Here is a 1153433-nt window from a genome sequence, read left to right on the forward strand (position 1 = left end):
GAAACTCCCTGATTGGATGTGGTTAGAATGTTTCCAATGCGCCTTTGTCATGTGCTCAGTATCAAAATGTCTAGGTATAGTAAAGATAATAGAATATTAGCTGATACATGGAAAACATTGTGTTATGTAAGTAATTTAACAACTATTCCAATTTATAAATCTACAAATCAATTTTTATGGCTAAACTCTAAGATTCAAATAGGCGGAGAAAAGGTCGCCTGGAAGCATTGGATGAAAGCAGGAATACGTTTATTGGATGATGTTATCTCTAATGGTAAACTGCTTGAGTTTTCACAATTGCAACATAAATATGGCATTAATAAATCAGAAAGTTTTAGATGGTTGCAATTCAAGCAGGCCATTGAGGCGGGGTTCCCTGAATGGAAAAATTTTGATGATCAATATAGTATGGAGTTCCTATGCTTTCAGGAGGACTTCCTGGGTCACCAGGCTGCCCAATGGTATAAATTGTTAACTGGACTGATTAAAAAGAAACCAAACATTGGTTTGAGAGACATTTGGAGCATAGAGATCAAACATCAAATTTCTGTGTTTAAATGGACACAAATTTGGACTTGGAGGATGAGATGTACAATATCAGCATCTATGGTTTTTTCTGTTACATAGAGTATTATGGACCCCTGTTCGGTTACAAAAATTGGATAGCTCTAAGTCTAATAAATGTTGGCACTGTCATCTTGAAGCAGGGACTTTAGATCATTTGTTATTCTATTGTCCATAAGTTATAGCTTTTTGGAAATCAATTTGGGACCAAATTAATTGTTTATTAGATAATCCAGTGGTATTGTCATATGATACTGTCCTGTTTGGTATGGCAATGAGAGCAAAAAGTTAGATTTCTGCAAATAATAACAAATTATTACTTATAATGACTGGGGTTGCCATTCAACAAATTACTTATAATTGGAAGAACTGGAGCAGATTAAATTATAATTTTTGGTGGAATTCTCTATGTCATATATATAGAATGGAAAGATTTATTGCAATACAGAAAGGATGTTTTAAGAAATTTCAAGATGTGTGGGAGCCCTTAACAAAATATTGTACTGATTAGAGGACATTTTTTTTCCTTGAATTTACAAGTTCAATTGTGAGGGGGGGGGAAGAAGGGTAATTTATTATTACAAATTGTACAAGGTATTTGATTATTTGATAAGAAAGGGTGGGAAGGGTGGGAGATAAGAACACATTATTTTTACCATTGATGATTATTAAGTGATATATTTATTGTTAATTTGTTTAAATATATTGTCACACTTATTATAAGTTTGAAAATGAATAAAGATTAAAAAAAAAAAAATGTCCATGCGCGAAACATCCAAATCCAGTCCATTTGGACATGGATGCTGCCAACATTGTAATGGAGTGGCCACACAGACATTCCAACAGAGCAGCAGGGCACTGTTGTGAACTTAACTTATGGGTGTTGTGTACATCTCACCATAAGTCACTTATAATTTATGGTTAGTCCTCCAAACCTCCCCCAAAACCACTATACCTACCTGTCTACCACCCCAATAAAACTTATGGCTGCAGTTGGCACCTCTATAGCAGGGTTATGGTGAGATCACACTTTCCACCATAAATGTAGTGGTTAGAGTGGCTTATGGGCCTGGGTCCTCCTCTATGGCTCACTAGCCCACTCACCAGGTTACTTAAGACACCTGTGTGATGCTGTACTAGGATTTCTCATACCAGATGCTGCTATTCTAGAGACAGGTATGTACTGTTTCATTCAGATTTTTTGGGAGTGTGACAGGATTAGTGATCATTGGGAGAGTGTGTGTGTGTGTGTGGGGGGGGGGGGGGGGTCATAATTTAAACTCTCCAGTAATCATCTGGTCAGTTTGGGTACCTTTTTGCACTTAGATGCTTCTAACACAGATCTAGCCTCAGATGCCTAAATTCCATCCAGGATGTCTTGGGAAACATTTGATTATCACTGCAAGACATTCAAGTTTATGACCACCCAAAGCCTGCCCAGAACATGCCTCCAACATGCCCCCCTTTAGTCTTGGATGCTCAAAAAAAGTTTTAAAAAAACACTATAATATATATATATATATATTTATAATCTTTATTCATTTTCAAACTTACAATAAGTGTGACAATCTGTCCAAACAAATTAACAATAAATATATCACTTAATAATCATCAATGGTATAAATGTTAATAGTAATATACATATATATATATCTTCATTCTGAAGCCATAAATAAGTGCAACATATAATACAATCATATTACACTATAAAAACACTTAAATACAGTAAAATTATAATCTTTGAAAAATAGATGTATCACCCCCCCCCCCATAATTATATCCAAAAAGTACACTCAAATTAAGAAATTAAAAAAATATGTTCCAACCCACCCTGGACGTGTATGACCAAAGAGCAAAATCCTCAATCACTCTTTGCAAAATTTTGTCAATGGGAGAAAAAGTTTTAAAAATCGGCACTTGGACATCCTGGTGATTAGGACATACAAGTACCAGTTTATGCCATATTTTGGGCATCTTTTTTTTTTTTTTTTAAGATGCCCCTAACAGAGTGTTCTTTTAATATGTTAGTTTGACAACTTAGAGAAGTACATGATAAAATATTGTAACAACTGTATTTTACACCCTAGATGGGCCCAAAAAGTCTGGCCAGAGATGTCATGTGATTGCGTAAGGTCTGCTAGTTTACAGGGAATGGTATACATTTTATGTGGGAATCTACAAAAATCAGCAATGGATGTAACTAGAACATGTGATGGGGCAACTGATTCCTAGAAGTTTGAAGTTGTACTTATTGAACATAAGTGATGAACGGAGATGGAGCTTACTGAGCAAGACCAGATTATTCCCAAAACTTGCTTTATTGGTAAAACGAGCATATTAATGGCCTGGATACAACCAGAACCCCCCCATCCTTAATTTATATAAAGATATTCCACACATGAGTTATGGAAAGAGCGACCGACAGCTATAGGAATGGGAGGGAAGGCAACCAAAATTATTTTAGCTCTATGGGAATCCTTTTTAGGCCCAAGGTTTCATAGCACTCTCCTTAACAAATTGAAAGTTTAATTTAGGATTGAATAGAAATAGTGAGGCTACAGGTAAAACATGGTTTTATTTTGGGGTGGAAATAACGGTGAGGGATTAAGGAGAATGACTCCTCCCATGCAATGCCCTGCAAGCACTTTTTGAGATTCCATAAGTGCCTTTGAACTGGTGTAAAGCCTAATAGGGATATTTTCCCAATACTGTACTCATTTAGATTTTCATCCAAAGAAAACCCTTATGAAATTGCTGCAAGGTATGGATTTCCATATATAAATAATAGCTTTCTGAAAGCGGTATGTAAATGTGCATGTGATATTCATGTGCAAATTGTATTTTTACCCATAGATATGTTTCTAAAATAGCTGAATGTATTTACTGCAGATAATTATGGCATCAATCTCACCACAGAAATCTTCAGTGTTTTCTTTTGGGTTACAGTTCAAACATTTTTTGAAAATCTTTTAACAAACTAGCCCCCCCCCCCCTTTTACATAACTGCAATAGTGATTTTTAGTGCAGGCCTGCACGCTGAATGCTCTGCGCTGCTCCCGACACTCATAGGAACTCTATGAGCGTTGGGAGCAGCGCAGAGCATTCAGCGCACCGGCCTGCACAAAGAAATGCTATCGTGGTTTTCTAAAAGGAGGGGAAATTTTCTAATGTATATAATGGATAATTATAAAATAAATATAATATTATGGATGATTTGGTACTCACTGGTAAATTTTCTAACAATGGACTCTCTCTGCAGGTGTAGCCAGCCTTACAATTTTGGAGGGGCCTAGAGGTAGACTGGGGGTGCAATATATTCCTTTCTCTGTTCTCCCTTCCCTTGTTCAGGCATGCTAGGCTTACCTTTGCTAGGGGGGATGCTAAGCCCCGCTAGCCAAATAAATGGACTGCCACCGTTTCCCACTGCTTGTTTCTGAACAGCAAGCTGGGTGGAACTTCTTGTGCATCCCTAGTTCTTAACCACATAACCTGAACTACTTAAAGGTAGGACTGACTTTTATGTGGCCTAATTTGAGCAGTTTTCTTATGCGGGTAAGGGCTGAATATTGGCACTTAACATCAACTCCGCCCCTGAAATGCCAACAAGCGAACCCAGTTGCTAACCGTAAATATTCAGTAGCACTAACTGGTTGTGTCGCTGAATATTCACAGCTAACCACAGTGAAGCGATTTAAATGGCCAGGCACCTCTCTGGGCCATTTAATTTGCTTTGAAAATTGGGTGGAATGGCTCTTTATAGAATTACTTCTTAACTGATCAGGGGGTAATTCAGAGCCTTTCCTGGGTTCCCCTCAAATGCTGCTCCTGTACATGTCTTCATGCGAGTCATGTAAAATGACACTCCTTCATGCCCCCACACATACTTTCATTTCTATAACCCCTTGGGTAGCTATAAAAGCCTTTCTACTCAAGCAAAAAGGCCTTTCTGCAGAAAATGTTCTTTATAAAATCATTCCCCCAGCGTGCATTCTATTTGAAAAGCTCATCTGTTTTATAGAGCTAATGATACCCTTTAAAGAAGTTTGATGCTGCTGTTCATAAGTAAGGACACAGAACTTTTTACGATAGTGTTCAAGCTTTAGATTTCATTATTCCATTTGAGCATGCGGTTTGAAGCAGATCACTCCAGCAGAAAGGTATTTTGTCAGAAACCACAAAGTGATATTGGCTACATAGTGATAGTCTGTGATATTTCAGGATAATCAGCAGCCAGAATACAGCCCATGTGGCGAATATCATGAGACCTCAGCTGGAAAGCTGTCAAAGTCTGCAGAGAAATCAGGTGGGAAACGATGGGAAAAGCTAACCGAATGCTAGGAGTTATTAGAAAATGGATGGTAAATAGGACCAAGAATACTATAATACTTCTGCATCACTCCAGGATGTGACCTCTCCTTGAAAATTGTGTTCAGTTCTGGATGCTGTTTCTCAAAGATATGGAGGGGCATGCTCAGTAGGTTGTCTAAATCTGAAACATCCCCAAAAATCCAGTAGTCACGACTATCTTCAAGACAGGAATGCGTCTATCTTTTTTGTTTTGAAAATGACCATGTCTTAGACTTAGATGATTTTGTGCTCAGTGCATCTGTCTTTTAAAACAACTTCAGAACTAAATCAAATTCTCAATGTGGATTAATTTTTACTTCCCAAACTCTTTAAACCCTTTAAATAAATTACTTGCTCTTATGCCATATCTATAAAATGGAAAGATTTATTGCATTACAAAGGGGATATTTCAAGAAATTTCAGGATGTGTGGAAACCATTAACAAAATATTGCATGGATTAGTTGAAAATGTTTCCCTTAAATGTATCAATTAATTTGGGTAAGGTGAGGGATATTTTATTAATATGTATTTATATGATTATGGAATATATGGTAGGGAGGGGTGGGGAGGGGGAGGGATAAGAATTTATGTAATGTAAAATGATAGAATGTTAATGATATATTTATTGTTCATGTGATTGAATATATATATACATTTAATGTAAGTTTGAAAATGAATAAAGAATTTAAAAAAAAAATAAAAATAAATAAATTACTTGCAGGTGCCACTGCCTGTCTAGCAAGCGTGGGAAATTGCGCTGAAAATTGGCATTTCTGAACCCTCCCAAAGCACCCAGCCTCCTCTAAGGCTTGTTTACTATACACAATATTAACCACAGGCTACAATGAGTAAAATGGTCCATAGAGTGCACAAAAATTCCTCTGTACCTGCCTTGAGCGCTTGGCAAGGCAGATAAATAGACAGATACATCTAGAAGCGTGTAGTTACTAAAGAGGGAAAAATCTGTCTATTTGGGTAGATTTTCTTTCAAGTGGCCTGGGTAAGAGTTCTCAATACTGCTATTGAGACTGATCTGTTTTCTGTAAATGGATATAGCGATGACTTTCAGGGAATCTTCATAAGCTTTAAATTCCCAAAGGAGAGCTGCTAATGATAAGCAAAGGAGTGACAGGGAGAGAGTTCTATTCTTAGGTGCTTATAAATTATGAACGGATATTCAGCGTGGTGCTTTGCTCAATGATATTTTTAAACAGCGGCCATGTTAGATATTCGGCACTGGGTCAAGATTGCATCCAGTGCGGAATATCTGGAGAGAGAGAGGCGAGCTGATTGCAAGGTCTTAGACAGTGCTCACCAGCCTTTGAACTTCTCTGCCCTGCTCTTTCTGGGTTTAGCTGACGTTTTCCTCACTTGCGCTCTTTTTCTCTGAGTCTGTTTGTTGTGACCAGTGTCAGTTCTCCTTGTCTCTTTGCTATCTTGCTCTGTCTCTGTTATTTGTTAGTGCCCTTCTGGTTGAGCTGCTGCCTCTACACCCAGAGGTTGGGAGATCAATTCCTGGGTATGGCTGGGTCCCAATGGTCTCATATCTGTAAAGGTCCTGGTTCTAAATAGGGTTACCTGACATGTCCTCCTTTTGAGGACATATCCGGGGGTCCGGACAGCTTTTCAAAACTCAGCACTTTGTCACATAGTGCAACTCAGAAATACTAGATTAGATTAGATTAGTTATACCGGCACCTACCTCGGACAACTAGAAACACCTAAGTCCGCTTAGGCACCGCTAGACATGATTCTATAAAGGATGCCTAACGGTTGATTGACAACTGTGTGAATTAGTGTCTAAAAGTTAGCGTAGTAAATGCACTGTTTATATGCATTGAAAGCAGTGCATGCACATAGATCTCGTGCATATTCATTGGGGAAATCCTGAAAACCTGACTGGATTCGGCCCTCAAGGAGGGACTTTGGGGACCCCTGGTTTATAGAGTCTGGCCCTAACCATTTTTGTCTGTGGTCAGTGTCTCTTTTTGCTTGTGCATTCCTGTAATGATGCCAAAGGTTGTGGTAAGAGTGGCTAGAGTAGCTGGTTTTAAGAAAGGTTTGGACAAGTTCCTGGAGGAAAAGTCCATAGGCTGTTATTGAGAAAGACATGGGGGAAGCCACTGCTTGCCCTGGATCGGTATCATGGAATATTACTGCTCCTTGGGTTTTGGCCAGGTACTAGTGACCTGGATTGGCCACCGTGAGAACGGGCTACTGGGCTTGATGGACCATTGGTTTTACCCAGTAAGGCTATTCTTATGTTCTTATGATGCTATTTTTTTTTTAATTCCCTGTTTTAATATATATGCTTTTTTAAATTGATTGTAAACTGGTAGGCATTATGATAGGCGGTATAGCAAATAAATAATACATTTGAAACTTGTTAATATTCAACAGCATTGTCTGGTTGAAAGCCACTGAATATTAGCTGTTGAGCCAGCCAGTGTGATTTAATTGGGAAGGAGCCTTTCCCCTGCCTAGTTAAATCGTTTTGAGTAACAGCCCTTATAATATTCAACTCAGTCGGATCAACCTTCTACGTTGTGCTGTCTGTATCTCATTCATGATTATTCCATGCTGAATTATTATCAACCTTGTAAAGACAAATACAAATTAAATCAAATTAATGGTAGAAATCTAAACAGATGCTGTTGAACACACTGACACTGGTTTTGAATGCTTTGTTTTTTGAGGGGAGGGGGGGGGTTAACCTGGGCTACAAAGTCATTGACTGATTTATTATGGTTCAGGACCTTAGGGCTCTGTCTTTTCCTGTTTGATTTACATATTGCCTTGGAAAGATGTGGTGTTTATCTTCCCATTCCCTATGATTTGTGAGGCTCATGTAGCCTCCAGTGCACCAAGAGACTGCAAAGATTCCTTGTACTCTTTGTATTATTCATGCTAAGGAATAAATGCATAGGCGAAGAGTTACTGACCACATTCTCTGGTATTCCAGTGACAGTCTTTCTCTTTCTTCCTCCAGCTTTATAAATAAGGATTCACATTTATAATGTGCTTTTGGGAATGAGGCTGTATCAACTGTTAGTTTTAACATAAGCAAACCTCTTACATAATGCCACAGAGGGATGCTTATAGATTATATGTTTTGCTCTCTCTATTGGTTCCTGAGAATCCCATCTTTTAAAATGATCGTGTACTTCTTATTTGCCTAGATAACTTTACTCTTTTTCCTTGATGAATTAAATACTTTTCCAGCTTTTACCTTAAATTTTTCTTCTATCTTTAATCTACTTTCCCAAAGGAGGAGAGGCTTATGAGATTGCCACATATATATTAATGTGCATGTTAGTGTGTGACACTGTGGGCGCTCAAAAATGAGGGCCAGGAAAGAACGGCAGTAAGCAACCTAAATATCACCATGGTAAAATAAGTAAAGCTGTATTAGGGCAGATGCTCAAGGCCCGGCCCAGGCAAGAGGCAGGAGCTTGCTTTCACTCTCACAGCCAGCAGAAGGGGTAAGGAGTGTGTTTGAGAGGAAGGGTGGGCGGATGCTGCTTTCAGCACGGGGGTGCAATGCGGTTCTCGTGGGGGGGGGCAGGGGGCGTTCGCGGGGGGGGGGGGTTTGCGATGCCGGTTCGGGGGGTACGATGCCGGTTAGAGCGGGGGAGAGGGGGGATGGAGCAGCACCGGTAGACTCGGGTGGGGGGGGGGTTTGGTGGAACAAATCAAAGCGAGTTTCCATTCATTCCTATGGGGAAACTCGCTTTGATATACGAGTAACTTGATTTACGAGCATGCTTCTGGAACGAATTATGCTCGTAAACCAAGGTTCCACTGTACTGCTCAATGAAATCAAATGAAGCCACGACTGCGTTCTTAAGTACGAGTCGTACTTAAGTTGGGCATCTGTAACTCAGGGATTGCCTATATAAAAGTACAAATATTGTTGCAAACTCAGTTCCCAGATAGGCCTTCATTAAAAGTGGACAGAAGAATGTACATTGTGGAACAGCCCCATGAATTCTAACCTGCAAACATGGAAGGCAATTTTCAAGCTGCCACAGATAATGTTTCGAAAATTGCCTTCCCCGTGATTAAAAAGTCATGACACTAACAATTATGTTATTATTTGTAAATGCATATTGAACTCAACAAGCAATGAGGTCTTTTTACTAAGCCGTAGTAAGCTTGCCACAGCATACAATAGCTTACTGAAGGAGACGCTCAGGTTTCCTCTGGTAAGTTCCAAGTCCATGCTTGCAAATGCACATTAAAAAATATTTTTACATTTTTGTTGAAGGGAGCTTATCAAGGGGGGGCATAGAGTGGTTAAAGCAGGATTGCTGCTTGATCCCTTAACACCTACCAATTTATTTATTCAATTTTCTATACTGTTCTCTCAAGGGAGCTCAGAATGGTTTATTCTGGCACTCAAGCTTTCTTCTCTGTCTGTACTGGTGGACTCACAATCTACCTAATGTACTTGGGGTATTGGGGGGATTACTTAACTTACCCAGGGTCACAAGGAGCAGCATGAGTTTGAAGCCACGACCACAGGGTGCTGAGGCTGTAGCTTTAACCACTGCGCCACACTTTTGGCACGAGCTCATGTGGTAATTTTCATTAATGGTTATGTGCTAATGGCAACATTAGTGCGTGGCCATTAATATGAAAAATGGGAAATCAGTGTTTTTTTACAGGTGCAATAAAAAAGGCCTTAGCGCATGGCAAAACCCACATAAGGGCATGCTAAGGCTAGTTATTGCTTCAGTTTAGTAAAAGGACACCATGTCCCCCTTTTACGAAGCTGCGTTAGGCTTTTTTATTATCACCGGTCGCGGCGGTATTATCTCCGACGCTTGTTGGAATTCTATGAGCATCGGAGCTAATACCCCCGTGGCCGGTGCTAAAAAAAAAAGCATAATGTAGCTTCATGAAAGGAGGCCCTCACCTCCTCACCACTGCTGCTGGTTTCCCGTATGCTCCTGACGCTGACAGTACAAGTTCTCCCCACTTCCATCATCTGCCCCCTTCTCTCTCTCCCTCTACCCCAGGCAATTCACTGAGGGGGCAGGATAACGCAATGGAATTGCCTGGGGTGGAGAGAGAGAGAGAAGGGGCAGATGATGGAAGTGTGGAGGAGAGAGAGAGAAAGAGAGAGAGAGAGAGAGAGAGAAGGGGCAGATGATAGAAGTAGGGAGAAGGGGGCAGATGATGGAAGTGGGGAAAAGAGAGAGAGAAGGGGCAGAAGATGGAAGTGGGGAGAAGGGAGCAGATGATGGAATTGGGGGGACGGGAGAGAAAGAGAAGGGGGCAGTTAATGGAAGTGGGGCTGGAGAAAGGGGCAGATGATGGAAGTAGGGAGAAAGGAGAGAGAGAGAGAAGGGGCAGATGATGGAAGTGGGGAGAACTTTTGCTGTCAGTGTCAGGTGCATATGGGAAAGCAGCAGCAGCAGTGAGGAGATGAAGGGTCCTCACCTCCTCACCACTGTTGCTGCTTTCCCACATGCTGGATGGACGAGAAAGAAGATAGTGTTAATGAGATAGTGGAGGAGTGAAGAAAAAAGGGTGGCAAGCTTTGAGTAGACACAGTGAAAACAGGGAAACTGAGGGCTGAATAGTAAGAAAGAATTTAATTTAGACGGAGGCAGAAAATAGAGAAGGAAGACCAGAGAAGATAAGGAAAGGGAAGAGAGAGGAGAAAGAGATGCCAAAGAACGGGGAAGGAAACAGAGATATCAGATCTAAGTAGAGGAAATGAGAAGAGAGAGAGAGATTCTAAAAACCACAGGGAGGGAGGGAGGGAAGGAGAGATGGAAGGAGAGAGATACCAGACCATGAGGGGAACAGAGGGAAGATGATGGATGCCAGACCAAGGGGAGAGAGTGGGCAGGAGGAGAGATGGCAGAGGGAGGCAGACATTTTCTTGAAGGGGCAGACAATGGATGGAAGGAAGACAAGAAGATGAGGAAAGCAGAAACCACATAACAAAGGTAGAAAAAGATTATATATTTTTATTTTTTTGCTTTAGGATAAAAGTAGTATTATATCTATGTTGATAAATGTTTAGAAATAGAAATGCTGATCCTTTTATTGGACTAATTTTAATACATTTTTGATTACCTTTCAGAGACCAAATTCTTCCTCAGGTCATGACAGGATACTGTAACAACAGTATACTTTATTGACCTAAGGAAAGAGGTTTTGACCTCTGAAAGCTAATTTAAAAATGTATTAGTTCAATAAAATGGTATTATCTTTTTTTTCCATTTTTTGTTTTATTTTTATTTATTAATTTGCAAAGTGATTTGTTTTTTCTCTTTTTTCAAATTTACATCTGCTATCTTTAAATTTTGTTCAGTATTGGGGGATATGCACCACTGCTTCTTCACCCCCTAAACTGTACTGTTCCTTCAGTTTGTAGCACAAGCCAGCATGCTGAATGCTCTGCACTGTTCCAATGGTCATAAAATTCCTATGATCATCAGAACAGCACAGAACATTCAGCACGCCAGCCAGCGCAAAAAAACCTCTTCCGTTCTTTTGTAAAAAGGAGGGGAGGGGTTTAGTTTGTGATTACTTATTCCATACTGGGTGAGGGTAGTTCTGTGTCCTGTGTCCTTGTTTGGTGAGATGCAACAGGCATGGATCCTGGGAGCGCCTGATTTGAATCTCCTTATTGTCTGCCGATCTTCTTTTGTTCCACGTAGGATTTTTTTTGGTGGACCGCTTGCCTTGTTTTGTTACAAATTAACATACATGGAGTGGAACGTACCAGAGGAGTTACAGATTTGGTTGTTTATACATACATATGGATTAAAGTTGGATGACATATAGTGAGGCAGTTGAGAGGAGTTGCAAACTTTGTTATTAATATATACTTATGTTTCGGATAGTATTACTACTTTACAATGCACATGAACACTTTTTTATATCTATGGAAAGGGTTCTGAGTTAAAGTCCTGGGCAAGTAGGTGGGAAGGGAAGGAAGGGGGGATTTGTTCAGAGATGTTTGGGGCTTACATAAAACAAAAATTGTACACTGGCACTGGTATGGTAATCTTTGTTTGTTTTAAATTTTATGATAAAAGAAATACAAGTGAAAATAAAGAAGTAAATAAGAAAACAGGTAAATAAATGGGGGTGGGGCATAGGTGGGGAATGGGTAGGGCGGGGTTAGGGGGCCCAGTGTACTTGTGTGCCTAGGGGCCCTCGAAGAATTAATCCTGCCTTGGGCCTATGTTTCCTCTGCCCTTGGGTCATTCCTGCTGCTCTGCTGATGGAGTTCCAAGATTATGGGTGGTCTCATAATAGGATGGGACCACATACTCTACTTACGAAGTACTGCAACAACAGCTCATCCCGTAATCTAGATATTCTGCAACTGTTCTATTCAAAATATTTGAACAACTTCAGACAGGAAGTTACTATTTGCCATAATTCAGACTAAGACAAATAAAATGTCTGATGAAATTAGGATTTTTTTTATGATATGAAAGTTCTTCGGGGTAAATAATTGTTTTGGATAAGCCAAGCTGCTCTTCTTACACATGAAAGCCACAATAATATTTTATTGCTGATATTATTTTATTTCTGTCAACTTATTGTGGGGGAAAAAAATACACTATACATTTCTTTTGTTTACTGCTTTCTTGGAAACTAGTGAGTTGCAACACAGTACTATATACTGTACAATTAAAAACTAGAAAGGCGCCCAGGACTCTGAAAAGATTTATCTGAAAGTAGCATTTATTTGTGAAGAATCATAATATGTGGCTCTTTTAGTAGATGTCTGTAAGAAGGAAGTAATGAAACAAGTCAGTTTCTGTCCATAAAAACGTCTGAACTATAATAAATAGATTAGAGACACATTTCACAGCAAAGCAGAGGAGGTTTTCAAGGACATCTCAAGTAATGTAATGTAATGTAATTTATTTCTTATATACCGCTACATCCGTTAGGTTCTAAGCGGTTTACAGAAAATATACATTAAGATTAGAAATAAGAAAGGTACTTGAAAAATTCCCTTACTGTCCCGAAGGCTCACAATCTAACTAAAGTACCTGGAGGGTAATAGAGAAGTGAAAAGTAGAGTTAGAGGAAAAATAAAAATAAAATAAACATTTTAACAAGACAGCATTGATCTAAATACTTTGGAAGGTAGAAGAGAGGAGAGAAAGGAATAGAAGCAGAAGGGGGAGCCGTTGAACAGTAGAATTCTGGAGAAATTTAAATGATAGAAATAGAACAAAACAAAGACAAAAGGCAAAACAATAGATAAGATTAAAGATAAATCATAAAGATAAAGTACAATTTTAGGAGGCCAGAGTGTAGTTAGGAGCAAACACTATGGGCTCCTTCTACTAAGGTGGTGCTAGCGTTTTTAGCGCACGCAGGATATTACCGCGTGCTACACTGCACGCTACGCGGCTAGAACTAACGCCAGCTCAGTGCACGTCTAGCGCATGGCAATGTAGTGCGCGTTATTCCACACGTTAATGCCCTAATGCAGCTTAGTAAAAGGAGCCCTATGGGGCTCATAATTTTTTAAATTTTTTTTTTTTAAACCTTTCAAAAGTGGCCTAAATCGGTACTTAGATGATCAAAAAGACAGATCTAGGGGGCTGCTAAAAAGTTCTCAGCCCAACTAGGAAGAGAATGATGTGGAGCCTTGAAACTTACAGGTTATGCCACACTTTTCTTGGCGCTTTTCATTTCATGTCATATCATTGAAATGAAAAGTGTCAAGAAAAGTATGGAATAACTTTTTTTTTGTGAATCTTTATTCATTTTAAAGCCCAAAATAAGTGCAACATATTATACAGTCATTTACACTTTAACAGCACTTAACTCAGAATTAAATTCTTATGACAAATGCATATATCATCACCCCCCCCCCCCTTCTACATATCCAAAAATTTGCATTCAAAATTAAATCTTTCCACCCACCCTGGGCGTGTATTATCAAAAGGGAAAAATCAACAATCACTCATTACAGAATTTTGTCAATGGCTCCCAAATATCCATAAACTAGTATGGAATAACTTGAAAGTTTCATGGCTCCACATCATTCTGTTTTTGGATGGGCTGAGAACTTTTCAGCGGCCCCTCATGCAATGTGAACTAGAGAGTTGCGCGGGGACAGAAATCCCACCCATCCCCGCCTGTCCCCGCCAGGATCCTCTCCGTCCCCACCCATCCCCGCAAGGAATTACGTCCATCCCCGCCCATCTCCATAAAAAGCAGCAATTACTTCTGAAAGGATCATCAATTCCACAGTTTTGTTTTACGCTGCTGTTTTCCTTGTGGAATCTCTTTGGTGGAACCCTTTTTTTTGTTTTCTGTTCAGGTAATTAACTTATAAACCCCCTCTTTTACTAAGGCTGACGTGTCCATTATATTATATGGACGAACCCTGCTTCCAAAGCCTTCCATCCCCTTGGGAGTTCCGTTGGCCAGAGGGGGGTCCCCGTGGGAGTCCCGTGGGTTAGAGGCGATTCCCGCAGGACCCCCATGGGACCCTGCGATCCCCGATCCCGTGCAGACCTCTAATGTGAACACAATACATGTTACAACATCTTAATACAGGTTGAGCCAAAAGCACTTAGGTATACAGTATTTATTCATTATTCCTTTTTATTTTACAGGTGTCATGAATAACTTTCATGTGAAATTTTTGTATCAGTTACATTGTTTCACATTTACTTGATTTTTGTTCTCCCTTGAAAAGAGGAGGCTGAGAGGGGACATGATCGAAACATTCAAGATAACGAAGGGAATAGACTTAGGGCTCCTTTTACAAAGCAGTGCTAGGGCCTTAACACGCGGAATAGCACACGCTAAATTGCCGTGCACGCTAGCCGCTACCGCCTCCTTTTGAGCAGGCGGTAGATTTTCAGCTAGTGTGCACTATAGCGTGCGCTAATCCGGTGCGTGCGCTAAAACCGCTAGCATGGCTTTGTAAAAGGAGCTCTTAGTAGATAAAGACAGGTTATTCACCCTCTCCAAGGTAGAGAGAACGAGAGGGCACTCTCTAAAGTTAAAAGGGGATAAATCCCTGCACAAATGTAAGGACGTTCTTCTTCACCCAGAGAGTGGTAGAAAACTGGAACGCTCTTCTGGAGGATGTTATAGGGGAAAACACCTTCCAGGGATTCAAGACAAAGTTAGACAAGTTCCTGCTGAACCAGAACATACACAGGTAAGGCTAGTCTCAGTTAGAGCACTGGTCTTTGACCTAAGGGCTGCCGCGGGAGTGGACTGCTGGACATGATGGACCACTGGTCTGGCCCAGCAGCAACAATTCTTACATTCTTATAATACTGTATTATACCTATTCAATACCTGTAAAATGAAAAGAAATAATGAATAAATACTGTGAGGGAAATTCTAATTTAATTGGGAACACTATGTGAAACAGCAAGCAACACCCAGCGGAACCTAAACAAAAGGCGCCAGAATTGCATAACCGGAGGTGCCTACCGGTACCTAATGCCACTATAAGCTTAGCACTATAAGCTGGCACTGTCATCTTGAAATAGGGACACTGGATCATTTGTTATTCTATTGTCCTTTGATACTCAACTTTTGGAAATCTATATGGGGACATATTAATTTGATTCTGGAGATTGCGGTTCCGGTGTTGTATGAAGCGGTAATCTGTGGGACATTGTTATTTCCTACACCTCCAATAGATAGACATAAAAGCAGATTACTTGGTATAATGACTGGGGTAGCCATGCAAATGGTCACTAAAAATTGGAAGAATTCTGACAGATTAAATTTCACTTTTTGCTGGAATTCATTATGCTTGTGTTATAAATACGAGAAAATGAATTCTGAACAAATGGGTAATAATAAGTTGTTTAAACTGACGTGGGGTCCATTGACCAATTTTAATTAAATAGTTTATTCCCCTATTACCGGTTTGATTTGCACATCCAGGGAAGGGGGGTGGGTGGGAGGGAGAGGGATATTATATTAGGACTTGTTTATTAATTACATGTATGTACTGTTGTATGGCTTTATTGAATAAATTTGAATTAGGGTGGGTGGGAGGGGGGAGAAAATGGTTTCTCATGTATTTATTGATGGATGTAAGTGCTGTTTTTCAAATTACTTGTATGTATTCCTTTATGCACTGTGTTTAGACTGAAAAATTAATAAAGATATATATAAGCTTGGCTAACACCAGAGGTGGCATTAAGCGTCTTAAAGCACCTATATAGGTGTGATTCACAGCAAAGATAGGCGCCGGAAATGTAGGACCTTGAAAACCGTAGCCTACATTTCCAGGGCCTAGCTTTCCCGGAGATGTGATTCTCTAAACAGCATCAATCAATTATCACAGCTCTGAGTATAGAAATACATAATTAATACTGATACTCAGAGCTGTGATAATTGTTTGATACTATTTATATCATCATAGAATATTTAACTCCCTAGATATTGAGTTGACATTCTCTAAACAGCGTCATCATGTGACTGACATGTGATTGGCGCCTACTTTTTAGGCGGCTGCTTATATTGGCGCCATTTAGAGAATCGGGAGCCTATATGTATACCTACTTTTGGCCTACCCTAAAGAATGTATTGGGCATAAGCAGAGCTCGATCATATAGACAATTAAGTTAGAATAACAGGAGCTTGGAAGAGATAAGGGGACTAACTTAAGGAAAGATTGCACATCAAATCAGAAAAGGTGCATGCAAAGATCTTGGCTAGGGAAGGATTGGATAAATAATTACTGCCATACTATGTGTAGCTGGTGTGGGCCCTTGTGTGTGACTAGCTAGTTAGTTGCTAACCTCACAATTTACACAAAACCACAAATCAAGGTAAAATACAAAAACCACAAAAACTTTGTTTTCATTCATCTAAGATTATACGTTTTCTTGGCCATTCGTACCCATCTGAGTCTCCCATTGTGCTTTATTTACTGCTATTTTGCTTCCTGTGCTGTCTCTGTTCTAGTTTTCAACAGCAAAATTTTTCTACTTACTGGCCTGATGAATAGCTATCCATCTTTGGCTGCTCTCCAGTAATGAAATGATAAATGAATTCCTAGGTCTTCATCCAAGGCATGGTTCAGCCATAATAGGCGCTCTTTGGCAAAAATTAATTCACTGTCTTGTGCAAATAAATTAAATTGCATTTTATGCTTAAAAAAATAGTATGCAGCTGGGAAAATACAAAAGAAGTCCGTTCAGTTTTGGACTGGTTTTCAGGCATTTAATACTTTATCATCATCATTATTAAAAGTATGACTGGCTCGCTATTTCTTTTTGGACATGCAAAATCACTCTGCTGACTTTGTTAACTTCTATGGTAGAAGAAGCCCAGTGCTGCTCGTGTCACGCCATCATTGCAAAGTATTTTCACTAACACTACTCAATGCTCATTGAGTCACAGATAATTGCATAAACAACTTTTAGAACAATTTTAATATTATTACATTTCTCAAGGCCTCGGAAGTGACTTGTTTCACATGAGCACATAGCCTGTGATTCACCTAAATCATCACGATCTTGAAATAAAAAAATAATTTCTTTCAATGAAGTAAGTAGCCATCTGTACCAAAAATGTAGTTGATATATGTTGGGGAGCAGTCCACTTATCCAAAGTTTCCTTTATAAAGTGTTTCAAACTAGAGAATGACACAGGGACAAATATCCCCGTTCCATCTCTCTGAGTTCTATCCCTGTCCCTGCCCCATCTCTGCATGCAGTGGTGTACCTAGGGTATGTGATACCTGGTGCCAATCATTTTTTAACACCCTCCCTATAAAAAATATTTTTAGTACCCCCCCTCTTGGTACACCACTGCCTGAGGAAAGGGATTTTGGTCTCCAAACGTTAGTAAAAAATATATTAAAATTAGTCCAATAAAAAGATTACCATATTTCCATTTTCTATTTATAAATGTTTATCAATATAGCTACAATACTACTTTATTCTAAAGCAACAATTAAAAAAAAATAATTTTTTCTACTTTTTGTCATCTTTGGTTTCTGCTTTCCTCATCTTCTCTTCATTATCCATTCCATCCAGTGTCCACCCTCTTTCTTTTTCTTTGTCCCTTCCATGTTTCTCTTTCTGTCTCTACTCCCTCCCCTATGCTCTGACATCTCTTTCTTCTCCTTTCCTTCCCTCCTTCACACCCCAACTTACCACATTGTTTGGCATCTGCTTCCCTTCCCCTATGCCCTGGCATCTCTCTCCTCTTCTTCCCTTCCATCTTTCCCTTCCCCTCCATACTCTTGCATCTCCTCTCTGTCCTTTCCCTCCCTCCCTCCTTTCTCTCTGGTCTAGCATTTCTGATTCTTTCACTTCTCTCCCCTCCATGCCCCGGCATCTCTTCCTCCCCCTCCATGGTTTGGCATATCCTTTCCGTCTTTCCTTTCTCTTCCTCCCTTTTTTTCTCCATAGTCTGGCATCTCTCTTTCCTCTCCTCATCCTTCTCTGGTCTTCCTCATCGTTCTCTCCCTCCCTCCCTCTCTCTAATCAGGTACAGTATTTCTCTCCCCTTCCCCACCCCTCCTTCCCTCTCTTTGTCACCCCCCCCAAAAAAAAAGCAGCACAACATTCAGAATTTGCTGCTCTTGCTGGCATTGGGCTTCCATCGTTGCTGGGTCCCACCTACTTCCTCTTTCCACATAGGCGAGATCCAGCAGAGCAGCAAATTATGAATGTTTCTGCTGCCTGAAGAAGTTCCCAGAGTCGGATCATGATGCTGGCCTTCACTCAAAGCACCCTCTGATAGGCTGTACCTGGGGCAGATTGCCCCTCCCCCCCCAGTGTGCCACTGCCATGGGAGTGGGCTAAGGGATCTGGTCAATCGGAGTCTTAGGCCATTCTCAGTGCATCCCAAAATGCTCTGAGAAAGAGGCCTAAAATTCCAGTTGGGCCTCAAAGCTCCAAAGGGATCCTCATGTATGGAACTGGATCCACATTTTACAGGAGTCCCAATTATTCTTGTTGGCCCCAAACAAATCAGAAAAAGGGAAGGGGAAAAAAAATCTCCTTATTGAAGAAAAGACTCCTCAACAGAGAAAAAGTTCCCAATCCAAAAAAAGGTAAATAATGTAAAGTAAACACAAAGGTCACTACACTAACCTCAAAATATGCCATACAAATTACAAAAGATCCACATATGAGCAAAAACAAAATAGAAAAAGAGAACTTATCTATATCTCCACTTGCTTATTCATCTCATATTTCTGTGTGTCTGCATTTTAAATGATGATTATAATCCACAATGGCTTTTCAGATGCGCTATTCCTTTCATCAGCGTTCAGAACATCTCTCCTCGACAAAGGGCCTTGTTTCGCAATTATCTGCTTCAGGAGAAGAATCAAAATGAGGCCGATGAGAACAATGGGGACTCCTGTTAAAGGTGGATCCAGTTCCATTTATGAGGATTCCTTTGGAGCTTTGAGGCCCTCTTTGATAAATGAGTGTTTTTTGAGGGATCGTTAACTTCAAAATAATAGTAAAGTCATGTCCTCAGATAATACATGCTCAAGGATCTTAAAGTCCTAGTGGCATCCAGACACTCAAGAACTATGTTTAGGAAAATGGACAGGTGAATATTCTTAGTGCTCTGGGATATGACCAGAACAGAAGGCATATTTTTTTTCTTGATTCCTGCTCTATTGTTTGTCTTAGATCTACTTTTTTGATTTCAGAAAAAGATAGTGAGGTAGAAACAATATACTGTAGTGGTATTTATTAATTATGAAACATCTAACTCTTGATGTCTCATTTGATTGCTCTGTTCTTGAAGTTTTTTTTTGTTCCTGCCTCTTTTATCTTCCACAACATTTTTCTCTCATCTATATCTACTAATTGTGTTCTTTGATTATGTTAATGCATCATGATATAGATGTTGCAACGTAACGTTAGATAACTCTGTTTGTACCTGCATTTCAATCAAATTTCTGAAACCATGAGCTATAAAAGGTCAAATTAGTAAGACATAAGGGGTGATGCCTCTCAAAATCAGATGTTAATGAATACATACATGGACCTACTTATCAGGCACATCAGCTTGCATGACTGCAGTGCACTACTGTTTGTCAGTTTGAGTTCTTGCTTTCTGAAAAGGCGCACAAAAACTGCCGTGACATTCTCTAATTGGGTTCCTTCTTCCCTCTCCCACTTGGCCTCTTCTCTGCTGTTCTTATACAGACTGATTCTAGGGCAAATGTTTTCCTTAATAATGCCATCAGGGACCCTTTTACTAAAGCTTAGCACATGTTAACAAAATTAGCATGCCCTAAATTCTAAGGTATGCAGTATATTGAGCTTCTTAGCAATTACCTTCAGATTTATACATGGATCCCAAAAATGGGGTGCTGATCCATGATGTGCACCCAACTAACCCCCCTCCCCCTGTTTATGAAGCCATGTTAGGCTTTTTTTCGCCAGCTGCGGCGGTATTAGCTTCCATGCTCATAGAATTCCTATGAGCGTTGGAGCTAATGCCACCACAGCCGGCAATAAAAAAAAGCCTAACACAGCTCTGGCATTTAATTTCTGGGTTTGCAGAGCTGGCAAAAGCACAGCCATGGTTCATAGCCAGTGGCGTGCAAACCTCCATTATAGCGAAAACGAAACTTTTTCTGATTTTTTCAGGAAAAGTTCAGTTTTCTCTATAATGTGGGGAGTTTCACCCCCCACATCCCCCCGCAATGGCAGTGCAAACACTAACCAATAAAGTGGGGGGGTTGCCACCCCAAACCCCCAGTCGGAGCTCTTTAAAAATTATTTTTTCCCCCGCGCTCTTCTGTCTTGCGGTGAATTGTCGGCGCTAGATTGTCGGCTTGCTGACGTCTGGCGCACGATTATCCTGTCACCGCACAAGCCGTATACCATAAGAGTGATATATTCAGCACTTAACTGGCTATGGGTTAATGCATAAATAGTGGCTTAGCGAGGAAGGTTGGCACCTGGGGCGGTGGCACCCAGCATCGCCATGTGGTGCTGCCGTTCACTCTTCTCCATCGCTCAGGTGCCCCCACTCTTCTACACCGCTTGGGGGCTCCCCGCCCCCTGCGTACCTCTTGAAATGTTCACCTGTGTGTGCAGCATCTTCCATCTGCTGCTCATGCCAGCCGTGGCTCCCTTCTGGCATCACATCCTGGTCCTGCAGGAAGTGACATCAGAAGGGAGCCAAGACAGCTAGCGGAAGATGTGGCTCGCTCTGGTGAACATTTAAAGAGATGCGCAGGGGGCAGAGAGGAGGAGAGGCACCGGTGCCCCCGAGCGAAGATGGCGCCTGGCGAAGATGACACTCTCCACCCCCCCTTACCATGCCTCTGTGCATAAAAATAGGACAAACTTTTATGTGGTCCTATCTATGCAGTTATCTTGATTGGTTAAGTGCTAAATATTAGGAGTTGCATAACTGGTCAAGTGTTGACTTCAACCCCAAAACGCTTCCAAAATAGGCAGTCTTAAGCTGGGCACTAGCCAGAAATTTTCGGCTGCTCTAAGTGGTTAGCACTGAACAAGCAATTTAATGAGCCAGGAGTAGTTTCTGGCTGCAGTGACATAGTAAAGGGGATGGGGGGGGGGGGAGCGACCTGCCCTAGGCATGGTCTTCCTAAGGGTGCAGCACCCCTCCTCCTCTCCACTCCCCCACTCATCTCCTTGCACACACGCACTCCCCTTGCCTTACCCCATGCCATTTTTACTTCCCCGGCTTGAGGTTGCTGCCCATGTCAGCATCGGCGCTTTCTCTGACGTCACTTCCGGGACCCACGCCCAGGAAGTGACATCAAAGGGTGAGCCGACACCGATATGGGCATGCTGCTCATGCTGGAGAAGTTAAAAAAGTACAGGGAAAGGTAAGGGGGCGCATGCTACCGCCCCCACCCTGGACGACACTCACCCTTACTACGTCACTGTCTGGCTAGTTTAATCATTTTGAATATCAACCCCTATGAGTATATGATGCAATACTTAGAACCTAGAGCTTTTAAATCCCAGCTTTTAAATATTGTGTAGTATATTTTATTAGTACAGTAAAACCTTGGTTTGTGAGAATAATTCATTCCAGAAGCAAATTTCCTCAGACGATTCGTTCCACAAACCAAAAACTTTAATACAAAATACTACACGTACTCATATTGCAAGACGTTGCTCATTTAGAACAGTAACTACACTCTTGTAGTGTCAGAGAGAGAAGAACCATCGGCTCAGTTGTGATATGTGTATAATGTATGTACTTGTATTGCAAGACCTTGCTTGTTTATCAAGTTAAAATTTAATAAAATGTTTTGCTTGTCTTACAAAACACTTGCAAACCAAGTTACTTACAAGCCAAGGTTTTACTGTACCTTGTATTTCCTTATCCATTGCCATATGGTGGCAAAGTTGATTTGCAATGAATAAGGAATCCTTGTGGGAATGACTTAATCTAATCTAATCTAATATTCGGTTTATATACCGAGTCATCTCCCAATGAAGCTCGACTTGGTTCACATATAATTAAGACTAGAGTACATGGAGAAAGAAGCATGAGAGAAGTAAGAACTATAGTATTGGGAGAGTGAGGAAGCACTTCTGCCTGGGAGAGAGGAGAGACCCGGTGACTTTGCAGCTTTTTTCATCTTGTCAGCTGTTCCTGACTTCCCCATGCTGATTTCAAGGGGCTGGGCTACATCAGAGTTAAGAACTTGCCACTTCCTGTGGCACGGCCGCAGGGCGTGAACAAAGGGGCATGCCCTAAGGGGCACACTCCTTAGGAGCCCCTTTGGAGTCCTGTTGGAGTTCCATTGCAGTAGAGAAAACGGTCTGAGAAATTTGCCTATTTTTTGCTCCTGTTGTGAGTATGGGGAAGTGTAAGGTAAAGCCTAAATTATTACCAACTAGTACTCCAACTCTCCCAGGCCCTATTGAGAGACATTTAGTTTTGGCATCTAAGCCTACTCCTTCCTCTCCTATCAAAGGAAATGTATCGGGTGCTTCATTAAGTTCTGGGGAAAGAATTTCCCCGGGTCCACCGGGAAGGGGTAAAACGCAGACCTCACGGACCTGACGGACCTTGCGGATCTAAAACCACACGTCCTTAAAAATCTGAGGTCCGTGTCCGTGCCACTTGTAGTTTCTGTCTCTGATAGACCTCTATGAGATTTTAGCGCTGACGGATCCGTCTCAGCATAGGAAGGGAAAAGTATTAGAATCCGTCAGCGCTAAAATCTCATAGAGGTCTGTCAGAGAATGAGGCTCGTGTTTTACCCCTTCTCCAAGAAAGGCAGAGCAGAGAAGTACATCAAGCAATTCAGAGGAAGGAAAGCAGCCGAGACTCTGCCTCATGCCTATGATCTTCAAACTGAACCCCGGCAGCCCCAGCAAAGTTTGGAGACTTCTTTTCCATAATGCACGTCCCAAACCTATGTTCCTGCTCTCTTTGTCTTTCCGAAAACCTATACATAAGAAGGCTTCTGCTCTGCCACTCCAGCACTAGTCTCTGGCTCTGACAGACCTCTATGAGATTTTAGCGCTGACGGATCCTAATACTTTTCCCTCCCTATGCTGAGACAGATCCGTCAGAGCTAAAATATCATAGAGGAATGTCAGAGACAGAAACTACAAGTGGCACGGACACGGACCTCAGATTTTTAAGGACGTGCGGTTTTAGATCCGCGAGGTCTGTCAGGTCCGTGAGGACCGTGTTTTACCCCTTCCCGGGTCCACCTGTTTCCTGTTTTAAGAGGAGACTTGTCCTAATGGTAGTCTTCCTTTAGGAGAAAGCATAGCTTCAGACCTATTGGTACAACAACCATAGATAAAATCATCATTAGAGTGTAATAAAATCCAAACAGTTGAGTTTCCTATTGAGAACTTGTTTAATGAGGAAATTCCTCAGAATATACCTTTAAAAGATATATGGACAGTGGTTAAAAAGTCTGAAGCTTTACTAAAGGGTCCAGTACAAAAGCTTTGTGTTTTTTCAGATCAAGTAGTGTCTAAATTGGAAAAAAACAGATGAAAAAATAATTCAGTTGGAAGGAGCAGTTAAAAAATTAGAATATCAGATGGGTACTCTACAACAAACTAGTACCTCTGCAATTAAGGGTAGTCTTTGGTTGCATACACAGTGTGAGATTATGGAAAATCATATGAGAGCTTCTAATCTGAGAATTTTAAATTTCCCAAAATGCTCATTGTTCTCTCCTGAGATACTATTAGAAAATATTTTAAAGAGGTTCTACAATTGGGCAATGCTGAAACTATTATGTTGAATAGATGTTTCTATCTCTCAATGAGAGGATCGGTTAACCAAGAGGATGGTACATCTGATGAATCTAACCAGAGGAAAGATCCATTGGAAAATTTAACATTATTTCTTGAAACAAGTTACAATGATATTTCAGATCGTGCCACCCTCTTGGTTACCTTTGCCTCAGAGAATTGTAAAAGTATGGTGTTGAAAAATAATTTCTTGAGAAAAGATTTCCTCTTTTGTGGGCAGCAACAGCAAATGTTTCCAGACGTTTGTAGAGCTACCCAGTTTAGGCGAAAACAATTTCTTCAATACAAATCTCATGTATTATCATTGGGAGCAACTTTTTTTCTTAAAATTTCCTGCTAAATGTATGATTACTTATTTAAATATGTCATATGCCTTTTTTGAACCTGATCAGTTGGAAAGATTCCTGATAGATAGGGAAACGCGTGTTCAAACTAAAACTTAAAATAGAGATATACAGGCTTTTTTCCCCCCTTTTATTTATTGGTTATGTATGTTTAAGAATGACCTTTTTCTCTTCCTTGATGAGGACTCATATTGCTTTAGAATACTGTATGTATTATAATTGTTATATTTGATTAAATAAATAATAATAAAAAAAAAGAACTATAGTATTATCATTTTGTTGAGACTGTGGTTAAACCATTTAAAGATTGCAAGAACAACAAAGTTTTCAGGGTCTTATGAAATAATTGCAGCTGGCCTATAAGCCTAATGGAGTCAGGGAGTTCATTCTAGATCTCTACAAACTTTAAAACAAAAGATTGACTAAGCTTCCCAGCAGATTTAGTTCCCTTTAAAGAAGGGAAGGATAGCTTATATCTTTGAGTATTTCTCAGATGGCAAAGTCTAAAGGCATTCCAACATAAGGGGACTAAAAAGTCAAATATTCCAGAGAGAAGCTTAAAGATTATGCATGCACATTTGAACTGGATCCTAAAGCGAAGTGGGAGCCAGTGAAGCTTTCTCAACAGAGGGGATACGTGATCATACTTTCATTTCCCAAAGATGAGCTTAGCTGCAGTATTCTGTATTAACTGAAGTCGTTTTAAACTGCCCTGCTTAATACCCAGATAAACTGAGTTACAGTAATCTAACTATGCAAGCACAGTGGACTGTACCAACACTGAAAAATGTTCTTGATCTAACCTTCCTCAACATACGCAGACTACAGAAACACTTTTTTTGTCAAAGAGGTTATCTGTTCATGAAATGAAAGTGATGAGTCCAAGATTGTTTATTGTTTATTGAGTTATTTGATTAAACGCTTTATCGATTCTACAAAGCGTTGTACAGAGTAAAAAATTTTTCCTTTAGACAAACAATATTACAATTAATACATACTTTCTAAAAACTACAAGGCGAACAATAATACATGCAAAGTTATTGTGGACGAACGAACAAAAGACACACAAGGTGAAGAGGGAGGAAATACAATAGCTATAGTAAATGGAAGAAACATTAATGGCAAGTACAAAAGGGCAGGGAGTTAAAAAAAAAAAAAATTTAAATAAGACATCAGTTAAAATTAACTTTGAAATAAAATAAAACTTCAGTTAAAAGCATCCTTAAAAAGGAAGCATTTTAAGTTGCTTTTGAATGTTTTTAAATTATTTTCCACCCACACGATGACACCCAGGACTCTAGATGAAAAATCTATGTGTAGTGAAACGCCTGTGTTCAGTGTTACAGAGGAAGGGAGTTTTTCTAATCTTGGCCTAACCCAAAGCAATTTAGTTTTAGCAGCATTCAATTTCATTTGAATAGACAATGCCCACAGTTGAATTTTAGAAATGCAGCAGTCTATACAAGAGACCAGGTTGCTAAGATCAGGGTCCACTTCTAATAAGAAAAAAAATGTCATCTGCGTAAGTAAATATAGGGCTCCTTTTATGAAGGTGCGGTAGCATTTTTAGCACTAGCGTCTGCTCAAGAGGAGGCGATAGCTGCTAGTGCGCGCAGCATTTTAGCATGCGCTATTCTGCGCATTAAGGCCCTAACTCGCCTTTGTAAAAGGAGCCCATAGACTCTACTGATGAAAGGCAAAAGTTTTTCAGAGAAGTCATATATACATTAAACATAATTGGTGACAGCGGGGAGTCTTGTGGTACCCCGCAGCTGTATTTCCATGAAGAGGATGTCTTGCCCTCCAAATAAACCTCATAAGATCGCAATGAAAGGAATTTACTAAACCAATTCAGTACCACTTGGTTTAAACTTTAAATCAATATCTGATAACATACGAATCAGGATGTCAAGATGGACGACATCAAACGCAGCTGACAGATCAAATTGCAACAATACTGCGCATTTATTTTGTGTCTGTAAATCTTGAATTTTTGAAATTACTTTGAAATGGTAACAAAAATAGAAAATTTCTTCAAGTAGTTGGAAAGTTGGCTGGAAATAATTGACTCCATCATTTTGACTCCATCATTTGCGATCGGGTGGTAATGAGAAGGAACAGTAGGGTCCAGATCAGCGCTTTGGATCACACTGTAGTTCAGCCATGAGCAATCACTGAAGAAACCCGAGCTGTACTTTTACCATGGCTGGACTAAGTGGAGACAAAATTACTGAGGAGGAAAGGTTCCGTGCACCTGAAATCTCAGACACTGTGTCGTATACACAGATATAGTAGTACAAACCTGCATTCCCATTTCACATCAGTGGGTTCAAAATATTGTATATTCCACTTGGATTTCAAGCCCACTTACATTCTACTTGAAGCTCAGATGGAATGTATTTCATGTCCATCTGCAAAAAAAAATGCTTAATTGGGATTGTGCAATAGGCTAATATTTTAGGCACAGTGTAACAAACCCACTGCCTGCAGCGGTTTTGTTCCTAGGAAATGTGTAAGAAGAGCTGACTAGGTCAGTGCCCTGGAACTTGCAGGTGATGATTATCTCTGGAATAGCCAGCATGAGACAGGGAAAGTCTTGCAGGAAAGCTTGCACACTTATATAGAGCCTTGAAATCCTGGCAGGAGATTTTCCCCTGAAATGCTTGCTGTTCCTTTAAAAATCTGACTCCTGGCAGATGTAGCAGTTCTCTAGAGCAGTGTTTTTCAACCTTTTTTGGGCAAAGGCACACTTGTTTCATGAAAAAAATCACGAGGCACACCACCATTAGAAAATGTTAAAAAATTTAACTCTGTGCCTATATTGACTATATATAAAGTAATTCTCTTGAATAGGAATCAAATAAACACAAAGAAAGTATTTTATAATGCTGCCACCGCCAACAACACCGTTGGCGGCGGTGGCACTCAAATGGCTAAAGAGCCGCAGTTTGCCGGCCTAGGGACAACACTGGAGGGTGGCCAGCTGTGCACCCCCTTGGGACGTAAACCCGGGGTGGGGCAGACCGCCCCCCCCCCCACCCTGGTACGCCACTATCTGTACCTCACTCCCTCCCTATGACCAAAAATTCTCCTTTCTTCTATTCCCCATGTACACAACCATCTCTTTCCCTCCCTTCCTCTCTCCAAAGTCCATGCCTTCTGTGTCCAAACACTCATTCCCTCCCTTCCTCTCTCCCAAGTCCATTTCTTCTGTGTCCAAAAACGCATTCCCTCCCCCACCTCAGCATCTCTTTCCCTCCCTTCCTCTCTCCCAAGTCCATTTCTTCTGTGTCCAAAAACGCATTCCCTCCCCCACCTCAGCATCTCTTTCCCTCCCTTCCTCTCTCCCAAGTCCATTTCTTCTGTGTCCAAAAACGCATTCCCTCCCCCACCTCAGCATCTCTTTCCCTCCCTTCCTCTCTCCCAAGTCCATGCCTTCTGTGTCCAAAAACCCATTCCCTCCCCCACCTCAGCATCTCTTTCCCTCCCTTCCTCTCTCCCAAGTTCATGCCTTGTGTCCAAAACGCACTCCCTCCCCCCTTTTGTGTTCCGTGTTTGCCTCCCAGCCCATCTTTGCAACTTTCTCAGCAAAACGAAGCTCAAGCCGCAAGGCTTGTCTTCTGCTTCCTGCCTGCCCTGCCGCGCACAAATAGCCGAACGGAAGTATTCTCCGACGTCAGCACTGACGTCGGAGGGCAGGCTTTGCTTAAGCCCTCCCTCCGACGTCAGCGCTGACATCGGGGAACGCTTGCGATCGGCTATATGTTAGCTGCAGGGCAGGCAGGAACAGAAGACGAGCCTCGCGGCTCGAGATGTATTGAACTCCGCGGGTCCCCCGTCCAGCTCTCTCCTGTCCACGTGGGGCGGACCGCCCCTCTCCCTAGACTGGTGGTACTGCCCTGATGGCGGCCCTGACCGTACGGCACACCAGGCAACATCTCGCGGCACACTAGTGTGCCGCGGAACAGCGGTTGAAAAACGCTGCTCTAGAGCAGTGGTTCCCAACCCTGTCCTGGAGGACCACCAGTCAGTCGGGTTTTTGGAATAGCGCTAATGAATATGCATGGGGCAGATTTGCATGCCTGTCACCTCCATTATATGCAAATCTATCTCATGCATAAGTCTCATTTGACTAGTGAGAACCTGCAAGCCCTCATGGTACAGCACTGAGTATCTAAAGGTCATAAGGTTGAGGAGGTACAGTGGCGTATTATTAATAATGTGAAACAAGGGTGGGAGGGTGGTAACGTGGAAAGAATTTTGAATGAAAAGGAACAACGGTTTATTTACCAATTTGATACTGTTGAGCTGAGGGGCCTGAATGCAGAAATAGAATGGGTGTCGCTGATAGGTTAGTTCGTATCCAATGGGAAGCAGGGGAAGTCAGAGGAGTATTTAAAGTACGAGAAAATGCTGCCACCATCTTGCTCTTTAAACATTTTGTGGGTTGGATGACAGAAACGGCCGCGGTGAGTTAATTTTAAAGTGTTAAATGTTAGGATGTTATTGTAGAGTATTTAGAGGGAAGGGCATGTGATAAAAGGTATTTGAATGTTTTTTCCCTCTGTTTTGGAAAAACACGATGGAGGTCAACCTCTCCCGGGTTATATCAGCTTTTAAGATAAGTAGCTTGAAATGAGCATTTAAAATAACTGATATATGAAATAGAAGGGTATTAAAAGGTATATTAAAAGATAAATAATAACAAAAAAATTATAAAAAAAATTTATAAAATAGCATCCGAAGGCCAATGATGAAGGTCCACATAATTCTTCACGCTATAAAGCTATAACAGTGGTGGAGTGGTGGGGCTGAGGACGAAAGATATATACAAAAGTGCATTCCATTGGGGATCTTTTAGGCATTTTAGGTGTGATTGTTTAAAGCTCCAGATATAACGAGGATAAAAGATTACATCGTTAATCTGGAGAACTGAATATCAAGGCATAATTCATCCAGCAGTGATCAGTGTTTAAAAAATGGTAGTCACCATCAGCTGAATATTTCCCTCCAGTGCCTCAGCTCTGCTCAGATGCAAGCACAAAGTGCATTTCTGATCTGAGGAATTGTTTCTCTATAATTAGATGAAAAAAGAGTTAGCGGCAGCCCTCTGTACAAATTACAGTACTATCCAGTGAATGCAGAAAAAAACCGTATTATAAGCAGTGCTTCATTGTACAGGTATTGAGGTGTATTGAATTTGTTCTATTTAAGAGACTTTGCCATGGTAACTGGCTTCTTGACAAAGTCACTTATGTCAGAGTGGAATCAAAACAAGCAGCAACTGAACGGTAGGCAGCTGGATTAAGTGTATGGGTGCCAGGCTTCCCTCTGTCACTAGAAGAACAGAAACTACGTCATTAACATCATCCAGTCACATGATATGTTGGGATGAGGTACAGAGGAATTAAAACCAGGGAGAAGAGATCATGCCTTCCTTTACAGCTTTTAGAGGAATGTTTCAGAGATTTCATATAATTTTATATATTTATTGCTAAAATCTGTTTACTAAAGGAATTCAATACAAAATATTGCAAAATAACAGTCCCCCTTCTTTACAAAGCCTTGCTAGCATTTTTAGCGCTGACTGAGGTGATAAGAACCCGACGCTCTTAGGAATTCTATGAGCATCGGAGTTCTTATCGCCACAGCCGGTGCTAAAAAGGCTAATGTGGCTTTGTAACGGAGGGGGAGTATAAAGACTCGGACCAAACGCAAAGCCTGTATCTGAGCTTCCATATTTCCAAATACTGTTTCATTTCATATATTTATAATCTTCTTACTGTTATTTACAGTATATACAGAGGAAATAAAAAAGGAATTGAAAACTTACTTATTTTTAAGAGCTTTTTTCTAGAGCGAAATGTGAAATAATCCTTTTTGAAATGCATTTGTGATCACTGACCCCCCCTTACCACCATACAAATCAGAATAAAAACATTCATACCTGCTTCCAGAACATCAGCATCTGGCATAGGAAACCTAGTAGAGCTTAAGTAGTCTGGGAGGTAGGCTAGTGAACCATCGAGAGGAGGACCCTGACCCATAAGCCACTCTAACCATTGCATTGCATTGCATTGTGGTGCATTGTGGTGCATTGCATTGCATTGCATTGTGGTGAAAAATGTTAGCCCCCCATAACCCCCCAAACCCTACTGTACTGCTATATAGGTGCCACCTGCAGCCATAAGGGTTATTGGAGTGGTAGACAAGTGGGTATAGAAGGTTTTGGGGTTGTTTTGGAGGACTCACCATGACCTGCAAGACAGTTGTGGTGAGATGTTTATGTGTCATCCTTTTTGTGAAGTTCTCAGCATTGTCCTGTAAGGTGCCCCACTACTCTGTTGCCATGTCTGTGTGGCCAGTCCATCACTTTCCTGACCCCTCCCACATTCAAAAGATCTTTTTCTAGGCATTTTGGAATTGGATGATTTTTTTGACGAGAAAGTGGTATAAAGATAGACAACTTAGCAGTCTGGACGATCAAACTGCTGGACATAGAAGTACACGATTCTTGAAAAAAAATATTTTGGACGTATTTTTCGAGAATGGATTTTAGACACTGCCGACTTTGGACAACTAGTGCCTTAGGCCCAAAACAGACTTAGATGGGTATTTTTTTATTATGTCACTCCACATGTGATAGGACAGCTCTTCTTGTGACTTTTGCACTAGAATATGACAGGGATTTTATTCTTTGATCTTATTTCAAACATAAGCATAAACAATATCTAGGTTCAGTAATTCATATTTTTCCTGATATTTCACAAGTGTCCCAAAAAAGAAAGAAGGAGTTCTTGGCTCTTAAACCATGAGTTCTTTTTCTTGGTGCCACTTATACAGTATATTGATATAAATTACTAGTCTTATAGCCCGTTACATTAACGGGTGCTAGAATATATGTGTGTGTGTCTCTCTTTATTTCTTTCTCTCTCTCTCTCTCCTTAGCCGCTTTATTTCTTTCTGTCTTTCTTTTTCCTTGGCTGTCCATCACCACCCCTTGCCTGCTCCCCCTGTCCATTCTCCCTTCCTTTTACCTCCCCTGTGTCCACCACCACCCCTTCACAGGTCTCCTTATGCAGCAGCAGCCCTTCTCCCTTTGTTTTACCTCCCCCCTGTCCAACAGCACCTTCCTTCTCCCCCTTTCCAACATTAGGCCTCCGTTCCTTTTTCTTCACCCCCTCCGTCCATCAGCACCTCTTTCCTTCTCCCCCTGTCCAGCAGTAGGCGTCCCTTCCTTTTTCTCCCCCCTCCTCCTTCTTATCCCTATGATACACTTACCTTGCTCTGCCCCTGATCAGAGGTTCCCGACAGCCGCCCAGATGCACCCATTTGAAAAGTTCCCTCTGCGGCATCCCGCACCCTTCCTGACGCGACTCCCGCTGTCTTTCTTTCTGTCTGTCTCTGTCCCTGGCCCCCTTCGTTCTGTCCTGCTCCTTGCCTTAGTATATTTTTAAGTTGAAAGATACGGCGGCGGCGGCTCCTCTCAAGATCCCTGACTGCATTGGACTTCTGACGCAGGTGGGGATCTTGAGAGGAGCCGCTGCCTCGTCTTTCAACTTAAAAATATAGTAAGGCAAGGAGCAGGGCAGAGCGAAGAACATTGATTCCCATAAGATCATCCGCCTCGGGGGAGACAGACGCCGCGTCCGACATCAGCCTCGGGGGAGGAGAGAGGACTTAAGGCAAGGAGCAGGGCAGATTAAAAAACAGCACGGGCTGATGGTTCATAGACAAAGCGCTAAAAACAGTAATTTAGAGCGGCGCGGTGGTGCGCGCTGCGCTCAATTGTCTGGGCGCGCCTTTGTCCTGGCGCGATTTTGACCTGACACCCGGGCCGACAGCCGCCGTGTCCGACATCCGTCTCGGGGGAGGAGAGAGAGTGTTTCGGGCGCATGCCACTCCTATCTGAGATGCTGTATATCTCACAGAAAACAGACCCATGCGATGGAACTGTGCATGCGCGGCCTAGCATTTTATTATATTAGATAGTGGTGAAAATTTCTTGGTTTTTGAACCAAAGCAACTGATTTATTTATTGTGGCTAGAGAAAGTGTTAGAGTTATTGTAAATTCTGAGATCGTTGTGCCTATCATAAATTAGCATGAGTCAGCTAACAATTATTTGCAGTTGGCGCTACTACTCTGCAATATAATTTTCTTATGGTTTTCTATTCTATGATCCAAGTTAGGCACACCCAAAGCCCACCCAAAACTCATCCATAACACACCTTCCAACTTGCCCACTAAAATGCTAAACATACAGTGGCTTAGAAGTCTCACTAGACATCCGGAAAGTCGGTTTAGAAAATTGGTACTTGGATGTTTAGGGTCAGCAAAACGTCCAAGTGCCGACTTAGGTGGTGTTGTGGACGTTTGAGGTTTTGATTATGCCCCTAATGTTTAGCGGTGGATTTTGGGCAGATTTTGGGCACTCATTTAGGCTAAGACAACCCTGGATTAAATGAGAGTATGCCTAAGATTTCAATGTCTGTCAGTGCTTAAGACCACTTGGGTACCATTAGGTGTGATTCTATAAATAGCGCTCAGCAGATGATGGACATTTGCGCTCAACGACACCTAAGAGCTAGGCGCTGCTTATAGAATCAGAGCTTTAATGCACACTAATTTGTTAGCATGCTCTAAATCTCTCTGCATACCTTAGTAAAAGGACCCCCAATTCTTGCATGCACTCTTCTGAGCAAGTGCATCTTCTTTCCATACAGTGCACACTACCATAGCACTTGATAGCACTCAAACTCGCGGATCCTATAAATGGTGTGCAAATTTCAGCATGCAAAATTGTGTGCTATTCTGAGATGCATGCGTAAATTGGCTAATGAGCCAAAGGGCGCCAATAATTGGGGCTAATCAGCAATAATTTGGATTTGGGGACGCTTCTTGCTACATACGATTCTACAAAGATCCACATGCAAATCTTCTCATGTGCAACTCAGAAGAGTGTGTGGCCATGGGAGGGGCATGGTCGGATCATAGGCATTCACTAAAGATGCAGGCGGTATTACTGAATGCCAGGGATCTGCGCTTAAATTACACACCGGGATTTACACCAGATTTCAGTTGGTATAAATTCTTGTTTTTATATTTAAGACAGGTGATTTATGGGGTGACACCTTGGTCCTAAAACAGATGCTGAAACAGTATATACCTCCCAGAAACCTGAGATCACAATCCACTGTGAGGTTCTCGATTGAAGTGCTAAGTGAGACTTGTTATTAAAAAAATGCGAACGACAGCAGTTTCTGTTGTGGGTCCACATTGATGGAACGCATTGCCAGGGTCTTTGCGATTGTGCAGAGAGAAAGTGTCTTTTCGAAAGCAGCTGAAAACTTATTTATTCGTTAAAGCTTTTTATTAGTTTTGATGAAGAATGTATTTTATAGTTTGTATTGTGCAAACTTTTTATTAGTGTTATGCCAGTTTTTATTGAGAATTTGGAAGAACAGGACATATTGGATATAAAATGAGGCTCTCTTAATATGAGTATTAAACCTTAATTGCGAATTGCAAAGTAAGAAGTGATGCCAGTGAAAATATTTGATAAAAAAACGATGAGGAGGCTGGTTACAACAATCTCAAAATGAAAGGATTTTGAATTTTAAGAGGTAGCCACTGAGATCTTTAGTGATAATAACTAAGCTGATATATGAGTATTATTTGCGTGAAAGTTGGTTATTGAAAAGGTGAAATTCTATAGAGACTTAGATATTTCACCTGACAAGTATATACGAGTATAGCCATGAATGGAGAGATGCCGACGAGTTCACATGCACACTTGGGTACCATTAGGTGTGCACAGTTTACAGAGCTTTGCAAGTACAAAACTGTCCCCTGAGGAAGGCGATGGTATCGCCGAAACTCGGATCCTAGTCGGGACCTCGTTGTTTGTTTTTGGAACTTTACTTGTTATGGAACTTTGATACAAACTGTAAATAAAGGCTCAGGGTCCACAGGTTGGATGTGACATCTCCAGTACCTCTCTTTGTCGATTTTGCTTTGCCTCGAGGCCTGGTACTTTCTTTACCCTTTCCCTATAACATTAGCCCATGGCCAGAAATGCAACAAATGGAAAAAAGCCTTTTTGATGGCCACACTAGAAATGGGCTTAGCGTTTGGAAGAGGCCCATGTAAGAATGAGTTATGGCCATCTATTAGGGCAGCTTAGTAAAAGAGACCCACAGCCAAGACCTGAGACCTTCTCTAAAAGCCATTTTCCTTATAGGGACCAGGAAATCCTTGATGACTGCGGTATGCAAGAGGCAAGTCTCATGACAACCGTTGCCATTGTTTATTTCTAAAAAGCACAAATTCGCCTTCTTCTGAAACCATAACAAGAATATTGCAAGAGCCACAGAGAGAGCTGGCAGTTATTTATTGAATTGTAGACAATATAGAGACTGCATTGGTTTACAAGTTAAAAAAAAGAACAATTTTATATATATACCTTATACTGTATGTATGTGTATATATATACTGTATATACCTTATACTGTATGTATGTGTATATATATATATATATATACACATTGTACAGCAAATTCTCCTGCCATCTGCCCGACAAATGCTGCTTAAAGATTGTGATTGAGCTCTGCTGTTGTATTAATGGTTTTAGAAGGGAATGTGGGAGATAACCTGCTGCTACACATTACATTCTCAGAAATGCTCACAAGTTCTTACACAAAGTGCCTACAGGCAGGATGTGCCAGCTGGTACCAAAATTCATTCACACTATGTACAAATTCAAAATTTCAACACTGAGCAGGGAATCCAAAATTAAAATATATATATATATATATATATATAAAATAATAAGAAGAATTAAAATGATCGTGTTGAGTAAAGCTCCCAGTTTGGGAGATATATTGGAGGGGGGGGAGGAACAATAAAACCAGCTTGCACTTTTCTTGAAGAGAAATGGGAGTATGAAATGGAAAGAGACTTGCAGTTACTATACAATAGTGTCTTGATACAGATCATTTCTTGTATAAGATAGCAATTGATTTCCCAGTGCCTTCGCTGTCCATGCAGAACAGCACCTAGCTGAATATGCTCCTGCACTAGGCTACAATAAGGGCTCCTTTTATGAAGCCGCATTAGCGGCTTTATCGCACGCACATTTTTAGTGCGCGCTAACCGAAAAACTACCGCCTGCTCAAGAGGAGGCGGTAGCGGCTAGCGCGGCCGGCAAATTAGCACGCACTATTACGCACGTTAAACCGCTAACGCGGCTTCGTAAAAGGAGCCCTAAATGATGAATAAAAGAGATAGGATGGAGAATGACATTTTCAGCGCTCAGAGAGTTGAAACGGTCAACCTAATTATAATAATGCATAAGAGCTGAGGTGCGCATGTAAATGTACCTGTTCCAGTTTATATATATATATACACATATACTCACATTTTATGTGTACATGCATATATATATATATATAGTATATGCATGTACACATATAAATAATGCGCGTGCACACATACACGTATACTGTATATACATAAGGTGACCATACGTCCCATTTTGAACGGGACAGTTCCGTTTTCGGATCCCCTGTCCCGTTGTCCCTACACAAAGCTTCGGGACACCAAAATGTCCCGTTTTCAGGGACAGCATCCCAAAGTTGTGCGCGGGGACAACGGGACAGGCGAACGCTTCCTGTCCCTCCCTGCCGCACCAAAAAAAAAAAAAGTCTCCCTCCAGGCCCGATTTAAACTTCCCCCGGTCCACCGCCGCTGCTCCTCTGCTTACCTCCCTGCCACTAATCGCACCCGGAAGCCTTCTTCCTGATGTCAATTCTGACGTTGGAGAAGACGTTCTGGGCCAGCCAATCGCTGCCTGGCTGGCTCGGAACATCCTCTCCGACGTCAGAATTGACGTCGGGAAGAAGGCTTCTGGGCGCGTCAGGGAGATAACCAGAGGAGCAGCAGCGGTGGACCGGGGGAAGTTTAAATCGGGCCTGAAGTGAGACTTTTTTTTCCGCGGTAAGGGGAGGGGAAAGAGATAGGCAGGCAGGCAGGCTGGCTGGCTGGCTCTGGGGGAGGTAAGCAGGCAGAATGGCTGACTTTGGAGAGCCAGGCAGGCTGACTTTGGGGGAGGCAGGCAGGCTCTGGGGGAGGTAGGCAGGCAGGCTGGCTCTGGGGGAAGTAGGCAGGGAGACTGGCTCTGGGGGAGGTAGGCCGGCAGGCTTTTTGGGAGGGGGTGGGACAAAGGCTGGAAGGCAGTGATGGGACATAGGAAGGAGGGATGAAGGAAAGAGAGAAAAAGACAGAGAAGGGGGGGGGGGTTTGTAAGTAGAAAAAAAGACTAGAGAGATAAAGGCCTGGACCAAAGGGAAAAGACAGGAGGCAGAAGCAGGACTTTGGGAGGTGCAGACAGAGGGGGAGAGCCCCTGAGGAAGAGCAGAGAGAGGCAAGATCATAACAGAGGAGGGAGAGAGAGAGAGGGAGACCTGGAACAAAGGTACAAAGGAGAACTGACACTGGATCTGGGGGCACTAAGGACATAGAAAGGGGCACTAAGGACATAGGAAGGAGGCACTGGGGACACTAAGGACATAGGAACGCACTGGGGGCACTAAGGACATATGAAGGAAGGAGGGAGGGAATAGAAAGGGACAATTGTTGGGCCTGAGTGCAGAAAGAATGAAAGATAGGATGCACAGTCAGAAGGAAACGCAACCAGAGACTCATGAAATCACCAGACAGCAAAGGTAGGAAAAATGATTTTATTTTCAATTTAGTGATCAAAATGTGTCAGTTTTGAGAATTTATATCTGCTGTCTATATTTTGCACTATATTTCTCTATTTTTCTATAGTTACTGAGGTGACAGTTGAAATCCCCCCAAATATAAATGATAATTAACATTTTTTCTGCGTATAGGGTTCTTTGTGTTTTATTAAATTTTATGGTTACCATTACTGAAATAATAAGATACTGTGTGTACATGAAAAATGAATGGAAGAAATTGGAGGCGGGGCTAGGGTGGGATTGGGACGGGGCTAGGTCAGGATTGGGGGGCGGGACTGAATATTAATAGATATCCCGTTTTGATGAAAAATATAAATGGTCACGTTATATATACCAAATAATATAAACCAAATACTTTCCACTTAATCTAATATGTTAATGAAAGGTCAATTATACTAACAAGAGATAGCCTCAGTAATGGAGCCTACGCGTAGCCAAAATCAATGACTGGGGTATTCAGCGTAGTTATACTTGCTCCTTATTCTCCAATCATTGGCCTCACTCTTGTGACTATACTTAATTCAAACACATAAATTTGCTAAAAGTTATTTATTTAAATTATCACTTTTTTTCTTATCTTTTCAATTTTATAACTTATTCTTATTAAAACTTTTTATTACACTCATACTACCCCTTTCATTATACTCACATTCTAATTCTTTCACTACACTCTTATTTAACCCCTTTCATAACAATCTATCTCTTATGAGCCTACTTACTTTCCGTTTTATCTATTAATAGTTATTATAGAGACAAGGCATTCATTCACACTTGTCTTGAGTCAGCATTTATATTGCATAACAGCCTTTTTCTCATAAACCTGCTTGCTTTCAGTTATATCTATTGATAGTTATTTTAAACAAGGCATTCATCCAAACTTATCTTGAGTCAGCACTTGTATTTCAAGACAGCCAACGTGGCCAACGTTTCGTGGGCGTAAACTCGAACCCACTGCCTCAGGGCCAGATAATTTAGGAAACAAGTCGCTGAAAAAAGTACAAGAAAGTTCATTTAGAAAAACGTAATGCATTCAGATTTATTGTGCACGATAAGTTCACTTACTTGCTGCTCAGTATTCAATTGAAAGCGGTCTCAGTTCAACAAAATGGCGACAGCCTCGATTTAAAGACCTGGTTGTGTACTGACGTCAGTCAGAGTATCACAGATTTAGCCTGCTATGTTTGCTCACTGTGTGATTCTTGGCTGTTTCCTGCTCTGAAATCGGCAGCAGAGCTTTTGGCTTTTATCAATGAATCCCTGCACTAGTGAAATCTGATACTCTGACTGACGTCAGTACACAACCAGGTCTTTAAATCGAGGCTGTCGCCATTTTGTTGAACTGAGACCGCTTTCAATTGAATACTGAGCAGCAAGTAAGTGAACTTATCGTGCACAATAAATCTGAATGCATTACGTTTTTCTAAATGAACTTTCTTGTACTTTTTTCAGCGACTTGTTTCCTAAATTATCTGGCCCTGAGGCAGTGGGTTCGAGTTTACGCCCACGAAACGTTGGCCACGTTGGCTGTCTTGAAATACAAGTGCTGACTCAAGATAAGTTTGGATGAATGCCTTGTTTAAAATAACTATCAATAGATATAACTGAAAGCAAGCAGGTTTATGAGAAAAAGGCTGTTATGCAATATAAATGCTGACTCAAGACAAGTGTGAATGAATGCCTTGTCTCTATAATAACTATTAATAGATAAAACGGAAAGTAAGTAGGCTCATAAGAGATAGATTGTTATGAAAGGGGTTAAATAAGAGTGTAGTGAAAGAATTAGAATGTGAGTATAATGAAAGGGGTAGTATGAGTGTAATAAAAAGTTTTAATAAGAATAAGTTATAAAATTGAAAAGATAAGAAAAAAAGTGATAATTTAAATAAATAACTTTTAGCAAATTTATGTGTTTAAATTAAGTATAGTCACAAGAGTGAGGCCAATGATTGGAGAATAAGGAGCAAGTATAACTACGCTGAATACCCCAGTCATTGATTTTGGCTACGCGTAGGCTCCATTACTGAGGCTATCTCTTGTTAGTATAATTGACCTTTCATTAACATATTAGATTAAGTGGAAAGTATTTGGTTTATATTATTTGGTATAGGTTTTTCCACTGGGGAATTTTTGTATTTAGCACGTTATATATACACCATATATATATATATATAATGCACATATATGAGAGGGTGCTGAAACGTTCTCAGCCCAACCAAGAAGAAAATGACATGGATAGGGTTCAATCTGTGATATAAAACAATGTCAAAACATAGAATTTTATTTCTGCAAATTGGCACTTAACGAAATAAGATAACACTCTTTTCAGCTACATTGGCAAAATAATGCTCGGAATTTAGGAAGTTGGTTGGTTGGGCTGAGAACTTTTCAGCACCTCTTCTTATATATGTGTGTTTAAAAGTGCTTTTAAATAGCGTTTTATAGGATACTAATCTTTAAGCCCGTTACATTAACGGGTGCTAGAAAGCAGCCCCCTTTCCCTCTCCCCCTCCAGTTTCTCCCTAACTGTCTCTCCGTAGCCCCCCTTCTGTCTTCCCCCCCTAAGCAAAATGATCTGCCTCCCAGCACACCCCTCCCCCCGAAGCAGCCCCCTTTCCCTCTACCCCTCCAATTCCTCCCTGACAGTGTCTCCGTGGTCCCTCTTCTGTCTCCCCTCCCAAGCAAAGCTGTCTGCCTCCCAGCACACCCCTCCCCCAAAACAGACCCCTTTCCCTCTGGCCCTCCAGTTCCTCCCTGACTGTGTCTCTGTGGCCCCCCCTTCTGTCTCCCCCCCAAGCAAAGCTGTCTGCCTCCAAGCACAGCCCTTCTCCAAAGCAGGCCCCTTTCCCTCTCCAGCTCCAGTTCCTCTCCGTGGCCCCCCTTCTGTCTCCCCCCCCAAGCAAAGTTGTGTGCCTCCAAGCACACCCTTACCTCAAAGCAGGCCCCTTTCCCTCTTCCTCTTCCTTCTTCCCAGTTCCTCCCTGTCTCTTTGTGGCTCACGCGATTTTCTCTTCTCGCGGTCTGGCCAGCTCCCCTAGTCCCTTGCCGCTGCCGCCACCCCCTTCCCTTCCCGCGGTCGACAAAACTCTTGCCTCCAGCAGCCGCTGCAGCACTGTAAACACGCTGCTTCGCGGCCTCTACTGCCCCGATTTGCTCTTCCGTGTCCTTGATGACGTCATCAGAGAAACGGAAGAGCAAATGAAGGCAGTAGAGGCCACGAAACAGCGTGTTTACAGTGCTGCGGCGGCTGCTGGAGGCAAGAGTTTTGTCGACCACGGGAAGGGAATGGGGTGGTGGCGGCGGCAAAGGACTAAGGTAGCCGGCCAGACCGCGAGAAGGGTGGGCTGAGAGGAATCCGGGACCGTTGCAGAGGCTCGTTGCACAGTGTAAATACAGTTGCTCAGTGTGAGGCTTCCTTCGCTCTTCCGGGTCTGCATTATGACTCCTCAACGCGCCATCTAGCGCATGCGCAGTCGTGCGGCCACATCCCGACAGAAAAGGGATCAGGGAACACGTTTCGCTACTGCGCATGCGCGGGCTAGCATTTTATTATTTAAGATGGGCCATTCTGAATATATGCATACATCTTATATATAAAACTAGTATTTTAGCCCGTTACATTAACGGGTGCTAGAATATATGTCTGTCTGTTTTTCTTTATTTCTGTCTCTCCCTCCCACTGTCTTTCTTTCTGTCTGTCTCTCTCCCTGGCCCCCTTTGTCTGTCTGTCTTTCTGTGTCTCTCCCTGCCCCTGTGTCTTTCTTCTTTTCTTTCTGTCTCCCTTCCTCCCACTGTCTGTCTTTCTTTCTATCTGTTTGTCTCTCTCCCTGCCTCCTATGCAGCAGCATTTCTCTCCCCCCACTTCCCTGTGCAGCAGCCACAGCAGCATCCCCTCCCTTTCCATTTCCCTCCCCCCACACTACTTCCCTGTGCAGCAGCAGCGTTTCCCCCTACCCCCCCTTTCCCTTCCCGCGGTCTGGCCGGCTCCCTTAGTTCCTTTCCACCCCCCCTTCCCTTCCCACGGTCCCAACAAACCTGCGACTCCAGCAGCGTCTGCAGCACTCTACACACGCTGCTTCGGGGCCTTCTACTGCCCTGATTTGCTCTGCCGCATCTCTGATGATGTCATCAGGGACGTGCCATAGTAAATCAGGGCAGTAGAAGGCCCCGAAGCAGCGTGTGTAGAGTGCTGCAGGCTGCTGGAGTCGGGACCGCAGGAAAGGAAGGGGGGGACGGGAAGGGACTAAGTGAGCCGGTCGGATCGCGGGAAGGGAAGGGGGGGCGGGAAGGGACTAAGTGAGCCGGTTGGATCGTGGGAAGGGAAGGGGGGGTGGCAAGGGATTAAGTGAGCCTGAAGCCGAGCCGTGAGTGGGGGACGTTTCTGCAGTGGCGCGAGGTGGAGAGCAGGGAGGCTTGTCTGGCACGCATGCGCACTCCTACCACCACAGCCCGACAGATCAGAGATGAGGGAAGCATGTGGTAAGAGTGCGCATGCGCGCTTAGCATTTTATTATTATAGATTATATATTCACTATGGCCCATATCCTATAAACGGTGCCTTAACTTACACTACCAGTGTCTAAGTTAAGTGCAAAACGTCATTTAAAAGCACTTTAACACACTTTTCAAGGCGCCTAAAAAAATAGTGCAGGAATCATGCCTACAGAGGTGCTTTTCGGCATCTAACGCCACTGTAATAATAATAATAATAATAATTTTATTTGTTATATACCGCCAAAGCCATGGTAGTTCGAGGCGGTTTACAGTAAGAAGAGCTGGACAATCAGCGACATAGTTACATTATAGAATCAATGAATGCAAGTACAATAAGAAGAGCTGTACAGTCAGCGTCATAGTTACAATGTAGAAGCAATAGACATGGCTAACGCCGGAAGTGGTATTAGACATCGTAAAACATCTCCATAGGTGTGATTCACATAAAAGGTAGCAGTCGGAAATATAGGCCTTGAAAACCCTGGCCTATATTTCCAGCGCCTACCTTTCCCGCAGGTGCAATTCAGTAAACGGCACCGTCGCGTGATTGACATGTGATTGGCAACCTCTTTTAAGGTGGCTGCCGACAAGGATGCCGTTTATAGAATCCTGGCCTATGTATGTGTGTGTGTGTGTGTGTGTTGTATATAAGTGTCATTATCCAAGAAAAGGGACCAAGTCTTAGAAATTGAGTTATTCTGCTGCCTAAGTAATCAAGAAGATGCTGATTTAAATGCAACAAACCACATCTTTCTATCATTTCATTTGCCCGAGATCGGAGAATGACACGGGGACAAATTTTTCCCCCCATCCCCGCGGGAGCTCATTTTCCCATCCCATCCCTGTCCCAGTCCCTGCCCCATTCCTGTAAGCTCCGTCCTCGTCTGCACAAGCCTCAAACACTTTAAAATCATAAGGGTTCGAGGCTTGTGCGGTTAAGGCAGAGCTTACGGGAATGGGGCAGGGACAGGGACAAAACTCATAAGAACATAAGAACATAAGCAGTGCCTCCGCCGGGTCAGACCATAGGTCCATCCTGCCCAGCAGTCCGCTCCCGCGGCGGCCCAAACAGGTCACAACCTGTCTGAATCACTAGAAGGGGCCCCCTTGCCACCTTGGTTTCCCATTGAGTCCTATCTTCCCATCGAAGTCCTAACCCTTCGGTCTTGCACATGCACGAGCTGGTTGGGTTTCTATACTTATTACCTGGTTAGCTTTCTATACCTATGTTACATCCCAGCACCTCTCTCAGTATCCCACGATCCCTTTATCCTTCAGGAATCTGTCCAATCCCTGTTTGAATCCCTGTACCGTACTCTGCCTGATCACTTCCTCCGGTAGCGCATTCCAGGTGTCCACGACCCTTTGTGTGAAAAAAATCTTCCTTGCATTTGTTTTGAACCTATCTCCCTTCAGTTTCTCCGAATGCCCCCTCGTACCTGTTTTCCCTTTCAGCCTGAAGAATCTGTCCCTATCCACCCTCTCTATGCCCCTCATGATCCTGAAGGTCTCTATGATATCTCCCCTGAGCCTCCTCTTTTCCAGAGAGAAGAGCCCCAGCCTATCCAACCTCTCGGCGTATGGGCAGTGTTCCAGCCCTCTTACCAGTTTTGTTGCTCTCCTTTGTACTCTCTCAAGTACCGCCATGTCCTTCTTGAGGTACGGCGACCAATATTGAACGCAGTATTCCAGATGTGGACGCACCATCGCTCGATACAATGGCATGATGACTTCCCGCGTCCTGTTTGTTATGCCCCTCTTTATGATGCCCAGCATCCTGTTGGCTTTTTTCGAGGCTGCTGCGTCATGGGGACAGGGACGGGGAAATTGAGATCTTGCGGGGACGGGGACAAATTTGTCCCTGTTTCATTCTCTACCAGAGATATACCGTTTCAATTAACAAATTGTTGTACCTGATAAATAGAACCCAACTGACGGTTGTTGCCTCATTTCTCAAGTAAGCATGTGCCTTTTCTTAGATTGTGACGCATATACTGCATATTGTTCTGTAGCATTGTCCAGAAGCTTTGATTGAGCCTGATTGTCTTATTTGCTGTGTACTGTACAAGCCTTAGTTAATGTTGCAAGCATAATGGACATATCTATAATATATTTTACAAGATGCACTCCTTCACCCTGATCATTTCTCATACCACAAGCTGTGTGACATTAACAGCATTTCTCATGGCTTTATGCAGGTTGTCTATACTCCTGAGAGACTATAGGCAATCCCTGTTGCAAGACCAAATTTTGGTGACTATAGGCAAGACCAGACAGTAGATCCCAGAGAGCATAGGGGAGGAGGAATATCAGATCCCCACAAATTGGAGAGCCAGAAGAGCGGAGGAAGGCTGCAGTGCCATCGTGGCACCCCTTTGAAGCAGCGCATGCACAAGGCCCTAAAGTAGCAGGAGCAATCTCCTCTTTGGCCTGGGTATTTGACGCCTTCCAAATGTAGCATCCTAGGCAGTTGCCTATATTGACTATGCTTAAATTCAGACCTGTTTATGTGCACTATGTAGCTACTTAGAAGATTTGGCTATTTTTTGTGATATGTGTATGCTGAACAATGTACTATATATGGCAGAATGGGCTTGGATGCCTTTGCATATTTGGAAAAAAAAACGTGATTTTGTGAGTTTGAGACACTCACAGTTGCCTTTTTATTGTTTTAACTCTTAGACTTCTTTTACAGGTTTATATTTGCACTTGTTTGCCCGAAAGCTGATGCAGTCATATTTCCCTAAGAAAAATCTGATACCATGCTGGAGGTAGCATAAACTGGTACTGCGACAGAAATCAAATGCTCGTGGGTCAACTATAGAGGGGCGGCATAAAAGAAGAGTTGAGAGATGGCAGGATGCAGATGACCTATCCTTCGCTTGAGAGTAGGGACATGGGGAGGAGGAAGATGAAAACAAAAGGCGAATCAAAGTTACAGATGAGATGAGTTAGAGCTAGTGGATCCCAACTCCCCAGAGATTCATCAGGTCAGTGCCAACATGGAATTAGTAGACAGGTGGAGGGTAATTTTATAAATGAGCACCTAGTTTAAGGTAGCCAAAAGGTGCCAATTTGAAGCCTATTTTATATATAAATACAGTATGACATAACATAAATCTTCATTTATATACTGCAAAAGCCTTTCGGTTCGAAACAGTTTACAGGAAAATAGCTGAGGGGAGTCAGCAAAAGTACAACAATCGAGAGGGAAATGAAAAATTGTATAGAACACATGGAGGGAGGTTAAGCAAGGTTTTATAAGGAGGGAGATAAATAATAAATAATAATGATTATAGTCATAGAGCAACAATTTGAATAGAGCATTTGTCAATTTAAGCTTGGTATTCTTGTTTGGGAAAGATGTACGTTTTTAGGAGCTTCCTGTAATGCATGTAAGAGGTAGATGCTCTGACCAGTTGACTCCATTCAGGGTCTTTGGAGGCTGCTTGGTAGGGTAGGAGTCTGTTGAGGAATATCTTGTGGGAGCAACCTTTAATTGAAGGGAAGGTAAAGAATGATTGAGGTTCGAGTGAATCGTCCGGGTTTGGAAAATGAGAATTGATTAGTGAGATAGTAAGGCAGTAGACTATAGAGAGCTATATAGAAGGGACATCTGAGTTTGAAAAGTACATAGGTGCTTTTCATTATAAAATACTGTACTAGCATGTCGAGAAACAAGCCTTGTTGTAAGGCACCCTCAATTTCAACTGCCCTGGTGTAAATGCCCATGTCTAAATAATAGCAAGAACATGTATAAATTATAACATTTTATAATTTACATTATGCTCTGCACAAACTTGACCAATTTGCACATCCACAGTAAAGGTAAGCGCTGTGCAAACAAGATGGTTATATTTAACGAGTCATTTACATGCATACGTCCCCATTTACACATGTAAATGATTAAAGCAACGCCACTTATGCTCATTCCTACAGTCTGAAACTAGGCATTCCTTGTAAAGTTGGCCCCATAGAGATTAATTTTGTAGCACGGAACTTAGGTTGATAGAGCAGCACCTCTGTGCTTTTTATAAAATGCTACAGCAAATCTTCATGAAATAATGCCTAGATTGTGGCGTTATCATTTACACCTGATTGGGAATAGACCTAAGTGTTAGTGTCATGTACACGCCCTTTTGCATTTTATAAAATATCCCCCTAATTCTATAAACTTGCGAACACAATTTTACACATAGTACGCAAAGCTGTGCATGCAAGTTATAGAATAGTGTCGGCTGCACATATAACAACATTACTAGCTGCAAATTGGCATTAACTGTCAATTACAGTACTATCAAGCCGCATTTTGAGTTAATTTGCACTCAAAAACAAGCTCATCCATCACCTTGATTAGCAATTCTATTCTATCTACTTTAGTTTCACCGTTGTTACAATTACCCGTACATAACCGTAAAGAACTTTAAATAAATAGCTCTCATATTTAATTTTTTGTTGGTTTTGCAATTTTATAAGTTCAATATAATGTGCCGTGAAAAGCATTTACTCCATTTAGTGGGCTGGAGACACTGAGCTAGCAGAAGTGCTTTTGGCTAAAGTTAGACATGCAAATGCAGACTTACACATAAGAACATAAGAAGTTGCCTCCGCTGGGTCAGACCAGAGGTCCATCGCGCCCAGCAGTCCGCACCCGCGGCGGCCCATCAGGCCCATGACCTGTAAGGTGATCCTTTTCTAAGCCCTTTAATCCCTCTTATCTTTCTATCTATACTCTTTCTCTAACCTATCTCTACCTCTATCTGTATCCCTCAATCCCCCTATCCTTCAGGAATTTATCCAATCCTTCTTTGAACCCCCCGTAGTGTACTCTGTTCTATCACAACCTCCGGAAGCGCATTCCAGGTGTCCACCACCCTCTGAGTAAAAAAGAACTTCCTAGCATTGGTTCTAAAATTGTCCCCTTTCAGTTTCTCCGAGTGCCCCCTTGTGCTTGTGGTTCCCAATAGTCTGAAGAATCTGTCCCTTTCTACCTTCTCTATGCCTTTCATGATCTTGAAAGTCTCTATCATGTCTCCTCTGAGTCTTTGCTTTTCATGCTACTAGTCTCTAAAGGCAATTCTGCACACCATTGCAAATAAGGAAATCTCATTTGTTTATTTATTCAATTTTCTATACCGTTCTCCCAAGGGAGCTCAAAACGGTTTACATTAATTTATTCAGGTACTCAAGCATTTTTCCCTGTCTGTCCTGGCAGGCCTACAATCTACCTACCGTACCAGGGGCAATGGGAGGATTAAGTGACTTGCCCAGAGTCACAAGGAGCAGCGTGGGTTTGAACCTACAACCCCAGGGTGCTGAGGCTGTAGCTTTAACCACTGCGCCACACACTTCCAACATCTAACTTTAGGCAATCTATAGAGTATTTGTCTTTTAACCCCCGGCTTCTGTATATGGCAAGTAAAGTTGTGCATGAAAATTTGGCCATACGGCCAAATCGCACATATAGCTTATGAATAAACATATATTACATGCACTGTTATAGAATATGCCCAATCTAGACAGATTTTAGGTGCAGGCATTTATATTAGAGTTTCATTGGTGTAAATGGCTATGCCTAAATTTTACTCATGGGGCTAGACGCTCATGTATTCTATAAACTGTAGGCAGGTTTATAGAGTAGCATTGTGTGGTTTTTCCCACACTGATATTTATGGTGCTATATATAGAATCTCATCCTAAGGAGGAAATTCTATAACAAGCTCATAATTGAACAAAAAAAAGTAATTGAGTGATAGGCACATATCACATAGCGCTTGGTGGCATCTAACTCCAAAATAGGCGTGTTTCAGGGAAGGACAGGCGTCGCTAGGCGTGATTCTCTAAAAGACATAGGTGCCTATAATGTAGACCTTTAAAACCCTGGCCTACATTACAGGCATCTAAGTTTTAAGTTAGGCGCGATTCTGTAATGGGTATCACGCATGCATGTGACATCACTGTGTCTACATCTGTGCACTTCCGGATGCCTTCCAGCTGTGGCAGCAAGTTTAATGTGCGACGGCATCAAAAGGTTTGCGGGTCACTGCTTTATACGCAGGTGTCAGCTTGAACTGCTCGTGTTTTTACATGACCTAATTTTATTAGAGGTCTTTTACATGTGCAAATAACATTTGTGTTTAATATACCGACCATCAGCATGTATCTGGCCGGTTTACAATGCTAAAAAAAATAAAAGATAAAATAATAATTATATATATATATGAGGGAGACGTGAACACTAAAATGACGATAAACAAGAACTTACATGAATTTGAGGGTAATAAGGGGAAGGAAGGGGCAAAAAGTACATTATTAAAACGAAATTTAAAAGAAAGGGAGGGTGGGGATAAGACATCAGGGATAGGGTCGCTTCGTAAAAGCGGTTGAGATGATTTTACTGGTTTGGGGGAAGGTTGCTTAAATTTATGTACCAATTGTATGCAGAAAGATACATGGTGTCTGGGGAAAAAAATGGGATCCCCCAACACTCTTTTCAAATAATCCAAAAACATCTTACTGCAGAAGAACTCTCTTCCTGAAATCCAAGACATTTCTGAATACTTTAGTTTTCAACAGGATGGAGCTCTAACGCATCAAGCGTGCAAAACAGTTGAGCTCTTAATGGATTCCCGGAATTCACTGAACCAGCAGCTCAGTAGTGTTGAAGAGTCTGTGAATGTGTTAAGGTTGAAAGAGGACACTTTGAACACAAATTATGAATGTAAAAGAGGCTTGGATAATTTCCTAAAAGAGAAATCCATAGGCCATTATTGAGATGGCTTGGGGAAATCCACTGCTTATTTCTAGGATAAGCAGCATAAAATCTGTTTTTCTCATTGGGATCTTGCCAGGTAACTGTGACCTGGGTTTGCCACTGTGGGAAACAGGATGCTGGGCTTGATGGACCTTCGGTCTGTCCCAGTATGTCAATTCTTATGTTCTCCCCATTATGTTAATGCGTTTTCAAAGGTCATACTAAATGTTTAACCAATTGCAAAGTATTTTGAAACTATGTAAGGGGGGTCCTTTTTTGTTCCAGACACCATGTATGTAATACTGCCATCCATGTAAGGTAAGTATACACTTACATGTGTAAATGGCAGCATCCAGCCTAATTAGATTACTGTAATTACACACTTAAATTGCATAGTGTACAACTGTAAAAAGGGGTGTTCACAGGGGAGAAACATGGGCAGTTCATAGGTGGGGCCAAAATTTGCATGGGCATCCTCATTTTGACACGCTGATGCTGGGTTGAGCTAGAATTCTATAAGGACACGTGTAGAAGGGTCTTTATAGAAGTCGCACTATCTGTGTTTTAGGTTGCCTAAATGGAGGCACATGGTTATAGAGTTGCCTTCAAATTGTAAGTGCAAAATGGAGTTTATAAAATTATCCTCATACTCCTGGATTCTTTATATAGAACCTGAGATGTGTGTGCAAATTAATTGAATGATGAGCTCTGAACCAACAATAACTGGCTGCTAATAACCAATTATTCAGGCGAATTATCACTCATTGGAATTTCCATGTGCATCTGGCTGTGCTCTGTTTTATCAAAGAAGGTATCTAATTCCCATAGCCCGTATCTGAAAAGGGGGTGTGGCCATAAGAGGAGCATTCCAAAATGTTTCAGAATACAGATCAGTGTGCCCATCTTGAGCGCCAGCATTTACAGCAGGTTTTAGCAGGAGTAAGTCTGGCACCGGAAATCCAATACTTGTTTTCAAGTTTCAAGTTTTTATTAAAATTTGATAAATCGCCTATTTAATTTCTAAGCAATGCAGCAAGAATTGCCATGGTATCTCTACAAAAACCAATTGCGGAGGGTGGGGTAAGTTTTCCCAACTTTTATAGGTACCATCAAGCCTATATTATGTGTAGGGTATGTACTGGATCCTCCCTGAGCTCATGGAAAATCTCCCAGACTGGTTATGGTTGGAATGGCAATTCATGTCACCATTGAGGTTGAGTCATATGTTAAATATTAAGATGCCTAGATTATATAAGGATAATAGAATCCTAGTAGATATGTGGAAAACCTTAAAATGTGTAAATAATTTAACACCTATTTCGGCTCATAAATCAACTCATCAGACCCTATGGCTGAACTCCAAGTTTCAAATTGGTGGATTTAAGGTCATCTGGAAGTATTGGATGAAGGCGGGTATACGTACTTTGGATGATGTTATTTCAGATGTTAAGCTGCTTAATTTTTCAAAATTGCAACACAAATTCAGTCTTAATAAATCACAAAATTATAGATGGTTGCAGTTGAAGCAGGCCATTCAGGTTAGGTTCCCTGAATGGAAAAATCTTATTAATCAGTATAGTTTGCCGCTATTATGCTTTCAGGTGGACTTCCTGGGACATCAGGCCGCTCAGTGGTATAAATTAATATCTGGATTTTTAAATTAGAAACCAAAAACTGGTCTTCGGGACATTTGGAGCATTGAGATCAAGCATCAAATTACTGCATCTCAATGGCCACGTATTGGGGCTTGGAGGATGTCTGCATCTATGAAAAAAACTTGATTTTTTTTCTGTTACAAAGAGCATTTTGGACCCCGGTTCATTTATAGAAGTTAGATTGCTCTAAATCTAATAGATGCTGGCACTGTCATCTTGAAGCTGGGATATTAGATCACTTGTTATTCTATTGTCCATTAATACTTGCTTTTTGGAAATCAATATGGGGCCAAATAAATAGTTTGTTAGATAATCCAGTGGCATTATCCTATGACACCGTATTGTTTGGCATGTCAATGAGGGCTAAAAGCCAAATATCCTCTAATAATAATAAGCTTCTACTCATTATGACAGGGGTTGCCATACAACAGATTACGAATAATTGAAAAAAATTGGGATAGGCTGAATTATAGCTTTTGGTGGAATTCTTTGTGTCACATATTTAAAATGAAAAGGATAATTGCCATGCAGCAGTGAAATTTTAAGAAATTTCAGGTTATTTGGGAGCCATTAACAAGATACTGTAAAGATTGAAATTACTGCATAGAATAAATATTAAGTTTTCCCTTTTGCTCATACACGTCCAGAGTGGAGTGGGGGGTGGGTGGGAATATTTTATGATTTCTTATGCTTAGGAATAATTGCTGGGTATAAGGGAGGGGGGATATTTGATGCAAGTTAGAATTTGATGATATATTAAGTGATGTTAAAGTGCAAAATGATTGTATTATATGTTACACTTATTGTGAATTTTAAAAATGAATAAAGATTACAAAATAAATAAATAAATAAATTTCTAAGCAATGTATATATTATAAGCACTTAACTTTTTAAAAAAGGAGAATATGATACATGAGGAGAATGGTAAAAAATAAACTTAAAGGTGCAGCTGCAAAGGTCAAAAATATACATCAGGCATAGATATTGTTTAAAAATTCCATTCTGGAAGCCCAGAATAGATATATTCCATATATTAAAAAAGGAGGAAAGAAGACCATACAGCAGCCAGCATGGTTAATGAGTGAGGTGAAGGAAGCTATTACAGCTACAAGAGAATCCTTCAGAAAGTGGAAGAAGAATCTGACTGAAAATAACTGTAAACAACACAAGGAATGTTAAATCAAATGCAAGGCACTAATAAGGAAGGCGAAGAGAGACCTCGAAAAGAAGATTGCGCTGGAAGAAAAAACACACAGCAAAAATTTTTTAGGTATATTAAAAGCAAGAAGATGGGAAGAGAATCAGTTGGGCCACTAGACGACCAAGGTATAAAAGGGGCTCTCAGGGAAGACAAGGACAAAGCAGAAAGATTAAATTAATTATTTGCCTCGGTCTTCACTGAGGAAGATGTGGGGGAGATACTGGTGCCAGAAATTATATTTAACTCTGATGAAATATTGAAAATCATACAAATCTCTGTAACACTGGATGATGTAACGGGTCAGTCTGACAAACTGAACAGTAGCAAATCGCCTGGATTGGATGGAAAAATGAACTTGCAGAGCTATTGTTAGTAATTTGTAATTTTTCTTTAAAGCCAGCAAAGTACTGAAAGACTTGAGGGTGGCCAACACGATGATGATTTATAAAAAGTGTTCCAGAGATGTCCAGGAAATTATAGACTGGTGAGACTGATGTCGGTGCCGGGCAAAATGATAGAGTCTATTATAAAGAATAAAATGATATTGTGTATTTGGATTTTCAAAAGGCATTTGACAAAGTACCTCATGAAAGACTTCTGAGGAAATTAGAAAGTCATGGGATAGGAGGTATTGTCCTTTTATGGATTGAGACCTGGTAAAAAGACAGAAAACAGAGAGTGGGTTTAAATGGTCAATATTCTCAATGGAGAAGGGTAAATGGAGTGGGGTTCCCCAGGGGTCTGTGCTGGGACTGCTGCTTTTTAACATATTTATCAATGATCAAGAGATGGGAATAACTAGTGAGATAATTAAATTTGCTGATGACACAAAATTGTTTAAAGTTAAATCGTAAGAGGATTGTGAAAAATTGCAAGAGGATCTTTTGAGAGTGGACGACTGGGTGTCAAAATGGCAGATGACGTTTAATGTGAGCAAATGCAAAGTGATGTATGTGGGAAAGAGAAACCCAAACTATAGCTATGTGATGCTGGGTTCAGTGTTAGGAGTCATTGCCCAGGAAAAGGAACTAGGTGTCATTGTTAAGGATATGTTGAAACTCTCAGTACAATGTGCGTCTGCTGCTAAGAAAGCAAATAGAATGTTAGGAATTATCAGGAAAGGAATGGAAAACAAAGATGAAAATGTTATAATGTGCTTGTATCACTCTAAGGTACGGCCGCATCTCGAATATTGTATGCAGTTCTGGTCACCATATCTCAAAAAAGATAGAGCATAATTAGAAAAGGTACAAAGAAGGGCGACAAAAATGATAAAAGGGATGGGATGACTTCCCTATGAGGCTAAAGTGGCTAGGGTTCTTCAGCTTGGAGAAGAGATGGCTCAGGGGTGATATGATAGAGATCTATAAAATGATGACTGGAGTGGAAAGGGTAGATGTGAATCACTAGTTCACTCTTTCCAAAAATACGAGGACTAGGGGACATGTGATGAAGCTACTAAGTAGTAGATTTAAAACAAACTGGAGAAAATATTTCTTCACACAACATGTAAACTCTGGAATTCATTGTTGGAGAATGAGGTGAAATGAGTTAGCTTAGTGGGGTTTAAAAAAGGTTTAGATTGTAAAGATTAATTTGAATTTGTTTCCCTTATATTTATCAACTTAAGGTATAGGGAGGGGGGGGGGAAGTTTATTATTATATGTTTTATATGATAATGAAATATATGGGAGGGAGGAAAGGGGAAGGGATAAGAATTTATGAAATATATCAATGATTGTTTGTAAGTGATGTATTTATTGTTAATATGAATGAATATATTTAACACTTAATGTATTTTTGAAAATGAATAAAGAATTAATTTAAAAAAAAAAAGTTTAGATAATTTCCTAAAAGAGAAGTCCATAGGCCATTATTGAGATGGCTTGGGGAAATCCATTGCTTATTCCCAAGATAAGCATCATAGAATCATGGGATTTAGCTAGGTATTTGGGACCTGGGTTGGCCACTGTTGGAAAAAGGATACTGGGCTTGATGGACTGTCCGAGTATGGCAATTCTTATGTTGTTATGCTCTTACCCAAAGTTTGGGCATGGGAAATGACGCTAAGCGTGATTCTATAAAGAGCATGTGCTTTTTAAAAAATCACGCTTAGCATAGATCTTTTCTGGCATCCATTTTTGAGTGCAGTTTGCAGAATTTCCCCTATACAGTATGTTCAGCAAAGAGAAAGTAAGAGATAAATAAAGAAGTAGAACATATAGACCACTTTTCTGGCACCCGAGTACATTTTTCAGAATTTTCCCTATACTTTCTAGCAAGGAGAATGTAAGAGATTAAATAAATCAGAAGGGCATATCTCAAAAAGGAGGTCTCTATGTTAGAGTAATATATTATTTGATACATAAGTCCTTGTGATAAATTTGTACAATAAAAAAGCTTTTTTTTTTTGGGGGGGAGGGTGGTTGGTTGGACAGCAGCCCTACTTGCTGTGTGTTGTACTTTTTATGATGGACCAAGTTTATCATGAATGATTTTCCTTTATCTGGCTTTATTTATTTAACTTTATTTCATAACATGATTTGACATAAGTAACATTTTGTGGCAATTTCTCTGTCTTCATAATTATAGATAACTGTAGATTTAATTTGATATAAACAAAAGTCACTTTGAGAAGTTTCTAAGATGACTGATTTTGATGGTCAGTTCTTCATTACAGGATAGATAAAGAGTTTTACCATTTCAAGTTATATGGGATGATATAGATGACTGAATCCAGTCTTTGAGACCTTTTCCCCTATGCACAAATAAATGAAATTTGAACAATTTCTAGAATGTTTTACAGCTCAGGACAGTGGCATAGCCACAAGGGGGGGGGGGCTGGGTCCCCCACTTGAAGCTCAAGATCCCTCCAGACTTGCAAATAACCTGCCAAGCTTATCTCCTCATGCTGCTGCAGTAACCTGAAAGCTGGCAGGGTTCCTCCAGCTGCAAACTATGGGATTCCTCAAGCATGCTCAGTTCTTGAGCAAGGAGTCTTGGCATTGGTAGCATGGGGTTCTTGGGACCTGGGTTGGCCATTGTGGGAAACAGGATACTGGATTTGATGGACCTTCAGCCTGTCTTAATATGTCAATTATTATGCTATGTTCTTACTTTTCAATTAAACCTCATTAACTGCGCCAATTAGGCTTGTTATCTAATTAATTCCCATACCTACTCATGAAGGCATCAGCAATCTAGGCACCTACCGGTAGGCACCATTTATAGAATCTGGATCTAAATGTTAAGACACCTATAGAAATATAATGGGTGTCTTTTTAATTTAGCACATTCTGAATAGGAGTAAGAGCTGTCATATTAACTCTAGGCAAGTACCACAAGCTGACAACCTTAGCGCAAGACCTTTCATAAAATATATTACATCCCTACAAAAATGCTTAAATTCATTTGGGCTTAATATGCAATAAAATCCTGCATTACCATGCATTAAGTTCAGACCCTAGTGCATTTTACTATAAGGGCCCCTAATTGAATAGATATTTTGGTTGAATACCCTGAGAAATAGAAGAGTGTTGTTCCTTTCACACAGTCACTTATGACGAGGCTTTGGAGCAACAAGGATGTTCCTTCATGGGGAGGTTGTGGGTTCAAACCCACATTGCTCCTTGTGACTCTGGGCAAGTCACTTAATCCTCCCATTACTCCAGGTACATTAGATAGATTGTGAGCCCGCCAGGACAGACAGGGAAAAATGCTTGAGTACCTGAATAAATTCATGTACACTGTTCTGAGTTCCCCTAGTACAACGGTATAGAAAATTAAATAAATAATTATAGCTCCTCAGAAAACATTAAATTACTTCAGGATAAATACTGAATTAATAATGTGTCAAGATGAAAGAAACAAAACATGGGATTTTATTCCTTGAGATTTACAGCGGGGTATTTAATGATGAAGATCAACCTGTTCATTTAAACCCTGAAATGAAATAAATATGTATATTCAGTACCATGATATATTTAGTCAGTGGCACTGTATATACAAGAGTTCTTCAAAAAGTTTCTGCACTTTCATATTTTCGCAGGAAATGGTTGGGGCAGAATTGTGGGTGTGTTGTAGCATGTCATGTGACTAGTCAGCCAGGCAACAGGGTAACTATGTAGAAAAGTGACTTAATTTGCTTTTCAGATATTTAATAAGTGTGTTTAAACAAATAAAAGTGCAGAAACCTTTTGAAGATCCCTCATATATACTAAGGTTTGATTCAAAAGTCATGGCAAATATTTTTTTCTCTAAAAAAATGTATGAACATTGGAAATCTACTCTATATGTTTGAAAGTGTATAACATGTACTTCCTAATGTTTCCACCAGATGAGAGATGAGTGCCGCTCTTTCTGTTAGGGGAGAAGCAAAAAACATGACATTTGAAATCATAGTTTTATTAACAAATAAGTAATAAATGTTAGCTGTTTCACTAAACCAAGCACACAATCAGCTTGAGAGTGAGTATGTTTAACGTTTAACATCCTTCAAAGCGTTGTCATACAGGATTATAGCATTGTGCAACAGTTCTGGATGTTTCTCCTATACTGCACAATGCAGATGGTACTACAGAAATGACTTGTAATACTGAGCATTCACAGTGTGTCCTTCATAAACTGGATGACACACACGATAACCTGGGAGACTATGAGAGTGGTTTGAAAAGTTTTGTAAAAAAAAAAGCAAGTTAACAATGTAGTCTCCATTGAGAGCTATAAGAACATAAGAATAGCCTACTGGATCAGACCAAGCCCAGTAGCCAGTTCTCACGGTGGCCAATCCAGGTCACTAGTACCTGGTCAAAACCCAAGGAGTAGCAATATTCCATGCTACTGATTCAGGGCAAGCAGTGGCTTCCCCCATGTTTTTCTCAATAACAGACTATGGACTTTTCCTCCAGGAACTTGTCCAAACCTTTCTTAAAACCAGCTATGGTAACCACTCTTACCACAACCTCTGGCAATGCGTTCCAGAGTTTAACTATTCTCTGAGTGAAAAAGATTTCCTCCTATTGGTTTTAAAAGTATTTTCCTGTAACTTCATCGAGTGTCCCCTCGTCTTTGTAATTTTTGATGGAGTGAAAAATCGATCCACTTGTATCCGTTCTACTCCACTCAGGATTTTGTAGACTTCAATCATATCTGCCCTCAGCCGTCTCTTTTCCAAGTTGAAGAGCCCTAACCATTTTAATCTTTCCTAATATGAGAGGAGTTCCATTCCCTTTACCATCTTGGTCGCTCTTCTTTGAACCTTTTTTAGCGCCACTATATCTTTCTTGAGATAAGGAGACCAGAATTGAACACAATACTCCAAATGAGGTCGCACCATGGATCGATTCAGGGGCATTATGACATTCTTAGTCTTGTTAACCATCCCTTTTTTAATAATTCCCAGCATCCTGTTTGCTTTTTTGGCCACTGTCGCACATAGTCTCCAGCAATTTTTCCTATAATATTAAAAAAAAACTGGAAACTCGCTGGACTAAGAGTAAAAACCCTCGCTGGAGACTATGTTGTTCTATTATGGCATATAGTGAACAACAAAGTACAAGTACAAACTGTTTAACTGTTAACATCCTTCAAAGTACGAGGGTGGTTTGAAAAGTTTGGTTAAAAAAGAAAAAGCATAGGGGGGTCTTTTACTAAGGCACACTAGCCGATTTAGAGAGCACTAAATGCTAACACGCCCATTATATTCTATGGACGTGTTAGGATTTAGCACACGCTAAATCGGCTACCATGCCTTAGTAAAAGACTCCAATAGTTTCTAGCGAGGGCTATACACTTTGGGCTCCTTTTACGAAGGTACGCTAGCGTTTTTAACGCACGCACCAGATTAGCACGCGCTATAGCATGGGCTAGCCGAAAAACTACCTGCTTAAGAGGAGGCGGTAGCGGCTAGTGCGCATGGCATTTTAGCGCGCGCTATTCTGCGCGTTAAGGCCCTAATGCGCCTTCGGAAAAGGAGCCCTTAATCCAGTAAATGTACCTGGGGCAATGAGGGGATTAAGTGACTTTCCCAGGGTCACAAGGAGCAGCAAGGGATTTGAACCCACAGCCTCATGGTGCTGAGGCTGTAGCTCTAACCTCTGCATCACACACTCTCATGTTCTAGTAGGCTTTCCCAAAGCAGATGCTGCTGAGGCTGTGGGTTCAAATCCCTCACTGCTCCTTGTGACCCTGGGAAAGTCACTTAATCCCCTCATTGCCCCAGGTACACTAGATAAGAGTTTGAACCCACCAGGACAGATAGGGAAATATGATAAAGTACCTGAATGTAAAACCACTTAGGATATAAGTGGTATATAAATAATAAAATAAATTTCAAATGTCATGTTTTTTTGCTTCTCCCTCTACCAGAAAGTGCTGCACTCATCTCTCATCTGGTGGAAACATTAAGAAGTACATTTCACACACTTTCAAATGCATAGATTTCCAGTGTTGGAGCATTTTCAAGAAAAAAAAAAAGTTGCCATGACTTATGAATCAACACACACATTTATATATGCCACTGACTGCTATTGACACTAGTCATATAACTCCTAATTCTATAAACTTGATTGCACAACTTTGCAACTAGTTCACAAAATTGCATGTGCAACTTGTAGAGTAGCAAATAACTTAAACCACCCCCCCCCCAATGGCCTGGAGCACTAAATACTCCAACGCTTATAGAATCTTTATGAGCGTCAGAGCAGCCGCAGTAGAAATCTCTACCACAGCATAGTAAATGAGGGTCTTAATTGTTTAGGTGGGCACTAATTAGCTTTAACTGCCATTAATGATCCTTAAGTGGCACCAGTTATGTGTGTAACTGCATCTAGGCATTATTCTATAAGTTTAAGGGCCGATATTCAGACCATGGGAGTTAGCTGGGCTGACTCCTGTGGTTGATGCTGAGTCTGGATATTCAATGCCAGGCTGTTTCCAGTAACCAACATTGAATATCTGGTTTGATTTTGGACATCATAAACTTAGGAAAGAGAATGGGACTTCATGCACTACCTTTCTGTGGTTAATCAAAGCAGTTAACATATTACATACAGGTACTTATGTATTTTGTACCTGTGGCAAAGGAGGGTTGAATGACTTGGCTCAGGGTCACAAGAAGCTGTGGTGGGATTTGAATCCAGTTTCCCTGGCTCTCACTAACCAGCCACTGCCACTAACTACTAGGCAACTCCCCTCATAAGTTGGCATTCATGTGCTATCACACCCTATAAATGGCAGGTTTAAATGTTAATGCTAAATGCTAGTAAAGTATTTATGTCTGTAACTTACAGTATTCTATAAACTTTCATGGAAATATTTTTTTCACTTAAAGAATAGTTAAGCTCTGGAACGGGTTGCCAGGGGGTGTAGTAACATCGGTTATCACAGCTGGGTTTAAAAAAGGTTTGAACAAGTTCCTGAAGGAAACAGTCTGTAGTTGAAACAGACATGCGGGGGTGGCGGGGGGGGGGGAAGGGGGGGATGTTACTGCTTGCCCTGGGATCGGTAGCATGAAATGTTGCTACTATTGGGTACTTATGACCTGAATTAGCCATTGTGGAAACAGGATACTGTACATATGTAGAATAGAAACTTAGTGCAGTTAAGTGCATAACTGATGCTTACCCATTTCCGGTGCTTAACTTCTTTTTGGCACCATAAGTTACAAATTAATTGGCACCTAACTGGTGGCACATTTCATAGTGGGCCTCTTTTATGAAGCCATTTAGCGTGGGCTGCTGTGGTAACTGCCCTGAAGCCCATAGGGATTTTAAGGGCTTAGGGGCTGTTGCTGTACTGCAGCAGCTAGGGTGACTTTATAAAAGGGAGGGGGGGGAGGGGAGTTGAATAAGGAGGATTGGGGCTAATCTATGGATAGAGAAGTTACTTAACCAGCCACCACTGAACATATGACTCCATTCGCATCTCGGCCCATTAGCTCATTGCTAATGTTGCTCACCAGACTTTCAATGACTTCTATAATTTTATCAATATGATTCCATTCTAATGCACTGAATTTTACTGAATTATTTTGTTAAAGTTATGCACTTTTTTTTACCTCTATAGTTATGCAGTCAAAATATATTTTCTTAATGTTTCCTAGGAGTGGTTGACTAGTTAAAAGGTACCTTAATAAATAACTTATGCAGTGTTTGTAGGCAAAATTGGAAATAAAATATTTATGGACATACAAAACACACAAAAAAGCTTAACTTATTAAATAACATAAAACATAAAAACTTAATAATAAAAAAACACAGTTTTCTGCCTGGCTTGGCTCGTAATGTACAATAAATTAAAATGTTTCTTCATTGCCCCCTCTCACAAAAGCAGCCAAAAGTTTACAAATAACAGAAGATGATTTCTCTGCATACAGACTAGGAAGCAAAATAACCTGGAACTGAAATAAGAGGTTCTAGAATCTTTGCAAAAATGTAATTTCTGTGTTGATCAGTTTGCCTTTGTGCATTCTCCTACTGTTTTCATCCATGACAGTGGGCCAGGAATGATGCTCAACTCAGGACTAATTACACATGCCTGTAACACCGGACACCGTCAACAGCACGCAGGACAATTGCGGCCCGACAATTCCACTCCGTCAAATGCACGCACTGACAAGTGCACGCATGAAGGGAGCGGGGTTTGGGGTGAAATTTTAAGTATAGTAAGGGGGGGGGTGTTGCGGCAATCTTAGTGTCGGCATCCTTCCCCAAACTAGAGCGCAATTGTAGTTTCCCCCCTTCCCCCCGAGAGTGGAAGAGCCGGACTTTAGGAGAAAAGCAGGAGTGAAGCACACCCTCCCTCAACAGGAGTGCAAACAGTTCTTAGTGTAGTGGGGGGTTCCTTCCCATACCCCTCCTCAGAGTGGAAACGAGAACGGTAAGAGCGGCAGTGCGTATTAGTCCGCGCAAATGTCAGGGCGTGATTGTCGGCGCACCAATGGCTGGCGCGCTTTTGACAGGTCACCGTTATTTCCTGTGATGGAACCAAACCTAAGATGCAACTTTCAGATCTATTCATTAAAGTTTGCTAGTGGTTAACATGCAATCACATGTGTTACTTAATGCTAGCAAAGCGGTCTCCAAAAGATTTGCTGAAATGTTCCTCAAGTCCTGCAGATTCGTTAAATTCAATGCTGTCCACTCAGAGAGTGCATTAACCCCCCCTCCCCCATCCCCTTCCTTTACAAAGCCTTACAGCAACGACCTTGAAGCTCTTTAAATCCCTATGGACTTCAGGGCAGTTATTTCAGCGGCCTATGCTACATGGCTTTGTAAAAGAGGCCCTAAATGTCTGAAAAAAGACCTTGGTGAAACTATGAATGAAATCTATACACAGGCTGCACCGCTGAGGTCTTAAAGCGGGCTTGAATTGAAAATACCTAAGGTTGCTCGTGTTTTCTGATAGTGAAAAAAGGATTGCCATAGGCCAGGCGTGGATGAAGGTTGGCGTAGGGCAGGTGTAGGACCTGCACCATATGTACATATGGTTGTAGTATAGGTCGAAAGTCAGGATTCATATTTAGATGTATGAGTGCTGCTGTGGTATGACAAAGCTAGAGAAACCATGAAGCACTTCTGTTCAGAGAATTGTGGAAACCACATCAAAGTTTTGCTAAGAAACAGAAGAATGCATGAAGGAAACAGAATTTTCATTGATGTACGGACTTCAACCGATTCACAACCATTACAAAATCACTCAAACCACTTGTAAACCGTCTTCATGGTCGCTGCTGCACCACCATAAACTAATTTTAAAAATTTTTTAGTGTTTCTTTAGCACTTATTTTGCAGTTTGAAACAAAATGTCATGTTATTTAAGATCCATGATTTACAACACACTTTAAAACACACCTTATCTCAACTGGAGCTCACAAGCGACTGACTGCACCGAACAAGCTGAAACTTGTCCCACACTGTTACTAAGGTTTGACGCACTGCTTCCTGTATTGAAAATCCCTGCCTTTCAGTTGGATGGCGCTTGGCGGCAGCATTCACCATATTTTTGGATCACACCTCGTATTTACGTACTAGTGTAGGCTTAAATGTGTAAGCTTGAACAGGAGTAGGGGTCCAACTGATTATTCACAATTGGAAAAACCATGATAGAATTAATTTTACTTTTTGGTGGGTAACTTTGTGTACCACGTACAAATATGAAAGGATGTTGGCAGAGCGTTTAGGGACTAACAAGTCCTTTAATGATGTATGGAGTCCATTGACTAATTTTATTGCATTATAATTAGGGTTATGTTTCTTTCTTTCTTTTCTCATTAGATTCCTTGCACTTGAAAGGGAGGGTAGATGGGTGGGGGGTGGGAAATGTATTTTAAGGAATTAAATATTTCATTAAAATACTGAAATCATAGCATATGTATTAATATTTTAATAATTCAGATAAGAAGAGGTGATAATGATTTTTTAATAGTAATAATTGTGTTTTTTGTAAAGTCTTTTTGATTTAACATTTATTTGTATGACGCTATCAAAGTTTTAAAAAACCAATAAAGATTTACAAAAAAAAAAAATGTGTAAGCTTGAATTCTTTTGGTGGCCCACATTGCGGCCCTTTGCATGAAAAAGGTTGGAGACCACTGTGCTAGCATAATCTGGTGTCGTGTAGCTAACATTTAGGGCCTGGATTTACGTCAGCCATAGAACTGACAAAAACTCCTAATAAGTGGCAGGGATGCGTATAATTTACAGGATTCTGTGCATTATCTGCATAAGTGGGAGACATGCTTTTGCCACATCCATGCTCCAGCCATGTATAAGCCCCCCACCTTGTAAATACATGTTATCCCCCAGATTCTATAAAGGGCACACAACATAATTGGTTGACATGCCTTAAACATCAATTATTGTTATTAATGGGCACCAATTAGAGGTTCTGCCTAGGCACATTTCTATAGGGCTGGATGCCCAAATTCCATAACGTGGAACTGAAAAGGGGGCATTGCCATGGGAGGGGCATGGATAGGGCAGGGGTGTTCAGATAATTATGGGCACAGTGTTACAGAATTCTGGGGATATGCACAGTGGTGTAGAGAGGGTAGGAGGCACCCCGGGCGGTGGCATTCCCTGCGCCCTCCTCTGCCCCTGATCCTTCCACGTCACTCTCATGCCCTCCGTTCCCACCCCGTACCTCTTAAAATCTTCGCCAGCGTGAGCAGCTTCTCAAGCCTTCTGCTCGCATTGGCTTTCCCTCTGATGTCACTTCTTGGCCCTGCGACCCGGACGTGAATTCAGAGGAAGCCAAGCCAGCATGAGCAGCAGACTAGAGTAGTTGCTCGTGCTAGCAAAGATTTTAAAGAGGTTCGGGAGGCAGGGAAGGGAGGGCATGAGCATGACATGGAGGTGGAAAGGTGCCGGCACCCCCACCAAGATGGCGCCTGGGTGTGTCCACTCTTACTATATCCCTGGATACGCGCCCAGCTTGCATGCCAGAATTTGCATCAGGTTTCAGCAGGCATAGGTCCTCGGGCCCAAAGTTGGGTGCTAGAATTGGTGCTCTGTGCGATTCTGTAAAGAGCGCTCATCCCAGAACACCCTTTACAGAATAGCTCTGAACGCTGATTTTTCCTGGCACTTAATTTTCAGCACCATTTACTGCATCTGCCCCTATGTACATTAAGTGGGCATTTACAGAGCAGCACTTAGAACATTTGCATTGAGGTATGCTTGTGCACACGTACGTGCTTACATATAGGCCATTGGAGGTGAGGAGTGGCCTAGTGGTAGAGCTGTGGCCTCAGCACCCTGAGGTTGTGGGATCAAATCCCAGTGCTGTTCCCTGTGACCCTTGGCAAGTCACTTAATCCTCCATTGCCCAAGTACAAAAATAAATACCTGTATATGTAAACCGCTTTGAATGTGTAACCACAAAAAAGCAGTATACAATTCCTGTTCCCTTCCCTTGTTCTAAGCAATTAGACACATAATTTGCACATAAATGTGAGCAGCTAAGTTAGAGAATTGCCCTCGTAGTGGCCAATTAGGCTTTTCCAAGCATCTACTTTTTAAACTTTTCCTATTCAGGGATCTAAATGAAAATATTGTTCCAAGCCCAGATCAGCTCTTCTCTAGACAGATTTACCCTTTCTTGCCTGTTTGTCTGTCAGAATTAGATTGTAAGTTTCTTACAGTACTGTGTGCGTCTAATAGCGCTATAGAAATGATTAGTACTAGCAATCATCCGCGGGAGTCAACTTTTTAAAACTATTGGGGGTGGTAAACCCAGTGAAAATGACCTCTACATGGGCACAGTGAGGAATTTGTTCAATATTGGGAGTGCTGAAGCACCCAAATACCCACAGAACTGGTTCCTATGCATCTACCTAGATATATAGCTCTTTTTGCATTTTAGTGGACTTTTTCTCAGACCATGAGTAAATCAAATCAGTCTCAGCTTTTCCTGCATAACACCTATTATTTTTTATGGGAGGAAAATACATCTTTTAAAAATTAGTTTTCCCCACTGAAAATCGACCTGGGCCATACATAGAAATATGATGGCAGATAAAGGCCAAATGGCCCATCCAGTCTGCCCATTCACTATCTCCTCCACTCCCTAAGAGATCCCATCTGCCTGTTCCACGCTTTCTTGAATTTGGACACAGTTTATGTCTCCATCTCCTCTACCGGGAGAATATTCCCCACATCTACCACCCTTTCAGTAATAAAAAAGTATTTTTTTAGATTTCTCCTGAGCCTATCATCTTTTAACTTCATCCTATGCCCTCTCATTCCAGAGCTTCCTTTCAAATGAAGGAGATTTGCCTCATGTGTATTTATGCCATGTTGGTGTTTAAACATCTCTATCATATCTCGCCTCTCTTGCCTTTCAAGACAACTGGCCATTTTAGTAGCCTTCCTCTGGACTGACTACATCCTGTTTATATCTTTTTGAAGGTGCAGTTTCCAATCTTTTTGATGTGCACACCCGTTCTCAACCCGCAAAAGGTTCGGGGACTTCTAGTCCATCCGAGTCATTCTTTGCCCTCATCCAAGCCTTTGTTTACCATTCTCTCTCTGCCTTTCCCCTCATTGTTCATCCCCATCAGGCTCTCTTAAATCTCCACAAAGATCTCTCTTTCTAACCCCCCCCCCCCAGCTCATCCCCCACTAGGTTCTTTCAGTTCCCCCCCCCCTAAACTTATTGCTGCTGCTACACTACTGAAATCTCAGTCTTTGTGGGCCCTTCTGCTTCCAGTCCATATGAACTATTGCTGCTTCTGGCACTGCCCGTCCCAGCCCACTATTGCTCCTGGGCCTTCCTTGGGCCACTACTGTTTCTGTACTGCTCTTGCTGGACAAGATTTACAGCAGGGAATAATGATTTCACAGTTTTTATAAGAGATAGGTGTGTGACCATTGTCCTGCAAATTCTCTCTATTCATGGATAGGAGAGCTGTGAATGAAGAATGTATAATACATAAAATTACATACATGAGAAATTACTTTCAAACATCTGGACACATGCTGACTTTGCTTACCAGCAGTTTCTTATGCTCTGCAGTTTGCTAAGGCATTGGTGGTTTGTTTTCTAACTGTAAGAAGTGTTTATTTATGTTTGCAAGTGTGTGCAAGTGTTGTACTTTTTCCATTGATACCTAAAGAGCTAAGATGGATAAGTGTTTCACAGAGTACATAAATGAGCCAATATGGAGAAAGAAGCATGGGCAGACACTTTTGGCTTCATTTTCTTAGATTGCACTGACATCATAACCTAAACAGGCGCAATGAAGTTTCCTGGCCTTTTCAGTGGGAGACCAAAATCACTGAAGCAACTTTACATGCTGAAAAAAAGGAAACTGAGGCTCACACATAGAGTAAATAATTCATTTCACAGTCTCAAACAACGTAGGCCTAAAATGCCTTCTTATACGTTCATTTTAACTCTACTTGCCCTCATAGCTCCATGTAGCAAATATTTGTATTTGTTGGGCTGCTCTAACAACAGTCTGCCTCTGTGTTCTTTCTGTCTTTGACCCCATTATGTTTGCAAAATTATCGCTGATTGGAAAAAGGTTGTGGTGTAAGTATATGTGTGAGGATGAAGGGAAACTGGGATTGTGGGGGATGGGGGAGTAGGAAACGAGTATGTAGATACTATTGAACAACTACATGTTAAGATAAAAGTTTCTTCAGCCACTACAGTGATTACTAAAGATGCTTAGCTTCAGTGTTTCACCCTGAATTAACTCTGTACATGAAAAAGCCCATCTCCAACCTGTGGTACAAAAAGAAAGATGGGTTATATCATCATTATTTCACTGGAATCACAATATTCATATTTATATGAGAGGGTGAAGAGCTGAGCTTATTATATATTTTGCAGCAGATGCAATGCTGGCAGCACTTCCCACTGTGTGCAAGAATAGGGGAATGAACCAGGCTAGAGTATAGCCAGAGCACAATTTGCTCCCCCCCCCCACCCCAAGAAATGTTACCCGTGGAATGTGCTATTATTTCAGGTTGCCAGGAGGGAGGGGGGGATTGTAAGTGAAAGCTGGCACCTGATTCCATGATTCCCACATTAACAGACTGCAATACTGCTTATTCCGGCTTGCTTTTTCTCGAATTGAAACATGCTTCCCGTATCAAACGGTCTTCTGTTTTCATCCCACAAGCTGAGCAAAAAGTAGAACCGAAACTGAAATCCATAGAAATTCCACTGTATGTACAGACATCACAAAGTTTGAGTCAGATTATTTTTTTCCCTTTTTTCATCCACATCAAAGGCAGGAAAACAAGAAGGCATTGTTAGATGTGGTAGACAGACATATGTCTGCTGATAACAGATCAGGTTTTAAGGCCTTTTTCTATGCAAAGTTATAATAATGCCAGATTGATTCTAAAGAAAAGAATAAGTGCCACAGACAGATGGAGAAACAGAAAAAAATAAATAAATAAGAGAAACAGAAGAGGGCCAAAAGGACCGACATGCAGAGAAAAAGAGTTATCAGGGCAGAGAGAAGAGTGAGAGAAAAATGGGTAAAGAAAATTTGACTTGGTAATGCCTAAAACTCAATAGTGTGTGTATGGATGGAAAAGTGAATGTTGCTTGTCGTTAGATAGCTTTCCCACATATGGTGTGATTAACACTGTTAAGAGATAAGGACACAGTTCATGAAGTTCAGCATCAAGTTGAACACATTCATTCCTGCAGCATGGAACTCTTGAGCCTCTATCCCAGAATATCCAGGTAGACTGGAGATGCCTTTGCTAAGTTCTGTAGAAGGCTATGGATTTCTTTGATGTTCAGCCTCATGTGAGGCTCCCTCTGCCAACAACCCAACATCAGGTCATATACTTCCTTTGGGCAGGTACGAGGCCGCTGCAACACTCGGCCCTGAGTTATGCATTCGATTACCTGTTTGAAAAGCAAAGGACAAGTGTCAATCCAGGGACATGGGAATCTGGTCAATGAGTAAACCTGGAAAACAATGAAGGATGAAACTTATCCCCCGATTTACAAAACCATAGTGTGATTTTTAGCATTGGCTGTAGTGGTAACAGCTCTGACGCTCATAGAATTCATATGAGCATTGGAGGTTTACTTGAATTTAATAACCTTTGGAAACAAATTGGTTGGCAAGGATCAGCCTAGAATTGCATTTTAGAAAGGATGTACAAGCCAGATTTGACACATCCAGGCTGGGAAGTGTCAAGTTCTGCTAGTAATGTGGACCAGGGTCTTTCGACACAGAGACTGTTCTAAAATACATACTAGAATAGACATTTATGCACCAGTTGCATGTGCTGGGACTGATGGTGATAATTGTATTATGCAGAATAAGGGCGGGGGGTGGGGCCCATAACTAATATGTATCAGATACAATTATAGTTAAAACTTTTAAAGACACCAATATTATATGAAAGATGTAGCTGAATAATAGAAATCCTTCAGAAACTTGTGACACAGCAAAGACAGCAAGCAAAGTACATATTTTCCTTAATAGAACAAAATATGCTGATTTAATGTCTGGAACAAGATGGAGCCATAACATAACAGGGCTCTGAAAATAAGCTAAAAGTCAAACTAACATATTTGACGCTTGAACAGCTAGGATAAATCATGTGACTATAACCATGTGGTTGCAGCCTACAGGAATGTATTGTTTCTGTAAACTATCCTGCAATAGAAGAGAACATGTCTGCACGTGACCTCAATAAGCATGTTGTCCACTTCCTTCTGTTGCTGACAGAGGTGAGACCAATAGCATGTGATGAGTTAAGTCATTGTTGCTAAGGAAAAATACTAACAAAGTAAAATTAACAGAAAATCATGTGATTTCAAAAGAACCAATAGATTATTGTTGAAGTATGCAATTTGTAAATAGATTGTAATTGGAAGATGTACCAACTACGTATGTTTATTAATAATAATAATTTATTTTTTTGTACACCGCTATACCAAAAGTTCAAAGCGGTTCACAACAGAGTACAAAATACATACAATGAATTAATTCCTTATCCCAATAAAATGGCCAGTCACCTGTATTTGAGAAGCCTTTCTGACATCCCATTATTCTGGAGGATGCAGAAATGCTTCTTAAAGCTTTGACTATTAACTACACTATTAACTACACTGTATGGATTTCTTTGATTTCTTCTGAGATAGAATTAAGAACTGAGGAATATATTTAGGAACCGAGAGGCAGGTATATAACCTATCCACATAGTTATTTCAGCCAAACAGGACCACTAGGGGGTCAATAACCAAAATGATTTAACCAGTCAGAAATGGCTCCAGACCAGTTAAATTGGCTGTTTGGGACTAACCACTGATTTTCAGCAGCACTTGACTGATTAGTGCAACTGAAAATAACCGGTGAGCACCCAAGCTGAAACCAGCTATTTTGGGGGCATTCCAGGGGCAGAGTTATCACTTAGCCAGTTAAGTGTCAATATATTCAGCACTTAACTGGTCAAGGTAACCAACCACATAGGAGATAGGAATGCATAAAAGTCAGTCCTATCTTATCAAGAGCTTCATAGATAGTTAAGTGCTGAATATCGAACTTAACCGACTATGCATTAGCTAGCTCCGGAAACCCAGAAATTCAATGCTGGTTCCCATACATGGCTCAGCATTGAATTTTAGGGTTTAACACAGACAGCGGTCATCAAAATGCTGATTGCTGTTGGATGAATATTGGGTTCATTGATTTTAGAAGGATAAATGTCTAAAACATTAATGGAGTCAGCATGGCAACAAAACAGGTATGTTCTGAAAGATCAACATATGCATGTACGTGGTGGAACTTAAATTTTTCTGTCAGCCATTTTAGAAACTTAGACATTTATTTCTCCCAAAGCTGTCACACATTCTGATATCCCTTGCTAGTTTTGCCACTGGGGCAATACCAACTACTGGGGGATTAAGGGGTTGGCTTCCCTTCTAGAGGAGTGCTGCTCAATTAGAGCTCTTTTCCGAGATCTAGGCAACATGGGTATCAGGTGTCAATACTAAAATTGATCCGTTATGACAAAGAAGTCAGCTCCTGAGACACATTACAGCAAAATATAATGCTATGTTAAGCAAGACTAAAAGCAGAGTGTTTAAGACACTAATTTGAGATTGGAAGTTGGTGATTTTGGACATTTACACAATGGGTGTTTTGAGACCCTGCACTGGATAAAAAGGATTTTGAGGTTCTACTCAAAATTTGCCCAGATCATAGCTCCTTGCTTATGCACATTTTCCAGTTTTTGAGGTGTATATCCTGGCTTTGTAAAATCAGGATTTAGTCTTTTATGCAATATAAATGTCTAAAATATTGCAATGTATATTGTCTAAAACACAGAGTTTCTAAAATAAGTACTAATCGAAACAAGGATACCAATACAAGATGATCCCAGATCACAACTGCTCTGCTCAGTAGATTACAAAATCATCTGGCTAGGGAGGAGGCAGCTCAAACACAGATCCCCCTGGAGAGTGAAATCATAGCTTTGGCAGGTGGTGGTGCTTGACATCAGATGCTACTGCCAGGACAACTTTAATAGCAGAGAACGCCAGAGAATTGGTGAAGGAGGCAGCTCATTCATGGACCCCTCCTAGAGAGTGAAATCGGAGCTTTGGTGGGCAGTAGTGCTTGACATCAGATGCCACCACTGGGACAACTTTAAATTCAGATAGTGCCAGAGAACTGATAGAGAAAGCAGCTCATTCACAGACCCCCATCCCTGGAGAGGAAGATTGGAGTTTTGGCGGGTTGTGGCAGTTGACATAATATGCCACCCCCAGGACAACTTTAAAAGCAGAGAGTGCTTGAGGCACACAGTCTTGGGGTAATTGGCCATGGGGCATACCCTAAGGGATGTACCATAAGGGCATGCCAAGCCCCTTGGGAGCACTTTAGGAGCTCAGAAGGAGATAGAAGGAGCCAGAATTCTGGTTGGACATTTGTCCTAAGGTATTATTTTATTTTATTTCTTTTATAAGGGCCAAACGAAAGAGGAAGATACAAGTACGTCAAAACTAACAGGTCCTATGGAGAAGCCTACAACAACTCCAGGTGAACTGTCTGTATCTGGTGCCTTCTTGAATGAAGGTGGAAGATCTGCTCCTTCCCCTCTTTTTACTCCTGCCGGGTCAATAGAGGCATCTTTCCAAGATGGTTTTGGCCCTATGAGCAAGATATTACACACACATGCTGTTTGTCCTAACCTGCCAAAAACAATTTATCAATATATCTGTCTAAAACAATTGATCAAGATATCAAGAAATATACTATTACAAAACATTGTGATTTTTCTCAGCAGACAATTGACCAATCTTGTGATATAGACTCTAAAATTGATATGAAACAACAAACTGTTACAGATTTCTTCTACTACAATAAACTTATCAGTCGGCTTCATCCATTTTTATTAAAGACAGATTGTTGATCCATAGACCTATAAATTTCAAGAAAATCGTATTCGGTCAAGAACTTACATATTCTTAATTTTCCTATGTTATTTTTTGCTTCCTGAAATTTTGTATCATTGATATTTAAAAGATATATTACAATTAAATAAATTTGATGACTTGGTTATTTCTGAATGTTGATATGCTTTTGTTTCTCAATCTGGGGCAGTCATGGAGGGGGCAGAAGGGGTTGCCAATTTAGAACCAATTAAATTGAGGAGAATATTATTACAAGGGCAACTCTTCAAGTAACCTTCCTGACTGAACAGGAAAAAATGAAGTATTTCTGGAGAAAAGATGTTCAGTTCTGTGGTCAGCTGCGTCGGGAAGAGTTTCTGAAGTTGAAGGACAGGGTAACCTAGTTAGGAGGAGTTTTCTTCATTCAGTTCCCCTGTAAATGTATGACAACACCGAATTCCATGAATGAAAGGGTCTGACTACCAGAAAATCCCCAGCAATAGATATTGGACTCCTTTTTGTTTGTTTGGAGGAGTTTTGTTTTCACTAACCTGATAGTGGATGATGACTCTTATTTGTAGAGCATCAATTAAACAAAATACTTGAATCCTAAAGCCACAAGGGTGGTATCAGGGAGATGGTGTGCAGCTGCAATGAAACTGTGATTTAAACCCTGCTTGGAGGATTACAAAGCGATTTTAAAAATGCGAACTAAGGATTTTAACTCCACTGAATGAACTACGACAAGTGCTGAAGGAGGATTGGGAGTTAAGGTAGACCGGTAATTGCATATAGCTAAACTAAATGCCCATTCTTGCAGGTTGGGGAGCTAAGAGATGGACAATGTCTTATAAAGCACAAGACTGATTGAACTAACCAGTTGCAGTCACAGTAATACTCTTTTTAAGTTAAATTCTGTCTTAAGGAGGACTGACATCCAGCCAAAAGGGACAGAAAGAGAAAGATCAGAAAGAAGAGGGAATTTAATCTACTGGAGAGAACACAACAGATGTTAGAGTCTCTATGGGTCTAAATTCCGGGAACAAATGGACTGAAAACAAAGATCGGCATCTACTACTGACCCCCAGGGCAGTCTGAAAAAATTGATGGAGAAATGACAGACAAGATTAAACGCAACTGCAAGGGAGGCAATGCAGTTATCATGGGTGACTTCAACTATCCGGGGATAGACTGGAACCTAGGCACCTCCAGCTGTGCTAGGGAGACCAAGTTCCTGGATGCTGTAGGCAATTGCTTCCTGGAACAACTTGTCAAGGAAAATACTAGAGGAAATGCAATTCTGTACTTAATTCTAAATGGACTGCGAGGACTGGCACAAGGTGTAGAAGTAGAAGGGATGCTGGGAAACAACCATCACAACATGATCCACTTCGACCTGGCTGCAGGGGCAAAACATCGGTCCAGAACGATGGCCACGGCACTAAACTTCCGAAAAGGGAATTACGAAGGGATGAGACTCATGGTGGGGAAGAAGGTTAAGAAGAAGATAAGCACTGTAAAAACGCTAGAGCAAGCTTGGCCCCTTTTTTAATGACACAGTTACCGAGACGCAAAATCTATACATACCGCGTATCAACAAGGGATCCAAGAGGAAAAAGAACAAGGAACCGGCGTGGCTCACTGTAGAAGTGAAGGAAGTGATCAGAGACAAGAAAACTTTGTTTAAGGAATGGAAAATGTCAAGAACGGACAAAAACTGGAATAAGCACAAACAACATCAACGCAGGTGCCATTAGGCAGTAAAAGGGGCCACAAGAGACTACAAGGAAAAAATAGCCAAGGAGGCGAAATACTTCAACCCGTGCTTTCAATATATTAAGGGGAAACAGCCCGCGAAGGAAGTGGTGGGACCGTTGGATGACCATGGAATAAAGTGAGTGCTAAAGGAGGACAAAGCAGTCGCCGACAAACTGAACACATTTTTTGCATCTGTATTTAGCAAAGAGGATATACACAGCATACAGGAACCAATCAGGCTATATGCTGGAAACTGACAGGGTTGACGGTCAGTCTAGAAGAGGTATGTAGGCAGATTGATAGGCTTAAGAGTGATAAATCCCTGGGACCGGATGGCATCCATCTGAGGGTTATCAAGAAATTGCTTCAACTAATAGCCAATCTGTTAATCAAATCGGGAAAGATTCCGGAAGACTGGAAGGTGCCGAATGTTACGCCGATCTTCATAAAAGGTTTGAGGGAAGATCCAGGAAACTACAGACCAGTGAATCTGACCTTGGTACTGGGAAAGATGGTAGAGGCGCTGATAAAGGACTGCATCATTGATCACCTTGACAGACATGATATGATGAGGACCAGCCAGCATGGTTTTAGCAAAGGCAGATCTTGTTTGACGAACTTGTTGCACTTCTTTGAGGGAGTAAACAGGCAGATAGACAAGGGTGACCCAGTTGACATTGTATATCTGGATTTTCAGAAGGCGTTCGACAAGGTTCAACATGAACGACTACTTCGGAAAATTGCAAGCCCTGGAATCGAGGGTGAAATGCTCACGTAGATTAAAAACTGGCTGGAGCATAGGAAACAGAGAATGGGGGTAAATAGACAATACTCGGACTGGAAGAGCATCACCAGTGGGGTGCCGCAGGGCTCAGTGCTTGGACCCGTGCTCATCAACATCTTTATAAATGATCTGGACATTGGTACGATGAGTGAGGTGATTAAATTTGCGGATGATACGAAGTTATTCAGAGTAGTGAAGACACAGGGGATTGCAAAGATCAGCAACGTGACATAATCAAGCTTGAAAAATGGGCATCGACATGGCAAATGAGGTTCAACATGGATAAGTGTAAAGTGATGCATGTCAGTAACAAAAATCTCATGCACGAATACAGGATGTCCAGGACGGTACTTGGAGAGACCTCCCAGGAAAGAGATTTGGGAGTTCTGATCGACAAGTCAATGAAGCCGTCCGCGCAATGTGTGGAGGCGGCGAAAAGGGCAAACAGAATGCTAGGAATGATTAAGAAGGGGATCACGAACAGATCAGAGAAGGTTATCAATGCTACTGTACCGGGCCATGGTGCGCCCTCACCTGGAGTATTGCATCCAGCACTGGTCACCATACATGAAGAAGGACACGGTACTAATCAAAAGAGTCCAGAGAAGAGCGACTAAAATGGTTAAGGGGCTGGAGGAGTGGCCGTACAGTGAGAGATTGAAGAAACTGGGCCTCTTCTCCCTTGAAAAGGGGAGACAGAGGGGACATGATTGAAACATTCAAAATACTAAAGGGAATAGATTTAGCAGATAAAGACAGATTGTTCACCCTCTCCAAGGTAGGGAGAACGAGAGGGCACTCTCTAAAGTTGAAAGGGGATAGATTCTGTACAAATGTAAGGAAGGTCTTCACCCAGAGTGGTAGAAAACTGGAATGCTCTTCCGGAGTCTGTTATAGGGGAAAACACCCTCCAGGGATTCAAGACAAAGTTGGACAAGTTCCTGCTGAGGCTGGACTCATTTAGAGCACTGGTCTTTGACCTGGGGGCCACCACGTGAGCGGACTGCTGGGCACGATGGATCACTAGTCTGACCCAGCAGTGGCAATTCGTATGTTATTATGTAAGGCTGTATCTTTTAGATCGTGGGGAGGCGTGACACTAATTACAGTATCATTACCAATAGGAACATTACCATTCATTAGACTTAGAAGTAACCAAGAGTATGGCTTCTTTCAGCCATTTGATTGCTAGGTACACATTCACCAAATGAAATTTGACATGGTAAAGCTCAGTTGCAGTTAGTGCTATGCATTAATACCTGCCACAAAAATATATCACAGACACTCCATGCTTTAATGAATGTGTGTTTGTACAAACCTCATTATTGGACAGTTGATACCAAGGCTGCTTGCCATAGGTGAAGATCTCCCATAATACAACCCCCAGACTCCAGACATCACTTTCTGTGGTAAATTTCCTGTACATGATACTCTCAGGAGGCATCCAACGAATAGGTAGCATGGTGTGTCCACCAACCTGAAAATTTTAAAACAGTAAGGCTTCTGTTATTAGATATTCATAAATTTAGCTGTTCATTTATCATTTAATAAAGGGTTCCTCAAGGGTACAAAAACTGGTATGTATCCATGTTTAAGCACCCAAGGTACTATTTATAAATAATTTTTTTCAAGTGTCATCAAGCATACATTTTTGTCACTTAGCAGTTGTCATTACAGAAAAAAGTACAAAATATTTGAGAACAGGGATAAGCCAGGGAAGAAGAGGTGGAATACTAGGGGAACTGGTGTTTTTGTGGTGTTTATCCAATAAACATATATTTTAATGTGGGGTTTTTTTTTGTGGGCGTGTTATATTAGAAACAGCACCCCAAAGTTACTGGGGTGCTCCATAACATCTTAAGTGGGGTTAAAGTAATAAAGTTTGCTTAAGAGGTACAATCTCCAATGGGACTGATAGCTAGGCTTCAGAGTAGGTTCAGAACTAATTGTAGTGTTCAGTAATTTTTGACCAATGAGTTGTGAACCGACACAGGCTTCTGTGATCAGGGCTGGATTAACACTTTATGGAAGAACAGGAGGACCATGTATGCACATGTAAGCTCGAATGGAGCTTAATGGCTAGAGCTGGAGTGCTGCCAAGTTATTTCCATGGGAATGTAGTTGAAATGTTTGTTTTCAAATTATAATTTGAGGCGGCATGAATCTGAAATGCAATAAATATACCCTTGCAGCATTCCTAGTTAAATGGGTAATGCAAAAAAAAAAAAAAAAATTGGAATCACTGGAAGAATGTGATAACCATATAAATGCAACAAACTGGATTGCTGTAGCTAAGTATTATTGAGATGGGCCATGATATGCCCTCAAAGGGCAATTCTATAGAGTGTGTAAATTTAGGCACCAAATTGTGTGGACTTATGTATGTGAATGATGTCACAACTTTAGGAAAGCAATAAAAACATACCTCTTCACCTAACCCCTGCTCTTGACTGATGGACTACAAAGAAATGTACATTGGTATCCAACCTATAAACTGTTATCAATTAGGATAAAACTTGTACTTGAAAACCTGCACTGTAGAATAACCAGGGTTAATTATAACAAGTAAACCGTGTATTAGTATTAGACCCTAAATATGTGACTCTAACTAGAAAAAACTTGTATTGGAAACATGTACTGAAATTATGGCTAATCTAGTGTAAATTGTAACCTGTTAACTATACAGTATACCGTGTATGTTAAACCTGTAACCCATTCTGGGCTCTTTGAGGACAACGGGATAGAAATCAAAATAATAAATAAATAAATAAATATGTGCTAGGTTAGTGTCTCCAACCTTTTTTATGTAAAAGAGCCACAGTCTGAATATGAGAAAGTTCTGAGGGCCACCAAAAGATTTCCAGCTTACACATACTACTAATTTTGTAAACCGCCTTGACCTACTTGTTTGAAGGAGGGGAGAGGAAGTGCCTTTTTCATTTTTAGCTTTGGCCTTAACCAGTGGCATACCTAGCATATGTGACACCCGGGGCCCATCATTTTTTGACACCCCCATCTATATGAAAAATATCATTTTTAGTAACAATCCACATATTGCACAAGAGTGTACCTAGGAAATGGCAGCAACTTAAACACTGCAGGGAGCACTAGAACACCAACACATACATTGTAAAACTAATCAAGCCAGATCCCACACAGTCTATTGATCCTGTAGTCAGTGCCATCTGAAAACTATGTCCTTTTCATACACACAGAACAGAGATACACCCTAGCCTAATATGGAATAATCACAAACTAAAAATAGAAATATGTAGACAAAAGTTAAACTGAACCGCCAAGAAACCAGACTCTGCATACAATGCAACATCATAACACCACAAAAACAGTAACCCATGTCCTCTAATACTGTGCAAAATATAAAGACAGTAGATGTAAATTTGAAAAACTGATACATAACAATCACTACTTTACAAATTAATAAATAATGAGAAATAAGAAAATACCATTTTATTGGACTAATCCATTTTTCAATTAGCTTTCAGAGGCCAAATCTTTCTTCAGAACAGTACTGTTATGGTATCTTGTCCTGACCTGAGGAAAAGGGTTTAGTCCAAAAAATTGCCTTATTTCCATTTCCTATTTATAAAATTTTATCAATACAGTTACAATACTACTTGATTCTAAGTAAAGCAACAAAAAAATCTTTCTACCTTTTGTCGTTTCTGCTTTAATCTTCTCTTTGCTCTCTTCTTTCTATACAGCGTTTGTTCTCTCTCCCTTCCATGCAAGATCTGCCCTCTCTTTGCCCCTTCCACCCAGCTTCTGCCCTCTCTCTCTACCCCTTCCATCTACTGTCCACCCTCTCTCTGCCCCTTGCATCCACTGTCCACCCTCTCTCTGCCCCTTGCATCCACTGTCCACCCTTTCTGTTCCATATGGCATCTTCCCTCTTTCTATGTCCCTTCAATAAACTATATATCCTGGGCCCTTTCTCTCCTTTGTACATGATTCATTTTGTCTTCACTCCCTCCCCTATGCTCTCCCATCTCTCTCTTCTCATTTCCTTTCTTCCTTCCCACTCCATCCCATGGTCTGGCATCTCTATCTCCTTCCCTTCTCATCCCCATGCCCTGGCATCTCTCTCCTATCTCTCCCTCTGACACCTCCTCTCCTTTCTTTCCCTCTGGTCTGGCATTTTGTCTCCCTTAGTTTCCCTTCCTTCCCCCCATGCCCTGACAACTCTCTCCTCTCCTTCCCTCTCCCCCTCCCACTCCATTATCTAGCATCTCTTCTCCTTCCTTTCACCTGGTCTGGCATCTACCTCCTCCCCCTCCCCCCTGACATCTCTCCCCCTCTCAATGGTATGGTAAGTCCTTTCTTTTCTTCCCATGGTCTTGGCATTTCTTTCCTCTCCCTTCCCTGGTGTTCCTTATCCCCTCTTTCTCCCCAATTGGGTTCTGCAGCAGCAGCACTTTTCTTCCCCTCCCCCCTCCCCAATTGGGTGCAGCAGCAGCAGCACTTCTCTTCCCCTCTCCAATTGGGTGCAGCAGCAGGACATTTCTCTTCCCCCTCCCCCCCAAAAAAATTGGGTGCAGCAGAACATTTCTCTTCCCCCTCCCCTCCCCCATTGGGTGCAGCAGCATATCTCTTCCCTCTTCCCCCTTGGGTGCAGCAGCAGCACTTCTCTTTCCCCTCCCCAATTGGGTGCAGCAGCAATATCTCTCTTCCCCCCTCCCCAGGTGCAGCAGCAGCAGCAGCATTTCTCTTCCCATCTCTCCCATCGGCAGAGTCACAAGCTTCCCTTCATTGCTGACCTCTTCCTGCTCTTCCTTGCTTCGGGCCTTCCTCGTTTCCGGGTCCTGCCTTTGCGGAAACAGAAAGTAGGCAGGACCTGGCAGCCAGGAAGGCCCGTAAAAAGGAAAAGCAGCAAGACAAGTTTTAACTTCCCTCCATCACTGACCTGTCTCCCTTAGCTTCCCTCCGTCGCTGAACTTAGCCCTAGCGAACTCATGCTCCGGGGCTCGAACGTGTGCGTGCTTTCTCTTCTCCTCCCCCCTGGAACGTAACTTCCGGTTTCGGAGGGAAGAGAAGGGAAGCTGGCACGCACACCTTAAAGCCCCGAAGCATGAGTTCGCTATGGGCTAAGGTAGGAAATCGCCAAGCCGGTAAGAGGTAGGGGTTGGTTTTTTTAAAAAAATGTTGAGCAGTGGCAGGATTCGTGATAGAAGGCAGCCGGGCGATCATCTAAGTTTAGCCGGGTGCAGTGCCCGGCTAAAAGGCCCTAGAGCAGTGGTAGGCAAACTCATTAGTCAAAAGAGCCAAAATCATCAGTACAATGATTAAGATTTTTTTTGAGAGCCATACCCTGTGCCCGCTTGCGCTACGACAGATACGTCAACCCGACTGACACCCCGCTCATCCGCATGTAGTCGAAATCGATTTGTGGAAGAGCCTAGAGAATGACAGGGGGAAAAATTTGTCTCCGTCCCCGTAAGTTCGGTCCCCATCCTCGCAAACCACCTGATTCCATCCACACAAGCCTTGAATTCTTTTATATTGAACTTATTATATTAAACAATATTCTGTACAATTGTCAATTTATAAATCAGCATCTTCTCCCCACTCTCACAAAACAAAACATGATTTTACAAAAATAATTCTGTGCACAGTCAAGCCTGCAAGGTTTACTAGATGTCTTTCAGCAGCTCCCCTCCCTCCCCCTTACCTTCGTGCCCAAGCCAAAATAATTTACCAACAATAAAATTTTAAAAACACAAAGCACACTGTACGCAGAGAAATGTTAATTATCATTTATATTCCGCGGGTTTTCAAAGAAGTCAAGGCAGATGACTTTATGCAATGTCACCTCAGTAACAACTATACAAAAATAGACAAATTTACCCCCTCCCTTTTTACTAAACCGCAATAGCGTTTTTTAGCACAGGGAGCTGCGCTGAATGCCCCACGCTGCTCTCGATGCTCATAGGCTCCCTGCGCTAAAAACTGCTATTGCGGTTTAGTAAAAGGGGGCCATAGTGCAAAATATAGACAGCATATATAAATTCTCAAAACGGACACATTTTGATCACTAAATTGAAAATAAAATCATTTTTCCTACCTTTGTTTGGTAATTTCATCAGTATCTGGTTGCACTTTATTCTTCTGACTGTGCATCCAATATTTCTTCCCTTCTTTCAGCCTCCTGTATGCTTCCTCTCCTCCAGACCTCATTCCCTCCCCCCAACTTTCATTGTTTCACCCTGTCCCCTTCTTTCTCTCTCTCTCCGTGCCCCATTTCTTTCTTTCTTTGTTTCACCCTGCCCCCTTCTTTCTTTCTCTCTCCATGCCCCCTTTCTTTCTGTATGTCTGTCTTTCTCTCTCTCTCCGTGCCCCATTTCTTTCTTTCACCCTGCCCCCTTCTTTATTTCTCTCTCTATGCCCCCTTTCTTTCTTTATGTCTGTCTTTCTCTCTCTCTCTCTCTCTCCATGCCCCCTTTCTTTCTTTGTTTCACCCTGACCCCTTTCTTTCTTTCTGGCTCCCTGCCCTCCCCCATGCCACTGCCATTGGGAAACATGCTGCCACTGCCGCCATGGGGAACAGGCCGGTGCCGAGTTCTCCCTGCTTTTCTTCCCCTCGGGGCCGACCAACTCTCGCCACCTGATGTCAATTCTGACGTTGGAGAGGACGTTCCGGGCCAGCCAGGCAGTGATTGGCTGGCCAAGAACATCCTCTCCAACGTCAGAATTGATGTCAGGTGGCGAGAGTTGGTTGGCCACGTGGGGAAGAGAAGCAGGGCAATCTCAGAACATGGCGCCGGCCTGTTCCCCGATGGCGGTGATGGCTTGGGAGAGGGCAGTGAGAAGGGAAGGGAAGCAGGTTGGGCATCCTGCTGTAGACGAGCCACAAGCCACAGTTTGCCGACCACTGCCCTAGGGAGAACACTGGAGGGTGGCCAGCTGTGCACCCCCTTGGGGCATGCACCCGGGGCGGACCACCCCCCTGCCCCCCCCCTTCGTACGCCACTGGCCTTAACTGATCAACACATTTCGGCTGCTGATTCAGTTTCAGTCAATACTGAGAATCTTGGTTTCAGTTTGCCTCTATTCTATTTAGATGCCTGGAGGAGATCTATAGAGTCCCTATTCTATAAATAAAGTAGACATCTACTTTCCATTATGGAATACTAGCATAATAAGGTATATATACATGTATACAACTAGCACAAGCACTTACTTCAGTCATAAAAATGGTGTAAGTTCCTGGATGTAAATGCCACTGCAGCTTATAGAATTCTATAGTTACGTACATAAGTGTGAGTCTTAGACACAGAAACAAAAGAATACATAATGGCAGATAAAGGCCAAATGACCCATTCCAGTCTACCCATCTGCTGTATCCACTATCTCAATCTCTCCTTAAGAGATCCTACTTGCCTGTCCCACGCTTTCTTGAATTCAGACACAGTCTTTCTCTCCACCACCTCTACCGGGGACATGCATCTACTCTTAACTTCATCCTATGCTCTCTCATTCCAGAGCTTTCTTTCAAATGAAAGAGACTCACTTAATGTTCATTTATGCCATGTAAGTACTTAAACTCTATCATATCAGCCCCTCCTGCCTTTCCTCCAAACTATACATATTGAGATCTTTAAGTCTGTCCCCATATGCTTTATGATGAAGATCACTGACCATTGTGGTAACCTTCCTCTGAATGACTCCATCTGTAAAATATGTGCTCTAACACGTACACAGATTTACAGAATAGTGCTTAAGCAGAATTTTGGCATATACAGACATGTACACACAGACATGCATACATGCCTTTATTCTAAAAATTTATGCCCGATAATCAGTAAATAAATGTTAGGATCTATTTGATGGAATTACCCCCATGGTCTCATTTTCTCCATTTCTCTACTTCTGTGTGGAGTCTTCGTACCATTACCAAAGTCATGCAGTACTATTGCTTCTGTTACAGAACACCTACCGCCACCTACAATCAGGACGCCGTTTTGAGAATGAGATCCTTAATGTTCTATGGTAGGCTGCCTGTTTAGCAAAGCTGCAATTAACAAAAGTAAAGGGTAACAGAGCTGTGAAACTACACCTCTGTGCTGCATCTATTTCCTGCTTTCCTGACGATCACTTACCCAGAGGCTGAAAACTTTACTCACTTAGTAACAAACATACAGTCAAAGGGTAAACACCATTACAGGATGATTAATTGTCATAAGTCATTGGCCTTATTAAATATTAAAGAAGAGCTCTTAGAGTTACTCATCATGTTTATAATTGCCTTGTTTCAGCAGTTTCTTCCTGTTGCTCTTTTAAAAATTTTATGAATATAGAGTCCAAGCCATATCAGTGACCTTAACCATGGTTTAATAAGACCCACAACCTCAAAAAAACCCTTGGGATGTTAGTACATCTTCTTCATGATAGCTGCAATGTAAAAATAATCACCAGGAAGACATTGGCAGACATATTTCTTTCTTTCTGCCTCAGCCATGATGCCATCGGAGATATAGTAGTGACACTCTACTTGTCAACATACCTTTGTTATTTTCTATAATCAGCCTTATTGTGAGCCAGATTCTACACATGTCATCTAAAGGTTTAGCGCTGACTAGTGTGGTGCTAAAATTGATTCTATACAAGTTATGCGCACTGTATAGAATTGCATCGCTAGTCATCCCAACATTTAGGTGAACTCTATTTATGTCACAGTTTTCTTGACCCAAATGCCTGCGCTTAAGTTGTACGTGCTAGAACTGCCCGATTCTGGGAAAATTTTTTCAATTTGATTTGATCTGGCCTGTTGAAGCAATTTTTTAGTTTGTTTCGATTCGCTTTCAATGACACAGCTTTTTAAGTTTAAAGTTGAATCAGTTTTTATTGTAAAATTAAACAAGCCAGATTAATACAGATATATCCTGCACAGTCAATGCTAACATAAAACCATGTCCTTTTCATGCACACACCCTCGTCCAGTATGGAATAAGTAATTGCAAACTAGAAACAGAAATATGTGAACAAAAGTTAAACTGAACCACCAAGAAGCCAGACTTTGCATACAATGCAACACCACAGAAACAGTGACACATGACCTCTACTACTGTGCAAAATATAAAGATAGCAGATGTAAATTTGAAAAAACTGACAAGTAACAATCACCACTTTACAAATTAACATATAGAAATAAAACAAAAAAATGGAAAATAAGAAAATACCAATATCAGATTGTACATTGAAGATGGGCATACACATGGCCAGATCTTGGTGGAGCATGGGAGGGGCGCACACACATGTAAACGATAAGATACTATAATTTAAATGCATTTTTTCAGCAATTTAGGCATAAATACTTATAACCAGTTATATGACCGCCATAAGTGCATGTGCCTATAATGTACACCAATATATAACCCTCCTTTATAGAACTGGTTCCCTTAAGGACTGCAGTTCTGTAACTGTGAACCTATATACTGTATAGGTTCCTGATAGCAGCCTATACTTTACTATAAAGGAAAATAGGTGCATGTGCGCTTGCACTTAGGTACATGCAGTTATACCAACCAAAGAGCTGGTGTAAATGCCAGAGATCCATACAGTACATAACTTATAGTATTCTATAAATTATACACATATATTTGTACCCACCCAGACTCCACCGGTGTATACCTGCCTTCTGTTACACACTATGCACGATATTTACTTATTTACAGAACAGCGCTGAAGGAGCATTATGGTATTTAAACACTTATGTTCACACATGTGCACTTATTCTATAGTCATTTATATGTGTGATTGGTGTACAATTTATGGGATTATCTCTTTAGGGTTGTTCTAGAATTGTCTTTGTGGGATCTAGCTAGGTACCTGCGACCTGGGCTGGCCACTGTTGGAAACAGGATACTGGGTTTGATGGACCTTCAGTCTGTCTCAGTATGGCAATTCTTAAATTCTTATTTATTTATTTTTAAAATTTCAATACCGTTTTATTCCAAAACGATTTACAATAAAGTTACATATATAAAATACTGAAACAGGTCAGAACAAACAAAAGCAAAAGCAGAAAGATTCAATCCTTACAATAGGTCAAATGCTCAAAGAAATGCATCAACAAATAATTGTGTTTTCAGCAGTTTCTTGAATGAACTCCTATTACCACATTTCCGAATTTGGTCAATAAGGCCATTCCACAGTTTTACTCCTGCACATGAAAAGGTCAATACAGTTGTCGGAGATATGGGGTAATATGCTCATATCTTGGCGTTCCAGTTATCAATCTGGCCATGGCATTCTGGATCACCTGCAATGCCCTGTACCTGGTTTTAGCTATTCCCAGGTACAGGGTATTGCAGTAGTCTAGCTGCGACAAAATCATTGCTTGTACAACAGCACGAAAGTAAACTGGTGACAGCATTGGTTGTAAACGATACTTGCACTGTCTTTTACCACTTGACAACTCATTGTAAGTCGTGGTTCCAATTTGACTCCCTCACCAACAATACCTCTTCTATCACTTTTAATGTTTTGGGCCAATTGACCTGGTCAGATTTACCCACAAACATTACCTCTGACTTTTCTATGTTAAATCTCAAGCCTTGCTTTTCCCTCCATCCAGTAATATCACTCATATAATTACTCATCAATTTCTCTAACCCATCCCCCCATACACACACTGGGAAGAAGATGATATTATCCGCATATATGCGATATTCAACCCCTAAAGATTTGAATAACTGACCAATTGTGGCCATATAAATATTGAATAGTAACGATGAAAGCGGCAATCCCTGGGAGACTCCGCTTCTCACCAGAAATTTTCTCGAGATCTTATTCCCATTTCTTACTTAAAAAGCGATCTATCAAATATGAATTAAGCCATTTGAGGACTGTACCACCCACCCCGAGATCTTTCAATCTTAGCAACAATTTCTGAAGGTTGTTTCAAAAGCTCCTGTTATATCTAAAGATGTTGTTTCAAAAGCTCCTGATATATCTAAAGATATTAAACAGAAAGTTACATGTTGATCCAATCCCATTCGTAAGGTGTCTATTAATGATGTCAATAATAGCTCTAGACTATGAGATTTCTGAAAACCAAATTGGTTACAATCCAAGCACCCAGTTTCCTGCACAAAATCGTCTAACTGAGGTAAAACAAATTTCTCCAAAATTATACCTATAAAAGGCACTATCGAAATCGGTCTAAAATTTTTCATAATACTCATATCCAGACCTTTCTGTTTAAGGGCTGGTCTTACAGTAGATTGTTTACAATCTTTTGGGAAGATTCCCTCTCCCAATGATTTATTAACTATTCCAGTAATTTCAGGAGACACCATCTCTGCTATCTGTCTCATGATAGATGACGAACATGGATCTTGAATAGCACTTGTTTGTGTACAGCAGGCAGTTGTATGTTTTCAACAAAAGGCGTGTTTTGAGATAGGCTGGGGGTGGCAAAATTCAGCCGCTGAGTGAATAATATGCATTTATTTAAAGATGCATAAATTGCAGGCCTAAATGTAAATGGTGCCACTAGCCTAACTTTGAATAGTATTCTTGTCCATTTAAAGCTGAACAGTCTGTACACTACTGAACATTTACCTCAGTATATTAACGTACACATTGGCTCTCAGTCTTGTTTCATCCACTGCCTTAATGCTGCTTAATGGTCATTAACGCAATGGCCTGAATATAGCTCATTGCTAATTCATAGCTCAGTAGTGCACTGTGACTAACGCACTAAAGAGTCATACTATCAGTAAAACCACTAACTAGCTTCTATTAGACTGCATCTTTAGAAATTCAACAAATATAGACTAAATAAACACAAGAGACTTGCGGGCAATAATTAATATCATCCTATGAGTTCAGCTTCATAAATGAACAGCAGCTTGATCCTCTGGGTCTCATATTTAACCACAAACCTCCATGCCTGCCCTATGCAGTTAATGGGATTTTATAGTGTGTTAGCAATTGCTTTTCCTCATATGGGCAGTACAGTGAACTTACACGGGGTTAGACAATACCACCTAACTTCATTTTACTGAGGTGCAGTTATCTTTTAAGAAAGTTTTTAAAGAGAAATGACAAGACTATATTTTTACATGCCAACCTTTGCAAAATTCAGAATTAATGAGCTACTTTGCATGATATAAAGGTCCATTTATGAAGGGACATCTGAGGCCAACTTTGGATGCTTCCTACAAAATGTCCAAAGTCAGACACACAGAAACAGCCATTTTCAAAAACTGAATCGTTAAGACATCCCCCCCAATTTTTTTTTTTTTTTTAAATCATCTACTTAGACATCTTGGCCACCGGGATGTCTAAACCACTAAAACATCAAAAATTATACCCCATTTTTTGACCCCCAAAAATATCCAAGCTGGAAATATCCAAATAGTCTGCATTTGGACATAGGAGGGGCCAACCTTGAAATGGACTCGTCTCACAGACATGCCAACAGAGCAGTGGGGCATCTTATAGGGCACTGCTGTAAACGTCACATAAAGGGTGTCACATGTATATCTCACCATAACCTTCTTATAATGTAGGGTGAGCCCACCAAAGCTCCCCCCAAACCTACTATATCCATCTGTCTACCTTGATAACCTTTATGGCTACAGCTGGCATATATATGACAGTAGAGTTTTGGTGGGTTATGATGGCCTCACACTTTCCACCATAAATGTACTGGTTAGAGTAGCTTATGGGTCTGGGTCTTCCTCTCTAGAGTTCACTAGCCCACTCACTAGGCTACTTAAGACACTTGCGTGTTGCTCTACTAGGCTTTCCCACACCAGGTGCTGCTGCTCTAAAGATAGGTATGAACTATTTCATTCGGATTTTTGTGGGGTGGGAGGGGGTTTGTGACCACTGGGGGAGTGTGTGTATGTGTGGTCATTACTTAATCCCTCCAGTGGTCATTTAGTCTGTTTGGATACATTTTGAGCATTTAGACACTTCTAAAACAGGTCTAGGCTAAAACATCTAAGTTCCATCTAGGACGTCATGTAAAAAGTTCAGTTATAGGTGTAGGACATCCATGTCTAAGCTTGCCCATAGCCTGCCTCTCTACACACCCCTTTGAACTCTGGAATCACAGTGGGCCAAGCGTACTGCTAGACGTCCAGAAAACCGATTTCAGTTATCGGCACTTGGACATCATGGCGATTAGAACATCCAAGTGCTGACTTAGACTTGTTTTGTACATTTTAATTTTTTGATTATGCCCCTAATAGTATCATAGTAGCTCAATATGAATTTTAGTAAAATGTTGTATCTAGAGGACTATGGGGCCGTTTTACTAAATTGCAGTAAAAGTTTGCACTTATCACACCTTAACTGCAAAAACTGAGATGTCGTACATGAAGTGATTGCAGGGGGTATGCCCGGTATTTAACACACAGGCATATTACTCATTGCATAGGCCCACATTTTATGCCTCAGCAGATAGAGGGGATACCCCAGGTACAGATGCAGGCCCTAGTACCCACAGTATGTGGCATGGCAGCAGTTAAAAAATAGGCACAGAATATGCATATTCTTGGAACTTTCAGGTAGGTACACTGTCATAAAATTACTCCCATTCTGTCGACACCAGCAATAAATGTGCTAATCAATTTTAAAAAATTAAGTATTTTTATTCCAGTGTTAGAGGGATTATTGATAACTATGCATTGTAGAGAACTTTCATCCATCTCAATGTAGTCTGGTTTTTTAGCACATCCCACATAAATCAATGATTTGGCTTGACTCTATTTTGACTCAAATGTATCTCCATTTTAGTTATCCTTTCTTATGGTAATTGGCTGCTTTTGTGAGATCATTGTTCATAATAAGCATCATTTCAGGACAGGCAAAAGTAGCTGTGTCTTACTGGCAACAGGATCAATGTTAGTCTGACCTCACTGATGAGTAAATGAATGAAATCACCACTAGGGGAAAGTGTCATTTGGTAGTTGGAATCTAAGAGATAAGATCTGAGATAATAATAATAATAATAATAATAATAATTTATTTCTTATATACCGCTATACCATGAAGTTCAAAGCGGTTTACAATAAAGATACATTTTGTCAGTACATGAGATACAAGGTGAGAGAGACATGCGGTCAGAGCTTGAGATACAAGATGCAAGAAACATACAGTCAGTGATTAGGATACCAGGTGAGGAACATGCAGTCTGTTCTTGAGATACCAGGTGAAGAACATACAGTTTGTGCTTGAGATGTGAGGTGAAAGACTTTTGATCTGGAATTCAATTACAGTTGAAAGAGAATATAAGTTAGTCTAAAATCTTGAGATAACCCGGTTTTACAAGTGGAAGGTCACATCAAACACACCATTCTACATAGATGGCTGAGAACCATGCTGAGCAGCTAAGGGATCTTAAGATTAGAAATAATTTGGGTTATAGGCAACAGAAAATGCTCATTCATGGAATTCATTTCAAGGAAAGGAGGGTTGCCAGTGAAGGATCAGTCATGGGTGCAGTTCTGTAGTACAGCAGAGGGGCTAAGTAGCTCAGGTACTAAGATTTAGAACAGACAGGAAATTCCAGATGAATTAGAAATATTGAGGCTTTATCTAAAACAGTGTCAGGAATGGTCATGTCTTTGGCAATTAATGCTTACTGCAAGTTCTGCAGAATTTTGCATTTGAAGTAAAGAAACGCACAGACTTCCCTTCATACTAATCTACATGCCTAACATCTGAAGTTTCATTCTGTTATTAGCCTCATTGGGAGCCATGTATTAAACTCGCAATACTGTTAGTTCATTAGCTTACAGCTGATCTCCTCATGGTCCTCATGCCCTTCGGTTCCTATTTCCATCGACTGAGAGTGATGATGCACTTGATCATTGGGTGGAACAAATTAAGTTGAGTAAGCAACTGGTACTCTTCCAATGTCACTGTGTGACACTTAGAGCACTGTCAAGCTAAAAATATGCCAACAGGACTTCATATTATAACAGAACCCAAAATGATCACAGAAGGCTGATCTAATAAAATGGAATGCATTTTTCAGTAACTGTTCCTTGAACCTGATGACCTTGCTCATACACTATTCAAAACAAATAGCTGATTCCCTAAAGGAGCAACAGGCCCAAAATGAAAAATTCTATAAGGATCACGATCAAGTTTCAAGTTTTATTTAAAATTTGATTAAACGCTTATATATATATTTCTAAGCGATATACATTGATTAAAATGGGGGACATGTAAAAATATAGAAAACTACCCCCCCTCCAAAAAAAAGTACTTATCTGGACATCCACTAACTCCCTCTTCTATGAAACCATGCTAGTGGTTTTTAGCGTAGAGAGCCGTGCTGAATGGCCCATGCTGCTTCCAATGCTCATTGAGTTCCTATGAGGATCGGGAGCAGTGTGGGCCATTCAGCGCGGCTCTTCATGCTAGAAACTGTTAGCGCGGTTTCGTAGAAGAGGGGATAAAACTAGACTAACTGGAGACAAGTTGGAAAAGAGGGAAGAACTACAATTTTATAGGAGAGGAGACATTTAAGGGATGAACCAAAGAAGGGATCAATAAAGATGAGGAAAGTGAAAGTTAAGAAACTCTGATGGTTAGGAAAGTAAGCTGAGTGTTACTAATGCCCTAATCATAGCTTTCAAATGTATCTTATCAAAGATACAATAAGCTGATTCCCTAAAGGAACAACTGACCCAGAATGATGATTTCTATAGGGATCATGATCTATCTTATAATGGTCTTATTAAAGATTATAATAAGAATTTTAATGAGTTAAAAATTTTTTTAATGAATTTTAATGTGTTTCAAAACAGAAAGACATTAAACAAATGCATAAAGTGGCACTTGAACGTTTTAATCACCACAACATCTAAATGCTGATTTATGAAACTGACTTTTTAGACATCTTGCAGGTCATATTTCCTCCAGTATGTCTAAAACTTAAGAGGACATGTTAAAGGTGTGTTTTGGATGGGATTAGGATGGCCTTAGGACTTGGAAGTCTTGCAGGGATAATGAAACCTTTTTGAAGACGTCCAGAGCATCATTAGACATTTGAGTTAGACCTGTTTTAAAAGCACATAAGGGCCATGTTCTATTGGTCACTCTCTCCTCAAAAATGGATTTCCTGTCTTATTAACCCTCTTTCTTCCTCCCCTCTTAAAGTCAATCAATTTGTACCTTTGCTTAATCTTTGTAAACCGCATAGAACTTCACGGTATTGCGGTATATAAGCTGTTATTATTATTATTATAAAGGACCCAAACTGACCAGATGATGACTGGAGTGATGAAAATATGGCCCAAACATACTCCCCCAGTGGTCACTGACCTTCTCCCACCCCCCCACCCCCAAGATGTGAAAGAAACAGTACATACAAGCTTCTATGACTGCTGCAAATATTATGAGAAATCCCAGTACAGCAGCAAGCCGGTGTCTGGAGTAGCCTGGTGGGCAGTATAGTGAACCATAGAGAAGGGGATCCAGGCACATATCCCACCCTACCCACTACATTTATGTAGAAAGTGAGACCACCAAAACCCACCCAAAACCTACTGTACTGCCATATAGGTGAAACCTGCAGCCATTAGGGCTATTGAGGTGGTAGACAGGTAGGTATAGTAGATTTGGGGGGAGTTTTGGAGGGCTCATCATACACTAAGGGGGTCATGGTGAAATGTGTACCTGGTACCCTTTATGTGAACTTCTCAGCAGTACCTCTGTTGGCATGTTTGTATGACCAGTCCATTAAAATGCTGGCTCCTTCCACATCAAAATTTGCTTGTTTTGGATGTTTTGCATTTGGGCATTTTGATTTTTGAAAATTACCAAAATAGACAGACATCCTAAGGGCCAGAACGTCTAAATGAGTCATTTAAAAAAACAGACATCTTTCGGTTTCAAAAATGGTCATTTTCCTGACCTGACTTAGGACATCTAAATCTGACTTTGGGTGTGTCCCAATCGGAAATGCCCCTCTATGTTTGAAAACTTTATGAGGGATAAAATGGATTATTTAAAGGGATCAACTGACTACCGGTCTAACTCCAGTCTTTTCACAAAAAAAAAAAAGAAAAAAGATTAGTAAAGGTAATTATTAATAGTTAATCTATCAAATAGGGTTTTAACAAATACATAAGAGAAGGTTTCAAACAAAGCTTTTGTCTTTCATTCCTACAGATAAATTCAATAACTTTCAAGCACAAAATGATATTTTTAAAATAACTTAAAAGCAACAAATCATGCATCTGGTTTGATTCTGTGGTGATAAATGATTCAATGTGAGTATCCCTTGATTAAATGGCACTTTGAGCTGTGAGTGCAAATTTGGGCTTACGCCCAGTTTGTGCAAAAAAAAACTTTAAATGAATAACAAGCCAATTAGCATTAATAATTGACTTAAGCAATTTAGTATTAATTGGTTTTCATTTAAATTTATGTGCATGCATTTAAGCCCACAATCCATGCCTCAAATTTATGTATGGCGTCAAAAAGGGGGCACAGAAATAGGTGAATTCTTCAAAGTATGTGCATAATTATAGAATAAGTGGCATCTGCGTCTAACTTTTAGATGCGTGGTTTTGTGCCATATTTTTGTTGGTGTGAACGGTTCCACCTAAAATTAGACATGACTCTCAGTCATAAGTGCTATTCTATAAACAGTACCTAACTTTAAGCACCATTTATACAACAGTTTTTAGGCGGGGGTTTTCAGCACCAATTTTGTAGATGCAATATACAGAATTCAGTCCAAACCAGGCATTTCCTAACCGGTTAGGTTAGGGGCAGGCTGGAGGCATACCATGGATGAAGCACCTATTTAGCCAGTTAGCAGCTATTTTTAGTCTGCTAACTGGCTAAGGAACATCATAAAATTACAAATACAGTAATCTTTAACACATGAAAAAATGTATATTCTTGTACTGATGATGTTAGTTTAGTGAATGAGTCCAGTTGCTTGCATAGCATCCATCCACAGAATCTATGCTATGAACAAAATATCTGTGGAAATGGGTTCTTATCCTCAGTGGCATAGTAAGGGGTAGGGATACGGGTAGACCACCCTGTGCGCTCTCTTGGTGAGGGCACCGGCAGCTCTCCGCCCCCTTTTCCATGTTCGCACCCTCCCTTCCTCCACCTTTAAACATTCGCCAGCATGAGCAACTTTCTAAGCCTGCTCCTCGCGCTGGCCTGGCTCCCCTCTGAAATCACTTCTACGCTACGGGGTCCAGAAGTGACATTAGAGGGAAAGCCAACGCTGGCGCGAGCAGCAGGCAAGAGAAGGGAGGAAAGTGAGGGCACGAGTGTGGTGTGGGGCGCAGGGAAGGAGCCAGGGTGTGTGGAAAGAACAGGGGGGCGGAGAGGAGGGCGAGGGGACACTACCTACCCTCTCTATGCTACTGCTTACCCTACACTTAGGGCTTCTTTTACTAAGGTGCGCTAGCATTTTTAGCGCATGCACAAGATCAGCGTGCGCTAGCTGAAAAATTACTGCCTGCTTAAAAGGAGGTGGTAGCGGCTAGCGCCTGGGGCATTTTAGCGCGTGCTAAAACCACTAGCATGCCTTTGTAAAAGGAGCCCTTACAGCAGAACTCAAGTTTCAAGTTTTATTAAGGTTTGTTATCTATGCAATATCATATACTTCAATGCGTATAACATTTTTTTAAAAAAGGAGGACAAAACAAAATGTTTTTATACAATTGAATACAAATTATATCCGTTCCAATACATAACTGGTACAGAATGCAAGGGGGATGAACTACAATCAGTGGTGTACCAAGGTGGGGCGGGGGGGCGGTCCGCCCCGGGTGTAAGCCCCAAGGGGGTGCACAGCTGGCCACCCACCGGGGAATAGGCTGCCGCCGGGGAAAGGCTTCCACTGCCGTCACGGGAGCAAGCCGGCTGATTTCTCCCTGCAGGGCCGACCAACTCTCGCCGCCTGACATCAATTCTGATGTCGGAGAGGACGTTCTGGGCCAGCCAATCGCTGCCTGGCTGGCCCGGAACGTCCTTGCTGACGTTAGAATTGATGTCGGGCGGCGAGAGTTGGTCAGCCCCGCAGGGAAGAGAAGCAGGGCGAACTCGGAGCCAGCCTGTTCCCGATGGTGGCAGTGGCAGCCTATTCCCCAGCGGCAATGGCAACATTTTCCCAATGGCGGTGGCATGGGGGAGGGGAGGGAGAAAGAAAGAAACTGGGGGGGGGGAACAGGGAGCCAGAAAGAAAGGGGGCAGGGTGAAACAAAGAAAAAGAAAAAAATGGGGCACGGAGAGAGAGAGAGAGAGAAAGACAAACAGAGATAAAGAAAGGGGGCATGGAGAGAGAAAGAAAGAAGGGGGCAGGGTGACAGAAAGAAAGAAATGGGGTACAGAGAGAGAGAGAGACAGAGAAAGAAAGGGGGCATGGAGAGAGAAAGAAAGAAGGGGCAGGGTGACAGAAAGAAAGAAATGGGGCATGGAGAGAGAGAAAAAGATAGACATATAGACAGAAAGGGTGTATGGAGAGAGAGAAAAAGAAAGAAGGGGGCAGGGTGAAACAAAGAAAAAGTTTGGGAAGGGAATGAGGTCTGGAGGAGAGGAAGCATACAGGAGGCTGAAAGAAGGGAAGAAATATTGGATGCACAGTCAGAAGAATAAAGTGCAACCAGAGACTGATGAAATTACCGAAGGTAGGAAAAATGATTTTATTTTCAATTTAGTGATCAAAATGTGTCCGTTTTGACAATTTATATATGCTGTCTATATTTTGCACAATGGCCCCTTTTACTAAACCACAATAGCGGTTTTTAGCGCAGGGAGCCTATGAGCATCGAGAGCAGTGCAGGGCATTCAGTGCAGCGTCCTGTACTAAAAACCGCTATCACGGTTTAGTATAAGGGGAGGGGGTATATTTATCTATTTTTGTATAGTTGTTACGAGGTGACATTGCATAAAGTCATCTGCCTTGACCTCTTTGAAAACCTGCGGAATATAAATGAAAATATTAATATTTTCTCTGCGTACAATGTGCTTTGTGTTTTTAAAATTTTATTGTTGGTAGATCATTTTGACTTGGCCACGAAGATAAGGGGGAGGGAGGGAGGGGAGCTGCTGAAAGACATCTAGTAATCCTTGCAGGCTTGACTGTGCAGGGAATTATTTTTGTAAAATCATGTTTTGTTATGTGACTGGCATTATTTAGACTTTAATTTCTATGAATGAATAGAATGAAAATGATATAAAATTACTTGTTTGTTTTTATGTGTGTGCTGAAGGAAAGTGGAGACAGAGTGGGCTGAGGACGCTGAAGGGAAATGGGGAAGAGAGAGTGGGGAGAAGACACTGATTTATAAATTGACAATATTGTTTCTTTTTATACTTTAATATAATAAGTTCAATATAAAACAATTCAAGGCTCGTGTGGCTAGAATCAGGTGGTTTGTCGGGATGGGGACCGAGCTTAGTCCAATAAAATGGTATTTTCTTATTTCTCATTTGTTTTATTTTTATTTGTTAATTTGTAAAGTGGTGATTGTTATGTATCAGTTTTTTCAAATTTACATCTACTGTCTTTATATTTTGCACAGTATTAGAGGACATGTATTACTGTTTTTGTGGTGTTGCATTGTATGCAGAGTCTGGTTCCTTGGTGGTTCAGTTTAACTTTTGGGACTACATATTTCTATTTTTAGTTTGTGATTATTCCATATTGGGAGAGGGTGTATCTGTCTGTGTGAATGAAAGGGACATGGCTTTCTGATAGCATCAACTATACAGGATCAATTGACTGTGCAGGATCTGGCTTGTTTAGTTTTACAATGTATGTGTTGGTGTTCTAGTGCTCACTGCAGTGTTTAAGATGCTGCCTTTTCCTAGGTACACTCTTGTTGTGCGATATGTGGATTGTTACTAAAAATCATATTTTTCATATAGATGGGGGGGTGTCATAAAATGATGGGCCCCGGGTGTCACATATGCTAGGTACGCCACTGACTACAATCTTTAAAGAAAGAGAAGAAACATTTAGGGAAGAACACATATGGTGGGAACACATTAAAAAAAAGAAAAAGAAAAAAAAGGAGATATAAAGGCAGAAATAATCTTAGGAAAAAAAAGGATAAATTTGCGACCTACTCATAGGTCTGATTAAGGTCTAAAAGGTTTAGTGATTGGTAAGTTATGTTGTCTATGTTTCAAATGCGTCCTTATACAGGAAACTTTTTAGGGAATGCTTGAATTTTTCTATAGAAGGTTCATTGCGTAAGTATAATGGCAAATTGTTCCAAAGCTGGGGTGCTATAACCGAGAAAATGGTAGATCTCTTGATCTCCATTACTTTTAAAGAAGGAATAGTCAGTAAATGTTGTGTTGATCTAAGTGCCCTAAATGGAGAATACGGTATCAAGAGACGATCCAGAAATATCGGAGCATGTGATTGTTGAATTTTAAAAGTTAACAGTATAATTTTAAAAGTTATTCTATGTGTGATTGGTAACCAATGTGCGGCTTGTAGAAGTGGTGTAACGTGATCATATTTTTATTGCATAATTTTTATTGCTGTATTTTGTATTATCTGTAGTCTTCTTCTTTCTTTTTGGGTTATGCCATGGTATAAAGTGTTGCAATAATCAAGCCTAGACATGATTAATGAGTGTATTAGAATGTTAAGAGCTACAGGTTTTAAAACTTTAGATAAGGATCTAATGCAACGTAACTTATAAAAACAATTTTTTTTTTTAAGTTAAATGTTTTTTATTAGTTTTATTAATAAACAGTAGTACAAATATTTGCCAGAGTCTGTATAATATAATGAACCAAAAACAAATTTTTAACCACTGAACTAATCTGGTCATGATAAGAGAGTTCCTGATCTAATGTTATTCCCAATATTTTTGTTGTAGTTACTATTTGGAGAGGGATGCTATCTAGGACAGTGTTCTTCAACCACAGGTCCATGGACCGGTGCCAGTCCACAGAAATTTCCTGCCGGTCCACAGGGCCAGCATTTGCATCAGGCCCAAAACAGTGTTCTTCAACCGTTGGTCTACGGTGCAATCGATGCGACATTATCTTCGAGCCAGCTCCCTCTTCCTCATTGATTCAGTGCACAAAGCCACGGGCAGTGGCTCCTACGTGTGTCTTGTGCCTGAACAGGAAGCTTTCTCTCCGACGTTGCAATGTCAGAGGGAAGGCTTCCAGATGAGGCATAGGACGTGCAAGGAGCCCTGCCCATAGCTTTGTGCACTGCATCAGTGAGGAAGAGGGAGCCGGCCTGAAAATGACACCGGGGGCAGCATAAAATGGCCAAGCAGGAACAGGCCAGAAGGTAAGGCATTGCATGGAGGGAGGGAGACAACAAAGGTAGGGGGTAATGATTTTATTTTTTAATTTAGTGATCGAATTATGTCAATTTTGAGAATTTACATCTGCTGTCAGTGTGCTTTGTGTAGTTTAATGTTGTGGTTAGCCATTATGTGTTGTTAATAAGATTATATTGTGTAACTGTGAAAAATGAATGGAAAAAATAGTGTTACAATTAGTACTATTATGGGGGCAGGGTCTGGGGTGGAGATTGGGTAGAGATGGGCGGGGTCTGGCCCACGACAGCCCAGTGTTCTTCAACCGCCAGTCCATGGACTGATGCCGGTCCACAGAATAATTCTTTTATTCCTGCCGGTCCATAGGTGTAAAAAGGTTGAAAAACACTGATCTAGGAGTATCTGTGATGAAAATGTAAGATCATTTTTCCATGGGAAAAACATTAGAGGATTTTGTTGCGTTCAGGGCCAACATATTATCCTTAAGCCATTGGCTTATTTGTTTTAACTTGTTATTTATAGTTGTTATCTCATTGGGGTCTGCTGAATTTAAAGGGTACAGGAGTTGGATGTCATCTGCATATGCAAAAGAGGAGAATCCAATAGACTGAATGAGGGTTAAGAGGGGTGATAAAAAGATATTAAATAAAAGTGGGGAAAGAATTGAACCTTGCGGAATCCCGTAGGAATTGGTGAAGTTGTTCGATGATGAATTATTAAAGATAACTTTAGCTGTCCAATCTTGAAACTCAGCTGAGACATGACAGAAAATACTCATGAAGCCACGCTTCCCAGTCCATATTTAACAGCACTGGTGACTGCACTGAAGATACAAACACAGAGAAAAATAAAAATAAGAGTTTCTTCCCATTACTTCCCTCTTGCTAACAATTAGTAATGTGCTTCATTTTCACAGATTAATTTACAGCTTTTTGTGATACGTTGTGTACTTTCTGAATGCCACACAAGGATAAGAAGGTTAAAAGAAAGTTCCAGCAAGTATGCGCTGGACCTGTGAACTGCTTCTTTTCCCCTCTTATTAAGTGGATTAATGTTGGCATAATGGCTGTCTGACACTGAACAATTTCTAATTCTTGATAAAAGCAAAAATCCCATCTTTTCTCTTGGCTACTGGGATGCTATACAATGCTGGCTGCTCATGCACAAGCCTACTGCAAATGTGGCTGTGGCATGGCATACTAATTGACAGGTTTTAATGACTCGTTTTGCTCTCTCTCTCTCTCTGTTTCTGATTCTGAGTTGCTTGGTCATAGCAGAGGAGCTCTGCTGCCATGGAAACTGCATGTGCGAAGCCCAACAGATCATCCTTCTCAGCACATTCCACTAGTGAATCGCAAAAGGAATCGGTGGGAAGATGGGGAGGGAGAAGGCAGAAGCGGGGAGTAAAAAACAAGCGATGGTAGAGGCTACAGTATACCAAGTGACAGTACCTGTCAAACTTTTTTTTTTTTTTGTATATCTTTATTAGTTTTTCAGTCTAAAAACAGTGCATAAAGGAATACATACCAGTAATTCGAAAAACAGCACTTACGTCAATCAATAAATATGAGAAACCACCCATCCTAATTCTAATGTATTCAATAAATCATACAACAGTACATACATGTAATTAATACACAAATCCAAATATAATATCCCTCTCCCTCCCACCCATCCCTCCTTCCCTAGATGTGCAAATCAAACCGGTAACAGGGGAATAAACCATTTCATTAAAATTAATAAAATTGATCAATGGACCCCAACGTCAGTTTAAACAACTTATTATTACCCATTTGTTCAGAATTCATTTTCTCACATGTATAACACAATCATAATGAATTCCACCAAAAAGTGAAATTTAATCTTCCAATTTTTAGTGACCATTTGCATGGCTACCCCAGTCATTATACCAAGTAATCTGCTTTTATGTCTATCTAGCGGAGGTGAAGTGCCTATCAAACTAATTTTGAGAAGGGGCTGGGTTTCGGGGTGGGCCGAGTGTCACTTTCCTAGCATCCCAGTGTCTGCAGATGGAAATTTTTGATAAAGAAAATGCTTTTGAGCTGGTGAAAGAGGGAGTCAGAACCTGAAGACTCCAAAGATGCTGTATCTTAGACACAAATGCCTCACTTTTGTCCTTTCCTTTTACCCTGTACTGGAAACAGCACCAGAAAATGGCTTCATTATGACCTAGGAATATACAAATTGGTATTTTCTGCATCCTTATTTATCTATTTGAGATTGCTAGAGATCTAGAGTGAACAGCCCATTTCTATGCTTGTTTTATTTATTTATTTTTTTTAACCTGTTAATCGTTCTTCCCATTCCATTTTCTTTGTTGGTTTTCTGAGCAGGACCACCTTTGACAGGGGTGTCACAATGCAATCCTAGAGACTACCCTTAATGAATGTTTGTGAGCGATTATCTGCATGCCTTGCCTCCATTGTATGCAAATATATCTCATCCATGTTTATTATGGGTATCCTGGAAACCACATTGGTTTCCGATCCTGTAGGATTGCAGTGCGACACCACAATTTATGATTTACCGTCAAACAATGTGACTCATTGCTTCACGCATTGCTTTACTTATTGTGTGTATGCAGCCATTATGTATTGAAAATTAGGATGCTTTATTCACTATGGAAAAAAGAAACATTTTTGTCAGCAATTCTAATACTCAGAATAGGAGCAGGTTCAGCACTTACCAGAAAGTACTAGAAGAGACCTGGAGTTTTTTGGTGACTGGTTTGGAGACTAAGAGGAAGATTCTCAAAACTCACAGGTAAAATCTGGTGAGCTGATGTAGTGCCCATAGTAGGAGTGACGTTTATTTTACGGGCGATTCTCAGCAGAGCAATCGCTAAGCACAGCTCCTTCCTCCTGTCAAAGCTGCTCTCCTTGCCCCAATCAACTGATACGTAGGTCTCCCAAAGTCCTACTGGCTCAGCCGATTAACTGTCAGGGAGAGCAACAGAAAGAAGAGACACCCCCTCGCCTGCCACTGCCAGGACCCTCCCAACACACTGGCCCAAGATCGGCAGGAGAGATGTGTAGGGCAGGATTAACCAATAGGCCAAGTAGGCACGTGCCTAGGGCTCGAAATGGTCAGGGGGGGCCCGATCAAGGAGGGCATCAACATTGTTTTTCCAAACGGCGATGGGCCCCTCCAGCATTGATCGGCAACGCGGGCCCCTCCCCGATCGGCAACGTGGGCTCCCCCATCGACGGAAAGTAAGACAAGCAAGCAATATGAGTAAGAAAGGCAACGGGAACTGTAATTGTGCAAGCGGTGCTGCTTGCCAAAAGCTTCCCTCTGATGCAGCTTCCTGTTTCCGCCTGAGCGCATGGTGGGGTGGGGCGGGGCAGGGGGGGCCTAGTGTACTTGTGTGCCTAGGGGTCCTCGACGAATTAATCCTGCCCTGGGGATATCCACTCCCTCCTGCCGCTATCACAAGGCCCCAACAGCCCCCTTACGACACGACCTGCAGGAAGGATGCCTATTCCCTCTCACCATGGAGTGCCCTGCCCCCCAACACCCCCATTCATTGTACTAAATTTGCATGGCAGAGTCAGAGACTGCTAGGAAGCTTAGAAAAAGCCGTTCTGATAATCGGCCAATATTATACTGGCACACTACTCTAGTTGAAACTAGTTTAGCAACCGTGTTAAGGGCATGGTATATTTTGAGAATCCTCCCCTAGGGTGTTCATTTTCAAAGCATTTGGATGTCTTAAAATGCCTAAAAAAAAAAAAATTCCCATCTGCTAAAAACATCCAAATCTTGATATTGGAAAGTCTGAATTTTGACATTTCACACTGCAGTTCGTCTAAATAGCAAGGGAGCGTGTTTTTAGCAGGGCTAGGGAGGGCCCACAAGAGCCCAACAGGAATTTTTTAATGGGAAGAAATGTCAAACTGACCCAGTAGCGTAGCGAGGATGAACGGCACCCATGTCGATGGCGCCTCTTTCTCGCCTCCTCCTGCCATATATGTACCTTTTTAATTTCGGCGCAAACAGCCACAAACTTGTTGCTCATGTCAGCTTCGGCACTCTCTCTGATATCCCTTTTGAGGTGCGGGTCCCGGAAGTGACATCAGAGAGAATGCCGAAGCCGATGCAGGCAGAAGGTTCATGGCTGCTAACGCCAAAGTTAAAAAGGTACGGGGAGAAGGAAGAGGCACGCGCGTGTGGCAGGGGAAGGGGGGGGTGGAGAGGAGGAAGGGTGCCTGCACCCCGAGGAAGACTGCGCCAGGGGCGGACTGCACCCCCTTTACTACCCCACTGAGCTGACCACTGGAGAGATTAAGGCATGACTCCTCGGTCATCCCCAGTGATTGTTGCCCCCTCCATCTTCCTTGAAGGTAAAACTAGGGAAGAAAACTGGGCTATATGTCAGCTGCAGATATTATGGCCATTCTAAGCAAAGCAGTAAGCAGATCAGGGCAGTAGCCTAATGCAGAATTTCCCAACTCGGTCCTGGAGTACCCCCTTGCCAGTCTGATTTTCAGGATATCCACAATGAATATACATGAAAGATTTGAAGGCAGTGTACGTAAATCAATCTCATGCATATTCATTATGGATATACAGAAAACATGACTAGAAAGGGGGTACTCCAAGGCCAACCTGGGAAATGTTGTCCTAGTGGTTAGTACAGTGGACTACAAACCAAGGGACCCAGGCTCAAATCCCACATTAACTTTTTTTTTTTTTTTTTTAATAATTCTGCGTCTTTCAGAAACATAAAAATATCTATTGTTCATAAATATATAACCTGCAAGCCTGAAGATTATTGGAAGTGGTGTACATTCAGGTACAGTAGGCATTTTTTAGGACGAGGCATTTTTTTAGGACGCCTCCTTCCGTGTGTGTTGCGTGTTTGCAGGGGCCAGTGCGGGTGCTTCGGTCTCCTCTTTCTCTGCTTCGGTGTTGGGCTGGGCAGAGCAAAGATTGTTCCTCTCTGGGCTGGGCAGCCTGTGCCGGCCTTAGCTGGTGGTCTAGCGGTCTTTCAGGGCAGGAGCAATCTTCCTACGCTCCTGCCCCATGCAGATCGCAAATAGGAAATGGCTGCCGTGAGCTCCTGTAGTCTCTTGAGACTACGACGGGAACTCACAGCAGCCATTTCCTATTGGCGATCTGCATGGGGCAGGAGTGTAGGAAGATTGCTCCTGCCCCGAAAGCCCGCTAGACCACCAGGTAAGGCCGGGATGCCGGAGGGAAGGTCCAAAATGAAGATTTCTCCCCCCCCCCAAAAAAAAATCACAAATAACCGAATCTGCGGATGCTGAAACCGCGGATTCGGAGGGGGAAGTGTACTCCTTTATTCTGCAGGGATATCGCATACTGTATATGGCTATATTTTTGAAAAGGATGCCAGATAGATGTTCATGTCCATGCTATTTTTTTTTAATCATTCAAATGTTGGACATTTCATTTTGGAAAATGGTTATTTGTTTTGGATATTGTCAGTGAAAAAATGTCCATCTCACAGCTATAATTGAACAAGATATCTAGTGATATTTTTCAGTTTGATTATAGCTGTTAGATGGCTGGTATTTAGGACACTTTTTTTAACAGATAGTGGGTTTTTTTTGTTTTTTTTTTTAATGCTCCGCTAATTTATAAAGCCATACACAAACTAGTGTATGGAGGGAAGAAAGAATTCTGACATTCTATCCTATGGCATCCATATATTAATAAATGAGAGAGGAAAAGGTAGAGGAGGAAGACTCTTATGAAAATGCTTTTCAGAAACTCCTATTTACTGATGTGTCTTCATTTCTTGAAGGATTATACAGTACATACACTGGCTGAAACCTTACTTTGCCTCTCTTTCAAGTAATAATCTGCCCAGCCATTCTTATATGCAGTGGTCCACTAAAAATATTAACAGTATATACTTTAAAGTCATGTGTTTTGTTTAACTTTATATTTTAGTTTCAATTGTCTTTTATTTGTGAAATGATTAAATTTGGGACCAAATTAATTGTTTATTAGAAAATCCAGTGGCATTGTCATATGATACTGTATTATTTGGTATGTCAATGAGAGCAAAGAGTCAGATATCATCAAATAATAACAAGCTACTACTCATAATGACTGGGGTTGCCGTTCAACAAATTACTTATAACTGGAAGAACTGGAGTAGACTAAATTAAAATTTTTTGGTGGAATTCATTATGCCATATGTATAAAATGGAAAGAGTAATAGCAACACAGCGAGGATATATTAGGAAATTTCAAGATGTGTGGGAGCCATTAAAATTTTGTAATGATTAGATGTTACTTTTCCCTTAATTCTTAAAAGTTCATTTTTCAGGGAGGTGGGGGGGGGGGGCGGTTTTAAGTATAACATTCTATATAAAGTAATTTAATTACTTGTTATGAAGGGGTGGGAAGGGAGGGAGATAAGATTTTATGATTGGTATTATTGCTGAATATTAAGTGATATTCTCAATGTGCAAATGTGTTTATGTATTATTGTATGTTTAAAAAATGAATAAAGATTTACAAAAAAAAAAAAAAAGATTAAATTTCATTAGAGCATCATCAGTCTCCAAGCCATAGACCAGTGTCTCTCAAACTGTGTGCCGTGGCACAGTGGTGTGCCCCAAAGAGATTCTGGGTGTGCCACAAGAAATTCCAGAATTTTACTTTATTTTTAAAAATTCCCTTCAATAGAACAGATGGCATGTTCCAAGTTTTATAATGCAACACCCCCCCCCCCCCCCCCCGCATCCCAGGACTCTGACCCAGTCTAAAAGGAACTCCATCACTCCAAATACGCCACCGATTTCCAACTACCGTATTTTCGCGGATATAACGCGCGCGTTATACGTGATTTTACGTACCGCGCATACCCCTCGCGCGTTATATGCCTGAGCGCGGTATACAAAAGTTTTTAAACATAGTTCCCACCCCGCCCGACGCCTGATTCACCCCCCCAGCAGGACCGCTCGCACCCCCACCCCGAACGACCGCTCGCACGCGCTCCCACCCGCACCCGCATCCACGATCGGAGCAAGAGGGAGCCCAAGCCCTCTTGCCCGGCCGGCTCCCCGACGTCCGATACATCCCCCCCCCCGGCAGGACCACTCGCACCCTCACCCCGAAGGACCGCCGACTCCCCAACAATATCGGGCCAGGAGGGAGCCCAAACCCTCCTGGCCACGGCGACCCCCTAACCCCACCCCGCACTACATTACGGGCAGGAGGGATCCCAGGCCCTCCTGCCCTCGACGCAAACCCCCTCCCCCCAACGACCGCCCCCCCCAAGAACCTCCGCCCGTCCCCCAGCCGACCCGCGACCCCCCTGGCCGACCCCCACGACACCCCCACCCGCCTTCCCCGTACTTTGTGTAGTTGGGCCAGAAGGGAGCCCAAACCCTCCTGGCCACGGCGACCCCCTAACCCCACCCCGCACTACATTACGGGCAGGAGGGATCCCAGGCCCTCCTGCCCTCGACGCAAACCCCCCTCCCTCCAACGACCGCCCCCCCCCAAGAACCTCCGACCGACCCGCGACCCCCCTGGCCGACCCCCCCACCCCCCTTCCCCGTACCTTTGGAAGTTGGCCGGACAGACGGGAGCCAAACCCGCCTGTCCGGCAGGCAGCCAACGAAGGAATGAGGCCGGATTGGCCCATCCGTCCTAAAGCTCCGCCTACTGGTGGGGCCTAAGGCGCGTGGGCCAATCAGAATAGGCCCTGGAGCCTTAGGTCCCACCTGGGGGCGCGGCCTGAGGCACATGGGCCAAACCCGACCATGTGTCTCAGGCCGCGCCCCCAGGTGGGACCTAAGGCTCCAGGGCCTATTCTGATTGGCCCACGCGCCTTAGGCCCCACCAGTAGGCGGAGCTTTAGGACGGATGGGCCAATCCGGCCTCATTCCTTCGTTGGCTGCCTGCCGGACAGGCGGGTTTGGCTCCCGTCTGTCCGGCCAACTTCCAAAGGTACGGGGAAGGGGGGTGGGGGGGTCGGCCAGGGGGGTCGCGGGTCGGTCGGAGGTTCTTGGGGGGGGGCGGTCGTTGGAGGGAGGGGGGTTTGCGTCGAGGGCAGGAGGGCCTGGGATCCCTCCTGCCCGTAATGTAGTGCGGGGTGGGGTTAGGGGGTCGCCGTGGCCAGGAGGGTTTGGGCTCCCTTCTGGCCCAACTACACAAAGTACTAGGAAGGCGGGTGGGGGTGTCGTGGGGGTCGGCCAGGGGGGTCGCGGGTCGGCTGGGGGACGGGCGGAGGTTCTTGGGGGGGGGCGGTCGTTGGGGGGAGGGGGTTTGCGTCGAGGGCAGGAGGGCCTGGGATCCCTCCTGCCCGTAATGTAGTGCGGGGTGGGGTTAGGGGGTCGCCGTGGCCAGGAGGATTTGGGCTCCCTCCTGGCCCAATATTGTCGGGGAGTCGGCGGTCCTTCGGGGTGGGGGTGCGAGTGGTCCTGCCGAGGGGGGAGAAGAATCGGACGTCGAGGGGGGGCATCAGGCTTTCAGGATGGGGACAGGACTTCAAGGGGGGACAGGCAGATCTTCAAGGGGGACAGGCAGACCTTCAAGGGGGACAGGACTTCAAGGGGGGACAGGCAGACCTTCAAGGGGGGACAGGCAGACCTTCAAGGGGGGACAGGACTTCAAGGGGGACAGGCACGGAGAGGCGGGGCAGTGCACCGAAAGTCAGGGCGGGTGAACGGTGAGTCGGGGCAACCAGAGGAGAGTCGGGGCAGTGCACCGAAAGTCAGGGTGAGTCGGGGCAACCAGATGAGAGTCGGGGAGGGCGAAAGGAGAGTCGGGGTGGCCAGAGGAGAGTCGGGGAGAGCGAAAGGAGAGTCGGGGTGGCCAGAGGAGAGTCGGGCAGCATGCGCGTTATATGCCTGAGCGCGGTATAGAAAAGTTTTTGTACATATCATCGTGATTTCTGCGCGCTATACCCCTGTGCGCGTTTTACAATGGTGCGCGTTATATCCGCGAAAATACGGTAGTTGCACTCTGTTTGTGTAATCGCTCCCAAAGCACCATTTGAGACATACTAGCCCGCCATTGTTGGACTGTAGGGCACGCATCTTCCACCCAATATTGCAGGATAAGCTTTTTTGTAAGCCCTAGGGTCACCAATACAAAACGTCAACAGGGCTCTGCAACACCAACCTCAGTCAGTGACACCCAGCAGCAAAGTCTTATAGGACCACTCTACAGATTGACCCAGGATACCCTCCACCGTCTGAAGCACCTGGGAGTAGTTCATACTCCTGTCTTGCACTGCCTACTGTTGTCTAGTTGTACTGCCTTTTGATTCTTTGTGGATGGTTTCTGTGTCTTTCTTCTGTGCAATATTTCTCCAATAAAAATATATATATATAGAAAAGAATAGATGGCACGTATGTCATGTACACAAGTGTCTGTCAATGTTATGAGCATCTGTGTGTGTAAAGATACAACCGCCCAGACAAGCATCATTCTGTGACGTGATTGGTCCCTGAAAACTAACGGCAAACAATTTTATTTTTTATTTTTTATGCAGTAGTTATCCTAATTTGAGCAACAAAGCAATCAAGGCTTTGTTACCATTTGGATCTTATTTTCTTTGTAATTTTCAGCTCTGACAGAAATTAAATCTAAAAAAAGTTGAATGGCTGCAGATGGTGGATAATGAAATGCATGTTTGCTTGTCAACTATCAAACCACATTTTAAGTTGATTTGCACTCTAAAACAAGCACATCCATTGCATTGATTAGCAATTCTATTCTATCTACTTTAGTTTCACTATTGTTACAATTACTCATACATAGCTTAAAGAATTTTAAATTAATTCTTTGTTGGTGTTGCTGGGGGGATGCCACTAGAAAATGTCACTAGACACCAGGGTTTAAGTTTTAGGTATGTTGTCAAGTACATAAGGCTTTACATGGTAATGCTCCAAAACAATTAACTTCTTTTTTATGAGTTCCAGCTAATTTTATTACTACAAGTAGTAACTGTAGTTTTAAACTTCAGTTTCCAACAGTTTTTAGAATAATTAGGAAGAATCAACTGTTACAATAAGATATCTAGATTTATATGTTATTTTTCGTAAAGCTTTAAAGATCTACTTTTTTGATAAATGTTATTCTTGATATTTTAACTCTGTGTAATAATTTTTAAGTATATGTGATCCCCTTAATGTAGGGTTTTTCTTGTTGTAATCCACTTTGAATCTGAGTTTAAAAAGAGCAGAATATAAGATTACTGATTAGATTAGATTTTTATTTTTTTAATTGGGTACAGGGGATCTGGACAGGGAGTAGGAAGGAGGCCACTAGACCACTCGGGACTTTCTTGTTTTTGTTGGGATTGAGATTGGGAGACAGAGAATCAAATTGGATAGATGAGATGGTTCACTGGTCTACCAGGTACTTTAAAAAACAAACAAACAAACAAAAAAAACCAAAACAAAAAAACAATTGTTGGGGTTTGGGGGACTCGCATCAGATCAGATTGGGGAGAGGGAGAAAGTGAGGCAGCTGGAAAGCTGGGATGCAGATTACTGCTGTGATTTTAATGCAGCAATAATTTGCATGCTCACTGATTATAGCATGACATGGTATTTCTTTAGCTGTAATTTTGTAGTAGAATGTAGGCTCTACCATAAAGTTTCCTGTATGCCCCTAAGCCTCTGAACAGCTTAATAAAGTTATTAGGTGACAAAGGGGTAATTTTACAATAGGGCATCTTAAAAAATTGTAAAGAAGACACCTATTTATTTAACAATTTATTTTTTATTTTATTTTTTTAATTTAATAATTAACAATATCAAATGATACCGATTCTGATTTCAAATATTTTTATTGAGTTTTCAATAACAGAACAATACGGAAAAAGCACCCCAAAAGGGGAAACAAATGAGAAAAAAAAAAAGCAGCAAATAACAAATGAACTACAAGGTTCAACTGAACCAATCAGAATTCCAAGAGGATTACGTACAATCACTGCTTCATGGAGCAACTAGTCAAGGAACCGACACGAGGGGGTGCTACTCTTGACCTAATCCTTAACGGATTAGGGGGGCCTGCAAGAGGGGTAGAAGTGGGAGGAATACTAGGCAACAGTGATCACAACGTGATCAGATTCACATTAGAAAGGGGGTCACCCATAGTTGGGAGGACCGCATCAACTGTGCTCAACTTCAGGAAAGGGAACTATGTTGCTATGAGGAAAATGGTGGGGAGGAAGCTCAGGAATGGCATTAAGATGGAGACTGCAGGGAGCGCCTGGACCCTTCTCAGGGACACACTGCAGGAAGCGCAAAAACTGTACATCCCCAGTTTCAGGAAAGGCCGCAAGAACAAGCGGCCAAAGGACCCGGTTTGGATGACACCTGAAGTAAAGAGGGCAATCAGTGACAAGAAAATGTCCTTCCGGAAATGAAAGAGGGACCCAACGGAGGAAAATCACCAGGAGCACAGGAAATGCCAAAAGGAATGCCACCGAGAGGTTAGAAAAGCAAAAGGGAAATATGAGCAGGGGCTGGCCAGGGAGGCGAAAAACTTCAAGGCATTCTTCAGTTACGTAAAGGGGAAGCAACCAGTGAGAGAGGAGGTGGGGCCATTGGATGATGGGGATAGGAAGGGAGTGATTAAGGAGGATAAAGAGGTAGCTGAGAGGTTGAACACGTTCTTCTCGTCGGTCTTCACGAGCGAGGACACGTCCAACATACCGGACTCAGAGGATCTCATGAGTGGGGAGCAGGCCGAAAAATTGGGGCATATAGAGGTAAGTCGGGAGGATGTCCTCAAACAGATTGACAGGTTGAAAAGCGGCAAATCTCCGGGACCGGACGGGATCCACCCAAGGGTTCTAAAGGAACTAAGACAGGAAATAGCGGGCGCAATCCAGCATGTTTGCAACCTATCCTTGACAACTGGAGAGGTACCAGAGGACTGGAAACTGGCGAATGTCACACCTATCTTTAAGAAGGGATCGAGAGGTGACCCTGGGAACTACAGGCCGGTGAGCCTGACTTCAGTTATAGGGAAGATGGTGGAAGCAATAATCAAGGACAGCATTTGCGAGCACATCGAGAAAAATGGCCTACTGCGGACAAGCCAGCACGGATTCTGTAAGGGAAGGTCGTGCCTGACAAACCTTCTGTACTTCTTTGAGGGAATAAGCAGTCAGGTGGACAAAAGGATTTTCAAAAGGCCTTTGACAAGGTGCCACATGAAAGGCTGCTTAGGAAGCTGTGGAACCATGGGGTGGGCGGGGATGTACATAGATGGATCAAGCACTGGCTATCAGGTAGACTACAGAGGGTCGGAGTAAAAGGCCAATATTCTGACTGGCGGGGAGTCACGAGCGGTGTGCCGCAGGGATCGGTGCTGGGGCCGCTACTCTTCAACATATTTATCAATGATCTGGAAACGGAGGCAAAGTGTGAGGTTATAAAATTTGCAGACGATACCAAACTCTGCGCCAGAGTTAGGACCAGGGAGGAGTGTGAGGAACTGCAAAGGGACCTCGATAAACTGGAGGACTGGGGAAACAAATGGCAAATGAGCTTTAACGTAGATAAATGCAAGGTCATGCACATAGGGAAAAAGAACCCGTTGTTCGAGTATAAAATGGGGGGGGGGGGGATTGCTGGGAGACACCGGACTTGAGAGAGACTTGGGTGTGCTAGTGGATCCATCCATGAAACCATCCGCACAGTGTGCAGCAGCCTCGAAGAAAGCCAACATCAAGAGGGGCATAACAACCAGGACGCGGGAAGTCATCATGCCGCTGTATCGAGCGATGGTGCGCCCACATCTGGAATACTGCGTTCAATATTGGTCGCCGCACCTCAAGAAGGACATGGCAATTCTTGAGAGAGTCCAAAGGAGGGCAACGAAACTGGTAAGAGGGCTGGAAAACTGCCCATATGCCGAGAGGCTGGATAAACTGGGGCTCTTCTCTCTAGAAAAGAGGAGGCTCAGGGGGGATATGATAGAGACCTTCAAAATACTTAGGGGCATAGAGAGGGTGGACAGGGACAGGTTCTTCAGACTAAAAGGGATGACAGGTACGAGGGGGCACTCAGAGAAACTGAAGTGGGATAGGTTCAAATCAAATGCAAGGAAGTTTTTCTTCACCCAAAGGGTCGTGGACGTATGGAATGTGCTCCCGGAGGAAGTGATCCGGCAGAGTACAGTACAGGGATTCAAACAGGGATTGGACGGATTCCTGAGGGAAAAGGGGATCGTGGGGTATTGAGGGAGGTGCTGGGGTGTTGCATAAGTATAGACAGCTCTCCAGGCCGTGCAGGTGCAAGGCCGGAGGGTTAGGACTTTGAGGGGAAGATAGGACTTCGATGACAAACCTAGGGGGCAAAGGGGGCCCCTTCTGGTGATTAAGGCAGGCGACCTGTTGGGCCGCCGCGGGGGCGGACTGCTGGGCGGGATGGACCTGTGGTCTGACCCGGCAGAGCCACTGCTTATGTTCTTATGTTCTTATGTTATCTCATTGAGAAACATATTGAAAGACCAAAGAGTCCAGAAGGACCATCATAAAACCTGAGGAGGAGGCAAAGAAGAAAGGAAGAGGAAAGAGAAAAGGAGGAAAAAGAGAAAGAGAGACAAGAAGAAGAGTGAAAGAATGAAGAATGTGGGACGGACATCCCAAACCCCAAGCGGGGAAGAAAAGAGGGAATATCAAATGATACCAAGGAAAAGCACAGTTACTTACCGTAACAGGTGTTATCCAGGGACAGCAGGCAGATATTCTTAACGTATGGGTGACGTCACCGACGGAGCCCTGGTACAGACACTTTTAACTAGAAAGTTCTAGTTGACCGCACCGCGCATGCGCGGGTGCCTTCCCGCTCGACGGAGGAGAGCGTGGTCCCCAGTTAAGATAAGCCAGCTAAGAAGCCAACCCGGGGAGGAGGGCGGGTCCTAAGAATATCTGCCTGCTGTCCCTGGATAACACCTGTTACGGTAAGTAACTGTGCTTTATCCCAGGACAAGCAGGCAGCATATTCTTAACGTATGGGTGACCTCCAAGCTAACAGAGGGGGAGGAGGGATGGTTGGCCATTAGGAAAATAAATTTTGTAACACAGATTGGCCGAAGAGTCCATCCCGTCTGGAGAAGGCATCCAGACAGTAGTGAGTAGTGAACGTGTGAACTGAGAGATTCATGGGGTAGTTGGGGTTTGTCAAACCCCGGGATAGGGATGACCCTGTAGAGACTATCCAGTTTTCTAGGGGCCCCCGGTACCGAGAGAGGATTCTCCCAATTCTTGTAGAAAGTTTCCCGTAAGATGTCGTGGACGGGTAACTTTAGGAATTCTTTGGGGGGTTGCTCGAAGTCTAGGGCATCTAAGAAAGCCTGTGACTTCTTAGAGTCAGATTCTAATGGGATAGAGAGAGCCGCTGACATTTCCCGAAGAAATTTGGTGAACGAGGATTGTTCAGGCTTGGAACCGGTATCGATTGTGGAGGGCTCCTCGTCGGTTGAAGAAGCCTCATCGTCGGTACCGGGTTGGGATTCTTCCCAGAGGTCCGGGTCCCTGACGTCGGTGCGTAAAGGACGGGACGGTGGTGTGGATGGTTCTGCGTGGCGAGTCTTAGAGAGAGATTTGCTAGAACGAATGGAGACGGTTCCGGGGGAAGAGGAGCGGTGCCGGTCTCGGTCGGCTTGGCGACGGTCCCGATGTCGGAGAGGATCGGCATCAGAGTGTAGTTGCACGAGAGGGTTGATGGGTTCCGCCGCGAGCACCGGCATGGACGTGTTTAATGGTACCGATGGAGTCGACTCCGGTGGTATGGTGCGAGGCTCGGGCCGGTCCGGTACCGGAAGGAGCGGGGCCAATATTGTTGGCAACAGGTGCTGTAGTTGTTGCTGTAGCTGCTCCTGTAATTGAGTTTGGAGTATGGCCGCAATGCGGTCGTCCAGAGGAGGCACCGGTACCGCTTTTTTCTTTTTCGGTACCATAGGTGCTGCTCTACGCCCCGGCGATGAGGAGGCCGATGACGAGGCACTCACCGAAATCGGGGCGGAGCGTTTACGGGGTCGGCTGGATGCCGGGAGGACCGGTGTCGCCGCCGTGGCAGGAGGGCGCTCAAGGGAAGTGGAAGGCTTCTTAGCCGGCTTACCTGACGCCATCGACCCCGAGGAAGGATCAGGCGGTGTGGAGGTAGTCGGTGCCGACTTTAGCGGCGCCGTCGATGGTGTGGCAGACTCCATGGCAGATCCGGTGCCAAAAAGGATGTTCTGCTGGATCTGCCTATTCTTTAACGTACGTTTTTTAAGAGTAGCACAGCGGGTGCAGGTGTCAGCCCGATGCTCTGGACCCAGGCACTGTAAGCACCAATTGTGCGGGTCAGTGAGAGAGATCGGGCGTGCACACCGCTGGCACTTCTTAAAACCCGGCTGAGGGGGCATGAATGGAAACACGGCCTCCGCAAAATCAAACTCGGAGGCCTGTATGTTGGCAACAGGCCCCGCCGGGGCCGGCCAGAAAAATAAAGGAAAAGACAAATTAAAGAATTTTTATTTTTTTTTTTTAGACGAAAAAGAAACCCGAAGGGAAAAAAGCAAAAAAGGAAGAAAATTACGCGAGCGGGAAGGCAAAGTAGAAAATTTCAACAGCCGTTGAAAGCACATGCGTCTTCTTCGCTCTGCCGAAACGAAGAAACTGGGGACCACGCTCTCCTCCGTCGAGCGGGAAGGCACCCGCGCATGCGCGGTGCGGTCAACTAGAACTTTCTAGTTAAAAGTGTCCGTACCGGGACTCCGTCGGTGACGTCACCCATACGTTAAGAATATGCTGCCTGCTTGTCCTGGGATAAAAAAGGTATTTAACAAATTTATATACCGTATGAAACTATGCGGCTTACACGTTGCATACATATATATCAGTGGTTCCCAAACCTGTCCTGGGGGCAGTCAGGTTTTCAAGATATCCCTAATGAATATGCATGAGAGAGATTTGCATATAATGGAAGTGACAGGTATTCATTAGGGATATCTTGAAAACCTGACTGGCTGGGGGTCCCCCAGGACAGGTTTGGGGACCACTGATATATATTATTCTGCTCACCCTTTAATCACTACACATATGGCACCAACAATAGACAGACACAATTTTTCCCATTCCTCCCTACCCCCCACCCCCCCATGGTAGATGACACAATACCAATACAGACATTCTCAAATCAGGGTTTCAACATTTAAAACACAGAAAGACGTTGAATATTAAGTTCATAAGGGAAATTTATAAAGGATATCCAACTCAGAATACGGATGCCCAAGTCTGTATGTCACATATGGACCTCATTTATTTTAGGACAGAATCTGCCAACATACAGCTTGTTCTAGAACACATGAGAAATGGATGTCTACATGCTGGCTACATCCAGAATGAAAATCCATGTTACAAATTCAGTGTCCAAAATATGAATTGGGCTAAACAAGGGACATGAATGTCTTTGTGGCAGCAGAGAAACATCCAAATCAGTGGCGTAGCTAAGGAGGATGGTGCCCGGGGCGGTGGTGCCTGGCATCGCCATGCTGTGCACCCCCTGCTCTTCCCCACTGCTTGGGTGCCGACTCCCCCACCCCACCCTGTCCCAAATACATCTTGAAACATTCACTAGCATGAGCAGCATCTTCCACCTGCTGCTCGTGCCAGCCTCGGCTGCCTTCTGACCTCACCTCCTGGATCAACGACCAGGAAGTGACATCAGAAGTGAGCTGAAACTGGTGCGATCAGCAGGTGGCAGATACTGCTCATGCTGTTGAACATTTAAAAGGTACTCAGGGTAGGGTTATCAGATGTCTAGATTTCCCCAGACATGTCCTCTTTTTGAGGACATGTCTGGGGATCCGGATGGCTTTTCAAAACCCGGCACTTTGTCTGGGTTTTGAAAAGCCTCCTCAAATTGCATCGGGCAAGGAGGAAGTCACACGTGACATCTGCGCATGTGCGGACTTCCTCCTTGTCTGATGCGATTTGCGGACAAAAGCGGGCAGTGGGGAATGGCGGACAAGAGCAGGCAGGCGGGGCGGGGCTAGGGTGGAAGTCTATACCCTCAATCTGTATTCTCCAATGTCATGTACCATCCTGGAAATGTCCAGTTCTCTTCTTATGTAATCCGCTTTGAACCGCAATGTACAAGCGGAATAAAAATCACTAATGTAATGTAATGTAATGTAATGATTAGGGTGGGATGGGCAGAACTGGGCAGGCCCCGGGGGGGCGGGTTTAGGGGCCTGGATTTTCTGATTGGAAAATCTGGCAATCCTAACTCGGGAAGGGGGTGGGGTGGCAGAGAGGTACCAGCGCCGGTGCCCTCATGAAGATGGTGCTCAGGGCAGTCTGGCCCCCCTACTATGCCACAGGTCCATATTTTAAAATAACCATATAGACTTCCATGTGAAGGAACAGCCTAATGGTTAGGGCAGCTGAAGCAAGTCATGGGGCACCAGTTCAAATTCCACTATAGCTGTTTGAAATGGGTTTTCTTTTTAATTAAGTGTGAGCCATATAGGAATAGGATAATATGTACTCTGACTTCCTTTACTCCATTCATTAGAAAACTGCTCAATTGGAGCATTTTTCTTTATCTTGTAAGTGCCATGTACCAGGTCTATGGGCAACCATCCTTTTGAACATGGTTTTCTGCAATCAGAGTTGGTCATTTATCTTTTAGCCCTTCCACCGTCCCACCCAAAACATGCTCAGATCCCCCCCTTAACATATGGACACACAGACGTTTTAGACATCCATATCCAGGCTTTATAAAATCTGGATTTGGACTTCCATGTAATATGGGCATTTACAATGCCAGATTTGAGATGTCCAAAACATGAATAGAATTTCTAAAATAAGCATCATAGGATCCTAGGTATTACACACGCAAAATATCTGACCCATTAAAAAAAAAAAGAATAAAGTCCCCCACCGCTGATGAAGGCCTTCTCCAACGATCCCTAACAAACGCAGAACCCCTGAGCTAGGCACCTCCTAGCCAATGTCCCCCCAAGCCCCCCCCTGCACCATGCCCCTCCCTATGCCAAGTACCCAAGAGACACTGCCTCCGTACGCCCCCCAAAATGGCAGGAGAGATGCCCACTTCCTTCTGTCACCGGATGCCTCCCCACCCCTACCCCTGAACCTCCCCTGTACCTTTTTAAAATGTTGGAAGAAGAAAGCTCCTGCTTTGGGCCCGCCTGTCTAAATGCCTTCCTGGTGCATGAAGTGATGCACAAGGAAGGGTCAAAGGCCCTGATTGGTTCAGATGCCTAAGGCCCCTCAGGTCTTAGGCACCTCTCTCTGTATCGAATTTTGTTTTTGAAAATCATCTAGTTGGACGTCTTGGCCACCAGGACATCTAACTTTATTCTCCATTTTCAACCACAATACCATCCAAGTTGAAAACATCCAAATGAAGCCCATTTGGATGTGGGAAGGACCAGCTTTCTAATAGACTGGCCACAGATATGCCAACAGAACATTGAGGTACATTAGAAGGCACTGCTGTGAACTTCACATAAACAGTGCTAGAATTACATCTCACCATAATCCCCTTATAAAGTATGTGAGCCCTCCAAATCTCCCCCAAAACCTACTATACCCACTTGTCCACCACTCCAATAGCCCTTATGGCTGCAGGTGACAACTATATGGCAATATAGTAGGGTTTGGATGGATTCACGCTTTCCACCATAAAGAGTGGCTGATGGGCCTGGCTCCTCCTGCCTATGGTTCACTAGCCCACCCACCTGATTACTTAAGACATTTGTATGATGTTCTACTAGGCTTTCCCATACCAAGTGCTGCTGCTCTAGAACCAGGTACGTACTGTTTCATTCAAATTTTGGGAGGGTGGGAGTGGATCAGTGACAATTGGAGGTGTGGGGCTCATTACTTAATCCCTCCAGTGGTCAACTGGTCAGTTTGGGTACCCTTTGGGCTCTTAGATGCTTCTGAAAGTGTCTAAGTTCCATCTAGGACGTACTGGGAAAGGTTTGATTATAGCTGCAGGACATCTAAGTCTAACCCCACCCACAGACCACCCATTCTCTGCCCATGGCATGCCTACCAACATGCCAATTTCTACTCTGGATGCTAGTAGGTAAGAAGTCCTACTAGACATCCTGAAAGTCAGTTTTAAAAATGCCTACTTGGATGTTTTGACTAGTAAGATGTCCAAGTGCCTATTTATGTTGTTTTTTTTGGACATCTCTCTTTTTTGTTCTTGAGCCCTATAGTCTTTATTAATTGTTCATCCCTCTGATGTCATGATCAAAGGATGGATACTCACATTTAATAAATGTTAAAAGCAAGAAAGAAGGGAATGAATAAAAGACAACAAAAAGGTTAGGTGAAGGCAATAAATTATTAACTGCTTGCTTGTGAAATTTTGGACTGGTAAAAATACTTTTTCTCCCTCAGCTTTGCTTGTCAAAGGGTGGCTAGTCAAACTTATCTTTTAATAGCAATGTAGTAATTACTGTATTTAACTTGTCAGTGCCCAGTCATCCAAAATTCCCCCTTCACAGAAAGCTTGTTTCACAAAGGACAGGAGAGAACCTCCATGTAATTATATCATCTTCAGACCAACCAATTAAGCTGATTGCAGCACATTTAACTTTGGCAAGGCAATGCGATTCAACTGAACCTACCGTATTTTCACATAGATAACGCGCACCCGTGTAAAACGCGCACACGGGTATAACGCGCGAAAAACACAAATTTATGTACAGAAATTTTTATATACCGCGCACACCCATATACCGCGCATGCTGCCCGACTCTCCTTTCGCCCGCCCCGACTCTCCTTTCCCCCTTGAAGTCCTGTCCCTACCCTGAAAGCCCGATTCACCCCCCCGCAGGACCGCTCACACCCCCACCCCGAAGGAGCGCTCGCACTCCCACCCCGAAGGACCGCTCGCACCCCCACCCGAAGGACCGCTCGCACCCCCACAGCCTCCCCCCTCCCCCATGGAGAAGCTGTCTACCTTGTTTCCGGATGCCAGCGAGCCCAGCTGTTTCCTCTGCCGCCATCTCTGAGCCATCTCCATCCCCCATCTCTGAGCCCTGCTGCACTGCTTTTTCTTCCGGCGGTCCCGCCCTTTCTCTGACGTCAGAGGAAGGGCGGGACCGCCTGAAGAGGAAGTAGCGCAGCACAGGGCTCTGAGAAGGGGCAGGACCGCCGGCAGAGGAAGCAGCTGGGCTGGCATCTGGAAACAAGGTAGACAGCTTCTCTATGGGGGAGGGAGGGAGGCTGTGGGGGTACGAGCAGTCCTTCGGGGTGGGAGTGCGAGCGCTCCTTCTGGGTGATGAATCGGGCGTCGTGGGGGGGGGAAACTATGTAAAAAAAATTTTGTACAACGCGCTCACGCGTATAACGCGCAAGGGTATGCGCGGTTTGTAAAAACCACGTATAACGCGCGCGTTATATGCGAGAAAATACGGTAATTCTCTCATCTCCTTTTCCTTACAAGCTTGTAGTTATTCTGGAAAATATTTTCGTAAAGAGGATGAGATTTATTATAGCCAAGTTTAAGAAGAGAGGCCAGCAGATCCCTGTGTAAATCGGATCTGGGAAACTAAAGTTATGATTCAGTGAAAATTGAACATTGAAGTCAATCGCAATTCTTTCCCATGCTACATCTCAATGATGACCAGGGTGACTGTCATCCTAAAGAAAGTGGAAAAGTCGTCTGACCTCTGGAGCACAAGACAGTTACTTTCCAAGGACAAAAGATTTGCTTTTGTGCCTTACAATCACTTCTTGGATTGAATTATGGACTACAAGAGAACACTGAAAAAGAGGAAGGCAAGCAACAATAGGAGCTAACAGTGCTTGTAAATATTAGTATGCTAGTCATTTACATACATAAGTGCCCATTTACATGTGCAAATGACTATTTATAAAATACTGACCAGTGTAAATATATGCACATTGCTCACACAACATGTACTTTGACAGTGGCCATGTGCATGGGTGGAATTTTGGGCAGATTGTACATCTGTATGTGCACATTCTTGATAAACTCTAGATGTGAGGATTTATACCAGCCTTAGGGTTGGCATAAGTCAGTGCACTCCAAACTTTTTCATGAAAAGGGCAATGCAAATATGAGAAAATTCTGAGGGCAGCCAAAAGATTTCAAGCTTACACATTTCAGCCTATACTACTTAAATAAATCCATCCTTGAAAATTCTGTTTTCATCATGCACTCTTCTGTGCTTTAGCAAAACTTTGGCATGGTTTCCACATCTCTGAACACAACCGTTTCATGGTTTCCTTAACTTTGTCACACCACTGCAGTACCGATGTGTCTAAATATGAATCCTGACCTTTGACCTGTCCTACTACCTTATGTACATATGGTGCAGGCATAGTAGGTCCTACACCTGCCCAACTCCAACATTCAGCCTATAGAAATCCTCTTTTTATATATTTAATGCATAATCTGAGTAGGCAAGATTGAATTTAACAAATTTGCAGGACTCAGGGAACATTTCAGCCAACAGTTTGAGAGCTACAGTAAAGGACTTCTGGAGCCATTTATTAGAGACCATTGGTGTAAGTGATCACAGCTTAAATCCAGGTATGTTTTGGCCAATAATGCTGTTTTTTAATAAAGGAAAATAGGACTCACAAGGCTCTGAACCCAGTTCCCTTCTCTACCAGGCTCTGCAGCCAGCCCTCCTTCCTGCCAGGCTCTGAACCAAGCCCCCCCCCCTTCCTACCAGGCTCTGCACCATGTCCAAGCTTCCTGCCCTGTACCATCTTCCCCCTCTGGTGGTCTAGTGGTAGTTCAGGACAGGAGGGTTCCCTCTTGTCTCCCGCCATCTCCCTCCTTCTGTCCCTCCGATCTCATGGCCAGCAGCCAGTGGCATGCAGGAGCGAGCTTCTCAAGCTCCTGCCCGGTCCTGCCATTCAAGGAGCGGCACAGGGCTGGGCGGGAGCTCGAGAAGCTCGCTCCTGCGTGCTGCTGGCCGTGAGATTGGAGGGTGAGGAGGGGCACAGTGCAAAGCAGAAGCGTGGAAAGTTCGCTCCTGCCCATACACCACTGGCCCACTAGGGATAGAAACATAGAAACTGACGGCAGAAAAGGGCCACGGCCCATCTAGTCTGCCCACACTAATGACCCACCTACGTGTAGAGATCCCACATGCCAATCCCATTTTTTCTTAAAAATCTGGCACGCTGCTGGCCTCAATTACCTGCACTGGAAGACTATTCCAGCAACCAACCACCCTTTCGGTGAAGAAATATTTTCTGGTGTCACCATGAAATTTCCCACCCCTGAGTTTCAAAGGATGCCCTCTTGTTGCCGTGGGACCTTTAAGAAAAAAAGATATCTTCTTCCACCTCGATACGTCCCGTGACATATTTGAACATCTCGATCATGTCTTATGCGGGGGGAGGTGGGGTGTAAAAAAAACTGTTAGTATCGGCCGGAGGGGGTGTAAAAAAAACTGTTAGTATCGGCCAGGAAGGGAGAGATCCCTCCTGTCTCAGCTTACCAGAGGCCTGCATCAAGTCTGGGAGGGAGTCAGGTCATCACCTGAATATAGGATGAGACCCCATTTTTGGACCATTTTTTTGGCCCCAAAATCTCGTCCTATATTTGAGTATATAGGGTAGGTTAATTGGTGTCGTATTTGACCACACCATTGAAACCTAATTTTTTATAAAACCACATTAAGTTGCATGCTTATATTTGCATGGTGCCTACTGTGTGCTTAAATCGAGATGCCTACCTGAAAAGTAGGCATGGTTAGGGATGGAGAGCAGGGCAGGATTAATTCGTTGAGGGCCCCTAGGCACACAAGTACACTGGGCCCCCTGCCCCACCCCACCCCACCATGTGCCTAGGCGGAAACAGGAAGTTGCGTCAGAGGGAAACTTTGGGCAAGCAGCACCGCTTGCACAATTACAGTTCCCGTTGCCTTTCTTACCAGCGTTGCTTGCTTGTCTTACTTTCCATCGATTGGGGGGGGGGCGCATTGCCGATTGATACTGGAGGGGCCCATCACTGTTTGGAAAAAACAATGTTGATGCCCTCCTTCATCAGGCCCCCCCCTGACCATTTCGGGCCCTAGGCACGTGCCTACTTGGCCTATTGGTTAATCCTGCCCTGGTAGAGAGTTGGTGTGGTATGACAGGCCTGTATTAGATGATGGTAAATTAGGCCAGTAAAACTCTGGCCTAGCATACTGGCACCTAAGCCTACTTAGGCATCGCTAGGTGTGATTAGAATTAATTTCCAGGTACTTTAGTTAGATTGTGAGCCTTCGGGACAGTAAGGGAATTTTTTAAGTACCTTCTTACTTCTCATTTATAATCTTAATGTATATTTTCTTCAAACCGCTTAGAACCTAACGGATGTAGCGGTATATAAGAAATAAATTACATTACATTACATTACCCTAAGGCTATGCAAACTTTTGAACAGGACTATTTTATTATTTACTTTATTGCTATGATTTATTTAATGATTGTGCTGTTCTGAGATATATAATGGTCTAATCTGAAACACATTAAAAATAAAAGAAAAGTGTTTTGTCTGATCACTCATAATTTCCACATCTTAAACAAATTCTGCCAGGGGTATGTAAACTTATGATCACAACTGTAAATAAGAGTAATTAGGATTATTATTAGGATTTTATATACCGCCTATCAAGGTTATCTAAGCGGTTTTTACAATCAGGTACTCAAGCATTTTCCCTATCTGTCCCGGTGGGCTCACAATCTATCTAACGTACCTGGGGCTAGGGAGGACTGAGTGACTTGCCCAGGGTCACAAGGAGCAGCGCGGGGTTTGAACCCACAACCCCAGGGTGCTGAGGCTGTAGATCCAACCACTGTGCCACACACTCCGTAATTAAGACATGGAATCCTATGATTCACACCCCAGAATACAAAACACTCTGCTACATGATTTTCTTGTGTCCTTCACAATTCTATTCTGGGCAGCCACTGTTGACTTACCTAACTCTCAGGTTTTTAGGACAATATTACTCCATAGCACATACTGTAGTGCCAGAACAATCTCCAAATACACTCAAATATTAATCCTGAAAGTCCTGTTGACATGCTTGAGATGTAAACATCTTTGGTCCAGGAAGCAACTTCACACAACCCCACTTTTTAAAGTATTCCATAATCTAAGAAAGGGTTCAGAAGATTTTAATATAATGAGAAAAAGAAGTAGAGTTTGTGATAGCATGAGCAAGTGTAGGGTGAGAAGTCTTCACAAACACAGCCAAACTACAGTTTAAAACTAAACAACAATCTCCAGTTGTGTGGTTCAAAAGGAAAAACACTCAACAATGGAACCAAGTCCTCTTTGTTAACAAACTAGCATATCATCAGGACTTATATTGATAATTGTCTTCAATATATGTAAACTTATTTGCAACTAAGCTCTCAGATGCCTGCGCTGATGAATCATAAAATTTTGTAAAATTTTTAAATCAGCTGTTGCAGGAAAGGGGTATCTTTCATTGAGCTTTTTGCATACAATTTTTAAAGTGCTAAATGCTTTGTGCAAAATTTAAAGTAACAGGAACCAGCACTTATCTTTTGTTGCTGCTTATTTGCCGGTATCACTGCTGCTTAAATGTGTAGCTCTTATCTGTCCCAACGGGACCCGTTTCGCCTTCTTAGTGGCTTCTTCAGGGGTCTACGTTTAGGTGAACAGCTTAGCTTCCGTTATAAAGATCAATGAAAGATATCCCTTTCCTGCAACAGCTGATTTAAAAATTTTAGGATTCATCAGCGCAGGCATCTGAGAGCTTAGTTGCAAATAAATTTACATATATTGAAGACAATTATCAATATAAGTCCTGATGATGTGCTAGTTTGTCAAAAGGAAAAACATACAGAAGCCTCTACCTTGCAGGGGCTGTTAGCTCAGGAGTAATCATAAAATAGGGTTGGAGTTCAAGAGCAAACAAAATAGAGGGCTCCTTTTACTAAGGTGCACTAGTGTTTTTTGCGCGTGCAGGAAATTACCGCGCGCTACACTTCTATACAGGTGTCTATTTTGTAACTGGGGCAATAGAGGATTAAGTGACTTGCCAAGAGTCACAAGAAGCAGCCCTGAGATTTGATCCCACAACCTCTGGGTGCGACAAGACAGCAGAAATAATAGACAACCAAATATAAATGTTATTATGTCAAGGGCCAAATATGTCCAAAAATGTTGGCCAATAATATTCTTGTAGCTCAGGAAATGTGTCTAATTCGACCTAACTGAACTATGTAGCTACTACAAATTTGATCAAGACAAAATTACAGCTTAATATTTCTATCCTATGGACGAGTAGGAACGACAAAGCATATTGTTGAATTAATGTTTGCCTTAATTCTTTCAATTTATTTGTTGCAAAACAATCTTCCCAGATATGAGGATAATTTTAAAATCATTTCCATACATAAGACAGGGTTTTATGCACAGAGGAGGGACATAAACAATTGCCCAATACGTGGTGCATCATTTTAGAAAGGACATACAAACCAGAATCGAGAATTCAGGTTGGAATATCTACAATTTCAAAAGTATTTCATTTATTTATTATTCCGGTGATCCTTTTCTAAGACATAGGCAGGACTAAACATCTATGCATTGGCTATGGCCCCCTTTTTATCAAGCCACGCTAGAACATTTTAGCACTGGCCAGCGAGGTAAATGCTCTGACGCTCATTCAATTCCTATGAGTGTTGGAGCACTTACCTCAATGGCCTGTGTTAAAACGCTTTACCACAGCTTGATAAAAAGGAGGGGCCCCTATGTTTGGTAGGAGATCCCGTTTTAGAAATAAACACATCTATACATTGGCCTCACTCATCCTACCACATAGACCAGTGTCTCTCAAACTGTGTGCCATGGCACAGAGGTGTGCCCTGAAGAAATTCTGTGTGTGCCAAGAGAGATTCCATAATTTTACTTTATTTAAAAAAAATTATCTTCTTAATTATACACTAAAATAGATTACATGTATGTGGCGTACGCAAGAGTCTGTCAACGTTATGAGTATCTATGTGCATAAGGATACAACCGCCCAGACAAGCATCATTCTTTGACGTGATTGGTCTTTGAAAACTAATAGCAAGTAATTTTAGTTTTATTTTTTTTTTGCAGTAGCTATCCTAATTTGAACAGCAAAGCAATCAAAACTTTGTTACTGTTTGAATCTTGTTATCTTTACGAATTTGAATTTTCAGCTCTGACAGAAATTAAATCGAGAAAAAAAAAAAAAAAAAGAACTGCAGATGGTGGATGATAAAATATGTATTTGCTTGTCAGTGATCGAGCTGCGTTTTGAGTTAATTTGCACTCAAATACAAGCATATCCATCACATTGATTAGCAATTCTAGTCTATCTTTTTTCACCATTGTTTCAATTAACCACACATAGCTTTAAAAACTTTAAATAAATAACTCTAAAATTTAATTTTTTTGTTGGTTTTGCAATTTTATCATTTCAATTATAATGTGCCGTGAAAAACATTTGCTCTGTTTAGTGTGCCAGAACTATAAAAAGTTTGAGAGACACTGACATAGAAATTCAGGAATGGCACTTCAGTGCCAGTGTGGGAATTTGTTAAAATGCGAAAAAAAACCATACCCTCGGTGGCAATATCCAATCCTCCTTCCTCAGCAGATCTGCCATGATCATCCTTCCCCAATCTTTCCCATGATCAGAACAATTTATATGGAAGGTTGAACCCATGAGATATTACCGCAAAACTACTGCTAGGGAACAGAAGCATCATTTTGATGCCCAGAGCCAGACAGGACAGGAGTGGAGGAGGAGTGGAGGAGGAGTGGAGGAGGTCTATTCCCTCTTTGTTCCACTACATCATTAAGAATGAGGTCCAGAGGTAGGGGTGAGGAGCACTTGGGTTTGGGCATATGGGAGAAACTTTGCATCAAGGGAAGGGCTTTGATCAGGGAATGGGAGGAGTTAGGGGGAATGTGGTAGGAGTATAGTAGTATATACCGATGAGGGAGGATAAGAAAGGGGAGTCTGATGGGAGAGGTGGGGGCTATAATAGTCAACCACAGTGCTTTAAGGCACCCTAGAACTCCACAGGAGCAGATAAAAATCATGTATGTATCTTTCCTTTCTGAAATGGGGAATACAAGCTTATGTTTTGGTTTTGCCCTGGGCCTGTTCTAGTGCCATATAATGTTCTACTAACTCACTTTGTTATTCAAAACAATATCATATCAATCAATCAAGTAACTGAAGTTATTTAGTGAACACTCAGACCCACAGCTGAGGTCTCAGTGAAAAATTCACGGAGCAGCTGTTAAAGAGACCATCATCGTTGTTCACAGTCTCACCCTCCATACAACAGCTAAATAACTGCACAAAGATGGTAAAACAAAACCAACTTAGCTTTGAATGGAGTGGGTAATCGATATAGCTGCTCCGGTTTCCTTTTTATTCAAGTGACTGCATTCATTACAGTTGCCGACCCCCCTACCCAGGTTTCGCCAACTGGCTTCTTCAGGAGGGGTACTATGAATGTAAAACAACCACATTAACACTAAAACACTTCAGTTATCACTACTGTAATTTTACACAATAATCACAATTAACTGCCACACCATTCACACTCAGACCTACCGGCATAACGCACTCCACACTACTCACAGACACTAGAGCTTTTGACGACGAATTTCCATCAGCAGGCCCACCTTATATACTCCTCCCTTTCAATTACGTCATACTGACATCACTACAATCTAACCAATTAAACCTGCTCCTTCTATAAATGGAACCATTCGATTTCGTTATTTAACCCTTTTGGGGTCAAAGTGTGCCACTGGAAGATGAATTTTTGTTCCAAATATAGTAGACACTGAGTCACATCCCCTGTTTGTTTATGTGTCCTAGCTATAACTGTATATTTAACATCTTCAATTGAATGCTGCTGTTCAAGCCAATGGTTCACAAGAGGAGCCGACACTCGATTACATCTAATATTACTTAGATGTCGGCTCCTCTTGTGAACCAATGGCTTGAACAGCAGCATTCAATTGAAGATGTTAAATATACAGTTATAGCTAGGACACATAAACAAACAGGGGATGTGACTCAGTGTCTACTATATTTGGAACAAAAATTCATCTTCCAGTGGCACACTTTGACCCCAAAAGGGTTAAATAACGAAATCGAATGGTTCCATTTATAGAAGGAGCAGGTTTAATTGGTTAGATTGTAGTGATGTCAGTATGACGTAATTGAAAGGGAGGAGTATATAAGGTGGGCCTGCTGATGGAAATTCGTCGTCAAAAGCTCTAGTGTCTGTGAGTAGTGTGGAGTGCGTTATGCCGGTAGGTCTGAGTGTGAATGGTGTGGCAGTTAATTGTGATTATTGTGTAAAATTACAGTAGTGATAACTGAAGTGTTTTAGTGTTAATGTGGTTGTTTTACATTCATAGTACCCCTCCTGAAGAAGCCAGTTGGCGAAACCTGGGTAGGGGGGTCGGCAACTGTAATGAATGCAGTCACTTGAATAAAAAGGAAACCGGAGCAGCTATATCGATTACCCACTCCATTCAAAGCTAAGTTGGTTTTGTTTTACCATCTTTGTGCAGTTATTTAGCTGTTGTATGGAGGGTGAGACTGTGAACAACGATGATGGTCTCTTTAACAGCTGCTCCGTGAATTTTTCACTGAGACCTCAGCTGTGGGTCTGAGTGTTCACTAAATAACTTCAGTTACTTGATTGATTGATATGATATTGTTTTGAATAACAAAGTGAGTTAGTAGAACATATTTAAGCATATCACTTTGGATAATTAAATTCCCTTGAGGTATAAGCTAGTGCCATATAAACCATGCCCCCTTCCCTTATGCAGGTATTGATGATTTAGCCATTTAAATCCTGGCTTCCTAAAATTGGGTTTTAACATGTATTTTGGCTAAACATTTTTGTGCTGGGATTTAAATGCCTAAATTAGGGTCATAGTGAATATATGTGTAAATAATGTGGAACAAGGGCAAAAGCTTTGACAAAAAAAAGCCATTGAAAACATGGTCTAAGTCACAAAAACCCACCTAAAGTCACCAGATAAGCACTGCAGACACAAACTACAGACCCCCACACACTACCCCAGTGATCACCGACACCCCCCAATCCCATAAAAATCATAATCATACCTTTAAAATTCAGCCTCCAGACCATCAACACCTGGCCGCCTGGCATAGGAAAGCCTAGTCGACCTGCACAGAGGCGGCTTAAGTCATCTTGGGGGTGGGTTAGGGACCCATGAAGAGGAGGACCCATGCCCATAAGCCCCTGTAATCACTGCATTGATATTGAAACATGTGCACTCCCCTATACACTCCCCAAACCCTTTTGAACTGGTATATAAGTGGCTCCTGCAGCCATAAGGGCTACTGGGGTGGAATATAAGTGGGTCTAGGGCAGTGTTTTTCAACCGCTGTTCCGCGGCACACTAGTGTGCCGCGAGATGTTGCCTGGTGTGCCGTACGGTGCAGACACTGATTAGGCCTCAGGCCGGGTCCCGCACGCGCTCCCATGAGACTCCCCCGGTCCCCGCTGCTGTTCAGTTTCGATCTTCTGCTCTGACGCAACCGGAAACAGGAAGTTGCAGCAGAGCAGAAGATTGAACACTGAGCAGCCGCGCATGCGCGGCTCTTTGGGAAAGCGTGCATGTCGCCGAAAAACAAAACCTACAAACTAAGGTGAGGCGAAGGGAGAGAGCTGGCTAAACAGTAGGATCGATTGGGCAGGCGAGTGGTGGCTGCGGGGACCGTGCGATCGCTCGTGTTCCCGGCTAAAATTGGAAGGAGGGAGTGAAAGGGAAAAGGATTCTGGGCCAAGGGGATGAAGACGGAAAGAAAAACCCACAGCAGGAAAGAAAGGGAAGGACAGGCAGGTGAGCCAGATGCTAGAAGCAGGGGGGGGTGGGGGAAGAAAGAGGGAAAAAAGCTAGATGGGGTTGAAAAGAAGAGACACACTGGTATGGAAGAGGAAGATAGGGGAAATCTGGACACAGGAAGGTAACAGAAAGAGGGGAAATTATGTGCATGGGGCATAGGGACAGAGACATAAAGGGGACATGCCATGGGGATGGTATATGGACACAAGGGGGGGGCAATGACAGATACATAGGGGAGATATTAGAAATGGAGAAAATAGGAGCACAGAAGCGAGATGGTTTGTGGGGATGGGACAGGGACCGAGCTCGCAGGCTCCAGTGGCTTGCACAAATTACATTGTAACGTGCCATGAAAATAAGAGGGAGGAAGGTAGATAGATAAGCCACGTGAGAGGAGCTGAAGGGTAGTAGAAAGGAACAGATGGTAAAGGAGGGAGGGAAGGGTGGTGGTGGAAAGGAATAGGACAGACATTGAAGGAGGGTGGAGAGGAACAGACCCCGAAGGGAAATGTGGAAGACAGAGTGGGAAGAAGACAGATACCAGACTATGGGGGAGCGGAGGGAAGAAGATGGGTGCTAGACCAGTTGGGGGGGGGGGTGAAGGGAGAGGCACAGTAACAGCAAATGGAAGACGTAGAGAGAAGACACACAGTGGATGGAAGGAATTGAATGAGAAGATGTGGAAAGCAGAAACCAGACAACAAAGGTAGAAAAAAAAATTATATTTATTTATTTATTTTTTGCTTTAGGATAAAATAGTATATTAGTTGTGTTGATAAAAATTTATAAACAAAGCCCTGCCAGCTGAATATCTCTTTCTCTAGTTCAGCAGCAGGAACTTTGATTTATAAGAAAGGAATAAGCTAAATATTACAGTACTAAGGCTTATATGGATGCAGCGGGGACGGTGACGGGGCGGTGAATGGGATGGCAGTGGCGGTGACGGGGCGGTGAAAGGGATGGCGGTGATGGTGACGGGGCGGTGAAGGGAACGGCTGTTGACGAAGAGCTACGTGTGTGTCTTTCTTCGATTCCAGCCAGAATATCAGCTTTGTGTTCAGCCAAACAGGCCCAGGTTTCGCACTGAATAAAGTATTTTATAATTTCTCACTATTCTGTTTACTTAATATTTCATAATAAAGTAATTATAAAATACTTTCTTTGTGTTTATTTGATTCCTATTCAAGAGAATTACTTTATATATAGTCAATATAGGCACAGAGTTAAATTTTTTAACATTTTCTAATGGTGGTGTGCCTCGTGATTTTTTTCATGAAACAAGTGTGCCTTTGCCCAAAAAAGGTTGAAAAATACTGGTCTAGGGGATGCTGGAGGTTGTTTGGGGGGCTCACCATGACCTATAAGGGAGCTGTAGTGAGGAGAAGACATGGCACCCTTTTTGTGAAGTTCACAGCAGTGCCCTGAAAGGTACCCCCCTATTTAGGTGCCATGTCTGGGTGTTCAGTCCATCACTTTGCAGACCTCTCCCACGTCCAACAGGGCTTGTTCTAGGCTTTTTTGACTTGGACGAAAAGTTGGACGAAAATGTGGCATAAAGATGGACAATTTAGCGGCTTGGATGATCAGATCGGCAGAACGTATAGTTAGACAATTTTTGAAAGGAAAAAAAATTTGAATGTATTTTTCGAAAATGTGTCCTATGCTGTTTTTTTACTTTGGACGACTTGCTACTTAGACGAAAACGGACTTAGACGTTCCTTTTGATTATGCCGCTCCACTTTTTTTTTTTTTTTTAAACGGACTAAAATGGCTACCACACCACCTTGATTATACAAATCATTGAAACTGTTCTGTGGACTGGGTTATGATGGGAAGTACCAACACAAATATTACATGTGGGAGGGATATTTTTTTTTCTCTGAAAACTGATGCAAAGTCTGTGGGTAAAAAGCATCAATAGCTGCACATGCGTGAATGATTTGAAAACTGTTCACTGTTTCTGTTACTCTAGGCTCTGCTTTGATCTTGTCCTGTGGCGTGGGGGAGACCAGGGGTGTTCTGCAACTGGTGATATGGCTATCTCTGTAAAGAAAGATGCCGCTAACCCAATAATTAGCATTGTTGGAGGCTCTGGAGAGACTCTGAGATGTAATCGTGGTCAGACACACAGTCAGAACTGCAAGGACAACAGAAGACGAAGGAGGAGAATGAAAACGGGAGTGCTTAAAATGGAAACAAGCACTAAGTCAAGCAATATGGCATACTCAAATGAGTCATCTGCCTGTTTAAAGATCTTCCAGCATTACATTTATGTTTTCTCTTGTGACGTACTGAACGATGCAGACACAGATTTCCAGTTGCTATGCACGGAGTAAACCTTAACTGCTCTTGCCCTCAAACGTTTTCTTCATATGTTTTATTTAATTATAATCTTTTTTTTTCTATCTTTTCCGTTGTCTGGCTATGTTAGGAGTCACTGTCCAGGAAAAGGATCTAGGGAGAAGATTCTCAAAGCTTTAATGTGGTCACTAAACCGGTTCCAGTATTTTAGCTGCGGATGATCAAAATGGCTTACTGTAGTCTTTTCCGAGCTTCCTAGCAGTCTCCGATTCTGCCATGCAAATGTATTATAATGAGGTCATTAATATTTAAATGAGCACTCCGGGCAATTCTCTATTATTGCCTAGTGATTCCCTAACCTCGCTGTCCTAAATTTCTGAGCAAAATTTTCCGGCAGTACCCGAGTACTGATTGGCTCAGGCATTGACAGAAAAGTAAGGCTTGACAGCTCAGACGTGCCAGAACATTTTGCAGTTCTAACTGTGTGTCTGACCACAATTACATCCATTAGCAAGCAATCCGCAGTAGCAGCAGAAGGACCTGCATTCAGCTCTAATTCCCTGAGAGACTCAGATATCAAATCAACTAAGTTTGCAGGTTAAAAAATCTCCTCACCACAGGATCCTCCCCAAGATCAGGAAGACCTTCTGGATCCTGGTCCTGGAAATTCTTGAGATCCTCTGCCTCAACAAGTCCGTGCCTTGGACTCTGACTTTGACTGCCCCCCCCCAACCAGGCCGAAACCAACGGCCGGAGACCACCACCGGACCAGCGCCGAAGCAAATAGGCAGAGGGATGAAGTCGACTCCAATCCCGATTACACATCCACAGAGCCACAAAGCATGTGCCCACCCACTAGCGAACGAACCTGGGGTGAGTTAGCTCTCAAGGGACAGATCCCTGAACCACAGAACAAAGGAGCAGGCTGCCCAGGGGAGCGTGCATCAGGCAGTCGAACCCCCTGGAAGCAGACTTCACAAAGGTTTGTGATCTCCCGCAGCCCAAGACGTCCCACACAGGAAACAATGAAGCACTGTGGCAAATGCTGCACAACCCCCCCCCCAAAAAAAAAAACCCACCCCATGAAAAAAATACGATATTAAAGAAAAATAAACATGAGCAGAAAAGACATGCTCCATTTGTCTGGCTTACAGGTTAAAACCGATTCTCTGGGAGGCAGTGCTGAAGACTCTGAATAGTTATGTCTCCCTATAAGCCTGTCTGGCGAGAATAGGTTCTAAACTGGCTTGTCCAGGAATAGAGTGGGATTATATGTTAAGGTGGTTCTGACATTGGGAGGGAGTATCCAGCAGGGGGAGTGGTAGTGTCCTGTAGTCTTCCTCACACAGGGGGTATAGTTTGGGTGTAGCAGAGGCAGATTTTATCAAATATGGAAGCACACATGAATACTTGCACAGTTTTCAAATGTACACCTTTTAAAGAGCAGATGTAAATTTCTGTCCTGATCTACCTATGACCTGCCTATTTCTGCACCCCCATTTTTGACTTGCATGTAAAATTTAGCACAGATCTCACACCTAAATTTACACATGTAACCTGTAATTGATTCTAATTAGCACTGATAATTGCTTCTTAAAATGCCAATTATCGGTGCTAATTAGCTTATTCAATTAAATCTCATACACCATTTGGGAACATGACCAAAATTGTATGCAGAAGTTTTGGCGCTTGTTATGGAATTAGGGGTGAATGTTTCTCTTCCCACGAAACAGAGGAATGGTTGTCTTGTCTCATGATGGCGTACTACATCGTCACTTCCTGAATTTGTCATAAAGGAAGCTTTGATTTCTGGTTCAGAACATGCATGTTCGTATATTACCAATGACATCTAATAAAGGTTGGCACCTTTGAGCCTTCATACTTAAAACAGTTTGGGAAGCCTGAATGCTGTGGTAATTCTCATCTGCCATAGAAAGCTAGTTTCCATGCCAATGCAGGCTCTCAGAGTTGCGCCTTTTATTGTGAATGCAGGATATAATTAGCTCTTCTGAAGCTGAGTGCAGGTTGTATAGCCTTGGCTTATCCTGATGCAGGATTACAAGCAGCTGCAATCGGGCCCTGATGCTCAAAACTAACCAGGCTTGCAACATTTCATTTAGACTGGTTAGTTTAGCCAGTTTAGATTGCGCATTATCATGTGTCTAATGTACAAAAAGTTTTGGCACTGCTTTTACCATTCACGGAAGCAGCGACCAAATATTATATTCAAACCAGCTTGTTAGTATTAAAATGTGTTTTAGATGAGACCAATATATTATGAACTAGTCTTTAAGCCCGTTACATTAACGGGTGCTAGAGTGGATATCTGTCTGTCTGGGGTTTTTTTTTTTTCTTTTTCTCTCTCCTTGGATGCTGCCTGTCTGTCTGTCATTTTTTCTGTCTGTGTCTCTCCCTATGTCCTTAGTGCCCTCAGTGCCTCCTTCCTATGTCCTTAGTGCCCCTTCCTATGTCCTTAGTGCTCCTAGTGCCTCATTCTCATGTCCTTAATACCCCTTCCTATGTCCTTAGTGCCCCCAGTACCTCCTTCTTGTGTCCATAATGCCCACAGTGCCTCCTTCCCATTTCCTTAATGCCCCCAGTGCCTCCGTACTATGTCCTTAGTGCCCCAGTGCCTCCGTACTGTGTCCTTAGTGCCCCCCAGTGCCTCCTTTCTATATCATTAGTGCCCCTAGTGCCTCCTTCCCGTGTCCCCATCACTATCTTCCAGACTTTGTGCACCCCCTCCATGCCAGCCTGTCTGCCTGCCACCCATCCTCCTGAGGCGCATATTTCCATTAAAAAAAACCACCCCCCTAAGCCTCCTTCCCATCCCTCTGAACAGCATATTTCCATTTAAATCCCCCCACCCCACCCCCCAAGCCAGCCTGCCTGCCTCCTTCCCATCAGAGCAGCCTATTTCAATTTAATCCCCCCCACCCCGAAGCCAGCCTTCCTGCCTCCTTCCCATGTTTCCATTTAACTCCTCCCCAAAACTCCCGTTGACTCTCCCAGCCGACTCTCCCACCGCTAGACAGCCGACAAACCTCCCGGCTCCAGCAGCATCTGAGGCACAGTAAACACGTTGCTTCGGGCCTTCTACTGCCCTAATTTCCTCTGCTGCGTCACTGGACTCAGGGAACACGGGGTAAGAGTGCGCATGCGACCTTAGCATTTTATTATTATAGATATTCCCTTAATCCACTCTCCAAAATATTGTGAATGTACCGCTGTAACCCATTCTGGACTCCTGGGGAGGATGGGTTATAAAACTAACTAACTAAATAGCAAATTCTCTCTGAATATTTATTTATTCAATTTTTTATACCGTTCTCCCAGCAGAGCTGAGAATGGTTCACATGAGTTTATTCAGGTACTCAAGCATTTTTCCCTGTCTGTCCTGGTGGGCTCACAATCTATCTAATGTACCTGAGGCATTGGGGGAATTAAGTGACTTGCCCAGGGTCACAAGGAGCAGCATGGGTTTGAACCCACAACCCCAGGGTGCTGAGGCTGTAGCTTTAACCACTTCGCCACAAGTTAACACAGAGGAAAAATCCTTCGGGACCTATTTCCATTCCCAGCCCATCCCCATGAGCTTTGTCCCTGTCCTGAAGATGAGGCCAGAGCTTGCAGGGATGGGACAGGGACAGAACTCATGGTGACAGGACAGGGACAAATCTACCTCCGAGGCTCAGAGAAACTGTATAGCAAAACCCCCTGCCCTAATGACTACAACCGAACAACAGCTCTGAACAGGCTTTAGAGTCAGTAGTGTGCAGAGGAGTCCCCTGGGAGTAGAGGGAGGGACTGGGGCAGCTGATCTTTGCTAATCTCAGGGGTCCCCCAATGATCTCTAGTTCCTGATGTGGGAGGTTTTTTTTAAATTCTATATTTTTACATGTTTGCTGTTTGACTTTCTGCCCAGAGACCATAGCGGTTTCTTTTTGACTAGGCATTTGTACAACAGGTACACCTATTGCACAGCTTTTGTGGGCATAACTAGACAAATTCCTTCCTCTTTAACTTCCAATGTTCAACAATAACAGCGCACAAATAATTTGCATTGTTGTCAGCGTTGAGCATTGTGTGATAATATTGGTTTGGGGTGTTCGGGCCAGTGTTCTAAGCATCTAGGTCTCAGTGTGGAAGCAAGCCATTTGCGGTGACTGCAGCTCTCCCTTCCACCCTTCTGCCTCTCCCAAATCAAATACCAAAGCACAGGCCAAATGCACATAAACCTATACTTAGTCATGTAACTAAGGTCGCCAACTGGTTTTATCTCATTCACTTTATAAGGGAGCCAGAACTACAAGTCCATGCATGCAGTGGGGTAAAACCAGGACTGGAATACCCTGTAGCCTGCTGGAAACCTTACATGTAAGGATCTAACTTATGTCTCTCACCTCACGACACTAGCAGTTGCTTTGTCATAATCTATGACAGCCTTTGCAGCCTTTGGTTATGTCAAAATAATATAAACCACATAGAATGGCATGAAGGTTTACTGTGTAGACATCAATTTGTTTGGCTATTAGTCATTTTGGCATGTCTACTCAGTCAACAGAAGGCAGGCCATTTTCTTTAGCACTTGTCTTCTTGATTACCAGAGGCGGCGTGTAACACCATTGCAGGGCAGTAGACAGATTTCAACCTAGTCAGACCCTCTATTTCCTGAATGCTGCATTTTTTAGATACCTGTCACCATGACTACTAGCAGAGGCTTCATTGTAAAGTAGCCATGGTGCTAAGAGCCAGTCAGATGGTCGAGCTGAAAGAATTGTTTCTAACATTTGTTTTTATAAATATGTAATTTTTAACCCTGTCACAAAGACCTGTGCCAGTTTGGCATTTTGGAGAGACAAAAAACAGGAGGGGGGTGGGTTAAAGGGCTCCACAGTAAAGTGCTGTTTAATAGGAGCAGTTTGCTAAAGCCTAAACATGCTTGGTAGAAGGCATAAATCCTGAAGCTAATCTGTAAGGACATCTGCTGCCCTATGGAAATTAAGAACTATCAAAAAATATTTTGATGCTACATCTTTTAGATTGTCGGTGCAGTCTTCTATTGTATCTAAACTTGATTACTGCAATATAATATATCTGGGAGCTAACAAAAAAAACAAACCCTGAAAAGGCTAACAATAATTCAAAACATGGCAGTTTGTCTGATTTATAGGCTGAAAAAAATATGATCATATTAGCCCATATTATCAGCAGCTACACTGGTTGCCTTTTGAATCCAGGGTGCTATTTAAATTTGCTTGTACAGTAGTACCTTGGATTAAGAGCATAATCCGTTCCAGGAGCATGCTCGTAATCCAAAATGTTCGTTTATCAAAGCAAGTTTCCCCATAGGAAATAATGGAAACTCGCTTTGATATGTTCCCACCCCCCACCCCCACAACCGGCATCGCTCCCCCCCCCCGCTCGCAAAGGCCCCCTCGCTCCAACCGGCACCCCCTCCACCCCACCCGAACAACTTAAACTTACCCCCCCCCCCAATCTGGCACTGGCACGCAGGCACAGATCGTGCCGGTGCCTAGATCTTCCGGCTTCTGCCTGCCTTGAGCATGCATCTGCGCATGCTCAAGGACTTCTAATTCTCCCTCTCGCCGAGAATCTCGGCGAGAGGGAGAATTAGAAGTCCTTGAGCATGCGCAGATGCATGTTCAAGGCAGGCAGAAGCCGAAAGATCTTCTAGGCACCGGCATGATCTGTGCCTGCGTGCCGGAGGGGGCGGGAGGTAAGTTTAAGTTGTGCGGGCGGGGGGGGGCCGGTTCGCCCAGGGGGGGGGGTGCCGGTTGGAGCGAGGGGGCCTTTGCGAGCGGGGGAAAGCGATGACGGTTATCGGGGGAGGGAGGGCTCGCAAATCAAGTCAACACTCGGTTTGCGAGTCAAAAGTTTCCTGAGTGTTTTGCTCATCTTGCAAAACACTCACAAACCGGGTTACTCGCAAACCGAGGTTTGACTGTATTTGCTTGAAAACATTGTCCAGCTTGGCTCCAGCTTACCCATCTTCACGGTTTGAACGATATGGGATAAAGAAAAGTCTGCTCGAAAAATCAATTTCTTTGTCTATCCTACACTAAAACATTGCCGCTATAAAAGATTTCTTGATAACACGTTTGCATTTTGGGCAGGCAAATTGAACAATTGGTTAAGTACAATAATTTCCCAGATTCAGTCTTATTACACTTTTTGAAAATCAATGAAAACGCATCTTTTTGAAAAATTTGTACATTAAACGTCAATTATATTCTGTAAGAATGTATTGTCACTGAACTGTTCAGTTTCTCTTGGATGTGAACCGCCTAGAACTAAATGGTATGGCGGAATATAGGAATAAAGTTTAGTATTATTATCAGTGTTTATTCCCCTTCTAAATGAGGAATAAATGTGCATCTTCTAGGCACTTCCTAATCCAACCCCAAACATACCCTCCCCCTTGCCATTTGCAAGCACTTGGATTTTTGATTTGCATATCCTAACTTTGCAAAACAGGAAACTAGACATTTATGCTAAATGAACATTTAAGTACCCGTTTATGAACATCTCATACTCAAATAGCCCTTCCAAAATGACCACCGTTATTTGTTGTGTTGTGAAAAAATTTCTCCTTTGTTTTACAAAGAAGGGGGTTTTGGATTGAGTCTACAATTGAGTCCCACATGGCAAATGCGATGCAGCCCATTCAATTCCTATTGGCTATGTCACATTTGCCGTGCTGGTACGCGCTACCACAGCTTTGTGAAAGGGGCCCAAAGCTAATTAATACAGAAGTAAAGGTTAGATTCTGAATGATCATCCATAAAACTACCAACTGTGTTTTGATTTTTTTTCCTCTGTCTTATCTATGAATTATTTATCTGGAATATTGCCTTTACTTCTGCATATGATTAACTGCAAACAGTAGCAAACTTAAAACTAGACATACAATGGGGTTTCCTCAGATTGCATCTATAGAAAAAAATGCCCAGTATATCTGGCCCTTATTTGGAAAGGTTGAAACCAAGAAATGCCCTCCAGTTTGAAAGGTTCACACACCCTTCTTCTGTTCCCCAATGCCACACTCATGCCCTACCTTCCCACCCCCATACCTTTTTAAATCTTTGCCAGTGCGAGCAGCTTCTCCAGCCTACTGCCGCGCTGGTATTAGCTTTCCCACCGATGTCACTTCCTGGCTCCGTGACCCAGAAGTGATTTCAGAGGGAGTGCAAGCAGCAGGCAAAGATTTTAAAGAAGTATGGGGGGGGGAGGGTGGCGGCAAAGGAGGGTGCGAGTGTGGCCTGGGGGTGGGAGGCAGAGAGGTGCCAGCACCTCCACAAAGGTGGTGCCCGGGGTGCTCAGTTCCCTGCCCCTCCCCTTACTATGGCACTGCATAATACTACAGAGAAAAATCTGAATCAACAACACGCCTTGGCATTTATTTGACACGCAGGAAAATAAAAGGAAAGATGTCACCATGAGCAAAATAGTGGTATAAATGATTGAAATGCATTCTGTAGTACCACTCACCCTATAGTAATCTGTGCTGTACACATCTCTTGACATCCCAAAATCCCCGATCTTCACCAGCAAATTCTCCCCCACCAAACAGTTTCTGGTGGCCAGATCACGGTGGACGAAATGCTGGGATGCCAGGTATACCATCCCAGCTGCAATCTGCTGGGCGATGTGTAGCATCTGGGACTGGGTCAGCTCTGCAGGGCGGTTGCCTTCTGCCATCAGTACCGCATCTGGTCCATGCGCTCTGCATTTAACAGAAAATTAGGTAAAGCAGGGAGCAGTCCATCACCAGTTGACAGATAAAAGGGATATGATTTTGACAAGGGTTCCCCTTCCTTATCCTCTCTCTCCTTTGATATTACTGCTGCAGGAAAAGTTACGGAGAAACAATTAGAGGATTGAAAGACAACAGCAAAAATCACTTATGTCAGCTTTTCAAAGTGTATTTTAATGATGTAAGCGAGAGATCAAGGACTCATGTTTTATCATTTTCAGGACCTACCCTAAGGCGATGTCACTTAAAAAGAAACTAACAGCTGTGCTGAATTGTGCAGTGGTTTTGCGATAGGAGCAATTGCCCAGTGTCAGGCCTGCACAATTGTAATGTGCAATACTGACATAAATCCAGTTTGGGGGGAATGGACAGAGCCAACAGAGTGACAGATGATTAAAAAGACTTCTGTCAGCAACTGCAATCCTAACCCCAAGTTTAGTCTGAATGCTTACCAGAACATAAGAACATAAGTAGTCGCCTCCGCCGGGGCAGACCAGAGGTCCATCCCGCCCAGCGGTCCGCTCACGCGGCGGCCCATCAGGCATATTGCCTGAGCAGCGGTCCCTGACTAATTTTATACCTACCTCTACACTTATCTCTAAACCTTCCACTACTCTTATCTGTACCCCTCAATCCCTTTGTCCTCCAGGAACCTATCCAGGTCTTCCTTGAAACCCTGTACTGTGCTATTTCCTATCACGGCCTCCGGAAGGGTGTTCCATGTGTCCACCACCCTCTGTGTGAAAAAGAATTTCCTTGCATTTGTTCTAAACCTGTCCCCCTTCAATTTCATCGAGTGACCCCTTGTTCTTGTGGTTTCTTTCAAATTGAAAAATCTGTCCTTGTCAACCTTTTCGATGCCCCTCAGGATCTTGAAGGTCTCTATCATATCTCCTCTGAGTCTCCGCTTTTCCAGGGAGAACAGCCCCAGCTTCTTCAGTCTGTCAGTGTATGTAAAGTTTTCCATACCCTTAATCAGTTTAGTTGCTCTTCTCTGGACTCTCTCAAGCATTGCCATGTCCTTTTTGAGGTACGGTGACCAGTACTGTACACAGCATTCCAGATGCGGGCGCACCATAGCCCGGTACAGTGGCAGGATGACTTCCTTCGTTCTGGTCGAGATACCCTTCTTAATGATACCTAACATTTGGTTTGCTTTCCTCGAGGCTGTGGTGCATTGTGCCGACGCCTTCAATGTTGTGTCTACCATCACTCCCAGGTCTCTTTCCAGCTTACTGACCCCTAGCATTGATCCCCCCATTTTGTAAGTGAACATCGGGTTCCTTCTCCCTATATGCATGACCTTGCATTTCCCCACGTTGAAGCTCATTTGCCACTTTTTCGCCCATTCTTCCAGTGTCGTAAGATCCCTTTGGAGATCCTCGCAATCTGCCGTGGTTTCAACCTTGCTGAATAGTTTGGTGTCATCTGCGAATTTGATGTCCTCACATTTTGTTCCCGCCTCCAGGTCGTCAATAAATATGTTAAACATGGAGTAGAGGAGTAACCTCATGGGTAGTATCATGACCTCCTAACCTGAGGAACTGCTCTCTGTGACCCTGGACAAGACACTTAATCCTTCATTACCCCAAGTGCAAAATAAGTATTCGTACATAATAATATTTAAACTGCTTTGATTATAACTATAGAAAGGCAATATATATCAGCTCCCGTACTCTTCCTCAAAGATAGAGGTTGAGTTGAGATTACTACTACTACTATTAATTATTTCTAGACCCTACCAGACTAGGGTTACCATAGGCTCAGAAAAAGGAGGACAAATTGAGACATCCGGGTTTTAATTCCATTGCTTTCACCGGAAGTAAAACCCAGATGTCTCAATCCATCCTCCTTTTTCTGGAGCCATATGGTAACCTTAAACCAGATGTATACAATGCTGTACAGAGCCACAAAGGAGACAGTCCCTGCTCAAAAGAGCTTTCAGTCTACAGTATTTATCATACTATAACAAATTCACTGAACCAGTTAAAAATGGACAAATTCCTTAACACTGGGAATTTTGTCATTTTTCTCTCAAAAAGTTTGTATTATCACTGGCAATTAACCCGGAATACCCTATAAAGGGCAAATACCATCACAAACTATAATGAGCAATCTGCTCGTTTTATTTTCCTCATAATGTTGGGGTTTGTTTTTATATGCAAATCAAACCATATAATCCAGTGGTTTCCAACCCTGTCCTGGAGGACCACCAGGCCAATCGGGTTTTCAGGCTAGCCCTAATGAATAAGCATGAGAGAGATTTGCATAAAATGGAAGTGACAAGCATGCAAATCTGCTCCATGCATATTCATTAGGGCTAGCCTGAAAACCTGAATGGCCTGGGGGGTCCTCCAGGACAGGGTTGGGAACCACTGATTATAATCAGTCTAGCTCAGGGGTTCTCAACCCAGTCCTCAGGACACACCTAGCCAGTCAGGTTTTCAGGATACCCACAATGAATATGCAGGAGATAGATTTGCATACAATGGTGGTAGTTCATAGAAAATTATCTCATGCATAGTTACTTCCTACCTTTTTTTTTTTTTTTAAAGCTACATACAAGGGTTCTTCAAAAAGTTTACACACTTTCATGTTCTTGCGGGAAATGGTTAGGGTGGGAGAAGTGGTAAGATGGCATATCATAGAATATCATGTGACTAGTCAGTGGGGTAGTGAGCGTGACAGTCGCCTGAGGCAGCGGTGCTTCTCCCCCTGTCACCCACCACTCGCAGCAGGGAGTGGAGTGGAGGGGTGGAGAGGAGGAGGCATGTGCATGACTTCATCGCACGGCATCGGCGCATGCGCAGACTTCCTCCCTGCCCGATAAGAACAAGCGGCAGGGGGTGGGGCTAGAGTGGGACGGGGGGGGGCGGGATTAGGGCGTTACAGGGCAGGGATGGGCAGAACTGGGCGCCTGGAGGGCGGGTGTAGAGGTCTGGCAACCCTAGCCCTGCCTAAAGTAGGAGAGACTCTGGCCAACTTGTTGAGCGGACTGGATGAACAGTGAGGGTCCTTGTCATCAAATCATACTATCTGTGTAGTCAGCCCATGCTAACAGGCTATCTCATATTGCATTAAAGCATTCTTTTTTTTTTTTTTTGCTACTTCAGCTTGTCTGCGGTGTTCTTTGCTCACATGTTTAAAGACAATAGACTGTTTTCAGTCCAATTCTTTATATGCGAGTTTGCAAACCATTGGACCCCTGAGGAAGGCGTGTTCGCCGAAACACAGACCGTGTAGGGTCCAGTTGGATTTTTATGAAAGTATTTTTTATCATTGTACTTTAATTGAATTTTCACGGTTTTATATGTTAATTGAATTTTCATGGTTTTATAAGTCAGTGTTTAATAAATTATCTCCAGAACATCTGTATCCACAGTTTTTATTTTTATCGGTGGATTGTTTTCACTGTGGATCATTGGGTCTCCCCATTTTTTTTTGTTGTCCTCCAAAAATGCCACATTAGATTTGGGCTTAACATGTGGGGATAGTTCCCCATTAGGGTGCATGGAGCTTAGATTTTACTGTACTTTACTAAAAGAGCCCCTAAATTAGGTTTTATCTAGCAGTATCCAAATCCAGGCTAAAAGCCCACTTTTTTGAAGCTGCTTTCAACTCTTAACTCCCACTCACTGTCAGTTACCTTTACCCATCGTATCATTTCTTCTGCTAGAAACTCCCCAACCCTGAGATGTCCTCTCTGTCTGTCCAAATTAAATTGTAAGCTCTGCTGAGCAGGGACCGTCTATTGAATGTTAAATGTTCACCGCTGCATATGCCTTTCAGCGCTTTAGAAATTATAAATAGTAGTAGTATTTTAAGCATATGTGAAATAACTGACTGGAAAAACAGAATCTCCATAAACATAAATGAAAACAACAAAGTGCTTAAAACAATCACTTCGCCTGTCACTAGGGTTTTTATATCACTGTTTATGAGAAGTTAGTTTCTACTGAAATAAGGTAAATACAAAGGGCAGTAGAATGACCAATGAAATCTGAGTTTAATCAACATGGGACTGATATTCAACAAGAGAAGCTCCTGTCCACTTAAACTCTACTCGGCAGGCTATCCCTAGATATTCAGTGGCACTGAACTGCCCAATGCCACTGAATATCCCCTCTGAGTGCAACAGCCATGTGTGCCAGGTGAAGCCATCTTCAGCATCATTGCCCACATAGCTAAGCAGGCAGACAGGACTTATTCATGAGTAGCTGTGCTTTCACTATATTGTAGAAATGTTCGCCTTTCTTCTGTTTATACTCCTTATTTCCCCAATTTGTCTGATTTCGGAATTACAGCAGTTTCCACCTTAGCATTATGTGTCCCAAATGATTTTACCTTACTGAATCACGAAATCAACTTGAACTTTCCAGATCGTGTTCAGTTTCTGAAATATAGACAGATGCTGTAACAAGCATTAGCTTATCATGACTTGTGAAATGCTAGATAAATGTTCCTTGGTTGTCCTTGGGTGGCACTGCAGGCTAAGGAATGCAGGCATGTCACAGACCATGTAGAACTAATTTCTCATTCACAACTCCACCAATTATGAAAAAATCTGAGAAACGAGAAGGAACAAAAGCTCAGGATGGGTGCAAGGACCTCATTGTTGCACATGAAGAATTAAACTGTTGCAAAAATTATTTTGCCAGTTTGGTTCAAGATGACATGCATGCAGGAAGATTTCACTATGCTTAAAAGATGCAAGGATTGATTCCTGCTGCCATTGAGGTTCTCTTTGATGCATATAAGAAACAAGACAAAGCAGAACGTTTGCATTTAAGCATCCATGGGGGGAATAAAGGCTTAAACTATGAAGGAATAAATCAAGTGTAAAAATAAGAGGAATGTCCCATGCTTTCTTTTGCCCCTTCCAATCATTCCCTTAAGGCAGGGCTACTCAGTTCTGATCCTCAAGGTCCACAGGCAGGCTAGGTTTTCAGTATATCCATAATGAATATGCATGGAAGAGATCTGGCAAGATTCAAAAAAAAAATAAAATAAAATAAAATAAAAATAGATTTTATGCTGCTTATCCTAAGATTAAGCAGTGGATTTTCTCAAGTCCATCTTAACGATGGCTTATGGACTTTTATTTTAGGAAATTATCCAAACCTTTTTTAAACCTTGCTTAGCCAACTGCTTTCAACTTATTCTTTGGCAACAAATTCCAGAGTTTAATGACACGTTGAGTGAAGAAATATTTTCTTCCGTTTGTTTTACATTTAAAACTTTGTAGCTTCATTGTATGCCATCTAGTCCTGGTAAGTTTGGAAAGAGTAAACAAGTAATTCACGTCTACCCATTCCATTCCACCCAGCATTTTATGACCTCTGCCATATCCCCTGAGCGGTCTCTTCTTGAGTGAGTAAGTTTATTTGTAAGTCCACTGATGTGACATCAATTCAGTCTTTGACACATGTGAAAACACAAGCAATACAGATGAAAAAAAACCTGCATCTGATGAACTGGTGGAGTTGAACTTTCTTCTCTTATACATTTTCATTGGTGCTTGTGTTCACTTGGTTTTCAAGCTTTGAGCAGCCAATGAAAAGCTGCCTCCATTTCACCCTGTCCAAGGTCATGCCCTTCCAACTATTGAGTTTTAATTGCCTAAAGGTATTCTTTAATCTATCGTGTATTCTATCAGAGTGATCTTTGCCCATTTTTCAGTTAATGTAAATTTGGGAATTCTGGTGGCTTTCAACCTGTTGACTGAACTTTCACCTCATCCTCTCCACATGGGAAATCTAGCACTTTTTGAGGATTCTGTTGGAGATCCTATCTTATTAACAAAACAAGGTGGGATGTTCCAATAGGGGTGTTTATTACCAGTAACAAAAACATTCAGCGATTCAATGCTGCATATGTTTCGGTACTCAGGGTACCTTCCTCAGGAGTCTTGAAATTTGTTGTTTAAGAACCAAACGGTTATGGTTTTGTTGGTTTTTTAAAAAAAATTATTTATAAAGTTTTTCAACTACAATTGTGCAACAAATGATTCACAAATATGGATACTTAAAAACAAGCACAATGGAACGGATATGTTTTAAAGGTACGTTTTGAAAAAAAAAAAAAAAAAAAAACAACCCACAACAAACATTACCTCTCTTAAAAAGAAAAATTAGACTGGCTCTCAGTAAACCAGTGCAGTTAAATTCTCTGGTTCACTGTTGCAGAGGGCTTCACCAAGTCTGATCCTTAGCAGGAAATCAAAATGTACCTTTAAAATACAACTATTTGGTTCTTAATAAAACATATTTCAAGACTCCCGAGGAAGGTACCCTGAATACCGAAACACATGCAGCATTGAGTCGCTGAATGTTTTTATGTTACTGGTAATAAACACCCCTACTGGAACATCTCAACCTTCCCACCTTGTTTTGTTAATAAGATAGGATCTCCAACAGAAGAATCTTCAAAAAGTGTTAATTTCCCATGTGGAGAGGATGAGGTGAAAGTTCAGTCAACAGGTTGAAGAAGAAGGACATGGGTTCAGTCAACAGGTTGAAGAAGAAGGACATGGTACTACTCGAAAGGGTCCAGAGAAGAGCGACTAAAATGGTTAAGGGGCTGGAGGAGTTGCCGTGCAGTGAGAGATTAGAGAAACTGGGCCTCTTCTCCCTTGAAAAGAGGACACTGAGAGGGGACCTGATCAAAACATTCAAAATACTGAAGGGAATAGACTTAGCAGATGAAGACAGATTGTTCACCCTCTCCAAGGTAGGGAGAACGAGAGGGCACTCTCTAAAGTTGAAAAGGGATAGATTCCATACAAACGTAAGGAAGTTCTTCTTCACCCAGAGTGGTAGAAAACTGGAATGCTCTTCCAGAGGCTGTTATAGGGGAAAAAACCCTCCAGGGACTCAAGACCAAGTTGGACAAGTCCCTGCTAAACTGGAACGTACGCAGGTGAGGCTGGACTCATTTAGAGCCCTGTTCTTTGACCTGGGGGCTGCCGCATGAGCGGACTGCTGGGCATGATGGACCACTGGTCTTATCCAGCAGTGGCAATTCTTATATTCTTATGTAAGGTATCCTGAATACCGAAACACATGCAGCATTGAGTCGCTGAATGTTTTTATGCTACTGACAATAAAGGCCCCTACTGGAACATCCTTTTTATATCTTTTTGAAGGTGCAGCCTCTAGAATTGTACACAATATTCTAAATGAGGTCTCACCAAAGTCTTAAACAGGGGAATCAATACCTCCCTTTTCCTACTGGCCATACTTCACCCTATGCTTTCGCCGTCACCTTTTCAACCTGTTTGGCCACTTTAAGATTATCACATACAATCACACCCAAGTCCTACTCTTCTGTCATGCACATAAGTTCTTCACCCCCTAAACTGTACCGTTCCCTCGGGTTTTTGCAGCCCAAATGCATGACCTTGCATTTCTTAGCATTAAATTTAGCTGCCAAATTTCAGTTTCTTGATCATATGTCTCTTTAGCTATACTGTAAATGACAATATTATTAAGACTTAGCCAAAAGGAAAGATTTATAAACTATAAAGAGTTTTACCTCATGCAAAATTGTCATTTCTTTAATAAAATCCTCTGAATCCAAAACACTGTGGGGTTGGTCTATGTCACAAAGATAGACCTAACACCTCCGAATCCAAAACACTGCAGCCAGTAACGGAAGTTGCAAGACAGTACGTGGCACTCATTTCACAGTAAGTTTATACTTCTACTATTTTCCTGTTTAAATTCCCTTGCTGGGTGTTTTTAAAAAAATTTGTGTTTTAAATTCACTGCACCTTAGCCAGTGGGACTTTATACTGTTGCAGCCTAAATTTTGGAGGCTTTTTGTGTAATGTGAATCTTATGTTTCAGTTTTCACACATTTTCATATTCCTGTAGAGCTACGGTTTTTTTTCAATTATTTTACATTTGGCAGCGATATAACGTAGTGTCGGCCTTTGATTTTAATCATCTACACTTTAGGATTTTTTCCACATGTATGTTTATTTCGTTTACATTTTTATTTCATCGAGTCAGTGTTTGGACCAGAACAGTGCACTCAGAGATTTAGCCCATTGCTTTATACTCATATGGCTATTTTCTCCATTGTGAGCAATTATACTGGTCTATTATCATGCTAGTGACATTAAAATTAGATGTGAAGAATATGCAATATGTAAATAGCTGCCATCGTGTTTGGGTGTATTCTTCTTTCTTTTGGTTTGAAGACTCTTTCTCTTTTTTGGTTGGAGACATCTCACAATCGGGCGATCACAGATACATTTATATGTTTTTATGTCTCAGATTAATTGTTTAGATACCCATATGATTATCTGATTCTTTGTTTGAAGTCTTTTTATGCTCATATTTTTAGGATCTACTGTCTTTTGATTTGTATAGAGATTTATACATACATATACATTTTTGATACATTTGTTATATTTATGTAACTTTGATTGCACATTGGTGGTATATTAATGGTTTTTTAATGTTTTCCTTTTGTGTTGTATTATTATGTTTTAAGGACCCCTGAGGAAAGGGTTGCACTATGGAAATTAAAGACCATCAAAAAATACTTTGACCCATTATCATTCAGACTACTGGTGCAGTCACTGGTACTATCTACAATGGACTACTGCAATATCATTTATGTGGGTATACCGAAAAAAAAGTGAGAAAACGAAGAATTGTTCAGAACACAGCTGTCCGCTTGATATTTGGACTGGAAAAAAAGCGACTATATTAACCCCTACTACAGACTGCTGCACTGACTGCCAGTAGAGGCACGAATAATATTCAAGTTATCTTGTGTATGTTTCAAGCTGGTTTGGGGACTAGCTCCTACATACCTACTACCCCATTTTGTACTATATAGTCACATAAGACTAACTAGAAACTGCAACCTATTTGAATACCCAAGCATTACTGGCTGTAAATACAAAATCTTTCTGGATAGGACTTTAACGTACCAAGCATGCAAACATCAAGATTGGCTAGACAACTACATTAATGGAGCTAGACTGACCTACGACACTTTTCAGGAAAGTCATTAAAACTGAATTATTTGATAGATTTATCACCTAAAAAGTATCCACACCAAACATCAAAACCAATTCTATTACTACTAATATGGCCACCCTTGCATATAATGTTATAAATTTAATCAACTGTACATTGTAATTCGCTGTATATTGTAGTCTAAGTATTTTTAAGAATCTGCATATTATAACTCTCTGCTTTTCTGCAAATTGTAATTCGCTGATTGTCCAGCTCTCTTCAATGTGAACTTAGAAGTCTCAGGACTATGGCGGTATAGAAGAGTAAAGTTATTATTAAAGCCAAAACATAGCCCGTGTAGGGTCTGGTCATTGTCCATGCAGTACCATTTCTATATTGTTGTGATTGATTTTAATTGTTTTACATACCAATAAATTTTGTGATTTTAAACTCTTAGAAAGTTTCTTTTCTTCGGCATTTCTTTAATAAGACATTAACTATTTTTTATGAGGCCCTCCAAGTACCTACAAATCCAAAATGTGGCCCTGCAAAGGGTTTGAGTTTGAAACCATCGTTCTAGAGCTAATAAATTACTTTGGAACACTTATAGCTAAAGTTAGTCTATATGAATTAAATCCACATATAGCCTTATGGGCCATACAGACTATTTTAAATTTAATTCTCTTTTTTGCTGGCAATTAATGCAACTTCATCAGCAAAGGACTAGCTCTCTCATATCTATTCAAACAATAAATCATTGTTAAACTGCCTACCTCAGGAATTTGTTGAGATCACCATGTTTCATGTATTCAAATACCATGATGAGTGGATCCCCTTCTACACAAACTCCATAGAACTTTACAATGTGTTCATGTTGCAGGTTGGTCAGTAACTCTGCCTCTCGGTGGAAATCTTTGCGAGCATTGTCACTTGCATCCTTCAGCGTCTGCGAACAGAGAAGATAAATATTTTATGGAGAGCCACAGCTCTTTTATAGCTGAAATATTTCTCAAATATGTACTGTATAATAGAAAGTATCAGACTTGACTTAATTTTAAAAATATTTTCTCATCTGCCGTTCCTAATATCAGCCCTGTTTAAGGCAGTATAAGAAAGACCCCATAGAGAATTCATAGAGTATGTGATTTCATTTGTGACCACATAGTCCAAACCAACTTAAAACTGAAGTTTAAGATATTGGAGGGTAAGTGACATTCAAGATTGCAGAATACAGGAAATAGGTGATATGGGAGCTGAACTAGGGCCTCAGGGTCTGGAGATATGTTCTTCAACCCCAAAACATTTGTAGGGATGTATTCACTAACCTGCATTTGGAGATAATTTTATAAAGCCATTTTCAGGTGTACAGTATATATGACAATATAGACAGAACTTAATTTTTTTTCCACCATTAAATTTTATTGAATTTTTAAAAGTAAACAAACAGAGAAAGAAAATCATACAAGCATATTGCAAAAATCAGTAACAGAAAGTAATACATGAAATTACAGCACAGAATAACAGGAATATGTAGAATATAATATTTCTGTTATGAAAATTTAATCTACAGGGATAGTAGATTGTAAATATAAGTGTAAAGGAAACAAAGACGGGAAACTGACAGGGTTGATGGTCAGTCTAGAAGAGGTATGCCGGCAGATTGATAGGCTTAAAAATAATAAATCCCCAGGACCGGATGGCATCCATCTGAGGGTAATCAAGGAACTGAAAAGGATTACACTTTTCCCTCCATATTTGCGGTTTCAGCATTCGCGATTTTGATTATTCACGGTTTTTAGCTTGCTGGCTTCTCCCACCAAATTACATCAGCTTGCATAGAGAAATCACCAATTCCAAGCATTTACAGAGAAAATCACCGATTCCCAGCAGTTTCTTCACTGTGTTTTGCCTCTCCTTCAGGAACAGGTCAGGTCTCCCACCATGTTATTCGCGGTTTCACCATATTCACATTGGTTTTTAATAGAAAACAGTGAATAGCATATGAAAAAGTTATTTGCGGTTTTTCTGTATTCATGATTCTGTTAATCCCCTATCACAGCGAATATGGAAGGGGAAGTGTATAGCTGAACTGCTTCAACTGATAGCCAATCTGTCAATCAAATTGGGAAGGGTTCTGGAAGATTGGAAGGTGTCGAATGTTGCACCGATCTTCAAGAAAGGTTCGAAGGGTGATCCGGGAAACTATAGAGCGTTGAGTCTGACCTCAGTACCGGGAAAGATGATAGAGGCGCTGATAAAGAACAGCATCATTGAGTACCTTGGCGGACACAATCTGATGAGGACCAGCCAGCATGGCTTCAGCAAAGGAAGATCTTGCTTGACGAAGTTGCTGCACTTCTTCGAGGGAGTAAACAGCGGGATAGACAAGGGTGACCCTGTCAACATTGTATATCTGGATTGTCAGAAGGCTTTCGACAAGGTTAGAAACATAGAAATATAGAAATAGACGGCAGATAAGGGCCACGGCCCATCCAGTCTGCCCAACCTAATGACCCTCCCCTACCTTTACTCTGTGAATAGATCCTACGTGTCGATCCCTTTTGCCCTTAAAATCAGGCACACTGCTGGCCTCAATCACCTGAAGTGGAAGACTATTCCAACGATCAACCACCCTTTCAGTGATAAAGAATTTCCTGGTGTTACCGTGCAGTTTCCCGCCCCTGATTTTCCACGGATGCCCTCTTGTTGCCGTGGGACCCTTGAAAAAGAAGATATCTTCCTTCGCCTTGATGTGGCCCGTGAGATACTTGAATGTCTCGATCATGACTCCCCTCTCTCTGCGCTCCTCGAGCGAGTATAGCTGTAATTTATCTAGCCGTTCTTCGTACGGGAGATCCTTGAGTCCCGAGACCATCCGGGTTGCCATTCTCTGGACCGACTCCAATCTCAGCACATCCTTGCAATAATGCGGCCTCAAGAATTGCACACAGTATTCCAGGTGGGGCCTCATCATGGATCTATACAATGGCATAATGACTTCAGGTTTACGGCTGACGAAACCCCTGCGTATGCAACCTATGATTTGTCTTTCCTTGGATGAAGCTTGCTCCACTTGATTGGCATAGGTTCCGCATGAACGACTACTTCAAAAAATTGCGAGCCATGAAATTGAGGGTGAAATACTCATGTGGATTAAAAATTGGCTGGTGGATAGAAAACAGAGAGTGGGAGTAAATGGACAATACTCAGACTGGAAAAGCATCACCAGTGGAGTGCCGCAGGGTTCGATGCTTAGACCCTTGCTCTTCAATATATTTATAAACGATCTGGAAATTAGTACGACGAGTGAGGTGATTAAATTTGCAGACAATACAAAGTTATTCAGAGTAGTGAAGACACAGGAGGATTGCAAACATCTGCAATGTGACAAACACGCTCGAGAAATGGGTCGCGACATGGTAGATGAGGTTCAACGTGGATAAGTGTAAGGTGATGCATGTCGGTAACAAAAATCTTATACATGAATACAGGATGTCCGGTGCAGTACTTGGAGAGACCCCCCAGGAAAGAGACTTGGGAGTACTGGTCGGCAAGTCAATGAAGCTGTCCACGCAATGCGTGGCATCGGCAAAAGGGCGAACAGAATGTTAGGAACGATTAAGAAGGAGATCATGAATAGATCGGAGAAGGTTATCATGCCACTGTACCAGGCCATGGTACACCCCCACCTGGAATACTGCGCCCAGCACTGGTTGACGTACATGAAGAAGGACACAGTACTACTTGAAAGGGTCCAGAGAAGATCGATTAAAATGGTTAAGGGGCTGGAGGAGTTGCTGTACAGTGAGAGATTAGAAAAACGGGCCTCTTCTACCTTGAAAAGAGGAGACCAAGAGGGGACATGATCGAAACATTCAAGATAATGAAGGGAATAGACTTAGTAGATAAAGACAGGTTGTTCACCCTCTCCAAGGTTGAGAGAACGAGAGGGCACTCTCTAAAGTCAAAAGGGGATAAATTCCATACAAACGTAAGGAAGTTCTTCTTCACCCACAGAGTGGTAGAAAACTGGAACGCTCTTCCAGAGGCTGTTATAGGGGAAAACACCCTCTAGGGATTCAAGACAATGTTACACTAGTTCCTGCTGAACCAGAACGTACGCAGGTAAGGCTAGACTCAGGGCACTGGTCTTTGACCTAAGGGCCGCCGCGTGAGCGGACTGCTGGGCAGTGGCAATTCTTATGTTTTTATGTTGGAGGTCAGCCAGGGCTGGGGTTTGGCATGCCTTATAGTTGAAGACAGCTTCTTTGACAGACTTGTATAACATAGTAGTTGAAGGGAAGGATGAGACAAGGAATAGAGTTTGTTTGTGTCCCGGATCCTGCCAGTGGCTCCCAGGCCCACTGGTGTACTACTGCTAAGTTTTTCACTTTGTGCCAAAAGGAACCAAACCACACAGAGTTTCAAAAGCAAAGCCAATGTTTCCTTTAATTGGAAATAATAATTCAATTCACAGTCATGTCAGATGGCATAATCGAGAAAATATAACAAAACAGTTGGAATGTCTCCGGGCTAAGCAAAGTTCATAAACAGGACCCGGCATTCAAGCTTTGGCACTTCTTATAAAAACTTTACAAAATCAGAAAAATAAAAAAAAAACCCTCACATTCAAAACCAGAGTTTTTCCCTGTGCGGCGCTGAAGGAGCGACCCCGTCCTAGACCTACAGGTCAGGCTGTTTCCCAGCAAGAAACGTAATGCTGAATAAAGAAATTTTCCCCCCCACTCCTGGAGGTCTTATTGCTACAGTCTCTTACGAACAGTCCAGCAAAATAAGCTGCCTTGAAGAAAACCAGTTTGGGTTTAAAACATACCCAAAAGAAAAAAAACAGCATAATTCTCACAGTCTTTTTACTTTGGAAAGTCCAGTTCAGGTTTTTTAACCACTTCCCTGGGTCACACAATTTCCCAACACAGGAAAAATAGAAAGAACACAAAAGGCAAAAATAACTTTCCCAATACTGCTGGTCTTCTCCCTTAAAAACTCCGGCTCACATAATTGAGAGGCAAACATTCAAAACCCCAGCTTCTCTTACTGTCCCACAGAATGCAGGAAGCTTCTGGTTTTCCTTATACCGTTCATTCAGCTGAGTCCGTTTCAGCCGGCATTACTCAGGTGCCCTGGGCTCAGGTTTCAGCTCAGAGAGAATTACACACTGTCAGCAAGCAGAGCAGCAAACTTCCTCAATGATAACTTTGAAACTCTGACCTGCTTTACACGCTGTGCTACTATGCATGGCTTCTAGCAAAGGCAATTCCTCAGCAGGGAAATCTCCATCCTTGCTACTCGGCTCTCTCTCAGCTGTTCCTACTTTGCTGGAGGATAAGGGCTCACAGGTGTCAGGCCTCTCCCCCTAATTACTAACAGTGAGCACAGCCAAGGCTTCCTAGCTTGAAGCCCAGGTAATTTTCTGTCTCTTCTTAAAGGGACAGGATTAAAAGGTGCAGCACAAGTTTATTCAACTTCCCCAGCTGCACTGTTCTAGGCTTAGGAATAGACACAAGGGAAACTTAAAGACACCATCCCTCTCTAACCCCGGTTCCTCCCTGCTCTTTCTTCCTGGCACAGGGCACAAACTAGAGGCTCTTGGGAAGTGTAGTTTTCTGTACTGCAATGTTTCTGGTTTAAACCTAGGTTCTGTGGAGGGACTAGGGACTTGCCAGGTGCTTGGCACAGGCTTTCTATCACCCTGCCCGGGCTCCCTGCCATACACAGGAAGGCAGTTGAAGCAGAGTCTTCATGGCAGATCCAGGTCTCAGTGCCAGCAGGTGGAGAGTTTGAGAGATAAAGAGGTCATGAATGAAGGTAAGCTTGTTGGAGACAGTGTGGGCATTCCAGAGAGCGCATGAGAAAGGCAGAGAGGAAAGGGGGATGGGAGGAACAGAAATAAGATCGGTGACACTGCAGTGTGACCCACAATGCCTCAGTTTAGTGTCGTCATCTTAACTCCAGGATTGAATCTTTTATTAAAGTATTGTTGCCAGTCCGACGATAATTGTCTCAGAACTCAGAATTTTAATTCAGAGCTTGTAAATATTTATAATTTCTCATTATTTTTCTTATTCCTCCATACTCTAATGAACCTTTTCTGAGTATTGGTCAGGATCCGCTGCTAAAATGTTTGTCTGCCATTTTCAAATTACAGTACTACTGACGGCATAGTTCAGCAAGGCCATTTAAAGATCTACATTAATGCATCTTTTTCAAGTGAAAAAATTTCAGACTACTCAAATCCACATTTAACAAGACGGTTTGTTGGGGGAAACCAAGGAGATGAAATTCATATGCTTTTGCACCATTATGCAATTCCTAACTTCTGAAAAGGGTTTGGAATGTCATGCTTGATAAATATTGATTGAGCTTGACGATGTCCTTGGCATGTAATTATTGCAATATAGAATGTTAGTCCAGCATTAATGCATATTCTTGTCCATTAATTGTGAAGAAATCGATGCCAACTCTATTTGATGGCCATTAGGTCTATGGGATGCTTTATCCTAAACGTCTGGCAAGTATTACAAGTTTTTCCACCTTTCTTGATATTTACATTCATATGCAGCTAACAAAACACTTACATCCCTCACCATCCTTTTCATATCACATCCTTTATGCTATTTGTTTATCATTAGTTCTAAACAACAAAATAACTTCTTGTGATGTCTAACACTAGTTATTACCACTATTTATTTATGTTTCCATAGCATTACCCTGAACCACCCATGAAAATGGTAAGGTGGGGGTGGGGATGGGTAAGGAGGGGGTGCCAAGGTCTACAGGGGGACCCTGAGCTAGTGGGCCCTGAGCATCGGGCTGCAGTTTTGTGGTCCGATGCTCCCAGGTGGTAAAATAACCCCACATTCCATGTTAGTATATTTGCATAGTAATGAGATACAAAATATGTATTTACATATTTTGCATCTAAGAACATAAGAACATAAGAAGTTGCCTCCGCTGAGGCAGACCAGAGGTCCAACTCGCCCAGCGGTCCGCTCCCGCGGCGGCCCATCAGGCCCATTGCCTGAGCAATGGTCCCAGACTATCCCTATAACCTACCGCTACTCTTATCTGTACCCCTCAATTCCTTTATCCTCTAGGAACCTATCCAAACCTTCTTTGAAGCCTTGTAATGTGCTCCGGCCTATCACAGCCTCCGGAAGCGCGTTCCATGTGTCCACCACCCTCTGGGTGAAAAAGAACTTTCTGGCATTTGTTTTAAACCTGTCTCCTTTTAATTTTTCCGAGTGCCCCCTTGTACTTGTGGTTCCCCATAATCTGAAAAATCTGTCCCTGTCTACTTTTTCTATACCCTTCAGGATCTTGAAGGTTTCTATCATGTCTCCTCTAAGTCTCCGCTTTTCCAGGGAGAACAGCCCCAGCTTTTTCAGTCTGTCAGTATATGAGAGGTTTTCCATACCTCTTATCAGTTTAGTTGCTCTTCTCTGGACTCCCTCAAGTACCGCCATGTCCTTTTTGAGGTACGGCGACCAATACTGGACACAGTACTCCAGATGCGGTCGCACCATTGCACGATACAGTGGCAGGATGACCTCCTTTGTCCTGGTCGTGATACCCTTCTTAATGATATCCAACATTTTGTTTGCTTTTCTTGAGGCTGTGGCGCACTGTGCTGACGCCTTCAAAGACGTGTCCACCATCACTCCCAGGTCTCTTTCAAGGTTACTTACCCCTAGCAGTGATCCTCCCATTTTGTAGCTGAACATCGGGTTCTTTTTCCCTACATGCATGACCTTGCATTTCCCTACGTTAAAGTTCATTTGCCATTTTTTGGCCCATTCTTCTAGCGTCGTTAGGTCCCTTTGCAGATCTTCGCAGTCTTCCATGGTTTCAACCCTGCGGTAGAGTTTGGTGTCATCCGCAAATTTAATAACTTCGCAATTTGTTCCCGCCTCCAGGTCATTAATAAATATATTGAACAGGAGCGGTCCCAGCACCGACCCCTGCGGAACTCCGCTCGTGACCCCATGCCAGTCTGAGTAATGGCCCTTCACTCCAACCCTCTGTTTTCTGTCTGCCAGCCAGTTTTTGATCCATCGGTGGACCTCCCCTTGCACCCCGTGTCTCCACAGCTTTTTAAGCAGTCTTTCGTGCGGTACCTTGTCAAAGGCTTTTTGAAAGTCAAGGTAAATGATGTCAATGGATTCCCCTTTATCCACCTGTCTGTTTACCCCCTCAAAGAAGTACAATAAGTTTGTGAGGCATGACCCACCCTTGCAGAAACCGTACTGGCTCGACTTTAGCTGTCCATTGTTTTCTATGTGTTCACAGATACTGTCCTTAATCAGTGCTTCCATCATTTTTCCCGGGACCGAGGTCAAGCTCACCGGCCTGTAGTTCCCCGGGTCCCCCCTTGAACCCTTCTTGAAGATGGGTGTGACATTTGCAATTTTCAAATCCTCCGGGATCTCTCCAGTTTTTAAGGATAGGTTACATATTTGGCGAAGTGGCTCTGCTATTACGTTCCTTAGTTCCTTGAGTACCCTTGGGTGAATGCCGTCCGGACCTGGCGATTTGTCGCTCTTTAGTCTGTCTATCTGCCTGAGGACATCCCCTTGGCTTACCTCTAGTTGGACCAGTTTTTCATCCCGATCCCCATTTACGATGTCCTCCGGTTCCGGAATATTGGATGTGTCCTCCCTCGTGAAGACTGACGTGAAGAACTTATTTAACCTGTGTGCTATCTCTTTTTCCTCTTTTACCACTCCTTTTTTGTCTCCATCATCCAATGGCCCCACTTCTTCCCTTGCCGGTTGCTTCCCCTTCACATATCTGAAGAACGATTTGAAGTTTCTTGCTTCCCCCGCCAGTCTCTCCTCATATTCTCTTTTAGCTTTTCTAACCACACGGTGACACTCCCTTTGGTGTTCTTTGTGCTCCTTTTGGTTGTCCTTTGTTTGGTCCTTTTTCCATTTTTTGAACGATGCTTTCTTGTCACTTATCGCCTTTTTCACCGCAGTTGTTATCCACGCTTGGTTTTTTGTTCGGTTTTTTTTGCACCCCTTCCTGAATCTGGGGATGTACAGGTTCTGTGCCTCTTGCACCGTGCCCTTGAGTAGGGACCAGGCTTTTTCTAAAGACTCCATCTTCCTTGCGCTACCGTTGAGTTTCTTTCCCACCAATTTCCTCATGCCATCATAATTCCCTTTTTTGAAGTTGAATGCTGTCGCTGTGGATCTTTTCACCTTTGATGGTCCAATTTCCAGCTTGCACTGGATCATGTTGTGATCGCTGTTTCCTAGGGGTTCTAGCACCGCCACCTCCTTTGCAGGTCCCCCTAGCCCATTGAGGATTAGGTCGAGAGTTGCATCCCCCCGTGTTGGTTCCGTGACCAGCTGTTCCATGAAACAGTCCCTCGTGGTTTCCAGGAATTTGGTCTCCCTTGTGCAGTTTGAGTGTCTAATACTCCAGTCTATCCCAGGGTAGTTGAAGTCTCCCATCACCATCACGCTTCCGCTTTTGCATATCTGCCTCAGCTCAGCCTCCAGGTCCTGGTCGAGTGCTTCCGGTTGTCCAGGTGGGCGATAGTACAGGCCCAATTTTATGTCTGCTCCAGCTCCTCCAGGTAGCTTAATCCATAGTGATTCCAAGTCGTCCGCCCTTACTGTTGTTTCTATCCTGGTTGAAGGTATGGAGTCCTTTATATAAAGCGCTATTCCTCCACCCTTCTTGTGTGTCCTGTCCCTCCTGTAGAGTTTGTACCCTGGTATGGCCACATCCTATTTGTTGTCATCAGTCCACCACGTTTCTGTGACTCCTATTATGTCCAGGTCCTTTGTACTGGCTATGACTTCTAGTTCTCCCATTTTGGCTCTTAGGCTCCTAGCATTAGTGTATAGGCAATTTAAGTCCTGGTTGTTTGCCTTTTCCGCTGGTTTTCCTCGTGGTTTGGCGCCCCTGCCAACCTCCTCATGGGTTGCCAGCCCCCGAGCTTTGTTGTGTTCATCCCCATCCTGCGGTGTGTCTATGTTGTCCTCAGCTTGCTCCCCCATGTTTGGATGACCCTCTGGCTCCTGTTGCTCTCTCTTAATTCTGCTTGCTAGGTTCGTTTGTGCATTGGCTCCCTGCATTGCGTCCTTGTGTCCTTTTCCCAAAAGTTCCCTCTCAGTCCCGAGCCCTCTTTTACAAATTTCTGGTTCAGTATCCTTGTTTGATACTTTGGTCCGATGTGTCGAGGTCAGGTCGACTGTCGGCTTTCCCCTTCTCCTCAGTTTAAAGCCAAGTCTATGCTGCTCTGGACGTTGCGTGCCAGCAACCTCGTCCCAGCCGTGTTCAGGTGCAGTCCGTCCCTCCTGTAGAGCTTGTTCTTCCCCCAAAAAGTTGTCCAGTTCCGTACAAAGTGGAAACCCTCCTCTTCGCACCATCTCCTCAGCCAACCGTTTACTGCTTGCAGCTCGGTCTGTCTCTTAGCATCTGCCCTCGGTACTGGCAGGATCTCTGAGAAGGCTATCCTCCTTGTCCTCAGCTTCAGTTTCCTCCCCAGGATCCTGAACTGCTCAGTTAGTGTAGTCCTGTTGTAGCTCCTCCTGCTGATGTCGTTGGTTCCAACGTGGATTATCACCGCTGTCTCCTCTGTTTCAGCTCCGTCCAGGATTCTCTCTATTCTGTCAATGACGTCCTTCGTTCTCGCCCCTGGGAGACATGTCACTAGTCGGTCCTCTCTCCCTCCTGCTATGTGACTGTCCACTTCTCTCAGGATTGAGTCTCCCACTACAATTGCAGACTTCCCCTTCCTTGGTTGTCTCTCTGGTCTCAGGTCCGTGTCGCGATCCGCTAGATTTTCCTCTGGGTTCTGTTGGGTCACTATCTCCTCTGTCTGTCCAGCTCCTCCGCAAGGTCCTACTCTCATGGCGTCTGATGGATTCTGTCCAATTGTTGGTTCCACTCCGATGTGCTGTTTGTCCTGAGCCGCCACCATCCTGCAGGCCTCCTCGATGAATTTCTCGAGCTCTCTTACTTGCTCCGTGACGTGACTCTCTCCGGTGGTATCCTCCGTTGTCCAGCACGGTTCCTCTAAGGTGCACAGTCCTTCCAGCTCCTGGACCCTGGCCTGCAGTCTCCCGACCTCCTTCCTCAGGCTATCCAGTTCCTGACATCGACCGCATATGTACGCCTGCCTCCCGGAGGGGAGGTAGTCATACATATGACACTCGATGCAGTACACTGGGTAGCTCCGCTGGGTTCCTGCAGCCTCCATTTCTTTTTCCCTGCTCCTTTGGTTCCTCGGTGTGTATGAGTGGTGTCCGGCGTGCAGCTAGCTGAAAGGGTAGAGAGAGAAGAGAGTAATGAGAGAGAAAAAAAGATTTTTGCTGCTGCTGCTGCTGTCTGAGCTCCTTCTCAAGGCTCCTTCGCAAAGGCGCTCTCGCTAAGGCGAGCGCCTTTGCCGCTCGCCTTCGCCGTGCGCCGAACGGCTGGGCGCCGTTGGCTCCCTTCTTCTTATAGGGGGAGCCCGGGCCCGATGTAACCTCTGATGCGGGTGGGGGTGGGCGGAGCTAACTCTCGCCGCGACCCCGGTCTAACAGCCTGCTCTGGCTGCTTCCTCCTGCCTTCCCCTCTGCCTCTCCGCTCCTGTAAGGAAGAAAGAACAGAACAAAAAACGCTGCCGAGGTTTGCCTCGTGCCCTGGCTCCCTTCTTCTTATAGGGGGAGCCCGGGCCCGATGTAACCTCTGACGCGGGTGGGGGTGGGCGGAGCTAACTCTCGCCGCGACCCCGGTCTAACAGCCTGCTCTGGCTGCTTCCTCCTGCCTTCCCCTCTGCCTCTCCGCTCCTGTAAGGAAGAAAGAACAGAACAAAAAACGCTGCCGAGGTTTGCCTCGTGCCCTGGCTCCCTTCTTCTTCTTAACTAATTTCTTAACTAATTTCTTCTTCTTAATCTAATTTCTACTTAACCCATGGTGAGTTATTTATTGCCACGGTATCTTAGGTCAGGCATTGTCAGGGCCTTTTAAGTAGCATTAAGGCTCAATTAACCTGACTTAAGGCCCTAATACTGCTTGATGAATTCCCCCCTTAATTTCTATTACTCAGAACAAGTTCTTTTCTTCTTATCTGTTATATTGTTTTACCTCGGAAATATACTTGATGCCTTCTCTTTGTTTTAATGTTATTGAGAAAAATCACATGGGAATAATGCCAGCCTCTCAAAAACAGATGCAAGTCTTGGGGATGTTCAGGGGGAGTTTGACATGAGCATAAAGACATGTGTGCGTACAAATCCACTTGCATTTTTAATAGTAGATGTACGTCTCAACATATTTCTGAAAGTTCATGGAGGATTTTGCCTCTTTATGGCATGGTCAGTTTTTTTTTTCTTTTTTTGCAGCTCCCTTTTATAGTGCACAAGGAGATCAGCTGTCATGTCCTCCTTAGATAAACAATATACAGTAAAACCTTGGATTGCAAGTAACTTGGTTTGCAAGTGTTTTGCAAGACAAACAAAACTTTTTATTAAATTTTAACTTGATATACAAGCAAGGTCTTGCAATACAAGTACATACAGTATACACACATCACAGCTGAGCCAATGGTTCTTCTCTCTCTGACGCTGCAGGAGTGTAGTGACTGTTCTAAATGAGCGAGCTCTTGCAATAAAAGTGCGTATAGTATTTTGTATTAAAGTTTCTGGGTTGTGGAACGAATCGTCTGAGTTTTCATTATTTCCTATGGGGAAATTCACTTTGACATACAAGTGCTTTGGATTACAAGCATGCTTCTGGAACAAATTATGCTCGCAAACCAAGGTTTAACTGTAGTTTTAAAACTGGAGGTAGTAGATCACATCAAACCACCCGATACAAAAAACTCATATTGAGCTTACCTACTGTCCTATACTTCAGATCATATTTAGTGCCACCATATTTAATGTCTTTCTCAGGCGTTTTTAAATATGTATTTATGCTATAATTTATACTCATACTCATGTGGCTTTCCTTTTGATCTGAGTCATATACCCATACTTACGCTGCTGTTTTTATAGGTTCAGTCTTGCTCCATGACCCTTTTAGCTTTTATGTATACTTATGTTTCTTGATATTTTTAATCAAGTTGTTTTTTTTTAATAATATTGATTTAGTCTGTTCTAGTAGATATTTATGCCTATATTATACTGCATTTGGCTTATATTCATGTAAGGTGTATACACTTTTTCCAGACCGACCACCACACCCCTGAGGCAGGCCTCCGTCTGGAGGCTGAAACATGGACCATGTCGGGTCATCAATTGGGTTATCAACTACTAAGGACATTATATTCATGTACCTGCGAAATATGACTTTATATTCATGTACTTTTACATGTGTTTTATTTTAAGTCTATATGAATAAAAATTGTTTGTTTCAAGTTTGCCGTGTTCTATCCCACTCCCCACATGTATTCTTCTGACCAGATATAATAAACCAGAGGGTAGGAAAAAACCTCAGTAATATACATGAGTCATATAGAAAAATCACAAGATCTTTCCAAACTCCCTATTTCAGTCATTGCCATAAAAACCTCCCTCAGGTCATTATTTTCTTTAAATTTAATACTTGTATATCTCTCACCAGAAGCCTACCAAGGGAGGGGTGGGGGAGGGTCCGCCCCGGGTGCACGCCCTAAGAGGGTGCACAGCCGGCCACCCTCCCTATTCTGCCGCTGCTGCTGCTTTCCTTAACCAGCAGTAGTGACAGTAAACCTGTAAACAGGGGTGTCCGGCGATTGTTCAGCTTCTGGACGGTTCCCCTACTCAAAGCAGCGAGCGGTCGGCTCCTCACGCGATCTGCGGCTGCGTCGGAAGCATTCCCTCTGATGTCACGATGTCAGAGAGAAGGCTTCCAACTCAGCCGCGGATCGCGTGAGGGGTAAATGCCCATGGCTTTGAGCAGGGGAACTGGCCAGAAATGCTGGGCAGGGAACAGAAATGTTGCTGCTGCACAGGGAAGAGAGGGGGTTGAAATGTTGCTGTGGCACAGAGAAGGGGGGCATAGAAATTCTGCAATGGCAAGGGGGAGGTAGAAATGCTGCACAGGCAAGGGGGGTAGAAATGCTGCACAGGCAAAGGGGGGGGTGGAGAAATGCTGCTGCTGCTGTATCCAATTGGGGAAAGAGCGGGAAGAAGGGAGAAGGAAGACCAGGGAGAGGAACCAGAGATGCCAAGTCCATGGGAGGGAGGGAAAGGAAAGGAGATACCAGACCATGGAGGGGGAGGAAGAGATGCCATGGCATGGGGGGAGTGAAGGGAAGGAGATAGAGATACCAGACCATGGTGTGGAATGGGAAGGAAGGAAGGAAAGGAGAAGAGAAAGTGAGAGATGCCAAAGCATAGGGGAGGGGGTGGAAACAGAAAAATGGAGAGGGGGTGAAGCTGAAATGAATCATGTGCAAAGGAGAGAAGGGACACAGGATATACAGCTTATTGAAGGGCCTAAGGAGGGCCTATTCTGATTGTCCCAGGCGCCTCAGGTCCCACCTGTGGGTGGGGTTTCTTCCGCCTGGGCCAATCCGGCCCCATTCTGCACCCGACTGGTCTGCCGGATGGGCGGGCTTGGCCCCCGTTCGTCTGGTCAACGTACAGGTACGGGGAAGGGGTGGGGGTGGGGGGGGTTGTGGAGTCGGCCAAGGGAGTTGCGGGTCGGCGGGGTGGGGTCCGATCAGGGGTTCTGGGGGGGGGAACGGTCATTGGGGGAAGGGGGTTGTGTCGAGGGCAGGAGGGCCTGGGATCCCTCCTGCCCGTATTGTAATGGGGGTGGGGGGTAGGGGGTCGCCGGGGCCAGGGGAGCTTGGGCTCCCTCCTGGCCCAATCCAGTAGGGGGGTTGCCGGGGCCAGGAGAGCTTGGGCTCTCTCCTGGCCCGTTGAATCGTAGGGGGGGGGTCGCTGGGGCCAGGAGAGCTTGGGCTCTCTCCTGGCCCGTTGAATTGGAGGGGGGTCGCCGGGGCCAGGAGGGCTTGGGCTGCTTCCTGGCCAGATCAAGTCGGGGGGGCACGAACGCCGGGCCAAGAGGGCTTGGGCTCCCTCTTGGCCCGATATCATCGGGGGTGCTGCGGCTGCCGCGGGGCAAGAGGGCTTGGGCTCCCTCTTGCCCTGATGTTATATGTGTGTGGGGGGGGGTGATGCATCGCGGCAGGAGAGATGCCTCATCTCCCCTACCGCGATGCCATCACTCCTCAACCCGAGCTACCGCGACCTGCGGCAGGAGAGATAGGGCATCTCTCCTGCCGCAGGTCACGGCAGTTCGGGTAGAGTAATGATGGCATCGCGGTAGGGGAGATGAGGCATCTCTCCTGCCGCGATGCTTGTGGTGGGTAGGTTGCCAGGCCGCTGAACTGATGGCGCCAGCGACCATCAGCTCAGTGGCCCCTTTTTCGGCACTTAGACCTGGTTTGACTTCGTCTAAGTCAAAAAGGTCTAAGTGCCGACTAGGCAACCTGTAAATGTTTGGTTATACCTGTTGTACACCTAGGTGTAGGTCGGCCCACCTCCCGCCCACTGCCCGCTCTTTCTCCTCCTCTAAACACACCTCTTTTCACTCTGTGCGTCTAGAGGCAGGGAAAAGGCCTAAGCTGTTTTTAGATACGTCTAAAAACCAGCTTTGGTTATTGGTACTTGGATGATCAGGCTTTTGGATCGTCCAAGTAGCCATTTAGGACACTTTTTAGACTTTTTTTTTTATTATGAACCCCATATTGTTTAAATTTAAAGAAAATAATGACCAGAGAGGTTTTTATGCCAATGACTGAAATAGAGAGTTTGGAAGGATCTTGTGATTTTTCTATATGACTTCTGTATATTACCGAAGCTTTTTCTACCCTCTGGTTTATTATATATGGTAATTACAATAGGCTAATGCCAGATCAAGCATATCTCTGAAAAAAACTCTATTAGAGACTATGGATCTCAAGTGCCCGCAGCTATTTGCCATTAGAAGTAGTCAACTGAATGGAAACAAGAAAACCTCACATGGCCACCTTGAGTCTTCATAAATAGCAAGAACAAGTCTGTCTCAGCTTTAAGTATTTGTTAAATTAAAGAATTTTAGTATGTATAATATATACTTTTTTTTCTCCTTTATTCTTATAGTATTTGCAACTGCAAAATATCAATTTCCTGAAGAAGCTCTCTTTGCATCTTGAGAGTGAAACGGAGAACTTCTGTCGTATCACTTCGTGAGGGCTGGGTAGAAAATCATACCCGAGCTAAGTATTATATATAAATACTATATGCAAGAGGCCCTAATAAGGGCACAAGTATATATATATAAGCTAATTGAGTTAAAGCTCTTAAAGGCAATTATATTTAAGGAACAATAGGATCTTTATATAAAACAAAAATTTAAAAATTTAAACTCAAAAGGAGACATTTTGGACCGATGATAGCCCGCATACAGGTTATTAGCCTAGACTGGTTCTAACGTCAAATAGCTGCGGGCACTTAAGATTCATAGTCTCTAATAGAGTTTTTTTTCAGAGATATGCTTGATCTGGCATTAGCCTATTATTGGTGTGTCATACATGGAAAAATTGGATTTATAGTTATTATATATGGTGACACTAAATATGATTTAGTAGGTAAGTTCTATATGAGCTTTTTGTATTGGGTGTATCCTCTTTATGCTCATGGACCTATTCACAGACACATATCTCGTATCAGGATTTACACCAGTCCCAAAACACGACCAAACATTTATCTTTTTAAGAAAAATGCAGTGCTTGTTAGTCACCATGAATTAGTAATGGAAAACTCTAGATCACATTACCTTTACTGCCACCAGGATCTTGTCCTGCTCAGGACAGAGGTTATAGCACTCAGCCAAAAAGACTTTGCCAAAGGCCCCTTCTCCAAGCTCTCTCTTCAGAACAATGTTATGGCGTTTGATGTGCTGAACAACTGTAAATAAATGAAAAGGGTTGTCAAGAAGGACAGTTCTTTGGAAGAATCTATTTTACTGCATAACACCATGCACCAAGAGCCACTATGGCGTTTACATAAGTTTAATAAACTTTTTGATTATATCGCATTATCGCATATTCAATGCAATGTACAAATTAAAAAAGGGAATGACAAAACAATGTGTATCGGGGAGTTAAAAAAGAAAAAAAAAAACACAACCAACATGGACAAATAGACAGTTTCAGAAACATAAGGGCTGTGGGAAGAACTACAATAAGTAAAGAAAATGAGAACATATAAGGGATTAACAGTAGGTTTAGACATATCTAATTTAATGGCCTTGCGTCTTTTATGTTTCAAATGCAGATACACTGGGGCCTATGATATGTTACGTGTATCAGTAGCTAGTGCAAATGTGTCTGTGCTGTTTGCCAATCTATTTAATACAGGCCCAGGTTTGCCTTCTGCATTAAATACAGGGCAGACATTGGACATGCCCTGCATTTACTTCACTGGCTTTGCATTTTCCATACTTTAAGGGCTCCTTTTACTAAGATGCGCGCTAACCCCGTGATACACGGAAAATACTAACACAAGCTCTATGGAGGCGTTAGCGTCTAGCGTGCTTGGCATTATAGCACACGCTAAGCGCGAGCTAAAACCGTTAGCGCACCTTAGTAAAAGGAGCCCTTAGTTTTGTAATTAAGGCGCAGTAAGTGTAAAAACCTACTGCACTTTATCAAAAGGGCCCCCTAATTCCCTGCAATCTGTCTCCTCTCTGCTGCTACTTCGCCTAAAGCCTCATCCCTCCTTCCAAGGTTACTGGCTTTCTTCAGGAGCATTAAGCACTATTTTGCTTATGTATTTTTTTTTTTACTTTATTTTTATTCAAATTTTTCCATCATAACATCAAGTATACAAACTTGAAAAGGATTTGGAAATAATAATAAGGTAAATGTGATTGAATTAACATCAAACAATAAATAAATTAATTATTTAGTCCACAATTTTTGGATCCAAGAACAAAGAAAATTAAAATAAAGTAAAACAAATACTTAACCTATTTAGACAGAACCAGGGAAATAGTTAACCCCCAGACAGCCGGTTTGCTACATTGTGGGTGGTACAATTGAACCAATAGTGACTCCACTTCCTTCTCTGACTGTAATAAACTCACATAATTGTTTTGGATCAAAAAATAAGAAATTCTTCTCCTCTAAAGAAATACAACATTTTGCAGGAACTTTTATAACTATTTTATTTTATAAGTCCCTCCTTCTCCTGGGAAGCCTCTGAGTTGCTGCAGGTAGGGAGTAGAAGAAAGGACATGTGGGGAAGAGAGTATACGACGTGGAGTGGAAAGAGAAGAGGGGGCATGAAAGAGGAGAGCTTGAGAGAGAAGCTATGAGAGGAGGAAGATGGACAAAGACATTATGGTAGGGGGAGGGGGGAGTGCCAGAGGGTAACTACAGGGGAGTGCAGGAAATCACAAAGAAGGGATAGGCAAATTCAGGGCAGAGATGAATCATAGGAGAAGTAGGGGAGTGAGTCAGAAGAAGTAATGTTGAAGGGACAGAAGGCAGAGAAAGAATGGAGAAGGAGAGAGGGGAGGAGGTAGACAGAGATGGGTCATAAAGGAGGGAGTGGTGAATGGTAGACAGAGAATGAAGATGAAAGGGGAGAGCTGGAGAAGAGCCACATATGAGAGAAGGGAATTTAAAAAGAGGTAGGGAAAAGGAGCAGAGGAGCAGAGGATAGACATGGGAATGGAGAGCATGGGGCAGCGGGAGCCATAGGAGAGAGGGAAGAATGACAGAGAAGGAACAAAGGGGAGGGATAGGGTATGAGGAAGGAGAGGCTGCGTAAGAAAAACAGAACAGGGTTACGAGAAAAAGGAGGACAAAGGACTGGGATGAGCTAAGGGCAGAGTGCTGAGCAGGAATGAGAGGACAGTGAAAGTTGGGATGAATTGTTCTAGAAAAAAATCTTCCACCTAGACTAGCAAACAGTAAAGCACAGTTTAGGTACTGTAACTAAAGAAAGCTATGCTATTTCAATAATACCTGAGCTGAATCATCAGATTGTGTTTTGTGCCATAAGCTGTGTTTGTTCTATTGCTACGTATTCTGTGTTTTAATATGAGATTTTCTATTTTGACTATTCTGATATTTTGTATACAAATCTGCTTTGGACTTAGTACAGGCAGACTAAAAATGAATACATGGAACAGAACTGAACAGAATAATAGGTGTGATGGTGATAAAAGAAAGGTACAAATGTCCCATGTTTTAAACAAGTGTTGACTGAACCGCCATTCTACTCTCTGCATCCAAGGTCACAGCTGCTAATCAATCTCTTTAATGTTTAATGATGCAGCAATTGTTCTCTCAAAAAAGCAGGTTACAAAATGAAGCCATTTAAAATGTTTCATTATATGCTTCTTGTTTTTGTAAGTTGATTTAGTGCAAACATGGCATACAAACTTCAATAAACACATTTCTATTTTCCCCTTCGTATGAAGAGCCAAAATAGGATTAACTTCAGAGCCTGCCTGGATTCTGATAATTATTTTTTTATATTGATACTGTTGTGTTATTTGTTTTGGTTGGATCCCTGTTTCACTGAGAAGCAGAGTTCATATGTGTATGAAATTTCTATACCATTCTTTTCCTTTGCAATAATTATGGGCCTTTTCCCTAAGCTGTGGCAAAATCAATGTTTAGCATGTGCTAAAGTGGGACTTTTCAGTGTGCTATGTCCAGATTCACCACAGCATTATAGTAGGGATTTTTTTCAATTTGTTGTTTGAAGGTTCCATGCTAATTTTTCCATTAGCATGAGGGCCCTGCAAAAAAAAAAAAAAAAAAAAGTAATAATGTGGGAGCACTAACCACTTCCTATTAGGAGGCAGTAAGGGCACGATTCTATAAATGACACCTAAAGTTAGGCACATAGATTGGCGTGCCTAGCCAATCTAGGTGCCTAAATTGTTTAAAAGGCTTACTCGGCACCGAGAATTGGCAATTAAAATGTAATTGACATTGAATTGCACTTAATTGGATGGTAGGTAGAAAGTAAGTGTGACTGGGGGAAGATTGTGGACGCGTTTTTCATGTAGGCACCTGTTTCAGACTTAGGCACCTAATTTAGGCGCACTCATCTAGGCCCAGAAAACCCTGGCATAAATAGGGTGCGCCTCAGGTTAGGATACCTACCGATGTCTAGGCTCACTTTAGGCACAACTAAGCGCAATTCTATAAAGTGCACCTAACTTTTATAGAATTGCGCTTAGTTCCGCACTACTTGGCATCTAGCCTTTAGGCTGCATTTATGGAATTTCCCTGTAAGCGCTTCCGATTTACCGAATTTTCACGCATATAACGCGCGCGTTATACGTGTTTTTACAAACCGTGCATACCCTTGCGCGGTATACGCATGAGCGCATTGTACAAAATTTTTTTTACATAGTTCCCCCCCCGACGTCCGATTCACCCCCGCAGGACCGCTCTCACGCACCCGCACCCCCACCCCGAAGGACCGCCGACTCCCCGACACGATCGGGGCAAGAGGGAGCTCAAGCCCTCTTGCCCCAGCCAACCGCGGCACCCCCGACACGATCGTGGCAAGAGGGAGCTCAAGCCCTCTTGCCACCCCAACTCCCCGACACGATCAGGGCAAAAAGGAGCCCAAGCCCTCTTGCCCCGCCGATTCCCCAACTCCCCGACAATATCGGGCCAGGAGGGAGCCCAAGTCCTCCTGGCCCTGGCGACCCCCCCCCCCTAGTTGTTCGGGCCAGGAGGGAGCCCATATCCTCCTGGCCACGGCGACCCCCTACCCCCACCCCGCACTACATTATGGGCAGGAGGGATCCCAGGCCCTCCTGCCCTCGACGCAAACCCCCCTCCACCCGTCGACCGCCCCCCCAAGAACCTCCGACCTCCCCCCCAGCCGACCCGTGACCCCCCTGGCCGACCCCCACGACACCCCCACCCCCCTTCCCCGTACCTTTCTGTAGTTGGCCGGACAGACAGGATCCAAACCCGCCTGTCTGGCAGGCAGCCAACGACGGAATGAGGCCGGATTGGCCCATCCGTCCCAAAGCTCCGCCTACTGGTGGGGCCTAAGGCGCCTGGGCCAATCAGAATAGGCCTGGGAGCCTTAGGTCCCTCCTGGGGGCGGGGCCTGAGGCACATGGGCCCAACCCGACCATGTGCCTCAGGCCCCGCCCCCAGGAGGGACCTAAGGCTCCCGGGCCTATTCTGATTGGCCCAGGCGCCTTAGGCCCCACCAGTAGGCGGAGCTTTGGGACGGATGGGCCAATCCGGCCTCATTCCGTCGTTGGCTGCCTGCTGGACAGGCGGGTTTGGCTCCCGTCTGTCCGGCCAACTACAAAAAGGTACGGGGAAGGGGGGTGGGGGTGTCATGGGGGTCGGCCAGGGGGTCGCGGGTCGGCTGGGGGGGCGGTCGGAGGTTCTTGGGGGGGGCAGTCGATGGGTGGAGGGGGGTTTGCGTCGAGGGCAGGAGGGCCTGGGATCCCTCCTGCCCGTAATGTAGTGCGGGGTGGGGGTAGGGGGTCGCCGTGGCCAGGAGGATATGAGCTCCCTCCTGGCCCGAACAACTAAGGGGGGGGGGGTCGCCAGGGCCAGGAGGACTTGGGCTCCCTCCTGGCCCGATATTGTCGGTGAGTTGGGGAGTCGGCGGGGCAAGAGGGCTTGGGCTCCCTTTTGCCCCGATCGTGTCGGGGAGTCGGGGGGGCAAGAGGGCTTGAGCTCCCTCTTGCCCCGATCGTGTCGGGGGTGCCGCGGTTGGCTGGGGCAAGAGGGCTTGAGCTCCCTCTTGCCCCGATCGTGTCGGGGAGTCGGCGGTGAACGGACACGTATCAGAACTTTAGTAAGTGTCCTTAGGCATATGTTGTTTAAAGATGCAAAGGTAGGCCCTGTTTATCTTTCCCTTCCTTGAAGAGAATACAAGGACAGGTAATGTTTAAACAGAGATAATGTGAAGTGAATTCAATTGTTTTGTTAAGCCGTATTTACAGACAGCTTTAGTTAAGAAGCTCTGCTGGTCAAGGCTTTTTCTTACCTTTTGGACTTCAATCTCTAGATAGGAAAAATGCTGATGTGTTTAAAGTTTCATGTGACCTTACGTCACATGCTGACACATGCTGGCAAACCTGATTCGTATAAATATGTGAAACTCATAATAAAAGACGGACATATTTGAAAGATGGTTTCTGGTCTTTAAGATGTGTCCCCAGGTACCTGACTTACATATGACAGAGACAGAGAAAGTATGGGGCAGGAATTGGGACCTGAATCCTTTTCAGTTGGGGGCTTGTCCGCGATGGGCAGATGATATCACCGGTATTTTGTGAGTATTTCTGAATTTTTTCTGTTCTTTAATACTCACTGGGTAGTGGTGACCTGTACCCAACCCTTTATTTTAAGTTCAAGCTTTGGGTTCTCTTATGGAGTTTTTTTGGGAAAAATCTCGGGGTACTTTTGGTAAGCGCCCCTCATATATATAAGCAGCTGCCATTCTTTCGGAAAGAATGAAATTATTTATAGAACCCCCCTGCCCACTCTGTCATTTGTAAGGTTAAAACTTTTATAGAGTATAAGATTTTATTGTCTCTTATTACTGTACCTCGCTTATAAGGTAAGATAAGCGAATATTTTTGCATTGTTATATTGGCTTTGTAATGAGTAATAAAGGCACTTACTCCTAGACAAATGAGACTTGTACGGCTGTGTGTGTGTATGACATTTTTCCTTCAGCTCCCATCTTTCTGTGTCACCAATGTTTACTACTGAGGTAGGACAGGCTGTTATGTGGAATGAATTGAATGCGCTGTTTGAATCAGTCTAAGATCTTTCCCTTGTAGTTAAAAAAAGAAAAAAGAAAAAGAAAAAATTCCGTTTTAGAGGTTTTCTTTCTTGTGCAGAGCAAAGCTAATCTGTTCTTTGCTTTCATTATCAGGGTCTGTGCATGAATGTTTTTGTCCCTTCCCCCAGACTTCTCTGTTTGGGCTTCCACTGACCCCCTATAGTGCTTCTTTGAAGTTACTCATTCTTGGTTTTATAAAGCAGTAAGGTGAGATTCCACTGCTTGTCTCTTGACTTTTCTCCGGCATTATCAAAACCACCATCTCTTCTTATAATACGCCCATCGCTCTTGTTGCCAAAGCTGATGGCATTCCCTGTTTCGTCCTAGATTTAGGGCTGTTAATGTTTTGGTAATTCTCATTGCCCTTATGTTTCTTCCACCATTCCATCGGCAGCCAATGATTTTTTTCTGTCATTTTCCTAAAGAATGTTTTATTTTAGTCCCTGTTGGTGAAGCTTTTCAGCTCTTTTTTCTGCCTTCACCTTTAAGCAACAGTATACCTAGTGTGGAATGTCCTTCGGGCTATTCTACAAGTCATGCACTGCCCCTCATGGTCCTATTCTCATTTTGTACAACTTTTTGTGTTCCATAATTCAGGAGACCTGTCAGGCTGATAGTTTGTACCTTTTATAATGGTTGTCTGTGTGTGGTCACAAGGTGTCACGAAATAAACTGCACTGGTGTAAATCTGAAGTGAAATACCTGGGTTTTGTCCTGTCTCATGGTCAAAGGAAAATCTGCACTTTCTGCATTGCTGCTATTCTGGGTCTGCCCCGCCCAGCTACCAAGAAAGACATGTTTACTTTTCTTGCTATGATTGGTCACTGCCGCCAATGGATCTCTGCTTGTTCCTTCTATGACCAGATTTTGAGACAGACCCTGGTTTCTGAAATGACTGCTCTTATCAGATGGACTTATGAAATGTTGGACATTTAAGATGTGCTTTGGTTTCTAGCTTAAGTTTGGGTTTTCCTGCTTATGCCCACATGTTTTATCTCTTTGTTTGGGACTATTGTAACACCATGAAGGGAGAACATGGCGGTAAGTTACGCTCTGTTGCCTTTTTTTTATAGTCACTCCTGTTCAAGAAAGCCCTGGCTGCTTGTGCTATGGTGGTAGAGATGGTTACTTCTCTGACCCTAGGTCACCTCATTACCCTTCACACTCTTCACGATGTTCAAGCCCTTCTTTTAAATGGGCTTTTGGGTCTCACGGGTGAACAGGATTCTCTTCCTCTCTTTTTTCACAGCTTCCTCTGAATTTGATGCCTGGCGTTTGGCAGGTGCCCAAAGCCGCCCTTTTGGACGGACTTTGGTGCAAAGAGGGGAAACCCTGGATACCAGCTGCTAGCTCTCCCTTATTCATTGCCCAATATCATGGTATTGGTTATCGTAGTGCTCGCTCGACATTTTAACTTCTTGCTAGTGATATTTTCATTCTTGACCTTTTGCTCCTTGATACAGATATATATAGCTCAATAATTACAGCTGGCACGGTTGTGAATTGAAAATAAATTGGAAAATACAATTCCTTTCTATTGTTTTAGCTGAAATTAGGATGTTGCTAATTTAAAATGTTTTTTCCGGATTTATACATAGCCATCCCAGATCCATTTTGGCACAGATATTTCTAATGTTTTCCACGGGTCCTCTTTATCACTGCAGAGATAGAGACGCTCCAAAGAGACATTAGCTTTATGCCTTTTTTCAAATATGAGATGGTTATGATATACATTATTTGTTGTTTTGGTTTTTTTATATCAATGTGTTTATTTGCAGAGTTAAATTCAGCCCTGCACACTTGACAGATGGAGAAATAGCTCCACGTTTAAAAACTTTATGTTTTGTCTGTGTCATGTCTACTTGTTTTAGTTTAGTGGGTACCCCAGGATACATAATATTGGCCATTTCTAGAGCTCTTTTTCCACTTCTTACTAGCCTAACTGCGCAATGTTCTTTTACTTATAGCTTTTATATTCTGAATATAGTTTAGTTAAGGGTTATATGTTTAAGAAAAAAGTTTTACTTTATACAGCGTTTATTTCGTGGTGTTCCCTACATATGATCCATTCAATATACATTTCTGAATACATTCAGTACATCAGTATGGTCTCTCTGAGGTGCATAATAGTTATATGCAGCACACAAAAACATATCTTTTTGGATTGTTCAATTAAGAACCTTAAGTAAGTGAGTATTGTCTCTCTTTTGCCATGGCTATGCTAAGTGAATAAATTGGTATTGTGCATGTTGCCACATTCAGTACAGGCAACATGGTTTCTCTTGTTTTCTATCTCTTATTTGGATTACATTGGAGTACAGCTGCTGAATGATATTTGGAATGCTTTTCAAGCATTTCTTTTCAAGTATCTCTTTCTGTATGCACAGACATCTGGCTGCTCTCCCTTTGAGATTCTCACGGGATGACCTTTCCCCGCCCCATGGGTAGATTTTCCTTTGATACAGGAGGTATACGTCCAAAAGCTAATTGAAATATTAGGGCTTGTTCAAAGAAACGTGTCTTGCACTTCTCCTTTCTCTCCACAGATTCCTACCCATTTTTTCCAGCCTGGTGATTATCCAGCAGCTTTCCAAGGATCGGAAGCAGACAGATTTCCCCTTTGGCCTTCCCACTACTGTGATCGCTGTGACCAGGCCCGCTGCACTCACTGAGGAGTTTCCTGTTTGGATCCACACAAGTCGCTTGAAGAGGGTTAACCTAAAACCCTAGAAGCAAGTCTTCCCTGCGCAGATTTCACCTCCTCCAGTGGAACAACATGATGATCTCATTGCAGCATTCTACCAACTTTATCATTCTCTTACTGGCACCGCTGCTGCTAGTTTTTCTCCCTGTATGGATCATTTCTAACTGGGTCTACATGGATGATGTGTTCTAGGTCCACGACACTTTCTGCCCATACCCATCTGTAAATGACACTCCTGCTGTAAACAGCACCCCCGACACCTCTTTGCGAACACGACGTCAAGCTGGACTACTCCCTCGCAAAGGCTGTCCTTCAATTGGAATCCAGAAAAGACCGATAGTATGCTACCCTTTGGTATAATTCCAGCAGTGTGCAAGTTGCCACCTTCTCCTTTGAGTATTGTGACATTGTGGACTGTTCATCAATTGATATCCCAAGGCTGTGCCATTGGTCCTCAGAGATTCCTAAAACTAAGGACATATATATATATGTTACTAACTCACGTTGGGGGGTTAAGTGTGCATTCTGGGGAGTGGTAGGGTGGAATATTAATACTGACTGGGCTTATAAACTAGAAAATACTCTGAAAAACAGTGGACCAAAATGGTAAATCACTGCTTACTTGTATGACCCTTCATAAGGTTGGACACTGTTATAGGAAAAGTGTTCCTGCACAAATTATTAAGCTTTCTCTTACTATTCACAACCCTAGACCTACTGATGAAGGTATGTACATTATGAACATGTGGTTTAAGGGTGGGTCTAGCTATCATCAGTTTTCTTACGGGATCTATCTACCTCCACTCATCCTCTCCCGCCATTTTGTGGGGGCCCCAAAAAATACTAACCCACTGGCCCCTACATTCAATAAACTTACTGACATGATGGCTATTGCCAATCCCACTTTTGAAGATATTGTGGCTGTTGAGGTAGGGTTTTCAGAACGTAACCTTTGGTTAGAATGGATGAAATTCACTGCTGATCAACATAATAAGAGTAATTGATACATATGTGCTCAAGCTAGACCCCATCTAGGAACCGTACCTCTGGACCTCCCTCCTGGTATCCAACCATGCCTTTCTGGGTTATTTACCAGTATCTCCTCTAATTTTACCTATCCTCTTTGTGCACTGCAGTGTTCTAAATACCCTTTGTTGCCAGGACAGCAAAAGCTTGATATTGCCGTTACCATCTATAAGGGCAATTACACATGTCATGTTTCTAATCTGACACAGGATAGTTTTGTAGGTAATTTACCCCCAGGTTATTGTTCTGTCTTGGCTCATAGGTATGCCCCATTGTTGCTGCATCAGATTTGATATTTACTGGCTTTATGGAGACTTTTGGCTCCCTGTTAAGCTACCCAGCCAGTGGATAGGCCAGTGCACTTTAGTTAAGGTTACCATGCTCCTGCATATCTTTCTGAAAGGCATCCTTCCTATTCACATGGTTTTTCCTCTTTTCTGTCTTGATATAAATCTGATCACATGTATACATAGATGCTATAGGGGTCCCAAGAGGGGTCCCAGATGAATTTAAGGCCCGAGCTCAGGTTAAGGCTGGGTTTGAGTTCCTTATTCCCTTTATTACTATTAATAAGAATGTTGATCGGATTAGTTAAAATTATTATAATCAGCAACGCTTTGTGAACTATTCTAGGGACGCCTTGCAAGGTATTACTGATCAATTAGGCTCCACTTCTCAGATGGTTCTCAAAATCATATGGCCCTAGATATGATTCTAGCTGAGAATTCTGTTAAATTCTCCTCAGTATTTTATGCTGTTGTACTTTTCTTTCTGACAATATAGGTCCTCCTATGGACATTCAGAAATTAGCAGACCTCTTTGCTGAGTTCAAATGTAACTCTTATTTATCTAATTTTTGGGATCAGCACTTTAGTTGAATGCATAATCTCTTATTATTTGCACTCTTGTCTTGACTGCTCATGTACTGTGTTATTCGTATTACAGCTCCTAAAAAGACCCCTCCTTGAGAGACATACCTAGAGTAACCTCATTCAGCTATGCAGACGATATAACCATACTCCTTCCCTTTGACTCACAAGACCCCACTACAACAGATAACCTGGTAAAAACCCTAGAAATAGTGGAAAACTGGATGACAGAACACAAACTGAAGCTCAATCCAGACAAAACTAAATTTCTACTGCTTGAAAAAGACAAAACCCCTTCGATAACAGAACTAGAAATAAAAACCCCCAAATATCCTATACAGACCACTCTCAAACTCCTTGGAGTAACAGTAGATAGATGTTGCACTCTTCAGGTGCAAATCAACAAAATCACACAAAAAGCATTCTTTACCATGCGCAACCTTCGCAAAATTAGAAAATTCTTCGGCAAAGAACAATACAGACTCATAGTTCAATCCCTAGTCCTAAGTCTACTGGACTATTGCAATATCCTCTACCTTCCTTGTCCCACCTACCTAATAAAACAACTACAGACTGTCCAGAACACTGCCCTCAGACTGATCTATTCCCTTCGAAAATTTGACCACATCACCAACGCCTTCCTAGATTCACACTGGCTTCCAATACAAGCCCGCATCCAATTTAAGCTATATTGCATAATATTCAAAACATTAAACGGAACGGCACCCTCCCACTTAAACAACCGCCTAAATAGGAACCTCTATTCCAGACAAAGGAGAACCCAGTCCCCTTTCTCCTACCCCCCTTATAAAGGAACTAAGCGCAAAAAGATGTACGACAACCTACTAGCAACACATGCAGCTAAATTGGACCCCTCCATCACCAACCTACTGACAGCTTCAACTGACCTCAAAGCTTTTCGAAAAGAAATCAAAACCATACTATTCAAGAAATACATTCTAATTTCCTAACCCCACTCCTCTCCCCTCTCTCCCCTTCTTAGGATCCTCCCTTCAACATGTGATTTAGACCTAACGCCTTTAACTGTATTCCTCTTCCTGAAAACGTCCAGCTATCGTTTAGATGTATTAGGCCCTACGTCGTTAATTGTATTCCTATTCCTGGAAATGTCCAGTTATCTTTTTGTTGTAATCCGCTTAGAACTGCAAGGTACAGGCGGAATAGAAGTCATTAATGTAATGTAATGTAATGTAATGTAATCACTCCCTTCCAGCTCATGCTGTGTATTTGTGACGTCATTTACATGACGTAAGAGGGGAATTGAACGGACACTTATCAGAACTTTAGTAAGTGTCCTTAGGCATATGTTGTTTAAAGATGCAAAGGTAGGCCCTGTTTATCTTTCCCTTCCTTGAAGAGAATACAAGGACAGGTAATGTTTAAACAGAGATAATGTGAAGTGAATTCAATTGTTTTGTTAAGCCGTATTTACAGACAGCTTTAGTTAAGAAGCTCTGCTGGTCAAGGCTTTTTCTTACCTTTTGGACTTCAATCTCTAGATAGGAAAAATGCTGATGTGTTTAAAGTTTCATGTGACCTTACGTCACATGCTGACACATGCTGGCAAACCTGATTCGTATAAATATGTGAAACTCATAATAAAAGACGGACATATTTGAAAGATGGTTTCTGGTCTTTAAGATGTGTCCCCAGGTACCTGACTTACATATGACAGAGACAGAGAAAGTATGGGGCAGGAATTGGGACCTGAATCCTTTTCAGGCGGGGCAAGAGGGGAAGCAGCAGGACACCGGTAGGAGCTTCTACATGATGGGGGGATCGGGAGGCTGTGGGGATGCGAGCGGTCCTTCAGGGTGGGGGTGCGTGTGAGCAGTCCTTCGGGGTGGGGTGCGAGCGGTCCTGCGTGGGGGGGGAATGAATCGGACATCGGGGGGGGGCATCAGGCTTTTAGGGTGGGGACAGGACTTCAAGGGGGAGAGGAGAGTCGGGGCGGGCGAAAGAAGAGTCGGGGTGGCCAGAGGAGAGTCGGGGCGGGCGACTGGAGAGTCGGGCAGCAAGCGCGGTATACGGGTGTGCGCGGTATACAAAAATTTCTGTACATAAATTTGTGTTTTCCGCGCGCTATACCCGTGTGCGCGTTTTACACGGGTGCGCGTTATCTACGTGAAAATACGGTAAGTCTGTGTTATCTAGTTACCCTCAGCTTCAATACAGTATATGATGAATGATGCCCAGATTTACACGCCCAAATGTGTGTAGCCACCCAAAACGTGTCATACAAATTAACTAACGAGCCTAATGACCAGTTATTGAAGTTAATTATCACTCATTAAAACTGGTATGCGTATCTGGCTACAGGCTATTCTACAAAGCATAGCACCTAACTCTACTAGTAGGTAACTCAAAAGGGACGTTACAAAAAAAGTTGCCTGCCTAACTTGGCTGTCAGCTTTTACACCCTGTTTCAGCAGGTATAAATCTGGTGCCTAAAGTTTTGTATGGGAATCGGCACCAAGTGCAATTCTATAAAGGGTGCACATGCTTTATAAAATCATTCTTAGCGCTGATTTTTTTTGTCATCGCTGAATTCTGAGCGCTGTTTATAGAATTCCCTCCTTAGCACAAATCAGAACATGCTAGCTGGATAATGCTTCCAAACCCACTCCCCATCCAGGACATGTTCCCTCCCAAAAATTTGAAAAAAAAAAAAAAATAGCATGCAAATAATATACTCTGACAAGCAAATTACCATAAAATGCTTTGCACTGTTTTATAGTAAGCTTTTTCCCCCATTTTTAAGCGTGCATTAGCACTTAACACGGTTTAGTAAAAGGACCCTATGCTTGCAGTAGTGCTGAATATTCCTTGGATGAACATAGAAAATGACTTAGCCTCCACAGCAAGTGATATTCTGTCATTTACAAATTTTAGACAAGGTAGACAGGTGACCGCAAAAGGATGCTGGGGTGCAAAAGGGAGTAGAATGGCCTGCAGAATTTTGGATTCTACCACCTCTCTTGGAAGGGCGTTCCAAACATCCACCACAATCATAGAAACAGCTTTTGTATATCTGGATTGTTAGGGAGCAGAGAAGACAAAGATCCTAACCCCTTTATTAAATCATTTCTATTGTAACCAACCTAGATTGATAGGAGAGTGTGGCTAGTAAGTGTTCTAAATAAATAAAACATTTAAATATTATCCTCTGAGGGATTATGAAATGGAACTCACCAACCACATACCCACTGCTGCTTTGGTTCCCAACTCAAGTGACAGCCACATGAATATGCATGAGATAGCTTTGCAGACAATGGAGGCAGTGCATACAGATCTGTTTCATACATATTCATTGGCTTGGTATGTCCCCGGGACTGGCTGAGAATACAGAGGGCAACCATTTGAATCACCAGCCTTTTTTCTGTGCACTGCATTATCAACATGCAATCACAATTTCAAGCAAAGTATGGGCCAAAACAAAAGATTACTGATAGTGATTGACTGAATAAAAAATGGCGAGATTTAATAAGCTTTGTTTCTCAGTCACAAAACCGGAAAAAAATCTCTGAACAAATCAGACCCAAAGCCATTGCCAGGAAAGGAAATGCTTTAAGGGAGCAGCTAAAAATCCTTTTCACTGTTCAGTTCTCAAATGTGTGCTAATGAAAGCTGCCTCGACTAACAAATGCAAGACCTGTCAGGAAGCCAACCAATTTGGAACATTGTTATCCTATAGAAACCAGAAATCTCTATTAATGCATTTGCATGTATTACTGTATTAGCCAATTAACATGGGGCTTAGGCCAGTAATGCAAGATAGCCTTGATGTGAAAAAAATCAGTTGCAATATGGGAAAAGATGAACTGTGTTTCATGTAAACCAGTGGTCTCAAACTCAAACCCTTTGCAGGCCACATTTTGGATTTGTAGGTTCTTGGAGGGCCTCAGAAAAAAATAGTTAATGTCTTATTAATGAAATGACAATTTTGCGTGAGGTAAAACTCTTTATAGTTTATATAAATATTTCCTTTTGGCTAAGTCTTAATAATAATATTGTAATTTATAGCCAAAGAGACATATGATCAAGAAACTGTTTTATTTTACTTTTGTGATTATGATAAACATACTGAGGGCCTCAAAATAGTACCTGGTAGGCCGCATGTGGCCCCCGGGCCACGAGTTTGAGACCACTGAGTAAACACATTCAGATTACAGTAGCTCATTATTATGAAAATGGGTTAACACAGTGCATATTGTTGCATAAAAGTTAACTAAGGCTGAGATATAGTTTACTTTTCTAACCCAGGAACTCAGACTTGCTGACGCGAATCAGTATTGCTCAGGACCCCCATAAGTGGATGGTAATTAAAATCAATCAGATACCCACCAGTTTCCTTTCTTGTAAACTTCTAAATCCCGAGTGGGCCAGTGGTATGGATCAAGCTCCTTCCCCCGACCCCTATCTATTGACAGAATAACAAGTAACTGCACCTTCCTTTTAAGACATTCTCCCTTTTCAGCTAAACAATCTGTTTCTACTACTACCTCCAACTCAAAATACTTGCTTTCTGCTCCTTGTCATCACGTGAGAGACAAAAGGGATCCTTATCTGCTCCTGCCCTGAGGATATTCTAAGGCAGTGGCCTCAAACTTGCGGCCCGCCAGGTACTATTTTGAGGCCTTCGGTATTATAAAGAATGATCCTTTATAGAAAACTTGTGTCATAAGTGTCCGGCGGTTGTGTCCAGCGGTTGCGTTCTGGAACATTGCCTGCCTCACTGCTGTAAACTCACTTAAGCGCTTTAATGCTCAGGTTTATATTTGTAATTTGTCTATTTAATGTTCAAATTTCCCCTCCCCTACAAAAATTTATTTTAACCTTTCATTTTTAGCTTTGTAAACTGGCCAGGTGCACGTCAATGGTCGGTATATTAAAATGAATTAAATTTGAAACTTGTACGCGATTGTCCTCTCCACTCCATTTCACAATCGTGTACAGACGCAGGAAAGCGCTTGCATGAGGTTACAGCAGTGAGGTGAGCAACGTTCCAGAATGTAAGATAACCATTGGAGGCAGTGCAGCTTGTGCGTGTGTCCGGTGCTGGAGGAGGTGAGAGCTGAAGGTGATTGCGGACTAAGGCGCTGATTCTGTATAGGACACCCGGGAGAGGTGTCCTATACAGAATTGGGCCTACACTAAACCCCGATTCTGTAACCGGCGTCCATGTTACAGACGCCGATTAGAGAATCGGGTTAGATTAGACATGGCCGCTACATTTATCGCGGCAAGGGATATGTATAGCGGCCGCCTGTCCGATCACTGGCAGGAGGATGCCCAACTCCTCCTGCCGGACCTCCGGACCTCCCCTCCCTCCCAAACTCATAATCGCCGGCAGAAGGATGCCCAACTCCTCCTGCCGAAAGCCAGACCCCCTCTGGACCCCCCCATGCTAACGACCCCCCCCCAACTAACCTCCCTCCCCCAACTAACCTTTAAATGTTGGTCGGCTGGACGGGTCTTGCTGCCGTCCAGCCGACAGACCCGCCTCGTGGAAATGAGACGGGCCCCCTTCCCGGCCCATCCCCGCTAAATCTAAGGCCTGATTGGCCCAGGCTAGGCACCTTAGGCGTCTTGTGGGCCTCCCTAGGCTCCTGGAGGCGCCTTCAATATAGGCGGTCTGCCTGGGGAGCATTTTTTTAAAAAACATACATCCCGATTGGTTGATTAGACAGCTGTAGGATGCCTACACCTGCCTAAAATCGGGATGGCACTTTTCAGAATTAGGGCCTAAGTGCCTAAAAAGTACTCAAACTGAACAGATGATCACTAGAGAGATTAAGTTAAGGATCCCCCCCCCCACACACACACACACTCCCCAGTGGCCAATGACCCCCCCTCCCAACCAGCATCACACAGAAGCTTGATGAGTGGGCTAGTGAGCCACAGAGAGAAGGACCCAGGCCCTTAAGCCACTCTAACCTCTACATTTATGGTGGAAAGTGTGACCCCACCAAAATCCTAATATGTTGCCATATAGGTGCCACCTGCAGCCATAAGAGCTATTGGGATGGTAGACAGGTGGGTTTTTTGAACGGATCACCATACATTAGAAGGAGAGATGAGATGGTGAGATGAACTTCTGGCACCCTTTATGTGAAATTCACAGCAGTGCCCTCTAAGGTGCCGCACTGCTCTATTGGCATATCTATGTGGCCAGTCCATTACAATGTTGGCCCCTCCCATGTCCAAATGGTCTGGATTTGGATGTTTTGAACTTGGACGGTTTTGAAGTATAAAAGGGCGAATAAAGTTGAACTTCCTGGCAGCCAAGATGTCTAAGCAGGCAATTTAAAAAACAAAACAAAACACCATTTCGATGTCTTGCAGTGTTGCCAGTTTCGAAAATGGAAATTTCTTCACCTCTGATTTTGGATGTCTTGCGGAAAATGTCCACAGTTAGACTAAGGGCTCTTTTACTAAGCTGTGATAGTGGTTTTAGCGCACGTTGAATTGCCGTGCATGTTAAACACTAACGCCAGCATTGAGCTGGCATTAATTCTAGCCGCATAGCGCGGGTTTAGCGTGCACAGCAATTCAGCGCGTGCTAAAAATGCTATCGCAGCTTAGTAAAAGGAGTCCTAAGATGTCCTATTGATAAAGTCCCTCCATATAACATTTTTGTTCCTAAGCAGTAAGTGTAATTTCCTAATTGCTCATGCCTAAAAAGGATAGAAAATGTCTGTTATTTCCATAAAACTTTGCTTTTGTGACTAGGATAGTCAAATATTGCAATTTACCTATTTAAAACATACAAACTGAATTTTCATCTTTTCATTCTCATAAAGTCATAAAAAGCAACATATGAATTAAAATTAACATGTGTTTGTATTGAAGTTATACGAAGATGACCACAGAAGATTTTGAAGTGAGTAGTTTTCAAGATTTACAATTATATATTAAGTCACTTTCAAGAATTAGCTCCCAGATGAAGACTCCCATCGTGTTCTTATTATATTGTCCTTGGTAGCGGTGTTTGAAATCCAGTATATCCTGGTGGAAGCGCTCACCTTGCTCCTCTGAGTATGCTCCCATGTTCTCCTTGAATGTCTCAAGATGAGCATCAAGGACACGGACTTTGAGAAACATCCTACTGCCCATGAATTGTAATTCTTCACCAGATTCTCAACCAACTCCATGTAGTTTTCGGCCTTGTCATTACCTAGGAAGCCCTATGACCCCATGGATGTCTGCATGGACCGCCGAGAGCTAATTTTTTAGCTCCTGGAACCAGCTGCGCATTTCCTAGTGGAAGCTCGGCAACATGGTCTCGGGCCATTTTGGCCACAGATTTAGACAGCCTACTCGAAAGCGCCAACGAGAAAGCTTTAATGTCAGTTTGTTTTTTTCTCGTCGCCATCATTGGTCTCCCTGCAGAATCCCTGTGGGACAGAAGTTCGTTTTGAAACACGGGAGCTCGGAGGCGCAATTAAAACAGCAAAAACAGAACTTCCGGCGGAAACATGGAGCTGTAGACCGCGAGTAGCTACAGCTCCGCACCACCCGACCGCGGCTCGGCAAATTCGCCGCATTTTGATCTTCGGACTCGGTCCCCCCACGGAGGTGGTGTGTTCCCAGGAGGTGTGCGAGCAGATTGCACGGGTCGGCGCGCTGAAATGGCCACGAAGACGGTCCGTAAGGAGCGGGAGAGATGCAAGCCGCCTGACTCCAAAATGGCGGACCACGTGGCTCCCCCGTCGCCGGAGGCTCCTAACTCCTCCTGGGTGTCGGCGGTGTCTGCGGAGGTCCAGGCGGCGCTTGAAAGTTCCCTAGGAGACAAGCTGCAGCGCATACTAGACAAGTTGGACAGTTTAGATCAGCGTTTTGCTTCCCTTTCCTCTGAGGTGAAAGAGACCCAGCAAAGAGTGAGTGCTACCGAGGATACTGTCCAGCAGCTTACTCAGGAGCAGTCTGCTCAGGCTGCCTCTATGGCTGCATTGAGAGCCAAGGTGGATGACCTCGAGAACCGGTCCCGCAGGAATAACCTCCGTTTTGTGGGTTTGCCAGAGTCGGTGCGAGATGTGGAGCTGGGAGCGCTGTTGGAACGCTGGCTGCCGGAGACCTTATCTTTATCTTCCTCCTCGGGACCCCTGCGGGTGGAGAGGGCGCATCGTTTGGGGCAGCGGCGAGAGAATGCTGACCGGCCACGAGTGGTTATCTGCCGTATCCTGAATTATCATCATAAGATGGAGATTTTGCGTGCGTTGCGGCAGGGCAAGAAACTCTTGTATGACAACAGGCCCGTTCTTTGCTTTCAGGACTACTCAGCGGAAGTCTCTCAGGCACGGCGCCGGTTTTCACCTTTGTGCACCCTTCTCATCCAACGCCACATTGCCTTTTCTCTGCAGTATCCGGCTCGCTTGCGGTTGACCCACCTGGGAAGGGTACATCACTTTGACACGCTGGAGGCAGCGCAGCAGTTCCTGACGGAGATGATGCCAGAAGAACAGGCGCAGAGAGCTGTCGGGGATTGAGGAACCTTATCTTCGGTGGACTGTCCTATAGTTTATGTATGGACTGGTGGCCTGTTTTTCCTTTCTTTTCTTTTAACGCTTTGTATGCTTGGAACCTATGGGTCCCTCTAAGTATGGATGAGGCTGGGGGGAGTGTGGTTGGAGGGGAGACTGACCCGTTGGTCCTGCTGGTGTCCGGCGATGGGGTCTCTTGGTTTGTGTGTTTCTTCGTTTCTTTTTTTTTTTTTTTTTTTTTTTCAGATCCCGGAGGTTTCCCAGTGGTGTTTGGCCTGTTCAATATTGTGCTGTATCCATTGGGGTCTTTGCTGGAAGAGTGTGACCGCAGGTGGGAGATGTGGTGGTAGGGAGCGGGGAGGGGTGGGGTGTGTTTGAGTGCTCGGGGTAGCTTTGGTTCCTGGGGTTGCATTTTGGTCTTTTTATGGCGGGGGTCTGAGGCCCGGGGGCTCTTGGTCAGTGATCCCGTGGGAGGGTGGTCAAGGTTTTCTGGAAGTGATGCCCTTTTTGGGGTGTCTGGGATGTGAGTTGGGTGAGGGTTGGTTGTGGCAGGGGGAGGGAGGGGAGGGGAGGGGAGGGGTTGGGGGGTGGGGGGAGGTTGAGCAGGGTTTTGGGGATTCAGTGGTTGGGGTAATTGTAGATTCTAATGGGAGTGGGGTGGGGGGGCTGTTTGATCTGGGTCTGGATTGGCGGCGGGGGTATGGCTCGCATTTTGGGGCAGGCGGCTGCTTGATACTGGAGAAGTGGTGGCTGGGACGCTTCTCTGGTGCATTACTGGTTTCTTCTCTATGTTCTCTTTTTCCACTAAGTGGGCAACTCTGGAATATACTTTAACTTCTTGGAACGTGGGGGGGATTCATTCCCCTATTAAACGCTCAAAAATTTTGCAGCGTTTGAATCGCTCTAAAACCTCCATAGCCTTTTTACAGGAGACACGTTTATCCTCAGTGGAACATGCTAAGCTCTGTACCTGGTGGGTGGGATCCCATTTGGAGGCGCCCGCAGTGGGGGGAAAGGGAGGTGTTATTATTTTGATCCGAAAGGGTCTTCGTCTTCAAACCCAGAGAGTGCTCCGTGATCCGCGTGGGCGTTACATCGTTGCCTTAGTGTTACTGGATAATAGGCCCCTTTTGTTATGTAATATCTATGCTCCTAACAATCCATCGGGCAGGTTCTTTCGGGGGCTTCGCAATCAGCTTTTGCAGTTTGGTGATGTTCCCATGCTGGTGGGCGGGGATTTTAACGAGGTGCCGGATCCTAAGTTAGATCGCTCTGCTTCTTCGGGCAGAGAGACCTCTAAACTTTTCACTGGGGCCCAGCTCTTGGAATCTACCCTGGGGGTGTTGGATGTGTGGCGGGTGCTCCATCCATTGGAGAGGGATTACTCCCACATATCCAGGGCGCACGGGACGCTTTCTCGAATTGATTTTATTCTTATTTCCCGCGACCTGCTTCCCCGGGTGTTGGGGGTGGATCTGGGGCCCATTGAAGTTTCTGACCATGCATGGGTGGGATTGCGGTGGACCTGGGGCGACTCTGCATGCCCTAGAGGGCCCTGGCGGTTTCCGTGCTATTTGTTTAGGGAGGCTCGGTTTCAGGAATACCTGGTGAAGCGTTGGCACGATTTCCACCACAATAATCAGCAGCATCGCGAGGAGCCCATTCTCTATTGGGAGACGGCTAAGGCTGTATTAAGGGGGGATATCATTGCTTATGTGGCCCGAGAGTCGAAGCTTAGGTTCAGGACGGTTTTGGCTTTGGAACGAAAGGCGACTGCGCTGAGGAGGCAGTACAGCGGGGCACCCTCCTTTCTGCTTCGTACGCAGCTTTTGGAGGTCCAGCAGGAATTGAACGAATTGTTGCACCTCCGGGCTCTGCGGACGCGGGCGTACTTTAAGTTTCGATTATTTCGGTTTGCGAATAAGAGTAGCAGACTGTTGGCCCGCATGGCGCGCCCGCGGGGCGGACTGGAGGGTGTCTCCGCACTTCGGGACTCCTGTGGGTTGCTGCATCATCGGCCGGTGGAGATTTGTGAGTTGATGCGGGAGTTTTTTGCTGAGGTGTATGCGGATCCTGGCTCAGAGATTTTGGATGGGCAACTTTATCTAGATAGCCTCGATTTGCCCTGTATCTCTCGGCGAGATGCTGCCGCTTTGGATCTTCCCATTGCAGTTGAGGAGGTTGAATGGGCGATAGGGGTCAGTCCGTTGGGAAAGGCGCCGGGCCCGGATGGGTACAGGAGTGAGTTCTACAAATTGTTGGTGACGGAGATAGCGCCTGTGTTGGCTGAAGTTTATAATCTGAGTGTTGCTAAGGGCTTTTTACCACGATACGTGAATTTGGCGACTATTATAGTTCTCCCGAAACCCGGCAAGGATCCTCTTTTACCTGAATCGTACCGTCCTATTTCACTGTTAAACTACGAGGCGAAGCTTTTAGCTAAAATTCTAGCTACCCGCCTGGCGCGCGTCCTGCCCTCAGTGATCTCGGACTCGCAGGTGGGGTTTGTGCGGGATCGCCCTGTAGCTAAGAATATCCGGCGTATCTTGTTGGCTCTGGAAAGAGCGGGACAGGGGGGTGGCCCCTCCATGCTTATTAGTTTTGACGCTGAGAAGGCTTTTGACAAGGTGCGGTGGGGTTACCTTTTCGCGGTACTTCGGACGTACGGTTTGGGCCCTTTCTTTTATGGGGCCATACAGGCGTTATACAGTGATCCAGCTGCGCGGATTTCGGTCAATGGGACTCTCTCAGGCTTTTTTGATATTCATCGGGGGACTCGCCAGGGCTGCCCCCTGTCGCCGTTATTGTTCGTGCTTTCTTTGGATCCATTACTCCGGGAGATTCAGGCTAATGTGGATATTAGGGGAATGGTATTGGGAGATTCCCATTTTAAACTTGCAGCGTTTGCGGATGATCTCTTGGTCTTTTTAACGGACCCGCAGCGTTCCTTGCCCATATTGCTGGAGAGTTTGCGGGAATACGGGGATTTCTCCGGCTTCGTTCTGAACTTTGCAAAATCTGAGGCTTTGGCCTCCTCAACCCATCTTCAGCGGTTTTGGGGGGATCGCTTTCCGTTGCGCTGGGCCAATTCCTCGTTTCGGTACTTGGGGATCCGGCTGACTTTGGAGGTAGCCCACTTGTATCGCCTTAACATAGATAAACTCCTTGTCGACACTAAATTGTTACTGGCCAAATGGCAGGCGCTGCCGCTGTCTTTGTTGGGTAGAATTCATTTATTTCGTATGGTTGTGTTCCCGAGGTGGCTTTACGTTCTCCAGACTCTTCCTCTTTCCTTGTTACAGAGGGATATTCGATCCCTCTACTCCATGTTGTCCCGGTTTTGTTGGGGAGGGCGGAGACCTAAAATGAAATGGTCCTTGTTGGTGGGGCCCGCTTCTAGGGGTGGTATGGGGGTGCCGGACATCAGGGTTTATAACCAGGCTTGTTTGCTACGTCATGTGGGTGATTGGGTGATGGGCACCTCGTTTTATACGGATCTTTCACTGGAGAGGGATCATTTCTATCCTCTTCATCTGTTGTATCTCCTTCATGCCCCATTGTCCAAACTGCCGAGATCTTGCAAGTGTAGCCTTCTGTTCCGATCTTTGTGGACAGTGTGGCATCAACTCCTTGGGTTCTGGAATCAGGATTCCCATACTAGTACCCTGTTGCCATTGGTGGGGAACCTGGCTTTTCCTCCGGGGGTTGGCCCCTCAGTTTTTGGTCGCTGGAGGGCTCGGGGGGTGGAGCAGTTGAGGCATGTTCTGCAGGATGATGGGTCTCTCCTCTCATGTGCTGAGTTAGTGGGACGGGGGGTTCCCGAGCTTGGTCTCCCCTTTGCCTATTGTCAACTTAGCCATTACGTGGCGTCTCTCCCGGGGAGTTCCCTGCAAGGGGATTTTGGGACCCAGCTTAGTGCTTTTTTGACTGCTGACTCTGATACTAGGGTCTCTATCTCTTTTTTTCACAGTCAGATAATGGCTCTTCGCCCACCGAGGGTTTTTCCTGGTGTTTTGGCTGCCTGGCAGCGGGACCTGGGCAGGGATTTGGGGGACCATTTCTTGTTGAACGTCCTGAAACGTACTTCGGGTTTAATACATAGTGCGGACTTACGAGAATGTCATTATCGCACTGTCTTGCGGGCCTATGCTTCCCAAAGTCAGGCTTACTATATGGGGTGTGTTGGTACTCAATTTTGCACCCGCTGCTCGGGGGAGGTTAACACTTATTTTCATGGTATTTGGAGCTGCGAGGGGACTCAGGCTTTTTGGAAGGCGCTGGCCTCCTTTTTGCAGGGCTTGTTGAAAACACCTGTGCCTGTCTCCGTGAATTCTATGTTGTTTGCCCAATTCTCTTTCCTGTCTATGTATACTTCTTCTGACAAATTGTTTCTCAGTAAATGTTTTATTTTGGGGAAGAAATGTATTTTATGTTGTTGGCTTTCTCTTGAGCCCCCCTCCTTTTGGCACTGGAGGAATCGGCTTCACGAACTTATGGGCTGGGAGGCCCGTTTGGCCTGTTCTTCTCGTCGCCGGAGCAGAGACTTTGTTCAAACTTGGACTCCATATTTGAACATTTTGTCCCCTGAAAGTCGTAGCCGCGTATTGAATAGGCTCCATTTGTGAGTCCGTTCCTCTCAACACCATTGCTGTACCCTACTTGAGAGTTGTATGTTCATTGGAGGGGTGGGGTGGGATGGGGGGAGCTGGAGGGGGGGTTTCTTCTGTGAGGGGGGGTGGTGTTCACTCGCGGGGGACATCAGAGTCCAGTCCTCCGCGGCTGTTGTTGGGTGACATTGTATACCATGTTTTACTATTGCAGTTGTGCTTTCTGTTGTTTTGCATAATAAAACAGATTTGAACATAAAACAGCAAAAACAGCTTCGGGGGCAGCGGAGCTATCCCTCTAGGCTGCCATGAGCCACAATGACATCACTTCCTCTGCTTTAGTTCTTTAATATACATCTAAAGACACTAAAACAAAACTGTAACCTCTATCAAACCCAGTATGAACAGTGTCTAACAGAGATTCTGTAATTCTGTGTCATGATCATCCCTGAAACCAAATTGGAACATCCATAATCTGATTTTCAGTCAGAAATTCAGTTAACTGAAGAACACTCTTCTCAACAATCTTTGCCAATAAAGGTAGATTGAAGATGGGATGGTAATTATTCACATTTGACATATCCAGAGTTGGACTTTATAATAAGCAAGTAAGCACTGCTTTTGTTAATGCTTGCGGCATATATTCATTTTCAAAGATCTTATTCAAAATCTCACAAATCACATTCAGAGCGACATCCTTTAAACTCTTGACCAATGAAGGATGACGCACATCAAGTGGACAATATGAATTACTCCTACTTTGAAATAAGAAAGATGTTTGTCCATAATTCAAAACACTAAACCCATACCATGTATCACACGTGTCGGGTATCAATTATGTGTCAGAAGAAGAAAATGAGGATATAAAATAAATTGGAGTAAATCGGAGGTTCTTCCGCTAAACATACACTGTTCAAAAGGATTATTTGACACATTCCCTTTTCTTTGGAAAGAAGAGGGTTTAAAATATTTAGGTATTTGGATTCAAAAAACGTTGGAAGAGACGATGAAAGTAAATGAAAAATCCTTATTGCTAAAGGTCTAAGAAATGTGTGAGCAATGGAACCTACTACATCTGTCTTGGTGGGGGAGAGTCCAAACGGTTAAGATGATGATTTTGCCTGTGGTTTGTTACCAAATGGGTATATTGCCAGTTTATTTTCAGTGGTCCTTTTACAAGAAGTTGAATAGCATTCTTACCAAATTTGTTTGGCTAGGTAAAACTGCTAGAATTGCTTTAGTATCTTTACAAAAAACAATTACAGTGGGTGAGGTAAACTTCCCAAACTTTCATAGGTATCATCAGGCCTATATACTGCATCAGGGTATGCATTGGGTCTTTCCTGAGCTCATGGAACATCTTCCTGATTGGCTGTACTTAGGGCTCCTTTTAGAAAGCCACATTAGCGGCTTTATCGCAAGTACCTTTTTAGCGCGCGCTAACCCACGTGCTAGCCGAAAAACTACAGCCTGCTCAAGAGGAGGCGGTAGCAGCTGGCGTGGCCAGCAAATTAGCGTGTGCTATTACGCGCATTAAACCGCTAACGCGGCTTCGTAAAAGGAGCCCTTAGAGTGGCAACTTATGTCCCTATTACGATTGTCTCATGTGTTGAGTATCAAGTTACCTAGTTATGTTAAGGACAATAGTATTATATTTGACACTTGGAAAACCTTGAAATTCATTAACAATTTAACAGAAACTCCAGTAGAGAAATCTATGTGTCTATCCTTATGGCTAAACTCAAAGATTCAAATTGGCGAGTTTAAGATCGCCTGGAAGCACTGGATGCAGGCAGGTACACTAGAAGATGGTATATCAAATGGGAAAATGCTTGATTTTTCACGACTGCAATAATCTTTTGGTATTTCAGTCTCAAATTTATATGTGGTTGCAGTTGAAGCAAAGCCATTCAGAAAGGGTTCCCTAATTGGCAAAATTAAAAAAATCATTATAGCATGCAGGTCCTGTGCTTCCAGACAGATTTGCTAGGACATCAGGCCGCCCGTTGGTATAAAATAATATCTGAATTCCTGAATAAAAAGCCATTTGGAGCACTGAGATAAAGCAGCATATTTCTGCTTCTCAATGGCCATGAATTTGGACTTGGAGGATGAGATGTACAGCATGAACACCTATGAGACAAACATGTTTTTTTTTTGTTACATAGAAGTTTCTGGACCCCTGTTCATTTACAAAAATTAGATAGTTCTAACTCTATTAGATGCTGCCACTGTCATCTTAATGTAGGGGCACTGGATCATCTGCTGTTCTATTGTCCTTTGATACTTAACTTTTGGAAGTCAATATGGGGACAGATTAATACCATACTGGAGGCATCAATTCCATTGACGTATGAGGTAGTCATATGTGGAACATTATTGCATATTAAGCTCCCCATGGACTGCTATAAATGCTGGCTTTTCCTTATTATGACCGGGATAGCCATGCAAATGATTATTCGCAATTGGAAGAATTGGAATCACCTTAGTTTTCCTTTTTGGTGGGCAAGCTTATGTTTAACTTATAAATATGAGAAAATGAATGCTGACATGCTGGGGCATAATAAGATATTCAAATTAGTTTGGGGTCCATTGATGACTTTTGTAGATTTGGTATAGTTGTCCTTTATCTTTATTTTCTGTTGTTTTTTCACCCACACATCCAGGGGGTGGGGGGGGGGAGTGGGAGGGAGGGGTATATCTTTTGTTTTGGTATTATTCCTGATGGTAATGATGGATGGGGGAGGGAAATTTTATCTTTTGTATAGATACTGATTGATTATAAATGCTTGGTTGATTATCATTATTTGTATATAAATTGTACTGCACTTTTTGTTGGCATTAAAAACGAAATAAAGTTAAAAAGAAGAAGAAAATGAGATGCAATTTTCTCAACTTTCTGGACTAAACCCATAGCCAAATCTTGCACAGGCAACAAACTCTCAGCACTCTTATTTAAGATATAATGAAAGGTAAATTTGGCCACAGTCTTAAACTCCTTCATTTGAGATGGAGATTCCTCAATTCTCTTACTATAAAACTCTTTTTGTTTTGTCTCTAAATCTTTAAAACAATAAGATTGCTGACACTCTTTATAAGCATCCAAATTTGTTTGATAGAGCGTTCTATGCCACTCTCTTTCAGCCCTCCTAACTACTCACTTGCGTATTCTCAAATCAATGTGCAAAATTATTTCTAAACAGGGTCACAGATTTATTTGGAGCTATATTATCTAAAGAAGTTGCCAAGGCCTCATTATAAATTTCAATTGCTTCATCAGAGGTCTTGCCAGAAAACTCAAGATTCTTATTTCTAAGGATAGTTTCCAAAGCACCTATCTCAAACTGGGAATGTCTTTCAATCACCAGAACTCCCTTTCTATTACTGAGATCAATAAAACAACTCCAACTGAACAACATAAAAAAATGATCTCTCCAGGGTAAAAAAATCTATTCTAACAACAGAAATAGTAGTAGTAGCCGCGTCCACAAAAATTGGATCCAAAGTTCTACCTAACACTTAGGTGGGCTGATTCACAATCTGACTCCAACCTAACGTGGCTAAAACATCTAAAAAGTCCATCACATAAGAATGTCTTGTAGATTATTTCTCTAACTGAAAAGTATTGTCTTATGTACAGCTGTGTAAGGAACACAACCAGCTGCCATTAAGGACTCCAGTCTGATTAGCAGAGAAGAGGGAAGCGTAGCCCTTACCATTAGCCTAGAGGCATATGCAGGAAAGGGGGACAGAAAACCCTAGCCATTAACCTTGTGTCTGAATTAAGGGAGGACATGGGGTAGGGTTGCCAGATTTTCTCTTATAAAAAGAGGACACTTGGCCCCACCCTGTTCTTCCCTAGCCCTGCGCTGCATCCAGCTCCACTCCATTCTGTCCCCAGTCCTACCTCCGCATTAACCTCCACAAGCCTGGGGCCACATCTGGAGAGCCTCTGCACATGCACAGATGTTGACGCAATGACATCACTTGCATGTATGCAAATGTGGCAAACTTAGACATCAAGCAAGACCGTAAGCTTTTAAAACATTTATTTATGTACTTACTCATTTGGCCAACATCTTTGTTGTCAGTATTCTATAACGATGTATACGTACATTTTTCAGCAGATCTGAAAAGGGGGTGTAGCCATGGGAGGAGCATGAGGGTCAGGGGCATTCCTAGAATTTGCATGCAGTGCTGCCAAATACAACAAGCATGATGATTTAGGCCAAGTTTCAATTGGTTATAAATCCTTGTGCCCAAAATTGGGTGTGGATCCCGGCACTAAATACTATTCTATAAATGGCTCCCAAAATTGAGCACCATTTATAGAATTCCGCTTAGGAGGGAAGTTCTACAAATATTGCCTTAACTTAGGCACCGGTAAGCGCTCTACCGGTACTTAAGTTAATAGGGAAATGCTATTTGAAATGACAAATAACTTTAAATTTAAAGCGCCTGCCGGTATATAAAGAAAAGGTGCTGGAATTGCACCTCCGGAGGTGCCCACCAGTGTCCAATGCTACTATGTGCATGGCTGACACCGGAAGTGGCATTAGGTGCCAAAAAGCAGCAATATAGATGTGATTTACAATAAGGATGGGCGCCAACAATGTAGGCCTGGAAAACCCTGGCCTACATTTCCAGTGCCTAACTTTCCCAGAGGTGCAATTCTCTATACAGTGCCATCGCGAGACTGACATGCGATCGATGGCCACTTTTAAGGTGGCCGCCAATATCGGCGCCGTATAGAGATTCTGGGCTTCAGTACTTATTTTTTTGGTGCCCAAATTTGGGTGACGTTTATAGAGTGCTGCTTCCATGCGCTATTGCAGTCGCTTTACTGCCACTTAAATGTACCTGCGAAAGTGCCAGTATTTTGTATATTTAGGCATGCAAGTGACACCTAAAATGTAAGCCACCTGTTTTAGAATGTTTACAAGAATTCACCTCTCATACACATCCTGGGGGGGTGGGTGTAAGGGAAGGGAATAGAACTGGAATTGATTCAAGGATTTTATGAATAATTTCATGAAGGTTTCATTATATTTGTTTATTAGCTGGGAGGGTGGGGGAAATTTCATTATGCAATAATATTTGTAAGTTTTGTTGCAAATATGTGAATCATTTATTGCGCATTTGTAGTTTGAAAAATCAATAAAGAATTAAAAAAAGAAAAAATATAATTCACCTCCCAGCAGCGATTCCACACATTCATGGAGCATTTTCAAGGATAGCCCCCAAAAACAGCAAATCCATAAAACATGTCTTGTGGCAGCACTGATCAAATATTAATAAAGCCAATTAATGAAGTAGCAAGCAATGAAGTGCAAATCATTGCAAATATGCATTATCCTTCTCCAGTGGGCAGGAAGGGAAGGTGTATTAATTGTGGTGAAGACCTGAGAGTGAAGAAGAGGCACATGGCCAAAATGAAGAAGAGGCTTGGCTGAAATTAATGGGCAAGCACCATAAGAACAAATTAGAATGCTCAAATTAACCTTTGGCTAAGCACAGAAATATTTCATGGGTCTCAAATTGCTTTTGTCCTTTGCAAACTTCAGTTGATATTATCTGAACATTAGAAAAAAGTACTGCCTTGTTGACTGTAATGAAGAGATATAGTCAGAAATTTGGTTTTAAGGCCTTTTTTGCTCAATGCAAAGGACAAACACATGTTGACTGATTTTTAACAGGAGTGACCAGTGTTTAGTCATAACACTGGCTGCCACACTTAGTGAAACTAGATACTCAGGGCTAGATGCACAAAACACAGTTATTAAGACCGTGTGAATCACTGTTGGCTGATTTTTTTGGCTGACTCTAGAACAGCAAGTGATGCACCAACAAACCTCCATGCAACAGCTGAGTGGCAGGGAAAGCCTCTCAGCTGTTGGGGCTTATTTCTTTTTTTAATGGCATAGATGTGAGAGTGTTATACATGCACAATATCTGTCCCATAGCAAAAAAAATGTTGTGCTGTCCCCCCCCCCAACGATGATGGCCCTTCCCAAAGACCCCTCCATGAACCAACATGGGAGACCCATTCCAGAGGCAGGTACCAATGGAGGCCCCCCTGCACCATGGCCCCCCATGAACCATCCCCACCCCTCCCGCCCCCATATTGCAGGAGGGTTGCCTACTCCCTCCAGCCATTGTATTCTTCCACCCAAACCTCCCCCCACCTCCGAACCCTCCCCATATCTTTGTGAGAAGTTGAGAGCAGGAGGGATACTCTTTCCTTCCTGCTCGAGTCCCACCAGTCGAAAATGGCAGGCCTTTCCCTTCCCAGTGCATCTTATGATGCACAAGGAGGAGCCTAAGGCTCAGATGCCAAAGGCCCCTCCTAAGGGGCCAATCAGGTCCTTAGGCTTCTCTCTCTGTATCCTGGGAGCGGCCTTAGGCAACTGAGTCAATCAGGGCCTTAGGCTCCTCTCCATGAATCATAAACATAGGACTAATGTTAGGAAATTATTTTTCATAGAGAGGGTGGTGGATGTCTGGAATACCCTCCTGAAGGAGGTGGTGAAGAGGAAAATGGTGATGGACTTCAAACAAGCATAGGATAAACACAGAGGATCTCTAATTAGAAAACAAATGGTATAAATTAAGGAAGTAAGGCTGGTATTGGACAAACTTATACAGTTTGTGTCCCATATATGGTGATTTGGTGTAGGATGGGCTAGGGAGGGCATCAATGGGAACTCCACTAACTTGGAACATGAGGCTGTTACTGGCTAGACTTTACAGTAGATATCCTGCAAACAATGGGATGGTTGGATAGGCTAGAGTGAGCTTAGATGGCAACTTCAGCAGTTGGAACCTAGGACAATACCAGATGGACTTTAGTCTATGACCCAGAAATATCAAATGAAAGAAAAGTTAATTTAATCATGTATTTTTAATGAGAATATTTAATGGACAGACTGAATAGACCGTAGGTCTTTATCTGTTGTCATTTACTATGATACTATGTTAGGATGTTATAAACCAGATGAGGAACTGACTCAGTGGTGATTGCTGAGAGTTATAGTAAGCAAAGTCCACTCTGGAGAAGGCAAAAGGATGAGTGGGAGTTTTGGGGGCTCAGAAGCAGCACCACTTATTTTCAATGTCTTTATGGCTAATATAGGAACACACTGCCACAAAAGAGTAAATGGAATATAATTTTATGTGGCAGTGTGCTCCTGGTGTTTCGGCCAATTGTGCTACTGCTTATTCAAAGATATCTTGGGCGGTGCTTGTTACACTATCTTGTATATTTATGAAAAGTTCCATTGAAATTAACTTTGACTCCTGAGGTGGGCGTTTTGCACCAAAACTCAGTTCTACATCAAGTAGTTTTTTAGTGGATGCATAATAAACATTACCCATGTACTGGAATCAGAGTGGTCCCCCTGCCCCACACACACAATTTTTTTTTTTACTAGCACTAGTATTCCATAAAAAAATTAGGCACCTATTTGAATAGGCCTAAAATAGACCCCATAACCACTGTCTAGAGTAGATATCCCATTATAAAATGACACTCAAACATGTCTTCTCTACCATGGCTGACCCTACCATAAACATAGAGGAAGAAATACAAATCAAAACCTGAAACGTTGATAATTGAACTTTATCAAGAACAGAAAGTTAATAGCATGCTGCCTGTCCATTTCATTATTTTTCTGAAGTTGCAAGCATTTCTTTGAGCCAAATAACTTACTTGTTGGTTTTAACAAACCTGCAAGATAGGAATCTTCAGTTTTATGACTATAAACCCTGCCACACCCATGTTCTTCAAATAAAACCTTCTTTCAAGTTGACACCCGATTCTTAATACTTTCATAACCAGACACAAAAATCAGTTATCATCTTTCACTCCTCCACCACCTTCACTAATCTGTTCATTCCATCTTTTTCATGTCCCACTTTTTAGAAAAGAATTCAAATCCCCAAGTACACATTAAACAGACACCGGTGCTCATATAAATATAATTTTTTACTTCTTACATTACTCAGTGATGAAAGCATTTATTTGAGTCATAATGAGTATAAAAGTAAGTATATGAACTGATGCACTAATGCTTAATGACCATGTAAAGCCATTCAGTACATCTGCTAAAAAGCAATGTCACTAGGTTTTAAACCAATAATCAGAAGGGATGGTAAATATGACTGAATATTATCATGCCTCTGTATTGCTCCATGGTGCGACCTTACCTTATTGTGCACAATTTTGGCCACTGTGTCTCAAAAAAGATAGTAAGATTAGAAAAGGTTCAAAGAAGAGTGACCAAGATGATAAAGGGGATGGAACTCCTCTCGAATGAGAAAAGACTAAAGAAGTTGGGGCTCTTCAGCTTGGAAAAGAGACAGTTAAGGGGAGATATGATCGAAGTCTACAAAATCCTGCATGGTGTAGAACAAGTACAAGTGGATTGATTTTTTACTCCATCAAAAATTACAAAGACTAGGAGACACTCGATGAAGATACAGGAAGATACTTTTTTTTTTTTTAATAAATTCTTTATTCATTTTTAAAACTTTTAATAAGTGCAATATAAGATAAAAACATTTTATACTTTAAGATCACTTAATATTCTAACAGAAACAAAATCAAATCAAATATCCCAGCCCCCAAATACCCAAACAATTAACTTCAATTATAAGAAAACAAAAATCATCCCCATCCTCCCCCATCCTGGATGTGTATATTCAAAGGGAATAAGTGATATTCATTCTTTACAGCAATTAGTTAATAGCTCCCAAACATCTTCAAATTTCTTAAAATGCCCCTGTTGAATAGCTAAAGCATGTTCCATTCTGAAGATATGGCATAAAGAATTCCACCAAAAACTGTAACTTAGCCGATCCCAAGTTTTCCAATTTTTTGTAATGTGCTGTATGGCAACCCCTGTCATGATAAGTACTAATTTATTATTATTATTAGATGAAATTTGGCTCTTCGCTCTCATTGATTTGCCAAATAATACCGTATCATACGATAGTGCCACAGGATTTTCCAATAAATTATTTACTTGAATGATGGATTCCCAAAAACTATGTATCAATGGACAATAGAATAGTAAATGATCTAATGTCCCAGCTTCAAGATGACAATGCCAATTACAAAGACTAGGAGACACTTGATGAAGATACAGGGAGATACTTTTAAAACCAATAGGAGGAAATAATTTTTTCACTCAGAGAATAGTTAAGCGCTGGAACACTTTGCCAGAGAATGTGGTCAAAGTGGTTAAAGTAGATGAGTTTAAAAAAGGTTTGAACAAGTTCCTGGAGGAAAAATCCATAGTCTGCTATTGAGGCAGATATGGGGAAGCCTGGGATCGGTAGCAAAGAATGTTGCTACTATTTAGGTTTTTGCCAGGTACTTGTGATCAGGATTGGCCACTGTGGAAATAAGATACTGAGCTAGATGGGCCATTGGTCTGACCGTATGACTCTTCTTCTGTTCTTATATTCTTATGTAACAGAGGCGGGGAAGAGATATGAGAGCAGAAAAAATACTAGGATTTACTTAGCCTCTGGTTGTCAGGGAATGAGACATGCCTCCAGAAGATCACATTGACCCAGCACAGGGTATATTCTCTTTGCAAATGATACATAAGAACATCAATGTAGACACGGTGCAGTATACTCCTGGAATTTGTTGCCTGGAACCTCTGGTCTTTCTGCTGCTCTTTGGTTCCTGCTCTACGCTCAGCTCTTCAATCTATCTCCTTAGTTCTTGCTCTATGCCTGGACTGGCACTTGTGCTTCCCTGGTTGTCTTGGTCATCCAAGCATCCAAGTATGTTTCTTGACAATTTATACCAACCAAAAATTAGATGATCAGCAGGAATGGAACTGGTAAATTAGGAAACCTAAGGTTTTAAAGGACTTAGCAGAAGTCATTCAACCCATGCAGGCTCAGATCTATAGCTTCAAGAAGATTCATTGTGAGGACCTAACTCAGAACAAGAAGAATGGCTGTTCCTGTCGTTCTATCTACCTGCAAAGTTTCAAATGACACCACTGCACGCCCTTCAAAAAAATAGCAATACTAGAAAGGAACTACTTGATTGTTTTCAACAGTGTAAATTCTGGTTCAGATTTCTCTCACTCTGGCTATGGGGCTCATGTTCAAAAAAACCTAGATGTCCAAAAGATGGTATAAACTGGCACTTGGTCATCTTCCTAGTCAAAAAGTCCAAATGGGCATTTTCAAAACTGACATTTTATACGTCTCTCTGGTTGCTTTGTCTCCAGTGCATCTAAATCTTAAGGAAGCCTGTTAGAGGTGTGTTTGGGGCGGGATTAGGACTAGCTTAGCACTTGGACATTTTACAGTGATAATCATTTTACAAAATGTCCAGGGCACAATTTGGACATTCTAGGCTAGACCTGTTTTTAAAACGAATAAGGGCCAAAAAGTACCCAAACTGACCAGATGACCACTGGAGGGATGAAAATATGGCCCCCAAACACTCACTGACCCCCTCCTACCCCCTTAATATCTGCATGGAATAATACATATCTGTCTCTATGACAGCTGTAGATACTATGGCCAGTCCTAGTAGAACTGCAAACAGGTCTCTGGAATAGCCTGGTGGGCAGTGCAGTTTTGAAGTTGAAGGGCATGACCATGGGTATTTGGAGATGTGTTTCCTTCTGGGACTGGAACATCCTGTTCAAGACATATGGAGGAAGCTTAGCTGACATGTACCCAGGCGTCATGTTGTGTATGGACTTGTATGCTAGTATCAAGCCCTTGAAGACACAGCATTTGGCTATGGGTAGCCAGTGGGCCAATGATAGACCCTGGGAGACGGAGTCCTGCGTGCGCATGTTCTTTAGGAGTATGATTGCTGCATTTTGTACATGCTGAAGACATTGTATATTCTTTGCAGTCAGTTTGATGAATAGTGTGTTGAAGTAGTCAATGTGGAAGAGAATGAAGGCATAGAGGAATTGGGTAAAGTCAGGTTCTGAGAAGTAGTTCCTTATTTTGCCAACTTGCCGGAGACAGTAGAAAGAGGGAGAGACTACTTGAGAAATATGGATGGAGAGAGATAGGTTTGAGTCGAGGAGTATCCCTAAGCTGCATGCTTGGTCTTTTGCAGTTTTGGTACTTGATTTCCAGAGAAGAGAGGAATGGGTGTAGGTGCAGTGCTCTTTGTGGATCCGAAGGAGTTCTGTTTTTGAGGTATTTAGTTGTAGTTTGTTGATGGACATCCAGTTTTTGATTTATGAGAGGCAACTAAGAAGTTTTGTGATCTGGGAGTCGTGTGTTTTTCCCCAAGTGGGAGATATAGTTGGATATTATTAGTGAAGGAGTGAATCTAGATTTGGAATTTGTGGGTTATGTGTAGGTCTAATGTTTGTACAGGTCTAATGTAGAGATTAAATAGTAGATGGGATAGTAGGGCCCTTTGAGGAACACCATATTTGACTGGTTTTGGTTTTGATAGGACATTGTATTGTTGAGTAGTATGCTTTGTGATCTATTACTTAGGAAGAAAGTGAACCAGCATAGCATTACATCTTGGATTCAAATTTCAGAGAATTGTGTAATGAGGAGACCATGGTCAATGGTGTCAAAGGCTATACTGAGATCCAGGAGCACCAGTAGGACATCATTTCCTTTATACATATGTTTCCAGCAGTTATCAATGATGTCGAGGAGGACTATTTCAGTTCTATGGAATTTTCTGAATCCCGTTTGGAAGGTGAATAGGGCTCCTTGATTGTCAATGAAAGAGTGTAGTTGGTTGAGTACAGTTTTTTCCACAATCTTGAAGATAAAGGATAGGTTGAAGACAGGCCTAAAGTTGTTGGGCATGCTAGGATCCGGTGTTGATTTTTTAAAGACTGGTCTGATGATTGCTGATTTTCAGTTTGTGGACACTGAGCTTGATTGTAGGGAGGTGTTGATAAGAGGAAGCATGGAGTTTACATAGGTGTCTTTCACTAGGAAGAGCAGTGGGCAGGTATCTAGGATGGAGTCTGAAGGGTGAATACAGTCTAGTATCTTGGTGAGGTCATCATGTGAGACAGTTTTAAAGTAGGTTAGGTTTACAGTTGCAGATTTAAGAATCCTGTCTGGGTTGTCCAGAATTGGTGAAGAAAGTGTGATGGAGTTGAGTTGAGATCATATTTTGTCTACTTTGTTAGTGAAGACGTCAGAGTATGTTTCGCTGTTGAGTTTGGTGTTATGGCTTTGGTTGTCTCCTTGCGGTGCTGAGAATATCTTTTTTTTGTCAGTTTAAAAAGGTTTTTTAATCTATAGGGGGTCTTCAGTAGCTGTTGGGAGTAGTTTAACTTTTTTGCATCCAGGGTGACTTGTTTGTATTCTTTGTGTAGCGTTTTCCAGTTGGATTTGTCACCATTAAGCTTGGCTTTCCACTTTCCTTAGTTCTCTTTTCTTGGTTCTTAAACTGTCAGTGAACCAGTGGGAGGAGAGTTTGTGGTAATACCCTTCTAAGCTAGATGTTGGAAAAGTGAGAATTCATGCAGAACTGGGGAATTTAATTTAAATTAACATTTATTTTCTGCTTTACTCTAATAATAGTTCCAGGCAGATTAAAAATAATAAAATATCTAATAAAAATTCAAAATTTTTTAATGCCATTCTACCAGATTCAATAGAGTCCTCTATAAACTTCACAAATTCTTTCCAGTTTAATATACACCCCTGAAACAGTGAAGTTTTTGATCTTTTCTAAATTTCTTTCTCTTTACTTCCTTGGCAGCTTATTCCATAATACCAGTAATTTAGTCTTCAGTGTTTTATCCCTTATGCTCTGCAAAATACATTCTGCAATTTGAACAAAATTTATCCTTCAGAATCTAACCTTCTGTTAGAATAATATACTTCATCCATTTTCCGTAAATATGGTGGTGCTAAACCATGTACTATTTTAAAGGCCATTGCTGGAGACTTATCCTGGCCTATAATGGTAATCAGTGAAGCTGTCTTAAAAATGATGCTCTCTCCCACTTCAAACCTCCATATATAAGTATGCAGCTTTGGAGGGATCCTGAAACACATAGAGGGCCATTTTTGAAACGGACGTCTAAATCCAACTTGAACATTTCCCGCAAGACATCCAAAGTTGAGGGTGGAGAAAAACGCTCATTTTCAAAACCACTGGACGTCTAAATTTCTTTTGCAAGAATCGTTTATTTGACTGTCTTTGCCACCAGGACCTCCAACCTTAGGATGCCTAACTATTCCCCATTTTTGATCACAGAAATATCCAAGTTGAAAACGTTCAAATCTAGACCATTTGGACATGGGAGAGGGCAGCACTGTAATGGACTGGCCAATAGACATGCCAATAGAGAAGTGGGGTTACCTTAGAGGGCACTGCTGTGAACGTCACATAAATGGTGCAATGTGTACATCTCACCATGAACACCTTATAATTTATAAACACCTTATAATTTGGAGGTCAGCCCTCCAAAGCTCCTTCAAAACCTACTATACCCATCTGTTTATCACCCTAATAACCCTTATAGTTACAGGTGACACCTATATGGCGGTATAGTATGATTTTGGTGGGCTCACACTTTCTACCATAAATGTACTGGTTAGTGGGGCTTATAGGCCTGGGGCCTCCTTTCTATGGCACATTAGTCCATTCACTAAGCTACTTAAGACACCTGTGTGATGCTGTACTAACCTTTCCCATACCAGATGCTGCTGCTTTAGAGACAGATATGTACTATTCCATTCATATTTTGGGGGGGTGGGCAGGAGTTAGTGACCACTGGGGGAATGTGGAGGGTTATAATGTAATCCCTCCAGTGGTCATCTGGTCAGTTTGGGTACCTTTTTATCATTTAGATGCTTTGAAAAGAGGTCTTGCTCAGAACGTTTAAGTTCCATCCAGAGTGTCTTGGGAAATGTTTGATTATAGGTGCAGAACCCGAAAACAACAACGAAGGAGACCAGATGGTGCTCAATCCTTTTTATTATAAAACAGACTCGACACGATCGTGTTTTGGCCCAAGAAGGCCTGCCTGAGGAATCTTGGTTTTGAATGATAAAACCAAAGATATATTAATCCAAATGTCCAAGTATTGCAATAAAAACACTAAAAAAGACCAAAGGAATGACCAGAAACAATTGTGGTGTCTTTGGTCTTTTTTAGTATTTTTATTGCAATACTTGGACATTTGGATTAATACGTCTTTGGTTTAATCATTCAACACCAAGACTCCCAAGGCAGGCCTTCTTGGGCCGAAACACGATCGTGTCGAGTCTGTTTTATAATTAAAAAGATTGAGCACCATCTGGTCTCCATTGTTGTTTTCGTGCCCCTCACTGTTGTGAAAGCAGTTTCTCCTGTTTGTCTTTTTGATTATAGATGCAGACCATCCAAGTAATAATAATAATAGTTTATTTTTATATACCACCAAACCATCAGTTCTTGGCATTCACAATAATAATGCACTGGGCATTGGAAATACAAAGTCAAAAGGCATTGATTAAGAATATTCAGTGCTCAAGTATACTCCACTAATACAATTTAGAGAGCCCACTCTCAACGGAAGAAAAAGCCTCAGGTTTTCTTTAGGTAGGGCATAAAAGCTCAAACCTCCTCCACCAACATCATCGACTAAAAAACTTCCGGAGAGAATGTGCCAATTACCACATCTACTCTAGCTGCAGGACTGAACTCGCTATTGCTTCCAATTGTGAGGAAACTAGTGTTATTTCAATGATAGCTAACGTTTCACGGTCAAAGACCGTTTCTTCAGGGCTTAAGGTATTCCACCTTTCTCCACCACCACACTGTGAAAATAAATCATAAATACTATCTGTATCGACTTTACTTACTCCAATATAAATCTTACAGGGTCTTTAAAACGAGTACTCACTGAGCTGCTTGTTCTACTTATTCAGCGTCCTGTCAATGTGGTAAATACTCCTTAATTTATCGAGAGCACCGCCTATCAAATCACACCACATCTCTTACGTGGGGGACGTTGGCTGCTCTTCTCTGATTGGCTGGTTCAGCCCCGACCATCAGGGACTGGTTAACTCGTAGAGCGCGGCGACTTTAACAATCTGCAACAGTCTGTATAACTACATGAAGGTGTTTAAATAAACATAGAAACATAGAAACATAGAAGATGACGGCAGAAAAGGGCTATAGCCCATCAAGTCTGCCCACCCTACTGTCCCTTCCTCTTAAGTCTATACCTAGTGACTATTTATTCAGATTGACTCTCTTAGGGATCCCCTATAGGCATCCCATTTATTTTTAAAGTCCCATTTATTCTTAAAGTCCAACACGATGCAGGTCTCGATCATCCCATCAAGTCTGCTGACCCATCCTCTTAAGTTTATACCTAGCGACTGATGTTCCAGTTCGACCCTCATAGGGATCCCACATAGGTATCCCATTTATTCTTAAAGTCCAGCACGCTGCTGGCCTCGATCACCTGCGCTGGAAGCTCATTCCAACGGTCAACCACTCTTTCTGTGAAGAAGTACTTCCTGATGTCGCCATGAAATTTCCCGCCCCTGAGTTTGAGCTTAATAATACCAGTCAATTCCCGTGTTTAGACCCCCAGGCATTATCGATCCAAGTTCATAGATCCATCGCTGCTCTTTCTGTTGGAGGCATAATCGCCGATTCCCTCCCTGAACATCATCTACAACGTGCTCTAATACATAACATTGCAGCGCAAAAAAATCATGTTGATGTTCCAAGCATGCTGTACTACTGGGGCATGTATGTCAGCTCTATTTAAAGCGCTACTGTGTTCATTTAAGCAAATCCTTAACTGCCTACTCGTCTGGCCTACATAAACTTTAGAACAGGGGCATATTATACAGTATACCACAAATGTTGTGCATGTTGTTGCATATTTCAGCGGATATCTTTTGCCATTTAAAGGGTTAACAAACTCCGTTGATGTCACTATAATGGCACAATTCATGCAAGCACCGCAGGCTGTATGTAATGGTTGAACTAAAGTCTCTTTGGTCTTAAGTACAGCTGGACTTAACTGTTCTTTGAAGTTTGCTCCCCATGTATAGGCTATACGAAGATTATGATCTTTAAATGTATTAGAGGCCAATGTTTACGCAGGATTCTATCTAATTGTTGAGATCTCTTATCATATCTGACAGTACATGCCATTGTCTTTTCTGTTGTTACCGGTGCTTTCTCACATAACATTAGATCTCTGTTAGCATATACCCTGATCATGTCATAAACAGAGCCTACAAGAGGGTGTTATATGCGTGCCTGACTGGAGAAAAGAGGGTAGAAAGGGCGCGCGCATCCGACCAGAGAAAAGAGGGTAGAAAGGAAGGCGAGAGAAGGCTGGCAAAGACCAGGTCATCCTATTTGCACCCAGGTTGAGGGGGATCCTGGCCTTGGCGAGGTATGGGGTGTCACTTTTCGATCAGACTCTCCTGATGGTCCGGCGATCTGTCTCCTCCTCTAAAGATGTTGCCATTAATGGGTAAGCACATGTTAAGGATCGGAAAGGATTTGCAGAGATACCGTTGCTGCCCTTGCGCGGCTATCATGTTTCCTCTGGCCAAGTCGGCGCTCGCGCTCACAGCTCGTAGTGTTCAACGGATTGCATCAAGACAGTGCCACCACCAAAATGAACATGACTTCCATGCTAAATATGGCAACCTGATCCTTGTTTCTGGGGCAGTATTCTGTACTTCAATCTGGGCATATGTTATAACACAGACTGGAATTACTTGGAATTTGTCCCCTGTTGGCAGAGTTACACCAAAGGAATGGAAGGATCAGTAAATTCATCTCTTCTGGTGCTGGAGCAATTTTGCACTGTCTTGTCTGTTAAAATCAAACTTGACTATGCTGTTTAGATAAAGGCATTACTTCCTTAGCACCATGCCATAGTTGTTAATATGAATGTGTAATAAATATTTTAACATCTTTAAAAAAAAAAAAAAAAAAAAAGGATTTGCAGAGGGGAGCCAGGAAGCTATATTCGGATTCCAAAGCAGTGTTCAAATTCCGGGGCAAAAATGAAGAAAAAAAAGTTCGGATTCCAAGTTGTTCGAGTTCTGGGGCATTCGAATTCTGAGGTACCACTGTACATTGATCAAAAAATTAATCAAGCAACTTGTGGAACCCTAAATCATTCACTAAACTAATTTTCACTTTCAGCAAAATATTAATCAATTATAAAATCTGTAAACACATCACATGCAGATAAGTAAATGAGTAGATGAGTAAATAGGAGGAAAGGCAAACATTTACTAGCAGGAAAACACACATTGAAGATGATGCTGAACTTAAAAGATAGTATGACACTAAAAGGGGACATCTATGTGTGGCAACATAATATTTCCACATGAATGTTTGCCTTTGGTATATGACAAATATGCAAAACAGGTTTCCCACACAACTATAATTAACTAAACAAGAGGAAAAAGACCTCCGATGCCTCGCCACGTAGAATATGGATTTGCAAAGTGGTCAAAAGCAGGACAGGATCTCTATCATCAGTCAAAAAACCTCTTGTAGCTGATTGAAAGGACTATTTGAAACTCGTGTATTATACACTTAGATAACAACATTTAAATTGCTGTTTGTTGTTATCTAAGTGTATAATACACGAGTTTCAAATTTGTTTATGACTAAATTTGAATCAGATTGGATAAAAAACTCTCCATTTACAGAACATATTTATTTATGGCGAAGATTCATTGATGATATTCTCATGCTATGGAAGGGACCAATACATCTTTTTGAAAGTTTCTTTAAATGGCTTAATTCCTGTGAACTACTTTTTGATCGTCCAAGTAGCCATTTAGGATACTTTTTAGGCGTTTTTTGTTTTTTTTTTATTATGAACCCCATAGGTTTTAGTCTATTTAATAGTGCATTTGAAATAATTGCAGTATTAATATTTGATCTTTCATAGTCAAAAGAGAGTCAATCCAAACACCCAAATCTTTCAACCTCTTTTGTATAGGAAGCATCAGAGTCTATCTCAACAACTTTGGGCCAGGAAGGATCCTCAACTCTTTCTACCAACATGAATTCAGTTTTTGCAATATTCAAAATTAACCTATGCTGCATCATCCAATCATTAATTGTATGCAGGAATTTTACCAATTTACTTTCTAGTTCATTTTGCCAATCATCCATTGGTACAAAAAATTTGAACATCATCTGCATATAGACGGTAGCTAATACCCAATTTATAAGAAACATCAAAATTGTCATTGGGAGCACTTTTATGCTTTGAGTCATTCTTTTAACCATTCTACATGACTTCAGATGTAGGAGTAGAATTTTATATATGGCAGGAATTATTGGTCTGCTGCAGATACACCATAATTTTAAAGATTTTTTGATGACTAAGTTTTATTTATTCATATTATCCATCCTCTGGATTCTCCAAGTGTCACACAAATTTTCACAAGCAAAATTGCACACTATCCTGAGATGTGTATACAACTACCGCAGTCTAGAGCAGTGGTTCCCAACCCTGTCCTGGAGGAACACCAGGCCAATTGGGTTTTCAGGCTAGCCCTAATGAATATGCATGAAGCAAATTTGCATGTCTATCACTTCCATCATATGCAAATCTCTCTCATGCATATTCATTAGGGCTAGCCTGAAAACCCGATTGGCCTGGTGTTCCGGACAGGGTTGGGAATCACTGGTCTAGAGTGCTAATTGCTCCAACACTATGGGCTCCTTTTACAAAGGTGCGTTAGGGCCTTAACGCATGGAATACCATGCGCTAAATTGCCATGTGCGCTAGCCGCTACTGCCTCCTTATAAGCAGCCGGTAATTTTTCAGCTAGCACGCGCTAATCTTGTGCATGCGCTAAAAACATTAACGCACCTTTGTAAAAGGAGCCCTATGTGTAGGAGCAGTGTTGGAGCATTTAGCGCTCTGGGCCACAGTAGTACTAAGTCACTTACTGTGACTTAGTAAGAAGGGGGTGAAGGATAAATTGGTTAATGAGCCAATTAGGACCAATAATATTTGGCAACATTTTGGATTTGCGCTTGTGCATCTTGCTAGGTGCTATCCTATAAAGATCTGCGTGCAAACCTTATAGCATGCACTCAAAAGGGGCTGTGGCCAAGGGAGGGATATGGGTGGGTTAGGATAGTCACTAAAGATGCATGCAGAGTTACGGAATAGCAGGGATCTGTGCTTAAACTATGTGCCAGGATTTACAGCGGGTTTCAGTTGGTTTCATATAACCGAAAGCTACTCAGTCAGATTAAATATCTATCATACAGAAAGCAGAAAAAGCACACTTAGAAGAGGTTCAAAGTTTAATTATGCAAAATGTGTTTTTATGAAAAATTTCAACAATGGTTCCATCAGTCCTGAACAAATGATCCTTGATTATCAGTTGTAATGAATCCAGGATCATTTTTTCCATACTGGTGGAAGCTGTTGTCTGTCACCAGTTGGCTGTATGCCCCTAACACAACCATATTGGTGAAAGGTGTCCATGTTGGGCACTATTTCCTGGAAGCATTAAAAACCATTTTTCTTCATATGGTCTGCTTCTTGATAATATTGGAGAGATATCCTGGATACAGACATAGCATACTCAAAATACATTTTGCAAGCAATCTGTGAGGCCAAAGACAGATTTAAAAAAAAAAAAAAAAAGAGAGAGAGAAGAGAGAGAGAGAATGATTCTATTATACTTACAGGTGTCAGGCTTAAGATGGCTATTTGTGATTCCAAAGTACTGGGGGTTTTCTATAACTGGAATTTTTGTCATTCCAATGATCACAGCATCTGGGCCTCCTTCAGAAGAAGAGGGTGTGTTGCTTCCATTGGATATGTGATGGAGAGGGCTTGCTGAATCATCATCGTTGCTGATAACAGAAGAAGGGCCTGAAAAAATAAAAGCAGAAAAGAGTTTCTATCTTGTTCTACAGCTTTGTTTTTTTAATAGTTTTTTCCCCCCTCCCTCCTGTTTGTTCTGCGTCCCAGTCACTTTCTAATGGAGTAAAATGTTGAAAACCAGCCCTGGGATTGAGTGAATTTATACAAATTACCATCCAGGTATAAACTCACATCTGAACAGTATTCCAAGGCTTGTTTTCTTAAGGGGAAAGGTTAGGTCAATCACAATCTCATCTGTCTCCCCAATTCCTTTGATTCTCAAATTCACATTAAAATTCTAAAGCAGAATCACTCCTCTGATGGAAAGATAGTTGGTAATTTTATTTCTATCTCTTAAATTATAACATGCCTACCGAGTAATAATCATATTAATAGTACTTCTCGTTTTTATACCTTCAGGAAAGAAAACATAGTAAAGGTGCTAAAATATGGCAATTCTATAAGCCGATGCCTACATTTTGGTCCTGACAGCGCACCAATTTATAGAATATTAACATTTACCTGCGTAACTGGCACCAGTAATTTACAGTTATGCAAGTAAGTGTTGGTCGGGCTTTCAGAATTTCCCCAATGAATATGCATGAGATTTATTTGCATGCCTTGTCTCCATTGTATGCAAATAGATCTCATGAATATTTATTGGGGAAATCCTGAAAAGCCAGCCCTTAAGGACAGAGTTTGCCCACTGTTGTGTGAGGCACTAATCTATAAAGAGTGCAGATAACTCACTTACCATGCAACTGTTGGGGGTGAGGGCATAAAAGTGGGTGGAGCATGGCATGCAATGAGCATGCCATTAAGTGATCTATGCAACTTAAAGAATATAAGTTGTATACATTGCATTAAACACGTATGTTATGTTCTATATAATCTTATATCCCACTAAATCCTTGCCAAGTGGAGTTCGAGGCAGGTTATAATCAGCATGATCACTATATAAAGGTAAACATACAGTGCAAAATCAAAAACAGTCTAAATTTTTATCAGACTTTTAAAATAGCAGGCTACAAACAGTATTTTCATTACACAAAGATAAATATACAGTGCAGAGTCAAGATCAAACTGAAGCTCTGACAAAGACTTTTTGAAAAAGCCATGTTTTCAACTTTTTGCAAAACAAAGCATACATAGGAGTAATATGAATCTCTACAGGAAGTGGATTTCAGATTTGTGTAGCTTGATAACACTCATTTTGGTGCCTCATATGTTAGACCTGTTTCTGAGTATATTTGACCTGCTGATTCCAAACACGTCACAGGTTTTCTCCTTTTAATCCTAGTTTTTGAAATACAGAACACTCTTCATTCTGTTCGCCCATTAAAACATCAGGATATTTTAATGTAGTGTTTAAATTAATATCTTTTCAGCATGAAGGAAACAAATTAAAAATTAAAAGAAAAGTGTACAGAATGAAAATCTTCTTATTTCATACCAATAGTACAAGTTTATGATACACACTTTACAGTCATTTGACACACATGAAGCTCCTTTTGTAAGACTTCTGAGAGTGGGATCTGTCAGGATAATCCTGCATAAGATTCCAACATTAGTCTGCCATCATGTGTGCATCCCATGTTCCTTGGTATCTGGCTTCCATTCTTTTGGTGTCTTGGTGAAATCTTTCACCTTGCTCTTCGTTTAAGTCACCAAGGTTCTCTGGAAAGCGATCTAAGTGACTATGCAGATAATGGACTTTAACACTCATGTTACAGCCCAAGCCTGTTGAAATGAAAGAGCATATCCTCTACTAATTGTGTAGTTGGCTGCCTTCATGTTGCCAAGAAAGTTTTTCACAAGAACAAATGAAGACCAGGCAAATGATTCAATTTCATTCATTGATGCTATGAAATGTGAGTCATTTATAAGCTATATGATCTGTGGACCATCGAAAATTCCTGCCTTCAGTTTTTCCAGGGTAAGTCCAGATAACATATGTGCTATCACGTATTCAAAGCACGAGCCGTCTTTATTCAAAGTCTTTACAAATTGTTTCATCAGGCCTGGCTTTATGTGTAGTGGTGGCAGTATGATTCTATCTCATGCTACCAAAGGTTCATTGATTACATTTTGTCCTCCAACCACCATATATTCTATCGGAGACCAATCTTATTTTGCCCAATGTTCATGTTTGGTTCTACTATCCCAAAGGCATATCTACTATCCCTTAACTATCCCTTACTATGCCTTAACCATTTCTAAGAAATTAGAGCAGATGCGGTCTATCTAATGCAATTTTCTGAATCAGCGCCCCAAATAACCCCAGGAACAGGTCAAAAACCCAAGGCAGCAACATTTTTTTTGTTGGCCTGTGTAATTGAATGATTTGCAGTGAGTCAACTTGTATTTTACATCTTTTAGAGCTGGAGAAGATAAAGTCAAATGATCAGAGTTATGATGTTCTACAGATCTGCCTAACAGTTCAGGTGTGCCCACGTATGCCTGCCATTGACACCCATATGGCTCTGAACTAATATTCTATAAGGGCTTAGGTGCACTCTTAAGGTATTATAGAACTGCCCCTTTGTGGCACCTAAAATGAGAAACTAATTTATAGAATTGGCACCTAAGTCATTGCTTTATGATACCACCTTGCTTGCACCATATAGAAAACACTTGCCTTGTACCTTTGCAAATGGTTTACAACATTGCTAAATTATCCTTAACAGAATTAAACTAATACATTTCTTCTATGAAGTCAACATAAATGGAAAATGCTAGATCTCATTTTTTGCCCTGCACCACGTAGGAGCCCTTACGATTGTTCCACCATTTACTGTTTTTATTCAGTTGTTATCCATCAGGTTTTCTTGCATTGATACATCACACATTAGGACCCCAGAGGAAGGAGTGTTTCTTCGAAACACAGACCGTGTCGGGTCCTTCCTTATCTGTCCTTTTGGATACAAACTGTTTTATGATTTTATTTTTATGTTTGTCCAAAAAAGACTTGGCGTCATGTACACCATCACTGCAGTTTTTACTTTTGTTCTTTGAAATACTAGATCTAAAGCATTTTTTTGTTTAGGTCCTAGTTTATGGAATCAATTAGTGAATTATTTACAATTAGAATCCAACTTCATGTGTCACAACCCAGCCTTAAGGCTAGGCTTGTGCCAGGTCAAGCTCCTCCAACTCCAGGCCTTACCCTGAAAAGGGCTAACCAGAGTGATAGGCTAAGCTCAGACAAACAGATAGGGTCTGAGTTCCCATTGAACCACCAGGTTACAGAACCCTGGGGAGGGGAAGATGAGAGGGAGAACAGCCTGAAGCAGCGGGAGGTGCCTTACACAAAAGGACAGCCTAAGAGTCAGGCTCAGAGCTCAGCTAATGAACCACTGCTGGGGCCAATTAAGGCTAAACAGAAAATTCAGCAGAAGCAGCAGGTTGTTCCTCCCCCTCACAGGTTAGGGCGTGTCCAGCTCAGGGCTTTAGAGGCTGTGCTTAGGAAGAACAAGGCAGTCTACCCTGGGTCAGCCCAGGAAGGAGGCTCGCAGGACTGGGCTCCTGAATCATCTCAGAATCAGGACATTGAGATGGCAGATGTTACCACTGTCCCTGAGACCAACCAGCCAGCCAACCAGGACACCATAGAACTCATGGATACTTCCCTAGAACCAGAAGAAAGCTACATGGATCAAAGCTAAGTTGGATTTCTTTGCTGTTTTTGTTTGCTTTTGAATTTGGTTCTCTTTTGGGGCTGTCTGGAGGCACAAGGCCAGTGCGAGCAGCGTGAACAGTGCTAGGTTCACGGCTGCAGGTGTGCCTTATTGCCTGAGTCAGGAAGAAAGTGTTTTTTGTTTTTTTTTCTTGAACATTTTGACTTTTGCCTTTTTCTCTGTTTGGATGTGACTTTGTGACCGTCCGGGTGAAAGGGATAGTAGTGGGGAGAATCCACTGAAGATCCTCAGGGCGGGATTGTGGGGCCAATTTTTGGCAAGCTTTAAATAAAGTGGATTCAGCTACTCCCCTCCCCCACCAACTGCTTGTGAAGTTGGCTGGGTAGGCCTGCTAAAGGCCAGGCCTAGGCAGCACATTCCAACAGTGTTTAAAAAACATTGGGAATAACCAGTATAAAGGCTGGGTGTTCCGGTAGCCGTATCGTGCCCTTTTTGACTGTGAGACTGACAGGGCAGGCTACAATTGAAGCATTTTGCACTTACCTGCAAGCAAGGTGTGGGCTGTATTTTTGTAAGCCCAAGTTTTATGTTTATGTTTGTTTTTGAATTCGCAGCCCAAATTGTAGCAATTTGCTATTTGGGGGAAATAAAGTTGGACTCAATTTTGTTAAAGCTTTATTGTTCCTGACATTTGTTTTCTTCATACAATTAAGAACCAGCAGGACCTTCAACTTCCTTTGAAGGCACGACAAGGTCGGTCTTTACTGAGCCCTGACCGGTGGCCATTTGCAAAACCCGGCACCGACAGGCTCACAATTGGTATCAGGAGTGGGATAGAGCGCCTCCTGCTGGACATTTTGGGAACTTTGGTTTTTTGAAAAAAAAAAAAAAGTGTTGGACTTTTTGGATTTTTTTTTTTGGTTGTTGTTTTAGTTTGTTTTGTTGGTTCCTGTCTTGGAGCAGTTGGTTTCCAGACTCTTCCGTCAGTGGTGGCTGAGGGAGGTGTATTTAGCTGAGGAGGATATCCTGTCGGCTGGGCGGAAGCAGAGTGAACACGAGACCAGAGGGACCGGGACTTACCTGCGCTGGACCTGATCTGGAAGGTGGCCGATAAGGACCAGACCCGAGTTCCAGAGGAGCAAGCCATGCGGAGAACGACTGGAGGCCAAGGAGGCCTAACACCCAAAGGTGCAGACTCACCAGTACTGTTGGTAAGAGTACCTAAGCTAAAGGGCTGGTGAGGGGGAACTGCAGTATTGGTTGGGCTGCCCTGTGGTGCCACACTTGGTTTTCTTTTGTGTTTGTTTGGTTCCAGACCCCGTGAGGATGGACCAGGAGCAGCTATTGAGGTTCCTCGCAGAGGAGCGGCAGAAGCAAGGCGAGAACCTGCAGGCTGTTCTAAAAGCAAACCAGGACTTATGGGACCGCAGCCAGAAACAGGCCAGACAACAGCATGACGAACTGGTCATGGCGATGGGTGAGCAGACCAAGCTGCTAACTCAGCTACTACAGCACTCATCTACAAGTGCAGCTGGTGGGCCACCGGGACAGGTAGCGGGAACATATCTGGACCTTGCCGGGTCAGGGAAGGATACCTCCTTACAGTACCCCTGAAGAAAGTAAGGAACAGGCCCGGGGGGATAAGAGTATGGGATCCCAAAGTCAGATCCACAAAACAGGGTGGCCCAAGCACAGGGAGACCTTATACAAGGAGGCTCTCCGATGCTACCGGTGTGGGAAATCGGGTCATACCCAGAGGTTTTGTGGGGTAAGAAAGGATTTGGTGGTGACCCAAGGGACAAACATTAATATCACCAAGGATTACCAAGTGTTAGTCTCTGTAGCAGGGAGTGAAGTTTCCGCCCTGGTAGACACGGGGGCCGAGCAATCGGTGGCTTCGTGTCAGCTATGGACCCAGCTGGGAAAGGCCCAAAGCTTGGGGAGTAGGGTGGAGAAGGTCCCCATTACGTGCATTCATGGGGAGTCCAGGGAGTATCCGCTCTGGCCCGTGACAATAGAGCATAAAGGGGAAAGGACACGTATTCGGGTAGCGGTCGTGACTCTACCCCTTACCCCTTAATACTGGGAAGGGAATGGCTAGGCCAGACTCAGGCAAGGTCCCCGGAAGGAATTGAAAACCCAGGGAAAAGGGGGAAATGTGTGTTGGGAGATAAGGTGGAAGGGAAAAGGACTGCCCCTGCAGGGAGGTGGCGTCGATTCAGGGGGCCGAGGCCAAAGGGATGGTGTCCTTCTATTCGCTGGGCCCCTCTTTCGGATAAGGCCTTGGCACCGACCCGAGCCTATGCTAGGGCAGCGGGGTTCGATCTTTATGCTGCCCAAGCTCAAACTATCCCAACTAGAGGCAGGGCCTTGGTAATGACAGACATCTAAGTGTCACCCCCGCCAGGTTCCTATGTAAGGATAGCCCCGCAGTCAGGGTTAGCCCTGGAGCACTCATTGGATGTGGCTGCAGGGGTAATTGACCCTGACTTTAGAGGGAATCTGGCGGTACTATTAGTTAACCATGGGGATACAGACTACAGGGTTCAGGTGGGGGACCGTATCGCCCAAATGGTGTGTGAAAGGATTTGGCACGCCAAGTTGGAACGACGCGAACAGCTCCCTGACACCAAGAGGGGGCAGAAGGGGTTTGAGTCCACAGGAAATAGTGCCCAAGTATCTCTACCTGCCCCTGAATCCTTAGGTACCGATAAGGGGAGTCCTGAGGAAGCAACCCTGTCCGCACTGTGCGCAGAAATATTAACCCTGAGAGCAGAATTAGGAACAGTACAACAAAAGTGGGAAACGAACCTGAAGTCCCAGGCGGAAGCCAGTTTCCTATCTTGGAAGGATCCACTGGACCGGGCTAATGAGAAGTCCAGGGAGGAGATCATAGCGCAGTGCCAATGGGAATCAGAGGGTCTTAGGCAGCTGCTAGACCAGATGAATGCCCAGTTAAAGCAAGTTAAAGGGCAGGTTGAGAAAAGCCAAGCCCAACAGCAAGCAGTCCAACACAGTGTGGGTGAAATAAAAACATTATGTGGGGAATTAGCAAATAACCATGGGCGAACAAAGAGTTGGGCTGAACAACAGCAAGCTCAGGGGGAGCAACTGGAGCATCACGCCCAACATTTTGAACGGGTTGTAGGAACATTTAAAGAAATGGAACAAGGGATGAATGACATACAACAGCAAGTCACTCAAATGAAAAAGGAGGAACTAGGGGGAATAACCAATGTTATATCAGCCCTAGCGAAATGAGTGGATGGGTTGGAAAGGTTAGAGAACAATGATAGGGTAACCTCAGAGACAAGATATGAGACCCCTATATTACAGTGGCCCGATGATTTCATGGACCCTGACCCACCACCCATGAATCAGGGGAAAAAGGTTAATAAATCTCGTAGGCGTTATTGATCGCCCAGGCAAACTTAGCACGAATGTGGATAGTCTCTCCAGAATGCAAGAGGGTAGTAAAACAACTCTAAAGGTTAGGGCGGCCATCCTTTAAAGGTGAGGGTATGTCACAACCCCAGCCTTAAGGCTAGGCTTGTGCCAGGTCAAGCTCCTCCAACTCCAGGCCTTACCCTGAAAAGGGCTAACCAGAGTGATAGGCTAAGCTCAGACAAACAGATAGGGTCTGAGTTCCCATTGAACCACCAGGTTACAGAACCCTGGGGAGGGGAAGATGAGAGGGAGAACAGCCTGGAGCAGCGGGAGGTGCCTTACACAAAAGGACAGCCTAAGAGTCAGGCTCAGAGCTCAGCTAATGAACCACTGCTGGGGCCAATTAAGGCTAAACAGAAAACTCAGCAGAAGCAGCAGGTTGTTCCTCCCCCTCACAGGTTAGGGCGTGTCCAGCTCAGGGCTTTAGAGGCTGTGCTTAGGAAGAACAAGGCAGTCTACCCTGGGTCAGCCCAGGAAGGAGGTTCGCAGGACTGGGCTCCTGAATCATCTCAGAATCAGGACATTGAGATGGCAGATGTTACCACTGTCCCTGAGACCAACCAGCCAGCCAGCCAGGACACCATAGAACTCATGGATACTTCCCTAGAACCAGAAGAAAGCTACATGGATCAAAGCTAAGTTGGATTTCTTTGCTGTTTTTGTTTGCTTTTGATTTGGTTCTCTTTTGGGGCTGTCTAGAGGCACAAGGCCAGTGCGAGCAGCGTGAGCAACGGCTGCAGGTGTGCCTTATTGCCTGAGTCAGGGAAGAAAGTGTTTTTTGTTTTTTTTTCTTGAACATTTTGACTTTTGCCTTTTTCTCTGTTTGGATGTGACTTTGTGACCGTCCGGGTGAAAGGGATAGTAGTGGGGAGAATCCACTGAAGATCCTCAGGGCGGGATTGTGGGGCCAATTTTTGGCAAGCTTTAAATAAAGTGGATTCAGCTACTCCCCTCCCCCACCAACTGCCTGTGAAGTTGGCTGGGTAGGCCTGCTAAAGGCCAGGCCTAGGCAGCACATTCCAACAGTGTTTAAAAAACATTGGGAATAACCAGTATAAAGGCTGGGTGTTCCGGTAGCCGTATCGTGCCCTTTTTGACTGTGAGACTGACAGGGCAAGGCTACAATTGAAGCATTTTGCACTTACCTGCAAGCAAGGTGTGGGCTGTATTTTTGTAAGCCCAAGTTTTATGTTTATGTTTGTTTTTGAATTCACAGCACAAATTGTGGCAATTTGCTATTTGGGGAAAATAAAGTTGGACTCAATTTTGTTAAAGCTTTATTGTTCCTGACATTTGTTTTCTTCATACAATTAAGAACCAGCAGGACCTTCAACTTCCTTTGAAGGCACGACAAGGTCGGTCTTTACTGAGCCCTGACCGGTGGCCATTTGCAAAACCCGGCACCGACAGGCTCACACATGACATTCAAAAGATACTTACAAGTTATTTTTTCCCCAAGCTTTTGGCAAAGAGATCCTATCTGCCAACGATCGTATTTATTAATTCGTAATATCTTGACAGTGAGATTCACCAGAAACAATTAGATACTCTGTATGTGTGGATCATGTCTTTCCTTTTATTTTATGGAGTCCCTTTCTTGTTTTAATTGTTTATAATTTTGTTAACCGTTTGGAAGTATTGAAAAGTGGAGCAGTATATTACATTTTAATAACACATAAAACATTACTGAATGAAAGAAAGCCTTGGTGAATCAGATCTACAGCAAGGATGGTATGAGAGAACAAGAATGCTTCCATACATCCTTTTGGTGAAAGCAACCAAAGACCTTCCTGGAATTCTTTGGCAGGCAGATATTCCTCTATCTGGGAATTCAGCAAAGACCTGATATCCCAAAGGCATATCTACCAGATCTATTCAAAAACTTAAATTATATTTTTCTATGCTGAAAGGCGTTATCTATACTGGCAAATCAGGGAAGTCTCCATTTCAAAATAATTGAGCTCTGGAATAATTTTCCTGTTCAGCTGCATGATCTGGGCTCTCTCCAATTATTTCGAAAACATCTGAAAACGTGGCTTTCTTCAAAATTGTAAATTCTGCTTCTCTCTATATTACCCTTAATTCTTATTGTATTTATTTCTTTTTAATTTTTTGTAAACCGTGCCGAGCTCTATTTTCATAGAGAAGATGCGGTATATAAGCCTAAGGTTTAGTTTAGTTTAGTTTAACATAAAGGTATCAGGGAAGTGATTTTATAAATGCACATATTGTAAGAAGTACACACATATTTTGAAAAAAGCAAATGTACATGAGTATTTTCGCTTGGAATTATTCCCTAGGAAAGCTATGCACTTGCTTTTATACCTGCACTGTTTTTCTGGGTTAAAATATACACATAAATGGAAAACTTTCCCTGGTCACATCCTCGGGAACGTCTCTTCAAACAATAGGTAAGCTCACACACTGTCATCCACCAGACAACCCTGTTACCCTAAAACCGAGTCCTGAGATATCCCAGAGAAGGGCTGTAAAGCCAAATACACCTAGGAAAGGCCGCTATCCTTGCAAGCATGAAGACCTTTTTCCCTTTAGCTCTCATACGCACATAAGGAGGGAGGGGAAGTCATTGAGCCAGGAAGAGAAATATCCTAGTACAAACAGAAGCCTTACACCCAGTGGCCACAGAAGGAGCCTAAAGCACAGAGGGTGTTCCCTCAGCCTAGAAGTGCAGGACGGGGCAGAAACACACTAAACAAATGGGCAGATTTGTTAGAGAGAAGAGCGGAGAAGCACTCAGACTTCAAGGGGCTAAGAGGTACACTGCTAGAGAACATGGAAAAAATGGAATGCTGTTTCCCAGAGAATCTGAACTAGAGATTGAAAAGGGGAAAAAATTTGTCCCTGTCACCGCCCTGTCTCCGCAACCACCGTCCCTGTCCCGACCCCGTCCCCGCGACCACGGTCCCTGTCCCTGCCCCATCCCAACAGCATCCATACAAGCCTTAGTACTGCAATATTTAGCTTATGCCTCCTTATAAATCAAAGTTCTGGCTGCTGAGCTAGAGAAAGAGATATTCAGCTGGCAGGGCTTTGTTTATAAATTTTTATCAACACAACTAATATACTACTTTATCCTAAAGCAAAAAAAAGAAAAGAAATAGATTTTTTTTTTTTCTACATTTGTAGTCTGGTTTCTGCTTTCCTCATCTTCTCATTCAATTCCTTCCATCCACTGTTTGTCTTCTCCCTGCGTCTTCCATTTGCTCTGTTACTATGCCTCTCCTTTCACCCCCTTCCCCAATTGGTCTGGCACCCATCTTCTTCCCTCCGCTCCCCCCATATTCTGGCATCTCTATCTTATTCCCTTCCAGCGTCTTTTCCCTACTCTCTGTTCCCCATTTCCCTTCAGCGTCTTCTCCCCACTCTCTGTTCCCCATTTCCCTTCAGCGTCTTCTCCCACTCTCTCTTCCCCATTTCCTTTCAGCGTCTGTTCATCTCCACCCCTCTTCAGCGTCTCTTCCTTTCCTTTCCACCACCGCCCTTCCCTCTTGCCACCTCCCCTTCAGCGTCTGTTCCTTTCCACCACCCTTCAGCACCCAAGCATCTCCCTCCCTCCCCCTGACCTTCGCGGCACATTTTAAGTTTATAGAGTAACTTGTTCAAGCCTCCAGAGCATGCCTGAAGTTGCTGTTATGACTTCTTCTTTTAAAATATCTGGTTCTTCAGCTTCAGTTTCCAGTTCAATTTCCCCAGTGCTATCCTCATTGCCTTGTTTGTATAAATTTTCCATATATATATATGTATATATATTGGTGTCTTTAAGCATCCTCAGTCGAGGTTGGAATTTCTGCCGCAATCAAGTTTCAAGTTTATTAAAAAATTTATTATACCCCCTAATCAGGCTTCTAGTCAAGTTAACAAACTTGTACAAAAGGAAAAAAGGGGTCGAACTACAATATTATAGGAAAGAGACACTGAAGGAAAGAACAAGAGGTAGGGAAAAGACCAAAAGAAGGGAAGTCGAATTGTCCTTAGAAGGACAGTTGCTATTAAACAGCATTTTTAAAAGAGTAGTTACTACTCGGAGGCGTCTTTAAATAAGAAGGTTTTTAATTTGGATTTAAACTGGTTTAAATTTGTTTCCTCTCTTATGTAATTGGGTATAGAGTTCCAGAGGGAGGGTGCAGTGACCAAAAAGATGTTTAAGTGCACGGTATTAATATTTATCAAAGAGGGGATATTGAGAAGATGTTGTATAGCAGAGCAGAGTGATCTGAGGGGGGCATAGGGTATAAGTCTGTTATGAATTCCGGTTGATTACAAGTTCTAGTTTTGAATGTAAGTAGAAGAATTTTATATGTCTTCATCTTCTGAACTGGGACAGACCAAAGGTCCATTAAACCTAGTATCCTGTTTCAAACAGTGGCCATTCCAAGACACAAGTACCTGTCAAGACCCTAAAGTATAAAACAGATTTTATGCCTCTTATCCTAGGAATAAGCAGTGGATTTCCCCAAGTGCATCTTAATAATGGACTTTTAGGAAATTATCCAAACTTTTATTACACCCTGCTAAGCTAACTGCTTTCACCACATTCTCCAACAATGATTGAGTGAAGAAATATTTTCTATGGGCTGTTTTAAATCTACTATTTAGTAGCTCCATTGCATGCTCCCTAGTCCTAATATTTTTGGAAAGAGTAAACAAGTGATTCAAATCTACCCATTCCACTCCACTCAGTTTTTTTTATAGATCTCTATCATATCTCCCCTGAGCCGTATGTTCTCCAGACTGAAGAGTCCTAGCTGCAACACTTTCAGCTTTCTCATATATTCCTTTATGTGTTCCTCTTTAAGATAAGAACATAAGAATTGCCATACTGGTCTCTCTGGGATGCGGCCCTGTTGGAGGTTAGCTCTTTATAATACTCTTCTTTTTCACTCTCGATCACTCGGTTGGGGGGAGGTGGTGGGGGGTTCTGGAGGGGGGGTTGAGTGGGGGAGTGTGTGTGTATGTGGCTGGTTGCATGGCTGGGTCACTTGGGGAGATATACCTCTCCTATGCTAAAAAGTGGAACTTATTGAACGGTCTGTTTCTTCTTTGCCCAATGATCTTGGTCTGATGTCATTGTTTGCTCTGGGGATTGGTATGTGAGGGGAACGGTGTGGGCTTTGGCCCCCCTCTCCTTAGCATGCAAGGGTTTTTCCTTTGTTCTTGTGTCTCCAATTGTTACCAGTGTATTGCTTGATTGCCTGTACTGTCAGTTCAATAATTTTTCTGTTCAATAAAAATATTTCAAACAAAAAAACCAAAACACATCATCTGCCATTTTGACGTCCAGTCTCCCAGTCTCACAAGGTCCTCTTGCAATTTTTCACAATCCTCTTATGATTTAACAACTTTGTGTCATCAGCAAATTTACCCCTCCTTTTACAAAAGCACAGAAGAGGTTTTTAGTGCTGGCCGGTGCGCTGAATGCTCTGTGCTGCTATGACGGTCATAGGAACTCTATGACTGTTGGAGAAGCGCAGAGCATTCATTGTGCCAGCCAGCATTAAAACCTTCTTCCACAGTATTTTAAAAGGGGGGGAGGTAATTATCTCACTAGTTGTTCCTATCTCTAGATCAGGGGTAGGGAACTCCGGTCCTCGAGAGCGTATTCCAGTCGAGTTTTCAGGATTTCCCCAATGAATATGCATGAGATCTATTTGCATGCACTGCTTTCAATGCATATTCATTGGGGAAATCCTGAAAACCCGATTGGAATACGGCTCTCGAGGACCAGAGTTCCTTACCCCTGCTCTTGACCAGTGGTTCCCAACCCTGTCCTGGAGGAACACCAGGCCAATTGGGTTTTCAGGCTAGCCCTAATGAATATGCATGAAGCAAATTTGCATGCCTATCACTTCCATCATATGCAAATCTCTCTCATGCATATTCATTAGGGCTAGCCTGAAAACCCGATTGGCCTGGTGTTCCTCCAGGACAGGGTTGGGAATCACTGCTCTAGATCATTGATAAATAGGTAAAAAAGTTGCAGTCCTAGCACAGACCCCTGACTACCCTTCTCCATTGAGAATATTCACCATTTAACTCTATTCTCTGTTTTCTATCTTTTAACCACTTCTTAATCCATAACAGGAGGATTACCTGTTATCCCATGACTTTCTTATTTCCTCAGAAGTCTTTCATGGGGTATTTATTTTGCACTTACTATGCTGCTTTTATTTGTTATGATAGAGCAAAGCAGTGTACATTCTAAAATTAAAAATTCAGAAAACAACTACAAATTAAAATTGGAAAGAGTCATCCCTACAAAGGATAAACAAACAATCAATCTACAATTCTAAAAAGGTAAGGGGCATAAAACATAAGAGTTCATCGCTTTGAAATTTGAAGAGATCTATTAAACTTGAGTACAGTTGACATGACTGCCAGATCCTGAGAAGTCCAGACATTAGTCACTGAAGGTTTGTTGAAAGAGCCATATTTTTATAGAAGTTTTAAACTTTTTTAATGAAAGCTCACTATGAATTACCAATGGTAATGAATTCCAAAGAACAGAAGCCATTATGAAAAAAAGCACTATGACGGGTTGGTTCAAGTCAAGTAGAATAATGGGCAGACAAGACTAATTGATGATCATTAATAGACTGGAGTGTACAGTATAGTGTGTAGGGAATGGTTAAGCGATGGTACTTTGTCAAATGCCTTTTCAAAATCCAGATAGACAGTATCGACCAGCTCATCTTTATCCACATGTTTGTTAAAACATAATAGATTGGTGAGACAAAATTTCCCTTGACTAAATCCATATTGGCTATGTCTCATTTATCCACCCATGTACTGTATATGCTCTGTAATTTTGTTCTTTATAACGGTATCTACCATTTTGCCCCTGCACCAACATCAGACTCACTAGTCTGTAATTTCCAGGATAACCTCTAAAATCCTTTTTAAAAATTGGTGATAACGTTGGCCACCCTCCTATAAAGGAGCGTTATGTGAGAACATTACTTTGGGAAATACGCCTTTTGGGGGTTTTGTTTTGTTTTTAATACCTGTATTATTTGCAGACCAGAAGAATCCTTTTTGTTTGATTGCTCTTTTTTAATATAGAGACATTTTGAAATAATGCGCCCCCATCTGGCACTCCCACATCGAATTGTTTGTGGTAGATGACTGATGTTCTCACTAAGCTGAGTGCATGTGGATGCACACACAGATCATGAACCTTGGGCACACAGCAGAAAGTAGCACAGAGAAGTTGAAATGCTCACATCTGCATCATCTTAGCAAATGAGCAATTATTTAGCTTAAGTTTACATTCAGCTAAGCTAGCTGTTTGAGAAGGTGCTATCATAATCACAAATTGTTAAACTTTAATTATGTCAGTGTTGTCAGCAACATTCCCTCTCAGCTGTACGATGTGTTAAATAGCCCTGATGTGAGGATTTGTTAGGGAGGGAGGTTGTGTCACAACTTTACAGCCCTAAGTTTTCAATCATGAGTCTGAAATTCCTTCTTTTGTTGTGTTTCTAAATTCATGACACTGAATAATAATATTATAAATAATAATAATACATAATATCAATATATTGCTGTTGAGGTGATAATTTTCCCAAATTTTACAGGCCAGGGTACATATGGGGAACTCTGTCACTTTCCCCACAGGAAATCCTTACCACACAGGCCCTGATGCCTTAACCCAGTGATTCCCAACCCCGTCCTGGAGGAACACCAGGCCAATTGGGTTTTCAGGCTAGCCCTAATGAATATGCATGAGAGAGATTTGCATATGATGGAAGTGATAGGCATGCAAATTTGCTTCATGCATATTCATTAGGGCTAGCCTGAAAACCCAAATGGCCTGGTATTCCTCCAGGACGGGGTTGGGAACCACTGCCTTAACCTATCCCCATCACTTCCCCCCTCCCCCCCACCACCCAATAACCTCAAAATACAAGGTCTGTAAACAACAAAGATACTATACTAAATGTCCTTCTCACAGACAATAACTGGGACATCTTAATAACTGAAACCTGGCTCAAAGACAATGAAGGAACTGCTCTGGGTATGCTGTGCTCTCCAGGATACCAAGCAATAGCTTGCTCATACACTGACACTAGACGTGGAGGTGTAGCTGCCATCATTAAGTCTAACCTCGATCTAAGACTGATATATGCCGTCACACTAGATGCGCTAGAGTGCCTCACCTTCTCGGTGAGTCTCAACAGAGACTTATCCTTCGCGTTGATATACAGAGCATCGCACTCTCCAATGACTGTCTTAGATGGTCTATTATCCATCCTTAGCAAACTGGTCATCACATACAACCAAATCATCATACTTGGAAACTCCAACTTCACAAACTACCCACATGAGATCAGAGCCTTGGCAAACTTCATCACTTCACTATCGGACCTAGGCTTTCAACAAATGGCCCCCTTGCTGACTCACTCTGTGGGCCACATCCTAGGCCTAATCTTTATTCAAAAAGACACTTCACCCACCACACAAACCCCAGCCTGTACCGCCAAACCAGTACCCTGGTCTAATCACCTTTTGATCATATTCAACCACAGCTACACAACAAAGCTATCTCCCGTTGAATATTGATGGTTATCCAGTTTAGTGCTATTTAGCTGGCCAGGAGACAATCCCGGCTGGCTACATAGCACTGAAAATTGGACAGAATATTCATTACCTGGGTAAAAGGGCTGTCCATTTATACCACAAAACTATACATATCATTTTACACAGGTCTGAAATGGACCAGCAATTCCAAGGTACTCAAACAATCTTTCACAGCACAGAGAAGATTCAATTTGCAAGAATATGTAGTGGTGAATGCCTTGGGTCCCCCTTTCCCCTCTTTTTCTGCCGGTGTAGGTGAAAATAGCATGCAATTAATGTACAAAAGGCACCCACAGGCATCTGCCCCCTATTGGAACAGAAGGAGAACAAAATGTTTGTGATGGAATTTATAGAACTCTGGATTATTATGCCCCCTGCTGTGAACATAAGAACATAAGAACTGCCATCTCCGGATCAGACCCATGGTCCATCGAGTCCGGCGATCCGCACACGCGGAGGCCCAGTCAGGTATACACCTGATGTAGTTTTAGTCACCCATATCCCTCTATGCCTCTCATAAGGAGATGTGCATCTAATTTGCCTTTGAATCCCAGCACAGTGGATTCTTTAATAACCTCCTTTGGGAGAGCATTCCAGGCGTCTACCATTCGCTGCGTAAAACAGAACTTCCTGACATTTGTCCTGGACTTGTCCCCCCTTAGCTTCAAACCATGTCCTCTTGTCCGTGTCGCGTTGGACAATGTAAATAATTTATTTTCCTGCTCTATTTTATCGATGCCTTTCAGCATTTTGAACGTCTCGATCATGTCCCCTCGCAGCCTTCTCTTCTCAAGGGAGAACAGTCCCAGTTTCTTGAGTCGTTCCTCATATTCCAAGTTCTCCATACCTCTTATTAACTTCGTTGCTCGTCTCTGCACCCTCTCCAACAGTTTTATATCCTTCTTTAGGTTGGGAGACCAATGTTGGACACAGTATTCCAAGTGTGGTCTGACCATTGCTCTATAAAGCGGTATTATGACTTTCTCCGATCTACTCGTGATTCCTTTCTTTATCATGCCTAACATTCTGTTTGCTTTCTTTGCCGCTACCGCGCATTGTGCCGACGGCTTCAGAGTCCTATCTATCAGTACACCCAGGTCCTTTTCTTGTTCGCTCTTACCCAGAGTTGCGCCTGACATTCTATACTCGTATTCCTTATTCTTACTACCTAAATGCATTACTTTGCATTTCTCCACGTTGAACTTCATCTGCCATTGATCTGCCCATTTCTCTAACAGATACAAGTTGCTCTGGAGTTCCTCGCTATCCTCCTGCGATCTGATTGCCCGGCATAGCTTTGTGTCGTCTGCAAACTTAATGATCTCACTGGATTTTCCTTCTTCCAGGTCATTGATATAAATATTAAATAGGATCGGCCCAAGTACTGAGCCCTGGGGCACACCACTAGTCACTTTCTCCCAGTCTGAGAACTTTCCATTTATGCCCACTCTCTGCTTTCTGTTTTCCAACCATTTGCCTATCCACCTTTGTATATCTCCCTCTATTCCATGGCTTTGTAGTTTCCTGAGAAGCCTTTCATGTGGAACTTTGTCGAATGCTTTTTGGAAGTCCAAATATATTATGTCCACCGGCATTCCACTATCAATTTGCTTGTTCACGGTCTCGAAAAATTGAAGTAAATTCGTTAAACATGATTTCCCTTTCCTGAACCCATGTTGACTGGGTTTCATCAAGTCGTGTGTATCTAGGTGCCGGACTATGCTATCCTTGATCAGTGCTTCAACCATCTTTCCAGGGACAGACGTAAGACTCACAGGTCTGTAGTTGCCCGGTTCCCCTCTCGATCCTTTTTTGAAAATTGGCGTGACATTCGCTATCTTCCAGTCCTCTGGTATCTGTCCAGTTCTGATTGTCAGATTGGCAAGTTTCTGCAATAGCTCTCCGATTTCAACCTTCAATTCCTTTAAAACTCTCGGGTGAATTCCATCCGGTCCAGGGGATTTGTCACTTTTAAGTTTGTCAATCTGGTAGTATATCTGGTCCAACTCCACTTCAACTGTGGTGAGGCTGTCTTCTATTACTCCACTAAACACTTTCACTGCTTCTGGTATTTTAGCGGTATCCTCCTCCGTAAAGAGAGCTGAAGGAAATGAAATCTCAGCTTTGATCAGCTCTCAGTGATCATTAATTCCAAACAAGGTTGTTCCACTGTTATCAACTACAGAAGTGAAGACTTTGCCATTGAGCTTGAGCAGTGAATTGAGCACCGCCAGAGAGCAGAATGTTTAAGCTTCATCTTTTGGGAGGATTCAGGCTTCATTTCTGAAAAAGTCTGTGGCTGGAATCACTTGTTGGATAGCCAAATCAACAAACATTTGGATATAGCTGCTGAACATTCAACTACCTCTCCCTCCCCTCCCCGCCCCCCCCCCTTTTTATCAAGCTGCGCTAGAAGTTTTTAGTGCGGGCTGGTGAGGTAAGTGCTCTGACACTCATAAGAATTTTATGAGCATCAGAGCATTTACGGCATCGGCTCATGCTGAAAACCTTTAACGCAGCTTGATAAAAGAGACCCTAAGTTTGCTCTTTTGGAGCAGAAAGTGGAAGCTTTGGATTTAAGGCTGCCGAAAGTGGAATTGACGGATATAGCATTAATTAAATTAGTATGACTGTACATGGGAAGTTGGAGGTTTTAGAAAATGTTTCTCAAAGTAAAAATGTGTGCTTTATAAATTTTCCATAACTCTTCTCTACCAGGCCGGGTCTTCCAGCGCACATGGGAACCATTTTGGACAACGATGACCCCACTGGCCAGAAGCCGCTTGTTGAACTGTTGAATTTCTGAATCTTGTTTGTATTCATTTTGCCTAATTTCCATGATCTTTATATGCTTTTCTGGATTGGTTGTATTTAGAAGGAGGACCCTGGGGGGGGGGGGGTTCTTTATTTTGGGGAGGGTTGTGTTGGGTGGGGTTTCTTGGGTAACTTGTTCTATGCTGCTGGGTTTTGTTATCAAAAATTTTGAGCGTGCCTATCCATGGTTTGTTTCGTGTTTGTTGGTTTTGTTATGCTCAATAAAATATATTTGACTATAAATTTTCCATAACTGAATGGTTCGCCCTTAAGGAAGCATTAGTTAAATATATAGTTGAGGTTTTAAAACTGCAAAATTAAAGGCAACATAGCTGGGATAGTTAGGGAAAATACTTGAGTACCTGATTTAAAAAAACAAAACAAACAAACTGTACACTGCCCTAAACTTCTCCAAGACAGGGCACTGGTCTTTGACCTACGGGCAGCCGCAGGAGTGGACTGCTGGACCACCAGCCTGAACCAGCAACCAGAAATTTCTTATGTACCAACAAACAATATGTTTTGCATTAAATAAATAAATTGTATTATATCCCAACACCTGCCCCTGTGGGGCTAATCGGATTTTCAGGATTTCCCCAATGAATATTCATGAGATCTATTTGCATGCACTGCTTTCAATGCATATTCACTGGGGAAATCCTGAAAACCTGATTGGATTCCGGCCCTCGAGGACCGGAGTTGCCCATCAATTAAGAGATTCAGCGCTCTTGATTGATAATTTGAATGCTTCTAGCTTGAGAAGAGACTCCACTAATTTAGCTACATTAAATGTTCTAGAATCAGACTGGGATCATATTTTGAAGCAGGTGGAGGATGGGTAGAACTTGGCAGGCCTGGGAGGGGCAGGGGGAGGGGGGGGCTTGGGGTCTGGATTATACTAGAGTAAAATCTGGCAAACCTAGGAGTAAATAATAATGATTTTTTTTTAAATTTCCTTCCAAGAGCTGGGCTTTTGCTGAGTGTCCATCAATGCCTGCAAGGCTTAGATTGTATTTTATAAATGATGACTGCTTCAATTGTTGGTGAATTATTATTATTATTTATTTTTTTATTTTTTAAAAGGAAAGAAGTGCACTAAGCACAAGATGACAGAATAGATAAACTCAAATTACAACTTTGTGAAAGTCCCTTAATACATGTGAATTACCCACTACCTAGAACCCATGAATTCTATAGAAGGTGCTCAGAATTACACTTGCAAATTTGTGTGCGCAATTTAATTGAATTACGAGACAATTAGTGCTGATAATTGGGCCCCTAACATAGAAACAGAGAATAATGACGGCAGATAACGACCATATGGTCTAACAGTCAATTACTGGTGCTAATTAGGATTCATTTAAATTTACCCATGCATCTTAGGCATGGGATCCACATGTAAATGTTACGCATGGCTCCAAAAGGGAGGCACAGCCATGGGAGGTGTCATGCAAAGCAGTCCTGCAATTTACACACCAAACATCTGTGCCTAATTTAGGTGCAAGGATTTACACCAGGGTTCGGTTGGTGTAAATCCTTGTGGTTAAGTTAGTCGTAGACCTTGGCACTAAGCACTATCCTACAAACGGCGCCCGATTTAAAGTGCCATTTATATAACAGTGCTTAGCATTTATTAACACTGGTCAACACTCATTTTGGTGCCTCAAATGCCTGTTTCTTTTTGAGGCATGGATGTTAACACATATGCATTTTGTTATCACTGTCATGGATTCTGTCATTCATGCCTTTGGTTGTATGTATATTCTAAAATGCTAATAAAGATGATTGAACTTAAAAAAAAAAAAAATTTAGATCAATTTCCAATATTACACACAAGAATCCCCTTTACAAGAAAAACAGATTGCAAATACAGGACTTATAAATTCAGCCCTATTACTAGACATCATATATGAAGAAAAATAAAACATCTTCCTCAGACCACTAAATTTGTGGAGGAGATACCATAGAGTGAAAGAAGACTCAAAAGAAGAAATAGAAAATAAAAGGAAACAGGCTCAGCAGCTAATTCCCTAATTTAAACAACTGTTCTTTACTGATCTTTCTCCAGTCTTAGGGTTTTCAAATCCAAAAATGACCTTAGCTGATCTGGAGTAAAGAAAATATATTTAACACTTAGGAACTTTACTAAACACTTGCAGGGATAAGCAAGTAGAAAAGTTGCCCCCAGAGCTAAGGTTTCATTTCGCATTGCAAGGAATAATTTCCTCTGCTCCTGTCTAGGTCTGGTGACGTCCGGGAACAACCACACTTTTTTTTTTACCATAAAACAAGGATTGAGAATTACGGAAGAATAATTTCATGACAGCATTCAAGTTTTGTTCGAATACAAAGGATATTAATAAGGTAGCTCTTTCCATATTTTCAGAGAGTGTGGATTCAAGCAGGTCGGTAACATTTAAGGGTGTCTCTGCGTCTAATTGCATCTGAGGCATAGTTCCCGCATTCTTGTTTGCTGGCAAATAATATATGGTTGGCGTACTTAAAGAAGGACATGGTACTACTCGAAAGGGTCCAGAGAAGAGCGACTAAAATGGTTAAGGGGCTGGAGGAGTTGCCGTACAGCGAGAGATTAGAGAAACTAGGCCTCTTCTCTCTTGAAAAGAGGAGACTGAGAGGGGACATGATCGAAACATTCAAGATAATAAAGGGAATAGACTTAGTAGATAAAGACAGGTTGTTCACCCAAGGTAGAGAGAACGAAAGGGCACTTTCTAAAGTTAAAAGGGAATAGATTCCATACAAACGTAAGGAAGTTCTTCACCCAGAGAGTGGTAGAAAACTGGAACGCTCTTCTAGAGGCTGTTGTAGGGGAAAACACCCTCCAGGGATTCAAGACAAAGTTAGACAAGTTCCTACTGAACCAGAAAGTACGCAGGTAAGGCTAGACTCAGTTAGGGCACTGGTCTTTGATCTACGGGCCGCCGCGGGAGCAGACTGCTCAGCTCGATGAACCACTTGTCTGACCCAGCAGTGGCAATTCTTATGTTCTTATGTAGGAATATGTTGAGAAAAAGGATAATGAAGGATAAAAAAGTAGGCTTACAGATTTAAGTAATTTCTGCCCAGTAGCGGCTTTACCAGTGGTGGCTAAGATAATGGAAAAGGTGGTCTATTCCCAACTGAATCGGTTTTTTGCAAGATCATCATATCTTGGATGACCATCAATATGCGTTTAGAAAATGCCATATTCAATGTACGAACCGTCTTTATTCAAAGCCTTTACAAATTGTTCCATCAGGCCTAGCTTTATATGTAGTGGTGGCAGTATGATTCTATCTCATCTACCAAAGGTTCATTGATTACATTTTGTTCTCTAATCACTATATATTGCCTCAGAGGCCAATCTTTTTTGCCCAATGTTCATGTTTGGCTCTAATATACCAAAAACAACCACACTCTCAAAATGTTTGCAGCACAGTAAACACAAACACCACGTAAATGCTAAGGAGTGATCCACAAATAGTTTCCCAAGAGTCTACATAGAAACAAAATAGGGATTTGCAAGCATTAACTAAATGGCTTAATATTGTGAAAATTATCACGAGGTAGGAAAAAGCCTCATATCCCCTCCTCCAACCCAACAATATGTTAAAATTGTAGATAAATAGGAGGCTTTGTAGGGGTTGATATAATCACTGGCATAAAAAACCTCCTCTATAATCTTTCACTATATAAAAGCCTTATGCAATGCAGTGGAATCCCTAAGTTGTGTGTGTTGGGCATTTACGTGGTGTGTGTGTTTACTGTGCTGCAAACATTTTGAGAGTGTGGTTGTTTTTGATTTTCTAATTTTGTCTCATATAGGCTTGTGTGTGTTGGTCTAATATAGAGAATGACACGGGGAAAAAATCTGTCCCCGTCACCGGCCCACCATCCTCTGCACCGCCCCGTCACCGCCGATCCCTTCACCGCCCCGTCACCGTCACCGCCATCCCTTTTACCGCCCCGTCACCGCCACTGCCATCCCATTCACCTCCCCGTCACCGTCCCCGCTGCATCCATATAAGCCTTTTTCCTTTCACTCCCTCCTTCCAATTTGAGCCGGGAACACTAGCGATCGCACGGTCCCCGCGGCCACTACCTGCCTGCCCGGTCGATCCTGGTGTTTGGCCGGCTCTCTCCCTTCTCCTCACCTTGGTTTGTGGGTTTTCTTTTTCGGCAACCTGCGCGCTTTCCCAGGGAGCCGCACACGCGCGGCTGCTCAGTGTTCGATCTTCTGCTCTGCTGCAACTTCCTGTTTCCGGTTGCGTCAGAGCAGAAGATCGAGGCTGAGCAGCGGCGGGTGTGCGCGGCTCTCTGGTAGCGTGCGGGTCGCCGAGGAGGAGGATCTGCGGACTGGGGTGAGGAGAGGGGAGAGAGCTGGCTGGACACTGGAATCGATTGGGCGGGCGGGTGTGAGCTGCGGGGACCGCGCGATCCTTCATGCCTCACTGCGGGGGACAAGACCATTCACCGCCCCGCGGGCGGTGAATGGCCTTGTCCCCGTCGCCGCAGCGACTGCTAGTTTTCTTCCCCGTTTTCGGCGGGTGACCCGCGGCTAAAATGCGGTGGCCGCGGGTAAACCGCCACCGTGTCATTCTCTAGTCTAATATACCAAAGGCATAAAAAGCAAAGATACTCTGTGTAGCTAAGAAACTAGAGCTGAAGTGGTCTATCCGATGCAATTTTCTGACTCAGCGCCCCAAATAACTGCAGAAACAGGTCAAAAATCCCAAGACACCAAGAAAAACTTTTTTGTTGTTGTTGGCTTGTGTCATTTTTCAGGCTGATTTTTCAGCACCATTTACAGAATTTGGCCCAAAGTATTTGAATGCATGCTTATTTGACAAAAGGCTTTACATAGCATTGACTGCTCCAGTTTCCTTCTCACGCTGACTAAATCCCATTACCACAATGAGATTGCAGCAGGAGCCTACTGTACAGGAGAATGAACAACTTCCTATTACACAAGAACAATTTTCAAGAATGCAGTTAGGAAACGGCTGATTTCTGCTGGCAGCAAGCTGCAGGTCATCCTTTCATGAATCATTTAGAAAGTGGAGGCATCAAAAAGTAATTTCTTAGGGAGAGTATAAGTATGGCTTCACCCTGATTAAATGGGGTCACCTAATTACTTGGCAAAGGTAGAATGAACTGAAGCATCTAATTCCCCTAAGTTTAGAAAACCAATTTGTGATATCATGTATAAGTGCTGGCCTTTACACATGATATTACATACAAGTGTATATCTCTAATGCATGTACATGTAGATTGCAAGGGGGTATGGCATGGATGTGATGAGAGTGGTGCGTAGACAGGATTAAAATCTATATGTGTTCCCTATTTCACAAAGGGACTACATTTGTATGTAGGACAATTTGCACATCAAGATTATACACCTAAGAATATGAGAATTGCCACACTGGGATAGACCGAAGGTCCATCAAGCCCAATCAATATCCTGTTTCCAGCCAATCCAGGTCACAAGTAAGTGGCAAGATTCCAAAGGGTAAAACAGATTTTATGCTGCTTATCCTAGGAATAAGCAGTGGACTTTTAGGAAATTATTGAAACCTTTTTTAAACCCTGCTAAGCTAACTGCTTTCAACACATTCTCTGAATTTAATTACACACCGAGTGAAGAAATATTTACTCTGGTTTCAAATCTACTACATAGTAGTTTCATTGAAACCCCCCTAGTCCTAGTATTTTTGGAAAGAGTAAATAAGCAATTCATGTCGACCCGTTGTATTCCACTCAGTTTTTTATAGACCTCTGTCATATCTTCCCTGAGCCATCTCATTCTTAAGCTGTAGAGCCCTAGTCACTTTAACCTTTCCTCACAGGGAAGCCATTCCATCATTTTTAATCATTTTTATTGCCCTTCTCTGTACCTTTTCTAATTCTGCTATATCTTTTTTGAGATGAGGTGACCAAAATTGCACACAGTATTCCAGATGCAGCTTCACCATGGAGCGATACAAGGGCATCATAATATTCTGATCCTTGTTTTCCATTCCTTTCTTGATAATTCGCCTTTTTAGAAAGAAAAGCGTGGAATAACTTGTAAGTTTCATGGCTCCACAACATTTTCTTCTTGGTTGGGCTGAGAACTTTTCAGCGGCCGCTCATATTGTGATGTCATAATGTCTCATTCCACCAATGCCTAAAAGCTACCCTCATCGGTGATGTCACAATGGCTTGGTTTCACTATACCTGTGCTCATTTACTAGGTGCATTTGCCTCATTGAAACGAAAAGTGTCAAGAAAATTGTGGAATAACTTGTAAGTTTCATGGCTCCACATCGTTCTGTTCTTGGTTGGGCTGAAAAGTTTTCAGCATCCCCTCATAAACATACCTTATTCAGGCAACTACCCTAGGCTCACTTTATTCACGAGCCTTCCTTGAGGAATAGCAGCACCTTGTAATAACATTTGCTCAAATTGCTTTCTTTTTTAGACAAAAATCAAAACAATGTAAAATAAAAATTAAAAATTAAAAAATTCAGAAATGGAACACCTTAACATATAGGCGAGGAGACATTCACTCAGAAAGGTTCTCATCCATCTTCAACAGCAACCACAATAATCAGCAATCATGCTACAGGCAAAAGTAGTCCTCCTGACTCATGCATATGAAAAATCAGAGAAGGCCATAAAGAAAAGGTATTGGTTAGGAGAAACGTGGCAGAGGATAGTAGCAAAATTGCACTGTAATCTTCTGACAATTTTTATAGACACAACTAGGTTATAAAGTTCACTATTACCATTTTTGCCAAGTCGTGTCTCACTTTGTCAGCCATGCTATGTTCTGTCATTCTAATGCACCATGCTATGTCTCACCATACCATCATTTTATGTATAACCATGCTCTGTTAATTATGTTTGCCATCTCTGTCAGACAATGGTTGCCTTGCTATTTTATACCATACGATGTAAGGCCGGCTCTGAACACAGATCATTGCTAAAGTTTATCTCATGCATTAGGTACCACACATTTGAGTCAATCAAACTAGGACCCCCTGAGGAAGGCTGACTACTTGCCGAAACATGGACTGTGTAGGGGCCGAGTCTCACTTTTTGTGAGCATGTACCATCAGTGACACAATCTATACCTAATTTATCCAGAGGTTAATTTTATTTTGGTTTTAAACTGTTTGTTTTGAATAAATTATTTTTCCTGGACCTCCAGAGACTTAAGAGGGGCATAATCAAAAGGGACGTCTAAGTCCGTTTACGTCCATCTCGCAAGTCGTCCAAAGTAAAAAACAGCTTAAGACACATTATCGAAAGATATGTCCAACTTTTTTTTTGTTTCAAAAATCGTCTAATTATACGTCCTACTGATCTGATCATCCAAGTCACTAAATCGTCTATCTTTATACCACATTTCCGTCTAACTTTCTGTCCAAGTCCAAAACACCTAGAACAAGCCCTGTTGGATGTGGGAGGAGTCTGCAAAGTGATGGACTGCACACCTAGACATGCCACCTAAATAGTGGGGTATCTTACAGGGCACTGCTGTGAACTTCACAAAAAGGGTTCCATGTCTTCTCCTCCCTACAGCAATCTTATAGGTCATGATGAGCCCCCCAAACCATCTCCAGAATCCCCTAGACCCACTTATCTACCACCCCAATAGCCCTTATGGCTGCAGGAGCTACTTATATGCCAGTGAAAAGGGTTTTGGGGGTATATAGGGCAGTGCACATGTTTAAGTATCAATGCAGTGATTACAGGGGCTTATGGGCATGGGTCCTCCTCTCCATGGGTCCCTAACCCACCCCCAAGATGACTTAAGCCGCCTCTGTGCTGGACGACTAGGCTTTCCTATGCCAGGCAGCCAGGTGATGATTGTCTGGAGGCTGAATTTTAAAGTTATTATTAAAATTTTATGGGGGTGGGGGGTTGGTGATCTCTGGGGTAATGTGTGGGGGTCTGTTTTATGTGTTTGCAGTGCTTATCTGGTGACTTTAGGTGTTTTTTTTGTGACTTAGACCATGTAAAACATAGTCTAAGTCACAAAAAAACACCTAAAGTCACAACGTCCAAGTTCCGTCTAGACTCTGTTGTAAAACTTTCGGTTATAAATGCTGTATGACTAAGTCTAAGCCGGCTCACGTCCCGCTCAACTCCCGCCCTCGACATGCCACCCAAAACGCCCCGTTTAGCTTTGGTTGTTCAGCGGCACTATGAAGGCCTAGGTCGATTAGAAATACGTCCAAAACCCGTTTTTATTATCGCATTTGGACGTTTTTGAGAAATGTTCATCCAAGTGCCGACTTAGGCCAGTTTTTGGACGGTTTTCTCTTTTCGATTATGAGCCCCTTACTATTCCTCTTTATGCTTTCGTACTACGATTTTGTCTGTGGAACACTGGTCCTTTTTCTTCATTTGTGGTTGCTCTTCTTGCAGGGATTATAACTACAGCCTCAGCACCCTATGGTTGTGGGTTCGGGCCCACGTTGTCCCCCGTGACCCTGAGCGGGCCACATGGTCCCCCATTGCCCCAGGTACACTAGATAGATTATGAAACCAATGGGACAAATAGGGAAAAAAATGCTTGAGTATCTGAATGTAAATGTAAACAGTTCTGAACTCCCCTGGGCGAACGGTATAGAAAACTGAATACATAAATAAATGAATTGAAAGAGGTCTTAAAAGTGAAGCATCACATAAAATGGACCAAAACAGGGCTTCCTAAATCTGTTCTGGGGATCCCACAGCCAGCTGAGTTTTTAGGAAGCCCACAATGAATGTTCATGAGATTAATCTGCCTACACTGGATCTTCCATGCATGTAGATTTTAAGTTGTGTACATTCATTGTAGATATCCTGAAAATCTGTTGTTTATGGAGCCCCCCCCCCAGGTATGGGAAGCCCTATAGTAGCAGGCACAGTACAGTTTTACTGACAACCCTAATGGACATCAACACCATTTTCTCTGTTTCTTCCTTTCTCAGGATTTATTGTCTCCTGGAAAGTCGGATTGGCTAAAATGCAGCTGCTCTAAGACTGACATCATTCCACATATTTGTTTTAGCAAGGTTTCATTTTCAGTACACTCCAGGCTTCTGGATGTTTGATGGCATTCCTGCTGCAGAAAATTTGGCCTGCACCTTTGCCTCTGTGACATTTACTCCCTTAATACTTCTAGCTCATAAACACATTGCCATTTCTCTCTCTTTTTTTTTTTTCTTTTTTCCATGAGAAGCCCCTTCACCCTTGTTTAAAAATGTAGTAATGGCAGGAGAAATTAAATTGTCACCTTATTACTTATTAATAGTTCATATACATAAAACGCAACTGCCAGGAAAAAAAACCCAACTGCACAATAACTTCATTCATCAAGACTCTTTGCCATTTAGGAGCAGTGCCATTGTGTTTCTGCTCTCTGTTAGTTCGGAATTGTGTGCCAAGCATAACATCTCATTTGGAAACTGATGCTCGACAGGCACCAAGACTAATAACCAGATCTCTCTACACTAGGGAAGGTTACACATATCTCTTTGACACACTAAACTGTAAAACATGCTGAGAGTAAGTCTATATGTGCTCCAAAAGTACTAAGATATGATTATTGTTAGAAGACTAAAGGCAATTCATTTACCATGTAGATTCAATATGTTATTTTCTGACATTTCTGAGGCTAGAAGTTGTCTTTGGTTCAAACGATGCTCAGGCATCTATACTTTGGGGATCAGAGAAGAAGGAATCAAGCAGATTATGGGTTATATCATGAAATGGACACATGCTTATTCTGAAGCCAATACGCGTTTTCAGGGAAGAGTGTATTATCTTTTTGTCAAGGGTTCTGGGCAATGTTGTGGAAATCTCAGATGAAACAGGGTGCCAGATGGTGTAAGTTTCAATGACAGTTTATTAGTTTAGGCACCAGTCCATTGAGTTAACGGACATTTCCAAAAACAACAACAAAAGAAAAAGGCACTTGGAAGGTGAATAACATCTAGGAACTAGCAACCATTGGTTAGACTGTCTAAGCACTTACCCTCAAATTTTGTAAATGGCACCATAGGTTGCGTGCACAAATCAGTATGCACAGCCAATTTATATGTGCAGCTTAATTATTTAAAAAAACAATTGGTGCAGATAATTGGCAATTAACACCTAATAATTGATGCTAACAGGCACAAATTAGAAGTTCTATGCACAGCTTGGTAGGCACATTCTATAAAGTGGTGCATGTCATTTTTAGTGCATGAATCTCAAAAGGGGGCGTGGCCAGGGGAGGAGCATGGGTGGTTCGTGGACCTTCCTAAAAGATAGTTAGATTGTTTTAGGATACACCCGATCTATGCACAACTTAGTCACAGACAGACATATAGTCCTGGTTTTTCTTGGCCTAAATGGGTATGCTTAAATATTATGCTGTGTATGGTTACTAAGTGTGATTCTCATATATAGTGGGATCCTTTTATAGAATCACACTAAAATTGAAAGGGGATAGATTCCGTACGAACATAAGGAAGTTCTTCTTCACCCAGAGGGTGGTAGAAAAATGGAACGCTCTTCCAGAGTCTGTCATTGGAGAAAACACTCTCCAGGGATTCAAGACAAAGTTAGACAAGTTCCTGCTGAACAAGAACGTACGCAGGTAGGGATAGTCTCAGTTAGGGCGCTAGTCTTTGACCAGAGGGTCGCTGTGTGAGCGGACTGCTGGGCATGATGGACCACTGGTCTGACCCAGCAGCGGCAATTCTTATGTTCTTAAGTGCCATTCTTAAAAGTGCTAATTTTATTTTGGCGCAATATCTAAAATTTGGCCCTTAGTGCATAAATGTTTTTTTATTCCAGCCCTTTTTCAAGGTTTCAAGGTTTCAAGGTTTATTAAATATTTGATGAATCGCTATATCTTTATACAAAGCAATGTACATAATAATAAAATAAGTTAAGTTAAAATACATGCAGTATATATATAAACATTAGCAGTAAGACAAGACAAACAAAAATTGGAAGGGAAGAGGAGTTAAAGTTGCATCTGTTATATTGAGAAACACATTTAAGGAAAAAACATTGAGGAGCAAGGGGATTCTTAAAACAAAAATTCATATAATAAAATAATTTTTATATATTATGTGCCATTTATATATTATGTGCCATAATAAAATAATTTTTATATATTATGTGCCATTCAACTGATCCAAACACCATTTGATATAGTTCTTTCTAGGAACACAAAAGTTAGAATCTGTCTTTGATCATTTACTTTTGGCGTGAACAACAAAAAAAACTCATATCATGCAATGGGCAAAAATTGAAGAACAGGGAAATCAAATCTGTAAAACAATAGAAACAAATAATTTCCATATGCAGAAGTATTTTGCAGTTTAGATCTTCTACGAACTCTTCCTTTGAACTATCCCCATTCAATATTTAGCCGGTGGAGGTGAGCGAAGATGAACAGGAATGCTATAAAACTTTATTGGCTCAAAAGGACCCGACACGTATATGTTTCAGCCGGCTGGCCTGCATCAGGGATTAATCATGATTTTTAAAACCTTGTTTACATTATATCGTTCTGTGGTGTGTATAAACATTGCTATATACATTTTGTTGTATATGTCTTGTTTATGTTTATAGACCCCTGATGCAGGCTAGCCAGCCGAAACACGTACGTGTCGGGTCCTTTTGAATCAATAAAGCTTTATAGCACCCTTGGTCATCTTTGTTGTGTTTTGCTTTAGCCATATTATATCTCCCATATTATATCTCTGATGATCTTTTCTGTTCCAATACTTTTTTCTTATTATATAACATACTATATTGTCTCCTGGAGATGAACTCAAGACTAACTACTGAATCCCTGCTTCACAGAGAGAGTAGCAGGAAGACCTCCAATTCTTACACCAAGAATTCAACCTTTACATGTTCTTTTTTTATTTTTTCTAGACATTCTAAACTATATTGACATAAATTATTTAATGTTGGTATGCTCTTTCATGTGTGATTAAATCATTAGTGAGACTCAAAGCTTGCTCACCTGTTTCCACAGGCTGCTGAGCTAGTCAACGCAGCTTAACATGTCCAATCAGCTTTTATAACAAAGACCTGAGTGTTGAAAAAGCCTTGGGATATCAGGTATCCTCAGTTAGTATACTGTATGTAATGCCTGGAACAGGCCCGTCAGTTTAAAATGTAAAGTTTTGATTGCTTGTATCCTATTCCTCTATGGCCATCTGGTACTTAAATGCCTCTTTAGGCTTTCACAATGAACTAAAGATGAACATTAATATTCACTGAACTGTGCCAAACAATGACACCATATCCACAAAGATATTAGTGGTTAAATTGTATAAGAGATAAACTTAGCAAGACTAAAAATATATGACAACCTTGCTTATACTGGATTGTACTTGCTAAGAATATCAGCTTCAATGGAAGTCTCCTTAATGCTACAAGGGATCACTGAAAAGTTCTCAGCCCAATCAAGAAGAGAATAGGGAGCCATGAAACTTACAAGTTATTCCACACTTTTCTTGACTCTTTTCATTTCATTTCACATCATTGAAATGAAAAGTGTCAAGGAAAGTGTGGAATAACTTGTAAGTTTCATGGCTCCCCATCATTCTTTTCTTAGTTGGGCTGAGAACTTTTCAGCAGTCCCTCATATATTATCTATTAAGGATTCTCATATATCTGTACAAATTGTCTAGATTTTGCCCTTGCCATTTTATAATAAGTTGTTGTACTGACTATGTGTGTATACATGATTATGTATGCTTACTTTGTAAACCGCTTAGGTCTTAGGCAGTGTAGAAATTTTTAAAATAAAAAGAAAATAAAAAAGTTATATTCCGGTACAGTAGGTGCTTTTGTGTCCCAGGAAGGTTTAAAATCTAAGACCTAGCTTACTAAATGATGCAACTGTCTTATTACAGGACCCTTTTACTAAAAACACATGAGCATCGTTAGCATGAGCTAATGAAGTTCTGGAAATCTAACCCTCAGTTTGTACTTGATGCAATGGAGGATGAAGTGACTTGACTAAGGTTGCAAAAAAAGCTTCAGTAGGATTTAAACTCTGGATTTCCTGGTCCTCAGTCCATTGCCCTAACCACTAGGATATTTCCTCCCACAATTCCTTCTCACATGATTGCACTGATTGTACAATTTAGTTTGAGATTCATTAACATTGAAAAAGATATATTAATTAAGGGCAGTTCTATAACCTAAACACACATCTATGAGTGTGTAATGCATGTAAAGGTACATGTATGTATGCATTTAAGCATTTCAGCCCAGATTCTCTAACTGGTGCCAATGTTTTAGGCACCGGTAGGCAACCACAATCAGTTAAAAACACCATTCAAGCAACATTTTTAACTGAGTTTCAAGGTACCTACCAGTGCCTAAAATTTGGCACTGGAATTGTGTCTACTTAGGTGCTTTAGGCCACCTAACACCACTATGGGCATGGCTAATGCCAGAAGTGGTGTTAAGTAGCCTAAAGCGCCAACTTAGGCAAGATTCACGGCAAAGATAGGCACTGGAAATGTAGGCCTGGAACACCCTACATTTATGGCACTATCTTTTGTGGAGGCGCGATTCTCTATAGGGTTCTGTCACATGATTGACATGCGATCGGTGGCTGCTTTTTAGGTGGTTGCCAATATCAGCACAACATAGAGAATCCGGGCCTTCATTTACATAGGGTCTGATATTCAGCTAGAAGAGATCATAGCAGCACCCACAAACTAGGGATACCCCTTTACTCTTCTCCACCACTCGAGTGCCCTCCCCGCCGCCATGCTGCCGCCATCGCATACCTCATGAAAATGTCAGCGATATGAGTAGCGTTTTTAACATGCTAGAATACTAGCACCTAACTTTTAGGCATGATCACTTATGCCATGTTAAAGGCTGGTGTAAATACACATGACTAGCTGTTGGCAGCTAAGCACATGGCCCCTGGTATTCTAAAAGTTGTGTGCATAACTCCTAGGCTTGCCCATGACCTGCCCATGCGCCTCTCCTGGCCATACTCCCTAGAAGCTTTGCATTACAGAAAATGAGCACACAGTTTCTAGAACAGCAGCTAAGGTCAGTGAGTTTGTCAACCCCTGGTGGTGAAAGATGATACTACAGCTTGTGCATTAAGTATTCATTTTGTCATGGGGTTTTAGGGTTTCACAGTTAAAATTGTACCAGTCAGCATGTTGCCCCCTTCCCCTGTACCCTTTTAATTTTCCAGGCATGAGCAACAGCATGAACTTGCCTGCATCGTGTCAGCTATCCCTCTGACGTCAATTCCTAGGCTCGGGGCCGGAAGTGACATCAGAGAGAGGCTACACTGATGAGGGCAGCAAATTCGTAATGCTGCTCACGCAGGGAAAATTAAAGAGGTACGAGGGAAGAGATGGGGCACACGCGTGTGATGGTGGTGGGGGGTTGGGAAGGAGCGGGGGGGATCAGAGAAAAGAACGGGTTCTGCACCCCTTACAAAGACCGTGCCTGGGGTGCACCACCCCTTCTGCGGGTACTACACCACTGCATACTGGTAACCTGGAGGCATATAGGATAATGTAGTGGTATAGTTGGGTACAGTACTTTTTTTTCAATTCCTGGAGTGCTCATCATACAAAGTAAGGGGGTTATAATATGATGTATACCCAGAAATTTTCATGTGATATTGACAGCAGCACCTTCTAGGCCAGTGTTTTTCAACCTTTTCAAGCCAAGTACCCCCAAAGCCTAACAAATACCAACTGAGTACCCCGGCCAAACTCCACCACAGACCCGTCAAAACTTTGCCCTGACTACACCCCATAATAATAATACTAATTGTAATGCAATTTCTTCCATCCATTTTTCATATACACACAATATAATCTTATTAATACATAATGGTAACCACAATTAGTTTTTTTTAAAAAGCACACTGTACGCAGAGAAAATGTTAATTATCATTTATATTCAGGTTCTTTTTCAAAGATGTCAGGCAGATGACTTTAAAATATGCTATGTCACCTTAGTAACGACTATAGAAAAATAGACAAATATAGTGCAAAATATAGACAGCAGATATAAATTCTCAAAACGGACACATTACTAAATTGAAAATAAAATCATTTTTCCTACCTTTGTTGTCTGGTGATGTCATGAGTCTCTGGTTGCACTTCCTTCTGACTGTGCATCCAATATTTCTTTCCTTCTTTCTTTTCCAACATTTCTTTCACAATTCAGCCCCATCCCCTTTGGGTCCAGGTCTCTCCCTCTTTTCCCTCTGCTTACACCCTCCCCAGATCCAGTGTAAGTTCCCCTTTATACCTACCACCACCTTTGTTCCAGGTCCCCCTCTCTCTCCCTCCTCTGTTATGATAATACATCTCTCTGTTCTTCCTCAGGATCTCTCCCCCTCTGTCTGCACTTCCCATAGTCCAGCATCTGCCTCCTATCTTTCCCCTTTGATCCAGGCCTTTCTCTTTCTCACACTCTCCTTCCTATGTCCCCCTTCAATGCCTTCCAGCCTTTGTCCCACCCCCCTCCCCCAAAGCAAGCCAGCCTGCCTGTCTGCCTTCCTCTTTCCCTGCCATGCCGAAGCCTGGCCTACTCACCACCGATTCTTCCCCCCCCCCCCGGTCCGCCACCGCTTGCCACCTGCTGCTGCAGTAAATCCAGTAAGGGAAGGGCAGGGCCAGGCGCGTGCAACAATTGCATGCTGCCAGCCCACAAGCCTTCCCCCGAAGTCAATTCTGACGTCGGAAAGAAGGTCTGGGTTAGCCAAGCAGTGATTGGCTGGCCCGGACCTTCTCTCTGACGTCAGAATTGATGTGCTTGGGAGACTTGTAGGCTGGCGGCATGCAATCGCTGCACACGCCTGGCCCTTCCCTTCTTGCAGTTGCAGTGGCAGGTGGGCAGGGGGGCGGTGTTCAGCCCATGTACCCCCAACGAGCGGCCCACGTACACCGCACATTGAGAAATCCTGTTCTAGGCTATCCCACTGCTTTTTTAGGATGTCTGTGGGACCAGTCTAGTAAGACTACTGGACCTAGAAATCCCAATGATGTATCTTTGTGTGTTTTCCCTTAGATGGTTTGTTTTCTGAAAATGACCTTTAAGGAAAGTCGCACTGAGTTCAAAAACATCTAAAATAGGGCAATTTTTGAACCAAAAAGATACAATATTTTCCTGATTAAAAAAATGACAATGTTTTGTGCTGGATTTTTGGATGTTTTGGGGGTTTGTTTGTTGTTTTTTTGCAAAATATCCAAAATTGGATTTGGCATTATTGAAAATGCCCTTCTGTAACTGCCATTGCTGCATATAAGATCAGATCACATCAGCAATCATAAGTACGGCTGGGTTTTTATATTTCACTGCAGTTCTCTTACTTGATAGGCTTATGAAGCATGCTATTATTACAAATTAACCCATGCATGCAAAGCACATTCAGAATTAAATATTAATATTATTTATTCCTCCGAATGGAAAAATAATCCATGAAAATGTAATTTCTTTATTTTTGTTATGGGTAAATAATTAATCAAATGCTTGAGTACCTGAATAAATTAATGTAAACCGTTCTGAGCTCCCTTGGGAGAACGGTATAGAAAATTGAATAAATAAATAAATTACTATTCTATCTAAGTGAGATAGAGAAAGTTCACTTAACCAGACAGTACTGCTGAATAGAGCACCATTGTATATAACAGCAGCTAAAGACCTTCATGGCCCATATAGTCTGCCCAATAGGGAGGTCGGAGCCACACCTGCCCCCCCATACAGGTTACAATCCATTATGATCAAATACTGGCTCCACAAAAGAGCAGTCACACAGTCATGGAAGAGTAGTTTTATAATTTTGGTTGCAGCATAATTACTGTCATTGCCAATACTTGATAAACCAGCAATTCAACAACATGGCAAAATGACAACATATTACTCACTATCAACCTTAAGGTGTCTCCTCTCCCCCCTGAAATGAATTCATATAGTATCAAAGCACAAACCACTCCTGCAGTGTTCGGTTACTGCCAGGGCGGAGCTTGGGTGAAGCCAGTGGTATAGTAAGTGTGGGGGTGCCAGCAACCATCCATCTCTCTACCCTGCCTCCCACACACACTACCATGCGCCCTTTCCCTTCCCCCATATTTCTTTAACGTTTCCGGCACGAGCAGCAACCCCAACCTGCTGCTCAGGCCAGTGTCAGCTCTTTCTCTGACATCACTTCCTGGACCCGTGCCTAGGATGTGACATCATAGGGAGAGCCGACGCTAACGCGAGCAGCAGGTTGAGGTTGCTGCTCGTGAAAGGAACATTAAAGAGCTGCAGGGAAAGGGAAGGGCCGCGCGTGGTAGGAGAGGGCAGGGAAGGAGTGGATGGGGGGAGGGGTGCCTCTGCCCCGGGTGCCTCTCACCCTCGCTATGCCACCGGGTGAAGCAAGTGCTTAATTGCTTAGATCACTAACTAGTTAAGTGTTTATCCAGCAAAAAGGCTGTCCTAAACTTAGCCACCAAGCTAATCATGCACAGATCTCAATATCAGATAGCATTAGCTTGCTGCTGTAACTGCATATTTAGGGCTCCTTTTATCAAGCCACGCTAGTGGGGTTAATGCGCGCATCACACAGTAACCCCCGTGCTGGCTAAAAACTACTGCCTGCTCAAGAGGAGGCGGTAGCGGTTAGCACGGCCGGCGGTTTAGCGCGCAGTATTACGTGCTTTAAACCGCTAGCGAGGCTTGATAAAAGGAGCCCTTAGTGATGGAGCCCACGCATGGCACATCATTATTGTTGCTGATTTCCAGGTCTCGCTGCGCCTGGGTATGGCACATCATTGAATATCCAGGCTCTGTTCAGCCCATGGCTGTGCAGCGCCTTGGAAACCTGCTAACCACTGCAGGCTGAATTTTCTTTGAGAACTGTGTGCACAAACCGCGCAACATCTCTCCAGGAAATGGTGCTGTTCTGGCTTTGGTTAGGGTTAGGGAGAGGCAATGAAGTCCTCCATTCTCACTTTCTAAGAATACAGGTAGGCGAGAGTGGCGCTGGTGAAATCCTGCAGAAATCAGGTGGCACACATGTTGGATTCGGTGGCTGACCTAGTCCAGCCTGCTTCCTCCAAGCAGGATCTGCTGTACCTCTATCATCAGCAAAAGAAAAGTGGGAAAGGGACTGTACACATCGACCCTGGGCTATGATCAAGTTTATTAGCTACAGTCAATTATTACAATATAAAATAACCAAATTATCTTGTGGTTTTTTGAAGGCCCGACAAGATCCGTGCTTCGTCTCCAGAGAGGAAGCCTGCCTCAAAGGGCATGGATGGTCATCCAGTAGATGGCACAAAAGCACTTATACATCTAAATCTCACGTCGTGAATAATTCCCTAGAAAGCTCTGAATAAAAACTGTATCCTGTGACAAACCCGTAGCCAGCTTTGTCCCTGTAGTGGATAAAAGCAGAGCAAGGTCCCTGGTCAGGAGAGCTGACCAGTTTAAAAGTAAGGATATTGAATTGGCTGACTACCCCTCAGATAGTGAGGTAGAGCAGGAGGGGTTTAAACCTAAGAATATACAGCAGAGAATGCCATATCAGAATAAGTTCATCAGAAAGCCTGATAGGACTTTTACTGAGAAATGGAGACCTAGTCCTGCAAAATATGCACATTATCAGCCTAGGAGAAACCAGAGTTATTTCCCTAGGGATTTCCTGCCCAACCCCCCTGCTCCTAGGAGAGGGGGTGGGGCTATGACACACGCAAAAGCAGAGCCCTGAATCACAGAGGAGAGAGCAGGAACGGAGGGGAAGCTGAGGAACCAAGGCAAAGGCACGACCAGCAGCAGTGCAAACAGGCAGATGAGGAGAGAAGTCTACCTCCTCAACCCCACAGTAGTGAGGACATGGAGATGTCAGAGGACTTCCCAAGCCTGACCCCAGCTGCTGCTGAGAAAGCTGAGGCAATGGATACCACAGAGCTGCCTCTGGAAGCTGACTATAACCCAGAGGGAATAGAGGTTAGTCCATAAGAGGAAGTGAAGCAAAGCTGTGCTTGCGTACAGGCTCTCTGTAACCTGAGCCCAGCTGGCCTTGATTAGGGAGAGAAGGAAAACCTCTCGGTTTCACTTTGGGACTGCCCGGAGGTCAGTGTTTGCTTAAAGAACTGTATTGTTGATAGTGTGAAGCCTCTGTGATAAAGCCTCAGTAAAGCTCACAGCTTATCTGATACCCTGCTGTGCTCCGTCGGCTGGGAAGCTCAGCTGATGCTAATGAGCCTAGGAGTCTGCTCTGAAAACTAGGCACGTTACCCTGCAAGATTAGCTGGGAAGCTTGGAACTTTATTTCTAAGGTTTGGAAGTTTATTTTCATGGCATTTCTGTTTATTTGAACCCCGGTGAAGAGGACTATTTTTAAAGCAGAGAAAGTCCAGGGAAATGCAATTGTATGCCATACTTGAACTTCAATTGTATAATAGCACTACTTTCACTTTACACCAAGGTTAATTAATCGATATAACCCAAGTCAAAGGGAGACGCAAGCCTAAGTCAACCCTTAGTACCCTGGAATATTGGTAAACTTTTACCCCGATCCTCAGCGGCACCACTTGGAGCTCAAACCAATCTCATTGCTCCAAGCTTTACGTGTCAAATCGTCACTGGATCGTTTATGATGTAACGATGTTACATCATCCAGAAAGAGGTTTTTGGTTGATGTTTTCTTTTTGTGGGAAGGACCTGAAGTAGAGCTTTTGGAATTTTTTGAGTGGATCAATACTAGAAATCCTAATCTCCACTTCACCCCTTCTTTTAGTAAATCTCAAATTGATTTTTTGGACATTCGGATCATTAAGGAAGAAGATCGTTTAATGACCCAACTTTTTCGAAAATCTGTGGCCCGTAATTCTTTGTTACATTTTTCCAGCCACCACCCCTTTCATTTGAAATTTAATCTCCCAGTGAGTCAATTCTTGAGGGCTCGCAGAATATCCTCTGATGATAGTGATTTCAAAAAAGCTGCTGTAGAGTTAGCTAGTCGTTTTAAGGCTAGGTGGTACCCCTCAAAATCTATAAAACAAGCCTTTACAAGAGCGAAATATGCGAACCGAGACTTACTGTTAGCAGAAAGGGAGTATGAAGATGATACCGATAGATTAATATGTGTACTCCCGTACTCTACAGCAGCTAAGGAATTGATATCCCTTATCAAAAAATACTAGCATATCGTGCAGGTTCACCCCATATTCTCTGAAATCCCCATGTTCTCCTTTAGGAAGGGGAAGACTATAGGACAGGTCCTTATTCAGCAAAAATTGGGTAACTATAGGGTACAAACACAAGGCACTCATACGGAGTGTGGACACTGCCAATGGTGTTCCACCACGATTTCGGGAGCTTCTTGGAAGGACCCCCATACTGGTAAATTAATAAAATCTAATAGAGACACAAACTGTCAGTCGGCTAATGTAATATACGTGATAATATGCCCGTGCAACCTTGTTTATGGGGCCGCACGTCTAGGCCCGTGCACATAAGGTTGAACGAGCATAAGTCGCGCGTTAAGACCAAGAATACACAAGCTCCAATGGTGGAACATTTTTTGGATAGCCAGCATACTATAGAACAGATACGTTGGCGGGTAATTGAAAGCCTCGATGTGGGAAATGATGGGGGGGGAAACTGTGAAGAATGGCTTAATTACAAGGAACAGAGATGGATTTATGTTCTTGACACAGTATTACCTTACGGTTTGAATGGGGAATTAGAATGGGGCACGCTAATCTAGCCGTAGTTCTGGGTGGTTGTTAGGCTCTGTAAATAAGTTGCTCCTGTAGCTTTAAATCCGGCAAGGAGTCCCGTGACGCTGTTGGCCACGTCATCACGTGGGTACAGTTGTCCTGGGTTCTGCTCTATAAATTTTCTGTAAAAAAGCCGCCGCCATTGCTCTTGATATAGTGGTCAGAGTTTGGCGGCATTTATGTTGAGGTAAGGCACTTTTAGTTGTTTTAGGTTCCACGAAGATAGGTGGCCTTGACTGCTATTTTTAGAACTTGATTAATTCTGGCTATTGTTCTTACGGACATAATTAATTTTAACTTTATGTTCAATAGGGGTTCCTTGATAAAGCTTGAATGCGAAACATGTCGGTGTTAATCCCCTGCCAAAGACCACAGAATTAAGCTAAGTGACACGCTTAAAAATTATTTTTAAAATGTGAATATTGTTAAAGTACATAATAGTTAAAGAAAAAAAGAAAAAAATCTATGAAAAACTACATCATAAACGATCCAGTGACGATTTGACACGTAAAGCTTGGAGCAATGAGATTGGTTTGAGCTCCAAGTGGTGCCGCTGAGGATCGGGGTAAAAGTTTACCAATATTCCAGGGTACTAAGGGTTGACTTAGGCTTGCGTCTCCCTTTGACTTGGGTTATACTTGAACTTCAAGCCATTCTGATAATTCTGACAACTATATGCTGTTTTTGTTTTATGCTTAATTTTTGCATTCCATGAGGGTGGCTGAAAGAATTCAGACCCCCTGTTCAATAAAGCCTAAGTATGTGAATTTGAACAAACCTGAATCATGTCTCCTTTTTGGCAAATTATCTCAGTGTAGCCTGGCAGACTAGGCAGGTGCCTAGGTCTGTTTTATCTGAAAAGCCTTCCTCTTTCCTGGGGAAGCCACGCCGACAGGTCAGGATTCGGCACAGCTAAGCCACCTACCGGTCAGAGCAGGGGATAGCTGTGTGACAATCTGTAAACAGTGTATCGCTCGAGTGCTATGTGGCTTCAACAACTGAAACTGCGCAGGGTTGATGTGTACAGTCCCTTTCCCACTTTCCTTTTGCTGTATATTGACTGTGGGTTGATTTGCTTTGTTCTGTGCACTAAACTAAACCTTATATATATATACCGCATCTTCTCTATAACAGTTTACAAGAAATTAGAAAGGAGAACAGATACAATATGAATTTGGAATAGTATGGAGAGGAGCGGAATTTACAACTTTGAAAATAGCCAAGTTTTCAGATGTTTTTGAAATGGTTGGAAAGAGCCCAGATCGCGCAGTTGAATAGGAAAATCATTCCACAGCTCAGTAATTTTGAAAAGTAGAGACTTCCCTAACTTGTACCTCTATCATCCCAAGAAGTGTTTGGTTAACCTGCTCTTAGCAACCTCCAGTGACAAACATTCTGAAATCTCTATAACTCTAATCACCTATGCCAGGCTTATTATACTGAGAACTGAGACTTTTAACTTACAAATGTGCTGCAGGCATTTAGAGCTTCAGTCTGATTCATCAGTGCTTCCCCTCACAATGATGCCCTAGTCTGTGCTACAGATACAGTACTCTCCCCTCATCCCGCAGGAATGCATAATACAAGAAAATTACGACATAATGGTAGTGTAATCCAATTACTTAGAATAAGAGGGTTCTAAAATACAATGAAAAGTAATAGAATTAAAAATTATTCAGCATTGTAGTTTCCTTGCAAGACTCTGAATTGAATTAATATGGCTGCAATAAGGAGAAAAAAAAATTTATGATATAAACAATCCCAGATAAGTCTATACATAGTTGAAAAAACAATTCTGTACATACAGTAGTGGATGGTTGACTCAGTGCTTTATGGAGTCAAAAACCTTTCTTGCCTACTTACAAAGGTGCAGTAACCCCCACTAAGCAAATGAAGATCACATTATCTTTGCCATGGGTTAACATGCCTGTGTTTGTGAATCAACCCTATTAGATATAATGGGCCTGTGCTAATTAATATGCACATTAACCTCCATCAGAGTTAGCACAACTAACATTAACTTAAATCTAGGTTATGGTGGTTTTGTTAATAGGTCTGCTTATGCAGTAAATATACGGGATGAATGTTACATTCAATTTGAATCATCAAATAAATGATGGTCATGGATGAGATTTTGCATGTAAATTTAGGGGAATATTGTAAAGCAATGCTTGTCCTTGCACTCACTTTCAAATCCTGCCAGTGCTTTCTCATTATCATAGTCTAAGAGGCCAATATCCAGACCATGGGAAGCAGCCTGGCTTTTTCTCATGGTCAGCGGCAAACCTGGAAATTCAATGCCAGGGCCATATCCAGCCACTGGCTTTGAATTTCCAACCTATGTTAAGCCACGGTAGACACAGCCAGCCAAGTCAATATTCATCAGCTGATCAGCTAAGTCATAGTGGCCAAAGATAGACCTGCTATTTAGGCAGGTCTATCTGGCCGCTAGACTTAGGCAGTCAGCCAATGAATATTGGTGCTGACTGGCTACGTTGCGTGACATAGCTGGTGACTGGTTTGGCCACTGACCGGAATATTCAGCAGAAGGTAGTGAAGTTGCCTACCTGTAATGGGGGTTCTTCATAGACAGCAGGGGAATGCCTCTTTGAATTTCTAGGTGCCACCTCTCTTGCATACTTCACATGGAAGCCAGCTTTTCTAATACCAATTGAATCGGCAAAATGAGTCAGTGAACTCCAAGCACTGGTAACCTACTATCCATAGGCAAAATTCTTCCCTAATCGTGTCCAACTAAGTACATACCCAAAATTCCACCTCCGCATACCTCACCAGCGGGATAATGCCTCCATGCCCTGGACTGCAGAAGAGGAAACTTCAGCCCTACGACAGAAGAGCGGGACTTGGGTATAATTGTATGTGATGATCTTAAGGTGGCCAAACAGATTGAAAAGGTGACAGCGAAAGCAAGAAGGATGCTAGGTTACATATGAAGAGATATGGCCAGTAGGAAAAAGGAGGTATTGATACCCCTGTATAAGACTTTGGTGAGAACTCATTTAGAATATTGTGTACAATTCTGGAGACCACATCTTCAAAAAGATATAAAAAGGATGGAATTGGTCCAGAGGAAGGCTACTAAAATGGTGCATGGTCTTCATCATAAGGTGTATAAGGACAGACTTATAGATCTCAATATGTACACTTTAGAGGAAAAGCGGGAGAGGGGAAATATGATAGAGACATTTAAATACCTATGTGGTGTAAATGCGCATAAGCCGAGTCTCTTTCAATTGAAAGGAAGCTCTTGAATGAGAGGGCATAGGATGAAGTTAAGAGGTGATAGGCTCAGGAGTAATCAAAGGAAATACTTTTTTACAGAAAGGGTAGCAGATGCATGGAACAGTCTTCCAGAAGAAATTATGAAGACAGAGACTGTGTCTGAATTCAAGATGGCAAGGGATAGGCATGTGGGATCTCTCAAAGAGAGAAAGAGATAATGGTTACTGCGGATGGACAGACTAGATGGGCCATTTGGCCTTTTTCTGCCATCATGTTTCTATGTTTCAATACGAATCAGCTTTTCATCACCTACAACCTGGCGCCAAGGTGAACCAACCTCTAAACGGATCATCTCCATGTGGATTTTCACGTTGCACTGAATTCTGTTATACTAAAGTAGGTCAACTGCATCCTGGGAAAATCAGTATACACACAACAGCTTCTTCAGTGGCTAACTTCCGCTCAGTCCTGATTCAAGACATCTGCAAAGTTGCAATCTAATCCTCAGTTCACACTTTTAATAAGCACAGCACAGGGCATTTGTTTTAGACAATCCATCTTATACAACCTATGTACTCCATGATTTATCACCACCACCTTTCTACAGTCAATAGCTAGGGATTCACCAACAAGTTTGCCTGCATATCCCCTGCTTGTCTCTGAAGAAAGCAAAGTTGCTTACTTATAACGGGGGTTCTCCGTAGACAGCAGGGGAATACAGCCACACTTGTGCTCCCACCATCTCCACTACAATATAAATATTTTTCGGCTGGAGTCAGAACTGATAAGCAAGGGGAGGAGTCTTAGAAGGCGGGTGTCCCTGCACTTGCCCGTATAAGCTCACTGTAGCTAGGGGAGAGCACCGACACACAGAATCAGTCTAAGGACTTCACCAACAAGTGTGCCTTCATATCCCCTGCTTGCAGAGAACCCCTGTTATCTCCTGCTGAATATTGGCAGTTAGCCGGCTTAGCACTATTTAGCCATCTGGGAATCCTTTCCAGACAGCTAAATAGCTCTGAATATCGGGTGGTATGACATTTAGCTCAGATGTGGTTGTGCACACTTGCACAACTCTAATTCTCACATTCCCATAATTTGTCACACCTATTAGTCTTGTGAAACATTTTTTAAAGTTTAGTTCTTTATTGCTATAGACTGTGTACGTTTATCGGCGGTAAAAGTTCTGATGCTCATAGGAATTCTATGAATATCGGAGCTTTTACTGCTGTTGTCGGTGATAAAAAACCCTAAAGGGCTTCATAAAGGGGAGGGGGGTTAGTCTCATAACTTTAAATAAATTTCTTATCCATTAAAGTTAGATAGCAGCCCTTCCTCTGGATTTTACCCTCTATCTTTCTTAATTTAAAAATGACCTTTTATTCAATAAGGTTTCAAAAGTTTAGGAATCAGTCGTGTTTCCCATAATAAGTTTGCAGTCTAAAGGACCTGCTTCTCTTAAACGTGTGCGGATTTTTTGCTAATCATTGATGTTCCCTCAAAGATTATAATATTTCCATTTTTATAATAGCTGTATATGGGGATAGATTAATGTGGTTCCCCTATTAGTCTACCACAGGGGTATCCAACCTCGGCCCTCGCTAGGTCGGATTTCCCACATGAATATATGTGAGATCTATTTGCATACAAAGGAAGCAGTCCATGCAAATAGAACTCACACAAATTCTTTGGAGAAATCCTAAAAAGCCAACTACAATGCGGACCCCGAGGACTGACATTGGACAACTCTGGTCTACCAGATACTGTATATACTAAACCAATTGTGATTAATGCTGGGATCTTGAGCCCTTATTTCATTTTTCTCTGTAGGCATCTTATGCCTTGGCAGCAACCTGGCAGCTTGATCTATTGTGCAATCATAAAGTCAAGTTTCAAGTTTATTAAAATTTGATATACCGCCTTTAAAAATTGTCAGAGTGGTGTACATTACATTGAAAAATATAAAATTGGGAAAATATTATTTATACTTTAGACAAATACATGACAGACCGAGACATAAGGGAAGAGAGGTAGAACTACAATTGTTTATAGGAGAGAAGGAGAAAAAAGGATAGCACAATTGGGAAGGGAAACTATGCTCTTCCTTAATTATTATTTTAGGCAGTAATCAGTGATTTGGGCTGGATGGGAAGTCATGTTATATGCGTCCTTGAACAGGTGGAGAGGCATAATTGAAAGGGACGTCTAAGTCCATTTTCGTCTAAGTCGCAAGTTGTCCAAAGTAAAAAACAGCCTAGGACACATTTTCGAAAAATACGTCCAAATTTTTTTTTGTTTTGAAAATCGTCTAACTATATGTCCTGCCGATCTGATCGTCCAAGTCGCTAAATCATCCATCTTTATGCCACATTTCCGTCCAACTTTTCATCCAAGTCAAAAATGCCTAGAACAAGCCTAGAACACGCCCGATCCGGGCAGGTCCGATGAATTCCCTAAACTCAAATATGCAGATGGGGGGGCCATCGGAGGAACGCCCCCATCTGCCGGCACGGATCGCAAGTCTGCGATCCCAACGCATGTGCAGACCATCTGTAGAGGGTCTGAGCATGCGTCTAGAACCAACTTTTTTTTTTTTAACTTTTACGCGCGCCGACTCTCCTGCTCTCCCCTTCCAAGCCCTGCTCTTGCCGCCTTCCCTGCAGTGCGAGCCCACAGGTTTAAAGCGAGGCTGCACTGCGGCGTGCAGCCCCACTTTAAACCCGCGGGCTCGCACTACAGGGAAGGCTGCAGAGCCAGGGCGAGCAGAGAGGACATGTCAGGCAGGCATTTGGGGCAGGCAGATCAGGGCAGCGGGTGGCGTTCAGGGCAGGCAGATCGGGGCTGCAGGAGATTGGTGCTGACAGGGCAGAGAGCAGGGCTTCAATAGAGCAGGAGTGTTGGGTTGTGCATGTGACACTGGGCATGCAGCATTATAGAATAGCGCAGAGACAGATATGCACATAAGTCCAATCAATGCCAAATAACATCAATAATTGTTAACAGCTCGTTAATTAATTTGTGTATGCATCTGCTTTGAGTGCCCAAATTTGAAAAGTTCTCTGTCCAACCAACCAACTTCCTAAATTCTGGGCGTTATTTTGCCACTGTAGCTGAAAAGAGTGCTATCTTATTTCATTAAGTGCCATATTGCAGAAACAAAATTCTCTGTTTTGACATTGTTTCAGATTGATTGAATCATATCCACTGGGCTAAGAACTTCTCAGCACCCCCTTGAACATAGAATCCAGGGGCTACCGTACAACTTTGCTTACATCATGCATTTAGGCATGATCTAATTTTATTGGAATCCTTTTACACACCTAAGAGTTTTACATTATTTACCCACTACTGGTGTTGAAGAGCTATAGTGGAGGAGTAGCCCAATGGCTAGTGTAGTGGCTTGAGAACCAGGAGAACTGAATTTAATTCCCCCTGCAGCTCTTTGTGACTCTGGGCAAGTCACTTAACCCTTCATTAATCCATGTACAAAATAAGTATATAGTATGTATACTGTATACAGTATGTTCTCTTAGGTTTCTGCAGCTGGTGTCATGATTGTTGTAGTTGTCCGGGTCTTGCTGTGTCTGGACAGGTAGAACTGATGTTTCAACCATCAAGGTCTGGCTTTCTTAAGGGTATGATGAAAGCCACAGCATGATGACTGAAACATTGGTTCTACCTACCCAGATGTGCCGAGACCCAATCAACCACAACAATCATGTATATAGTATGTAAACTGTTTTGATTATAACCACAGAAAGGTGGCATATCAAAACCCATCCTTTTTCCCTTTCACTAGTACAGTGTCTCTCAAACTTTTTTTTAGCTCCGGCACACTAAATGGAGCAAATGTTCTTTTATGGCACATTATAATGGAAATAATAAAATTGCAAAACCAACAAAAAATTAAATTTGAGAGTTATTTATTTAAAGTTCTTTAAGCTACGTATAGGCAATTGCAACAATGGTGAAACCAAAGTAGATAGAATAGAATTGCTAATCAATGCGATGGATGTGCTTGTTTTGGAGTGCAAATTAACTCAAAATGTGGCTTGATAGTCAACAAGGAAACACACATTTCATCATCCACCATCTGCAGTTCTCGTTTCTTGATTTAATTTCTATCAGAGCTGAAAATTCAAGTTTGCAAAGATAAGAAAATCCAAACGGTAACAAAGCCTTGTTGCTTAAGTTAGGATAACTACTGCATAAAAACTGCATAAAAACTAAAATTACTTGCCGTTAGTTTTCAAGGACCAATCACATCAAAGAATGGTGCTTGTCTGGGTGGTTGTATCCTTACGCACACAGATGCTCATAACATTGACAGACTCTTGAGTACACAACATACATGTCATCTATTCTAGTGTATACTTATGAAAGGAATTTTTCAAAATAAAGTAAAATTCTGGAATCTCTCGTGGCACACTCTAAATCTCTTTGGAACACACCACTGTGCTATGGCACACAGTTTGAGAGACACTGCTCTAGTATATTCAATGCACTACTTGGGTGTGCTTTGTGTTTGTCTAGCATGCTTCTTTTGTTGCAGGAGATTCTACGATATGCCACTGAACTGCCATTAATTATCATGCAATCATTTAAGAAAAAGTATTTTTGATGTTGAACTCTTTTAAGCTGTGTTTATTCTATTGGTACAAACTTGGCAAAAGAATAAAATGGTTTTGCTGCAAAGTTATTCTGTTCAGTTCTGCTACTCTCTGACACAGTCATAAAAGGTTAGACATGCACGACAAATGATGGGCAGAGAGCTTCCCAGTGTGTGACAAGCACAGGCAGACTAGCAGTAATGTAGATGCTTTGACTTGTGCTGGCTGTTGATGAATGTGTTGGCCATCGTTATTGGCAGGAAAATGAAACACGGATGTGATATTGAAGGGTAGCGGTAGAGCGCTGTCTTTAATCAAATCCAGGAACATTTGTCAGGAACGGCAAGAGATAGATCCTGAAGGAGAAAGAAAACAGTAGACGTTGGGAGAAAAAAAGGTTTAGCAGCTTTACGATGGCTATTAAAACTGATGTTTCATAATGGTAGATTCATATATCCAGGCAGAAGAATTCCTTCTTGAATAAAATCATAAAAGATAAAACCACAGATTTTTTTTTTCACTGTATGAGGAGGTGTTGAAAAGTTTTCAGTCCAACCAAGAAGGGAATGATGTGGAGCCATGAAACATACAAGTTATTCCATATATTCACCTCTAAGTTTAACACACTTTGCACATCATGTCTGAAGTTTCTGTAAAAACAAAAAAAATAACTGTAGATGCAGATGTTCTGGAATTGATTTATTGTATGCTGTCATATAAAACCATAAAAATACAATGATAAAAAGTACAATGATAAAAATCCAAATGGACCCTACAAGGTCCGTGTTTTGGCGAACACGCCTTCCTCAGGGGTCCAATGGTTGCAAACACACATATAAAGAATTGGACTGAAAACAGTCTATTATATTTAAACATGTGAGCAAAGAACACTGTAGACAAACTAAAGTAGCATTAAAAACGCTATGGGTGGATTGTTTTCACTGTGGATTATTGGATCTTCTTTCTTTGTTGTGAAGTTTCTGTAACCCTTCCAAAAATACTCTGATGTCTAGTCACTGAAATACTGCTCTGCTGCTGCAATCACCTCTGAATCACTCAAATGTTGTCATTCTTTCAAACTCTTTATAAGGTTTGGAAACAAAAATAGTCAAAAGAGCAAGATCTGTGTGAGTAGGGTGGATGGTCTATGCACTGAATCCTCAGCTGCGTCAAAACATTCATCATTTTGCCAGCCTTGTGAGCAGGTGCATTGTCTTGTAAAAAGAGAACTCCTTTCCGCAGTCTCCCTCTCCTTGTTTCTTTCAATGCCTCCTTTAATCGGCACAGCAAGTTACAGTAGTATTCTGCATTAACTGCTTGGCCCCTTGGAAGATAGTCATTATAAAACCTTCCTGGTCCCAAAACACTATGACTTTTCCTGCTGATTTTTGGGTCTTGAATTTCCTTGGCCTTGGAGAACCTGAGTGCCGCCATTGCATGGAATGTTGTTTTGTCTCAGGATCATAGTGGTGTAACCATGTTTCACCAACAGTAACAAGACATTTCAAAAAGTTAGCCCCAGCTCACTGAAAATGCTGCAAAATCAACTTTGAAGTGTCCACTTGATGTTGTTTGGAAAGTAACATAGGTTATTGAACCTGCTTTTGCATGTGGCCCTTACAACCCAAAACCCCTTACTGAGTAGATTACAAGAGCTGTGGAATCTGTGCAATGAATATAGAGACATGGTGTTCCCAAATAGTTCACAGTAATCAAGCAATTACTATACACTATAAAATCTTAAAGAATGTCCTTGGGATCTCAGCAATGTGCCTCCGCTGCAATCCAAATTTCATTGCCGCTAAGAGGGGAGAACATCAATTCTTCACTGATCTCCTATCTTCATACACTTTTTAATTTTTAAATTCCTTGTATTTACTATTTAAACATTTATGTAACTTGATTCATTGACATAATCCCATTAATGTTAATTCAAAACATAATAACTTAGCTTTAAACTTCTGTTGGCAAGGGGGTTCACTCCATCGACATGACTCATGTTTTGCGTAAGCTGTCTCAAGGTAAACACCCTCTTATACCAGCGTCACCGCCACTCTCCCATTTCATTCAATTCTTTGAAACGGGAGAGTGGTGGTGACATAGAAATTTTGGGTGTAGAGAGGTAAATTTGTGCATCATCAGCATAGAGATGGTACTGGAAGCCGTGGGAGTAGATTAGAGCGCCAAGAGAGGAAGTATAGATGGAAAAAAAAGAAGAGGTCCCAGGACAGAGCCCAGAGGTACACCGACCAATAGCGAAACAGCAATGGAGAAGGATTCTCCAGAGCATTTGCTACAAGTGTGACGGGAGAGATAGGAAAAAACCCATGAAATAACAGTCTTTAAATCCAAGCAAGGAGAGTGTATTGGTGAGTATGTGGTGATCTACAGCAGTGGTTCCCAACCCTGTCCTGGAGGACCACCAGGCCAATCAGGTTTTCAGGCTAGCCCTAATGAATATGCATGGAGCAGATTTGTATGCCTGTCACTTCCATTATATGCAAATTTCTCTCATGCATATTCATTAGGGCTAGCCTGAAAACCCGATTGACCTGGTGATCCTCCAGGACAGGGTTGGGAACCACTGATCTACAGTGTCAAAGGCTGTAGATAGATCAAGGAGGATGAGGACAGGCATACCAAGTTCCTGGATTTGGCCAGGAGCAGGTCATTGGAGACTTTAGCAAGGCCGGTTTCCTTAGAATAGAGTGATTGAAAGCCTGAATGAAGCGTTTTAGTCTTGGGAACATTAAACCCCCCCACCCAAAAAAAAAAAAAAAACAACCTCCTTGTACAACAGAGAAATCCTATGTTGTTTGGGAAGTGAAGCATTTGAGTGATCGATACACTCATTCTGTCAGAATCTCTACTATGTGAGGAGAGTGCTCGTTACTCATTAAGGGCTAAGAGTGATGTGCAGTCTTCAGAATCACCAGTTAAGCTTAGGTGACTGAAGAGGTCTCAGCACAAATGTTAGAGGCCCTTGGGTCTGGAGGACTACATCATCTGGAGGAGGGATGCTTTCTATGCAGCAGGGGGAACTCTAATGTATGGAATGCTCTGTGCTAAATGCTCTCTTGTTTGGATGGTCCTGTTTTTCTTATTTCATTGGATGTGCAGCTTCCACCCGTGGGTGCTGGCTCATGAAATAGCTTCTGGCTCCACCTAATATTCTACAAACTTGGTATGCCTGCGATCCAGGCATACCAAGTTCCACCACATATTGTGATCCACTGCGTCTAGTGATTTCCTATTTGATAATATCAATTTTATCGCTATTAATATAAGTATATGCATGAGATCATTTGTGGTTTTATCTACCATGTATGAAGACCAGTAGGTACCAGCAATGACAGAAGAATACGACCATGGAATGTTCATATTTAATATAGAATAGATGTCAGCCCAGACCTTTGATCAAAATAGTTGAAGCAATGGGCAGTCAAAAATCATATGATGAAGTGTGCCACGTGAAGAACCACAGGACCAACAATTGTCATTTGTATTGGAGCTGAGTTTAGATTATTTACTAGAGGTCCAATATGCTCTATGAAGAAGGAAAAATGAAGTTTGAAGAAAGGAGGCTGCTTTGCACACTGAGGATGTACGAACCCATAATGCTTGCCAATCCTCTTCTGTAAGATCAGTTTGTCATTCAGCATTCCAGCAAGACTCCACTTCCTGAGGCCTCATAGATTTTTTCTCTCTCAATATCTTATACCATTGGGATGCTTCTTTCTTTGTAAAAGCAATGGACTTACAAAGTAGAAGAATATCAGGCGTTTTGTTAGATAAGAGTTTAGATAATAACAGACCTTGTATGGCGTGCTTAAGTTGTAGCCATTGGTAATGTTGAGTAGAAGACAGACCCGTATGTGTACACAGAGTAGCAAACGGGATCCATCCAGTATTGTCATATAACTGATTTATACGCCATATGCCAAACTTGTGCCAATGCTTCCAGTCAATTACAGCGTTTTGGATTTTGATCAAGTCATTGTTCCATATTGGAGAATGAAACGTATTCAATAAAGGACACTCTAATGATGTTTCAATCTGTTTGAAGACCCTGATCATAGACAACAGAATGTGATCATCATGAAGGCCGGTTTTGCACAGTTTCAAAAATGGTAAACAGGACAAAGTGTAAGGACGGAACTGATTCTTTTCAAAGGCGATCCAATTGTTTTTGTTAGTGAAGGAATCATCCCAGAGAATCCAACGAGATCCATATCTCAATTGAAAAGCGCAGTGATAATCAAAAAAGTCAGGAAAGTTAACACCCTCATCAGTTTTACAACATTTTAATTTCTTGAGTGCGATTCTGGAAGTACTATTATTCCATAGATATTGAGATAAGATTGTGTCTATTTTTTTATAGAAGGAAGGATGTAATAACACAGAAAACATGCTCAGAGTATACATAATCTTGGGGGTTAAGATCATTTTGATCGCTTTGAGACGTCCCCACCAAGATAACCTCAGAGGGGACCATTTGCCAACCTGATCCTTCAGGGTTTGCATGATGTGGTCAGAGCAAAATTCCATAGTTGATTCAAGGGTGGTACCAAAATTAAAACTGAGATACTTGAGTTTATTACTAATCCATTGAAAATTATGATGTTCAATCCCCTTCTTGTGAACCAATACATTTAAAGGCATAAGTTCAGTTTTATTTGCTTTGAGTTTGTAACCAGAAATATTGGAATAGTCCTTTATGGTAGTTAACAAGGCAGACAACAAATCCGGTGTGGTGTATATGAGTACGTCATCTGCGTATGCAGAAAACTTCACCTTGTGTCATCGCATGTAGTGCCCTTGATATCTACATTGTTCCAAATAGAATGTAAAAATGGCTCTAGCGCTAAATTGAAGAGTAATGGAGACAGTGGACATCCTTGACTCGTGCTGCGACTGGGATGGAATGAATCAGAGGTTGTGCCATTGATCCTGACATTGGTAGTAGGAGACGTGTATAAAACTCTAATCATGTTGATGGCATAGTATGTTTCCAGGAAACCCACTTAACCATGGAAGAATCAGCCACGCTCCAAACAAAATGGTCTTTGCCAGTAATTGCCTCACCCGCTGTACACAAAAAGAATGGGACGTTTCTACTCATATGGAAAAGTGATAACATCAAATTAATATCTCAAACCACTGATTTGGAAGGCCGTTGGACTGTAGTTAAATTAGTGGTAAATCAGATGACAATTTCTATAGTTAACATCTATGCTCCAAACCAAGATAAACCGGAATTCTTTAATGATTTCTTAGAAGTCCTACTGAAAGATAATTCTCAAGCTCACATATTAGTGGATGACTTCAATCTAGTTTTGGACCCAACTCTTGACAAGTTTCAAGTTTATTAGGATTTTATATACTGCCTATCAAGGTTATCTAAGTGGTTTTTACAATCAGGTACACAAGTATTTTTCCCTATCTGTCCCGGTGGGCTCACAATCTATCTAATGTACCTGGGGCTACAGAGGACTGAGTGACTTGCCCAGGGTCACAAGGAGCAGCGCAGGGTTTGAACCCACAACCCCAGGGTGCTGAGGCTGTAGATCCAACCACTGACAGGAAAAACAGAGGTTCCTCATAAGCCTACTAAAGCCTGGAAGAGTTTACATAATCTGATCACACAACTAAAGCTGGTTGATGCTTGGAGATTGATGCACGGAACTGAGGGACAGTATTCTTTCTACTCTGCCCCTCACAACTCCTATTCCAGATTGGACTTCTTTTTGGTGAGCAATAATCTGGTTAATAGTCTATCTCATTCCAAGATACATGAAATATCGGTTTCGGATCATGCAGCCATTGAACTCTCCTTTGATGGGTCCCTGCTGACTAAAAGAGGAACGACATGGAGATTCAACAACTCATTGTTACAAGACACGTCCTTTGTGGAGATGATGCGCAAAGCAATAATTGATTATTTTTCTTTTAATAAACCCGAAGACTCAGGCTGGTCGACTCTGTGGGATGCTTTCAAAGCTTATATAAGAGGAATTATTATTTCCTATCAATCTCGTCAGAAGAAAGAATTGAGTAAACAACTCCTAGACAAAGAGAAAGTTATAAAAGACCTGGAGACATGTCATCAGACTAATCCTGCTGATATGGCAATTTTGATGAAATTACATAACGCAAGATTGGAATATAATCTACTGCTTAGTAGGAGAGCGGGTAATGCCATCTTTATGCAGAAGGCTGCATACTACTGTGATAACAACAAAGCAGGTAGCGTCTTGGCAAGATTTTTGAAAGTACAGGATGAGAGACTTATGATATCCTCCATCACTACGCCTGAAGGGCATGTAACTATGGACCTGAAGGAAATTTCTCATTCCTTTCAACGTTTTTATGAACATCTCTACACAACGGAAATCTCTACTTCAGATACTTCGAAATTTTTATCTGACATACCACATCCCCGTCTATCTGAAGAAGATAATGACACAATGTCCTCAGCCATTGTGAAAGAAGACATCAGCCTGGTTCTACGAAAGATGGCTAAGAGGAAAGCACTAGGATCTGACGGATTTACGTCAGAATTTTATCATGTGTTTCAGGACCTCTTGATACCGCGCCTCTTGTCTCTATATAACTATTTCATTCAATCGGGTCAAGTTCAGGGGACATTCACAGAGGCTAGTATCATTGTTCTACCTAAACCTGGCAAATATCCTCTTCACATATCAAATTATCGACCATTATCCCTTATCAATGTGGATGCAAAAACTTACGCCAAAATTATAGCTGACCATCTCCAATCTATTCTTCCTAAACTGATAGGGATAGAACAAAATGGCTTCATGGCGGGCCGTTTGTCTAGTGATAATGCACGTATGTTCACTAACATTATTCATCAAGCTAATAACTTAGATTCTCCTCTGCTGGCGCTGGTCTTGGATGTTGAAAAAGTGTTTGATTGTGTCGAATGGCAATACTTGTTTGCTACTTTAACATGGTTTGGATTCATCAACTCCTCCATCAACAGGAAGTCTATCTTGAAAAAATGGGAACACATAAGTCCCTATTATCAAAAACTTCACTGGATGCCCCTGGAAGCACGAGCTTTGTTTAAATTTTTTTGTCTTTGTTATAAATCAATATTTGGTCTGGTCCCTATGTACTTCTCAATTTAATCTGGATAGTTCTATTAGGCTCACATGTAGAATTCATATGTTCACCTATCCTACAATACAGGCCTGCCGCTACAAAAGATTCCTGGACAGAACTCTTGCCTTCCAGGCAGGTAAATGGAACGATTAGCCGGGTAACATTATTATGCATTCATCATCCTACTTCAGCTTTAGAAAATCAGTAAAAACAAATTTGTTTAATCGATTTGTAACCTAAGAATCTTATAGTTTTTCACTTCTTCCATTCTGTAAGCTTGTATTCGATGACTTTGTATTGTGACCATTTTGCTGATTGTCCAGTACCTCTTGTTGTAAACCGCCTCGAACTATCATGGCTTTGGCGGTATATAAGAATAAAATTATTATTATTATTATTATTATTATACCACATTTCGATCAAAATTTTGTCCAAGTCCCAAACACCCAGAACAAGACCATTTGGACATGGGAGAGACCAGCATAATCATGGATTGGCCACATAGACATCTCAACAAAGCAGTGGGGCACCTTAGATGGCACTGCTGCGAACTTCACATAAAGGGTGTCAGATGTATATTTCACCAGAACTCCCTTATAAATTTTGGCGCACCCCCCAAAACCCACTATACTCACCTGTCTACAACCCCAATAGCCCTTAAGGCTGCAGGTGGCACCTATATGGCAGTAGAGTAGGGTTTTGGGGGGCTTGGTGGGTTCACATTTTCCATCATGAATGTAGTGGATAGTGTGACTTATGGGACTTGCTATTCCTTTCTATAATTCACTAGCTCACCCACCAGGCTACTTAAGACACCAGTGTGGAGCTCTACTAGGCTTTCCTATACCAGGTACTGATGTTCTGGAGACAGGTATGTACGTTTTTATTCTGATCTTTGTGGGTGTGAGGGGGTCAATGAGCATTGGGGAAGTGTGGGTGTCACTCCTTGATGCATGCAGTAGTCACCTGGACGGTTTGGGCACCTTTGTGGCACTTGGACCCTTCTAAAACGGGTTTAGTTCCAAACATATTAATTTTGTCCAAGATGTTTTGCAAAATGTTTGATTATCACTGCAAGACGTCCATGTCTAACCCACCCTCGAGACTGGCCAAAGCCCGCCCATAACACGCCTCCATTATGCTCATCTTGTGCTCTGAACGTCCAGAGACTGGAACACCTCACTAGACTTACAGAAAGATGGTGTTGATTTTCAGCACTTGGACGGCCTGGCGATTAGGACATCCAACTGCTGATTTAGAATGCTTTTTGAACTTATATGTTATTGGATTATAGGCCCCTTTCTTTTAAAAATTTATACTAAATCTTCCACAGGTACAAAAATGCACACATATTTTGTACCTATTATACCCATGTCAGGAATAAGGTGGTGAAAACATGGAAGCAATTCTACAATTTAGTAAGAGAAAGAGGCAGGCACAACTTGAGTGCAACATGCCAGTTGTGAGACAGAATTATATAGAAGCCTTATATAACTATAGTATAATATCAAACTGCACAAGTCAAGTTGTAACTATTTGTAGGTTAAAAGAAGAGAGATTAAGATGATAAAGGGGCTGGAACTCCTCTCGTATGAGGAAAGACTAAAAAAGTTAGGGCTATTCAGCTTGGAAAAGAGACAGCTGAGGGGAAATATGATTGAAGTCTACAAAATCCTGAGTGGAGTAGAATGGGTACAAGTGGATTGATTTTTCACTCCATCAAAAATTACAAAGACTAGGGGACACTCGAAGTTACAGGGAAATACTTTTAAAACCAATAGGAGGAAATATTTTTTTTACTCAGAGAATAGTTAAGCTCTGGAGGTTTTGGTAAGAGCAGATAGCATAGCTGGTTTTAAGAAAGATTTTGACATTTTCCTGGAGGAAAAGTCCATAGTCTGTTATTGAGAAAGACATGGACGAAGCCATTGCTTGCCATGGATCAGTAGCATGGAATGTTGCTACTCTTTGGGAATTGGCCAGGTACTAGTGACCCGGATTGGACACCATGAGAACAGTCTACTGGGCCGTATTTTTTTACCCCAAAATGTTGGTTTATATTTTAGTATATTTGGTAATTTCTAGGTTTTTTCCCCTATTCTTTGAAAAACTCTAGATGAATTGATCCTCAGATTGCCTTATATAACTTTCTCTTCACAGACTTCTTAATGGCTTCCTCCTTATTGGCAGAAATTGTAGAGCACTACCTTGAATTAATAAACTAAATAAATAAATAACAATAAATAGCACATAGAGAATGAGCGACTATACTATTTGAACTTGAATAAGTTCAAATAAAATAGTTGCTCATTCTCTATGTGCTACACTACACTAGGGTTACTATATTTAAGGATGGGGAAACCTGGACGCATGGTCCCACTCTGTTTCACCCCATACTTGCCTTGTTCTATCTCCAACCCACCCCATTCTGCCTCCAGCCTCGCCGCCAAATATTTTAATCTCTCTTTTGCTGACCTCCAGGCTGTCTGGAGGGCCTCTAGCATCCAAGGAATGCTTGTTGAAGGCCCTCTAGAAGCGGCCGGAACTCAGGACTTTCCAAAACCCAGACAAACTTGTAACCCTACACTACACAGATGTTAGCAGGTTTTATGTAACATCTGAGTTCCAAACACAGCTATTTCTGCCAGTCTAAAACAACTATAATCCATAAAACATTTTCCAATCCTCCTAGAACTGCAAAGGAGAGCAATGTAGAGAACTCTTGCGAGCTTTCACGTGAAAATATTCTTTTACACTCGTATGGCACACACTTTTTCATTCTGAGCGGAAATGAGGTTGACGCCTACTAACCGTCTGTTGTTCATTATAAATCTTAGTAAAAGCTCCTGGGTGAAACATCATTCCGAGTCTGATTATGTTCTTTTGTATATTATGTCAGTGCTGGAAAGTCCTAAGGACCCTTCTAGAAATATTTTTGGATGTATATTTTGAAAGCCTTACCAAAAAAAATGTTTTTGCTGTCAAACCAATGAAATGTCCTAACAAAATTCTCAAGACCAAGCTGTGAAATTCAGTAACTCCTGTGAACAGGAACCAGGAGGGCCATTTGCAGTGAGTTAATGAACTTAGAGAAATGATAAAGATGATAGATTCCTCTTCGGATCACATACTTGACTTTTAAACTATACATAAACACTGGAATTGCTTTCAGAAGAATGTAACAGTTACTTGTTATTTAATTACCCAGCAGCATTTTAAGAAGAGGTCAGCTGGGAATTATTTACCAGTTCCTCACGGAAAGTGATTCTCTGATTGGGTTTGTTGGCAAAAAACCAAATGTAATTAGATTTTGAAATGTTTTTTTTTTTCCAGATTAGAGCAATGCACACACAATTCTTCTATTAAGCAGCAAAAATGTTGTTAATTGTCTGCCACAGAGCATTGATAAATTCTGTATGCAGACCCAAAGGCAAGCAGTTTTTATGTCAATTGTGACTTTTTTTTAAAAAAATTGTATTTCAGCTCTGCTCTGGGGTGAATTTTATAACTGGGCACCTCTATTTAGGTGCCTGGTGTAATATGATTTGATTCTATAAAGGAACCTATGTGCCTAGGTTCCATTATAGAATACTAGCATTACTATCAATGCACCTAAAATTTAGGTGGCCACAGTTATGCCAGCATTGGTGTGGTGTAATTATTTGCCGCCTACATCAAGTTGGCAAAACAGCTGCGCTCCAAATCAGTGAAACCCCAGAATTCATCTAGCCAACAGCTCAGTAGCATCAAAGACACCATGAATGTGTCAAGACTGAAGGAGGACACTGTGAACACAAATTATGAACCAACTAAGAAAAGAATCCCATCATGCCAATATATTTTCACAGGCCATATTAAATGTATAAACAATTGCAAAGCACTTTGAAACCATGCAAGAGGTCCCATTTTTTTCTGGTTCTGTATTATTTGCTGGATGGTGTCTGTCTGTGCAGTAAGTTCAGCAGAGATGTGTATAACTTAGGGCTCCTTTTACTAAGGTGCGTTAGGGCATTAACGTGCGGAGTAGCGCGCATTGAGCTGGCATCAGTTCTAGCCACGTAGCGTGAGGTTAACGCATGCTAATCTGCTGTGTGCGCTAAAAACGCTACCGCAGCTTAGTTAAAGGAGCCCTTACTGGATTCTGTAAGTTATAGGGTAGATTCTGTTTATGAGCGTACTGGGTCAGACCAATGGTCCTTCTAGCCCAGTATTCTGTTTTCACAGTGGCCAATCCAGGTCACAAGTACCTGGCAGAAACCCAAAGAGTAGCAACATTTCATGCCACAAATTCCAGGACAAGCAGTGACATCCCCCAAGTCTATTTCAATAGCTGACAATGGACTTTTCCTCCAGGAACTTTTCCAAACCTTTTTTAAATCCAGATATGCTTACTGTTACCATATCCTCTGACGAGTCCCTGAGCTTAACTATTCATTGAGCCAAAAAAAAAAAAAAAGTTCCTCCTATTTGTTTTAAAGATATTTCCATGTAACTGCACTGTGTCCTCCTAGTCTTTGTAATTTTTGAGATTAAAAAAATTGAGTCACTATTGCCTATTCTTCGCCACTCAGGATTTTGTAGACCTCAATCATCTCAACTCACAGCCATCTTTTTTCCAAAATTTGGCATGCACTGATCCCAGATCTGTTTATTACTAATACTACTACTATATAGTATTTCTATAGTGCTACCAAATGCACACAGTGCTGTACATTTGTTTAAGATTTTTGTTCTTGTAAACTTCAATAAAACTTGTTTGAACTTAAAAAAAAACCCCAAAAACCCACACACATGAGACAGTCCTGCTCGAAAGAGCTTACAATCTAATGACAGACAGGGCCGGATTAACCAATAGGCCCAGTAGGCACATGCCTAGTGCCCGAAATAGTCAGAGGGGCCCGCTGAAGGACAACTTACCATGCCATTTTTTTCAGACGGCAACGGGCCCCCTCTCTTCCCTCCCTGCAAGGTAACGGGTCCCCCCACAGCAATGGGCCCCCACCCGACGACGTCAGCCTGCCCCCGGCGTCAACAGACGGCAATGCAGCCAATACAGCTCCAAGAAGGTCCCGCGATGACTGCGTCTGCCGGTCCATCCCCCTCCGACGTCATTTACTTCTTCCGGCAGACGCAGTCATCGCTTTTATATACGTATTGAAAGGGTACAGAGTTAATATCCTGGGTAAGTAGGTGGGAAGGGAAGCAAGGGGGATTTGTTCAAAGATGTTTGGGGGTTGCATAGAAGAAAAACTGTGCACTGGTATGCTAATCTTTGTTTGTTTTGAATTTAAAAACAAGAAATATAAGTGGAAATAAAAAAGTAAATAAGAAAACAGATAAAGGGGGCGGGGTGTGGGTGGGGCATGGGTGGGGCAAACCCAGGGGGGCCCAGTGTACTTGTGTGCCTAGGGGCCCTCGAAGAATTAATCCTGCCCTGATGACAGACAAATAGGACAGAAAGGAATTACAAAGGGAATGATGAGGCGGATAGGGGAGGGGACTATAGAGGGAATGAGAAATAGATATGGCTGCTTTACAAGTGGGTTGGGTTAGGATTTAAAACAGTTTCAAAAAGTGGGCTGTAATTAGGCACAGTCAATAACTAGTGTTAATAAGCTACGCATTTAATTGGCAGCAATTAGGAGTTATGTGCAGATCTGTCCTATGTCCAAGTCTACAGCATGTGACTGCTTTCTACCGTGAGTTGCATTGGCTTCCAGTGGAGGCACGTGTTTTGTTTAAGCTGGGTTGTCTTTGTTACAAAGTTGCCTACGGTATTACTCCAAGCTATATGACTGATAGATTTCTCATAGTATTCCATAAACATAGGAGAGAATCACATGCATTGTTTAATTTTCCGTCTGCTCAAGGTTGTAAGAGCAAGAAATCCTTGGAACATACACTAGCATTTCAGGCTGCTTTCTATGACAGGGGATTTAGGCCACTGTCGCTTAGTGCTTGCTCTTACAAGCACTTTAGAACTCAATTGAAAACTCATCTTTTTTCAAAATATTTAGCGAACTACTTTAAATCATCCTTAGGCTATGTTATTTTTAATCTTTTGTTCACCGCATTGAACTTGCGGTTATGCGGTTTATAAGTACGATGTTATGTTATGTTAGCATGGAACTCCAAGGGGGGCATAGCCATGGGAAGCGGCTTTCCCAGAGATTATGCACAATATTACAAAATACCTGCATTGGCATGCCCGCCATCAGATGGGTGCAAACATTTACGCCGGCCTTTGGCAGGAATAAATGCTTTCGCCCAATGTTATGTGTGAAATGAGCACTAAGCTAGTAGTCTACAAAGGTCATTTTGTGCAGAGTGCCCTTTACAGAATATCATCTTAATGTTGGTGCCTATATTTGGCCTTTGTGCATAAGTGGGAGTCCTGCCTATTTCCTACCTATGCTCCATCCTTTTCTACATATCCCCTTGAATCTATATTTGGGCATGAGCAAGAGATGTGCATAAAGCCTAATTGATTAATGAACCTTCCAGAATTCCTGAACAGCGTCTTAATCCCATATACTCCTACTACAGCACTTAGGCTAACTTGCCCGATCGGGCCCGATCTGGGTCCGATCCGGGAAGGTCCGATGAATTCAGGAATAAAAATATGTAGATGGGGGCGATTGGAGGAACGCCCCCATCTGCCTGCACAGATCGCTCTTTAGCGATCCCAGCGCATGCTCAGACCATCTGTAGATGGTCTGCGCATGCCCATCTGAGACGCAACCTTTTTTTTTTTTAAACTTAAAACTTTTTAAACTTAAAACTTTAGTTTTTAGGCCTGTGAGCCCGTGGTTTTAACCCGCTTCAAACCCGTGGGTTAAAACCACGGGCTCACTGGGCGGGGAAGGGCAGGAGAGCTTCGGGTAATGGCAGGAGAACGGCGATGAGGCAGAAGAGATTCGGGGAAGATCGAGGCAGAGCAGGGCGGCATGAGGGCGAGCAGCAGAGATAAGAAGCAGAGCAGAGCAGGGCAGCATTCGGGGCGAGCAGGCAGGAGAGAAAGCAGGGCAGAGAGCGGGGCTTCCAGTCGGAAAGACATTTTCGACTGGTCCCCAGCAGTCGCTTCTTCAGGTAATCGGCCAGCCCAGTTGGATCGGAAATTTGGTGTAGTGAATCGGGTCGCTGTCCAATTTGCATGCGTTTCACCTCATTTGCAAGTGGATCGCAGGACAGGTAAGTGAATCAGGCCGGATGGAAATTTGATAGTAAAGGGGTCGCTAACCAATCGGTACACGATCGGTTTGATTTGTAAATCTAGCCCTTAGATCACACACCTAACACCTCCTAACCATACCACCGATCCATCTCCTCAGCACAACCCAATCAACAGTCTTCTCAGTCACAGCTCCCACACTCTGGAATGCGATGCCCACAGAATTACGGGAAGAAACAGAATTTGAATGTTTCAAAGAAAAATTAAAAACATTTTTATTCAAAGATGCCTTTAAACTTTAACATGTTCACTTTTTTCTCTTCCTCAGTTCACAGACAGGATCCCCCTTCCAATGTACTACCCTTAAATGGCTCTCTATCCTATTTAACATATACTTCCTACCCCTTATCCCGCTCGTTACAGTACGTCTGTTTGTTATAGTCTGTTACCCAAATTTATAGTTTTAAACATGTAGACCACTTAGAAGCTCGATAAGCGGTATATCAAATTTTAATGAAACTGGTTAGAATCTCAGTGTTTTTGCTTTTTGAACTTATATTCAATTAGAATAAGTTTCTGAGGAAAGATGTTATCCGAAACTGAGTCTAGTTGAACCTTATGGATTACAGCTTCAATCAGCAAATAGAATTTGAGCGTTTGGATTAATCCTGTATTCTGTTGAGAGCGGGGTGGACTTTGGACCCCCATGAAGCTAAGTTTTTTTTTTGTCTCTTTACTGTATTATAGGACTGTGCAGTCTTTGATGTTTTATACACTGAGCTAGTGCTGTCACAATTAATTTATGGTGCAGTGAATTTTCACTTATTTATTTAGGCACTTTTATCTCACAGGGTTGACGCTATGATGGTGAGATGTGTGGTAACACACAGATTGTAGTATTGAACGTACCTGCGTTCGTTTGACTAAACAATCCTGCACTGAGGTCTCTCTTCACTTTCAAAATTTTTTTTAATGTTTGGTGTATTATTTACATTGATTGGGTAGCACTGTTCAGTTTATTCAACAGTCAAATTATAGAACTATTGTTTCCAGCTGTTATTTTTGTTCTATATTAACTCGGGTTTTGTAAACACTAACAATCAATTATTGACATTAATTGACACTAATTAGGGGTTGCACACACATCTGGATGTTTGTTATTCTATAAGCTTGGATGTCCAAATACCAACATGTGCAACCCAAAAGGCAGCATTGGTCAAGAGAGGGACACGGGCGGGTCAGGGGCATTCTCAAAAGATGCATGCAGTGTTACTAGGGATCTGTGCTCAATTTGCATGCTGGAATTTATACCAGGTTTCAGCTGACATAAGGCCTAATGCCCACAGTCAAGCGCAGGAATCCCTGCTAGGTGTTATTCTATAAAGGGATCTCCATCAAAATGGATCGCTATAAAAGCTGGTTTTTCTTAATAATGACGGGAATAGCCATCCAGATGATAACACGCAACAGGAAGAGTTATGATAGACTTAATTATACTTTATGATGGACAAACCTATGTTCTAGCTACAAATATGAAAGAATGAATGCTGAAATTTTAGGATATAGTAGTGCATTTGAAAGGGTGTGGAACCCATTGACATCATTTATTGAGTCACAATAGTTGTCGTGTACCTTTTCTTTTTATCTGTCCTCCTTACACATCCAGGGTGGGAGGGAGGGAGATGGAAAAACATTATAATTATTATTCATTATATCTATTTATTGAAATTATACATGTGGTTTTATTTTCATTCGTTAAGGGGAGGAGGGGAAAAATGTTTGTTGTTCAAATATTTGCATATTTAAAGTGCTTTTGTTTGATTCGTTTATGTTTAAATTCACTGCATTGCACTGTTAATAATTGAAAACTAATAAAGATTTACAAAAAAAAATAAAATAAAGGGATCTCATTCCACAGAGAACCCTTTATAGAATCGGAGTGGGACGATTCAGCGTGGCTAGTTAAGCGTGGCTGTTTCATCGCCGCCAGTTCATCTTGGGCAGTTTAGCATGGCCAGTTTATTGTGGGACATTCCAAATCTGAACTTTCACCACCACCATTTCATTACGGGATGTTTAATTGCGGCAAGGAAGACTGTTGCCTTTAAAATCATGTATAATAACCCATTTCGACTCATCAGCCTGTCTACTCCCTGTCTACTGTTTCCTCAACTTTCCGAGTAAGACTTTACTCCGCTTTGCCCAGGAAGGCGGCTTGTTTCTTGTGTGTATGAAAAAATTTCTCTTTGATTTTTTCATGTGGGGAGGGCATCGCCTCCCCTCCCCCCGCAGGTAGTAAGACTTTTCTACGCTTGCAACAGGGAGAGAAAGATACAGGCCTGGAGAAATGATTGCGGCATCGTACAACTTGAATGTTTAATGGGGGGGGGGGGAGCGCCCCCCTTTCACTGGCAGTGAGAATTTTCTATGCTTGTAACACAGAGGGTATGGTTATTAGATTAACTCTGGGAGTTAATATGCTTATTTACCCAGGAGAGCAGACAAGCAAAGAGGGAGCCAACAAAAACTGACATAGAAAGAAGTGATATCCTGCATGCAGACGAACTTCTATAACTGACATCTGGAATATATCCTTAGCAATGTAGCCTAAAAAAAAACTAGGCAGACTGGATAGGCTAAATGGTCTTTATCTGATATCATTAAGTATGGTGCTAAGGTGCTTATTTTAGAAGCCCCGTTGATGTTTTAGACATCTGAACATTGGCATTTACAAACTCATATGCTGATTTTGTAAAACCAGGATATGGACATATGAAATGGGAAAAGGACATAGTCTGGGCACATTTGGGGCAGGACTTGGGCAGGCTTAAGAGAAAGGGCTCCTTTTATCAAAGGGGGTTAGCGCGTCGGACATTTCATCATGCATTAACCCCCGCGGCACACCAAAAAACTAATGCCTCGTCAATGGAGGCGTTAGCGATTAGCGCGGCAGGTGGTTGAACGCGCGGTATTCCGTGCGTTAATCGCCTACCGCAGCTTGATAAACGGAGTCCAAAGAGTTCTGGGCATAATGAACTGAGGACCCCTGATAATGGCACATGCTAAAACATGGCCGTGTCAGGGCATATCAAGAAATTTGTTCCAGTAGTGTGGCTCTGGTAATATTTTTATCTCCTTTTGGCTTAGAGAATTACACGGGGACAAATTTTTCCCTGTCCCCACAGGAACTCAATTTCCCCATCCCATCCCCGTGGGTTTTGTCGCTGTCCCTGTCCCATTCCTGTAAGCTCTGCCTTAACCGCACAAGCCTCAAATACTTACGATTTTAAAGTGTTTGAGGCTTGTGTGGATGAGGACAGAGCTTGATGGAATAGGGCAGGGCCAGGAAAAGAACTCGCCGGGACGGGACAGGAAAATGAGCTCCTGCGGGGGAAGGGAAAAATTTGTCCCCGTGCCATTCTCTATTTTGGCTGTCTCAATCTTTCTTCCCTAGCGTTCTGTGTTTTATAATTTGTTTGTTTGTCTTTTTCTCTTTTGTGCAGACTTTATGGATGAATGCAGCTTAGTAAGATTGTGATGGACTAGCACTTGTGGCCTTCTGATTGTTTGGTGTTACAGTCACTCATTTTCTTGATTAGCAGGCTCCCTCTCTTCACAAATCATGTTTTAGGTCTAGATTCCACACATCTGTGTACTTTCTTCTTGGCATTCTTTCACATCATGACTGCATGTTCTTTGCCTTTGTGACAGTTTAAAGGCATTTTGAAGAGCTTCCTTTTTAAAGATGCTTTTAATTTATAAGCTTATTCAACGATTACCATTAAATATTTTTCCCCCCCCCATATCTACCTTACCTGTTCTTACCATTTTTGTTCTCTTTTATACATATAATTGTAGTTCTGCCCTTTCTTCCCTCATGTATCTGTTAGTTTGTATGACAGTATCTGTTATTTTGTATGATAGTATGTCAAATCTATGTAATCTTTTATAATTAATCTGATGTGCTCACCTTTTTGATCTGTAAATCGCTTAGCAAATTAAATTAAGCGATTCAATATGTTAAAAATAAACTTGAAACTTCTCCGACAGTCCGTTCCTTCTGTGCTATAGCATTTGTGCACCTGCATTTCCTCAAGTGTGTGTTAAGGCATTCTGACCTAGAGAGCCTGGGATCGATAGCATGGAATGTTGCTAGTGTCTGGGGTTCTGCCGGAGGCTTGTAACCTGAATTGGCCACTGTAAAAATAGGATACTGGGCTAGATGGACAATTGGTTTGATCCAATATGGCTATTCTTGTGTTCTTATGAAGGATGGGAGTTGTGCAGTAGTACATACAGGCATTATGGTCCTCAACTAGCTAGGGGTACAGTCAACGTGTCATTCTCTAGCTCAGGGGTGTCCAACCTGCGGCCCCGTGAAGTATTTTGTGCGGCCTCGGTCGAGGGCGATGCAGTGTTTTCCTCTGCTGCCTCCGGGTGTTTACTGTTTTGCCGGCTCCCTCCTATGTTTTGCTGCAGCATTTGCACGTTTGGGCGGCCCCTGAAAATTTTTTTCGGCCAATGTGGCCCAGGGAAGCCAAAAGGTTGGACACCCCTGCTCTAGCTCGTTCCTCAAATTAATTTTTAGATCCCTAGCCTGTTGTCTCCCCCTTTAAGATTATTTATTTATTTAATTTGTTTTCTATCCCGTTTTCCCCAAAGAGCTCAGAACGGGTGGCTTTGCAGAAGAGGCCCTAAGAGACCAAAAACATATACAGTAAAACCTTGGATTGCAAGTAACTTGGTTTGCAAGTGTTTTGCAAGACAAGCAAAACATTTTATTAAATTTTAACTTGATATACAAGCAATGTCTTGCAATACAAGTACATACAGTATTAACAGATCACAACTGAGCCGATGGTTCTTCTCTCTCTGATGCTGCAGAAGTCTCGAGACTACAATGGAAACTCATGGCAGCCATTTTGATGATGGCTCTGCATGGGGCAGGAGCGTAGGAAGATCGTTCCTGCACTGCGTCACCACTAGACCACCAGGTAAGGTCGGGGACGCAGGAGGGAGGCAGGGGTGGGTCAAAACCGACTCATAAAATTATTTGTGATTTTTCCCTATTCGCGGGCCGGCTCTGCACCTAACCCCCATGAATACGGAGGGAGAAGTGTACATTGTCTTCTATTCTTAACTGAGGCACAGCTCCTAGTGTGATATAAGGTAATCAGGACAATATCCAAATAATATCACATATAAAATAGAGAAATATTTGTGCAAAATTTTTCCCTCCATAGGTAGCCAATACATAGTATGTTGAGATGTGGAGGAACACTTTTAATATGATGTCCAAATTCGAGTTTGGACGTTTTATGAAACATACACAAAAATTCAGTAATGAAGATGACCATTTTCGAAACAGAAAAGCATGCTTTCTTGTTTTCCTTATACTGTATATATATACTGAAATTTGTCAACATAATAAAATATATATATAAAATCATATAAGAAAAAATTATCCAAAAATTAGTTTACTTCACAATCTGTTAAATAATACACAACACATAAATCTTAAAACAGAAAAGACTAAACACCAAAGGACTGTAAGAACTGCTTCAGGAGTGGAGGGAGGGCAGGAGGGGGATTATCAGGAGTGACTGACTGCTGCTTTGGAAATGGAGGGAGGGAGGGAGGGAGATTTGTGGCTGCCGCATTGCTTCGGATGCTGGAGGGAGGGAAATTTGTGGTTGTTGCTGATGCCTCTTGGGCTGGAGGGGGGGAGGGGGTTGTTGGGTCAGGAGCACCACTTCGGACATTGTCTGAGGAGCACAGGAGACCTTTTTTTTGCCGACAATTTTTTTGCCGACAAATTTTGAATGAGAATGCCGGTTATTTAAATACCGGTTAACTGAGATTCAACTGAAATCCAATTTTTAGAAAATTTCTTTTTCCAAATGTTTGTTTATATTTATTCAAAATTTCCCCACTCAGCTGTTTGTTGAAAATTGATCTGATACAGTTTTGCTGAATAGATCATTTGTTAATCCATCTATAAAACAGTGAACAGTCTTAAGAAAGGGGAAGGACTGAGTGGAATCTTCTCCCCTCAGTTCTGCCTTCTCCATTGCACTGGGTACTACATATGACTTCAGATTGTTGTAAGGTAACAAAAGTGTGCCAGAGTCATAGCGACAGTCGCATTAAATGAGAAACCAATCAATTAGATGCATGAAATTTGTGTCAGCCAATCAAATCACACACAAACACACACACTGCAAACATATGCACTTTAGATCAGGTTCAGGATCAGTCTAGCACCAAGGAATGAATGATTACGGGGAAAGTGAAAACAGCATTAAACTGTACACACAAGACTGATGAGTAGCCCCTAGAAAGAATTACAGAGATAAGAAATAAATTACATAGAGCTGGCTGTCTGATTTTATCACATGTACAGTAGGCTGAAAAAAATAGAATGTAATGAAGCCACAGAAGCTTGTCCGTACTCTGTTTAGCATGGATATGCTTAACTCAGGACTAAACAAACTAATCTCAAGCCCTGCCACCAAGCTCTGTAGTTGTTGATATGAACATAAGAATAGCCTTACAAGATCAGACCAGCGGTCCCTCTAGCCCAGTATCCCATCTTCACAGAGGCCAATCCAAGTCACAAATACCTGGCAAAAACCCAAATAGTAGCAGTGTTCCATGCTACCGATCCAGGGTAAGCAGAGGCTTCTCCCATGTCTATTTCAACAGCAGTTTATGGACTTTTCCTTCAGGAACTTGTCCAAACCTTTTTTTAAAACTAGCTACATTAACCGCTCTTACCACGTCCTCTGGCAACGCATTCCAGAGCTTAACTATTCTCTGAGTGAAAAAATATAACATAACATAAATTTTTATTTATATACCACAAAAGCCTTTCGGTTCTATGTGGTTTACAAAAGAGATGGGCTGATCATTGTCAGTGAGCTACAATAGATAGAATATTAGCATCAACGAATTAACAATAGTTTCACATCAGTATGCTGCTTTGAAGGGATTACAAGAATTTTGAGAACAGATGGGTTTTTAATAGCTTTCTAAAATGCATTTATGATGTTGATATTCTAAAAATATTTCCTCCTATTGGTTTTAAAAGTATTACTCTGTAACTTTATCGAGTGTCCCCCTAATTTTTGCAAATTTTGATGCAGTAAACAATCGATCCACTTGTATCCATTCTACACCATGCAGGATTTTGTAGACTTTGATCATATCTCCCCTCAGTCGTCTCTCCTCCAAGCTGAAGAGCCCTCTTTAGTCTTTCCTCATACGAGAAGAGTCCCATCCCCTTTATCATCTTGGTCGCTCTTCTTTGAACCTTTTCTAGTGCTGCAATATCTTTTTTGAGGTAAGGAGACCAGAACTGAATGCAATAGTCAAGATGAGGTTGCCCCAGGAAGCGATACAGAGGCATTATAACATTCTTAGTCTTGTTTACCATCCCTTTTCTAATAATTCCTAGCATCTTGTTTGCTTTCTTGGCTGCCGCCATGCACTGATGGTTAAGTTAAGCAAAATATTGGTGGGACCATGACCACTGTGGCTCACCCCATCCTGCTGCCTATGACTTCACTTCTAATAGAAGTCAAACATTCTGAAAAAACACAATGGATGAGGCTGATCTTAATTTTTTGACATCTCCAGACTGAAAAGTGGGAAGAAGACAATGGTGGCACTGTTCACTCTAAACTGAGGCGGTCTTCCAACTGCATTGCTGCCAGTGGAGGTTGGTGCTTAAATATTGGGTTTTCAATCATGAAGGACAAGCAGGTTCCCTGATGTCCTGCAGAGCTTTACTGGCCCTCACTATTGAAAATGTGAGAATGAAACAGCACCCCCCACTGGTGGGACTGTAGAAGGGGGACTCATGCTCAGCTTTGACAGAACAGTGAATGGTGAAAAAGTAATTAGCCCTTGAGAAGCCACTTGTGTACTTCAAAGCCTTATTATTAAGGCACGGCATGATGGGCTGTCGTTTAATAAATCATACTTATCTGCAAAATATTTAACATCAAGGCTTTAGAATATGTCATTTTACCAATGGGACGTCCTGTTTCATTTAGAAGTGTACAGTATTTTCAACAGTACTTGCAGCACCACTGAAAATCTGCCTATGCTTCATGTACAGATCTATTCAAGGTTGTCAGAATGCACATTAAGCCACAGAAAGAACACAATGAGATAGAAAATACTATAGTGGGGTTGGGAAGAGGGAACAGGTGGAACAATTAAGTGGTAGAGTTGAGGATAAAAAGGGAAGGGAAAAAGTGAGAATGGTGAAGCTGTGGACAAGAGAGAGAGTGCTGAGGATGGGGAGAGCAGGAGGAAAGGGACTGTTAAGAGACAAGCTTTTAGGAAGATAAGAGGAGGGAGGCTGGTAGGAATGAATTTAGAATGAGGGACGAAAAGAGAGTGGTGGAGATGTGTAGTTTTGTGTAAAATATAGCAGCTGAAACTTAATGATAAAACAATCAAGGGCCGTACATTTGGGCTGCAAAACTCTAAGGGAGTGGTACAGTATAAAGGATAAAGCTCTTCTGTGCATAAGAGTGGATCTAAAGGTGATCACATCTGATGATAAAAAGGCCAAACAGGTATGAATAATGACAACAAAAGCTAGAAGGATGCCAGAGTGCATAAAGAGAATAATGGCCAGGGATAAAAAGAGGTGATAATACTTCTGTACAAGTCTCTGGTGAGACTTCATTTGGAACATTGAGTTCATTTCTGGACATCACACCTTCAAAAGATTAACAGGATGAAGTCAGTCCAAAGGGCAGCTACTAAAATGCTCAGTGGCCATCATCATGCAAAGATCTCATTATATTTACTTTGGAAGAAAGCTGGGAAAAGGGAGATATGATGGAACAATTTGAATATAATAGGATGCTATAGAATGAGGAGTCTTAGGATAAAGGTGAAAGAGTACTCAAGAGTAATCTAAAGAAATACTTTCTTATAGAAAGGGTGGTAGATGAACAGCCTTTTGATTGAGGTGGTAGAGATGAGGATGATATTTGAAGTAGAGAATGACATGGAGATGGGTACCTGCAGGGCAGGGATGGGGACAAGGCTTCAGGGATGGGGTGGGGATGGGGACAGAGCCCAGGGGGACGGAGTGGGGACAATGACAGATACAGAGTCTGCAGTGACAGGCACAAACTTTGTCTTTGTGTCATTCTCTAAAAATTTGAGACTAGTATGTGTATCAATATGTAAAAACTTAACTCATCTTAGACAATTGGCAACTGAATTCAATGATTTTTTTTTTTTAATAATTCTTTATTCATTTTCACGAATTACATTAAGTGTTAATATTTTCATTCACAGTAACAATAAATACATCACTTATAAACAATCATTGGTATATTACGTAGATTCTTATCCCTATCCCTCTCCCATCCCTCCCAACCATATACTCCATTATTGAATGACATATGTAATAATAAAATACCCCCCTCCCTACCTCATAAACTGATAAACATAAGGGAAATAATTTTACTTAATCCTGAGAATATTTTGTTAATGGTTTCCACACATCCTGAAATTTCTTAAAATATCCCTTTTGTAACGCAGTAAATCTTTCCATTTTATAGATATGGCATAAAGAGTTCCACCAAAAGTTATAATTTAATCTCCTCCAGTCTTTCTAATTATATGTGATTTGTTGAATGGCAACCCCTGTCATTATTAGTAATAATTTATTGTTATTCGCAGAAATCTGACTTTTTGCTCTCATATCCATACCAAATATCACAGTATCATAAGATAATGCCACTGGGTTCTCTAATAAATTATTAATTTGGTCCCAAATTGATTTCCAAAAATTCATAATATATGGGCAATGAAACAATAAATGATCTAAAGTTCCTGCTTCTAAATGACAATGCCAACATCTATTAGACAAAGAACTATCTAATTTTTGTAACCTAACAGGGGTCCATAACGCTCTATGCAACAGAAAAAACCAAGTTTGTCTCATAGATGCTGACACCGTACATTTCATCCTCCAAGACCAAATTCGTGGCCATTGAGATGCAGTAATTTCATGCTTAATCTCAATGCTCCAAATATCTCTTAAACCAGTTTTTAATTTCTTCTTAGTAAATCCATTTAATAATTTATACCACTGGGCGGCCTGGTGACCTAAGAAGTCTGTCTGAAAACAAAGAAACTCCATACTATAATGATTATTAAGGTTTTTCCAATCAGGGAACCCCGCCTGAATGGCATGCTTCAGTTGCATCCATCTAAAATTTTCTGATTTATTAAGTCCAAACTTATGTTGCAACTGAAAATTCAAGCATAGCACCATTAGAAATAACATCATCCAATATACGTATTCCTGCTATCATCCAATGCTTCCAGACTAGTCTTTCTCCGCCAATTTGAATCCTGGAGTTTACCCATATAGATTGATTTGTAGATTTGTAAATTGGAATAGTTGTTAAATTGCTTACATATCGTAAAGTTTTCCAAGTATCTGCTAGTATTCTATTGTCCTTACTATAGCTAGGCATTTTGATACTGAGAACATGGGACAGTCGCAATGGAGACATGAGTTGCCATTCTATCCAAAACCAATCTGGGAGTTTTTCCATGAGTTCTAGGAGGATCCAATACATACCATGACGCAAAATATAGGCTTGATGGTACCTATAAAAGTTTGGAAAATTTGCCCCTCCCTCTGAAATTGATCTTTGTAAAGATACCAAAGCTATTCTAGGAGTTTTACCCAGCCAAATAAATTTTAACAGAATGCTATTTAACTTGTTATAAAAGAACCCTTGAAAATATACCGGCAACATACCCATCTGATAACAAACCACAGGCAAAATCATCATCTTAATAGTTTGGACTCTCCCCCACCATGAAAGGTGTAATGGATTACATTACTCACACATTTCCATAACCTTCTGCAATAACAATTTTTCATTTATTTTCATAGTTTCGTCCAATGTATTTTTAATCCAAATGCCTAAATATTTTATTCCATCTTCCTTCCAGAGAAAAGGAAATGAATCAAACAAACCTTTTGTACAATGTACATTGAGTGGAAGAACTTCTGATTTAGACCAATTTATCTTATAACCTGAAAATTTCCCCAAATTCTCAATTAATTCAAGTAAGCAAGGAATGGTTATCTCAGGATTTCTCAAATAGAGCAATATATCATCCGCATAAGTTGAAATCTTATATTCCCGATCTTTATGAAGAATACCCTGTATCTCTTCTGTCTGTTGAATGGCTAATAACAAGGGTTCCAATACAATGTCAAAAAGCAGAGGAGATAAGGGACAGCCTTGTCTAACTCCCCTCTGCAACTTGAAAACTTCTGAAAAATTATTATTAATATATAATTTAGCAACAGGAGAGCTATACAAAGTTTGAACCATTTGAACAAATCCTGATCCAATACCAAACCACTCCATCGCTTGATACATAAAGGTCCATTCAACACGATCAAAAGCCTTCTCTGCATCTAAAGATACAGAGAAAACTGGGTCTTTTAAGGCTTTGGACAAAGTCAACATATGCAATGCAAGCCTAGTGTTGTTAGAAGAATGTCTTTGAGCAACGAATCCTGTTTGATGTATACCAATAATAAAAGGGAGAACTTTAGCTAAACGAACAGCCAAAATCTTAGCTAAAATTTTCCCATCAACATTAATTAAAGAAATAGGCCTGTAATTTGAAACCAGTGTGGGATCTTTATTTGGCTTTGGCAAAACAATAGTTAATGATTCAGCCATGGTACCCGTAATATATCCTTTAGTAAGTTGGGTCTGATATAAATTTAATAAATATGGTAACAGGGTAATTTGAAATGATTTATAAAACTCTACAGTAAAACCATCTCCACCTGGAGCGGATCCAACTCTAAGGGACTTCAATGCTGTTTGCAATTTGTTTATTAATATTGGCTTTTCTAAACTTTGTTTTATATGCTCAGGAATTTTCGGTCCCGTAATTGACTAAAAATTTTAAACTATCCCTTTCCTTATCTAAATAAGGCTCAGAAGAATACAGGTTTTTGTAAAAACTTAAAAATTGTTTTAAAATCGGTCCAGTTTGAGAATAACTATTTCCCTTTTCGTCTTTTATCATCGCTATTTTTGTTTTTCTTTTTTTAGCTGAATTCAATGATTAAAAAAAGCTGCAGAAGCTGCTTTTGGATTTCAATGAACTACTGTTAAATGACATCATTGTGTCTTGTCTGCCATCTGCAATATCCTTCCATCATGTGCCCAGCTGCTCAAGCATCTTACTGCTACTGCAACAGATTCATCCATCATTGCTGGCATCAAGGAACATTTCTAACATTTAATAGACCCATATTTTCCTGTTCATTTACCTCATGGTTTAGGTTCTCTTCTACACCCATTTCTGAAAGACAACCTAATTACCTTCCCAGATGATGTTAAAACATAGGCAACTGAATTACTGAATCTTTGGGAAGTTTGTACCAACACCAGATATAAATGGAAGCTCTATATGTGATTTATAAACAGTTGTACAGAATATTGTCCCTTTTTATATTTTAATGCAAAAATGTAAATGTTCGAAGCTTGTGCAAAAGAAGATAGAATCCACAGGATGGGACGGGGATGTGCACAGAGCTTGTGGGGATGGGGTGGGGATGGAGATGGAGCCTGAGGGAACAGGGTGGAGATGGAGACAGTGCCAGTGGTGACAGGGTGGGGATGGGAACAGAGCTTGGGGGGACAGGGCGGGGATGGAGACAAACTTTGTCTCTGTGTCATTTTCGAATTGAAGTTTTAAAAAAGCATAGAACAAATACAGAGGATCTCTGAAGGAGAAGAAGAGCTTTTGGTAATCAGGTCTTCATCTGCAATCATTTTCTATGCATCTGTGTAGCTGCTAATGTAGCTTAGTAAATAGGTCCCTTAGTATTTGTTCATACATTCATTTGTTGCTCTTGTTAGGTGCCGACTAGTGTTCGAATCCTAGCAATTTGATGAATTTCAGATCTAAAAAGAAATCGATTTTGTGCTAGTCTGGTAAGGTACTCTAGCGTCATTCCCATAATTTTTTTTCAATGTGTCCAGCCATCTGACTGCAAATTGCCCTCTTCACCTGGTTCCTTTGATCTTCCCAAACATGATATCCTTCTCCAATGATCTTTCTCTTCTGATGGTGTGATCAAAATATGAGAGTCATAATTTCTTCATTTGGGCTTTGAGTGACATAGCTGGTTTGATCTCTTCCAGAATTGATTTGTTAGTTCTTCTGGAGGTCCACAACATACATAAAATCTTCCCGCACCAAAGTCCAAACGAGTCAATCTTCTTTCTGTCTTGTTTCTGTAGTGACTAGTTTTTACATCTGTAATTGACCACTGGGAAAATGAGTGTGTGGACAAGTCTGATCTTTGGAGTGTTATTTCCTTGCCTTCGAATACTTTGTCGAGAGCCTTCATTGAAGAGTGACCAAGTGCTATTCTGTTGAGTATTTCTTCCCTGCTAGTTGCTTCTTTGTCTTGTTTATGTTCAGTTCTAATCCCATGTTATAACTTTTGGCTTTAACTTTTCTCAGTAGAAACATTCATTTGTAAAAGAAACTATTAGCCTATGAATGAAGTATGGAAGTACTCAAAGCTTAGGCTGGCATGCAGAAGAGAGTTAAAACAACAGTATGACAATTCATTTGACACATAAAATCATTGTGACACCCTCTCCTTTTCTGTTTTTTTTCTTTTAATTAAATTTTTAATGAGTCACTAACTTTTAGGTTCTTGAAAACTGCTTGTATATAATTACAAGACTATGAATCTAAACAAAGCGTCAATACCATGGTGCTGCCTCAACAGGTAGTAAGTACACTGATATGTAGAAATTTTAAATATAGACACTGATAATTAAAAAGAAGGATCAAGGAATAAGATTTGACCTGCGCAGTAGAGGAATGGGATTTTAATGTATTTTAATTTTGGCATTTTGAAAGCAAGGCCCCAATCACTGCTAAGGATATGTGGAGCGGCATAATATAAAAAAAAAGTCTAAGTCTGTTTTGGGCCTAAGTCGCTAGTTCCCAAAGTCGGAAACGTCTAAAGTTCATTCTCGAAAAATACGCCCAAAATATATATTTTTTGAGAATTGTCTACTTATATGTCCAGCCGTTTGATCATCCAGACTGCTAAGTCTATCTTTATACCCCATTCTCGTCCACAAAATCATCCAAGTCAAAAACACCTAGAACAAGACCTTTTGGATGTGGGAGGGACCAGCAAAGTTATGGACTGGACACCCTTACATGGCAACAGAGTAGTGGGGCACCTTACAGGGCACTGCTGAGAACTTCACAAATAGGGTGCCACATAAACATCTCACCACAACTCCCTTGTAGGGTATGGTGAGCCCCCCAAAAACCTACTATACCTACCTACCATCTCAATAGCCCTTATGGCTGCAGGTGTACATGTTTAACAATGAATGCAGTGGTTAGAGTGGCTTATGGGCCTGGGTCCTCCTCTCTATAGTTCAATAGCCAACACCCCCCCTCTCGCCCCCCCCACCGACTACATAAGCTACCTGTGTGTAGCTCTACTAGACTTTCCTATGCCAGGTGCTGATGTTCTGGAGGCAGGTATGTACTTTTTTATTCTGATATTTATAGTGGGGTAGTGTGTGTGTGTGTGTGTGTGGGGGGGGCTTTAATTTGTCCCTGCAGTGGTTATCTGGTCACCTTTGATACTTTCTGTGCATTTATATCTGTTTTTAGATCGCTTAAATCACAACGATAAGTTCCATCTAGGATGTCTCGTTAAACTTTTGATTATCACTGCAGAATGACTAAGTCTAGATCGGCCCATATCCCACCTACCTCCCGCCCTAACCACTCCTTCAAAAACACCCCTTTTCACCCCGGGTGTACAGCAGCACTGAAAAGGCCTAAGCTGTTTTTAGATATATCTAAAACCTGTTTTGATTATTGGTACTTGGACAACCTGTCTTTTTGATCATCCAAGTGCCGATTCAGGCGGGTTTTTAGATGTACTTCTGTTTGTATTATGTACCTCATATCTTTTACTACAAAGTGTAAAAAGAAAAAGAAAGAACTATAATCTTAAAAACAAAGGAAAACTTAGAATAAGACTAAAAGATAAACATAAGAATGAAGATGTAGACAAACTGATATTTCAAAGAACCCAGAAGACTTGAAGTGATTCAAGATGGAATCATAGAAACATGATGGCCTATCCAGTCTGCTCATCCTACTTGCCTATCCCACACTTTCTTGAATTCAGACACAGTCTCTGTCTCCACCACCTCTTCCGGGAGACTTCTATGAATTAGAAAAGGATGAAGTGATAGATCCCTTGTGTTTTCAGTTTCTGTTGCAGATTTCATGGAATAAAATCTCCACATGCTAAAATGGAAAGGAAGACTTTGCTCTATACTCCCTCCCCTCAAATCAGCTTTCTTCCCATATTTCATCTCCTTTCTATTACCCCACTTCAGTTGCTCATGTATTTATCTATTCATTTACCATAAGTTGATTAATCATGCTTCTCCATAAATCAAAGTATGTGAGATTAATCATTAAGCATAAAAGGTTTTATCCAGTATTTATCTAAGTCAGATGTATCTGTTGAGCAGGGACTTAGAAAAAAAAAAACTCCTGCCCCTGCCTGGGTCAAAACTATTTTCAGGGCCACACAGGCTTTCTGGAGAGGAGCCTTATGGTGACAGCTTACAATAGGGATCTCAAAGTTCCTCCTTGAGGGCCACAATCCAGTCAGGATTTCAGGATTTCCCCAATGAATATGCATGAGATCTTTGTGCATGCACTGCTTTCAATGCATATTCATTGGGGAAATCCTGAAAACCCGACTGGATTGCGGCCCTCAAGGAGGGACTTTGAGATCCATGGTTTACAATGTGCCAATTGATGTGGATTTAGGTAGGATCCTCCCTTCCCATTCTCCCCCGTGATGATTTTTAAAATGACAAAATAGACGCTGTTGAAAAAGCAAACTGAATGTTATGATTATTGAAATGGGTTTGTAACTGGTTACTGATAAATGTATTATAAATTTACAGTGGTTATATAATGGTATGTGTTGTGCATTAATACATTGTTTTAAAAAAGCCTGTTCTCTGTCCTAAATTATCTGTATATTGCCACTATTCAGATAAGTTCTGGCATTGACTGCCTTATTTGATAGTGGTGCTGAATATCTTGGAAAGGTTTTGACCACAGCTGAATTCTAAGTTACCCAGATAAATTATTTCGATAGCAGACTGAATATTGCCACTATTTGGATCAGTTCTGGAACCAGCCTGGCTCCACCCACCACATAGTGTATAGCACATCTGTAAAGATATTCAGAGGAACTGTCTGAATAGTACCTCTGAATATTTACTGAAATGTTTTCAATAATTTAGTATCACACTATTTTGGAAACTGAGATACGCTACCCCACTCTTTATGTGCACCAGCATGATCATATAATGATATCCAGAATTGCTACATAATTAAGTTATAAATACTGAAAAAGTTGCATTAAAGCAGTGGCCTAGCCATGGGTGGGCCTAGTTGGGTAGGGGCTCATCCACTCTGTGTTTAGACCCACCCTGCAGCTGTGCACCCTAGTTAGCTGAAGATTTTGTTGCACTTCCCATGGCTTTTTCTGGTATCTCTCTTTTTCTCTTACCATCCATGGTCCTGAATTTTCTCTCCCTTCCTTCCTTGCCTCCCCCCCCAACACCAACAATCCAGCATCTCCCACTGTTTCTCAACTCCATCCTCTCGGTATACCTTTAATTTTTAATTTTTATTTTTTTGCTTCTGGATGTCACCGGCAGCAGAAACGATGTAGACTTCCTTATGATGCAACTTCCTGTTTCCGCTTAGGTGGGACTGCATCAGAGAGCTCTGGGGTCAGCCATAGTATGTTTAAATTGCTGTTTTAAAAGGTGCACTGAGGGTGGGAGGGGGGTATTGAGAGATTGTGGATCATTGGAGGGGTAGGCAGTAGTGCTGCCCGATTCAGGAAAAAAAATTTCGATTCGATTCGATTCAGCCTACTGAATTGGTTTTTCAATTCGATTCGATTCGATTTTCCTATCCAATTGGGTGTTTTTTTTTGGGTTTTTTTTTTTTCAAACATCCTGGTGGGTTTATTTTATAGCCTCTTCACCCCCCTTTACCTTCTCCTAACCACACTGGCGCTGTGGTGTAAACAAAATAAACAAACAAAAAAGACTTTTCCTCTATCTCTTAAATCCTAGCCCACGTTTGAGCTGTTTCCTCTGCTGCTGTCCCGCCCCTCCTCTGACGTCAGAGGCAGGATCGTGGCGGAGGAAACAGCTCAAAGCACTGTAGTGCAAAGAAGCTGTAACCGCAATCTTCGGCTGCAGGCTGAAGCTGTAAGGTAAACGGTTCGGGGAGGCCAGGGGGAACACGAAGGCCTTCCCGGGGGGGGGGGGGGTGCGCAGTCTCTCAGGGGAGGGCAGTCCTTCAGGAAGGCCAGGTTGGAAGCTGGACGCAGCACTTCCCGACTGACCCTCCCTCCTCACCCTCTAAAACAGGTGCGGCAGCGTCCAGCCAGCAAGAGCATCGCTGCTGCTCCTGCTTTAGGGAGCGAGGGGAGAGGGTCCAAATCGGGAAGCCGATTTTTTTAAAATTTAAATCGATTTGAATCGATTCACCTGAAGTGAATCGGTGAACCGATTCGAATTGTGAATCGGGCAGCACTAGTAGGCAGTGGCGTACCTAGCATATGTGACACCCGGGGCCCATCATTTTTTGACACCCCCTCATCTATATCAAAAATATGATTTTTAATAACAATCCACATATCGCACAATAAGAGTGTACCTAGGAAAAGGCAGCATCTTAAACACTGCAGTGAGCACTAGAACACCAGCACATACATTGTAAAACTAAACAAGCCAGATCCCGCACAGTCAATTGATCCTGTAGTCAATGCCAACTGAAAACTATGTCCTTTTCATACATACAGAACAGAGATATACCCTCGCCCAATATGGAATAATCATAAACTAAAAATGGAAATATGTAGATAAATGTTAAACTGAACTGCCAAGAAACCAGATTCTGCATACAATGCAACAGCACAACACCACAAAAACAGTGACACATGTCCCCTAATACTGTGCAAAATATAAAGACAGTAGATGTAAATCTGAAAAAACTGATATATAACAATCACTACTTTACAAATTAATAAATAATGAGAAATAAGAAAATACCATTTTATTGGACTAATCCATTTTTCAATTAGCTTTCAGAGGCCAAATCTTTCTTCAGAACAGTACAGTACAGTATGCTGTTATGTTATCCTGTCCTGAGGAAAGGGGTTTAGTCCAAAAAATTGCCTCATTTCCTCTCTCCCTTCTATGCAACATCTGCCCTCTCTTTGCCCCTTCCATCCAGCTTCTGCCCTCTCTCTCTCTCTACCCATTCCATCTACTACTCATCCTCTCTCTCTTCCATATGGCATATTCCCTCTTTCTATGTCCCTTCAATAAATTGTATATCTGGGGTCCCTTCTCTCCTTTGCACATGATTCATTTCAGCTTCATCCCCCTCTCCATTTTTATGTCTCCACCCCTCCCCTATGCTTTGGCATCTCTCTCTTTCTCTTCTCCTTTCCTTCCTTCCCACTCCACACCATGGTGTGGTATCTCTATCTCCTTCCCATCCCTCATGCCATGGCATCTCTTCCTCCCCCTCCAAGATCTGGTATCTCCTTTCCTTTTTTCCTTTCCCTCCCTCCCATGGACTTGGCATCTCTGGTTCCTCTCCCTTATCTTCCTTCTCCCTCCTTCCCTCTCTCTCCCCAATTGGGTGCTGCAGCAGCAGCATTTCTCTCCCCCCTTCCCTGTGCAGCAGCAGCATTTCTCCCCCTTTCCTGTGCAGCAGCAGCATTTCTTCCCCCCTTGCCTGTGCAGCATCTCTTCCCCCCTTGCCATCTCCCTCCCCCCTTCCCTGCCCAGCATTCCTACCCTCCCCCCTTCCCTGCCCACCATGTCTGGCCGGTTCCCCTGCTGAAAGTCGCGGGCGTCTACACCTCACCGATCCGCGGCTGTGTTGTAAGCCTTCTCTCTGATGTTGTGACATCAGAGAGAACGCTTCTGACGCAGGCACGGACGCCCGCAGCTTTCAGCAACGCCGGTGAGCACCTGCAGACATCCCTGTTTACTGCCGCTGCTGCTGGTTAAGGAAAGGCATCAGCAGCAGAATAGGGAGGGTGGCTGGCTGTGCACCCCCTTGAGGCGTGCACTCGGGGTGGACCGCCCCCCTCTAGGGGTAGGGAGGGGGTAAGGGCAGAGATAATTTTATTTCATGCCCACCCACTTTGGGATCACTGCACACAAAATTGGCCATCTGGCTACACCACTGCATTATAGCTATATATAAATTAATTGACTTGAAATAAAGTCAGTGAATGATACACAAGGATTAATATTTCTTACCTTGGTACCACCAACTATTTGCATTATACTTCATGTAAGCATGAGGCGATTGTAAACTGAGGCCTTCAAGCAACTTTTCTACTGAAGTGAGTAGAGTTATCAGCTGGCAAGGATATCATGTTTTGGTTGTTAAAAAGGATCTATCATGTCCTAAAAGCTAGGTGAATAAATTGTAATTGGACAGCAGAAACATGTTTTATAAATTTAGCAATATATTGAGTGAAAGACTTAAAATCCTCAGCTTTTGAGTGTACCCAACTTATAGCCTGCAGAAAAAGCATATTGACCATCACCCTCTCCCCATTTCAGTTCAGAAGCAGACAGTTTAATGTCACACAAAGTTCCCACAACTGGGTAGGAAACATGAGCCCAGATGTGGAGGACTTGGCAGTTGATAATGATTTACCAGGTAAGAGGACACTCTTAACTAATAATTCAGGTTGCTAGTGCTCAGGAACTGAGAGATGTTTTGTAACTTGTATGTAGACCAGGGGTTCTCAATCCAGCCCTCGGGACACACCTAGCCAGTCAAAGTTTCAGGAAATCTGCAATGAATATACATGAGATTGATTTGCATAGAATGTAGGTAGGGCATGCAATTTATGTCATGCATAGTCATTGTGGATATCCTGAAAACCTGACTGACTGTGTCTCATGGAATGGGTTGAGAACCCCTGCAGTAGACTGATGAGCCATTATTTTGACGGTTGATGCCTTTTATATAAATTGGCAATTCTGTTGTTTTATGACATGTTAGTTTGGTTTTGTTATTTTTAATTGTGTATGTTTGGTTGTAATCCGCCTTGTTTAAAGGCGGGACATAAATAATAAACAATAAACTATTAATTGAAATGTTTAGAATACACTTTAATAGCACTAACTTAGAAGTTCAGTTAAGCAGGCCACTCATGCAGTGGCATAATAAGGGGGTGGGGGGAGGGGGAAGGAGGTGAACCGCCCTGGGTGCCAGCATCTCTCCTCCCCCCCAAGTACCTATTTAAATGTTCATCAACGAGAGCAGCATCTTACAGTTGCTGCCCGCGCTGGCCTCGGCTCCTTTCTGACATCAATTCCCGGTCGCGGGATCAAGACATGACATCAGAAGGCTGGCGCGAGCAGCAGGTGGAAGAAGTGGTACGTTGGGGTGGGGAGTGGGGTGGAAAGGAGGAGAGCTCAAGTTGTGGGGAAGAGTAGAGGAAGCGCACAGCCCGGTGATGCAGGTCACTACTGTCCCAGGTGCCAGCCTCTCTCGCTACGCCTCTACACCCGTGGTCAATTCCCAGATCTTGCAGAGCTAAGCAAATGTGGCACAAAATTTCTGCCTGTTACATGCTGCAAAGAATGTTAAAATCCATATCCTATTCTACACTCGATATTTTTTATAATGCCTTAATGGAGTAGATTTTCAGCCAGTGACGGCGAGTGGGGTTTTTTTTTTGTTTGCCTTGCCAGCATTATTCCTGAATGTTCAATGCCGGGCCATGTCCAGGCACTAGCACTGAATATCCAGGTTTATGTAGCTGGCTCTCTCTTATGCAGTTAAGTCCAATATTCAGCACTCAACTGCCTACACAACACCGCATAAACCCTTCCTTTTACTAAGCCACAGTCGAGGTTTCTACTGCGGCCTGGGACACTAACCCCCTCTTCTACGACACTGCGGTGAGCCGCATTGCACCCAATGTTCATAGGAACTCAATGAGCGTTGTGCTCAAAAACGCTAGCACGGTTTCGTAGAAGAAGGGATTAATGCTCTGATGCTCATAGGAATTCTATGAGTGTTCAAGTTCAATTTATTTGATATACCGCAAATATAAAACCAAGAGACAAATCTGAGCGGTTTACAATAAAAAAATTACAATTTTAAAAAAGAAATAAAAAAAAAATAGGGTAAAAACAAAACAATCAACAACAAAAAAAAGTCAAAATGTGAATAAAAACTATTGAGAACATGGGGAAAGAAGGAATCAGCGGATTACAATAAAAATAAAAAGGTAGGGGAGAGGGATGAACAATGTGGTGAGGGAGGAAATAAAGAATTAAATTCAATTCTGTGTGTTGGAGCACTATTGGCGCATTTAGCACTCTGGGCCATGGTAGAAACCTTTAATGTGGCTTAGTAAAAGGGGATTACTAAGGTTTTCTCTGATAGACACAGAAAGGGCAAAAATCCTTAATGAATCAGGTTGACTATAGTTCTTTATACAATAAAGATTTTCTATAGACACAGAATGGGAAATTAAAGTCCTCTTTGAGTAAAGGCTGGGTAGTTGGTTGTTAAGGTTACTTTGCTTACAAAAGGACACAGAATTAGTCCATTGAGTTGACTAACTTTAAATTTATGCTCTATGGCCTGATATTTATACTTGGCTCCCATCTTCTGCAAGGCTGCTTAGAAAAGAGAGATATTAATGAAATACCAAATTGTAGTACACATTTGTATTCACTATACTCACCATAAATATAATTTTTGGATAAATGCTGCTCTGGGTTGCTATGGTAACATGGTCCAGTGTCGAGAAGAGAATGATTCAGACATATCATTGTACAGTTGGCTAGGAATGAGTTAAAATAAATGGATCTATATCACTCCTAAGGTCCAGTGCCAAGAAAGTAATTGCAGACATTCTTATCAATACATTATAGAGTGTGACAGTTTCACTTGTATATAAAATTAATTGAAAATCTATTAGATCCTTGCCTCCTTCTGAGAAATTAATATAGCGCTTGAGATTTCAGTCAGTGTATTGCCTGAGCAACAGAGATTGCAGTGAGATTAAGATGTTAAGTAGTTTATCTCTGAGGGCTCTGTTCAGTGAGGATGTTCCCTCTAAGGCATAAGTATAATTGAAATGGCCTGTTGTACTGAAATGTTTTTCCCATTACGTGACTATGGGAAGAATGCATAGGCCGCAAAAAGTCCTTAGGTCCCCAGTTTCTGCTTACTGTACATATGTAATCTGAATAGATCTCCTCATCAGCCTGGAGACACAGGTACACTTTAAAGTAAAATCAGTCACTCAGCTGGAGTTGAAATCTATGATTTGAAAGCTAAATATGAACTCACCCCAGAAAATTATTTTGTTAACTGGTTTATCCATTCATGGCTATAATTGGTAAGTAATATCTCAAAAGACTCAACCCCTTCGGACATAAATTTTTTTTTCTAAAACAAAAACGTTGCCAGTCCACCTTTGTACGTAACAAGGTATCTTTGTAGTGTTTTCTTTAGTAGTTGAAACCCAATAGCACCAAGATCAGGATTACTGAAAGTGTTACTTGATTGACTGGTATGAATCCCTTCTGGGCTTAATAAAATGTATTTAATATGTTAGATAAGAAATAGTTATAAAATTGGGTAGTAAACACTGACTAAACCAATAAAAAATAATAAAAATATTTACTTTCAGCTAGCTACTAGTGCACCATTATATATTAGCATTAAAAAAAAAAGAAATTCAAAACTCCAGGGTGTAAGTGTGTGTACATCATCACACTTACTATCCTGATTGGAGTCTCAGTACTATCACAGGTTTCAGCCTGAAAAAAGGAACAGTGGAAAAAAAACCCTCCCTCAATTTTAACACTGCACTTTAAGGGAGAAAGCCATTGTTCCCCAAACAACAGGCATGAAAGAATTACAACACTCTTCTCCTGCCTGTCTTGTCAGCTCACAACCTAAGGATTATCTTTGACTCCTCTCTCTCCTTCTCCATTCAGATCCAACAAACTGCTAAAGCCTGTTACTTCTTCCTCTATAATATTACCAAAATCTGACCTCTCCTTTCCGAGCACACTATCAAAACCCTTACTCACCCTCTCATCACTTCTTGCTTAGAATACAACTTGCTTCTCTTAGGTCTTCGGTTCAACCATCTCTCTCCCGTTCAATCCGTGCAAATTTTTGCCACATGACTTATATTCCACGAAGCTGCCATGCTCATATTACCTCTCCTCAAGTCACTTCACTGGCTACCCATCCAATTCCGAATACAGTTCAAACTCTTCTTACTGACCTACAAGTGCATTCAATATCTCGCCACACTTCTCTCCCCCTATGCTCTCCTCCATGAACTTCATTCATTGGACAAGTCCCTCTTATCCGTACCTTTCTCCTCCACTGCCGTCCCTTCTATCTTGCTGCCTGAGTCATTACGTCAGGTGCCGTCTCTGGCGGTATTCAAATCCAAGCTAAAAGCCCACTTTTCGATATAACCTTCAACTCCTGACCCCCCACTCACCATAAAATTGCCTGTCATTCTCTCTGCAAGAAACTCCCCAATTGCTATGTCCTGTCTCTATGTCCAATTAGATTGTAAGCTCTTCTGAGTAGGGACTGTCTATTGCTTGTTGAATGTACAGAACTGTGTATGCTTTTCAGCGCTATAGAAATGATAAATAGTAGTAGTAGGAAAAGGTTGCTCTAATGTTTCTTGCAATGTTTTAAATTCTTTCATCCTTGTTTTGGGGTAACAATGGGTTTTCTCTCCTATAGTGCAGTAATAAAGACAAGGGAGGGTTTTTTTTCCTACTATTCCTTTTTTATTTCAGGCTGAACCCTATGATAACACTGAGACTCAAATAAGGATGGTAAGTGTGGAGTTTTGAGGATTCTGATATATAGAAGGGCATTTTCAATATGATGTACAAATCTGAGTTTTGAAGTTGCAAACGTAACTATTTTCGAAACAGAAAAATGTCTATTTTTTGTTCCGAAAATGGCCATTTCTAAGATGTTCTTATCCTCAGTACATTTATCTTTTAGAACCATTAAAAAAAAGCACAAAACAAGCCACTGGGATAAGAACATAAAGACAGTTATACTGGGTCCATTTTTATTAGACTGGCCACACAGAAACAGCAGCAGAGTAGTGAGGCACCTTAAAGGCACTGCAGTGAACTTCACATAAAAAGGCCCAGTAACACATCTCATCAATAACCCCCTTATAGTATAGTGTAAGTTGAGCCCTCTAAACTCACCCAAAACTTACTGGATCCAACTGTACACCACACCAATAACCCTTATACTTGCAGGTGTCACCTATACAGTATATAGGTACTGTGAGATCTGGTTGGATGTGAGATGTGTGGTGCATGGTTAGAGCTACAGCCTCAGCACCCTGAGGTTGTAGGTTCAAACCCTGCACTGTTCCCTGTGACCATGGGTTAGTCACTTAATCCTCTACTACTCCAGGTACATTAGATAAACTGTGAGCCAACCAGCACAAATAGGGAAAATGCTTGAAGTACACTTTGAGTGTGGTTGTAAAACTACAAAAAGGCAGTATACAAGTCCTTTTTCCCCTTGGAAAGCTCACATACTCCACAATAACTGTAGTACCATACTTAGAGTGGGATATAGGCCTGAGTTGCCAGATTTTCCAATCAGAAAATCTGGACCCCTAGACCCGCCCCCGTACCTGCCCAGTTTCACCCATCCCCGTCCTTTAATGTCCTAATCCAGCCACCCCCCTCCAGTCCCACCCTAGCTCCCGCTGCCTGCTCTTGTCGGGCAAGAAGGAAATCTGCAGATATTGCGTGCGCATGATGACACTGCGTGGCATCCGCACATGTGCGGATTTCCTCCCTGCCCGATGTGATTTGAGGTTTTTCAAAACCCAGACAAAGTGCCGGGTTTTGAAAAGCCGTCTGGGAACCCTCGACATGTCCTCAAAAGGAGGACATGTCTGCGGAAATCCAGATGTCTAGTAACCCTGCCTGAGTCCCCATCTTTATAATTCACTACACTGCCCACTAGGCTACTCTAGGAACCTGCTTGCCACTCTAATACTGGCAGGTTTGTACTGTTTCATTCACATCTTGGGGGAGCAGGTCAGTGACCACTGGGGGAGTGTGTGGTCAGTCTGGGCACCTTTATGGCACATACTTATTGTTAAAACAGGTCTAGCCCCAAATTGTGCCCTGGACATTTAGGAAAATGTTTGATTATTGCAGAGAAATGTCCGAATCATAAGCCCACCCTAGTCCTGCCCAAACCCGCTTCTGACTTATGCCCTTGAGCTTTAGATGCACTGCAGACAACCACCATAGAAATCCATCTAGAAAATGGCTTTCAAAAATAGCAAATTGGAAGGGTTTGGTGAGAAATAAAAAGACCATCTGCCCCTTTATACCACTTTTTGGATGTTTTTCTTTTTTGAAAATGAGCACCATAGGAGCTAGCTGAAAGTAAATATTTTTAATGCTTTATTTTTTAATTGGTTTACTCCCCCCTCTTTTACAACACTGTTCTAGCGTTTTTAGCGCTGGCCGCAGCGGTAACAGCTTTGACGCTCATAGAATTCCTATAAGCGTCGGAGCTGTTACTGCCATGGCCAGTGCCAAAAACCGCACTACGGTTCTGTAAAAAAAGGGGGTTAATGCGCAAGAGCAGGGCTACTCAACTCTGGTCCTCAAGGTCCACAGGTAGGCCAGATTTTCAGGATATCCACAATGAATGTGCATGAGAGAGATTTGCATACCAATGAGGCATTGCTTGCAAATCTCTCTCACGCATATTCACTGTGAATAGCCTGAAAACCTGACCTGCCTGTGGACCTTGAGGTCAAGAATTGAGCAGCCCTGTGCTAGAGTCATGGTTGGACTGGCAAAAGATGACATATCTCTAATCATATAAGCCTTTCTTATATACAGATACAGTATTTTTGAACTAAAGCTGAATGAGTGTTTTTATTTTATACTGTACTTGTGACTTTAGATTGAGAAGGGTTTATATGTGGACCAGATATGTAGAATACAGTATAAAGGAGCTAATGATTCAAGAACTCTTTCCTGTACTCATCACATTATATCCTCTAAGTTTTGAAACAGCAGAGTACCTTTTATGTGATAAAGAGTATTTAGAAGGCTTACATATTTTAAAATACATTCATCTACAAAATGTTTGTTTGATTCAGCTATTCTGTCGCTCTAAACTAGGGGTTTTCAACACAGTCTTCAGGACACAACTAGCCAGTGGTGTAGTGAGGGAAGTGGCGCCTGGGGCGCTGGCGCCCCGCATCGCTGCGCCATGCTTTCCCCCTCCCCCCTCCAACCCCCCGTTCCACGCTGCATGAGTGCCCTCCCAACTCTTCTCCACTCCCCACCTTCTACTTGCTGCTCACGCCGACATAGGCTCCCTTCTGATGTCACATCCTGGTCCTGTGACCAGGAAGTCATGTCACAAGGGAGCTGACACCGGCATGAGAGGCAAGTCCAAGATGCTGCTTGAGCAGGCAAACATTTAAAAAGGTATGCAGGGGTGGAGAGGTGCTGGCGCCCCCCCCCATGAAGACAGTGCCCGGGGTGGACTGCCCCACCCCTTTACTATGCCACTGCCCCTAGCCAGTCAGGTTTTCATGATACCCACAGTGAATAGGCATGAAATAAATTTGCATGCCCTACCTGTACTGTATGCAAATCTATCTCATGCATATTCATTGTGGGTATCCTGGAAGCCTGACTGACCAGGTGCGTCCCAAGGACCGGGTTGAGAACCCCTGGTCTAAACTATTACCAACCACAGAAAAGTGCATAAAAGTACAAGATGGGTAGAACAAATCAGCAGCATTTGGAAACTAGTTAGACCAAGAACACCCATCTTTGTGACTAGCAAATGGTGACTAATATTGAAAAGCTCTTTGGCAATTATACAACAGTTCATCTGAAATATCATTTCCAGTCATTTCACAGTACAAGGATATGTACAAAGAAAATTTTCTGTTCAATTCATGCTTGGATCGTGTACATTAGTTTTGCTTTCTGGATCATTCCTTTCATTCCTTTTATTTCCTTCTATTTAAGTCCATTGGGGAATCCAATTTTGCACTCTTAACAGTAGAGTTTTCCATTTACTTTCAATAAAACTTGCTTTAAATATGCTGATAACCATCTTCCAGTGAGACAATAGCATTACGAGACATCAAGGCTGGCATTACATAGCACAAACAGTGGATTAAAGATTGCAAGGTACCAGAAGAGGGGCAACATAGCACAGTGGCATAGCTAGGATATGTGACACCTTGGGCCAATCATTTTTTAACACCCCTCACATATAAAAATATATTTTTAGTAATTTTATGTATTTATTTCGTTTTATATCCTGTCCTACCCAGAGAGCTCAGAACGGGTTACAGTTTAACATTCACAGTGTTACAATTGAACATTACATAGGGTTACAACCTCTCCAACCCCCATGCCCGTGCTGTGGTGTAAACAAAAAAAGACTTTTCCTCTCTCTGTTATGTCCTAGCTCATGCGTGCTATCTAACACCAGCTCTGGCATTATACACATTTCAAATCTGACATATTGTAATCACAAAACAGAAAATACAATTATTTTCTCTACCTTTCCTTGTCTGGTCATTTTATTATTGAAATCATGTTGATCCCAGGCTCTGATTTCTGTTTGTCTTTTGTTAACTCACTCACCAGGGTCTCCAGCTCATTTGATGTTCTCTTCTTTCTCCGTTCTCATCATCCATCTTCCATCTCTGCACCTTCCCTCCCACTGCCATATCCAACATTTCTTTCTCACTCTCTACCATCTCTCTTCTCTCTCTCCCTGCCTTGTGCCCTGGGTCAAACCTCTCAATTCCCCTCCATGCGGCATCTCTCCCTTCCTCTCCTCCATTATCAAGGGTAGAAATTAAGGAGGGGACTCTTGATCCTCTCTCCTCCTTGCCTCATCCCTCTAATCTCCTCTCCTGCCATTACTACCACACACAAAAACAACTTTAAATGACTTCTTCACACACCACACAAAACACAGACCTTTACCAAAATATAAAACTGGGAACCCCAAGAAATTAAACTCAGCAAGAAAAAGAAAACCAGATATGCACTTTTTGTACTGAACACACAAGGGTCCTGGGTCCAGAATCTCCTAAAACTAGCTACCTCCCTTGCTGGTGGGGATCCCAAAGTGCTACCAGTTGAAGACCATCTCATTTGGTCTGGCAGCCAGAAATTTCCATGCTTTGCAGCTGGCAGCAGTGTCTCTGACCTGCCACCAGCTGCAGAGCTTGGAGAGTTCTGGCTAATGGACTGAAGGAAGAGGTCTTCAGCTGCCAGGGCTTTGGAATACCCCATCTCCTTAGTTATTTATATTTTTCATTTGGGCATGGGGAAGGGCAGAGAGAAAATTTGGTGGTCATCCACTTTTGGGCTCAGGGCCACTGCCCACCCTCCCTCCTCCCCCTTTACCCTATCAGCTGTCTGCTAAACCACTGAACACAAAACAAAGATCTGTGCTAACATATCCCAAAGCTAACATATTCCGGCTAATAAATTTAAAATAAAACACTTTTTCTACCCAGTGGCATGGCGAGGGTGAGTAGTGCCTGAGGTGGTGGTACCCCTACTCCACTTGCTTCTCTGCCCCCACTCCTTCCCTGCCACGTTTGCCCCCCTCTCTTTCCCCGTACCTTTTTAAATTTTCCAGGCGCCAACAACAGCACAAACTTGCTGCCTGTGCCGTGTTGGCTATCTCTCTGATGTTACTGACTAGGGGAGGGCCCGGAAGGGACATCAGAGAGAGGCAATACTGACGTATGCAGGAAGTTCATAATGCTGCTTGGGCAGGGAAAATTAAAGAGGCATGAGGGAAGTGGAATGAAGGGAGGGGCTGCACAGAGGGGGGTGGGAAGGAAAGAGGGGGTGGAGAGGACGGATGCCTGTGCCCCTTACAAAGACTGCACTTGGGGCAGACTGCCCCCCCCCATGCACCCCTTACTACACTACTTTCTTATTTCTAATCTTAATGTATATTTTCTGTAAACCGCTTAGAACCTAACGGATGTAGCGGTATATAAGAAATAAATTACATTACATTACTACTGTTTCTACCTTTGTTGTCTGGACATTTGATTGTTCCATCATGTTGGTCCATTCTGCTTTCCTGTCTTTTGTCAATTCTCTTTCTAGTGGTTGCTGTCCAGATGACTTTTCTCATCTCTCCTGTCTTGATTCATTTCTTCTCTACACCTGTCTTTGATATTTTGATCTTTCCTTATTAGCTCTTCTCACCCTTTTTTCTTTTCTGCCTCTCTATCCACTCAAATTTCACCCTTCTTTTTACTTTTCAGCTACCAACTTTCCATCTCCATTTCTCATGCTCTAGCTCTCCCATTTCCGGTCTCACTCCTTTCCCAGCCTACTATCTACTCCCCATTACCATATTTCTACCACTGTACTCACTTCTATCTCACTGTTGTCTAATTCATCTTCTTGTAAACCCCCTTTTGACCTCTTCCACATGGCTCCCTCTTCTCGATCCTTTTCTCCCCCTCACCTAACCTAACATCTTCTTATCCCACCTCTTATCCTTCCTGCCCTCTTATGGGTCCATTTCTTCTTCTTCTCTCTCTCTCTCCCCCCACTCCCCCATGGTTCAATATTTCTCCCTCTCTTTACTGTTCTTCTTCCCTTCCCCCTTAGTACTGAATAAGATGGAACGAATAAAACAGATGCTGCATCTTTCTTTCCCTTCCACCCCCAGACCTAACATTTCTCCCTCCTTCCCTCCCTTCCATCCCTTATGGTCTGCACCTGGGGTGGGACCCCCCTCCTCCCCCCCTTGGTATGTCACTGCAGTAAACAGAAGATCCAAGACCACTAGGGTAAAGTAGCAAGAACACTGGTATGAAGACCCAAGGAACTGTGAGATCAGAAAAACATTAGCACGATTACTCCAAGACATCATCAGAAGGGAAAGTGACATCAACATTGGTAAGAAACCCCCAGATCCTCTGAACACAAACACATAATATTACAGTGGAAAGACGGTGGATACAGAAGCAGAGTCAATCAGTTTGCAATGTTTATGGACTTATAAAATGAGCCAGAATTTTACAAATGAAGTGACAACCACATATATCAACTCAATAGGTGTTTCTCCTCTGCACTCTTGTGCTTCAGCCCATCTCTCTATGCTTTTTCAGTTCTTTTTCTATCAAGATTCTCACTGTGGAATCTGCTATGCACCATAGGCTGTGACTTTTCTCTGACACACAGATTCAATAACTGCTTAACCCCTCTGATCTGACCCCAACATACTCACTTTACTTTCTTTTTGTTTCCAAGCCTGATCATTTTTACCCCACTGTCCTCTGAAGTCTATTCATTCCTAAAAAAAGCATCTCCTCATCTGAACCCCAAGACAATAATTGCAAGGAAATGGTGCTGTTCTCAGATTCAAGATGACATCATCAGCAACCATGTGATCTGGAAAAACTAAAGTTAGGATAGGATTGTTTGTCTGCTGTCAAAAAGTTTTAACATAGTAGGCCATGCAACTTCTGCTTTTGCTTTTTCTTCCTTGACCCTTCCCATGGTGATTCTATCTTGCTGTCCAGCTCACTAAGAATTAAACACACAACTTTCAGGGGCAAAAATGAACAGTGAATAATAATAATAAAACAGTGAATAGTTGTAACTCTTGTATAATAGTTATAATTATCATCTGGGCAGCAGAAGAGAAATATCCTTAGAGGCTACCAAGGGTGAATATACAGTGAGTCCTTGATTAGAGATTTACTTCTGGTACAAAAGCTTCTTCCAGGGGCTGTCTCTCCTACTGCTGCCCCACGAATACCTATTCATTGACCAATATTTTGGATGTGATTCTTGTGACTTCAGCCTCCTCACTGAAGGATCATAAGCTTCAGTCCAGGAGGACCAGCAAAAAAAAAAAAAATAGTTTTCTTGGCTGGATTTGTGGAAGGGCATTTTTGAAAAGGCATCCTAATCAGCTGTATATCTCCCCCATTAGCCTTTATTCTTGCAGGTGCCACCTATACCTGGTGGGTTTTCATGGGCCCATAATTCTTTTGCACTGTGACAGAATATTTGGCTCAGATGGTTTAAATCTGATCTTGATGGAATCAATTGCATGTCGAAGTTGTAACCATTTAAAACTATGTGCAAATTTAATTTGATGACTTGTCTCTTAATTCTGAAAGACTTGAGCTTATCCGATATGATAACATCCTCCATTGTATAGATGCCCAGCTGCATCCATTCTTTCCACATGAGTTGTTTACCATTAATGCGAATATTTTTGTTTCCCCATAATGGCATCTGCGCGTGCTTCCAAAAGGAATCTTCATTCATCTATCCAAATCAATGAAAACCTTCTGAGTTGAATTTATAATAGAATATGATTTTAAATGCTCAGGTAATTCAATTCTTATTGCATTCTGTGGACGAAGCGGATAAAACAGCTTGGCAAGCTGAGCTGCTCTGGCATTAGCCAATACATAACCTGTCTCAACATAAAAGCGCAGTGGTATTTGTAAACGTGTGGCAAATTTACTCCTCCATAGTCCCTGGTAAGCTGCAAGGTCTTAAATGCTATCCTCGGCTGTTTATTCTGCCAAATAAATTTACTGATCTCCTTGTCCAATTCCTTGTCTGTAGATGATAAAAAAATAGATCGGAATCATGTTCAAATAGTACATAATAGTAGGAGCTATGGTCATTCTTACTGGTTCCACTCTTCCCCACCAAGATGCATCTTCTTGTCCAGTTTGTCTGTCTTGATTAAGTTGTAAACTCTTTTGAGCAGACACTGTTGCTTCTGTGTTTTGATGTATAGTGCTGAATATGTCTAGTAGCACTATAGAAATGAGAAATAGTAGTAGTAGTAGCTATGCCATTTTGGGGGTATTTTTACTCTTTTGAAAATGAGCCCCATAGAGTTTATTTAGTCCATTATGTCTAAACTAAGGGCTCCTTTTACTAAGGTGCGCTAGGGCTTTAACGCGTGGAATAGCGCACGATACATTACTGCGCGCACTAGACCTTAACGCCAGCATTGAGCTGGCGTTAGCTCTAGCAGCGTAGCACGCGGTGTAGCGCACGGTAATTTCCTGCGTGCGCTAAAAACGCTAGCGCACCTTAGTAAAAGGAGCCCTAAATCTCAGAGTTCTTATAGAGAATGGGATGATGAGGCACAAAATTGTTTTCAAGACAGAGAAAGGAAGTGTTTAAGCAAATCCATCTGTAAACACAAACCTTCCTATTCAGTGATGCTTGTTGGGATTATGTTGTATCTTCATTAACATTGGATTGATTCTTACCAGCTTTTCTGGGTTATTTTTTCTGACTGAAAGATTCCTTCACTTTTTGGCATGTAAGAAATTGAATATTTCCAATCTGATTTTTATTTTTCACATTTGCCCTAGCCTTCATGCCCCTCATCTATAACTTGAGTTTACTGAGTAGTGTTTTTTCATTCACAAGGGTGTGACTCTTTAAAGACTTTCTGTGTGACATACCCAATTTTACACAAAATTTTATGCAAAATTTGTTGCCATATACACTTTTACGAGTATATGTAAGGAACAATTAAATTATTTTAATGATTTATAAATCATCTTTCCTAACATAATGTAGTTACAAGAAGGTGATGTATGATAAAACATGTACATTATAGATCACATAAAACAACCTTGCAAAACAGTACAGCCTGGTATAATATACAGAAGAACAGGACCTACATAGGTGCAAAACTCTACAAACAACAGATAAAAGAAAAACGTAAAACTTTTTACTCGTCCAAAATTAACTCATCTAACACTAGCTCAAAAGGAGCCAATACAAAAGAACTGTTCAACATAATTACAAATCTATTCGACACCATACGCCACACTCAACCCTTGCATAATACCAAACTACCCTCAGCAAACAAACTAGCACAACATTTCGACTCAAAAATCAAAAACCTAAGAAATAACTACTCAACAATTGCTGCATACGAACATCAATCAATTGACATACCAAGAAATGAAATACCAGCGGACATGATCTAGAGTTCCTTCCACAACTCAGATTGGAATAACTACATCAAATTATATAACAAATACTCTAAATCATACTATGTCCTCGATTCATGTCCCCCTTGAGATTATGAAAGCAGCTCCACTAGGCTTTAAACTATCCCTATTGAATTATCTAACCAATAACCTAAACAATGGTAAATTCCTCACCAACAATGGTCATATTGTAATAACCCCAATACCCCAAAATTGTAAAGAATCAGTAACGTCAATAGCCAACTATAGACCAGTAGCATCAATTCCATTTATGGTAAAAATCATGGAAGGATTGGTACACACCCAACTAACGGAATATCTCGACCAATTTTCTCTTCTGCACGAAACTCAATCTGGTTTTAGGCCTCTATTTAGCACAGAAACAGTAATTGCGGCCATTCTGGACAATTTGCGTTACCTGTTCAGTAAGGGCCTCAACGCCCTAATCATGCAATTTGACATGAGTTCTGCCTTTGATTTGGTGGAACATGGAAAACTGTTACAATGCCTAGACGCAATCGGAATCAGAGTACTGAACTGGATTATAGGTTTCCTTATATCACGCACCTACCAAGTCCGTTTTAATCAAGATCTCTCAGATACATGGAGCAATCCATCTGGCGTGCCACAAGGATCACCGCTATCCCCTCTGCTCTTCAATGCTTACATGTCCTCATTGGGTGCACAACTGTCCCAGCTGGGAATAAACTATTTAGCTATGCTGATGACTTCACGATAATTATCCCAGTCACCAACTCTGTCTCAGAAGTCACCCCCAAAGCAACAGAAGTAGTAAATCGGATGGAGCAATGGATGACTGAATTCAGACTAAAATTAAACTCAGAGAAAACAAAAATTTTCATAGCATCGCCATACCCACTCGACACAAAAGCACCAGTGTGCATCAATAACTTTAGTTATCCCATTCAACCCACTATGAAGATATTGGGAGTAGCACTGGACCAGAACCTGACCATGAAAGACCAGGTAGACTCCTTGATCAGAAAAATCTTTCTCACCCTCTGGAAGCTTCGGTCCATCAGAGCTTACTTTGATGCCTCATCATTTCGAACTCTAGTACAATCCCTTATACTGAGCCAACTCGATTACTGCAACATCGCCTACTTGGCACTCCCCCAGAAGTATATGCGACAATTGCAACTAGTTCAAAATGCAGCGGTTAGACTACTTTGTGGACTGAAGAAGTTTGATCACGTGACACCTTCCTATCAACTTTTACACTGGCTGCCAATGGAGGCACATGTGAAATTCAAATTTGGTTGTTTTTGCTTCAAGGTACTCTATGGCTTAGCCCCTAAATACATAACAGACCTTTTCTCTTTCACAACCAACAGACACAAGCGAAGTTCACACCCAAACTTTGTTTCTCCACCGGTTAGAGGTTGCAAATTTAAAAGTCATCACCAACATCTTCTCGCACATCAAGCAGCATTATGGGGTAAAGACCTTGGAACAATTACTCGTGCCTACCTATGGAGAATTCAGGAAACACCTAAAAACACATCTGTTCCTGAAATACTTAGGAAACCAACCTATTCAATCTTAGTCCTCAATAAACAATCGCAAGAACTATCAATCACTAAGTCTGTACTTTGTTTATTCATTCTCTGTAACATTTCTAATCATTATAAACCGCATAGAACTTCACGGTCCTGTGGTATATAAACTGTTATTATTATTTTATTATCAAAACCAGTGGTACTTTTTACCCATGAAACCATGTATACACCTTCACTTTGAAAAATGCATGGCAATCCCAGAGGAGGAACTGGGTAGACATATACTTTTTAAAAGACAAAGCATACATGTGCAATCCAACAGACATACATACAGAGTTAACATATGAGGGGGTGCTGAAAAGTTCTCATCCCAACCAACAAAGTTGGGTCAGTCTCCATCGAGGGTTATACACTTAGTCCAGTGATATTCCACTTTTTTCATTCTAAGTGTATAACCCTCGATGGAGACTGTCCCAACTTTGTTGGTTGGGCTGAGAACTTTTCAGTGGCACCTCGCGCACCAGCTGAGGAGCAGGCATAAATACACATGTGCCTAAAACTGTTGGTTGCACCTGTAAGTAGTGATTTTAGAAGGGAAAGTAAACATATATGCTCCCTTTCAAAAACAGCTGCTTTTGTAGATGTTCTAGCCACATCTACTTATTTGATCAGTTCTATAATCAAGAAATGCAAGGTCATGCATTTGGGCTGCAAAACCCAGATGGAATGGCACAGTTTAGGGGGTAAAGAACTTATGTGCATGATGGAACAGCAGGACTTAGATGTGATTCTATGAGATGATCTTAAGGTGGCCAAACAGGTTGAAAAGGTGACGGCGAAAGCTAGAAGGATGTTAGGTTGCATAGGGAGAGGTATGGTCAGGAGGAAAAAGGAGGTATTGATGCCTCTGTATGACTTTGGTAGGACCTCATTTAGAATATAAAAAGGATGGAGTCGGTCAAGAGGAAGGCTACTAAAATGGTGTGTGGTCTTTGTGATAAGGCGCATGGGGACAGACTTAAATCTGTATACTTTGGAGGAAAGGCGGGAGAGGGGAGATAGGAAAGAGTTGTTTAAATACCTACATAATATAAATGTGCATGAGTCGAGTCTCTTTCATTTGAAAGAAAACTCTGCAATGAGAGGGCATAGGATGAAATTAAGAGGTGATAGGCTCCGGAGTAATCTGAGGAAATACTTTTTTATGGAAAGAGGTGGTGGAAACAGAGCCTGTGTATGAATTCAAGAGGGCCTGGGATAGGCACGTAGGATCTCTCGGAGAGAGAAAGAGATAATGGTTACTGTGGATGGGCAGACTAAATGGGCCATTTGGCCTTTATCTGAGGTCATGTTTCTATGTTACTTTATCAATTTGAAATAGCTGGTATTCTAGTACAGCCAGCAGTTATCAGTGTGGGAATAGCTCTTAACTTAGGCCTTCATGAGACTTAAGCCTGAATGAATGATGGTAGTTAGAAACCCATCTTTTCAGGCAAAAAGCAAAATGTGGTACTTGAGGCTGACTTTGACATGATGCACTAAAATACTGGCATGCTGTTCCCATGAATGTGTTCGTGGAGATCGGTAAATATGATTCAGAGTTAAGCTTACCATTCTGTTTAATATCTTGATAAGCTCCCTAGGCAAACAAGTAGCAGATACAGGGACTGAGGCTTATATTTATGTAGATGATATCATGTTGTTGGTTCCTGTTCTCTAGTTCTTGCCAGATATTGAAGGCACAATGTGCAAATGTTTGGGTATAGTTGAGCATTAGGTTGTCAAACACATATTTATGCTCAAAAAGAATAAAACAAAATGTTAATGGTTGCATTCCTCCACTATACAGATATCTTGTCATAAGTAGTAAATTTAAAACAAGTCAGAGAAAATATCTCCTCACTTAACATGTAATTAAACTCTGGACTTTGTTGTCAAAGAATGCAGTAAAAGCAGTTAGTGTAGCATGGACTGGAAAACATTTGGATAATTTCCTAAAAGTCCATAAGTCATTATTAAGATGAACTTGGGAAAATGTGCTGCTTATTTCTACGATAAGCAGCATAAAATCAGTTTTACTCTTTTGGGATCTGCCAGGTACTTATGGCCTGGATTGGCTACTCTTGGAAGCAGGATACTGTGCTTCATGCACCTTCAGTCTGTGCCAAGATGGCAACACTTATGATCTTAAGTTTAAATTTATGAGGTAACATTTTTCTTTGGAATGAACACTGAAAATCTTAGATATAGGGTTAAACTGTACTATATCTATATTAACTCAACTCACCAATTTTATAAAAAGAGATTTTATATCTTTAAGGAAATTTTGCAAAATTAGACATTATTTTGCATGATTAATTTTGGGTGATAATGGGTTGATATGCATCAAGAAGTGTGAATCTCTTGAACTGGTACTAATTTAATATGTAACAATAAAAGTTTCTAATTATTTTCCTAAATATAAGCTAGTGACCCAATATTTATATTATGACAGCCACTGTACCACTATTGATGCTGGCCATCATTATCCATCAATAGTCTATGGCTCTATATGGATAGGGTTGCTGAATATCCTTCCAGAATGTCTGACCAGTATCTGGAAAGTGACAAGTTGGGGAGGGGGGTGGGGGGAAACCATAGGCAGAGGAAACAATTATCCAGAAAGTAGCAATATTGAGTACATTATCCAGATGTTGCACACTTACCTTACAAAACGTAGACCCTAACTAGAATTAATATATTTACATTTATAAAGAAGATGAACTGTCTGTCACTGCCATATGAAGCAGAACCACCTTATTGGCTCCTTTCTAGATTCCTTGGGTAGACTGGTCCTTGTTGAGGGCTTTCACTAGATCTCCCAGTTTTCTCTGTCCTCAAAAAGCAATAGCTCTGCATGCCTTGTTCTCTGTTGATCCTTTGTTTGACATTTTCCTATCCCCACCTCCTCCTTAAGACTTTTCTGCTTCACATCTTGGCTAATTTTTTGCTGTCCTAATGTTATCTGGATTCCTATCCAGATAACCCACTTGAGAGAAACACAAGGGATATGCACCTTCACCTATAACAACTCATTTCTCCTTTAGGTTGAGCCTTGCTGTACTTAGAAGCTGCCAGCACTTAAAGTAGAGGGGTCTCAAGGAAGAGGGAACAGGCACTGAATGTCAGGTATAGGGGGAGGAAGATCAGGAACAAAGCAAAGAACAAGTGCAAAATGACAGAAAGAGACAAAGTCCAAGAACAAGCAGAAGTCAAGAAAGGCAGTGTAGGGTTATTAGTCACCTAAGTTGCATTATAGAAGTGGCTTCTACTGTATGTCCTTCAGGCACCAAAACAAGGAGAGTGTGGCACAGTGGTTAAAGCTACAGCCTCAGGTTGTGGGTTCAAGCCCAAGCTGCTTCTTGTGACCCTGGACAAGTCACCCAATCCCCCATTGCCCCAGGTACATTAGATAGATTGTGAACCTACTGGGACAGACAGGGAAAAATGCTTGAGTACCTGAGTAAATTCATGTAAACCATTCTGAGATTATAGAAATGCCTTCAATAAAATCTTTGAACAGAAAAGAAATGCCTTCAGATTTCAAAAATGTTTAAAAAAGCAGCAAGCTAGAATCACAGGATGCTTGTTATACCCTACATGGGACATCTTTTGACTTCCCCCCCTTCAGATAGATTATCACAAAATCAGAATTATGGAGTCTTATATTGTCTATGAAGGGTTTACGATTCAGAATGATGTTTTCACAAACCATTTTTTTTTTATCACACTCCTGCTGTATAAAACACTGTCTCCGTAAATAATTTCATTTTGAGAAATTCTTAAAAAGGTAGTCTCTTACATTGTTTGGAAATCCATTTTCAGAGCTGAAGTTCCTAGAGATGTTCTTTCTTCTTATGGTTGTATTTATATTGACAAAGTGGGAAGAAACAAGGCATGTGAATGGGATGCAAGGGAACAAGCTCATAAGTGGGACTCAATGTTTGCAGTGTTTCGGCAAAAGCGTTCATCAACTTAGCTTTCACTCAAAGCTCTTATTTCCAGTCTTGAATCTTGTCAGGGGACTTATTGATTGGACTCCTGATGAAGGCTTTTGCCAAAACACTGCCAGTGTTGAGTCCCACTTAATCAAGAGCTTGTTCCTTTGCATTTTATTTGCATGGCTCCCATTTTGTTTGACACTGCTTTTCGTGGAACTTTTTTGTTCTTCTCTTTTCTGTAGTTACATTGAACCATACAATAGTATCATATTGATGAGTGTGATGGAGTTCTGCCAATGATGTTATAAATGTGATATTGTGAGCCGCTTATTTTATTAAACAGATTAGACATATTTTAAATAAAAAAGATTGCATTGGTTTGATATATTTACAATTATATACTGCTTTTCCAGTAGGCATTGCAAAGCAGTTTACATAAAAATTAAAAATCTAAATTCAATGTGTAACCAACAGTGTCCTGGTGTCTGTGGAACCCTTCATAAGCTTCCCGCTAGATTTATGATGTAGGTATTAGAGTGAATGGGTGTTGTTTACAGACAGAAAAAAGACACCCATATTTTAAACAAATAAAATTTTATTAGTTTGTTAAAAAATAAATTCCATAAAATACATTTGTATTCAACAGAAAGTATGAGGATATGTTTAGAAACACACCAATTGTGAATAAAAATTTTACAGAAATGTTTTAAATCTTGATGTGTTGAAAATAATATAACTAAGATTCATAGAGCACTTGGGATTACAGCAAAGGGCTCCTTGTATAAAGCCATGGTAGCGATTCCCGCACAGCAAATGCAGCACCTCCTATTCAATTCCTAGGGGCTGCGTCACATTTGCGGTGCTGGAACTCGCTACCATGGCTTTGAAAAAGTAGCCCATAATTGAAAATGTGATGGTATATTAGCCTTAGCAACTATATAGGTGCCTGCCCTATATACTACTCACATATACCTGTATCAATAGCATTCTAATTCTAGACAATGGTGAGAAACCTAAAACTTATGCAATGTGAATAAGTCATGGTCCCAAATGGAGACCTCATCCCTTCTTGCTGCCCAAACTAGAAATCTCTACACTAAGGTCATTTATGAGGCTTTTGTGAGTGAACTGCTTAGGGACAGGCTGTCACTGTTGCTAACTCTAAGGATTGACAGTAGAGATGTCACTTTGAAAAAAATGTTCTATGCAGATAAGTGGGGTTGTATAGTTTGGAGAGGGTGAGGATGATTAGGGCAACAAAAACAGGTGTAGTGTAAAGAGGTCTGAACCATGGGGATGTGGATATATATTTTTAGCTGCCTAGAGCAGCAAGACCAAAAACCCCTAACACCAGGTGGGAGAAGGAAGAAGCAGAAGTAGACAGAAACATTTCTGCTCCTTGAACCCAGTACCAGCAGGGCTTCTGCACTCAGAATCACTTGGACCATCCAACCAAAATTCCCATAGGATTGTACTTTTACGATGTCACAGCCCTGCAAAAATCATTCATAGTTCACACTATATAGTTAAATAAAATGTGTTCAATGATGCTTGACTGCAGCCAGTTGCTCTCATTTCTATATTGATCTTCCTTAACACACAGGATTATCTGTACTAAAAAGGGATAATGCAGTTTACATTAAAATTATGTAACTATGCAAAAGCTTGTTTTTACCTCCTAAACTAAGCTTTTTCTGCCATGTATGGTACTAGAAGTGCTTTACCTGCTAAATATCAGAAGGGGAGAATTTAAGGGGACCCTAGGCCTTCTGATTTTTCTGCTGAAGACCATTGGTCTGACTGGGCACCTATGGTATCCACTTTCTTATCTACTGAAATCCTATGATGGTGTGTGTGGTCAATGTAGTGAGAAAGAGTCTCATGCTGGCTTATCTTGAGCCTTGAGCATTGGAGCTTTTTCCCCTTCGGCGTTGTTGCTTCTCAGAGCATAGTACCTCACACTGAGGATTCACATCACATTTAAAATATTTATAATAATTTTTTTTCTGTTTTCAGTATCAAATTGCATTTGTATTCAGTGAGGATAGCCTTCCGGAATACAAATTTAAGCAAAAGTTTGCTTAAATCCAATTGTGGCACCTATACAGTTTTGGAGGTACTAAGGATATGAGAAAAGTACTGTAGTATTGAGTAATTTTAAGAGGTTAAGAAGATTTTGAGGAAAATTGAAAGTGTATGAAATTAAAGTAAGCTGGAAAAGAACAGGTTTCTTGTTTTAAAGCAAGGGTACTCAAAGAAGTTCATAGGCCAGTTGGGTTTTCAGGATATCCATAATGAATATGTAAGCAAGAGATCTGCATATAATGGAAGTGACATGCATTCAAATCCCATGCATATTCATTAGGGATATCCTGAAAACCCAACTGGCTTATGGACCTCTAGGACAGACCTCTTTTTTTTTATATTTCTTTCTATAAATTTTTTGTTGTTTACAGAAAGCAACCCAAAAAGAAAATACAACAGATTCACAAAACAGCAAACAATACAGCTAATTACCATAGAACTTCACATAAATATACATTGTGAATCTCCCTCATCCATCCTCCCCAACCTAGCAGATCCCACCCCCAACCCACCCCTCCCAATTCCCCCCACAGCAATAAGCAGCAAACAAACACAGGTTCCCAGTCCTAATTAATCTAGGACAAAACACACAAAACAAAATAAAAAAAGGAAGGGGGGAGGGGGAAATACCCAACAGGGCTCTACAGCCAGTGGCACTCAAGTAGACTCTTTCCAGGTCAAGTAGGAATCCCATATCTTATGATAAAAGGGCAAAGGGTGATGGCAAATTGCCATCAATTTAGACATAAGCTGTAGGGAGTCCAAATGAGCCCGTACCCCGCAGAGACCCGGGACACTCCTATGTTTCCAATGGGCCGCAATTTCAAGGTGCACTGCTGTGAACAAATGCAGAGCAAAAATATGCTCCGTTTTTGAAAAACCCAAAATCGGGGCATTTAATAGGCAGCAGGCTATCAAAGTTCATAGTCAAAAGCGTGCGACGACAAAGGCGCGACGACAATCCAGCGCAGACAACTGAGCGCAAAGCGGAAGCGCGCCGAAGAAAAACAGTATTTTAAGGAGCTCCGACGGGGGGTGTTGGTGGGGAACCCCCACTTTACTTAATAGAGATCGCGCCGGCATTGTGGGGGGTTTGGGGGGTTGTAACCCCCCTCATTTACTGGAAACTTGACTTTTTCCCTCTTTTTAGGGGAAAAAGTGAAGTTTTCAGTATAATGTGGGGGGTTACAACACCCCAAATCCCCCCCAACGCTGGCGCGATCTCTGTTAAGTAAAGTGTGGGGGGGTTTCCCCCCACCCCCGTGGTGGCAGTCCAATATCCAGATTCGGGGCCTGCCTGAATTGGCAGAATTTATGGATTGCCTTTCTGTGGTATAACGGGTTGCCAGTTGCCTGCTGTCGGAGGGAACCTCAGTGGTGGCTCCGGAGGCTATAAAATTGGATAGGGCACATAGAGCCTTGCAAAATCTGCATGATAATAGGCCCTGTGATATTATAGCCTGTTTCCATGACTTTAAACTTAAGGAATCGGTCATACAGAAGGCTCGCCTATAACCTTCCCTGCAGTGGGAAAATCAGGAGGTAGAGCTATATAATGAGTTGGCGACAGATACTTTGCAGAGGAGAGCGGATCTGCTGCCTGTTTTTCATCATCTCCATGCCAAGGCGGTTCCCTACCACTGGCGCCATCCTTTCACTCTCGTATTTCACCTGGATGGAGTATTTCACTCTGTTCGTACGCTGGAGGAGGCGAGTCTGATTTTCCCTGGGGTGGATTTTGGTATACCATCATCTTCTGCTGGCAGCAGTGTCCTGGCTACTCATCTTCTGGGCCTGTGGAGCTCGCAACCAAGATGGCAACGCGCTACTTGAGGTCGGGGGCGGTTTCAGCGCCAGGGCCTAGCTAGTGGCTCTGCTGTGAACACTCCACCCTAAGTTTTTGCTGTTGGACTTTCTTTGATTGTGCTGTTGCAGAACTTTTCTAGGCTCTGCTTGATTTAATATTTGTTTGTTTGGGTTTGGTGGGTTGCTCTGTTATTGTTTTGCTGTTTACTTGGTTTTCTTATGGAGCTGTGGGTTGCGTGCTGCATGTCTAGCCTAGGTCTATGCGGTTGTAGGAGTGGGGCTATGGTTGTTGGGTATCCTGTGGGGCGGGTTCTTTTTTCAGTTAGTGTGGAGCGTGGGTTCTCAGCACCTCCCCTCTTCCTGGAATTATCCGCCTAGGGGGTGGATGTTTCCAGTTTAGTGTTATCCAAGGGGTGGGTGCAGGGTTGGTAGACAAATGGGGGGGTGGAGGAGGTTGTGGTTTGTCTATCTAATGGTTCTCAAGCTTTCTTTGTCTCATGAGCTTTTGCTGGCCCCCTGGGACCCTAAATTCCCTATTATGTATTTTGCTTCTAATGTTCAGGAAAATAAAGAAGCACGCGGAGTGAGTATTCTGTTGGCCTCCACAGCGTGATACATGACCCAGTAGGGCATTATCTATTGCTGCGAGTGATGGTGGGTACCCAGACTTACACTTTGGTCAATGTATATGCCCCTAATGTGGGACAGGGGATGTTTTTTGATAAGTTGAGTGAGTTGTTGGGCCAGTCTGCTGATGGCCTTATACTAGTGGGGGAGGAAGGATTTTAATTTGACTCTTCATGCGGCTTTGGACAACTCCACCACACAGAATCCCTCGACCCATAGAGACAGGGAATGTCTTCTCTCTCTGATAGCTCAGTGAGGGCTGATAGACTTGTGGAGGCACCTGCACTCTCAGGAGTGTGATTTTACGTTTTGCTCGCCGCTCTGGGACTCGTGCTCCTGAATTGACTTTTGGTTGGGGGATCGCCAGTGGCTGCCCCACCTGGACTCTTGTTATATCCCTTCTAGTATGTTTTCTGATCATATGCCAGTGCGGGTTTCCCTCCAAAACTTCTCACCTCGCCCCTCCTGGTGCCCTTGGCATTTTCCGGATTCTCTGCTTTCAGAGTCAGAGCATGGTGAGATGATAGCAGCCACAATAGGGCAATGGTCAGACCCCACTTGGAATACTGCGTCCAACATTGGTCTCCCTACCTAAAGAAGGATATAAAACTGCTGGAGAGGGTGCAGAGACGAGCAACTAAACTAGTGAAGGGTATGGAGAAACTGGAATATGAGGATCGACTTAAAACACTGGGATTGTTCTCCCTTGAGAAAAGGAGACTGCGTGGGGATATGATCGAGACCTTCAAAATACTGAAAGGAATTGACAAAATAGAGCAGAGAAGATTATTTACAATGTCCAATTTGACACGGACAAGAGGACATGAAATGAAGCTAAGGGGGGGCAAGTTCAGGACTAATGTCAGGAAGTTCTGCTTCACACAGAGAGTGGTTGACATCTGGAATACTCTCCCAGGGGAGATTATTGCGGAATCGACAGTCCTAGGCTTCAAAAGCAAACTAGATGCATATCTCCTTGAGAGAGGCATATAAAGATATGGTTGGCTATAAAATAAGCCAGGTGAATACCTAGCAGGGCCTCCGCGTGTGCGGATCGCCGGACTTGATGGACCAAAGGTCTGATCCGGAGATGGCGCTTCTTATGTTCTTATGTTCTTAATAAAGGAATATTTAGAATTCAATGACATTGACAATATAGAGCCTTGTTTACTTTGGAAGGGTCTGAAGGCTCTTGCGAATCCAAAGTATTGCTTTATGCAGATGATGTTCTTTTGTTCCTTCAGCATCCTGAATCCTCCCTGCGGGAGGTCTCTGCAAGCGTTTGGTCAAGTGTCGGGCTTCAAGGTGAATCTAGTTAAATCTGAAATTTTGAACATCAGTGTTCCCCCTGGAGACCGCGCAGATACTTTGGTGGGATTTCCCTTACCGTTGGGTTTCCTCTTCCCTTAAATACCTGGGGGTCCGCTTATGTTGACTTCCTCCCAGCTTTATGCGGTTAATTTCCCGGAGCTTTTAGGCAATCTGTATAAAGATCTCGAGGGATGGGAGGGACTTACTCTGAGCTGGACCGGTCGCATAGCAGCGGTGAAAATGATGCTTCTCCCACACTTGCTCTATCTGTTCATGGCTCTCCCTATTTCATTGCCGGATTCCTTTTTTCACCATCTCAACAGAAAGGTGTTTGCTTTCATTTGGAATTTTAAAAAACCATGGGTATGTTGGGCTATCCTGTATCGGCCCAAATTATTAGGCGAGATGGGAGTGCCTAATTTTGGGGGTTATTTTCAGGCCGCCCGATTACAGGACATTGCTGCTTGGTGTTCCAATTTAGACAGGCCCTGGCTACAGATAGTGCAGAAGTGCTTGCCTACGATCTCTTTGTGGAAGTTGCCCTGGGCACCTATCAGCATTGTGCGGCTTTATACCCATACCTACAGTCCTTATTTGCAGTGTACATTCCGGGTCTGGTACTAGGTGTGACGTCAAATGTTTCCTGAACAGATATATTTTAGTCAGACACCGATTTGTTTGACTCCAGGGTTTTTTCCGGGGGGTGAGGAACATTTTGTTGGCAGTGGGCTCAAGCGGGTTTGCGTACGTTGGGACAGGTATGGTCGAAGGACCAAGTGCACTCATTTGAGTATTTACAAGATGAGTTTGGGTTGTTGGCAGTGGATTCTTTCTACTATACTCAATTACGTTCTTTCTTATATAAGCACGCTTTTTTGGGACCTTTGCCTGAGTGATATGAAATTGGAATGGACTCTCCAGACAGGAACTGGTTGGGGTGGGATTTCCCGCTTATACCAGGCTTTGTTGGCGTGTGTTCCGACATCGGACCCTTATAAGAAGCAATGGGAGGTCAATTTAGGGACTACGCCTCCTCACTCTTCTTGGGGCACTGTGTATAAATTTCTGTTTGCTACTTCGGTCTCTTATGCTTTTATTGAAAATGGATATAAACTCTACTACCAGTCAGGCTTGGTCAGATTTATCCTTCAGGATCTGCACTTTGTTGGCGTGGATGTGGGTTTTGAGGTGACTTTTGCCATGTGTGGTGGAGTTGTCCTGGTGTGAAAGGCTATTGGCAAGCGGTAGGCCAGTTCTTGGTTGCCATTGTGAGAAAACACTGTCCCTTATTGATAGCCGGTGACAGGTCGAAAGCGCGCGACGACAAAGGCGCGACAACAACCCAGCGCAGACAACTGAGCGCAAGGCGGAAACACGCCGAAGAAAAACAGTATTTTAACCCCCCCCCCCACTTTACTTAATAGAGATCGCGCCAGCGTTGGGGGAGATTTGGGGGGTTGTAACCCCCCACATTATACTGAAAACTTCACTTTTTCCCCTAAAAAAGAGGGAAAAAGTCAAGTTTCCAGTAAATGAGGGGGGTTACAACCCCCCACAATGCCGGCGCGATCTCTATTAAGTAAAGTGGGGGGGTTCCCCACCAACACCCCCCGTCGGAGCTCCTTAAAATACTGTTTTTCTTCGGCGCGCTTCCGCTTTGCGCTCAGTTGTCTGCGCTGGGTTGTCGGCGCGCCTTTGTCGTCGCGCGCTTTCGTGCCGCACGGAGTGCATGGATTCAGGTCCAAGTAGGATATGAACCCTGGGACACCCGGTAAGCCTGTTCCGCCTCAGAAAGCTGTTGCCGAAGCGACCTTTCTTGCTGCTGCTGAATTTTATAAACATGAACCTGTAAGGTAATGATTTTACCACGTAAAACTACCTTCAGACCCTTCCAAAGTAAACAAGGCTCTATATTGTCAATGTCATTGAATTCTAAATATTCCTTTATTGTGGCTGCTATCACCTCACCATGCTCTGGCTCTGAAAGCAGAGAATCCGGAAAATGCCAAGGGCACCAGGAGGGGCGAGGTGAGAAGTTTTGGAGGGAAACCCGCACTGGCATATGATCAGAAAGCATACTAGAAGGGATATAACAAGAGTCCAGGTGGGGCAGCCACTGGCGATCCCCCAACCAAAAGTCAATTCAGGAGCACGAGTCCCAGAGCGGCGAGCAAAACGAAAAATCACGCTCCTGAGAGTGCAGGTGCCTCCACAAGTCTATCAGCCCTCACTGAGCTATCAGAGAGAGAAGACATTCCCTGTCTCTATGGGTCGAGGGATTCTGTGTGGTGGAGTTGTCCAAAGCCGCATGAAGAGTCAAATTAAAATCCTTCCTCCCCCACTAGTATAAGGCCATCAGCAGACTGGCCCAACAACTCATTCAACTTATCAAAAAACATCCCCTGTCCCACATTAGGGGCATATACATTGACCAAAGTGTAAGTCTGGGTACCCACCATCACTCGCAGCAATAGATAATGCCCTGCTGGGTCATGTATCACGCTGTGGAGGCCAACAGAATACTCACTCCGCGTGCTTTTTTATTTTCCTGAACTTTAGAAGCAAAATACATAATAGGGAATTTAGGGTCCCAGGGGGCCAGCAAAAGCTCATGAGACAAAGAAAGCTTGAGAACCATTAGATAGACAAACCACAACCTCCTCCACCCCCCCATTTGTCTACCAACCCTGCACCCACCCCTTGGATAACACCAAACTGGAAACATCCACCCCCTAGGCGGATAATTCCAGGAAGAGGGGAGGTGCTGAGAACCCACGCTCCACACTAACTGAAAAAAGAACCCGCCCCACAGGATACCCAACAACCATAGCCCCACTCCTACAACCGCATAGACCTAGGCTAGACATGCAGCACGCAACCCACAGCTCCATAAGAAAACCAAGTAAACAGCAAAACAATAACAGAGCAACCCACCAAACCCAAACAAACAAATATTAAATCAAGCAGAGCCTAGAAAAGTTCTGCAACAGCACAATCAAAGAAAGTCCAACAGCAAAAACTTAGGGTGGAGTGTTCACAGCAGAGCCACTAGCTAGGCCCTGGCGCTGAAACCGCCCCCGACCTCAAGTAGCGCGTTGCCATCTTGGTTGCGAGCTCCACAGGCCCAGAAGATGAGTAGCCAGGACACTGCTGCCAGCAGAAGATGATGGTATACCAAAATCCACCCCAGGGAAAATCAGACTCGCCTCCTCCAGCGTACGAACAGAGTGAAATACTCCATCCAGGTGAAATACGAGAGCGAAAGGATGGCGCCAGCGGTAGGGAACCGCCTTGGCATGGAGATGATGAAAAACAGGCTGCAGATCCGCTCTCCTCCGCAAAGTAACTGTCGCCAACTCATTATATAGCTCTACCTCCTGATTTTCCCACTGCAGGGAAGGTTGTAGGCGAGCCTTCTGTATGACCGATTCCTTAAGTTTAAAGTCCTGGAAACAGGCTATAATATCACAGGGCCTATTATCATGCAGATTTTGCAAGGCTCTATGTGCCCTATCCAATTTTATAGCCTCCGGAGCCACCACTGAGGTTCCCTCCGACAGCAGGCAACTGGCAACCCGTTGTACCACAGAAAGGCAATCCATAAATTCTGCGAATTCAGGCAGGCCCCGAATCTGGATATTGGACTGCCGACTGCAGTTTTCCAGATCCTCGATCTTGTCAAGCAAGTAGAGATGAGTTTGCAGGGTATCTGTTTGCAGTTAGTCCAAACGGGTAATCTCAGTTTGTTGCTCCGCTATACGACTCTCAGAGTCATCCACCCGTTTCCCCAACTCCATGATTTCCCCACGGAGGTCCGCGACTAATGCTGTTAAATCTGCCCGAACCGTCCGCAGATCTGACTGGATCTCCACAAACATGCCCCGAAGCTCGGACATACGATGAAGAAGCAGGCAGCACACTCACACGTTGAGTAGGGGAATCCAGAGCTGCGCCTGCACGTGGTGGGACCGCAGCCGGCTTCGGGCGATCCACCGCTCATGTTTGATATGTGTAGTCCTTGATCGTGCATTTCTCCGATTGAGCCATCTCGGGTCTAGGGCAATGCACTGCCACGGTGCCGAGTAGAGAAAGCCAGAAAAACCTCTTGACCGCAGGTCAGGACACTAATAATAGCAAATAAACAGGTGAGGAGCGCAGAGCCCAAGTATCAAACGGCCATCTTGGACGGTGACGTCAGCGCGCCCCCCAGGACAGATTTCAGTATACCTATTTTAGAGTACTATGTCATGAGGCCAAGTGGGGCTATTTTCAGTAGAGAATTGAGGGTGTGGGATTGGCTTATGATACAGTTGGAGGTTTGGATAAAGCATATATGGATTGGGGGGGGGAGGGGGGCAGAGGAAGACAGGGTCCAGGCTAATGGTTTGATGCCAGTTCTTGAAAACTATCGGAGTACTGAACTAGATTGTGGAGCCAAGAATTTTCTAGAGTCCCAGAACTACTCCTAACTCGAAGAAAACATTGAAAGGTCAGAAAGCTAACTCATAGTTACTTCTCTTAGGTGCTGATTCTACAAATGGTGCCTGAAACAGCAGGCTGCTAGAAAAATGGCACCTGCCGTGTGTCAGTCATGTTCAGGCACCACTTAGAGAATTGCGGCTACCAATGCCTAATGACAAACTTAGGTGCCAGTAACGTAGACCAGGTTTTTAAAGGGCTTTATTGAAATCACCTTTCAATTGCACATTCTTTTCAATAACAATGTAACGAATGTTTTCAACTAAATTTCTGCCTGAGAAGGAAGTGTGTATCAAACCAATATAAACAGATAATATGCTCCATTCCCTTTTTCCAGATTAATCCAGCCCTGCTTTCTTATTTTAAGTGCTGCAGTTCTGTTGCTTTAATATCATTTTTTAAATATAGCATAATTCTTTCTCCCTTTCATCTTACCAAAGGGGAGAGCAGAACAGAACTGAAAGAGATTGTAGAGATTATAGACCAGCTATGCCAGGACACATGAACGTAGAGCAGGAGGCACACTGAATTCACTGGGGTTGAGGCAAGGGCATATTTTCAGATTCTCCAGGACAAAAGAGGATATCGGCACAGTTCAAGAATGAACTCAAGGCAATTACTGCATTTGACTCCAGAGGAATTCACCACTGCAAAGCACATTAGTTGGAAAGTGATTGAAGCATGTTGTCTTGTCTACAGCTTAGGAGTGGTGCCTGGGACCCACAAGCACACTAAAACACCTATACTAGGACTGCAGGTGCACCACTTGAGAAAAGGCAGCCAAGATGCGGCAGCACCAGAGCAAGACAGAAGTCAGAGGGCATGTTTATGTCAGGATTAGGGCAGACATGATTTTAAAGTGTTTGAACCTTGTGCAAATGAGGATGGAGCTTGGGACAGGAAAAGAACTTGTGGGGACGGGACAGGAAAATAAGTTCCCATGGGGACGGGGGAAAATTTATCCCCATGTCATTCTCTAACTGAGTGTTCCCTTGTCTTTGTAATTTTTGATGGAGTAAAAATTGATTCACTTATACCCATTTTACACCACTCAGGATTTTGTAGACTTCAATCATATCTCCCCTCAGGTATCTCTTTTCCAGGCTGAAAAGCCTATAACCTCTTTAGTCTTTCCTCATATGAGAGGAATTCCATCCCCTGTATCATCTTGGTCATTCTTCTTTGAACATTTTTTTGTTCTGCTTTATCTTTTTTGAGATAAGGCGACCAGAATTGAATACAATGCTCAAGGTGAAGTTGCACTATGGATTGCTACAGAGGCATTATAACATTCTTAATCTTGTTTACCATCCCTTTTTTATCATCTTGGTCGCTCTTCTTTAAACCTTTTCTAGTGCTGATTTCTTGAGATAAGGAGACCAGAATTGAATGCAATACTCTAGGTGAGGTCACACCATGTCATGATACAGGGGCATTATGACATTCTTAGTCTTGTTACCCATCCCTTTTTTAAATAATTCCCAGCGTCCTGTTTGCTTTTTTGGCTGCCACCACACATTTGGCAGAAGGTTTCAGTGGATTGTCTACAATGACACCCAGATCTTTTTCTTGGGTGCTGATCCCGTAACTATCCGGTAACTATGATTTGGGTTATTCTTCCCAATGTGCATCACTTTGCATTTGTCTACATTAAATTTCAACTGCCAGTTGGACTCCCAGTCTTCCAATTTTCATAAGGTCTGCCTGCAATTTTTCACAATCTGCATGTGTTTTAACAACTTTGAACAGTTTAGTTTCGTCTGCAAATTTAATCACCTCACATGTCATTCCAACTTCCAGATCATTTACAAATAAGTTAAATAGTACTGGTCCCAAAACAGATCCCTGCAGCACTCTACTATTTAGCCTCCTCCATTGAGAAAAATGGCCATTTAACCCTACATTCTGTTTTCTGTCCAATAGCCAATTACTAATCCTAACTGAACATTGCCTCTTATCTCATGACTCTTTAATTTTCTCAGGAGCCTTTCATGAGAAACCTTGTCAAAAGCTTTCTGAAAATCTAGATACACTACATCAACTGGCTCACCTTTATTCACATACGTTAATTTACACCTTCAAAAAAGTCAAGCAAATTGGTGAGACCTTCCTTGGCTGAACCCATTCTGATTCTGTCACATTAAATCGTTTGTCTATGTGTTCCACAATTTTATTTTTTATAACTGTTTTCACTATTTTGCCCAGCACTGAAGTCAGGTTTACCAGTCTGTAATTTCCTTGATCTCCCCTTGAGCCCTTTATAAAAATTGGTGTAACATTTGCCACCCTCCAATCTTCAGGTACTACAGACGATTTTAGCAACAGGTTATAGATCACTTACAGCTACTACTACCATCCATTCAATCATGTCTGTCCCTTCGATACTCTGCAGGCCAGTCCTCACCATGCTTCCCTGTTTTCCTTCTTTCAATTGCTTGATGTTCATTTCCGTGTCATTCTTGATGGTAATCAGCCAACGGACCTTTGGTTTCCCCTGCTTCCTTTTACCACCAATTCCTTTTCTACTGAATTCACCCTTATCATATGTCTAAAATAGATCAGTTTCTGTCTGGTAATCTTGCCTTTCAGGGACAACTCTGGGTTTATATGATCAAGAGCATCATTGTTAGTGATCCTAGCTGTTCATGGGATTTGTAGAAGTCTTCTCTAGCACCAAAGCTCAAAGGCATGGGGGGGAGGGTTCTTGCTTTCATGCGTGTCCATATCTTGTAGGCATATTTCGAGACTGGGAACACAATGGCAGTGATCAATTTTTGTTTGATTGTGACTGAGATGTCCTTGCACTTCCATATTTGGTCCATTCTTACCATGGCTGCATGCCCCAGTGCTAATTGACGCTTGATCTCTGCTGTGAAACCCCCACTGTGATCAATGAGGGATCTAAGGAAAACAAAGCTGTCAACCACTTCTATTTCTTCATTGTTGATCTTTATGTGGACTTTCTTTTTTTTTTTTATTATATTTTTATTGTTTTCAACTTAAATTTCAAGTATTACACTTGTACAGAAAGCAAGAATAGAATGGATATCAAATACAATAGTAATATAATTCCTAAGTTAACAAATATACTATTTATGCTCAAGTCCACAAATTAAGATCCAAGAATTAAGGAAACTTGGCGAATAAAAAAAAAAAAAAAAAAAAAGAACAGTAATAATAACAGAAAACTGAGAGCTATAGCATTGAGATAGGGGTCACAATATCTAAATTATAGGGCTCAAAGATTGTTAACATTCAGACGAGACATAGCCACGAAGTTGGTCAGTTGTGATGGTTCAAAAAACACATATTTAAACGTACGATAATATACAATACACTTACACGGATGTCTCAAATAAAAAGTTGCCCCCAACGATAAAACCCCAGGTTTCAAAAGAAGAAATTCACGGCGGCGCCTTTGCGTCTCCCGTGCCAGGTCTGGGAACATTAATATTTTATAACCAAGAAAGCTTTTTTGTCTATTTTTAAAGTAAAGTTTTAACAACCATGTTTTGTCAATTGGCAAAGCTAAAGTGATAATCATAGTGGCTGGTGATGCTAAATCCTTCTCAGATGTTTCTAAAACCTGTGAAATATTTAAAGGTTCTTGATCTGAAGATTTTACTTTTGGTTGTTGATTTTGTTCTTTATCAGGCAAGTAATAAACCCTTGAAAATGGTGGTAATGAATCCTCGGATATCTCTAAATTTTCCATTAGATATCTCTTAAGCATATCTCTAGATGTTACTAACTCGAGTCTTGGAAAATTAATTAACCTTAAATTATTGCTACGTGAGTTATTCTCAAGCATTTCAATCTTCTTCCTTAGGTTAATATTGTCTTTAACTAAGGTCTCTTGAATTTGTTTCGATGATTCAATTTCTTTTTCTATTTTTTGAATTGATGAATTAGAAGTATTTGTTTCTTCTCTTAAGTTCTTCAGTTCCTTATCATGTTCCTTAATTTTCTCTTCAATTTGTTGAAATGTAGGAGTAATATTTTTAACAAAACCAGCCATTAAGTCCCAAATAGAGTCTAAAGTCACTACTGCAGGTTTAATCAGTACAATTGGAGTTTGTGTAAGTGTAAATTGCTCACCGTCCTGAAGTCCTTCGAGGGGAGTCTTCTGTCCTTCCCCCTCATATTGAGATGGTGTTCCCCCAGACATCTCCATGGGGGCCCTAGAAAGGTGGGCCCCAACCTCCAAGCTCTCCAGTAAATCCTTCCTTGCCTCTGGAGAGGAGAAAACCAGTGAATCCGGGGTTTCCCCGCCCCTGGGAGAGCTGGTCGTCTGGGGCTGCGGGGGCGGTGCCCTAACGTCAGGGCTCAGCGTGGTATCGGGCCCAGGAGTATCCACAATGGGTTCGCCTCCCTGTGTCCTCTGCGGGCCGCCATCCGACGTCGCTGTGGCCTCTTGCATGCGCCTCAGGAGTTCTTGTATGTTTCCGAGACCCGGGGCTTCAGGACGCCGCGAGGCAGAAGCGGCACTCCGGCCCCGTCTCTTCGGCATCGCGGTAAGTGAAAACCGCTAGGAAAAATTCAAACGAATGCAATCCTGGGACACGCAGCTCAGCGCGTCCTGCTCTCAGATCGCCATCTTGGATCTCCCTTATGTGGACTTTCTTGTTGATGGTAGTTATGGTTTTGGTCTTCTTGATGTTCAGGTAAAGTCCCATCTTCTTGCTTTCTTCTTTCAACTTCAGGATCAGCTTCTTGAAGTCCATCTCACTCTCTGCCAGTAGGGTAATATCTTCTGAGTATTTCAGATTGCTGATGGTTCTTTCACCTATTTTTACTGCAACACTCAAATTTCTAAGTCCAGCACCCTCATGATTACTTCTGCATAGAGGTTGAAAAGGAAAGGAGAGAGGATGCATCCTTGTCTTGTACCCTTTTTGATCACTAACAGCAAATCAGCAATTATACCCTGGGATGTATACTATCTGGTCCAGGTGATTTATCACTCTTTAAAAACTTGTCGATTTGGTTTAGTACATCTTCCAGGTTCACCAAGATTTCTTTCAGTTCCTCATCATCACTCTTGAAAACCATTTCCAGTTCAGGTAGATCTCTTACATTTTCTTCTGTAAGGACCAAAGCAAAGAATTCATTCAGTCTCTCTGCTATTGCCTTATCCTCCATGAATACCCTTTTTGCTCCTTGATCATCCAACAGTCCCACGGATTCCCTCACAGGTTTTGTTTCTGATATATGAGGGGCCACTGAAAAGTTCTCAGTGCAACCAAGAAGAGAATGATGTGAATCCATGAAACTTACAAGTTATTCCACACTTTTCCTGACACCTTTCATTTCATATCATTGACATGAAAAGTGTGGAATAACTTGTAAGTTTCATGGTTCCACATCATTCCCTTTTTGTGTTGGCTGAGAACATTTCAGTGGCCCCTCATACATAAAAATTTGTTAATATGAGTTTGTGCCTCTTTAGCAAGTTTCTCTTCATATTCTTTTTTAACTTTATCAATGGTTTGCATATAACTTGCTAGTGCTTATGCATCTTCTTACTTTCTTCATTCGGATCCTTTTTTCATTCTTTAAAGGATGTTTTTTTTTTAACTCTAACAGCCTCTTTCATTTCACTGTTTAGCCATGCCGGCTCTTGTTTCCACCTTTGTTAAAATGTGGAATGCATCTGGTCTGGGCTTCCATGATGGTATTTTTAAATAATATCTATGCTTGGTTTAGATTACTAACATCTGCCACCAATCCTTTTAGCTTCTTTTTAGTCATTTTCCTCATTTTATTGTAGTCGCCCTTTCGAAAATTAAGTGCTGCTACAGTAGATTTCTTTAGCAATGTCACTCGAGATATCAGCTCAAATTTTCCAGTTATGATCACTGTTTCCCAGCGGACCCAACACAGTTACCTCCTGTACAATGCCCTGCATTCCTAAAAGGACCAAATCTAAAACAAATTTTATGCTGGACATTATGGAGCAGGTTTGCATATTTCATTTATTCAAATGTGTTTGAGATTGGGTAAAAGAGAAGGAGGAACAAGGAATAAAGGTTGCTTCACCTCCCTGCCATTTTATTTCCACTTCTCTTCCAGTGTTCAGGATCCTGCCAACAGCTATAGGTTAAGTTGCTATGCTTCAAGACCCATGTCCTTAGAAATGGACTTCCTCCATCATCTAAACCCAATCGTGCTCTTCCCTCTTTCCAGATAATATCTGGTCATTGGCTCCTTTCACCCTCTAATAACCTAATAAATTAGAAAAAGTCAATGCAAAAGACATGTAGGCAGGTAGATAGATGACAATTAGTGCAGGAGTAGGCAGTCCTGGGTTACAAAATCTAATTATGTTGTCACTTTTTTGCCCTCTCCTGCTCCCCCCTTTCTCTATATTCATATTTTCTTCCTTTCCTCTACTCCTCCTCGCTTCTTCTTTTTCCTTCTCTGTTTCATGCTCTCTACCCTTCAACCATAACTTTTCCTTGTTCACTACATTTCCTACTGCAATAGATCTAAGGTCCTCCGTTTTCACCGACATACTGTGTCTAACTCACTAGTGACTTTTATAGCATGTGCATTCAGTGCCTTAAGTCTGATTTGGAGAGTGTTGCATTTTTTGTCATAACATATGGTCACTAATTAGCAAGTAGTTTAAAAAATCATGTGATAAATTGAGCAAACTCATTATGCCTTCACTTGCATCTTATTATGTTTCTTAGCGTGCACCCAGCCATTCTGGCTTACCGTCTGCTCACTAAAGCATTAATAGGTAACAAATATATTCAAACTTCAGCAAATAGCATGTTATTTATCATGTTTCATAACTGCTAGCAACCTCTGATAAATCAAGCATATGTGCCCGTGCTTGGAAATATTTACATCACATCCTTAAACCTCTGGTAAAATCCCCATAACTTTGTTTCACAATGGTCCTATCACAGCTGGCAGAAAACTCTTTAAACTGTTATAGTTTCAGAATCAGCTGTAATATTTTACAGATTTTAACAACTTGGACCCAGAAATTTAACTGGTAGCTGAGATTCAAGAATATCTGAAGTAGCTTGGTTCAGGTCCAGCTGGGCCTAGCCTTCTTACTATCAGACTGCAGGCTTGAAAGTTCTTTCAGAAGACAGCATATTTCCATTCGCATTTAACCATGTTTTTGCCAAACAAAGCCATGCTTTGTTTAAAGTAGTTTCATAATGAATTTATAGGCAGGGACTATGGGGTTAATAGGCTCCTGCCCGGCTAAACCCCGCTAAGCAAGCTGGCACTCAATATTCAGCGACAAATAACAGGTTAGCGCCACTGAATATTACTGATAACAAGCTATCCTTTAACCAAATAGGTTAAGAACATAAGAATAGCCTTACTGAGTCAGACCAATGGTCCATCAAGTCCAGTAGCCCGTTTTCATGGTGGCCAATCCAGATCCCTAGTACCTGGCAAAAACCAAAAGAGTAACAATATTCCATGCTATCGATCCATGGCAAGCAGAGGCTTCCCCCATGTCTGTCTCAATAACAGACTATGGACTTTTCCTCCAGGAAATTGTCCAAACCCTTCTTAAATACAGCTACGCTATCTGCTCTTACCATAGCCTCTGGCAATGTGTTCCTGAGCTTAACAATTCTCTGAGTGAAAAAATATTTCCTCCTATTGGTTTTAAAAGTATTTCCCTGTAACTTCATCAAGTGTCTTCTAGTCTTTGTAATTTTTGATGGAGTAAAAAATCGATCCTCTTGTACCCATTCTATGCCACTAAGGATTTTGTAGACTTCAATCATATCTCCCCTCAGCCATCTCTTTTCCAAGCTGGAGTACTTACCTTTTTAGTCTTTCCTCATACGAGAGGAGTTCCATCCCCTTTATCATCTTGGTCACTCTTCTTTGAACCTCCAAGTGAGGTCGCACCATGGAGCGGAATAGAGGCATTATAACATTCTTAGTCTTGTTACCCATCCTTTTTCCAATAATTCCTAGCATCTTTGCTTTTTTGGCCGCTGCCACACATTGGGTGGAAGGTTTCATTGTACTGTCTACAATGACACCCAGATTCTTTTCTTGAGTGCAAACCCCCAAGGTTAGGGTGGGCTGGGGACAGAATTAGGACAAAGCAACAACTCAGCCAGTTAATGACGATTTTCAGTTTGCTAACTGGCTAAGTAACCACATAATGTTAAGAAAGCAAAACAACTGTCCTAATTTTATGCACCAGTCTGAATACTGGCCTGTGCCCCAGCATTGAGGGCCTGATTCTCCAAAGTGCGTCCCAATTTTAGGCAGCTGTAGGCATCCTACAGCTGTCTAATCAGCCAATCGGGATGAACGTTTTTTAAAAAAATGCTCCCCAGGCAGGCCGCCTATATTGAAGGCGCCTCCGGGAGCCTAGGGAGACCCGCAAGACGCCTAAGCTCGCCTAAGGGCCTTAGGCGAACCTAGGCGGCCCTACGCGTCTCCCTAGTAGAGGAAGAAACGCTTAAAATGTAGGCCAGCAAAATGCTGGTCTACATTGTAAGTAGACGCGGCCGCTATACTTATTGCGGCAAGGGATCTCTCTGCCGCTATAAGTATAGCGGGCCGCGGCAGCCTGTCCAATCGCTGGCAGGAGGGTGCCCAAACCCTCCTGCCAGAAGATGCCCCCCCGACACTACCGACCGCCCCCCCGACACTACCAACCGCCCCCCCCCGACATTACCGATCTCCCTCCCACCCCGACACTACCGATCGCTGGCAGGAGGGTGCCCAAACCCTCCTGCCAGAAGATGCCCCCCCCAACAATATCGATCGTTGGCAGGAGGGTGCCCAATCCCTCCTGCCCGAAGACGCACCCTCCCCCCCGGCGCTAACAGCCCCCAAACCTCCACCTCACCAAACTAACCTTTTCTTAAGGCCAGACGGGTCTTGCCGGTCCAGCCAGCAGGCCCGCCTCGTCGAAATGAAGTGGGCCCGCCCCTTCCTGGCCCATCCTGCCGAAGCCCAAGGCCTGATTGGCTCAGGCTCTAGAAGCCTGGACCAATCAGGCCTTAGGCATAGCGGGTCCGCCCATCCCCACTAAGTCTAAGGCCTGATTGGCCCAGGCTTCTAGAGCCTGGGCCAATCAGGCCTTAGGCTTCGGCGGGATGGGCCGGGCCTGCCTCATTTCGACGAGGCGGACCTGCCGGCTGGACGGGCAAGACCCGTCTGGCCTTAAGAAAAGGTTAGTTTGGTGGGGTGGAGGTTTGGGGGCTGTTAGCGCCGGGGGGGGGGGGGTGTGTGCGTCTTCGGGCAGGAGGGATTGGGCACCCTCCTACCAGCAATCGATATTGTCGGGGGGGGGGGAGGGTGCTTCTTCGGGCAGGAGGGATTGGGCACCCTCCTGCCAGCGATCGATATTGTCGGGGGGGGGCATCTTCTGGCAGGAGGGTTTGGGCACCCTATTGACAGCGATCGGTAGTGTCGGGGTGGGAGGGAGATCGATAATGTCGGGGGGGAGGGGGGGGCGTTGGTAGTGTTACACCCAGAACAGCAGCAAGTGCTTGAAAATTAAAAAAAACTTTTGCTCAAGATATGTCTGGGAACACCTAAATTCTATGTCCATAAACATGAGGCCAAGTTTTCCAGCGAACTTAGTAACGGCTGGCCATAGCATTAAAATTATTATATACGAAGGGCCGCTGAAAAGTTCTCAGCCCAACAAAGTTGGATCAGTCTCCATCAAGGCCTATACACTTAGGGCTCCTTTTATAAAGGTGCGCTAGGGCCTTAAAGCACGCAATAGCGCGCGTTAAATTCCTGAGCGCATTAGCCACTACCACCTCCTTTTTAGGAGGCGGTAGATTTTCAGCTACCGCGTGCTATAGCGCGCGGTAATTTTGTGCATGCGCTAAAAATCCTAGCGCACCTTCGTAAAAGGAGCCCTTTTTCGTTCTGTCAGAAAAATACGGAATGAGTTCTAATATTCAACACTGTTATACATATAGCTCTAGATTCTGTAAATTCCACTCAAAAAAAAAAAAGTTACCAAAATATCTGCACAAATTACTGTTCTATAGATTGCTCTCACAAGTTGGGTGCCATTTATAGCTGTGCCATACTTTGGGTGCAAGGATTTACACCCACTGAAACCTAGTGTAAATCCTGGGGTGTGATTTAGGTGCAGATTCCTGATATTTAGTAATACTGTGTGCATCTTTAGTGAACACTGCTGATTAGCCCACGCCCCTCCCATGGCCATGTTCCCTTCTGAGGTACGTGCTATAAGATTTGCATATGGTTCTTTATAGAATAGCACTTTGCAAGATGCATGCGCACTTCCAAATTATTGCCAATTAACACCAATAATTGATTGCTAGCACCAAATTATTGGTACCGATTGGTTCGTTAGCCGATTTAATTATATGTGCATATCAGGATAGCATGCAGTTTTGTGTGCATTTGTGCACTGTTTATAGAATCTGAGGAAGAGTAAGTGGCACTGAGTACATCTATCTATCAACACACAGACACATGCACACAAACACAAATATACCTATACATCTATCTCTCATATGATTAGCAATTCCACCACTGCAATTTACACAGTTTAGGCCTAAATGAAATGTATAAATTATCTGTATAGCAACTGAATGTCATTGCTATATGGAGAATTTCATGGTGACACCCCTGTTGTCCACTCCTTCCACCCCTTCACTTTACAGATACTACTAAGGAACTTAGACATATTTTCAGCTTGGCGCTATGGGGACAATTCTACAGTAGGAGCTGGTGGGTGGCAGCACTTTCATCAATAGAGACTTTGTTGGGAACAGTGGCCATTTTGGTTCTAAATAGCATAACTCCCAACCAGAGTAAGGTGCTAACCTCACACGGGGTGAGTTTGGGGCATCACCTATCTCCTTGGCCCTCAGGAGCCCAGCTGGGGCTCCAAATCATGCAAGTATGCAGGAATGCTTGGAGAAGTCACTAGCAGAGGTACAGGTTCTAACCTTATGGGTAGCAGGTGAGGGGCCTTGGGGATCACCCTAAGAAGAGAAGCAGTATGTCCAACAAGGTTGCAGATGTGGATCAGTCCTGAAACTTGGCCACCACACTGAAGAGCTGGGAATGTGGGGGGAAGAGGGCAAAGGGACAAGCCTCCATGGATGGTCCCTCCCCAGAGCTGAGAAGCTCTCCCCTGAAGAGGGTGATGATTTTCCTGTCTGCTAGTTCTTCTACTGTGAGGAGTTGTCTCGAAAGGGTCCAGAGAAGAGCGACTAAAATGGTTAAGGGGCTGGAGGAGTTGTCGTACAGTGAGAGGTTAGAGAAACTGGGCCTCTTCTCTCTTGAAAAGAGGAGACTGAGAGGGGACATGATTGAAACCTTCAAGATAATGAAGGGAATAGACTTAGTAGATAAAGACTGATAGGGAGAACGAGAGGGCTCTCTCTAAAGTTAAAAGGAGATAGATTCCATACAAACGTAAGGAAGTTCTTTTTCACCTAGAGAGTGGTGGAAAACTGGAATGCTCTTCTGGAGGCTGTCGTAGGGGAAAACACCCTCCAGGGATTCAAGACAAAGTTAGACAAGTCCCTGTGGAACTGGAACGTACGCAGGTAGAGCTGGTCTCGGTTAGGGCACTGTTCTTTGACCTAGGGGCCACCGCGGGAGCGGAATGCTGGGCACAATGGACCACTGGTCTGACCCAGCAGCGGCAATTCTTATGTTATGTCTGCTCTAATCACTCTAGTGGCTTCTGAGCTGCAGATAGTAGAAGTGGTGCTGGAAGAGGCAGTAGATGGGGACTTAACCTTAGAGGGTCAGTACAGGCCATTTAGGTTCTTTTTTTAAATGAAAGGGAAAGGGAATGGGATTTGATATTCTGCCTCTCTATGTTTACAATCAAATCAGGTTACATATTATATAGAGGTGCTTATTTTGTACCTGGAGCAATGGAGGGTAAAATTACTTGCCTAACATCACAAGTTACTGCATTGAGAATTAAACCCAATTCTCCTGATTCTCAGACCCTTGCGCTGACAAAGCCACTCCTATTTTCTGCTCTACAAGGCCTGCTCACAAATGATAATGGCTGAAAGGAATCAGATCTCAGTCGAAGGCCTCCGTGGTTGGCCAAGAGGGACTGGAGGTCAGTTTTGTCCTAAGCCTGAGGGCAGTTTTGATTTGGGTATCAGCAAGGGGGTTTCTTGTTTTCCTGAGTCAGTTTTTTCATGGAGCCTATAGGGTAAGGATTAAAGGTTGAAAGCCAGTGAGAACCATCAGTGGTGGTCATTTTTTCACAAAATGATTTGGTCAATTTATATGGCCATATGCTTGTTGAGGAAATGGAAGCACTAAACCCAATATGTTCTCCTTCATGGAAGCTTTGTGGCAGCAGGTGGAGCTGGAAGCTCATTGGGAGAAGATGCCCAGAAGATCCCAGATTTGGAAGAAGCAATTTTTCAGGGATATTAATCTCCACTAGATCTGCTGAGGTTTCCCTACATACTCTTTGGCTTGCTTAAGCTGATTTAGTGAAAATTGTGCTACCTATAAATGTGTTGTGATTTTGACTTTAGTGAAATATGTCTTTTTGGGAACCTATTTTTGCTAGCCTATGCATTTTATATCTTTTTTGGCTACTAGGTGATCTCCGGTGTTGCTTCGCCGGATTGGAGGATTATAGTAATGGGGGAAATTTTAAAGTATCCTGCTTGCACACCTGGATCTTTTCTTAGTTAATTAATATTTTTCCTTTATTCTCCTCTACTTAATGATAATTGGAACTCCTATTATTAAGCAATGAAAATAACCAGAAATTTTCAATTCAAGTCCACTACAATTAGGTTTCCTATGATAGTATTGTACATATTTGAATTGGTTTTTCTGTATAAGTTTTGCTTGATTTATCTTTATTTGAAATTTCATAACTTTTAAAAAAAAATCATCTTGCAAACAGGGGGCGAACAGGGTAGGGCTAGGCAGGGCAGGACAAGGTATAAATATGAGTCCCACTCAACTGATCTGCACAGAGCCCTATAATTGCTAAGACCGGTTGTGGTGTAAGTGCAAGCACTCAAATGCTGCAAGGGCACAAGTAATTTACAGTAATCTGTAAGTTAGGCTTATAACTAAGAGCCCAGCCCATATTCTGCCCATTTGTATGCCCCCTCATGCAGTTGCATGCCACAGCATTTATGTACCCTTATAGAACAGCATTTAGGGTTCCAATGCACATATTTAAGCATGCAAAGGGACCTATAATCATGAGTATCTAATTAAAGAATTACCCTTTATCCATATAGCCTCTGAATATAAATGGATAGGGAATGTATCTGTTTATCAGCAGCTAATAAGGCCAGGATTCTATAAATGGCACCATCATCAGCCGCCTCTAAAATGGCTGCTGATCGTGTGTCAATCATGCAATAGAATCGTGGCTTCGTGAAAGGTAGACACCGGAAATGTAGGCCAGGGTTTTCAAGCACCTACCTTTCACATGACTTGCAGCTACGGAGGCGCTTTAAGATGTCTAATGCCACTTCCAGCATTAGTCACGCCTACAGTAGCGTTAGACGTCATAAAGTGCCTCCGTAGCCACGATGCAGGTGCTGTTTTTTAGGCACTGGTAGGTGCCTACATTAAAAGTGATATTATTTGTAAAAGGTATTTTCCACTTAAGTTAGATGCTGGTAGGGCGCCTACCAGCGCCTAACTTAAGGCACCATTTATGGAATATGAACCTAAATGTATAACTTTCTTATAAAATTGACCTCATACCCTCTAACTCTATACAGCGCATCACAAGTTAGATGTTACTTAGGCACTTAACTTTATGCTGTTAAATGGAAGTTAGGCACTCAAATAGGAGTAACTTAAGACATTATTCTATAAGTTAGCACCTAGGTGCTTTAGTGTAAACTGTAAAGGTGGCATGCACATGAGTAAGGCATGGACAGGTCATACATGTAGGCACCAAAATTTATAAAACATCATGTCAACATTTAGTTGCTAACATTTACACCTGCCCAAATGCCAACTTAGACTCTATTGTATAATGGGATACTAGTTTAGTGGACAGATTTTGAGTGCATTTTATTTTTTTTATCATCCCTTCATAGAATTGCCCCCATGGTGTCTCAATGAGTCAGCAGAATACCTAAAGTCCATTCTCAATATGGAAGCAAAGTAAATATAGGGTCACTGTTGAAATGTTTTCCTCTTAAGAATATTCCAACATCTGACCAATAAGTTCCTCAAGGTTGGGTAAACAGCCTCAAATACCTCAAGAGGAACTTCTTGTCTCCAGGCCCCTGAGCCTCCATACAGAGCACAGCAACAGGAAAGCTTCTCTCAAAATTAAAAATGCTTCAACAATGTACTGCTGAAGCATATCTGAGGTGCAACATTCACTTGTTCAGGAAATATGCTGCTGGAAGAGATATATAGAGGCCCGGTTTCAAAGCACTTAGATACATAAAGTACCATAGGTCTCTATGGTACTTTGTGTGTCTAAGTGCTTTGAAAATAAACCCCATAATGGTATAGGGGGTATTCAAGGCAGAGAATAACAGTAGCATATGTTGATAACTATGTCCCTGAATCAATAAGGAGGGACAGATATCAATGTGGGCTACTGTTAATACTAAACAGAGGACAAAATTAAATCAAGTAATATTTAAATTACCAGACCTCAAATTACCCAAGGCATTACTAATTTTCGTGTCCTTACTGGGGTGGTAATTTCATCATTGGTCTTTTGGTAAAGTGACTTGTGCTGTGCAAAATTGTCTAAATATCAAATTTTCAATAAACATAAATATAAAGTGCTTTAAGTGCATAAGGTGCTTGGAAAAAGGAGAGCACTTAACTTTTGTGCACTTAACCTTATTTATATTTATTGAAAATATGATATTTAGTAAATTTTGCACAGCACAAGTCACTTTACCAAAAGACCGATGATGAAATTACCACCCCAGTAAGGGCACAAAAATTAGTAATGCCTTGGGTAATTTGAGGTCTGGTAATTTAAATATTACTTGATTTAATTTTGTCCTCTGTTTTGTATTAGTTTTTGCTTTTGGACAAATTTTGTATTTTCTTCATTTATTTTTGATCTACTGTTAATACTGTCATTTTATTGTTAACTCCAATTATTAGAAACCAGATCTCTTTGCATAAAATGGAATCCATGCTTGAGTTAGCGGTAAAATTACTCATCTTAAAATTAGGCCACATTGATAAGTATACTCCTAACAGGTGAGATATTTCAGAAGATGGTCAGTGGTGGTTCTGCATTTGCTGTTATGATGTAGGGGAAACACAAGGCAGACAAGTCTTTGAATCATTAAAAGATCAGGTGTTTCAAAAGGTGGTCACTGGTGGTTCTGCATTCTCTGTTAGATGGTGACCCTGTCAAGGAGGCCTGGGGTTTGGTGTTCATGATCTTGTTCAGGCTTTCAGGGCCAACATATTTCAATAAAGAAAGCAAGCCCATGTTATATATCAGGCTTAATCATCTGATCGGCTTTACCAATTTGATCATCACAAGTTTATAAATTAATTCTATGTATAATACAAAGTATAGGCCTAGAGGTTTATGTTTTATATTTATGTTTTATTAAAACTTGTAATACCGCTTGAGCATATGACAGATCTAAGCGGTTTACAGTACAAATTCTATTTTAAAAGGAACTCCAGTAATGATAGGAAAGACCTTAAAGAATACAACTAAATATAACATCACATTTATCTTAAAAAAAGACACAACCTTAAAAAAAAAATTAAATCTAATCAAATCATATTTGAACGTCCCCTAACCATCACAATCCCTGGAGTCATACCACCAAGTCGAATTTCCTCAATAAATGTGGGTAATTTCTGATAAAGATATATTGGCTATTTTACTTGCAGAACATCGCCCCATGTTATATGTGTACATAAGTACGCACACCAACAAGATGGCCAGGTTGAATGGAGCTGTCTATATTTAACTCATATATTTCATAAAATACCTTTGTATGCACAAAGGCCCGGATAATCAAAACGTCTCCGGAATCGTCCAGTGCCTGAAAAAACAGTGCCGGTTGCACGCCACTCAAACTACGATGCCATTTTGAGAATTGCAGTCTGCGTCAAAGATAGGCACCCGAAATGTAGTCCAGGATTCTTCAGGCCTACATTTCTGGTGCATATCGTTGCTGTAGAATCAGGCTTTCCGGTGTTGAACTTCAATCCCGCCCATAGCCATGCTGGTTAAGCATCTGTGTAGACACAATTCAGGTCCTTTTTTGGAGGCACCTCGTCACGCCTACTTTTTTCTTAATTAGTTTTTAATTGCTTTTTAATGGTGTGCTCAATTACTGTATCATTAATGACTAATTAAAACACTTAACTTAGGCGCCATTCAGGCACCTACTGGCACCTTCTGAATGGCACTGTTTTGATAATCCGGGCCAAAGAACATACGCACAATTACATTTGTCTTAGAGGTGGTCTAAGTGAATGCATTAGCAATTGTATACTGGGAGCCTCTTCTATAACAACACATATAACAAGATATAACAACACATGTTGCTTTATTAAATAGGTGGCTTTTGGGTGCCCTGTTATAAAATCAAGCCCAAAATGATCAATTCTTCTTAACTCTGAATGACTAATTCACCTATAGCAGGCCACAATAAAGGCAACGGTAAACAAGGAAGTACCTAAGTGCTGTAATCCACATAGTCTCTGTGAATCTTAGCTACTAGTCCAGTGTATTCAGAAGCAATTGCAGAAATAATAAAGATAATCGTGATATGCTACAGAATCTTCTTATGCCTGCTTTAATGGTACCTACTGTAGACCTGCTTCAGAACTCAATACCCTGTTTGAAAATGATGCAGCAAGTTCCTGGAAAGCTACTGTAAAATTCAATGACTGACCCTCATGAATAAAGCTCTAAACTCCATCAGTTAGACAATCTCTCAGCCCTTACACTGCTATGAATATGATCTGCAAAGCAAAAAGCAGGGTATTATGGGGAAAAATATACTGCAAAGAAAGAAACAAAGGAAACATATTTTTATCTATTTAAATATATATTTTTTTTAAACAAAGAGTAATCAAAATAGAATTGTTTTAGTGATTTTACGAGTTTCAGTGATGCCTGGGTATTTCCCACATTCCTGTAGCATAACAAGAAATCATCTCTACACATACTAAACACCAATAGTTCACCATTAGCCCCCTAGATCTAGGAAGGGGAACGAAAAGGTCCACAGCACTTCGCCATAAAATAGCAATGTCCTCGCCCTACTGCGCAGGATCAGCAAGCAAGTGCAAGAGCCCTTACTTCATCTAACCATCCAGTGGGATCTTATGAAACAAAACAAAACCTAAAAGAAACATAAAATGAAATATGAGTAACCGTGCTTATTAACAAAAAAGGAAAATTGCAAATAAAATTAATACATGATGGCAGAACAAAAGAAAACAGAAATGCAGCAGAGAGAAAAGCAGATACATCAAGGCGAAATGCAATTTAAAAGGCAGGTGACATACACTAATATGATGCAAAATGATAGCTAATTTATAGATAAACGCATCATCTGCATTGTATCTTGAGAACATATCCAATTTATGTAACACTTGAAAATTTCACAAGTAAACTGCACGGGTGTCACCTTGTTTGCCTTGCATTTAGATGTAGAACATATAACATAACATAACAGTTCATATTATAAGCTTGAAAAATTTGGGAGCAGAAATTCTGCTTTTTGATTGGCTATGCTTATGGCTAGTAATGGCCTATGACAGATACATGCAATTTGGATCTTTTCAGTGCTAAAACATGAGTCAGGATTTTAGTGTAATCAAGTGAGAATATGCAGTTTAAATCTATTCAGATTCTTCATTCCAGTCTCCCCCTCCCCAAGCACACACACAGCCAGCAATGACCTTGAACTTAACTACAACCCAGGGCAGGATTAACTCTTCGAGGGCCCCTAGGCACACAAGTACACTGGGCCCGCTAGCCTGCCCTGCCCCACACATGCCCTGCCCACGCCCCGCCCCCATTTATTTACCTGTTTTCTTATTTACTTCTTTATTTCTACTTGTATTTCTTTTTTTCTTTTATTATAAAATTCAAAACAAACAACAAAGATTACCATACCAGTGCCAGTGTACAGTTTTAGTTCTATGCAAGCCCCAAACATTAGAAAAAAAAAATTAGTAAGGTTACAGTAAGTGTTTTTCCTCCTTTAGCGGGCCCCCCTCACAATTTCAGGCCCTAGGCACGTGCCTACTGGGCCTATCCTTTAATCCGGCCCTGCTACAACCTCTGAAACTTCTGCATAAATGCAACTAATTGATGACTATACAGGATTCAGAATAGTCATAGATAGCTATAGCAGCTCAGAAGTTCTATAAAGAATGGATTACAGGGATCTCAAAGTCCCTCCTTGAGGGCCACAATCCAGTCGGGTTTTCAGGATTTCCCCAATGAATATGCATTGAAAGCAGTACATGCACATAGATCTCACATAGATTGGGGAAATCCTGAAAACCTGACTGGATTGCGGCCCTCAAGGAGGGACTTTGAGACCCCTGGATTAAGATTAAGCACTATGCAAATATATGAACCTCCTGGCATTCAGCTGGTAGCAGTCAGCATTTTTAAGCATTGATAACTACTAGCTAAATTAGACCTAAATGTGCAATGCCCGTTATGTTCAAGCACAGCATCTGAGCATGACAGTCAGGAGCTAGCTGCCAGTACTTAGACAAGTCCCAGCCAATATTCAGTTGGGATCCAGATAAGAGACACTTAGGAGTGGAAGTTATCAAGCTGTGTTAGAGAAACTAATGATCCTCCCCTGAACATCTCCATCCAACAATCCAGACTCCCAATGCTCACCCAAACCCCCCATTCAATAATCCAGACTTCCAATCCTCTATCAATGCCCCTACCTTAACAATCCAGGCTTCCTTTCTCTCCAGATCCCGTCCCAATAGTACAGGCCCCCTGAGCCAAAGCCCTACCCCCGAGTTCCAAGTGACTCTCCTGCTAGTTTAAACCAGTTGAATATTGACTCTTTAGATTAAACAATTCTAAAATATATATTGCTGCCTGAGTGAACAGTTTCCATCCATGGAAGCATTGCATAACCATAGCCACATCTGACCTAAGTGCATGGGGGAGGATTTACCATTTCAGCACAATCTCCAAGACCATTGATTGTCTTTCTGACAGGTTAAAAGGGGTGAAAAAGAGAACAGATATTCCTTGCAAGGGATTGCTGAAATGTTTTCAGCCCAATCAAGAAGAGAATGAGGTGGATATGGTTCAATTAATGATCTGAATCAATGTCAAAACATAAGGCTAGATTCACTAAGCAAAGCGATCGTGTATCGATCGGTTTGCGAGCCCTTTGTGACCTGATTTCCCTCCGACCTGATTCACTAACCTTTCCTCCAATCCAATCTCGATCTATGCATGCAAATGAGGGGAATCGGCATGCAAAGCAGGAAAGATGTGATTCACTAAACTTATCAACTGGCTGGCCGATCAAAAAACTAGCAACTGTTGAGGACCAGTCGCTTGTGTTAAAACCCCCGATTCTCTTGCTCTGGCTGCCCTGTCTCAGCCCCGACCTGCTGCCTGCTACAATCTCCTGCTCTCGGCCCCAAATTTCTCCTGCTGCCCCGACTCTCCTGCCCTTCCCCGCAATGCAAGCCCATGGTTTTAACCCACAGGCTTAAAGCGGGTTAAAAACAGGGGCTTGCAAAAAAAAAAAAAAAAAAAAAAGTTTCCTACTGAAAGCATGCGCAGACCATCTACAGATGGTCTACACATGCTCAAGGATCGCTCTCTAGCAATCTGTGCGGTGGGTGGAGGGCGTGCCAACAATCGTCCCCATTTGCATGCAGGCTTTTAGTGAATTCGTCAACCTGCTTGCAATCAAGAATGGATCAGATACGGAAAGGAGGTTAGCGAATCTAGCCCAGAGAGTTTCGTTTCTGCAAATTGGCACTTAATGAAATTAGATGACACTCTTTTCAGCTACAGTGGCCAAATAACACACAGAATTTAGGAAGTTGGTTGGTTGGACTGAGAACTTTTCACCATCCCTTCATACAGGGATACTTTTTGCTGCTGTTACTGTCTAGAACTAGTAGAGGGAAGCAGCTTTGTATCAAAATATTTTTTATAATGTGGAATTCAACTTTTTGGATGTAACAATTTTTTCCACTTTTCAAAATAAACGAATGAAATTACAGTTATTCCTTTTGGTATCCTTTCTAGAATAAAGGGAATTATTGGGGACTTAAAAAAATTTATAGGGAATCATGCAGAAAGATAGTTCTTTTGATTACAAAATCAAACACACATAATAAAATCAGAAATCAAAAATGACCTTAATTTACTCCAATAATTTTTATTCGAAAAATGTTTTCATGAAATAATGAGCCTTTTTAATTTCTCTTAATCTGGTAAGCATTTCACACAAGTTTGCATATTTTACTGTATTTCTAAGTTTGCATATTTTACTGTATGTTAGCGGAATGCAAACCATTGTCCAATATCTCAGACTTATTCCTCTTCATCAGCAAACACATATGATTTACCAAATCAAAAGCCGATGATGGATCAAAATCCATAACGATCGTATAAATGCCCTGTATAAATTAATGTTCTAATTTCTCTAACTGGTGCTGCCAATAAAGTTTCTGTATTGTGATTACTTCAAAAGTCTGACTATGAAGGATGTAGAATAGAGAATAGGATCTTATTATGTACCCTCCAGACACCTCCTAGGCACGCTGTTATAGAATCACCCCATACTCCTTATATTCTCTTTAAATTAAGCATCATTTTGGAGTTCTCAGCGTTCTGTTATAGAATTAGGCCCTGTATATTACTGTGGCATTGAGAGCAAAGGAATAGGCCATGTACTCTATTATAACTTTGATTCTCTTATGCATGCTTAAATAACAGCTCTTAATAAAAAGGTCTTTTCTGAACCAGGCACACATTCTGTCAAATCAAATTCAAATGCTTAACTTCTGCTAATACCTTGCAGGTACAAAGTGGATTAGAAAAAAAATATGAGTAGACATAACTAAGATGGCACAACCATAACATAAGAGCAACAGTCTATACCAGCAGCTCTACTGGATACAATTACATACCAGTATAAGGGGCCATTGAAAAGTTCTCAGCCCAACCAACAAAGTTGGGGCAGTCTCCATTGAGGGCTATTCACTTAGTTCAGTGATGTTCCACTTTTTTCATTCCGTCAGAAAAATATGGAATAAAAAAGTGGAAAATTGCTGTGCTAAGTGTATAGCCCTGGATGGAGACTGCCCTGACTTTGTTGGTTAGGCTGAGATCCTTTCATATTAAGAAATATCTGGGAACAGATAAGAAATATCCCAGATAAGAAATATCAGGGAACAGATAAGTTTACAACATACCACAAAAGAGAAAGTAGTCAAAACCAGTTTCTCAGTTCATAAAGAGAACCATTCCATATTAAAGCACCTTGACGAGCAAATGATAACATTGATCTTTTTGTATTTTAAACCTTTCGTATTGGGAAAATGTAAATTTAACCTCTCTCTAATTCACATTAAGGGCTCCTTTTACAAAGCCACGGCAGCGATTTCCACATGTTAAATATTAAGCAGCCTATTCAATTCCTGTGGGCTGAGTCGCATTTGTTGCGCCAGGATCACCACCGTAGCTTTGTAAAAGGGCCTCTAATTGAGTTGAAGATGGAAATTACATCAAGTAACACATATACAGTAGCGTAGTAAGGGGGGTGTGGACTGCCCCGAGTGCCAAGTTCAGGGAAACTGAAATCAAAAGTTTGATTAGCAAGATGTTTTGGAGATTGCATCCATTTGAAGTGGCTGTGAAGTTATTTTTTATTTGATCAATTTAAAATTATTGTGAAGCATATGTTTTATATTTCCACCCCACAACACCCGCACCATCCCTCCCCCTCCCCCTCCCCCTCCACCCCATACCTCTGTATTATCTTTGCTATGCGAGCAACTTCTGTCTGTTGCTCGCACCAGCCTGATTCCCCTCTGAATCACTTCTGGGCCACAGGGCCTCCTACCCTTATTATGCCACTGTACATATATATTGGAGGCCAGGCCATATATTATTTTAAAATTCATACTACATAATTTAAATAAAACTCGGGCCTCCACAAGTAACCAGTGCAAGTGTATAAGTGATTTCTTTAAAATCATATTTTTATCTTTTGTACAACGCTTTGTAATATGGAAAAGCGTTTAATCAAATAATAAGAATAAACTTGAAACTTGAATTTCCACGGAAGGGGATTCATGATCCAACTTTTTTGGATGCCACATTAAACTAGCAATAGTATTTTCAAGAGTTCACATTCTAATTCTCAATTTCTTTGGGCAGCCTGCATAAAGCATATTACAAGAGTCATATGGAAATAAAACATATGCTTCACAATAATTTTAAATTGATCAAATAAAAAATAACTTCACAGCCACTTCAAATGGATGCAATCTCCAAAACATCTTGCTAATCAAATTTTTGATTTCAGTTTCCCTAGCTCACAACAGATCTATTATAATACCCAAAATTTATAAGAAGCTATCGAATGGGATGGTTACACTCTCATGAAGTCTTAAATTATGAGCAAATCCTAACCAGAGAAATTGAGCATTTCCTTTTATTTACCCCTGCCCCTCCTTTTACAAAACCGTAGCACAGTTTTCAGCACCACCACAGAGGTAACAGCTCTGACATTTATGAGCATCGGAGTGGACGGTGCTAAAAACCACGCTATGGTTTTGTAAAAGGGGGGTTAATTTTTTCTACAATATCCTAACATTCCTCTCCTTTTACAAAGTTGTGCTAGCAGCTGCCGCATAGCAACAATACCGAAGCCTATTAATTCCCAATGGGCTTTGGTGCGATTACCATGGGCCGCCATGATAATCAGTTTTGTAACAGAGAAAAATTATTGAAAAAGTCTTATTTTTAAAAATTAGATAGCATCACATTGCCGATACAAATTTTTCTACATAACTATAGAAACTCTCAATTTGGTTTGGTTTATTTATTGATATCCTGCCCTAATCCAAGGCGGGTTACAAACTACAAACAAAACACAAAATTACCCCTAAAAATACAAAACAGAAAAATACCAAACAATAAAACATCGGTGACCAGCACCTTTCTGTCAGCAATCTCTATACTTCCTTATTCATTGAATGTCATATCCTGTATTTCATCAGGAAAAAGAGGTGCCGTTTAAGCAATCTCTTAAAATTTTGTATATTTTGTTGACAAATATACCCAAGGAGGTTATTTCATTCTCTGGGCCCAATACAGTGGATGATGTAAGCCACAGCTCTCTTACAGATGGAATATGCAGATCTAATTGTTCTGCAGATCGAAGCGACTGAGACGGAGCCTATGGCAGAATTCTCTGGACAAGATGTTTGGGAGCTAGATTGTACAGGCACTTGTAAACAGTTAACAATAACTTGTAGCGTATCCTATGTCCTTAGTGTCCCCAGTGCCTCCTTTCCATGTCCTTAGTGCCCCTTCCTATGTCCTTAGTGCCCCCAGTGCCTCCTTCCTATGTCCTTAGTGCCTCCTTTCCATGTCCTTAGTGCCCCTTCCTATGTCCTTAGTGCCCCCAGTGCCTCCTTTCCATGTCCTTAGTGCCCCCAGTGCCTCCTTCCTATGTCCTTAGTGCCTCCTTTCCATGTCCTTAGTGCCCCTTCCTTTGTCCTAAGCCAGTGCCTCCTTTCCATGTCCTTAGTGCCCCTTCCTATGCCCTTAGTGCCCCCAGTGCCTCCTTTCCATGTCCTTAGTGCCTCTTCCTATGTCCTTAGTGCCTCCAGTGTCTCCTTCCTATGTCCTTAGTGCCTCCTTTCCATGTCGTTAGTGCCCCTTCCTATGTCCTTAGTGCCCCCAGTGCCTCCTTCCTATGTCCTTAGTGCCCCCAGTGCCTCCTTTCCATGTCCTTAGTGCCCCTTCCTATGTCCTTAGTGCCCCCAGTGCCTCCTTCCTATGTCCCCCTCACTGCCTTCCAGACTTTGTCCCACCCCCACCCCCAAAGCCAGCCTGCCTGCCTACCTACCTCCCTCTCTGCCACGCAAAAAAAAAAAAAAAGCCTCCCTCCTGGCCCGATTTAAAACCCTCCTGGTCCGCCACCACCACTGTCCTTACCTCTCTGCTGCTGCTAATTGCCGCTGCTAATCACCGTCCAGAAGCCTTCTGACGTCGGAGAGGAAGTTCCGGGCCAGCCAATCGCTGCGGCGATTAGCAGCAGCAGGGAGGTAAGGACAGCAAGGTAAGTGCTCCGATGCTCATAAGAATTCTATGAGCGTCAGAGCATTTACTGCACCAGCTTGTGCTAAAAACCGCTAACACAACTTGATGAAAGAGGTCCTCTGTTAGCATAAGCTAAGCTTTAGTAAAAGGGCCCCTAAGAGAATGAAATTCAAACAGTGATGGTCAGCGGGTTTTGTTTTTTTTTAATGCTGACAACTTCCATTGCCTAAATTATGCCCTGTCCAGGCACTGTCATTTAATATCCAGGTATGTGAAGATGGATGGCACTTAATTGCATAAGTGCTAATATTCAGCTCTTAAGCAGATAAGTTAAACCAGACATAGATAGGATTGCTATTTATGCAGTCCTATTTGCCCACACAATAGCCAATTTTGGCTTTAGCAGCTAGAGGGGATATCCAATGCCATTATCCAGGCAAGTCTTATTTAATACACTCTCAGGCCCAGTCAACATGAGTTAACCAGATAAGAGCTTCTCTTAACAGGCCAGTGGGTACCCTTGTAAGAGTTCAGAGATTCAGACTCAGACAGGTCCCCATTCATTTTGACTCTGTAATATCTGATTTTAAAAAATGCCAGATCTCATCACATTCATCTTCATTAGCAAATATGTATGATCTATTGCAGTGGTTCTTAACCCTGTCCTGGGGAACCCATTTGGGTTTTCAAGACGTCTGTAATGAATATGCAAGAGCCAGATTTGCCTATAAAAGTAGATAGTAGTCATGCAAATTCCTCTCATGCATATTCGTTAGGGATATCTTGAAACTCCGACTGGCTGGGAGTCTCTCAGGTCAGGATTAATACCCACCGCTCTACCTATCAAAAGCCAATGATCAATTGAATTGCATAAAAATCATATGATGCCCTTTATAAATTAGAATTCTAATTCAGTGTTCTTCAACCACCGGTCTGTGTACTGGTGCCGGTCCGTAGAAATTTACTGCCGGTCCACAGGGCAGGCAGTCACATCAGGCCTGAGACAATGTTCTTCAGCTACTGGTCCACGGTGCGGTCGATGTGGCGTTATCTTTGGGCTGGCTCCCTCTTCTTCAGTGCTGCAGTGCACAAAGCTGCAAGCAGCAGCTCCTAGGCACGTCCTGCACCTGAACCGGAAGCCTTCTCTCTGATGTCGCAACGTTCGAGAGAAGGCTTCCAGATGAGGCGCGGGACATGCGAGGAGCCGCTGCCTGCGTCTTTGTGCACTGCGTCAGTGAGGAAGAGGGAGCTGGCCCGAAGATAATACAGGGGGTAGCATAAAATGGCCAGGCAGGAGCAGGCTAGAAGATAAGGCACAGCATAGAGGGAGGGAGACAATAAAGGTAGGGGGAATGATTTTAGTTTTAAATTTAGTGATTGAGTTGTATCAATTTTGAGAATTTATATCTGTTCCTGCCTGTATTTTGCGCTGTTCAGGAAGAAATGCATTTTTTCTTTTTCTCTGGGGGTTGTACTGCATGCAGAGTCTTGAATTTTAGGATTTCGTTTGTATATATTAGTACTTTTAGTTTGTGGTCCAGTATTTGCGTGAGGTTATCTGCTTTCTGATAGGAATGAATGTTGAGAAACATACAGTGTACTTTGTATAGTTAAATTTTGTGGTTAACCATTATGTGTTGTTAATAAGATTATATTGTGTTTGTGTGTATACATGAAAAATGAATGGAAAAAATGGTGTTACAATTAGTAATATTATGGGGTCAGGGTCTGGGGTGGAGATGGGTGGGGTCTGGCCCACAACTTAGCCCAGTGTTCTTCAACTGCTGGTCCACGGACCAGTGCCGGTCCACAAAATAATTATTTTATTTCCGCTGGTCCATAGGTGTCAAAAGGTTGAAGAACACTGCTCTAATTTATCTAGCTGCTGTTGACAATACAGTTTCTGTACTGTGATTACCCCAAAAGCCTGGTTGTGAAGGATGAAGGATGTTGTGAAAATGTGAGTAGTCTGTCAGTTGTTTGCCAAATGTTTAGTGAACCAAATGATCATTTCAACCTAACAAAGACTGAGAACATATTGAATAATGATTAATTTATTTTAGCACCTTTCTCCTACATCTGCATTTAGTTGGCACGCTAATCACACTACTAATCTCTACACACTTCTGTGGCATTATTTCATGTTTTAAGAGGGTGTATACAGCATTCCTTTTCTCTGAAACAATCAGCGTGGCTCACCATAAGCCAACCCCCCCAAAAAAAATCAAAACAATTCTCTGTTGCTAATCAAACGAATCAAAATGGCATTCCATTCCAATTGTTTATTCTACAAGTTGGGAATTGTCAGGCTCCTGTGCATAATAAGTTCAAGGATCTGAGCACGTTTAGATGAAAAATTAAAACACATTCTCTGCCTCACAAAGTAGGGTTTCTTAGCACGTTTCCACAGTCTATGGTAAGCCCTAATGACCAAAGTAAATCATGCAGATTAAACTCTCAGATGCAGATAGATGAAGACACCAGGCCAGTATCCTTGGATTTCTCTTCCAATATGGGCATACAAACAGACCAATTTTTGAAAAAAAATTACAAAACCCAAATCTCCATTTTCTTAACATGTTTTGAACCACTATAGGAGAAGCCTCTTTGCAACTTTTCTAAAATTGTTTAAGGACTGAATAAGGAGATCTATGTATTAGAGTGGACAAAATGAATTCCTGATCCTCTCTGCAATCTGTAAACCAAGATTTAACCTAGGTTCCTGAAAAAGCACATATTTCTGATTTCCATTTCCAATGGCAACACAGCACCACTTAACTGAAAATAATTTCAGGCAGTCCAGTTGGTGTACCAATCAAAAAGGCTGCAGGTTTAACTAGATCGCTATAATTTATATCTTTGGCCCAGTCCCACTTTGCTGCAAGATAAAACTTTACATTATCCAGACTCTGACATTGTTCCCATGAGGAATAATGTATATCACTGCTTCCCTCCAGCTCCCAACGTCTACCAAAAGTATGGGGTAAGGAATCGGGGAGTGGGGGTGGTGTTTGGGGGAGCATCCAGTGGAAGGAGGGAGTGGACATCCCTCCTGCTTTTGGGGGGGGAGGAAGGGGGAGAGTAAGAAATTGTTCGGAGGGGTCAGGTCTCTATTGTCAGGAGGGCGTGGGCATCCCTCCTACCAATTTTCTCTCTTGGGGGGGGGACGGGAAACATGGCTCGTCAGGGGCGACTTGGTTCCCGGTGCTGGGATGTCAGGGAGGCCTTTTTTTCTTTTTTAATGGGGCAGATATTGTGCGTGTGTAACACATACACAACATCTGTCCATTTTTTTAAAAAAAAGGTTTCTTGCCCCAAACAGCTGAATGGCAGGATGCTGCTTGTGGAGCTTTCCCTGTCTCTCAGCTATTTGGGCTTTCCTTTTCTGGAATTGCGCATGTGTGAGAGTCGCTCTCACACCAATCATAAGAACATAAAAATAGCCTTACTGGGTCAGACCAATGGTCTATCAATCCCAGTAGCCTGTTCTCACGGTGGCCAATCCAGGTCACTAGTACCTGGCCAAAACCCAAGGTGTAGCAATATTCCATGTTACCAATACAGGACAAGCAGTGGCTTCCCCCATGTCTTTCTCAATAACAGAATATGGACTTTTTCTCCAGGAACTTGTCCAAAACTTTCTTAAAACCAGCTACGCTATCCGCTCTTACCACATCCTCTGGCAATGCGTTCCAGAGCTTACCTATTCTCTGAGTGAAAAAAAATTTCCTCCTATTGGTTTTAAGAGCACTTCCCTGTAACTTCATTGAGTGTCCCCTAGTCTTTGTAATTTTTGACGGAGTGAAAAATTGATCCACTTGTACCCATTCTACTCCACTCAGGATTTTGTAGACTTCAATCATATCTCCCCTCAGCTGTCTCTTTTCCAAGCTGAAGAGCCCTAACGGTTTTAGTCTTTCCTCCTATTAGAGGAATTCCATCCCCTTTACCATCTTGGTCAATCAGACAAGAGAGACTCAAACCTCTGCGTGAATCATTTGCATGCAATCTTTTTGGTACATCATTCACTCTTCTAAAATTGGCCAGAGGATTGGCCATCAGCAATCCAGTCGGTATTAGCGATTATGTTTAGTGCAATCAGTCCTTTGCAGATAGTTTTGTGCCATCTCAATCCTCCTGGCATTGAGGCTGGGGGTTTATTGGTGGATAACTGGATAATTGGAGACTCATAAGGCTGTTATGTTTTTTGGCCCAGAAAGGCTTTTGCGGGCTTGGAAGTCTAGAAGTTGTCCATGGCTTTCTGCCTCCCTGCTTATTTCATGGTGCATGACTCATCTACAGTCTAATAGACAGGAATATACTAAGCACAGAAGACTGCATTTCATGCAAGTCTCTCAATCTTGGAAAAAGTATTATTGGTCTTTGGTTGTGAGCTCTAACAATTCAACCATAAGAGCTTTTCACACTGCTATAACATTTATTAAGTGAGAGAGAACTGATACTGAACTGTCTCAGGAGGGTTGGAATAATGCATTCTCTCTTTCTTTTCTTAAAAGATACTTTGAATTTGGACAGCTAATGTCAGGAAATGTTTTTTTTGGGGGGGGGTTTGTTGGGGGGGGGAGTTTAATGGTGTGGATTCCTAGAAATGGGACCACGTGGGGGTTTTCCTTTGGAGGATGGACACTGTTGGGGAGGGAGGGAGGTTATTGGGATGTACACCTTTCAGCTGAGGTGTGTTAAAGTGATATAATTAGAAGCTTCTTATGTTACTAAGGTTAAGGTATATTATACACTGAAATGCTATTCTGCATTTTCTCTGTTCATATAATACTGTTGGAAATTTATAAATAAAAATTTTTTAAAAGCGTCAACATTTTTTAAAAAGCATCAAATTTAAAGAAAGATGCACTTGTGACCTGGATTGGCCATCGTGAAGACTGGATACTCTGGTGTTCTTCCATGTGCTAAAAAATAGATTTTATCTTTTAGTATTGGGGGGCGGGTTAGGGATGGAGAGAAAGCATATTCTGCGCTAATTGGTTAGTGCAGCTACCTTGCCTAATGCTAACTGTTTAGCAAGTGAGTAGTGTGTCTGCCCTTAGAAAGAACTGAGCAAAAAAGGATTGACAATACCTAATATTAAATTCTCATAGAATATTCATGGGCCGAATAGTAAATAAATTAATGAATAGATAAATAAATAAATAAATAAATAAATGTGAGACATCTTAGTACGGGCCTGGATATATATCGGATGGCAGAGACTCATAGATGACCAGCACCACCACCGTTCCAGGGGTCACACTCCCGCACAGCACCTTAAGAAGGTCTCCGGGAAGATTATCGCCGATCGGGCAGTATTATAGAGGGAGTTTAGCAGAGTTTTGGAGACCAGGGGTCGGAGAGCTCAAGGGCATACGTCCTTTCAAGTCAGACGCATCACGTGACCCGGCCTGTGAATATTCTATGAGAATTTAATATTGGGTACTGTCAATCCTTTTTTGCTCAGTTATTTGATATTTTGACAATTGTTTTAGAGTTTTTTTGCTTACCCTTAAAAAGAAACCATTCTACCCATGTAGCAAAAAATGGTTCTAGCGTGCAGAAATTACCTGCATAGGCACACAGTGAGGCAACTTTTTAACAGAGTTTGATAAGAAGGCTCCTAAGGATTTATTGGCTTACACACACCCTGCAGATGAAATTTTGCTTGATGTACTCGCCTTTCATCTTATAAAATAATGCATTCTATTTTATTCTAATTTATTTATATTCTGTACTATTCTCACAATAGATTCTAATCTAGGCCAGTGGTTCCCAACCCTGTCCTGGAGGACCACAAGGCCAGTTGGGTTTTCAGGATAGCCCTAATGAATATGCATGGAGCTGATTTGCATACCTGGCACCTCCAGTATATGTAGATCTCTCATGCATATTCATTAGGGCTATCCTGAAAACCTGACTGGCCTGATGGTCCTCCAGGAGAGGGTTGGGAACCACTGATCTAGGCAGATGATAACAATTTTAAAAAATGTTGTGTCCATACTAAATTATTCATTTAAAAATAATTAAAGATAAAAAGGTTTTAATAATGTTCTAAAGATATAGGGGTCCTTTTTAGCCGTTTTAGCGCATGCTAAATGCTAACGCGTCCATAGAATACTTTTCTTAGTGCATTTGGAAGATCATTCCAAAGCCTTGTTCTTATAAACTCAAAAGTTGTTCATCAAAGATTTCAAACAGTCATATGAACTTATAGAATATGACTCCTCTTTTCTATATCGAAGCTGCTATGTTATAGAATGAACTGCCAACTGAACCGTGCAAAATTGTTTCTATAGTTCAGTTTAAAAAACAACTGAAGGCGCACCTATTTGTACAGGCTTTTGCTTCCGTGTAATCTGTTATTGAGCTTTCACTGCTTTGTTGTGAAAATGTTATATAGACACTGCACTCAAAATGATTATTCTTATGCATAATCAATCATCAATCAATTCAATTACACACCGAAAATGGGTGCCTGCCCAAATCTGCACAACCAATTTGGAGTGCAGTATATAGAATTAGGGTACACGTGCCAATAGGGGCTGATTCTATAAAGGGTGCCTAACTTAATTGTCCAAGCACCCATAATAGGCTTAGTAATTGTTAAAAAATATATATTTAATTGGGCGATAGGCACCTATCGCAATGCGCTTAGTGGCGCCTAACATCTAAGTCTCCCAGAAGAGGTGGTGGAGATAGAGACTGTGTCTGAATTCAAAAGGGCCTGGGACAGGCAAGTGGGATCTCTTGGCGAGGGATATAGATAATGGTTACTGTGGATGGGCAGACTAGATGGGCCATTTGGCCTTTATTTGCCATCATGTTTCTATGTTTCTGTGGAGTGTGGATTAGGCACTGCTAAGCGCAATTTTCCCAAAACTTAGGCGCCTAAAAGTAGGTCTTTAAAACTCTCGCCTACATTTCAGGTGCCTGTGTTTTTACATAGGCTTCGTTAACCGTAATTCTATAAATGGTCTCCTAAGTGTGAGTGACAAACGGCCTGCATCTATTTTTTAGGCGCCGGACAATTTAAGTGCCCTTTATGGAATCAGACCCATGGAGGGGCATAATCAAAAGATACGCCTAAGTCTGATTCAGATATATGACATTAGACACCCAAAGTCGGAGTGGGAAAATGTCCATTCTTGAAAAATATGTCTAAAATATATATATTTTTTGAGAATCATCTATCTGCATGTCCAGACCGCCATTAAGTCTATCTTTATAACACATTCTCGACCAAAATTTCATCCAAGTCTTATTCGCCAAGAACAAGACCTTTTGGACGTGGGAGGGGCCAGCATTGTGATGGACTGGCTACCCAGACATGGGAACAGAGCAGTGGGGTACTTTACAAAAAGAGTGCCAGATAAACATCTCACCAGAACTCTCTTATAGGTTATGGTGAGCACCCAAAACATCTCCAAAACCCATTATACCTACCTGTCTATAACCCCAGTAGCCCTTATGGCTGCAGGTGCCACCTATACAGAAGTACAGTAGGGTTTTGGTGGGCGCACATGTTCCACCCACATGTAGTGGTTAGAGTGGCTTATAGGCCTGGGTCTTCTTCTCTATGGTTCACTAGCCCACCCCCCAGGCTATTTAAGAGACCTGTGTGCAGCTCTACTAGGCTTTCCTATACTAGATGCTAATATTCTGGAGACAGGTATATATGTTTTTATTCTTATCTTTGTGGGGATGTGAGGGGGATCAGTGAACACTGGGGGAGTGTGTGGGGTCTTTGTCTCTGCAGTGGTCACTTTGAATATTTTTTGGGCACTTATACCTGTTTTTATATCGTCTAAGTCACAACATATAAGTTCCATCCAGGAAGTGTAGTAAAACATTCAATTATCCCTGCAGGATGATTAAGTTGAGGTCGGCACACATCCCGCCCCAACCATTCCTCCAATTATACCCCTTTCAGCACTTGGTGCAAAGTGGCATTCAGATGCCTAAAAAGTCCCTGGATATGTCCAAAAAATAGGTTTGATTATCAGCACTTAAACAACCTGTCTTTTAAGTTGTCCAAGTGCCAACTTGGGCTAGTTTTTAGACGTGTTTAAGTTTTGATTATGAGCCCCAAAGTGTGCACTCTTATCGGTGAACCTCATTTACTTTAAATGACAGACCCCCCCCAACTCATAAGTCACCACACAATGGAAGCTAAATTTACTTTGTTTTACAGAGTCTCATTTTGCTACTCCCTTTTCTTTTGTAGCAACAATTTTGGACGGTATACTACAGAGAATGTGTGAATATTAATCTACCAGTGGAGGCAACATTTATTTCAGATTTATTATACTTTCCAACATATGTGTGGGTGTAGGAGGGTGTGTGGGTGGGTCTGTTTGGGGAGCTGAAGTATAAAGAGTGTGAGATATCAGATTCAACATTTGAAATATGATTTTCTATAGTCATTTTATACAATACCATGAGTAGTCAATATAAATGTATCCTGTATGTTAATGAAATATGGTGAGCTGACTGCATTGTACCCGCCTTTCCTTTTTTATTTAGAGAGGCATTTTACAATGGGCATACAAATTGCTAGTATTTTAGAACTGGACCTGCGACATAGAGCCTATTTTAAAGTGCTTTGAAGAAAATACATTTATGTACTGTTTATGTGAAGTGGGAGCATCCATTTTAGAACCATTAGGGCCTGATTCTGTATAGTACATCCGGTCTCAGCAGCCACCTAAGCAGCTTTTGAGAAATGCACATGGGCGTCCTATACAGAACTGCATCTGTCCTAACGGACAGACACCTATCCCTGCCTAATCACCCTAATTTTCTAACTGGCATCCATGTCACAGGTGCTGTTTAGAGAATCGCGTTGCCATTGAGCTGATCATGGCAAGGAAATCTCCCTGGTGTGATCATCTGAGCAACAGCAGCAGGGAACCTCCAACATCCCCCCACCCCTGCAAGTTGGCTGGCAGGAGAGATGCCCATTCCCTCCTGCTGGAACTCCTGAACACCCCTCCCCCCACCCCGACTGTCTGCAGCCGCTACCCCCTTGAAGCACCCCCTTCCCCAAAATCCCTGTGTGAAACTAACATTTTTTGATATGGAGTTTTATTATGCCCTTGAGAATAAAACAAGCATCTGAAATCAGTGTGGATTGCTGCCTTGTCAAAGTATTTTATTTATTTATTTATTTAAAGAACTTATTATCCGCTTATCTCCTAAGTGTCTTACAAGTAACAGAGGTCAAATTTTACCATACATTTTCCAATACACTACAAATATCAATCAGATTTGTTTACATTGTTCAAAAAATTTTATTGGGTGTTAGAGGGACAGCTAAAAGCTAAGACAAAAAAATGAGCCTCAAGTAATTTTCAAAATAGCAGTACATCGTTACAAAAACCATTCCAAAACAACGGACTTGCAATTGAAAAACAAGACTTTCTAGTGGAGGCATGCTTAATTTTGTCTGGTATTCTTGCATCTAACAGCATCCTATTTTCTGATATTTTGAGGCTTTTTATCCACTTTGGGATAAATGTGTCTCTCTCTAAGGTAAACCCACCACCGGCTAGTAAAATTGTTGCTGCTTTGCTAATTTTGGAATTTAAACGCTTCTATTATAATTTCCCCTCTCCCGCCTTTCCTCCAAAGTACATATTGAGATATACTGAACTGGTTGAGTCCTGAATATTCAATAAAAGGTAATGGGATAACTTATCTATGGTCGTAAAAAAAGATGAGGAAGCAAAACCAATAAAAAGATTGGGTGTTACTTTATTTATCTCGGATCACAATGACAACAAATATTTGGTTTCCTGTAGCAACAGTTTATTCTCAAACAAGTACTGGCTGTGTTACAATGTCTAACAACTCACCTGCCTGCCTGCCATAGCTGCGAACCCACCCAGCAGCCAAATTCATCATCACGAGGGTAGACTTGGACCTTACAAGTATAATTTGAGAGACTGCCAAGATGCAACTAAATCATTTTCATGTGCTGAGATGTTACAGATCATTATGCTCCATTTGCAAGTTATCAGTATGCTTATTTTTCCTAATAAATACGTTGATAGATTTATCTTCTGGTTTGATGCCCCTCCCATGCACCAGCAATGTGAACCTCCCCCTTGCATTACATGCCATGTCACTAATGCATGCAAGTGTACACCTTATGAGGGCATAATAAAAAAACACTTCTCAGTCCCCTTTTGGCCTAAGGCCTTAAACGTTGAAAGTAGAAGCAAGGAAAATGTCCATTATAAAAAAAAACCAAACGTCCAAAAGGAGTTTTTTTAAAATAATGGCCTGCCTCTACGTTCAGCTGTTTAAACGCCCAGACCATCTAAACTTATACCATATAATCAACCTAAAAAAAGCCTAAGCCCCAAATGTCCAAAACAAGAGCTTTTAGGTGAAGGAGGAGCCAGTCCTTCACCTAAAAGCTGGATTCTGTAACCGGTTACAGAATCCACCCCCCTCGACAACATCGATGCAAGAGGTACCCAAACCCTCTTGCACCGCCAGCCGCGACCTTCCCCGACAACATTGGGGCAAGAGGGAGCCCAAGCCCTCTTGCCCCGCGATCTCCCCCCCCCCCCCACACACGATCCAGCCAGGAGGGAGCCCAAGCCCTCCTGGCCCAGCGATCTTCCTCCCCCCTCCCCCCCACACGATCCGGCCAGGAGGGAGCCCAAGCCCTCCTGGCCCAGTGATCTTCCTCCCCCCTCCCCCCCCAACAATCACAAGCCCAAGCCTGGGCCAACCGGAATCGGCCCAGTTGTCTTAGGCTCCTTCTGTGGGTGGGGTTTGCGCCACCTGGGCCAATCAGGCCCATATGCCTAAGGCCCCGCCCACAGGAGGGGCCTAAGACAATTGGAACGATTCCGGTTGGCCCAGGCACCTCAAGCCCCACCTGTGGGTGGGGTTTGCGCTGCCTGGGCCAATCAGGCCCTAAAGCCAGCCATTCCCGTGATGGCTGGCCTGTAGGATGGACGGGCTTGGCACCCGAAGGTCCGCCCAACTTTTTTTAAGGTACGGGGAAGGGGGGTGGGAGTGGGGGGGGGGGTCGGAGGGTCGCCGGGGGGGGGTGATCAGGGGTTCGTGGGGGGCAGCCATGGGGGAGGGGGTTCATCAAGGGCAGTAGGGCCTGGGATCCCTCCTGCCCATATTTTAGTGGGGGGTGGGGATTAGAGGGTGTCGCGGGCCAGGAGGGCTTGAGCTCTCTCCTGGCCGGATCGTGAGGGGGGAGGAAGATCACTGGGCAAGGAGGGCTTGGGCTCCCTCCTGGCCGGATCATGTGGAGGGGGGGAGAACACGGGGCAAGAGTTTCAAGTTTATTAAAAAAAAATTTATACCGCTTATTCAGATTTCTAGGCAGTGTACAGCAATAATAAAAGAGATATCTTTAAAAGAAACAAAACAAATTAAAGTTAAAATATTATACAAGACAATGTTAGGTTAATCAATATTAAGAAAAGATACATATATAGACTACAAACCATTGGGAAAGAAGGGCTGAACTACAGTTTTTAAATAAAGCACACTTAGGGATAAAATAATAGGTAGGGGAGGGACTTTAGTTGATTTAGTCCTAAAAAGGACAGTTTTATCCAAAGGGGGAGGGCTCATCGCTGCAGGAGAGATGGCTCATCTCTCCTGCTGCGATGATGTTGCCTACACCCCTCCGAACCATGGCACTTCGGGGTGAGCATCGCCGACAGGGGAGATGCCCTGCCCCGAAGCTCACCCCGAAGTGCCGCGGTTCGGAGAGGTGTAGGCGATCATCATCGCGGCAGGAGAGATGAGCCATTTCTCCTGCAGCAATAGGTAGGTTGCTGGGGCCGCCGAGCTGCAGCGATCAGCTCAGTGGCCCCTTTTCCGGCACTTATACCTGTTTTGACTTGGTCTAAGTCAAAAAGTATAAGTGCCAACTAGGCAACCTGTCAAATGTTTTGGTTATACGTGTTGTACGCCTAGGTGTAGGTCGGCCCACCTCCCGTCCTTTCCCCTTCTCTAAAAACACCTCTTTTCTCTCTGTGCATTTAGAGACAGGGGAAAGGCCTAAGCTGATTTTAGATACATCTAAAACCAGCTTTGATTATGGGTACTTGGACGATCAGGCTTTTTGATCGTCCAAGTAGCCATTTAGGCCACTTTTTAGACGTTTTTGTTTTGATTATGAGCCCCTATGTCTTTAAAATACTTATAATCCATGTTATTTTTCCATTCTAGGTAGGATAAAAAAAAAAAAATTAAAACATACATAATGTTAAATAGATACACCCCTTAAGAATACAAAAAACAATGACAAATAAATATAAGCAATTAAAGAGTTTTAAAATAACATTTGCAGACTGTGTCACTAAATATAATAGTTTTAATTCTGAAATTATCATTTATAAAGAGAATGCCTGAATAAACAAATGTGCTTTCAACTGTTATATATTTGAGCACGTGCTACACAATTCAAAAGGTAATGTGTTCCACAATCTGACATCTTCATATATACAACTGCAGAATGATGAGGCATCAAGTCTAATGTGCTTAAATGAGGGAACATCCAGTAACATCTTATCAGTAGACTGTAAACTGCATGATGGACAGTAAATTCTAAGGGATGCAGCAAGTACCAAAGCAGCTAGTATTCTATTTATATGCTCAAATGTTGCATAAATGTGGCCATTTAGGTATATAACAGACCTTTAAAATGCTTAGGGCTCCTTTTACTAAGGTGCGCTAGTGCTTTTAGCATGCGCTGCATTGCCACGCGCAGTAACCCCACGCTACGCGCCAAGAACTAATGCCAGCTCAATGCTGGCGTTAGCATCTAGCGCGTGCGGCAATGCAGCGCGCCTTAAAACCGCTGGCGCAGCTTAGTAAAAGGAGCCCTAAGGACTGGATGTACAACGCTCCAACACCACAGTAAAAATTACCATGGCGGGAGCAATTTTTCACAACAGCTGATGCTCAACATGAATAGCATACAAATTATATGCATGCTATTCATGCGTAGCAGTGCGGGTTAAAGGGAGAGGAACTGTACCTAGCGCCTGCTCAGAAGAGCAATCGCTAGGCACAGCTCCTCCCTATTCCTCGTTAAATATTTTTTTGCTACTCTCTCTGCCCACCGATCAGTACCGGTAGGACTCCCCAAAGCTGCCATGACTTCGGGAATTCCCCTGCCCCTCAGCGATTTGGGGCTGCCCCTGCCAGCTTAGCACTGAGCTGCCAGGGAAAGCCCCACACAGCTGAGTGCTAGGGGAAGTCCCAAAGTTGCAGAGGTTTTGGGGAGTCCTGCTGGCGCTGATTGGCAGGCATGAAGAGTAGCAAAAAAAAGTGGCCCTTCTTTCCCAAGCCTGAGCACAACCTCAACCCCCCCCCCACCCACTGAGCCTGCCCCTTCCCCCTCAAACAAGCTGCCAAGGCTTGATCCCCCCTCCCCCCCACAGAGCCCTCTCTAAAAAATGACTGGTCTAGTGGGCCGCTGCACCTGACACCCCAACCCCTTGTACCTTTTAGTTATAGAAATTTGGCAGGAGGGATGCCCACTACCTCCTGCCGGCAGGCCCACCTCTTCAAAATGGTGGGCCTTCTCCTTTCCGGTGCATCCTGGGATGCAATGGGAGGGGCTGAAGACCCTGATTTGCTCAAGTGCCTATGGTCCCTCCTCTGGGTGGGACTTTAGGCACCTGAGCCAATCAGGACCTAAAGTACCTTACAGTGCATTCCAGGATGCACTGAGAAGGAGAAGGCCCAAGTGAATGGCTTTTTTTCTTACACATATGATGTATTTTTGTTGATTCCTGTAAATAAAAATTTGACAAGTTGTTGGAGATTATTGATAAAGTCAAACAGTGGTCACTAAGATATCATCTTAAACTTAAGACTGATAAGACTAGTATGGTTTAGTTTTCGAAAACAATCTATTCTATCTAATATTTGTTTGACAAATGAAACTTGTTTTAAGATAGATACCATTTCAAAGGTTATGAGAGTTTTCTTAGTTCTTAGAACTTGGGAAAACAGATCAAAGTTGCGGTTAGGAAATCTTTTACTAAACAGAGTTGGTGCAAGATTGTTCTTATATCTTTCAACATTCTAGAGTGCAGGAGACAGTGGATGCTGCAGATGGGCAGACTGGATGGGCCATTTGGCCTTTATCTGCTGTCATGTTTCTATCTTTCTATCTTTCTTAGATTATTGTAATTCTCTTTACTCTGGAATTTGTGTTAATCTTATGAGAAAACTTTGTTTGATACAAAATATGACAGCAAAATTGATATTTTATAAGTCTAGATTTTATCTACCATTGTAGTTTTGTAGTTCTTCCCCCTTCCCATCTTGTACCAGTCTAGTATCGTATGTCTGTTTGAACTTGTCCATGTATGTTATTGTCCCCCATTTTAGAATTGTAATTTGATAAGCTTGTGTATCAAATTTTAAATAAAGCTGAAACTTGAAACTTCCTGCAAGCTCTGTCCTCATCTGCATAAGCCTCAAACACTTTAAAATCATAAGTGTTCAAGGCTTGTGCAGTTTAAGGCATAGCTTACAGGAATGGGGCAAGAACAGGGACCGTGACAAAACTCATGGGGATGGGCAGGGGAAATTGAGTTCCCGTGGGGACAGGGAAAAATTTCTCCCAGTGTCATTCTCTAGTATAGGATTAAAGTCACATCCTTGTCTATCCTCCTTGACATATTAGATGGGCCATTTTATATATGTAAAAAATTTATTTAACACTTATTATTTTTCCTAGGTTTTTATCTGCCAACATCTGCTACATTAAACATCACAATCATCAGCTGTTTGCCTTAGTTAAGTAATTTCTTGCTGTGATTAGTTCCTTCTGCTGTTTCTGTGGGTGCTGTGATAATCCCCTCTGTAGCATAGCCCTGAACTGAAAACCAGCCGCCTTTAACAGGCTGTTTGCTTTTAAATTACAGTTATAGAACCCCGCCTGGAAGCAACTTCATTTCTTGAGGGAAAAGGTAAACAGTTTTCTAAATGGTACTCTGCAACCTTAAACTTAATTAACCACAAATAAAATTAATTCAAACCCTGGACCCATGATGAATACCAGACTGTCATGCTGCTGTTTACTGCCGTATTTAACAGGGGGTGCTAATGGGGAATAAGTCTTCTGAGGCAGTTTAATTTCTCATTCCACTTACAGTAATTGCATCCCAGAGACTGAAACCATTGGGCATTCAGGCAGTATCTTTGGCACAATGAACATGTTCATTTTTGATCGCATTTGCTATGTTTCAGATGTTGTGCAAGCACGTCACAGAATAAACACCAGTGTCTTGCTGAGGCCCTACACGCGCAGCTCACATCACTACCACTAGTACACTGAACTGTGACATGCCTTCTTCTATACTAGAAAAAGTGTGGCAATTTACCATGAATTGCTGCGTGGTGAGAGGGCCAAATTTTTCTGTTCAATTGCAGTAACTTAAAATTTTAGTTGTCATGGAGACAATGTCCAGGAGTGTATTAAATTTATGTTAAGCTATTGCAACCCTGTCATTAATTAGAGTGACAGATTCACAATGAACTTGTTAGCGTAGTAAGGTTGGCTGGTGGTCTCTCAGCAAAAGCCTTATTATTTAATTTTTGAATTTTTGTTTCCTGGGGGAAGAGGGAGTAATTTTACCTCTAAAACCTAGCCTGATATTTTTGCAATGGTTTTTACATATATATAATAGAGACCTCTAGAGTTCTGCTGGAATATTTATGTGTATATTTGTTTAACTGGAGAAAACGCTGGTCATTTTGAATGTAGATAACTATGTGGTTAAAGGGAATAAAGACTGCTTGGTAACTGTGACCCTAGGCAAATCATTTAATCCTCTATTACCCCAGGTACAAAATAAGTACCTGTATATACATAAACCGCTTTGAATGTGTGTAACCACAAAAAGGTGGTATACAAGACCCACTTCCATACCTCTCTGGAGCAAAGAAGAGGGACCTCAAATATCATTTAAATAGGATTTTAGACAGTGCTGGGCTGGAGCTGGCCATCATGGTATATTTATTTATTCAATTTTCTATACTGTTCTCCCAGGGGAGCTCAGAATGGTTTATATTAATTTATTCAGGTACTCATGCATTTTTCCCTGTCTATTCTGATGGGCTCACAATCTATCTAATGTACCTGGGGCAAGGGGTGTGTGTGTGTGTGGGGGGGGGGGGGGTGGTAGGGGGGATTAAGTGCCCAGGGTCACAAGGAGCAGTGTGGGTTTGAACCCACAACCTCAGTGTTTAACCAATATGCCACACTCTCTCCCTTAACATGTAGGTAACAGTGGCCTAGAATGGTGTAAGAAGGAAGTTCTAGAAGAAAAAAGGCTTTTTGGTAGAAAGCTGAAGTGTAGAACCTCCAGGGTAGCATTCTCAGAAATGCTCCTTGTTCCATTTGCAGGACCCCAGAGGCAGACAGGGATCTGGAGTCTTCAACATGCATGAGATGAAGGTGCAGGGGAAAGAACTTTAGATTTTTTAGGATCTGGGTAACATTATGGGGAAAGTTAAGCCTGTTCAGAAAGGACTGGCTCCATTTTAACCAGGATGGAATGCAGCTGATTGGTGCGGACTTAGAAGGTCATATAACAATTTGTGCTCTTTTGTGCACACTAAGAAGGAATTTGGAGTGCTGCCTTAAGCGGCCAGCAGTGCTCTGCCTTCATCGCTGACACTGCTGGCAGAGTATGAAAGGTTGGAGGGAGGAACTCGGGAGAGATACCAGATCGCTGCTGCAGTGGTGGCGTCAGATGGTGGATTGAGAAGATAGGGGAACATTGTGGATGAGGAAGGAACGCATCCATTAATGTATGTTAAAAATTTTTAATGAAAACACAAATCAGGGGAAAAAACAAAACCACAGGTAAAATACCAGAAACGAAGAATGGAATTGTCTAAAACAGAATGATGTGCACTAAAAAGTGTCCACAAACTCATCTGAAGGTGTAGAGATCTTTATTCTTCCAATATCATCATGGTACAATCAATGATTCAATGACTCGACATGTACATGTTTCGGCCAACAGGCCTCAGGAGTCTCAGAAATCACTGAACAAAAATAAACTAATATGAACTTACTGCCAAAGCACATGGAAGCTGCCCATATTTAAGTGAAATTAACACGTAGGGCACCTCAACCCGACTGAACTCGTGGCGTCGCAGGAATACGGATGGGATTGTGCGCCTTAAGAAACCAGACTGGAACTATGTAGAATTGGATTACGATAAAGCTGAACTACTTCTGCTCAGTCTTTACCTGCGAGGCGCCGGGATCCGGCCCACAGGGAAAGCTCGGAAGATCCGTTTCGAGATTTTGAGTTTACTTCCAGCAGCGTCTACTGCGAACTTTCAAGGATCAAAGTGAACAAAGCCATGGGACCTGACAAACTACATCCCAGGATGCTTAGAGAGTTGAGTGATGTCCTAGAGGAACCATTATCCGCGCTCTTCAATCTTTCCCTGAGTACAGGAAGAGTACCATTGGACTGGAAAACAGCTAACGTCATTCCACTTCACAAAAAGGGTTGCAGGATGGAAGCTGAGAATTACAGACCAGTGAGTCTCACATCGATAGTGTGTAAAACTATGGAAACACTAATCAAGCACAAACTAGATATGATCTTGAATGACGAGAATCTACGAGACCCCCATCAACATGGATTTACAAAGGGAAAGTCCTGCCAATTCAATCTGATCAGCTTCTTCAACTGGGTAATGAAAAAGCTGGATATGGGGGAGTCCCTGGACATCGTGTACTTGGACTTCAGTAAGGCTTTTGATAGTGTCCAACGCCGCAGGTTATTGAGCAAGATGAGTTTGATGGGATTGGGAGAAACGTTAACTGCATGGGTAAAAGACTGGCTCAGTGGTAGACTTCAGAGGGTGGTGGTGAACGGCACTCTCTCTGAAACGTCAGAAGTGATCAGTGGTGTGCCGCAGGGTTCGGTTTTGGGTCCGATCCTATTTAATATCTTCGTAAGGGACCTGGCTCAAAGGCTTCGAGGAAAATTTGCATTATTCGTCGATGACGCTAAACTATGCAATATAGTAGGCAACAGCTCAGTGCCCGACTGCATGACGAAGGACCTACACTTACTGGAACATTGGTCCGCAACTTGGCAACTAAGTTTTAATGCCAGAAAGTGTAAGGTCATGCACCTTAGAAACAGAAATCCATGCAGAATTTACACCCTAAATGGTGTGACTTTAGCAAGAACCACTGCAGAAAGGGACTTGGGAGTAATCATTAGCGAAGACATGAAGTCTGCCAACCAAGTGGAGAAAGCTTCATCCAAGGCTAGACAAATGATGGGTTGTATCCGAAGAAGTTTCATCAGCCAGAAGACCGAAGTTATGCCGTTGTACAGATCCTTGGTGAGACCTCATCTGGAATATTGTGTACAATTCTGGAGACCGCATTATCAAAAAGATGTGCAGAGAATGGAGTCGGTTCAGCGAATGGCCACCAGGATGGTCTCAGACTCAAGGATCTCCTGTATGAGGAAAGGCTGGGTAAGTTGCAGCTATACTCACTCGAGGAGCGTAGAGAGAGGGGGGATATGATTGAGACATTCAAATATGTCACGGGTCGTATTGAGGTGGAAGAGGATATTTTTTTTCTTAAGGGACCTACGGCGACAAGAGGACATCCGTTGAAACACAGGGTGGGAGATTTCATGGTGACACTAGGAAGTACTTCTTCACCGAGAGGGTGGTTGATCATTGGAATAGTCTTCCACTGCAGGTAATCTAGGCCAGCAGCACGCTGGACTTCAACAGAAAATGGGATAAGCATATGGGATCACTTCAGGGAAGAATTTAGGTGGTGGGTCATTAGAGTGGGCAGACTTGTTGTGCCGTGGCGCTTTTCTGCCGTCACCTTCTATGTTTCTATGTAATTTGTATTAATTTAGCAGAGGTTCTACAGAATTTTATGCAATGAGACCAGTTGCTATTAACTGGAATTATCAGTAAAATAATGTGTCTTAACAGTAGCCTATGTTGTAACCCCCCCACCAAGTATGCAATAAATATGCTCATATTTTAAAATATACTCATATATCTTGCAAAAGCATCCCAGCTCTGCCCAACCTTGGGCGCCAGGAATGCTTACACATATACCACAAGCATTTAATTGTATATATAGTCTTGGGTAATTTTATAAAAGTCTAATTCTGCACATGCCAATGCACTAGAGCAGGGGTGTCAAAGTCCCTCCTCGAGAGCCGCAATCCAGTCGGGTTTTCAGGATTTCCCCAATGAATATGCATGAGATCTATTAGCATACAATGAAAGCAGTGTATGCAAATAGATCTCATGTATATTCATTGGGGAAATCATGAAAACTTGACTGGATTGTGGCCCTCAAGGAGGGACTTTGACACCCCTGCACTAGAGGGATCTAGTAAGAGGGTACATATATATAATCTAAGCCATTCTATCCAAGTGATGATAGATACCAGATAGGATCTTGCTTTGCATAGTGTCGCTGCACAGATCTGTATGCTGATGACCTATAATAAAGTTCTCACATAATAATTATCTCTCTGTCTACCTCCAAAGGTTTAAAGGCTATTACTGAGATCCAGTTCCCAGTTCAGTGAAGATCCTCCAAAGGGCTTTTTTAGGAAACCAGAGCAGATGCTGACATGGCAGACATAACTTGTAACCTTGAAAATGAAGTATTGATTGGGCTGTGTGCCTTTGGTCAGAGAGGAAAGAAACTGAAACCATCCTTCCTGAATCATTAATGAATTAATGCATTTCTTTTGCAACTCAATTGACATATGCTGTCACTGGAGCTTTTCCTGGATCTTCCTCCTGCTCATCACATGACCATTCCATAGGAACAGGAGAAATCCCTGCTGAAGCCAACAAAACATGGATGTATCTAGCAAATTGCCAAAACTGTGAGAATACACACCACCTGCATCTCCTCAAAAATACAAACCATGATTTGCAAGCAAGCAAATTAGGAAGGGAACTGTTTACTAAGCTGCTAATACCAGCCAGCATGTTAAAAAAAAAAAATCTGCCATAGCAGCTTAACGGGGAAAGAGATAAGTTATGGGCTTGACCTGGATGGCACCAGGAATTGGCTGCATTGACAGCTGGCATAGGTCAGTGTCGTTTGATAGCTCTTACAACTGTTGATTTCACAGTGAAAATTTTTGAACACCTCTGACATACCCTCCTTTGAGATACATGCTATGGGAGCTAGGCACATTGCCTTACAGAATAACATACAGCTAGATGAGCAGGCACATTCTAATGGGTGCCACATAAGTTATTTATTATTTATTTATTGGGATTTATTAACCACCTTTATGAAGAGATTCATCCAAGGCGGAGTACAGCACTAAACTCAACATAAAACTTACAATTTTGTTAACAGTATAACAGCAGTTTTGGATTCCCTACATAATCTATTTCAGTGGTTCCCAACCCTGTCCTGGAGGACCACCAGGCCAATCGGGGTTTCAGGTTAGCCCTAAAGAATATGCATGAGAGAGATTTGCATATAATGGAAGTGGATAGGCATGCAAATCTGCTCCATGCATATTCATTAGGGCTATCCTGAAAACCCGATTGGCCTGGTGGTCCTCCAGGACAGGGTTGGGAACCACTGATCTATTTAGTAAAGGCAGTTGTGCTCTTATTTTACAATTTGATTTGAGTTGTGCATTCGATCTGGTTGATCATTCCAAACTTACAAAATGTCTTGATGCATTTGGGATTCAAGATAAGGTGCTTACTTGGTTCCAAGAATTTAGAAAATTACGTGCTTACCAAGTCCGAATAGCTAATGTCTGCTCTGAAGAGTGGAAGAATCCGTGTGGTGTTCCTCAGGGTTCCCCAAAAATAAACTAAACTAAACCTTGGGTTTATATACCGCACCATCTCTCCCCTTCTATTTAATGTTTAGCTCTCTTCTTTGGGTGGCAGCAAACTGGGAGTCAAGCTCTTCAGCAAAGCTGATGATATTATAATTATAATTCCGTGTTCTTCTTGGCTTTCTAATATCATTCATAGTACTAGCAAAGTAATAGAACTGATTGAGGAATGGATGTCAGACTAATCAGTTAGCGCACCTTAATAAAAGAGGAGGTAAGTTTTTCTTTGCCTCACCTCAAGAGAATGTATCAGAGGACTTTCTTATTATTAAGAAAACACAATATCCCATTTGTTCCTCAGTTAAAATTTTGAGAGTCACGCTTGATTAGAATTTGTCCATGAAAAGCCAAGTGGATTTGGTAGTCCACAAGAGCTTTCATATCTTAGAAATTACGTTCAATTAGAACTTACTTTGACATAACAGCATTTAAATTACTAGTTCAATCGCTAGTGTTAGGAGTTTTGGATTACTGTAACATCGTTTACTTGGCCTGTACAAAAAAAGACTATTTCTAGGCTGCGAGTCATACAGAATACTGCGGTCAGACTCATCTTTGATTTGATTATTGTAACATCGCTCATCTTGCTGGAGCGCAAAAAAAATCTTCAAAGACTGAAAATAATACAGAATGCAGCAGTTAGATTGATTTTTGATTTGAAAAAGTATGATCATGTCACTGATTTCTATTGTCAACTGCATTGGCTTCCGGTTGACGCACGGATTAAATTAAGTTCGGCTGCATTTGTTTTAAGGCATTAACAGGTCTAATCTCAGAGTATCTTATGGAATCTTTCATCATTACAAATTCTAAACATTCTAGAAAATCTCACTCACTATTCTCATTTCCTTCTGCAAAGGGATGAAAATATAAGAAATTCCAAGAATGGCTGTTGTCCTTCCAGGCAGCTTCATGGATTTGACTCACATATTCACAGTTTCAAATTCATATCAACAATTTTGACGTGCTTTAACGATGCATCTTTTTACAGAATCTTTTGGAAGTTTATTCATTTGTACTGCTAATCTCTGTGAACCGCATAGAACTTAACGGTATTTGCAATATATAAGTAAGTTTTTATGTTATGTTATGAAATATGACCATTTAACTCCCTTCTATTGTGAATTGCATTGGTTGCTGGTTGAAATATGTACTATTTTTAAGTTGGGTTGTGTCTTTTATAAAGTCTTTGTCAGGTCAAGCTCCCTCCTATCTGACTAATTCATTTTCTTTTGCTACTCAAAAACATTCACACAAAGCTCATGCTTTTTTTGTTTATCTATCAATGAAAGGCTGCAAGTTCAAAAGATTTCATAAACGCATGCTTTCTTAACAGGCTACCAGTTGGGACAAAGAATTCAAACAATTATCTCTCATGTCTTTCTCATACCTTGAATTTAGAAGGCATTTGAAAACTTACTTATTCTCTAGATTTTTGGGTAATTAAATTCTGTTATTGTCTCCCGGCTTTAAGTTAGTGTAATCTTTTGTAAACCACATCGATCTTCAAGGTTATGCGGTCTTGAAGTTGATTTTTATATTATGTTAAATTGTAAAAAGACCAAATACTGCAATGAATAAGGTAAACTCAAAATCTGCAAATTGAAATTTAATAAAGGGGATGGGACTTGTATACTGCTTTAGACAGGTACTTATTTTGTACCTGGCAGTATTACTGGAAAAGAATGTGGGAGATTACAGCTACTCCAAAATAGGGCTGCCAGACTAATCTTCTGACGAAGCCAATTTGTTACCCCGCTCTTACACTGGCAACCCATAAGAAAGATAATTTAATATAAAATTGCATGCATAGTCCACAAAGCCATGTATGGGGAGAATTCCATAGGACTAATCTCAGATACCATTGTTACAAACTCTTTTTTCAACTTGAGATTGACGCAACGCTTATCTAGCTTTCCCTTCAACTTTTGTGTACACTGAAATAAATTATACGTATCCTCTTTTGTATTCCAAGGCCCCAAAATTTGGAATGGCCTCCCACAAAACCTGCAACTCTTCTCTTCAAACCTATAATTCAAAATACAAAGACATTTCTACTTCTTAAAACCTGTAATTCATTGTTCATGACCACTGATTAGAAATACTGTTGTAAACCACATTAAATCCTTGTCAAAACTTGCGGTATAGAAGAAAATGTATGGATGGTATAGAATGGAAAGTGTTAAGTGACTTGCCCAGAGTCACAAGGAGCTGCAGTAGGCATCAAACTCACAATCTCAGGATGCTGAGGCAGCTACTCTAACTACTAGGTCATTCCTCCATTCCTAGTTCTACCATGAAACAGTTCTAAAAATATATTTATTAACAGCACTGAAATTCAAATAAGAGAGATATAATACATACCAAAATGGTAATACTTATGAAGCATCTAGCATAGATATGACACTAATAATAATTGGTTATTCATAACCAGTTATTGATGGTTAACAGCTCGTTAGCCAGTTAATTTGTGCTTGCATCTCGGGAGTGCATCTAAATTTTAGTATGCAGGTATGGGTGTCATATCTAGAATCTGGGAGTTTAATGTATATCGAGTGGGTATTTGAAGAACAGCATGCTGGTCCTCTACTGGCACTCATTTGGGTAAGTGATCTTATATGTGCATAAGTGTCGATATTCTATACACACAAGGGCCACATACAGGCAGGTGTCTAGATTATAGACATATATGTTTTTGATTATTCTATTGAAATCACTCACACAATTGAAATGAAGGAGTTTATTTGATAACAGCTAAGTTTATGCCTTATACTCCAGATCCCTTCCTGTCCAATTTTGTAGTGGGTGACTTTGATTCTGGGTGTTTTGATTTTATCCACTGTGGGTTACTTTTTCTTAAATCACATTCAATGGAGGTATGTGTGTGTGTGTGTGTGTATGTGTGTCTGTGTCTGTGTGTGTGTGTAGGGGGGGGGTTCCTGATTTAATATACTGTCTTTCTGTGGTACAGACCAAAGCAGTTTACATACTGTATATTAAGGTACTTTCTCTGTTCCGAGTGAGCTCATAATGTAATTTTTTTTTAACCTGGGGCAATGGAAAGTTACAAGCCCAGTTCTTCTGGTTTGCTGCCCACTGCACTAATCACTCTACTATTATTATACTTAAGTTTCATTTCACCAATAAAGAAAGGGTGTAAGAAAAACTAGATTTCAAAAGCTTGGCTGAAAAAAAAAAAATGGCCCCCATTTTTTTCACAGTTATTTTAGACATACTACAGCAATATATATACACCCGAGTAATATATACCTGAGTTTGGACAGTCCAGAAATTTTCCTGCTATTTGTACCTCCAAAGGTATGCTTATGTGATAGCAAATGCTTGTTTCAGCCAAGGTTCAAAAAATGAGTGAGGGGTAATTGTGTTTAATCCTCTGGTAAATTATAACTACTTTGCGAGATTAAAAAAAATTGCTTATATGAGCTTGTATCCTTAACTGATTTTTCCTTAGGTGTAACTTTCTGGAGTACAGCTCCTATGTATATATAATTGTCAGTACTTTACATATAAGTGAAGAAAATTAATCCTTACATCAATGGCATAGCTGGAACTCAGTGGGCCCTGGGTGGGAGGACCAAAAATTCCCCCCCTGCATGTATGTGCCCCCCTAAAGATCTGTCTCCCCTTCCTCTCACCCATCTGAGTCTGACAGCTCTCCCCCTGTGCCCAGCTGCTTACCCACCCTCTGGATCCTTCAGATGTTACAGCAACAGAGGTAGTGCTAAAGGCTGCCTCTCTTGCTGGCAGAGCCTTTCTTCTGCTATGGCCTGCCCACAGGAATGGAGTAGCAGGACACAGCAGAGGAAAAGCCCTTCTGACCAGAGAGTGAGGAAGGGAAAAGAAGTCCTGTGTAGGAAAAGCCCAGGTGAAGACCCCTGAGAATTTCCCAATATAGCAGAAACAGGCCAATACAGCTAAAACCTAAAATGGTTGCTGGAAGAGTAAAATGGCAAAAAAACACACTTTGACTAAAAAACTGTCAGCTCTGAAAGACATAATCCTGCTTTCATGAGAAGAGCAAGGTCAAACAGAAGGCACATCTGGAAAGAAAAAAAAAAAAGAGCAATTCTAGTGAAAAAGGGATACTGCGCCCCCCCTCCCAGTTAGCAGGGCCAGTAGCTACCAGAAGTTTCACAAGAATAAGGATGCTGATGGAAAGCTTCACTAAGATACTGACAGGATGCTTCACAAGAATAAGGATGTGAAAACTTAAGAGAAGTTAACCAGAGTTGAAGGCCCAGGTATTCAAGAGGGGGAACTTGGTATATTAACAGGACATTTACTAGGAAATAGAATAGATGTAGATAGAAAGGACATGACACACAGTATCACTCAGAAATGTTAACCAATCAATAGATTAATACGTGAGATAATGAATATGATTAACCAATGAAAATGTGAAATATAACATGCACCAACGTGGGCCAGAGCTGTCAGAATCGTATAAAAGAAAGTTCCTTGAACCAAGGTTTCAGAACTGATCCGAAGTTCTCCATCAGTCTGGCCAGCCTGGTGAATGCTCTATTACTCTGTATGCTGTACGATTTGTTCTTAGAAGCTATTGCTGCTTGATTATTAAATTTATATTATTTGAACTAGCATAAAGAGAGTTGAGTGGTCTAGTGGTGGAGGCCGTAATATCCGGTTTTTGAAGAGGAAGCCTTTAGCACTATCTGCTGTAGCTTGTGGAGAACGCAGTAGGCAAGTAAACAGCTGGGTACAGGGGAGTGGAGGTTCCAGATCTGGGTGTTTGGAAGGTAGGGTTCAGCTGCAAGCAGTCCCTACCACTGAGCGGCCCTGGCCATTTTTGCCGGGTTTGCTAAATCATAGGTATGTTCCCGGCTTACTAGTAGAAGCTGCCAAGTGATGGGGCTCTTCTGTGAATATAAAGTTTTATCGAATGGCTGCTGCAACACCACATATAGGGAAATACACATGTATTTTCCATGACACTGGGAACAAAAGCAACCTATGCAGCTGCTGTTTTTGGCCTGGATTCCTCTAAAAAAAAACTTAAAACAACTGAAACACATTGAAACCCCCACCCCCAAACAATACAGGAACTTCAAAGGATACTGTCTCAACGCCCTGTCGGTGAGAAATAAGGCACACATCATACATGACTGGATCGAACACAAAAACCCGGACATCATATTCCTAACCGAAACATGGATGATCTCAGACACAGATGTCATTATGAAGGTAATGTTACCGCAGGGCTATAAAATCGTCCCAATAACTAGAAGCTGGAAAAGAGGAGGGGGCCTAACGATAATCCTTAAATGCTACTTTGACTTCACCAGAATGGACTCAAAAATCACAGAAGATCTGGAAATCATCACCTGCAAGATCACCAACCCCGAACTGGAAGAATCTCTAATAGCTACACTATTCTACATCCCCCCCAATAAATGGTCAAGTGCAAAAGAAGAATTCTTTGAATACCTTTCATCCAATACCATAAAAGGCCCATACAACTTACTTCTGGAAGACATAAATGTTCACCTAGAAAAAAAGGAAAAACCGGAAGTGACAGAAATCGACTTGTTCCTAAATACCCTGGGCTTTGAAATTCCTGACAAAGAGGAAACACATGAAAAGGGACACCAACTGGACATCGTCACTTTTTCCCACAAAGACCCCGACGCAAAAAAATTGCAATACCATGCAGGAAAATGGGTTAAGAACATATGGTCAGATCACTATACTTTCAATTTTGAATTATGTTGGCAAAAGAAACACTCAACAGCAAAACATATAAACAAAACCAGTTTGAAAAAAAACAGTCACCTGCAGAAACATCACCAATCCAACAGAATTCTGGACCCATTATGAACTACACCCCAAAATAGAGGAAGAGCAAGACTTCCCCACTAGATGGGACAAATTCACAAAAGACACACTAAATCAAATAGCTCCTGTTCAATCATACAAAAAGAACACAAGGGCATCAAAAGAATGGTATGACGCTGAATTATTAGCCCTCAAACAAGATCTCAGAAAACTGGAAAGAGTATGGCAAAAAACAGACAAAGTGGAAGATAAAATTAAATGGAAACAAAAAATGAAAAATTACAAGAATCGGATCAAACAAAAGCGTTATAACTGTTACGCACAGAAAATAGGAAAAACCAATACAAACAGTAGAGAACTATTCAAACTAGTAAGCAAAATAACAGACACCACACAGATACTACAGAACCATCACGATCAAATCCCAGAGGTCTCCACCCTAGCCAACCACTTTAGGAAAAAAATCACCGACCTCAGAGCCTCAATACCCCCTCCTCCACCCAATCTTGAATTCAACCTCAAATTGCAGAGTAGTGAATCCAAAGACGATATGAGCTGGAACCACTTCGAGCCCCCAGATTGGAATAACTTCCTTGCACTCTTCAATAAATACTCCAAATCAAATTGTCTACTAGATGAATGTCCATCTAAGATCATGCAAGATGCAATACCAGAATTTAAGAGGGACCTATTTAACTGGGCAACTTACTCTCTCAAAAACGGAACCTACCTGGAAAATATGGGACACATTCTAATCACACCCATACCCAAAGACCAGAAGATCTCGCTCACACTGGCGTCCAACTACAGACCCATAGCGAGCACCCCCTTTTTCACCAAAATGCTGGAAGGGCTGGTCAACTTGGAATTAGTAAATCACTTAGATAAGTACTCTCTCCTAAATGACCACCAATCTGGATTCAGAAAATGATTCAGCACTGAGACAGTCCTAGGCTCTCTCCTTAACCACCTATACGACCTTTTCAATCAAGGTTCCAGTGCCTTGATCCTACAGTTAGACTTCAGCAGTGCCTTCGATCTCGTGGACCACGAAACTATGCTTAGGTGCCTCGACGAAATGGGAATATCAGGAAGAGTGAGGACCTGGTTCCAAGGTTTCCTAACCAAACAATCTTATCAAGTGGTCCATGAAGGAAATTACTCTGAACCCTGGAAAAGCCCCTCGGGAGTCCCACAAGGATCCCCCCTATCTCCCACCTTGTTCAATATATACATCTCTTCTCTAGGCCACCTTTTACAAAAGCTTAACCTAACTTATTATATATACGCAGACGACATCTCCATACTAATACCAATAACAAATGTGACCTCAACCAACTCAAAACATATCTCCTCCATCATGCTCGAAATAGAAAAATGGACTTTAAACTTCAAACTGAAATTAAACTCAGAAAAGACAAAGATTTTCCTTGCTAGCCCAAACAAGAAAATCTCCGCAACTACAATATATGTAAACGGCCATGATCACCCAATACTAAAAACCATAAAAATACTGGGAGTCACCCTGGATACCCACCTGACCCTGACCGAGCACATAAACTCGGTGACTAAAAAATGCTTCTTCATCCTTTGGAAACTGAAAACCATAAAAAAATACTTCGACCCGCTATCCTTCAGAATATTGGTACAATCACTGATTTTATCCACCCTGGACTACTGTAACATTGTCTACTTGGGAATACCTAAAAAAAAAAGTGGGAAAACTGAGAATAGTTAAAAATACGGCCATCCGTCTAATATTCGGACTAAAGAAGAGCGATCATGTTAGTCCATTCTACAAACTCCTTCATTGGTTACCAATTGAAGCACGGATTCTATTCAAATTCTCCTGCCTCTGCTATAAACTAATCTGGGGACTGGCCCCCAGTTACCTACTACCTCACTTCGAATTCCACTCTTCTATTAGGCCTACCAGAAACCGTAACCTCTTTACCTACCCAAATATCATAGGCTGTAGATATCGCACCTTCTTTGATAGAACATTCAAATTCCAAGCAGGTAGACTGCAAACTTGGACAGGCTACTTCACTGATGCCGCCAGAGAATCATATAGTATCTTTAGGAAAGAACTAAAAACCACCTTGTTTAAGAAATTTATAACCTAACCAGACTTCTCCCCTAAAATCGGAGCCTCCTCCCATCCCAAGGAGTCCGTCTACCCTCTTCTGCCAAAATTTCTATCTTTAATTGTTACCAGTTTTTCCCACTGGTGCCCGTCCTTCGTTCAAATGTACCAAATTAACAACTTACTTCTCATCAACATCTTATGTTATCTTTTTCACCTTCGCAGTCTTGCACCTTAGTAACTCAAAGCACAATCTCCTTTCTCTTCTCCTACTTATGCTCTGAATATCGTCGACTGTATAATGCTACTCATTGTGAAACCGTGTAATACACAGACCCTGTAACTCTCCTGTTACTATCACTAGATGTTCAATGCTATACTCTGTAATTCGCTGTCTGTACAGTTTCTCTTCATTGTAAACCGCCTAGAAGTTGCAAGATTGTGGTGGTATATAAGAATAAAGTTATTATTATTATTATTATAACTGGCAGAGTGTTATAAGGAGAATTACAGATATAAAGCAGTGTTTTCATTTACACTGATTGTGGATGATCTTGAGCATGAGGCTTGCATGAGAGAAGATTGCATAATTTGCCCCAATGCATGTTAGCCAAATTGGGTTCCAATGTACATTTTTTAGTCTAGTTTATTAACAAAGTGGTGACATCTATCACTTGTTCTGGCTTCTACCCATGGTGTGATATTTGGCTTCTTTTTGTTAGCACTATACATATTTAAAATAAGGGTGCCTTGCACACCTTGACTTTGATAAAATAGGCAGGAAATAGTGAACATCCTGATGTAGACATTCTATTTCCAAGCCAGACATCCTAGACAAAAAATAGGTACAAGCTGGAAATCGACTTTGGATGTTCCACTTATAGCTGTATATTCAGAGCCGCTGTCTAAGTATCTAGAACAGTGGTTTCCAACTCTGTCCTGGGGGACCCCCAGCCAGTCGAGTTTTCAAGATATCCCTAATATGCATGAGAGAGATTTGCATATAATGGAAGTGACAGATATGCAAATCTCTCTCATGCATATTCATTGATGATAGGGAATGGATGTGAATTATTTTGTATTGTAGGTGGGGTTTTGAAGTTGGTGAGCCTTGCAAGTAAGCTCCTGAAGACGCCATGTGGCAAAACACAGTCTTGTGTTGGGCTGAACGTTTTGCTAATTGAAGAAAAGAACATTGCGAGGACAGAGGGGATCGCCGGATGTGACTAAGGAATTGCGATTTACATTAAAGACTGTTATGCAACCTCCGGTTTGTTTCCTCTCTGATTTGATGATTATTGACTAATGAACTAAGATCCATTTTGGGTTAAAAGTGATCACAGTGACTGTAGTATGTATGTGTATGAATGGTGAAAGGTTAATGGGATATTGAATTTCATAAATTGAACTTCACAAATTGAAATATTTGAATATTTATATATCAATTATTGGTAATTTGTGAAAGTGTTATTTATAATGAATTTTTAGATATGAGATGATTTGTGGCTGACATTATTAAATTATTGAATTAAGACAATACTTGTTTGTATTAAATACTTAATAGCTGTTCTAAAAGTCTGAGTAATGCATATTCATTATGGATATGTTGAAAACTCAACTGGCTGCAGGCCCCCCAGGACAGCGTTGAGAACCACTGATCTAGAAATATAAAATGTTTTCATTAGCAGTATCAAAATAAATACTGCACATTCAACTGTGTGTGAATGGAGATGCAAACAAAAGCAAAAAACAATCCAAGTCTGCAGTAAAAAACAATCAGAACAAAGAAAAACTGCAGACAAGAGTACAAGATGCAGGCTAAGTTTGTTAAAACAATTATATGTTGCGGTTAGTGTCACCACTTTTTTTACAAACCAGGAGACCTGATACGGTCTGTGTTTCAGTTAACACGCCTTCATCAGGGGTCCCTAATTTGAAAGGTATCGAATGAAATCGCAATTTAAATAAACTTAGGCCTGTGTGAAAAAACATAACTGGTCGCTGAAGCAGTAACTCCATGCATACCCTCTACATTTTTGTTTTAATTTTCAATATAGTCCCCTGATAGCTCCATACACTTCATCCACTTATCCTGCAATGACTTTAACCCCATTGAAAATAACTCTTCTGTTTGACCTTCATACTAGGATGTCACAGCTTCCTTGATGTCTTCATCACTTGAAAACCACTATCCATGGAGAGATTTCTTTAAAACTGGGAACGGTAAATAATCCGAGGGAGTCAGGTCAGGACCGTAGGGTGGATGGTTCAGCTGCTGAAACCTACATTCTCAGATGGCAGCCTGTGATTGTCATGACATGGGCACTGGTGCATTGTCGTGAAGAAACAGCATGACTGCTGCGAGTTTTCTTTATCTTTTCTCCTTGTTTGACTCCTGCAAAGTGATCATTGTGTTGGCGTAACTCTCCCCAGTTATGGTTCTCTTGTGTGGCATGAATTCCAGAAGCAAAAGTCCTTCATCGTCCCAAAAGACAGTTGCTATAAATTTGCCTGTAGATTTTTCTGTCTTGAACTTTTTTGGGGTGGGGGATGACTTGTGCTTCCATTGCATTGACTCCATTTTGGACTCAATGATAGCTCTGTGATAGATCCAAATTTCATCTTCAGTCAACAAATGTTGAAAAAAATTCATTTGGTCTTCACGAAGAATCTCCAAGTTCTCCTGACAACACTGGAGCCTCGTGACTTTCTGATATGGCATCAATATTCTTGGAACCCATCTAGCACTAACCTTGGACATGCCCAACTTTTCATGAATTATTTTCCAAAATGTACCCGCCGAGATGCCCATTTCTTCAGCTATTTTGGAACCCTTAATTCATCCATCTGAAAAAATAAAATCCTCAACTTTCTTGCACATTTCTGTGGAAGTTGCTTCCATAGGCCATCCAGTGTGATGGTCAACTTCGATGGGCTCTCTACCACACTTAAATTGCTTGCTCACCATAAACTGCAATCATGCATTCATGGATCTCCTTTGGCTTTTTCTCTTCTTTTGTGAGAAATTTTATCACTGAACGGTGCTCCAAATCTAGCAGTTTCTTACTTGATTCGAATGAGGAATCTTCTGGCATCCTGTCTCTTGGAATGTTAGACTCACACTGAGCTACAACTGTGTATGAGAAACCTTGAGACAAGTCACAAAATACACAAACCTGTTTCAACACACTTGCTGCTTTCTTTCATACTCAGGTAGATACATTATTGAACGCCCCTCATATGTGGCATTATGATAGGCTAGAGTAAACCTCAACAGCAACTCCAATAGTTGGAATCTAAAGATGGTATTGTTGCCCAGAAATATTAAAGAAAAAAGCAAATTTAACAATGAATGTATAATAACAGTTTAAAAACAAAACAAAACAGTTAAACTTTTCTTTCTTTCTTTTTCCCAGACTTCCTGTGTCAAAACTATTGCATACTAATGTGATCTGTCGAGGAACGACTGCTGGACCGTTTGGTGAAAATTTGCCTTTTTGAAGAGGGCAGTCAAAACAACAGTTGTTCATGCTTTTTGTAAAGCAGTATAAAAGGCATGCGGGAAAGAAAACAGTGCTGCCTGTACCCTCCGAATTTAGCACAGCACCCAATGTTCTTTGTCACTTTCCACTTGCTGCTACAGTCTTCTCAGTTCCAGAGAGACAACATCTTGCTGTCCATAAGACATGAAAAGAACTTGGCAGCTCAGAGCCAATAAAACATGAAAAATATTAAGTAAAATTGTATGTGATCCCTCCAGGTCTATTTATCTAATAATTATGTCGCAGATACACATATAAGTAATAAGTATAATCATCACCATACTGGGACAGACTGAAGGTTCATCAAGCCCAGTATCCTGTTTTCAACAGTGGTCAATCCAGATCACAAGTACTCGGCAAGATCCCAAACCAGAAAAACAGATTTTATGCTGCTTATCCTAGAAATAAGTCCATCTTAATAATGGCTTATCCAAACCTCTTTTAAATCCTGCTATGCTAACTGCTTTTACTACATTCTGTGACAACAAATTCCAGAGAGTTTAATTATATGTCGAGTAAAGCACATACTTTATAGATGGGTGTACACAGATAAAGCATGAGGGGAGAGCGCAATTATAGAATTCTATACAGGGAAATACTTTTAAAACCAATAGGAGGAAATATTTTTTCACTCAGAGAATAGTTAAGCTCTGGAATGTGTTGCCAGATGTTGTGGACAGAGCAGTTAACATAGCTGGTTTTAAGAAAGGTTTGGACAATTTCCTGGAGGAAAGGTCTGTTAACTGAGACAGAGATGGGGGAAGCCACTGCTTGCCCTGGATCGGTAGCATGGAATGTTGCTACTATTTGGGTTTTTGCCAGGTACTAGTGACCTGGATTGGCCACCGTGAAGACAGGCTACTGGGTTATTTGCGCCATTGGTCTGACCCACTAAGACTATTTTTATGTACGTACATGTCTTTCTCCCGAATCCATATGTGAGCATTTACACTGGCTCTGTGGCTGATAGAAATGCTCGCCCTAGAAATATAAGTGCATCTACATATGTATATATATATATATATATCTTGTGGCAGGATAGGTCTCTGTCTGACCAAGCGATTCCACGTGTAACCTTAGTTTCTGTAATTTTCAGGGCCTCCCATGTGCACTGTTGGACATTCCTTAAGACTTAAATGGGGGAAAAATACACAAAAACAATCTTTCTGAGAAAATAAGCGTTCTTTCCCTATTCAGGCTATACTATAGCCAACACTTGATTGAGTCAGGATGACAGATCAAACTTAAAGCATTCAATTGGTACAATCCGGTGAACCCGATTGGTTCACAATGTTTTCCCCTCTATGGGGTTTATCTCCAACATGAAAACAAAATAGGAAAAATAAATGTTCCTCATAATCACAGTCCTTAGCCGTCTAGGCTTTCACGGGAGCTGGGAAGCTTGTCCTTCCCCCTCAGTGTCTCCCTCACATGAAACAGGGAAGAAAAAACAAACAAACAAAATTTTTCCTTTTTTTTCACAGGCAATTCTCTTGCCATGCGCTAGGCTCTTGTTAAGCTGATAGGCACAGTCCCTATTGTACCACCAGCCTGGACTGGGTGAGCTGTCCCCAATTATTAACAAGCCCGCCTGCCCAAACTGTAGTGCTTTCCTCTGACATACAATCCAGCCACTTCCTTGCTATTCCCAGGCTGTGGGACAATGTTAGCACTTTAGACAGTCTTTTACTTGTCCAAACTTCACAGTAGTAGTAGCAGCAGGCAAAACAACGTGTTCATAGTCCCACAGAAAAAATCCCAAGGCAAATTAACTTTTCACTTCGTTTTAAGAGCCCCTCCCAAACAGACCAAAAAACTGTTCATCGAACTCACCTTGCAGCAGAGAGAGAAAAAAATATACTGTTGCAAAATTGTTCAAAGTGAATGACCTGCACTTGACTTTCAGCTTAAATCCATAGGGCATAGGATGAAGTTAAGAGGTGATAGGCTCCGGAGTAATATAAGAAAATACTTTTTTTACAGAAAGGGTGGTAGATGCATGGAACAGTCTCCCAGAAGAGGTGGTGGAGACAGAGACTGTGTCTAAATTCAAAAGGGCCTGGGATAGGCATGTGGGATCTCTCGGCGTCTTCTGTCCACTGCAGCCTAGCGGAAACAGGAAGTAGTCATAGAGGGTGGGCCACAGTGGACAGAAGACGGCAAAGCTAGCGGTAGCGCGGTGCAGCGCTTTTCTCTCAATGCTGCTTCTGCGATGCGTACAGTGGTGGAGCCTGTGGCAGTTTATGGCACGTGTGGCAGTTCCGGAGAACAGATGGAAAAAGGGCAGGACAGTGATAGTGACAGCAACACTGGTGATGACGTGAAGAAGCAGCAGTCCGAGTCAGCAAGGAAACCAAATCAGAAGGAAAACAAAGCCCGTGCTGAGGGGGGCCACTTCAGAAAACAAACAAAAACAGCATGACTGAGAAGGACAAAGCTGAGAAGAACGTTGAGAAGCTCACAGGAGAGGAAGCTACAAATGAGACAGAGAGGAAGGAGCCCTGTGCAGATGTTTCTGCCCCAGTGAATGGCGAATTTGCAGCCCAGCAGAATGAGAATGGTGAAGACAAGAACCGGGAAGAAGACCACAGTTTGGGTAGTGAAAAGCAAGACTGAATATACACAGAATGACACACACATTGATGTTAAGATGGAAAAGTTAGGCAGTGACAGAGAGAGAGACAGATAGAAAGAAAGACAGAAAGCTGCCAAGGAGAGAGAGAAAGAAAGAAAGACAGACATACAGACAGTGGCCAAGGAGAGTGAGAGAGAGAGACAGAAAGAAAGAAAAACAGACAGACAGTGGCCAAGGAGAGATAGAGAAAGAAAGACAGAAGGCGACCAAGAATAGAGACAGAAAGAAAGAAAGAAAGACAGTGGCCAAGGAGAGAGAGAGAAAGAAAGAAAGACAGACAGCAGCAAGGAGAAAGACAGACAGACAGACACATCTATTCTAGTACCCGTTAATGTAACGGGCTTAAAAACTAGTATATATATATCTAATATAATAAAATGGTAGGACGCGCATGCGCACTAAAAAAAACGTGTTCCCTGATCCGTCGCGTTTTTTTTAGTGCGCATGCGCGGGTTTACATCACCAAACTCGGCAACTTGGACAACAATTGCGCTTATGCTCAAGCCGCCACCACGAATCCTCTCTCGAACCGCACCAGGATCGAGAGAGGAGCTGCGGCGGGGGCTTGAGCATAAGCGCCATTGTTGTCCCCCTACCTAGCTGCGAGGCTGCGGCGGCCTTCCTCACGGTTTCACAGTGTTTGGTCCGCCAAACAATTCCTGCCGTTGACCAAATTTGCCCCACCGTTCCTTCCCTTCCTCCATCAGGTACAGTTCAGCTCCGCCTATGTTAAAAGCAGCTGCTTTGAAATTGGAGCCCTGCCGCCACCGTAACACGTTCCCTCTGCCGCGGTCCCATATGTCAGAGAAGGGGCGGGACCAAGGCAGAGGGGAAAGTGCTACGGCAGTGGCAGGGCTCCGATTTCGACGCGGCTGCTTTTAACATTGGTGGAGCTGCACTGCACCTGATGGAGGGAGGGAAGGAAAGGTGGTTGTGCGCTGTTGAGCCCCTCTGCACGGGCCCAAACCAAAAAAGGAGCTAGGACTCTTCCCAACCCGGCGCCGCCAGACCCGACAAAACGGCCCTACACTCACAGACCCGCGAGCAGGGTTGCCATGGAAACCTAACCGGAATTACATGCAGTCGCGCAAGGGTCAGTGAGAGGGGATCAGGAGCTAAAGAGAGATTGAAAAAAACAAACAAACAACAGTGCACAAGTAGAGAGAGACACACAGACAGTCACAGAAGGACAGGGGGCTAAAGACACAGATTGAAAAAATAACAAAACACAGAGGACAAGGAGAGAGAGACACAGGAAAAAAAATGACAAACAGACATACAGCAGCCAAGGAGACAGACATACTTACATACAGCGTCCAAGTAGACAGACAGAGAGACAGCAAAAAAATACAAACAGCCAAGGAGACAAACAGAAAAAAATAAAAATTACAATGCCCAAGGATAAATTCAGGAAAAAAAACCTTCCAGACATACAGTGGCCAAGGAGTTAGACTGAAAAAAAGGCATACAGACATACAGCAGCCAATGAGACAGACAGACTGACAGCGACCAAGTAGACAATCAGCAAAAAAACACAAACAAACACACAAAGCAAAAAATTAGAAACATACAGCGGCCAAGGAGACAGGCATGCAACAAATAGGAAAAATAAAAAAACTTTTAATAAATCAACCATACATGAAGAAGGAATAAAAAAAAAAAAGGGAAAAGACACCTACAGGGAAACACAGGATCAAGAGCATACAGAGAAAACAGAAGTTTGCAGGAATCAGGAACATATAGAGAAAGGAGAGCAGAGACCCCTGCAAGAAGAGAAAAATAGCAAAGAGACTGGGGATGAGAAAGAGAGCAGAGATGCTTGCAGGGAGAAAAAGCTAAGCAGTAATGTTACAGCTTGAGAGTGCAGACTGAGGAAGAAAGCAGAGACAGCGCTACACAGGGAAATGGAGGGAGGAAAGAGACAGAAAGAAAAATACAGACAGACATAAATTCTAGCACCCGTTAATGTAACGGGCTTAACGACTAGTATATATATATATATATATATATATATATATATATATATATATACACACACATACATATACACACACACACACAGTATATATATTTAAAATGTGACAAGTCAGGAGCACTGGAGAGATTGAGGGGCAGCAGAATGGACACACCTGTGGATAGGAAGCCAGTGAAGTGACATTGCTCTCTCTTATAGGACAGTTGTACTATATAACCTTATTACAACTGTCCTATAAGAGAGAGCAATGTCACTTCACTGGCTTCCTATCCACAGGTGTGTCCATTCTGCTGCCCCTCAATCTCTCCAGTGCTCCTGACTTGTCACATTTTAAATAGAGAAAGAATACTGTACCAAAGGTCAGGAACACTCACCAGGGAAATTTCCCGGGCTCTCGGACAAGTTAGGCTGACTATCCTGACTTAGTTCCCCTGGCAGGATGGGGTAAGTGGGTCAAGAGGAAGTGCTTACTCAAGGCAGAAAGTAAAACCCTTTAAATCTGCCTTTAACCAATCTCAATTCCCTAGCAGTAATTTGCAGTCTGGCCAAAGGGAGACTTGAGCTATTGCAATCCCACATGTTGTATAACGGGGCACCCAGCATTTATGCTGCAGTTGAGTATGTAAATATACAGAATCCTTTCATCTAGCTGCCCTGTATGCCTGGAATAAACTACTTGAGTTTGTCTGCCATGCCCCTTCCCTTACCTTGTTAAAAAGCAAACTGAAAGCTCACCTTTTTGATGTAGCCTTCACTCCATAACTCTACTCCCCTAGCAAGCAAATGAGCCATCCCTCCTAACTGTATATATGGCATCCTGTTTGTCTGTTCAGATTGTAAGCTCCTTTGAGCAGGGACCGTCTCCTTTGTGTCTCTGTACAGTGCTGTGTACATCTGGTAGTGCTATAGAAATAATTAACAGTAGTAGTAGAGAGCAGACATCAATATTCCCTTATAGAACAGGGTTCGATTTGTCTTAAATTTAATGTTTAAATTAATGTTTAGTAGTTTCATTACATGTCTCCTAGTTCTTAGGTATATTGGAGGGGAGTCAATTCTATAAGTAAGCATTACTTCGTAGGCACCCCAAAGCTGTGCAGTGGCAGCCATCTGGGTGCTAGAACTCTATTATAAAATACGATCGTAACCCAGCACCAAGATACTACAGTTGTTATTCAACTCGTCCAAACTATAGGAGTCCAATTTTAATAAATCTTATACACTTACTCAGAATCTCTATATGCTTTATGGTATAGGATATATTTCAATAAACATTGTTTTATTTTAAATTTCAATATACAGCCTTATGCTTTTAAATATGTGAAGTGTTCAGTACCTATCAGAATTTCAATGGTCTGCTGACTGGCTATCCAAATAAAGTATTCTGTAACCTGGGAGACAAATGCAGGGTATCAACAGTATGTGATATTTTGAAACACTTTTGCCAGCAGGTCTTTGTTTGACTGTTATGCCCCAGGAGATTCAGTGGAGCCCGTCGGTGTAAGTAGTAACAGTGGAATTAACCTTTAACATCTAGGTCTGACAATTTCACAGATATCATCATGAAATAAATCTAGGGAAACTACTCATTTGCAAGATTACTACAGCATTCTTGTTTTATTTTAGGTCTATCATTTTTTCAGAAATACTAATTACCGTAACACATTCCTAACACAAGTTGTGAATATATTCTCTCAGATATTTAAAGAGCGATGAAAGAAAGCCCATGCTGGTATGGTTGGTGTAATTTTATTGGTTTCAATGGAATGTGACCGCTCACCCTCATCAGATCACGAGCCAAAGGGTTAATTTCAGAGTTCAAAGTGAATATGTTTTAGTGATGTGAACGGTAGTACTGAATGATTTTACAACAGCCACAACTAAAACAGCACTTCCTTGTCCTTGTGGTCTCTGTGGAAGGAAATGTTTTGTGGCTAATACAGTAGAGGCAGGCATATAATTTAAAAAACAGAGGGGAGAGGGACTCTCACAAAGGTGTCATCTCATTTTCTAAGATTCTACTTTAGCACTGAAAATATGGTCCAGCAAAAAGAAAATACAGAGGAAACCTAATGTTTCTTCTGTCCTAGATACTGAAATAACATTACCCATGTGAGTTATGCAGTGAGAAAAGAGGGGTTTCCTTCTTTTGGGGGGTTTTCAGGAAGTAACAATGAAGGATATTCTGTGGATCATGAGTACATATTTTTAAGTGTTTTGAAGGCAAATTTACTTACTTCAATATATTTGTATAAATCAAAACTTGGAAAATGGAAAATCAAAAGACTTTAGGGCCATGATTATATTTAGGACTTCTGATTTTAGGTTTGGAGATGATAGTTAGAACTGTTGGTCAGTCTTGAGGAACTTTTCGACAGGTGGAAATAGAAGAAGTGGCAAGCATTATTGCATCTATTACACTCATTGTTGTATCCATGTAATATGAATATCTTGCGGTTCAATATCTGGAAAAATATCTCCATTTGTGACCTCGGTTGTTAACAAGTCTTTGATAGAGGGGAAGTTCCCTGAGATTTGTAAGCAATCAACAGTAACAGCAGTATTGAGAAAGCATGATCTTAATTTGGAACAGATGTCAAGTTATCGGCCCCTTTCAGGTGTTCCTTTTTTTGGCAAAGTACTTGAAAAGATTGTACTACAGCAATTGAACGAATACATACAGAATGTTCCCTGTGTTAGATCCATTCCAGTTCAGCTTCAGGAAAGTACACAGTGTTGAGCTATAATTATCTGTTCTTGACACTCCAAGTGGATAGAAAACAGTACTTCTGTATGATTTCCTTGGATGTGTCTGGAGCATTTGACTCTGTGAATTTATCAGTGCTGTTGTCAAAATAACAGAATATAGGGATTAATAATGTGGTACTGGAATGTTTTGAATCTTATTTCATAGGGAGATCAGTTTGTGTAAAAGGTGATCAGTAGGTGTCAAAAAGGATGTTGGTTAAGAAGGGCACCTTGCAATGGTCAGCTCTGTCGGCACTCTTGTTTAACATCTAAATGGCAAACCTAGGAAAGGTTTTGAATAAATTGGGGGTTGAATACAGAATATATTCTGATATTCTGTTCTTCCCAATTGGAAAATGTACACAGGATATAGAGCAAAGACTGAATTACTGTATGGAAAAGGTAGGTCTGTGGATATCATCACACGGAATACAACTGAATGTTAGCAAAACTGAGATTATGTTTATAGGACATAATCTGGAGGATTTGCAAGTACATTTATTGGATGTGCTGGGGCTACAAGTGAAAATAAAACAGGAACTGACTATATTAGGAGTTTGCTTAGATTCAGCACTTACTATGGGCAAACAGATTTTGAAAACTATCCATGGGGGTATGCACAATTACGTACCTTGTTTAGATTGAAACCAATGCTAACATCCTATGATTTTAAGATGGTGGTACAGGGTTTAATCTTGCCAAAACTGGATTTGCAGTTAGTAATGAATTCAGCAGCAAGGCTGATTACAAATACACCTAGAATGGCACACATTTTACCTGCCTTGAAACAGCTTCATTGGCTTCCAATAAGACAGAGAGTATAGCACAAAGTCTTCACTATAGAACATTAAGTTCTATATAGGTCAGTCTTGGCATGTTTTGATGCATTATGGGAGATATATAAACCTGGAAGGACACTGAGATTGGGAGGGGGGGGGAGTGAAATTAACAGCAGTTACATTACATTACATTAGGGATTTCTTTTTTTTTCAAGTTTTTAATGTTTAATAAAATCCAAACCAACAGATTGCTGATGCTCTCGGACAAATCCCAAGAGTGATTTTTACAGCCTGCAATGCGTTTTATAACATCACAAATTTGATGACTCTCAGATCTGATAAATAGTCCTAGTGCTGAAGGGACCAAGTGCCTCTCTCAAGAAAGGAGCAGTGATCTTTTCCCTTCTCTTCCCTAGAGATATGAGATGAAAGGCAGGAATGTGTTTAGGCAGCTGCTGTCACAGTGGGCAAATTAACATAACTCTTCATAGGAGGCAGCGGCCTGATCTTGCGCTCTGCCCAGTCTCCTTTCCGGTGCCATTTCCCACTGGATGGGCGTATCCCCAGCCAGCGATTCCTGCCAGCTTTGCCAATGATACACTTGTTGTGATCAATATTTGAAACTCGGCCTACAGTAGCAATACAGGTCTCCAGCACCTGAATCTATTGCTTGGAGGGCAGCTGTATAATGGCTGTTCCGTTCACCTTCCTCAGTAGCACCCCACAGGTTCCTGCAGCTCGGATATACTGAGCTCCTTTACCAGGTACAAACTCCAAGTTATTGATCAAGGTCCCAATGGGAAGTGCTCCGAAAGGATGTGCATCACCCTCCTTTGCTAAAACTGCCATCCCCCTATGTGGCCAGAAGTTTGGATGAGGTCTCCTTCCTGTATATTTTCTGTTGCTATGATCCATCGCTTCCGCTGCCCTCCTGCAACAAGGGCAATATCAGCTGACCTGCAGGGATCATAACGGACTTCTATCACTTTCTCTTCAAAAGGGGCCCGCTCCTTTTCAGTTTCATATCGCAGCCGCTGAAAATCTATCATACGATAGCGCTATTTGTGTCCACCTCCAATGCCATGCACGCGGATCCTGCCTGTGTGGTCCCTGCCACCAGTTTTCTTCATGCCAATAGGTTTTATGGTATATTTGGTCCTCAACTTCCAGTGTGGGTTTTTGGTATTGAGGCTGACAGAGGTCAGAAATCCACGGCAGAATGATGTCACCTGGGAGGGCAGCGCCACTGGCGAGGAGACGCTAAGGAGGCCGAAAGCCCGGCGGAGCACCGACACGGCCATCCCCGGCACGCCTACAAAGCGACTGGCCGGCAAAAAGCCTGATCGTCCAAGTACCCATAATCAAAGCTGGTTTTAGACGTATCTAAAACCAGCTTAGGCCTTTCCCCTGCCTCTAAACACACAGAGAGAAAAGAGGCGTTTTTAGAGGAGGGGAAAGGGCGGGCGGTGGGCCGACCTAGAACTAGGCGTGCAGCAGGTATAACCAAAACTTTAGGCAGGTTGCCTAGTCAGCACTTATAGGTTTTGACTTAGACCAAGTCAAAACAGGTATAAGTGCCGAAAAGGGGCCGCTGAGCTGATCGTGGCTGCTGTGATCAGCTCAGCAGCCCCAGCAACCTGCCTACCCCCTACAGCAATGATCGCGGCAGGAGAGATGGCCCAAGCCCTCTTGCCCCGCGGCACCCCCGAACTGCCCGACACTATTGGGGCAGGAGCGAGACCAAGCCCTCCTGCCTCGCAGCACCCCTGAGCTCCCCGACACTATCGGGGCAGGAGGGAGGCTAAGCCCTCCTGCCCCGCGGCACTCCCGAACCCCCGATGAAGATCGGGGCAAGAGGGAGAACAAGCCCTCTTGCCCCGCAGCATCCCCAAACACCCCCCCCCAACACGATCAGGCAGGAGGGAGCCCAAGCCCTTCTGCCCTCGACACAAGGGCCCCCCCTCATTCCCCTCACCAGCCCCCCCCCATCCTCCCCTCCCCTTACCTTCAAAAACGTTGGTCGGACGGACGGGTGCCAAGCCCATCCATCCAACAGGCCAACCATCCGTTGAATGGCTGGCCTTAGGACATGATTGGCCCAGGCAGCTCAAATCCCGCCCACAGTTGGGGCCTGAGACACCTGGGCCAACCAGAATAGGCCCAGTAGGCTTAGGCCCCTCCTATGGCATATGGGCCAGGTCCATTAGTTCTTAGAAGTTTAATAAGTATCATATAACAAATATATCCTGCCTATATAACAATCATTCTGAAATCATAAAAACATAAAAACAGTAAACAACCATAAGAAAGATATTATTTCATTTAAACCCTTTTATTCCCTCCCCTCCCTTGGATATGTAAAATAATACATAAAATAAATTTAAACTATAATAATTCTACAAATGACGTCAATGGGCCCCATATTAATTTGAAATTTTTTGTATTCCCTGTCAGATCAGCATTCATTTTCTCAAATTTATCAATTAAGCATAAGTTTGCCCACCAAAATGTAAAATTTGCTTTATTTTCGGATGGACTTAACTTAAGGCACCATTTTCAGAATGGATGCCCCAATACCCCATACATCTCATACCTGTTCTCATATTGCCCACAAAATGGATGGCGGTAAATGCGCACACGCTAACTGTTTTTAATGGTTGCATGCTAATGGTGATATTAGTGCATGGCCATTAATAATAAAAACTAGAAAAAGACCATTTTAATGTTTGTGGTAAATATGACATTAGTGTGCAGGAAAAAAAACCCTGGTAAGAACATGCTAAGGCCACTTTTTACTACAGCTTAGTAAAAGAACCACTAAATAGAAAGATAAATAAAATAATGAAATTAGTGTTTATTGGTTAAACACCAGAAAACACAACTTCCCTTAGTATTCTCTAAGACCTCTGTTGCTTATCTTGCATCTTCCACTCATTTTTGCACCTTTTCTGAACTGACAACTTCTATGCAACCCACACTTAAATGTTTGATTCTGCCAGAAAAGATACTTAGCAACAGGACCTGTAGTGCAGAAGCACCAATAAACACAGATTTTTCATTCCCTTAAAGAGACTCTTGAAAACTGTAAATTAAATACTTACATTTATAATTTATAAACACCTAAGAATAGATGCCCTAAGAATAAACCATTAATTGAATGCATTATCTCAAACTCTTCAAAATGAAATTCAGTTACCCATAAATTGCCTCATGAGACATTTAAAATCCAATTGCCTTTTACCATAGGTGGATAATCGGTAAAAAAGCTATTAAAGCCACTAGCTTCCAGTGGCATATACTTTTGCAATGAAAGAAGCTTTTTTCTTCAGAGTGAATTCCTCATATTTTCTTCACAGAAGCCCCTGCATCTAGGTATTTATACTAAGGGAAATATTCCAAATATAAAGCATGCTACTGAAAGGGATTAGAAATCAGCTGTGTTTTGAGAATTAAGCTCTATCTATTTACACTGGGAAAACTCAGCAACTGAAGGGCAGGAGAAATATTTCAAACACATCATGAACAATAAAAATGCAGCAGCTCTGATGTAAGAAGTGGTGATGTGCCAAAAGTGGGATGGTGGGGGTGTTCTAACCCAGTGGCATAGTAAGAGGGGGTGGGGGGCGGTCCACCATGGGTGTTGTCATGGTGGGGGGCTGGCTCATCTCCAACCCACAGCTGTGCGTGCGCCTTCCCTCCCTGGTACCTACTTAGGGTCTAATACACAAAGCTCCCACACCATTGTAAAAAATACCATGGTGGGAGTGATTTTTCTTTTACCAGCGATGCTCAGCACAATAGCATGCAAATTATATGCATGCTATTTGTGCAGAGAATTAGGGATATAAGGGGGAGAAACTGTGCCTGGTGCTTGCTCCTCCTCCTGCCTGCCCTGTAACAAAAAGCAGCCCCTGCTCTCCCTGCCTGATGGTACAGCTGACAGGGGCTGGGGAATTCTCCATCATCTGGAGCTGGCAGGGAGGTCCTGCTGGCTCAGCTGATCTGAGGTTCTCCTTCCCCAATCAGCTCAACCAGCAGGTAGGGACTGATTTTTTTTTTTTTTCTTAATGAGTGCAGCTGCTGTGGGGAAGGGGCCTTAGGCACCTGAGCCAATCAGGACCTTAGACACCTCCCAGTGCATCCTGGCCCTGGGATGTACTGGGAGGGGAAAGGGTTGCCATTTAGAAGAGGCGGCCCTTAAAGGAAGGAGGGAGTGGGTATCCCTTCTGCCTGATTTTTGACAAAACGTACGGAGCATTGTTGTTGGTAGAGGGTACTCAAGCTGGGAAGGGGGGTGTAACCCAACCCTCCCCAGCCCACTAGACCACCAGGATTTTATATTGGGGTGGTGGAAGTAGTCAGGGAGATAGAAAGGGGGGGAGCTTAGTGTCAGGGGGGGTCCCAGTTTGGGGTTAGGATTGGCCCAGATACCTAAGGGTCCTCCCATAGGAAGGGCCTTAGGCAACTGAGCTAATCAGAGCTCTAGGCCTCCTTCCTGGTACATCCTCGGATGCCCTGGGAGTGGCCTAAGACTCTGATTGGTCCAGATACCAAAGGCCACACTTTCCACCTGAGCCACAGCTTCCCACAGGGCATTCTTTCACACTGCAAGATCACTGCATATAAAGTTCAGATCGTAGCAGACTACAAGGTTTGCAGAAAAATTACATCCTTCCAAATCTCTAACTTTCATCCTCCAAAACACAGAGTCACTTTCAGGTCACAAGCTATAGGAAACTGCAATGCTCTGCTAGGTATTGGAGGAGAGCTACAATGTTATTTCAGAAAGCAGCTATCCCTGGAAACTCCTGGTAATTCCACAAAAAAGAAAATGTGCCAGCACTGATTTCCTGGTGATAGACATAAACAAAAAAGAGCTGAGAAGGGGGAATACCAGTAAGTAGACACAGAAAGCAAATATTTTAGTACTCACAAATAGTTTTAAGTATGAACTGTAGGCAGAATACATAGTACTGTCTATTAGATAAAGTATTAGGGGTCAATGTTCAAAGTGATTAATTAGGCAGTTAAGAGGCTCCTGGCTGGCTAAATCACTTGTGTGGGGCTATTCACTGATATTCACGACACTTAACTGGTTAGTACTGTAAAGCTGTAACCGTCTATTTTGTGGAATGACCAGAGTTGGCACTTATGCAGTTATGTTCTGATATTCAGCACCGCTTAAATTCGCTGGAAAATTTGGACCACACAAAATTCAGTCCTATCTTTATCCAGTTTCACTTAGGCAGTTAAGTGCTGAATATCGTACATAACTGCATATGGGATAGCCAGCCACACAAACCCGGGTATTCAATAGTGGTACCCGGATATGGCTTGGAATTGAATATCCAGGCATAATAGTGGCAGCAGCCACAGAAACAGCCAGCTAAATATTTACTCAATTCACATTACTTATGTGTAAAATCATATTCCCCAAACTTACAGGGAGTAAGCCTATAATTTAGCAGTCAATGTAATAAATGGAAAAGAAAATGAGCATATGAAATTTCAAGTACAGCACATCAGAAATGCTTTGTACACTTGATGAAAGCTTAAAAATGAATAAAGAATTAAAAAAAAAAAAAAAAAGAAGAAATGTTGGGAGTGTGCACATTTTTGTAAATGAGGTCTGATTTTAAAATGAATGCTGGGTGCCAAAATTGTATTCACATTTAACACTGATGGGCTGCTGCAACGCAAGAAAATATTAAGTTGATCACTAATTCTGAATTCAGCAAATACCAGTAAACACCTCAGAGAGGTACAATTATCTGGTTTTAGATGATCTTTATATATGAAAGTTTGCTAGGTTAACAAAGCCGGGGGCCTTGTTTGGGTGGAGGGAGGGCCAAAGAGGCCTAGCACAGTTCTTGGCTCCACTGTATGCAAATTGATCTTGTGCATATTCATTGTAGAAATTCTAAAAACCTGACTGGTTGAATGTGTCCCAAGGACTGGGTTGAGAGCCCTTGGCCTAGCATTTCAGCTTCTCAGTTGAAAAAGAATTGGTTAAAAAGAAACCTTACGTTCAAAAAAAGACACAGACCACCATATCTAGAATTACACATCACTGAGGTTCATGGTAGGGTTACCAGATGTCTGGATTTACCCGGATATGTCCTATCTTTAGAGGACTGTCCAGGCGTCCAGACACATTTTCTTTTTTTTTTAATTCTTTATTCATTTTATGTTTAACATCAAGTGCATAGAAAGTAATAACAATTTGACTAATACATCACTTGAAATTCCACAAACAATAAATAAAATTTATCCCCTCCCCTCCCACCAATAATATATATAATATAATAAATTCTTCCATCCCTTCATAACAGACAGACAGTTTTTCAAAACGCGGCACTTTGTCAGAGTTTTGGAAACCACTGAGCTTGGGTCTGCGTCTGAAGAGATGGGGTTGGGAGCAGAACACGACAGGGCTATAGGTAGAATGGGTGGGGCTGTGGTCAGTACAGGGTGGGGTTGGGAGCAGAATGGCGTGGGGCCACACAACCTCTTTTTGAGGACAAAATCTGGTAACTCTAGGTCATGGGCAATGTGTTTAATCCAGGTGTCAGAAAGCCTGATTCTGGAATTCATTTTCCTCATTATATCACCTGTTTCCACTCCATTATGTGTGCATTTAATATACTTGGGTTGCAATCAGATTCTATTAACTGACATGGGTTAAGCTCCAATCGTTTCTCCAAGCATAGGTGCAATTACATTACTTATATACTATACATTGACTGATCTGCTGTTTCTTTGACAAATTTTGCCAAATTGGAATAGAATGCATACCTGCCTTGTGTGCTGTCATTAAAGAAACAACCTATGAAATGATAATGGAAAAACGGCAGTTCATCTTACCTTTTATCCCAAACTTAGAGTGTCTTCCAAACTTCAGGATAAACAGCATTATTACCAACCCTGTGCAGACCAATGCTGCAATTCCCACTACAACATACACCTAAAATAAAGAACAGGGATGAGGAAGTGCTAAAGTACCTGGGCATAACATGCAGTAACTTGACAATATAGGATTTTAGAAGGAGTCTATATAGCTTGCAGTATGATTAGGTTGAAACAAGGTAGAGATTCTTGACCAAAAACATTGGGTAGACTGATAAATCAGAATAGCTCCATTTTCTAAACCAAGAATAGAAAAACTTTTTTTGACTGAGGGCCATAGAAACATAGAAACATAGAAAAATGACGGCAGAAAAGGGCTACAGCCCATCAAGTCTGCCCACTCTACTGACCCACCCCATTAAGTCTGAGTGCATATGACTTAGTTCCTTAGCTCGACCTTCGTAGGGATCCCACGTGGATGTCCCATTTATTCTTAAAGTCGAGCACGCTGGTGGCCTTGATCACCTGCACCAGAAGTTTGTTCCAATGATCCACCACCCTTTCTGTGAAGAAGTACTTCCTGGTGTCACTACTAAATTTCCCTCCTCTAAGTTTAAGCGGGTGCCCCCTTGTGACCGAGGGTCCCTTGGGAACGAATATGTCGTCTTCCAGCTCTACACGACCTGTGACGTATTTAAATGTCTCAATCATGTAACCCCTTTCCCTGCGTTCCTCTAGAGTATAGAGCTGCAATTTGCCCAGTCTTTCTTGGTATGAGAGACCCTTGAGTCCGGAGACCATTCTAGTGGCCATCTGCTGGACCGACTCGGCTCGAAGCACATCTTTACGGTAATGTGGCCTCCAGAATTGCACACAGTATTCCAGATGAGGTTTCACCATGGCTCTGTACAGTGGCATTATGACTTCAGGTTTGCGGCTGACGAAGCTTCTCTTGATACATCCCATCATTTGCTTTGCCTTGGACGAGGCCTTCTCTACTTGTTTGGCAGCCTTCATGTCTGCACTGATGATTACTCCCAAGTCCCGTTCTTCTGAAATCCTAGCTAGTGCTTCTCCATTCAAGGTGTATGTTCTGCATGGATTTCTGCTGCCGAGATGCATGACCTTACACTTCTTAGCGTTGAAGCCCAGCTGCCATGTCGAGGACCAGTTTTCCAACGTGATCAGATCCTGTGTCATATTATCCTTGAGATTGCTTTCACTTACTATGTTGCACAGTTTGGCGGCGTCGGCGAACAGTGCTACTTTTCCCTGAAGCCCCCGGATCAAATCCCTTATGAATATGTTGAAAAGGGATGGTCCCAGTACTGATCCCTGCGGCACTCCGCTAGTCACCTCCGATGTCTCAGAGAGGGTGCCGTTGACCACCACCCTCTGAAGTCTTCCACTCAGCCAATCATTGACCCATGCAGTTAGTTTCTCACCCAACCCCATTGATTTCATCTTGTTTAATAGTCTACGGTGCGGGACACTGTCAAAAGCTTTACTGAAATCCAAGTACACTATGTCCAGAGACTCTCCCGAGTCTAGTTTTCCTGTCACCCAGTCAAAGAAGCTGATGAGATTGGATTGGCATGACCTGCCCCTAGTGAATCCATGTTGACAGGGATCCCTCAGATTTCCCTCATCCAATATCGTGTCTAATTTGCCTTTAAGTAGAGTTTCCATGAGTTTACACACTATTGATGTGAGACTTACTGGTCTGTAATTCCCAGCCTCCGCTCTGCAACCCTTTTTGTGCAGAGGAACAACATTGGCAGTTTTCCAGTCCAGGGGGACTCTCCCCGTACTTAGGGAGAGATTGAAGAGCATGGCTAACGGTTCCGCCAAAACATCATATAGCTCTCTGAGCACTCTTGGATGCAAATTGTCCGGTCCCATGGCTTTGTTCACCTTGAGTCTCGACAGTTCTCTGTAAACATCAGCTGGTGTGAAATCAAAATTCTGAAATGGGTCTTCCATGCTTTGCTTTGCTTCCAGCCGTGACCCGTGTCCTGGTGCCTTGCAGGTGAAGACTGAACAGAAGTAATCATTCAGCAGTTTGGCCTTATCGGAATCTGTTTCCACATAGTTCCCTTCTGGCGTTCTAAGGCGTACTACCCCGTTTGCGTTCTTTTTCCTGTCGCTAATGTACCTGAAGAAGGATTTATTCCCTTTCTTAATGTTCTTCGCTAGAGTTTCTTCCATTCGAAGTTTGGCCTCCCTGACTGCTGTTTTGACCGCTGCAGACTTTGCCCTGTATACAATGTTTGCTTCTTTTTCCCCCGTGCATTTGTATACGAGAAATGCACGGGGGGCCTGGTTCGGGTAGAGGGGGGCAAAGGAAGTCACAGCCCAATGATTTAACTACAGTCTGTGCACCTTCTTCTCTCACCACTGTGAACCAGCACTCAATGCACCGCAGCAGATGTAATTCAAAATTCTCACAAGTTGGAGGGAGCTTATGAGCCATGATTTGCCACTTCTAGTCTATATTCTTTTTTTCTTTTTACTTATCACATGTGATTGCTTGATGCCAGAGCCAGTGAAAGAGTTTCTGGTGCCCCCCCCTGAAGCCTATAAATTGGTGCCTTCTTCCCTCAATAATATCGATAGGTCACACACATCCCTTTCTCCAAAACTCTTTACCAGCTCTGGGCCCCTTTTATAAAGCTGCAGTACGATGCTGCTGTTATAAATGCAATGAAGCCCATAGGAATGCTGCATATTCCTGTGGCAACGCTGCTATTGCAGCTTTGTAAAAGAGATTCTCTGTTTGTTCACATGATGCTACTATTTAATTGAAAGAAGCATAAGTGGTACCTAGTTAGGAGTAGTCTAGTGGTTAGACCAGTGTATCGCAAACTAGTGTGCTGCCCGAGATTCCAGGTGTGCCACGAGACGCTGGGGAGGAGGAGAGGCACATCCTGTAGGCTGAAACATTAACTGCATGGGTTAAAGACTGGCTTAGTGGCAGACTTCAAAGGGTGGTGGTAAATGGCACTCCCTCCGAAAAGTCGGACGTGTTCAGTGGAATACCGCAAGGCTCGGTCCTGGGTCCAATCCTATTTAATATCTTCGTACAGGGTCTACCTCAAGGACTTCAGGGTAAAATTGCATTATTTGCCAATGACGCTAAATTATGTAATGTGGTAGGCGGATGTACTGTACCCGACAGTATGACACAGGACCTACTTTTACTGGAGAAATGGTCTACTATTTGGCAGCTGAGCTTTAATGCCAAGAAGTGTAAAGTTATGCACCTTGGTAGCGGAAACCCTTGCAGAACCTACACTCTGAACGGTGAGACCTTAACTAGAACTGTTAGAGAACAGGACCTGGGAGTAATCATTAGTGAAGATATGAAGGCTGCCAATCAAGTGGAGAAAGCTTCATCCAAGGTTAGACAGATGCTGGGTTGCATCCGGAGAAGTTTCATCAGCTGTAAGCCCGAAGTGGTGATGCCGCTTTACAGGTCAATGGTGAGACCACATCTGGAATACTGTGTTCAGTTTTGGAGGCCACATTATCGAAAGGATGTGTTGAGAATGGAGTCAGTTCAGAGATTGGCCACTAGGATGGACTCTCTCAAGGAACGCAGAGAGAGGGGAGACATGATAGAAATGTTTAAATATGTTACTGGCCTTATGGAGATGGAAGAAGACATCTTTTTCCTTACAGGACCTACGGCGACAAGAGGGCATCCGCTAAAAATCAGAGGTGGGAGATTCATGGGGACATTAGGAAGTATTTCTTCACCGAAAGGGTGGTTGATCATTGGAATAATCTTCCACTCCTGGTAGTAGAGGCCAGAAACGTGCTCGATTTTAAGAATAAATGGGATAAACATGTGGGTTCATTTCGAGGAAGTGCTTAGGGGGGTGGGTTATTCGAGTGGGCTGACTTGTTGGGCCATCGGCCCTTTTCTGCCGTCATACTCTATATTTCTATGTTCTCTATTCTCACAGAGAACAGCATGAGAAGAAATGGGTTTAAATCATAGCACAGGAGATTTAGGTCAGCTGCTGTCTATAAGGATTACCAAATACTCATTCAGTTCTCTTAGACAAATGGCAGAATCTTCATTGTTAGAGGTTTTTGAGAACTGGTTGCCTGGAATGATACAGGTACAATGCAACATACACAGAGGCATGGACATGGATGAGCTATTGTGGGCCCTTCTAACCATAGGTGCCAACTTCTCAAAACAATTAGGCATGAGTGAAGTCAACACTAATTATCTCTTCCGAGACACCTTGAGGGTGTCTAGGGAGCTACTGAAGTTTTGGAGCTACTGAAGGTACTTTTTCTGCTCTTTATCATGCTTTACGTCATCAGCATATACAGACTTCAACTATTTCCTACTCAAAGTGGCAAATAAAATCAGATATAATCAAATAAATCAGGGATCTCAAAGTACCTCCTTGAGGGCCGCAATCCAGTCGGGTTTTCAGGATTTCCCCAATGAATATGCATTGAAAGCAGTGCATGCATATAGATCTCATGCATATTCATTGGGGAAATCCTGAAAACCCGACTGGATTGCGGCCCTCAAGGAGGGACTTTGAGACCCCTGAAATAAATAGCCATAAGTAACACATTTTTATCAGTATCGTACTTACTACTCGAGCTTGTAAAGCAAACCACTACCAGTGTCCAAAGCTTGTGAATTTTGCTGCAATACTTTAATTTTAATAATAATATAATGATTACTACATGTGTAATTTATTCTGAACTATAAGTGAAACTTTAATGTTTTCTGGAAACACAAGATATGAAGCAAGAAACACAAGAGGAGATAGAATTGTATGCCATTTCAAGGAATAGTAAATTCAACTCCCTAAAAGAACAGCAGAGAATTTTCAGAGAGGGGGAGGCAGGCAGGCTCTGGAAATACTTCTAGCACATTCTTCAGCTCTATTCAAATCACCCTTCAGCCAGCTTTTAGTCTGGTTGCTGAAACTGGTTGAATTCCCTGTATCCATGAAGCCTCAAGGCCCTCTGATGAGTAAGCACAGTTACTTAGCATAACAGGTGTTATCCAGGGACAGCAGGCAGATATTCTCACACACGGGTGACATCACCGACGGAGCCCTGGTACTTCAAAAGTGCATCGCCACTTTAAGTCTTTAGAAATTTCGCGATAACCCACACCGTGTATGCACGAGTTCCTTCCTGCCCGATGTAAGGGTGCGGTCCCTCAGTTAAGATAAGCCAGCTAAAAAGCCAACTAGGGGAGGTGGGAGGGTTGTGAGAATAGCTGCCTGCTGTCCCTTGATAACACCTGTTACGGTAAGTAATTGTGCTTTATCCCAAGACAAGCAGGCAGCATATTCTCACACATGAGTGACCTCCAAGCTGACTAAAAAGGGATGGTGGGAGAGTTGGCCTTTAAGAAAATAAATGTTGCAATACCGATTGGCCAAAATGACCATCCCTTCTGGAAAAGGTTTTCAGGCAGTAATGAGAGGTAAAGGTATGAACCGAGGATCAGGTGGCAGCTTTATAGATTTCCTCAATAGGAGTAGATCTAAGGAAAGCTACAGAACCTGCCATAGCTCGGACTTTGTGAGCTGTGACACAAATCTCCAGGTACAGACCAGTCTGAGCATAACAGAACGAGATACAGGTCGCTAATCAGTTGGAAATCGTTTTCTTGGAAATAGGATGCCGCAATTTGTTAGAATCAAATGAGATGAATAGTTAGGGAGATGATCTATGTGGCTTTGTCCTGTCGATATAGCAATCCAAAGCAAGTTTACAGTCCAGAGTGTGAAGCGCCATTTCTCCTGCATGAGAATAGGGCTTAGGGAAGAAAACTAGAAGTACGACGGACTGATTGACATGAAAATCAATAACAACTTTTGGTAGAAACTTTGGATGGGTGGGCAGAACCACTTTGTCATGGTGGAACACTGTGAAAGGAGGATCTGCCACCAATGCTCGAAACTCACTTACTCTCCAAGTTGAAGTGAGAGAAATAAGAAAAACAACTTTCCAAGTAAGGTATTTAAGATGAGCTGTAGCCATTGGTTCAAATGATGGCTTCATCAAGCTGGAAAGAACCACATTAGGGTCTCAGACTACTGGAGGAAGTTGGAGAGGTGGTTTTACATTGAAAAGACCCTTCATGAATCTGGAGACCAATGGATAAGCAATCAGAGGTTTACCGTCAAGTGGAAGATGGAAAGCAGTACTAGCACTGAGATGGACTCTAATAGATGTTGACTTAAGTCCAGAGTTCAAGAGATGAAGCAAATAATCTAATTAAAGATTAACTGATAAGGAAGTCAGATCATGAAGATGATGAAGAAGACACCAGGAAGAAAACACTGTTGAGTGGCTGGTTTCCTGGAGGCATCGATAATACTGCTGACAGGCTGAGAGAGATGTAATTCAGCTGAATTCAGCCAGAGAGATACCAAGCTGTTAGGTGTAATGACTGCAGGTTGGGGTGGAGAAGTCTGGCTTGATTCTGTGTAAGCAGAGAAGGAAAAAGTGGAAGAGGTATGGGCTCCCTGGTGCTGAGTTGAAGTAGAAGGGAGAACCAATGCTGTCTGGGCCACCGAGGCACTATGAGTATCATGGTGGCTGACTCCTGCTTGAGTTTAAAAAGAGTTTTCAAGATGAGAGGAATGGGAGGAAACGCATACAGAAACATATGCATCCAATCCAGCAGTAACGCATCTGCTTCCAGATGGTGAGGTGAGTAAAGTCTGGAACAGAACTGGGGCAACTTGTGATTGTGGGGAGCTGCAAACAAGTCCACCTGTGGAGTGCCCCACTGTGCAAAGATGGACTGGAGAGCTGTCAAGCTGAGTGTCCATTCGTGAGGCTGAAAAATTCTGCTGAGGTTGTCTGCCAAGGAATTGTGCTTGCCTTGAATGTAGACTGCCCTCAGGAAAAGATTGCGGGCTGTCACCCAAAGCCAGATCTTATGAGCCTCCTGACAAAGTGGAAGAGAGCCTATGCCTCCTTGCTTGTTTATATAGTACATTGCTACTTGATTGTCCGTGCAGAGGAAGAATTGATCGCTCAGAAGATGTTGGAAATCTTTTACTTCATAATACATTGCTCTGAGTTCAAGCAAATTGATGTGAAATTTAAGCCCTGTGGTAATCCAATGACCCTGGGTTTGAAGACCATTCATGTGTGCCCCCAGGCGTACGGGGAAGTATCGGTCGTGAGTACCAGTTGATGAGGAGGGAGATGGAAAAGGAGACCGCTGGAGAGATTGGAGGAGGTCATTCACCAGTGGAGCGACTGTTGAAGAGATGAGGCTACACAGATATGCTGTGAGAGCCGATCTGTCACCTGAGACCACTGAGAAGCAAGGGACTACTGAGGAGTGTGAAGATGCAGTCTGGCAAGTGGTGTCACATGAACTGTGGAGACCATGTGACCTAGGAGAACCATCATGTGCCTGGCAGAGATTGTATGAAGATGATACAACTGCTGGCAGAGATGAAGTACGGTAGCTAGGCCATTTGGAGGAAGACATGGGTAGTGTCGAGAATCACTCCTACGAACTGAAGACACTGAGATGGGCACAAGTTCGACTTGGGAAAATTGATTTCAAAGCCCAAGGCTTGAAGGAAAGATATGGTGTAAGTTGTTACCAGAGCTACCTCCTAAGATATAGATGCCTTGATCAACCAGTCATCCAGATAAGGAAACACCTGAAGACCGTGGGATCGGAAGGCTGCTGCTACCACAATCAGGCACTTTATGAAGACTTTGGGAAAGGATGCCAGACCGAACAGAAGTACCTTGTATTGGTAATGTTACCGATTTAAGCAAAGGTATTTTCGGGAAGCCAGATGGATTGATATATGAGTATAGGCTTCCTTGAGATCCACTCGTTCTGAGTTAATAGGGGATAGAGAAGGGTGAGAAAGAGTATTCTGAATTTTTCCTTGATGAGATATTTGTTGAGATATCTGAGATCCAGAATGGGTCAGAGTCCTCCCATCTTCTTTGGAACTAAGAAATAACGGGAGTAGAATCCCTGATTGAGTTGAGAGGGGAACTTCCTAGTTGGCATTGAAAAGAAGAAGGCATTGAACCTCCTGGAGAAGAAGAGAGGACTGCACGGGTTTGAAGCAGATTCTCTTGGAGGATGATCCAGAGGAAGGGTGTGGAAATGAAGGATATAACCCTGATGAATGATATTCAACACCCGGAGATCGGAGGTGATGAGCTCCCAATGATTGATGTAATGCTGAAGCTGCTCCATATCGGCTGAGGAAGAGTACAGAAGATGGGAACTGTGACTATGCTCAGAAAGAACATGTCAAAAAGGCTGTGTAGATTTTTGTGGAGCAGCCGGTTGCTTGGGTTGTTGACAGGATTGTTGCTTCTGCCTTCTAGGTGGAGGAGCAGGAGCAGCAGCCTTAGCAGCAAACCTTCGTTGGCAAGAAGAGGCAAGCTTGAATGATCGAGGGGCCTGAGGCTTCTTCTTAGGTTTTACCAACGTGTCCCATCTGGTCTCATGGGCTGAAAGTTTTTGTGTGGCAGTGTCGGTAGAGGCACCAAAAAGTTCATCACCTATACACGGAGCATTAGCCAGATGACATTGGTGGTTAACATCTAAGTTGGAAACATGCAACCATGCAAGACGTCGCATAGCCACCGACATGGTTGCAGCACGAGAGGTGAGCTCAAACATGTCATACGTGGATCTCACCATATACTTGTGAAGTTGGAAAACAGTGGAGATAAGATGTTGAAAAGTCTTAGCTTTACGTGGTTGGAATGTATTTCTGAAAAGAAGAAATTTGCTTCACCAGATGTTTCAGATAGCAGGAAAAATAAAAATTGTAATTTCCTGCTCCGTTTGCTAACATTGAATTTCGGTAAAGCCGTCTACCAAACTTATCCATAGTCCGGCCTTCTCTACCAGGAGGAACAGATGCATAGATACTGACCCCAGATGACTTTTACAAAGTGGATTCCACTACCAGGGACTCATGCGGGAGTTGAGGCTTGTCAAAGACTGTAAGAGGCACCACCTTGTATAGATTCCAATTTCTTAGGAGCCACTGGTATGGAAAGAGGAGTCTAAATTTTTGAAAAAAGTCTTACGTAAGATAGCATGAAGAGGAAGCTTCAACATGTCTTTAGGAGGCAAGTCGTAATCTAAGGTCTCTAAATATTCTTTGCTATATTTAGAGTCTGCTTCCAAGGAGATGTCCAAATCTGGCAGAGAATTTTGGAAAAGAAGAGTTTCTCAGAAGGAGAAGATACTCTAGTTCAGTGGTCTCGAATTCACAGCCCGCCAGGTGCTATTTTGAGGCCCTCTGTATGCTTATCATAATCACAAAAGTAAAATAATGTCATATGTCTCTTTAGCTATCATTTACAATATTATTATTAAGATTTAGCCAAAAGGAAAGATTTATAAACTTTAGTTTTACCTCATGCAAAGTTGTCATTTCTTTAATAAGACATTAACTATTTTTTTCTCAGGCCCTCCAAATACTTATGAATCCAAAATGTGGCCCTGCAAAGGGTTTGAGTTTGAGACCACTGCTCTAGTTGGAGAGCAGCAAGGAGAACCTGAAGGAGAAGAATCCTCTTCAGTGGTGGATGGTGGCTCTGGCTCAGAATCTCCAATAAATCAGAATCTCGTATTGAGGGAGATCTATGTTGAGAACGGTGCCATCAGATCGGTGTCGAGGTCTCAGTATTTTTTGATTTATGTGAGACCTTACCTGATCATGCTGAAGTGACATTTGGAGAAGTTTGAGTCGAGGAAGAATGGTGTCATAATGGTGGAATACACGACTCCCTTCTTGAAGACATCTGCACCAGTGGAGAATCGGAGACAGGTGTAGTAGGCGCTATGAGCCGCTGAGACTGGACCTGCATCGGGAGAGTCGGTGTCGACAGCGGTACAAGCAGAGTCAGTACCAACTATTGAAAATGCCCCCCCAATTCTTCTCTAAGCAAGTTATCTATCTTTTGCTTGAGAGAAAGCACCAGTACCATTGGCTTCTTCACCGGTATCACTGGCGCTGCAACAATATGGAGATGAGGAGGCTGATGATGAGGCACTCACTGAGATCAGAGCTGTGCACTTACGGGACTTTTTTAGGTCGGCATGACTTGGCTCAATGCCTGTTTGACCTGAGTCCCAGAGGGGGTAGGAGAAGGCTTCTTAGCCGGCTTACCCAATGAGATGGTATACTGAGACACCGGTGTCAGCACTGGTGGATCTGCCAACGCCAAAGACTACTGTGTCGTCTTTGTCAGCGTGGTTGGCATCAATGGTGTCAATGATGAAGAGGACTCACTTTCCATGGTGGCACCAAAAAGTTGTTTCTGCTGTGGAAGCTGATTCTTCAAAGTCCTCTTCTGTAATGAAGAGCAGTGTGTGCAAGTTTAGGGATGGTGCTCGGGCCCCAAATACTGGAGACACCAGTGGTGAGGGTCAGTGACAGAGATAGCCCCAGCACAGTGATCACACTTCTTAAAACCCGTCGGCAGCTGGGACATGGACGGGAAGACTGCCTGTGCTAAATTGAACACAATGACCAAGACCCACAAAAGGAGAAAAAATAATATTTTTTTGTTCTTTTTTATTTTTACAGAAAAGTAAAATAAAAAAGACTGACGAAAAAATTCAAAAATCCGCGAGAGCGGGAAGGCAGCGAAAGAGAAAAAAATTCAATGACAGTTGAACGCGACTTTTTAGCTCCGTGGAAACTAAGAAACTGAGGGACTACATGCCTATGTCGGGCGGGAAAGCACTCATGCATGCGCGGTACGGGCTATCGCAAACTTTCTAAAGACTTGAAATGGTGATACACTTTTGAAGTAGTCCGTACCGGGACTCTGTCGGTGACGTCACCCATGTGTGAGAATATGCTGCCTGCTTGTTCTGGGATAATACTGCCTCTCCCATAATAGGGATGTGCAGAGACAAAACTAAAATTCAATTTGCTTTCATATTTTTTCTGACATTTCTCCAATTTTCAGGAATCTTCAGTTTGTTTCAGACTTTTTTTAAAAAAACAAAAAAACAAAACCAAGGTAGAGATTTAATGAATATTAGAACCTTTTCAGTATATGCAAATTAGCATTGGGGTTCATAATAAAAAAACAAACATCTAAAAAGTGGCCTAAATGGCTACTTGGACGATCAAAAAGCCTGTACCAAGTACCCATAATCAAAGCTGGTTTTAGACGTATCTAAAACCAGCTTAGGCCTTTCCCCTGCCACTAAACGCACAGAGAGAAAAGAGGCATGCTTAGAGGAGGGGAAAGGGCGGGCGGTGGACCAACCTACACCTAGGCGTGCAGCAGGTATAACCAAAACCTTAGGCAGGTTGCCTAGTCGGCACTTATACATTTTGACTTAGACGAAGTCAAAACAGGTCTAAGTGCCGAAAAAGGGGCCGCTGAGCTGATCGTGGCTGCTGCGATCAGCTCAGTGGCCCCAGCAACCTGCCTACCCCCTACAGCAATGATCGCGGCAGGAGAGATGCCTCATCTTCACTACCGCAATGCCATCACTCCTCTACCCGAACTGCTGTGACCCGCGGCAGGAGAGGTGCCCTATCTCTCCTGCCGCGGGTCGCGGCAGTTCGGGTACAGGAGTGACGGCATCACGGTAGGTGAGATGAAGCATCTCTCCTGCCGTGATACATCACCCCCCCCCACACACACACACACAACATCGGGGCAAGAGGGAGCCCAAGCCCTCTTGCCCCGCGGCACCAACCCCCCAATTACATTCGGGGCAAGAGGGAGCCCAAGCCCTCTTGTCCCGCGGCACCCGCTGCACCCCCGATTACGATCAAGCCAGGAGGGAGCCCAAGCCCTCCTGGCCTCTCGCCCCCCCAACCCATTACACGATTGGGCAGAAGGGAGCCCAACCTCTCCTGCCCAGGCGGACCCCCTGTCCCCCACCCCCCACCACAATACGGGCAGGAGGGATCCCAGGCCCTCCTGCCCTCGACACAACCCCCAATGATCGCCCCCTCCGAACCCCCGATTGCCCCCCCGCCGACCCCAGGACCCCCCCACCCCCAATCCCACCCCCCATACCTGTAAAATGTTGGCCGAGCAGATGCCAAACCCGTCCATCCAGCAGGCCAGCCGGCTGCAGAATGGGGCCGGATTGGCCCAAGCGTCTGAAACCCCACCCACAGGTAGGGCCTAAGGCGCCTGGGCCAACCAGAATAACCCCGGGAGTCTTAGGCCCCTCCTGTGGGTGGGGCCTTAGGCAAATGGGCGTGGGGCGGCGAGGGAGGGAGATTGGGGGTTGTCGTTGGGGGCAGTTGTGTCGAGGGCAGGAGGGCCTGGGATCCCTCCTGCCCATATTGTAGTGGGGGGTGGGGGGCAGGGGGTCCGCCTGGGCAGGAGGGGTTGGGCTCCCTCCTGCCCGATCGTGTAGGGGGTGGGGGGGCGAGAGGCCAGGAGGGCTTGGGCTCCCTCCTGGCCTGATCGTAATCGGGGGGTGCCACGGGTGCCCGGGGCAAGAGGGCTTGGGCTCCCTCTTGCCCCGATGTCGTCGGGGAACGTCAGGGGTGCCGCGGGGCAAAAGGGCTCCCTCTTGCCCCGATGTCGTGGGGGGGGGGTGAATTTTGTAACCGGTGTTGCTTTTGACATACACCGGTTACAGAATCCAGCTTTTAGGCAAAGGACTGGCTCCTCCTTCGCCTTAAAGCCCTTGTGTTGGACGTTTGGGGCTTAGGCGTTTTTTTGGTTCATTATGGGGTATAAGTATAGACGTCGTGGGGGTATAAGTGTAGACGTAGTGGTGGTCTGGGCGTTTGCAGACCATTATTTTTTTAAAAAACTCCATTTGGACGTTTTTTTTTATTATGGACATTTTCCCTTCTTCTACTTTCAATGTTTAAGGCCTTAGGCCAAAAGGAGACTTAGACTTTTTTTTTATTATGCCCCTCATTGTGTATTGATTTTACTTGCACTAATTTTTTTATGCAGAGTAATGAACTAAATCGAAACTAACACATACACATCTTATGCCTACTCCATAAATAAATATAGCCCCAGCATGTCCATGAGGAATACTGATAACAGTGTGAATGGCAATCAGTTGTAGTTTCAGCAAGCTGTTGAAATAATATCATTTTATTAGCAATGAAAAAGGAGCTCCCTTATCTATGTGTGCCAGTTCTACAGAGGTCTCGGAGCAGGCATGACTTACAGTGATGCTATCTTCATTCCCTTCATTGGAAACATCAGTAGACGTGATTTGATTCCTGTCATCAGTGGTATCCCCAATATCATTAGAGGTGGTTTCAAAGAAATCTTATCAACAAAGAAAAAAGGGAAAAAGAATCATTTGTCTTGATTTTTATTCACTCTAAAACTTTCTTCTCTCCCCTTGTTTATAATATAAAGTATTTGTTTATAATATAAAGAATTATATTTGAGAATTCAACTTTTCATTTTATAAAAGATGTGATCTTCCTGATTTTTTAAAAAAATTTGTGTTCTCCTTTTGATAGATGATTTTTTGGTCTATCACAATCTCTATTGACTATTCTGACAAAATAGTTTTAAATCTTTTTTATAAATGTAAAAAGAAAATCATTTTTTCTTCCTTTAAACCAAATAATCTGCTTTCTTACCAGGGAGTATTTTTGCCAGTATACAACACAAAATACAATGCATCTAAAACTATCCCCCATTTTTATGAAGTCACATTAGGCTTTTTTATAGCTGGCCACAGTGGCAAAAGGTCCGATGCTCATATAATTCCTATGAGCATCAGAGCTTTTACCAATGCAGCTGGAGATAAAAAGCCTAACACAGCTTCATAATAGGGGAGGGGGAGAGGGTAAGAGTCAGAGCTAAGCAAACATGAATCAAACAGTGAGGAGTATTACTGGGAAAGGAGAAGCAGAGCTTCAGTTAATATTCCTTTGAAAGTTTTTTTCTCATTTTGAAAATTATATTTTACAGAAACTCTCTAAAGATCTGTATGGCCCAAATAAGGTTACAAGACGGAAACCTTTGTTGGAAACATCTACACATTGATCTTCACATGAAAATACTGTAACAACTAGCAATCCCTCCCTTTTACAAAGCTGTGATAGCGGCTTTTGCATGGCAAACGCTCTGACACCCATTAAATCCTTATGGGCATTGGAGCAATTAATGCATCAGCAGCCGCTAACTTAGCTTTGTAAAAGGGGAGGAATATGATTCAAAAAAGAAAGTTAGACTGGTAATATAATTTATCCTTAAGAGAAGCATATGGGTATATGGGTTTAGAAGTATATACTGTAAATGGGTTTAGAATATGCTGTATCTAAATATCTTGTGGCCAACAAGTAAAAAGAAATCTTTGGCACTTAAAATAGACAATGGATGTTATTTTAGAAGTCCTATTCACAATTTAAATAGGGATTTGCTGGCATATCTGTGTTTATTCTGCAATCAAGTTCAAATCACCATTTCAGAAAGGCCATGATTTGAAAATGAATCATCCGGCACATACCAATATTGTGGTCTAGGAAGGAGGCATATTAGGAACATGGTATGGACAGTGCAACAGCTTAGAGAATGACACAGTATCAGAATTTATTACCGTCTCCGTCCCCGCAGATAACCGCGGGGAAACCATGTCATTCTTTAGTGTCTATCTCAACCTTAGTCCTTCTACACCAACATTCTTCAGTGCAAGGCTTGAGGGTCATTGGCTGTGCCCATTCATACTCTGATTCTTCCCTTTCTCCTTAAAGAATGACATGGGGATGGTTTGCATGCACATCTATCAGCGATTATATATAGATTATATATAGCATGTTGATCTTCAAGGCAAGAAATTTCAGTATCAAGATTTACCCCTGCTACAGTGTTACAGCCTCACTAACCTTTTTGTGTGCTTATGAGGTCAGAATCAAACCATCATGGATTCTACTGTAATGCACTCTGCAATCAAAGTCATGCCAGCAGAGTGTGAAAAATATATGAAGACATTGTTCTTTGTTTCCTTCTGTATGCCTGCTGTGAACATGGTGCTAGGGTCTCTCTCAGCATCAAATTTAGCTATAAAAACCTTGAAGATGCAACTGTGTTGCCATCTTCAGCTAATTCTGGTACCACTGCATTTCTCGACTATCTTCTGTCTTGTCATCACTGAAGACTTGGTTCATCTGACTGCCAAAGGTTTGATTGGCTCTGTCAGAGTTGGTAAGCTCCAATCCCTTCAATCAGAGAGACTGTTTACAGTGCTCATGGATATGCATACAGCACTGATAACACATATCAAGGACTTCTTGTGATCTTCTCTTTCACAAGTACTTAAGAACCACTCAGAAGTCTTACACACTTCTCTGGACATTGGATCATCTATTAGCCCCTCTTTTCACCTCTGTAGCTTCAACCTTTGGCTCACATATGAGGTTGCTTGTCAAATTGTGACCAGGTTGACTGGAGCCTGGGTAAGGACAATCATTCCAGTCTTGCCATGGAAAATAAACATTTCATGGATCCGGATCCAGTGTCAGCATCTTATTGGATACAAGAAGGTTGCATGGCTGAATATATTATTCTCTTAGAGGTCAGAGGTTAGATAAAGATTCCTTGGTTCCAGAAGTATGAGTTAGACAATCTTACACTATGTTATATCGTTAGGGAAGATTTATTAGTTGCTGCAAGATAAAGTTTCTAAGAAATCTACTGCTAAGAAAACCTTGCTAGTTATGTCTTGACTGCATTTGCCATTCCTCAATAGATCATTATATTTTCAGAACTACAATATGTATTTCAGTTTAACTTTCTTTTTGGCATCCAGTAGAAGGAACCTGAAACAAACAAGGTGTACTGAATTTCCATAGGCACAGCACACCTTCCTCTACAGCTCTGCTTGTCTTTTTGGACTGCTTACTTTGATGGTGACTAGAGGAGAGTTGATTATGAGTCCTGGCCTGATTCTTATCTCTGTTCACCCAAGTGTGTTGATACCTACCCTTTATTACCTTGTGTTATGCACCAATTCTCACAGTAACTCATCTAACATCCCTCTGCAAACCCTCTGTGTATGCCTCTCCCCTACTCCACTTCCTAATCCACCACTGTCTGTGAGTTTACCCTGCCCTAGTCTGTGTCTGTCTGTGCTCCGCTATTTGGCAATACCAAGTTCTGCTTGTTGTCTGTGTATCTGTCTATGTCTGTGTCAATGTTGGCTTCCCTGTGTCTGTTCCACAGTGCATCTGTGTGTGTGTATGCTAATACAATGCTGGTGGTGTGTGTTTCAGAGTGCTGGGTAGGGGAATACTTGAGCATGCTGAAGATGAAAGGCAGGAGTCACGTCACACCTGAACTACTGGGATGTACAGGGCAAGCCCTATTGCATGAGGCACACAAGGAATAGAGGAAGGTCATATGGGGGCATCCCTTTCAAAGGATATATAGGCTAAAGACCTACCCCCTCTTTTACGAAAATGTGATAGCAGTTTCTAGCGCAGGGAGCTGTGCTGAATGGCCCACACTGCTCCCGATGCTTATAGGAACTCAATGAGTGTCGGGAGCAGCGCAGCTCCCTATTTCATAACAGGAGGCCTTAGGTTCTAGCCCTATCAAATAACTAGTATCTCATCTTGAAAGAGCTAGAACTTCTCCTCCACTCTACTACATACATGGGCAACCCATTCTGGTTCACCTGAATGTCATCTGCTCTAGCTAGTTTTGCTAAGGCAGTTTCTACCCTGCATTGCTGTCACTGTGGGCCTCAGACCACTGTGGGTCATTTCACAGTGCATCACTTGGTTCCTTATAGCCTTTCTCACTCACTCTTCTTCCTTTATACTATGGGGCAGAAGCACCAAACAATGACCCCGTTCTTTGAAATGGCCCAATTCCCATCTGCCCTTAGGGGTCATAGACTGCACAAAAGGGAATAACTGCCTCTGCACAAAGCACTGAGGAATCCAAATATAAAGGGCACAGAAGCCCAGGTCTTTAAGCCAGAGGAACTTTAATAGCAACCATATAAACCAAGCTTGCACATAACTTGACACAGGCCATGTTTTGGTTAAAAAGCCTGCCTCAGGAGTCCTAGAGTACTATATAAAATAAAAACATATAATATAAAATATACAATTACCAAATTGTAATATGCAATAGACAAAAATATAAAATAACTGATGTTTAAAATCAAAGAAAAATTTAAGACATTAACAAACATAAAATCATACCTTATGAATGAATTATCAAATCATAAGTGATGCTAAAATTGCTGGGATAAAATGAATGAAATAAAATAAGAGATGTCAAACCAAATGAATAAAGAATAAGAAAAAAGTGTCAAACTGGAACACTAAGCAAACAATGGAAATAGTCCTCTTTGTCAACAAACTAGCATACCAACAGGTCTTCTACATATAATTGTCATCAATATATGTAAATTAATATGTTACTAAGCTCTCAGATGCCTGCGCTGATTGATCAAAGAGTTATAAATCAGGTTTAGCAGGAATGTATCTTTCATTGAGCTTTTTGCATGCTGCTTTTTTTCAATATTATAAACTGGATTTATGTTCCGCCATTCTTGTTTTGGGAATGGTCGTGTGGACATCCCCACATACCATTTATTGCATGGACAGGATATCACATAAATGATGTAATCAGACGTACATGTCAAAAAATGCTTTATTCTATATTCCTTCTGAGATGTTGTAATTTTGCAGATGCTGCATTTTCCACACAACCATTCAAAACAAGAATGACAGAACATAAATCAAGTTTAAAAATGTGAAAAGGAGGAAGTGACGTCATCGTGGCTGATGGCAGCCTAGAGCGATAGCTCCGCGGACCCCCGTGCTGTTTTTGGCGATCTTCGCGCGATTTCGCGTGCCTGCACTGTCTGCCTCCCTCAGCTTGTTTGTGAAGCTGCACTGCTGCGTCTAGATGGCGACGCGAAAAAAACAAACGGACATTAAAACGTTCTCCTCACCGATCCCGAATGGGCCTCTTAAACCTGGCTCTAAAATGGCGCCCGATCCGGCCGCGGCTGCGGAGGGCCCACCTGCTGATGCAACGCTGCCGACTCTACAGCTGGAGATGCGTGGTTGGTTCCAGGAACTGAAATCTGAAATCTCTGCAGTTCGAGCTGATATCCATGCTGTTGTTGCTGAGCTAAAACGAGAGGTGGGTGAAATCGGGAATCGGGTGGGAGAGACGGAAGTTGCAGTGGAAGCACATGGCTCTGAAATATCACAGCTGAGAGACAAGATTGCAGCGCTGGAGGAAAAAGCTGATGTGAGCACCCTTAAGCTGGAGGATCTGGAGAATCGCTCCAGACGGTGCAACCTTCGCTTTCGGGGTGTGCCAGACACTGTTTCTGACCCTCGCTGTATGGAGGTGATTGATCATATATGTATACAGGCACTAGAGACTGCTGGCTTGCCTGTGGAAGTGGGTAAACCATTGCTGGATAGGGCACACCGCATCCCTGGCCCTCGTGATGTGAATCGCCCTCGTGATGTTGTGGCTTGTTTCCATCGCTATATGGATAAGGAACATGTGCTTAGGGCGGTGAGGCGCTCGGGGGGTACCGTTAAATGGGAAGAAGCGGACATTGATGTTTATCCTGATATAGCTCCAGCAACTCTGGCCCGCCGTCGCACGTATAGAGACTGCACCCGTATACTGCAGGAGCGCAGTGTTCGATATAGATGGATTTATCCCATCGGACTGGCTTTTACACATGCAGGCAAGACCTACACTGCTATAACTGTGGCGGATGTTCAGGCTCGAATGGTGGAAGCAAGTTTGATGGCAGCCTCAGAAATGGCTCCACTTCCTCAGAGGTCACCTGTGCCCAAACCAGGAAGAGGGCTGGGATGGCAGAGAGTGGCTAGATCGGCTGCAGCTCGTCGCCCTTTGGAGGCGGCTACATCCTCACTCACTTGAACATTTGTATTTGTGCACTGTGATTTAGAAATTTTATGCTGTGACTGTTTTTTCTTCTTTTTGCTGAGCGGCATCTGTCGCGAAGATTGTTTATAGGGCTTGTTCTGGGGGTCCCTTTGTGAACTGTTTCTCTACACTTCCTGTACCATGGTTACCAGGTGCTTTGGTGGCTGGACCATGTGGGATATTGTTGGGGGGTTGGGGGGAGGGGGGGGTGTTGGTGCTGGGAAAAGTGGTGACCGAGTGCTTTCTTGTATGAATGTATGGAAGAGTGTTTGTATAATGTTTCTCTTAAGGTTACGATTGCAGGGGTTGGTTGATTTGGCTGCTTTGGAACTAATGGTCGATTTGGTAATGATGTGCTTTTTCTTTTCTGGTACAAATGGATAAACTCACTTTGCTATCTTATAATGTACATGGACTGAATTCTCCACAAAAACGACGCTTGTTATTTAAAGAAATGAGCCGCCTGAATAGTGCGGTTGGATTTATTCAGGAGACCCATTTTCAATCTCATTATGAGAAATTGCTTACACACCACAACTATCCACACGTTTTCCTTTCTTCTAATAAGGTCCGGAAAAAGACCCAGGGGGTGGGTATCTTAATACATAAACGTGTCCAGGTGGTATTGAGAGAGGTGGTGCGGGATGTTGAGGGCCGCTACATATTGGTCAAGGCTGAGCTGGATGGAACCTTGTATAGTTTGCTGAATGTCTATGCCCCCAACGCTGGTCAGGGGGCCTTCTTTACACTGCTAGAACGTGTACTGTTGGATCATGTAGAAGGTACTCTCCTTGTAGGTGGAGATTTTAACCTTACTTGCTATCCTCAGGAGGATAATTCAAATTCTTCCATCCGCTACGCTAGAAGCGACAGGAGAGCTTTGCTGCGCTTCCTGCGTAGGCATGATTTGATAGATGTGTGGCGTTATTTACATCCAGGCACGCGAGATTACACATTTTATTCATCGAAACATAATTCATATACTAGAATTGATATGTGGATGCTACCTCGTATTGCTTTGCCTCGAGCCCTAGCCTCCAGTATTGAGCCCCGGGTGTGGTCAGATCACGCTCCTCTAACTCTGGAGTTACAGATTGGACAGGTTAGAGGCGGCCGTCGCATGTGGCGTATGAATGACTCTTTGTTAAAAGATCCCAATACCTTGACTCTTTTAGAGACTGATGTCGAGGAATTTTTTGAATTCAACGACATAGCAGGCATTGATGTTACAATTCTTTGGGAAAGTTTTAAAGCTACCCTTAGGGGTTGTTGTATCTCGAGGGGGTCGTACAGAAATCAATGTCGAGTGGCTCGCAGATTAGAACTAGTGTCTCGCCTTAGACGCCTAGAGAATGCTCACAAGAGAGCCCCGTCGGTGGCTGGGGGGGTTGCGTTGACGGAGTGCCGGAGAGATTTACAAGAACTTGATTTAGAGAGCATGGCTTGGGCCCTGCAGAGGCGGAAACAACAGTTTTTTGAATGGGGTGGTAGGGCAGGCCGCTTGTTAGCTGCACAGATCAAGCAAATCCAAGCGCAACACTCCATAACTCGGATTCGTAATGATTCGGGTCAGCTTTGTGTGGATGATGGGGACATCCATCAGGCTTTTTTATCCTTCTATCAGACTCTGTACACTCCGGAAATTGAATCCACGGAGGGGGAGATTGATGCTTTTCTATCTAGCGTCACCTTGCCTTGTTTGGCGGAAGTTGATGCGGAGTGGCTCTCTTCCCCCATTCAACCCGCTGAGGTGGTAGCGGCTATTCGTCATCTGGCTGCTTCCAAGGCACCGGGTGTTGATGGCTTTTCCCCCCTGTTTTACAAGAAAATGGAGGCCCATATAGTCAATCCTCTGACTAGATTGTTTAATTCTTTTCTGGAGGGGGATTGTCTGCCGTATTCGTTTCGTCAGGCAGCGGTCTCCCTTCTTCTTAAACCTGGGAAGGATCCCCTCCTTTGTGGGTCTTACCGCCCTATTTCATTGTTAGGAGTTGATTATAAGCTGTTTACCCGTATTTTGGCAGTCCGGTTGCAACGTTTTCTGCCTTACCTAGTCCATGGAGATCAGTGTGGCTTTATTTCAGGGAGGCAACCTGGTGATAATATCCGAAGAGTGTTAGACCTTATTGGAGTGGCCCATCAAAATTCTATTCCGGCAGTCCTATTATCAGTTGACGCTGAAAAAGCCTTTGATAGGGTTTATTGGCCGTTTATGTTAGCGGCCTTGAAGAAAATGGGCATTTCGGGTGCTTTTCTACACTGGGTGACTTTATTATATGCTGCCCCGGAGGCTTGTTTAAGAGTTAATGGAAGATATACTGCTAACTTTATGATCCGTAGAGGAACTAGGCAAGGGTGCCCTTTGTCACCACTGATTTTCGCGCTGGTCATGGAACCTTTAGCAGCCTCTATACGTGCGAATGCTGACATTCAGGGAATTGTGGTGGGTGGTGAAGAGCATAAGATTTTATTGTATGCTGATGATATTTTGTTTACCTTGACCCACCCACATCGTTCTTTGACGGAGGCGCTTCGTGTTTTGACTACATTTGGTGTGGTGGCTGGCTTCAAAATTAACATCGAAAAATCTGAATTGCTTAACGTTTCCCTTCCGGACTTGTTGGTGACGGACTTACGTGCTGGGTTCTCGTTTCGATGGGCGGCTAAATCCATTAAATACCTAGGTGTGCGTATATCTAGAAGACTTACTGACCTTTTTGAATTGAATTACCCTCCGTTGCTAAGAACTGTATTTGCTGATCTGGATCGATGGGAAGGATTGAGATTGTCTTGGATGGGTAGGATTAGTGCTTTGCGTATGAATGTGCTGCCTCGTTTTTTGTATCTGTTCTCCTGCCTACCTCTCTCAATTCCTAAACGGTTCTTGCTTAGGCTACAACGGCGGGCCTTTGCTTATATCTGGACACGTAAACCCCCTAGGGTGCGGAGGGAGCGTATGTACTGGGATAGATTACATGGGGGAATGGGTGTTCCTGATTTTTCTACATATTACTATGCATCCCAACTGCAGGGACTGTTTCATTGGGCATATCCCTCCCAGCGCTGGGTCTCACTAGAACAGGCCTTACAGCCTACTTACCCTTTGGCAGCAGTGCCCTGGCTGTCTTTTGATATCCTTCGGGATCTGCAGACTGAGACATCCTATGGGATGGAATGTACTTTGCATGCATGGAGCCGGGTTAGACGAGCTTGGTTCCCACGTCAGCGCTATTTTTATGCCACTCCCATTAGATTTGCCCCTGATTTTCTGCCTGCTAAAGATACTGGGATTTTTCGGCGTTGGGAAATGGAGGGTCTTAGGGTCCTAGGTCAGCTGGTAGTGGGTGGACAACTGGTACCCTTTGCTGCCTTACAATCTATATATGATCTCCCCTCGACTGATTTTTTCGCCTATGTCCAACTTCGAGATTTTATGGTGAAGAGGGTGATCCCGGAGTGGGAAGGGGCAGACTCTGCTTTCTTACAAGTTTTTAGGATGGGATCTGGGGTGGGCCTTATTTCCCGTCTCTATAGGGCTCTTCTATACACTCGACCACAGGCTCACACATATGAACATCGTTGGGAACTCTTGCTGGGGAGGGCTTTGGATTATCGACAATGGGACTGTCTTTATGGTACACTGCTGAGAGTCTCCTTGGCATCTCCCTTAGTGGAGCAGGGGTATAAGATGCTATTTCAGTGGTACCTCACGCCAGAAAAGGTACATCGTTTCTATCACTGTGGGAACGGGCACTGTTGGCGCAATTGTGGGTGTCTGGGCTCCTTTGGGCATGTGTGGTGGGATTGTATTAAGATTGTACCTTTTTGGAAGATGGTTCAGCGACTGCTGATTGATGTGTTACGCTTACCCATCCTAATGCGTATGGAAACATTTTTACTTAACTATCCTTTGGGAAGTTTGGATGTGGATCAGAATCACTTTGTGGCCCTGGTTACTACGGCAGCCAGACTTTTAGTGGCTACATATTGGAAACGGGACTCTTTGCCTTCTCGTACTGAACTGTTACATAAGGTTGACCAAATTTATTTGATGTCCAAATTGACTGCTTTAAATAATGATTCCTGTGGAACGTTTCATCGACAGTGGTCTCGTTATAGTTCCTGGCGAGGTCTACTTTGAAACTCTTCTTATTTTTCTTTTGCATCTTCCTTTGTTTTAGGCTTATATTGTATCACTCGGCGGGGGGGGTGGGGGGGTTTTGTTGTTTCATATGGGCATTGTACTTTTGCTGTTGGCATACTGCCTGTGTACTGTTTTCATTTTGTCTAATAAAAAATTTTAAACTTCAAAAAAAAAAAAAAAAAAAAAAATGTGAAAAACACAATGCTCCTTTAGTAGAGCACAAATTTTTAGACTTGAAATGTTTCTGCATAGATAAAGTACAGAATATCTGAGACAAAGAAAGTTACATCAAAGAGAATCTCGCTGGATTTTTAGGCTCGGTACCTTAAAACCAAGGGGACTTAATACTGCAGTAGATTGGTGTTCGTTTTTCTAAATAATATTTTCACAACAATTATTTTTTAATCAGATTGTCAAAGAAGTTAAATAACAATAAGTTTGTTTATTTCATTTACAAATATTATTTAATGCGCATATGCTAAAACATGGGTGATAGAGAGTTGGAGTATAATAGCACATGCGTGGCGTTCGCTAGTAGTCAGCGCCATTTTGCTTTGTAATGGAAGCTGTTCAGTGAGTAACCGTGCATGTTATAATAATTGTCTGATATATAGTTTTTATGGGATAAGTTTTGATATGTATTTATTTAATTTTGTAGCCTTAATGTAGACCCCTGAAGAAGCCGTTAAGAAGACGAAATGGATCTCATTGGGCTATAAAGAGCTACATTCAAATAGCAGTTCTACCGGCAACAAAGTTGAAACAAAAGATAAGTGCTGGTCACTGTGACTTTAATTTTTGCACTAAGCATTAGGCACTTTATGTATGTTTTTTGCATGAAGCATTTAGCACTTTATAATATTGAAAAAACAGCAGCATGCAAAAAAGCTCAATGAAAGATATCACATTCCTGCTAAAACGGATTTAAAACTCTTTGATCAATCAGTGCAGGCGTCCGAGAGCTTAGTAGCATATTGATTTACATATATGGATGACAATTATATGTAGAAGTCCTGTTGGTATGCTAAACTGGAACACTATTCTTATTTTTTTTTACTTTATTTGCGATTCATCTGATATCACTTTTCTTAAGCTATCATTTCATTTTATGGTTTCTCTTTTTTTATAAATCTTTATTCATTTTTACATCTTACAACAAGTGTATCAATAAATTGACAATTGAAATTAAATACATCACTTGAATTTCTGTCATATTTAACAATTTGCTATGATATCAGATTTGTCATTCATTTGGTCATTTTTGTGTTTGTTGGTATCTCCATATCATAGAAACATAGAAGATGACGGCGGAAAAGGGCTACAGCCCATCAAGTCTGCCCACTCTGCTTACCCACCCCCTGTCTATGCCCTAATGACCCAATTTCCTTATCTTGACCCTCGTAGGGATCTCACATGGGTATCCCATTTATTCTTAAAGTCTGGCACGCTGTCTGCCTCGATCACCTGCGCTGGAAACTTGTTCCAATGATCCAGACATAAACAATAGTGTTCCCAATTTGACACTTTTTTCTTACTATTTATTCATTTGCCTTTCCTTTTACAAAACTGTGCTAGCATTTTTAGGGCTAGCTGCGGCTGTAACAGCTCCAACGCTTATAGAATTCTATGAACGTCGGAGCTGTTACCACCACAGCCAGCGCTAAAAACGCTAGCGTAGTTTTGTAAAAGAAGGGGTTAGTTTGACATCTCTTATTTTATTTAATTCATTTTTTCCCAGCAATTTTAGCATCACATACGATTTGATGATTCATTTATAAGGTATGATTTTATGTATGTTAATGTATTAAATTTTTCTTTGATTTTAATCATGTTATTTTATATTATTATCTATTGCATATTACAAGGCCATCTAGTTCTCTGAGAATCTTGGCAAGAGGGAGAATTAGAAGGCCTTGAGAGCATGTGCAGATGCATGCTCAAGGCCCAGCACGAGGCAGGAAGTTCTTCAAGCGGCACTGGCACGTCCTGTGGGCTGCGTGCCGGTGCCAGACGGGGGGTAAGTTTGAAGTTGTACAGGCGGGGGTGCCGGTTCGCATGGGGGGGAAGGGGGAGCGATGCCGGTTCTCAGGGGGGGGGGGTGGAGCAGCGCTGCTGGCCTCGGGGGGGGGGGGGGGGGGGGGTAACGTATCAAGCGAGTTTCCCTTAGTTCCTATGGGTAAACTCGCTTTGATATACGAATATTTTGGTTTACGAGCATGCTTCTGGAACAAATTATGCTCGTAAACCAAGGTTCCACTGTATTAATACTGGCATGGTTATGCCAATAATTCATCATCCTACTTATATTCACGTTTATACCAAATCAATTGTCCTATCTACACATGTAATACTAGGTTTACTATTTCAACTAAATAAACTATACATTTTTTTTTAATATACCTCTTAAGGAGGTTGGCCATTTCAACTAACTATAATCTATTTACATGCATCCTTGAAAGTTCTAGTTCCCTCTCTTTATCAACTTCATAATTTTAGTTGAAGTAATTTGAGAAAAGGATAGCTTTTATCCAGTTTCTTGAATTTTCCAGAGTTCTTTTCTAACTTTAATTCCTTCGGAAGGTCATTTCACCACATCGGTGCCCTACTGAGAACATATATACAGCACAGTTACTTACCGTAACAGGTGTTATCCAGGGACAGCAGGCAGATATTCTCACACATGGATGACATCACTGACGGAACCCCAGTATGGACACTTGAAAAGTGAATCACAATTTTAAGTTTTAGAAAGTTCGCGATCAGCTCGCACCGTGCATGCACGAGTGCCTTCCCGCTCGACATGGGCGCACGGTCCTTCAGTTAAGATAAGCCAGCTAAGAAGCCAACCACGGGAGGAGGGTGGGTTGTGAGAATTTCTGCCTGCTGTCCCTGGATAACACCTGTTACTGTAAGTAACTGTGCTTTATCCTAAGACATGCAGAAAGCATAGTCTCACACATCGAGCTAACTAGAATGGGATGATGGGAGAGTTGGCCTTTAAGAAAATAAATTTTGTAATACTGACTGGTCGAAGTGCCCATCCCGTCTGGAGAAAGACTCCAGACAATAATGTGAGGTGAATATATGAGCTGTACAGATTTCCTCAATAGGAGTAGATCTAAGGAAAGCTACAGAAGCTGCCATAGCTCGGACTTTGTGAGCTGTGACACGACTTTCCAGGCGCAGTCCAGTCTAAGCATAGCAGAGCGATATACAGGCCGCTTCTCAGTTGGAAATTGTTCTCTTGGAAACAGGATGCCCCAACTTATTAGGATCAAATGAGATGAAAAGTTGAGGAGATGTTCTATGTGGCTTTGTCCTGTCGATGTAATAGGCCAAAGCACGTTTACAGTCCAGAGTGTGCAGTGTCGTTTCTCCAGCTGAGAATGGGGCATGGTGGAAAAAACTGGAAGAACAATCGACTGATTGAGATGAAACTCCATGACCACTTTCGGTAGAAACTTAGGATGCGTGTGTAGAACCACTTTATTATGGTGAAAAACTGTGAAGGATGGATCTGCCACCAATGCTTGCAACTCACTGACCCTCCAGGCAGAGGTGAAAGAAATGAGAAAGACAACTTTCCAGGTGAGAAACTTGAGATGACCCATGGCCATTGGTTTCAAATGGAGGTTTCATTAAGATGGAAAGAACCACATTAAGGTCCCAGACCACTGGAGGAGGTTTGAGAGATGGCTTCACATTGAAAAGTCCTTTCATGAATTTGGAGACCAAAGGATGAGCAGTAAGAGGTTTTTCCCCCCAACTGGCATATGAAAACCTGTAATAGCACTGAGATGGACTCTGATAGATGTAGATTTAAGTCCAGGGTCAGACAGATGAAGTAGATAATCCAACACCAATTCCACTGACAAGGAAGTTGGATCGTGATGATGAAGGAGACACCAGGAAGAAAATTGAGTCCACTTTTGTTAATAACATTGTTGAGTGGCTGGCTTCCTGGAGGCATCAATAATATTGTGAACAGGCTGAAAAAGATATAATTCATATGAATTCAGCCCGAGAGAAACCAAGCTGTCAGGTGTAACGACTGCAGGTTGGGATGTAGAAGCGATCCTTGCTTCTAAGTAAGCAGAGTAGGAAAGATTGGTAGAGGAATTGGCTCCTAGGTGCTAAGCTGAAGTAGAAGGGAGAACCAATGCTGCCTGGGCCACAGAGTCTTCAACAGGAGAGGAGTTGGAGGGAATGCACATAGGAACAGGCCTGACCAATCCAGGAGAAATGCATTGGCTTCCAGATGGCGAGGAGAGAAAATTCTGGAGCAAAAATGGGGCAACTTGTGATTGTGATGGGTTGCAAACAAGTCCATGTGAGGAGTGCTCCATTGAGCAAAGATGGGATGGAGAGTCGCAGAGTTGAGAGTCCATTCGTGAAGCTGAAGAATTCTGCTGAGGTTGTCTGCGAGGGAATTCTTCTCCCCTTGAATGTAGACAGCCCTTAAGAAAATGCTGCAAGCCGTCACCCAAAGCCAGATTTTCTGAGCTTCCTGACATAACAGGAGAGAGCCTGTGCCTCCTTGCTTGTTTATGTAGTACATTGATTGTCTGTGCGAAAGAGAAGGACTTGAGGACTCAAGAGGTGTTGGAAAGCTTTAAGAGCATAATATATCACTCGGAGCTCGAGGAAACTGATGTAAAATTTCCACTCCCTGGCAGACCAATGACCTTGTGTTTGAAGGCCCTCAAGATGTGCCCCCCAGGCATAAGGAGAAGCATCCATCATTATCACCTTTTGGGGGGGTAAGTTAAAAAGAAGACCTCTGGATAGATTTTAGGAGGTCATCCACCATTGAAGCAACTGCTGAAGAGCTGATGTGACAGAAATATGTTGAGAGAGACGATCTGTCACTTGAGACCCCTGAGAAGGGCCCACTGAGGAATGCAAAGATATAGTCTTACTAGTGGAGTTACATGAACTGTGGAAGCCATGTGACCAAGGAGAACCATCATGCGCCTCACAGAAATGGTGTGCACCTTCAATATCTGTTGACAAAGGATGCAAAGAGTGTTCAGGCGCTCTGGAGGGAGAAACGCCCTCTTTAGAGTAGTATCGAGGATAGCCCCAATAAACTGAAGATGTTGAGTTGGAATTAGTTGAAATTTGGGGAAATTGACTTCGAATCCCAAAACTTGTAGGAAGGCAATAGTCTAAGATGTAGCTAGAGCTACCTCCTAAGATGACACAGCTTTGATCAACCAGTCGTCCAGGTAAGGAAGGAATTGAAGACTGTGGGATCAGAGAAATGCGGCCACAACAATCAGGCACTTTGTGAAGACTCTGGGAGAAGACGCCAGGCTGAAAGGAAGAACCTTGTATTGGTAATGACGTCCATATACTTGCGGGAAGCCTGATGAATTGGTATATGTGTGTAGGCTTCTTTGAGATCCAGAGAGCATAGCCAGTCGTTCTGATCCAGAAATGGATAAAGAAGGGCAAGGGAAAGCATCTGTAATGTTTCTTTGACTAGAAATTTGTGGGGTCTCCGAGATCCAGAATGTGTCATATACCTCCGGTCTTTTTCGGAATTAAAATATACCGGAATAGAATCCCTGACTCTGCTGATTTAAAGGAACCTCTTCAATGGCATTGAGAAGAAAGAGGGATTGAATCTCCTGAATGAGAAGAGAAGACTGTACAGGGTCCGAAATAGACTCTCTTGGAGAATGATCCGGAGGTAGGGTATGAAAATGGAGAGCATACCCCTGACAAATGATGTCTAGAACCCAGAGATCTGTGGTGATGAGCTCCTAATGATTTATGTAATGCTGACGCCACTCTCCGATCAGCTGAGGTAGCGGTTGGTGAATGGGAACTGTGGCTATGCTCCTGAGGAACACGTCAAAAAGACTTTGTGGGCTTTTGTTGAGCAGCCTATAGTTTAGGTTGCTGACATGGTTACTTCTTTTGTTTCCTAGGCTGAGAAGGAGAAGGAGGAGCAGGCTTTAACTGAAAACCTGTGCTGGTATGAAGAAGCTGGCTTGAAAGTACAGGGCGGTTGAGGCTTCTTCTTTGGTTTAAACAAAGAGTCCCATCTGGTCTCATGAGCGAATAGCGTTTGAGTAGTTGTATCCATTGATGGACCAAAAAGCTCATCTCCTGGACAAGCAGTCCTGCTGATTTACATCAAGTTCAGAAACACAAAGCCAGGCAAGGTGCCTCATGGCCACCGACATGGCTGCTGCTCTAGCTGTAAGTTCATAAGTAGTGCGAACCATATATTTCCGCAATTGAAAAGTCGAAGTGATGAGTTGTTGGAATCTTGATTGCTTAAAGGAATGGAATATACTTTTGAAAAGATGCAAGTTGTTTGACCAAATATTTTAGGTAAAATGAAAAATGGAAATTATAATTACCAGCTCTACTGGCCAACACTGCATTCTGGTATAGATGCTTACCCTACTTGTCCATTGCTCTAACTTCTCTGCCAGGAGGTACAGATGCATAGACACTAGCCCCCCGACAATTTCTTTAGAGTGGATTCAACCACTAATGATTCATGAAGGAGCTGTGGTTTAGGAAAACCTGGAATAGGAACCACCCTATACAAAGAGTCCAGTTTTTTAGGAACCACCGGAATGGAGAGAGGAGCCTCGAGGTTCTTATAGAAAGTCTCTCGTAGACTATCATGGAGCGGGAGCTTCAGCAGGTCTTTAGGAGACTGGTCATAATACAGAGCCTCCAAGAACAACTTGCTATACTTGGAATCCACTTCTAGCAGGATGGAAAGATCTTCAGACATCTGACGGAGAAATTTAGAAAAAGAAGAACATTCAGAAAAAGCTGTATGCCTTTAAGGTGATCGCTGAGGTGAATCTGAACCAGAAGAGTTCTCATCTGCAATAGAGAGTGGTTCCTGTTCTGAATCTCCAAACAAATCCGAATCTTGTATGGAATGAGGACGGTGTGGAAGACTCAGTGTCGAAGCCTCGAGATGCTTGGTCTTATGAGAGTGCTTCCAGTACCACACCGGAGTAACCTCTCTCGATGTTTGAGTCTAGGATGACTGGTGCTGTGTAGATAGATCAATTGACTCCCGTGTTGATGGTCTCTGCATCGGTGGAGCATGAGATTGAGGTGCAGTCTGTGTCGTTCATTGCTCAGACTGAAATCCTGGAAAGTCGGTGTTGACATGGCTGGAATAGTTGGTGTTGACATGGCCTAGATAGCCAGTGTCGACATGGCCATAATTTGAGTCGGCACCAACATTTGAAAATGCTCACCCAAATCTTCCTGAAGCAAACTGTCAATCTTTTATTTGGGGGAGAGCACCGGTACCGCAGGCTTTTTAGCTGGTACCACTGGTGCTGTGTACCGGCCATGTGATGAGGAGGCCAATGTTGAGGCACTCACCGAAATCGTGACCGGGCGCATATGGGACTTTTTCGCGGTCGGCATGACTTGACTCAATGCCACTTTGACCTGAGTCCCAGATGGGGAAGACTTCTTAGCCAGCTTATCCACTGGAGGCTGCGACACCGGAGATGTTTCTGACAGTGCTGATGAGTTTGTGTCGCCTTGGGCGGTGCCGTCGGTGTCGGTAGCAATGTCAGCTCCCCCTCCATAGCGACACTGAACAAACATTATTGTTGAAAAAGGCGGTTTTTCAAAGTCTTTTTTTGAAGTGATGAACAATGAGTACAGGATTCTGGACCGTGCTTGGGCCCTAGACACAAGTGATGTGAGTCAGTCACAGAGTTGGGCTGAGCACAGCGACCATATTTCTTAAATCCTGCCTGCAGACATGACATCGATGGGAAGACTGCTTCGGCAAAATCGGAGGCCAAGGTGGTACACCAGGCCCTGCCGGGCCAAAAACCTGCTAGGGATAAAAAAGAGTTTATTTTTAACCGAAGTAACTCTAACAATAATAAATTAAAAGGTCACTGATACGAGAGCGGGAAGGCAAAAAAGTTTTCAACAGCCGTTGAAATGTGTCTTCTTAGCTCCGTGGAAACTAAAAAACTGAGGGACCGCATATCTACGTCGGGCGGGAAGACACTCACGTATGCGTGGTACAGGCTGATCACGAACTTTCTAAAACTTAAAGTTGCAATTCACTTTTTAAGTGTCCGTACCAGGGCTCCGTCGGTGACGTCACCCATGTGTGAGAATATGCTGCCTGCTTATCCTGGGATAAACACAATATAATCTTATTAACAATACATAATGGTTAACCACAAATTTAAACTACTCAAAGCACACTGTATGTTTCTCAACATTCATTCCTACCGAACACCTGGCCTTGGTCATACATGCAGAACACATATAACCCTATGCAAATAGAGGACCACAAACTAAAATTACTAACATATACATACAAAGACTCTGCATGTAGTACAACCCCCAGAGAAATAGAAACAAAAGCATTTCTTCCTGAACAGTGCAAAATATAGATAGCAGATGCAATTTCTCAAAACTGACACAATTCAATCACTAAATTTAAAATAAAATCATTTTCCCCCTACCTTTGTTTCCTGGTGATTTTGGTTTTCAAACCATCTTTTTTCAGTCTCTGGCTGCACTTTCTTCTGTCTGTGCTCTTAACTGTGTATCCAGGGCCACCTTATCCATTTGATGTTTTCCTCTCCTTCACTTTCTGCCATACATCCTTCTTTAGCATTAACTTTTAACATTCAACTTTCTTCTCAAAATCTACTTTTCTATGTCTTCACTTCCCATCTATCCATGTGTACCATCTCCTCCCTCTTTCTTCTCCCCTAGTCCCATCTATCCATAAGAAGCATTTCTTCTTATCTCTTCCCTGCCACACCCGTTGCTGTGCGCCATCTCCTCCCTCTGTCTCCCCTTCCCCTCCATCCCTGTGCTCCAACTCATCCCTCTGCCATGGTCAGACATCTGTCTTTCCCCTTCCCCTCTCATATGGTCTGGAATCGTTCTCCTCCCCTTCCCATAGCCTGGAATTTCTCTCTTCTCCCATAGTCTGGCATCTCTCTTCCCCCTCCTTCCCTTCCATTCTGTGGTCTGGCATATCTCTCTCTCTCCTTCCAATTTCAGTGGTCTGACATCTCTCTCTTCCCTCCTTCCATTACCCTTCTACGGAATCTGACATCTCTCCCATCTTTGAGTCATCTCTCCTCCCTCCCAGTGTAACATTTCTCCCTCCCTCCTCCCCACCACTATTGAGGTACAATTCTCTCTCTTTCTTCCTTTCCTCCTTTCCTCATATACATAATCTCTCTTTCCCTCTCATTCCACACACCTTATGTCCAACAATTTTCTGTTCCTTTCCCTCTCCCAATGGCAGCATTTCTTTTTTTCCCTTCCCACTATCCCACCTGTGCATCTCTCTTTTCCTCCTTTCCTAACACCCCCCAGCCCATGCATTTGTCCTTCCCAACCATTTTCCAGTACATGCAGTATCTGTCTTTCCCAACCACCCCAAGCCCCTGAGCATCTGTCCTCTCTGCCTTCTCAACTCTCAACCCCAGCCAGTGGCATGTATAATGTTATTTCCTTCCTTACCCCCTAGCGGGATCCTGTCGCACAACCTCTTTCTTCGGCTTTTGACTCTTGACTCCCAACTCCCCCACACACCTACCTCCTTCCTGATGTTTGTTTTTTAAAATCTTTGGGCAGCGTCGACAAGATCAGCATCTTGCTGTTGGCCTGCCTCGGAAGTCTTATTTCAGCAGTGATTTCCTGTTTCTGCATAGGCAGGCTGCTGCTAAAAGAAGACTTCCAGGGCAGGCCGACGGCAAGACGCTGATCTCGTCGACGCTGCCCGAAGATATTTAAAAAATGAACACTGGGGAGGAGGTTGGTGTGTGGGAGAGTTGGTTGTTGAGAGTCAAGAGTTGAAAGCTGAAGAAGAGGCCATGAGGCAGGGTCCTGCTAGGGGGAAAGGAAGGAAATAACGTTGTACACATGACACTGACCAGTGGGGGAGCAGAGCCACTGCCAATTTTGGGGGCAGCCACGGCTCCTGTGCACCCCCCCCCCCGTTCCAATGCCTATGGGTAATAGGGTCTACTCCTCCAACAGAGCTGGCTTATGACTCCCATTGTGGTACCCCACACTAAGGCAGAAACAAATCACAGCAGAGCCCACCAGCAATCCAGGACCACAATGATGAGGACTTTTGGCCTGCTGAAAAGCTGCTTCTACTGCCTAAAGAGATCTGGAAAAGAACTGCTCTATAGACCAAACAAAGTATATCAGATATTCCTGGCATGCATCATGTTACACAATTTGGCATTAAGGCACAGACAACTTTTCCATAGTCAGCAGAGGTAAAAGACCAGGATACGGAAGAGAATGAAGAGCCATCCACACAGGATGATCCATCCATATCAGATAGGTCTGACAAAAGAACATAAGAGTTTCCATAGACAGACCAAAGATCCATCAAGCCCAATATCCTGTTTCCAACAGTGGCCAAGCCAGGTCACAAGTACCTGACAAGATTCCAAGAAGAAAAACAGATTTTATGCTGCTTATTCTAGGAATAAGCAGTGGATTTCCCCAAGCTTATGGACTTCTCTTTTAGGAAACTATCCAAACATTTTTCAAACCCTGCTTCACCGGCAATGAATTCCAGAGTTTATGTTAAGTGAAGAAATAATCTCTTTGGTTTGTTTTAAATCTACTACTTAGTAGCTTCATCACATGTCCCCTAGTCCTAGTTGTTGTTGTATTTTTTTTGAAAGAGTAAACAAGAGGTGATAGGCTCAGGAGTAATCTAAGGAAATATCTTTTACAGAAAGGGTGGCAAATATGTGGAATAGTCTCCCAGTAGAGGTAGTAGAGAAAAAGACTGTCTGAATTCAAGAAAGCATGGGATAGGCACATGGGATCTCTTAGGGAGAGGAGGAGATAGCGGATGCTATGGATGGCAAGACTGAATGGCCCATTTGTCCTTTCTCTGCCATCATCTTTCTATGTTTCTACTCGTTCTACTCCACTCAGTATTTTATAGACCTCTATCATATCTTCCCTGAGCTGTCTCTTCTCTAAGCTGAATAGCCCTAGCTGCTTTAGCCTTTACTCATAGGGAAGTCGTCCCATCCCTTGTATTATTTTTGTCGCCCTTCTCTAATTCTACTATATCTTTTTTGAGATATAGTGACCTGAACTGCACACAGTATTTGAGGAGCAATACAAGGGCATTATAACATTTTCATATTTGTTTTACATTCCTTTCCTAATAATTCCTAACATTCTATGTTTTCTTATCTGCTGCACACTGAGCTGAGGGTTTTAATGTATCCTCAATAATGACACCTAGATCCTTTTCTTGGGCAGAGACTCCTAACATGCATCATAGCTATAGTTTGGGTTCCTCTTTACCACATACATCACTGCACTTGCTCACATTAAATGTCAATTGACATTTTGATGCACACTCTCCCCTTGCAATTTTTCATAACCCTCTTGCAATTGAACAACTTTGTGTCATCAGCAAATTTAATTATCTCACTAATTATTCCTATCTCTGCACAGACCTCTGTGGACCCCCACTATTTACCCTTCTACATTGAGAATATTGACCATTTAAATCTACTCTTTTCTGTGAAGGTGTGTGATTATAATAAAGAAAATGATGGGTACAGTGCTCTTCATTGCCTTCCCTGTCTCCCCAGTGGTGATAACTGCCTAGAGAATGACATGGGGACAAATTTGTCCCATCCCCATGAATTCTGTCCCTGTTCCATCCCTGCAAGCTGTCCTCATCTGCACAAGTCTCGAACACATGATTTTCAAGTGTTTGAGACTTGTGCAGATGAGGACAGAGCTTGCAGTGATGGGGAAGGCACAGGGACGGAACTCACGGGGATGGGACAGGAATGGAGATAGATCCCATGGTGACGGGGACAAATTTGCCCCCATATCATTCTCTGCCTGTGTCTCATATCCTTCTCATCCTATTTCCCCACATCTGGACATACTACATTTCCCCTTTCACATTCCATACCCTTCTGAACAGTACCACCCTTCACCATCTGCAAACCTTTTCTGGCATGACATTCTGAGCAGCTGGATGGGATGCCATTCCTCTCAAAGAAGCTTGATGACACATCGTTCAGCAGTCTAGAGTGATGTGCAGCTCCATGGAAGTAAAAGAAGACCATGGGGCCTGTGGTGTATTGCACTGGCTGTGATGGAGTTGCTTTCACACATCTGGCAGCAGGACCAGGGGACAAGGAGGACAAGCAGGTATCTGGCATAACTTTGGAGAATCATAGTGCCACAAGTGGACTTACTGTATATCAGCAGATGTTGCTTTTCCTAGTGATGCAGGTGACACAGATGGCACAAAGGTGGAGTAGGGGTGTCTAGTGTCTAAGCTAGCCCCTGCACAGCTCATTTTTAGGCACATAGCCAGGCTCTCACTGATGAGGAACCACACTTCACTCAATGCAGGGGCATCTGACTTTCAGTGAGGCAAATACTTCTGCATCTATAGTTTCCTTCTAAGCGATGAGCTCTAAGTTCTGCTCTAGAAGCTGTATAGCGCACTTCATAAGTGCCTATGTCACCCTATATGATTCTCCCCCACCTAGGTCACCTTCTGGATGCCCTCTGAATGAGACAATGCCTTTGTTTTGTTTATTTATTTTTCATTATTATATTAAGTAAATATTTGTACAGAAAAGAAATATATAGTTAAATAAGACTAGAAATTATATTAATAACAAATTTAAATTATTCATTTCTCAAGTCCACAATATATGAATCCAAGATTACAATAAGGGGATTACCAAGAAGAAACAAATTATGGGGTCCTTTTATTAAGGTGCACTAACCGATTTAGCGCATGCTAAAGATTAGCATGCACTAAATGCTAAGGCATCCATTATAGCCTATGGACATCTTAGCATTTAGCGTGCACTAAATCGGTTAGCGCATCTTAATAAAACAAAAAAATCACCTAGAAATGGAGATCACATAAACTTAAAAGCTGTAGGAAAGAGTCATCTCAAACTCCCTCAATGCACTTTGTAGCCAGAAATGCTGTAATATGGGACAGCTCAAAGAAAACATATTTTCAGTGTTTGATATCTCACAATACATTTGTTAGGTGTGAGTTTTCCCAATGGATGTCCATATGCCAATTATTGTTTGTTAAGGCCCTTAAATAGCTCATTAACCACTTAGTTTGGACGCCTAAGTCCCACTCAGTGTTAGACACCCTTTATAAAATCAGAGCCTAACCCTTGATGAGCAAATGGCTGCATCTTACCAATGCGGTGTGCATTGAATTTTTTGACAGCACACAATTTTTAACACAGCTGTAATTTGCATGTTATTAGTTTATTGTATTGGAAGTAAAAATATTTTTAGTGTATGCATTAAAATGCAGGAGCTTAGCACAATGTTCTAACACATGGTTTTCTGCATCAAGGCCCAGGTATGTTAAAGAGCAAACAGCAGGATCACCATAGCAGCTATGATCAGATGCAGGAAGAAGCAAACATTAAGGCCCGGATGCACTAAACTCACCGTGCATTTTAAAGATCATCACTAAACCAGTTTAAATTGGTTTAGTGTCAAAGTAATTTATCGATTGATGCACGCAATGGCTCGCCATGGGATTTTCTGTGCATTTGTTTCAGCTTCTGACTTTGCTATGCAAATGAGCTCATTAGCATTAAAATGAGGTCATTAATATTAAAACAAGCACTCCAACCAATGTCCTAACATCATTTTGGAATGTACAAAATCTAGTGCCGACTTCTAACAACTCGAAATTACCGACAGGTCTGCCATATATGCATGATTTAAAGGCGATTTTTATGCTCACCCCTCGTCAGCCATGAACCTCCAGATCCCCCAATAAAGATCGGCAATAGGGATGCCCACTCCCTCCTGCCTTGGAAATCTATAAGCCCCCATTCTTTTGACCCCCCAGGAAGATCATCAACAGGAGGGATGCCCACTCCCTCCTTCCCACCTCGGCTACCCGTATCCCCCGCATACTCCAAACCCCTCCCTGTGAAGATCATGGCCCCCTGGACTCCCCCACACTCCTGACCACTCCTCCCCATGAAGTTCACAGCCACCAAACTCCTGACCATCCCCCAGTGAAGATAATCGGCAGGCGGGATGACCACTCCCTCCCTTACACAGAAGACAGCAGGAGGGATGCCCAGTCCCTCCTTCTGGCAGGCCCGCTTCTTCAAAATGGCGGGCCTTCCCCTTTCCGATGCGGGAGGGGCCTAAGGCACTAATTGACTCAAATACCTAAGTCCCCTCCCAGGGGAAGGGGCCTTATGTACCTGAGGCAGTCAGAGACTTAGGCCCCTGCCTAGTGCATCCTGGGATACACCGGGAGGAGCCTAAAGCCCCGATAGGCTCAGGCACCTTCCCCTGGGGACTGACTATGCATATGTGTCAAAGTTGCTTTTCAAATGACTGATTGGATGGGATTATGGCAGACCTCTGTGAAACTCATTTGCATGTGAAGTTGTTTGAACATCGATCGCTGTTTTCAAATCGGACAATTTGTCAGCCCAACAGTGACCCACAGAATTTTAATGATGAATTTTTTGCATCTGGGCCTAAATGGGCACCACAACTTCCCTTTCCATCACCATACCCCAGCACAGCCTGTTGCTAAGGCAAAAAAAAAAAAAAAAAATGGAAAGGTCACTTTCTGAATTTTCCCTGGTCCCCCAAATGGGTTCTGTTAATATGGATGCAGATGGAGAGATCCCAAGTGAAAAGATGAATGAAGTTAGTAAGAAGAAAGGGTGAATGCACCTGCTGGTGCTGGAGTGCAAGAGCAGCTGGGTGAATATTGCAGACTAAGTCAAAAAAGATATACAGGGGTAACTCTTTCAAGTCAAGGTTACTGTCGAGTGACTAAAGAGATTAATAGAACAAAATAAAGTGGGTGAATATTGCAAGCAGAGGTCAACCAAGAGGGGTGAATGCTGGAGCAAGTGCAAAATGAAGAGATGATTTTTGAGGATGAGTGACAAAGAAAAGGGGGAGGGGTGAGAGATGGGAGAGCATACAGAAAGGATAAATTCTGGAAGCTTGAGTTTAGGGAATTAATACAAGGCATGTATTAATTCCCTAAACTCAAAGAAAGCTGGAGGGACTGAATGATAAGGGCAAAGGCAGATAAAGAGGGAGTAATGAGTAACATTGATGAATCCACTAGGAAGGGATAAAAGCTGGGGAGCGTGAGTGGCAAGGTGTAAATTCTAGGGAAGGGATGAATGTTAGGGATGGAGGATGGTTCCAAGGAAGCATTGTACAGGACTGGCAAATCATAAGGAAAAGGTGTAAATACTGGAGGCCAGGAGTGAGTAGGCAAGGTGAGAAGGATGAGGATAGGATAATAATGAGGGAACAGGTGCATATGGAGGATTTATTTCCTCCTCAGAGTTGGCAAACCTAACCTGAAGAAACCAAACTCACTGCCCCAATGAGTTTGGTTCTTTGGTTGTACATGGAGGGAAAATACTCCACAGAATAATTTCTCCTCCAGGCAGTATCCATCCCAATACTCAACTATATTTCAAGGTCTCCATAATCATAAAAAAAAAAAAAGCTGTGTCAACACACACCTGCCCTCCCACCAGGTAACTAATTTGTGGCTGCATGCTGCCACTGTGATAGTCTTTAAGTCTTTAAGTTTTTTAGGCTAGCTGTGCTCAAGTCAAATATTGTGAGACTGGCACATCTGATATCATTCATTTTCAAAACAATTGAGATGTCAGCATTTAGGAGGGCGTGGATCACTATCAAGAAGGATTGGTGTTTTTGGTTCTCAGTCTTTGAGGTACAGTACTGACCAGCATACTAGGAACTATATACTAAAGATTTTTTTCCCATTTTGTGTCTTGGGTAAAAAATTATTAGTAAATAGGGTCCAGGTGGTAAGGTATGATCCTTAAACAAGTGATTGTGAATGAAGAGATGAAGATGTATTATTTAATGTAATTTTGTATGTGATTTTGTTCCTTGCTTAGATTTGTGGATAAGCGGGTTATAAATAATTTTAAACAAATAAATAAGATCACTGAGATAAAAAATAGAAAGCCAAAGGTATAAGAAGACATCAGTAAGCTAAGTATTGAACAGAGCACCAAAGGCCATTGCATAAGTTGGATCAAGTGCAATAGATTGTCTCTTTGCTAAATGTAGATGACTAGCCTCCCAATATGTATCATGTCTCTTTTTTCCTAAGGTAAATTGAAGAAAATAGAATCAAATGTATACCATAAAATTGAGGGTCAGTGATCGCCTCTTCACCTAGACAGCAAACAAAAACAAAAAAAGTGTCTCAGTATATTTGTGAATGTATTGGAACAAGTAGTAATTCAGAATCTGTTCTGGAGTTAAATACGAGACATATTCCTATAATATCTTGTAGACCAGCATCCCATAAAAAAAAAGAAATATGAAAATAAAAAGATATTTCTACCATACATCTTTTTAAAATCCATTTTCAGGGAAATTCAATTTGTCAAGTATCTTTCAAATTAAGGAACAATAACATGTGGTAAAGATAAGAATGAGTGAAGGAAAGGTAAGAATGAGTGAAGGAAAAGAGATCAAAGCCTCAAAACATTAAGGGGCATTTTTGCTCTCCAGTGTGTACCCTAAAATTATCTTTACTCCACTCTTAAGTGTAATAGGCATGACCAGACCTGTCTTGGACTGATGTGGATAAGGTGCCAACCCTACTCATTTGAGGATTTCTGCTTTGAAATGCTAAATCATTTCAATTGGGATTATAGAATAGCTCCAGATCAACAGGGGTAGGCTAAGACAGTTAGTTTCATCTTCATGCTTGCAACAGAGATAAACCCATGTACTGGTTCAAGCAGCCCTAGAAGACCTAAATTCACTTTATAGCTCTATTAATATACTAATGAGAGATACTGACAGTATGTTAAAAAGAGTGGGTCCAATATTTAATATTCAGTGCTACTGAAAATTCAGAGGGACTTACATGGCACTATCTAATTAGTGCTGAGGTGGTCCCAGGACAGGGTCTGGGTGGAACTGGGATTTACCCAGTTAGAAGTGAATTTCAGACCACAGTGTAGGTGCCAGAATAAAGTCAGAACAGCAACAAAAGCTGTACTAATTTTATCCAACCAGTCATTTAGGTACCAGTCTCAATATCACCTGACACCGAGATAATTTTTAGCAGCCAGCCAAGACCCAGATATTCAATAGCAGTGCCTAGATTAAGCTAAGCAGTGGATATACAGCCCATATTCTGTTCACAGTGGTCAGCACCTTTAAGATCATGGATCGCTATGGGCTGAATACTGGCCTGTATATGTTTAATGGCAATGATAAGTTGCTAAAAGTCAGATTTTAGATAATTAAGACTCCGGGTCCAGATGTTTCAAATTCCAATGGTGTGTTAATAAAGGAGCTGCCAATGTAGAGCTTTTTCTATAAAACATGCAGGAATGGACATGTAAGACGATAAGAACATAAGAATTGCCATACTGGGACAGACTGAAGGTCCATCAAGCCCAGCATCTATATTTTAAGACAGGGTATGTATTGGATCCTCCCAGATCTCATGGAAAATGTACCAGATTGGTTGTATTTGGAATGGCGGCTCCTGTTTCCTTTGCATTTGTTTCATCTTATTAGTATAAATTTGCCCAGGAAATATAAAAATAATAGAATTTTGTTGGATACTTGGAAGACTTTACGTTATATTAGTAATTTATCACCAGACCCAATTTCTAAATCGTTAAATCAATCCATTTGGGTAAACTCCAAGATCAAAATTGGTGGGTTTAAAATCGTTTGGAAGCACTGGATTATTGCAGGTATACGGACTTTAAATGATGTGATTATAAATGGATCATTGCTTAATTTTTCACAATTGCAACATAAATTTGGTTTAAATAAATCACAAAGTTTTAAATGGTTGCAGTTGAAGCAGGCTATTCAGGAAGGGTTCCCTGAATGGAAAGTTCTTAATTCTCAGTATAGTTTGGAATTCCTGTGCTTTCAGGCGGATTTCTTGGGCCACCAAGCCGCACAGTGGTATAAATTGTTATATGGATATTTGAATAAAAAACAAAAAACTTTTCTTAGGGTTATTTGGAGCATTGAGCTTGGGCACCAAATTTCTGCCTCTCAATGGCCACGTTTTTGGTCTTGGAGAATAAAAACTACAAGGGCAGCATCTATGAGACAGACTTGTTTTTTTGTTGCATAGAGGTTTATGGACCCCAGTTCGTTTACAGAAGTTGGATAGTTCAAGGTCCAATAGATGCTGGCATTGTAGTTTAGAAACTGGGACATTAGATCATTTGATATTTTTCTGTCCCTATATAAATACCTTTTGGAAGCTAATTTGGCCCCAAATTAATTCTTTGTTAGAAAATAATGTTGGCCTTTTATATGATACTGTATTATTTGGTACATCAATGAGATTTAAAAGCCATTGATTATTTATTCTAATGATCAGACATCTTAAACACCTCAGTATTGGAAAAGATAGAGGGAGGGTGGGAGTATGAATGATAATAATTAATAATTGTTAATTATTAGTATATGGGAGGGAGGGGTGGGATTCTTTTATATTTATAAGATTGTCAAGTGATTAATTAATATATTTCTGATGGATTATTGTACACTTGTTGTAATTTTTGAAAACGAATAAAGATTTATTTAGCCCAGCATCTTGTTTCCAACAGTGACAGCACCTATTTTGCAATTGTCAATGAAAGCAACTTGGCACCATACATATTGAAGTACTGGTTCATATATGTGTATGTTGGCACTTCAGAACACATCAAAGAAAGTAGAGGTTGACCAATGGTGCTCCCAAAATGAAGAATGAGAGGACACCAGAGGTACAAACACAAAAGTATAAATAAATTTGTTTACTGAACAAATAAAAAATGGCCAAATAATTTTGACACGGAGCCATATTTTGGTGAGTACTACTTGCATCAGGAGTAGCAAATTTAGAAGAACTCAACAATTCTCACATTGATTGTATGCTTACTGTTGGTACTAACAGAGATCATAAACATTCTTTCAGATTGTGCCCTCTACTATAGGCAACTTGGAGACCCACTATGTATTTGAACTTCAGTATCTTGACCTGCAGATGAATTTGTTTGCACTGAAACTAAATTCACTTTAAGCTAGTGTGACTATTAATTTTTTTGAGTTCTTCTAGAATTACAACTTCTGAGGCAGGCGGTCTTCACCAAAACATGGCTCTCTGTTGAGTCCAGCTGCAAAAACTGTTTTGCCTTCACACGCTTGGCTTATTTATTTAAAACATTTATAACCTGCATATTCAGCATCTATGCAGGTAACAACGATACATGCATTATTAAAACAAAACTCAACAAAACACATAAAATACAGCATACAACTTACAACCTGAAACCAGTGCACTAAAAATGGGCAAAGTGTAATTTGGCCTTAGTCTTGAAAAGGCCAATCGGGAAAAAAATAAGCTTTCAAATTGTTCCGGAATACCAAGAAATCAGAAATTAGATGAATGGTGAAATTTTACAATAGGACTTTATTTGGCCTATTTTAATTTGTTCAATACACAAATTTTGCACCTCTGATGCCCCTCATCCTTCATTTCTGGAAGCACATTTGGTCTTCCTCTACTTTTTTTGGGTGTGTTACCGTATATAGAGCTTTGCTCTCCTTTGGTTCCTGTTTTCCTTTTGGCACTTCAGAACATGTGAGTAAGTTCTGACATTTAAACATGTGTGTCTACCATTTTAAAAACCTAGACTATTTTTCCAAATTAGTTATAAAATCTGCAATCATTTAGCATTATTGATTTTGGGGGAGGAGAGGAGGGGGCAGTGGCTTGGCAAGGGTGAGAGGCACTCAGGGCATTGGTGCCTCTCTCCTGCCTTCATCTCCGCCCCCCCATCTCTCCTTCCCCAATCCCCCCTGCCGTGTGTGCCCCCTTCCCTTCCCCTTTACCTCTAGTTGTTTACCGCCTCAAGCAACAAGAACTTCAACATGCTCCTCGCGACCCCTTTGGTTCTCCCTCTGACGCCACTTCTTATTCACAGTTGCGAGGAGCACGTTGAAGTTGGGTTGGTGGTGAACAACTATAGATACAGAGGAATGGAAGGGTGGCATGTGTGTGGTAAGGGGAGGTGTGGGAAGAGGCAGGGGGAAGAGAGGAGGAGCGGTGCCAGTGCCCCAACCAACATGGTGCCCGAGGTGGACTGCCCCCCACATTATTATGCCACTCTGAAAGGGGGATTGGAAGGTATTAAGGATATGATGTAATCTCTCCTATAGAGCACAGCCCAAAATGAGCACTTTTACAAAACCTGGACATCCCTGGGAGTAGGGGTAAATCCTGCTATTAATCTTGGGGGGACACTTTCCTCTGATATTTGATTAGCTATACCTTGGATGGCACTTTATGAATTTTAATTAAGGAATTTAACCCATCCATTTTTTTCTAACCTTACCCAACTATCCTAGATAAATTCTAACACTTTCCTGTACCTTGTTCTTTTCTTCTTTACCTGTATGTTTTGTTTTCATTTAGTGTCCTTGTATTTTTAATAGTTATACTATAGTTCCCTCCCTTCTATTGGGATCGGGGGATAATTGCTGTATAGTTCCTGAACAAATGTTGTATCTTCTACTGTGTTCATTGTCTTTTTTTTGGCTTGTTCAATAAAATTGTTTCAAATTAAATTGTAAACCGCATAGATTTTATTCCTTTGCAGTCTATCAAATAAACTAAACTGAAATGGGGAATTTTCACCAATCCCTAGTTCTGCCCAAAACACAGCCTGATCACATCTCCATGCCATAAGCCATATTAAAAATTTGCACATGTAAATTCACAGCTTTCTAAAAAAGGTTTCAACCTTCTCCTTTTAACCATCAGGTTTTACTGTGCCTGAGGTTTATTGATGATGTGTTTGTGCAATGGAGAGAGAGGAAGATCTGGTAACTTTCATGACTGGTTGAATTCCTGTCATCCTAAAATATGATTTACAATTAATTATCACTACAATGAAATGTTCCTTTTCGGATGAGAAGGTAAAAAACAATGGAGATTCATTTAGTACCACATTTTGGAAGGTTTTCCCATTAAGCTGCTCGCCATCTGGAGGCACTCAAATGAAGCTAAGATATGGAGGGGCATTTTCAATATGATGTCTAAATTTGATTTTGGATATTTTGGAATAAACAGCCGAAACTTCTGTAGAGAAAATGGCCATTTTCATATCAGAAAAACATCCAATGTTTTGTTTTGAAGATGGTCATATGCTGTATAATTTAGAGTGCAGTGTATCTATCTTCTAGGACCATTATCGAAAATAAAAAACATCCAGGTCAAAATCACACATTAGGAAGTATGGGGAGCCAGAATTCTTAGCAGACCGGCCACGCAGACATCCCAGTAGAGCAGTGGGGCATAAAAAGTCCCAAGTACATATCTCATCATTATTCCTTTACATTGTATGGGGGATCCCTCCAAAATCCACCCAAAAACAGACTGTACCAAACTGTACTGTACACCATAAAAATAGTAATTATGCCTGCAGGTATCATCTATATGTTGGTACAGTAGGTTTTTGGTGGGTTTTGGAGGGCTCACATGTTCCACCTCAAGTGTAGTAGTTAAAGTGGAATATGGGCCTGGATCCCCTTCTCTGCCTCCAGAAACCAACCCTTAGCATCTGAAGCTGTCATAAAGTCTAGTAAGTACTGTTTCATTCATGTCTTTGGGGAGTGGGAGGGGGGTCAATGACCACTGGGGGAGTAAGGGGCTGTCATATCTTAATCCCTACAATGGTCATCTGGTCAGTATAGGCACCTATTTGGCACTTATTCATTAATGAAAAAGATCTAGCCTCAAATTTCCAATCTTTGCCCTAGACGTTTTCTACAATGTTCCGACACATCTCTTCTGACACAACTTCCTGTGGCAGGCTGGGCCAGAGAAATGGCCCAGTGCATACAACCTTTCTATACAACTGTTATTGGCCTGCAGGGCCAAAGACTTGACTTTAAATATAGACAGTGTATGGGCGGTGGGAGAGCAGCTGTGTTGGGTCTGGGAATTGGGGGGGGGGAGGTGAGGCCTGCAGGCTTGGGTGGTGGGATGAAGAGCAGCTTCACCAGGTCCAGGAGGGGCGGGGGGTAATGCTGGACAATGTGGGACTTCAGACCGTGGATGTGTGGGGTGGGGTGGAAGAGTTGCTACATTGGCTCTGAGAGGGGAAGGATATGAGTGGGTGAATGGGAGGAAATTAAAAGAACCAGCACAGAGCCAAGACTGAAGAGAAGGAAGGAGGGAGGAAATAGGGAGAGTTGTCCTTGAGAAAGAAAGGATAATTGGATTTAGGGGTAGAGAGGAAGTTGGACAGGAGGCTGGGTGGAGGGAGGGAGAGTTGGATCTAGGAGTTGTAATGAGAATAGTTTAGCCCCACAGGAAGATGATGATGGGAATCCCATTCTTACACAGATGATTACTCCAGAACTCTTTCAGCTTGCAAAATCCCACCCAAGGATCCAAAAATGAATCAGAACCCCATTTTGAGGCTCATTACTCTTGAGAAGAGACCACTTAGACCTTGGTCTCAGAAGCATGAGGCACTGGGTGAGAGGGAAGATAGTAATCATTGTGAATTACCTAACGAGGAAGAGGAGATGATATGGGAAGCACATGGAGATGAGGAAGTACCTATGGATCTGGTGGAAGAGGGGAATATAGCAGAAGATATTGAAGTGGAGGTCTAGGAAAGGATAGGAACAAAAGGGGAGGAGAACCATATGAACAATTCCTCTTTTTGCCTACTGGGTGGTGGGTGGTGAATTCCTCTTTTTGCCTACTGAGACAAGGAAAGTCTCAAAGAAGGATTTAGGAAGGCTGGAATGATGGAATTCCATTTTTCTGTGTGAAAAACCTTGGTTTACACAACCCTTGGATAACTAAGGGTGAAATCAGGAAGATATGTGCATATGGACTAATTTGCATATGTGTTCTTTTTTTGCAAAGCTGGCAAAGAATAAAAGCCAAGAACTATTTGCTTGTGAATGAAGCTATCAGGGCTTGGACTCAAGAGAGATGATAATTTATGATTTGAATGTATTATGTCTTTAATTTTTCACTTCTCTAACCCTTATAGTACTGATTGGAAGTAACCTTTGGAGCTTTGCAAGGGCTAAGAGGGAGGCAGCCCTCAGGGGGAGGAATGCTAGCCTTAGCAAGTCTCTCTGTGGTCCTAGGACTCTTGACATGGATTGAAAACTCCTGAAGGATTACTTAATTTTGGTGAATTGGTACAGTTGAGACCTGACTGTTCAGAAGTGCCCAACCAGAGGAGTGTGACAGGGTAGAGGGAGGGAGCGTTTGACCTAAGGGAAGGAGGAGGGAGAAACAGAGTTGGATCTGAGGCTAGACACAGGGAGGGAGAGAGTTGGAACTAGGGGTAGAGGGGGGAAGGAGGAGAGGGAGAGAGTTGGACCCGGGGGTAGAGGGAGGGAAAAAGGAAGATGGACCTGGGAGTTGGAGAAAGGCAGTGGCGTACCAAAGGGGGGGAGGGGGGGCGGTCCGCCCCTGGTCTACTCTCCAAGGGGGTGCACAGCCGGCCGGGTCCACACTACGGAGCCTCCCATGCTGCTGTGAATGGCACTTCAGCGCAGCTGTCATACTTATGTGGGCAGCCTCGCTGAAGTGCAGGAAGGTCCCGTGCTGCTGCCTCTGCTCTGGAAGTGGTAAGCGACAGGGGGTAGACTGGCAGCTGCAGTCATCGTGGGACTAAGAGCAGAGAAGTGCAGGCTTCTTGGTTGGATCTCTACAAACACGCGATTATGCCGAATAAATGAAGTGGCCGGAATGGTTATTTCTTCTTCATGCTGGAGAAGTTGCCGGAATTGCGGCGCCGTGGATTGCCGGTGAAAGGGGTGCGGGATGCTGTGCAGCTTTGTTCTGCCGATTAGCAGGTAGGAGTTGCGCGGTGCCACGTGGTTTTTGGAAACACTTTTTATTGTTATTATGTGGACTATAAGCATTGGATGTGGAGCGCAGCGGGGAGACTAGTGGTTAAGGGGTTGCTTAATCCACTTTTTTATTTTAAATTCTTTATTCATTTTATGTTTAACATCAAGTGCACAGAAAGTAACAACAATTTGACTAATATATCACTTGAAATGCCACAAACATTTTCAATAAACAAAATTTATCCCCTCCCACCATAATAATATTAAATAATACATATAATATAGTAAATTCTTCCATCCCTTCATAACAAATAATGAAATCCAAAAACCCACCCCCTCCCCATTTTTTCATTTATGTTAATCAGGGGAAAATGATATCTATTCATTACAATAATTTATTAATGGCCCCCACACATCCTTAAATTTATTAAAATATCATTTTTGAACAGCTAATCTTCTTTCCATTTTATATATGTGACACACTGATCTCCACCAAAAACTATAATTCAGTCTATTCCAATTATGCATTATTTGTTGAATGGCAACTCCTGTCAGAATCATTAAAAGTTTATTATTATTGGAAGATATTTGGCTCTTGGCTCTCATAGACATGCCAAATAAAACTGTGTCATACGATAATGCCACATGATTCTCTAACAAACAATTTATTTGGTCCCAAATCGACTTCCAAAAAGCCATAATAAATGGACAATAAAACAATAGATGATCTAAAGTCCCCGCATCGAGATGACAATGCCAACATCTATTAGACTTAGAGCAATTTAATTTTTGTAAACGAACAGGGGTCCAGAATGCTCTATGCAACAGGAAAAACCAAGTTTGCCTCATAGATGCAGACATTGTACATTTCATCCTCCACGACCAAATTCGTGGCCATTGAGATGCATTAATTTGATGCTTAATCTCAATACTCCAAATATCTCTAAGTCCAGTTTTTGGTTTTTTATTCATATATCCAGATAATAATTTGTACCACTGTGCGGCCTGATGCCCCAGGAAATCTGCCTGAAAGCATAAGAATTCTAAACTAAATTGATTATTAAGAGTTTTCCATTCAGGGAACCCTTCCTGAATAGCCTTCCTGAATAGAAACCACCTATAACTTTGTTTTTTTATCAAGGCTAAATTTATGTTGCAACTGTGAAAAATCAAGCAGTTTACCATTAGATATAACATTATCTAACGTGCGTATACCTGCTTTTATCCAATACTTCCAGACAATCTGAAACCCGCCAATTTGAATCTTGGAGTTCAGCCATATAGTTTGGTTTGTAGATTTTTGAATTGGAATAGGTGTTAAATTATTGACATATCATACAGTTTTCCATGTATCTATTAATATTCTGTTTTCTTTATGCACTCTAGGCATTTTGGTACTAAAAACATGGCCGAGCCTGAGAAGAAACAGAAGCTGCCATTCCAACCCCAACCAACATAGCAGGGTGGTGGAAGGAGAAAAAGGGGGTCAGGGTGGTATGGAAAGGTGTGGAGGGTGAGAAAGGGGATGAGGGTGGTATGGAATCATGGTGAAGGGTGAGAAAGGGGGTCAGGGTGGTATGGAATCATGGTGGAGGGAGAGAAAGAGGGCAAATGCTGATGGAAGTGGGAGGAAGGGAGAGGAGAGAGTGAAATGCCAGACCATGGGGGTGTGGGAGAAGGAAGGAGAGAGAGATGCCAGACCATTGGAGGAAGGAAGGGAAGAAGATGGATGCCAGACCAATGGGAGTGAAGGGAGAGATGGAAGGGGGAGGCATAAAGTTTCTGGAATGGGAATAGAAGGAGAGAAGATGCCATATAGAAGGGGCAGAGAGAGGGTAGACAATGGATGAAAGGAAGAGAGTGACAAGAAGATGAGGAAAGCAGAAACCAGAGAAGACAAGGTAGAAGAAAAAATTATATTTATTTATTTATTTATTAATTGCTTTAGGGGAGATGCATCGCTGTTTCTGTGATGTTGCATTGTATGCAGAGTCCAGCTTCTTGGTGCTTCAGTTTAACCTTTGTCTACGTATTTTTATTCTAACTCCCCATTTACAAAACTGTAGAGCGTTTTCTTTAACGTTGGCATCTGAGCTGTTACCACCATGGCTAAAAACCACACTACAGTTTTGTAAAAGGGGGAGGGGTTAGTTTGTGATTACATACTAGGCGAAGATGTTTTCTGTGTGTTCGAAAAGACATGGTTTTCTGGATTGACTGTGTAGGATTGATCTGTACTAGTCTGGCTTGTTTAGTTTTACAATGGGTTTATTGAAGAACTGCTCACTGCACTATGTAAGATGTTGCCTTTTCCTAGGTACGCTCTTGTGTGACCTGTGGATTGTTACTAAAAATCATGTTTTTCATACAGATGGGGGGTGTCAAAAAATGATGGGCCACGGATGTCATATATGCTAGGTACGCCACTGGAAAAAGGAAGACATTATAAGACCTGTTAACTGCAGGATGGGGATGGGGATGGGGAACTATGGGGATGGTACCAATATGATGGGAACAGTGCAAAGACAGGGAAGGAGTGGGGACGGAATGACTGGGGACAGATAGAAATGGAGACCAGAATATGTCCCCACAAAAACCTCTAAAATACATCTAAGATTCTGCACGTAACACTTCTAGGTTCTGAAAGAGCATTTACATGTGTAAGCGCCACACTTAGATATGCCTATTGCTGAGTTGCCTCCACTGATGTTTTAAACACTGACATATTTAAGATGGTTGTTTCTATCATTTGAAGCTGTTATACACATCTGCATTCCTGTATGTATTTTAGAAAAGGCTGCATGTCAGCAGATTCTTTTCTAAAATACTACCAGAATTGCATGCATTCAAAATTGGATGACTGAATGGGGCTGCACTTATGTACTGTATATGTAGAAATAGATGGATACATACATTTTAAAAAATACACACACACACACATATACATGCACATATCACTGTACTCCTGCATCTCCTTATCTGCTCTCATTTCCTCCACCCTGACCAATGTTCTCTGTGCTCCAAAATCATTTAGAAAACACCAGAATGAAAATATGAAAGGCATCCAAAATGTCACCAGCTGATATGAGGCTCCTCCTACTTTGCCTCTCTTTTGTTGTTTACTTCATTTCTTGAGCAATGATTTTAAGCAGTTAGTTACACTGTCATAATAATATTAATGATGCACATTGGAATCATCATACATTAGAGAAAAAAATTACATCCCAAACTAGCAATTCTGAAGTTTAATTTTATGCCACATGGCAATGTACTGCATTGGCTCATCATTCAATATATTAGCCTGCATTTATCTGTCAAGATGACTAATATAGCAAGGGTTCAAAAGAAGTTTGGACAAGTTCCTGGAGAAAAAAAATTATCTTATTTTGTCAGGGTATAAAATTAATTGGGACAAATCTGAAATAATGCCTCTCAATAGTATTTGTACTCCTTTTTCTTTGCCAGGCTGCCCACTACATTGGGTTACATCTCATATTAAATATACATTGGAATTTTATTTGACAGAGATTTGTCGATTTCTTCTAAACTTAATATGGGACTAATCGTTATCAAGGTTAAAGATGTTATTAGTAACTGGTCTCCACTTCATCTTTCATGGTGGGGTAGGTTGGATTCTCTAAAAATAGTAATCATATCCAAAATAATATATATTTTTAGTATGTTTCCTTTTCTATTTCCTCTTCCCTTTTATAAGACTGTGGAAAGATTACTGTCTAGATTCCTATGGAATAATAAGTCTTCCTGGATGGCTTTAACTAACTTAAAAGCTCCTTAAAGTCAGGGGAATGTTGTTTTCCTAATCTACTTTCATATCATAAAGCTTTTCTTCTTAGACAGGGCTCGGACTGGTTTTCGACTATAGATCTGTCACCATCTAATTGGTTGTTATTCGAGGATATGGTTTCTTCTCCTATTCCTCTAAATAGATTGCCGGGATTCCTTAATTTAAGTAATCCTGTCATTGAAAATATCTACTTGGTTCTTAGACATTTTGATTCTCATCTAGACACCCCATTGTCTCAAACTTTACTTTATTCTTTGTGGAATAACTCCCAATTACTTATTGATAAAAAGTCTATTTCTTGGTCTAATTGGCAAAACAAAGGCAATTGGGATTTTAAAGTATTGATCAATCAGCCTTCTTCTTTATGGAAATCCTTTGTTAAAATGCAAGCTTCCCATAATTGGCAGATTCAGAGTTTTTTGGTTGGCTGCAACTTAAATCGGCAATACGCAAATGTGGTATATCCATTGTAAATTTTAAGTTGCAATCAGACTTAAATACTGTTCTAGTGCAAGTTGATGGGGCATACAGCCTCTCAATTTTATATATTACTGAAGGGATTTTCTCTTCCTAATCTTTCAGGTTTATGAAGAGTATGGGAGGAGGACATGAGTCATACTTTTACTGAATCTGAATGGAATAATTTTTGGCTACAAAAAATTCATTCCACCAAATCTTCCTCAGTAGTGTAATCTATGTTCTTTCTGGCACATCGTTCTTTGTGGACACCATTAAAATCTCACTATATAAACCCTTCTTTTTCTAAAAATTGCTGGTTTTGTAATGAACAAACTGGAACTCTTAAGTACATATTATTTGAATATATATGTATTACTAATTTCTGGCAACAGGTTTGGATCACAATTTATACTATTTTTCATTTTCATGCTCCTATTTGTTTCAAATTTTAAAATCTTTCTGTTTTCAAGGTATACTTTCAAAAAATTATTATTTGTTTGATACTTTAGGAGTTAACTGTTCTTTTTTTATACTTTTGGAAAAATTTACATTTAGTTACTTATATAAAATGGTGGAATATTTTATGTTCTACTTACAGATCTGAATTGTATTTAGCAAAGAAATAAAACTTGTCTTCATTGTAGGTTGCAAAATTGTCTTCTCTTCCAAAGTATCTTCATATTTGACAAGATTTCTTCATAAAATTTTGAAGGCTTATTACATTTGCTGTGCGAGAAGGGGGTGGGTCTTTTTTTTTTTTTACATTACTTTTGCTATTTTTGGTATTATCCTTAATGGTTTTTCTGTATAATGATTAGCTACATATGTTGGAGAAAGCTATTACTTGTCCCTGAAAATGTGATACGATCTGATATACTTTTTCAGATATACTGGGTTCTTGTGACCCTGGTTGGCAACTTTCAGTGACAGGATGCTGGGATTGATGGACCTTGATCAGATTTGGCAGGACTTAACTTAGATACTTATGCTCGCTCATTAAATAATCAAGATCATCCTCATTAATACAATGGTTTCATTGATTTGTAATAGATGCAAAGTAAGTTTCTTACCATCTTCTGGTCCTTGCATGAAGTGTGCAAGAACAGTATGATTATCTGACCCATATTTATTCTCTGCCTGCAAGGTATAACGACCATTATAGACATGAGTGGGACTGTCCAGCTGTAGGCAACCATGGTATTCACTGTTGTTATTACTAGTTTCATGGATCATACTCCAGATGTAATCGCTCTCATTCAGAACTGCCCCCTCGTGGAACCACTGCAACTTGGGTGTCGGGTTTCCTCTAACGCTGAACGGAATACACCAATGATGATCGAGTGTCGGAGAGCCCATAAATATGATCTGTGGTGGAACTACAGTGCAAGGAATGAAGAACATATAAAAATTTGCAGGTGTTTTTAAATTTTTATAACATGCACAGCCAGGCAAAATATGGAATTATGTGTTGTACAGTGTTATGCTTCATTGGTTACTGGCATGTCACTCCTTGATTTAGATAGTGAGCCAATGGGGACAAAGAGAGTACCTGCATATAATGTGTACAGCACAGCACTATGAAAATAATCAGTCACTGTAGTAGCATTTATTTATTTTATTAATTTATAGCCCACTTACAACTAAGTGGCTCACAAAATAAAACATATATAGTAATAAAACAGTACAACAAACACAAAAGAACACTATACATGGAAAGGGCAAAGAGTACTGCATAAATAATCTTAATTTGGTTTGGGTTTCTTGCCCTTTCTCTTTAGAACACTGAGGATGCAGACTCTGCTCTTTGACATCTTTTGACATAATATATCCGGCAGAGTATTGGTGACCCCTGAAGCAGATGGTTATTCGCCGAAACACGGCTTTGTGTCAGGTCTTTTTATCTGTCAGTGCTTTGCAAATAAAAGAATGCTTTATATTTTATACTTACATGCAGGATAGTTCTTGGACCACCCCTGCTTCCATGTGTTTTTTTGTTTTGCTATATAAGGGTTTTTATCCCCTCCTTTTGTTGTTTGTTGTGTGTTTTTGGGGAGGGTTGGGAGGGGGGGCTGGTGGGGTTGTACACACATGAAGGCTTCAGATATAGAGAGGCATTTTCGATAGGACATCTAAGTCTGAATTTGGATGTTTTGGGAAAGACTGTTCAGAAATCCAGTAGAGAAAACAGCAAGACATACGTCTTTTTTTTTAGAATGACCTATGTAGATGTTTTGGTCCTTAGTACATCTATCTTGTTTGGCCATTGTCAAATATAAAGACATCTACATGAAAAACACACAAAAGCAAGTTTTTCAGACGTTCATTCAGCTAGCATTTTAAGCAAACTGTTCACAGACAGCTGAGCATTCCTCAGCACAGCAGGATTACTGCAGAGAATGTCATATTAAAAGTCGTAAGTAGAGATGTCACTTTAACTTGCTTCTATTGTATGGTGAAGCTTCTAAAACCTACCCAATACTTACTGTACCCATTTGTATACCATAAAAGAATAATATGCCCTTATGCCTGCAGGTGTCATCTTAATGTAGGTACAGTAGGTTGGATTTTTATCACTGTATTTTTTATCATTGTACTTTTTTAATTGCGTTTTTATATGTCAGTGTATAATAAATTATCTCCAGAACATCTGTATCCACAGATTCAAATGTTAATCAACATTCTTATTGTTCTCACTAAAAAAAAATCCGATTTTGCTCAAATTATTTTGCATGGCAAAAGTATTTGATAAATAATTATTTGCTTACAATTCACAATCAGTTCAACAGAGGCTTGGTCTTCTCCTACCATGTTCTCCGCCATACAAGGGATATATCTTGCATTGTCTTGGAAGGTAACATTCATTAGTGTCAGAGAGGCAGAGTTCTTATTAGTTACTACCTATAAATTAGAAAAAAATGTATTATTAGCAATGGGAAGATATGTAATTAAAACATTTTTTCCACTGAGATAAATTAGTTGTGAAAGCAACTGATTTTAGACATTATAGGCTCAGGGGGCAAATCTATAACACTGTACCCAATATTAGGCATCTGAGGGCATGTGGTAGAAGGAGTCTGTTCTATAAAGAATGAAAGCACCCACTTTCCTATATAAAATACTTGCATAACAAGGCATTAAGACGCCTAACATTTAGATAGAAGCCAATGGTGTAGTAAGGGGGTGCAGGGGTGTGGGCCACCCTGGGTGCCATCTTGGTGAGGGCAGTGGCACTTCTCCATCCCCCATTCAATGCAACACCACGCTCGCTCGCCTTCTCCCATCCCCACCTCCATACCTCTAAATTTTCGCCAGAGTGAGCAACTATTCTGGCCTGCTGCTCGAACCAGCCTGGCTCCCTCTGAAATCACTTCTGGATTGCGGAGTGAGGAAGTGATGTCAGAGGGGAAAGCCAACACTGGCGCAAGCAGCAGGCTGGAAAAGCTGCTTGCGCTGGTGAAAATTTAAAGAGGTATGGAGTGGGAAGGGAAGGCTTGAATGGTACAGAAAAAGCAGGGGCATGGCATGGAAGGAGGGGGGGACGGCAGAGAAGAGGGTGTGGTGGGTAAAATCTCATCAGCAAGACTGAACTCAATGGTTGAACTAAGTCTGCCAGGGTAAGAACTTCGAGGCCAAAGCCCGAGGTTGAGGAAAAGAAAAAGAAAAATATTTTTATCATATATTAATTTCTTTTTTTTACTATACAAACAAAAGAAAAAACTAAAGAAAAAGTAGACTAAATTTAGAAAAAAAGAAAAAATGGGTAGCGGGAAGTAGGAAGGCAAGAGTTCAGTCAAAACAGTCTTCGTTCCATGGAAAACAAAGAACTGAGGTGCCATGAGTGAGCGTCATGCAGGAAAACATTCACAAATGTGCAGTGCAAGCTGTCACAAAGTTTCTTAAAACTTAAAATGACTGTACACTTTTCATTTGTCCGTACCAGGCTCCGTGGATGATGTCATCCATATGTGAGAATATGCTGCCTGCTTGTCCTAGGATAACAATAACTACACTTAATGATATGTCATTTTTTTGGGCAGCAACATGTTTAAAGGGGCCACTGGCTCTATTGAAAAGGCTCACCAGGGAGCTTCAATGTTGGACCAGTAACCCCTAAGTCCCCTGCCCCCAATCTTGGGGCAGAATCTAGAATCTATGTGCTCCCTCCTTCCCAGGATGTCCTACTCTCTACAAAAAAAACAAAACAAATTTGGAGTTGGGATGGAGACCCCTTTCTCCCCTATTCTCTCAAAGGTCTGACTCACCCCAAAGCCATGATACACCCCCAAACTGAACAGACCATAAAGCCATCAAAGTGAGTAGTTAACAATACAAATCAATAAAAAATACAACTTAAGATGTTGATATTCAAAAGAGTTTAACTAGGCAGGAGAAGCTCCTGTCTAGTATAACCCCACTGAGTTGGCCGTCCACCAATATTCACCAGCATTTAATTGTACAGCATCGCTGATTATATCTGATAACTAGCCATTCCCTAACTGGTTAGGTTAGGAGAAATCGGTGGGTGGAGCTTGAACAGAGTCAGCACTTAGCCCCTGGTGGTGATATTCAATTTATTAACCGGCTAAGTAACCACATAAAGTTAGGACAGCAAAAAAAGCGAGTCAGCACATATACCTGGATATTTCATGCGAAAAGCTGCACATGCCCCGGCATTAAATATCCAGGGTTAGTTCAGCCAGCAGCAGGGAGCGGCTTACAAGCTGTATACCAATGTGGGCTAAATATTACTCCCTAAATATCTAAAATAAAGGTCATGTTAACATACACACATACAACAAAAGAGATTTCTCTAAAACCCCAAGATGGTCATCTTTTGGCAAATGCCTGCATCAGGGTTACATAATCTGAAAATATGAACTAAATATAGACTCGGCATAAATGTATTAACTTTTATAAAAATCTTAATAAAGGCTATTATTGTCTTTGGATCACCCTAAAATCACCTTCAGTCAGTCATCCTCAATCCCTTCTGGCTGCGAGGGCAATCAAGGCATCTGGTGAGAACTTATTCTAAAAAGGAGCATAGGTAGCTACTTTGCTTTCTAGAATACTCCTCTAAGCAGGTTAAAAGTTAGGCCTGTGCACTTATGACAGCCATGAAATTGGTGTAAGTTTTAACCTAACTTTCACAGATGTACACATATTTTACAAGTCTGAGCCAAGCTCTGTCCTGTACACGCACTCTTGTACACACATAAGTAAGTTAGTACTTAGATAGAATTTATATTTACTCTAATTTAAGAAAAGATATCAGCATTTTCCATCGGACTTTACTCTGTCCTCGATGACCTCGTGCCCATCCAGGAGTTCGCTAAAATCTAAACTATTGCCTTGATATTTTTAGCTCTTATTGCCTTTAAATGGGCTGTATGAAGGGTCTGAGAGATGGCGGGGAAAGGATAAAACCTTCTCTAAAGTTACTACTTGTAGATCTTTGTTAAAGCAGGCAATAAACAAACAAACCCCAACTGGCATAACATTTGCTACAAAGGTGACCTCCTCTGTGATTTGCTGTTTTAAGTTAACACTTACCACACTTTTTGAGACAACATAGGATATGTCCCAGGAAACATTAGGAGTGGGAGTTCCAGTTGAGTCACAGTGCAGGGTGACATCGCTTCCTTCAAGCACAGTGAGGGTAGTTACACTCAGGTTTACTCTAGGCAATCCTGCAACAAAAACCAAACCCAGACTAAGTTATGCCGAGCTTGCCATACTGCCTTCGACTGTGTCTCTTTGCCCTGCCATAGCAGTCACTGGTTTGATTCTAATCCCTCTGTATTTTTTTTGTTTCAAGAAATGCTATTGATAGTGACAGGCGCTTCCTTTTCTACTTCTCGCTGTTACCCAATGGAATCTGCAGCTCTTTTTTGACATTTTCAGTCCTCAAAGTCAGAAAATCACAAAATACTAAAGCAATTTTCAGCGAGCGGCAGGTAGGAGTGCTGGGACAGAGCTGACACAAACTCCTGCATGATGTGGGTTGATCCTGTGCCAAATCAGAGCATATTTGGTACAAACACGAACTTTGATGTGTAGATGATCTTCATGAAAAAACTTTCATGTTTTGGAGCTTTTCAGTTTACAGAAGTTCAAGTAAGATATGGTGTACCTGATTAACCCCCTCCCCCCCACACACCTTTTACAAAGTTGCGGTAGCGGCTGCCACATGGCAAACGCTTCGATGCCCATTAAATCCCTATGGACGTTGGAGCGATTACTGCAACAGTAGCAGCAGCCGCTACCACGGCTTTGGAAAAGGAGTCCCTTAGACTGCTGATTTTGTTGAAATTTGGACTATTCTTGTAATCACTAGTGATATGTGTTATATAAACATACAGTATAAATTTAATTGTTAATTAGTACCAGCGTGGATTCCTCAGCTGTGATGCTTCCTAATGTTTCTCCTTCTGTCATTTGCTACTCTGGAGCCTTCCTCCCGCTCTCTCTCTCATCTACTTTCCTCCCTCCATCTCCCACTCAGATTATTCCTCCTCTACTCAAACGTGCTCTCTCTCAAAGTTGCTCTCTCATTGGTTTTATCTTGGGGGGTGGACAGGTAGACGGGGTTCATCTCTCTTGCCCTGCTTTTGTCCCCTCTCATTTATTGGTACTATCAGATGTTTGCACTCATCCTCTTATCCCCTCTTACTTCTCCCCCACATCTGACTCTCTTGCACGCTTTCTTTCTATAAATACAATAATACAGGTGGCAAGGTTTTTGAGAACCTATGAGCATGTTGACTGCTGCCGTTACGAATGTGTGGTTTTAATTCCCTGATGGAAGTTCAAATAGGAAAATGCTGGCCACCACTGGTAGGGTCCTGTGATATTTGAGCACCGTTTGAGTTTTAACAAGCTCATAATTGAAAAAAGAACATAAGAATAGCTTTACTGGGTCAGACCAATGGTCTATCAAGCCCAGTAGCTTGTTCTCATGGTGGCCAATCCAGGTCACTAGCACCTGGCCAAAACCCAAGGAGTAGCAATATTCCATGCTACCGATACAGGGCAAGCAATGGCTTCCCCCATATCTTTCTCAATACAGACTGGATTTTTTCTCCATGAACTTGTCCAAGTTTCCAAGTTTCCAAGTTTATTAATTTTTTAATATCCCGACCATCAAATGAATATCTGGCCGGTTTACAAAATATAGTAAAAGTAAATAATAGTTAAATACAATGAAGTGAACGAAAATGACATTAACTAGACTAACTGGAAAGTGAGGATAGGAGGGGAAGGAAGGGAGAAGTTACATATAAAAGTTAAGATAAGAAGGGTGGGGGAAGGGTTGAACAAGTGGGGTATGGTAGCATTGTTGGAGCGATTACTTACTCATATTAAAAAGCGAAGTAAAAAAAGAGAGAAAGGGATCTAGGGGCGGTCATAAGCGTCTTGGAATAGGAAGGTCTTTAAGCCAGTCTTGAAATTATTTAGATTTTGTTCATCCCGAAGGTATTGTGGAAGAGAGTTCCATAGTGTAGGAGCGGTTACTGCAAAATTATATAATTGAGTGATAGGCACCTACCTTCTTAGGCACGATTCTACAAAAGATAGGCGCCTATTGCTTGGTGCCTAGAAGCACTTATCACTAAAGTAGGCATGTTTAGAGGTAGAGAAAGACTTAGGTCACATTTTATTGTTTATCTCAGAAAAGAATAATGGGTAGGGGGGCTGGGATGAGGGTTAATTATAATTAAACATATTATAAGATATAGTAGTTGCAAGTGTTGTACTTTAATGTTGTTTATTTAATGCCTGTACACTTGATGAAAGTTTGAAAATGAATAAAGAATTAAAAAAAAAAAAAGAGAAAGACTTAGGTGCCGCTATGCGTGTTTTTCTAAAGCAGTTTCTAAACTTCTTCAAGCCAAATACCCCCTAAGTCTAACAAATATCAACTGAATACCCCCGCCCCACACCCCCCAAGGCTCCGCCCCAGAGCTGCCCAGGCTCTTCCCGACCCCACCCCCATAATAATAGTACTAATTGTAATGTAATTTCTTCAATCTATTTTTCTTTTCTTTTTTTTTTATAATTCTTTATTCATTTTTCATCTTATATCAAATACATATATATTAAACATTTATCAATTAAAACATCATTGGAAATTCTATCATTAATGATATTAGTATATAATAATTTTATCCCATCCCACCCTCCCTTTCATTCTTACATTCAATCTATTTTTCATATACACATAATATAATCTTATTAATACATAATGGTAACCACAAAATAAAAAAACACAAAGCACACTGTACATGGAGAAAAAGCACAGTTACTTACCATAACAGGTACTATCAAGGGACAGCAAGCAGATATTCTCACATGTGGGTGACGTCATTCATGGAGCCCCGGTATGGACAGTTTTAAAAATCTGCCACTTTAAATTTTCAGAAACTTTGCAACTGCCCGCACTACACATGCACAAGTGCCTTCCCGCCTGACATAAGCGCGCGGTTCTTCAGTTAAGATAAGCCAGCTAAGAAGCCAACCAGGGAAGGAGGGTGGGTTGATAGAATATCTGCCTGCTATCCCTGGATAACACCTGTTACGGTAAGTAACTGTGCTTTATCCCAGGACAAGCAGGCAGCTTATTCTCACATGTGGGACTCCATAGCTTACTACAATGGGATGGAGGGAGTGTTGGTCATCAAGAAAATAAATTTTGCAATACTGTTTGGCCAAAGTGACTATCCCGTGAATGTATGATCCTCAGTTCCAAGTAGCAGCTTTACCAATCTCATCAATAGGAGCAGAAAGTAAGAAAGCAACTAAAGCTGCCATAGCTCAGACTTTGTATGCTGTTACATGACCCCCGAGTTACAGCCCAGTCTAAGCAAAACAGAAGGCAATATAGGCCACCAACCATGTGGAGACAGTTCTTTTGGATACAGGCCGGCCCAACCTGTTGGGATCAAAGGAAATGAACAGTTGAGGAGATGTTCTATATGGCTTAGTCCACTGTAAGTAATAAGTCAAAGCTCGTTTGCAGTCCAAAGTATGAAGAGCCATTTCTTCAGGAAGAGAATGAGGCTTTGGGAAAAAAAAAAAAAAAACACATTGGAGCACAATGGATTGATTCAAATGAAATTCTGTGACTACTTTTGGGAGGAATTTTGGATAGGTGCAATGCACTACTTTATCATGGTGGAACACTGTAAAAGGCAGGTCTGTCACCAGCACCTGGAGCTCACTCACTCGCTGTTGGTAGCACTGCTGTGTAGAAGGTTTTCTGGAGTCATCCAAAATGACCCAGACAGAATTAGAAAGATCAGTGTCAGCTGAGGTCATCCTGAAAGCTGTCAGGTGCAAGGATTATAGATTGGGATGTAAAAGAGATCCTTGACTCTGTGTGAGAAGAGATGGAAAAATCTGCAAAGGTAGTGATTCCTTGACATTGAGCTGAAGTAAAAGGGAGAACCATGGTTGTCTGGGCCACTGAGGGGTTATCAGGATCATGGTGGCTGACTCTCATTTGAGCTTGACAAGAATCTTGAGAATGAGAGGAATTGATGGAAACGCATAAAATAATTTGTGCGTCCAATCCAGGGGAAAAGCATCCGCCTCTAGATGTTGTGGAGAGTATTGTCTGGAACAGAATTGAGGCAATTTGTGATTGTGGGGGGGACATAAACAGGGTTATCTGAGGAATCCCCCAAAGAGAGAATATGTGAGGCAAGACCGTGGAGCTGAGCGTTCACTCGTGTGGTCGGAGAAATCTGCTGAGTTTGTCAGAGTGAATTCTTCTCTCCTTGAATATACTGTAGACTATTTTGAGGAATATGTTGTGAGCAATAACCCATTTCCAAATTTTCTCAGCCTCTTGACATAGAATGAGAGAACCTGTTCCTCCTTGTTTGTTTATGTAAATACATTGCCATTTGATTGTCCGTGCATATTAGTAGGACTTGATTGGATATCATGTGCTGATAAGTTTTGAGAGTATGGCAAATGGCCCAGAGTTCCAAGGGATTGATGTGGCATTGCTGCCCTTGGGCGGACCAGTAACCCTGTGTGCGAAGACCATCCAGATGAGCTCCCTAAGCATATTTGGATGAGTCTATTGTCAGAGCTTTCTGATGTGTAGGGATTTGAAACAACAGCCCTTTGGAAAGATTTGAGGAATTCATCCACCACTGCAAAGAATGATGAAGTGAAGACGTGACTTTAATCTCTTGCGAGAGTGGATTGAGAGCTTGAAACCATTGGCATGATAGTGACCACTGAGGCATCCTGAGATAGAGTCTCACAAAGGGGATAAAATGGACTGTGGATGCCATGTGACCCAATAATATCATCATCCGCCTGGCTGAGATAGATGGAAGGTGAGAAGCCTGGTTGCAAAGATGAATCAAATTATCTCGTCTTTGCTGAGGTAGGAACACCCAAAGTTGAATGGTGTCGAGTAGGGCCCCTATAAATTGTAGAGTTTGAGAGGGTCGAAGCTGAGATTTTAGAAAGTTAACTTTGAACCCTAACTGCTGAAGAAACAGAATTGTTGACGTTGTTGCTGAGAACACTCCTTGAGGAAAGGCATATTTTATTAGCCAATTGTTAAGATAAAGAAAAACTTGGGAGTCCTTGAGCCCTTAAAGCTGCTGCCACTACTAACAGGCACTTGGTGAATACTCTGGGTGAGGATGCCAGGCCGATGGCCAGAACCTTGTACTGAAAGTGTTGCTAAAACTAAACCCTGACAAAACAAAATTTTTTCTAGCTACCCCCAAAGACAAAATCAAAGACACCACAATTCAAGTGAAAGGATCAGCCTTCCCCCTCAAACAAACCTTAAAAATATTGGGAGTCACACTAGACAAACATCTATCCCTGGAGAAACACACAGATATCACAGTCAGGAAAAGCATCTCTGTGCTCTGGAAACTCCGCACCATTAAAAAATACTTTGATGAGACCTCATTCCGCCTGCTAATACAATCCTCCATCCTTAGCATACTGGATTACTGCAATATCATTTACCTGAGTTCCACGAAGAAAACCATTAGGAGACTTAAATTGATCCAGAACACCGTTGTCCGCCTCATATTCGGCCTGCATAAATGGGAACACGTCACCCCTTTTTACCACAAACTTCATTGGTTACCATTGGAATCCAGAGTCCTATTCAAATTCGCCTGCTTCTGTTACAAAACAGTATTTGGCTTATTCCCAAACTACATCAACCCTCACTTCTATCTGAATCACAACAACAAGCTCTCCCGCAGAATTCATCTGTTCGCCTTCTCCTCCCTAAAACTAAGTCACTCCAAAAGATTCCTTGACAAAACCTTCGCCTTCCAGGCTGCCAAATTGAACCCATGGCTAGCCCAAATGGTCCTCGAAGCCCCCACCTACCTCAGATTTAGAAAACTACTTAAAACTCACCTATTCCATGGACACGACCCTTAAAGCCCCCTCAATGAACCGAAACCTCCCCTCCCTCCTTTACTGTACCCCCAACCTACTCTCCCCAAACTTCTCCTCCCTTGACCTACTCTATCCAACCTCAACCACTTCATTGCTTGCAACTTTGTTCAATTGTCATGAACCGCTTGTAACTTTGACAAACAAATGTGAACCGCCTAGAACTCCCTGGGTATGGCGGTATACAAAAATAAAGTTGTTGTTATTATTATTATTATTGATGGGCTACTTGAAATCTCAGAAATTTCCTATGGGCAGGATGAATTGGTATGTAGGTATATGCTTCTTTTACAGCTAAAAGGGGATACAGAGTTGCCAAGGACAACATTCAAAACTTTTCTTTTACCATGTATTTCTTCAATTCCCCGAGGTCTAAAATTGGATGTAGACCTCCCATCTTCTTTGGGATGAGAAAATACCGGGGGTAGAAGCCCCAATTCTTTTGAGCAGGAGGTACTATCTCTATGGCATTCAGATGGAGTAGAGATTAATTCTCCTGAAGAAGGAGGGACGTCTGCTGAGGGTTTAAAGAAGACTCTTTTGGAGGATGATTTGGAACTGTAGTGATAAAATGAAGAGAGTAACCCTCTCGAATGTCTTTGAGAACTCACAGGTTGGTTGTTATCAGCATCCAGCGTGGATGGTATAGTTGGAGCTGACCTTCAATTGGGTGAGGAAGAGGCTGAGAAAGGGACAGCAGCTATGCTCTACATTAGCACGTCAAAAAGACTGAGCTGGTTTTTGTAGAGCTTCTGGTTGAGATGTTTGAGGCGGCTGTTGCTTTTGCTTCTTCTGCTGAGGTGGACAGGAGACAGAAAGTTTGGCAGAAAACTGCATCCGATATGAAGAGGGAGGCTTAGACTTTGCTCTGACTAAAGCATTCCAATTCTATTCGTGTTGAGTTAACTTTTGGGTAGCCACCTCAATGGAATCACCAAAAAGTTCTTCTCCCAAACCGGGAATATTAGCTAATCTGTCTTGGAGGTTGATGTCCATATCCGAGACCCTCAACCACACTAGGTGTCTTATAGCCACTGACATAGAAGATGCTCTAGATGACAACTCAAAGGCATTATAAGCAGATCTCACTAAATATTTTCTGGTTTGGGAGAGAGTTCAAAAGATGTGAAATTCCGGGAAGATATTGTGCAGGAATATATTTGTCAAAGGAAGGTAATTTTCATTAAATGTTTAAGATAACAGAACATATAGGAATTATAATTAAGGACTCTGTTTGCCAACATAGAATTTTGGTAAAGGTGACATACCGTTGGCTTATCTGCAAGTACCATCAGTGCAGTGGTTTGTCTCGGAGAGGGTGACCTTGATGAGAATGCACATTTCGAAGGAGAGGCAAGCCGCAATAATGGAGAATGTGGGCGTTGCTGCTTGTTCTGCATTAAGGGACTCAATGCTGTTGTGACCTGCGATGCTTTTTTGAGAAGCTGGCGGCTTCTTAGCTGGCTTCCCTGATGGTGCAAGATCTCCTGATACCGATGTCAATGCAGGAGCCTTCGATGTCGATGGTTGCGAGGTATTTTCGATGTCCATGGCCACGCTGAACAACTTCTCCTGCTGAAGTTGACGGGCTTTGATATAGCGCTTCTGTAGGATGGAACAAAGGGCGCAAGTCTCCACCCGGTGGTCAGGGTCTAGACATTGTAGATACCAACTATGAGAGTCAGTGAGGGAAATAGGCCTCCGACACCTACAGCACTTTTTAAAGCCCATCAACAGTTTCAACATGTACGAGAATAAACTCAATTTTTCCCAAGGAAAAAACTCCCAAAGGCCAAAGCCGATGAGAAAAGAAAAAGAGTTAAACTCATTGATTTTTTTTTTTTTAATCAAAGAAAGGAAAAAAATTGTATACTAGAAAAGTATACAAAAAATTTTGAGAAAAAAAGACACAAAGCGGGAAGGCAAAGCAAACTGGACAGAGTTCAAGTCAAAAAACGACTTCTTCGCTCTGCAGAAAACGAAGAACCGAGGAACCATGAGCCTACGTAGGGCGGGAAGGCACTTGCGCATGCATGGTGCAAGCAGTCACGAAGTTTCTAAAAACATAAAGTGGTGATCATTTTTAAATCTGTCTGTACCAGGGCTCCGTGGATGATGTCACCCACATGTGAGAATATGCTGCCTGCTTGTGCTGGGATAATGTTAATTATCATTTATATTTGGGGTTTTTTCAAAGAGGTCAAGGCAGATGACTTTATAATATGCAATGTCACCTCAATAACAACTATAGAAAAATAGACAAATATAGTGCAAAATATAGACAGCAGATATAAATTCTCAAAACTGACACATTTCGATCACTAAATTAAAAATAAAATCATTTTTCCTACCTTTGTTGTTTGGTGATTTCATGAGTCTCTGGTTGCACTTCCTTCTGACTGTTCATCGAATATTTCTTTCTTTCTGCCTCCTGCATGCTTCCTCTCCTCCGGACCTCATTCTCTTCACCTAACCAACATCTCTTTCTGTCCCTCCACGAGTCCAACTTTTCTTCTTCTCTTCTCCACCCCCACTGGCAACATGTCTCCTCTCTCTCACTATCCTTCTCTCATTCCCTCCCTTGCTACAAAGGGAGTGAGGATAGAGACAGAGAGAACCAGGTGCAACTCTCCCACTCCCTCTACTTCCATATCCAACAAATTCTCCCTCTCTCATCCCCCGGATCATATGCAGCATTTTTCACCACTGGCACCAGCCCCATGCCCATTTCTCCTTCTATCAACCCTCTCCAACACAATGCCACATCTCTCCTTCCAACACTATGTCCAATGTTCCTTCCCCCTACATCCCCTTCAATCTGTCTCTCTGTTCCCTCTCCACCACCATATCCAACATTTCTCCTTTTCATCCTTCTTTTCCCCATGCATCTCTACCTCACTCCTCTCTCTCTCTCTCTCTATGCCCAATTTTCCTCTTTCTTCCTTTCCCCATGTGCACCATTCTCTTTCCCTCTCACTCACGCACTCATGCTCAACAATTCTCCCTTTCTATTCCCTCCCTCCTATGTTCCAAGTTAGTAATCCCTTCCTCCCTCCCTTCTGTGTCCCATGTTCATGCTCCCTCCCTTCCTTCTGTGTCCCGAGTTTGTGCCCCCCTCCCTGTTCCAAAATTGTGCCTCTCCCATGTCTCAATGCATTCCAACCCCCCCCCCTCCTTTCTCCCTTTGTCCCAGATCATATCCCCTCTCTCCCTTATTTGCTTGACCTGCACTCACTTCCTTCAGGACTGTCCAACTGGACAGCTCCATCTGCCTTCAGCAGCACCTGTTCAGCTCTGATGTCGGAGAGAAGGTTTCCGGGTCAGCCACTTGTAGTGTGAAAGAGCTGCTGATACATCCTTGCAACAAGTGTCACTAAAGACAGGAAGGAACAGCCCACCTGGAAGGAGATAACTGGAATTCCCCACTGTCCCAGAAGGCTTTTCTCCAAAGTCAGCTCTGACATCGGAGGAAAGTCTTCTGGGTCAGCTTCGGTGGAGGGGGATGGGCAGGAAAGAGGGCTTAGAATCCCCGGCAGCGACATCGGTGGAGTGGGGCAGGCAGGCAGGCAATAAGTAGAATGAGGGCATGGAATCCTTGGCGGCAGTGGCCAGTGTGCGTACCCCCAACAAGCGGCTCGCGTATGGTACTGCATATGTTGAGAAACACTGCTCCAAAAGACTTAGATGCTATTATATAGGCCTTTAAAACCCTGGCCTACATTACAAGCTCATAAGTTTTAAGTTAGGCGCCACTCAGCACAATTCCATAATGGGTGTTTAAGTGTGATTTGTATACAACAGGTGTCAAACTTTAGGCAGCTATCTTTTTTAGGCACTAGTTACAGAATTGCTTTCACTTTACCCAATTGTTTGCAAAACTAAAAATTTTACCTGTTATGGATTGTTAAGATATTTGGCTGAGAAGATTTTACACAGTGGAATTAGTACTTATAAGGGAAGGAGAGAAGATAGTGGCATAGTGGTTACAGCTACAGCCTCAGCACCCTGAGGTTGTGGGTTCAAACTCCATTCTGCTCCTTGTGACCCTGGGCAAGTTATTTAATCTTCTACTGCCCCAGATACATTAGATAAACTGTGAGCCAACTAGGCTAGATAGGGAAAATACTTGAGTACCTGATTTGTAACCCTTTTTGAGCTCCTTTAGGAGGACGGGATACAAAATTGAATGACTAGATTATCTTATCTAAGAAAGTCCAAAAGGTTACCATTTTTTTGGAATGGGTTCTGAGACTTTTTCCTTCTTATTTTTGATTTAAATTCATTGTGATACAGCAAGATGGAAGGATGAAAAGGTTGTTTCTTTTATAGAACATCACAGTTTTTATTTAGTGGAAAGGCTCAAATGCGCCCCCCCACCAAGACTTAGGTCATTTCCTTTCATTAGTATAATCACGAACTTGCTGCCTGCATTGGTGTCCCACGCCTAGGAAGTGACATTAGAGGGATAGCAAACATGACACGGGCAGCAAGTTCATGATGCTGCTCACGCCATGAAATTAAATAAATTATGGGGGAAGGGAAGAGGGATGCGTGCATGGTAAGGGGTCAGGAAGGAGCGGGGAAGCAGAGAAGAGGGTGGGCGAGAGCCACCACTGCCCCGGTGCCACTCACCCTCACTGTGCTACTGGGTTCCCCTTTCCTCCTTTGATCCAGTTACCAGCACTTGATCTAAAAAAAAGTCAGACAAGACGCCTTATGGCCACCAACATGGCTGCAGCTCGTGATGTAAGTTCAAAAGTAGGTAGTATGAATCATATATTTCTGCAACTGAAAAGTCGAAGCAATGAGTTGTTGGAATCTCAACTGCTTACAGGATGGAACTGAACTGTGTTATAGCAGCGGCAAGCTTGATAAAGGGATATGAGCATTGATAAAACCCCTTTGGGTGAAACCTGTTGGCGGTAAAAATCCCTGAAAGCATGACCACAATTTTAAGCTAAGTACTTAAACTATTTATACACTAAAGGTGGAAAAATTATTTATAAAGTTATAGTTAAAAGTTTTGAAGATCCAGTGAGGAAGTAGTACATAATGAATATATTTGAGTGCTAGGTAGTATTTCTGAGGATCTATAAATGTTGTAACATTTGCTGTGAAGCGTGTCAGGAGGGGTCCTTCATATTACACACCTTTTGTTTTGATGTTTGTGTCAAATACTCTCTCCGAAGTTTTCTACTCTAACTATTGTGCTGTTTGGGGAATTTATTTCAGTCATGACATTCAGTATGACAGCTATACATAAAGGTTCTGACTTAACATAAGAACATAAGCGTTGCCTCTGCCGGGTCAGACCAGGGGTCCATCGTGCCCGGCAGTCCGCTCCCACGGCGGCCCCCCAGGTCCATGACCTGAAAGTGTTCCCTACCTAACCTAAAATATCCATACCCTATTCGCTCAATGTCCTGTACGGTAAACCTCTATCTGTACCCTGTTATCCCCTTCGCTTCCAGGAAGTCATCCAGTCCCTTTTTGAACCCCAGAATTGTACTCTGTCTTATTACCTCTCCGGGAAGCGCGTTCCAGGTGTCCACCACCCTCTGAGTGAAGAAGAACCTCCTTGCATTCGTTATGAATCTGTCTCCTCTCAGTTTTTCTGAATGACCTCTTGTTTTAGTTGTCCCTGCTAGTCTAAAGAATCTGTCCCTCTCCACCTTCTCTATGCCTTTCATGATTTTATAAGTTTCTATCATGTCCCCTCTCAGTCTCCGCTTCTCTGCACTCAACTTGATCATTAAACTATTAAGCTCTTAATATGTTCTAATGTATGTGGATTAAGTGTATATGTGGGGGGTGGGCGGGTAGGGAGAAGGGATTGGGACTTGTATACTGCCTTTCTTGCAGTTTTATAACCGCACTTAAAGCGGTTTACATACAGGTACTTCAAGCATTTTCCTTATCTGTCCGGGTGGACTCACAATCTATCTAATGTACCTGGGGCAGAAAGGATTAAGGTCTCCTTTTACTAAGCTGCGATAGCGGTTTTAGTGCGTCCTGAATTGCCCCGTGCGCTAGACCTTAACGCCAGCATTGAGCTGGTGTTAGTTTTGCGCGGGTTTAGCATGCCATAAAATCCTACGTGTGCTAAAAACGCTTTCACAGCTTAGTAAAAGGAGCCCTAAGTGACTTGCCCAGGGTCACAGGGAGCAGTGCGGGGTTTGAACCCACAACCTCAGGGTGCTGAGGCTGAAGACAACAGCGCAGACATCTTCTGTCTTTCTGACCATTTATAAGAATACCGCTATAAACTGTTCAAATGCTGTAAAATAATGATGAAAAAAATAATAATGGGTTGAGTCTAGTATATTGTTAACTATTGGAATCATTTTAACTAATGCATTTGTAAAATAAATCAGTTAGTAATTATGAGGAGGAACAAAGTTTCTGGTGGCCTGAAAAAGGAATGCTTAACCAAGTTCATCTTTGGTACTGAAAGAAAAAAAATATGTTTGTGTGTGTGAGAGGGATTATTATCGCAAACCAGTCTTTCTATTTTACTTCCTCCCTCAAAAACCGCAAGTATCTAAGAGGTGCTGATAACTTGTCAGTACATTAAGTAACTTGTGAAGTCAATCCCATAAAAAAAGAGGAGCTGTCATTCTGTTCAACCTTTTACTCAAAAACTGCAGCTTTTATATTGTTTGCTTTATGTACTTCCCTAGTTTACAATAATAGATAAGAATCTTTCTCCCTGCAGTTTTTCATTAATTTCTTTCCATTTTAATGAAAAACCTCAAGAGTAAGAGCAAGTTGGGGGCATCTTGCTGGAGAAGGGTGATGGGTGGAACCTAAAGGCAAAACAAATTATTTGAAGATCCTTAAAGTCTGTCTACACAGAAAAAGCAAAGATAGCATCAAACAGCATCCCAAATTTACAAGTCTGTGGGCGATATTTTTCCCAAGCACTGAGCAGCCTGTGGCTGTTGGATACACCAAGACAACCATTAAAAATGAAATACTTCTTGCTTCACCTTGCTACAATCAAATCAGAAAAAAAAGAAAAGAAATTTAAGCAAATCACAATGGATTCTTCCATCCCACTGAGCTACTTTGCAAAACAACAAACAAGGTGTCTGTCAGGTGTTCATGTCACAAGGGCTGGAGCATTATCCTGGTGTTTTATAGCAAACTTCACAGGGAGTATTGAGTTATTATGACATGAAGGGGTACATGTGCCAAAGAGAGATAAATCACTTGCTTGTTCACACATTGCACCAGAATGTGACAGATTTGAAAGTAAGGGGCTTACTAACTGTAAACTAAGGTCAGTCAGTAATACTGACTAGATAGCTGTTGGCCGATTCTCTGGCCGATTGTGGACCAGCAATCGATGCAATACCAAGTTTGCATTTAAATGATTTACATGCAAACCCAACAGATCAATTGCTCAGTGAGCGATTGACACTTACACAGAGCCTTACAGCAGTTACAGGGGAAGCAGTCTTCTGTCACTGCTGTTAGGGCTTCTTTATTTTTTTTTAGGCACATATGTAACACATGCACAATCTGCCCCATTAAAAAAAAAGAAAAAAGCCCCCCTGCACTGATGGCCCTCTACAATGACACCCCCCCAAACAGGCACCGTGACCCCTCCACAGCAGCAAAAGTGGCAGGAGGGATGTGTACTCCCTCCTGCCTGGCCGAATACCCCTGCGCAATGCCCCCACCTGTTCCTGGACCCCCGCACCCACTCAACCATCCCCAAACCTTCCCCTTCCCCCCTTTTTAAAAATCAGCGTAACACTGGCCACCCTCTACTCTTCAGTTACTACAGATGATTTTAGTGACAGGTTACAGATCACTAACATCAGGTCAGCAATTTCATGTTTGAATTCTTTTAGTACCCTGGGATTTATCACTTTTTAACTTGTCGATTTGCCTTAGTACAAACTTCCAGATTCACCGAAATTTCTTTCAGTTTCTCCACATCACCCTTGAAAACCCACTGCACTCAACTACATATCTACAGTAGTCTATAAAGTATTTAGAGGAACACCATTGCACAGCACACTCACAAGTTAAAGAAAAACAAGAGAACATGAAAAAGATAAGAAAGTGGAGGCAAAGCCTCAGTTCGGCTTCATGGGCTCAAAAAACTCCACTTTCCCAAATCATATTGAATAATCAATCAACCTTATGTCTACAGCAGCGTCCTCCACTCAAATCATGTAGGATCAGAAATTTTTCATGTTGCAGGGCAAGTTCAAAATACCACATAACGCACAGTTCCAGCATTACACACTTAAAGGCAAAGAGAAAGCAGATACTTAGGGCTCCTTTTACGAAGGCATGGTAGCGCGTAATACCATGTGCTAAACTGCTACCGCCTCCTCTTTAGCAAGCGGTAGTTTTTAGGCTAGCGTGGGGGTTAGCGCGTGATGAAAAGTCACGCGCGCTGAAGCCGCTACTGCGGCTTCGTAAAAGGAGCCTTTAGCTGCTAGTCAAGAAGTGCCAGTTGTGCCAAATCCCCATACAGGCCAGCAAACACACTTCTCTGCCTCCCTCAGCTCCTCCAAGTCTGCTACTCTAGCCTCAAGGGAAACGTACTCATTCTCTGAGAGCTAGGAGCTCTTTGCACCAAGTACACACATATGACTTCTCGCCAACTGGGAAAAAATCATACAGTGCAAAAGACTGGATAGCACCCCTCTTGCTGCTGGATAACTGACCCCGAACCTGTTATAAACTGAATTATCAAGCTGCTCTCAATTTTCTCACAGAGCGATGTTCATTTGAAAAGATTTGTAAAGATAAGAAAAAACAAAGTATTTTCATACAAGTGTTTGAAAGACCGTAAAGACATTTATTTATTTATTTACTTTTGTAATCAAACTTGGAGCGTAACCAGAACTAATAAAGTTGCAACGACTAAAAAATATACTTTGGTTCATCACTAGAGGGCGCAACTCTCTTCTTGAAGAACTCTATACCTCTGAGTGACTTTCAAACGTGACGGTTGCAATCCTGAAGTTTGGTTACCAATTTGAATGAGAAGACAGTTCTTTATTTGAACTCTAATATTTTTCTGACTTCCACTAATATTTAACTATTAGTACCCCAGTGACATTATAAAGAAATTATAGCTGGATAACTGTATGCATCTTGTAATTGAGCTGATTAATTAATTAGTTCTTATTAAGCTACTAGGAATATATTAGACAAGTATAGAGATTTTATTATATGCTTTATTTAGTGTTTCTTTCTTAGATAGTCTTAATGTTATATTGTATGCTTATTTAGTGTTTGATTCTTTGCAGGTAATGAAATATAAAGAGTTCTCCTGTTGTCCTAATTAAAATAACTGACAATAAATGAAGACTATAAGTAAAGAAATGAGCTAGGGATGTGTGGGAGAGGGGAAGGTGGGAGGGAATGGAGATTAAGGGCTTCTTTTACTAAGGTGCATTAGGGTCTTAACGCGCAGAATAGCGAGCGCTAAATTGCCACACGCATTGGACCTTAATGCCAGCATTGAGCTAGCATTCTAGCTCAATTCTAGAAGCGTACCGTGCGGTTTAGCGCACTGTAATTTTGTGCGTGCGCTAAAAACGTTAGTGCACCTTAGTAAAAGGAGCCCTAAGCCAGACCCTGCTCTGCCTGCCAGAAACTATCTCTAGCAGAAGGTTCAAGCTTACAAAACTGTAGAACTATAAAAGGCTATTATTCTATTGAGACTAGCTAAATAAAGTTTGCTCTTTTAAGATCTAAACTGTCTATAGAAGGGAACCTACAATTGAGCTTTTCTCCCCAAACCTATCAAAGCTCAGAACAAAATAATGTATTCTTACCCAAAGATATATCTTCTACTCTTCTCCTCTCAGAAACAGAATGTCCTCTTCGCTCTTTCTCTCCTCTTTTCTCCTTTCCTCCACGTTCAACAGAGCCTTCTGTAAAATAATCAGAACGTGTGAATATCCCAGCCTAGATGTTCCAGTTCCTACCTAGAAGTACTATGGAAGATCAGGCTAGAAACCTGCACAGATACTTCAATGAACCAGAAAACATTCCACTAGGTTTGCAATAAATAATAAAGGGCTCCTTTTACGAAGCCGTGTTGGCGGTTTAACGCGCATAATAGCACGTGCTAATTTGCTGGCCAAACTAGCCGTTACCGCCTCCTCTTGAGCAGGCGGTAGTTTTTCGGCTAGTGCGAGGGTTAGCGAGCACTAAAAAGGTGCGTGCAATAAAGCCGCTAACACGGCTTTGTAAAAAGAGCCCAAAATGTTGTTTTCCAGAAAGACTGAAAAAAAACTTTTTGAAAATGGAACTCTACAATATCATAAAGTGGGAAAAAAATACCAGTTTAAAATGTTGATTAAAATGATGAGATAAAGAAAGTTAAAATATATGCCTGCAGTATTTTGAAAAAGTAATTGAAAAGGAACGTTCCTGATTGACTGATCCTTTCAGAGAACAGTCAGGAAAAATGTGAGGGCCTTTGTTTCATGCTGTACAAACAAGGAGGTGCAAATTATTCATCAGAGGGACATACAGAGCAATCTTCATAACCATTTGTTTTTCCATAAATGGGAGTGATAATATGCAACATTGTTTCCAGGCAGCTAAAAAGCAAATGGATAACCCAGTTGCATTTTGCATAATGTTATATGAAATAAAACAGTATTATAGAAATATACTATGGGCTCCTTTTACAAACGTGCACTAGCGTTTTTAGCGCACGCTGCCCAAAAAACTACTGCCTGCTCAAGAGGAGGCGGTAGCGGCTAGTGCGCGCTATTCTGCGCGTTAAGGCCCTAACGCACCTTTGGAGCCCTATATATCAAAAGGAGCCCTATATATCAAATCTAAATAAGTAAACATAATGCAGCATGGATCTTCTAATTTATAGATTTACAATTTATAGATACATCAGTATCAAGAATGGAAGATTAAAACCATTTCTATAGATCAGTGGTCTCCAACCTTTTCTATGTAAAGGGCTGCAAAGTGGGTATGAGAAAACTCTGAGGCCACCAAAGATTTTCATTTACAAATGTAACTTTAAATACTAATTTTGATTCTACAAGCAACATCATGTGGGTAGGTGCGGTCTCCGTCTCTAGCTTTTAACAGGCCCAGTTAAAAGCCCACCTCTTCGAGAGTGCTTTCGACTCCTAACTCCTTTCACTTTGGGTTCTGCATCCCCAACCTAATGTGTCATGTCTGTCTGTCCAAGTTAGATTGTAAGCTCTTCTGAGCAGGGTCCGTCTATAAATGTAGTAGTAAGTATCTTAACCAATACTTTGGCTTTGAACTTAAAAATAACTTCGGCCAGGGAGTGTAAAGGAGCCGGCCAGACCACGGGCCGCAGAACATTACCTGGGAGCCACGAGTGAGGTCGGAAGGGATGAGTCGCATCCGTGCATCCTTGCTTAAAGTGCCTCGCATGCGCCGAAGAAACCACCGCTGAGTCCTTCTACTGCGCATGCGGGGCCACAGAGCTACGGATCACGGAACACGCAGGTGGGAATGCGCACGCGCGCTTAGGGTATTATTATTGGTGATATCTCCAATACCACTGGCTTCCAATTCAGTTTTGTATTAAATTTAAAATTCTTATTTATCTTTTAAATCAATTCATTGTAATAGGCTTTCTTATTTTTCTTTCTTTACTTATTCGTCCTTATTGTCCAACAAGAGTTTTACGTTCCTTTAATGATCAGCATCTTCATCTCCCTTCTGCTCATTCAGTTCATTATAAATTTACTAGAGAGAACTTTTTTTTTTCATCTTTCACCATCTCTCTGGAATTCCCTTCTGTCTTCAATACATCTTGAATTTACATATTTAAGATTTAGAACTTTGTTAAAGACTTATCCATTTGAATAAGATTTTTCTATTCAGTTGGAAGGCTCTGATATGGTTCGGATTTACTTGCAATGCAGCCTGCAATTTTTAATTTAATTTAATTTTTTAAATTTTACTTCAGATGTAGCTAATTTTATTGTATGTTTTATTGATTATGTGAATCGCTCTGTTCTTGTATAAGGAAGGGCAGTATATTAAATAAAATAAACCATATTCTATACTATATGCAACTTTCTGGAATGCCCTTGACCTGCCTATGCCCTTTAAATAGCCAATCCCCCCTTTTGTATTCTGCACCATGAGAATTGGGAGCACAGTTTTATAGAATAACAGGTGACAAGATGCCCACACAAATCCAAATGGGAGCCAATTAACATCAAGAAGTGATTGTTAGTGCCCAATTGATGTTAATTCGCTCGTTACCCAATTTAGTTGTGTCTGCAAATCAGGATCACACCCAAATTTGGGTGCACAAATTTGAGTGCTCTTTAGAGAAGCCCCTCATTCATACATGCTAAGATTCTTAATTTCTCAACCTGTGAGTATCTGACCACAAATTCTAAATTGCAGCAGAGCGTTCATTACATTTTTTGGCAATTGGCCCCTCGCTCCCCCAAAGCTAAAAAAGAAGATCCTCAGCATATGGACTTCTGCCTCAATTTAGAGGAGTCACTACCTCCAGTCCCCAACTGGTTAGTTTTCAACCTAGCTGGTTGGGTTTTATCTGGCCATCCAGGCAATGTAAATACTGGTTTCAAACTGCCCCCCTCACAGCTCACCTGGGGGCCAATGCACTAAACTGTGCTGCCTATTAGTGCAATGGTTTTCCTGTGCTAATCTTAATCTTGATGTAGGAAGAAGAATTAGCATGAAACCACTGGATTATAGGGTAATAATAACAATAATAATAACTTTATTTTTCTATACCGTCCACACCCAAAGAGTTCTAGGTGGTTTACAGAGTAAGAGGATTGAACAGGTCAGTGATACAACAAAATACGTAAGAAAGCACAGTGCAATATTCATTTATAAAACTACAGTATGAATACTATGATGTAGTCATTGATAAAGTAACAATTTTTTTAAACAAATGGCTTAACTGATTTCCTAAAAGTACAATAAGATGCAGTCTATCGAATCATATCATCTAACCAAGCTTGAACTATACCTGCTTATTAAGCATGCAAACCATTGCTTAACAAATTGACAATTTGGATATGCATTTATCAACAAGGTCTACTGTTAAGATGTGTTATATTACTTCTAACCTGTGCCATGTTAGCAAAATTAGACCTAGTTGCTAATAACTGGGATTAATAGTAAAATAACACATCTTAACGGTAGCACATGTTAATGATTTCTCCTTTTAGAGATTATAGGGGGGCATTAGAGGTATGGGATGTGGCCCATTTGGACCACCTTAGTCAGCTATGGGATTGGAGGATGAGAGTGGGAGGGAATGGGGACTACCTATGTGGTTTGTGGAGTTGGAGAGATTGGGGATTTCGGGCGTTACCAGTGACATTTGTGGGGTTATATGGAAGAATCAGAAGAGGAAGAGAACAGAAGAGGAGTCTGGTTATATAGATATATATTTTTTTTATTACGTATTATTATTTTTTAGATTCCCTTTCCTCTCAGTGCATGCCTGCTTCATGCACTGACAGGAAGGGAGACATTTACTCTTGATGAACAAATGGCTGCATCTTACCACTGTGGTGTGCACTGTATTTTTTGACAGCACACAATTTTTAACACAGCAGTAATTTGCATGTTATTAGTTTACTGCATTGGAAGTAAAAATAATTTTAGTGTATCCATTAAAATACAGGAGCTTAGCACAGTGTTCTAATATATGGTTTTCTACATCAAGGCCCAGGTATGTTAAAGAGCAAACAGTAGGATCACCATAGCAGCTATGTTCAGATGCAGGAAGAAGCAAACATTAAGGCCCGGATGCACTAAACTCACCGTGCATTTTAACGATCATCACTAAACCAGTTTAAACTGGTTTAGTGTCAAAGTAATTTATCGATTGATGAACACAATGGCTCACCATGGGCTTTTCTGTGCATTTGTTGCAGCCTCCGACTTTGCAAATGAGCTCATTAGTATTAAAATTAAGTCATTAATATTAAAGCAAGCACTCCAACCGATGCCCTAACATCATTTAGGGAAGCACAAAATCTAGTGCCGAAATCTAACAACTCGAAATTACCAACAGATCTGCCATATATGGGTGTTTTAAAGGCACTTAGTCAGCAATGGACCTCCAGATCAGCAGTAGGGATGCCCACTACCTCCTGCCTCAGAAACACATACCCCCCCCCCATGCTCCTGACACCTGCTGGTGCTGGAGTGCAAGAGTAGCTGAGTACAAAAGGGGGTGAATATTGCAAGCAGAGGTCAATGTAAACTGCTCTGAATTGTTTGTGGTATAGCGGTATATAAAAATAAAGTTATTATTATTAACCAAGATGAGTGAATGCTGGAGCAAGTGCTAGAGGAAGAGATGATTCTTGAGGATGGGTGACAAAGAAAAGGGGGAGGGGTGAGAGATAAGAGAGCATAGAGAAAAGATAAATTCTGGAAGCATGAATTTAGGGGATTAATAGAAGGCATGTTGGAGGAAAGCTGGAGGGATAAGGAAGGAGTGATGAGTAACGTTGATTAATCCAATAGAAAGGGATAAAAGCTGGGGAGAGTGAATGACAAGGGAAGGGATGGATGTTAGGGATGGAGGACGGTTCCAAAAAAAGGCGTAAGCATTATACAGGCCGGGCAAGTCATAAGGAAAAGGTGTGAATAGTGGAGGCCAGGAGTGAGTAGGCAAAGTGAGAAGTATGAGGACAGGGTGATAATGAGGGAACAGGTGCATATGGAGGATTTATTTCCTCCTCAGAGTTGGCAACACTACCATGAAGAAATTAAATTCATTGCTCCAATGAGTTTGGTTCTTTGGTTGTACATGGAGGGAAAATACTCCACAAATAATTTCTCCTCCAGGCAGTATCCATCCCAATACTCAACTATATTTCAAGGTCTCCACAGTCATAAAAAAAAAAAAAGCTGTGGCAACACACACCTGCCTTCCCGCCAATTAATTCATTCCTTGCTGCATGCTGCTACTGTGATAGTCTTTAAAGGGCAAATTCTATAAGAAGCGCCCAAAAGTTAGGTACTGTTCAGCGTGGTTCAAGTAAAATTGGGTGCTATTTAGTGAATCACGCTGAACAGCACCTATTTTGGAGGTGCCCATTAAATAGGCCAGCTCTAGGCACAACTACAAGTTAGACGTCCATGTGAGCGCTTAAGCACTCTTAAGAGCAGTGATTCTGTAGGAAGATGCCTAACATGTGGCCAAGCCCCGTCTAACATGCATAGTGCCTATTTTTTTTGAAGGCCGCCTAAATTTTTAGAGGCGCCTTGTTACAGAATTTTGCTTTCTTGATAGGCGCCTATGTTGCAATCAGTGCTGATTAAAATGCTCAATTAAGATTGTTATTCAATTTAGATAGGCGCCTATCTAGTTGGGCACCTCCAAAATAGGTGCCTAATTTTAGGCGCTGGTTACAGAATTTGGGCCTAAGTCTTTTAGGCTAGCTGTGCTCAATTCAAATATTGTGAGACTGGCACATCTGATATCATTCATTTACAAAACAATTGAGGTGTCAGCATTTAGGAGGAATGGATCACTATCAAGAAGGATTGGTGTCATTAGTTCTCTGTCTTTGGGGTACAGTACTGACCAGCACACTAGGAACTATATACTAAAGATATTCTCCCGTTTTGTGTCTTGGGTAAAAAAATTCTTGGTAAATAGGGTCCATGTGATTGTGAATGAAGAGATGAAGATCAATGAGATGGAAAACAGAAATCCAAAAGTATAAAAAGAAAGCAGTTAACTCAGTATTGAACAGAGCACCAAAGGCCATTGCATAAGTTGAGTCAAGTGCAATAGATTGTCTCTTTGCTAAATGTAGATTTCTAGCCTCCCGATATGTATCATGTCTCTTTTTTCCTAAGGTAAAATGAAGATAATAGAATCAAATATATACCATAAAATTGAGGGTCAGTGATCGCTTCTTCACCTAAACAGCAAACAAAAACAATAAAAGTGTCTCAGTATATTTGTGAATGTATTGGAACAAGTAGTAATTCAGAATCTGTTCTGGCGTTAAATATGAGACATATTCCTATGATAACTTGTACACCAGCATCCCATAAAAAAAGGAATATGAAAATAAAAAGATATTTTCTACCATACATCTTTTTAAAATCCATTTTCAGAGAAATTCAATTTGTCAAGTATGTTTCAAATTAAGGAACAATAACAACATGCTAAAGATGGAGCAGAAAGGTAAGAATGAGAGAAGGAAAGGAGATCAAAGCCTCAAAACATTAAGGGATGTTTTTGCTCTCCAGTGTATACCCTAAAATTGAAATCCTAAATCATTTCAATTGGGATTATAGAATAGCTCCAGATTAACAGGGGTAGGGCCTGAGCGGACTGCTGGGCACAATGAACCACAGGTCTAACCTAGCAGCGGCAATCCTTATGTTCTTATGATTATATGCTTACTGTTAGTACTATAGGCAACTTGGAGACCCACTATACATTTGAACTTCAGTATCTTGACCTGCAGATGAATATGTTTGCACTGAAACTAAATCCACTTTGAGCTAGTGTGAATATTAATTTTTTTTTAGTTCTTCTAGAATTGCAACTTCTGAGGCAGACGGTCTTCACCAAAACATGGCTCTCTGTTGAGTCCAGCTGCAAAACTGTTTTACCTTCACATCTTTGTCTTATGGCGAAATTTTACAATATGACTTCTGTTTGGCTTATTTTAATTTGTTCAATACACAAATTTTGCACCTCTGATGCCTCCCTCCATCCTTCATTTCTGGAAGCACATTTGGTCCTCTACTTTTTTTGGGTGTGTTACCGTATATACAGAGATTTGCTCTCCTTTGGTTCCTGCTTTCTTTTTGGCACTTCAGAACTGCTGATATTTAAACATGCGTGTCTACCATTTTAAAAACCTAGAAGACTATTTTTCCCGATTAGTTATAAAATCTGCAATCATTTAGCGTTATTGATTTTGGGGGATGAGATAGTAGCTTAGCAAGGGTGAGAAGCACTCAGGGCATTGGTGCCTCTCTCTTGCTTTCATCTCTGCCCCTCCATCTTCTTCCCCAATCCCCTCCGTCATGTGTGCCCCCTTCCCTTCCCCTTTACCTCTAGTTGTTCACCCCTCAAGCAACAAGAACTTCAACGTGCTCCGCTTGTCCTCCCTCTGACGTCACTTCCTATTCGCAGTTGTGAGCAGCACGTTAAAGTTGTTGCTCATGGCAGTGAACAATTAGAAGTATGGAGGAAGGGAAGAGAGGCGCTTGCATGGTGAGGGCGGAGTGGGAAGAAGCAGGGGGCCAAAAGGAGGAAAGTGCCAGTGTCCCCACCAACATGGCACCCGGGATGGACTGCTCCCCTCTTACTATGCCACTGGGGGAGGAGGGTGGAAGGGATTAAGGATGTGATGTAATTCTCTCCTGTAGAGCAAAACTCAAAATGAGCACTTTTACAAAACCTGGACATCCCTTGGAGGAGGGGTAAATCCTGCTATCAATCTGATATTTGATTAGCTTTAACCTGATCTATACATTGATGATTGGATCTAGGGGTTGTAATGAGTTTAGTTTAGCCCCACAGGAAGATTATGATGACAGTCTCCGTCTTACCTAGAATATAACCCCCAGAACTCTTATCAACTTGCAATATCTCACTCCAGATTCCAAAAATGAACAAACCCCCCTTTTAAGACTCCTTACTCCTGAAAAAAGACAACTTAGACCTTGGCCCCATAAACATGAGGCACTGGGTGAGAGGGAAGATAGGTATCATTATGAATTATCTAAAGAGGAAGAGGAGATGATTTGGGAACCATATGGAGAAGAGGAAGTACCTATGGATCTTGTGGAAGAGGGGGATGTAGAAGAAGATATAGAAGTGGAAATTTAGGGAAGAATAGGAACAGATGGGGAGGAGAGCCATATGAACAATTCCATGTGGGTGATGAATTCCTCTTCTTGCCTACTGAGACAAGGAAAGTCTCAAAGAAGGATTTAGGAAGACTGGAATGATGGAATTCCATTCTTCTGTGTGAAAGGCCTTTTTTTACAGAACCCTTGGATAACCTAGGGAGAAACCAGGAAGAAATGTGCATATGGACTAATTTGCATATGTGTTCTTTTTTTTTTTTTTTTTTTGCAAAGCTGGAAAAGAACAAAAGCCAAGAACTATTTGCTTGAGAATGAAATTATCAGGACATGGACTCAAGAGAGATGACAATTTATGATTTGAATATATTGTCTTTAATTTTTCACCTTTATAACCATTATAGTACTGATTGGAAGTAACCTCTCGAGCTTTACAAGGGCTAAGAGGGAGGCAACCCTCAGAGGGAGGAATGCTGGCCTTAGTCTAACCCTGGTAAGTCTCTCTGTGGTCCTAGGACTCTTAACATGGATTAAAAACTCCTGAAGGATCACTTAATTTGGGTGAATTGGTACAGCTGAGACCTGACTACCAGAAGTGCCCAATCAGAGGAGTGTGATAGGGTAGCGGGAGGGAGAGTTTGACCTAGGGGGAAGGAGGAATAAGAGAGAGAGTTGGATCTGAAGCTAGGCACAGGGAGGGAGTTGGATCTAGGTGTAGAGGGAAGGAGTGAGAGAGTTGTACCAGGGGTACAGGAAGAGAAAAAGGGAAGGAGGGATTTGGACCTGGGAAAGAGGGATCCAGAGGTAGAGGGGGAGCAGGAGAGGGAGAGAGTTGGACCCGAGGGTAGAGGGAGGGAAGAAGGAAGACAGACCTGTTAAATGCAGGATGGGGATGGTGAAATATGGGGATGGTACCAATATGATGGGAACGGTGCGAGGACAGCACTAATAATGACAAGGATGGGGTGGGGACAGATAAGAATTGAGTGGGGACTGGTAGGAATGGGGACCAGAATGTGTCCCCACAAAAATCTCTAATATACATCTAAGATTCTGCATGTAACACTTCTAGATTCTGAAAGAGCATTTACATGTGTAAGCGCCAAAACTTAGATATGCCTATTGCTGAGTTGCCTCCAATGATGTTTTAAACACTGACATATTTAAAATGGTTGTTTCTATCATTTGAAGCTGTTATACACATCTGCATTCTTGTATGTATTTTAGAAAAGGCTCCATGTCAGCAGATTCTTTTCTAAAATACTACCAGAATTGCACGCATCCAAAATTGGATGACTGAATTCTAATTTCTATGTTCTATCTAAAATAGGGCTGCACTTATGTATTTGTAGAAATAGATGGATACATACATTTAAAAAAATACACACACACACATATACATGCACATATCACTGTACTTCTGCATCTCCTTATCTGCTCTCATTTCCTCCACCCTGACCAATGTTCTCTGTGCTCCAAAATCATTTAGAAAACACCAGAATAAAAATATGAAGGGCATCCAAAATGTCACCAGCTGATATGAGGCTCCTCCTACTTTGCCTCTCTTTTGTTGTTTACTTCATTTCTTGAGCAATGGTTTTAAGCAGTTACGCTGTCATAATAATATTAATGATGCACATTGGAATCATCATACATTAGAGAAAAAAAGAACATCCAAAACTAGCAATTCTGAAGTTTGATTTTATGCCACATGGCAATGTACTGCATTGGCCCATCAATGAATATATTAGCCTGCATTTATCTGTCAAGATGACTAATATAGCAAGGGTTCAAAAGAAGTTTGGACAAGTTCCTGGAGAAAAAGTCCATAAAAATGATTAGTTACATATGTTGGAGAAAGCTATCCCTTGTCCCTGAAAATGTGATATAATCTAATATACTTTTTCAGATGTACTGGGTTCTTGTGATCCTGGTTGGCAACTTTCAGTTGATCAGATTTGGCAGGACTTAACTTAGGTTCTTATGCTCATTAAATAATCAAGATCATCTTCATTAATACAATGGTTTCATTGATTTGTAATAGATGCAAAGTAAGTTTCTTACCATCTTCTGGCCCATGCATGAAGTATGCAAGAACGGTATGATTATCTGAACCATATTTATTCTCTGCCTGCAAGGTATAACGACCATTGTAGAAATGAGTGGGACTGTCCAGCTGTAGGCAACCATGGTATTCACTGCTGTTATTACTAGTTTCGTGGATCATACTCCAGATGTAATTGCTCTCACTCAGAACTGCCCCCTCGTGGAACCACTGCAACTTGGGCTTTGGGTTTCCTCTAACGCTGAACGGAATACACCAATGATAATCGAGTGTCGGAGAGCCCATAAATATGATCTGTGGTGGAACTACAGTGCAAGGAATGAAGAACATACAACAAATTAGCAGGCGTTCTTTTTTTAATTCTTTATTCATTTTTAGAACTTACAATAAGTGTATAAGCAAATAAAAACATTTTTTAACTTCAATACAACACTTAATAATTTGCAAAAAAATCAATTTAGAATTTATCTCTCCCCCTCCCCCTTAATCAATAATAATCTTTGAACACATAAAAACATATTATAGTCCCCGTCCTTACATTTATACAAAGACCAAAATCTACCTCCCCTCCCCCCATCTTAGACATGCATATTTAAGGGGAAAAATAGTATTCATTCGTTATAATAATTTGTTATAGGCTCCCAAACATTGTTAAATGTTCTTAAATATCCCTGCTGTGTGGCTATTACCCTTTCCATTTTATATATATGACAAAAAGAATTCCACCAGAAACTATACTTCAATGTATTCCAATTTTTCATAATCTGTTATATGGCAACTCCTGTTATTGCCATAGCTTATTATTGGTAAAAGATATTTGACTTTTAGCCTTCATTGACAGGTCTGACCCAGCAGAGGCACGGCTTATGTTCAAAAAATACAGTATCATACAATAATGCCACCAGATTTTCCAATAAACAATTTATTTGACCCCATATTGATTTCCAAAAAGCCAAAACAAATGATCCAAAGTCCCAACTTCAAGATGACAGTGCCAGCATCTATAGCTATCTGTAAACGAATTGGGGTCCAAAATGCTCTATGTAACAGAAAAAAACCAAGTTTGTCTCATAGATGCAGACACTGTACATCTCATCCTCTAAGTTCAAATTCGTGCAGGCGTTTTTATAACATGTATAGCCAGGCAAAATATGCAATTATGTGTTGTACAGTGTTATGCTTCATTGGTTACTAGCAGCTCATGAATGGAAGAGTTACACAGCAGTGATAAAACTGCTCATAACGATGCCACTCCTTGATTTAGATAGTGAGTCCACTGGGGACAAAGAAAGTACCTGCATATAATGTGTACAGCACTGCATACGTCTAGTAGCCCTATGAAAATAACCAGTCACTGTAGTAGCATTTATTTATTTTATAGCCCACTTACAACTAAGTGGCTCACAAAATAAAACATATATAGTAATAAAACAGTACAACAAACACAAAAGAACACTATACATGGAAAGGGCAAAGAGTACTGCATAAATAATCTTAATTTGGTTTGGGTTTCTTGCTCTTTAGAACACTGCGGATGCAGACTCTGCTCTTTGACATCTTTTGACATAATATATCCGACAGAGTATTGGTGACCCCTGAAGCAGATGGTTATTTGCTGAAACACAGGTCTTTTTATCTGTCAGTGCTTTGCAAATAAAAGAATACTTTATATTTTATACTCAAATGTAGGATAGTTCTTGGACCACCCCTGCTTCTATGTGTTCTTTTGTTTTGCTATATAAGGATTATTTTCCTTCTTTCGTTGTTTATTGAGGGGGGGGGGGGGTTTGTTTGTTTTTGTACACACATGAAGGCTCTAGACATCTTTAGCTAACAGCTAACTTCTGCATCTAAGTTAAAGTGGAACAGGACGCTGTTTCAGCATGGAAATTACCCCTCCTGATGACGCTTTCTGCGAAACTCAGGTCTGGGTAGAGGGGTTTAAAACTGCAAGTTTATCACACAAGTAACATAGGGTGCTTCACACTGATATGTCCACCTGCAGAGCCGCTGAAAAATTATACAAGTTCTAAGAAGTTCTGCTGGTGTGCTATAGTACCTGCAACTAAGCAGATAAGTGCATTGCCCTGGTTAAATATTATGCTCACTGTTCATGTGGGGTAAGGGAACTTGGAAGTGTTATGATGGTCCCCAGTAACAACTAGCAGCGGCTCACATGCAGTTGGAATGGTACTGAACACTTCATATGCTTAAAAACACAAGGTTATGCATAGAGATTTAAAATAAAATAATGTTCATTGAAGTATATCCTACACTATAAAAAATATAGAGATTCTGAGTATATAGGATTTATTGAAACTGGACTCCTATTGTTTGAAAAAGAGGATATTATGCTAACACAGGCTGAAAACTATTTTAAAAGGATGTTGATGTTATGTGGGGGGGGAAACAAAGTGCATAAAATCTTGGGGCTACCTACTCCTTCGCTTTGCTTCAGTCTGGGTCTACATGACAGTGATGCAGAGCAGGGATGTAGCTACCATTGAGAGAGCCCTGCAAAATGCCCCCAGTGATAGGGGGCAACTGATATTGCACCCACTTTCATCTCCTCTTTCCCTTTCCCTCCAGTGCCCAGGTATCTCTTCACCCCCCTTCACTCAGCCATGCACTCATGAGCCCACACAATCCAGCATCTGTCCACCTCTCCCTCGCCACTGATCCTCCATACGCTGCGGTGGGTTTGGGCACAGCTAGTACGGAAAGCTACTCTCTGTCCAGTGGGGCTTTTCCTCTGCCATGTCCCACCTTTCTGAAGCAACCTCCTGTAGGAGTGTAGACAGTTTGAAAATTGCTTTTGAATGTTTAAACAGAATAGGACATATCCTGATGGTTTTTCATAAGCAGCAAACTCAAAAATGATCCCAGTAGCGTAAGTTAAAATTTGTTTAGAAACATTTCCAAATATAATATGTGCAGTACTTAGGGAGGTGTTTATTAACATGAGATAATAGATAGTTCTACTGGAAATCAAGGTGCAGTAAAAGCCTAACTAACCTGCAGTAGCTCAGTACTGTAGATTAGTCATTCCCACAGTATATGAATAACACTGCTTGCAATCAACCTCATAAGCAATATTATTCACTCTGTTTGTGATCATCGAACTGCTAAGCTGAGGCCTGATGTCATACATTGCTTTTTAAAGGGACAGGCCAAACTATCAATAACCCTCCCCAATTGTAACCCCTTCCCTATGCCCCGCAATCAAAATCCCTCTCCAATAACTCTTTAATCATACCCCTATCCCATTTTCCTACAGGACCCTTCCCCATGAACTTACCTTGCAAAATCCCCGATGTCTAGAGGGATCATGGAGGATCAATCCCCTGTTACTCTGGGGTAAGAATGACTGTGAATTGTTCCTGCCCTGACCCACTGGACACTAGGGATTTTACAAAGTACACCTAATGGGGGAGGGGGGTTTGGAGGTAGGGGATAACTGATTAGGGATTATTGGCAAGAGGGTTGTGAATTTAAGGTATTAGTGGTGGTGGGGGGGAGTTGTGATCGAGGGGGGCATGGTAGTTAGGCTGGCCCCTTTACAAGCAGCTGGTAGGAGTGGGATGCTCCTGGCTAGGAAAATACACTTTTCCCTCCGTATTCGCAGGGGATGTGGGCGGACCACAGATGTGAATACTAGAAAACCGCGAATAACTTTTTATATGTTATTCGCGGTTTTGTGAAAATGCAGTCCTTTTTACTATTGGAATCGTGAATAACATTTCAACTGTTATTCGCAGTTTGGAGCAGCGATTCCCAGTGATTTTAGGGCTTGGAGCAGGACATATACGATTCAAAAAAAAAAAAAAAGTTAGAAGACAAGAAGCAGGGGAGGTAGACAGGCGAGGCAAAGATACCAAACAGGAAAAAAGAGGAAGGGGGTTCACGTGTGAACTATTGAGCGTCTCCTTCTTCCAGTTTGACTGAGAACATAAAAGTTGCAATGCTGGGAGAGACTGAAGGGGTCCATCGAGCCCTGTATCTTGTTTCCAACAGTGACTAACTCAGGTCACTGCATCTTTAACACCACTAGTCCCCGGGTTGGAGTTGTTCGGAAACTGTCCTGTTAGGGCAAAGGCCTGTTCCCAAAATCTTTTAGAGGACGGCCATAGACTGTGTGTGTGCATAGTGGATTTCTCTGCCAGCAGCACCTATCTGTCACCAGTCATCATAAACACTGAGAGGTTTCTCCACATCTGAAAAGCTTAGTTAATACTCAAATCAAAACACTTGCGCTCAAGAGTGCACAGAATTACACTCTCTCCCTGTCCCCGACGAGCTCTTGGCGGTATTTCCTAGCTCGGCAAGCCTTTCCCACCCACTCCCCACTCTCTCCATGCTGTGACAGTCAACAGCTATCCTCTGGCCAGGGAATAAGCAGAGTTCTCGGTTGGAAAAGCAAACAACACTGCATGGAAGCAGTGATTTTCACAGTGAATGGTAAGCGACAAACTTTTATATCAGTAAAGTAAAAGAAAAAGTATCTTTAATGATGATGTAATTTTAGGGGGCAGAGACAGCAGCCGAAAAATCACAAATAAGCGAATCCGCAGATACAGAAACCGCGGATATGGAGGGAGAAGTGTAACACAATTTGTTGTGTCCACTGCAAGATCTGTTATACAATTTACTGTGGTTTCTTAGATTAGAATGAATTATGGTAATATAGCACATATTATTGTCATGTTAAGGAGCAAATAACACAGGTTTTAGCCATAATGCAATTAATAACTAATAATTAGTGGCTATGTAAAGCAATGTTACTTGCCGTAACAGTTGTTATCCAGGGACAGCAGGCAGCTATTCTCACTAGTGGGTGATGTCATCCGACAGAGCCCCGATACGGACATCTTGCAAGCATGTCTTGCTTGAAGAAATTCAGAAGTTTCGAGATGCCCGCACCGCGCATGCGCCAGTGCCCTCCCGCCCGACGGTCCAGGCGTGTCTCCTCAGTTCAGGTAGCTAGCAGAGAAGCCAACCCAGGGGAGGTGGGTGGGACGTGAGAATAGCTGCCTACTGTCCCTGGATAACAACTGTTACGGCAAGTAACACTGCTTTATCCCAGGACAAGCAGGCAGGTATTCTCACTAGTGGGTGACCTCCAAGCTAATCTCAATGGGATGGAGGGAGAGTTGGCAACTTAGGAGAACAAATTTTGTAACACAGTTTGGCCAAACTGCCCATCCCGTCTGGAGAAAGTATCCAGACAATAATGAGAGGTGAACGTATGAACCGAGGACCAAGTGGCAGCCCTACAAATCTCCTCAATCGGTGTCGATCTGAGGAAGGCTACAGAGGCTGCCATTGCTCTGACCCTATGTGCTGTGACCTTACAGGGAAGGGGTAATCCAGCCTGGGCATAGCAGAAAGAGATACAAGCCACCATCCAGTTGGAGATGGTGCGCTTCGATACAGGTCGTCCCAACTTGTTTGGATCAAAGGAGACGAAAAGTTGAGGAGCAGTTCTGTGTGGTTTGGTGCGATCCAAGTAGAAAGCCAAAGCACGTTTACAGTCCAGAGTGTGAAGAGCTGATTCTCCAGGATGAGATTGAGGCTTTGGAAAGAACACTGGAAGCACAATGGATTGGTTGAGGTGAAATTCAGAGACCACTTTAGGCAGGAATTTCGGGTGAGTGCGGAGGACCACCTTGTCATGATGGAATACTGTGAAAGGTGGGTCCGCCACCAAGGCCTGAAGCTCACTGACCCTGCGAGCAGATGTGAGGGCCACCAGAAAAACCACTTTCCAAGTGAGAAACTTTAGTGGAGCCTTGCTCAGAGGCTCAAAAGGAGGTTTCATAAGCTGAGAAAGGACAACATTTAGATCCCAAACCACTGGAGGCGGTTTGAGAGGAGGATTGACATGAAAAAGTCCTTTCATAAATCTGGAAACCACAGGATGAGAAGAGAGAGGTTTCCCTTGTAGAGGCTGATGGAAAGCCGCAATAGCACTCAGGTGGACTCGTATAGATGTCGACTTGAGACCAGACTGAGACAGATGTAAAAGATAGTCCACAGAGGATAGGGAGGCTCGCTGAGGCTCCTTAGAATTGGAAATACACCATGAAGAAAATCTAGTCCATTTTTGGGAGTAGCATTGACGAGTAGCAGGCTTCCTGGAAGCCTCCAAGACATCCCTCACCGCCTGGGAAAACTGGTGCGGAGTTACGTTGAGAGGAACCAAGCTGTCAGGTGGAGAGACTGCAGGTTGGGATGAAGCAGAGACCCCTGATGCTGAGTAAGCAGTGAAGGAAACACTGGAAGTAGGTACGGTTCCCTGCTGCTGAGTTGAAGTAGAAGGGAGAACCAAGGTTGCCTGGGCTACCGAGGAGCTATCAGAATCATGGTGGCATGTTCGGACTTCAGTTTGACTAGAGTCTTTTGAATGAGAGGGAATGGCGGAAACGCATACAGAAAGCGATTCCCCCAATCCAGCAGAAAAGCATCTGCCTCGAGGCGATGAGGAGCGTAGATCCTGGAGCAAAACTGAGGCAGCTTGAAATTGTGGGGAGCCGCAAAGAGGTCTATCTGAGGCGTTCCCCACTGAGCAAAGATCTGATGAAGGGGCTTGGAGTGGAGTGTCCATTCGTGAGGCTGGAGAAGACGACTCAGTTTGTCAGCCAAGACATTGTCCCTCCCATGAATGTAGACAGCTTTGAGGAAGGTGTTGTGGCGAACCGCCCAATCCCAGACTCTGAGAGCTTCCTGGCAGAGGGAGGCCGAGCCCATGCCCCCTTGCTTGTTGACATAATACATGGCGACCTGATTGTCGGTGCGAATGAGGACCACCATGTCGTGAAGCAGATGTTGAAAAGCTTGAAGAGCATTGAAGATGGCTCTGAGCTCCAGAAGATTGATTTGATGGAGTCGGTCCGCACAGGTCCAGAATCCCTGAGTGCGAAGCCCATCCAGATGCGCTCCCCAGGCATAGGTCGAGAAATCGGTTGTGAGAACCTTCTGGTGGGGAGGAGAATGAAACAGCAAACCTCTGGATAGATTCGAAGAGGTCATCCACCAGAGCAGAGACTGCCGAAGAGCAGGAGTGACTGTGATGTGTCGAGTCAACGGATCCGACACCTGAGTCTACTGAGATGCCAGGGTCCACTGAGGGATTCTGAGGTGGAGTCTGGCAAACGGCGTCACATGAACTGTAGAGGCCATGTGGCCCAGGAGGATCATCATGTGTCTCGCTGAGATGGTCTGGCGAGAAGACACAGACTGGCAGAGATGAAGAAGAGCATCCATGCGCTGAGAAGGAAGGAATGCTCTGAGACGTACGGTATCCAGGACAGCCCTGATGAAGGGAAGAGACTGGGTCGGCTGTAGATGAGACTTGGGAAAGTTGATCTCGAATCCCAAACTCTGCAGGAACCGAATCGTTGACAGGGTCGCTGAGAGGACCCCCGAGGCCGAGGGAGCCTTGATCAGCCAGTCGTCGAGGTAGGGGAATACCTGAAGACCTTGGTTCCGGAGGGCCGCGGCCACCACCACCAGACATTTGGTGAAGACTCTGGGGGACGAAGACAGGCCAAATGGAAACACTCGATACTGCAGATGGAGATGTCCCACCCGAAATCTGAGGAACTTGCGAGAGGCCGGATGAATGGGAATATGAGTGTAGGCCTCCTTGAGATCCAGAGAGCATAACCAGTCGTTCTGCTCGAGGAAGGGGTAGAGAGAAGCAAGTGTCAGCATGCAAAACCTCTCTTTGACTAGGAATTTGTTGAGGACCCTGAGGTCCAAAATGGGTCGCAGGTCGCCCGTCTTCTTCGGAACAAGGAAGTACCGGGAGTAAAACCCCTGGTTCAGTTGGTCCGTCGGAACCGGCTCCACGGCACGAAGCCGGAGCAAAGCCTGAGCTTCCTGAAGAAGAAGGGCGGTTTGAGTCAAGTTGGAAGGATACTCTCTTGGAGGGTGGTCCGGAGGGACCCGATGGAAATGAAGAGAGTATCCTTCCTTGATGATAGTAAGGACCCAGAGGTCGGTTGTTATGGCCTCCCAGCGATGATAAAAATGATGGAGGCGCCCTCCGATGGGAAAAACAGGGGGAGGCAGAACGAGGTTGGTTATGCCCTCGACGAGACAGTCAAAAAGGCTGAGTGGTCTTAGGGACAGCAGGCGACTGAGACTTAGGCTGACCCTTCTGGGGAGGCTGACGCTTCGCCGGTTGCCTCGCAGGTGGAGTTTGCCTCGGCTGATAACGCCTCTGATAAATCAACGGCGGACGAGAAGGTCGAGACTGCTGAGGCTTAGGCTTCGGCCGAAGGATAGATTGGAAGGACTTTTCGTGGTCAGACAACTTCTTCGTGACAGTCTCGATGGATTCGTCAAAAAGATCCGCCCCAGCACACGGGACGTTCGCCAGGCGGTCCTGAAGATTCGGGTCCATATCAATGGTCCGCAACCAGGCCAACCGGCGCATCGCCATCAAGCAGGCCGCCGCTCGGGCTGAGAGCTCGAACGCATCATAGGCAGATTGCATCAACTGAAGCCGAAGTTGGGACAGCGAAGCAACCACTTCCTCAAACTCAAACCTAGCCTGGGACTCGATGTATGGTGTGAACTTCCGAAGCAAAGGTAGAAAAAATTCCAAGTAGGCTGCAAAGTGGAAATTGTAATTCAGGACTCGAGACGCCATCATCGAATTCTGATAGATGCGTCGACCAAACTTATCCATGGTTCTGCCCTCGCGGCCCGGAGGCACTGAAGCATAGACCTGGCCAGGATGAGACCGCTTGAGCGAGGATTCGACCAGGAGGGACTGGTGAGAAAGCTGAGGCCCCTCGAAGCCTTTATGATGCACCGTGCGGTACCGCGCATCCAATTTGCCAGGGACCGCAGGGATAGAGTAAGGAGACTCGAAGCATCGCATGAAGGTATGGTCGAGGAGCTTGTGCAGGGGAAGCCGCAAGGACTCTGCCGGAGGACGAGGCAAGTGCATGGTATCGAGGTACTCCTTGGAATATCGAGACCCAGCATCGAGAGTAATGTCCATGTCATCTGCCATCTGCCCGAGGAACGATGAAAAGGACAGTTGGTCCGCCGTCGCCGGTCTGCGAGACGGACTAGAAGAAGAAGAGGCTTCAGGCTCCAGAGAGGCCTGCGAGCAACAGGACGAGTAGAAAACCTCGGGGTTCTCGAACTCCGGGCCCGGAGGAGGAGACCCAGTCGAAGCAGCATACCCCAACCGAGGCAATTTCTTCTGAGGCGAGACGGTCGAGTGCCGAGAGGAATGCTTCGAAGAATGTCTGGATCGATGCCTGGAAGGGGATCGAGCCCGTCTGTGAGAAACTGGGTCAGACGCCTCCAAGGAGCAGATCGGACTCGATGCCGTCGATCGCAGAGGCGGAAGAGTTGGCGTCTCCCCCGCCGCCGCCCATGTTTGATAGGGGGTTCGGAAGAACTCGTCCTGCTTCCTGCTATGCCCAGGACTGGGTGGCCCCGAAGGTGGACGCCACACTGAGTCATGGGGCGGAGTAATCGGTTCCAAGGGAGGCAGGTCACTAAACGAGACTTTCCTCGAGGGGATGGGCTCCAAGGGAGGCATATCACTAAGGGAGGCCCTCCTCGAGGGAATCGGTCTAAAGGAGGCACAGCACTAACGGAGGACCTCCTCAAGGACCCGGACACCGCTCGCCGCTCCTCCTCGCCGAGCAACGAGGTCGTGTGGCGAGGAGGAGGAGGAGGGGGCGGTCCGCCCCTCGAAGCCGAAGCTGGGAGGTCACCCTGGATGGTGGCAATCAGCCGAGGTCCCATGGTCTGCATGAGCTCCACGAACTGAGCCTCCAGAAGGAACCGCAACGAAGCCGATATGGAGGGATCCGCACCAAAAGGGGGCCCTTCCGCACGGTCTCCGCGCTCCTTCGGTGCTGCGTGCTTCTGCTTGCCAGTCTTCGGCACCTTGAGCACCACCGGTGGAACTGTCGGGGTCGATACCTGCTCCGAGGAGATGGAGGAAGGCACCGGCGCCGAAGCCGGGGCCGAAACCGGTGTGAACGATGCCGGTTTCAGGAGGCCCGAAGCAGCCGGGGAGTCGATGTCGAAGCTGCAGGATCCGATGAAGCTTCCATCTTGAACATGGACTCCCACAGTAGACAGCAGCGCTTAAACGCTCTCGCCGTCAGAGTGGAGCAAGGCCGGCACGATTTCAGGAAGTGATCCGGTCCGAGACACTGTAAGCAGCATCGATGAGGGTCCGTGAGCGAAATCGCGCGCTGGCACTTGCTACACTTTTTAAAACCGGTAATCGGCCGGGACATAGGCCGGAAAAGCTCCGCCCCAAGGTCGAAGGCGCGGGGCCCCAGCCACGCGGCCGACCCGGTATCGGAAGGAAAAATTTTTTTTTTTTTGAAAAAAGAAATCAAAGAAATAAATAAATGCACAGGAGAGCCAAAAGAACTCAACCCACGGCAAAATAGAAGGCAAAAAAGAGATTCAATGGGCGCAAATTGAAGATAGACTTCTCAGCTCCGCGGAAGAAAAAGAACTGAGGAGACACGCCCGGACCGTCAGGCGGGAGGGCACTGGCGCATGCGCGGTGCGGGCATCTTGAAACTTCTGAGTTTCTTCAAGCAAGACATGCTTGCAAGATGTCCGTATCGGGGCTCTGTCAGATGACATCACCCACTAGTGAGAATACCTGCCTGCTTGTCCTGGGATAAGCATTTTTAAGCAGGTTTTGAATGAAGATCACAAAGCATACTGCAGAATCCATCCGTATTGATTACATATGAAGGATTCATTGTTAATCATCATTCCTACTGTTCTCACTACAAAAATCCGATTTTGCCCAGATTATTTTGCATGGCAAAAGTATTTGATAAATAATTATTTGCTTACAATGCACAATCAGTTCAACAGAGGCTTGGTCTTCTCCTACCATGTTCTCCGCCATACAAGTGATATATCTTGCATTGTCTTGGAAGGTAACATTCATCAGTGTCAGAGAGGCAGAGTTCTTATTAGTTAGTACCTAGAAATTAGAAAAAAATGTATTATTAGCAACGGGAAGATATGTAATTAAATCATTTTTCCCACTGAGATAAATTTGTTCTGAAAGCTATTGATTTTAGACATTATAGGCTAAGGGGGAAATCTATAACACTGTACCTTTACTTAGGCATCTGAGGGCATGTGGTAGGAGAAGTCTGTTCTATAAAGGAATGAAAGCACCCACTTTCCTGTATAAAATACTTGCATAACAGGATTGAGATGCCTAACATTTAGACAGGAGCCAGTGGCATAGTAAGGAGGGGTGGACCACCCCAAGTGCCATCTTGGTGAGGGCGCTTCTCCACCCCCCCACACCCCATATCTCTAAATCTTCACCAGCGTGCCTCTATTAATAGCATCCTCCATTTCTTTAGAAAGAAAATCCACTTTTTCTTTATATGATTTGCATCTCTTTAACTCTGTTTCATTTGCTGTCAATCTTTTTTCCATCTGATCCACTTTTAATTTAAATCATTCCATACGTGCTGTAAGACATTTTACTTCTTCCTTCATCTCCTGCAAATTTTTCGCGTTGTCCGAAACTATGTCAGTAATTAGTTTCAGTTGAGCGAAAATGTCTCCATTATCCTCTTTCGGCAACGGCACTTTTGCAGGATTCACATGATCTAACTTTGATCTTTTAGCACCTCTTCCACTTGTGCTAGCCACTTCATTTTTCATCTGCTTACTTGTAGCCATTATCGGACTTGAAATCTCTCAAATTCGCTAAAATGAAACTAAATTAGCGGCTTATTATTTATTTCATAAAGTTTGTAATAGCAGAGCTCAATCACCACCCAACCATCCGGCTGCGCTTCCAAGTCATGCCCCCCTCGACATCTCATACGTTAAGATGGAATGGATCCTGTGACCTTTGAAAGTCTTGTAACATAGAGAACAAAAGGATTAACAAAAGCAAAATTATTTCTGAAGAAACATCCCACAGAGTGGACTGATAATCCAGTTTTCAAAGAACTTTGGAATTGGGCATCCAAACTGACTGTTTCTTTTTTTTTTTTTCAAATTCTTTATTCATTTTTCCATTTTACATCAAGAACACAGTATTACATAATTTAAATCTTGTATACATCACTTGTATTTCTTCTAACATCATCTTAAAAACATAAATTTATACCCTCCCCACCCACCCTTCCCACAAATATTTTAATCAAAAATATATAAATATTAAATTCTTATATGACTGTTTCAATGATGCAGCAAAATGAGGGATAAGCATCATTAAAAAATACAATGAATCTTTGACAAAAGATGAAGAACAGAAGCAATTTGTTCTTCAGCTAGTAGCCAGCCACTGAAAGAAGTTTCCTTCTGCTTCATAGGTGGCTCTTATGTCATAGACTGTTGAATATTTTTTGAGTTCACAAGAATTATAATATACTATTAAGCTTAGTGGTAGTTAAAAACAAACAAACAAACCAGCGAAGTGGGTCAACCCCCTAAACTTTATATATTTGAAGTCAAAATTTGCATTTTTTTCATTTTATATCATTGAATAAAATTAGCCTTGTGGACAAACAAAATGTGTTAATTAATTTTTTGGACCACCCTAATGTGCAATCTAGGTGTGACTATCTCCATCAACTCTGTAGCTGGCATACTTTATTGGCTTCTGTCAGTGGCGTAGTGAGGGTACAAGGTGCCCAGGGCAATGGTGCTCCCCACGCCCTCCTCTCTGCCCTCCCATTCCTTCCATACCACACCCCTGCACCTTCTGCACCACCCACGCCACACTCGCGCCCGCCCTTCCCACCCCCATACCTCTTTAAATCTTCACCAGCGCGAGCAGCTTCTCTGGCCTGCTGCTCACGCCAGTGTTGGCTTTCCCCTCTGACGACACTTCCTTGCCCCGCAACCCAGAAGTGATTTCAGAGGGAGCCAGGCTGGTGCGAGCAGCAGGCCAGAGGAAAACGGAATAATTTAAGGATTATTGGGCTCCCTGAAGGTGTTGAAAATAATGATGCCATCTTGAAGTGTATGAGTGTGCCCTATATTTAAGAGCTGTATAAGTTACTGGTTATAAAGCTGAAATTTTTTATCAGTCCTATCAGAAAGGAGTTTCGTTTGCTTATAAAATCTGATACGTCATAACATCTTCTAATTTTGCTCCGGACTTCTAAGTTTTAGCGGGATCTTCATACACTATAAAATGTCATGGAATTACTTATGGTCACACATTTGAAGACCTAGGAATTTATAAATGGGAATTTAACATTGTTTTTCTTACTTGGAGCCTGGTTCCTGGTAATCCGTCTTCACAATGCTGTGTTTTAACATTATTGGAATAGTCCAAGTTGAAGTCCAAGGGAAGTACAGCAATAACCAGCTAAAGTCCTGATCAACTTCAGTTATTGGGATGGAAAGATGTGGTGAAATATACTTTGTTATGGAAAGTGTGACTTGATGACTTTTATTGAATGATGCTTTGCTTTCTTTTGTTTTCTTTTTGAAAGCATTCTCATTTGGGTTCATCTGTGTTAATGGTTTCGCCCAAAGCCTATTTCTTTTCTTCTGGGTCAGAGATAGCATGTAAGTAGTACAAACGTCAGGTTTTTGAAAAAAACATGAGAATACAGCGCGTCTATTCTTTGGGCAGCATTGCATAAAGATTTGGATGAGACTCTGTTAACATGCTTATGGAACCTAATGGATTATGAGGTTATTCTTGCAAGATACTGTTTTGTTTCTTAATGGATGTAGTTTATTTCTGTGGCTGCGATTTTAAAATATGTATAAGAATGGTCTCAATTTTTACTGATTCCTATTTTGGTTATTTATTTTTCTCTCTTTCATATGGAGTCGCTTGAGTTATTTACTTATTGTAAAACTGGTATTTCAAATTTTGTTGGCTAGTTTTGATTTATCTTTTCTTTTTTATTTTATAGCATTTTTAAAAGAAGCTTGAATCTGTTACACAAAAGGTCAAGGCAGTGTATATGAGAATGGGGAAACTGTTATTTTTTCAGTTTTGAACTATGAAAGTAAATTTGTTCTAGGATGGAATATACATGGGAAATTTCAATTTAGATTCACACTTATTTAGCTTTTAAATGGATTGATATTTATTTTATAGTTATTTATATAATATACTGAGAAGTATAGTTTTGGATGGGGGTGTGTTATTATCTCATTATATGTGATTATAAGAAGATGATATATATTATTTACATATAATAATATGTAAATGATGGTATTAGAATAGAGAGGGAATTAATAGGGAGAAATTTGTTCCATTTTCATATTAAACTTATGTTAATTTAATATCTTTTTTGTTGGAGGAGATTTAATTTGGTGGGGTTATATTTTTATGATCTAATATACTAGTAATAACTTACTTGATTATAATTAAGTTTGATTGGGATATGATTAGAGTATACATGATTCTCTTTTTAAATATATCAGTATTAATTGTCATTTGTGTATGAAATTATAGTTCTGGTGGGGTTTAATTGGGTCTTCATACAAATTATATGGACGCATTTTATTTGCTATCCTATTTTATTTTATCAGTGTTTCAGTTGATGTGTTTTAAAATGATAGGATTTTGGGATTTGAGAATTCTTTATGCTATAATTTCTATATTTGTATTGATATGAGTTATATTCTACTTATTATATCAACTTTCTGTGGGTATTATATTATTTATATATATAAAAAAGATTCATAGAAAATAATTAGTTAAGTTTAAGAAATGCAAAGAGATTTTATTTTTAGACAATATGAATTTTTGAAAGTTCTTTTTAAAGCTTCATTTAATGATATTTAATCTTTGTTTAATGATATATATTAATTATTAGGTTAATAATGAATGATTTTTGTCCTTTAATTTTAGAATTTTTGAGGCTTATTATATTGATATAATTAATTTCAATCTTAAGCTTATGGGGAGCATTTCAGTACCTACTATCAAATGTGTGTTTTCAAGTTTACAATGGTGGATGGGGGGGGTGGAATAGGGTGGGATGGGGTAATGGGTATAAGGTTCCGATTCAAAAATTTAATTTTAGGAAAATGGTGCTTATTCATGAATTTTGGAATAATTTGATTTATTTATTTTTGATGTGTTATTCTAATTATAAAATTTTATGGCGGCTTTTAAAATTTTTTCTCTGAATGTGAATGGTCTCAATCATCAGATTAAAAGAAAAAAACATTAGCTTTCTTAAAAAAGCAGAATGCGGATATTTATTACATTCAAGAGAGTCATGTCTATAATAGAATCAAAAAAATTGGAAGGGGGTTGGGTGAAACATTGTTTTTTTGCTCCTGCAGATGGGAAAAAAGCAGGGGTAGCTATTCTTATCAATAAAAAGTGTTCAGCAAATTTTAAAATAGTAGGTTCAAATCCGAAGGATAGATGGGTGCATGTGGAGATGAGTATGGGAAATAATACCCTGGCTTTGTTTAATATATAAGCCCCTAATTCGAATCAAAATGAATTTTTTAAGACATTACAGAGATTGTTACTCCCACTGGCTGCTTCCAAATTGGTTGTGGCTGGAGATTTTAACGCTGTTATGGATCCATTATTGGATAAAAAACCTTGTAGAAATATAAAATCATTAGGGTTAGATAATTTGGTGCATTCATGTGATTTAAAAGATATTTGGCGTATTCTTCATTTTAATGATCGGGAATTTTCCTTTTGTTCACAAGTTCATAAGTCTTTTTCTAGAATTGATATTTTTGTCTCAACTCAATTAGTTCAACAAGTGATTAAAGCTTCTATAGATCCAATTATTCTATCTGATCATGCAGGTGTTTGGATTGAACTTCAATAGTAGACCTATTTGGAGATTTGATAACACATTGCTTGTTGATAAAAAATTTTTAGACGAATGAAAAAGAAAAATTAATGAATTTTTCCAATATAATTTATCAGACGAAATTTCTATGGAAAATGTTTGGGATGCTTTTAAGGCTACTTTAAGAGGTAATATTATTTCATATTCTGCTTATATTAGAAAACAAATTAAAAATCAATATTCTAATTTGGAAAGAGAAATTAAAATTTTGGAAGCTAAATTGATTAATAAATGGGAACATGACACTTTACAAGATTTATTAAAAGCAAAAGGTAAATATAATGAATTAGCGTCAAATTGATAAGGAAAGATCTTTTATCACAGCAAACTTTGTATTATGGAAATTCAAATAAGGCGGGTAGTTTATTGGCTAATTACCTTAAAGCAAAGAAAAGAAGAACAAAAATTATTGCAATTAAAGATGAGAAAGGTGTGATGCATAATCAAATTGAGAACATTTTAAGTAAATTTTTATAAAGAGCTATACTCTTCTGAATCTTATGTTGGTAGAGAGAAGGATGGTATAGATTTTTTAAAATTAATTATTGGTCCGAAGGTTCCTGATCATATAAAAAGGAGTTCAAATGAGCCTATATCATTAAAAGAATTAGAAACAGCGTTGAAGTCTCTTAGAGTTGGATCCACTCCAGGTGGTGATGGTTTTACAGTAGAATTTTACAAGTCATTTCAAATTTCTTTATTACCCCATTTATTAAATTTATTTCAGTCCCAGTTATCTAAGGGATGTATTACAGGCACTATGGCTGAATCAGTAACAATTGTTTTACCAAAGCTAAATAGAGATCCTACTTTGGTTTCAAAATTACAGGCCTATTTCATTAATAAATGTTGATGGTAAACTTTTGGCTAAGATATTGGCTTTACGCTTAGCTAAGGCTCTCCCTTTTATTATTGATATGCATCAAACTGGATTTGTTGCAAAAAGACATTCCTCTAATAATACTAGATTGGCTTTTCATATGTTAAATTTATCTAAAGAAGTTGTTGATCCGGCCTTTTCTATTTCTTTAGATGCGGAAAAAGCGTTTGATAGAGTTGAATGGTCTTTTATGTATCAGGCACTGGATTGGTTTGGTATTGGTCCGGGATTTATACAAATGATTCAAGCTTTGTATAGCTACCCTTCTGCAAGATTGTATATTAATAACAATTTCTCTGATCATTTTAATTTGCAGATGGGGGTTAGACAGGGTTGTCCGTTATCTCCTTTGCTTTTTGATATTGTATTAGAACCCTTGTTATTGGCCATTCAACAAGCAAAGGGGATACAAGGTATTCTCTTTTCTGATAGAGAATACAAAGTTTCAGCATATGCAGATGATATATTGCTATATTTGAGAAATCCTGAATCTACCATTCCATGTTTATTAGAATTGATTGATACATTTGGAAAATTTTCAGGATATAAAATAAATTGGAGTAAGTCTGAAATTCTTCCTCTTAATGTGCATTGTACTAAAGGTTTATTTTATTCTTTCTCATTTACTTGGAAAGAAGATGGATTAAAATATTTAGGTATAATGATAAAACATACTCTGGAAGACACCTTGAAAGAGAATGAAAAACTTTTATTAAAAAAAATAACAGAAATGTGTGAGCAATGGAATCCTTTGCATCTTTCATGGTGGGGGAGAGTCCAAACAATTAAAATGATGATTTTGCCTGTAGTTTGTTATCAAATGAGTATGATACTGATTTTTTTTCAGGGGTCCTTTTATAAAAAAACTTAATGGTATTCTTACAAAATTTGTTTGGCTGGATAAAAGACCTAGAATTGCTCTAGTATCTCTACAAAAGCCAACTGAGGAGGGAGGGGGACAAATTTCCAAATTTTTATAGGTACCATGAAGCCTATATTTTACGCCAGGGTATGTATTGGATCCTCCCAGAACTCTTTGACAATGCTCCAGACTGGTTATATTTGGAATGGCGTCTATTGTTTCCTTTAAATTTAGTTCATGTTGATAGTATAAAAATGCCTAGGAGACATAAACAGAACAGAATTTTGATTGATACATGGAAAACTTTGAGATACATTAGTAATTTAACATCTATTCCAATAAATAAATCAACGAATCAATCTCTATGGATAAACTCCAAGATTCGAATTGGCGGATCTCAAATCTTATGGAAGCACTGGATTATTGCGGGCATAAGAACTTTAAATGATGTTATTTCAGATGGTAAAACTGCTTGATTTTTCACAGTTGCAAAATAGATTTGGTCTTAAATCACAAAGTTTTAAATGGTTGCAGCTGAGGCAGGCTATTCAGGTGGGATTCACTGAATGGAAAACTCTTAATATTCAATATAGTTTGGAGTTCTTATGTTTCCAGGCAGATTTCATGGGACACCAAGCTGCACAGTGGTATAAATTATTATCTGGATTTCTGAATAAAAAGCCAAAAACTGGTCTTAGAGACATTTGGAGCATTGAGATTAAGCATAATATTTCTGCTTCTCAATGGCCACGAATTTGGTCTTGGAGAATGAGATGTACAGTGTCGGCATCTATGAGACAAACTTGGTTCTTTTTATTACATAGAGCTTTTTGGACTCCAGTTCATTTACAGAAGTTGGATAGCTCTAAATCTAATAGATGCTGGCACTGTAATCTAGAAGCGGGGACATTGGATCATCTAATTTTTTACTATCCCTACATTATGAACTTTTGAAATTCAATTTGGTCTCAAATAAATTGCTTATTAGAAAATCATGTTGCAATATCATATGATACTGTTCTGTTTGGTATGTCTGAGGAAAAAAAGTCAATTATCAGCACATAACAACAAGCTTTTAATGATAATGACGGGTGTTGCTATTCAACATATTACTAACAACTGGAAAAATTATAACAAATCTCAATTATACGTTTTGGTGGAATTCCTTGTGTCATATTTACAAGATGGAAAGAGCAATTGCATTACAGAAAGGTAGTTATAAAAATTTTTTTAAAGATCTGGGGGCAGATGGTTGATTTTTGCAATGAATAAGCATCATTTTTCTCTGATAGTATATATAGGGGGGAGGGGTTGATGGGGGAAAATTTGATGTAAAAATGAGTGTTTTAACGTAATGATATGTTTAATGATAGTATAGGAAGGAGGGCAGGGGAGGGAATTTAACTAGTTTATATACTTATAATATAATTGTATGATGTTCAAGTGTTTTATGAAGGTCTTTCATATGGTTCTTTTGTGTACTTGTAAGTTTGAAAAAGAATAAAGGACTTATAAAAAAAAAAAAAAAATGTATGAGATGTCATGGAATGTCTGGCAATGGTGGCCGTTGTAAGTTTTGCACCATTCGTAGCTTTATTTCTGGTACAATTCTGTAATCAAAAAAGGCAAGTTCTGCTAGGTGCTCTGATAGAAACCACATATGTCTGGCAATGGCTGCAGAGCGCCTTGTTTGTAACAGTTTTATTTGTGTAGTTTCTTCAACTTCCTAATGCAAGAGTCTATGCATTGTGTTGGTATCCCAGCACGATCCCATACCACCATCGCTGACTCACGCATCAACTTATAGTTTTCCAGTAAAGGTTCTCCTTCTTCATAGTGGTGAAAATTGACCAGTTGAAGAACATCCAGTCTATGTGGCAGTCTAGCAGTTGACAGCTGACAGACTGACTTCCCAAGGAGCCAGATTTCAAGTGCAGATCGCAAAGTAGATGATGGCATACAAACTAATTATGCACAATCACACAAGCAAACAGTGCATGTTGGGGTGACCTCTTAATAATGTCTAATCAAGCAGAAATTTGACACGAGTTAGACATACCAAGTGAACAAAAATAAGCCTTGTGGCGACAAGATTTGACCAAGTTGATTTTTTTGCATACTACCTTGGACCATGTCAATAGTCCATAAAGAGGTGCCTATTTGTAGATACCTATCTAAAGCCTACTCTATAAAGGCATGGAGACACCTTTATAAAATGCATGCATAACAGGGTATTAACAAGACTAACATTTAGGCAGGAGCCGATACAGTATATCAGCTGCACAGCTGGTGGAAATAGTCACACCTAGATTGCCCATATGCGCATATTTGTGTCACTACATCCAGTGGCATAGCAAGAGAGGTTGGCACCCAGAGTAGTAGCACCCGGCATTGCCGGGTTGTGCACCCCCAACTCTTCCCTGCAGCTTTAGCACCCCACCCCCGCATACCTCTTGAAATGTTCGCTGGCATGAGCAGCATCTTCCACCTGTTGCTCGTGCTGGTCTCGACTCCTTTCTGATGTCATATCCTGGGCCCGTGACCAGGACATGACATCAGAAGGGAGCCAAGACTAGTGTGAGCAGCAAGTGGAAGATGCTGCTAGACCCTGGGGGGGGGGGGGCAGTGAGAAAGAAAGGAGCAAGCAGCCCCCTTAATACTACTCCACTATAAAAGAATGTAGGCATTTACTTTCCATTACAGAAAAGGCTTCAAATAGGTGCTTTCTTAGTGTTTTTCATTTCTCACTGCCCTTTCTCTTCTTAGAGGACTGTTCTATTATATAAAGAGGTGCCTATTTTTAGTTAAGTGCTTTGAAAATCCTGCCTGTATAGCCCCACTGAGCTAACTGTCCTCCGATATTCATCGGCATTTAGTTGTACAGCATCACTTAATATATCTAACTGGCTATTCCCTAACTGGGCAGTCTGTGAGTGGAGTTTGAGCAGAGCCAACACTTAGCCCCTAATGGTGATATTCAATTTATTAACCGGATAAACAACCACAAACATAAGACAGCAAAAAGGCAGGTTAGCACATATACCTGGATATTCCATGTGGAAAGCTGCACATGCCAGATGTTAAATATCCAGGGTTAGTTCAGCCAGCAACAGGGAGCAGCTTAGAAGCTGTATACCAATGTGGGCTAAATATAACGCTCTAAATATCTAAAATAAGGGCCATGTTGACGTAAACACATACAACAAAAGTAATTTCTCTAAAACCCCAAGATGGTCATCTTTTGGCAAATGCATCAGCATTATATAATCTGAAAAAATGAACCAAATATACACCCATCTCATTTTTTACAAAACCGCAAAAGCATTTTTAAGCGTCGGCTGGTGCATTGAATGTTCTGTGCTGATCCCAACACTCATAGAGTTCCTATGAGCGTCGGGAGCAACGCAGAGCATTCAGCATGCTGGCTTGTGCTAAAAACTGCTTCCATGGTTTTGTAAAACGGGGGGTTAGACTCGGCATAAACTTACTAACTTTTATAAAAAATTTTAATAAAGGCTGTTATTGTCTTTGGATCTCCCTAAAATTATTGGAACCCACTCATCTTCAGATGTGAGGGCAATTCTATATCAAGGCATCTGGTGAGAACTTATTCTAAAAAGGAGCATAGGTAGCTACTTTGCTTTCTAGAATACTCATCTAAGCAGGTTAAAAGTTAGGCATGTGCACTTATGACAGGTGTTAAAAATTACACCAACTTCATGGCTAATTTTCACAGATGTACACATATTATACAAGTCTGAGCCAAGCTCTGTCCCGTACACGCCCCTTGTACACACATAAGTAAGTTAGTACTTAGGTAGAATTTATATCTACTCTAATTTCAAGTTTCAATTTTTCAAGTTTATTAAAAAAAAATTTTAAACCACTTAATCAGATTTCTAAGCGGTATACAATAAAAATTTACATAAAAACAGATTAAAAATCAGAGATACTAGCTAAAACCTAAGGGGCTCATAATCGAAATAGAAAAACGTCCAAAAACCGGCCTAAGTTGGCACTTGGACGAATATTTCTCGAAAACGTCCAAGCGCCGATAATAGAACCGGGTTTTGGATGTATTTAAAAACGACCTAGGACTTCATAGTACCGCTCAACGTCCAAAGCTAAATGTAGCATTTTGGGAGGCGTGTTGAGGGCGGGATGTGGGCCAGCTTAGACTTAGTTGTACAGCATGTATAATCAAAAGTTTAACAAAATAGCCTAGACGGAACTTGGATGTTGTGACTTAGACCATGTTTTACATGGTCTAAGTCACAAAAACCCACCTAAACTCACCAGATAAGCACTGAAAACACAGACCCCCCACACATTACCCAAGTGATCACCAACCCCCCCACCCCCCACCTCCATAAAAATTTTATTCACAACTTTAAATTTCAGCCTCCAGACCATCATCACCTGGCCGCCTGGCATAGGAAAGCTTAGTCGTCCAGCCCAGAGGCAGCTTAAGTCATCTTGGCGGTGGGTTAAGGACCCATAGAGAGGAGGACCCATGCCCATAAGCCCCTGTAATCACTGCATTGATACTGAAACATGTGCACTGCTCTATACACCCCCAAAACCCTTTTACTGGCATATAAGTGGCTCTGCAGCCATAAGGGCTATTGGGGTGGTAGATAAGTGGGTCTAGGGGATTCTGAAGGTGGTTTGGGAGGGCTCACCGTCACCTATAAGGGAGCAGTAGTGAGAAGCCATGGCATCCTTTTTGTGAAGTTCACAGCAGTGCCCTGTAAGGTACCCCACTATTTAGGTGGCATGTCTGGGTGTGCAGTCCATCACTTTGCAGACCCCCCCCCCCACATCCAACAGAGCTTGTTCTAGCCATTTTGGACTTGGACGGAAGGTTGGACAGAAATGTGTTATAAAGATAGACGATTTAGCGGCTTGGACGATCAGATCGGCAGGACGTATAATTAGATGATTTTCAAAAGTAAAATAAAGTTGGACATATCTTTCGAAAATGTGTCTTAGGTTCTTTTTAACTTTGGATGACTTGTGAGATGGATGTAAATGGACTTAGACGTCCCTTTCGATTATGCCCCTCCATGTGTCTTAATAAAACACGTAATTAGACAAATGGACCAACTTCAACAATAGGAGAGGAGAGGAAGAATTACAATCATAAAAGAAAAGTGAAACAAAAAAGGAAAATACAATAGGTTAGGGTAAAAAGTAATAAAATTTAAGAGTTTTGTCCTTAAGAGGACAGTTATTGTCCAAAGGCATCCTGGAACAAGAATGTTTTTAATTTTGCTTTGAATTGTTTTATTTCGGATTCACTGCGCAAATGGTTGGGCAGCGAATTCCAGAGAGTAGGGGCAGTGACAGCAAAGTTATTTTGTGACATTGAACAAAGCGATTTTAAAGTATTGCAAGGAATTAAAAGTCTGTTAATAAACTCTGGTTGATTATTTAATCTTGATGTAAAGGTTAAAAGTAAGATTTTATAACTAATTCTGTGTTCGATGGGTAACCAATGTGCACTGATTAAGAGAGGTGAGACGTGGTCGTATTTCTTTGCACCACAAATGATCTTAATAGCTGTGTTTTGAACAATCTGAAGTCATCTAATTTCCTTTTTTGTAATGCCTTTATAAAGGGCATTACAGTAGTCTATGCAAGAAATTACTAGAGAGTGGATCAATATATTCAAAGAAGCTGGTTCTAGTAACTTTGCAAGGGAATGTATCATCCCGAGGCGATAAAAACATTTCTGAATAACTGTGCCGATGTGAATGTGATAAGAAAATTTACTGTCAAAAGTGATTCCTAACAATTTTAGAGTAGGGACAATTTTGATGGGGAGCGATTCAAACTAGAGAATGACACGGTGACAAAATTCATCACCGTTCCCGTCCCCGCGGATAACCGCGGGAAATAATCCCTTGTCATTGTCTAGTGTCTATTTCAACCTCAGTCCTTTTACACCAGCATTCTTCAGAGCAAAGCTTGCGAGTCAGTAGTTGTGGCCATTCATACTCTGATTCTTCCCTCTCTCCTTAAAGAATGACATAAAGATGGTTTCCCGCGGGGACAGGAACGGTGATGAATTTTGTTACCGTGTCATTCTCTAATTCAAACGTCAGGGGAGCCTGAAGCATTATTCCTTCTTTGAAAGGGAAAATCATAAGTTTTGATTTGTTGATGTTAAGAGACAGTTTGAGTCTAACCATGATTTAATTTTTCCTAATTTATGGTTAATGGATACGACCTCCTCTATATTGTTAAGATCAATGGGATGGATTGATTGCACATCGTCGGCGTAAGCAAACGTGGTAAAGCCAATAGATTGGCCCACAGTCAGAAGGGGCGAAATAAAGATGTTAAAAAGCAACGGTGACAAAATGGAACCTTTAGGTATTCTGTGTTTGGTGGTGAAAGGTTCAGACGATGCGCTATTGAAAATAACCTTGGATGATATGTCAGAGAAATAGGAAACGAACCAGTACATAACCAGGTCAGATAGACCGATTTCATGAAGCCTCGTTAGTAGCAGGTTATGGTCGATGGTATCGAAAGTAGAGGAGAGATCTAAGGAAATAAGCAGTACAGACTGGTGATGATCAAGATGGTAAAGTATTTTAGTAGTAAATCCTAACAGGGAAAGTTCTGTAGAATGATAATGACAAAAGCCAGTTTGATTAGGATGAAGTATTTAGTTAGGATGAAGCATTTTCCATCAGACTTCACTCTGTCCTCGATGACCTCGTGCCAATCCAGGAGTTCGCTAAAATCTAAACTATAGCCTTGATATTCTGATCATTTATTGCCTTTAAATGGGCTGTATGAAGGGTCTGAGAGATGGCGGGGAAAGGATAAAACCTTCTCTAAAGTTACTACTTGTAGATCTTTGTTAAAGCAGGCAATAAACAAACAAACCCCAACTGGCATAACATTTGCTACAAAGGTGACCTCCTCTGTGATTTGCTGTTTTAAGTTAACACTTACCACATTTTTTGAGACAACATAGGATATGTCCCAGGAAACATTAGGAGTGGGAGTTCCAGTTGAGTCACAGTGCAGGGTGACATCGCTTCCTTCAAGCACAGTGAGGGTAGTTACACTCAGGTTTACTCTAGGCAATCCTGCAACAAAAACCAAACCCAGACTAAGTTATGCCGAGCTTGCCATACTGCCTTCGACTGTGTCTCTTTGCCCTGCCATAGCAGTCACTGGTTTGATTCTAATCCCTCTGTATTTTTTTGTTTCAAGAAATGCTATTGATACTGACAGATGCTTCCTTTTCTACTTCTCGCTGTTACCCATTGGAATCTGCAGCTCTTTTTTGACATTTTCAGTCCTCAAAGTCAGAAAATCACAAAATACTAAAACAATTTTTAGCGAGCGGCAGATAGGCATGCTGGGACAGAGCTGACACAAACTCCTGCATCTGACATCAATTCCTATGCACAGCACCCGGAAGTGATATCAGCGGGAAAGCCGATGGGGTCATGAAAAGAACATTGTTGACTGCCATGAACAAGTTCCAACAGAAGTATGGGGAAGGGAAGGGAAGCATGCACGTATCATGTACGTCAATGCGCAAGTGCTTCCCCCCTTTTAGCTTATTATTTCTATTTTATTGTTAACCGTTTAGATATCTGTATGATAAAAAGTATATAAAATATAAAGAAACTTGAAACTTAATGGGAAGAAGCGGGAGACAGAGAGGAGGCAGGTTTTTGACGCCCCCACCAACATGGTGCCTGGGGTGGACCGCCTCACTCGCCATCCCTTACGCCACAGGTTGAGACTTTGCCGACCAGCTGCTGAGTATTGACATAGCCGGCCAGAAACAGACAGGAAATTCAATGCCGGTGGCCGAATATGACACTGGTACTGAATTTCCAGTATCGTCGCAGACCGTGGGAGCTTGCCAGTGATCTCCCTTGGTCTAAATATAAACATGAATGAATGGGTGCATTTATTTCAGTCATGACATTCAGTATGACAGCTATACATGAAGTTCCTGACTTGATCATTAAACTATTAAGCTCTTAATATGTTCAAATGTATGTGGATTAAGTGTGTAAGGGGACAGAAGGAGATTGGGATTTGTATACTGCCTTTTTTTGGAGTTTTACAACCACACTCAAAGTGTTTTATATACAGGTACTTCAAGCATTTTCTCTATTTATCCCGGTGGGCTCACAATCTATCTAATATACCTGGGGCAGTAGAGGAGAGGATTAAGTGATTTGCCCAGGGTCACAGGGAGCAGTGTGGGGTTTGTTCAAATGCTGTAAAACAACTGGGGGGAAAAAATAATGGGTTGAGTCTAGTATATTGTTAACTATTGGAATCATTTTAACTAATGCATTTGTAAAATAAATCAGTTAGTAATTATGAGGAGGAACAAAGTTTCTGGTGCCCTGAAAAAGGAATGCTTAACCAAGTTCATCTTTGGTACTGAAAGAAAAAAAATCTGTTTGTGTGTGTGTGAGAGGGATTATTATCACAAACCAGTCTTTCTATTTTACTTCCTCCCTCAAAAAACACAAATATCTAAGAAGTGCTGATAACTTGTCAGTACATTAAGTAACCTGTGAAGTCATTCCATAAAAGGGAGGAGCTGTCATTCTGTTCAACCTTTTACTCAAAAACTGCAGCTTTTATGATCAAATAATTTTTATTGAGCTCAATACAACAAAGGTACAGAAAACACAAACTGGCCATGTGAAGCTCCAACCATCACAACCCCTCCCTCCCCAGTCCTCAATCTAGTAATCAGCAACACAAACTCAAAAGGGAAACCAAAGAAATGAAATAGAAGGTGTAGAAACAGCATCAACAATTCAGGAGACAATTCCGGACCACGAGAGTCAAGGTGGTCCAAAAGGGCTCTCATGCCCACTGGAAACGCAGCCCTCGGGCAGAGGAAAATTCCACAATGTCTCTATGCTCTCACATCATAAGGATAATCAACCAAGACCTCCAAAGTGAGAGGTCAGAAGTATCAACCTCCATCCACTTAAGCAAGATGCATTTCAGTGCAATCACCACCGTCCATTTAAGAAAGGTGCTCGCTCCCCTCTGTCAAGGATAGTAACTAGGTATAACACCAAAGAGAAGCAGAGGAGAGCGTCAAATAGTTATCTTCCAAATAGTCTCTACAAAAGTGAAGATGCTATCCCAAAAGGCTATAACGCGAGGGCAAGACCAGACCATATGGCCTAAACTTGCCTCTGGATTGCCACACCTTGAACACTGATTTAACACGAAACTTAGAAAGGTGTGCCCTCTTAAATGAAATGTAAAGTCGCAGCACCAGTTTATAATGTTGTTCGCAAAAGGACATATATTCACAGAATGTGGTCAGTTTTTTGATAGCCTGCAACACCACATCTTCCGGCAATTCTATCTGCAGATCATGAGACCAAGAGTCCCGGCAGTTTACCATGATCAAGCAAGGGGGACTTCATCTTTCAAATATCTGTGATGAAATTTCAGAGGAACAGTCAGCTGGGAGCCAAATGTGTAAGCAGTAGATAATAACTCTTAGCGGCAAGAGTGATGATTCAATTTCCCTAAGGAATTAAGATAATGATGAATCTGTAGATATGCAAATCCATCAGTAGGAGGGACTTCATATTCCTGCTGAAGCTGGGTAAAAGTTTTGATACGCCCCTCCTCTGTGACCAAATGAAATAAATATACGACCCCCCTTGCTTCCCATCTAGCAAACACAGAATTTTCAATACTTGGAAGTTGCCATTAAAATGAAGGGGCAGAAAAGGTGATTCACAAGCATTAATATCATGAAATTTACAGACCTACTGCCAAACTTGCTTCAAAGGTCTATAAAGAACATGATGATGCAGAAGCCAGGGTCAAGAGGAGGGTGACAGAATGAAGATAAGCACTGAAATGAATAGTGTGAAAACAGGAAAGCTCCAAGGAAGTGTTAGCGAAAGTGGAATTTCCCTAAAAGAAATCATTAATATGACGTGTTCCACAGCTAACAGTCAATAATCAAAGATTCAATAATCCCAATCTCCCTTTATACCATGGGGTGGCTGCAATTCGATAAGGGAGCCGTGCTCGTTATCTGCCCGGAGAAAGCGCTGTACCAATCAGATAAGTTTATATTCATCTTTGCAGGACAGGTAGAGAGGCAGGACTTGAAAAAAATACTACCAGCAAGGCACAATGAGCATATTATACGGATTTACCCTTCCCATAAGAGAAAGCGAGTACGCAATTTATTAATCAATGCTTGAAACAAAGGATCAATATAATCTCAAAATATCACTAGGAATATGAACACCCAAATATTTCAGATGGGGACCAGCTCACTGCAAAGGAAACATCCCACGCCAATTAGTTTGCACTTCAGGAAGCAACAGCATCACTACCGACTTATCCAAATTAAGGGAGAGACCAGAGTAAAACCTATACTCAGAAATGAGATCTAACGCAGTCGGCAAAGAAGTGGTAGGACGGGTGAGAATCAAAAACAGGTCATCCGCGAAGGCCAATGTCTTAATTTCCATTCCATCTACTTGCAGTCCGCTCACTTCATCAAAATGACGTAAAATGCAAAGCAAAGGATCTAAAGAAGAAATAATAGGGGAGAAAGAGGGCAGCCCTGCCTAGTACCTCTCAGAATTGGAAAAGTCAGTACGGGTTCCATTAACCAGCAAGGACGCCCTCGGGTTAGAGTAAAGAGAGCAGACTGCGTCAATGTATTCCAAAGTGTGAAAAATAAAGGACCAATTGACACTATCAAAGGCCTTGGAGGCATCCAAACTCACAAAAAGAGCTGGAATGTGAAATTGCTGACAATGGGCCAATGCAAATACCGTATTTTCACGCAAATAACGCGCACCCGTATAAAACGCGCACACGGGTATAGCGCGCAGAAATCACGATGATATGCACAAAAACTTTGGTATACCGCGCTCACGGGTATACCGCGCATGCTGCCCGACGCTCCTTTCGCCCGCCCTGACTTTCCGACTCTCCGTTCACCCCCCCTGACTTCCGTGCACTGTCCCCCCTTGAAGGTCTGTCCCCATCCTGAAAGCCTGATGCCCCCCCCCCCCCGACGTCCGATACATCCCTCCCCCCGAAGGACCGCCAACTCCTCAACAATATCGGGCCAGGAGGGAGCCCAAATCCTCCTGGCCACGGCGACCCCCTAACCCCACCCCGCACTACATTACGGGCAGGAGGGATCCCAGGCCCTCCTGCCCTCGACGCAAACCCCCCTCCCCCCAACGACTGCCCCCCCCAAGAACCTCCGACCGCCCCCCCAGCCGACCCGCGACCCCCCCTGGCGACCCCCCACCCCCCTTCCCCGTACCTTTGGTAGTTGGGCCAGAAGGGAGCCCAAACCCTCCTGGCCACGGCGACCCCCTAACCCCACCCCGCACTACATTACGGGCAGGAGGGATCCCAGGCCCTCCTGCCCTCGACGCAAACCCCCCTCCCCCCCAAAGACCGCCCCCCCCAAGAACCTCCGACCGCTCCCCCAGCCGACCCGCGACCCCCCTGGCGACCCCCACGACCCCCCCCACCCCCCTTCCCCGTACCTTTGGTAGTTGGCCGGACAGACGGGAGCCAAACCCGCCTGTCCGGCAGGCAGCCAACGAAGGAATGAGGCCGGATTGGCCCATCCATCCTAAAGCTCCGCCTACTGGTGGGGCCTAAGGCGCGTGGGCCAATCAGAATAGGCCCTGGAGCCTTAGGTCCCACCTGGGGGCGCGGCCTGAGGCACATGGTCGGGTTGGGCCCATGTGCCTCAGGCCGCGCCCCCAGGTGGGACCTAAGGCTCCAGGGCCTATTCTGATTGGCCCACGCGCCTTAGGCCCCACCAGTAGGCGGAGCTTTAGGATGGATGGGCCAATCCGGCCTCATTCCTTCGTTGGCTGCCTGCCGGACAGGCGGGTTTGGCTCCTGTCTGTCCGGCCAACTACCAAAGGTACGGGGAAGGGGGGTGGGGGGGTCGTGGGGGTCGCCAGGGGGATCGCGGGTCGGCTGGGGGGCGGTCGGAGGTTCTTGGGGGGGGGGCGGTCGTTGGGGGGGAGGGGGGTTTGCGTCGAGGGCAGGAGGGCCTGGGATCCCTCCTGCCCGTAATGTAGTGCGGGGTGGGGTTAGGGGGTCGCCGTGGCCAGGAGGGTTTGGGCTCCCTTCTGGCCCGATATTGTCGGGAAGTCGGCGGTCCTTCGGGGTGGGGGTGCGAGTGGTCCTGCCGGGGGGGGGGGGATGTATCGGACGTCGGGGAGTCGGCCGGGCAAGAGGGCTTGGGCTCCCTCTTGCTCCGATCGTGGATGCGGGTGCGGGTGGGAGCGCGTGCGAGCGGTCGTTCGGGGTGGGGGTGCGAGTGGTCCTGCCGGGGGGGGGGGGATGTATCGGACGTCGGGGAGTCGGCCGGGCAAGAGGGCTTGGGCTCCCTCTTGCTCCGATCGTGGATGCGGGTGCGGGTGGGAGCACGTGCGAGCGGGTCGTTCGGGGTGGGGGTGCGAGTGGTCCTGCCGGGGGGGGGGGGATGTATCGGACGTCGGGGAGTCGGCCGGGCAAGAGGGCTTGGGCTCCCTCTTGCTCCGATCGTGGATGCGGGTGGGAGCGCGTGCGAGCGGTCGTTCGGGGTGGGGGTGCGAGCGGTCCTGCTGGGGGGGGTGAATCGGGCGTCGGGCGGGGTGGGAACTATGTTTTAAAACTTTTGTATACCGCGCTCACGCATATAACGCGCGAGGGGTATGCGCGGTAGGTAAAAACGCGTATAACGCGCGCGTTATATGCGTGAAAATACGGTAGTACTTTGCGCATATTGCAGACTGACTGCCTACCAAGAACAAATCCCACTTGGTCATCGTGAATCAGGGAAGGTAGATAAGAAGCAAGGCGATCAGCCAGAATATGAAAAAAAAGCTTAAAATCAACATTGATCAATGAAAAAGGACAGTAAGAGCCAGGATCCTCTGCTAATTTGCCAAGTTTCAAAATCAGAATAATAAGAGCCTCATTGGCAAATCTAGGAAAAGAACCTTTCAAAATTGCCTCATTATAGTAAGATCACAAAGGACCACAGAAATGCGGAGTCAACATCCTATAGAATTCACCCGAAAACCTAACGGGGCCAAAGGTTTTTCCTAACTTGGTAGCTCTGATGGTCTGCAACAACTCCACTTGAAAAGTTTTGTTCAAAACATTCACAGCCTCCTCAGTCAAGCGTGGCAGCCTGGATGAGCAAAGGTAATGGGATCTGAAGAAGTTGGTGGTAATTTCTCAAAAAAAATCATGTAATAAATTGGCTACCTCAGCTGCCGGGAAACCACCCCACCACTAGGAATGCGAAGCGTGAGAATAGGTTTCTTTCCCACACGATTGTCAACCAGATGGGCCAACAAACAACCCGATTTATTACCAAAATGCTGAAAGTGGTATTTATGGAAAGAAGCCCACCGTTGATAATGAGAGTGAAGCAGAAAATAAGAGCCGCTTGAGAAGTCAAGTATTGCACCTGGACACTGCAGAGGGACAAGAAAGATGAGCTTGCTTAGAAATGCGCAAGGCTCTCTCCAAAGTCACAATTTCTCGATGAAGCCGACAGGATCCTGGTACAGGTGAAGGAGATAATATGGCCATGTAACATCATCTTAGCTGTCTCCCAAAAAAGAATGGGTTCTTCCTGATGTTGGGAATTGTGACTTAGAAAATCCTCCCACTGAGTACGCATGAACTTTTTAAAGTCAGAATCCTGCGCAAGGAAACCTCCAACACTGAGAGCGAGTATACGTGACATCTAAGTGAATATCTAACCAGATAGGTGTGTGATCTGAAATATTCAAAGGGCCTATCTCCGCTGAAAGAACATGAGAAAACAGAATCGATTCTGGACAAAGTACTGTGTGCACGTGATAAGTGAGTGTAATATCTAACTTCAGGATGTAACAAGCGCCAGGGATCAAGTAAGTTAAAAGTGGTGCAAAAATCAGAAAGTAACTAACCCTGAGTACACAAGGGGGTGAGCGGTTTAGTAGATTTATCACAATCAGGGTCGAAAACCATATTAAAGTCTCCTAGTAAAATAAGTGGATCTGTAGCATATCTAGAGCGAAGTTGAATTAACTTTTGTAAAAAGGAGGACTCCTCTACATTAAGGCCATAGACTGCCATTAGCAAATAGTGTATGTCCCCCAACTTTAATCTCAGCATCAGGTAACGACCATCTGAAGCTGTCTAGAAGACCTGAACCCCCAATGGAGAGGACTTGTGAATCAGAACCGCTATCCCACCATGTCATCCAGGTGGGGAAGCAAAACGAACATCACTCACCCAAGAACGATGTAACTTAAGACGTTCTTCATCTGTTAGTCAAGTCTCCTGGAGACATGCCACATCAGCTTTATAATGTTGTAAAGCTGACAGTATTTTTGTACATTTAATTGGTGAAGTGATACCACCCACATTCCAGGAGGTTACTCTAAAAGGAGAACCCATGGTTAGTAACTACGAGGCAGAAACCTAGAGCAACAGGAGAAAAGGAAGAAAATATACTCCAGGAGCCCAGCCTTCCCCAGAGCATCCCAGTTGAGTACACAAAAAAAAGAACAAAGAAAATAAAGACAAGAATCAAAAAAGGGTCCCAATCAAGTAGACTGATTACACATAGAAAAAGTGCATATTGAACGAGGACATCCACCCCCCCCCCCCAAACACCCTCCCCTACTTGACAAAACATCCCAAAACAAGATAAATTACAAATAGAACCCCACAATATAACACCCAATCCCCCACCCACCAAAACACCTGCCCCCCCCCCCCCTTAACAAGTGCGGAGCAATAGGCACACCTCATGGAGGTACACTTAGGATATGAGCGGCACCCAAACACCACCCCTAACATCTCAGCGAAACATCTTCAGCCAGTAAGGGTTTTCAATATAAACATAACCAGGGACAGTAAAGCATCTTCCTGCCAGATACAAAGAAATCTACCAGCAAGGTAAACAAAGATAGCCTCAGGTAACTCCAAAGTGTTCAAGAAGTCCTCCGCCAAAGACAGGGTTGCCAGGGATCTTGGTGATACACCTGCAAAATAGCAGGGTAGATAAGCATAAAGTGCAGGTGATGCTCTTGGAGCTTGGAACATTAGGTGCAAATTTCCTCCTTGTATCTGTCAAAGCTGCTGAAAAGTCTTGAAAGATACACACTTGGCAATCCTCATACTGTATTTCAGAGAGTCACATTTGGAATGGTAATGACGCAGGATCTCAACCTTATAAATATAATTGTGCAATTTAACGATGATCACTCTGGGTCTAGTGAAGTCAGGGCCACGTTGGCCTAGGCGATGCGCTCATTCCAACCACACTGGTGCCGCTGTAGCCGATACAGGAAATTCACAGTTTAGCCAGGTTTCTAAGGTTGTGAGTAAAGATGAATTAGAGACAGATTCAGGAATCTCCAGGAATCCGAGATTGCCAAGACGCAAGCGGTTCTCTAGTTCCTCAATTTTATCGGTCTGTTTTTGCACGAGGCCCCACAGCTCTGCTAACTTGGAGGACGTCGCCGCTGAAGTGGTCCGGCAGGTGGTGTCAGAAAGCAGGCCTTTAAAATGAGTAAGTTTTGGCTTCAGGGCAGAAACAACTGCCAATTTCAATGCATCTAAATGTGCGGCTGACAAGGGTAAGGTGTTGTTGGTGTCCGGTGGAGAATCCACCATCTTAGCCTCGGCTGGCTTGCTGCGATCATAATTTTTTTTCTGTGCCTTAGTACTTACTCATGGATCCCAGCAATTTTAAGAGGAATCTGTCCATAGACCATTCAAACTAGCATAGGGAAGTTAGCTGGCAAATCGTACCCCAGAAACTGGCAGATTTTAACGGGGATGGCGTTAGGGAACCATAAGCAAAGGATGAACGCGTCTGCCGCTGCTCAGTACATCACGTGACCTCAACTGCAGCTTTTATATTGTTTGCTATATGTACTTCCATGGTTTACAATAATAGATAAGAATCTTTCTCCCTGCAGTTCTTCATTAATTTCTTTCCATTTTAATGAAAAACCTCAAGAGTAAGAGCAAGTTGGAGGCATCCTGCTGGAGAAGGGTGATGGGTGGAACCTAAAGGCAAAACAAATTATTCGAAGATCCTTAAAGTCTGTCTACACAGAAAAAGCAAAGATAGCATCAAACAGCATCCCAAATTTACAAGTCTGTGGGCGATATTTTTCCCCAAGCACTGAGCAGCCTGTGGCTGTTGGATACACCAAGACAACCATTAAAAATGAAATATTTCTTGCTTCACCTTGCTACAATCAAACAAAAAAAAGAAAAGAAATTTAAGCAAATCACAATGGATTCTTCCATCCCACTGAGCTACTTTGCAAAACAATAAACAAGGTGTCTTTTGTCAGCTGTTCATGTCACAAGGGCTGGAGCATTATCCTGGTGTTTTATAGCAAACTTCACAGGAAGTATTCTTGAGTTATTATGACATGGAGGGGTACATGTGCCAAAGAGAGATAAATCACTTGCTTGTTCATACATTGCACCAGAATGTCACAGATTTAAAAGGCAGGGGTTTACTTACTATAAATTATGTACCCTCACCATTGTCATGCAATCTACTGCCATCCCCACAATGTCACTTTTATGGTTTATGGTTTGTTTATTTATAATCCGCCTTTTACAAAGTGAAGTACAACAACACACACACATAATGGTACTTCACAAACATTTCAAACATCTTACAAAAAATATACATAACATTCAACATAAAATCAAAATAAAATACCAGCCTGACAATCATAGCAGCGCCAATGGCTTCTCCTATACCAAAAATCAATTTCAAGCAACCTAATATAACTCAGGTTTTCATCTGCCAACATCTCATACTGTGTATTTCATACAACATAACAGTCACACCAGTCAGGGTACCCTGCCATTGCTACTGTGATGATTCATTTGACTGTCCCTCTTAATTCTGATGGGTCTCAAAAGAAAGAGTGTTTGCTGGAGAGAGGGTAAGAGGTGGAATGATCATTTACCACCTTCCTGGATTTTAATGACTATTGTAACAATTTCTAGGATTTTAGTTTTGTATATTCCATTTGTTCTGTGGCACCCACCCCTCCTACAACAACAACAATAATTTATTATTTCTATAGCGCTATCAGTCGCACGCAGCGCTGTACATTGTACATGTAAGAGATGGTCCCTGCTCAGAGGAGTTTACAATCTAATTATGACAGACACACAGGACATACGGGGCAAAAGGGGAGTCAGAACAAGTGTTCATGTAGGGAATTAAAGGGGGGCTGATAAAGTGCGATCACATAGGACAAAGGGGCGTCTGAACTTAGCGCTCAAGATGGGAATTGGAGGGTAGGGGACCATTGAGGGAATGGCAGACAGAAATATTGGCCAGGTTAGGATTTAAACACAGCTTCAAATAAGTGGGCCTTCAGTCTGGATTTGAATACCACCAGAGATAATGAGCCAGGTAGGTTGTTTCAGGCATGCGGTACAGCAACATAGAAAGGACGAAGACGGGAGTTGGCAGTAGAGGAGAAGGGTAGCAACAGGAGGGACTTGTCTATTTTATTTATTTATTTATTTAGATTTTTATCCCGTCCTCCCAATAGCTCAGAACGGTTTACAAATGAACATACACAGTGCGGAGTAACTAGACATATAAGTAGTACAACAGGTTTAGTGGTTGGATTTATAGTTTTTAGAGAGAATTGAATACAGGGAGATTAAGCAGAGAGAGAGAAGGGGGAAATACAGTAGTTTAATTTAAGGAAAGTTATAAGCATATAGATGCAATTTTTTAGTGGATAGAGTAAGAGAGGGTCATACTGGAATTTCGGGAAGGAGATAGGAGAGTGGAGGGTGGGGCTTAAGGGGGGGAGAGACAGAGGAGATCTTTAATTGAAGAGGAGGGTCTTTACCGATTTACGGAATGCTAATAATGAGTTCTGTTGTCTAAGTTGGGGGGGAAGTTGGTTCCAGAGGTGTGGAATGAAGTGGCTGTAGGATCGTTTGTGGGCAGTTTCTGTGAGCAGGGATCTTCCGGGGGGGACGCATAGGCGTGTCTCTGACTTTGGGCGGAGGGTGCGAGTGGGGTTGTAGATGGGAAGTTTGGATTTTATGTAGGAGGGGGTGGTGGAGTATATTCTCTTGTGGGCAATTGTTAGGGCTTTGAAAGTACAGCGTTGGCTAATTGGGAGCCAGTGTTCAGCATGGAGTGCCGGGGAGATGGAATCGCTGAAGTCTACTGAATGGAGTTCTCAGGGAGGAGTATAGGGAGTAATAAGAGAGGAGAGATATTGAGGAGCTGCAGTGCGAGTACACTTGAATGTCAATTAGAGGAGTTTGAATCATATGCAGAGATGGGCAGAGAGCGAGTGAAGCAACCTCCTGAAAAAATATCTGGAGGCACCCAGGAAAGCTGCTATAGAGAGAGATATGTGCCAATGCATATCCACATCTGGGCTCATTAACTATGAAATTAAAATCCTTTATATGTACAACCATTACACTAACACACGTACAGCATTAACTATGCTTCCAGGGAACATTACATAAATGTCTGGATCTGTTTTTAGAACTCCAAACAGTGCTCTACAACTGGAAGGCAGTCAGACCCTAGTCCAGCTGTGGAGAGCCAGATGTGGCTCTTGCCAAAAAGCCAGCTGCTTCCACACTACAAGGATTCACTTGACACTATTGGTTACATCTAAATAATGAATTTAACAATTTTATTGATGCTTTTAATACAGATGATGGAATTTATTGTATCTTATGTTTCTTTTATAAATTTTGGCTGTATGTTAACACACATATATATAGTACAAGTTGATTTCTATGCCTGTCAGACCTGAATTAATTGAAAAGTGCATCATCATTTGATGTTGTGTGCTCCTGTATAAAATGAATTTGTTCCTTTTTTTGTCAGTAGGGTTTTGGAAAAAGCAATGTTATGGCTGATTCTGTCAAAATGACTATCCCCCCTTCTATCAAGCTGCACTGCCAAGCAGTGTAAGCTAAATGCCTAGCTGCCCATTCTGTTCTTATGTGTGGCTTGGCATTTAGCTTGTGCTGCTTGGCAGAGCGTCATGATAAAAGGAGAAGGGGGTAAATTAGCATTGACATAGTACCCTAAAGCAAGTATTATAATATCCAGCTACATAATATACATTGAGTTCCTATGTCATGAAGAGCCGTGAATGCCAAAGGAGGAGAAGTAACTTGCCTAAGGTTCTAAGTAACATCAAGTGTAGAATATGAATTCAGGACCACTGTTTCGATTGTTAGGGTTATCATCTCTTAATCTGTTCAATACCCTTCTTAGGCTATGTTATCCCAGAGGCGGTAAAGAAAAACCACAGAAGCGCAGTTTGAAATTAAAGATGTTTATTTTAAGGTCTAAAGCCCCCTTTTAGAAAAAAAGTAGCGTGTTTTTTAGTGCTGGCCACGGCGGTAACAGCTCTGACGCTCGCAGAATTCCTATAAGCACTGGAGCTGTTACCACTATGGCTGGCACTAAAATTGGCACTACTGTTTTGTAAAAGGGGACTTAATTCCTTAAAATAAACATCTTTAATTTCAAGCTGCACATCTGGGGGTGTTGTTTTTTGGGGTTTTTTTTTACTGTCTCTGAGATAACATAACCTAAGGAGGGAATAGAACAGATTAAGAGATGATAACCCTAACAATCAGAACTGTGTACCTGGATTCATATTCTACACTTGGGGCTCCTTTTACTAAGCCGCGTTAGGGCTTTAACGCTCGGAATCGCGCATGCTAAATTGCTGCCCGCGCTAGACCTTAACGCCAGCATTGAACTGGTGTTAGTTCCAGCTGCGTAGCGCGGGTTTAGCATGCTAAAATGCTGTGTGCGCTAAAATGCTAATGCAGCTTAGTAAAAGGAACTTGCAACCTTAAGCAAGTTATTTCTCCTCCTTTGGCATTTAATGAAAACTACAATGAGAAATTTTAGTACAAATGGTTAATATGTAACTGCATGGCAAACTATATTTCAAAACAGACTTGTCCAATATCTAAGTTCTCCTAACTTCTCGCTCTTGTTTTATTTCATTAATATGTATTTATATGAATTTTAAGAATAACACATGTTCCTTAGATTTTATTCTTGGTAACCTTCAGCTATAGGATTAATTAAAAGAAAAAAATATATTACCCAAGTGTGTTTCCCTTAGATTGGTCTTCAAGCTTCACTGCAGCCCATTCCCTCAGAGAAAAGGAGGAAGTAAGCTCCTTATATATCTTAAACCACACATCTATCCCCTGACTTCATGTTCTTCTGTCCTAAGACAAGCTGATGATACATTTTTCCTGAGGGGTGAGGAGGGAGGGCTTTTCTCTCATTAGCTCAGATCTGTTCTACCCCTGAAAACCCCTATTCTTTGAGTACTTCTTTAGTTAAGCTCATCAGGCCTTCACAAAACTCTTTAGCCTATCTGGGTCACCATTACTTTAGCACCATGGGATGATGTTCAAAGGGCTGCTTAACAGGGATAGTATGCATCTATCAAAGAAGGGAAGAAATATCTTCGGCAGCAGGCTGGCCAATCTACTGAAGATGACTTTAAAATAGAAGCGATAGGACAGGGTGATCAAAGCCCCTGGGTGAGTATAAGCCCTCAGGTAAGTAAATCACTGAATATATCTACACAGATGGGAACAGGGGCAATGTTTAGAAAGCAGCATGTACTAATGCTAGAAACTGTGATGGAAAAAGATGAGTTGGATATAGTGGTGACGTGGATCATGGAGAACCATGAATGGGATGTAGTTATGCCAGGTCATAATCTGTTCAGGAAAGACAAGTTAGGAAGAAAAAGAGGGGGAGTAGCATTATACGTTAAAGATCATAGGTGGTTTTAACATGCTGAATGTTGATTGGGGTATCCCTATTGCAGGGTCTTCTAGAAGTAGGGAGATCCTGAACTCTCTACAAGGAGAACTTTTCCACAAGTTGGTAATGGAACCCATGCAGGATGGGGGTCATACTGGACTTAGTGCTTACAAACGGGGAAAGTGTTTCTGATATTACAACGAGTGATCATCTGGCATCCAATGATCTCTGCATGGTACGGTTCAATATTAAGATGGGTATAGAGAGAGTTCATTCAAATGTAAAGGTTCTAGACTTAAAAACAAAACAAAACTATCTTTGCTTGGATGGAGATTACATCAAGAAATTGTTGTCTGGATGGGAACATCTGGAAGGAGTAGAAAAGCAGTGAGCAAAACTAAAAAGAGTTATTGTAAAGGCGACAGTCCTTTTTGTGAGTCAAGTAAGTAAAAGTAATAGGAAAAGAAGGCCACTTTTGTTCTGAAAAGTAGTAGCTGAGAAGATAAGGAACAAGAGGTTAGCTTTCACACACTACAAATGATCGCAGAAAGAGGAAGACATGCAAAAATATCTGGAAAAGTTAAGAGAGGCTGGTTGAGTAGTCAGGAAAGCAAACATGCTAATGAAAGAAAAAATAGCTGAAATGGTAAAACGGGGAGACAATACTTTTTTAGATATATCAATGATAGGAAGAAGTGCAAAAGTGGCATTGTGAGACTCAAAGGAGAAGAGGAGAAATATGTAGAAGGTGATTAAAAAAAGGCTGAATTGCTTAACAAATATTTCTGTTCTGTGTTCACAGCTAAAGCGCTGGGAGTGAAACTGCAGAAGACAAACATGAAGAGGGATGGAGTAGTGGTAGACCCTGGTTGATTTTCAGAGGATTGTATTTGTGAGGAGCTAGCTAAATTAAATGTAGGCAAAGCGATGGGACCAGATGGTGTATGCTGAAAGAACTTAGGGAAGTTCTGGTTGTTCCACCGACTGAACTTTTCAATGCTTCTCTAGAATCGGGACTGGTACTGGAGGACTGGAGAAGGGTGTATGGGGTCCTTCTCCACAAAAGTGGAAGTAAGGAAGAAGTAGGGAATTATAGGTCAGTAAGTCTAGCTTCTGTGGTAAGCAAATTAATGGAAATTCTTTTAAGAACATAAGAACATAAGAAACGCCTTCACCGGAACAGACCGAGGTCCATCTAGTCCGGCGATCCGCACACGCGGAGGCCCATTTAGGTGCTCCTTGTTGGAGACCCGGATTTCCCGTATCCCTCAATATGTTTTGCAAGAAGGTGTGCATCCAACTTGCGTTTGAAACAGAGAATGGTGAAGCTTCTGTAATCTGATGGATTATAGGACCAGAGGCAACATGGATTCACTAGAGGTAGGTGTCTACTGGCGCTCTTTTGAACCTAGGTGGCCAAGGACAAGGAGCATCTCTTTACTGCCTTTACTAGGCAGTAAAGAGACCCCAGATAATTTCCTGGGGTGGGATCAATGGGTGGAAGGGTTTACCTACTAGGGGTTTGTGATGGGCAAGTTCTGATTGTTGTCATGGTTCTCATCAAAGAAGGATCCTAGCGGACATGGGGGTTATAGTCGAGGGAGGGAGAGGAATCCTGGAGGGTGATGTGGTTGCAATCAGGGTAATTCAGAGGATGTAGCAGGGAATGGGAGATCAGGGAAATTACATCGTTCTGCTAAGCAGGACCAATTTTTAAAAGCTGCAGAAGAGAACTATAGAAACTCTCTTTTTCCCATGTGCAACATTTTAAAATCTCCTTCTAGGCTTTCTGGCAAATACACAAAGTGTTCAAGGCTTATGCAGATGAGGACAGAGCTTGCAGTGATGGGGCAGGGGCAGGGATAGGGACAGAACTCAGAGGGAAGAGACAAGGATGGAGATGTAACCTGCAGGAACAGGGACAAATTTGTCTCCATGTCATTCTCTAGCCTGGAGCAATAGGACTCCCGCTGGAGAAGAGGTGTTCTGCTCCTAGAGCTTATATGTATGTGTTTACATTGTGCTTTGTATTATACTGACTGCATGTAAACTATGCAAGCAGCAGCTTCCTGCTAGGTTCCTACAATCTCTGTTCTTATAGGTTAAATGTCATTTGTGACTTATTCCCTCCAGCCTTCTGGAGACCTGAAACCATAAAGTTTCCACCTCTGCCTTCTGCACCCCTCCCTCTAAGAAAAATCTCCATCTTGGGCTCAGAAATGAAGCACTTCACAGCCCTCAACCTCTGTAACCCTTGAATTGTATCATCCTTTTACTAGTCAATTGATTAATCATTCAGTAAGTCAAAATATGATCAGTGTCTATGACTTTAGCCATTCTCAATCATCCATGCTGCAAATGAAGAAATGGATACATAAAAGCAGACCTCAAGACTATGCATTCCAAACACCCAACCAAGCTTTTCACTATCAGTTTTCAAGATTTATCTGAATTTTTGTTTTTCATCTGTTTGAAAGCTACATGGATTTCATATTAACAAGAGACACTGGGAACCAGCAGGGGAGGAGCTGAAACACTTTGATGGAAGAAAGAAACTAGCTTTCAATTAAGTAAAAGATAAATCAAGCTCCCCTGTTATTAAACTTTATGCTAAGCAAAATAGTTTGACCTTGTGTCTACTTTTTGAGAGAACTAAAAGAAAAGGTCATTTCATTAAACTGTTATAAAGTACTCAACAGTACTTGTGATTGATCTTTTGCCATATACTTTGCAGAGAAGATAAAGATGAAAATGTAGTCCAAATGTGAGCAAATACTTCTGGGGTAATTCTGAATGAAAACCACAAAACATCAGCAAACAAAAGCCGGCAAAGTGGAGTAAATGAGCTGGGAACTCCCAGGTTTATCAAGCACAAAAACCCAAGGAATAAATTAAAGTCAATTGAAAACAATTGCAGCTGGCTCAAATGCAAATAAAAAGAAGCTAATAATCACATGAATGTGCCATTCCATATGGGGATTATAGTCTTCTGCATTTAAACAATTCCACCTTGATGATGACTTTAATTTCAGCAAATCGAAACAGCTGACAAATGGTATAGCAGTAGAATGGACTTCAAATGATGACTGTAAATGTGGGAACCTACATGGTATATGTTTCGGCATGTATGATTACCATCATGAGGGATCCCATAAAAACATGTTTCATAAATACCAGAAATAACCATTCTAAATGAAAAGATATATATGAAAAGAATGGTGATGATGTGAAAGAAAGTATGTGAAAGTGAGTAAAACTGTATGAATGTGGACACCACATGTAATGAACAGAGGAAAGGGGTAACCCATAAAGTGAGCAGAATGGTAAAATGAATGTGATAATGTGGCAATGGATAACACTATTTACATAGATATAAAATGGTGATCATCACGGTTTTTAGTTGATTAATTTTTAGTTTTTACTTGATTAATTTTGGTCTTTTTCATACAACTTATCACAAGTCTCCATTTCTGATTCCCCTGATGAAGGCAATTATACACGCCGAAACACAGACCATGCAGGGTCTACATATCAATTAAAGAAATTATGAACAAGACCTATATTGACCACTGTTAAAGAGGGCTTGCTGGATCTTCAGTCTGACTCATTATGTTATTTTCTTTCTTTTCTCTCCCCCTTCCCCACACACAATTCAGGCTATAGTTCTCAAGCTCTAGAACCAGAAACAATCCCTGCTTGTCCTTACTGTGCTGATGCTATCTTGCAGTTAATACCTAGCACTATGTTGGACGATATGGTAGAGCACTATTCAAAGTTATCACCATCCCTACATGTGAATTTTATGGACAATATTTTTGCAAATCCAGCTAATATGTTTATTTGAAGTGCGATCAAATACTGTTGTAGCATGATTTTGCTGGATTTAAAGAATAAATTTATTGCCTGACCCAAGATATGGTTGATTTTTGCTGGATTTAGCAATTATAGAATCATAAAATTATTGCTTGAAATAAAGTGCATTTCTGACAGCTTCTGAGAGACTGAGCTATCAGCCTCCAGAAAGTGTTAGGTGCATCTATTCAGTGGAGAGCAAAGGAATGGCCAGGTGCGTACCTAGTATAGAAGAACACCAGATTCATCTGGTGTGATATAACATTAGCTGAGCTGATGTCACCAGCTGGTAATATTTATTGAATGATGGTGTGGGTAAAATGGGAGGGGGAGGGAAGAGGGTGAGGGGAATATATAAGGTGTTGTCAAAGTTCTGTAGAATAAGGATTGACAAGTTTATAAGAGGAGGTAAGAAAGGGTTTATAGACAGAGCTTGTAAGAAAGAAAAATGATTAGGGAGGTTTCTAAGGTGATGGGGAGGAGCAGTCACGTGACTGGTTGGATGTTGTGGCAGGCTGGAGTGAATTCTGGGAGGAAAGGGGAACAGTAGAGTAGTCTCTTCAGGAAAAGATTATCCCTCCCTCCCTCCCATTTGTGCTGGTGTTATGTTTTGTGTCAGTTTTGTGGGGTGGGGTGGAGGGTGTACATGTTATATGTCGACTTGGGTAGGTTTGGTGGAGCTTATGGGGTTGGGGGGAGGTGGTCGCAGCTTTGGGTGGGGCGGAAAATGGGGTTTGGCCCAGCTGGATCTGGGAGATGAGCAGTTAATAAATAAATAAATAAATGTAACACTCGTATGCGATACCGCTGCAAGGGGAAGCATGGCCTTGCGTCACCGTGGATCATGTTTGGGGGGAGGGGAGGGGAAGCATGGCCTTGTGTCACCGTGGGTCATGTTTGGGGGAATGTTATAAATTTAAAGACTTAACGGGAACTAGTTTCGACACCGAATAGCTCCCTTGGGGGGGGTGAAATATGCATTGGGGGTTTGTTGGTTTTTAGACACAGATTGTATTGTAAGTGGAGATAATATTCAGATAGATAATAAAGCTGCGGCCAAATATTTCATCCAATAAAACTGAGTTGTGTGATTATTGATTGATGGTGATTAGCTTTCAGTTGCAGGTGACGGGAATGCAAATGCTAATGTTACTCCTCAGACCAATCAACAAAGCAACAGTGTGAACTGCCCCCAGTCTGCAAGGACAATACTTAGTATTGGGACCTGTAACTCCAAGATAACCCCCCCCCAACTATACATAGCAGAACTTAAGTCATTCAAAACCGAAATAAGACAACAGCCACTAAAACTTTTAAGAAAAAAGACAGCTAGGGTTGGTATCAATGTTCCCTCTAAGGATTGATGAGGTGTGTGCAAAAAAAAAATATGCATGAGCGACAAGTTACATACTCCACAAATTTATGAGCAGGCACGGAGGACGCATTTTTAAACAAATGTAGTTTATTCTTGTACTCCTTATGTATTTTTAATCATCTATGGAAATGTTTGTATGTTTATTGTTCAAATGGTTTTATTTATTTCCCCAAATTTATTTTTGTTATACGCATTGAAAATATTTGATATTGCGTTTAAATCAAAATCTCAATAAACTTGAAATGAGTGCCCATGAGATTATGGGAGGGTTAAATACTCAAAACTTAGAAGAATAACAATTTACTTAAAGTTTTTGCTTCGCCAGTTTTCTGGTATCTTTACATACAGTGGCGTACCTAGCATATGTAACACCCGGGGCCCATCATTTTTTGGCACCCCCCCATCTATACAAAAAACATGATTTTTAGTAACAAACCACACGTCACACATGAGTACCTAGGAAAAGGCAGCATCTTACATATTGCAGTGAGCAGTACATCAATATACCCATTGTAAAACTAAACAAGCCAGACCAGCACAGATCAATCCTACACCGTCAATCCTTACAGAAAACTATGTCTTTCGAACACACAGAACTCAGAAAATACCTTCGCCTAGTATGGAATATGTCATCACAAACTAATCCCTCCCCTTTTACAAAACTGTAATGTGGATTTTAGCCTCGGTGGTAACAGCTCTGACGCCCTCATAGAATTCTGAGCATCAGCGCTGCTACCACCACGGCTGGCGCTAAAAAAACGCTCCACAGTTTTGTAAAAGGGGGGATAGAATAGAAATACACAGCTTCAACGCTCTAGCTCAGGGGTGCCAAACTTTTTGGGCTTGCGAACTACTTTAAAATGACCAAGTCAAAATGATCTACCAACAATAAAATTAAAAAACAAAGCCTATTCTGGGTTTTTTTCAAAGAGGTCACCTCAGTAACAACCATACAAAAATAGACAAATATACCCCCTCCCTTTTTATTAAACCACAATAGCAGTTTTTAGCGCAGGGAACTGCGCTAAATGCCCAGCGCTGCTCTCGACGCTCATAGGCTCCCTGTGCTAAAAAACACTATTGCAATTTAGTAAAAGGGGGCCATAGTGCAAAATATAGACAGCATATATAAATTCAGACACATTTTGATCACTAAATTTAAAATAAAATCATTTTTCCTACCTGGTCTGGTGATTTCATGAGTCTCTGGTTGCACTTTCATCTTCTGACTGTGCATCCAATCTTTCTTCCCTTTTTTCAACCTGTATGCTTCCTCTCCTCCAGATCTCATTCCCTCCCCTAACTTTTTCTTCCTCTCTCCCTGCCCTTTCTTTCTTTTTTCTCTCTTGATGCCCCCTTTCTTTTTTTCTGTTTCCCTTCTGTCTCCCTGCCTGCCCCCTTTCTTTCTCCCTACCCTCCACAAAGCTACTGCGGGGGAAACAGGCCCCAAAGCCACCGTCGCAACCATCGGGGGAAACAGGCCCCAAAGCCACCGCCGCGGCTGCCCCAAGCTCTCTCTGCTTCCCACCGGGCCGACCAGCAATCCCCCGATATCAATTCTGCCGTTGGAGAGGAAGTTCCGCCCAGCCAGGCAGCGATTGGCTGGCCCGAACTTCCTCTTCAACTGCAGCCTTAGGGCGGATGCACAACCGGGGCGGACCACCCCCCCTCCTTGGTACGACACTGAAGACATGGCAGCGACTCCTCTCACGAATCCCCACCTGCGTTGGAAGTCCGATGCAGTCGGGGATCTTGAGAGGAGCAGCCGCTGCATCTTTCAACTTTAAAATACAGGCCGCCGCCGCTTCCTCTCACCTCCGCCCGCCCTCGAGTGAGCGACAGGAGAAAGCGTATGAGCGACGCCACTGAAAATATTGAGCGATCGCTCATGCGCTCACCTTAGAGGGAACACTGTAAAAACAGAACTTTACTGACCATAATAGAAGGTGTATCAGTGGCAATCTAAAACTGAAGCAGAACAAAAGGGCACAGGACTTAAACTACTCAAGACCCATTCACCTAAATTTCCATACAAAGGACACTATTATAATTCAATTAACTCCTGCCCTGCCAACAATTAAGAACATAGCAAGCTAGATAACCTCAATTAAAATTCAATCAGATGACCTCATACAATCAGGAACAGGAAAAAAAAGTTTTTAATTTAATTTCTGAGTTGTGATTGGAGACTATGCCAGACATGGCAGACTGGACAGTTTGGCCTTGATTCTATAAAGGGCACCTAAGTAATGCCTACAGTTAGGCATGCTTTAAGTGTCCAATTAAAGTAGTTAATTAGCAAATTAAGGTTCTTAACAAGCGATAATTGGTACTTAGGCATCCAAAGGATGCAGCCACAATTTCATGGACGCCCATGTTTAACACTCGCGCCTACGAGTGGGCGTGGAATGGCATGGTTTGGGCAATGACTCAATTTGGGTGTCCTTTGATTCATTTACATAATACTGAGCAACCTAGGGCGTCCATATCATGCCTATATTGTAGGAGAATGAAAACCAGGTCTACTTTTGAGCTTAGTTTAGGCTTTAAATAGATCTGAGTTCGGAACTTAGGCACTCGGATGTTCTTCCGGAATTTAGGCACAGTTTGGATGTCCTTAATGCGATCAGTTAAATAGCTCTCTGGGGTTTTATTTTTGCTTTATTAAGCTCAAAATACATTTACTAAGACACCACATAAACGGGGCACATCAAAACAGATATATTGCATGCAAAACCTATTTTTGTGGACAAATAGCAATTTGCAGATTCAGGGCCTTTCTGCCTACCAGACTTCAATCCCTAGGAATTCATAAATGAAGAAAATTAACCAGGCTCTCTCTCTTTGGACCATCACTGGAAACATGTGCTGTGCTCTCTCCACTGGACAATCAACATGCCACCTGAAAGAACTTTCCAACCAGCAAGGGCTTGCATCATCGTGAGTAACTTTTAAACCCAATGATTATGTAAATGGTGTCTAAGTGTGATTGACAAACAGCCGGCACCATTTGTCTAGGCACCAACCGATTTAAGCGCCATTTAAGCGCCGATTTAAGTGCCATTTATGATCCAGAGAATCAGCCCCGAGTGCCAATTATTGGCACCAATTAAGCCTAACTTTAGGCACCTAACTTTAGGCAGATGATATAGAATTTGGGGTTTAGTGCCTAAGTGCAATACAGCATAATTGCAAAAGGGGTGTGAACGTGGGAGGGGTTTTTCGTTCACATTAGCACACTAAGATGTACATCTGCTTTGCTTGCACTTATAACTCACTTTGTTCAATTCATTCTTTGGCATATAGATTTTGAAATTAAATTATAATTCAAATCAGAAAAAAGTGCTAAAGAGCTGCATAATTTATGCCAAAAGTCCGGTGTTATCTTTAAAGAGCTACACACTGTAAAGGTGAAATTAATGAACCAAAATGAAAACACTTTTTTCCTCAGGAACTGCAGTTCTAGAACTCACAAGTAACACAAGGCAGTGTTTCTTGATGGAAAGAATATATAGAACAGCCTAAAATGCAGTGATGGGAGCAAAGCCTATATTAAAATGTAAAAAAGGAGTATACAGAATCCTTTTCATTGGGAAAAAGGGGATAAATCTGGTTATCAAATATAATAGGATCTGCAGCACTGCAGCAAGTAGGGAAACACAGGTAAACTAAAACGGTTTATTTCAAAGATTATAATTCATTTCACCACTGCAATATAATGAAGCAGAAAAGGAAACTAAGTGGTTTCTAGATGGCTTGAAAGCAGTTCATACTGCCATTCACTACATGCTTGAAACCAGTTTCAAAACTCTGTAAAAAAAGTTCATTCAAAATTGCTTTGTAATTAACACTCTTTAAATAATCTTAGGATTGTTACAGGACATAGAAAGATAAATGTGCCAATTTGTTAAGCTTTGGTTTTCTCCAGCATCTGAAACTCATAATGTTTCCATTTCCTCCCAGCTTAGAGTTTTCTCCCTACAGCTATCTCTTCTTATTTATTCACCTGCAAGTTAATATTTATCACCAGAGCTTTTCTTGGAATAAAACCAGGAAGGAAATCTAAATAAACCAAGCACTTAACATTTGAAAGTAGAAATTATTTCATATGGGTCCCCTGGGTAAAGTCTGAAGGCGACACATGCATACCAGCCTGCTGTCCAGTTTTATAAAGATAAAAACAAGTGCCTTTGAAACTGCAGTCAGCCCTATAGCCTCCAGTACCAAATAAGTATCAATAAAAGCAACAAAGCTCATTGGTGGTCATGATAACGTTTAATCTCCTGCATCATTCATTGGCATCCTACTGAATCTCACATTCCAGGAAACGACAACTCCAGTGTTTCAAAACAACAACCCTTTCCTTTCTTTCACCACACTTCAATGACTGACCCTTCTAATCTTTCCAGTTCCTCCGAGAGTTCATCTCAAGGGGAAACATGCAGCAAAGAAATGCTCCAAAAGATCCAGAGGGAGCAAAACAGTTGCCAGGACAGGAGGAGAGGAGTGGAAAAACATGAAACAAGAAAAAGCGAAGTAAGCTAAGAACAGGCAGGAAGCAGCTGATTTTATTCCTTTCTTGCAAAGAAAAATTGATTCAAACTATCCATAATTTAAAAATGGCTAGCCTTTTGGTGAGCTGGAAAGGTCAAATGCCACCCTCCCACATCCTAAAAAACACACTCTAACTTATGTCCCTTAACAATCAATACAAAGAACTGTAACCTTAAAAAAGCGCTCTGTATACAGTGGTGCCTCACACAACGAACTTAATTCGTTCCAGGAGCAAGTTTGTTATGCGAAAAGTTCATTATGTGAAACGCGTTTTCCCATAACAATACATGTTAAAAAAAATAATTCGTTCTGCAGCATAAAATATGCTAAGATGACATAAAAAAAGATAAATTTGTCAAAATGGTGAAAATGGTGGTCTTGCTGAGGCCAAACTCTTTGACGAGGTCACACTGTTTTACCCCACATTCACGCCTTCTAATTATTTCCCATTTCATTTCAACAGAAATCACCTTCCTGCTTTTTTTAGAAGCCATGATATATAAAAAATATTGAGTTTATCTTAAAAGGACGACTGTATACAGTGAGAGAGGGCAGTTAAGCGCAGTGACTAACGACTGCCTGCAGTGCCTGCGCGGAAGGATGCAATACATCGGCAGCTCGGGCGACTTCGTTGTGTGAAACGAAGTTCGTTGTGTGAAGTTCGTTGTGTGAAACGAAGTTCGTTGTGTGAATCAAGACATGAAGTTCGTTGTGTGCAGCGTTCGTTGTGCGAGGCGTTCGTTATGCGAGGCACCACTGTATATTCGGTAGAGTGTGGTCTACAAATACAGTTTATACAAATACATATAAGCCATAATCTCCATAAATCTGCATACTCCATAATTGAACTCTTCCTAACCAACTTAATCAGAACATACTTGCAGAAATGAAATAACTAGAGCACTGGCACTATCTTAGCTGCCCATTATAGGATATCCTCACTCAGAGTGAATCCTAAAGGATAAACCTTCCATCAGATAATAATAAATTCTAACAATTAGGGCTCCTTTTACTAAGATGCGCTAGCATTTTTAGCGCTCGCAGCAGATTAGCGCGCGCTAACTCCACGCTACGCGGCTAGAACTAATGCCAGCTCAATGCTGGCATTAGCGTCTAGTGTGCGTGGCATTGTAGCACGCGCTATTCTGCGCATTATTGCCCTAACTCAGCTTAGTAAAAGGAGCCCTTAGAGACCTGAATAGATAAAAACAAAAACATTCTGCTTGGTCCCCAATTTTCATGAATTATTGTGACTTATTTCACACATTCATATATTAATAAGAATTGTTTACTACTACTACTACTACTATTATTTCTATAGCGTTATCAGACGTACGCAGCGCTGTACAGAGTCACAAAGAAGAAGAAAACAGTTTACAAGCCCCTAGATCTCTTTATTATGTAGAGATTGAATTACATGTGTTAATTCTTAGGTTAAATACAACTCAATATAATATGGGTGTATAAATATTAAATAACTGTAATAAAATCTGATCAAAACATTTTTGGAAAATTATTTTGAAATCTTTTTTTTTTATATATATAATTATTCATTTTTGACTCTTGCAACAAGTGTACAATATTCAATCATATAATTTGTACAAACCACTTGACATTCTTAACAATTATTATCCATTACATATAAAAGAGACTCCCCTCCCCCCACCCAACCCAATCATCAATAATAAATTCATTAAATCACATAACATACCTCCCCATCCCCACACTAATTATATTCCTATGTAATAACAAGGTATCCAAAGTGTCTAATCATTAGAATATGCAATCAATGGCCCCCAAATCTTTTTGAATCTATTATAACTTCCTTGCTGAAGAGCAAACACTCTCTCCATTTTATAAATATGACAAACTGAATTCCACCAAAAGGTATAATTAAGTTTAGTATAATCCTTCCAATTTCCAGTAATAGGGATTTTGAAATCTTATAAATAATTTTTTTTTTAAAAACATGATCACAGTACATAAATATATAAAATTTTTGTGCAGCCTGTACGGATCTGAGCACTACACATATTTATATACTGTGATCATGATTTGATCAATTCTTAGGTTAATGCACATGAAATTGATTTTACATGTAGTAAAAGTTTCAAGGCATTCTTAATTAATCAAATGCATGTTAATGAGTGTGCATCACTACTACTGATGATTCTTGAAATAAAATGATAATTTGCCACGCCCTAATATATCAAAGTTGCTAAATTACAAAAGGATTCTGAGAAATTACAAGACCTTAAAGACTGGAATGCTGGTCCTCCAAACAACAGATGAAATTTAATGTGAAATAGTGCAAAGACATGCACATAGAGGCGTGCATAGCTACATGATGCAGGTGTCACTACCTGGGAAACAGATCTACTCATAGGCGTCATCACTGATGAGATTAAATGAAATCCTCTGATCACTGTGCAGTGGTGGCCAAGAAATTAAATAGAATGTTAGGAATGAAATACAGAATAAGACAGAGAATATCATAATGCATCTATATCACTCCCAAGTTTTATCGCGCTTCCCCACCATGACTCAGATCTTTGTAAGTTTGAGCCAAGCAGTGCCAGAAGTTTGGATTGGTCTCGTGTTGTCAATCTTGTGAGACTTGAAACCATGAGACCAACCTGAACTTGCACCAAGCAGTTCAGACTTGCAGACAACCAAGTCATGGTTTGGAAGCAGGAAAACCATTGTTTGTTCTGCAATTAAAGTCAGCAGAGGAGAAAAAGACGGTAAAGCCTGGGGGTAGGGGGTTACACGAGAGAAAGCAAGTAGACTGGATAAAGGTTGTGGGTAGATGAGAGAAAGACTGGCTGCGGCGAGGGGGGGATGACACACTTGTATTTTGCCACTATTTGATGAAGATAATGGTGTGTTTGTTTTGGCTCTCCAAATATATAATGTGGCCCCTGATAGAAAAAGGTTGGACAAGCCTATATTAAAACATTCCTGGATTCTTGGAGAAGAAAACTTAAGGTACCACAGTCCCAGCTCTGATTCTGAGGGCCAGATTTACTAAAAAGGGTGACCATATTAATACACTTTAAAGTGTACTACTTACAACAGGTCCTACTGTTTACCATGGGACCTATTTGCTAATAATGCATGCTAATGGCATTAGTGTACACTTTAATAAAGTTACATTTGAGTGGGAAAAAGAATGAGAAAGAAAGACCTACCAGAACACACCCCCTCAAAAAAAAAAAAAAAAAAAGGTTTAAGGTCTTTATTTTTGCTGTATAAATTTAATTATGCTCTAGTCTAAGCTCTAACTCTTTTTGAACTGTTAGAAAATCACAGTACTAATTTAAAAAAAGAAACAGAATTGTAAATAGGGCAAAATAAATTATCAAGGCTAGAGTGACTGTATCCCTGAGCCCTGTGTGTTTGGTTCTAAGGAAAGGAAAAAGTCCAGATCTCCAAACACATGTATTCTCTTATATGGTTAGGATTCTACATGATGAGGAAACCAGCAAAAAATTTGCTTCTGGCATATTTGTGTAGACTGCTTTCCAACCACATTATTCAAAAATCAAACTGAGACATAAAACATAGAAAACATGATGGCAAACTGTCCATCCGCAGGATCCAATATCTGGGTTGGGAGTTTTGGACGTTTGTTTGGCTGCTCTATTGAGCTGTTTGGTACTGTTTTTATTTCACAGCTTCCCATTGCTTTGGTTGCGGCCCATTTTTATTGCCTGGACTGCTTCTGGACACTGTTTCTGGTTGTTTGGACTCATTTTTGGGATTTCTAGCTGTTCCAATTTGGTCTGCTTCAGTTGTGCATGAAACCATTCGGTGAATTTTTCGGGTTTGTTTGGTTTTGTGAGGGTTGTTTTTATGTTTGTTAACGTTTCATAGGGAAGGGAGGTCAGGAGCTGCTCCACAGGACCCCGGACCACTTGTAGGTCGTATGAGCGACGGGGAGGGAGAGGTGGGGGTAGGGTGTGGGTGGGTTGTTGGGAAGGGATTGGATGGGGGTTGCTGGGCTTTTGTTTTCTGTATTTTTTTTGCATTTATGGTTTGTTTGGGGGGTTTTTTCTTTCTCCTTTTTTCTCTTTTCTCTTGCATACCTGGTGCCCTGTGCTTGGCGTTCTGCTTTTGGTGGGGATGCTCAGGCCTGGATTGATGGTATGGGAGCAGGTCGCTGGCTGGGACGACCTTGCTCTCTGTTATGCTTTTGGTATTTTGACTGCTTTTTGTCATTTTATTTTTCCATTTGATGGCTCTTAGATGTACATTACATTAGAGATTTCTATTCCTCCATTATCTTGCGGTTCAAGGCGGATTACAAAAGATTTATGAAAGGGGGTTACAATGGAAGAACATTTGTCATTACTTAAGTTGTAAAGAGTAGGACATTTGTCTGAATTAATTAGTAAAAAGTGAGGAGGAGTAGGTAGAAATTAGGAAGAAAGGGAAATTAAGGAGGATCATTTGTTGTTTTTTCATGTTGTAATGGAAGAATATTTGTCCTTTCTAGAGTTGTAGAGAATAGATCTTTTGTCATTTCAAGAGTTGTAAAGAGTGGATCATGTCAGGATTGTTTCAAGAATTTCTTGAAGAGTATGGTTTTTAATTCTTTTCTGAATATCTTGTAGTCCGGGGTGCTTATCAGTAGGTTAGAGATCTGGTTGTCTAGTTTTGCGGCTTGAGTGGCTAGGAGGCCATCATGTAATTTTTTCCGTTTTACTTCTTTTATTGGGGGGGGGATGAATGGGGAGTGTGTTTTTCTGTGTCTGGTTGAGGTTGCTTGGATGAGGCGGTTGTTTTGGTAGGATGGGCTGTCTCCATGTAGGGTTTTAAATAACAAACAGTAGAATTTAAATAGTATTCTTTCTTGGATTGGTAGCCAGTGTGAGTTGATGGACGCTTCTGTGATATGATCATGTTTCCTCAGTGAGTAGATGAGTCTCAGAGCTGTATTTTGGATTGTTTGTAGTTGCTTGGTCATAGTAGTAGGGCAGGAAAAGTGGAGGACGTTGCAGTAATCTAGCATATATCCTGGAATGTTAATAGAGTCACTTCGCCTATTAAACGGCATAAGATCTTGAGAGCCTTGAACCGTCAGAGAACTGATCTTGTATTTTTACAGGAGACGCACCTGTCAGTGACAAAGCATGCCAAACTTCAAACCTGGTGGGTAGGTTATCACCTAAGGGCCCTGGCTGAGAAGCGTAAGGCGGGGGTTTTGATCCTGATTAGGAAGGGGTTGCCCTTTGCTGTTCAGCATCAATGGGTGGATCCTGGGGGTAGGTATCTTATCGCTAAGATGCTTCTTAATCGTCATTCCTTGTAATGTTTATGCTCCTAACACCTATGACTCTCGGTTTTTCTCTTTACTTATTCGTCTCCTAGGTCAACATCCTGATGTTCCTTTACTTGTAAGGGGGAGGGGGATTTCAATTGTGTTCTTGATCCCTTGTTAGATAAACTGCTTCCTGCTCCTCAGAATCGGCTGAACCCCACTAAGTGTATCTCTTTACTTTGCTCTTCTTTAGATGTTATTGATGTTTGGCAGACGCTTCATCCAGGTGAGCGCTATTATACTCATGTTTCTAGGGCTCATGCATCTTTGTCTCGAATCGATTACTGGCTACCCTCCAGCTCGTTGTTTTCCAAGATTGAATCTGTTACGATTGGGTCTTTTGATGTCTCTGATCATACCATGCTTTTGTTAACTCTGCATCTGGACGTCTCTTCCCCGGGTTGGTTTCCGCTCTGCCTGTATACGGATCCTAAGTTTAAGGAGTCCCTGATTAGGAAATGGTCTGAATATCAACTCCATAATATTGAACATCGTGAAGATTCTACTCTTTATTGGGAAGCGGCAAAGGCGGTGCTCCGCGGAGAAATCTTGGCGTATTCCAGCCATCAATATCGGGTTCGGGACCGGGAGATTTTACGTTTGGAACGGAGGGTTGGTGAACTTCGCCGGCTTTATGGTCAATCTCATGCTTCTTCTCTCCGCTCGCAACTTTTGACTTCCCAGTGTATGCTTCAGGAATTATTGCATGATAGAGCTACCAAATCGCTTGCTTATTATAGGTATCAATTTTTTCACTATGGAAACCAGCGAGGGAAACTTTTGGCGCGGGTAGTGCGTCACTTTGTAGGACTTACTCATATATTGCAACTTCGCTCAGCTGGAGGGGTCATGGTCCAGACAGACACAGAGATTAACGCGGTATTCTTTGAATATTATAAGAAGCTTTATGAACAATGGAGGGTACGGTATATTTGGATGGCCTTCCTCTCCCATGTTTATCGAAATGGGCCGTGGATAAACTCAATGCCCCAATTACTGCAGAGGAGATGGCAGCGTCATACAGAATAGGTCATTGTTGAAGGCTCCCGGGCCGGATGGTTTCCGGATAGAATTTTATAAACTTCTTCATCCCACTGTGGCGCCTGTTTTGGCGGATACTTTTACAGCAGCCATTCAGCGAGGTAGCTTTCCAGACTCTCTTACTACTGCTCAAATCGTCATGTTGAAGCCACATAAGGAGGCTGACCTCTCTTCCTCGTATCGCCCTATATTGTTGCTGACTGTGGAGGCCAAACTGTTTTCCAAGGTGTTGGCTAATCGTCTTGTTTGTGTCCTTCCTGATTTGATAGCCTATCCTCAGGTGGGATTTGTGCAGGGACGCACTAGTGTTAGAAATATTAGATCCATCTTGGCATCTTTGGGATTTGTGGAGCGGAAGCAACAATCTTCTCTTCTGGTCAGCTTTGACGCTGAAAAGGCCTTTGATTGGGTCTCTTGAAACTTTTTATTTGCGGTCTTAGATCGGTATGGTATCCAAGGATTTTTTCAAGATGCTGTTCGGGTGCTCTATCATTCCCCCAAGGCTTTTGTCTGGGCCAATGGACTCTGTTTTTCTTCGTTCCCCATATGTTGCGGCACGCGTCAGGGTTGTCCCCTTTCCCCATTGTTATTTGCTCTGTCGTTGGATCCTTTGATTCTTGGTGTTATGCTTAACAAAGCTATTCCAGGCATTCGAATAGGCTCTTTGGAATTTAAGATTTCAGCCTTTGCTGACGACTTTTTAGTCTATATCTCAGATCCTACTGTGTCTTTTTCGAATCTGATGGCCACCTTTACAGAGTACGGGGATTATTCCAGTTTTAAGCTTAATCTTGACAAATCTCTTGCTATGGCCACGTCCCAGCAATTGCGGGACTCTTGGCCTGGGCCTTTTCCTCTTCAATGGGTCTCCACTTCTTTTCGTTATTTAGGGATCTTAAGTGAAATCTGTTTTTATTAAGCAACAACCATAACACAGGTAAACAGCAGGACAAAGCTATTGCAAATATGGAAAACAAAGCTCCCTACCCACAAGAGGACTGGACTCTGATGTCCTCTCAGGTTACAAAGTATCCCAACCCCCCCATGCCCCCCAACCCCCCCCACCAAACCCCGCCCAGCACCCCACTCCCCCCAACCCCCCCTCCAAATCAGACAGGCGGGATGGAATACGCTTGTAGTCTATTCAAGATACGACTACGCACCCGGGGAGGCAAACTGTCCAAATAAGGAGTCCAAATATGAACAAAGTTTCTACTCCGGCGGCGGGAGGAAGAAGCCAGAAGGGCCTCCCATCCGAGAAGGGCATGTAATTTATTCCGCCAGTACCAGAAGGAGGGAGGAACCTCCGCTAGCCAGAAATTCAAGATACATTTTTTCCCCAAAATATAACATTTGCTCAAAAACAATTTCTCCACAGAGGTGTACACAGAAAACAAGGAAAAATGAGCGAATAACATATGATATACAGAAACAGGAACAGAAACTCGCAAGATACCCTGATGAAAGGAAGCCAGGGCCCCCCAAAAGCTCTGAATACTCTCACAACCCCAAAGACCATGAAAGTAAGAATTCACCTCCGTATGGCAGGTGAGACAGTAGGGGGTATCGACACATCCCATATGGTAGGTCTGGCTCTAGGAAGCATAGGCTCTCAACAAGGTCCTGAAATGGCATTCACGAAGCTCCGCAGTATGCACCAAAGCAGGAACACCGCGAAGAGCCCGAAGCAAAAAGCCCGCCCTGAGCTCGTTATTTAGGGATCTTATTGACAACTCATACTTCTGCGTTGTATCATGTTAACATTGACTCTTTGTTGCGTTATTCAGCTGAGTGTTTTGCCCGCTGGTCTCCTCTTCCTTTGTTTTTACATGGCAGAATCCATTTATTTAACATGGTCCTTTTTCCTAAATGGCTTTAGACTTTGCAGTTACTCCCTTTGTGGCTTTTGAAAAAGGATCTTACCAAACTACATTCTATGTTTTCTCGTTTCTGTTGGGGGGGACGGGACGGCCGTGGGTGGCATTGTAATACCTGCTTGATGCCTGGGAGGGTGGGGGGTTAGGGATACCGCATTTTCGGTTGTATAATGCCGCCTGTTTGATGCGTTATCTTGGGGAGTGGCTTTTGGATCGCCAGGATTTTACACCTAAACTCTATGAGAAAGAATTTTTTGCCCCATGGCATTTTCTGTCTTTGGTGCAGGCATCTCACTCTGAACGACTTGCTCCATTTAAGGGTGGTTTGCTGTTGAACTCTTTGCGCATCATATGGTCCTATGTGTTGAAATCTTGGAACGGTAATCCCTCTATCACTAGATACTTACCTATTTCAAGGGAATCTCCAATTCCGCCCAGGCATAGAAAATGCTAGTTTCGTAAATTGGCGTTGTGGGACTTTTCCTTGCTTACCCATGTTCTACAGGCTGATGGCCCCTTAATGTCTTGGAATGATCTTAGCTCGTCTGGTGTTTTTTACATTGGGGACTTTCTTGCTTTTCGGCAACTTCATCATTATATTTGGTCTCTCCCTCGAGACGCTTTAGCTTTTCCTATTGAAAACAGGTTTGCGGCACTTCTGGATCCATATTTGGAGGTTGGATTTACGGTTTCTAGCCTCTATAAGGACTTTCATCGTATTATGGGACAGACTGATCGTGCATCATTACAGGCGCTTTGGTGTCAAGATCTGGGGATAGCGCGAGATGCTTTGGATCTCCTTTCCTTGATTAAACGAATCCCTGGAGTCTCTGTTAATGCAGATCTGCGTGAATGTCAATTTCGGGTACTTCATCGTGGCTATTTTACGAAGAGTCAGTTATGTTACTCGGGTTATGCGGATTCACCTCTGTGCCTAAGTGCCTCATGCAGCCCCATTTGTTTATCCACGCTTTTTGGTCCTGTGTGAAAATTAAACGCTTTTGGAGGCAGGTCTTATCTTACGTAGAGGGTGTTTTGGGTTGTACGCTTCCTCTTTCTGCGGCTGGTCTTTTGCTGGATAAATATGAAGCCTTTTGCTTGCCTGATCCGGGTCAGCATCAGTTTATGGGGTGGGTGGGTGCCTTGGGGAAGAAGGTGATTCTTTCTGTCTGGATTGGAGACGCTTTACCTTCCTTTTGGGCTTGGAGGAATCGTTTGCATACTCTGCTGCTGCTGGAACAGAAGGATGTGTGTCATAGCTTGCGACACAAGCGACAGTGTCTTCAGATTTGGGATTCCTATCTCCATTCTCTATCGCCAAGGGCTCGAAGTGACATTTTGAATTCCTTGTGAATCTCTCCAAGGCCGGAGTTCTCTTTACTGTTCTCAATGGGGCGCCAGGGGTGCGTGGGAGGCTGTGAACTTTTCTTCTGTGTTGTTTTAACTTCCTTCTATTTCTGTTTTTTTTTTTGGGGGGGGGTTTATTACAGTGTTGGGGTTTCGTTTCTAGTCCCTGGCAGTGGGTTATAAGAGTCCAAGCCTACTGCTCTAAGATTTTTATTTGTTTTTGGATCGGGAGGTTTGGGGTGGGAAAGGTTTGGGTTGGGATTGTTGGATTTGATGCTTTGTACTTGGGTTTCTTTCTATTGTTCTCCGAGTGTTGGCATTAACTGGTTGACTTTTTTTTTTTTGTTTGAAAATAAAAATTGATTTCAACATAAAAATTTTTGAACTCAGTGCAGAATTTGGTTAGACGTCATTGATCTAGGTGCCAATTATAGAATCAGGGTCAATCTGTATTGCCCACAGAATTTATAAAAAAAACCAAAAACTTACACAGTTGGCACTGAACACATAAATATTTTTGAATATTGGACTCAAGAACAGTATTACTGAAGGAAAAGTGACCATATAGAAGCTGAAGGCCAGGATAAAAAAGACAAAGATATGCCAAGGGTGAACCATCCCAAAGAGTGAGATTTACCATGACAAGGAATAAGATTGAAAGCCACAACATGAGATTTTTCAGACGGTATATCCAGGGTATAAATCTAGACACACTCGATATTCAGTGCTATCTAACCATCCAGGAACGGCAATGGCAGATTAAGTACCATATTTTTCGCTCCATAAGACAAACTTTTTCCCCCCAAAAAAGTGGGTGGAAATAAGGGTGCTTCTTATGGAATGAATACCACAACACCCCCCTCTCTGGTACCTCTTTGTACTCCTGGTGCTTCCCCTGCTGGACAGCTGCGGCAGCGAGAGGCAGAGCAGCGAACAAGGCAGGCGCGAGAAATTGAGAATCAAGAAATTAGGCGGTGTTTAGGACCGCGAAGACTCCATGGACAGTGGCTTAATTCCGGCTTCACACTTTAATAAGCATTACAAGTGCACCGAGGTCGCTCACGTCCTCTATAGCTTCTGCTGGAGAGGGAAGACCTTCGTCGCCGCAGCTACTTGAATCAACGGGCCTTCCCCCTCAAGCCCATGCTAGGTACCGCCGCAGCTGACTGACAGGAAAAGAAGTCAGCAAACACAGCCAAAGTACTGTGAAAACAAGTGGCTCCGGAGGCTAACAAATCACTGACGCCGCACTCTTCTCTTCTCCTCAGGGCCCATGCTAGGTACCATTGGGGGAGGGCAGCCCTTCGATGCCACAGCTGACTGAGAGAAGGAAGTCAGCAACTGCGACCAATGTTAAAAAGGGAACAAACGGCTCCGGGGGCTAACAAGACACCTCCGTTACCAGTTTGTCTGAAGCCAGTGTATGGACAACAAAAGGTGGCCCGATACTCCTGCATCTGCAAGGTAACTTAAGGGAGGCCTCCTGTGGGCACTGTGAATGCCTCACAGTCCTCAATCTTGGCACATCTGCTAGGATTTAAAAAAGTAAAAAAAGGTTTGGCGGGGGACACCCCTGTCTGCCCTATCCCTTCCTGCCTGCCTGCCCTGTGCCATGTCCCGGCCTGCCACTAGACCACCAGAGGGAGACAAGGTACAGAGCCTGGCAGGAAGGGGGGAACAGGGTGCAGAGCTTGGCAAGGAGTGTGGGTTTGGGTGCATAGCCTGGCAGGGAGAATTTGTTTAAGAATGGGTTTTTTTTCCTGTTTTCCTCTTCTAAATCTAGGGTGTGTCTTATGGTCAGGAGCGTCATATGGAGCGAAAAATATGGTAGTGCTTAGCAGCTAGCCTGGTCACTGGCTATATCATGCTAACATAGCCAGTTAGTGTCAATATTTGTTGGCTAGGTGATTTACATCATAAAGAAGCCATAAAAATTCTATGGGAAAATATAATTCCTTGGATAAAAAGATATGGGAGTGGCCAAAGACTCCAATTGGCCAGATAACAAAGGAAAAGAAGGGGAGGGCCCACCATTTTGGAAGAGAGTGGTAGAAAACTGGAATGTTATAGGGGAAAACACCCTCCAGGGATTCAAGACAAAGTTAGCCAAATTCCTGCTGAACCAGAGCATACACAGGTATGGCTAGACTCGCCCTTCTGGTCTTTGAACTAAGGGCTCCCGCATGAGCGAACTGCTGGGCACAATGGACCACTGGTCTGACCTAGCAGCGGCAATTCTTATGTTCTTATGAGGTGGGCCTGCTGGCCAGAGGGAGTGGGCATACCGCTTGCCAGCCATCTCCTAAACGTATGGGAGAGGGTTTGGGTTGTGTCAACAGGAATGTTGTGGTGTGAGGGAGTGTCAGGGTGTGTTGCGGAGTGTTGGAGAATGTTGGGTGCATGTTGGGGAGGGATTGAGGAGTGTCAGGTGGGTGTTGGGGAGTGTCAGGGAGTGTCAGATGGGTGTTAGAGAATGTTGGGTGAGTATTGGGGTGTTTTGGGGAGTCCGAAGAAATTGATAGAGAAATGACGGACAAAATTAAATACAACTGCAAGGGAGGCAACACAGTTATCATGGGTGATTTCAATTATCCATAGATAAGACTGAAACCTAGGCACCTCCGGCTGCAGTAGGGAGACCAAGTTCCTGGATGCTGTAGGCGATTGCTTCCTGGAACAACTTGTCAAGGAAAATACGAGAGGAAATGCAATTCTGGACTTAATTCTAAATCAGGGGTCTCAAAGTCCCTCCTTGAGGGCCGCAATCCAGTCGGGTGTTCAGGATTTCCCCAATGAATATAAGAACATAAGAAGTTGCCTCCGCTGAGGCAGACCAGAGATCCATCTCGCCTAGCGGTCCGCTCCCGCGGCGGCCCATCAGGCCTATTGCTAAGCAGTGGTCCCTGACTATCCCTATCACCTACCTCTACTCCTATCTGTACCCCTCAATCCCTTTATCCTCTAGGAACCTATCCAAACCTTCTTTGAAGCCCTGTAACATGCATGAGATCTATGTGCATGCACTGCTTTCAATGCATATTCACTGGGGAAATCCCAAAAACCCGACTGGATTGCGGCCCTCAAGGAGGGACTTTGAGATCCCTGTTCTAAATGGACTATGAGGACCGGCGCAAGGTGTAGAAGTAGAAGGGACACTGGGAAGCAGTGATCACAATATGATCCGCTCCAACATCAATCCAGAACGACAGCCATGGCACTGAACTTCCAAAAAAGGAATTATGAAGGGATGAGACTCATGGTGGGGAAGAAGATTAAGAAGAGAATAAACACTGTAAAAACTCTAGAGCAAGCATGGTCCCTTTTAATGGACAGTAACTGAGGCAAAAAATCTATATATACCGCGTATCAACAAGGGATCCAAGAGGAAAAAGAACAATGAGCCAGTGTGGTTCACTGTAGCGGTGAAGGAAGTGATCACAGACAAGAAGACTTCATTTAAGGAATGGAAAATGTCAAAAATGGACGAAAATTGGAAAAAGCACAAACAGCTTCACAGAAGGTGCCTTAAGACGGTAAGAGGGGGCCAAAAGAGACTACGAGGAAAAAATAGCCAAGGAGACAAAAAACCTCAAGCCCGTCTTTCGATATATTAAGGGGAAATGACCCGCGAAGGAAGTGGTGGGGCCATTGGATGACCATGGAATAAAGGGAGTGCTAAAGGAGGACAAAGCCATCGCCAACAAACTGAACACATTTTTTGCATCTGTATTTGCCGAAGAGGATATACACAACATACCGGAAGCCTACAGGCTATACACAGGAAATGAAGACGGGAAACTGACAAGGTTGACGGTCAGTCTAGAAGAGGTATGCAGGCAGATTGATAGGCTTAAAAATGATAAATCCCCGGGACCGGATGGCATCCATCCAAAGGAAATCAAGGAACTGAAAGGGGCTATAGCTGAACTGCTTCATCTAACAGCCAATCTGTCGATCAAATCGGGAAGGATTCCGGAAGACTAGAAAGTGGCGAATGTTACACCAATCTTCAAGAAAGGTTCGAGGGGAGATCCGGGAAACTACAGACCGGTGAGTCTGACCTTGGAACCTGACACGATAGTAGAGGTGCTGATAAAGGACCGCATCATTGATCACCTTGATGGACACAATCTGATGAGGACCAGCCAGCACGGTTTCAGCAAGGGAAGATCTTGCTTGATGAACTTGCTGCACTTCTTCAAGGGAGTAAACAGGCAGATAGACAAGGGCGACCCAGGCGACACTGTATATCTGGATTTTCAGAAGGCGTTTGACAAGGTCCCGCATGAACGACTATTTCAAAAAATTGTGAGCCATGGAATCGAGTGTGAAATACTCATGTGGATTAAAACCTGGTTGGCGGATAAGAAACACAGAATGAGGGTAAATGGACAATACTCGGACTGGAAAAGCGTCACGAGTTGAGTGCCGCAGGGTTTGGTGCGTGGACCCGTGCTCTTCAACATATTTATAAACGATTGGAAATTGGTATAATGAGCGAAGTGATTATATTTGCAGACTATACAAAGTTATTCATAGTAGTAAAGGCACAGAAGGATTGCGAAGACCTGCAATGTGACAAACACGCTCGAGAAACGGGCCACAACATGGCAAATGAGGTTTAACATGGATAAGTGTAAGGTGATGCATGTCGGTAACAAAAATCATATACACGAATACAGGATGTCTGGTGCAGTACTCGGAGAGACACCCCCCAGGAAAGAGACTTGGGAGTTCTGGTCAACAAGTCAATGAAGCCGTCCGCGCAATGTGCAGCGGCTGTGAAAAGGGCAAACAGAATGTTAGGAATTATTAAGAAGGGGATCACGAATAGATCGGAGAAGGTTATCATGCCGCTGCACCGGGCCATGGTACACCCCCACCTGGAATAATGCATCCAGCACTGGTCGCCATACATGAAGAAGGTAGCAGTACTACTCGAAAGGGTCCAGAGAAGAGCGACTAAAATGGTTAAGGGGCTGGAGGAGTTGCCGTACAGTGAGAGATTAGAGAAACTGGGCCTCTTCTCTCCCTTGAAAAGAGGAGACTGAGAGGGGACATGATCAAAACATTCAAAATAATGAAGGGAATGGACTTAGTAGATAAAGACAGGTGGTTCACCCTCTCCAAGGTAGAGAGAACAAGAGGGCATTCTCTAAAGTTAAAAGGGGATAGGTTACGTACAAACGTAAGGAAGTTCTTTTTCACCCAGAGTGTTAGAAAACTGGAACGCTCTTCTGGAGGCTGTTATAAGGGAAAACACCCTCCAGGGATTCAAGACAAAGTTAGACAAGTTCCTGCTGAACCAGAACGTACGCAAGTAAGATTAGTCTCAGTTAGGGCACTGGTCTTTGACCTCCGGGCTGCCGTGGGAGCGGACTGTTGGGCACGATGGATCACTGGTCTGACCCAGCAGTGGCAATTCTTATGTTCTTATGTCAAATGAGTGTTGGAGGTATCAGGGTATGTTGGGTAATGTTGAGGAATGTTGGGTGAGTGTTGGGTGGGTGTTGGGGAGTGTCAAGTGTTCAGGGTATCGATGGGGCTGGTGACAAGAGGAAGTGGGTATCCTTCTTGCTGGGGGACTTCGAGGTGGGGGTCAGGGGTGGCAGCAGGATGAATTGGGCATCCCTCCTGCAGGCCAAGTTTGTGGGGAGAGGGGCTTGGAGGTTCCTTGCTGCAACCGCTCAGCTGATCGTGGCAGGGGGATTTCCTTCCTGCAATCGGCTGATGGGAAGGGATCAGTTGCAATTGTGTAACCAGCGTCTGTGACATGGGTGCTGATTAGAGAGTCGGACCAGTTAGACAGGGTTTGGCGTCTGTCCTGTAGGACAGATGCGATTTTGTATAGAATGCCGGTGTGCGATTCTCAGTCACTTCTTAGGCGGCTGCAAAAACAGGTGTTCTATACAGAATTTCCCCCAAAGAGTGTTAAAGTGAGAAAGCTTTCAAACGAGTGTGACACACTCCATTGCCCAAGGTACATTACATAACTTGTGAGCCCACCAAGACACATAGGGAAAATGCTCAAGTATCCGACTGTAAACTATTTAGATAACCTTGATAGGCGGTATATACATCCCTAACATACCCCCCTTTTGCAAAATCATAGCATAGTTTTTAGCACTGGCTGCAACGGTAATAGCTCTGATGCTCATAGAAATCACGAGCGTCGGAGCTGTTACCACCAAGGTCAGCGCTAAAAACTGCTCTACGGTTTTGTAAAAGGGGGGGACAGGACATAAATAAAACAAACATATATTATTTAACTGATAACTCAATTCAGAAATTGATATTCAAATGAACTGAATGCAAAATGTTTCTTTGTTTTATTTCTGTCATGGCAATCTACACTGCCTTGACTGTCCGAGATCTTTACATTGCTGATCTATAGGAAAAGACAGACTGCAAATCAGTCAAAGTACACTTCATTTCCACGTTCAGTGTATGAGCAGGTGCAGTGAATAGGGGCAGCAGAAAATTTGCATCTATAAGAATTATGGGAAATTGGAATTAATCTTTATTTTGAATGCACTCATTTGCATTATTGTTCTTAAATGTTCTATTGTACAATGAAATATGCAATCAGGGGGTTGGAAAGAGCTTTACAGTACCCAGAGAAATGTTCCTGTTATGTAACTAACTTATGCTGTGCAATACTGAAGAGACTTCAGGGAGCGTCAGCTTGTGCTAAGCATAAGAAGAAATGCCAGACATTTTTTCAACGTGCCCAGCATTAAGTTAAGTGCCCAAGAAAAATGTTTCTTTGACTCCTGTGAAGCTTTGTCCAGTTACCTGAATTGGGTACTGTCTTAGGCCCTTATCTTAGAAACACTGGCTATTCATGATTTATGCGTGCAAACATTGCCATTTATACATACTGTATATACTCGAATATAAACTGGGATTTTTGGGCTCAAAAATGGGACATTTCAGTCGGCACCCCCTGCCCCCCTTCCCCAGACCTATTGCAGGCCTCTCCCAGGTCTGCCGTAAGCCTTTGTGGTCCAGCAATGAGCCGGGACAGGAAGGATCCCTCCTGCCTCGACTGAATCTGAAACATGCCATCTCTCTCCCGCCTCCCTGGCCTCCAGAATGCCTACCTTGAAAGCCCTGGTGGTCCAGCGGTGAACCAGGCAGGAGCAATCTTCCTACACTCCTGCCCCATGTGAGTCACTATCTAAAATGACTGCCACAAGTTCCCGAGGTCTCGAGAGATTTGCCACAGGAACTTACAGCAGCTATTTTAGATAGCGGCTCACACAGGGCAGGTTCACTGTTGGACCAACAGGTCTGTCAAGGTAGGCTTTCTAGAGGTCTGGAAGGCAGGAGGAAGGTGTGTTGTTTTAGAGTTAACCAGGACAGGAGGCGGGAGAGATCCCTCCTTTCCCAGCTTACTGCGGATTGGATGCAGAACCTTGCAGGGCAGGGCACTTGAATATAAACCCTCAGTTTATATTCGAGTTAACCCTTTATCCCCCCTTTTAAGGACAAAAAGATTAACGGTTTATATTTGGATGAGTTTATAGTTGAGTATATAAAGTAAATCTCCCATATACATGCAAAACCTGATTTTAGGAAGCTGGTACTTCTATGTGTATATCTCTACTACACGTACACTGGAAGAGAGCATGATTTGACCTTGATGTGGTGGAGCTCAGGTGGCCCTATAATCCAGTGTTTCTTAACTCAATCCTAGAGTACCCCTTGCCAGTCAGGTTCTTAGGATATCCACAATCAATATTCATAAACTTAGTTTGAATACACTGCTTTGATTATATGCAAATATCTTTCATGCATATTCATTGTAGATATCCTGAAAACCTGACTGGCAAGGGAGTACTCCAGGACCGAGTTGGGAAATACTGCTATAATCGGAAACACTGCTATAATCTAAATGCATATTCCCTATTTCTCAAAGGAAATACATATGTATGTGGGAGAATTACCCCCATCAGGATTTACGGCTGCTCTTTTACAGGTACAAGTATTTCTAATGTGAAAATTTAGGCTAGCCCTTTGTAGGAGGGGGGAGGGAAGTCCTTAATCTCACATTGTTTATTTTCCCCTTCAATTTAGAATTCAATGACAATTATGAGCTTTGTTGCTCGTTCGCACATACAGCTTTGCAAAATGGCTGGCATACATGTATGTTGGCAATGACATCGTAAGTAGCCATGCTTCCTCTACATTTAAATTTGTACAATGGATGCTTTCAACATTCAGTATGTGCTTCCGCATTTGCATGCATTCCTGCAGTTAGTTTAGAAAAGGCTATACATTGGCAGATCCTGTTTGAAAATACTACCAGAACTGTATACATCCTAACCAAGACATATTCATTCCAACTTTCTACATCCTATCTGACATGGTCATGGTCGTTTTCATGTATTCATAATGCACTGGAGACTTTAATACAAAGATTGAAATGAGTTAACCCCCTCCCCACAAGAAATCTCATAGTTTCAATATGATACCAGACCTCAAATTTGTGCAATATGCCCTGCTTCTTAAAGGTGAATGGGCCTTGCTATCTCCTACCATCGGTGGCAAACCTGGATATTCAGGTTTATTTAAAATCTGATATACCACTTTATTAAATATCAAAGCGGTTTTACATAGTGTATATATATATATATATATATACAGTGGTGCCTCGCATAACGGACGCCTCGCACAGCGAACGCTGCGCACAACGAACTTTATGTCTTGATCCGCACAACGAACTTCGTTTCACACAACGAAGTCGCCCGAGCTGCATCCTTCCGCGCAGGCACTGCGCTTAACTGCCCTCTCTCCGCCTGGTTCCCTCTTGCCCCCCCCCCCCCGACTCCCCGACACGATCGGGGCAAAAAGGAGCCCAAGCCCTCTTGCCCCGCCGATTCCCCAACTCCCCACACAATATCGGGCCAGGAGGGAGCCCAAGTCCTCCTGGCCACGGCGACCCCCTAACCCCACCCTGCACTACATTACGGGCAGGAGGGATCCCAGGCCCTCCTGCCCTCGACGCAAACCCCCCCCTCCCCCCAACGACCGCCCCCCCCCAAGAACCTCCGACCGCCCCCCCAGCCGACCCGCGACCCCCCTGGCCGACCCCCACGACACCCCCAACCCCCTTCCCCGTACCTTTCTGTAGTTGGCCGGACAGACGGGAGCCAAACCCGCCTGTCCGGCAGGCAGCCAACGACGGAATGAGGCCGGATTGGCCCATCCGTCCCAAAGCTCCGCCTACTGGTGGGGCCTAAGGCGCCTGGGCCAATCAGAATAGGCCCAGGAGCCTTAGGTCCCTCCTGGGGGCGGGGCCTGAGGCACATGGGCCCAACCCGACCATGTGCCTCAGGCCCTGCCCCCAGGAGGGACCTAAGGCTCCCGGGCCTATTCTGATTGGCCCAGGCGCCTTAGGCCCCACCAGTAGGCGGAGCTTTGGGACGGATGGGCCAATCCGGCCTCATTCCGTCGATGGCTGCCTGCCGGACAGGCGGGTTTGGCTCCCGTCTGTCCGGCCAACTACAGAAAGGTACGGGGAAGGGGGTTGGGGGTGTCGTGGGGGTCGGCCAGGGGGGTCGCGGGTCGGCTGGGGGGGAGGTCGGAGGTTCTTGGGGGGGGGGGCGGGCGTTGGGGGGAGGGGGGGTTTGCGTCGAGGGCAGGGGGGCCTGGGATCCCTCCTGCCCGTAATGTAGTGCAGGGTGGGGTTAGGGGGTCGCCGTGGCCAGGAGGACTTGGGCTCCCTCCTGGCCCGATATTGTCGGGGAGTTGGGGAATCGGCGGGGCAAGAGGGCTTGGGCTCCCTTTTGCCCCGATCGTGTCGGGGAGTCGGGGGGGGGGCAAGAGGGCTTGAGCTCCCTTTTGCCCCGATCGTGTCGGGGAGTCGGGGGGGCAAGAGGGCTTGAGCTCCCTCTTGCCCCGATCGTGTCGGGGAGTCGGGGGGGGCAAGAGGGCTTGAGCTCCCTCTTGCCCCGATCGTGTCGGGGAGTCGGGGGGGGCAAGAGGGCTTGAGCTCCCTCTTGGCCCGATCGTGTCGGGGAGTCAAGAGGGCTTGAGCTCCCTCTTGCCCCGATCGTGTCGGGGGTGCCAGGGACCACACGGAGTCACCCACCGTACCACCCGATTCGGGTAAGCACAGATATCGGTGGGTGGCTTATTTGCGGGGGGGTGCCTTATTTTACATTTTTTTCTAAAAAGGGGGGGCTGTCTTATTTGATGGCCCTGCCTTATCATCGGGGAAACACGGTAGAAAAAAAAAAAAAAATGAACAGTTAAGTCCCAGTTTTTGCCGCTGAGACTCTGCCCTCTCACTGTAAAATTAGACTCTACTTAGTCTGTCTTTAAATTTAAAAAATGTGTGTTGTTTTAAAAAACAATTATGTTTTTAGATGTATCTAAATAAAAATAATAACCAAAAATTTATCTTTTTTTATGTCATCTTAGCATATTTTATGCTACAGAACGAATTATTTTTTTTAACATGTATTGTTATGGGAAAACGCGTTTCACACAACGAACGTTTCACATAACAAACTTGCTCCTGGAACTGATTAAGTTCGTTGTGTGAGGCACCACTGTATATATATATATATATAAAAAAAAAGAAAAACAAGCATATATTAAAAACAAATTTCAAAAAATAACACTAACAGCTGACACACTGACAAACAATGGCATACTGACACAAGAGGTAACTGGACAGAAATACAATATTTAAATAGAAAAAGCTGGGATGAGGGTAAAAACAAGAGGAAGTGAAAAACAGACTAATAATCTAAAATATGAGTCTAATGGAAGGGAACAGACTTCCATTACCATCCTTAAAAGGACTATCATACATCATATGCATCTTTAAAAAGAAAGGCCTTTACGCTACTTTTAAATTTTTCGAGGGATGTAATTTCTCTTATGTGATTTGGTGCAGAACTCCATCCAGATAGTAAGGGCCATAACTGAGAAAATGCTAGTATGCTTGGTGTTAATGTATCTTAGTGAAGGGATAGCTAGTAAGTTTTGATTTGAGGAACGTAAAGTACGATGGGTAGTGTGAGGGATTAATAGCCTGTTGATGAATTCTGGTTGGCCAGCTATTTTTGTCTTAAAGGTCAGTAACATTATTTTGTAAGTGATTTGGTGCTCAATGGGAAGTCAGTGAGCTTTGATCAGAAGGGGTGTGACATGATAATTTTTATAGCGGTGTTTTGGATAATTTGAAGGCGTCTTATTTCTTTCTTTGTAATTCCTTTGTATAATGAATTGCTATAGTCCAAACATGAAAAGAATGAAAGAGAATATTTAATGATTGATCTAGTAATGTGGCAAGGGATCTTATCATACGGAGACGATGGAAACATTTTCTAATTACTGAGCTTATTTGTTCATGAAATGTGAATTTTCCATCTAAGATAACACCGAGATGCTTAATGGAAGTGACTGACTGAATAGAAACAGATTTTAGACTTATGGGGTAGGGTAGAGTAAGAGCTTAGCCAGTCACTGGTTTATTCCAATTTCTGATTAATTGATAAGATATCGTAGGCTGAGGCTGTATCTAGCCACTGGCATTGAATTTCTAGGTTAAACAGCTGCCGAAGACTTAGCCAGCCATGCCAATATTTATCGGCTTGCAAGCTACGGCACAGTGGACAAAATAGACCTGCTTTTTAGGCGGGTCTAACTGGCCACTAGCCTTAGCCAGTCAACCAATGAATATTAGTAATGTCTAGCCATGTCGTGCGAAATAGCTGGTCACCAGCCAATCTGCTGACCAGGATATTATTCATCAGGGGATAGCTGGGTTTTTTTTTCCCTTTGAACAAACCACTAGAAAACTATAACAAGTAAGATGCCTTATTTCTACAAGTGCAGGATGGTTCCTAAGTGGTTTGAGAGGAACATGTTTGTTGAAAGAGGATAATAATCTGAAGCTCCTGTGGGCTGGTATAAAGATGGAAAGCCCAGACTGGCTCATTTTGAAGCCCTGGACTAAACTCCTGAAGTTGATTTTTTTTCTACTTTGAGTTAGGAAAAACACTGGCTTAGAGCAGTGGATTGCAAGCTTTTTAAGCTGCTGGCACACTAATCTTGGGGCTGTGGCTGGAGGGCACCTGGTAATGCATGGATGTCCTCCAGCCACAGCCCTGAGCTTCCTATTACTGCCGGGGGGGGAGGGCTGCAGAAGAATTGGTGAGGAGGAGCAGAGGCACGTCCTGTAAGCAGTCAGCTGGCACCTGTACCTCACTGGCATCTCGGGGCACATCAGGAATCCTCCAGGGCACACTAGTGTGCCATGGCACACAGTTTGCGATACACAGGTTTAGAGGCTTAAGGGAAAGGGGCAAGATGGCAGGATACCTTGCTTGCGGACTCACAGAGTTTTATTTTGGAGTGGTAGAGAATCTGAGACACTAGCTAAAACTAGATTGATCCCCTTCCACATTGGACGTGGTTAACTGTTTATTCGATTACAATATCAAGGGATCAATACACTGAGAAAAGTGACAACATCCCTAATTCTGTTCTGAGCTCCTATGGAAGGTGATTCTGGTGGTGATCTTATATCCTTTGAAAACAAAGCAACAATCCCTTTTTCACTTAGGGCAGAGGTGTCCAATGTCGGTCCTCGAGGGCCGCAATCCAGTCGGGTTTTCAGGATTTCCCCAATGAATATGCATTGAAAGCAGTGCATGCAAATAGATCTCATGTATATTCATTGGGGAAATCCTGAAAACCCGACTGGACTGCGGCCCTCGAGGACCGACATTGGACACCCCTGACTTAGGGGTTAAAAGAATATAACAATAGCGTACTGACTCAGACCGTGGTCCATCTAGCCCAGTATCCTGTTTCCACAGCGACCAAGCCAGGTCACAAGTACCTGGCAGAAACCCAAAGAGTAGCAGCATTCCATTCTATCGATCCCAGGCAAGCAGTGGCTTCCCCCATGTCTGTCTCAATAACAGACTATGGAATTTTCATCCTTTTACTAATCTATTTATTTATTACGCATATTTCTATTTCACATTATCACTATTAGTACAAAGTTACATGCATTATGCAGCAAATATGGCCTAATGTGGGATGTGCTAAAGCATCAGGTATTAGTTTTTACATGTGGGCACACTATCTGTCTGGTATTTTTGGAGGGAGGAATTTTTTAGGGGGTGTCAAGGGTGGAGAGTGAGTGTTCCTGCACTAATCAGTTAGAGCACAGATAATGCAGGAGCTCTTACTACCTACAAAATAAGTGGAGGTAAGTGTTCCTGCAGCAATTTTTAAAATGATTGAATGCTAATGACAATATTAGTTAATGGCCATGCATGGGGAAAAAAAAAAAAATTCAGACAATGGCCACAGTAAAAATGGCCTTAGCGCGCAAGAATGACCTGCACTAAGGCCATCTGTTATTGCAGCTTAGTAAAAAGAACCCCTAATCATGACTTGAGGCCTTCTTTTACAAAGATGGTTACTGTGGTGGCCTGTGGAAATTGCACTGAATTTTTTTCTGTCCCTATATAAATGCCTTTTGGAAATTAATTTGATCCCAAATTAATTCATTGTTAGAAAATCATGTTGCCCTTTCCTATGATACTATTTTATTTGGTACATCTATGAGATTTAAGAGTCCAATTTCAGCATATAATAATAAACTTTTATTAATACTGACGGGGGTTGCCATTCAACATATTACTGGAAATTGGAAGGATTATACTAAACTTAATTATACCTTTTGGTGGAATTCAGTCTGTCATATTTATAAAATGGAGAGAGTGCTTGCTTTACAGCAAGGAAATTATCATAATTTTAAAAATATTTGGGGGCCATTGATTACATATTCTAATAATCAGACACCTTTTAAACACCTTTTTTATTATGTAAGGATATAAGTAGGGTGGGATTGGGATATATGATATTTGTTTTAATTGGTTTATTACTAATGGATGGGATGGGTGGGGAGGGGTTCTTTTTATGCCTTGATGATTATAAGTAAGAATGTCAAGTGATTTGTAAAAAATATTTTTGGATTGAATATTATACACTTGTAAGATATGAAAATGAATAAAGATTTAAAAAAAAAAAAAATGATTGAATGCTAATGCCAATATTAGTAAATGGCCATGCATGGAGAAAAAAAAATTCAGACAAAGGCCGCAGTAAAAATGGCCTTAGCGCGCAAGAATGACCTGCACTAAGGCCATCTGTTATTGCAGCTTAGTAAAAAGAACCCCTAATCATGACTTGAGGCCTTCTTTTACAAAGATGATTACTGTGGTGGCCTGTGGAAATTGCATTGAAGCCTGTTGGGAATTAATGGGCTTCAATGCTTTGGCCGCGCAGCTTTGTAAACATATAAACATGATGGCAGATGAAGGCCAAATGGCCCATCCAGTCTGCCCATCCGCAGCATCCACTGTCACCTCCTCTCCTTAAGAGATCCCATGTGCCTGTCCCATGCTTTCTTTAATTTAGACGTGGGGGTGGGGCGAAATAGTTATTTTACCTAAAGACTACAGTGGTAACATAGTTTTATAACTAAAAGAAGAAACTGTTCCTCCCGATAGGCAAGTGTGCAATAAAACACAGGAAACTGGATGATACTCTCACAGGAGCCAAGCAATAAATCAAGCTAGTAGTTTTATAATCAAAGACTAAAGAAAGCAGGCCACCCTAGGCGATGGGTTAAAAAGCTGATCATCTGAAGACTGGAGAGAACAGCTGACTGAAAGCAGCTGCCGCACCGACAAAGACGATCTCTAGTATGTCAAGTTTTCTGTCTTGTGTACTTCATTCTCTTCCCCCTTATTCTCTGTCATCTTCACTTCAGTTCTATCATCTTCCCCTCCATTCCTCTATTTTACTATTTCCTTTTCCCACTTCTTTCCCTTCTCCAGTTACCACTTTCTAAATACTGTATATGCCTCATAAACTATGATAGAGATACCTTTTGTGCTGGAAAATCTGCAGCTGCCAAAGGCACCTGTAAATGGATTCCTCACAACCTTTTTTAGTGGTCTGCACCCGAGTGTAAAGTTATCATGGACAATATTTCTCCATCTATTGTCTTTTTTTAAACAAAGTTCATGAACTAAAGAAATATATACTAATGCACACTATAAATTAGAAACATGTGATCCTATAGAGACCCAGGCTAGCAACAAATGGGTTAGGAAAACAGACACGTATATTTCTTTTTTTTTATTTGTTCAACCCAATGAAATGTTGAAAAGAATTTATACAGAAGGCATCCAATGTCTGAGCTTAACAGATTGGGAACAAAGGCCCTAATTCTATAAATGCCGCCTAAAGTTAAACACATCTAGGCGCCTAACTTAATTTTCTTAATTGGGTTGATCAGTGCCATTAGTTGAAAGCACCATTATAAAACAATTAAAAAATTAAATACAATAGATTCTCAGTTAACCGACACCCATGGGGATTGATAGATGCTAGATAAATGTAGTTTCTGGTTGCTTGAGAGTTACTATTTAAAATTGGCCTAATACTATACCTTATTCACTCAAAAAAAAAGCCCCACACGGACAAACGATACACACACCCAGCAACACTACAAGGCCTTACTTACAACCAACAACATTCACACTTCACAAAGAGAAAGGGAAAAAGGAAAAAGAAAAGAAAGCTTCATCTGGCCAAAACAACTCCACTCCTACAAAAGCTGTTTATGTGTAAATGCTCAAAAATAGTCCAAGAAAAGTCAACTAAAGTAGCCTGCCAGGTAGTATCAAACAGCACGTCTAATACAGATGAAAGTCAGTGGGTGAATGTAACAAAAGGCAGTATAGTCCAGCTTACAACATCCACAGCAAAAGCAAGAAAAATAACTTAGCTGCTAATGGCCTCCAAATCCAGGCCAGGCAATCCTAATACTATACCCCATACTATGCCATACCATAAACTGTTCCAGACAAACTACCGGGCATGTGGCAGGCAAAGCATGGGTGTACTTAGGAGTGGCATGCCAAGTTTACACTTAAATTTCTGCCAGAAAATTTTTTTTTCAAGGTTTTGAGGTTGTATTAAAAATTTGATTACATTACATTAATTTACAGATTTCTATTCCGCCATTACCTTTCGGTTCAAAGCGGATTACAAAAAGAGTTATGGAAGAAGGGTTACAATGTTAGATCAGAGAAGGTTTCCAAGAGAGGGAAAAGTAGGATCTGGGGTTAGGGAGGGGATGGTAAGAGGGGGGGTTAAGCTTTATCATGGTATTAAGCTTTATTAAGGGATTTCTTGAAGAGTATAGTTTTTATTTCCTTTCTGAACATCTTGTAGTCTGGGGTTGTTGTCAATAGGTTGGAGACTTGGTTGTCTATCTTCGCTGCCTGAGTGGCCAGTAGTCCGTTGTATAGTTTTTTCCGTTTTACTTCTTTGATCGGGGGGGAAGTGAATGGGGTGTGTGTTTTTCTATGCCTGGTAGAGGTGGTTTGGATAAGGTGGTTGTTTAGGTAGGTTGGGCTGTCTCCATTTATAGTTTTAAATAGTATACAGTAGAATTTAAATTGTATTCTTTCCTGGATTGGAAGCCAATGAGAATTGATGAATGCCTCAGTAATGTGATCATGTTTTTTCAATGAATAAACGAGTCTCAGAGCTGTATTCTGAATTGTCTGTAGTTGTTTAATTGCCTATTAACATTCTAGACGATGTACAGTACAATTAAATTGAGGGGATCAAAATTAAAATAATTAACGAGAGCCAGAGCACGGAAAAGACCAACAGCCAAACGGAAAACAGGAGGGTAGAGGGTGAAATACAATATTTTAGAAAGAAAAAAAAAAACAGTTAAGGATAACACAAAAGGGAAGGGGAAAGTTAATTGAGAGCTGCCTTTTCAAAGATTGTAAAAGTGTCCTGAATTATAGAGTAAAATCATCTCTGTAGAGGAAGCTTTTTAATGCTCCTTTAAATTTATCAGTATTTGATTCCTCCCTCAGATAAGATGGCAGGGAGTTCCAAATTTGGGGTGCTGTAACGGCAAATGAAGTGGTACGTCGCATATGAAAAGTTTTGAGGGAGGAAAGAAAAAGTAAATTTTGAGAAGATCTTAGAATTCTAGCTGGAGTGGGCAGAATCAATAGCTTATCGATAAAAGCAGGTAGTCTGGATTTGAGAGCTTTGAAAGTGAGGAGTGCGATTTTGAAAGTAATACGATGTGGAATGAGAAGTCAGTGTTCATTTTTCAATAATGGAGTGATATGGGCATATTTTTTTTTGCATTGCTAATCATTTTAATAGCGGTGTTTTGAATGAGTTCTAGTCGTCCGATTTCCTTTTGTGTAATTCCTTTATACAGAGAGTTGCAATAATCAATTATAGCAATAACTAGCGAGTAAATTAGCTAGGAAGCTAGAAAGGGATATAATCAGTCAAATTTTTTAAAAACAGTTTCTGACCAAGGCACTGATGATAACTGAGCTTGCTGTCTATGATCACGCCCAGGATTTTTGTTAGATTTTTTTTTCTGGTTGCTTGAGTTCCAGTTAACAGAAAGTCTACTGTATCTGGTAGGCACCTAACTCAGTAGGTGTCCACCACTTTGAGTTAGGTGTCTACACTGAGGCTCCTACCAGAAAGTAGGTGTGATTTGGAACAGATTATTGGTGGATTTTAGGCATGGTCTGACTTAGGTATACTCATTTAGGCCAAGAACACCCTGTCTAAATGGGAGTGCAGGTGTGAGAAAGAAACAAGGCAAGCGATCCACCACAGAATTCAATCGGGAACAAAACAATCGGTGGACAATCTGGAGATAATATTGGATTTATTCAAGGTGCTCCCAACAACAGTGCCCAATGTGTTTAGTGAAACAAAGCTGCTTCAGGGGCATTTTACTAGCTGGGATCAGAAACAGATTCCACAAGGAATGAAAGTCAGCTGATGCAAAGGAACAGCTTACTCCAAATATGCAATGTTTCCTAAATCTCTGTCAAATGACAAAAAAGGGAGTGTGCCTAAAGTTTCAATGCCTATTGATGCCTAAGATCACTAGGTGCGATTGGTGCTTAGTGGACGATTGGTAACGTCATTCAGTGGCACCTACAAGTTTGTAACGGGGCCAAACTCTGTGTGTTGGGGGAGGGGAGGGGACTCATTGAATTTGAAATTAATTAGATCAGACTGGGAGTTCCAAAGATATGTGGAGGAGCATTTTCGAAAGGATGTCCAAGTCAGAATAAGGAATTTCAAGTCAGAACATTCCAAATGGATATTCATCTCACATACTTTCAAACAGGATACAGCCTGTTTTCAAATACGTGAGATGAACGTCCATATGCAGGAAACGTCCAACATGGACATCCATGTTACAAACTGAAATGCCCAAATTTCGAGTGGGAGAAAACAAGGGGCATGGATGATTATTGCAGATGTCTGGGTCTCACCGCGTCTGGACAACTGCGGTGAGAACAGGACAACTATGATGCCAGCTGTGGAAGCCTAAGAGAACAAGGGACAACAATTACACACTGTTATTTTCTTCAGTCAAGAAGGAATTCCAGTCAGTGTGACCCAGTGTTGAAAAGATGCATCACCAATTAAAGAAGTCAGGTCTTATAAAGTTACTTAAGCTTAAGGAAAGGAGAATATGTAGAATGAAATTTAGGTGCTTGCAGTGTCCTTAGCTCCCAGGGTCTGCCCATCTGAAGATGCTGTATGAGTGTGGCTTGCAATCATGTACAATCTCATCCTGCTTATTTTGCTTTTGTATTCTCTAAGCAAGCCATTGCAGATTTTGATATGTATTCTCTCAGGCTGAAAGTCACCTTTATCACAAGCCTCCATCAGACAGATTCAAAATAAGAACTGGAGCTGAATCAGGGCTGACTTGGATTTCATTACATTATGAAAGGAGAAGCTGTGGTACAGACAAGCCAGGCTGCAACACATCCTCTATTGGGAGAGTCCTGAATTAAATCCAGACTTTCTCACTCATCTCTCACAGGACTTTTTGCAGATGGTGAAACGTTTTTTGGTTTTTTTTTTTACCTCACAGGTTCTTCCTGTACCTTCTAACTCAATAAGAACTAGGGTTGGGACAGAGATGCCAGATTACCCTGTTCCAGGGTCAATGTTCCCTCTAAGGACCAAGTTGATGTGAACAAAAATTTTTCTTTGTGAACAAAAGACTGAATCGACATGAGCAAAAATTTTCTATTACCTTACGAACATTTTTTACACTTACAGCACAGACATGAGCAACACACACATACACGGCCAGATTATCTAACCATGCATCCTGATTTTAGACAGAAGTAGGCATCCTACCCCTGTCTGGCAGCCAATCGGAAAACACATTTTTAGAAAAAAAACTGGGGTGAGGAAGGACACCTACACTGTAGGTGGTTGTTGCGGGTCTAGAGTGACGCGTAGGGACACTTAAGCTCACCCAAGACAGGGTGTAGGCGTGGTTTTGACCAGAAATGGCCTTGGGTGTGTTTATTTTATTTTTATTTTTCCTCTAACTCTACTTTTCACTTCTCTATTACCCTCTAGGTACTTTAGTTAGATTGTGAGCCTTCGGGACAGTAAGGGAATTTTTCAAGTACCTTTCTTATTTCTAATCTTAATGTATATTTTCTGTAAACCGCTTAGAACCTAACGGATGTAGCGGTATATAAGAAATAAATTACATTACATTACATTTAAGCATCCCTACGTGTCTTCCTAGATCCTCGACAGATGCCTGAAAAGCACAGTTACTTACTTAACGGGTGTTATCCAGGGACAAGGCAGATATTCTCACATATGGGTGATGTCATCCATGGAGCCACGAAGCGGACAGCTGCAAAAGCATTTTTGTTTGAAGAACTTTAGAAAGTTTGTGACTGACTGCACCACATATGAGCGAGTGCCTTCCTGCCCAACGTAGGGTGCGTGTCTCCTCAGTTTAGATAGCCAGCTAAGAAGCTAATCAGGGGAGGTGGATGGATTGTGAGAATATCTGCCTGCTGTCCCTAGATAACACCTGTAACAGTAAGTAACTGTGCTTTACCCCAGGACAAGCAGGCAGCATATTCTCATATGTGGATGACCTCCACGCTAACCAGAATGGGATGGTGGGAGTGCTGGCCTTGTAGAATATCAAATTTGAAATACTGAGAGGCCGAAGGGCCCATCCCATCTGGACAAAAGTTCCAGACAATAATGAAAGGTGAAAGATATGAACCGAGGAGAAAAATAGTGGGTTCATCTATTCTGTCAATCAAAAAATATTGAGAAAAAAAAATACTGAAGCTGCCAAACTCGAACCTTTGAAGAGCTGTGACTCAACTCTAATTGCAACTCAGCCTGAATATAACAAAACAAGATGCATGCAGCCAACTTGTTGGATATTAATCCCCAACTTGTTAATATCGAAAGAGACAAAGTGGTAGAGATGATCTGTAAGATATAGTCTTCTGCAAATAAACCACTAATGCTCATTTGCAGTCTATAGTATGAAAAGTCGATTTTCTTAGATGAAAATAAGACTTGGAAAAAATACTGGTAGCACAATCGATTGATTGGAATAAAAATCAGTGAGAAGAAGTTTGGATTCATTGACAACCATTGATAAGAACTTTGAATGAGTGCGAAGCACAATGTTGTCGTGGGAGGAACGCTGTAAAAAGTGGATCTGCTACTTATAATTCAAGTCAATTCACTCATCTGGCAGAAGTGCAAGAGAGATGAGAAAGAGAAATTAGCAAGGAGGAAAACAGAAGGAATTGATTCAAAAGGAAACTTCCGTAAGTGGACAGGAACCACATTGAGATCCCATACCACTGAGACCTTTCTTAAATCTAGGAAAGAGAGGATGAGCAGAAATAGATGTACCAATCACTGGCCAATGAAAGGCAGTACTATTACTAAGACGGACTCTAATAGAAGCGAGTTTGAGACCAGAATCCGACATATGGAGGAGAGAAGTCAAAATTGGAGTGAGTGTCATTGATTTAAACTGGGAGGGTTATGATTGGAGCTAATAGAAAGAGAAACTAAAAGTGGAGTGTTTAGATGCCATATCTTGGTCCGGAGAAGAGCTGGAGTTGGTTGGCATCAGTGGCATGTAAATAAGGTATGATTAATATTGGGTGAATAGGAGTAAGGTTCAGTTTATTGCATTGAAAAGGATAGTAATTGGATGCATTTATTTTTTAGGGGGATGTCCTCGAAGAAGTGTTTTAGTGAAACATGTTGAGACAGAATATCCCGTGGCTGAATGAACAACTAAATAATCAGTATACAGCTTAAAAGCTAAGCTGAATATAACAGTACTCTTTTATAGAGTTAAATGATAAATGGAATACAAGTATACATTCCATATAATATAAGGAACGATGAAGAGTTGACAAGCAAAGCTTAGGACCATGAAAGTTTCTTTTAAGTCCTGAGTGATGTTGCTGAGGTTCTTGTAGAAAGAAATATTTAAATGCATCAAGTTTATTAAAGTTTATGCTTGGGGCAGTTGAATTTAGAAGTTATTGCATATTAAAAGTGGCATATTCAATATGGGGCTCATTTTCAAAAAAGATAGATGTCCAAAAGAGAGCATAAGCTGGCATTTGGACTTCTTACTAGTCAAAACGTCCAAGTGGGCATTTTCAAAACTAACTTTTTAGATGTCTTTCTGATTCATGTTGTCTCCAATGCATCTAAATCTGAAGGGGGTATGTTAGAGGCATGTTTTGGCTGTGATTAGGACAGGCTTAGCACTTGGGACATTTTACAGCGATATAATCAAACATTTAACAAAATATCCACATTTTGGACATTTTGGGCTAGACCTGTTTTTAAACAAATAAGGTCCAAAAAGGTACTCAAACTGACCAGATGACCACTGGAGAAAATATGCTCTCCCAACACTCCTCCATAATGCTGCAAGATTCAGGAAAAAAATTTCGATTTGATTCGATTCAGCTTATTGGTTTTCAGATTTGATTTTCCTGCCCAATTGGGTGTTTTGTTTTGTTTTTCAAACATTCTGGTGGGTTTATTTTATAGCCTCTTCACCCCCTTTGCCTTCTCCTAACCACACTGGCGCTGTGGTGTAAACAAAATAAACAAACAAAAAAGACTTTTCCTCGCTCTGTTAAATGCTAACTCACGATCGCGGTCTAACACTAGCTCTGGCAGGATACACGTTTCAAATCTGACATACTGTAATCACAAAACAGAAAATAAAATTAGTTTTTCTACCTTTTGTTGTCTGGTCATTATTCAAATCTTGTTGATTCCAGGCTCTGGTTGTCTTCTGATAACTTGCTTGCCAGGGTCTCCTTCTTTCTTCTTTCTCTGTTCTAACCATCCATCTGCCATCTCTGTCCTCCCCTTCCGATTCCCTTCCCTCCCCAGGAGGTCTGGCATCTTAACTTTTTTTTCACCTCCCTCCACAGATCAACTTTTTCTTAACTACCCTTTCATCCAGCATCTGTCCCTCCTTCCCCACTACCCCAGGGTCCACCATCTCTCCCTTTCTTTTCCCAACTACCCTATCCAGTATCTCTATCCCCCCCTCCACACCATCCCTTGTGTCCAACTTCTCTCCCTTTCTGTTCCTTCCCTCCCTAAATCCCATGGTGCATCATCTCTCTCCTTCTCCTCTATTTTCAGACCCATTATTTCTTCCCCCCCCCAAAGTCCGGCATATGTACGTCAATTTGAACCCCCCCTTCTACACCAGGGCCCCCATCCCCTGAAGGCCTGTCCCCCCCTTGAAAGCCTGTCTCCCCCCTTGAAGGCCTGCCTGCCTGTCCCCCTTGAAGGCCTGTCTCCCCTTGAAGGCCTGTCTCCCCCCATGAAGGCTTGTCCCCCCCCTGAAGGCCTGTCTCCCCCCATGAAGGCTTGTCCCCCCCCGAAGGCCTGTCTCCCCCCTTAAAGGCCTGCATCCCACCCCTGAAGGCCTGCCTGCCTGTCCCCCCTGAAGGCTTGGCCGCCCCACCCTGAAGGACTGCTTGCCCTTCCCCCACCCTGAAGGGCTGTTCATCCCTCCACCCCACCCCCCACTCCCCGGGAAGACCTGCGTGTTCCCCCTGGCCTCCCCGCACCATTTACCTTATAGAAGCAGTCTGCAACAAGATCGCGATGCCAGCAATCTTTGTGCTGCTTCAGTGCTGTTTCCTCCGCCGCGGTCCCACCCCTCCTCTGATGTCAAGATTAGACGCCATTTTTCATTGAAAGAACAATTTTAATATGGGGGGGTGGTATAAAGTTTTATTTAAGGTTTAATCAATAGATTATTATTAATTATACACCACTTAATGTTGGGTGGGGGAGGGTTTCTACTGGAGGGTTTATGATCTTACAATTAATAATGGGCTCAGAGGGAGGGGGAGGGTTGCATTTATGTTTATAAAATATACTGATAAGATGTTCAAGTGCTCTAATTAATATTGTTATTATGAATTTTGTACACTTGATGAAAGTTTTAAAATGAATAAAGAATTTAAAAAAAAATAGATAATGTAATATTTAAACGAAATTTATGATTAAAATATTGGTGGGAAGGGTGGGTGTGGAAGAAATAAATTTATGTTTTTAAGATAATAATTGAAAGAAATTCAAGTGATGTGTATAAATTTAAATGTTATAATATTGTGCACTTGATGTAAGATGAAAAATGAATAAAGATTAAAAAAAAAAAAGCCACATTAGGCTTTTTTATCGACGTCTACAGCGATATGAGCATTGGAGCTTTTATCACCACGGCTGGTGATAAAAGCCTAATGTGACTTCATAAAAAGGGGGGGGGAGGTAAATGAAGAAATCATAAACAGCATAGGCACTGACAAATTAGATGCACAGTATTGATAAGGCAAAAACATAAGTCAAAAGGAAGCTTGCTATAGGGCAAAAATTCAATAAAATCTTTTTCAATACATTTAAAGCAAGAAGTCCATGAGATAGTCATTTGGATCAGTAGATGATCATGGGGGTAAATGGGATACTCAAGAGGACAAGACCCTAGTGGAGAGGCTAAATGAATTCTTTGCTTTAGGGTTTACTAAGGAAGATGTAAAGGAACTACCCATACCAGAAATGTGATGACAAAGGTGATGATTTAGAAAAACTAAAACAAACTTCTCTGAACCTGGAAAATTTCATAGGTCAAATCAGCAAATTAAAAGCAGCAAATCACCTGGACTGGATGGTAAATACCTCAGAGTTCTGAAAATGAAATCACAGATCTACTATTGATGATCTGTAACCTATCATTAAAATTATCTATTAAACATGAAGATTGGAAGGAGATCAACACAATGCTACGTTTTTAAAAGGGTTCTAAGGATGATCCAGGAAACTAGACTGGTGAGTTTGTCTATGCCAAGCAAAGCTATGGAATCTGTTACAGAGGTCTCCAACTAGCGGCCCTTAAAGTCTTCCATTACTGCCCTCAAACAGTTGGCTGAAATGCTTTTCATAGCCTGAAAATGTGTTAATTTTAATCTTGCCCATTTGATATAGTAACTGTAAACAATCTCTTAAAAGTTTGTTACTCGGGTGGCTCATATATGGAATTTACTACTGTTGACAATCCAAAAAGTGAGTCGTAGAATCAATATTAGTATTAATTTTTAATGTTTAATACCCAGTTTGAACCAGTAGGTCAAGGCAGTTTACAACTTTATTAGTAAGTGTAAGCTTGAAATCTTTTGGTGGCCCTCAAAGCTTTCTCGTATTCACAGTGGGGCCCTTTACATGAAAAAGGTTGGAGACTACTGATGTACTATAAAGAACAAAATAATTGAACGTATAGATAGTCATGGTTTCAGGGCCAGTTTTAGACATGCTGGGGCCCAGGGCAGAAATTAAGGAGGGGTCCGTGATTCCCTCTCCTCCCTGCCCCTCCCCCTGATCTCCCCATCTGCCATTACTACCACACATAAAACAACTTTAAATAACTTTTTCCACACACAAAACACATACAGACCTTTACCAAATACAGAACTGGGAACCCCAACAAGGAATTAAACTCAGCAAGAGAAATAAAACCAGATATGCACTTTTTGTACTCAACACACAGGGGTCCTGGGCCCAGGATCTCCTACAATTAGCCACCTCCCTTGCTGATCGGGATCCCAAAGCCCTGTCGGTTGAAGACCACCTCCTCTGGTCTGGCAGCCAGAAATCTCCAAGCTCTACAACTAGCAGCAGTGTCCCCGAGCTGCCCCCAGCTGCAGAGCTTGGAGAGTTTTAACTAATGGACTGGAGGAAGAGCCTCACCAATGAGCTCTACAGGGGCATCAGCACCTCCTTCCCTCTGCTGGTTATGCCTCTTTATATACAGTACAGCCCAGCATCCTTCTGGCTACAGCCACCACCTTGTCACACTGTGTTGTTGCCTTCACATCCTCAGACACTATCACCCCAGGGTCCCTCTCCCCACCTGTGCATATCAGCCTCTCACCTCTCAGCACATACAGTTCTCTCAGATTTCTACTCCCCAAGTGCATCACTCTGCACTTCACACTGAATTTTAGTTGCCCAACATTTAACCATTCTTCTATCTTTTGCAGATTCTTTTTCATGTTTTCCACTCTGTTACAAATCATCCGCAAAAAGGCAAACCTTACCTTCTAACCCTTCAGCAATGTCACTTGCAAATATATTGAACAGAATCGGCCCCAACAATGATCCTTGTGGCACTCCACTGTTCACCTTTCCTTCCCCCTAGCCAATTCCATTAACCACCACCCTCTGCTATTTACCCTCGGGATAAGCAGTAGTCTTCCCCAGGTCTACTTAAATAGCAGTCAGAAACTTGTTCAAACATTTTTTTAAACTCAGCTATGCTAATTGCTTTTACTTCATCATCTAGCAATGAGTTTTAAAACTATAAATATTTTCTTAACTATAAATACTACTTTGTAACTTCATGGACCCTGTAAAGAGTAAACAAACAATTTGGGTTTCCCAAATCCTCTCCACTCAAGATCTAATAGACTTTCATCATATCTTTCTTTTCCAAGCTGAAGATCCCTAACCTCTTTAGCCTTTCATGATAGGATAGCCATTTTTGTTCTTTATCAATTTGGTTTCTCTTCTCTGTACTTTTCTAGTTTCACGGTACTTTTTTTTTTTTTTTTAATAGATGTGGTGACCAGAATTTCACACAATACTTGAAGTAGTTGGGGTTTTTTTGGCTGCCATCACACACTGAACAACTGATTTCAGTGTATTATTCACAATGATGACTAAATCCCTTTCCTGGTTAGTGACTCCTAATGTTGAAGCTATCATCATTTAGCCTTAAGTTGGGTTATTCTTCTCTAAATGTATCACATTGCACATGTCCATATTGAGTTTCATCTACCATTTAGATGCTCTTTCTGTAAGACTCACAAGTTGCTCCTGTTTTTTCTCACAATCTGCATGCAATTTAACATCCTTGAATAATTTTGTGTCATCTGTAGATTTGATGACTTTACTTTGTTCTTATTCTTATATGTTAAAAAGTACTACTCCTCATTTACTATTCACTTTTCACTATTGATAAAAATGGACTTTTTAGCCCTATTCTCTGTTTTCTATTTTCCAGTTCCCAGTCCACAATAGGATATTGCCTTCTAAACTGCAGCTTTTTAATTTCCTCAGAAGTTTTTCATGACATACTTTGGCAAATGCTTTCTCAAAATCCAGGTGTATTAAATCGACTAGTTCATCTTTAGTTACATTTTTATTTTCTTCAAAAAATGTATAGCTGATTGATGATGCAAGAACCCACCAAACCATGCAGGGCTGGTGATAGGAGAGGGCAAATAATGCACCTGCCCTGGGCCCGATAGCTCTGGGGGGTCTCCCCATTTGCAAGCATGCCTTCCCCCTTCTTTCAGCGCTAATCTGGCATCACCCTCACTTTCTAGATCTTGATGACAAACTGGCTGCGGCAGCATTTCTGTCACAGTCTGCCCCCCTAAATATGCAGCTTCCTGTTTCCTCTTGGGAGAGATGGTGGACCATGGGAGAGATAGAGATAGAGAAAGAAGGAAGGGAGAGAGAAATGTTAGCTCTGAAAGTAGGAGAGATAGAGACAGAGATAGAGATAGTCCAGACATCTAGGTAACAGGGCAGCTATAAAAAGGGTGGGCTTTTTGGGTTTCACCCACTTTCTGAATCAATCAAGAACAAGGCCAGAATCTGACAATGGAGGAGCATGTTTGTGTGTCAGTGATGAGCGAAGAAGAATTTTTGCACTGTCAGATCGCCAGCAAAATCAGCTGCAGTTACAGAGCAGTAGTAAAGATTGTTTAAAAGAAGAAAGCAATGGGTTCTGTGGTAGGCTTAGTTGTCCACATGCATCATCATGCCAAGACTGTGTACTTCAATTAATTTCATTGACCAATCGCAAGTTTACCTCACCTCAGCTCCTGTATGAGTGGTCAGACGAGTGTCATGTCAGTATCAGCTCAACAGTTCATCACCAGTACCTGCAGTTTGGTCTGCAGGGCTGCAAAACACGTAACAAGCCACTGATGACTGATGTCCAAAGGCGTAACCTGATAAAATGGGTGCGGAATTATTCAAGCTTGACATGTGAAAAGTAGGAAAAAGTGCTTTCCAGTGATGAAAGCACCTTCTGCCTATTTGGTAACCAGGATATACCTAAGTGAGGAGGTTTCCTGGAGAGGAGTTCAAGTCTGAGTTCTCAACCACACTGTAAAGCATCATTTGAAGGTCCTTGTCTGGGGCTGCATGGCTGCCAGTGGATGTCTGCACTTCATCAATGGAAAGGCCAACAGGACCATGTACATCACAGTACTGCAAAAGTGCATGGTGCCATTAGCTCAGCAGCTGTTTCCAGGTCAGTTCCTGTTCCAAGATGACAATGCATTTTGCTATCAGTCCAAAAGGTGATCAACTAGAAGTGTCAGATCATCTCATCAAATTGGTTCACTCAATGCCAACATGATGCATACAGGTGATCAAGAACAGAGAGTGGCCCACCAAATGCTGAGCCATCACTGACACACAAAATGGTCTTTATCAAGGCCACCTACATGAATATGAAGGATAGATGGAGCTTGTGAAGTACATGGCCAGTGAAGTACATTACTTGACTTAAGAAGAAAAACGATTAAGAACTCCAAGATCAAAATTGGTGGTTTTAAAATCATCTGGAAGCAATGGATTATTGCAGCATATGAACTTTAAATGATGTTATTTCCAATGGTAAACTGCTTGATTTTTCACAGTTGCAACATAAATATGGTCTAAACAAATCACAAAGTTTTAAATGGTTGCAGCTGAAGCAGGCTATTCAGGAGGAGTTCCCTGAATGGAAAATTCTCAATAGTCAGTATAGTCTGGAATTCTTGTGCTTTCAGGCAGATTTTTTAGGACACCAAGCCACACAGTGGTATAAATTGATATCTGGATTTATGAATAAAAAAACAAAGACTTGTCTTAGAGACATTTGGAGCATTGAGATTAAGCATCAAATTTCTGCATCTCAATGGCCACAAATTTGGTCTTGGAGAATGAGATGTACAGTGTCTGCATCTATGAGACAAATTTGGTTCTTTTTGTTACATAGAGCTTTTTGGACCCCAGTTAGGTTACAAATGTTAGATAACTCTAAGTCTAATAGATGTTGGCACTGTAATCTGGAAGCAGGGACTCTTGATCATTTAATATTTTTCTGCCCCTGCTTCATGGCCTTTTGGAATTCAATTTGGTCTCAAATTAATTGTTTATTAGAAAACCATGTAGCTCTTTCGCATGACACAATTTTATTTGGAACATCTATGAGAATAAAAAGTCAAATTTCATCAGATAATAGCAAACTTTTATTAATAACGACAGGAGTTGCCATTCAGCTTATCACCAGCAATTGGAAAGATTACACCAGACTTATTATACCTTTAGGTGGAACTCACTGTGCTATATATATTATATATATATATATATATGTATCTAATATAATAAAATGCTAGGCCGCGCATGCGCACTAAAAAAATGTGTTCCCTGATCCGTTGCGAAAACACGAGTGCGCATGCGCGTTTTACGTCATCACCTACTCTCCACCTCGCGCCACTGATCACTGTCATCACCTGCTCTCCACCTCGCGCCACCGATCACTGTTCCTCCTGCACCATGCCATGCCAGGCATGTCCGCCGCCGGCCTCGAGCTCCTGGGGGCCGGCAGTGCTGTGCTGAGGTCCCGCCTCCCGCTTCCGCCCTACACGGCGCCGCCAGACCCGGCCCTACACTGAGATCCGCGAACAGGGTTGCCATGGAAACCCCGCCACAGCCTCGCGGCTAGATAGGGGGACAACAATCGCGCTTATGTTCAAGCCGCCGCCACGATCCTCTCTCGAACCGCACCAGGATCGAGAGAGGAGCTGCGGTGGGGGCTTGAGCATAAGCGCCATTGTTGTCCCCCTACCTAGCCGCGAGCCTGCGGCGGCCTTCCTCACCCGGCTCTCACGGCTGGCGGCCGGCGAACCCTAATGCTGACATTGAATCCAAGTAAACAACCGGGGCTGCCTAAAGAAACAAAGTTTCACGGTGCTTGGCCCGCCAAACAATTCCTGCCGTTGCCGAAATTTGCCCCACCATTCCTTCCCTTCCTCCATCAGGTACAGTTCAGCTCCGCCTATGTTAAAAGGAGCTGCTTTGAAATTGGAGTCCTGCCGCCACCATAACACGTTCCCTCTGCCGCGGTCCCATATGTCAGAGAAGGGTCGGGACCAAGGCAGAGGGAAACGTGCTACGGCAGTGGCAGGCCTCCGATTTCGACGCAGCTCCTTTTAACATTGGTGGATTCACTGCACCTGATGGAGGGAGGGAAGGAAAGGTGGTTGTGCGCTGTTGAGCCCCTCTTTGCCCTCAGACCCTCTCCTAACTGCTCCCTCCTGTCTCAGACCACTGGGGGAAGGTGTCTGTCTTCAGCTGCAGGGATGGAGGGAGGGAAGAAGAAAGAAGGGGCCCTGGCAAGCGAGTTATCAAAAGCCAACCATAGCCTGGGACCCCTACATGGTATGAATAATGACCAGACAATAAAAGGTAAGAAAAATAATTTTATTTTCTGTTTTGTGATTACAATATGTCAGATTTGAAATGTGTCTTGAGGGAGGCTGCCGCTGCGGCTTTGGACAGAGGGGCACCATTTTCGTGGGAGCCGGCCTTCGGAGAGGCATGGGACGCGGGGACGGATGCGGGAGGGGTTGCCGCTGCGAAGGGCTTTGGTGGGGGAGCCAGCCAGACCGCGAGTGTGGGGACGTTGTAAGCGTGGATTGGTCAAGGAGCCGCCGCTGCCGAGGCTTTGAAATTGCTCTCCCACTGTCACTCCCTCCCGCCCCGGCTCTGCCTCTGCCCAGGTTCAAAAGCAGGAGACATCTAGCACCCGTTAATCTAACGGGCTTAAACACTAGTGTGTATATATATATATATATATACATTATAAGGGATACATTTGGCTATTAGAATCAACTTTTTATTGTAGTTTGACCTTACATTTCTAAGTTTGTTAAAGTTGTCATCTTAATTGTTTTTCTTTTTTTTTCCAAATCTTTATTCATTTTTACATCTCACAACAAGTGTACAATAATATAACAATTTTTTTTTCAAATTCTTTATTCATTTTCAATCTTACATCTAGTGTATAAACAATAAAACAATAAAATTAAACACACTTATATAACAATTGATTCATATAGATCACTTGAAAATTTTTTCTAAAATCATAAATACATAGATTTAAGTCCCTCCCCCACCCTTCCCTTCTACCAATAATATAATTCAAGTATATTATGCATATATTATATTCAAAGATACTGAAAAACCAATAATATAACTATACATCCCCCCTTTTCCATTCTTATAACATACTTTTTGTGCAAAAACGGTGTCTAATCATTACAAAATGTTGTCAATAGCCCCCAAATCTTTTTAAAATTATTATAGTTCCCTTTTTGTATGGCAATTATTCTTTTCATTTTATATATATATATATATATATATATATAAAATGAAAAGAATAATAATATATATATATATATATATATATAAAATGAAAAGAATAATAATATATATATATATATATATATAAAATGAAAAGAATAATTGCCATACAAAAAGGGAACTATAATAATTTTAAAAAGATTTGGGGGCTATTGACAACATTTTGTAATGATTAGACACCGTTTTTGCACAAAAAGTATGTTATAAGAATGGAAAAGGGGGGATGTATAGTTATATTATTGGTTTTTCAGTATCTTTGAATATAATATATGCATAATATACTTGAATTATATTATTGGTAGAAGGGAAGGGTGGGGGAGGGACTTAAATCTATGTATTTATGATTTTAGAAAAAATTTTCAAGTGATCTATATGAATCAATTGTTATATAAGTGTGTTTAATTTTATTGTTTTATTGTTTATACACTAGATGTAAGATTGAAAATGAATAAAGAATTTGAAAAAAAAATTGTTATATTATTGTACACTTGTTGTGAGATGTAAAAATGAATAAAGATTTGGAAAAAAAAAGAAAAACAATTAAGATGACAACTTTAACAAACTTAGAAATGTAAGGTCAAACTACAATAAAAAGTTGATTCTAATAGCCAAATGTATCCCTTATAATGTGGTACACAGACAAATCTATTGGGTCAACAAAGAAATTAAAATAAAAGGTCAGAAAGTTGAAAGAATGCAAAATTCACAAGTGGTTCCAGACTTTTGCACACCAAGTTTCATGTTTATTATTTATTTCATATACTGCCCATCATTAAGTATAGGCGGTTTACAATAAATTTAATAAAAACATATCTGATAAAACAGGGGATTAAAAGATAACATTATTATTGGGACAGACAAGAAGAAGCAGTAACCGGAGACAAAAGGAGAGCAGCCACATAGAAAGGAGGGGAGAAAAGTTAATGTTCTGTACTGATGGAGAATAAGAAAGTCTTAGTTGGTATAGACATCCTTAAACAGAAGGTCTTATAGTTCATCTCATTGATTGATAAGGATGTTTCCTGTCTAAGATGGCTTGGAAGGGCATTCCATAAGGTAGGAGTAACAACAGAGAAAATGGATTTGTGTGCAGTATCATAGACCAGTGTTCTTCAACCGCCAGTCCTCAGAAATTTCCTGCTGGTCCACAGGACCAGCACATGCATCGGGCTCGAGACAGTGTTCTTCAGCCACCAGTCCGCAGTGCGATCGATGCAGCCTTATCTTCAGTCTGGCTCCCTCTTTCTCACTGCCGCGTTGTACAAAGCCGCAGGCAGCGGCTCCTATGCCTGAAGTCAAGAGGGAAGGCTTCTAGATGAGGCTTGGGATGCGTGAGGAGCTGCTGCCCACGGCTTTGTGCACTGCAGCAGTGAGGAAGAGGGAGTCGGTCCAAAGATAATACTGGGGATGGCATAAAATGGCTAGGCAGGAGCAGGCCAGAAGGTAAAGCACAGCATGGAGCGAGGGAGACAACAAAGGTAGATGAAATGATTTTATTTTTGAATTTAGTGATTGAATTTTGAGAATTTACATCTGCTGTCTGTATTTTACACTGTTCAGGAAGAAATTCATTTGTCTCGTTTTCTCTGGGGTTGTACTGCATGCAGAGTCTTGCATTTTAGGGTTTGTTTGTATATATTAGTACTTTTAGTTTTTGGTCCCATATTTGCAAGGGGTTATCTGTTTTCTGGTAGGAATGAATGTTGAGAAGCATTCAGTGTGCTTTGTGTAGTTTAATTTTGTGGTTAACCATTGTGTTGTTAATAAGATTATATTGTGTGTGTGTGTGTATATATATATGAAAAATGAATGGAAAAAATGGTGTTACAATTAGTATTATTATGGGGCGGGGTCTGGGGTGCAGATGGGCGGGGTCTGGCCCACAACTTAGCCCAGTGTTCTTCAACTGCTGGTCCGTGGACCGGTGCTGATCCACAAAATAATTATTTTATTTCCATAGGTGTCAAAAGGTTGAAGAACACTGTCATAGACTATATGACAAATTGATGGAATTGAAAGGAGATTTTGCTGAGTTGAACGAAGTAGCCATGAAGTAGTATGAGGAAGTAATAATCTGTCGATAAATGCTGGAGAATATGAATCACAATTAACATGTATTTATATTGAAGTTATACAAAGATGACCACATAAGATTTATAAGTGTGTAGTTTTTGAGATTTACAATTATATTTTAAGTCACTTTCATGAATCAGCCCCCAGATGTACTCTCCCATCATTTTCTCATTATATTGACCCTGATAGCAGCGTTCAAAGTCTGGTATATCCTGGTGGAAATGCTTACTTCACTCCTTTGAGTATACTCCAATGTTTTCCTTGAATGTCTCAAGATAAGTATCAAGGACATGGACTTTGAAAGACATCCTACAACCTATTTTACTGTAATTCTTCACCAGATTCTCAACCAATTTAATGTGCAATGGTGGCATCAGCACCTTCAAGGGGTCCACCAGTGATCTCCATTTAACCTTATTTCTCCCCACAGAGAACTTGGTCCACTATGGCCAGTCCTACCTTTAGTAGTTTAGCACCTTTGTTTCCCTGCTGTCTTAAAGATAGAGATAGCAGGGAAACTTGGTAAAACCGCCTTGGAAACCCATTAGGAATGCCACCACTTTAAAGTCTCCGATGACCTCCCAGCCCTACTCATTATACTTCAAGGTACCTAGTATGACCTTAATGCTGTTGTAATCCTGAGGTGCACTGAGTGACTCAGTGGAAAAGATGGCTACTTGTTCCCATAATGGAACAGCATGGCTAGTTTAGCACCTGATTATCTTGTAGATCATTTTGTATTCATTAATTCACAATGCCCAAGACGTAATTATAATTTGTTTGCTTTTCCATCAGTAAAAGGTCATTTATACAAGAGCTCTTTTCAACAACTCCTATCTTTTCAGGCAGCTTCTTGTGATAAAGAGTTTGTAAATCTGTTAGTTAGCTCTGTCTCTTACCAGCAGTTCAGGAAATGATTGAAAACCTACTTATTTAAGAAATTTTTGTAATTTCTAGGTTGTTTTTATTTTTTTTGTAAACTGCATAGAACTCCTAAAGACTGGTCACATGGTGGCAGAAACAGAGCCTTTCTTGATGGGTGAAGAATGTGGAAAAAGCTTGGTTGGCACTATTTCCTCTGATCTGTGACTTACACACTTTCATCCAGGTTCCACTGCTTAGAGCAAAAGCTCAGCACTGGACTTGATGAGACCAAAATCTCTGATCAAGTCGTTGGATAGAAAGGATTTCTCTCATCAACTGCACCACTGATATTGTAAACTTGATCTACAACATCTCCCTCGTTCTCTGAGTTGCTGCTCTCTCTGGGGAGTGGGCATGTGGAGCTCAGGGCAATGTGGCAATACCCTACCGCACCTTAGTAAAGGGGCCCTAAATTTACTCAGCTTGGAATCAATCTGGAATGTTCTGCAAAAAAGGTAAATTCAAAATATCAATGTTCTGGTCACAAAAGCAAAGTTTGAAGGGAATGATAGCCATTTTCTATACTTTAGTGACATAGTAAATTAAGAAAGAACACTTATTACTCAGGAAAAAAAAAATGTTGTTATATAGGTCTCCTTTTATCAAGCCGCGCTAACGGTTTAACGTGCGTAATAGCGCATGTTAAACCGCCAGCTGCACTAGCCGCTAACGCCTGCCTTCAGCAGGCGGTATTTTTTGGCCAGCGCGGGGGTTAGCCCATAGTGTAATTGATGCTTCACAGATATCTTATCATTGCCTCAGCAATCTTTTGGCTAATAAGTGGAATAATTCTATGTATATGCCACGGTTATATAATCTAGGATAGATTAATCAGGCCTCAATAATTTGGTCTCTGTTGCATGCTAAAAATTACACCAAATAAAAGACCATTAACAAATGTCTCTTTCCTTTTGTTGAGAAATGTCATGTTGACGCTTAAATTCTTTACTACAGAATATTTTCAGTAGGGTTAACTACAGTACTATCTCAAATCCCATCTGAAAAAAATCTCTTCAGGACGCTACCAAATGTTATATCAATATGATAATGGCTTTTTGAATTAGGCCATGTTGTTTCTAGTGTTTTTGAGCTGCTACGCTCTGAAAATAAAAATGTTAATTTGGCACGTCAGCATCTATGAGGGCACAAAACAGAAACTTCTCTTACATACCCACAATGGTTAAAGCCAACAGAAACAACACATTTATTGTATTTCATAATGCACAAAGATGTTTGGACAACTGCTAAGCTTCAGAAAGTATGCTTGTCAGCACTGTTCTCACTAAGTTGACCAGGAGTCCTTCAGCAAAAGTCCTGCCAGTGAGGGTGCTGTTTCACTATCATATTTTCAAAAAAGTGATGGACAGGCAAGCTTTGTAGGATTCCAGGGAACCTACTAGTCCTTAGCAATTGAAAACACAATATTGAAGCAGCACCCCCTGATGGCTGAAACGCAGTTGGAGGACTCACACAGCTTACAGTGAACACATCTTACCAACTGACATATGTTATATTCTTGCCCACCTATAAAGGTTTTCTAAAATCAAGTCTGCTAGTGGTACAGAATACACCTCTTTCAAAATTGTTTACTTCCAAGGCCTTTCCATCACTGTTGCCCAACTCATAAGAAGTTACTGAACATACTTATAGCATTAGATATTCAAACGATACTCCACAGCTGGAAGCAGGCCAAGTTGATTACCTGCTGACAGCCACATATGAGGCCAAAACAGAGGACAAGAACAGATGTCAGCTTTGTAACAAGATAGTATAAGAACCAGTGTATCGAAACTGTATTCAACAGCAATCTTTCAACATTTCACTCGTGTCTTAGTTCTGCCCAACACCTTCCTATATCGAAATATACTGTAGCAGCCTTTAGCACAAGTGTTTTGTTTTTTTTATGATTAAGGCAAAACAGTTTTGAACTTAATAATATAAATGTAAGGTTCTGTATGATAACTCCAATAGGATCATGGATTGAGTCTCATAACTAAAACAATGAATGCTGGTTACTCTGAATCTACACATTTATTATTTATTTAAAATTTTATATATCGTATATTACCTGTACGGTTTCCATAGTAACAAGCATAAAATGTTAAACAAACATACAAAATTCAGTTGTTAAAAAACAACACTCTTAAAATGGTCGATAAACATCAGAAATCTTCAAATTCAGTTTGAATATAAAAACATACTATGGAACATACTATGACCTGGAACAGCAGGAGATGGTGAAGTCTTGGAGGTTAGCAAATAATTAAAATACAGGATCAGTTTATCTTAAAAATGAGTGCTGTCAGTATGGCTGGCAATCATGTGTAAATCATATTTGATATGGCACACAGCAAATCTACCTTGTTTTTTGAAAATTACATTTTAAAAGGACCTGGCTTTGCTTCATAGATATGAATCACAGATATGGACCAAAGGAGTTCTGTAATCTTTTCTTACCACAGTTTGAAATCTGCATGTCAGAGAGGGGAATTTTCATATTGCCATTCATGCAGTACAGGTCTTTAAGGTCTGCAATCAGAGAGTTCTGACGGATTTTGATCCACATAATGTCACAAGAGCACTGGAAGGGATTGTCCGATAGAATTCTGGAAAGAAAAAAATTAAACCCAGACTTCATAAATGGCATATTTTTTTTTTTTTTAGAAGGACAGTGCCACAGAGTGAAAGTGTGGAATACATGAGTGTCCTGACTAGTACAAAAACAACAATGGAGTGAATTCACCAACCAAGGATTTTCTGTAGCATTCTAATGAAATGTTAAATTTGATGCTAATATGTGAGTTAATCAAGTGTGTATCTTTAAGTTTTATATGAGTTTATTTGATACACTTGTTGTAACATACAAAAATGAATAAAGAATTATAAAACAAACAAAACAAAACAAAGGATGCCTAAAGATATTGCAGAATTGGGGCCTTAGACTTTTTTTTAAATTATGCTCCTTTATGTGTCTGGAATTGTATTATTTATTAATAACGCCAGAATGAGGGAATGTGTGGGGCAGTGGTTAAAGCTACAGCCTCAGCACTGTGGGGTCGTAGGTTCAAATCCACACTGCTCCTTTTGACCCTGGGCAAGTCACTCAATCCCCCCATTGCCCCAGGTACATTAGATAGATTGTGAGCCCACCAGGACAGAGTGAAAAATGTCTGAGTTTCTGAATAAATTCATGTAAACTGTTCTGAGGTCCCTTGGGAGAATGGTATAGAAAATCAAATAAATAAATGTATTTTGGCACTTCAAACAGGGACTGTCTATAAATGTCATAATGTGCAGCGCTGCATACACCTTCCAGCGCTATACAAGTGATAAGTAGTAGTAGTTTTTTCATAGGTGGTTGTATCTCAGCAATGCCTCTATTAAGCAGTGGGTTATCAGGATCTGGGGATCATTGTAGACAATACGATGAAACCTTCCGCCCAATGTGTGGCGGCGGCCAAAAAAGCAAACAGGATGCTAGGAATTATTTTTAAAAGGGATGGTTAACAAGACTAAGAATGTCATAATGTCCTTGTATCACTCCATGGTGCGACCTCATCTTGAGTATTGTGTTCAATTCTGGTCTCCTTATCTCAAGAAAGATATAGTGGCGCTAGAAAAGGTTCAAAGAAGAGCGACCAAGATGATAAAGGGGATGGAACTCCTCTCATATGAGGAAAGACTAAAACGGTTAGGGCTCTTCAACTTGGAAAAGAAACGGCTGAAGGGAGATATGATTGAACTCTACAAAATTCCGAGTGGATCAATTTTTCACTCTTGTCAAAAATTACAGACTAGGGAACACATAATGAAGTTACTTTAAAAACCAATAGGAGGAAATATTTTTTCACTCAGAGAATAGTTAAGCTCTGGAACGCATTGCCAGAGATTGTGGTAAGAGCGGATAGCGTAGCTGGTTTTAAGAAAGGTTTGGACAAGTTCCTGGAGGAAAAGTCCATAGTCTGTTATAGACATGGGGCAATACACTGCTTGCCCTGGATCGGTAGCATGGAATATTGCTGCTCCTTGGGTTTTGGCCAGGTACTAGTGACCTGGATTGGCCACCGTGAGAATGGGCTACTGGGCTTGATGGACCATTGGTCTGACCCAGTATGGCTATTCTTATGTTCTTATGAATTGTTTTGCTAGGATCAGTGATGAAGTTTCTAGTTGTTACCATTTTAGTAATGTTGATCTACAGCAAAACTGTGCATCTTCCACTTTCAAATCAGATTTGTAAACTTAATGGCACAAAGTCATTTGGCCGTGTGGTTGATTTTGTGCAACACTGTATGTATATATACATGGAGAGTACCCTAAAATATTATCAGAATTTTTAAAAAATGCATTTTGAAATGTATATATTATCAGATGCATATATATAAGGTAGCTGTCTGGAATACACAGTATATCAGAACTGTATACACCTACGTCTTTCAGATTCAATTATGTTTATTTAAACCACAAATAGTTCTGGCCCAGCTGCCTGCAAAGAGCTTTGGTCTTAAGCATACAGTAATGTAGATTGCTGGAAATCAATAGTTCTAGGCCTGTAGCTCAACTGTGGAGCACTTGTTTTGGAAAAAGAAAACTGGTTCAAATCCCACAAGTACAGTTTTCTCCTAATTAATTGTGTATACCACAGTCCATTAGGTGGGTGGGTAGGTGTGTGTGCATGTGCCTCCAGATGTCTGACTAGCTGAAAATGTTGCACTCTCTCACCTTTGCTCATGGAAACATGGAAAATTTCCAGTTGATGACTTGCTTGAATTATTACTTTATTTATTTATTTATTTTTGGTCAGAGCATCTGATAATGCTAAATTCAAGAGTCATACATAGAATAGCTCCATCCATTACCAAATGCAGTGTCAGCTGCATAAAAGAGAAAGTGTAGGGGACAGAATATCTTTTCATAAGTAACTTTAATAAACAGAGTTGCCTCTTCTAAATTCATTGCAGTCCACCTTTAGCTCTTCAGGACTCCTGTCATGCCACTTTAGTTTTTCCATCCTTTTTATTTATTAACCCCCCTCAACCCCCCCCCCAAAGTTTTTAGTACAGCCACAGCGGTAACAGCTCCAACAAACACATCTAGTCAACCTAAAACAATGCACATCCAAAACAGGAGAAAAGGAGCTTGCCCATTCAAACAATACCGGTATAGGAGAGAAAAAAAAGTGATCCTGAAACAAAATCAACCTAACAACTATAAACAACTGCATTAAAGAACAATATTCTCTCCTGGCATGCTTAATCAAACACTTCCTAGGGAAACAAAAAAATAAGTCATATCCAAAGCCAAGGCCTGAGAGCAGAGTTTCAAAATCTTCCTCCTGGGTTCTAGGAGATAAATCAGGATGCAGATATTTATTGGCCACAAAAAGGTGCCTTTTTCTGCTTTGGGGAAAAAAAAAAAAAAGACTGCTATATCACAATTGGTCTTGTAACAAAGTCTCCAAAATCTCAGTTAAAATACTCCCTATTGTTAACTCCTTAGAATCACCCCAGCCTCTTTATAAAGACTGTAACATAAACCCTCTTGCTTGAATATGTGATGTATTGTTTTTAATCACTTTGTATGTTGATTGCAAACTGCCTAGGATTTTTAGGCGGTATATACATTTTTAAATAAATAAATATCACTGGGAGAGACCCATTATCAAGTTTTACATATTTTTGCCTTCCTGATGGAAGAAAGCATTCAGATCACATAAACATGTTCTAACATTTTCTAAAAATCCATGAAAAAAGGACAATTTGCATTTCAATCAATAACAAATGTCCAATTCTGTTGAGTCACTTTCATATGTTTGGGGCAAGGAGAGGTCATTCAAGGGTAATATACCAAGAGGTAGCAAAATCATTTAATTAACGTTTGTAATGTATTGGTTTAATTGGCTGAACATGATAGTACTGTGTACTTCCTTTTCAGGTTCATACATTGGGGCAAATTGTTTTGTGTATCATATTCCCAGGACCAACTCTAGATATAAGCAAGGCAAGTTATGTGCTGCATTTCTGAGGACATTATGTTGGCTATCAATTTTTACAGTAAATGCTAGGGTTATACATTTGTTAGCATGCTTTCAGTTCATTAATATGCTTTAAAAATGTTAAGTGCAAGCAAAATTGATGAATGTACATTGACCTATAAATTAATAGTTTTTATGCAGTATATAAATTTTTAAATAAATAAATTTGATCTGTTAATTCATTAGGAAATAATATCTCTATGATATATATGATTGCATATGTTATGGGAGGGATGGGATTAAATTTTATGTATTATTGTTAAATGACAGATATTCAAGTGATGTATTAAAATTTCATCTGTCAATTATTTATATACTTGATGTATGTTGCAAAATGAATAAAGAATTAAAAAAATAAATAAATAATGCAGCTACTACAATGAATTAAAATTGTGTAATGTATGTTAAGAACTCTACAAAGCTCAAGCGTGAGTGAAAACCATCCAAAAATGCATTGAACAGATCCCCCAAAACTATTTGCTTGAAATGGCAAAAAAAAAAAAAATATTTACAGTTAGCCCTGTCATAATTCACTTATTTGAGTGCTTTTAAAAGATGTAGAGCAGGGGTGTCTAAGTCTCTCCTCTAGGGCCGCAATCCAGTCAGATTTTCCCCAATGAATATGCATGAGATCTATTAGCATACAATGAAAGCAGTGCATACAAATAGATCTCATGCATATTCACTGGGGAAATCCTGAAAACCCGACTGGATTGCAGCCCTCGAGGAGGGACTTTGACACCCCTGATGTAGAGCATTGTTCAACAGCTTCCATGTTCATTTTCCCTCTCCCCCAAACTCCCCTCCAAGAGACTAGAGAACAGTTTTGAAGAGAAAGATTCTTTTAAGTGCACTGTCATAAATTTATCTACAGAAAACCCATTCTCTGGTTTGGCTGTTGATAATTACATATTGTATGGGGTTTATACGAGTTCAGTATGTTAACATGATAAAAAACATATTAAAATTTAATCTCAAGGTGTCTAGATTTGTAAAGGTTTTGTGGGCTCTAACAGCTGCCAAACTACCAATATTATACTTGGGTCCCACCCTATAATATTAATGGATCTACCAGAAATGTAGTACTTATGTGGATCTTTCTACAAATTCGGATTTAACACAAACAGTATTTTTTAAACACTGCCCTATAAATGTGCTCATTTCACCATAATAAATATGCCTTGTAAACCTAAGTCCCTGGTCAACTAAACACAGTTTTAACAGCTTTCAACAAAGATCCCCCTCTTCCCCCCAGTGTACTTGTCTGGCAAACCTCCCATGAATGTGATTATCCCTAACTCTACTCATTACAGCAGATTTAAACTACCGCCACCCAAATCTCAAGTAAAGCACTGGAAAAACTCTCCTAACTAGCAAATAGCATCCTTAAGTTTTATCCTCGCCCATCCCATGGATGATTGCAGGCATTCGAACTCTGAATGATGTTATTTCAGATGGTAAACTGCTTGAATTTTCACAACTGCAACAGTTGAAGCAGGCTATTCAGGTGGGGTTCCCTGAATGGAAGAATCTTAATAATCAATATAGTCTAGAGTTCCTATGCTTCCAAGCAGACTTCCTAGGACATCAAGTCGCAGTGTGGTATAAATTATTATCTGGATACTTGAATAAAAAACCAAAATGTGGTTTTAGAGACATTTGGAGCATTGAGATTAAGCATCAGATTTCTGCATTTCAATGGCCACGAATTTGGTCTTGGAGGATGAGATGTACAGTGTCAGCATCTTTGAGGCAAACTTGGTTCTTTTTGTTACATAGAGTGTTTTGGACCCCTGTTCGTTTACAAAAATTAGATAATTCTAAGTCCAATAAATGCTGGCACTGTAATCTGGAACCAGGGACATTAGATCATCTACTTTATTATTGTCCCTATATCAAGTTATTTTGGAATTCAATATGGTCTCAATTAAACTCTTTATTGGAAAACCATGTTGCGCTTTCCTACGATACTGTTTTATTCGGAATGGCTATGAGAAAGAAGAGTCAAATATCGTCATATAATAACAAACTTTTTAGTCATGACAGGGGTTGCCATTCAACATATTACCAATAATTGGAAAAATTACAAGAATCTTAATCACACATTCTGGTGGAATTCATTATGCCATTTTTTTAAGATGGAAAGAGCAATAGCGATACAAAAAGGGACATATAATAACTTTGTAAAGATATGGGGCCATTGGCAAAGTATTGCGATGAATAGTCATCAGTTCTTTTCTTTTCTTTCTTAGCTGTGTTTAGCACACTCAAGGGGGAGGGTGGAGTTGGGGAGTAATTTTATAAGATATGTTAAAATATGTTATATAACATGTGTATATTCTATTTTAGTAGAAAATGTGATGAAGGGTGGGTGGGTGGATGGGTGGGGGTTATTACACTATTAGATTTTATGTGTTAGATATTATAGTGCTATATTGGAATTACTTGTATGATGTATTTTTGTGCACTTGTTTTGATTTGAAAATGAATAAAGATTTTTTTTTTTTTTTAAGAAAAATGGATGATGTGCCATACTGATGATGTCAAAGAGCATGTTCCAAGAATAATCTCTCATTATCACATTGGGTATTTAAGAGGAGATTCATTACATTACATTACTAATCATCTTATATTTCACAGATACCATAAAATTCTATGAAAATTGCAATAACAAAAACTGGACAATTCCCAGGAAACAGAACTAATAATAAATTCAATGGTTCATCATTTAAACTTTTAAAAAACAAAGACTTTAAATTCTTGAGAACATCAGATAGCCTTGAACATTTCTAATCATGAAAAGGTAAGCTATTCCAAATGATGCTTGATACAGCAAAATAGATATGCAAGCTCTGCTAGAGGGAACATTTTTGAAAATGTAACACTGTGGTGTGCGCAGTACACTAGTGACAAACATATTGGGCCTGATTCTGTATAGGAAGCCTGGTTTCAGCAGCCGCCTAAGAAGCTTTGAAGAATCCTATACAGAATTGGACAGATGCCTAACCACCCCGATTCTCTAACTGGCGTCCATGTCACAGAATCACATTGCCGGTGAGCTTATCATTGCAAGGAAATATGCCTGCCGCGATCAGCTGAGCAGCAGTGGCAGGGAACCTCCAAACCACCACAGCGAAAGGACACCTCACTGTTTTGGGTTCAATCACAGGATGGCGAAAGCCTTCAATGTCATTCACATCAAAATATGTCTTTAACCACTTTGGCTCTCCTCATAACCTCCTGTTACTATATTGTGTATTAAATTACTGTTGTTTGGACTTTCTATAATTCTTTATATGAAAAATAAATAAAGACTATACAACAGTAAGAATTCCTTTGCTTTACTTATCCTTTTATTGCAGTGTCTCTAGCGTGCTTCAACAGGACCCATTTCGCCCGAAAGGACATTTTCAATGGTTCATGCGAGAGCTCTTTCTCGGCATCCTTATTCCTTAGGGGCTAGAGCTAGTCTGGAGGAGTGGATAGGGCGGGAGGTGGGCGGGATATGGGCCAACCTAGACTTAGTCGTCCAGCAGCTATAGCCAAAATAGTTTGATAGGTTGCTAGACAGAACTTATAGGTTTTGACTTAGACAAAGTCAAAACAGGCAAAAGTGGCCCCCGTGATCAGCTCAGCGGCCCAAGCAACCTGTCCCCCTGCACCCATAATGATCATGGCAGGAGATATGCTCAATCTTTCCTGTCGCCATCCGCTGCAACCCTCCCTGACACATTGCGGCAAGAGAGATGCCCAATCTCTCCTGCCAGAACCACCCTGAACAGGCGCTCTTCACCAGCAGGAGGGATGCCCAGTCCCTCCTGCTGGACACCTCCCCCGAAGCACTCTTCAACGGCAGGAGGGATGCCTGCCAGTGAAGAGCGCTTCGGGGGAAGTGTCCGGTAAGAAGGACTGGACATCTCTCCTGCCAGTGAAGAGCGCTTCGGGGGAGGGGCATCTCTTCTGCCGGTGAAGACAGTGCCGATTGGGGGGTTACAGGAGAAGAGATTGGGCATCTCTTCTGCCGTGATCGCTGGAACACAGGACAGGACGGTTCCATGATTCTCTAACCGCCGTTGTTTATGACAGATGCCGGTTATCTAGAGAATCATGCTTTTAGGCGAAGGACTGGCCCCTCCTTCACCGAAAATGTCTTGTTTTGGGCGTTTGTGACTTAAGTGATTTTTTTGGTCGGGAATGTATTGTAAGCATACACGTAGTAGCGGTCTGGGCAATTAAACTGCTGAACGTACAGGTTGGCCATTCTCGAAAAATCCCCCAGCACATTTTGGACTTTTTTTTCAAGAATGGACATTTCCCTGCTGCCTACTTTGTACGCCTAGGGCCTTAGGCCAAAAGGGGTCTTAGACATTGTTGATTAAGCCCCTCCATATATCCCATGCTATGTTTGCCATGCCATGTTTGCATATACATAATACTAGGTTTGCCATGCTATGTTAACCACGCTTGTAATACAATGTTTGTCATGCTGTTTGCTATTTCTCACCATACCATGTTAAGTTATGTTGTGTTTTGCCATGCTTTGTTGACTGTTTTGCCATCCCTGTCAATGTTCTGCCATGCCATGTTTGCCAACATCTTGTATAAAACACTTTAATATGTATGTAAACTTGTAACCCAGTCGGAGCTCCCCTGGGAGGGAGGGCTATAAAACCAAATAAATAAATAAACAGAATAGAATTAACTGATTAAGGGCTCCTTTTATGAAGCCGTGTTAGCGGCTTTATTGCACAGGAGTTTTCATCACGCGCTAACCCCCGCGCTAGCCGAAAAACTACCGCTTGCTCAAGAGGAGGCAGTAGCGGCTAGCGCGCGCTATTACGCGTGTTAAACTGCTACCGCAGCTTCGTTAACAGAGCCCTAAGTGCTGCTAAAAATGAGCATATATTTATTTTATGAAAAATTTTCTAGACCATACTATTCTACAATTCTAGGCAGTTTCCAAAATAACATACATAATTTAAAACATTGCAAAGTCATTGGGGGCCATTGACGATTTATTCTGGTGATCAGACATCTTAAACACCTAAATATTGGACAAGATAAGGGGGGGGTGGGATTATGAAGGATAATAAGTGATAATTGTTATTTATTATTTTAAAAGTCTTATCAGGAAAGAATATCTAGTAGAAGCTTATCAGCTGACATCAACAGCCATGGGGATGTCTATAAATTCTCAAAGAATTTTCTGATAGCCAAGGGAGCATCATCATTCAAGACTTTATCAATGAGAGTCAAGCATTTAAATTTGACTCAAACAATTTAATTGACCAGGAGCTGTTACAGGCTGATTAAGTCGCAATGAATATCGATCCTGCAGTTCATTTAAGCCTCTCAAATACTTGACTATTTCCCTCATGATATGCTTTTTTCTTCTTTCCCTCTGAAAATGCTTCTGGCTTTCATCCTAACTTCTTCATAGGGTTTGTACTCTCATATGAAAAAGTTGGGAGCAGCCTCTTCAGAATCCCAGTGAAGTTTCATCCACTCAGAAATTGTCTACATAGTGCCATTTTTTTAATGGTTTACATAAAAACAAGCAGAACTACTGTACATATGTTAGGCAATAAATATGAATTATATATTAGAGAGAAACAATGGGCCTGATAGTCAGCCAGTGTGGTGACCAGAATCATAGGTGTTGACTGTATTAGATGTGGGAGAGACTAGGAAAACCTAAAGGAGATGAGTAATGTGAGACATAGAGTAGTGATGACAAATGCAGGGAGGACACGGGAGATGCTGTATGGGACACAGAAAAGGAAAAGACAGGTACACAAAGATGGAAGATGAATGGTTAGCACAGAAAAGAAGAAATGTCAAATGGCGACTGAGTTAAGAGAAGACAGAGGGAAACAGAAACCAGAGCCTAGGACCAACATTACTTAAAAAATTAAATGACCAGACAACAAAAGGTAGAAAAATAATTATATTTTCTATTTTGTGATTAGAAAATATGAGAACTGAAATTTTATCCTGCCAGTTGGTGTTAGATATGAGTAGGGCCCAGGGCAGAAATTTGGGAGAATAGTGTTTCTTTTTATATTTTAATAAAATGATTTCAATATAAAATCATAACTATTCAAGGCTTGTGCAGACGGGATCAGACAGAGTTCGTGGAGATGGGACGGGGATAGAGCTTGTAGGGACAGGGACAGAGCGGAGATGGAAACAGAGCTCGTGGGAATAGGGCGGGGACAGAGTTCATGGGGAAGGAGTGGGGAGGGGGACAAAATTTTTTCCCTGTGTCATTCTCTACCTCAAAACAAAGACTTCAGGGGCAGGTCTGCTCATTGACGCTGTACGTCAGCTGCCAGAAGATTTAAAATTACAGCGACCGTGGAAGGTAGTTGGGGAAGTTAGGAACTAGAGAGGTCATATCACAGGATCCTGCTGGGGCTAGGGTTTCCCCCCACCCCCCAATGAAAAAGCATTCCATTGCTTATGACTAGAATAAGTTAAATACTGGGAGGCCAATATTCAAAGCAATTTATGCGAGCAAAAATCTCCTCGACAGGGCATGGATGCTTGCAATTTTTAAGCCACCCACATATGTTGTCACTATCACCTCTAACAAAATACTTCCATATAACATAAACCAGCATTAAAAACCATGACTTACAGACGAGACAAGTTGAGGTGACGAAAAGGTTTCTTCGATAAACGTGATAGCTTGTTTCTGGAAAGATTTCTGTGGAAAAAACAAAACAGCCTCGTGTAAGAGTTGAATTGCAATCCAAATAGCTGCCAAAAGTCAAATTAAGAATGCCTTTGTAAACTGAGCTCCTTCACTGGTTTTTGATTTCTAATCCAGGCAACAACATAGATGAATCAGCACTAGCATGCAGTGGATTATATGAAGAATGATTCATAAAAAAAAGATTAAACTTCGGTCAAAATGCATTTATGTGCAGAGAAATTTGAAAGAATGTAGGGCACACTTTTCTTTGAATAGACCATGTTTGATATGATCCATGAAACTCTTTTCTTCCCTTTCCTTTTGCCCATTCCTAAAACAACTCTGGTTTGTTTCCTGAGGGGGATGATGAAAAAACAGCCAAAATCTCAGCTCAAACTTAGAAAACAACCATTCAGAATTACAAATGGTAAAATGAATGAAATGCCAGGAAGTTGCAGTGTTCCACAGGACATTTTTCTTTTTTTAATCTCTGAAACACTGCCTAGGCAAGAAGACCCAGTACTATTTATGCATCTTTATAGTAAGAATCTTTTTTTTTTTTTTGCTACAAAAAAACCCCATCATCACATTTACAGAAAGCCAGGAGTACATTACCAACCTTTTTCATTTTTTATGACATCAGAAGATTGGCTTTTCAATTCCTTGGTATAACCTCCTCTTTCCATACTTCCCCTCTCATATAAACAGTGGTTCACATATTTTTAAAAAAAATCAATTAGTGCATCAGCTCCTACTGCAACATACTTTGTCTTGTTGTTGGGCTTAGCTCTCTATATATTATGCTATATATATTGTGAAGTTTGGCAGTTCCAGTGTTGTAGATCACTTTATTGTCGTTTTGAATTATCCCTGGGAATGAGCAACATGGAATGTTTTCACTTCTCAAGATCTGCTTCTCAAGGTATTTTCTCATGATGCATGGAAACACCACCATAATGAGCAAGAGGAAAGGGCCTCTTTCGGAGAGGAGAGGAGCAGAGGACATATTTCTCTTTGAGAGGAAAGGAGAGGACATATCTTTCACAGAGGAGAGGAGACAGGATATTTCTCTGGGTAAAATATACATTAGTTTGCTCTGAGCTTTGCTAATTTGGGGGATAAAAGCTAAACTGTAGGTTCCTTTATAAAGATACTTTTTAGATCTTAAAAGGTTAAGCTTTACTTAGCTAGTTTCCATAGAGTAAAAGCCTGCTAAAGGTCTTAAACTTGAACTCCCACCCACCCATCCCTAGTTCATTTCCATTACTTATAGTCTTAATTTAAATAGTCATTTATGGGGGGGCGTCACGTGCCTGCAAATAAGATGGCCGCTTAGTGCTTCGTCTCCGCTGCAGCCTCGCCGATTTAACATTTTTTCAGCCCGAAAAAGCGCACGTTGCAACCACAAATCACTACCGGTACGTTCAGAGATGGCCAGCAAATCTAGCAAGACCGACTCCGCTCCCACCACGAGCTCAGCCACGACGCACCCGGCTCCCAAACGGTCCAAACATGAACCGCCGTCTCCCGGTAAGGCCCCGACCTCTGACTCCGCTGATAATGGAGCCTCGATCGCGCGCGACTTGCAAGTCCTGCGCGAACTTATGCAGGAAAACCTGGCTGCAACCGCAGACATTAAGTCTGAAATGACCACTATAGTTGTGCAGTTAAAACAACACAATGCCCGATTAGAACTCGTTGAAGAACGTTTGGCAGCCCATGATTCCCAGTACAGGGACATTAACCGAGACCTGCAAAAACTCACTGTTCTTCAATCAGATATGGAGGATTTATCTAATCGTATGCGCCGAAGCAATGTGCGCCTCATAGGCCTCCCTGAATCTAAAGAGGGGAAAGATATGCTTCAATTTTTACATTCTTTCATTCCTGACATCCTTAACCTCCATTTCTCTCCCCCTCTGGAAATTGAAAGAGCGCACAGGGTCCCATCAGGTCCTCCATCACCCTCTAAACCTCCACGTCCCATTGTTTTCAAGCTTCTACGGTACCCACAAGCCCTTCAAATATTACAAGCTGCAAAATCTGCTCAGAATCTTTCAGTGGATGGTAAAAGGATCCTATTTGTCCCTGACGTCTCCAAAGCCACCGCTCAAAGAAGAAAGGCCTTCCTATCTATGCGACCTCAGCTCAGGAGCATTGGAGCACAATATGGGCTCTATTACCCCGCCAGGATGCGTATAACCTACCATAACACTACTAAAAATTTTGATTCTCCGACGGATCTCCAAAAATACCTTGATGACTCAGTGGGAGCTATGTCTTGATTCATAGGCTCTACCTTTCTCTGTATGCGCAGGCTCTGAAAGGGCTGAATCTGATTCTTTTCATGGTTTTCTAGGGGCGAGCGATGGAGCGGTTCACTGAGCTCCTCTTAACAGCATGCGACCCCATTTCTTGTGCTTTGTTTGTTTTATCATACTAGTTCATTGCAAACATGAGTCCGTCACTTCCCCCTTACACTCTCTCCCTCACTTGGCTCATTGGTGTGATTACCTTTCTCCTTTTCTGCATATATTGAACTTGACCGCTCTCAGCTTATTATGGTCTACACTCAGGTCCTTCTCTATACATGGCTAACCTGAATATTATATCTCTGAATGTTAAAGGGATAAATAACCCAATTAAAAGGAAGAAAATTCTGCACTACCTTAAGCATCTCAATGCTGATATTTGTATGCTCCAAGAAACTCATCTCTCCTCCGAAGAGGCACAGAAGATGTCTGGTGGCTGGGTCCAACATTGCTTTTCTGCACCGGCTCAAGGAAAGAAAAATGGTGTTATTACCCTCTTGAAAAGATCTCTAAATTTCCAGCTTTCGTCTCATAAATTTGATCCTGCTGGCAGATGGTCCTATGTTGAGGGCTCTATAGCAGGTCAACCTCTGAATCTCTTCAACATCTACGCCCCCAACACTGATGACTCCGCTTTCTTCCAATCATTTCATACGATCAGCACAACTTCACTGTCATCCCACACCATATTTGCAGGGGATTTCAATTTCCCCATCGACCCCTTCATTGACAGATCCTCCACCTGCCGCCCAGCAAAACTGGGAGTCCGCTCTGCGCTTCGCCGATTAATGGATTCATTTGGATGGATTGACTTCTGGAGAATTTTACATCCTACTACTAGGGACTATACCTTTTACTCTGCTCCTCATAAATCTCACTCAAGGATTGATTACATATTGGGCTCTAAAGACCTGATGAGTCTAGTTTCTTCTGCAAAAATACATGACATCACTATATCGGATCATGCAGCTGTATCCTGTACTATTCAATGGTCTGCTTATCCTTCTTCTCGTCACTGGCGCCTCAACAATTTTCTTTTACAAGACGAGACTTTCCTCTCACACATCAGGACTGAATCGCAAGCTTTCTTCGACACAAATACTTCTTCAGTTTCGGACTTTTCCCTTGTTTGGGAATCCTATAAAGCCTGGCTCAGAGGAGAAATCATCAGCTACTCAGCCTTTCAACTCAAACAACGCAAATCTACTTTGAACCAATTGGAATCAGACATTCATACATACGAGACACAGCTTTACCATCGCCATGATCCTTCCCTATACAAAACACTGCAATCACTGAAGTTCCAGTACAACGAAATCTTCAGCTCAATGGCCTCAGCATCCATATTTAGAAGATCCGCTACTTACTATTCTTCTTCTAATAAATCGGGCCGTCTCCTTGCTAATTATCTCAAAGGTCGGCGCACCAAACAAAGGATCTCTCACATCAAATCCCCTAATGGTCTCCTGCGCACCTCTACCCAAGATATCCTTGAGGAATTCCGCATTTTCTACAATCAACTCTACTCCTCTGAGTCTTCCTCTGATGATAACTCCATATCGGACTTTCTTTGCTCTCTCAAATTACCCACCCTCTCAGCTCTTCAACAACAACCCTTACAACAGCCAATATCTACAGAAGAAATTCTTCATGCCATCTCCTCCATGCCCTCTGCTAAGACTCCCGGTCCTGATGGCTTGACTTCTGAATTCTTCAAATCGTTCTCCTCCTTCCTGTCACCATATCTACTATCATACTATCATGGTCTGATGTCCACCTCAGCTAACCTTCATCGATTTCTTGAAGCCAACATTATTGTTCTGCCCAAACCAGACAGAGACCCCCAGCTCGTTAAGAACTATCGTCCTATTTCCCTACTCAACCTGGACTATAAAATCTTCACCAAAATATTAGTGTTTCGACTAGAGAAAGTTATGCCTGCTTTGATTCACAGGGACCAAGTTGGTTTTATGAAGGGTCGATATGGGGCAGATAATACCAGATTGTTATGTCATGTGCTCCATTCCACCTCGTCAAACCCTGACCCAACCATTCTCGTTTCTCTTGATGCCGAGAAGGCGTTCGACAGGGTGGAATGGAAATACTTATTTGCTGTTCTGTCTGCATTTGGATTACCTCCTATGTTTATCCACATGATCTCCCTTCTCTACAATAACCCTACTGCTAGACTAATTGTTAATGATACTGCCTCCTCCCCCTTTACACTACACAGAGGCACAAGACAAGGATGCCCCATATCCCCTTTATTGTTTAATCTAGCCTTGGAGCCCCTTCTTGTAGCTATTAGGCAATCCTTAGATATCAAGGGAGTATCTATATCCAACAACGAATTCAAAATCTCCGCTTATGCTGACGACGTCCTATTATATCTCTCTGACCCAGAACCCTCCTTAACTTCCCTAATTCGCTTGATCTCCTCCTTCTCTCTGATCTCGGGATACAAAATCAACTGGGACAAAACGGATATTATGCCTCTTAATGATTCGTGTATCCCTTTCAATATCTCCTCTCAGCCCTTCAAGTGGGTCCCCTCTGGAATTAAATACTTAGGTTTACCATTTGATAGAGATCTTCGATCATCTATGCAATTAATCTCCTCTAAACTATTTACACAACTAACCACCACTCTCTCTAAATGGTCTCCCCTACACCTCTCATGGTGGGGTCGATTGGACACTTTAAAAATGATGGTAGTCCCTAAAATTACTTATATTTTCAACATGTTCCCATTATTGTTCCCACCGTCTACATACAAACATTTGGAATCAAAAATGTCTCACTTCCTGTGGAATAACAAACCCCACAGAATCTCACTTCAAAAATTAAAAGCTTCTTCTCAACAAGGTGGTGTTAACTTCCCAGATCTTCACTGCTACCATAAGGCCTTTCTCTTGAGGCAGGGTGCTGAGTGGCTTTCCTCCCCTCTATCTTCGGACATACCCAACTGGTTAAGACTTGAATCCTCTCTCATGAGCCCCTTCCCTCTTTTACGCTTGATGGGCACTAGGAACATACCCAACCTTCTTAACCATCCCATCATATCCACGACCCACAAAGTCCTTGCTGACCTTGACGCACGACTTGATATCCCCTGGAATCAATCCTCACTTTGTCCTATTTGGCATAATAAGCTGATTTTAATAGATAAGAAGCATATATCATGGCCCTCCTGGTTTCATCTAGGTATCTGGGATATCGGTTCCTTATGTCAACCAAATGGATCCTTACTCACGTTCCAAGAGCTGATGAGTTCCTTCTCTGTCAATGCTTCCCACTTTTACAGATGGCTTCAACTTCGATCCTCACTCAAAAAATCAGGTCTATATCCGATCTTACACACTACTGCTCCCTCCCTATTCACTCTCTCACACCAATTTCTATCCCTAGGTCACTCTGCCTCACACTTTTACAAATTACTTAAATCGTTCCTACCTGTCCCCCTAACTCAATTACAATCCTCATGGGAGAATGACCTGGGTACCCCCATATCCGAAGAAGCTTGGTCTCACATCTATTTTTCCACTTCTCACACATCTCGTTCAGCCTCGAATCTTCAACATATGTTCTTCCTACTTCATAGAGCGCCCTGGACTCCACTCAAATCCCATAAGATTAACCCCGCTTATTCTGACCAGTGCTGGACTTGCCACTCAGAGGTGGGCTCTCTCAAGCATCTTCTCTTCTCTTGTCCAACTATTTCCTCATTTTGGTCCTCCCTCTGGGATACTGTATGTTCCATCTTCCACATAAATATCCCTCTGACATATCAAATGTTACTTTTGAAATCCTTTTCTGTTTCCACCCTAATCTCTGACTCAGATGCTTTTCTATTTGACTTGTTGCTATCCCTAGCCTTGAAAGTTCTTCTTACATGCTGGAAGGACCTGTCTCAAGCCTCTTGCTCTCAATGGTGGAACCTAGTATGTCTTACGTACCGAACTGAAGCCTATTTGGCCAAAACTTCTAACAAATCTCTGAATTTTCAGCAGAAATGGTCCTTATTAAGGTCCTATTTACATACCACTTCTCACCAATAGGACAGCTACTTGCTTCCACCATTCACACCATCCACATATACTTTCCTGTTTCTCACTTCTTACTCCTCCTCCCTCCCTCCTCCCCTTGTCATTACATTCTTTTCCACTGTTCTCATGCTTGCACACACATGGATGGACATCCAATTTTGTTATACACAATTTGTTTGGATGATTGATATTATTAATTGTTTAATTGCGCTCACTATGCTGAACCACTTAGAAAGCTAATTGTTTAACATTGAGCATATCTAATGCTATTCACTTCATGTGTTTGTTCCTTCCTTGTTCTGTATTTTATAAAAAACTAATAAACAAACCTTGACTAAATAGTCATTTATCCTACTTAGGACAACAGGTGAACAACTTATTACATATTCTTATTATATTTAATTACTTGCTAAGACTCAAACACTACATAAAGCATACAAATTATCTAAAGGTTCTCTATACCAGTCTAACATACTCAGTATCTTAATAGGATTTAATTAAGCAGCTCAATAATAAGATGCAGTACATTAGTCCAGCAGCAAGAGGGGAGCTATCCCATCTTTTGCACCAAGTGTCACATGTATGATTATCTCCTTGTTTGGCGAGAAATGATATGTATGTGCTCACTGCAAAGAGCTCCTGGCTCTTAGAGAACGAGTCCCTTGAGGCTAGAGTTGAAGAGTTGAAGACTTGGAGGAGTTGAGGGAGACAGAGAGGTACATAGAGAAGACATACAGGGATGTTGTAGAGAAGTCCCACCTCCAGTCTGGCAGCCCCTGTGCTGTCTTGGAGGAAGGAGGTCTCCTTAATAGAGAACATCACTCTGGTGGTGCAGGAAATGATCCTGTAGCCAGGACCAGCCCACCAGGAGATGAAGATGCAATATCCTCTTGCACCAAGGATCTATCTCCAGGGGCTTTAGTCCAAAAGGGAGGAGTTAGCTATTGTAATGGGAGATCATTAGGCATGTAGAAGCTGGGTGGCTGGTGGGCGTAAGGATCACTTGCCTGCCTGGTGCAAAGTTGGCGGACCTCACATGTTAAATAGATAAGGTATTAGATAGTGCTGGGGAGGAACTAGCTATCTTGGCATATGTAGGTACTAATGATATAGGAAAATATGGGAGAGAGGTTCTGGAAGCCAAATTTAGGCTCTTAGGTAAAAAACTGAAATCCAGATCTTCCAAGGTAGCATTTTCAGAAATGCTTCCCATTCGATGTGCAGGACCCAAGAAACAAGAAGAGCTCCAAAGTCTCAATGTGTGGTTGAGATGATGGTACAGGGTTGAGGGATTTAGATTTGTTAGGAACTGGGCTACCTTCTGTGAAAGGGGGAGCCTATTCTGAAAGGATGGACTCCACCTTAAGAACATAAGAAGTTGCCTCCGCTGGGTCAGACCAGGGATCCATCGCGCCCAGCAGTCCGCTCCCGCAGCAGCCCATCAGGTCCATGACCTATAAGTGATCCTTTGTCTAAGACCCTTTAATCCCCATGTTTCTTCTGTCTATACCCTTCATGATCCTATCTCTACCTCTATCTTATATCCCTCAATCCCCGTATCCTTCAGGAACTTGTCTAATCCCTCTTTGAATCCCCTTAATGTATTCTGTCCTATCACATCCTCCGGAAGCGCATTCCAGGTGTCCACCACCCTCTGAGTGAAGAAAAATTTCCTAGCATTGGTTCTAAACCTGTCTCCATTCAGTTTCTCCAAGTGCCCCCTCGTTCTTTTAGTTCACAATAGGATGGAACCAAGCTGCTGGCACTAACATTAAAAAGGGATAGAACAGCTTTTAAACTAAGATGGGGGGGAGGGGGAAGCAGACAGTCACCCAGGAGCAGATGGTTCGGTGTGGAGCATCCTTGAAGGATACCTTTGAATCAGAACATTTAGGAAATCCCAATAGAAAGATTTCAATAATGGTGAAAGAAAGCCAAGAGTGCTGAAGAGGTAAGTATAAAGCCTCAGGTAAGTAAATCACTGAATACCTCTACATGGATGAGAAAAGGGGGCAATGTCTGGAAAGCAGTAAATACTAATACTCGAAGTATGGGAAACAAGATTCTGGATCTAAAAGCTGTGATAGAAGAAGATGAGTTGGATATAGTGGCAATCACGGAGAAATGGTTCACAGAGAACCATGACTGGGATGTAGTTTTACCGGGCTATAATCTGTTCAGGAAAGACAGGGTAGGAAGAAAATGAAAGGGGGACTGCAAGCCCTTTCATTGCTTTTAAATAACCTCTACGACAACACACTTTTGCTATAGTTTAAAAATATGTTTAATGAGAAATAAAGCAAAAGGCATCTTACATGATTGGTATCACAGCAAAAGTGCAAGCAGAGGGGAAACCACACAGAGGCTAGCTTGTCTGTAGCAGTCTCAAGCCCGCTCTAAAGAACTTCCTCTTTCTTTTTTTTTAATTCTTTATTTAAGTTTTTCAACAAATTTACAAGAAAATAAACTTCTTGCCACAGAAATACAGCATACATTATTAATTATACATACAAAAGAAAAAAGTAGCATTATCTGGTTATCCTTCCTTAGACCACTACATAGAGGGAGTTCGGCTGAATATAAAGGAGGCTCATTTCATAATCAGACAAAAAAAGAAATATTTAAGAAAAGAAAGGCTATAACGCAGGGGTGCCCACACTTTTTGGGCTTGCGAGCTACTTTTTAAATGACCAAGTCAAAATGATCTACCAACAATAAAATAAAATAAAAAACACAAAGCACACTGTACGCATAGAAAATGTTAATTATCATTCCTATTCCAGGGTTTTTCAAAGAGGTCAAAGCAGATGACTCTATGCACTATCACCTCAGTAACAACCATATAAAAATAGACAAATATACCCCCTCCCTTTTTACTAAACCACGATAGCAGTTTTTAGCGCAGGGAGCTGCGCTGAATGCCCAGCGCTGCTCTCGACACTCATAGGCTCCCTGCGCTAAAAACCTCTATTGCGGTTTAGTAAAAGGGGACCTTAGTGTAAAATATAGACAGTAGATATAAATTCAGACACATTTTGATCACTAAATTTAAAATAAAATAATTTTTCCTACCTTGTCTGGTGATTTCATGAGTCTCTGGTTGCACTTTCTTCTTCTGACTGTGCATACAATCTTTCTTCCCTTCTTTTAGCCTGTATGCTTCCTCTCCTCCAGACCTCATTCCTTCCCCCAACTTTTCCTTCCTCTTCCCTGCCCTTTCTTTCTCTGCCTCCCTTTCTTTTTTTTTTTTTGTTTCTCTTCTTTCCTTCTGTCTCCCTGCCTGCCCTTTTTCTTTCTTTCTCCCTGCCCTCCCCCAAGCCACTGCCACTGCCATTGCCATCAGGGACCAGGACCCAAACGCCACCAATAAAAGGCCCCAAGCTCTCCCTGCTTCGGACAACCAGCATTCCTCTCCTCGACGTCAATTCTGCCGTCGGGAAGAGGAAAGCTGATCAGCCCAAGATCATGATGATGGTGAGAAACCAGAGGTCTGATGTAATCTGCTCCCACGGTTGGTAAAAGTGATGGAGACGACCTCCTATGGGGAGGACAGAAGACTGATGGATGAAGATGGACGTTATGCTCAGATTTAGATTGTCAAAAAGACTGTGCAGCTACAGCAGGAGTCTGGGGTTTTTGTTGATGCTGCTATGGCTGTTTCCTAGGTGGAGGCCTGGAGAAAGCCAGAGTAGATTTCTGTGGATAACAACGTGGAGGCGATCTATAAGGCTTAGAAGCTGGAGGCTTAGCTTTAGGTCGAATCAAAGAGGCAAAGGACCGCTCATGCTCTGACAGACGTTTGGTGGCAGCCTCAATGGAGTCATCAAACAGCTCATTACCTTGGAATGGTATATTGGCTAGACGATCTTGCAGGTTAGGATCCATGTCCACAATGCATAGCCAAGCCAGACGTCACATTGCCACAGAAAAAGCAGTGACTCAAGATGACATTTCAAATGCATCATAAGTCGTTTGAAGCATAAAGAGACGTATTTGTGATAGAGTATGGTGGAGTTGTTGAAACTCAGGCAACTGGTGCTAAGGTAAATCGGAGAAGTAGTAAGGTCTTTATGCAATACTTCAGATAAGATGTGAACATGAAGTTGTAATCCTGTTTGCCATCATTGAATTTTGATACAGACGGCGCCCAAATTTATCCATTGTCCGTCCTTCGCTGCCTGGAGGGACTGCAGTATAAACCTTGGTGGGATTAGATTTTTTTGAGAGATGATTCTATCACCAAAGATTGGTGAGACAATTGCAGCTTCTCAAACTCTTTACAAGGAACTGTACGGTAACGAGATTCCATTTTTGAGGGTATAGCCGGAATTAAATAAGGAGTCTTGAGATTTCTTTAAAAAGTTTGCTTCAAAACAGGATTCATGAGAAGTCTCATGGTATCCTTTGGCAGGTGGGGCAATTCCATCTCATTAATTCTAATGGTAATATTAATAAATGAAGGAAAAGATCTCAGAGTTGCCACTCCCAGGATAATAATGATATTGTCCAAAAGGGAATTGTGGCATGTGGTTTCTTTCATTGATCAAAAAACCTTCATTATTGATTGTTAAATATTTAAATTCAAGCTTTCCCTTGAATAGGATGGGCTGGTACAGTAAGAAGATTCTGTGAAAGTTGAACTGCCTTGAAGCCATCAATTCCCGTTTGCCTTATATTAGTCCTGAGGAAGCCGCATGAGTACGGCGAAACGGGTCCCCGTTGGTTAGGGTTTCCACGGCTTGATGATCCTGCCGTTATATGCTACATCATGTTTAAAAGATAAGTGCCAATCTAAGGCCTGTTCATGATGTCCTATTTTTGCTACTTTGCTATTTTGCACAGCCTATCTATAGATTTGCACTAGCCACTTTAGGAAATGTTTGCACTTTAGGCTTTTTTGCACAGAAAAAGATTGAAAAAATAATATAAGTACTCCTCAAAAAAAATGCTAAAACTAGTTTAGAGTGGTAGTATTTTAAAAAAAATTTTTAATAAGAATTTAAGTATTTAACAATCAATAATGAAGGTTTTTTGATCAATGAAAGAAACCACATGCCACAATTCCCTTTTGGACAATATCATTATTATCCTGGGAGTGGCAACTCTGAGATATTTTCCTTCATTTATTAATATTACCATTAGAATTAATGGTTTGTTGTTTTAGTAGATTAACCTTTCTGTGGATCTATTTGATAGCGGTTAATCTGTTCTCTTGCTTCGTGTTATTGCAATTCCATCTCAGCCAAATATTCAGGAGTATACTTAGACTCAGATTGAAGATCAACTTGAAGAGCCTTACTCATGTCAAATATGAATCTTGAAAAAGATGTGGATTTCGAAGATGAAGAGCTCTCAGGAGAAGTCGAGCGAGACCAAGGCGTTGCTGAATAACAAGGAGAAGCCTCCCTGGAGTACTGGGAAGGGACGTCTGTATCCAACGTAAGAGTCATAGAAGAAACTCCGCTGTGTGATATAGGCGGAGTCAGAGAGTGTTTAAGTTTGAGATGTCTCGATGGCGAGGTCCCAGGAGTATAAGGAACTGAATGTCTCAACTCGTGCCTCGTAGAAACAGGCGAACGAGGATCTACATAAGAGCATAAGCAATGCCTCTGCTGGGTCAGACCTGAGGTCCATCGTGCCTAGCAGTCTGCTCATGCGGCGGCCCAACAGGTCCAGGACCTGTGCAGTAATCCTCTATCTATACCCCTCTATCCCCTTTTCCAGCAGGAATTGTATGTGATGATCTCTTGTAGTATGCCTCAACAAAGGAGTCTGGGACCTGGACGAGCCTTGAGATGGAGAAGTACGAGGCGTTGAAAGCTTCGGAGTTTGAGACCTATGCCTGGTTTTTGAAGGGGTCTCAATGGACCTCGAAGAACGAGGTAGAGAAGACTCCTTATCCTTCTTCAAAGCCAGGTGCCTCGATGACGAGGAATGCTTCGAGTGGGGTCTCGATCGAGGCTTCTCCTCCACCTCTCGAGCAGGTTGAGTAGGCGGAGACCCAGACCTTGAAGGACAAGGCGAGGAGTCACTGGAGGACAAAGGCCGAGACCTAACAGGTTTTGCTCGTTATGCCTCAACAGTATGCTCAGACTGACTCGCAGAAAGCAGGGTCGAGGCAGGGGCAAGCTTGGCAAAAACAGAGGTGAGCTGCCAGGTCAATATGGCTTGCAGCATGTCCTCGAAGACAGGCACCGAGACCAATGACTCTGGTCTAGAAGGTGCAGCAGTGCGCTCCACAGAGGGCGACCTCGAAGATGAATATTCCCTATTTTGGAGGCACGCTTCGGAGGAGGTCTAATAGAGGCTGGCACAACTGCACTTATTGCCTGGACTGCACAGCACGGGCAGGACTCAGGACAATGTTCAGGTTCCAAGCACTTAATACACCAATGGTGCGGGTCGGTGAGAGAAATTGCCTGGTTACACTGGATACACCTTTTGAAACCCGTAAGAGGCCAGGACCTAGAAAAAAATATGGCTGCAGCCAAGCGAGGGTCAGCGGCAGGGCCTGAGCCAATGCCCCGCCAGACAAAAAACAACAAAAAAAGAAACTTTTTAAAAAATATATATGTAAAGAGAAGCGCGGCACAGCGACTACTAAAAATAAACAATTATAGAAAAAAGAAAGCCGCAGTGCGAGAAGGCAGAACTCGAAGACGGGCAGAGCTGAGAAACAGGTGCTTTTTGGCTCCGCGGAAAAACGAGAACTGAGGTGCCTCACAGGAAACGCACGACCTACATTCGTCAGAAAGGCACTCACGCATGCGCGGTGCAACACTCACAAAGTTTTTGAAAGTTCTTCAAGCAAGTCTACAGGTAGGTCTTTGTCAGAGAAATATGATCAATTTCTTTGACTGGGTGACCAGAGAATTGGATAGAGGGAGTACGCTAGATGTGGCGTTTTTAGATTTTAGCAAAGCCTTTGACAATGTTCCACACAGATGTCTAATAAATAAACTGAGTGCCCTCAGGAAGGGTCCCAAAGTGACAGGTTGGGTCAAGAACTGGTTGAGTGGAAGGCGACAGAGGGTAGTGATCAATGGAGATCGCTCTGAGGAAAGGGATGCTACAGAGCTGTAGGGTAAGATTTGCCTCTCTGTGGATGATACCAAAATCTGCAATAAAGTGGACACACAGGATAGTGTGAATAACATGAAGAAAGACTTGGTGAAGCTTGAAGAATGGTCTGAAATTTGGCAGCTAAAATTTAATGCTAAAGTTTCAAGTTTATTAGGCTTTTATATACCGCCTATCAAGGTTATCTAAGCAGTTTTACAATCAGGTACTCAAGCATTTTCCCTATCTGTCCCAGTGAGCTCACAATCTATCCAACGTACCTGGGGCTATGGAGAACTGAGTGACTTGCCCAGGTTACAAGGAGCAGCGCAGGGTTTGAACCCACAACCCCAGGGTGCTGAGGCTGTAGATCCAACCACTGCGCCACACACTCCTTGCATTTGGGCTGCAAGAACCCGAGGGAATGGTAGTTTAGGTATTGTAGAACTTCTGTGCATGACAGAAGAGCGGGCCTTGGATTTGATTGTATGTGATGATCTTAAGGTGGCCAAACAGGTTGAAAAGGTGACGGTGAAAGCTAGAAGGATGCTAGCATGCAAAGGGAAAGGTATGACCAGTAAGAAAAAGGAAGTATAAGACTTTAGTGAGACCCCTGTATAAGACTTTAGTGAGAGCTCATTTGGAATATTGTGTACAATTCTGGAGGCCACACAATCAAAAAGATATAAAAAAAAGATGGAGTTGGTCTAGAGGAAGGCTACTAAAATGGTGTTTGGTCTTCGTCATAGGAGTATAGGGACAGACTTAAAGATCTCAATATGTATACTTTAGAGGAAAGGCGGGAGGGGAGATATGATAAAGATATTTAAATACCTACACATGGCGTAAAAGCATACGAGTCGAGTCTCTTTCATTTGAAAGGAAGCTTTGGAATTAGAGGGCATAGGATGAAGTTAAGAGGTGATAGGCTCAGGAGTAATCTAAGAAAATACGTTTTTACAGAACAGTCTCCCGATAGAGGAGACTGTATCTGATTTCAAGAAAGCCTGGGATAGGCATGTGGGATCTCTTAGAAAGAGGAAGAGATAATGGTTACTATGGATGGGCAGACTGGATGGGCCATGATGTTTCTATGTTTCTAACAGAGTAAAGATGTTAAGTTATCCCTGTCATCTTCTCAGCTGCCTGTAGATACAAGGAAAAAACACAAATTTGAAGTATCTGTATACAAATGTTAGAAGTCTAAAAAATAAAGTAGGAGAGTTAGAGTATATAGCACTGAATGATGAGGTAGATATAATAGGCATCTCAGGGACCTGGTGGAAGGAAGACAATCAATGGGACACTAGGTACGAGTTATATCGCAATGATAGAGTACATCAAATTGGACAAGGGGGGTGTTGTGCTATATGTTAAAGAGGGAATTGAATCAAACAACATAAACATTCTGCACAACACAGATAGCATTGTGAAAGGGAAAGAATATAAAGGGGAGGGTTATATTGCCGTCCACCGGGACAGAATGATCAAACAGATGAAGAAATGTTTTAGAGATTATGAAAGCTGGCAAATTGGGTAACAGTAAAATAATGGATGATTTCAACTACCTATTCCACTAGAGACCCAAGCATATTCAAATTACCCACTCAATTAGCTATACACACTTAGTTATTTTAAAGGTAATTGGTTCCTGAGATTCTATCAGTTAGCCAGCAATATTCAGTTCAGGCTATAAAAAAAAACCCACAGAGCCCTACTGCCACACACACAAACAGAAAATGTCCATGCTGGTCATTAAAATTGACTCTGAATATAGCTGAAAGAACGATGCAGTTGAAATATTAACCCCTGGCACAGCCAGCGTGATGAAACGGGGAATTTCCCCATCAGGTATTGGATATCTGGGTACTTACAGCATGATGGATTTGAAAAGAAAGAACTGTCATGGACAGAGCTGAGCACCTTTTGATCTTTTGTGCTTGGTGCCATTTATATTTTCAGTGCTGTATATTGATGTGCTTGAGTCTTCTCCTAAATCTCAGCCTGATATTCAATAAGGAGTGGAGGTTTTTTTTAGACCCATGAATCTCAACTGAGGTCTTTTTCTCCACTCCTTTTCTTTTCTGTTTGTGTGTGGCAGTAGGGCTCTGTTTTTTTGTAGCCTGAACTGAAAATTTCTGGCTAGCTGATAGAATCTCAGGAACCAATTACCTTTAAAATAACTAAGGTCTCCTTTTATTAAAATGCACTAGCAGTTTTTAGCGCCGGGAGTAGAGAGCTGAACGGGGACGACGGGATCCCGCGGGTTCCCCCTTCGGGTCATGGGGATACCATGGGGACGCCTCCTAAGGTCGCGGGGATCCTGCGGGGTTCAATACAGCTCAAGCCGCGAGGCTTATCTTCTTTTTCCTACCTGCCCTGCCGCAGCACACATAGCCGACCAGAAGTCTTCCCCGAAGTCAGTGCTGACATCGGAGGGAGGGCTTAAGCAATATGCTAAATATGCAGCTTGGGAAACCCAGTTTTTTACTTCCGTCGGATGACGTCACCAATATGTGAGAATACCTGCCTGCTTCTCCTGGGATAACAAAAATCTCATGCACGAATACAGGATGTCTGGGGCAGTATTTGGAGAGACCTCCCAGGAAAGGGACTTGGGAGTTCTGATCAACAAGTCGATGAAGCCGTCCGCGCAATGTGCGGCGGTGGCGAAAAGGGCGAACAGAAAGCAATGTTACTTACCGTAACAGTTGTTATCCAGGGACAGCAGGCAGCTATTCTCACTAGTGGGTGATGTCACCAACAGAGCCCCGATGCGGACGTCTCACAAGCATACTTGCTTGAAGAAACTTCAGAAGTTTCGAGATGCCTGCACCGCACATGTGCGAGTGCCTTCCCGCCCGATGCTCCGGGCGTGTCTCCTCAGTTCTTTTCTTTCCGCGGAGCTGAGAAGTTTGCTTCAACTCTCTGCGCTGAGTGAACCCGTATTTTTGCCTTCTAGTGCCGCGGTTTTGAGTTTATTTTCTCTTAATCGTGTGTTTTCTTCTGTCGTTTTATTATTTTGTTAAAAAAAAATTTTTTTTACGAAGATTCGACCGGGTCAGCCGCGTGGCTGGGGCCACGCTCCTTCGATCTAGCGGCGGAGCTTTTTCGGACTATGTCCCGGCCTATTACCGGTTTTAAGAAGTGTGTCAATTTCGTTGACGGACCCGCATCGGCGCTGTTTGCAGTGTCTCGGGCCTGAACATCTTCCGAAATTGTGCCGGCCTTGTTCCACTCTAACAGCACGTGCTTTCAAGCGTCGCTGTTTCCTGTGGGAGTCGATGTTCGCAATGGAAGCTTCCAAGGAGCCTTCGACTTCATCTAGCGCTTCGCCTTTACCTGCGAAGTCGTCATCTACTCATGCTGCATCGGGTCTTTTGCCAGCTTCCTTCGTTCCGGCTTCAACCCCGCCTCCTGCTCCGGTGCCTGCTTCGGTCTCCTCAGATCAGGTACCTCCTCAGACCATTCCCCCAGTGGTTATTAAGGTGCCGAAAGCTTCTAAGGCTAAGCACTCGACCACACGGGATCACGAAGACCGTACAGGGGGGTCCCACTTCGAATGCGGCTCCCCCCTTGTCGGATTCGCTGCGGTCAATCATGGAGGCCCAATTCATTGAAATAATGACTACCATGGGGCCCAAATGGCTTGCAACAATCCAGCATGGGCATGCAGACCCTCCTCATGGGGGCGGGCCGCCCCCTCCTCCTCCTCCTCCGCCTCGCCGCTCGCCCTCGCTGCTAGGGGAGGAGGAGCGGCGCTTGGCCACCAGTTCATCGAAGCGTGCTTCGTTTAGTGAGATGCTGCCTTTGGAACCCATCCCCGTCCCGGGCGAAGAACATTGGGATGTGCCTTCGGGTGGTCGAAGCCCTGGGCGTCATCAGGAGGAATTCTTCCGGAGTCCTTTCCATGCCAGGCCCTCTCTCGACCCATGGAATGCTGCTCGAGAGGCATCGGCCCATCCTCCTCTTCGCTCTACGGCCTCCAGCCCCATCTATTCATTGGAGGCCTCTGGGGAGCCTTCTGGGCATCGCCGTTCCAGATCTCCTTCGAGACACAGGGAGGGGCACCGTTCCAGGCATTCTACAGTCTCGCCTCAGAAGAAGCTTCCTTGTGTGGGGTATTCATCTTCGGATATCTCCCCTCCTCCGGGCCCGGAGTTCGAGGATGCCTACAGGTCTTTCTCTCCTTGTCGATCCCATGTCTCCTTGGATCAGGAGGCCTCGACTTCATCAAGTCCGTCCCAACAGGGAGAGATGATGCATGGGGAGAGAGAAAGGGATGTTGCACATGATTATGGAACGGAAGAAGGGAGAGATGCTGCATGGAGGGGAAAAGAGAGGTTTGACCCAGGACACAAGGCAAGGTGAGAGAGAAGAGAGATGATAGACAGTGGGAAAGAAATGTTGGATATGGCAGTGGAAGGGAATGTCCATAGATGGAAGATGGATGGCGAGCATGGAAAAAGAAGAAAATATCAAATAGGCAGGAGACTCTGGTGAGCAAGTTAACAGAAGGCTAACAGAAACCAAAGCCTGGGACCAACATGATTTGAATAATAAAATGACCAGACAACGAAAGGTAGAAAAAATAATTGTATTTTCTGTTTTGTGATTACAATATATCAGATTTGAAATGTGTATCCTGCCAGAGCTGATGTTAGATAGCAAGCATGAATTAGGACATAACAGAGAGAGGAAAAGTCTTTTTTATTTATTTTGTTTACACCACAGCACGGGCATGGAATTGGAGAGGTTGTAAACCTATGTAATCTTACTCTGTAACCCGTTCTGAGCTCTCTAGGGAGGACAGGATAAATAAATAAATTTACTAAAAATATTATTTTTATATTAGGAGTGGGTGTTAAAAAATGAACGGCCCCAGATGTCACATACCCTAGGTACGCCACTGACCCCCCCAGCCATCATTTAAGTTTAATTTAGTTTAATTTATTTGATTGGCTGCCTTTCATAGGGCACATGAGAGTGATTTACAGTTGGAAAATTAACTTAAAAGGAGGGAATATGAGAAAATAAAGTTATATATTTCATGTGAAGAACTGAGACAAGGTTGAAAGCAAAAGAGTGCTCAGAGATAAGTAGATAAGTCATAGCAAAAGTCACATCCCATAACACAGCAAGATTAGGAGAGTCTACTCCCTGGACTGACCCCAGTGGCAGTACCTACACCGCAAATCTTTTCTTACCGCCTCCCCACTGCAAATTTTCTTCACCTCCCTCCTCTTCTTTCTTAGAGCAATGTGATAAGGGGTAAAGCCATGTAACAGCTTCTATCCCTCACCGTCACAGGACACTCTGGACTCCTTTTACTGAGCTGCGATAGCGGTTTTAGCGCGCGCGCTAGACCTTAATGCCAGCATTGAGCTGGTATTAGTTCTAGCTGCGTAGCATGGGTTTAGCGCGTGCTATAATCCTGCATGCGCTAAAAACCTATCGCAGCTTAATAAAAGGAGCCCTTTGTTTCCTGGTAGGAGGGATAATTGTATTGGGTTGGGCACCCTCAGTTATGTTGTAATGTTGTTATCTATATTCAGAGTGATAGTTCTTAAGAGTTTTTCTTCAAAGAAAAAGGGAACAGGGTATGAGGGAAAAGAAGATGGGGCAAAGTGAGGAAAAGTGGTGAGTAGTATGGGAAAAGAGAGTAATGGGAGACAAACCACACAGGTAAAGAGAATAGCCTAGTGATTATTTTACTAAGGTGCACTAATCAACGTAGTGCACACTAACAATTAACGCGTACTAAATGCTAATGCACCCATTATATTCTATGGATGCGTTAGCATTTAGAACGCGCTAATCGTTAGCGCAAGCTAAATTGATTAACGTGCGCTAAATCAGTTAGTGCTTCTTAGTAAAAGGACCCCTAGGTTTGATATTCAGGGGTACCTGGTACAAAATCCCACTGTAGTGGTTGAAGAATAGAAACTTAGTTCAAATCCCACTGTGCTCTTGGCCAAGTTACTTATCCCTCCATTACTTTAGATACAAACTTGTGAACCCTCTAGCGACATGGCAATACCTAACTGTATCTGAATGGAACTCATCTTGAGCTACTACTAAAAATGGTGTGAGCAAAACCCCAATCTATAATAATAAAACACTAAGCGCGCATGCGCACTCCTACCTGCGTGATCCGTGATCTGTAGGTCCGTTGCCGGCAGGAGTGCGCATGCACCCTTACAACGGCTCCACACTCACGGACCCCAAGGTAATGTTGTGTGGTCTGGCTGGCTCCCTTACACTCCACGCCCGAAGTTTATTTTAAGTTCAAAGCCACTGCGGCGGCTCCTCTCACGAGCCACACCTGCGTCAGAGAAGGCTTCTGATGCAGGCAGGGATCGTGAGAGGAGCTGCTGCGGCACGTTTAAACTTAAAAATAACTCTGGCAAGGGACTAAGGGTGCTGGCCAGACCGCGGGAAGGGAGGGAGGGGGAAATGCTGCTGCTTCTGCACAGGGTCGTGGAAGGGGAGGGAAATACCGCTGCTGCAACTGCACAGAGAAGTGGAGGTGGAGGGAATGCTGCAGCGGCTTTGGCACAGTGAAGTGGGGGGGAGGGAAATGCTGCTGCTGCACAGGGAAGTGGGGTGGGGGAAATGCTGCTGCACAGGGAAATGGAGGGGGAGGGAATGCTGCTGCTGTGGCTGCTGCACAGGGAAGTGGGAGGAGGGAAATGCTGCTGCACAGGGAAGTGGGGTGGGGGGAGGGAAATGCTGCTGCACAGGGAAATGGAGGGGGAGGGAATGCTACTGCTGTGGCTGCTGCACAGGGAAATGGGGGGGAGGGAAATGCTGCTGCACAGGGAAGTGGGGTGGGGGAGGGAAATGCTGCTGCACAGGAAAATGGAGGGGGAGGGAAATGCTGCTGCTGCACAGGGAAGTGGGTGGGGGAGGGAAATGCTGATGCACAGAGAAATGGAGGGGGAGGGAATGCTACTGCGGCTTCTGCACAGGAAAATGGGGGGGAGGGAAATGGTGCTGCACATGGAAGTGGGGTGGGTGGAGGGAAATGCTGCTACACAGGGAAATGGAGGGGGAGGGGATGCTGCTAAATTCCTGTGGCTGCTGCACAGGGAAGTGGGGGGGAGGGAAATGCTGCTGCTGCATAGGGGGCAGGGAGAGAGACAGAAAAACAGATAGACAGACAGAAAGAAAGACAGACAGACATATATTCTAGCACCCGTTAATGCAACGGGCTTAAAGACTAGTTAATAATTTTAAAAAGAGCATTAAAAAATTCCTTTGCATTCTAGAAGGTACAAGGGAACACTCAGTAGTAACCCAAGGAAGTACTTCATGGAAAGGGTGGCGATTGGCTTCCTAGTGGAGGCGGTGGAGACAAAACTACAAGAAATCTTAGGACAAGTATCTTAAAGGGAGAGGAAGGGATAGAAGATGGCATGGATGTGCCCTTATGGTGTTTATCCGACTTCATTTGTCTATGTTTCTATGAATGATTGAAGGCATAAAGAGTGTGGAAAGTGATGCAAGTGAAACAAGATGAGGAGAGCAACACAAAGACATGGTATTGGATGGGACGTGAGTAACACTGGACTATACAGTGGGGAAAGAAGGCCACCTGGTGGCTTCGGTAGTGCTCTGCAGTAAAATGAGGACAGTTGTTCGAGTCTGATCTCCTTTCCTTGACTGGGTCTGGAGGTAAGGTAGAAAAAGCAAGGTCAATCTATAAGGTGACACTTAGGGGGTAGTTCTGAATGTTGAAATGTAGGTGCCAGGGTGCTATGCATTAATCATTATGCATGTAATTGCGGTTATAAAATACCTACATAAAAGTCAGCATTTATAGGCCAACGTGTAGGCGGGGCCATTTACACTATACTACAGGCTGGTTTAAATAGGCTGGTTTAAATGACCATGTCTACCACCACTACTACTACTACTACTATTTATAATTTCTATAGCGCTGAAAAGCAAATTCAGCGCTGTACAATCAACAGGTAATAGGTGGACCCTGCTCAGAAGAGCTTACAATCTAATTGGTCAGACGGATAGGACATATAAGGGTTGGGGAGCTTCTTACAGGGAGAATGATAGGATGGACATAGGTAATTCCTAACTGTTGTGGTTGCATGTGTAACTGGCAGTGTTCTAGAATTTCAGTGCATGAGTTCTGGGCATGCCCCTGGCCCACTCATACCCTTCCTACATCCAGGCCCCCTTGCAGTTGCACACTATTGCTTTTCCATGCTAAGTCTCTAGAACAGTGACTAAATGCTTTTTTCCACACATAACTGCACATTAGTGCCAATGAATTCCAATTTGTGGTGATTATTGGTTGTCAATGCTAATTAGCGACTAATTTGCCAATTAACTTAAGTGTGTAACTGGCACGGTGCTATAAGCTGTGCATGCAATTTTGCATGCTAAGTGTGAAAATGTGTGCGTAAGATTAAAGAATGAGGTGGTTGGTGGCTGATTGGAACCAGGGCCAGTTAATTATGCAAACTAGGCAATCATCTGGCACAACAGCATCTGGGAGGGGGGTGAGGGTGAATAATAGCAAAAAGCAGCTTTAGTCAAAGCAAAATAGGTCCTGAAAGAAAAATAAACTATAAAAACCATCACTACACATTTTTATCCACAGGCAAGGAAGGTGGTTTTCAAATGATCCATTTACCCATTTACTGTTGTAAAGAGCCAGAAAATGTCATTTTATAATAGGCCACCGAAGTCAGAAGGCCCAGTAAGGTGGCCATAATGCAAGTAAATGGAAACTCCATTAACACTCCACCCCAAAATCCACACCCAAATACGCTTGCATCCAAGTTATATACAAGTACACAAATTCTTATTGCCTTAGCCCTTTTATAAGAAGTGTGTGTGTGTTCACAGAATTTCTCTTTGGGGTATTATTAGGGTGCAGCAAAAAGTGCAAACAGGATGCTAGGAAGTTTCAGGAAAGGGAGAGAGAATATTATAATGCCTTTCTATCAACTCCATGGTGCATCCTCACTTTTAGAATTGTGCACAGTTCTGGTTGCCATATCAGAGCAGAATTAGAAAAGGTTCAAAGAAGCGAAATCAAAATGATAAAGAGGATGAAACTCCTCTCATATGAGGAAAGACTAAAGAGGCTGGGGTTCTTCAGCTTGGCAAAGAGACAGCTGAGGGGGATATGACTGAGGTCTACAAAATCCTAAGTGGTAGAGAACAAGTAAAAGCGACTCAATTTTTCACTCTTTCAAAAAGTACAAAAATCAGAGGTCACTCAATTAAATTACATGGGAATACTTTCAAATCAAACAGGAAGAAATTTTTTTTTTTTTTAAATTCAAAGAATAGTTAAGCTCTGCAACTCATTGCCAGATAAGGAGGAGGCAGTTACAATGATTAGCGTAGCTGGGTTTAAGAAAGGTTTTGTCAAGTTCCTGGAGGAAAAGTTCAGTCTGCTATTGAGATAGACATGGGAGAAGCTACTGCTTGCTTTGGATGGGTAGCATGGAATGTTGCTACTATTTGGGTTTCTGCCAGGTACTGAGACCTGTAATGGCCACTGTTCGAAACAGGAAAGTGGGCTAGATAGGCCACTGGTCTGACTCCATGTGGCTGTTCTTATGATTTTTTTTAACTATGTAGGGCTCCAGGGGCATAAAGTCCCACAGTTCAAACATTGCAGGTTTGAATCACATGACCTGGTGTTTGCAGGAAGGAAGGAAAGATGGATTTTGGAGGGATCCTGCAACCCATGGCTGGTATTAGAGTCAAAATGGCAGCCCCAGCCAGGGGGAGGGAGAGAACTTGATCTCAGGGACATTAGAAAGCAGGATAGGAAGATGGGACTTGGAGACTGGGGAAAAGAATAATAGAAGGAGCTGAGGGGAACAAAGGTAAAAAAATGGATGGGTTTTGTTGGAAAGAGAAATAGAGGAAGAAGGTCACTGCAGGACAAAGGTGTGGAGGGGAATGCCTCCCGATCATATGGTCAAGCTTTTCACCATCTGTCTCCTCTCTACCACTTTCCTGCCCAAAGGTGTGCATCAGGAGGGTGGGCAGGAGAGGCAGAGTCTTTCATAACACTTGCTCGTGAGACTTCATGACCTGTTCTTTCCTCTTTTACAGTTCTAGTTACAGAAGTCTCTCTGACATTTGATCTTACCAAGTTGCAAAAAGGTTGGAGACCACCAATTTAAGGTCATGAATTTAATAAACAAAGCACGCATAAACTGGGAGGGATGCTTTGGTAATTTGTGGATTGAAAAGAGACCGGTGCAGCCTGACAAATGATTTAATATGAGTTAAGTGGCCAAGTGACAAGTATCAAAGCCCCCGTGTGCTAAAAAGCATTATAAAATGTGGAAAAGAAGTTACTACTATTAAGGACCAGAAAGGCTTAGGATGCTTGCTATGAGCAAAATAAATAAGTTAAGTGAGACATATGATAGCACTACAGTAATATTTAAGAGGACCAAACGAAGAGTTATATTAAGTATTACTCAATACAGATGGACTTGATAAAGAGAATCTACATAAGATACATTTACTTCAAAGTCAAAGAAAACCTTTTCCAGACTTCGGAATAGTTTACCATCTAATCTAACTAAGCTATATTTCACAGGTTTCTTTATTTAAATGAGTTATTAATGGACGAATATATCTATGCAAGGTCAACATGGACTCAGAGGGAGCAATTCTGTAAAGGAAACTAAAAGTTAGGTGCCCAAAATCTAGGCACTATGGCGAGGATTCTATAAACAGTGCCGTTGGCAGCGGCTGCCTTAAAAACGACCACAATTGTATGTCCATCACATGCCACTGCTGTCTTTAGGAATCACGGCTTTGGGAAAGGTTGGCGCCAGAAATGTAAGCCAGGGTTTTCAAAGCCTACATTTCCGGCACCTACCTTTCATGATCACGCCTACGGAAGCACTTTATGATGCCCGCCGCCATTCCTATAGTGGCATTAGGCATCCTAAAGTGCCTCCAAAGGTGCAATGCAGTAGAGAAAGGCACGGGGACAGAATTTGTCCGTGTCCCCACAGATAACCGTGAGAAACCATCCCCGTATCATTCTTTGGTGTATCTCAACCTCATTCTTCAATGCAAGGCTTGAGGGTCAGTGGTTGTGCCCATTCATACTCTGATGCTACCCTCTCAAAGAATGACACGAGGATGGTTTCCTGCGTGGATGGGAACATATTCCGTGTCAGTCTTTAAAGTGCAGGAGTCTTTTTTTTAGGTGCCAGTAGATGCCTTGAATTTTATTTTATTTTTTTAAATTAAAACCACTTTTAAATGATGTTTTGCACTTGTAACTTAGGCACTGGTAGGTATAGAATTAGGGGACAGTGCCTGTGTCTCTCAAATGAATAAATGTCTTTATAAATGCATATACAACCTTACAATCTGATCTCCTCTCTTTCCTTTTCTGATTTTTGTCCTTCTCTATGTATTATCTCCCTCCCAATATCCCATCTAGTCAGTTTAGTTTCATCTTAGAGAAATACAAGTCAACTAACAAGTTATAGCCTTCCAGCCCCTCTGCTTTGGTCACTGGGTTCGTGCAGAATATGCACTGGATGTGTTTGATGGACCTTTGGGCTGAGCCAGTGCATCCGTTCTTATAAACATTAGCAAGTGCACTGCAGATTTCATTATAGCGATGGCAGAGTAAGAGTAGGGTTTGTTTTCAAAGTGGCAGAGAGTTGTGAAGCCAATGGAATGGATGCCCTTGTGTATAGGGTGCTGGGTGGAAGGTGATCATTTTAATTCAGAATGTCCTACTTGGTCCTGTTTTGTGTTCCTCTACTACTGAAATCCTCTATATTAAAACTCTATGCGCGCATGCGCACTTAAGAGTTTTGTGATCGCTCGGTGTTCCAAAATGGAATTTGGCACGGGACACAGCCTGTGTCCCTCCGTGCCAAATTCCATTTTGGAACATTGAGGCAGGGAACACGCCGGCAACTCTCCCCTCTCGCCCTCACTCACCAACTGCTGCCGACGGCGCTGCTCCTCTTCAAAGCAGTCTACTGAGGATTGCGGCCGGCTGTAGCAAACCTCGTAGGCTGCTCTGCACCTCGGTAGCACGTTCCCTCTGACGTACACATGCAAGGTTCGCTACAGCCAGCTGCGATCCTCAGTATGCTGCTTTAAAGAAGAGAAGGGCAGACACAAACGACAAGGAAGCCGCATGCTGGACAGGGGGAGCAGGGAAGGGGTGCTGCAGGACAGGGGGAGCAGGGAAGGGGCGATGGTGGAGAGAGACAGAAAGCGGCCGAGAGAGAGAGAGAGAGAGAAAGAAAGACACACACACACACACACATCTATTCTAGCACCCGTTAATGTAACGGGCTTAAAGACTAGTATGGAGTATATTACTTAAAGGAATAAAGGGTGCTACATCAGTGAGATGGGTCAGAAATTAAAGGCAAGAGTAACCTTTCATAGGTACAAGACAGCATCACAAGGTATTTGAATGGTTTTCGGCTCTTTCCTTTCCTCTCCTTTCACATTCCAAATTCCAGGCTCCTTTCTCTTTCTAACACCACCTTCCTGTCTGCAGGAGGAGAGCAGTCCTTCTTTCCTTCATCTGCCACCTTCAGTCTCAAATCTGAATGTACGGCGCAGGGCCCTGTGTGGTACCGAGTTCAAACTGAAAGCCAGCAGAGGAGGAGGAGGAGGCAACTGCCATTAAGAAAAGAAGCAGTGCTTCCCTCTTGCTTCTGGGAAAGAGGAGGCTCAGGAGACGATCATCCAAGGGGAAAGTATAGAAGGAAGATTGCATCGGAAGGGGATGGAGGGCACTTGTCAGCATAACTAAAATCTGTTCGTCTACTATAGGGATAGCCCTGGATTCAGGACACTAACAAATATAAATAGGGGCTGGATCCCACGCGCTGAAGCTCCCAATGGTCACAAAGAACTGCAAAGTGACACTTCTGTGGAAAGTCATTCCAGGTCACCTTTGTGATAAGGATACAGACAGGAACTCCAGATCCATCCAGGAATGCAAAGCATAAAATTAAATTGATCACCCACTGAAGTGAACAGGATTTTAGTTCTCCGCACCCATCAGCAAACATAGCCCTCCCATAACTGTACATATTTGGTATATGTCTCTCTCAGTTTAATTATTCCTTTGCAAGCACATCACCACCCTTCCCACTGACTTTCTAACTCCTTTTCATCCCTAAGTATTACAGACAAAGCTGTTTAAATGTATGTACAGCAAGCTGGTTTAGCCCCCCATCTTTTATATGACAGAGGGCGGATCACTGGCAAAAACAGCAGTTTATTTTCAGGGGTCTTTTTTATAAGAAATTAAATAGCATTCTTATCAAATTTATTTGGTTGGGTAAAAATGCCAGAATTGCCTTAGTATCTTTACAAAAACCAATTGAGGCGGGAGGGGTAAATTTTCCTAACTTTTATAGGTACCATCAGGCCTATATAATGAGTCAGGATATCTATTGGATCCTCCCTGAGCTCATGGAACATCTCCCGGATTGGCTATATTTAGAATGGAAACTTGTATCCCCTATGCGACTATCTCATGTTTTGAGTATCTAATTACCTAGATATGCTAAGGACAATATTATTCTAGTTGTAATATTACATTAGTTGTTATGTACCTTTTCTTTTTAGTTAATTCCTTGCACATCCAGGGTGGGAGGAAGGGAGGTGAGAAGGCATCATTATTTCTTGTATTTAGTTTATTGAAATTCTATATGTGGTTATACTTTAATGGAGGAAGGGGGAAGAAAATGGTTGTTTTCAGAATGTTTGTATATTTAAAGTGCTTTTCCTGATTCGTTTATGTTTAAAATTTTTGCAATGCACTGTTAATATTTGAAAATTAATAAAGATTTTTTTTTAAAAACAGCATGATTGACTGAGTTTATATCAAAAAAATTAAACATTTCATAATATTCTCTGCTTATCACAATGCCCCTGGTAGAGAGAAAAAGAGAGAACAATACAGAGCGGCGTGGAGCGATGATATTAAAAAATGGTTACTAAATATAGAAAAGGGTGGAAGTGGTTAAAATTAAAGAGGAAAGCTGAGCAGACAAAACTGAAAGACTGATATTCATATTACAGAGGGCATTGAATGTTAATGATAAACAGCCGAAAGTCTCAACACCACTTACTTATAAAATTGAGATGTTATTTCATGCATTGCATGGATTTCTGTCTTTTATTCTCTTCTTTGTAGGGATATTCTATTTTATTTGAAATTAAATTTACTTTATAACAAGTGATCTTTAGTGCATAATAACTGATCTGTATATGGCTCCCTCAGGCTACTTCTCTCCAGTTGTGAGTGCTTTTACCAGCCTAACTTTGGTTTCACCCAAATTCAGTCATAAAAGTCTAGAAGACCTGAATATGTATTCTTTAGAGCAGTGTTTTTCAACCTTTTTACACCCGTGGACCGGCAGAAATAAAAGAATTATTTTGTGGACCAGCAAACTACTAGGACTAAAATTAAAAAACCCCATTTCCGCAAGCTCGGTCACCTCAGTAACTATAGAAACATAGACAAATATAGTGCAAAATATAGACAGCAGATATAAATTCTCAAAACTGACACGTTTTGATCACTAAATTGAAAATAAAATCATTTTTCCTACCTTTGCTGTCTGGTGATTTCATGAGTCTCTGGTTGCGTTTCCTTCTGTCTGTGTATCCTTTCTTTCATTTCTTTCTTTCTGCACTCAGGCCCAAGGATTGTCCCTTTCTATTCCCTCCCTATGTCCTTAGTGCCCCCAATGCCTCCTTCCCATGTCTTTAGTGCCCCCGGTGCCTCCTTCCCATGTCTTTAGTGCCTCCTTCCCATGTCTTTAGTGCCTCCTTCCCATGTCTTTAGTGCCCCCCAGTGCCTCCTTCCCATGTCCTTAGTGCCCCTTCCTATCTTTAGTGCTCCCAGTGCCTCCTTCCCATGTCCTTAGTGCCCCTTCCTATCTTTAGTGCTCCCAGTGCCTCCTTCCCATGTCCTTAGTGCCCTTTCCTGTCTTTAGTGCTCCCAGTGCCTCCTTCCCATGTCCTTAGTGCCCCTTCCTGTCTTTAGTGCCCCCAGTGCCTCCTTCCTATGTCCTTAGTGTCCTTTCCTGTCTTTAGTGCTCCCAGTGCCTCCTTCCCATGTCCTTAGTGCCCCTTCCTGTCTTTAGTGCCCCCAGTGCCTCCTTCCTATGTCCCTCTCACTGCCTTCCACACTTTGTCCCACCCCCACCCCTGAAGCCAGCCTGCCTACCTCTCTCCCTCACTCCCTGGCCAAAGCTAGTCTGCTTGCCTGCCTACCTCCTTCCCTCTCTGCCCCGCAAAAAAAAAAAAAGCAAGCCTCCCTCCTTCCTTTCCCCTGCTCTTACCACCCTGCCGCTGCTACTAAAGCCGACAGGAAGTCTTCTTTCCGACGTCAATTCTGACGTCTGAGAGGACGTTCCAAGCCAGTCAGGCAGCGATTGGCTGGCCCAGAACGTGCTCTCCGACGTCAGAATTGACGTCGGAAAGAAGACTTCCTGTCGGCTTTAGCAGCAGCGGCAGGGCAGTAAGAGAAGGGGATCCGGGGAAAGGAAGGAGGGAGGGACAGGAAATGATCGCTTGTCCCGTTATCCCCGAGCACGGCTTCGTGACGCTGTCCCAAAGCTGTGTGTGGGGACAACGGGACAGGAGGTCTGAAAACGGACCTATGGTCACTTTAATCTTGCTGGCCCTGCGTGGACCGGCAGAAATTTCCTGCGGACTGGCGGTTGAAGAACAGTGCTCTAGAGCAGGGGTGTCAAACTCCCTCCTCGAGGGCCGCAATCCAGTCGGGTTTTCAGGATTTCCCCAATGAATATGCATGAGATCTATTAGCATACAATGAAAGCAGTGCATGCAAATAGATCTCACGCATAGTCACTGAGGAAATTCTGAAAACCCAACTGCTCTAGAGGAAAGGAGGGAAAGGGGAGATTATGATACAGACGTTTAAATACTTGAAATGTATTAATATAGAACCAAATCTGTTCCAGAGAAGGAAAAATGGTAAAACTAGAGGACATGAATTGAGATTGCAAGGTGGTAGACTTAGGAGTAATGTTAGGAAATTCTTCTTCATGGAGAGGGTGGTGGATGCTTGGAATGCCCTCCCAAGGTGATGAAAACTGATGAATTCCAAAAAGCGTGGGACGAACACAGAGGATCTCTAATTAGAAAATGAATGTTATAAAACAAACTAAGGCCGGTACAGGGCAGTCTTGCATGGTCTGTGTCGCATATAGGGCAATTCGGTTTAGGATGGGCTGGGGAGGGCTTCCATGGAAACTTCAGTGATTTGGAATGCGAGGACAGTGCTGGACAGACTTTACAGTCTGTATCCCACAAATGTATGTTTATGGAAACCACTTTGTTTATAGGCGGTACATACATTTTTAAATAAGTAAATAAATAAAATGACAGGATGGTTAGCATAGGCTGGAGCGAGCTTGGACAGCAACTCCAGTAGTGGGAACCTAAAGACAGTACCAGGTGGACTTCTATGGTCTATGGCCCAGAAATATTAAAGAAAAAAAGGACAATTTAGCCATGATTGCATAATGTTTGTGACTATGGATGGATGGACTGTTCGGGCCTTTTTCTGCTGTCATTTACTATGGGGTCCTTTTACTAAGGCCCTCTTCTATCAAATTGCAATAGCAGTTTTTAGTGTGGGGAGCCGCGCTGCTTCTGATGCTCATAGGAATTCAATGAGCATTGGGAGCTGTGCGGGCCATTCAGTGCGGCTCCCCGCACTAAAAAACGCTATCGTAGTTTGATAGATGCGGCAGCAATTTCAGCGCACTCTAAACGCTAACGTATCCATTAGAGACCTGCTTAATTTTGAGTATTTTAAGTTATAATTGGTTTTTGTCTTTCTGCTGTTTGCAAATCATTCCTTTTTTAAGCCCAGTTCAGCAGGTCTAAGTTTGCACAATGCATTGTTTCTTTTGACTTAGGCATGCTACCATTTATTTTGCAATCTAAGAAAAGGTACCAAGTCTTAGGCCTAGATTCACTAGAGCAGGGGTGCCCAATAGGTCGATCGCGATCGACTGGTTGATCAGACTCACTTTGCCTTGGCGATCTACCGGGCCGATCAGCCTTCCGCTCCCCGACGTCAATTCTGCCGTCGGAGAGGAAGTTCAGGCCAGCCAATCGCTGCCTGGCTGGGCAGAACTTTCTCTCCAACGGCAGAATTGACGTCGGGGAGAGGAATGCTGGTCGGCCAGCAGGGAAGCGGAGAGAGCTTGGTGCGGCGGCAGTGGCGGCTTTGGGGCCTGTTACCTGATGGCAGCGGCGGCTTGGGGGGCCTGTTCCCCGATGGTGGTAGTAGTGGCTTGGTGGAGGGTAGGGAGAAAGAAAGAAAGGGGGCAGGCAGGGAGACAGAAGGAAAGAAGGGAAACAGGAAAAAAGAAAGGGGGCATGAAGAAAAAGAAAGGGAGGCAGGGAGAGATTAAGAAAAAGTTGGGGGAGGGAATGAGGTCTGGAGGAGAGGAAGCATAAAGGCTGAAAGAAGGAAAGAAAGATTGGATGCACAATCAGAAGAAGAAAGTGCAACCAGAGACTCATGAAATCACCAAACAAGGTAGGAAAAATGATTTTATTTTCAATTTAGTGATCAAAATGTGTCTGAATTTATATCTGCTGTCTATATTTTGCACTATGGCCCCCCTTTTACTAAACCACAATAGCAGTTTTTAGCGCAGGGAGCCTATGAGTGTCGAGAGCAGCCCTGGGCATTCAGCGCAGCTCCCTGAGCTAAAAACTGCTATTGTGCTTTAGTAAAAAGGGAAGGGGTATATTTGTCTATTTTTGTATGGCTGTTACTGAGGTGACAGTGCATAGAGTCATCTGCCTTGACCTCTTTGAAAAAAATCCAGAATAGGAATGATAATTAACATTTTCTCAGCGTACAGTGTGCTTTGTGTTTTTTTTAAATTTTATTGTTGGTAGATCATTTTTACTTAATCATTTTAAAAGTAGCTCACAAGCCAAAAAAGTGTGGGCACCCCTGCACTAGAGCCTCCTTTTATTAAACTGTGCTAGCAGTTTTAGCACAGGGAGCCACGCTGTATGGCCCACACTGCTTCCGACGCTCATAGGAATTGAATGAGTATTGGGAGCAGCGCAGGGCATTCAGCGCAGTACCCCATGCTAAAAACTGCTAGCGCAGTTTAATAAAAGGGGGTATAAAATTTAAGAAGCTAGCGCATCCTAGCAAAAGGACCCCTATGTTATTATCCCCTCCCCTTTTGCAAAGCCATGCTAGTGACTGCCATATGGCAAAAGCCCCAAAGCCCTTTAAATCTCTATGGGCTTCATAGTTACTGCAGCGGCAGCCGCTAATGTGGCTTTGTAAAAGGGGGAGTATGTTTGTAAAATACCCTAAATACTGCCGTGGAAGATCTGGGATTAACACAGGGGAAAATCCTGCATTAAAACATGTTAACCCAGATCATAACCCGTTTTCATAAAAGAGCCCTCTATTATTCTTGGCTGTAGTGTTGAACCATTACTTGAAGAGACAAATAAAATATATCTCTGCAGTTTGTATGTTCCTGCGGTCTGCCCATGTACCAGTGGGAAAAGATCAACTCTTTGCAAAGAGAGAACTCACTTCAACAATTTCATTCTTTGTTTTTCTGGGTCTTACTGTTCCCTTCGTCATTTAAATGTTTACTATATCACATGTCAGCTATGTGTATACTTGCTTGGTTTTCAATGTACATCAGTGCATCGCAAACTGTGTGCCGTGGTGAGATTCCCGGTGTGCCGCAAGATGCTGATAAGGAGGAGAGGCACCGGCTGACCGCCTACTGGACGTGCCTCTCATGGCAAGAAGCACATCCTATAAACAGTCAGCTGACGCCTCTCCTCCTCGCCGGCACCTCTCTTGCTCTCCTCTTCCAGCACCCCTCCCCCCCTCCCAGCAGCTCAGGACCGCATCCGGAGGGCCTCTGCACATGTGCAGACGTTGACATGATGATGTCACACATGCACATGACATCATCACATCGATGTCCGCCCATTTTCGGATGCCCTCCAGCCACAGCCTCTCCCCCCCCACCCCACCCCCCTTTTAGTGTGCCACAGCTCCAGAGAGTTTGCAAGACACTGATGTACATATTTTTTATGCCTTTTAAAATTTCCACAGAAAAATGGAGAGGGCTGCAGTCATCCTTTCTTTGCAAACAAAGCTCCAAACTATAGGCGAATCTTTGCCTTAATGCTCGGGTATTCCTCTCCACCCCTCTTCCCCATTATAAAATAAAAAAATAACCCAAGAAAAGGAAGATCTAAAACTAAGAGGCACAATGTCCTCTAGAAGCGACGTCAAGAGCAAAATCGGAATATTTTTTCACAGAAAGGGTGGTGGGGGATCCCCAGAATTCTTCCCGAAAGAGGTGGATAAAGCAAAAATGGCGGATTCAAAAAGGAGTGGGTTTATTTCAAAATAATAACAATAAAGTGGAATATGCACTAAATCCTTACAGGACAAGAGGATAGAACAGACTGCCTGAGTTATTACGTCAAGCTCCATCTCTAGCAGTATTCAAAGCCAAGCTAAAAGCTCACTTTTTCAAGATTGCTTTTAACTCCTAATTCCCACTCACCATAAGATACCTCTATGTCCATCTTACCATTCTCTCTGCGAGAAAATCCCAAACTCCTATATGCCCTGTTTTGTCTGTCCAAATTAGATTGTAAGCTCTTTTGAGCAGGAACTGTCTAGTACATGTTAAATGCACATGTACAGCACTGTTTATGCCTTTCAGTTATTTAGAAATGATAAATAGTAGTAGTAGCAGCAATGTAGAGGTCTTGCCTTGATCAGGATGTCAATAAAACATAGGCTGTGACCTTTTTAGAAAAAAAAAATTAAAAGGGATTTTAGGCATTATTTTCTTAAAGCAGTATTAACAAGACCAAAAAAGTTTAGATAATTCAGCTAGCAGAAAAGACAAAATCAATCAGAGTTAACTTATTTGATTAATTTTAATTCCTGATGCAATATTACTGCATCTACCCCCTTCTTTACTAACACTTAGCATGGATTTTAGAGCCGGCAGCGGCAGTAACTGTTCCGACTCTCATAGGAATTCTGAGCTACAACCCGCGCTAAGCGTTAGTATAGCAGAAATCTCCTGAATCAGCCTCAGATACTACATATCTAAGAGTGTTTTCGCTTTTTAGGACCATCATTGTAGAACTCACTACCTAGTAATACTGGTAACGTGACCAGTTATTATGGGTTTTGCAGGCTTCTTAAAACCTGGATCTTTCAAAATGCTTTTCAGCGATTTGTTCCATGTTATGGTTTGCTGCTTGATATTATTGTATAAATGTGTATAGGTTAATTGTGTACTTTGCTGTAAACCACTTTAAAATCTTGGTACAAGACAATATATCAAGTGAATAAATCCAATTCAAGTAGAGCTATGGGGTTCAGAGCTGATCCTTATCAGAGGCCTAAGGAGGGTTGTCATAAGAGACAGGATGCGAAAACAGGAAAATGTAAGATATACCTTAGAGATAGAGAGGTCCAGCAATAAGTGAAAGCCATACAGTCAATGGTAAGGTCACATTTTACATAAAATGTTGAATCCTGCTGGTTTTAATGATTATGTCCCCTTGTGTGCCTTAGGGGGGAAGCATTCGTAAATCCTCTCTAAGATTATACAGAAGACAGAGGAGGCAGAAGTGTTTGCATACAAATGCTTTATCAGATTCAGGGAGATGACTAATTTGTATTTCTCTTATAAACTGCAATCCAAAGAAAAACAGAGCTAATTAGCTGATTAACACAGCCCAACAGTGAGAAATCGAGCAACTAACGTCTCTAAACTGTTGACCACAAATAAACTACCTTTTAGGCCCTTTTTTTTTTTTTTTTTTTTTTTTTCCCTTCTCATCACCAGTTGAACCTTTAGTTTAAACAACATCGTAAAAAAAAAATAACTATAGGATGGTGTTAGAGAGAAGGAGAGACTCAAAGAAAGAACGAGTGGTCAGGAAATCCATCAGAGTAACTCACATGTAATTCAGCTTGGAGTTTTTCCGGAATGCTCGACGAGCAACCGATTTTAGGCCCGAGTCTACCACGGTTCTGCGAAAAGAGACACACAGTTTAGCAAAAAAAAAAAAAAAAAAAAATCCCAGAAAAAGTCAAAACTCCCACATGCTCCTCGCTTTCCCCGGCAGCCCTATCCCCTCTTGCTTGGCAGGTGGTCATGCATGGGACAACCCCTCCCCCCAACACTCAGTATTTTCGTTGCCCTGTGCAGCTGTGTCGCGACTCCTAGTAAGTCAGAAAGAGGAGCGCAAGCATCACTTGAGATCTATCACCCGGATCTCCTCGCTCTCCCTAGAAAAGTTCGCAACGGCTAGCGTTTTCAAGGACGGGCGAGGTTTAGATCCGCGAGGTCCGTGTTTTACCCCTTCCCCGTGCTCTCTCACATGTTATCACAGATGCATTTCGTTTCTTAAGCGCTAAGTTACAAAAATCGGAAATAGCGCCTTTGGCAACAACAGAGTCTTCCTCCCCCATGATACATCACCGCTGCAAAAACACAGCTATATAATAGTCTCTCTCGTTCCACTTGTGGCGCGCGCGATTCTTTTAGCGGATATTTCCCCCAATTGGAACGGACGTTCCACGCACTAAATCGACCCGACGCTTCTCTGTAGGATACTCACAGGTTTTTTAGGCCGGGGTAAATCGCCACGTCATTGTCATTAATGCCGGCCAGTCTGCCCTGGTTTGCGATGTAGCTGGAAGGTAATGCACAAAACAGACAGAAGTATGAAACAGAGTTACAAAGAGCCAGGAACCATTTTTTTTTTTTTTTTTTAAGTGTTTGATTGACTGATATTTTTTTAAGTGATTGACGTGACTGATATTAAAAAGCACCGGAAAAGCAGCAATTGTATTGTCTTACTCTGTAACCTGACCACGAATATTAAGCTAAGTACCCAAACATCTTAAAAAATCTAAATGGTAGATTTAATTTATTATAAGAATTATTTAATAATTGACCCGATGAGGATTTGATGCATAAAGCCAGATACTATGAAATTCTTGAGTATTTGGTGGCATCTCTGAGGGCCTGCTTGCACTACCAGTTTTGAGAGAGTATTAACAGGTGATCTTAACGGGTCATCTCATATTATGTAGACAAGAAGGTTAGGGTCATGTCCAGGATTGTTAATTGGTTTCCTTAGAATCTGGACTAACTCTGACAAGCACTTTAAAGTTTTAATGTCAGGGAGCTGCTCCTTCTTCCCCATCTGAAGTGGAGGTTGGGGGGGGGAAGCATTTGTTGGTCAAACTTTTATTAGTGTCGTAGTGCAACAATCTGGAAATTAGCAAACACATTCTTTAAGTTACAGTTTGCTCTTGGATATGCAGAAAAAAGCTCCTCATTGTGTGATAGTATAGAAATGTTTTTTTTTTTTAATGTAATAATAAAGAAAGCTTCACAAATCGATTAATTTTGGGGGTTTGTTTAAACTATTATCTGTTAACGTTCCCTGGTTTGTAATCTTTTAACGCCTCCTCCCATTGCCAAATTCTCCTCACCTCAGTCCTATAACCAAGTCCCAACGTCAAAATGCAACTTAAGGAGGGGACTGGGTGTCCTCTTAAGGAGTCTGCATGCACATGTATTTATGTACGTGTATTTTAAAAAAAAATAAATAAATAAAGAGAGAGAGCCTCATAAAACGATTCCACTCATGTATCATTACAGAAATGTGTCCAACATAAATAGTTGAAAAGAACACAATCCTGTTATAAACCATCTGGGTACCATTTCCCCGTCTTCTAATGGGGCTGAGTAAGAGTGAAATTGTATTTGTTTAAAGGAAATAATATTAAATTATGGGAATATCCCCCGAAAGTTAGGGACTGGAGGGAAACGAGACAGTTACTGCGTTTCCAGAGCAAAGTTCAGATCACTGGCAGAAAAAAAATATATACTCGGGAGAAGATACAAATGTGATTCCACTTTCGTCGCCAAGATCTCTCCGTTACTACGCGCCTCTTCTCTTGCCCTGTATGATTTATGTCTAAGCTGAGGCTTTGATCCCTTTTCATTGTTGCCTGCAGATGACTTTTGATCTGGTCTGGCGACTGGAGGTGATAGCTAAGAAAATATATTATATACCTTTAATATTTTTAATGCCCCCACATCCCCAATAGGCTTGGTCCTTTTCTTATGTGGGGGTAAAACTGATGGCAATGAAGACCGTTTCCAAATTGCAGAGTTTCCTGACACTTTGCCCACGGGCCACTTTATTTTAACTCAGTGGGAACTGAGTTCTGATTCTCAATTGTGATTTAATCATCTGTTTAACAAACGCTGAGTGTCAGGGCAGTGGAATATGATGCATTACCAACAAAAGTCAATAAAATAGATGGGCAGCTCGCCTGAAAGAGCGGGATCTGGTAGACAACTAAAAGGATGTATTTTTACAGCGTGTACAGTCCTACCTAAAAGTAAATTCTTTTGTCATTTATCTAGCCAAAGTATATTTTTAAGTAAGATGCATCGCACTGCAAATTATCAGGTTCTGCACCCCTCTCCCTGGGCTCAATCTAGTGTCCAAGGGGGCAAAAGTTCAACACTATAGGAGATTCAGAGACCTTTTATTTTATTTTAAGAAATATAAGCTCTAGATTAGATGCATGCTAATACTTAGCAAAGGAAATGGTATCCAGAGCTAGAGAAATGGTCAGATTACTGTACCATCGCTCTACCTGTGCGGGCCATATTTTGGTGAATTCTGGGAGCCCTTTCTCTGGTTCTGGCCTCCCTAGTTTCCGGTGTAATTCACCTGCCTCTGACAGCTGTCACTGCTTGTAATGTGACGCATTCAAATCGGCCTGCTGCTCAGTCCGGAGAGCATCTGAGGCATGAGGGAGGGGGGGGGTCACATATTATCATCCAACCTACTTCCATGGGAATTGTACGACTGGGTGATTAAAGATGGCTAATCTAAATGGTTTTGAAATCATATCAGTGGTAAGTCAAGTTTAAATTAAATCAGACCAGAGCTTTTAAGCTGTTCACTAGAACATTTCAATGCGCACAACTTCTTCTCGGTTTACAGTGTTTTCCCATTAGGCTCCTGGAAGGAAAGTCAGGCCTGTCTTTTCCCTTTCTGTCTCTCATTCTCTTTTCTTATCATAGAACTATAACATTTTCCTTTTCTAGCAAAATTCAGGTAAAGCGCCCCCCTCCCCGGCGCTGTTTTACTGTGTTCCTCCTGTATTGCAGGTAGAGCTAATTAAGTAATTAATCATTTTAAATAAGCTTTCTATATGTGTGGCCCTGGTTGCTATGCTGTAGTATAATACTTACATTTCCCTAATGTTTTCTAAATCCGCACTGTTTTCCAGCACAGGGAAAGCCGAAATCCCAGCATTCAGATCCTTGCACCAGATCCTCGAAGAGCTGCATTTGCAGGACGAAGGACAGGCCAATCCCTTCGAGAACAGACCGGAAAAAAGCCAACAGAACCCCCAAACGACAGCCGGGCCAGGTCCAGGCCCCATCCATCCGGATCCCATCCTGAATCTCAGGTTAAAGAGTTTGCAGATCCACCCCCGCCAGTCACCCCCCAAGCTACCAGCAGTTCTGCCAGTGCCGCCCCCCCCCTCCTCCCCCTGGGGACAGTCGTCTCACACGCTAGTCTTGATTCGGCTCAACAGTGGGACAAATTGGGTACCATAATCCTCGGAAGCAGGAATTCAGCTTTTAGCAGGTACGGCAGGCATGCTTAGGAAGAAATCTCAGCAGCACTCCGACTGCTTCGCCTAAGATCAGAGATCCAGGAGTCGGGCTGGTAAAGGTGGCAAGGATTTTCTTGCTTTTCCCCTCTCCCCTTGCTTCCAGTCCCTCGGGCACAGATTGAAGGGAGCTGCTGAACACGGTGCCAAAAATGATGCTTCTCTTGTGGCGATTGCTCCTCTGTCGCTGGACTAAGGAGAAAGAGAGAGAGAGAGAGAAAAAAAAGACAACAAACATTCCACAGATAACGTGACACGCAGAATAAAGAAATAAATCTAGATTTGCCTACAGATGTCTTCACGAACGTGACAAACCCAACACGTATAATTCAGTCATATACCTACTGGATCGCCCAGCCCACCTTTAAAAAAATACATTCTCGTTAACCCTGTCCTTTTCAATATAGCTATCAATCAAGACGCGTGGTAATGAGCCCTGGCGATCACTCTAATCGCCATCAGTAATCCTATGAACTACCAGTGGCCGACATAAAGTAATAAACCCATTACATTGCCGCTACCTGAGAACCTGCAACAGTCTGCAGCGAAGCGTAAGGGGAAAAAAAAACACTGGCGCGCGCGCTCCGTACGCAAAACCCGCCGCCTACCAATCGTCCATAATCGCATCGATCGCGCGCCCGCTGTGGATCCCGCCAAGGGCTGGAAAAAAAAAGTACGAACAGAACCGGGCGTCGATGTCAGAGAAGGGCGATAGGGGAGGGGAGAAAGACGAGCCGAGCTCCGGAGCGCGCTCCTGGCCCAGAGAGACAGGTCGTTCTTCCAATACAGATAAGCCGCAGCAAGTGATGCTGCAAAGCCATAGCAGAGAGAGAGAGATAACTGCAATGACATTTAAGGGGGTGGGGGTGGTCAAGGAAAATTCATGCAAATGATAACAACGGATTGACAATATAATAGATCCCCCCCCCCCCCCCCGCTTCTCCTTGATAAGGAAAACGGTTCAAGCAAAGGATGCTGGTAGGATCCCAGACTCCGGCTCCTACCTGGGAGGGGGGGCTGCAGGGAAAGAGGAATGGGCGCTCAATGCTGCCTTTTTACGCGCCGTCTCCCCGGCTAATATCCACCAAGCGCTCTCTCTGCGCCAGCCCCATTGCCGGCGCTGGGGAAGGAGCCGTGACGTGGGGGCTGACGCAGAGCGGGGCAAGAAAATCCTCCCGCACGCGAGGCGAGACAGGGGGGGGGGGGAGGGCTGATGCTGCTGTCTCCAAACGCGAGGATGTGAATTAGGAAGCCCTCCCCTCCCCCACGCACATATATAATTGGGTACGTTTATCTTAGCGCGTCAAACGATCCCCCCCCCCCGAAAAACAGTCTTTTCCCACGGAGAGAGAGAGAGAGCGCGCTGAAAGCTCACTCCTCCAGAAATTCAACTTCCTCTACATCCCCAAAAGATCCACCTTAAGATAAAAGACGTGATCAGTGTTAACAATTGAGCAGTGTTTATCACCAACTATTCGGAGGTTACATTGTGCACCGGAAACCCCTTATTTTAATCTAAAGGGTTGTTTTTGTTAAGTACAACCTCATGGAATCGGGATTATGAGCAAGTGAAAGGCTGAACTTGTGCATTCTTTCACTTCCTGATAAAATGCACTAATTCTTACTTTTTCCATCGTGGGTGTTCCGTTACCTTTAATATTTGAAAAATGGTAAAATTAGCTGCTTGTCTCTAGTCGCTCACTGGAGAAGCAAAGGCTTTCCTTATCAAATCCCTTAACGTATATCCTGCTTTTATATTTTTAACGCATATAGTATATGTAGGAGTGTGGGTTCTGATTTAGCTTTTCTGCCATGATATGAGAAAAAAAAAATCTCAGTGAATTGGACCCACAAAGACATAATTATATTACCAGCCTTACACATACATATTGGGCCCAGTTCTATAACCTTTTCTCCCCATAGACACAATGTGAGTGTGTGTGGGGGGGGGGGGGGAGGCTTATTTTTAGAAGGGATATAATATTCTGTGTTCATTAAGCTGCTATGCTATTGATACATTGATGACAGATCTGTGAAAAATCATACGATCTTTTATGATCTCCTAATAAAATGCAGTCGTTGTAAGGACTCAGGCTAATGATAAATGAGATGTATTAAAAATGCCTTGTCCGGGAATTTGTCTTTTCATCTGTGGTTATGAAGCTTTTCTTCCGCAGTAATTTAAAAAATCGAGAAGCCACTGTAGTAACAGAATCCAGAGAACTCTGGCGCCACCCGGCGTTTGTAGCAGGCACCTTCCAGGAAAAAAAAAAAATACCGGATCAGTGAGACTTGTTCAGCACAAAATCAGCCGAGTTCTCTCGGGTTACTGCATATCAGGGTCCTTAGTGTTTAAAAAAATGCCTAGCTTTTATGGTCAGAGCTTCCTGTTGAATGAATTCATGCAGTACTCTTTTAGTCCTTTTTAAATAAACAGAAACAGCAAGTTAAAGGGCATTCTTTTTCAGGGCACTATCCTAATGCATTTTACAACTAGCAATGCATCTTCTCTTAGTGGCCTTTTATGTTATGTTAATCAGGTTTTCTAGTCCACCTTTTACCTATTCAGTTCAAGGCCGGATTACATTATAAGAGGTTGGGTCAGTTATCCAGGAAGCTACAATGGACAGTTTAACAGGGGCATCCAGGTAGCACAGGTAGATCAGTACAGCTGTTAATACAGTTAAGATTATAGTTACAAGTGCAAGTAAGTCATGGTTGACTCTGATTTGTTCCAGGAGTTGCATTAGACAATTTAGAGATGGGCTTTTAAAGTTGCAGTTTCAGTTACTTCAGGCACCCCCACCAACATGGTGGGGCGGACCGCCCCCTTACCCCCCCCCCCCCCCCTTTACTATGCCAATGGGGTTGGCTCCCTGTCTTGGTATAGAAATGCTTTTAAAAGTTTTCTGAGCCTAAGCTAGTGGTCACAAGATCATAGTTTAAGCAGTAGCTGGTTCCAGCATTTTGCTAATTGATATTGGATGGATAAGGTAATTTGCCTGGTAGACCTTATATTGTTGCATACTGGGAATTTTAAGTGGAAAAGATTTCAGATGGAATATCTATTGGAGGCACCCTGGAATAGGACGTCCGACTCTGTTAAGTAGTCGGGGGCATTCTCTGTTAGGATTTTAAAGGCAGTGATGCCTAATTTAAACTTGATCCTTACAGTTAAGGGCAGCCAATGTAGTTTCAAATAGTAAGGCTGTAGGTGTTCTGATTTCTATAGTCCATATACGAGTCTTACTGCTGCATTTTGGACTAGTTGTGGATATGATAGCAATGTTCTAAAGCAAAGAACTAGTGTTACATTACAGTAGTCCAGTTGAGATAGGATTAGGGATAGCACTAAAATTCAGAAAGCCTCAGTTTCAAAGTATTTTCTGACTGATCTTAGCTTTCTCATCACAAGGAAAGATTGTTTTATTATCAGTTGTAAGTGGCTTTTAATGAATAGGTGGTTAACTATTTCTACTCCCAAGATTCAGGATTGTAATTCTAATGGAAAATCGATGTCATCTACTGTGATTCTTGGAGCATAGCGTGGATCAGTCGAGGGTCTTAGCCAAAGGAATTTGGTTTTGTTCTTATTTAGTTTGAGGCGGTGGGTTGAGGTCCCGTTTTTTATGATGCAGACCCATTTCTTGACAGCGGTGAGGGTATTGACTAATGTGGCCGTTACAGGTACATGATCGTTATATCATCTGCATAAGTGAAATGTTTTATTTGTGTGAGATCAAAGTTATCTCCCAAGAATTGCATTAGGAGGTTGAAAACTGATGGTGAAAGTGGGGATTCTTGGGGACCCCACTGGAAGGGTGCCAGCTATCAGAAAGTTTACCATCCTTATGTACAGCCAAGTGGTTAAGAAGCCTTGGAACCAGGAGAGGACTGGACTGCTAAATCCAAAATAACTGAAGATCTCAGCCATTTGATAAAAGTCTACTAGGTTGAATGAGCTGCTTATGTCAAATTGGATTATGATTGTGCTGTGACCCTTGTATGCCGCGACCAGCATCTTGGTTTGTGACCCTTGTATGCTGCGACCAGCATCTTGGTTTGTGATTTTTCCTGAATCGGGATTGTGAAGGTGGAGGATGTTGAAACATTGTAACTAGCATTCAAGTTGCTCTGCAACGTATCCCTCCATCATTTTGATGAACAGGGAAATGTAAGCTACTGGTCAATAATTGGTCATATCAGAGGGGCTAAGTTTTGAGTTCTTGGGGATGGGCATTAAGATAATTCTTCTTCCTGCTTTGAGGATAAGACCAGTTGTTAGGCGATAGTTGAGCCATTGGGTTATTTTTCCTATGGTTGTCTAGATGTCTGCTTTGATCAGGTGTCAAGGCTGCAGTATGCTTTGGAGTATTTTAGGAGAAGCCATTTTGAATCTTTAAGTATAATCTCTTAAAAGTCATTCCAAGATCTGTCTGCTGGTAGTTCCATAGATGGTTTTGTTGTGGTGGGTTTAGCTGAATTGGTGGGGGTGGATTGAATCTTTGTTTTAAAATGCAGGGATAATTAAAAGTTAATGCAAACCAGAATAAATTTCTCCTCATCATGACAGGAGTAGCCATGCAGCTGATAATGAAAAATTGGAAAAGTTGGGATAACTTAAATGATAATTTCTGGTGGGAATCGTTATGCCAGATTTATAAGTTTGAAAACATTAATTATCCCAGGACAAGCAGGCAGCATATTCTCAACAGTGGGTGATGTCACCGACAGAGCCCCGCAGCGGACAGCCTCGAAAGCAGACCTGCTTGAAGATCTTTGTAAGAGCTTCCGAGAGCTGTACTGCACATGCGCGAGTACCTTCCCACCCGAGTTAGGGTGCGCGTCTCCTATGAGGAACCTCAGTTCAATGTTTTCCATGGAGCCAAGAAGTCCTCTTCTTTTCAGCTCTACAGCCTTCATTGCCTTCTCTCACCGCGGCTTTTTTATTATTTTATATTTAAGTTGCTTTGCTCGCGTTTTACCATTCTTTCCTTAAAAAAAAAAAAAAAGGTTTATTCGACTTTTTTCTCTTTTCATTCAGGTCAGCAGCCTTTGGGCCTAGGCCCGGCCCCTCGCCTCGTTCAGTACATCGGACTTTATTTTTTCTATGTCCCGGCCTCTTACTGGGTTCAAAAGGTGTAGGCAGTGCAACAAGACCATTTCCATCACCGATCCCCATAGTCGGTGTATGGTTTGTTTGGGTCCTGAACATTGCCCCGACGCTTGTCTGCGCTGTGCTACCCTTCAACCTCGGGCCTTTCGTCGACGCTGTGCCAACTTTCTCTAACTTTTTGGCACTATGGACCAACCGCCTGAGAAGGCCTCGACCTCGGTTTCTGCCTCCACTAAGGCCTCGACCTCGATACCCTCAGTCTCGAAGGCCTCTCCGGCACCTCCTCTGAAGTCGTCTTCAACGGGTAAGTCTCCTGTCTCCTGTCTCTCCATTTCTAAGAAGCCCCCAGAGTCTCAGGCATCCCAGGCCGTATCTACAGTCCTGCCAGCCTCCTCGAGACCTCCAGCTAAGCGTGCCTCCAAGCATTGGGAATACTCATCCTCGAGGTCGCCCTCCTTGGAGCACACTGCTGCACCTTCGAGACCTGATCCTTTTGTCTCGGTGCCTATGTTCGAGGATATGTTGAAAGCCATTCTGACCACTCAGATTTTCTTGGTCGTGGCTCAACTCCTTCCATCCTCGACCCTGCTTCCTTCGAGCCAGCCTGAGCAGCAGTCTGGGACTCCTGTTGAAGCACCTCGAGGCAAGCCTCGGAAGCCTCGCCGGTTCTCATCCAGTGACTCTTCACCTACTCCTCGGACAATGTTTCCTCAGCCTCGACCGAAACATTGCTCGAGGCATTCGAGGCATCTTACTTCAAAGTTTATTAAAGAGACATCTCTGCCACAGAAACCTTCGCCTTCTTTGGATACTGAGACTTCTATGCCTCGTTATCTAGGGCTCCTGAGACTTCTTCCAAATCTAAACATAAGTCTCGAAAAGCTCCTCCATCGAGACCGCCTCCGAGGGAGTCTTCTCTTCCTGCCTCGACCCAATCTGTTCCACGAACCCCAGGAACTTCACCATCGAGGGTTTTGAAGCGCAAACACTCATTGACTCCTCCTCACGCAGGTAGTGCAGCTTCCTCAATCACTGTACACCTGGACTCGGAGCCTCTATCTCAGTATTCCAGAGAGGCTTTTCCTTCCTACTCTGCAGTACCTCGGTCTCGCACTCCTTCTCCGGAAGATGCCTTGACCTCGAAGTCTGCCTCTTTTGCCAGGTTCGTTTTCGACATTGGGAAAGCTTTGCAGCTGGATCTCCATTCTGATTCCAAATACACTCCTGAATACTTGGCGGATATGGAGTTGCCTCATCCACCCAAGGAAACCTTGCGTCTTCCTATGACTCCAGTTTTGAAGCAAATTTTCATCAGGAATATGGAAACTCCTTATTCCATTACTGCTATTTCCATCTAAGCTGGAATCCAGATATCGCACAGTACCTTGCAAAAGCTTTGAAAAATCTCATCCATCAAAAATCTATGCAGCGGTCCCTCCAGGCAGGGAGGGCCATACCATGGACAAGTTTGGCCTTAGGTTGTATCAAAATTCCATGATGGCTAACCAAATTCTGAATTATAACTACACTTTCACTACTTATTTCAACTACTTCCTCAAATTGATGCCTAAATTCTACCCGGCTCTTGAGGAGCAGTGTCTTCCGGAATTCAAGCAGATTATCACAACTCTGTCTCAGCTTCGCCTCTTCATGCTACAAGCCACATATGATGCCTTTGAGCTCTCTTCCAGGGTCTCTGCCTTTGCAGTAGCCATACGTCGCCTAGCCTGGCTCCGCATTGTTGATATGGACCCCAATTTGCAGGACCGCCTAGCCAACTTGCCTTGTCAGGGAAATGAACTGTTTGGTAAATCCATTGAAGCTGCTACGAAGCGCCTCTCTGAACATGAGCGCTCCTTTGCTTCGTTGATTCGGCTGAAGCCTAAGACTCCTGCTCGACCATACAAACAACCACCACGTCGTTTTCCTCAAAAAACAACACCAGCTTTCTCCAGGCCTCCGCCTAGAAGGCCACCACAGCAACAACGGCAGCAGAAAGCTCAACAACCTGCTGCAACTAAACCAGCTCAGTCTTTTTGACGTTCCCAGTCTGAGCATGCCAATCTCCCTACATCAGAATTCTCTTCTGCCCATCGGAGGTCGTCTTCACCATTTTTATCCCCAGTGGCAACTGATCACCTCAGATCTCTGGGCCCTCACCATCCTTCGGGAAGGGTACTCTCTACACTTTCTTCAAGTATTTCCAGATCATCCTCCAAGAGAGTGTCCTTCAAATTCCCCTTCTTCAGGAAGCTCAGGCTCTTCTGCGCCTTCGAGCTGTCGAAGAAATCCCTTTACATCAATGGGACAAGGGTTTTTATTTCCGTTATTTTCTAGTTCCCAAGAAGACAGGGGATTTGTGACCCATTCTAGACCTCAGAGCCCTCAACAAATTTCTAGTCAAAGAGAAGTTTCAGATGCTTTCTTTACCAACTCTATACTCCCTGATGAATCAGGGAGATTGGCTATGTTCTCTGGATCTCAAAGAGGCTTACACTCATATCCCCATTCATCCAACCTCTCGCAAATTCCTAAGGTTCAGGGTGGGGAACCTTCATCTGCAGTACAGAGTTCTTCCTTTTGGCCTCGCCTCATCCCCCAGAGTCTTCACGAAGTGTCTGGTGGTGGTGGCTGCCGCCCTCCATACCCAAGGTCTTCAAGTTTTTCCATACCTGGATGACTGTCTTATTAAAGCCCCCTCTCAACAAGTGGTTATTACAACGACCCAACAGACTGTTATGTTCCTCCAAAGACTGGGGTTCAAAGACTACTTTCCCAAATCTCAGCTAAACCCGTCTTAGTCTCTCCAATTCATCAGGGCCATTCTGGACACGGTACAGCTCAGAGCATTCCTGCCTCAACCTCATCAGGCCACCCTCATTCACCTTTGCCATCAGGTGTCTCATCTAACGTCAGTTTCAGCGAGACAAATGATGATTTTACTAGGTCACAAGGCTTCTACAGTTCACGTGACTCCTTTTGCCAGACTTCACCTTCGTATACCTCAGTGGACCCTGGCATCCCAGTGACAACAAGCTACCGACCCGATTTCTCAACAACTTATGGTCACTCCTTTGTTGAAACACTGGTGGACGCTCTCTTCCAATCTTTCCAGAGGTTTGCTGTTTCACAATCTCCCTCATCAGAAGGTCCTCACAACCGACTCATCAACCTACGCATGAGGAGCCCATCTAGACGCTCTCCGCACTCAAGGCCATTGGTCTCCTGCAGACCGTCTTTGTCACATCAATCTGTTGGAACTCAGAGCGATTTTCAATGCTCTCAAAGCTTTTCAACACCTTCTTCACGACAAAGTAGTCCTTGTCCGGACGGACAACCAAGTCGCCATGTATTACGTTAACAAACAGGGAGGTACAAGATCTCATTCCCTTTGTCAAGAGGCTCTGAAGCTCTGGGAGTGGGCAATCCATCGCAACATCTTTCTCAGAGCTGTATACATTCAAGGTCAGCACAACTGCCTGGCGGACAAATTGAGTCGTCTTCTGCAACCTCACGAATGGACACTCAATTCCTCGCCTCTACGTCAGGTGTTTGCTCAATGGGGGACCCCTCAGATAGACCTCTTTGCGTCTCCCCTCAACAACAAGCTGCCTCAGTTTTGCTCCAGGATATATTCTCCTCATCGCCTCGAGGCAGATACGTTCCTTCTGGAATGGACAGACCGATTTCTATATGCCTTTCCTCCATTCCCACTGATTCTCAAGACTCTTGTCAAGCTCAAGATGGACCATGCCACCATGATTCTGATAGCTCCTTGGTGGCCCAGACAACCGTGGTACTCCCTTCTACTTCAACTCAGTATCAGGGACCCTCTGCTTCTACCTGTTTTTCCCTCTCTGCTTACTCAGAGTCAAGGATCCTTACTTCATCCCATTCTGCAGTCTCTACACTTAACAGCTTGGTACCTTTCAACCTAACAGACTCTATACAGTTCTCTCAGTCTGTACAAGATATTTTGGTAGTTTCCAGAAAGCCGTCCACTCGGCAGAGTTACGGCCAGAAATTGACTAGATTTTCTGCTTTGTGTTCCACTCGACATATGGAGCCAATGTCTACCTCCTTGGCTTCTGTTTTGGATTATTTACTTCACTTATCACATTCGGGACTTCAGTCTACATATATCCGAGTCCATCTCAGTGCGATTGCTGCTTTTCATCAGCCTCTTGATGGGAAACCTCTGTCTGCACATCCTGTGGTTTCACGCTTTATGAAAGGACTTTTTAATGTTCATCCACCGCTCAAACCACCTCCAGTGGTCTGGGATCTCAGTGTTGTCCTGGCTCAATTGATGAAACCTCCCTTTGAACCAATTGATAAGGCTCATCTCAAGTACCTTACTTGGAAAGTAGTTTTCATGATTGCCCTCACGTCTGCTCGAAGAGTAAGTGAGTTACAAGCTTTGGTTGTGGATCCTCCTTTCACAGTTTTCCATCATGACAAGGTGGTCCTCCGTACTCATCCGACATTTTTACCTAAAGTTGTTTCAGAATTTCACATCAATCAATCTATTGTTCTTCCAATATTTTTTCCAAAGCCTCATTCTCACCCTGGAGAAGTGGCTCTCCATACTTTGGACTGCAAGCATGCCTTGGCTTTCTACTTGCAACGCACTCAACCTCACAGGATAGCCCCACAACTTTTCATCTCCTTCGATCCAAATAAGTTGAGGCACCCAGTCTCGAAGCGAACCATCTCCAACTGGATGGCTGCTTGCATCTCTTTCTGCTATGCTCAGGCTGTTCTCCCTCTGCAGGGTTGAGTCACAGGCCACAGAGTTCGAGCAATGGCGGCGTCTGTAGCTTTCCTCAGATCAACTCCTATAGAGGAAATCTGCAAGGCTGCCACTTGGTCTTCGGTTCATACATTCACCTCTCATTACTGTCTGGATACTTTCTCCAGAAGGGATGGCCATTTTGGCCAATCTGTTTTGCAAAATCTTTTTTCTTAACTTACCAACTTTCCCTCCATCCCTTTATGCTTAGCTTGGAGGTCACCCACTGTTGAGAATATGCTGCCTGATTGTCCTGGGATAAAGCACAGTTACTTACCGTAACAGTTGTTATCCAGGGACAGCAAGCAGATATTCTCACAACCCACCCTGGTTGGCTTCTTAGCTAGGTATCTGAACTGAGGTTCCTCACAGGAGATGCGTGCCCTAAATCAGGCAGGAAGGCACTCGCGCATGCGCAATGCAGCACTCAGAAGCTCTTACAAAGATCTTCAAGCAAGTCTGCTTTCGAGGCTGTCCGCTGCGGGGCTCCATCGGTGACGTCACCCACTATTGAGAATATCTGCCTGCTGTCCCTGGATAACAACTGTTACGGTAAGTAACTATGCTTTCTTTGCAGAGGGGACACCATAGTAAATTCAAGGAAATTTGGGGCCTGTTAACAAAATATTGTAAGTTATGAAAAGTAAATTATTAACATTATTATTATTATTATTATTATTTCCCTTTGATTCATGAAAGACTGTGATACACATCCAGGAGGGGCGGGGGGAGAGTTAGGATGGGGGAGGGGGATAAACAGCTTTATATTATTTGTTGGAATAGAGTGCAGTAGTTTATATTACTTGAATGTTCATGTGTTTGCACTTTGTATTTGATATCAAAAACGAATAAAGATTTATAAAAGGATAAAAAAGAATGGACATTTTGCCGCTGCCAACTTTGGGCGACTAGCACCCTACATTGTGACAAACCCATAGCCAGCACAGGATTTGTCCCAAGTAGGAATAAGTTTATCACCATGCTCCGTTGCAGAAAGGCAGATTAGGTCAGTGCCTTGTACCCTGAAATAGCTGACTACCCCTTGGATAAAGATAGGCAGAGCAGAGGTTTTTGCCTAATTATAAGCATGTGCCTTTAGGGCAGAAGCCAGCAAGAAGCAGGTGTTTGCTGTTTGGGCTGTGTTAATAGCAGACACTAACTGCCCTGTTCCAGCTCAGCTCAGAGCTCAGTCCTGCACAGGAGTGTTTGAGAAAACTGAGAAATTTAAAAGCAAGTTGTTTTGTGCTAATGTTTATTTTGTACCAGCCATGAGAAACAAAAACAGGAAGACCCAAAGTCCACAGAAAAGGAGCAATCCAGCAACAAAACAAACTAAAATATTGTATTTCACCCTCTACCCTCTTGTTTTCCATTTGTCTGTTGGTCTGGTCCGTGTTTTGGTTCTCGTTTATTATTTTAATTTTGATGTCCTCAATTTAATTGTATTGTATATTGCCTAGAATGTTAATAGGCGATTAATCACATTTTTAATAAAATCTTGAACTGTGGATGAAACAATGTTCTTGATCTTCCTTTATTTCTTCAATCATAGAAACATAGAAACATAGAAATTGACGGCAGAAAAGGGCCATAGCCCATCGAGTCTGCCCATACCAATGATTCACTCCCTGATTCTTACTCTCCTAGAGATCCCACTGAATATCCCATTTTCTCTTGAAATCTAACACGCTGCTGGCCTCAATCACCCGCTGAGGCAGCTCATTCCAATGATCGACCACCCTTTCGGTGAAGAAGTACTTCCTAGCATGACCCCGAAATTTCCCTCCCCTGATTTTCAGCGAGTGTCCTCTGGTTACCGAGGGCCCTGTAAGACTGAAGATATCATCTTTCACCTCTATACGCCCAGTAATATACTTAAAGGTCTCAATCATGTCCCCTCTCTCTCTTCGCTCCTCCAGTGAGTACATCCGCAGTTTTTTTAACCTTTCTTCATACGTGAGATCCTTGAGCCCCAAGACCATCTTGGTAGCCATTCGCTGAACCGACTCAATTCTCAATCAGTGTCAAAAAAACTCCACATCAACTGCATTAAAAACTAACAGACCCAACATGGGCCGTGTTTCGGCTAACAAAGCCTTTCTCAAGGGTCCAGTCTTAGATAACACACTAATGTGATGGAATTGTTTACAAATTGCAAAAGCCGATTTATAGAATGAAGCAGGGCTGACCGCTGGTGCACAGAAACTGCTCTGGATCTGGACCCTTGAGAAAGGCTTTGTTAGCTGAAACACGGCCCATGTCGGGTTCGTTAGTTTTTAATGCGGTTGATGTGGAGGTGTTATTTTTTTTAACATTGATTGAAGAAATAAAGGAAGGTCAAGAACATTGTGTTTTGTCCACAGTTTGTTTTGTTGCTATTTTGTACCAGCATCAGTTTACCTTTATTTTTGATTTGTCCTTTTAACTGTTTTTGCTTTATGCTGGAAAACTGGTCAGGGTTCAAAGAAGCAGTCTCAGTGAAAGCAACTGAGCTCGCCTTGCCCAGGAAAAGACCAAGGACAATTTCTGTTGTAATTCATCCTGAACATAATACAACACCTGAGTTATTCTCTTTGCATGGAGATTATGAACTACTGCTATTCTTTGTTGTATGTTATTGCAATGATATAAGTTTTGGTCACAGTTTGACCGACAGCTTAAATAAACCATCACTTTTGGACTTTCTGACAGGGTGTTCCTTCTTTGAGAAGCAAGAGTACTTACCTGTTAATGCAATCCTAGGCTGTGACCTAGGGGTCCTAAGAGTCCTGAAGAGTTTCCCTTGTTACAGGGGACACGCTGGGGTTCATGATTGTCATGTCCCAAGACTCTCACGGTGCTTGTTAGGAGCTCGGATGTGACAACATCCAGATTGGACTTGGACGTTTCTTTTGATTATGTCCCTCCACATTGCTAGGCAGTTAAACTAGAAGGTGGGGGTGGCATACGTATGAAGGATAATTATGGAGGCCACCTTCAGCAAAAGACAAGATGTGATGGTAGTAAATACAGGAATGTAAACAATATTAGCAACTCACTTCTTAGCAATGAAACAGGAAGCAAAACTTTAAAAAACTATACAAAAAATGAGTTTATCACTGAAAGATAGCTGAAAAGCAATGATCACAAACACTCGCAGTCTAAGGAACACAGTTCATGATCTGCAAGCCCTGATGTTAAAGGCAGACCTGGATATTGTTGCTATCACAGAGACATGGTTCAGTGAATCCTGTAGATCAGATGCAAACATACCGGGATATAATCTTTTTAGGAAGGACAGAAATGGTCAAAAAGGTGGAGGAGTAGCTCTCTATGTAAATATCAATATTCAAGTGACTGAAATGCAGGGGACCTGGGGAGAGGAAGAAGCGATATGGATCGCTCTGAAAAGAGATGATGGAACGTTTAGCTACTTGGTTGTAGTCTACAGCCATCAGACTCAATTGCAGCAAATTGATAAAGATCTGATTGCAGATATTCAAAAGTTTGGAAAGAAAGAGGTGGTGCTGCTGTTGGGTGATTTCAATCTTCTAGGTGCAGACTAGAAAGTTCCATCTGTGGAATTGGAAAGAAGTATGGAGATTGTGGATGCCTTTCAAGAAGCTCTGCTCAGACAAATGGTGATAGAACCCATGAGGAAAAAAGCATTACTGGATCTGATACTCACAAAAGGGGAGAGTATCTCTAATGTTCGAGTGAGTGCCCACCTGGGAAGTAGCGATCATCAAACGGTTTGGTTTGATATAACAGCTAAAGTGGAGGGCGGCCACACACAACTCAAAGTCCTAGATTTCAAATGTACGGACTTTAGTAAAATGGAAGAGCATTTGAAGAAAGAGCTGTTAGGATGGAAGGGCATAAGCGAAGTAGAAAAATTGTGGTTTAAGCTGAAAGGAACAATAAAAATGGCTACTGACCTTTAAGTGAAGAAAATAAATAAAAACATGAGAAAAAGGAAAACTGATATGGTTCTCCAAACTAGTGGCAGAGAAAATAAAATGCAAAAGAGATGGTGTTCATGAAATATAAAAACCTCAACAAGGTACAGAAAAGACTACCAGGTATTCCCTCCCAAGCTATTTCTTGGATAACTCTATTGTTGAACTACTCTCTCAGCTAGTATGGGATAAATAACTAACTCCATTACTGAAAAAAGTAGATCTGGACCTAGCCGTTCCGTCACATTATCGACCAATCACTAACATCCCCCTATTGACAAAGATGTTAGAAATGATTGTCTCTATTCAACTGTCAGACTATTTAGACAAGTTTTCAATCGTTCTTCCATTCCAACATGGTTTCTGACCCAATTTCAGTATCAAAACATTGTTATCATCTTTAATCTCAAAAAGTCAGAGCATATTACTTCATAATAAATATGCTCTTATTATAATTTGATTTATCAGCAGCATTCAATGTAGTCCATCATGACATCTTGATTTGCATATTATCTGAAATAGGTCTAGACAAAAGAGTTCAGGGATGGTTTACAAACGTCTTAAAAATGCAGACTTACAAGGTAAACATCAACGGAAAAACATCTGTTCCTTGGAAATCTACTTGTGGAGTCCTACAGGGTTCCCTGCTGTCCCTGTTACATTTTAATGTATACACATGACTTCACTAAAGAAACTTAGTCTTACAGTATCTGAATTATTATTTAACTATGCTGACAATATCTTCATTTTACTTTAAGTAAGTAGACCCTAGTTTAAATAATTTAGAATCTAACATAGAGTGCCATATTTCCAGATTACGAGCCTGGGCAACCTCCGTCCAGATGAAGCTTAATGCTGCTATGACCAAAATTATATGGTTTGGACCAAAATTAGAACAACTCCCTTGTTCGGTTATCTTGAAGTCCGGTGAAATTTTGGAAATTGAATTTTCATCCCAAATATTTGGAATTCTATTAGACTCTTCCTTCTCATTTAAAGATCAAGTTAATCACTTAGTACAGAAATGATTTTTCTACCTCCGTTTGTTGAGGAAAGTTAGACATTTATTCCATCAGCAACACTACAATATTAGTGCAGACTATCATTTTAGCTCAATTGGATTACTGTAATTCAGTTTATATATCTTTGAGGAACGGAAGGTTAAATTAACCTCAATTGATCCAGAATACGGCGGCAAAACTGAAAGAAATTTCGAAAGAAAAAATCTAACCATGTGTCTCTTTTATTGCATCAACTTCATTGGCTTCCTGTCTATCCGAGAATACAGTATAAATGTGCATGTGTAGTATTTAAACTTCTACACAGTATATTCATACCCTTACTTCCACTATTTTTGAATGCTCGATGACTTTCTCACACTAGGAATATTCATCAACATAAACTCTCCTTCCCCTCTCTAAAAGGGATTACATCAGCTGGTAAGCTCTGCCTATCTTACATATATGGGTTTACTGAGACTTGGAACAAAATTCCATTTTCTATTAGGATTCTCACTTCCTTTCAAATCTTTGGAAAAACTCTGAAAACCTTCTTATTCCAACAATATCTAGACAATTGTCGTATGATAGGAAAATAATCTTTGTATATCGCCGATAGCGATCCTTGCCAATTCAGGTAGTATAAAACTTTGGCTTAAGCTTATGTTCTATCAAGTTCTATCCAAAAACTATGAATTTGTTTTCATCTTTATGTTAACTGAATCGAGCTCCAATTTGGGGATGGTGCGGTATATAAACCTAAGTTTTAGATTAGGTTAAGTGAAACTGAAAGAAGCCAAGAGAGAGAGATACATCTGGTGAAAGTGCAAGAGCAAATGGCTAAAAGCATAAAAAAGGGAGACAACATTTTTTTCAGATATATTAATGAAAGGAGGAAGATGAAAAAGGGAATGGCGATAATAAAAGATGCTATGAACCGATATGTGGAGAGTGCTGAGGAAAAAGCAAATATGCTAAACAAATATTTCTGTTCTGTGTTCACAGAATAAAATCCTGGAGAAGGACCGAGATTGTCTGGCAAAATTACACATGAGAATGGAGTAGATACTGTGCTGTTCACAAAAGAATGTATTTATGTACAACCTGAAAAATTGAATGTGGACAAAGCAATGGGACTGGACGGGATCCATCCCAGGATACTGAGGGAGTTCAGAGGGGTTCTGGTGGGTCCTATTAAAGATTTGTTCAACAAATCTTTGGAGACAGGAGTGGTTCCTGGGATTAGGAGAAGAGTAGATGTGGTCCCAGTTCACAAAAGTGGTCACAGGGAGGAAGAGGGAAACTACAGGATGGTAAGCCTCACTTCGATTATTGGAAAAATAATAGAAGCGTTCCTGAAAGAAAGTATAGTGAAATTCCTAGAATCTAATGGGTTACAGGATCCAAACTTTACTGGCTCCCAGTGATTTCCAGAATCCATTTCAAATGCTCCTGCCTGGCTTTTAAGATCATTCACGGCATCCTTCCTCCCTTAATCCCACTATCTTATAACTCCTCGAGTCCTGACTCTACCAGACCTGCCCAAAAGTATAAACTATTCTTCCCCTCTCTACACGGTATTCGCTATGCAGGCAAACTGGGAAAATCCCTTCTCTTCAGAATCACAGGTCTTTGGAACGACCTTACTACCCCGCCGATCTCCACATCCGTGGAGATGATGCGGTATATAAACTTAAGGTTTAGTTTAGTTTAGTTTAGGATCCGAGGCTACATGGTTTTATTAAAGGTAAATTGTGCCAAATGAATCTGATTGAATTTTTTTATTGGATGACCAGAGAATTGGATTAGAAACTGGATAGACGTCAGAGGGTGGTAGTTAATAAAATTCACTCGGAGGAAGAAAAGATGAGTAGTGGAATCCCTCAAGGAGTGGTGCTGGGGGCCAATCCTGTTCAATATGTTTGTGAGCAACATTGCTGAAGGGTTAGATGGAAAGGTTAGCTTTTTTGCGGATGATACCAAGATTTGTAACATAGTAGACACTAAAGATGGTGTGGAAAACATGAAAAAGGATCTGCAAAAGTTAGAGGAATGGACTAATATCTGTCAATTAAAATTTATGCAAAGAAGTTTAATGTATTTGGGGATTAGAAATCAGAAGGAGCTTTATGTGCTAGGAGGTGAGAGTCTGACATGCACAGATGGGGAGAAGGACCTTGGGATGAAAGTGTCCGAAGCTCTAAAGGCAAAGAAACAGTGTGACAAGGCAATGGCTGTTGCCAGAAGGATGCTAGACTGTATAGAGAGAGGCGTAACCAGTAGAAGAAAGAAGGTGTTGATGCCCCTATACAGGTCATTGGTGAGGCCCTACTTGGAGTATTGTGTTTAATTTTGGGGACCGTATTTGGCAAAGGACATAAGACTTGAAGCAGTCCAGAGAAAGGTGACAAAAATGTTAGGAGGTTTGCACCAAGAGATGTATGAGGAGAGACTGGAAGCTCTAAATGTGTATACCCTAGACTGGAAAGGAGTGACAGAGGAAATATGATTCAGACATTCAAATACTTGAAAGGTATTAACATAGAACAAAATATTTTCCAGAGAAAGGAAAATGGTAAAATCAGAGAGCATAATTTGAGGTTGAGGGATGGTAGACTCGAGTAATGTTAAGAAATTCTTCTTTATGGAGAGGGTAATTGATGCCTGGAATGCGCTACGGAGGGAGGTGGTGGAGAGGAAAATGGTGACAGAGTTTAAAAAAAAAAAAAAAGCATGGGATGAACACTGAGGATCTCTAATCGGAAATAATGGTATATATTGAAGAACTAAGGCCAGTACTGGGCAGACTTGCACAGTCTGTGTCCCATATATGGTCATTCAGTTGAGGATGGGCTGGGGAGGGCTTCGACGGCTGGGATGGTTTAGATAGGCTGGAATGAGCTTTGACGAAGACTCCAGTAGATGGAACCTAAGCACAGCAGAGCTCTGGGTTTCTGGCCCAGAAATATCTAAGAAAAAGGATAATTTAAATTAAATCATGAATTTATAGAGAGTGTACGGTTGGGCAGACTGGATAGACCATTTGGATCTTTATCTACATTCATTTACTATGTTTATAGTACTCTGGTACTTGAGATGATATCTGAGAACGGTGTTTCAGTTTTTAGCCACTTTCCAGGAGGGATGTAGAACAGTATGCAGCAGATGGGGTGTTGGGAGGAGTCATTGTTTACCATTAGTAGTTCTAATGAGGTGAGAGTTATAAATTCCATGATTTTGATGTGAAAGGATGATTTGTGCGGTATTGCCAGGCTGCAGCCCCTGAGACCAGTTCTTGATAGGTGAGTGATTTTGTAGTCCAATTGGCATTCATTGAGCAGATCTTTTATAATTTCAATTTTGTTGATCACTGATCTTGCGTTAATATATCACCTCAGTCCCATGTGGATATATTAACGCAAGATCAGTGATCAACAAGATTGAAATTATAAAAGATCTGCTCAATGAATGCCAATTGGACTACAAAATCCATCCATACTGTCCATCCATACATCTCTTTTTATTACTGTAAGTGGTTGAGATTCTTATTAGGTTGTCTGGGTTTCATTTTGTGATGTGATTGTGGTGTGGTTTTAGGCATCTGTATAATCTAACCAGTGTTGGGATTACTGATTGCATGTAGTCAGTGTTGTTTATCACAGGGGTTGCCAGATCTGTGTTCTGAGGGGTTGCCAGATCTATTTATTTATTCAATTTTCTATACCATTCTCCCAGGGGAGCTCAGAACGGATCGCATGAATTTATTAAGGTACTCAAGCATTTTCTCCTGTCTCTCCCAGCAGGCTCACAACATATATCTAATGTATCTGAGACAATGGGGGTATTAGGTGACTTGCCCAAGGTCACAAGGAGCAGCGTGGGTTTTAACCCATAACCTCAGGGTGCTGAGGCAGTAGCTTTAACCACTGTGCCATATTCTCCTCTCTACTGCTGGGTTGGGTGAAGTAGGCTTTGGTTCATCTGGTGCTGATCAGTAGAGGATTGTTATGAGATACCAACTTAGTTTGGTTAGTTCACTGTAGAAGATGGGGTGGGTGTTGTAGATGTATTTGAGTGAACTCACATTCAGAGATTAGTGTGCTCTAGTAGGTAAGTTGGGTTAGATGTTGTAATTATCATTGAATTAGCTCATGCTCGGAGGTTGGTTCCCTATAGTTTTGTAGCAGATAATTAGGTGTAATAAAACAATTAGATAAACATCTGTAACTCGTGCCTAGGGGAATTACACCTTCAGCTGCTAACCAGGTTCACTTTTTCTGCACTCTTATTAGAATAAACAGGAGGCCTGAATATCTGAAACAGATTTTATTATAAAGATAGAAAAATATATATATTCTAATAGCCAGCAGTAAATAATAAACTAATAATTATTCATAATAATAATAATAACTTTATTTTTGTATACCGCAGTTCAGAGTGGTTTACAGAGGAAGAGACTGTACACAGACAGCGATGTTACAGAAAATATTTTCAAATTACATTGGTAAGTCGAGAGAGGTTAGGTATATCCAGAAGAATATCAGGGATACAACAAGTAATATCTCTGTGTGTGTGTATATATATATATATATAAATTTCAGCACCCAACTAGTACATAAGTAATCACAAAGTAATTAGAAAATATGATTCTAATCTAACCCATCAAAACTGAAAGATAATTCCTGCCTCACCCTTGGATCCAGATGAGGAAATAATCTTGTTCAGGCTACTAGCATGCAGCAAGCCTGGTGAAGTCCTGCAGTTAGAGATTCTTCGTTTTGTCAGCACAAGGTTGTTTTCCTCCTGTATAGCCAAAACTAATGATTGCCAGGAGGAAGGAAGGGGCCTAAGGAAGTCCCTGATTGGCCAAAGTGGCGCCTAGCAGTTGATTGACTACCGCGCAGAGAGGCGCCTGCAATGTAGACGTGCTTAGGCCCCGTTTATAATCTGGCCCTTAATGCCTCCTAAAAAAGAGGCAGTAAGGCCGTGGTTCTATGAATGGCACCTTAGTTAGGTACCGGTAGGCGCCTTGATTGGCAGACCCTAAGCGGTACCTAGCCGATTTTCTGCACGGAACCTAAATGATTCAATTGGCTTAAATAGTGTGATAATTGAAAATAACAATAAAAGCTAATTTTAAAAAAATGGTTAAAGGGGGGTGTGGCCGTGCAGAGAGCAGGGAAGATGTATTTTCCTTGAGGCAGTTCGTCCTCCGATTTGGCCTCCTTGAACTATAATCGGCACCTATATTCTACCCCCAAGCACTCTCTATCGCTTCATTAGGGCTTATGGACAAGTTTGTGCAAAAAAGCAGTGTGGATATGGCTACTAAAACTGGAAAAAAGGAGTGCGAGCGTCTGAAATCGGGGCCTGGAGCTGATGGGAAAATGGCAGGCTCGGCTGATGTGGCTGATTCTGTGAGCGAGGAAATGATCACTTGCCTAACTGAGGCGGTGGTGTTAGCACTGGGAACCCGCTTGGACAAAGTGAATGACTCTTTGGCGACGCTTTCTACCACTGTGGCTGAATTCAATACTAGAGTTGCAGAAGTAGAGCAAAAAGTCAGCTCCGCGGAGGACTCTATCAATACGATGCAGGAGGAGCTACAACAACTACGACGTAAAGTATTAAACTGTGAGGAAAAAATGGAAGATCTGGAGAACCGATCCAGATGAAACAACTTACATTTGGTGGGTTTTCCTGAAACTGTGCTGGATGTGGACTTGCACCCCACACTGGAAAAATGGTTGGCGACTGAACTGCTTGTTGCACATGGCTTGAGCCCCCTGTGCATTGAAAGAACGCATCGGCTGGGCAGGAAGCAGGAGGGAATGCCTAAAGCTCAAGTGGTGATTGTGCGTATCCTTAATTTCGCCATTAAAAATCTGCTCTTAAAGAACTACCGACAATGAAAAGACCTACAGTTTCAAAATCAGCATATATTGCTCTTCCAGGACTACTCCGCCCACGTGGCCTCTCTCTGTTGGAGCTTTTTGGCTATCTGCAAACAGCTCACAGAGAAAAAGATGCGCTTTACTCTGCAATTTCCAGCAAAGCTTCAGGTGCTCTATAATAGCCAGCCGTTCTTGTTTGAGACCAGCGCCGTGGCTCGAGTACAAGTGCTCCAATGGTTCCCTGATTTGGTGCCTAGCACTTGAAAGGATATGCCTGCCTCCTGGGGTTCTATAGCTGCTTGAGTTGGGGCTCCCGCAGAGCGCGGGCAGTTCCTTTGATGGGACATAATAGCAGTTTCTTCTTTTGGACTGCACTTGATGTAGCTCCCTTATGGGGGCTTATCTTGTTTTGTTTTTAGTATCATTATTATAGATCTTGCTTTTTTCTGTCTGTGGACATTGTCTAGGTGGGATCTTGTATACTCTTCTTTTTTTTTTTTCTTTTTCAACACTTTCTTGGGTATTGAAGCATTCTTAGCACACTGTTTCTTTTCTGGTGCGTGCTTGGTTTCTGTTTGGGGGGCTGAAAGGGGGGAGGGCTTTGGGCCATCTAGAGCAGTGATTCCCAACCCTGTCCTGGAGGAACACCAGGCCAATCGGGTTTTCAGGCTAGCCCTAATGAATATGCATGAGAGAGATTTGCATATGATGGAAGTGATAGGCATGCAAATTTGCTTCATACATATTCATTAGGGCTAGCCTGAAAACCCAATTGGCCTGGTGTTCCTCCAGGACAGGGTTGGGAACCACTGATCTAGAGCACAGTTCTTCAACCGCCGGTCCGCGGACCGGTGTCAGTCCGCAGAAAATTTCTGCCGGTCCGCACAGAGCCACCGAGATCAAGTCGGCAGTTAAATTTCCTGCCAACTGCGGTTCCTCCCGACTAATGTTCCTCCCAGCCTCAGGCGATCAAGACAGGCTGCCAACGTCGGGGCCTTCCCTCTCTGAGTCTCGCCTGTTCGGAAACAGGAAGTTGAAACAAAATAGGCGGGACTCAGAGAGTGAAGGTCCCGACGTCGGCAGCGTGTCTTGATCGCCTCCCCTGCCGAGTTGCTGAAGAGGGCCGCGGGGAAGTTGCGATTAGACCGGAGAGAGCTGCAGATTCAGGTGCAGGTGGAGGGAGATGGTCAGCGTGTGCGAACAAGATCCTGGGGAGCCTTCACAGTGGCTGTCTCCCCTCCCACCAGCTCTCCAATTTGCCAGGGAAGTGATTTACCGGCAACTTCCTGCAGGCAAGTACCGAGAGCTGCTGGAAGGGGAGGAAGCCACTGTAGGAGGCTGGGAAGGTCTGGAAAAGGGAGAGCTGTTACTGGACTTGAAGGGAGTTAGAAGGGGAGATGCTGCTGGGAGGGGAGGAGGGAAAGGTATGGGAAGAGAGTTAATGTTGGATAGAGGGAGGAGGGAAGGGAGAAAAAGGAGAGATGCTGCTGGGAAGGGAGGAGGGAAAGGGATGGGAAGAGAGTTACTGTTGGATAGAGGGAGGAGGGAAGGGAGAAGAAGGAGAGATGCTGCTGGGAGGGGAGGAGGGAAAGGGATGGGAAGAGAGTTAATGTTGGATAGAGGGAGGAGGGAAGGGAGAAGAAGGAGAGATGCTGCTGGGAGGGAGGAGGGAAAGGGATGGGAAGAGTTAATGTTGGATAGAGGGAGGAGGGAAGGGAGAAGGAAAAAAAGGAAGGAGGGTAGGGAGAAAGAAAAAAGGAAGGAAACAGCTGGCAGGGAGATTACAGGAGGGGAAGGGGGTCAGAGTGGAATGGAGAGTCAGATGAGAGAAAGGGGAGAGAGAGGAATGAGAAAGTAGAGAGACATTGATGCTGGAAAGGGGGTCAGCAGAGAAATGAGAGAGGGATAAAGATGCTAGATCTGGTGTAGGAGAGATAAAAATGAAGAAGGCAGTGAAGCTGGAATGAATGATGTAAAAAGGAGAGATGAGGATGGACAAGGAAGAGGGGCATAGAAAGAAGTCAGATACATATGGAATGGGGAGAGGACAGACATTGGATGGAACGGTCAGATGCTGGAAGGAAAAGAGTGAAAAGAAGATGAAAGCAGAAACCAGAGACAACAAAAGGTAGAAAAAAATAATTTTATTTCTATTTTGTCATTAGAATATATCAGATTTGAATTATATATCCTGCTAGAGACATAACTGGGGACTGCAGTATTCTGTTAGCATGATATTTCTATGTAGCATTCTATAATAACTTGGCTTGTTCAGTTTTCTTGATAGTAGAGGGGATATATGTGAAGGGGAGGGGAGACAGGGGTTTTGTTGGTCCGTGCTCTGTATATTTGTATTTATAAAATCACAATTGTTCAGAATATTGTTTCTTTTTATACGTTCAATATAAAATCATAATTGCGGCTTGTGCAGATGGGATCAGATGGTTTGCGGGGACCGAGCTCGCGGAGATGGGGCGTAAACGGGATTTTTAAATTTTAGTCCTAGTAGTTTGCCGGTCCACAAAATAATTCTTTTATTTCTGCCGGTCCACGGGTGTAAAAAGGTTGAAGAACACTGATCTAGAGTCCCTTCTCTGGAGTAGTGGATTCTGGTGTTTTGGGGGGGATTGGGAGGAGGGAGTTGGGGACGGAGGTGGGGGGAATGTGGGTGGGGGGAGGGAGGGGGGTTTGGACTTGCGTAGTTGTATGTGGGACACATTTGTTTGATCTCTGAATGTTTGGCTGCTGGGAGGAGGGCTGGGATTCCCGGCAGGTGTTTTCTGATCTCCTGTTCTTTTGGTATTCTGGTTCTTTTTTCTGACTGCCACTTAAACGGGATGTGCGCTGTGTGACGTGGAATGTGTCTGGCATTAACTCCCCGATTAAGAGGACTAAGATCCTACAGTGTTTAGCTCCACATCAGGCTGACATCGTGGGATTGCAGGAGACTAAACTTACTGAGAAAGAACATGGTAAATTGGGACAGACTTGGGTGGGTCAATGTTATTCTGCCTCATCTCCTAAGGCTAAAGCAGAGGTGGCCTTACTGATCCATAAATCGGTGCCCTTTCTCATGTCCGGGGTTATCTTGGATCCGGAGGGTCACTATGTAATTGTTTAGGGCACTCTTCATCAACGGCCTATTCTTTTGATGTCAGTGTATGCTTCCAAAAGCGCCCAACTGTCCTTTTATAAAAAGCTTTTGGGGGTTCTAATGTCGCTGCCCCAGATTCCTGTGGACCACAAAATTTTTCTGGGGGATTTTAATTCTATCTTAGATCCTGCCCTGGATTCCACTAGGGGGTCCTCTCGATCCTCTGGGAGGTCGGACAATGGGCTTAATGCCTAGATGAATGCTCTGGATCTGGTAGATGTTTGGAGAACACTTTATCCTGGAGAGAGGGATTATATTCATACTTCTAAAGTTCATGATTCCTCCTCCAGAATAGATTATATCTTTCTCTCATGATCCTCTTTTTATGCAGTAAATACGGCTGAGATTGGAGCATTGGTTATCTCTGATCACACTCTAGTGTGGATGGATGTGAGTTTTGCGGATGGTCCCCCTGGGGGAGGTGGACACTGGCGCTTTCCGGTGGCGCTCTACTCTGACCCTGATTTCAAACTGTATTTAATGCAGCAATGGCAGGATTATATGGAGTTCAATGGGGTGCATGCAGGCGACGGAGTTCTTTTCTGGGAGGCCGCCAAAGCGGTGATACATGGGGCTGTACTAGCTTACTGTGCCTGCAGGAAGAAAATGCTGTCGGCCAAGATTTTGGCCCTTGAAAGTAAGGTACGGGAGAGCAGACTTTTAGCTCTTCGATCCCCCATTTTGCCACATAAACATGATATTTGTGCAGCACAGTCAGCACTCCATGTCTTACTACATGAAAGAGCTCAAAAATCTCTTTTTTTACTACAAGTATCGGCTACATCGTTTTGGCAATAGGCCAGGCAGAATGTTGGCCCAGCTGACAAAGGCACAGAGGGGCCCCTCTTCTATTACCTCTCTCCGGGACCCAGGGGGGCGGCTGGTTACGGCTCAGTCTCATCTTGAACAGCTTTTTGTCACCTTTTATAGATCTCTTTACACTGCGGAGGTGGTGAATCAAAAACCTCTGATTCAGGCTTACCTAGATTCTCTGCCCTTGCCACGGCTTTCGGATACTGACAGCATGAGCCTAACTTCCCCTATTACTAGGGAGGAGGTTTTGGCGGTTATTAAAAACTTACCTCTTTGTAAATCTCCAGGTCCGGACGGATTCAGTGGGGAATTTTACCGTCTTCTGCAGGGCTATGTGGCGGATCCTTTGAGGATGTATTATGAGCAGGCAGTTGAAGGGGGACATTTTCCACCATGTTCGAATCAGGCGTTGATAACCATATTGCCTAAACCGGGTAAGGATCCTCTCTTGGTGGAGTCCTATCGGCCTATATCGCTTATCAATGTTGATCTTAAAATCTTGGCCAGGATTTTAGCTAATAGGCTTGCTCCGGTCGTTCCTTCTCTGGTGGGGGTGGATCAAGTGGGTTTTGTGACGGGCCATCAGGTGGGCCATAATGTTCAGAAGCTGTTGCTCGCTCTAGCTCATTGTGACTCTCGGAGATTGCCTGCGTTGGTTATTAGTTTTGACTCCGAAAAGGCCTTTGATAGGGTCAAGTGGGCCTTCATGTTCCCGCTTTTACAACGATATGGGGTCGACGGGTTCTACATGAGGGCACTTCGCACCCTCTATTCTAACCCTGCGGCTGCTGTGTCGGTCAATGGGGTTTCTTCTCCGTTTTTTTCATTACAGAGCCTATCTCCTTTACTTTATATCTTATTTTTGGAACCATTATTGATTCAGATACGCACTCATCCTCTACTCACAGGAATGGAGGTGGGGGGTTCCTCTTTGCATTGTATGGCTTTTGCAGATGATATCATGGTTCTCTTAACTGATCCGGTCTCAAACCTTTCTTTATTGTTGGAGTTGTTTCGGACATTTGGGGCAATCTCGGGTCTTAAACTCAATGTTTCTAAATCAGAAGCGCTGCCTGCACATTTACATATACCTTTCTTATGGTCCTATATTCTCTCGTCTTTAGCGCGCCTCTATGAGATCAATGTGAGACCCTTGCTTTGAAAATCTATTGAGAGCCTACGTTTATGGGGTTTTCTACCGGTATCCCTTGCGGGTCGCATCGTTTTGTACAATATGATGATTGTTCCTCGGTGGCTCTATCTGCTGCAGACCCTACCGATTTGGATTCGCCGTATGGATTTGGAGGTGTTATATCGTGCCCTGAGGGTTTTTCTGTGCAAGGGAAGAGGCCTCGTTTGCCCCTTCGCATTTTGATGTTGCCAGAGGCTTAGGGGGGTTTAGGTTTATTAGATCTCCGAGCTTATAATTTGGCTTGTGGTATGCGACAGGTTCGGGATTGGTGTCTGGAGAGTTCTTCCTTCTTGACTTTTTCGGTGAAAAGGGACTTTTTGTTGCCTATCTCTGGATTGTTTTTGTTGCATGCCCCCTCTGCTCAGATGGATTCTTCTCAATGGAGGCGGTTTGGTCCTATATGCGGATTATTTGGAAAATGCTTTGTAAACACTTGAGTCTCAATTGTAGTATTTCTCCTATGTTACCTCTCATGGGAAATTTACATTTTAGTTCGGGGAGCGATAATCGGGTTTTTCAGTTTTGGCATGCCCATGGGGGTTGTAGGGTGGGGGATGTTCTTAATGAACAAGGGACTTCTCCTTTCTACTGCTGAGCTGGCGTCTCTATACAGGTTAGATCAGGTGGATGCTTACGGATACCTACAACTTCGACATTATATTCTCAGACTTGATAGGACCTATTTAAGTACCTTGATAGCACAGAGTCTGGGCCAGAGTCTGGCTTTGTGGGAGGACCATGCTCTGCGTCTTAGCTTCTTTGTCACTGTTTTACAGTTTCCATTGTCGACTGAGCGGGCCGACTTGTTAGCTGGGGCCTGGACCGCTGATTTGGGGTGCACTATTATGCAGACGTTGCTTTCTCACTGTTTTGTTCTTCTGTGTACTATTTCCTCTAGCATGCTACATAGGGAACAGGAATATAAATTTTTACATAGAACATTTATTTATCCGTGGAGAGCTCATCGTGCTGGATTTGCCCCGCATGCTGGTTGCTCCAAGTGCCCTTTAAGCTCTGCTATCCTGGGTCACATGTTTTGGGCCTGCCCATTGGTACAGGCTTTGTGGATGCAGGTGTGGGCTTTTCTGTCCTCCTTGTATCCTTCGTTGCCTGCTTGTACCCCTACTATTGCTCTTTTTATGATGGAGCTGATCTTAACTGCTGCTCTGCCGGGCAGAGGCTGTTTGTCTCCAAGGCTCTCCTTTTGGCTATGAAGGCCATTTTGGTTTCCTGGCGGGCACCTCATGCTCCTTCCTTCTCTCAGTGGCATTTGTCCCTTTATGATTTAGCCCTTTTGGAACAAAGAGTGGCAGGGGTGCGAGTGGAGAGCCTCTGGACCAAATTTTAGGATGTATGGGAAGGATACTGGCTGTCCCTTCCTCATAGGGAGAGGACTCTGTTGTTAAATTGTTGAATTCTTGAGCTACGAAGCTAATACAGAGGGTTGGGTGATGCCTCTTACTATGCACAGTCCTCTCTTGTGGGCTTTTCCTCCCTTTCCTTCTTTCCTCTTCTTTCTTTTTCTTTCTCAGGTACTAGTTGGTTTTCCTTTCTCTCTTCTGCTTATGTCAGGGAGCCCCGCTTCCCATTGTCTTTTTCTTTTCTTTTACTTTTCTATAGTACACTATTCTTTGGTTTTATCTCTTTATACACTTTTCTAGCCTCGGCTGAACACCACACAGGTCTGGGGGGGGGGGGGTGGCGATGTTTGGGTTTTAGTCTATGTATTATGTTTTCTGGTTGCTCTGTTTCTTGTTGGGGACGGGTTTGTTAAGGGTCATTGTAAACTCCTGTATTGGGCATGTACTGACATCTTGACATCTGTATTTTGCTGCATTGTTGACTTGTATTTGTAGCCTGCCCTGATTGGGCGGGGTGTCATTAATTTGCGGATGTGTTTTTGCTTTTTCTTGTTTCTGTCTGCTGTTGGTTTTGCCTAATAAAGAAATATTATACTAAAAAAAATGGTTAAAGAACAATTAATTAAAGTTTGTGGAAATTGGCGCAGTGCCTACCCATGCCTATGCAATAAGTGGGTGTGGTTGAGGGGCAGAGATTAAGCACGTAATGACTTAATCATTTTTAGGCGTCTGTGTTAGGCACCAGTAAATTAGGCCAGGAAAATCATTATGACACCTACCGACACCTAAGTCAAGTTAGACAATACTAGACACGTTTCTATAAATGACATCTAGCTTTGATTCACATGTGGTAGGTGCCTTTTTCAACGGCGCCTACTTATTTAGACACCATTTATGGAATCAAATCCTAAGTGCTAAAGGATAAATTAGCACAAAATGAAGAAAGTCCTATTTTAGGGATACATTAGAAATGGATGTTGCACATATAGGTCCTGCGTTAAAACATGCTAAGCTCATTTCTTAGCATATCTTTGTAAAAGGGCCCCTTTATTTTGTCATTCTTTTGTCGGAGGACAGGAATCTCTAGCATTCTTTTCCAGTGACATTATTCTGTTGCAAGGAAAGAATAAACAGAGAGAAAGCTAAATTATAAGACACAACAATATCAGCTTTGTGGGACTTTATGTTAACATTCTTTTCAAGTATTTTTACTTCCAAACAAACAAACACAAAAACCAGAACAAATCAGAGGCTGAAAGGATTAGAGCTCCAAAAACTGTTCATTCCCTTAACGTTTTGAATTCTTTGATATGTTCAGATACCACTGTGGCTCCATGTGATCTTTGGCAAGGTATTTAACCCTTCATTGCTTCGGGTACATCCCCAAGTTGTAAGTCCTCTGGGGACAGGAAAATACCTACTGTAGGAAAATACTAAAAGTAGTTTGCCTTGAATTACAACTGAAAAATGCTTGTGTTAAAATGCAAAATCCCTTCCCCCTTTCCCTCCTATTGTGATTCGAGAAAATGTCCAATTTTGGAGTTCTGGAACATTTTTGCCTTTCAGAACTTAGAAATGCAACCAAACCCATGGGGCCTGTAACCTTCAGTTTCCCGTAAATCACAAAGCTCCTCATTGTCCATCCAGCCTTGGAAAGCATTCTGCTGCCTTGAAAGATCCAGAGGACAATAAAATGGAAAGGGTCCAGTTTTAGCATTTGCATTATCTGCTAGCTGCTTATGCCATGCAGATGGCATCCTCTGAGGCCTTGAAAATGCATACATTTTTAACATGGTGATAATTTTGACAGCTTCCTGAAGATTTGCCAACTAGTTTAAAAAAAAAAAAAAGCCAATAAATACTCACTACATTTTGCATTTCAATAAGAAGGTACATAGTGGGGACATTTTTAGAATTCTACAGCCCAGAAGTCTGAAATATGTCAACTTTTATTGTGCAGTTAATTAGCCACTAGGGATGGCTGTCACCTGCAACAACATGGGAAATATGAACACATCCATCCCATGTTGTTGCATGCCATTAATGAATGCAAATGGATAGAACCTCCCCCCTCCCCCACCACCACCACCACACACACACACATTTTGTGTTTTCTTTATTTGCTGATAATATGAGGGACCACTGAAAAGTTCTCAGCCTAACCATGAAGAGAATGATGCGGAGCCATGAAACTTACAAGTTGTTCAACGCTTTTATTGACACTTTTCATTTCAATGATATGAAAAGTATGTCAAGAAAGTGTGGAATAACTTGTAAGTTTCATGGCTCCGCATCATTCAGGTAAACGATGTCAAGGGACATCGTTTACCTGGACTTCAGCAAAGCATTCGATAGCGTACCACACCGCAGGTTGCTGAGCAAGATGAGTTCTATAGGATTGGGCGAAACATTGACGAAATGGATTGGGAACTGGTTTGGAGGTAGGCTTCAGAGGGTTTTGGTGAATGGCACCCCCTCCGAAACGACAGAGGTGATCAGTGGAGTGCCGCAGGGCTCCGTCCTGGGCCAGATACTGTTCAACATCTATATAAGAGACTTGGCAGAAGGGCTCCGAGGTAAAATAACATTATTCGCCGATGACGCCAAACTAAGCAATGTAGTGGGCAAAAAGCACAACAGACAAAAATTCAATGCCCGACAACATGATGCACAACCTACTTCTACTGGAACGCTGGACTAGGTCCTGGCAACTCAGCTTCAATGCCAAAAAATGCAAAGTCATGCACCTGGGCAGCCAAAATCCATGCAAGACTTACACCCTTAATGGCGAGATCCTAACAAGAACTGAAATAGAACGAGACTTAGGGGTGATCGTCAGGGAGGACATGAAGACTGACAATCAAGTGGAGCAAGCTTCCTCCAAAGCAAGGCAAATCATGAGTTGCATACGCAGGAGTTTTGTCAGCCGTAAACCTGAAGTCATTATACCATTGTATAGATCCATGGTGAGACCACACCTGGAATACTGTGTGCAATTCTGGAGGCCGCATTACCGTAAGGATGTGCTGAGACTGGAGTCGGTCCAGAGAATGGCCACCCGGATGGTCTCGGGACTCAAGGATCTCCCGTACGGGGAGCGGCTAAAGAAGTTGCAGCTCTACTCACTCGAGGAACGCAAAGAGAGAGGGGAGACATGATCAAGACGTTCAAGTATCTCACGGGCCGTATCGAGCTGGAAGAAGATATCTTCTTTTTCAAGGGTCCCACGACAACAAGGGGGCATCCATGGAAACTCAGGGGTGGGAAACTGCACGGTGACACGAGAAAATTCTTTTTCACTGAAAGGGTGGTTGATCGCTGGAATAGTCTTCCACTTCAGGTCATTGAGGCCAGCAGCATGCCTGATTTTAAGGCCAAATGGGATAGACATGTGGGATCTATTCAAAGAGATAGGTAGGGGAGGGTCATTGAGGTGGGCAGACTAGATGGGCTGTGGCCCTTATCTGCCATCTATTTCTATGTTTCTATTCTCTTCTTGGTTGGGCTGAGAACTTTTCAGCAGGCCCTCGTAGTGCACACTTGTTTGAAAGGGTATACACTCTTCCAATAGCGTTGCCATTCAAAACATTGTGCATGCAAGAAACCATTGCATATGTACAAACCACTTAACACGCAAATACTGCAGGAATGTATATGCAATCAGGAAAAGAGTGTAACCTCTTTGGGCCAGATTCGGTATAGTGCGATCAAAGTTGCACACACAAAATTGTGCACATTGCCAATTTGCATGTGCAACTTAATTGTTTAACAAGCCAAACAGCACCAATATTTACCAATTAACAAGTAATAATTGGCACCAATTGGCATGAAATATTGGCACAATATTGGCACAACTTTCTAAGTGTATTCTATTTTGTGTGCAGATCTCAAAGGGGGACATGGCCAGGGAGAGGAGCATGGGTAAGTGTGGGCATTCCTATTAGTTAGGTGCAAACCTCATCACCTTGTGTTTAGATTACTGCAACTCGCTACTCCCAGGTCTTCCACTCAGCCATCTTTCTTCTCCCTTTCAATCCATTCAAAATTCAGCTGCATGACTCATACTCTGCGAGAGCTGCTATACTCATGTTACCTTCTCCTAAAGTCACTTTGTTGGCTCCCCATCTGTTTCCAAATATAATTCAAACTCCTCTTACTGACCTACAAATGCATTCACTCAGCAGCCCCTCACTATCTCTCTTCACTTAACTCCCTCTATGTCCCCCCCCCCATGAGCTCCACCCAGCCAATAGGTCCCTCCTATCTGTGCCCTTCTCCTCCAATGCCAACTCCAGACTCCCTCCCTTCTTCCTTGCTGCACCGTAGGCCTGGAACAAACTGCCCGAATCCCTACAGTGAGCTCTGCCTCCGGCAGTGTTCAAGTCCAAGTAAAAAGCCCACCTCTTTGAAACTGCTTTCAACTCCTAACTCAAGGTTTCAAGATTTATTAAAAATTTCTTATACCGTTTAATCCAAAATTCAAAGCGGTGTACAATAAAATCCATTATCATATGCACGCTCTACCCACACACTAAAAAAATCAAATTTATTTTTTAACATTGGGGATGTGTTTGGGGGCAAAGAATAGGCATGGCTATGTTAATCGATTAGCTCATGGGCATTGCTGTGTGGTAACTGATTAGCACATGAGCCTTTAGGGGGGAATTCTATAAATGATGTATAAGTTAGGTACTGCTAGGGGCCCTTATCGGTGATGTCTAATCTAATATAATCTGGGATTTTAGAGTCACACTATGAAGATTCAAGGCGACTTACAGAACAAAATTGGCAATACAGTTTAGTGCAAAGTAACAAAGTGAAAGAGATGCATTATAGATGTGATTCTATGAAGTGAAAATTATTATATCGCGTAGTCAACGAGATAAATTGGGTTTCGAGATGTTACAGGAAGTACTTTGCAAAAGATTACATTGCATAGGATTACATTACATTTAACACAGTAAGAAGAGCTATTGCAGTTTTGATGCAAGATGGCATGAGGTAGTTAGTGTCTGCTAAAGTTACAAGCTGGCGGTTGATAGTTTACTTGGAGCTGTCTAGAAAAAATCCGCACACAACTTAATTTTTTTAAATTAGTGTAATTGTTGTAGTAATTGACCTCACTATTAAACTAAATTACAAATTTTTAAACAGTTAAAGTTGCGAGTGGAATTCTGTGATGCACCTTGCGCTGCCTAAGTCAAGGTGCCTACTGGCACCTAACAAGGCCTACTTGAAAATTAGTCATGGTTAGGGGCAGAGAATAGCTGTGGTATGACTTAAGTCTTTATTAGGCGTCTGTGGTAGGTGCTGGTAAATTAGGCCATGAAAACCCTGGCCTAATATACAGGCACCTGCCACTAGGACGCCTAGCAATGCCTAAGCCTACTTAAGCACCGCTAGGTGTAGTTCTGTAAATGGCGCCTAGCAATTGATCGACAATTGTGCTAAGTTGCACCTAGAAGTTAGGCTCCATTAGGCACCATTTATAGAATCAGCCCCTATAGGGCCAGATTCTATAAATGGTGCCTAAGTGAGCCTACATCATAGGCGTCGCTCGATGTGGCTATAAATCAACTGCTAGAATTTCACCAGGCGGCACCTATAATTTTGGTTGATTCAGGCCCCGATGCTCAAAAACTTGCCTTGCAAGTAAGACTGGCCATAGCCAGTCTTACTTTTAAGGCAGCTCAGCCTCCAATGCTTAAAGGGTTCTTGGAAGCTTCTACTAATCACGGTAGCAACCCTATGTAAATGCATTACAAGGAGCTCATTAGTATTAAAATAAACACTCCCATGTTTTATTTAAAATTTGATATACCGCTTTACGTAAGTTGTCAAATGCTCAGAAAGAAATGCCCACCTCTTACCAGGCAAAATTTTCTGCCAGTAGCTGTTTGTGCCTGTGTTGTGTAAGTACCGTATTTTCACGCATATAACGCGCGCGTTATACGCGTTTTTACCTACCGCGCATACCCCTCGCGCGTTATATGCGTGAGCGCGGTATACAAAAGTTTTAAAACATAGTTCCCACCCCGCCCGACGCCCGATTCACCCTCCCAGCAGGACCACTCGCACCCCCACCCCGAACGACCACTCGCACGCGCTCCCACCCGCACCCGCATCCACGATCGGAGCAAGAGGGAGCCCAAGCCCTCTTGCCCGGCCGACTCCCCGACGTCCGATACATCCCCCCCCCCCCGGCAGGACCACTCGCACCCCCACCCCGAACGACCACTCGCACGCGCTCCCACCCGCACCCGCATCCACGATCGGAGCAAGAGGGAGCCCAAGCCCTCTTGCCCGGCCGACCCCCCGACATCCGATACATCCCCCCCCCCGGCAGGACCACTCGCACCCCCACCCCGAACGACCGCTCGCACGCGCTCCCACCCGCACCCGCATCCACGATCGGAGCAAGAGGGAGCCCAAGCCCTCTTGCCCGGCCGACTCCCCGACGTCCGATACATCCCCCCCCCCCCGGCAGGACCACTCGCACCCCCACCCCGAAGGACCGCCGACTTCCCGACAATATCGGGCCAGAAGGGAGCCCAAACCCTCCTGGCCACGGCGACCCCCTAACCCCACCCCGCACTACATTACGGGCAGGAGGGATCCCAGGCCCTCCTGCCCTCGACGCAAACCCCCCTCCCCCCCAACGACCGTCCCCCCCCCAAGAACCTCCGACCGCCCCCCAGCCGACCCGCGATCCCCCTGGCGACCCCCACGACCCCCCCACCCCCCTTCCCCGTACCTTTGGTAGTTGGCCGGACAGACGGGAGCCAAACCCGCCTGTCCGGCAGGCAGCCAACGAAGGAATGAGGCCGGATTGGCCCATCCATCCTAAAGCTCCGCCTACTGGTGGGGCCTAAGGCGCGTGGGCCAATCAGAATAGGCCCTGGAGCCTTAGGTCCCACCTGGGGGCGCGGCCTGAGGCACATGGGCCCAACCCGACCATGTGCCTCAGGCCGCGCCCCCAGGTGGGACCTAAGGCTCCAGGGCCTATTCTGATTGGCCCACGCGCCTTAGGCCCCACCAGTAGGCGGAGCTTTAGGATGGATGGGCCAATCCGGCCTCATTCCTTCGTTGGCTGCCTGCCGGACAGGCGGGTTTGGCTCCCGTCTGTCCGGCCAACTACCAAAGGTACGGGGAAGGGGGGTGGGGGGGTCGTGGGGGTCGCCAGGGGGGTCGCGGGTCGGCTGGGGGGGCGGTCGGAGGTTCTTGGGGGGGGGCGGTCGTTGGGGGGGAGGGGGGTTTGCGTCGAGGGCAGGAGGGCCTGGGATCCCTCCTGCCCGTAATGTAGTGCGGGGTGGGGTTAGGGGGTCGCCGTGGCCAGGAGGGTTTGGGCTCCCTTCTGGCCCAACTACCAAAGGTACGGGGAAGGGGGGTGGGGGGGTCGTGGGGGTCGCCAGGGTGGTCGCGGGTCGGCTGGGGGGGCGGTCGTTGGGGGGAGGGGGGTTTGCGTCGAGGGCAGGAGGGCCTGGGATCCCTCCTGCCCGTAATGTAGTGCGGGGTGGGGTTAGGGGGTTGCCGTGGCCAAGAGGATTTGGGCTCCCTCCTGGCCCGATATTGTTGGGGAATCGGCGGTCCTTCGGGGGGAGGGATGTATCGGACGTCGGGGGGGGGGGGGCATCAGGCTTTCAGGATGGGGACAGACCTTCAAGGGGGGACAGTGCACGGAAGTCAGGGGGGGTGAACGGAGAGTCGGGACAGCGCACGGAAAGTCAGGGCAGTGCACGGAAGTCAGGGGGGGTGAACGGAGAGTCGGGACAGCGCACGGAAAGTCGGGGCAGTGCACGGAAGTCAGGGGGGGTGAACGGAGAGTCGGGACAGCGCACGGAGAGGCGGGGCAGTGCACGGAAGTCAGGGGGGTGAACGGAGAGTCGGGCAGCATGCGCGGTATAATCGTGAGCGCGTTATACCAAAGTTTTTGTGCTTATCATCGTGATTTCTGCGCGCTATACACGTGTGCGCGTTTTATACGGGTGCGTGTTATTTGCGTGAAAATACGGTATATGTTCCGTGCCTATGGTCAGAACGCAGCTGTTAGGCGCGGGACATATGCTCATACAACACATGCAAATCAGCTGCATCCATATCGCTTATGAAAGCAAACAAAACATAAAAAACTTGCTTGCAGCTCCAGCAGATTGTGAACTGTACTGGACCTGCACAGAAGAGTTGTGTGCAGTTAGCTCTTGCACACAGGCGCCGGGCACAGCTCTGGGATACTCAGCACAAATAGCGTGCATATGATTTGCATGCCATTTGTGCTAAGCATTCCCTGGAAAAATAAAATCGCTCCCAACCCAATATTCTTTACTGGGTTGCTGGAGCTTTGTGCATCCTGCCCTCAGTAAATAACACCCAAGTTTAGGCAATGAAAAGATCCATGCAAAATGCCCTTTATAGAATAACGCTTAAGGCTGATTCCCGTGCCCAGTTTTTGCGTGAGGTCTTATGTCTGCTGTAACCTGGTATAAACCCCAGCATGCAAGTTGAGCGTGCATCCCCAGAATTCTATAACACTGTATCCAAAGTTTTGGAATCCCCATGACCCCTTCAATAGCCACCACCCCTTTTGGGTTGTGCACGAGACGCTTTGGGTGTGTGGTGTGTCACCAGCAGGGTCAGGGCAATGTGTCCCGAGCCGCTGGGACATGGATTTTTGGCTCTTGTGTGCTGTGGCTTGCAACACAAGGAAAGATAAGTCAGGATTAGCCAAAAAGAAATCACACTGCAATCAGGAAAGTAAAAATCAAAATCTGGACTGGATTTAATTTGCAGTATCGAAACAAAACAATTGCTTCAAACAGTCCACAAAACAAAGAAATCAGAAAATAAACTTTGTCAAGTAATGACCGTCAATAGGAAAGTTATTGTACCTTCAGATGAGGCAAACTTATTAGTCCTACAGCTGTGCACTACCTCTCCAACTAGAGAGTTTCAAAAAGAAAAAAACCCAGCAATAACAGAAAAGAAAAAAAAAACAACCCAAAATCAGAAACCTTCAATTTCCACTACAAAAAGGGTCCTTTTCTGCTACACAGAGTCCCGCACCATCAAGTTTCTCTGTATAACAAAGATAAAGTTTAGTATAAGTCCTTCTTTTCTTCCCAAAAGACTTGTGTCTGAATCAGTGCTTCCAGCACTGATTCCTCCCAGCTGCAGAAGTGCTAGACAAGGTGGGGTGCTCCATGCGATGGAACTTTGCCAAAATATGGCCCTCTATCCCTCCACATTAAACGTGGGGCTAACCCCCTCCACCTTGAATACAAACAGTCTCAACTGTACAAAAAATAGTCCCACCAAGAAACCCTGGATAATTGTAATCCACAAATAAGGATATGGACACTTGCCTTGAATTAGCTGACTTCCATAGGCAGCTCACTGGAAGGTAACTCTGTGGGTGGCTCTGGCTCCAAATCTAGTTCCATAGCCTGGAACTCTTCCAAAGGGCCTGCAGGTGGCTCTGCTCCAGCCTCCACCAGTTCCATAGATTCAGGATCCGAACAGCTTGGCAGAGCTCCCAGCCCTGAGCTTTGCGACTGCCTAGTCTCCCTCCAGTTTTCCTTCTCCCCTTCCAGCCAAGCAGACCTTAGGTTTAGCAGTTGGGAACCATGCCCCAAACGCTCAGGTGTGCCGGATATCCTGTTTCTCCTTCCTTGACTAAGTGGGGGAAGGGAAACTTGCAGTTTGGCACTAGGACTCCCTCTGCTGGATACAGGAGAAAAAGCAGGCAAAAAGTTACCCCAAGGTTTTAAAGGAGCAGCTTGGGCACTATCTGCTCTGGAAATAAGCTTTGTACTAGGAACAGTCCTAGCAGGCATACCTTGCATATCACAGGTGTTATAGAACAGCGCTTAGAAAGATGCGCAGGTTAGTCCAAATGAGTGCTAATTAATATCAATAATTGGAATAACTTAGCTCATTAACTAATTAAATTATGCATTCATCGGCTCTGCACGCCCAATTTGGGCGACCTTTATAGAATCTGGGGAAAAAAGCCCCAAATCACCTCTGTAGAAAAAGGGGATTGATTTAAGATGGGTGAAAAAAGTTATACATTCAAGGCAAAATTCAGGTGCTGAGTGACAGTAGGAAAATAGCATGTACAACTTCAAACAGATAAGAAATCTATTTAAAACTGTCCATGGATTTTCAGCAGTGGCACTCATGGTTTCTGTTGCTGAAAATCTGCATAATTTAAAGTTAAGTGGTGACCCCTCTGCTGAATGTTTCCCTTTGAATTTCCAAACTTAGAATCAGAAAAAAATAACTTCTCTTAAACTACTAAAAATTCCCCTCTGCAGACAGTGACTTTCATTATATATTTTTATGTTGTGACTGCATAGGGATGTTGAAGGTCATGAGAAGAAACAGAGTTTTCCAGACTGCGTATTTCCCCAAATAGAGGTGAAGGCAGATTTTAGTTAGGAGATGGCATGGGGAATTTACACATCAAGGTTAGGACATTGGAAAGTCCAATCCTAGTTTACAATTTATTTAATTAATTCGATTTGTATCCCGTCCTCCTCAAGGAGCCCAGAACGGGTTACTTGGTAGCATACCTAACAGTTAGCAAACAAGACCCATAATTAACAAGGAACAGAAGACTAAGGCAATAGGGTACAGCGAGATGTGTCTAGTTCAGTTGTTCTGGATTAGCAGACACTGGGAACCTGAAGCATGCACAGGAAGAGAGTCAGTGTGTGTGCAAAGGGAGAGAGTCAGTTGAATATCTATTAAGAATACAGTGGTTTGGGAGTAACAGCCTGAATGCCAGCTTATCCTGAGGAGTCAGGTGAAGATTTAAGTTTTTATTGCTTTCCTAAAGCTCAAAAGACCATCAAGGGATCTGAGGTTAGGAGGTAGCTCTCATCCTAGTTTACAAGAGGATCTGCCAAGCGTAGAGCCTTTCGTAAAATAGGTGCAGGACAGCTGCCAGAGGTCACAGTGACCATTTCCAGTCAAGAAACATAAGGGGCTGGACATTCTGATATTTAATAACACATTTACCAGGAAACTTCAATAAAAGGAATACCTCCAAAGTTGACATTCTAGGGTGTATCAAAGCAAACTGAATAACATTTGCAACATCAGGAAGAATTCTTACGGCTAAAGAAAGAAAAATAATTTCTGTGCCTAAAGAGAAAGTTTTACTATCCAGTCCTGGCTAGGATCCCAGTGTCATGGTAACTTGCAGAGTAGAGAGAACAGCAACTTAATCCCAAAATACCTACAGGTTTCTGTGACGCCCTATGTGCTCTCTCGACCATTGCACTGTGCTTCACATTGTAATTTGGCTATTCCAACTCATAAGAAATTAGGTTTACAGACTATGAGATCTAGTACTTTTCTGTTTGCGGGACCTGCTGAGTGGAACAGGCTTTCAGAATACATCAAGCAACAAAAAGATTTATGTAAATTTAAAAAATGGTTACACCATCATCGTTTGTAGAATGGTGGTTGATACCTTTTATACGAATTGGCAATTTTGATGTTTTTCTACATGTGTGTTTTATTTTTTTATGTGTGTTTGGTTGTAATCTACCCTGTTTTAAGGCAGAATATAAATAATAAACTTTAAATTATAAACTGCATCTTTAAAAGACTCCAAGAAGGCAGTGAAAGCTAAACTGTCTAGATATTAGAGAAAAGAAAATGTCACCAGCTTTCTTTTTAAATTACAGAGGGTATAAAACTGTTGACATAGGTGGAATAAATTGAGATGGAACATGGAGAATTTCAGTTACATATCATTTAAACATAGTCCCCAGGATTCTATATACTGCACCATAAGTTATGTGCTCATAGAGAGGATAGGTGCCAAATTTTTTTTTTGGGGGGGAGGGGGCAGTTAAGCTCATAACTGCACTGATGCACTATTCTATATTCTACATATTCTTCAAAGTGCAACTTTTTTTTCCAAAAAGTGTGCAAACTTGCTAGTGTTCAACCATTGGGTCTTCAGAATGCCAGCTGGGTCAGCAGACTCAAGCTGACTGGACTCCTCATTAGTCCTGTTGGTTTGTTTTATACACTTATAAATAATTATGAATAATTAAATAGTATTTCAATTCAATTGTTCAGTCTTCTTTATATTTATTCAGTTTATACTTATTCAGTTATTTGATAGAACAGCTAAATACATTCAAAATTAACAACCGTGTCACTCATGCATCCTTCAATCCCTGGAGACGAGGTTTGTGCGGTGCGGGGCTGGGATGAAGCAGGGTAGTGTTGGGGGTGGAGCAGAGTGGGGCTGAGGGTGGAACAGGACAGCATTGTGGATGTGCCACAGAAAATCATTTTGGAAAAAAAAAAAAAAGTTGGCCGGACACTGCTCTGGGGAAATCATCATTAGTTCTACTCATTTTGCTATATTAACCCGTTAACAATCAATATGAGTTGCTAGTTTATTCTTTGCATCCTAATTGCTTTCCATGGGACTGCCTCACCTCCTGCTTTCTTTTTCATTATTGTTTGGGTGGAGTGCGAGAAAGGAAAAGTTGTCTGGCCTCGAGCAGTTTATTTATTTGGATCTCAATAAATAATGCTGTGGCAGTGGGGAATACCTATAACTCCTCACCTTCTTATCAAGTTATTTGATCTCAGAACATCAACAGCAAGAGCTTCCATTTGCCCTGAGCATATCTGATGAGTGCCAAAGAGATGCAAGAGACTGGCAATGGAAACTCGTCTCTGATCCAGCCGTATCCCAGTCTGGTTCAGCTGGAGCAGAGCTGTAAATTGGGTGATCCACACGGTTGCTTTCTGCTGTGCTGCCAGCAGAAGAGCTGCTTGGGTGTGCTGCCCCTTTGCTAGTGTTCTAGAATGTGACATTGTCATCTAGAGTAGGAACAGGTAGCAGATGTAAAGAGGAAGGGAAATGCTAATTAGGAAGATTGACTGAGGGCTCTTTTATATTTCAGGAATATGCGTTTGTAAGTACACGTTCAGTTCATATAGGCACATGCATGCCTGTGATCTAACACACATATGATGGGTTTGCAAGCAGAAACTATAAACATATGGGGGGAAAAAAACCCCACACAAAAATTGCTAAAATGAAGACTAATTGAACTTCTTTTGTGATGGTACTTATCATATTTCTTTAGCTTATCCCTGAGATATAAGGGACTAGATTCAGTAAATGACACTCAAAAATCAGTGCTCTAAATTGGGCACATTTCTACAATAGCACTTAGCGCTGAGATCCAGACCCAATTCGGGTGTGAGGTTTTATACTAAGGGGCCGATTCTTCAAATGGTGCCTAGAAAACATTCAGGCACCACTTAGAGAATCGTGGCTACCGGCGACTAATGACAAACTTAGGTGCTGGTAATGTGGGTCGGGATTTTAAAGGCCTACATTTCCAGTGGTTACTGCGGATGGGCCTTTATCTGCCCTCATGTTTCTATGTTACATTACATTAGGGACTTCTATTCCGCCTATACCTTGCAGTTCAAGGCAGATTACAAAAGAGCTAACTGGACATTTCCAGTGAAGTTACAACAGTTTTGTTTTTTGTTTTTTTGGTTACAAAGGAGGAGAGGTAGCTGGATTAATTCCGGAAGAACTTGCAAATTGGATATTAAATTGACTGTACGTTACTGTGTGATATAACAAATAGATTACAGTTAGAGTACAAATAAGATTTCATTACATTTCAGGGATCTGAATACTTGGTTGGTGTTTTGGGGAGGAAGAGATTATTTAAGTAGAGGTTTTGTTCATCTTAGAATTGCGGCTAGCAGAGCTGAATGAGGTGCGCTGTAGGCGCAATAGAAGACTTCAGTAGAAAAATCGTGTGGAACATGTGGAAAGTTGTGAGCAGTCATAGCAGAATTTAATTAGGAGTTCTTGCAGTTCTATTATGGATGAAGCTTGTTACATGAATGCAAACTTATTATGAATTTCCTTTATGTTTTGTCACTCTAAATTTGTGTTTTCTTAGGACTCCTTTTACGAAGCCGTGCTAGCGGTTTAACATGCGTAATAGCGCGCGCCAATTTGAGCAGGCGGTAGTTTTTCGGCTAGCGCAGGGGTTAGCGCGCGCTAAAAATATGCGTGCAATAAAGCCGCTAACGCAGCTTCGTTAAAGGAGCCCTTAGTCATTACATGTTTTTATGATATTGTACACCGCCTAGAAGGCTGATCAAGCGGTATAAGAAATCTTTAAAAAACTTGAAACTTGTGTAAGTGTAGGTTTTCAATAAAGACCTCTAAAAATTTAAAAAATCAAATTCACAGTCTGATGTTTTTTGAGCACAGATTTTTTTTTTTAATCCCATGAACTGTTTGGGACTTTTTCCACTATTCATTCTGCATTACCTGAAGAAGTCATTACTAGGGACTGGGGCTGTCTTTCTCCATGAAGAATGGCTCAGGAAGAGTATTTCTTTCAAACAGTTAATTAGTCACAAGTTACCGGTTCCATTCTAGAAAGAGAGAATATTTTTACCATATTGTATGTTAATTATGTGTGGACTGGCTCAGAATGAGTAAGGGTTTGAGAAAATACATCAGGCTGCTGAGAAATGTTTGCAGTGATATAAAGATGACTGGCAAGAATATATCAGACCACTCTATCATATCACGTGTTGGCTGCAATTCTTTTAAAACATAGAAAGCATAACCTAACAAGTACTAAATCTTTAGTCTTTAATGAGTCTTATGAGTAGGTCGCCAAACTATTCTTTATTTTACTTTATATTCTGGTCATGTGCTCCCACCATATCTGTTCTTCCCTAAATGTTTCTTTTTCTTTCCTTAAAGATTATAGTTCATCCACCTTGCCTTTTGTACCAGTTTGTATTAGAACGTAAATAATTTGTTTACAATGTCTTGTTTTGTCCTCCACATTTTTTTTTTTTTTATTTTAAAAAAAAATTGTTATGCATTGAAGTATATGATATTGCGTAGATAACAAATCTTAATAAACTTGAAACTTTACCTGGAAAAGTCTAGAAATAAAGGATAATAAATAAAACAAACAAATGAAAGGTACTACTATATGATTGAATTACTGCAACTCACTATGTCATGGAATCAGATCATTACAGCTTTGGAGACTTCAGAACATTCAAAACACATCTGTGAAACTCCTGTTTGGGGCTACAAAATATACCCCCTCTTCTACAAAGCCGCACTAGCGGCTGCCGCATGGCAACAGCCCCGAAGCCCTTTAAATCTCTATGGGCTTCGGGGCCGTTACCGTGCGGCAGCCGGTAGCACGGCTTTGTAGAAGCGAGGGATAGTTTTTAGTGTATCTAATATAATAAAATGGTAGGACGCGCATGCGCACTAAAAAAATCGTGTTCCCTGATCCGTCGCGGAAACACGATTGCGCATGCGCGGGTTTTACGTCACCGACCTCTGTTCCTCCTCCACCATGCCACGCCAGCCATGTCCGCCGCCGGCCTCGAGCTCCTGGGGGCCGGCGGCGCGAGCCGCCTGACCGCTGCTGAGGCCCCGCCTCCCGCCCTACACGTTGGCCATGTCCGCCGCCGGCCTCGAGCTCCTGGAGGCCTGCGGTGCGAGCCGCCCAACCGCTGATGAGGCCCCGCCTCCCGCTTCCGCCCTACACGCTAGCCATGTCTGCCGCCGGCCTCGAGCTCCTGGGGGCCGGCAGCGTGAGCCGCACGAACGCTGCTGAGGCCCCGCCTCCCGCTTCCGCCCTACACGCTAGCCATGTCCGCCGCCGACCTCGAGCTCCACAAAACGGTCCTCACATCCGCGAACAGGGTTGCCATGGAAACAGAGGGGATCAGGAGCTAAACAGAGATTTAAAAAAAAAAAAAAACAACAACAGTGCACAAGGACATAGACACACAGACACTCACAGAAGGACAGGGGGCTAAAGAGACAGATTGAAAAAAATAACAAAACACTAAGGAGAAAGAGAGACACAGGTAAAGAGTGCTGCTGGGCAGGGGGAGCAGGGAAGAGGAACATGGGAGCAGGGAAGAAGTGCTGCTGGACAGGGGGACCAGGGAAGAAGTGCTGCTGGACAGGGGGAGCAGGGAAGAGGGACAGGGGGAGCAGGTAAGGAGTGCTGCTGGACAGGGGGAGGTAAAAGGCAGGGAGAAGGCCTACTGCTGGACAGGTGGAACAGGCAAGGGGTGATGGTTGACAGCCGAGGAAAGAGAGAGACAGAAAGCGGCCAAGAGGAGAGAGAGAAAAAGAAAGAAAGAAATAAAGACACACACATCTATTCTAGCACCCGTTAATGTAACGGGCTTAAAGACTAGTTATTTATATTCTGCCTTTAAACAAGGCAGATTACAACCAATTAAAACTGACAGAAACGGAAACAAAACTAAAAAGACATATCAAAAATCATCAAGAAAATACCAGCACATTCAAAAAAGCACATCCAAAAAAGCATCAACCATCATATTTCATTTTGCATAATCGATGACGCTTTAACAATTTTTGCCTGATGTGTACTGTTAGCTTATTCTGTTCTGCAAGTCCCACACATGAGAAAGTACCAGTCCTCATAGTTTCCAAACGTAATTTCTTGTAAGTAGGAATGGCTAAATCACAATGTGCAACAAAATGCAATAGCCGAGAGGGTACATAGGGCACCACACAATCCCATTATTGCCTCTGAACACAGGTTGCCCATTTCTTAACCTTTGTCATAGCTCATCAGGTTTACCATTTAAGACCACCTCCATTTCTATTTAATATCTTACTTCTTTCTATTTAGTATCATGCTTCTTACTACTTCCGTCCAGAGGAGGACGACGAAAATGATAGGAGGTTTGTGCCAAAAGATGTATGAAGAGAGAGTGGAAGCCCTGAATATGTATACCCGAAAAGGAAGGAAAGGGAACATATGATTCAGATGTTCAGATACTTGAAAGGTATTAATATAGAACAAAATCTTTTCCAGAGAAAGGAAAATGATAAAACCAGAGGACATAATTTGAGGTTGAGGGGTGGTAGACTCAAGAGCAATGTAAGGAAATTCTACTTTACGGAGAGGGTGGTGGATGCCTGGAATGCACTCTGCAGAATTCCACAGTATGTCTGCAGTTAGGTATTTCTAAATTTGACCACATCACTCCACACTTTACCAGACTTGGGTGGCTCCCTGTGGCCTACCATGCAGGTTACTCTTATTGGTGCATTTGGGAACATTACCTCTTCTTTTATGTACTTCACGCCTTACGGCATGGGCATTGCATTTGATAGATGCCTGCAGGTTGGTAGTGCCAACTTTTCAACAATTAAGACTAGAAGCAAACTGGTGGAGGACTTTTTCCGTGGCTGGACCTTGTAAGTGGAAGGTCCACATCAACCACCACCTTCTTTCAAGAAATCATTGAAGCATTGCCAAGAAATGATTGATGCATTACTTCTGCAGTGTGCCTTTGTAATGCATTGAGTTTTTTTGGCTAGACTGGATATAGTCCTGTGGTTTTTGTTTACTGTACTTATTGCTTGTTTAGTTGTGTATGTAGATGTGGCATATTTATTGATGTCGTGTATGTGATTTTGTACTTCATCTTGGATCTAATCCAGTGGTTCCCAACCCTGTCTTGGAGGACCCCAAGGCCAGTCGTGTTTTCAGGATAGCCCTAATGAAAGAGCATGGAGCAAATTTGCATGCCTAGCAACTCCATTATATGCAGATCTCTCTCATGTATATCCTGAAAATCCAACTGGCCTGGGGGTCCTCCAGGACAGGGTTGGGAACCACTGATCTAATCTCACCCTATTGCTGACATTTCATTAACAATGTTTTGAAAAGCATTGTCTACCTGCTGATCTACTCTATGATACCCATATGTTTCAGTTAGTTCTTCTTTTACCTTTATTACTGTTTTTCATCATAATCATTGCCCAATACACTTTACTTGTTTCCTATGTTCTAGAAACTATTACCTCTCCCTTTACGCCTTAAATTTAAATTTTAGTTGATAGATTTTTCTTTACTTTGTTGATTATAACCTAGGCCTCCTATTGTGTGCTCTACATTTAACTCCCCTTGTTTAATCCCCCTTTTACCAAGCCGCGGGTCCTTTTACTAAGGTGTACTAATGTATTTAGGGGCAGATTCTCTATAGGACGCCGGTCTCAGAAGTCGCCTTAAGAAGTGGCTGAAAATTGCACACTGGTGTTCTATATGGAATTGCGTCTGTTTGTAAAAACAGACGCCTCCCCCCCCCCCATTCTGTAACCAGAACCCATGTCACCAGGGTCGATTACAGAATTCTGTCTGCCTGGTCGAGGGATCCTTTGCCATCAGCTGGCAAGGGAATCCCCAATCAGCTGAGCTGGCAGCCCTCCCCGAAGCCTGCTGCAATCAAGTACCCCCAAAATTGGCATGAGGGATACTCCTTTCTGCTGCCAGCCCGACTTCCTTCATGAAGCACCATTGACAGGAAGGATGCCCACTCCCTCCTGCTGCCACCCCCTGAACCCCCAACACGGAGATTGATAGTTGATGGGCAGTTGCTGATCGAGGAGTGTGATTAGGTTTATAAGGGATAAGGAAATATGCTAAATAATGAAGAAAACCTGTAAACAAAGTCTTAAATGCTAAAGTGAGAAGTCTGAAATTTATTTGTGATGGAATTGAAAGCCAATGGTGTTATGTGATCTGAGTGGTGTGAATGAGTAAGCAATTTGATTGAAGTATTTTGAATTGCCTAGAGTTTTTTAAAAGAGCTGTTAGTGGTAAACCGCAATAGATGATATTACAGTAATCTAATTCTGAGGTGACTAAAGAATATAGGAGTGTAGTGCAAGATGACTGATCTATGTAGGGGCAGATAGATCAGATAAGACAAAGGGAATAGAAACAGGATTTAGTGACAGAAGAGATTTGTGTGTGGATGGTGAGGACACTGACAAGATGAATTCCAAGGTATTTTAAAGTATTCACTAGTTTTACCGAAGTAGAACAAAGCGAGATAGCTGAATGTGGGGTTGAATAAGTTCCCATAACTCATAGAGCTTGAGATTTAGTGGGATTGAGAAGCGATTAGAGGAAAGCCAGGAATCTATTTTGCCTAATCAGGTAATATACTTAAACATCTCGATCATGTCTCCTCTCTCCCTACGTTCCTCGAGTGAGTACAGCCGCAAATTTTTCAGTCTTTCCTCTTACGATAGATCCTTGAGCCCCGACACCATCATGATGGCCTTCCGTTGCACCGACTCTACTCTCAGCACATCTTATCGGTAGTGTGGCCTCCTGTGTGCAATTCTGGAGGCCACACTACCGAAAATATGTGCTGAGAGTAGAGTCGGTGCAACGGATGGCCACCAGGATGGTCTCGGGGCTCAAGGATCTATCGTACGAGGAAAGGCTGAAAAATTTGCAGCTGTACTCACTCGAAGAACATAGGGAGAGAGGAGTCATGATCGAGACGTTTAAGTATATTACCGGCCATATCGAGATGGAAGAAGAGATTCTCTTTCTCAAAGGACCCTCAGCCACAAGAGGGCATCCGCTCAAACTCAGGGGCGGGAAATTTCATGATGACACCAGGAAATATTTCTTCACCGAGAGAGTGGTTGATCCTTGGAACGAGCTCCCGGTGCAGGTGATCGAGGCAAACAGTGTGCAAGAATTTAAGAGCAAATGGGATGCCCATGTGGGATCCCTTAGAGCAGGGGTGTCCAATGTCGGTCCTCGAGGGCCGCAATCCAGTCGGGTTTTCAGGATTTCCCCAATGAATATGCATTGAAAGCAGTGCATGCAAATAGATCTCATGCATATTCATTGGGGAAATACTGAAAACCCGACTGGATTGCGGCCTTTGAGGACCGACATTGGACACCCCTGCCTTAGAGGATTAAGCCAAGGGAACCTGTCACCGGGAGTAGGATCCCTAGGATAGTTGACTTGGGGTGGGGGGGGTCAGTAGAGTGGGCAGACCTGATGGGCTATGGCCCTTATCTGCCGTCATCTTCTATGTTTCTATGATTGTAAAGAGGCAAGATTCTGATTTATAGCATCGTGTGTACACAGAAACCAGCATAATGTCATCTGCATATATGTAGCTTCTCACCTAGTATTCTTGAATTAAAAGAACAAGAGGGCTTAGAAAGATGTGTAATAAGAGTGACGTTAGAATTGAACCTTATGGTACACCACAAGTCAGCTTGGACTGTGCAGAAACTGAGGATGGTAAGGAGTCTGTAAAAATACCTGTTTGTAAGGAAACAGGAAAAACAACGGAGGACTGTTCCAGAAACACCTAAAGAGGTGAGACAGGAGATAAGGAGCGAGTGACTAAATCGAATGCTGCAGTGAGATCTAAGGATAGGAGAACAGCTTTAACCCGGTCAATAGCCAAATATGTCATTTAAAAGTAAAGCAATTAATGACTCAGTGGTACACCTTAGTAAAAGGACCCCCGTATGTTTTATTGGACTAACTTGGTATATATTAGATTAGGTTTTGGGAACTATAACCCCTTTCTTCAGGTCATGGCAGAAGGGAGTTTCAGATTCCAAAGGCTAATCAAAAATGTATTAAGATGGCTTAATAAAAAGATCTCACCTTAACTTCTTTTTACATTTTTTGTTTGCTTTTATTGTTATTTCTATAATTTCAAGTGAACTAACACTGCTTTTGCCTGGAAAAGTGATCCTTGACTGCAGTCCAAGGTTTTAAATAAAGTTACTCCTTTCTATCCTCTGTTTCTTGCATTAAAGCAGTTCCTTGCTATAATGCATGACCTATGAAATGTAATCCCTTATTGTCATTTCTGCATTGAAAAGTTAATCTTGCACTATAATCCATGGTTTGGAAAAGTAATAATAATAAAAAAGGACATTTTCAATTTTTATCCAGAATGGGAAACAGTTGTCAGCTCTGTCCAGAGCGAATCAATTTCCTCACTGAGGCAATCAGTGAGGTAACTTGGTTACTTTTGAAACATTATTTTAAAACAATTTAATGTCCACTTGGAAAAGAGAACAGCGGAGTTCTTTGTGAATATTTGTGAAAGATAGCTCTAGTACAGATAATTATTTTTTTAGATGGGGAAGAGGGAGACAGAAATACCTTGAGTCATTTTTTTCAGCATGATTTGGTCTCCTTTTAGCCCTTTATACTCATGATGAGAAAATCAATTATTCAAGGATAATCTTCTATCCATAGGGGAAATTATATGAAGGAGAACATAAAAAATATGTGGAAAGGGAAAACTTGATTTTGGCATCTCTTTACTGTGTGTTTCAAGTGTTCTGGATTATGACATTACTCCCTTACAAAATATTCTTAGGGGCCATAAATGTCACAGAAAAATTGCCACAACTTGCTCAAAATAATGAATATGCAAATTTATGCCATGTAAAAATTGTAGCTCAGTTCAAAAAATGTCAACTTTTCTGTTAGTGTCTGAGCAGTGACTGGTTCTGTCTCTGACAGGAAAGTTGACATAAAAAAGCATGCCACAGCAATAAGTACCTTGGTCCCTAATAAGACACCTCTTCCTACCCTCCCCTCATCCTATAAATATGTGGATGCTTATGGACACCCACCCCAACTCGATCCCCCCCTTCCCCAATCCTTAAAAAAAGTTCCTGGTGGTCCAATAGCCCCCTCCAATCCAAAAATGCCCTGGTAGTCCAGTGCCCCCCTGAGGAAGGGAAGAGAAGTCCTGTGTAGGAAAAGCCCAGGTGAAGACCCCTGAGAATTCCCTAATATAGCAGAAACAGGCCAACAGCTAAAACCTAAAATGGTTGCTGAAAGAGAAAAATGGACACTGACTAAAAACTGTCAGCTCTGAAAGACACTTCTGCTTTCTTGAGAGCAAGGTCAAACAGAAGGCACAGCTGGAGAGAAAAACAATTCTAGTGAAAAAGGGATCTTGGCCCTATAGTAGCAGGATAAGTTGATAGAAGTTTCACAAGAAAGAGGATGATAATGGGGAAGACTCACCACGATACTGATAGATGCTGTGCAAGAAACAAGAGATGTAAGAATGTAAGAGAACTAACCACAGAGCTAAGAAGCCATTAGGCCCAGGTGCTCGAAAGAGGAACTTGATATATTAACAGGACATTTACTGGGAAATAGGATAGAATTAGATAAGAAGGGGCGTGGCACACAGTATCACTCATTATACTAGCCAACCAATAGATTAATAAATGAGATAATAAATATGATTAAGCAATGAAAATATGAAATGTAACTTGCACCAGGGTGGGCCAAAGCTGTCAGAATCATATTAAAGAAAGCTCCTTGAACCAAGGATTCAGAACTCATCGGAAGTTCTCCATCAGTCTGGCCAGCCTGGTGTATGCTCTATCATTCTGTATGCTGTGTGATTTGTTCCTATAAGCTATTACTGTTTGATTATTAAATGTATATTATTTGAACCAGCATAAAGAGAGTCGAATAGTCTTTCAGTGGAGGCCGTAATAGCAGGCTCTTCACCCCCCCCCCCCCAGCTAGACCACCCTAGGTAGGTTAGATCAGTCCAAGCTGGGCCTAGCCCAGCTCCCCTAATCACTATTGGCCTGGTGGTCTAGTGGAATCCCACCCCTCAGACTTCTAGATCCCTCCGTACCTCCTAGCACAAAGTTTCCCACACAAAACCTGCTTGGGATTTTTTTTTTTTTTTTGCATTGTTGCAAGATAGTTAAGAATTGCATTTAAATACATTATGGTTTCAGTACCCATGTTGAAAATATTAGAGCGCTTAGGTCTGGATTCTATAAATGGCACCTTAACTTAGGCGCCAATAGGCACCTAAGTTGAGTGCAAAATGCCATTTAAAAGAGGTCTTATGCGGAAATGGGCAATCTTTACCATATGATCTACGCTTGTCCTATTCTCGCCTCATTCTGGACCAAAATATGGGGAATTATTCGGCGTATACTACCTATCACATCTGACTTCACTTTTGACATTCTCCTCTTTAGGTCTCTAGCAGTGACTGACCTACCTACCTCTAGTCAACAATCTCTCCTTAACATACTGATTGCCCTTACGATCCAAATGATCCTCCATAACTGGAAATCTGCAGATACCCTCAACATTGTATTTTGGTGGAACTCAGTTCTCATGACTCATTCATACGAAATCAAAGCAGCGGAGTTCTCTAACAGATCCTTGACCATATCTCGCATTTGGGAACCTATACAACATTTTTCTTTATAACCGTTGACTTCACAGATGGCTAAATTCTGAATTACTGTTCTTTACAGTTGATTTATAAATACTTATTATGGATGTTGATGCCCGCCCTGCTTTCCATCTTGTTGATCTTCTTCTTCCTTTCCAATCATCTGGATTAACTGCTTCATATAACCTGATCTCTACCTCTTTCTTCTTTCCTCCTCCTCTCCAGGATTAGGATACATTTGGCATTGAGATATCATGGTACCTTATTATTGTTAAGACACTCTACCCCACTCCTCTATGTTATGGCTCTAGTGTGTACTAAAGCAGTATTTTTGTCAGTGCATATTTATATTTCTCAATGTATTCCTTACCGAATACCTTTGTGTTTTTTATTGTATATTTGAAAATCAATAAACATATTTGAACTTGGAAAAGAGGTCTTAAAAGAAAATTCAAGGCGCCTAAAAAAATGGCACCAGAATGGCACCTACAGAGGTGCTTTACAGTGCCTAATGTCACTGTAGGCGTGGCTAACACTGAACGTGGCAGTAGGCATCGTAAAGTACCTCCATAGGCACAATTCATGTAAAAGGTAGGCACCAGAAATGTAGGTGGAGAGTGTGGCGTAGTGGTTAGAGCAGGAAAGTGGAGTCAATGAACCAAGTTTATTAAAACGAAAAGTGGTTCTGTGAATGTCACAATAAAATAGTTCCAAAATATCCTCCCAGTAGATGATGCAGCTAAAATTCTATGCCGGTGTTGGATATAACAGTGGATGGAATCAGAAGACCCAAATCCAAAATATGTACTCATTGGACCCCTTAGCTAGGTTGGAAAAGGCGGGTCTGCCATCTGGTGGTAGAAGTGTTCAACCCTTCCTGGACAAGCAAATGAATGACCTGATCTTTTTCTTATTTCATTTATTTATTTTAAAATATTTTATTGCGCTTACACCTAAGCAGATTACAGACAAAACAAACATATCAAATAGTTCACAATTTAAACAATTTCTTTCTTTGTTATATTAAGGGCCACTGGAGCTTATTCTGGATTCTGCATTAAACAGTTATGTGGACCCAGGCTTCATATCTGCTGGGACCTGCATAACAATCAAAGGGGCCTCCCACCTCCCTGGAATGATCCCCTTCTGATCCCACTCCCACCCCACTCTCACCCCTAGAACAGCCTTCCCCTTCCATTCTTCCTCCGATTCTGGTCACTAGCCAACATTCAAACCAGAGCCTGATTAACTTCACTGCATAAAATTAAGACATTCTTTCCGGTCCTAATTTTAAACAGTTGCTTAATTCATGGACTGAATATTGTCACTAACCAGCTACATTGCCATTCCACCCTAACTCCACCCCGTCCCACCCCTAATCTCAGAGGGTGACCAGTTTGTGGTAATATTCAGTGGCACTTTTGGCATAGGCCTGGATAAGTGATTTAAATGGCCACTCCTGACTGTTTAAATCACTTTGACTAAATGCTGGACCTGCACTTGCATCTTTACCCAATTTGTCACAACTCCTGGACCAGATTTTCTCCATACCCTGTTAGATTCTGAGTCTGAGGAAGAAATCGAAGAAGACTGAGAAGAATCAAAAGAATCATATGATTCTCATGGTACACCAACAGTAGACGGGTCACCAATTTTCACACATGTAAAGGAATGCTATCAGTATTTCTGTGTCTGTGCTTCTTGGAGCCTAATAGCTTCACTATGCAGCACAAATTATTCATAGCTTAATGAATCCACAAAAACACTCCATTAATAGAAAAAGTAAGCTAAGCACCGCAATAATGCTTAAAAGCGAAAGAAAAAGCCTCAGATTGTTGGAGAGGTGAACCCACTCTCTACCACCCAAACCATAAACGTGACTTTTTTTTCAATTACATTGTTTTGTCATAGGTCACAATCCTAAGCAAATGAGGTGGGGATAGGTGTCTGCTATTGCAGCGCAGAGAGCAGCAATGGATTTTTACACTTCACACTGTCCCCCTCAAGGACTTTAATGCCAATATTGATTGGATTTAGTTTTACTAGTCACCAAGTCTTGCTTTGTAGTTTCCAATTGCACGAGTTCAGTGCCCCAGTGAATACAGTTTTTTGTTTTACAACCTAGCATATAGATTATGCATGGAGCTTTACCATGCCTTGATTGGTCGGTCAGTTTTGAGGTTCACCAATCAAATGCAAGTAAGCTTGGATTGGTTTCCTTACAGCTTCAAAAGCATGCTAAGGCACCATGTTTGATGGAGCTGAAAACGCAGATGAAGTAATCACCAACCAGTGAGCACAAGACCATAGTTCCAATGTGCTATGGTCTTTTTGTTTATTTGATATCTCATTTGATGATGTTGGGGTTTTTTTGTTTATAGGATAGCTGATTGATTTTGAGGCCCTGAAGAAATGGTGTTGTTAGCCACAAAACAATCGTCAGCGGTTTTTAGTGTAGGCTGGCATGCTGAATGCTCTGCGCTACTCCTGACACTCATAGAATTCCTATGAGCATTGGGAGCAGCGCAGAACATTCCAGCGCACCAGCCTGCGCTAAAAACCACTATTGTGGTTTTGTAAAAGGGGAGCTAATGAGATTGATGAAAGCATTTATATATTTAATGGTTTATATCCTCGCTGCATTTGATATTTGGCAAAAGATTTTGTGCCTGTGATGTTTGGATGGTAGAGAGTGGGTTCACCTCTCCAACAATCTGAAGCTTTTTCTTTTAATTGCAGAGCTTAGCTTATTTTTTCTATTAAGAACATAAGCAGTGCCTCCGCCGGGTCAGACCATAGGTCCATCCTGCCCAGCAGTCCGCTCCCGCGGCGGCCCAAACAGGTCACGACCTGTCTGAATCACCAGAAGGGGCCCCCTTGCCACCTTGGTTTCCCATTGAAGTCCTATCTTCCCATCGAAGTCCTAACCCTCTGGTCTTGCACATGCACGACCTGGTTGGGTTTCTATACTTATTACCTGGATACCTCTCTCAGTATCCCACGATCCCTTTATCCCTCAGGAATCCGTCCAATCCCTGTTTAAATCCCTGTACCGTACTCTGCCTGATCACTTCCTCCGGTAGCGCATTCCAAGTGTCCACGACCCTTTGGGTGAAAAAAAACTTCCTTGCATTTGTTTTGAACCTATCTCCCTTCAGTTTCTCCGAATGCCCCCTCGTACCTGTTGTCCCCTTCAGTCTGAAGAATCTGTCCCTATCCACCCTCTCTATGCCCCTCATGATCTTGAAGGTCTCTATCATATCTCCCCTGAGCCTCCTTTTTTCCAGAGAGAAGAGCCCCATACCTCTCGGCTTATGGGCAGTGTTCCAGCCCTCTTACCAGTTTTGTTGCTCTCCTTTGGACTCTCTCAAGTACCGCCATGTCCTTCTTGAGGTACGGTGACCAATACTGAACGCAGTATTCCAGATGTGGACGCACCATCGCTCGATACAATGGCATGATGACTTCCCGCGTCATGGTTGTTATGCCCCTCTTTATGATGCCCAGCATCCTGTTGGCTTTTTTCGAGGCTGCTGCGCACTGTGCAGATGGCTTCAGTGATGCATCCACCAGCACACCCAAGTCTCTCTCAAGTCTGCTCTCTCCCAACAATGCCCCCCCCCCCAATTTGTAGTTGAACAATGGGTTCTTTTTCCCTATATGCATGACCTTGCATTTTTCCACGTTAAAGCGCATTTGCCATTTGTTTGCCCAGTCTTCCAGCTTGTCCAGGTCCCTTTGCAGGTCCTCACACTCCTCCCTGGACCTAACTCTGCCACACAGTTTGGTATCGTCTGCAAATTTTATAACCTCGCACTTTGCCTCCTTTTCCAGGTCATTGATAAATATGTTGAAGAGTAACGGCCCCAGCACTGATCCCTGTGGCACACCGCTCGTGACTCCCCGCCAGTCAGAATATTGGCCCTTTACTCCGACCCTCTGCAGTCTACCCGACAACCAGTGCTTGATCCATCTGTGCACATCCCCTCCCACCCCGTGGTTCCACAGCTTCCTAAGCAGCCTTTCATGTGGCACCTTGTCGAAAGCCTTTTGAAAATCGAGGTAATTGATGTCTATGGGTTCCCCATTGTCCACCCGACTTCTTATTCCCTCAAAGAAGTACAGAAGGTTCGTTAAGCACGACCTTCCCTTACAGAATCCGTGCTGGCTTGTTCTCAGTAGGCCATTTCTCTCGATGTGCTCGCAAATGCCGTCCTTGATCATAGCTTCCACCATCTGCTCTATAATTGAAGTCAGGCTCACCGGCCTGTAGTTCCCGGGGTCACCCCTCGATCCCTTCTTGAAGATAGGTGTGACATTCGCCAATTTCCAGTCCTCTGGTATCTCTCCAGTTTTCAAGAATAGGTTGCAAACATGCTGGATTGTGCCCGTTATTTCTTGTCTTAGTTCCTTCAGAACCCTTGGGTGGATCCCGTCCGGGCCCGGTGATTTGCCGCATTTTAACCTGTCTATCTGTTTGAGGACATCCTCCTTACTTACCTCTATGTGCTCCAATTTTTCGGCCTGTTCCCCACTCATGAGCTCCTCTGAGTCCGGTATATTAGATGTGTCTTCTCTCGTGAAAACCGACAAGAAGAACGTGTTCAACCTCTCAGCTACCTCTTTATCCTCCTTAATCACTCCCTTCCTATCCCCATCGTCCAACGGCCCCACCTCCTCTCTCGCTGGTCGCTTCCCCTTTACGTAACTGAAGAATGCCTTGAAGTTTTTCGCCTCCCTGGCCAGCCCCTCTTCGTATTCCCCTTTTGCTTTTCTAACCTCTCGGTGGCATTCCTTTTGGCATTTCCTGTGCGTCTGGTGATTTTCCTCTGTTGGGTCCTTTTTCCATCTCCGGAAGGATACTTTTTTGTCATTTATTGCCCTCTTTACTTCAGTTGACATCCAAACCGGGTCCTTTGACCGCTTGTTCTTGCAGCCTTTCCTGAAACTGGGGACGTACATTCTTTGTGCTTCCTGCAGGGTGTCCCTGAATGGGGTCCAGGCGCTTCCTACAGTCTCCATCCTAAAGATGTTTCTGAGCTTCCTCCCCACCATTTCCCTCATAGCAACATAGTTCCCTTTCCTGAAGTTGAGCGCAGTTGTTGCGGTCCTCCTTACTATGGGTGTCCCCCTTTCTAATGTGAATCTGATTGCATTGTGGTCACTGTTGCCTAGTGGTCCTCCCACTTCTACCCCTCTTGCAGGCCCCCCTAATCCGTTTAGGATGAGGTCAAGAGTAGCACCCCCTCGCATTGGTTCCGTGACTAGTTGCTCCATGAAGCAGTCCCTCACAGCTTCTACAAATCCTGTTTCCCTAGTGCAGTTGGAGTGACCCGTACTCCAGTCTATCCCCGGGTAGTTGAAGTCCCCCATCACTGTTACACTTCCAGTCCTGCATTCCTGTCTCAGTTCAGCTTCCAAGTCGTGTCCGACTCCTTCTGGCGTACCAGGTGGGCGATAGTACAGCCCCAGTTTTATGCCTGCACCCTTGTTTCCCGGCAATTTGACCCATAGCGATTCCAGCCCCTCTGCCTTCGTTGCCATATCCATCCCGACCGAGTAGATAGAGTCCTTTATATATAGTGCTATGCCTCCCCCCTTCTTGTGGGTCCTGTCCCTCCTGTAGAGCTTGTACCCCGGCAGTGCCACATCCCATTGATTCTCCTCTGGAGTGTTTTTGTGTATTTATTACATTATAACTTTTTCCTCCATTTTGTTCAGCACAAATTATTCATAAATGTCTTATCAAACATTTGCGCAATCCCTTACAACCCCCATCCCTCTCTTGATTCTCACCCTATTAAAAGACTCAAATTATCATGAATACCAGAATGCTTACCCTAGGAAGAAACAGCTTCCAAACCACTTATCATCCTGATTTCTTTTACCAGGTTTGGAAGCCTTCTATCCTGAATGAAATTTTGATGCCATGTTCTTTGACTTATCCTTCTTTTTCAATGTAATATTTTATAACTGATTCCCTTTCTCATCTCTCTGCCCTGTCTTAGCATCCATCTCCATGTCCTTCAACCTACCAGAATCATTTCTCAGCTTTTATTCTGTAAATGCAAGCCACTAGATCCTGCCACCTCATCCACAAAATAACTTGACTGCTTAGAAATCCTTTTACCAGTTCCAGAAACTGCAGCCCCTTCTTTCTCTACTATTTGACAGACTTGACCACATGCCTCATCAGATTAGCCTGAAGCAAGTAACAAAAACTACCAGATGCAAACATGGAATATAAAAAAACCCAAACCAACCTCAGCTCCACATAAAAGCATACCACAAAAAACAATGCCAAAAGCCTAGGCAGCTTACAAATAAAACATTCACAATCATCTAAACAAACTTTAAAAGCTAACCTCCTAGCATCACCCGTATCCTGTAATGATAGAACATAAGCAAATTCCTAAATCTTCTCATCAGAGAAGAGCGACTAAAATGGTTAAGGGGCTGGAGAAGTTGTCGTACAGCAAGAGATTAGAGAAACTGGGCCTCTTCTTCTTTGAAAAGAGGAGACTGAGAGGGGACATGCTAGAAACATTCAAGATAATGGAGGGAATAGACTTAGTAGACAAAGACAGGTTGTTCACCCTCTCCAAGGTAGGGAGAACGAGAGGACACTCTCTAAAGTTAAAAGGGAATAGATTTCGTACAAACCTAAGGAAGTTCTTCACCCAGAGAGTGGTGGAAAACGCTCTTCCGGATGCTGTTATAGGGGAAAACACCCTCCAGGGATTCAAGACAAAGTGAGACTAATTCCTGCTGAACCAGAACGTACGCAGGTAAGACTAGACTAAGTTAGGGCACTGGTCTTTGACCTAAGGGCTGCCACGGGAGCAGACTGCTGGGCACGATGGACACTGGCTTGACCCAGCAGTGCCAATTCTTATGTTCTTATTAAATGCCTGGACAAAAGAAATATAGGATTTTAGCAATTTCCTAAACCTAGAAACATTATTACATATATGTAAATTTCCAGGCATATTGTTCCACATAACTGTACCAGCATCTGAAAAGGAGGATTTTTCTGTATCAATGTAGTGAATCTCTTTCCAACTTCTCACATCCAATAGTATTCAATTTTCAGACTTCAATGTACGACCTGGCTAGTATATATATGCAAGATTTCCTTAAAGTAATTGGGCAATTTACTATATAATCCCTGATGAACTAATTTTAATACCTTATATTTTATACAAAAGTGTAGCAGCAACCAATGAAGCTTCTTCAATATGGGCATAATATGATCACAATGAGACACTTCTATCAACATTCTAGCAACAGAGTTCTGAATAACCTGTAGTGCTGCCCAATTCAGGGGAAAAAAATTTGATTTGATTCAATTTGGCCCATTGAATTGATTTTTTGATTTGATTTGATTCGATTCACTTTTCAAGCCCAATTGGGCTTTTTTTTTTTTTTTTACGTCCCGGCGGGTTTATTTTGTAGCCTCTTCACACACACACACCCTCCCTTTTGCCTTCGCCAACCCTGTGCCAAAATAAACAAAAAGGCCCTGATTCTCCAAAAGTGCGTCCCGATATTAGGCAGCTGTAGGCGTCCTACAGCTGTCTAATCAGCCAAACGGGATGCACGTTTTTTTTTTAAAAATGCTCCCCAGGCAGGCCGCCTATATTGAAGGCGAGGCCCGCAAGACACCTAGGCCCTGATTCTGTATAGGACGCCCAGGAGAGGCGTCCTATTCAGAATCGGCCTAAACTAAACCCTGATTCTGTAAACCGGCGTCCATGTTACAGACGCGGGTTAGAGAATCGGGGTAGATTAGACACGGCCCGCTACACTTATCGCGGCAAGGGATCTCTCTGCCGCGATAAGTATAGCGGGCCGTGGCCCCCTGACCGATCGCTGGCAGGAGGGTGCCCAATCCCTCCTGCCCAAAGACGCACCCCCCCCCCCGGTGCTAACAACCCCCAAACCTCCACTCCACCAAACCTGTTCTTACAGCGAGATGGGTCTTGCACGTCCAGCCGCCAGGCAAGCCTCGTCGAAATGAGGCGGGCCCGCCCCTTCCCGGCCCATCCCGCCGAAGCCTAAGGCCTGATTGGCCCAGGCTCTAGAAGCCTGGACCAATCAGGCCTTAGGCATAGCGGGTCCACCCATCCCCACTTAATCTAAGGCCATTTTGCTGGCCTACATTTTAAGCTTCTCCTCTACTAGGGAGACGCGTAGGGCCGCCTAGGTTCAGCCTAAGGCCCGCCTAAGGCCCTTAGACGAGCTTTGGCATCTTGCGGGTCTCCCTAGGCTCCCGGAGGCGCCTTCAGGCCTGCCTGAGGAGCATTTTTTTTTAAAAAACGTGCATCCCGATTGGCTGATTAGACAGCTGTAGCTCTCCTCTCTCACCCCATGTGCAGCAGCTTTCCTCCCTCTTATCCTTTGGTGGAGATTTTCATTCCTCCCTCCTATTCCCTTGAGCAGCAGCTTTCTTCCCTCCCCATGCCTAGCTTTTCATCCCTCCCTCCTATCCACCTGTGCAGCAGCTTTCCATCCCTTCTGTTCCCCTGTGCAGCACCTCCCAACTGACCAACCATCCCCCCCTTTGGGCCTCCCAAGCAGCAGAAACAGTGACAGTGGCTGGCGGGAAAAGGCAGCACTCTAAACAGGCAGCTTCTGGCCTGCCCCACTAAGGCATCATCAGTGACACGGAAAAGGAATCCCAAGTGGGGCAGTCCAGAAGCTGCCTGTTTGGAGCGCTGCCTTTTCCCACCGGCCACCATCACCATTGCTGCTGCTTTGGGAGGCCCGGAGGAATGTAAGGACTCATTGAATCGGTAAGTCCCAATCAATTTGAACCTGTGAATTGGGCGGCACTAGTGCACACACACAGATAGCTGTGAAACATAGATATAAGGCATTACAGTTATCCAATTTGAACAAAACCATGCAATAAGTATCAATTTCAGCTGGCATAACATTTTGAGTGCATAATAAGCCAACTGAACTACCCATGCTACCTGTGCACCTAAGATTCCGGTTGGCCCATGTGCCTAAGGCACTTTTGTACATAAAAGAGGAACAGGACTTGGACTTGGGTATGATAGTATGTGATGATCTTGAAGTGTCCAAACAGGTTGAAAAGGCAATGGTGAAAGCTAGAAGGATGCTTGGGAGAATAGGGAGAGGAATGGCCAGTTGGAAAAAGGGGATATTGATGCCCATGTATAAGACTCTGGTGAGACCTCATTTAGAATACTATGTACAATTCTGAAGACAGCACCTTCAAAAAGATATAAACAGAATGGAATCAGCCCAGAGGAAGGCAACTAAAATGGTTAGTGGTCTATGTTATAAGGTATATGGGGACACCTTAAAGACCACAATGTGTATACTTTGGAGGAAAGGCAGGAGAGGGGAGATATGATAGAAACTTTTAAATACCTATGTGGCATAAATACGAATGAGGTGAGTTTCTTTCAATTGAAAGGAAACTCCAGAGTGAGAGGCATAGAATGAGGTTAAGAGATGATAGACTCAGGAGTAATCTAAAGAAATACTTATTTACAGAAAAGGGGGGGGGGGGTAAATGAATGGAATAGTCCAGTGTCTCTCAAACTGTGTGCCATGGCACAGTGGTGTGCCCCGAAGAGTTTCCAGGTGTACCATGAGAGATTCCAGAATTTTATTTTATATTTAAAAATTCCCTTCATAAGTATACACTAGAATAGATGACATGTACGCTGTGTACACAAGAGTCTGTCAATGTTATGAGCATCTTTGTGTGTAAGGATACAACTGCCCAGACAAGCATTATTCTTTGATATGACTGGTCCTTGAAAACTAACGACAAATAGTTTTAGTTTTTTTTTTTATATAGTATTTATCCTCACTTGAGCAACAAAGCAATCAAAGCTTTGTTACTATTTGGATCTTCTTATCTTTGCAAACTTGGATTTTCTGCTCTGACAGAAATTAAACTGAAAAAAGAGAATAACTGCATATGGTGGATGGTGAAATGCATGTTTGCTTGTCGACTATCGAGTAATGTTGAGTTAATATGAACTCAAAAACAAGCACATCCATCACATTGATTTAGCAATTCTATTGAATCTACTTTAGTTTCCCCTCTCCTGAAAAATCTACACTGGCTCCCAATACAATAGAGGATACAATACGAGATAGCTTGCATGGTCTACAAGGCCATTTACGGCAACAACTCCACAGGACTGAACTCAGAAATCACAACTGCATACTTTTTTCTCACCACCAGAACACAGCAACATTTCAAATTAATGCATCCTCACCCCTATCCTGCACAGGCCATTTGTAAGAAACTACATGAATCCATTTTCAAGTACCAAGGACCCAAGACTTGGAACAACCTCCCGCTTCATCTACAACAAATACGATCATACTACCTCTTCAGGAAGATGTTAAAGACTCACCTCTTCTCCCCAAATGCATAACCATAGCCCTAACCTGCCTATATTACCTTGACCGGTGTTCATACCCTCAGTAAGACTCTTGTCAGGAATCCACCACATCCTATTGTGAATCTCATCCATCTTATTGAAAAACCGCACTGAATCCCAGTTGAAATTTGCAGTATAGAAGAAACTTAAATAAATAACCCTCAAACTTAATTTGTTGTTGGTTTTGCAGTTTTATAATTTCAGTTATAATGTGCCATGAAAACATTTGTTCCATTCAGTGTGCCACAGGTAAAAATGTTTGAGGCACTGGAATAGTCTCCCAGTAGAGGTGGTGGAGACAAAGACTGTGTCTGAATTCAAGAAAGTGTGAGACAAGTACATGGGATCTCTTAGGGAGAGGAGAAGATAGTGGATGCTGTGGATGGGTCATTTGGCCTTTATCTGTGATCATGCTTCTGTGTTTCTAACTGTGCAAGTAGCAGCATGCAGTAAAGTACCAAGCACTAAGTGCAATGTTTATTTTCTTATATATAGAAATACAGAATTAAAGAAACATGAAGACAGATAAAGACCATATGGCCTATCCATGTCATCTACTATCCCTTCCTCTCCCTTAAAGATCTAAAGTACTTGTCCCAAGCTTTCTTGAATTAAAATATTTTTTTCATTTCCACCACCTACACTTCCACACATTCACTACCCTTTCCATGGAAAAGTGTTTTCTGAGGTTACTTCTGAGTGTATCCCCTTTCAAAAGAACATAAGAAATGCCTTCACCGGATCAGACCGAGGTCCATCAAGTCCAGCGATCCGCTCACGCGGCAGCCCGTTTAGGTTCTCTATTATGAAAACCTGAAATTACCATATCCCTCAATATGATTTGCAAGAAGGTGTATATCCAACTTGTGCTTGAAACCCCGAAGAGTAGTCTCCGCCACAACATCCTCAGGAAGAGAATTCCAAGCGCCCACCACTCGTTGTGAGAAACAGAACTTCCTGGCGTTCGTCCTGAACCTGCTGCCACCCAGTTTCAGTCTATGACCTCTTGTCCGTGTCACATCTGAAAATGTTAGTAATGCTGCTTCTTGGTCTATTTCATCCAGTCCTTTTAATATTTTAAAAGTCTCTATCAAAGCGCCTCTCAGTCTTCTCCTCTCGAGTGTGAACAGTCCCAGTTTCCTGAGGCGTTCTTCATAGCTCAAATTTTTCAGCTTCATCCTATGCTCCTTCGTTCCAGAGTTTCGTTTCAGTTGAAAGAAACTTGCTTCATGAGCATTTATGCCACAAAGGTATTTTAACTTCTCTATCATATCTTCCCTGTCCCGCCTTTCCTCCAAAGTATATATATATATACACACACACATATTAGGGTGGTCCGTGGTAGTATGCAAAAAAATCAACTTTGTCAAATCTTGTCTCCACAAGACTTATTTTTGTCCACTTGGTATGTCTTACTCATGTGTCAAATTTCAGCTTGATTAGACAATATTTAGAGGTCACTGGTTGATTATGTGTTGTGTGTATAGGTGATTGCACATAATTAATTTGTATGGCGTCATCTAGTTTGCAATCTGCACCCAAAAACTGGCTCCTTGGGAGGTCAGTCTGTCAGCAGTCAATTGCTAGAATGCCAGGGAGATTGGTTATTCTTCAACTGGTCAATTTTCATCACTATGATGAAGGAAAGCCTTTACCAGAAAACTATAAGTTGGCAGGTGAGTCAGTGATGGTGGTATGGGATCAAGTCAGGATACCGACACAACGCATAGAATCTTGCATTAGGAAGTTGAAGAAACTACATGAATACAACTGTTGCAGACAAGGCGCTCGCAGCCATTTCCAAACACCTATGGTTTCTATCCAAGCATCTATCAGCACTTGCCTTTTTTGATGACAGAATCGCACCAGAAATAAACTATGAATGGTGCAAAACTTACAGCTTCCACCATTGCCAGACATTCCATGACATCTCATATGTAGATATGAGACGGAACCTGTGACCTTTGAAAGTATTGTAACACAGAGAACACAGTCATTTTTGATCTTTTAATTGAAGGAGGATCAACAAAAGAAGAAATATTCCTGAAAAAAAAAAAATAATACCACAGGCTGGAGATTAAAGGCTCTGGAACAGAGCAGAACAGAGAATTCCTGAGTAAGGAATCCTCTAAGGGATCAGTGCATGAATAGACCTCGCAGTTTATATGACTAGACTACAGTACTTGATGGGGATGCCAAGGAAATAGTAAGCTGTAGCTCAGTTGTTTCCCTGGAGTAGGAAGCAGTGCCCAAGTCTTTGCCTCTAGGAGTTATAGCTACAAGAAAGATTGCCTTATATTCTAAGAGAAACTGATTTTGAAGAAGTCCAAACAGGACCCCAGACGGTTCAGTCACTATGGGCTCCTTTTACTAAGTTGTGATAGCATTTTTAGCGCGCGCAGAATTTTAGCATGCGCTAAACCCACGCTACGCAGCTAGAACTAACGCCATCTCAGTGCTGGCATTAGCATATAGCGTGCGCGGCAATTCTGTGCATGCTAAGTGCGCGCTAAAAATGCTATCGCAGCTTAGTAAAAGGAGCCCTATATTTTGGCCTGGCCAGACGCCAACTTTATTAACAGTATTTCCTGTGATGTGTGTTTGTGTGAGAGAGAGACTGTGAAATTTATATATATATTGGACTACAGCAATAACATGCTTTCATTTTACCTGAAATCCTGTGTGTATGGCTGATTTGTGAAGGTGAAAATGATAAACAACAAAAATGTGGAGTGAAATAACTATTACCAAAGATCATAAAAAATTCATTAATCAATACTGAAAAGAGTGGTAAGGCTGAGCTTTCATTCAAAATATAAAACTCATTTGTGCTGAGACCTCAGAAATTCATTCCCCAACTCACTATAGGGCAGCCTAATCCCATTCGGGGGATTAATTTATCAATCACCACCTCCAACCTTAATGCAAAATCTTATCATGTTAAAACAATAAATATTATAAATATTCTCTGAAGTTTCATTGCTGTTTGAAGCTAAGTTCCACACTTATAATGTTTACAGAATATTTATGATATTTATAATATTTATTGTTGTAACATAAGATTTTGTATTAAGATTTTGAATTTCTGAGGTCTCACTACAAATGAGTTTTATATTTTGAATGAAAGCTCAGCCTTACCATTCTTTTCAGTATTGATTAATGAATTTATGTTCTTTGGTAATAGTTATTGCACCCCACATTTTTGTTATTTATCATTTTTGATTTTTCAGTGGGGGTTTTTTGTCTTTCTTGATTTTGTGATTTGTGAAGGCTCCAGAACCTGCCTCATTCACATTGATACACAGGCCTTTTAGCACGCTGATTTAAAGTGTATTAACCTACAAATTGACGTGTGCAAGTTGAAATGTTCCGATTAAAGCAGGGTTGTCCAACCTTTTGGCTTCCCTGGGCCGCATTGGCCGAAAAAAATGTTTCTGGGGCCGTGCAAACGCTGCAGCAAGACAGAGGAGGGAGCCGGCAAGACGGTAAACACCCTGGGGCAGCAGAGGAAAACACTGCATTGCCCTCGACCGGGGCCGCATGCGGCCCTTGGGCCACAGGTTGGACATCCCTGGATTAAAGGGAAGTCTAAAATGAGCTGAGAAAGATTTGATAATAAAATAAACCATTTTTGCCAGTATGTATCCCTTATAGACTTAAATGTCTGTAAGCATTTTTCTGGGGATAATTTTCAAAATGTACATACATGAATATTCTGAATTGAAAAATCCAGGCTGGTCCAAAGTAGAACAATCCACTGCAAAGCCTCCCTGACCCTGATTTGTGTTTGCATTTCTGCCCAATCTTAGAGTTGCTACTCTTAGCTCTTGCTGCCTACCAGGTGTTAGACCGACTCTAACATCATTGCTTGGAGCAGTTACTAAACCCACGCTACGCGGCTAGAACTAACGCCAGCTCAATGCTGGCGGTTAAGGTCTAGCATGTACGGCAATTCAGCGCGCACTAAGCGCACGCTAAAACCGCTATCGCAGTTTAATAAAAGGAGCCCTATGTCTACTGCTGCAAACCCCTCACATATTCTGCCCAAAACAGATGTGTACATGAGTGACTGCATTTCTGCTAGAACTTCTATTACAGATCTTGCAATGAGCAATTGGTGGCACAGTACTCAAAACCATGCCAAATTGTCTAGACTAGGGCCTATTTTAAGTTCTTAGGTCTAGAGAAATTAAATACCATGTTTTAATCACACAATCTTTGGAAATGATGAATACCAGTATATCAAGCCAAAGGTCAAAACCAATGGCTGAAAATGAGATTATGAATGCGTTTTGTTACTTGTCCTAAGTCAATAATAACTTTTTTTGTACCTCATTATATTGTATTATTTCTTTCTTTATTGGACTTCTGCTCTACCTACAGCCCGAGTGGATTACAATATACATAAACAATCTGAAACCACAACACAATGTATGAACACACAATACATTAAAACAAAATCACTTATCACGATCATATTTCTCTTACTGTTAAAAACTGTTTTTTTAAATTACGTCGTATTAGATCAATATCCAAATTTCTGACCCCTAAATCCATTACAATATTAATCCATTCATTAGTAATCTCGAAACTTGATTATTGTAATGCCCTCTTTCTTAATTTATCATTGAAAGAAAAAAGGAGATTACAACTGATCTAAAACACCGCAATAAAGTTAATATACAACGCAAAGAAATACGATCATGTTTCTCCGCTGTTAATAGATTCCCATTGGCTACCTATTGGTCATAGAATCACTTTTAAAATAATGCTACTCATCTTTAAAACTTTAGCCTGCGACGAACCCCAATTCATATCCAGACTCTTGATACCTTATAATTCACAACGCTCACTTTGCTCCACCAACCAAAATCTTCTTTCAGTTCCTTCCCTGAAAATCATTGGTACAAGAAGGGCTGATATTTTTTCTGTGACAGGTCCCCAATGGTGGAATGCCCTTCCCCAATATATTCGTCAAGAAAAAGATATTTTAGAATTTAAAAAATCTTTAAAATCTTATTTATTTAGAGATGCCTTTAACATTTAATATACTGCTTGTTAATAATTGCTGAGTCATTACGTCCCTTTACCTACTGTTATTTCCATTATTCTACCCAAATGATAATTGTATCTTTTATCCTTTCCTTCCTAGCTATATGTTTGTTTAAGTTAATTGTTTATTACTAAATTGTGAACCTCTTTTTAATTCTATTATATTTTTGTTATGTACATCGCTTAGTGATTATAATAGGCGATTAATCAAATTCTGTTAATAAACTTGATAAAACTTGATCTTAGTCCATCACAGTAGCTACTCTGATCTAACACGGCAGCCAAGCTCACTCTATGAAATAAGCCTGAACAAACAAACAGGTTTTCAGACCTTTTTTTTTAAACTGGCCTACAACACTGTACAACCTGAGATTCACAGACAGCTTATTCCATAAAAACTCGTTATGGAAAAGGCCGTTGCCCTTGTGTCTGCATAATGAACGACTATAGAATCCGCAGTTGTTAACTGCATACTATTACCAGATCCAGCGTGATTGATAATACTGAATCACTTTGGACAATTGCTCTGGAAACTGCTTATATACAAAGGTAAATAAAAAATAAAGGCAAAATACATTTAACGGCTTTGATAGAAGTAACAGTCAGCAATTGAACATATCACTTTTCCACATAATCCTTATGCAAAAGATGACACATTTGTTGTATCGTTCAGCTAGCTTCGGCATTCCTGCAGAGAACATAAGAATAGCCTTACTGAGTCAGACCAATGGCCAGTACCTGACAAAAACCCAAATAGAAGCAGCTACTGATCCAAGCAGTGGCTTCCCCCCATGTATGTCTCAACAGCAGACTGTACTTTTCCTCTAGGAACTTGTCCAAACCTTTTTTTAAAACTAGCTACATTAACCGCTCTCACCACATCCAATGGCAACACGTTCCAGAGCTTAACTGTTCTCTGAGTGAAAAAATATTTCTTCCTATTGGTTCTTAAAAGTATTACTCTGTAACTTTATTGAGTGTCTCATAGCCTTTCTAAATCTTGATGCAGTAAAAAAATACGATACACTTGTACCCATTCTACAGCATTCAGGATTTTGTAGACTAAAGTCCTATCTCCCCTCAGCTGTCTCTTTTCCAAGCTGAAGAGCCCTAAGACCCCTATGCCCACCCGGGCCCCTTCTATCTCTCTATGTCCTTTACGCAGATTGTCTTGACCTTCTTCCCTGTACCATTTCATTGCCATAATTTTTTCTCTCTGTTGTACCATTTTTTCTCTCTGTTGTACCATTTTTTTCTCTGCCACCTATTTTTCTCTGATTGTAACATTGTACCATTTTTGCTGATTGTCCAGCCCTTCTTCGTTGTAAACCGCCTCGAACTACTATGGCTTTGGCGGTATATAAGAAATAAAATTATTATTATTATTAACCTCATTAGTCTTTAGTCTTTCCTCATATGAGAGGAGTTCCATCCCCTTTATCATCTTGGTTGCTCTTCTTTGAACCTTTTCTAGTGCCGCTATATCTTATTTGAGATAAGAAGACCAGAACTGAATGCAATACTCGAGGTGAGGTCGCACCATTAAGCGATACAGAAGTATTATAGCATTTCGGCTGCTCTCAAAGACAAGTGAGGAACACTTCCTTTACTTCATCATACTTTGTCTTTTGCAGTTGTGCACCCATGTCTTGTTGCCAGTGACAATTCTCTCAAGAATACTCGCATCTTCATCATACCGTCTCAGGAACTGGATTGCAACCTCCATACGCTGTTGCTTTTGCAGATCAGTAAGCTGTTTGGGAACCCATCGTGCGAAGTCTTTCCTATATCCCAAGTCATCATGCATTATGGCAAATGCAGATTAGAACTGATATCCAAATTTGCAGCCAATTGAGACACAATTATCTGTCAGTCTTCTCTAATCAAGGCATCCACCCTATCAATGTGCACTTGTGTGCCCAACGTTGATGGGTGACCAGAATGACCTTCATTGGTTACATCTATTCTTTCCACTTTAAAACTTTTTATCCACTCATAAACCTTTCGTTGATTCATGGTGCTATGACCATAGTAAGTCAATATCCAATGGCGAATTTCCACAGGTTTCATTCCCTCTGCCCAAAGAAATCACACTATTGCATGTTGATCTTCAATGGTGTAGCCTTACAATGGAGTGTCCATGTTTCTGAGCATGTGGCTGCCACAAGTCTAAAGGCTGAGTGCTGCACTGTGCATGGATGAACTATCCACCTGGCAATGTACAAATGTTGCATTTCGCTAACTCTGTTCCGGTTAGTACATAATTTAACAATTGCCTTTAATTTTTGATTCACCCTCGTACCAGTTGATGAAGAAGCGCCAAGATCTTGAATTCAATCTAGAAGGGTATTGGCAGCCAGTGGAGCCATATGCATTAGTCTAGCACACCTCACCTTTGTTTTATGTTTGTTGGTTAGTTAGTTGGTTTTTGTAGTTAACCATGTAAAATCCTGAAATGAAAACAATTTAACTGGGCAGGAGGTGTTCCTTTCTGATTAAATGCACCAAGTGTGCTGGCCATCAATATTCCTAGACACTTAACCAGTCAGTGTTCCTGAATATAGGCTCTGATATTCCAAGCCAGTGCCCGCTTAGTTAACTGGGCAAGTAGGATCTCATAAACAGCAGTCAGACTTTGCCAAATTAGCTATGTAGGTACTGGCATAAAATATCACAACCTAACTTCCAGTCACTGACAATTACCTGGATATTCAGTGGCACAACTATGGTTAGCAATTTAAAAAGTTTACATACCGCTGTTCACAATCATCTGAATACCTACCATTAATGACTACTAATTCAGAATGCAAGTACAGTTGCTTACTTTATGGAGATCCTAACACAATTCAACTTTCAGCTGGCCAGAATATTTCTTTCAAAAGCACAATATAAATATAGATATATGAGAGGTAAATCATTTTGAATCTTGAAACACATATGATTTTTGTTTCTGCTAGCACAATTAAAGAGGATATGATAAAGTAAGGGCAGAAAAGGCTACTGCATTACTTTTTTTAAAATCAAAAACCTCAGCACATTGTAATTCAAAATTATGAATGATGGATAATCCAGTCTTTTTATGGGAAATTTAATTTTCTACAAGAAATATTCTCTCATTAGTGTGTATCATGTGATATAGAACATACTGTATATTGCATACTTTGCATTAAATAAAAAGGTCCCTACAGAGTATTCTGGAGGCTGTTTCTGCTGATGCCAAAGCAATCACAAATTTCCTTTAGGAGTGCACAGAATGAAATTACACACAGATGTTCATCTGTCCATTAAAGCTGCTAAATAGGATAATTGCTACTTAATCTCTAACAATGCTAGAACCTGTTGTCAGCCAAATAGAAATGAGCCAGAGAAATCTTCATTCAGATCTTCCCCTATAAACTTAATGCTGGATCCTGATCCAGTGGTGGCTACTGGTTAATTCATACGGAGATTTCTAACCACACCATTCTAAAGAACATGTAGATAACATATGACTTTCCACAATAATTTTCGGATCTTTTCCAGATAAGCCCCACCAAAAAGTTAACACCCGCCACCCAGAAAAGATTATAAAAAAGAGGATATGAAACTTGTATTTGTAGTTTTTATTGAAGAGGGTGAAATTGGGACATGTCATTAATAATTTGTTTGAAAAGGTCCGTATTTCGGTATCTTTGCCTCCAAACGAACTCACACAAGTAGCTGTCCACTAAAGATTGGTGTGTGCCGCATTGGTGCTTATTCTGCATCTTGTAGATGTGCCAGAAAGATTCGATGGTTTGTGTGTGAGCTCCAGTCGTTGGATCCACAAAGTTTTCAGTATGATTAACCGTTTGATGAGTATAATTCATGCCAATCATCGTTTCAATTCCTTGGTATGATGCCCACATATTGGAAATGATGATTGAGCCGGGAGCGATGCAGGCTTGGATTGTGTCTAGCAGAGTGGCCACAGTTCGATCTGGCACTGCATACATGAACACTTCTTTAGTCTCCCGGCAGATCCCTCCGAAAATCCACTGCTTGGAAAGGACTCGCCCTGCGTGGTTTTTACGGCGAGATATTAGCGTTTCATCGATTTCGACGTGTAGACCTGGGCCGCCAAAAATTGTTGAAGTCTGCAAAAGCCGCCAGGCGCAAATTTCGCGAAGAAAGTTCTTCCAGTCAACAGCGGTCGTGTGGCCAATAGATAATTCCTCTGAGCAGAATTTGATTGTTGCCAGATTTTTGGACCAGCAATAAATGAATAGAATTACTGTCCTAAACTCCATCCTAGACCGCTCCAGCCAAGTTCCCTTTCGAACACCGATTTCTTGCCGACACTGTCGGGCATTACACCTCCACCTGTCAGAAACAGTTGAAAGTGTCATTTGGTGGCCATTGTTGCATAAACGTTGCTGATGGATCACTCCATGGGTTTGAAAAAAACGTATTGCCATCTCCTTGTCATGAACTAGAGTCGAAGTTCATTTGTGGTAAATAGGTCAAGATTGGGTGCGCGAGCGTCAGAAAGTTCATTTATGGTAAATAGGTGAAGGTTACGTGCACTGGCAAAAGGTGGCGGGGCTTAAGTTTTCGAGCGTGCACTTTTTCCATTAGTGGCGGGGCTTATCTGGAAAGGATCCTAATTTTCTTTCATTGGACAACATTGATTCAAAACTTGTGACAAATGACGCAGAGATTCATACCGATCATTATGTACCACAAATGTGATATAGAAAAACAGTTTCATAGAAACATGACAATAAAGGCCAAATGGCCCATCCAGTCTGTCCATGCACTGAATCTGCTTTCGCCTCCTCTCACTAAGAGAGCCTGTCCCAAGCTATCTTGAATTCAGATACAGTCTTCATTTCCACCACCTCCATCGGGAGACCATTCCATGCATCTACCACCCCTTCTGTAAATAAGTATTTTCTTACTTTATTAAGTACATAAGCACATAAGCATTGCCTCTGCCGAGTCAGACCATAGGTCCATCATGCCCAGCAGTCCGCTCCCGCGGCGGCTCCCCAGGTCAATGACCTGTAGTGATCTATTACTCAAGAGCATTTTGTCTTGTATAGTAATCCTCTAATTGTACCCCTGGATTCCCTTACCCTTCAGGAACTCGTCCAATCCCTTTTTGAAACCCAAAACCGTACTCTGCTCAACCACCCCCTCTGGAAGCACATTCCAGGTGTCCACCACCCTCTGGGTAAAGAAGAACTTCCTAGCATTTGTTCTGAACCTATCTCCCTTCAATTTTTTTGAGTGCCCTCTAGTTTTTGTTGCCCCTGCCAGTCTGAAGAATCTGTCTCTCTCTACCTTCACTATACCCTTCATGATCTTATAAGTTTCTATCATATCCCCTCTAAGTCTCCATTTTTCCAGGGAAAAGAGCCCCAGCTTCTCCAGCCTCTCAGCATACGAGAGGTTTTCCATGCCCTTTATCATTTTTGTTGCTCTTCTCTGGACCCTCTCGAGTATCGCCATATCTTTCTTTAGGTACGGCGACCAGTACTGGACGCAGTACTCCAGATGTGGTCGCACCATTGCCCTGTACAGTGGGAGGATAACTTCCTTGGTTCTGGTAGTGATACCTTTTTTGATAATGCCCAACATTCTGTTCGCCTTTTATGAGGCTGCTGCACATTGTGCTGCCGGTTTTATTGTTTTATCCACCAAAACCCCCAAGTCCTTTTCTAGGTTGCTTTTTCCCAATGTCATCCCCCCCATCGTGTAGTTGTACATCAGGTTCCCTTTCCCTATGTGCATAACTTTACATTTCTCCATATTAAAGCTCATCTGCCATTTATCTGCCCTCTCACTCAGTTTGTCCAGGTCCCTTTGGAGTTCTTTATATTCCTCTACAGATCTAACCTTACCGGAGAGTTTTGTGTCATCCGCAAATATTATAACTTCACACTTTGTCCCTGTTTCCAAGTCATTAATAAATATATTGAATAGCAGTGGTCCCAGCACTGACCCTTGTGGGACGCCACTTGTGACCCCTTTCCAGTTAGAATAGTGTCCCTTTACTCCTACCCTCTGTTTCCTGTTTGCCAGCCAGTTTCTGATCCATCTGTGTATGTCCCCTTCCACCCCGTGGTTCCACAGTTTCCTTAGAAGGCGCTCATAAGGTCGAAGGCTTTCTGGAAGTCTAGGTATACTATGTCTATGGGATCACCTCTTAACTTTATCCTATGCCCACTCCTTCTGAAGTTTTCATTCATTTGAAAAAGACTCACCTCCTGTACATTAACGCCACAGAGAAATTCAAATGTCTCTATCATATCCCCTCTCCCCCTTCCTTCCACCAGAATATACACATTAATGTCTGCAAGTCTGTCCCCATACGATTCATGACAAAGACTACTAACCAACTTTGTAGCAGCCCTCTGGACCAACTCCATCCTATCCACATCCCTCTGAAGGTGGGGTCTCCAAAACTGCACACAACACTCCAAATGGGGCCTTGACCATCACCTTTTCTAACTGAGCATGTGATGCAATGAATGAATATAAATCAGCACTTATCTTGTGGCCCAACGGGGACCCATTTCGCATACTAGCTTCTTCAGGGGATCCAAGTGCTGTGTCTTGTACAGAGTTTGCCTAGGCAGTGTGAAGTGTGTCAAACTCTATACAAGATACAGCACTTGGATCCCCTATAGAAGCTAGTATGTAAAACAGGTCCCCGTTGGGCCATAAGATAAGTGCTGATTTATTATTTATATTCATTCATTGCATTGCATGCTGAGTTAGATTAGATATATGGAGGTTTTTTTGTTCCTATGAGTCCACATATGAGGTGTTGTGTCATATGCTGTTATAGCTATTCACCTCTGGACCTATGAGGCTTTTTCCTCCATTCTATGTAGACAGATCTGTATTATTGGATTTTGCTTTGTAAGTCTTTGATCTCTTGTTCATTGTATTTGAGTATCCATATGTGAATCAACATTCTGGGAAGGCTGTGATTTATATGCTGGCTGCATTCAGAAATCCCTGTAAAGAGGCATGTTGAGGGCATGGTTTTGGCAGTGCTGCATCACACACTGGACCAAGAGGCTTCAGAAGAAGTGGCTGATATGCCCATCCCATATCCTCCTTCAGTGGGTGGCACTTCTACTACCAACATTGTCTGCCATGACATCTCTCTTCTATCTACCTGCATTGTCCGTGGTGCTGGTGGCAGTGTGAAGGTAGAGGTATAGGGGAAGAATTCTGAGGAAGCATGGAGAGGAAAAGATAGGGGTGTGACTGTTAGCATTCATTTGTTTCTTTTCAGTACTTTAAAATGTTAGTACTTGCAAACTCCTATGAATTAACTAAGAACATAAGAATAGCCTTACTGGGTCAGACCAATGGCCATCAAGCCCAGTAGCCTGCTCTCACAGTGGCCAATCCAGGTCTCTAGTACCTAGCCAAAACCCAAGGAGTAGCGATATTCCATGCTACCAATACAGGACAAGCAGTGGCTTCCCCCATGTCTATCAAAAAACAGACTATGGACTTTTCCTCCAGGAAATTGTCCAAACTTTTCTTAAAACCAGCTACACTATCTGCTCTTACCACAACCTCTGGCAATGCATTTCAGAACTTAACTATTCTCTGAGGGAAAAATAAAACATTTCCTCCTATTGATTTTAAAAGTATTTCCCTGTAACTTCATTGAGTGTCCCCTAGTCTTTGTAATTTTTGTTGGAAGAAAAATCGATCCACTTGTACTTATTCTACTCCACTCAGGATTTTGTAGACTTCAATCATATCTCTCCTCAGCTGCCTCTTTTCCAAGCTGAAGAGCCCTAACATATGAGAGATGTTCCATTCCCTTTATAATCTTGGTCGCTTTTCTAGTGCCACTATATCTTTCTTGAGATCCTTTTCTTGGGCACTAACCCCCAAGGTAGACACTAGCATCCGGTAACTGTGATTCGGGCTATTCTTCCCAATGTGCAACACTTTGCATTTGTCAACATTCAATTTTATATGCCACTTGGACACCCAGTCTTCCAATTTCCTATGGTCTGCCTGCAATTTTTCACAATCCGCTTGAGTTTTAACAACTTTGAACAGTTTAGTGTCATCTGTAAATTTAATCACCTCACTCGTCGTTACAATATCCAAATCATTTATAAATAAGTTAAATAGCACTGGTCCCAGTACAGATCCCTGTGGCACTCTACTGTTTACTCTCCTCCATTGAGAAAAATGGCCATTTAACCCTATCCTCTGATTTCTTTTTTTTGGTTTTTTTTAGTTCAAACATTCTTTATTAAAATTTTTTTCAAAAAACACAAACAGTAGAAAAAAAAATGATACAAACACAACATAGCAGTACCTGGAATACAGCAATTAGTCAAACAACAGACAATCAGAGAAATCTCTTTCAACATAGAATAACATACAGAAAAAATATCAAAACTTGTCTTCAGGAAAGTAAATATTGTTGAAATCCAGACCAAATATGTAGAACTTTATGATGTTGAGGAGTAACTACCCTCTGTTTTCTATCCGATAACCAATTCCTAATCCACAACTGAACCTTGCCACCTATCCCATGACTCTTCAATTTTCTTAGGAACCACTCATGACAAACTTTATCAAAAGCATTCTGAAAATCTAGATATACTACATCAACCAGCTCATCTTTATCCACATGTTTATTCATATCTTCAAAGACAGGGGTGTCCAATGTCGGTCCTCGAGGGCTGCAATCCAGTCGGGTTTTCAGGATTTCCCCAATGAATATGCATGAGATCTATTAGCATACAATGAAAGCAGTGCATGCAAATAGATCTCATGCATATTCGTTGGGGAAATCCTGAAAACCCGACTGGATTGAGGCCCTCGAGGACCGACATTGGATACCCCTGTTCAAAGAAGTCAAGCAAATTGGTGGTGAGGCAAGATCTCCCTCGGCTGATCCCATTTTGACTCTGTCTCATTAAATCATGTTTGTCTACGTGTTCCACAATTTTATTTTTTATAATTGTTTCCACCATTTTCCCCAGCACCAAAGTCAGGCTTACCAGTCTGTAATTTCCCAGATCTCCCCTGGAACCCTTTTTAAAAATTGGCGTAACATTGGCCACCCTCCAATCTTCAGGTACTACAGACTATTTTAGCGACAGGTTACAGATCACTGCTGCCAGTGGGGATGCTATTTCATTTACACATTTTCAGTAGTGAGGGACAGGTAAGATGCAGAACTCCAGGAAACCTTCTAGCCCTAGCGACTGAAAACATAATACTGAAGCACCTCTTCCACTGGCAGCAATGAAGTTGGAGGACTCCTGCTCAGTTTAGAGGGAACAGTGGACTTGGTCTCTAGCACCTCCAATGGAAGGCTAAACCAAATCAGTCTTCTTTTCCTCTTGCTTGTATTTAATTTCCTAATAAAAAAAAGTCTGATGTCCTTAAAATAATTCCGTTTAGTTTTGCCCATTGCTTTTCTAATTCCCAAGCTGTTCCTATCCAGCTAGCTCCTCCCTGAAGTGTTCCCCCTATCTTGTCAAAGTTAGGGGTTGGTTTTTTGGTGGTTTTTTTATACCTTCACTTTTGAATAAACCGTTTCCAGACATCTTAATCCTGAGCCATACTCCAATGATCACTGAATGCCAGATGATCACCCACTATAACATCAGAAACACTATCCCCATTCGTAAGCACCAGGTCTACAATAGTTCTATCCCATGTGGTCCCATCCATAACCACTGCTGCTACAGTTTTCCCTGTAGAGAATCCAGGATCTCTCTACTTTTAGATGACCCTGCAATAGGGATGCCCCAATCAACATTTGGCATTTTGAAATCATCTATTAGTAATATTTCTGGTTTTATACTTATATTGTGGATATATTCTCAGTTAAATTTCTATCTACTTCTTCTGCATGTGAAGGAGGTCTCTTTATCATATCAATAAGTAACAATTTTTCATTCTTTCTTTCCAGATTAACTCACAGTGCCTCTTTCTTACTCCATAAATCCTGCAATTCTGTTCCTTCAGTCTTATCTTTAAAATATAGCTCTAACTCCCCTCCCTTTTTTTCCTATTCTGTCCTTCTTGAATATATTATAACTCAGTATAACTATATCCCTGTCATGGTTCTCCGTGAACCACATCTTCATAACCATTACTGATCTCCAAGTCAGCTTCTTCCATCATAGTCTAGATCCATAACCTTATTTTCTATACTACAGGCATTAGTATACACTGCTTTCCAGATGTCCTTTTTCCCATTTTTCTAGAGGTATTTTCAACACCCTGTCAACACACAATCAATTAGGAAACACACATTTAGATCATGGTGTTACAAAATGTACTCATTGAAGCTGTTATGCAATTCAGAACATGCTATACATTGCTTTCATCCATTATGCTTTCCAATAAACGTTACTGAGATTTGAACCTGTACAACTTGGAAAGATGAGTCATCTTTCAGTTGTAACTTGAAACTATCAAATTTTAAATGTTTTTCAAGAACAACTTCTTCCCTTGGAAATGGTAGCCTCAGAGTGTTGTGAGAAAGTCTACATTCTCAACCTGTGAACAAATCACACCTATAATTCTATGTAATCCTGTATTGTAAACTGATTTATATATAAGATTAGATCAAAATCAAAACAATTTATCTTTTATCTCATAAAGCAAAACAGCTTAAGAGTTAGTACATAATGGCATGTCAAATATGCTGTGCTATGAACTAATGTTCTTTTGCTTTCAGAAGCTAGGCATCTATAGATGTTATGTGATTTAGCTTATCAAAGTCAAGGACATTATTTTTTGAATGACTGTTTTCACCCTGACCTCGCTAGCTTCATGGAATTAGGAAGCTCCAATGCCTAGGAAGATGCAAAGAGACCATGCCAACAACCATGTTCTTCCCCACAGGAATATTATTTTCTCTTTGAGGAATTAGAACACTGTATATGACATGAATAAAATACGTAACAGATTACAGGCCTCATGCAGAGCACTAACCATTAGAATACACACAAGCACCAACCCCCTCTTCTATTAAACTGCGCTAGCAGTATGTAGCGCAGAGGGCCGCGCTGAATGGCCCACAGTGCTCCTGGTGCTTATAGGAACTCTATAAGCATCGGGACAAGTGTGGGCCATTCTGCGCGGCTCACTGCGCCAAAAACTGCTAGCGCAGTTTAATAGAAGAGGGGTTAAGTGAGTTTCCTGGAGCAAGCTGTAAATAATACTGTCATCATTCCCGTCTCCTCTGCTCGCATCCTTGGAGTCGGCTTCAATTCCGACATCTCATTTTCTATGCACATCCATCAAACTGCTAAGGTCTATCACTTCTCTCTCTACAACATCACCAAAATTCGCCCCTTTCTTTCTGAGCACACTACCCTTGTCCACATTCTCATAATCTCATGCTTAGATTGCTGCAATCTACTTTTAACTGATTTCCAGGAGTGCTGCATCTCCCCCATACACCCTGTGCAAAACTCTGCTATACGACTCATCTTCTATCAACCTCACCACACTCATGTTACCCCTCACCTTAAATCACTTCACTGGATCCCTATCCACCTTCGCATATAGTTTAAACTCCTATTACTAACCTACAAGTGTGTTCATTCTGCTGCCCCTCAGTATCTCTCCTCTCCTTATATACCTCCCAGAAAACTCCGTTCCTCAGATCAGCTGCTCTTAGCAGTACCCTTCTCCTCCACTGCCAATTCCAGACTTCATTCCTTTCATCTAGCTGTCCTGTATACCTGGAATAAGCTATCTGAGTTTGTTCACCATGCCTCTTCCCTTACCTTGTTTAAAAGCAAACTGAAAACCTACCTTTTTGATGTAGCCTTCAATCTATAAGTTTCCAAGTTTAATAATTTATTGTTATACCATCTATCCCAAGGATCTAGATGGTTTACAATAGGTTAATACAGTACAAGATTTTTTTAAATAGTCTAAAACATTAAGGAGGAATATATACAGACTTGACTCACATGAAACAAGGAGGGGAGTTGGGGGAGGGAGGTAAATTTACAATAAAATTAAAATAGAAAAAAGTATAAGGAAGGGTAAGTACAGTAGGTAAGGAAGTCTTTTTTTCTTAAGGTGGGAAGAAGGTTAACCTGTATTGAAAGCATCTTGAAATAGGATTTTTAGTTTAGATTTGAATACCATTAAAGACGATTCCTGTCTTCAGTTCAGGAAGTTCTGGGCCAGCCAATCACTACCTGGCTGGCCTCGAACTTCCTCTCCGACGTCAGAATTGATGTCAGGAAGAAGGCTTGTGGACTGGTGCCTGGACGTTCCTTTTCTTCAGTTGCAGCAGGTGGCGGTGGCGGACCAGGGGGGAGGGGGCGTTGAATTGGTGGTAGGCCAGGCTTCGGGCACTAGAGGGAGAGGAAGTGATCGCCTGTCCCATTGTCCCCATGCACAGCTTCGGAATGCTGTCTCTGAAAACAGAAAATCAAAGTGTGCACCAAAGTAACAATGCTAAAAATCAATTTGCCACCTAAACTGAAAAGTTCAACACACAGGTTCCTCAGAATGCCACACTGAATGTTCGTGTGGTAGCCGTCCTCATAGGAACATTTAAGTGTGTGAAATTTTGTTATTTTGTAGCGTTTCATAAAGTGCAAGTGCTTCAATAAATAATTATCATTTTTGTTATAATTTTTAAATCGTTATCATTTTATGTTATATTTTTAAAGGAATACTGCAAAAGCAATACTTAGCTTTACAAAACTGAGTCTGCCTCAATCCCCACCGACGCGTTTCATAATTTCATCAGGGTCGGGGATAGGGAGAGCTATAAAGAATAGAAAATAAAGATGTTGTTAATAATAAAAAAAAACCAGTAAACTGAAAATTTAAGACTAAGCAATTGCTACATATCTTACCAGAGCAGTTTGAAATCCTAGCATATTGCTAGATCCCTGTTGAGAGTGCCGGGTTTGTTAAATGGCCGCGGCATAGAGGTGGGCTTAATAAACCAAATCCCCGGATCATGTGACCCCATGGTGACCAATGAACAGCTGACAAGACATTTTAAGCTAAATGGATAGGACTAAACCAAGGAACAAAACAGGGAGAGTCATAAGGCTGTTGTTAACCAATCACTGGTTAGATTTAAACCATGGGGATACATTGTATTGAGCTGATACATCCAACAAAGCTCTTTGATGTTTAAATTATGTTCAAGATTACCTCCCTCCCACCCGACATGAACACTATCAATGATACGCCATTTGAGGTCATTAATTTTATGTTTCAAAAGAGACCAATGGCGAACCAGGGGAGCAGTTTCTACCCCAGTGTTGACACGAGACTTGTGTTCATTAAGTCTGATATTCATAGGTCTAGTGGTGCGCCCAATATATATCTTTGGACAGGGGCACATGATCATGTAAATAACATGATCCGATTTACAGTTGGTCCTAGATCTAGCCGAGTATATTTTACCAGTCTGCAGATGGCACCAAGTTTCACCTGTCAGGGCATACTCACACCATTGGCAGTGGCCACATATATAATGGCCATTTTGAACAGAAAGGTCCCTAAGTTGATGAGGAACAACGAATTCCCCCAGATTTCTAGCTCTTTTAAAAGCAAAAATCGGGGGGCCATATTCAGGTCCTAAAGTTAGCTGTATTATATGCCAGTGGTGTAGGAATATCTTTTTGATGTTATGTGCTAGATGGGAGAATTGTTGAACACATACTAAAGGTTTCTCTTCCTCTGACTGCGATTTATATTGGAGGAGTTGTTGTCTGTGGGCGTATTTAGCTCTGATGTATGCCTGTTGGATTATATATTTAGGGTATCCTCTCTGTTTAAATCTCTTCTTTAGTAAATGTGCTTGCATCTTGTATTCAGCAGTGGAGTAGCACAGCCTTCGTAAATGTAAAAATTGGCTGTGAGGAAGGCTATCTTTAAGTTGACGTGGATGGAAACTGTGATAGCAAAGAAGACTGTTCCTGTCAGTGGGTTTGCGAAATATTGTAGTCCGCAAAGACCCCTGAGTTTTAAAAATAGTTAAGTTCAAAAATGATATTTCCTGATGGTTTATTGTAGCTGAAAATTGGATGTTGGGATCAATCTGATTTAGCCATGGCGTCCCGAAGCTGTGCGTGGGGACAACGGGGTAGGCGATCTAAACACGGGACAGTCCCATTCAAAACGGGACGTATGGTCACATAAACAATGGCAGAATCTCTTCTACAGCTTTTCCTCCCCAATCCCCTCGTTTCTTCCAGCGACAGTAAAAATTGCTACTGGTACAGCATTTGCATGGGTCAGCAGCTACTGTGGCAAAAAAAGAGAAATGCTGGACTTTTCTGACCCATGCATATCTAAATTGTCTTGCCAATCCCACCCCTTCTAACACTCTAAATATGTATTGGATGTGCAGAAACAGCAGGGCCTTCAAGATACATCTGGGTCCGTGCTTATCTTTCCTTTCATTGCTGCTGGATTGTATGTATGCTGTCATGATAGTGGAAATGACAAGTGGGGGAACGGTTGGAAAGGAAATGCTTTGATGGGGAATAGAATGTTGGAGCATCAATGTAGCCTGGACCATGTAATAGGATGACTAGGGAGGGAAGAGAGTTAGGAAAAACAAAACTTAGAGGAGGTGGATAATGGGGAGATGGAGAGTAAATGTTGGAAGAAGATGGAGGGGAGATGCTACACACAGGGGAAACTAGTGTGATGGATGGGAGATACAGAAGACAGGGGACAAAGGAAAATGGAGGAGATGCTGGTCATGGGGCAGAAATGGTGCACGTGCAAACAGGGGGAGGAAAAGCAGTCAGTCCCGATCCCCGTGAAAAATTTCTGCAGACAAAACCTGGAGCAAATCTTGCTCCCAAAGGAATGGTCCCTGAGCTCTTGGACTGTTAATGCAGGCTGACCAAGCAGAGGCCCTACTAAGCAGGCTGCCCCTTGACTGTAGACTTCTACCCTTAAAGGGGCATTTTTAATAGTGATTTTGGGAAGTTTCCTGTAAGACATTCAAATTCGGGGTGAGGAAACATCCATTTTCGAAACCATTCCCCAATTTATTTATTTATTTTTTTTAATGACCTATTTGGACATCTTGGCCTTTAGACGTCTAACCTTTTTGGCGATTTTCGAATACAAAAACGTCTATGTTCAAAACGTTCTAATACAGACCTATTGGATGTGGGAGGGGACAGCATAGTCATGAACTACTTTTTTGTCATGAATGTACTTTTTTGTTCTCATTTTTGTGTTGTAGAAGGAGATTAGTAAGCACTGGGGAAGTGTGGGAGTTTCTTACCTTGATGCATGCAGTGGTCATCTAGTCAGTTTGGGCACCTTTGTGGCACTCAGACACTTCTAAAACAGGTCTAGCTCCAAATGTCTAAGTTCCGTTCAGGATGTCTTGCAAAATGTCCAATTATCGCTACAGGATGTACAAGTCTAAACCCCCCTCCCCTTTATACATGCCCAAAGCCCACCCATAACATGCCTCTATCACGTCCATCTCGAGCTCTGGACGCAGAGGCTAGGACACCTCGCTAGATGTTCCAGAAACGCGGTTTCAATTATCGGCACTTGGACATCCAGGTGATTAGGATATCCAAGTACCAATTTAGATGCTTTTTCAACGTTTATATTTTTGATTACGACCCTGACAGTTAACTGAACATGTTGGACCACATAAATAGCTAACCTAACCATGCCCAGTTACCTATGTGGATACAGTACTGAATATCAATCATACCTGGATAACTTCTGGGCACTTCCAAAGACCTGTACATTCAGTGTCAGTCCGTGAATAAGGTACAGCACTGAATATCCAGATCTAATTTAGCTGGAGCAGTCAAAGTTTAAAGATAACCTGACCACCACCAGCTGCATATTGATTCCTTATTTTTCCATACTTTTGTTGTAACCTTTGACCATCCTGTAAGTTTGATGTTTGCCTTTTACAGATTATCTTGCATGTTGAATAATCATTCTGCTGAAATTGTTCTCATAGAGGAAATGAAGCCAAGCACTTATGTATTATCTATTACTCATTATAATGAATAATAACTTTACCACAAGGACCGTAATTCAATATCAAATCAACAATAATGTACCCATTAATATGTTGTGATGGGAATGTATACCTTCAATTATAGTGTCCTTTTTATTGGGCAGAGTTTCCAATTTTTTTTTTTGCAAGTACACTATAAATTACTTATGAAGATTCAACAGGCATCTTCAAACCCCTGCAGCAACTATTCAAAAGTGACGGTGGCATCATTCCAGAAAATTCTTCTCCAGTGGATGATTTAGCATAACCCGAATAGTCACAGTAATGTATATTGCACAACATATCATTTACAGGTTTTGGTATGTTTGCACAAATATTTATCTCCACTTTGCACCTTTAATGTAATTTTACAAATTATCACCTCACCCACATCCTATTAGCGTGAAATAACATACACAATTTACAGAGGAATAATGTTTTATGCATTATTCATAGCAATGAGTCAACTGCCTGCCTACTTGTGTTCCTACAAGTGAATGCCTGCATATCTGGCATGTAAGAAAGTGCCACACATATTATTTAATAGAAAATATCGTGCTAAAAAACCTAAAGCACATGGGGCCTATATATTTAAAGCCCAGGAAGGTTTTACTATCATCATGCAATAATGCAGAATTGAATGCCCATTAGTGGCATAGATCTTGACAGTAAAAATGGGGTATGCCCCTTATGTAGAGAGAAACTGTCATTATGTGAATGCACTTTACCACACATTAACTCAAGGTTGATCACCACATAAGCAGTTAATACACCTCTAAAAATGTAGTTAAAATTCTGTGGTATCACAGTTAACACACTGTATAATGTAGGTTAACTTCTGGGCCCCAGTCCCTGCAATTTCCCCCCATACGTTCTCTTCTTTCCTCCTTGCACTGCTGTACAAATTCCTCATTAAGGGCCCTCTGTTGCTCTGAGCTGCCTTTGCAATCACCACCCCAGGCATGCTTATCTAAAAAGATGAAGAAGACCACAATCCTACAGAAGGCAAGTACAACGGGAAGAGGCTAAGGAAGTCACTGGAAAGCAATTGCACTGGGAGGCTGAAGAGTGAGCAAATCAGGCCTACAGTGTAAAATGAACGAGGAACAAAGAGCAGGTCAGAAGCAATGTAAGAGACTGGATGACAGACTAAACCAAAGAGAAAGGCTGAACATAGATTCTTTTGTAAAATATGTATAGGTCCATGGGAAGTACACAGGAAGTGAGAGCAAATGTCTTAAAAATACACCTAATCTGTGGTTTGTATGTGCTGGTGCTCATAGGAACCAACTTTTCAAAATAATTGGGGGTGCTCGATTTACCACAAATTATCAAGTCCATATAGTGGCATAGCGAGGATGAGAGGTGCCAGGGGTGGTGGCGACCCTCCCCCAACCTCCCTGCTAGGTGCCCCTTCCCTTCACCCTGTACCGCTTTAACTTTCCCAGCATGAGTAGCATCTCCAACTTGCTGCCCGCATTGGCTTCGGCTCCCCTCCGACATCACTTCCTAGGCACGGGACCCAGAAGTGACATCAGAGGGAGAGCCGACGCTGGCGTGAGCAGCAGGTTGGAGTTGCTGCTTGTGCCAGCAATGAGCTAGAGGTAAGGTGAGGGGGAAGTGAAGGCGCGCACGTGGCGGGGGAAGGAGAGGAGGACAGGTGCCAGTACCCTCACCAAGATGGCGCCTGGGGCGGACCATCCCCCACCTCCTCCTCCTTACTATGCCAATGAGTCCATTTAAGGGAAATTAAAGCGGGCTGTGAACACAACTGGCCAAGCTGTCCTTAAATGAAAAGCACAGCAAGTGGTGCCGCCCAGTGAGGACTTATGGGTAAAAGAAATGCTAGGTGTAACATTGCAAGTCCCACCAGTCTCTCGTCTTTGCCAATCCCAATTCAGCACCACAGTTTACCATGCTATTCCCAGGCCATCTACACCACACTCATGCTGTGACTTCCAGTCCATCCATTCAACCCATATTCTCCCCCTTCTAGCCAGTCCTCAATAGTTCCTGTTCCCTAAAAAGACTAACACCATACACTTTTTTTTCTCTCTTAGAGCATCTCTATGTTTTTCTCAGTCCCTCCCTGCCTTAATATCTTCTTCCTCCTCTCATATTCTTATTCTGGTTTTCCCTCACTTCAATACAGTTTGACTTTTGTTCTAGGGTAGGATGCTTAATATAAACCCCTCCCGAACTCACTCCAACTCCCCAATCTCTGCTCTCTACTTCCTCCTGATTTCACTTGCCTTGGTTTCTACTAATTCCCCCATTGGGTTCCCTCTCACTCTACCTTGGACTTTTTATAAAATATCTGACTATTTAACTTACTTTATTTCTCCTATTGTGACCATTATTAGTAATCTTTTGTAAATAGCGTTGAACTAATGACTACACGGTCTATAAGTACAATGTAATGTAATGTAATGTCAGTGCCCCTCCCCTGCAGGCTAGGCACACCCATCGTTCATACTTCCTAAGCAGATTCTTTGTACATTTCTAATTTTTATCCCCACCCTTTCTGGCAAGGATCCTATTCCTACTCCCCCTTCCCAAAGCCCCAGACCATTCATATCTACAACTCACAGACTGAAATACACTAACAGCTCCACACTGTGGCAGGGAGTAAGGACAGTGAGTAGCTGAACCGTGGTCCTCAACATTGCACCAGGCGAGCAGGTTCTGGAGTGGTCAAGTATGATTGCAAGCTCAAAAAATAAAAAGTACTCCTCTCAGGGTCATTCAGCAAAATCAAAAATTCACGAAGGTGTCTTCACATTGCACGAAGTTAGCTTCAAACATTAGCTTCAAAAATCAAAACATCAACTTCCTCACCTTGTCAATTACAAGCCTCTTTCCCAAATAACAGTTCAAATACAGTCTCAAAATAAACCTTTTTTTCAGGGCTTCACAAAACAGTAATTGAATACAGTCCCCAAATATGAGGTTCTTTAAACACTGTGGCTTCTTGCCAATCTTTATTCAACAAGCTGTTCACTGTGGGCTTTCAAACAGCCTCTTAAGGTTCCAGGCTTGGCTCTGCTCTGGACTGATGTGTGGGAAGGGGTAAAACGCGGACCTCACAGACCTTACGGACCTCGCGGATCTAAAACCGCACATCCTTAAAAATCCGAGGTCCGTGCATTGACAAGTCCGCCTTCGCTTTCCCTGCAGCTCAGCTCAGGCCCCCGGCTACCTCATGGACCTCACGGATCTGAACTGCACTTCACATCCTTAAAAATCCGAGGTCCGCGCCACTTTTGAGGTCCCTGCCACTTTTAGTCTCTGGCTCTGACAGAGCTCTATGACAATTTAACTGAAGGATCCTAATGCTTTTCCCTCCCTAGGATCCGTCAGAGTTAAATTGTCATAGAGCTCTGTCAGAGCCAGAGACTAAAAGTGGCACGGACTTCAAAAGTGGCGCGGACCTCGGATTTTTAAGGATGTGACGTGCAGTTCAGATCTGTGAGGTCCGCGAGGAAGCCAGGAGCCTGAGCTGAGCTGCAGGGAAAGCGAAGGCGGACTTGTCAATGCACGGACCTCGGATTTTTAAGGACGTGCGGTTTTAGATCCGTAAGGTCCTTGAGGTCTGCATTTTACCCCTTCCCCTAATGTGTGGCTTTTAGCTCCTTTTATTTTCTTAAAGGTAACCTGCCACTGTCTGAAACTACAAGTCATTCCTATGCTCTGCTAAATATTCATTCACCATAACATGCACTGAGTTTAAACACTCATATCATATACAGACAAATCAGCAACCACTGGGCTTTAATGATATCTCTGGGCTCAGTGGAAGAGGGGCAAACCTCCCAAAAATTGTGTCCCTCCCAATCCCTTCTAATAAGATCTTGAATCAAATGTTATGGTCTGCATTCTTAAGCCTTAGCACTGCTACAGCTAGCACAAGAGTGTGGCACAGTGGTTATATCTACAGCCTCAGCACCCTGGGGTTGTGGGTTCTAACCTACCCTATTCCTTGTAACCCTGGGCAAGTCACTTAGTCCCCCCCCCCCCCATTGCTCCAAGTACATTAGATAGATTGTGATCCTGCTGGGATGGACAGGGAAAAATGCTTGAGTACCTGAATACATTCACATAGGCATTGGAACGGGGGAGGGCCACAGGAGCCATGGCCTCCCCCAAAATTGTCCCTCCTGTAGGTGATACAGTGGGGGGGAAAATCCCCCACTTCTTGCGAGGCTGAGAGCTTACTACCGGCCAGCGTGCCTCTCTAATGCGCTCCTGACGGCATCTACTCCTCCCACCTCCTGTCTGCTCACCCGCCTGCCGTGTTTAACTTCATAGAAAGCGCTGCACCACACTGCCGCTGGCCTCGGCGTCTACTCTCCAGTGCAGCCCGCCCTCTCTGACAGCTTCCTGTTTCCGCTAGGGCTGGCCACAGTGGAGAGAAGACGCCGAGGCTAGCGGCAGCGCAGCATTTTTCTATGAAGTTAAACACGGCGGGCGGGTGAGCAGACGGCAGAGAGGTGCAGGGAGGAGTAGATGCCGTCAGGGGCATGTTACAGAGTGCCGACCAACAGGCGCGCTGGCCGACAGCTAGGTGTAGAAGGGACTGGGGGAAGGGAGAGATATGGACAGAGGAAGTAAGAGAGGGAGAGATGGACATGAGGGAAGGGAGAAATGGATGTGGAGGGGGCAATTACTTTACATTAGGGATTTCTATTCCGTCATTACCTTGCGGTTCAAGGCGGATTACAAGTGGATTGTCAGGACATTAGAAGTATTTAGGGAGTAGTTTGTACATTTCTTTGAGTTGCTAAGGATTACATTTGAATTGTGTTAGGACACAGAAGCGAGAGAGGGGGCACAAACTTGGGACAGGCTGGAAAGGAGGGAGGGAGCACTAACTTGGGACACAGAAGGGAGGGAGGAAGGGGGCATGAACTTAGGACATAAGATGGAAGAATGGGGGAAAGAGATGCTGAGGTGGGGAGGGAATAGAAAGGGAGAATTCTTAAGCATGAGTATGAGTGAGGGAAAGAGATGGTGTACATGGGGAAAGGAAGAAAGAGGAGAATTATTGGACATGGTGATGGGAGAGGAATGAGGTAGAGAGAGATAAGAGGGAGAAATTTTGGATGTGGTTGTAGAGAGGAAACAGTGAGACAGATGGAAATGGATGCAAGAGGGAGGAATGTTGGACATGGTGGTGGAGGGAATGGAGGAAGAGATGTGTCATGGAGCTGGAGAGGGGTGATAGAAGCAGAAATGTTGGACATGGGGCTGGTGGGCAGGGGCGAAAGATGCTGCACACAGTCCAGGGGATAAGAGAGGGAAAAATATTGGATGTGGCAGTAGAGGGGGGGGGAACAGAGGCACCCTGGATCCCTCTCTCTCTTTCCCCACTCCCTTTGAAGCAAGGGAGGGAATGAGAGCAAGGAAGACATTGCACATGGGGGTGGAGGAGAGAGGAAGAAATGCTGTGCAGTAGTGGGGAGGGGAAAAAGAGTGCATTTTGTGTAGTTTAATTTTGTAGTTACCATTGTGTATTATTAATAAGATTATATTGTATAGCTTTGGTGGTATATAAGAATAAAATTATTATTATTATTATTATATGAAAAATGAATGGAAGAAATGGTGTTTACAATTAGTACTATGGGGGTGAGGGCTGGGGAGGATCTTGAGCAGGTCTGGGGTGGGGTCTAGGGCAGAGCTTTTGGGCTCCCCCCAAACAAAAAAGCATTCCGCTGCCTATGATTCACGTAAACCGTTCTGAGCTCTCCTGGGAGAACAGTATAGAAAATTAAATAAATAAATAAATAAATAAATAAATAAGAGAACTAGAGATTGGAAAGAGTTAAGAATTCCCTTCCCCCCACTCTGTAGCTTCTAGTCACGTGACTTGAAACACCTCTGGAAATGTGTTAGCCTTTTTTCCTCATAGCTTAACATTCATATAGAACACAACCACACTTCAAATATTAGGTTCTGGCTCCCACTGCATTTCACTATTTCCCTCAGAGTGTATCGACTCATCAAACCATGGCTCAGCTGTACTTTCCCCAGATACTGATCGCATGTCTATTTTCTGACTATCTGGTAATAAGTTTGTACCTTGGATAGACTTATCTGCTGGACTGGGTCTTGAAAGTTTCCTAGCCTGGTCTCTTTTGTCAGCCTTTCTCCCTTCAGTGGCTTGAAATGCTGTAGGCATTTGGTAACTACCCTGCTGCTTCTGTTCCCTGCTAGGAATTGTGACAATTCAGACCTTGTAGTCAGCCCTGTCTCCCAGAGAATGAAAGCAAGCATCAGCCCTTCCAGCTAGTAAAAAAAGGACAGACACACAATAAGAATAAGCCTAATAAATTCAAAGCTGCCTATCACCAGCGAGTACTCAGACAGATCCCTTCTGTGAATGAGCAGGAAATCTCAGAGTTGAAGCCCGCTTCCCTCTCAGCTAGGTCAGGGTGTGGCCCTGGAAAACTTAAGCCTAGCTTGCAGAAGCTAAGCAGGGCAGTGCAGGTAGGGTTGCCAGATTTTACTATAGTATGTGGCATTGCTGGGGAGTGTGCTGTGACATCTGGGTTGGGGATACTATTTGTTTTACCAACAAAATAATTGAAAACAGACACAGCAACTTTTTGTTCCCTGCAGCCAGCTCCAAGGAGCAGGAACCTGCTGTTGTGAGGCAGATAAATGAACTAGTATCACTAGGATTAACCCTTATCTGAAATTGGACTCTTGCTTGTGCTGTCAGGGCCTGGTGAAGAGAACTCTGTGGGGGACTACTGAAGTCCGGGTGCCCTGCTGGGGTGTGGCCTGTTGCCAGTCCCAAAAGATATCTTGGAGACTGCTATAGAACATTGTGGGGTTCTTTTCTCTCTCCTTTGGGCCTGCTTGGAGAAAGGCAGTCCAGGAAAGTTGGACTCTTTGTTTTCTTGTGCTTGTTTGAAATGTTGGAAGCAAATGTTTTCATTTTGGGATACTGGTGCCTTTTTGCACTAAACTGCTTAAACTTACCTAATGTTTCTGAGCTAGCCACCTTTCTGGGGAAGTGAATATAATAAACCGTAGCTTTACTTTTTGTTGCAAGGATTTGTTTTGGGAGTATTCTTTACTGTTTGAAATTCAGTCACTCTCTTTGCACTTTCACCTCTTGAGTGGCACGCTAATCTCGGTAAAGCCACCTGCCACGGCACGTCCACACCCTTAGCAGAGTCCGGGTGGGTGACAGAATGAAGCTCTGCCTCGGAGTGAAGTTTCCTCTCTCTGATCTTAGATTCCTCACCTGTCTCACTGCACCCAAAGGCTGTTCCTTAGGCTGCCTGCCTGTTTTTATTAAAGCTCTTCCCAGTGTGTTTTCTAGTGCAGTTTTCTCCACCCCACCCCCTCTCTTGACCCTACCTGGACCAGGAGATGTGGTGCATGGGAATGGATTCTGATTTACAGGCTTCTCAAACAAGGGTAAATAAGCTTTTGTGACAGGAATATTTTTGATTTCTATAGCCTTTTGTTTAACATGAGTGATGCTATTCCTTGGCATCTCCTCAGTGGCAGGGCATGATTCTTTACTCTCAGGCTGAAACCCGGGCATTTTGTTGGGTTCTGGCTTTTCCCTGTCACAACATTCAGAAAGGCCCTATGAGCTGCCTGAATGCACAAACGTTGGAAGCTCAGCAATCAATTGCTCCACAGCACCTAGGACCACATTGGCACGTGGTGCTTCTTGCTCTCAGACCAAAAATCCCAACAATCACACTCTGAGAGGGAAATCAGTGAACCTAAAGGTGTGCATTCATAATTCAGGGGTCTCAAAGTCCCTCCTTGAGGGCCATAATCCAGTCGGGTTTTGAGGATTTCCCCAATGAATATGCATGAGATCTATGTGCATGCACTGCTTTCAATGCATATTCATTGGGGAAATCCTCAAAACCCGACTGGATTGCGGCCCTCAAGGAGGGACTTTGATATCCCTGATTCATATCAACCCCCTGTGTGCCAGCCCACCTGCTAAACCTCTAGTGCAGGGGTGTCCAATGTCGGTCCTCGAGGGCCGCAATCCAGTCGGGTTTTCAGGATTTCCCCAATGAATATGTATAAGATCTATTAGCATACAATGAAAGCAGTGCATGCAAATAGATCTCATGCATATTCATTGGGGAAATCCTGAAAACCCGACTGGATTGCCCTCGAGGACCGACATTGGACACCCCTGCTCTAGTGGTTACAGAGTACGTGCTGACTCTAGTGCCTTTTGCAAAAATGGAAATTGGCACCTCATTTGGTGTCTGATTTGGCACCATAAGCACTCCAACACAACATCCTTCTTTTACCAAACACTCCTTTCTTTCTCCTCCATTCTCTGACCAGCACCAAATTTATACCCCCACTCCTCTCTTTTCCTGGCTCACATTGTATGAAAGGATATGGGGTGGCACACCCCACCATAGCAGTACCCCTTCATTCATAGTGCCCTGAACAGCCACAAACGTCATAGACCCCAAAAGCAAGCCTGTATCAGAGCTGTGCTGACAATGAGAATGGAATGCCAGGGCTTAGCAGCCAAGAGAAAAGCCAAACCACGGATCTCTTAACCCCCTTTCAAATTCACACATCTCTCCTGTAATATCTTCCAGCTGCTGCCAAGTTATTCCTTTGGGGCTATACAGCATAATGAGCACATTTAGGCTCACACCAGTCTTCCATAAGATGTACGTGGGAATGAGCGTTTTATTTTTGTGAAAAAAATGAGATGGTGTTGCACTCTAGTCTAGTCCCCTTTCAATCTGAAACTCGATCATAGGTCTCTGTTTTTCAGAGCTGCCAAAAAGAAACAATTCTAAATAGATTTTTAAAACGGTGACCTCAAATACAGGCACAACCCTTTCCTCCTCCATGTCCTTCCAGTAAAATAACATTAATTCTAGTGACTACAATGCTGATGAAAGGCAAAATATGGCTATTGCCTACCCTTGATCCAGCCCAGCTGGCACAGAAATCTTTACTAAAATCTTAAAACAATTGGGCTCCTTTTACTAAACTGCGGAAAAGCTTCTTACTGTGGGCCAGCGAGATAAATGCTCCAACGCTCATTCAATTCCTAAGAGCTTCGGAAGATTTAATTCGCCTGTCCATGGTAAGAAGCTCTTCCATGGTTCAGTAAAACCCGGCATTTGTGTCTGTAGTTTAGCTTCTGTCTCTACTTGATCTTGGATTTCTTTCTGTCCTCAAGTTCCTTCTTTTAAGAATTCTCTTCTAGCCTTCCTTCATTTCTTTTCCTCCATGTAAATTTGTCTGTTTATGATTTCTCTATAGCTTCTCTCATCTCATGTTCATCTAGTGTTACTCCTTCCTCACTTTCATGTCTGTTCTCTCCATCATGACCCTCCCTTTCCCTCAGGCTATTTTTTCCCAGTCCCACAGAGCTACTCTACCTCTTTGCACATTGTGTCCTCTCTGCCTGCTCTTCTTCTTTTCCAGATCATGTCTCCTTTAGCTAGCAACATTACTCCCACAGCCCATGTTCTCTTCCTGAATTCTTCTCACCCTCACATCCTGTTTCTGCTTCCCCCACAGCTGTACTTTCAGTCACTGTCTCTGCACCCAGCCTCTCTTCCCTTTACAGTTCCTTTCTGCCTCCTCCAGTATTTCAGAACAGTGTTGTCATTCCTAACCAGAGATCTCTTTCCATTCCCTTCGCTCCTTCCTTGTTCCATTTATTCCTCTACCAATCTCTCTCTCTTTTTTTATTTTATTTTTACCTTAACTGCTATAGCTATTATTTTGGCAAAATAGGTCACATTGTCATGCCGATAAAGTTATTTGAAATGGTATGTTCTTTTTGGCAATGCCAGTCTACTGCATATCCGTTCCTCATTGGCAGCTGTTAGGCTACAGGAACTCCATCCTCCCCAGTATTTTATTTGATAGGCTACAGGGAAAGTGCAAGCAGTAACTAAGATACAGAAGCTTTACCTTCCAGTGTTTTCCTGTAGCTCTGCAGCATGGAGTTTGCTGCCTCAGATCTACAGACTTACAGGGAAAAATATTGGGGATGCTCAGACTCCCACAGAGCTGGCACCTATGCTTGTGCTTAAACATGCAGATGCTGATTTTTGCAACTTACATATGCAAGTGCTGGCACATACATGACTAAGCACCATATTTCATGTTTCCAGTGCAATAGGAATGGTATGCTGAACCTTAGGGTACTCTGTCCATTCTCGTAAGCATACTGCAGAAAGATGTCAATCACAGCTTTTGAAACTTCCTCCTTCTCCCAGGAGTATGTTGCCCCCTTCAGTTTCTCTTTCTGTGCCAAGCAGAAATAGAAACTGCAGTCTTCTGATCTCAGTTTATTTCTTTTTTTATTTTGCAATAGTTTTGCGGTTTTTCACTCTAGTCGCAGTCTTTTTCATGAAATCAGAGATCCCTTTTGATAAGAGTCCACTCTACTGGTGTGGAGAGGAACAGTTTTTAAATATGCAGCTGGCAGGTGTATCCTTCGGGAACCAGTTTCAGCCAACCTGCGGAAGATTAGTGGAGCTCAAGGTTCGTTCCCCTGGTGTTTGCTCACCCCTTTAACTTGGTCAGGGGTGGAATGAAGGCTGTTTAAGTGCTAGTAGTGTTTCATATCCCCCCCCCCATTTTTTTCATGAGAAGTCGGGGGGGAGGGGGGTTTGAGGGTCCCCTCTCAATCTCCTTTGTTTGAGGGAGAAGAGGCCCAGTTTCTCTAATATTTCGCTGTACGGCAGTTCCTCCAACCCCCTAACCATGTTAGTTGCTCTTCTCTGGACTCTTTCGAGTACTACTGTGTCCTTCTTCATGTACGGCGACCAGTGCTGGACACAGCACTCCAGGTGAGGGCGCACCATGGCCTGGTACAGCGGCATGATAACCTTCTCCGATCTGTTCGCGATCTCCTTCTTTATCATTGCTAGCATTCTGTTTGCCCTTTTCGCCGTTGCCACACATTGCGTGGACGGCTTCATCGACTTGTTGATCAGAATTCCCAAGTCCCTTTCCTGAGAGGTCTCTCCAAGTACTGCTCCGGACATCCTTTATTTGTGCATGAGATTTTTGTTACTGACATGCATCACTTTACACTTATCTATGTTGAACCTCATCTGCCCTGTCGATGCCCATTCCTCGAGCCTGATTATGTCACGTTGCAGATCTTCGCAATCCCCCTACGTCTTCACTACTCTGAATAACTTTGTATTGTCCGCAAATTTAATCACCTCGCTTGTCATACCTATGTCCAGATCGTTTATAAAGATGTTTAACAGCAGGGGTCCAAGCACCGAGCCCTACAGCATCCCACTGGTGACGCTCTTCAAGTCTGAGTATTGTCCATTTATTCCCACTCTTTGTTTCCTATGCTTCAGCCAATTTTTAATCCACGTGAGTATTTCATAGCTCGCAATTTTCCAAAGTAGTTGTTCATGCGGAACCTTGTCGAACACCTTCTGAAAGTTCAGATATACAATGTCGACAGGGTCTCCCTTGTCTATCTTCCTGTTTACTCCCTCGAAGAAGTGCAGCAAGTTTGTCAAACATGATCTGCCTTTGCTGAAACCGTGCTGGCTGGTCCTCATCAGACCGTATCCATCAAGGTGATCAATGATGCGGTCCTTTATCAGCGCCTCTACCATCTTTCCCTGTACCGGGAAATGTATAATTAAGTTCTAAAATTTGTTGCCAGAGAATGTGGTGAAATCAGTTTGCTTAGTAAGGTTTAAAAAAGGGTTTAGATAATTTTCTAAAAGAGAAGTCCATATGTCATTATTGAGATGGAGAAATCCAGTACTTGTTCCTAAGATAAGCAGCATAAAATCTGTTTTACTACTTAGAATCTAGCTAGGTACTTGGGACCTGGGTTGGCCACTGTTGGAAAACCATATTAATAGCCTTAGTTTTACTGTTTATATTTTTTTTAAAGGAGCGGCCTCCAAAATTGTACACAATATTCTAAATGAGGTCTCACCAGAGTCTTATACAGGGGCATCAATATGTCCTATTTCCTACTGGCCATATCTTTCCCTATTCACCCTAGCATACGTCTAGCTTTCATCATTGACTTTTCAACTTGTTTGGCCACCCCTAAGATCATCACATACTATCACACCCAAGTCCTGCTCCTCTTTTGTACATAAAAGTTCTTCACCAACCAAACTGTACTGTTTCCTTAAGTTTTTGCAGCCCAAATGCATGAACTTGAATTTCTTAGCATTAAATCTTAGCTGCCAAATTGCAGACCATTCTTCAAACTTTACTAGGTCCTTCCTCATATTATTGCACAATCAGGGGTGTCTATTCTATTGTAGATTTTGGTATCATCTGCAAAAAGGCAAATCATACCTGACAGTCCTTCAGCAATATCACTTTAAAAAATGAAAAGAAAAAGATAAATCAGGCCAAAGAACCGAACCTTGAGGCACACCACTTGTAACATTTGTTTCCTCAGAGCAATCTCCAGTGACCTCTACCCTCTCTCCCCTTGCACTCAACCAGTTTCTGACCCAATCACTTTGGGGCCCGTACCGAGAACACTCCGTTTATTTATTAGACGCCTGTGTGGAATTACAATCAAAGGCTTTGCTATAATTTAAGTATACCACATCTAGTTCACTCCCTCTATCCAATTCTCTGGTCACCCAGTCAAAGAAATTGATCAGTTTTGTCTAACAAGACCTGCCTCCAATAAATCCATGTTTTCTTGGGTCCTGTAATCCACTGGATTCCTTAAACATCACTATTCTCTGTTTTAAAAGTGTTTCCATTAATTTACTTACCACAGAAGTCAGACTTTTATTCTGGTACTAGCTCAAAGTTTAGAGAAATATTGGAAAGGTCAGCCAGCAGAACCACCAAAACTTAACTAAGTTTCTTCAGTACCCTTGGATGTATACCATCCAGCCCCATCTCTTTGTCCACCTTTAATTTAGCTAGCTTCTCCCCAGCACTGTGAATAAAGAACAGAAATATTTGTTAAGAAATTTAGCCTTACCTTTGAAAAGGTTCAGATCCCAATACTGCCTCACACACATACTCTGTCGTCTCTGGTACTAATGCATCGGGGGGGGGGGGGGGGGGGGGCGGGACATCTCATTAGAAAGAAAAGAACATACATGCAGTTGTATGGCCAAAGAAATGTCCCATTTATTCAGAGTACTGCATACATATTTATAGCATTTCACATGGGTCAGTTTTTTTCAGCATATGATTGTAGGAAAGACCATATTTGGTAACAGGATACATAAAAGCAACTAGAAAGAGGTAGCAAACATAAGGGGGGAATAGTGGGAAGTTTCCATTATAGCATATAATATTGTCTTGTCTAAGGTCTAGCAATGTTTCTTTTTTAATAAATGTTTCTTATCAAAACAAGTCAACTACAGAACAAAATGGGGACACAGAGCTCAGAACACAAAAAGAAAAGACCTTGTGGTTTCTTGGCAAAATGAAAACTGTTTCAGCAGTTCCTTTTACACAAGCAGGAATAGAAAAACTTACAAAGAATATATGTGCCCTTTCAATCCCCTCTTATGTCATGAAAATGACATCATAAATGTACAGCATGAGCTTGGAGGGAGAGATATTCTAGATATGTCCTACGATATATATATTTCAATAAGAAGGTGTTTAACCCATCCTTGCATCCAGCTAAAGTATTGGTCCCAAGGATTAAATAATCCAGAATGACGTTTGAGCTCAGCAGAGAGGTCCTCCAATTTAAGGCGGGAGACAACACATGAACAGGTGAAAAACAAAATAAGCAATGAGAATACAAATAATGAGAGAAATATAACTAATCCAAGCAACATTGGCTTGTACCTAATCCCTGCCCTTGTACCCATTGGGGACCCCTCTTGGGACACCAAGAGCAGCAATATAGACATGGGGGTCAAAACTTCAGGGAAGGTCGGGGTCTGTGGTTGGGAGCGGTAGGTGCTAACCAGGGCTGCAGTAGAGCGATGAACAGCAGAGTTGAATGTACCATTTAATCACAGGGACCAGGCAGCCAAGAGCTAGAGAGTCAGTCAGCAGGGAGGTCACACCAGGTTCAGAGAGAAACATGAGCCAGTTTGGTGATGCAGTCCACATCTTCCTCGAGCACGGTACCATCATCATCAAGGTCAAGGCAGCAGTTAGAGAGGTGGAACTTACCACAGACGCCACCTTCCGCAGCCAGCAAGTAATCTAGGGCCAGGCAATTCTGGTACATGGCAGTGCAAAAGTTAAAGAACAGCCTGCAAGCAAATTATGCAGTTGAGCATATAGATTGGGGTCCAATAACCCCAAGAGCCATCTTCGGCCCATGTAGCAGGTCCATAAGCAGCAATGATCTGTTCAGCAGGCCAGTTGTCATCCCATTTTCCAATCTGTATGGGGTGGAGAGTGCTAACCACTTTTGGCAATCCCTAGTGTCGAACACAGGGGCTCCCTGGCGTTCGCCATCGGCCAGCAGTAGCAGGAAGGAGCTGGGACGGATCATGCCAAGTACACAAGTACCAGTCCGGTTAGCAGGCAACCAAGGGTAAGCAAACAGGCCACAGAGCCAATATCAACCATCAGGAGCTAGCCATTGGGCGTAGAAAGTTCCATGGAGCAGGTGCTGAAGAGGAGGCCCTGGTAAATTGAAGATGCAATAATGGAAGTCCTCAAGGCCCACTGTGGAAGTTGTGGGATTGACGTGAAAGAGAGGTGCTGTGAAGGCAGGTCTAGCATATCCAGCTGTGTTCATGGCCATTGTTCTCCCATACCGGTCCCACCACAGACAAAACAATTGCTGACATTAAGAGTCTGGTCTATAGATTCAGCAAACTGTATAAACAGATGCCTGGTAGTGACAGGAAAAACAAAATCTACTTTCATATGTGCATAAAAACGGGGGAAACTCAACAGAAAATAGCACACGAGACACATTCCCATAAAGGACAGGCTCCACCATGAGTGAAGGTTTCCTCATAGGGGCATTGCTTGAAAGGCATGAAGCTATAGAACACATTTGATATAATAATGCTGCCAATCGAGGAACAGTATGAGGGGCAGTACCATGACCGTAAGCAACATCAAATAACATGCATGCATCAAAATACAAAGGCACTGGGCGAGGAGGGTAATGAGGAGGCCCTCAGCACCTGCTAAAGGCACTAGGTGGAGGTTGTTATAAACCACAAGCTGCCAGTTACACTCAAACACTTGTAAACAATTCCGGTCTAAGAAATTAAAAGGTCAGGATGTGGCGTTGCAGGTGTATCAGTCTCTTTAAACTGGTAAAGTGCATACTCAGAGAGAAAGGTGTCTGCACAGACAGGGAGGGACACACCAGCTTGAAAGGAGTTCAGGTATCATCATCCAGCAGCTGAAGTCCAGGGAGGTGAGTCAAAGGAGGACATTGACTTGGTATAAGTACGGAAATGAGAGATAATATGCAGATACACAATGTTCATAAGAGGACAGGGTGGTATGTTTGTGTGGGTTGCACACAACTAGTAAGGCATTCAAGAGAGACCATAAGGATATACTCAGTGTAGGGCACAAAAAACCCCATTATGCTAGAAATGTGTGAATTGATCAGATCCAGTGAGCACCATGGAATAAACACTGTATAAAACCTTTGTCTTAATAATATAACCCCTAATTAAGCAACGCTCAGGCCATGGAATACAAGAACTAAAAAAGTGATTGTGCAATTTAGATAGGAAAAAACAAAAATGCAAAAATGGGGATAAAAAACACCAAAAATGACCAATGGTATGTCTTCCGGGGTACTCCACAAACCAAACAGACAACACAAAGAGTACATGACACAAACAAACAGAGAGCTCCAGCAGGCCTTAAACTGTCTTTCATCCGTCATGGAGTCAGGGCAGAACTTAAATCTGCAAATAAACACAGTTATACAAAAGGAAGAAGGAAAACAACATCATAGAACCAGACATATATGTGTGCACACATTAGCAAAGTAAATTTCCTGAGAACACATGGCACAACAATCAATAATCAGAAAAGGCATAATCAACTGGTCTAGAGTCTAACGTCTGTAAGAGAAAACAAAAAATGAAGTCAATGGGCTCCATTGTCAGGCATAGGGCATGTCGTCAGTCAAGTCACATAGTCAGAGGAGAGAATGCAATCAAGGACACAACTGTCTAGTCTGTGCTTCAATCTACAGAAAGAAGCAGATCTGACTAAGTAAAGCAAGATACAGTGTACAGGGTGAGGTACAGAGGTAGTTTGAAGTATTACAGTGTCAATGCTAAGAGGCAAAAGAAACATTGTAAATCTTAAAGTACAAGGGCATTTCAAGGTCACTTGAGACACAACTTTTTCTTCCTTGTTATTTTGTTTTGGTTCAGCAAAAAATTCTTTGTGCCAAAACTGGTCCAAGATAGCTATGCATGTATACCAACTGACTGATAAGAGAGAGAAGAAACATTTCAAATCATCATCATAAGGAAACACAGACTCATTGGAAAGAAAAAAAGTGATAGGGAAAACACCTCTTGCCAGATACCGGTGGTAAATCAGCTGCCAACAATCGGCATCTCCCAGACCTGTTAAAGAGACTTGTACAGAGTACTGTAAAATAAAACAAAAAAAAGTGAAACACTACAACAAGGATAATGCAGATCCACTGGTCTTAACAGATTAAATTATAAATTATACTTTCCACTAGAACATATGAAGGTGCTTTATACATTTCCCAAAGACCTTATCTAAACAAAAATAACTGAGAACTTTGCGCACACCCGCCTATTCCAACTAGAATATACTTTCAAACACATGACACATATCCTGTTTATCAACGTACGCTATCCTGTCTGCAACGTTTGGCAACAATCATGCTTCCTTGCTTCACCAAATCCACATTAGCCACAAAGCAAACCTGAATCTTCAACCTTTCCCATGTTTCCAAACCAAATTATTTTTCCATCTCCCCTGGTAATTTCTCAACATCACCAATTTCTCTTTCTCTGCATTTTGTCTTGTTTCCCCAGTGCTTTCTTGTACCAAGTTTCCAAATTTATTAAAAAGTTGATGAACTTCCAAATACTAGATTCACTCATGAAACAGAAATATGAATTTAAAAAAAACATTCAGGAAACTTTTATCTAGCTAAATTATCACACAGATTGTTGGTTCTTTTTTCTTTCTATTCAAACTCATTTAACATTGATGCTCCATAATTACCCAAATAAAGATTGCATTGTATTGTATTGTCTTCTGCAAGCCTGCCATAACTGGCAGGGTTGAGAGGTTTCATATCATGAATAAAATCAGCACGATGTACAATATATATTCCCCCCTCTTATAAGAAGAAAAAGAGGGACAGGCAGGAATGCTGGCCAGAGGGGTGGAGGGAAAACAGATAATCACCTACAAATACGGTATACAGTTAGAATAAAGGAACATAAGAACAGTTCCTCTAAATATAAAATTGTTAAGAGAAGGACCTGACACGGGATGAGCATTGTGCCATTGCATCAGAGCAGTGTGTTCTAATAATTCCCTGTGCCTTTCTGTTAAGCACAACACAAACAAAATAATTGACAATCTCCTTTCAAATATGCAAAAGGGGTCCTAACCACTGGTAAAAAGTACTGAATTCCAAAGCAAACACTATCTTCCTTGCTTTTGGAAATTCTGTTCATATTAGCTCAACTACTAAGCTTTCTTTCTGTCTTCCTGAATCTTATGTATTTCAGCTTACTACTCACCATTCCTATTCTGAATTTGAGAAAGTGTAATAAGTTTCAACTCTAGTCAGAAGTGCAGTATAGATTCTGACTTTTAACATCTAAATGAGTGAATGGTTTCCCCCCCCCCTGGTTCTCACCGAGGAGAAGCCATTCAACTCCTCCCATCTCTGTTTAAGGCACTGTCTCAAACTAGACACACTGTCATTATCACTGCAGGATCCTCTCTAAGGGGCTTTTCCAGAGGATTGCTGTCCGGGGTGGGGTCTCTACCACCCACTTCACTTCTGCTAGCTTTTTACTCCCCATTCTGTCCCCTGCTCCATCCCCCTCCCTCCTAGAGAAAAAACCTCTGTGGAGAAAAAGGGAGGCGGCCAAAAACCCGCCTTTTGGAAAAGGAGGAGGGATGAAAACTCTCACTGCCGCCCAAAGGCACAGCGTGGGGAACTTGTTGCAAGTGAACAACAGAAAACCCAGATGGCATTTTTTACAGCGAGCACAGAGTTAAAAGATGCCAAAGCTGCAGTTTTTGATGGGTTTTTGTCCTGTTTCTTTTTACATGGCTTGTCTTTCTTAGGAAGGGGAGGATCCTTAGTGCCTGTCTGACCCAGAACAAAGCACAAATCTCACTTACTGTACCTTATAAGCAAGACAAAGGAATATACAATACAATACAAAGCTTATATTTCAAACCTTATCTTCTAAGCAATAGACAGATTGAGCACATGCAAAGCTTTTACCCCACAGACGACAGAGCAGGTAGGCGTGTCTATTAATATCGTTCTTCCCAAAAGAACATGTGGCCACATACTACAGGAGTTCCCTAAACTTCGTGAGCAACAACCTTTATCAGCTTTTACATATTTCTCCCCTTCATCTTTGAGTCTCACAATGCTACTTTTGCACTTCTTCATATCACTAATATATCTAATAAATGTTTTGTTTCCCCATTTAACTGTGTTGGCTAATTTTTTTTTTCTTCCATTTGTATTTTTGCTTTCCTGATTACTCGACCACCCTCTCTTAACTTTTCCAGATATTTTTACCTATCTTCCTCTTTATGTGATCTTTTGAAGTTTATGAAAGCTAACCTCTTTTTCCTTACCTTCTCAGCTAGTACTTTTGAGGACCAAAGTGGCCTTCTTTTCTTCTTACTTTTACATACTTCCTTTACAAAATGAGTTGTTGCCCTTTCAGTTTTGCCCATGGCTTTCCTACTTCTTCCAGATGTTCCCATCTAGACAATTCTTTGACGTATTCCCCTATCTGAACAAAGTTAGTTTTTTTAAAGTCTAGAACCTTTACTTTTGAATGAGTCCTCTCTACACCTACCTTAATATTAAACCACACCATGTGGTGATCACTGGATGCTAGATGATCGCCCACTGTAACATCAAAAGCACTATCCCCGCTTGTAAGCACTAAGTCTATCTTGCATGGGTTCCATTACCAGGTGCCGGAAGAGTTTTCCATGTAGAAAATCCAGGATCTCCCTACTTCTACCCGAACCAACATCTGGCATGTTAAAATCACCTAATAATAATACTTCCCCTTTTACAGCTATATTCTGAACGTCTACTATTAAATTTATGTTCACTTTTGTCTGTGGAGGAGGCCTGTTTATCACACCAATGTAAATACATTTTTCATTCCCTCTTTCCAGACTGACCCACAGTGCCTTTTACTTACCTTGCAGACCCTGCAATTGTGTGGCCTTAATATGAACTTTAACTTATAATGCCACTTCCCCTCCTTTTCTTCCTACCCTGTCTTATATCTCAGCCATGGTTCTTCATGAACCACGTCTCCCATACTTTGAGCATTAGTATATACTGCTTTCTAAACATTGCCCCCTTTTCCCATTTATATAGAGTTATTTAAGGACAAACTCTATATATATGGCATCCCGATTCTAGGCAGGGGCCTCAGATATCTGGAAGGGGCCTCAGGAATCTGGCCAATCAGAGTATTAGTCCAATCCCACTGCATCTCAGGATGCACTGTTAAGGAGGCCAAAGACTCTGGTTGGCCTAGGTGCCTAAAGCCCCTCCTTAGGCATCTGGGCCAATCAGAGCCTAAGGTCCTTCCTTTGTACATCATAGAATGCACCAGGAAGGGGAAGACCCGCCATTTTGAAGTGGCAGGCCTACTAGCTGGAGGGTGTATGAATCCCTCCGCCCAGACTTTCACCTTAAAAGGTATGAGGGGTGTGGTGGTGCTGTAGGGGGGTCTATCGGTTCCAGAGTGCCAGGGAGTCTACAGGTGGGGGGTTCTAGAGGGGGGTGGCAGAAGGAGGGAGTGGGTATCCATCCTGCTAGGTGATTTGTCGGGGGGTTTAGGGGTGGTGGCGGGAGGGAGTGGGTGTCCTTCCTGCCACAGACATTTGCAGAGGGGTTTGGGGGTGGCAGCGCGAGGGAGTGGGCATCCCTCCTGCAGCATGTAACAATGCTTAAGCCTGCCCAAGGCCACTTCTGGGTGAAACCATGCCCACATTCCACCTTGGGCATGCTTAAGCGTGGGTACACATCTCCAAAGATGCGCTACAGCAGCTTATAATGTAGGCATCCTGCCTCAGACATTTTTTTAAAAAATGTGTGTCTCGATTGGCTGCCAGACAGTGGGAGGACACTTACTTCCGCCTGCAATTGGAACATGCATTGCGAGAATCAGACCCTGAATATTTTTTCCCATTTAAAAAAAAATTTTCACTTTGTTTATTCCATGCTTTTAAAGTGAAACAAATGAAAGAACCCAGAAATGAAGTGAAAAGGAAGAATACCCAACTCCCTATATGTCACTGCTGGCACTGCTTAAGTTATTTTAAAACACTTCCCCATCCTCCCTCAGCCTCTTACCTACCCTCCAGGCCCTCCTCCCCCTTACCTGTTTGCTCCTTAAGATGGCACTGTCTGAACCAAGGCTGGTACCACTTTGTTGTGCATCAAAAAGGGATAGAAACATTGCATGTTAAACAAACCACTCAACTATTGCTTAAATAAATGTCAGCAACTTTCTGCCTTTAAAAAAAAAAGGAGCTTTGTAGTTTCCAATTTTCTAAATGTAGGATTATGCTCAGACAAGCAGCATTGATTATGGACAATATTGATTTTTCACTTCCACAGTTTCTGCAGTAATAGAAGAAAAGAACATAATTTGCCATTTCTCAAAAAACACAAATGATGATTATTTCTCAAATCTCTAATTAAAGTGCTTTGGGGAATGCGGTGAGGGAGAAGCCTAAAGAGTAAAAGATTTCAACCATTTGAAGAGTATTCAATACCAAATGAGCTCAGCACTAACTCTGCAGTTCCTTATTATGAGAAAAACTGCACAAAAAAAATGAGGTGAACATTGGAGAGGATGATTTCTAGGTGACTTCTGAAGAGGACTTTATAGTACAAATGTGATAAAGGCAGCAGATACTAGATGCGCTTAAACTTTAAGTTGGATAATTAATACCCAAAACAAATTTTTTTATTTCAGTTTCCAGAAAAGAAGTACTTGCAAGAATTTTTTGTAAGTAGTATTCCCACAGAGGATAAGATAATGTCCCCTTCTTTTATGAAGCTGCATTAGAAGTTTTTAGTACAAGCCGGTGAGGTAAATATGCCAATGCTCATAGGAATTCTATGAGCATTTACAGCATTGGCCCGCACTGAGATCCTCTAGCACAGCTTGATACATGGGACCCTGTTTGAATTCATATTCAGACAGGTTCTGAATATATGGGTTACTAATAAATAGGGTGATTGACTATGCACTTATTTGATACCAGGACTAACTAGATGGTTTTTAATAGAAAACAGCAAATAACATATGAAAAAGTTATTTGTGGTTTTTCTGTTTTCTGTTAATCCCCTATCACAGCGAATACGGAGGGAGAAGTGTAAACAACTTGCCTTGAGGTTAGCCTTCCATCTGTTTATCCTAAATCACTGCAATTAGTTGAGGGGGTCAAATACAGAGTCTGTACCACATATCTTGTCTCCATCTAATATCTGTATTTGACACCCCCAACTAATTGTATTAGAGAAAAGCATTAGCGTCATGCTCATATCTATATTATTTGAATGTTCTGATTTGCACTTATTAGATGCTTCATAAGTATTATGTCTCCCTTTTAGTATTATATCTCTCTTATTTGAATTTCGGTTTGTTAGTAAGTATATTTTTGAGACTGTTTCTTCATAGTCCTATTATTTATTTAAAAATTTATATACCATATATTACCTATACGGTTTCCATAGTAATAAGCATTTTAAACCACCCTTTGTCCAGTGGCGTACCAAGGGTGGGGGGGTGGCGCTCCGCCCCGGGTGCACGTTACAAAGGGGTGCACAGCCAGACGGATCCAGAACTAGAGAATGGCTCCATCGTGGCTACGGGGACAAGGCCATGGAATGGTGAATATCCTTGTCCCTGCAGTTAAGGGAGAGAACGCGCGCGGTCACCTATCTCGCTCCCTTACTGCTGCCACCGAGTTTAAACAGCTCCCTACTTCTTCCCTGCCTCTTACCTTCTTGGCCGTGATTTCTAAACTGCCTTCTTACAGTAGCCAGAGCGTTGTAGTTGCATGTGGCAGCCGTAAAGGTCATCTCTGACGCAACCAGAAGTTGCATCAGAGACAACCTTTACGGCAGCCATATGCAACTACAATGCTCCGGCTGCTGTAAGAATGCAGTTTAAACACTGCCGGCCACAGGTCAGGGGCAGGGAGATTTGTTGCACTGGGCCTGTTGTCCGGAGGGGGGGGGGGGGGTGGAAGCGCCACAAATGTACGGGGCAGGGATGCTGAAGGGAAATGGGTAAAACAGAGTGAGGAGAAGGATGCTGAAAGCACATGGGGAAGACAGAGGGGGAGAAGGACGCTGAAAGGACATGGGGAAGACAGAGGGGGGAGAAGGATGCTGAAAGGACATGGGGAAGACAGAGGGGGGAGAAGGATGCTGAAAGGACATGAGGAAGACAAAGTGGGGAGAATGACGTTGAAAACACATGAGGATGACAGGGGGGAGAAGGACGTTGAAAGGACATGGGGAAGACACGGGGGAGAAGGATGCTGAAAGGACATGGGGAAGACAGAAGGGGGAGAAGGACTCTGAAAGCACACGGGGAAGACAGAGTGGGGAGAAGATGCTGAATGGAAATGGGGAACAGAGAGTAGGGAGAAGATGCTGAAGGGAAATGAGGAACAGAGTGGGGAGAAGATGCTGCAGGGAAATGGGAAAGAGAGAGTGGGGAGAAGGACGTTGAAAGGACATGGGGAAGACACGGGGGGAGAAGGATGCTGAAAGGACATAGGGAAGACAGAGGGGGGAGAAGGACTCTGAAAGGACATGGGGAAGACAAAGTGGGGAGAATGACGTTGAAAACACATGAGGATGACAGGGGGGAGAAGGACGTTGAAAGGACATGGGGAAGACACGGGGGAGAAGGATGCTGAAAGGACATGGGGAAGACAGAAGGGGGAGAAGGACTCTGAAAGCACACGGGGAAGACAGAGTGGGGAGAAGATGCTGAATGGAAATGGGGAACAGAGAGTAGGGAGAAGATGCTGAAGGGAAATGAGAAACAGAGTGGGGAGAAGATGCTGCAGAGAAATGGGGAAGAGAGAGTGGGGAGAAGACGCTGAAGGGAAATGGGGAAGAGAGAGTGGGGAGAAGGACGCTGAAAGGACATGGGGAAGACAGGGGGAGAAAGACACTGAAAGGACATGGGGAAGACAGAGTGGGAAGAAGGACGCTGAAAGGACATGGGGAAGACAGAGTGGGAGAAGATGCTGAAGGGAAATGGGGAAGAGAGAGTGGGGAGAAGATGCTGGCAGGGAAGAAGATAGAGATGCCAGACTATGGGGGAGCGAAGGGAAGAAGGGTGCCAGACCAATTTGGAAGGGGGGAGAAAGGGAGAGGCACAGTAACAGAAATGGAAGACGCAGAGAGAAGAGAGACAGTGGATGGAGGGAATTGAATGAGAAGATGAAGAAAGCAGAAACTAGACAACAAAGGTAGAAAAAAAAAATTATATTTCTTTTTCTTTGCTTCAGGATAAAATAGTATATTAGTTGTGTTGATAAAAATTTATAAACAAAGCCCTGCCAGCTGAACATCTCTTTCTCCAGTTCAGCAGCCAAAAGTTTGATCTATAAGGAAGAAATAAGCTAAATATTGCAGTACTGAGGCTTGTATGGATGCTGTGGGGATTGTGATGGGGCGGTGAATGGGATGGCAGTGACGATGACGGGGCGGTGAATGGGATGACGGGGCGGTGACGGTGACGGTGCGGTGAAGGGGACAGTGGGCCAGGGACGGTGCAGTGACGTGGACAGATATTTTCCCCGTGTCATTCTCTATCCGGAACCTCCCGTGCTGCTCCAAATGGCACCTCAGCGTGACTGTCGTACTTATAACAGAGCAGAGTCGGCAGCCATGCTGAAGTGAATGAAGGTCCCGTGATGACTGCGCCGTCTACCACCTCTGTTCCGGAAGAGGTAAGTGACGTCACGGGGAGGGGGGCACAGCAGCTGAAGTCATCGCAGGATCTTGCCACAACTCCCTGCGTCTGCTGGCCCAGCCCCTTCTGACGTCACTTACCTCTTCCATCCGGAGCAGAAGCAGTCATCACGCCTTGCTGATTTGGGATGGAGAAAGAAAGGAGCATAGTAGGGTGGTGAAGGGAGAGAAAGGAGGTCAGGGAAGGGTATGGAGGGTGAGAAAGGGGGGGGTCAGGGTGGTATGGAATCATGGTGAAGTGTGAGAAAGGGGGTCAGGGTAGTATGGACACATGGTGAAGGGTGAGAAAGGGGGTCAGGGTGTTATGAAAGGGTGTGGAGGGTGAAAAGGGGTGGTCAGGGTGGTATGGAATCATGGTGAAGGGTGAGAAAAGGGGTCAGGGTGGTATGGAAGCGTAGTGGAGGGAAAGAAAGGGGCATATGCTGATGGAATTGCGGGGAAAGAGACATAAGGGGGAAGGATACTGCATGGAATTGGGTTGGAGGGAGAGAAAGGGGGCAGATGCTGATGGAAGTGGGGGATGGGAGAGGAGCGAGTGAAATGCCAGACCATGGGGGTATGGGAGAGGGAAGAAGAGGAGAGGAGAGAGATGCCAGACCACTGGAGGAGGGAAGGGAAGAAGATGGATGCCAGACCAATGGGGGTGATGTGAGAGATGGAAGGGGGATGCATAAAGTTTCTGGGAGGGGAAAAGAAAGAGAGAAGATGCCATATAGAAGGGGCAGAGAGAGGGTACACAGTTGATGAAAGGAAGAGAGTGACAAAAAGATGAGGAAAGCAGAAACCAGAGCAGACAAGGTAGAAAAAAATTATATTTATTTATTTATTTTGCTTTAGATGAGATGCATCGCTGTTTCTGTGATGTTGAATTGTATGCAGAGTCCATCTTCTTGGTGCTTCAGTTTAACCTTTGTCTATGTATTTTTATTCTAGCTCCTCATTTACAAAACTGTAGAGCGTTTTTTAGCGTTGGCATCTGAGCTGTTACCACCGTGGCTAAAACCACACTACAGTTTTGTAAAAGGGGGAGGAGTTAGTTTGTGATTACATACTAGGCGAAGGTGTTTTCTGTGTTCTGTGTGTTCAAAAAGACATGGTTTTCTGTTGGGATTGACTGTATAGGATTGATCTGTACTAGTCTGGCTTGTTTAGTTTTACAATGGGTTTATTGATGTACTGCTCACTGCAGTATATAAGATGCTTCCTAGGTATTCATGTGTGACATGTGGATTGTTACTAAAAATCATGTTTTTCATACAGATGGGGGGGGGTCAAAAAATGATAGGCCCCGGGTGTCACATATGCTAGGTACGCCACTGCCTATGTCCACTAAGTATGTATTTGTAAGTCGGCGTGTTATGTCTATACTGTAATTGCTGTAATCTAAACACCTTTGTCCATGCTGTAAAATCTCACTAAAATTTGTCCTACCCATACCATGAATGTACTCCTGTAACCCGTTCTGGGCTCCTGTATGAGGACGGGCTAAATAAATGACTAAATAAATAAAAAAATTTAAAAATGTTAAACAAGCATACATAATTCAGTTGTTAAAAAAACAACACTCTTAAAAATGGTCGGTAAACAACAGAACTCTTCAAATCCAGTTTGAATATAAAGGGCTCCTTTTACTAAGCTGCGCTATCAGTCCTTTTACTAAGCTGCGCTATCAGCTGCGTGCACTATACGCTAATGTCAGCATTGAGCTGGCTTTAGTTCGGGGATTACCATGCGCGGCAATGCAGTGCTCGCTAAAAACGCTAACACACCTTATTAAAAGGAGCCCCAAATTTCAACTCAAAAAAGCCTTCAGAAACAGTTAAGTTTTTAACATTATCTTAAAATTCATTCTAGCTGCACACAAATGCAGAATTCCTAGCAGGATATTCCACAGCTTAACACCCACTACAGATAACATAGTTGTATCAATTTTAATGTGAGAGATTAACATATTACCGTCGAAACATAATTTCATACTGTTTTCTTTTAGGCTGATAGACTTAAAAAAAACCCCAAAAAACTCTAGAAAAACAGCAGGAGAGACTTGGTACAAAATTTGATGAATTATGGAAAGAATTTTGAATTGGCCTCTTTGTTGCATTGGTAACTTGCATTGGTAGTTGCAGTGCAACTACTTCAATTCTGGTGTTATACAAGTCATTCTAGATGTACCTGTGATCAATTTAGCTGCAGTTAATCAACATCTATAATGTCCTCTTTTTCACTTTTGCAACTCCCAAGTATAATGAGTTACAATAATCTATTCTGCTCAAGATCGATGCTTGCACCACTCTTCGAAAATCATAATTTGGCAGCATAGGCTTCAATCTATACAACGTCTTTAACTGCATATATCCCACCTGTATTGTTTTCAATATTTGTTTCTCCATAGTCAAATATCTATCCGAACACACTCCTAGAACTGTCATCTCTTTTTTTTTTTTTAATTCCAATCACTCTCCCATCACAAAAACATTATCTATCTCAAAATTGTCCCATCCATTTTTCACCATCATCACCTCTGTCTTATTAACATTTAATTTTAAATCATGATCATCCATCCACTTCACAATCCTCTTCATATATACTTGTAAACATCTCTCAGCATTTTGAACATCACATATTGGGAAAAAAAATAAAATATCATCAGCATTAAAATGATACTGTAGCCCCAACTCTTGAAACATTGCCCCTAAAGCAGACGTATATATTAAACAGGATTGCTGATAGTGCCGAGCCTTGCAGAACTCCCCTTTTAACCTTAACCGCACTTGAAACATTTACCCCTTTTCTAACTCTCAGAGTTTCAATTTACTGATTTTAAGTTTACCTCATTAATTGTATTTATGTTTATATTTGGTCTTTTTACTACTGTTATGCTGTTAACAAAACTGTAAGTTTTATGTTGAATTATACTTGCTGTACACCACCTTGGATGAATCTCTCCATAAAAGCAATTAATAAATCTTAATAAATAAATACCTAACGATAGATTTAACAAAAGACAGTAAACATGCTATACTTTTAAATGAAACCTTCATAGTGATTCAAATCTGATCTACTGACCCAGATGATAGTAATTCAAACAACGGGGAGGGCAATTCTAAGGCAGTTTGGTGATAGAAAAGAGTTTCCTCCCTGGATTCTCATAATGCACAATTTGGCCACATAGCTAAATTTGCACATTAAACTATCTAATTTCTTATGTCCTTCCCTCATTTATTGAATTACCTGTAAACCGTGCCGAGCTCTATCTTTATGGAGATGATGCGGTATACAAACTTAAGGTTTAGTTTAGTTTAGTTTAATCGCCAGTATCTTGATTTTTATAGTTTTTCCTGAATAGATGAGGTAAAGTGTTTTTTAAATATTTTCTGTTTTGGTTTTGTAGTGTCTCCTAGTGGCCATTGGTAGTATCATGTCCCTTAAAAAAAAATTTGGGGGTGAGATATGTCACATTAGCCAAATGATGGGTTCCCAAGTATGATACCCTCTTAAACTAGGGGTGTATAAAGATAAAATATACAGTATATTTTACTTTCTTTTTGTATTTGATGTCACTCAGTATATAACAATATAAACAACTGGGTATGTTTCAAACAAATGTTCCTGAAGAGCTATAACTATTAACACATAAAGGAACAAACACTACTTCAAACGTCTTTTAACTTTCAATGGTGCTCAGATTCCAAGATGGAGGTTCAAAGTACTCAATAGGGGCATACAGCCCGTGAGAAACTTTATATGGTATCAATCATTGCACCTAGTTGTAAAAGATGTTTCAAAGTCCTTAATCAGTAATAATTTTTAATGCTTGAAAGTCCATAAAGTGAAAACACTGATAATCCAAATTTTTAACTGTGTGTATTAAGAGCTTCCAAAGTAAATCACTTAGCTGAAATGTAGAGAATGCGGTGATATAGCTGGGTCCTGACGCGTTTCGCCACACAGGCTTCCTCAGAGAACCCGCTTGCAATCCCTTATATTCAAACTATAGTAGTGTTTTCAAAGTTTCAATATAAATCCTGCAACATAAAGAAAACGAGGTGCAGAAAAGTTATAAATATTCAAAAGCTATGCTTATAACTACACCGAAAAACTTTACCAAACTCTCAGCGCTGTCGACGGAATACCTGCTGTTGCTTCTGTAATCTTTTAATGTCCTATGACGTGAATGCTCAGCTGAGCACCCGGCTTTTTATGCACTGAAGAAGATGTCAATCATTCAGTGGAGGAACGCCCACCACTCGACTTCTTTATTCAAACCGGAGGGAGCTACTGTCTGCCAATAGTAAATCCAACTCTGCTCATGTTTCCAAAGCCATGCTTGAGAATTGCCACCTCTGATGTTACGGGCCACCTCTAACACCACAAATTTTAAATCCTGTAGCTGGTGCGGGATAGCCTGCCAATGTTGAACCAAGGGGGCATTACAGTCACCCCTTCTTATTTTACTCAGATGTTCTATTATACGGGTCTTAATGCTTCTGATGGTGTGTCCAATGTATAACAGGTTGCACGGACAAAAAATAAGGTAAACGACTCCCTGGGTGTCACAATCTGAAAAATGCTGGAGAACATGTTTCTTGGGTAACGTGGGGTGCTGCATACAAGTAGTTTCCAACGCATGCATGCATACAGTGCAATTCCCACATTTAAAATGACCTTTGGGCTCATGTATCATAATGTTGGATGGTGAACTAAAAAAATGTGAGGTGGATACAAAGTCCCGAACATTTTTACCCCTTGAAAAAGCAAAAAGGGGTTGCTGTTCCAAACACTGATGAGCCTGAAGAATATACCAATGTGTTTTAATAATTTTTTTGATGTGAAATGCTTGGTAAGAGTAAGGCAAAGTGCACACCAGTCGGGGGTCACGTTGGTCAGACGATGGTTGTAACAAGTAATCTCTATGGGCATATAAGGCCCGTTTGTAAGCTTTTTTAATGATATGGTAAGGATATCCCCGTTCACTAAACCGATGCCACATGTCTCCTGCCCGAGATTTGTATTCTGCTTTAGTGCTGCACAGACGCCTGAGTCTTAAAAATTGACCCACAGGTAAGTTATTCTTCAAATGGCGAGGGTGATAACTTCCATAGTGCAACAACGTATTTCTATCAGTAGGCTTACGATGAATAGTTGTGGCAAAAGTTCCTTCACTCATGGTGATATGGATATCCAAAAAAGCTATGTGTGTGAACAGCGTCGACAGCGCTGAGAGTTTGGTAAAGTTTTTCGGTGTAGTTATAAGCATAGCTTTTGAATATTTATAACTTTTCTGCACCTCGTTTTCTTTATGTTGCAGGATTTATATTGAAACTTTGAAAACACTACTATAGTTTGAATATAAGGGATTGCAAGCGGGTTCTCTGAGGAAGCCTGTGTGGCGAAACGCGTCAGGACCCAGCTATATCACCGCATTCTCTACATTTCAGCTAAGTGATTTACTTTGGAAGCTCTTAATACACACAGTTAAAAATTTGGATTATCAGTGTTTTCACTTTATGGACTTTCAAGCATTAAAAATTATTACTGATTAAGGACTTTGAAACATCTTTTACAACTAGGTGCAATGATTGATACCATATAAAGTTTCTCACGGGCTGTATGCCCCTATTGAGTACTTTGAACCTCCATCTTGGAATCTGAGCACCATTGAAAGTTAAAAGACGTTTGAAGTAGTGTTTGTTCCTTTATGTGTTAATAGTTATAGCTCTTCAGGAACATTTGTTTGAAACATACCCAGTTGTTTATATTGGGATTCAGTACCTTCTTTTCTGGGGTAGTGCATCATGGCGTCTACAGGCTGGGATACCATGTTATCTTTCACGGATCAACAAGCTGATGATATTTTATCATCATTTAAATTATTCACACAAGAAGATGTTACTACACCTTCAGTGGACTGGGAGAATCTAGCTTTTTTGCAAAAAAGATCTATTCGGGCCGAATTACATGCTGCCACATTGGCTGAGTATTGTAGAGCAAAAAGAATTCCTAGAGGGCTCCGCATGCGGACTGAGCCTCGTCTTTTTTTGGATAATGGAAGCTTCCTTGAAAAATGGAACGCTATCCTAAATAAATGCTCTCAAGATCTCATGTTACTTATTATAGATACCACTAAACATGAATTAAACACTTACAAATCTGAATTTCAAGAGAAAATGACCCTGGTGCAAAACACATTGCAACCAGACGACTTCACTAGTAAAATGTCTGAATTCAATAAATCCATGGAGGAATTCAGAGCTGACATTAGAAAAACAAAAATTGGTAAATTCAAAAGAGATGAGGGCGATTACGTCCGGGGGTATGTTTACCCCTGGATGGATCGAAATAAACGGTCCCGACAACCTAGAAAAGCCACTTATGCACAGTCTTCTAGCGGATCTAGTGGTGAGGACCCCAGCACTGATTCCAGCAGTTCAACAGTGTCAGGCCCAATTCAAACTCGATCTACCTCAGTAAATTTTCAAGGGACGGCCTCCCACAAAATAGGAGGTCCTCGGTCCACCAGGGGGAGACGTCCTCCGAAACCTTAAATACAGGTGACAATGTCTTCAACTTATCAAGCAGAAGGTTGACGGGAAGTGAGGTTGCGGTTCTTTCCAAAGGGTTGTCATTCGTGCCCTTCACGAATTACAACCCTTTGGACACTAGAATCAGTTTATATAAACTTATTAGAAAGTGCAACCTCAAAATATTTTTTCAAGATCAGCCATATGTCCCCGGCCCTACGGGGTTACAAAAACCTTCCACATGGAACCCCCCTGGACCGTTGGATCCTCATCTGCAGGTATTCAATACTTTAGTTGAAAAAGAAATTATGAATTTAGAACGGCAACCCTCCTACACTAGACGTAATTTGTCACCAGACATGACTACAGCATTACGTACACTAGCTAATGATCCAAATATTGTTATCAAATCGGCTGATAAGGGAGGAGGAATTGTTGTACAGGACACAGATGCTTACGTCATTGAAGCCCGTAGGCAACTTAGTGATAGGCAATATTACACAGAATTGCCCAGTGATCCTACAGTCACCATATCTGATCTTATTCACCACATTCTTTTACAGGCTTTAGAACAGGGCATTATCACAGACAGGGAGTACCGGTTTCTTCATCAAAATCATCCCACCATCCCTGTGATTTACTTTGTCCCCAAAATCCATAAACATCTTTCTAAACCTCCGGGACGCCCCATAGTGTCTGGCATTGGTTCTGTGTTAGAACCTTTGTCTGACTTTGTTGATTTTCATTTGAAACCTTTAGTGTCTGGTGCCAAGTCCTATGTAAAGGACACGACGTCCATGTTAATTTGGCTTCAGGAGCCACATCAAATTCCTCCAGGCTCTTTGATGGCCACATTAGACATTCAGGCTCTATACACCAACATTCCCCAAGGTAGTGCCATCGCAGTGGTGCGCAAATATCTGGATACCCTTCAATTATCACAAGCCAGAGTAGAGTTTCTAGTGTCTATAGCCAACATAGCGTTGCAATATAATTATTTTATGTTTGACATGAAGTTCTACCAGCAAATACAAGGCACTGCGATGGGGGCCACTATGGCTCCATCCTTGGCATGTCTATATGTAACAGATTTTGAGGACACCTTTATTTTTTCATCTGTATACATGGCAGACATCTACACCTGGAAACGATATATCGATGATGTTTTTTTAATTTGGACTAACTCTCTGGACAGTTTTCATCAATTCTTACATTGGTTGAATACATGTAATCCTCATTTACAGTTCACCGCAAGCATGTCATTCACACACATAGCTTTTTTGGATATCCATATCACCATGAGTGAAGGAACTTTTGCCACAACTATTCATCGTAAGCCTACTGATAGAAATACGTTGTTGCACTATGGAAGTTATCACCCTCGCCATTTGAAGAATAACTTACCTGTGGGTCAATTTTTAAGACTCAGGCGTCTGTGCAGCACTAAAGCAGAATACAAATCTCGGGCAGGAGACATGTGGCATCGATTTAGTGAACGGGGATATCCTTACCATATCATTAAAAAAGCTTACAAACGGGCCTTATATGCCCATAGAGATTACTTGTTACAACCATCGTCTGACCAACGTGACCCCCGACTGGTGTGCACTTTGCCTTACTCTTACCAAGCATTTCACATCAAAAAAATTATTAAAACACATTGGTATATTCTTCAGGCTCATCAGTGTTTGGAACAGCAACCCCTTTTTGCTTTTTCAAGGGGTAAAAATGTTCGGGACTTTGTATCCACCTCACATTTTTTTAGTTCACCATCCAACATTATGATACATGAGCCCAAAGGTCATTTTAAATGTGGGAATTGCACTGTATGCATGCATGCGTTGGAAACTACTTGTATGCAGCACCCCACGTTACCCAAGAAACATGTTCTCCAGCATTTTTCAGATTGTGACACCCAGGGAGTCGTTTACCTTATTTTTTGTCCGTGCAACCTGTTATACATTGGACACACCATCAGAAGCATTAAGACCCGTATAATAGAACATCTGAGTAAAATAAGAAGGGGTGACTGTAATGCCCCCTTGGTTCAACATTGGCAGGCTATCCCGCACCAGCTACAGGATTTAAAATTTGTGGTGTTAGAGGTGGCCCGTAACATCAGAGGTGGCAATTCTCAAGCATGGCTTTGGAAACATGAGCAGAGTTGGATTTACTATTGGCAGACAGTAGCTCCCTCCGGTTTGAATAAAGAAGTCGAGTGGTGGGCGTTCCTCCACTGAATGATTGACATCTTCTTCAGTGCATAAAAAGCCGGGTGCTCAGCTGAGCATTCACGTCATAGGACATTAAAAGATTACAGAAGCAACAGCAGGTATTCCGTCAACAGCGCTGAGAGTTTGGTAAAGTTTTTCGGTGTAGTTATAAGCATAGCTTTTGAATATTTATAACTTTTCTGCACCTCGTTTTCTTTATGTTGCAGGATTTATATTGAAACTTTGAAAACACTACTATAGTTTGAATATAAGGGATTGCAAGCGGGTTCTCTGAGGAAGCCTGTGTGGCGAAACGCGTCAGGACCCAGCTATATCACCGCATTCTCTACATTTCAGCTAAGTGATTTACTTTGGAAGCTCTTAATACACACAGTTAAAAATTTGGATTATCAGTGTTTTCACTTTATGGACTTTCAAGCATTAAAAATTATTACTGATTAAGGACTTTGAAACATCTTTTACAACTAGGTGCAATGATTGATACCATATAAAGTTTCTCACGGGCTGTATGCCCCTATTGAGTACTTTGAACCTCCATCTTGGAATCTGAGCACCATTAAGACTCAGTATATAACTACACTTGAGATGGTGAGTTTGAGAAGAAATTTAAAAATTGAATTCACTATTGCTCTTTATAAATTCTATTGAACAAGAAGGTGAAATATAAGCAATAACATTTGGATCATTTTATCAAAGTACAACAAAAGTTACATTATCAAAGGTTTTGATTTGATGTTTCTAGTCACAGCTCAACAATGGTAACACTTCTGCAAAAGAATAACTTTCATAATCTCCAATATTATCCCCCCTCCCCTTTTACTAAGCCGGCCCAGAGTGCTACATGCTCCGACAGGACTCTTCAAAGTGCAGCTTTGGAGAGTCCTGCTGGCTCAGCAGATCAAGGGTTCCCTTGCCATGATCAGCTGATGGCAAGAGATCCATTGGCAAAGGCTTAGGCGCGTCTTGTCCAATGAATACAAAACACTGCGGTGAAACTAATCTACCACGCAAAAAAAATTTGACCACGTTACTCCTCTCCTCCGTAAACCACACTGGCTGCCCATCACACATCGTCTTACCTATAAAATACTACTACTTGCCTTCAAAACCAAACATTCCCACCAACCAGCTTTCATTGATAAACTTCTAATTCCGTATGCATCTTGTAGGACTCTTCGATCTGGTAATCAAAATCTATTCACCATCCCTTCGATAAGAGAACTCTTCTACGACACTACTCGCAAATCCATCTTCACTGTTACAGCTCCCACCTTGTGGAATGCTCTTCCTGCTGACCTTCATTTAGAAAACTCTTTAGATAAATTTAAAATCAAACTCAAAACTTTCCTTTTTAAAAATGCCTCTACCTTGTAAACCCTGATTTCCACAACTATTGCTCCTCTTTTGTAGAACTTCTTTGACAATCAAAACACTTCTTTTGAAGCGAACCCCCCCTACCCAAATGTACTTCCCTTTCCATTTTTCTCCCTTTATTTTTATTTTCCATTTCGATAGATTTAATAATTTTCCTCTCCCCATTGCTTCCCTTTCGTATCATGTACATCATTGTGTAAGTGCTTCCCTTCTTTTAGCTTAGCCATGTTTTTATTTTATTTTTTTTAATTTTTATATTTATTTTATTGTTAACCGTTTAGATACCTGTATGATAAACAGTATATCAAAAATAAAGAAACTTGAAAATCTAAGCAGTGCTGGTGACACAGGTGCCAGTTAGAGAATCGGGGGAGGGGGCGGGGAGAGGGGAATTAGGCAATTGTTTGTTAGAACAATTGCAATTCTGCATAGATTACGTTACGCGAATCTCAGCCACTTGTTAGGCAGCCGCTGAGACCGGCATCCTATACAGAATTATGCTCATACTTTGTATTGCCTCCCTTCCCCCTTGCCCCTAGCCTTGCTTTGCTTTCTAGAGGAAAGGAATGGAAAACAAAGATGAAAATGTTATAATGCCCTCGTATCGTTCTATGGTATGGCTGCACCTTGAATACGTCACCATATTTCTGGTCACCATATCTCTGGTCACCGTATCTCAAAAAAATATAGCGAAAATAGACAAGGTACGGAGAAGGGCAACAAAAATGATAAAAGGGATAGGACAACTTTCCTATGAGGAAAGGCTAAAGCGGCTAAGGCTATAGTGCTTGGAGAAGAGACGGTTTAGGGGTGATATGATAGAGGTCTATATAATAATGAGTGGAGTGGAAAGGGTAGATGTGAATCGCTTGTTCACTTTTTCCAAAATGACTAGGGGACATGCAATGAAGCTACTAAGAAGTAGATTTAAAACAAACTGGAGAAAATATTTCTTCACACAATGTGTAATTAAACTCTGGAATTCGTTACCAGAGAATGTGGTGAGAAATCAGTTAGCTTAGCAGGGTTTAAAAAAAGGTTTGGATAATTTCCTAAAAGAGAAGTCCATAGGCCATTATTGAGATGACATGGCGAGATCCACTGCTTATTCCTAGGATAAGCAGTATAAAATCTGTTTTGTTACTTGTGATCTAGTGAAGTGCTTGGGACCTGGGTTGGTCACTTGGAAGCAAGATACTGGGCTTGATGGATCTTCGATCTGTCTCAGTATGGCAATCTTATATTCTCTATGGGGAGCCAATGGAGTCTATTAAAAAGTGGGAAGACACAGATTTACTTAATAATGTGCAGCTGCATTTTGTAAGGTCTGTAATTGCTTCTCACATATAAAATATTGCAATAATCTAATTGTGTAAGAATCAATGCCTGAATAAGTGTTTAAAATTTTTCAAAGAGAAAATACTTCCTTAGTCTGCAGAATTTTCTTACTTTATAAAAAGAAATCTGCTTTATCATAATGTTAATTTGATCTTTTAGCATTAAAGGGGAATCTAACACCTACAATTTTTAAAGAAGTTTTAAGAATGGTCAGTAAGGTAGGAGGCAGGACAGCTTTTTTACTGAATATATGATGTATTGTTTTTAATTACTTTGTATGTTGATTGTAAACTGCCTAGGAGTTTTGGGCAGTAAATACATTTTAAAATAAATAAGTTGTCAATATTTATTTATTTAAAAAATTTATTTCCTGCTTATCTACTAAGTGGGTAACAAATTATAACATAAAATAAAACAAATTCCCTACATTCATCAATACATATTAAATAAATCTGCTTTCTTTAAACATTCTGATATCTGTTGATTAAACGATCCGTTCTGAAATGCCCTTACAAATAAACTTGTCTTTAGAGATTTTTTTTTTTAAGATTTAAAATCTGCGCATGATCTTACCCCCACTTCTACTAAACCGTGCTAGCGGTTTTAGTGCGGGAAGCTGTGCTGAATAGCCCGCGCTGCTCCTGACGCTCATAGAGTTCTTATGAGCATCGGGAGCGGCGAGGGTCATTCAGCGCAGCTCCCCGTGCTAAAACCGCTAGGGCGGTTTAATAGAAGATGCCCTTAGGCCCTCTTTTACAAAGGTGTGCTACCCGATTAGCACACGCTAATCGATTTTGCGTGCGCTAAATGCCAATGCGTGCCTGTTAGTCTATGGATGCATTAGCGTTTAGTGCCCGTTAATTCGATTAGCGCACCTTAGTAAAAGAGGGGGTTAGTGTCCCTTTCATTGAGTTCCATACTTTATAGGGGAATATTAAAGGTGAACTCAACCAAAGAAGTTTCCTCTTGCCAGTATAACTGAACAAGCAAGATCCTAACCAAGTTAATTACTTAAATGAACTCATGAATATATTAAAAAGGGTTATAGTGGTGACCCTTGTGGTACACCACTTTGAGGCTGCCAAGAATCTGATTACTGCATCATCCATTTGTACTCTCAAGGCTCAAGTGGAACCACTGTATGATCTGAGGTCAGAAGCAGAAACTAAATACAATTGAAGAAATATTGTTTGTTGACCTCTAGATAGCAAAAATGTAATCTCTAATGTCAGGGCTCCTAAAAGCTTTCTGTACTAAAGCTATGTAGGCAATCTGACTGCTGCATATAATATACTATGCACTTCCATTTAGTCTTATCAATTAATGAGCACAAAAGGGTGACAGAGTTCAAACAAGCGTGGGATGAACACAGAGGATTTCTAATCAGAAAATAATGGGTATACATTGAAGGAACTAAGGCCAGTACTGGGCAGGCTCTTCAGCTTGGAAAAGAGACGGCTGAGGGGAGATATGATTGAAGTCTACAGAATCCTGAGTGGAGTAGAACGGGTACAAGTGGATCGATTTTTCACTCCGTCAAAAATGACAAGACTAGGGGACACTCGATGAAGTTACAGGGAAATACTTTTAAAACCAATTGGAGGAAATTTTTTTTCACTCAGAAAATAGTTAAGCTCTGGAACGCGTTGTCAGAGGATGTGGTAAGAGCAGATAGCGTAGCTGATTTTAAGAAAGGTTTGGACAAGTTTCTGGAGGAAAAGTCCATAGTCTGTTATTGAGAAAGACATGGGGGAAACCACTGCTTGTCCTGTAATGGTAGCATGGAATATTGCTACACCTTGGGTTTTGGCCAGGTAATAGTGACCCGGATTGGCCACCGTGAGAACAGGCTACTGGGCTTGATGGACCATTGGTCTGACCCAGTAAGGCTATTCTTATGTTCTTATTCAGTTGAGGATGGGCTGGGGAGGGTTTCGAGGGCTGGGATGGTTAAGATGGGCTGGAGTGAGCTTTGATGGAGACTCCAGTAGATGGAATCTAAGCACACTGCTGGGCAGAACTCTGGGTTTCTGGCCCAGAAATATCTAAGAAAAATGACTATTTAAATTAAATTAATTTATGAAGAATGTATGGTTGGGCAGACTGGATGAACCATTCAGGTCTTTATCTGCCGTCATTTACTATGGTTTTTTTTAATGTAATGTGTTGAGCTTTATCTTCACTCTACTTTGATGGGGCTTTAGATTTTAATATTATCCAGCATGCCAATTCACCACAGCTTGTCAAACTCTACTCTCACAGACACTCTTTAATAGTCTCCTTTTCTCTGCAACCATAAATGTAAAGCTATCCACAGTTCTTAAATGTTTTTAAATCATTTATACTATGCAGTTTTTAAAAAAACAACTTGTATGCGTTCTGTTGTACCTGGCCTAGAGTTATAAACCGTGTAAGTACTGGTAAAAGGCCCTTTATCCACAATTCCAAAACCAAAATTTGGAAAAATGGCAGAGAGAGCTGCAGATTCTCCTCTGGGTGACAGTGAGAAACAGATCCATAGTTTGGAACATGTTTGTGTTTGATGTGCTTGAAGTGTTTTAATGGTTGCCTTATGTTGAAATAAAAAAGTATGGTGGTAATTTTGTGGTCGTATGGTCTGTATTTTTCCGACTTAACATTACCATTCTGAAAACCCAAAAATTCCAAAAACCAAAATATGCCTGGTCCCAAAGATTTTGGATAAAGGATCTTGTACCTGTAATACATTTTTATATAAAGATGAGCATTTGGATTGCAGTCCAATCTTTCAAAGAAGGGATACTAAGTTAAGCAGCCAGCCTGGACTTTACCACATGGTAAACATTTGCTTGGACCTGCATTAATGCTACTGGGTGTTAAAGTCAGCCAGGGTGGTAAAAATCTAACACTGGCAACATGAGTAGGGGCAGGAATTGGATGTGACATGGATGGTCAGGAATGGCTATCGGTGGAGCAGTACCAAGTGCTAGCTGTCATAATTCTCAATAGTTGCAGAAAGGAGCAGATCCAAGTCTAACATATATATATAAAAAAAAAAAAAATCTTAACAATACCCAACAATGACCATGTTTCACACACACATGGGCTCTATCAGAGGTTTCAGAGAACTAAAAAGGAGAGTATTAGATCTAGAATAGAGAATGACACGGGGACAAATTTATCCCTGCTCCCTCAGGAACTCAATTTCCCCGTTCCGTCCCTGTGGGTTTTGTCGCTGTCCCTGTCCCTTTCCTGTAAGCTCTGCCTTAACCGCACAAGCCTCGGACACTTATGATTTTAAAGTGTTTTAGGCTTGTGCAGATGAGGGCGGAGCTTGCAGGAATGGGGCAGGGACAGGAAAAGAACTCACAGGGACGGGAAAATGAGTTCCCGCGGGGATGGGGAAAAATTTGTCCCCATGCCAATCTCTAATCTAGAGCTGCCAACTCAATGATTGGTATACCACGCACTTCAACATGTTATGCATTCCATACTATGTATGTTAATTGTGAGCCGCTTTGGTTAAAAGCAGATTATAAATATTTTAAATAAAAATGACTAAAATCTGAGCCAAGCAATAGCTGTTAGAAACAGCAGCGGAAGTCAGTTTTCCTGGACTTAGATCTGCTCCTTTCTGCATCAATTTCACGGCAGGTCTGTGTAGCCTCTTGTGGATGTTGATCATTGTCAATAGTGCAACTGCTCCCAACGCCATCTCAAAAGGAGGCAGCAGGTTCATTTGCACTATCAGCAGTCAAGTAGTGTAAAAGCTGTCAGTGGAGGTTCTACGGTAGCGCTCCCTCTGACATCAAATATCCCTCCCAACATCAAATCCCTCTCCAAATACCCCTGACATCAGATCCCCTCTCTTAACACCCCTCCGATTTGATCCCCCTGGCTCAAACCCAAAACCCCTGAAGTTTATAATCCCACTCTCTGATCCTAAGCACCTCCCTCTAGAGCCCAACCCTCTCCCACCCCAACAGTTCTCCAACCTATTGGGAATAGACATTCATAAGGCCCGGATAGGAGCAATTCCCCTCTGCGCAAGAATCCAACATGGTGCCAGTGAGTCCTATTTTCTGCAGAGAAGACCATATGCTGAATCAATTCATAGCATGCATGGGTGAAAAAACACTATCAGTTTAAGTAAGGGACATCCATCCAGCAAATCTCTCTTGTTTTTTTAAGCCTCATCTATAGATTGCCATTTTAAAGCTTTCCCAGGTTTCACTTAAGATGCATGCCAAAAGGTACTTTATAACCAGTAAACAGGATATAAATAATCTGCGGTGTGTCACCCTGTAAAATACTGTCTTCATTGTAATATTTTACTCATGAATTGCCATCAAAGAGCTATTTGAAAAGATATATTAGTGCAGAAACATTTCACTTGCTCTCCACGGACCCTGAAAAACCATCAGAAGAATTTGACTAATGCACCCTAGCTAGCTCTTATACAAGAGCTCAATGCATATAACAATATAATGAAATAGTGCCTTCTGTCGTCATGTTAGAATAAAAATATTTGCCATATGGTACATAAAACAATGAAGATTGCAAATAAATCTTCACTGTTGACTCCAATTAGAAAGAAAATATGAGTATAATAATAATAATAATAAAGACAGCACCACACCTGTGTTGTGGATTGGACAAATCTGCATTTTTAAGTCACCTGCCAATGTAGCCAGTAGGACTCAGATACATTGCAGAACTGGGCATAGGAGCCAATCTTTCAAAATGATTCTTAGGTATCCAAGTCACTCTTTTATCACTTATAGTTCAGGCATATTTTAAACAACAATTACTTATAGGTAATTGCTGTCCCCTTCCTGTTGTTTTTTCCTTTTTTGTGCTTTCCTATCTAAATTGTAGTTCTCCCCTCTATCCTCCCCAAAGTACGTTATGAGTGATGCTTTTGTTTTATGTTTCAAAGATTATTTTAATTCCGCTGTAAATTGCTTTGAAATTATCTTGTAAAGCGTTTTTATCAAATTTTAATAAAAACTGCTCGACTCATAACAAATTACCAAGTTCACTTAAAGGAAATTAGAGCATGGTGGGCTGTGAACACAACTGGCCAGGCTGTCCTTAAATGAAAAGCACAGCAGGTGGTGCCACATAAGAAGGACTTGCAATAGAAATGCTAAGGGTAGTACCGCAAGTCCCACCGGTCTCTCTTCCTCCCCAACCCCATTTCACCAACACAGTTTACCATTCGGATCCCAAAACATCTACACCAGTGTTTTTCAACCGGCAGAAATAAAATAATTATTCTGTGGACCGGCTTCGGTCCGTGGATCGGTGATTGAAGAACATTGGGCTAAGTTGTGGGCCAGACCCCGCCCATCTCTACCCAATCTCCACCCCAGACCCCGCCCCCATAATAGTACTAATTGCACCTTGCATGTCCCGTGCCTCATCTGGAAGCCTTCCCTCTGACGTTGCAACGTCAGAGAGAAGGCTTCCGGTTCAGGCGCAGGATGCCTTTAGGAGCCACTGCCCGTGGCTTTGTGCACCGAATCAGTGAGGAAGAGGGAACTGGCTCGAAGATAACGCCGCATCGATCGCACCGTGGACCAGCGGTTGAAGAACACTGTTTTGGGCCTGATGCACGTGCTGGCCCTGTGGACCGGCAGGAAATTTCTGTGGACCGGCACTGGTCCATGGACCGATGGTTGAAGAACACTGATCTATACCACACTCATGCAATGTCTTCCTGGTCTATCTATACAACCCATACTTTCCCCCTCCCAGCTAGTCCTCAATAGTCCCTCTTTCCTTGCAAACTTGTGCACAAGATACATTTTCTTTTGTCTTAGACCTTTCCTTTCTCAGTCCCTCCCAACCGTAATGTCTTCTTCCTTCTCTCATCTTCTTATTCTCACTTCGTTCTCCAATGCAGATTGACTTTTGTTTTGGGATAGGATGTTTAATATCAACACTCCTCCCCCCGCGTACATTCTCCAACCCCCATTCTATACTTTGCTCTTTACTTCCTCCTGATTTGACTTGCCTTGGCCCCTACTAATTCCTTCCCCCACAGGGTTCCTTCTCACTCTACCTTGGTCAGTGCCCCTCCCCTGCAGGCTAGGCACACCCATCCCTCATACTTCCTAAGCAGATTCATTATACATTTCAAATTTTTATCTCCATCTTTTCTGGCAAGGATCATATTCCTGGGGTTACCATATGGCTCGAGAAAAAGGAGGACGGATTGAGATATCCGGGTTTTACTTCCATTGCTTTCAATAAAAGTAAAACCCAGATGTCTGAATCTGTCCTCCTTACTTCCCATTGCTTTCAGTGGAAGTAAAACCTGGATGTCTCAGTCCGTCCTTCTTTTTCTGGAGCCATATGGTAACCCTACATATTCCAATTCCCTCTTCCCAGAGCCTCAAACCTCATTCATATTTAGAACTCAGAGACTGAAATACAATAGCAGTTCCACATCCAGAAATGCCCTGTGAGCTGCTCCGCCACCTGAATGCACAAACCTTGGAAGCTCAGCAGTCAGTTGCTCCACAGCCTCTAGGAGCCACATTGAGAATCCTCGATTATTGTAACATAATATACCTGGGATCCTATACGAGAACCATCAAAAGATTGAGCAATATTCAGAACTCTACTATTCGTCTCATTTTCAGATTGAATAAAAACAGATCATGTAAGTCCTTATTATAAACTTTTGCATTGGTTACCAGTGGAGGCAAGAATTATTTTTAAACTTGCTTGCGTTTGTTTTAAAACATTAACTGGCTCACTTTGAACTGGCCAATACCTTTAAATGTACCCGCAGTTCTAATTTTTTTAGGCATTTCCTACATTGAAATCTTGCTACTTTAAGAGATTTTTAGATAGGACACTGTCATTTCAAGCTGGTGAAATGAATATTTGGCTAAGTGAAACAATTTCAAAGGTCTTTTCCTACCAATCTTTTAGGAAATTGGTAAAGACCTATCTTTTTGATAACTTTGTCACCTCATAATTTTCCTTAGTATCCTTTTCCCTCCTGTTATTTTATAAACGTTTCTGTATTTCTTGTTATTTGTACTTCCCTGGCTGTCAGTTGTCTCTTTATTGTGAACCGCTTCGAACTTGTTATGGTATTGCGGTATACAAAAATAAAGTTATTATTATTATTTGCATGTGGTGCTTCTTACTCTCAGACTGAAAATCCCAAAGATCACATGCTGAGAAGGAATTGCACATTGAGGCAGCACGGACAAACAGGCCTGGAGAAACTCGCTGGACCTTGTATAGCCGTTGATGGAGACTGTCCCGAATGAAGTTAGTTGGGCTGAGAACTTTTCAGCACCCCCTTGCACATTAGGCCCTTTTGGGGCTGATTTTTCAAGGTCATTGGGCGGGATTAGAAAAAAGTATCTGGCAACACTGCAGAAGCACTTCCTTCCTTGTTTTCCTGTAACTCTGCACTGCAGCATGGAGCTTGCTGGCCCAGATTTACAGTACCTACTTGCAGGGAAAAATTGTTAGGGGGTTCTCAGGCACCCATAGCACAGACAGAGCTGGTGCCTATGGAACTGGGGCTGCAATCACCTGCTGTCCAAATGATTGCTGCACCTGAAGTTGCAGCTTCTATAAGAAGTGACTCCAGATGGATGAAACGTCCTCTCCGAGAAAGGGAATTCAGAATCACCTGGGATGTCATCTGGGAAAGAGCGGAAAGGGCAACAGCACAACATGGAAGAAAAACATGAGATAAAAAGAACACGCGTATAGAAAGGAGAAATAGTTTTGTAAAATCTTCATTGATTGTTCAAGGAATCACTTAAAAAAATGAGGACGCTTTTTTTTTTTTTTTTTTTCTGGAAACGAACGGTGTTTTTTGTTGTTGATTGCAGAATGTATTATAAACAAATGTATTACCATGGGGACTGGATTTCTCCTTACATTAAACAGACGTAAGACAGACAAGAAAGCCATGAATTTTTCATCCAATTCTAGAAACACATCTGTCAATACATTTCAAATGGGTAAAATTAATTCAGAGATGAGCCAAGCTAACATACTTGGCACAAATTCAACAACTCATCTGATAGTATGTCTCCACAAGTTTTTCTCATGCTCTTTCCTGAGATTGACACACATTAGCAGCTCTTTCGACCTAACAAAACAACAATCTCTCAGGGAAGAACAATACCGTTCAAGTAAGGTGAAAACTTAGGAGGTGATTTTCCAGGGGGGTTGCACGTGTTATTAAGACTGACAGACACATGTAAATCATCATCCTTGTATAACTACTAATTTTTGAAACGCTGCTACTTATAATATGGGTACACTGACATGCAGTGATTTAAGGGGCCCTTTTACTAAAGGGTGTTAAGCCCTAATATATGCTTGGTGCTAAAAAAAACCCAGACTACCACATTAAAGTGTTTTGACATACTGTATTTTACATGTGTGAAGTCACTTAGCAAGTGTTAACTATTTTTAAATTAGTTTTTTAGAGGAGTATTTCATGGGTGGAGATTGATCGTTCCCATGTTATCCAGCTAATACGTTCACATTAGCATATGCAAACTGGATAAATCGGAGTTAATGTGGGAGACCTCAGCACCTCCAAACTAGTAATCCCGCAAAGAGACATGGGAAGAGGGGCAGAGTGCCCCAGGAGCCATCTTGGCAGGGGTTCTAGCATCTCTCCTCTCCCTCCCTAGCGATGGAGGGGGGGTTAGGAGGGATATTAAATGTACTTCCCCCGTACCTCCTCAAGTCTTCACTAGCAGAGAGCAAGAATTCTTCACTGCTCATGGCAGCCTTAGCCTTCCCTCTGAAATCAATTCCTATTCACAGGATCAGGAAGTGACATCAGAGGGAAGGCTCAGACTGCACAAGCAGTGGGTAGGAGACCTTGCTCAATGCTGATGAGCACTAGAAGACGAGGGGGTACAGGGGAGAGCATTTGAGGGACTCCCGCTCCCCATCATCAGGGAGGGAGAGAAGAGACACCAGGTCCTAGATCATGAGAATCATTTAAAGGCTTGGGCTAAGCAAGTGGTAGACTTAAAAAAAAATCAGTTCAATATTGTGATTTTAAATTAACAACTATTCAGTCTCTGGATACCACATTGGTGAAAAATAATTTAATTCTGAAACTAAGTTTGAGATTTTGAAAAATGCAGTGAGCGCATAAAATTTGCATTTAATTAACAATCCTAACCTACCTATGGTACTCATTTTCAAAGCACATGGATGTCTCAAAAGGCTGAAATGGATGTCCATGTGCCTTAAATGTCCAAATCCCAATTCTGCAAAAGCAAAATATGGATGTCTAACACTGCAGTATATCCAAATAGCAAAAGGGTATCTTCTGGGCATGTTTTACGTGGGACTAGGCAGGGCCTGAAATCTGGATGTTCAACAGTGATTACCAAAGGGAAAGAAATGCCTGTATTTAAAAAGAAGGGTGACCTTATTTAGACTTAAGGAACATACAAGTTTTAGAAAGGAGCTCTGATAGAGCAGCTTTCAACTGGAGGGATTATGGGGTATGACACCTCCCCCCAGTGATTGCTATTCCCCTCCCTCTCACCTGAAAGTGAAACCAGAAGGGGATACCAGGGTTTATGACAATTTCAGGTATCATGTACATTAACAAAGCAAGAAGCATGCCTGAGGACTAGTGTTAGTCAAAGTACTTAAGTAAAACATAAAAATAACTGTATTTTTAAAATACTTATATGAAGGTACAGTGACAAACACATTAAAAATGTACTTAACCGGAAATAAAAAGGTTAATGCTTAATATAATACTTTTTGAGAAAGAAGTAAAATGTCATACCTACAATGAATGCAACTAATGTTAATTTTTTTTAATTCAAACTTTATTGCTCTACAAATTCAATCCACTTTGCTTTTAGAAAAACTACACTTTTAAAAACGATTTTCACTCATGTGAATGTGCTTGTGAGTTATTATTAAACCAGTACAGCCAAAGAGGTGTTCAACAAGGGGAGGGGTAAAACGCGGACCTCACGGACCTGACAGATCTCGCGGATCTAAACCCGCACATCCTTAAAAATCTGAGTCCATGCCACTTGTAGTTAGTTTCTGGCTCTGACAGACCTCGATGACAATTTAGCTCTGACAGATCCATCTCAGCATAGGGAGGGAAAAGTATTAGGATCCGTCAGCGCTAAAATGCCACCGAGGTCTGTCAGAGCCAGAGACTAAAACTATTCCCCTTAATGAAGTTTTGCAGAAAATCTCTCCTGCAAAAGATACCAGTGGCGGGGACCCGGACCAACCGTCTGGGCTCTATAAACATTCAATTATTGCCAGCAAAGTAGATCCTAATACTTTTCCCTCCCTATGCTGAGATGGATCCGTCAGCGCTAAATTGTCATTGAGGTCTGTCAGAGCCAGAAACTAACTACCAGTGGCACGGACCTCAGATCTTTAAGGACATACGGGTTTAGATCTGCGAGGTCCGTCAGGTCCGTGAGGTCCGCGTTTTACCCCTTCCCATTCAACAACTGTATTGGGAGAAAGCAAATTGCACAGTCTGATTAAAAAGTTCTTTCAAATCAGGCTGACGTCTTTTGACTTGGGCTGAAGATATTGATCAAAGGAATCTCTGTCTGAAATACTGTACTTCCACATAGTGAAGAATACTTTATCATCAGCATTGTCATCGTCTAATGTGCAGTCTAATTCATCACTTTCATCTTCATCATTATCATCATCATGCTGGCCAATTACAAAGAAGGCTCTCAAAGTTGGAATCATTGTCTGTTCTAACAATTTTTCATGTGATGGCAAACTCTGAAAATCTTTGAGAACTGATGCAAAATTGTCAAATGTGTGGGAACTCTTCATTCTTGGGGCCAGACAAGCAAACTTCCTCTCTATCAGTCTAGTGGAGAGTTACCCCAATGTAAAATTTTCCTTGGGATGATGTCTGTTGTAGAAGAGAATGGGGATGGAACCGTACACATCAACCGGGGATTTATATACAGAATTAAGTCTTAAAATTTTTAAGACTTAATTAAGACTTAATTCTGTATATAAATCCCTGGTTGATGAGATTCTTCCAAATAAGCTTTATTGATGTAAATAGACCTAACACAGTCTGGGTTTTGACTCAAAGTAGGTGATTGTCTTGGAGCTTATTGGTTCAATGCATCAATGAGAGAAATTTGCAGCAAGAGAAGGGAGACCCGCTACTTGGAAAACTCTGCAGCGTTGCTTACCTCAGGCCCGGATCCATATGACAGTAGTCCCAAAAGAATGAGCAGGAGAACTTTCTTTTGTACCTTCAATTCATATAGACATGCTTTCAGTTTTTGAGCATTAAATTATTTTTTCATATACTAGAAGAGGGAATGATGTAGTAGGATTACTTGGTGCAGTTTGTTTTGTTGTGAAGATTATGTGAAATATTCTGTGTTTGTTTTATTGTAATCCTCCAAGCTTGTAGGCGGAAAATAAATAAAAACAAAGGGGGTAATAATAATAAAAAAAAAAAGTCTAAAAAGTGTCCTAAATGGCTACTTGGACGATCAAAAAGCCTGATCGTCCAAGTACCCATAACCAAAGCTGGTTTTTAGAAGTGTCTAAAAACAGCTTAGGTCTTTCCCCTGCCACTAAACGCACAGAGAGAAAAGAGGTGTGTTTAGAGGAGGGGAAAGGGTGGGCAGTGGGCGGGAGGTGAGCCAACCTACACCTAGGCGTACAACAGGTATAACAAAAACATTTACAGGTTGCCTAGTCGGCACTTAGACCTTTTTGACTTAGACTTAGTCAAACCAGGTCTAAGTGCCGAAAAAGGGGCGCTGAGCTGATGGCCGCTGGTTCAGTTCAGCGGCCCGGCAACCTACCCACCGCAAGCATCATGGCAGGAGAGATGCCTCATCTCCCCTACCGCGATGCCATCACTCCTCTACCCGAATTGCCGCGACCCGTGGCAGGAGAGATGCCCTATCTCTCCTGTCGCAGGTCGAGGCAGTTCTGGTAGAGGAGTGATGGCATCGCGGTAGGGTAGATGAGGCATCTCTCCTGCCGTGATCCATCATCCCTCCCTTGCAATTAACATCGGGCCAGGAGAGAGCCCAAGCTCTCCTGCCCCACGGCAACCCCCAAATCGAGTGGGCCAGGAGAGAGCCCAAACCCTCCTGGCCCTGGCGAACCCCCCGCCGCTACTCGTTCGGGCCAGGAGGGAGCCCAAACCCTCCTGGCCCTGGCGACCCCCCCTGCCGCTACTCGTTCGGGCCAGGAGGGAGCCCAAGCCTGTGGGCGGGGCTTTGGGACGGCTGAAGGGGAAGGGGGGTGGGGGTGGGGGGGTTGTGAGGTCAGCCGTGGGGTCAAGGGTCGGCTTGGGAGGCGATCGGGCATTCTGGGGGGGCGGTCGTTGGGGGGAGGGGGGTTGCATCAAGGGCAGGAGGGCCAGGTATCCCTCCTGCCCGTAATGTAGTGTGGGGTGGGGGTAGGGGGGTCGCCGGGGCCAGGAGGGCTTGGGCTCTCTCCTGGCCCGAACGAGTAGCGGCCGGGGGGGGGGGGGTCACCAGGGCCAAGAGGGTTTGGGCTCCCTCCTGGCCCGAATGAGTAGCGGCAGGGGGGTCGCCAGGGCCAGGAGGTTTGGGCTCCCTTCTGGCCCATTCAAGTAGCGGTGGGGGGGTTGCCGCAGGCCAGGAGAGCCTGGGCTCTCTCCTGGCCCACTCGATTCGGGGGTCGCCGCGGGCCAGGAGAGCTTGGGCTCTCTCCTGGCCCGATGTTAATCAGTGTGGCAAGAGGGCTTGGGCTCCCTCTTGCCCCGATATGTCGGGGGTGCCGCGGTTGGCCGGGGCAAGAGGGCTTGAGCTCCCTCTTGCCCTGATGTTGTCGGGGGGGGAGGGGGGTCGCGGTTCGACATGGCAGGAGGGCTTGGGCACCCTCCTGCCTGGATCGTTGTGTGTGTATGTGAGGGGGGGGTGTTCTGTAACCAGTGTTGATTTTGACAGACACCGGTTACAGAATCCAGCTTTTAGGCAAAGGACTGGCTCCTCCTTCGCCTAAAAGCCCTTCTGTTGAACGTTTGTGGCTTAGGCGTTTTTTTGTTTCATTATGGCTAAAAAGTGTAGACGTGGTGTGGGTGTACTTTTAGACGTAGTGGTGATTGGACGTTTAGGTAAAGGAAGGCCATAATCAAAACAAGGACGTTTGGTTTGGTTATGGACACTTTCCCTGCTTCTGCGTTGAACGTTTAAGGACTTAGACCAAAAGGGGACTTTGATGCTTTTTTTGATTATGCCCCTCCATGTCTGTTTTCAAGCTGGGCACAGGCTGGGGTCAGACTTACTCTGGTAGGACAAAGAATAATTTTCACTGGTAATCAATCACTTTACACAATTTCTTACTTAATTGTAAATAAATAAACTGAGAGTGATGAAGAACTTTATTTGCAACCTGAGTTGCAGGTAAACTTTCAAAACTATTTATAAAAGTCTCTCAAAGCATTCCTTCAGACACATTTCCAGTATATAGTTACTTCAGTCAATCCTTCTCTGTGTTCCCAATCTCTTCCTAACAAATCCTTTTGAAACTGTGGTTAGCCACTCCAGATCCCTTGTTCCTCAGCCTGGAGCCACTTCTTCCCCTCCAAGCTGAAACCCTGTCTGGGCTCTGCTGTAAGCAGAGTCACAATCACTTTCTTTTTACCCACTTAAGATTAATGTCCACACCGTCCTTCCTGTCCCCTCCTGGCTACAGGCTTGGAATGTAAAGTTCTCTTGATTCTTCTCCCAGCAAGCCATTCTGGGTCTCACCCTCGTCCCTCAGCCCAGGGTCACTTCTTCCCTGCAAAGCTGAATGGTATTGCACTTTGGCAATTCCATTCAGATCTTTACCCCCACAGGATTCTGATACTTCCAAGAGTCTTCCTCAGTACTCGGGTTCTGGTGGGAGATCAGGATAACCAGAAGCCTGATTTCTTTTCAGCATAACCCTTTTATCTCATTTTTCCACCCCACCTCCTCCAAACTGGGTCCTCCAACACCATCCACTTAAAGATTTTCGACACACATATCTCCCAGTGATTCCCAGAAAAATCCCCTGCCTCATGCCTCCTGCTCTGCAGCAGAGGCATTCTTCTAGGGGGGGTCACAAACATACCCCCCCTTTACAAAACTGCAGAAGCATTTTGTAGCACAGGTGGCACGGTGAATGCTCTGCGCTGCTCCCAACATTCATATAGTTCTTATAAGCATCGGGAGCAGCACAGAGCATTCAGCGTGCCAGCCTGCACTCAAAAAACACATCCATGGCTTTGTAAAAGGAGGGATAGGGTTGCCATACTGGGGCAGACCAAAGGTCCATCAAGCCAGTATCCTGTTTTCCAACAGTGGCCAATCCAGGTCACAAGCACCTGGCAAGATCCCAAAAGAGTAAAGCAGATTTTATGCTGCTTATCCTAGAAATAAGCAGTGGATTTTCCCAAGTCCATCTTAATAATGGCTTAGTTAAAAATAGTTAAAAGCTTTCTTATTATCTATTTTTGTACTTTCTAAGCAGTAATGAGACTATGGGGTCCTTTTACAAAGGCGCAATAGCGATTTAACGCGTGGAATACCGCACGTTAAACCGTCTGCCGCGCTAGTACCTAACGCCTCCATTGACGAGGCATTAGGATTTTAGGCTGCCGTGGGGGTTAGCGCGTGATGAAATGTCTGACGCGCTAACCCCCGTAGCACGCCTTGATAAAAGGAGCCCTATATTGTCTTTATTTCTTATTTCTATGTACCATTATTGTTTTTCCTTGGAATGTCCTAGTTTTTCTTATTATTGTGATCTGACAGGTATTTGCAAACAATAAGTAAAATAAATCATACTTCCCAAATAGAATATGTTTTATAAAATTACCCAGTCAATCATAGTTTTATGTTTGTAAATGGCTCTTCAAATTATCTCCTTAATACATAGCATGCAATTGTGCAAGCAGGCTATGATTTATTGCATGCATCCCTTTTTCTTTCTACCCAAGAAACTCCATTAAAAGCTTCCAGCTCTTAGTGGAGCTTAGAAATATTTCTGAGGAGGACAGGAAAAAAAATAAATTGGACCATCTACTCCTACCATGTCATATGAACCTTTTGAATACTTGGCAAATGTGTAGAACGGTTAAAGTATGAGGATTCAAATTACAAAAGAACCTAAACTCTAAAGCTGTCAGTTCTTCTGCGAGGATATGATAAAGGCATTCACTTTCCTTAAAAGCTGTAAATAATTCAAAAAAATGCATAACCTTTTCCCATGGCAAGAAAGTTCTAGAGCCCAACTGGAGGATCAAAGGAAGTAAGGGAAAGAGGATGGGACTTGAGACTACTGGCGACTACTGAAGAAAGTGTGAGATATGTAGCTACTAAATGTAAGATGTTTTCAGTAGCCGGAATGTCACTTTGAAATAAGCTATTGGGACATCTAAGATTAAGCACTGACTGTTTTAATTTTAAAAAGCTGTTGAAAGATGCTTGGAATGTTCACTGTTTTTTTATGATTGATTGTGGCCCTTTGTATTCTTTGCCTTTTCTGATGTGTGATCTTTGTCATCAATAAAAACTGTTTTCAACTAAAAAGCTATTGAAAACCAAGCTATTTGTGGACACCTATTTGTAGAGCTGTTCAGCCTTCATATTAATATATTCCCTGGTAAATGTAACTTCCGTCTTGACTCTGTTTGTTTGAGTCAATAAGTGGATTCCTAAGTGCCTTTGTTATTAATTGCCTGGGAATTGTTTGTTTGTTGTGTGGTTTTAAAAAAAAATTTTATAAAGAAAATGTATTTTATGGTACTGTAATTTAGCTTTAATTTTAGAATTGTAATTTTGTCTCATGTTCTGCATTTATGTATGTTTATTTTTATGGAAACCACTTTGTTTACAGTACTCCCCCAATATTCGCAGCTCCTGATTGGTAAGGCTCGACTTTAGTACAGGAAGAGGCGGTCGGAGCATACCGCAAGTGATTTCCTTCACTCGCCGGCACTCCGGTTGCCCTTTCCTGCCTCTCCAGCTGCCCTCTCCTGCCTCCCCTTCACGGTCAGAAAATACCGTGAATGACCGGGACCGTGAACCGCAGACCACAAATTCGCGGGGGAGCACTGTATGTAATTTTTTTACATAAATAAATAAAAAAGTAGCTCCTTTTTGAGGTTATAAATTGGTTTACATATTATATATACAGTACAGTAGATACTTATTTTGTACTCGGGGCAATGGAGGGTTAGGTGACTTGCCCAGAGTCATGCTGGCTTTCGGGCCAGTACGCTAATCATTAGGCTACTCCTCTACTAGACTTGGAAGTAACATTAGGAAATGTTTGTACGACCCGTGTCCTGTATGTGGCAAGACAGATCAGGAGCAAGTACATTTCCCCCTCCCCATTCGCGGTTTCTACTCTCGCGATTTCACATAATCGTGATTTTTTTGGGGGGGAGGGGGAAAAAAACAAACCCATATTTTTGCCTTCCCCCAGCATCCCGGCCTTACCTGGTGGCCTAGTGGGCTTTCGGGGCAGGAACGCTCTTGCTCCGTGTAGATCGCCAATAGGAAATGGCTGCCGTGAGTTCCCGTCGTAGTCTCGAGAGACTACGGGAACTCCCCACAGCCATTTCCAATTGGCGATCTGCACGGGGTAGGAGCGTAAGAAGATCGCTTCTGCCCCGAAAGCCCGCTAGACCACCAGGTAAGGCCGGGATGCCGGGGGAAAGCGGGAGGGAGGCGAGGGTGGGTCAGAGCCGGATATTCGCGGTAATTCCCTATTCGCGGTCCGGCTCTGCCCCTATCCCCCGCGAATAACCAGGGAGATGTGTATGTGTATTTTATATCACATTTATATCATCCGAGTACAGGTCTTGTCAATCGTGGGGGAGGGGAGAGGATCTTAGCAAGTAAAAATGAATAATTACTAGATTTTTGCTGATGAGTGTGACTGTTGGGCAGACTGATGGACCATGCCATAATTTACTATGGGCTCCTTTTATGAAGGCGCGTTAGGGCCTTAACGCGCAGAATAGGGCATGCTAAATTGCAGCGTGCGCTAGCCGCTACCGCCTCCTTTTGAACAGGCGGTAGATTTTCAGCTGGCGCACACTATAGCGTGCGCTAATCCGGTGCGTGCGCTAAAACGCGTAGTGCAGCTTCGTAAAAGGAGCCCTATGTTACCATGTTCCCTGAAAGGTTGGTGGAACAGCATCCCAGTGTCAAAGCAGGAGAAAAACCCTTAGAATTGAAGAAATTATAGGATGAGTACAAAGTAGTCTTGATGTTACAAGGTAAGAATAAAGTGGTGATCAAGTGGAAACTATGGTGATTGCAACAGGAAAGAAACTGTGCAATGCAGATAAGATTTATGGCTTTGATACTGCTAGCCATGATTTTATATCTAAACCACACATGCCAGTCCCAGGGCTGGGAAAGATTAGACAGATTCACTTCAGTTTATCGTACGATGGCATCATCTCTTCACCTGCATTTCATGCAATTTTTTTTTTCCATTTATTACAATTTATAAACTGCCTAATTCTAAGGCAGGATTTGTGTAAGACACTTGTGTGATGCTCTAGTAGGCTTTCCCATACCAAATGCTGCTGTTCTAGAAACAGGTATGTACTGTTTCATTCAAATTTTGGGGGGATATGTGTGTGTGGAGGGGGTCAGTGACCATTGGAAGAGTGTGTGGGGCTCATTACTTTAACCCTTTCAGTGGTCATCTGGTCAGTTTTGGCACTTAGATGCTTCTGAAAATGTCTAAGATCCTTCTAGGACGTCCTGGGAAAAGTTTGATTATAGCTGCAGGACATCCAAGTCTAAGCCCACCCAAAGTCCACCTATTCCCTGCCCATGGCATACCTACCATCACGCCCATTTCTACTCTGGACACACAGTGGTGTAAGAAGTCTTGCTAGATGTCCAGAAAGTCAGTTCTGAAAATGCCCACTCAGAAGTTTTGACCAGTAAGTACGATTTATGCTATTTTTCGGACGTCCAAGGTTTTTGATTATGCCCCTATATTGGAACAAAATATGGAAGACTATAAGCTCAATTTTAGAGTTGAAGAAAACTTTACAATTCAGAAACTAATAATAGGACATCTTGGTCTTAACACTGCATTAACAGACCAGAAAGCTATTTACACTGCCTTTTACAAAGCTGTGGCAAAGGTTTCTACCCCGGGCCGGCAAGGTAAATGCTCCGATGTTCATAGAATTCTTATGAGTGTCAGAGCATTTACCTCGTGGCCCACGGTAGAAACCTCTACAATGGCTTTGTAAAAGGAACCCTTAATATGTTATGTTCTTAGCAATCCAAAATGCTATACATTGCTGGAAAGACTTAACATAAGCTAAATACAGTACATGGTGGAACAGGGTATGTTTAACTGCTAAATATTTAAATATTTCATGGTGATTTGGCATCTTTCGCCCATTAGCAAAATCACAATCTTTTAAATGTTTTCAGTTAAAGCAAGTGATCCAGAAGGGAATTCCCCAATGGAGATCATTAATGGATCAACACACCTTGCCATTCTTATGCTTCCAGGTAGATTTCATAGGACACCATGCCTCAACATGGTACAAAGTAATACGTGAGTACTTGTCTCTAAAGCCCAAATCTGATTTGTGTGACATTTGGAGTTTAGAGATAAAGTACAATATCTCAACAACACAATAGTCCATTTTATGGAAACGCAGATTGCAATGCACTGCCTCAGCTTCTATGAGACAGTCTTTGTACTTTTTATTATTCCAAATTCCTTAGACCCCTGTGAGATTGCATAAAATTGACAAAACACGATCTAACTGTTATCATATAGAACCATATTGTTTGATATCTCATTCATGACTACATATTCACTTAAAAAATACAGGGATAATCTACTTCTAATCATGACGGGTGTTGCCTTACAAATGATTATGAGAAATTGGAAGCAATGGAATCGATTAAATTTATCCTTTTGGTGGGAGTCCTTTGTGTATATTATCGTTATGAGAAAATACTAGCAGAGGAAACTGGGGATTCCAAAAATTTTAAACAAAACTGGGGACCATTGGAGTCTTATATTAAAGATCTCTAATAAGGTTGTTTGTTCCTGTCTGCTTTTGATATTCTAATGCCGTTTTCAGACTTGTGGATAATGGGTAGGGGTGGAGGGGGGGAGAAGGGTGGGGGGAGGTATTCTTACATTTAGCGTTTATGGTAGATATAAGTGCTTCTCAGTATTTATTATTCCATATTTCTTGTACTTTTTGTATCTTGTGCATAAAATTAATAATAATATATATATATATATATATATATATACATATATATATATATATATATATAATATTATTGCAGAGAAACAGAGATCTGTAAAGTCATATCTTAAAGTATGGAAACCTTTAAAAGGTTATTATGATTCATAGCCTTGACATTTTATGAACGATAATATTAATTCATTGCTAGATATTTTGTTAACTCTTTACTTATTGGACTTTTATCATCAAAACTGCATTGTAGTATCTTCAATAATATTGATAACTACTGTTTAAGCCCATTACATTAACAGGTGCTAGAATAGATTAGTCTGATCCAGTATGGCTATTCTTCTTATGTCTTACCCCCATATTCAGGCTCCCATTTCCCCTTTTACCTTCCCTATTTCCCCTTTTTTCACCAACTTAAAAATCTGTCCCCTTTTTCTGTCCATAGAACTCCCCCTCCATTCCCCCTTTCCCCATCAAACTGTGCTTCTGCATCTTCACTTATTCTTCCAACTCCTATCTTCAGCCCCTTTCTCTCACATGTCCCCTTTTTAGCCCCCAGCTTCAGTCCCAGTCCTTTTCTCTCACATGTCCCCTTTTGTAGCCCCCTTCTCCCACCTCCCCCTTTTTCATCCCCAGCTCTCTTCTCTCACATTCCCTTTTTAAAGCCCCCAACCCTAACCCCCTTCTCATACCTGCTCTTCCAGCCCTCAGTTCTAGCCCCAGTCTCCTTATCACACCTGTCTTCCTTTTCAGCCCCCAAATCCAGACCCAGACCCCTTCTCTCACAACTCACCTTTTGCAGTCCCAAGCTCCAGTCCTCTTCTCCGAACTGTCTTCTTTTAACAGCCTCCTACACCAGGTCTCTTTTCCCAAGAACCCCCTTTAAAGCCTCCTTCCCTCACATGTCCCATTTTTTCAGCCCTAGCTCCAAACCCCTTTTTAGCCCTCCCAGCCCCCTTCTCCCATCTTTTCCCTTTCAGCCTCCAGCCCCAGTCCCCTTTTCTCACATGTCCCTTTTGCAGCCTCCTTCTCACACATATCCCCTTTTCTGCCCCCAACCCCCTTCTCTTACATATCCCCATTGTCAGCTCCCAAACTCTAACAAGTTTCCTTTTTTACAATATTGACCCCAGCTCCAGCCCCCTTCTCCCACCTACCCTTTTTTTCAACCCTTAGTTTCCTTTTCCTATTTTCTCCTTTTGCCTCTGAAGTGTGGCTTGGACCCTGGAATCTGGAATCAAATACAACAGTGTAAACATCTAAAAAATCCTGTTTGCAGGAGAGAAAGTCTAGCCTATGTCCTCAAATCCTTGCCCTTCTCCTTATTGGCTAGGCAGTTGCACCTCTAGCTCCCTATTGGCTCCTTCTCCATCTCTGCCATCTTGCTGAGTGGCAGGGGAGAGTTCTATTGGAAGTAGGGAAGAGTTCTATTGTACTGCGCATGTATTTTAATGTGGCATGGAAGCACTGAGGCATGAAATTTCAATCCTAGTGCGCATGCATTAACTAAGGGTTTTATTATTATAGATACTGTAAGGACAGACAGGGAAAATGCTTGAGTACTTGAATAAATTCATGTAAACCATCCTGAGCTCCCCTGGGAGAATGGTATAGAAAATAAATAAATATTATACTATTGTAGACTTTATGTTGCAATATGCTCTAATCCAGTGGTCTCAAACTCGCAGCCCGGGGGCCACATGCGGCCCGCCAGGTACTATTTTGCAGCCGTGGTCTGTACTAGTGCTGCCCGCTCTTTGTGGCTTCCTCTGGCTTCCCCCCTGGCCTCCAGCTCTTACCTTCAGATAATTACTGCAGCATGCAGAGAGGATTGCCAGTGCTGTAGCGTCAGCATCACGTTCCCTCTGCCGCGATCCTGCCCCTGACATCAAAGGAGGGGCGGGACCGCGGCAGAGGGAATGTGCTGCGGAGGCCGCTGGCAGCCTGCAAGGAATGCAAGGGGCGATCCTCTCTGCAGGCATGGTAATTAGCTGAAACTAAGACCAGGAGGCCAGGGGAGAAGCTGGAGGACGCTGCAAAGAAGGGGGGAACATGCAAGCCTTTGGGGAGGGAAGATTTATTCTATCTTCTATTCTATCTATCTATATATATAAAATCGGAGGTATGTATGTGTGTATGTATGTATGTATGTGTGTGTGTGTGTGTGTATGTGCCGCGATCACGCAAAAACGGCTTAACCGATTTGAACGAAACTTGGTATGCAGATCCCTCACTACCTGGGATGATATGTTCTGGGGGTCTCGCAGCCCACCTGCACACGTGGGCGGAGCTACAAACAGAAAATCAGATTTCACCCATTCATGTCAATGGAAAAAATGTACAAAGCTGCCAACGCAAAAACGGCTTGCCCGATTTGATCGAAACTTGGTATGCAGATCCCTCACTACCTGGGGTGATATGTTCTGGGGGTCTCGCGGCCCACCTGCACACGTGGGCGGAGCTACAAACTGAAAATCAGATTTCAACCATTCATGTCAATGGCAAAAATTTAAAAAGCTGCCAACGCAAAAACGGCTTGCCCGATTTGAACGAAACTTGGTATGCAGATCCCTCACTACCTGGGGTGATATGTTCTGGGGGTCTCGCAGCCCACCTGCACATGTGGGCGGAGCTACAAACTGAAAATCAGATTTCACCCATTCATGTCAATGACAAAAAGGTAAAAAGCTGCCTACGCAAAAACGGCTTGCCCGATTTGAACGAAACTTGGTATGCAGATCCCTCACTACCTGGGATGATATGTTCTGGGGGTCTCGCAGCCCACCTGCACACGTGGGCGGAGCTACAAACAGAAAATCAGATTTTACCCATTCATGTCAATGGAAAAAATGTAAAAAGCTGCCATTCTCACAGTAATTCAAAAATGGCTTGACCGATTTGAACGAAACTTGGTATGCAGATCCCTCACTACCTGGGGTGATATGTTCTGGGGGTCTCGCGCCCCACCTGCACACGTGGGCGGAGCTACAAACAGAAATTCACATTTCACCCATTCATGTCAATGGAAAAAATGTAAAAAGCTGCCATTCTCACAGTAATTCAAAATCGGCTTGACCGATTTGAACGAAACTTGGTATGCAGATCCCTCACTACCTGGGGTGATATTTTCTGGGGGTCTCGCGGCCCACCTGCACACGTGGGCGGGGCTACAAACATAAAATCGGATTTCACCCATTCATGTCAATGGAAAAAATGTAAAAAGCTGCCATTCTCACAGTAATTCAAAATCGGCTTGACCGATTTGAACGAAACTTGGTATGCAGATCCCTCACTACCTGGGGTGATATGTTCTGGGGGTCTCGCGGCCCACCTGCACATGTGGGCGGAGCTACAAACAGAAAATCAGATTTCACCCATTCATGTCAATGGAAAAAATGTAAAAAGCTGCCATTCTCACAGTAATTCCAACTATAAAACACTTTCTATGACACCATAACCACTAGGGACATCGTTTCTATTCTACCACGGACACCATACATATAGAGTTTGTATGTTCTAACTGTGTTTGTAACTGTTTCCTTCATGCACCCCAGTTCATAATGTTATTACATTACATGAGTACTCACATATCCTGAACTAGGAACACAGGTTCCATTCTGACCCGGGAACAAACTGCATGGAGTTTCTTTTCAACCTGCGTTTCCACATATTGAGTTGTTTAAATCAATACTGAAACTTTTGGATGCCACTTATTCCAACAGATCTTCCTTTTCAGTTTAAGAGATTGCAAATTCCAGTGAGACTTGCATTCTCTATCACAATCAACAAATCACAGGGACAGACTATTACATACTGTGGAGTGGATTTAAGATCCCCCTGTTTTTCCCATGGACAATTCTATGTTGCTTGATCAAGGGTGGGTTCACCCAAGAATTTATATGTTCTTGCTCCTGGAGGTGAAACTAAAATTGTTGTTTATAATCAAGTTTTGTGTTAGTTGTATTGTATTCATTTTGTCAAATATTTCACATTATAATTTGATTATTGTACTTTTTATAAAGCTGTAAAAAAATATTTTCATTCACCACTATTAAGTATCTTTATTTCAATCCATTTACTGTGTTATTGCTATAATTTATATACCCTTGCAACGCCGGGGCATCAGCTAGTAAACTATAAAGAGTTTTACTTCATGCAAAATTGTCATTTCTATAATAAGACATTAACTTTTTTTTCTGCGGCCTTCCATGTACCTACAAATCCAAATGTGGCCCTGCAAAGGGTTTGAGTTTGAGACCACTGCTCTAATCATACCTAATTTCCTTTTATAGGATAATATTGTTGATATCTGATTGTTTTGTAATCTTATTCTTGAAAATACAATACAAAAATTGAACTGGGAAAAAAAATGAAGAGGAAGAAAAAATGCCTCAGAATCCAGCCTCTACTGTTCTCATCATCCGTGGTAGGACTTAAATGATAGAACCCTCATAGGCCTAAAATAAAAACCTCCTCTCTTACACTCAAATGGCTCTGTGCAATGCAATTGAACATCTAAAAGTGCAAATAAAAACAAAAGAGCTTTACCTTTAATGTTTCACTCCGTCCCTTTCCCCACTCTTCAGTTTTTGTTGTAACCGACCCATTCCTCTTCATTTCCCTACGTTTTTAATTTTGTTAATTTTTGTCTATGATTGTCTCCATCCCCATTTTCTTTTTTAATATACATTTTTATATTGCAAACCGCTGAGATTTTAACCTCGGTTTTATATTTGCGGAAGGTCAAATAAATTGAACATGAACTTGTACCAAAGTTCAGACTCATGGCCCGCGTTTCGGATTCAGAGTACAGAATCTCTCCTACTTCCAATAGAAATGTGCTGTGCAAGCTGTACTCTTGTTGACACTACGACTAAGGTATAATCCACTCCAACAAAGTATTCTATACATTTATGTATTCATGTGGTGCATAAATGTATAGAATTGCCCTTCACATATATAGGGCTCCAGATATTGAAAACAAGTTGTTATACGAGTTTATCACACCATATAACATATAGGGGGGGCTCATTTTCAGAAAAGATAGATGTTCATAATTTAATTTTTTAATTTTTATTTTTATATACTGCCTAACCAGCAGTTTATAGCGGTTTCCACTATAGTTACTCAGCATACACCAGCATACACCAGCACTTGCACATCTTACTAGTCAAAACGTTCAAGTGGGCATTCTCAAAACAAATTTTCTAGATGACTTTCTGGTTGTTTTGTCTCCAGTGCATCCAAATCTTAAGGGGGCATTTTTTTGGGTGGGCTTAGGACTTGGACGCTCAGGAGTTAGCAGGGGGAAAATCTTGAAGGAAGCAGCTTCGCCATGAAACAATTATTTCCACTGCATATACAGCTGAAAACAGTGGATTACTCTCAGCTGGTGTAATGCTAAAAATATGACTTAGGCCCCATTGGGTTAAACTGCATTTCTAAATATCTGCTCAAATCCATGCAGGACTGAAAATCAACAAAGAATTTTTAATATGCATTAAGTGAAAAAATAAATTTGGTTTGTTGGCTCTTTCCATGCACTTTTCATCAAGATTGTCCATCTGATATGGCGCAACTGGATTTCCAGAAGCGACAGAGAGAAAATTTCTAGCCTAATGAAGTTACTCACTCTACTGTACTTAGAGATAAACTTTTTTTTTTTTAAGATTATGGACTAGAGGCCTAATAGCAGAATTATGGAGGGATGCACTTGGGGATACAGTATCTTTATTGCCTGTAAAGGTCAAGGCAACTGAACACTTAAATCCTGATGCACTAGCCATTTAGGGTTTGCATTATTAAGTTTAAAAATAACATCCATGCATTAGATGCTATCTTAACTATAATGGCACAATGATGTCTGTATTAAATCAGACTTTATTGCTATTGTTATATTAGATTCTTATTTTGTGGTTCCAATGTTATCTCATGAACAGGAATGTACAGTAATACGCATTGTTTAAGTGGGCTGGCAGGGTGATGTCTGCAGGTTGACTGATATTCAGTTATATAATCATCTGTTACTCTTAAAATGCACACAGGACAATCATATTTCTAGGAAAAGAAGTCTTTTTTTAACTTGTTTTATTAAGTCATAGCAGTGAACAAGGTTAGATCACTTTTTTTTTTCACAAATATGTGGTCCACTTGAAAATGTAATATTATGATCTGGATCTGAGAGTGCATCAATAAATTTGTTTCCATAAATTAGTTATGTAATGGTTCTTGAGCCTGTTCAGGTACAAAATGTTTGCATAGAAAAAAGTACCTAGCACTTTTTATGGGAAAGAGTTATTTGTTATCGGTGGATGTTAACTACACTTCGGTTACTGAGGATGGTTCTTCATAAGAAACATTTCTGTAATTGTCATACCAATTCTAAATTAATCCTTTCCCAGCACCATTACTGAATTGACTTCTGTGTTTTCTGATATCAGAATAATAAGGCAACCTGCGAACCCTTCATAGGTTTTCCTATAGTATGCCAATTTTAGAATAGGCAAATCTCTAGCTGCTGATCAACATATATCAGATACTACAACATTCTCTAAAACATTGATTGATGTTATAACAAACTAAAATTTATATTGGTACTGCTGTTTAAATTTAACAATATATTATTGTATGACAAATGAATTATGTTATTTCTCCCTGTATTCTCTCTCACATACTCTCTACAATGTTCTCTCTCCTTTTCTATATTTTACCCTCTGTACTCTTTCTTCTGTCCCTCTACTCTACCCTGCTCTCCCTGACCTTTTATACCTTCTGTCAGGCTCGTTCCCCTATAGACTCCCATCCATCCCATGGGAGGGGCCTTAGGTATCTGAACCAATCAGAGCCTTAGGCCCCTCCCAGTGCATCTCAGGATGCACAGGGAAGGGGAAGGCCCACAATTTTGAAGAGGCGCGTCTGCCAGCAGGAGGGAGTGGGCATTCCTTTTGTTGGATTTTTACAACAAGATACGAGGGAGGTTGGGGGTGTGCTTGAGCTGGGGGGTAGAAATGGCAATAAACTAAACTAAACTGTTTCCCCTCAGCCCACCAGACCACAAGGGTCTTCTCCTTGGGGCTTAGGTGATGTGAGGGGTCGGAAGAGGAGCTTTAGTGTCAGGTGAGTGTGGGAGAGGGGGGTGGAGTCCAGATTTTGGGCAGTCAGGCCTGTGGTCCAGATGGCCAAGGCATCTGGACATCCCTCTGCTGATGTTTTTATAAGTTGTTGGGGAGGGGGGGCCATCATTGGGGAGGGGTATGGGGTGTCTGAGTGACCAAGTCAGGAGTAAGAGTGGGCAACCCTTCTGCCAAATTTTTTTTTTTTTTTAATTCAGAGGGAGGCCTTTGTCATGGGCTACAGATGTTGTGTGTGTGTAACAGAGGCACAACATCTGTGCCCATTTAAAAAAAAAACCCAACTACTCTTCCTTTCTGTCTTGAACAACTGAGCAGCAGGAGGGCTGCTTCGGAGCTTCTCCTGCTTAGCTGTTCGGGGTTTGCCCTGCCGGCTCTGTGCATGTGTGGGATTACAGCCAACCTCCGTGAAACTAATTTGCATGCAAAGTCGGTTGAACATTGATCGCCGATTTAAAATCAGACAATTTTTCGGCCCCACAGCGACCCACCAGATTTTCGCAATGATTTTAGTGTATCCGGGCTTCTATAAGGAAATTATTGGATTAGTTCACAACTTCTGTATTCAAACACCACCATCTGTTGCTTAGTTTGCACTGAACTGATGAAGGAAGCAGGCCTCTTAAAGGCTCATCATAAATAAAGGCAATACCTACACGCAGACCTTTATATTTATGTTGCTTTAGTAGCACACTGAAATTGTGGAGTATATTTATAGGAACCTTAGTGCTACTGCTAGGGCAATCATTCACAGTATATGCAGCAAACTCCAGTAAAGTACAGATGTCATCTCTTATTACTGATGGAAAGAGATTATCCTCTGTTCCCATTCTGCCTATTCCTCTGCCAAACTATGTTTCTGGTCCTCGGGAGGACAAAGCAATTTTTTCTTGCTTTTATTGCATGAATTTGCAATTTTGAAAAATATGCCTTGCAACTCAACTTTGCATGAAGATTAAAAATTTTAATCGCAATTACGGTAAAAGGTAGGATATTCTAACAGAAAATACAATAAACACAATACAAATAATTCCTAAAATCAAGCATAAATCACTTATTTGTAGTTTCAAAATGAAAAATATTAAACATTAATGGTACCACTCCCTGCAGATCTTCGTGGGCAGTTGAGAGCAAAGAAGCATCAGTTGTTCCATTCTGAGGGGGCATGATTATGCTCACAGTCACTGAGCTGATAGGAGAGCTTCATTTTCACTTCATCTTTGGGCTTGAATGGTTTCCATTAGCATACTCAACTGGTCATTCAGTTTAACATAAGAACAAAAGCAATGCCTCTGCTGGGTCAGACCTGAGGTCCATTGTGCCCAGCGGCCCGCTCATGAGGCGGCCCAACAGGTCCTCTATCTATACCCTTCTATCCCCTTTTCCAGCAGGAAATTGTCCAATCCTTTCTTAAACCCCAGTACCGTACTCTGCCCTATTACTTCCTCTGGAAGCGCATTCCAGGTGTCCACCACACGTTGGGTAAAGAAGAACTTCCTAGCATTTGTTTTGAATCTGTCCCCTTTCAACTTTTCCGAATGCCCTCTTGTTCTTTTATTTTTTGAAAATTTGAAGAATCTGTCCCTCTCTACTCTCTCTATGCCCTTCATGATCTTGTAAGTCTCTATCATATCCCCTCTAAGTCTCTTCTTCTCCAGGGAAAAGAGACCCAGTTTCTCCAATCTCTCAGATTTGAGATGTCTAACTTCCTGTTAAAGGTTCTCTTTTTTCCAGGTTCAGCTTTTCACTTGTTGAGACCCAGAATCTGATTGTCCTTTTGGAGTACAAGCTCTAGCCTGAATTTTGAATTGCCATCACAAAGGGGACTTACAATGTATTTATCATATTGGGAAGGTCTAACTAACTGCTGCAAGAGTTGTACCAATTCCTTCTGGCTGGTGAGATCTTTAATTTTTCTATTTCCTCTTGCTGATTCTGAAACTTCAGGTAAACATCAGATGTACATTTGCTGCCATTACAGAAACCCATCCAACTGCAGCCAACTCAAAGCTCTGCCTGTTCACCTTCCCAGTCCTCTATATATATATATTTTTTATCTTACACCCATCTTGCCTTTTTCTTCTCTCATTTTGGAATTATCAGTCTTGCAGCTCCTATTCCACTTTTGGTTCTACTAGTCCCCCCCCAATAAGACAGTAAAAGGATGTTTGGAAGCTTGTAAGGAAATATATTATCAGTACAGCACTTTGCTCTGGTCATGGCCAAGTTTAAAAGTGGCTTGGACAAATTCCTAGAAGGAAAAGTCCATAAAGAATTATTAGCCAAATAGATTTCAGAAAGCTACTGCTCCTCCCTCGGATTTAATAAGAAATCAAATATTTTTGGAAGACTATGATGACATTCTGAGTTGTAGAAAGTATCTGCAATTAAAAAAAAGTAAATTCCTTTGCTGGACACTTTTTAAAAATCTTCTTCACTGTGAATTTTGTCAGAAAAAAAATTGCTCTAATCTTTACATTGTCTGAAGACACCCCGTTTCTTATTAATAGTCACTTGGTGGTATAAATAGAATAGTTTCCACTGATTAGATAACTGCAGTTTCTCTCACTATTAATCTCAAACCAAAAAGCAAGAGGATAGAGATCAAGGCCCAGGAAAGTCCTATATATAAACAAACTCAGAAAACCTTATGACAAAAAGGCCTCAACATAAAACAAAATACAATACCATTAAAAGCCCAACATGTCTAGGCACGCGCTAACTTCAGATGATATGGCTGTAATATTGTAGGGTTATAATGCCTTTCTAAAACTTAAATAGGATTGAATTTGTCTAATTTGAATAGGAATACTATTCCAAATTTTAGAATCTTGAAAAGAAAAAGAATGTTCCAATAATCCTTATATACCACTATGAGAAATAGGCCTCATAGTGGGATAGCCTAGTGTTCTTCATCCTTTTCACACCTATGGACCGGCGGAAATAAAATAATTATTTTGTGGACCGGCACCGGTCCACAGACCGGCAGTTAAAGAACACTGGGCTAAGTCGTGTCCATCTCCACCCAATCTCCACCCCCAGATCCCGCCCCCATAATAGTACTAATTGTAACACCATTTTTTCCATTCATTTTTCATATACACACAAATACAATATAATCGTATTAACAACACATAATGGTTAATCACAAAATTAAACTACACAAAGCACACTGTATGCTTTTCAACATTCATTCCTACCAGAAAACAGATAACCCCATGCAAATGCAGGACCAAAAACTAAAAGTATTAATATTTACAGACAAACCCTAAGATGCAAGACTCTGCAAGCAGTACAACCCCAGATCAACGCGGAATCTTCGGGCCGGCTCCCTGAGTGCTGCAGTGCACAAAGCCGTGGGAAAAGGCTCCTCGCGCGCATCCCGCGCCTCATCTGGAAGCCTTCCCTTTGACTTGCGACATCAAAGAGAAGGCTTCTGGTTCAGGCGCAGGACGCGCTTAGGAACCTTTTCCCACGGCTTTGTGCACTGCAACACTCAGGGAGCTGGCCCAAAGATGCCGCATTGATCGCAGCATGGACCAGTGGCTGAAGAACACTGTCTTCTGCCCTGTGGACTGGCAGAAATTTTCTGCGGGCCGGCACCAGTCCACGGACCGGCGGTTGAAGAACACTGGTATAGCCCATCTGAGTGTTGCTGTTTTAAAATGAGAAGCACTGAGAACACTTAAAAATTCAAATTTTAAACAAGGTTAATAGAGCGCAATCAATTCAAAGATTTGAAAATAAAGTGGGCAACTTTAAATTTTATATGCTATTCTATTGGTAACTAATGAATATGTAAAAGCAATGGAGAAAATCTCTCATATCTAACCTTTCTAAAAATCACTCTAGTGACAGTGTTCCAAAATAACTCAAACCTATAACATATTTTTACATAAATGCCATGATAAAGGGCATTGCTAATCCAGCTGAGGTAATAAAACAGCTTGAGGTACAATCCTAAAACTAGATATATTTAGGGAAGATCTCATAGCAGGGGTATAGCCATGGGTGGGTCGGGTCCACCCATTTCGAACTCAGACCTACCCAGCATCTCAGCACTCTTGATAGTGCTGAGATAGGGGGAACAAACTACACACGGTCCTTCATCTCCCTCCCTCCCTCCCTTCCTTTCTTTTTTCAAAGAATTGCCAGCAACGATTCCCACATGCTGCCTGCGGTTAACCTGGAAACGTTCACTCTGCTGTTTACCACAACCGTTGACATGACTTCCTGCTTTTTGTCTGGGTGAAACACAGCAGAGGGAAGGCTTCCAGGTTACCCATAGGCAGCATGTGGGAATTGCTGCCACTGCTGGCTACACTTTTACAGAAACATTTGTGAAGGTGATATGGGGATGAGGATCAAACTAGTAGAGAATGCATGGGAGTGCATTGTAGAGGGAAGGAAAGAGATGCTGCACATGAGGGAAGTAAGAGCAAGGGAAAATTGGTGGATATGGGGTACAGGGCCAGTTTTAGACATGCTGGGGCCCAGGACAGAAATTAAAGAGGAGGCCCTTGATCCTCTCTCCTCCCTGCACCCTCTCCCTGATATCTCTACCTCTCATTACTACCACACTTAAAACAACTTTAAATGATTTCTTTAGATACATAACTCAGATTTTTACTAAATACAGAACAAGGGATCACAAATAGAAATGTATTTATTTAACCACTATACCACACTCTCCCTAAGGAGTTAAATTCAGCAACTATTACAACACTGGAGAAATAAAAAGAGATATGTACTTCTTTTTGTACTGAACACACTGAGTTCTCAGGTCCAGGTCCACCAAAAATTAGCCATTTCCCTTGCTGTGGCTGGTGGATATCCCAAAACCCTGCCAGTTGAAGACCACCTCCTCCAGTCTGGCAGCCAGAAATCTCCCAGCTCTGCAGCTAGTGCCAGTGTCCCTGAGCAGCCACCAGCTGCAGAGCTTGAAGAGTTCTGGCTGCTGAACTATAGGAAGAAGTCTTCAGCTGGCAGGGCTTTGGGAAGCCCAAGAACTTAGGTATTTATATTTTGCATTTGGGCAGGAGGCATGGGGCAATGTGGAAAGAAAATTTACTGCCCATCCACTTTGGGCTCAGGCTGCTGCATAGGGGCCCCTCTGAAAAAGGAAACCTTTGATCTTAAAAGACAGAATGGGCAAGTACCATGGTATCTGAAACAAGCGTTGTCCGTATATTTGCCATGTAGGAAGTTAAGATCTGAAAAAGCCATGAGAGAATCTGGCCTTAAGTATCATTCTGTTGAAACTGAAAATATGATTGCAATTAGTGGGGTAGTAAGGGGGGAGGCGGTCCGCCGGGGCGCCTTCTTGGTGAGAGTGCCGGCACTCCTCCTCCTCTCTGCCCCCCTGCTCCTTCCCACTCCTAGCCCGGGTGCGCGCCCACTTTCACTTCCCTCCCACCATACCTCTTGCTCTTCGCTGGCGCGAGCAGCAACTCCTGCCTGCTGATCATGCCAGCGTGAGCTCTCCCTCCAATGTTACTTCCAGGTTCCGCACCTAGGAAGTGACATCAGAGGGAGAGCCGACACCAACACGGGCAGGAAGTTGGTGATGCTGCTCGCACCTGGAAAGCTAAAGAGGTACGGGAGAAGGGAAGGGGTGCCCGCCTGCAGCAGAGGGGGGCAGGGAAGGAGCTTGGGGGGGGGAGAAGAGGGCGAGTGAGGGGCTGATGTCGCTATGCTACTGACTGCAGTAGGATGAATGTGAAAGATAGCTAAAAAGAACCCTAACAAATTTCCATCATCAACTTATAACATCATACATAACAGAAAACTCACTTGCACACCGCAAATACCATTAAGTTCAATGCGGTTCACAAAGATTAATAATACAAATGAATAAACATCCAATTTCTAACTTACATTACATTAGTGATTTTTATTCCGCCATTACCTTGCGGTTCAAGGCGGATTACAGAGAAGGATTTCAGAATTACAGAAGAGGATTTCTGGACATGTCCAGAGGTATTACAGAGTAGAGTGGGTTGCTTCAGAGGATTAAAATGTTTCATATGGTGTTAGTTAGTCTTCATGGATTTTTTTTGAATAGCGGGGTTTTTATTTATTTTCTGAAAGTTTTATTTATTTTCTGAAAGTTCTGAAAGTCTGCCAAAAGATTCCCTAAAAAGATACGTCTTTAAGGTACGTCTTGCTGATATGAAATTGGAAATGTGAATATATAGAAACATAGAAAATGGCGGCAGAAAAGGGCTATAGCCCACCAAGTCTGCCCATTCCAAGTATCCACCCCCCTGAATTCACTCCCTTAAAGATCCCACGTGAGTATCCCATTTTCTCTTAAAATCCGTCACGCTGCTGGCCTCAATCACCTGCAGTGGGAGTCTGTTCCAATGATCCACCACTCTTTCGGTGAAGAAGTACTTTCTGGAGTCGCTTTGAAACTTCCCTCCCCTGATTTTCAGCGGATGCCCTCTGGTGGTCGAGGGTCCCATGAGACAGAAGATATCATCTTCCGACTCGATACGTCCCGTGATGTACTTAAACGTTTCAATCATGTCTCCCCTCTCTCTTCGTTTCTCAAGTGAGTACAGCCGCAATTTTTTCAGTCTTTCTTCATACGTGAGATCCTTGAGCCCCAAGACCATCCTGGTGGCCATTCGCTGAACCGACTCGATCCTCAGCATGTCCTTACGGTAGTGTGGTCTCCAGAACTGAACACAGTACTCCAAATGAGGCCTCACCATGGATCTGTATAACGGCATCATGACTTCAGGTCTCCTGCTGACAAAACCTCTACGGATACAACCCATCATTTGTCTTGCCCTGGAGGAAGCCTTCTCCACTTGATTGGCAGCCTTCATGTCATCACTAATGATCACCCCTAGATCACATTCTGCCGTGGTCCTAACCAAGGTCTCACCATTTAGTACATAAGTTCTGCGCGGGTTTCTCTTACCCAGGTGCATTACCTTGCATTTTTTAGCATTGAAGCCTAGCTGCCAAGTTGTTGACCATCGTTCCAACAGCAGTAGGTCCTGTGTCATATTATCAGGTAAAAAGCTTTTGCCTACTATGTTGCAAAGTTTGGCGTCGTCGGCGAACAGTGATACCCTTCCTCTAAGTCCTTGCGCCATATCTCTTATGAATAAGTTGAATAGAATCGGGCCCAAGACTGAGCCCTGCAGCACTCCACTGATCACGTCCGACGCTTCAGTGTTTCCATGAGCTTACACACTATAGACGTGAGACTCACTGGTCTGTAGTTTGCTGTCTCTGTCCTGCAGCCCTTTTTGTGGAGTGGGATTACGTTGGCGGTTTTCCAGTCCAAGGGGACTCTTCCTGTGCGTAGGGAAAGATTGAAAAGCACAGATAATGGTTCCGCCAGGACTTCACTTAACTCCCTGAGCACCCTGGGGTGTAGGTTGTCCATGAGGCTGCCTGGAAAGACAGTAATCATTCCTGAAATTTCTTGTATTTACATCCCTTTACAGAGGGGAATGAAAACAATCAATGAGATTTTCTAGAGTGTTTAGAGTTTGTAATAATAAAAGATTACATAAGATACTCAGGAATTGAGCCTATTAGTGCCTTAAAGAAAATGCAGCTGAGCTTAAATTTAACCCGTGCCTCAACTGGAAGCCAGTGCAGTCGGCGATGAAAATCAGTGATATCATCATACTTCCTCACGTTAAAAATCAATCTGACTGCTGCATTCTGAATTATGCGCAGTCTGTAAAGGTTTTTCTGAGTACCAGCAAGATGAACAATAGGTTAGACTGCAAAAAAGGGGGATTATATTCTAATAATAAAGCACATATCATCTGATAATAAAGCACATATCATCTGATGAGATAAAATTACTCTTCCTAAACATGTCAACTATAGTTATTTATTTTTTATTTTTTTTTGGGGTGGGGGTTTAGCTCTCTAATTTGCCAGTTTAATGATGTTTACCTTATTCATTTTTGAGCACAGAGGAATGGGATCAATATGATCTATCCCCTTACATTAAGGGGGAAATTCTAAAACTGATTCCAAAACTTAGGGGCTTATAGGTGCCCTACCAGCGCCTAAGTTAATTGAAGAACGCTGTTAGAAATGGCATAAAACGGCGATGTTGAAGCACCTACTGGCACCGTAATAAAAGGCACCTGAATCACACCTACGTAGGCACTTTAGGCTGCTGATCACCAGAGTAACCAACTAACTTATTCCTGTAGAATGGCTTGCAGAGATTGGAAATATATTCTCTAGATAATGAATTTAAATTTAAGTTGTAGTGTATCTTCAGTATGGCCGTGAAAGCTATAAGACCAACAGCAGCAGCTAAAGCTCCAGGCTTAAATTAATCGGCAGGCTATAATGCAAGCCACGCCCCAAACCATCATAGGTGTACACCGTGTGCAGTGAAATAAACACAAACATGCTTTCAATGTGAAGAATATATAATGAAAATAAAAAAATATTTCCAATATGTCAAATCATTATAACTCAAAAACAAAATAAAAAATCTGTACTTAGCTCAATCTGTGCCCCTTTAAAGTTCCTCATCATTCTCTCAATGAATCTTTCTTGAGGAAATACTCGGGTAAATCCCAGATGTAAATGGACTGGAGTATTTCAGGCTCAACCAAGCCCAGTTTCAGGAAAACTTCCCTTCCTCAGGAGTCTTCCATCTGTCACTAGTTCGATCATGAGCGCAAGGCTAAGACGCAGAAACCGTAAGTGTAGACATGGCCAATGCCAGAAGTGGTGTTAGGCAGCCTAAAGCGCCTACATAGGTGCAATTCACGCAAAGATAGGCGGTGCAAATGTAGGCCCAAAGAACCCTGACTACATTTCCGGTGCCTGTCTTTCCCATAGGCGCAATTCTGAAATCGGCACCAAAGCGTGAGCAACGCACGTTTGTCGGGCGCTTTTAAGGCGGCAACCGATATTTGCACCGGTTACAGAATCTAGCCCTAAGTAAATGTCCCCTTATTGTATTAATTTTAATATTCTGATCTAATAAAAAAAATATTCTCACAAGACTAAACCATAATTCTCACGAGTTAGAATGCAATAGAATTTTTTTTTTTTTTTTCTTCACACAAAGTTTCTGGGATGGTCTCCAAACTGACTTTATCAATCTCCATCACCATATAAATTAAGCAGTTGTAAAATTGTGTCCCCCCACCCCCACCCCTCCCCACACACTCCCAAACCATGACAGATTCACAAAAATCTGGTAGTCTATTTAAACGGAAATAAATGAACAGCCAAAATATCTTTCTGCATTCAAACTGAAGTGGAGGAGTAGCCTAGTAGTTAGAGCGATTGATCGAGACGCCAAGGTTCATATCCTGTTCCTCCCACCAGGGCAGGATTAACCAATAGGCCAAGTAGGCACGTGCCTAGGGCCTGAAATGGTCAGGGGGGCCCGATGAAGGAGGGCATCAACGTTGTTTTTTCCAAACGGCGATGGGCCCCTACAGTATCGATCGTCAACGGGGCCCCCCCCCCGATCGGTAACGCAGGCCCTACCTTGATTATCAACGTGGGCCCCCCCCCCCCCTCATCGACAGAAAGTAAGACAAGCAAGAAACGTGGGTAAGAAAGGCAACAGGAACTGTAATTGTGCAAGCAGTGCTGCTTGCCCAAAGCTTCCCTCTGACGCAACTTCCTGTTTCTGCCTGGGCGCATGGTGGGGTGGGGCAGGGCAGGGGGCCCAGTGTACTTGGGTGCCTAGGGGCCCTCGACGAATTAATCCTGCCCTGCCTCCCACTGACACTCCTTGCGACCTTCTCCCTCCATTGCCTTATATGCAAGCTTAAATTACAGGCCATCTGAGATAGGGAAATACCTTCTGTATCTGAATGTAACTCGCCTTGAGCTGCCACAGAAAAGGCGGGAGCTAAATGGAAAAAGCAGTTCTAATGCCAAAGATAAAGTGCAGTGAAAGCCAGTTTAGTACTGCATTTCCTATTTGGTAAATATAACCCTTGGATTATAATAACAACTCCTTTTCATTTAAGTGCAGATCAAAGTTCTGAGCAAAATGTATACTAAGTACCACTGGAAACTAGAACAGACAGTTTAAAATATTCTGGGGAAAAATGCTGAATATGCTAGATAGTTCCAGAAATTATACATTCATCTAGACAGAGAGCATGAATATGCACTACCTGTGGCACTAGTAGGGAAGGCAAATTGGATGGTCATTGCCATTTAGAAGCCCGTTTTGTCAGTTTAGGGCCCTATGTTCGAAATGACTTAGCCAGCTGCTGACCAGTTAAATCACTTGGTCAGGGCTTGTCACTAATATTCAGCAGCACTTAACCAGTTAAGTGCTACTGAATGCTGCGGAAAGTGTCAAATTCAAGGCTGTCTATGTTGTTGGCAACTTTGCTGGGCAGAGTCAGCTGCTTAAGTGATGAATATCAACATATGCAGCTACGTCTTAACTAGCTTAAAAAATAACACAATATTTAAAGCCGAACCTGCACAGGTCCCGGCTTTTAATAGGCGGCAGTGAGCAAATTCCTTACCGACAGCTGACTATTGACTCCTTAACATATAGCTTTATATTAGGCATGCATTGAATGAGCTTCTGTCATGCATAAACAGAGGAGCATGGTACTGTACGTGACTTAATACTGTGCATGTAAAAATCAAATCTGATGCACAGTTCTGCAGTTCATCCCACTTAGGCCTCAGGTCACACAAATTTGTGAATTAGAAAAATGTATGGCAGAAAGATATTTACAGCCCCATTTTAGAAAGGACATCAAAGTTGGAACCGAGGAGTCCTGCTCTGGGCGTTTCAAGTTTCACTTGTATTCTAGAACAAAATCTGCCAACAAAGAGCCTGCTCTAAAACACAGGGGAAATGGATGTTTAGCCACTGGGTATGTGCGGCATATCCAGAGGAAGGAGTGTTTGACATTCCAGCACTGCTGCTGGCTTGTCACAGGCTCAAGGCAGGAAAAGTAAGAGCTCAGCAGTTAAAAGAGTCTCACCAGGGGTTTGGTGTCTGCCTATTCGAGTTCAGGCATGCCAGGATTTAGCCACTGGCAATGTAATCCCTTGTCCCCTTTTGACCCTTTTGAATCAGCCTAGAACCAATCACACAACATCTTCCGGAGTGTTAGGGAAAGCTCAGTCATATTTCCCTTGGAATAAAACTAGTAGTAATTTACTCACTAGCCTGCAGGGGAGCCGGAGAGAGCCTTGGCCTATTCCAGCAATATCTAGGTGTGGGCGGGGTTCCTCTAAAGTGCTTGTTCTTAAAAATATAAGTGCTTGTTCTTACAAATATATATGCATACCTAGCTGGTTATGCTAGTAAGCAGAGTAAGAGTTAGAAGAGTAAGAAGCTACTTTTTGTAATCTTTTGTGTTTTTATGTATTTTCTAGTCTGTTATAGGACCTGGATTCAGCCCTCAAAGAGGCAGCAGGAAGTAGAATCATGAAACAAAAGACAGGTGGTTGCATTAAAAGTATATTTTATAGGAATTAAGCTTACTATTACAAAGATGCAATGCTTGGAGGGATGTGCAACAGAACTCCTTTTTTGCTTTTGGTGAATGAGAGAGAAAAGACAGTTTGTATGAATGGGTGTCCTGTGTGTCTCTGAATAGGTGAGATGTGGAGGTGTGAAGGGGCTGAGAGAGGGAAAAGAGAGAAGAGGGGAGGCCGAGAGAGAGCCAAGAGAGAGAGTGGGGGTGTGTTTCTGTCTTTATTAAGGTTGGAAAAAATTATCTATTGTTGGCAAGTATTTATTTCTTTATTACATTTCTAACCCACTTAAACCTAAGCGGTTTCCATAATATACATACTTAGTTATCAAACTGATCTTAACATTTTCCAGTATCTTTCTTCTGTCATAATTTGGTATCTGTTTAAAACAATGGCAACTTAATTGACAATAAGCACCTGTCTTTAAGACCCGATAGCTGGAGCCATTTATTTGTCTGATTTCCTTAAGCATCTGTCTTTAGCAAAGTTGTTGAAATTCCAGGGCTGTGCGGGCTGTTCCCCAATACTATTCCAAGGGTACTTTGTTAATCTCAAGTACTGATAATCTAGAAGTCATTTAGGCTGGTGGCTCCAGTGGTGGCCTCACTGCCCGCTATTGTTGCGGGGAGAGTGTCAACTTGATCAGCAGGTGGAGGAGCAGGCGAGGAGTTGAGAGCATCACTGTCTTGGCCTCGAGGTGAGCTGGGGTATCAGTGGAGGGTGTTGCTGCTGCTGCTAGGTGGGCCTTAGTCTCCATCGGGAGTAGGGTGGGTGGTATGCAAGTCCCAATCCCTTTCTCTTTCACTAATTGTCTCATTAATTAATTAAGTTGCCTCTTTGTCCCTGGGAATACTAAAACTAGTAATGTACTCAACCACTATATTAGGCAAAAACGTCCTCGTGTGAAGAACAAATCCAACCAACGCATAGGAGGACTAAAACAGAGATCAATCCTTGCTGGTTATAATACCGCTCTCAGAGACCTGTACTGTCCTCACACTACAGTGTTCGGAACCGTATTCACAGGTAAATGGTATCTTTCATTGAGTCGGTATTTTCTGTGCAAAAACCACAATCATGCAAGCTCGTATAAAGTGCTGAGTGCAATAAATAAATGACTTTAAAATAGATATCAAAAAACTTTTTGCACTTATCTTATAAAGAGCTGGCTTGTAGTTCTTAGTTGTTCGTTACATGGCTAAACGCCCTACGGGACCCGTTTCACCGCAAATACAGGGCTTCTTCAGGGGTCTTATATTTTAATTAGAAACTGCAATAGAACAACAAAACAAAAACAAAAACTTAAGTTTCATATAACTATAATAATGCAAGAACTTCTTTTAAATAAATAAGACAGATGTACAGTATTATCGTTAACACAAAATGGCGCTGGCGAACTACAAACGCCGCACCTGCGCCTTATATTCCCTTCTAAAAAGTGACATGCGCATGCGCATTGCTTGCGCAAGTATAGCTAAACATATTCAAAAAACTATAAAAAACTATGAAAAAAGTTATAAAAATATCAAAAATGTTAGAAAAAGGAATACCAGTCAATACCAGAATTTAACCCATTCGGTTTTATCGTATTCAGTCTAAATATCCATCGGGACTCCCGCTGATGCAACCTCCTTTGCCTATTACCACCTCTCATATTCTGTTCTTCTTTATCAATCCCAAAGCTTTTTAAATCGGAAAAAGAATGATTCATCCGGATGCAATGTTCAGCTAAAGGTGCATTGCATTTAAAACATTTAATATTTAATACTAAAACTAGGCCACTGAAAATCAACTGTTTTAATTGTAAATTGCTTTGAATTAATGATATTGCGATACATCAAAATTTTAATAAAACTTGAAACTTGAACTAGAATAGATCTAATCCAATCCAATCCAATCTAAATGAGGTAGACATGGGGAAGGCACTGCTTGTCCTGGGATTGGTAGCATGGAATCTTGCTACAATTTGGGATTTTGCTAAGTACCTGTGACCTGGATTGGCCACTGTGGAGACAGTATACTGGGCTAGACAGACCATTGGCTTGATGCAGTAAGACTATCCTTATGTTCTTATGTGCTTGAGTACCTGAACAAATTTATGTAAACTGTTCAGAGATCCCCTGGGAGAACAGTGTAGAAAACTGAATAAATAAATAAATAATCCATTACAAAATAAAAAGTATGATCATAATGTTAAGATTACATATTTGAGATGAATTATATAAAATAAAAATAAAAATCTAATAGACAATACTAAAACTTAATCTTAACCTAGATCTATTATAGTAAATTTTTTAAAAATATTCTAAAATTCTATTTAAAAAGTTTTAAAACTCCTGTAAAAAAAGAAGACATGAATCCGATAATCTGAAGATTATTTCAAATAGGTTTTGATCATTCTCATATCTTCCGTTGTCTCCAGGGGCAACGGAGCACCTTTTTGTTTGGGGGTGCAAAAGCTCCGCCCCTTAATAATAGTATTAATTATAATGTCATTTTTTCCCCATTCAATCTTCATATGCATGCAATATAATCTTAACAATATATAATCGTAACCACAAAATTAAACTACACAATGCACATTGAAACATCTGCATTCCTTAATGTCATGTTCTGAAAGGGGCTTTTCCTCTCACTCTTAAACCAGTTAATACAAGGCTAATCAATCCCATTCTATCTCCATTTAAAATGTAATAAAAATAAAAAAATCCTGAAAAAATCTATATATATAAGGAGGGGTAAGTCTCGTATACCATTCAATGTGCAAATATAGAATACAAAGTACCAGGAGCAGGTCTTTGGGATTGATCTGAATAAAAATCAAAAACCCAGATCATCACAAGCCTCTCCTTTCTCAGCCCCCAATGACTTTAATAGGAATTCCATCTACTAGTTTAACAATATTTAATTTAGCTGTACTATTCCATAGCTAATTAACTCAAAAAGCTGCACCTTGACACCTGAAAAATTAAAATTGTCAAGTTACTAAAATATTTCTTTTACTACTAATTAATAAGGGCTATAAACAACATTCTAGCCCCTCTCCCCGATGTTCTCCTCTACAGCCTCCCCCCCCCCCATGCTCTCCCAAGAATCCACATTGCAACACTGGAGAAAGAGAAAAAGTGATGCACATTCCCCTGTACTGGGCAAAATATAAAGATAGCAGAAGTAAATTTCAAAAACTGTGTATTACAGTCATTACACTATCCCCCTCTTCTATTAAACTGTGCTACAAGTTTTTAGCACAGAGAGTCACGCTGAATTGCCCACGCTGCTCCTGATGCTCATAGGCAGTCTATGAGCGTCGGGAGCAGCGCGGAACATTCAGCGCGGCTCCCCGCGCTAGAAACTGCTAATGCAGTTTAATAGAAGAGGCCCTATAGGTTAACAAATATAATTGAAACAAAATTTATGTAATATGATAACATTTTATTGGACTAAATATATTTAATTAGCTTTTAGAGGTCAAAACTTCTTTTCTCAGGTCAGGACAGTATATAGCAGTTATGGTACCCTGTTCTGACATGAAGAAAAAGGGTTTGGGCTTCAAGCATTAATCAAAAATGTATTAAAATTAGTCCAATAAAAATATATCACTTTATTTCTATTTTCACTATTTATTAACGTTTATTAATGCAGCTACCACACTACTTTATCCTAAACAAAAAATAAAATTAATTTTTTCTACCTTTGTTGTCTAGTCATTTATTTTTTCTAAGTATGTTGGTCTAAATATGCTAAATGTTTTCTAAATATTCTGGGTTCTGCTTTCCTTGTTTTCCTCTTAACTCTCTTGCCAAAATTTCTTGTCAATTTGTAATTTTCTCTTCTTTCTTCTCCTTTTCCACGCAGCTTTCTTCAATTTATATTTCTGCCCTTGTCCAGGTTTAATTCTTTCCTACTATATAGTCTAAGTCCCCCCCCCCTTTTTTTTTTTTTTTACTCTACCTACAGCTTGCCATTTCTTTCCCTCACTCTGGCTCTCCTATTTTACTTCATCTTATTTCCCAGTCTCTCACTAATGTTATCCTCTTTCTTCTTCCTCATCTAACATTTGACCCTGTCTCCCACTTCCATCCAGCATCTGCCCCCACCCCTCTCTTCCCTCCCTTCATCCTCTTTCTTCTTCCTCATCCAACATTTGACCCTGTCTCCCACTTCCATCCAGCATCTGCCCCATCCCTCTCTTCCCTCCCTTCCATCCAGCATCTGCCCCTACTTTTTCTCCCTTTTCCATTCAGCACCTGACTTCCTCTCTTACCCTTCCATCCAGCGCCTGGCCTCCTCTCTCCTCCCTTCTATTCAACTCCTGCTTCCGCTCCCCTTTCTATCTGAAGACATTTCTATTTCAGAAAACTCTGACTAATGCTTAATTTTTATTGAAGTTAAGAACATAAGAATTACCATAGTGGGACAGACCGAAGGTCCATCAAGTCCAGTATCCTGTTTCCAACATTGGCCAACACAGGTCCAAAAGTTCCTTCTTTTGTAAACTTTTAATGTAAACCACTTCAGGCCCAACTATTGGGAAAAAGTTGTAAAGAGAAATGTAATGATTGGATTAGATTAGAGAATGAGAGAGCTCAGCCCTGCTTCTCTGAATGCAAACACCATGGCAGACAATATAGAAAAAGGATGCATCCTCCTGCTCTGGGTTAATAGTAGTGTTTGAAGAAATTCCCCTTTAATCTGAGAATTGGAAGTATGGCACCTGGTTGGAAATGCAGGAAGATTAACACTGACCGGTGGAAAGAACTAGAGTGGATTATATAAAATGTAAGCAACAGTATTTGGTTTTTATGTGCAAGTAGCCATGGAGTACAGCTGATACTATCTGCTTCAAGGCAGAGGTTTTTGTCAAAGAATTTCTAGATAATTGTTTCTGCCCCAGAAAACCTATTAGGAGAGGGGATTAAACTGTGGTGATTTAAAGCCATCATGAGACAGCCTACATAAAATGCATAAATAGGTGTGAAGAAACCTTGGGAGAAGAGTCAGAAGCCCAGAAAGGTTTAAGGCCTTTGGGCTAGATTCATTAAAGATTCCGATACAGTCCCAATGATCGCAAAACCAGTTTTACTGGCTTTGCAATCGTTCCCTGACCCGATTCACTAAACTGCTACCCAATCAATCTCCGATCCACCCATGTAAATGAGGGGAAATGGCATGCAAAAGTAGGAAGCAGAAAGAGAAACAGCGATTGGGTTTGATGAGCTGAAAAGAAGTGACAGCTGGGGACCAGTCGCTTACTATCCTTGCCAACTCTCCTGCCCTGAAATATCAGTATTGAGGTTACAACCCCTTATAAAACGACCATCAAAATTAAAAATAAAACTGTAAAATATCTTTACATGTGCGTAAGAATTCCTTTTATATATATTCTGTAAAAAGCGCATTGTGAGCCCATGGTTTTAACCCGCAAGTTTAAAGTGTGTTCTATTCGATAATCTGGCTACACAAAATAATTCACTGCGTTGGTCATAAATCATTCCTTTTTAAAAATGTCTAACTCATAGGGCCAGCAAAAGTAAACTGCAGCCACCCCTCCCCCTTTCTTTTGAGCTCGCTTGTGCTTTGCCGTCAATGACATGCGGGAATAAAGCCAGCCCACTAACTACGTAGTAAGGGCGAAGAGCTAGCACATGCGTAAATTGCATCAATAAGCAACAAGGATACTCTGCGCATGTGTTTTGATCATTCTTACAGCAATCAGTGGAATCACTATAGGGCGTGCGTCTGATCAGGTCATTTGCATGTAGAATCTGTAGTGAATCGGTTGCTCGGCAAAACTCGGCCAAGAATCGCCCAACAATGATCCAGATCGGTAAGTTTTGTGAATCTAGGCCTTTGAGAAGGCAGCTGGAAATAAAAGGACTGCTAAATATATGCACGTTTAAGAATTGTTCTGCTCTAAGACTTGTGCCTTAAAAGGAAAATAGCTTGTCTTGTATTTTTGCTGGTGCATGAGGAAAATATAAGTATCACCTCTTTTTTCTTTCTCACCATGTCCTTCACGCAGATTGTCTTGACCTTCTTCCCTGTACCATTTATTACCCTGATTGTACCTATCCTCGCGGATTGTACCATTCTTCGCCAATTGTACCACCGTTCGCTGATTGTTCTATTTTTCTCTGTTTGTACCATTTTTCTCTGCCACCTATTTTCTCTGTTTGTACCATTGTACCAATTTCGCTGATTGTCCAGCCCTTCTTCATTGTAAACCACCTCGAACTACTATGGCTTTGGCGGTATATAAAAAATAAAATTATTATTATTATTATAAGCATTCCTGTAGAGCAGGAGAGGCACCTAATGGTCCAAAGGTAATGAAAAATACCCATATACTAGAAGAGCAGGTGATACCTTGCCAAGAGAAGATGGACTAACCAACGCTACTTGTGTTGTCCTGAGGGAGGTGCTCTACCACAGCGCACAAGAGGTTCATAAATGTAGATTCCCAGTTATAAAATTGCCCTTAGAATGTTTTCATAAAATAGCCTCAAAATTGGTGACCTGTTATAAAATTATCTTCCAGATGACTGCATATTTCCTCTAAACAAATAAGTGCCAGCTACACCATGGCCCCTCACAAATGCCAGTCCCTTCTTTTTCAAATAAAACTTGGCCATGCGGAGTAGTATTTTGGAAAGGACTTACAGATTGGAATTCAGACATTTACTTGGGACTTACTTGGATGTCATCCCCAGTGGTGCTATGCAGTGGGGTGGGAGCAGGCTTTTAAGCCCCTACCCTTCCAACTCAAAATGGCACCACTGACCCTTAGCAGTAGTCTTGCGTACTACCACTAGGGTCAGCCTTCCATCACTGAATATCCGTGGCACCCAGGTAACTCCCAGCAGATCATTAACCTACCAGGATAAGTGTCAGCACTGAATATCCAGGCACAAATCAACTTGCAGAGGCTAGCATTTAAAAAAAAAAAAAGTGTTAACCACTGCCAGCTAATTATTACCCCCCTATAACTGAATACTTTATTTTAAGCCTGCTGTAATTTTAAGGGATCACAGTGTAACTGGTGTGCCCAATATGTGCCTGTGGGTTTGAATTGACTTTAGAATGCTGTAATGATCCAGAAAGGTTTTATGGGGTGTGTGTGTGGGGGGGGGGGGGTAATTTGTGTTTGTCAGAGTGATATGTTTGTGAGTGACTATATGTGATTTCTCAAGCTGTTTGCAGGGCATGCGCCTGTGAGAACATGTTGCTGTTTCAGTGGCACAGGTGTGAGCCCAGCAAGTTCTTGCTTGCTTGTACAGCTTGAAGTCTGTATGCTATTCGTGTTTTGGGGGACATTTTTCTAGTCTGAGATATTTGACTATAATACTTACCATGCAAGGGATGGTACCTTTGTACTGATCAGTTTTGTGGATGTATATAATTCCTCCATCTAAGGGTCACATTCATGTCCATCTTTGTTCCGCAGTGGGATGAATGATTGCAGTTTTCTTACTTGGATACACACTTTTACCTTTTTATCACTTTGTGGTCCTCTGTGTCAGTTTTCCACAAGAAATTCTCCCTTCATCTATCTACTTCCTGTGTGGTGCCATTCTTAAGATAGGCTATAATTTCCAAAAGGCTCCATGTCATTAGGTCCCGATTGAGACACACCTGGTTTTCATCACACTGCATTTATGAGACTTATAGTTCATATCTTTATAGCAGGAGCCAAAATTGCAAACCTGGTAAAACCAAACCTGGCTCAGCTTATCTTATTCAGTACAATTATACAGCCTCTTATTTCTATTCACTGTCAATGTTGTAAATCATACCAAAGTGCAACAGCATTTAGATTGTTGTCAAATATTCAATACAAACAGTTATTCAAAAAAAATATTTTAAGTCTTCAAAATGTGCCAACCACCAGTCGATTGATTTTAGGCTGAGTCACTTCAATGGCAAGTTCATCCTCATCAGACTTGCTTTTTTATATAGATATTTGTGCTTTGTGCACATTTAAAGTGCAATAAATAACTTCTACAAAATTATTTTTAAAAAAGAAAGAGAACTTTCTACTTAGCTTCATGTGTGCGTGTTGCATGAGAAAAATGTTAGCTCTTCTTAAGGTGTCGGGTAGGGACCTGTTTGCACCATGTTTAAAAACTCAGTCGGGATGAAGCAGAGCAACACTGAAGGGGGGGACTTCTTCTTTAATAAATCTTTATTTATTTTTAAAACCTCACAATAAGTGTAACATAAGATACAATCATCTTATACTTTAACATCACTTAATATATCATAAAATTCTAACTCGCATCAAATATCCCCCCTCCCTTATACCCAACAATTATTCATAAGCATAAGAAATCATAAAATATTCCCATCCCCCACCCCTCCCTGGACATGTATGAACAAAAGGGAAAGAAATAATATTTATTCTATATAGTAATTTGTTAATGGCTCCCAAACGTCCCTAAATTTCATAAAACACGGAGCAGACAGGTCCCTACCCGACACCTTAAGAAGACCTAACATTTTTCTCAGCTTATCTTATGACATGGAATTTATCAGCAACTTTTAATATACCTCCTCCTTTACTGATGCGTAGTGTGGGTTATAGCTATGGTAACTGCTCCGATGCTCATAGAAATTCTATGAGCGTTGGAGCAGTTGCCGCCGCTGCCAGCGCTAAAATCTGCACTACGCGTTAGTAAAAGAGGGAGGATAGTCTTTTGATTTACACAATATCCAGGGTTTTTGTAACATTAAGTACTTTCTCAAATGGTATTTTCACTGGTATTTATTTACTGGCCTGTTTATGTGATCTTTCGAATCAAATCAACAAAGCAGCTTACAAATGTATATAATCATTATACGTTATATGATGTACCTTCTCTCTCCATTTCCACTTTAATATAGTTATATTAGCTATTAGTGAGCCGAGGTACTATGTAAATGCATCTTCCATCCGAATGTTTTTATCATGCACACTCTTGATAAAGACATTGCAATCAATATGTTCAGACTCATTAAAAAATATTGCACAAAACAGACAACATATATTTTAGTCAGCCTTGCTTTCAGTCCTTATTTGTAATCAGATGCAGTCTCTGTGCAGGACTTCTGGATTGGATGAAGAACCAGCCGGAAAACTGGGCCAGAGAAATACAGGTTGAGCTACATTATGAAATCAGGACAAGGCAGTAGGGAGTGTAACTGATGGTGCAAATGTGGCTGGATTACATCATTGTTAACCTTCACAGATTTGTGCCCTTGGTACCAAACAGGAAGAGCAGAAAGTACAAGTCATTCATTACTCTTAGAACTCTACCCGACGACAGCTTGGGTTTTGATGCCAAGTAATGCCTCTGAAGAATTTCTTAACTGTGAGAAAATAAAGTCATAAATTGGGTATTTATGCAGAACGTAGGATTAATCAGCGAAAGATATTGCTCATGACCTCAGAGATCTAGGGTGAGGTCATTTACACCTTTATTTTAAACATCTGGATTGTAGTTAGGCAATTCTTTTGTATGTTTGGCTTTAAGACACCCAGAGGACTTTTGCCTTAATGAGCATTTGCATTCATCTACTGTAAATTGGACTGGACTGAGAAAAATATCTGACCTTTTTTGTCCTCAAAATAGTTATGGGTCTGATAACCAGTAGAGTCAACCAGTGTTTATTCATATTGTCGCCCACCAAGCCTTTAGTCAGGACAGCAGAGGGCGCTGGTGGGGACTAGATTCAGATCCCTAGTGTGTTCCCCAGGAACTAGGGTAACCTTTAGGAGTGAGCACTGGCCCGGGAGCTTGCCCAGGACCAGCTCGTATGCTAGCTGTAGTAGCCAAAAACACCTCCATACAAAACAAGTAGTGAAAAGAAAAAATAGTCTTTATTTAGCCCTTTCACTGAGCTTAAAGCAAAATAGTCAGGCTGGCAATTGTAAATCACAAAGGCAATCCACACCACAGTTTTCATGAAAATAAAAAAAAAAAAGAAAACTTTTCAGAGAAACATGCAATGCCAAACAGAAAGAAGATACACCATAAACTGCACCACTGAGTTGTAGCTGTTTGCAATGGCTTGTGCTGCAGATGGTCTCATAGGTTTAATCAGGTCCTGAAATGACTTTATGTTGGTAAGTACTTCAAAGAAAGGAAGGTTGTTCCTTTTCCTCCTGGTTGAAGTGGTAAGTGAGGTCTGGCTTGCACATAGGAGAAGAAATTCACAAATTAGCATTTATATTAAAAAAAAAACCCTCAAAATAAATGCCAATCCTCTTGGTCTGACTTCCAGGGCTCGAGCCTTCTCCCCAGGAACCCATTCCCAATAGTCCACACCTGGCTGCAATTACTGCCAAAGTGAGCAGTAGGGGGGGGGGGGGAGGGGGATTCACAGCCAAAAAGAAATGCAGGAAAAGAAAAAACTCCAAAACACTGATAGGGGAAAGGAGACAAAACTCCCCCAAGTCAGCTTCCTGCCTCTTCCTATAGAAGCTTCTGCTTCCCCAGCCCCAGTTTAAACAAAACAGGCAAAGGAGGAATAAAACAATTCAAAACAGTTCAAGGGTTTAACCTTTCAGGGACCCACCTCCATAACTTCAGGAAGGTAACTGACCTCCTCGGGCACACAGGTGGCATCCATGGCTTCCCAATCTGATGGTTCCCTGGAGGTTTGGGGTGAAGCCAGTCCCTCCTCAAGCATGTTCACCTCTTGGCCCAACCATGGCTCAACAAGACACTGCTTTGCTCCCTTGGTCCTTTCCAACAGCTCCTTCTGCTGCTTCCAGCACTGCTCCTGAGGCTGTTTCACCTGCTTCTCTTGCTCCTCCCCTGGCTCCTCCTCTAGCTATTCCAAGCCCTGCATTTTATGCTTGAAATCACCACGCTTGCTGCACCTGGAGCGGAGGAGGGGAATTGATTCTCTAAGCTGAGGAGCCTGGCTTCCTCCATACTGCTTTTTAAGGGACTGTCTGAAAATAACAGGCTTCTCCTTAAAAACCTTAAACCTTCTTGGCTCAGCAATAAACCTTTCCTGAGGTCTCCTTTGTGTGTGGCTAGGTAACCAGTCCCTGACTTGCTCAGCTTCACTGCCTGGGGAGTAGCCAGTTAACTCCTGACTATGGCTACTGACCTGGTCAGCTCTTTTGGTAAGGGACCGTAAGTTCCTAATGCTGTCTTTTCTTGGGAGTAACCAGCACTGGTGCTGGGTTGGTCACAATATATTCATTGGCACTATCCAGCAACCATGCTGGCACCTATTCATTTAAAGATAGATCTGCTATTTTAATGGCTAAATATTGTCACTAACCCCGGATTCCCAAAAATGTGCCCAAATTTGAGCATGATCCTGAAATCCATGCACAAATAAATTAGTTAATGAGCAATTAATAATCGCTAAGTGGATAACAATCTTGAGAGTGATTGGCAATAATTTGGATTTGCACACGGACCTAGCTGCATGCAATTCCATAACAATCCATGCCCTAAAACTCTCACCTGCAACCCAAAAGGGTGCTTGGCTATGGGAGGGGCATGGATGGGGCAGGAATATTCCAAAGCATTGCGTGCAGCGTTATAGAATTGGGGGTTTCGGCTGGCATAAGTCCTTGCACCCAAAGTTGGGTGCGAGAATTCCCGTTCTGCGGTATTCTATAAAGGTCACTCATCGCGGAGCACTCTTTTTAGAATGGCGCTGGGCAATGACTTTTCCCGGTGCCTATTTTTCAGTGCCATTTACTGAATCCAACCTTAATTGAGTTATTCTACAAAGTAGGCACTTGCATTTATGCCATGATTACCGGTACATGCATAAATGACTAGAATGCTGGCATATATGGGCGAATGTATACAGTAGACACGTGAATATATACCAAAAATCCTCTTAAGCACTATTATGTAAATGTATGCATACTATACAGATGAGCGTACATATAGGCAGAGTCTCGACAGGACTCACACTTACAAGCATAACTTACAGAATATTGCAAGTTAAGGCCCAGATTTTCAAAGCTGTCCCTAAATCAGCCAGTGCCTAGAAAAATGGTACCAACCATGTATCAATCACGCTTAGGCGCCATTTACAGAATTGCACCTAGCGGCAAGTAAAAATTTAGGCACCTGAAATGTAGGCCAGACTTTTAAAGGCCTACATTTCAGGCACCTAAGTTTTGGGAGATTCATGCCTAAGTCACACTTCGCCCATAGAAACACCCACTTAGGCATTAGGTACCGCTAAGCGCCATGTGATTAACACCTACCTTTTATAGAATCAGGTAGCCACATATAATAATAATAATTTATTCTTATACTAGTATTTTAGCCCGTTACATTAACGGGTGCTAGAATATGTCTGTCTGTCTTTATTTCTGTCTCTCTCTCCCTCCCGCTGTCTTTCTTTCTGCTTGTCTCTGTCCCTGGCCCCCTTTGTCTGTCTGTCTTTCTGTGTATCTCCCTGCCCCTGTGTCTTTCTTCTTTTCTTTCTGTCTCCCTTCCTCTCGCTGTCTGTCTGTCTGTCTTTCTATCTATCTATCTGTCTCTCTCCCTGCCTCCTATGCAGCAGCATTTCTCTCCCACCACTTCCCTGTGCAGCAGCCAAAGCAGCATTCCCTCCCCCTCCATTTCCCTCCCCCCACACCACTTCCCTGTGCAGCAGCAGTAGCGTTTCCTCTACCCCCCTTTCCCTTCCCGCGGTCTGTCCCGCTCCCTTAGTCCCTTACCGCCCCCCCCTTCCCTTCCCTTCCCGCGGTCCCGACTACGAACTTGGCTATTCCAGCAGCGTGTGCAGCAGTCTTGACACGCTGCTTCGGGTCCTTCTACTGCCCTGATTTACTCTGGCACGTCCCTGATGATATCATCAGAGACGCGGCAGAGCAAATCAGGGCAGTAGAAGGGCCCGAAGCAGCGTGTGAAGACTGCTGCACACGCTGCTGGAATCGCCAGGTTCGTAGTCGGGACCGCGGGAAGGGAAAGGAAGGGGGGGCGGCAAAGGACTCAGGTCCCGGGCGGCGGGGTCAGCGCAAGAGCCAGGGCGGAAAGTTGCTGGGCTCCTCGGGTCTGTCGCGGAGGCCGGGCCAGCTCCGTTTCTCGGTTCGTCCCGGGGAGGGGGGGGCCAGAGGCGCTCTTTGTGCCCCAGCCCTTCGGAGGGTGCGTGTGAGTAGCCGGGAGGCCTAGGCGGTGACAGGGGCTGTGACGACCGTCTCCGAGTGACACCAACTCTCGCTTCTCCTTTTCTGTCACTACCGGACCACTGCCCCGCGCCCTCTGACGACTATGGTACACTTTTATTTTCCCCCTCTGTGGCTGCCTCTAAATGTCCCGCCGCCAACCGCGCCTGTTGCGTCTCTAGCACACCTTCGGATACGTAGTAAGCGTGCATGCGCACTCGTGCCGCCACATCCCGACAGATCAGAGATCAGGGAACACGTGGCGCGAGTGCACATGTGCACTTAGCATTTTATTATTATAGATACCGCCAAACCATCAGTTCAAGGCAGTTCACAACGAGAAGATGCTGTACAAGCAGTAAATTACATACCGGTACATGAGCACATCAAATATTTCTCAGAGAATACAAAAGGCAATTAAGTCACATATTTATCAAACAGGTGAGCTTTAAGAATTTTTCTGAATAAATAATAAGACTGAGCTTGGACAATAAGAGCATTCCAACATGAATTCATTGCACTAGACTGGAATGCAAAAGTTTTTCCTAAGAATCTCTTGATGTGACATGCTTTTACTGAAGGAAACATAAACCAAAAGGTTTTTCATGTATTGTTATTTGAATTATAAAATTTAAAGTGGGAAGAGGTAGGTTGGAGTCAATCCAAATAAAACTTTAAAACAGATACAGCCAAATTTAAACAAAACTCTAGTCTCGAATGGATGCATCTATAGGAGGGGCCTTAGGCATCTGGACCAACCGGCATCTTCGGTAGGCCGAAGTGCCTTAGACCCCCTTCCTGGTGCATCCCACAATGCACTGGGAAGGGGCAGGACCACCTTATTCTGATGGAGGTGGGCCTGCCAGATGGACAGAAGGAAGACCCAGCCGGACATCTGTAAAGATTAGAGGGAGGTCCGTGGAGGGGGGTTAGAAGAGTTTCAGGTGGAGGAGTCTGGAGGGGTTTTTGTGTTCGGGAGGGTGGGGGGGGTGTGTGTGGAGGGTTTCTGGCAAGAGGAATTGGGCACCCTCCTTCTGGCTATCTATGGGGGTGGGGGGTGGGGAGTGTTCTGGGCAGGAGGAATTGGGCATCCCTCCTGCCACGCTTGTTTTTGGGGGGGGTGGGGGGACTGATAGCCACAATCACAGCCGCTAAACTTATCGTGGCAGGGAGCTCCCTTGCTGCGATAAACTTAGCGGCCACATCTATTTACAATGTAGGCCAACATTTTGCTGGTCTACACTGTATGCATCTCTCCCTGGACTAGGGAGATGCTTACGGCCACCTACATAAGAACATAAGAATAACCTTTCTGGGTCAGACCGATGGCCCATCAAGCCCAGTAGCCCATTCTCACGGTGGCCAATCCAGGTCACTAATACCTGGCCAAAACCCAAGGTGTAGCAATATTCCATGCTACCAATACAGGGCAAGCATTGGCTTCCCCCTTGTCTTTCTCAATAACAGACTATGGACTTTTCCTCCAGGAACTTGTCCAAACCTTTCTTAAAACGCTATCCGGCTCTTACCATATCCTCTGGCAGCGCGTTCCAGAGCTCAACTATTTTCTGAGTGAAAAAAAATTTCCTTCTATTGGTTTTAAAAGTATTTCCGTGTAACTTCGTCTGAATATGTAGGTCATCGTGAGTCACTGAGGGCAACATGTGCTGTGGTTTGTATGGCACAATGCTATCCATCAACTATTTCGGTGCCATTAGATCAAGTATGGACAGAAAAAGAGATGAATGGAAATGGTAAGATAAAGTCATGATATATCTGCTTAGAGAAAGTGGTAACATCTAGGTACTTCAAGGTTTTTCTCAAGGAGTATGAAAAATGACCATGAATACAGGGAATGCTCCTGATAAATCTCAGTTTTGCATCCTCATTATGCAACATTCCCCCACCCCTGTTCCTCTATCAAGTGCATTTTTGGAAGAGGAAAGGTTTTGTTATATCAAGGGAAAAGAGAATGAGATGTCTGATATGAAATATAAAGCTTTTCTTAGAACACTTGCTGTATTATTCATATACTTTTAGTAATGTCTGTTGGGCTATTTTACAGACCTGCTGTAACTTAATGCTTAGGGGACTTTAAAAGCATTCTAATTAATTTTTTAACAAGAAAGACCATTTACATAGAGCATAAGCTTTGTTGACCTATTCTAATATTGCGCACAAAAGAAATCAAGAATGTCTTAACTCAATATTTTTAATTTAATAACTGAGAGGCTGTAGATGGTTTTGATATTTTATCAAAAATGTTTTATTTTTTGCTGGCAGACTCAAAGCCAAGGGCCAGGTTTGAAAATCAAACCTAAGTGTCCTGTATAGCATGCACACTGCGTTTTAATTGGGCTACTACACCAGCCTGCAAACAATTTTTATAATGTATTAAGTTTTAACCAATAAAGAGCAATAAATCAACTCAGAATCAAGAACTTAAATATTTACTGGATAAATGCCAATTCCCCAGCTTATCTTGTATCCTGCTCTCAGTTTTGGACAAGGGTGTGCTGAAAAGTTCTCAGTTCAGTCACGAAGAGAATGACATGGATGTGGTTCAATCAATGATTTAAAGCCATGTCAAAACACAGAATTTAATTTCTGCAAAATGGCACTTAACAAAATAAGGCCCCCTTTTATCAAGATGTGTTAAGGTTTTTTTTATCGCTGACCATTGCGGTAAAAGAATTCCTATGAGCATCAGAGCTTTTACTGCAGTGGCCTGCGATTAAAAAAAACCCCTAATGCAGCTTCATAGAAGGGAACCTACAGCTACAGTGGCAAAATAATGCTCAGAATTTGGGAAGTTGATTGGTTGGGCTAAGAACTTTTCAACACCCCCTCGTTTCTTTTTTGCGCTGATGTCTCCTAAGTGATGCAAATTGTACATATTTGATCCCACCGGAAAAAAATATTCAGAAAAATACTTATGGCAGAAAAACACAAACACTGATTTTATTACTTCACCGAGCAATTGTAGTTTTAAACATCAATTCCCTGATGACATTCAGTTATACCTAAGTCCTTCCATTAGGAAAAAACCGTGACACCCAAATTACAAAACTCCTCAGGTGCCTGACAGAAATCAAAGAATGGATGACCATAAACAAACTTCAGCTGAATGCATCCAAAGCTGATTTCTCTTGATACACAATGAAAACTGCACTTACCCACAACCAACATTCTCCTGGGTCACAACCTCACCAACAGCCAAGAACAAAATTCATAGCCTTGGAGTGATACTCAACACTAACCTCCCACATTCTACACGGATGTGGTTCAATCAATGATTTAAAACCATGTCAAAACCTTCAACAACTTTGGAAAACCTGAGTATACTTCTCTGAAGCAGACTTTGCCCAACTCCTCTACGCCTATATCTTATCATGTATGGACTATTGTATTGCACTATTTGTAGGACTATCCAAGAAAAACCTTCAACGCCTACAACGCACACAAAATGCAGTAGTCCGTCTTCTAAAAAACCTCAGCATCCGGGACCACATCACCCCCGCTTCAGTGCATTGGCTGCCGATAAATATTGCATATTCAAAGCCTTAACCTTAGCCTACAAATTCTTCCATAACATGATCTTGGGATGCATGCAAAACAAGCTCCCAACCTATACATCTAACTGCCCCCTAAGATCGCAAGAAGAAAAATGCCTAACAGTCCCACCTGGCCACTCACTGTTGCATGCAAAAGCCAGCAGAAGTTCAAACTCACACTTCATACCCAAACTCTAGAACCAAACCCCTCAACTGATCCGCTCACTCATCTCATTACTAAACTTCAGAAAAGCAGTGAAAACCTTTTGTTATTGAGAAAGACATGGGGGAAGTCTCTGCTTGCCCTGGATTGGTAGCAAGGAACAGTGGCGTACCTAGGGTATGTGGCACCCGGGGCCCATCATTTTTTGACACCCCCCCCCCCCCCTCATGTAAAATTTTTTTTTTTTTTTTTTTTGCAATAACCATGAAATGGAATAAATGGTCAGAATAGAAACAGGCAGTGAAAATTTTCTTTTTTTTTTTTTTTTTTTTTTCCAAAGTATTTTTATTGAGAATGGCAAAAGGTCCAGACAAGCAACCATGGTCTGTACAGAAACTTATACATTATCAAAAAGAACACAGAATGAGAGTAACAGCAACAACAAGCATGAACAAGCCTCTCCCAAGAGAAAATTGCCAATGAGAGGCATAGCAATACACAACAAAAGGCCAAAACTTGGGGCAAGCAAACAAATCCCACCCCAGAACCCACAAGAATAATAAGCCGGACTAGACCCTCAGCCATATTTTATAATGAAAAAAACCCCCACAAGCAACAACACCCAGACCGCTCACCAGACACACCAATCCGCACAACAAGCACCCAAGAAACACCCAGCCACCACCCAGACAAAACTACCAGACACACCTACCCCACCAAGCCCAGACCCAACCCCCCCTCCCCAGAGAGTGCAAGCGCAAAGTGGACCGTGAAAAGGGCAGCTGCAGAAGTGGAAAGCCCCAGATAAGTAGGTTAGCTAAAGAAAGCCCACAGATAGAAGAAATCAGCATAACAGAAGTTCCAACAAATGCTCCCACAGAAAATTTTCTTTTATTGAACCTCATTTATGTAACCATTATTCCAAACATAACATAACATAAATTATGTCTGAATTGTCATGACATCAGAAGTACATATGGAGTAGTTGCAGGTGATGCTTGGGACAGTTCTGATTATGTTAGTTTGGTTTTATGTGTTTTTTTAATAGAAGGGTTTTTATTTCTTTTTTTAAGGTTTTGTAGTTTGTGGTCGAGGTCAATAGGTTGTAGAGTTGGGGGTCAAGTGTTGCAGCTCGAATGGCTAGGAGGTTGTCGAACAGTTTTTTTCTTTTGACGTTTTTGGTTGGAGGGTGTGTGAATGGTGCGTGAGTTCTCCTATGTCTGTTTGAAGTGGATTGAATTATTTAGCTGAAGAAATTAGTTACCCCCCCCCCCCCATTCCACACACATTAATTCTCTTCCATTTTTGTTCCCATTATAAAAAAACACTGATAAGTTCCCAGGAAAAAAATACATTAAAATAAGAAGTGAAAACAAAGGCCCCTACAGATGAGAACATAACATAAGAATAGCCTAACTGGGTCACACCAATGGTCCATCATGCCCAGTAGCCCATTCTCATGGTAGCCAATAGTGCTGCCCGATTCAGAGAAAAATATTTCATTCGATCCGATTCACCTTGTTGAATCGATTTTTCGATTAGATTCACTGTTAATGACACCGCTTTTTAAGTTTAAACAAAGTATAACAATAAATTTCACAACAACAATAAATTTCACAAAGTACTTAAAAAAAAAAAAATCACATTTTTCCATTAAAGCAGTTCTGGAGACATTTGCTTGAACAGTCTTTTTTCCCAGTCCATAAGCAAGCAATATGAAAAAGATTTCCTTAATTATCTACTCAAACATTTTTGCTATTTACTTTCATTGTACCTATACTATTATTCAGTAGAAAAAATGGACTTAACTGTGCAGGAAATGAATCTCCTCATACACCCACCATATAGTGCAAAAATGTGCAAAGGTCTGTTTTTTTCTTTCGATCACTACATAGCCTAATGCCACACAAGCAGCGCTGTTACAAACATATTCTGAAGGTCAATGCTAAGGTTGACAAAGTTTCCTTCCTTGGACCAGAAGGAGATACTGACAAACCACTGGAAGAGATTCTAAAACAACTACCCAGAAATAACACCCAAAGACCCACTCAGTGTGTGAACCAGTTGAGTGGAGTGGACTAACTGGGGGTGGAAATGGGCCCAGAGTTAGCTCAGCAGAATTTCCCAGACTACCTCTTCCTCTCAACACACTGACATGCTACCACCACCACCAACACTAGGAACACCTCACCGAGTATGCCAGCAATGCTTATAAACTTTATAAAACACATTATTATATTTTCTTATAAAGCATATATTTTAACTGAACTCAGCCTTGCCATTCACAAAAATAGAAAAGTTCCCATTTCAAGCTGTCTCATGTACACTTTTCAAATCTAACATATTGTAATCACAAAACAGAAAATAAAATTATTTTTTCTACCTTTTGTTCTCTGATCAATATTCAAATCTTGTTGGTCCCAGGCTCTTGTTGTCTTGCTTGCCAGGGTCTCCTTTCTCCGTGCTAACCATCCGTCTGCCATCTCTGTTCTCCCCTTCCGTTTCCCTTCCCTCTCCCGGAGATCTGGCATCTTTCCTTTTTTTTGTCTCCATCCACAGATTCACCTTTTCTCAACTCCCCACCACCCCAGGATCCACCATCTCTCCCTTTCTGTTCCCAACTATCCTCCTATCCAGTATCTCTATCCCCCCTCCACACCATCCCCTGTTTCCAAGTTCTCTCCCTTTCTGTTCCTTCCCTCCCTAAATCCCATTATGCACCATCTCTCTCCCACTCCTCTGTTTTTAGACCCATTATTTCTAACCCCCAAAGTCTGGCATATGCATGTATCTTTGAACCCCCCTTCCCTCTCTCCCTCTGTGTACTTTTACACCAGGACCCCCCTCCCCCGAAGGTCTGTCCCCCCTCCGAAGGGCTACACCCCACCCCTGAAGACCTGCACCCCCCGAAGGACTTTACCTCCCACCCGAAGGTCTGTCCCCCTCTGAAGGCCTAAACCCCACCCCTGAAGGACTGCACCCCCCCCCGAAGGCCTGCACTCCCTTGAAGGTCTGCACCCCCCCGAAGGCCTGTCCCCCCCTTGAAGGCCTGTCCCACCCCCTTGTAGGCCTGTCCCCCCTTTAAGGCCTGCCTGCCTGCCTTTCCCCCCCTTGAAGGCCTGTCTCCCCCTTGAAGGCCTGCACCCCCCTTGAAGGCCTGCACCCCCCCTTGAAGGTCTGTCCCCCCCCCTTGTAGGCCTGTCCCCCCCCTTGTAGGCCTGTCCCCCCCTTGAAGGCCTGCCTGCCTTTCCCCCCTTGAAGGTCTGCACCCCCCCGAAGGCCTGTCCCCCCCTTGAAGGCCTGTACCACCCCCTTGTAGGCCTGTCCCCCCTTTAAGGCCTGCCTGCCTGCCTTTCCCCCCCCTTGAAGGCCTGTCTCCCCCTTGAAGGCCTGCACCCCCCTTGAAGGCCTGCACCCCCCCTTGAAGGCCTGCACCCCCCCCTTGAAGGCCTGTCCCCCCCCCTTGTAGGCCTGTCCCCCCCCCCTTGTAGGCCTGTCCCCCCCTTGAAGGCCTGCCTGCCTTTCCCCCCTTGAAGGCCTGCACCCCCTTGAAGGTCTGCACCCCCCCAAAGGCCTACACCCCCCCCCCGAAGGTCTGCACCCCCCTGAAGGCCTGCCTGCCCCCCTTGAAGGCCTGCACCCCTTGAATGTCTGCACCCCCCCCCCGAAGGCCTGTCCCCCCTTGAAGGCCTGCCTGCCTGCCTGTCACCCCCCTCCCCCTTGAAAGCCTGCTTGCCTGCCCGCCCGCCCCACCCTGAAGGCCTGATGCCCCGACCCACCCCGAAGGACCGCTCGCCCCCCTGGCCTCCCCGCACCACCTATGAACAGCCGCAGCAGGATCGCGAAGTCAGCGTCGGGTACCAGCCCTAAGGGGGTGTTCCCGGCCTTGCCGTTCAGTCCCCCGCCACCCCCGAAGGACCGCTCGCCCCCCTGGCCTCCCCGCACCACCTATGAACAGCCGCAGCAGGATCGCGAAGTCAGCGTCAGCGATCCCTGCTGCTTCCTGCGCCACGGTCCCGCCCCTCCTCTGACGTCAGAGGAGGGGCGGGATCGCGTCGTAGGAAGCAGCGCAGGGATGCTGACGCTGACTTCGCGATCCTGCTGCGGCTGTTCATAGGTGGTGCGGGGAGGCCAGGGGGGCGAGCGGTCCTTCGGGGGTGGCGGGGGACTGAACGGCAAGGCCGGGAACACCCCCTTAGGGCTGGTACCCGGGGCGGCCCGCCCCCCCCCCGCCCCCCCCCTAGGTACGCCACTGGCAAGGAATATTGCTACTCCTTGGGTTTTGGCCAGGTACTAGTGACCTGGATTGACCACCGTGAGAACGGGCTACCGGGCTTGATGGACCACTGGTCTGACCCAATAAGGCTATTCTTATGTTCTTAACTCTCTCAGACCAATGTACTCAATCAAGAAACTTCCATAGTATCCGTTAACTCTGGAATCAGCTGCAATATGATGTAATGTATTAAACACACGTGTATCCTAAACCTGTATAAACAAACCGAAGCAATTTAGGTCCCCTTTTATCAAGCTGTGTTAGGGTTTTTTTTATTGCCAGTCTCTGCGGTAAAAGGAGACCTTATCCCCTCATATACGAAACCGCGTAGCAGTTTTTAGCGCAGAGAGCCACGCTGCTCCCAACGTTCCCCGCATGGTTTCGTAGAAGAGGGGGTTAGTCTTTGTCATACTTATGCCTGTAGCCATATATCTTCTCCTAATTGTTTCCATATCTTCCTAGTATGTAAACCACCACTCATATGTATCTTGTGTTCACTTTCTATGAACCCTGGAATCAGCTTTAATACAAAATAATGTGTTAAACTTGAATAAAAACAGGATACCTAGCATTATACCTACCCCCTTACCCTTATATCTCCTCCTTCTCAAATTTCTTATTCCTTGCATGCACACCTATATTCTGTCTTGCATCATGTATTAATCACCTGCAACTGAAACCACACTCCAATGAATGTTCTAAGTGGGTAATCTTGTAACCCGTTCTGAACTCTCCTGGGAGGATGGTCTATAAAATTAACTAACTAACTAACCCCCCCCCCCCCCTCTCTCTTTTACGAAGCCACGTTAAGCTTTTTTATCATTGGCCACAGTGGTATTTGCTTCGGAGCTAATACCGCTGTGACAAGCGATAAAAAAGCGTAACATGGCTTCGTATAAGGGGAGGAGGGGTTAATAAATAAATAATATGGGGCTCATAATCAAAAAAAAAATAAACTTCTAAAAGGTGGCCTAAATGGCTACTTGGACGATCAAAAAGCCTGATCGTCCAAGTACCCATAATCAAAGCTGGTTTAAGACGTATCTAAAACCAGCTTAGGCCTGTCCCCTGCCTCTAAACGCATAGAGCAATAAGAGGCATTTTTAGAGGAGGGGAAAGGGCGGGCGGTGGGCGGGAGTTGGGCCGACCTAGACCTAGGCGTGCAGCAGGTATAACCAAAACTTTAGGCAGGTTGCCTAGTCGGCACTTATACGTTTTGACTTAGACCAAGTCAAAACAGGTATAAGTGCTGAAAAGGGGCCGCTGAGCTGATCGTGGTTGCTGCGATCAGCTCAGCGGCCCCAGCAACTTGCCTACCCCCCTACAGCAATGATCGCGGCAGGAGAGATGGCTCATCTCCCCTGCCGCAATCCACCCTTCCCCCCCTCAACGATTAGGGCAGAAGGGAGCCCAAGCCTTCCTGCCCAGCGATCCCCAAACCCCCCCCCAGGCCGAATCCGTTGGGGCCAAGAGGGAGCCCAATCCCTCCTGGCCTGGCGATCTCCCCCCCACCACATGATCTGGCCAGGAGGGAGCCCAAGCCCTCCTAGCCCGGCGATCTCCCCCTCCCCCTCCTCCCCCCACCACACAATCTGGCCAGGAGGGAGCCAAAGCCCTCCTGGCCCGTGACCCCTTCTAACCCCCACCCCCCACTAAAATACGGGCAGGAGGGATCCCAGGCCCTCCTGCCCTCGATGCAACCCCCCAACGACCACCCCCCCAAACCCCAGATTGGCCCCCCCGCCGACTCGTGACCCCCCTGCCGACCCCACGACCCCCCCACCCTCATCCCCCTTTCCCGTTCCTCAAAAAATGTTGGCTGGATGGACGGGTGCCAAGCCCGCCCATCCGGCAGGCCAGCCAGCGCAGGAATGGGGCCGGATTGGCCCAGGTGGCTCAAACCCTGCCCACAGGTGGGGCCTGAGGCGCCTGGGCCAACCAGAATAGGCCCAGGAGCCTTAGGCCCCTCCTGTGGGCGGGCCCATAAGCTCCCTCTTGCCCCGATGTCATAGGGGGGGGGGTGGATTCTGTAACCAGTTTTGTGTTTGACAGACACCGGTTACAGAATCCAGCTTTTAGGCGAAAGACTGGCTCCTCCTTCGCCTATAAGCCCTTGTTTTGGACGTTTGGGGATTAGGCTTTTTTTTAGGTTGATTATATGGTATAAGTTTAGACGTAGTGGTGGTCTGGGCGTTTAAACAGCTGAACGTAGAGGCAGGCCATTATCAAAAAAACCTCCTTTTGGACGTTTTTTTAAATAATGGACATTTTCCCTGCTTCTACTTTCAATGTTTAAGGCCTTAGGCCAAAAGGGGACTTAGATGATTTTTTTAAATTATGCCCCTCTATGTGTATATGGCACTATTTATATAAATTATACGATTACACACAACATATAATATGTTCATATAATGATTCAAAATGTGTGATCGTGGCATCGAGGTACCCCCCTCTTCAAACCCATCATGCACCCAAAAAGAGGGAGAAAAAGCCTCAGACTAATGTAGCAGTATAAAACCAAAAGGTACAAATCAAAACTGCTTTTGATACTTTCACTGGCAAAAAACTCCCTCACAGAACAGCTCAGGTTTAGAAAAGGGCAAAGTCATCCGGAGGCACATTCAAGGACTTAGCTGATAAAAGACGACTTGAGCTCCAATGCTGTCATGTTTTCTCCAATCTTCCCAACAAGCGACCTTGTTTCACCAATGTTTGGTTCATCAGGGGAACAAACAATACAGCTCCCATCTTTTTAGTAGTAGCTCACAAATGGCCTGATATTCAGCAAACGGTGATCAGTGTTTTGCTGACTGCAGCCAGCATTAAAACAGGAAATTCAATGCCCACCATGTCTGGGCACCAATATTGAATGTCTGGGTTTCCAGAGTAAGTTAACACATAGGTGGTTAAATGCAATATTCAGCACTTAACCATCTATGGTTTACGATATAAAGATAGTACTGTCTTTTATGCAGTCCAATTTATGTGGTTAACTTGACTGGTTAAATGCTGAATATCGGCACTTTGGCAAGTTCCAGTTCCACCCCGGAACACCACTAAAACAGCTGATTTTTAGTTTGGCACTAACTGGTTATTTTCAGTGGCATTAAGCAGTTAAGTGCTGCCGAAAATTAGCAGTTATCCCCAACCTTTTAAATCACTTTGAATATCAGGTCCTAAGTTTTACCTAAGGCAATTGAGGGTTAAGTGACTTGCCCAAGGTCACAAGGAGCAACCACTAGGTTGCTATGGCACTGTACATATTTTATAAATAGCTCTGCGTTTATTGAGCCTTTTATAAAATACTACTGCACATTTGCAGACACAGATTTAAATGTCTGTCTTCTGACCTTATCACCCTATAAAAATTATCCCATTAGCTCATGGATATTTGCTATCAGCTGTATTATCATAAGTTTTATGTAGAATTTTCATTTATGCATACTGTAGGATCTCACTGAGACCAAAGCTACCTTTTTCTAGCTTATATTTTCTGTTATATTCCCTCTTATGCTATTTCATGGTTAACAGCTCTAATAACAAAATATGCAAAGAAGTGCTCTAAAGTGCTTAGTGAAAATAAATATTCAAAATTAAATAGAAATATATTGCACTTATCTTAATACACCCTACGGGACCCGTTTCACCCAGCTTGGGCTTCTTCAGGGGTCAACTATCTAAAAAATGAATACAAAAACATATTAAACACATCTTAAACCCTCATGTGTACTTATATCTATGACTGTAATGCAGATGAAGTGCCTTTAAGTTTAAAATTTAAAATTTAAGGTATAATGACTTACGTGTATTGTCTCGGATTAACAAGACAAAAAATGGCGCTCTAGCATTGAAAACGCCAGCGCATGCGTGTTTAAATACTAAATCCTTATAAAATGAGCGCATGCGTGAAAAGCTAACTTAAATAAAATATATTTGTCAATAAAACACCCTCCAATCTATCATGTTGTTTAATCCCTTTGGTGTCATGGTTTGTAGTCTATAAATCCATCTGATTTCTCTTTGCGCCAAACGTTTTTTCCTATCTCCCCCTCTGTAGTTAGAATCTTCCTTATCGATGCAAAAACATCTTAGATCTTCAAATTTATGTTTGGCAATAGTGCAATGCTCCACCAAAGGAGCCGACATTTTATTATGTTTAATATTAGACTTATGTTCTATCATGCGAGTTCTAAAACTCCTAGATGTCATCCCGACATACATTTTTTTGCAGGTACAAAAAATAACATAAATCACAAAATCAGAAGAACAAGTCAGAAATTTGTTAATGTAATATGTTTTTCCATCAACTGGATTGGTGAAGGAATTTGATGTAATGGTCGAAGCACAAATACTACAGTGGCCACATCTATGGAAGCCATTAGGTAAAAGATTTCTTTGCGGATCTTCTGCACACATATCTCTAGACGAGGAAAACAGTTCTTTTAAGTTACGTTCACGAGAAAATGCCATTCTTAATTGTGTTTGTTCAAAAATTTTCTTTGTCTGAACTATTTTCCAATTGCTTTTGAAGATCTTGGCTAATGTATTACCATCATTAAAATACTTCAACACACATGTCATAATCTCATCGTTTTGATCATTGATTTTATTGTTCGTTTCATCCATCAACCACTCTCTATGTATGTATTTCGCTCTCTTTTGTGATTGTTTTAATACATGCTGAGGATAACCCCTCTTTTTTAATTTTCTTATAAAGTTCTTGGAATGAGTAGAATAATCTATATCTTGAGTGCAATTTCTTTTAATACGCAAAAGTTGTGAGAATGGTAGATTTTTCTTCAAATTATATGGATGACAGCTATTGTAACTCAAGAACGTGTTCCTATCGGTGGGTTTAGAATACAGATTGAATACAAATTTATTAGAAATTTGTGTTATTTTCAAATCCAAAAATTCAATCTCGTGTGAAGAATATTTCATTGTGAATTTTAAATTTTCATCACAACTATTCAACCACTTAAAGAACTCATGTAAGCTATCAATAGATCCTTCCCACAACATTAGGATGTCATCAATATATCTAAACCATTTGAAAATATATGGTTCAAACGGTGAATTCCGTATCCAGATTTTCTCAAAATCACACATATACAAGTTGGCAACAGAGGGTGCAAACACTGCTCCCATTGCTACCCCCGATTTCTGTTGGTAAAACTCATTATTATATATAAAAAAATTTTCTCTCATAGCAATTTGTGCTAGATTCAAAATGAAGTTAGATGGAATGAAATGAGGTCTTATTCTTTTTTCTAGAATGTCCTTAATGACATTTAAAGCTTCACTTTGCGGAATGGAGGTATAAAGTGATGTGACATCTAGAGAGACCAACACATATGCAACATTCTGTTCAGTGATCTTTTCAAGTTGCTTCATAATATCCTTCGAATCTTTGATGTATGATTCTGATTTGATTACTTCGTATTTTAAAAACTCATCTATAAAACTAGACAACGGCTCCAATAAAGATCCCTTTGCTGACATTATAGGGCGACCTGGAGGGTTTTCTAAATTTTTATGAATCTTGGGTGCCGTATACAAAATGGGAATCATAGGATTAGGAGGATTCAAGAATCTATAGTCTTTCTGTGTCAAAAAGCCTTGTAGTAATCCCTGGTTAGTAATTTGTTGTATTTTTCTCTGCAATTTTGTAGTAGGATTGAAACGTAAACGTTCATATGTTTTCAAATCTTGTAACTGTTTCAGAATCTCTTCATTATATTTACTTTTGTCTTGAACTACTATAGCTCCCCCTTTGTCTGCTCTAGTAATGACAATCGTTCGATCTTTAGATAGGGTCATAAGAGCCTTCCTTTCATCTGTAGTTAAATTATTGTGTCTAAATGTCTGTTGATATTGCTCTTGCCAATTTTCTACATCTTTGATAACACACTGTTTAAACGATTGTATAATAGGATCGAGAGGGGTGGGAGGACACCAAACACTTTTAGGAGGTAATATGGAACGATCATATGTAGGAGGTACTTCACTAAAGTAAACTTTCAGATGTAGTTTTCTTATTAATTTTTCTAAATCAATATGAAACTGTACTTCGTTGAACTTAGTCGAAGGTACGAAAGATAAACCAAGAGAAAGTACCTTGAATTCAATAGGAGTCAACGGTCTTTTTGAAATGTTGATTACCACTGATTCCGATTCGTTTGAGACCGAGTGTTTGGTCTTTGACGTTGTGTACCTCTTCCTCTTATCCTTCCTCTTTTTGTTGTTTGTCCTCTGTGTAAAAAACGTGAAGAATTATGTCCGCTAGAGGATGAAGAAGAAGAAAAAGTCGAAATATCAGAGCTTGCTGTTCCCTGTCCAACTGCTCCTTCCGCATCAAGGTTGTTCATCCAAGGATAGACTCTTTGATTTATATAGTCATTTTCATCTCTTTTAAATTTGCGGAGTTTTGCTTTCTTCAAATTCTCTCTAAAAGCATCCATTTCCTCTTTTAATTTATTATAATTGCTAGAAAAGACTTGATCAGAATTAGTAGTTTTTAATGTATTGATATTTTTATCCAATTCTTCTTTACTGGAGTTAATTTCCTTTAGACTATTCTCAATAATCAGGAGCATTAAATCCAATGCACACTTGTTAAGAATCTTATTCCAAGTGTCTAGGAATGACTTATCAGTTTTAAAAATTTGTGGAGCTTTTAGGATTCTTAATCCTCTGGGTATGCGTTCTTTCTTGCAGTATTCAATTAACATATCGCTGTTAATTTCCATACTTATGATGGATTTAAATATTTTGTTCACATCAAACCATGCTGTAGATTGGGGATCTACGGATATAGGTAAATCAAATTGAGTAGGCACATCAATAAGTTTACCTGCTCGATCAGAAGTAAAACTAAAGACGGACTTCCATCCTTCTAAAGACATTGTCTGTTTAGTAAAATACTAAAAAACCACAATGTACCAAGTCTGAGTAATCAACAGAACAACTCTGAAATAGACTGGTATGACTAAAGGTTTAAGAATACCTATAGAATAGAATTGAGGTACTCTCAGATACCCGCTACCAGGATCATCAAAGATCTCACTGGATATATATGTGCGGGTTCAGATATCAATCATCGAGTACCAAAATATGCAAAGAAGTGCTCTAAAGTGCTTAGTGAAAATAAATATTCAAAATTAAATAGAAATATATTGCACTTATCTTAATACACCCTACGGGACCCGTTTCACCCAGCTTGGGCTTCTTCAGGGGTCAACTATCTAAAAAATGAATACAAAAACATATTAAACACATCTTAAACCCTCATGTGTACTTATATCTATGACTGTAATGCAGATGAAGTGCCTTTAAGTTTAAAATTTAAAATTTAAGGTATAATGACTTACGTGTATTGTCTCGGATTAACAAGACAAAAAATGGCGCTCTAGCATTGAAAACGCCAGCGCATGCGTGTTTAAATACTAAATCCTTATAAAATGAGCGCATGCGTGAAAAGTTAACTTAAATAAAATATATATATATAACTTAAATAAAATATATTTGTCAATAAAACACCCTCCAATCTATCATGTTGTTTAATCCCTTTGGTGTCATGGTTTGTAGTCTATAAATCCATCTGATTTCTCTTTGCGCCAAACGTTTTTTCCTATCTCCCCCTCTGTAGTTAGAATCTTCCTTATCGATGCAAAAACATCTTAGATCTTCAAATTTATGTTTGGCAATAGTGCAATGCTCCACCAAAGGAGCCGACATTTTATTATGTTTAATATTAGACTTATGTTCTATCATGCGAGTTCTAAAACTCCTAGATGTCATCCCGACATACATTTTTTTGCAGGTACAAAAAATAACATAAATCACAAAATCAGAAGAACAAGTCAGAAATTTGTTAATGTAATATGTTTTTCCATCAACTGGATTGGTGAAGGAATTTGATGTAATGGTCGAAGCACAAATACTACAGTGGCCACATCTATGGAAGCCATTAGGTAAAAGATTTCTTTAACAAATTTCTGACTTGTTCTTCTGATTTTGTGATTTATGCTCCTGATTATTGAGAATAGTCTAAAGGAAATTAACTCCAGTAAAGAAGAATTGGATAAAAATATCAATACATTAAAAACTACTAATTCTGATCAAGTCTTTTCTAGCAATTATAATAAATTAAAAGAGGAAATGGATGCTTTTAGAGAGAATTTGAAGAAAGCAAAACTCCGCAAATTTAAAAGAGATGAAAATGACTATATAAATCAAAGAGTCTATCCTTGGATGAACAACCTTGATGCGGAAGGAGCAGTTGGACAGGGAACAGCAAGCTCTGATATTTCGACTTTTTCTTCTTCTTCATCCTCTAGCGGACATAATTCTTCACGTTTTTTACACAGAGGACAAACAACAAAAAGAGGAAGGATAAGAGGAAGAGGTACACAACGTCAAAGACCAAACACTCGGTCTCAAACGAATCGGAATCAGTGGTAATCAACATTTCAAAAAGACCGTTGACTCCTATTGAATTCAAGGTACTTTCTCTTGGTTTATCTTTCGTACCTTCGACTAAGTTCAACGAAGTACAGTTTCATATTGATTTAGAAAAATTAATAAGAAAACTACATCTGAAAGTTTACTTTAGTGAAGTACCTCCTACATATGATCGTTCCATATTACCTCCTAAAAGTGTTTGGTGTCCTCCCACCCCTCTCGATCCTATTATACAATCGTTTAAACAGTGTGTTATCAAAGATGTAGAAAATTGGCAAGAGCAATATCAACAGACATTTAGACACAATAATTTAACTACAGATGAAAGGAAGGCTCTTATGACCCTATCTAAAGATCGAACGATTGTCATTACTAGAGCAGACAAAGGGGGAGCTATAGTAGTTCAAGACAAAAGTAAATATAATGAAGAGATTCTGAAACAGTTACAAGATTTGAAAACATATGAACGTTTACGTTTCAATCCTACTACAAAATTGCAGAGAAAAATACAACAAATTACTAACCAGGGATTACTACAAGGCTTTTTGACACAGAAAGACTATAGATTCTTGAATCCTCCTAATCCTATGATTCCCATTTTGTATACGGCACCCAAGATTCATAAAAATTTAGAAAACCCTCCAGGTCGCCCTATAATGTCAGCAAAGGGATCTTTATTGGAGCCGTTGTCTAGTTTTATAGATGAGTTTTTAAAATACGAAGTAATCAAATCAGAATCATACATCAAAGATTCGAAGGATATTATGAAGCAACTTGAAAAGATCACTGAACAGAATGTTGCATATGTGTTGGTCTCTCTAGATGTCACATCACTTTATACCTCCATTCCGCAAAGTGAAGCTTTAAATGTCATTAAGGACATTCTAGAAAAAAGAATAAGACCTCATTTCATTCCATCTAACTTCATTTTGAATCTAGCACAAATTGCTATGAGAGAAAATTTTTTTATATATAATAATGAGTTTTACCAACAGAAATCGGGGGTAGCAATGGGAGCAGTGTTTGCACCCTCTGTTGCCAACTTGTATATGTGTGATTTTGAGAAAATCTGGATACGGAATTCACCGTTTGAACCATATATTTTCAAATGGTTTAGATATATTGATGACATCCTAATGTTGTGGGAAGGATCTATTGATAGCTTACATGAGTTCTTTAAGTGGTTGAATAGTTGTGATGAAAATTTAAAATTCACAATGAAATATTCTTCACACGAGATTGAATTTTTGGATTTGAAAATAACACAAATTTCTAATAAATTTGTATTCAATCTGTATTCTAAACCCACCGATAGGAACACGTTCTTGAGTTACAATAGCTGTCATCCATATAATTTGAAGAAAAATCTACCATTCTCACAACTTTTGCGTATTAAAAGAAATTGCACTCAAGATATAGATTATTCTACTCATTCCAAGAACTTTATAAGAAAATTAAAAAAGAGGGGTTATCCTCAGCATGTATTAAAACAATCACAAAAGAGAGCGAAATACATACATAGAGAGTGGTTGATGGATGAAACGAACAATAAAATCAATGATCAAAACGATGAGATTATGACATGTGTGTTGAAGTATTTTAATGATGGTAATACATTAGCCAAGATCTTCAAAAGCAATTGGAAAATAGTTCAGACAAAGAAAATTTTTGAACAAACACAATTAAGAATGGCATTTTCTCGTGAACGTAACTTAAAAGAACTGTTTTCCTCGTCTAGAGATATGTGTGCAGAAGATCCGCAAAGAAATCTTTTACCTAATGGCTTCCATAGATGTGGCCACTGTAGTATTTGTGCTTCGACCATTACATCAAATTCCTTCACCAATCCAGTTGATGGAAAAACATATTACATTAACAAATTTCTGACTTGTTCTTCTGATTTTGTGATTTATGTTATTTTTTGTACCTGCAAAAAAATGTATGTCGGGATGACATCTAGGAGTTTTAGAACTCGCATGATAGAACATAAGTCTAATATTAAACATAATAAAATGTCGGCTCCTTTGGTGGAGCATTGCACTATTGCCAAACATAAATTTGAAGATCTAAGATGTTTTTGCATCGATAAGGAAGATTCTAACTACAGAGGGGGAGATAGGAAAAAACGTTTGGCGCAAAGAGAAATCAGATGGATTTATAGACTACAAACCATGACACCAAAGGGATTAAACAACATGATAGATTGGAGGGTGTTTTATTGACAAATATATTTTATTTAAGTTAGCTTTTCACGCATGCGCTCATTTTATAAGGATTTAGTATTTAAACACGCATGCGCTGGCGTTTTCAATGCTAGAGCGCCATTTTTTGTCTTGTTAATCCGAGACAATACACGTAAGTCATTATACCTTAAATTTTAAATTTTAAACTTAAAGGCACTTCATCTGCATTACAGTCATAGATATAAGTACACATGAGGGTTTAAGATGTGTTTAATATGTTTTTGTATTCATTTTTTAGATAGTTGACCCCTGAAGAAGCCCAAGCTGGGTGAAACGGGTCCCGTAGGGTGTATTAAGATAAGTGCAATATATTTCTATTTAATTTTGAATATTTATTTTCACTAAGCACTTTAGAGCACTTCTTTGCATATTTTGGTACTCGATGATTGATATCTGAACCCGCACATATATATCCAGTGAGATCTTTGATGATCCTGGTAGCGGGTATCTGAGAGTACCTCAATTCTATTCTATAGGTATTCTTAAACCTTTAGTCATACCAGTCTATTTCAGAGTTGTTCTGTTGATTACTCAGACTTGGTACATTGTGGTTTTTTAGTAACAGCTCTAATAAACCACTTGCTTCCCAATGCCTATTTTTCAATAGACATGGGACATATTGTACTTTCTCCGCTGCTGAAAAATCTCTGCTCATTATCGCCCTAGAGCAAATATACCAATATTGACCAAATTGATTGAATCTATTGTTTCTAAACAACTCTCAGAATATTTGGATGAATTCTCAATCTTACTCCCTTATCAACATGGATTTCACCCAAATTTTAACACAGAAACATTACTGATCTGATTGGTAGCGAAAATTCAGGGTCTTTTGTCTCAGGATCGATTTGCCATCTTGCTGCAATTTGACTTAGCAGCTTTTGATGTTGTCAATCATGACATTCTAATTTATTTGTTACCCAATATCGGCCTCGATGGGAAAGTATTAGATTGGTTTAAAAGTTTATTGACATTAAGATCGTATCAGGCGCATAATGAAGGTAAATTTTCTTCCATCTGGACCTCTGCTTGTGAAGTTCTGCAGGGTTCACCGCTATCTCCTATTTTGTTTAAGATATATATATATATGACTACATAACAATTTTTGAAACTACTTCCAAATGAATCAATTTTCACTTATGCAGACAATATTTTCATTTTACTTGAAGTTGACTCTGCTTTAAATAATTTAACATCGGATATTAATTCTTGCATTTTATGAATTCAGGATTGGGCCTCCTCAGTATGTATGAAATTAAACACCTCTAATACAAAATTATTATGGTTTGGGCCAAAAATAGAACTTCTGCCTACTTCAAAATCGTTAGCCTCAGGTGAACTATTGAAAATGTATTTCTCATGTGTATAAAATGGAAAGAGCGTTGGCAGTTCAAAAAGGTTATTATAAGAAATTTAAGGATGTGTGGGGACCATTATAAAATTATAGTAATGAATACACTTTTCCCAATTTTAATACACATGTGGATTTGGGATCGGGGGTGGTTTCTTGGTTTTCCATTAAGAATATATATATGAAGGTCATAAGATATTATTTTGAGAAGGCATATATTAGTTATATAAGAATTTGGGAGGGGTGGGGGTTAAATCTTATTGTGTATGATATTGAAGACTTTTCAAGTGATGTTGTATTATAATTGTTTGATATTTACTGTGCACTTGATGTAAGTTATAAAATGAATAAAGAATTTAAAAAAAAAAAAAAGAAAATTTATTTCTCGTCTAAAATTCTTGGTTTTATTTTAGATTCCACACTCTCTTCTCAAATCAATAATGTAACAAAAAAATGTTTTTTCAGTATTAAGATGCTTAGGTGAGTCTGTTGTTTATTTTTTCAGCAACACTTTGCAGTCTTAGGGCTCCTTTTACGAAGGTGCGCTAGCGTTTTTAGCGCACGTTGAAGATTAGCGAGCACTAACCCCGCGCTTCATGAAAAATACTAGAGCAAGCTCTATGGAGGCGTTAGCGTATAGCATGCGGGGCAATGTAGCACACGCTAAAACCGCTAACGCACCTTCGTAAAAGGAGCACTTGGTTCAGGCTATTATCTTAGTCCAATTAGACTATGGCAACTCGCTTCATGTCTGCTTAAGTAAATGCAATTTGAAAAGACTACAACTCATTAAGAACACGGTGGTAAACATAAATATGACCGTGCTATACCTAACTGAGATTTCTTCACTGGCTTCCAGTCTATTGGAAGATTCAGTTCAAATGTTATACTATCATATTTAAAAATTCGGTATGGGATCTTTACCCCTTTGGTCCCTGTCTCTTTTAATTCACATAAAAAATCTAACTTCAGGAGTTCTCAGAAATATAAACTTGATTTTCCTACTGTTAGGTGAATAAAAATTATGGCTAATTTCTGTCGCTCTTTTTCCTTCGTATTCGTAAAAATCTAGAATGAGCTTCCTTCTGAAGTCAGATTTCTCTCTCATTTACCTATTTTTCGAGAAGTACTAAAAACTTACTTATTTCAGAAATTTCTGACTGACTCCTCTGTTTCAAACTAACGACTATAGAAGTTAAGGTCTTGTCCAGTTCCTCATATATTTTGCTAATATTTTGTTAACCGAGTCGAGCCCTGTTGTAGGGATGAATCGGTATATAGTAGGGATTAGATTGGAATAGTATAAAAGCATTGACTCAGTGCAACTTATCTGAAGAACTCTGGAATTGGTTAAAAGCTGGCATATGTTCATACGCTTGTCATAACTAAAACAATACCAGGCACAAAACAAACAAATAAGACAGATGTTGCTCTGCCTGTTAGTATTGCAAACTTTGCAACAAATCATAAGTAGGAGATGGATTAAGCATAGACTAGTATAAACAAAAGAAGAATACAGGCAGTGGTGTAGTAGGAGGGGGAGGGGCTGGGGGTGTACCACCCTGGGTGCTCTCTTGGTGGGCTGGGGGTGTACCGCCCTGGGTGCTCTCTGCACCTCTCCACTCCCCCATGCCATGCTCACACCCTTCCTTCCCATGTACCTCTTTAAATCTTCGTCAGGCGCCGGCCTGGCTCCCCTCTGAAATCGCTTCCTGTTCGCAGGGCCAGGAAGTGACATCAGAGGGAAGGCCAGCACCGGTGTGAGCAGCAGGCTGGAGAAGCTGCTCATGCTGGCGAAGATTTAAAGAGGTATGGGTGAAGAGAGGGGGGCAAATGTGGCATAGGGGTCGGGAAGGAGCAGAAATGGCACAGAAGGAATGGGGGATGGAGAGGAGGGCACGGGGGAAGCCACCACCCTGGGCACCTCCTACCCTTGCTACACTACTGAATACAAGAATACCTGGAATGGCAGACCTAAGGAGGCAACGGAGGACAACACCATCGAGTCAATATTCAATGTAATTTTAGGGGCCACGAGACGCTCCTGGCTGGTTAAACCATTTGTGCAGGGCTATCTGCTGATATTCAGCGACACTTAACAAGTTAATGCCACTGAATATCAGCACTGACTGCTAAATTGAAAGCCAGCTTTATTTGGGGGTGGTCTGAGGGTAGAGTCTGCGCTTATGAGTTTAAATGTCAATGTACAGTACTTAATTGTCTAAGTTAAGAGGCCAAATCGGACCGCATAAAACACCATTTTATCTTTATGCATTGTCAGTTAGCCAATTAAGAGCTAAATACCGTACTTAATTATATAAGGGATTGCCAGCCGCAGAATATTCAGATATTCAATGTTGGTCCCCAAACATAGCCCAGCATTGAATATGTTTTATGCTTTATTTAAAAGCTTTTATACCGCCCAGCCTTATCAGATCAGTGAGGTTTACAGTTTCTAAAAAAAATTTAAAAGAAGTAAAAGAACTCCATTAAAATAATAGTAAAGACCTAACCACATCCAAAGAAAGATATTCAAACAGAAATCCATTCATACTCCTATTACTTCTCAACACTCTTAAGGTGTAACCGAGACTAATAGTGCAATGTTTTCCCTCATTTCTTGGAGATTTCTGCTAATCTCCCCTTCAACCATCCTTCAAACACCATCTTAGAAAATAATGTTTTTAATAGTCTTTTAAAATTTATATAATTTACTTCTGCTCTAATTTCCTTGGGTAGTGCGTTCCAAGCATGTGGTGGCTAAAAATATATTCCCGCCAGTAGCCAAATATTTACCCCTCTGGTTTAAACATGCTTGGGACAGATGAAGAAGGGTGATGAGTAGGCAAGATGAGTAGGTGTTGGTTTAAGCCCATGCTTATCTAGGGAGTCTGAAAAGGGATGACAACTGGGCAAAGTGAATAAAACCCTTGAAAGGGGTTGCCAGGTTAGTTTGGTGCAACAAAAATGATACAGGTAGGTTCTGTCTCATAGACTAACCAATTTATTGGCCTTCAAGGACCAGAGTACACCTCATCAAATAAATCTGTTGAAGTGGGATCTGGTCCTCAAATGCTCATATCTCAAAAAATTGGTTAGTCTATAACAGTTTTTTCTCAGCTCAGTCATGGAGTACCCCCTTGCCCGTCAGGTTTTTTTTAGGATATCTATAACGAATATGCGTAGACTTGATTTGCATACACTGCCTCCATTATGTGCAAATTTATTGTGGATATCCTGAAAACCTGACGGGCAAGGGGGTAATCCAGGACCAAGTTGAGAAACACTGGTCTATAAGGTGCCACCTGTCTATGTCATTTTGGGGCCCAGTTGATGAATCAATTAATCCTCACCCTGCCATTATCAATTGAGTTACTGTGTTTTATCACTTTTTGTTTTTGCTAATGGGTTCTGTTACCATCTTCCGCTCAAATAAAGTTACTGCTGATGACAGCACTTACCACTAATCAGCAGCATTCTGAGCCCCCTGGGTGCAACTTTGCAGCCTGAATTTAATAGCAGAAAATGTTTTGTTATGTGCAATGCTATCAGAAGACTACACCTCTTTAGCTGTCTATACAGTATAATCAGTGAAATGTTTGACAAGGAGAAAATGAGATAAAAAGACAGCTTGATCCATATTTCAAGGAGAAATCCAAAATCATACTTACAAGTCTTGGTGATATCGACCACTCCGGTAAACATCCGCATTTTCCCAGCTTGTAAATGCATAAGCAGATTTTAAATACATGTGTCCATGAGGACTGTGACAACCTGCAAAAATTCTACAAATCAAAAAAATAATATGTTTGTATCTTAAGACAATTATAAAAATAGTGTTTAAGTGTTAATTTTTTTTACTTATTCACTTGCAATGTATATAGTCCACCATTCCATCAAAAAATCATAGCAGATTTCAGCAAGATATAAACACCCCCCCTAATATTCAGCTCACCGTGGTCAGTTTTTAATTTTTTTTTTTTAAAGCCAGCCACTGCAGGTGTTTATGCCCTGATATTAAGTGCCCTGCCATACTATGGGCTCCTTTTACGAAGGTGCGCTAGCGTTTTTAGCATACGCACCAGATTAGCGTGTGCTATAGCGCGCACTAGCTGAAAAACTACCGCCTGCTCAAGAGGAGGCGGTGGTGGCTAGCGCGCACTATTCCGCGCGTTAAGGCCTTAATGCGCCTTCATAAAAGGAGCCCTATATCGTATTCCACATCATGCTGAATGTATTATCTTCTTCTCCACACTTGGGGGTTCTCAGAACGCCACCCTGATATTATCATAGCATGGCAGCACTCCTCACGGACTCTCCTTAAATTGTTTGTGAATTATTTTTAAATATTTCTTCTCAGTCAATACGTTTATACATTCAGGACTGCTTTTACTAAGCCGCGTTAGGGCATTAACGCGCGGAATATCACGCACTAGAATTGCGCCACGCGCTAGATGCTAACGCCAGCATTGAACTGGCGTTAAATTCTAGCTGCGTAGCGCACGCTAAAATGCTGCGTGCATTAAAAATGCTAACGCAGCTTAGTAAAAGGAGCCCTTACTTTCAAATGAATTCTTTATACATATTTTTCATTTCCTTCCCTTTCTTTTCTTCAATAGTAAAGATTTTTAAAGAATTAAAAAGTCAACTTAGCTTTTAAAATTGCTGTACCAGTCCCCACCGACATGTTTCATATCTTCATCCAGGTCAGGGTTACTGTCAATGCAGAGCAACAAGCATAATCGCTTGACCACTTTAATTCTGCCGCCGAGGCACTCAATATTAATATCAGCGACAGAATTAATGTGGTCAAGCGATTATGCTTGTTGCTCTGCATTGACAGTAACCCCCCACTATGGGCTCCTTTTACTAAGGTGCGCTAGCGTTTTTAGCGCACGTAGGCTATTACCGCGTGCTACACCGTGCGCGGCTAGAACTAATGCCAGCTCAATGCTGGCATTAACGTCTAGCATACGGGGCAATTCAGCGCGTGCTATTCTGATTGTTAATGCCCTAACGCAGCTTAGTAAAAGGAGCCCTATGTTTATGGCAGAAAATGTGAGCCCACCAAACCCCCCAAAACTCTACTCTACTGCCATATAGGTGCCACCTGCAGCCATAAGGGCTATTGGGGTTGTAAATAGTTGGGTATAGTGGGTTTGAGGGGTCACACCATAACCTATAAGGGAGTTCTATTAGGCACCATAACCTATAAGGGAGTTCACAGCAGTGCCCTGTAAGGTGCCACACTGCTCTGTTGCCCTGTCTGGGTGATTACAAGATTGGCCCCTCCCACATTCAAATGGTCTTGTTCTGGGCGTTTGGGTCAAAAATGTGGTATAAAGATAGATGCCCTGGCGGTCTGGGCAACCCAATGGCCTGGACATCCAGCTAGATGATTTTCAAAAAAAAAATTATTTTAGACATATTTTTTGAAAATGGGATTTTACGTCCAAATCAGACTTAGACGCATGTTTTGATTATGCCCCTCCATGTGTCCACAGCAATCAATTGTGTCGCATAGCTATGGGCTAACCTGACTAAGCAATTAGAAAATAAAAGGTGTATTTAAAAAATAAGTTAACTCTAAACACCTTAAATGATGATTCTGAATGCAAAGTATAGGGAACATTATTCCATACCCTCAAGAGTTAAGCGCTGCAGTTACCACATTTTAATTTTAGCCATTAACACATAGTACATGCAGAATTTTCACACGCTTTACTAAAAGGTGGCGTTGCTTTTTATCTAAGGGCAAAAGTCCTCACAAGTGGTACTCCCTGACTAGAGGTTACTTTCAACAACAGAGAGAGAATATGACAGTACTGCCAACAGACAGACACTGAAAACTGTTTGGGTTTTTATAGGAGGTGGAAGCCTTTTCAGATTTATGTTTATTTTTTTTGGAAGGCAACCTTGAAATGAAGGGAAAATGGGCTCTAGGGTGGTGGAAATGTATTCGTAACCACAAAGAGATTCCACGGGACAGATTGACCAATCCTACTATCACATTGGGCATTCCTTTCCAAACAATGCATATGATGTGAATTTATGTACCAAAGTCCATGCCTGAGCTCTTCGGATCTCCTCTACAGAGGCTAACCTAAAGTGGTCTTGGCTCAGGCTCTCCAGGACCAGGCCTGCATGGGCATAAGTAAAACAAATGCAGTCTGCCAACCACTTAGATAATGTACGCTTGGCAAGAGCAGTCCAGGCTTATTGGGATTAAATGAAACAAAAAAGTCCTTTAAAGGCTTTAGTCTGCTCCAAGTAGATGGCTAAGGCTTCAGCAACTGGAAGTGTATAAAACACATTGACTATTGTTGGTATGTAGCTTAGAGACAAATGCTGGTAGGATTACTGATTGATTGAAGTGGAAATCTGACACCAACTTAAGAAGGAACTCTTTGGATGTGTGCAGAGAACCAGGCTATTGTTGAAATACTTCATATAGGATGGAGCTCACTAATTCTGGGTGCCAAGCGACTGCCAACAAAAACAAGGCTTTCCAGGTGTGGAACTTTAGCACACAGGAACAATATTGAGGCTCAGAAGATGCTTTAATGGGCGCCTTCAATAGAAGCAAATTACAGGCTGTACAGAGATGGGCTTCTCTTCTCTATGGTAATAAGTGCCAACTGCACTAAGTTGAACTTCCAGCAACTTATGAGTGGGGTAGGAAAAGGGGTCTAGGGTTTTTCCATCACACCCCCCACAATAAATGTATTCCATTTCAATCACTACCTAGTGGAGCCTCTCCTAAGAAAAAGAAGGACTTATATTCAGAATGCCCATGGTTATCCTATCAGTATCGAATGAATGCAACCTGATGTTGGGATGCAACATTGTCCCCTGACCCTTAGTGATCAATGTTGGAGAATTCCTCTGGATAATTAACGGAGGAGAGGAAAACAAAGGGCTCCTTGTACAAAGCCGCGCTAGGGCCTTAACGCGCGGAATAGCACGGGCTAAATTGCTTTTGAGCAGGCGGTGGATTTTAGGCTAGCATGTGCTACAGCACGCACTAATCTGGTACGTGTGCTAAAACCGCTAGCGTGGCTTCGTGAAAGGAGCCCAAAGTTACTCTGTTCAAAGAGGATCAGTCCCCTGGTCCTGATTGAATTTTAGGAGAGACTTTGCTAAAAGAAGAATGGGAGGATACCTTGTACTAAATCTAGGAGACAGATATTTGAGGCTGGTCTGCTATGAATCACTCTGTGAACTTAACTGAAAGACTTTTCTAATTCTCAGGACATACAATGAGATCTGCTCTGGGTGGGAGGTTTCCTCCCCCACTGCCCTCCTCTCTGCCCCCCCACACCATCACTTCCCACCTCCATACCTCTAAATCTTTGCCAACGCGAGCACTTTCTCCTCCTGGTGCTCACACTGGCTTTTCCTCTGATGTCACTTCCTGACCCTGTGACCTGGAAGTGATTTCAGAGGGAGCCAGGCCTGTAGGAGCAATAAGCTAGAGTACTTGCTCATGCTGGTGAAGGTTTTAAAGAGGTCATGGGATGGGGAAGGAAGGGCACAAGTGTGGCATGGGGGTGGGGGTGGAGAGGTGCCAGTGCCCCCACTGAGACAGTACCTGGGGCAGTCCACTCCTCTGTCCCCTCCCTTTATTATGGCACTGGTTCCAGGGATTACTTATTTATTTTTCTATGCTGTTCTCCCAAGGGAACTCAGAATGTTAATTTATTCAGATACTCAGATACTCAAGTATTTTTCCCTGTGTGTCCCAGTGGACTCAGAATCTATCTAGTGTACCTGGGGCAATGGGAGGGGGAATGTTAAGTGGTTTGCCTAGGGTTACAAGGAGCAGTGTAGGTTTGAACCCACAACCTAAGGGTGCTGGTGTTGTAGTTTTAACCACTGAACCACACTCTCCCCCTAGTTGTATGGTTGTAACTCAGATTTTTTGCCAGGAAATTGTCTCTTTCTGCCAGATTTGTGGCTGAGGGTCATTCCATAAGAGATGGCCCAGTTCTACATTCTGACTTTTTATCAACACAGGAGGCAACAACCTGTTTCTTCCATCATGTCGATTGTCCATAAGGACTAGAATAATTTTGATAGCCAACCGGTCTTTGAAAGGTTGAGCCTTCGTTTTAGATCTTAACTCCAAGAAATTTTATGATGAAATTTCTTCTGGGTAAACCAGAGACTCTGAGTGTGAAGTCCATCTACATGGGATCCCCCAACCCAGTTTGGACATATCTATGATGAGGAGACTTTTTTATTTAAATTATTTATTTATCAAGTTTCAAATACAGTTCACAAGAGAAAACCTTGCTACATGAAACACAGAGAAAGAATTAAATTTTTAAGAAACAAAGAAAATAAATCTTTAACCCTTCCTTAGACCTCAATTATGAGAGAGTAGACAGACCATAATATTGGAGACAAAGTAAACTTAAAGGAAAAGCAATAGTGTGAGTAATCTCTTCTTTATATTCTATTTCACAAAATCATTCCTTTATGATCTTGTTAATATCTAGAAACTCCTTCAGATGGTCTGGAGAAAAAAAAGTATACTTGGGGCTCCTTTTACAAAGGTGTGTAAGGGCCTTAATGCGCGGAATAGCGTGCATTAGCCGCTTCTGCCTCCTCGTAAGCAGGTGGTAGTTTTTCGGGAAGTGCGCGCTAATCCGGTGCATACGCTAAAAACGCTAAAAGGAGCCCTTAGTTCCCAGATACTGGACCTTGCATTTATAAGGGTATGCCAGAAGAAAGGTTGCACCCAATTTAATAGTCTCTTGTCGTAAAGAAAGAAGCATTTTTCTTCGTCTTGTATAGGTCTTGAAACATCTGGATAGATCCAAATTCTTTGGCCCCCAAAAAGCTTTTGAGAATTTTTAAAATACAATCTTAAGATCATATTCAAATCCTGCTCAAATACAAAAGATACTAAGAGCATTGCTCTCTCAGTAGCTTCGGTTATAGTTTGTCTCAAAAGAGAAGAAACATTTTTAAAGTCAATATGTGTATCTTTTCCATTTATTTTTTTCGGGATAACTTTGAGGAATCTTTTTTATTTGGTAGGTAATAGATCTTATTTATTGGAGGAATAGTATTAGAGGGAATCTTTAAATTCTCAATCAGATATCTTTTGAAAAGGTCTATAGGTAATATTCCAGGGGTCGGTGGAAAATTCAAAAGTCGAAGATTCAATGATGAGGACACTTTATATGAGAGGAATCTGAAAAAGAAATGCTTTTGATCACTGTGTCCTCAATGAGAGGGAGATATTCAGAGGTCTGGTGATAAAGACTTCTACAAGCTCTGAGTCCATTGTGATCATAAAATCCACTGTGTTTGTCTCAGTCTTAGATATGTTAAAGAGAGTTACGTAAACTATCATAGTTTGTTTATTGAAAGTTTCTATACCGCTGCCAATGACTGGATAGTGAATTCAGAGGGGTTTACATGAGCTTCTACAATGCTGTTACTATGCATGAGCTTCAGTAATGAGGTATAATTTATGAGCTTCTATAATGATATTACAGTGCATGAGCTTCAGAACTTCAATTATGGTGTTACAATACATGAGCTACGATTTATGAGTTTTTATGATGATATTACAATACATGAGCTTCAGTAATGGTGTTACAATACATGAGCTACGATTTATGAGTTTTGATGATGATGTTACAATACATGAGCTTCAGTAATGGTGTTACAATACATGAGCTACGATTTATGAGTTTTTATGATGATGTTACAATACATGAGCTTCAGTTATGGTGTTACAATACATGAGCTACGATTTATGAGTTTTTATGATGATGTTACAATACATGAGCTTCAGTAATGGTGTTATAATACATGAGCTACGATTTATGAGTTTTTATGATGATGTTACAATACATGAGCTTCAGTAATGGTGTTATAATACATGAGCTCTAGTACAAAGATAGGATGTTTCCGTGATGATTATGGTTATGGTGTTACAATACATAAACTATGATTTATTAGTTTTATAATGATGTTATGATATACTGTACAAGATTCAGTAACGTATTACAATACACGAGCTATGATATATGAGCTTTAGATTATGAGTTTTGTGGCCCAATGAACTCAGTATGCCACTTGCTGATATCTGTTGACTCATTCAAATCTCTTGTATCATGGATACTAGCATACCTGAACCATATCTAGCACAGCATCTCCTATGCATCTCCATAGATGCATTACAGACACCTTCTTCACAGGCGTCCTTCCTTGCAGAATTTTTTCTAAAAACGTGTATTCCGATTGACTGCTAGATGGAGGTAGGACACCTACCTCTGCCTAAAATTGGGACACACAGTTCAAACATCAGGCCCTTGGAGCCAGGTTCTGTATAGTGTGACCAAAGATGTGCATCTATGCAAATTGCCAATCTGTGTGTGCAACTTAATTATTTAACAAACCAATCAGCACCAATAATTTTTAATTAACCCATAATTGATGCTAAATGACACTAATTAGAAGTAACAAGCACTACTTTCTAAGCATATTCTAGAAAGTGGTGTGCATTAATTCTAGTTCATGAATCTCAAAAGACGGCATGGCCAGGGGAGGAGTACAGCTGGATTGCGGGTGCTCCTAAAAGTTAGGTGCACTGTTATTGAATATGCCTGATCCACGTACAACATAGCTATTTAGGCCCGGTTTTCATTGGCCCAAATAAGTGTGCTTAAATGGTAATCATGTGAACAGCTGCTAAGCATGATTATATAAACTGTAAATAACTACAGATGCATTTTATAGAGTCACACTATGCGCTATCCTTTATGGTGCTGATTTTTTAGATGCCATATATAGAATATGACCAGAACACTGGCATATAAGTGTATATATTGTCACAAGCCCGAGTCCAATGCCGGCCTTGTGCCAGGGAAGAGTCACAAAAATCACTCCCTGAAACTAGTCCGGGCTGACCATGTTATCCCTGATAGACAAGAGCAAGAACAGGAAACACAGGCTGTGTTTAAACCTGAGGCTGAACACAGCCTGATGAAAATTGGTAAGGGCCCTTTAAATCCTCCATTTTGTGTCAAGCTGGCTAAGCAGGGGAGAAGGAAAACACAGCTGAAGGAAGTTCAGCCCCGGAGTAGGGCTGGGCGTGGTACAGCAGCTTGGCAGCATTTAGAGGGCTGGCTGACCAAGAGGAAGGGAGCCAGAGGAGAAGCTCTCATGTGGAAGGAGTCTCCTAGTCCCCCTGAGCCAAGGGACATTGAGATGTTGGACACTGAACTAGAGGATACAACCCTGGAAAATCCTGAAGGTGAAGCTATGGAGTACAGCACTTTACCTGAGGTGGGAATGAGTGAAGAAATGGAAACTAATTAATTTGGAATTGGTTTTTTTTTGTGTGCTGAGTTTTGTTAAATGTTTCCTTTTCTGTTGAACCTGAGGATTTGCTTGGAGTCTGCTAATGAATGGAAGATATGCTAGTCAAGGGTTTTGCTGTTGTGAGAAAGTTTTTTTTTCTCTTGCTTATCAAGAGCTGCTGTGGAACAAAACTTCAGCAAGCAGGTGTGAATATCCTGGAAGTTTGAGACAGGATTTACACTGTGTCATGGTGAATAGTTTGGGAGTTTATTTTTCTTTTGGATGCCACAGAACCCTTTGACAAATCTGCCAATGTTTGTTGCTGCATTTTGCTGAGGCTGTACAGTGCAGTATAGCATACAGAGTTTGCCAATTATCAATAAGACTCTGGAGGAGTCAAGGACTATTAAGGGACTTTATTACACCTGGGACATTGCTAAGGAACTTTGGAACATGATCCAGACCAGGCTGGTTTCTTTCACATTATGTGGTATGCTTTTGCCAAAGACCTTTTTTTTGTTGAATACATTTTTCTTTTGATGCATTTTACTTTGATGTGTGAATTGAACAATAAATTTGACTTTTGTTATTCAGTACTTACTTGTGTGAGGCCATCCTGTTTTTTTTCACATAAGATAAGTTCATGCACAACAGGGACTTCCTCCTTCTTGAGGAAGCACGCTGGGGAGAATATTGCGAGCGTGAGCTGGTTACTGCGAGCTTTGAGGACCGGTCACGCTACAATATGTGTGCACAAATTGCAAGTAAATGCCAGTATTTTGACTACACACTATTCTATAATCTGGCACCTAAATTCAATGGCTTTTAGATGCCATTTTACCAAACCACGTTAAGCGCAAATGCGTACACACCGTGACAATACATGCAAGGTAAGTTAATTGGGTATTTGCAGAATATTGCTTTGAACCTTGCTTAGCACTTACACAGGTAAACATAGATGTATGTGTTGAAGTGCTAGTCGTTTCGACCAGTGGTTCTTAAACCTGCCCTGGGAGACACCCATCCAGTCTGAATATGCATGAGGCAGATCTGCATACCTGTCACCTCTATTATATGCAAATCTGCCTCATGTGTATTCATTAGGGATATCGTGAAAACCCGACTGGTTGGGGGTCTAGATAGTTACATGCATAAGGAGTGCAGATAATAGAATTGCACTTACAGCCTAATAAATCAAATTATAGTGCCCGCTATATCCTGTTTTAGCAGGCAAAGCGCAATATGCAGTTACTTTCTCTGTTTAGTACATAGCTTCCAATGTTTATCCCTGTGATTTCAAGTTTTATTAAAATCTGATGTCTTGCCTATTCAAAGATTTCTAGGCGAAATACAAAAAATAAAATTCTACAGGGCTATAAAATACATAGACATAAAATCAGACTTACCGTGAAGGGTAGGCGGAATGGAACTTTTATGAAATTGTCTTTTGCCATCTGCATAGCACTCTTTTCCTCTGTAGCCTTATTCCTGCTACCCGTAATGTGAGCTGTGTGCTTTGCATCTATTCACAGTTGGAGGTTCTTTTTTTTTTTTTTTTTAAACTTTATTGAATTTTCACACCTGTCAAAAAGTGCAATATAATATACATACCATAACAATAAACAAATAAGCACGTACATTCAATCAGAGTCAATACAGCAATAACCCAGAAATTCCCCCCCCCCCACCAACCAAAATTACATCAAGGAATCACATAAAAATATACCCACCCTCCCACCCCTGGATGTGCAAATACTATACCAGCAAAGATAAAACTACAACAAATCCACAAAAGACGTCACAGTTGGAGGTTCTTATATGCATCACCAGGTCAAATTTTTTTCTGTGACAATTTTGATGACTTTGGGCTCCTTTTACAAAGAAACATTCGGCTTTTTTTTTATCACTGGTCATAGTTGTATTAGCTCTGATTCTCATAGAATTCTAATGAGCGTCAGAGCTAATACCGCTGCAGCTGGCTAAAAAAAAAGCCTTGGATAATAGGCTTAAACAAATAAATTTTGTATAAGGTGAAGTCTCAGAAAAAGTAGCTTAAGGAGATGTTTTAGGTCTAACTGATGTTGTTTAGACTGCCAGTGATGGACTAAGGGTGCTGATGTTGTTTAGACTGCCAGTGATGGACTAAGCACCCTTAGTCCATCACTGGCAGTCTAAACAACATCAGTTAGACCATATTAGGTGGAGAATTATTGACAACTTATGTACACATGATGTGGAGGGAGATTTAGAAGCCAGGTTGAATTACCTGGAACAAAGATGGATATACCGCTTAAACACGGTCGTTCCCCAAGGTTTAAATTTAGAACTTGAATGGCCATCCCTACTGTGATTTCTCCTGGGAGCATATAACTCCTCCTAGAAATGATGACAGGAGGTAAGGAAATATGGATTGACACTTTGTCGTTAATCCCCTCCCGGTTTTGGGTGCAGCACTGGTTGGGATGTTTTCCCTCCCTTTTCTCCGCCTACTTCCGGGTCGCGGGAAATTTAAAGACGCGTCTGATCACGCCGCGGCCATCTTGAGAACTTAAATCGGGTGGTCACGTCATGAAAAACGAATATAAAAAAGGTATGCATAAACATAGCTATAACCATAATGTTTATGTCATTTGACTTAGCTTTCTTTTACTGAAGCGAGGTTTTCTCGTTACAGGGATAGTAGCCCTGAGGAAACCCCCTCTACGGGTGAAACATGTTGGCTTGTTTATCCCTTACCAGCAACCACTCCGTACAAGCTAAGTACTAATACTCTTCAGTAATATTTATTATTTTAAAATTATCACAAGAGTAATATATATAAAGAAAAAAATAACAAAACTATGAAAATACTTAAAAAGATATAATAGCTAAAGCATTGTACCAACCCTATGACGATTAGGTGCATAAAGCCAGAGGATATGATTTCTTGATCCCCTGGTGGCATCTCTGAGGGCTGAGAATAATTGTGAGAATAGTATGGGTATAAGGTAATTAGGGTGACCTAAAACATCTCCTTAAGCTACTTTTTTTTTTTTTAAAGCCTAACATAGCTTTATTAAAGATGGGGTTAATCATGGCTTCGTATCACCTCAATGAATTCCAACTTAAATTTGTAAAGATTATGCAGACAAAAATTTACATAAGTCTCTCATATTGTGACTATTTTTGCATTCAAAAATTAAATTTTCTGGTGAAAATCAGCCATTAATAAACTAGATGGTACTATTTTTATATCTACTTGTATGAGGTGAGTTTGCTTTTTGTCATGAAAACTGCATTACAATGCTTGGGTGACTAGAACAACCATTATCACAGCGCAATGTTTGCTGTTAATACAGAATTCCTGACCTTTACTTAAACGTGAGAGCACCAGATCTGGCACTCAAGTCAAATTCAACAAGTTAATGAAAAGTTAATGAGGCTCTAGCAGCAATTATGTAGTTTGGAGTAGAAAACAGCTAAGTGTGGTAAATTAAGTAATACTTTTAATATTTGTCCCACAAGCCTCCTGCTGAAACTGTGCTGGTAAAATCCATAGAACTAAACCAATGAAAGGGAAACAGTGCCATCATGTGTTCATTCTGTGGCAGTGCTGTCACATCCACTATACTCTATATTTTTTTTTTTATTTAATTCATTTTCTATCCCGTCCTCCCCAAAGAGTTCAGGACGGTTTACAGGTCAACATACACAGTATACAGTTAATAGGTTACAATTTGTCATAGTTACAGTACAATTGAAGACGTTCACTCAAGATGGTGTATAGCAAGAATAAGGGCTCCATTTACTAAGTTGCAATAGTGTTTTTAGCACGCGCAGAATTTTAGTGCACGCTAAACCCATGCTACACGGCTAGAACTAACGCCAGCTCAATGCTGGCATTAGGGTCTAACGCACGGGGCAATTCAGCATGTGCTAAGCACGCACTAAAACCACTATCGCAGCTTAGTAAAAAGAGCCATAAGTCAAACATAAGCAATAGACAATTACAGCAGTAAAAAAAAAAAAATCCTGTCAAACCTGCAGTTTAATTTTAGTATCTTCTACAAGTGGCTGTATATTTACCTGATTTATTTAGTTATTGAGATTAATTAACCACCTTTTTTTGTGAAGAGATTCAACCAGAGCAAACTGTGTTGAAGGTACAGTTAGGGCAGGATTAATTATTCGAGGGCCCCTAGGCACCCAAGTACGCTGGGTCCCCCTGGCCCTGCCCCGCCCCTACCCTGCACATGCCCCGCCCCTGTCCCACCCCCACTCCGCCCCTGTCCCACCCCCATTTATCTGTTTTCTTATTTACTTCTTTATTTCCACTTGTATTTCTTTTTTAAAAAAATTAAAAACAAACAAAGATTAGTATACCAGTGCATAGTTTTTCTTCTATGCAACCCCCAAACTTCTCTGAACAAATCCCCCTTCCTTCCCTTCCCATCTATTTACCCAGGACTTTAACTCTGAACCCTTTCCATGCATATATAAAAGTGTACAAATATTTGTAAAGCAGTAATACTATCCAAAATATGTCTATATTAATAACCAAGTTAACAACGCCTCTCAATTGCCTCACTCTACATCAACCAACTGTAACCCATATGTTCAAAGAAGCGTGGGATGAACACAGAGGATCTAGAATCAGAAAATAATATTAAATATTGAACTAATGCCAGTACTGGGCAGACTTGCACGATCTGTATATGGCAGTTTGGGGGAGGATGGGCTGGAGAGGGCTTCAATGACTGGAAGAGTGTAGTAGGTTTTAACGGAGATTTCGGCAGTTGGAACCCAAACACAGTAACGGGTAGAGCTTTGGATTCTTGCCCAGAAATAGCTAAAAAGAAAAAAATTTAAAAAATTTAAATTGAATCAGGTTGGGCAGACTGGATGGACCATTCGGGTCTTTATCTGCCGTCATCTACTATGTTACTATGTATAAACAACCAAATCTGTAATTCCTCTAGCACATTCCACTCCATGTATGTTAACTTGCAATGAAACAACAAGGCAAGCAGTCCACCAAAGAATCCAACATGAAACAAAAGAAGATTGGCAGAAAAATAAGGAGATTCAAATCAGGTTAATTCAAGGTGCTCCCAAGAACCATGCCTGATGCATTTTGCCTAACAAGGCTGGTCAATGCTAACAAAAAAAACATGTCTTTCATACAAACAGAACACAGAAAACACCTTTGCCTAGTATGGAATATGTAATCACAAACTAACCTCTCCCCTGTTACAAAACTGTAGTATGGTTTTTAGCTACGGCCAGTGCTAAAAGGGGGGATAAAATATAAATACGTAGACAAAGGTTAAATAAAACCACCAAGAAAATGGCTCTGCATACAATGCAACACCACAGAAATAGCTATGTCCCCTAAAGCAAATAGCGATGTCCCCTAAAGCAACAGCAATGTCCCCTAAAGTAAAAAAAATAAATAAATATAAATTTTTTTTCTACCTTTGTCTTCTCTGGTTTCTGCTCTCCTCATCTTCTTGTCACTCTCTTCTTTTCATCTTCTGTCCTTCTGTGCCTCTGCCAGAAATTGTCTGCCTCTCCCTTCCATCTCTTCTTCCCCCCCCTATTGGTGTGGCATCCATCATCTTCTCTTCCCTCCTCCAATGATCTGGCATCTCTCTCCTCTCCTTCCTTCTCTCACATCCCCATGGTCGGGCATCTCACTCTCTTCTCTCCCTTCTCCCACTTCCATCAGCATCTGCCCCTTTCTCTCCCTTCAACCTGATTCCATCCAGTATCCTTCCCCTTATATCTCTTCCCTTCCCCTGCACACCAATTCCATCAGCCCCTTTCTCTCCTTCCACCACCCTTCCCTACCACCCTGCCCCCTTTCTCTTCCTACACCACCCTTCCATCCTTCTTGCTCTCTCCCCCGCAGCAATGGCAACGGCCCTCCCCCTGCAATAACGGCAACGGGGCCCCCCCCACCCGCAGCAACAGCAACACCAACGCGGCCGAATGTGTTACAGGAAAGTCCCGCGATGACTGCTTCTGCCAGTCCAGCCCCCTCCGACGTCACTTCTTCCAGAGCAAGTAAGTGATGTCGGAGGGAGCTGGACTGGCAGAAGCAGTCATCGCAGGACCTTTCAGTAACACATCCGGCCACATTGTCATTGCTGTTGCTGCAGGCGGGAGGTCCGTTGCTGTTATTGCGTGGGGGGCCGTTGCCGTTACTGCATGGGGGGGGCCCGTTGCCGTTGAAAAATAGCAAGGTGATTTGCCCTCCTTCAGCGGGCCCTCCTCACAGTTTCAGGCCCTAGGCACGTGCCTACTTGGCCTAGTGATTAATCCAGCCCTGGGTACAGTGATCCCTCTGGTCTGCACTGGTTTACCTTATCATCCCTGGTGGTCTAGTGGCTTCTTCGGGGGAAGAAAAGAGCCTGACTCATTTCTGCATCTGCCACTGCAGACTCTTTCCTGCCTCCGAAGAAGCCACTAGACCACCAGGGATGATAAGGTAAACCAGTGCGGACCAGTAGGATCACTCCACCTTCAACACAGTTTGTTTATATTTACTGCGATATTATCCAGAGACTCTGCATATTATAAGAACTGGTGACAAACTGAGCAAGTTTCGCTCTGTGTACTCTGTCTCCATTCAGAGATGTTGCAAACTATATGATCTGGTGAGGAATTTTGTAAGACTCCTGAAGTGGGCCTTATTGGCCGAAACACATATGTGTTGAGTCATTGAAGTAATAAAGTGCACCAGTTAGTTGGACATCTCCATTGTTTTCCTGTAGTGTAAATGCCCACACCTAATGTTAGGTGTGGATACCTTTTCTCTATAACTATTGTCGCACACCCGGTACAAGCTGGTCAGAATGGCTACCAGGACGTGCACAAGACTCCAAAATCCAGACGTGCCTTTCTCAGGTGAAAAGCCCCTGCTGGTGATTCAATGTCAGCTAATATATAAAGAAAACCAGTTAGCTGAATGTTCAATGAAAAATAGAGCTGCTTTATTTGACAGTAGCGTAGAAACCAACACTGTAGCTACTGTTCTCAAAGTCCACATTCAAAGAATAGCAAGTTCAAAACCAAACCAAAATACAGCTCAAAGGAAATGGCTAATAAGACAGCCAAGGTCTGAGCAGCCCTTTTCTTCAGGGTATAGCCCTAATAGTCTTAACTGGTTTTTAGTCCCAGATAAGGAAAACCATAATTGGTAATTGTAAGTCAATTTGCTTCTTACAGCCCACTGTGTTAGCCTGGAATCGGACAGGCTTTCCCCTGCCAGTTCAGGTAAGCTGGCGGGGGTGGGGAGTTGCTGAATCCACCTTGAAAAAAACTTGCCAGAAAATGGCCCCACAATCCCAACCCAGGATCTTTTGTGGATTCAATCCCCACAACTCCCACTAACCTCAATCAGTGGCACAATCTTCTTTTCACATGAGGAAAAACAAAATCCCCACATTCAAAAACACAGTTCACACTCTTTCCCTAATTTAAGAGAGTTCTTCAGGAGTGGAGCCTCTAACGATGCTTCTCACTCACCAGCAGTTAGCACAAGTCCCAAACAAAATGCAGTGCCAAAAGAAAAAACCCAGGAGAAACTTTGCTTTGGTCCATAGCGGTTTCCTCCGGCTCCCAGGACATGTCCATAGGCTCCTCGGCTTGCACACCATTCAGTAACCTTGGTAGAGAGGGCTCATCCAGATCTCTCATTTCAATCTCGTTCTCAGTTTGGAACCTGGAAGCACCTGGCCATAAGTCTCCTTCCAGAGCTGGATCCAGACTGACTTTACTCAGCCTGCTCTGCTCTATTTGGCCAGCCTTCAGAGAGCCACACCCTACTCTGAATGGGGGTTGGGCAGCCTGGTTCTGAGCGTTCAGCTGTCTTTCTATTAGCCTAAGCAGATGGGGGCTGGGCTGGATAGGAGCTTGTCTCCTATGGGAAGTTTTAACAGGAGCAACTCTAGGTTTAGAGAACCTTATGTTCTCCTCTGGTTTCCCCTCCTCCCAGCCCTCTTGTTCTAGGGCACCCTTGTCACTGACAGAGCTCTGGGAACTTTTTGTAGGAGGGCTGCTGTACTGGTCTGCTCTCCTAAAAGTCAGGGGTTTTTGTCCCTTCTCTGGCACAAACCTAACTCTGGTGCCGGGTTTGTGACACTATGTACATGACTTTATAAAATGCTCCCATCCACCTATGACCCACCCATTTCTGTACCCCCTTTATGACTCTAAATTTATATGCATAACTTGTTAAAAATTCTAATTAATACCAACTGCCAAAAGTTCTAGATGTAATCATTAATACTGAACTCTGGAGAGACATTTAAGATGAACTAGTCCTAGGTGTATTCATTGACTCAGGACTTACTTTTGAAGATCAGATTAACTCATTGGTCAGGAAGGTGTTTTGTTTGTTTGTTTTGAATGAGTGGTATACCTGGCGGGGTGGGAACTTGCCCCTTCCTCTGGCTGGAGCAACCCCCTCCTTCAAGCAGTGGGATCGGTTGCAGGGATTCAGTCAACTGATCCCCTGCTCTGGAACAGGAAGTTGACATCAGAGAGGGTGGGGGCCAGCAGAGCTGATGGCTACACGCTGCTGGACCGCAGACCCTCAACTGTCAAAAGTGTGCATAACTGGTAATAGCAACTAAATTGGCTCATACAGGAGTGTTAACTGTGTTATCTTTATGCAACTATATAAAAATATATTCATATACCAACCTCCAAATTCAATAAAAAGCACTAAAAATTTGCACACAGAATTGTGGTTGCATACCCAGATTGTGCATGCAATTGAATTGAATAGCAAGCTAATTAGCGCCAATAATTGGCATTTTAACAAGCAATTGTTGGTGCTAATTAAAATCAATTACAAGTTATGCATGTAAATTTAGGTGCAGGATCTGTGCCTAAATTTTGCGTGCGAGTTAAAAAGGGTATGTGGAAAAGGGCAGGTCATGGGAAGATCATGGGCATTCCCTTAAGTTACATGCATAATTACAGAACATAAGAAGCGCCATCTCCGGAACAGACCCTAGGTCTATCAAGTCCAGCGATCCGCACACGCGTAGGTCCCGCCAGGTATACCCTGGCATAGTTTTGGTCCCCATATCGCTCTAAGCTTCTCGTAAAGAGAAGTGCATCTAGCTTACCCTTACCCGTGTCACTTCATGCCACTCATAAGGAGATGTACATCTAACTTACCCTTAAATCCTAGAACGGTGGATTCCGCAATTACCTCTTCTGGGAGAGCATTCCAGGTGTCCACCACTCGTTGCGTGAAGCAGAACTTCCTGATATTTGTTCTGAACATGTCCCCCCTTAGCTTCAGCCCATGTCCTCTTGTCCGTGTCACATTGGACATTGTAAATAATGTTTTTTCCTGCTCTATTTTGTCGATTCCTTTCAGTATTCAGTGGCATTATCTTATGATACTGTGATATTTGGTATGGAAATGAGAGCAAAAAGTCAGATTTCTGCTAACAACAATAAATTATTACTAATAATGACTGGGGTTGCCATTCAGCAAATTACATATAATTGGAAGGATTGGAAGAGATTAAATTATAACTTTTGGTGGAATTCTTTATGCCATATCTATAAAATGGAAAGATTTATTGCTTTACAAAGGGGATACTTTAAGAAGTTTCAGGATGTGTGGAAACCATTAACAAAATATTATAAGGATTAAGTAAAATTATTTCCCTTTTAATTATCAGTTCAGGATATAGGGAGGGGGGTATTTTTCTTATTACTTATATTATATAATAATGGAAGATATGGATGGGAGGGATGGGAAAGGGGAAGGGATAAAATTTATATAATGTATCAATGATTGTTTATAAGTGATATATTTATTGTTACTGTGAATGAATATATTTTACACTTAATGTAATTTTGAAAATGAATAAAGAATATTAAAAAAAAAAAAGAAAGTCTCGATCATATCCCCTCGTAGTCTCCTCTTCTCAAGGGAGAACAACCCCAGTCTCTTAAGTCTTTCCTCGTAATCGTAAGAATCAATTTAAATATTTGGGTCCCGAATTCAAAATCCAGTGTCCAACTTTCTTTTGGGTTTACGGGAAAGCCTCAGCCCCACCGCTCCACAACTGAAAAAGAATTTTGGCAGCAGAAAGACTTACATGGCTCTTATATTTATTCTCAACTCATACAGTTTATAATTAATTTATAAAAACTAAAGCCACTTATCTATAGGCTAACATGACTCGGGAGAGACAACCCGCCATGTTTCGCACACCTGTGCTTTATCAAGGGTCTCCCGAGGGTGTCGCTGTCATCTGACTCTCTCTATTTCTCTAAGCCGATGATGAGAGCCATGTAAGTCTTCCTGCTGCCAAAATTCTTTTAGAATGGCGGAGCGGTGGGGCTGAGGCTTTCCCGTAAACCCAAAAGAAAGTTAGACACTGGATTTTGAATTCGGTACCCAAATATTTAAATTGATTCTTGATTTCTGATAGTTTTGAATTATTAGTGGAAGATTTGAAAGCTGACCATATAAAAGTAGGTTTTAATTATAGAATAAGGGCATTCACCTAAACCTAGGCGCAGGCATTTGCACCCCGTTTTCGATGGCGCAAATGACTGCACCTGAATTTAGTGTAATACTAAATAACCAATTTAACGGACTGAAACCTCTAAATTTCAGATTGAAAACCAGCAAATAGGTTTCATAACTCAACTTACATATCCATATCTTTATAGAGAGGAAAAGATCTCAGAAGCCTGCACTGATTAATGTCAATGATGACAGGTTTTTTTTAGCACATCAAGCTCTCTCTCAATTCAAAAACCCAGCGCCATCTTTGAATTGAATTGCAAAGCATTAGCAGAAAAGCAGCTCGCACATTCAAAGACCCCTGAAGAAGCCGAATAACTTTGGCGAAACAGGCCCTTTCGGGCTATGGGCTACAGGCTGCCAGCCACTTTAAGATAAGTGCAAGTGTTTAATTGCATTTCAAAATATTTTGTTTGATAATCACTTATAAATTATAATTTTGCAAAACAGCACTAAGAATTTTCACCCTGAGAGGTTTTTGATCGATGAAAGAGAGCTTGACCTGCTAAAAAACTGACTGTCATCATTGACATTAATCAGTGGTTCTGAGATCTTTTCCTCTCTATATAGATATGGATACATAAGTTGGGTTATGAAACCTATTTGCTGTTTTGCACCTAAATTTAGTCACAGTTCCCGTGTCTAACTTTAAGCACGGTTTATAGAATAGCGCTTTTTTGGTGCCGATTTTTTGGGTACCATATATAGATTTTAGCCTCAAATGTTTAACATAAAGCCACTTCCTTATCAAACTCCAAAATATACAGAACAATATAAATCAATATATCATCCAAATATCCCCCTCCCCCCTTTTTACAAAGCCAGGCTAGTGGCTGCCATGCGCCAAAAGCCCCGAAGTCTTTTAAATCTCTATGGGCTTTGGGCAGTTACCACAGCGGTAGCCGCTAGCATGGCTTTGTAAAAGGGGAAGAAAATGATGTGTTAAGCCCCTATTATAATAAATAGTAAAACACTGAGAAACAGACTTAGAGAAACTGAACTTTAATTAATGCCAAGCTGACAGTATCATTGTAAAATGTCCAGACGTCTAAATGACATTAAATTTATTCTTAATCATTAATTCATTCTGTAAGGTCCCTACCAGATTCCATACACTAGGTGTTCAATTCCAACCCGCAATCCGGGAGTTGCAGAAATCCAACACTTTTCTGAGCACATGCTCCACCCCCTTAGCCTGTGAGCTAGCAAACATCCAGTTACAATTTCTGCAAGCAATCCATGCAGAAGTCTTTTGCAGTTGCTCTACATCTTTTCTTGGATTTTTTCGCTTAAAGTTCACCTTCTCGATGTCTTCAGGTCTTCAGTGCCTTGAGACCCCTTCCAGGTGGTCCCCTGTCGGAGAAAAGGACGCAGTCCCATGGTGCTGGACTGCTGCTTCACAGAGAAACTCTGTGGAGTCAGCCTGCTGTATGCCATTGTTATCAAACTTGAGGCCCCTTCCCCTGGGAGTTTGCTTGCTGGAAGTTAAATCGGAAGGAAGGACTCGGCGGCAAGAAGGTTCCGGTTGGAGCAGGCCCGCCCCGGGAGGTGTGAAGGGACCAACCCAGGAGAGTCACAGGTTTGTTGGCTTTATTGCCACCCACCACTGGGAGGGAAGGTGCAAGGGTGGGGAGCTATTGGACCTGTGAAAGAGAGGGAGGGGGCTACTGGACTTGTGAGGGGAGCTGCTGCTGCTGCTGTTACACCCGTGATCACGACAGAGGGCTGCTGGATGCGCAATCGCGAGAAAGGCTGCTTACTGGGAGGGGTGGAAAGGGAGGCAACTTGCGGCAGATACTTTACTGTGGGGACAAGGCCATTCACCGCTCAACAGGGCAGTGAATGGCCTAGTACCCATACCTGCAGCAACCAGTCTTTTTTTCCCCCTGTTCCTGTGGGTTACCTACAGCTACCCGCGGATAGCCATGGGTAGCAATCACCGTGTCATTCTCTAATCCAGATTGACATAGGTCTAGCCAGTTTCTCTCTTCTAGCCAATCAATGAGTTGAACATACTGTAGACTGTTCTATAAATTTTCCTAGAAATGGGATGCTAGATACTGGCCAATAACTTTCGAGTTTATCCTGATCAAGGTTGTTCTTCTTTAGCAAAGGACACACCACTGCCCTTTTTAATGCTATTGGTTGTTGCCCATTTGAAAGAGAGGAGTTCACAATTTTTGTGGCATCTCTTGCCTGTTGCACTATCTTTGATGGGCAGGATTTAAGGGAGCAGGTAGTTGGTCGAAGGTCTCTTAAGATTTTGACAAGGCTCTACTCCAGGGATGCCCAAAAGTTTGATCGCGATCAACCAGTAGATCTCGAAGGCAACGCGAGTCGATCACATTGCCTTCACGTTCTACCTTCTTTCCAACGCAGAAGTAATGAGCCGACCAGTCTTCCCCACCCCACGTTAATTCTGACATCGGAGAGAAAGTTCCAGGCCAGCCAATCACTGTCTGGCTGGCCCGGAACTTCCTCTCCGGCGTCAGAATTGATGTCGGGGGTGAAGGCTAGTCAGCCTGGCACTTCTGCATCGGGAAGCAGGGAGAGCTTGGGACGGTGGCTGTTCCCCGATAGCGGCAGCAGTGGCTTGCGGGAGGGCAGGCAGGGAGACAGAAAGAAGGGGGGCAGGAAGACAGAAAGAAAGAAGGAAAGGGGGGACAGGGAGATAGAAAGAAAGAAAGAGGGCATGGAGATAGAAAGACAGATAGAAAGAAAGGGGGGCAGGGAGACAGAAAGAAAGGGGGGCAGGGAGACAGAAAGAAAGAAGGGGCAGGGAGAAAGAAAGAGGAGGGGGCAGGGAGAGAGGAAGAAAAAGTTGGCGGAGGGAATGAGGTCTGGCAGCATACAGCAGGCTGAAAGAAGGGAAGAAATATTGGATGCACAGTCAGAAAAAGAAAATGCAACCAGAGACTCATGAAATCATCAAACAGCAAAGGTAGAAAAAATGATTTTATTTTCAATTTAGTGGTCTAAATGTGTCTGTTTTGAGAATTTATATCTGCTGTCTATATTTTGCACTAGGGCCCCCTTTTACTAAACCGCAATAGCGTTTTTTAGCCCAGGGAGCCTATGAACGTTGGGAGCTGCGAGGGGCATTCAGCGCAGCTCCTTGCACTAAACACCGCTATCGTGGTTTAGTAAAAAGGGAGGGGGTATATTTGTCTATTTTTGTATAGTTGTTACTGAGGTGACATTGCATAAAGTCATCTGCCTTGACCTCTTTGAAAACCCCCCTGAATACAAATGATAATTCACATTTTCTCTGCATACAGTGTGCTTTGTGTTTGTTAAAATTTTATTGTTGGTAGATCCTTTTCACTTGGTTATTTTAAAAGTAGCTCGCAAGCCCAAAAAGTGTGGGCACCCCTGATCTACTCTATTATTGGGTAAAAAGAGCCCTATATGTTTGTATCAGGAGCAGTGGCGTAGTACGGGTGAGTGGCGCCTAGGGCAGTAGCGCCTCTCCCCCATCCTCTTCCCCGCACCCCTGCCATGCGTGGCACCCCCTTTTTAACTTCTCTAGCATGAGCAGCATGCCTATGTCGATGTCGGCTCGCCCTTTGACATCACTTCCTAGGTGTGGGTCCTGGAAATGATGTCAGAGAGTGTGCCAATGCTGACATGGGCAGCAACCTCACGCCGGGAAAGTAAAAAGGGTACGGACCCCCCCCCCCTCGTACCCCCTTACTATGCCTCTGACCGACCTTACTGAGCAATTGAGTTGGGGAGTTTGTATGCAAATGATTTGCAAGATAGTGAATCAATCGCTGTTTCAAAATCAGCCAGAGAATCAGCCAACAGCGACTGAATCGCTATCTTTAGTGAACCTGGGCCAAAGGCTGGGTCCAGGCTTTCCCCAGTTCAGGCTACAAAGATATGATAGATTGGACGAGCATGAAAGTTATCAACTTAGTATGATACAATGAACCAGTGATTGAAGCCTTGGAAGTTTGGCTTACTCTTTCTGTTTTAGGTTTGTGTTGTATATAGTGTATATATTTTTTTGACTCATTTTCTTATGTGGCATTTATGGACCGAAAGTGCTGTTTGCCACCCACTTATCCCTGGTGAAGAGAACTGTCTATTTAAATGCAAAGTCCATAAGAACATAAGAATTGCTGCTGCTGGGTCAGACCAGTGGTCCATCGTGCCCAGCAGTCCGCTCATGCGGCGGCCCCCAGGTCAAAGATTTGGACACTGCTGCAAAGTGTTTTTGAATTCATTTTTGGCATTGACTAGTTTTCTTTTTTTGTGAATTGCATGACCGAAGGTGGCTATGCTCAGTAGTGACCAGCTGGAGCGCCAAATAAAGACTGAGTCTTAATTGAATACTATCTTGTCCTAGTTTTCTATTTTTGTGTTGTCCACTGCTCAGTGTAATCTGAACATACTAGGCAGGTGCCTAGTTTGTCTTACCTGAAAGGCCTCCCCATTTCCTGGGTGAGCCACGCCAAGGTCAGGAAAGTCACTGTTAAGGCTGCCTGCAGACATAGGCATGTGACAATGTGGGAAAGTGGAACCCGAACTATAGCTATGTGATGCTGGGTTCTATGATAGGAGTCACTGCCCAGGAAAAGGATCTAGGTGTCATTGTTGAGGATATGTTGAAACCCTCAGCTCAATGTGCTGTGGCTGCTAAGAAAGCAAATAGAATGTTCGGAATTATCAAGAAAGGAATGGAAAACGAAGATGAAAATGTTATAATGCCCTTGTATCGCTCTATAGGCCCTTGTATGTCCACACCTCGAATACTGTGTGCAGTTCTGGTCAACATATCTCAAAAATTTTAACAGAATTAGAAAAGGTGCAGAGAAGGGCGACAAAAATGATAAAAGGGATGGGACGACTTCCCTATGAGGAAAAGCTAAAGTGGCTAGGGCTCTTCAGCTTGGGTGTTATAATAGATAACAAACTGACTTACCGCCCACAAATCAGCGCTGTAGTAAAGAACTGCTTCATTAGACTAAGAATGATTCGATCTCTTGCGGACATTCTAGACCCTCAATCTCTCAACATTTTAATACATACTTTTATCATATCTAAGCTCGATTACTGTTATGCAGTAAGGGTATCTGTCAAAAAGATATCCGTTGTCTACAATTGATACAAAATACTGCCATAAAAGTTATCACAAACAGGAAAAAATTGGACCATGTCACTCCCCTATTAAAAACTACTCACTGGCTACCAATTCCACACCGTATCACCGTGTGGAAAATCCCTTCTCTTCAGAATCACAGGTCTTTGGAACGACCTTACTACCCCGCTGCGGAACCTGGGCTCCCTCCAATTATTCCGCAAACAACTGAAAACCTGACTTTTCATTAAAATGTAATTCTATCCCCCCTTACTCTTCTCTTCTATATATAAGTTCATGTAAACCTTTTTTTTTTTTTTTTCCTTCTCTTCCTATATTTTAAGTTCTTATAAACCGTGCCGAGCTCCACATCCGTGGAGATGATGCGGTATATAAACTTAAGGTTTAGTTTAGTATCATATATAAAATAGCTATCCTCTCTTTCAAGACTCAAAACACTAAAGAACCGGCCTTTATCCACAAACCTCTTATTCCACATGAACCTACAAGAGTCCTAAGATCCTCTTCCCAGCATCTTCCTCATACACCATCTTTGAAAATCATTAGCACACGTCGGGCCACCTCATTCGCAATTACGGCACCTACGATATGGAATTCCTTACCTCTTTATATCCGGGCAGAAAAAAAATGTAGTTAAATTTAAGGGAATTCTAAAGAGTTACCTTTTCCAAGATGCATTTGACTGTTAAACAGACTTGGTTACAGCCAGAGTGGTTCAATAATCCTTATTCCCTAGTTTTCCTATTGTGGTTTACCTTTTATGTACTCTTTACTCTTAATTTGTAGTTCTCCCAATTTTCCTATTGTTTTACGTTGGTCAAGTATTGTTCAGTGAGTATTTATTTGTTTATTATCTCCCCCTTTTTTTCTTTTTTTTAATAATTCTTTATTCATTTTCAAAATTAAAATAAGTGTTATATATATTCAATCACATTAACATTAAATACATCACTTACAAGCTATCATTGGTACACTACATAAACTCTTATCCCTCCCCCCCTTCCCACCCTCCCTACCATATATTCCATTATCATAGAGAATATGTAATAATAAAATATCCCCCCCTTTACTGTTAAACTAATAAATTTAAGGGAAACAATATCAACCAATCCATATAATATCTCCCCCTTTTTAATACAAATTATAAAATGCTTAGAAGTTTTGATTTGCGTTTTATCAAAATTTTAATAAACTTGAAACTTGAACTTGAGACGAGACGGCTCAGGGGTGATATTATAGAGGTCTGTAAAATAATGAGTGGAGTGGAAAGGGTAGATGTGAATTGCTTATTCACTCTTTCCAAAAATACTAGGACTGGGGAACATGTGATAAAGCTACTAAGTAGTAGATTTAAAACAAACCAGAAAAAAATATTTTGTCACACAACGTGTAATTAAACTCTGGAATTCATTGCCAGAGAATGTGGTGAAATCAGTTAGCTTAGCGGGGTTTAAAAAAGGTTTGGATAATTTCCTAAAAGAGAAGTCCATAGGCCATTATTGAGATGGCTTGAGGAAATCCACTCCTTATTCCTAGAATAAGCATCATAGAATCTGTTTTGCTACTTGGCATCTAGCTAGGTGCTTGTGACCTGGGTTGGTCACTGTTAGAAACAAGATACTGGGCTTGATGGACCTTCGGTCAGTCCCAGTATGGTAATTCTTATGTTCCTATGATTCTTCAAAAGAAGCTTACTTGTATTCAGTTATAACTGAATAGGAGTTATGTTCGGATGACAGTAGGCATTTTCCTGTGTACAGAAGGCTTACAATCCAAATTTGTATCTGAAGCAACAGAAGATTAAGGGCTCCTTTTACTAAGCTGCGCTAGCGGTTTTAGCGCGCACCTAGCGTGCACCACAATGCCGCGTGCCCTAGATGCCAACGCCTCCGTTGAGCTGGTGTTAGTTTTTCCGCGTAGCGTGGGGGTTAGCGCACTAAAAAACACTACCGCAGCTTAGTAAAAGGAGCCCTAAGTGACTTGGCCAAGATCACAAGGAGTTACAATGTGATTTGAACCCAACTCCCCGGCTCCTTAGCCCATTGCTCTGACTAGTAAGCTGTTCCTCCGCTCTTGCCTGACTCTTGTTATTGCAAACATTTTTGCATAACCAGCTTGCTAAGATATCCTCCTTTCTAGTTTGCTAACTCCATAAGGGAAGTCCAAATTAGCAGTGATGGATTATTCATTTTGCACAATTTTATACTAAAGCACTCTAAAATGTGTGCTCCAAAAGTCCACTTCAAGCAAATTAACTCAAAGAGCAGAAAAGTCAGCTGCTGAAGAGAATAATTGTTAGTCAGCACTAGCCTGTAATGGGTAGTAATTGCATTTCTGCCGCAGCAGTGATTGATGGGAGGCGCTGCAAATGAAAGATTTCTTAATTTGAAACACTGAAGAGCCACTTTATTCATCGGGTTACATCTTTTGACTAATGGCTCTCAACATGTGGTCAGGATCGAAATACAGTATGTACCATAGGAAAACCAACAGTAATTTGGAAACTGGAAGATAAAAATTAACCTATAACCACATATCCCTCAGCTTTATAAATTAAGGTAAACCATGAACCCTGGACCACTGTCTCTCTAACCATGTTTCCTATTGTAATCTTGCGATTTATTAGTTGACATTTGAGGAGAAGAAATTGATTCATTATGTAGATTTTTATGACATGGTTTGTTTTCATCTGATGCATGTTTTAATTGTTGTAAACCGTTTAGTTCTTTTTGTAAACGGTATAAAAAGGTTTGAATTAATTAAATAAATAAATAATATTCTACATTATCTTTTACTTATAGCTGCCTAGTGGCTAGAGCAGCAAGCTGAGAATCAGTTCAAAGGCCACGATATCCTATATGGCCTTGGACAAGTCACATACCCCCTCTTTTACTAAGGTGCGCTAACCGATGAGCGCACGCTAATAGAATTAGCATGCTAAACAATAACACGGTCTGTGTCTATGTATGGCCGTTTTGTGGGGGATGGGCTGGGGAGGGCTTCAGTGGCTTGGAGGGTGTAGATGGGCTGGAGTAGGTTTTAACAGAGATTTCGGCAGTTGGAACCCAAGCACAGTACCGGATAGAGTTTTGGATTCTTGCCCAGAAATAGCTAAGAAAAAAGAATTTAAAAATTTTAATTGAATCAGGTTGGGCAGACTGGATGGACCATGCGGGTCTTTATCTGCTGTCATCTACTATGTATGTTACTATGTTACGTCCATAGACTAACATGCAAGCATTAGCGTTTAGCATGCACTAATTCTATTAGCGCGCACTCATCGATTAGCACACCTTAGAGCCGCACTGTATGGCCCACGCTGCTCCTGACGCTCATACTATCTTTGATCACCATGATCTTGAAATCTTGTAGGGACTGCATCTCAGACTGTATTTTTGTAAATGAATTTATTATTTCAATATTGGTTTGTTCTAAAGTCTTACAAATATCATCAAGTTTTCCCCCACAGAGCCTTCACCTCATCAGATGTTTTCAGGATAACTGCGTCCAGCCTCTTGAGCATTCCCCAAATTGCTTCCAAAGTCACCTTTCTGAAGGGTCTTCTTCAGTAGAAGCTCATCTACCGTTACTGCCTCCTTGGCAAGATTGGTCGTTGCGCCTTCGGCAACCTTGCTTCCCACATCCACAGCAGCAGCTTCAGCCAGACAGGAAGGAGCTACTGGACATGGGGGCGACAGCGAGATCTCGTGTCCCTGCGTAATTAGGCCTTCTCCTCCCTCTCGCACTGCGGGGCTTCCTTCGCCCTTTTGCAAACAGAGCACCAGCAAAAAAATGCTCTATTGGGTGCTGTCTGAGTGGCTTCAAAGGCGTTGAAGAATCTGGTGCTTTTACAGTTCCCTTCCCTATGTGCAGCATGTTTTAAGGGGAAAATAAAACACCAACAGCGCCAGGAGCTCATTCTTAGAATCGCTTGGTAAGTGCCGCCATCTTAGCCACTCCCCCTTGTTCAAACTTTTTCATAAAACCAGTTATATTAACCACTCTTACCACATTTTCTGGCAACGCATTCTAGGGCTTAACTATTCTCTGAGTGAAAAAATATTTCTTCCTATTGGTTTTAAAAGTATTACTCTGTAACTTCATCGAGTGTCCCCTAGTCTTTGTAAAACTTGATGCAGTAAAAAATCGATCTGTTTGTACCCGTTCTATACCACTCAGGATTTTGTAGACTTTGATCATATTTCCCCTCAAATGTCTCTTTTCCAAGCTGAAGAGCCCTAACTGTTTTAGTCTTTCTTCATGCGAGAAGAGTTCCATCCCCTTTATCATCTTGGTCGCTCTTCTTTGAACCTTTTCTAGTGCCACATGCTAACCAATTAGTGCAGAACATGCCTACTCTCCCCCTAAGACCTGACCTGGTTTCAGCAGCCACCCAAGAAAAGGCCGCTGATCGCGTGTCAATCATGAACCAATATTGTGGGCTCCTTTTACTAAGCTGCGTTAGGGCATTAATGCGAGGAATAGCGTGGGCTGAATTGCCACGCACGCTAGACCTTAACACCAGCATTGAGCTGTCATTAGTTCTAGCCGTGTAGCGTGCAGTATAGCACACGGTAATATCCTGCGTGCACTAAAAACGCTAGCGCACCTTAGTAAAAGGAGCTCTGCATGTAGAATCATGGCTTTTTTTTTTTTTAACACAGGTGCCTTAAATGTAAGCCAGCATTTTAAAAGTCAAAAAACACTCACCTAATTTCATTCATACATATACAATTGCTCATATTAGGACCCCTGAGGAAGGAGTGTTTCTTCGAAACACGGACCGTTGCAGGTCCGGGTTCATCAATCCTTTTGGATACAAACTGTTTTATGATTATATTTATTTTTTATGATTGTTTATTAAAGACTTGGCATCATGTACATCATCGCTGCAGTTTTTGCCTTTGTTTTCGACTCGATATTTCACTGCAGTTTTGTTGGATTCTTTGTTTGTTGTAGCATTTTAAAAGCCTACATTTAAGGCACTGGTCTCATGCCTATGGAAGTGCATAGGGATGCCTATGGCCACTTCCAGTGCAAACCACACCCCCACTGACTGTAGAAGTCTATGGCTGTAAGACCAGCGCTTTCAATTTATTTATTTGGATTTTAGAAACGTGCCCACTGATTGGTCGGTTAGGTGGTGGTCAGGCGTCTACTGCCACCTAACTGCAGTGTGTCCTGTACAGAATTTTGGCCAAAGTCTATTTTTTTTGCATGTGAGAAGTGCATGCCAGTGCCAGAATTACGATGGGATGCCTAGGCATGCCCTGTGGCAAGGCATTTTAAACTGATGTAAACATGCACTAGTGCAATAACATATCCATGTCATTACCAAATGAAAACGGGCAGAAAACTCCATTTCTTGTTTTGTCATTTGCTGATAAACGTGCGCAATATGTATTTGAAAATAGTATGCCCTATGTGGAAATAGTGAGAACTGTTGAGCCACCTGGCTTTCTTGATGCTTTATTTCTGTTTGTCCTCTTAAAAAAAGAACACTATAATCTTTCCCCAAAATCAAACAATCATAGTTCCAAAACAGGATTTCTTACTTCAGGATCTCAAATATACTAAAGTAACTTGCAAAGTGGGTTATCAACAATAATTATTTTGTTAATAATAAGACTTTTTACCAACAGATACAGGGTGTAGCGATGGGGGCAACTTTAGCCCCATTGGTAGCTACACTGTGGGCCTTATTCTATAAACGGTGCCCTAAGTTAGGCAGTGATAGGCGTCATACCACTACCTAACTTAATTATTTTAATTGACTTTAATCAGTGCAGTAATTGACCACATCATTTAAAACTGATTCAGATGCGTCTACAGTGTAGGCACCATAATTGCATCTATACTGGGACATCTAATGGCGGCATATGGTTAGGGGTGGAGTGGGACTTAGGCGCCGTTAGGCATGATTCACTAACGAACTTAGATGCCTACAATGTTGGCAAGTAAAACCTTGGCCTACATTGCAGATGCCTAAGATTTGTGGTAAGCGCAGTTAGCCGCAATTCTTTAAACGGCGTCTAAAGGTGATTGATATGCAGTTTTGTAGGTGGCTACTGATTTAGGCCTGTTTACAGAAGTTGGCCCTATGTGGCCAGATTTGAAGCACATAACATTTATCCTAATTTTTTTTTAACAAATTTCTTTATGACAAAGATTTTTAGATTCCTATTATTTACCAGCTTCTTTATTTTTTTTGTTCAAAAAAGCATTGTTCTTATTTATTCATATTTTCTAATCTTAATATTAAAAACTATTATTTCTTCCTGCTATTAATAAGTGCTCAGTCTCTTATCTCCTGCATTGGAGCCACAGCGAGATTATTCTGGGCCCATCATCGCACTTATAGGTTCCTCATTGTGTGTTATGTCTGATTTCAAGATATTAATCATCCAGCCTGTGCTTGTATGTTTTTCTTTTACTCTTTTCTACTAATAAATATAGCACTTATCTTGTTCAGCATGGATGATTCTTAGATGACATCTTTTTTTTTTTTGTGGACAGGACTAGGAAGTGAATTGTTTCAATTTACCAACTGGTTGAACGCTTTGGATGAAAATTTACAGTTTTTGATGTCATATAATTATCATAATATTGAATTCTTGGATCATTAAAGAATTTAATAAATTTCATACTACAGTCTATAAGAAAGCAGTAGCATGTACAGTAATTCTTTCTTACATTTTTCAAGCTTCTACCCATATAAATTAAACTTTAATCATCCTGTAAATCAATTTTTGAGGATAAGATGTATATGTTCCATAACTGAAGAATTCAAAATTCGAGCAAGGATTTTGCAAAAACGCTTTCACAATAGGGGGTACCCTGTAGCAGTGATAAGACAGGCTTACTTAACAGCAAGGTTTGCACATCGAGAACTTTTGCATCAAAAACCATCTCAACAGATACACACAGGTTTAACATGTGTTTTACCTTTTTCTGGAGCTGTATGAAAGTTTGTGCAAATTATGAGAATACACTAGCATGTTTTAAAATACATACATGTTTTGCTCAGTTTCCTATGATAGCGTATTCAAGAGCACGCACAATAGGAGAACATTTAGATCATCAAAAGTATGGCATTGAGCAATGGGAAAGACAGCTGGGATCTGATGGTTCTTGTGGTAATTGCCAGTGGTGTGATTTAACATTAGGGGGATCTCAATGGTGTGACCCCCTAAACAAAATTTGCTGGCCAACTGATCTCTAAAAACCTTTAGAGCTTTCCAATTATTTATTATTATTACTAGTGTTTAAGCCCGTTACATTAACGGGTGCTAGAATATAAGTCTGTCTGTCTTTCTGTCTCTCTCCTTGCCCCTGTCTCTTTCTGTCTCTCTCCCTCCCGCTGTCTGTATGTCTTTCTTTCTGTCTGTCTCTCTCCCGCTCTCTGTATGTCTTTCTTTCTGTCTGTCTCTCTCCCTGGCCCCCTTTGTCTGTCTTTCTTTCTATCTGTCTCTCTCCTTGGCCCCTGTCTGTCTGTCTTTCTTTTTGTCTCTCTCCCTGGCCGCTTTCTTTCATTCTTGTGCACTGCCTGCCTGTCTTTCTGTTTCTCTCCGTGGCCCCCTGCCTGCCTGCCTTTGTCTTTCTCCATTGCCCCCTTCTGTCTACCCCCCAGAGCAAACTAAGATTGCTCCCTGCCCCCAGCACACCCCTCCCCTCAAAGCAAAGCAAGTTCGCTCCCTGGCCTCTTTTCCCTATACCCCCCACTTCCATACGCAGCAACAGCAGCATTTCCCTCCCACCCTTCCCTGTGCAGCAGCAGCATTTCCCTCCCCCCCACTTCCCTGTGCATCATCAGCAGCAGCATTATTCCCTCCCCTTCCATTTCCCTGTGCAACAGCAACATTTCCCTTCCCCACCTCACTTCCCTGTGCTGCAACAGCATTTCCCTTTCACCCTTCCCTGTGCAGCAGCAGCATTTCCCTCTCCCTCACTTCCCTGTGCAGCAGCAGCATTCCCTCCCCCTCCATTTCCCTGTGCAGCAGCAGCAGCAGCAGCAGAATTTCCCTCCCTCATCCCACTTCCCTGTGCAGCAGCATTTCTGGCCGGCTCCCTTACCCTTGCTGAAGTTATTTTTGAGTTTAAAGCTGCCGTGGCAGCTCCGCTCATGATCCGCACCTGCGTAGGAAGCCTTCTCTCTGACGTGACGTCAGAGAGGCTTCCGATGCAGATGCAGCTCAAGAGAGAAGCCGTGGCAGTGGATTTGAACTTAAAAATAACTTCAGCAAGGGTAAGGGAGCCGGCCAGACCGCGGGCCGCAGAACAGTTCTGGGGGGGGGGGGGCCAGTTTAACACTGCTGTTAGATGGAGTGAGGGTGGGAGGGGGGAGTCGCCAGCGTGTTCTCTGCCTCCGTGTTTGAAAATTGAATTCGGCATGGACCCAGGGACCACGGTGGCAGGGAACACGCTGTCCTAAGTGTGCATGTGCGCTTAGCGTTTTATTATAGAGGATTAGGTGCCATCAACTCATGTTTGAGTTCTAGCGACTTGATGAATTACAGATCTAAAAAGAAATTGGTTTTATGCTAGTCTGGGAAGGTCCTCCAGCGTCAACCCTATGGCTGTTTTCAAAATGTCCAGCCATCTGATTGCAGATTGCTCTTTTCACCTGGTTCCTTCAATCTTCCTAAACATGATGTCCTTCTTCAATGATCTCTCTCTTCTGACAGTGTGACAAAAATAAGACAGTGGTAATTTCATCATTTGTGCTTCGAGTGACATAGCCAGTTTGATCTCTTCCAGAAGTGATTTGTTAGTTCTTCTGGTGGTCCATGGCACACATAAAATCCTTCTCCAGCACCAAAGCTCAAATGAGTCAATCTTCTTTCTGTCTTGTTTCCATAGTGTCCAGTTTTCTCATCTGTAATCGACCACTGCGAAAATGAGTGTGTGGACAAGTTTGATCTTTATTTGGAGTATTATTTCCTTGCCTTTGAATATTTTGTCAAGAGCCTTCATTGAAGAGTGACTAAGTACTATTCTGCAGAGTATTTCTTCCCGGCTACTTGCTTTTTTGTTTATGAAAGAACCCAGGAGATTGAAATCCTTTAGAACTTCTATTATATTGCTTTCAAGCTCAAAATCTTCATCACTTTCCATTCACATGATCATTGTCTTATTTCAATTCTATTCCCATGTTATGACTTTCGGCTTTGACTTTTCTCAATAGATACAGCATGGCTTCTTTGCTGCTGTTAATGAGTGTTGTATCATCTGCATAACGCAGGTTGTTTATATTTCACTTTCAATTCCAGGAAATATGTTTGATGAAGTATCTCCTGGTGAAAAACCATAAAACCTGAGTACTGAATCCATCTTCATGAGCTCCCAAACCCAGTTTGGATATATGGTTATAATAACATTGTACAGTCCATCCAGTCGGTTCAACAAGACAAACTCATAGCATAAGTTTGATGTGATACTACATATGCATATGTAGTATCACATCCTATTTATGCTGAGTTGAACTGTTTCTTCTCAAGATGTGCTCTTTACCAGGCAGTTGTCCAAAGAGGAAAATGCATGCACTCCTAGTGTATTACTAAAACCAAGCAGCTGATGTGAGGCCAAGAAACAAAATATGATATTGGTAGGATTATTTCCCTATGATGAATCTAAGATACCTCTTGTGGCTGGAATGTGTTTCTATGTGAATGTAAGTATACTTTAAATCCAGAAAACATTACCAGTCTCCCTCTGGATATATGGTACTAGGATGCTTAGGGAAACCAACCTAAACTTTGCCCTTATTAAGCCTTATGGTCTACAGAATCCTTTCATCTAATTCATTACCAGGAAATAATTTGAGTAAAATCCCTGCTCTCTTTCCTCTGGTAGAATGGTCTGGGATAAGATTACCATATGACTCCAGAAAAAGGAGGACCGATTGAGACATCCGGGTTTTACTTCCATTGATTTCAATGGAAGTAAAACCCAGATGTCTCAATATGTCCTACTTACTCCATTGTTTTCAATGGAAGTAAAACCTGGATATCTCAATCCATCCTCCTTTTTCTGGAGCCATATGGTAACCTTAGTCTGGGAGGGCTTCTTGGTAAGTATTTCATGATGCTAAAAGCTTGATCAAAAGATACCGATGACAGATAGTTTCCAAAACCTACCAGTTAGAGGTTATAAGAAGCAGCGGTTCATGGAAATGGAGCCTCTGTCCTATTGGTAGGTTGTTCATCACACATAATGGGACACTGCCATGGAGGCAGTCAAATCTTCACCCCTGGTTTTGGCTATGGCACTGGTTGGGTCTTTTGGGCCATCTGCTGCCTGGATTGAAAGCAAGAGCAAGATCCCTGTCTACAGTAGATTGGGAATAGCAGGAGGAAGAAAGACGCCTATGTCTTTCAGAGAATGGCTCATATAACTCCAGTGTTGAAACAATTGCATTGGTTACCTATGCAGCAGAGGGTACATTTAAAAATTATTTCAATCACACAGCAAATTTTATATCATGTTTGTCCAATTGTACTAAAGGGTTTTTTTTTAAATCTACCAACCCAGAAAATGTTTGAGATCTGAAAATAGTATGAAACTGAGTTTGGAGGGTAAGATGTTAGTCTCTCATGTTAAGATCAGGGCAACAATGCTGTCTGTGGCTGGCGCCAAACTCTGGAATGTGCTGCCTGGTATTCTGCGATTCTGTGATGGGAGATTGAACTTTAAGAAAATGCTGAAAGCGCAATTATTTGTCAATGCCTTCATGTGCCTGTAGATGATTTTTTTTTGGATCTTGCGACTCCATCTTGTAGGACGAATTTAAAGAAGATTTTGAAAATGATACCGTTTCTTAATGTCTTCCTGTGTTTGTTTTGTTGAAACATGTTTAGCATTTGTTCAATATGTATGCATGTAATTTTGTAAACCACATAGTTATTATACGGTATATAAATTTTTAAATAAATAATAGTATCTTCTTTGACCTCCACTCTACTGCCTCTTCGAAGAGGAGGCTGGGTCAAAAGCAGGCTTGGAGAGTCTTAAGAGTGTCACAGTGCTACTTGATTAGGGTAGCAAACTCTTGCACCTTATCGCCAATAAGAATCTCACCGTAGCACAGCATATTAGCAAACTCATATCTGAGATCTGAAGCTTGGGGCAAGGCGAGGCTCCCGGTGTCATTACCCATTGCAGAAGAACTTGATTTCATATAAAAATATCATGGTGGGAGTGTGTGGCACAGGGGTTAGAGCTATAGTCTCAGTACCCTAAGGCTGTGGGTTCAAATCCCTCAATGCTCCTTGTGACCCTGGGAAGTCACTAAATCCCCTCATTGCCCCAGGTACACTAGATAGAGTTTGAGCCTACCGGGACAGATCAGGAAATATGATAAAGTGCCTGAATGTAAACCACTTAGGATGTAAGTGGTATATTTACAAACAGAACCCCTGAGAGAAATTATATTCCAAAAACTAAGTGGATTCAAATCTCTTCAGAAATATCTAACAAAAGAATCCACTATTTAAAATCAATACTTTGTCAGTATAATGTAATCATATAAATACCTAATATAATAATATAAATTCATTCAACACTTTATTCATATCATCATCAATTAATAAAAAAAAACAACATACAAACATATATCCAAATATTAGAAAAAGGCAAAGGAATTCAATAGTTCATTGTGTTATCATCTTTACATAAATCACTTATCTCAAGTTGATCCAAACTTCAGCTTGATATGGCCTTCAATGTCAACACCAATGAAACATCAGAAGCAGATCGGAGTCCTAAGCCATCCAGCAAAGAAGCAATTGATTAAAAGTCATAAATACATAAGTTCATGTGCAAACTAATCCTAAAATCATCACAATTGATAAAGTGCAGGTGCAAAAATCCAGTGAAATGATCCAGTAGTGTTCAAAGGCAGTAATATTCAAAGGCATGAAGAATAAACAAATAAATTCATTCAATAAAATCTTCCACGAAAACTTTCAATTCCCTCCTCCTCAACACGAGCTGTGTTTCGATAACATTCTTTATCAAGAGGAAGAATCACACTAGGAAAAAGAAAAGCACATAAACACACCGACTAATAACCAACATAAACTAACATACCAATTTTTTCAAAACAAACAATATAAACGAAGATAAAGGCAATCATACCGGGTGGGAAGTAAAAGCTGTCTTCACCAGGAGCAAAGATTAAAGCCACCACACAAATGTCATGACGGCAAAGAGAGAGCAGTGCATTAAATAAAAAGTTTTACGTAATGACGAAAACAACAGCTGAATCAACTTAGAAAATCAACCACAAACAGCAATGCAAAAAGCCGAAAATTTTTTTTATCTTTAATATAACACCAGCCACTCAATCTCTCTGTTCAAGCCATTTGGAATCACAGTATGCCATGAAAAAAATCAAACGTTGCTCCTGGTAAGTTAGCAGCTGGGAAATGTCCCTTCCCCCCCCCAAGTCTTGGTAACAAACTGCTTAAAAACACAGAAGCATAGGTCAGACAGAGAGTGCTGAAATTGGATCCAGTGATCCACCAACGGGGCATCACTTTTCTGAGTTCTAATGCAACTGAGGTGTTCAGCGATACGGAGTTTGATGGCTCTCTTAGTCTTCCCAATATAAAGCTTATGGCAAGGACAAAAAATCCCATAAACTACCTGAATTACAGTTTGTTTTTTGATGTAATTTAAACTGAATATTCACATTGGGAATAAGTACACTATCAGTGTTCATTGAATATTGACAATACCTGCACTTTCCACAAGGGGTATGACCCATCTCACCATCATCAGTTAAATAAAAAGAATGATGTTTCAAACATTCCCCCAGATTTTTACTGCGTTTAAAAGCAAACCTTGGCTTGTTTCTAAACTCCGGGTGAGAGCCTAGAAATGCCAGTGTTGGCCAATAATGTTCTGTACATAAGTAGACAAGGGAGATATATACTGCAAAATCAAACAATTCAATTTTGAACAGAAGTCCCAAAGTCTCACCAAAAACTACTTCAGGCTATGCAAAAAAAAAAAAAAAGAAGAGAACTTGAAAATGACCAAAAATCTTTTGAAGCAAGCTTTGGAGATGCATGCCCAACTGACTCCATGGAAAAACAAAGATTGAGAAGGTGCCATGTGACAGTGGTAAGTGGCTTGCAAATATGGTGAAGGGAATCAAAACTGCTAGTACTTACTAAGCTAGATATACATTCCCATGTAAGATCTAGCAATGACATCACTCATTGTGAGAACATGCTATCCTGCTTGCCCTCAAAGAAAATACCTATTAGAGAATGACACGGTGAAAAAATTGGTCCCCGTCACCGCCCCGTCCCCGTCTCACCATCCTCTGCACCGCCCCGTCACCGCCATTCCCTTCACCGCCCCGTCACCGCCACTGCCACCCCATTCACCGCCCCGTCACCGCCACTGCAACCCCATTCACCGCCCCGTCACCGTCACCGCTGCATACATAAAAGCCTCAAACGGGTACGATTTTATATACTTTTCTTTATTTACGTATAAAGGAAACATTCTTTAAAACTTTGTTAAATATTAGTTAATAACTATACAAAAACAAACACGACATGTACTTTTAATGCTTACAATGTTAGCCTACATGGTAAGTAGACGCGGCCGCTGTACCTAATCGTGGCAAAGATCTCCCTGCCGTGATTAGCATAGTGACCGCGGCTACGGCTGCAAGTCTCCCCTCCCCCCAGCGATCACGACAGGAGGGCACCCAACCCCTCCTGTATGCTTCTCCTCTGATCCTCCTTCCCTCAACCAAGCATCTCTCTCTCTCCCTCCATGAGTCCAACTTTTCACTCTCTGCGCTCTCCCCCTTCCCCAGTGTAACATTTCTCCTTCCCTCCTTTCTGTCCTCCCCATCCATCTTGCCCTCTCCATGAGTCCAACACTTTCTGCCTCCTGCACACTTTCTCTCTCTGTCCTTGCCTCTTCCCTCAGTGGTATCCCTCCTTCGCACCCCACAACCCAACATGCTCTCTCCCCATGCACCATCTCACCTTCCCCTCCAGTGTGTAGCACCTTTCCTTTCCCTCCTTTTCTGCCAGGTTCAGCAGTACCTCTTCTCCCTTCCTTTTACTTCCCCCTTGTCCAGCAGTACCCCTTCTCCCTTCCCTGTTCCCATTGTCCAGCAGTACCCCTTCCCTCCTGTCCAACAGTATCCTTTCTCCCTTCCTTCTTCCCCTCCTCCCCTTGTCCAGCAGTACCTGGTGTACACTGGGCAGGAAGAGAAGCTCCGGCATCAGCGTCAGCTGACTAGCAACTTCCTGCAGCTGCATCTTTTGCTGGGACTCCTGTCTTCGTGTATCCGGCAGATATGCGAAGGCAGGTGTCCCATACGATGGGGGGTTGCTAGTCAGCTGACGCCGGAGATTCTCTTCTTTCCCAGTGTGCAAGATTGCGCCAGCGTCAGCTGATTTGCAACTGCCTGCTGCCGTCACGTATGCCGGGACTTCTGCCTTCGCGTATCCGGCAGATACACGAAGGCAGGAGTCCCAGCATACGCGACGGCAGCAGGCAGTTGCTCAGATTTCGGGATCAGGTTGCCCAGTTGCAGTTGCCCAGATTGCGAGTTCGGGTACTAGACTGTGTATTCCTGTAGACCCCCCCCCAACGGCCCTCCCGACAATCGCAGCAGAAGGGTACACAACCCCTCCTGCCGGTCCTCCCAATGGCCTCCCCTAAGATCGCCGGCAGGAGGGGACCCAACCCCTCCTGCTGGACCCCCCCCCAACGAACCCTCCCACCCCGGAACCCCCTTAGTCTTACTTTCCAAGTTGGACCGGACGGCTCCTCACACGTATGGCCAGCAGGCTTGCCTCCGTCCAAATGAGGCGGGCCCGCCCCTACCCTGCCCAACCCACAGGATCCTAGGGCCTGATTGGTCTAGGCACCTAAAGCCACTCCCGCTATAGGAGGGGCCTTAGGTGCTTGGGCCAATCAGGCCCTAGGATCCTGTGGGTTAGGCAGGGGAGGGGAGGGGCGGGCCCGCCTCATTTGGACGGAGGCAGGCCTGCTGGCCATACGTGTGAGGAGCCGTCCGGTCCAACTTGGAAAGTAAGACTAAGGGGGTTCCGGGGTGGGAGGCCATTGGGGGGGCCGGCAGGAGGGGTTGGGCACCCTCCTATCAGTTATCATAGGGGGGCTGTTGGGGAGCTGGCAGGAGGGGTTGGATATCCTCCTGCCGCGATCGTTGGGGAGGGCTGGTTCTGTCGGCATGAAGGGCTGAGCACCTTCCTGCCGGCGATCGTCGGGGGGGGGGGGCGGGTTCTATTGGCAGGAAGGGTTGATCTGACAAATGCAAGTTGGATCGAGAGTAAATGCGGCAACGTGCGAGTTGGATCGAAAGTTGGAGGAGACAGACAACATGGCGGAGACATCTAACACCCGGTCACGAACACGGTGAAACACAGGTAAATAGCGGTTCCTAGAAGGGGGGACATTGGCCTGCGGGGACAAATCTATTCACCGTTTTTGCGGGCGGTGAAAGGATTTGTCCCCGCGTCTGCGGCGATTTGCTAATGAGGTCACCATAACCTGCAGCCAAACCGCAGCCACGCAGCGGTTCGCTGCGGGGATCGCTCCCCGTGTCATTCTCTAATACCTATATACCAAGAGGCAAAAATGCTTTTCATACATCCTCTCCCCCACACACATACATGTATTGCCACAGATATATAACTACATTTTCCGCCTTTAAAAATATATACACCATACCATTCATACACACACACCCTTCATATACACTACCAGTCACCACACAAGTCATAAGCCTCCCCTATCCACCCCATCATAGAGCCCCTGCCACCTTGCTAAGACACTCTTTGCTTTGTCTTTTCCCACTAAGTTTCCCTCCTACACATATACTTAAATTATAAATGAAGGAAGGGGAAACAAGCCATTGCATCACACTATAAGTTTGCACTTTTCAATTTGTTTTGTACTTTTAGAATCATTTTATGACTTTTATGTATTTTTAGTTTTCTGTTCTCTAGTCTAATAAGTGTATATTGTCCTTGTAACCCCTACCATAAAAGCCATGCTATTAATAGTCTCTTTCCCTTTATACTGTATTCCAGGGTACCTTATGTTCTTCTTTTGTATCACCGTGTGATACTGCAACTTCACATCTCCCTCCATATTTGCTGTGATAGGGGATTAACAGACCCACGAATACAGAAAAACTGAAAATAAGTTTTTCATATGTTATTCGCTGTTTTCTATTACCAAAGACATCGTGAATATGGTGAAACCACGAATAACATGGTGGGAGACCTGGTCTGTTCCTGAAGAAAAGGCACAACACGGTGAAGAAAGTGCCGGGAATCAACAATTTTGTCTGTAAACGCTTGGAATCAGCGATTTCTTTATGCAAGCTGATGTAATTTGGGGGAGGAGCCAACAAACTTAAATCTGCAAATAATCGAAACCACAAATACGGAGGGAGAAGTGTACTTTACTTTTGGGGATGACAATGTGTAATGAATTTTGTCATTTGCTTCACTAGGTGGCAGACTGGGCTTTCTCTGGAAGAGTGGGTGCATAGAAGGGAGAGTAGTTTTCAGAGATCCTTGCCCATTGCAGGCCTGTGATTTTAAACATGTAGCATGCCCTAATTCCATTAGGGTACTATAAGCTTTAGTGAAAGGATCCTAGGTGTGCTGTAGTGGCTTTAAAATATTCAGTAGCACTATAGGTTATCCTGACTCAGACAGTTTCAAGGTCTATCAAAACCTCAGTTTGTGTTTTTATCCAATATACTGACTTCAATAATCTCACAAGATTCAAAAAGATTTTGAGTAGCTTCAAGAGACAGATTGTCAGCTTTTTTTTCTTTCAGTGATAAGAAGGAACAGATCTCAGTGGCTATATCTGCACTAGTTCAAAGCTAGTGCAGATTTTAGCGTAGCTAGCTAGCTAGCCTCCTCATTGGTCACATTCCAATCACCAAGTAGGGTGGGAGGATGGTAACATTGACAGTTATCTTAACTACCGTGAGCAAAGATGGATTTTCTATTTAAAAACTGATTTAAAACTGATTTAAATGCTGATTTAAATACTGATTTAAAACTTCCCGCGTCCAGCATGGTGCTCCTGTTGATTGGCTTCTAAGAATCACATGAGAAGTATATATTTAAATGACTGCCTGAGGCTGGCAGCGGATCTGATAAAATGGTGAGCAAAGAATTATATACGTAGATACTGAGTGTAAAAGCTGGCAATCTGTCTCTTGAAGCTATTCAAAATCTTTTTGAATCTTGTGAGACTATTGAAGTCAGTGTATTGGATAAAAACACAAACTCAGGTTTTGATAGATCTTGAAATTATCTGTCTGAGTGAGGATAACCTATATTACTACTGAATATTTTAAGGCCACTACAGCACACCTAAGACTCTTTCACTAAAGCTTATAGCATCCTAACGGAATTAGGGCTTGCTTTTAAAGATGTTTGAATTACTGCTGCTTGCTTCTTCCCTAGGACCTGCCAGAGCTGTACTCTCCATGGCTTTGGCTCTCAGACTCTGCTTGGAAAATTGTACAGCCTTTTGTCATAAAGAAATGCTACTATGACTCCCCTTTTAGTTGTATTATTATCATTATTAATGAAGGAAGGAGTCCACTGGCAAGTGGAGTTTGAAACAGTGGGACAGACTGAAATGGATGCAAGAGAGAAGAATGTTGTCCACAGTGGTGAAGGGAATGGAGGGAGAGATGTGGAATGGTGCTGGAGAGGGGTGATAGAAGGAGAAATGTTGGGCATGGGGCTGGAGGGCAGGGGTGAAAGATGCTGCACATGGTCCTGGGGATGAGAGAGGGATAAATGCTGGACCATGGTAGGAGGAACCAATGGACAGCAACAGAAGAATTTACAGAAGATGGGAAAGTGGAAAAGAGAAACTCTGGGACCAACTTGATGGAAAAATAAGTCTCCAGACAACAAAGGTAATAAATGGAATTTACTGACTAAAATATGTTAGCTTTGGGAAATGTAGATAGCAGATGTCTTTGTATTGTGTTCAAAAGAAAAGGAAATGCATTTCTGGTTTTATTTCTACAGTGTTGAAGTACTTGCTGACCCTTGCTGTGACTGGTGGGGATCCCCAAGCACCGCCAGCAGAGGACCTCTTCTAGAGATGGCCAGAACTCCCTTCCACCATGCGCAGCAGTCACTGGCAGCATCCATGAGCCACTGAGGTGCCAGCATCTGTGACTTGGACGCTACTGCTGCCTGCCAAGCTTGGCAAAAGGAACCCCCGCCAACTGCAGAGGAAGTCCTCAGCTGACAGCTTGGGGGTTCTCATCAGCTGAGTATTTCTATTTTATATTTACATTAGAGGCTCTGGTAGAAACCCGTTTACAAAGTATGTATTCTTCCCAATTAATATTTCCAAATTAATAAAGTGTCTTTGCTTATTTGTAAATGGGTCTCTACCAGAGCCTTTAATTCAGTAGTATAATTAAATGAAATAACTATTTCTGAATTTTATAGGGACGGGCGGGGACGGAGGGGATTCCTCGCGGTAACAGGTGGGGATGGGTGGGATTTCAGCAGGGATGGGTGGGGACGGGTGGGATTTCTGTCCCCGCACAACTCTCTAATGTGTAGTAGTAAATTTTGTCCTTCCCTGCTATACTATACACCTATGTGGATTTATCTTTTCTTTAAATGTTACACTAATAATCTTTACATAGAGAAGAGAGGGGTCCTATAGAATGTAAGGGTCATACAATGGTAAATCAAAAATACTTTGCATTTAAGTGTGCTCTTAAACCCTTCCCATTGACTCTAGCAGGCATCTTTGTGATTCATCTGTGATGTCTGTAAAAAGTTAAATAGGTCAGTTAAAGTTAAAGCCTGTAGGTTTTTCTCTTTTACTCATCTGTTAACAATTTTAAGTGACTGAAAAAAGGAAGCAAGGCCTTTAAATGGCTACATGAGCTTTATGAAAACAAAGAGCAGTTTTTATTGAGTTTTTATATCTGTTGACTTTGCCATTGACAGTTTGATAGTTTCTAAATACTAATTTAATAGTGTTGTTCTTATATGAATGTTCCATTTTGGTTTTGTATAGTAACAATACAATTTCATTACTACCCATAAAGCTTTTTGTTTAAACAGCTATTGCTGGCATTGGGATATTACCTGATTCATTCATAATCTATTTGCTTAGAGGAGAGAATATATGAGTGATCTTGTACACTGTGTGGCCGGTCCAGATCCTGAGTAGGTGGGAAGCCCCGGCTCGGACCACAAGTAAGAATTTTTGTAGCACCTTTTATATGGTTTGGTGAAGGAAAACCCGGATACTGGATTTCGGTGAAACTTTCCCAGGTTTATTAGTGTCCAAAAGAAAACATTCTCACTTAGTGCCTATGGCTCCCATATCCTGTTCATGTCATTTTCAGAGTCCCACGGGCTTTAACTTTGGAATGGGTTGATTCTTTATTTACAAAAACAAAAATCCCCAAAATACTTTCACACAGTAACTCAGTGACTTCACTGTCCCATATCCCCTGTTGGGGCTCGTTGGCTTCTCTGAGCCTCAGCTCCTGGACTCACAGCTGAGCACGGCAAATGTCAGCTCTCTCCTAGTTACACCTCCTCTCAGCAAGAGCAGAATCAAAATTAACTTTGCTTTGGGGGTTTGTTTGTTTTTTCTCACTTTATCATGCTGTCCTCCCTGGAGAACATTCACAGCCCTGCCTACCAGGCTGTGTGGGGCAAGCCTCCCTTAGTTTAAGGTCTACAGACCCTCCCAATTATGCCCCTTTATCTTCCTTATCTCCTGCTCCCAGGGAGTCTTACCAATGTGTTATTTACACAAGCAGTTCCCTTAATTCGGCAGAGCTGCCTTAGCACTCCCAGCCGTTCTCTAGCTCAGGTTTAAACAAACAGCTGGCTTCCTTTATAGGATAGGACACAATCCTCATACACTGTACTCTCCTAAGTCCATGTCCTCATCACTCACACTATACATTTCCCACTCAGACTATGAGTAACCCGGGTTTTCCACTTCCACATTCATTCCAGGCTTTAAATCCCATCCCCCTCTCTGCATGTCTGCCAGCTCCACTGCAGCATTTCCATAAGGGTAACCTCCCTGTTTTTCCCTCTGAGGCAGGGTCACCAAATCACTGTACCTCCCGGGAATTACACTGCCTCTCCTTGTGGGCTGGCTTCTTGAAACTCGTCCTTGCTGGAGATTAGGCAAAATGTTGGAGCAAAGCTCTCCATGGAATGTTTGACTTCCCCAATCAGAGCCACCTGAGCTTCTCCTCGGCTACCTCTGCTTGTTTCCCCTTTGAGGCTTCCCAGCCTGCAAACTCCGGGGTCTGACTCCACCCCTCTCCAACTTGGCCTCAGGTTTCTCCCTGACCTGGGGAAAGGAGTGATAGGGGAAATTATTCGTTTTCAGTGCCCTCCCTATCCGGCCTTTGGGCTGTGTTACAACCTGCTTATGCACTTTCCTTCCTGGCTGAGCCGGCTGTCCGGGCTCCATGCCAGGTTTTCCAGGGACCAGGGCTGTGTGCTTGCTGGGTTTAGTTGTCCTTTTATCTGGGACAGGAGCTTCCCTGTCACAACAGTAATGATATTTATACTAGAGAGAGAGTCAATAAAAGAAGTACACTTTTATTGTTCTGATACTACGCTTAAATATACCTCATTCATTAACTTTCTCTTACATTTATTAGTTAGGCAGAAGTGGACATTATACAATCATCTCCAGATATATTTTATCATGTGTTACATTTTTTTGTAATTATTGTTAATTTGAGAAGTAGCACACAGAGTTTTTCATATGTTGTTTCTTATAAATTTCTTTTACAAACTAGTCTTTAAGCCCGTTACATTGACGGGTGCTAGAATATATGTCTGTCTGTCTTTCTTTCTGTCTGTCTCTCTCCCTGGCCCCCTTTGTCTGTCTGTTTTTTTGTCTCTCTCCCTGTCCCTGTGTCTTTCTTCCTTTCTTTTTGTCTCCCTCCCGCTGTCTATCTTTCTTTCTCCCTCTCTTCCACTGTCTGTCTGTCTTTATATCTGTCTCTCTCCCTGCCCCCTATGCAGCAGCAGCATTTCCCTCCCACCCCTACTTCCCTGTGTAGAAGCCACAGGAATGCAGCAGCAGCATTTCCCTCCCCCCCCCCCACTTCCCTGTGCAGCAGCCACAGCAGTATTCCCTCCCTCTCCATTTCCCTGTGCAGCAGCATTTCCCTCCACCCACCCCACTTCCCTGTGCAGCAGCAGCATTTCCCTCCCCCACTTCCCTGTGCAGAAGCAGCAGCCACATTCCCTCCCCCTCCATTTCCCTGTGCAGCAGCATTTCCTCCCCCACCCACTTCCCTGTGCAGCAGCCACAGCAGCAGCATTCCCTCCCCCTTCATTTCTCTGTGCAGCAGAATTTCCCTCCCCACCCCACTTCCCTGTGCAGCAGCAGCATTCGCTCCCCCTCCATTTCCCTGTACAGTAGCATTTCCCTCCCCCAACCCACTTCCCTGTGCAGCTGCAGCATTTCCCTCCCCCCACTTCCCTGTGCAGAAGCCGCAGCAGCATTCCCTACCCCTCCATTTCCCTGTGCAGCAGCATTTCCCTCCACCCACCCCACTTCCCTGTGCAGCAGCAGCATTTCCCTCCTCCCCCCACTTCCCTGTGCAGCTGCCGCAGCAGCATTCCCTCCCTATCCATTTCCCTGTGCAGCAGCATTTCCCTCCACCCACCCCATTTCCCTGTGCAGCAGCAGCATTTCCCTCCCACCCCACTTTCCTGTGCAAAAGCCGCAGCAGCATTCCCTCCCCCTCCATTTCCCTGTGCAGCAGCATTTCCCTCCCCAACCCACTTCCCTGTGCAGTAGCCACAGCAGCAGCATTCCCTCCCCCTTCATTTCTCTGTGCTGCAGCATTTCCCTCCCCCACCCCACTTCCCTGTGCAGCAGCAGCATTCGCTCCCCTTCCATTTTCCTGTGCAGTACCACTTCCCTCCCCTACTCCACTTCCCTGTGCAACAGCAGCAGCATTTCCCTCCCCCCACTTCCCTGTGCAGTAGCATTTCTCTCCCCCCACCAAACTTCCCTGTACAGCAGCTGAATTTCCCTCCCCCCACTTCCCTGTGCAGAAGCCGCAGCCGCATTCCCTCCCCTCCATTTCCCTGTGCAGCAGCATTTCCCTTCCCCACCCCACTTCCCTATGCAGCAGCAGCATTTCTCTCCTCCCACTTCCCTATGCAGCAGCCACAGCAGCAGCATTCCCTCCCTCTCCATTTCCCTGTGGAGCTGCATTTCCCTCCACCCACCCCATTTCCCTGTGCAGCAGCAGCATTTCCCTCCCCTTCCACTTCCCTGTGCAAAAGCCACAGCAGTATTCCCTCCCCCTCCATTTCCCTGTGCAGCATCATTTCCCCACCCCACTTCCCTGTGCAGCAGCCACAGCAGCAGCATTCCCTCCCCCTTTATTTCTCTGTGCAGCAGCATTTCCCTCCCCACCCCACTTCCCTGTACAGCAGCAGCATCCACCCCCTCCATTTTCCTGTGAAGTAGCATTTCTCTCTCCCCACCCCACTTCCCTGTGCAACAGCAGCAGCAGCATTTCCCTCCCCCCACTTCCCTGTGCAGCAGCCACAGCAGCAGCATTCCCTCCCCCTCCATTTCCCTGTGCAGCAGCATTTCTCTCCCCCACCCCACTTCCCTGTGCAGCAGCAGCAGCATTTCTCTCCCCCACTTCCCTGTGCAGAAGCCACAGCCACATTCCCTCCCCCTCCATTTCCCTGTGCAGCAGCATTTCCCTTCTCCACCCCACTTCCCGGTGCAGCAGCAGCAGCATTTCCCTCCCCCCACTTCCCTGTGCAGCAGCCACAGCAGCAGCATTCCCTCCCTCTCCATTTCCCTGTGCAGCAGCATTTCCCTCCACCCACCCCACTTCCCTGTGCAGCAGCAGCATTTCCCTCCCCTCCTCCACTTCCCTGTGCAGCAACATTTCCCTCCCCCCTCCATTTCCCTGTGCAGCATCATTTCCTCCCCCACCCCACTTCCCTGTGCAGCAGCCACAGCAGCAGCATTCCCTCCCCCTTCATTTCTCTGTGCAGCAGCATTTCCCTCCCCACCCCACTTCCCTGTGCAGCAGCAGCATCCACTCCCCCTCCATTTTCCTGTGAAGTAGCTTTTCCCTCTCCCCACCCCACTTCCCTGTGCAGCAGCAGCGTTTCCCTCCCCCCACTTCCCTGTGCAGCAGCCACAGCAGCAGCATTCCCTCCCCCTCCATTTCCTTGTGCAGCAGCATTTCCCTCCCCCCACCCCACTTCCCTGTGCAGCAGCAACAATTCCCTCCCCCCACGTCCCTGTGCAATAGCCACAGCCGCATTCCCTACCCCTAAATTTCCCTGTGCAGCAGTATTTCCCTTCCCCACCCCACTTCCCTGTGCAGCAGCAGCAGCAGCATTTCCCTCCCCCACTTTCCTGTGCAGCAGCCACAGCATCAGTATTCCCTCCCCCTCCATTTCCCTGTGCAGCAGCATTTCCCTCCCCCCACCCCACTTCCCTGTGCAGCAGCAGCATTTCCCTCCCCCCACTTCCCTGTGCAATAGCCGCAGCCGCATTCCCTCCCCCTCCATTTCCCTGTGCAGCAGCATTTCCCTTTCCCAACCCCACTTCCCTGTGCAGCAGCAGCAGCAGCAGCATTTCCCTCCCCCACTTTCCTGTGCAGCAGCCACAGCAGCAGTATTCCCTCCCCCTCCATTTTCCTGTGCAGCAGCATTTCCCCCCTCCCCACTTCCCTGTGCAGCAGCAGCATTTCCCTACACCCCACTTCCCTGTGCAGAAGCCGCTGCAGCACTCCCTCCCCCTCCACTTCTCTTTGCAGTTGCAGCAGTGGTCTTTCCCTCCCCTTCCACGTCCCTGTGCAGCAACAGCAGCATTTCCCCCTCCCCCACTTCTCTTCCCTTCCCTTCCCTTCTCGCAGTCTGGCCAGCTCCCTCAGTCCCTTGCCAGAGTTATTTTTAAGTTTAAAGGTGCCACAGCAGCTCCTCTCATGATCCCCGCCTGCATCAGAAGCCTTCTCCGACGAAGGTGCGGCTCGTGAGAGGAGCCGCTGCGGTGGCTTTGAACTTAAAAATAAACTTCGGGCATGGAGTGTAAGGGAGCTGGCCAGACCGCACAACATTACCTTGGGGTCCGCGAGTGTGGGACCATTGTAAGCGCGCATGCGCACTCCTGCCGGCCACGGACCTAAGGATCACGGATCACACAGGTAGGAGTGCGCATGCACGCTTGGCGTTTTATTATTATAGATTGTCCTTATATGGAATTCTGAACCCCTACTGGTATTAACATGCGACCACTGCTAGGGGGTCAATGGCGCTATTTTGCACCCAGATCCAGATGGGGTAGAAACAGTGAGGGATTTTTCATGTCTCATCTTTCCCGCAGTTCTTGGGGGTGGAAAGGTTAGGGAGAGGATTTTTGATTTATTTGTGATGAGAAGCCTTCCAAATGGGGTGGAGCTTCCTAACATCTTACAGTTCCGGTGGGAAAGGCAAACAAGGAAAACTCAGATTGGGTGGAGATTTATTATGTGGAGATCAGATTGGTTGGAGGCTCTGCTCAAAGGGAGGGACTGAATCAGGTGTGTGTGTGTGTATGGGGGGGGGGGTCTGCTTGGGGGAATCATATCAAGGGGATTGGATTGGGGGGGGAACAGAAGGAAAAAAAGGCCACTGCAGCAACTTCATAAACTATTGATGGTAACGTAGCTGTATTTAACAGCATCTTTTGATTTGGCATGAAGTATAGACATGCTATCAGGAGTCATGACATCTAGTAATAATGATATGTGTGTGGGGGGTTTGGTGTGTTTTTTTAAATTTATGAACTGCCTTTTCCATGAAGAGATTCACTCAAAGCAGTTTACAGTTTACAATTCAATAATAATCAAGTACTCAGGTATTTTCCCTATCTGTCCCAGCATCTAACTGTGGTAGCTGGGGCAATGGAGGGTTAAGTGACTTGTCCAGATTCATAAGGAGCAGTGCTAGGATCAAACTTACAACTTCAGGGTGCTGAGCAGCTGCTTTAATCACTAGACCACTCCCCTACTCCTCTGTTAATGTAACAGCAGGACAATCCTCCATGTCATCATTATTATGCTGTGTTCCACCTCTATCTAGTGTTGTTACTGTGCATGGTGTTTTAACACAAGTTAGCCATTCGTGTGGGTCCATGCTGGCTAACACATGGTAAAACCCATACTAGCTGCTCAATACAGTTTAGTAAAAGGGCTGCTTGATGAAATTTTGAGTACAGTATAATGTTAGGCACTCAGCCCTAATAAACTTTCAAAGAGGCCATTTTAGTAGCATAATTCTCAAAGTTAGAAGCATAAATCCTATGAATATTGGGTCCATTATTATTGGTTGTTTTTTTTGGGTTTTTTTTTAGGGGCTGGGGGTAGGGGGGATAATTTACATTATTATTGTTATTGCTCTTTGTGTAGTAATACCAAGCATTCCCTACTCCATGAAGCTTGCAATATAACTAAGATAGACTGATGAGCTGTATAGACAAAGACAAATGAACAGCAGGACCCTTTTTACTAAGCTGCAGTGGGTTTTACCAAACGAATGTCTTCTGCACTAGAAAAGACTGCCAGCAGAATAAAAATCTCACCTTAGCTGTCAAACACAGGAGTGAGAGTCACAACTGCTTGCCCTGGATCGATAGCGTAAAATGTTGCTACTTCTTGGGTTTTGGCCAGGTACTAGGGACCTGGATTGGTCATTGTGAGAGCGGGCTACTGGGCTTGATAGACCATTGGTCTGACCCAAGAAGGCTATTGTTATGTTCCTTTGTTCTTAAGCAGCAAGAACAATTGCACGACCAGCAGTCTGTTATTTCAGCTGCTCTCAATGGAGGTGCAGTGGTAGCCCCCTCCTCAATCTCTGATCTACCCCCCAACACCATCTTGGCACAAATCCCAACCCCTCAATGACTCATACCCAGCTCTCACCTGATAGGACACAACTAAGCTTCCCTAGAGGTGAAACCTCAACCTTCTGATGTTGGGGATAGGGATTGTGCCACTGGAGTACCAACCATCTAAGAGGCTTGGGTTTAGCTGTCAGGAGTGTTAGATTTGAGTCATCAGGGATGCAAGGTTTGTGCATAGGGGAATCTGACCTTCAAGAGGAGATCTTAGGAGAGGGGATTAGATGTGTGCGGGGGTATCAGGGAGATTTGTTGAATGCAGAGGAACAGTTCCATTATTTTTCCAATAACTGGTGAAACTTACTGGCCTGTAGTTTCCAGCTTCATCTCTGTGACCACTTTTGTGAAGTGGCGCTATGTCCATTCTTCTCCAATCCCAGGGAACCACTCATGTCTCCAAAGATTTATTGAACAAATCTTTAAGAGGACCTCTGAGCTCTCTCAATATCCTGGGATGGATCCCGTCCAATCCCATTGCTTTATCCACCTTCAATTTTTCAAGTTGTTCATAAATACTTCCTTCCGTGAACGACGCAATATCCACTCCATTCTCATGTGTAACTTTGCCAGCCAATCGCGGTCATTTTCTAGGATTTTCTTCCATGAACACAGAAGTATTTGTTTAGCATATTTGCTTTTTCCTTATCGCTCTCCACATAGCGGTTCATAGCTTCTTTCAGCCTCTCAATTCCATTGTCTCCCTCCTTTCATTAATATACCTGAAAACATTTTTGTCTCTTTGTTACATTTCTATTATTTCTCTTCTGCTTGCTCTTTCGCCAGACGTATCTCTCTCTCAGCTTTTTTCAGTATTCCTCTTCTTGAGTTTTTTATATTTCAGGAATGCAAATTTTTTTGAGGAGCATTTTTAATAGGACGTCTAAGTCCGACTTTGGATGTTTCCCGCAAAACGTCCAAAATTGAACTTCCAGAAGGGTCCATTTTTAAAAATGCTGGACATCCCAATTTTTTTTTTTTTTAAATCAAATAGTTGGACAATTTGGCCACCAGAACATCCAACTAGATGTCCAACATCTAACTTTATTCCCCATTTTCTACCACAATGCGATCCAAGTTGAAAATGTCCAAATGAAGCCCATTTAGATGTGGGAAAGGCCAGCTTTCTAATGGACTGGCCACACAGACATGCCAACAGAACATTGGGGCACATTAGAAGGCACTGCTGTGAACTTTACATAAACAGTGCCAGAAGTACATCTCTCCATAACTCCCTTATAAAGTATGGTAAGCCCTCCGAAAACTCCCCCCAAACCTACTATACCCACTTGTCCCACTACCCCAATATCCCTTATGGCTGCAGGTGGTACCTCTACAGCAGTATAGAAGGGTTTTGGTGGGTTTTGTTGGGCTCACACTTTCCACCATAATTGTAATGCTTAGAGTGGCTTACAGGCCTTGCTCCTCCTCTCTATGATTCACTAGCCACCCACCTGACTACTTAAGACACTTGTGTGATGCTCTGCTAGTCTTTCCCATAGCAAATGCTGCTGTTCTAGAACCAGGTATGTGCTGTTTCATTCAGATTTTGAGGGAGTGGTAGGGAGTCAGTGACCACTGGGGTAGTGTGAGGGCTCATTACTTAATCCTTCTAGTGATCATCTGGTTAGTTTGGGTACCCTTTTGGCACTTAGATGCTTCTCAAACATGTCTATTTGAAAACATCTAAGTTCTATCTAGGACATCCTGGGAAAGGTTTGATTATACCCGCAGGACATCCAAATCTAAGTCCACCCAAAACCCGCCTATTCCCTGCCCATGGAATGCCTTCCAACATGCCCATTTCTACTCTGGATGCACAGTAGGTAAGATGTCCAGAAAGTCAGCTTGGACATTTTGAAAATGAGCCCCTTTGCCTTTATTTGTCACTAGTTTGGAGAATAATATTGGTTTCCTAGTTACCTTGTTTTTATTTATTTTTCTCACATATAGGTCAATAGCCATTTTTATTTCTTCTTTCAGCATGGACCACTGTTTTTCCACTTCTCTTATGTCTTCCCATCCTAAAAGCTCTTTCTTCAGGTACTCCCTATTTTATTAAAGTCCATACGTTTCAATCTAGGACTGAGTTTTGGGTGGCCACCCTCTACTCTAGGTGTTATATCAAACCAAACAATCTGATAATCCCTGCTTCCCAGGTGGGCACCACTCAGACATTAGAGATACTCTCCCCATTAGTATGCACCAGATCCAATATCGCTTTTTCCCTCTTGGGTTCCATCACCATGTGTCCGAGCAGAGCCCCTTGAAGGGCATCCACGATCTCTCTACTTCTTTCTGAATGTGCAGATGGATGTTTCTAGTCCCTATCTGGCAGGTTGAAATCTTCTAACAGCAGCACCTCTCCTTTCTTTCCCAACTTTTGGATATCTGAAACCAGATCTTTATCAATTTGCTGCAATTGAGTCAGAGGTCTGTAGACAACACCCATCCATATAGCTTCTTCCTTTCCCCAGGCCCCCTGCATTTTAGTCACTTGGATATTGGTCTTTACATAGAGAGCTACTCCTCTGCCTTTTTAACTACGAGTCGTATCTCTGTCCTTCCTATAATGATTATACCTCAATATGTTTGCATCCCATCCATGGGAATCAATGAGCCATGTCTGTGATAACAATATCCAAGTGTGCCTCTAACATCAGGTATTACAGATCACAAACTCTGTTGCTTAGACTGTGAGCATTTGTAGTCATTGGTTTCCAGTTACCTTTCAGTGGAACTCATAACATAACAATCAGCTTATATACCATGAAGTTCTATGCAGTTAACAAAAGTTTATAATAGTGTATACAACTGAATAAATTGAAAATTACATAACTTAAAGACTCACAGAATAGATTACTAAAGTATAATGTCCATAGACATGGAAATTAATTACCCAAATATTAAAGAAACAAATGTCTTTAAATTTCTTCTAAATTTCACATAAGAACTCGAAGACATGATTAGATTTTCCAAATCCTTGCCCCATAATGCTGCCTGATATGACAAAAGATGATGATGATGTTTTTTAAATTTGCAATCTTTAACAGGCAGGAAGACAAAGTTAAGGTGCGAATTTCTCCTATGTTTCTTATTTGCAAAAGTAAAGAGATCAATCAGGTATTTGGGAGAAAGTCCAAACAGAACTTTGAAACAAAAACAACCAAATTTAAACTTCACACACGCCTCCACTGGCAACCGGTAAAATGGCGTTATATGATCATGCTTCTTCAGCCCAAATATCAATCTAACAGCCACATTCTGAACCATCCGCAGTCGCTGCATATTTCTTTGAGAAATTCCTAGATAAACAATATTGCAGGGGGCGGAGCTTAGCTGCCAACAGGAATGGACGCATGATCTGTTAGCTTTCAAGTTCAAGTTCAAGTTTATTTGATAAATCGCTTATTTAAAAAATTCTAAGCGATGAACAATATTAAAACAAAATATAGGGAAACAAACAAATTTTAAAACAATTTTAAAACAATGTTAGACAACAAATATTATTAAGACACAAGTAAAAATTCAAAGTGCTAAGAGAGTTTCTTTATACATGTGGCTTAGTGACAAACAAGATATAAAAGGGAAAAGGGAAAAAGTTACAATATTCTAAGCAAGAAAAAACATAAAAGGGATAAAAACACAGGGAGGGGGGAGGAAATTGAGGAGAAAAAAAACACATTAGTTTGGACGTTTAATTATTAAAAGCATCGTTAAATAAGAATGTTTTTAAAAGTTTTTAAAAAGAGATAAGGTCTTTTTCTTGTCTGATATAAAGTGGCAAAGCATTCCAGGTTTGAGGAGCTATAACAGAGAACATTTCATTTCTCCTTGTTCCCACAATTTTTAGGGATGGAACCGATAGTAGATCTTGAGATGATGATCGAAGAGATCGAGATAAATGATATGGAGTGATCATTCTAGATAAAAACTGTGGTTCATTAAATAATAGTATTTTAAATACCAGAAATGCTATTTTAAAGGTAATTCGATGATTGATAGGCAACAAATGGGACTTAATTAATAGCGGTGTTACGTGATCGTATTTTTGTGCTTTATGAATGAGTTTTACTGCTATATTTTGGATTATTTGAAGTCTCTTCTTTTCTTTTTGCGGTATATTGAATAATAGAGAATTACAGTAATCTAATCTAGAAATGATCATAGAATGAATAAGTATATTGATGGATTTGGGTTCTAAGAAAGCTGAGATGGATCGTATCAGTCGGAGTTTATAAAAACAGGATTTAACAGTGTGACTGATGTGATCATGAAAAGAAAGATTAGTGTCAATGATTACACCTTCCCTATAGCATTGAAAGGCTTAACTGTTGTTAATTTATCTTTTTCAAAATGATTATTCGTTGGAGTGATAGCTAAGTAATATGACATCCAAAAAACAAACGAAATTGGAGAATGCTTTTTCCAACAGTGGAGCAAAAAGATCAAAGCAGGATCCTCCAACGCCTTCAAAGGTACCATTACCAGCTGACCAGAGTGAAGGTGATCCAGTGATGTTGTAATTATAGAAAATATTGATATAGTACAAGGGCATACTGAAAAATTGAATTTAATTCAGACAGAGTTGCTCAATCTGTCACAAAAATTATCAGTGTGCTTTGTTAGAGTGGATCAATTAGAGCACAGAGTCCAAGGCTGTGAAGAGGAAATAACAGCTGACAGGCACTGGTCCAACTTTACAAAGGTGCAATGGCTGGACATGAACAGACTCTACAGAAAATACAGTCGAGCGTCATGCGACCTGAACAACTGCCCGTCATATCTACTGACAAACGCATCCCCCAAATTTAGAGCTTGCCTCTTGCAATGGATCCAAACAACTCTCATGGAAGGCCAATTCCCACAAGACCTAGGGGAAATCATAATCACCCCAATATTGAAAGATCCCAAAGGACCAATAGACACCCCCTCCAACTACAGACCCATCGCCTCAATTCCATTATATGTTAAACTAATAGAAGGTCTGGTTGCCAAATACCTCACCAACTACCTTGAAGACCACAACCTACTCCACCCAACTCAATCGGGGTTCAGATCTAACCACAGCACCGAGACACTGCTAGCTTCCCTTCTAGATATAGCCAGACAGCACCTTAGCAAAGGAAGAAGGATGCTGATAATTCAACTCGACCTCTCTGCCGCATTCGACCTGGTCGACCACACCATACTTCTTCAGATATTAGAAGCAATAGGGATCACAGGCGAAGTATACAACTGGTTTCAAGGATTCCTTAAAACAAGAACATACAGAGTAAAAACAAAGGATCTTATATCGGAGCCTTGGACCAACCCCTGCAGAGTACCCCAAGGTTCCCCACTGTCACCCATGCTCTTCAATCTTTACATTTCCTCCCTCGGTACCCTGTTAGACAAACTCAAAGTAACTTCATTCAGCTATGCAGACGATATCACCATACTCCTCCCCTTTGACACACAAGACCCCACCAAATCAGGCACCCTGGAAAAAACTCTAGAAGCAGTGGAAAAATGGATGACAGAACATAAACTGAAGCTCAACCCAGATAAAACTAAATTTCTACTGCTTGAAAAGGACAAAACCCCTTCTATAACTGAGCTAGAAATAAAAACCACCAAATATCCCCTACAACCCACTCTCAAACTCCTTGGAGTAACAGTAGACAGAGGTTGCACTCTTCAGGTGCAAATCAACAAAATCACACAAAAAGCTTTCTTCACCATGCGCAACCTTCGCAAAATCAGAAAATTCTTTGAAAAAGAACAATTCAGACTCATAGTTCAATACCTAGTCCTAAGTCTATTGGATTACTGCAATATCCTCTACCTTTCTTGTCCTACCTACCTAATAAAACAACTACAGACCGTGCAGAACACTGCCCTCAGAATGATCTATTCCCTTGGAAAATTTGACCACATCACCAACGCCTTCCTTGACTCACACTGGCTTCCAATACAAGCCCGCATCCAATTCAAACTATACTGTATTTTATTCAAAACCTTAAACGGAACGGCACCCACCCACCTAAACAACCGTCTAAACAGGAACCTCTCAACCAGACAGAGGAGAACCCAATCCCCTTTCTCCTTCCCCCCTTTTAAAGGAACTAAACGCAAAAAGATGTATGACAACTTACTTGCAACACATGCAGCTAAATTGGACCCCTCCATCACCAACCTACTGACAACACCAACTGACCTCAAGGCTTTCCGCAAAGAAATCAAGACCCTACTATTCAAGAAATTCACCCAAACGTCCTAATCCCTTCCTTTTCCCCTCTCTCCCCCTCTTAGAATCTACTCATCAAAATTGCTTTAGACCTTACGCCTTAATTGTAATTTGTATTTCTCTTCCTGGAAATGTCCAGTTATCGTTCTGATGTAATCCGCTTAGAACTGAAAGGTACAGGAGGAATATAAGCCAGTAATGTAATGTAATGTAACTAAGGCTACAGCAGACAGAAAAACAATTAACCACCTGGTTAAGGATCTGGAGCAAGCTGAAAATTATAGTAGAAGGAATAATATCCATCTTCTGGGGCTTCCTGAGGGTATTGAAGGTATAAATGTGGTCTGCTACCTAAAATGTTATCATTAAAATTCACCTTCCCTCTAGAGATTGAAAGAGCCCATCAGATCCCTGTTTATAGATCTAGCAGCCAGAAAGGTCCAAGACCACTGACAACAGAGCACTAGGACCCAAAACAGAAAACATAAAAAATTGGATAAAAACAGAAAAACTTGACTGCCTATTCCTCACTGAAACCTGGTTAACCTCAGACACAGACCCAAGAATAAAAGAAGTATGCCCGCCGGGATACAAAATAACAGTAACCTGCAGAGAAAAAAAAAGAGGAGGAGGACTAGCAATAATAATCAAGAATTCCCTAACTCTAAACATACTTGAAAAAACATCCACCCCGCAAATGGATTTCCTAGCGTGTCATCTCACAAACCCAACACTAAAAAACTCACTAAACTGCTTGCTCTGCTACATAACACCAGGAAACTGGACCACAGTGAGACCTGAATTTGAAAACTTCATCTACCAAAACTCATTAACAGCAGAATATAACCTCATCCTAGGAGACCTAAACCTACACCTAGAAGACACAACCTCCACACCAGCAAATAACTGTCTATCCTTCCTCAATGCCTTATCCTTCCAGATCCTAAATCCACAAACCACCCATGAAAAAGGTCATCAACTGGACATCGCTGCATTCATGACTCACCAACCATCCAATCCAGCAATCCAAACTCCTAACGGAACATGGTCCCCTTCCCTATGGTCAGACCACTACACATACAACTTCAACATCAACTGGACCATGACCAAACACACACCTCAATCAAAAAAAACCACATATACCACACGCAAACATATCGACCCAACCATTTTTTGGTCAAATGTAGACGAAACTATCCAAGACTGCGACCCAAAAAACTTCATCTCCCACTGGAAAAATGTGTCCACCAACATCCTTGATGATCTGGCCCCCCTACAAACCAAAACCAGAACCAGCAGGAAATCAGACCAATGGTTTGATAATGAACTACTCCAACTCAAAAGACAGTGTAGAAGATTAGAAAGAAAATGGAGAAAAAAGAACCAAGATCAAACAAAAACCGAATGGAAAAAAATCAACAAACAATACAAAATTCAACTAAGGGATAAGAGGAAAAGCTACTATACTAATCTCATAGGCACGGAAACCCAAGACTCCAAAAAAATATTCCAAATCCTGAAAGAATTAACAGACACCAAACCATACACAACCACCACGAACACACCTCCACCATCACCCACCCTCTTAGCAGAACACTTCAAGAACAAAATTACCAACACCAGAGCCACTCTCATCCTTAACCCATCCCATCAAAACCCAATCACAATCCACCCTTCAGGAAAAGAGGCATCTGCAGCAGACAGAATTTGGACTCAATTCCCCAACATACAATGGTCAGAATTCAACAAATTCTACAAAAAATACAGCCATGCCTCCTGTGACCTCAACCATTGCCCCTCATATCTCCTTACCACCTCGAGTGTAAAATTCCGCACCATAATTCTACAATGGATTCAATTCACGCTCACAGAAGGCACATTCCCTGCTGACCTCAGCGAAATCATCATCACCCCAATCCAAAAAGACCCAAAAGCACCACAAAACCTCCCATCTAACTTTAGACCTATAGCATCAATTCCACTATATGTCAAAATTATAGAAGGCCTAGTAGCCAAACTCCTCAACAACTACATAGATGACCACAACCTACTCCACCCCATGCAATCAGGCTTCAGAACAAATTTCAGTACAGAGACACTACTAGGCTCCCTTATGGATACCGTCAGACAACACCTTAGTACAGGGAAAAAAATGCTTCTCATACAACTGGACCTAACTGCGGCATTCGACTTAGTGGATCACAACATCCTTCTACAGATCTTAGACGCAATAGGCATCTCAGATAAAGTATACTCTTGGTTTGAAGGATTCCTAAAACTCAGAACCTACAGTGTAAAATCAAACAAAGAAAAGTCAGAATCCTGGTCAAACCCCTGCGGCGTACCACAAGGATCTCCACTATCCCCCACCCTCTTCAATCTCTACACTGCTTCTCTAGGAACGCATCTGGACAATCTGGGCATAACCACTTATAGTTATGCTGATGACATCACCATCCTCATCCCATACGATCATTCTAAACCTACCATGACAGACAAACTTCACCAAACACTTGAAACAGTCACAACCTGGATGAAAAATCACAAACTTAAACTCAACCAAGACAAAACAAAATTCATCCTTCTCGAAAATGACAAGATCCAAACCACAACCAACTTAGACATAAACGCAATCAAATACCCCATCCAAACCACCATAAAACTACTCGGCATGACCATAGACAGATGCTGCACTATGCAACCGCAAATAAATAAAACAATTCAGAAATCATTCGCAGTCATGAGAAATCTGAGACAAGTCCGAAAATTCTTTGAAAGAACACAATTCCAACTTATAGTACAATCCCTAATACTAGGTATATTGGACTACTGCAACATCCTCTTCCTTCCTTGCCCTGCAACTACGATCAAACAACTCCAAACAATCCAAAATACAGCATTGAGACTCATCTACTCATTGAAAAAACATGACCACATCACTGAAGCCTTCATCAACTCACACTGGCTTCCAATCCAAGAAAGAATCCAATTCAAATTCTACTGCATACTATTTAAAACCCTACACGGAGACAGCCCATCATACTTGAACAATCGCCTCATCCAAGCACCCACTACAAGACACAGAAAAACGCACTCCCCATTCATACCCCCCCCAATCAAGGAAGTAAAAAGAACAAAACTACACGACGGCCTCCTAGCCACCCAAGCCGCAAGGCTGGACAACAAGATCTCCAACCTCTTGATGACCACCCCAGACTATAAGACGTTCAGAAAAGAATTAAAAACCACACTTTTCAAGAAATTCCTGAAGCAGCAATAACATCACGACCGTTTAATAACTCTAAAACTGACATTTGACCTACCCATTACTGCACGAATAATAACAAAAGAACTTCCACTATGACCACCTATTAACTCTTTCACAAACCACCTCACCCTCAACAACCCGCTAAATGTTTATAAGATCTACAACTTACCTCTCTTGCTAATCATTGTAACTCTGTTTTTTTAAATTAACCTTTTGTAATCCGCCTTGAACCGCAAGGTAATGGCGGAATAGAAATCCCTAATGTAATGTAATGTAATGTAATTAGGCTCCTGAGATACCAACAAATGCTGCAAATATTATCATCAGCCAAGCAAAATAAGTCTCTCAAGTGGCAGGAACATAAGATACTGATTATACCTGACTTTGAAAAGTATACGGCTTCAGTGAGGAAGGAGTTCTTACTCATGAGATCACAGTCTAAGCAAATGGGAGCAAAGTATGGACTTTTTTATCCTGCTACTATGCGGGTGACTGTGAACAACAAAACTACTAATTTTGATGATCCAAAAAAATTAAAGGAATTTATTGCTGGACAGGAGGTACAAATGGACTGAGATGAGAATTGATTTGGGAGGACATTCTTTAAAGTGACAGATGTGAATTATAATGGATATCAGCTGATTTTTGGAGACTTTGACAAACAGGAAGGAAATGAAATTACTTTAATAAAATGCCATTGGCTACATGAAGGGACAGTTGATTTAGAATCTTTTAAAGGAAAAACTAATTTTTTCTAACTGCCTTGAGGCTTGTCTTCATGGATTCCATTCTAGTAACAGTTGCTGGCTTCAGCGTTAATGGATTCTGATTGGGTAGGTTCTGTTCCTAAAAGATCTCTATGACCTTATATACATTAAGATTTGGAAGCTAGTATACGATGTTTATAAGGGAGTCAATATATATTAAGAAACATAACTCTATTGGTAAAGTTCTAGACCTGATTGGACTCTTGAGTATATATTATATGCCCAGTACTGCGCTATTGGTTGGAATTAGGATAGCTCTGCCTCTTATACATCTTTGACCTCTTTAAGCGGTGCTAAGCTTAAGGCAGAAGTTTTCCAGTATAATATCGCTGTTGAACTCCGAGTCTGGGTCTCTGAGGTACCTTTCCTTCTGTTCAGCCTGAAATCCAGTCTACCACGCACGAAGAAAGAAGTGCACGAAGCGCTGATCCGCTGAGCATTCTTGCCTGGGCTTCACTCCTCCAAGCGGGAAGAGAAGATTAAACACAGGGCTGCAAACAGCTGATGGCCAGTGCGGGCATTCTGCATTGTGGTGCTGTGGGCACAGTGGGGGTGGGATTCAGGGGGTCAGTGGGCCGCAGGTAGGAGGAAGCCGGGTAGTGTGAGGGGGTGCAGTGCGCTGTGGCAGCAGCCTCGGCATTGGGATGCCGTGGGACCGAGTTTTGAAGGGGGGGTTGCTTCTTCGGGGACTGGGTTGCTTGTTATTTTTTGGTCCTTGGGGGGTCAGGCTGCTCTTGCTCCAGAGTGGGCGGGGTGTTGCGCTGTGCCGTTCCTGCCCCTATCCAGTTCTTTCCTTGTTCGTGGTTTGCCGGTTCCTGGGTCCTGCTCCTGCCATGTCTGGGGTGTTGTGGTGTAGGGTGTTTACAGATGTGGTGAAACTGACCATGTAGCCATCAATTGCAGTAAGACAAGTGAAGTCAACTGTTACCACTGCGGAGAGTCAGGGCACCTTGCACCTTGAAGCTACAACTTAATATTTTCCTTTTACTTTGGTTGATTATTTGATTTTTCTTCTGTGATTTTCATTTAGTTTATGCTGTTTTATTTCAAATGCTAACCCTATTTATTTATTTATTTACCTATTGTACTGGATACAAATTATCATTAACAACATATGTTCATTTAGATGATGAAATGGAAACCTTTTTTTGGTTTATTTAACTTTGGGGTTTGCTTTTAATTTCATAATTACCTGTGATGGGTTAACTAATGGGATTCTTAAAAAGCCTAGCTATTCAATTGATTATTATGCTGGAAGAGAATATGAGGGATTTTAGGGCTGGGGGGTTGTTATAGTTATTAAAGGGTTTAATTAGAAATGGGGAAGGTAGCATAAGATGATAGATGATTGTAATTTATATTGATACAATGCTTAATTGATTATATTAATCATATTTTAACTGAATGCATTAAATACAGTGGGAAATTGTATGGGAAAGGAACTTAAATTATTTATTTTTATGAATTTAAAAGTGCGCGAGTGCCTATAGTTACTTGCAATTACCCTAATTTTACTAGGCCTTTCTTCCTGTTGGGCAGATGAAATTCTAAGGGATACCGCTTCATTATCGATTTTTTGTACCATCTGAGTAATATGTATTGAATGTACTTTTGGGTAAAGGGAATTCACAAGCCCACCACAAATTAGATAAAATGCTAGGAACAATAGACAATTCATGATTACACCTAATGTGCTTCTTCTTTATTAAACTTATATCAAATTAATTTATAAATATCACACCAATTTTCTAAAAACTGCTTTAAAACATCCACTTATCTGACAGGAGTCCTGCAACAATTCAAGATTACTCCCACCAAGGCACAAGTAAAAAGTGCATTTAATAAGTGCAAGAAGGAGGCGGAGCAAACTCCCATGCCCGAGCTCAGCTGATGTTACCGGCAAGATGGAGAGCAGCTCCCGCTCTCAGATTTTAAAGTCCAGCCGCATCTGACGTGTGCAAGAGGGGGGGTGGGGCGGAGCAGACTCCCACGCTCGAGCTCAGCTGATGCTTTTGGTTGGTTTCACTTCCTGTTGCATTTCTAAGAAGTGAGTTGCTAAGATTATTGTTCACATTGCTATCTTTACTACTATCATATCCTGTCTTTTACTGGGGGTGGTCTTTTACTGGGGGTGGTCCTGCTTACATGCACCACCACCACCTTGAAGTTTAATTGCCTAGAAACATATTACCTGAATTTCTTAGCAAGGATTCTTTTTCATGCTATAGTATGATGTAGCCAATAATTACAAGCTAGTCTCTTGTTTTTCCCTGTATTACCCCATCTTCCAATATACCTAAAATCTTACTAATAATACCATGCTTAGAGCCACCTATTGAGGTTCTCTGTATTTTGTACTATTTCCTCTCCCTTTCTATAAGTTGGCAATACTTCTGAAAAAGCTACAGTCTTTACAAAAGTTTTAAAACCTTCCCCAGCTCCTAAAAAGCCTTTTGTGCGGCAAGTGGGGAGTTGTTGGCCAAGTTATTTGTTCCCATGTGGATAACAACATCAGTGTTAGAATTCTTAGTTTCTTTCGTAATTATAGTTAGTATTTGCCTGGTATTCCTTTTAGCCAAGGATCCTGGAAGGCAATAGCTTTCTGTTTTGGGCTTTATTTGTGCTCTGAGTGTTCTTTTCCTCTCAAGTTATCTTCACTTGTTCTAGTTCCATCTCAATTCTTGTTTTGGGGGGGAGGAGGGGAGGGCATTGCAATGCTCTAATGCAGTGGTTCCCAACCCTGTCCTGGAGGAACACCAGGCCAATTGGGTTTTCAGGCTAGCCCTAATGAATATGAATGAAGCTAATTTGCATGCCTATCACTTCCACCATATGCAAATCTCTCTCATGTATATTCATTAGGGCTAGCCTGAAAACCCGATTGGCCTGGTGTTCCTCCAGGACAGGGTTGGGAATCACTGCTCTAATGGAACAAAGGAATTCTTTAGAGGTAGGAATTGTGATGGTGGATGTTTCTGTGTCACATATGACAGTCTACCAGAGCAACTATGAGCCATTTTATTCCTGGGAGTTGCCTTGTCTCTCCCCCCGCAAACCCCCTCCCCCCTGTAGCGGGAGAGATGCCTACTCTCTCCTGCTGCCATGCAGCCCCCCCTTCAGCAGCAAGAGAGATGTCCATTCTCTCCTGCTTCATCACAACAACCTCCCCCTCCCGCCTCTGACCCCTCTTCCCTCGTACCTTTAGATGGGGGACTGGAGGAATGCCTACTCCCTCCAGTCAGCTGGCCTGCCTCTTCAAAAAATGAGCCTTCTCCTCCATGGTGAATCCTGGAATGTACTGGGGAAGGGCTTGAAGCTCTGATTGGCCCAGATTTTTTAAGAAGGAGGCATGCCAGCTGACTGGAGGGAGTAGGCATCCCTCTGGTCAGCCATCTAAAGGTGCGGGGGGGGGGAAGGGTTGTGATGCAGCGGAAAAGGGCATCTCTCCTGCTGCTGAAGAGGTGGTTAGCTTGGCAGTGGTAGAGAGTGGAAATCTCTCCCGCTGCATGGGAGAGTCTTGGCGGTGGGAGAGAGTAGGCACCTCTCCCGCTGCTGAGGGGGAGGGGGCAACTTGTTTGCGGCGGGAGAGAGTAGGCATCACTTCTGCTGCATGGGGGGGTTTGTGACGGGAGAGAATAGGCATCTCTTTTGCTGCTGCTGCGGGGAAGTGGGGGTCGATTAGTGGCGGAAGAGGAGGCATTGTGTGGCAGTGGGAGAGATTGAATATCTCTTCCACTGTTGTTGTGGGTTTTTTTTTGGGGGGGTCACATTTTTTGGGGGGGTCACATTTTTTTCTTTCAGATGTGTATTTGTATTAGTTTCTTGTCTGTTTGTTTTCTGTACTGGTACTGGTTTATTACTTTGTTGTGCTTGCCTTCTGTTTTATATGCTGCATCTTGTTTGCTAATAAAGAGATTTCACAAAAAAAAAGAAGTATCTTGCTAACTTGTAAACTGCTTAGATTAAACTTCTGTTTATATTTATTTATTTTTATTTATTTTAAAAAATTTCTATACCGTTAAAACTAAATGGTTTACATAATTTACATACATAATTTTAAAACAAAAACATAATAAAATAGACATACAAACAATCCTCAGAAATCATATCTACAAACTAATACCATGGCTTGTATAAAAAAAGATCAAGAATAGTTCATCAACTCTTCCAGAGAGGAAAATTATTGGCTAGAAAAAGGCATCTACAAATAATTGCATCTTGAGTAATTTCCTAAACATGCCCTTTTCACGGTAATTTTGTATATCAAATAAATTGAATTTGAACACTACATTGTTAACTGCCAAACTATTTTTTTATGGTTACTATATATATGACTGCACATTTACTTTGTATGCTCTTTGCAATTCTGCATTCCACTTTGTCAAACTTAATCTTTAGTATTATAATGGATAACTGCAATGACATTCTATTGTTCGTAAATGTTGTTGTTTCATTACATACTTTAGTAGTTTAATGCAATTTCCATTCATTTTGATCTGCTATGGGTACATTTTGTCGTGGGTCATGGACAGTGACTTGTGACGAAAGCACGCATTTCCAGAAGTCCAGGAGATATTGTTTATTTATTTATTAATTTAAATAGTAATCTAATCTTATTTGGGCTCCTCTCCTGAGATATTGTGATAAATGATTTAGCCCGATTTTGCTAAATGGTTAATGTATTGATTTACACATTTTATTTCATGCTTGCATTTGTTTACCACTCTCATGTGTACATTTTAATTTTAATTACTCATTTTGATTTATGCATTGATTTAATTTCTTGTACCTTTATATCTTAGATAACACAGTGTTGTTGTTTGTAACCCATCCCTATGAACATGTACCCTTATATATTTTGAAATACAATAAAACTTCTTGAACTTAAAAAAAAAAAATAGTAATCTAAAAAAAAAAAAATACAAATCAAAGCAATATCAGGATTTATTTAGGTACAAAGGTGTTATTGATAGCACAGGCTCACAAAAGTGAGAGCCAGACCCTACATGGTCTATGTTTCGTCAAATTATCCACCTTCATCAGGGGTTCTAGATCAATTTGCACAAGTTGTATGGTACCTAACACCTCAGATCAACTTTTAAAATGTGTTGTATGCGAGCCAAATTGTCCAAATGAAAATGAAACAGACCTGTTTCATTTGGACAATTTCGTTGGTGGAATACTGGTTCTTCTTCTGCTTTGCTTGGATCTGCTTGCCTAGTTGTGACTTGTGACCCACATGACCCATCCAATATTTTTGACCCATTGTCAGCTCTGACTTGCATGGCAGTTGATGGGGTAAATTGGAATTATTTAACTGTTCTTTACCTAAATGTATCAGCCATCCTTCAGCATTTACCCAACCCCTCTTTTGAGACATTTTAACTTCAGTGTTTTTTCAACATCTTTTAATGATACCTTACTCTGAAGCAGATGCTTTTATGCAACAGTTGACTTCCCCTGCATGATCTAGTTTAAAGACTTCTCTATTTAAATCATGTTCTTCGAGCATTTCCTGATCAAGTACAGGAGGAGATCAGACACCGGTCAAGACTGAAACAGCACCACTGATCCAAAATTACAGAGTAAATAGCTGTTATTTAAAAAAAAAAAGTTTTGTGCTGCTTTATACTGTACACAGAGCTGTATTGTACGTAGTACTTGCTACTCATGAGAGACCATTTCAACCTAATTAACTTTTGGACAGCTAAATAGAAATTCTGTTGTGTTAATATGGTATTTTCTGCCCAGAAAATGATCGTGTAACAATTTTAGCTTTAATGACTGAAAACGCCCCCTGGCAATATTTTGGTCTCTGTTGACAGTTGCACCAAGATGTCCTATTTTATTTTCTTTGAACTACCTCTGCTGTTGGAAGACAGATCACCCTTCACAGATCTTTCTTTGTATTCAAACACCTAGCATGAACACTGTTGCAAGCATTCTTTCCCATCGGTTTCTCTTCAAAGAATGCACAAACATATTTGTTCTGCATAGGAAACCTTTACCTGCAAGTTTATTAGCACATAAAATAATTCACAACTCATGCCAATAAATGTAAGCCTCTATGTAGCATCTTTACAAACAGTTGTTGTTTACCTTCCCTAGAGAAGCTCCCAGCTATCAGCTGCCCAACAGACTGCTCCTAGGGGATCTGCTGAGCTGAATAGCTCGGAGAAGGAGAAACGTTTTATTGCTGCATACATGCTTTGCTTGTATTCTATAAACAAAAGTGGGTACAGAATAGGCTCCAATTAGCACCCTCTAGGGGCCAGATTCTATAAATGGTGCTGCTTGGCACAGTGGTCAATCAATTGCTAGACACCACTTATAGAACTCCGCCTAGCAGCACATAGGCATGCTTAGGTGTTGTTATTTTAGGCCAGGTTGTGTGTGTGTTTGTCTTCAAGTTGACCACTGACCCATGGCTGCATGCACAGTGAGGAATCCTCCCTGTGATGTTTCAAGGCAAAGAACAGGAGTGGTTTGCCATTGCCTTCTCCCATATAGCGTGTGGCTCCATTGTGTTGCTGCTCCACAACATAGGGCCCTGCAGCCTACAGCACCTGGTATTTCCCTGTGGTCTTCCATCCAGGTACTAGCCAAGCCTGTCCCTGCTTAGCTTCTGATAGCAAGAGTTGGCCTACCCAGGGCAGCCCAGGTTTGCCAAGTTTAGCGATGCCTTGGATGCCTAAGTCAACTACACCTATTCTCTGCCCCCTAACCACACCTACTTTTCAGGTAAGTAATTGTATCACTAGGTGACTTTAAAGTTCAGCGTCAAACTCTTAATTAGTTATTTTATATTTTGGGGGGGATTGGCTGAAAACTGGCACAGTTAATTATCATGCCAATTAAAAAAGTTGAGTGCAGATTCTGAAGTTAGGCGTCAGGTGTCCTCGATTAGGATAGCTAGCGGTGCTTAATGTAGGCATCCTATACAGAGTCTGGCCTAGATGCCCCTATACAGAATTGCCAAAAAAGCAAACAAGATGCTAGAAATTATTTAAAAAGGGATGGTTAACAAGACTAAGAATGTTATAATGCCTCTGAATTGCTCCATGGTGTGACCTCATCTTGAGTATTCTGGTCACCTTATTTCAAAAAAGATATAGTAGAAGTAGAAAAGATTCAAAGAAGAGCTACCAAAAGTAGATAGAATTACTCTCATATGAGGAAAGTCTAAAGAGGTTAGGGCTCTTCAGCTTGGAAAGGAAATGACTGAGGTGAGATATGATTGAAATCTACAAAATCCTGAGTGCCTTAGACGGGTACAAGTGGATTGATTTTATTACTCTGTCAAAAATTACAAAGACTAGGAGACACTCGATGAAGTTACAGGGAAATACTTTTAAAACCAATAGGAGGAAATATTTTTTCACTCAGAGAACAGTTAAGCTCTGAAACGCGTTACCAGAAGTTGTGATAAGAGCGGTTAACATAGCTGGTTTTAATAAGGGTTTGGACAATTTCCTGGAGGAAAAATCCATAATCTGTTATTGAGACAGACATGGGGGAAGCCACTGCTTGTCTTGGATGGGTAGCATGGAATGTTGCTACTATTTGGGTTTTTGCCAGGTATTTATGACCTGGATTGGCCACCATGAAGACAGGATACTGGGCTAGATGGACCATTGGTCCTACCCAGTAAGGTTATTTTTGTTCTTATGACAGTGGGCATCCACATTTGTGGTTAGGTACAAGCACTTTTCCAGCTATAGTTCAAATGCTCACATATAGATTCTATAAGTTATGATGTAAGTGTGAATCCCACCTATACTTGATCCAGACTTCATGCATCTGTAAAATACACACTACTGTATTTATTTACAGAATTGCACATAGACAGATTTATGGCATTTACACACACAGGTGTACACAAATGTGATTACATGCTGGTATTCTAGACATTTACATTTATATTTGCTACTATGGGAGTTAGGTGCCCTGCCTTATAGAATAGTCTGCAGCCAGATGTGCATACAAATTTCAATGAGTGTCAATTAATAATATAAGAACATAAGAACTGCCATACTGGGACAGACCGAAGTCCATCAAGTCCAGAATCCTGTTTCCAACAGTTGTCGACCAAGGTCCCAAGTACCTAGCTAGATCCCAAGTAATAAAACATTTTATGCTGGTTATCCTAAAAATAAAAGCATAAAGCCTGGCCACCCTGAGTAGGCCTTCTCTTACTATCAGAAGCTAAGCAGGGTCAGGCCAGGATAGGAGACTGCCTGGGAATACCAGGTGCTGTAGACTGAGAGGCTCCATGGTGGGCAGTAGCTTCATAGAGGAGACACACAATGCACAGGAGAAGGCAATGGCAAACCACTCCTGTACTCTGCCATGAAACATCACAGGGTAGATTCCTCACTGAGGATGTTGCCATGAGTCAGTGACCAACTCAAGGGCATGATCCATCCAACCTAAGAATAAGGAGTGGATTTCTCCAAGCCACATTAATAATGGCCTTCGGACTTCCCTTTCAGAAATTTATCCAAACCTGTTTTAAACCCTGCTAAGCTAACTGATTTCACCATATTCTCCAGCTCTGAGTGCTAATTTTTTTGGCACCCATTTACTGAATTTACTCCTATATGTATGTGCACATTTATGAAATAGGGATGTTTACTGCAATGTTACCATTGCTCTGCCTAAATTATGTCCACTGGACCATACATTCATAAGAACACATTATTCACATTATTATCAGCACATGAACTTGTATGTCCACATGTACGTAGCGTTTTTGTAGGATTGAAATAGTATGGAAGAAGCAATTTTGAATACAGAAATAAGCCAAGCCCTGAAGCAAGTTCAAGTTTCAAGTTTATTAAGTTTTAATATACCGACCATCAAGACATCTGGCCTGTTTACAATGTTAAAATAGTAATTAAAAAGTAAAATAATTTTTTTAAAAAAGGAGGGGAGGTGTGAACATTTATTAGACAAGTTACAGGTACAAACTGTGCGAAACATGCGTGTCGGCACCGGCTTAACTTTGAAGACACTGTAATCAATTTGAAAAGAAATTAAGATATGTGAATTTTCCAGACATTTAAAATATATATTTATGATAAAAAGGAATAAGCAAAAAGAAATATTTATATAAATGAATGAGTATGCTATGTAAGCGATTAATTTCAAATATAAAGTGAAACCGGCCAATGACGAAGTTTTGCAGCAAAAGCTCAATACAAGAATTATCGTTTTTGAGTGCCCCTTCTGATAGCCTGTTAGCAAAAAGATAAGATGATTGGAGAGCAGGTTTCATGATCGCACAAGGGGAGTAATGACATTCTGGTACTGGAAGCTGTTCTGCATATGAACATAGCAGCACAATTTCTGAAAAGCCTTTCTAAATTTTTCTTTCTTTCTTTCTTTCCTGTGTGTGCGCATGTGTGTCATTTTGGAGCTAATGTTTTCTGCACCTTGCACCACCCTCCAGTATATTCCATTCACTCTGCTGTTTTTGGCCAACTAGTCATTGGGTGGAGCTATGGCACAGTTGTAGCGTGGGAGTGACTGTACACAGGTAAAATTCATGCAACAGACACACTGGAATAGTAGTTATCTCGGAATGCCTGAAAGAGCGTCAAGCTCTTCACAGTAACGTCAGAAACTTTCTTCTGTGTCCCACATGGAGCTGCATCAGAGAGGCAGCAGCCCTCATACAAGTGATGGCTTGGCTAACCCTGCATTTCAGGTAAGGGTCATATGAAGCTGGGCTTTAGTATTTGCGGTTCTGGTTTTGATCTAATGAAATCTGAAAACTTGTTAAGAGTTTCAGGAATAGATATAATAATTCCCGTTGGCATTTCAGGTTTTTCTTTCACAGGAGCTGAAAAGTAGAATTAACATATAAGTAAAATATAGCAGCTGTTGCATAGAAAATGTACCATCAGTACTCAGTTTATGTCCCTCCCCCACCCCCCCCTAAGAACAGGTGAACTCTTTGATGCTGTGTTTTAGTTTGTTGCTATCACATGTCCAGAGGCTACAGGAGAATTTAACAATGAAACCTGTCCAGAGCCCAGGCGTTGTGTGATTAAAACATTCAGAACTGACAAGTGGCAAGCATTAAAAATGGAGGAAGCTTAGAGAAACTCCAAGCAGGAAGGGGGATGGGGAGAAGGGGGATTGGGACATGTACGTTTTTGCTGTTTTACAACCATACTCAAAGTGGTTTACATACAGGTACTTCAGGCATTTTCCCTATCTGTCCCAGTGGGCTCACAATCTATCTAATGTACCTGGAGCAGTGGGGGATTAAGCGACTTGTCCAGGGGTCACAGGGAGCAAAGCAGGGTTTGAAACCGCAACCTCAGGGTGCTGAGGCTGTAGCTGTAACCACTGTGCCACACTCTCCTGTTTGGTCACTTGCTTTCAAGAAGGGGCTCTCTTGACATTTGTAGCTTTGCTTATTTCAGTATTTCATGCTGGCAGATTTTAAACGGATGCTATATCGCCACTAACCAAAAATAAAAGAAAAACAATGAAATAATTTTTTTTTTTTTTTTTTTTTGCAAACCAGCCACTGAGGGCTCCATTTACTAAGCTGCGCTAGTGGTTTTAGCGCGTGCTTAGTGCACGCTACAATGCTGCACATGCTAAATACTAACGCCTCCATAGAGCTTGCCTTAGTATTTTTTGTTTAGGCATGGTTTGCGCGCGCTAAAAACGCTAGCGTACCTTAGTAAAAGGAGCCCTAAATGTTTTTGAAAAGATAAGACCCCACTATGTGTATTGCATACTTTAAAATGTCAATAAAAATGGTTGAAATTAAAAAAAAAAAAAAAAAAATACTGTAAACAACTTACCAAACAGTGAATGTGCTCACAGTCTTTGGATATGTAAAGTTTAAGTGCAAGAGAGCAGCTTAATGATTAAACAGTGAAAGAACAAAATGAAAATACGAGAAAGGCACGGTGAATTTTTCACTGAGCTTTTTTTCCTACAGCAAAGTACACAACGGAACATTTTTGGGACTCACATTTGCATGGAACCGTCTAACCAGAGTTCTTCCTGGAAATGGTCAAGAAAATGCTCACACTTAGGACTCCTTTTACTAAGGTGCGCTGGCGTTTTTAGCACACGCAGGATATTTATTTATTTATTTTATTTTTTATTTATTTATTTAGATTTTTATCCCGTCCTCCCAGTAGCTCAGAACAGTTTACAAGTAAACATTCACAATGGAGTGAATTGGACATACAAGATTATACAGTAGATTTAAATACTTGGACATACGAGACTGTGCAGCAGTTTAGATATAGGGACTATACAGCAAATTAAGAACAGTAGTTTAAATATAAGTAGTTTAATTTAGATACAAGTTATTTGAGTATAGGCTGAGAGTGGACTATACAGAAATTTAAGCAGAAGATTAGAATGGAGAAAGAAGGATATTACCATGTGCTACACCGCGCGCTACGCAGCTAGAACTAATGGCAACTCAATGCTGGCATTAAGGTCTAGCGTGCGTGGCAATTCAGCACGCGCTATTCCGCTAATCCCCTAACACACCTTAGTAAAAAGAGTCCTTAGGTGCCAGTTTGAGGATCCGGGCCTATGTGTGCAGTTGTAGAATTCTAGGTAAGTGCACCTAATTTGGGCTCCAGGTTTCGGCAGGCATAAGTCTAGCGCCAAAGTTGAAGTCAGCGCTATGTACTAATCTATAAACGGTGTTTGCCCTTCATAGAATAGCTCTTAGTGCTGATTTTTTTTTTGGGGGGGCACCCTTTTTTGAGTGCTATTTTTAGAATTCTCCCTATATCATTTACTTTTTCCTTAAGGAATGGATTCCCATTTCTTTTTTCTTTTTATTGCTCTCTTCATTTTCTTGTCAAATTATGTCATGAAAATGTGGACATCAATAAAAGTGGCAGATGTAATTCAAGCTTCCTATGCATCTCATTATTATCCGGAATTAGGTTGTATGAAAAACTCATTGAACCTGATATTTAAAGACAGCCTAAACTGGCACATGGACTTCTTACCAGTCAAATCGTGGGCACTTTTGAAACTTATATTTTAGATATCTTTCTGATTGTTTTGTCTCCAGTGCATCTAAAAAAGGGGGGCATGTTAGAAGTGTGTTCTGGGCGGGGTTAGGGTGGACTTAGCATTTGGACCTTTTACAGCAATAATCAAACGTTTTAGAAAAATTCCCAGGCACAATTTGAACATTTTGGGTAGACCTGTTTTTAAAATGAATAAGGGCCAAAATGTTACCCAAACTGATCAGATGACCACTGGAGGGTTGAACATATGGCCTCCCACACACTCCCCAAGTTGTCACTGACCCCCCTCTCACCCCCAAATATCTGCATAAAACAGTACTATCTGTCTCTATGACAGCTGCAGATACTATGCCAATCCCAGTAGAGCTCAAGCAGGTCTCTGGAGTAGCCTGGTGGGCAGTATAGTGGACTGCAGAGAAGGGGTTCCAGGTCTATATGCCACCCTAATACACTTGTGGTAGAAAGTATGAGCCTACCAAAACCCACCAAAAAACCACTATACTGTCAAATAGGTGGCACCTGCAGATAGAAAAGCTATTGGGGTGGTAGACAGGTTGATACAGTAGGTTTTGAGGGAGGTTTAGAGCACTGTTCTTCAACCGCCAGTCCGTGGACCGGTGCTGGTCCGCAGGAAATTTTTGCCGGTCCGTGCAGGGCCGGCGAGATTGACTCAATTCAATTTCCTGCCGGTCCGCACAGGGCCGGCAAGATCAACAGCTGAAGACTGCGCTGGGCCAGAGAGATCTTGGGGAGCCTCCGACAGTGGCTTTCTCCCCTCTCTGCAGTTCTCCTTTACTTCCCAGCACAGCGATTCATAAAGGCAGCCTTGGGGCTTTTGCTGAGTCGCGGCTGCCTCTGATGATGCAACTTCCTCTTTCCTCAGAGGCCGCGCGACCCAACAAAGGACCCGAGGCTGCCTTCCTGAATCGCTGCGCTGAGAAGTAAGGAGAGCTGCTGGGAGGGGAGAAAGCCACTATTGAAGTCTGGAAAGCTGCTGGGCAAGGGAAAAAAAGGGACAGCTGCTACTGGAGAGGGAGGAGAGATGCTGCTGGGCAAGGGAAAAAAAGGGACAGCTGTTACTGGAGAGGGAGAAGGAGAGATGCTGCTGGGAGGGGAGGAAGGGAAGAGAGTTACTGCTGGACAGGAGGAGGATGGAAGGGAGAATGAAAAAAGGAAGGAAACAGCTGGCAGGGAGATTAGAGGAGGGGAAGGGGAGAGACAGGCATGAGAAAGTAGAGAGATTGATGATAGGAAGGGGTCAGCAGAAAAATAAGCAGAGAGGGACAACGATGGTAGATCTGGTGTAGGAGAGATAAAAATGAAGAGAGCAGTGAAGCTGGAATGAATCATGTAAAAAGGAAAGAGGGGGCAGGCTGGATGGAAAGGGGAGAGGGGCATAGAAAGAAGACAGATACCATATGGATGGGGGAGAGGACAGACAGTGGATGGAAGGGACAGATGCTGGATTGAAGAGAGAGAGGGCAGACGCTGGAAGGAAGAGAATGAAAAGAATATGAAAGCAGAAACCAGAGACGACAAAAGGTAGAATAAAATAATTTTATTACTATTTTGTGATTAGAATATATCTGATTTGAAATATATATCCTGCTAGAGCTGGTGTTAGACATAACTGGGGACTACAAAGCCCAGGCAGTGCTTCTTCTTTAGCTTCCAGCTGGCTTAGGGCACTCTCTGACCAGGGGGCAGTTGCACTCCCCTAAAACTATTCCTGTCGTATGTGACTGCAGTATTCTGTTAGCATGATATTTCTGTGTAGCATTCTGTAATAATTTGGCTTGTTCCGTTTTCTTGATAGTAGAGGGGATAGTAACATAGTAACATAGTAGATGACGGGATGGTGGATCCAAGATGGCCGAATACTAGTAGGTCTGAGCACACTCTCCCCAAGCTCGGCTTACTTATTTTATTTTTTTTTTTGGTAAAATTTTACCTTGTTTAGCTATGCCGAAGAGGAGAGGAAGGAGCGCTGGTGGAGCCTCACAGCGCTCTCGAACGGCTGTCTTCGGCAACATTGAAGAGCTTGTCCGGAGAATGCAGCAAACGCCAACAATATCGTCGGGGAGTTCCCTGCAGGAGGCGCGCAGTGGCGGCGAGTCTGCGTCGTTCTCCATGGGGCCAGAAACATCTCTAAGCCCCGACGTGAGAGCACCTCCCCCACGCCCTCAGTCCACCAGTTCGCCGCGAGCGGAGGCACTCCCGGAAGTTGGAGTTTTCCTCCTCCCGGAGGCTCAGGAGATCAAAAGGGGAACTGTGTTGCCGGGGTCCTTGCTGCTGCAGGGAAGCCCGATTGCGGAGACTGAGGAGGAAGCGGAGGGGGAAGCAGGAACCAAACAGGACGTTGGAAGAGACAGTTTGCCAGTGGGTGAGCTAAATCAACCTAAATTACACTATCTTCAAATAGAGAAGCCCCAGGAGGTAACATTAGACTCTTTGTGGGATTTAGTGGCTAACTTGGCAAAGTCTATAAGTCCACAGTTACAACAATTTGAAAATAAATTTAACAAACATGAGACTGAAATTAAAGAATTGAAAAGAGAAATTGAGGACTCTAAGACCTCAATACAGAATGTATTTCAAGATATAAAGGTTTCTAAACAAACTATTGAGACATTAATTAAAGATAATACTGACTTAAGAAGGAAAATGGAGGTAATGGAAAATTTTTCCCGAAATAACAATCTTAGGCTGATTAATTTTCCTAAGGTGCCTATGATAGCCCCTAGAGAAATGCTTAAGCGTTATATGATTGAAATATTGGAGCTTTCTGAAGAAACATTACCACCATTTACAAAAGTTTATTACCTTCCAAATAAGAAATTGCAACAACAACAACAGAATACGGGACAGGACTCTATGAATTTATCTAATATTCTGGAAACATCGGATAAAGAATTGGCGGAACCAGCAACTTTACTCATAACAGTAGCGCTCGCGCCAGATAAAAACTGGTTGCTGAGACTTTTCTTTAAGAATAAACAAAAAGAATTTCTAGGTTGTAAAATACAGATGTTCCCAGATTTGGCCAAGGAGACCCAGCGGAGGAGACGTGAATTTTTGCTAAGGAAACCTGGTGTTATGGCTCTAGGGGCTACGTTTTACTTGCGACATCCATGTAAATGTGTAATTAATTATCGTTCACATAAATTTGTCTTCTTTGAGCCATCTCAACTGACAACCTTTCTATCAACTTCAAGTTTGGAGAAAGGTGGAACATGAGTGCTTAGATTAAGGAAAGGTGTATTTTCAGTCTACTAGTAATAATTTACTTAATTTAATTTATCTCTGTATTACTTGCCCACCATCCACCTTGGATCCTATTTGTGGACTTGAGTAGAGATTTAGCTTATATTTGATGTTTGATTGAAGTATTATGTTTAATTATTAATTCTTTTGCTGAATTTCCTTTCTGTACAAGTTACGCTTGATTATATTGAAAAAATTCAATAAATATATATAAAAAAAAAAAAAAAAAAAAAAACATAGTAGATGACGGCAGATAAAGACCCGAATGGTCCATCCAGTCTGCCCAACCTGATTCAATTTAAATTTTTTTTTTTAATTTTTCTTCTTAGCTATTTCTGGGCAAGAATCCAAAGCTTTACCCGGTACTGTGCTTGGGTTCCAACTGCCAAAATCTCTGTTAAGACTTACTCCAGCCCATCTACACCCTCCCAGCCATTGAAGCCCTCCCCTGCCCATCCTCCACCAAACGGCCATACACAGATACAGACCGTGCAAGTCTGCCCAGTAACTGGCCTAGTTCAATATTTAATATTATTTTCTGATTCTAAATCTTCTGTGTTTATCCCACGCTTCTTTGAACTCAGTCACAGAGGTTTTGTTGATCCTTGCTCTGTATTATTTGTATTTATAAAATGACAATTGTACAGAATATTGTTTCTTTTTATACTTTAATAAAATACATTCAATATAAAATCATAACTGAGGCTTGTGAGGATGGGATCAGATGGTTTGCGGGGACCGAGCTTGCGGAGATGGGGCGGAAACAGGGTTTTTAAATTTTAGTCCTAGTAGTTTGCCGGTCCACGGGTATAAAAAGGTTGAAAAATACTGGTTTAGAGAGCTCACCATATAATGAACAGGGTTTATGTACCTGGCACCCTTAATGGGAAGTTCACAGCAATGGCCCTAGGGTTCCCCACTGCTCTGCTAGCATGTCTGTGTGGCCAGTCCATCTAGCTGGGTCATTTATGAAAAAAAAAAAAAAGATAGACATCGTGCACTACAGTGGCTTAGTCAAAGAGGGCCTAAATCTTTGTCCCAACAATCCTGCTAGAAGGTGGTCTGGAAGAGGAATTCAAAACTTTCTCCAATAATGTTCCTTTGGCTTTAAATACATTAAAGGACATTTACCTGCCAGAAAATGTCAATTCAGCAAATTGGAGAACTAACTTATTACAGTGTAATGATATCAGCAGTTAATACGTGCATACATGGAGCCCAAATTGCAGTGGGTCATCTAAAAATAATTTACCTTTTCAAATTGTGTATTCAGCGTCAGAGTATTTAGCACTCCAGGCCGCGAAAGAAACCTCTACCTCAGTTTAGTAAAAGGGAGGGGGGGAGGGGGAAGGGGATTCTGAATCTCTCCATTTTGCTGTTTCGTTGCTAGAAAGATCTTCTAAAACTGATCTAATAAATAAATCAACAAGCAAGTTGCAGGGAAGAAAAACAAGCAGCAGAGTAGTTTACCACAAGACAGAGTGACATATGCCCAAGACAGCATTGAAAGAAATGCCGCAAGTCAAATATTTCCCCAAATTCAAACTTTTCCATGGTTCTGGAATTTTGGAACACCTGAAACCATTAACTGCCAACTTTCGGCTCAGCTCATTATGCTAAGTTTTGCTCTGCCACTGTTTCTATGTAGTGTGTTATAATTGTCATCAAGTGGGGCACATTGCTCGTAATTGTTGGAATGAGAAGAAAGATAACTCTCAAGATTCTGAGAGAGGGGTTGGAACAAATTCTCGTGTTGAAAGACCAACCAGCGAAGGTCAAACCCAGAGGAACGAAGCAAAGAGTGCTCCCACGAAAAATATTTTACAGAGGCCTGTCCAGATAATCTGTGAAGATAAGTTGCAAGATTCCGAATGGGAAGCTCGTAAGGAAAAGGCAGTGGGGCAATCCCCAGTAATAGATATTACTATCAATGGAATAAAAACTTTGGACACCACTTTGGACACCAGATAGTGGTGGGCCAAGCTGGCAAGGGTTTTCAGCATTTATAAAATCTTTCTATTTTGTTGTTACAATCAGTGATAAGGTAGTGTGCAGCAGAATTCATGCACTCCTAGAAATTTGACAGAAGGTGCAGTGTGATCATATACGTTATTGGTCCTTGAACTGAACTGATCCTTCTTGTTTCACCTGAGTCACCCATTCCCCACACCTACAAGCTTAAAAGAGTGATTATTGTATAGCTGTCAGTGTTTAGGCCCATGGGTATATGTACAAACATTATTCATACAGCAAAGAAATGTTTCCTGTTTCTCTTCATGCTTGCAACATCTGAATTACACAATCTTGAGATGAGACTAGGAAGGAACTAGGAAGAAACTTTGTTGAAAGGTGCTATGTCTTATTCATTCAGCTGATCTTTTTTTTTTTAAGGGGGGGTGTTCATATACTCTTACTTCAGCTGTCATTTAGTTTCAGAGGGTGGAGTTGTATGACTTATAGGAAACAGGGATGCATTTGCATCCTTGGTCATTTTCTTTGATGTCACACTATGACGAAGTGCAGAGGCACATTGTGTAATTGAGACTTGAGATGAATACTAGGGCAAAGCATTGAAGAAAAAGAGAATACGTCGAACAGTTAAAAAAAATAAATCCAGAAAGAGGTAAGCATGAACAAATAAAACCATCTGGCTGTATTTCAGTATAATCCCCCAACCAAGCATACTCCCAGTTCCCTGAAAACCACCTCAAATCTCACCATGCTCACGCAAACATACCAACAAACATCATACACGTTATAAACACCCTACAAACATGCAACAAGCATGCAACAAACAAATATGCACGTCTGGAAATTCATTAAAAAAATATGAATAAAGAATTAAAGAAAGGAAATGCAAGTTAGTATTATGTGAGAGACAATTTCAGTGCTAATAGAATTTCCCAATGTACATGGAGTGCGCGCTAGGTCGATGAAGTTACAGGGAAATACTTTTAAAACCAATAGGAGGAAAAAGATTTTCACTCAGAAAATAGTTAAGCTCTGGAACGCATTGCCAGAGGCTGTGATAAGAGTGGAAAGCGTAGCTGGTTTTAAGAAAGGTTTGGACAATTTCCTGGAGGAAAAGTCTATAGTCTGTTATTGAGAAAGACATGGGGGAAGCCACTGCTTGCCCTGGAATGTTGCTACTCCTTGGGTTTTGGCCAAGTACTAGTGACCTGGATTGGCCACCATAAGAATGGGCTGCTGGGCTTGATGGACCATTGGTCTGACCCAGTCAGGCTACTCTTATGTTCTCATTTTATGGTCATTTTCATGTTTTTTGTTCATGCTGTAAAATTCTGGGAAACTGCCTCCCTGCCTCGCCTGCCCCTCACTTGTTTTTATTTTCTTCATATAACTGCTTCGTTCCTTGAATTTTAAAGTGTCCTCCTGTACTGCTTGGAGGACGTGGATGGCTTTAGGTGTGCAATAGCTTCTGTGAGCCCACTAATCATGCCCTGTTGTACAGACCAGTAGCAGCTTTCACACAGGCAATTTTGGAAATGTTTCTCACGCATTTATTTATCACAGCAAGAATAGCGGTAGCCCTAAAGGCCCCTGGTGCTTTCAAGACTTTTGCTGATATCTGCTTCTTGAGAATAACCCTGTGCTTCCAGTAGTTTGATGAGTAGCTGGTCCTTCAGTAGCTGACCTAGGAAAGTTCATTAGAACATAATAGAGTCCAATAATCACATCCAAGATTAGTGAGTCTGGCTGGATGGGATGCTACAGCTTCTTTTTGGATGATGATGATGTGCTTGTAGAACGGACTTTTCACAGTTAGAACCACTTTGTGAGATTTATCTTCTTAATATGCTCAGTTAGAAGACAATTTGGAAAAAGAATAGATTTAAGTAATTATCTATTAAAACGGATTGATGGATTCTTCCAGGAAATTAAGGGATTATCATAAAGGGTGGTCAGTTCATTAAAATGGAGACTTGCATTGCTATAGATTTACAGTGTGTTCTGCTATTCACTGGACTACTACTGTGAATATTGAAAATGTGTATATGCAACCATTGATCCTATGGGGAAAAGGGGGTTAGGTTCCTGTGTGGCCCTATTTACTGTACACTTTTGCTATCTAATACCATAAATTCATCATTTCATGTACCCTTCTTTCAAAGATTACATGAAGTTACATGGAGAATAATTAAGCTCTGGAACTTATGGCCAGAATATGTGGTAACAGCCATTAGCATAGCTGTGTTTAAAAAAGGTTTGGACAAGCAGAGAGACTGAATGAATTGTTTGTTCGGTCTTTACATAAGAAGATAAAAGAGATCTACCAGAACCAGAAATGGTATTCAAGGGTGATGATATGAAGGAACTGAAAGAAATCTCTGTGAATCTGGAAGATGTACTAAGCCAAATCGACAAGTTAAAAAGTGATAAAACGCCTGGACCAGATGGTATACATCCCAGGGTACTAAAAGAACTCAAACATGAAATTGCTGACCTGCTGCTAGTGATCTGTAACTTGTCACTAAAATCATCTGTAGTTCCTGAAGACCCAGGAAATTACAGACCGGTAATGAATGAAACCCTGAGTATGGTATTGAGATCTAAAACGAGCACAATTTTGAAATACTTAGGAATGCAAACCCCCCCCCCAAAAAAAAAACCCAACAAAAAACACACCACAACACCCTAAGGAGTAACCAATGAAACAAATCACACCTGTACTATTCACACTGCCATTGCAATATAATCTATGATTCACTTGAATATTTAGACAGCATCATTTATTTCTCTGATCTCACCTTCTTTTTTTGCTTTTATTTGAAGAAGGAACCTTTAGCTCTTGAAAACTAGTCAAAAAGTATAAGTTAGATGTATAAAGTAGTATTACCTAATATTATATTGACTTTTTTTCCACACATCACTAACCAAAATGTGCCTAAAGTTATCACGTTTCAAGTGCAAGGAGTTTCAGAGCGGTAGTACTTCTGAAGATCCCCAGTCTTTCATTCCAAATCTTGTTTTTGAATCTTATTTTGAATAATAGAGAAGGTTCTAGAATAATTCACTAGCAAAGAAGTTTTGATGTTAATAAGGAACAAAATATTAAGGGGCTCATAATAATAATAAAAAAAACATCTTGAAAGTGGCCTAAATGGGTACATGGACGATCAAAAAGCCTGATCGTCCAAGTACCCCTAACCAAAGCTGGATTTAGATGTATCTAAAACCAGCTTAGGCCTTTCCCCTGCCTCTAAATGCATAGAGCAAAAAGAGGTGTTTTTAGAGGAGGGGAAAGGGCGGGAGATGGGCAGACCTACACCTAGGCGTACAGCAGGTATAACCAAACTTTTTGATAAGCTGCCTAGTTGGCACTTATACGTTTTGATTTAGACCAAGTCAAAACAGGTATAAGTGCCAAAAAAGGGCCCACTGAGCTGATGGCAGCTAGTGCGATCAGCTTAGTGGCCCAGTAACCTACCCCCACCCCACTGCAACCATCACGGTAGGAGAGATGGCTCATCTCCCCTGCTGCAATGCGATCACCCCTCTACCTGAACTGCAGCTGCTCACGGCAGGAGAGATGCCCAATCTCTCCTGCCGTGGTTTGAGGCAGTTTGGGTAGAGGGGTGATCGCATCATGGCAGGGGAGATAACCAATCTCTCCTACCGCGATAATGATCCCGAAGTGCCGTCAACCGCGGCACTTCGGATCGTTATCGCAGCAGGAGAGATTGGCTATCTCTCCTGCCGCCATGTGATCACCACCCCCCCTCGATAAGATCGGGCAGGAAGGAGCCCAAGCCCTCCTGCCCCAGTGAACCGCAACCCCCCCAACAAGATTGGGCCAGGAGGGAGCCCAAGCCCCCAATCGGCCCCCCCTGCTGACCCATGAGACCCCCCCTGCTGACCCCTTGACTCCCCCATCCCCAGTCCCCCTCCCCGTACCTTTACAACAAGTTGGCCGAATGGTGGGCCTTAGAGCCTGATTGGCCCAGGCGGCTCAAACCCCGCCCATAGGTGGGGCTTGAGGCTCCTGGGCCAACTGGAATTAGCCCAGTAGCCTTAGGCCCCTCCTGTGGTCTTGGGCTCCCTCTTGCTCCGATTTTGTCGGGGGGGGAGGGATTCTGTAACCAATATTGTTTTTGACAGACACCGGTTACAGAATCCAGCTTTTAGGCAAAGGACTGGCTCCTCCTTCGCCTAAAAGCTCTTGTGTTGGGCGTTTGGGACTTAGGTGTTTTTTTTTTGTTGATTATATGTTGTTAGTGTAGATGTAGTGGTGGTCTGGGTGTTTAAACAGCTGAACGTAGAGGCAGGCCATTATCCAAAAAAACCTCCTTTTGGACTATTTTTTGATAATGGACATTTTCCCTGTTTCTACTTTCAATGTTTAGGGCCTTAGGCCAAAAGGGGACTTAGACGTTTTTTTTGATTATGCCCCTCCAAGGATATACAATGACTCAAATGAAGTGTAAAAATATTTCCATTCATAAAGTACAGTAAAAGCCATCACATTACATCCAACCAGATTTCGAGTGTTAGTCATGGAAAGAAGGGTTTATTCAGTAACTAATAATGCTAAAGTTGTTCTAGATTTTAAACTGCTACAAATCAGAGATCTTAGTATAGGGTGCCTTAGCCTTACTAATTGTTCAAGTTAGTCCCTATCACAAGCCCCCCTGCCCCCTTGTGGTGATTGTGCATTTGAGATGTAGTTGCAGTAGAGGCTAAAAGAAAGAGACACAGTAAGAGAAGAGTATGGTTTCAGTATGTGACTAAGAAAGGAGTGAAGGATTATCTCCAGGAAGTAAAAGTAAAATTAATCTAAACTCTTTAATATTTATTTGGGTAATACTGTAGTTGAATTCTTTAGTGGCAGAGACCCTTAGCTTAAAGGATTCTTTATGATACATTCCACTGATTATGGTGGTAACACTTTGCTGAGAAGCAAGAGAAAGTCACAAACTGGCAAATTCTATATATAATTTATGGTTTATTTACATTTGATATACCGCATTTTCCTAAGAGTGGATCAACGCGGTTTACAATAATAATAAAAAGATAATAAAAGAAAAGGAACTCCAATAAAAATAGGACAGAAAAGATCAAAAGCATTCATACAAATAAAGTAAAAACATTATATATGTGTGTGTGTGTGTTTGTGCATATATTGTCTGTTTACATTGGCACACCAAGCTGATGTAGGCACCTAACTTAACTGATTAATAGGCTTAATTGGCGCTAATAATTGCACCTACCACCTCATAGGGACAGATCACGGGTGCTAGAATAGATGTGTGTGCAGGGAACGGCGGCCGGGAGCAGGAGAGTCCGGGAGCAGGCAAGAGAGATCTGGTCTGGGCTGAGCCCTGACAGCAGTGACAGGAGGCTGCTTCTCCTGTCACTACTGTCAGTGTGTGCGCATGAGCGGGGATCGGTCTGGCCATGGGTAGAGGCGTGTTAACGATCATCCCCATTTGCATGCAAGCCGGCACGCAAACGGAAACGGATCGCACACGGTTTGGAGGTTTAGTGAATTTAGGCCTTTATCTGTAACCTCGAGATCTTCAGTATTCCAGCTGAATCACAAAATTCAAGCAGATTGGTCTCTTCATCAGTCCCGTTGGTTCTAATTTTTAATCCTTTTACTTTTTGTTAATTCATTTATCCATTTCTTCTTATTCTTTGCATACATCTTCTAGTTCACATTACTCACGTGTGATTTATTTAAAATGTCCATTTAATTTGACTATTATGTACTGAACTTGCTTAGCAGTAACACCTCTCCGACAGAGTATCTGTTTCAGCCTTTTCTTCAGGGAGCAGGTGAGCTTTTAAAGCAAAGTGCGAGGGAACGCTATCTCAACCACATCGCTGCGATGTGTAAGCAGTGGATTTACAAATTACAGATTTTACAAAACTGCAATCTAAGGGCCAGATTCTCAAAACTTACTGTGCCCTTAACATGGTCGCTAAATCGGTTCCAGCCAGTTTAACATGCCAGCATTTTATTGAGCTTCCTAGCATTCAAGTACAAAGAGGTCATTAATATTAAAATGGTAATAAAATGGGCTCATCAAAATTTAAAGGAGAACTCTGAGCGATTCTCTATCATCGTCGGGTGATTCCCTAACTTCGTTGTGTCACATATGCAGCCCAAATTTTCCAACAGGGTCTGTACTGCCTTAGCCTTACTTTACAGTCAGTGTCCGAGTGCTGATTGGCTCAGGAACTGACAGGAAAGTTAGGCTTGACAGCTCAGGATCCCCCCTCCTGGCAAATAAAAAAAAAGACCTCCAAATTGAAGGATGGCTGGAGGGATGCCCATTCCCTCCCACCACTGCTGTTTCCCACCCCCAACATACCCGGCAGGAGGGATGCACACTCCCTCCCGCCACCGGTGATTCACACACCTCCAACATCCTCCCCTGGCAGGAAGTATGCCCACTGGTGATTCGCACCCTCAACCCTCCCCCCCCAGCAGGAGAGATGCCTATTCCCTCCCACCACTGCTGATTCCCACCCCAACACACCCGGCAGGAGGGATGCACACTCCCTCCTGTCGCCAGGGTCCCCTGCCACCCCCACCCCCGCAGCACCCTCTATATCTTTCCAATGAAAGCCAGCCGGAGGGATGCCTACTCCCTCTAAACAGTAGGCTTGCCTGTTCAAAATGGTGGGCCTTCCCCTTCCCAGTATATCCTGAGATGGGAAGGGACCTAAAGTGCTAATTGGCCCAGGTGCTTAAGGCCCCTCCTATGGGAGGGGTCTTAGGTATCTGAGCCAATCAGTGCCTTTTACAAAGCTGCGGAAGCATTGCTGTTGTAGTAAATGTACCAAATCCCATTCAATTCCTATGAGCTTCAGTGCATTTATCATGGCAGCATCGCTACTGTTGCTTTGTAAAAGGGGCCCTTACAGGTTAATGTGTTGGTAGACCATCACAACATACATGATAAGGCCATACTGTAAAGCACACATTGTATGTAGCTGATGCCAAACTGCCTTAATTTACACCTTTAATTGCACTCCAGGAGTATTTATTTAAACAAAACAAGTTTACTAGTGCATATAAATATATGCAATGGGATGACAGAATAAGGTCAAAACTGCCTTACTGTCTCTCATTTCCTGGAACAGACGAGAAATAACTACTGCCAGGCAACTAATAGTTTGTAGCAAGAACCTGTTTTTCATATCAGACATGTGGAAGCATGTATTTGGTTTGTATATACAAATAATAATTCATTTACAGTAACCTAAAAATCAAACTCTAGAATAGAAAGTAATAGAAAGCATTACCTGCTAGAGCCTTTCTGAGCTCCCTCAAGATTCTGGGATGGATCCCATCTGGCCCCATGGCTTTCTCCAGTTTTAGTTTTCAGTTGTTCTTAAGACCAAGAATATTATAATGCCTCTATATCGCTCCATGGTGCAACCTTACCTTGAGTATTGTGCTCAGTTCTAAGTGCTTATTATGTGTATGTATTTTGTGTTGCACTTTTGTTGGCTTTGGAAAATTAATAAAGATTATAAAATTAAAATAAACTTTAAAAAAAGAGAATTGTGTTCAGTTCTGGTCACTGAATTTAAAAAATATATATATATATCAGAATTAGAAAAGATTCAAATAAGAGCAACCAAAATGATAAAAGGAATGGAATTCCTCTCGTATGAGTAAAGGCTAAAGTGGTTAGGGCTCTTCAGCTTGGAAAAAAGAGACAGCTGAGGGAGAATATGACTGAGGTCTACAGAATCCTGATTGGTGTAGAATGGGTAAAATTGAATAGATTTTTCACTCTTCCAAAACATACAACGACTAAGGGATGTCCACTCAATGAAATTACATGGAAATAGTTTATTTTTTTTAATCGTCTTTATTAGCAAATACAGTGGAACTAAACTAAACTAAACCTTAGGTTTGTATACCGCATCATCTCCACATTCGTAGAGCTCGGCACGGTTTACAGGAGATGGAAATAGAAAGGAACTACAATGAAGGGTTAGAGGTCCAAGTATGAAGAGTTTTTAGAGGGCTTAGAATGTCAGAGATGGAATAAGTATCAGATTTTTGAGAATAGCCAGGTCTTCAGATGTTTGCGGAAAAGTTGGAAAGAGCTCAGGTGCCAAAGGGGGGGAGAAAAGATTGTTCCAGAGCTCGGTGATTCTGAACGGGAGGGAGGTCCCTAGTTTTCCTGTATGGGAAATGCCTTTTAATGAGGGAAAGGATAGTTTTAATTTGTGGGTGGATCTGGTGGTATTAGGGTTTGAGGAGTTCCAAGAAAGAGGGATACAGGGAGGGAGGATGCCGTGTAGGATTTTGAAAGCTAGACAGGCGCATTTGAAGTAGACCCTGGCGATTATCGGTAGCCAGTGAAGCTTCGACAGAAGCGGAGAGACATGGTCAAATTTATTTTTTGCGAAGATAAGCTTGGCATTCTGAATCCGCTGAAGTCTATAAAGGTTTTTCTTAGTTAGGCTTAAGTAGATAGAGTTGCAATAGTCCAATCTGGAAAGGATGATGGATTGGACAAGGACGGTAAAGTGATTTTGATGGAAACAGGATCTAACTTTTCTCAGCAGGTGAAGGCTGAAAAAGCATTTTTTTTACCAAGGAATTGAGGTGGTTGTTGAAGGACAATGTAGAATCAATAATGATGCCTAGAACATTGCTTGAGAACTCAAGCTGCAGAGTGGAGCCAGAGGGCAGTGAGATGGAGGAGGGTAGTTGGTCTAGTTTTGGACCAAGCCAAAGGAGTCTTGTTTTGGACTCATTTAGTTTAATTTGAACAGTGCGGGCCCAGGATTGGAGGTTCATTATGCAGGAGGCTATGTTCTCAGAAAGGTTGGTGAGGTTCGAATCAGTCTCGAGGAGGACAAGGATGTCGTCAGCATAAGTGTAAATTGTTTCAAGGGGGGATAGGTGGAGGAGTTTTAGGGAGGTCATATAAATGTTGAAAAGTATGGGAGATAGAGGTGAACCTTGTGGGACTCCACATATCGGTTTCCAGGGGGAAGATGAGGTGCCATTCATGTTGACAGCGTAAGAACGAGAACGTAGGAATTTTGAGAACCAGTCTAGGACTGTGGAGTTAATGCCTATCTCAGAGAGTTGGTAAACGAGAATATCATGATGGACAACGTCGAAAGCGGCGGAAAGGTCGAATTGTAGGAGGATGGCAAACTTATTTTGAGAATGAAGTTGTTGAACCTTTGAGATCAAGGAGGTCAATAGGGATTCTGTGCTGAAGTTGGGACGAAAGCCATATTGGTAAGGAAGAAAAATAGAGAATCTCTCTAAGTATGATGAGAGTTGAGTAGATATGATGGACTCTAGCTTCTTGGTTAAGAGAGGGATATTTGCTATTGGGCGATAGCTGGATGGTGTGGAAGGGTCTAGGTCAGATTTTTTCAGTAGTGGGGTCAAGGCAATATGACCCATTTCTGGGGAAAAAAGGCCCAAATGTAGGGCGGAGTTTATGAGTTTGGTAATAGAAGAGATGGCCATTGCGGTTTACAAGCATAATTTGTTCCAGAAGCATGCTTGTAAACCAAAGTACTCATATATCAAAGCAAGTTTCCCCATAGGAACTAAGGGAAACTTGCTTGATAGTTTCCAACCACCCCCACCCCCGAGGCCAGCGGCGCTGCTCTACCTCCCCCCCCCCCCCGAGAACTGGCATTGCTCTGCGAGAATCTGCGAGAATCTCAAAGAGAGCGGGAACTCAAAGGCCTTGAGCATGTGCAGATGCTCAAGGCTCAGCAAAAAGAAGATGGCAGATCTTCGGGCACTGGCACCAGCATGTCCTGTGCGTTGGTGCCGGTGCCAGTGCCAGAGGGGAGTAAATAATGTGTTCGGGTGGGTGGATGTGTGCGTGGGGGATGCCAGATTGCGGCGGGGGGGGGGGAGGGCGACACGAGCAGGGGATGCCAGATCACGGGGGGGAGGTGCCGGATCACAGGGCAAGCTCGGTTTCCAAGGCGCTGATTTTGCGAATGTTTTGCTCGTCTTGCAAAACACTCGCAAACCGGTGCACTCGTAAACCAAGGTACCACTGTATAGGGGTCCTTTTATTAAGGTGCGCTTACCGATTTAGCGCACGCTAAATGCTAATGATGCCCATAGGAATATAATGGATGTCTTAGCATTTAGCGTGCACTAATCTTTAGTGCACCGTAATATTTATTTAGAACAGTCACTACACTCCAGCGTCAGAGAGAGAAGAACCATCAATGGTGTACCAAGGGGGGGCAGGGGGTAGGTCCGCCCCGGGTGCACGCTCCAAGGGGGTGCACAGTCGGCTGGATCCGGAACCTCCTGCGCTGCTTCAAACCGCACTTCAGCGCAGCTGCCCTACTTAGAGCAGAGTCGGCAGCTGCGCTGAAGTGAAGAAGGTCCCGCGATGACTGGGAAGAGGTAAGTGATGTCGGGGGGGGGGGGGGGGGACCGGCAGCCGCAGTCATAGCGGGATCTTGCAGCAACTAACTGTGTCTGCTGGCCCAGCCCCCTACGACGTCACTTACCTCTTCCATCGGAGCAGAAGCAGTCATCGCGGGATCTTTGGGACGGAGAAAGAAAGGAGGTCAGGGTGGCATGAAAGGGTGTGGAGGGTGACAAAAGGGGGTCAGGGTGCTATGGAAACATGGTAAAGGGTGACAAAAGGGGGTCAGGGTGCTATGGAAACATGGTGAAGGGTGACAAAAGGGGGTCAGGGTGCTATGGAAACATGGTGAAGGGTGACAAAAGGGGGTCAGGGTGCTATGGAAACATGGTAAAGGGTGACGAAGGGGGGTCAGGGTGCTATGGAATCATGCTGAAGGGTGACAAAGGTGGGTCAGGGTGATATGGAATCACGCTGAAGGGTGACAAAGGGGGGTCAGAGTGATATGGAATCATGCTGAAGGGTGATAAAGGGGGTCAGGGTGCAGATGCTGAAGGAATTGCAGGGAAAGAGACATATGGGGGAACGATACTGCATGGAATTGGGTTGTAGGGAGCGAAAGGGGCAGATGCTGATGGAAGTGGGGGGAAAGAGGGAGAAGGGGCAGATGATGGAAGTGGGGAGAGAGAAGAGGGCAGATGATGGAAGGAGGGGTTAAATAAAAGGAGGGCATATGATGGGGAAAAGGATTGAGTTAGGGAAATACTGGAGGGGGTGAGGGAAAGAGGTGGCGAGCTATAGGTAGACAGTAAAAAAAGAAATTGATGAGAGGGTAGTAAGAACGTAATCTAGATGGATGCAGAAAATAAATTGAAAAGGAAAATGAGGGAAGATAGGGATTGCAGAAGAGAGGTGTGGGAGAGGGAAGGAGAGGAGAGAAATGCCAGACCAATGGGGGTGAAAGGAGAGATGGAAGAGGGAGGCATACAGTTTCTGGAAGGGGCATTGAAGGAGAGAAGATGCCATATAGGGGCAGAGAGATGGCAGACAGTGGATGGAAGGAAGAGAGTAACAAGAAGATGAGGAAAGCAGAAACTAGAGAAGACAAAGGTAGAAAAAAATTTTCTATTTATTTATTGCTTTAGGAGACATGTGTCAGTGTTTCTGTGGTGTTGCATTGTATGCAGAGTCCAGCTTCTTGCTGGTTCAATTTAACCTTTGTCTATGTATTTCTATTTTATCCCCCCTTTTACAAAACTGTGGAGCGTTTTTTAGCGCCAGCCGTGGTGGTAGCAGCTCTGATGCCCAGAATTCTATGAGCGTCAAAGCTGTTACCACTGTGGCTAAAATCCACACTACAGTTTTGTAAAAGGGGGAGGGGTTAGTTTGTGATTACATATTCCATACTAGGCAAAGGTGTTTTCTGTGTTCTGTGTGTTCGAAAGACATGGTTTTCTTTTAGGATTGACAGTGTAGGATTGATCTGTACTAGTCTGGCTTGTTTAGTTTTACAATGGGTGTATTGATGTTGTACTGCTCACTGCATATGTAAGATGCTGCCTTTTCCTAGGTACTCATGTGTGATGTGTGGATTGTTACTAAAAATCATGTTTTTCGTACAGATGGGGGGGGGGGGGTGCCAAAAAATGATGGGCCCTGGGTGTCACATATGCTAGGTTCGCTACTGGAACCATCGGCTCAGTTGTGATGATGTGACGCATGTATACTGTATGTACTCGTATTGTAAGACTTTGCTTGTTTAGAACAGTCACTACACTCCTGCAGCGTCAGAGAGAGAAGAACCATCGACTTAGTGTGTGATGTGTGTAAACTGTATGTACTTGTATTGCAAGACATTGCTTGTATATCAAGTTAAAATTTAATCAAATGTTTTGCTTGTCTTGCAAAACACTTGCAAACCAAGTTACTTGTGCAATCCAAGGTTTTATTGTAAATGAATAGTAAAGAATGTAAAGGAAATAACTAATGGTGAAGATTTTTAAAAAACTAATTGTATTGCACTGTCAAAGTTTAAAAATCAATAAAGATTTATAAAAAAACCAAAACCCTACACACACAACCCCCACCCCCTACCCCTAGAACTGATCTGGAGGACCTAAGACAAAAGCTAGTATGCTGTTGGTCTATGAGAAATAAATAATATAATAAAGAACAGAAGTAGAAAAGCATCAGTTATTAAACTGTTAAACAGGAGAAAATTGTTTATGTTTATGTTTATTTTATTAATTTGATGAATAGCCTATCCATAATTTACTAAGCGATTTACAATAAGATACATAAGCATTTTAAAAAACATACTAATAATATTAAGTAAAAGGTAAAAAACAGACTCATGAACGGACAAACACAAGAACACATAATGATAAAAGGGGAAAAGTTACATAATAAATGCTTTGAAAAGAAGAAAGGGAACATTCAAGGAAAAAACATAAGGAGGGATGACTTAACTACAGTAATTAAAAGTATTTGTACTAAAGATTAAAAGCATCTTTAAAAAGGAAAGTTTTTAATTTATTTTTAAAGAGACTGAGTTCCTTTTCATCTCTTATGTATTGTGGCAAGGAGTTCCAAGTCTGGGGAGCCACAATTGAAAACATGTCATTTCTATAGTGCTGCTTGACATATACAGCGCTGAATATGAAAACATTCAAGACACAGTCCCTGCTCAGTAGAGCTTGCAATCTAATCAAGCAGGCAAACAGAACAAGTAAGGGATTAGGGAGTTTCTCAGGCATGGGTGTGACGATCTGTGTTTTTTCCTCATAATTGCTTCATTAATACAACAGCCTTACATAGAACGGAGATGGACGTTGGCGCTCTATTTGTACTGAACTACAGATCTGACCTTTTTTCCTTACAGACTGGAATTATTTTTAAATGTATCTTATTTTTCATCTTGTTTGAGTTATTTTTACTAAGTTATGCTTAATTATTTTACCTGTTATACTTTTTTTTATCTTTAATTTACATTGTATTTAAACATTAATACTCTTTTCTTAGATACTGTAGTTTAGATTGGGTTTTAGCTTTTTATCTATGTGGAGTAGGTAGGGTTCTGTGGTTTTCCCATCAGCAGTGAAAGTGGATCCTGGTTCATAGTCAGTGGCGCGCAAGACACCAGCGCACCGACAATCCAGCGCTGACAATTCAGCGCAAGACAGAAGCGCACCGCTAAAAGCCGCCGAAAAACTTATTTTTTTTTAAGGGCTCCGATGGGGTTATGGGGGAAACCTCCCCACTTTAATGCATAGTGTTCGTACTGCCGTTGCGGGGTGTGGGGGGTGCAACCCCCCACATGATAGAGAAAAGGAACAGTTCTGGTCATGTTTCTGAAACAAAACATTAGAGGCAGTCACTTCAACTTTCATATCCTTTAACTCTTTAGATTGTTCCAATAGTTTCCTTTCAATTTGCTGAAGATTGGGACTTATGGCCTTCACAAAGCCAGCCATAAGGTCCCATAAAGACTCCAGGGTTACCACTGCAGGTTTTTCAAGTGATATTAAAGGTGCAATAGTAGAGAGATTCTCACCAGTCTGTAGACCTTCTTGTTGTCCACCCATTTGGCCAGATCTGTCCACCGAAGTTGGAATTGGCCCAGATATTCTAGTTGGGTTCCCTTGAATTGGGGGTCCAACCTCCAAACTCACCGCCAAGATGTTGCTAATCTCTGTGGCATAAGATGCCCCAAGATCCAGGATTTCCTCATCCCTAGGAGAGCTGGTAAGCTGAGGCTGCGGGGGCGGAGCCCTTACATTGGGGCTCAATGTTGTTTCTAGCCCAGGAGGAACCGCAGCGCCCTCGCCTGTGCCATGCGTCCTCAGTAGGCTGTTTCCTGACTCTGCCGACACCTGCTGCATCCGTCTCAGAAGCTTGTCAATGTTACTGAAAATGGGCACCCCGGAGCGCCGTGAGACGGCAGCGGTGCTCTGGCCACTCCATTTCAGCATTTCAAGTAAGTTATCCTTTGCTGGGATTCTGCTCTGGAACGGAGCTCTCAGCGTGTCCAGTCAGTCATCGCCATCTTGGATCCATGTCTCCAATATGGCTATTTTTATGTTCTTAACTTTATTTTCATGTGTACCTTTATCAGCTGACTGAGGTTCTATACCAGGACTAAAATGCGCTAAACTCAGATTTTTTTCTTGTTGATTCTTTTTCTTCCAAATTGTTTTGATACTGGGTGGACAATTAAATTAGTTGTTTCTAAATTATTTTCATTATATCTCTTTAGGAATCTGGTTTTCTGTTTCTTGAGCATAAGGCTAGGAAAGATAGAGGAGAATTTTGATAGGACATCTAAGTCTGACTTTGAATGTTTCCCACAAGATGTTTCCTACCTTACCTTTCACTCATTTCCTTAGTCCCCATTCCCATCTTCTGTACCCTTTCAGGCTAATATACACGCTAAAATCCAACGGGCTGCTATTAAGGCCACTAATGTAATGATTTCAAAAAGATGAGTCATTCTCAAAAGATCCTACATGCAAATAAGGTTCACAGATGTTCGTGTACATGAGATGAGTAGCAATTGGCACATGAGCAGAATAAACCCCGCAAATAAGAAAAAAGAGACCCCTGAATCAAAGATCAGCAGGAGGGATGCTCACTCCCTCCTGCCACTGCCATCCCCCCCCCCCCTAGCAATGAAGCACCTGCCCCCACCCCAGGCAGCAGGAAGGAAGCTCACTCCGTTCCTGCTGCTGTCGCCCAACCCCGACAACTCTACCCCCATACCCCCGCCAACCCCCCATACCTTTGGCACAAAGGTTGGCTGGAAGGATGACTACTACCTTTGGCTGGTAAGCCCACCTCTTGAAACTGGCGAGCCTTCCCCTATCTGGTGCATCCTGGGAATTCAGAAGAACATAGGCAGCACTTCTTCTGTCTTCAATAAATCATCAGTTGAAAAAGAGTTAGTTTGCATTCAGTATGCACAAAGAAAGAAAAGCTGTTCTACAAGTTCCTGGGTGTGTTTCATGTCATTTCATGTATTCCATTTGTAGATTTCATAAATTAAAACAAACTTCGTGTCATGTAAAAACTAAACAATCCAAAATAATAATAATGAACTAAGTATAAATTAAAATTCAATGACAACACCCAGTCCTTGACAACCTAAACTTATGTAAACTAAAATGGGAACTACATAAGAATTTTTCATCAGGGCAGGATTAATTCGTTGAGGGCCCCTAGGCCCACAAGTACACTGGGCCCTCTGCCCTACCCCCACCATGCCACACCCCCCTGCCCCACCCCATGTATTTATCCATTTTCTTATTTACTTCTTTATTTCCACTTTATTTCTTTTATTTTAAAATTCAAAACAAACAACAAAGATTACCATACCAGTGCCAGTGTACAGTTTTTCTTCTATGCAACCTCCAAACATCTCTGAACAAAACACCCCTTCCTTCCTAGAGAAAGAGATCTCCAGCTGGCAGGGCTTTGGAAAGCCCACCAATTTATATTTTGCATATTGGTAGGAAGCATGGGGCATGGCGGGAAGAAAATTTAGTGTCCATCATTTTATTGGACTAATACATTTCTCACTTAGCTTTCAGAGGTTAAAACCTCTTTCTTCAGATCAGTAAACTATACTTAGTATCCCTGTCCTGACCTGAGGAAAGGAGTTATGATCTCTGAATTAGTAAAAAATGTATTAAAATTAGTTCAATAAACAGTATCATCTTATTTCCATTTTCTATTAATAAATGATTATCAACACAGCTACAATAATACCTTATCCTAAAGCAAAAACAAATAAATAAAACAATTAGAAATTCTTTTTCTACCTTTGTTGTCTGGTTTCTGCTTTCCTCATCTTCTCATCATTCTCTTCCTTCCATCCACTCTCTGCCTCTTCCATATGGCATCTGCTCTCTTTCTATGCCTCTTCCAGAAATTGTCTGCCTCTCTCTTTCATCTCTCCCCCCCCATTGGTGTGACATCCATCATCTTCCCTTCCCTCCTCCAATGGTCTGGCATCTCTCTCCTCTCTTTCCCTCTCCCACACCCCCATGGTCTGGCATTCCACTCTCTCTTCTCCCTTCTCCCTGCCCCCTTTTTTTCCCCTCCAACTCAATTGCATCCAGTATCCTTCCCCTTTATGTCTTTTCCCCTTTCCCTGAACACCAATTCCATCAGCAACTGCCCCCTTTCTTTCTCTCCAACTCAATTCCATCCAGTATCCTTCCCCCTTATGTCTCTCTTCCCTTTCCTTGCAAACCAATTCTATCAGCATCTTCCCCTTTCTCTCCCTCCACAACCCTTCCATACCATCCTTTCCACCACCCTTCCATATCACTCTGCCCCTTCTCTTCTTCCACCACCCTTCCATACCATCCTTCTCATAATCCTTCCATACCACCTTGGCCCCTTTCTCTCCTTCTACCACCCTTCCATACCATCCTTCTCACAACCCTTCCATATCACCCTGCCCCCTTTCTCTCCTTCCACCACCCTTCCATACCATCCTTCTAACAACCCTTCCATACCACCCTGCCCCCTCTCTAGCTCCACCACCTTTCTGTACCATCCTTCCAGCCACCCTTCCATACTACCCTGTCCCCTTTCTCCCCCTCCATCACCTTTCCATGCTCCTTTCTCTCTCCCCCGCCAAACATTGCAGCTGCCGCTCTGCCCTCTGAGCTCCTTTGCAAAAGGCAGCCCAAAAGCAGAATTAGAACAGCTGATGGCAACGCTCGCCCAAATCAACGGCAATGGCCCCCCCCCACATCAACGGCAATGCGGCCAGATCTGTTACAGGAAGGTCCCGCGATGACTGTTTCTGCCGGTCCATCCCCCTCCGACATCACTTCTTCCGGAGCAAAGTAAGTGACATCGGAGGGGGATGGACCGGCAGATGCAGTCATCGCGGGACCTTCCTATAACAGAGCCGGCCACGTTGCCGTCAATGGGGGGGTGCCGTTACTGTTGATGCTGGGAGGGGGCCATTGCCATCGATGCCGGGGAGACTGTTGCTGTTTTAAAAAAAATGGCAAGGTGAGTCGTCCTCCTTCAGCGGGCCCCCCTCACAGTTTCGGGTCCTAGGCATGTGCCTACTGGGCCTATTCATTAATCCGGCCCTGATTGCCATACTGGGACAGACTGAAGGTCCATCAAGCCTAGTATCCTGTTTCCAACAGTGGCCAACCCAGGTCCCAAGTACCTAGCTAGATCCCAAGTAGTAATACAGATTTTATGCTGCTTATCCTAGGAATAAGCAGTGGATTTCCCCAAGCCATCTCAATAATGGCCTATGGACTTCTCTTTTACGAAATTATCCAAGCCTTGTAAAACCCCACTAAGCTAACTAATTTCACCATATATCCGGCAACAAATTTCAGAGTTTAATTACAGGTTATGTGAAGAAATATTTTCTCTAGTTTGTTTTAAATCTACTACTTAATAGCTTCATCGCATGCCCCCAAGTCCTAGTAGTTTTGGAAAGAGTGAATAAGCGATTCACATCTACCTTTTCCACTCCACTCATTTTTTTGATAGACCTTTATCATATCACCCCCTGAGCCATCGTTTCTCCAAGCTGAAGAGCCCTAGCTGCTTTAGCCTCTCCTCGTAGGGAAGTTGTCCTAAACCTTTTTTTTATTTTTGTTACCCTTCTCTGTACCTTTTCTAATTCCACTGTATCTTTTTTTGAGATATGGCGACCAGAACTGCACACAGTATTCATACCATAGATCAGTGGTTCCCAAACCTGTCCTGGGGGACCCTCAGCCAGTCAGGTTTTCAAGATATCCCTAATGAATATGCATGAGAGAGATTTGCATATAATGGAAGTGACAGGTATGCAAATCTCTCTCATGCATATTCATTAGGGATATCTTGAAAACCTGACTGGCTGGGGGTCCCCCAGGACAGGTTTGGGAACCACTGCCATAGAGCAATACAAGAGCATTATAACATTTTCATCTTTGTTTTCCATTCCTTTCCTGATAATTCCAAACATTCTATTTGATTTCTTAGCCGCCGCCGTGCGTTCAGCTGAGGGTTTCAACGTATACTCAACAATGACACCTCGATCCTTTTCCTGGGCAGTGACTCCTAACAGAGAACCCAGCATCACGTGGCTATAGTTCGGGTTCCTCTTCCCCACATGCATCACTTTGCACTTGTTCACATTTAACATCATCTGCCAGTTTGATGCCCAGTCTTCCAGTCTCACAAAGTCCTCTTGTAATTTTTCACAATCCTCTTGCGTTATAACAACTTTGTGTCATCAGAAAATTTAATTATCTCACTAGTTATTCCCATCTCTAGATCATTGATAAGTCGGTTAGTCTGACATCTTTAATGGAAACACTTTCTGGAATCCAATGGATTACAGGACCCAAATGCTGAGTGAAAGTCCTCCAACTGCATTGCTGCCAATGAGGGGTGATGCTTCAATGTGTTTTACCACTACTACTACTTATTTTTATAGCACTGCCAGATGCACACAACGCTGTAAATTATATTAACCATAAAGAGGCAATCCCTGCTCGACAGAGCTTACAGTCTAATCAGACAGACAAACAGGACAATTGGGGTAGGGAACTACAGAGGGGTCGGACTTAGGAGTTAAAAGCAGCATCGGAAGAGTGGACTTTTTTTTTTTTTTTTTGAATCTTTATTAATTTTCATTACTAACAAATAGTGCAACACAATGTTCACATCAGTAATATTAATAAATAAGCACTTAAATACAATTAGTATTAGTACAACAATATAAGCCCATCACCCCATAAGTACCTAAAGAATCACCCTAAAAATACATCCCTCCCCACCCTCCCTCCCCACCCTCTGAATTACACCAATAAAAGAAGGCTAAAAGAACTATAACAATTGTACAAAAGATGTTAATGGACCCCAAACTAAGTTAAATATCTTAGAATGCCCTAAAATGTCAGAATTCATATTCTCAAACCTGTAACTAAAACATAAGCTTGCCCATCAAAAAGAAAAATTAAGACGATCACAGTTTTTCCAATTTCAGGTTATCATCTTTAAGGCTATTCCAGTCATAATCAGAAAAAGCCAGCATTTATAACGATCCATAGGAGGTGGGGGTGCTTAAGTTACAGTAGTGTTCCACATATAATTACCTCATAAGTCAATGGGATTGTCGATTCCAACATGAGGTTAATCTGTCCCCATATTGACTTCCAGAAATTGAGTATCAAGGAAGAGTGGGCTTTTAGCCTGGACATGAACGCTGCCAGAGGCGGAGCTTGATGTACCGACTCAGGCAGTCTGTTCCAGGCATATGGTGCAACAAGATACTGTAGAAGGGATTGAGTCTGGAGCTGGCAGTAGAGGAGGAGAGTACAGTTAGGAGAGACTTACCCGATGAGTGAGGTTACCAGGGGGGAAGGAGATGAGAGAAGAGGTGCTGAGAAACTGCATGGATTATTCCCAGTTTCGGGGATTGCCTTCAATTTCAGACCCCTATCCCCAGCTTTAGTTAAAGTGACAGAAGTGCTGTATTTAGCTCTGTTGTGCCCTGCATGCCTCATCTCATGTGGTGCAGCTTCTCCCTTTCTTGCCACCACCACCTTGGGATCTTTATCACCTTTTAAACCTCCCTTTTTGGCTCTGCCGCCTTCCCTACAGTGTCATCATTACCCTGTCAAGCAGAATGATCTGAGAGGAAGCCTATCTTCTCAGCACATGGCTGCTGAGTCCAACTCCTATGTCAACAGGAAGTGACATCAAAGGGGTGTGGGATCTGGCAGAGATGTGCTGATGAGAGGCCCAACATTGAATTACACCATTGTATTGTGTAATGCTGACACAGGAGCCACAAAGGGCGATCTGATGGACCAGTAGTGTGGAGAATTACATAAATGTTGGACGGGGGGAGGGGGAAGAGACTTAGATGCGGGATGGGAGAAGGAAGTAAAACTAGATGCTTGGCTGGGGGGGGGTGATATGAAGGAGAAATGCAAGTGCTGGAGTGGGTTGGGAAGTAGAGAAGTGGAATGACTGGACTTACTGGAAAGAGAGAGAGAAAGAGAGAGGTGGAAATGGCTGGGCTTACTATGGGCAGAGGAGAGAGAGAGATGGAGAAGGCTGGACCGCAAGGACAGAAGAAAGAAAGGTGGAGATGGCTGAGCTTATTGGAAAGGAAGAGGAGAGAGAAGGATAGAGATGGCTGGGCTAGAAGTGTGAGGAGATAAAGAGATGGCAATAGCTGAACTGAAGGAGCAGAGAGAGAGAGGTGAAAATGGCAGGACTGGAAGGATGGTAAGGGTTCAGGTGCTAACCATGTGCTAATTCGTTAGCACATGGTGATGTATCTGCACAGGGCACGCCTACTCTCTGTCTCCAACCTTACCTCTGCACGAGAAATAGTTCTTGGGTAATGTGCTTCAGTTCCAAAACAACTGTGGAACACCTGAGCAAGTCCCGCGGTAGTAGAATTTAACCTGCAGTAAGTACACATTAGTGTTTACTGCAGCTTAGTAAATGGGCAACTTGTAGCATAAATCTGTGCTTACCACTCAGTGCATTTTAGTAAGCATACCCCAAAGATATCAGAGGTGCTGCACACATTCAGATTCCCAGAGACTGGATATTCAACTCACTAAACCAAGACTTCTTTCAATGCCTAGAAAGTTCAGCTTCTGTAGCCCGTGTCGCCCACATTTTGCAGGGCCTACGTTATGGCGTGCTGACTGCAGCATGCAGCTCCACATTCTCCTGTGGGCTTGTGGGGACTGGATGAAGACATCGCTCTATGTACGCAGAGCCTGGATCTTTCAATTAAATATATTTATTTATTTATTTATTTCAATTTCTATCCCGTTCTCCCAGAAGCTCAGAACAGTAGACATTCACAATCGTTTGAAAACAGACTAGTCATGACAACAAATAGGTTACAGTAGACAATGACAGAGCTTATTCTAGAGACCAGACTGGTCGTAGCGAAGAGTACTAGGAGAAGTATATTGAGGAGGCAGTTTTTAATGGCCCGACTGGCGGATGAGGAAGGTCTTTACTGCTCTGCGGAAGGTCATTAGTGAGTCTAGCAACTGGTGCATACTTTTTACAGAATTCTGCATTCCGAGCTGTGCGTGCAACTTTTTATTAGTCTCAATCAGTGTCAATTGCAAGGTGTTAATTGCCAATTAAGAGCACCAATTAGGTCAATTAGTCAATTTAGTTCTGCATGTACATTGGTTATACACACCTACACACAACTTTGGGTATCAATTACAGAATTGGGGGGGGGGTTTGTATCCAAAGGAAAAATAAATTGTAGACTGGGTCTGGCTCAGGCTACAGTATCCTGCACTGCATTGTGGGGATTCCCAATTTGCATTGTTTGACCAATGGAGTAGGTAAGATTTAGGCATGTTTTCAAAGTGAAACAGGGCTAGATTCACTAAGCAAACCTTATTGTACTCCGGCCCGATTCACTTATCTTTCTGCCGGTCCGATTCCGATCCGTGCATTCAAATGAGGGGAACGGTATGCAAAGTAGGCAGGGATGCAATTCACAACACAAATTTCGTGATCCGAGTGGGCTGGCCGATCAACCCAAGAAGCAACTGCTGGGTATCAGTTGCAAACGTCCTTTCCGACTCTCTAGCTCCAGCGGATTTAAAGCAGGTTAAAACCACGGGTTCGCTGGACTAAAAAGTAAAGTGTAAAAAAAAAAGTCACGGTCAGACAGATCTTAGACGCATGTGCAGGCTATCTACAGATGGTCTGCGCATGCATCAGGATCACACACTTGCGATTCGTGTCGGCAGATGGGGGTGTTCCTCCGATCGCCCCAATTAGAATATTACTGCCTTCTGAATCCATCGGACCTGCCTGGATCGGACACGGATCGGTCATGATTGGGCAGGTTAGTGAATCTAGCCCTTAATTTTGAAGAGGAAGTGAAAATGTTGCTACAATAGTGAGCATCTATCAGCTAATGCCAGTTTGAATGACAGCACTAGCAGAACAGGAGCTACTGAAGATCATTTCTTCCCCTGAATGATCACGTACTCGGGAAAAGGGAAAGGGATCGGAACTTGTATACTGCCTTTTTGTAGTTTTACAGCCACACTCAAAGCAGTTTACAAAAGAGGTACTTCAAGCATTTTCCCTATCTGTCCTTGCGAGCTCACAATGTACCTGGGATGGTGGAGGATTAAGTGACTTGCCCAGGATCAAAAGGAACAGCACAGGGTTTGAACCCACAATCGTAGGGTACTGAGACTGTAGCTCTAACCACTGCCCCTCCCACTCCTCCCAATGAGTTACGAGGTATTGAACATCAGTGTGGAGACCATACTTGGAATTTTGAGTGGAATTCGGATCTCAGAAATAGAGAGGCTTAGCTTTTTTCATTTGTTGGGGTGGGGGGGGGAGTCAGTGGGGAATTTGTTGTAGGTGGGGACTTTGCAGTGCAGGTGAAGATTTTGAGTTCAGAGGGCGGTGCTCTAGGTTTACTGCCTCTTGATGAAGGATTGCAAGTGAACAGAGAATAGCAAGCAATCATCTTAGCTTGTGAAAGCTCTTGAAAGCTTCTTGAGGTGTAGCAAACTTTCCACAGACCATCATGAACTCTGTTTTAGGGGGAAATTATCAACATGGGTTACCACAAGTTGTGCTATTTTAGCACAAAGTCCCAGTTTATACAATGAGACCCTATGCTAAAATAGCATGATTTGTGCTATAATAACCTATCTTAACATTAGAACTGTAGCCTGCATTGATAACCAACCCCCCTTCCCTACACACACAATTTCCCTTAGTATTAATGAGCTCTAATACATTCAGACAGCTCATTAATATTTTCTTACTTTGGATCTGCTTTTTATGCAGTATTAAGTCCAAATATATATGGGGGAAAACCAAAAAACTGGTACTCTACTAAGAAGAGTGATTAAAGGGAAACATACAGAAGTCAAAAAATCACTCAATAGGTGTAATAGTGAAATTAATACTTCTAGAACACACACTTAGAATTCAAAAATATGTTCAGAGACACGAAGGCAACAACATGGAGCCGCAGCCCCCAGAGAAAATTGCCTCACCACCCAGTCACTGCATATTGTAAATTCCAGCAGAAACTTTTGAGAGCTTTGCCGAGTGCTCCATTTGGTTCCCTGACGCAGGATCGAAACAGGCCCCGTCTGAACCTTCGATCAAGCTAAGTGATTGCTTGTGACTGCTCAAAGTATAAGAACTTTTTCTATGCTAGTTTGCAGCAAATAATTTTGTTTTCCACTGATTGGGTGGTGAGGCAATTTTTTCTTGGGGCTCTGGCTCCATGTTGTTGCTTTTGTGTCTTTGAGCATATTTTTGAATTCTCACGTGTGTGTTCTAGAAGTATTAATTTCACTATTACACCTATTGAGTGATTTTTTGACTTCTGTCTGTGTGTTTTATGCAGTATTGGCAAGCATTGCTGACTGTCACTTAATAATATGGTTTTAATGCCATTAAACACCAGATTAAACTGACTTGCAGGGTTTTGCCCTTACTTTTTATCTTTGTTTGCCTAAAATATACAAATCTGACCTCTGGTCAAAAAAAGTCACACCTTAATGTTTTTTTAATTCTTTAAATTGTTCACTGCATTTTTCCCCAGTTCAATTCATCTATTGATATTCCAAGTGACCTCCCTAAAAACAAATTGGATTCAGACGATGATGGTGAGCTAACACACAAGGAAAGGTAATATATTTTAGATGTAACCTTTGTCAGTAAAACGTTCACAAACCTCTTCTATGACACTGATGTTAAATCTTCAAGGAAAGCCCAAACGTTTCATATCCATGTTTACTCAAATGGGGACAGACTTAGAGACCTCTCATTTAGAGAATGACACGGTGACAAAATTCATCACCGTTCCCGTCCCCGCGGATAACCGCGGGAAATAATCCCATGTCATTTTCTAGTGTCTATTTTAACCTCGGTCCTTCTACACCAGCATTCTTCAAAGCAAAGCTTGCGGGTCAGTGGTTGAGGCCATTAATACTCTGATTCTTATGTGAGCCAAGGATAATGAAGCCATTGTGACATCACTGATGTGATTGGCTCTTAGGCACCGGTGGAATGAGGCATTATGACATCACAATATCTGCTCTGGATAGCAGAGACTGTCATTCTTTAGTGTCTATCTCAACTCAGTCCTTCTACACCAGCATTCTTCAATGCAAAGCTTGCGGGTCAGTGGTTGTGCCCAATTATACTCTGATTCTTCCCTCTCTCCTTAAAGAATGACATGAAGATGGTTTCCCACGGTTATCCGCGGGGACGAGAACAGTGATGAATTTTGTCACCGTGTCATTCTCTACTCTCAATCTGTAAATGCTGGAAGAAAGGCAGAAGAGAGGAGATATGATAAGAGATGTTTAAATATCTCTGTATACCATTTACAGCATAGCATATTATATAGCCTTCATAGCAAAGGAGGTATGTTGAGTATAAGTAATCTTCAGACTGCCGATCGGGTAGCTTAGCCCAACCAGGCTGCAATCCTCATTGATCCAGCTAGGATATCTTCCATATCTTTCTTTTACCTTCTTATCTATTAATCTGTATTCATTTTCACTTTAAATTTATGGGTTTTTAAAATCTTTTTAGACATAGCATAAGAAAGTATGAAACTTATCTTGCCGCACCACTTCTTTCTCTTTCTTGCACCTCACCTCTTGGAAGAGGTGGTGCAGCAAGATAAGTTTCATACTTTCTTATGCTATGTCTAAAAAGATTTTAAAAACCCAAAAATTTAAAGTGAAAATGAATACAGATTAATAGATAAGAAGGTAAAAGAAAGATATGAAAGATATCCTAGCTGGATCAATGAGGTTTGCAGCCTGGTTGGGTTAAGCTACCCGATCGGCAGTCTGAAGATCCCTTATACAATCTTTGGTCTTTAAACTCTCTCAACTCTGGAATGATCTCCCCTTTCTTTTTTAAGGCGTTCCAGTTCATTTCAATTTTTCCATAAATCTTTAAAAACTACTCTATTTGCCAAACATTTTGAAAATTAATTCTTTTGAAATTTTGCTATTATCTTCTATTTATCATTTGTAAATCATTCCCTGTTTATTTAATTGCTGTAAAGAGTTGAGCTTTCTCAGAATGATGACTCGGTATACAAAGATAAGCGTTAGTTTAGTTTATACTCAACATACCTTCTTTGCTATGAAGGCTATATAATATGTTATGCTGTAAATGGTATATGGACATTAATATTAGCCATGACATTATTATTGCACTAAATATCTCTGTGGCATTAATGTATAGGGGGTAAGCCTTTTTCAAATGAAGGAAAACTGGCATGAGAGGGCATAGGATGAAATTAAAAGCAATCTAAGAAAATACTTTTTTCCAGAAAGGATGGTAGGTGCGTGGAATAGTCTGTGTCTGAATTCAAGAAAGCATGGAACAAGCATAGGTGTTGGAACGAAAGGGACCACAGGGGCTGTGGCCTACCCAAAAATTGCCACTTTCATCATCCTTGATGGTCCAGAGGTGCAGCGGGAAGGAGCTCCTGTCCCACTGCTAACCCACCGGTCATGGCTGGTTTCTGCTGCTGAGCGGCAATGAGTGGGAGCGCACTTTGGTGTTCCTGCTCGGCACTCAGCAGCTTCTTTGACATGCTTTCCATGCATATAAGACTTGTTAAAGCCAGACTTACTTGCAAAGAAGCTCAGCCTCTGATTGTCAAAAGGGTTCTCCATGGCTGCTACCAATCCCAGTAGCAGCCACTGAGAACCCTAAGCAAATGCACTCCAAGGAGCTCATTAGTATTATAATTATCACTCCATGTAATGCTCAAAATGGAACGTCCACTTTTTACGGCCAAAATTTCCCAGCAGGCCAGGAGCTGCCAGTAGCTGTTTGTGTTTGTGTTGTATGCCTGTATGTCCAGTGCACATAACAGCTACACTAATTTTAGGGCCAAACCCACCCTCCCCCCTAAGCCCATAACTGAGTCAGCAGCCACTGCGCTCCCTCGACTGGCTTAACTGTTCGTGGCTCTGGCTTAAATCACTGTTCAGCAGCTAAGTGTCAATATTCAGAGGCACTAAGTTGGGCAGTGCCACTGAATATCGGCTCTGACTTGCCCCCCAGAGAATCAGGAGTGGGCCAGGGGGCAGTGCTGGGGAGGAGATGATGCTTATGCAAGCTCTGGCGATATTCAGCCAGAGCCTGCATAAGATGAGCAAGTGAATTTAGGACAACAGAAAAGTTGTCCTATATTTGCCCGCTCATCTTATCCATGAGCTAGCTGAATATTGGGTTGGGGCCCACATAAGTATCTGTCTTTGTTTTTGTTTTTTAAAAAGTACCTGTGATCCTCCTGCCCTCCTCTATAAATGCCTTCTCTCTCCTCCCTCACCCTCCCAGCATCAAAGCCCACCCACCCCCACCTGGCCACCCCCTCCCAAAGTGTAGGTAGGCATTCCTGGGCCTAACTACATACCTGGCATTACAGAAGAGGACTTCAGGGGCAGGAGCATAACTCCATCATAGGGGAGGAGCCATAGATAGTGACCTCACCTTTAAATCGGTACCCTTCCTCCCTTGCATAGCATTTCATCATTTTTCCCCTCTTCCCCACCTCTCAGCCTGCTTCCAACACCCTACCTCCCAAGGCCTGGAAGAAATCAGTATAGTATGAGGTCTTCCAATAAAGGCCTGCACTCCAGTGCTGCTGCATCCTGCTTTCTCCAACAAATTCTTGTTGGAGGGGGGCAAGACATGGCAGGGCTTCCACGTGACCCTGGTGCCATCACAATAAGCCAGGAGAGCGAGGTGGTGGGGGGCTCTGTTCCTGCCTCGTGCCCCTAAACATCAGCACTCCACCACCACCACATTTACCTGGTCACTCTATTGCACCAACCTTGGCTGGATGTGTCCTGAGGGCTAGGTTAGGAACAGCTGCTCTGGCCACTGCACTATCTTGCCTGGTTAACAGAACGCCCCTTTACTAGCACATGAGTGGCAGCCTACAGTGTTATTGGCTATGTCCAGATGATTATTGCTGTACACTGCCTTTGGTAGATTTCTTCAAAAAAGTGGTAAATAAATCCTTCTAAAGAAATAAATGAATTAATATAGTGAATGGTTCCCTTTCAGCTAAAAACTCTTTTTGATTATATGATAGATAAGGGTGGGGAGATAAGAGAATATTATATGTATCATTGTTGATTATTAAGTGATATATTTATGGTTATTTGTATGGATATGTTATCACACTTATTATAAGTTTAAAAATGAATAAAGATTTAAAAAAATAAATAAATTTCCCCTCACAATATTTATTCATCTGTTCTATTTATGTTTCTTCTTCTAGGTGGCTGGAAAGGAAGTATAATGCAGTGCGTGATTTATACAGAAAACACAAAACCATAATCTGGCGTATCATATATGGAATTCTGCTAATAGGTACTTTATATCATTCTGAGAAAAGAGATGAAAAGCCAGTTTACGATACTCACAGCTATCTTTCAAAATGTATATAATGATTTCAGCATCAAAACACTGCACCTAAAATATGCATTCTCTTAAAGATTCTAAACTGAAGATGCCATCCTAATGTCCATTAACCAGGAAGTATGGAAAGGTAGTCTTGATACACAGCAGCATCAAACAAAATATATAATCATGCCATATGCAGAATACAACCTTCAACAAAAGGCATGCATTATTTCAAGGTATCTCTGCATTGTTGGAAAATAGTAAATACTCAATGATAAGAAAAACCAGAAAACATCTTAAACATATCTTTTATTCTTGTGATTCTTTTCTTCCTTCTGTTTTTGTGAATGGCAAGGCTGAGGATGTCAGAGAGTTCAGTTAAAATATGTGCTTTATAAGAAAATATAATAATGTGTTTTATAAAGTTTATAAGCATTGCTGGCCCAGTGAGGTGTTCCTAGTGGTAGTGGTGGCAGCGTGTCAATGTGATGAGTGGAAGAGGTGGTCTGGGAAATTCTGCTGAGCAAACTCCGGGCCTATTTCCACCCCCCCCCCCCCCCCAGTTAGTCCACTCCACTCAACTGGTTCACACACTGAGTGGGTCTTTGGGTGTTGTGCCTGGGTAGTTGTTTTGGGATCTCTTCCAGTGGTTTGTCAGTATCTCCTTGTGGTCCAAGGAAGGAAACTTTGCTAACCTTATCATTGACCTTCAGAATATGTTTGTAACAGCGCTGCTTGTGTGGCATTAGACTATGTAATGATCGAAAGAAAAAGCCAGACCTTTGCACATTTTTGCACTATATGGTGGGTGTATGAGGAGATTCACATTTCCTGCACAACTAAGTCCATGTGAAGTTACCTTGTTCTATATTTGACATCTAGCAAGGTCTCTGTTTGGAAAGAAAGATCTAAGCTTAAAAATGAAGTGGCCAGAAGTTATGGTAAAAGCAGATAGCGTTGTTGGTTTTAAGAAAGGTTTGGACAAATTCTTGGAGGAAAAGTCTATAGTCTGTTATTAAGACATGGGGGAAGCATCTGCTTGCCCTGGATCGGTAGCTTGGAATGTTGCTACTTTTTGGGTTTTGACCAGGTACTAGTGACCTGGATTGGCTACCATGAGAATGGGCTACTGGGCATGATGGACCATTGGTTTGACCCAGTTAGGCTATTCTTATGTTATGTTCTCATTGGTAGGGGCCTTTGTTTTCACTTCTTATTTTAATGTATTTCTTTTTCTGGGAACTTATCAGTGTTTTTTATAATGGGAACAAAAATGGAAGAGAATTAATGTGTGTGGAATGGGTGGTAACTAATTTCTTCAGCTAAATAAGTTTACTTTGGTGTTAAAAATGGATATTCTAATAGTATAGGATCCCTAGAATAGAGGTTCCCAAACTTTTTAATGTCTCCTTTTTTTTTACCTATCTTCCTCTTTCTTTCACCCCTCCCAGTATCCACTTTCCTCACATGTTCTTAAGTTAAGCCATGCTATATCAAGCCAAGTTCCTTGGGCAGTCTGCATCATAAGTAGCTGGCAAATACCAAAGAGTAGATCATAATTTTCACAGTTGATCTGAAACAATGTGATGGCTTTTACTGGTCTTTTCATTCAGCCATCTCCGTTCTGTTCTCCATACTCTCTCTCTTGTTTGTTCTCCTCTGCTTAGACTATCGGTCCCAATCCTAACTCTTACTCCACTGGTTCAAATTGCCACCTTTCCAATATTATTCCTATTCCTCCTCTCTTTCTCATGTACCATGTGAAAAGTCTTTTGTCTCCAACAAGTTTGCCTACATTCATCTTTCTCTCTCATACTTACCAACTCCCAGAGCAATGAACTACTCCTACTAAAAAGACAATGCAGACAACTAGAAAGAAAATGGAGGAAAAACAGTCAAGATTCCACAACCATGATAAAACAACTACAAACAATACAAAACACAGCCCTAAGATTGCTCTACTCACTGAAGAAATTCAACCACATCAAAGAGGCATACCACAACTCACATTGGCTCCCAATACAAGCGAGAATATACTTCAAATTTTCCTGCCTACTATTTAAAGCAATAAACAGAGACAGCCCAGCCTATTGGAACAATCGATTAGTTCAATCCACCTCAACCAGACATAGGAGAACCCACACACCATTCATACACCCTCTAACCAAAAACGTCAAAAGAAAAAAACTGATCGACAACCTTCTAGCCATTCGAGCTGCAACACTCGACCCCCAACTCTACAACCTATTGACCTTGACCACAGACTACAAAACCTTCAAAAAAGAAATAAAAATCCTTCTATTCAAAAAACACATAAAACTGAACTAACATAATCAGAACTGTTGCAAGCATCACCTGCAACTACTCCATATGTACTTCTGATGTCATGACAATTCAGACATAATTTATATTATGTTATGTTTGGAATAATAGTTACATATATGACGTTCAACAAAATAAAATTTCCACTGCCTGTTTCTATTCTGACCATTTATTCCGTTTCATGGTTATTACCAAAAATATTTTTTTTACATGGGGATGGGGGGTCAAAAATGATGGGCCCCTGGTGCCACATATCCTAGGTACGCTACTGCAAACATTATTGAATATTACAGAGGTAAAGGTGAAGCATAGCTTTTATTGATAGAGATTCTGTACTCAGACTAGAATGCTGACTTGGGGAACAGTAATAGTCGTAATAAATAGAGAGAGAGAGCAATTTTCATAGCCATTTCTGTGGCCTATAGAATGGTCTTGTACAAAACTGCACACTTGCCCTTGATTGGTAGCATGGAATGTTAATACAATTTGGGTTTCTGCCAGGTACTGTGACCAGTATTGGCCACTTTTGGAAACAGTAAACTGGACTATTGGTCTGATCCAGTATGGCTGTTCCTCTGTTTTTGATAGGTATGTAAACCAAAGTACATTCAACCTGTTTGCAAGTGAGTTTAACCACTCTGACAGAGTTTTTGCTAAAGATCGTCCATTTATGTTCCCCCCAAAATGTGTATTTTGTATTTGTAATTGTGTTTGAGGATTTTTGCTGGGATCATTTTCAAAGTGAATTTAGGCACATATTTTCGCTTTGAAAACTGGTGGAATTTATATACATTTTTGCCACTTGTTTGTGCGAGCTGCTATTAAATTATGCCTAAGAGCAAGTTTTTACACCATGGAACCTTGCATCTATTGGCACAGTTCTTCATGCTCTCTAGAGATTAAATACCCTTCAGGATTATATGAATCTCTGGGAGATGCAATACAAAATGTTATTATGATTAGACACAGAAGAACCCCGAACCCTTTTGCCTTCCCCCCACTCAAAGGCACACAGCGCAAGAAAATGTTTGACAACCTTCTGGCAACACAAGCAGCAAAACTCAGCCATTCCATCTCCAACCTGCTGATGACAACGGGCGACCTCAAAACATTCCGAAAAGAAATCAAAACCCTGCTTTTCAAAAAATTTATCCAAATATCTTAACCCCTCTTCACCTACCTCCAGATAATTCTCCCCTATAAAATCCTCCCCAAATCACCTACCAAGTAAACAGATCCCTGAAATGTATTGTAATCTTACCTAGTCCAAATGTAATCTATTTGTTTATATCACACAGTTCTGCACTGTCAATTTGCTTCCAACTTGTAAATCCCCTCGGAATCTTTCCAGCTATATCTCCTCTGTTGTGAAAAAAAAAAAAAGTGTATCTTCACTGGAAAATGTCCAGTCAAATCTTTTGTAATCCGCCTTGAACTGCAAGGTATAGGCGGAATAGAAATCCGTAATATAATGTAATGTAATATGTTTCACCCAAGAAGGTCAACTATATAAGACTGCACAGATGGCCCTAAGTATGCATACAATGATGTTTCTTTGGGGCATGTATTTTGGGTGTATCCATAAACAGCATCCTTTTGGAAGCAGGTAATGAACTTTATCTCTGCCATCTGGTCAGTGAAGATAACATTGCATCCTAAAGCTGTTCTGGGTTTGGTTCTCCCATTTTCTCCATGTAGAAAAAGACTACAGGCTTTTTTTGAGGTAGTCAACTTTGACAATATTAAAAAGCATATTATTGTCTTGGCTATCCCCAGTAGCACATACAGAGCAACTCTGGCAATCTCAAATGATTCAGTTTTAAAGGTGAGAACAACAAAAAGTTACTGATTTTTCATCAGTTAAGGGTTCTCAATTTCATTAGACCTGGGAACCTTTTTGGAACACTTCAGCGCTAGTGGCTTGCAGTACACTATTGAATTTTTAGGGGGACTTTTCAAGTTGTTGTTGATACTCTGCAGTTTATGCTGGTTGGTTTTTTTTTTGTTGTTTATTTTGGAGGGGGAGTTACCTTGATGGGTGGGAGGGGGTAGGAAGGTTCACTGGACACAATGGGAATGTTAATACACATTGAAGATTATAATTTCTGTATATTTATTAGCTGTTTATACAGTATGTTGCCTCTTTGTATCTCATTTATGTGCAATAAAAAAATTATTTAACTATAATGTCTTTGTATCGCTCCATGGTGTGATCACACCTCAAAAAGGCACGGCATCATTTCCATTCCCACCCCGTTCCTGCAAACTCTGTCCGATCCCATCTTCATAAGCTTCACACAATTATGATTTTATATTTAAAACATTTTACTAAAGTATAAAAAGAAACAATATTCTGTGCAAATGTTGTTTTCTACATCACAAATAATACAGAAAAAGGATCAACAAAACCCCTGTTTCCCCTCACCCTCCCAAATATTCTCTCCAATATAGGGAAAACTGAACAAGCCAAATTACTACTGAGTAGTATCTAGAAAATTCAGGCTAACAGAATACCTCGGTCACACACAGAGAACACAAATGCCAAATGCATGAGAGCTGACAAAAAAAAATGATAAAAATAAATTAAAACAAAATCCCAAGAAGTCACACTTTGCATGTAGTACAACACCAAAGTAACAGAAAGATCCATTTCCTCCTTTACTGTGCAAAATGTAAAGATCACCCATGCCAGGAATGGTGTTAGGGAAGTGCAACTAGAACTGCCCCCTGGCCAGAAAGGTGCGCTAGCGTTTCTAGCACACGCAGGAAATTACCATGCGCTACACCGCTCATTATGCTTCTAGAACTAACGCCAGCTTAATACTGGCGTTAAGGTCTAGCGCGTGCGGCAATGTAGCGTGCTCTATTCCGCGCATTAAAGCTCTAGCGCACCTTAGTAAAAGGAGCCCTAAGCCTGCTAGAAGCTATAGAAATGATAAATAGTAGTAGTAGTACTTTCTGATGTAATCTGTTTGCAATAGCTGCGTAATACTTTTTTTTTTTTTTTTTTCTGTACAGGGTTTTTGGCGCTAGTGATTGCAGCCTGTGTTCTGAACTTTCATCGAGCGCTCGCACTTTTTGTACTAACGGTCTTGGCCATTTTTTTTGTTTTCTGGGACTTTTTTATGGCCAGATATGAAAAGAAAATTGTCAACTGCTTTTCTCCTTGTGGAAGGTTTCTTGAAAGACATTGGTTTTGGATGAAATGGTAAATGTTTTTATTTTGCTTTACCAGGGGGGAGTAAACTATAGCCTATGGGTGTTGGCTTGAAAGAACATAAGAACGTAAGATTTGCCGCTGCTGGGTCAGACCAGTGGTCCATCGTGCCCAGCAGTCCGCTCACGCGGCGGCCCTTAGGTCAAAAAACAGTGCCCTGTCTGAGTCTAGCCTTACCTTACTAATGTGTTTTTATTATACAATTTTATGTCTCTTGGAAGATTTCGGTTATCTTAACTGATCTAAATTACTTCTGAAATGTGAGTAACTTAGGTTGGCAACATGAATTCATGGGAAACTTTATCAAGGAAAATATGTCCTGTATTTTAAATGAGCAGTTTCATAAAATAACTTAATTTATTTGTGCACTTGAAATGGAGGATATATTTTTCTTTGTTGACTTTGCAGTGATATCTTGTACTAGGAATTTAATGGTCCGATGGTCCACGGTAGACTCTACAGGCAAAAGAAGAACACCTCACCTTAAGATACAGTCCAACAAAAGGCAAGGGAGACATCTTTTTCAACCAATGACATAGGGCCTGTTTTAAAAAGCCTCGCTAGCGGCTGCCGCGTGGCAACAGCCCTGAAGCCCTTAATATCTCTATGGGCTTCAGGGCTATTGCCACGCGGCAGCTGCTAGCACGGCTTTGTAAAACAGGCCCATAGTCTTTTCTCAGAAATGTCCCAACAAGGATCCTAGTTTCGACATAATAGAGACTTATACACTCTGGCCCAGATTCTATAAATGACACCTAGCTGATCTAGGCGTCTAACTTAATTTTTTTTTTAATTGGTTTAATGGGCACCGATAATTGAAAGTGTCACTAAAAAAATGTTAAAATTAATTAGCTGGTAGGCCCTGGAGGCTCCTTTGTTGGCTCAGTGGAGGGCTTTGCTCATACGCTATTTACAGCTGGAAAGACTGCGTGTTCCTGACTTAGACTCTCCCAAAGGGAGAAAGGTGCGGATTATGTGGGAACGATTTTGGAATTCCTTGACATCAACTACTAGGAGTACTGTTGAATTTGTAAATGCCCTGCTGGGATTTGACGTTATTATAGTGCTTTGAGTTTTATCACTGTTATCAATATGACATTCTATCTTGATGGGGGAGGGGGGGTGGGGTGGGAAAACAGAAAAGTTGGAAAATGTTTGCTTGTATTTTTCTTGCTTTGCACTATTTTTTTGACATGGATATTGGACAACTTTGTTCGCTTTGTTTTGATGTGCATTTGAGTAATAAAATATATATTAAAAAAATATATTAGCTGGTAGGCACCTACTCAGCAAGTAGGCATGGTTACAGGCGGATTCAAGGCAGATTAGGGGTAGATTTTGGGTGTGGTTTAACTCACACACTCTCATTTAGGCCAAGAAAACCCTGGCCTAAATGGCAATGCACCTATGGATTTAATGACGACCAGTGCCTAACACTGCTTAGGTGCCACAAGGCATGATTCTAAAAATGGCACCTAGCAGTTGATTGAAAATTGTGCTCAGTGGTGCCTAGGAGTTAGGCGCTGTTTATAGAATCAGGAATTTTATGTCCTGCAAATGACAAGATGGATTTGGATAGGCTGGAGTGGACTTCAATGGTAACTCCCAGAAATACAAATAGACCCCAGAAGAGGCAAGTAAGATGTCTACACAACCAGAACAGTTACATTCAAGTTGTAGTTATGGCCGAGTGGTTAAGGAAATGGACCAGAAATCCATTGGGGTTTCCCCGCGCAAGTTTAAATCCTGCTCATTATGGGCCCGTTTATTACTCTCTAGGAGACACTCGATGAAGTTAAAGGGAAATACTGTTAAAACCAATAGGAGGAAATTTATTTTCTCTCAAAGAATAGTTAAGCTCTGGAACACATTGCCAGAGGCTGTGGTAAGAGCGGTTAGTATAGCTGGTTTTAAGAAAGGTTTGGACAAGTTCCTGGAGGAAAAGTCCATTGTCTGTTATTGAGAAAGACATGGGGGAAGCCACTGCTTGCCCTGGATCGGTAGCATAAAATATTGCTACTCCTTGGGTTTTGGCCATGTACTGGTGACCTGGATTGGCCACTGTGAGAACTGGCTATTGGGCTTGATGGACCATTGGTCTGACCCAGTAAGGCTATTCTTATGTTCTTATTTATTAATTACAAGTATCTCTCAATAATAATTGACAGTTCAAAAACAGTAACTCAGTTGGAGAAGCAATCTTATCCGATGATGTTTCTCCGATTGAGTTTCTGTTTTTAGACTGTCAATTATTACTATTGAGAGATACTTGTAATTAATAAATGTAACTATTCTGGTTGTATAGACATCTCACTTGCCTCTTCTGGTGTCTGTTTTTACCTTCTTTCAAGTTGAGTTCCTGTCTTCTTCCTTTCTCCTGTTGATATAATTCCCAGAAACACCAAATAAAGACTATGATCAAGTATTTTATATCACATTGATTGTTGGTATAATCATGAATTGATAATATGTGCGTGTTGGGCAAGGTGGATGGACCATTTGGGTCTTTTGCTGTTGTCAACTACTATGTTATGAGGCGCATCAGTGGGATATCAACCAGGTTTCCCTGATTCTCAGTCCACCGCTCTTAACTTACACTATCTGCCCACTGCAATTGTCAATATTTCTTCATTTCTTTGCTTCTAGGGTTGTATGGGCATGTTTGATTGCAGGCATTATATGCTGGCTCATCTTTGACACTGCCAGAATGGGAAGCAATCAGCTCATATCTTTTGGTGGACTTGTCATGTACGTTATACTGATGTTCCTCTTTTCCAAAAACCCAGCCAGAGTAAGTACTTAATCTTCTTAGATATTTCGGTATAATTTCCATAGAGCAATGAAAACATCAAGAAGGATGGTAGCATTTTACAGACTATACAATATATTAAGATCTCAGCTTTAAAGAACATAAACAGTGTTGCAGCTAAAAAACCCAACAAAACAACCTACATAGTAACATAGTAGATGACGGCAGATAAAGACCCGAATGGTCCATCCAGTCTGCCCAACCTGATTCAATTTAAATATTTTTTTTTAAATTTTTCTTCTTAGCTATTTCTGGGCAAGAATCCAAAGCTTTACCCGGTACTGTGCTTGGGTTCCAACTGCCAAAATCTCTGTTAAGACTTACTCCAGCCCATCTACACCCTCCCAGCCATTGAAGCCCTCCCCTGCCCATCCTCCACCAAACGGCCATACACAGACACAGACCGTGCAAGTCTGCCCAGTAACTGGCCTAGTTCAATATTTAATATTATTTTCTGATTCTAAATCTTCTGTGTTCATCCCACGCTTCTTTGAACTCAGTCACAGTTTTACTCTCCACCACCTCTCTCAGGAGTGCATTCCAGGCATCCACTACCCTCTCCATAAAGTAGAATTTCCTAACATTGCCCCTGAATCTACCACCCCTCAACCTAAAATTATGTCCTCTGGTTTTACTATTTTCCTTTCTCTGGAAAAGATTTTGTTCTACATTAATACCCTTCATGTATTTGAACGTCTGAATCATATCTCCCCTGTCTCTCCTTTCCTCTAGGGTATACAAATTCAGGGCTTCCAGTCTCTCCTCATACGTCTTCTGGCGCAAGCCTCCTATCATTTTCGTCGCCCTCCTCTGGACCACCTCAAGTCTTCTTACGTCTTTCGCCAGATACGGTCTCCAAAACTGAACACAATACTCCAAGTGTGGCCTCACCAATGACCTGTACAGGGGCATCAACACCTTCTTCCTTCTACTGACTACGCCTCTCTTTATACAGCCCAGCATCCTTCTGGCAGCAGCCACTGCCTTGTCACACTGTTTTTTCGCCTTTAGATCTTCGGACACTATCACCCCAAGGTCCCTCTCCCCGTCCGTGCATATCAGCTTCTCTCCTCCCAGCATATACGGTTCCTTCCTATTATTAATCCCCAAATGCATTACTCTGCATTTCTTTGCATTGAATTTTAGTTGCCAGGCATTAGACCATTCTTCTAACTTTTGCAGATCCTTTTTCATATTTTCTACTCCCTCTTCGGTGTCTACTCTGTTACAAATCTTGGTATCATCTGCAAAAAGGCACACTTTTCCTTCTAACCCTTCAGCAATGTCACTCACATACATATTGAACAGGATTGGCCCCAGCACCGAATCCTGAGGGACTCCACTAGTCACCTTTCCTTCCTTCGAGCGACTTCCATTAACCACCACCCTCTGGCGTCTGTCCGACAGCCAGTTTCTGACCCAGTTCACCACTTTGGGTCCTAACTTCAGCCCTTCAAGTTTGTTCAACAGCCTCCTATGAAGAACTGTATCAAAGGCTTTGCTGAAATCCAAGTAAATTACATCTAGCATATGTCCTCGATCCAGCTCTCTGGTCACCCAATCAAAAAATTCAATCAGGTTCGTTTGGCACGATTTACCTTTTGTAAAGCCATGTTGCCTCTGATCCTGTAACCCATTAGATTCAAGGAAGTACACTATCCTTTCTTTTAGCAACACTTCCATTATTTTTCCAACAACTGAAGTGAGGCTCACCGGCCTGTAGTTTCCTGCTTCATCCCTGTGACCACTTTTATGAATAGGGACCACATCCGCTCTCCTCCAATCCCAGGAATCACTCCCGTCTCCAGAGATTTGTTGAACAAGTCTTTAATAGGACTCGCCAGAACCTCTCTGAGCTCCCTTAGTATCCTGGGATGGATCCCATCTGGTCCCATCGCTTTGTCCACCTTCAGTTTTTCAAGTTGCTCATAAACACCCTCCTCCGTGAACGGCGCAGAATCTACTCCATTTTCTTGTGTAACTTTGCCAGACAATCTCGGTCCTTCTCCAGGATTTTCTTCTGTGAACACAGAACAGAAGTATTTGTTTAGCACATTTGCTTTCTCCTCATCACTCTCCACATATTTGTTCCCAGCATCTTTTAGCCTAGCAATTCCATTTTTTATCTTCCTCCTTTCACTAATATATCTGAAAAAATGTTTATCTCCCTTTTTTACATTTTTAGCCATTTGTTCTTCCGCCTGTGCCTTCGCCAAACGTATCTCTCTCTTGGCTTCTTTCAGTTTCAACCTGTAGTCCTTTCTGCTCTCCTCTTCTTGGGTTTTTTTATATTTCATGAACGCCAACTCTTTCGCCTTTATTTTCTCAGCCACTAGGTTGGAGAACCATATCGGCTTCCTTTTTCTCTTGTTTTTATTGATTTTCTTCACATAAAGGTCCGTAGCCATTTTTATCACTCCTTTCAGCTTAGACCACTGTCTTTCTACTTCTCTTATGTCCTCCCATCCTATCAGCTCTTTCTTCAGGTACTTTCCCATTGCATTAAAGTCCGTATGTTTGAATTCTAGGACTTTAAGTATCGTGTGGCCGCTCTCCACTTTAGCCGTTATATCAAACCAAACCGTTTGATGATCGCTACTACCCAGGTGAGCACCCACTCGAACATTAGAGATACTCTCTCCATTTGTGAGGACCAGATCCAATATCGCTTTTTCCTTTGTGGGTTCCGTCACCATTTGTCTGAGCAGAGCCTCTTGAAAGGCATCCACCATCTCCCTTCTTCTTTCCGATTCCGCAAACGGAACATTCCAGTCCGCATCCGGCAGGTTGAAATCTCCCAACAGCAGAACCTCCTCTTTCCTTCCAAACTTTTGGATATCCACTATCAGATCCTTATCAATTTGCTGCGATTGAATCGGAGGTCTGTAGACTACACCCACGTAGATAGAAGTTCCATCTTCTCTTTTCAGAGCAATCCATATCACTTCTTCCTCTCCCCAGGTCCCTTGCATTTCGGTCTATTCGGTCTATTCACAAATTCTCATAGACACATTAACTTGTTAAAAAAAAAATAAAAAATAAAATAAAATATGGTTAGTGCTTATAAAAATTTGAGAGACTGCCAAGGCCTAAACAGATCATCAGCATTGTGTTCAACAAAACGTAGGGGTGCCTTTATCAAACCACTCTAGCGGGGTTAGCGCGTTGGACATTTCATCACGCGCTAACCCCCGCGGCAAAAAAGCTAACGCCTGGTCAATGGAGGCATTAGCGACTAGCACGGTAGGCGGTTTAACGAGGGGTATTCCATGCGTTAAACCCCTACCGCGCCTTGATAAAAGGACCCCATAATCATTGCTTATGTGACTTTCAGCATGTTAACTTTCAAGATGAGTACAGTCAAACCTTGGATTGCAAGTAACTTGGTTTGCAAGTGTTTTGCAAGACAAGCAAAACATTTGATTAAATTTTAACTTGATATACAAGCAATGTCTTGCAATACAAGCCCATACAGTATACACACATCACAACTGAGCCGATGGTTCTTCTCTCTCTGATGCTGCAGGAGTGTAGTGACTGTTCTTAATGAGCGAGGTCTTGCAATACAAGTATGTATAGTATACGCACATCAAAACTGAGCCAATGGTGGTTCTCTCTCTGACACTGCAAGAGTGTAGTGCCTGTTCTAAACAAGCGAGATCTTGCAATACAAGTACGTATAGTATTTTGTATTAAAATTTTTGGGTTGTGGAACGAATCATCTGAGTTTCCATTATTGCCTATGAGGAAATTCGCTTTGATATACGAGTGCTTTGGATTACCAGCATGCTTCTGGAACGAATTATGCTCACAAACCAAGGCTTTACTGTATATTGTTAAGAACATTTATTTTAGAGTATGTTAAGACTTTAAGGGGCCCTTTAACTATAAGTGGTAAACGCTAGCATGCACTTATCACACATTAAAAGAGCTTAGTGTGGAACATGTGCTGGTATCCCATTTTAAAATGGCCAATTTGCACACGCACACAGGGACAAATTCTATAAACAGCGTCCTGATTGTAGGCAGCATCCTGATTGTAGCGTCCTGATTGTCCTGCCTACAATCAGGACGCTGTTTATAGAATTTGTCCCTGTGTGCGTGTGCAAATTGGCCATTTTAAAATGGGATACCAGCACATGTTCTGCTGTATAACCAATGGGGGACACATGTTTTCTTAAAAAAAACAACAACCCTGCGGCAGACGCCTACACTGTGTAATACAATGGAAGCAGTCCATGCAAATTAATCTCATACATATTCATTGTAGAAATCTTGAAAACCCGACTGGTTCCTGACCATAATAAGAGCACATCTCCTGAAAATTTCCTGTTTGTCCTTTACTTATTTGTTATGTACTGAAGGAGGATAAAAATGTAAATAGATTTGTTTTTATAATGAACCTAATTTAATTTATTTTTTGGATACTAAGGGCTCCTTTTACTAAGGTGCGCTAGTGTTTTTAGCGCGTGCTACAATGCCACATGCACTTGCCCCGCACTACAGGTACAAAATAAGTACCCCTATATAATATGTAAAACACTTTGAAAATAACCACAGAAAAGATGGTATGTCAAATCTCAACCCCCTTTACATCTATTATTTCTCACATCTTTTCTAGCACTCTTCAATAGTGGATAACTGTTAGGTTCTTTGGTTAACTTATGGCAAATGGTGCCACCGGTATGGCAGTTAGAAAATCCTTAGAGTATTCATTACAGACTAAACTTTTTCCTGCATACTCAAAAACAGGATACTGCTGGAATCTCAAACATGATATTTAGTATGCAGGGTTTTTCATTGTCTTATAGTCTGAGATAGAAGTGAGTAGCTTGTCCTCCAAAAAGGATCAATAACTGAAAATAAATCAATAATATGAAACATTTCCTCCTTTGACTTGAACCCTGAAAAAGAATAGTGCCACCTATTGATATTACAATAGAGTGCAAGCTTTAACTTATGGATGTTGTGTATCTTAACATGTAAGCTACATGATTAAAGTGAAAGGTAAAGAGGAAAAACAAAATACATTGTTAATTCTGAGTTTTAGAGCCAACAATACTTCTCATTTTTGATTGAGCATTCATGAAAGCATAAACATCTTAACTCTTTTATGAAACTATTTGCATGAATTGATTTTCTTGTTTTCTTTGTATATAAAGGTTAAATGGAGGCCAGTGTTTTGGGGAATAGGAATACAGTTTATATTGGGACTTCTTATTCTGAGAACAAAACCAGGATATGATGCATTTGACTGGCTAGGCATGCAGGTGCAGGTAAGCTGTCAGACTGATTTCTTATAGAGCAATATTTGTACTGAATCATGCATGTGGAGATCATGGAAATAGTTGGTATATAGGTTTAGAAACTCTGTATACACTTTGCATTTTGATATATTAGTAATTCAAAAGTGCAAGGGAAAGGCCGCAAACAGATTTAGGGGCTTGGTTATCACCATGAGTTAATTTACCACTAAACTTATTCTGTTTTAGAACAGTTCCCATTTTATGAAATGAGACCCAGTTACTATTAACAGGTGTTAAAATAGTAAAATAACAGTAACTGTCATTGATAACTTCCCCCATTATTTATGCCATTTTAGCGTAGGTCTCATTTTAAGCGATAAAACCATGTCTTATAGGTAGACTGCATGGATAACGTCCCCCCTTACTATCTCATTCAGTAATGGTTTTAGCCATAAACATAGAAGAGACTAATTACTAATTTAGCCCCCCCCCCCCCCTTTTATCAAGACACGTTAGGGTTTTTTATTGCCAGTTCCGATGCTCACAGGAATTCTATGAGTGTCAGAGCTTTTACCATAGCAGCCGGCGATAAACTCTAACATGGTTTGATAAAAAGGGGGCCTTTTACCTAACAGATGCTAATTGTAAGTAAATGTTAACCCAAGGTAGCTGCAAAACCACAGTGTTGGAATATTCTCTGCTCTTTGGAAAAAGTACCCGTGTAGTTAACACAGAGCAATGATTGCTGCCCCATGTCAATGTCTTGGCCCATAACAGACAATGCAGTTAGCTACCACCTTAACCCTCTCATTCCTCCTCTCATCCTCTGCTTATAGCATTCATCTCAATACATGTATATTTTACTCCTCGCTTCTCTCTCCTTATACACCTCCCAGAGAACTCCGTTCCTCAGATAAGTCGCTCTTAGCGTTACCCTTCTCCTCCACTGCCAATTCCAGACTTCATTCCTTTCATCTAGCTGCCCCCTATGCCTGGAATAAATTACCCGTGTTTGTCCATCAAGCCCTTTCCCTTGTTTAAAAGCAAACTGAAAATCCACCTTTTTGATATAGCCATCAATCCTTAACCCTACTCCTCTGCCCTGCAACCCAGCCCGCTGATTAACCATTCCCCTTAACTGTATCCTGTTTGTCTGTCTTGGCTGTTTAGACTGTAAACTCTTTCGAGCAGGGACTGTTTCTTCTTCTTTGTGACTCTTTGCAGCGCTGCGTGCGTCTGGTAGCGCTATAGAAATAATTAATAGTAGTAGTAGTAGCTCATGCGTATTGACATTCTATAACTGTTATGCTGTAACTAACTTAATTCTGTTTGTGGTTTTCTAAACTGCTTATTATATCTCATACAGGCAGTATATCAAATATAATAAATCCAGTCCAAGTGTAGCTAACCGCACCACATTATCTGTCATGTTAACATTTAATGAACAATAACAGCCTCCAGGGCAAAATTTGGTGGCTCGCATCTAGCTGGCCAAGCCAATTTTCATCAGCTGGCTGGCTATGGCATGCAGCCAGATAAATCCACCTAAAAGGCAGGTCTATCTTTGGCCATTTTGCCATTGCCGGACAGCCAATGAAAATTGACATGGCCGGTTAGGTGCGAGCCACCAAATTTTTCCCTGGATATTCCATGCTGGGGCCAGATATGGCCCCGGCATTTAATATCCAGGATTGCCATGGCCCATGGGAGATAGCTGAATACTGAGCCCAGTTTTTCTCTGTTTCTCCCATTCCATGCCTTCCTTTGGGACTTTCACATTAATCCTCTCATTCTATAAATTGGTGCCTAGTATTACGTGCCAAGTGCATGGATAGTTTATAGATGTTAGCGCTTGTGGGCATCAGAGACATCAAGAACTGGCATTTATGTATAAGAGCTAGACGCTATTTTACAAAGTTTTTATCAGAGTCACATAGGGCCTGATTCTATATATAATGCCTAAAATATCAGTACCGAAAAGGACAGTATTTAGCACAATTCTATAAAATGTTTCCAAAGTTATGCGTAGTTTATAGAATCATGCTTAGCATACATAGGGTTGCCAGATTTTCCAATCAGAAAATCCGGACCCCCTAGCCCCGCTCCCAGGCCCGCCCTCCTCAAAAGGAGGTCATGTCCAGGGAAATCCGGACAGCTGGTAATCCTAAGCACAAATAAACATAACTAACATTTAGGCACATCCAATGACAACCAGGCCTCAATAGCTGCACCTAAGTTATACGCGGATCAGGCATATTCTGTAGCAGCGTACCTAACATTAGAGACACTTTCCCCATTTGTGAGCACCAAATCCAGTATTGCTGTTTCCCTCATTGGTTCCGTCACCATATGTCTGATCAGAGTCCCTTGAAGGGCATCTACTATCTCCCTACTTCTTTCCAATTCTGCAGACGGAACTTTACAATCTGCATCCGGCAGGTTGAAATCACCCAGCAAAAGCAACTCTCCTTTCTTCCTCAGCTTATGGATATCTGCAATAAGATCTTTATTAATTACTGCACTTGAGTTGGAGGACTGTAGACAACCCCCATCTAGATAGAAGTTCCATCTTCTCTTTTCAAAGCTATACACAGCACTTCATCCTTTCCCAGGCCCCCTGTATTTCAGTCGAATGGATATCGATCTTTACATAGAGAGCTACTCCTCCACCTTTTTGACCATCTCTATCCTTCCTATAAAGATTATAGCCCGGTACGTTTGCGTCCCATCCATGGGAATCACTGAACCATGTCTCTGTGTTCGCTACAATTAAAAAAAAAAAAAAAAAGAAGAAGTGAGAATGATCATGTTATTGAAAGATGATACAGTAACATAAAAACATCACATTTTTATACTACTTAAACATTAAACTATTGTGCAGCAAATAAACAAAAAAAAAATCACATAGTGGAGAATTAAAAGAATCATAAAAAAATATTGCATTGTGTATGCTGATAAAACATATTATATCTTTGCAGCTTTGTAAAAGAGGGCCCATGTGTATAGCTGGTTGGAAGGGGGTAGAGAAAGAGGCCATAGATAGTGGATAGAAGGAGGGGATAAAGAAAAAAGGGCATGTGCTGGATGGAGGGAAGAGGATGGAGTTAGTGAGATACAGGAGGTGTGAAGGAAAGAGGTGGCAAGCTGTAAGTAGACACAGTGAAAAGAGAGAAATTGAGAGCTTGATAGTAATAAATTAATCTAGACACAGGTGAAAAATAAATTGAAAAAGAAGACTAGGGAAGACAAGAAAAAGAAAGGGAGAGGAGAGAGAGAGAGATGCCAGACTAAGGGAGGGGAGGGGGAGTGAAGGATGGAAGATAAGGAGAGGAAAGAGATGCCAAAGCATGGGGGGAAGGATAAGGAGACAAGGATACCAATTCTGAGAGGGGGAGGAAGAGATGGAAGGAAAGGAGACAGAGATGCCAGACCATGGGGGAGGGGAGGGAAGGGATGAAGATGGATGCCAGACCCATGGGGGAGGGAGATATAGAAGAGGAGGCAGTTTCTAGAAGTGTCAAAGAAAGAGGGCAGATGCCATATAGAAAGGAAAGAGAGAGGGCAGACAGTGGATGAAAGGAAGAGAGTGATGAGAAGATGAGGAAAATAGAAACCAGAGACAACAAAGGTAGAAAATAATGTCCTATTTTTTTGTTTTATGATAAGCTGTGTTGATAAACATTTATAAATAGAAAATAAAAATTGTACTAATTTTCAGAGACCAAAACCCCCTTCCTCAGGTCAGGACAGGATACCATAACAGCAGTATTCATTATTGACCTAAGGAAGGAGGTTTTGGCCTCTGAAAGCTAATTGAAAAATGTATTAGTCCAATAAAATGGTATTATCTTATTTTCCAATTATGATTTATGGCTATTTGTTAATTTGTAAAGTGATGATTGTACAATGGTAAGGGACATGCATCACTGTTTCTGTGGTGTTGCGATGTAGCAATCTGGCTTCTTGGTGGCACAGTTTAACTTTTGTCTGCATATTTCTATTTTTAATTTGTGGTTTCTTATTCCATACTGAACGAGGGTGTTTCTGTGTTCTGTGTGTATGGAAGACATGGTTTTCTGTTAGAATTGATTGTGCAGGATCGATCTGTACTAATCTGTCCTGTTTAATTTTACAATGGGTATATTGATGTTCTAGTGCTCAATGCAGAGTGTAGGATGCTGCCTTTTCCTAGGTACACTCTTGTGTGAGTTGTGGATTATTACTAAAAATCATGTTTCTCAAATAGAGGAGGGGGGTGTTAAAAATGATCAGCCCAGGGTGTCACATACTAGGTATGCCACTGCATGGAAGTATTTAAACCTCATCATCATATCTCTCCACTCCTGCCTTTCTTCCATAGAATACATATTGAGATCTTTAAGTCTGACTCCATATGCTTTATTACAAAGACCACTAATGATTTTAGTAGCCACCCTCTGGACCAATACCATCCTGTTTATATCTTTTGAAGGTGTGGGCTCCAGAACTGTACACAATATTCTAAATGAGGTCTCACCAGAGTCTTATACGGGGGCATCATCACTTCCTTTTTCCAACTGGCCTTTCTTCTCCCTATGCACCCATGCATTCTTTTATCTTTTGATGTTGCCTTTTCTACCTGTTTGGTCACCTTATGTTTATCACTTATGATAACATCCAAGTCTCATTCTCCTTTTGGGCACTGAAATTCTTCATCCCTTAAACCGTACCATTCCTCCTCCGGCTTTTACAGCTCAAATGTAATTTTTTTTTAGCATTAAAGCTTAGCTGCCAAATTCCGGAGATTTCGTCAATCTTCTCTACATCTTTCCTCATGTTATCTGCACCATCTGGGATGACCAATCTATTGCAGATTTTGGAATCATCCACAAAGAGGCAATCCTTAACAGACAGCTCTTCAGCAATATCGCTTACAAAAATGTCAATAGGAACTGGCCCAAGAACTGAACTTTGTAGCACACCACTGGTAGCATCCTTTTCCTCAGAATGAGCTCCATTTAAAATTACTCTTTAGCACCTTCCACTCAACAAGTTCCTATTAGGAAATAGTAAATTAAAAAATGCTTTTCTTTTATATATTTGACTGCCAGTAAAAAATCTCAGCAGATGAAATCCAGTAAAAATGATGTGTGATTCTTTGTCACTCACTCATACTGTATCTCAAAAATAGCCCATATAAAGCATACCAGAAAGAATGGACAGGGCACTTAGAATAACTCGTGATTTATGTATTTGTCATACATTTGATCTATAGATCACCTAGAAAAGTAATTCTCAAACTTGTCCTGAGGGAACATAGATTTGCATGCCTGGCATCTCCATTATATGCAAAATTTCTTTCATGCATATTCATTAGGGATATCCAGAAAACCTGACTGGCTGATGGTCTCCCAGGACATGTTTCAGAGCCACTGGCCTAGAGCACTGTTGTGCAATCAATTAAATCTGAACAAATAAATGCAAGAAAATGCTGTTTGTTTTGTTCACTCAGTTTGTACTCCTCTCCTTTTCCCCAGATATTCCTGGAGTACTCAGACGTGGGAGCAAAATTTGTGTTTGGTGAGAAATATACGGATCACTTCTTTGCTTTCAAGGTAAGAACTCAGATATCCTAATGCAAACTACAGTTTTCTAGTATGGAAATAATTAAGGAAGTGCACAGGCAACAATTTTTCAATTAATTTTCAGGAAATTCAGGTTCACCCACCCCCAGTTTTTCTTCATTTATTCAGTTTATTTCACACATTCACATTAATAAAATTGTATAACCTCCATTATTTGTTTGTTTGTTTATTCACTGATATCCCGCCCTTACCCAGGGCGGGTTACAAACTTATATACAAAACTATAACATTACATCAAAAATACATACATCAACAACAATAAATACGCCTGCAATACAAAACAGGAAATGCAAACCATATATAGGTGCCTAGATCGGTTAGCTGCGCCAATCTAGGCGCCTGACTTCAGGCATCGTTTATAGCAGTGTCTTGTCAACTTTGCCAAGCCGTGACACACTAAACTTTTTAATGCATGGAAACTGCACATTTACTTAGACCCTGATTTCATAAATGATGTCTAACATGTAGGCACCGAGGAGCGTAAGTGTCAATCATAAATTAGGCGCAGTTTATAGAATCATGCCTAGCGTCACCTAAAGTGGTCTTAGGCGTCGGTAGGCTTAGATGCACTCTATTTATGCCAGGGTTTTCTTGGCCTAAATGAGAGCACCTAAGTTAGGCGCCTATCGGCACCTAAGTCAAAACACACCCATAATCCGCCCCTAAATGCAAAACATGCCCATGATCCACCCCAGAGAGGGGGCAAACTTGCCTGGCCGTATCCTTCATGTTAAATAAAGCCCCTTGGTGAGCTTCAATTAAGATTATGGCTTTATCTTTAGGCTTTAGTACTGCTGCAGCCGTGCTTGTCAATTAGAGAGGGCAGAATTAAGGATTCTCTTCTCCAAAGTAAATCTTATGGGACTTGGAACTGCTCTGAGACATGTCAGCTTTACTGCTCAGTGTTTCTCATTGTAACACACATTCAGACTAACACCACACTCATTCCTTATGTTCTAGTCCCCTGGCTCCCACTGCATTTCATTATCTCCATACCAACTTACTGTATTACATTCTCCTTCACTCATGTACACCTCCCACTCTGGCTGAATATAACTTTCCCCAGATAAAGAAATCTTGCCCACCTGCTGCTTGGATTAAATCCTGACCAGACCTTTCTATAGAGCTAGGTCTACCTCAAAGTGGTAAGCACCTACTATATAATTAATTGCAATATAACTTGCTTTTATTGTAATTGTCAATTAATGGTGCTGATTAAGGCTTTTTAAATAATTCTTAGGTGCCTAGATCGGTTAGCTGCGCCAATCTAGGCACCTGACTTCAGGCATTGTTTATAGCAGTGTCTTGCCAACTTTGCCAAGCCGTGGCACAATAAAAAGGTTGGCTGTGGCTCGAGGCATCCAGAAGTGCGTGGGACATCGACACGATGACATCACATGCATGCGTGATGTCATCATGTTGACATCCGCGCATGCACGAAGGCCTTCCTGATGGGGCCCTGAGTCACCAGTGGGGAGTGCTGGAAGGGAAGGAGAGATGCTTGGCACCGGCTGACTGCCTACAGGATGCGCCTCTCACTGCGAGAGGCATGTTCTATAGGCAGTCAGCTGGCACCGGCATCCTCTCCTCCTCCTCCCTGGCTCTCATGGCACACCTGGAATCTCGGAAGGCACACTAATATGCCATGGCACCCAGTTTGCGATACACTGATTTATAGAATCAGGGCCTTAATGTATGTAAGCTAGTCAGCTTTGGTTCCTATTTATATACTAACAGAACATCCAATTTAGAGGAAAGTTCATTATACAAAATAAAGACATATTCTTTAAAATCAGATCTGGAAACCAGTTGGCAGTCTCAATTGATGTGTTTCACTGGCATTTTTTGTACCCTATAATCACATGGTCGTTAATATAGGGTTATTTCCAGAAAAGATGACTACATTTCCTTTTTTCATACTTACTCTCATTTGAAATATGAAGGACAACTTTCTTTCTCTATAACTTTGGAAATACATGGTGTAGGCACTTCAGAGCTGCCCACAGATATTGACAGAAGGACTCATATTTAAACTCCTACAGTCAAGGGCAAATTATGCAGCTCTCCATGAATTCCCACAAAGAGCAACTAAGCTAAGGTTTGGGGTGATACTTTAAAAAAGTACAAGGAAGGAAACTGAAAAGTTCTGCCTATAACGTGAGCTTTTTAATTATTCAAGTATGTACAATAAAGAGAAGTTGTTTGGAGGGAAGTAAAGGCTGGCTATTAACATCCATTCAGCAGCAAAATTTTGTTACTAAACATATAAACTATGACAATAAATTTATGTTTTTATTTTTATCAGAATTTAAATCAAATTGCCAAGAAAACTCTTGATACAGATAAAGAACGGAACAATATCCATAACATCTTTCACTAAAGGGAAAAAAACACCAAATTGATTCACAAAAGCAAAAACAAATCTAATATCTCTCTCTTAAGCCCCTTTTACAAAGGCGATTATCATGGCAGGCCACGGTAATCGCTCATATGCCCATAGGGATTCAATGGGCATTGTAGTGTTTGCCGCATGGCAGCCACTACCACACCTTTGTAAAAGGGGGGGTTAAAGTCCACAATCAGGCGGGGAGCACAAGGAAACTTTTCCAATTATCATTAAAGAAAAATGATAGAAGTATGTGGTCAAGCATTAAACTACAGAGTAGATGTTACAGAAGGAGAAGCCACAGATTTAGAATAAAAAATAAGGCCAAGTGACTGGGATCAAAGAACAGCGCTGCATACGTCTGGTAGTGCTATAGAACTAATAAATAGCAGTAAGTATAGATCGTCTATTAATCCCCCATTCTTCAAATCGTTCTTTACGATCTGAAACCCAAGAATTATTAATGGTTCCCTCTTTAAAAATAGTAGGGACAAAACGCCACGATATTTTCTCTATAGTGGCTCCTCTTACTTGGAATACTCTTCCTCTATATATCAGAAAAAATAAAAATTTAATTCAATTTAAAACTAATTTAAAATCATTTCTTTTTAAAATCTCTTTTGACCTCTAAATCCATTTCATTGCTAATTTCTATTTTAGAACTTTTAATCCCTTCCTAAATGTTTCCTCCCTCCCCTCTCAGACCACTCTTTCTCCCTTTCGGGAAAATATTTTTGTAACTTTTAGCCCTCATGTTCATTCCATATGTGTCATAGTATGTTTATATTGTTTTGTGTGTCCAATTCCCTTTCTGTTAAAGTAGTATTAATATATTGTTAATTTTACCCCTTTAATGTTCAATAATATATAATTTAACAATGTTTGTTATATTTTGTTAATCGCTTAGTTTGTAATAAGCGATACATCAAATAAATTAAAACTTGAAACTTGAAACTTAAGACATTGTTCAGAATTCAATTTTGTAACACATTTACAGGGAACCTTTAGCCTAAAAAGACTTTCCAGCTGCAAAACTCTTGGATGTACCTTCAGATATTATTGGCATATTTTCTTCATTAGCCTAGCTACATCAGGAAATACTCAGATTTTACAGTTAAGAAACAGGACATAATGGTGGAAAAAAAGAGCTAAAATAGCCAGTCCTGGTCTGGATCTAATACTATATTAATTACACTATGTAAAATGATTTTTGTTCCTGGGCAGTAAGGGGCAAATTCTGTAAAGGACGCTTAAAGTTAGGCGTCCATAATGTGGACATCCAGCAATTCAGGCGGCCAAATAAATTAGATAATAAGCCCAATTAATGACTTTAACAAGCAATAATTGAAAGTTACACGTCCAAAGGCTGTGCACGATTCACAAAATAGGTGGCCAGAATTTCGTAGATGCCCATTGGAAAAAGTAGCACCTAACGGGATAGGCATAGGCGTGGTTTTAATATTTAGACATCCACTTACAGAATTGCATAGCACTGAGCATCCTAATGTGTCTATATTTTTGCCTAAAATGTAGATGTTGCAAAATCAGGTCTACTTTTGGGTGTTCGTTGGGCACAAGTTAGGTGGATGTGACTTAGGCATCACTTAGGCGTGCCAGAGGCATCCAAACATAGGTGAATGGGGCTTCTATTTTGGGGGGTAAAGAGGTCTCCTCTTTAATCATAATGGAAAAAGATATTTAATAATGCATTACTTAAGCAAAGCACATGATTAAATATCAAGTTTCAAGTTTATTTAATCTTTGATGAATCGCCTATTACATTTTCTAGGCGATGTACATATTATAATTAAAATAGAAGAGACATTACAAAATCAATTCAAATAAAAAAAAAAAATTAAACAATACAGTCCTGAGTTTAAGGGGAGGGGTTAAAAGTTACAATATTTGGGTATGGTTAGAAAAAAGAAAAAACAAAAGGGAGGGAGTCATAGTACCAATGCACAATATAGTATAGTATTTGATTAAATAAAAAGAACTAATGTTAAGATTCATAGGCATCTTTAAATAAGTGGGTTTTTAACAGTTTTTTTAAATTTTACAATATCTTGTTCAGTTCGAATAAACTGAGGTAGGGTATTCCACCATTGTGGGCCCATAACGGAGAAAATATGCTGCATACTAAACCTTCTATTGTTTTGGTGTAAAGCAGACTCCTCTTTGATAATAAATCGAAAAACATGTTTAATAACGCATTATTCAAGCAAAGCATGTGATAAAATATATTGCATACTAAACCTCATTCCCAAAGTTTAAGAAAATAAGAAGAGAAACTCTACTCACAATGGCTGTGGCTCAAAGCAAGTAGACATGTCTGATGCACAATTATCAATATGCACCTAGATGGCAGAATGTCACTAAAAAATATAGGAACCCTTGTCTAAAAGGAAGCTCCTGTGACTCAGTGGTTAAATGCACTTCTTCCACAGGTCATGGGTTCAAATCCCCCCAATACCTCAACATCTTCTTTTTGGTCTCATAAGAAAGTATGAGTTATGGACTTTGCCATTTACATTTACTGCTGCGAAGCTGATCTTTGAAAAACATAAATTTGATCATGTGACCCCTTTGCTTCAGAATCTTCATTGGCTCCCGGTTTATTTTAGAATTCAATTTAAATGCGCTTGTATTTCTTTTAAAATTCTACATGGTATCTTTAATCCTCTTATTCCTTTATTTTGGAATGTTTACTGATTCTCTTTTGCAAGAGGTATCCAACAATTTAAACTCTCCCTTCCTTCTAAAAAAGGGATTAAAGGAGTCAAGATCTTCAGTCAATCTTTGGTCTTTAAACTCTCTCAACTCTGGAATGATCTCCCTTTTTTTTAAGGAGTTCCAGTTCATTTCAATTTTTCTGTAAATCTTTAAAAACTACTCTATTTGCCAAACATTTTGAAAATGAATTCTTTTGAAATTTTGCTATTATCTTCTATTTAGCATTTGTAAATCATTCCCTGTTTATTTAATTGCTGTAAACCGAGTTGAGCCTTCTCAGAATGATTACTCAAATACAAAGTTAAGCTTCAGTTTAGTTTAGTTTAGTTTAGTTTACATTTGCACTCTGCCCTTTCCAGGGTCCAGAGGGAAACTTATTTTTACCCTAAGATGGCTATGATCTCCTAAGGCATGGCTGCCCAAGTTCGGTCTACTGGCAGATTTTCAGGATATCCACAATGAATATGCATGAGAGAGAAATTTGCATACCAAGAAGGCAGTGCAGGCAAATCTCTCTCATGCATATTCTTTGTGGATATCCTGAAAACCTGGCCTGCCAGTAGATCTCGAGAACCAGACTTGGGCAGCCCTATCCTAAGGTACCATCTCACATGGCAGGAACCCCTGTCTAAAACGAAGCAAATGTGGCTCAGTGGTTAAAGTGCTTCCATCTTCCACAGGCCATGCGTTCAAATCCCTAGTATGGTCAGGCACATAGTCCTATTTTATGTTAATGACAATCTGCCATCTATGTGCATATTGATGATGTCACAATGAAGTCAAGATTGTGCATCAACATGTCTACTTGCTCTGAACCACAGCTATTGTGAGTAGGGTTTCTCTTCTTATTTTCTTAAACTTTGAGAATGAGGTTTATTTCATAAATGATATACTTTCAAATAACATTGAAATTTTTTACATTAAATATTTTTTAAAATTAAACAGTCTAAGAAATTTTATAGCAGAAAATTCCACCTAGTAAGAAACAAAATTGTCTTACCATCCAGAGTTTTTTTGACACTGCTCGTATGTGAAGTGATGTGTTCAAGGTTTGTCTAGATCCCTAACAGGCATGTTGAAATATGCCTTAAAAGCATCGCACATTTTAGCAGATGCTTCTATGGAGTACTTTTCCCCCCACTTGTCTTGATAAATTGGCCACATACTTAGCAAAAGCATCTGCCAGATTGGTGTATTCATACCACATTTAGATGAAATAGAACATGACTAACTTTTGTTGTTTTATGTTAGGTCATGCCAATAGTGGTTTTCTTCAGCACCGTGATGTCTATGCTCTATTACACTGGATTCATGCAATGGATAATTAAAAAGGTAAAAAGAAAAAAGATTTCTCTTTCTTACTATACTACATTAAAGCAACATTTCAAAGCACATAGATGTCTCAGAATGGTCATAAATAGTCTGCCGAGAAAGCTAAATAGTGATTTTTGAAACACAAAATTAGGACGTGTTTCACTACAGTTCAACCAAATAGTAAGGGTATGTGTTTTGAGCAGGACTAGAGTGGACCCAAAATTGTGATAATGGGACAGGAAGAAAAATCCAAGGAAGGCAAGAAACCGAACATGTTTATCTAGACATATTTCAATAACATCTAATTTACAAAAAAGTGCTCTGACTAACTAGTTGACCATTGGGTGGACAAGTACATAGGATCTCTAAGAGAGTGAAAGAGAGAGTACTGTAGATGGTATGGATGGGCAGACTGAACAGGCCATATGGCAGTAGTTCCCAAACTTTCTTGATCCATGGTGCCTTTTAGTGTTTAAGCAATTTTTTTCATAGCACCCTTGACCCTCACATTTCCTCTCAGGTCTTCTCCCCCCCCCACCTCCTCCCCCGCAAGTCTCACTAGCTGAAACAGTTCACTGTCTGAGCCCTGAGCTCCATGCTACCCGAGGAAGTCAGTGGCATGCTTCAGCTGTCAATGCCAGCACTCCCATGCATGAACTGAGCATGTGCAGGAGTTCTGGTATCAGCAGTTGAAACATTCCACAGACTTCCTCATACAGCGTAGAGCTTGAAACTTGGGTAGGGTTACCTATTTTTAATGGCAAAAAAGGGCACTTGGCCTCACCCCATTCTACCCCAGCCCCACACAACCTCATCTCCTCTTCTTCCCGGAGCTTGGGGCCGCATCTGGAAGGTCTCCGAGCATGCATGGATGTGACATGATGAAATTCAGACATCTGGTAACCCTAGGCAGTGGATCTCTTCAACTGGTGGGACTTGGGCACCCCCACCAGTTGGATGCTACAATTTTGAACGGAGTCTTAAAAATTGCTATGACTCCCCATTCAGTTTACTGTGGCACATGGTTTGGGAACCATATGGTCTTTATCTGCCTTTATTTTTCTCTGTTTCAGTAATCAGATATCACCATCAGATATAACTGATTGTTTTCTGTTACCTAAGGCAGCATTTTAACATAGCTGAATCTAATATATAGATATTTGGAGACATGTTTAATGTCCTTCGTTTCAAACTTGGAGTTATCTATGTTCTTTCCTCATTAGCACACACCCCTTGTTTGTGGTGTTTTCTTAGGGATTCCTCACCCCTTCAGTAGCTTTCACAGAGGGTCAATAGGAAATACCCCAGTCGAGATCCAGTTGTGTTAGCTGCAATGTGGTTAGTTTGAAGTCATGCAGGGTGAATCTCTTCATAAAGATAGTTCATAAATCCTAATATGCAAATATGTAATGGCCCAAAACAATGGTGGCAGTGCATGCAAATTGATCTCAGAGTCAAGCATATTCATTAGGGAAATCCTCAAAACCTGACTGGGTTGCACTCCTTGAAAATCAGGGTTGTTCATCCCTATCCTGGGATTTTAGATTTAGTTAACAGGGGTTTTATTTCGTGGTGGCCCAAGGTGAGTTTCATTCAAGTGCAATAAGTATTCCCTGTCTTTGAAAGGTTTACGTTCTAAGTCTTTACTGAAGCAATAGAAGGCTAACTCCCAGATTCTGTAAGGGGCTCAAATCTGGGAGCAGATCTGCATGCAACTAATTAGTTAATGAGCCACTGACAATCAATAATTGGTGTTACTTGGCACTCATTTGGGTTTATGTGCAGATCTGTGTATATTTTCTAGCCCACAACTCAATAGGAGATATGGCCCTTGAAGAGTCAAGGGCAGGTCAGGGGCAATCCTAGGAATTAGGTGCAATGTTATAAAATAGGGTCATTTACATGGTCAGTTTGAATTAGTTGCACGCTAGCATTTACACCAGGGGCTCCTTTTACAAAGGTGCGTTAGGGCCTTAACGTGCGGAATAGCGCATGCTAAAATGCTGCACGTGCTAGCCGCTACTGCCTCCTCTTGAGCAGGCGGTAGTTTTTCAGGTAGCGTGCACCAAAGCGCACGCTAATCAGGTACGTGCGCTAAAAACGCTAGTGCACCTTTGTAAAAGGAGCCCCAAGTTTCAGCAGGATTACATGCCACACCCAAAGTTAGGTGCAAGATACATAAAGAGTAGAGAATGACACGGTGACAAAATTCATCACCGTTCCCGTCCCCGCGGGAAACCATCTTCATGTCATTCTTTAAGGAAAGAGGGAAGAATCAGAGTATAATTGGGCACAACCACTGACCCGCAAGCTTTTCTTTGAATAATGCTGATGTAGAAGGACAGAGGATGAAATAGACACTAGAAAATGACATGGGTTTATTTCCCTCGGTTATCCACGGAGACGGGAACGGTGATGAATTTTGTCACCGTGTCATTCTCTAAAGAGCTCAACTTTGGAGGCCAATTATACAATTTCCCCTTAAGAGATTTGTCCAAGATCATGGGATTTGAACTAGGCTTTCCTGGTTCTTAGCCTGCTGATCTAACCATTAGGCTTTCTCCTCTACACATCTGATTAATGATTATTCTGTTTATTCCACAAGTATCCGTTCTAGAAATTCTCAATTGTGGTCCAGAAAGGCTAACAAACAGGTCAGATTTTCAAACTATATTCAATGAGAATTCATCAGACCTATTTGCACATTTAAGCTAAAAGCAAGACCGATTTGCATGGCTTGGTCAACCTGAAAATGAGTCTTTGGGGACTTTTGAGAATTTCTGCTTTCGTTACTGTTGCTTGTATTTGTATCTGTGTAATTTTCAGAACCTCGTCATTTTCAATGCTCAAAAGTTGTTTATTAAACCCAAATCATTTTAACAAAATAATCCAGAAGTTGCACGAAACTCAAGATCCTCTTTTTCCATGTGCACTTTCTAGGCAACGTCAAGCAGATACGGATTCAGCTCTTTTCATTTTATATTTTGTGTCTGCATATTCAGTTCCAATTTATGTTTAAAAAATAAATGGTTTATGGATTAGCCATATGTAACTACACAAGAATGGTACTTCTAGCATACACTGCAAAGTACAATTGCAATCTTCTTGCTTTTTGCTTATTAGGAGGTGCTTATTTACTATGTCACGCTCAAAATTGCCCACTTTTTTTTAGGTCGGCTGGATCATGCAGATCATCATGGGAACCTCTCCTACCGAATCTCTAGTTGCTTCTGGAAACATATTTGTGGGACAGGTGAGTTGAGTAGGCAGGGTAAGACGTGTATACTAAAAGGCAGCAAATGGACAAATAATATTTAAGGGAAATGTTAAAGTGTATTTAGAAGGAAATACTGTTAGATGTCTGATGTAAAGAAAAAAAAAATTTATGTTATGCAGAACTTAGCGTATTGCTATGTGAAAGAAATTATTTGCAGTGATTCAATTTGGAAATAAGCAAAACAAAAAAACCCATGATATTGGATCAAAATCCTGCCCCTAATACAGATGATTGTTACTGGGAATAGTTGGACTATGATCCACCACCAGCGAGAAGATCTGGTACAATCGGAGAATAGAAATAGTCCCTATTATGTTTATTAAAATTCGATATCCCACTGAAGCTTATAACAGTTCTCAGCAGTTAACATTTAAAATCAAATAACATAAAAGGAAAGGAACTCTAGAATACACAGGAAAGACCTATCCAATTTATAAACGAGAAGAAAATAAAGGTGCCCGTATCTCTCCATTCGGACCATCAATATACAAAGATGTTTCTGTACCTTCTTAATAAATATGATCATTTTGGGGAATGTCAGAACCTAAGGCCAGCTGAAAAAAAGCCAAAACGTTTTCAAAAGGGTCTTAGAAGCTTTAAAATTTCATGCAAGACATACTGTACATGGTTTGGTAGTATATTCGAAAAGCCTTGCGTCAAGTAGACCCACAATTTGTTGTATTGGATGCTGGCAATATTAATCTAGGGCTCCTTTTACAAAGGTGTGCTAGCGTTTTCAGCGTATACACCGTATTAGTGTGCGCTACCCAAAAAACTACCGCCTGCTCAAGATGAGGCAATAGTGGCTAGCATGCACAGCATTTTAGCACGTGCTATTCCACGCGTTAAGGCCCTAATGCATCTTTGTAAAACGAGCCCCTAGTGTCTTGGAGAGATCGAAGCACTCAGGATGGAGTGTAGGGAATAGTTATTGAATTCAAATAACTAGGTTTTAGAGTATGAAACACTTTCTCCCCCTTTTACTAAACTGCTCCCGATGCTATTAGGAACTCTATGAGTGTCGGGAGCAGCGCAGAGCATTCAGTGCAGCTTCCTGCGCTAATAACCACTATCCCACTTTAGTAAAAGGGGGGGCTGTTATGCGTTAACATCAAAACTTTAAACCGAATACAATAAGAGACTGGTATTAGCATCAGGAAACACCTTCCACTTATGCAACAGAAAGGTTTCTTTTTCAGAGTGATTTTTTTAAATCTCTAGGGCCTTCTTTAAAGAACTGACGTGATCACTTCAGAAAAGTTAGCTAAGAAGAAATAATTTCCTAAGTGACGTTGGCAAAATATTAGAAGTTCTTTGCCCTTTAGGAGTTTGACTACGCTGTCACAACCCACAGGTTCTTGATACATTCTGTGTTCGCTGGGAAGCGAAGAGATGTTACACACCCTGAAGGAAACTCCAACCCATGGAGAGAATACAGGGTGCCCACAAGAACACTCTTTGATTTTAAATGGTTACAAAATCTAAACTTATTGGAATATGTTTATAAATAAGATGACGGCAAATACAAGTCCCAAAAAGCATGGTTAGCAAGGTCTTGCACAATCGCTTGCACTTTCACCCTTATAAGCTGCAATTGGTGCCGAAGTTTGCTCAGACAATGCAATGCAACAAAATGACCAGGTGTTCCTCAAGTGGCCCCCGAGGTCACCGGACATTACTGTTTGTGTTTTTTTCCTTTGGGGGTACGTGAAAGACAGTGTACGTACCTCCACTACCTGCAACAATGGATGATCTGCAGGAACGCATCACTGAAGCTATAAACGCAATCAAGCCTGATATGCTTTGGAGAGACTGGTCCGAGCTCAATTAGCACATCGATGTTTGCTGAGTAACAGGCAGGGCGCATATCGAGTGTATGTAATCAACAGATACCCTATGAAAATTTATGAGTTGATGAACCTGCAGCCTCAAAGGTGAAAGAATATTCCAGTAAATTTTGGTTTTGCAACCATTTAAAATCAAGGAGTGTTTTTGTGGGCACCCTGTATTCTTTAAAAGTAAATGTTTGAAAAGCAGCATCAAAAAACCAAACAATTAGAAAAGAAAACAATTATACCTTGCAGTAAAAATAATCATCATATTTTTAAAAATGCACCCTCATATGTGGGTCATATTACTAGCACTCCCACAACATCTAAATGACTGGCTGAGTAGAATTATCTCGCACTCCTCATCCTACCCAAACTTCAGGAAATTATTAAAAACTAGCCTATTCAACCGAACTATAACCTAGTCCTCTCTCCCTCCCCTACTCCCCAAGTTCTCTTTCCCTACCCTTCGCCCTGCCCACCTTACTTTTGTCCCTCATATTTTACCCGTTCCCTGCAAACGCATATTTATTGTATCTGTATTCACCGACTAACTATTCGCTGATTGCCCGTCCTTCTCTGTTGTAAACCATATTCGCTGATTCTTTGTTGTATCTGTATTCACTGATTGTAACTATTCGCTGATTGTCCAGCCCTTCTTTATTGTGAACCGCCTCGAACTACTACGGCTTTGGCGGTATATCAAAAAAAAATAAAACGGTAAGCCGCGCATGCGCACTTCCTAAGCGTGAGTCCGTTTTCTTTGAGCTGTAGCTAGGAAGTGCGCATGCGCGACTCAACCCCTGCCCTCTCCGTCGCCTCCCGCCTCCAGCGGCGTGACAGTTTTCAAAGAGGCGCGGGATTGTTTCAACGCGGAACCACCAGCCATTAAAGCTCCTGGCGCTGACTCCCGACGGTGGAGGAGAGGCAAGGTAGAAGAAGATTTCCGCTGCCCGGCACCCAAGTCCTTTGCCGCCCCCCTTCTTCCCTTACCGCGGCCCCGACTGGCGATTTAAGCAGCGTGTCCAGCAGTCTTCACACGCTGCTTCGGGCCCTTATACAGCCCTGATTTGCTCCGGACATGCCAGAGTAAATCAGGCCAGTAGAAGGACCCGAAGCAGCGTGTGAAGACTGCTGGACATGCTGCTTTAATCGCCATGTGTAGTCGGACCCGCGGGAAGGGAAGGGAGGGGGGGCCGGCAAAGGACTCGGGCCCGCGTTTGTAGTCGCGACTGTGGGAAGGGAAAGGGGGTAGAGGAAACAATAATGCTGCTGCACAGGGAACTGGTGTGGGAGGAGGGAAATGGAAGGGGGAGGGAATGCTGCTTTGGACAGACAGACAGAGGGAGGAAGGGAGACAGAAAGACACAGGGGCAGGTGCACAGGGAACAGACACAGGTGCAGGGAGATATACAGAAAGACAAACAGACAAAGGGGGCCAGGGACAGAGACAGACAGAAAGAAAGACAGCGGGAGTCGCGTCAGGAGGGGTGCGGGATGCCGCAGAGGGAACTTTTCCAATGGGTGCAACTGGGCGGCTGTCGGGAACCTCTGATCAGGGGCAGAGCAAGGTAACTGTATCATAGGGATAAGAAGGAGGAGGGGGGGAGAAAAAGGAAGGGACGCCTACTGCTGGACAGGGGGAGAAGGAAAGAGGTGCTGATGGACAGGGGGTGGGTGAAGAAAAAGGAACGGAGGCCTAATGTTGGACAGGAGGATAAGGAAGGTGCTGCTGGACAGGGGGGAGGTAAAACAAAGGGAAAAGGGCTGCTGCTGCATAAGGAGAGCTGTGAAGGGGTGGTGGTGGACACAGGGGAGGTAAAAGGAAGGGAAAATGGACAGGGGGAGCAGGCAAGGGGTGTTGATGGACAGCCAAGGAAAAAGAAAGAAAGCGGCTAAGGAGAGAGAGAGAGAAAAAGAAATAAAGAGAGACACACACACATATATTCTAGCACCCGTTAATGTAACGGGCTATAAGACTAGTAAGAAATAAAATAATAATAATAATAATAATAATAAATGTCTTACCTTATAACAAAGATCTATAAAATGGTTATATGTGATTCATTAAACATGCATATATTCCCCTCCCCTTTTACTAAGCTGTGCTAGAAGTTTCTATCATGGCCTGAAGCACTAAATGCTCCGAAGCGCTTCGGGCAGCGGTAGTAAAAGGAGCCATGATTTTTTATTAGATCATTCTTTACAAGAATGAATGTTAATACAGATGAAGCGATAAATCATACACTCACAATCAAAACATTAAACACTTCTGTACAAAGAGGTATTAAACAACACTTAAACAAATGTGCACTTAAATCCAAAGCAATATAATACACGTAAATCAAATAATTTAAACTAATTAATATATGTAAATGTAATGGTTGTACATATGTAATACTAGTATTAGGCAATTCAAATATGAAAGAGAGAATAATACACACATCATACTGATAACACAGTGTAGACTTCAACTCTCATTAACAAATATAAAATCAGTTTAACTAGCACTTAAGCTCTATTCCAAAGGAAGCAAATATCCATGATCAAAACAGTGAAGTTTATAAGTGCCAACACAGTCTAACCAGATTACCAACATTATCATCATTCTACTAGGAAATCCTCACATATTGTACATAAAGGGTGTATTAAATATACAAATATATAACCACTTTTCCTCCAGACGCATAGATCAAACCACTAACTTAGGCTTACCACAGGTTAAAATTCAAGTTTATCAAGGCTTGATATACCGCTTTAATTACCAGGGGGGGAGGGGAAGGTATTTGGGTTTGCTAAAGGTATTTATCTATAATATTGTAATATATGCATGTGCAGTATAATAGTTATGTGAGGAAGGGAGGGAGAAAAGGATTGGTAATGTATTAATTTTGTGTATTTTAAGTGTTATCTATAATGGTCATGTTTAATATATTTGTATTGCATTGTCAAAATTTGAAAATCAATAAAGAATTAATTTTTTTTTAAAAAACCACTAACATGCTTACCGCAGGTTAAAATTCAAGTTTATCAAGGCTTGATATACCGTTTTAATTACCAGGGTGTCTCACAATATTTTGGCATCTGTGTGCTCCCCCCTTTTGAGATGACTCGAAAGGCATTTGTTTTGTCGGATGAAATACAGGGTCTGAGACTGCATGAATGAGGAAGAGTAGAGATTGATGATACTGGGGTGCTGGTCACCAATGTATTTTATTGTCTGGATTGCTTTTCTTGCTTTGTAGGTTTGTTTCTTGTTGATTCGACTTATCTGTTATATGTATTTATACATTTTTATTTGTGAGAGTGTAACTCACCCTGGATAAGGGCGGGATATAAATAAATAAAGCAAACATGCTAAAAATCTTTTTCTTTTTTTTTTTTTCTAGCACTGGGGGCATATTTGTGGCAGTCAGTGGGCAGGCCAAGCACTAATCATTTAGCACAGCAGCTACATCTTGGCTCACAAACTGATTAGCTAATAATTAACTCTTTCATCATTTGCATAAAAATTCTTCCATGCTGTAGAAACCTTTATGCAATATCAATAAATAGTCTTAGAAAAAAAAAATGTTTTGAGCACTTAACTGGTGTTGTAAAGACATAAGTCTCTCAATGTCCAAGCATAGATCAATTTTCCACTGCTCAAAGCACAACTGCCTATGGCCGATGGTGTCAGCCCATGGCTGATGGTGACCAATGTTTCGCTTTGATTCGTCAGGGCCAATGGACTACATTCTGAATTCTAGGCTGCGTGAAACTTCCTTGACTTATACCGGTATCTTTGCAACGCCAGTTAAGTGCTCAGATTTAATTTTCTATTAAACTTTTGTGAACGCAGACGTTATTAATATATCATCAATCTTATCGCTAAACGTGCTGCTATAGAAGTATTATTGGGACCACCATTCACACAGACCCACAAATGTGACCAATAAATCATAAAGACAAAAGTGGAGAAAGTTTTCTGCAACATGGAAGGTTTTTTATTCCAGTGGTGAAAGAGTTAATTATTAGCTCTTAAGGCTTTTTGTTTAAAATGATAAGCTCTTTGATTTTTGATTTATTTATTTATATTCCGCATATCCTACAATTCTATGCAGATTACAAATTATTCAAATACTCAAGCATTTTTCCCTATCTGGCCCAGCGGGCTCACACTAGATCTAATGTACCTGGAGCACTGGGGGATTAAGTGACTTGCCCAAGGTCACAATGAGCAATGCAGGATTTGAACCCACAATCCCAGGGTGCTGGGTACTTTGAGGGGTTTTTCTATCCATATGATGCATAAAGAGTTGATCGTAGCTGTTCGGTTGTACAGAGAACATTTGTGGAGAGTTTGTGTTTGATGATACGGTTTTGTGTTCTCTAAACACAGTACCTGCTGATGAATATCATTTTGAGACCTGGTCAGTGGGAATTAACTTGGCAGGAGCCAATATGCATAAACCTGAATTCAAATATAGTAATGTCAGTGTACACTATAAACACCCAATGTAATTATACTGTGTCTTTATTAGTTTGATTAAAAGAGGATAAATCTTGAAAGTTAGTACTGTTAGTCCAATACAGGTGTCACCTTTAACTGATTTATTGACCCTTCTACACTCAATGCAATGACCACAATTCATTCCTTATTCTATGAGTGCATAATTTATAAGACACTCCTTACCTCTTTTGTTCCAACTATAAAGAGAGGAATCAACCATGCAGACCAAATAATGCAAACATCTAAAAATCAAAAGACACATTAGGTCATTACACACCATGGTTCAGAAATGATTTTATCAACTAAGAATGATCCGATCTCTCTCTCTCTAAATTTCTTGAACCGTCATCTTTGAATACCCTGATTCACTCACTTGTGATCTCCTGCATTGATTATTGTAATGCCATGTACAAAGGCATAGCAAAAAAAAAAAAAAGAAATAAGGCAACTTCAAATTGTGCAGGACACAGCGATTAAAATTATTTTCAGCGCCAACAAATATGATAATGTTTCCCCCCCTCCTAATCAAGGCACATTGGCTACCAGTAGAGCACAGAATCAGCTATAAAATCTTATTATTAACATTTAAAACTCATCTAAGTAACCAGTCAGAATTTATCAACAGACTTCTTTATCTGATATAACCCATCTAAAACTCTTCGCTCTGTGACTCGGAACCTTCTCACTATTCCATTTTTATAACATATTAATACGATGCGATCTAATATTTTCGCTGTTACTGTACAAGAAACATCCTTAAATCAATTTAAAACAAAACTAAAAACATTCCTGTTGTGCAATGCCTTCGGGCTGTAACTATCCTTATCAGGACAAAATGCATTTCTTCTACTGTAGTCTTTCCCCACCTATTGTCTGTCCCTTTTTTTGTTTTCTTTCCTCCAAACATTGTAGTTTTAACCCACTTCCCTTTTGTCGGCGTTCATCTTGTTTTTTTTAAGCTGCTCGTTGAACTAACAATCCCTAGTGATGTCTCTCATTATTAATTTTTGTAACCTTGTTTTAACCCTATATGTACTTTGTATAATCTTTTTATTATTGTACACCGCTTAGAAGTCTGATTAGGTGGTATAAGAAATTTTAAATAAACTTGAAACATGATAAAAGAGCCTACCATTCGTTCTGTGAAAGGATTGCTAAATTATGTCAGTAAAGAACCTAAGGTGAAGAAGCATATTTTGCAGGTTGTTTTTCAAAAGCCATACTATAGATCACATGACTCTAGTTAGCCAAACAAAACAAAAAAAAAAACTCTGTGGAGTGACGATGTTCCTAAATGGACTTCATTTGAAAGTGTCAAAGTTCCAAAGGTACACTGAAATCATCCATATAAAATAATTCCATCCACATAAAAATAAATCATCCACGTACTCACCTTTATAGGACCCCCAGGGACCCCTGAAGAAGACTTTTTGTCGAAACGCAGACGTGTTGGGTCTTGTATCCCAAGCGGAATCGGTCCTTTAAGGCTCTTATGTGGATGATTTATTTTTATGTGAATGGAATTATTTTATGTGGATGATTTCAGTGTAGCTTTGGAACTTTTACACTTTCAAATAAAGTCCATTTAGGAACATCATCACTCCACAGAGTTTTTTTTTGTTTGTTTTCTCTGGATTTTCTTCTTTGTGGATATTTTGGGGTCAATTCCTTTTGTTTTTTTCTAATTAGCCAAACATCATGAAAGTCAGAAAACGATCATGAAAAGTGAACCTAACTATCTAGGGGGGTCATTTCCAAAACAGAAAAATGTCCAAAAATGACAAACTGGCAGATAGACCTTTTTTTCCTCTAAAATGTCCAAATTGCTATTTTCTAATCTAATCTAAACCTTAAGTTTATATACCGCATCATCTCCACGAATATGGAGCTCGACAAGGTTTACAAGAACTTAAATTTTCAACATCCATTTTTAGATGGTTTTCTATCTTGTTCACCTGCAATGCATCTAAATATCAAGAGGGCATGTTGAGGGGGAGGGTGTTTTGGGCAGGACTAGGGCAGGCTTATGATATGGATGATTTTCTATAATAATGGAATATTGTAGAAAGTGTCCAGGGTAAAAATTGGATGTTTGGGGCTAGACCTGTTTCGATAACGAATAAGTGCCAAAATGCAACCCAAACTGACCAAATGGCCACTAAATGGATTAATCTATGAGCCCACCTTACTTTCCCAGTGATCACCAACCCCATCCACCCCCTATACCCACCCACAAAGATGTGAGAGAAACAGTACTTATGAGCCTTTATGACTGCTATTGGAGAAGCAAGCAAGTACCTGGAGTAGCTTAGTGGTCTGTGCAGTGGGCTATAGAGATGGGGACCCAGGCCCAAATCCCACTCTATTTGTGGAGTCATCCAAACCCCACCCAGAACCTACCGTGCCTACATTTACATGACACCTGTAGGGCTATACAATAGGGTATAGTAGGGTTTTGAATGGGTTTTGGCAAAGTCACTATACAATATAAGGGGGTTAAGTTTAGTTGTGTACCTGGGACTTTTTATGTGAAGTTCACTGCAATGCCCCCTAGGGTGCCCCACTGCTCTGCTGGGATGTCTGTGTGGACAATCCTACATCCCAATGGCTTGTTTGTGTGGCTTTTTTTCAGATGTTTATTTTCCAAAACTGGTTCAAAAAGATTGATGCGTTGAGCACAAAAACATCTAAGAAATGGCCATTTTAGAAACAAAGATAGATGTCTTCTTCTATTGAAAATGGTCATGTTCACTACTGGGATTTTGGACATCTTTCGCAACATCTAAACTTGGATTTAGACGTCATATCGAAAATGACTTTCCAGACCAGATTGCTCATTCCTCTCACAACATTTTGGAGGTAGTTTTCAAAAGGATTTTCCATGGGTAAAACTATATTCAATGCACAGAAATGGCCTTTTATAAAATCTATGGACTGCTACAACGGTGTTCCTGAAAGCGAGAACACTGTTTGATACTGTTCAACACGTGGATTTCTGCTATGACTCTTTTGCCACTGGAGCTGGGACATTTCTACAGATAAGTGCTTGACTATTTATTCTTTGAATGGTTTCTGAAAACTTGAAGGGAACAGATTAAATTACGAGGCTTTGAAAATTTCAATATAGTTAATGGAGTTTTTTTGACCAAGGATGTATTTCCTATAGCAGCTTTGAAGCTGACAATAGAGACATCCAGAAGATATTTATCCCTGGAAATACTGGTCTTTTTCTCCATCATTTTGTATGATTAGTCTTTATAATTATTGGGCTCTTTTTTACGAAGCTGCGCTAATGGCTGCGTTGCGATAACGGCCCCGAAGCCCATAGAGATTTAAAGGGCTTCGGGGCCGTAAAACAGGGGGACTATTTTGTCGCTTTTTCTAGTATAAAATAATTGAATATTTTTGGGTGAATCTTGGTCATTTTTTTATATTCAGATTGTTTAGTTTTTGTTTGTTTGTATGACCAGTTTATCTGTTTTTGGCAGACCAATTGGGACAGGGTTAGAGTTTTTACATATTAGAATGGCCCAATTATTAATTAATTAAATTTTCTAGCCCATCCTCCCAAAAGAGGCTAGGATGGGTTACAAGTTTACATACATAATATAGCTTTGCGAAAAGATAGTTGGAATAAGGACTTCAAATAAGGATATTTTGAGTTAATGATAAGATAGCTGGAGTAAGAACTTTAAACGAAGATAAGGCCATTTTAATTATATGGGCACAGACTTCTTACAGTAGTGGGATAATTTCTATACCCACTATGAGTATGAGTTGGGACTTATTACAGCAACAAGATAATTGAAAAGACAATTTTATGATATAGGCATAGTCGTCTTACAGTGTTAGGACAAATTTCTATATGCAGTAGGAAATCTAGCATATGGCGACTAATTAAAGCAACAAAATAACAACTTATTACAGCAGTAAGAGAGTTTTAACAATTCTTTATAAATTATCAGAGGTGGATTTATCACACACTAATTATATGAGATTGATAGGCTCTCATTCATTCCCAGGGCCTGCATTAGGGAAGGGATTGCAAAAACAGATATTTTTTTTGATTTACAGAAGCACATGCATTGGTTTAGTCAAAAATAGTACCTGTACTAAAAGGCAGTGCATATTTGCCCCCTTCTTTACAAAGCCGTGCTAGTGTTTTTAGTGTCGGCCGCAGCAGTAACAGCTCGGATGCTCATAGGAATTCTAAAAACGCTAGTCCAGTTTTGTAAAGAAGGGGGTTCTTTCTTAGGCATGATCTTCTGGTTTGAAAATTACACAAAGGCCCCCTTTTATCAGGCCGTGTTAGGGGTTTTTATCGCCAGCTGCTATGGTAAAAGCTCCGACGTGGATGTTGCATCTTGGAAAAGGCTCCATAATGATTCACCAGAATATTCTTTTTATTTTCAGACAGAATCTCCACTTTTGGTTCGCCCATACCTTGAAAATCTTACAGTCTCTGAACTACATGCGATTATGACAGCAGGCTTTTCTACCATTGCTGGAAGTGTTCTAGGAGCATATATTTCCTTTGGGGTAAGAAGGAATCGCAACACATTTCATTTAGCATAATATGTATGTGTCTATGGGACCCATTTACTACATTACATTACATTACATTACATTAGTGATTTTTATTCCGCTTGTACCTTGCGGTTCAAAGCGGATTACATAAGAAGAGAACTGGACATTTCCAGGAGGGTACATGACATTGGAGAATACAGATTGAGGGTATAGACTTAATAACAGAATGAGGGTATAGACTAAATAACATTGGAAGATAACTAGTACGTGTTAGGCAGTTATCTTGTGAATTTGCATATGGTAACTTGTGCCCCCCCTCTTCTATGAAACCGCGCTAGCAGTTTCTAGCACGGGTAGCCGCGCTGAATGGCCCGCGCTGCTCCCGACGCTCATAGGAACTCAATGAGCGTCGGGAGCAGCGCGGGCCATTCAGCCATGGTAACTGTTATCCCTCACTAATTCATGCCTTAATTGAATACCATGTTATGACTGAGGAAATAGGTCTGTTGTGGTACAAGGAATGCAAAAAAAGCTTGCATTGCAGTTAACACACACTACTTAATCACACTCTGTCGCTTGTGCGATTAAGCATGGGTGCACTTACTGCCTCCAGCACAGCTTGGCTGATTGGTCACCATAGTCGGCTCTACACCTGCCATTTCCTTTCAGATGTGTAAATATACCCCCCAAAAAAATTCTTCTTCAATATAAATGGAAAGACAATGAAAATAATAACAACAAATAATAGACCCCCCCCTCTTTTACACATTGCATATTTTAAAGTCATCTGCCTTGATCTCTCTGAGGAAAGCTAGCCGATTTAGCACACGCTAATCGATTTAGCGCATGCTAATCTATCTAGTACATGCCAACGATTAGCACATGCTAAATGCTAACACGATTAGCACGTGCGCTAAAATGGTTAACGTGCCTTAGTAAAAGGACACCAGAGGGAGACATTCAGTAACGCAGCCGAAGCCACTCAAATGAAGCTGCATCACAGGAACAAGCTCTGAATAGTAAATGCACATGTTACTTCATTAGTAATCTCTCTTCCACTTGTGTGTTTGACACCAAATAGTGTCATTTCTTTTATATTGAAGGATAATTTTTTTGTTGTATATTTTCACATATTATTTACTCCTGAGAGGATTTTCTTATATTGAAGAGATCCATTCAGATGCCATTCTACCAGGCCAAAACGCAGAATACAAATATTTAACCACCCAATAATAAAAAAACTGCCGATACAAAAGATTCCTTGACAGAACTCTTGCTTTCCAAGCAAATCAACAGAACGACTGGCTAGGTAATCTCATCAAGCACTCCTCATCCTACCTTAAATTCAGAAAACTAGTTAAAACCAACCTGTTTAACCGATTTGTATCCAAGAACTCTTAAAGTCTTTCCCCTGTATTTTACTCACTTGTACTTGACGTCCCTACAATATGACTTTCACTCTATTTCTCTTCCTCCCCACAAATATGCATGTATTCAATGACATCATTGTTATTCCAAGAATTCATTGTACTCAAGAACTTCATTGTTATTTCTTCGCTCACTGTCCAGCTCTTCTTATTGTAAACTGCCTCGAACTACTTTGGCTTTGGCGGTATATAAAAATAAAATTATTATTATTATTATTATCTTCCTCCTGCTTGCATCCATCTATTTATTTATTTTTTTTAACTTATATTCCACTTATACTTAAGCGGATTATCAAAAAACAAACATAATCATAAGATAAAAATACCAAAAACCAGAGTTCCCAAAAGAGACAACAGATTCCTTGGATCTGTTACAGATTAGGGAATCTGGCACAAATTTTACTATACCAAAAACAATTGGTGAGAGATTTAAACTCCCTATGGAATTACCCCAGCGTCTGAGCGATAATAATAATATTATTAATGTTAAAGGGACTTCAGTACGGGCTACGATTCAAATTTTAGCCCCGGGCGGATGTTCATTGGTGACTAGCACCAGATCGAAATCTAAATAAACATCACCCCGTACATCATAACGTCCCTTTAAAATTATTTTTTGAAAATAAATACTCATGCCAATAATCGCCAAGTTGCTGAGAATAATTTCAAACCAGGAGAAAAAAAGACTGAGAAGCGCTTCAACCACTCCCCCCCTCCAGAACAGCAAACCTCAAAAATAATCAATAATAAAGAAATCAAAACATAAACCTAAGCCAAAAATGCTAAGATAATTTCAACTTAGCTGAATCCCATCAAGTTCATATCACCACTCTATCTCCTCTCGACAGAGCCCCGTTTTTTTAAGCCTTTGACAAATTTTACTATTCATGAGATTTGTTGTTTTTTTTAAAATAAATCTGTCTCCACCCTCTGCACTGCTGCTCGGTTCATGTCTTCTCGATAGTTGTGGGGTTCACAGATTCGATGAAGTCTGCAAGGTCAGCGGGGTTAAAGAAATCTTTAGTAGTGTTGTTATGAGTGACCCGCATGCGAGCAGGGTATAGCGCCCTGAATTTAGCGCCCATGGCAGTCAATTTGGGCCTGTATGAAAGGAGTCGTTTTCTTTTCTTGGCCATTTCAATAAATGTGTCTAATCAGTTCTATGAATCTGCTGATTTTTCACGGGTTTAACCGGATGGCAAGACTTTTTCAAATAAATGTATAAATTATGGTAATAAAGAATTTTGAACCTGGTTAGTGAATGATTCATAAGAAATAGGCATTATTTTAGAAACTTGTATAATTGTCTTTTGAGTCCTGTTATGCTGGTTGCCTTGGCAACATCCTCTGGCAACAGTTTCCACACCTTAATTATATGCAAGTGAAAAAAAAAAAAACTTTTGACAATTTGTTTTCATTCTGCTGGTTATTAGTTTCACGGAGGCATCCTCCTCTTTTCGTGTTTGACAGGTTAAATAGCCACTCCTAATTTAACTGTTTCAACCCCACTCATAATTTAATAAACTCCAACACATCCCTGCCATTCATCTTTTTTCAAGCTGAAGAGTCCTAACCTGTTTAGCTTCTTTTCATAAAGGAGTGCCATTTTTGTTGCCTTCTCTGAACCTTTTCTAGTTGCACTAAATATTTTTTCTTTAAATAGATTACATCATAGGCAGCAAAATGCTTTTTGTTTAGGGAGCCCAAAAGCTCCGCACTAGACTCCACCCAAGCTTTGCCCAAGACCCTACCCCTATAATAGTATTAAATGTAATGCCATTTTCCCATTCATTCATCATACACACACAATATAATCTTATTAACAATACATAATGGTAACCACAAAATTAAATTACATAAAGCACACTGTATGCAGAGAAAATTATTATCATTTACAGTATATTCTGCTTTATTCAGAGAGATAAAGGCAGATGACTTTAAAACATGCAATGTCACCTCACTAATCGCTACAGCAAACTCCCCTTCAGTGCCAAACAAGTACTGTACATCAAGTAGTAATAGAAAGCCTTGCAAAGAGTGTAAGAATAGAAATACTGGGTCAGACCAATGGTCCATCTAGCACAGTATCCTGTTTCCTTTGTTTTAGCTATTTAATTTTAATAAACATCATACCTTGCACAAAGTGCGAAGCATTGTGAGTAGATGCATAGTTATACCCCCTCCCCCAGGAGCAGTGAGGTGCAGGAGATGAGAAGAGAACTGACTGCAGCCATTCAGGGAGCGGCGCAGGACCAGGCAGGAAGCGAAAAGCTTGCGTTCCTGTCCTATGCGCCGCTCTGCAGCAAGAAAGGAGGCAGCCGTCCAGCAGGAGCGTGGAAAGCTCCTGGTGAGACCGCGCTGGACCACCGGCATTTTAAAAAAAGGTACCAGGGAGCGGGGGCTGCAGGCTGCCTACCACCAGATGCATCAGACCACCAGACGCACCTACGTGTAGAGGAGGAAAAAACAAGAAAAAAAAATTCTGAACCAAATTTTTTTCCTCTGAACCAAATTTTCTGAATCAAATTTTTTTTTTGCTCCTCTACATATAGGTGCATCTTATAGACCGAAAATTATGGTAGTTATTTTATTTAATTATGCTACTGAATTAGAGGATCAGGTAGAGACCCATTTACAAATAAGTAAAGATAGGGTTGACAAATTTCCTCTTTGAAAAAAAGAGGATGCCTGGCCCTGCCCCTTTCCACCCCCAGTTCCACCCCATTCAACCTCCCCCACTGGCAGCATCTCCTACCCTCCCTTCCCACCACCCAGGGCAGGATTAACCAATAGGCCAAGTAGGCACGTACCTAGGGCCCGAAATGGTCAGGGGGGGCCCAATGAAGGAGGGCATCCACATTGTTTTTTCCAAACAGTGATGGGCCCCTCCAGCATCGATCGGCAACACTGACCCCCCCGATCAGCAACGTGGCCCCCCCATCGACGGAAACTAAGACAAGCAAGCAACACGGGTAAGAAAGGCAACGGGAACTGTAATTCTGCAAGCGGTGCTGCTTGCCCAAAGCTTCCCTTTGACGCAGCTTCCTGTTTCCACCTGGGCAAATGGTGGGGTGGGGCGGGGCAGGGGGGTCCAGTGTACTTGTGTGCCTAGGGGCCCTCAATGAATTAATCCTGCCCTGCCACCACCTGTGCAGCATCTCTCTTTCCCTCCCTTTCTAACCCTCCAGAGATTTAACAGTGACCGGGGAGGAGGTGAGTGGGGGAGTCAGGAGCTGATGAAGGAGGCCATAACGCAGGTCCCGCAAGGGGGGGAGGGAGGAGGAGAAGAACATATGTTCCACACCAAAGATATAAAATTACAGTGGCCAGAAAAGGAAGTAGGGGAGTAGAGCCATCACCAATTTTTGAGGAGGCCACAGCCCCTGTGATTCCCCCTCTTCTGACGCCTTTGGATTACATATATAATTTTCAAGAAACCAGAGCTATCTATGGCTCTCTAGACATGACACATGATACATGATAGTTTTTTATCCTTGTGGTATCGAAGACATATACAGCACTGTGTATTACCTGAAGAAGCAAAATAACCATTCTTTTTTTCTGGAAATCTAGATTTCAGCCACCCACTTACTGACTGCTTCTGTAATGTCAGCTCCCGCATCGTTAGCTATGGCAAAATTATTTTGGCCCGAAACACATGTGTCCAAAGTAACTCTAAAGAGTGGCATGGAGATTGAAAAAGGGTAAGTTGATGGTGATATAACAAAACTATACCAGAATAGACTGCAGACTTTTTAATAATAATTTATTATGTCTTCAAAAACAACGTTAAAGGGCCTATTTATGAAACCACATTAGCTAATAATATAGGTGCATGCTAACAATTAATATAGTATAGAAAATGCCCATTTGAGGCTAGGATTGGATGGGGAATGGGCTAGAACTGTGTGCTAACTGCTAAAACAGTGCCTTAAGGGGTGCCGCTAACTGCATCACATATTGTCTGCACAACAACAAACTTTTGTCTATACTATCGACAGTTAATGGAGAGGTTTTTCAATTCATTTTGGCTATTACTGTGCAAGAGCTGTTAAATTAAAGTGCACCTTAGTACATAGGGGTCTAAAAAAGAAAGTTGGTTTAATGTTATGAAAACCATAAAGGCCCTGATTCTATAGATGGCACCTAAAACATAGGCGCCAGGGACAGTCTTCTTACGTCTTTCGCCGGAGACCGTATCTGGCGAAAGACGTAAGAAGATTTGAGGCGGTCCAGAGGAGGGCGACGAAAATGATAGGAGGCTTGCGCCAGAAGACGTATGAGGAGAGACTGGAAGCCCTGAATATGTATACCCTAGAGGAAAGGAGAGACAGGGGAGATATGATTCAGACGTTCAAATACTTGAAGGGTATTAACGTAGAACAAAATCTTTTCCAGAGAAAGGAAAATAGTAAAACCAGAGGACATAATTTGAGGTTGAGGGGTGGTAGATTCAGGAGCAATGTTAGGAAATTCTACTTTACGGAGAGGGTAGTGGATGCCTGGAATGCGCTCCCGAGAGAGGTGGTGGAGAGTAAAACTGTGACTGAGTTCAAAGAAGCGTGGGATGAACACATAAGATTTAGAATCAGAAAATAATATTAAATATTGAACTAAGGCCAGTACTGGGCAGACTTGCACGGTCTGTGTCTGTATATGGCCGTTTGGTGGAGGATGGGCAGGGGAGGGCTTCAATGGCTGGGAGGGTGTAGATGGGCTGGAGTAAGTCTTAGCAGAGATTTCGGCAGTTGGAACCCAAGCACAGTACCGGGTAAAGCTTTGGATTCTTGCCCAGAAATAGCTAAGAAGAAAAAATTTAAAAATTTAAATTGAATCAGGTTGGGCAGACTGAATGGACCATTCGGGTCTTTATCTGCCGTCATCTACTATGTTACTATGTTCACCTGTCTGTCTTCAGTTAAGCGCCATTTTGTAGAATCAGGCCTAGTGACGCCTAGATTTAGGCACCAGTAGGCACCTGTATCTTAGGCACCCCCTATTTATGCCAGGGTTTTCTTGGCCTACATACTGGTGCCTAAGTCCAATTTGGGTGCCTAGGTACCAAAAATGCCCAAGATCTGCCTACAATGTGCCCCAACCATGCCCACATTCTGGTACGCACCTTGGCCTAGGTGCCTACCTGAACGTTTTAGGTGCCTATCAGAGTTAGGTGCCTACCACCCAATTAATTCTTGCCAATTATGAACTGCTAATTGCTCATTATCAGTGCTGATTAAGCTTAGTAAATAATTAAGTTAGTCACCTAGATCAGCTGGGTGCCTAACTTTAGGCGTCTTTTTTAGAATCAGGGTCTAATTCTATAAACTTGCTCATTCATTTTTCTGACTAGTGCAAATTTGCACACGCAAGTTGTTATTCTGGACAGCCTGAAACCTACAGATTTGCTCCTGAAGGAGACCCATAAAGACCACATAGCAGTAATTCAATACCAATGACTGGACAACCCATGGAAAATGGTGCACCTTTACATAATGTCTAACACTGGGTTTTACTAAGCAACATAAGAGCATTGATGCTCATAGAAATTCAACGAGCATCAAAGCATTTACCTCACCCGCCCTCAGTAAAATGCTCTTACACTGCATAGTGAAAAGAGCCCTAAGTCATCTTAACAATTTCAATTTGAAAAAACATTTCTGTACAATACAACTAATATAAGATTCCATAATTAACCCAGAATCCCAAATCACTCTCAAGAGTTTTATATCCGATTTAAGAGAAACCTCTGAGCCAGCTAACATTAGGTTCCTTTGAGACATAATTTGTTGGTGATTTCCAACCCACAGGAATATTTGATTTATTTAAATGTTCTTTTCTTTAACATGTGGAGATCTTAAGATCTAACTTATAATGGGTTTTACTACACAGCGTTAGAGGCTTTTAGCACGGGCAGGAGAGGTAAATGCCCTGAAGTTCATAGAAATTCTATGAGCGTTACCTTGCCGGCCTACACTAAAAACCTGTAGCGCCATTTAGTAATAGGAGTCCTGAATGTTTTAATGTATTTCAGAATCCATGCATGGTACCCTCTGGAATACTAAACCTTCTGTTCTCAGCTAGTGCAAATGTTTCCAAAAGTAATCATTTTGTCATGGGTGATGTTGAAGTGATGATATAGTGCAACCTGTCTCACTTGAATGGAACTGTTATTTTTTTTTTTCTCTCTCCCTTACGTGTCTTTTTGTGGCTGTTATTTTCTCGGTAAAGTGATGCAAGAAATATCTTGGAAGCAGCCAGTCAAGGAGCCTCCGCTTCAATCGGATTGGTGGCAAACATTATTGTGAACCTAATGGCTTTCCTGTCCGTTCTGTCTTTCTTCAACGCTGTTCTATCCTGGCTGGGTAATATGTTTGACTATCCACAGCTGAGTTTTGAGGTATTTATTACACTGTGATCATTTTTTTTTTTTTTTTAAATAAATCTTTATTGATTTTTAAGACCAACAAAAGCGCAATAACCGTATATTTACATTAATCAGTAAGTTAAACACTTATAATCATAATCAATAGCACTGCATAAAGAATAAATCCCCCCTTTCCTTCCATTACATTTTATCAAGGATTAGGACAAAGCAAAGAAATAACCTCCCCCTCCACACACACACACACACTCTTACCCTTCCCTGGATGTGTGTGGAAATAAACAAAAATTAAAGACAACTATAATGAAGTAATAAAAGACATCAACGGGCCCCAAACCAGTTTAAATAAATTGCTATGCCCCAACATGTCAGCATTCATTTTCTCATACCTATAGCTTGAGCACAAATTCGCTCACCAAAAAGGACAATTGAGGCGATCATAATTTTTCCAATTACGAGTTACCATTTGCGCGGCTATCCCTGTCATAATTAGGAAAAGCCGGCATTTATAGCGGTCCACTGTGATCACTTTAAGCAATGCATTTAACATGATTTCTTTAACAATTAGAATCATTGTAGATTGTAGAATCTTTTGAAGAATCAGCAGAAAGATGTTATAGGGCTGATTTTACAAAGGCGCGCTAGCTGGGGTTATCCCCCACGCTGGCCAAAATCTACCGCCTGCTCAAGAGGAGGCGGTAGCGGGTAGCGCATCCGGCGGTTTAGTGCGTGTTATTACGTGCGTTAAACCACTAGCACGCCTTTGTAAAAGGAGCCCATAGTATACGAGCTTTCAAAAAAAGGTCTGAGCAACTTCAAAAGCTCATGTATGAAAAATCACTTTTTTGGTTTTGTTTTTGGTTTTTTTAATGGTCCTTCTAAAGCGGGAGTTTGCAACCTAGTCCTCAGGACACACCTAGCCTGTCAGGTTTTCAGGGTACCTGCAGTGAATATGCACGAGATAAATTTTCATGGGCTTATGCACAGTGGTGTAGCAAGGGTGCGCGGCACCAGGGGGGCGGTGGTGCCCTTCCCCTGCTCTCTTCCCTGCCCCGCCCTCCCACCGCATGCGCGCCCCCTTCCCCATACCTTTTTTTAATTCGCCAGTGTGAGCAGCATGTTCACGTAGGTGTTGGCTCGCCCTTTGATGTCGCTTCCTAGGCGCGGGTCCCAGAATTGACGTCAGAGAGAGCGCCAATGCCAAGCTGGACACAGCAAGTGGCCTGGCCCAATGCACACAAACCTTGGCCGAGCGTGAGCGAGGTTGTTTGGTAGCTTGGTATGCTTTAATAAAGAATTCAAATATGTGCTGGTGCAATATGTTACACAGTTTATTGTTCAGAACACCAAAAAAGTTCAAAAATGGCTTTCAGGTTTGAATCACCCTTGCCTTTATGTTTCAACACACATAAGCGTCAAAACTTCAGTTCAAGCAAAAAGACACAAAATCCTTATACACAATGAAAGCTTTCCTTTAGAGCAGGGATCTCAAAGTCCCTCCTTGAGGGCCGCAATCCAGTTGGGTTTTCAGGATTTCCCCAATGAATATGAATTGAAAGCAGTGCATGCACATAGATCTCATGCATATTCATTGGGGAAATCCTGAAAACCCGACTGGATTGCGGCCCTCAAGCAGGGACTTTGAGATCCCTGCTTTAGAGGCAAAACTCCTTAGGGTCACAGCATTAATACCCCCAAGAATGGAATCTACTCCAATTTTTCCCAATGGATCAGCATGGAAGATTCCCTCCCGAAATCCCAACAAAATGGTGCCTTGAAGTTAGCTTCCTTTGGGCTCTTGTTTGTGGGGGTATTCATTCCTAGCAGTAACTTCCCCGCAGTATATAAACCGTACAAGAATGGCCAAAGAGAAATAAGAATACAAATATTCTGTCTTGGCTTTGTAGGCTTGCCACTTGCCCTGGTTGTACTCCAGCTTAAACCACTTCATTCAATGGCACATATCTTAAAGTTCAAAAACAAACTTCCTTCTGCTTTATAATTAACCTGAGCACACATTTACTTCAATTCAGCCCCTTATCTTCAATAGCTCTTAGCTCATTTCCATAACCACTTCTGTGTCCATGGCACAGGAACTCACATCATCTTCCATTTCAACAGTGGCGTACTAAGGGGGAAGCAGGGGGGGAGGTCCACCCCGGGTGCAAGCCCTGAGGGGGTGCTCCGGCGTCCGTTTCCCCCCCTCTCCCCGACGTCCGGTTCTTCCCCTCTGGCCTCCCCGCACCATTTAGAGTAGCGAAGCAGCCTGCAGCAAGATCGCGATGTCAGCGAACTTGCGCTGCTTTGTGCTTTTTCCTCCGCCACGGTCCCGCCCCCTCCACTGACGTCAGAGGAGGGGGGCGGGTCCGCGGCAGAGGACAGCACAAGCAGCACAAGATCACTGACATCGCGATCTTGCTGCAGGCTGCTTCGCTACTCTAAATGGTGCGGGGAGGCCAGAGGGGAACAACCGAATGTCGGGGTGGGGGTGGGGGGCGAGAGGTCCTTCGGGGTGGGGCGGGCATGCAGGCCTTCAGGGGGAGATGCAGGCCTTAAAGGGGGGGGACAAGCCTTCATGGGGGGGAGACAGGCTTTCGGGGGGGACAGGCAGGCAGGCCTTTAAGGGGGGACAGGCCTACAAGGGGGTGGGAGAGGCCTTCAAGGGGGTGCAGGCCTTCAAGGGGGGGACAGTTCTTCAGGGGGAGATGCAGGCCTTAAAGGGGGGGACAAGCCTTCATGGGGGAGACAGGCTTTCGGGGGGGGGTGAGACAGGCAGGCAGGCCTTCAAGGGGGTGACAGGCAGGCAGGCCTTTAAGGGGGGACAAGCCTACAAGGGGGTGGGACAGGCCTTCAAGGGGGTGCAGGCCTTCGGGGGGGGGGTGCAGGCCTTCAAGGGGGGGGGACAGGCCTTCAGGGGTGAGATGCAGACCTTTAAGGGGGGGACAGGTCTTTGGGGAGGACCCTGGTGTAGAAGTACACGGAGGGAAGGGGGTGTTCAAAGAGACATGCATATGCCAGACTTTGGGGGGAAGAAATAATGGGTCTGAAAATAGAGGAGAGTGAGAGAGATGATGGGCCATGGGATTTAGGGAGGGAAAGAATAGAAAGGGATGGTGTGGAGGAGGGATAGAGGGATAGATATACTGGATAGGAGGGTAATTGGGAAAAGAAAGGGAGAGATGGTGGGCCCTGGGGTGGTGGGGAAGGAGGGAGAGATGCCGGATGAAAGGGTAGTTAAGAAAAGGTGGATCTGTGGAAGGAGATGAAAAAAAGGAAAGATACCATACTTCCTGGGGAGGGAAGGGAAATGGAAAGGGAGGACAGAGATGGCAGATGGATGGTTAGCATGAAGAAAGAAAAGGAGACCCTGGCAAGCAAGTTATCAGAAGACAACCAGAGCCTGGGACCAACAAGATTTGAAAAATAACCAGACAACAAAAGGTAGAAAAACTAATTTTATTTTCTGTTTTGTGATTACATATGTCAGATTTGAAATGTGTATCCTGCCAGAAATGGTATTAGACCGCACACCATTCACATACCCTCCGACCAAAAATGTCAAAAGAAAAAAACTGATCGACAACCTCCTAGCCATTTGAGCTGCAACACTCAACCCCCAATTCTACAACCTATTGACCTCAATCACAGACTACAAAACCTTCAAAAAAGAAATAAAAACCCTTCTATTCAAAAAACACATAAAACCGAACTAACACAATCAGAACTGTCCCAAGCATCACCTGCAACTACTCCATATGTACTTCTCATGTCATGACAATTCAGATATAATTTATGTCATGTTATGTTTGCAATAATGGTTACATATATGAGGTTCAATAAAAGAATATTTTCACTCCCTGTTTCTATTCTGACCATTTATACCGTTTCATGGTTATTACAAAAAATATTTTTTACATTGGGGGTAGGTGGGGGGTGTCAAAAAATGATGGGCCCCGGGTGCCACATACCCTAGGTACGCCACTGCATTTCAATTTCATTTACAGATGATGAATCAAAACTATCCATAGCCTCTTCGTTAAGAGCTTTTACCTGAGTTTTCTGCCATAAAGGGGATTGCTGCTTTTTGGCTTTCAGTGGCTGTAGTCTGCTCCCTTCCAATTGCAGTGCAGCTCTGGGTTGCTGTAACTGCCTTTTCTTTCCCTGCAGTGAGCTGATTACTTCTCACTACAGGTGGAATCTGCCTTCTGGTGCCTGCTAATCTGGTTTAAACCAGTCTCAGGCACATTAAGAATGGCTTGTGTTCCCACCCTGCTTTTCCCCCTCACCAGCCCCTGTGCTACTGGGAAATGTAGTTTCTCTTGCTGACTACTCCCAGCAAGTTTGGGAAAAGCTAAACCAGTCTTTGGCTTCTTGGGCATTGTTTGTGGAGGCTTTAATGAAGAAATACTTTGCCTCTGAATATTCTTAGGAGCTGCTCTGGGTATCATGCTAGCAGTCTTGGAAATAATTATATTGTTTTTAATATTAGAGTCCTGTTCTGGCAAGGATTCCTTACTGCTCACAGGGGCAGCCCTGTGACAATATGTAGCACCAAAAAACTCAGCATCAGTCGGTACAGCGCTTAGCACGGTTCTATCAAAGGTTTGCACTCTATAGAAATCATTCTTAGCAACTGTATGTGGCATAAAATGTAGGCACATCCATTTAGGCCAAGGACAACTAGGCCTAAATACCTGCACCTAAGTTGTGTGTGGCTCGGGCATATTCTATTACAGTGTGCCTATCTTTTAGGAACAGCTACGATCTGTCCATGCTCCTCTCCTGGTCTTGCTCAGTTTTGAGATTTGCGCACGAGACGTGACATGCAGCACTTTATAGAATGCGCCTATGAAGTTTTGCGCGTAACTTATAATTAATGCCAATTACCAGCATTGATTGACTTGTTAAATAATTGATTTCCATGAGCAACCTATAAGCACCATATATAGAATTGGGGGGGGGGGGGGTAAGTACATGTTAGGGTTTAACACCCTTTAGTAAAAGGGACCTTATGGCCCAGGTTCCCAAAATGGTGCCATTTGCGGCAGCCGCCTAAAACAACGGCGCTGATTGTGTGTCAGTCGTACAGCGGGCACTGTTTTGAGAATTGCGACCATGGCAAAGATAGATGCCGGAAATGTAGGCCACGGTTTTAAAGGCCTACATTTCTGGTGTCTATTTTAGACACGAATCGTGACTATGGAGGCGCCTAGAGGTGCCTAATGTCACTTCCAGCGTTAACCTGTGACCTTAGATGTTCTTAGATGTCTCTGTGGTCAAAAGAACGGTGCCATTGCTGGAGGGGGCCTCCATTTTTTAAATGAGAAAATAATTGATTTTAAAACGACGTGGTCAATTACTGTAATGATTAAAATCAGTTAAGCTAATTAAGTTGGGCAGTGGTACAGCACTGGCCTATGTGCATTGCAAATCTTCCGGTTAAACAAACTTTGTTGATGTTGCAGGTAATTTGCTCCTATGTCTTTATGCCATTTTCATTTATGATGGGGGTAGACTGGCAAGACAGCTTTATTGTCGGAAAGCTCATTGGCTACAAAACCTTCTTCAATGAATTTGTTGCTTATGAGGAACTTGCAAAGATGATCTCTAAAAGGAAACACATGGGACCTGAATTCATTGATGGCATAAAGCAGTACATGTCTGTGAGTAACAGCATTTCTTTAATGAAAAATATTTGTACTATTACACCAGCCAACACAAACAAAGTGTTTTCCTTGGCGCCTTAGGTTTTTGGCCTGTTCCTGGGGTTATTTTGGGTGCTGATTCAGAAAATTGCAATGGATAGACCGCATAAGCTCTAGTTTCTTAGATATGGTGGCTACACAAAGTATCCTTGTTTTTTATGCCTTTGGGATAGTAGAGCCAAACATGAACGTTGGGCAAAAAAAGATTGGCCTCCGAGGCAATATATGGAGGTTGGAGGACAAACTGTAATCAATGAGCCTTTGGTAGCATGAGATAGAATCATACTACCACCACTACATATATGGTGAGGCCTGATGAAACAATTTGTAAAGGCTTTGAATAAAGACAAAAAGACAAAAAACTGTGGGGTGGTCAACACTGGAGGAGGTGGTCCAACTCCTCACAGTAAAGGGCCTTGGTGCCACAAAGGACAATAATCGAAAAGACAAAGGGCTCCTTTTACAAAGGCGCGCTTGCAGTTTAACGCGTGTAATACCGCACGCTAAACCACCGGCCGCTATAGCCGCTATTGCCTCCTCTTGAGCAGGTGGTAGTTTTTAGGCCAGAGCGGGGGTTAACGCATGATGGAAAGTCACATGTGTTAACCCCGCTAGCGCGGTTTGATAAAAGGAGCCCAAAAAGTGGAACCAAGTCCTGAACTTGCAGGAGTTAAAAATATTGTTTATTGGTGTGAATTAAAAATATACATAATACAATGTCATGGAATATATAATATAAAAATGTATTATAAAAATCTAACTGATGCAAACAATTTCAAAACATGAGAAAAGTGCTATATATGTGAAAGACGGACCCTACATGGTCTGTGTTTCGGCAATGAATTGCCTTCCTCAGGGGTCCTTAGCACACTAAGCTTGAAGAAATACAGCCAGGTGCATCATCGGATGTACTATTCTACAAATCTTCTGACTGCTCAATATCGGCTGCTATGCACCTTTGCTAAGGACCCCTGAGGAAAGCAATTCATTGCCGAAACATGGACTGTATAGGGTCCATCTTTCACATATACAGTATAGCACTTTTTTCATGTTTTGAAATAATATGTTTTTATATTATATATTCTATGACATTGTACTATGTATATTTTAAATTCATACCAATAAATGTTGATATTTTTAACTCCTGCAAGTCCAGGACTTGGCTCCACTTTTTGTCTTTTTGAATAAAGACGATTCATTCACTGAATATATAGCGCATAAGTTACCTGGATTCAGTAGCGTAGCGATGGTGAGAGATGCCCAGAGCGGTGGCGCCCATCCCCCGCCCTCTTCTCTGCCCCACAACCGTCACACACTTCTTCCATGCCCCCACCTGCTGCAAGCCACTTCTCTTCCCCCGTATCTCTGTTAACATTCCTGGTGCGAGCAACAACCCTCAAGCTGCCGTTGTGCCAGCGTTGGCTCTTCCTCTGACATCACTTCCTAGCCACGGGTCCAGGAAGTGACATTAGAAAAAGAGCCAACGCTTGCGTGACAGCACTTGGGGGTTGGGGAGGTACGAGGGAAGGGAAGTGACATGCACAGATGGCAGTGGGGGGGGGGGGAGAAGGAGTGGGATGGGGCAATGAAGAGGATGGGTGCCTGTGCCCTTACCAAGATGGTGCCCGGGGCAGACCGCCCCCTCCTTACTACACCACTGCCTGGACTTACCACGGAAAAACTGAAGGCAGGAATTTTCAATAGTCCACAGATCAGACAACTTATAAATGACCCACATTTCATAGCATCAATGAATGAAATCAAATCATGTGCCTAGTCTTCATTTGTTTTTGTTGTGAAAAAGGCAGACAATTAGTAGAGGATATGCTCTTTCATTTCAACAGACTTGGCTGTAACATGGGAGTTAAAGTCCATTGTCTGCTCAGTCACTTAAATCGCTTTCCAGAGAACCTTGGTGACTTAAGCAAAGAGCATGGTGAAAACTTTCACCAAGACATAAAAATAATGGAAGCCTGATACCAAGGAAGATGGGATGCACACATGATGGCAGACTGTTGTTGAAATCTTATGCAGGATTATCCTGGCAGATCCCACTCTCAGAAGTCTTAAAAAGGGAGCTTCTTGTGTGTCGAATGACTGGAAAGTTTGTATCATAACACTACATTAAAATATCTGATTTTTTAATGGGTGAGCAGAGTGAAGAGTGGTATGGCATATGTTCTGTATCTCAAAAACTAGAGCTGAATGGAGAAAACTAGTGCCATTTTTTATTTTTTTTTTTTAATCAGCAGGTCAAATATACCCAGAAACAGGTCTAGCAAATGAAGCACCAAAATGAGTGTTGGCCAGTGTTAGCTGAATTTCTTGTTCTTTTCTCTTACGATAAACCTTTCTCTGTTTTGATTGTTTTGTGAAAGGACTAAAGGGGTCTCCAGGAAACGTGTTTCTGTGCACCATCTGATTTTAACCAGTGTATATACAGTATTAGTGAGCTTCTTACAGTACCTTTCAAGCACAGTTTCTGAGCTTAGAATGGAATATAGTACCTTTCTCTCATTATTCTGGCCCAGTGATGGCAAACAAACTATTTTCAGAATGCAAAATTGCTCACAAATCAACATTACAGTTATTTTTAAAGACCTCAAAAATTAACATAAAAGTAACCTATTAGCCAAAAAGAGATCTTTTTATGTGAGATGGCATAATATTTATCAGGTATATCCTACATCTGTTTTTAAAGCAACGAGAAGACCTGAAAAACACAAATCAGATAGAACTAATCCTTTATTTTCTAAGTGTTTGCACCTGTAACTCTTGGTTTTTAATACACTGGTTGACATCATTTCAAATTGTAATAAGAGAGAAAAATGAACTGTTCTTCCAAATCCAATGAAATCTAAACGAATGTGCTCTAAAATGTAGAACAACTGCTCAAAATAATGTCTTTGCCCAACTTATTTCTACTTGCTCTTCAACAAACAAATATGATGGTGGCTCAGTGTAGACTTTTCTCAATCACTATGGACAAGTTCTAAAATCCCAGTTTTAAAATAATAAATGAGCTGCCCAATATTCAAAGCAGTTTAGCTGGCCACTGACTAGCTAAATTGCTTGCTTGGGGCTACTATTCAGCAGCACTTAGAAACAGAAAGACAGAAACATGACGGTGGATAAAGACCAAATGGCCCATCCAGTCTGCCCATCTGCAGCATCCACTCTCTCCTCCTCTCCCTATGAGATCCCATGTGCCTCTCCCATGCTTTCTTGAATTCCGACACAGTCTTTGGTCTCCACCACCTCTACCGGGAGCATATTCCATACATCTACCGCCCTTTCTGTAAAAAAGTATTTCCTTAGATTACACCTGAGCCTATCACCTCTTAACTTCACCCCGTACCCTCTCACCCTGGAGTTTCCTATCAATTGAAAGAGAATGACCTCAGGCCTATTTATGCTACAAAGGTATTTAAATGTCTCTATCATATCTCCCCTCTCCCGCCTTTCCTTCAAAGTTATACATATTGAGATCTTTAAGCTTGTCCCTATAAGTCTTATGACGAATATCACTGACCATTTTACTAGCCTTCCTCTGGACCAACTTTCATCCTGTTCATATCTTTATGAAAGTGTGGTCTCTGGTGCTGCTGAATATTGCGGTAAGTGTTGAACACAGTCAGCTATTATGGGGGCGTTTGGGGGACATCAGCACTTGACCACTTAAGTGCCGATATTCAGTACTTAAGCAACCAGGTTTACAGCATACATGGGAGCCACATAGATATATTTTCTATTGGTGGGCCCCTTTTACAAAACTATGTTAGTGATTCCTGTGCCGCAAACGCAATGCAGCCCATTCAATTCCTATGGGCTGTGCCGCATTTGCCATGCCAGTACTCACTACGGCAGCTTTGTAAAAGGGACCCTTTATATGATAACTCGTGGCTGCTTAAGTGATGAATACTAGATACTCAAAGCCTAAGCCCTCACAAGTCCCGGCTTTGAATATCCAGGAAAAATGCCGCCGGTGATGACCGAAATGCTCACTGCTAAAGCTTGAGCATTTGACCCCGAGATTTAAAGCTACATGGAACTATGCATTCAGTTCATTTTATCACAGAATAGCAGAAAAGGGGAGAAGATGAGGGCTGGAGCCAGAAAATTAAACAAAGCACCACATTGAATTAGAGCAGTGGTCTCAAACTCAAACCCTTTGCAGGGCCACGTTTTGGATTTGTAGGTTCTTGGAGGGCCTCAGAAAAAAATAGTTAATATCTTATTAAAGAAATGACAATTTTGCATGAGGTAAAACTCTTTATAGTTTATAAATCTTTCCTTTTGGCTAAGTCTTAATAATAATATTGTAATTTATTGCTGAAGAGACATATGATCAAGAAACTTTTATTTTACTTTTGTGATTATGATAAACATACCTAGGGCCTCAAAACAGTACCTGGCGGGCCGCGAGTTTGAGACCACTGAATTAGAGTGTGCAAGTAGGACCTATCATAGTATATATAAGTTGCGTGCTTAAGTTGCAGACACACTCAAGCCTCTTGCTGCTGTGCCCATGTATATGCCCCCTTGCAGAAATGTACTTTCTTAACATACACTGGGGCGGACTAGTATACACTCATATATAATTCATATATGACTAGTATACATGCAGACCAGTATACACTCATAACACAATCCATTCTTAGTAACTTCGGATTATCACCAAATCGTCATTAGCCCTCTGATTTTCATATCAATTCTTCCACAAATTCATATTCCAGTATATTTAAAAATAATTATTATTTCATCAATAGTAGCCCATTTAATATATTTGAAAATTTATTTTTGAGAGATTTTGCATTTATCTTGCTAAAGATAAGTACAGGTATGTCATCTCCATAATCCTATATAATAAAACCCTAGCCGTGCATGCGCACTCCTACTTATGTGTTCCATTTTGCCTGATCCATGAGATGTAGGTCCGTGGCCGCAGGAGTGCGCATGCGCGAGTCCCCAGCCTTACTGCTTCCCAGCACCTACCTACACTCGCCAGCAGGACTGGCCGCCAGCGCTGGACTCCCTGCTCTCCACAAGATCGCAGAGTCGGCTCCTCTCATGAGCCGCACCAGCGTCGGAGAAGGCTTCCGACGCTGGAGGGGATCGAGAGGAGCTGACGCGGCACTAGTCTGGAGCAGGCCAGACCACGGGGTGGGCAGGGAAGCGCCAATAAAAAAGACTCCAGCTGCGAGCTGCTCATTGGGACCAGGAAGGCAGCCACGCGAGGGAGGGCAACAGAATGAAAAAAAAGATAACGTGCAGGGAGAAGCTGGGCCTGCCTGCAGGGAACACAATAAGGGAAGGGGGGGGCCCTTGGAACAGGCTAGACTGCGGGAAGGGAAGGGGGAGGGGCCAAAAGGAGCAGGCCACATTGTGGTAAGAGTAGGGTTGGGGGGTGAGGGAAAATGCTGCTACTGCTGCACAGGGACCTGGAAGGGGAGATAAATGCTGTTGCATCTACACAGGGAAATGCAGGGAAAGAATGACAGACAGACAGCAGGTGGGAGGGAGATAGAAAGAAAGGAAGAAAGAAACAGGGGCAGGGAAAGGGACAGAAAGACAGAGAAAGGAGGCCAGGGAGAGAAAGAAACAGTGGGAGGGAGAGAGACAGAAAGACATATATTCTAGCACCCTTTAATGTAATGGGCTTAATGACTAGTTATGCATATTTTTACAGTTGGTCAAAAACTAAAATTTTCAATCGTGATTAATTGCACTTAATCACTGCATGCAAAGCCAATATAGAAAGTTGTGTCGGGAAGGAGCAGGACACCTCAGGGGGAACGCTTCTGAGTCAGCCACAAACAGCATGTGGAAATTGCTACCTCTGCCAGCGACCCTGTGAAGAGCCAGGCCTGTTAAATGTAAAGACAGGAAGGTAGGAGAAGAGATAATGGACCACAAGATAGGCAAGGGGAAAGAAAGCAATGCTGGATAGCAGAGGGAAGTTAAAAATTCTGGTCAGAGTTTAAAAAAATGTCATTGTAGTTAAAATTGTAACAAATTAGTTGAATTAATAATGCTCTAAATGCCCACCCTTGCATATTTTATATTATTGCACTTGGCAACTTTGCCCATGTTCCACACAAAGCTCACCCAAGAACATGTCAAAATGCACATTGTGTACTGTTTTCTCACTATGCGTAAAATACTTTTACATGTGTACCCTGTGAGTTAATTTTATATGTTAAATTTCCTTTCATATGTATAATAAATGTGAGGGGAGATATGTTTGAAATCTACAAAATCCTGAGTGAAGTAGAATGGCTACAAGTGGATCGATTTTTCACTCTGTCAAAAATTGCAAAGACTAGGGGACACTCGATGAAACTGCAGGGAAATACTTGGAATGTTGTAAGAATGGAACATTTGAAAGGGTAAAAAAAAGTGACATTCAGAATCATGCAGTAGGTGTTGTCAGGTCTGAAAAATAGTGTTTCTGATGAATGTGCACTAAAATAATTAATTTGTTTCTAATTTGCTTCCATTAGGTCCGTTCAGAGACCATTGCCACCTATGCTCTCTGTGGATTCGCAAACTTTGGCTCTCTAGGAATAGTAATAGGAGGCCTAAGTATGAAATATATCTATTTCTCATGATTGATGTCTAATCATTTGCTTAAACAATGTGATTTGTGATGTGCCATTTATTTGAAGGTTGTAAAAAGCATTCTCCTGAGATTGGAGATAATGACATATTTAGAATTCCAGACTTAAAATCTAACTAGGGAGACAGAGAGAGAGATTCTATTACATATTGATCATAACATATTTAAATCATTTAGGGCTCCTTTTATCAAGGTGCACTACGGGGGTTAGCGCGTCGGACATTTCATCACGCGCTAACCCCTGCGGCACGCCAAAAAACTAACGCCTCGTCAATGGAGGTGTTGGCGACTAGCGCGGCAGGCGGTTGAACGTGCGGTATTCCGCGCGTTCAACCGCCTACCGCACCTTGATAAAAGGAGCCCTTAATTTCCAGAAATATCAATATTGAAAAGATAGCACGGACATATTTGATTAGTAGAAGGTCCAGTAAGCAGAAACACACATCTGGTAAAGCTGAAATGTGAAAGTGCACTTGACTTTTATCAAATGGCAAACCAGTAAGGCACAATGCAAATGATATTTAGGCTATGCAAAATTATGCCATGTGCAAGAGGACTGAAAAGCTGTCAGAGTTATCTCCTGAAATGACTCAGCTATAAACACATGAAGATTAATATCAACAATAATTTAGTCAGTGTAATGTGTGTAAAACACTGGAGATAAGAAACAGTATACAGTGGAATCTCGGTTTGCGAGTAACCCGGTTTGCGAGTGTTTTGCAAGACGAGCAAAGCATTCAGCAAACTTTTGACTCGCAAACTGAGCACTGCCCTGATAAACGATCACTTACAGCCCAGGAAGCGCCGCTTCAGGGGATTCCTCTTCCGTCTTCCGGCCAGCCTTCCACGTCGGGTGCCTTCCGCAGGTTGGAGGGCCTCTGTCTGGGCCTGCGCGGCCGGGTGCCGTCCCGCCTGCGCGTTGCATGTGACACACACAGCGTCAATCATCGGCGTTGTGCGTGTCAGCGCGGCATGCGGGTGGGGTGGCGCTCGGCTGCATGGGCTCGGATGGGGGCTCTCCAGCATGTGGGGGGCATCCGACATGGAGGGCTGGCCGGCAGATGGAGGAGGCATCCCTCTGAAGTGGCACTGCGGGGTTCTCCAGCGGCTGGCAGACATTTGATGCATCCCCCCCGAAGCGGCACTGCCCCAGCCAGACAGGTTTTCAAGATATCCCTAATGAATATGCATGAGAGAGATTTGCATACCTGTCACTTCCATTATATGCAAATCTCTCTCATGCATATTCATTAGGGATATCTTGAAAACCTGACTGGCTGGGGGTCCACCAGGACAGGTTTGGGAACCACTGCTCTATGCTGTAGCTTATTTTCACAGCATTCTTTCATGACCATGTTTTACTCTGTATGTCTCCACAGCATCAATGGCTCCAAGTAGAAAAAATGACATTGCTCGCAGTGCCTTCAGGGCGTTGATTGCTGGTACGGTGGCCTGCTTCATGACTGCTTGCATTGCAGGTAAGGGAGGCTTTCTTACTTTAACCCACAGAGAATTTCTTAGTTGTTTTCATATGGCAGTTTGTGGATTGAGCAAAACCATGTTCTACTTAGCACAGCTCATTCACATATTTCATTCACTCTTTCATCCAATCAGGTTGTGAGGGAGTCGACGCTACTCTTCCCCTTAAGGATAGTCCCTCACAATGTCAGAACCACCTTAAGATCCATAGTCCCACCCAAGGGGAGAGTGAGGGGGGGGGAAGAGCCAGAACAGCAACTAGGTTAAGGAGGCTCAAGAAAGCAGGGACACCCCAGGGCATATGCTTTTCCTTTGGAAATTACCCTGTGAAAAGTACAGTGCACTTACGAGTGCACACATTTACATCTATTTAGTACACACAAATTTCCTGGCTTAATTTATCTACATAGGGATTGATATTCAAAGTGATTTAAGCAGAGAAGATAGTAATTAAGTTGCTGATGCCCAGTGAATATCAGCACTGACACATACACCCCACACACCCCAAACACACACACACATTAGGTGGATGGTGCTAAGGTGGAGTCTGAAAACTGGCACTTATCTAGGAACTGTTTCTATTTTTCTTTTCTGATATTAAAATCCTCCCTTTTTATTGGATCTCCTAGTACAACGATATACTTTTTTCTCTTTGTTTTTGAGAAGGTGTTCATTGAGTACTTTTTCTTAATTTCTTTTAGCATTAAATTTTTAGCTTTCTTCAGAAGTGAAATTGTTTGAGTATAACTTGTTGAAATATAAATTTTTTTTTTTTTAAATAAAAGAATACTAGCATTTACATTCATGTGTGTTCCCATACCCATGTAAGTCCAGCTTGGTGCCTAGGTACTATTCTGCCAGCACCTATTCAACTTATATAGTACATATTTGAGAGGTGCAACACACAGGGGCAGAACATGGGCAGGATAAAGGCAGTCACTGGCATAGCGAGGATGGGACGTACCACACGTAGGTGACACCTATAGGGATATGGGCTATTGTTGTGGTGTATAGTTGAGTCCAGTAGGTAATTGGTGGATTTTGGAGGGCTCACCATACAATATAAGGAGGTGATGATAAGGTGTGTACCTGGGATCTTTTATGTGAAGTTCACTGCAGTGCCTCCAGAGGTGCCTAGCTGCTCTGCTGGGATGTCTGTGTGGCCAATCTAGTAAAAATGCTGGCCCCTCCTACATCAGTGCATTTTTCATTTGGATATTTTTTTTTTTATAAGGGTTTAAAAAAATAGACACAGAGGCTGATTCTATAAATGATGTCTAGCTCAGGACAGTTGTCAATCAACCATTAGGCACCTAACTCAACTTAAGTGTCACTAGGCATCCTAATGATAGGTGCTGGTATATTAGGCCAGGGTTTTCCTGCCCATATTTATTGGCACCTATTACAGACACCTAGCGATGTCTAACCATGCCCACTTTTGAGGTAGGCATCTCAACTTAGGTATCAGTAGGCATTACTCCAAGTTCCACGTGTTTTTATTTTTTAATGAGATAAGAACATAAGAACATAAGAAGTTGCCTCCACTGGGTCAGACCGAGGTCCATCTCGCCCAGCGGTCCGCTCCCGCGGCGGCCCATCAGGTCCGTGACCTGTGAAGTGGTTTCTGCCTATTTCTATAAACTACCTCTAGTTATATCTGTACCCCTCTATCTCCTTATCCTCCAGGAACCTATCCAAACCCTCCTTGAACCCCTGTACAGAGTTCTGGCCTATCACATTCTCTGGAAGCGCGTTCCATGTGTCCACCACCCTCTGGGTAAAAAAAGAACTTCCTAGCATTTGTTTTAAACCTGTCCCCTTTCAGTTTCTCTGAGTGACCCCTAGTGCTTGTGGCTCCCCACAGTTTGAAAAATCTGTCCTTATTCACTTTCTCTATGCCCTTAAGGATTTTGAAGGTTTCTATCATGTCCCCTCTAAGTCTCCTCTTCTCCAGGGAGAACAGCCCCAGCATTTTTAACCTGTCAGCGTATGAAAAATTTTCCATACCATTTATTAGTTTAGTCGCCCTCCTCTGCACTCCCTCGAGTATCGCCATGTCCTTCTTGAGGTACGGTGACCAGTATTGAACACAGTACTCCAGGTGCGGGCGCACCATTGCGCGATACAGCGGCATGATGACTTCCTTCGTCCTGGTTGTAATACCTTTTTTGATGATGCCCAGCATTCTGTTTGCTTTCTTTGAGGCTGTCGCACATTGCGCCGATGGTTTCAGTGATGTGTCGACCATCACCCCCAGGTCCCTTTCAAGGTTACTCACCCCTAGCAGTGTTCCCCCCATTTTGTAGCTGAACATCGGGTTCTTTTTCCCTACATGCATGACCTTGCATTTTTCTACGTTAAAACTCATTTGCCACTTTTTTGCCCAGTCTTCCAGTTTCGTTAGGTCCCTTTGCAGGTCTTCACAGTCTTCCGTGTTTCTAACCCTGCTGCAGAGTTTGGTGTCATCAGCAAATTTGATAACCTCACATTTTGTCCCTGCCTCCAGATCATTAATAAATATGTTGAACAGTAGAGGTCCCAGCACTGACCCCTGTGGAACTCCGCTCGTGACCCATTGCCAGTCAGAGTATTGGCCTTTTACTCCAACCCTCTGCTTCCTGCCAGCCAACCAGTGTTTGATCCATCGGTAGATATCCCCTTGCACCCCGTGGTACCACAGCTTTTTAAGTAGCCGTTCATGAGGTACCTTGTCGAAGGCTTTTTGGAAGTCAAGGTAAATGATGTCTATGGATTCCCCCTTATCCATCTGGCTGTTTATTCCCTCAAAGAAGTACAGCAAGTTCGTGAGGCATGACCTTCCCTTGCAGAAGCCATGTTGGCTCGCCTTCAGTTGTCCATGGTTTTCTATGTATTCGCATATTGTGTCCTTTACCATTGCTTCCATCATCTTCCCTGGAACCGAGGTCAAGCTCACAGGCCTGTAGTTTCCCGGGTTACCCCTTGATCCCTTCTTAAAGATGGGCGTGACATTTGCTATTTTCCAGTCCTCTGGGATCTCCCCTGTTTTTAGGGAGAGGTTACATATTTGGCGAAGTGTCTCTGCTATTTCGTTTCTCAGTTCTTTTAGTACCCTTGGGTGGATGCCGTCCGGGCCTGGTGATTTGTCGCTCTTTAGTCTGTCTATCTGTCTGAGGACATCCTCTTTGCTCACCTCTAGTTTTACCAACCTTTCATCTTGTTCTCCGTTTATAATCTCCTCGGGTTCCGGAATATTGGTTGTGTCCTCTCTGGTGAAGACTGACGAGAAGAATTTGTTTAACCTGTCAGCTATCTCTTTTTCCTCCTGTATCGCTCCTTTCCTGTCTCCGTCATCCAGTGGTCCCACTTCCTCTCTGGCTGGTTGTCTCCCTTTCACATACCTGAAGAAGGGTTTGAAGTTTCTTGCTTCTCCTGCCAGTCTTTCCTCATATTCTCTCTTTGCTTTCCTGACCTCTCGATGACATTCTTTCTGGTGTCTTTTGTGCTCTTCCTGGTTTTCCCTTGTTGGTTCCTTTTTCCATTTCTTGAAGGATGATTTCTTGTCGCTTATAGCCTTTTTAACTGCAGTTGTTATCCATGCTGGGTTTTTAGTTTGATTTTTTTTGCACCCTTTCCTAAACTTTGGGACGTACAGGTCTTGTGCCTCGAGTACTGTGCATTTAAGCAGTGTCCAGGCTTCCTTTACGGTGTTCACCTTCCCTGAGCTGTTGCTGAGCTTTTTTCCTACCATTTTCCTCATGTCCTTGTAGTTTCCTTTTCTGAAGTTGAGTGCTGTCGTTGTGGTTCTTTTCACCTTGGTTGTTCCCATGTTTAATTTGTACTGGATCATGTTGTGATCGCTATTCCCTAACGGTGCTAGTACCACCACTTCCTTTGCGGGTCCCTCTAGCCCGTTGAGGATTAGGTCTAGAGTGGCATCCCCTCTCGTTGGTTCCATGACCAGCTGCTCCATGTAACAGTCCCTTATTGCCTCTAGGAATTTAGTTTCTCTCGTGCAGTTTGAGTGCCCAATGTCCCAGTCTATTCCCGGATAGTTGAAGTCCCCCATAACCACCACTTTTTCACTTTTGCACACCTGTCTCAGTTCGGCCTCCAGGTCCAGGTCGTTTGTTTCTGGTTGTCCTGGTGGGCGATAGTACAGTCCCAATTTGATGTCAGCTCCTTCCCCTCCTGTCAGCTTAACCCATAGTGACTCCAGACTGTCTGCCCTTATTGTTGTTTCAATTCTGGATGAAGCAATGGAGTCCTTTATATACAGTGCTATTCCTCCCCCCTTCTTGTGTGCCCTGTCCTTCCTGTAGAGTTTGTACCCTGGCAGGGCCACATCCCATTTGTTGTCCTCTGTCCACCATGTTTCTGTGATTCCTATTATGTCTATGTCCTTATTTCTGGCTATAACTTCTAGCTCCCCCATTTTAGTTCTTAGGCTTCTAGCATTTGTATATAGGCAATTTAAGTCCCAGTTTGTTACCTTTTCTTTTGGATCTACTCTTGATTTGTTGCTCCTGCTGGTCTCCTCGCGTGTTGTCTCCTGCGGTGTGTCTATTTCGTCCTCTGCCCGCTTCTTTGTTCTTTGATAGCCCTCTGGTTCCGGCTGTTTCCTCCTTGTTTTGCTCTTTAGCTCTAAATGCCCCTCGGTTCCCTGTGCTGCATCTTTGGGTTTGTGTCCATGTGGTGTCCATTTTGTCTCTAGTCCATTGTTGCCAGTTCCTGTCTCAGTATCTTTGCTCGATACTGTGGTCCGATGTGTCGAGGTCAGATCGACTATCGGCTTTCCCCTTGTTATCAGTTTAAAGTCATGTCTATGCAGGTCTGGATGTTACGTGCCAGCATCCTCGTCCCAGCCGTGCTCAAATGCAGACCATCTCTCCTGTAGAGCTTGTTTTTCCCCAGGAAGGTTGACCAGTTCCGTACAAAGAGGAAGCCCTCCTCGTCACACCATCGCCTCAGCCATCCATTTGTTGCTTGCAGCTCGGTCTGCCTCCTCGCATCTGCCCTAGGTACTGGCAGGATCTCTGAAAAGGCTATCTTCCCTGTCCTCAGCTTCAGCTTCCTCCCCAGGATCTTAAACTGTTCGGTCAGTGTAGTCATGTTGAAATTCCTTCTGCTGACGTCATTTGTTCCGACATGGATTATCACTGCTGTGTCCTCTGTCTCAGCTCCCTCCATGATTCTCTCGATTTTGTCGGAGATGTCCTTTGTCCTTGCCCCTGGGAGACATGTCACTAGGCGATCCGCTCTGCCTCCTGCTATGTGACTGTCCACCTCTCTCAGGATTGAGTCTCCCACCACGATAGCAGATTTACCTCTCCTCAGCTTCCTCCTAGGTCTCAGGTCTGTGTCGGTGATGATTGGGTCCTCCAGTCCTTCCTTCTCCTGGTTGGTTCCTCCGCAAGGTTCCTCTCCCTCGGCTCCTGGTGGGTCCTGGTGGGTCCTGGTGGGTCCTGGCGGGTCCTGTCCTCCATCCGTTTGTTCCCTTCTGAAGAGCGGGTGATCCTGTGTCTCTACCATCCTGCAGGCCTCCTCGATGAATCTTTCGAGCTCTTTGACCTGTTCATTGAAGTGGTTTTCTCTGGTGATGTCCTCAGTTGGTTCAAATTCCTCTGGTTCCTCTATGGAGCGGAGTCCCTCTAGCTCCTGTACTTTGATCTGCAGTCTCCCGACCTCCTTCTTGAGGCTAGCCAGTTCCTGACATCGACTGCATATGTAGGCCTGCCTCCCGGAAGGGAGGTAGACATACATGTGACAGTCGATGCAGTATACTGGAAAGCTTCGCTGACCTTCTGCTGCTTCCATTATTCCTTCCTTGTGACTAAAGTTGGCGCGCTGGAATTTGCCTGACGTGTATCTGAAGTCCCTTGGTGTGTAGGAGTGGTACCCGGTGTGCAGCTAGTAGAAAAATAGATAGAGAAGAGAAGAATGAGAACTTGGCCAGGCCAACCTAGGCACCATTTATAGAATCTGGCCCTCAGAGCACATCCATTATCGGGAAAAAAACAAGATAGAAGTTTTGCAGTTATGAATATGATCATGTTTGGTATTGAATTTTTTGCGTGTTTTCTTTTTCCTTACATGTTTTCTTTCTCCTTGCTTATTGTAGTTCCAGTCCTCCATAGCCCCAGGTACATTAGATAAATTGTGAGCCCACAGGGACAGATAGGGAAAATGCTTGAGTACCTGATTGTAAAACCGCTTAGATAACCTTGATAGGCGGTATATAAAATCCTAATAAAACTTGAAACTTGAAGATTATTCTGGAACTGGAATGCCATGTTGACTGATTTACCCTACAAAGGACAATTTTGGTGATGGCACAAGTAAAACAGTAGGTGGTGTTTAGTCTTTTCTCACTTTTGTGTTTAATTTCTAGGAATATTATCCCCGCCCGTTCCAGATGTTTCATGCAATACTTTATTAGTATCTTCATTCAGAGCCAACTCAAGTTTGCCTGAAAATTCTACAGAAATTGTTGAGTGCTGCCTGCACTTGTTTAACAGGTATGTTTCCATTAATAAATGTTTCATAACATAACAAAATGCTTATATACCGTAGCTACCTCTCGGTATTTAAAATATTTGCCAAACAATAATGTTTTTAGGTGTTTTCTGATTAAAAAAATGGAAATTGTCATAAGATTACCAGTTTGTTTGTCCCACATTCCAGCCTGATACGATAAAAGTTGTCTAAAAAATCATTTATAAATACATTCTTTGAAAGATGAAAAGTCAAAGAATCAAAGTTCACGCAAACATTTCCTATTGGCAAATTCGAAGTGATCGAGAAGGTAACTAGGTAATAAACCATTCAAGGCCTTAAAGCAGGGGAGTCAAAGTCCCTCCTCGAGGGCCGCAATCCAGTCGGGTTTTCAGGATTTCCCCAATGAATTTGCATGAGATCTATTAGCATACAATGAAAGTAGTGCATGCAAATAGATCTCATGCATATTCATTGGGGAAATCCTGTAAACCTGACTGGATTGCGGCCCTCGAGGAGGGACTTTGACACCCCTGCCTTAAAGCATACACAACCAGCAAAATTTAATATCTGGTCTGCATATAGTAAAGTGAAACAAAAAGCCTGCCAAAATCAAAAAAAAAAAGCTACAAGAACAAGAAAGACTCCTATTCTATGAAGACACAGATAGTTAATACTACAACAAAACCTTGGAAATTCCCCAAATCTTTTTTTTATAGTTGTCATTTTGTTAACTTACTTATGCTTTTTCCAGGTGGCATTGGGGCTCATTTAAAAAAAACTGGAAGAGTTGGGATAACTTAAATTATAGTTTTTGGTGGGAATCCTTATGCCAGATTTATAAGTTTGAAAATATTAATTCTTTACAGCTGGGACACCATAGCAAATTCAAGGAAATTTGGGGCCCGTTAACAAAATATTGTAAGACTTAAATGTTAATTATTAACAGTATTTCCCTTTGATTCTTGAAAGATTGCTTTACACATCCAGGTGAGGTGGGGGGAGGGTTAGGGCAGTGTTAAATAGCTGTATATTATTTGTTGGAATAGAGTGCAGTATGTTATATTACTTGATTGTTAATCTATTTGCACTATGTATTTGACTTCAAAAATGAATAAAGAATATGAAAAAAATAAATAAATAAATAAATAGATAGATAGATAGACATCCAAAAGATGGCATAAACAGGCACTTGGACATTTTACTAGTCAAAATATCCAAAGGGGGATTTTTGACTTTCTAGCTCCATTCTCATGGAGGTGATATAAACTTAAGGTTTAGATTAGATTAGATTAGACATCTTTCTGGTTGTTTTGTCTCTAGTGTATCTAAATCTTAAGGGGGGGGGGGTGTCAGAAGCGTGTTTTGGGCAGGATTACAGCAGGCGTTGGACATTTTACAGCGATAAACATTTTATAAAACGTCCAGAGCACAATTTAGATATTTTGGGCTAGACCTGTTTTTAAAACAAATAAGGGCCAAAAAGGTACCCAAACTGACCAGATGACCACTGGAGAGATAAAAATATGGCCCCCACACACTCTCCCAGTGGTAACTGATCCCCTCCCAGCCCCCAAATATCTGCATGAAATAATACATATCTGTATCTATGACAGCTGCCAATCCTAGTAGAGCTGCAAGCAGGTCTCTGGCATAGCCTGATGGGCAAGGCAGTGGACTGCAGAGACGTACACTTGTGGTGGAAAGTATGAGCTCACCAAAACCCATCAATAATCCTTGTTAAAGTTCATTATTGAAGCCAATTTACTAAATGAGTTAAGCACAAAACTTTCAGCACCTCTTATAGAATTTTCCTCCCTAGGTAACTCATCATATCGCTTGTAGCAACCTCTGGCATCTCTCATTAAAGAGTTACTACTGTAAGAATAAATCATCTACTCTTAGCAGCATAGCTCCCCTTCATAGAAAAATGAAAAACAGAGACAAATGAAAGCAGATAAAGACCATATGGCCTATCTAGTCTGCCTAGCTAAGCCAGCTCATGGTTCACATAAATCTAGAAAGCCAGACTGCTTACCTGTAATAGAAATTCTCTGTAGACACACTTCATGGTGCTGCCACACTGAGGTTTTGTGTGTACCAGAGCTCTCTCCCTTTGTTCAGATAAATCTTTTTAATTTCTCTCAGCCTGTGGAGGGGTTCATAGGCTGCCAAAATTCCCCTCCCCTGCTGTCTACAGAGAACTCCTGTTACAGATAAGTGGCTTCACTTTCTCTGCAGAGAAGCAGGGGGGGTGTAGACATGCTCCATAGCAAATCCCAAACTAAGGGCCACTGTGCTGTGAGATATTATTGTTAGCAACCTGAATATGGATGAGTGGAGATGAGATGTATGTTGAAATATTATAAGATATTAGCACGTAAAAAAAAGATTTTATAACACAGCCTGTTCAAAGTTGTATTTTGGGCAGGACTGTCCAGACAATAATGTTTAGCAAATGTATGTGGAGAAGACTCTTGTAGCAACCCTACAAGTGTCACCAAGGGAGACTCTACTGAGATTTGCTATTGAAACTGCTTTGGAGTAGAGCTAATGAGCTCCCAATTTTCCCTGGTAGTTAAAGTTTCAAATTTCAAGTTTATTAAAATTTTGATATACAGACCATCACAAGTATCTGGTCGGTTTACAATAAAACAAAAATAGGGGGAAAAGGTCGATACAAAGACTTGATTAAGAAGGGTATGAGACAAAAGGGAAGAAAAGGGAAGGGGAGGTTTTTAAGTTACATTGTATAAATAAAAATAAAATGAGGAGAGGAAGGAAGGATAAAACGAGAGGGGAAAAGGGGTAGCTTGAATGCAAATGAAATGTAGTTAGAATATTGGGCCCCTATCTTATGCGGGCCTCTGCTGAATTTTGGGCCCAGTCTTCCATGTGCAAGAATTGGAAGACTGGGTGTCCAAATGGCAGATGAAATTAAATGTGGACAAATGCAAAGTGATGCACATTGGAAAGAATAATCCAAATCATAGATACCAGATGCTAGGATCTACCTTAGAGGTCCGCGCCCAAGAAAAAGATCTAGGTATCACTGCAGACAATACGCTGAAACCTTTTGCACAATGTGAGGCAGTAGCCAAAAAAGCAAACAAGGTGCTAGGAATTATTAGAAAAGGGATGACAAATAAGACAAAGAATATTATAGTGTTTTTATATTGCTCCATGGTGGAACACAATGAAATAATTAAGAATGTTCAACTGAAACAAATATTTAAAAAGCAAGTCTTATCTCTCTGTTCTTTCTCCAGCACAACTGTAAGCAGTCCAGAGAATTTCATCCTGACAGAAAACTACACTGAGCACTCACTGACAGGCTGCTGCCAGTTGTTGGATTCCCCCTCATTTAACTGCAGTTGGTTCCCTCCATCAACCTTATGATAGATAACTATAATTATGAAGCACAGACTAACTGTACAGCTCAGATTAATCTCCATCCTGTTGGATTCTTGAAAGAAAATGAAAAAAACAAAGACAAGAACAAAGACAACAAAGAGAAGAAAAAACAAAAACTATGCAATAAACAGCAATCAAAGATTGTCAAAATAAAGCAACAATATACAGTACAAGTCCCCCCAGACTCCATCACCCCCAGACACCAGAGATAATTCTCATGACCACATTCCATCCCACGCCCCCCCCAGCCCTCCCCCCTTGTTGTTATTGTATGATTGTATATTTATTTTCAAAAACTAATTTAAAAAATTTAAAGATTTTTAAAAACCCCCACAAAACAAGACCATATTCATCTGCCCTGAAGGTGACGTGTTGGGTTTTGATTCACAGATTAGTTTCCCTTCATGGACAGAACCACTGAGCAGCAGCATTGAAATATGAATGAGAAAAGCAGACAGAAGTGCCTAATTAAAATCCAGGCCAGTGCTCCCAAGTATCACATTTATTCCATATTTCATGAGCTACCTCAAACTACAGCAATTTTCACGCTGTCGCATGTACTTTATCATTTCGTAATTGCTGACAGTTCCATGCCATCATCAGGCAAACAAATCGAGAGTGGTAGAAGCCACATTTTCCTTGATGGTCATCTGTTGAAAGAGCCCCCAAATCATATTTTCTTGTGACCATCGTACTCTATCTACCTGATAGATGGTTACCGTCTCTTCCCTCTACATGTTTACTGCACTTCATCAACATTTTCACGGCAGTTTAAAGTACTTTTGTAATAGTAATGAATTTTTGTACTAATAGTATATATTTTGTTTAAACACGTGTATCTCATATCATCAGTTTACTGTTCCAATTCATTTTCTCATGACTTTGCTCTTCTCATCTGTCTTCTACTTAAAATATTCCTTTATCAGGGCCAATGTTTTCTCTCCAATTTACAATACCACATTTCTTTTTTTTTCTCTTACCTTCAGTCCTGCTGCTTCTCAATATCCTGCTTTGATCTTCCGTACTCTTTATTGTCTCTTTACTTTCTACAGTTCTGAAGCATTACTTTTTCTATTTTCTGTTTTCCTGCGACGCCTCTGTCCTTTTTTTATTTATTGCTTGACTCTAACCTTTTGTGCATACCTTGTTAGTGAATGGGGTTCACTCTTTGGGCTCCTTTTACTAAGGTGCGCTAAATGTAAAAATTAACGCCAGCTCAATGGTGGCATTAGCATCTAGCACGCGCTAAAACCGCTAGCGCAGCTTAGTAAAAGGAGCCCTTAGTTTCCTGCAAAAATAATTGCTTCAGATATGTTTAATTGTTCAATTGTCTTTTATAATTTATTGATTCTACGTACAAAATGAAGTGCAATTTTTACTTAGCTTTGTGTCATTAATTAGTTATTGCTAACAAATCTCTTCCCATATTTCTTTCTGTTTTTATTATATAAACTCATCTCCATGAAGAGAATAGGCTCCTTCTAGAATATTTCTTATTAAGATAAAATAGTCCTTATGTCCAGTTCTGGCATTACAGAACTATTTTGCCATCTGGGCTGCTACCCCCAACATATTGTTGAGCTTAATGGGAATGGGAGCTATTTGGAAAGCTATAAGCAAAGATGATCTACTGCGGTTGATATTGAATAGAAATTGTATATAAAAGCTTTTGAGAATTCAGTTTTGCATGATGAAATCCCTGACCTGAAATTCTTCACGGTAGAGGCAGCTCTAATAAATTAATGCTGATATCACGGAGACATGGACAAATGAGTCCTACGATGGTAACAGAGCCATACTAAGCTCTAGCCAGTTCAGGGAGGACAGATACAGAAAGATATGATCAAAACAGCCCCAAAATGTATGATTCTGTAATGGGCGACTAAGTGTAATTGACTTTAGGCATCTATCTGTATTAGGCGCCCATTACAGAATTCGGCCCTTTGTGATTTCTTTGTGTTTCTTTGTGGTTTATACTCTGAATCCCTTTTCTTTTCTATGACATTTACACATCAACATTTAGGCATGTCCACTTAGTCCATGTCGATAGCAGGCATAAATGTATGCACCTAAATGTGGCATTTAAGGTCTAGCTTGTAGTATTCTGTAAGTTACATATGTAAATATTGGGCTTATCCATGCCCCATCCATAAGAACATAAGAATAGCCTTACTGGGTCAGACCAATGGTCCATCACGGTGGCTAATCCAGGTCCCTCTTACCTGGCAAAAACCCAAAGAGTAGCATCATTTCATGCTACCAATCCAGGGCAAGCAGTGGCTTCCCCATGTCTCTCTCAATAACAAACTATGAACTTTTCCTCCAGGAACTTGTCCAAACCTTTCTTAAAATCAGCTACACTATCTGCTCTTTCCACAACCTCTGGCAATGCGTTCCAGAGCTTAACTATTCCGAGTGAAAATAAATTTCCTTCTATTGTTTTTTAAAGTATTTCCCTGTAACTTCATCGAGTGTCCCCTAGTCTTTATAATTTTTGATGCAATGAAAAATCGATCCACTTGTATTTATTTATTTATTCAATTTTCTATACCGTTCTCCCAGGAGAGCTCAGAACTTTGGGAATGATCTTCCATTTCTTTTAAGGAGTTCCGGCTCACTTCAATTTTTTAGCAAATCTCTAAAAACTACTTTATTTGCAAAACACGTTGAAAATTAATTTCCCCAAATTTAGTCTTATTTTTTATGGTTTTTATTTGTTAAGCTAATTATTGTAAATCGAGTCGAGCTTTCTTAGAATGATGACTCGGTATATAAAGCCAAGGCTTAGATTAGATTAGATTACATGAGTTTAATCTGGTGCTGAAGCATTTCTCCGTCTGTCCTGGTGGGCTCACAATCTATCTAATGTACCTGGGGCAATGGGGGATTAAGTGACTTGCCCAGGGTCACAAGGAGCAGCATGGGATTTGAACCTACAACCCCAGGGTGTTGAGGCTGTAGCTTTAACCACTGCGCCACACTCTCAGTATTGTACTGATGCCCTATTGTGGAATACAACTGAGTGCATGTAATCAATATTTATTAACTCACATGTACAATTAGTGCCAAACCTTAGGTGACCTGTTAAAGAATAAGTGCAACAGTATGTTAGTTTCCTTGCTTTAAAGAAATGAAGCCACAAATTGAAAACCAGGCAGCTTTATCTTTGTGTCTTCTTTAAGTTCAATATATTGGAAAAATTACACCCATAAAAAAAATGAATTCTGCAATTTTGTAGACATCCACTATTTTAGAGATGCTTGCAATTTTCTTGCTTTTAAACTTTCCCTGCTGCAATTTACTTTGTAAATTTAGTTTGATCAGACTGCAGAATGTGTGTCTCCAGCAAATTGGGAAAATTACCAATCAGGGAAGAAATTGGAAAAAAGGAGAACAAGATGGGAAAGAGGCATATCAGAAAAAATAAAAGAGGCAAGAATTTACAAATAATAGTAAGCAAAGGAGGTGAAATACAGCAACATATGCTCTTGATAAAGTTCAAGCTCAGGAAATCAGTGCTATGCCTCAGTCTAGTTCTGTCCATTACTTTTCTAAGTGATATTGCAGGCGATACAAATACAATGGGCTCCTTTTACTAAGGTGCGCTAGCGTTTTTAGCGCGCGCTAAAATTACCGCAGTACACCTCTAGAATAACGCCAGCTCAATGCTGGCGTTAAGGTCTAGCGCGCGTGGCAATTTAGCGCACGCTATTCTGCGCGTTAAGGCCCTAATGCACCTTATTAAAAGGAGCACAATATCTTGTACAGACCAAAGAAACAGCAAAATGATGACTTATCTAATAAAGCTTGAGAAATGGTCACGGTCTTGGGGAATAAAATTCAGAGTAAAACGCGTACAGGTATTATCATTCATTTTGGTCTATAGCAAAGAGCACTGTTTGATGGGGGGGGGGCACTAATGTCAACCAGACTGGAAAAAAAATCTCATAAATGTCATATCTCCCTTGCTGTAAAAATGTATTCCCTTAGTTTACTCCTGAGCCTATCACCTCTTAACTTCATCCTATGCCCTCTCATTCCGGAGCTTCCTTTCAAATGAAAGACTCGACTCATGCACATTTACATCACATAGGTATTTAAACATCTCTATCTTATTTCCCCTCTCCTACCTTTCCTCCAAAATATACCTGTACATTTTGAGGTCTTTAAGTCTGTCCCCATACGCCTTATGACAAAGACCACGCGCCATTTTATGTGGTGCACTATATTAAATAAACTACTATGCAAGATCATAACAGCATTTCTTGCAATTGTATACATACACACACAACCCCCCCCCCCAAAGAGTAGCTCCCCCTACTCCCAGAGTACCTTACAATCCCTTGTGGTATAGGTAGGGCAGGAGTAATCCTCAGTCATTCTTGCCCATGTCAGCTCTACTCTCAAAATAAGTCCCATGACCTATGGCAGCAGTCTCTCAAGATTTCCACTAGAGGTCATGGCAGCCATTTTGAGAGCAGAGCCAGCACAGACAGGAATGACTGGCAATCACTCTTGCCCTGACAACACCCCTAGATTGCTAGCAACTCCTGTTCAGTGGGGAAGGGGAAGGAAGGAGACAAATAGGGCAAAGCACTACTTTTCAGCTTCCACTGAAAGTAGATGGTCAGTTTCAGCCAAACCATGGTCAAGGCCAACTGGGCAGATAAACTATTTTGGCCCAGTTTTAGTACCGTAACCAAAACAGAAACCAAAATTTGTTCGGCCTCTACTATAAAGCATTTAGCTCAAAGAAATCACAGGCAAATGTATATACATGAACAAAGAATTATTTACTGGTGTAATGTGCAAAGACAAACCCAAACAGTAGCGTGAAACATTTAGAAAATCACAGAAGTAAAATATCAGTTCTTTAAAATGCTGTACAGAATTATTCAAGTTCAATTAAAACACACATGACTCCCTATGGCTCACAATTAGGCAACCTATTTGTTACCTAAAGGAAAACAATAACAGAGCTTGACTTATGACCTTCATGATATGACAAGTCTGCCCTTGGAGAACAGCTGAGTTGTAATAAGTGCGTGACATTTCAACAAAGATCAATGTGAGTTGTTATTGTCTTGACAGATAATATGAAATCAGGTCAGATGATGTTGTTGATGGTTTTTTTTATATCATTATGATAACAATCCAGTCACCAATGTTTTGATAACTTCATGAGATGTTTGCTTGTGTCTGGTCTCTGAAGAGAGCAGAGGTCAACTTTTTGATGCCATTCTTTTTTTTTTTTATATTTAAGATATTTATTGAATTTTCCAAGTTATACAAAAAAGAAAATGAGACAACTGCAGATCCACTACTCAACACAACATACAAAATCATACAATATCCCCAGCAAGAAATAAAACTAAAATGTATAAGAAAAAGAAACACAAAATAAACTCATCAAGCAGACATACCCAGAATCTTCGGACTAGCCCGCTAAACAGGGAGCTGTACAATGAAATCATTCCCTCCCCACCCTACCCCACATGTGAACTCCTATGAAACCACCATCCTTCTCCCTTCCTAAAGTTCCATACAGCAAGGAGACTATAGGCAGCCCATTTATAAAGAAGCCAATTTATCAGAAATGAATGTCCAGGTTCCCACTGAGTAAACATAATAACCTCTATGACGAGCTATCCTCTCTTCCATGTGTCCAAATTGTTGTAATATCGAACACCAGGCCTCCCGACTGGGTGACCCAGCAGTCTTCCAAGCTCTGGCAATTAAACATTTAGCAGCTGCTAAACCCCAACACAATATCTTAGTTTGCCACTTAGAATATTTAGCATTATAGAGCATTAAACAGCTCACTGATGTGTTTCCCACCCTTACTCCCAACAAGCCAGATAAGTCCCCTACTACCATTCTCCAAAATGGCTGCAGTACCAGGCAATCCCACCAAATATGTAAAAATGTGCCCAAACCCTGCTGACAACGCCAGCACCTATCGGAAGCTGTCGGATACATGATATGTAATTGCACAGGTGTGTAATACCATCATGTAAGGACTTTATATGCATTTTCCTGTACTAAGGCACAAGTAGGTGCCCTACTCACTTCATCGCAAATAGCCCTCCATTCCCTAGAAGTGAAATTCCTACCCAAATTCCTCTCCCATTGAGATCGAAATTTAAATGGATAGAACACTCCCCTTCCAGTATTGATACAAAACTGAAATAGGCCTTGGCACCATCTGCAGAGTAATCCACAGTTGTTCCATATGTTCCCCCTGTAAAGTTGATGACTTATCCCAACCTTTTGATCCCATAAAATGTCACACTTGTAAGTAGGCCAAATAATCCCCCACTAGAATCCCAAATTTAATCTGCAGAGCCTGGAAGGACATAATACCAACCAAATTAAAAAAAATCTCTAAAATTTCTCAGGCCCAAGCTCTCCCAACGCACAAAAACTAAATTTGTACCTACCACTGGAAATTGAGGCTCCCCCTGAAGGGAGGCTAAAGAAGATACCACCACTCCCCCGTTAAAATCTCTCCTGGCTTGATCCCAAAACCTAATAAGGTGTAACAGGAAAGGGTTGGTCGTCAATTGGTGCCTGTGTCGGTCATCCAAGGAAGACCACAAAATACAATGAAGTGGCATCACTCCTCCCATGTCCTGTTCCAATTGTACCCCCCATTTCTGGGTTCCCAATTCCCAATCCAGCACCATTCGCAATTGGGCCGCACGAAAGTACCAGGATAAATTAGGTACCCCTCTCCCTCCTACCCCCCTATCACCCCACAACACCTCCTGCGAAATGCGTGGTGGTCTGCACTGCCAAACAAAACTTTGAATCAGGCCATGCAGTTTCCGAATAGCAGTAGCTGGCACCTGTACTGGTAATGTTTGAAAAAGAAATAACAATCGAGATAAAACGTTCATTTTCACCACCGCAATTCTCCCCCACCAGGAGAGCCAAAGTCCATGCCATCTCTGGAGGTCCATGCGCACTTTACAAATTATGGGACTATAATTAACATCATACAGATTAGTGAAATCACTCGGGATATGAATCCCCAAATACTGCAATGTCTGGCTAGTCCACCTAAAGGGAAACCTCTCTCGGAGATAGCTAATATCCATCTGATCCAAGGTATGATTTAAGAGCTCTGTTTTATCTAGATTGATTTTAAACCCAGAGAACTTTCCATAATCCTCGAAAATTGATAACAATAGCGGGACAGAAGAACGAGGGTCAGTGATATATAGTAATATATCATCCGCGAAAAGTGCTATACGATGATCATATCCCGCAAACCAAATACCCTGAAGCTCTGCAAGCTGTCAGATGTGCTGGGCCAAAGGTTCTATTCATATAGCAAATAATAATGGGGAAAGAGGACACGCCTGCCTGGTCGCCCTCTCGATGGAAAAGAAATCGATATAACCACCATTTATCTGGAGACAAGCTCGCGGAGACCGATAGAAAGCCTAAACCCAACCCCCCCCTAAACCCATATACTCCATAACTTCCCATAAAAATTCCATGAGACTCAGTCAAACGCTTTCTCCGCATCTACCGCCATCAGCACTGCTGGCTCTCTTTTCTTCCACATCAAATGCAAAGTACATTTAATATTGTCACCAACTCATCTACCATGAATAAAACCAGCCTGATCTTGATGAATGAGAACAGGGAGCACTTTCCCCAATCGGAGAGCCAAAACTTTTTCAATGAGTTTAGCACCAACATTCAATAGAGATATCGGTTTATAGGACCCACAGCTCAACGGGTCTCGACCCGGTTTCAGCAACAAAGAAATGCCAGCTTCCCCCATAGTTCCAGGTAACGCCCAACCCTCCCTAACACCATTCGCCACTCGAACCAAAAGAGGGCCCAGGAGTTCTCCAATTGCTTATAAAATTTGGCAGTATAACCATCGAGGCCAGGAGATTTGCCCTGCTTTACCAATTTAATAGCCCCCAATATCTCATTGAGGGATATAGGCTCTTCAAGAAAACACCTATCCTCCGGTGTCAGAGAGGGCAGCGGGATATCCCTAAGAAAACCCCGTATCACCTCCAAAGTCCCCAGCCCCTCCCGACCATATAGTTCCCGGTAATACTGCACAAAAGTCTTACCAATAGCAATATCTGTAAACTGCAACTCTCCTTTAGCATCCTGTACTCGCATAATAACTGTTTTAGCTTGCTTAATACTGATATAGCAAGCCAAAAATGCACTAGCTTTGTTACTATGTCCATAGACATGAATTTTAAGTTGTTCTCTTGCATATTCATAATCCGCTAATTGAAGTTGTCGGAGCTCCAAACGGACCTGCTGCAATTTTCCCAAAATCCTAGAATCTTGCGTGCGCTTATGTTCCAACTCCAAAGAAATCAGTTGGTCCCGCATTCGTAAAGATTCACGACTGCGTCTCTGCTTGACCCTAGCTGCCCATCTGATAAGTACCCCTCGCACCACAGCTTTCAGAGCATCCCACAATACCACATCAGATACCGCCCCAGTATCATTGAGGGTCATATAATTTTTAATCTCCTTCCGAATCTCATCCAACACCTCTGGAATACCCAGTAATGATTCATTAAGCCTCCAATATTGGACACCTCCACTCTTCAAGACTCCCACACTCTGCACCATCACTGGGGCATGAATCACACCAATGTCCGCCTCATTGATAGTATCCTATAAATTTCTATGAACCCAAACTCCATCTATACGGGTATATGTTTTCTGAGCATGTGAACAGAAAGAATAATTACGCTGCGTGCCATGGCGCAATCGCCAATAGTCAACCATGCCTAGTGTCCGCTGAAAGTTTGAAAAGCTCGAATGGAAGGTTTATGTGTCCCTCTGCCCCCTTTACAATGATCCAGTTGAGCATCAGAGATAACATTGAAATCCCCATCTATATATATATAGACCCCATAAGGAAACCCTGCAGGCATTCCTGAAGCTGGGGATAAAAACGATCCTGATCGCTATTGGGTCCATAAATATTCACTATTGTCACCACTTTCCCCTGAAGAAGACCCTTAAGTGCTATACAGTGGCCCTGGGGATCCCGATAAATGTGGTCAATAGTGAGCCCTAACCCTTTCCTCACCACTATAGCAAGACCCCCCTTCCTTTTTTGTGAAGTCACTTCCTGATACATCCAAATCTGATCAAAATAGAGAGAACATAAGGCTGCATCACGAGGTCTCAAGTGGATCTCCTGGAGCAATCCAATATCCCACTTCATCCTTCTTAATTCCCTAAACACCACACTTTTCTTACCTGGGCTATTTAGCCCATTCACATTCCAAGAACCCACCCGCAGTACAGGATTCTCCACTGCCCATTTTCCACCTTACTGTGCTCGAAGCCTAGGAGCATCCCTACCCATCTCCCTTGCCCGCCCCCCTCCCCTCTTGCGAACCTATCCCTCTCTAGCAGGATCAGTCAGAGTAAAAATTAGGTCAGTCCCAGAAGGCATCGCACCCTGCTACTCCCCTTGTCTCAGCAAAATACAGTCATGATAGTGCAATAACATCCCCCATAGCAAAATTCCCAAAAATACCGTCCCAAGCATCATCCTACCCCCTACAGTCCCCTTTCCCATTGATCAATGTCCCCCTACCAAGCACAAGTTAATCCCCTTGTTCCCAAACAAATCATCACTTCAGCACACTCCCACCCCAGTACCCAACTCAACACTCAAACCACACCAGCTCATTTAGAACTAAGTTATAACCAAACTATCCCCACAGGTCTTACGACCTAGGGACTCAACAGAAGTCTTTATCCCATTATGAAGCTCTCTTCAAGTGCCCATTTTGGTGGACTTCTTCCCCCCTCGGATAATCAGTTACCAAAGAAGGACCAATTGAGGCTTGGATCGTTAATCCTCCACATCCCAAATCTTTTAGCGCCAGCCGCGCATATGCCACTTCTTCCACTTTCCTGGACCTCCCATTTACAGTTATCCACAGTCCAAAAGGAAACAGCCAGCGATAACGATGCCCTTCACGGTGGAGCACTTGTGTGACATTGCGAAAAGCTCTCTGTTTTTGCAGCGTAACCAATGCCAGGTCTTGATATATTCCAACTGTAATGCCACTCCATTCAAACTGCTGATGACGCTGTGCTGCTTGCAGGATGCGTTCCTTGAGCAAATAGTCCCAAAACAAGCAATTATATCTCGGGGTCCATTAAATCTGGCCGGACCAATGCTTCTATGCACCCTCAATAAGATGATACTGGAGGGTGCCACCGTATTCTCTTCCCTCAAAAGCTGACTGCAAAGGTCTTGAACTACATGTTTACAGTCTTTATAATGATCTGAGCCAGGAATTCCTTTAAATTTTAGATTGCACTTTCTCGATCTATTCTCTAGATCTTCCAATTGATTTTGCACCTCAAGCAGACTGGACAATGTTTTCTCATTTGCCGCCATAGTTCCTTCCACCGTGGTTGCCAAGCAGGACACGTGCTCCTCCGATGCTGCAACCCGGCCTCCCAGCTTTCCTACCTCCGTTCGAAGGTCGGCCAGTGCAGTCTTCACATCGTCACGCATTTCGGTTTTCAAATCTGCAAACCAGTGCTCCATTTTAGACTGGAACTCCAACATCTCCGACCCCGATGTTGTAGTGGTGGAGGCTGAAGGCGCGGACTCCGACCTCATCGCCATCTTGTTACCAGTCGATGGGGAGCCGGGAGAGCCTGCACTGCTTTTATCGCTGCTTTTATCGCTTGCTATCTGCAACTTTCACTTTATCGAAGCGTTTGCGGGTCGCCATCCACTGGGCAGCACCAACTTAGCTTAAAAGGTAGCAAAATCGCTCCTGGGAAGCAAAACTATCCCATAATTACTCAAGTCCAGAGAAAGCTCGAGATTTATGCCGCCATCTCTCAGTCTGATGTCACTTCCTCCTCTTTTTGATGCCATTCTTGATGCTTTTCTCTGAATTCTGGCTTCGAATAGTCTTGGGGCAAGAACTTTACATATCCCATAGTCTTGCATCAAAAGACTGTTCAAGAGACACAGGCATACAAAAAGTCATTGAGTCAGCACAGTTCTAATTGTAGCAAAGGTCTCTGTATATAAAGCACTGAGACGAAACCCGGACAATGGAGAGTACCCCGCCTCTACCCACCACTACAATGATCGCCACACTTAGCACCACCTCGAGAACCACACCACCAAAATATCCACAAGCAATCCTATTGATAACCCTGCTCCTAACTGACTGGAAAGTAACTGCAAACAACATCTATCCAATACCAACTATAGCAAATTCCAAGGGAATTACCCAACCAACCTGGCATCTTACAACAGATAGAAACTCAAACTATCGGTCTTACACACACCAACCCACCCCACAATCAACAAGAAGAAAACCGACAAACTCATACAAGACCAAAAAACAACCCCACCAAAGATCACTTATATACCCGAAAACAACTCACAACACACCAATAGACTACACCACTCTCAAGTGTGCATATGTGAACATCAGAGTCATAGGCCCCAAAACAGAACGCATAAAAAACTGGATAAAAGAAGATAACCTAGACTGCCTTTTCCTCACAGAGACATGGCTTACCGCTGATTCGGACCCCAGAATAACTGAAGTTTGCCCAAAGAGCCACAAATTAACAATGATCTGCAGAGAAAATAAAAGAGGAGGAGGAATTGCCATCATAGCCAGAAACACCATAAACCTAAAAATACAAGACAAAACAACCAACCCACACATGGATTTACTAGCCTGTCAACTTTCAAGCACATCACTTAAAGGAACACTAACATGTATACTTTGCTACATAACCCCAAATAACTGGAACACAGCTAAACCAATATTTGAAGAATTTATATATTGAAACTCACTAACGACAACCTACAACCTAATTCTAGGAGACCTCAACCTCCACCTCAAAAACCAATCCTGCAAACATGTAGAAACCTTACTATCATATCTCGAAGCCTTAACATATAAAAATCCTAGATCCTCAAACCACACATGAAAAAGAACACCAACTCAACATTGCAGCCTACATGTCCCAAAAACACATACAACCAGAGATCCAAATGTCAAATGGAAAATAGAACTGATCCCTTTGGTCTGATCACTATACATACTCCTTCGAAATAAATTGGACCAATAACAAAAGAATTCCAATTACTCAGCAACTTACAACTCACACAATCATATCGATCCTACCACATTCTGGACAAAAGCAGACACCACAATCCAATATTATACACCCAAAGACTTCATCTCACAATGGAACCATCTAAGTACTGCAACTCTGGATGAAAAAAATTCAATGCCCGACAATATGATGCACGATCTACTCTTACTAGAGACCTGGTCTAAGACATGGCAGCTCAGCTTCAATGCCAAAAAATGCAAAGTTATGCACCTGGGTACCCAAAATCCATGCAGGACTTATACCCTTAATGGCGAGATCCTAACAAGAACGGTAGCAGAACGGGACTTAGGGGTGATCGTCAGTGAGGACATGAAGGCTGCCAATCAAGTGGAGCAAGCTTCTTCCAAGGCAAGACAAATCATAGGTTGCATACGCAGGGGTTTCGTAAGCCGTAAGACTGAAATCATTATGCCTCTGTATAGATCCATGGTGAGACCCCACCTGGAATACTGTGTGCAATTCTGGAGGCCGCATTACCGTAAGGATGTGCTGAGGCTGGAATCGGTCCAGAGAATGGCCACCCAGATGGTCTCAGGACTGAAGGATCTTCCATACGAAGAACGGTTAGATAAATTTCAGCTATACTCGCTCGAGGAGCACAGAGAGAGGGGAGACATGATCGAGACGTTCAAGTATCTCACGGGCCGCATCGATGCAGAGGAGGATATTTTCTTTTTCAAGGGTCCCACGGCAACAAGAGGACATCCGTGGAAAATCAGAGGCGGGAAACTGCGTGGTGACACCAGGAAATTATTTTTCACCGAAAGGGTGGTTGATCGTTGGAATAGTCTTCCACTTCAGGTGATTGAGGCCAGCAGCGTGCCTGATTTTAAGGCCAAATGGGATCGACACGTGGGATCTATTCGCAAAGTAAAGGCAGGGGAGAGTCAGTAGGGTGGGCAGACTGGATGGGCCATGGCCCTTATCTGCCGTCAATTTCTATGTTTCTATGTTTCTATGAACTAGCCCCAGAAAAACCCAAAACCAAAATCCACAGAAAATCAGACAAGTGGTTCTACAACAAACTACTCCAACTCAAAAGACAATGAGGACAACTAGAAAGAAAATGGAGAAAAAGCAAAGAATCCACAAAAACAGCATGGAGAATAATGAACCAAAAATATAAACAAAAACTAAAAGAAAAAAGAAAGACATACTATTCAAAGCAAATAGGAGAAGTACCCCAAGACACAAAAAAGCTATTCCAGATACTAAAAGATCTCACAGACACCACACCCTAACTATCCAACAGCAACTCCCCCTCAGCCACCCTCTTAGCTACATACTTCAAAAACAAGATCGCAAACATCAGAGCCACGTTCAATGGAATCCCCACTCACGTAGAAGAGACCTCATTTCCCCCCACAGAAAAAGAACCAAAACCAGCAGACAGAGCCTGGTCCCATTTTGCACTCATACAATGGTCAGATTTCAACAATCTATATAATAAATACAGCCACGGAGCCTGTGACCTTAACCACTGACCCCCATACCTACTGAAAGCCTCAAGTACACTATTCCGCTCCCTGCTCCTACAATGGATACAATCTTTACTCATAGAGGGTCATTTCCCATAAGAACTCAGCGAAATCATCATAACTCCGATACTAAAATGCCCCAAAGGAGCAACGGACTAACCATCCAACTACAGACCCATAGCGTCAATCCCACTGTATGCTAAGCTAATGGAAGGCCTCGTAGCCAAAACCTTAACCTCATACCTAGAAAACCACAACTTACTTCACCCCACACAGTCTGGCTTTAGAGCCAACTACAGCACCGAGACCCTACTAGGAACGCTAATGGACACTGCCAGGCAACACCTCTGTACAGGCAAGAAAATCCTGCTCATACAACTAGACCGCTCTGCAGCCTTCGACCTGGTAGACCATGACATCCTCCTACAAACACTAGACTCCATAGGAATCTCAGGCAAGGTACTCTCATGGTTTAAAGGCTTCCTACAATCCAGAACCTACAGGGTTAAAACAAAACAAGAAGAATCAGAACCATGGTTCAACCCCTGCGGAGTTCCCCAGGGATCATCCCTATCCGCCACACTATTCAATATATATATAGCCTCCCTCAGCTCCTACCTAGACAAACATGGCATAACCTCATACAGCTAAGCAGATGACATCACTATTCTCCTCCCCTTCGACCACCCAGAACCCACCATGACAGGCACAATACACAGAACACGAAACAGTAGCAACATGGATGACAGAGCACAAACTAAAACTTAACTCTAACAAAACAAACTTCATCCTCCTAAAAAACAATGTCTTCTGTTGTTCCCTGCTTCATATATCGGTCATTGTTGCCCAATTGTATTGTAACTGTTCAAAAACTTTCAATAAAAATGATTGAACTTAAAAAAAACCTCCAACCTTAACAAATCTAGTAATAAACTCGATCTCATACTCCATTCAACCCACACTAAAACTTCTAGGCGTACTGATTGACAGAGGCTGTACCAAGCAACCACAAATCAACAAAGTAATAAAAGCATTATTCGTGAGCATGAAAAACCTAAGACAAATCCGAAAATTTTTCAACAGGAAACAATTCCAACTTTTGGTACAATCTCTTATTAGTAGACTAATAGACATTAGTAGACTAATAGACTACTGCAACATACTTTACCTCCCCTGCCCAGCGACCATGATAAAGCAATTACAAACAATACAGCCCTAAGACTCATCTCTTCGCTGAAAAAATACGACCACATCACAGAGGCATACCATGACTCACACTGGCTCCCAATACAAGCAAGAGTACACTTCAAATTCTACTGCCTACTATTCAAGGCTATTAATGGAGAAAGCCCAACCTACTGGAACAATCGACTAACTCAATCTACCTCAACCAGGCACAGGAGAACCCACTCACTATTCACACACCCACCATCCAAAAATGTCAAACGAAGAAAACTATATGACAACCTAATAGCCACCAAAGCGGCTAAACTGGACAGACAAATCACTAATCTGCTGTCCTCGATCACAGACTACAAAACCTTCAAGAAAGAAACTAAAACCCTACTCTTCAAATAATACATACCAATTTAACACAACCAGTTCCTACCCAATCCCCACCTACCTACTCTATACCCATAACAAATCTAAAATGCTTCTAATTACCCAAGTATCACCTTAAGGTCTCGACAACTCTTATGTAATTCGTATGTAATTCTTATGTAACTCTTACGACAATTCTTATGTTATGTTACAATTCTTGTAACCTCCTAACAACTCTTATGTAATCCACCTTGAACCGCAAGGTATTGGCGGAATAGAAATCACTAATGTAATGTAATGTAAAGCAGCTCTGATTGGATTGGATTGGATTTATTATATTTGCTATACCACTTGTACATGATTATTAAGCTGTTTACAAAACTAAATACATTAAGCACTTTGGACTTCACTCTCTATCCCAAACGGGCTCACAATCTAAACTAATGCGCCTAAGAGAAAATGAACATCATTCATAAAGTCAATGATAAAAATAGAAAGAATATGAGAAGGAAGAAGGAGCCCCAGAGAGATGTAGAGAACCAGGGAAAGTGCAGCAGAGTGGTTACATTGTAGAGAAAAAGATAGAATAGTAAATCTAACAAGATAAATAAAAATTACTATATCAGGCAGGAGAAAAGAAATAGAAAAAATAAAATAAAATAAGACAAACCCAGCAAAATAAAAATTAAATAAGGTATGAATAGTCGGAGGGAGAAATTGCAGTTTGTGGGAAGTGCTTGTTTGCAGATTATGGGAAGGATCGCATAGAGTTCCATAGTGTTGAAATAGAATTGATTTCAATAGTTTTCAGGAGACATAGGATGTTTCCTCGAGAAAGCCATGAAGCATGGAGTTCCAAAGATTAGGACTTGCATATGAGAAAGCTGTCTTTCTAGTTGTTTGTAGTTGTATTAATCTTGGTCCAGGGACTTCAGATTGATTGTGATGATCTCTGAGTTCTATTAGGTTGATTTCTGGCCAGTTTCTTGTACAGATAATCAGGAAGCTAAAGATGCCAGGCTTTGAAGACCAGACAAAGTAGCTTGAATTCAATCTGTTTAGTTATTGGCAGCCAGTGCAGATAAATAGAAATCAGCATAATGTGGTCATTAATGGGTGCACCTGTTAAGAGTCTAGCTGCAGTGTTTTGGATTAACTGCAGGCGGGACAGGTTGGCTAAGCTTGACCCTAGGAGCAATGTGTTACAATAGTCTAGATCAGGGATCTCAAAGTCCCTCCTCGAGGGCCGCAATCCAGTCGGGTTTTCAGGATTTCCCCAATGAATATGCATTGAAAGCAATGCATGCACATAGATCTCATGCATGTTCATTGGGGAAATCCTGACAGTAGAGTCGGTGCAACAGATGGCCACCAGGATGATCTCGGAGCTCAAGGATCTATCGTACGAGGAAAGGCTGAAAAATTTGCGGCTGTACTCACTCGAGGAACGTAGGGAGAGAGGAGACATGATCGAGACGTTTAAGTATATTACCGGCCGTATCGAGATGGAAGAAGAGATTCTCTTTCTCAAAGGACCCTCAGCCACAAGAGGGCATCCGCTCAAACTCAGGGGCGGGAAATTTCATGGCGACACCAGGAAATATTTCTTCACCGAGAGAGTGGTTGATCCTTGGAACGAGCTCCTGGTGCAGGTGATCAAGGCAAACACCATGCAAGAATTTAAGAGCAAATGGGATGCCCATGTGGGATCCCTTAGAGGGTTAAGCCAAGGGAACCTGTCACCAGGAATGGGATCCCTAGGATAGTAGACTTGGGGGTGGGTCAGTAGAGTGGGCAGACCTGATGGGCTATGGCCCTTATCTGCCGTCATCTTCTATGTTTCTATGTTTCTAACCTGACTGGATTGCGGCCCTCAAGGAGGGATTTTGAGACCCCTGGTCTAGATGACTAATAATAATTGCATGGATTAGTTTAGCTAAATTGTTTGCAGTTGGGACAGGTTTTAGTTGGTACAGTAGTCTTAGGTGGTAGAAACACATTTCTACAACGTGGCTTATTTTGGGCTTGATTTGGTTTTGCCAGCGAGTTCAGGAAGTTTGTGTAGGGCAGATTGGCTGCATTGTAGCCACATGGTGGATGATTTGTCTGCATTAACAATTAGACTGTTGTCAGCTAGTCAGATGCTAAGGTCTGTCAGTTTGCTATTAAGGTCAAAGAGAATTTCTTCTTGGTTGTTTCTCACAAATATTAGCAGTTGAATTTCTTTTTTTCAACTTTATCTTTATTCAAATTTTGAGTATAATAAACAAGTAACTTGCAACAGAATTGGAAATCAACTTCCTAAGGCACAATGACTATTTCAGGTTAAAATTTTTTTTTACAGGAAATAATAAATTATTTAGTCCACAAATATGATCCAAGAACAAGGAAAACATCAGGAAAATATAGCAATTGAATTTCAATTGCAAGGATTTAAAATTTGATGTTCCAAGACTCTAATAATTTTGCTAAATGGACCAGCTACAAGTTGAAAAGAGTTCGTGATAGTAAGGATACCTATGGAACTCCTGATATAACAGGTCTGTTTTTAGACCTTTCATTGTTCCAATAAACTGAACAGGAACAATTAGAGAAGTAAGAGGAAGACCATTGTTGGACGGTGGAATTCAAATCAGTCTCCCTAAGTCTATGTAGAAGTTTCAGGTGAGAGATTGCTGCAGTCAAGTTGAATCCATAAGGCATAAAGCCCAATTCAGCCTTGCATAGGATTTCATCAGTAAGGTCTAACAATAAAATTCTGCATTATGATGACTTCAAAAGCTGGATTGCTAAGGGTGGAGTATTTTATTATCTTCCAGATATTCTGTGAGCTGATTGAGGACTACTTTCTCCAGAGTATCCTGTGATACAGAGGGAGGAGCCTAGGTCTTGATTGGCCCCCTGGAGGGGCCTTAGGTGTCTGAGCCAATCAGGGTCTTAGGCCCCTCCCCATGACTTTTTGCCCCTTGTGGATATGGAAGCAGAGAATTAGCCTTTTACATTTTCACTGGAAGTTGCAGCTATTAGTACTCTCCTCTATAATCTCTTTTATGCTTTGCTGGTGACTATAAGCGATTAGAAATTACCCTTTTTGCTTCTTTCCACTAGTGATGCTGTTGGCTCTAGATCTCTTAGGAGCATTCTTCCTTATTTTTCTCTACTGCCATTCCCATTCTATGCACTGTGGTTGGATCAAACTAGGTGGTACATAACATAAAAATGTATTTATGTTGTAAATACCTTGTGGTTTGATGCGGTGCACAAAAGAATAAATCTGAACAATAGTGAATTACGTTTTGATCAATTACAGTAACACAGCATAGTCTACAAGTACTTAATAAATAAATAAGTTTTTAAAAGTTTTCTAAAATGCATATAAGTCATAGACTATCTAATCAGTGGCTCAAATTCTAGGGAGCAGAACTGTCTTTCTGATGTGTTTGTAAAGCACTGTATACACCTGGTAATACTTTGGAAATGATAAGTAGTAACATCTGAACCTGGAAAGGCCCAGTTGTCTCTTAATTCCTAACCCCCCTCCCCTCCCCCTCTTTAAACCAACCATATGACAATTAACAATACACAATAACCACAAGACTCTACTTTTGGTAAAACCGAGTCGCAGCTCTGTTTATTGAACAAATTAAACAGTTAATCAAAACAACAATCAAGCTACCAGAAGGACACCCAAGCAGCTTATTGCCCATGACCCCACCTCAGCCCCAGCAAGGGGCTGGGGCTGGCAGGGACCTCACTGCCCCCATCGAATGGGTCCCCAGCTTGCCTTGGGACCCGCATTTGAACAGCTGCCCGCCATCCACTCATCTCATGATGAGCCCCAATTGGGAGCTCGATACCCACCTCTGCGTATCGAGGGGGTAATAGGGCAGAGTACAGTACTGGGGGTTCATGAAAGGATTGGACAATTTCCTGCTGGAAAAGGGGATAGAGGGGTATAGATAGATGATTACTGCACAGGTTCTGGACCTGTTGGGCCGCCGCGTGAGCGGACTGCTGGGCACGATGGATCTCAGGTCTGACCCAGCGGAGGCATTGCTTATGTTCTTATGCTGCAAGCTCAGGACTCCCAATTCCAGGAACCAATTCCAGAACCATGAGGGAGGGAGCATGGGAAAGCCGCCACCGAGGACCGAAAAATGCTTGTCACAAAGCAGCCATTACAACTTGAAGTCCCACTCTTCTCTCCTGCTGCAACCTATCCATACTGCACTTCGGGGCAGGAGACAAAAACGGGCCGATCGCACTGCACCTCAAGTTTCAAGTTTCAAGTTTCAAGTTTATTAAGTCTTGATGAATCGCCTATAAATTTGCTAGGCGATGTACAATAAAAAATAACATGTATTAATAAATGAAACAAGTACAATATTAAAAATGACATAAAAACAGATTTGTTGTATAGACAAGAAACATACTTTCCAAACAACTCAAAAAACCTAAATTCACAATAATGTGAAGGTAAAACAAACACGACATGTGAGGAAAAATAGGGAAATAGTTACAATTTTGATAGAGGAGAGGAATAAACATAAAAGGAAAAAAACAAAAGGTGGGAAAAAGATGGCTGTTTTTTTTATTTTTTTTTTTTTAAAAAAAGAAAAAAACCGAAAATGTAAATAAGAATGTCAAATTTTTACTGCTCATAATCACCATACGCATCTTTGAAAAGAAAAGTTTTTAACATTTTTTTGAATTGAGTTAGGTCTTTTAGTTCTCTGATGTGTTGGGGTAGAAGATTCCATGATTGAGGGGCATTAACTGAAAACATATCCTGTCTTCTAGTTCCTATCATTTTAATAGAAGGAACTGTAAGAAGATTAGTTGAAGAAGAACGAAGAGAGCGTGTCGTACTATAGGGAATAAGCCATCTGTTAATGAATTGGGGTTCGTTGTAATTTAAGGCTTTGAACACTAAAAGCAACAATTTAAAAGTGAATCGATGGCTTATAGGAAGCCTCAAATCTTCCACCTTGCACACCCTCCGGGAGCCAATCCCGACGGGCCAACACATGGGCTTTCCAGCTCTCAGGCTGACTTTTGTAATAGTAGCAGATGGATTTCTGCCTGCCTCTGTGCCTATTTACCCTGTGTTCTTTGACTTTCTGTTTTTTTTTCTGAAGTGTGTTATTAAACAATATTTTATATTCTTTGTTTACCTCATGGTTCTCCTTTTAGATTTGCTTGGGTTATTTTGTTGTTGCTGTTGAAGCTTACCTTTCCTTGTTTATTTTCATCTGGTCCAAGCAGATCCATTCAAAGATTGCTTGAAATGTCTTCCTCCTTATGGCCCATGTGGACTGACTCAAAAGCAGTGTCATGAGTGTTGTCAATGGGCAGAGCCAGTGAGTAAAATTAGGCACTTGACGTGAGCCTTCATCCAGAGCAGGATTAACCAATAGGCCAAGTAGGCATGTGCCTAGGGCCCAAAATGGTCAGGGGGGACCAATGAAGGAGGGCATCAACAATGTTTTTTCCAAACGGCGATGGGCCCCTCTAGCATTGATTGGCAGCGCCCCCCCCCCCCCCCCCATCGACAGAAAGTAAGACAAGCAAGCAACGTGGGTAAGAAAGGCAACAGGAACTGTAATTGTGCAAGCGGTGCTGCTTGCCCAAAGCTTCCCTCTGACGCAGCTTCCTGTTTCCGCCTGGGCACATGGTGGGGTGGGGTGGGGCAGGGGGCCCAGTGTACTTGTGTGTCTAGGGGCCCTCTATGAATTAATCCTGCCCTGCCTTCATCCTTGCACCCCTACCTAATTAACCCCCAACCCCTGTTTACAAAACTGTATAAGAGGTTTTTAGCGACGGCCGGCACGCTGAATGCTTTTGCAGTTTTGTAAAAAGGGGGAGGGGGGGTTGAAGTTTCATGCTGATAGGTCTTTCCCTGACATTTTGATAATGAATCCCCCAAATTATTATTAACTCTGAATCTCTGTTTCTGTTGTAATCTAGTGTAAGCCGTCTGGAAATTAATCACCCACTTCCTCCCATCCCAGAATAGTCCTATAAGTATAAAACATATAATTAGATATCATAATTATAAATACTAGATTTTGTTTTGTATACATATACATAATACAAATATGTTTCAGAAATCATCACACTGCCCGATGAATGTTTCATCTGTGATTGTTGGGGATAGACTGCAAAATTAAAAAAAAAGAAAATCAAGAAATGATCACATTCAGACACTTAAATACTGCAATGGTGGAAGATGAAAAGACTAAAGCTAAGGCTGTCTAATTCTCTGAAAGGGAATGTCTGTCCCTCATGCAAACTCTTGTCCAGTTTAAGGCTGCTCTGAAAGATTCAGTTATTAGCTTAGGAATCATCCCTAAGTAGAGTAGAGGAGTAGCCCAGTGTGGTCTCTGAATTTGAGGAACTGGGTTTAAATCCCACAACAGCTCTTTTGTAACCCTGGGCAAGTCACCATATCTCTTGTAAAACCATTCTGATTGTAACCATAGAAAGGCAGTATATCTGGTCTCAATCCCCTTTCATTATCGATAGTCACCTTACTTTTTGATTCTTAGTTATTGTGTTTTCTCTTAGATTCTTAGGAGTTAACAATCGTTTTTGAGTTATTATCAGAATCTCAGAGAGAGACCTATCAGCATGAAAGTTAATCAGGTGGGATGTAAGGATAAAAGTTTGCCTAAGACGGTGTCTAATATACAATCAAAAACTTGCCTTGAAAAATCATCTTTACCTTTATCCATGCTTTCATTGCTAATAGATTTCATTGCTAAAAGATTTTTTCTACCAATCTTAAATATTTACAAATTTTGCAAAATCCAGCCATAAAGCTACTTCTTGCACTAAAAGATGATATAGTCACCTCCTTACTTTTGGATGAACACCAGCTTCCAGTTGCAACCAGGATTATTTTAAAAATCTTCCTCTTGACTTTTTGTGTACTTTCAACTTCATTGTTAATTTCTTATACTGCATCATTTTCTCTGAAGTCATAAGAACTTAAGAATAGAGAATTACACGGTGGCTGATACCCACGGCTAGCCACGGGTAACCCGCCGAAACAGGAAGCGAAAAAATAGTAGTCGCCACGAGGACAGGTACGAGGCCATTCTCTGCCCGATGGAGTGGTGAATGGTTTTGTCTCTGCAGTGAAGGGAACACAGGCAGTCACATATCACGCGGTCCAGGAGCCCCATTCCGCCTGATTGCCGCATCCTGCCATCTTCCTCCCTCACCCTCACCTTATGTGTCGAATTTAATTGTTCTTCTCTCAGCAGCACACTTTCAACAAGTCACGCTTGGGCGTGGCTGCTTCAGTTGAATCTTCTTCTCTGACGCAACCAGAAACAGGAAGTTGCGTCAGAGGAGAAGATTCAACTGAAGCAGCCACGCGCGTGCGACTTGTTGAAAGTGTGCCGCTGGGAAAAGAACAATTAAATTCACCACATAAGGTGAGGGGAAGGGAGGGATGGAGATGGTGGGACGTGGTGATCGGGCGGGAGGGGGCTGCTGGACCGCGCAATCCATGACTGTTTGTGTTTCCGCACAGTAGGAAGGAGGGAGTGAAAGGGAAGGAGCTGCTGGGCCAAGTAGATGAAGAGGGAGACAAATATTGAACCCACAGCAGGAAAGAGAAAGGGAAGGACAGGCAGGTGAGCCAGATGCTGGAAGCGGGGGAGGGAGAAAGAGGGAAAGAAGCTAGATGGGTTTTATCTATTAAAAAACTCTAATTGAACTTCTGGTTCCAAAACAGCTGAACTGCACAGGTTCAGTCCCAATCAGATGTAAGCCAGGTTCTGATGTCACTTAAAAACCCTAGTCCCTCCCTTCCCTCCTAGTATGATTGGCCTGATTGAAGTATGATTGGCCTGATTGAAGTAGTAAAAAGGGGACATAGTCTTTATAAGACGGTTGGAGAGATTGTGATGCCTCTCGAACCCTTTTTTCTAGTACTGGGCTCAATGTTTGAACTCACTATTCTTGCAGCAAACTTTTCTTGCTATGGATGAAACTCTCCAGAACATAAGCATTGTGACAACATTAAGGATTCACTGCTATGGTGAGCGTCACTTCTCTAAACTTCCCTGCTCATTCCCAAGACCTATAGGTGATCTGGGAGCCATTGTGGTGCACTATACCTGTATAATTTAGATGTAATTTCATTTAAGTTTCTGTTCCATTGTACCCACAGAGAGCTAGATATATTACAAGTTAATATGTACAAAATCACAATATACAGTAGTATATTTTATAAGCATACTAGATTCTGTGGTCCAACTTGTTAATGATACTTTTTACTTTGTAATTTAAAAAGTAGCTTTAAGAGCTGTGCTTTCTTTATTTTATTTCTGTATTTTTGGGGGATAAGACCATCTTTTTTTTTTCTTCACTAATTTTGAAGACTGTACTTTTAATTGTTACTTAAGTACTTTTAAAAAAGTAATAACCTCATCTCTGGTCCCAAGTGACTACTTGGTGTATCTTGTAGGGAGAGAAAAGATAGTCAAATATCAAGAAATATAGTTTAAGACCAAGAAAGTATGGAAGAAGGACAGAGAAACATTTCCCATAGTTTTGGGTGCCACAAGCTTGATTGAAAAAAAAAAAATGTTTAAGCATGTCTAAATACATTTTATTACAGTATTTCATTTTTTTAGCCTGTCCTCCCAAAGGAGCTCAGAATGGGTTACAAATCATGTATTCAAGCATTTTTCCCTGTCTGTCCTGGTGGGCTCACATTCTATTTAATGTGCCTGGGGCGGTGGAGGATTAAGCACCTTGCCTAGGGTTACAAGGAACAACTGTAGGGTGCCAAGGCTGCAGATCTAACCACTACGCCACACATATAACGTGTCAGGAGTTCCAGAAGGAAGCTCTCTTTGTTACGCGAGCGTTAGCAGTAAATTTGAGAGACTGAGATCATACTCCACATACCCTGGCTTAGGAGTGAGGTTGATTATTGTTATGGTATGTGCAAAAATAAAAGAAATCTAACAGATGTAAATTCAAAACAAACTAATAAACTGTTAAAAAGAGCTAACAGTGTGAGAAGCCAAACAAACACTGCAACTCATAAACAAGGAGGAGAAAAAAGCCTCAGAACAATTCAGCAGCAATAAACATAAATGTTATCAATACTGTTATGTTAAGATCATTGGCATTAAAAAAAACTCCAATCGCAGAAATAACCCATTTGGAGCCATTGCCCACCAAATTAATTCATGCATATGGTGACATTACCATAATATTTATAGACCAGACTGTAAAATGATAACTCATAAATCCAGTAGTAATCTGCCAACAAACACAGTTGAGAAATGCCCTGTAGCCAGGAATTTCAAGAGTTTTAAGGCTTATGATTTCAAGCAGCAAACACAGTTTTAACTTAGGTAGACCAATTTTCTTTCTCCTCAGACAAACCTAGTCATTAGGAAAAGATGAGAAGTACTCCCCCTTCCTGTAAGGCAGGGGTTTGGTGACCTTCCCACTTCCTTTTCCTCTCTTTCTTACCTCATGTTAACTGCATTCTGTCCAAAGCTCTTCTCAGACTCCAAAAAACAAACAAACAAACAAATCTATAGCCCTGGCTTTAGACCATTGTCACAAGGGGTGGGCAACCACCTTTCTTGCAGTATTTTATTTTACACACTGACCCGCATGCTGCTGCCTTGCAAAAAAATCCCCCTCCCCCAATATTCAGCCAACGGCATCAGCATTTTTTTAAAATGCTGACCGTTTTCTGCACAGAATTAGCCCTCAGTATTCAGTACCAGACCATGTCCAGGCACCTGGAAGCTAAATTGATGGCTCAATATAGGTGGGCAGGATGCCTGAGCTTATGGGTGCTATCACCAGCCAGGGTTCCCGCTATCCTTACAGCGGCCCTCCACCAGGTGGCAGTAAAAAGAAACTAGGCACGCTTCTGCAAGAAGGCTGAAGCCCTACAGGGGGGTGCTGGTCTGAACCACTAAGCACTCCTCCTTTTATTCAACCCAGACACCCTGAAGGCACAAGCATATAAAAACACCAAAGAGTTGTACTGCAAAAATGAAAAACCAAAGTTTATTATCCAAGTCTTTGCACTTAAAGTAATTGCTCAGAATAAAGCATATTGAGGAAAAACCATAAACATTAACAGCAGTAATAACAGATGGTAATGGTGCACTTTTCAATGGAGAGAGACTGTTCAGTGGCTGCCAGGTTCCAATATGGCTGCAGTAGTTCTGGCTGTTTGTAGCTGGGCCATGCCTGGTTTCCTGCTTGTAGTACTTTCAGGGTTTTTTTCCAAAAATAAAACAAAGCAAAAATAATAATAATAATTTTATTCTTCTATACCGCCATAGTCGAACGACTTCTAAGCGGTTCACACCAGAGAGCTGGACAATCAGCGAATTACAATATGCAGATTATTAAAAATAAAACATTCTACGCAAGAGTGGACATATCAATAGTTACTTCAGTGCGTTGTTTTAGCTTATTGCATCAGGCTTTAGTCAATATTCTTATCAAACCAGGTAAGTATTTTATCCTTTGCAGTTTGGGAAAAAAGGTCTTAATTGGCAGCTTTTCTTTAAAGCAGAAAAAAAAACATTCAAGGCAAAAAGGAAAAATATAATATTAAAGTCTTGCTTGTGGCAGTTCTCCTGAAGCCACCACATCCAATGGCAAAAGAGTACCTCCTGGCACAACTAACAAAAAGGTTTCCAAAGTTCAAAAATAAACCAGAAATGTCCTCAAACAAACACTCAGTTTCATAAGGGTGTTACAGGCACTTCACTCACTTGTGCACAGCTTTCTATGAGGCTTTTATCCAGCTTGGCTACTTTAGAGAGAGTATAAATGAAAGAACAGCTTCAAGTAGTAATGCACCCAGTAGCAAATCTCTTCAATCCTAAACACAGAGGTTTAAACCAGCTCCATAGCTTCTCCCGGCCCTTCTTCATATGACAATGGGTCATCCACCTCCATAAACTCCTGGACAGCTCTGGGTCAGGCAGTTCTCCAGCTTCAGCCACTTTTACCATGTCCACTTCAGTTCTTCTCTCAGGCTGGTGGCTGCTGGGGTCTTGCTGCTCTGCTCCTCTTAGACAGTAATAAGGATGCTGCCCCCCTGTGTTGACTCAGGGTCAAGTTTAAATAGGGGGAGAGTCCTGCCTACAGTTGTATGGGATAGGCATGTTCCAAAACTCTCTTTGCCTCCCCCTCTGGCGAGACTGAATATTTCAGTCAGGAAAAAACTGCTGCTTTTTTCTGAACAGGGGCAAAATGGCCTTTGTTTCTGTGTGCTTTCCCTTGGTCTGGCACTGGGCTTACTTGCCAACAATCCATCAGGGAAACTATCCTGATGGGTTTTAAAGCCCTTTAATACTGGCTTGCCCTGATAATTCCCCTGTGGCAAGTTGGGAATGTCATTAGAATTGCCACAGCGCCCAGTTGATGTTCAGCCGGGGCTGCATAAGAAAGTTATGCAGTCTTGGCTGAATATCAAGTCGGCACCAGCATAACTCTAAAAAACGTTTTCAAGTGCCACAATATGGAAATAAGTCAGGGCTGAAAGTTATCCAGGTATTATTGATATCCAGGTACCAGTGCTAAATAGCTACTCAAGCAAGTTAAGTTCGGACTGCTATTTATCTGGCCTGTCTGAGAGCTGAATACTGATGGTACTGAGACAGCTCTAGAGACTACTGAATACCCATTTATTCACTGCTGGTATCCAGGTACAGCACAGGCTGACCCGGAAGCCTTCCCTCTGATGTAAAATTTCATCATCAGAGGAAATGTTTCCGGGTCAGCTGTGGGTAACGTGTAGGAACTGCTGCCCACATCCTTTTGAAGATTGCAAGTTCGGATGTACTGAATAATGAAGAAAGAAGAAGAAGGTGCTATTTGGACTTTTGGAGCCAGGCCTGGAGGCAGGAATACTGACTTCATTGGAGCAAGCAGCATTCCAGGCTCCCCTGAACTCATTGGGCCCGAAACACATGACTGCTTGGCTTACCCTTTAATCCTGCACTGTACACCAATTCTGGTTGGCTTCAGCCAATATTTGCGTTAATATTTACTTGCTATGTTTATTGTTATGTTATAAGACCTAAACCTCACTAGATGGCAGAATTGTATTACTAACAGTTCCCAGACTACAGATTATTTATTTATTTTTATTTTATTGCCCTATTGAATATAAAAAAAATATAGTTTCACCTCTTTTTTTAAATTATATTTATTAAGTGTATTCTGTCACAAAATAAAGCTTCATGAATAAACAGAAGTCCACAAGAACATGACATACAGGTACTGTTATGCTATGGATTTTTTTGTGGGTTTATATCCCGCCAAATCTTCCAAGCAGAGTTCTGGGCAGGTTACAACAGTCAAAGTGGATTACAATAGGCATATAAATGGGTTATTTATTTAAAAAATTTAAATACCATCTTTAAAAAAATTTATATACCGTCTTTATATGAAGTAAATAGGTCATGCAGGTTACAATAATTTTTCAGATTACAGCAAATAGTCTGAGCAGCATGATCATTGAAATATAAATCAACTTGGCATCAATGGCGTACATTGTGATAGTTGTGGTTAATGTAGGGCATGAGAAAGGCACTGTGAATCAATTTGGAAAGAGGGAATGGTAAATATATTTACATTGATGTGATATACAGGCCCCCTTCACAGATAGAAGAAGTGGACTGAGATTTAATAGCAGACATTCAGAATATATCTAATAATGGGGAATCTTTACTAATAGGTGATTTTAACATGCTGAATGTTGATTGGAGTATCCCTATTATGGAATCTTCTAGAACAGTGTATCGCAAACTGTGTGATGTGGCACACTAGTGTGCATTTTGAGATTTTAAGTTTATCGCTGCTCACAGGGCAGGAAGAGAGGCTCCGGCGCCTATGTCAGCTGACTTCTACCATCGTGTTGTGCGTATCTGCTGAGACTCCTGCCTTCCTCGTCTCTGCACCCTCGGGACTCCTGTCTTCCTTGTCTTCGCACCCCCGGACCAGCAGCGGCAGCTCTGTGTGCTTTTAATTTCGGCACACAGCTGCCCTAGCAGTAGTTTAGCCCGGATTCATCAGGCAGCCTCAGGACCTTTGTTAGGCAGGCCCGCATTGCATCATCAAAGCGAGCAGGCCTAGCAAAGGCCCCAAGGCTGCTTGATGAAACTGGGCTAAAAAAGGAGAGAAGGAGAAATGTTACACACTGGGGAAGGGGGAGAGTGAAAAGTTGGACTCATGGAGGGAGAGAGAGAGAGATGTTGGTTGGGGGAGGGAAGGAGGACCAGAGGAGAAGCATGCAGGAGGAAGAGAGAAAAAATGTTGGACTGGTGGAAAAGAGGGAGAAATGTTGGACTGGGAAGGGGGCCATAAAGGAGGAAGGGAAGGGAGATGGACTGCAGGGGGCAGAAAGGAGGAAGGGAAAGAGAAATGTTACACGGGGGAGGAGAGATGACTAAAGGAAGGGAGAGATATCAAATCAGGGAATAAAAGGAACGGAGGGGAGTCTGGTAGCGCTATAGAAATAATAATAGTAGTAGTAAAGAGAGATGCCAGACTGGGAAGGAGGAAAAGGAAGGAGAGAGATGTCGTTGGACCACTGGGGGGAAGGAGGGAAGGAGAGAGAGATAGTAGATTTTGAGAAGAAAGCAAAAAAAATGGAAATATTGAATTTTAAGTTAATGCCAAAGATGGATGCTACTATAAATGAAAACTCACTCCTGGTATATCAGTAAGTTCTGAAAAACTCTTTCATTGATTAGTGATATTCCCATATGCTCAGAGAAGTAGAGCTCTAATGGAGAGTGTTATCCCCCCTGGCAGGAGCTCACCGTCCAGTCATAGCATGCTCATTATAGCAATTTCTACTGTCACCCTCTTTAGCCATGCCTAGGGTTACCATATGGCTCCAGAAAAAAACAGAAAGCAATGGAAATAAAACCTGGATGTCTCAATCTGTCTTCCTTTTTCTGGAGCCATATGGTAACCCTAGCCATGTCACATATGGAGGCACTACTAGGAGTCTAAGCTCCTGGATTAGAGAAGCTGAACTGCCTTCCAGGCTTTCCTCTAGGTTAGCGAGGTTTGTTTGAATAGGAATAAGGGGTAAAGTCCCATGCTGAGGCAGAAAAAAATGCTTAGAGCCGAACAGGCAGGAATTTGGTTTGGTGTTTTTTTTTTCTTTATTTATTTTCAGTCCTAAGGATGGTCTAGGCCAGGGATGTCAAAGTCCCTCCTCAAGAGCTACAGTCCAGTCGGGTTTTCAGGATTTCCCCAATGAATATGCATGAGATCTATTAGCATACAATGAAAGCAGTGCATGCAAATACAGTACTCTCCTGATATTCACGGGGGTTCCGTTCCAGGATGGCACGAGTGTGGCATGGTATGGTGGAGCAGGGCGGAAAGGTGCCAGTGCCCCCATCAAACGGCACCCGAGGCAATCTGCATCCCCTGTCCCCCCTTACTATGCTACTGAGAGTGGAACAGAGATTCCTGGCTTTTGGTTGACCCTGTTTCTCCTGTCAAAGCCCAGTGTATTGAGTGAAACTCCTATGGGTTCCTGGGAGAGGACAGAAAATAATGAGCATAAAGGCTAATAATGTGAGGAAAGTGGACAGAAAAATACTAGCTTTGTTTTATCCCGCCAAAGCTGTTGCTCCGAGGGAGACACCTTACTGGCTGGGAAGAGAGGACAGAGAAGTAGAGTATTTGAAATTTGGAGTTAGAAGTGACTGTTTAGCAAATTTCTTTTTGAACCTGATGTCTGCCAACACTGAAGGAATTGTAAATAGTTGAATTTGACTTCTCCAATCAAGTTGAATAAAGAGTTCCAATTTGTTTCAGTTATATCTTGTTTCAGTTATATCCGGCTGCTTCCTGCAAAATAGCAAGGGAGAGAATGAGTGTTGAAACAGAGACCCAGGATTTCCAGCTTCTCCCAGTCTACACCCCAGCTCGAGAGAGACAGTGAAGTTGTGACCTGTGAGAACTGAGTTCATTTTTTTTATGAACCCCGATTGTGGGTTCCTGACTTGAGCTGGCCAGAGCCCACAAAGTTGCCACATGGCATGGCCAAGGCTACAAAAATGGCACCCAACGTGGAGCATAAGGAGTATGGATCCTGGGAAGACCAAGAACTGTTTGAGTTCAGTTATCATGATTACTAAAGGACACAATATGCTGTGATGATAAATAGCTTCACCTGACCAATATTCCAAAATTAAAGAATGGTGTTTTGCAGGATCAGTCATATTTTCCACAAATTAAACACATCTTACAAATTCTGCCATGGAGTAAGTAACATTTTTTTGCTACTTCAGCTTGTCTGCAGTGTTCTTTGCTCACATGTTTAAAGACAATAGCCTGTTTTCAGTCCAATTCTTTATATGTGAGGTTACAAACCATTGAACCCCTGAGGAAGGCGTGTTCACTGAAACGCGGATCGTGTAGGGTCCGGTTGGATTTTTATCACAGTATTTTTTATCATTGTACTTTTTTAATTGAATTTTCATAGTTTTATATGTTAGTGTTTAATAAATTATCTCCAGAACATCTGTATCCACAGTTTTTGTTTTCGTAAGTAAATTTATGATCACATCTATATCGTCTGCTTTATTCTGGCAAATAAGATCTTGATACTGCTGTTTAACTTTGGAAGTCAGCATGCTATTAAAGTCTTTATAAAGTTCCGCTGTAAAATTGGTGAGATCTGATGATTTACAAGGAATTAGAGATTTTGTGGTTTCCTGGATTACCATCACTGCAATTGTAGAGTCCAGTTTATTATTTTTCCTTCAGAATTATCAAGGGCTCATTCTGCATTCAGTAGTGCATTAAAATGCATACTATTACAATACAGTAGGCTCTGATCAATGCAGATTTGAATGGTACTCCATAAATTGTTGGGCAATCTCATTATCCTTATAAATTAACTTGTGTGAATAAATTAATTTGTGTGAATTAACCTCATAATTAAGTTAAGTAATTCATGATGCTACTGTGTATCATAATGATTGCAAAATCTGTGAAACATCTGTCAACCTAGAATGCCTAAGTAACTCACCATAATTGATAAAAGTGATGGATTTCAGAAATACAATATATAGTGAAATTGACACCCTAAAAATCAACAAAACTGGAAGAGTTATTGTTTAGTCTACTAAATATAATGCTCGTTCTGTTTATAAGGAAGCTAACAACATAGATGGATTGATATTAAGGATGTGTATTACATTACATTACATTAGGGACTTCTATTCCGCCTATACCTTGCAGTTCGAGGCGGATTACAAAAGAGCTAACTGGACATTTCCAGTGAAGTTACAACAGTTTTGGGGGTTTTGTTTTTGTTTTGTTTTTGGTTACAAGGGAGGAGAGGTACCTGGATTAATTCCGGAAGAACTTGCAAATTGGATATTAAATTGACTGTACGTTACTGTGTGATATAACAAATAGATTACAGTTAGAGTACAAATAAGATTACGTTACATTTCAGGGATCTGAATACTTGGTTGTTGTTTTGGGGAGGAAGAGATTATTTAAGTGGAGGTTTTGGGGGAGAATTTATCTAGGAGGAGGGGGAAGGGTTGGGTTAATAAAAAAATAAGAACATTCCAGCAATAAACAGGACCAGTAATGAAATTCAAATCCACAAATATAATATAAAATTGAGAAAAGACCTGTGTCACAAAGGATACAGTTAATAACTGTTATCCTAAGGACTAAGGGCTAGATTCACAAAGCAAACTGATCATGTACCGATCAGTTTGCAACCCCTTTGCGACCAGATTTACCTCCGGCCCAATTCACTTACCTCTCCTGTGATCCGCTTCCAATCCATGCATGCAATTGAGGGGAAACGCATGCAAAGTAGACAGGGATGCGATTCACCACCAAAATTTTTTAAACTGACTGGGCTGGCCGATCAGCCCAGTCACAAATGGCTTTCCAACTCTCCAGCTCCATTTAAGCCCTGCTCTCTGCTGCCCCCCCAATAAGAAGTGCCTCTGCTGGGTCAGACCAGAGGACCATCGTGCCCAGCAGTCCGCTCGCGCGGCGGCTCAACAGGTCCAAGACCTGTGTAGTAGTCCTCTATCTATACCCCTCTATCCCCTTTTCCTTCAGAAAATTATCCAGTTCCTTCTTAAACCCTAATACCGATGCTCTTCCCCGGATCTCTTCTGCATGCTCTGCCCCAAATCGGAGGTGTATTCATTTGTTACAACATATAACAACTTCAGGCAGTTACAAAAAGGTACAAGAAAAAATATACCAAACTTAAAAGTATTTATCAAGTCCACATTATGGGGGCTGATTATCTCCTGTGGGAATCACATAAAAAAAAGAAAAAGTAAATCATAATCCTCTAATGTCAGGCAAAACAAACTATTCTACATAACTCACTCAATCTCAACCTCTGCATTGGTTACAGGCAATATATCTAATTTAGGTTTATCTTGAAGAAATATTTCTAATTGAGCTGGATCAACAAAAATATGCTTATTATTCTGATAACACAATCCCACAACAGTGAAAGATTATTCCACTGTCTTACCACACATCATTCCAAGTGATTACTTATTCAATATTTAGGTCCTCAGCGGGCCACCACACACTCAAATATTTTCATAGTGTGAGGCTTTATGCTCATATTCGTCATTGGACCACTATTTGCTTTCAGTTTTTATATAAATTACGTTTTAATTATGTGAATGTTAAAGGTACTTAGCTTAGAGTTTTGACGCTAGCCGGGAGGGTAGAAACATCCGTCACCAACATGTTTCGCCCATATTATTTAAGGGCTTTGTCAAGGCACCCTCTCCCGTTCTCAACTATTACGCGATGGTGGAAGCATAATAGTTGAGAACGGGAGAGGGTGCCTTGACAAAGCCCTTAAATAATATGGGCGAAACATGTTGGTGAAGGATGTTTCTACCCTCCCGGCTAGCGTCAAAACTCTAAGCTAAGTACCTTTAGCATTCACATAATTAAAACGTAATTTATATAAAAACTGAAAGCAAATAGTGGTCCAATGACGAATATGAGCATAAAGCCTCACACTATGAAAATATTTGAGTGTGTGGTGGCCCGCTGAGGACCTAAATATTGAATAAGTAATCACTTGGAATGATGTGTGGTAAGACAGTGGAATAATCTTTCACTGTTGTGGGATTGTGTTGTTGAATACCCTCCATTCTAGAACTTGTACTAAAGTGCCTGGTGTTTCATTTCATATTATTCTGATAAGTCACTAAACATTTACATGAGAACTTTAGGGGGGAAAAAAAAGCTCCCACAACCAAGTTACGAGTCTTGAGTTGCATGAACTCTTTCCTCCTGTACTGTGTCTGTTTAGAGACATCTGGAAAGATATACTGTATAGCTGTTGCCCACAAAACAGTGCATTTTTATTCACAAAATATAGCTTAAGGATAGTTGTTTTTCAATTTCAGTTCTACAATGTAAAGGTAACCAACAATGTTGCCCTTTTGGCTATATAGTCTTTTGATGCCTCTAAAAATGGAGAAATATTTAGACTGCCAGGTGATACTAATTGATCTATTCCCCCCTTCTTCTGATATTTTTTATATAGTAAATATTATCAGGTAAGAAACTTTCTATCTGAGTATAGCAAAGTAAATCTTTCAACAATTACATTATTAAACAATGTCTTTATCTCTACTGTAGTCAGGGCAGGATTAATTCGTCGAGGACCCCTAGGCACCCAAGTACACTGAGCCCCCCTGCCCCGCCCCACCCCACCATGCGCCCAGGCGGAAACAGGAAGCTGTGTCAGAGGGAAGCTTTGGGCAAGCAGCACCACTTGCACAATTACAGTTCCTGTTGCCTTTCCTACCCACGTTGTTTGCTTGTCTTACTTTCCGTCGATGGGGAGGCTGCGTTGCCGATTGGAGTGGGGCCCGCATTGCTGATCGGGGGGGGGGGGGGGGGCGCATTGCCGATCGATGTTGGAGGGGCCCATCGCCATTTGGAAAAGACAATGTTGATGCCCTCCTTCATTGGGCCCCCCTGACAATTTTGGGCCCTAGGCACGTGCCTACTTGGCCTGTTGGCTAATCCTGCCCTGACTGTACTCCATGCTTTGGATTGAACATTTCCAGCATGCCACTTTATCTGGAGAAAAAAGCCTCAGATCCCCTCACTCTGCCAGAGCTATCTGTTTTTGGATAGTTTTTCCCCACTGACTGACTTAATTTGCCTTCCTAGCTTCATAGGACACTGAAAATTTAGGGGAACAAGAAAGAAGTGGCTCTAAGTATTTCTGTGGCTACGGTGATGATTTTTCATTTAACCAGGCAACCCAGAGTAATAAACTGTCCTAAATCTAGTCAAATTTTGCCTGCATAAATTTAGGGAAATTTCAGGTGACAACCAAGCCAGTTTGACTTTGCTGAAAGTTTTCGTAAAGATACACGGCTAATAATCTGTCATTTTATATGCTCAGTAGGTCACTGAAAGTAACACCTTTGTAATTTCTTGTTTAACCCAGTGAAGCAAGTTTAATATGTGAAAAAAACACAAGAGCACAAAATTAAGGGCTCCTTTTACCAAGCTGCGGTAGCGTTTTTAGCGCGCGCTAACCCCCGCGCTACGCAGGAAAACTAACACCAGCTCCAATGGAGGCGTTAGTGTCTAGCACGCGTGGCATTGTAGCATGCGTTGAGCGCACACTAAAACCGCTAGCACAACTTAGTAAAAAGAGCACTAGGGGCTCCTTTTATCAAGGTGCGCTACGGGGGAAAGCGCGTCGGACATTTCATCACGCGCTAACCCCCGCGGCAAGCCAAAAAAACTAACGCCCCCCCCTCAATGGAGGCGTTAGTGACTAGCGCGGCATTCCGCGCGTTAACCGCCTACCGCACCTTGATAAAAGGAGCCCTAAGTATCTGTGAAGGTAAGCATGAGTGGTCTCTCTGTTACCTTCTGCTATGGCTCAGCTTTCAGGACCGAGGTGAATCTGTACAGAATGGAAGAGTTACAATGACTGCAGAAAGTTTCTGCAGACCTAAGATAAATTAACAAGGTCTCCCCCTCCCCTACTTTTGCCTTCCCTCCCTTCTCCTAGGCAGAATTATATCTAGTTCATCTCCTTTTAGATTGCTAATTTGCAAACATTGTTAAATATAGTTGCCTCATGTGCAATAATTGCTTGAGAGTGTTTAGAACCACTTTAACCAAACGGCTCCTGCTGTTCTGTGGGTGAACGCCTGCAATGAATAAATCATGAGCGTTATATTTCCTATATTACTGAATCAACAAAGTCTATTATCTCTCATCAATGGTGCCACCTGAGGCTGCTTAGAGCCGTACACACAGAGCAGCAGAAACCAATGAGGATCTTCACACCAGAGCCCTCAGGAAACAATTGGATCTTTGTTTTTCAAATACTTTGGGGAGAAGGATGCATCCTCCGATGAATATGAATTGAGAGAAATAGAGCAAAATTGAACATTGAACAGGCTTTGAAAACAGCACACTGTTCATCTCTGCTGCCTCATCCCTCCTTCATTTCTCTTTCACTGAACGTAACTTGTTTCCAGTAAATTCTTAATAAGTAATTGTAGCTCTTCCGCTAACCATCGTCAATTTTGTAATTATCTAGTCAGGATCTAGGGGAAGAGTGGGGACTCTCTCAACTAATCTTAGTATTACCTTTCCTGACCCAGGTCAACTTCACTACACTTTGCCATTTTTAGATCTCTAAACAAAAATATTAGAGTAGCAATTTGTCCTTGTGACTTGTCCTGGCTCACAAGCTGATGGGCTGGGCAGGAAAAGAACAACAAAGCCCAGTACATATAGGAAAACTATTCTTGAAATGTCTTCTTTCTGCTTAGTTTAGTTGGCTTATTTTATTACTCTTGATGAAGCACATCAAAAAAAGCATTTACATCAATAAAAATATCCTTTAAAACATCCGACAGTAATGACTCATCCGTCATCTGCCTGATTGCTCAAAGTCCAGTACAGCTTAATTTCTCCTAAGTCATTAAGAAGGAGCTCAGCCTGCATCTATTTATGTTTGTGCTTATAGAGTATATAGCCAATCAAATACAGGGATTGTTCATAGCAGTTTTTACCATAACATCCTTAAAATAAATACAAAGAAAAAGAAAAATCCCATATCTTCCTCTGCAAATACCAAACAGACCCTTTTACTGTCCTATTATATATAACCTTCTTCCTCACACCCTCCCCCAGGAGAAAACCCACCAGTGCCATTAGAAATAAAACACCGTCTTCCTTATAACCTGCTCTCCTTAAAAAAATAAACAGCTTTCCAGACCTTAATTCCATTCTTGTAATCTACTGGAAACAGCCAGAATTTAAGAACTTTTGGATCTGGATTTTAGATTTATTATTTGCCTTTTTACAAATTCAGACTTAAGGCAAATTACATATCATTTCTCTGTCCCGGGGTTTTACAAACTAGTTGTTCCCAAGTCTACTACTACTATTAATTATTTCTATAGCGCTACCAGACGCACGCAGCGCTGTACAGAGTCACAAAGAGTATGAAAACAGTCCCTGCTTAAAAGAGCTTACAATCTAAACAGGCAAGACAGACAATCAAGATGTCATGGATACAGTTAAGAGGAACGGTTAATCAGCTGACTGGGTTGGCGGGCAGAGGAGTAGGGTTAAGGATTGAAAGCTATATCAAAAAGATGGGTTTTCAGTCTTCTTAGATTACTGCAATCTATCCCTAACTGGTATCCCTCAGTGTCGCCTCTCCCCCTTGCAATCTGTGCAAAACTCTGCTGCGCGACTCATCTTCTACCAACCTCGTTACTCTCATGTCACCCCTCTCCTTAAGTCACTTCACTGGCTCCCTATCTGCCATCGCACACAGTTCAAGATCTTATTGCTGACCTACAAGTGTGCTCATTCTGCTGCCCCTCAATATCTCTCCTCGCTTATCTCTCCTTATACACCTCCCAGAGGACTCAGTTCCTCAGATAAGTCACTTTTAAAGTTACCCTTCTCTTCCTCCGCCAATTCCAGACTTCATTCCTTTCATCTAGCTGCCCCCCTATGCTCGGAACAAAATTACCCGAGTTTGTCCGTCAGCGACTTGCCAAAGTGATCACTCGCTTTCCAGATTTTGGAACATGTTCTCCTAATCTGTGAGCTACTCCTTCATTTACCAACACATCGGCAATCTCCAACAGAAAGAACCACCTGCCTTTTCCAAGCAGTTACTGTTATGCTGCAAATTTTGTGACCAAGGCATCATAGTTTCCTGATTGCCTAAAGCCTGGTTTTCTTCCCACAATGAGCCCAGCTGTCTGCTTACAGATAAACCCTTTTCTCTGGTTATACCGCCACCTTATCAGTAGCTTTCAGGATGTCCCTCTCAGCCTTCCTGGGCACTGCTTCTCAGGGGCTCTATTCCTGCTCAGCACCTCCCCCCCACAAAACACACATTAATGCCCTTAGGGGAAAATGCATGTTATTTTCCATAATTAGCCTCACTTAGGCTTTCTCAAGCACCACTGTATTTCTCTGCTGCCGGTCACTTCAGAAAAGAGAGAATTTTAACTGTGTCTTGTCCATTACACACGATTCTTTTGCTTATTGCAACAAGTTCCAGACATTGCTAGGGGGTGATGAAAAGTTCTCAGCCCAACCAACTAACTTCCTAAATTCTGAGCATTATTTTGCCACTGTAGCTGAAAAGAGTGTTGTCTTATTTCGTTAAGTGCCAATTTGCAGAAACAAAATTCTATGTTTTTTGACATTATTTCAGATCATTAATTGAACCATATCCATGTCATTCTCTTCTTGGCTGGGCTGAGAACTTTTCAGCACCCCCTCATAGTACTATAGGATTAATTTAACTACTATGTGTACATACAGCTGCCAGGGATGGTAGGATCAGGAGGTAATCTATGTTAAATCTGGACTAACCCACCCAAGAAATTTACATCATTTTCTTTGGAAGTCAAGCAGATGACCACACTGATTTTTGGCCAGCACCTGCATAAGTTCAGTACAGCTGGCATGTTTCCAATGTTCTCCATTCTCTCTCAATTCCCCCCTCCCACACACACACTGCCCCTGGCAAGGTTCAATTGCCACTCACCACACACAAGACAGACCCTATCCCAGCTACCTCCCCCACAGGTCCATCCCCCTCTCCGTGACAAGATAGAACCCCATCTCATCCTCTTTCCCCATAGGTCCAGACCCTTCTTCTACCCCTCCAGTCAAAGTAGACCCTCCTGGACCTACCTGAACTCCTTGGTGGTCTACTGGGAAGATGGAGGCAGGAGTAAACACACAGTCCTGCTCCTGATGTCTCTATATTCAAAATCTAGCATCATAACATCAAATGGTAGGCATTTGGTACCAACTTTTTTCCAGAGAAGGGAAAATGGTAAAATTAGAGGGCATAACTTTAAATTGCAGGGAGGAAGACTTAGGAGTAATGTTAGGAAGTTATTTTTCATGGAGAGGGTGGTGGATGCCTGGAATCCCCAGAGAGGAAAACAGTGATGGAATTCAAAAAAGCGTGGAATACATTTTATAATAATAATAAATGTATTCTTGTATACTGCCCAACCACAAAGTTCCAGGAGGTTAACAAAGAACTGTACAATCAGTGAAAGGTACTTCAGGATCTCTAATTAGAAAACAAATGGTACAAATTAAAGAACTAAGGCCGGTATTGGACAGACTTGTACTGTTTGTGTCCCATATATAGTGATTCAGTGTTGGATGGGCTGGAGAGGACATCAATGGGAACTCCACTAACTTGGAACATGAAGACATTACTGGCCAGACTTTATGGTAGACTTTACATTTCTCTACATTGAAGCTCATCTGCCATTTTTCTGCCCACTCACTCAGTTTGTTCAGGTCTCTTTGTAATTCTTTACATTCCTTAACAGTTCTAACCCTACTGGAGAGTTTTGTGTTGCCTATCTGGCAGTATCTCAGAGGAATATGCATCGTCTGCGCATGGTCCAAAATGCGGTGGTCAGGTTGATTTTCGGGTTGAAGAAATATGATCACATAACACCCTCCTATCGGTTACTGCATTGGTTGCCTATGGAGGCGCGAGTGAAGTTTGGTTGCTTCCATTTCAAGGCTCTGTTTGGTCTATCTCCTAAATATATTACTGATCTTTTTTCTTTTGCAACCAATAAACACAGGAGAAATTCGCATTTGAATTCTGTTTTTCCACCTATTAAAGGCTGAAAATTTTTAAAAACATCAATATCTTCTGTTATATCAAACAGCATTATGGGGTAAGGACCTGGAACATCTGATTATGTTTTCTGATTCCTATATGGAATTTAGGAGACATCTAAAGACATATTTGTTCTTGAAACATTTAGGCAACTAACTGGCATGGATATTGTAAAGCTGATGAACCATCTAGATCAGGGGTCCCCAAAGTCCCTCCTTGAGGGCCGAATCCAGTCGGGTTTTCAGGATTTCCCCAATGAATATGCATGAGATCTATGTGCATGCACTGCTTTCAATGCATATTCATTGGGGAAATCCTGAAAACCCGACTGGATTCGGCCCTCAAGGAGGGACTTTGGGGACCTCTGATCTAGATTATAGTATTATTTCTAATTATTTGGTTGTTTAATTTCTTCTCTTAATTTGTATTTAACTTTTTGTAAACCGCATAGAACTTTACGGCCCTGTGGTATATAAATTTATTATTATTATTACTTATTTCTATAGCGCTCCTAGACATAAGCAGTGCTGTATATAAAAAAATGGAAGAGGCTGTCCGTTCTCAGAAGAGCTTACAATCTAGTCAAGACAAAGAAACTGGACAAGAAGATGCATCAGTGCACTGTGCTCAGGTGGGGGAATTACAGAGGGAATGATAAGACAGATATTGGTGCTTAGCAGGTGGGTTGGAGTTTGGAATTGAAAGCATCTTTAAAGAAGTGGGCTTTGAGTCTGGATTTGAATACTGCTAGAGATGGAGCTTGATGTACCGAGTCAAGCAGTTTGTTCCATGAAACAACCTCAAGGCTGCTGCTAGGGGTTGCGACAGCCATTTCAGCAAATGAGCCACAATAAGCCAAAGCAAGTGGGAAGTGCTCCTGCCAGAAAGACCCTGCAAGACCATCAGGGCATTAAAAGGTAAGCCTGAGGGGCCTACAGAGGGGGAGGGGAGGTCTTGTCTCAGCATTCTTGTATCAGGAGCATGGGGAGATTGTGTTCAGTTGGAGAGAGGGAGATTGGAGGTGGTGAATGAACCTGCTTTAAGTTCTGTGCAAGATGGTGTTCTCCTCTTATAGATCCAAACAAAGAGGTGTGGACATATTGGTCCATAAAAAACTGGTCCTTTCCATTCACAAGGTTATCCAGGACCCAAATGGTCATTTCATTATTTTAGTGGGGAATTGATACCAGGTTAAGAATTGCATGCCGGAGGGGCCTCCCAGCTGAGCCTCCTCCTGCAAAGACAATGTACAGATAACCACACCCAGAATCCACAGTCCCCCCCTTACTATTACCACACACACACACACAATTCTTTCCATTCTTGTCACTAATCCCCTATGATATGTATTGTATTTTTATTATTTTTTTTTTAACCTTTTCTTCTTTTCATCATGTTCTCTGACATCATTTTCATTGCAAGTCTCAAGGCCAATCACAGGGAAGGGGAGCTTTCTTGCGTAGTGACAATATATTTCTGCACCTCCCAATCTCTCATAATTTGGTGTCCCTGTGGTATGGGGTGGGGAGAGTGGAAAGATGGCTTTCTCATTTGGGTTCCCAGACCCGACAGTGGTCGCAGGACTTGGGTGCCACATTATCTTAACAGTACCTACAGGATTGCATTACTCAATTAGCCAAATAGCCAAGAGTTTGCAGAATGTTCATTTACAGGAATTGCAGTGCAAACTAATTCATCGGGTCTATGGCACCAAATCCCAAACAAACCAGATATGATAGAAAAAAGGAACTTTTAAGTAATTGTTTATGAGAAGAATCTAACGTATGTTGTAGGGCATAAGGTATGAGAAGGTTTGATAAAAATAATAGGAAGGCAAATTGCAATATCTGATAAACAATAGTAAGGTAGTACCTGGCAAAAACCCAAAGAGTAGCAACATTCCATGCTACCGATCCAGGATAAGCAGTGGCTTCCCTCAAGTCTGACTCAATTACAGACTATAGAATTTTTCTCCAGGAACTTGTCCAAATCTTTTTTAAAACCAGCTACATTAACTGCTCTTACCACATCCTCTGGCAATGAGTGCCAGAGCTTACTATTCTCTGAGTGAAAAAATATTTCCTCCTATTGGTTTTAGAAGTAGCTCCCTGTAACTTCATTGAGTGTCCCCTAGTCTTTCTAATTTCTGATGGAGTAAAAAAAACTGGTCTATATCACTCAGGATTTTGTAGACTTCAATCATATCTCCCCTCAGCCATCTCCTTTCCAAGCTGAAGAGCTCTAACCTCTTTAGTCTTTCATCATACGAGAGGAGTTCCATTCCCTTTATCATCTTGGTCGCTCAAGTGACTGAGTCAGCAAAGCAAGTGGTGAAAGAAAAATATTGAAGATAAGTTGTCAAGGATAGAGCTTTGAGGGACTCCTGAACTGAGGGGTCTGGAATCAGAGCTCAAAAGCACAATAAATCTGAAAAAAATCTGTCAGAAAGGTAGGAATGAAACCATGCAAGGGCAATTCTGCAAACACGGAAATCAGCCAGGCATCTGAGAAGAAGAGAATGATTTACAAGATCAAAATCACATTAGAAATCAAATGTAATGAGAACAGCATCCCTATCATTAGCTAAAATGAGTTTAATAGAGTTTGCAAGACCTAGAAGAGAGTGTTCAGTGGAATGGTGCTTTAAAAACCAGTTCATTGGGAATGGAAAGTATTAGTTGTTGTTTTTTAACTGTGTCATTTGTTTGTTCTTCTAATCTACAACCTTTTTCAATCACCATAGAAAGAAATGGAAGATTGAAAATGGGATGAAATGTAGGGGAAAAAAGATCACCTTTAGGACATTTATAGTGGAGGAGAATAGCAGCTGTCTTCAAGTCTCTGAGAACACACCAATAGACAAACTTGGAGTCACTGGAGAGTGGAGGAAAAGTAAGAATGGTTCAGTGAAACACTTCAAGAGATTAGCAAGGATAAGATCTGTATGAAAGAAAGAGGGTTCAAAAGCAGAGATAATGGAAGCAAGATACGCAGAGGAGTAGAAATCAAATCGGGAAAGGCAGACAGACAAAGCAGAGCTTGGTAATGGATCAGGATCCAAAGGCAATGGAGATGATGTAGAGAAGTCCACAGGAGAGAAAGATTCACACAAGGTCTTAACCTTTCTGCCATGGCTTCAGGTGACAATTGAGAAGTTGATGAAGTGGAAGGTCTATTATTTAATCTATTAAGGAAGCCAGAAATGCGAGAAGGGTTGAAGTATGAAGTGCAAAGAATTTTTTTTTTTTTTTAGCAATGTTAATTTCACATCTTTAAAAGTGATATTATTCTTTTAAAACATCTTGGGTAGCAGTAGTAAGGTCTGAATGCCAGGTTCACTCAGCTTTCCTTACATGCTTTTTTTTTTAAGCAGTACAAGATCATAGTGATTCCAGGGATGCAACTTCCAAGAATTTCTCAGTGGGAGTATTTTTTCAAGTGCAACTTTATCAAGAGTTGCACAAAATAGCGAACAACAAGGGGAAGGGTTCCCATGGTAAATTGTGGCAAACCGTGGTTAGTCCACGGGAACGGGAAAAATGTGCCCAGTTCATGGCAGGAACAAGGCCTTCTACCACCCAACACTAAAAGGCCTTATTCCCACAGCAAGAAAAAAAAAATTGCACCAGGGTCAGCAATAGCAACAAATCTTCCAAGGCCTGTTCAAGTTACATCAAGATGGGGCTCATTGATAAAAGTAAGAACTTAGAACAGGTCTCTGAAGATTTTTCAGCATGGTGCAGCTGGCTTATTTGGGTAAGGTAGGCACGAGGGGAACTGGGGTGGAGATGCTGACCCATGGGGAGAGGGAGGTGTTGCCACTATTGTTGTACCCGCTTGATAGCTCCAGATTTGAAGCTGAAGGAGGGTGCTGGATCTGAGCTGGGGGCTAGATGGAAGATATGTGTTGGACCCATGGGGGGAGTGGTACTGGACCTATGTGTAAGGGAGAATGGAGATGAAGGGAAGGGAGAGAGACCAGACATGCAGCTCAGAGCTGGAGCTAGAGGGAAGGGAGAGAGACCAGACATGCAGCTCAGATCTGGAGCTAGAGGGAAGGGAGAGAGATGTTGGATCCATGGGAGAGGGGCTAGAGGGAAGAGAGAGAGGGGCTAGATCTTTGAGGAATATTTTTTTATTATTATTATTTATCAAATTTTCATCATTATCATTTTTACAGATAATAATAAAGAAAGGAAAATTACAGAAAAAATTAAACACTTCATAAAAAGAAATTTACACAAATTCCTCAAGTCCACATAATTGGGAGAGAATATCCTGATATAGCTAGTCAATACATTCAATATAATCCTGATCCAAAAATCAAACATTTATGGTGCATTAAAAGTCTAAACTCCAAATATTAATTCACGTGATGTCTAAATTAGTTTCATGAAGTTGTAAAAATTGTTCCAACTGAATAGAATCCCAGTATACATATTCACATTCTTTAAATTTAATTAAGCATTTACATGGAAACTTTAGATAAAATGTGGCCCCCAAAGCCAACACCCTTGATTTCAAAGCTAAAAAAGCTTTCCTTCTCAATTGTGTGGCTTGGGCCACATTTGGAAAAATCAATACATTATCACCACAAAATTTCATTTGCTTATTACGAAAATAAGCTTTCATGATTAAAAATTTATCAATCTCTCTTGCACAAGTTATCAATAGGGTAGATCTAGTTTGGATTATATCTTGTGAATCCTCCAGGAAACTAGTTAAATCAAACTCAATTTGTTCCAACTGATCTACTCCCAAATCTGCGGAACTTTTCTTTCTCTGTGGGATATAATATAAATTTGTTATAGGCAATTTCTCTGGATCATCCAACCCCAGTACTTCCTTAAAATATTTCCGAATCAGTACTTCTGGGGACAATAATTGCGTTTTTGGAAAATTAACTAATCGTAGATTTTTTTGCCCTTAAAATATTTTCCATTTTCTCAAATTTCATATGAGTAACATGGGAATCTCTAACTGCTGTCGAAAACACTGCTTGTAATGTAGCCACATGAGACTCTGTTGTTCTAATACATTTTTCCATAATCTTCAAATTTAAATCAACATTTTCCAACTTATCTATAACTTCTTGTGAAAATTTAACATTCTGAGTCACCACTGATATTAATAACCCCTCCATTCTAGTATTAATCTGCCATAGATCTTTAAGAGTAACCTCCTGTGGCTCTACCTGGGTTTCTCTAGCAAATAAAGTCTCATCCTGAAAGGATAAGGCTTTAGGTATCGCCCCGATTGCTCTGATACTTCCACAGGTTGAGAACTGGAACCAGACTTGGGATCCAGACCAACAGGAATATTTGGTGGAGGCGGGGGAGTTCTTTCTGGGGGGCTGAGAGACGCCCCTGATAGCGAGTCGGCTCCTTGACATTGACCTAGGACACTGGTTGAAACAAGGTGTCTATCTATGGGTCCAGGTAAAATAGGTATAGACACTTGCTTTCCCCTTTCTTTTCCCCATACTTAGTCAAAATCAATACATACAGTTAGTGCCTCCCGTGTCTCCCAGTGTCTCCAAGGGGTTCCCAAGGGGCATAACATGCCCCTTAGGGCATGCCCTGCGGCCATGTGCCGCAGTTGTGGCATCCCTTTCACTCGCAGGAAGAGGACCCACGTGACATCAGGGCGTCTTTCTCTGCGGATGCCCATAGAGGTTCAGCTCCCGATGTCCTGGCTCAAGATGTCAATGAGCACTGCAATCCTGGGCAGAAACGAGTCCCCACAAAGTTGCACCTCACTTCCAGGAATCTCTCCAGGGGTTTGCTGTCGCGGCATCCCTTTCACTCGCGGGAAGAGGACCCGCGTGACGTCAGGGCGTCTGTCTCTGCAGATGCCCGCAGAGGTTCAGCTCCCGATGACCCAGCTCAAGATGTCAATGAGCACTGCAATCCTGGGCAGAAATGAGTCCCCACAAAGTTGCACCTCACTTCCAGGTATCTCTCCAGGGGTTTGCAGTCACGGTGTCCCTTTCACTCGCGGGAAGAGGACCCACGTGACGTCAGGGCATCTGTCTCTGAGGATGCCCGCAGAGGTTCAGCTCCCGATGTCCCGGCTCAAGATGTCAACAAGCACTGCAATCCTGGGCAAAAACGAGTCCCCACAAAGTTGCACCTCACTTCCAGGTATCTCCCCAGGGGTTTGCAGTCACGGCGTCCCTTTCACTCGCGGAAAGAGGATCCGCATGATGTCAGGGCGTCTGTCTCTGCGGATGCCCGCAGAGGTTCAGCTCCCGATGTCCCGGCTCAAGATGTCAACGAGCACTGCAATCCTGGGCAGAAACGAGTCCCCACAAAGTTGCACCTCCCTTTGAGGAATGTTGAGGAAAGGGAGAGAGGTACTGGATCATGGGAGGGAGCTGAAGGGAAGGGTAAGCTAGGTGTTGAAGCCACTGGATAAGTGTTGAGGGAAGGGAGAGAGGTGCTGGTCCTGCAGGGAGGAAGAGAGAGAAGGTAAGGCAAAGAGATGCTGAACCAAGGGGATGAAGGGAGTAAAATATTTAATACAGTGGAGGGGTAGAGGGTTGAAAGAGAGAGTGAGAGATACACTGATGTAAGAGGAGAGATGCTGGACACAGGAAGATATATGAAAAGAAGGGAGATGGTGGGCATGGATGGGAGCATAGGGACAAGGACACAAAGGGGAACACTGTACAAGGGTGGTATATGAACACAGTCAGTAGGGCAGTGCCAGATATAGGAGGGTTTATGGACACTGAGGGAAGATGGCTAGACATGAGGGAGAAGAGGAACACAGAAGAGAGATGTTGGACTGGGAGGGGCATAGAATAGTGATAATGAAGGTAGGGAGATGGGTACAGGGAAAATACTAGAAAGGAAGTATAAGAGACAGAAGGGAGAAGATGAACATGGAGAAAAAGCATACACAGAAATGAGGAAAGAAGACATGTCAAATAGTCAGGAGACCCTGGCGAGTGAGTTAAGAGTAGACAGAAAGAAACAGAAACTAAATCCTGAGACCAATGTGATTTGGAGAATAAAATGACAAGACAACAAAAGGTAGGAAAAATAATTTTATTTTCTATTTTGTGATTAGAATATATCTGATTTGAAATATGTATCCTGCCAGAGATGGTGTTAGACATAAATGGGAACCACAAAGCCCAGGCCGTACTTCTTTACCTTCCAGCTGGCTTAGGGCTCTCTCTGACCAGGGGGCAACTGTCCTAGTTGTACTCCCCTAACACTATTCCTATCATGTGTGACTGAAGTATTCTATTAGCTTGATATTTCTATGCAGCATTCTGTAGTAATTTGGCTTTTTCAGTTTTCTCGTTAGTGGAGGGGATATTTGTGATGGGGAGAGAGGGGTTTTGTTGATCCTTGCTCTGTATTATTTGTAATTTATAAAATGACAATTGCACAGAATATTGTTTCTTTTTATACTTTAATAAAATAAATTCTGTATAAAATTATAACTATTTGAGGCTTGTGCAGATGGGATCAGACAGTTTGCAGGGATGGGGCGGAGACTGGGACCGAGCTCATGGGGATGGGGACAAATTTTTTCCCTGCATCATTCTCTAGCACAAAGGGAGATGTTCTAGTAGGTAACTTGATTATTCAAGGGTAAATAAAAGAAACCAGCAGGAAAAACTTCACTACATTCAGTGAAATTATCATGGATAAGTAAGCTAAGGTCCCTATGGCATATCTTTTGGTGAAAATGAGAAAGAGATGAATAAAAAGTGAATAGCCAGTGAAATGTAATAGCATGATCAAACAAAGGGACAGAAAGAGAGAACAGATTCATAATAGCTGAAAAGTACACCACAGGAGATATTAAGCCATCAAGAATATGACCTGAAAGGTGAGTAGGGAAAGAAACTGGTAAGAGCAAGGTCATTAAGGAAAGCAATGCAGTCCAGATTAATAGCATTAAAGTGAATATTAAGATCACCTAGTAGACTGGCTAATCTACTGAAGAGGGCTTTAAACTAAAATAGTTGGGGCAGAGTGATCAAAGCCCCCTGGTAAGTATAAGCCCACAGGTTAGTGGATCACTAAATACCTTTACAAACATGGGAAAAAGGGGCAATTTCTGGGAAGCAATTTTTTTACTAATGCTGTAAGTATGGAAACAAGGTTCTAGATCTAGAGGCCGTGATGGAGGAGTCTAAACTGGATTTAGTGGCGTTCACGAACCATGACTGGAATTATTCGCATAGTGAAAGTGGGAGGCGCACAGGGCAGTGGCGCCCCCGCCCTCTTCTCTGCCCCCCTGCCTGCCAGGGTCTCCTCACCCTCTACCTCATGCACCTCTTCCCTTCCCCGTACCTCTTTAACTTCACCAGTGTAAGCAGCATTGCCAACCTGCTGCCTGCGCCGGGCTCAGTTCTCCTTCTGACATCGCTTCCTGGTCCCATGGCCAGGAAGTGACTTTAGAGGGAGGGCCAAAGCCAGCATGAACAGCAGGCTAGCAAAGAGTTAGTGATATTTGGGGGGGGGTAGGTGTGCACGTGCATGTGGCAGGGAAAGGATGGGGAAGGAGCGGGGGCAGAGAGGAGGAGAGATGCTGGTGCCCCCACCAAGACAGCACCAGGGGCAGTCCAACTCCCCTCTTTACTATGCCACTAGGTGGGATATAGTTGTACCAGGCTATAATCTGTTCAGGAAAGACAGGTTAGAAAGAAAATGAGGGAGAGTGCTGTTATATGTTAAAATACCCACAATTGCCGGAGATACTGTGGGTCAGTCTGGAAAGAGAGAATGGAAAGTGTATTTACATTGGTACGATACACACAGGCCTCCTTCACAGATAAAAGTGAACAGATTTAATAGAAGACATTCAAAATATAGCTGTAAAAGGGGAAGGACTATTAATAGGTGACTTTAATATGTCAGATGTTGATTGGGGTATCTCTATTCTCTACAAGGAGAACTGTTCCAGCAGTTGGTAATGGAACCCACCCAGGACGAGGCCATACTGGACTTATTGCTTATCAATAGGAAAAGTGTTTCTGATGTTATGGTGGGTGATCATCTGGCATCCAGTGGTTTAATATTAAGACAGGTGTAGAAAAGGCTCATTCGAAAGTGAATGTTTTAGACTAAAAAACCTTGTTCTGTAAGGTTCTGTAAAGGTTCTGTAAAGAACCTAAACAGACTAAATAACCTTGTTTTAGACTAAAAAAAACTATTCAGATGGGGGGTTACATCAAAGAAATGTCTGGTTGGAAACATCTGGAAGAAATAGGAAAGCCATGGGCAAAACTGAAAGAAGCTATTTTAAGGACAAACCATTTTGTAAGGAAAGTAAGTAAAAAGTAAGAGGAAAAGAAGGCCACTTTGATTCTCAAAATAGTAGCTAAGAAAGTAAGGAAAAAGAGGTTATCTTTCATGAACTACAAAAGGTCACAGAAAGAAGACAGGCAATATTATCTGGAAAAGTTAAGAGAGGCTAGTCAAGTAATCAGGAAAGCAATGAGGAAAATGGAAGAAAAAATAGCCGACCCGATAAAACGGGGAACAAAACATTTTTTAGATATATTAGTGATAGCAGAAAGTGCAAAAGTTACATTGTAAGACTCAAAAGTGAAGGGGAACAACATGTAGAAGCTGATAAAGATAAGACTGAATTGCTTAACAAATTTTATTTATCTTTAAAATTTATATACTGTTTAAAACTAAATGGTTTCCATATCAATATACATAAGAATAAAATACACATACTGTAGACATCAAAGCTGCCTCTGTATTACATCAGTCCCCTCCATATTAAACTGTACATAATAGTTCTACTCTTATATGCAGGTATTTTCTCTATCCCTAATGGACTCACAATTTAAGATTTTTATTTTGTACATAGGGCAATGGAGGGTTAAATCACTCGCCTAGGAGCTGCAGGGAAATTTGAACTCAGTTCCTCAGGATCAAAACTCACAGCACTAACCATTAGGTTACTCCTCAACTAGCCTAGCTGTACCAAGTCAAGACCTACGAGTCAAGGCTTGGGGCTAAAGAGGGAGATAGGCCCTCCGGACTCCAGCAAGGTCATAGTCAGCAGACTGATCACTGCTAGTACTCCCAGGCCAAAGACTCCAAGTATGCAGTCAAGCCTTCTTCAGTCATCCTTCTGCACCAGCCCATAAGCACTATCTGCTGGAGGTAGAGAAAACACTGACAACTCCAGGGCTATATTGTTCCTTATATTGATGATTTGTCAGTGTTTTCTGCCTCTACCAGCTGATAGGGAGATATAACCCATTCATTTAGAAAAGTATAGCAGGATAATAAGGAATTTGTTTGAGAATTTTTTTTAAAAGGGGGAATTTTAAGAAAAAGAGCATAGTTGTATGAACCAACTTTGAGGAAAAAAAGAGGTAAAGAACTGGTGAGTGGTAAGGCAGTGATAGACCGGGACCTGCTGCTTCCTGTCTTCAACCAGGACTTCCATCTTTTGCTCTACAATAGAGAATGACATGGTGACAAAATTCATCACTGTTCCCGTCCCCGCGGATAACCGCAGGAAACCATCCCTAGGTAATTCTTTAAGGAGAGAAGGAAGAATCAGAGTATGAATGGGCACAACCACTGACCCTCAAGCCTTGTATTGAAGAATGCTGGAGTAGAAGGGCTGATGTTGAGATAGACACTAAAGAATGACTCTGGATGGTTTCCCGCAGTTATCCGTGGGAACAGGAATGGTGATGAATTTTATGGCTGTCATTCTTTACTCTACAATTAACCCCCATGGAGTAGAAACACATCCTTGCTGTAGTACCACAGTCACATTACTGTACTTCTATTTCTATATTAAAAATGTGATAGGCTTCCAATTTCTTTTTCTGACATTTCTATTCTCAACCAGGAGCAGTATCTGGCCTTGGGTGCAGTTGCTTCTCCAATGTCGTCAATATTCTGATCTTACATATGGTAACAAGTGAAAAATAACATTTTTTCCCAAGTATTCATACACTTGGCAGAAAGAGAATATGTCCAGGTGGATTTTTCTTCACTGAAATTTTCACGTCTATGAATTAACAAAAAGGTATCAATTTGGGAAGAATACAAAGGAGGAAAATTGAAGTATTTTACATATCAGATGTGATGCAACTATCAGTGTGAGTAACAATATGCCTTGCTGTGTTTTCTTAAATGAATACATTATAAAAACAGCTACACAAAGCAAAACAAATTTTAGCTTTGAGGAGAATGCATTATGCAAATATAATTTACAGCATTAATTTGGGCTTGCAAATTTAATCCACTCAAACATAAAAAGGTTTCCGTGCCATGAATATTGCTCAGGTGGTTAATACATTTAAAATAAATATTTAGCAGCTGACAGAAAAAAAAGCATGCCCACTACATCACAAAGGGTGTTTTAAAACAATTATTTAAGTACCTAATGAATATTTATAATCATAAATGTTAATCTATGGAAAACTCACTCCTAAATGTTCATTCTGTAAAGTCCAAGTACAGTACATATAAAAAGTATATCTAGAAATGGTTCAAAAATGTTCATGCCAAAAGCATATTACAGACACAAGTGCTACTCTATGCAATAACAAATAAAGGACTCTTCATGGAAAACATTATTAAACAGAATGTGGAGTATAGTGAAGGACTGGCATTTCAAACATTAAAAAAAAAAAATCATCCATAGTACCTTGCAACAACAGAAGTGTGAGCAGATTTAATTTGCCACAGCAGAACCAAAGCTCTTCAAACTCTGCATGGCCCTTATCAACCAAAAAGAGTTGCCAGAATAACATTCCACAATCAGTCTGCTTCACTCAGCAATGAATTATATTTCTATCATGGAATCTAAAATAGGTCACACTTCCTTCTCCTTTTTCCTTTAGTGGTGCGAATTTCAAGCAGTCAAGAATTGGACTGTGTCCCTCAGAGAAACCAGAGAGTAAAGAGGAGGAGAGAAGCAAAGGTTGGATTTTGCATGGCTACTCCATCCTATAATCTCCACGACACACCCTCACAAACATGGCCAATAAGAAAAACATTTGCAAAATGGCACAAGCTAAGAAGAGCGGAACAATGTCACAAACTAGATGCCAGTTATTAACTATAGAATTTTAAAATACATATAAAATAACTTACAATCTCCCACTCACACAACAAGATCTTTTTAAACTGAAATAATAAATCTAACAGCTCAAAATTACTGTTTTTAGGGCTCTGACAGGGGGGGGGGCGTGGGGGGAACCCCCCCACTTTACTTAATAGACATCGCGCCGCGTTGTGGGAGCATTGTGGGGGGTGTGGGGAGTTGTAACCCCCCACATTTTACTGAAAACTGAACTTTTTCCCTGTTTTTAGGGAAAAAGTTAAGTTTACAGTAAAATGTGGAGGGTTACAACCCCCCAAGCCCCCCATAACGCCGGCGCGATGTCTATTAAGTAAAGTGGGGGGGGGGAGGTTCCCAACAAAAACCCCCATCGGAGCCCCTAAAAACTGTAATTTTCTTCGGCGCGCGCCTCCATCTTGCGCTCAGTTGTCGGCGCGCGCCTTTGTCTTTCGCGCCATTGTCTATGAACCATTTTCCCCAACACATCGTTTTCTTCTCTGTAGTCTGATTACTCCTTTTTCTGTTTTTGTCTCAAAATGAACTAGAGTTTAGCATCTACTCATAAAATGTAATACTGAAAAATGCAGGAGTTATGCTTCAAGACTGCAAAACCCCAAGGGAGCAGTACAGTATGATGGGCAAAGTTCTGTGCACAAAGCATAAGTGAAGAGCAGCAGTATGGTTGGGTATGGATCAGACCAAGGAGAAGAGAACTCATGTGGAGCGCAAAATTCTAAATTTCAACTATAACTGACTTTGATCAGGAGAATTCCCTTCAGAAGGAGCCGGCTCCACAATGTGCCCAATCAAGGGCCGCCCATGCTAAAAGGAGGTACAGGAAGTGGAATAATAATGGACTGGAAGGAAGTGTCTGCTGATGGCATCCAACAACGGGGAGATTTGCTTCCGATACCAACTTGACTGTTTGCCTGTGCTTCCCCGGCAGTTTGCTGTATCCATCTGGCACAAGTAAGGCCACCTGGTGACATCACTGGGCTCCTGATCTGTTCAGTAAAATTGATGACGCTGCTGGAGATTAGACTGGAGGAGATGTCTGCTGACAGCATCCAACGGAGGGGAGATTTGTTTCTGATACAAACTTGCTGTACTTTACTGAACCCATGTGATGCAGGTAAGGATACCCGGTGACATCACTGGGGTACTGATCTATTCAATGAAATTGCCAACGCAGCTGGAGATCAACCAGAGGAGGTGTATGCCGATGGCGTCCAACGATGGGGAGATTTGCTTCCGATACCAACTTGGCTTTTTGCCTGTGTTTCCCCAGCAGTTTGCTGTACTATACTGAATCTGATGCAAGTAAGGATACCCAGTGATGTCACTGGGGTCCTGATATGTTCAGTGAAATTGCCAACACTGCTGTGGCATGTGAACATAAGAACATAAGAATAGCCTTACTGGGTCAGACCAATGGTCCATCATGCCCAGTAGCCCATTCTCATGGTGGTCAATCCAGGTCACTAGTACCTGGCCAAAACCCAAGGAGTAGCAATATTCCATGCTACCAATACAGGGCAAGCAGTGGCTTCCCCCATGTCTTTCTCAATAATAGACTATGGACTTTTCCTCCAGGAACTTGTCCAAACCTTTCTTAAAACCAGCTACGCTATCTGCTTTTACCACATCCTCTGGCAATGCGTTCCAGAGCTTAACTATTCTCTGAGTGAAAAAAAATTTCCTCCTATTGATTTTAAAAGTATTTCCCTGTAACTTCATTGAGTGCCCCCTAGTTTTTGTAATTTTTGACAAAGTGAAAAATTGATCCACTTGTACCCGTTCTGCTCCAATCAGGATTTTGTAGACTTCAATCATATCTCCCCTCAGCCATCTCTTTTCCAAGCTGAAGAGCTCTAACCATTTTAGTTTTTCCTCATACGAGAGGAGTTCTATCCCCTTTACCATCTTGGTGCCTAAGAGGCACATTAGGCCCCTTGGGAGCCACAAAGGGGCACAAGGAGCAATGTATATGGGTGAGTTGTTTGAAATATATTGAATAATGGCAAACGTAAAATATAAAGTCTCAATCCCAGTTACATCAGGACTGATGGACAGACATATAACCACCGTGAGCTTGTCTCCTTTACAATCTATTAGACTTGAACCTATCTCAGGAGCATCTCTTAGCTCCCCCGAATGTACTCCTCCACTTCCTCCATTGTTTTCTGGGGACTCAGGACCCGAAGTTGGTCCTGACTTTGCTTCTAAAAATGTATATGAACAACAATCTAATGGAAAAATCTAATTTGTGAAAATACCTCAAATATTACCAATTTTAACAAATAAGACTATGGACCCGGTCTTATTAGAAGCACCACTGGAAATTTCCTTAAAAGATTTGTGGCAACTTAATTCTAGAATGGAGGATTTGTTGAAATCAGTTTTAGCTCAGAATCAATCCTTTTCAAAGGAAGTTGTAGAGCAATTGGAAAATGACTCAAATATACAATTGATAAACATTTGCAGGTGGTAAAAATGCAGGCTTCTACTCTGCAAACGCTCTTCATTTCTGCAGTTAAACATTCTTATAATATACATATGAAACTAGAGATGATAGATTTCTAGATCTAGCCTCGTTCTCTGAGATTTGTTAATTTTCCTACTACTCATTTGATTTCACCTGAGATTCTCCTAAGGCAGTACCTTAAAGAGATCTTAGGATTGCAGAATGTTGATATGTTTTCCATATATACGGTAATTACTGAGCACTTACTGAGCAGGTTTTAGATCAGCTTGTATCTATTGAATTTAATCTAACAAATTTTCTTGAAGATTCGCAGGATGTGATACAAACTAGATCGACCCTCTTAGTGACTTGCCATAATGAGAGTGATAAAATATTAATAATGAAGCTCTACTTTAAACATAAGAAGGCAGTCTTTTGTGGTGCTAATGTTTTTATTTTTCCAGATGTGGCCAAGGCAACACAACTCAGATGTAAAGTCATTTTTGGTTTGAAACTTAGAGGGGTCTTTTATTAAGGTGCACCAACCGATTTAGTGCACGCTACATGCCAATGCACCCATTATATTCTAAGGACACGTTAGCTTTTAGCACGCCTTAGTAAAAGACTCCCTTAAAGTTGTGGCCTTAGGTGCCATGTTCTTTTTGAAGTTTCCATGCAAATGTCTTTTAAACTTCCAAAATATGGATTTTGTTTTCTGGGATTCAATTCAATTAGAACAATTTCTTAAATTACATGAAGGACTAAACTAGCTGATTGCTCTTTTTTTTTTTTTTTTAAAGAGGAGTGATAGAAAAATTATCTTAAGTCTTAAAAAATTTTGGGATTTTGTATTTTGTATTTCTGAATTATATAGATTACCTTCTCTCATAATGTGGGCTAGATGGAAGTTTATGTATAAGATGGCTTTTTCTTTGTTAATTTTTTTGTGAATTTCTGTATTCTGTATCTTTTTGAAGATATATCCAATAAAGTGATATATAAAAATAATGGACTGAAACTTCTATGAGCTATATAATGTATAATATGTTTATTAAACATTTGTTATACCACTGTTACTTATGACAGATCACAGCGGTTTACAAAGTAAAAAAGAATTTAAACAGAAAAGAACATTATAAAAACATAAGACAGTAAAAAAAGCACAGAGACACAGTCGACCTGGGGTTTGTTAAATCTTAAATGAGAAACCTTGCAACAAAACATATATGAACATTGAATGAATTTTCCTTTCCAAATGCTAATTTAAAAAAAAAGGTTTTCAAAAGTGTTTTGAATGCTTTAAAATTTGATTCCAGTCATATATAATTAGGGAGTTGATTCCATAATGAGGGTGCCAAATAAAAAAAGCCTTAGATCAAGTGGTCTCCCCTCTAGTCCTTCTAACTAGTCTATTATCTTGAAGTGATCTTAAAGTCCTCTTGGGTGCAAAAGGAATAGTTAAAGAATTCAAATACTAGCGACACATCATTCTATAAGGAAACTAAACAAAAGCAAGGAGAAAAAGAGGCAGCTGTGGTTCTCGAAATAGGTGGCAAAAAAAGAAGAAGATAAAAGTGTAAAGATTAGCATTCAAATAGTACAAAGGATCTCCAAAAAGAAGAAAGCTGGGAAGAGTTGCTGGTAAAGCTGAAAGAAAAGAAATGGGAAATTAGGATGGCAAAGGCATTAGTGGAAGAAAATATGTTGTCAATTTACAAGCCAAGCCAACAATTACAATCTGAGCCGACCATGCGACTACTCAAGGGATATGCGAGGCACACTATACTAAGACCAGGTCTATGGTCTTTTTTCTGTAGCAGATAGAATGCACTTTTTTAAAAAAAACTTTTCACAAAGATATACAATCAAGAATTATCTTAACAAAAAATATATATTATTGATAAAGAAAATACAGCACAAAAGAAAACAAGATTTAAAAAAAATATAAATTAATAAATATCTCAACATTCTCAACCAGTAGGAAAAAGAAGCCCTCCCTCCGACGTCAGTGCTGACATCGGGGAAGACTTCCGATTGGCTATGTGTGCTGCAGCAGGGCAGGCAGGAAATGGAAGACGAGCCTCGCAGCAGGGCAGGTAGGAAAATCAGATGAGCCTCGTGGCATTGAACCCCGCGGGATCCCCGAGAGCACGAGGGGCATCCCCACGGGATCCCCGCGACTCTAGGGGGCGTCCCCACGGGATCCCCATGACTCGAAGGGGGAACCCGCGGTATCCCTGCGGGTCCCGCGGGATTCCCATCGTCCCCGTTCCTGTGCAGCTCTCTAGTTTAAACCACAGCACTAGTGTGGGTAGGAGAGGGCAAAGGGGATGAAGAGGCTATAAAAGGGGTGAAGAGGCTATAAAATAAACATTGTCCTCTGATTTTCTTCTGTGTTCTTTTGGCTTATTTTCTTTTTGGTGTGGTTTTTCTTCCCTCTTCCTCCCTTTCTTTTTTCTTTCTCTCTTTTTTCCTTCTTTTCTCTTGGCCCCCTTTTTTTCTTTTCTACTTTTTCTCCTTTTTTTTCTCCTTACCTATGGTTTTTCATATCTCTCTTTATACTCACCTTCCTCTTTCTTCAGTTCAGGTTTTACAATGCATGAAATGTTACACTCGAGATTCTCTGTATTAACATTCTATAAAGTTGATATTTTGTCACAAAGTTATGTAGTGTTACACTTGAGATTTTCTGCATTAGCATCCTGTATGGTTGCTAGCTTGTTACAAAACTTGTTCTTTCAATCAAATAGCTTTTGAAGTTTGTTTATGCAGCTACATGTTTTGCGCTCTTTTTATTGTCTTATGTAAATATTATGTTATGTTGTAGTTTTTTAGAGTTTTTCTCCTGATGCAATATGGCAGGGGTGCCCAATACGTCGATCGCGGTCGACCAGTAGCTCAGGAAGGCAACGTGAGTCGATCACGGAGCCCATCCTGGGCTCCGTGATAAACTCGTGTTGCCGTCCTGATCTACGGGCCGATCAGCCTTCCTTTCCAGTGTTCTCCCTAGGGCCTTTTAGCTGGGCGGTCCGCCCACCTGTCATCTGCCGCTGCTGAACATTTAAAAAAACCCCAAAAAAACGGCTTGGAGATTTCAGCCCGTAGCAAACTTATGCTCCGGGCTCTAATGTGTGCGTGCCAGCTTCTCTTCTCTTCCCTCCGAAACCGGAAGTTAGGTCCGGGGGGGAGAGAAGGGAAGCCGGCACGCACATGTTGAGAGCCCTGAAGCAAGCGTTCGCTACGGGCTAATGCGGGAGACAGGTTAGTGAAGCATTTGTTCTTCTTCCTTCCGGGTCCTGCCTACTTTCTGTTTCCGCGAAGGCAGGACCCGGCAGCATTTCCCCCAATAGGTTGATCATGATCTTCGGCTGATCAGCCTTCCTCTTCCCGACGGCAGAATTGACGTCGGGGAGAGGAATGCTGGTTGGCCGAAGCAGGGAGAGCTTGGGGCCTGTTATTGGTGGCGTTTGGATCCTGGTCCCCGATGGCAATGGCAGTGGCAGTGGCTTGGGGGAGGGCAGGGAGAAAGAAAGAAAAAGGGCAGGCAGGGAGACAGAAGGAAAGAAGAGAAACAGAAAAAAAGAAAGGGAGGCAGAGAGAAAGAAAGGGCAGGGAAGGGGAAGGAAAAGTTGGGGGAAGGAATGAGGTCTGGAGGAGAAGAAGTATACAGGCTAAAAGAAGGGAAGAAAGATTGTATGCACAGTCAGAAGAAGAAAGTGCAACCAGAGACTTATGAAATCACCAGACAAGGTAGGAAAAATGATTTTATTTTAAATTTAGTGATCAAAATGTGTCTGAATTTATATCTGCTGTCTATATTTTACACTAAGGTCCCCTTTTACTAAACCGCAATAGAGGTTTTTAGCGCAGGGAGCCTATGAGTGTCGAGAGCAGCACTGGGCATTCAGCGCAGCTCCCTGCACTAAAAACTGCTATTGTGGTTTAGTAAAAAGGGAGGGGGGTATATTTGTCTATTTTTGTATGGTTGTTACTGAGGTGATAGTGCATAGAGTCATCTGCTTTGACCTCTTTGAAAAACCCTGGAATAGGAATGATAATTAACATTTTCTATGCGTACAGTGTGCTTTGTGTTTTTTTTTTAATTTTATTGTTGGTAGATCATTTTGACTGGTCATTTAAAAAGTAGCTCGCAAGCCCAAAAAGTGTGGGCACCCCTGCAATATGGTATTCTGATGGTCCTATTTCCATATTTTTACTACACAGCTTTGTTTTATCCCAGACTGCCATCTGTGAACTTATACGCTACAGGTTTGGTTTCATTTTTAGATATTTGCATAAACATTAACATATGTTTTGTTTGTCATATATATATCTTTGATATATGTATTTATTTATTTACATGATTGGCCTCTGGTATTCATTTACTTGTATGGCTTTAAAAAAATTTTTTTTACATTTTTAATTTTTATATGATGTGTTTTAACATGTTGCATTATGTTTTTATGTTTAGTGACCCCTGATGCAGGCGTTCCTCAGACGCTGAAACACAGTGCTGTGTCAGGTCCACAGCTTCTGCTTGTGTCCTTTTATGAAATAAACAAGTTGGTTTTACATCAGTGATCTTCAGTGGAGTGTTCATTGTCCGTTCCTACTTCCTTTTGTCCTGTTTTATACCCATGGGTTCTCTGTCCTGTTGGACTTTTTGGTGTTTACTATAAAATAAACCCACCAGGATGTTTGAAAAAAAACAAACCACCCACTTGGGCAGGAAAATTGAATCGAATCGAAAAATCGATTCAATAGGCTGAATCGAATTGAAATTTTTTTTCCTGAATCGGGCAGCACTAGCCCTGAGAGGTCCTTGCTCTGCTCCCAGTTTCGTCTCTCCCCCCTCTAGCCTGTTTGCCTTTGCATTTAAGAGCTGGCTGCCACACCCCAAACTCCCAGGTAAAGAGAATGTTCTCGGTGCTCTCCTTCCTACTCCATGGTGGAAAGTGGAGTAACTCCTAGAGCACAGGTGTCAAAGTCCCTCCTGGAGGGCCGCAATCCAGTCGGGTTTTCAGGATTTCCCCAATGAATATGCATGAGATCTATTTGCAAGCACTGATTTCATTGTATGCTAATAGATCTCATGCATATTCATTGGGTAAATCCTGAAAACCCGACTGGATTGCGGCCCTCCAGGAGGGACTTTGACACCCCTGTCCTAGAGGCACGTGTGCATCTGTCTGGAAGAGAACCTGCACTCTTTCGCCCTCTAGTGGGTCTGGAAAAAATGTCTTCAATTTGAGAATCGTGCCTTTCTTTCAGGGAACTAGTTTAACGCTGCATCACAGAACTCTAATGACTCAGGATTCCTGATAGCAAGCATAGGCAGTCTATTACAATGGTAACCTTAGTACATCAATGCTCTCAGTGCCATTCTTCAGTGAGGTGCAGCATTGATGCTGCCTAGCCTCACCTTCGGGTTACACATCATGAGCTCTTGAAATTGATGAAATCAAAGATTAATTCTTCCTCTTCTTCAGGCAAGACTCAGATGATGGATGGCCAGTCTCGATGGCCTCTATTGTGCATTCTTGATGTAACATTCAATGCATCTCCAGGCCCCATGGATTACAATGCATCTGATGCTGAAGTCGATGGACCATGTTTCTTAGTAAATTGAACCAAAGAGCAGTTTCAAACTAAATAGTTTTTATATCTAATGATTTTCATCATATCAAAAAACCATATTTAATAAAGTGTGCTCAGTAAAGCAATAGCAAAGGAGAGGTGATCTAAATCTATGTCACCGCACAACAGTTCTGCTATTCTGTTCAATATTTTTATTGAAATTTCATAGAAAATACAAAAAAAAATACAAAGAACAAAATTTTTATGGAATAATGTTAAACACAACATTAACAGACATTGTAACCAAAGACAGTAGTATCTAATTCTGAAAATGAGACAGTATCATTAATGACTATATCTGTAATGAGACTAATAGTATTAACAATGTAAACAAAAGCTGAGGAAAGTGTAAAAGTAGCAATGAATGCAAGAAATTTTAATGGAGCTATTGAAATAATGAATAAGAAAATTGATAATATGTGAATGTTCAGTTCTCATAACATAATTTGCAATGATCACTTAAGGGGAACCAAGTTTTCTCAAAGGAAATTAAAGCTCCCATCTTTTCTGCTGCAATATGCTCAAATTTTTGCATATACCGTACTGTACACAGATTAAGTTCTACCAAGTGTTGTACTCCAAATGAAACAGATCTTTCCGATACATTAGTATTAATTTTACAGCCTCGGATAATCAACACTTTAGAAGTTTCGCTTTGTATGGATCTAATGGATACTTTAAACCAGGGGTGTCCAACCTTTTGGCTTCCCTGGGCCGCATTGACCACAAAAAATTTTTCTGGGGCCGCACAAATGTGCAAACACTGCAGCAAGACAGAGGAGGGAGCCGGCAAGACGCTAAACACCCGGGGGCAGCAGAGGAAAAACACTGCATCGCCCTCGACCGGGGCCACACAAAATACTTCACGGGGCCGCATGTGGCCCTCGGGCCGCAGGTTGGACATCCCTGCTTTAAACCTTTATCACCAAGATTAAATGATTAAGAGATGGATGGATAAAAATCAATTGAAGTTGAATATTGGAAAAACTGAAATTCTCTGTGTAGGTCGTGAAAGGCATTTTGATAACTTTCCATCAGAAATTGTGCTTGACATTATAGGGATTCCAGTGTCTAGTCAGTGTAAATATTTGGGTATTATTTTGGACTTGATTCTATCATTCAAGTCACAGATTAAGGGCTCCTTTTACGAAGGTGCGCTAACGGTCTTAGTGCAGGCACCGAATTAGCGCACGCTATAGCACGCGCTAGCCAAAAATCTACCGCCTGTTCAAAAGGTCTACCAAAGTATGTGATTCAGGCTTTACAGCTGGTGCAAAATGCAACTGCACGATTGATAGTAAGTGCCTCAAAATTTGATCATATTACACCAATTTTGTGTAACCTCCATTGCTTGCCTATCACTTTTCAAATTGAGTTCAGAATTCTTTGTCTCATTTTCAAGATTCTGAACACTGGAAACCCAATAGGGTTGAGTATTTCTTTTCAGTTGTAGCAGCTGTCTCGATCATTGCACTCTGAAAATAAAATGTGGTTGGAGATACTATCTCTGAAACATGTGAGGTTGTCCTGTTTTTCGTCCTTCTATGATGACTGTACAGGGTGCTATAAGAACATAAGAACTGCCTTCTCTGGATCAGACCCATGGTCCATCGAGTCCGGCGATCCGCACACGCGGAGGCCCAGTCAGGTATACACCTGATGTAGTTTTAGTCACCCATATCCCTCTATGCCTCTCGTAAGGAGATGTGCATCTAATTTGCCTTTGAATCCTAGCACAGTGGATTCCTTAATAACCTCCTTTGGGAGAGCATTCCAGGCGTCTACCACTCGCTGCGTGAAGCCTGCCTGCTGAAATAAAAAGTGTGTCCAGTCTTGTTCAATTTAGGAAGTTGATTTAAACTAGAAGTTGGGGGTGGTGTATGTATGAAGGGCAATTATAGAGGCCACCCCCAGCTAAAAACAAGATGTGATAGTAGTAAAGATTGTAACAAAAACAATATTAGCAACTCACTTCTTAACATTGCAACAGGAAGAGAAAGAAAACAAAAATCTATACAAAAAAGGAGATTACCACTGATAAATAGCTGGAAAGCAATGACCACAAATGCTCACAGTCTAAGCCAGTGGTTCCCAACCCTGTCCTGGAGGACCACTAGGCCAGTTGGGTTTTCAGGATAGCCACAACGCAGCAATCCTCACGCAACAGGATCAAATATGGGATGGCAACAAGGCTCAAAGTCATTTACATCAATACAAAGATCCAGTGTAGATGTTTTGATTTGGCTCATGTCATTGCCTCCTTTGTCAAATGCAGCTAATTATTTATTTCTGTAATATTTTATCAGAAATAAAAACCAAATGACAGCACAGTTTCTTTTACTTATCGTTTTTAATGCAGTGTCTCTAGCATGCCACGACGGGACCCGTTTCGCCTACAAGGGCTTTCTCAAGGGTTCATAGAGGAGCTCTTTTTCAGCAGCCTTCCTCGTTTGGGGCTAGAGAATAACGAGGAAGGATAGGGCAGAGACAAGAGATGCTGAGCACAGAGACAGGGACACAGAGCAATGTGGGAAAATGGGTTGGATAGGAACACAAAGGGGTATTGTTGATCACAGGGGGAAGGATAGGGACACCAAAAGGGCAAGTACTGAACATAGGGGGTAGATAGAAAAAGGGATACAGAAGAGAGGTGCTGGACAGGACAGATAAGGACGCCAAAGAGAAATTATTCTGGAGTAGTGATTTACAACCAAGTCCTTGGAACACATTCAGCCAAACAGGATATGCAAAATGAATGTGCATAAGATAAATTTGCATAAAATGGAAGGAGTTAATGGAAATCTATCACATACATATTTCTTCGGTGTCAGGTCAAAAGCGCGCTGGGACAAAGGCGCGCCCAGACAATTGAGCGCAGTGCTCGCCGCCGCGCCACTCTAAATTACTGTTTTTAGTGCTTCGACGGGGGGGGCATGGGGGGAACCCCCCACTTTACTTAATAGACATCGCGCCATGTTGTGGGGGCATTGTGGGGGGTTGTAACCCCCCACATTTTACTGAAAACTTCACTTTTTCCCTGTTTTTAGGGAAAAAGTTCAGTTTACAGTAAAATGTGGAGGGTTACAACCCCCCAAACCCCCCATAACGCCGGCGCGATGTCTATTAAGTAAACTGGGGGGGTTCCCCAACAAAACCCCCCGTCGGAGCACCTAAAAACTGTAATTTAGAGCGGCAGCGGCGGTGTGCGCTGCACTCAATTGTCGGCGCGCGCTTTTCTCTTTCACGCCGTTGTCTATGAACCATTTCTTCACACAATGTGTGGAATTCGTTGCCAGAGAATATGGTGAAATCAGTGGCGTACCAAGGGGGAGGCGGGGGGCAGTCTGCCCTGGGTGCACGCCCCAAGGGGGTGCACAGCTGGCCACCCTCCAGTGTTTTCCCTAGGGCAGTGGTCGGCAAACTGCGGCTCGTGGCTCATCTACAGCAGGGGTGCCCAACCTGCTTTCCTTCCCTTCTCACTGCCCTCCCCCAAGCCACCGCCGCCATCGGGTAACAGGCTGGTGCCGTGTTCTGAGATTGCCCTGCTTCTCTTCCCCATGGGGCTGACCAACTCTCACCACCTGATATCAATTCTGACATCGGAGAGGACGTTCTGAGCCAGCCAATCGCAGCCTGGCTGGCCCGGAATGTCCTCTCCGATGTTAGAATTGACATCGGGTGGCGAGAATTGGTCGGCCCCGCGGGGAAGAAAAGCAAGGAGAACTCGTCGCCGGCCTGTTCCCAATGGCAGCAGTGACAGCATGTTTCCCAATGGTGGTGGCATGGGGGAAGGCAGGGAACCAGAAAGAAGGAAAGGGGGGGACAGGGAGCCAGAAAGAAAGAAAGGGGGCAGAGTGAAACAAAGAAAGAAAGAAAAAAATGGGGCACAGAGAGAGAGAAAGACAGACATTCAGAAAGAAAGGGGCATGAAGAGAGAAAGAAAGAAGGGGGAAGGGTGAAACAAAGAAAAAGTTGGCGGAGGGAATGAGGTCTGGAGGAGAGGAAGCATACAGGAGGCTGAAAGAAGGGAAGAAATATTGGATGCACAGTCAGAAGAATAAAGTGCAACCAGAGACTGATGAAATTACCAAAGGAAGGAAAAATGATTTTATTTTCAATTTAGTGATCAAAACGTGTCCGTTTTGAGAATTTATATACAGTGTCTATATTTTGCACTATGACCCCATTTACTAAACCGCAATAGCAGTTTTTAGCGCAGGGAGCCTATGAGTGTCGAGAGCAGTGTGGGGCATTCAGCGCAGCTCCCTGTGCTAAAAAATGCTATCGCGGTTTAGTAAAAAGGGAAGGGGTATATTAATCTATTTTTGTATAGTTGTTACTGAGGTGACGTTGCATAAAGTCATCTGCCTTGACCTCTTTGAAAACCTGCAGATTATAAATGATAATTAACATTTTCTCTGCTTAAAGTGTGCTTTGTGTTTTTTAAATTTTATTGTTGGTAGATCATTTTGACTTGGCCACGAAGGTAAGGGGGAGGGAGGGAGGGAGGGGAGCTGCTGAAAGACATCTAGTAATCCTTGCAGGCTTGACTGTGCAGGGAATTATTTTTGTAAAATCATGTTTTGTTATGTGACTGGCATTATTTAGACTTTAATTTCTATGAATGAATAGAATGAAAATGATATAAAATTGCTTGCTTGTTTTTTTGTGCGTGCGCTGAAGGAAAGTGGAGAGAGAGTGGGCTGAGGACGCTAAAGGGAAATGGGGAAGAGAGAGTGGGGAGAAGACGCTGATTTATAAATTGACAATTGTACAGAATATTGTTTCTTTTTATACTTTAATATAATAAGTTCAATATAAAACAATTCAAGGCTTGTGTGGATGGAATCAGGTGGTTTGCGGGGATGGGGACCGAGCTTACGGGGACGGAGACAAATTTTTCCCCCTGTCATTCTCTAAGCTCTGCCATGAATCGATTTCAACTACGTGCGGATGAGCAAGGTGTCAGTCAGGTTGACATAGCCGTTGTAGCGCAAGCGGGCACGGGGTATGGCTCTCAAAAAAAATTTTAATCGTTGTACTACTGATTTTGGCTCTTTTGACTAATGAGTTTGCCTAGCACTGCCCTAGGGCCTTTTAGCCGGGTGCTGCGTCCGGCTAATTTAGATGATCACCCGGCTGCCATCTAACGTGAATCCTGCCGCTGCTCAACATTAAAAAAAAAAAACAAAACAACCCCCACTCTCACCGATTTGGCGATTTCCCACCTTAGCCCATAGCGAATTCATGCTTCAGAGCTTTAAGGTGTCCGTGCCAGCTTCCCTTCTCTTCCTTCCGAAACCAGAAGTTACATTCCGGGGGGGGGAAGGAGAAGAGAAGGCGTGCACATGTTCGAGCCCCGGAGCATGAGTTCGCTAGGGCTAAGGTCAGCGACGGAGGGAAGCTAAGGGAGACATGTCAGCGACGAAGGGAAGTTAAAACTTGTGTTGCTGCTCTTCCTTGCTACGGACCTTCCTGGCTGCCAGGTCCTGCCTACTTTCTGTTTCCACGAAGGCAGGACCCGGCAAGGAAGAACAGCAAGAGGTCAGCGATGGAGGGAAGCTTGCAACTCCGCTGATGGGAGGGATGGGAAGAGAAATGCTGCTGCTGCTGCACCCGGGGAGGAGGGGGGAAGAGAGATGCTGCTGCTGCACCCAATTGGGGAGGGGGCAAGAGAGAAGTGCTGCTGCTGCACCCAATGGGGGAGGGGGGAAGAGAAGTGCTGCTGCTGCACCCAATGGGGGAGGGGAGGAGGACGAGAAATGTTCTGCTGCTGCACCCAATTTTTTGGGGGGGAGGGGAAGAGAATGCTGCAGCACCCAATTGGGGAGGGGAAGAGAAGTGCTGCTGCTGCAGCACCCAATTGGGGATAGAGAGGGGATAAGGAACACCAGGAAAGGGAGAGGAAAGAGATGCCAAGACCATGGGTGGAAAGGAAAGGAGCTATCAGACTATGGAGGGGGGGCAGAGATGTCAGGGGAGAGGGGAGGAGGCAGATGACAGACCAATGGAGGAAGGAGAGAAAGGAAGGAGAAGAGATGCTAGATAATGGAGTGGGAGGGGGAGACGGAAGGAGAGGAGAGAGATGCCAGGGCATGGGGGGGAGGAAGGGAAACTAAAGGAGACAAAATGCCAGACTAGAGGGAAAGAAAGGAGAGGACATGTCAGATGGAGAGATAAGAGGGAGCTGCCAGGGCATGGGGGGAGAGAAGGGAAGGAGATAGAGATGCCAGACCATGGGGTGGAGTGGGAAGGAAGGAAGAAAAGGAGAAGAGAGAGATGCCAGAGCATAGGGGAGGGGGTGAAGCCAAAATGAATCATGTACAAAGGAGAGAAAGGGCACAGGATATACAGTTTATTGAAGGGACATAGAAAGAGGGAAGATGCCATATGGATGGTGGATGCAAGGGGCAGAGAGAGGGTAGACAGTAGATGGAAGGTGTAGAGAGAGAGAGGGCACAAGCTAGGTAGAAGGGGCAAAGAGAGGGTAGATGTTGCATGGAAGGGAGAGAGGACAACCTGTATAGAAAGAAGAGAGCAAAGAAAAGATGATTAAAGCAGAAAAGACAAAAGGTAGAAAGATTTTTTTTTGTTGCTTTACTTAGAATCAAGTAGTATTGTAACTGTATTGATAAAATTTTATAAATAGGAAATGGAAATAAGGCAATTTTTTGGACTAAACCCTTTTCCTTAGGTCAGGATAGGATACCATAACATTACTGTTCTGAAGAAAGATTTGGCCTCTGAAAGCTAATTGAAAAATGGATTCGTCCAATAAAATGGTATTTTCTTATTTCTCATTATTTGCTTTATTTTTATTTGTTAATTTGTAAAGTGGCGATTGTTATGTATCAGTTTTTTCAAATTTACATCTACTGTCTTTATATTTTGCACAGTATTAGAGGACATGTGTTACTGTTTTTGTGCTGTTATGGTGTTGCATTGTATGCAGAGTCTGGTTTCTTGGCAGTTCAGTTTAACTTTTGTCTACATATTTCTATTTTTAGTTTGTGATTATTCAATATTGGGCGAGGGTGTATCTCTGTTCTTTGTGTATGAAAAGAACATAGTTTTCAGTTGGCATTGACTGCAGGATCAATTGACTGTGCGGGATCTGACTTGTTTAGTTTTACAATGTATGTGTTGGTGTTCTAGTGCTCACTGCAGTGTTTCAGATGCTGCCTTTTCCTAGGTACACTCTTGTTGTGCTATATGTGGATTGTTACTAAAAATCATATTTTTCATATAGATGGGGGGGTGTCAAAAAATGATGGGTCCCGGGTGTCACATATGCTAGGTACACCACTGGGTGAAATCAGTTAGCTTAGTGGGGTTTAAGAAAGGCTTGGATAATGTTGTTATTGTTTTTCTTTGCTTTAGGTAATCAAGGATCTCAATTATAATGTGGACTTGAGAAGGAGTAGCTTATATTTTTTCTTTTTTCAGATATAGATTTCCTTGCTATTTGCTGTAAGCTAAAACTTTCTTTTCTGTACATGGTTGATTCTTGATATTGTTAACTTTGAAATTGATAAATAAATAAATAAGCTTGGATAATTTCCTAAAAGAGAAGTCCAGAGGCCATTATTGAGATGGCTTGAGGAAATCCATTGCTTATTCCTAGGATAAGCAGCATAAAATCTGTTTTACTATCTGGGACCTAGCTAGTTACTTGGGACCTGGATTGGCCACTGTTGGAAACAGGATACTGGGCTTGATGGACCTTCGGTCTGTCCTAATATGGCAATTCTTATGTTCTTATTCTGAAAAACTGACTGACTGGATGTATCCCAATGACTGGGTTGAGAACTACAGCTCCAGGGTGTTTTGGGATCAATCCAGTTCCTCGTGTTGCTCGCTTATAATAAATATGTCTGAAAATGTAACTGTTCTTTAAAAATTATCCTCTTTCTCTGCACTCCTTTATATTTCTCTTTTGTTTTTGGCAGTTCCCTTTTGGTTCTCTGAGCTTGCTTTGCAGCAGCCCTTACCTGGGATTAGAAGCTGTGCTTGGACATTGTAACCAGATCTATACGGACGCAGGGCTGCCTCTAGTATTGATCGATTGTGGTGTTTGCACATGGCACTGCTTTTCAGCATGTATTGACAGGTACATGAGGCCCCCATATTCTTTTGCATGCATCACATACTGTGCAGTAGGGCTACTTTTTATCAGAGCAACCTTTATTTTATTTTTTTCTTTTATTGAGAAAATGTGGTTCAAAAAAGGGAAAAAAAATGCTTGTGGATTATATTAGCTGAGACCTGCTGTGGCAGGACTGCTTTTGGCTTCTTTGATCTTCTCTTGGCAGCTAGCAACAGAGCAATATAGGGTAGACTGTGTGATCAGTACTGAAGTTGGCAAATTACTGCTGAATTTGGTAATGCTTATTTTCCTGTGTTACTAATGTGTTCATATTATGCTAACAATAGCAGATTTCTTCACGTTTAGTAAATAGCCTTGAATCCAGGAAGTTAAGTGAGATGTGGTTCCAAGTTACTGAAATGTTATTAATGTTAAATCAACTGTGATTGGAAATTTTTAAGATGCATGAGACAAGGCAGTGTACTCATTGTCAATATTTGCAATCTTTTTTTTTTTTTTGCCTCAGTAGCTTTAACTGAATATCAAAATCTTTTTCATACAGTGAATTTTAGGTTAAAAAAAATTAATAGATCTCATGATACTACTGTTACGTTAGAAAAATTCCCAGTGGGGGAAGGGATTACTTATATAGAAAGACAGACATACAGAAAAAAATTGTATATAAGTAATCCCTTCCTCCACTGGGAATTTTTCTAACGTAACAGTAATATCATGAGATCTATTAATTTTTTTTTAACCTACAAGAATATGCATGCAAAAGAATATATAAGTAATCCCTTCCCCCACTGGGAATTTTTCTAACGTAACAGTAGTCAGTTCTGATTACCTCAATTGGTACTCAGCATTCAAACAATGAGAAAAAAAACTTTTTTACAGTGAAAACAAGCATACTTATTATATATAAGTAATCCCTTCCCCCACTAGGAATTTTTCTAACGTAACAAAAATACTGTGACAATGTTTTAGCCTTACTTCCACTTGGTTTAACATTCAAACACCACACTCATGCTGAAACCACTCATACATCAAGTCTGAATTTCTGGCTCCCATTGCATTTCTCTGCAATCATTTGAACAAATAGAAATACATTCCTCACACGCCATACTGTCCTCTAACCATAGCTCATTCCCGCTTTCCCCAGATAGTGAAAGCATTTCTATCTCCTGCTCATATGGTATTAGTTCTATATCCTGGAGAGACTTATCTGCATGGTCAAACTTTTTTGCGTTCATGATAATTTTAACAGAGGCGTTTTGAATTAGCTGTTAACACCTGGGGTTCCTTTTATGAAGGTGCGCTGGCGGTTTTAGCGCACACACTGAAAAACTACAGCCTGCTCAAGAAGAGGTGGTAGTGGGTAGCGCGCTTGGTATTTTAGCACGCGCTATTCCGCACGTTAAGGCCCTAACGCACCTTTGTAAAAGGAGCCCCTACTCTCTTTTTGAGTAATATCCTTAAATAAAGGTTACAGTAATTAATTTTAGAAATGATCAGTGAATGGATTAATATGTTTAAGGATTTTGGTTTTAACTATTTAGAAATTGAATGAATTTGCCGTAAGCTGAAGAATGTTGATTTGACTATACTGGTAATATGATCATAGTGTAACACCTTTAAGATGAATCCGTGTTTTGGTTATGAATAACCTTCTTCTGGGATCCTATAAAGATATGTTTATGTCTAAATATGCAGGAAGAGTCACAATGATTAAGAATATGAATGAGCAGTGAAAGAGTATAGTATGAATGGTGGTGCGAAGTGAATAATGGAAGGGAAGATGGAATAATACAGTGAATGTGGAATTGTGTGCTAGAGGTATGAAAGGTAATAAAAATAAAGACCAATAAAATAGAGAAAGAAAGGGTTGACAATTGAGACTCAGCCACAGATATAAATGGAGCAAGAAAAAGTGCACTTATACTGGCAGGAAATCATCATACCAGTTGAAATTCACCACAAAATTTAAATATGCGTTGAAGCATCCAATTGTGTGTGAGCTGAAATAGAGGAGAAAATATGATAAAAAGTAAAAACCAGTGAAAAGTGCTGCTTCTAAAAATAAAAGTGTGGAGGCTAGAAACAAGGGGACCAATGTGGTGCACTGTGTTATCAAGAGACCCGAAAAATATGTGAAAGAGTCAATGGTTCGGGAACCGCTATACCCAGAGGATACCGTGCAGGAAGATAGCGGGGAAGACTCACTGGATCATAGGCAAGACAGAAATCCTGATGGATTGAAAGGGACACAAGAGGAAAGGAAATGCAAGAAAGTAAGTAACAGGCCGCAAACTAAAGTGTATATACACGAACGCAAGGAGCCTAAGGAATAAAATGGGTGAATTAGAAGCTATGGCACAAAAAGATAACCTTGACATCATCGGCATCACGGAAACATGGTGGAATTTGGAAATGTCTGGGACATAGTGCTACCGGAATACAAGCTATACCGCAGAGACACAGTGGATCAAAAAGGTGGGCCATTGCCTTATATGTCAAAGAGGGCATTGAGTCTACCGGAGAGAACACACTGGAAACAAAGAATAAGTTAGAGTCTCTATGGGTCAAAATTCCGGGAACAAATGGAACAGAAATGAAGATCGGCATCTACTACCGACCCCCAGGGCAGTCCAAAGAAATTGATGGAGAGATGATGGATGGAATTAAACACAACTGCAAGGGAGGCACTGCTTTTGCTATAAATTAATCTGGGTAATGGCCCCCAATTACCTTCTACCTCACTTCGAATTCTATTCCCCCATTAGATCTACCAGAAACCACAACTTGTTTGCATACCCGAAAATCGCTGGCTGCAGGTATCGAACCTTCCTGGACAGAACTTTCAAGTTTCAAGCTGGTAGATAGCAATCATGGCTAGGCTATCTCATCGATACCGCTAGGTTGACCTACAGCATCTTCCGGAAAGAACTAAAGACCACTTTGTTTAAGAAATTCTTGTCCTAGCCAGACACTCTCCCGCGAACATAACTTCCACACCTTATCCTGAATTTCTTCCTCACACTAGGTATCCACATTCCCTGTCTGCTAAAATTTCCTCTTCTTAATTGTATCCTGATATTCGCTGGTGTCCGACTATTTTCAATTGTAAGATGTAAAATAGTTAATTTCTTATAATTCAACCTATGTATAATTTTCCTTTCAACCACCTTGTATTCATCTACTGTAATTCGCTGATTGTACAGCTCTTCTTCTTTGTGAACCATCTAGAAGTCGCAAGATTGTGACGGTATAGAAAAATAAAGTTATTATTATTATTATTATTATTATTATAATGGGTGATTTCAATTATCCGGGGATAGACTGGAACCTAGGCACCTCCGCCTGCGGTAGGAAGACCAAGTTCCTGGATGCTGTAGGCAATTGCTTCCTGAAACAACTTGTCAAGGAAAATACGAGAGGAAATGCAATTCTGGACTTAATTCTAAATGGACTATGAGGACCGGTGCAAGGTGTAGAAATAGAGGGGATGCTGGGAACCAGTGATCACAATATGATCCGCTTCAACCTGGACACAAGGGTGAAACATCGATCCAGACCGACGGCCACAGCCAGGGCCGGATTAACAGATAGGCTCAGGAGGCACATGCCTAGGGCCTGAAATTGTGAGGGGGGCCCACTCACCGTCATCTTTCCAATTTTATTTTTTTTTAACAGCCATAACAGCAAGATTGGCCCCCTCCGATGACAGCAAGATCAGGCCTCCCCCCTGATGACAGCAAGATTGGGCCTCCCCCACCCCTGCTCCGATGACAGCAAGATCGGGCTCCCCTCCCCCCGATGACAGCAAGATCAGGCCCCCCCATAACAGCAAGATCGGGCCCCCCATGACAGCAAGATTGGGCCTCCTCCTGATGACAGCAAGATCGGGCCCCACTAAGGCATTGACAGCAATATCAGCCACAGCACCTGCAAGCGGTGCTCAGCCCAAAGCTTCCCCTCTGATGCAGATTCCTGTTTCAGCCTGGGGAGTTCGCGTCAGAGGGAAGCGTTGGGCTGAGCACCGCTTGTAGGTGCTGTGGCTGATCTTGCTACCCGCTGGTTATACGAGCATTCTTCGCTGCATCTATGGGATGGAAGTGGGAGCCTCTGCAGCAGGTGAGCGCCATGGGAGGGGCGGCTCTGGGATGCGTGAAGAGGGAGTTCTGGGGGGGAGTGTTTGATGCAGGTGTTGGGCACAGTGGGGAAGGAGGAAGAGGAGTAGCTGGTGGTGTGAAGGCTACTATAAATTGCAGCTCCTCTGAGAAATCCATAGAGGGGGTGCAGGGCCTGGATGCAGTGGGGAAGAAGGAGCTGGAGAGGAGCTGAGGGGGAGAAGTGGAGGAGCAGAGGTCGGAAACCTTCAAAGGAACGGAAGAAGGTGGTAGTGGAGAGGATTATAGGCCACAAACCCTCCAAAGAATAATGAGGGGAAGGTGAGGGGAAGAGAGGGAGAGGGGCCTGGGGTAGAAACTCGGAGTGGGAGAGAGAGAAAGAAAGGGGCAGTTGGGCAGATGATGGAAGTGGGGAGAAGGGAGAGAGAAAAGAGGGCAGACGGATGTCAGTTGAGAGGGGACAGCAGATGCTGAATGGAAGTGGAGAAAGAGAACACATACTGGATAGAAGAAGGGGAGAAAAAAAGGCATATGCTGGATGGGGGAAGAAGAGAGTTAGTGAGATAGTGGTGGGGTGAAGGAAAGGGGTGGCAATCTATGGGTAGACACAGTAAAAAAAGGGAAACTGAGGACTGAATAGTAAGAGAGAATTTAATTTAGACAGAAGCAGAAAATAGAGATGAGAGAGAAGCCAGAGCATGGGGGGAAAGGGGGACGGAGATAGAAATATTAGATCTGAGTGGAGGAAATGAGAAGAGAGGGAGAAATGGAAGGAGAGAGATGCCAGACCATGAAGGGAACAGAGGGAAGAAGATAGATGTCAGACCAAGGGGGCAGGGGTAGGGCAGGAGGAGAAATGGAAAGATGGATGGGGATTGGCAGACAGTTTCTGGAAGGGGCAGACAGTGGATGGAAGGAAGAAAATGACAAGATAAGGAAAGCAGAAACTGGGAGACAAAGGTTGTTAGGTAATATCAACTCGTGCTTGAGTCCTAGTCCAATGTTAGATGAATATTGGAGAAGAGCAAACAACACCAAAACCCTCTATACCTTTGCTTCATCGACTACAGCAAAGCTGTTGACTGTGTGAAATAAACTATGGAGAACTCTAGTGCAAATGGGAATATCCAAACACATAATTCAGCTGATAGAGAGCCTATAGGAAAATCAAGTTGACAAAGGTAGAAAAAAATTTCTATTTTTTTGCTATAGGATAAAGTAGTATTGTAGTTGTGTTGATAAATGTTTATAAATAGAAAATGGAAATATGGTAATCATTTTATTGGACTAATTTTAATACATTTTTACTAACTTATAAAGGTCAAATTCTCCTTCCTCAGGTCAGGACAGGATATTGTAACAGCAGTATACTTTAGTGACCTAAGGAAAGAGGGTTTGACCTCTGAAACCTAATTTAAAAATGTATTAGTCCAATAAAATGATATCTTATTTTCCATTTTTGTTTTATTTGTTAATTTGTAAACTGATTTGAATCTCCTTATTGTCTGCTGATCTTCTTTTGTTCAAAGTTGGATTCTTTGGCGGACCTCTTGCCTTGTTATTTTATTACAAATTAGCATACATGGAGTGGAACATACCATAGGAATTACAGATTTGGTTGTTTATACATACATATGGATTAAAGTTGGCAACAGAGTGAGGTAGTTGAGGAGTTGCAAACTTGGTTATTAATATAGACTTATATTTTGGATAGTATTACTGCTTTACAATGCATTTTAACACTTTTATATACGTACTAGTGTTTTAGCCTATTACATTAACGGGTGCTAGAGTAGATGTCTGTCTGTTGTTGTTTTTTTTTATTTGTCTCTCTCCTTGGACTCTGTCTGTCTGTCATTCTTTCTGTCTGTGTCTCTCCCTGGCCCCCTGTCTCTCTATCTTTATTTCTAACTCTATCCTCTTCCCTCAATCCTGCATGTGCCCTCTTTTCTTTCTCCTCTCCACTTCCTTCCAACGTCTGCTCCCCCTGTCCCCCACACTTCCATTCAGTTTCTGTCTCCCTCTCTCTACCCCTTCCATCTACTGTTCACCCTCTGTCTTGCCCCTTCCATTCACTGCTCTATCTCTTCTCTTTCCATCCAGTGTCCGCCCTCTCTCTCTCTCTGTTCCATATTGCATCTCCTCCTTCCTTTTCCCCTTCCTTTTCCCTTGGTCTGGCATACCTTCCTCCTTCCCTCCATGCCCTGCCATGTCTTCTTCCCTCCAAGCCATTCTCTCCCCCTCTGCTCCCTTTCCTCCTTGAACTTCATCGGGCAGCAGCAGCATTCACAATTCATTGCTTTTGCCGGCTTCAGGTCTTCCTCTCTGGCGGGTCCTTAGGCAGGACCCGCCAGAGAGGAAGGCCTGAAGCCGGCAATATCAGCGAATTGTAAACGCTGCTGCTGCATGAAGCGCCCGAGGCAGACGTTTCTCTACCCTCCCAGCGCAACCCCCGGTGACTCTCTTATGTCTCCCTCCCATGCGACATGACCTTAACAAACCTCCCTCCAGCATTGGCAGCCGCAGCACGCTAAACAGGCTGCTTCGCAGCTTTCTCCTGCAGTTGAGTCCCTCTGTCGCATCACTGATGACGTCACCAGCAGGAGACTCACCGGCAGGAGAAAGCCACGAAGCAGCCTGTTTAGCGTGCTGCGGCTGCCAACACTGGAGGGAGGTTTGTGTCGGTATGTGGCTGTTAGTTCGGGCAATTTCGGGCCTCCTACGACCCCGTCTTTGTAGAGCAGGGAATCTAGCGCTGGTGGAGAGTCCTGCCGCCGAGTGTAGGTAGGTGTAATGCTGGGGACTCACGCATGCGCACTCCTGCGGCCACAGACCTACGGATCATGGAAGCACGCAGATAGGAGTGCGCATGTGCGGCTAGGGTTTTATTATATAAGATGGAAAGGGTTCAGAGTTAAAGTCCTGGGCAAGTAGGTGAGAAGGGAAAGAAAGGGGGATTTGTTCAGAGATGTTTGGGGCTTGCATAGAACTAAAACTGTACACTGGCACTGGTATGATAATCTTTGTTGTTTGTTTTGAATGTTAATATAAAAGAAATACAAGTGGAAATAAAGAAGTAAATAATAAAACAGGTAAATAAATGGGGCGGGATGTGGGTGGGGCATGGGTGTGGAGTATAGGCGGGGCAGAGCTAGGGGACCCAGTTACTTGTGTGCTTAGGGGCCCTCGAAGAATTAATCCTGCCCTGGCCACAGCACTGAACTTCCGAAAAGGGAATTATGAAGGGATGAGACTCATGGTGGGGAAGAAGATTAAGATTAATGTAAAAACATTAGAGCAAGCATGGTCCCTTTTTAAGGACACAGTCACCGAGGAGCAAAATCTATATATACTACGTATTAACAAGGGATCCAAGAGGAAAAAGAACAAGGAACTGGCGTGGCTCACTGTAGCAGTGAAGGAAGCGATCAGAGACAAGATGACTTTGTTTAAGGAATGGAAAAGGTCAAAAACGGACGAAAACTGGAAAAAGCACAAACAGCATCAAAGCAGGTGCCATAAGGCGGTAAAAGGGCCAAAAGAGACTAAGAGAAAAAAATAGCCAAAGAGGCGAAAAACTTCAAGCCATTCTTTCGCTATATTAAGAGAAAATGACACACGAAGGAAGAGGTGGGGCCGTTAGATGACTATGGAATAAAGGGAGTGCTAAAGGAGGACAAAGCCATCGCTGACAAACTGAACACATTTTTTGCATCCATATTTACCGAAGAGGATATGCACAACATACCGGAAGCTGACAGGCTATATGCAGGAAATGAAGACGGGAAACTGACAGGGTTGATGGTCAGTCTAGAAGAGGTATGCAGGCGGATTGATAGGCTTAAAAAAGATAAATCCCCAGGACCAGATGGCATCCATCCAAGGGTAATCAAGCAACTGAAAGGGCCAATAGCTGAACTGCTTCAACTAATAGCCAATCTGTCGATCAAATCGGGAAGGATTCCGGAAGACTGGAAAGTGGCAAATGTTATGCCGATCTTCAAGAAAGGTTCGAGGGGAGATCTGGGAAATTATAGACCGGTGAGTCTGACCTCAGTACCGGGAAAGATGGTAGAGGCGCTGATAAAGGACCGCATCATTGAACACCTTGACGGACACAATCTGATGAGGACCAACCAGCACGGCTTCAGCAAGGGAAACATAGAAACATAGAAACATAGAAAAAAGCAGCAGAAAAGGGCTATAGCCCACCAAGTCTGCCCATTCCAAGTATCCCCTCCCCTGAATTTACTCCCTTAAAGATCCCACGTGAGTATCCCATTTTCTCTTAAAATCCGTCACGCTGCTGGCCTTTATCACCTGGAGTGGGAGTCTGTTCCAATGATCCACTACTCTTTCGGTGAAGAAGTACTTCCTGGAGTCGCCATGAAACTTCCCTCCCCTGATTTTCAGCGGATGCCCTCTGGTGGTCGAGGGTCCAATGAGCCAGAAGATATCATCTTCTGACTCGATGTGTCCTGTGATTTACTTATATGTTTCAATCATATCTCCCCGTTCTCTTCTTTCCTCAAGTGAGTACAGCCGCAATTTTTTAAATCTTTCTTCATACGTGAGATCCTTGAGCCCCAAGACCATCCTGGTGGCCGTTCGCTGAACCGACTCGATCCTCAGCACGTCCTTTCGGTAGTGTGGTCTCCAAAACTGAACACAGTACTCCAAGTGAGGCCTCACCATGGCTCTGTACAACGGCATCATAACTTCAGGTCTCCTGCTGACGAAACCTCTGCGGATACACCCCATCATTTGTCTTGCCCTGGAGGAAGCCTTCTCCACTTGATTGGCAACCTTCATGTCCTCACTAATGATCACCCCTAGGTCGTGTTCCGCCGTGGTCCTAACCAAGGTCTCACCATTTAGTACATAAGTTCTACGCGGGTTTCTCTTACCCAGATGCATTATCTTGCATTTTTTAGCATTGAAGCCTAGCTGCCAAGTAGTTGACCATTGTTCCAGCAACAATAGGTCGTGTGTTATATTTTCAGGTAATAAGCTTTTGCCTACTATGTTGCAAAGTTTGGCGTCGTCGGCAAACAGTGATACCCTTCCTCTAAGTCCTTGCGTCATATCTCTTATGAATAAGTTAAATAGAATCGGGCCCAGGACCGAGCCCTGCGGCACTCCACTGATCACGTCCGATGCTTCGGATGGGGTACCATTCACCACCACCTTCTGAAGTCTACCGCTCAGCCAATCCCCAGACAAGATCTTGCTTGTCGAAGTTGCTGCCCTTCTTTGAGGGAGTAAACAGGCAGATAGACAAGGGCAAGCCGGTCAACACTGTATATCTGGATTTTCAGAAGGCGTTCAACAAGGTCCCGCATGAATGACTACTTCGAAAAATTGCGAGCCATGGAATCAATGATGAAATACTCATGTGGATAAAAAACTGGTTGGAGGATAGGAAATAGAGAGTGGGGGTAAATGGACAATACTCGGACTGGAAAAGCGTCACAAGTGGAGTGCCACAGGGTTCGGTGCTTAGACCCGTGCTCTTCAACATATTTATAAATGACCTGGAAATTGGTACGACGAGCGAGGTGATTAAATTTGCAGACGATACGAAGCTATTCAGAGTAGTGAAGATGCAGAAGGATTGCGAAGACCTGCAATGGGACATAAACATGCTCGAGAAATGGGCCGTGACATAGCAAATGAGGTTTAGAATGGATAAGTGTAAGGTGATGCATGTTGGTAACAAAAATCTTATACACGAATACAGGATGTCTAGTGAGGTACTCGGAGAGACTCCCCAAGAAAGACACTTGGGAATACTGGTTGACAAGTCGATGAATCTGTCTGCGCAATGTGCGGTGACGACAAAAAAGGCAAACAGAATGCTAGGAATGATTAAGAAGAGAATCACGAACAGATCAAAGAAGGTTATCATGCCGCTGTACCGGGCTATGGTACGCCCCCACCTGGAATACTGTGTCCAGCACTGGTCGCCGTACATGAAGAAGGACACAGTACAAATCTAAAGGGTCCAGAGAAGAGGAACTAAAATGGTTAAGGGGCTGGAGAAGTTGCCGTCCTGCGAGAGGTTAGAGAAACTAGGCCTCTTCTCCCTTGAAAAGAGGAGGCTGAGAGGGGACATAATCGAAACATTCAAGATAATGAAGGGAATAGACTTAGTAGACAGAGACAGGTTGTTCACCCTCCCCAAGGTAGAGAGAATGAGAGGGCACTCTCTAAAGTTAAAAGGGGATAGATTTCATACAAACGTAAGGAAGTTCTTCGTCACCCAGAGAGTGGTAGAAAACTGGAACGCTTTTCCGGAGGCTGTTATAGAGGATAACACCCTCCAAGGATTCAAGACAAAGTTAGACAAGTTCCTGCTGAACCTGAATGTACGCAAGTAGGGCTGGTCTCAATTAGGGCACTGGTCTTTGACCTAAGGGCCGCTGGGAAAGTGGACTGCTGAGGTAATGTACTGATTTGAAAGGTATTCTAATCCAGACAAATGCTCATTTCTTGTTCTCCAGTCTCCAACACAACTAAATTGCTAGTAGGTCAATTTGGAAGCTCACCTTATTCGCTTTTAAAACAGGTCTAAATATGGGCATATTTTGGCACACTCAGACAAATCATTTTACTATCTAATTATCGAAGCAAAACGCACGTCTCCTGACACTGCCCACATCATGCCTACATAACGCCCATGGAACATCCACTTTACAGACATTTTTATTTCAGTGACTAGCAGTGTATGATGCTGATTTTGTGGTTTTTTGATTAAATACTTTGGGCATCTTTGTGCGTCTATCCCACCTTACGGCATGATTTGGATGTTGTATTTTTTTGAAAATGAGCTCCTCGGTCACTTTACTATTGATTAGAGTTAAAAAATTTGTAAGTTTTATGTAAAAGCATAGGTGCGCTGTCTTGGGTGAATCCCTTCATAAAAGCAGTTAATAAATCCCAATAAATGAATACAGCAAAAATGTAGGGAGATATGGCTGAAGGGCTTCAGTGAAAAAGAAAGACTGTGACCATGCACAGTGACAACAGTGCAGAAACTCCCTAAATGTACGATTTCCCCTGCTAGAATGTTCTACAAGCTGCAAGAGCTTTGATACAAACAGTATTTAATTGTACTGGGCTCTGTTGAATGACATCATACATAGTTGAGGATTTACTATTCCATTTGTCCTTGGACAATAGAAGTTAACACAATTAAGTATATAAGAGATTACCTAGTTGTGTACACAATTATTTTAAAGAGATAAATAATTGTTTAGCACTAGCGTATGTTGCGGGAATAGAGTGTCTTGCTATTTTTCTTGTCAAAAATTGCATGCATTTTGCGATGCTCAGTTTTGACTTGTTTCAATGTTTTTATTTGTACAAATTGATATTAAAAAAGAAGCAAAGAACTGAAGGAAAACAATTTCATTTGAATAGCAAAATGTTTCTGCAATAAAGGCTATATAAAAAAGAGAAAACAAAACAGGATACAATTGCATAAGATCAGCACAATATTCAAGACCATTCATAGGAACATGATGGATTGAACTTTGGCTGTCTCATCACACATAATTACTGAAAAAGGCATCCTGGTTGAAAAAAATTTCTTTTTTTTTTTTATTTTCAGTGCATAATTATAGATAAGTAGTTGTTCCGTGTTTTGTTCCTGGGTTGCAGTATAAGTGGAAGCATTACATATGCTGTAAACAAACCAACCATGGTACTTACAGTGGGGTTTATGGATGTACTGCTTATACCAATTAGATGCCAATATACAATATACTCTCATACCAGGAAGAAGAAACATACCAAATTGATCTGTACTTGCATTTATTAATTCTTAGGATTTCAAGGACTGCTTTTAGCTCAGAAAAATATTACATTGTCTAAAGTAACCCGTACTATTGAACTAACATAATTAAAATTCCAGCATTTTACTAGAAAAAAAATGTCATACCAGGAAAATGTGAGAGAACAGTCAAAAATTAAGAAAGTGCTTTACAAGTAAACATAGAGGACTTTTAAAGGGATTAAGGGCTCGATTCACAAAGCAAACCGATCATGTACCAATCGGTATGTGACCCCTTTGCGACCCCTTTGCGACCCTCGGGCCCCATTCATTAACCTCTCCTGAGATCTGCTTTGAATCCGTGCATGCAAATGAGGAGAAATGCATGCAAAGTAGGCAGGGATGCGATTCACAACACAAAATGCTTGATCCGACTGGGCTGGCCAATCAACTGAAGAAGCGACTGCTGGGGACTAGTCGAAAACGTCTTTCCGACTCTGGAAGCCCTGCTCTTTGCCCTGCTTGCCGCCCTCTCCTGCCTGCTTGCCGCATCGCCGCCCCAGTTCTCCTGCCCTGACTTTTCCAAAAATCTCCTGCCTGCTCGCCACATCGCTGCCCTGGTTCTCCTGCCTTGACTTCCCTGAATCTCTCCTGCCCTTCTCCGCCCTGCGAGCCCGTGGTTTTAACCCATGGGATTAAAGTGGATTAAAACCACGGGCTTGCATGGCTAAAAACTAATAAAAACGTTTAAAGTAAAAAAAAAAAAAGATTGCAGCTCCAACAGCGCCAGTTTTGATCGATGAAGTGGTGAGGATGTTTGAGGAGTATGGTGGGTCTGGAATATCTGGATGTGAAGCAATGATATGAACACCCCTGACACAGCGATTTGATGCGAAACGGAGGGTTCCCCGTTGGGTGTAAGGACTGCCTGGCCTGGATTTGGAGGCCATTAGCAGCTAAGTTATTTTTTCTTGCTTTTGCTGTGAATGTTATGAGCTGGACTATACTGCCTTTTGTTACATTCACCCACTGACTTTCATCTGTATTAGACACCTGGCAGGCTACTTTAGTTGCCTTGTTTTCTTGGACTATTTTTCAGCATTTACACATAGACAGCTTTTGTAGGAGTGGAGTTTTTTTGGCCAGATGAAGCTGAACTGAGGCCTTTTTCTCCACTTCTTTTCTTTTTCCTTGTTCCCTTTCTCTTTGAAGAGTGTGAATATTGTGGGTTGTAAGTAAGGCCTTGTAGTGTTGCTGGGTGTGTGTATCATTTGTCCGTGTGGGGCTTGTTTTTGAGTGAATAAGGAATTTATCCCCCCACATTCCAAGTTACAAAGTTAACCAGGATCCACTATTACTAACCACTCCACATATTCCACAGGACCTAGTCACCCCAGCCCCTGACCAGGCCCCACCAGATTATCAGCCAACCATCCATTACCAAAGCAGGGCAGAGAGTACCATATCTCCTTCCCCTTATCCCAGCTCCCAACCCATCCCCTACCCCCATCTTCCTTCTCCTCTCCCCTCCAACACCCCCCCTTATCCCCAATCCAAAACTACATCTTGAGACCATTCAAACAGATCTCAAGATCTCTTGAAGAAGAAGCAACTCCAACACCCCAGCCACCCCAATGCACATCCCACCACCCCAATATGGACACCAAATAAATGCCATACACTCCACCCGGAACCCCCACAAACAATCCTCTCCAACAGAACCTCCGTCCCTCCCCTCAGCACTTACCCAGCCACATCACAGCACAGCCCCCCATAACAGACCCCCCAACCAAACAGCAACAAACCACCCAAACCACCTGACCCTCCTCCCAAATCCCCTCAGTACACAAACTCCCCAACCAATCCTCCTACCCTCCCAAAACACATTCACCCAACACACACCCACACACACCGCCCACCTCCCATTAAAAAAACCTACAGCCTCCGAATAACAAAAGCATCCAATCCAACAGATTAGTCCAGTGGAGTCAGCAACCCACTCGCATGGATTATCTCCGAGGTTCATTGTTCACAGCACTCCGCGCCGTCACTCCTCTGGTCTATCTCCGCCATCCAGAAGGTCCAGCTCTCTCCTCCTCTCTCTCTTCAGCAGATCCCCTCTCAGGAACGTTAGGAGCACCTAGTTCTTGTAGCACCGATCAATCCTCCACCACTGTACGAACTCGTCTCATCCCGCTCCCCACTGTCAGCACCAAGGCGAATGGAAAAAGCCATCAATATCGAAATCCCTCTCTGCGTAGATAGGTGGTCACTGCTTGAAAATCCCTCCGCTTTCGCAAGGTTATAGCCGCCACATCCTGATAAATGTCCACTCACAAATTATTTCATTTATAGTCCTTCTGCTTCCGCGCTGCATGAAATATTTCCTCCTTCACCCGAAAGCTGCTCAGGCACAAAACAATGTCACGGGTTAAGTTAGATTTAGGGAACCCCAAAGCCCGATGCGCTTGTTCTATTTCTATTTCCGGCACCCATCCCCCACCTGCTAGAGCACCAGCGAGAATGTCCGTACAAATGTCCAAAACTGTCTTGCGAGCATCCTGATAAGTACTTTCTTCCGGCAACCCCTCCCCCCCCCCCCCCGGATCCGAAGATTACACCTCCGGGATCTGTTCTCCAGATCTTCCAACTTGTCCAACAGCGCCAATTCCTCTGCAAGCACTACAGCCACTGCCTGCTGCACTTCTATAATGTCCTCAGTCATGGTGTTAACATGTGCTTCCACTTCATCCTGTCTTTTCATAAGCTCCCCCAGGTCTTGTTTTAAATCTGTTACTTTCTTGGTAACATAATGGCTTAAGGACTGCATTTCTTTACGAATGTCCAGCAGCAAATCTCTCAGGGAGTCCGGGGCCTCTATGGTGCTCCCCTGTCCACCACCACCTGACCGATCCTGGAGATCCACGCTGCCCCCCAAAGCGGCCTCCAACACCTGTGGCGGGCTTGCTCCCGGTTCTTTTGAAACCCCCTGCTTCTTTCTTACAAACCCATAGCTATCCAACTTTCTTCTCGTAGACATCGTTCGCATCCATCAGCCAAGCACGGCAATGGCCTCGAGTGCCTCTATCAAGGCGGATAAGGCAAAGAATTTCTCAGTCCGCCAGTTCTCCCGTCAGGATCCTCCGCAGCAGCAATGGGACGCTCCAGCAACAGATGAAGTCAATCAGGCCACACACTGGTAGAAAAGCAGGTCAAGGCCACTGGTGGAAAAGCAGGTCAGGGCTAGTGACCTCACACCTCAGAAACTCTGCTGATTTCCATGGTCTCACACACGAATCAAAGCCACTAACTAGTAAAAAAGCAGGCCAGGGTTAGAGTCCACACACCGCAGAAGCTCTCCTAGTCTTTGGGGTCTCACATACGAATGAAGGTAGAAAAGCAGGTCAGGGCTATAGAAGAAAAGCAGATCAGGGCTAGAGTCCACACACCGCCGAGCCCAGCAACTGTCACTCTCCTCCGACCGAATCCACAGAGCAGCGGTCCAACGTGCAGCCACTTCACGACAGCGAATCAAGCAGCGAAGGACACCAGGAGCCTCGGTTTTAGTCTGCCATCTTCTTGGTGATGTCACTTCCTCAATCCCTTATGTATACACTTTCTCTCATTGAGTAGAAGGGAACAGGAATATCAACTTATGTGATTAGAGGAAAATAGTGGATTATTACTATTTCTGAATTTTAGCCAGCTAATTATTTAAGACATATGCTCAGAGTGACAACTCATCAATGTAGGATTCCCTCATGCCAGCACTGCCTGTGACTTTAAAGCTCTGTATCTGTTTTGGAATGCGACATTCTGCAGTGTGTTCTTTTTCAATTGTCCCTTCTCCCATCACTCACTGCCCAGCTTGCCACATACCAAGTTGCTTTAACCCCCAGAAACCTTCACTGTGCTTATCCAGCGCCTTCTACATGAGGTCCGCCTCTCTTTCACCTCACGCAGGCAGGAGACATGTAAACTCAGGATCCACATGCACACCTGTGAGCTGTTGATCTGTCACCTGTTTGCCTTCAATAGCGATCCATCATCAAACCCTTTTTTTAGACACTCGGCCCCCAGGAAGCCCAGAGAGTTCGGCCGTCACCGGTACCCAATAAAAATATGATAAGCCACCACCGATATGAGGCTGCTTGGAGTATAAGACAGAGCCTCAGTTTTAAGCTGCCATCTTCTTGGTGATGTCACTTCCTCCTGTGTGCATCTGGTAGCGCTATAGAAATAATAAATAGGAGGAGGAGGGCAGATGTTGGGCACCATGGAGGAGAGACAGTAGAGATGTTGAATGGGTGTTTTAAAAAACCTGTATTTTTGATATCTCTGAGAGAGGGGTGTGGAATGGCCCATCCAAAAATACTGGGTCTGACTGTGCCACTGCTTAACATTTCGTGGTTCTCAAATTATCATAGGGGACCACCAGCAAGTCGGGCTGTCAGTATATCCCTAATGAAGATGCACAAAAGAGATTAGTATATAACTAGTCTTATAGCTCGTTACATTAACGGGTGCTAGAATATATGTATGTGTGTCTGTCTTTATTTCTTTCTCTCTCTCTCTCTCCTTCTTCTCCTCTCCTTCTGTATTTCTGTCTTTCTTTCTCCTTGGCTGTCCACCCATAGATCCTTCCTTTTACCTTCCCTGTGTCCACCACCACCCCTTCACTGCTCCCCTTATCCAGCAGCAGCCCTTCTCCCTTTTTTTAATCTCTCCCTGTCCAGCAGCACCTCTTTCCTGTCCAGCAGTAGGCCTCCCTTCCTTTTTCTCCCCCCATCTCTTCCCCTGTCTATCAGCACCTCTTTCCTGCTCCCCCGTCCAGCAGTAGGCCTCCTTTCCTTTTTCTTCCGCCTTAGCACCTCTTTCCTGCTCCCCCGTCCAGCAGTAGGCCTCCCTTCCTTTTTCTACCCCCCGTCTCTTCCCTGTCCAGAAGTACCCCTTACCTCGCGTCTGCCCTCTGCTGACAGCCGCCTCAAGCCACCGCGGCCTGCAGGCGCCGACAGCCGCCGCGGCCTGCAGCTGCTGACAGCCGCCGCGGCAGACAGCCTTCGCGCTGCCCGAAGCTGACATCCGCCTTGGGAGAGAGAGATGCGTGGAAGCGCGCATGCGCACTCCGACCTGCGGGGACCTACAGCGCACGGAAAACAGCAGCACGCGGGTCAGAGTGCGCATGTGCGGCTTAGGCTTTTATTATATTAGATGGAAATGACAGGCACACAAATCTGTCTCGTGCATTTTCCTTAAGGATATCCTGAAAACCTAACAGGCAGGTGGTCCCCAAGGACAGATTTGAGAACCACTGCACAAATGCATGCATTACATGTATAGCACGGAAAGGAGTGGAGAATGAGCAACGGATTGGATTACTTATCATGCATTAACTGTTACTGCAGAGGATAACATAGGGCTCCTTTTACAAAGGCACGCTAGTGGTTTAATGCGCATAATAGCGTGCACTAAACTGCCAGCCGCGCTAGTCGCTACCGCCTCCTCTTGAGCAGGCGGTAGTTTTTTTGGCTAGCGCAAGGTTAGCGTGTGATGAAAAGTCACACGCCCATAGATCACTTAACACTGCCTCAATAGTTGACAATAAGAGGGGATTCAGAAAGGTGCAGTAAAAGATCTCTCTTTACAAACTTTTTGATTCCCCGCAGAATTCAGCAACTTGCAAGATCCTGGTATCATAGGTTGCTGAATCCCACCGTATGTTCTGTGTTCTTTGGGGCGGACGGGAAAGAAAATTAAATTAATTAATTAATACATACAAGAATAATGCTGCTTATGAACCACCTCAGGAATCACACAGAGAGGGTCCCCTCCAGTCTTGCCTGCTTCTCTCCCACCTAAAATGCTCCCTTTCTGTATAGAAACCAGTTATCTGACCATTTTTTATTTCTTTATATACCTTATGTTATAAAAAAATATCCAGGGCATTCTTATAATACATTGACAAGGTCAGGCAAGGTTGATTCTGAGGCATTCTGGATGAAAATGGCTAGTCATTTAGACTATTCAGATAATGACTTAAGTGCAGTGCTGTCAGACTAGAATGTGCTTGTGACACAGATCATAAATAATGTTGCCCCTATAAAAGTCAAAAAAAGTTATAACAAATAAACAACCTTGGTATTCAGAATCTTTAGCAGTGCTTAAGAGATCCTGTAGAAAACTAGAAATAATAATAATAGCTTTATTTATATCCCGTCATACCTTTCAATTCAAGACGGTGTACAATAAGAGGTACTGATAACAGAGAGTTAACATCATTTGGAATTGGGAAGGGATAGGTAGACGGTTATGTGGTTGGGCAGCATAGGGGGTGGGAAGGGGAACGTGCAAGAAGAGGTAGGTGTTGAACCATTTTGGAGGTTCAGACAAATTTGACGAATAAGTGTGTTTTTAGTGATTTTCTGAATGTGTGGTATGTTAGTGAGTTCAGAATTAGGTCGCTTAGGGCAATGGTTCCCAACCCTGTCCTGGAGCCCCCAGGCCAGTCGGGTTTTCAGGATAGCCCTAATGAATTTGCATGGAGCAGATTTGCATGCCTGGCACCTCCATTATATGCAGATCTCTCTTATGCATATTCATTAGGGCTATCCTGAAAACCCGACTGGCCTGCGGGTCCTCCAGGACAGGGTTGGGAACCACTGGCTTAGGGTGTTGTTCCATATCCCTGCTTGGAAGGCGAGTGTCCTGTTGAAGAATCTTTTGAATTGGCATCCTTTGGTGGAGGGGAATGTAAACAGGAGTGTTCTGTGTTTGAAGCGGAGTTTGTCCTGTAGGATGAAGTGTTTCAGGAGGTAGGTGGGAGAGGTGCTGAAGAGTGACTTGTAGCATAGGCAGCCGAATTTAAAGATTATTCTGGCCTCGATGGGTAGCCAGTGAAGTTTCTTGTACTATGGGGTCATGTGTTCGGATTTTTTCAGGCCAAAGATTAGTCGAACGGCCCTGTTCTGGATTAGCCTCAGTTTCTTGATGTTTTTTTGTGCGACCCTAGGTAGATTATGTTGCAGTAATCCAGTGAGCTCAGGACCAGTGATTGGACCAACAGTCTAAATGATGCGAAATCAAAGTATGGTTTTAATGTGCATAGTTTCCATAGTAAGTGGAAGCATTTTTTGATTAGGATGCTGGTGTAGGGTTCGAATGGTAGTTGTTGATCTAAGGTAATTCCTAGGATTTTAATGGTAGGATCAATTGGGAAGTTTCTTCCATTTAGGTTGATAGAAGGTTCGGCGGGCTTGTTCGGAGGGGAGGCCATAAACATTTTGGGTTTTTCCGGGTTCAGTTTTAGTTCTGAATTTGTAGACCATGGTCAATGATTGATGAGACAAAGTGTCTGGTTTCAGTTGATAGTGTGGAGATGGGGACAATGACTGTGATGTCATCTGCGTAGATTGTTGATTGGCGGTTCAGCTTGGATAGTTCTTGGCCTAGGGAGAACATGTATAGGTTGAATAGGGTGAGGGATAGGGGAGAGCCTTGAGGGACCATTGAGGGGTAGATCCTTGTCTAGGAGTAGGTTTGTTCACTGATGACTTGATAGGATTGTTTTTTTAGGAAGCCTTTGAACCAGTTAAGTTCATGGCCCGAGATCCCTATGGCGTCAAGACAGCTGAATAGGATGTCATGGTCCACCAGATCAAAGGCATTGCTGAGGTCGAATTGGAGTATTAGTGCATGTTTCCCCGAACTGAATAAGTGTGAGATGTGATCAATGATGGAGGCTAAGGCTGTTTTGGTGCTGTAGTGTGAGAGGAACCCAGATTGGTATTCGTGAAGTGTTGGGAATTTTTCCAGATAGTTTGTAAGGGCAGCATTGATCAGGTCTTCCATAAGTTTGGTGAAGAAGGGAATGTTGGCTACAGGTCTGTAGTTGGAAGTTGTGGATATGGGGTCTTTGCAGTTCTTTATAATGGGTGTGATAAGGATATGGCCGAGGTTGGTTGGGAATTCACCATTTGCCATTAGTTGAGAGATCCAGTCAAAGAGCATGGTCTTGAAGGGGGCGGGGGCTGCTCTCATGATGATGGGTGGGCAGTTTTCTAGACGACAGAAGGTTTTGGCATATTGATTATAGAGCTGGAGAAATAGGAACCAGTTAGGAATTTCAAAGTGGCTCCAGATCATGTCTGCTGGGACTGAGTCAGATTGAGGAGGGGTGGGCGGGATGTTTTGGAAGGAGATTCTAAGGTTGAGAACTTTTGACTTGAAGAAATGTGTGAAGTTCTCAGTGGTTGACAGTTGAGTGGAGGAGGGTGTTTTTAAGGTGGTCAGTTTCAAATACTGAGTTGAGCAGTTTTGAAGAGTTCTTTGCTGTTGGTTATGGAGGATCCTATTTTGTTGGAGTAAAAGTTGCATCATTTAGCCTTGGAGATTCTTTTGTACTCATAGATTTTGGATCTCCATGGTCCTTTGTTTTCCTTCGTCGTTTTGTTCCAGATTCTTTCAAGTTGGCGTGCTTTTCTTTTGATTGTAGTTAGTTCTGTGTCATACCACCGGTCAATTATGTGTCATCTTTTTTTGCCTTTCTTTAGTGGAGTAATTTTGTCTAAGATTTGATTGCCAGATTGTGTTGAAATCTTTTTCTGAGTCTGGGTTGGATAGTAGTTCGAAATGGGACCAGAATTCAGTAGGATTGAGGGTGGGTCTGAAGTATGTTGCTGGATTGTCTTTTCTGTGTTTTGTTAATCTGTTGGGGTATGGGTTGGACCATAGTATTTGGAAGTTGGCTGTCAGAAAGTCCAACCAAATGGTGTCTGTCCAGGTAACGTTAGCTAAGCTGACGAGTGAAGAGTGAGGGTCTTTAGATGAAAAGGAGATGAAGTCTAGGTGGTTGCCTTTCTGGTGAGTGGTGGTTGTGGGGGGAATGGAGAATCCTAGGGATGTTAAGAAGGAGAATAGTTATTTGACTATTGAGGTGTCTTGTTGCTCTAGGTGGAGGTTGATGTCACCGAGTAGCAGGTTGTGTTTGTCTTTGGAGGTATTAAGGAGGAGAAATTCGGAGAACTATTCACTAGCATTGTTCCATCTGTTGGGTGGGATATAGAACAGTATGGTGTTCAGGTTGGTGGTCAGGTCGTGTTTCGTAATATTGCAGGAGAGGATTTCTAGGTCTTCAGTTGATTTGGAGTCTATGGCATGGAAGTTAAAGCGTGGCAGAGGAACGCCCTGGTGTGAGAAAGCCACAATGGAGCCTGTGCTGCCGATGATGTGGTTTGTTAGAAGGTACTGTATTTTGGTCTCGCAGTCGGGGTTCAGATGGGTGGGAGAGATGGAAGGGTTGCAGGGGGTACGCTGCTGCCGCCGGCAACTAGGGCTTATTTTCGGGGATAGGGCTTATATTAAGACCTACCCCGAAAATTATGCTAGGGCTTATTTTTAGTGTATGTAATTAATTTCAATCTCCTGCATTCTAATTAGCACGGCTTTCATGCTCTTCATAGCACTGATTGATAACTTTGGTAGCAGAGATTAGATCTTTCTAGATATGATTCTATTACAATTTGACATTTCTGCTGCTTTTGACACTATAGACCATTGAGTCCTGGTTTTCAAGCTACATGAGCTAGGCATTTCAGGTTCTGTCCTGAAATGGTTGACAGCTGGCAATGGATCACGGTGTAGAGCAATAGCATCTGAAAGTCCTGCTTTTTTTCTTTTGCGGCAGTACTTACTACAATTGGATTATTTCCAAAAAGTTTCCTAAAGAAGGTTTAGTGTTCCCTGAAACCAAGCCTGGTAGAACCGCAAACAGCCCGTAGGAGACTCACAAGATAATCTCTCCTGGTAACACTGCTGTAATTTGATCTGAGCTAACAGACTCAAGGTTCTATATAAGCTAAGTACAGTTCTCACTGTTTTTCCATTCGCTTTATCCAGTCCAGCTGAAAGTATAAGGATGAGTGTTGAATCATTTCACTGCCACTGTTTATTATAGCACATTGCATATTTGTTAATGATATTCTCACTTAGGGCTAGATGCACTAAAGTCAGCAATCACTGCTAAACCTGTTTTCACAGCTTTAGCGATGATGGTTATTACCGACCCGATTCACAAAACGGCTCACCACATGTTTTTCTCCCTCGATCGCCCATTTTCTGATCCGGCCATGCAAATTAGCTAAAACCCCATGCAAAGTAGCCAAGGGATTGATGCACTAACATCACTTGGCTATGCAAAAAAATAAAATAAAACAGGAGTTTTAGCTGTCTAAAAAAAATGACAGCTTAGATCTGTCAGCATATCTGTCCCATAAGAAAATTAAGAAAAAAAAAGCTATCGTGGTCATAAACTGAATTAGCAATGACCTGGTGGAGGTAACTAAGCATTTTACAATTACAATTATTTATTAATTATTTATTGAGTAAGTTAGTTATAATGCACAGAACATAGAACAAAAATAAAATAAAAATTAGTTGAGTGGCATCGTTATTTGCTTCAGAGTTGTTTAAATGCCTACGTGGCATAAATACACATGAAGAGAGTCTCTTTCAGTTTAAAGGAGGCTTCAGAATGAGATGGCATAGAATAAGGTTAAGAAGTTATAGGCTCTGGAGTAATGTAAAGAAATACGTTTTTACAGAAAGGGTGGTAGATGTGTGGAATAGTCTCCCAGTAGAGGTGTTAGAGACAAAGACTGTGTCTGAATTCAAGAAATGGTGGGACAGGCACATGGGACTTCTTAGGGAGAAGAGGAGGATGCAGATGGACAAACTGGATGGGCCACTTGGCCTTTATCTGCCGTCATGTTTCTATGTATCTAGGTATGGTGAAAGAGGAACATTACACAGTTTGTATGGAGCCAGGATAATTTGCCGACAATTTGGCTGCATGGCTGAGAGAAAGAGGAGTAAACAAACTGTAAGGTAAACTGTGGTTGGTAGGGAGAAGTGATGCATTATGTTGAGGAGAAGCTATAAAGCAGGGATCTCAAAGTCCCTCCTTGAGGGCCGCAATCCAGTTGGGTTTTCAGGATTTCACCAATGAATATGCATGAGATCTATGTGCATGCACTGCTTTCAATGTATATTCATTGGGGAAATCCTGAAAACCCGACTGGATTGCGGCCCTCAAGGAGGGACTTTGAGATCCTTGCTATAAAGGAAGCTGGTGTGGGTTGTCTGTAACCTGCACACAGGCAAACTGTCATTCAGGCTCAGATTCTGTTAATGGTGTCGTTAGATGCTGGTAGGCATCTAAATCACGCCTACCAATGCCTAGCTTAATTGCTTTAATTAGCTTTAATCAGTGCAGTAATTGTGATATGATATAGGTAAGACTCACTTTAATCAGTTTCTAAACATAGATTCAGCATACAACACTGCATAATTTGGTCACTAGTAGTTTGTAAAGCATGAAAACAAAATAAAAATCTACCCCTAAAATTGACATGTCATAATCCTGGACTCTTAAACAGCAATGTCACATTTTCCATTTTAAGATGCAACAGAGAAACTGCATTTAATATACAGTACATATGTGATGATCAAATTTGTGTGCTAAATATTGATTTTGATCTTCATTGTGCTCAGACTACAAACAATGCATCCATGGTCCCTATTAATCAGTAAATAGTTTAGAGTGGCTGGCTAGGACTACAATTAAGAGCAATTTGCAAATATTCCCTTTATGTGGCTGCATTATTTGTATTTCATGCAGCTGAGAAATTATGTTAATTTTATTGCTAAATAACAAACTATAGTGAGCATGTTGAATAACTCTGGAAGCTTTCTTAATTGTAGGTTAAAAACTGCTTTCTGCAGGAAACTGTTGCAAAAGTTCTGGCCAAGAGAGAGAAATGGTAAACAGCATCATCCAACCTGTTCAGAAAACCACTGCAATGAATATTGGATGCATATTATAGAAAAAGCATGACTTCATAATATTAGAATTTTTTTTTATTGTGGGGTGGTTTATTTTATATTTATTTGCAAATTAGATTGGGTGTGAACAGTGAAAAAGGGCATTAAGTTTAATAAATAAATACATGATTGGCAAAGCTACAAGAAATTTCAGGCAGTAATTTATAACTCATTTATCTTATTTTGTTAATGTTTTTGTTGGGGGATTTTTTTTGGTTAACGGTTATAATTATATTTTATTGTCAAATCTTCTTCTATTTGTTAAATAGTCTAAATACTTGCAACCTCTGAATATTTACATCATAACTTTAAAATAAAACCCTTTAAGAAGAAAAAGCAGAATCCGGTGTAATCCTCCATAAATGCGTCGTAGTATAGGAGATAATGAGTCTGAATCTTGTAACAGCATTGGTCCTCTGATTTCATTAAAGTAAGAGCTGAACTATAAATGTACCTATGTTAGAAGCACAATTCGGAATCTTCTAATGCTCATTGTAATCACAGTTCTAGGAAGGCCTCAATTCTCAGCAACATCACATTCAATTAAGAACAGTTTCCTGGAAAATGGCAGTAATGCTGGCTCTCAGAAGCTTTAAACATGCATCTAAATGGTGTTTGCTGACTTAAATAGACTTTCATTTTACTCATAGGCATACTGATGTTGAATATTGCTTGGTTGTTTTATTGTTTGTTTTAATTCTCACTTGTTTGAAAATGAAATCAGAGCATTAGGAGGTATTTTAATGATAGTTGATAAGAAAATAAAGGTCTACCGATGTGTTCTAGTATTGTTTTTACGTTGTTCTTTCTACAAGGGGCCACCGAAAAATTCTCAGCCCAACCAAGGAGAGAATGATGTGGAGCCATGAAACTTACAAGTCATTCCACATTTTTCTTGACACTTTTAATTTGTTAAGAAAAGTGTGGAATAACTTGTAAATTCCATGGCTCCACGTCATTCTCTTCTTGGTTGAGCTGAGAACTTTTTATTGGCCCCTCATATGTACTCAGAATTTTGACTGATTTGTTCGCCATTCTTAAAGTATGTTGAACTACAGAACACCTTGCATAGTATTACATAGTTTGTGGGGATGGGCGGACTGGATGGTGTCACTTATCAGGGCCGCAAGGAGACTGCGGCGGCAGCAAGGACCCTGGTGTGACTCCCAAGGAGGGAGAACCTACAAAGCCAAAACAGAGTTCTCTGGTTTAGAAAAAAAAACAAACAAACAAACCCCAAAATGCTTCAGACCATTGCAATTCCCTTTTAATCCACAGTTCAGGCAAAAACATACATCAACAGGCTTTCTGTACTGATTGCTATTCAGTTTCAACAGTTCCTCAGTTAAAAAAAACCAAAACTATTTCACTGGCTTTTACTCCAATAACCCACAGTTCACAGAAGCCAGTTTGTATTACAAAAAAAAAAATTCCAGCACTTCTCCCAGGTAAGTAACACAGAGTTCAAGATAATATCCTGGGCAGCTTTATACAGTCCCAAAGAAGGAAAAAAAAAAAAAAACAATTCCACTCCTCTTTGTTGAGACCTGGGCTTTGGTTAACTCAGTCCTTCTCTTCACCAGGCTTTTGCAGTTTCATAAAGAACTCGTAGAAGCACAGTTCAATACATTACTTACAATACAATACATTCAATTCATTACAGTTCAATACTATTGCTACTCTAGGCCATGGCAACTGGGACAGAATTTCTGGGTTCACTCTAACAAAAAGCTTTCAACAACCACCCACAAAATCCCTACCCGAGATATTAAGTGAACCCTGCCCCACAATTCTGGAACTCACTTTGTTGTCATAATCCACCTCAGTTCTAAGGCAACAAACAACAAAAAAACACACCAGCTTTCTCTTTCTTTCAGTCCTAGCTGGTGCACAGCAAATCAATCAGGGCTGTGTACAATTCTAGCACTGCTCCAGCCCAGCCCCCACTCCTGTGAAAAACAAACTTCTCTAATACAGTTCCTTGGTGTTTACTTCACTTAGCAAACTGTCCCAACAAAATTATTCAAGGAAAAAGAACAAAGTAAATCACTCTTGCCAAACTCATTTGTTCTGAGTCAGCTCCAGGTACTTCAAACGCTGTTATTTCCATACTTTCTTCTGGGGCCTCTGACGTTATAGTATTCTGAAATTCAGTGCTTTCCCACTCCATTGGCTCCTACCTGGTGCCTTGCCCTTGCCTGGCCAGAAGAGTCCTATCTGCCAGGTCTTCCTGAGCTGCTTGCTTCACACTCTTTGGGCTAGATTCACTAAGGGCACGGATTGGATCCAATCCATGAGGGATCTGATCCGTGTCCAGGGGGAACTGATTCACGAATCGCCATCATGCAAATGAGGGCAATCAGAATCGCCCTAACCGAGCGCCCGGATCTGCTCATGCTTAAAGCAGAAGCAATCTTTTTTTTTTTTACTCTTAACTTTTCTAACTTTTGTGAGCCCAGCGAGCCCATGGTTTTAACCCGCTTTAAATCCGTGGGTTAAAATCACAGGCTCGCACTGCAGGGGAAGGCTGGGGCAGAAGCAGGGCAGTGCTGGGGGCAGAGAGAGCAAGAGAGTCGGGGGTAGAGAGCGCAGGAGAGTCACGGCTGAAGCAGGGCAGTGCTCGGGGCAGATAGAGCAGTAAATATCAGTTAAAACAATTGCCGAGACTCTATAGATATCCAGGGTTTTGCAAAACCGGAAGTTACATTGAAGCAAGGACTCCGGTGGCAGAGGGGAAGCCCGAATGGATCTCTGGTGCAGATCGGGGCAGCACGGCTCTCTCCTTGTCACATGCAAGGCTTTCTCGTCTCCTCCCTGGCCAGGCAAAAGCGGCAGTAGCGAATTCAATTCACTATCCTGCTGCTACTCTGGGCGTCTTCTCTCCATTCAGCTGCCCAAGTGAAAACAGGAAGTTTTCACTGAGGGCAGGCCGCAGTGGAGAGAAGACGCTAGGAGTAGTGGCAGGAGTGGATCGCTATCACCACCGGCAGACCTCTTCCGGACTCTCTTTGGGAAAGGTGCAGGGGTGTGGTGGTGGTGGGGGCTTAGGAGTGCCATAAAAAAATTAAAAAAGGTAGATGGAGGGAGAGGTGAGATGGGGAGAAGAGAGATGGAGATCATGGAGAGGGGAGATGGGGGGAAGGATAGAAGAAATAAGGATCTAAAAACAGGAGAGGGAGATAGCTGGTGGACAATGTGATTTAGGGAGGGAAGGAACAAAAAGGGAGAGAAGTTGGAGACAAGGGATGGTGTGGAGGGGGGGGATAGAGATACTGGATAGGAGGGTAGTTGGGAAGAGAAAGGGAGAGATGGTGGACCCTGGAGTGGTGGGAAAGGAGAGAGAGATGAAGAATAAAAGGGTAATTCAGAAAAAGTGGATCTGTGGATGGAGATGAAAAAAAGGAAAGATACCAGACCTCCTGGTGGGGGGAAGGGAAACGGAAGGGAAAGACAGAGACAGAAGATAGATGGTTAGTACGGAGAAAGAAGGAGACCCTGGCAAGCAAGTTATCAGAAGACAACCGGAGACTGGGGCCGATAAGATCTGAATAATGATCAGACAACAAAAGGTAGAAAAAAGAATTTTATTTTCTATTTTATGGTATAAGACCACGAATGTGAGCTAGAATTTAAGAGAGAGAGGAAAAGTGTTTTTTGTTTACACCACAGCGCCAGGAGAGGGCAAAGTGGGTGAAGAGGCTATAAAATAAACCCATCAGGATATTTGAAAAAAACATCCACTTGGGCAGGAAAATCGAATCGAATCAAAAAATCGATTCAATAGGCTGAATTGAATCAAATTTTTTTTTTCCTGAATCGGGCAGCACTAGTACAGACCCATGATTTACTAATAGGACTGCCACATTTCCCTGAAAATCAGGGTCAATAACTCCCGCTGCTACATCCACTGCATCCCTCCATGCTAAACCTGAGCGGGACGCAATCCTTAAATATGACCCTGGTGGGGGAGACACCTTTAAATCAGTGTTAACCAGAGCTCTTCCACTGGAGGGAATCTGTTGTTCCTGGGCAGCATAAAGATCATACACTGCAGCCCCCCCCCCCCATATGCTTGTGTAGGGGCCTTTGCTCTTTCCGATAAGGGTAACCACCTAATCGTGGGCTGCCATTCTTTTTCACCATTTCTAGCCCGCCAGTCCCCTGCTCTTCTGGGCCTCCTAGACAAGAACTGATTTTGCCTAGACCATGTTCCCAACATCAACCTATCCTTAGTCTGGGTCTCTTTCACCCTCCTATATTCTGTAGGGATCCTGTAATCACCCTTAACCTTAGTTCTGAGCCAAGCCTGACCTAAGATCAAGGAATGAGGTATATTCCGGGCGATGGCTACCTTCAGCTCAATCACTTCTTCCCCAACTCTCAAGCTCACCTGCTGACGGGGATACTCTCTCATATCGCCATGCACACTCCAGACTTTCACTGTATCCAATCCTTTATCACTGGAGTTGGCACCCTTAACTTGATGCCATAGTTTCTGCGCCATAACGCTTTGTTCTGCCCCCGTATCAATTAGCCACTTGTACTTTTTGAAAATATTCTCCATGGGTACCTTTCTTTACCCCACAAGCTATAGTAAAATCCCTTCTTTCTCTACAATCCCTCTGTCGGTGACCTTTTCCCCCACACCTAAAACAATAGATGGGGGCAGGATTATAAGGTTTCTTTATACGGTTATAAGGATTCTTGGGTGGCATATTAGTACTGCTATGAGTAGGAAGTATAGTGTCCCTCTGAAACTGTGTCTGGGGTCTGTTAGTTGGTCCTAGTTTGTCGGGGAGCCCCTGGGCATCTAAATAGGCTTCTGCCACTGTAAGTGTCTGTGTCAGATCCTGGCATCCCTGTTTCTGGATCCACCCCCCTTATGTTTTGGGGCATAGCTTCCAGGAACTGTTCCCTGACTACCTCAGCGAACATAGCTCAGGGGTCTGCTAAGAAAGACTGTAACCACCTCTCTGCAGCTTTAGTTAGATGTTGTAACAGCGCCTTAGGCCTTTCTTTCATTTTTAACTGGATAGTACGAAATGTTTGTCTATAGTACTCCCTAGTATATCCTAGAAAATCCAGGATATGCGCTATCACTGCAGGATAATTACTGGCCTTATCTGCAGCAATAGTCTGAAAAGCCGCAAGGGTCTCTCCAGCTAAACATGACAGAAGGCGTACAGCCCACTGCTCTGGAGGCCAACCTGCTGCAGCAGCCACTCTTTCAAATGAATTTAAAAAATCATCCGGAGCATCCTCCGGTGTTATCTTACTCAGATTCAACAAGTTCAGTGAATTTTGTCCTACCTTGGGTAGAGTACTACCAGTCCCCAGTACCAGCATAGGTAAGGTGACCATACGTCCCGTTTTGAACGGGACAGTCCCGTTTTCAGATCCCCTGTCCCGTTGTCCCCACACACAGCTTCGGGATGCCCAAAATGTCCCGTTTTCAGAGACAGCGTCCAGAAGCTGTGCGCGGGGACAACGGGACAGGCGATCACTTCCTGTCCCTCCCCTGCCGCACAAAAAAAAAAGCCTCCCTCCAGGCCTGATTTAGGTCCACCGCCGCTGCTCCTCTGCTGCCATTACTCGAACCCGGAAGCCTTCTTCCCGACGTCAATTCTGACGTCGGAGAGGACGTTCCGGGCCAGCCAAATGTCGGAAAGAAGGCTTCCGGGTTTGAGTAGTTTGCAGCAGAGGAGTAGCGGCGGTGGACCTAAATCGGGCCTGGAGGGAGGCTTTTGTTTTCCGCGGTAGGGGGGGGGAAAGAGTTAGGCAGGCTGGCTGGCTGGCTCTGGGGGAGGGAGGGAGGTAGGCAGGTTTTGGGGGAGGTAGGCAGACAGGCTGGCTCTGGGAGAGGGAGGTAGGTAGGCAGGCTTTGGGGGAGGTAGGCAGGCAGGCTGGCTGGCTAGCTCTGGGGGAGGGAGGGAGGTAGGCAGGCTTTGGGGGAGGTAGGCAGGCAGGCTGGCAGGCTGGCTGGCTAGCTCTTGGGGAGGGAGGGAGGTAGGCAGGCTTTAGGGGAGGTAGGCAGGCAGGCTGGCTCTGGAGGAGGTAGGCAGGCAGACTGGCTGACTTTGGGGGAGACAGGCAGGCTGGCTTTGGGGGAGGCAGGCAGGCTGGCTCTGGGGGAGGTAGGTAAGCAGGCTGGCTCTGAGGTAGGTAGACAGGCAGACTGGCTTTGGGGAGGTAGGCCGGTAGGCTTTTTGGGAGGGGGTGGGACAAAGGCTGGAAGGAGGGAGGAGGAGGGATGAAGGAAGGAGAGAAAACGGCAGAGAAGGGAGGGTTGTAAGTAGAAGAAAGACTAGAGAGATAAAGGCCTGGACCAAAGGGGAAAGACAGGAGGCAGAAGTAGGACTTTGGGAGGTGCAGACAGAGGGGGAGAGCCCCTGAGGAAGAGCAGAGAGAGGCAAGATCATAACAGAGGAGGGAGAGAGAGAAAGGGAGACCAGGAACAAAGGTACAAAGGAGAACTGACACTGGATCTGGGGGCACTAAGGACATAGGAAGGAGGCACTGGGGGCACTAAGGACATAGGAAGGAGGCGCTGGGGACACTAAGGACATAGGAAGGTACTGGGGGCACTAAGGACATAGGAAGGAAGGAGGGAGGGAATAGAAAGGGACAATTGTTGGGCCTGAGTGCAGAAAGAAATGAAAGATAGGATGCACAGTCAGAGGGAAACACAACCAGAGACTCATGAAATCACCAGACAGCAAAGATAGGAAAAATGATTTTATTTTCAATTTAGTGATAAAAATGTGTCAGTTTTGAGAATTTATATCTGCTGTCTATATTTTGCACTATATTTGTCTATTTTTCTATAGTTACTGAGGTGACATTGTTGAAAACCCCCCAAATATAAATAATTAACATTTTCTCTGCGTATAGGGTGCTTTATGGTTTTTTTTAAATTTTATGGTTACCATTATGAAATAATAAGATATTGTGTGTACATGAAAAATGAATGGAAGAAATTGGGGGCGGGGCTAGGGTGGGATTGGGGGCGGGGCTAGTGCGAGATTGGGGGCGGGACTGAATATTAATAGATGTCCCGTTTTGATGAAAAAAAAATAAATGGTCACGTTAGGCATAGGTATTTGTCCACCAGTCGTAGGACTCAACAATTGCGACATCAGCTTAGACTGCTGTTCCATGGCTCTCATATAGTCGCTTGCCATAGTCCATGACTAGTCTCAAAAACTTAAGATCCTCATTCTGCCGCTGTCGTTCTCCAGCAACCACTGCCAACGCTAACGCTCCATCTCGGCTCTGTAGGGAAATCAAAAAATACCAAATCCAAGTGCAATACCGGACACTCAGTTTTTCCCCCAGAACTACCTTCACCAGACCCTCTGTCTAGTGTGCTTACCAGAGGTACTGATGAATCAGCGCCTGCGTGCACCGCCCTTCTGAGACCTCCTGGTCTCCCTCTGGTTCCTTGCCAGCTCGGGACGATGGCCTTGTCTCCTGGCCTGCTCTCCGCACTCCCTGCAGCAGCCTTACTCAGGAAACTGGAACCAAAGTCCTTCCTCAGCGCTGAAGTGTTAAGCTGCTTCCACTCAGATGAATTTGTAATCCAGGTTCCGATGAACCAGCAAATGTTTCAATCCAATACAGGTAAGATGCAATAGTAATCCACTAAAGCAGTTCAAACAGGAAACCAAATAGAGAGGAAAAAAAAATTCCACCTTTGCACTCCTAATCTACACCTGAAGAGGCACCAGATCCGCACTGACACCAAACTTGTCACAAGCACCCCTCAGAGCTGAGTGGACTTGTAACAAAATTAGGCTCTGGTGTGTTCCCTACCACCAGGGATATCCTCAGGTTTTTAACGGCGCCCTAGGCAACTGCCTAGGCCTGGGAGCAAAGGGTAAGTATGAGCTTTCACCAATCAACACAAGACAAAGTCTGGTCAGAGTTCTTTCAAAAACATGATAATAGTTTATTCCATTCTTGATGATCATAAAGAATAAAGCATACAGGTCTCGCATGCAGCACTTCACAGAATCCAGTTCTCAAAAGTGTAGAAAAAATAAAAATTCAAAGTTTCTCAAAAGAATAAATAAACTGATCTGTCTCACCTGAGACTATGTACACTGGCTCAGCACAGAGACCAGCTTGGCGTTTCAGAAAGAATTAAAAAAAAAAAAAAAAAAAAGCACAACAAAACTTTTCTCTTGTAGCAGGGTTCAAGACAGGCAGGAGATTTTCACAGCAAGTACATGACTTCCTCAGGTGAATGAACTTCCACCTCAGGTGATTCAGGCCAGCAGCGTGAAGGATTTTAAAAGGAAATGGGATACACATGTGGGATCTCTAGGGGGGTAAATTCAAGGAGGTAGGGTTGTTGGGGTGGGCAGACTTGATGGGCTGTGGCCCTTTTCTGCCGTCATCTTCTATGTTTCTATATCATATCTTAGAACAGCAGACAGTTCATATTCTCCTGAGCTTGTCACAAGATCATGTTTGCTAAGGCTGCTGAGTACCTGAGCTATGGGCTCAGATAGGCAGCACAGCTGAGAGAAATTCTGTAATTGCTCTCCCCAGCCACGGCACACACAGGGAGGATTAGCATAGTAGAGCATTCAAACAGTTCCATATACTTTAGCTCAAACAAATGAAGAAAATAACTCAATTTAAGATTGTTTGAATGGTCCATAAGGCCATATATGGAGAAAACTCTAAGGGGCTAATATCTGACATTAAAGTTACTTGTTCATTTTACAACACCAGAATAGTGCATTGCTTTAAGCTGACCTTTCCTGCTCCTCAAAAAGTTCTTTTGAAAAAAACTATTTGAGGCCACCTTCCAATATCAGGGCCCCAAAACCTGGAATAGCCTACCATTATATCTGTGACAGACCTCATCCTACAGACATTTCAGGAAAATGTTAAAAGACATAGCTCTTCTCTCTGACATTTCCATGATTGTCATCCAATTGTAAGTCCAGTTGTGCTGGAACCTCTGAAAAAATCTTATTGTAAACCACAATGAATCCTTTATAGAAATTTGCAGGATATAAGAAATTGTATGGTATGTTAAGTTTGTACCTGAGGCAATGGAGAGTTGATGACTTTCCAAAGATCACAAGGAACAGCAGCAGGATTTGGACTGGACTTCACTGGTTGCCAGCCCAGTGCACTAACCACTCCTCCATTCCTGTGTTCATGTAATAGTTTCCATATTGAGAACATGATGCATTTACTTAGAATTCATATTCTAAAATACTGTAGTGCAATTAAGAACAATGTAAGGAAGTTCTTTTGTCAGAAGAGCACTGTAACATTGAGAAACATTCTTTGGAGAACTTAGGGTGCTTTACGATCAATGTTTTAAGCTATATAAAGAGCATTAATAGAGCTATACCTTTGCTACAAAAGGAGCAAAGATAGATTTTTCAAATAAGCAGCTTGGAGCCTCTGGACAGAATTTGTCAATGAACTGAATTGTCTTTTATTATCTGACAATTTTGAAGGAAGAGTGAATAATGATATATTAGGAGCCACATGATACTTCAGCACATTTGTTAAATAGGTTTGATGACATTTCATCACTTGATACTTCAACATTGTGGATGCTTTATCACATGACACTTCTTCATGATTCAAATTATATACGCAGAAAATGGCAACAGAAAGGGCATGCCAGACCCCATCAACACTCATTCTTTTGTACCTAAAAATGAGCCTCACTAAAATTTCTTGCACATAAAATTTTCACAAAAGAACAGTATTTTCATCACCCAACACTTCATCATGAATAGAAAGATAAACGTACTCCAATTAGTGTAGTAGTTAGAACGGAATATGGGCTTGAGTCCTCATCTCTGTGGTTGACTACACTGCCCACTGGTACACTGTCAAATGCGCGCAGGTCTAATGCACGCATGGACAAATGTGCACAAGACAAACTCGATTGTGTTGCACGTCATTGTCTTGAGCATAATTGTCTGCGCACATTTGTCCTGCGTGCATTTGACCAGTCGCCCTGCCCACTAGGCTACTCCAGAGATCTGCTTGCTGCTCTACTAGGACTGTCCATAAAATCTGAAACTATCATACAGGCATGTATGCACGGTTTCATTCACATCTTTGAGGGGTGGGAGGGGGTCAGTGACCACTGGCAAATCATGCCTTCATCCAGCCAGTAGTCATCTAGTCAGTTTGGGTACCTTTTTGGCACATATTTGTTGTTAAAACAGATGTAGCTCCAAACTGTGCCCTAGACATATTCTTACATGTTTGATTATGGCAGAAAAGCATCCAAGTCATAAGTCTTCCCGAGTTTTAAATGAACTACTGATCAACAGCATGGATATCTGTCTAGAAAACAGGTTTCAAAAATAGCAAATTAGAAGGGTTTGGTAAGAAAAAACGTCCATATGCCCCTTTATGCCATTATTTTAGACTTTTTTTTTTTTTTTTATGAGCCCCAGAATGTTTGTAATCAGTACTGTACACCATTCTTATTGGTGTTGCCAGACAGGATGGTATATCAAAGCCAACAAATAAATAGAATGACAGCTCATCACCAGGAAGCAATTGCACAGCATGTATCACAGGTTGGTTGGTGAAGATGGGAACAGGTTAGGGGGAGGAAGCGAGGTAGTATCTTGTTCAGTAAAACAGGAAAGAAAATCATAGCTTCAGTATATGATTAAGAGAATCATATTTAGGCACAAAAGAACAGGTGCCAATGTACGAATTAAGCAGTGAGTATTTTTTAGGCTACTGGTGCAGTCTCTGATCCTATCAAAGCGGACTACTGCAACATTGTTTACCTAGGTATCCCCCCCAAAAAAACAGTACAAAAATTAAAAATAGTGCAAAACACACAGCAGTTCGTCTGATCTTCGGATTGAGGAAAAACGACCACATTACCCTTTACTACAAAAAGTTGCTGCCAATGGAGGCACGCATTCTGTTCAAACTTGCCTGCATTTGTTTCAAGCAGGTCTGGGGTCTAGCGCCTTTCTACCTGCTACCACACTTCATATTTCACAACCCCATAAGACCAACCAGAAACCGAAACATATTTACTTACCCAAAAATCACAGGCTGTAAATACAAATCCTTTCTGGACAGGACTTTCAAGTTCCAAGCAGGCAGACAGCAGTCCTGGCTGGACAACTACATAAACAGAGCCAGTTTGACCTACGGCGCATTCTGAAAATCAATCAAAACCATTCTGTTTGACAAATTCATCTCCTAAACAGAAGCCTCCAAATGATTTATTCTCCCCTCTCTACCTCAATGTAATTTTGCTGTTTTTTTACTGTTCCTTTACCTAATTCTTATGTAACCCTATCTTCTTACATCCTGTATCTCGCTGATTGTCTAGCCTTCTTCGAATGTGAACCGCCTAGAAGTCTTTCGACTATGGCGGTATAGAGTTATTATTATTATTTTCTTCTGTGCTCTATTTGTTCCCTCTGCCAGCAAACAGCACTGTCTCTGTTACATCCCACTTTTCCTCTCTCCTTCTCTTTCTCTCCCTCTGCCTCTCTTTGTTTCTCTGATTCCCTTTAGCTCTCACACCAATGAACTATTTTTGGGCTCCCTCATAGCTAAATTTTCTATCTCTGTCTCCAGGAGTTGCCTTCTTCTATTCTGGACTCATCTTTTCCATAGATGGGCTCTTGTCTCCTTGGGCCAGATTCTGTAATTGGTACCTAAAAAATGATAGGCGACTAAAATTAGGTGCCTATTGCATGTCAATCACAGGCGCTCATTACGGAATCACGCTTAGCAGTGTCTAACTTAAAACTTAGATGCCTGTAATTTTAAGGCCTACAATATAGGCACCTAAGTCCTTTAGAGAATCACACTTTAATGGTGCCTAAGTCTTTCTCCACCCCTAAGCACGCCTACTTTGTGTTGTGCCTATCTTTTGTGGAATCATGCCTGAGAAGATAGAAGATTAAATTTTATATTTTTTCCAATTATGAACTTGTTAAAGCTCATTAAAAAGCCAATTTACTAATTAACCCCCTCTTTTATCAAGCTCTGCTGCCAAGCAATGTGAGCTAAATGCCGAGCCGCCCATTCTATTTCTATAAGTGGCTCGGTATTTAGCTTGTGCTGCTCAGCAGCACAAAGTGATAAAAAGGGGGGAGTAAGTTAGGCACCTTACTTTAGGTGCCTATTTATTTAGGCACCTATCTAAGCACCTCTTATCAGTGGCTTAGTAAGGGTGAGCGGTGCCCCTCCACACTCTCTTCCCCAACCCTCTGCCGCACACACACTCTACCTTCTCATTCCAACTTCTCCAGCATGAGCAGCATGACCACATCGGTGTCAGCTCACCCTTTGATATCACTTTCTAGGCACGGGTCCCAGAAGTGACGTCAGAGAAAGCGCCGATCCTGACGTCAGCAGCAACCTCATGCCGGGAAGTAAAAAAGGTATGGGAAAGGCAAGGAGAGGAGCGGGGGGAGGGCAGAGAGGAAGAAGGACACCCTCAGGAAGTCTGTACCTGGGGCAGACTGCCGCCCCCCCCCCCCCCGCAACCCCTGCTGCATAGCTCTTCTAGTCATTCTATAATTCTGCACAGTTACCTGCTATCTATTTGTTTCATCTACCATTCCTTCTCTGCTGGCTCTGGGTCATCTTCACCCACAGTCTCTGCAAGGACCTGATCACCAGTTCTGTAGTTGGGCTTCTCCGTCTTAGCCAGTCACTTGCTTTTTAGTATACTCCCTTTGTGGTGCGCAATCTCAACATTTCTGGGTTCGCTGGAGCTGTGAGGGCTTCCAGCTATGTTCCTGGTCTTGCAAATTAAAGTCCACAATAAAACAGCAGCTGCTTAAGAAAATGACTGCTGCTACAAACCTGTCCTTGGCAAGAAATTGATTTTATTGAATTTACTTACGGTACATACAGAAAGCAGAACTGCAGCATGATAATACGGGTTTATCTTCTGTTATCCAATATCCACTTCCTCAAAAAGAGACACTGTAATATCATTAGATGGACCACTGGAACAATTAACGGTGGACTCAAAAACAGCAATCAGAGGGATGAAACTTCACTGATAGCAATAAGATAGGACTGAATATAAATAAAAGAAGTTCAATAATATCATAGAGTGTACCATGTGTCTAGTAAATATTAAGAGTATTCCCTGCCATCCAATAAAAAACATTCTCCTATCCACTCCATCTAATTATACACAGGTGTGAATAGAGTACCCTTGATAGTCTGAAATTAGTTGAAAGGTATACTTAAAATGGAAAGTTCAATAAAGCATGCTAGTTAAAATGAATTTCAGGAAGGATCTTCTCCTGCTGTCTTTGATGTATAAAAGCTAAGGTATTTCTACTACTGTTTAAGCCTGCACATTGCAAAACATACCATTATACTTACTACACTTCAAACATTATATTTTCATACATTTCATTTCATTTTCTATGTAGCCTTTTTTCTTCTCTCATCAGGGGCCTCGGTCCAGGTTCCAGTCCAATAGATTATGGATTTTTTGACCACACCAAATTCCGGAAGAAACTGAAAACTCATCTATTTGGCACCTAATCACTTGTATCCTCCTCTCCTGTATCTTCCTGCCCTCCATTGTCCTCCCTACCTTCGTCTAACCCCTTCCTCTGTAATGTCGCCAAAAGCTTGTATAGGTATGTACGACGCACAAATGAAATAAATAAATAAATAAATTCTCGTCTTCGGAGTCCAATTTGTACTACTATTGATTAGCGAAGACATTTAAAGACAAGATTGGGGTGTTCCAAAATAAAAGTGTTTACTGAAAAATCAGAAGCAATAGATTCCAAGTCAATGTCACAGCATTCAATTATTATAACACACCCTTCTGGGACACTTTCCCTCCCTTCTTTTCGATTTTGGTTCCATTAGACCTTCGCAGAATTCCCCAACTCCCAAAGAACTTTTTTGAGACTTGGTAAATGCTTTCTGAAAGAATTCCTCCTCACACTCCTTTTCTCTTCTCCCCACATAAACTCTTAAAGAATTCTGGTTTAAGCATCAGTTAGGTAACTCTCTCCTTTTGTCCTTTCGACTCTCATCAGTTAGGAATCTTCATAAACAGCTTTAATATAAGTGACAAAGTCAGAAAAACTTCCACGGGGACTCTTTTCGGTGGTCTAAATTAAACTAAACTAAACCTTAGGTTTGTATACCGCATCATCTCTACATTCGCAAAGCTCGACACGGTTAACAGGAGTTAGGGTAGAAAGGAACTCCAGAGGACGGAAGGATGAAGAGGAAATTTAGAGGACTAGAATAATCAGAGAGGGAGGAAGAGTTACATTTTTGAGAATAACCAGGTTTTCAGATGTTTACGGAAGAGTTGGAGGGAGCTCAGATTCCTAAGAGGGGAGGTAAGGTTGTTCCAGAGCTCAGTGATTCTAAAAGGGAGGAAGGAACCTAGTTTTCCTACAAGGGAGACACCTTTTAGAGAGGGAAAGGAGAGTTTCAGTTTTTGGGTGGATCTGGTGGAATTGTGGTTAGAGGAATTCCAAGAAAGAGGAATAAAGGGGGGGGAGGATGCTGTGTAGGATCTTGAAAGTACGACAGGCACATTTGAAGTGGACTCTGGAGATTATCGGAAGCCAGTGGAGCTTGGACAAAAGCAGTGAGACGTGGTCGAATTTGCTTTTTGCGAAGATAAGCTTAGCAGCGGCATTCTGAATCCGCTGGAGTCTTTGAAGGTTTTTCTTTGTTAGGCTTAGGTAGATAGAGTTGCAATAGTCCAGTCTGGAAAGGATGGTGGATTGGACAAGGACGGCACAGTGTTTTTGATGGAAACAGGTTCTCACTTTCCTCAGCATGTGAAGGCTGAAGAAACATTTTTTTATTAGGGAGTTGAGGTGATCATTGAAGGAAAGTGTAGAGTCAATGATGACTCCCAGAATTTTACTTGAGTATTCAAGATGCAGAGTGGGGCCAGAGGACAGAGGGATGGAGGTGGGCAGTTGGTCCAATTTTGGGCCGAGCCAGAGAAGTTTTGTTTTGGATTCGTTCAGTTTCATCTGCACAGTGTGGGCCCAGGATTGAAGGTTTGATATACATGAGGATATGTTCGCAGAGAGGTTGGTGAGGTTCCGGTCGGTCTCAAGGAGGACAAAGATGTCATCTGCGTAAGTGTAAAGTGCAACAGAATTCAGACCAAAGATATGATTTATCTTTCTCAGGCTCCTTTTTTCCTTCTTGCTGGTAAAGCGTGCAAACAGATCAGTATACACAGAGGCAGACAATAGAAAAAGAAGACCAGAGAAGAAAAGGAAAGGGAAGAGAGAGGAGAGAGAGCCAAAGAACAGGGAAGGACACAGAGATATCACATCCGAGTGAAGAAAATGAGAGAGATGCTAAAAACCACAGGGGGGAGGAGGGAAGGAGAGAGATGCCAGACTATGAGGGGAACAGAGGGAAGGTGATGGATGCCAGACCAAGAGGGGGGGAGGGGCAGGAGCAGAGTTGGCAGAGGAAGACAAACATTTTCTGGAAGGGGCAGACAGTGGATGGAAGGAAGAGGAAGGAAGATGAGGAAAGCAGAAACCAGACAACAAAGGTAGAAAAAAACTTATTTATTTTTGCTTTAGGATAAGGTATTATTGTAGCTGTGTTGATAATCATTTATTAATACAAAATGGAAATAAGATGATACTGTTTATTGAACTAATTTTAATACATTTTTTACAAATTCAGAGACAATAACTCCTTTCCTCAGGTCAGGACAGGGATACTGTAACAGCAGTATAGTTTACTGATCTGAAGAAAGAGGTTTTAACCTCTGAAAGCTAAGTCAGAAATGTATTAGTCCAATAAAATGATGGGCACTAAATTTTCTTCCCGCTATACCCAGGGCCGGATTAATCAATAGGCCCAATAGGCACGTGCCTAGGGCCTGAAACTGTGAGGGGGGCCCGCTGAAGGAGGACGACTTACCTTGTCAACAGCAACGGGCCCCTCCCGCCGCATCAACCTTCCTATCTCTCCCTCCCATGCGAATCCTGCTGACCCTCCCAGCAAGATGACCAAGCATCAAACCTCCCTCCAGCAGTGGTGGCAGCCGCAGCACGCTAAACAGGCTGCTTTGCAGCTTTTTCCTGCCGGCGAGTCCCTCTGCCACGTCACTGATGATGTCAGTGGAAGGCTGGAAGGAAGCCTGGGAGGGGGGAGAAGCGGTCTGCCTCAGGCGCTCCAAGGCCTAGCACCATTACCTTCGGGCAGCAGCAGCGTTTACAATTTACTGCTGTTGCCAGTTTCAGGCCTTCCTCTCTGCCGAGTCCTGCCTACTTCCTGTTTTCATGAAGACAGGACCCGACAGAGAGGAAGGCCTGAAGCCGGCAACAGCAGTGAATTGTAAACACTGCTGCTTCCCAATGAAGTTCAGGGCACCGGGCATTGGATGACAGAAGGAGGAAAGGGAGCAGAGGGGGAGAGAACTAGGGAGAGTGTTGCTGTACCCAACTGGAAGGAGAACAAAGATGAGGGAAGGAATAAAAGAAGATGCCAGGGCTTGGAGGGAAGAAGAGATGCCAGGGCATGAAGGGAAGGAGGAAGGTATGCCAGACCAAGGGAAAAGGAAGGGGAAAAGGAAGGAGGAGATGTCAGAGCATGGAGGAGAGAGAGCTGGAAGAAAGGAAAGGAGAGAGATGCCAGGGAATCAGGGAAGGGATGATACCAGACCGTAGGGTGGGAAGGAAAGAAAGGAGAAGAGAGATATGCCAGAGCTTAGGGGAGGGGGTGGTGACAGAGAGAGAAAAATGGAGAAGTGACAGAGCTGAAATCAATCATGTACAAAGGAGAGACGAGGCACAGGATAGACAGTTTATGGAAGGAGCATAGAAAAAGGGAAGATGCCATATGGAAGAGAGGGAGAGAGAGTGGACACTGGATGGAAAGAGCAGAGAGGGCAGTGAATTGAAGGGATGAGACAGAGGGTGAACAGTAGATGTAAGGGGTAGAGAGAGGGAAACAGACACTAAATGGAAGTGTGGGGGAGAGGAGGGACAGCCGCTGAATGGAAGTGTGAGGAACAGGGGGAGCAGACGCTGGAAGGAAGTGGGGAGGAGAAAGAAAAAAGGACACATGCAGGATAGAGGGAAGAGGATAGAGTTAGTTACTTGAAGGGGTGAGGGAAAGAGGTGGCAAGCTATAGGTAGACACAGTGAAAGAGGGAAATTGAGGACTGAATAGTAAAAAAGAATTTAGACAGAGGCAGAAAATAAATTGAGAAGGAAGATCAGGGAAGAACAGGAGGAAGGGAGCGAAGAGAGAGAAGCCAGAGCAGGGGGGAAGGAGAGGAGACAGATACCAGACCTGGAAGGAGGAAAAGAGGAAGAAGACAGATACTAGATCTGAGGGGAGAAAAGGAGGAGAGAGATATGCTAAAATCTGCTGGAAGGGAAGGAGGAAGGAAGGAAAGAAGGAGAGAAAGAGGCAGAGAAAGGGGAAGGGGGTTGTAAGCACATTAGAAAGACTACAGAGAAAAAGGCTTGGACGAAAAGGGAAAGACAGGAGGCAGATGCAGGACTATGGGGGGGTTCAGACAGAGGGGGAGCGAGAGGGAGACATGGAACAAAGGTAGAAAGGAGAACTGACACTGGATCTGGGGAGGGTAACAGAGGGAAGAGAGAGAGACCTGGACCCAAAGGGGATGGAGCTGGATTGTGAAAGAAATGTTGGATAAGAAAGAAAGAATGCACAGTCAGAAGGAAGTGCAACCAGAGACTCATGAAATCATCAGACAACAAAGGTAGGAAAAATGATTTTATTATCAATTTAGTGATCAAAATGTGTCTGTTTTGAGAATTTATATCTGCTGTCTATATTTTGCACTATATTTGTCTATTTTTATATAGTTACTGAGGTGACATTGCATATTTTAAAGTAATCTGCCTTGACCTCTTTGAAAAAACCCTGAAACTCGTAAATGATAATTAACATTTTCTCTGCTTATAGTGTGCTTTGTGGGTTTTTTAAATATTTTATGTTTACCATTATGAATTAATAAGATATTGTGTGTACATGAAAATGGATGGAAGAAATTTGGGACGGTGCTAGAGCGGGGCTGGGGGTGGGGCTAGGGCGGGATTGGGTCGGTACTGAATATTAATAGATGTCCCGTTTTGATGAAAAAAATAAATGGTCACATTAGCCATGCCCCATGCATCCTACCCATATGCAAAATATAAATTGGTGGGCTTCAAAAAACCCTGCCAGCTGATGATCTCTTCATCTAGAAAGGAAGGGGGGATTTGTTCAGAGATGTTTGAAGGTTGCATAGAAGAAAAACTGTACACTGGCACTGGAATGGTAATCTTTGTTTTGAATTTTAAAATAAAAGAAATAAAGTGGAAATAAAAAAGTAAATACATGAGGAAAGGGCAGGGGCGGGGCATGGTGGGGTGGGGTGAGGCATTGTGGTTGGGGCAGGGTAGGGGGCCCAGTAAACTTGTGTCTAACGGCCCTCGATTAATTAATCCTGTCCTGTCTGTGTGTGGTCAGTCTACCATAAATACTGGCTCCTCCTATAGCCCAATGGCTTGTTTAGCACATTTTTCTGTTGGATGAGTTTTTTCAAAAATGATTTAAAAAGATAGATGCACATTTGAAAAATGACCATTTTTGAAAAAAAACCAAAAAAAACAAGATGGACAAGGGAAAATGCTTAAGAATATCTGATCACTATTCAATGTATTATAAACTGCTTTGGATGAATCTTCATAAAAAGGCAGTTAATTAATCCCAATAAATGTGTTGCAGTTATAAAAATGGGCATGTGTGATAACTGGATTTTTATGGGTCTTCCGCAAAATATCCAAACTCGGACTTGGACATCATATTGAAAATGGCCCTCATAATGTAATGCGGTGTAATATAATATGATGTAAAAACCCAGGTCTGGTGAATATACCTCCAGAAGCACAGAGATGGTCATAGTTTCATTTTTGGACTATCAAATCATCTACAGCTCACACCCTTTTCTAGTCTGAAATTCATTCTACAAAATAATGGTTACAGAAACTATATCTGAGACTTGGTCAGGACTAATCACAGCTTTCTGCTGTTTTGCTCTCCATTATTATTATGCGATAATGTGGCCTCTTTTCTGCAGGCTGCAGCTATTACTGCCAGCTCCCAACTAATGAATAGGAAGATTGGAAAAATCTATACACAGTCTCAAATGTCCTCTTTTGCATTGTAAAATGATATCTGAGTTGATAAATACACAATGATGCACTACCTCCATTATTCAGTTTTACAATTAGTGAACACCTGGCACAGTGAAAGTGAGATAGCGATTGGCTTTTCATTAATATTAACACTAATTGCCCACACAGACACCAGGGAGCATACCAATTTACCTTGTTAGAGAGAAAATGTGAACAAGTTATTCAGCTTAATATGTAGTATGTAATTCTGGGGCAGGGGGATTATTGAAGATGGTTGCTTGATATATACATTTTTAAGTGTGAGATAAATAGGGGAAAGGAATAGGACTTGCATGTATACTACTTTTTTGTAGTTACATGTTCAAAGTGGCTTACATATATACAGGTACTTATTTTGTACCTGGGGATTAAGTGACTTGCTGAGGGTCACAGGCTGGGATGTGATCCCACATTCTCAGGGTGATGAGGCCGCAACTCTACCAGTAAGCCATCCCTCACCATTTTTATGCATGGGATGGATACATAGATTTGATCTACACCTAGAGGTGCTAATGTAAGCTACCACGTTAGTGCATAGTATCACTGTTAACATGTTTTATTGTATCACAGGTCCTATTTTCTGCAATGGATCTAATTACCAATAAAGTATGATAACCAAGAAAAGAATGGAATAGAACAGGTAAACGTAAACTGATTGTTTATTCCTTGAAAAAGTCTAAAGTTTAAGGGGTCACAAGATGAAGTTATATAATAGAACATTTAAAACAAACTGGAGAAAATATTTTTTACTCATTACATAGTTAAGCTCTAGAACTGATTGCCAGAAGATGTGGTAAAAAAAAACAAAAAAAAAAACCCAGTTAATGTAACTGTTTAAAAAAGATTTGGACAAATTCTTGGAGGTAAGTCTATAATCCATTGGAAAAATCACTGCTTATTCCTGGGGACAAGAAACACGGAATGTTTCTACTTTCTGGAATTCTGACAGGTACTTGTCACCTGGTTTGACCACTGTTAGAAACAGGATACTGGGCCAGATGGATCTTTGGTCTGACAGCTTATGTGCAAAATTTTCAGTCCATGTTCAAAGATTTCCATTGACCAAATTTGCAAGCAATTTTGTATAGCAGAAGCTCTTGATTAAAAATCATAATCATAACAAAGTGCACAGCTTGGGATAATATATTTTTACCATTACCTTTATGGTTTTTTATTAATATGGTTTATGTCTTAACTAACATGAATTAAAAACTCAAAAAAGAAGGCATTTCAGACTTGTGATGGAAAGTTAATTGAGAATTGTATAGTTGCAATACCACCCCTTGCCCCCCCCCCTGAAAAAAAATCCCTCTCACATCAGGGCCTTTTAAAACAGAATCATGCAGCTTAGAGGAACATTGCAGTAACAACACTTTCATCATCAAATTTTAGCAATCTATGATCTAATACTATATCGTCATCCTATGGATGTGACTGAACAGCCAACTTAGCAGAGAACCAGTTTCAGCAGAGTGATCACTCAAGTGCTAAGAAGAGAAAGATCCAAATAGTCCAGTTTCTCTGTGATGGTTTCTAACAAGAAAATAGTCTCAGTATTATAATTTCTTGTGTGTGCTACATTTTGCTGTGTATGCAGGGTTCACGATTTGTGTGCATTTTCACATGCTCTCAGCTTAGAGGAACACTGGGTCTCATAATCCAGTATGACAAACTTTATGTTCTTATGTTCCTAAATATTAAAAGGTACATTGTTAGCAATAATTTTTGTACATACTGTAGTTATCACTTAAAATAAGCAAAATTGATAAAGAATCCTTCTCTAACTTCATCATGCATTTGCCAAAATTACATGGAGCACAGACCTGAGAGTTTTAGTGTTGCAGTTTCATTTATTAATTTCACCAAAATGTATCAAGATTTTATTGAAAACAGGAATATGAGGAGATATCTAGATATACAACAAACTCCATAGTATTATGTTTCATGAAAAATGTTGACAAAAATTTTACATTAGTAGAAAGTCTTGTGGGCCCTTTGGTAAAGAATACACTTCTCCAACAGGGGAGAAGGAAGGGGACAACAACCACTCAGGAATTTAGGAAGCGTCTTGCCTTAATCTCTCCAATAGTCAGCTGCTCAAGCAAAACATCTTTTTGTACCCTAGACATGAGTGAAATGTCTAATTTAGGACATCCTTCTTTACAGGCTTGGACGTTTCTTCCCATTTGGTAATCTCTGTGAGACATCCTGATTTCAGGCCCTCTCTAGGCTCACCCAAAACACACTCACAACACGCTCCCTTGTTTTTTGGACATACTACAGTGTTGGATGTCCCTTTTCTGCCTTTGCAAAATCAGGATTTGGATGTTTCAAGCACATGGACATTCATTTGGGTATTTTGAGATATCCATGTACCTCGTAAATAAGCTCCTATAGTGCTTCATGATATAACATACAAACAGGCTGGTGTAATTATATGCAACTTCATTATAGCCATGATTTCTGCCACTGTTGTAGGGCACACAGTAACATAGTAGATGACGGCAATAAAGACCTGAATGGTCCATTTAGTCTGCCCAACCTGATTCAATCTATAAATTTGTTGGGTTTTTTCTTCTTCTTCTTAGCTATTTCTGGGCAAGAATCCAAACCTCTGCAAGGTACTGTTCTTAGGTTCCAACTACTCAAGTCTCGGTCAAAGCTCACTCCAGTCCATCTACATCCTCCTAGCCATTGAAGCCCTCTCCAGCCCATCCTCTACCAAACAGTATACAGCCACAGACCATGCAAGTCTGCCCAGTACTGACCTTAGTTTTTCGATATTTACTATTATTTTCTGACAGTGGAAAGATTTTGGATTTAGCTCCCATCTTTTTCAATTGTAGTCCAAAATTGAGCTATATTCAGGTACAATAGGTATTTTCCTGTTTCTGGAGGGCTCATAAATTGAAGTTTGTACCTGAGGCAATGGAGGGTTAAGCGGCTTGCCCAGGATCACAAAGAGGACCAGTGGAATTTGAACCAGGTATTCCTCATTTACAGCCTGCTGTACCAACCATTAGGCTAGTCTTCATAGGTACCTCGGTCTTTATAAACTACACTTAAAGGTGTCTCCATATGCTCTCGACCTAGACAACTATTTATTTATTTAAAACTTTTTTATAAGTTTCCAAGTTCCAAGTTTATTTAAATTTTAATATACCGACCATCAACGTGTATCTGGCCGGTTTACAAAGCTAAAAATATTAAAATAAATGTTAGAAGGGGGTAGGGAGAGAAGATGTGAACATTAAATAGACAACATACGATTACGAACACAAGTTTGAGGTTGAAGAGGGGGGGAAAATAATAATTACATCTTTAAAATAAAGTAAAAATTAATTAAGGGGAGGAGGGGGGCCATAAGAAAGAAACACCAGGGAGGGGGACTGCTTCTTAAAAGTTTTATATACTGCTATACTGTTAGAAAAGATTATTAGATGCTATGATGTGCGTCTTGGAATAAGAAGGTTTTTATTTGAGTGAATTTTCATGGCGGAGTTGGAGCTGTAATGGAAAAATTAGTATGTCTAGTGTAGTAAAATTCCTTGATAGGAGGAATGGTCAATAAGATCTGATAAGCTGATCTAAGGGTCAGGGAAGAGCAATAGGGAATGATAAGTTTATCGAGAAAAGATGGTAAACACGTCAGTTTGATTTTAAAGGCCAGCAGTAAAATTTTATTTGTGATACGATGTGTTATGGGTAGCCAATGTGCTTCTCACAGAAGAGGAGTAACATTATCATATTTTTCTACCTTATAGATGAGTTTAATTGCTGTATTTTGAATAAGCTGCAGACGACGTAATTCTTTTTGATTGATCCCATTACAGAGGGAGTTGCAGTAATCTAGATGAGAGATGACCAGTGAGTGAATAAGGGTTGTGATGGCAAACATGATTAAGCAGATTCTTTTCTTCAAACGCCAATTATTAAATCACAAAAATGCAGTAAAAAAACAACAGAGGTTCTACCTGTTTCTTAAATTGAAACCGGTTTACACACAGTCGCAATTGGCCCACCAGGGCATTCCACATTTTGACACCAGCAATACAGAAAGTCATTGCTCTAGTTTCTGCATAATTTCTCTGCACTATTGGTATTAATAGCTTTTGATTTTTGGATCGTAAAGATCTATTAGGCTTATAGAGTACCACAACTTGTTAAAAGTGCCATGGTGTTTAATGGTAAAGAGTCTGATGGACCACAGAAACAACTTTATGTTGCACCCGAAATACAACTGGCATCCAATATAATTGCTGCAGAAATGGCTTAATTTGTGCCATCCTGTCAACTCCCATTACTAACCTATATGCGGCATTTTGTACCAATTGTAACACTCTCCCTCTTGTTTTCTAAACTCCAAGGAAGAGAGCGTTACAATAATCTAACCTAGACAGAACCATCCCCTGCACAACAGTCTGACAATCAGAAGGCAAAATGAACTATTCCAAGGGATAGAGCATATGAAGTTGGTTGAAACTTGTCTTAACAGTCCTAACTATTTGTAGCTTCATAGTGAGGCCTGAAACCAAAGCAACCCCTGGAACAGTTATTTCTTTCCTCACAGGTAGTGTCACACCCAAAACTCTTAAGGAATCAGGCCACAGCTCTTCCCTACTTCTTCCAACAAACTAGTTACAAAATTGCTATCGGTGTGTGTAAAATTTGTGCATCTGTGCATGAACCCCTTCTTTACAGAGTCACTCTAGCGTTTTTAATGCCAGCTGGCACGGTAACAGCTCTAACGCTCATAGAATTCCTATGAGCGTCCAAGTTGTTACCGCCATGGCCGGCACTAAAAACGCTAGTGGAGCTTTGCAAAGGAGGGGGGGAAAGTAAGCCAGGAAATTTGTGCATAATAAAGAATGCATAAAAATGTACTTTTCATGAGGTAATTTTTAAACAAGTATGCACATGCTTCCCTTTTGAAAGCTAGTGTAATTGATATGCATATTTATTTCCTTTTATTAAGCTGCAGTAGGCTCACTGTAGCAAAAAAAAAAAAAAAAAAAAGCTTAAAGTGGGGCATCCTGAGGCATTGCATAGTAATTTTTGCATGGGTGCACATTTCCCAAGCGTTAAAAAATAAACCTTAATTTTTAAACACTGGGATAGGGTCAGGGAGCAGAGAGTAGACATGTTCTGCACTAATTGGTTGGCGGTAAAAATGGCGTAAGCACATGGGAATGACACATAAGTATGCACTAAGACCATCTTTTACTGCAACTTAGTAAAAAGGGCCCCTTAATTAGTGTTTATTTACAACCTTTTATTTATTTAAGTATTTATACGCTACTTATACCCTCACGTGGTTTACATTCAGGTATCAAGCATTTTTACCTATCTGTCCTGGTGGGCTTACACTCTATTTAATGTACGTGGGGCAATGGGGGATTAAGTGACTTGTAATGTCCAAATTAGAAGACGGAGAGTGAGGAAACAGGATAACTCCAAACAAAGCAAAGGCCTTCACTCATAGGGTTCAATCTTCGGTCTATATAATTCTAATCAATTCTGTAACAGATTGATTAGAATTATATAGACCGAAGATTGAACCCTAAGAGTGAAGGCCTTTGCTTTGTTTGGGATTAAGTGACTTGCCCAGGGCCACAAGGAACAGTGTGGATTTGAACCCACAACTGCAGGGTGCTGAGGCTGCATACAATGATCCACAAGTTAGATCGGTTACGATGGACTCTTTTAAGCCTAACATGAGAAGTTTGGTTTTTAATTTTCAATAGTTAATTTGTGTTTAATAAACTCTACTTTATCCCAGGTTGAAGTGTACGAGTCCTTCCACACTTTCTGTTTGCTGCATTTGTATTTTGTGTCAGAGGTTAGGCTTACTACTATTAATCATTTCTATAGCGTTACCAGACATATGCAGTGCTGTAAACATGTAAGAGATAATCCCTGTTCAATAGAGGTTTACAATCTAATCAAAACAGACAAACAGGACAAATAGGGGTTAGGGAATTTCTCACAGAGGGAACGATAAAACGCACATTAAATATAAGGGGTCAAGACTGACTAGAGGCAAAATAACTCAGACAATTTAACAGATTGGAATAAAATTTATATCCTAGAAACAGCTATGAACCTTGGTAACAAACACTGAACACAAACAAGTTAAAATAGGAGTTGACAAAAATTAAAATTAAACCCCCAAGAAATCACACACTGCAGGCAGTGCAACATGGAGAAATAGCAACAGCACCCTGCACTCAGTTCCCGCCTTTGATTGTACAGAAAGGTTCTATATCAGATCCCATTACCCTTAGTTCTCATCACCCTTCCTCAGCAAACCTGAGAATTAACTAGATTGGCACACTTTGATGAAAGCACCTATTTGTATAAAGAATGCTTGAGCTCCCTCTCACCTACTACCCCAGTACACAAGACAAAACTAAAAATATGGAGAAGCAAGTATCATTTCACACAAAAAGAAAAACAGCATTCAGATCAAGGGTTTGAGGTATTTCAGAAAGCTCTCCAGACTAATGTTTTGAATATAAACTTAAATAGGGCTCATTAAATACATTTAAATAATTTTATTGTATAAAAGTCTACTAGAGAGAAAACGCAAGCAAACACAGGATGAGTATGGCAGTGCAACACATGACATAGCAGAGGACACGTGCCCAGCTGGCACCACTGCAGTTTCCCCAAGCTCATTCTGCCTCCTTACCGCAAGCCGCTGGAGCCAACTTTTCAAAATTATTGGAGGTGCTACTTAACCCATTGAAAATTAGTTCTTCCTAAACAGAGCCAAAGGAGTTTGTTCAATATTGGGGGGTGATCAAGCACCCAACAGATAGCGTTACAATAATCTAACCTAGACAGAACCATCCCCTGCACAACAGTCTGACAATCAGAAGGCAAAATGAACTATTCCAAGGGATAGAGCATATGAAGTTGGTTGAAACTTGTCTTAACAGTCCTAACTATTTGTAGCCTTCTGCATTCCCCACCAGACCCCAGAGACCTGGAGCACATCAGCAAAGAGGAGGCCAGAAAACATCTTATTCCAGCACAGTTCTCCCCCCCCAACCATCACCACCGGGTGTCTCTTAAATCCAGAACAGCCAGCCTCACTGGACCAGATCAGGCTGTGCCCACCCATCCTTCCCATGCCAACAGTCACTTACATCACCCCAACCTTATCCTTCATCTTCTCCCTCCTGCTCATTCTGCATCAACTCCAATACACATTCTCCGCCGACTCCAGCCCTTTCCCATACATCTGCCCAGTAACATATGACCTGCCAACAAGTCCCCTTTCTAAGCCATGCCACCTCACTCACTCTACAACAGCAGGTTTTTCCCCAGCTGACTGTTCTTTGTCTCACCTTCTTGGCTACCCATCCAAGCTGCATGATACCCAGCTTGAAACCACTCATGACCATTCACAAGCACAGGTCTCTAACAGGAAAAGTAAATGTAAGGCTTCCACTTCAGCCACCAGCAGCATGTACAGTAGGAGCCAGTGGCCTGTGGCTGCTGGGTGGACAAGCCTGAGCCCAAACTGGGCAGACCAGGCCGATCTATGCCTGCCCGTAGCTATGCCCATGCATGGTACCATTCAGCACACTAGCTGTTGGTCCTGGCTGTGCTCCATTTCTACCCATGACTCATCCGGATCCTTTCCCTACACACACAAGACATGCAGCAGCTGTTAGCATAGATCTGCACAAACAACTATCGCATGCAAATATTTGTGCTAGCTCAATTTAGTAAACAGCCCCCTTAATATTAATATTTGATTTAGAATTGTGATATGATCCATGGTTTGATCCTTGCATTCTTTCAACTATTTCTGGATATTTGGGAGCAAATATTTAGCCAGCGGTGGTGAGTGTTTGCTGACCGACACCAACATTATTCCCAGATATTCAATGCCATGCCATGTACGGGCTTTGGTATTGAATAGCCGGTGGCATCGACAAACACATAGCCATTTAAGTCGATATTCAGAATTTAACCAGTCATGAGTTTACACATAAAGAGTTTTATGCAGTCCCATTTATGTGCTTACCGTTAAGTGGTGGTTAAGTGCTGAATATCGGCATTTAATCAGCCAAGTGCTGATTCTACCCTCCCAGAACACCCCCAAAATAGCCAGATTTCACTTAGACACCAATTGATCCTTTTCAGCAGTGATAACCTGTTAAGTGCTACTGAAAATTTGTGGATAGCCCTGAACAAGCAATTTAACTGGTTAGTGACCATTTCCAATTGGTTAAATTGCTTTGAATATCGACTAGTTGATTTTTAATTTTGCCATCCATTGATATTCGATAGTTTTTTGTTCAAAGTATTCATTATTTACAAAAGAAATTGGGATTGCTGCAAAGTTATATTAACCTCTCTCTGTTATTTCATTTGTCATCCAAATACATTCACAATGTCATCATACTTTCGTCATCCTGCTTTACCATTAAAGTCATCTGTATGATACCTTTGTCCGTTTTATTCTTACCCTCTTATAATTGGTTTTAAATTTTCATAGAATTGTTTCATTTTAACTTTTTCCACATTTTCATTTGGTGCATATATTTGTGTGCCATTGTGTTCCATGAGTAGAATCTATATAAAAGGTACATTTTTCTTCCAGACTACACTGACGTTCATGTTGATGAGCAAAACCCTGGTCTTCATCCATACAATTCCCTTCAGAAAAACTGCTGACTGGTAATTAGGAGAGATTGCAAACAAAAAAAAATTTTGATTAACGTTGTCCTGCTACAAAATTAGTTAAGAGGGAAGAAAAAGCCTCAGACTCAAGCCTCCTGCAGTCACTGTTTTCTTGCAGAGAGGCATAAACTCAAGAGATACCTCATTGGCATAAAAAAGCCTCCTCTTCATCAAGGCTCATATATTGTACTCTGTTCGATTCGACTTTTATATCTGTTGAATCTTTCCCATACATTATGCTTTATTCAAATAGTAACATACATACATAGTAACATAGTAGATGACGGCAGATAAAGACCCGAATGGTCCATCCAGTCTGCCCAACCTGATTCAATTTAAATTTTTAAATTTTTTTTCTTCTTAGCTTTAACTTCTTACATTCATACTAGACTGAAAGCATAACTTATCTTTATGTAGAATGTACTCAATGCTTCTGAATGAATGCTTTGAACAGCTGTGCATATAAAGCTCAGTCAATTCCTGTGCTGTATTTGTTCAGCAATTCTAGTCAAAACCAACGAATGGCCAGCCAGCAGCGCTATAGCTGCATCAAGGTATTGCAGACTTAACTGCAACAAATTAAACAAAATGTTAATCGCTGAACAAATAAACTAGAATGAGGTTTCCCCCAAGTCCCAAAAGCTCAAAATACTCACTCCGGCACATATCCTCTGAGCTCACCGGCACTGCAAAATGGCTACTTCCTTGTTGGATCTTTGTCATCCACAGCATTTGATGTCATCTTGATGTTATGCTTATGTCCCCTAGAAATAATTAATAGTAGTAGTCGTAGTAGTAAACAGCTGACTCGAGATTCAAAACCAAGGACGAAATGTATATAGGGGTTGCGGGCTTGTGATGATTTATACTGATCGTATGTTATTCAAAAAAGATCCCCAACGTGAAGGGAATTGTATGGATGTTGATTATTTTGTGCCCTTCAGCTTGTGCAGTTTGTATGATTTTTCACAACCCTGGTCTTCCCCAGCCAGAGAATGGCATAAATGTGCCAGTCCTATATCTGTTATACTGTCTCTATTGTCTTTTATTCTTCCAGCATTCAATACCACATACAGTCCAGTCGCACAGAGAAACGTTTAAAGTGCCAATGGGATGTCAGATTACCCTCCAAGCAGCATAGCTCTAAAGGGTTACTTCTGGAGGCACATTCCTTACTATTTTTATTGTGTTTCTTTTCTTCACTTTTTTATTTTTTATCATAATATTTTCTTTCAATAAATAATTTCTTTCAATAGTTAAATATTTCACTTAACTTAGCTTTCAGCCATTACTACGAGTCCCCTCAGCCAACGCGTTTCGCTCTCTTTCTCATGGCAGTGGGGAGGCAGAGGCAGAGGGGACTCGTAGTAATGGCTGAAAGCTATGCTAAGTGAAATATTTAACTATTGAAAGAAATTATTTATTGAAAGAAAATATTCATTGAAAGAAAATATTATGATAAAAAATAAAAAGTGAAGAAAAGAAACACAATAAAAATAGTAAGGAATTTGCCTCCGGGAAAATATGAGGAAATAACCGTTTAGAGCTATGCTGCTTGGAGGGTAATCTGATATCCCATTGGCAATTTAAACGTTTTTCTGTGCGACTGGGCTGTATGTGGTATTGAATCCTATATTTGACCACACCATGTTTTCTCATATAATGCTCTTCTACTCTCTGTCATACTGTTCACCATCTATCCTACTGTACTATACTACACTATACTATACATCATATTTGATATACTATCTCTGCCATGCCACGATCTCCCATGCCATGTTTGCCACTCCATGTCTTCCATACTATGTTTTGTCATGCACACTGACCTTACCATTTTTGCAAAGCCATGTCATACTATGTTAGCTATGCTTTGTAATATTATGTTTGCTGTGCTGTGTTTGGCGTACCATGCTATATTTTGCTGTACTATACCCAAACAAACCACAAGAGTCCAACAGGACAAAAACCCATGGGTTCAAATTGACAGAAAAAGCAGTGGGATCAGACAATGAACACTAAAAAAAATATATATATATATATAATTTTTTTGGGGGGAGGGGACTGTTCATTGTCCATTCCACTGCTTTTTGCTGTACTATACCCACCATGCTAAGTCTCATCATACCATGTTTTGTCATATTATGTTTTACCATGATTTGTTAACTATGTTTTGCCATCTCTGTCAGACAATGTTTGCCATGCTATCTTCTACCATACTATGTCTGAGAGTGCAGTGCAGGGGTTGAAGCTACAACCTCAGAACCCTGAGGTTGAGGATTCAAACCTCACTGCACGTTGTGATCCTGGGCCCCCATTGCCCCTGGTATATTAGGGAGATTGTGAGCCCGCCAGAACAGACAGGAAAAAATTATTGAATGCGTGAATAAATCCATGTAAACCTTTTTGAGCCTCTCTAGGAGAACGGTATAGAAAATTGAATGAATACATGATGGGATTCTTCTTATGTTTATGTTACTTCCCTTATCTTTTGCACAAGAACATTTCCTGCACACTACTTGCCTCTTTTTGTGCCACAGGCAAGTCAGGTTTTCAGGATATCTACAATGAATTTGCATACACTACCTCCATTGTACAGTGGAACCTTGGTTTACGAGCATAATTCGTTCCAGAAGCATGCTCGTAAACCAAGTTACTTGTATATCAAAGCTAGTTTCCCCATAGAAATGAATGGAAACTCGGAAAGAACGAGAGCCAGAAGGCCTTGAGCATGCGCAGATGCTCAAGGCCCAGCCCAGGGAAGAGGCGGGAGCTTTCTTTCACTCGCACAAGCAGCAGATGGGGTAAGGAGCATGTTTGGGAGGGAGGGCGGGCGGACGCCACTTTCAGCACGGGGTGCGATGCGGTTCTCGCGGGGGGAGGGGGGGTTGTGATGCCGGTTCGGGAGGTGTGATGCCGGTTAGAGCGGGGGGGGGGGGGAGGTGCTCGTGTATCGGAACATGCTCAGTTTGCGAGACAAAAGCTTGCTAAGTGTTTTGCTCATCTTGCAAAACACTCGCAAATTGGGTTACTCGCAAACCGAGCTTCCACTGTATTTATTTAAGTATTTATATATCACTTATAGCCTAAGTGGCTTGCATGCAGGTATTCAAGCGTTTTTCCTTGTCTTTCCCAGCGGGCTCACACTCTATCTAATATACCAGGGGTAATAGGGGGATTAAGTGACTTGCTCAGGGACATAGGGAGCAGAGTAGGCATGCAGGGTATAGGCAGACAGAGTAGGCAGGCAGACAGGGTGCTGAGGCTGTAGCTCCAACCACTATCTCATGCATATTCATAACATAGCATTTTATTTATATACCATAATACACCACAGTTCGATGCGGTTAACAATTCTAATAAACTGAACTTCTATCAGCACAAATACAAAAGAAGAAAAAAAGAACGCATACAGTAATCACATCTCGTACATAAACTTACAATATAAATAGGTTTTCAGATTTCGTCTAAAGTGCATGTATGAAGTAGAAGAGTGGTGGGCAATGGAGATCCTACTACTCTCAAAGGCATAGGTATCCTTGGCTCTCCTACTCCTTTAAGATTAGATGATCAGAGACTTAGTGGAGAATATGCTTTACATAGGCATAACTACAAGCCTAAATTTGGGCACCCCTTTATAGAATATAGAGCCATTAAAGCAGTGGTTCTCGTCCCTGTCCTGGGGGACCCCCAGCCAGTTGGGTTTTCAAGATATCCCTAATGAATATGCATAAGACATATTTGCATGCCTGTCTCCTCCATTATATGCAAATCTCTCTCATGCATATTCATTAGGGATATCTTGAAAACCCAACTGGCTGGGGGTCCCCCAGGCAGGGTTGAGAGCCACTGCATTAAAGGAATATGTTATCCGTTTAATTTAGGCCTGCCAAATGCCAGGCCTGAACTGAAGGAGTAGCCTAGTGGTTAATGCAATGACTTGAGAACCCAGGGAACTCCTTGTGGCTCTGGGCAAGTCACTTAACCCTCCATTGCTCCAGGTACAAAATAAGTAATATGGTTTATGGTTTATGGTTTTTATTTATAGTCTGCCATTTACAAGGCAGAGCACATCAACACACACACAATAAACCTTCACAAACAATTCAGTCATTATACAAAAATTAAAATTCTATATAACCATTTAGCATAAAATACAGACTTGACAACAATAGTATCATCTTCAACACCCACCAACTCATACCGCATATTTCATACAATGGTGTTTTAGCAGTTTTTTAAAAGCATCCAAATTTGTTTGTTTGATATAGGATGGGAGCTTATTCCACTCTTCTGGTCCACGACATGAAAAAGCCCTCACTCTCACAGTTTGCAGATACAACTCTTTTCTTGATGGTATAACCAAATCACGCTGTGTTGCTGAATGCAACTTTTGCAGCGCAACATAAGGAAAAACATAGTCAATCAGATACTGAGGTAAACATACATAAGAATAGTCTTACTGGGTCAGACCAATAGACAATCAAGCCCAGTACCCCATCTTCATGGAGGCCAATCCAAGTCACAAGTACCTGGCAAATACCCAAATAGTAGCAGCATTCCATGATACCAATCCAGGGCAAGCAGTGCCTTCCTCCATGTCTGTCTCAACAGCAGACTATGGACTTTTTCTCTAGGAACTTGTCCAAACTTTTTTTTAAAACCGGCTACATTAACCACTCTTACCACATCCTCTGGCAACACATTCCAGAGCTTAACTATTCTCTGAGTGAAAAATACTTCCTCCTATTTGTTTTGAAAGTATTACTCTGTAACTTCATCAGGTGTCCCCAAGTCTTTGTAAATCTTGATGCTGTAAAAAATCGATCCACTCAGGATTTTCTAGACTTCAGTCATATCTCTCCTCAGATGTCTCTTTTCTAAACTGAAGATCCTTAACCTCTTTAATCTTTCCTCATATGAGAAGAGTTCCATCCCTTTTATCATCTTGGTCGCTCTTCTTTGAAAAATTACTCTTGTAACTTCTCCTGGAAATGACCAGAATTCTCTCTGTAATTATCCTGGAAATGTCCAGTTGTCTCTTTTGTAATCCGCCCAGAACTGCAAGGTTGAGGCGGAACAGAAATCAGTAATGTAATGTAATGTAACATTTTCTAGTGCCGCTATATCGTTTTTGAGATAAGAAGACCAGAACTGAACACAATACTCAAGGTGAGTTGCACCATTGAACGATATAGAGACATTATAACATTCTAAGTCTTGTTTATCATCCTTTTTTAAAATAATTTCTAGCATCTTGTTTGCATTTTGGCTGCCGCTGCACATTGGGCAGAAGGTTTTAGAGCAGCGGTTCTTGACCTGTGGATCACGACCCCTTTGGGGATCGAACGACCCTTTCACAGGGATCGCCTAAGACCATCGGAAAACACATATTTCTGATGATCTTAGGCAGTGTTCTTCAACCGCCAGTCCGCAGAGCCGGCACATCTATCGGGCCCAAGACAGCGTTCTTCAGCTGCCGGTCCACGGTGCAACCAACATGGTGTCTTAGGACCAGCTCCCTGAGTGCTGCAGTGCACAAAGCTGTGGGAAAAGGCTCCTACACGCGGCCTGTGCCTGAACCGGAAGCCTTTTCTCTGACGTTGCAATGTCAGAGGGAAGGCTTCCAGATGAGGGATGCACACGAGAGCCACTGCACTCAGGGAGCCGGCCCAAAGATGCTGCATTGATCGCACAGTGGACCAGCCCAAAGATAACACCGGGGGAGGGAGGGGGGCAGGCTGGAAGGCAAGGCACATGGAGGGAGAGAGACAACAACAGTAAGGGAAATGTTTTTATTTCTTTATTTAGTGATTAATTTGACTGTTTTTTTAATTTAGTGATTGATTTGGCTATTCAGGAAGAAATGCATTTATTTCTTTTCCTCTGGGGTTGTACTGCTTGCAGAGTCTTGCATCTTAGGGTTTGTTTGTAAATATTAATAATTTTAGTTTTTGGTCCTGCATTTGCATGGAGTTATTTGTTTTCTGGTAGGAATGAATGTTAAAAAGCATACAGTGTGCTTTGTGTATGTTAATTTTGTGCTTAACCATTATGGTGCTCATAATCAAAAGAGAAAAACATCCAAAAACCGGCCTAAGTCGGCACCTGGACGAACATTTCCCAAATATATCCAAGTGCCGATAATAACAATGGGTTTTGGATGTATTTCTAAACGACCTAGGCCTAACATAGTGCCGCTGAATGACCAAAGCTAAACAGGGCGTTTCGGGAGGAGTGTCGAGGGCGGGAGTTGGGCGGGATGTGGGCCGGCTTAAACTTAGTCGTACAGCACTGCAAAAACATAAAACAGACCTCCACACACTATCCCAGTGATCACCGACCCCCCTCCACCCCCATAAAAATATTAATCACATCTTTAAAATTCAGCCTCCAGACCATCATCACCTGGCCGCCTGGCATAGGAAAGCCTAGTCGACCAGCACAGAGGCAGCTTAAGTCGTCTTGGGGGTGGGTTAGGGACTCATGGAGAGGAGGACCCATGCTCATAAGCCCCTGTAATCACTGCATTGATGATGAAACATGTGCACTTCCCCATACACCCCCAAAACCCATTTGTACTGGCATATAAGTGGTTCCTGCAGCCATAAGGGCTATTGGGGTGGTAGATAAGTGGGTCTAGGGGATTCTGGATGTGGTTTGGGGGGCTCACCGTGACCTATAAGGGAGCTGTAATGAGAAGACATGGCACCCTTTTTGTGAAGTTCAAAGCAGTGCCCTGAAAGATACCCCACTATTTAGGTGCCATGTCTGGGTGTTCAGTCCATCACTTTGCAGACCCCTCCCATGTCCAACAGGGCTTGTTCTATGCATTTTGGACTTGGACGAAAAGTTAGATGAAAATGTGGTATAAAGATGGACGATTTAGCGACTTGGACGATCAGATCTGCAGGACGTATAATTAGACGATTTTAGAAAGTAAAAAAATTTTGGACGTATTTTTCGAAAATGTGTCCTAAGCTGTTTTTTACTTTGGATACTTGCGAGTTGGACATAAACGGACTTAGATGTCCCTTTCGATTATGCCCCTCCATGTGTTGTTAATACAATAATATTGTGTGTATATATGAAAAATGAATGGAAAAAATGGTGTTACAATTAATACTATTATGGGGGCGGGGTCTGGGGCGGTGATTGAGTGGAGATGGGCACGACTTAGCCCAGTGTTCTTCAACTGCTGGTCCGCGGACCGATGCCGGTCCACAAAATAATTATTTTATTTCCGCTGGTCCACAGGTGTCAAAAGGTTGAAGAACACTGGTCTTAGGAACCGAGACACCGCCCACATGCAGATACGCCCACATACATTTATTTGTAATTAGAAATAAATATTTCACAATATATAATTACATATTTTGTTTTTGTGATTAATCACTATGCTTTAATTATGTTCAATTTGTAACAATGAAAATACATCCTGCATATCAGATATTTACATTGTGATTCATAACAATAGCAAAATTACAGTTATGAAGTAGCAACGAAAATAATTTTATGGTTGGGGGTCGTGGAATTAGGAAGGTTGAGAACCACTGTTTTAGAGTATTGTCTACGATAACATCCAGATCTTTTTCTTGAGCGTTGACCCCCAAGGTGGACCCTAGCATCCGGTGTAGAGAATAATTTGTACTTAATTCTAAACTCAATTTTCTGCCAATAAAGCTTAAGATAATACTCTGTTACATGTTCATTTTTTTGAAGCTGGAACAACACCCTAATAATAGAGTTTTGTGCTACCTGTAAAGTTTTCAACACCACCATTGGAACACCTAACATTACCACATTATGATAATCAAACACTGGCAACACTAACATTTGGAGAATGCTTTTATAAACCCCCCCACCATAATACATATTGGTACAGTTTGCTTGCCAAGTGCACTTTATAGTACACCCTCCTAAGTAAACTTACAACATGCTGCCTAAATGTCAATTGCGAATCAATGACCACTCCCAAGATACCAGAATTCAGAAGATGCTTCTTCTTTGAACAACAGTGTCCAGTAGCCTATTCTCACACATTCAATGCTTCACCTTCGCTAAAACAAAATCCAGCTTCTGCTGTGTCAAAGCCATCGACCCTTCCATGGGAAGGAAGACGAACAGATTGTCAGCATAAATCCTGTACGACACATTAAGATCATGCAACAGCGCACACAATGGTACAAGACATATGTTGAATAGTACTGCCAATAATAAGGAACCCTGGAGAATCCCTGTTTGTATTGTCCTCTGCACAGATCTTTGCCCATCTCAATAATGGCCTATGGACTTCTCTTTTCGGAAATTATCTAAACCTTTTTTAAACCCCACTAAGCGAACTGATTTCTCCACATTCTCTAGCAACGAATTCCAGAGTTTAATTACACATTATGTGAAGAAATATTTTCTCTGGTTTGTTTTAAATCTACTACCTAGTAGCTTCATCGCATGTCCCCTAGTCCTAGCATTTTTGGAAAGAGTGAACAAGCGATTCACATCTACCCTTTCCACTCCACTCAGTATTTCATAAACCTCTATCATATCATCCCTGAGCCGTCTCTTCTCCAAGATGAAGAACCCTAGCCGCTTTATCCTCTCCTCATAGGGAAGCTGTCCCAAACCTTTTATCTTTTTTGCCACCCTTCTCTGTACCTTTTCTAATTCCGCTATATCTTTTTAGAGATATGATGACCAGAACTAACATTTTTAGAATCGCTGCTAGCATCGCACTAGTAAGCGCCAACCTTTTAGGCGACCTATATAAAATTCACCCTAAATGTATGCTTGATGTTCCTGAGACCTAAGATGCATAGAAAGCGAAACAAATGCACTGCCCATGCCCTCAGCTGAGCTCTGCACCCACTTCCACTCATTTGCCTTGTTTAGAATATGCAACAATAAAGTACATTGTGTTTGCTGACATTTTAAAGCCTAGTAAAAGCCAACTTCATTAGAAAACATTGCATTCTTTCTTTTACGGATAATGCTATGACTCATACAAATGCAATTCCTTCTTGTTTGTTACAGCGTTGCCATAGCAGCATGGCTTTTCAAGTACCAGGTAGCTTGTTAAGAGATGCATCTTCTTTGGAGTGCATGCCACATACTTCCAACAGTACTTTAAATACTTTATTATTTCTGATATAAACCCTCCATTTGCCGTGCTTCACTCCTCCCACAGTCCAGGCTTAGTCATTAAGGGGGTAATTCTATAAGGACACACCTAGTTTTAGACAGCCACATGTGTAAATTTGTAAATGCCAGTATTCTGGTCATGTATACATATATGTGGGCACACACATGTAAATGAATATTTTCCAGCTACACAGTAGTACATTGCCAAGATGCAATGATACATTCTTTGCATGTTCACATGGTCATAGTTTGAGTGTATATTCAACCCTAAATAAATACAGTAATCTCACTGTTTTCTTTTTTTTTTCCCCTTCCTTCTCTAGCCCACCAGGTCTCAATCAATCCTTAACAAGGGGCAGGAAAAGCCTCAGTCAAAAAGAGGGATAGCAACTCACACTTTTTTGTGTGTGTATTTAGCTCCTCTAAAATCAATCATAGGTAGAAAAACCTCCCCCCTTTTTCTTTCAGTACTCTTAAAGTCTTAATAGCAAAAATTACTTAGCTTCCAATTGTCCCCACAGCAGTAGTGCAGATTCAAACTTGCATAGCAAAGCTCTCAATCTTCTGTTCCACGTTAGTGTCAACCAACTTGTAGCAGTTGCCCCAGCTCTTCCCCAATTGCCAATGTTGCCAGCCTAAAGCATCTAGACAATTGATCTTCTCTTCTCTCTCCCCTCTATAGCGATTAACTTGTCCTTTTGATCTCTCTCTCCTCAACAATGAATTTCCTGTCCTATTAATTCTCTTTCTTCCTCCCATCTTAAAGTCAATTCAATTTGTTACCTTTGCTTAATCTTCTGTAAACCGCATAGAACTTCACGGTATTGCGGTATATAAGCTGTTATTATTATTATTATTATTTTGCAGCAAGTTCAAGTTCAATTTATTTAAATAACCGCAAATATAAAACCAGGGTTAAAATTTAAGCAGTTTACAAACTCATATAAAAGGAGGGTAAAGAAACAAACTACTACCAATGCAAGGACAAAAACAACCAACATCAAATAAGAACATGAGGAGAGAACGAGAGGTTAATTACCATAAAATCTGAGGTGTGGAAAAGGGAAAAGGATAAAACATCAGGCTAGGGAGTAAAAGGAGTCCCTATTTATCTTAGGTTGGGTTTTTTTTTTGTCAGAGCTTTCTAAATTTGCTGCTCGAAACCTTTGGGGAAAACAATCCAGAACATCAAACATTAACCTAAATCTTTAACTCTTCATACAAGCTTATAATGATAATTCCCTACCAACACCAGTCATTACTTGAAATGCTGCTGGTACCATAAGCAGGGCGCACACTTATATGTGTAGATTATAAAATCTTACAGTCTTTGAGTGCTCTTTTGCAATCTAGCCACAAACATATATACCAGCTCTGTGGCTGGGGTAAAATGTTTGCAACTGCACAGTGGGCACATGTAAATCGGCTTACGCTTAGGCCTGCTTTATTGAATTGGCTTCAAATAGGTGCTTTCTAAAGTGCCTAAATCTAGGTGCTCCCTTCTAGAATTTACCAAGGGGATAATGTTATAAAAGGAATTCTTGTGAGTAAACAAACCTTGAAGGTACAAAGGGCGCTCAATATTTTATCTATCTGAGTATGAAAGATAGTAGCAATAGCACAAGTCATCCTCCACCCTAAAAAAAATCTGCAAGCAAAGTCATGACAACTGTCTTCTGGAATGATGAAGACCGTGGAGAGTTATGCCAACACAATGATCACTTTGTGGGAGTCAATCAAGGAGAAAAGACAAGGAAAATTCACAGCAGATGTGCTGCTTCTTCACGATAATGTGCCGGTGCACATGTCATGACATTCATAGGCTGCCATCCAAGAATGTGGGTTTCAGCAGCTGAACCATCCACCCTACAGTCCTGATTTGGCTCCCTCGGATTATTTCCTGTTCCAAGTTTTGAAGAAATCTCTCCATCGACAGTGGTTTTCAAGTGATGAAGACGTCAAGTAAACTGTGATGTACTGGTTTGAAGGTCATATGTTATAACACTTTCACATAAGTGATGCAAGGTATCAAATTGTATAATGAAAGAACAACACAGGTTCCACAACAAGTTAAATAGAAGGAAAAGCCTTAGAAAAGAGCCCTCCCACTTCCACAAAGATGGCTGTTAAAGGTGATTGAGCAGTCACCTCATCGGCAAAAAACCTTCCTTTTAGTTGAAAAAAGCTTTGTGCTGTGCTGTTAAAACTCAAAAAATCAACTTATCTTCAGCTGATCAGTACACCGATGGTGGCCTGTTTGAGATGCAGGAGACACGCTCCATGTCCCACTTTAAAGTCTGATCGGTTATGTTACACCCTGAAGCAGATTTGTGAAATGCTGGCTGCCATCGGTGTACCGATCAGCTGAAGATAAGTTGATTTAAGTTCATCTATCTTTTTGAGTTTTCACAGCACAGCACAGAACTTTTTTCAACTAAAAGGAGGTTTTTTGCAGATGGGGTGACCGCTCAACCACCTTTAACAGCCACCTTTGTCGAGGTGGGAAGGCCATTTTCTGAGGCTTTTCCTTCTATTTAACTTGTTGTGGAGCCTACGTTCTTTTATTATACAATTTGACACCTTGAATCACTTATGTGAAAGTGTTATAACATATTATCATCGATTGTTCACTATATCTGTGTCACTTGGGCTGGTTTAAAGGTCAAACAGAATTCTTTTCAAAGGAGTTAGTCATTGCAGGAAAAATGGATGACATGCATGAAGAGGACTATATTGAAAAATAAAGCAAAACTTTTTTTGAAAACTCTTTTCTTTCCTACTGGGTTAATTTTTGAACACCCCTCATACATAAAATGTCTATTTTACTTACAATAGCTGAAAGTTCTCCTGTTGATTTGGTCATTGCTGAATCAAGTTTTTGAAGCATTCTCCAAATATTGTCCAGAGTCACTACCGTAGAAGAGCTTCCATCTCCTTGGATTTTCAAACATTTGGTGCCCCAGTCCACTTGAACTCCCTCTCCATGAGGTAATAGCGACCTCTTCTGGGCCTCAGTCTGCATGCTTTCATTGGACCCCAACACTGGATACAGTGAAAGTCAGATAATCGGAGGAGATAAAGATATTTCTAGTCCTGAAGCTCCAGAGGCTCCTTCCTTTTAGGCAAACCCAGGAGACTCAACTCCAAGTATCGAGGTGTGCCAGCCATGAAGCGGTCCATCATCGCTTGTCCGGCCAATGAGGGAGTCAGCTGGAAGTGCCCTTATGCATGGTGTGCGGCATCATGTAAAGAAAGGCAAAACAAATTGCCAACTGAAGAATTGGTACGGTAAGACGGACTGCTAACGTGCCACCATCTTGGCCACTCCCCTCCCCAGGGTTACCATATTTAATGACGGACAAACCCAGACTCATGGCCCTGCCACATTCTGCCCCCACCCTACCTTGTTCTGCCTCTAACCCACCCCATTCCACCTCCAGACCCAAACCCAAAAAGCCTTTTTCTTTTTTCCCGACCTCCAGGCTGCATCTGGAGGGCCTCCAGCATGCGCGAAAAGGGTGTGGCGTAGTGGTTAGAGCTATAACCACAGCACCCTGAGCAGTGGCATACCTAGCATATGTGACACCCAGGGGCCATCATTTTTTGACACACTCCCCCCCCATCTGTATGAAAAACATGATTTTTTGTAACAATCCACGTCACACATGAGTACCTAGGAAAACGCAGCATCTTACATACTGCAGTGAGCAGTACAACATTAATACAGCCATTGTAAAACTAAACAAGCCAGACTAGTACAGATCAATCCTGCACAGTCAATCCTAAAAGAAAATCATGTCTTTCGAACACACAGAATACAGAAAACACCTTCGCCTAGTATGGAATATATAATAACAAACTGACCCCTCCCCCTTTTACAAAACTGTAGTATGGTTTTTAGTCACGGTTGTAACAGCTCAGATGCTCATAGAATTCTGAGCATCAGAGCTGTCAGTTACCACCAGGGCCAACGCTAAAAAATGCTCTACTGTTTTGTAAAAGGGGAGATACAATTCAACACCACAGAAACAGTGATGCATGTCCCTTAAAACAAAAAAATAAATAAATAGAATTTTTTTCTTCTCTGGTTTCTGCTTTCCTCATCTTCTAGTCACTCTCTTCCTTTCATCCACTGTCTACCCTCTCTCTGTCCCTTCTATAGGGCATCTTCTCTCCTTCTATTCCCCTTCCAGAAACCTTATGCCTCCCCCTTCCATCTCTCCCTTCACCCTCATTGGTCTGGCATCCATCTCCTTCCCTCCCCCCAAGCCCTGGCATCTCTCTCTCCCCCTCCATGGTCTGGTATCTCCTTTCCTTTCCCTCCTTCCCATGGACTTGGCATCTCTGGTTCCTCTCCCTTGTCTTCCTTCTCCCTGTCTCCCCAATTGGGTGCTACAGCAGCAGCAGCATTTCTCTCTCTCCCCCCCCACTTTCCTGTGTAGCAGCAGCAGCATTTCTTTCCCTTTCCCTGTGTAGCAGCATTTCTCTCCCCCCCTTCCCTGTGTAGCAGCAGCATTTCTTTCCCCCTCCCTTTCCTGTGCAACAACAGCGTTTCTGGCCAGTTCCTTGCTACAGCCGGATTTCCATTCAAAGCCGTAGGGGTCGACACCTCACGCGATCCATGGCTGCGTCGGAAGCCTTCTCTCTGACATCATGACATCAGAGGGAATGCTTCCGATGCAGCCACGGATCGCGCAAGGAGCCGATGGCTGTGTCTTTCAGTGGAAAAACTGCTGCAGGGGAGCCGGCCAGAAACTAAACACCCGCCGAAGGGAGCACAAGTTGGGCCACGGACACCCCTGATTTGAAGTTTACTGCCGATGTTGCTGGTTAAGGAAAGCAGCAGCGGCAGAATAGGGAGGATGGCTGGCTGTGCACCCCCTTGGAGCATGCACCCGGGGTGGACTGCCCCCCCTTGGTAAGCCACTGACCGAGCTGTGAGTTCATATCCCAAGCTGATCCTTGTGACCCTGGCCAAGTCACTTAATCCCCCATTGCCCCAGGTACATTAGACAGAGTGTGAGCCTACCAGAACTGATAGGGAAAAATACTTGAGTACCTGAATGTAAACCGCTTAGGCTATAAGTGGTATATAAATACAAAAATAAATTTTGTTGAAGGCCCTTCAGATGAGGGCTGACCTCGGGGCTTTACAAAACCCAAACTGCCAGGATTTGGAAAGTCTGTCCGGGAACCCGGACAGTCCTCTAGAAAGAGGAAATGTCCGGGTTTTCCCGGATGTCTGGTAACCGTACATGAACCTTCTACGGGTTCCCTTATCTCCTTTCTAGGTGTCTGCTCTTCTGCAAATATTATCGACTTTCTCTCCTCTAAGAAATCACCCTCCAGAAGTCTCCCTCTGATCTAGAGCTCTGGCAGGAGAAAAGGGATTACCAAAGCTCTCTGTTCTTTGCTCCTCAGTTCCCTCCCAAACTTTTTCAGGAGTCTCCCTGGGTCTCAGGGCTCTGCAAGAAGAAAAAGAAACAACCAAAAGCTTAGATTACACTCCTTCCTTCCCTTTTATAATCTCCCCTTCCCTCCTGGAAAAGTGATTTCCTACTCCTCATCCTGTCTCTTCTAATCTAATTCATAAATTTAGTGTCCATCTGGAAAATTCCACACCACTGCTCTGCCAGTGGGGATCACAGTGGGGATCACATATATGTAAGCGGACATGTCCTGGATGAACTTTCCAAAACCCGGCATTTGTCCAGATTTTGGAAAGCCACAATGAGCTCCAGCCACATCTGGAGGGCCTCTGAGCATACGTGGCTGGAGCTCATCCGGAAGAGAGTAGGCTTTATGGGGGCAGGGCTTGGGGTGGAATGGCCACAGAAGATGGCTAGACATGAGGGAGAAGAGGAACACAGAAAGAGATGTTAGATTTGGGATGTGGGGGCATAGGGACACAGAAGATTGACACTGGGTAAGGAGAAGATAGGGACACAGAATAGTGTTGATGATGAAGGCAGAGAGATGGGCACATGGAAAATATTAGAAAGGGAAATATAGGAAAATAATAGTAAATATTGAAGAACTAAGACCAGTACTGGGCAGACTTGCACGGTCTGTGTCTGTATATGGCCTTTTGGATGAGGATGGGTGGGGAGGGCTACAATGGCTGGGAGGGTGTAGATGGGCTGGAGTGAGCTTTGACAGAGACTTCAGTAGTTAGAACCCAAGCACAGTACCGGGTAGAGCTTTGGATTCTTGCCCAGAAATAGCTAAGAAGAAGAAAAAAAAATTTAAATTGAATCAGGTTGGGCAGACTGGATGGACCATTCGGGTTTTTATCTGCCGTCATCTACTGTGTTACAATGTTAGATATCAGCTGCACATCTCATAAGAATCTCTAATTACCGATATTCCTTTAAGGCATACTTTATTTATGCATAACATAAAAGTAAGCTGTTAAGTTTGCTGATACCTATCCATTATCCAGAAAACTTAAAAAAAAAAGCCTCTTACTTTCCAGAAACACTGGCTACCTTAGGATTATAGTCATCAAGTCCTGCACCTCTGATTTAATTAATAAGAGGGTATTGTTACATCTGAAACGTAGACTAATTATTATAAAAGCATTCATCAATTTGGTAAGAACTCTTGAGTAATAATGCAGCCTCTTTATTGCGACCAAAGTAAGATTTCTCCTTCCTAATCTGCTTATTGATACAAATGCCTCCTCCCTTTAGTTAATTTAAGGGAAACATTTTAGAAGTACTCTGGGCTGAAAGGGATGGTAAATAATTTTTAAATTGGCAGCTGAAGTGGATTGATTAGGAGCAATTTTTTATGTTTTACACAATAAAAAGATGAACTATATGGTTCACCAAGCCAATCTGCAGAGCAACCTCTTTCCTCTAATTGCTGCTAGACTAATGTAGAAGCACACTCCTAGGTAAGTAGAGAAATCCATTTACCCAACCATATGACATTTAAGCAGAAAACGCAAATACTGAATTTTTCCATTACCCTTCCTATTAGCCCTGTTACATTCCACCTGTGACCCTTGTTTTTATGAGGGCAGTGCTCTTTTATACAATTTTGTCCCTATAATAAAGGTCCACTTCAAAATTGTTCAGAGTAGACTAAGAACATTGTTTAAAAAAAAAAAAAAACCATAATTAGGGACATAACCAATTCCACTAATTCCTGATAATATATTGTAAAACTGAATTTTTTATATATATAAAAGGTCTAAATCTACCTCCTAGTACAGAAAATAACGGGCTTGTTTCAGTTTCACAAACCTCATAAATGTTTCCATAAGACTGGCACTCTTATCCCAAGTGTTGTTAAAAGGTTTCTTAAAGTTTAGTCTTAATTCACCTATCCAGTTCAAAATAGGACTTTCACTTATAAAAATAAGATTTTAAGATATTTGGAGAGAGAAGTATTTAGGCACATTTTAAAATAAGACATTACAATAATTTTATTATATCTGGAACATTAAAATATGTGAGGCAGATAGAAACACAGAAACATGATGGCAGATAAAGGCCAAATGGCCCATCCAATCTGCCAATCCACCATCTCCTCTCCCTAAGAGATCCCACGTGCCTGTCCCACACTTGAATTCACAGTCTTTGCCTCCACCACTCTACTGGGAGACTTTTTCACGCATCTATCACTCTTTCTGTAAAAAAAAGTATTTCCTTAGATTATTCCTGAGCCTATCATCTCTTAACTTCATCCCATTCCCTCTTATTCTGGAGATTCCTTTCAGCTGAAAGAGATAAGCCTCATGTATATTTATGCCACATAGGTATTTAAACAACTCTATCATATCTCCCATCTTCTTCATTTGAATTCAGTAAGTCCAGTGGGATTGAATAGATGACATTGGTAATGAAGGTTTAAACCAGGGGTGCCCACACTTTTTGGGCTTGCGAGCTACTTTTAAAATGACCAAGTCAAAATGATCTACCAACAATAAAATTTAAAAAAAACCCACAAAGAACACTGTATCATTCCTATTCCGGGGTTTTTTCAAAGAGGTCAAGGCAGAAGACTCTATGCACTGTCACCTCAGTAACAACCATACAAAAATAGACAAATATACCCCCCTCCCTTTTTAACTAAACCACAATAGCAGTTTTTAGCGCAAGGAGCTACGCTGAATGCCCAGCGCTGCTCTCAACGCTCATAGGCTCCCTGCGCTAAAAATCACTATTGAGGTTTAGTGAAAGGGGGGCCATAGTACAAAATATAGACAGCAGATATAAATTCAGACACATTTTGATCACTAAATTGAAAATAAAATCATTTTTTCTACCTTTGTTGTCTGGTGATTTCATGAGTCTCTAGTTGCACTTTCTTCTTCTGACTGTGCATCCAATCTTTCTTCCCTTTTTTCAGCCTGTATGCTTCCTCTCCTCCAGACCAGTGGCGTACCTAGGGTATGTGGCACCCGGGGCCCATCAATTTTTGACACCCCCCATGTAAAAAAATATTTTTTGTAATAACCATGAAATGGAATAAATGGTCAGAATAGAAACAGGCAGTGAAAATTTTCTTTTATTGAACCTCATATATGTAACCATTATTCCAAACATAACATAAATTATGTCTGAATTGTCATGACATCAGAAGTACATATGGAGTAGTTGCAGGTGATGCTTGCAACAGTTTTGATTGTGTTAGTTCGGTTTTATGTGTTTTTTGAATAGAAGGGTTTTTATTTCTTTTTTGAAGGTTTTGTAGTCTGTGGTCGAGGTCAATAGGTTGTAGAGTTGGGGGTTGAGTGTTAGGAGGTTGTTGAACAGTTCTTTTTCTTTTGACGATTTGGTTGGAGGGTGTGTGAATGGTGTGTGAGTTCTCCTATGTCTGGTTGAGGTGGATTGAATTATTTAGCTGAAGAATTTAGTTACCCCCCTCCCCCATTCCACACACATTAATTCTCTTCCATTTTTGTTCCCATTATAAAAAACACTGATAAGTTCCCAGAAAAAAATACATTAAAATAAGAAGTGAAAACAAAGGCCCCTGCAGATGAGAACATAACATAAGAATAGCCTAACTGGGTCAGACCAATGGTCCATCATGCCCAGTAACCCATTCTCATGGTAACCAATCCAGGTCACTAGTACCTGGTCAAAACCCAAAGAGTAGCAACATTCCATGCTACCGATCCAGTGCAAGCAGACACTTCTCTCCTGTCTTAATAACAGACTATGGACTTTTCCTCCAGGAATTTGTCCAAATCTTTCTTAAAACCAACAACGCTATCAGCTTTTACCATAACTTCTGGCCACTTCATTTTTAAGCTTAGATCTTTCCTTCCAAAGAGAGACCTTGCTAGATGTCAAATACAGAAAGAACAAGGCAACTTCACAAGGACTTAGCTGTGCAGGAAATGTGAATCTCCTCATACACTCCTCATATAGTGCAAAAATGTGCAAAGATCTGGTTTTTTCTTTCGATCACTACATAGCCTAATGCCACACAAGCAGCACTGTTACAAACATATTCTGAAGATCAATGATAAGGTTAACAAAGTTTCCTTCTTTGGACCACAAGGATATACTGACAAACCACTGGAAGAGATCCCAAAACAACTACCCAAAGACCCATTCAGTGTGTGAACCAGTTGAGTGGAGTGGACTAACTGGGGGGTGGAAATGGGCCTGGAGTTTGCTCAGCAGAATTTCCCAGACCACCTCTTCCTCGCAACACATTGACATGCTGCCACCACCACCACCATTAGGAACACCTCACCGGGTAGGCCAGCAATGCTTATAAACTTTATAAAACACATTATTAGATTTTCTTATAAAGCACATATTTTAACTGAACTCTCTGACATCCTCAGCCTTGCCATTCACAAAAATAGAAGGAAGAAAAGTTCCTGTTTCCTGCTGTCTCATGTCCCAGGCCTAAACAATATTTTTCTTCTGCAGACCCTTCAAAAGTCTGACCAAATCCTCGTTTCACTTGCATTATAAAGTACTGAGGATGCCATCTCTCCCCAATCCCAGGTCCTAAAGTCTAAGACAGTAGCGCAAACTAGTGCTGTCCGATTCAGGAAAAAAAATAAAAAATTTTTGATTTGATTCAGCCTATTGAATTGGTTTTTCGATTCGACTTTCCTGCCCAATTGGGTGTTTGTTTGTTTGTTTTTTTCAAACATCTTGGTGGGTTTATTTTATAGCTTTTTCACCCCCCTTTGGCTTCTCCTAACCACACTGGCGCTGTGGTGTAAATAAAATAAAGAAACAAAAAGGACTTTTCCTCTCTCTGTTAAATCCTAGCTCACGTTTGCGGTCTAACACCAGCTCTGACAGGATATACATTTCAAATCTGACATATTGTAATCACAAAACAGAAAATAAAATTAGTTTTTCTACCTTTTGTTGTCTGGTTATTTTTCAAATCTTGTTGGTCCAAGGCTCTGGTTGTCTTCTGATAACTTGCTTGCCAGGGTCTCCTTCTTCCTTCTTTCTGCATGCTAACCATCCATCTGCCATCTCTGTCCTCCCTGATTCCCTTCCCTCCCCAGGTCTGGCATCTTTCCTTTTTTCGTCTCCCTCCACAGATCCATCTTTTCTTAACTACCCTTTCACCCAGCATCTCTCCCTCCTTCCCCACCACTCCAGGGTCCACCATCTCTCCCTTTCTTTTCCCAACTACCCTCCTATCCAGTATCTCTATTCCCCCCCACACCATCTCTTGTGTCCATCTTCTCTCCCTTTCTGTTCCTTCCCTCCCTAAAAACCATGGTCCATCATCTCTCTCCCTCTCCTGTATTTTCAGACCCATTATTTCTTCCCACCCAAAGTCCGGCATATGCGTGTCTTTTTGAACCCCCCCCTTCCCTCCGTGTACTTCTAAACCAGAGTCCCCCTCCCCTGTCCCCCCCCTTAAAGGTCTGCATCCCATCCCTGAAGGCCTGTCCCTCCCCCTTGAAGACCTGCACCCCCCGAAGGCCTGTTCCCCCCTTGAAGGCCTTCCTGCCTGTCCCCCTTGAAGGTCTGTCCCTCCCTTGAAGGCCTGCCTACCTGATCCCCTTGAAGGCCTATCCCCCCTTGAAGGCCTGCCTCTCTGTCCCCCTTGAAGGCCTGTCCCCTCCTTGAAAGCCTGCCTGCCTGTCCCCCCCTTGAAAGCCTGCCTGCCTGTTCCCCCCCTTAATGGCCTTTCCCCCCCTTGAAGGCCTGCCTGCCTGTCCCCCCACTTGAAAGCCTGTCCCCCCTTGAAGGCCTGTCAGCCTGTCCCCCTTGAAGACCTGCCTGCCTGTCCCCCCACTTGAAGGCCTATCCCCTCCTTGAAGACCTGCCTGCCTGTCCCCCCCTTGAAGGCCTGTTCCCCCCTTGAAAGCCTGCCTGCCTGCCCCCCCCCTTGAAGGCCTGTTCCCCCCTTGAAGGCCTGCCTGCACCCCCTTTAAGGTCTGCCTGCCCGCCCCACCCTGAAGGCCTGATGCCCCAACCCACCCCGAAGGACCGCTCGCCCCCCAACCCTGAAGGACCGCTCATCCCCCTGGCCTCCCCGCACCACCTACGGTAGAGAAGCAGCCCGCAGCGGGATCGCGATGCCAGCAATCCCTGCGCTGCTTCCTCTGCCGCAGTCCCACCCCTCTTCTGATGTCAGAGGAGGGGCGGGACCACGGCGGAGGAAGCAGCGCAGAGACTGCTGGCTTTGCGAACCCGCTGCAGACTGCTTCTCCACCACAAACGGTGTGGGGGGGAGAATCCGGACATCGTGGGGAACTGGATGCCAACGGCTTCAAGGCTGGGAGCACCCCCTCAGGTCTTGCACCCGGGGCGGACCGCTCCCCCCTTGGTACGCCACTACTCCAGACCTCATTCCCTCCCCCAACTTTTTCCTCTCTCCCTGCCCTTTCTTTCTCCCCGCCTCCCTTTCTTTTTTTCTGTTTCCCTTCTTTCCTTCTGTCTTCCTGCCTGCCCCCTTTCTTTCTTTCTTTCTGCTCTCCACCAAGCCTCTGCTACCACCATCGGGGAATAGGCCCCCAAGCCGTTGCCGCAACAATCGGGTAACAGGACCCAAAGCCGTCGTTGCCCCAAGCTCTCCCTGCTTCACTGCGTTGGGCCGACCAGCATTCCTCTCCCCGATGTCAATTCTGCCGTCAGAGAGGAAGTTCCAGCCCAGCCAGGCAGCGATTGGCTGGCCTGAACTTCCTCTCCGACGGCAGAATTGATGTCGTGGAGAGAAAGGCTGATCGGCCCGGTAGATCATCAAGGCAAAGTGAGTATATCACGGACCCGGGATGGGCTCCGTGAAAGACTCACTTTGCCTTGGCGATCTACCGGTCGATCGCGATCGACCTATTGGGCACCCCTGGTTTAAACTTTTTAAATGGCACCTCTGCAGTCTGTTAAAAGAAAGGTGAAAAGGCACGTTGGATTAACAGTATGTTAGGCTCTTTCTGAAGATTTTAATTTTCTTGGTTAACTTGTTTTAAGGAATGGATACTATCTTTTCCTCCCACCCACCCCTACTCCCCCCGATATTTAAAGCTATTTAACCAGCAAGGAATGGCTCTTGACCAATTAAATAGCATATCACAGATGGATTCTGTAACCAATGCCCATGTCAGCGGCTGCCTTAAAAGTTGCCACCGATTGTGTCAATCACTTGACAGCGCTGGTTATAGATTCACGCTTAATCAGCCAAGATAGGTGACTAAAATGTAGGAAAACCTTGGTCTACATTTCAGTCACCTATCTTTGCCAAAAGACCGCAGCAGCCATAAGCTGATCATGGCAGGGGAATTTATCCCCGATCAGCTGCGCTGGCAGTGCTGTCCATAACAGTTTAAATACAGGCACTGTTCCAAAACAATGGAAAAAAATCAATCATCTGACCTATCATTAAAGACCACTCGTCTTCTCTTACCAACGAAGCAAATTTTCGTCCTATTGCTAATCTACCATTTCTTCCAAAATTACCCGAAAAGGCTGTTTTTTACCAAATCACAGATTTCATTGAAAAAACACAGGTGTTACATCCCAATTAGATGGGTTTCAGAACAAATCATTCTACAGAACACTCAATGATAGGTTTAACGATAAGTATACTCTACTACTTGGATCATCACAAATCAGTTATACTCACTTCCCTTGATCTTTCAGCAGCTTTCGATACAGTTGACCTCTCTACTGCCAGCCAGATTGACCTCTATTGGAATTTCAGATACACTCCTAAGCTGATTTCATTTATATCTTGCAGATCGAGAATCTAAGGTTATTTTTAATGGCACATCTTCTGATTTTGCCCCTTATACTTACAGTATTCCGCAGGGCTCAATCCTCTAACCCCTCCTTTTCAACATTTTCCTCTCACCACTTATGACGCTAGGTAAATCAATTAGTCTAACTATGTATGCATATGCAGATGATATATAAATTCAGAGTAGTGAGGACACAGAAGGATTACGAAGACCTACAAAGAGACATAAATACACTCGAGGAATGGGCCACGAAATGGCAAATGAGGTTCAATGTGGATAAGTGCAAGGTGATGCATGTTGGTAACCAAAATCATATGCACGATTACAAGATGTCAGGTGCTATACTCGGAGAGAACCCCCAGGAAAGAGATTTGGGAGTACTTGTAGACAAGTCAATGAAACTGTCCACGTAATGTGCGGCGGCAGTGAAAAGGGCGAACAGAATGCTAGGAATGATTAAGAAGGGGATCATGAAATGATCTGAAAAGGTTATCATGCCGTTACACTGGGCCATGGTACGCCACCACCTGGAATACTTCATCCAACACTGGTCGCCGTACATGAAAAAGGACATAATACTATCCGAAAGGGTCCAGAGAAGAATGACAAAAATGGTTAAGGGGCTGGGGGAGTTGCCATACTTGAAAGAAGACTGAGAGGGGACATGATCGAAACATTCAAGATATTGAAGGGAATTGACTTAGTAGAGACAGAGAAGATTGTTCACCCTCTCCAAGATGAAGAAAACGAGAGGGCACTCGCTAAAGTTAGAAGTTTCTACACCCAGAGAGTGGTGAGGTCTGGAATAGAGAATGACAAGGGAAAAAAATTTGTCCCCGTCACCGCCCCGTCCCCACAACCACTGTCCATACCCTATCCCAGTGACCACTGTCACCACCCTGTCCCCATCACTGTGACTACTATCCCCGCAGCCTCCATACAAGCCTCAGTACTGCAATATTTAGATTATTCCTTCCTTATAAATCAAAGTTCTGGCTGAACTAGAGAAAGAGGAAATGTTCTTAAACTGCTTGGCCTGCTCTGCCATCGTCAGAGTTGTCTGTCAGCTGGGTTGGGGAGTTCCACATCCCAGTAAGCCATAATAAAAGTATTCAAGTGTTTGATTTGTAGTGTGAAGTAGAAGTTATATTGTAAGGTGTGGTTATTAGTGTTATGTTTTCTTTATAGTGTCCCCTCCTGAAGAAACCAACCGTGAAACCGGGTTGGGGGTCAGAAAGAGCATGGCAGCAGCAGTTTTGTGGTAATTTAAGCATGTACCTGGAGCAGTTATAGAGCAGCAGCATCGCCACTCTGCATATCAGATAAGTATACCTTGTAACAGCTTATGTGTAATACTATTACTGCATTTCTTGTTCTTGTTTAAGACAGCAGATGGCGGAGACAGTGAACTAGCTATGATGGTCTCTATATTAACTGGCTCCGTGATTTTTCACTAGAGTTTGGTTATGGGTCTGAGCGTTCACTTAGAAGCCTGTTTTCATAGGATGATTTGATATATTTATTGGTGTTTAAAAAAAAATTAAGGTGACCAGAGTTGGAGATATAAATTTTTATCAACACAACTAATATATTACTTTATCCTAAATAAAAATAAAATAATAAAATAAATGGAATTTTTTTCTACCTTTGTTGTCTGATTTCTGCTTCCCTCATCTTCTCATTCAATTCCTTTCATCCACTGTCTGTCTTCTCTCTGCGTCTTCAATTTGCTTTGTTACTGTGCCTCTCCCTTCATCCCCCTCCCCCAATTAGGCTGGCACCCATCTTCTTCCCTCCACTCCCCCCATAGTCTGGCATCTCTGTCTTCTTCCCTTCCAGTGTCTTCTCCCCACTCTCTGTTCCCTATTTTTCTTCAGCGTCTTCTCCCCACTCTTTGTTTCCCATTTCCCTTCAGCATCTTCTCCCCACTCTGTTTTCCACATTTCCCTTCAGCATCTTCTCCCCACTCTCTGTTCCTCATTTCCCTTCAGCATCTTCTCCCCACTCTGTTCCCCATTTCCCTTCAGCGTCTTCTCCCCACTCTGCCTTCCCCATTTCCTTTCAGTGTCTTCTCCCCACTTTCTGTTCCCCATTTCCCTTCAGCGTCTTCTCCCCACTTTGTCTTGCACATTTCCCTTCAGCGTCTTCTCCTCACTCTCTGTTCCCCATTTCTCTTCAGTCTTCTCCCCACTCTCTGTTCCCCATTTCCCTTTAGCGTCTTCTCCCCACTCTCTGTTCCCCATTTCCCTTTAGCGTCTTCTCCCCACTCTCTGTTCCCAATTTCCCTTCAGCGTCTTCTCCCCAATCTCTGTTCCCCATTTCCTTTCAGTGTCTGTTCCTCTCCACCCCGCTTCAGTATCTGTTCCTTTCCTTTCCTCCAACACACTTCCCTCTCGCCACCTCACCGCCCTTCAGCACCCCTCACATGGTCCAAGCATCTCCCTTCCTCTTTCCTTCACGGCACGTTTTAAGTTTACAAACCAACATGCTCAAGCCGCCGGAGTCTGCCTGCAGTCGCATGCGTCTGTGGGCGGAAGCTTCTCCTCTGACGCCCCTCCCCCACCATTTTGGCAGGCTACCGCGCGGCTACCTGCGGGTAACAGCCACCATGTCATTCTCTAGTCTGGAACGCTCCTGGATGCTGTTATAGGGGAAAGCACCCTTCAGGGATTCAAGTTAAGGTTGGATAAGTTCCTACTGGAACAGAACATACGCAAGTAAGGCTAGACTCAAATAGGGCACTAGTCTTTGATCTAAGGGCCGCCACGTGAGCGGACTGCTGGGCATGATGAACCATTGGTCTGACCCAGCAGCAGCAAATCTTATGTTCTTATGTACCCAATAGATACCAAGAGCCAAATAATATACAGTACTTGAATTGAATGCAAAATTGGAACAAATTAGTTGTTGGTTAAGAGACAATAAGCTGGCCCTCAATCTCAATAAAACCAAAACAAAGTTAATTCCTTGGAAGGATGGCCTTACACAAAAAAGTCCAATTATAATTGATAATTCTATCAATCTATCTATCCTATTTGTCAGTTCAGTTAAAATCTTAGGTGTCATTCTAGATTACAAATTAACCTATCATGATCAAATCAGCTCAACCGTCAAAAACAGAGGGACTCAATGGCAGGAGAAAGCCACGAAGCAGCCTGTTTAGTGTGTTGCGGCTGCCAACACTGGAGGGAGGTTTGTTGTTAAGGTCATCTCGCTGGGAGGGTCGCATGGGAGGGAGAGATAGGAGAGTCAGCCGGGGTTGGGCTGGGAGGGGAGAGAAGCGATTGGCCTCGGGTGCTTCAGGCAGCAGCAGCGTTTACAATTCGCTGCTGTTGCCGGCTTCATTCTTTCCTCTCTGGCAGGTCCTGCCTACTTCCTGGTTTTTTTTTTTTATAATTCTTTATTCATTTTCATATTTTACATGAAGTGTACAAAATATTGAGTTACAACTAATGAATACACAATATCACTTTTATATCTATTACATAATATTCTGAACAAATTTTTTTTATCCCCTCTCCCACCCCCCACCCTTCAAGTACTTTCCAATCACTTTATACATATTGTATATCCTACTTCCTGTTTTCATGAAGACAGGACCCGCCAGAGAGGAATACCTGAAGCCGGCAACAGCAATGAATTGTGAATGATGCTGCTGCTGCTGCCCGATGAAGTTCAAGGAGGAAAGGGAGCAGAGGGGGAGAGAATGGCTTGGAGGGAAGAAGAGATGACAGGGCATGGAGGGAAGGTATACCAGACCAAGGGGAAAGGAAGGAGGAGATGCCATATGGAACAGAGAGAGAGAGGGCGGACACTGGATGGAAAGAGAAGAGAGGGCAGTGAATGGAAGGGGCAAGACAGAGGGTGAACAGTAGATGGAAGGGATAGAGAGAGGGAGACAGACACTGAATGGAAGTGAGGGGGACAGGGGGAGCAGACGTTGGAAGGAAGTGGGGAGGAGAAAGAAAAAAGGGCACATGCAGGATTGAGGGAAGAGGATGGAGTTAGAAATAAAGATAGACAGACAGGGAGCCATGGACAGACACAGACAGAAAGAATGACAGACAGACAGCATCCAAGGAGAGAGAGACAAATTTAAAAAAAAAACCCAGACAGACAGACACCTACTCAAGCACCCGTTAATATAACGGGCTAAAACACTAGTATATTAATACATTCCCTGGTCATCTCATAATTGGATTATTGCAATTCTTTATACAATACCTTGCCCCAAAAAGAAATACGACGTTCACAAATTATTTAGAACACAGCAATAAAAGTCATCACTAATTCAAAAAAGTTTGACCACATCACACCCCTCCTAAAACACGCCCACTGGCTGCCAATTCCACATAAGATAACCTACAAACTAGCGCTTCTGGCATTTAAAATCTGGCAAACATAAAACCTATCTTTCTTGACACACTAATGTTGCCTTATGCTCCTTCACGAACACTTAGATCAGCGGAACAAAATCTTTTAACAATTCCATCGTTGAAAATCATAAATAGTATAGTATGGAATTCTTATGCTTTCAGGTGGACTTCTTGGGTCATCAGGCCGCCCAGTGGTATAAATTGCTGACTGGATTTATTAAAAAAAAAAACCAAACACTGGTCTGAGAGACATTTGGAGCATTGAGATTAAGCATCAAATTACTGCATCTAAATGGCCACGAATTTGGTCTTGGAAGATGAGATGTACTTGTTTTTTTCTGTTACAGAGCATTATGGACCCCTATTCAGTTACAAAAATTGGATAGCTCTAAGTCTAATAAATGTTGGCACTGTCAAATCGAAGCAGGGACTTTAGATCATTTATTATTCTATTGTCCATTTATTATGAATTTTTGGAAATCAATTTGGGACCAAATTAATTGTTTATTGGACAACCCAGTGGCATTATATGATACTGTGCTGTTTGGTATGGCAATGAGAGCAAAAAGTCAGATTTCTACAAATAATAACAAATTATTACTCACTAGTCTTTAAGCCTGTTACATTAACGGGTGCTAGAATATATGTCTGTCTTTTTTTTTTTTCTTTCTGTCTCTCTCCCCCTCCATTTCCCTGTGTAGCGCTGTCTCTACTTTCTTCCTCACTTTGCACTCTCCAGCTGTAACATTACTGTCTCGCTTTTTCTCCTGCAAGCATGTCTGCTCTCTTTCTCATCCCGTCTCTTTGCTCTTTTTCTCTTCTTGCAGGGGTCTCTGCTCTTTCTCTATGTGTTCCTTATTCCTGCAAACCTCTATGCTGTATTTTTTTCTCTTTATGCTCCTGATCTTGTGTTTCCCTGTAGGTATTTATTCCTATTTTTTTTCCTTCTTCAGTCTCAGCTCTTCTTTCTCTGAACATTTCCTACCTCAGTCTCTCCAATTTTCTTTCCTTCTTCAGTCTCAGTTCTTCTTTATCTGAACATTTCCTACCTCAGTCTCTCCAATTTTCTTTCCTTCTTCAGTCTCAGCTCTTCTTTATCTGAACATTTCCTTCCAATTGCAGCTCTCTTGCCCTCTAAGCCCCTGCTGCAAGTGGCTGTGCATGTCTTCTCTCCTGCACCCCTTTCCCAACAAACCTGCGACTCCAGCAGCGTGTGCAGCACTCTACACATGCTGCTTCGGGGCCTTCTACTGCCCTGATTTACTCTGGCACGTCCCTGATGACATCATCAGAGATGCGGCAGAGCAAATCAGGGCAGTAGAAGGCCCCGAAGCAGCGTGTGTAGAGTCCTGCACACGCTGCTTGAATCGGCGTTTGGAGTCGGGACCGCGAAGAAAGTAGCGGCTGGAATCTTTTTTTGGCGCTTCCCTTCCTGCCCCTTGAAGTATCGCCGTGGCTCCTCTCGATCCCCCCCAGCGTCAGAAGCCTTCTCGTGAGAGGAGCCGACAGGAGAGCAGGATGTCCAGAGCTGGGGTCCAATCCTTCTGGCGAGTGTAGGTAGGTGCTGGGGATTCGAGCATGCGCACTCCTGCGGCCACAGACCTACTGATCATGGAAGCACGGCGATAGGAGTGCGCATGCGCGGCTAGCGTTTTATTATATAGGATAGTGCATGAACTCTAGGCTCCGGCAGCCGCATTGAAATCTCGAGTTAGTCGCGTCCAAAGTGATTTACTGAAGCGTTAGGTCTGATTAGTGCTAGGAGAAATTGCAAAACATATTAAAAAAAAAAAAAAGTTTCTCCCGAAATACATTTCGCCTTTATATATCTATATGTCTGGGGAGGGGGGGGGGGGGGAGAAGACGGTCAAAATGTATTTCACATCTAAAACACATGTTTTACTAAAGAAAACTGCAAAGGAACTTAGTCCCCACCCATGCTGTTGGCTTTACATTATAACTAACACAAAGAATTAGAGCAGCCACATTCCTTTACGCACCCTGACCCACGTGTTAGGTGTAAAGCATTTTCCAAGGAGGGGGACTGCGTTTAGTATCTACCTGTGCCTCGAATGTTCCAACCTCAAGGGACACGATCTGCCAAACTTATTCGCATCACCCCTGGACACGGCAAAATGCAGATCCGGATTAGCCTGTTCCCTTAGCCGTACACTATACCAGTGGTTCCCAACCCTGTCCTGGAGGAACACCAGGCCAATTGGGTTTTCAGGCTAGCCCTAATGAATATGCATGAAGCAAATTTGCATGCCTATCACTTCCATCATATGCAAATCTCTCTCATGCATATTCATTAGGGCTAGCCTGAAAACCTGATTGGACTGGTGGTCCTCCAGGACAGGGTTGGGAATCACTGCACTATACAATGCTCCTGTGCCCCAGGTGCAAGTGAAAGTAAACTTTTACTAAACCGCCAGGTGGGTGGGGGTGGGGCTATTGTATACCGGGATCGTAAGAGGCGGGGTAGTGGGGTTCTCGAGAGGGACTTACCAGGCAGTAATAGCTACTGGAGGATATTGTTTTAGAGGCAGGGCAGGCTCTCATGTGGCCAACGTCTGTATACCCGCTTCCTGCTCTCCCCAGCAGGACAATATTGAATGGAGGGGCAGCATAAGCCGCTTTGTTTGTTTCTTTTTTTTACGTCTTCTATTTGAAGAATGGTAGAGGAATTGCCATGACAGCGGCTTTTCAGATTGTTTGTAAAGAGGAACTGGACTGCAGCCTAAAAGAGCTGTTTGAAAGCCTATGCTGATCTTATTAGATCTTCCTGCTGCTATTTGTATTTACCCTGTTTGGAGGAAGGGAGTGGCTCCAACCAGGCTTCATAGTAACATAGTAAATGATGGCAGATAAAGACCTGAATGGTCCATCCAGTCTGCCTGCACTTCCCTTCCTGCCCCTTGAGGTGTCGCCGCGGTTCCTCTCGATCCCCACCAGTGTCGGAAGCCTTCTCTGACGCTGGTGCGGTTCGTGAGAGGAGCCGCCAGGAGAGCAGGATGTCCAGCGTTGGGGTCGTCCTTCCGGTGAGTGTAGGTAGGTGCTGGGGATTCGCGCATGCGCACTCCTGCGGCCACAGACCTATTGATCATGGAAGCACGCCGATAGGAGTGCACAAGCGTGGCTAGTGTTTTATTATATAGGATAATGACTGGTGTTGCCATTCAACAAATTACATATAATTGGAAAAACTGGAGTAGATTAAATTATAATTTCTGGTGGAATTCCTTATGTCATGTTTATAAAATGGAGAGATTTATTGCAATACAGCGGGGATGTTTCCGGAAATTTCAAGATGTGTGGGAGCCATTAACAAAGTATTGTACTGATTACATGACATTGTTTCCCTTAAATTTACAAGTTCAATGGTGAGGGGGTAATTTTATTATTACATATTGTACAAGATATTTGATTATATGATAGGAAAGGGTGGGAAGGGTAGGTGATAAGAGCATATTATTTGTACCATTGATGATTAAGTGATATATTTATTGTTAATTTGTTTGGACATATTGTCACACGTATTGTAAGTCTGAAAATGAATAAAGAATTTTTTTTTAAAAAAAAAAAGAAAGAAAATCATAAATAGAAGAGCGGAGATTTTCTCCATTACAGCTCCACAAATTTGGAATCGACTTCCGTCTTTTTTAAGAGAAGAAATGCAGTTAGATAAATTCAAAACTGTTCTTAAAACATTTCTATTTAATGATGCTTTTCAGTGGGGGGACGTGGCTAGGCTGCAACACAAGATGGACGGGTGATTATACAGCTCTTCCCTCAACAGCACTATTCAGCCAATTTGTCAGCAGAGGAGGTCAAATTTACTCTCAAAAAGTGAATATTTTGATTGATAAAATCTTCTGCAGCAGATATGGGTTCTGGAAGAAAGACCAGATTAGAGACAGCATTTGCTGCGAAGAGCACAGCTAAATGGGCTAAACCAGACCCACCAACTCCATCAAGAGTGCCACTTCCTAAGGATACCTTAGAAATGTTTGAACAAGTGATAATGGAGCTGAAATCTATAAGAGAAATTCTTCAGGATAATACAACTGAACTAAAGACATTAAAAGAAGAAGTTCACAATCTATCTCAGCAGTTAAAGGTATGTGATAAGATTGTGCAGTTAGAACACCGGGTTTCTGAGGTGGAAGGCAGTTTGAATAAATTTCAAACTGACCATAAAGCTGTGGCGCATCTGACTAAAGAATTGGAGGATACTAACAACAGAAGTAGGAGGAATAACATTAGAGTATTAGGGCTCCCAGAAGGGGTAGAGGGCTCAGATGCTATATCTTTTCTTGAAGATTTATTGCCCAAACTGCTCTCCCTCAATCTGAAGTATCCGTTGGAAATAGAAAGAGCACATCACATTCCATCAAGGGCTTCTAACAGTGAAAATAGTCCCAGGCCCATGATATTCAGGGTACTGCGTTTTCAACAGGCTATGGACATTTTATCTACTGCTAAACAAATGAAGTCGCTGAAATGGCAGGAAACGAAAATCCATCTTCTCCCGGATTTCAATAGTTACTGCAGGCTTGAGAAAGCAGTTTCTGCTTCTCCGACCTTAGCTATGGCAGTTGGGAGCAAAATATGGGCTGCTGTATCTAGCAGTAATGAAGATAACATTTAACAACAAAATCAGCCACTTTGATGACCTGATTAAACTACAGGAATACATTAATCAGCACTTAGAGCCAATGTCATAGGAGAGCATAAGGAATAAATCTTTATTTTAATTTGGCTTTCTTATGGACATTATACAAAATTCTGGATAAGTAATGAGTTTTGAATTTATTGAATTCAGTTTTTTAAAAATTTTTTAACGAATGTGTTTTGCCATTTGAGAGGAAGGGGGTGGAGAATAGCACATAAATCCTCCTACTTGACATTTAACCATGCACGTGTCACGGACTCAATAGGGTGGTTAGGGGAGGGCTCATGTATACAAATTTTGTTTTGACTGTTCTTCCTCAGCGCAAGTGTCTTTGGTTGAACCATTAGGTTTCAGAAAACGCCTCGTGAAATAACGCAAAAGTAATACGAATTGGGGTGGATCTTCGGTCTGGCATTCTCTGATGTTGGAGAGTGCAAGATGGCGGTGGCAGTAGGAATGATGTGAGGCGAGTCACTTGACTTCTCTGTTGGTGGATCTGGATTATTTATTCCTGTTTAGCAGAGCATGGACAACTGTGGTAGCTGCCCAGGCTGAGAATGCTACTAAGATGCCTAGAGGCGCCTTCCAAACCACTGAAAGCCATCCGGCCAAACATAGGGAGGAACATGAAGGTCAGTACTATCTCCTGCCGGCCCACGAGGTAAAAAGTATCTTCTCCCATGAAAAGAAATTCCCTTTTACTTCCAACTGCAGACAATGACATTTAATGAAACCTGGGTGATAGTGTGGCAGACAGCCTTGGAGGTGATAAGTTATTTATGCAATACAAACTGTTCTCACCCAGCTGTATGTTATCTATGGAAGGAAGGGCACTGGTAAATCCCTAATTCTTTGCCATGTAATTCATTATTGTGCAAGGAAAGACTGGCTGCAGGTTCATGTGCTGATGTTCATATCTTGGTGAAAACTGCAAAGAGCTTGGGCAGTTTTCCCACAAGAAAGGCTGCTATGACCAACCCTTAGAGGCATCCATATGGCTGAAATACTTTTAAGATCACAATTGAGTGTTTTCTGAAACAGATCCTGACCCAGCAGAGGTAATAAAACTGCCAGTGATGTTATGGGATTGGTACTTAAGATGCTGAAGAGACAGTGCTCTCTTGGTGCCTTCCGCTTGCTGGTGGCAGCGGATGGAATAAATTCCCTGTGGGGAAAGACAACTTTAAAGAGAGAGGACAAGAGTCTGATTGCTCCAGAAAAACTGACTCTGATCCATAATTACATTACATTACATTAGGGGCTTCTGTTCCGCCTATACCTTGCAGTTCAAGGCGGATTACAAAAGAGCTAACTGGACATTTCCAGTGAAGTTACAACAGTTTTGGGGTGTTTTTTTTTTTGGTTACAAGAGGAGAGGTACCTGGATTAATTCCGGAAGAACTTGCAAATTGGATATTAAATTGACTGTACGTTACTGTGTGATATAACAAATAGATTACAGTTAGAGTACAAATAAGATTACGTAACATTTCAGGGATCTGAATACTTGGTTGGTGTTTTGGAGAGGAAGAGATTATTTAAGTGGAGGTTTTGGGGGAGAATTTATCTAGGAGGAGGGGGAAGGGTTGGGTTAAGATATCTGGATAAATTTTTTGAAAAGTAGGGTTTTGATTTCTTTTCGAAAAGTTTTGAAGTCGCCCGTTGCCGTCAACAGGTTGGAGATGGAGTGGTTAAGTTTTGCTGCTTGCGTCGCCAGAAGGTTATCAAACATCTTTTTGGCTGAGTGCCCTTGAGTGGAGGGAAGGCAAAAGGGTTCGGAGTTCTTCTTTGTCTTGAGGTGAGGATCTGGTTTAGGCGGTTGTTTAGATAGGGGGGGCGGGGCCGTTTAATGCTTTGAATAATAGACAGTAGAATTTGAATTGAATTCGTGCTTGTATAGGTAGCAAGTAAGAGTCTAGGAAGGCAGTTGTAATATGATCATATTTTCTCAGGGAGTAGATCAGTCTAAGGGCAGTGTTTTGTATAGTCTGAAGTTGTTTTATCATGTTGGCAGGACAAGGTAGATAGAGGGAATTGCAATAGTCCAGTAGACCTAAGACTAGGGATTGGACAATTAGCCTGAATTGTGCTGGGTCGAAGAATTTTCTTATTTTACGTAGATTTCTCATAATTAATAAGCTTTCTGGGATGTTTTATTGATTTGGGACTGCATTGTGCAGCATCTGTCTATCGTTACTCCTAGGAGTTTGAGTTCGGGCTGTATTGGGTATTTGGTGTTTTTAATTTTCAGTTCTGTAATGGTGAGAGTTTGGGCCTTTTTGAGCAGAAGGAATTTTGTTTTATCTGAGTTTAGTTTCAGTTTGTGGTCTACCATCCATTTTTCCACTGCATCTAGGGTTATTTCCAGTTTAGCTGTAGTGGTGGTCTCTGATGGGTCGAAGGGAAGGAGTATGGTGATGTCGTCTGCGTAGCTGAAGGATGTAACATTTAAGTTATCTAAAATGGCTCCAAGGGAGGAAATAAAGAGGTTGAAGAGCGTAGGTGATAGAGGTGATCCTTGTGGAACTCCGCATGGGTTGAACCATGGTTCTGATTTGATATTATTGGACTTTACCCTGTAGGTTCTTGATTTGAGGAATCCTTGGAACCAATTGTAGACCTTGCCTGAGATCCCAATGGCGTCAAGTATCTGTAGCAGTATGGAGTGGTCGACCAGGTCAAATGCTGTGGAGAGGTCAAGTTGGATTAGCATCATCTTTTTGCCTTTGCTAATTTGCTGTCAAGCTGTGTCTAGTAGTGTTACAAGTAGTGTTTATGTGCTGTGGTTGGTTCGAAATCCTGATTGTGAGGGGTGAAATAGGTTATGGTCTTCCAGGTAGTTGGTGAGGTATTGTGCAACTAGACCTTCTATTATTTTAACGTATATTGGTATTGAAGCAATTGGTCTGTAGTTGGAGGGGTTATCTATTGGGCCTTTATGGTCTTTCATGATTGGGGTGATTATGATCTCTCCAAGGTCTTGAGGGAATTGACCTTCTGTTAATGTGGTTTGAATCCATAGCATGAGGTTGGCTCTGAATGTGGTGGAGGAGTTTGATAACAGGTAGGTGGGGCAGTTATTTAGGTCACAAGAAGCTTGGCTGTATTTTTTGTAGAGTCGATTCATATCCGACTAATGTAATACGGGGAAGACTGTCCAGCTTCTGTCTGCAGCGATGGCTTCTCCTGTTGAAGGGTTTGTTGTTATCTTGTCGAGGTGGGTGTGAGTATTGTTGAATGCGGTTCTGATCTTGGTGATCTTATTTTTGAAATGGTCTGCTAGTTGGATAGCTGTCGGTGGGTGATTTCCTTGTGTAGCTAGGTGAGGTTTGGTGTCGGTGAGATTCTTTACTAGATTGAATAGCTTTTTTGTGTCTAGGGTTTCCGTGCCTATCATTTTGGAGTAGTAGGTTTTCCGTTTTTCCTTGAGTTTGTTCTTGTATTGGTTGATTTGAGTTCTCCATGCTGTTTTTGTGTGTTCTAGGCTCTTTTTTTTCCATTCTCTTTCTAGTTGTCTGCAGAGCTTTTTTAGTTGGAGAAGTTCAGTGTCGAACCATTTGTCTTACGGTTTTCAGATTCTGGATTTTGATTTTTCAGGAGCTAGCTCATTCAGGATGGTTTCGCTTACTATACGCCATTGTGATATGAATTTGTTGGGGGCTATATTGGTGATTGCGGGGTCTGCTTTGTCCCAGAATGTGGAGGGTTCGATTTTTTGGCGTGTTTTGAAGGAGGTTTTGGGAGGGGATTGCTTGTTATTGCGTTGAGCCCAATTGATGTTAAAGGTGTATTTGTAGTAATCTGACCAGAGGGAGGGGTGCCAGGCCCCATTTGAGATGTGGATTTTAGGATTGTGAGTGTATTGGGACATGTATGAGGAAAATGATGCTGTATGACTGGAGTGGAGGTGCTATTGTGATAATAACAAATGAAGATAACCTGCTGCCAATACCAGTAATAAAATAACTAATGCCAAGGCATATGATATAATCATGCTCATCTGCTGACAGTATACCAGAGAAGGAAGGGAACCCAAGCTCAATGAGAGGATTTTGAAGTCTTCTGTCTTATTAATTATAGTAATTTCCTTGTCCTAGAATGGTAATATTTATCTTGTTTCTCTTGATTGAGGCAGTTACTGATAAGTTATAATGCATAAAGTTTAATCAAATACTTAGATGAGTCAATAATTTTATTCTTAAAATTATATTGTGTGGTAATTGCAAATTTTTGGGGAATTAAATTTGATTTTATTAATGTTTATTAGAACATAGAGGGTTAACTTGGGATGAATTATGGTGCTTGGGGGAAGATGGTAATTACCAATCTATATGTTTGCACACAAGCTTTCTTGTTATTTACAGGGAGGGGGTAGGGGAGGAAATGGGGTATTTTTAGTTTAGGATCCTGGATGTATGTGGAAAGTCTATTTTTAATTGGGTTAGAAGGGGATTAGGTGTTCACTCTTTAACATCTCTAAATCAAATAAAATGGCTCTAAAAGTTTACTCATTGAATGTTAATGGACTCAATAACCCCATTAAAAAGAAAAAGATTCTTAACTTTCTGAAAAAGCAACAAGCTGATATATATTTTATACAAGAGACTCATCTGTCAGCAATGGAGGTGGCCAAATTAGAAGGAGGTTGGATAGAACATTGTTTTTTTGCTCCAGCAATAGGGAAGAAGGCAGGCGTGGCAATCCCGATTAATAAGATTTCTGCTAAATTTGATAACTTTCGGGCTGATCCAATGGGTAGATGACTTTATGTTAATATGACTTCAGGAAATGATACCCTGACACTTTTCAATATTTATGCACCTAATACGAATCAGGCGGTATTCTTTAAATAGCTCCAACAAATAATTCTGTCACTGGCTACATCTAATTTAATCATAGCTGGAGACTTCAATGCTGTAATAGATCCAATAATGGATAAACAACCAAGTAGACAATTAAAATCATTAGGTTTGGGTAATCTAATGCATACATGTGGCTTAAAGGATATATGGCGGATTTTTAATTTTAATGCTCAAGAATTTACGTTTTGTTTCCAAGTTCATTAATCATTTTCAAGAATTTATTATTTTTTTGTTTCAGATCATTTAATTCAACAGGTCACAAAAGCCAGCATAGATCCTATCATTTTGTCAGATCATGATGGAATTTGGATAGAATATTAGTTCACTGAAGAAGATTCTAATAGACCTGTTTGGAGGTTTAATAATACACTGCTTGCAGACTTAAACTTTCTAGAGGAAATTCAAATAAAAATGAATGAGTATTTTCAATTCAATACCTCAGAGGAGATCTCTTTGGAAACTATGGGATGCTGTCAAGGCAACTATAAGAGGGCAGATTATTTCATATTTGGCGCATGTTAAGAAATTACTTAGATTAGAGTTTTCTAATTTGGAACAAATTATTTCTGCTTTAGAATCACAATTGGCTTTAAAATGGGACCAAGATACATTGACTGCCCTGTTGAAGGCTAAATATAAATATAATGAGATTTGCTCACAACTGGCTAGGAAAGATTTGTTTCATCAGCATTTGGTGAATTATGGAAACTCAAATAAAGTGGGAAGAGTATTGGCTAACTATCTTAAAGATAAACAGAGAAGAGAAAAGATTGCAGCCTTTAAGGATGAAAAGGGCAAAATTTATACTCACATAGCAGAGGTTATAAATCAATTTCTGGAATATTATAAAGTTTTATACTCGTCTGAGCTATATTCAAATAAAGAGAATGAAGGAAGAGATTTTTTGAATTCAATTAATGGGCCAAAATTTCCAGAGCATATCAAAGAGAAACTTAAGGCGCCTAAATTGTTTACAGAGCTCCAGTCAGCATTGAAGTCTCTCAGAGCTAGATCCGCTCTTGGTAGTGATGGATTTACAGTGGATTTTTTCAAATCTTTTCAAAATATACTGTTACCTCATCTTTTTCAATTATATCAATCACAGCTGGCGAAGGGTCAGATATCAGGTACTATGGCAGAAGCGCTTACTATCATTTTGCCAAAGCCAAACAGAGATCCCATGTTGGTTTCAAACTATAGGCCAATTTCTTTAATTAATGTGGATGGAAAAATTCTGGCTAAATTATTGGCTCTGAGGTTAGCTAAGGCTCTCCCTTATATGATTGGAATGCACCAAACAGGTTTTATTGCTCGAAGACATTCAGCAAATAATACTAGATTGGCATTACATATGCTTAATTTGGCAAAAACTATAGATGATCTAGCCTTCTCTTTATCCTTGGATGCAGAGAAGGCCTTTGATCAAGTTGAATGGACTTTTATGTACCAAACAATGGATTGGTTTGGAATAGGTTCCGGATTTATTCAAATGAGTCAAACCTTGTATAGTTCCCCCTCAGCTAGATTATATATTAATAATACATTATCTGAACGTTTCAGATTAAAGAGGGGAGTTAGACAAGGCTGTCCCTTATCTCCTTTGCTTTTTGATATTATTTTGGAACCCTTGTTGGCGATTCAGCAGGCAAGGGAGATACAGGGAATTCCATATGCAGGTTGAGATTATAAAGTTTCGGCTTATACAAATGATATATTGCTTCATTTGAAAAATCCTGAATCAAACATCCCGCATTTACTGGAATTGATTGATCATTTTTGTAAATTTTCTAGTTATAAGATAAATTGGAGTAAATCAGAGGTTCTTCCATTGAATGTGCATTGTGTAAAAGGTATATATGATCTGTTCCCATTCCTTTGGAAGGAAGAGAGAATAAAATACTTAGGTATAATGATTCAAAAGACATTGGAAGATACAATTACAGTAAATGAAAAATCCTTATTGTTGAAAGTCAAAGAAATGTGTGAGCATTGGAATCCATTACATCTTTCTTGGTGGGGGAGAGTCCAAACCATCAAAATGATGATCTCGCCTGTAGTTTGTTATCAAATGAGTATGTTACCAGTTTATTTTCAGAGTTCTTTTTATAAAAAAAACTAAATGGGATTCTTACAAAATTTTTTTGGCTGGGTAAAACTTCTAGAATTGCCTTAGTATCTTTTCAAAAATCTCAATCGGCGGGAGGGGTAAATTTTCCAAATTTTTACAGATATCACCAAGCTTTTATTTTACATCAGGGTATGTATTGGATCCTTCCTGAACTTATGGTATTAATCTGCCAGATTGATTGATTCTGGAAAGTCATCTTATGGCCCTTCATCTCAGCCATATATTGAGTATCAAGCTTACTAGAATATATAAGGACAACATGGACTACGTTAAGATATATAGATGATTTAACTCCTATGCCAGACTTGGGGGGGGAATAATGGGTCTAAAAACAGAGGAGAGGGAGAGAGATGATGGACAATGGGATTTAGGGAGGGAAGGAACAGAAAGGCAGAGAAGTTGGACACAAGGGATGGTGTGGAGGGGGGATAGGAGGGTAGTTGGTAAAAGAAAGGGAGAGATGGTGTACCCTGGAGTGGTGAGGAAGGAGGGAGAGATTCTGGATGAAAGGGTAGTTGAGAAAAGGTGGATCTTGGATGGAGACGAAAAAAAGGAAAGACGCCAGACCTCGAGGGAAGGGAAACGGAAGTGGAGGACAGAGATGGCAGATGGATGGTTAGCACGGAGAAAGATGAAAAAAGGAGACCCTGGCAAACAAGACAACCAGAGCCTGGGACCAACAAGATTTGAATATTGACCAGACAACAAAAGGTAGAAAAAATAATTTTATTTTCTGTTTTGTGATTACAACAATATGTCAGATTTGAAACATGTATCCTGTCAGAGCTGGTGATAGACCACAAACGTGAGTTAGGATTTAACAGAGAGAGGAAAAGTCTTTTTTGTTTGTTTAAACCACAGCGTCAGTGTGGTTAGGAGAAGGCAAAGGGGGTAAAGATACTATAAAAGGGTGAAGAAGTTTTTAAAATAAAGCCACCAGGATATTTTTTTTAAAAACACCCAATTGGGCAGGAAAATCGAACTGAATCGAAAAATCTATTCAATGAGCTGAATCGAATCAAAATTTTTTTTCCTGAATTGGGCAGCACTACCGCTTACCTTCTTCAGAAGAAGCCTGTTCTGGCCATTCTCAAGGCTCATTCCACCTAGGGGTCAGGCTGCTTCTTGGGCTGAGTCTTCGCTGGTGCCTCCAGTGGATATTTGTAAGGCTGCTGTTTGGTCTTCCTTGCATTCCTTTGTCAGACACTACCGTGTGGACGTTCAGGCATGTCAAGATGTGGTGTTCGGTAATCGTGTTCTTATGTCAGCCCTTCATGGGTCCCACCTATGGTGGGGACTGCTTTGTTATGTCCCGCTTGTAAGATTAACTTATGCCGGTCTGGAGAGTTGCTAAAGAAGGAGAAATTAGGTTCTTACCTATAATTTACTTTCTTTTAGCCTCTCCAGACCAGCATAGGACCCCACCCTGTCTATTGCCGTGTTGTTGCGTGCAGATTTTGCTTTTTCAGCGTGTTCTAGTATTTTTCTAGGGCCAGGGAGATCTAAGAACAGCGGCTGTGGCTCGGCTGGCGTAGCTGTGAGGACCTTTGCTATTTGCATTTGTTCCTTTGCATTTTCCAACAGCGTTCCTGTTTTTTTATTAGTTGATACTCCTGTTTGGAGTCCTGTTTTTTCTGTTTATAGTTCTTAGTTCTGCTTGGCTATTCGACAGAATGAAGTAATTAGGGGGGAGAAACCGGATATATACTATTCCAAAGTTTTGTCTGTCTCCACCTGCTGGTCATGATGTGATATAACCCGCTTGTGAGATTAACCTATGCCGGTCTGGAGAGGCTAAAAGAAAGTAAATTAGCAGGTAAGAACCTAATTTCTCCTTCTTCTCCTACAGAACATAAAACATCGGTACTAGGGAAGCCAAAGAGCTTTATTTCTGCTCTTGAGTAGATTAAATCTATTCACAATTGAGACGTGGAAAAAGTAAATGTAACTTGCACGCCTGGTTGAATGGGTAACCCCTTGTTGGCAAGGCTAAAGATAAAAGCAGAGATCTGACCCCAAAGAGAGCTCAAATATTCCTTTTTATGATGGGAAGTATTTAGAAACTAAACACTGTAGGAGTAAATCTCAAAAGTTCACCTAAAGTTGGGTTTTAGGATTCTGTGCGTTAAGCAAAGATTTTATAATAGCAACTGCACATGGAATTGCTGTTATAGAAACATGATGGTAGATAAAGGCCAAATGGCCCATTCAGTCTGCCAATCGCAGTAACCTTTATCTCCTCCTCTCTAAGAGATCCCGCGTGCCTATCCCAGGCTTTCTTGAAATCAGAGAGTCTCTGTCTCCACCACCTCTACTGGGAGACTGTTCAATGCATCTACCACCACATTTACGTGCCTAACTCTAAAGTGTGAACATTTATGGTACCAAATGACTGGTGTAAATGTTTGCTCCTAACTATAAGCAGTGGCATAATAAGGGGGTGTAGGGGGCCCTGGGTGCCAGTTTCACAGGGAGTGCTGGTGTCTCTCCTCCTCTCTCTGCCCTCCCCCCCCCAACCTACCTCTTTTAAATGTTTGCCGTCTCAAGCCTTTATATCTATAGTGTTGTCACACTTGTTCCTCAGAATGCCACACTGTAAAGTAGTGTGGTAGCCGTCCTCACAGGAACTGGATGCAGTGTGATTTTTTAGTTATATATTGAATATTAAATACTTTCTTTTATATCAAATATATTTTATAGAGTTCAATAGAAAAGACAAAATGGATAGACAAAACAGCAATTCAAGCTCAAAGTATAGAAATACCCTACTACAACCATCTAAACCCTCAACAGTGCCCTCCCACCCACCCCACCCCCAGTCCTCCTTCCAAAAACAAACTCTAGAAGAAAGTACAAAATAGCAGTATATGGGAGCCAACATATTAACAATTGAGCAAGCGACTACGTGCCACTGGTGTCAGGGTAGTCCAAAAAGGTTCCCAAGTACGCTGAAAGGAGTGCCTTGGGAGAGATGAAAAATCCAACACATCTCGGTGATCCCACATCAGAAGAGTGATCATCCGGCAACGCCACAGAGAGTAGTCTGGGACATCCTGGTCCAGCCATTTAAGTAGGATACACTTCAAGGCAAGAAGAACTGTCCACTTGAGAAAAGCAGCAGCCCCCCTGATATGGGGGGAAAAGTGGTGGACAGCTCCAAATAAAACTAAGGGAGAGCAGCAAATAGTAATAGCCCAAATGCGCTCCACAAAGCAAAAAATTTCATCCCAGAAAGAGGCAATAGCTGTGTAAGTCCAAAACATATGTCCCAGGCCTGCCTTGGGGTTCTGACATCGGGGACAGGCAGCGGACTCCCGGAATCTAGAGAGGTAAGCCCTTTTAGGTGAAATATACAAGCGAAGAACAAGCTTATAATGTTGTTCCCAAAAAGTAGTATATTTACGATAGGTAGGTAACTTGCAAACAGCTTGTAAAATCACTTCTTCAGAGAGGTCTACAGCAAGGTCACGTGCCCATGAATCCCTCAATCTAGAATGGTCAAACAAGGGGGACTCATCTTTCAAATGACGATGATGAAATTTAAGGGGAACAGGGAGTTGGGAACCAATAGTAAAGGCCGTAGACAGCAGCTCCTGACAAGGAGCCGTAAGGGAACCAAAAGGAAAAAAATTAAGATAATATTGAATTTGCATATATGCAAAGTAATCAGTGGGTGGTAAATCAAATTCCTCCCATAACTGAGGGAAGGACTTGATCTTCCCATCATCATCAACCAATTGGAACACATAATGAATGCCCCTCGTTTCCCATCTAGCAAAACTCAAGCCATCAACCCCGGCAGAGAAATTACTGTTGAAACGAATAGGCAGAAAAGGAGTAATTGTTGGAGTAACAGAGTGAAATTTACAGACCCAATGCCAAGCCTTACGCAAAGAGCGATGAAGAACCTTACTAGTGACAGGCTCAGGAGAAGTAGAAGGTATAGAATGAAGATATGCACTAAAGTGAAGAGTCCGAAGACAAAAAAGTTCTAAAGAGGTATTAGTGAAAGCAGAGGTTCCCCCCAAAAAATCATTAATATGACGCATGCCACAACTAACAGTCAAGTATCGAATATTCAGTAAACCCAAGCCACCCTTGTATCACGGTGTTGCCGCCAACCAGTAAGGTAGTCGAGCCCTCTTGCCCAACCAAAGAAAACGCTGAATCAAACGCTCCAGACGGCGCTCATCTCGGGAAGTCAAGTAAAGACATACAGCCAACAAGGGATAATGAGCATGTTATATAAATGCACACGGCCGAGGAGTGAAAGGGGTAGACCTCTCCAGAGCTGCAGTTTATTCTGAAGGGCCTGAAGCAATGGCTCCACATTCAAAGAATACAAACGAGAGAGGTCCAATGGGATAAATACCCCTAGGTATTTTAATGTGGAGTCTGCCCATCGCAGAAGAAAGATACCCTTCCATGCCGTACGTACCTTGAGGTGAGAGGGTAGAGCAATCGACTTATCCAAGTTGTGAGAAAGACCAGAGTAGAATCCAAATTCAGAAATGAGGTCTAACGCCACAGGGAGAGAATCTTCAGGCCTAGTAAGAATAAGAAACATGTCATTGGCGAATGCCAAAGTCTTCAATTCAATCCCGGAGACTGACAGGCCCCGTACCTCCCCTACCCCACGAAGAGTACAGAGTAAAGGTTCCAAAGATAAAAGAAAGAGCAATGGAGAGAGGGGGCAACCCTGCCTAGTGCCCCGAAGAATAGAGAAGGAATCCGTTTGCGTCCCATTAACCAACAGGAAGGCCCTCGGATTAGAGAGAACGCACTGCAGATAGATAAAAGCCACCTAACCCAACATATTCAAGGGTACGAAACAAAAAGGACCAAACAAACAAACACAGCTGGAATATTGTGAGTTTGACTGTAAGCCAGAGCAAATAGGACCTTACGAACATTACAAACGGATTGGCGGCCATGAACGAATCCCACTTGGTCCCCATGAATGAGCGAGGGAAGGTGCGGCGCAAGACGATCAGCAAGCATACGAGGAAGAAGCTTAAGATCCATGTTAATCAAAGAAATAAGATGATAAGAACTGGGATCGTCAGCCTCCTTGCCAGGTTTCAAAAGTAAAGTAATAAGCGCCTCATTAGCTAAGCAAGGAAAAGAGCCTTGGGCAATAGCAGAGTTAAAGTAGGCCAACAAAGGACCACAAAGATGAGGGGAAAGAATACGATAAAATTCTCCCAAAAAGCCATCAGGGCCCGGAGCCTTATCAAATCGGAGAGCTTTAATAACAGATTCAAGTTCCACTGCTCTGAATGGACTATTAAGAGAAGACACTACGTCTTTTGAAAAACAAGGGAGTCCCGAGGACCGAAGATAGTCCACTAACAATTCTGAAGACTCATCATCAGATGCGTTATACAAATGCTGAAAAAAATCAAGGAGGACCCCCGAAACGTCTGATGTACGTGTCACCCTACCCCCATTCGGGGTACGATAAGTCAAAATCAGTTGCCTATAAGAAGCAGTGTGTATTAAACGCGCCATGAGTCAACCGGGTTTATTACCAAAACGAGCAAAACGATATTTATGATAAGCCGCCCATTTCTGAAAACGCGAGTGAAGAAGAGAATTAAGAGCTTTCTGAGTAAATAACGTTCCCGAGATTCCCGCAATGGAGCCGAATGGAAGGACCGTTCCAAAGCAACAATCCCTCTAGAAATCCGCTTGTTCCGCACACTCAAAAAAGAAATAATCTATAAAGTGCTAGTGCCAGTACTTTGTTTAACAGGACTAACATAGTTGTAAACTAGTTGTGAACTAGAAAATGCATATTTGTTACTTAGCTTTTGCTTCAGTACGGGTCTGCCTCGGTTCCCACCGACACGTTTCAAGATTTCATCAGGGTTAGGGACAGAACAAGCAGAATGGTTCAGAGCTTTAGCAGAACACTAATTCCCTGATATTTGCCGAGGCTATGTAACCTCGGCAAATATGCAGGGAATTAGCGTTCACAACTAGTTTACAATTATGTTAGTCCTGTTAAACAAAGTACTGGCACTAGCACTTTATAAATTATTAGTATAATATAAAAGAAAGTATTTAATATTCAATATATAACTAAAAAATCACACTGCATCCAGTTCCTGTGAGGACGGCTACCACACTAGTTTACAGTGTGGCATTTTTTTATTTTTTTTTTATAATTTCAAATAATTACATATACAATTGTACAAGAAATACTGAATACATCTTTTTCAATTCACCATTAAACAAATGAATATGAAACAAAAATAAAGAAGAAAATCTCTTAAATATAGTCCAACTGTTGAGGGAGGAAAAGCTTTAAGAAACCTCCTTGTGGGAATCAAGGATTTAAACTAAATATAAATAAAGAGGAAAAATAAACTCGAGCATACCTCATTCCTAACATTCCATGACCACATTATACGGTTTCAGTCTGGGCCACGGTTTGAAGCCCTTTACCTTCCAAAAAGAAACCCAATTGGGCCGGTTCAAAAAATATATACTTATTCCCTTGATAGGAAATAAAACACTTACAAGGAAACCTTAATTGAAAGCTTGTCCCTATGGAAATCACTCTTGTACGATATGTAAGAAATTCTTTCCTGCGAGATTGAGTCCATTTAGATCAGTGGTCTCAAACTCAAACCATTTGCAGGGCCACATTTTGGATTTGTAGGTACTTGGAGGGCCTCAGAAAAAATAGTTACTGCCTTTTTAAAGAAATGGCTATTTTTTATGAGGTAAAACTCTTTATAGTTTATAAATCTTTCCTTTTAGCTAAGTCTTAATAATAATATTGTAATTTATAGCTAGAGAAACATATGATCAAGAAACTGTTTTATTTTACTTTTGTGATTATGATAAACATACCGAGGGCCTCAAAATAGTACCTGGCAGGCCACATGTGGCCCCCGGGCCGCAAGTTTGAGACCACTGATTTAGATACATCTGGAAATATATTCACCTTTTCACCTAAATAGGAAACCTGTTTCATTTTAAAGTATAACTTCAGTAACATTTCTTTATCTTGTAGAAACACAAGCGTAACTACCAATGTAGCACGACCTTGCACCTCTATTGCAGATGATTCTAAAAGTGCAGAGACATCTAACTCAGTCTTTTCCCCTTGAGTGTCCTCTGCAATCTTTTTTAAGTAATACATTTTTTGTACAGGGGGTAAGTTAGAGTCTGAAACTTTCAGCATCGTTACCAAAAATTTTTTAAACAGTTCTAGAGGAGAGAAATATTTAGCAATAGGAAAATTTAGAAGTCTTAAGTTTAAATTCCTTTGTTGATCTTCCATATTTTCAATTTTCCTCATTAGTAGTATTTTATCAGTAGTTTGTTTAACAAGCATATTCTTCGTTTCCTTTGTTGTTTTCTCCAATTTAGATAACTCTTCCTTCTGAAGTTGTGTAGAAGTCTCCAAATGGGTTATCTTAGCAGATAAGTTTAAAGTGTTTATAACAAAGTTGGTACATAACGCATGTAGGTTTTCTATCGCGGTCCAAATCGAATCCAAAGTCACCGCTGACGGCTTCATGAGTGGCTTGAGGGGGGAAAGATCAGCCTGTTGGGATATGGCTCCTTCCATGCGGGTCAGCCCGCGGGTTCCCTCACTCTCACCACCACTCGTTTTCAGCAGGAGAAAACTCCCAGCCTGCATCGGCTCCAAGACGTGAGTCGATGAAAGCGTGCCAACATCCGGGTTAGCTGGACGTTCGAAACGCTCCTCACCAGTCTGTGAGTCCTCCAAACTCGTCTGTCCCGTCTCAGTATCTACGGGCATAGGGGGAGTATGTAGTCCATGCGGGCTCAGTGAAAGATCGCTGCCTAAGCTATGCACTTCCCCTGGCATAGCAGCAGAAACACCCGCTGAGGTTTGATGGACTGTGAACGCTGTAATCACAGTCTTCTGTGGCGTTGAGGTTTCCGGAGCAGCTGGAGGATTGCCCCTTGGCCTTCCCCATCTTTTGGGCATTCTGCAGGTAATTAGAACTTATAAGGCAGCCGGAATAATCCATTAGAGGAAAAACTTCCAAAATGACGGGAGCTCTCTCAACTCGCGTCCTGCTCGAGCGCCATCTTGCTTTTCCCTGTGCGCCATCTTGCTTTTCCCCACAGTGTGGCATTCTGAGGAACAAGTGTGACAACACTATAGATATAAAGGTGTCCATTCTGTTTTTGATGGTTTAATACATTTGAAACTTTTGTGCTTATACTGAGTTTGTGCCGTCTCGAGCAGCATCTTCTACTTGCTGTTTGCATCGGCTCTCTTATGATGTCACATTTTGGTTGTGGGACCAGGACATGACATCAGAAGGGAAGGAACACCAGCGTGAGCAGTGGGTGGAAGATGCTGCTCATGCCAGTGAACATTTCAAGAGGTACGAGAGGGATGAGGGTGCTGAAGCAGCAGAGAAGAATTGAGGGCTGCCCAAGCAGTGGGGAACAATGGGGTGGGAGCACGGCATGGTAATGCTGGGCTCTACCATCCTGTGCACCAGGCTTCCTCACTATGCCACTGAATGCAAGTATTCTATAATCCATGCATGTAACTGCTAGGTGTGCTCATGATCCATCCATGTTCCTCCCTGGATCATGTGCTCTGGATTTTGTTTGTTCAGGTTATAGAATACATACTATGGGCAGTTACGTGTGTAACTGCTAATCACTGCCAATTAGCATCAATAATTGTTAATGCTAATTAGAAGATTGTCAGCTAATTAAGTTATGCATGTAACAGACCCTATTCTATAAATTGCTCTGTTCAAACACAAGCTCAAACTTATGGCAGCAAATTATCCCACTGACTTTATAATAGCGATTTTTGTCTAGGAACAGAAATACACAATCCATTCTCTGGGACAGGCTCTCTGACTATCAGTTATGTATGCTCATATTTTTGTTTGAATTTCCTTCATCATTTCCATGTGATTTCATTGATATACTAATTTGCAATGTGTTATAATTACTCACCAGGACACAATGTTAGAAAATGTTGAATTTTAGTAAAATAGTGGTTAGTCAACTTTAGAATGTAATCGTTGCTGCATTTCATTATGATGTTATTGTGTAATTACTCAGCAGGTCTTCTGTTTACTAGTGCAGACGTGACAGAACATAAATATGATTGAATTACATCTGCACAGCTGGGCAAAATATTTACAGAATCAGGAAACACATAATGTATTGTTTAAAAAGCAGCAGGGGAAAACAGAGAGGCCAGATGTACTAAGGCAGTGACACTCAAGTTGTAGCCCCTCAGGACCTTCAGTGTGGCTTCTTTACCTCTCAGAAATTGTTGAAACAGTGTAAGTTGGATGGAGGTAGAATTTGTTTAAAAACTCAATAATAATAATAATGTGTTGACAGGCTGAGGCTTGTTGCTAAAGTGACTTACCAAGAAAAGTTGACTTTCTGTATAGTAACATATACAAAGGCTTTCTCTATATAGTAACATATACAAAGGCTTTCTCTTATAGCCTCTGTAAAAGTCAGTGCTTATTTTATTGGCGTAGAGTTTCCACTGCCTTTCCTGGTCTACTGCCTTTCCTTGTCTTAAATGTGACCATCTCTGGGAAAAGGTGACTAAAGTATCAGATCCAAAATGTTGAGAATGGTCAGTTTTTTATGTCATGGGTCTATGTTTGAACTTGGGTAACTTTTTAATTATTTCACATAAAAGGATGAGGTTTGGAATGTTGTATTATAAATTGTTTGTTGTAACAGATTTTCATTAAAATCTAATTATTTTTGTTTCTAGTGACTTTAGTCACCTTTCTCCCAAAGATGGTCACACATGATTAATTATTATGTCATATGACAAGTCTTGTTTATGCTGCTCAATAAAGCTGGGAGAAAAAGCAATCACACAGCTGCTTCATCAAAAGTAATAAAATAGTTAGAATAATGCTAATATTAATTAGGGCCACATTTCAATTAAAATATTTAATTGTGATCAATTGCACAATTAAAGGTATTTATTTTTATCCCAGGACAAGCAGGCAGCATATTCTCACGTATGGGTGATGTCATCCATGGAGCCCCAATGCCGACAGCTGCACAAGCAATCTTGATTGTATAATTTTAGAAAGTTCGCAACTGACTGCACTGCACATGTGCAAGTGCTTTCCTGCCCGTCGTAGGGCTTGCATCTCCTTAGTTCTAGTTAAACCTGAAAACTTATCTGTGGCTTGTTGAGGCTCGAGTTCCTGCTTCCTCTGACAATGGCCAAAAGCGTTTCAAACTTGTATCATTTGATTTCACAGCAGCTGACATTATTGGTGATATGTCTACGAAAATGCTCCAGCATAAGAACATAAGAATTACCGCTGCTGGGTCAGACCAGTGGTCCATCATGCCCAGCAGTCTGCTCGCGAGGCAGCCCTCTGGTCAAAGACTAGCACCCTAACTGAGACTAGTCCTACCAGCGTACATCCTTGTTCATTATGAACTTGTCTAACTTTGTCTTGAATCCCTGGAGGGTGTTTTCCCCTATGACAGACTCCGGAAGAGCGTTCCAGTTTTCTACCACTCTTTGGGTGAAGAAGAACTTCTTTACGTTCGTAAGGAATCTATCCCCTTTCAATTTTAGAGAGTGCCCTCTTGTTCTCCCTACCTTGGAGAGGGTGAACAACCTGTCCTTATCTACTACATCTATTCCCTTCGGTACCTTGAATGTTTCGATCATGTCCCCTCTCAATCTCCTCTGTTCGAGGGAGAAAAGGCCCAGTTTCTCTAATCTTTCACTGTACGGCAACTCCTCCAGCCCCTTAACCATCTTAGTTGCTCTTCTCTGGACCCTTTCGAGTAGTACCATGTCCTTCTTCATGTACGTGGCATGTACGGTTCTTCATGTACGGTGTCCTTTTTCATGTACGGTTCTTCATGTACAGTACTGAAAGGGATAGACTTAGTAGATAAAGACAGGTTGTTCACCCTCTCCAAGGTAGGGAGAACAAGAGGGCACTCATAGATTCCGTACAAATGTAAGGAAGTTCTTCTTCACCCAGACAGTGGTAGAAAGTTGGAATGCCCTTCCGGAGGCTATTATAGGGGAAAACACCCTCCAAGGATTCAAGGCAAAGTTAGACAAGTTCCTGCTGAACAAGAACGTGCGCTGTTAGGGCTGGTCTCGGTTTGGGTGCTGGTCATTGACCAGAGGGCCGCTGCATGAGCGGACTGCTGAGCATGATAGACCACTGGTCTGACCCAGCAGCAGCAATTCTTATGTTCTTACTCCAGGTGAGGGCACACCATGGCCCAGTACAGCGGCATGATAACCTTCTCTGATCTGTTTGTGATCCCCTTCTTTATCATTCCTAGCATTCTGTTCGCCCTTTTCGCCGCCGCCGCCTCACATTGCGTAGACAGCTTCATCGACTTGTCAATCATAACTCCCAAGTCTCTTTCCTGGGAGGTCTCTCCAAGTACCGCCCTGGACATCCTGTATTCATGCATGAGATTTTTGTTACCGACATGCATCACTTTACACTTATTCATTTTGAACCTCATCTGCCATGTTGATGCCCATTCCTCAAGCCTGATTATGTCACGTTGCAGATCATCGCAATCCCCCTGTGTCTTCACTACTCTGAATAACTTTGTATCGTCCACAAATTTAATCACCTCATCGTACCAATTTCCAGATTGTTTATAAAGATGTTGAGAACATGGGTCCAAGCACCAAGCCCTCCCACTGGTGATGCTCTTCCAGTCCGAGTACCTTAAAACAATGCAGGCAATTGCCTGGGTACTCTCAACTAGGGCTTGCAGTGCCTTGGACCTGATCACAAACCATCTCAGGGCCACTGATCTTCATTTTCCTTCCTCCTTCCCTATGTGATGGTTTTCTACAGCAATCCAGGCCTGAGCCTCAACCTGCCTGTTTGACATTGCTGCATGGATGTCTCACTGCCATCTAAAGTTAAACATGGCCAAGGCTGAACTCCTTTCCTCTTAAATCTGCCTCTCCTCTCCCTACCTTCTCTATTTTGGTGGATAAAACTCTCATCCTTCTTGTTTCATCGGCCCACAACCTCAGGGTCATTTTTGACTTGTTTCTGTCCTTCTCTTTGCATATCCAATAAACCACCAAAACTTGTTGCTTCCTTCTATACAACGTTGCTAAAATCCAGAGTTTCCTTTCTGAGCATGCTGCTAAGACCATTATCCACACCCTTGTCACCTCTCACTTGGATTACTGCAATGTGCTTCTCGCAGGTCTCTTGCTAACCCATCTCTCCTCCCTTCAATTTGTTCAGAATTCTGCTTTGTGTCTTGTATTCCGCTAGTGTCATTATGCTCATATAACTCATCTCCTCAAGTCACTTCATTGGCTCCCTGACTGCTTCTGCATACAGTTCAAACTCCTCTTACTGACCTACAAGTATACTCACTCTGTGTAGGGTTACCATACGTCTGGGAAAACCCGGACATGTCCTCTTTTTAGAGGATTGTCTGGGCGCTCACAGGGATTTCCAAAACCCAGCAGTTTGTCCAGGTTTTGGAAATTCTGAGCTCAGATGTTACATCTGGAACTCTTTGTGCATGTGCGGTCATCACTGTGATGATATTATACACAAGCATGCATGCATATGATGTCATAGTGTCGATGTCTGCACATAAGCGAAGGCTTCCAAATGTGACCTTCGAGCTTGGGGAGGTTCGTGTGGTGCAGAGCTAGGTGTCCTTTTTTTTTTTTTTAAAGAGGAAATCTAGCAACCCTAACTCTGTGGATCCTCACTATCTCTTCTCCCTTATCTCTCCCTATACCCCACTCCAGGAACTCTGTTCTTTGGGTTTGTTGCTCTGGTCTGCACCCTTCTCCTCTACTGCCAACTCCTGACTCCACCCTTTTTCCTTGCTGCGCAGTATGCCTGGAACAACCTGTCTGAATCAGTATGCCAGGCTACATCTCTGGCGGTATTCAAATCCAGGCCCAAACCTCACTTTTTCTAAGCTGCATTTAAATCCTAACCCTTCCAACTTGTAATACACTATTCCCCCCCCTCCTTTTTACAAAACCGTGCACAAAATATTTAGCACCAGTTGGCATGCTGAATAATCTGCACTGCTCTGACGTTCATAGGAACTCTATGACCGTTGGAGTATATCTGTTTTTCATTCCCTCTGTAGCCCCTTATCTCTCTACCTCTTCATCCTTTTTATATTTCCCTTCATGAGCAGCATATAATGATTCACCGTTTGTCCTGTGTCTTATGTGTCTGTCATAATTAGATTGTAAGCTCTTTGAAGCAGAGACCATCTCATGTGTTTAATGTACGGCGCTGTGTGCATCTGGTAGCACTATAGAAATAATAGTAGTAGTAGTAGTAGTTTCTCCTTTACCCCTCTCTCCCCCCCAGTCAGATGCAACATTTTTTCCCCTCTCTCCCTGTGGGAGGGGTACCTCTTTCTTCTCCTTCGGGCTGCTGCCAGCATCAGTCAGCTGAACACACTGTTTCCAGTAGCACCAGAAGATTTTTTTCTGTTTCAACTTTGTCTTGCAAAAGAAAAGCTTCTGGGTCTACTGAAGGGAGCATAATCAGCTGATTGCAGCTGGCAGGCCGAAGATTGCATGGGGAAGGGGCCAGAGCGCCCCTGCAGATAAGGTAATTGTGATTAATTTTATTAATCGGTGCTAAAGATTTAGCGAGTTAATCACATTATTAACACGCTAAGGCCCCCTTTTATCAAGCTGCATTAGGGTTTTTTTTATTGCTTGTCACTGCAGTAAAAGCTCCAATGATCATAAGAATTCTATGAGCGTCAGAGTTTTTACCGCAGCAACCGGCAATAAAAAACCCTAACGCGGCTTGATAAAAGGGGGGCCTAAATCTGCAGACCTACTAAAAATAAAATCATTTATCTTACCTTTGTTTTCTGGTGATTTCATTTTTCTAATCATCTCGATTCATATCTCTGGTTCTGCTTCCCTGTGCTTTGAACTCTTTCTTCCTCCCTCCCCCCCTTTTTTTACTTCCTGCTCTACATCCATCTTTCATGATCAACTTTTCTTCCATTTTTCTTCCTTTTGAAATCTGTCTAGTTTCCATCTCTTTCATTTCCTTCTCTGCCATTCATGGGCACTATCATCTCTCTCCCCTTCTATGGCTACATTCTCTTCCCTCTTCCCACCACTACATAATTACCATTTCTCTCCTTCCTTCCCCTAACACCATCTCCCTTATTTTTTTCATCCCTATTTCCAGAATCTGGCCCTCTTAAACATCAACTTCCCCCCACACATATCTACATCTCTCTCCCTGCAAGCCTTCCTATGCTTCTGAACCCAAACCCTAACTCTCCCTCTCCCCCCAGGGTCCACAATCTTTCTACCTCGCCTTGGCAGATCTTCCTGTGCACCTGATTCTTGAATATTCTCCCTCTCCCATGTCTAGAACCTCTCTCTTCCTTCCACCCTCCCCCTATGGTCTAATATCTCTTTCCTCCTCCTCCTCTTTCCCACCCTCCTTCCCATGGTCCGGTATCTTTCTCCTCCTCTCCTCCATAGTACAGAGACATTCTGGAATACCTCCCTCCCTCTGTCCTTTCATAGGCTTCCTGCAGTACTAGAAATTAAGGCAAAGCACTGCTGGCATCCTAGCTAACTTCATAATCTCTCATTGTCTCTAGAATCCCTGCTATATGAAAACAGGAAGTTACAACAGCTGATAAAAATGTTCTATTCCAGTGTAGCAAGAACTCTAGAGTAGAGAATGACACAGGGGAAAAAATTGGCCCTATCCCTTTGAGCTCGGTTCCCGTTCCCACTCTGTCCCCATGAGCTTGGTCCCTGTCCCCACCCCATCCCCACAAACCATCTGATCCCATCTACACAACCTTCAAATAGTTATGATTTTATACTGAACTTATTTTATTAAAGTATAAAAAGAAACAATATTCTATACAATTGTCATTATATAAATCACTAATAATACAGAGCAAGGATCAACAAAACCTCTGTCTCCCCTCTCCACCCCCTCACAAATATCCCCTCCACTATTGAGAAAACTGAAGTCATATTGGTACTACAAATGCTACATAGAAAAATCAAGCTAACAGAATACTTCAGTCACACATTGCAGAAATAGTGTTAGGGGAGTGCAACTACCCAGGGCAGGATTAACCAATAGGCCACGTAGGCATGTGCCTAGGGCCCAAAATGGTCAGGGGGGCCCGATGAAGGAGAGCATCAACATTGTTTTTTCCAAACGTCGATGGGCCCTTCCAGCATCGATCAGGAACGCGGGCCCCCACAATCGGCAACGCAGGCCCCACCCCAATCGGCAACGCAGCCTCCTCCCATTGACAGAAAGTAAGACAAGCAAGCAACGCGGGTAAGAAAAGCAACGGGAACAGTAATTGTGCAAGCGGTGCTGCTTGCCCAAAGCTTCCCTCTGACGCAGCTTCCTGTTTCCGCCTGGGCGCATGATGGGGTGGGGTGGGGCTGGGCAGGGGGCCCAGTGTACTTGTGTGCCTACGGGCCCTCAACAAATTAATCCTGCCCTGCAACTACCTCCTGTTCAGAGAGAGTTCTAAGCCAGCTGGAAGCTAAAGAAGCACAGCCCTGGCCTTTGCAGTCCCCAGTTATGTCTAACACCAGCTCTAGTAGGATACATATTTCAAATCTGATATATTCTAATCACAAAATAAAAAATGTTTTTTTCTACCTTTTGTTGTCTCATCATTTTATTCTTCAAATCATGCTGGTCTCAGGCTCTGGTCTCTGTTTTCCTTTGTCTTCTCTTAACTCACTTGCCAGGGTCTCCTAACCATTTGACATTTCTCCTTTCTCCATGCTCACCATCATCTTCCATCTATGTGTATGTTTTTTCCCCATGTTCAGCAAACATCTCCCTTCTCTGTCTCCTATACTTCCCTTTATATTTCCCCTGTGCCCATCTCTCTGCCTTCATCATCAACACTATTCTGTGTCTCTATCTCCTCCATGCCTAGTGTCAATCTTGTGTCCCTATTCCCCCCT

General features: G+C 42.2%; 3 protein-coding genes and 2 pseudogenes across 7 annotated transcripts; 3 read left to right on the top strand and 2 right to left on the bottom strand.

Annotated features, from left to right (window-relative positions):
- Positions 1 to 65168: 65168 nt before the first annotated feature.
- NTRK2 (neurotrophic receptor tyrosine kinase 2) lies at positions 65169 to 611480 on the bottom strand. 5 transcript variants are annotated; one of them, XM_033927846.1, is made up of 22 exons: positions 611226 to 611479; positions 608560 to 608634; positions 607898 to 607969; positions 573390 to 573458; positions 563173 to 563321; positions 493520 to 493656; positions 479833 to 479965; positions 468975 to 469280; positions 464969 to 465001; positions 458891 to 458989; positions 443190 to 443326; positions 440402 to 440534; positions 438707 to 439012; positions 425654 to 425686; positions 399575 to 399678; positions 386416 to 386515; positions 204144 to 204332; positions 160738 to 160868; positions 144744 to 144916; positions 134734 to 134968; positions 74083 to 74241; positions 65169 to 66718 (listed from the first exon to the last, which is right to left on the bottom strand). In XM_033927846.1, exons 1-22 carry the CDS (start codon positions 611432 to 611434, stop codon positions 66533 to 66535), a joined length of 3168 nt encoding a protein of 1055 aa, XP_033783737.1. In that variant the 5' UTR covers positions 611435 to 611479; the 3' UTR covers positions 65169 to 66532. The 5 variants fall into 5 exon arrangements, with proteins under 5 accessions (XP_033783737.1, XP_033783745.1, XP_033783754.1 ...); XM_033927854.1 differs by lacking the exon at positions 464969 to 465001; XM_033927863.1 differs by lacking the exon at positions 425654 to 425686.
- On the top strand, positions 200997 to 201390 carry LOC117351978 (cytochrome c oxidase subunit 7B, mitochondrial-like). The gene has a single exon (XM_033927908.1). It carries the CDS (start codon positions 201002 to 201004, stop codon positions 201239 to 201241), a length of 240 nt encoding a protein of 79 aa, XP_033783799.1. The 5' UTR covers positions 200997 to 201001; the 3' UTR covers positions 201242 to 201390.
- Positions 379965 to 380852, bottom strand: LOC117351971 (annotated as a pseudogene).
- Positions 611481 to 872954: 261474 nt separating the features above from the next.
- Positions 872955 to 981229, top strand: SLC28A3 (solute carrier family 28 member 3). Its single transcript, XM_033957342.1, has 17 exons — positions 872955 to 873078; positions 904625 to 904710; positions 908345 to 908436; positions 913810 to 913999; positions 916655 to 916799; positions 921980 to 922093; positions 927580 to 927657; positions 934058 to 934138; positions 937293 to 937373; positions 948132 to 948257; positions 953246 to 953376; positions 955901 to 956069; positions 961520 to 961717; positions 968263 to 968344; positions 969758 to 969856; positions 976228 to 976354; positions 979601 to 981229. Exons 1-17 carry the CDS (start codon positions 873013 to 873015, stop codon positions 979728 to 979730), a joined length of 1995 nt encoding a protein of 664 aa, XP_033813233.1. The 5' UTR covers positions 872955 to 873012; the 3' UTR covers positions 979731 to 981229.
- A 149800-nt stretch (positions 981230 to 1131029) lies between these two features.
- Positions 1131030 to 1145872, top strand: LOC117369024 (annotated as a pseudogene).
- Positions 1145873 to 1153433: the final 7561 nt, after the last annotated feature.

The sequence above is a fragment of the Geotrypetes seraphini genome, chromosome 1, assembly GCF_902459505.1.
Source record: "Geotrypetes seraphini chromosome 1, aGeoSer1.1, whole genome shotgun sequence".
Taxonomy (NCBI): Eukaryota; Metazoa; Chordata; class Amphibia; order Gymnophiona; family Dermophiidae; genus Geotrypetes; species Geotrypetes seraphini.

Coding starts and splice junctions, on each gene's coding strand:
- LOC117351978 (XM_033927908.1), top strand. CDS start 201,002: ATGTTTCCTCTGGCCAAGTCGGCGCTCGCGCTCACAGCTCGTAGTGTT.
- NTRK2 (XM_033927846.1), bottom strand. CDS start 611,434: ATGGGATCCGGATGGATGGGGCCTGGACCTGGCCCGGCTGTCGTTTGG. Junction 399,679..425,653: donor CACTGACCCTCAATTTTATG/GTATACATTTGA, acceptor TTTGTTGATAAG/ATTTCTTTGAAACCACCTCT. Junction 204,333..386,415: donor CTCTAAGTTTGGGATAAAAG/GTAAGATGAACT, acceptor TTATTTTTTCAG/GCCCTTCTTCTGTTATCAGC.
- SLC28A3 (XM_033957342.1), top strand. CDS start 873,013: ATGGAGCTGCATCAGAGAGGCAGCAGCCCTCATACAAGTGATGGCTTG. Junction 873,079..904,624: donor TGGCTAACCCTGCATTTCAG/GTAAGGGTCATA, acceptor ATTTTTCCCCAG/TTCAATTCATCTATTGATAT. Junction 914,000..916,654: donor CATTGGTTTTGGATGAAATG/GTAAATGTTTTT, acceptor CTTTGCTTCTAG/GGTTGTATGGGCATGTTTGA.